The 971,967-nt window shown below is 38.3% G+C and overlaps 4 protein-coding genes across 14 annotated transcripts in view; 3 read left to right on the top strand and 1 right to left on the bottom strand.

Annotated features, from left to right (window-relative positions):
• Positions 1–47,414: 47,414 nt before the first annotated feature.
• On the top strand, positions 47,415–543,621 carry LOC150080888 (casein kinase II subunit alpha-like). 7 transcript variants are annotated; one of them, XR_016547403.1, is made up of 15 exons: positions 47,415–47,498; positions 68,857–68,950; positions 83,370–83,553; positions 133,269–133,380; positions 186,451–186,552; positions 222,877–222,927; positions 223,011–223,070; positions 239,182–239,265; positions 276,925–277,035; positions 383,814–383,915; positions 417,285–417,385; positions 468,055–468,203; positions 479,441–479,530; positions 517,270–517,417; positions 543,178–543,621. XR_016547403.1 is itself a non-coding variant. In XM_090381537.1 (14 exons), exons 3-14 carry the CDS (start codon positions 83,459–83,461, stop codon positions 543,279–543,281), a joined length of 1,161 nt encoding a protein of 386 aa, XP_090237663.1. In that variant the 5' UTR covers positions 47,415–47,498; positions 68,857–68,950; positions 83,370–83,458; the 3' UTR covers positions 543,282–543,611. The 7 variants fall into 7 exon arrangements, 6 of the variants coding, with proteins under 6 accessions (XP_090237663.1, XP_090237667.1, XP_090237668.1 ...); XM_090381537.1 differs by lacking the exon at positions 517,270–517,417 and having other exon boundaries at positions 543,178–543,611; XM_090381538.1 differs by lacking the exons at positions 47,415–47,498; positions 517,270–517,417 and adding an exon at positions 47,844–47,956 and having other exon boundaries at positions 543,178–543,611.
• Positions 543,622–570,460: 26,839 nt separating this feature from the next.
• Positions 570,461–572,211, top strand: LOC150080887 (uncharacterized). The gene has a single exon (XM_090382031.1). The coding sequence runs from the start codon at positions 570,658–570,660 to the stop codon at positions 572,089–572,091; it is 1,434 nt and encodes a 477-aa protein (XP_090238157.1). The 5' UTR covers positions 570,461–570,657; the 3' UTR covers positions 572,092–572,211.
• Positions 572,212–648,540: 76,329 nt separating this feature from the next.
• Coq9 (ubiquinone biosynthesis protein COQ9, mitochondrial) lies at positions 648,541–807,652 on the bottom strand. 2 transcript variants are annotated; one of them, XM_090381378.1, is made up of 8 exons: positions 807,578–807,652; positions 769,769–769,936; positions 758,119–758,263; positions 734,100–734,181; positions 707,723–707,827; positions 700,027–700,182; positions 695,700–695,753; positions 648,541–648,601 (listed from the first exon to the last, which is right to left on the bottom strand). In XM_090381378.1, the coding sequence occupies exons 1-8, from the start codon at positions 807,648–807,650 to the stop codon at positions 648,572–648,574; spliced, it is 813 nt and encodes a 270-aa protein (XP_090237504.1). In that variant the 5' UTR covers positions 807,651–807,652; the 3' UTR covers positions 648,541–648,571. The 2 variants fall into 2 exon arrangements, with proteins under 2 accessions (XP_090237504.1, XP_090237503.1); XM_090381377.1 differs by lacking the exon at positions 648,541–648,601 and adding an exon at positions 680,331–680,407.
• A 205-nt stretch (positions 807,653–807,857) lies between these two features.
• Positions 807,858–971,967, top strand: part of LRR (capping protein regulator and myosin 1 linker 1 leucine rich repeat protein) — a 1,021,987-nt gene continuing 857,877 nt past the window's right edge. For all 4 annotated transcript variants that reach the window (XM_090381859.1, XM_090381857.1, XM_090381858.1 and 1 more), the window contains exons 1-7: positions 807,858–808,074; positions 817,924–818,021; positions 830,762–830,812; positions 871,733–871,792; positions 900,780–900,907; positions 937,044–937,212; positions 965,416–965,489. In XM_090381859.1, coding sequence (XP_090237985.1) covers positions 808,038–808,074; positions 817,924–818,021; positions 830,762–830,812; positions 871,733–871,792; positions 900,780–900,907; positions 937,044–937,212; positions 965,416–965,489 — 617 coding nt within the window. In that variant the 5' untranslated portion in view covers positions 807,858–808,037. The remainder of the gene's footprint in view (positions 808,075–817,923; positions 818,022–830,761; positions 830,813–871,732; positions 871,793–900,779; positions 900,908–937,043; positions 937,213–965,415; positions 965,490–971,967) is intronic.

Genomic DNA, 971,967 nt, shown 5'->3' with positions numbered 1-971,967 from the left:
GTTTATTGCAATGGCAAAACTACCAAACTGTAGTCCACCATGTGGGCCACAATCGGGTTCCACATGTGGTCCACCACCATGTGGAAACTGATGTAGTAGTAGTAGTAGTAGTAGTAGTAGTGGCATGTGATGCAAGAAAGCAAATATGTGAGCTTATGCAGCATCAGCCAAAAAAAAAAAAAAATCACACCATTCCCTCCAAATGCCTGTCCAGTTCCTCCTTAAATTTATTCAACCTATCAACTTCCACAACGACAGATGGAAGTTTGTTCCAGCAATTAACCACCCGCTGGTTAAAGGCAAATTTCCGCACATCTATTCTACATCTGTCCTTTCGTAATTTGAATTTATGCCCCCTTAGGTTCGTAATCTAAACAAGTGGAAGGATCCCATCAGAATTCAGCGTGCTGAACCCATTCAAGGCCTTATACACCTCAATCAGATCACCACGCAGGTGCCTAGTCTCCAGCCACTGCAATTTGCAGAACTTAAGCCACTCTTGATAAGAGGATCCCTTTATTCCCCTCACCAATCTTGTTGCCCTTCTCTGTACACGCTCAAGTAAATCTACATCCTTCCTAAAATGAGGCCTCCAGACCTGTATGCAGTACTCAAGGCGTGGCCTGACCATTGTCTTATACAGAGGGATAATCACCTCCTTTTCCCTGCTAACAAAATTCCTATATATCATTGACAAAACCCCATGACCTGCACTGGCAGCCTGTCTGCATTGCTCAGAAAACTTCAATCTGACTGCACAATTACTCCCAGGTGTTTTTCATTTTCTACCACCTTAAGTGTAGTACCACACAGCTGGTACGTTTCTCTGGGGTTACTTCTACCCATATGCAGTACTTTGCATTTGTCAAGGTTAAACTTCAGTTGCCATTCTTAGCCCATCTGCCCAAATTATCTAGATCCTGTTGCAGTAGCACACTGCCATTACTGTCATTAACAACCCTGCCAACCTTTGTATCATCTGCAAACTTCGATATTAAGCCTGATATACCTTCATCAATATCATTGATAAATATACAAAACAACAGTGGACCTAACACCGAACCCTGTTGGACTCCACTAATAACATTAGTCCAAGAAGAGCAGCACCCATTGATTACCACCCTCTGTCTTCTCCCACTTAACCATCCTTTTATCCATTGTAGCAACTTACCCTTAATACCATTCTGCTCCAATTTGTACAATAGTCTTCCATGCGCAATAGTGTCAAAAGCTTTCCTGAAATCCAAATATATGGTATCAAAATTATTTTTTGATATCCTTGGACTCAGCGGAGGTTCCCACGGACTGGAGATTTGCAAATGTATCCCCAATTCACAAAGGGGGATCGAAGGGTGACATGAGTAATTACAGAAAGCTCGACGGAATGTTGGAATGGTAAGATCAAATGTTGGTATAGTAAGATCAAATGTTGGTATGGTAAGAATCTTTGTAAGATTACCCACTTCAATGACGACCACCTTATTTAAATTAAAATAAAAAACTATTACATTATTACGTTAGGGTCAACTGGAAATTTACTTTCAACTACTCAACTTTCAACACACAACTTCAACACCTTCACCATAGATCCAAATAAGTTTGGAGAAAATAGGAGATACAGAAGCCAAATTATCGATGAAATCTTGAACAAATCACCAGAATCACTATAAAATTTGAGCTTTATTTATATGAGAAATGCAAATAATTTAATGCAAAAATATAAAGCAAAGCAAATTGTAATGACAAAAAATATGTAGGACAACCTGTATTTGTAATTGCAATATTAATTTAATATCAATTTTATTTTAAAGTTACTGCTATTAAGTGAATATAATTTTCTAAACAATGTCATGATTTTAAATATCAAAAATTTGTACAAAATTATACGCTGTATTTAAAATATATATATATATATATTTGTACACCCTCCTAGCTCACTAACTGTTCAGGGGGTGAACCTAAGGTTAATAAACAGATGATCATAATAATAATAATACTCATGTGTATGGTGTCCATAATTGCGTATATTCTCTGGTTCATTTGCCGGCATTGCTAGACGAAATACTTCGTTTTTCCGGGGAGGGGGGGAGAACCTTGCTGTTCACCCCTGACACCGATTAACTCAGCCATGGAGTGAAAAAAAAAAAAAAAAAAAAAAAGCTATAAAGGGGCTCACATCTGGTGAGTATGGGCTTGGCACACCCAGGGTCCTGAGCTAGATATCATCATTCTTCTCTTTCTTGATGATTCCTTTCTACTTTTGACTCTCTCTCTCTCTCTCTCTAGGGTAACTCGGGAATTTTTTTTTTTTTTTGCTGGTGCAGCATAAGCTTCAAGCTTCCTTGCACCATATGACTAATAATAATAATAAAAAGTTTCTCGCGTCATCCACCGGATTCGAACCGGTACCTTTTCTACCCGGTGTAGCGAGAACAATAACGATACCACTGTACTACGAACACAGACAGATTATATTGCTGAGCAGGTTCGAGGGTTCCAGTAACACCAATAGGTATACTGACGGCATGATGGGACCAATCGTACAGAGCCGTAACCAGATATGTGAAAAACAAGGGGAAGAACCAGAAAAGTACATCATTGAAAAAAAAAGGGTAGAAAACCACCTTTAGATGTAAAATTACAATGCTCAAAAGAAAATAAATAAAGGATAAACCGAGAATACGGAACCTTAACTAGGCACAGATTAGAGAAAATCTACAAGAATGAAGAAATACAGTTATAATACAGAATATATTTGATAAATTAATCAGAAATAAGAAATGTAAGAAAATCGGGAAAAGGTATGAACAACAATAGAACAAGAAGAGAAAGAAAGAAAAAGACAAAATAAAGAAGAGCAATTATACAGCGGTGTGGAGAAAACTGAAACTGTACCAAAAAGGGTAGACATTTTAATGCAACAATCATTGAAAAAAACAATGAACATCACAATCTATAATCAGAGAGAATGCACAAAGTGTAAAAGAAATGAAAACATCAAAAAAAAGGCGTGTATATATATATATATATTTTTTTTTTATTTATTTTTTTTTTATTAAAACGTGAACAGTAGATACATTTTCAACAACAACTATTTACATTCTATGTACAAAGCAAAAAAGAAAGATAAAGAAAACTTTTTAGAAAGAAATACAAAGGTTTCAATATTTTAATTTCAGGAAATAAGAAAAAAAAAAAGTTTCTTGGGGTAAGTGTAAGTGTGTGTTGTTGTCATACGGCACCAGGGGTTTCCCCCATCTCCGCGTTGCTTTCATTGTGGTGAACCAGTTCACTGGGAAATGCCAGAGATTTAAAAGTGTGTGGGAATTGTTCATGTGTTGTGTTCTGTACCGTTGTTCATCTGGTCATTTAGCCGTTGGACCCCTATTGAGGCCCAACGTTGTCCCACTTACGCCCCGTGGTGGCAGACCAGGAACCCAGTAGCTGTAGATTCACTCTGGCAGGTCCTGCCGCTTAATTTCCTGGGATTTCGGCGGCTAGGACATTAAAAAAAAAAATTAATAAAAAAAAAAAATAATAATAATAATAATAAAAAACAAATAAAAAAAATAAATAAAGGATAAACCGAGAATACGGAACCTTAACTAGGCACAGATTAGAGAAAATCTACGCTTTGGTTTGCTAGGCCGAGTTTTGGGCGTAAGGTAATTTTATCATATTAAGTTTTTGACGTGTGGGGCTATCGCTATTATGAAGGTAGAGAAGGGAGGGAGACCGAAGATTGGGGGGGAAGACAGAAATATGGGGCCAATAGAGTAGATAGCCCCAGTTTTCAGTGGGGCATGCCCATGCCCCACCAGAGTAGAAGTTTGGGGGTGGAGGAGAAGGAACAAAAAATGTCCCCTCCCCCCAAGGAAGTGGGAATAATAGGTGAAGAGGGCGAGGGTGTCCTCTTCAGATCGCCATCAAGCTGTTTGCAACTGTGCTGCGTTTAGTCTGGTCTCTACTGTCTGTGCTGCATTCCTCCGTCCTTGCTTTTCTCTTCCGTGTGATCAGCACTCTTCTTGTCCAAGTACTGGTCCTCTGCAGGGTTTCAGTTTTTTTTGTCACATTTGGCGCCGATTTTTGTCAATCTCTGTGTACGTTGCTGTAGATAGCTATTAGTGTTTTTCTCCTGGTGAATACGTCTTGCGCATACTGGGAGAGTGCCCTATATTCATCCTCAGTGTCCAGGAAGTGGTGCTCCAGTCCTTTTGGGAAGTATCTTAACCTTGTTATTAGTAGCCCTCTGAGGTCTTCATAGTGTTGAAAATCATAGACTATGTGGCTCCAGCTTTCACTTTCCCCACATATGCAGTTGGGGTCCTCAACGAGTCGGAAGCCAAACAGCTTCTCCTTGTAGGGTCCGTGTCCGGTTAATAGTGTTGTCATATGGTACCCTGGGAAGTACCACGGTGGCTGCTTTGGGTATATTTTCTAGAGGTCTGGTAGAAATCTTTTTGTTACTTCGCCTTTTGTAGTCTCTGTCCATCTTCTCGGCCAAAGATCTAGGAGGTGGGTCTGTAGCCAATTTTTTTCGTGTTTTAGGTTGCCCGCCGGGTCTGTCGTGTATCCTTGGTGGGTAGCGGCCACACCCCTGGCCAGCAAAAACAGTAGCCCCGCCTGAACTGCCTCCAGGTCCAGAGGGAGCGCTCCAGCAAGTACCTGCAAAGCTGGGGTACTTACCGTGCTGCAGGCGCGCGTTGTTGATAGCAGTATGGTCCTTTGGGTCATTTCTAGTGTTCTTTTGTTGACTACCAGTGTCGTTTTTGGATACCACACACCGCTGCAGCATAGGTGATTGCAGGCAGGAAGGTTGTTTTATAGTAAAGCATCAGTCCTTTTTTCTTGAGTCCCCAATCTTTCCTTGTGATTCTGGTTACCAGTCCAGAGTATCCTCTGATTTTTCTTCTGATGTATTTCAGATGCGGCTGGAACGTCATGTTTTTATCTAGGATAACGCCCAGATACTTCAGTTGGCTCACAAATCTGATTGTTACATTGTTGATTTTAATTTGCGGGGGTCGTCGTAGTTGCAGAGTCCCCTTTAGCAGGATCGATGAGGTCTTGTCTGACGATATTTTCAGCTGGTTCTTTGATGCCCATTGCTGCAGCCGCTGCAGTGCCTGATTTGCCAGCGTCTCCAATTGGGCCCTGGAGTCCGCCTCCACCGTCAATGTCAAGTCGTCCGCGAAGGCGTGTACTGCCACAGAACCCAGGTCCGTAGTCAGGAATTCATCGAGGACCATTGTCCCCAGAAGCGGCCCAAGCACCGACCCCTGCGGACATCCTCTGTGCACCTCTCTTGTTATTTTTTGATAGTGTACATTGATTTCCACTCTTCTTTGTGTTAAATAGCTTTCGATTACTTTGTAGAGGTTAAGAGGCACCTCAGCCTCCCTCAACCTTGCCAGGATGCTTGGCCACCAAAGTGAATCAAACGCCCCAGCAAAGTCAAAAGAGATGAGCAGCAGATACTTTCGTCTACAATCCTGGAAAATCCTTAGCAAGTTTCCCAGTGCGTCCACGGTTGAGGATCCTGGTCTGAAGCCATACTGATTTCTGGCATCTAGGCCTGCCGCTTCATAGTGTTTTATAACTCTCACATGGAGTAATCTTTCAAACAATTTGCTTGCCACTGGGAGCAGTGCGATGGGTCGATATGAATCCGGAAATTCTGGATTTTTGCTAGGATTTTTCAGTATTAGTTTTAAATTTGCTGTTTTCCATGCAGTTGGGAAATGTCCTGTTTCCAAGCATCTATTGTATAGTGTTAGGAGTAGGTGCGGATTGTATTCCACGGTTTTCTTGAGTATTTCAGGCTCAATAAGATCGAGGCCCGGGCATTTTCTATTTCTGACCCTACTAGCGGCCACGCTGAGTTCATCCAGGGTGAAGGGAGGCTCAATCGCCTGGTTTCTGTAGTTATCGTTTCTGTCGCATGTCTGTTTCTGACCTGGCATAGTTAACATATTTGGTTTTTGATATATTCTGTCGAGTATGTTATTCATCGACTGCTCCCAGGTTGTGGTGAGATCTCCCTGCCGAGTCCTAGTGGTAGAAATCACCTCCGCCCTAGGCAGTCTATTGGTTGTTACTTTGTAGACAATGCCCCAGGGGTCATTGTTCCCTGCTGTGGAGACCAAGGACTCCCAAGAGCGTCTTTTACTTGTCTTTATGGCGTCAGTGTACCGGTTTCTTATTTGTCTATATATTTGCCTCAAGGATTCAACCTCATTTGCTGGCCATGTTCTTCGGGCCCTCTGGAAGTCCTTCCTACTCTTGTTCATTTGTCGCCGGAGCATGGCAATGTCCTGGGTCCACCAGGGGACTGTGCCCAGTCGGGGGTGTTTCTTCCTGATAGTTTGGTTGCTGATATCTATCATCAATTTAGTAATTGCCTTCTGAAGTTCGTTCGGATTATTCTGTGGATCTAGGGACGGAGGTTTGTTGTTAACCGCTGTAGTTAGTAGCTCTTTGTATTGGGGCCAATCTGCCTTGGCAACTGCGTATCTGTGGGGTGTTTGTATATTTGCTGTTGTTCTTGGCAGCGTTCTTGTTACTTTGCAGGTGATGACTCGATGGTCCGAGGTGGTCCAAGCGTCTTCTACCCTCCAGTCGGTCACGTGGTTCGCCAGGTTCCTAGTTGCTAGGGTGATATCGATGGTGGCCTCCCAGAGGGTGTTGCAGAATGTTGGCAGATGGTGCGGTTGGTTCAGTACAACAAATTGTGATCCTATCAGATAGTTTTCGAGTTGCTGCCCATTTGTTGTTCCTCTTCTGTCGGCAGTAACGCTGTGCCATAGTGGAGAGCGACAGTTTACATCCGCTCCTATAATTATTTTTTCATTCGGCAGAGTGTTTTGGAGACGGCGCAGGTAGTTGATTGTGGTCTCAATTTCCTGTCCTGGCCTGCTGTAAAGGGCCACTACATATAGGGAGCCTAGTGCTGTAATGAGCTGGGCACAGGCAGCCCAGGTCGTGCACAGTTGAGTTACTTTTGTTGCAGTGATTTTGGTGTTCCTGACTAGGACCGCTGCCCATGGGGTGTCCTCCTCCGTGTGGACGGCCTTATATTGCAGTGGATACCCCACCACCCGCTTTGCGTGAACGTATGGCTCCTGCAATATGATTATGTCGGTGTCTACCTCATCGGCCCTGACCCGGATTTGGTCTGCCACTGTTTTGGCTCGTTGCGCGTTAGTCTGGATTATCTTAATCATTGCTATATTATACTTTTTATTTCTTGTCCCCATAATCGATTCTATTTTGGTATATGCTTTTGGCTTTAAGGTAGACTGGGCACTTCGGGTCCTTGATTGAATGCGCGTGTTCTATTTTCATTGCCTTACAGTTTGCGCAGGTGGCTTCCTTGTCTTTGTGTGGACAGTCTTTAAAGGCGTGTCCCTTCTCTGTGCAGTGTCCACAAGTTGGAACTGTCTGGGTGCAGACATGCGTAGTGTGTCCGAACTTGCAGCATCTAAAGCATTTCGGAACCACCACTCGCTCCCGGAATCGGTAGCTGCCCCACTCAATATATACCCTTGTTCTGTCCTTTAAGACTTGCCATGCTTCCGGTATAAGCTCCACACTCCAGTTGTTGTTTATTCCTCCTCTCCCCTTTATATGAAACTTTGTGGTTATTACTTCGTGTGTTTCTTTGTCTGGTATATCCTTTTGCAGATTCCTGAGGTAGAGCTCTTCGGCCAGCTGGGCTGCTGTGACTTCTGGATTGACGTCATAGATTATTATTGACGGTCCTTTCCTTTTGGGCGGCTGGGCCGTTAATCCGAGAGCGTCTATTTTGGGGTTTTCTATGATACTTTGTATTTCTTGTCTAGTTTCGGTTTCAATTACTAGTCCTACGTCTCTCAGTTTCCGTATTCCTTTTATTCTTGTATTTTTAAGGTCCTCCCTCATATTACTAATTACTTTTGTTTTTAATTCCTCACTAGAGGGGATCTTGCCAGTCTCCTTTGGTCGGAGTATCACCAGGTTTGGTGTTGGCAACAGTGTTTTCCTCTTCTGGTGCGTCTCTGCGGTTGGTTGGGTTTCCGTTGCTATTGGGATCTCAGCGCTTCCGAGTATGTCGGGACGCGCTGTGGCGTTTGTTTTGCCCCGCATTCTTTATATGCTTGTAGCCGTGGTGTAGGAAGATTCGGTAGAGTGTCCAGCACCTTCTCAAGGATGGAGGTTCTTGTCTTAAGTTCCTCGTTAGTGGTTTTTAGTTTCTCGCTGTCGATAAGGAGGGCAGTGGTAATAGATTCAAGGGTGGCCCAGAGTTCTTGAACATAACTTGCCGCTTGTCTGTTGAATCGACTATTATCTTGATTAAGAAAGGTCACAAGATTCCTATGTAAAGCAGATATTATTTGATGGGTTGGAGAGTCTTCATCTAGAGGTTTGTGAGTTGTAGGGTATGCAGAAGGTGTAGTTACTGTGACGGTTAGTTTTCTAGATTGGGGGAGGCCTTCTGCCTCAGTCTGATCCAATGCTCTGCGTGGTCTCTCTGGTTGTTTGGCAGAGGAGGTCTTAGGGGTCCCTGATGGGGTAGGAAGATTGGTTGATAGTTTGGCTGCAGATAATGTTCCAGGACTCTCTGCTAGATTAGGGGAGGGCCCTAAAGCTTGCCTGTGAAGGTTGCAGAGTAGGAGGGACAGGGGCTAGGCGAACTACTACTGGCGTTGAAGTGTTAAATTGAAACTTAGATGAGATCACAGGGTCAGATTCATCAAGAGGCACTTTGTTGAGAAATTCTAGTATGGTTTGAGGAGACCGGGGTGTTCTGGTTTTTGCTCTCCTCTTACTTTTCTGTTTCTTTTTCTTGGACTTGTTGACTTTGGGAGACTGGAGGCCAACTTGGTCTGAATCGTCTGTTACAGCATTCTCGTCAGCCGACGATGAGGATGTTTCTCTTGAGCTCATGTCTAAGGGTTGTATGGTTTGGGTCAAAGACCAATAAAGCTATAATAAAGCAATTGTAAGGGGTTGCTCCTGAGTAATTTGATTTCTTCTGAAAGGTCTACCGGAGGTTTAACGGGTTTGAAATTTTTTACGCCTCAAGAGGACTGAAAAAGCCGCCAAACGAATGCGTCAGGCCCGTGTGATGATGTCGTTCTCATGTTAAGTGTCACACGTTGAAGGTGATGGACTGTTCAGTGATGGTGAAGAGGTGACCGCCGCTGTTCCATTCGCTGGTAAGATGATCCACAGTTTCTGGTTTTTTGCTGTGGAATTCGAGTAGACGTCTGCTCTGCAACTTCCTCCGTAGGCTCCACTTCAGATGCTGCGCCGATGTGTCGACAGGAGGCACGTCGTCACTGCTTCTTGTGTGCTTCTTGTGTGGTACCAGTAGTCCTCCTGAGTGTGGGCGTGGTTGCAGGCAAGCTTTGCTGCATCCAAAGCGTTTTTGATGAGTTCCTTGTTCACAGGGCATGCCAGGTATATGTGTTCCAGGGTACCTGGGGTGGCGCAGAACAGGCAGTAGTTTGAGGAGCGTAACCCGAAGATTTGTAACTTGACTGGGGTGGGAAGGACGTTGTGCCACAGTCTCCACTGGATGTCTGCGTCCGATTTGGAACATTTCGTCCTGTACAGAAGGTTCCACTGAAAGTTTGATGGTGGCTTGTGGTGAGTGGAGTGGGGTGCAGGGACAGCTTGGCAGTGGGATGACGGGAAAATCGTGGTTGCATGGCGAGACATGATTAGCTGATAGACTTTTTTGGAAGGTGCAGGAGACAGAGGTACCGTGTCTTCTGGTGATGTGATGACGAAGGTTGGTGTAAGCGAGGATCCAGTGACATTTCCAATCCCTTTAGTTGTAGTGATGTCTTGAAGAGCTTGTGTGATCGCTGATTTTAGATGTATGTGTTGCTGCTTTGCATTAATGGTTTTAATGGGCAAATCTTCTGATCCTTTCCATTCAAGGCTTGGTGTCAGGAGGTCGCCTATGGTTCTTATTCCTGCCCAGTTCCACGTAGGGAAGAAGAAAATATCATTTGCAGGGTCTATTATTCTTTTATTGTAGAAGAGCGGTTCTGAAAGTATTCCAGGAAGGGATGTTCTCTCAAGATTATGGTGAAGGTTTAGCTTTTTCCAGCGGTATAGTGTGTCTTTATAAAACGGCGGTAGTTTGAGTGGTACTGGTGCCATGTCCATTCTCAATATTGTTGAAAGGGATAGTCCTCTAGTAGCTGTGGCTAGTAGTTTATCTGTAGTGTTGGAATGTGCGTACTTTGTTTGCAGCGTCTTAAGAAGAAAGGTGATCCGGAATGCTGTGATTTTGTCGTCTAAAGAGACCAACCCTTGACCCCCGTGAGTAAGTGGTTGGCTAAAGCGAGGATCCAGTGACATTTCCAATCCCTTTAGTTGTAGTGATGTCTGGAAGAGCTTGTGTGATCGCTGATTTTAGATGTATGTGTTGCTGCTTTGCATTAATGGTTTTAATGGGCAAATCTTCTGAACCTTTCCATTCAAGGCTTGGTGTCAGGAGGTCGCCTATGGTGACCTCCTGACACCAAGTTCCACGTAGGGAAGAAGAGAATATCATCATTTGCAGGGTCCATTATTCTTTTATTGTAGAGAGGGGTTGTGAAAGTATTCCGGGAAGGGATGTTCTCTCAAGATTATGGTGAAGGTTTAGCTTTTTCCAGCGGTATAGTGCGTCTTTATAAAACGGCGGTAGTTTGAGTGGTACTGGTGTCATGTCCATTCTCAATATTGTTGAAAGGGATAGTCCTCTAGTGGCTATTGCTAGTAGTTTATCCGTAGTGTTGGAATGTGCGTATTTTGTTTGCAGCGTCTTAAGAAGAAAGGTGATCCGGAATGCTGTGATTTTGTCGTCAAAAGAGACCAACCCTTGACCCCCCGTGAGTAAGTGGTTGGCTAAGTTTGGAGTAGGACATCCAGTTGGTTTTGTTCCAAAGGAAGCTTCGGACAGATGCCTGGATTTGGTGGAGGAAGTCAGCAGGTGGAGTGAGAATTTTGAAGGTGTGCCAGAGAACGCTTGCCGCCATATGATTGACCACAAGCACTCTCCCTCTCAGAAGGGATGTGGCGCACACGCTTCTCCATCTCCCGAGTACTTTGTTGAAATGACTCAGCAATTCGGGCCAGTTCTCCTGGGAGAAAAGGAGGGTATTGCCGAGGTCACACCTAGGTGTTTCTGTCCCTCGCTGGACCATGTGCCTTGGATGGGGGAGTCGGTTCTAGTTTTCCAGTTGCCAGCCCACAGGCCGCTGGTCTTACAGTGGTTGAGTTTTGCGCCTGATGCTTGAGCATAAAGATCATGAGCATTTTGAATGACTTCAAATTCACTCTCGTGTCGTATTGCAATTGTGACGTCATCTGCGTATGCTGAGTAGGGTATATATTTAGGTGGGGTTCTGGTAGCAGCGTTCGTCGGGATTTTATACTGGCAAAAAAAAAAAAAAAAAAAATATATATATATATATATATATATATATATATATATATATATGGCTAAAGGTGATTGTTGTTGTTGTTGTAGTACGGTTATAGGAGCATTAGCAACCACGGCCATATTTTTCCGAGTACTGTTGGTGTGTTGTTTTCATCCGTTCAGTAACAGCCGACTTTCAGATACTTTATGGACGAGGTAGCACCATGCTGTCTGGTCCTCAACAGCTTTTTTCAAGTCCTTCATGCTCATAACAGGTTCGCGCTTGATGGTGTCGATCCACCGTGTTTCTTGCAGAACTCTTCTCCTTGGTCCACTGACCTTTTCTAGAAGTGTCGATTTTAGTAATGAAATGGATCGCATTACTAGATTGAAATACGTCATTCGGAAAATGGTGATCTTGGCTCCTAGTGATGTTTCTGTCTTGACGCGGCCCAAAACCAGTGTTCATAACTTTCGTAGTCCATGATATGCGATGCAGCTTTCTCAAGCACCAGAGTTCAAACACGTCAATTTTTCTTCTGTTTCCTTTTCTCATTGTCCATCTTTCACACCAGTAAGTTGTTATAGGAAGCACTATAGCATAAACCATCCCAATCTTCGTTGTAATCCCAAGGCCTTTGCCTTTCCTAATTTTTTCGATGCTCATCATTGCGCTGAGTCCAAGTGAAAATACTTTTTTAAATTTCGACTCCAGATTCTCCGCCACGGCCGAGCTTACATCCAAGAAAGTTAAAATCCCGAACAGATTTGACCTCTTTCTTGTTAAGTTTAACTTTTCCTATCCCAGCTGTTGTCATAATTTTTGTTTTCCTAGCGTTCAGCTGCAGTCCCGCTTTTTCGCTGCGAGTATACTGTTTGTAAATCGCATGTTTTCTCTGTGGTCTATTTCCTTTTAACTGGAAGAAAAACCCGAGTTTCAGGGAGAAAAAAAAAGGCTATCTCGCCTGAGACCGACTCAGTCACGTTGTAAAAATGGCCCATAAACACTCCACACGTCATCGACAGATCTTGAAGTCAGGTTTTCTTTGCCAGGTGTGAGGAGAATAGCGATTCTACCAAAGGTCCAGTGATATTCATCGAACAAACACGTGACTGGAGGCAAATGAAAAAGTGAAAATGACAGTAGAAAGAAACAAATACCATACGACTTTGGAGAGATATTAGCTTTGCATGAATTTTTTTGTTAATACCTCCGTGGTAGAAACCACCAGCAAAAATTCGGAATTAAATATAGCATTCTGAGTAATAAAGTTTTTTTTTTTTTTTTTTGGACTCTCTGCAGTTAAGTATTATAGATATCCTGAAGAACAAGTTTAAAACTGATGTATTGAAATGCCAAAAGTGTGAGAGGAAAATTACCCGATCATCATTGAATTTCAACTGAGGAAGTACGAAGTAGTTCAGTTTATTCATAATAATAACAATCTTCTTTTTTTTTTTTTTGGTGTTGGGGGGGGGGGGGTTAATTTTATCTTTATAATTAAATTCAGCTACCAAAGTCATTTAAGTCATATTTATTCTGAACTTCCGAAGCAAATCTGGATGAAACCCTGATGTGAAAATGGTCAAGCAATCGCTTAGGTAGTATTAGCATTAGCATTAGCATTAGTAGAGGCATATGATGCAAGAAAGCAAGCTTATTCAGCATCAGACAAAAAAAAAAAACAAAAACCACTCCCATTTCACCCCTCCGTTCGTTCGAAATACCTGTCCAGTTGAGCTTTAAATTTGTTTAGGCTATCAACTTCAACAACAAGTGATGGAAGTCGGTTCCACCAACCAACCACCCGCTGGCCAAAGGCAAATTTCCGCACATCTATCCGACATCCGTCCTTCCTCAATTTGAATTTATGCCCTCTGAGGTGATTATTCTGAGCAAGATGAAGAATCCCATTAGCATTAAGCATGCTCAAACCATTCAAAGCCTTATACACCTCTATCAGATCACCTCGCCGGTGCCTAGTCTCCAGACACTGCAATTTGCAAAACTTAAGCCTTTCTTCGTAAGAGCAACCCTTTGTTCCATTTACTAATCTTGTTGCCCTTCTCTGTACCCGTTCCAGCAGCTCTACATCCTTCTTGAAATGAGGCCTCCAGACCTGTATACAGTACTCAAGATGTGGCCTAACCATTGCCTTATACAAGGGAATAATCACCTCCTTATCCCTGCTAGAAAAATTCCTGTATATCATTGACAAGACACCATGAGCTACTCTTGCAGCTCGTCTGCACTGCTCAGAGAACTTCATATCTGCCTGCACAAATACCCCCAGGTCCTTTTCATTCTCCACCACTGTCAGTGTAGTACGATACGTTGTAGTGTGTAGTGTGATACGTTGCTCTGGGGTTACTGTTTCCCATATGTAGTACTTTACATTTGTCAATGTTAAATTTCATTTGCCACCTCTCAGCCCATCTGTTCAACCTTTCCAGATCCTGTTGCAGCAGCATAGCGTCAGTAGTGTCCTTAACGACCCTGCCAACCTTTGTATCATCTGCAAACTTGGACATTAAACTTGATATCCCATCATCAATATCATTCATAAACACCGAAAACAACAACGGACCCAACACTGAACCTTGAGGAACTCCACTAATAACATTAGTCCACGTTGAGCAGTGTCCATTGATTACCACTCTCTGTCTTCTGCCACTCAACCATCCCCTTATCCATAGCAGCAATTTGCCTCCAATGCCACACTGCTCCAATTTGTGCAGCAGTCTTCCATGTGCAACAGTATCGAAAGCCTTTCTAAGATCCAAATATATAATATCAAAGTTATTCCCTGCATCCAGTTCTTTTGTGACTACATCATAGTATCCAGTCAAATTGGTCAGGCAAGACCTGCCCTTAACAAAACCATGCTGCGTCTGAGCTATAACGGAATTCTTGTCTAGATGATCCTGCAGTGCTTCTTTAACCAGTGCCTCCATTAATTTACCTGGAACAGAAGTTAAACTAACAGGTCTATAATTACTTGTGTCAGCCTTTGATCCTCCTTTGTGAATTGGGGTTACATTTGCACATCTCCAGTCTATGGGTACCTCCCCTGAGTCCAAAGAAGCTCTCATAATTATGGCTAGGGGTCTGCATACTTCCCCTGCTGCCTCCTTTAATATAACTGGATTGATCCCATCCACCCCAGGTGCCTTTTTTATGTTTATCCTCAACAATCTCTCCACCACTTTCCTCTCAGTTATTACAAAATCATCCAGCTCATTGCCACTGTTTACTTTACCTACATCAATCTCCTTCCTGAATAACTCCTCATGCGTGAATGTAGATGCAAAATACTCGTTTAGATTGTTAGCCACCTGAGCAACTGTTGAACCATCAATATCCAGTGGACCAATCTGATTCATCCCTTTCCTTCTCAAGTTCAAGTATGTAAAGAACTCTTTTCTGTTTTTCTTTGCATCCTTTGCCAAGGATTTTTCGTAGTCTGCCTTTGCCTGCCTAATCTCCTTTGTGACTTGGTTACAGACCAACTTGTATCTATCATAGGCTTCCATGTCACCCATTAATTTGTATGTATCCCATGCATTTTTCTTCTCTGCCACATGTCTCATTAGTTCATCTGACAACCATTTAGGCCTAAACCTTGAACAATATTTCTTAGTTGGTATGTAAAGCCTGGTAGCCTCCAAGATTAGTTCCTTGAATGCTTCCCATTTTGAGTTTGCTGTTGGTAACATCATCAGTTGGTCCCACTGTACAGAATTTAAATACTGTCTCAGACCATCATAGTCTCCTTTACGAAAACAAAAACCCTTCCCTTTACCTCTGATGGTAGTTAACTCCTTGAGTAAATCCCACTTCAACACACTGTGATCACTGCCACCTAGTGGTTCATTTATCTGCAGGTTCTTAATGCATGAAGAATCACTACTGATAATCAGATCAAGAGTATTGCTCCCTCTTGTTGCCTCACGAACATGCTGATGTAGAAAACAATCATCCAATAAATCCACAAAAGCCTTGCTAGTGTGCGAGTGACCAATCCACAAATTCCAGTCAATATCTGGGAAATTAAAATCCCCCATTATAAGACTCTCTGATTTACTGGCCCACTCTATTTCCCTGTACAATATCTTATTATACTCATCAGAGTCATTAGGCCTATAGCACACTCCTACTCTCAATTTTGATTTCCCTATGCTTATGTCACACCAAACTGACTCGACACTGCCCTGTCCATCGATGTCGACTGGCTTCACTTCCTTGGACTTTATGTGTTTCTTAATTAATAGCATAACCCCTCCTCCCCTCCTGTCCTGTCTATCCTTTCTATACATATTGTATTCCCCAAATTCCAGTTCCGCATTACTTATATCTGTGTGACACCACGTCTCTGATATCCCAACAATATCTGCCTTTGATGTTTTGAGCAATACCTCAAATTCATCAAATTTATTTACCAAACTCCTAGCATTGGTGTACACGCAGGTATACATGCACCTGTTTCTATTCTTAGCTACCCTAACACAACCCATGTGTTTACTTGTACCGCAATGACTACCAGCAGTCTCTGAAATATCCTGCATCTTGTTTTTCAGACTTCTGCTCATTTCAATAGAAGCAGTGCAAGAATCACTTCCACCTCTGCCAGTGGCTACTGTTAATCTATTAGTCCTTGTATCCCCCCCAACTAGCAGTTTTCCGACCCACCTAACACTGCCTCGACAGCATCAGCAAATATTCTTGCACCCTTTCTATTTAAGTGTATCCCATCCCTGTAGAAGCAATCTCTCCTGTTAACAAGTACAGTCCAGGCTGAAAAAAATTCTACCCCTTGAGCCTTGCACAATCCCTCCAGGGCCGAATTGATCGACAAGGCTCTCATCATATACTCCCTCCTATCGTGTCTGGGCAGAATTGCAGACACTTTCAAGTTCAACCCTAATTCACGGCTTTTTTTCAACAGTGACCTGTACTTGCTAAGTAATTCCGCCGGTCTCCTACTTTTAATATCATTGGTGCCAACGTGTACAACAATATCACCTTTTGTGCCCTTAAAAGATGATATCCGTTCTACAACGTCATCAACCTTTGCCCCTGGCAGACATACCCTGGTCCTATTCCACCTATCCTTTTTACAAAGCATGTTCCCCGTTTCCCTGACAATAGAGTCACCAACAACTACTAGTTCCTGTGGGACCAGCGCATTCTGCCTAGGGGGCTGCTTCTGTGTTGCCTGATGACCAAGTGCAAGCTCTGGCGTTGATGTGGGCAGCTGAGAGCTTGATGGGCCCCTCAATTTATTTCCTTCGAGGGCATCCACCCTGTCCTTCAAGCTCTCATAAAGGCCCATAAGAACGCTGAGTTGTCGCCTGATTTCCTTGCACTCCTTACATCGTGCACACACAAAGACATCTCCCTTGGCAGTATCATGTCCCGTATCCGACTGCCCCGCAAACATCAAGCAAACAGTGCATTTTAATAGACTGTGATTCAGAGGGCAACTGCCCCCCTCAGTTCTCCCCTGAACCACAGCACTCCCATTAGCTTGAGCCTTTTGCTTTGCTGCTCTGGTCAGAGTCATGATTCCGATTTAATTCAATGAAATTCAAAACAAAAATTAAATCCTTAAGTTATATCCCAAAACAGTTATGTTATATATAAAAATTTTTTTTGGTATCTAGTGTTTTCTAAGAGTTCCCTTTATACAACTTCCGTATCACGTGTACCACTATAGTTATGTATTAATTATTTGTTACGATTAAGTCGTTATATATATTTATAGAGTTAAAAATACAATTTAATTGACAATAAAGTTTATCAAGATTAATAGATTTACTGATTAATTGACAATATTATATTATGCACTATACTACACTAAGCTTATGCTATCGTGTAAAAATGGCGGGAAATCACGAACGGTATTTCTACGGACTCGTAAGTATTGATTAGCTTCCAAATCTCGCTATCTCAATTTAAAATAAACTAAGGATCCTGATTAGGTCTATAATCTACTTATAGAAGATAATTTAATATAACAATTGGTTAATAAATCGACTAAATTTGGTTAAAAAAAAAAAGACCTCTCGTTCAATTTGTGGCACGTGGATTTGATACCGTTACCGATACTAAGTAATATCTACAAAATCTCTGTCTAAGTTAAACTTTAAACTAAGTATCGTAACTAGGAATATAAAGCTACTCTAGAAAATAAGTTAATATGACAATTTAAACTAATAAAGCAGAAAATAAATCAGGAAAAACTTCTCTGTTTGAAGAGCTTCAAGGAGCAACGCCTGCACAGGCTAACCTCGCACCCAAAGAGTAGTAGTAGAAGTGGAATGTGATGAAAGAAAGCAAGTGTATGAGTTTATGCAGCATCAGCCAAAAAAAAAAAAATCACACCATTGCCTCCAAATGCCTGTCCAGTTCATCCTTAAAATTATTCAAACTATCAACTTCCACAACGACATATGGAAGTTTGTTCAAGCAATTAACCACCCGCTGGCTAAAGGCAAATTTCCGCACATCTCTTCTACATCTGTATTTTCTTAATTTGAATTTATGCCCCCTTAGGTTCGTAATCTGAACAAGTGGAAGGATCCCATCAGAATTAAGCGTGCTGAACCCATTCAAGGCCTTATATACCTAAATCGGATCACCGCGCAGTTGCCTGGTCTCCAGCCACTGCAATTTGCAGAACTTAAGCCTCTCTTGGTAAGAGGATCCCTTCATTCCCCTCACCAATCTTGTTGCCCTTCTCTGTAAACGCTCAAGTAAATCTACATCCTTCCTAAAATGAGGCCTAGAGACCTGTACACAGAACTCAAGGCGTGGCCTGACCATTGCCTTATACAGAGGGACAATCACCTCCTTCTCCCTGCTAGCAAAATCCTATATATCATTGACAAAACTCCATGACCTGCACTGGCAGCCTGGCTGCATTACTCAGAAAACTTCATATCTGACTGCACAATTACTCCCAGGTCTTTTTCATTTTCTACCACCTTAAGTGTAGTACCACAGAGTTAGTACGTTTCTCTGCGGTTACATCCACCCATATCCAGTACTTTGCATTTGTCAAGGTTAAACTTCAGTTGCCATTTCTTAGCCCATCTGCCCAAATTATCTAGATCTTTAACCAGTGCCATTACTGTCATTAACAACCCTGCCAACTTTGTATCATCTGCAAACTTCGATATTAAGCCTGATATACCTTAATCAATATCATTGATAAATATACAAAACAACAGTGGACCTAACACCGAACCCTGTGGGACACAACTAATAACATTAGTCCACGAAGAGCAGCACCCATTCATTACCACCCTCTGTCCTCTCCCACTTAACCATCCTTTTATCCATTGTAGCAACTTACCCTTAATACCATTCTGCTCCAATTTGTACAATAGTCTTCCATGTGCAACAGTGTCAAAAGCTTTACTGAAATCCAAGTATATGATATCAAAATTATTTTTTTGCTCCAGTTACTTTGTAACCACATCATAATATCCTATCAAATTTGTCAGACAAGACTTTTCCTTAACAAAACCATGCTGTGTCTGAATTATTGCTGCAGTCTTGTCTAGATGATCCTGCAATGCATCTTTAACCAGTGCCTCCATTATTTTACCCGGAACAGAAGTTAAACTAACTGGTCTGTAATTACTCGTGTCACACTTCGATTCCCCCCCCCCCCTTTGTGAATTGGGGATACATTTGCACTTCTCCAGTCCGGGGGAACCTCCCCTGAGTCCAAGGATGCTCTCATCATTATGGCTAAGGGTTTGCTTTGTTGCTTTGCCGCCTCCTTTAATATAACTGGATAGATCGCATCCACCCCAGGTGCTTTTCTTATGTTTAACTTCAACAATTTCTTCCCCACTTTGCTTTCAGTTATTACAAAATCATTAAGTATCCTGCTACAATTTGATAACCTTTTGCCATTTTCAAACCGTAATAATTCCTCATGTGTGAATGTAGATGCACAATACTCATTCAGTTTGTTTGCTATCTGAGCAGGAACATCAACAGTCGAACCATCGATGTCAAGTGGACCAATCAGATTCATCCCCTTCCTCTTAGAGTTTATATAAGTAAAGAAATCCTTGCTGTTTTTCTTAGCATCTTTTGCCAAGGATTTCTCGTAATCTGCCTTCGCCTGCCTGACCTCCATTGTAACCTGATTACAGACTAGCTTATATCTGCCATAGGCTTCTGAGTCGCTTGATAATTTATATGCATCCCATGCATTTTTATTCTCTATTACGAGTCTCATTAGTTCATTAGATAACCATTTAGGCCTAAACCTTGAACAATATTTCTTAATAGGTATGAAACTTTTAGTAGCTTCCACGATTAATTCCTTGAACTCTTCCCACTTAGAATTTACTGTTGGTAACATCGTCAATTCATCCCACTGTACAGAATTTAAAAACTGTCGGAGAGCGCTGTACTCACCTTTACGGGAGCAAAAACCCTTTCCTTTACCCCTGATGGTAATTAAATCTTTAAGTAAATCGCACATCAGTACACTGTGATCACTGCCACCTAGTGGTTCCTTTATCTGCAAATTCTTAATACACGAATGATCACTGCTGATAACCAGATCAAGAGTATTTCTTTCTCTAGTTGCCTCTCGAACATGCTGCTGCAGAAAACAATCATCCAATAAATCCACAAAATTCTGACTAGTGTGTGAGTGACCAACCCACAATTTCCAGTCAATATCTGGGAAGTTAAAATCCCCCATTATAAGACATTCCGATTTACTAGCCCACTCTATTTCTCTGTACAATTGTTCATTGTGCTCATTCGAGTCATTAGGCCTATAACACACTCCTACTCTTATTTTTGCTTTCGCAGTGCTTATGTCACACCAAACTGACTCAACAGTGCACTGTTCATCTATATCAACTGGATGCACTTCTTTTGATTTTATGTTTTTGTTAATTAACAGCATAACACCTCCTCCATTCTATCCTGGCTATCCTTTCTGTACACATTGTACTCCCCAAATTCCAGTTCAGCATTCCTCATATCTGTGTGACACCACGTCTCTGCTATCCCGACAATATCCGCCTATGATGTCTTGACCAACACTTCAAATTCATCAAATTTATTTACTATACTTCTAGCATTGGTATACATGCATGCATACATGCTCCTACTCCTATTCCTAGTTACCCTAACACATCCCATATACCCACCTATTTCAGGATGACTGCCATCCGTCCCTGAAACACCACAACACCCCACGCTCCAGGTCACTGCTTATTCTAATAGAAATTGTGCAAGAATCACCTTCACCTCTGCCTACGGCTACTGATAAACTATTAGTTCTTGTATCCCCTCCCACGGTATCAGTTTTCCGACCCTCCTAACACTGCCTCGATAGCATCAGCAAACATTCTTGCACCCTTTCTATTTAAGTGTATCCCATCCCTTTAGAAGCAGTCTCTCCTGTTAACAAGTTTAGTCCAGGATGAAAAAAATTCTACCTACCCCTTGAACCTTGTACATTCTTTCCAGGGCCGAATTGGTCGACAAGGCTCTCATCATATACTCCCTTCTGTCGTGTTTGGGCAGAATTGCAGACACTTTCAAATTCAACCCTAATTCTCGGCTTTTGTTCAACAGTGACTTGTACTTGTTAAGTAATTCTGCCGGTCTCCTACTCCTAACATCATTAGTTCCATCGTGTACAACTATATCACCTTTTGTGTCCTTAAAAGATGATATCCGCTCTACAACGTCATCACCCTTTGCCCCTGGCAGACATACCCTGGTCCTCTTTCACCTATCCTTTTTACAAAGCGTGTTTCCCATTTCCCTGACAATAGAGTCACCAACAACTACTTGTTCCTGTGGGACCAGCGCATTCTGCCTTGGGGGTTGCCGCTGTGTTGCGTGATGACCAAGTGCAAGCTCTGGCGTTGTTGTGGGCAGCTGAGAGCCTGATGTGCCCCTCAATTTAGATCTTTCGAGGGCATCCATCCTGTCCTTCAAACTCTCATATAGGCCCATAACAACGCTGAGTTGTCGCCTATTTTCCTTACACTCGTTACATCGCGCGCACACACAAAGACATCCCCCATGGCAATGTCATTTTCCGTTCCAGGGAGTCGGCAAACATTTCACAAGTTGCACATTTTTTTAGGCTGTGATGCGTTGGGGAATCGCCCCCCTCAGTTCGCCTCCGAGTCACAGCACTCTGGCCACTTTGTGCCCGTTGCTTTGCTGCTCTTGTTTGGGGCATGATACTTTAAATTAATAAAATCAATAAATTAAATTAATTAAATGTCAATACTACGGTATCTAATAGAAACCGTGAAGCGTATTACTCTAAATTATACGTTAGAGCTACCTAACTACCTCAATTAAAAATTTGAGTACCCTACCACTATATACAAAAACAATGGCTGCAAGATTCGAACGAAATTACGGTTTTCCGTATGTATTACGTATATCTACAAAAACTGTTTATCTAAATTAAAATAAAAATAACCAGCATAACTATAACTATAAGACTACGTATTAAGTACAATATAAAATAACAACTATGTAAATAAAAAGGCAAACACTTATCGTTTTTTTCGGAGCCTGCAACTGACAGCTGTAATTTTTAAAGAGAGTCAGCGTCTTCGCGAAAGTAAGATACAGTCATTCATACAACACAAAATGTTCTAAATGAGGGATACCAAGATAGCTTTGTTGTTGTTATTGAATGTTAGGAGTATTAGCTAATAAGGCCATTTTGCTCCACGTATACGCTCTGTAAATTGCGTGTGTTCTTAGGTCGATTTTCTGTTTGTTGTACGAAAAACCCGATTCTCTAGGAGGAAAACCGTGCTATCCTCAACTAAACCGACAAATTCAACCAGGTTGTGAAAAGGCACCATAAAAATTCTTCATTTTATCGACAGGACTCGAACTCTGGTCTTTTCCACTCGGTGTTGGGAGGACAGCTTGTGTCCCCGTGGGTAGTACCAACTGTACTACCCACGGGGACACCAGGATAGAACCCTGGAGACATCCTCCACAAATATCAGGAGTAACGTACTGGAGCTTTGTTTTGACAATATATTCCTGTCGCTACCCACGAGGGCAATTTAGAAGGAAAAAACTTTTGGAAAATCACCACGTAACTTTCTTAATTATAACGTAAAAAAATTCAAAAGAAAATTTATCTTTTTGGAATAATACAATTCTAAATCATGAATGGAATACCGTTTGAAATACACGACATCCATTAAATACTAGAAGAAATGAGTATTTCTCCAAACTATCAAGCGTGTCACTGCAAACACTTTGTGGAAGTTTACTTTTTGTACGTTATCTAATCTGTATTCGGAACCAGGTCTTTTCTACACAGAGTGGGAGGATGGTTAACATCAACACTCTGCTATGGACCCAGACAGCCACATTGGATAAATAGTTTTTAGCTTCCACTAGTCTCGTAAGTTTACATATTATCCATTTAATTCTAATCCTTCAGCAATAACTATTACTTAAGATAAAACTTACCAATTTTTATGATTATTGCCCGGAGTGCTTCCCATTTAGAATTTTTAGTTGGCGAAATTATCTATTGCTCTCAGTTGTTTATAGTTGCTTTTGTAAGGGTTTTAGATGCATCAGAAACTTAGGCTGTAGTGCGTAGTATTTAATATGTTTGTAAATTTTTTGTGTTCTCTGGTTGCTGTTTTCTGGACGAAACACCCCAGTTACCCGAAGAAAAATACCATGTCTCGCATCAGAGCGACTAATTGAATCCAGTTGTGAAAAAGCCCCAAAAAAAATTCAAAGCAAAATTAAAGGGATGCGAACTGAAATATTTTTCACTGGAGTGTGGAGGCCGATTAAATACATCCATAAATACTCTGACCTTACGTCCCGTTGACAACGGGACGTAAGGTCAGAGTATTTAATAACTATAAGTGTTCCGTTGAAAATAGTTATTAAATAACTATTTTCAACGGGACAGTGCCGATTTTTGCTATGTCCCGATGTCCCGGCGTTTTAGTAAAAATATCATTTTTCTCCCTTTTTTTTATTTTTTATTAAAAAAAACGCCTAAATATTGGCGCACCATAACCCATAATCTTGCTGCGCACGGTGGTATCGTCACCGTCCTCCCCACACCGGGTGGAAAAGACCCAGGCTCGAATCCAATTGGTGAAGTGAAGAACTTTACTGGGCTTTTTTTCGCTCTGTGGCTGAATTAGTCAGTCTCAGGCGTAGATAGCAAGGTATTTACCCCAGAAACTGGGGTTTTTTTCGTCAGCAAACAGGGAAATCGACCATATAGCACATGAAATTTACAGAAAAAATAAATATATGGGTAGATGGAATCATTTACGAGCGACTCTAAAATCATAATTAATTTTTTTTTTAACCCATAACCTTGATTGTATCGTTCTCCTGACAACTAGAGGTGCGTCGATTGAATGCCAAGAGTTCCATCTGCCGGTGATTACACCACGACTTCAGAGACCGACAATTTTTGTCATAGGCCTTTAACATACATCAATTCAACAATGTGTGTTGTGTGTTAGTAGACGATCAGTAGTCTGTCGTGGCATTTGTTCTCTATGCTTGTCGCACACACACACACACTTGAAAGTTTTTATTTTATAATTTTAAAAGGTTTAAGTGTCAAAATTTAAAATGCCAAAAAGGAGAAATTTCATATTTAACTGAGACCTTAAAAAAAGAATTCAAATTTTTAAAACTGGACAATATATATATTGATAAAATAAAAGTGGTTTGTCAACATTGTAATGTTCATTTTTCTGTTGCTCATGGAGCTAGCAGTGATATAAACCAACATCTATGTAGCCAGAAACATAAGAATACCGTGAATCTATGAGTTCGGTCAAAAGCATCAGCTCGTTCATCGTAAGATGTGATGATAGAGAAAGTAATAAAATCGCAGCAGGTCCTTGAGGTTGTCACAGACATTCTCTCAGATATGACAGACAAGCTGTTCTTGCTACCTGGGAGTCTAAAACGTTGATGGAACTGATATTCGGGTGACACTGAAGCCAAGTGGACCCAATTTCGGCGAAGTCCGGACGGTCTATGACAGCCAAATCCTCTGCTTGCACCTTCACGATGGTGGGACTGCTAGTAATCCTGGGTATAACCTCCATGCACAAGTACATAGTGGGTGACCACCCAGGTGTGAACCAACGTAAGCAGGGGTCGAGGTGTGGCGCCCACACCACATGGAGGAACGCCGCCCCTCTATGTTACCAGGCAGTACTAGGTGGTAGATGACTCTCATCAACCGGTGAAATACCACCACTTTGCTTATTGGAGGCTTGAAGTGGTGGAACCCATGTTTAGTCTCTAGAGCTAAGTTCCGGCCAATCCTTCCCTATCTCTTCCATCATGCAGTATGATTGATGATTTTTGAGGTTATGATGAATGTCGTGGCGAGATCCAATATTCCTTACATTTCGAGGGTACAGCTCTAAAACGGTGTTCGCAGGCCGGCCGCTAGAGAGTACACCGGACCAAACCTATTGGTAACTCTCTAGGAGGCTTCCGGATCAGCTAGTGTATAATCTTGCTACCTCTACTCTGCCAGATAGTGACTGGAGGGAGTCCGAGTAGTGTGTATGTGGGGAGCATTGTCGAGGCCACGTTACGTCAAGGATCTGGGTATATTCTTACCACATGTACGCCATATCCAAAAATTTCATTACTTCATATAGCATGTCCCACCCACTTTTTCTTACTATTGAATACACCATGAATTGTCAAAATAATAGAGCAAGCTTATCTGCGAAAAGTTCTAAACCTCCAAAGGACTTCCTAATTCATTTCACAAATATACGTGGTCTCAATTCCAATCTCAACGATGTCCATTTCCACTTGCAGTCTTCCAAACCCCATGTACTTTTTCTGACTGAATCTCAGTTATCAGTTGATTCAACTACTGCACATCTAAGATGTCCAAATTATTTGCTGTATGATTCCTATCGCCTCAAAGGTGGTACTTGTGCATATGTCCGTTCTGATATTCCCTGTCAAAGACTTGGCAATTTGGAATCTCCTCTCTTTGATCTTCTCTGGCTTAAAATATCTCTACCTGATTGTGTCAGATTCATCTGTTGTCTCTACCGTTCTCCCAACTCCACTAATCACTTGGAGCTTTTTGACTTCCTCTCTCTGCAACTTGACTTTCTCCAGTCCAACTTTCCTAACAGTGAGGTAATTTTCCTTGGTGATTTTAACGTTCACAACTCCAGCTGGCTTCCGTTTTCTAGTTACACCGACCCAGCAGGTCGAGATGCTGAGGCTTTTGCAATTATTAATGACCTAGCACAGATTGTTCATTTACCTACAACAATACTGGACAATCCTAATCATACAGCCAATACCCTTGATCTTTTTCTCACAAACAACCCTTCTAAGTACAAGGTCGAAGTGAGAGGTCCTTTAGGCACTTCAGATCACAACTTGGTGATTGTCTCTTCTCCAATGGAACCTTTATCTCATGGCTATTCCCAACCTCGTATTGTTTGGCATTACAAGAATGCAAAATGGGATGACCTGCGAGACTTCTTTTCTTCTTTTCCTTGGTCTGATTATTGTTTCAAAACTTCTGATGTCAACGTTTGCTCAGATCGTGTCAGTGAAATTATTCTTGCAGGAATGGAATCCTTTATCCCACATTCCACTTTAAAATCTCGTCCTTTATCTAAACCTTGGTTCTCCAACAAATGTGCTAAGGCTGTCCAAGAGAAGAATGTTGCAATCGTAACTGGCTTGTTTCTAATTCTTCAGTTTCATTTTCTGCCTACACCAAAGCTCGCAGCAATTGTAAAGTAGTTATTAATCAGTCCAAACTAGAGTTTGAACAGGCTAAGAGTAGAAAACTTGCTTCTTGCCCTAATGGTAGCCGAGCATTCTGGTCTCTTGCCAAAGCTATTGGCCGTAACTTTTGCCCATCTCTGCTCCCACCTCTGTCCAAACCAGATGGTTCTGTTGTCACTTCAGCCAAGGATAAAGCTGACCTGCTAGCATCCCATTTTTCTTCCAGCTCATGTATTAATGATCTTGGTAAAATACCTCCCACCATTCCTAACACGCTCCATTCAATGCGTTCTTTGGTCTTCCGTCAAAAGGATATCAGAAGGATTTTGATGAATCTTGATGCTAAGAAAGCTCCAGGTCCTGATGGTATTTCTCCACTTGTTCTCAAAACCTCTGCACCTGAACTTACTCCTATTCTTTGCCGCCTTTTTTCACTTTCTTATTCCAAAGGTGTTTTTCCTTCTGCTTGGAAATTTGCTCATATCCAGCCAGTTCCTAAAAAGGGTGACAAATCCCTCCCATCCAATTATCGTCCCATTGCAATTACTTCTACTCTTTCTAAAGTAATGGAGAAATCAATTAACCGGCAGCTCTTAAACTACCTAGAAACCTGCCGTCTCATCAACGATCGCCAGTATGGATTCCGACAGTGTCGATCCACTGGTGATATTCTGGCTTATGTTACCCATTTATGGACTAATTCAATGGAAAGGTTCGGCGAAACACAAGTAGTTGCTCTTGACATCTCAAAGGCTTTTGATCGTGTTTGGCATAAAGGTCTTCTAAACAAGCTTCCATCTTATGGTTTGCCAACTGTTTTTAGTAATTGGTTATCCAGTTTTCTCTCTCATCGCTCACTAAGGGTGATGGTAGATGGCTCTCTGTCTTCTAATTTCTCCACTAATGCCGGTGTCCCCCAAGGTTCAGTTCTTTCCCCCACTCTTTTCCTTTTTTATATCAATGACCTTCTTCCATTGACTGGAAATCCTATCCATAGTTTTGCCGATGATAGCACATTGCATTCAATTTTCCATTTTGAGAAACCTTGTCCTGCTCAATCAGCTTCAAGTTCTCGGAAATCTGCTGCCAATTCCTTAAATGCCGATCTTGAGGTAATTCTCCAGTGGGGCAAAGACAACTTAGTTGATTTCAACCCTTCTAAAACTCAGTCTTGTCTTATATCTCGCAAAAAGGATTCTTCTGCTCCTATGCTTATCTTTAGTGACACTCCGATTTCTAGGCGAAATGATATATCTCTTTTGGGGATTACCCTGACTTCTAATCTCTCTTGGCACAAGCACATTACAAATATTGCTTCCTCTGCATCTAAAAAACTTGGTTTTCTCTTTCGCTCTCGGCGTTACTTTTCTTCCAAACAGCTGCTCACTCTGTATAAATCGCAAATCCGCCCTGCCATGGAATATTGTTCCCACATCTGGGGTGGTGCCCCCAAAACCTCTCTCTCTCTCTCTCTCTCTCTCTCTCTCTCTCTCTCTCTCTCTCTCTCTCTCTCTCTCTCTCTCTCTCTCTCTCTCAGGCTTTTTGATTCCATTCAGAAGAAGGCAGTTAGGTTAATTAATGATTCATCTCTAACAGAGTCTCTCCACTCGCTTTCTCATAGACGTACTGTTTCTGCTGCATGCCTCTTCTACAGATACTTCCATGGGCACTGTTCTTCTGAATTGGCTTCTATGATTCCCGCTCTCTCTTTCAAAACAGTCCGAACACGTGCCGCCACCAGCCAACATTCATTTACTGTCCAGCTTCAAACCCACAGAACCAACTTTTCATCTTCCTCATTTATTCATTCGACTGCTATTTTCTGGAACAACCTTCCTTCATACGTATTTCCTGAAAATTACAATCTACAGAAGTTCAAGTCCAATATCAACAAATATCTTCTTTCGTCTTTTCAACCTCCAACCCAAGCACGGTACTAAGTAGTATAGGTTCCAATACCTCTCTTGTTTGGGGTTCTCATAAAAAAAAAAAAAAGAAAAGGTGAACTCTTTTTGCCTATCATACCAATAACAATCAGAGTTTTGTTCAAATGACTACTTGTCAAAATTAATAAAAAAATATTTATCAACCAAAATTTTATTCCGCACGTACAAAATCAAAAGCAATCACTACTATCGTTTTATCATGATATATATATACTGTATGAAGTAATAATGGATTTGAATGAATCTAAAAGCATTGCAATAAGTTTAGAAGCGACAAACAAAAAAGACATGAAATGATTATTCTGGTGTACGTTTTTCCAAACTGTGGTGTTAAAGCTAAAATTATAGATTTTCCTTCTTTAGCTTGAGAAACATCCAAACTACAAATATTATGTTGAAGAAAATAATAGATAAATTCTCCATACAAAACAAAATCCTTGCTCTGTGCCTATAGTACCAATTTTGAAGGTTGTAAACGTGTTAATAAAAATAATGTATGGAGAAAAATTGAAAATGAGTTGGAGCGAGAGACTATTGGTAGTAGTTGTGGTGCATATATTATTCAAAGTTCTCTACAGCGTGCTGTCGATTTCTCCCATCGATATTGATTGTTTTGCAGTTAATATATACAAATACTTTTATCATATAAGCAGTCACAGTCGAAGAACCTAAAAATTTTATCATATGCACAGTCATACTGGAAGAATTTTTTTTTTTGAATTTGCAGAAGAAAATTATGAAAAATTATGAGAACATAGAAATACAAAATTTTTGTCCTTAGGCGCATCAACTGATAGAATTTTAAACAATTTTGACGATCTTCGTTCATATTTTCTTTCTCAAGAGAAAACGCCTGTTATGGTGAAAAAATTATTTGCAGAATCCTGTTTCAAATTATGGTTATTATTCGCAAGAGATCAAGTATAAACATTCCAAACATATATGGGTTTCTTGAAAAAGATAATATTTCAGCTACAGAAGTAACTATGATTTTGAAAATCTTACAAACATATTAAAAGCCAGAAAAAACTAACTTTTTATAAAAACAGTTTAGTTTTTATAAAAACTAAAAAGTTAATAGACGGAGGTGAAATTAGTGAGGTCAAGTTTTTTGAAGTAGTTAACACCTTCTATGAAATCAGCTTAGAATATTAGCATTAGCATTAGTCGAGGAAAATGAAACAAGAAGCAAGCTTAAAAAGCATCAGCCAAAAAAAACCCTTCGCATTTCACACATCCATTCACTACAAATATTTATCTAGTTCTGCATTGAATTTATTTAAGCTGTCAACTTCAACAACAACAGATGGCAGTTTGTTCCAGCAATCAACCACCCATTGACTTAAGGCAAACTTCCGCACATCTATTCTACAACTGGCTTTCAACAATTTGAATTTATGTCCCCTCAGGCGATTAATCTGGGCAAGACCACGAATGCCCTCAGCATTGAGATTGTTCAACCAATTCAAGGCCTGAAACACCTCAGTCAGAGACTGAAATTTCCAGAAACTAAGCCTTTCTTTTTAAGAGCAAACCTTTGTTCTAATCACCAATCTCGTCGCTCTTCTCTGTACTCGTTCCAGCAGCTCTACATTCTTCCTAAAATTAGGTCTCCAGACCTGTAAGCAGTACTCCAGATGTTGCCTGACCATTGCCTTATACAAGAGGATAACATCTCCTTATCTCTGCTAGAAAACTTCCTGTATATCATTAACAAGACACCACGAGCTACTCCTGCAGCCTGTCTGCACTTCTCAGAAAACTTCATATCTGAAAACAAATTACCCCAGGTCATTTTCATTTTCCATTACCCTGAGTTTAGTACCACACAATTGATATGTTACTTTAGGGCTACTGCTACGTCGATCTTTCAACACATATGTTCAATTTTTCTAGACCCTGGTGTAGTAGTGTACTGTCATTAGTGCCATTAACAACTCTGACAATCTACGTATCGCCTGCAACTTGAACATTAAGTCTGATCTACCTTAATTAATATCATTAATAAATAGAGAAAAACAACAATGGACCCAATATCAAACCCTTGGGGACTCCATTAATGACATCAGACCACAAAGAGCACTATCCATTGATTACCACTGTCTCTTCTCCCACTCAACCATAGCAACAATTTGCTCTTCTTCCGAAAAATATTCTTGGTATGAACTTGATGATGTGCAGTCCCCGTCACGTCGACCTGAAAACATTTTTTGAATATTTTTTTTCTGCTCTTTCCAAAGTCATTTCTTCTCCTCTTCCCAATTTCGCCTCAAGGAATTAGGGTCAGCCTATCCGTACAGGTTCTGCCACTGTGTGAATGATTAGCTCTAAAGTTTTATTCAATATCGGGATTATGAAAGCCTCCTTGATAAGAAATTCTGATTTAATGGCACAATTTGTTTGTCCTCATGTTTGTTCATTATATGTATCGCAGTCGTTTGGCCTATAACAATTTTCTACACTCATTTTTATTTTCCCAGTGCCCATATCATACCAAAGTAACTGAACAGTGCATTGGCCAGTCACTTCAACTGGGTGCGCTGCTTTACATTCTATGTGTTTCTTAACCAAGCAAAAAACTCCATCCTCCCTCTTTACTGTCAAGCATATCATCTCTGTACGTCTTCATAGTAGCCCCATGGTTATAATTGCTGTCTTACTCACTACGGCTAGAAAACGCCCGGTTTGAAATATCTTCAAAATGGATAGGAAATTTAATAACTTTTTTTTCATTTTTTTTTCCACAGTGTGATAAAATTAGTCTACTCAGAAAAGGATAACAAGGTTTTTTCTCTCGTAAACTAGGTAGTTTAATCGTGCAAAACAAGCAGGCTGACTAGAGAACACGTGCAATTTACTAACATACTGAACTTGGATAGTTCAGCTTGTTATCTTTTAACCCTAAAATAACAATATTTTTTGTTTTTTCTGTACACATTCTTTCTCTCTCTCTCTCTCTCTCTCTCTCTCTCTCTCTATGTACCGTTGGCGATCATGGTCTTCCACAGCTCTCGATCTTTTTCTGTTCTCAGCAGGTTGCGTACATTCATCCAATTGGTCAGACTTCTAATATAGTTTATTCTTTGTCTTCCTCTGCTTCGCTTTCCATTCACCTCGATTTTCATGATGATCTCATCTAAATCTTCCTTCCTCATGATGTGCTCAAAAAATTTCAGCTGCTTTTCTGTTATGTTCCTCAGTAATGATCTTTGTGTTCCTTCTCTTTGTAGTAACTCTACATTCGTGGTATGTTCAGTCCAGGATATTCTGAACATCCGTCTATAATACCACGTTTCTGTAGCCTCCAAATGCTTTGCCATTTCTCGGAAGATTGTCCAGCATTCACTACCGTACGAAAGGACAGGTATAATATAACAGTTAAAAATTCTGTTTTTCGTATTCAATGACAATTTCCTATCTTCTAGTATGTTGCCCAGTTTCTGAAGTGTTCCTTTTAGTTTGTTGCCCAGTTTCTTTTTGTGTTCCTTCTCTTTGTAGTAACTCTACATTCGTGGTATGTTCAGTCCAGTATATTCTGAGCATCCAGAATATACTGGACAGAATATAATACCACGTTTCTGTAGCCTCCAAATACTTTGCCATTTCTCGGGAGATTCTCCAGCATTCACTACCGTACGTAAGAACAGGTATAATATAACAGTTAAAAATTCTGTTTTTCGTTTTCAATGACAATTTCCTACCCTTTAGTATGTTGCCCAGTTTCTGAAACGAGGCCTTGGCCATACCAATCCGTCATTTGATTTCATTATCTGATGGACCATCTTGTGTAACATAACTCCCTAGATAATTGTATTTCTCTACTTGTCTTATGATGTTGTTCCCTATTTTCAGTATACATTTGGGCACAATTTTCTTTTTGCTGAAAACTATGCACTCTGTTTTTTAATGTTTTTATTGTTAAGCCTTTCCTTCTACCTTGTTCCACAATTTCGTTTAGAAGTTCATGTAGTTCTGCTTCTGTCTCGACAATGAGAGGGACATCGTCTGCATATATGATATTTGATGATACAGAGGTTGGCAGGGTTGTTAATGACAGTAATGGCAGTGTGCTACTGCAACAGGATCTAGATAATTTGGGCAGATGGGCTAAGAAGTGGCAACTGAAGTTTAACCTTGACCTCTGCACAGTACTGCATATGGGTAGAAGTAACCGCAGAGAAACGTACCAACTGTGTGGTACTAACCTTAAGGTGGTAGAAAAGGAAAAAGAACTGGGAGTAATTGTGCAGTCAGATATGAAGTTTTCTGAGCAATGCAGACAGGCTGCCAGGGCAGGTCATGTGGTTTTGTCAATGATATATAGGAATTTTGCTAGCAGGGAAAAGGAGGTGATTGTCACTCTGTATAAGGCAATGATCAGACCACGCCTTGAGTACTGTGTACAGGTCTGGAGGCCTCATTTTAGGAATGGTGTAGATTTACTTGAGCGTGTACAGAGAAGGGCAACAAGATTGGTGGGGGAATGAAGGGATCCTCTTACCAAGAGAGGCTTAAGTTCTGCAAATTGCAGTGGCTGGAGCCTAGGCACCTGCGCGGTGATCTGATTGAGGTGTATAAGGCCTTGAATGGATTGAGCACGCTGAATTCTTATGGGATCCTTCCACTTGTTCAAATTGCGAACCTAATGGGGCATAAATTCAAATTAAGAAAAGACAGATGTAGAATAGATGTGCGGTAATTTTCCTTTAGCCAACGGATGGTTAATTGCTGGAACAAACTTCCATCTGTCTTTGTGGGAGTTGATATGTTAAATAAATTTAAGGAGGAACTGGACAGGCTTTTGGAGGAAACGGTGTGATTTTTTTTTTTTTTTGGCTGATGCTGCATAAGCTCATACACATGCTTTCTTGCATCACATGCCACTACTACTATTACTACTACTACTACTACAAACAAGCACCTGGCAGAGTAGTTCAACCAAATGATAAGGCACTCAGAGACAATCCCGAAGTTTCTCACTCGAAGAATCACATATCTGAAGCCTAAAGACGAAGATACAAGAAACCCGGCAATATATAGGCCAATCACCTCCCAACGATGTACAAGATCTTGAGCAGCTGCATAACTAAGAAGATATCAGAGCACTTAGAGTGTCAAAACAAAATACTCCATTTCCTTACCTATGGACTGACATTGGAATTCCAAATCATACACAAGTTAGGATTCTCGGGAAAAAGAGAATAATTAGAAGTTTTCAGCAACTAGAAGAGAATCAGCTGAAGAAGAGTTTTAAGACTTATACTGGCACTGAACCGAGAAGACTACTGGGACTGACTTCTTTCATGAATGAAATCAAACTGGACAGTTCAACTTGTGACTTCATTTGAAAATAATAAAATGTACTGAGAATAATTGAACTGTGGTGAAAAAGACTAAGACTAGGAAATCATGTATATATGTTAATATAATTGTTATAATTTTTTTGCTAGAACATCCTCCTAGCCTTGGAGTGGTTGGTCTTGGTGACTGGGGACTAAAATTACATATCTCCTAAGAACAGGAGTGTTTGATCGAAATACTCAGACCATAATGCATATAACTATGAGTTTTTTTTTTTTGTTTTTTTTTTTTTTAGCTGGCTCTTTGGTAAGGGCAAACTGTGAGCGGGATTGGAAGCACTCGCCAGTATTGCACTACCTCTGGCGGGTGCGAGATATTCGGTGGTAATAACACCGGTACAGGAGGACTGTTGACCCAGGCCTGGTGCTAGATATGGGCACCAGGCAGCAGCGGCCAATACGTTGGCTGTACCCTGGAGGCATATTAGTCTGACAAAGAAAACAACACACGTTAATATTGAACACATACACTGACACTTTTCAGGCCCATTATGCAGAGTTTCCGCACCATAACAGAGTAAAAAGTTGAAGATGGGCTATGGCCAAGGAACCACCCCGGTATAAGAACACACACACACACACACACACACACACACACACACACACACACACACACACACACACACACACACACACACACACACACACACACACACACACACACACATAATGGCCGAACAGCAGAAAGAATGCAAGCGGAAGAGCAAAGGATGCAGGGAGCAATTAACCATAGATGCCGCAGTTATGGAGAAATCCTGCAAGAAGCACTGCAACCTATCGATTACCGAAAGGCCTTCCACTCCGTACCTCATAGCTGGCTAATAGACAACCTGAAGATTTACATGGTCAATCCGATAGTGACAAACTTCCTAGGAGCAGCAATGGTGAAATGGAGTTCCATCATTAAGGTCAAGAACATCACAATCAGGCCAATCTTCACAGGGAGAGGAATCTTTCAGGGAGATGCGCTGAGCCCACTGTGGTTCTGTCTAGCACTTAACCCGCTGTCCACCATGCTCAACACTAGCAAGTATGGATAGTTCCTCAAAGAAGGAAGGAAGAACCTATACACCATCACCCACCTATACACAAGGTGGTGTGGCTTGATATGTATAGGAAGAACCTATACACATCAAGCTCTACGCGAGAACCGAGAAGTACCTCCAGCAATTACTCCAGATCACCGAAGAATTCAGCAATGATATAAGGATGGAATTTGGTCTACACAACTGCAAGACCCACGGATTACACCAGGGAAATTTATTCAACCGGAACTACCAGCTGCAGAGTGGTAAAGAGATCGAAACCATGGAAGAGGGAGAGCCCTTCAAATACTTAGCCATAATGCAGGCTCAGCGGTTACAGCACAAGGAAATTAAAGCCTACCTGAACGAAAAATACCGTCAGAGGCTTAGAAGCCTGGTGAAAGTAAAGCTGAACAGAGGGAACACAGTTAAAGCCATAAACACCTATGGATTCCCAGTGCTAACCTACTCCTTCGGTCGGATAGATTGGACTAACACCGAGCTGGAGGGTATTATGAGAAAGACAAGGAGAATGAGGACCAAGAGCCGCCAACACTGGCCGGTGTTGGCGGCTCTTTGTCATCGTTGTGCTCTTGGTCACCCGAAATCTGCCGTGGAGAGGCTGACAATTGCTGGCAAAGAAGCAGAAAGGGGCCTGATAGATCTCATTGAACAACAGAAGACAGCGATAGTTAATCTGAAGGTTTACTTCCAGAAACACACAGCAGCACTCCACCAGGCCATATGGAAGATAGACAAGCAGTATACCCCACTCAACCTAAGCGAGGAGTTCTCCCCCAACCAGGAGGTACAAACGATGTGGTTAGAAAGGTACTGGATGCAAAAAATAATTTTGATATCATATATTTGGGTTTCAGAAAAGCTTCTAATACTGTTGCGCATGGAAGACTATTGTACAAATTGGAGCAGAATGGTATTGAGGGTAAGTTGTTACAGTGGATAAAAGGATGGTTAATGATATTAATCAATGATATTGATGAAGGTATATCATGCTTAGTGTCGAAGTTTCCAGATGATACAAAGGTTGGCAGGGTTGTTAATGACAGTAAGGTCATTATCTAGATACTGCAACAGGATCTAGATAATTTGGGCGGATGGGCTAAGAAGTGGCAACTGAAGTTTAACTTTGAACAATGCAAAGTACTGCATATGCGTAGAAGTAACCCAAGAGATACGTACCAACTGTGTGGTACTACACTTAAGGTGGTAGAAAAGGAAAAAGACCTGGGAGTAATTGTGCAGTTGGATATGAAGTTTTCTGAGCAATGCAGACAGGCGGCCAGGGCTGGTCATGGGGTTTTGTCAATGATAAATAGGAATTTTGCTAGCAGGGAAAAGGAGGTGATTGTCACTCTGTATAAGGCAGTGGTCAGGCCACGCCTTGAGTACGGTGTACAGGTCTGGAGGCCTCATTTTACGAAGGGTGTAGATTTACTTGAGCGTGTACAGAGAAGGGCAACAAGATTGGTGAGGGGAATGAAGGGATCTTCTTACCAAGAGAGGCTTATGTTCTGCAAATTACAGTGGCTGGAGACTAGGCACCTGTAGGGTGATCTGATTGAGGTGTATAAGGCCTTGAATGAATTGAGCACGCTGAATTCTGATGGGATCCTTCCACTTGTTCAGATTACCAACCTAAGGGGGCTAAATTCTAATTAAGAAAAGACAGATGTAGAATAGATGTGCGGTAATTTGCCTGTAGCCAGCGGGTGTTAATTGCTGGAACAAACTTCCATTTGTCGTTGTGGAAGTTGATAGGCTAAATAAATTTAAAGAGGAACTGGACAGGCATTTGGAGGGAATGGTGTAATTTTTTTTTTTTTTTTTGGGTGATGCTGCATAAGCTCATACAATTGCTTTCTTGCATCACATGCCAGTTCTACTATTACTAGGAAGCTAGAAAGATGGGCAGAATAGACACTCCATGGCAGATACTACAATGATCTTCATCAAGGTCAAATAGATAAAATTGCTTCCAGTGCATGCTCACGAGTGGGACGCTTATCCCCGAGACTGAAGGATTCATAATCGCTATTCAAGTACAGGTAATCAACACCGGAAACTATTTAAAATACATCGCCAAGGAACCCGGAATATTCGATGAAACATGTGGACGATGCCACCTGGCCTCAGAAACGAACCAACAAATCACCGCACGATGCAATGTGATCACCCAGACTGAGTCCACTTATAGACACCACCATGACGCCTGGATTGAGGGTAAGTTGTTACAGTGGATAAAAGGATGGTTAATGATATTAATCAATGATATTGATGAAGGTATATCATGCTTAGTGTCGAAGTTTCCAGATGATACAAAGGTTGGCAGGGTTGTTAATGACAGTAAGGTCATTATCTAGATACTGCAACAGGATCTAGATAATTTGGGCGGATGGGCTAAGAAGTGGCAACTGAAGTTTAACTTTGAACAATGCAAAGTACTGCATATGCGTAGAAGTAACCCAAGAGATACGTACCAACTGTGTGGTACTACACTTAAGGTGGTAGAAAAGGAAAAAGACCTGGGAGTAATTGTGCAGTTGGATATGAAGTTTTCTGAGCAATGCAGACAGGCGGCCAGGGCTGGTCATGGGGTTTTGTCAATGATAAATAGGAATTTTGCTAGCAGGGAAAAGGAGGTGATTGTCACTCTGTATAAGGCAGTGGTCAGGCCACGCCTTGAGTACGGTGTCAGAAGCTACCGAGGAAATACCAGTTTATCCAAAAATGTGTACCGTTCTACAAGTGCGAACCCTGGCAGTACTAGAGACCCCAACTTCCGAGCTGTACTGGGACCGCGCCATAATAGCAGATAGGGCAATCCTGCACAACAGACCGGACATAACCTTTGTGGTCAAGAAGGAAAAGTCTACGTATCTGATTGACATAGCCGTACCCAACACTGGCAACCTGCAGAAAACCCATTGGGAAAAAAATCAGGAAATACACGCACCTAAGACAGGAGATCAAAGAGATGTGACATATGGAACAAGTAACGACCAATCCGATCATCCTATCAACCACAGCTATGGTGCCAAAGACCCTACATAACAGCCTAGCAGCAATAGGTCTCCCCGCGAACTTCTGCAAGGAACTCCAGAAAGTCGCAATCCTCATCACCTTAGGATAGTCAGAGATTTCCTCGACCAACAGTAGCACCAGACATAACAACAACCACCCAGTGTACTTGGTAGCAATACTCCATCTACCATCACCCTCAGATGTAATTAGTAATATCCGTCACGAGGTGGAATCCCCAATCATGGAGAAATAATATAAGAGCAATAATAATAATAATAATAATAATAATAATAATAATAATAACTTATTCTTGGCCATCTAAGCTTAACTTCATGCAATCTTACAGTACAGATACATAATAATAAAAACATTATAAAATGTATTGTTTATAGGCTGCGGCCAAAGCGTCTTGTTTGCTGTATACAAAGGAAGAATTATCTACAAGTCGACTCTTGCTGTAAAAAAAAAAACAAATAAAGGAATTTGAAAACCATAAAGCGAAACTGCCAACGATTAATTTTGTGGCTGCAGTGGACTCTCCTGTCTGTCCAGACATTTATCCAATTGCTGAAAGCTGCTGGACACTTTATAATTGCAATTGCAATTATAAAGTGTCCAGAACAATTCAGACCAACCTATTCGGGGCCTCCGATCTTGTTTACGCTACGCAAACAAAGAATTAGTCGGAAGTAGACCGTTTGTGTGAAACACTATCAAGAGCCCAGTTGTGCGAAAATAAGGTGAATCTGAAAACCATAAAACGAAAATGCAGACACTTGAAATAGTGGCTTTTAGCTACAATTTGTGCAGCCAAAAATATTGCCCATTTAATTATTTTGATAATTTTGATAGTTTTGATAGTTTTAGTTATTAATTTTCGCTGTGTTCCACCTAACAATTATGAAACTTAATCGATGTGATTTTTCGTGTTGTGTTTATTTGACATAAATTCATTGAATTCGTCTTTGATAAAATAAAAATTACTAATTTTCACGGGGGGAATTTCATTCCACCGGGCGTGAATCTCACCCCTGGTCACTCCCGGGGATTAAACACTGTATACATAACTCCTGTGGTCACTCCCGTGGATTAAACACTGTATACGCTAGTGCTTTTTTCACTCCTTTAGTGTAAAAAAGAAATAATTTAGATGTCCCACAGTATCGCTAAATCTCTCTACCACTCAATAAAACTCAGAATCTCCTCCTTTTTATTTTTAGACTGCACGATGAATGTAGGAGCGAACTGTGCAAAATATATTTCCCTGAGATAACTGGGCCTTTAATTCCGTGAATCATTACTTGTTTGCTAATTTCTACGAACTGTGCTTTTAACGTACGCAGGGTTCTTAGAACTCTGCCTAAATGCACAAGTTACTCAGTTTTTCCTTCAGTTATGATGCAGTAGTAGTAGTAGTGTCACGTGATGCAAGACAGAAAGTGTATGAACTTATGCAGCATCAGCAAGGGAAAAAAAAAAAAAAAAAAAAAAACCACACCATTCTCTCCAAATGCCTGTCCAGTTCGCCCTTAAATTTATTAAACCTATCAACTTCCACAACGACAGATGGAAGTTTGTTCCAGCAATTAACCACCCACTGGCTAAAGGCAAATTTCCGCACATCTATTCTTCATCTGTCTTTTCTTAATTTGAATTTATGCCTCCTTAGTTTCGTAATCTGAACAAGTGGAAGGATCCCATCAGAATTCAGCGTGCTCAATCCATTAAAGGCCTTATACACCTCAATCAGATCACCGCGCAGGTGCCTAGTCTACAGCCACTGCAATTTGTAGAACTTAAGCCTCTCCTCGTAAGAAGATCCCTTCATTCCCCTCACCAATCTTGTTGCCCTTCTCTGTACACACTCAAGCAAATCTACATCCTTCCTAAAATGAGTCCTCCAGACCTGTACGCAGTACTGAAAGTGTGGCCTGACTATTGCCTTATACAGAGTGACAATCACCTCCTTTTCCCTGTATATCATTGACAAAACTCCATGACCTGCCCTGGCAGCCTGTCTGCATTGCTCAGAAAACTTCATATCTGACTGCACAATTACTCGCAGGTGTTTTTCATTTTCTACCACCTTAAGCGTACTACCACACAGATGGTACGTTTCTCTGCGGTTACTTCTATCCATATGCAGTACTTTACATTTGTCAAGGTTAAACTTCAGTTGCCACTTCTTAGCCCATCCGCCCAAATTATCTAGATCCTGTTGCACTAGCACACTGCAATTACTGTCATTAACCACCCTGCCAACCTTTGTATCATCTGCAAACTTCGACATTCAGCCTGATATACCTTCATCAATATCATTTATAAATATACAAAACAACAGTGGACCCGAACCCTGTGGGACTCCACTAATAACATTAGTCCACGAAGAGCAGCACCCATTGATTACCACCCTCTGTCTTCTCCCACTTAAACATCCTTTTATACATTGTAGCAACTTACCCTTAATACCATTCTGCTCCAATTTGTACAATAGTCTTTCATTCGCAACAGTGTCAAAAGCGTTCCTGAAATCCAAGTATATGATATCAAAATTATTTTTTTGCATCCAGTTCCTTTGTAACCACATCATAATATCCTATCAAATTTGTCAGACAAGACTTTTCCTTAACAAACCCATGCTGTGTCTGAATTATTGCTGCAGTCTTGTCTAGATGATCCTGCAATGCATCTTTAACCAGTGACTCCATTATTTTACCCGGAACAGAAGTTAAACTAACTGGTCTGCAATTACTCGTGTCACACTTCGATCCCCCCTTTGTTCATTGGGGATACATTTGCACATCTCCAGTCCGTGGGAACCTCCCCTGAGTACAAGGATGCTCTCATAATTATGGCTAAGGGTTTGCTTAGTTGCTTTGCCGCCTCCTTTAATATAAAGGAGGCTTTAATATAGATCCTATCCACCCCAGGTGCTTTTCTTATGTTTAACTTCAACAATTTCTTCTCCTCTTTGCTTTCAGTTATTACAAAATCATTAAGTATCCTGCTACAATTTGATAACCTTCTGCCATTTTCAAACCTTAATAATTCCTCATGTGTGAATGTAGATGCAAAATACTCATTCAGTTTGTTTGCTATCTGAGCAGGATCATCAACACTCGAACCATCGATGTGACGTGGACCAATCAGATTCATCCGCTTCCTTTTAGAGTTTAAATAAGTAAAAAATCCTTGCTGTGTTTCTTAGCATCCTTTGCCAAAGATTTCTCGTAATCTGCCTTCGCCTGCCTAAACTCCTTTGTGACCTGATTACAGACTAGGTTATATCTGTCATAGGCTTCTGAGTCGCTTGAAAATTTATATGCATCCCATGCATTTTTCTTCTCTGTTATGAGTCTCATTAGTTCATTAGATAACCATTTAGGCCTAAACCTTGAACAATATTTATTAATAGGTATGAAACTTTTAGTAGAACATAGTTGAACTACGCATTTTATTTGAGCGTGTATTGGAGGATTTTTAAGCAATGCCATTACTTTAAACTTCGGCATTGACTTAGGTGAAGGGTCGAAAAAAACCCAGCAAAATGGTTAGCATTGAAATGACACAAGCATAATTGCTTGAAAAATAATATCAGAAGTGTACATCGTTGAAACTTTTGTTTTGGAAACTTCAAGTTTAAGTTTAAATAATAATTTAATGTAAATTAAACCAGTTATTTAATACTCTGTCCTCTCTCCAACGTTTTTTGTGGAATCAAATTTATTTTTAATAATTCCAGCTTCATAGAATTCATCTTCCATCCTTCAGTGAAGAGCGATCTTTTGTGAACTTGTTAAAGAAGTGCCAATCGCAGTGTTCTATCTTTCACCTGTTACTTCTTTAATATATTTTTATTCTTTGGAGCTTGGAGTGGATCATTAGGAATCCCGAAAATTTCCCAGGGGCTTCATGCATCAAGTTCTGCTCGATATTGAATCGCATCAATTTTTACCTTAATTTTTTATTAAATTTATGGAAAGAAATTCTGTGTAAAGGTACAAATTTATTAAAGTTGTTCTTGTGTTTTGGAATTTTTCGTGCAACGAGTCTTTTGGACATCATGCATTGTTTCATGTGATTTATTATTTAATATTAAATAATAATTTAAGTGATCTTTCTATACTAATGTGTGGTCTTTGACCACTTTGCATGTTGAGGGCTGAGAAACCAGAAACAGTTGTATTATCTAATGAGAATTCCACAAAAATTAAAAAGAAAGAGAGAAAGAAAAGCAGCAATCTCAGGGTTTTTATCATTTTTTCTTATTTCCGTGTTTCTACCTCCTCAGAGTGTCGCTCTTCCACCAACAAATAGTCCCTCTCATCTCCAAGAGCGCATATGGTCTTCTTTGGATTACTATCATTAAATGCATCCATATTTTTTATGAACATAATTTACGTTACTGATTTTGACTATTTCTGTTGTTTAAAAATTGTGGTTCTTTAATTCTCTAGCCTCCTCCCCGGAAAGTAACACCTCACTGTTTTCTACTACTTTTAAGTATTCATTGATAGCGGTTTTGCTCCTAACCTATCGCGGGGTTATAGACTGGTAATCCAGTCTATAGATTAAACCGATCTATAGATTAAACGGGTAAATAAATTGGGCTATAGCGTAAACGGGTAAATAAATCGGTCTGTAGAGTAAATGGGTAAATAAATCGGTCTGTAGAGTAAATGGGTAAATAAATCGGTCTATAGAGTAAACTGGTAAATAAATCGGTCTATAGAGTAAACCGATAAATTAACCGGTCTATGGTAAGCCAGGAAAGTGAACCAATATATAATCTAGTCTACAATTCCGCGTTCCGGGAGTGGATTCCTTTTTTTTTTTTTTTTTTTTTTAATGAAAACCAGGAAGACGTGAGGTATTAGAGCCCATAGTACTTAGTAGCGTGCATGGTGTGGAGGTTGAGAAGACGAAAGAAGATATTTAAGGTGTAAGGTGTAAGGTGTAAGGTATATTGTTGTCATGCGGCCCCAGGGGTTTCCCCCATCTCCGCGTTGCTTTCTTTGTGGGTGTACCAGTTTCCTGGGAATGCCAGAGGTTTAAAAGTGTGTGGGTATTGTACCTGTGTAATGTCGTGTACCGTTGTTCATCTGGTCATTTAGCCGCTGGACCCCTGCTGGAGCCCAGCGTTGCCCCACCTTCGCCCCGTGGAGGCAGACCAGGAAACACCAGTAGACTAAGATTTACTCTGGCAGGTCCTGCCGCTTAATTTCCTGAGATTTCGGCAGCTAGGACCTAAAAAAAAAAAAAAAAAAAAACTTATGTACACATACACATATATGCACATATACACAACAGTGATACATAATATATACGCATCCATGCAATCGTAATTACTTTGGATGTTTGCATACAGCACGTGTGCATGCATTCATATGGCAGGAGTAGGGCATTGCGTAGGATAATTAGGCCGAGACTGGGCGAAGATTATTTTTTGCTAGATTAAATTTAGTGTGTAGGGCGCTCGCGTTGTGTATAGATAGAGTGGGGGAGGGGAGGAAGAAGGTTGGGGGGAAAAGGCAGAAGTATGGGGGACACAGAAGAGATTCCCCCAGGTGGTCAGTGAGGCATGCCCATGCCTCACCAGAAGGAAAGGTGGGGTAGCAGGGGGCGAGGCGACTGGTCATCTCGTCCTCCTGCCAGGAAGGGATATTAAAGGAGAGCCAGGCTAGTGCTTGGCTCAGGCCGCCAGAACAAGAAGATATTTATTGACATTAGACTTCTTTTTCGCATTCTAGGTGTTTTACACCTCTTATCTCTATCTCTTTAATGCTAACGTTTTCCTTTCGTCCGCTCTCTATCAGAAGCTCTTTCTTTCTTTTTTTTTTTTTTTTTTTTTTTTGAAGTTTAGATTTCGTTTCTTGTCCCTAAATGCCACTGTTCCTAAACCTAGATCAGGACAATGGCAAATTCTTTCAATAAAAAAGTATTATAACTGTACACTAGAACAGTGCTTTTATTTAGAGTCGTGCAATATAAAGCCAATTCTTTGCGGAGTGCCTCAATAATATGAACCTGCTGCACTAACTAGCAAACTTAGTTTGCTCAACGCTATGTGCAGATTGAGCCTCTTTCGCTGTGCCTTTTTTTTTTGTACAGTGACATTAAATCGATCTAGATCAGTGTTTCCCAACCTTTTTTTTACCATGCCCCACCTAAGTCTTTCTAAAATTCTGATGCCCCCTATGTAACGTTGGGAAACACCGATATACATATTTTTTATATTCAAAAATTGAATTATTTCCTAAATGAAGCCTAATTACAACTTGTTCAGGACACAAAACTTAGGTTTTAGGAAGAAATCATTAGGAAATTATTAAGAAAAAAACAGTAAGTAAATTTTAAAAACATATAATGGACAACTAAAATTCAAGTACAAAATAATTTATATGAAAGATTTTTTTATAATATTTTAATTTTTAGTAATTATTATTTAATTGTTTAATAATTTCAACATTCCATGTGAAGTCACTTCTAGATGAGTGCACTAAATTTAGTGAGACCCTTGTGCTTGATGCTTGCCGCAGAGAGATTTTATATTGGGCTCCAATTTAGTCAGCTTCAGTCTCAAGTCTCCCCGTTTTGTGATATCCAGTCGATTTCTTTTCTTTAGGAACAAATCATTTATGGCACTAAATCCACATTCAGCTAAATATGAAGATGGAAACGGTAACAATAGCTCTCTTGCAAAGTTGGTTGAATTTGGGTATTTAATTTCTGTTTCATCACAAAGCCATGCCATCGCTCCTTTTATATTGAATAAAGTTTTAACTGACTCATCATTTTGCATTTCTGAGAGTTCTTCTTGGTACTGCATTGATACATCAGACAAATCCACTAACATTGGTTGCATCATCCAGGTTGGAAAATCAATTTGTTTTAAATCAGAAAACCTTTCTTTTAAATCAGCGGACAGAATTTTCAGATGATCGACAATAACAAGTACAGCGGTATCAGTCACTTCACATTTTTGCAGCCGACCGGGCTAGCCAGGTGAGTAAAGTGCCTGCTTGGCAACCCAAAGGTCGCGGGTTCGATTCCCGCCTCGGGCTTGGATCAAAGTACTGCAAAAACCTTGGGAGGTGCATTATGGCCACAGAAGCCTATGCGCCAACAACTACCAAAAAAAAAAAAAAAAAAAACATTTTTGCAGCCAACGAAACTGTTCAAAATTTTTGTTACAAATATATTTTTGACATAATTCAATAAATGTAATGAAACCAAATATCTTCGCTTTTGCATCGACGAGAGTTTTATTTGTTCCTTGAAGTTGTTTATTTAATATATTTAGTTTTTCAAAGATATCGGCTAAATAACTCACAAATGCTTTACCATCGACCGTTAACAGATGCTTCATTTCAGGTTTGTCACTTAAAAAGTCACTAATAGTATCAAATAGTTCCATGAATCTTTTCAAGCAGTTCCCTTTCGAGAGCCACCTTACTTCAGTGTGAAGTAAAAGTCTCACATGGTCTCCATTTTGTTCTTCACAAAAAAGCTTGAAGAGACGCTCACATTTGGCATTAGCTTTAATAGCATTGACACATTTTATAACTGATTTTAGTACTTCATGAAGAACAGGCGAAATATTTTTAGCTACCAAGTTTTCCCTATGAATAACACAATGCACAAGAAGCATTTCTGGATTCTCATCTTTCATCAATTTTAAGCAGCCATTTTTCTTGCCCATCATATTAGGAGCACCATCTGAAGCGCAAGATGTTATATTTTTCATTGGTATATTATTGTCATCTAAGTAATTTTTTAGCTTATTATATATATCTTTGTAGGTAGTGGTGCTCTCTAATGATTTACAGAATAACATTTCTTCAGCAAAATTACCTTTATCAATATATCTCACATAAGTTATGAGTACGGCTTCACTGTCTCTCAAAGTTGATTCATCCATTTGCACTGAGAATTTTCTTGTTTTCAGCTTTCCAACAAGTTGTATTTCAATATCTTCACTCATTTCATCTATTCTTCTGCTAACAGTATTGTTATTGAGTGGCATAGCTTTCACGTCTTTGTCATCTTTTTCCAGAACTGTTTTAAGAAATGCTGATATTGATGGTTTGATTAAATTCTCTCCTATAGTATGATTTTTCCCAGATTTAGCAATGAGTAAAGAAATTTCATAACTAGCCTCAAGAGTACGATTGACAGTTGCAGTATGAGCAATAAACAGAGACTTTAATGTTGCTCTTTTTTCAAAATTCTTCTTTAAAGTTTGAAAGTAATCTAAATCTGAATTTACATGAGCATTATGTTTCGCCTTCAAATGCGCCTCAAGACGACCTCGCTTCATTGATTCGTTGGTCAAGCATTGTTGGCATAAAAGACAAAAAGGTGACCTTTGATCGTGGATAGCGGGTATGAAACCAAATTTTAAGTATTCCTCTGAATACTGACGAACTTTTTTTTTACTTGCACTACTCATTTTACTGCGCAACTGAAAGAAATAAATATAAGATAAATCAAAAACTAAAAATAAACTATGCATTAAAGTTAATTTAATTTTATTTTAATATATCAAAATTAATTATTAGTACGCTTTTTGAATGAATAAATCACACGAATTACTGAATTCGGGCTATTAAATCTGTGGTCTCTGTGAACAAGCAGATAAGTCTAATTTGTCAAAAATGAGATAAGTGCACTATAATAAAGTATTTATTATTTACTATTATGTGACACGCAGCTATCTTCGTTATTGTAGTTTTAGCGTGAGTAATAAATATTTGTATATTCGAATATATGCGTGTTTATATGAGAGTGTGAAGTTTATTTTTCCTCTCCTGCAAATTCGAGTTTTTGGACTTATTTGCTTATTTACTGAGACCACAGAAATACATATATGACAAATACATACCATTGTATATCACGGTTCTTCATTAATAATAATTCTGTGCGTGGACAAAGTAATTTTTATTTTAATCTGAGATCGTCAAACCTATCCAAATGTACAGTCACGATGCCCAAACGAGCGTTTGTATGAAAGGAATTACCTATTTCATATAACATGCTGAGTTTGCGGTAGGCTACAGTAGACAACAACCACTTTGCTTGCACATTGCATATGCCATAAGCAATCGTCCAATACAGTATGTACTATTCCTTCACTAGGCATAGTAAGCAATACTCTCCGAGCAAACTGTAGTTGATATTACTCCAAACTTTCAAGTGCAGCTCTATAGAAAGTACAACATTTAACGAATGCTTATTTAAAATTGAGATACCAACAATTCTTCTTTTGTACAAGTTAAATCATAGTAGGCGGCGGTTGTTTTAAACTCTAGACGAGCAATTTTTGAATTGCCCCCCTGAACAATCAAATTGCCCCCATGTGGGGCGTGGGACCCACGTTGGGAAACACTGATCTAGATGGTGCTGCAAAGGACTCGTGGTATCCCCGGTTAAATTTTTGAAGATTTTCTGAGCCCCCGCTTAAAAAATAAAATTAGTTTGATAAAATGTGACGGATTGTTTTAAACACGGATGTTTCTTAGATGAAATTCTTCTTGAATAAACCGCTTGTTAACAAATTGGCAGTATCCTCCCGAGCAAAAGGCTTTTTGCTACAAACCGATTTGACTTGCGAGATATTTATAATTTATTACACATGTATATTTACATGAATATGCATTGCTCACTTTCTAATAAGCATTTGTTCATCTTTTTTACTATGGTGTTCGTTGGGAGTTATATTTTCCGGTTTACTTTCAACTTGTCGAAAATCATACTTTGAGCTTGTCAAATTTTGTTCGGCAGACACGCTTTCATATTGAGGCGATGTTTACAATTTCAAAATTTCCAATACAGTACCAGTCAGCATGGAATGGCTCAGTTGCATAATGAAAGCGTCCCTTCAGCTTTAAAGTGATCTTATGTCGTCATTTGTGCCCTGTAGGTGTTTCTTTCGTGACCATTCTGTTAATTAAGGGAATACTCTATAAACTTATTGCTTTGAAGTTTACTGTGCAGTGTAAAAAAAAAATATCACAATGTAAACTTTTAAAAGAACGAGCAGAATAATTGATTTATAAAATAGACAGCGATTTTGAAGCAATACACTACGCGAAATTTGGAAGATAACTCTATAAAGAATGTGTCTACTTATGCGTTGGATATGTGATTAAGTATTAATATTCAAGGCAAAAATAGAGATCAACTTCTATGCAAGAATATATGGAAAATCTTGGAACTCTATCGCCACACTGATGTTCACAGTCGGCTTTCTCTTTGCTTATAGTAACCTGATTGGTCGATTGTAAAGTAGGGTTAGCCTCGTGTCACAGAATAGCAATTTTGTCTTTCATGCTGTCGATGTGTTATAAATCTTGGCTGTGTTGGGCTGCGTCGTTGTACGTATTTTGCTCTCCGTGTGATATTTTATGCTATAATATAAAGTTTGGTTGGAAAACTGGAAAAATCTAACACGTGGATTAGCTTTGTTCTAAAAGACATTACACTTTCCCCCCCATTTTCTAAGCAATTAAGCATTACAAATTATATTTTTTTTGAAAATATGCTCGAATAATAATAGTGTACTCGAATTTGTTAAAAGTTTCTTTTCAGATAAATATTTTAAATACATTTGCCGTGTTATTGCTAATGTAAAGATTTAATATATTTAATTAAAAAATAGTTACTAATAAAAATGCATATATATTATCTAGATCTCAGTAAAGTATGTTTTAGTGATGAAACATATATGCATTCGTGAATATATATTTGCACTGTGTGTGTAATATTGTTTGACCTCATCTTTTGATATTCTAAACGTAAAACTTCCACCTAGAATGAAACATGTACATATGGTAACCTTGTGATTACAACTGCATACTAAACCCTTGTGCATTATACATCTTTTTTTTTTTTAATCAGAAGCATGTTTAAACAGTATTGCTTTTTTTTTTTTTTTCAGTAGGCTAATATGTCATTATTAGGATAAATGTATGCCTAGATTTATGTATGCATGTGTGCTCAAAAAAAGAATGAAATAGTCTTACAAAGATGATTAAATGGACTTCAGTGTTAGTTTTATAGTAACACACACCACAGTATTTTCCAAACCGTTGTTAGTATTGTGCATTTTGTCAGAGAGAATGTTTAAATGTAAGTAGAGAGAAATCTTTCATAAAGATCAATACATAAAGACCGGGTCTTTATGTATTGAACTGCAGTTCTTATGTATTAGCTAATCTTTAGAATTTAGTGAAAGCCAAGTCATGCCAGTTATGTGTATTGAATTTAAACTACAGGTGTCAATAATTTTGTCTTTCCTATTAATTGTATTGTATTCTAAGCATGCGTCTTTATGCTTTACTGTAAGCCCCTATAGCTATTGCATCAGTTGTCCTGGGGCAAGCTCAGCATTGCCAGCATGTTTTTTGTACTGTATAGAATATAGATGGTACTTCTCTATATGGCCATGTTGGTCCGGCACTTTGTCCTGAATGCCTCTTGGACAAACCTGCAACCACTGGCTTGTCTGGAGCTGTTGTTTCTCTTCATTGTAGGAACTCGTGACCGAGGGCTAATAAACGGAATTTAGTTAATTAATCCTTTGATATCAGTAGATAAGAGTGGATAGTGTTTATAGCATATTGATACAAATGGAAGAACTTTATTATCCACTTGGTTGCTGATTGACACTGCATTTTAGAAAATAGGATAGTTGGAAGTAACTTCCTTTGTTTCTTACAAGTTCCAGATTGTAAGCTGTGAATTGTGTGACTGTAGCAACTGAAGAATTGTAAAGAATTGCCACATATATTAAGAATTTTGCTGCAATTAGTTAAATAGGAAAAAAAAGTCTCAATAACAGCTTGTTTTTGATGTTCATTTCAATGTGTTCAGAACATGGATAATACAAACAGCATTATTCACACACAAGTAAAAACTATCTCCTTGACATGTCAAAGTGTTAATGACAGCGACATAACTAGCACATGTCAAAGTTTTCTGATCCTTAAGCTCTGTTTCATCATAATTACTAACTGATTTAAAAATATAACTATAATTATCTAAGTCAGTTTTAAAAAGCCTTTAGTTTTTATATGAAAGGTAGTGGCTCTTAGATAATAGTTATTTTATAATTTAACCTTTTTATAACTTAATTCATGTTATGATTTTAATTTATTATTAAAGAATAATTTAATAAGAAATCAATGGAAACAAAGGGCACATTTTTGATATTTGCCATAGGTACCAAAAATCATAGTTATGGTGCTGGATTATGATGAAATGAAAATTTTTACTTCGTTGTTGGGAAATTCTTTCACCCTTGCTAGTTCCTGTATTTCATGAAGGTATATCCACAAAATTGTCTGAGTTGACAGGTAATCCACGAGTGGGCAGGCCAATTAATGACTGGAATCAGGGGTATGCTATTCTAATAAGACCTTGACAAGTTTGGCAGATAGGCTGGAAAGTGTCAGTTGAGGTTTAACATTGATAAACACATAAGGAACTGTGGGGGTGTACTGCACTTGGGCAGTGATAACCTCAGAATAACATATCAATTGGATGATGTCACACTCAGGGTAGTGGAGAATGAAAAATACAGTGCAGACAGATTGTTAGGACAGCTCATGGGTTCTGGCAATTATATATAGGAATTTTCTAAATCGAGGCCTACAAACCTGAATGCAGTACAAAATGCAATTTTGTACTGCATATTTGTTTGGGAGCCTCATTTTAGGAAGGATGTGAGTCCATTGGAATGGGTGAAGAGATGAGCACCAAGATTAGTCGAGCACAGAAGGGTACTCTTACTAAGGAAGTATTGAGTTCTGTAAATGGCAGCATCTGCAAATGATATAAATGAAGTGTTTAAGACTAATAAACGTTTCAGTGAACTGAATACTGATGGCATATTTACTCTGTCTCAGATGACATATACAGCGGAGATGGGAGAAATCCCAGGTGCCGTCTGACACGAACATGACATATACACACACACGCACACACACACACAAAGGGACATAAATTGGAAAGAATGGTTTCAGGATAGATGTGTAGAAAGTTGCTTTCAGGCAGGGATGGAATTATTGGAGGGATGGATAACTGAAAAATTTTTTTTTTTTTTTTTGTTGATGTATAAGCTTGATTTCTTGCACTATGTGCCACCATTAATGCTAATACTACTCCATTTGGATGGAACTGGCACTGTTTTAGAGAAACATCAAGCAAAGTGTTTTTTATATTCCACACAGAGGGAAATTCAGAAACATTTTTGACAGATGAATTCAAATTATTCACTGCACAGAACATTCATGTCTATTCTCTTCTGCAATATGATTTAGAGCATTTACTAAACAAGTTGTGAAATTCTGCAAATTGCAGCATCTTCAGGCTAGACACCTGCGAGGGATCTGATTGAGGTGTTTAAGGATATGAATGGCTTGAGCAAACTCAATGCTGATGGGGTTCTTCCTCTTGCTTATACTATGCATGAAGGAGTATAAACTCAAATTGAGGAAGGATGGTTCTAGAACAGATGTATGGAAGTTTGCCGTCAGTGAGGAGTGATTGATTGCTGGAACAAGCTTCCACCTGTTGTTGTTATGGAAGTGGATAGTTTGAATAAATTTTAGTGTTAATACTAATAGAGTAGTATTAGTGTTAATGCTAACACTAATACAAGGCCATTTGGATGGAACTGGCACTAGTTGAACAACATCAAGCAAAGAGTTTTTTATATTGTTCTACAGAGGGAAATTCAGAAACATTTTTGACAGATGAATTCAAATTTTTCACTTCACAGAACATACTTGTTTAGAGCATGTGCTAAACAAGTTATGTGAGTCAAGCTCAACAGAACACAATAGTGAAATTATAGTAACCTTATAACCAGAACACTTGCAGTAATTTTCTTACCTTTATCATGTTTCTCTGTTTATACTCCGGGACAACCAAACAGTCAGAGGAGTTCACAAGATAGACAGAATACAAGAAACAGCACCATATTTAGCAGTCATGGGCTTGAACTCCGGTGAATCAAGGCACATGTACTTAGGCGCCCGCGCCGCACCTGACCACTCGACTATGGCGGCCTCCTTTATCATGTATGGTGTGGTATCTGTTGCTCTCACAAGTACCTTTCATCCTTCTGTTTTTATGCTATAAAATTTTTAAGAGAATCTTTCAAAAATTTAGCAGTTGTAGCATGTTTTTCCAGCATTTTCACATTTCATTTAAGTGGTAAATCACTGTTGTCTACCACTGATGGACGACAGTGATTAACAGAAATATCACACAAGGTGTTTTAAAAATCATTGCTGTAGGAATGCAATTATGTGTTTTTGTTTTGAGTCATTTTGTGTGATATTTTATATTTATAATCACCAGCTGCATCAGATGTATTGTGCAGTGTGTTCCTTTCAATTTTTTGAGGATGGGAAGCTGTTCAGCATAATTAAATGTAATATTTAGTATGGTATAATTAATTAAATATACTCCATAAGATGGTTCTAAGAATAAAGAGGATACTACACACGTATGAGTCTGACTTCATTGGAGGAACCAATGAAGTTAGACGCAGAAAAATCAAAAATGCAGTGCTTTAGAATGCAGCACAGAATCATCTAGATATAAATGGCACTTTCAAGGAAATACAGCACACTTTTGTAAAGGTAGCATATTAAGAAATATCATGATAAACTATCATGATATTGTCTGATGGTTGTGATTCCTGGGTGTAGGAACACTTTTATGAAATTTCATTGGAATTTCCAATATCCGTGTGGTCAGATGCGAGGGTGCATAAGTGCACATGCCTTGAGTGACCGGGTTCAAGCCCATGGCTGCTAAATACGGTGCTGTTTTTTGTATTCTTTCTATCTTGTGAACACTTCTGACTGTGTGGTTGTCCTGGACTATAAACAGAAAATTTATTTATGTATTTTATTTTTCAGTCATTACATTTTTTTCTCACTAAGTAATATGTGAGAAACAGTATAACCTGATTAATTACGATGTAACAGTATATATATAAAAAAGGAATTCTGACATAACTGTAGTTTATTAAAATACAGTTAATGTTTCAGAAAGTAACTCTTTAAACAACATCATGCATTAATGGAGTTGGGATTTGTTTCCTTTAATGGTGCTTTCTTCTGGTAATGGAATTCAAAAATTACACGTGGCCAAAAATATGAACCTTTGTATTCATACAGTCACAGACAGAAGAAATGCAAATATATTCAAAGAAAACTGTGACTTGGGGTGATGACATGTTGCCTCGTTAAGCATAAAAGCTATTTGACTGCAATAATCTGAAGGGAAAAACGCTTGATCAATCAGACTTTGAAAAAGGTCTTATTGCAGGTGTGTATGTTCATCAGGAACCATGATCTAAGAAGTGAAAGCCATAACTGGTTTCTCGAAAGCATCTATCTCAAAAATTTTAATGAATGGAAAGGTCCATCTTCCTTGCCCCCACATTCACCTGATTTAAGTCCTATTGAGAGTGTATGGGATATGCTGTAGAGAGCTGTTTGGCAACAAAGTCCTCTTCCTTCAGCTTTGACAAGCTACATGATATTTTGCTGGAAGAATGGTTACAGTTAGACCAAAATGCACTAAAACACCTTATAGAATCCATGCCTTGCTGTATACTTGCTGTTATTTGAAACAGAGATGGTCCAATTTAGTACTGAATAAATGTTTGTATTTTGTTGGTCAGTCTGTTTAGTATTGTTAATGAAAACATGCTAACTGTCAGTCACTGTTAGTGTTATTGCATTGGACAGCAATAAGATTTTTTTTTGCAATTTTTTGTCATATATTTAGATCGTCAATGAATGTTTTATTGTAATCATTCAAAAGTTCAGAATTTTTTTTTTTTATATTTCTTTTGTGAAAAACCCAAGCACAAGAGGTATTAGAATTTATGGGACTGTGCATGGGTTGAAGGATGAGAAGATGAAAGAAGATACTTGTTGATATTAGACTTGAATTTCTCCAGATTGTAATTTTCAGGAAATGCGTATGAACGAAGGTTGTACCAGAAAATGGAAGTTGAAGGAATAAATGGGGAAGAAGAAAAATCCTGAGAGTGAAATTGGACAGTAAAGGGGTGCTGACTGGTTCTGGCATGATTTCATGTGTTTAGACTGGTTTGGAAGAGAGAGAATTATAGCAGCCAATTCAGAAGAACAGTTCCCATGGGACAACCTTCGTTCATACGCATTTCCTTAACAAAGTCTTTCCACTCTATGAGACAGAGTGGGAAGACTTTGTTAGAGATGGGCAAAGCCGGTGCTATCATTAGGCCAACTCGGCAGCTGCCTAGGGCACAGACCTTAGAGGGGCGCAGCACTAACTATGAGGGGTCAGTTTTTTAACCCATGTGAAAAATGTAACTGACAATTTATATTTTTTATTTTAAGTTAGTAATTTTTTAATTTTTTATAAGACTTTATAATTAATTATAATTCATATCACAACAGTACTATGAATTATAATTAATTATAAAGTCTTATAAAAATTTCAATACTCTAAAGGATGTTGTACATGGTGCAACATCCTTTTTGAAGTCAATGTTTCAAGCAAGCTACTACAAAATAATGAAGCTGATTTAAATTCAGCTACAAGCACATTGCAAGTGACCAAGAATTACCTTGTGGGCTGCAGGTGTGATGAGAGTTTTCAGAAAGTTTTGATAGATGCTACTGAGATTGCAAAGGAGCTAGAGATGCTACCAAACTTTGAGACAGTTAGAAAAAGGAGAAAGAAACAGTAGTTTGAATATGAGACGCAAGATTCAAAGTAGGTTTCTACTATGCTGTCTTAGACATGGCCATACAATCTGTTGAAAAGAGAGATTCCAACAGCTACAACAGTATAATTCCCTATTTGGCTTCCTGTATGATATATACTGTACCAACAAAACATCTACTGAAGATGTACTTAAGGCCTGCAAGAATTTGGAAAAATCATTGATGCACAATGGAAATAAAGATATTGATGCTGAAGATCGGTGCTGTGAACTTAGCAATAACTCGAAGACTTCCAAAGTCTATGCCACTACAAGGAGTAGTTCTCTTTTACAGCAACAAAAAAACTCCTAGATAATGTGCCTAATGTTTCTGTTGCTCCAAGGATCCTTCTCACACGTTTAGTGTCAGTGGCAACTGGTGAATGCAGTTTCTCAAAGCTCAAACTTATAACAACTTACATATGCTCAACAATGTTGTAAAAGAGACTAGTTGGCTTTGCATCTGTATTAGTTGAACATGCCCAAGCTTCAGCACTTGACCAGAAGGAATTGGTGACAAAATTTGCAAAGGAAAAGGCATACAAAGTGTGATTTTGATGTGCCTGAAATTGAAACTTTTAATAGACTTAAATTTTAACATCACAATTCATAAGATTATTCAAAATGACTTGTGTGCTAAAACATTTTATTTTGTATTTGAGAAAGATAATCAAAGATTAGTAGTTAGCCTTGCATAGGGTGCAAAATATCCAGGCACACACCGGCACTGGAGATAGGTTATTAATTAACCTAACTGCCTCTTTTAAATGGAGTCTAGAAGCCTGAGAGAGGTTTTGTGTGCACTGCCCCAGATGTGGGAACAATATTCCATGGTAGGGCAGATTTGTACAGAGTGAGCAGCTGTTTGGAAGAAAGGTAACTGAGAGTGAAAGAGAAAACCTAGTTTTTTAGAAGCAGAGGAAGCAATATTTGTGATATGCTTATGCCAAGAGAGAGAGAGAGAGAGAGATTAGAAGTCAGGGTAAACCCTAATAGAGATATGTGATCTTGTCTAGAAATCCAAGTGCCAAGGAAAAGAAAAGAAATCTCACAAATCATCCCATTTTTCATTTTTATAATACCACACAACATGAGGTTGAGAATGGCCATGAGAGAAAGGCTCCATTGGAGAGAAGAGCATCACCAAGTTGTGATCCGAGGTGCCTAGAGGACCACTCACCTTGTCCCTGAACTTGGAAGGGTTGTTTGTGAGAAAAAGATCAAGATTTTTGGCTATGTGATTAAGATTATCTGATATTCTGGTAGGTAAATGAACAATCTGTGCAAGGCCATTAGTAATTGCAAAAGCCTCAGCATCTCTACCAGCTGGAGTTGTGAACATTAAAATCACCAAGAAAGACTACCTCACTATTATGAAAGTCAGACTGAAGAAAGTCAAGTTTCAAAGAGAGGCAGTCAAAGAGTTCCAAGTGATTAGGGGAGTTGAGAGAATAATAGAGGCAGCAGATGAATTTGACAGATGGTGGGGTAGAGAGATTTTAAGACAGAGAAGATTGAAAAGACATGATTCAAGATTACTAAGTCTCTGATAGGGAATATCAGTATGTACATATGCAAAAGTACCACACTTTGAAGTGAAATCTTACGGCAAATAATTAAGACAACTGAGAAGAGCAGTGGTTGAATCTACAGATAATTGGGATTCTGTCAGAAAAAGTATGTGGGGAATGGGCAGTGGCATGCTCGTAAATATTTAACAACTGGCTCACAAAAAAAGAAAAAAAAAACCTGGATCAAGAATAATATGCATGTTTATATTTATTGTAAGTTTAACCAATATACAACAGCTTGGAATACAAAAATTTCAAACAATATTAAAATATTCTTTTTTTATTGTAATTTCCACATAGCCAATTGATTCTCACAAAATGTTTTCATTGACTTTTGCCAAGCTCTTGTATCTGTAGCCAATCTATGGTTGAATTCAACCATGATTTGACAAATGGAGTTGCATCCCAATCCACTAACTCTTTTCCCAATAAATTTATTGTCGTTAAATCTGATATTTGATCTATTGTTAAACTATTTTTCACCCTCGTACAAATTATGTTCATTTCAGAAAAAACCCTGGCTGGATTTTCTTTGTCATCATATACAAACTTATCGCCAAAATTCCACTTGTGGATTGTAGTGCATGCTGCTCTACAGTTTATAGCCATTGTCAGTTTAACAACCGGCTCGCAAAATTCTTGAAAATTTTAACAACTAGCTTGCCCGAGCCGGCTCCAGCATACTACTGGGTATGGCATACTGCAAGTGAAAATGGATATCGTTGAGATTGGAACTTAGACCACATATATTTGTGAAATGAAGGAAGATGTGTTTAGTAGGTTTCGATCTTTTTTGCAGAAGTTTGTTCTAATAGTTTCACTACTCACAATGTATTCAGTAGTGAGAAAAGGTGAGGCGGACTTGTTGTATAAAGTAATGAAATTTTCAGATATGGCATATGCAAAGCAAGAATATAGCCAGCTCCTTGAGATAACATGGCACTAAGTCGTGGCAGTAATGAGGGTACAAATCAAAAATATTGTTGATTTGTACCCCCAAAATGTAAGGAAAATTTGATGCCATGATGTCCATCATATTCTCAAAAGATATCAATCATGCTGGAAGAGATGGGGAGCTTGCCGGAGCTTTGCTCTGTAGACTAAACATGGGTTCTGCCACTTCAAGCCATCAAAAACAAAATGGTGGTATTGCACTGGTTGACGAGTCATCTCCCACCTAATATTGCTTGGTAACACAGGGGCAGCATTCCTCTGTGTGTTGTGAATATCACATCTCAACCCCTGCTTACGTATGTTTGAACCTAGGTGGTCTGCTCCAGTATAATATGTGCCATATTTCAGAACTCATGACTGTATATTCTGGGTTACTACAGTCCCACCATCATGAATATGCAAGCAGAGAATTTGGTTGTTGCAGAATGACCAGACTTTGCAAAAATTTGGTCAGCTTGACTTGAGTGTCACCTGAATATCAGTTCCATCAGCGTTTTAGACTCCCAGGTAGCAAGCCCAGCTTGTCATACCTGAGTCAATGTTTGTGACAGCCCCAAGATTTAAGCATACTGAAATTTTTGTTCCAGCTTTGTTTTTCTAATGAGAATGAATTTTTAGGATCTTGATCCTTTGATGGGGTGTTGCAAAATTTATTCTTTTTGTTTTATGATACAGGCCTTTAGTTTTGCATCAAAAAGATAAATTGCTTATAATATAAAAAGTCTCGACCAGTAATTGAGTTAATGATATTAACTAGAGTTTAATGAGTTAATTTTTAAATATGATAGTCAGTAATTAATGTGTTTGTACAGATGACTAACTGACCTTGTAAATAAGGATATAATAAACATAATGAAAACAGTTGAATCAGTAGTGGAAAAAAAAAAGAGTTTGATATGTGTTCAGGGCCCTGTTCAAGAATTACTTGCTGTGCTCTGGGGTCCTGTGCAAAAATGAATATGGGGAATTTTTGTAATAGTGATTTTTTTATTTTTTTATTATTTCAAAATTTACAGTATTCAACTTTTCAAATTTTTTAAAATTTTACAGCTCTTGGAGTGACAATAATATGGGTAACTAGATATTAAGATGGCGGTAGGCTTGTTGACAGAAATGCAGAAAATGCAGATGATATTATTATTTAGACAATTTGAGTGTGGGGCCCTATTCAACAGAACTGGTTGACATGCTTGTGGCCGGCACTGTATGTATGTGTTTTTATTACTTCTATTGTCCGTGATCATATCTAGATATAGGACTTTTTTAATATTTGTAATTTTCATATTCTACTATTCGTTGATTCCTTTGACAGAAAAGAATGAACCAAGTGATATAAATGAGAGATATAAATATATCATGGGGAAAGGAATTTACTGTTTAAATAAATTAACCACTGAATAAATACTAGAACTTTACATTCGACCTTTATTATTATTATTATTATTATTATTATTAGCCACACGGTACAAGGAAGCCCGAGGCTTATGCTGCACCAGGCAAAAAAAAAAAAAAAAAAATTCCCGAGTTACCCCCCCTGTGTGTGTGTGTGTGTGTGTGTGTGTGTGTGTGTGTGAGAGAGAGAGAGAGAGAGAGAGAGAGAGAGAGAGAGAGAGAGAGAGAGAGAGAGAGAGAGAGAGAGAGAGAGAGAGAGAGAGAGAGAGAGAAGTAGAAGGCATCACCAAGAAAGAGAAGAATGATGATATCCAGCTCAGGACCCTGGGTTTGCCAAGCCCATACTCACCAGATGTGAGCCCCCGGGGTTAATAACCAACCTCTGAAGTGTTCTGTGGTCCACTTGGTCACAAATATCACAGACAAGTTGATCGCAGGATCTAGCATATCTTTAAGTAAACTAAAATGTTTACTTTATGTATGTGTTATAGAAATATAGTAAATGTGTAATCATAGTACTGTTAAACGTTCATTCACAGATATCTTTGAATGCAGTTTATTTATCAAAAACAATTATTTCCATAATTAAATCATAAGGTAGTAATTTAAATCTTACCCAGTGATATGCTGTCTTAAATCAACTTGTTTTCATATATTTTATTTGTAATCCCTTTGCATATCATGTGATTTCATTGCAGTCTTGGTTATTTAAATATTTTATCAAATGGTACAATTTTTTTTTTAATGTCTTTTAAATTCATTGTTTAATTGAGTTAATTTTATTAAGAGTTTTAGATAAAGTGGAGGAGAAATTGTTGAAGTTAAGCGTAAGAAAGGCACCTGGGGTGGATGGGATCTATCCAGTTATATTAAAGGTGGCATGGCAAAGGAACTAAGCAAACCCTTAGCCATAATTATGAGAGCATCCTTGGACTTGGGGGAGTCCCACGGACTGGAGATGTGCAAATTTATCCCCAATTCACAAATGGCGATCTAAGGGTGATACAAGTAATTACAGACCGGTTAGTTCCGGGTAAACTTCTGTTCCGCGTAAAATAATCGAGTCGCTCGTTAAAGATGCATTGCAGGATCATCTAGACAAGACTGCAGCAATAATTCAGGCACAGCATGGGTTTGTTAAGGGAAAGTCTTGTCTGACAAATTTGATTGGATACTATGATGTAGTTACAAAGGAACTGGATGCAAAAAATAATTTTTATATCATATACTTGGATTTCAGGAAAGCTTTTGACACTTGCGTATGGAAGAGTACTGTACAAATTGGAGCAGAATGGTATTAAGGGTAAGTTGCTACAATGGATAAAAGGGTGATTGAGTGGGAGAAGACAGAGAGTGGTAATCAATGAATGCTTCTCTTTGTGCACTAATGTTATTAGTGGAGTGCCACAGGGTTTGGTGTTGGGCCCACTGTTGTTTTGCATATTTATCAATGATATTGATGAAGGTAAATCAGGCTTAATGTCAAAGTTTGCAGATGATACAAAGGTTGGCAGGGTTGTTAATGGCAGTGTGCTATTGCAGCAGGATCTAGAAAATTTGGGCAGATGGGCTGAGAAGTGGCAACTGAAGTTTAATATTGACAAATCCAAAGTACTGCATATGGGTAGAAGTAACCCCAGAGCAACATACCAACTACTTAGGGTGGTAGAAAATGAAAAAGACTTGGGAGTAATTGTGCAGTCAGATATGAAGTTTTCTTAGCAATGCAGACAGGTTGCAAGAGCAGGCATGGGGTTTTGTCAGTGATAAACAGGAATTTTGCTAACAGGAAAAAGGTGGTGATTATCCATTTGTATAAGGCAATGGGCAGGCCACGCCTTGAGTACTGCGTACAGGTCTGGAGGCCTCATTTTAGGAAGGATGTAGATTTGCTTGAGCATGTACAGAGAAGGGCAACAAAGTTGATGAGGAGAATGAAGAGATCCTCTTACCAAGAGAGGATTAAGTTCTGTAAATTGTAGTGGCTGGAGACTAGGCACCTGTGGAGTGATCTGTTTGAGGTGTATAAGGCCTTGAATGGGTTGAGCATGCTGAATTCTGATGGGATCCTTCCACTTGCTCAGATTACAAACCGAAGGGGGCATAAATTCAAATTGCGGAAAGACAATTGTGGAATAGATGTGCGGAAATTTGCCTTTAGCCAGCGGGTGTTTAATTTCTGGAAAAACTTTCATCTGTCTTTGTGGAAGTTGATAGCTTAAATAAATTGAAGGAGGAACTGGACAAACTTTTAGAGGTAATGGTTGTGTGAATTTTTTTATTTTATTTATTGTTTTTTTTAAATTTTATTTATTATTATTATTATAATTTTTTTGGCTGATGCTACATCAGCTCATATTCTTGCTTTCTTGCATCACATGTCTCTATTACTATAATAACCAAAGAGCCCCACTAATGTGCAAGTTTGAATCTATGACTATTCCTTCACTTTATTGTTGATAGGAAAATGTCACACAACTCTTTAATAATAGATACATAATTTCCATCCCAGCAATGTAAGCGATTCATAAAGTATTTTTGATCCAGTATTTTACTTTTAAAAATCTGTGTGGTATGGTTTCTTGACCATTACACCTAGTCGAGAATAAGATTAATTTCTTTTTTATTTTTTTATGTAAATTAACAGGGTTTAAAACTGATTTTTCTTTTTACTCGGTGGTGAATTTCTTAAATAACTTAATTATTTTGGATGTTGTACTCAATCCATTTTTGAAATTTGATTTCACTGTTGATGCTGGAACATTTTTAAATTTTCAATACCTTCAAAATGCAGAATATTAGACTCGTCATCAGATCCAGAGAAAACCCCATTGTCATTGGAATATTTATTGTAGCTGTTCTTTTTTTTATTATATATACCCTTTGGTTATTCCTAAATGTGTCTGGGCATCATAATGTAATTGGTGAATTGGGCCAGATAAGCTCGCAAACTTTACTATTATCAACTTCATCTGCTTACTGCCAATTTGTAATTTGTGAAATTTCTACCATATAGGGCCGGCCACAAGCATGTTCAGCCAGTTCTGTCGAAATAAATAATATCATCCACATCTTTTCTGCATTTCTATCAATGAGCCTAGTGCTGTCTTGCCCACATTATCGTCACTCCAAAGCACTTGCATGAGTTGACTTGAAAATTTCTAGAAGTAGTGTATACTTATTCTCAATGTGTATGTTTTGTTTGTTATCCAACATAGGATGTTATACGCACTTTCAATAATATCTGTACTGTTCATGTGATGTGTGTGATTATTGGTTCTTATTATTATTTATTCATGTTCTGTTTTTATGAGATGACTACAATCGTTAAACAATATTATTGATTGATTAATTACTATATAATATCAGTGTAGATACACCATAGATAACTCTTAAGAAACTATGCTGGTAGTTAGTGTGGGAGGCATTATTATCATATAAACCTTTTGGCATCTCATATTGTGTGATTATCTTCATAACTGGGTTGTCATGTCTGCAATACCAGGGTACCTGCCCACCCACCGATGACAGGCCAATAGCTTTGAAACAGTACCGTCTTGGTGGTGGTACTCACTGAGAAGAAGTAACAATAGTCGTCTCTATTAGTGAAGAGTTACTTATTTGAGGTAATGCAATGCCATGGCAACTAGTTGTGAAGGAAGAGCACAATATGAGATACAGAGCAAATAATGCTTCCCACACTAACTACCAGTGTAGTTTCTTAAGAGTTATCTATGGTGTATCTACACCGATATTATATAGATATTAAACTCTTAAAGTATTATGCCTTGTGCATTTAGTTATTTTTAAATGATTGATTACTATAAAATATCAGTGTAAATACACCATAGCGAACTCATAATGAAACACTACATAAGTACTGTAACGGCATCAATTTAATTGTAGCTTATATTGCGACTACCTTCACAATGAGTTACTATGTATTGCACTACCTTGAATAACTAATGCTTCACTAATAGAGAAGACTATTGTTACTGATTCTCAGCGGGCACCACCACCCAGACGGCACCATTTCAAAACTTATTGGTCTATCCTCAGTTTACCCTAGTGTTGCGATCATGCCAACCCTGTTGTGAAGTTATTTCCACAATATGAGTGATGGCAAATGGTGTGCAAGATAATACTTAAATAAAATATAAATGCTCAAGGCATAATATAATATGAGTTTAAAATATACTATAAAATATCAGTGAAGTTGTACAGGTGAAATGGTGGGCAGGTACTCTGGTGTTGCAATCATGCCAACACCAGGGTACCTGCCCACTCACTGAGAATAGGGCCCTGCTAACCCACGCCTTAATCTGGCACCGTTCTAAGTCCAAGTGTTTTCATAGTCTGTTATAAATTTACTTATTTAATAAATTAATAAATATATTACACATTAATTTACACTTTAGCATTAGCATTAGTAGAGGCATTTGATGCAAGAAAGCAAGCTTATGCAGCATCAGCCAAAAAAAAAAAAAAAAAAACCCACTTCCACTTCACCCCTCTGTTCGTTCAAAATACCTGTCCAGCTGAGCCTTAAACTTATTTAGGCTATCAACCTCCACCACAAGGGATGGAAGTCTGTTCCACCAACCAACCACCCGCTGGCTAAAGGCAAATTTCCGCACGTCTATCCTACATCTGTCTTTCCTCAATTTGAATTTATGCCCTCTCAGGTGATTTTTCTGAGCTAGAGGAAGAATCCCATCAGCATTGAGCATGCTTAAACCATTCAAGGCTTTATACACCTCTATCAGATCACCTCGCTGGTGCCTAGTCTCCAGACACTGTAATTTGCAAAACTTAAGCCTTTCTTCGTAAGAGCACCCCTTTGTTCCATTCACTAATCTTGTTGCCCTTCTCTGTACTCGTTCCAGCAGCTCTACATCCTTCTTGAAATGAGGTCTCCAGACCTGTCTACAGTACTCTAGGTGTGGCCTGACCATCGCCTTATACAATGGAATAATCACCTCCTTATCCCTGCTGGAAAAATTCCTGTATATCATTGACAATACTCCATGAGCTACTCTTGCAGCCCGTCTGCACTGCTCAGAGAACTTCATATCTGCCTGCACAACCACCCCCAAGTCCCTTTCATTCTCTACCACTGTCAGTGTAGTACCACAGAGTTGATACGTTGCTCTGGGGTTGCTGTTTCCCATATGTAGTACTTTACATTTTTCAATGTTAAACTTCATTTGCCACCTCTCAGCCCATCTGCTCAACCTTTCCAGATCCTGTTGCAGCAGCATAGTGTCAGTAGTGTCCTTGACAACCCTGCCAACCTTTGTATCATCTGCAAACTTGGACATAAGCTTGATATACCATCATCAATATCATTTATAAATACAGAAAACAATAATGGACCCAACACTGAGCCCTGAGGGACTCCACTAATAACATCAGTCCACGATGAGCAGTGTCCGTTGATTACCACTCTCTGTCTTCTCCCCCTCAACCACCCCTTTATCCATAGCAGCAATTTGCCTCCAATGTCACACTGCTCCAATTTGTGTAGCAGTCTTCCATGTGCAACAGTATCAAAAGCCTTTCTAAGATCCAAGTATATAATATCAAAGTTATTCCCTGCATCCAGTTCTTTTGTGACTGCATCATAGTATCCAATCAAGTTGGTCAGGCAAGACTTCCCCTTAACAAAACCATGCTGTGTCTGAGCTATAACTGAAGTCTTGTCTAAATGATCCTGCAGTGCTTCTTTAACCAGTGCCTCCATTAATTTTCCTGGAATAGAAGTTAAGCTCACAGGTCTATAATTACTTGTGTCAGCCTTTGATCCTCCTTTGGGAATTGGGGTCACATTTGCACATTTCCAGTCTATGGGTACCTCCCCTGAGTCCAAGGAAGCTCTCATAATTATGGCTAAGGGTTTGCTTACTTCCTTTGCTGCCTCCTTTAATATAACTGGATAGATCCCATCCACCCCGGGTGCCTTTCTTGTGTTTATCTTCAACAGTTTCTCCTCCACTTTACTCCCAGTTATTTCAAGATTCTGTAGCTTACTGCAGAGTTGAATACACCTCTGGCACTTGTCGTGTGTTCAGTTGTCTCTTTTAATTCATAATCATTCCTTGTGACTTAACTGTTCTCTTACTAACTTCATTAGTTCAGTGCGCATCTACTTTGGCTTAGACCTGAAGCAGTAACTCTTTAAAGGTCTAATGGGTTGTGTAGCTTAAACCTTTGAACATTTCTTGTGTAGCTCATTTATGTTCACTTAATTCACCAGCTGTCCTATTGAATAGGATTCAAACAATTCCTAAGGTCATCCTAATTTCCTTTGCAGAAATCATCTGTTTAGATATACATTAATACCATTGCCTCCTCTTGTTTCTTAATGTAATAATTCTCATTACAAGAAGAAAATGAGGCCAAGAATGTTGTTCTTCCATGTGACATTTTTAGCATGTTTTTGTAAGAGGCAGTCATCTAAATGATCCAAAAGTATACTGCTATTCTGAAAATGGCCCATCTGCAAGGCCCAGTCTATCTCTGGAAAATTGAAATCTCCACAATTATTCATTCATATCTGCTTGTCCATTCAAATTGTTTCATAATTTTTCAACATATTTATCACACACAGTTGTTCTGTAGTGCACCCTTAATCTCATTTTTGCTTTCCCATTACTTATGTTATGCCAGATCGTCTCAGTATCATCTTGCCTATTTTCATTTATCTGAAAATTATGCTCTAAAAAAAATGTGCTCTTCTTCTTGAATTGAAGTGCTGTGTAATTTAAACCATAATATCTACTTCCCTTCTCTAATCTTTGTCTTTCCTGTGCACATGTTTAATTTCCTGTCTCATACTGCTTGGGAGTTAAATGATTCCATAATAACAGAAAGTAAAGTGGAAAAGAATTTGCTGTAGCTGAAAGTGAATTCGATGTTCCCCATTGTTGATGGAATCTGGCCAGTTATATTGAAAGAAGCTGCAAAGGAGGTAGTTAAAGCTTTAACCATGGTAATGAGAGCATCCTTAGATTCAGGATCCAACCTGGATTGGAGGTGTGCAAAAGTATCTCCTTTTCACAAGGATGGTTCATAGGGTGTAGTGGGTAATTATATACCTATAGTTTTGATTTCTTTGTAGAGAAAATAATGGAGGCAATAACAAAATCATCCTGATTGGAGTAGAGCCATAAGGCAATTAGAGAATGGATTTGTCAAAGATTCAAAGGGAACTCATGTCTGACCAATCTGATTAATAAATATGAGGTTGTTACAAAGGAACTGGATGCAAAGAATAATTTTGATATTGTATACTTAGATTTCAGTAAGTCTTCATGCTGTACCACATCTACGATTCTTGTATAAATTTGAGTGATGTGTCATTAGGAGGTAGGATACAGAGTGGCTAAAATGTTTACTTCTCTTTATGTACTAATGTGATGAATAGGGTTCTACAGGGTAGGTTTTGGTCTCCTTTACAATTTTTAATATTTATTAATTGATACTGAGTAGGTTTGCGTTTACATTTGCTGATGATACAACGGTAAGTGCAGTGGTAAATGACAGTAATCAGGGTATTACTTCAAGAGGAAGTATATACAGGCAGTTCCCGCTTTAAGAGTTTTTTTTTTTTTTTTTCCAAGTATCAACAAAATCAAAAATATGAACATTAATTCCAAAAAATGAATGTTAAATATACATAAATACCGCATTTCAAACCACGCTCGTAGCTATATGATACAGTATACCCCCACTTCACGATAGTAATCCGTTCCAGAGACACCATCGTATCTTGAAAATATCGTAATTTGAACCCAATAATACATTGTTTTTTTTGGTAATTCATTCCACGACCTTGGAAGTTAATTTTTGCTATATAACTCTCTAAAAGGTTGTTTTTATAGCGTAAATTGTATATGCACTACACTTTCATCATTATCATATATTCCGTTATAAGAACCAATTTTTGAATGGCTTTGTGATATTTTTCTAAAGCACATTTCTGGAGGTCACGACCATAAAACAATAAAAACAATTTGCACTTTTCAGTTTATTGGGCTTTTCTGTTACTGCAAGCAATTATAAATGGATAGTAAACTCCGTGTTATTGCATTTGCGAAAATACCGATAGCTGGAATTGTGTGGATTTTTACGTTATGGTGAAATGTGTTTCTCCTTTACTGAAATCTTCAATCGTATAAAAAAAATAAAAAAAAATTTCGGTATCTTCTCTTCATTCCTTTTTTTTTTTTTTTTTTTAAGCTTCATAAACTTGTTACTCCACACAAATTGTGTTAGTTGCAATTTGTGCATTCCATTTAAAAAATGTTTATGCATGCTATTGAAATTTGAAAAGAAAAGAGAAGATTATTATTATTAGCTATATGGTGCAAGGAAACCTGAGGCTTATGCTGCACCAGCCAAAAAAAAAATTTCCGAGTTACTGAGAAAGAGAGAGAGAGAGAGAGAGAGAGAGAAAAGTAAAGTAAAGTAAAAGGGAATCTCCAAGAAAGAGAAGAATGATGATATCCAGCTCAGGTCCCTGGGTGTGCCAAGCCCGTACTCACCAGATGTGAGCCTCCGGGGTTCAACTTATGGGTATAAAATCTGGACAATAAAAAAAGACAGAAGAAAAAATTGACGTTTTTAAACCCTGGTGCTGGAGAAAGCTGCTTCACATCCCATGGACAGTGAAAGTTACGAAGAGAGAGGTTTTGGATCGCATCAAGCCAGAAACATCGCTGGAAGCCAAGATCACAATTATCTTGGAAATAAACGCCTCTTGAAACATTTCTGAAGAAGACGACTCCTTGTGCAACAAACCGAGTGCCAAGCCAATAATGAGTGATCAATGAGTGTGCATTTAGTCGATGATGATGAAGAATAAACATTCTGTAACATTTGTATGTCATAAATAATTTCTTTATTATTATAAATTGCTTGGTTTTACAGGCTACGTTTTCATTTTTTGGATAAATCAATTGTTTAAACATAAACTCATTAGCTAACTAATTTCATTGTTGATAATGTAACCCCTGTTTTTAACATTATGAAGTTTTCGAGCTAAAATTCCTAGTGTGCGCTAAAGCGAGTTTTCGCTTTACCTTGCACTAGCAATGAATTAACTCGTAAAGTCGGGAACTACTTTTATATGAAATAAATAAATGGCTGGAAGATATCAGTTGTGGAGAGAAGATAACATTGATAAATATAAGTACATTTCAGTAACAGTGATCCAGAATAGCATACTATTTGGGTAGCGTCAAACTCAAGTTGATTGTTAAGGAAAAATACCTAGGGGTAATTATACAATCAGACATGAAATTCTCCAAGCAGTGCAAACACGCTGCAAGAACAACTCATGGGTCTCTGCTGTTGATATATAGGGACTTTGCCAGAAGGGGGGAAAAAAAAAATGGATCAGAAGATAGTGATTAGGCCACATTTGGAATATTGTACGTAGTTTTGGAAATAACATTTAAAGGAGAATATATCTGTTGGAAATGTAGAGGATAGCAACAAGATTAGTTGAAGAACACAAAAGGATATTCTTACCAAGAAAGATGGGTTCTGTAAAGTTCATTCTCTGGAAACTAAGAGTCTGTGTGGTGATCTAATTGAAGTGACCTAATAAGGCTTTAAAAGAATTAATAAAACTAAATAAACTAAGGGGTTACGGTAGGTAAGGCAGATTATTATAATTAGCCATACAGTGCAAGGAAGCCCGAGGCTTTTGCTGCACCAGCCAAAAAAAAATTTGAGTTACCCCTAAGAGAGAGAGAGAGAGAGAGAGAGAGAGAGAGAGAGAGAGAGACACAGACAGACAGAAATAGAAGGGAATCACCAAGCAAGAGAAGAATGATTCAAACATGTAATTAAGGACGTTACAAGAACTATAAATTTTATAAAATCAAAAGTATAAAATCTTGAACTATTGCCTGTTTAAGCAATTTCTTGAAGAAATCATTATGAGAAGGCTTTGGCTAAGAATGTAAAGAGAAGTAGTAAAGAAGTCTTTGCTTTTGTTAACACTGTAAGGAAAGCCAAAGAATAATCAATTGTTTGAATAAATTTAAGGGTGTGTTAAACAAATTATTTGAAAGAATGTGTAAATTAAGAATTTTTGACTGGTTCTGTCTAACCTTTGCTTCCTTGCATCACCTTGTCAGTACTAATTCATTATACCATCTTCAGTAGAGTTGTCCATATGGCCATATTCATTAGGTTGTCCATATGGCCATATTCATTAGGTTGTCCATATGGCCATATTCATTAGGTTGTCCATATGGCCATATTCATTACAATTGTTTCATCTAGATTTAAATCCAGACCTATCCTGTTAGAGATAGAGAAATCAGTCATCACCATTATCAGGTGGGCTAAACAGATTTAGGTTGGCTGAACTGGATGTTTTTCCTCTGAATTAAGGTTAGAGTTCTTTATTACAGTTTTCGTTATTGTTGGCTGTAGTATTTTGCATTAATCATTGATTATATTTTGTTTTTGATTCAGATATTTATATTGTATTTTTGTTGAATGTATTTGATTAATAAAGTTTTCAATAATCAACTTTTATTAATTTTTATATTTTTTAATATAATAGTGATAGTTCAGGGGTCGTTCCTGCTTGTAAGATTTCCATCAGACCCAAAGTTGTAGAAAGGTTGTTCACTGTCTGTATTTAAAGGGAATAAGAGGTATGTGATTTGAGCAATGTTAGTAATATTCCAGTGTTTGCTCACAGTGCCATTGAAGTTAATGCAGTTGGCACCTTTGTGGGGCTCATTTTGACCCCCTTATTTTTGTTATAATTTTTGCATTTGTTAAACTGCTTTCTTCATTCAACTGTAACTCTAGATGGCTTTACTTGGCAGAAGTTTGTGAAGATTGGTTGCTTAATAAAGACTGTTGCTTTGTATTGTTAAGGATGCAATGATCTCTAGGAAATGTCGTTTGTGTCATTTTGTCAAAATTTATACCAGATTCTAAAGTGAGCAGAATACATCATAGTCCATTACAGAAATAGAAAACCATAAAAGTAAGAACAAAAATGAAATTAGATTCTTATGTGGGCCTAGTTTCAGCAGATTTTAAAAATCAGAATCCAAGTCATGAAGAACATTTGTTCACATTTCTTTCTTTCTTCCTTCTAAGTTAAATAAATTATTCTAACGTTACTTACTGTGATACCTACATTTGGTGGTGCCTCCATAGCCAGGTGGGCAGGAGCAGCAGTGCGTAGCACACGCTTCTTGATTAGATCGGGGTTCAAGCCTGTGACCACCAAATACGGAGGATGCAGAAAGGTCAGGGAATGACCACCACATCCCCAGAGCAATATGGCCTTGGTTGCTAATGCTCCTAAAAACCAAATAACAACAACAACCTACATTTGGTACACAAATCATCTCTACAGATTCACAATTGAAGATATCTTGTATTAGACTTTCTGAGGGAATCTAATCCTGAAATTTGTAAATTCCAGTGTGGTTAAAAAGTAGCCTGTTGCTTGAGTATGTTATCACTCTATTCAAAACCAGAAAGATAATGATTCAACGCTTGCAAAATGAAACATTTGAACTAAAAATAAAAATCATTTGAAAATGTAACTTTTTTTTGCATTCTCCACTTTGTAGAAGTGTTTCCTCTTCATCCTCCATTTGAAATGTGATGAAAAAAAAAAAGTAGTATAGTAGTGGTAATTGTTATTAGTAGTGGTAATTGATGCAAGGAAGCAAGCTGATACAGCATCAGGACAAAACAGTCAAGATAAACTTAATAATAAATAATTTTGTTATTTTAGTATGGCAATATACATTATAATAATAAATAGCATTTTTACAGTTCACATTTTCTAAATGCACTGAAGCATCAATACAAACTTTATATTTGCTTGTTCATAAATTGCTTCTTGACATCATCTTGTACTGTTTTCTTGCCTAACATAATGATATAACATAATAATAATATGTTATGTTATTATTATGTTATATCAAGAATATCACAATCAGATTAATCCAGGAGCAGAATCTTTCAGGGAGATGCTCTGAGCACACTGTGGTTCTGTTTAGCACTCAACCCACTATCCACCAGGCTCAACAATAGCAAAATGTGGATATACCCTCAAAGAAGAAATGGAGAACCTGTACACCAGATGTACATGGATGACATCAAGCTTTATGCTGGCAGCAGAGAAGCAACTCCAACAGCTACTCTGGATCACTGAAGGATTCAGCAATGATATCAGGATGGAATTTGGACTAGACAAATGCAAGACCCATGGATTGCATCAGGGAAATTAGTCAGCTGAAACTACCAGGTGAAGACTGGTAAAGAGAACAAAGCCATGACAGGGGGAGAGGCCTACAAATACCTGGGGGATGATGCAGGGTCAGAAGTTAAAGTGCAAGGAGATCAAGGCATGCCTCACCAAAAAATACCATCGCAGGCTTCTGAGTCTTTGACTCAGAAGCCTGCCCAATGTAAAGCTGAATGGAGGGAACATAGTTAATGCCATAAACACCTATGCAGTCCCATTGCTAACATACGTCTTCGCAATCAGAGTGGACTAACACCGAGTTAGAGGAGATTGTGAGAAAGACAAGGACAGTGATGACCAACAGCTGCCAGCACCATCTGAAGTTGGCTGTAGAGAGAATGACCATAGTGTGGAAAGAAGGAGGAAGGGTTTGATAGACCTCATTGAGCAATAGCAGAAAGCAGTAAAGAACCCGAAGCAGTAAAGTGCCACTCTACCAGGCCATAAGGAAGATAGATAGGTGGCATATCCCACTCATCCTAAGTGAGGAGACTCCTCCCACCCAGACTGAACAAACAAAACTAGAAAGATGGACAAAGACATTCCATGGAAGACATTACAATGACCTCATCAAGACCACATCGATAAAATTGGTTCCAGTGCATGGCATGGCTGATGAGTGGGACACTTCCTAGAGACTGAAGGATTCATGTTTGCCATCCAAGACCAGGAAATAGACACCAGAAAACTATAGAAAATACATTGCTAAGTAACCCAGAGTGACAGATGACACATGTCGACGATGCGACCTACTTCGGAAATGATCCAACATATCACCCAGATGGAGTACACTCGTAGACATGACCAGGTCATCAGGATAATACATCAGCAGCTAGCAAAGAAATACCAGTTGATCAAAGAAAGTGTACCATATTACAAGTAGTAGTCTGTTAATTACAGACTCAGACTAGTATGAACTCCAGGTAGTACTGGAGACCTCAACCCACAAGCAATACTGGGACCAAACCATAACAGCAGACAAGGCAATCCTGCACAATAGACTGGATATAACCCTCATCGACAAGAAGGAAAAGGCTACCTATCTGATCATGCTAGATGATCACATAGCAGTGCTCATCTAGCATGGACATATGTATATGTCGGAGTTGAACTGACAGCTAGACCGTCAGTTCAACTCAGACTCATATCTCTTGAAGAATAGTACAACTATAAAAGGGCCAGAAATGTGTTTGGTTTGTGTGTATTATGTGTGTGTGTATTCTGTTTCTGTTCTTACCGCTTGGCTACCCAGAAGCATGAATCACTCAGATGATTCTGGGTACTCGTCCACACTATTGGACTGTGGGCTAGTCCATTTAAGGCATGCGCTGTCTCAAAAGAGACTCTGATCCACCTGCTGTTGTCAGAAGGTGAGTCATGATCCTCTTGGGGGGGGGCCTATTCCAGAGAGAAAAAAGGAGGAAAAAAAAAAAAAAAAACTCCAGAAAACCCACAAGGAAAAGATCAGGAAGTTGCATTAGCAGTGGCAAATGATGCAAGAAAGCAAGTTTGTATAGCATCAGAAAAAAAAAAAAAAAAAACTGTCCATTTCACCTATCCATTACCTCCAATAGTTAGCATTAGCAAGGGCACATATTGCAAGAAAGCAAGCTTATATAGCATCAGCCAAAAAAAAAAAAAAAAACACACACACACCCCCTTCTCATTTCACTCATCCACTTGCTCCAAATGTTTCTCTAGTTCTGCCTTGAATCTGTTTAAGCTGTCAACTTCTACAATGACAGATGGAAGTTTGTTCCAGCAATCAGCCACCCACTGGCTAAAGGCAAACTTCTGCACATCTAACTTACAACTGTCTTTCCTCAGTTTGAATTTATGCCCTCTCAGGCGATTATTCTGAGCAAGAGGAAGAGTCCCATCAGCATTGAGCATGCTCAAATCATTCAAGGCTTTGTAAACCTCAGTCAGATCACCTCGCAGGTGCCTAGTCTCCACACACTGTAATTTGCAAAACTTAAGCCTTTCTTTGTAAGAGCAACTCTTTTTCCATTCACTAATCTTGTTCCCTTCTCTGTACTCGTTCCAACAGCTCTACATCCTTCTTAAAATGAGGCCTCCGCACCTGTATACAGTACTCAAGGTGTGACCCGACCATTACCTTTTACAAGGGGATAATCACCCTCTTAGAAAAATTCCTGTATACCATTGAAAAGACACCATGGGCTACTCTTGCAGACTGTCTGCACTGCTCAGAAAACTTCATATCTGCCTGCACAATTACCCCCAGGTTCTTTTCATTCTCTACCACTATCAGTGCGGTACTGCACAGTTGATATGTTACTCTGGGATTACTGCTTCCCATATGTAGTACTTTACATTTGTCAATGTTAAACTTCAGTTGCCACCTCTCAGTCCATCTACTCAACTTTTCTAGAACCTGTTGCAGCAGCAGCGTGTTGTCATTAACAACCCTGCTGACCTTCGTATCATCTGCAAACTTGGACATTAAGCCTGATATATACCATTATCATTAATGAATACAGAAAACAACAATGGACCCAACACACTTTACCAGGCACTTTACCCACCCAGCTAGCCCGGTCGGCCAGCATTTCTTAGTTGGAATGAAAAGCCTAGTAGCCTCCAAAATGAAGTCACCGAAGTCTTCCCATTTAGAATTCAACGTTGGTAACATCATCAGTTGATCTCACTGTACAGAATTTAAAAACTGACTGAGACCTCTGTAGTCATCTTTATGAAAGCAAAAGCCCTTCCCTTTAGCCTTGATGGTATTTACATCTTTAATTAATTCCCACATCAATACATTGTGATCTCACCCAGTTCCTTTATCTGCAAATTCTTAATTCATGAATAATCACTGCTGATAATCAGACCAAGAGTATTACTCCCTTTGGTTGCCTCTCGAACATGTTACTGTAGAAAACAGTCATCTAATAATTCCACAAAAGTATTGCTAGTGTGCAAGTGACCAACCCAAAAGTTCCAGTCGATATCTGGAAAGTTAAAATCCCCCATTATAAGACATTCTGATTTAGTGGCCCACTCTATTTCTCTTCATCAGATCTCTTCATCATTATACTCATCAGATTCATTTGGACTTCAACACACACCTACTCTAATTTTTTCTTTCCCAGTGGTTATTTCACACCAACCAGACTCAACACTGCATTGTCCACCAAAATCAGTTGGATTCACTTCCTTAGATTTTGTGTGTTTCTTAACTAACAGCATAACCCCTCCTCCCTTCCTGTCTTGTCTATCCTTCCTGTACATATTGTACTCCCCAAATTCCAATTTTGCACTGCTTATATCTGTGTGACACCATGTCTCTGATATCACAACAATATCTGCCTTTGATGTCTTGACTAGCACTTCAAGCTCATCAAATTTATTAACTATACTCTTGCATTGGTGTACATGCAAGTATAAATGCACCTGTTCCTACCCTTATTTACCCTAACACAGCCGATGTATTTACTTGTTCCACTATGACTCCCAGCAGTCCTGGAAATCTTCATTACCTTTTTTTTTTTTTTTTTTTTTTTTGTTGCTACTGATTCGAGTAGAAGCAGTGCAAGAATCACTTTTGTCTGCGGCCACTGTTAACCTTTTAGTCCGTCTATCCCCCCAAGCTGGCAGTTTTCCGACCCACCTAACACTGCTTCGATAGCATCAGCAAATATTCTTGCACCCTTTCTATTTAAGTGTACCCCATCCCTGTAGAAGCAGTCTCTCCTGTCAACAAGCACAGATCAAGCTGAAGAAAATTTTACCCTTTGAGTCTTGCACGATCTCTCCAGGGCTGAAGTGATTGACAAGGCTCTCATCATATACTCCCTCCTATTGTGTCTTTGCAGAATTGCAGACACTTTCACATTCATCCCTAACTTGCAACTTTTTTTTTTCAACATTAACCTGTACTTGTTGAGTAAATCTACAGATCTCTTACTCCTAATGTCATTATTTCCAATGTGTACAACATCACCTTTTGAGCTCTTAAAAGATGATATCTGCTCTACAACGTCATCAACTTTTGCCCTTGGCAGACATACCCTGATCCTGTTGCACCTATCCTTGCATAGTATATTCCCCGTCTCCCTGACAATAGTCACCAACAGTAACTATTTCCTTTGGGAAGAGCGTATTCTGCCTTGGAGATTGCACAGGAGTGAGCTCTGTCGTTGAGCTGGGCAGCTGATAGCTTGATGGGCCCTCATATTAATTTCTTCTAGGGCATTTACCTTACACCTCAAGCTCTCTTAGACTCCCATCAGAAAGCTGAGTTGATGCCTAATTTCTTGACATTCTAGACCTAGCACACACAAAGGCATCCTTGGCTAGATCATGTCCTGTTTTAGAAAGATCGGCAAATTTCGCACATTTTTTGAGACTGTAATGCGTTGCAGAATTGCCTCCTTCGTTTCTCCCCCGAGTCACAATACTCTCGCTAGTCTGTGATCTTTGCTTTGCAGCTCTAGTCTGGGTCACGATTTCCATTTAATTGCAATTTAATTAACAATGAATTTTAATAAGATTAATATTATTTTTGATTAATTGATAATACTATAATAAGCTAACAGATTCCTAATGCAGGGCTTCGTATTACGCTATATAGTTTTACTTTACACTTTACGCTATAAGTTCGAGATATATATATATACACGTTAAGCTATTTCTGATCGACTACAATATGGTGACTAGTTCAACAATATTGGCTTACAATGTAAGCCAATATTGTTGAAGTTACAGTAAGTTACAGTGTTGTAACTTACAAAAATCACTGGTTAAATTTAAAATAAGAAGCTAATGAACGCTACTAAACCTATTTAATATCTCTGTAAAGCACAATGTACTATGTTAATTAACATAGAATACGGTAAAAATTAAAAATACTTATCCCTTTACAGCAGCCAAAAATCCACCGACTCCTTGTAGATCTCATTGCAGGTGCCTAGTCTTCACGTTCTGCAATTTGTACACTTGGTAAGAGTAACCTTTGTTCCCTCACTAATCTTGTTACTTTTCTCTACATCCTTCCTTAAATGAGGCCTTCAGGCTTCTTTCAGTACTCAAGATGTGGCCTGACTGTTGCCTTATACAATGGGGTAATCACCTTCTTATTCTCTGCTAGCAAAATTCCTATATATCATTGACAAAACTCCATGAGCTTGGCCTAGCAGTCTATCTGCACTGCTCAGAGAACTTCATATCTGACTGCCCAATTATCTCCCAGTCATTTTCATTTTATACTACTGTGAGTGTAGTACCACATAATTGGTACATTAATATACGATTACTGCTAACCATATGCAGTACTTTCCATTTGTCAATTAATGTTGTTATTCCTCACTTGCCATTTCTCAGCCCATCTGCCGAATTTTTCAAAATCTTGTTGCAGTAGCATACCATCATTATTGTTCATTAATCACCCCGCCTTCATTAATATCATTGATAAATATAGAAAGCAATAGTGGGCCCAACAATGAGCCCTCGGGGACTCCACTAATAACATTAGTCCACAAAGAGTAACGTCCATTGATACTGCTCACACGGTGTTCTCCTACTTAACTGTTCCTTTATCCCTAGCACTGTTCCAATTTATACAGGTCTCTATTATGAAACAGCATCAAAGCCTTTCTGAAATCCAAATATATGATTTCAAAATAATTTTTTTCATCAATTCCTTTATGATATTGTAGTATCCAATGAGATAGGTCACACTAGGTATCGCATTGATAGACCCATGCTGTGTCTGAAGTATAATTGCAGCCTTCTAGATGATCCAGCTTATTTCTTTAACTAGTGACTCCATTATTTCCCTGGAACAGAAGTTATACTAACAGGTCTGTAATTACTCGTGTCACCCTTTTATTTCCCCCCTCCCATTTGTGAATAAATTTCCACATCTCCAGTCCCTGGGGGACTTCCATAAATCCAAGGATCCTCTCATTATTATGGGTAAGGGTTTGCTTACTTCCTCTGCTGCTTCCTTAATATAATTGGATAGATACCATCCACTCCAGGTGCCTTTCTTATGTTTATCTTCAACAATTTTTCTTCCACTTTCCTCTCAGTTATTACAAAATCATTTGGCTCCCTGTTAGTTTGATAAAAACTTCCAGCATTCCCTTCCCTAAAGAATTCCTGATATTTCAATGCAAATGCAAAATACTCATTTTTGTCAACAACATGAGCAGGATCATCAACAGTTGAACCATCAATATGAAGTGGACCAATTTAGTTCATCTCCTTCCTTATGTATTTACATAAGGAAAGAAGTCTTTGCATCCTTTGCCAAAGATTGCTTGTAATCTGCCTTCACTTGCTTAACCTCCTTTGTGACTTGATTGCACACTAGCCTATATCTACCGTAGGTTTCTGTGTCACCTGATAATTTATATGCATCCCAATAATTTTTCTTCTGTGCTATGCTACAAGTCTCATTAGTTAATCTGACATCCATTTAGTAGTAGTAGTGGCATGTGATGCAAGAAAGCAAGTGTATGAGCTTATGCAGCATCAGCAAAAAATAAAAATTACAAAACAATTCCCTCTACATGTTTGTCCAGTTCCACCTTAAATTTATTTAACCTGTCAACTTCCACAATGACAGATGGAAGTTTGTTCCAGCAATTAACTACCCGCTGACTAAAGGCAAATTTCCGCACATCTGTTCTACATCTGTCTTTCCTCAATTTGAATTTATGCCCCCTTAAGTTCGTAATCCGAACAAGTGGAAGAATCCCATCAGAATTCAGCATGCTCAATCCATTCAAGGCCTTATACACCTCAATCAGATCATCTCGCAGGTGCCTAGTCTCCAGGCACTGCAATTTGCAGAACTTAAGCCTCTCTTGGTAAGAGGTTCCCTTCATTCCCCTCACCTATCTTGTTGCCCTTCTCTGTACACACTCAAGCAAATCTACATCCTTCTTAAAATGAGGCCTCCAGACCTGTATGCAGTACTCAAAGCGTGGCCTGACCATTCAATGCCTTATACAGAGTGACAATCACCTCCTTTTCCCTGCTAGCAAAATTCCTGTATATCATTGACAAAACCCCATGACCTGCCCTGGCAGCCTGTCTGCATTGCTCAGAAAACGTCATATCTGACTGCACAATTATTCCCAGGTCTTTTCCATTTTCTACCACCCCTAAGTGTAGTACAACACAGTTGGTACATTTCTCTGGGGTTACTTCTACCCATATACAGTACTTTACATTTGTCAATGTTAAACTTCAGTTGTTACTTCTCAGCCCATCAGCCGAAATTTTCTATATCCTGTTGTAGTAGCACACTGCCATTACTGTCATTAACAACCCTGCCAATCTTTGTATCATCTGCAAACTTCGACACTAAGCCTGATATACCTTTATCAGTATCATTGATAAATATACAAAACAACGGTGGGCCCAACACCGAAACTTGTGGGACTCCCTAATAACATTAGTCCACGAAGAGCAGCACCCATTGATTACCACCCTCTGTCTTCTCCCACTTAACCATCCTTTTATCCATTGTAGCAACTTACACTTAATACCATTCTGCTCCAATATGTACAGTAGTCTTCCATGCACAACAGTGTCAAAAGCTTTTCTGAAATCCAAGTATATGATATGAAAATTATTTTTTGTATCCAGTTCCTTTGTAACCACATCATAATATCCAATTAATTTTGTAAAACCAGATTTTCCCTTAACAAACCCATGCTGTGTCTGAATTATTGCTGCAGTCTTGTCTAGATGATCCTGCAATGCATCTTTAACCAGTGACTCCATTATTTTACCCGGAACAGAAGTTTACCAGGAAATAACTGGTCTGTAATTACTCATGTCACCCTTTGATCCCCCTTTGTGAATTGGGGATACATTTGCACATCTCCAGTCTGTGGGGACCTCCCCAGAATCCAAGGATGCTCTCATAATTACGGCTAAGGGTTTGCTTACTTCCTTTGCGGGCGCCTCCGTAGCCAGCTGGGCAGGAGCAGCAGTGTGTAGCACATGCTTCTTGATTAGACCGGGGTTCGAGCCCGTGAGCCACCAAATACGGAGGATGCTGAAAGGTCAGGGAATGACCACCGCATATCCCCGGAGCAATATGGCCTTAGTTGCTAATGCTCCTAAAAACCAAATAACAACAACTTTCTTTGCCGCCTCTTTAATATAACTGGATAGATCCCATCCACCCCAGTTGCCTTTCTTATGTTTAACTTCAACAATTTCTTCTCCATTTTTCTCTCAGTTATTACAAAATCATTAAGCACCCTGCTACTATTTGATACCTTCTGGCATTTTCAGTCCTTAATAACTCCACATGTGTGCATGCAGATGCAAAATACTCATTCAGTTTTCAAACAGGCCTATGGAGCTGGGAAATTCCATACTGCAATAATTAAAGACAAACACCAGCCAAGGAATTAAAAATTTTTACTATAAAAATAATAAAATAATGTGATACACTATCGGAAGACTAAAATATTTCAGTAAATTACGATAAAATAAACTGCGATAAAAGGTTAAAAATATAGTTAAAAATATACAGAAGCAATAAAATTATCTAAAATAAACTGGATTAAAAGTGATAAAACCTGAAGCTTTCGGAGACTGCTGTTGCCTTCTTCAACAGTACTGTTGTTTTCTGCAAATTGGTACTAAAGCAAACTTTGGACCCATGCTCAAGTACCTGCTAGGCCTCCCATTGTAGAGATAGCTATGGGAGTGAAAAAAAGCCATTAACAAACTACCCGTGACCCAAGCTGATGAGATACGGGTTAGGATTGCGGCTATTTTGTCAGACCAGGACGGCGCATTCTAATCTTAGCCATAGACATGAAAGAGCATTAAGACAACTTAGAAAGGATGAGGATATTATAATGTTACCTGCCGATAAAGGCAGATCCATAGTTATACTGAACAAAGAAGATTATTGTGCAAAAGCTCTGGATCTTTTACAGGATACCAACATATATAAAGTTACCCATCGAAATCCGTTAGCTGGTTTGGAGAGACAAGTTAACAACATCATACAGGGCTGGCATAAGGCTGGCAAAATAACTTAAGAAGTTTATTGGACTCTTCATGCCTCAGGATGTCGATTACCCCGGTTCTATGGCCTCCCAAAGACACAAGGTGGGCATTCCATTGAGACCAATAGTATCGTTTGTGGGTAGTCCCACCTATGCCTTATCTTGATTTTTAGCTAGAGTTATTGATCCTATAGTGGGAGGCTCCAGTTTAGTAGTTAAGGATAGCAAGGAATTTGTGAACTTTATAAGAAGCCAGTCTATAGGTGAAGATGAACTTATGATCTCGTTTGACATTGTATCTTTGTTTACATGTATCCCCATTGGACATGGGGTGCATTGTGTAAGGTTGGCCTTGGTACAGGATGATAACTTAAGTGCTAGATGTTTACTAAGTATTGATGATATTTGTAAAGGCGTTGAGTTTTGCCTCGCTAGCACTACCATGATCTTTCAAAAAGTTGTGTACAAGCAGGTCCATGGGTTCCCCCATTAGTGCCATTGTGGCCAATTTGGCAGTGGAGGAACTGGAAACCAGGGTGTTTCATCAGTTGGATTTCCCCATGCACGAGTGGAGGAGATATGTGGACGATACGTTCACCATTTTAAAAAAGGGGAAGGAAGATGAGGTGCTCAATTTACTTAACAGCTTCTCCCCATTTATACAATTCACCTGGGAGGTGGAAAAAGCTGGGTCCCTCCCGTTTCTGGATGTCCTGGTTAGCAGAGATGGGTCTAGAATAAAGACAACGATTTATAGAAAGCCTATGTGCCGTGGCCAGTATGTTCATTACAGCTCGGCATAGGCTAATCATCATAAGAATAGTGTAGCCAGGGCGTTGTTGAATAGGGTGGGGACCCATTGTAGTACCCCCGAGGATAAAGAAATGGAAATTTGCAGTCACGGCAGACCTCAGGAAGTGTGGGTACCCCCAGAGGGTCTTGGACAAATATATTTATAGGGTAGAGTCCAATCGTAGGGAGTCGCCTGCCCCTGTGGCTACTGCATACATTCCTTACTATCCGGGCCTTTCAGAACGCATTGTACGGGCACTGCAGGAGTGTCAGACCCACTGTGTGCAACTTCCCGGATGGAGATTGCACACAGTGTTGTCTCAAGTTAAAGATCCCATAGCCCAGGACTATACTAGTAGTGTGGTCTATGAGATTAAGTGCCCTGAGGAGTGTTATGTGGGGGAGACGGGGCGACATTTAAAAGACCGTCTGGGGGAGCACATGACCACTATTAAGACTGCTAATTATGCGAGGTCTGCTGTGGCAGGGCATTTCTGGGAGAAGCAGCATCGGATCTCCCCTGAAGACGTGGTCATTACGGACCGTGCCCATGGATTTTGGGAACGCAAGTGACTCGAGAGCTTGCGAATCAGTTCATCCAGTCGTAATACTATTAACAGGGACAGGGGGACACGTTTACACCCCCTGTTTGAGGTGGTTGTCCTCAGACGGGATGACCAGTTCTGTTTGCCACGCTCCCGAGCCACTTCCGTTTCTGATACGCGCGTGTGGGGAATGCCAACCATGTGCATGAGTGCCATGGGCCTGCTTCTTAAGGATGTGTCATTGCAATAATAGTATACTGTTGAAGAAGGAGACAGCAGTCTCCGAAAGCTTCAGGTTTTATTGCTTTTAATCCAGTTTATTTTAGATAGTTTTATTGCTTCGGTATTTTTAACTATATTTTTAACGTTTTTATCGTAGTTTATTTTATCGTAATTTATTGTAATATTTTAGTCTTCCGATAGTGTTTTCATTATATTTTATTTCTGCATATTTTATTTTTAATTCCTTGGCTGGTGTTTGTCTTTAATTATTGCAGTATGGAATTTCCCAGCCCCATAGGCCTGTTTGAAGATATGGGGAATGTTTTGTTGGCATGGACTTGGTCTGTTAATACTGATGAAAAGTTGATTGTTGTCATCCAGAGAGTACCTGAATTTTGTATTAGATCTGCTGCACTTTGCAATGTTGCACTTTTGGATGATAGTGCATCATGTCAGAATTGTGCAAGAATGCTTTTTGGAGAATATGACATGGATTTTCACCTGACCCCACATTTGCCTGATCTGAATCTTATTGAGAATGTGTGGGATATGTGGAGAGAGCTGTTTGGCAACAAAGTCCTTTTCCTTTAATTTGTCGTAGCTACGTGATATTTTGCTGGAAGAATGATTACAATTAGACCAAAATGCGCTAAAACACTAAATGGAATCTATGCCGTGGTGCACACTTGTTGTTATTAGAAACAAAGGTGGCCTGATTAGATACTGACTAACGGTTTATTATTTCTTTTGGCTAGTTTGTGTGAAATGTATTAATAAATTGTAGAATTGGTTATTTTGATAGCTGCATGTCTTATAAAATAACACAAGAAAAGTAAATTTTTATGTCAGTGTCTTATGCAGTTTCTAAAATTTAATTTTTTATGTTGGTAGGTGAAAGAAGAATGAATATTCAGCAATCGAGCATCTTTAGTAATCAGATTTTATATCAAAGAGGGCAGAAATGCTAAAGAAATCCATGAAAGAATAGCTAGATTAGTAGCTAGCAACAGTAACATATCTGGGGAAGTATCACCCAAGCTACTGTTGGGTGATACTTCAAAAGAGGATGGGAGTCATCTAAGGATGATCCAATGTCTGGTCAGTCATTCTTAAAAAAAAAAAAAAAAAAATTTTTAGAAAACAAAAGAAATAAAATGTCTGAACTTGAAAAACTACTCAACATTTCTTATGGAGGCATTTTAATAATAATACATGAGCATTTGGGAATGTTCAAAGTTTGTGCAAGATTGGTTTTTATTTTATTTTATTTATTCAATTGATTGCTAGTTACAATCGCCCCATATACAGCGTGCAAGCTAGAGGGCTATAGGTTCCTGGAAACCTTTCCATTTTTGACATACATCAGAGGGTGGAGTTGTTGAAAGAGAATTTAAAATTCTTGTTAATTCACATAAATTTTTTTCTCCATTTGGTAACTGGTGTAGATGAAACTTGGCTACATTTGTATGATCCTGGATTCAAATTAGAAAGCATCCAATGAAAGCACAAAGAATCTCCAACCCTGTAAAAGTTTTGAAACCAGTCATCAGCTAGAAAAATGTCCTCAGTTTTCAGGGTTACAAGGAAATTGATTACCTTGCACTTAAAGCCACCATAACAGGAGAATATTATGCCAGCCTTATGCTGTAATTAAAAACTGCAATTCAGAAAAAAAAGACAAGGAAAGTTGAATCACCGGGTTTTGCTTCTCTATGACAAGGCACCTGTGCACAAAGTTCAGACTTTTGCACAGACCAAAATTTATAAATGTGGATTTGAGCAATTGAACTACTCCCATACAGTGCAGATCTAGCCTTAAGTGACTATTATAAGTTCAACTCTCACCTTATTTTTAAAGTGATGGCAAGCTAAAAGAGCTTGTTATCATCTTTAAAAGCCAGGTTTGATGTCCAGCATGAAGAATTCATTTTGAAGGATTAAACTCTTTGCAGATTAAATACAATAAGCGTATTGAACTTCAAGGGATGAATATATGGAAAAATAAAAAACAAACATAGAAATTTGTATCTCTGTTATTTATATTCTGTTCTCAGAACTTTTTACTACCCTTTGTACAATGCAAAATACCACCAAAGAAACTGATGATGTTTTGCAATGTATATGTAATTTAAAACTAGCCCTTTAACTGTGTTTTTAGCTTGCATTAATTTATTTTTCTGTTGAGCAGAAAATGTAATTAAAATATGTAATTTTTCCTTGGATCTTTTAGACATGCCGACCTAACTGGGTAAATTCAAGACAGCTGGAAATTTATTCTTAATATTTCTCTGGTTTTATTTTTTCTTTTATTGGAGTGGTATGCCAGTGTCCAGTCGAGCACGAGTATATGCAGAAGTCAATTCCCACAGACCAAGAGAATATTGGGATTATGAGTCTCACATAGTAGAGTGGATGTAAGTTGATGATATTAGAAATAAATTTATACTTTAGTATATGTTGCTTTTGTTATATGGATTTTTAATGGTATCATTGCTGCAATCATTTTCACATTTGTATCCTTTTATCAAAAATTATATCAAAAATATCAATCCTTTTATCAAAAATTATATCAAAAATATCAATCCTTTTATCAAAAATTATTCAGATCCCAGTTGTGCCAAGTGGGTCAAACTTTACCCATGCCTAGTCATTGTATGACAACAAAATGTGCAAGCAGAGGATTTTTGCTATTCAGAGACAGCAAAAATACTGTGCCTAGTATGTAGACGTGTGAACCAATGTAAGCAGGGGTTGAATGTGGCATCTACCCCACACTAAAAAATAGCTTCCAGTATGGCACAAGGTAATGCCAAGCACTAGATGATTTTCATTACCCATCAACAGCACTACATTTCTTAATAAAGGCTTGCAGTGGTGTAAACTGGTCTCAGTTGCAATTTGGCACCTCTGTAACCAATTGGGCAGGAGCAGCAATGCGTAACACATGCTTCTTGATTAGACCGGGGTTCAAGCCCGTGAGCCACCAAATACAGAAGATGCGGAAAGGTCAGGGAATGACCACCGCATATCCCCGGAGCAATATGGCCTTAGTTGCTAATGCTCCTAAATAACAACAACTCAGTTGCAAGGCTGCAGCATCTCCGATTCTCTTGTTATGCATGTTTTTTGAGGTTATGGCAAGAGTCATGTGAAATCCAATATTCCTTACCTTTCAAAAGTACACCTTTAAAGTGATTTTTGCAGTCAGGCCATCGGACCTTACCTATCAGTAATGGTTTTATAAGGTATCTGGATTAACTTGGTGTATAACCTTGCTGGTCTCAGCGCAAGAAATTGTGTAATTTCTACTCAATTGCTTGTGCCAATCTCAGTGCAAACAGTTGAGTAGCAAACAATAATGCCTTATCATATTGTTTGCCAAGTGGCTTTGTATGCCACTTTTTGTAGAGATCTGTGTTTCCATTGACTACTGGAGGAGTCAGTGGGAACAGTTTTTTATTTATAAAGTTCTCTTCAATTGAGGTAGTAGTTAGCTGACCTTAGGTGGAGGGAGTAGGGATTTTCAGGCCTTACGACCATGTGAACATGCTTTTACAGATATCAGACACATTTCTGCATTGCATTTTATTATCTTTATTTTATCTATAGACCCTTTTGTCACAATAAAAACAATGCAGTATACTGATATGTTATTATCTATAATGCAATAGATAAAGTGATATGAGAGGAGTCTAATTTTAAGTAAATCATCAATCTTAAGTTTAATTCCAAAATCTGGCAATGATCAGACTCTAAGGCTAGATTTGAGAGTACTATCACTAGTCTGCATTTTGAAAAAAATTCACTGATTCTCAGATAAGGGTGTTTCTGAATCAATTTCTAATTCTGATTTCAGAAATGATATCCATTTGTTTTTATCACATCAGGTTTCTTCAAAAATCATGAAAGTGCACAGTGCACAAATTGTACCATTGGCAGAATTTGTGCACAGTGCACAAATTGTACCATTGGCAGAATTTGTGCACTGAAATTATACCAAAATGCTTCTTTTACCAGACTTTTATATTTATATACATGTTGAAAACACTAGTGAAAAGGACAGTGTGGTAAAAAGTCCATTAAACACTCAACTCTCATTTTAAAAACTGATTTATGATGAGTCAAAAGTTTTTTTTTTTATTTTTTTTATTTTCTTGAAGATCTTTCTACTTTACAAGTCCCTCTTCAGCATCCAGCAATAGTCGGCCATCATGTAGTTTTCTGAGCAATGCAGACAGGCTGCCAGGGCAGGTCATGGGGTTTTGTCAATGATATATAGGAATTTTGCTAGCAGAGAAAAGGAGGTGATTGACCCTCTGTATAAGGTAATGGTCAGGCCACGCCTTGAGTACTGTGTACAGGTCTGGAGGCCTCATTTTAGGAAGGATGTAGATTTGCTTGAGAGTGTACAGAGAAGGGCAACATGATTGGTGAGGGGAATGAAGGGATCCTCTTACCAAGAGAGGCTTAAGTTCTGCAAATTGCAGTGGCTGGAGAGTAGGCATCTGTGAGGTGATCTGATTGAGGTGTATATGGCCTTGATTGGGTTGAGCATGCTGAATTTTGATGGGATTCTTCCACTTGTTCAGATTACGAACCTAAGGGGGCATAAATTCAAATTGAGGAAAGACAGATGTAGAATAGATGTGCGTAAATTTGCCTTTAGCCACCTGGTGGTTAATTGCTGGAACAAACTTCCATCTGTCGTTATGGAAGTTGATAGAGTAATTAAATTTAAGGAAGAACTGGACAAATTTAGAGGGATTTGTTTTGTAATTTTTTTTTTTTTTTTTTGACTGATGTTGCATAAGCTCATACACTTGCTTTCTTGCATCACATGCTACTACTACTATTTCATCTGCAGTAGCATCACAAACTGCATCAATGCCAGTGAAATCTTTCAACCCATGTCATCTCTTAGCAACATCCCCCTTAATTTTGACCACACTGTAATCATTGTGTGTGATTTCCTCAATCAAATAATTCTCATCTGAAGTCAGCATACGTGCCCCGAAACATGACCTTGAATTCTAGGCATCCGCACGTTATTTCTGATGCTTGGTCCTTTATAAAATGACCATCCACGACATAATTAAAAGTACAGACAATTAAATGTCAAATTTTTTTTCCCCAATTCTACATTTTATCATTTCCAAACTCACCTGTGTTTTATCCCCCCCCACCATTATGAAATACCAATACCTGACAGAAGTGACTCAATATAACTGCTATAAAAAAACTGTCGAAGAGCATAATTATTAATTATTTTTCATTTTTGATTTTTATAATGATTTCAGAGATGTGATGTTTCATTCCAGATCTTTTGAAAATTCTGTCAGTAATCTAGTATTTAGTATATTCATTTGGGAGTATCATTGCCTATACCAGGAATTGATTCACAGGTTCAAAGAATCTTAATTTTAGGTTAGTCTGTATAATCATTATAATTTCAATTTTATTAATATGTGTGGACAAGCGAGGGCATGTTTCACTTTATGGCAGTATGTTGATAGTTCTATCTGTAATGAGTCATTCTTTAAGCTAATTTTATGACAAATGTTATTTGTCAGAAGCTTCAGAAATAGTTAGAAGAGCATTAAGTATTTTCCTATATCCACTGCAACAATTTGATTGTGCAGCATACGTTGACCAGGTCATTTACTCCAAAATCTTGCCCAAGACAAAATTTTAGAGTAACTATTTCTTTTCTTCCTTTTTTTAAAAATAAGTTTAGCCATTAGTATTTTACCGATGGGTTGATGACAAAATAAAAAATGTAATAACTCTGCAGAAAGTTTATGTAATTAACAGCATGTGAATTACTTTCATTTTCTACCATGTTCGTTCCTAATAACTCATTGTAGATCATGAGTAGCACAAGGTACAAATCCCATTATAGGTGAAAACCTAACTTTTTAAGTTAGGTTTTCACCTGGTATGGATCATGGTTAACCACATTATAGCTCATCTGTATAAGCAAACAATTCATAGAATACAATTATGAGAACAACTTCTGTGGAACCATCACAACTGATTTGTGTTGTCTCAAACTGTTTGATGCAATTTGAAGGAAGGCACTCAGCAGAGTTGAAATTTTGTATTTTTATTTGCATTTAGTGCCCTAACAAAACTGTCCCTTATTCCAAAATGAGCAATGATGAGAGACTTTTTTTTTTTAAATTTGTGTGAAGATGAAAAAGTTCTATGGAATACCAGCTCAAGATGTATTTAAATTGGGATGCATGCCCAGAAGCTGTACAGAGAATTGCAGCAGCACATATATTGAAGTTTTTGAACCAGATCAAGTTATAATGAAACTTAAAAATTTTTAGAAGTTTATACTGCTGAGAGAAAAAAAATTGGGGGCCTTAGGATATATGAGTGGGTCAGAAGTATAGTGAACCAAGTCCAATTTTTCTTAAAGTCGCACTACAGGTGTATTAATTCCCTTCAAGCCAATAATTATTCAGTGAAAATGTGGAATAAGTCCTTAGTTCATTATCTGATCAATAGAGAGCAGTGGTTCCTTATAATGCTGAAGAACATCTGATAGTGTTCATTATTACAGTGGACCAAGTCCATCTTTCATGAGAATTCAGCAGGGAAGTGATCCAAGTCCCCCTTGTTTAGAACCATACAGTTACCTCTCCATAATGTTTGAATTGTAGCAGATCCTGGAATTAGGGCATAAATAGAAACTGAAAAACAGCTTCAGCTTGTCAGCCTCTTTCTGATTTACAGAAAGAGGCTGACAAGGTTTCTGACAATTATTACATTTGCACTTTTGATTCGCAAAAAGCTCTGTCATTTCCAAAGCTAATCACATACGTCACTTATTACAAGAGAAATTTGTACATATACCATTGTGGTGTCCACCCAATTAAATCTGGACCTTCTGTAATGTGTGTGTGGAATGAGAGAGATGGTGGAAGAGGGTCTCAAGAAATCTTGACTGTTATTACAAAGCATTTAAAAAGATAATGAGAGAGATGGTGGAAGAGGGTATCAAGAAATCTTGACTGTTATTACAAAGCATTTAAAAAGATAATGCCAGCCAATGCACCAACATTACTCTCTATCGTGGTGCTTGTGGGGGGGGGGCAAAACTGCAATATAAAGGTTTCACTTAATTTACTGAAGTTGTGCAACAACCCTTCTATGGCCGTCAGTACAATTGACATAGTATTCATGGTTTCTGGTCACTCTTACCTACCAAATGACGCCAGTTTTGGAGTTATAGAAAAGTTTAGTAAGAAACATTTATTGATATACGGCCCTGATGACTGGATTAATATAATAAAAAACTCAAAGAAAAAAGACCCACCATTTAAAGTAGTTGAACTTAAGCACAATGATTTTTTGTCATCAGAGCCCCTAGAAAAGGCCATAATCAACAGAAAAAAAAAAAATTAGCAAGGAGCCTGCCAACTGGCTTAACTTTCAATGGCTGCAGTTTAAAAGAGGGTGTCCCTTCTCTATATTTTACTAAAACTCATGAAGCGATTTAATGCCATTTGAAGAATTTGATGTACAGAAGGAGAAAATTGGTAGACCTCTGTCTTCATTGGCTCAAGTTAAACAAAATCAACTATACAAAGACCGACTGCCCATAACAAGTGCAAAGTAAGCAGACGTGATTCGTTTTTGCCTTGTATTCCTCCTTGTTTCCCTAGTTGCCACAAAGAGTTGTCGGTGAAAAGGAACACTGGATCTGCTAAAGTGCCTGAAGATGTCTCAAACTATGCATGAATATACATATTGACTAATCAATGTACCCACTTTTATCTTTTTTTTTTTTTTTTTTTTGTGTGCACAAAAAAAATTGTGATTTTAATTTCAGTAATATATTATTTGTTTAAATAAAGCAGCATTGGTGAAACAAAAAGCGATGTTGCATATTCATTCAATCCTAAATAATAAAAATAGTTAGTAATAGGACTTTGTATTCTACGGAAGTGGGAAATGTTATTCTATGGAAATGGAAAAAAAGTTAAAGTGAACCAAGTCCATTTTTTTTTTTTTTGTTTAAACCAAAATTTTAAGGATAAACACTTCAAATTCCTAGGATATTCAAAGACAGAAGATAATTATAACTATTTTCAAACAAATATTAACATAATTTATTTAAATTTATCTAACAATGAATTTTTTATTGGCTCATATGCAAAAGTCACTTTTTTTCAATACTGTTTGAAAGTGTCTTGGTTCTCTATACTTCTGACCCACTCATATGAAGTGATCAAAAAATTCTGGGACTGATTTTATAGTTGCAGTGCTATTGTGAGTTGCAACATGCTCAGTGACTCATATGGACATAGAAAGGCATGATGGTATGTTTATCTGCAGTCAATCTGATTTAGTTTTGTTGATTAGAAGTGTTTTCTATGTTATGCATTTTAAAATAGGTGATTTTACTGTGCAGCAAATTTGTATCAAATTTGATTTAAACTTTGGTAAAGCATATAGAAACCCACAAAAATTATCCCTTAGGTATTGGAAAAGTCTTGGAATGATACATAGCAGCTTTTGGAGATGATGTTATGTTCAAAGATGTTCAAAGGATTTTCAGTGGTTCATAAAGTTAAATAGGGGCTGCTTGTTTTCTTTGCACTGGTCACTCTTCAGTTTAATAAACCAGTGATTTATTTGATTTGATTGATTCTCTTGGTCTAATTAGGAATGAACATTAATCTAGCTATCAACAATGTTGTTAGCAAAATGGGTATTTCTTATGGGACACATCAGTTTTTGTAAGTGTGCTCTCTCTTGACTGCAGTACGTATATGCTTGTTGCGTTGTGTTATGGTTGGTCATTTTCATTTCACATCAATGAGCTGAAAATAAATTCAGAGACTGAAATCTACTTGTTTAGTTTTTTTTAACAGCTTGAACAAATTTTTTGCATTAGCTTACACCCAAACGCATATATTATTTATTGTCTTCATCTTTTCTTGAAATAAAACAACAAGTAACAGAAAGTCTGAAGGACAATATTCATGCAGTGAACAGTTTAATATGATTTCATATTCAACTGTGCCTGCATCCACTAATTAAGTGATATAAGTATTTGTAATATTTTCTTTTTTATCATGCATGATCTAATGTAATTGTTCAAGTGTGACCACCTTGGATTTTCCATTGGCTCCACAGGCTTGAAATGCTAAGTTTTGATATAAAATTCAAGTGATTAAACCAGAGTAAAATGGTTAGACAACAATTCATTGAGTATGAAAAACTATTCAGTTAGCTTTTTGATACATTGAAATTTCAGATGAGTAGTAAGTAACATGATGTGCATGAGTAATCCATTATTTTAAACTTAATGTTGACATGGTCACTGATTGTATTCTAATCTTATAGTTAACGTTATTTAAAAGTAACTGTAACAGAACATTCCCCCCCCCCCCTGTTTTTTTGGTGTGCTACAAAAGTTAATGAAATATGCATTGCATTTACCACTAACAAGTTCAAGTAAGTACATTGCATTACAATATAAGGAGTGCAAATAGCTTTAGTCTTTCTTTTCCTTTCTTCTATAAAATATAAGTTTTCTTTAGGCCACCAGTGATACTTTCATTAAAAATGAAAAGAATCACTGGTAGATCCCATTTCGTTAAAAATGGGATCCACAAGGCACATACCAAATGATATTTCCAGACGAAAACCTTACATCACCTTATCTTGTTCTTTTCCAATTTGGCATTTTAATTCTGCTTAAAGATATTTTATCATTTTATTTACATTTAGTCCTTTTTCAAATTGATAAGCTGTAAAGATATACTAAAGGTTTTTGTATGTCTCTCATTCCATTCTATAAGTATTGAATACTGTTTTCAGTAATGCTCTTAAATAAGGAAATATCAGTGAATTAAACATGAATTTTATTACTAGTATTAAGATTCTAAAATTGATCAATCTTTTTGATCATTACAAGACAGAAAAAAATATTTTGTGTAGAAGAAGGAAATTGTGGTTGTTTTGTGATTACAGTGAACAACATATTTTGGGTCATATCTTGTTACGGGCATAAAAGTAAATTACTTTATAGATTTTGGGTGCTAATCATGGAAATAGTGCTTAAAATGGCAGATTGGCTCTTGTTTTTGAAAAAAGTAGTTTTTTTATATTTATACAAGGTATTTCTTATTTATATGGGTAGGATGTAACTATGAATATACCTGTATCAAACACAGGACCTTTTCACCTTTCGCTTGTATTCATCTAAAGGCGCATCCCTTTTCACCACATCCAACTATAATTGGGTAACATGGTGGCACTCCATTTGTTTTTGTATCTTAATTCCATTGCTGTGATGTCTTGATGGAAGCACTTACCATGATCATCGCTGACGGCCCCAAATTCAGGTGTGAGTGCAAGAAATGCATCTTCAATGACATGGTGCATTCCAGTTTTTCGTAAGAAGTTATAAGATCTTCTACAAGCTGCCTGTAGTTGCCAGCTTTAACATTTCATAGAAAACCTGCCGAAACATTTTGAAAGGCTTCCCACATACTGATTTCTTGCTATTACTAAGGACACATTCGAATTGTTCATCTTTGTAAAGTTACATTATTTGTAGACAATGAAAAATGATGAATTTGAGGTATTACTCAAAACATCAAAGGCAGATATTGTTGGGATATCAGAGACGTAGTGTCACACAGATATAAGGAATGCAGAACTGAAATTTGGGGAGTACAATGTGTACAGGAAGGAAGGAGGGGTTATGCTATTAGTTAAGAAACACAAAATCCAAGGAAGTGAAGCCAGCCAACATCGCTGGACAGTGCAGTGTCGGGTCAGTTTGGTGTGACATAAGCATTGGGAGATCAAAATTGGGAGTAGGAGTGTGTTATAGGCCTAATGACTCGGATGAGTATAGAGTGGGCCAGTAAATCAGAGAGTCTTATAATAGGGGATTTTAATTTCCCAGATATTGACTGGAATTTGGGGGCTGGTCACTCACACGCTAGCAAGGCTTTTGTGGATTTATTGGATAATGTTTTCTACATTAGCATGTTCGGGTGGCAACTAGGGAGAGTAATACTCTTGATCTGATTATCAGTAGTGATTCTTCATGCATTAAGAATCTGCAGATAAAGGAACCACTAGGTGGCAGTGATCACAGTTTGCTGAAGTGGGATTTACTCAAAGAGGTAACTACCATCAGGGGTAAAGGGATGGGTTTTTGCTTTCGTAAAGGCGACTACAGTGGTCTGAGACTATTTAAATTCTATATGGTGGGACCAACTGATGATGTTACCAACAGCAAATTCAAAATGGGAAGCATTCAAAGAATTTATCTTGGAAGCTACTAGGCTTTACATACTAACTAAGAAATATTGTTCAAGGTTTAGGCCTAAATGGATACCAGATGATCTAATAAGACATATGGCTGAGAAGAAAAATGCATGGGATACATATAAATTAATGGGTGACATGGAAGCCTATGGCAGATATAAGCTATTCTGTAATCAAGTCACAAAGGAGGTTTACCAAGCGAAGGCAGATTACGAGAAATCTTTGGCAAAGGATGCTAAGAAAAACAGCAAGGATTTCTTTACTTAGATAAACTCTAAAAGGAAGGAAATGAATCTGATTGGTCCACTTGATATTGATGATTCGACTGTTGATGATCCTGCTCAGATAGCAAACAAACTGAATGAGTATTTTGCATCTACATTCACACAGGAAGAGTTAAGGATTGAATATGCCAAAAGGTTATCAAATTGTAGCAGGGTGCTTAATGATTTTGTAATAACTGAGAGCAAAGTGGAGGAGAAATTGTTGAAGTTAAACATAAAATGGCACCTGGGGTGGATGGGATCTGTCCAGTTATATTAAAGGAGGCGGCAAAGGAAGTAAGCAAACCCTTAGCCATAATTATGAGAGCATCCTTGGACTCGGGAGGTACCCATGGACTGGAGATGTGCAAATGTGACCCCAATTCACAAAGGAGGATCGAAGGGCGACACAAGTAATTATAGACCTGTTAGTTTTTCTGTTCCAGGAAAATTAATGGAGGCACTGGTTAAAGAAGCACTGCAGGATCATCTAGACAAGACTTCAGTTATAGCTCGGACACATCATGGTTTTGTTAAGGGAAAGTCTTGCCTGACCAATTTTATTGGATACTATGATGTTTCAGGGAATAACTTTGATATCATATATTTGAATCTTAGAAAGGCTTTTGATACTGTTGCACATGGAAGACTGCTGAACAAATTGGAGCAGTTTGGCATTGGAGGCAAATTGCTGCTATGGATAAAGGGATGGTTGAGTGGAAGAAGACAGAGAGTGGTAATCAATGGACACTGCTCATCGTGGACTAATGTTATTAATGGAGTCCCTCGGGGTTCAATGCTGGGTCCATTGTTGTTGTTTTCTGTATTTATAAATGATATTGATGATGGTATTTCAAGCTTAATGTCCAAGTTTGCAAACGATATGAAGGTTGGCAGGATTGTTAAGGACTAATGACAGTATGCTGCTGCAACAGGATCTAGAAAAGTTGAGCAGATGGGCTGAGAGGTGGCAAATGAAGTTTAATATTGACAAATGTAAAGTACTACATATGGGAAGCTGTAACCCCAGAGTGATGTATTAACTCTGTGGTACTACCTGACAGTGGTAGAGAACGAAAAGGACCTGTGGGTAATTGTGCAGGCAGATATGAAGTTTTCTGAGCAGTGCAGACAGTCTTCAAGAGTAGCTCATAGTGTCTTGTCAATGATATACAGGAATTTTTCTAGCAGGGATAAGGAGGTGATTATCCCCTTGTATAAGGCAATGGTCAGGCCACACCTTGAGTACTGTATACAGGTCTGGAGACCTCATTTTAAGAAGGATGTAGAGCTGTTGGAACAAGTACAGAGAAGGTCAACAAGATTAGTGAATGGAACAAAGGGTTGCTCTTACGAAGAAAGGCTTAAATTTTGCAAATTACAATGTCTGGAGACTAAGCACCTGCGAGGTGATCTGATTGAGGTGGATAAAGCCTTGAATGGTTTGAATATGCTCAGTGCTGATGTGATTCTTCCTCCTGCTCAGAATAATTACCTGAGAGGGTATAAATTCAAATTGAGGAAAGACAGATGTAGGATAGAAGTGCGGAAGAATGCCTTTAGACAGTGGGTAGTTGATCGGTGGAACAGACTTCCAACCTTTGTTGTGGAAGTTGATAGCCTAAATAAATTTAAGGCTGAGGTGGACAGTATTAGCATTAGTAGAGGCATATGATGCAAGAAAGCAAGCTTATTCAGCATCAGCCAAAAAAAAAAAAAAAAAAACACCATTCCCATTTCACCCCTCCATTCGTTCGAAATACCTGTCCAGCTGAGCCTTAAATTTGTTTAGGCTATCAACTTCAACAACAAGTGATGAAAGTCTGTTCCACCAACCAACTACCCGCTGGCTAAAGGCAAATTTCTGCACATCTATCCTACACCTGTCTTTCCTCAATTGGAATTTATGCCCTCTCAGGTGTTTATTCTGAGCAAGAGGAAAAATTATTCTGAGCAAGAGGAAAAATCTCATCGGCATTGAGCATGCTCAAACCATTCAAGGCCTTATACACCTCCATCAGAAAGGTATTTGGAACAAACGGAGGGGTGAAATGGGAGCCTTTTTTTTTTTTTTTTTTTTTTGGGCTGATGCTGCGTATGCTTGCTTTCTTGCATCATATGCCTCTGCTAATGCTAAAAACTCCTGCCTTAATCTTCTCTGTATAAGCCTTGGGAATTTGTCTTGCAAGTGTGTGAATGCAGGACCATTCACTTCCAAAGCCTTCACAAAATTTTTCATGAACCTCAGTTTGATGTGGAGTGGTGGAAGCAAGCAAAACGTTATTTGGCTCTACCTGAGGTTCAAATGCTTCATTCTTCATTCCAGGTGTTAATGATTTTCGTTGAGGCCAACTCTTCTTCTCGTAGTGCGTATTCTTGGCACAGCTATCACATTTTCAGAGAAAGCAACAATACTTAGTGTAACCCTTTTGTAGTCCTAGTAAAATGCGATTACCTTTAAACCACTATATATATCTGCCACTCATACTTCTGATAGTGTACATCTAAGAGGATATTTTCCAAGTTTGCATATGTTTCTTTCTTGTGGACAACATATGCAAGACGTGTTGAAGGCAGCATATTTCTATTGTGTAATAACACAGCCATAAGGCTAACCTTAGAATCATCTATAAATAGTCTGCGCATTCTTCGGAAATGAGCCTAATGTTGATTGCTGCCATTAGACCATCGATATCCTTACAAACAGTGAGTTCACCTTCTGTTTGATAGAATTTATCATAGTCTTTATTTCGAGTACAAAATGTTGTCACTTGCACAGAATGATCTAGAAGATTCCATTGTTGTAACCTCTAGGCCAAAAGTTCTACCTCATTCTTCGGCAGTTCAAGATCCCTGATTAAGCTCACTTTCTGTGATCTTATGTGGTTCAGAAGGGTTGGACAAACTGGATCCCTAATGGATCCCTTGACGTAGATGGCTGCTGTACTTCTTCGTGTACACCGATGAGCCAAAACATTATGACCAGCAAGTCGTTATGCAAATTGAAGCAACTGCAGGTGAAGTACGGCGTGTGTGTGAGTCAGGACACATTATAAAAAATACCTGATACCGAGCTCCATTAATCAGTGTTACTCTTGTCCTTCAGATGGGAAAGGCAGTGGACTTAAACGAGTTTGACAAAGGCCAAACTGTAATGGCCAGACAACTGGGTCAGAGCATATCCGAAATGGCATGGCAGGTGGGATGCTCACAATCAGCTGTGAGGTGAGTGAAGCTCGAGGTGAGCGAAGGCTCTCCCGGATGGTACGTGGCAACAGAAGGGCAACTGTGGTGCAAATAGCGGGTAATTGGAATGTTGGTGATGGGAGTAATGTGTCACAACACACAATACATTGAACCCTCTGAAAATGGAGCTGCATAGCCGTAGGCTACTCCGAGTGCTCACACTAACTACGGTTCACCGGTGACAGCACCTACAATGGGTATGAGGTATGTTCGTGTCAGACTGCACCTGGGATTTCTTCCATCTGTGCGTGTGTTCGCTGTATCGAGGACAGTACACTGTCAAACCAGAGACTTGAAAGTGTGTGGGCTATATCTGTGCAGTGTGATGTGTTGTGCCCATTGTTTGTCCAGCTTATTGGCCGCCAGGTCCCTAGTGGTGCCTGATGTTGCCCATACCTCACCACGTGGAGACTAGCCCGATGTGTCCATTATCACAACAAGTTGCCCTGGCAGGTCCTGCCACTTAGTTTCCTGGGATTTCAGTGTCTAGGACCTTAAAAAAAAAAAAAAAAAATACGCATTTGACATGGATGCCTAATGGGACTGCTGTTAGGAAATCGCTGAGTGGGGTTGAACGCTAGAGAGATGTGTTAAAAGGCACCTACAATGGGCATGCGAGCATCGAAACTGGACCTTGAGTAATTAGAAGAAGGTCGTCTGGTCCAAAGAATCATGTTGCCTGTTGCATCATGTGGATGGTCAGGTACACGTGCATTGTTTACCTGGGGAAGTGATTGCATCTGGATGCACCATGGGACGAAAACAAGTCAGTGGTGGCGGTGTCATGCTTTGGGTGATGTTTGCTGGGATACCTTGGGTCCAGTCATCCATGTGCCGGGCACTCTGACGTCTACCACCTACCTAAACATCATTGCTGACCAGGTACACCCTTCCATGGCAACAGTCTTCCCCTCTGGTGGTGCCGTCATTAGGCAGGATAATGTGCCCTGCCACATTGCCCGGATTGTTCGAGACAGGTTCGCGGAGCACGAGGAAGACTTCCAGGTATTTCCCTGGCCTCCAAATTCCCTAGACATCACTCCCATTGAGCATCTGTTGTATGTGTTGGAATAGCAACTCCGATCTGTGGCATCTCAACCACAGACCTTACAGGAGTTAAAGGATCTGCTGCTTATGTGCTGGTACCAGATACCACAACACACATTTAGAAATCTTGTAGCGTCCATGCCTCGCTGGGTACGAACTGTTTTGGCTGCACGTGGAGCACCAACATCATATTAGGTAGGTGGTCATAATGTTTTGGCTCATCAGTGTGTATCAAGTTGATGTTCATCAGTGTCTTCAGCCTCATCAGAGTGTACAGAAAAACTGTCGGGGAGTTCAGGTCAGGAATAAGTAGTACTTCACCGTGAGGCACAGAATGAATTGCAGTGGTATATTTGGGTATGTCATTGTCCACTTTTTCTTCATTGTCATTCCTTTTCTAATAGGAGGCACCATACAGAAGTAACAGTCTGTAATGTGATTTGTTGGCTCCCTCCATGTCATGGGCACTGTGAAAGGCATAAAATGTCCCTTTCGATTCATTCTCATGTTGAGTTTTGATGAACAGGTAGTGCAGCATATGTATGAAGCCCAGTTCTTGTTCTGGTTGCCTACTTTATACCCAAAGTACAAAATGTAGGCCTTTTTTATGGCTCTAGTTAAGGGACGCTTTCTTGACGCTAATGTGACTTCTCAACATATGCAGCAGAAGTCATCTAGACTATTCACATAATTACGGGGCATATTAATCTTACATGACACACATACTGCATGAAATGTAGGAATCTCACAGAGAACAACCATTAACTGAGAATCACCCAGCACCTAGCCACATTTGAGGATTACTGCAAAAGAGTTGAAGATGTATTTGAGGCAAAAACTTATCACGTGATGCAGAGCGAGGCGGCAGTTGGCAATCATGTGATAAGGCATTGTGGTACTGAAACTGCGGTGTTGTCATGTGTTTTCCCAAGAGCCGTAGTTGATAACGTAGGATAACTCACTAATATGAGACCCCCAACTGCAACACGAAAACAAGAGCCAATCGACAAATTTTAATGTGATTCATGTTCAGCAGCATAAAATTAGTCAAGATTCGGTATTTTTATTTTCGTAACATTTTGTGTTGAACAGTGTTATCAAAATGTTTTAATGTTTTGTTCATCTCTCTTCTTTTTTTATAGTTTCTGTTATAATATTGCAGGCAATTTATGTACTTAGTAGTAGTGTTGACACCCAGTCAGTGATAAAAAAGAGAAACTACTCTCCAAAGTAATGGTTGATGTATCATTCATTATCAAGAATGTGAAGGAGCACATGCATTAATAACTGCCTTATGTATAAAACAAATATTGCAAATCTGAATAAGTTATTGCTTAAAACTAACGAACTTTTAAATTTGTAATGATTTAAATGTTCAATTACGTATAATGCTATTTTTTTTTTTTTTTATTTACAGCATTACTTGAAAAGTGAAATTTAGTACAAGGAAAAAGATGTGATAACTCAGTTCTGGATATAATTACTGGCAGATAAAATAATTATTAAAAAAATGAGAGTGCTCTTCTTTTGTGTTAGTCTTTTACTCATAAAGATGAGTAAAAGACTCATCCGGATAAGGACAGTCACACGGTGAGGCATTGGGTCCACTAGTTCACGAAAGTGTTACACAGGTATTTCCATCCATGCTTGCTCACCACTGTCCATAATTCCGTTGCATTCCTGGGTGGAGGATCCAAAACTTGAATGGACCTTTCTACAGCATCCTAACGATGCCTCACAGAGTTAATGTCCAGTGAATGGGGAAGCCATTCCATGGTGATAAAATCTGCAAAATGCTTTTCGAACCATGTTCTAGTCACCACGACTCTGTGGGGAGGGGCATTGTCCTGTTGGAAGAGTCCATTGCCACATGGGTGCATGATGGCCACGAAGGGATGCAGATGGTCTGCAATGACGGACACTTAACCTGGACTGTTCAGAGATGGACACGTAACCTGGACTGTTCAGAGACATACCAGGGGTCCCAATGTATGCCAGTTGAACATTCCCCAGACCATTACTGACTGTCCACCTGCTTGAACAGTTCCTTGTTGACGTGATGGGTGCATAGCTTCATACTGTTTCTGTCAGATGTGCACCCTCCCAAATACTTGAAATAACTGTAAATGGGATTCATCGGACCAGGAGACCCATCTCCAGTCATCCAAGGTCCAGTGCTGGTATTCTTTCACCCATTTGAGGCATATAGTCTTGTGCCATGGTGTTAGCAGTGGGACTCTGGTAGGTCAGTGACTCCCATAACCTATTGTGCCTGATGGTCTTGGTGGAGATGTTTATGGCTCCTCCCTCGTTGAAGCCGTTGGTGATTTGTACCACTGTTGCACTCAGGTTGGCTGAAACAGTGCGAGACAGATGTCAGTGGCCAACTTCATCTACCACTTTTTTCTTCCCACAGTGTTGTCCCCGATGAGATGTTATTCTGGAAATGGCATATTTCCGATACGTTTGATATTGTTGAACGGGGTTAGTGCAATTTCTGTGCCACACCTCCACGATAGAGTGACCCATGCATCAGGCACCCACTATCATCCCTCTTTCAAAGTAGTTTAACTCATGATGTTTATCCATACTGACATCAAATTGCCTTCTATGTGAATGCAGTAATGCACTGTACCTATATACCTTCCAAGTGGTGGGTTCATCCACTGGCGAGAGGGGTGACAGCGTCGCGTTGCCCAGGTTTGTTTCTTCCATCATTATTGGTGATAAATCATGATGTATGGTAATATCCATAAGCAAAGACCAGTCTTCCCAAAGGAAGACTCTTCTCTAAAGTCTAATAGAGCAAGACAATCTCAATCAACTGTCAAATTACCATATTTTGCATGGAAACACTGAACCAGAAATACTACTAAACACTTCTATGATGATTGCATGATGTTGTTGAGAGAAAGCTGCAGAAAAGTATGCATCATGGAAGTGGTGATTACATAGTGCTGTTCATAGAAAACTAGAAAAGTTTGCTTCATGGAAATGGTGATTACATCTTGACAGAGCCCTTGCACACTCAGCTGCTTCCATTCAAGAATTTCTGGCAAAGAACTCTAATGCTATGGTTCTCACATTCATTAGATTTACTTCCAATGAAAAGCCAAAGATGTGCATCGGTTGAAGAAATTATTCAGAAGGTGACACAGGAACTGTTAGCAATTTGAAAATAAGATTATCTGGAATGCTACTAAAAGTTTGTAGAAGCATTAGAATTGGTGTATGCGTTGTTAAAGAGACTACTTCAAAGGAAATCCATTCAAATAGCAGCAGTTTTTGTTATTCGATCACTATATTTGATCGCTTCATATACGTAGCACATTCCTTCAGGCTTGTCACAGACATTGTTCCAGTTATGACAGCTTGGACTCTACATAGGAGTCACAAACAGTGATGGAACTAGGCAAAATTTCAGTGAAATTCAAAATTTGGTGGGACTGTAGTAACCCTAGGTATACCTCCTCCCCACACACACACACCCACACACCCACCCACCCACCCACCCTGAAACACTGCACCCAGTATACTGGAGATTACCACCTGGGTGTGAATCAATGTAAGCAAGGGTAAAAGTGTATCTATCACTTTTGTGTTACTAGGCAATACTAGGTGGTAGATGATTCTTGTAATCAAGTGTGATACCACCACTTTGCTTATTGTGTGGAGGTTGAAGTTTCAAAATCCATGTTTAGTCTCCAGAGAAAATCTGTGGCAACCTCTTCTATGCAGTACAACTGTATCTTTTGAGGTTATGATGGGCAAGGCCCAATATTCCTTACATTTTGAGGATATGCCTCTAAACGTGTTTTACAGGCCAACTGGTTCAAACCTGTTGCTAACTCTCTGGGAAGCATCTGGAACAACTAGGATATAATGTTGCTGCTTTTACTCTGCCAGCTAGATACTGGAGAAAGCCTTAATGTGTATGAGAGAGGCCATTCTTGAGACCACATTATGTCAAGAGCTGGTTATATTCTTGCTGTGTATATGCCATATCCAAAAATTTCACTAATTTATAACCCTCCCTCCCCACTTCTATTTTATCTACCCTTTGACTGTTCATAATAAGAGCATAGAAAAACTTATATGCAAAAAAAAAAAAAAAAAAAAAGATCTAAACCTCCCAGAAAGTTCTTTATTCATTTCAGAAATAAATGTAGTCTCAGTTCCAATGATGATTTTCATTTACACCTACAGTCTGCCCAGCCCCACTTACTTTTTGCCAGAACCAATTGCCCGAACCTCAGTTACCCTAATTGTTCACTCCATGGTTATTTCACTTCAAAGGTGATATTTGGGTGGTGATATCTGATATTGCTTTCCTTGCAACAGGCTTCATAATTTGAAATCTCCTCTGGCTTAAAGTCTATCTATCCCCATTTTGTCAAATTCATATGTTGCTTCTATTATCCTCCCAACACTACTAAACATGTGCAACTTTGACTTCCTTCCTTTGAAGCTATCCTAACTATACTTTGAACTTTCCTAACAGTATAGTAATTTTCCTTATTATCCTGGCTATTTTAATGTTAACAACTTCAGCTTTTCAATTTTTAGATTTAAACTTCCAGCTGGCTTCATTTTTCTAGTTATGTAGACTCAGCTGCTCAAGATGTTGAGACTTTTGCAATTACTCATGACTTTATACAGCTTTTCATTTACCTGCGAGGATACCAGACCACCCTAACTGGACACCCTAGCACTCTTGATATTTTCCTTGTCAATAACCCTTCAAAGTACACAGTGTTAGTAGGTTCTGTAAGTGTCTCAGATCATAACTTGATGGTCTTTTCTCCAGTAGAGTCTCTCTCTTTCAAGGCCAATCATTGCCTTAAGTCATTTAGCATTAGAGTGTGAAGTGACTGTCATTTGACATTACAAGAATGTGAAGTGACTGTGTAAATTCTTCTTCATTGGTTGAATAATCCAGTCAAAAATAATTCATTGAAGAGGCCTCTGGAGTCAGGAACTCTATAATTTATCTGTAATGTTATTAAAAAAAAAAACTTTTCTTTTTAATAGCAAAAAAAATACTATGACACGAACTATGGCATCCGCTGCTACTGTGTCGAAAGCTACACTGTTAATTGTTTTTAGTGATTTTTAGCGCTTTTAACTTTATATTTTATTATATTTTATTCTCGTTATACACTGTTTATTTTTTTTATTTTATTTTAATATACCATCAGTACGCATATATTTTATTTTATTATAATAAAGGCATTTCATAAATACGAATCAGTGTTTTTTAATAGCATTACAGATGAAGAATAATCCAGTCCCAATGTTGGCTCAGTTGTGTCAGTTAAATTTTTTCCATAGGAATAAAATCCTTTATTTCACATTCCTCCCTAAAACATTGTTCTTTATCTAAATGTGCTTAGGCTATTTAAGATAAAATAACATATTTTAACTGGCTTGCATAAATTAAATTTAGACTAAAATCACGCCTCAGACTAGAACTGCAAAACAAAGAGCTCAAAGCAGTGGAAATGCTTTGGTTTGGTTTGGGGAAGAACTTCTGAAAGCAGTGCTCCTACCTATCAAGATTATGTCATATGTTACTTGTGCTCTTTTTGCAAAGCTACTTCTAGCAGGACATGATACAGCAATAGGGGATGCCTTTGTGAGTGTTTGTTGCAAAGAGCACGAAAAAGGTTAAGTGCGAACTTGGCTCGGAATTCTGATGGGATTATTTGAAGATCCAATAGAAGAATAGGGTTGACGTCCCCAAAGGATAAAAAGAGAGGACCCATCAAGCACTCAACTGCCCAGCCAATGCTTGAGCCCACATTCTAGCATCAGACAAAATAAAGACATTCTCCACAGCGGCAGCAGAGATCCCACAGGAAGTAGCTGTAGTTGGTGATGCAATTGTCAGGGAAGCAGTAAAAATATATTGTGGAGAGAGGAGAGGTGGAATACGACCAGGTTATATCTGCCAGGGCTTCAAGTAGTAAACGATGTTCTAGAGCAGCTATTATCATTTTTTAAGGACACAAAAGGTGATAGTGTACACATTGATATTAAGAGTAGGAGATATGAGGATTTAATTAACAAGTACAGAGCAATGTTGAGAAAAAGTTGAGCTAGCATTGAAATTGAAAGTATCTGCAATTTTGCCCAGACAACATGACAGAAGAGAGTACATGATAAGAGCATTGCCAATCAATTTGACCCTGGACAGACTGTGCAAGGCTCGTGGGGTAGAATTTTTCTTAGCATGGTCTGTGCTTGTTAGTAGTAGAGACTGTTTTTATATAGCATCTTTCTTAATCAGTCAGTTTGTTAATCGGATCAACTTGCAGGTGCCTAGTCTCCAGTCACTGCAATTTGAAAGAATTGAGAAACCTTACATGGTAAGACCTCTCTAACATTCCCTTCACCAATCTCATTACCCTTCTCTGCATCATTCGTAATATGAGGCCTCCAGACCTATGCAGTACTGCACCCGTTCCGGCAGATCTGCATCATTGCTAAAATGATTCCTCCAGACCCATTTGCAGTACCCAATGCCTTATATAAAGCTCCTGGTAGCCTGTCTGCATTTCTCAGAGAACTTCACATCTGACTGCACAATCACCCCCCCAAGTCTTTTTCATTTTCCACTACCCTGAGTGTATACCTCATATTTGTATGTTAATGTGGGATCACTTTTATCCATATGCAGTTCCTACCTAGTATTTGTCAAGTGTTAAACTTTAACTGCCATTTCTCAGCCCATCTCCCTAATTTTTTTTTTAAGATCTTGTTGCAGTAGCTTTCCCTGATTACTGTCATTAATCACATTTAGTGGTGTATATAAAGTGCTTAGCATCATAATACACAGCCATTTCTGAATAAACAGAAAATTTTTAAGGTGGCATCGTTTTAGGTTATATCTCATATTGTGAATGCCTTCACAACGAGTTGCCATGATATTGCACTACTTCGAATAAGTAACGCTTCACCTAAGGAGAAGACTAGTGTTACTTATTCTCAGATAGGTACCACCACCCAGACAGCACTGTTTCAGGGCTATTTGGCCCTTCGTCAGTGAGTGGGTAGGTACCCAAGTGATGCAATGATGGCAAAACAGTTATGAAGTATAACTCCACAATATGAGAGATGCCTGATGGTGTATGATGTATTTAGACTAAGGCGCATTTAGGGCTAGAGCCTCAAGCTGCGAACAAATTTAGACTATGTATATAAAGTGCTTAGCATCATAATACACAGCCATTTCTGAATAAACAGAAAATTTTTAAGGTGGCATCGTTTTAGGTTATATCTCATATTGTGAATGCCTTCACAACGAGTTGCCATGATATTGCACTACTTCGAATAAGTAACGCTTCACCTAAGGAGAAGACTAGTGTTACTTATTCTCAGATAGGTACCGATAGTAGTGCAATATCATGGCAACTCGTTGTGAAGGCATTCACAATATGAGATATAACCTAAAACGATGCCACCTTAAAAATTTTCTGTTTATTCAGAAATGGCTGTGTATTATGATGCTAAGCACTTTATATACATAGTCTAAATTTGTTCGCAGCTTGAGGCTCTAGCCCTAAATGCGCCTTAGTCTAAATACATCATACACCATCAGGCATCTCTCATATTGTGGAGTTATACTTCATAACTGTTTTGCCATCGTTGCATCACTTGGGTACCTACCCACTCACTGACGAAGGGCCAAATAGCCCTGAAACAGTGCTGTCTGGGTGGTGGTACCTATCTGAGAATAAGTAACACTAGTCTTCTCCTTAGGTGAAGCGTTACTTATTCGAAGTAGTGCAATATCATGGCAACTCGTTGTGAAGGCATTCACAATATGAGATATAACCTAAAACGATGCCACCTTAAAAATTTTCTGTTTATTCAGAAATGGCTGTGTATTATGATGCTAAGCACTTTATATACATAGTCTAAATTTGTTCGCAGCTTGAGGCTCTAGCCCTAAATGCGCCTTAGTCTAAATACATCATACACCATCAGGCATCTCTCATATTGTGGAGTTATACTTCATAACTGTTTTGCCATCATTGCATCACTTGGGTACCTACCCACTCACTGACGAAGGGCCAAATAGCCCTGAAACAGTGCTGTCTGGGTGGTGGTACCTATCTGAGAATAAGTAACACTAGTCTTCTCCTTAGGTGAAGCGTTACTTATTCGAAGTAGTGCAATATCATGGCAACTCGTTGTGAAGGCATTCACAATATGAGATATAACCTAAAACGATGCCACCTTAAAAATTTTCTGTTTATTCAGAAATGGCTGTGTATTATGATGCTAAGCACTTTATATACATAGTCTAAATTTGTTCGCAGCTTGAGGCTCTAGCCCTAAATGCGCCTTAGTCTAAATCACATTTAGTGGGTAATGATAGTAATTAGGATTAATAAAAGAAATAAGGTTAATGACAGTAATTGGGGTGAGCTACTCACAACAATTTCTAATGGTTAATGTCAGTAATGTCATCCTTTGCTTTCTCTGCATACTTAGACATGAAGGCTGATGTACTTTCATCAGTATCATTAATAAATATATAAAACAACAATGTGCCCAGCACTGAACCCTAGGGGGATTCCACTAATAACATTAGGCCATGAAGAGCAGTGTCCATTAATAACCTCTCTCTCTCTTTATCCAAAGCAGTAACTTGCCTTAATGCCACACTGTTCCAATTTGTATGTTAGTCTTTGTTTTTTTTTTTTTTTTTTGATTTGGTAGTTGTTGGCGCATCGGCTTCTGTGGCCATATTGCACCTCCGAACGTTTTTGCAGTACTTTGATCCAAGCCCGAGGCGGGAATCGAACCCGCGACCTTTGGGTTGCCGGACAGGTACTTTACCCACTCGGCTAGCCCGGTCGGCTCAGTCTTTATGTGTAACAGTATCAAAAGCTTTCCTGAAATCCAAGTATATAATATCAGAGTTATTTTTTGAATCCAGTTCCTTTGTAACTGCATCATAGTATCCAATGTATGGGTCAAATAACAATGTCCCTTAACAAATCCATGTTGTGAATAGATTATAATTTCAATCCTGTCTATGTGGTTTTGCATTACTTCTTTAACCAGACATTTGATTGTTTTCCCTGGAACAGATGTTAAGCTAACAGGTCTGTAATTACTTGTCACCTTTTGATCCTCATTTGTGAATTGTGGATAAATTTGCACATCTTCTGCCCATAGAGATGGGCAGAAGATGTGCCTGAATCCAAAGATGCTCTCATAATTATAACTAAGGGTTTGTGTACCTTCTTTGCTGCCTCCCTTAATATAATTTGTTTGATCCTATGCACCCCAGGTGCTTTTTTTATGTTAAGCTTCAAAATTTCTCTTCCTCTTTCCTCTCAGTTATCACAAAATCATATAGCTCCCTATTAGATTTTGATGAACTTCTTGGACTTCTGCAATTCCCCTTCCTAAAGAACTCCTCAGGCATGAATGTAGATTCAAATACCTATTCACGTTGTCAGCAACCTGAGCAGGTCATCAACAGTTGAATTATTGACATCAAGTAGACCAATGCAGTTCAGCCCCTTCCTTCTACTGTTAATAATAAGTAAAGAAGTCTCTACTGATTTTCTTGGTATTCTTTCCCAGAGATATATTGTAATATGCTTTAGTTTTCCTAACCTTGTTTGTGACTTGATTACAGGTAACCCTTGTATAACACAGTGATTAGGTTCCTATAAAATCTTGTGTAGTGCAAAACCATGTTATACGGGACTAAGAACCAGTAAAAAAAAGGGGGTTACATTCCAAAAGCTAACAAAAAATATACCATCTTTCTGTGTCATCGGCATTGAAAACTTGTGGTGTGTATCCATGCTCTTCAATAATTTTTTGAAATTTCTCAGCGTACTTGGCAGCTTCATTATCATTCGATGCAGTTTCACCTTGAATCCTTATGTTATATAATGAGAAGTTGTTTTTAAATCGTTCAAACCAACCCTTTACTGGCAACAAACTCCAGGTTAACAGAAGATTCTCCATTCAAATTTTAATGGTTATAAATTTTTAGTGTCTTTTGTTTAATTACATTGCTGTCTAATGGGATGCGTTTTTTACTGCTATTGTCAATCCAAATACTGAGTGCTTTTTCCATTTTTTCAAATGTTGGCACTTGGGAACGAGGTATATTTGGGGAAATTAGAGATCCTTCATCGACCGCAGTTCTAATTTTCTGTTCATTTTTTTATGGTCTGGATTGTTGCTTCATTTTTTTATGGTCTGGATTGTTGCTTCATTTAAATTTAAACTTTTTGCAACGCATTATACCTTTTCCCCGTTTTTTAAGATGATCCAAAATTTGTATCTTTGATTCTAGAGAAATAAAGTTTCTTTTGAGCAGTATTTTTTTACTTTCCTTAGGCATAATTTAGGGCTGGAATTTAATTCACAACAAAGAAATTATTCCAATACGGTTCTTAAGAACAAAGTTTAGTAATACATACCTGAAAAAATTTATAAACGATCAAATAAAAACCACAATAATCACGAGCTGCATGCTTCGAAGTCACAATTTTTTATGATCTCAAACAAGCAGAAGTTCAATAGCACAGAACTTAACACGTGGGTTTCCTAACAAAATAAAATAATTTTTTATTTTATTCCCAATTTCCCAATAATTTTTTTTGCATAATGACTAGTGAGTCCCACAGCTGGGATTCACAAAAAAGAATGGAAATGAAAAATTACATCCAACATAATAGTAGCGTTTTTCCCTGCACAAAAGCTGAAAAATACCCTGTTATGCAAGATTTGTGCAATTCTCTAACCGTGTTAGAGTGAAACCGAATACCCTGTTGTGCGAGGATTGCCACAATTTATCAACCATGTTAGAGTGAAACCATGTTGTAGAAGTACCATGTTATATGTGAAATGCCTGTATAGGCTAGCTTATATCTGCCTTAGGCTTCTGTATCACATGGTAATTTATATGCGCATCCCATGCAATTTTTCTTCTCTGTTTCATCAGTTCATCTGACATCCATTTTGGTCTAAGCCTGCAGCTGTGTTTCTTAGTTGGTATGAAAAGCCTAGTAGCTTCTATGATTACTTCCCCGAATGCTTCCCATTTAGATGGGGAGCATCTGATAACATCATCAGATGGTCCCACTATATATAATTTAAAAACTCTAAGACCACTGTAGCCATCTTTATGAAAGCAAAAGCCCTTCCCTAAAGCTCTGACAGTTCTCTCTTAAGTAAATCCCACATCAGCACACTGTGGTCACAGCTACCCAGAGGGTCTTTAATCTGAAGTTCTTTATGCATCAAGAATAAAGTTACCATTTTTGGGGATGGGGATGTCATTTTTAAATGATGCACTTTTTTTAAAAACATTTTATTTGTACGTATCTAATTTATAAAAGATGAATTTTTACGTCACTCAACTAGGTGCATTAATTAACAGGTAGTGGATTATTTTTCCAAAAAAACGTATCTTAAAAAACGTAAAAAAAAAAAGTGCATCCTTTAAAAATGCCATCCCCATCCCTGACTACCTTTGTATCATGAGACATTAGAAGCTATTATAGTTAAAACAAATATCTGCTTATCATGTGAGTTATTCAGTTTCTCACTGAATGCCTCACACGATAAGTAGATATTTGTTTTAACTATAATAGCCTCTAATGTCTCCACCTTTAGTTGAGATTTTTCTTCGGTTCAGATATAATTCATACAAGAAAATATTCTTTCAATAAATGCATTTCTGCCAGGTAAGCACATTGCAAGACCAACCTTCTTCATATTAGCATGTGGTGCATTATTTTCTTTCAAATGAAGGAACACTTTGCACAAACCACTTTGAGTCTGTAGAATTAAACTATTCACTTTCTCTTTATGTATATAGGCTCATAAATAAGTAAATTCATCAAAATGCTTGTCGTGTCCGATGTTTGGAACTTAACATTGATAATAGATCAATTGCTTTATCAAAATTTTCTCTTAAAGGAACCCAATTCAGAAGGAAGTAGCTCAGATCTGATAAATTCTCTTTGTTTTTATTCCAAGCCTTCAAATAGGATGGAGCTGTATCATAAAATTCTCTTGATGTTTATAATAAGATTCCATCATTTTACCATCATTCACTAATTCTGTTAATAGCCTTTTCACCACATATGGGATAAAATTGTCATCGTGTTTTTTTTCCATTTTTGACAAGAGTGTTTACAATTAATGCCAATTTCATTGTACACTTATCATTGCCTTCAACCATTTTAATGGTTTTGTTAAAAAGCGAATCTTGTGAATGAGCAAAGCTAATCCATAACCCTGTCTCACTATTTTCAAAAAATTGTTTCAGTACTTTTGGACATTGGTTTTCTGATATAAAAAAGGGTTTTAGTGAAGGATAAAATTTAACTTAGTCTGGAAGATAACAACCTTTCTAAGGCTGGAAGTTAACAACCACTTCACATTAGCATAACCTAATATTTGTTTATATTCTTGTCTGCTTAAATCATTAAAATCTTTTAAGCATTCAATATGAACCATATATATATAGAAATGCTTAAATATTTTTGTAACAAGTATTTTGGTATCTATATGGCATGGAATCAAAAGCTGCCTTAGCACAGTTATGAACAATGTGTGCACTGCAATCAAAACAAGTTATATTTCTGTTTAGTTCAGACTTAATTTTGGTAATCACATTTTCTTTACACCTTCATTGCAAACCTTTGAAGTTTCAGTTTGTGTTATCTTGCTGATTGTCTGACTACCTTTGTATCTAACTCATAACTGGCAATTGCTTTCATGATTTGTGCTGATATGTTAGCAGGCTCTCCTGAGAGTTCAACAAAAGCAAGGGTCTTGTTATTTATTGTAGTTTCCAAGTACAGCTTGGAAACCCTGATAAATAACAAGAAAATAACAACAGTAGATGGTAGCTTCATGTGTTTATGAAAATGTACAACATTTTCCAGTTCTTCAAGGGACCAAGGATGAAAAACATTTGTAACGATTGATTTGCACTTTGTTCTTGCACATGAAAATTTTTTGTTTGCAAAAATATTTTGCAAACATGTGCAATCCATACTGCTAAAACTGTGGTTGTGTTGAATGGTATGGTAGTTGTAAATACCTTAATGAAATACTTTCATGGCCAAATCATATTCGGCTTTTGATGGCTGAAGTTTACGATAATGGTTTGTGATGCATCCCAACTGAGATTTAGCAGCCAGTGCATTCTTATGGTTCTGTGCTCGAAAGTGATCTGTTATGGAAGTTCTTTCACCATTGGCTATTGAAATTTTGAATTACATATAGTACGTTATACTACAGTCTTGTTATTATTAACTGAATGTATGAATGGAAATTCCAGTTGCAGTGATTCACTGAAGGGACACTTGTGCTTTCTTGAATACATTGTTCTCGTGTAATAAGTCCTAAAATTATAAGTTCCTTTTTAAATTTAAAAAAATATAAAATGTGCCTTGAAGCAACTTACAATCTAACACTTACATTATATGATCCACTTACTTTAATAAAACATAATGAACAAAATAAAATAAAAAATTGGGGACAAAAGTAGGCCGGAGCATGAGTCATGTTTGGAGACTGTCCCCGATTTTTGGGGAGATATAATATTAATGAAGAATCACTGCTAATCAGATAAAAATAATTGTTATCTCTTTAATATGCTTCTGCAAAAAACAGTCATCCAATAAATCTGCAAAAAAATCATGCTAATTGTGTGAGTGAGCAATCCACAAGTTCCAGTTATTAACTGAAAAGTTAAAATCCCCATTATAAGATATTTGGATTTACTGGCACATTCTGTTTCTCTGTATAGTTTGTTTTACTCATCAGAGTCATTAGGCCTATAACATACTCCTACTCTCATTTTTTTTCTTCCCCCCATTGTTTTGTGTCACACTAACTTGATCAACATTGCACTGGCCAACCCATGTTGACTGGATGCACTTCATTAGATTCAGCATGCTTCTTAATTAGGAGCATAACTCTACCCCGTGATAAATAAATAGAAATTTATTATTATTATTTTTTTATCATTGAAATGTGTTATTTCAAAGTGTTTTTCATAAATAGTTCCTTAATTTGCTGTGTTGGAGTAATGTTGTAGTTTATGCAATTATTGTTTCCGCGAGCTAAAATTTTGCAGAGATAAATTGTTTCATGTTTCTCTTTTGTATTACCAATATTTTTCTGAAAAATTTAATTACAGTAAACTTTTTTTTTATCAAAACTAAAAGTTAGTTGGTGCGATGTTATTTAGTATCTGTTAGTTAGCGTTGGGTATTTTTAGTTGCCAAAACACACACAAGCAATATTTTCAGTTATTAAAAAAATTGAAGAAATAAAATTAATAAGCATTATAATCTACTTGTTATAAATAAATATTGGAGTATAAATATTGGAGGGTAAAAACATTCCTCCAATATTTATATTCATGATCACACTGGGCTAAAAAAGTGCTCTGTGTGGTTAGGGGGACTACTTGATGACATAAGCTTTGAAAATCAGCAGTGTGTGTGTGTGTGTGTGTGTGTGTGTGTGTGTGTGTGTGTGTGTGTGTGTGTGGCGCCTTCGTAGCCAGGTGGGCAGGAGCAGCAGTCACACGCTTCTTGATTAGACCGGGGTTCGAGCCTGTGCCCACCAAATACGGAGGATGAGGAACGGTCAGGGAATGACCACCGCATATCCCCGGAGCAATATGGCCTTAGTTGCTAATGCTCCTAAAAACCAATAAAAAAAAAAAAAAAAACAAGCAGAGGATGTGCTTTATGCAGTACATTGCACCATCCTAATTTTTTCTGACCAATGAATTTTGAATGGTCCATAAAATGGCTACCATGATCATCTGACTTCACATCCTTTATTTAGGAGGCACATGAAATCTATGGTTTATTCTATGCATATTGCTATGCAAGAGAAGAAAAATAACATTTTGGAAGTGACTGAAATATTAAGAATAGCCCTGAAATGATGACATGCTGGGGAATCATGAATTTGCCACACAGAATGCTGTATTGTAGAAAATGTAGGTCACTTTGAATGGCTGCATTACATGTTTTCCTTTGAAAAGTTTATTTTAGTTTCTCCTAATGTTTTGCAATTTATGATTAATATTTCAGAAATAATGACTTTTGATAAAACGAAAGTCATTTGTTTAAATAGACTGTTGAGACATGGTTATATCTCGGTTCCGCCCAAAATCCCAATGGCCAAAAATCCCGACATACTGATTGTATTTAAAAAAAAACAAAGTTAGTCTATCTCTCAGAAACTGTATTTGCAAAAAAAAATGTTTTTCATGTAATGAAAATGGCAACTAAAAACATTAAAATTTTATTTGAACACAGGGAACATGTACATTGCAGTTATGCAAACAGTATATGATAATGCTAATGTTTTATGTCATATTAATGAATAAACAACACACACTGCACGAGGTTCAATATATATATATATATTGAACCTCGGTCCACTCAAATAGCACGTCCTGCTGCACTAACGCACCTGACCACTCGGTTGTGTCAGGCCTCAGGATTGTTTATTAACAGTATACAATCCTGAGGCCTGACGTAGCCGAGTGGTTGGGCTCAAACCCGTGACTGCTAAATACGATTAAAGTTTGTATTCATTTAAACAACATTGACCTGGTGGTCGTGCTGGAGTATAAACAAGAACATTTTTCTCTGCGCATGTAGCACAGTGGTATTGTCACCATCCTCCCCATGCTGGGTAGAAAAGGCCTTGGTTCGAATCCCGTCGATGATGCGAGGAACTTTTATCAGCTTTTACCAACCTGAGACTGCTTCCAAAACCATCATCAACAGCCTAAAATCTCTTGTTACATACTTAGCACAGTTCTCTCTTAAGATAAATCCAAATAAATCTGCACAAATGGTGTTCTCACTCAAATCACACCCAACTCAACTAACCTGAAAATTCAAGGACCTCCATCCCTCCAGTAGCCAAGCACAGAGATCTCTGGGTCATCTTCGACCATAAACTCAGCTTTAAACACCATGTCGCAGATATTCACAACTTCAACCCTCACATACTTCAGAAATGACCAAACTTCTAAAATAGAAGAGTCTCAGAGCAGATCTTCATCCTCTGCTTACTTGCTACCATTAAAATGATAGCTGGTAAAATCAATATGCAAAGTTTTTGGCAAATGTGTAATTGGAGAATCCCCCCGAAACCCTTTAGGGCCCCTCCTTTCTTTACAGTCCGTGGCGTGGAGGCTCAGGAAGGGCGACAGATTCCTGCCAGTGGAGACGCTCCAAAACGTCCAAGAGATGGATGCTGATTACAAGAAATTCAATGAGTGAAAAGCCTACAGAAGATGCATCATCATCAGGGAGCAGCTCTTGTTTTCAACTGAGTGATTGTCATTGTTTTTCTTTGATCGGTTTGTTGCTATTGTGAAAAAAAAAAACAAAAAAAAACTGCTTTCATGTGTTTACAACTTGTTCTTCCCTGTTTTAGTTCCTTTTTATGTTAAACCCCTAGCATTTTTGCTGTTATGAGCATTGCATCAGGCATGCATGTAAAATTTACTTATTTTCATTGATTGCAATAAAGATATTATAATCAGTTCACATAAACCACATTAAATAATCACAGTTTAATGATATCAAAATCGGAGATTCAAATTTGCAAAAAAATCATACAAATTGTAATTGAACATAGAAGTATTATAATAATCTTAATATACTTCAATAATCTTAATAATAATATTTAATTAATCTTAAGTATTATAATAATAATATGGGATATTTTTTCGGGGGGTATTAATTGGGGAAATAATCTTATGTATTATAATAATAAGAAAATGGGATATTTTTTCCTGTTACCCCTTTCAAAATAACCTGCCAGTGCCCATGGTCATGCTTAATGTACTTGTCAAAGAAATTTGTGAAAGTACAGCTAATAACAAATACCTGTATAATTACAGTTTTAGTTATGCTAATGATATTATGATGCATCTGCCAAAATACGTTACTCTAAATTTTCATATTTTGAAAATATTCTTATTTCAAGTTTTTTATCTTTAGCATTTCAATGCTGTACCTATAATTATTGCTCAAATGCCCAATACAGAAACCAAAATTCAACTTGAAAATTACCACTTTAATGCAATATAATAAAGTAAAATTAATAAGTTTTTATTTGCTGATCGTATTTTAAAACTGTGTTTCTGTAACAGAAAACATCTTCAAATTGAGAGAGGTATTTGTCGTTAAAATTTTTATTTTTTCTATTCTTTCTACAAACTTAATCTAATAAGGTAAATTTTTATTTACTAAAAGACTAATAAATATATATTACCCCGGGGGCTCACATCTGGTGAGTATGGGCTTGGCAAACCCAGGGTCCTGAGCTGGATATCATCATTCTTCTCTCTTTCTTGGTGATGCCTTCTACTTCTCTCTCTCTCTCTCTCTCTCTCTCTCTCTCTCTCTCTCTCTCACACACACACACACACACACACACACACACACACACGGGGTAACTCGGGAATTTTTTTTTTTTTTTTTTGGCTGGTGCAGCATAAGCCTCGGGCTTCCTTGTACCATATGGCTAATAATAATAATATAGAATTTTTACAGTATAGTATACAGGATTTTTGGCTGTCGGGATTTTGGGCCAGACCTGTTATCTGTTTATTTTAATAATTTGTCTTTGTTTTATTAAAATAATTACTAAAATTGCTTATTGAACTGTAGTACTAATTCTTAAAATTTAGCAACACATTCTAAAGATATCAATACAGTAGACTTCAGATATATAAGATTTCTAAATTAGAGATATGTATAATTATTATTTCTCAGTAAAAGGAAATGAACAGATAAAATAACAACTTTTTTTTTATTTATTCAACTTGAAATCATAATTTAATGAATTTAACTGATTTTCACAAATTACAGACTTTGAAATAACATGCGCTGTAATGGAATGGGGAATGGTAGTGAAGTATGTCTGTTACTTTGTGCAATTTGATACATCTCATGGCATTTGCATTAGTAGAGGCATACGATGCAAGAAAGCAAACTTATACAGTATTAGCCAAAAAAAAAAAAAAAAAACACTTTCCATTTCACCTATCCATTGATTTCAAAAGTTTGTCCAGTTCTTCCTTGAAAATAGGGCGCCTCTGTAACCAGGTGGGAAGGAGCAGCAGTGCGTAGCAGACGCTTCTTGATTGGACCGGGGTTTGAGCCCGTCACCACCAAATACGGAGGATGCAGAAAGGTCAGGGAATGACCACCACATATCCCGGAGCAATATGGCCTTAGTTGCTAATGCTCCTAAAACCAAACAACAAAAACAGCAAACTTGAAAATATTCCTTGAAAAACTTCCTTGAAAATAGAAAATGACAGCTCTGTGTACTTTGTCAGAACATGATAGTTCCCAGTTTATACCGTGTTTCTCAAATTAACAAATGGTATTCATCTGGAATATATGATATAGACTCCTTCCTGCACGTCTCTTTTGGTGTGTGAATGCGTGATGTTATAGCTGTGTGCTGAATTAATTCTTGATGTAGTTTTTTCCAAAGCTAATATACAGTAAGTGCCAGTTATAGTGATCACGTTTGCAAACTGAATTTTGATTCTAATAAACAGCGATTCTAATAAGCAAAAACCTACAAATATTATCCAGAGGCTATAAAAATAAAGATATAAAGCACAAATTTACACTTTATTACCAAAGGCTTATTACCATGGGATTTAATTGGTATAAATTACACATCTGGTGTAATTTATGGTATAAATTGCACATCCGGTGTAATTTACACTTATATACATAGCTTAATTAATATACATATCAATTAAACACAATACTTTGTAATAGGATTATAATTTAAAATAGTCACTTATTTTAGATTGCTTTAAATTATCACTACAAATCTATTTATAGATTTTTCAATATTGTATAACAGTCTATATTCACAATCACTCACACCATTTCCTCCAGTGCTTTCCTCAGGATGGCTGTAGCTTCACGAGTTTGCCGTTTTATAACTGGAATTCATTCAGGATCATCTTCATTTTCCTTCTCCTTGGCAAAATTAGCAATAACAAATTGGTCAATTTCTTCATCTGTTAAAGATGTAATTTGTAGATCATCATCTATGTCCACCCAGTCATTAAACTCCTGTTTACCCATGTTTTCAGGCTAAGTTATGCTACTGATCACTGTTTACCCGTGATCAGTAGCATAACTTAGTTGACCATCATGAATAATTAATCCACATTTTTTGAAACAGTTGCTAATGCAGTTTTGGAAACGTATTCCAGACACTCATTGCCATATGAAGTGCATCTAAAACAGTTATCTGCTTTGCGATATTGGATGATGTTCCCAAACCTTCATCTATAAGATGGATGATTCTTTGCCTCATATGCGATCTGTAAAAGATTTTAAAGGTTTTTATTATACCCTGGTCAAGAGGTTGAATCAGTGATGTGATATTTGAAGGGCAGAAAAACTAATTCAATGTTTTTGAAAGTCAACTTTTTATGAGCTGGGCAGTTGTCCAAAACCAATGCAATTTTTTCATTTTTCTTATCCAATTTCAAATTCCATTTACGAAGATAATCTTAAAATAAAGAAGCTCTCGTCCAAGAGTTGGTATTATTGGCATATTCAACAGGCAGCTGGTTTTACTCCTTTAAAACATCTAGGTGATTTACTATTTGCATATAACTAACGGCTTCATCTTGATTGTTCCCGTCATATTGCATGTTAAATAAAAGAACTGTAATCCTGTTCTTGATCTTCTTTCCTGTAAATGCAGAGGAATTTTTAAAAATTATGCAGTGGTCTGGGGTAGCTCTGTAGTACAACCCTATTTCATTTGTATTAAAAATGTCTTCAGGATTATAAGTGCTTAATACTGTTTGCCAAGGGGATTTTCAACCAGGTGTCAGCTGCAGAACCATCAGAATCCTGTTTTTCTCCTTGGAGTTTTTTGTACACAATATCATGCCTCTCCTTCCATCTTGTAAGCCCTATGTCCATCGCCTTAAACTCTTCGTATTGTTTTTTGAAGAAGAATGCTACGATTGATTGGTGCATTAAATGAACTGGCCTGTTTGAATCAAACAAACAGAGCTTCATCTCCTGTTTGGCATTTCACTTCATGCTTCCTTTTTCTGGTTTCACTAATCACATTAGTGTTTAATGTGTGACATGAGTTTAACAATTTTGATAAAGATGACAGAGGCACCCCTAATTTTACTGCTGCTTGCCTTTGAGACATACAGTATTGCTTAAGTTTAATTTATCGTGCGTTTCTATAATTTGTAACTTATCTTTTACACTCAAATTCACTCTCTCTCTCTCCGTTCACTTACATTTTTTTTGGGTATCAAAAAAGATGTGTCAATCAATAACAAAGCACACGGCACACACACAAATTGGAACTAACACGATACTTGCAAGTGAGATGAAGTTTAGATATAGAAATGAAGTTTCAGTGAAGGGGAAACAGAATTCCAGCTATCGGTATTATCGAAAATGCAATAAGATAGTTTATTACCCGTTTATTGCACTAACAGAATTGAATTAACAGAAAAGCCCAATAAACCGCAAACTGCAAATTGTTTTTATTGTGTTATGGTTGTGACCTCCAGAAACGTGCTTTAGAAAAATATCACAGGGGTGCTCAAAATTGATTTTTATAACCAAAAATGTGATTCTAATAAATGATGAAAGTGTAGTGGATTTTATTGATTTGAATCAGTTCTTTGAAATTTGATTCTATTAAGCGGCTGATTTTAATTACCAGTGATCCTACAACTGACACTTACTGTATTTGCTTGCTTATGATTATTTTCCACAGGATAATAAGTAGCAAAACCTTTATATTTAATACTTAACTTTTTAGTTTAATTTGATAAGTGCATTGGATAGATGGTTGTATCCACTGGGTGGTGATACGACTATCCCCATTTTACTTGCAAATCCCCTGTGCCTCAGTTCATTATTAATGCCTGAAAATGTACTTGTGTCTGTGTGTGTGTGTTCTGTAGGGTTTGTTTGCCATTTTCCTTAACTAAAACCCATATTTGGAGGGGGCGAGAACCCCACGAGAACCCTAGCCTGACACTGACTAACCCAACCACAGAGTGAAAATAGCCTACAAAGGCTATTTTCATACTTAATGCCAAAAGGTTCTAATGTTATTAATATTTTTTTAAAAATTACTGTTTATTTTAGTTATATTCATAATTATTACTTGTATGTTTTTGATGATAAGATATTTTTTAAAAGTCATTGCATTAAAAGATATTTTGGAATGTGTGTTGGTAAATGGGGAGTTAATACAGTACTAATATTATAAGTGTATTTTTTAATACATATCTTTTAATACCTATGCAAGGGAGTAATTCTACTCTTCTTGGGTGACTTATCAGATTCTGTAATGAACTGTGCATGAACATACCAATGAAAGAGCACTGTGTTGCTCTTTCACTGGTATGTTCATGATTAACAAGAGATAGTACTAGGCTTAAGATTTCATGTTGTTGTCAAATTTGACAAAAAAAATTGTGCATTTTAATACTGAATCAAATTCCCTAAAAATTTATTTATTCCTGTGATCCCTCTTAACATTATCATCAACTCTGCTCAAAATCAGATCACTCTTTTTGTGGTGTTTTGGTTTCAGTTTTGGTTAGTGTATACATCTCTTCCAGTAGTATGTATTGTCTACAAATATATAGTCTGTACTTTAGTTATATAGTATAGGCCATATTATAATACTATAATTATATTGTCTACAAATTAGTTACATTAATCAGTGGAATGATCAAATCAGCAACAATTTATGAAAAAGAAAAAAAAAAAAAAATTGTAATCTTTTATATTCCTCAAGTAATACCCAATTTATGAACTTTCAGGCATGTAAACAAGAATATTTGTCACAACAGATTGGTTCCTAAAACACTTTTGCTCAGCCCAGCAAACTCTGCAAGATATTGCCTTTTGAAACATAAAATGGTTGAGAATGAAACACTTTCAACATTTATATTTTTGTATAAGTTACTCTCCATAAACCACAGCATTTGTGTCAGTTTTTTTTTTTTAAACATTAGGCTCCCTGCTACAACATTAATATATTTGCAGTTTACTTTACTGTTCAGCGCCTCCGTAGCCAGGTGGGAAGGAGCAGTAGTGCGTATCACATGCTTCTTGATTAGATCGGGGTTCGAGCCCGTCACCACCAAATACGGGTGTGGAAAGGTCAGGGAATGACCACCGCATATCCCGGAGCAATATGGCCTTAGTTGCTAAAGAGTTACCAATAGGTTTGGTCCGGTGTACTAACTAGCGGCCGGCTTGCGAACACGGTTTTAGAGGTGTAGCCTCGGAATGTAAGGAATATTGGATCTCGCCACGATGTTCAACATAACCTCAAAAGTCATCAATCATACTGCATGATGGAAGAGATAGGGAAGGGTGACCGGAATTTAGCTCTAGAGACTAAACATGGGTTCCACCACTTCAAGCCTCCAATAAGCAAAGTGATGGTATTGCACCGGTTGATGAGTCATCTACCACCTAGTACTGCCTGGTAACATAGAGGGGCGGCGTTCCTCCATGTGGTGTGTGCGGCACACCTCGACCCCTGCTTACGTTGGTTCACACCTGGGTGGTCACCCACCATGTACTTGTGCATGGAGGTTATACCCCAGGATTACTAATAGTCCCACCATCATGAATGTGCAAGCAGAGGATTTGGCTCTCACAGACCGTCTGGACTTCGCTGAAATTGGGTCCACTTGATTTGAGTGTCACCCGAATATCAGTTCCATCAGCGTTTTAGACTCCCAGGTAGCAAGTACAGCTTGTCTGGCATATCTGAGAGAATGTCTGTGACAACCTCAAGGACCAAAGCATAACATGAGGGGTACCACATACTGAATTTCATCCTTTCTGTGGGAAAAAAAAAAATATATATATATATAGTTTTTTTTTTTTTTTAAAGAAGTTTGATATTTTATTTTATAAGTTTAGTTCAAAGATGTCAAGGTATTTAATTTGTATTTTGTATGTGAATATTTTTTATATATAAAAAATGTCCCCTAGATGTCCCGCATTGGAATGATAAGGACCTGGTAACTTTACATACGGTGTCAGAAAATGATTGAATGATTCAAGGAAACAGGAAGATGATGCAATCAAGAGTGAATTGAGGATATTGGTGCAGTTATGACAGTATGGAAAGCGTCACATAAGGTTTGGCAGTTGTACCCATACAACCTCTACCAGGAGCAACCATTGCAAATGGGTGATGCCAAAACTCTGTCAGCTTCTTGGCATAAATGAAGGTAGACACCACTGAGTGGCCTTGGAACATCCTTTAGGAAGATAAGGCTCATAAACACTTAAATTGGAGTGCAAACTCTCAGAACTGCAGGATTTTGGCTGTCATGTCATGAAATACAGAAGTGAGGTTTCTTGGCTATTTTCATATCTACTTAACTTTTTTTGAAGAAACCATCCTACTTTACCTCTGATGTGCTCATTTATGACCCAGTGGTACTAAGACACAGTAGTAACTGTTGTTATTCCAAAATTGAAACAAACAGCATTTCTGGAAACAGTTTCCAGGAATCAGAGTTTTTATGCAAGACAGAGTACCTCCACATATTGGTAGATATGTACAACAACTGCTGCAACAGAATTTTGCCATTGAAAGTCTAATATGCCACTAATTTCTCAGCAGTGCAGTCACTTAATTGCCTGACTTCTCTCCTTGCAAATTTCAGCTCTACAGCTTCATAGGTGCCTCCGTAGCCAGGTGGGCAGGAGCAACAGTGCGTAGCACACGCTTCTTGATTAGATCGGGGTTCGAGCCCGTGACCACCAAATACATGTTCCTCTTGCTCCTACTACACATAATATGAGAGGCATAAATTCAAATTGAGGCTAGATGTAAGGAAGTTTGCTTTCAGCCAGCGATGTGTCGCTGGCTGAAAGCAAAATCAAACTTCCATCTGGTGTTGTTGGAGGTGGGCAGTTTTTATAAATTCAAGGAAAATATTAAGCAAGTTATTGGAGAGGTGGATGAGTGGTGGAGATTTTTATTTATTTATTTTTGGCTGATGCTTTATCAGCTTGCTTCCTTATGTCATGTGCCACTAGTAATAATAACTATGAAAAATTCAAACTACTGTATTATGTTGTGCAAATAAATCATTACTATGTAGTTGAATTTTTAGACAAACCATAGTTCTTACCTTAAGGTCATATTGTAACACCTCATATTGTGAAATCCTTCACAAGTTGCTTTTCTGTTATCCTTCAAATAAGTAACACTTTCCCATTAGCCAAGTCTGCTGTTACTTATCCTTTTTTGAGTACTTTCAACTTGAGCATCTGTCATATTGTGTATTGCCACAACTGGGTTGTGACAATACACAATATGATCTCGGATACCTGTCCACATGAATGTGAATCTTATACCTTAGATACCTGTCCACCCACTGATGAGAGGCCAAATAGCTTTAAATTGGTGCCATCTGGGTGGTGGAACTCAACTGAAAATAAGTAACAGCAAACTTCTTTATGGGAGAGTGTTTCTTATTTGAAGAATGTGCTGATGGGCTCTCCCTCCCACATCTTTATAAAATTTTAATTCTGTCCTGCTTAGGTTGCAGATTACCTATCTATGACTTCACAAGAAACAATTCCTTGTTATGTCTGAATACTATTCAACCTAGTGCCCTAATGATAGCCACAGGAACCTTCAGAACGTCTCCAGCCTACAGCCTGTATATTTAGGCAAATGAACCCCCACTGCACCTCAGATGAAAATTCTTGCTACGTACTATGCTGCAAAAAATTAAAGTATTCCATCTCATCCTAGCTGGGAATACCTGTTTGACCCTCAACATGTAATGCTATACCATAATAAACCTAATGAAGACCTTCCCATGTGGGTCTTAGATTGCTAGAGCTCATGATTAGTCGGAATATTAACTTTCAACATATCCTCGAAGACTTTGCTTCTCCTGAACATCCCTGGATTCTATACCCACCTCCCTGTGATAATTTCTTTCTGAGATGGAGAAAGAGCTCCCTGCCAAACAACAACTTTCGGCAACTACATGAAACCCACACCTTAGAAAACAGAGAAACTATACCGATGGCTCCAAAACAGATGAAGCTGTAGCAATTTTTTCTACCTTCTCAATAGCTGTCTCTCTTATTATAGAATGCAGTATCTGTGCTGCAGCATTGTATGCAATAAGATTAGCTCTAGATAATATAATCAAGCAGCAATTCAAGCAAACTCTTATATATACAGACTCCTTAAGTGCTGTCACTGCCATTCAATTTACTATTTCTTCCCACTATCCCATAGTGCCTCCGTAACCAGGTGGGAAGGAGCAGCAGTGTGTAGCACACACTTCTTGATTAGACCGGGGTTCAAGCCTGTCATCACCACCAAATGTGGACGATACGGAAAGGTCAGGGAATGACCACTGCATATCCCGGAGCAATATGGCCTTAGTTGCTAATGCTCCTAAAAACCAAATAACTAACTAACCACTATCCCATTCTGAAACAGATAGTCTCACTTATATAAATATCAAACATCCAACTAGATGGTCCCCTTCTGCTGAATCCATGGTCATGTCGGCATCCCAGTAATGAATGTGTGGATTATGCCTGCTAAACATCCTAATAATGGATCTTTCTGCTATCTAAAAGTGCCATATACTGATAATAGATCCATCGTTAAAGCATTCCCCTCCTTGAATAACTCCTCATGTGTGAATGTAGATGCAAAATACTCATTCAGTTTATTAGCTACTGGAGCAGGATCATCAATAGTCGAACCATCTTTGCATTAGCATTAGTAGAGGCATTTGATGCAAGAAAGCAAGCTTATGCAGCATCAGCCAAAAAAAAAAAAACCCACTTCAACCCTCTGTTCGTTCAAAATACCTGTCCAGCTCAGCCTTAAACTTATTTAGGATATCAACCTCCACTACAAGGGATGGAAGTCTGTTCCACCAACCAACCACCCGCTGGCTAAAGGCAAATTTCCGCACGTCTATCCTACTTCTGTCTTTCCTCAATTTGAATTTATGCCCTCTCAGGTGATTATTCTGAGCTAGAGGAAGAATCCCATCAGCATTGAGCATGCTCAAACCATTCAAGGCTTTATACACCTCTATCAGATCACCTCGCTGGTGCCTAGTCTCCAGACACTGTAATTTGCAAAACTTAAGCCTTTCTTCATAAGAGCACCCCTTTGTTCCATTCACTAATCTTGTTGCCCTTCTCTGTACTCGTTCCAGCAGCTCTACATCCTTCTTGAAATGAGGCCTCCAGACCTGTATACAGTACTCTAGGTGTGGCCCGACCATTGCCTTATACAAGGGAATAATCACCTCCTTAACCCTGCTGGAAAAATTCCTGTATATCATTGACAATACTCCATGAGCTACTCTTGCAGCCCGTCTGCACTGCTCAGAGAACTTCATATCTGCCTGCACAACCACCCCCAAGTCCCTTTCATTCTCTACCACTGTCAGTGTAGTACCACAGAGTTGATACGTTGCTCTGGGGTTGCTGTTTCCCATGTGTAGTACTTTACATTTGTCAATGTTAAACTTCATTTGCCACCTCTCAGCCCATCTGCTCAACCTTTCCAGATCCTGTTGCAGCAGCATAGTGTCAGTAGTGGCCTTGACAACCCTGCCAACCTTTGTATCGTCTGCAAACTTGGACATTAAGCTTGATATACCATCATCAATATCATTTATAAATACAGAAAACAATAATAGACCCAACACTGAGCCCTGAGGGACTCCACTAATAACATTAGTCCAAGATGAGCAGTGTCCATTGATTACCACTCTCTGTCTTCTCCCCCTCAACCACCCCTTTATCCATAGCAGCAATTTGCCTCCAATGTCACACTGCTCCAATTTGTGTAGCAGTCTTCCATGTGCAACAGTATCAAAAGCCTTTCTAAGATCCAAGTATATAATATCAAAGTTATTCCCTGCATCCAGTTCTTTTGTGACTGCATCATAGTATCCAATCAAATTGATCAGGCAAGACTTCCCCTTAACAAAGCCATGCTGTGTCCGAGCTATAACTGAAGTCTTGTCTAAATGATCCTGCAGTGCTTCTTTAACCAGTGCCTCCATTAATTTTTCTGGAGCAGAAGTTAAGCTCACAGGTCTATAATTACTTGTGTCAGCCTTTGATCCTCCTTTGTGAATTGGGGTCACATTTGCACATTTCCAGTCTATGGGTACCTCCCCTGAGTTCAAGGAAGCTCTCATAATTATGGCTAAGGGTTTGCTTACTTCCTTTGCTGCCTCCTTTAATATAACTGGATAGATCCCATCCACCCCGGGTGCCTTTCTTGTGTTTATCTTCAACAGTTTCTCCTCCACTTTATTCCCAGTTATTTCAAGATTCTGTAGCTTACTGCTAGAGTTGAATACACCTCTGGCATTCCCCTCGCTGAATAACTCCTCATGTGTGAATGTCGATGCAAAATATTCATTTAGTTTGTTAGCTACCTGAGCAGGATCATCAACAGTTGACCCATCAATATCAAGTGGACCAATCTGATTCATCCCGTTCCTTCTAGGGTTTACATAAGTAAAGAACTCTTTGCTGTTTTTCTTTGCATCCCTTGCCAAGGATTTCTCGTAATCTGCCTTCGCCTGCCTAACCTCTTTTGTAACTTGGTTGCATATCAACTTGTATCTATCATAGGCTTCTGTGTCATGTGTTAATTTGTAAGTATCCCATGCATTTTTCTTCTCTGCCATATGCCTCATTAGTTCATCTGACATCCATTTTGTCATAAACCTTGAACAATATTTCTTAGTTGGTATGTAAAGCCTAGTAGCTTCCAAGATAAGTTCTTTGAATACTTCCCATTTTGAATTTGCTATTGGTAACATCATCAGTTGGTCCCACTGTATAGAATTTAAATACTGTCTCAGTCCATCGTAGTCGCCTTTACGGAAGCAATACCCCTTCCCTTTACCCCTAATGGTAGTTACCTCTTTGAGTAAATCCCACTTCAGCACACACATGCCGACCGGGCTAGCCAGGTGGGTAAAGTGCCTGCCTGGCAACCTAAAGGTCGCGGGTTCGAATCCCGCCTCGGGCTTGGATCAAAGTACTGAAAAAACCTTGCGAGGTGCATTATGGCCACAGAAGCCGATGCGCCAACAACTACCTAAAAAAAAAAAAAAAAAACTTCAGCACACTGTGATCACTGCCACCTAGTGGTTCATTTATCTACAGATTCTTAATGCATGAAGAATCACTGCTGATAATCAAATCAAGAGTATTACTCCCTCTAGTTGCCTCCCGAACATGCTGATGTAGAAAACAATCATCCAATAAATCCACAAAAGCCCTGCTTGTGTGTGAATGACCAGCCCCCAAATTCCAGTCAATATCTGGGAAATTAAAATCTCCCATTATAAGACTCTCTGATTTACTGGCCCACTCTATTTCCCTGTACAGTTTCTTATTATACTCATCAGAGTCATTAGGCCTATAGCACACTCCTACTCTCAATTTTGATCTCCCAATGCTTATGTCACACCAAACTGACTCAACACTGCACTGTCCAGCGATGTCAACTGGCTTCACTTCCTTGGTTTTTATGTGTTTCTTAACTAATAGCATAACCCCTCCCCCCTTCCTATCCTGTCTATCCTTTCTGCCGACCGGGCTAGCCGAGTGGGTAAACTACCTGCCCGGCAACCCAAAGGTCGCGGGTTCGATTCCCGCCTCGGGCTTGGATCAAAGTACTGCAAAAAAAACCTTGGGAGGTGCAATATGGAACAGAAGCCGATGCGCCAACAACTACCAAATCAAAAAAAAAAAAAAAAAAATCTATCCTTTCTGTAGACGTAGTACTCCCCAAATTCCAGTTCTGCATCCCTTATATCTGTGTGACACCACATCTCTGATATCCCAACAATATCTGCCTTTGATATTTTGAGCAATACCTCAAATTCATCAAATTTATTTACTCAACTCCTAGCATTGGTGTACATGCAAGTATACCTGCACCTGTTTCTATTCTTAGCTACCCTAACACAACCCATGTGTTTACTTGTACCGTAATGGCTCCAAGCAGTCTCTGAAATATCATGCATCTTGTTTTTCAGGCTTCTGCTCATTCTAATAGAAGCAGTGCAAGAATCTCTTTCACCTCTGCCAGTGGCTACTGTCAATCTATTGGTCTTTGTCCCCCCCCCCAAGCTAGCAGTTTTCCGACCCACCTAACACTGCCTCGATAGCATCAGCAAATATTCTTGCACCCTTTCTATTTAAGTGTATCCCATCCCTGTAGAAGCAATCTCTCCTGTTAACAAGTACAGTCCAGGCTGAAAAAAATTCTGCCCCTTGAGCCTTGCACAATCTTTCCAGGCCCGAATTGATCGACAAGGCTCTCATCATATACTCCCTCCTATCGTGTCTGGGCAGAATTGCAGACACTTTCAAATTCAACCCTAATTCTCGGCTTTTGTTCAACAGTGACGTGTACTTGTTAAGTAATTCTGCTAGTCTCCTACTCTTAATATCATTTGTGCCAACGTGTACAACTATATCACCTTTTGTGCCCTTAAAAGATGATATTTGCTCTACAACGTCATCAACCTTTGCCCCTGGCAGACATACCCTGGTCCTGTTCCACCTATCCTTTTTACAAAGCATGTTCCCCGTTTCCCTGACAATAGAGTCACCAACAACTACTAGTTCCTTCTGGACCAGCGCATTCTGCCTTGGGGGTTGCCTCTGTGTCACGTGATGCCCAAGTGCAAGCTCTGGCGTTGATGTGGGCAGCTGAGAGCTTGATGGGCCCCTCAATTTAGTTTCTTCGAGGGCATCCACACTGTCTTTCAAGCTCTCATATAGGCCCACAAGAACGCTGAGTTGTTGCCTGATATCGATACACTCCTTGCATCGCGCACACACAAAGACATCCCCCATGGCAGTATCATGTCCCGTACCCGATTGCTCTGCAAACATCAAGCAAACAGTGCATTTTATAAGGCTGTGAGTCAGAGGACAACTGCCCCCCCTTCAGTTCTTCTCTGAGCCACAGCACTTCCATTTGCTTGAGCCTTTTGCTTTGCTGCTCTGGTCTGAGTCATGATTCTATTAATTTATTAATTAATTATATTACGTTTGTAATCTAAGTCGTTATATGTATTTATTTAAAAGTACAATTTAACTGCTAACGAAGTTCAACTAACGCTATCTAGTACGGTATATAACTATCGTATCACAAAGGTGGGAAAGTTACGAATGGTAAATTTACAGACACTTAAGTATTAATTAACTTTCAAATCTCGCTGTCTCAATTCAGAATAAACTAATGATCCTAACTAGGTCTATAAGCTACTTACAGAAATAATTCGATGTAAAAAATATTCAATCAAGCGGCTAAATATGGCTAAAGAACTTCTCGTTCAGCGGAGTTGCAAACACGTGGATACTCTTACCGATACTTTTATGCAATTACAAGGCCAGTTTGTTAAGTGGACCAATCTGATTCATATCCCCATCCTTCTAGAGTTTACATAAGTAAAAAATTCTTTGCTGTTTTTCTTTGCCAAAGATTTCTTGCAATCTGCCTTCGCCTGCCTAACCATATTTTTGACTTGATTACAGACCAGCTTATATGTGGCATAAGCTTCTGTGTCGCCTGATAATTTATGTGCATCCATGCATTTTTCTTCTCTACCACGAGCCTCATTAATTCAGCTGACATCCATTTAGGCTTGAAACTTGAACAGTATTTCTTATTTGGAATGAAAAGCCTAGTAGCCTCCAAGATTAAGTCCCTGAAGGCGTCATTTAGAATTCAACGATGGTAACATCATCAGTTGATCCCACTAAATAGAATTTAAAAACTGTCTGGGACCACTGTAGTCACCTTTACAAAAACCCTTCCCTTTACCCTTGATGGTAATTACATCTTTAAGTAAATCCCACATCAGTGCACTGTGATCACTGTCTCCTAGTGGTTCCTTCATTTGCAAATTCTTAATGCATGAATAATTACTACTTATAATCAGATTAAGAGTATTACTCCCTCTGGTTGCCCCTCAAACATGTTGCTGTAGAAAAGTCTTCCAATAAATCCACAAATGTCTTGCTAGCGTGCGAGTGACCAAGCCACAAGTTCCAGTCAATATCTGGAAAGTTAAAATTCTCCATTACAAGACGTTCTGATTTACTGGCTCACTCTATTTCTCTGCACAACTGTTTGTTGTACTCATCAGAATCATTAGGCCTATAAAACACTCCTACTCTCATTTTCCCTTTCCCAGTGTTTCTGCCACACCAAACAGGCTCAACACTGCACTGTCCACTCATGTCAACTGGAGCACTTCTTTATATTTTAAGTTTTTCTTAATTCCTATCCTTTCTGTACACAATGTACTTCCCGAATTCAAATTCTGCACTGCTTATATCTGTGTGACACCATGTCTCTGATATCCCAACAGTATCTGCCTTTGATGTCTTTATGAGCACTTCAAATGCATCAAATTTATTTACTATACTTCTAGCATTGGTGTACATGCAAGTATACATGCAGCTGTTCTTACTCTTAGTTACCCAAACACAGCCCATGTATTTACTTATTCCGTGATGACTCCCAGCAGCTCTTGAACTCATCCCCAGCAACTTGCTCTCTAGGCTGCTGCTCATTACAATAGAAGCAGTGCAAGAATCACTTTTGCCTCTGCCTGCAGCTACTGTTAATCTTTTAGTCTGTGAATCCCCCCAAGCTAGCAGTTTTCCGACCCACCTAACACTGCCTCGATAGCGTCAACAAATATTCTTGTACCCTTTCTATTTAAGTGGGTCCCATCCCTGTAGAAGCAGTATCTCCTGTTAGCAAGCATAGACCATGTTGAAAAAAATTCTACCCCATGAGCCTCGCACAATCTCTCCAGGGCTGTATTGATTGACAAGGCTCTCATCATATACTCCCTCCTATTGTGTCTGGGCAGAATTGCAGACACTTTCAAATTTAATCCTAACTCGCAACTTTTATTCGTCATTGACTTTTACTTGTTAAGTAAATCTACAGATAAGCATAAATATATATAATCGCCTCTGATAATATTAAAGACTCAGTCATAAGTTAATAATGAACAGGCAGAATATGGCACGGGAGGCCCTTGTGCCAAAAACCTTACTTACTTATTCCATGACAGCATTTGAAGTATAAGAGGAAAGCAACTTGTTTTGAAGGATTTCACAATATGGTAAGTTACAATAATAATGCTTTAGCAATCTATGGTTTTTAGCACTTTTCGATGTTTACATCATCACAATAAGATATAATAATGATACCTAAATGTACAAACTTTCATTTGTCTTAAAATTCAGCTGTGTAATAATGATGCATTCGCACTAAACAGTGTCATAGTTTTAAATTTTTTATAGTTTGAAGCTTTCTGTCCTAAAATTTTATTAGTCTATGAATAAATATCCATTTATTTGTTGTGTCAGAGAATTAAATAACCTTTGGTGACAACATACCCTTTACAGCCAAGGGTAGAAGGATTTTCAGCTTACAAAAGTCCGTACATGACAATAAAATGAGTTATTTACTTCGAGTCAAATTTGAACAAAAATAGAAGCAGAGGGGACACACACAATGGTTGCACACTATAGGTTAGAAGATAGAATGACATCAACAGTTTGCTTGTGATATTGGTCTTTGGAGAATAGGAATATATCTACATTGAGTTGCTAAATCAATTGGAGAGAGAGATAAGGGAAGAACCTTTTGAAAGAAAATTCAATTAAGGGAGGAATTAATGAAGGCTTCTGCCTAGTATTCCTGTTGTGGGGAGAATGTGCCAGCCAACTTTATCCCAAACAGAAGGGTCTTGCCAAGCATTTGAAAATTAATCAGGTCAAATTTTGCTAGAGGTGATTAAATATATTCTGCAACATAAAAAAAAAAAAAACTTGAGTAAATTACAATTTACCCATTTCTGAAATTGAACCAAAGGTGAACTTCATGAGATTTAATCTTTTATTTCCTCCCAAAATTTAATATCTGCATCCTTTTTCTTGTTTCACCTGCTAACGTGAAAATGTTTCCCTCATTCATTTACTGCTTAGGCTTGAAACTTGAACATTTCTCTCAGGTCTTCCCTCAGATGTCTAGCCTTCAGGTTCTGCAGTCCACATCTTCCAAAACATTTGTCATAGGGCAATTCCTATTGCTCCTAACCAGTTAAGTTGCTCTTCTTTGGATATTTTCTAGAAGTTCTTTTACTTAATAGTTTGATCAGATATCTCTCGCCCTATTTCTTAGTTTGAACTCGAAGTTTGCAATGATGTCAATAAAATTTTTGTGATATCAAGAAAGCTTATACAGCAATCACTTAGCACTGCTTCAAACAGCATGGGTTTCACTATAACACAGTTTTTAATTAAATTTAAGTTGAAAATTTACTGTACCTATTAAAACTCATTCAGTAGCCTAGACACATACTCTACATATATGCTGCATTGTCGTAGCCTAGGTACAGGTACATATATGCTGTGGTGACAACTCTAGTGTCTCATATATGCTGCACATATGTCAGTAGTCCCCTCAGGCAGTCAGTGGCAACAGTGTTCGGTATTCTTAATTTCATCCTGACGAGATGATGTGGTAGCTTTTCAAGCCTTTTCATTTCACAATTTAATTTTTACCCCTTTAAATACAATCTAAAATATATCTGCATCTTGGTTAGAAATCATGCCCAACAGCACAGTAGCATAGCTACCATGTAGGCAGGCAAGGAAATTACCTGCGGGCCCAGGCCTTTTAGGGGCTCGGGATCTTTCGATGTCTCCTCTTTTTACAATTTTCATTAATTAAGTAGGGGCCCAAACATGTTCTTTGCCTCTGGGCCCGAAACAGGGTAGCTACGCTACTGCAACAACATGCTTTATGTTTGGCAGCATGTTTTGCCCTATTTGGCAAATGATTTCATTGGTTTTGAATTGCAAGTTCAGACAACTGCCGAAGACATTGTGAAGATCAGAAAAGACTTGTGATTCGAACCTTTGGACACTGCCAATGTACATGACAGCCTTGACTCACATGCAAATAACTTAGATGATGCAACTCTCCTTGAAATTGATGAGAAAATTGCATATGAAGAAGAGAAAAACAATTCTGAAGTGGCACGAAAAGATTTTTCAACAAAAGAATTGAAGAAAGTTTTTCAGGGCTTGACATGGCCTGCAAGGCAATTATGAATGGAGATCCAAATGTTGGATGTAGCATCGAGATATGGCAAATTTTATAAGATGGGATTCAATGCTACAAAGACTTGTATGCCGAGAAAAAGAAGAGATGACTTCGCTAAACTTCATTTTTGAAATACCCAAATAAACAATAAAGCTTTTTTCTCATCTCCCATAATGTTACCTTTTCATTAATAAAATTTTTGCAAAATTTTTTATTTCAAATCCTTTTAATTGGCTATCAAGTGCAAATTGTTTATAGATTTATTATAATTTGTTTATAATGAATGCATACTGTTTCTCTAGTATGCATTCATTTAAAACCCATTATAATTATAGCTCAATCAGCACGGTTTCACATAACACAGAACAGTTTCAGTACCAATTATCAGTGCTATGTGGGGTATTGCTGTATACTGTCCATACGAGTTTTTAATAAGATTGCTCAAAATTTTGAAAAAAAAAAAGTGTGCGCAAGGTTTGACTAAATACAAAATTTAAGAACAAAAGTGGGGTGTTTCTTTGAATATGCTATTTATTTATTAAAATTCTTGTAGAATTTTTATCTGGTAGATTGTTACTGTATTGCTAATATCACTATCACTATTATTAGCTGTATGGTGCAAGGAAGCCTCAGGTTTAAAAAAAAAAAAAAATTCCCAAGTTACCCTGAGCGAGAGAGAGAGTCAGAAGTAGAAGGGAATCACCAAGAAAGAGAACAATGATGATGTGAGCCTGTTAACTTATTTGTATACAGGGTGTTTCAATTAAAATGTATATTTCTTATTTTTAGGTTTAGGCTATTTGATGTCTGTACCTTTTGTTTTTGGCTGAAATTTTTGTATTTGATGCTAAAACTGAACTATTCTTTGCTGTTTAGATTAATTTCTAAATTTAATTTTGCCTAATCCACTGCTTTTTTTCCACAGTGGAAAGTTGTTCCCCACACAAATGTCATTAATGTACTTCTGAAATGAACATAACTGAAGAAATACAACATGATATAACTGAAGAATAATAAGTTGCACCACATGGAGACTACACACTGTCCTTGTCTAGCCAACTGTTCACAGCTAAACACTGTCCTCTCCATACTGGGTGGAAAAGACCTGAGTTCGAGTCCTGTTGATGATGTTAGGAATTGTTATGGGCCTTTTTCACAATATGGCTGAGTCAGTCAGTCACAGAGGAGGATATCCTGATTTTTTCTCCTGGAAACTCGGGTTTTTCGTCTAGCAAACAGAAAAATTTACCACAGAACGTATGCAATTTACAGACAGCATATACGGAGCAATATGGTCTTAGTTGCTGATGCCCCTAAAACTTGACTACTGCTACATCTACTACAGCTAAACACACACACAGACAATGAAGATTACACACAACCATTGTCTGCTTTTTTTTTTTTTTTTTTTTTTTATTCAAACACCATATTTATTACATTAACTGTGTATTTATTCATACACCTGACATATTTAAGCCAAATTGAAGGTAGGAAACAACCTTCCTATTGAGAAAAAAAAATCAGAGGATTAGACAAATTTTAAATTTAGAAATAACAAAATAGAAATGATAATACTTAGTCCAATTTTTAAAATCCAATTCAAAAATTTCAGTCCAAATGTAACAGAAAGGGTTCAGATGTCAAAGTGGCTAAACCTAAAATTAAGCGAGATAGAACCACTGCTTTTTAATTTAAGCACCTCGAATATAAATATTTATTGTTAATGAATATTACCTGTCAAGTGTTAAGTTGGATTAATTTGAAAATGATATTATTATATGAATATGACTTGAGTAAACATGAGTTTAAGCTCTTGTGTATTTAATTTTGCATAAGAAAAGGAAAATAGTAACAAAAATAACTCGGTAACAACTTGAAAAGTCAAAAATTTGGCTAAGATTTGTAGCTCTTTTATTTCCTCATTTAAAACTTTTATTTCTAAGTTAAGAATATATAATATAAAATCATATATTTATATATTTTTATTTTATTTTTCATAGTAATCAGGATGATTACCAGCTAGTAAGAAAACTAGGACGTGGAAAATATAGTGAAGTTTTTGAATCAATGAATATTAACACCAATGAAAAATGTGTGGTGAAAATATTAAAGGTGAGCTTTGTTAAAAAATATAAATTTAACCACCAATTAGGCCTATTTTGGTTCAGTAAAATTAGTATTAGTAGTGGCAAATGAGCAAGAAAGCAAGCTTATACAGCATAAGCAAAAAAAAAAAAAAAAAAGTACTTCCCAACATCTATTTATCTTTTCTATAAAAATTTGTCTACTTCTTCCTTAAATTTATTGAAATCAAATCTGTTATTGTGATGGAGCTTAGATGTTTCAGTCTATGCCTGTTTGTTATTTGCTTGTTTCTATGCTGAGAATTTATGTATTTTCTGTATTCGGAAAGAATTGAAGATTTATTTTTAGGCTTTTAATGTTTGAATTTCTAATTTATTATGATTATTATTAGTAGTAGTAGTGTCAAATGATGTAAGAAAGCAGGCTTATACAGCATCAAAAAAAAAAAAAAGAAAGAAAAACAACACACTTCTCATTTCACTTGTCCACCACCTCTACCAGTTTATCTAGTTCTTGCTTGAATTTATCCAAACTATCCACCTGTACAACATCTGATGGAAGTTTGTTCCAACAATCAACCATCCTCTGACTGAAGGCAAACTTCTGCACATCTGTCTTGCAACCATCCTTCCCCAACTTGAATTTATGCCCCCTTATGTGTGTAGTCTCAGCAAGTGGAAGAATGCCATTAACATTCAGCTTACTCAATTCATTCAATTATTTAAACACCTCGATCAGATCTCCTTGGAGGTGTATAGTCTCCAGCTGCTGAAGTTTGCAAAACTGAAGCCTTTCCTGGTAAAAGCACCCTTTTCTCCCCTTGCCAATCTTAATGCCCTTCCATGAACCCATTCCAACAGATCCACACCCTTTCTAAAATGAGGCTTCCAGATCTGCATGCAGTACTCGAGATGTGGTGTAACCATTGCCTTGTACATTGCGATAATCATTTCCTTATCCCTGCTACCAAAGTTCCTGTATATCATTGGCAAAACCCCATGTGCTGTCCTCCCAGTTTATTTGCACTGCTCAAATAACTTTTATCTGACTGCACAGTTACTCCCAGGTCTCAGCTATACAGGGTGTCTCAAAAATATTGGTACAAACGTTTAGGGGAGGTAGGTACATCTAAAGGAATGTGAATCGCATAGGAATCCATAACCAGAAACATCACCGTAAGTCGGTACACGACGCTGTTCATCAGTTCGCGAGAGGGAAAATTTCTAGTTTACTCATTCAAGCAGTAGTCGCTGCACGAAGAGCATGCATCGATATATGAACTGTGAGCTGGCAGACATGCACTTAGTGTAGGGATTAGCAGAGGGCAATGGACGAGCCGCTCAACGAATTTATGGAGAATGCTTCCCAGACAGACAGACATGTACCGGACCACCGTTTGTTTGCACGTGTGCATCAAAATTTGTGCAATTATGGGTCATTTAGAGGTAACAGGAGTAGTGTGTGCAGACCACGTTCGACGCGAACTCCCATCATGGAAGAAAGTGTGTTGAATGCCGTCCAGAATAATCATACTACCAGCACACGTGCCGTTGCCTCTGCCTTAGGAGTGTCTCGTTGCAGTGTACAGCGTGTCTGGTATGACGATTCCTTACACCCCTTTCATCTCCAAAGGGTTCAGTTACTGCTCCCCCAAGATCATCCTGGCATGTGTGGCTTTTGCGCAGTGGTTTCTCCAAGAAAGTGTTCAAGACTTGAATTTTCCAGCCTATGTTTTGTTCACGGATGAGGCTTATTTCACTTGGGAAGGCTTATTCAATCAGCACAATGCTCATGTGTGGGCTCACGACAACCCACACAGTGTGCACCCCCATGTGGCACAACATCGCTTCCTAGTAAATGTGTGGGCAGGTATGGTTGGTGACTGCTTAGTCGGCCCATACCTGTTACCATCCTGCATGAACTCCGCTAAATATCGGATCTTTCTTGAACAAGTTCTACCAGGGTTACTTGACAATGTTCCAGCAAATGTGAGACGCAACATTTGGTTTCAACATGATGGGGTGCCTGCCCATTATGTAAGGTGTGTTCGTGACCATTTGAACAGACGTTTTGGGTGTCGATGGATTGGCCGTGGTGGACCCGTTGCCTGGCCCCCATGCTCACCTGATTTATCGAGCCTTGATTTCTTTCTGTGGGGAACCCTCAAATCTATCGTGTATGAATCGCCTGTGGAGATGGAAATGGATCTCGGGGCGAGACTTGTCTGTGCTGCTTTACTGTCAAAAAAACTCCAGGTGTGTTCGACCATGTCCGCCAATCCATGCTGCGTCGGTGTCACGCATGTATCGCGTCTCATGGTGGAACCTTCGAGCACGTGTTGTAACATCATGAAATGCATCCATCTCGTACTCCATTGTTAATATTATGTCAAATAAATGTTTCCCACTAATTACTGTCTTGTGTCATTTTTGCTTCTTGTGCCTCTGCTACTACTTTCCCATGACGTTTCCGGTTATGGGTATGCCTATGCGATTCACATTCCTTTAGATGTTACCTACCTCCCCTAAACGTTTGTACCAATATTTTTGAGACATCCTGTATAATCACACTATAAACAATTAATGGAGATGAAAGACTTACCTTTTAATACTAAGGTTTTCTGCAGGAAAAGAAATTATATTCAGGATGAACTGCACTAAAAGCGCTCAATTGTTTTCTCAGCTTCTTTGCTTATCCATATATTGTCAACATTCTGCATATGAACAATAAATGAGGGTGATGAAGGTCAGCAAAGTGGGTTCAGTGATTGACTATGGAATGCATATAAATTCCATTTGCAATTGAGAATATTTGTGTATGTAGCCCATTCATCTGAAATTGTATGTATTCTGGGAAGAATATGGTCTTGATTTTTCACTTCCAATAGTTCAGCTGTACTATCCGTGACTTCGACAAGAATGCACCACCCAGAATCTTTTTAAGTTCTGCTAAAAACCCAGTGACTCCGTGCTGTTGACCTTTGTGTACTTGTGGAAGTATTTGGATTTGTCTCTTTCCACAATTAATGGCTTCCTATTATCATCAAATTCCCCAATTTTCCAAGAGTACCAGTCTATCCACTTTTCATATTCTTCAGCAATTTATCTATACCAGCTTCACATGTTATTACATTCTGTAGCTCATCAGCTATCTAAAAATAAATAAATAATTATAATTTGCTGTAATGAATCATGGTCTAACAAAATGTGCAACATGTGTAATGTTTATGTACTTTCTAGAACAGGAGACACGATACAGCCAGGGGGGGGGGTGTGAAGAAATTAGACACCAACTCTGTGGCCTGATGGACATTTATGAGAGTTTAAAGAGTAGGGTGGTTACTCTTGAAGCAATTGCACTGGTCCCACAGGAGGTAGTTATTGTTGGTGACTCTATTGTCAAGGAAACAGGAAATATGTTGTGCAAGAAGGATATAGGTGGTATAGGACCAGGGCATGACTGGCAGGAGCAAAATTAGATGATGTAGAGCAGTTATATTTTAAGGGCACAAAAGGTGATATTGTTGTACATGTTGGGAAAAAGTCAAGATTTATGATTTAATTTGAAAGAGCCTTATCAATTAATACAGTCCTAGAGAGAATGTTCAAGACTCATGGGGTAGAATTTTTCTTAGGATGGTCTGTGTTTGTTAACAGGACAGACTGTTTTTACAAGGATGGGATAAATGTAAATAGAAGGGGTGCAAGAATATTTGCTAATGCTATCAAGGCGGTGATGGGTGGGTCGGAAGTTTCTAGTGGGGTGGGCAGAGGTAAAAGTGATTCTTGTACTGCTTCTATTGGAAGGTGCAGCAGCCTGGAAAGCAAGGTGTTGGGGTTTTCAGACCCTGCTGTGAATAATCGTGGAAAAGTAAAAAATGGGCTTTGTTAGGGTAACAAAGAGTAGGGACATGTGCATTTATACTAATGCTAGGAGCATTGTAAATAAATTTGATGAATTTGAAGTACTGATTTCAAATGCAGATAGCTAGGATAGTATGGTGTCACTCAGAAATAAGTGATGTTGAATTTGAATATGGGAGTTACAACATATACAGGAAAAACAGACACGACATGACAGGAGAGGGAAAGGGAGATGCTGTTAGTTAAGAAGAATATTAAATCTAAGGCAGTGTACCCAGTCAACATGAGTGACCAGTGTCAGTTTGGTATTGATATAAGTACTAGGAACATAAAATTGAGAAGAGTGTGTTAGCATCAGCATTAGTAGAGGCATATGATGCCAGAAAGCAATCTTATACAGCATCAGCAAAAAAAAAAAAAAAAAACCCTTCCTATTTCACCCATACTTTTACTCCAAAAGCTTGTCCAGTTCTGCCTTGAATTTATTTAACCTAATAACCTCCACAACAAACAGATGGAAGTTTGTTCCATCAATTGACCACCCATTGGTTAAAGGCAAATTTCCATACATCTATTCTGCAACTGTCCTTCCTCAAATTGAATTTATGCTCCTCAGATGTGTAATCTGAGCAAGAGGAAGAATACCATCAGCATTGAACTTTCTCAATCCATTCAAGGCCTGATATACCTCAATCAGATCACCCAAAATTACCTTAGTCTTCAGAGGCTGCAATTTGTGACGGGAACAAAGGGTTGCTCTTGAATCTTTCTTGGCAAGAGCAATCCTCTGTTCCCCTCACCAATCTCAATCTCGTAGCCCTTCTCTACACTCATTCCAGCAACCCTCCATCCTTCATAAAATTTGGCCTCCACACCATTATGCAGTACTCAAGATGTGGCCCAACCATCACCTTATACAAAGGGATAATCACCTCCCTATCCCTGCTAACAAAATTCCTGTATATCATTGACAAGACATGGGGAGATTTTAACTTCCCAGATATTGACTGGAACTTCTGATTTCATCACTCACACACTAGCATGGCTTTTGTGGATTTATTGAATGATTGTTTTCTACAGAAACATGTTCAGGAGACAACTAGAGACAGTAATACTCTTGATCTGATTATCAGCAGTGATTCTTCATGCACCAAGAATCTGCAGATAAAGGAACCACTTGGTGGCAGTGATCACAGTGTGCTGATGTGGGATTTACTTAAAAATGTAACTACCATCAGAGGTAAAGGGAAGGATTTTTGCTTTCAGTTTGGGATTCAGTTTGCTGACAAACTGAATGAGTATTTTGCATCTACATTCCCACATGAGGAAGTCAGTAGGGAAGTGGAGGCCAGAAACTTATCAAACTCTAGCAGGGAGTTAAATGATTTTGTAATAACTGAGAGAAAAGTGGAGGAGAAATTGTTGATGTTGAACATAAGAAAGCCACCTGGGGCAGATGGGATCTATCCAGTTACATTAAAGGAGGCAGCAAAGGACGTAAGCAAACCCTTAGCCATAATTAAGAAAGCTTCCTTGAACTGAGAAAAGGTTCCCCTTGACTGGAGATGTGCAAATGTGTCCCCAGCTCACAAAAAGGCATCAAAGGGTGACATGAGTCACCCTTTGATGATTTTCTTTTCCCTGGAACAGACAGGTCTGTTCCAGGGAAAATAATGGAGTCACTGGTTCAAGAAGCACTGCTGGATCATCTATACAAATATTATAGTTAAGACACCGCATGGGTCTTGTCTGAACTAAGGGCAAGCCTTGTCTGACAAATTTGATTGGATATTATGATGTGGTCACAAAGAAATGAATGCAAAAAATAATTCTGATATCATAAACTTTGATTTTAGGAAAGCTTTTGATACTGTTGCAAATGCAACAGGGATAAGGAGGTTATTGGTCCCCCCCCCACACGTATAAAGCACTGGTCACGCCACATCTTCAGTATTGCATACAGTTGTGGAGGCCTCATTTTAGGAATTAAGTAAAGCTGCTGGAATGAGTATAGAGAAGGGCAAAGAGATTGGTGTGTAAAACAAAGTGTTGCTGTTACAAAAAAAGGCCAAAGTTCTGCAAATTGCAGCATCTGGAGACTAGGCACCTGCAAGGTGATCTAATTGAGGTGTATAATATCTTGAATGGTTTGAGCAAACTAAGTGCTGATGGGATTCTGCTCTCTTGCTCAGATTACTCACCTGAGAGGAAATAAATTCAAATTGTAGAAAGAAATGTAGAATAGATGTGTGGAAGTTTGCCCTTAGCCAACGACTAGTTGTTAGTTGGAATAAACACTCATTTGTCGTAGTGGAGGTCGACAAGTTAAGTAAGTTCAAGGCAGAACTAGACAAGCATTTCAAGTGAATTGATGGGCAAAATGAGAAGGTTTTTTATTTTATTTTATTTATTTATTATTTAAAAAAAAATTGTCTTGCTGGTGCTATATAAGCTTGTTTTCTTGCATCATATACCTCTGTTTATGTTAATGCTAAAACCCCATGAGCTGCTCTGGCAGCCTATCTGCACTGCTCAGAAAACTTCTATCTGACTGCACAATTACCTCCAGGTTTTTTCATTCTCCACTACCCTGAGTGCAGTTCTGCACATTTGGATGTTACTCTGGGTTACACATGCAGTACTTGCAATGTTAAAAACTTCAGTTGCCGCCTCTCAGCTTATCTGCCCACTTTTCTAGATCCTGTCGGAGTAGCGACTGTTAACAATTCCTGCCAACCTTCGGATCGTCTGCAAACTTGAACATTAACCCTGATATACCAATCAATATCATTGATAAATACAGAAAACAACGATGGGCCAAACACTGAACACTTTTGGACTCCACTAATAACCTTATTCCATGAAGAGCAGTGTTCATTGATTACCAGTCTCTGTCTTCTCCCACTCAACTATCTGTTTATCCATAGCAGCAACTTGCCCTTAATGCCATACTGCTCCAATTTGTAAAGCAGTTTTTTAAAGTTTTTTTCCATCTTCTTCCTCTGTGACCACAATGTAGTATACATAAAATCGGTCATATAAGACCTCCCCTTAACAAACCCATGCTGTGTCTGAAGTATAACTGTAGTTGTGTTTAGATGATCCTGCAATGCTTCTTTAATCAGTGATTATATTATTTTCCCTGGAACACCTGGATGATGTTACCAAAAGCAAATTTTAAATGAGAAACTATAAGGAATAGATCATAAACACTACTTGGCTTTTCATACCATTGAAGACATACTCTTCATGGCAGAACTAGAGAAGACTAGAGAACCTAAATGGATGTCAGATGAACTATTGAGACACGTGGCAGCGAAGAAAAGTGCATTTGATGTATATAAATTATCAGGTGCTACAGAATCATACGGTAGATAAAAAATAGTTTATAATCAAGTCACAAAGGAGTTTAGGCAAGCTAACGCAGATTATGAACAGTCTCTGCCAAAGAATTCAAAGAAAAACAGCAAAGACTTCTATGCTTATATTAACAGTAGAAGGAAGGGGTTGAATCACATTGGGCTACTTCACGTCTGTGGGTTAACTGTTGATGACCTTGCTCTGGTCATAAACAAATTAGCATTAGCATTAGTAGAGGCATATGATGCAAGAAAGCAAGCTTATGCAGCATCTGCCAAAAAAAACACTGCTCCCATTTCACCCCTCCGTTCGTTCCAAATACCTATCCAGCTCAGCCTTAAATTTATTTAGACTAACTTCCACAACAAAGGATGGAAGTCTGTTCCACCAACCAACTACCCGCTGGCTCAAGGCAAACTTCCACACATCTGTCTTTCCTCAATTTGAATTTATGCCCTCTCAAGTGATTCTTCTGAGCAAGGGGAAGAATCCCATCAGCATTGAGCATGCTCAAACCATTCAAGGCTTTATACACCTCAATCAGATCACCTCGCAGGTGATGCTAGTCTCCAGACACTGTAATTTGCAAAATTTAAGCCTTTCTTCATAATAGCAACCCTTTGTTTCATTCACTAATCTTGTTGCCCTTCTCTTTACTTGTTCCAACAGCTCTACATCCTTCTTAAAATGAGGCCTCCAGACCTGTATACAGTACTCAAGGTGTGGCCTGACCATTGCCTTATACAAGGGGATAATCACCTTATCCCTGCTAGAAAAATTCCTGTATATCACAAGACACTATGAGCTACTCTTGCAGACCGTCTGCACTACTCAGAAAACTTATCTTGTTGCACAATTACCCCCAGGTCCTTTTCGTTCTCTGCCACTGTCAGTGTAGTACCATAGAGTTGATACATCACTCTGGGATTACTGCTTCCCATATGTAGTACTTTACATTTGTCAATGTTAAACTTCATTTGCTACCTCTCAGCCCATCTGCTCAACTTTTCTAGATCCTGTTGCAGAAGCATACTATCATTAGTGTCCTTAACAACCCTGCCAACCTTCGTATCGTTTACAAACTTGGACATTAAGCTTGATATATCATCATCAATATCATTTGTAAATACAGAAAACAACAATGGACCCAACAGTGAACCCTGAGGGACTCCACCAATAACATTAGTCCACGATGAGCAGTGTCCATTGATTACCACACTCTGTCTTCTCTCACTTAACCATCACATTATAAATAGCAGCAATTTGCCTCCAATGCCACACTGCTCCAATTTGTTCAGCAGTCTTCCATGTGCAACAGTATCAAAACCCTTTCTAAGATCCAAATATATGATATTAAAGTTATTTCCTGCATCCAGTTCGTTTGTGACCATATCATAGTATCCAATCAAATTGGTCAGGCAACACTTTCCCTTAACAAAACCATGCTGTGTCTGAGCTGTAACTGAAGTCTTGTTTAGATGATCCTGCAGTGCTTCTTTAACAAGAGCCTCCATTAATTTTCCTGGAACAGAAGTTAAACTAACAGGTCTATAATTACTTGTGTCGCCCTTTGATCCTCCGTTATGAATTGGGGTCTCATTTGCACATCTCCAGTCCATTGGTACCTCCCTTGAGTCCAAAGAAGGTCTCATAATTATGGCTAAGGGTTTGCTTACTTCCTTTGCTGCCTCCTTTAATATAACTGGATAGATCCCATCCACTCCGGGTGCCTTTTTTATGTTTATCTTCAACAATTTCTCCTCCACTTTCCGCTCAATTATTACAAAATCATCTAGCTCACTGCCAGAGTTTAACTCACCTCTGGCATTCCCCTCTCTGAATAACTCCTCATGGGTGAATGTAGATGCAAAATACTCATTTAGTTTGTTAGCCACTTGAGCAGGATCATCAACAGTTGAACCATCAATATCCAGTGGACCAATCTGATTCATCCCTTTTCTTCTAGAGTTTACGTAGGTAAAGAATTGCTGTTGGTAAAAAACTTTGTTGTTCTCTGCATCCTTTGCCAAGGATTTCTCATAATGTGCCTTTGTCTACCTAATCTCCTTTGTGACTTGGTTACAGACCAGCTTATATCCATCATAGGCTTCCATGTCGCCCATTAATTTATATGTATCCCATGCCGATTTCTTGTCTGCCCTATGTCTCATTAGTTCATCTGACATCCATTTAGGCCTAAACCTTGAACAATATTTCTTAGTTGGCATGTAAAGCCTTGTAGCTTCCAAGATTAACTCTTTGAATGCCTCTCATTTTGAATTTGCTGTTGGTAACATTATCAGTTAGTCCCACTGTATATAGATTTTAAATACTGTCTCAGACCCCTGTAGTTCCCTTTACGAAAGCAAAAACCCTTCACTTTACTCCTGATGGTAGTTACCTCTTCCCTTTACCCCCCGATGGTAGTTACCCACTTCAGCACACTGTGATCACTGCCACCTAGTGGTTCCTTTATTTGCAAATTCTTAACGTAGGAAGAATCACTACTGATATTCAGATCAAGAGTATTACTCCCTCTATTTGCCTCCCGAACATGCTGATGTAGAAAACAATCATCCAATAAATCCACAAAAGCCTTGCTAGTGTGTGTGTGACCAACCCACAAATTCCAGTCAATATCTGGGAAATTAAAATCCCCCATTATAAGACTCTGATTTACTGGCCCACTCTATTTCCCTGTACAGTTTCTTATTATACTCATCAGAGTCATTAGGCCTATAACACACTCCTGCTCTCAATTTTGATCTCCCAATGCTTATGTCACACCAAACTGACTCGACACTGCACTGTCCAGCGGTGTCGACTGGCTTCACTTCCTTGGATTTTATGTGTTTCTTAACTAATAGCATAACCCCTCCTCCCTTCCAATCCTGTCTATCCTTTTTGTACACATTGTAATCCCCAAATTCCGTTCTGCATTATCAGAGATGTGACACCACATCTCTGATAAATTGAATAGGTATTTTTACATTTACATTCACATGTGAGCAGATGGGATTCCAGAAGTTTATCAAACTTTAACAGGGTTGAAATGACTTTGTAATCATTGAAAGAAAATGCAAGAGAAATTGTTGAAGCGCAACGTAAAAAAGGGGCACTTTCAGTTGATGGATCTATCCAATTATATTAACGGTGGCATCAAAGGAGATAAGCAACCTCTTAGTCATAATTATAAGAGCATCCTTGGATTCAGGGGTTGGTCCCTATGGACTGGAGATGTGCAAATGTATTCCCAATTCATAATGGGAGATCAGAAGTTTACATGAGTAATTACAGACTGGTTAGCTGAAAGTCTGTTCCAGAGAAAATAATGAAGTCACCAGGTTAAAGAAGTAATATAGGATCATCTGGACAGGAATGCAATAATTCTGCAGTCACAGCTTGGATTTGTTAAGTGGTCTTGTCTAACCAATCTGATAGGTTTTACAGTGACTAAGGAACTGGATGCAAAAAATAATTTTGATATCATATGCTTGGATTTCAAGAAGGCTTTTGATTCTGTTGCACATAAAAGACTGCTGTACAAACTGGAGCAATGTGACATTAAGGGCAAGTTACTGTTATGGACAAAGGCAGTGGTGGGATTCAAATAATTTAACAACTGGTTCGCTGCCCTAATGACCGTCCTAAGTATAAAAAAACTATATACCAAAAGGTAGTTTATTATTTTATGCAGTTAATACTTAAATAAGAATAATAAAAGAGGTCCACAAAACTAGATTGTCATAAGAAAGAGTTTTAAAATATTAATGAAAAAATATTAAATAATACCTGACAAAAAACAATAAAACTATTATTTAAGATATTTCCATATTGCTTCTTGATTGGCGTCCTCACTTGCAATTTTCTTCGCTTTTATCCGAGCATCATCAGCTGAGTGATTTATCCTTAACCATCTTTTCACTGTAGAAGTAGGATCCCATTCCTTTAGCGGTAGACCAATTAGACAAATAGTCATTGTGTTTGATCTGTTAGAAACAGTTAGGCGACTTCTCTTCTCTGAACATATTATGTTATTTGTTATTTTTAGGAGCATTAGCAACTAAGGCCATATTGCTCCGGGATATGCGGTGGTCATTCCCTGACCTTTCCGCATCCTCCGTATTTGGTGGTGACAGGCTCGAACCCTGGTTTAATCAAGAAGCACGTTCTACGCACTGCTGCTCTTTCCCACCTGGCTATGGAGGCGCCCACATATTATGTTCATCTTTGAAAAACCCCTTTCCGCTTCTGCTGAACTTACAGCAATTGTTCTGACAATATTTTTAGCTCTTTGAACACTTTCAGGAATTGCATAATTCTGGGAATTTTTTAAAACAATTTCCACGAAATCTTGATAATCATTAATATCAATTTGGTGATTAAAAATGTCATTAAATACGAGCAATTGTTCTGCAGCTGCTTTCCATCGAACTAGTACTTCTTCAGTATTCCAGTAATCTGGCTCCAAAAAATCGAGAAATTGTAATTTATTCCTATCTTGAAATTGGCTACAACTTGCTTTTGAATGTTCACAATCCATTAGTCTTTTTTTCAAATTCGTTACGATGTTTTCTAAAAGTCTTTCCCGAGGAAGCCCAACAAATCGATGTACTTCTTCAGTATGGACCCTTTTCCTTTCCAAGCATTTGAAATGCTTTAATAGATCTTATCATGACTTTTTCAGCCTTTATTATGTCTATATTTCTTGCTTGCAGTTCATTTGAAAGACGAGAAATTTCGTTTAAAATATCAATCATCAATGCCAAATCAGTTATAAAATATATATTTTCAAGACTGGCAGCCATACCTAAGTACTTTTTATTTGAATAAAAATAGTGATGTAGTACTGGATAAGCGTGCCACACAGCTACAGGCAGCCCATCTTGGTCCCAAAACTCTACCAATCTTTATAATTTCAATTCCAAGTTGTACGGATATTTTGGAAAGTTCAATTTGGTTCTTATTAGATTGATGAAAAATAGTATATATCTTATCAATAAATATTTTAAAATGATTTGCTTGCTTTATTTCCTTTATCGAATCATCTAAAACAAGATGGAGGCAATGATTTAAACAGTGCCGTATTATTATGTTTGGAAACTCTTTTGCAATCCTAGTGCTCACTCCAGATTTTCTCCCAAGCATAATGCTGGCACCATCGGAGCAAAATCCTATTAAATTTTTTTCTATGTAGTTCTTAGTAAGCCCAACATTATTTAAACTTTCCATAACTGAAGAACATATTGTCTCTGCATCTTGTTTTTCCAATTCAACTAGTTCAACGAAAATTGTTGGTGATGTAACTGAATCCTCAACTTTTAAGAAAAGTATAATAACTGGTTTGCAGGATATCGTTGAAGCTTCGTCAATAATCAAACATATTTTCAGATTATTTTCAATAATTTTATTAAATATTTCTTTTTTAATTTCCTTTGCAATGAAATCAACTACTTTCACAGCAGTTTTACGAGAATGTAATCCTATTCCCATATCTAATCCATTTTTAATTTGCATTTCTATCTCATCTTCTATGTCTGAAAACGGTTTACATCTTTTTGCTGGGCTATAAACTGTATTAAATACTCTACAAGTAGCACTTAAATATTTTTCATTCATCATATCTATTACTTTTATTATCGAATCCTGCTCACATTGTTTTAAGTTCTCTTTACAAATGTTATGAGCTTTTGATGTAAAATGTTCTTTCATTTTTTTCCTTAGAGAAGCTTGTTGTACCTCTTTATTTTTCCCTGATGCCTCAATCTAAAAACATTTCCATTCTTTTGACACAGGAACACTTTTCTCTTTTATAAAGTCATATTTTGCACAATACTCGCAACCTAACTTTTTGTTAAAAATTACCAGTCCGTCATATTTTTCTTTAAAATTGTTATATTGTTGCACTGTCCAGCATTCAGGAAGATTATTTTCAGTTTTGGAGTTATTTTTTTTTATTTCAATAATTGACGTGCTGCTTTCTTCAAGTTGGAGTGGTTGTGCTTGTGACTGTTTTGTACTATCCAAAGCCAATTCTGATACAACAAATTCTGATTTTGGTTTCTTATTGAAAAAATCCGTCAAACTCTGTTGCCTTTTTATCCTTTTAAGGGCTTCTGCAAAAAATTTGAAAAATGTTTTATTTTAATATATTATAGAGCAGGAGCAGATATGTGCCTATATATTTGAATATTTTTATGGTTCTGTCCACGTTGGTCGGCCCTGGGTGCCAGGCGTTCCGTGGCCAAGCGATTTCAGTGCATTTGTTAAAGCGATCCTTCTAAAGAGCTTTTGCCAGATATAGATTCTTTTTCATTCTAAATACTGTTTTCCTCATTTTCTGTTAGAGTAGCTCTTTTGCACTACAGGCAGTAGGCAAAGGCCCAGAAAGGAAAGTCACCCTTCTGTTTCTTTTTCTTCTCTCACTAACACAACTAACAGCCGCTTGGTCACCTCGTGGCACTGCTCCTGCCTCCCTGTGGCGGGGCCAGAAACCTGGAAGGAAAAGTTATCCTTCCGGGACCAAAAGGAGCAATTATGGAAACCAAAAATTTTCCACCTCTCAAGACTGTAAATCCTGCTTCTTTGAATTTGCAACAAACTGACTCTGACTATCAAACACGGAAGAGGATGAAAACAGATGTACCTCAAATGGAATATCCATCTTTCCTCATACTGCATTCCCTAACGAATCAGTCTTTGGGTACTTTGTCTCCTTTTTATGTACAGAAATGTCTAGAAAGTGTAGCCGGATCACCAAAAATGGTAAGAAGACTGAAATCTGGCAACCTATTAGTCGAAACCACCAATCGTAAATATTCTGAGTCCCTTCTGCAACTTACATCCTTTGGTGGATTTCCTGCTAAAGTATCTCCTCATGCTACCCTGAATAGCTCCAAAGGAGTAATTTCCGAATCGGATCTGTTTGAATGTCAAAGAGGAGGAGATTATTCAAGAACTCCAAGACCAGAAAGTTACTGAAGCAAGATGAATAATGCTGAAGAAAGATGGAGAATTTGTTCCTACTCGTAGCATCATTCTCACTTTTTCTACCCCGAACATTCCTTCATCAGTAAAAGCAGGATACCTAAACTGTCGCATCCTTCCTTATATCCCCAATCCTATTCGATGCTACAAGTGTTAGAAGTTTGGGCATTACCAAACTGTCTGCCGAGGAGATTCAGTTTGCTGATTGTGATGCTGAATCATCATGGTGTCCAAACTGCAAAGGCAACCATTCAGCTTTTTCTAGATCCTGTGAGCAATGGAAGCTGGAGAAAAAAAATACAAAGTGGAGAACAAGGTCACATACCCTGAAGCCAGAAAGAACCTACTACAAAACATGCCTAAACGTACATATGCTGAAGCATCCAAAAGACAACAAACAGTTTCAATGCAAACAGATATATCAGTCCCACCAAAAGTGTCAATTTCTGAATGTAGTAGTAAGCTTATGCAGCATCAGCCAAAAAAAAAAAAAAAAATCACACCATTGCCTCCAAATGCCTGTCCAGTTCCTCCTTAAATTTATTCAACCTATCAACTTCCACAACGACAGATGGAAGTTTGTTCCGGCAATTAACCACCCGCTGGCTAAAGGCAAATTTCCGCACATCTATTCTACATCTGTCTTTTCTTAATTTGAATTTATGCTCCCTTAGGTTCGTAATCTGGGCTCGATCATTGCTATCACCTGCATCACAGTCAACAAAACACCAAACAGTAGATAGGACAAACAATGCCCCGATCTCGATACCAGCTACTGCTAAATTAGATACAGTTACTGCAGATCAGAAGGAAAATTCAGTTTGTGTTAGAAAGAAATTATCTGATAACACAGCTATGGATATTGCAGAAAACAATACTTGTAATGAACCCATTCTAGATCTTCATGCAGAAGACGACATGGACACACGTCCACTCTTTTCAAAAAAGGACAAAATAAAAATTGACCATCACAAGCAGAGCAACATTAAAAAACAGACAGATTCGACTTCTAATTCAAAACCTACACAATGAACAACAACATAGTTCAATGGAATTGCAGAGGCTTTCGCAGCAACATAGATGACATATATGAACTAATTGATTGTTATCATACTGTGAGCATATGCCTACAAGAAACAAATGTAACACCACAAGTGTCCGTGTCAGTTAAATATTACACTCTTTTTCGACAAGACAGGACAAACAGTGCTCATGGTAGAGTGGCCATACTCATAGACTCAAGGTTTCCTTGTAAACAAATTTCTCTTCAAATTGCCTTAGAAGCTGTTGCATCTCGTGTAATGATTGGCATTGCTTTAACAATTGTTTCATTATATCTCCCTCCCAATCAACAATGTACGATTCATGAACTAGAAAACCTCGTGTTGCAATTACCGTCACCAGTCTGCCTATTAGGAGACTTTAATGGACACCATCCATTATGGGGATCCCCCGTCTCAGACAGACACAGAGAACTCATTGAAACACTACTAGACAGACAGAATTTAACATTACTGAACACAGGTTTACCCACTTACATTCATTTTCCTACTGGAGCATCATCTGCAATAGCCCTCTCAATCTGCTCGCTGATCCTCTTCCCAAGTGTCGAATGGACAACACTTGACAATCCTCTCAACAGTGATCACTATCCAGTAATATTCAGAATTCAAACCACGAATTCCAAAACAACTGACCCACAAATGAAATGGAAATTTTCTAAAGCAGACTGGACAAAATATAAAAGTCATGTCTCTTTTGATGATCACATCATTGAGTCTTCCTCTATCAATACTGTCACCAAACATATCACAATGCAGATACTATCAGCTTCAAAGGTTGCTATACCACAGTCTCAATTAAGAAATCGTAGACATACCAATCACTGGTGGAATGATGATTGTAATAAGGTGAAAAGAGAAAAGAATGCAGCATGGAACTTATTCCGAAAATGCCCTACCACTGCCAACCTTATTAATTATAAGAAACTTAAAGCCAAAGCACGGTACATCAGGCGAAAGGCTAAAAAGGACTCTTGGATAAAATTTGCTTCATCAATCAATAAAGACACTGAAGCCAGAATAATATGGAAAAAAATAAGGCAGCTAAATGGTAAATACCCTACATTACCTGCACCTATTTTTAATTGGAATGGGAAGGAGATCTCTAATCCCGAAGATATTGCAAATGCCTTAGGAACTGTGTTCTCTGAATTGTCCGCCTCCATTGCGTATCATCCATCATTCCAAAAAATTAAAGCCGATGCTGAGAAATTCAAAATTTCAAAACTACCCGCCGCTTACCCTATAATTAACTGCTCACACTATCAGAATTGAAAGAATCTATAAATAGTTCCCACAACAGTGCCCCTGGCCCTGATGGAATTTACTATGTAATGCTTAAACCTCTAAATCAGCAATCGTTATCCTCTCTGCTAAAATTTTACAATCGGATATTTTATGAACACACATTTCCGAGCTCCTGGCAACATTCACATGTAATTGCTATCCCTAAACCAGGAAAAGATCATTCGATTCCTAACAACTACAGACTGATCTCTCTAACCAGCTGCTTAAGTAAAACTTTAGAAAAAATGGTGCACCGTCGATTAACGTGGTACCTTGAGTCTAGAAACATAATCAGCAACAATCAGTTCGGCTTTCGGAAGAATAGATCATCCTTAGATCTCATGATAAAGGCTGAATCAAACATAAGAAATGCTTTTATCAGGAATCAACATCTCGTCATGGTGTCTCTCGATATAGAAAACGCTTTCCATACCACATGGCATTATGGAATCCTAAAGGATCTCCATTCTATAGATATGAAAGGGCATTTACCATATTTTATTCAAAACTTCCTTTGCCACAGGACATTCCAAGTTTGATACCAGCAGGCTCTGTCTCACACATACAGACAAGAAGAAGGAGTCCCTCAAGGCTCTGTCCTCAGTGCCACTCTATTTGCTATACGAATTAACAATATCACAAACAGCATTCCAAACACTGTTGACTCATATATTTATGCTGATGATCTTATCTTCTCCTGTCATTCTCAGACTATAAATTATATTGAGAGGCAATTACAAATATCAATAAATAATATTGAATTATGACACAAAATGGATATAGACTATCAAACCACAAATCTATGGCCATGCATTTCTGCAACAAGCGCAAAATGCATCCGGAACCCGAGTTACACTTGGCCAATCGTCCTCTTCCAATCGTTAACAGTATTCGTCTCTTAGGGCTAATTTTTGATAAGAATCTAAATTTTCAGGAGCATGTTAAACATGTAATAGAATGCTGGAATATTTACTTTCACAATATTGTCAGAGATTTAAAAGATCCAGATACCCCATGGATTACCTTAATTCCTTCATATGATGATTACTTTGAAAAATGGGGAAAAGGTGCTGTAGCAGATATTAACCTCAGACAATTGCATCTTGTCCATGAAGAAAATTATTCCCAATTTTCTAAGATTTACACTGATGGTTCAAAGTCAGGCAATAAAGTGGGTGCAGCTGCTGTCTTTCCTAATACAACTGTTTCTATTCCACTTCCAGCTGAATGCAGCAGCTGTCTTCCCTAATACAACTGTTTCTATTCCACTTCCAGCTGAATGCAGCAGCTGTCTTCCCTAATACAACTGTTTCTATTCCACTTCCAGCTGAATGCAGCAGCTATACTGCTGAGCTCTATGCAATTAAACTTGCCCTGGAAAATATTTCACTCCTGTCAATCAATAAAAGTATAGCATACACAGATTCCAAGAGTGCTCTCTTAGCTCTCACAAACACCTCACCTTGCAATCCTTTGGTAAAGCTAATAAGACGTGAGCTGATACATCTCCATGAGCAACATTGCACTGTTGTCTTCTCCTGGATTCCAGGTCACAGTGGTATTCCTGGAAATGAGCGTGCTGATGATGCTGCAAAGCATCTCCCCCCCCAACGTAGCCTTAACAAATGATCTTGTCCCCTATTCTGATTATAAACATAAAATACAGGAAATATGTATGGAACAATGGACACTTCTGGGGAAAAAGCAAACACATAATAAACTGTTTCAATTGAAACCTGAACCACAATTATGGATGTCTAGCCTCCGTAACATTAGAAAGGAAGAAGTACTTCTAGCCAGAACCCGAATTGGCCATACTCACCTTACTCATCAGTTTCTGCTCACAGGAAATGATCCTCCTCAGTGCACGCACTGTTTGCAGCTAGTATCAGTGAAGCACATTCTGATTGAATGTAGCTTGTTCAACGTTGATGAGGTTGTAGAGCAGATATCATCTTTTAAGGGCACAAAAGGTGATATAGTTGTACATGTTGGCACTAATGATATTAAGAGTGGGAGACCGGCAGAATTACTTAACAAGTACAGGTCACTGTTGAAAAAAAGCCGTGAATTAGGGTTAAATTTGAAAGTGTCTGCAATTCTGCCCAGACACGATAGGAGGGAGTATATGATGAGAGCCTTGTCGATCAATTCGGCCCGGGAAAGATTGTGCAAGGCTCAAGGGGTAGAATTTTTTTCAGCCTGGTCTATACTTGTTAACAGGAGAGACTGCTTCTACAGGGATGGGATACACTTAAATAGAAAGGGTGCAAGAATATTTTCTGATGCTATCGAGGCAGTGTTAGGTGGGTCGGAAAACTGGGGGGATACAAGGACTAATAGATTAACAGTAGCCACTGGCAGAGGTGAAAGTGATTCTTGCACTGCTTCTATTGGAATGAGCCGCAGCCTGGAAAATAAGATGCAGGATATTTCAGAGACTGCTGGGAATCATTGGGGTACAAGTAAACACATGGTTTGTGTTAGGGTAGCTAAGAAAAAGAACAGGTGCGAGTATACTTGCGTGTACACCACTGCTAGGAGTTTAGTAAATAAATTTGATGAATTTGAGTTATTGCTCAAAACATCAAAGGCAGATATTGTGGGGATTTCAGAGACGTGGTGTCACACAGATATAAGGAAGGCAGAACTGGAATTTGGGGAGTACAATGTTTACAGAAGGGATAGACAGGAGAGGAAGGGAGGACGGGTTATGCTATTAGTTAAGAAATACATATAATCCAAGGAAGTGAAGCCAGTCGACATTGCTGGACAGTGCAGTGTCGAGTCAGTTTGGTGTGACATAAGCATTGGGAGATCAAAATTGAGAGTAGGAGGGTGTTATAGGCCTAATGACTCTGATGAGTATAATAAGAAAGTGTACAGGGAAATAGAGTGAGCCAGTAAATCAGAGAGTCTTATAATGGGGGATTTTAATTTCCCAGATATTGACTGGAATTTGGGGGCTGGTCACTCACACACTAGCAAGGCTTTTGTGGATTTATTGGATGATTGTTTTCTACATCAGCATGTTCGGGAGGCAACTAGAGGGAGTAATACTCTTGATTTGATTATCAGTAGTGATTCTTCATGCATTAAGAATCTGCAGGTAAATGAACCACTAGGTGGCAGTGATCACAGTGTGCTGAAGTGGGATTTACTCAAAGAGGTAACTACCATTAGTGGTAAAGGGAAGGGTTATTGCTTTTGTAAAGACGACTACGATGGACTGAGACAGTATTTAAATTCAATACAGTGGGACCAACTGATGATGTTATCAACAGCAAATTCAAAATGGGAAGCATTCAAAGAACTTATCTTGGAAGCTACTAGGCTTTACATACCAACTAAGAAATATTGTTCAAGGTTTAGGCCTAAGTGGATGTCAGATGAACTAATGAGATATATGGCAGAGAAGAAAAATGCATGGGATACATACAAATTAACACGTGACACAGAAGCCTACGATAGATACAAGTTGGTCTGTAACCAAGTTACAAAGGAGGTTAGGCAGGCGAAGGCAGATTACGAGAAATCTTTGGCAAGGGATGCAAAGAAAAACAGCAAAGAGTTCTTTACTTATGTAAATTCTAGAAGGAAGGGGATGAATGAGATTGGTCCACTTGATATCGATGGGTGAACTGTTGATGATCCTGCTCAGGTAGCTAACAAACTAAATGAATATTTTGCATCGACATTCACACATGAGAAGTTATTTAGCGAGGGGAATGCCAGAGGTGTATTCAACTCTGGCAGTAAGCTAGAGAATCTTGTAATAGGTAGCTAACAAACTAAATGAATATTTTGAATCGACATTCACACATGAGGAGTTATTCAGCGAGGGGAATGCCAGAGGTGTATTCAACTCTGGCAGTAAGCTAGAGAATCTTGTAATAACTGAGAGTAAAGTGGAGGAGAAATTGTTGAAGATAAATACAAGAAAGGCACCTGGGGTGGATGGGATCTATCCAGTTATATTAAAGGAGGCAGCAAAGGAAGTAAGCAAACCCTTATCCATAATTATGAGAGCTTCCTTGGGCTCAGGGGAAGTACCCGTGGACTGGAGATGTGCAAATGTGACCCCAATTTATAAAAGAGGATCAAAGGGCGACACAAGTAATTATAGATAGACCTGTTAGTTTAACTTCTGTTCCCGAAAAATTAATGGAGGCACTGGTTAAAGAAGCACTGCAGGATCTTCTAGACAAGACTTCAGTTATAGCTCAGACACAGCATGGTTTTGTTAAGGGGAAGTCTTGCCTGACCAATTTGATTGGATACTATGATGCAGTCACAAAAGAACTGGATGCAGGGAATAACTTTGATATTATACTTGGATCTTAGAAAGGCTTTTGATACTGTTGCACATGGAAGACTGCTGCACAAATTGGAACAGTGTGGCATTGGAGGCAAATTGCTGCTATGGATAAAGGGGTGGTTGAATAGGAGAAGACAGAGAGTGGTAATCAATGGACACTGCTCATCGTGGACTAATATTATTAGTGGAGTCCCTCAGGGTTCAGTATTGGGTCCATTATTGTTTTCTGTATTTATAAATGATATTGATGATGGTATATCAAGCTTAATGTCCAAGTTTGCAGACGATACAAAGGTTGGCAGGGTTGTCAAGGACACTACTGACACTATGCTACTGCAACAGGATCTGGAAAGGTTGAGGAGATGGGCTGAGAGGTGGCAAATGAAGTTTAACATTGACAAATGTAAAGTACTACATATGGGAAACAGCAACCCCAGAGCAATGTAACAACTCTGTGGTACTACACTGACAGTGGTAGAGAATGAAAGGGACCTGGGGGTGGGTGTGCATGCAGATATGAAGTTTTCTGAGCAGTGCAGACGGGCTGCAAGAGTAGCTCATGGTGTATTGTCGATGATATATAGGACTTTTTCTAGCAGGGATAAGGAGGTTATTATTCCCTTGTATAAGGCAATGGTCAGGCCACACCTAGAGTACTGTATACAGGTCTGAAGGCCTCATTTCAAGAAGGATGTAAAGATGCCGGAACGAGTACAGAGACGGGCAACAAGATTAGTGAATGGAACAAAGGGGGTGCTCTTACGAAGAAAGGCTTAAGTTTTGCAAATTACAGTGTCTGGAGACTAGGCAGCAGCGAGGTGATCTGATAGAGGTGTATAAAGCCTTGAATGGTTTGAGCATGCTCAAAGCCGATGGGATTCTTCCTCTTGCTCAGAATAATCACCTGAGAGGGTATAAATTCAAATTGAGGAAAGACAAATGTAGGATAGACGTGAGGAAATTTGCCTTTAGCCAGCGGGTGGTTGGTTGGTGGAACAGACTTCCATCCCTTGTTGTGGAAGTTGATAGCCTAAATAAGATTAAATCTCGGCTGGACAGGTATTTCGAACGAACAGAGGGGTGAAATGGAAGTGGTTATTTTTTATTTATTTATTTATTTTTTTGCCTGATGCTGCATAAGCTTGCTTTCTTCCATCAAATGCCTCTACTAATGCTAACACTGCCACACAGTCTACTTCAGCTCCTCAAACCCCTTATCACTCAACAGCATCATAGGTAATGACGCAAAACTCTCCGAATTTTTCACCTACTTGAAAAAAATTAAAATGTATGACAAACTCTAATTGCTCCCAGAGCAGTTATCACATGTTTACTTACTTAAGTTGATAGGCACAATATGGCCTATGTAGCCCTTGCGCCAGAAATCCCATAACAACAGCTACCATGTTGGTCATATCGTAAACTTTTATGAACAAAGCACTGTGTTTATACCATTGATAAACATCAGTCAGAACATACATTTTCTTCATTTTATCGATACTAAACAAAAATTTCTTGCTGAATTAATAAATGGCATAGGCTATGCAGATTAAATACAATAGAATAATGTGTATGACAAACCTGTTTGTTATGGGAAAGTTGTGATAAAAACGTCTTAATTACCACGTGCACACTGGCATAAGGATTCCAACTTGGAAGAACATTCTTCCATGGCTTCCGAAATGGGTGATAAGATAACCCTTGAAATTTATATTTCTCTTGGTTCATTGTGTCCTAGCTTCCTATTGTTTTTATTGATCAGGGAACACCAACGCACTCATATCTCGTGTGAATTTAGGGCGTAACACAAAGCTGATCCAAATGACAGTGTGTCACCCCCTGGTTGTTTGCCACTTTTTCTCTTTACGTTATATGTTTGTTTACTTAGTAACAAACATGAGGGAATAAAAATGTAGTATTTCATCAAAGGTATAATGAATTTTATGAAATGAATAAATAAATATTACAAGCATAGTTCTGTCTAATTTTTTTCACCTATGGACGGAATGAACATTACTATTTGCACTTGGAAAACACTGTTACGTAGATGAACGTTAAAAAAGAGTAAGGAATGTAAATTTCCACAATGGGTGGCTGCCCAGGCACACCTTAGAGAGAACCCTGATCACAAGTGTCATTTTAACAACCGGTTCGCCGAACTCAACAAAAAATTAGGTATCGGTTTTGCCGAACCAGTGCGAACCGGCTGAATCCTACCACTGGATAAAGGGATGGTTAAGTGGAAGAACACAGAGTGGTTATCAATGAGCACTGCTCTTCATGGACTAATGTAATTAATGGTGTCCTGCAAGATTCAGTACTGGGTCCTTTGTTATCTTCAATATTTATTAATAATATTGATGAAGGTATATTAGGCTTAATGCGTAAGTTTGCAGATGATACACAGGTTAGTAGGATGGTGAATGAAAGTAATCAGGGTGAGTAAGTGCAACAAGACCTAGGACAATTAGGCTGATGGGCAGATAAATTGTAGTTGAAGTATAACATTGACAAATGCATGGTACTGCATATTTGTAGCAGAGTAACTTATCAGCTATGTGGTACTACACTCAGATTAGTGGAAAATGAATAAGACTTGGTGGTAATTGTGCAGTAAGATATGAAATTCTCTGAGCAGTGGAGACATGCTGTCAAGATAGCTCATGGGGTTTAGTCAATGATATTTAGGAATTTTGCTACCAGGGATGAGGAGGTGATTATCCCTTTGTACAAGGCCATGGTTAGGCCTCATTTGAGTACTGTATAGAGGGCTGGAGACTTCACTTTAGGAAGGATGTAGATCTGGTGGGATGGGTGCTGAAAAGGTCCTCCTATCTATAAGTTCTGCAAATTGTAGCATCTGGAGACTAGGCATGTGTTTGGAGATTTGATTGAATTGTTTAAAGCCTTTAATGGATTGAATGAACTAAATGTTAATGCCATTTTTCCTCTTGCTGAGACTGCACATGAGGAGGCAAAAATTCATATTGAGGAAGAATGGCTGCGGGATAGATGTGTGGAAGTTTGCCTTCATCCAGCTGGTGGTTGATTGTTGGAACAGGCCTCTATCTGTCATTGTGGAAGTGGGATGGTTTGAATAAATTTTAGGAAGAACTAGACACTTCTTGGAGGGTATGAATGGTTGAAGTGTGTAATTTTTTTTTTTTTTTTTTTTTTTTGGGCCTATATTATAGGAACTTGCTTTTTTTCATAATTTGCCACTATTACTACTACTACTACTACTACCTTTTCTAAAATTGCATACTTTGCATGGCCATGTTTGGCCATCGATCCTTTGTATGCATTGAAAAATGCTCACTGGTTACAATTTGTATATATAGTGTGCATAGTGTTAGGAGAAAGGTGCCTTCAGTGGTTTCGTACATCAGTGACATATGTTGTATATGAAGTATTGTATTGGATTCTGTTGTGTGTTCTGTCTTAGGATCCAGGGGCATAATCAGCGGTGGGCAGAGGGAGCATATGCTCACCCTTAACCAAAAATTTGAAATTAAAGAAAAAGAATGTGGGAGGCGTTCCAGAAAATAAACTCAAAAGCCTGGTTTCCATGCCCCCTTATGATGATACCTGGATATGCCATGGGTAGGGCCCCCTGATGAGAACCCACTTTGTTTGTACACATTGCTAGGAGGTAGCCTTGCTGCTCATATTTCACTGGCTTGTCTCCGCTAGGGTCTCCTGAGTAAAAAAAAAAAAAAAATTAAGTTCAAGTGTGAGGAAATAGAAGTCGTGGGGAGGGTAAAGTTGGAAGTACAGTCAGTCCTCGTATAGCACGATAGTTGTGTTCCTAGAAACCCGCGTGCAATATAAACAACAGACCCTGTGGGAAAAATAGGGTTAGGTGCCGACCACCCAAGATTGAACACACATTGGTAACCAAAACATTACCAAACACAATAAATAATCGTAATAAAATACTTACGTATTTTATAACGATTAAAATACGTAATAAAAAATAACATTATAATTTTTTATAATATTTATTATTATTAGGATCCAGGGGCATATTTTATTATAATATAATAAATAATACGTATATTTTTTACGAATAAAATACTTACATATTTTATTACGACTATTACGTAATAAAATGTTGCTAATGCTTTTGCTTCTATCATAAGAAAACTTGTTTTTTGTTTGATTTTGTATCAAAACAGATGACAGCCATTCCATCTCTTCCAATTCTTTGTGTCTTAATTTAATGGATTTTAATTACACTTTGAGTTGTTCCTGCTATGAAAGTTGTTTTTATTTTCTCTGCATTCTTTGTAATTCTCGGGGTTGCCTCATTTAGGTCTGTAGCACATGCAATATAACATGGTCTTTCATTTCGTTCAAAGCATTTCACAATTTCATATTTTTTCTCTATCGACAGAAGCGGACTGGCCATAAGCCTTACCGGGGAAACCCCAGCGGGCCATAGGCCGGTGTGATTTTGGCCATAAACGATAGTATGAGGCTACTATAATTTCCCGGGTAAGAATTTTTATCGATATTGCTTTTCTTTTTCTCTCTGAATCTGCAATGTTTTCACCAGGATGCTTCGTTTTCACGCCTTTTAAGTATTTTACTCATTTTTAGGGAATAAAGCACAATTACAAGATGAGGAGGCACACTTGATACACATAAACAAAGTTGCGCGCATGTAGCAACTGAATAAACAACACTGTAAAGACAGAGCTACACTATTAACACCTCACATTTTACTAAAGCACATTTCTAGGGGTTACTACCATAAAACAATAAAAGCAATTTCCAGTTGCGTTTCTGCTAGTGGAATCTGTTATAAACTGGTAGTAAACTCGATCTAATTGCATTTGCCATTATACTGATAGCTGGAATTGTGTTGGTTTTACGTTATTATGGTGAAATGTGTTTCCCCTTCACTGATTAAAACACATAAATACATTTTCAGAATCTTTTCTTCATTCCTATCGTGTTGCGTTTGGTTGGGGTAATTCTGTGTTTGACTGCCATTTCTTGTAAAGACAAAGGCGAATCGTGCATAAGCGAATTCGGTTCGTGTTATATAAGATGTCGTTCCCCTATTTATAAATCGTGTATGATCGAATTCGTGTAGTGTAAACACGTGTTATGGGAGGACTGACTGTATTGGTGATGTAGAAGGAAGTCATCCCAAAGGGAGGATGGAGTTGACTCCATTAGGCAAGTGGGGTATGGGGTTAGGAATCTATATATATATATATATATATAAAATGCTTAGGTATTCTGCTCAAAATGTTTTTTTTTTTTATTTGAAGATAATGGTGATGACGGTGACAATTTTTTTTTTTAATTCGGTGTACAAACTTAATGCTCCATCATACACATGAATTCACCAAAAAAATATCATTACAAAAAATTTTAAAAAATAGATATTGTAAAAAAGTAGGTTTATCAAAAAAAAAAAAATCAAAACAAAATATAATTTTTAAAAAATTTTAAAAAAAGAAAGACGAGAAAACAAAAAATTTAAGATTTAAGAAGTGTAAAAATGGCTGAACAGTGTGTAAGAACTTTGAGAAAATGTAGAAGAAATGCTAATGAAACAACAGAGGAGAGATCTAATAGACTAAGACTCCACTACTACAAAGACAGACAGAAAACATTGAAGAAAGAGAAACAAGATTGGAAATGAGAAGACAGGCAAAATACCGTAGGACTAATCTAATAGAAGCACTGGTTGCGAATAATCAACAAGCTGTAATTAATGTTGAAGAGCATGACATAGGAAATATGTGTTACAACTGTGAGTAAATACACTAAATGCAATGCAAGATATTGGGGACATGAGTTAAACACATTATATAAATTCACTAAATGCTGTCATGATGGAATTGTTTCACCTGACCCACTGTCCAAGACACCTACTCTATTATGAGAGCTGGTTACAGGGGATATGAAGAAAATAACTGCAGAGAACATATACGAGAGTACAACTCAGCAATGGTGTTTGCATCAATGGGTGCAGAGATTAAATCACTGCCTGGAAATGGTCCATACTGTTTTAGAATACAGGAACTCGCCGACTTATGTAAGGGTTGCATTCTGTGGATCGCTACATAAGTCAGATTTTACGTAAGTTGGATTTCCCCCATGCTTGTGCAGCACTCACAACTGTGCTCGCTGAATTGATTGAATCAAAAAAGAAATGTTCGACAAATGTAAATAGAATTATTTATTGTATTTATTCAATTTTTTATCTTGTGCACAGTAAAAATTACAAAAGCGTGCAATTTAAAAAAATTTCAAAATTATAAAATTACAAAAAAGAGAGGAGACAGGCATAAAGTCAGTATGTTTTACCTCTTGAGCATTGTTGCCAGAATCAAAGTCTTCAGCTGATAAGTACTCCGCTGCAGAGGTTCAGGGCTGTGGAGATTTAGATGGGGTCGGCTGCCCAACCTTATGAAAGAACATATTAATGATGACTGGATGATGGCTTTTTCTTTTCATCATAGATTTCTTTGTAGCAAGCAAGTATATATCATTCACCCTTCTGTTAATTTTTAAGAATCATTTGCTGTCAATATCCATTTTCTCAACCATCTTTTCCCTTTTTTCAATGCCATTGCTGATGCAATTTCACAAAATGCCATTGCCATCTCTCTGGTGATGAAGCGTCTAGGCTCCTCATTTGGTTCATCTTGAGCTTTGTCAACATTTTCTTCTTTCACTATCGTTGCCTGCAAGTCAATAAGTTCTTCGTTAGATAATTCCTTCTCTTCTTCCTCTGTTAACTCCTCAACATCTTTGGCATCAATCTCCAATTGAAGTAGCTCTGCAACCTTTACAATTTTACCTGTAACCTCTTCATATGATTCGTCTTTTTCAAATCCTTCGAAGCCTTTTACATGCCGTGGGCATATTTTCTTCCATGCGCCATTTAACCAACTTTTAGTAATTTCCGTCCAGACCTTATTAATGTTTAAGATGATATGGTAAATAATTGCAAGATTTCTAAAAGTCTCTGAACATAAAATTTTTCTCACCATCTACTGCAGACAATGCCTGAGCAAATGTTGTGCATTAATAGTATGCTTTTAAATTCTAAATAACACCCTGATCCATAGGTTGGATGAGTGAAGTCACGTTTGGCGGTAGAAGTATGACTGTCACGTTTGAATTGAAATCATCTAGATGCGTAGGATGTCCAGGAGCATTATCTAATAGAAGCAAAATCTTGAAAGGAACATCGTTGTCTTTACAATATTTTTTAACCTTGGGAATGAAGCAGCATTTAAACCAATCGTCAAAGAGAGATATTGTTATCCATGCTCTCTAGTTCGATCAGAAATATACAGGTAGGGTGGCTTAATTGATGCCCTTGAATGCACAAGGATTTCCAGAATGGTACACAAGCACTGGTTTTAATCTGAAATCTCCTGTTGCATTAGCCCCAAGCAAGAGCATGGCTCTATCTTTTGAAGCCTTGAAACCTGACATTGTATTTTCCTCTTTGGCAATGTATGTTTGACCCGGCATTTTTTTCCAATACAGAGCAGTCTCACCAACATTAAAAATATGCTGCGTTAAATAGCTGCCTCCGTGTTGAATAGAATATTATTATTATTAGCCGTATGGTGCAAGAAAGCCTGAGGCCTATGCTGTGTCAGCCAAAAAAATTCCCGAGTTACTCTGAGAGAGAGAGAGAGAGAGAGAGAGAGAGAGAGAGAGAGAGAGAGAGAAAATCAGAAGTAGAAAGGAATTACCAAGAAAGAGTTTTTTCCAAAACATCACAAAATTTCTCTGCTGCAGAATCGGCACTGGAGACTTCATCCCACACTTTAACATTGTGGAAACCAGTGCGATGCTTGAATGTATTACACCACCCGTTGCTTGCCACGAACTTGGGTTGGAGTTCGCTGTACTTATCCTTAATATTTTTATAAACACTTCTTGTGTTTGCTTGAATGGTCATTAGACTCGGGGGCATCATCATCAGCCATTTTCAATCCACTGCAGGATGAAGGCCTCTCCACCAACATTCCAGTTCCTTCTGTTTTGTGCGATGGCCATCCATTTACTGTGGTCATAGTTCTCAATTAAGAGAAGTAAAGTTAGTTAATTATAATCCTTCTAAAATCCAGGCTTGTAATACACTGGTGTGCAACATTTTAGAACCACTCAGGTTTTCATGACAATGGAAACTTCTCATAGGAGTGGCCTGGATATGGGAAAAGCATACCAAAGGAATCTCGTGAGGTACAGAAATGATGAAGGAAACAACACTGACACAACAACGGAAATAAAACAGTACAGAGGAACTTTATTCAAAAATGGCAACATAGCACTGGCTGCCATGATACAGATGCATCATTGCCAAAGATAGAAAAAAGGGAAGGAGTGGTCCTCAGTAGAAGATATGGCCACCCCTAATGTCAGTGATGGCTTTGCACTGCCTGTCCATACTTAGAACAATGTTGTTGATAAGTTCTTACGGTAACATCATCCATTCCTCTGTCAGTGGCATCTTCAGCTGGTGAACATTTTCTGGTGGGTGTGGATGTGACGCTAGGCATCTCCCCACAGCGTTCCATATGTGTTTGATGGGATTTAGATCGACGGGAACGGGCAGGCCAATCCATACAAACAATGTCCTCACTTTCCAAAAGCATATCAGCAGCTGCAGTATGATGGGGTGTGGTGTTATCATCTATAAACACTTGGGGCCAGTGGCACTTTGGAACAGATGCACATGGGGAAGGATTACCTCAGTACTGTAACCGGTGCACCGGTTACAGTACTGCCTTCTAGTATCTGGAGTTGTGTACGTCCATCCAAGATAAAGCCTCCCCAGGCGAGAACACCTCGACCGCCATATTGATCCCTTTCAGTGATGTTTGCGGGGTGATACTGTGTGCCAACCTCTTGCCAGATTAGCCGATTTCCAGAATCATTGCTGAGACTGAATCTACTCTCGTCAGTAAAGAGTACCTTAAGTAAAGATTTTGTGATTGTAACCTTTAGAAATAGTGTTAGTCCTTAAGTTTTGCACACCAGTGTATTTCTTGCAAAAAAAAATCTTTCACTCCCATCTCTCCTTCAATAATTCTCTAGATTTCTAGACTGTAACTTCTAACCTTTGTTGTAGTAGGCATATCACAAATATTGATTTCTCTACCCAAAAAAAAAAAAATAAATAATAAAATAAATTGAGCTTTCTGTTTAGCTCTCAACATCATTATTATAATTTTTTTTTAAACAGATCCAGACACTATGCAAATCACAAATTGCTGTACCATGGAATATTGTTCTCACATCTGGAGTGTCAGTCAGACTAAATAATGATCTTAATGATCCTTCCCTTACTAAGTCCGCTATTCCCTATCACATAGATATTGATTATTTTAATTCAGAAAAAGAGGTCACATTTATCTGCTACATGCGCAAATTGTGTCGGGGGGGGGGGGGACGAAGTCATCTTTCATAATCAAAAGAACATAAATATTGGAAAAGGGAGAAAAAAATTTCAACATTATAAAGTAACATCTCATAATGTTAAGAAACAGACACCTCCATCTACCATTGTCTAAACCTATGCATCAGCAGTCAAAAGACACTGTATAATAAAATACACTGATCCAGACAGAGGTTTCTGTTTCCTCAGTAAAATCAGGCCAGGGCTTTCCTCTCATTCTTACAAATGTGGATTTATCACTAAAAATTGAAAGTTGAAAAAGTTTGTTTTCAACTAAAAGTTGAAAAAGCACTTAATTTCTGAAAAAAAAAAAAAAAACTTCCTAACACATGAAGATTACTTCATACTAGAAATACATGCAGATGACAGACTTAGATAGATTAATATTTCCCAAAAAAAGGACAAACCAAAAATGGAGAGGTCATAAATCAGCTGCATCTTGGAAACGGTAAAACTTCTACCAAATCTAAACAATGTTTAGATTTGGTAGAAGTTTTCCCCGTAATAATTCATTAGAATTTCCAATGCCTGCACGTAATCCTGATGATATCACTTACCTTCTTGAGTATTACAGCACTGTATTCATTTATCTACAGGAAACAAATCTCTCTTCCCAAATTCCATTATCTATAAAACATCATACCATGTATAGAAAAAGACAGAGTAACCAGTGTAGCACATGTTGGAGTGGCAATTTGAAATGGAACATAATTCCCACCAAATCTGTTCTGCTTCAGATTTCATTAAAAGCTGGTCCAACTTATGCAATGTTTGCCATCATATGCTAATGATTATATCACACCCCCTTCCACCAAATCGTACTTAAGCTTGCTCTGAACTCAATGAGAATTCACTCAATGACCCTCTTCAGCAACTCTCTCCACCTTTCAGTATCCTAGGAGGCCTTAATGGGCACAATCTTTGTTATCGTTATCGATATTTTGGCGGGAATTTCGTCATTTTCGTTCGGTAGCTTAACTTTAACTTCTTTAGTGAATTAAGTTTTGCCAAGAGTTTAATTTCTGCAATATTTTGTCAACATAAATTCTGTAATATATTGTAAATTTAAATTTTGTAATTGTAATGTTCAAATTTTACTGAAATTATGATTGCTATAAGATCCACTTACAATACAAAGTCCGGGGACATCAAGACTTAAACAGAAATGCCTGATGGTATTTCTGGTGTGAGTTGCTACTTAGTTTTTTGTATAACCTTCATGTATTCTAAGGCTGGTCTGTTAGAAAAACCTAGCTCATCTGGTGATTCTTTTCTTTGCGACCAATGTAAGGAGTATACTGATCTCAAATGACAACTTGGTGTGTTACTAGAAGAATTTGAGTCACTGAAGAAACAAGTGCCTGCTCTAGAAACAAATGTAACTGGGAGCTTGTCAGGGACTCAAGTATCTCCTGACCTGCCAAGTGATGCACTCCCAATTCAGTCCCAGAAAAGGATAGTAAAGTGCAGACTTCCCCGGTCAAAGGTGATCTAGTTTTATTGAGAGACTTCTCAGGGAACTGGTAACATTTTCATAATAAAGATAAGTTGTGTAGAACTAGTGCCGGGAGCAACAGTTGATGATGTTACCAACAGATTGTCGGAATTAAGGGAGGTAAAGAGAGAATTATTATTCATGTGGGGACTGATGATATTAGACGTACATGACCTGATCATTTGTTGAATAAATATAGGACTGTGCTGAAAAAATGCCGTGAGTCAGAATGTGTGTCTCTGCACTTCTGCCCAGACATGATAGGAGGGATTATATACTGAAAGTCTTGCGGATTAACTTGAGATTTTAGATATCTGCAAGGCTCTAGGGAGTAAACTTTTATCAGCATGGCCTGTGCATGTAGGTAGAAGGAATCTATTTTGTAGAGGTGGTATTCATTTGATGAAAGGTAGTGCAAGGATTTTTGCTATTATCATTGAGGATACCCTAAGGGTTCAGGGAAACTGCTAGTTGGGGGGGGGAGAAGGGTAATTTAACTCCACCTTTATCTGATGATATGGGTCAGAGTAATGCTTGCACTCACTTCATGAATTCTTGTTTATTGCCACAACAGCCGATGTTGATAACATGTTCTGAGGGTAGCAATGTTGCAAATGAGGGGGAAGATAAAGCTTGGGATACAAACTTAAATAACTTCAAGGAGTATGTCAGAGTAGTAAACTATAGAAGATTACTTCATCTGAACTGTGTCTACAGTAATTTCAGGAGTGTTGTCAATAAAATGCTGAATTTGAACTCCTGGTTAGGACAACTAATGCTGATTTCATAGAAATTGATGATGACAAGTTCCACTATGGTATGTACAGGGGTGTGCTGGTAAATTTTTAACAACCAGCTCACTAAAAGAAACAGGACCAAGATTATATGTGTGTATATATTAATTTTAAGCTTTACTGATTTATAATTTCCATATAGCCAATTGATTCTCACAAAATGTTTTCATCAACTTTTGCCAAGCTCTTGAATCTGTAGCCAATCAGAAAGAGTTAGCATATTGCATCCCAATATGCTAACTCTTTTCCCAATAAATTTATCGTTATTAAGTCCAATATGTGATCTATTGTTAAACTATTTCTCACCCTTGTTCAAATTATGTTCATTAAACTGAAACCTCTTTCGGCTTCAGCACTACTGATTGCAACAATGCTAACTTTCTTTTTAGCTTTTTTGAATACTTGCATGGATTGAAACATTTTTGATTCTACATTATTATCTACAAAATCTTGAAAATCATTCAAATCAATTTCATATTATAAAATTTCACTTAAATGGTACAGTATTTTTCATCAGCTGTCCATGGTGATGTTAGTCTTCATAAGGCAAGTAGAAGGTTCTACTAAATCGAAATAATATAAAATGTTTTCATCATTATTTCTGTCTGATAAAAGGCATAAATTCATGTATTGAATTATATTTTCTAGTAACATATTCCTAGGAAGAGCATTGAATTTATTATTTTTATTAAATGGAATATCTTTAAACTTATCTGATTCATGTTTTCCCTTACCAACCTTTAAATTTTCCAAAGCTGTTATTGTGCATTTGATTAATTTTTGCTCTTTCTAAATGTTAGTTGATCTTGACTGAAGTGCAGTTTGAAAGTAATAAATTTTTCAAGAATGTATATCATTAAAGCAAGGTCTTGCAAAAAATTAATGTTAGCTAATCTCTTTGTCAGACCAGAACAAGAACTTGAAAAATGCATTTATAATGCAGGATATGCAAGCCTATGGCAATAGCAGCTTGTAAACTACATGCAATCCATGGTCCCAGTACTTGACCAATTTTAATAATTTCAATTTCAAGTTCTTTAGCAACAGTTTCTAAGCTCAGTTTGATTTTTATTAGATTGGTGATAAATTTTATCTAAAAATATTTTAAAATGGTTAACTTATTTTAATTCATATATTGCATTATTTGGTGATAATTGCAATTGATGATTTAAACAGTGCCAAATGACAATTTTAGGAAAATATTCTAACAACTTAGTAGCTACTGGATTTTCCATATCACCATATACAAGCTTATCACCCAAATGCCACTAGCCATTGTAGATTGAAGTGCATGCCGCTCTACAGTTTATATCCATTGTCGGTTTAACAACTGGCTTGCAAAATTCTTGAAAATTTAACAGTCAGCTCGTGTGAGCTGACTATTAAAGATAGGGAAGATGCGAAGGGGTGGAGAGGTCATGCTTCTTATTAAAAGAGCTTTTGCTGAGTCTGAAGTTATGTCTGCCAGCATAGAATCTGTGTGGTGTGAGTTAGTTGGAAACAAAGGAACAATGAGAGTAGGAGTAATCTACAGACTAGAAAATTGTGAAGAAAATGATGAGAGTCTTTACATGCAGATTGAATGAGCAAGGAAGCACGAATGTCTTGTTATGGGTGACTTTAATCTGCCCCAGATTGGAATAAGTGGGAGGGAAACTCACCATGGGGAAAAACTTTTTTAAATAAATTTTGCGTACCAGCATGTTAAAGAAAGTACTAGGGACAAGTATATTCTTGACCTCATCATTACCAATGAAAAAGATGACATCAAAGAGCATAAAGTAATTCTGCTGGCGAGGCTAAGAAAACTGTGTTTTTTCGGGAGCTGCTAAGTGGAACTTTATTTATTGATTTGAAATTATCGTTTTTCTTTAACTTTTGATTTAAATTTAGTAGTGTAGTTTTTGTTTGTGATTTTCTGATTAATTTGATATATTTGTTCTTTACTTGGTCCATGTAATTGCTTAAAAAACCACAGTCAACTTCTGTCAGCATTGTGTTGTCAGCACTACACTGATCAGGACATTTGAATTTTGCTGCCATCGTTTTAGTATTGATATAGAAGATACTGGAAGTTTCTATGCAGCTTTATTGAAGTGTAATCATATCAGAAGAGGCTTATAAACTATATTTTATAGCACTATATACGTGTTTTAATAACTTAACTTTATCACATACAACGTTAATATTCTTTACACATACAACGGTAATATTCTTTACACATACTTTACTTTACACAACTTTAACACATACAACATTAATATTCATTGAGCTTTTAGTATCGGTGATTTGGCATAAATATAGTATCGCATATTGGTCGCCCGAGAGTTCAAATCATGTAGGTTGGAAATAGATAGTTAATTTATTATCTGTTATAACTACTTAGAATTTACAAACGTAATGTTATAGAGTAATACATATAACTTAAACTTGATAGGAGATATGAAATACATATGCTGTAAGCTCATTATTGAAATATATATATTCAATAACGTAAACTCCATAGCATAACCTTCATAGATGCTATGAAGGTTATGCATAAACTTCATAGCATAACCTTCATTAGGATATAAGTTTAGTGTAGTATTTTTAATTGTATTGAATTTGAACCGAAATCATGCCTAAGAGCAGCAAAGCAAAAGGCTTGAGGTAGTGGGAGTGCTGTGGCTTGGGGGAGATCCGAGACGGTGGTTGTCCTCTGAATGCTTGTCCTCTCTACCTTATGAAATGTACTGCTTGTGTGATGTTTGTGGAGTCTATCCGGAACAGGACAGAATATTGGCAAAGGGGATGTCTTTGTGTGTGTGTGTGTGTGTGTGCGCGTGCGCTGTAGAGAGTTGAGTATGTTATGCACCAACCCAGCATTGTCATGGGCCTTTATGAGAGATTGAAGAACAGTGTGGATGCCCTCGAAGGATTTAAATTGTGGGCCATTAAGCTCTCAGCTGCCCACATCCATGCCAGTGCTTGCACTTGATCATCAGGCAACACAGTGGCAATGTGCTGGTCTCACAGGAGCTAGTTGTCAGTGACTTTATTGTCAGGGAAACGGCAAATATATTGTGTAAAAAGGATAGATGGAATAAGACCAGGATATGTCTGCCAGGGGCCAAAGTTGATGATGTTGTACAGTACATATCTTTTTAAGGGCACATAAGGTGATATTGTTGTGCACATTGGCACTAATGACATTAGGAGTAGATTTGCAGACTTACTTAACAAGTACAGGGCAATATTGAAAAAAAATTCGTAAGTTAGGATTAAATTTTAGTGTCTGCAATTCTGCTCAGACATGATAGGAGGCAGTACGTGATTGAAGGCCTTGTCATTTAATTTGGCCCTGAATATGCAAGGCTCATGGGTTAGAATTTTTCTCAGTGCAGTCTGTGCTTGTTAACAGGAAAGACTGCATCTACAGGGATGGTTTATACTTAAATAGAAAGGAAGCAAGAATATTTGCTGATGCTATCGAGGCATTGTTGGGTGGATTGGAAAACTGCTAGCTTGTGGGGGGGGGATACACAGACCAATAGATTAACAATAGCTACAGGCAGAGGTGAAAGTGATTCTTGCACTGCTTCTATTGGAATGAGCAGCAGCAGCAGCCTGGAAAGAAAGGTGCTGGTGATTTCAAGAACTGCTGGTAGTCTCCATGGAAAGTAAATACAGGCTGTGTTTGGATAACTAAGAGTAAGAACAGGTTCATGTATGCTGACATGTACACCAATGCTGGGAGTATAGTAAATAAATTTTATGAATTTGAAGTGCTCTTCAAGACATCAAAGTCAAAGATATTGTTGAGATATCTCTGTGTAACACCAGGTCTCACACAGAGATATCTGATGTCACACAGGTATAAGGAATACAGAATTTGAATTTTGGGAGTACGATGTGTACAAAAGAAAGGACATGATATATAGTGTAATTTGACTAGCAGCACCAGGGATTTCCTCTAACTTTGCAATTGGTACTTTGTGAAGTGTCAGAACTCTGTAGAGACCAGGTGGTGATTTTAGACTCAATAACTCACACCAGATGGTGTGAGTTAGTGAGTCTTTGTGAGGTGTTAGTGTAGGGTTGTGTTGTTATGTTGTTTATCCGGCCACTTAGCCTAGGGATTTGTGGAGGCCACAAACTCCTAGTTACTGTCCACCACAGGGAGGTGGGCTGGGTCAGTAGGAAGAAATAGACCCTGGCAGGGCAAATCTTGGGGTTGCTTGAGTTTCCCAGCGATGGCCTAGAAAAAAAAAAGGGGGGGGGATAAAAATGGAAGTGGAAGAGGGATGACTGTTGGGAGAGGAGGGGAAGAAAATTTATAGGGAATGGGATCCATAGAGTAGTGAAGGGGGGGCAGAAGGAGGGAATAATAGGAGGTGGAAATGTCCACCCATTGAGAAATGGGGGTAGAGTGGTGGTGTACTGGGAGAGTAAAAGCCATGGGTTGCAACATGGATACCGAGATCCCACGTCAAGATGCATATCATCTTGTTGTGGGATCTTGGCATGGTCAACAGAAGAGTGAAACTCTGGCCACGGGTTGCAGAATATACTTGTGGACCTCTGTCATCATATATACAGGAGAATGGGGGCATGCCAGCATAGCCCTGTTGGCTACTATAAGATTCACTTCTAGGTGATCTCTGCTCTGCGTCCTCCCCCAGATATTCGGCGGCACTTGCTATATGCACGTCAGGTGGGGGTGCACAGTGACCTGAAATAGATGCCTTTTATACAGGATTCCTCTAGATCAGCCTTGGGAGTATAGTAATCAGCAGTCAGTTTCGTGCCTGCAAGTCCAGGCAGTGACAGCATCAGTAACCCACACATAATGGTGTCCATAGCCTTAGATGCTTTTGTGCCAATAAAATCGAAAAAGCATCTAAGGCTATGGACACCATTATGCGTGGGATACTGATGCTGTCACTGCATGGGATAACTGCCTGGATTCGCAGGCACGAAACTGACTACTATCACCTCAGCAGTGTGGAACGAGGAATGAATTCAGGGCAACCCAGTCTAGCAGCTGGGTTGCTCTGAATTCATCCAACACCACGCTGGGTGTCAGCATTGTTGGTGCACTGAGACACCATCCAGAAGATCTACTCCAGGATCATCCAACACTGTAGCAGCATCAGCATCCTTCACCATTAGATGTTTGCAGTCAGGTGGTATCAGATCTGGTAGTCAAATTTGTATTTTTAGATAGGGTGTAGAAAGGACATTGTGTATTGTGTATATTTTCAAGTGACACCAGGGGTTTCCCCTATAAACTCTCTAAATACCGGAGTTAGTGTAAGTTTTAGTGTTAGTTTGCATTGCGTAGTGTAGATGCCTTTTATACAGGATTCCTCTAGATCAGCCTTGGGAGTATAGTAATCAGCAGTCAGTTTCGTGCCTGCAAGTCCAGGCAGTGACAACATAGGTAGAAAGTTCTCTGGCAGGGGCAAGCTCTGAACTGCACCTGAGCTTGCCAGGGAGTGCCCTAGAAAAAAAAAAACTCCTAGAAGAGGAAAGTGTGAAAGGGAGTGACAGTGAGGAGGGAGAGAACAGATAAAGATTTAGGTGGACAATAGGCAGGCTGTCTATCTGAAAATAGGAAGTTAAAGAGATAGAGGGGCACACCAGTGGGAGGAGCCCACTGGTGTGCCTCCTTACATGAAGAGGGCTGTAAAGGTTTGTGGTAGTAGGATCCACCGGGCAAAAAGTTGGAATTGGGAGTGTGGAGGAAGAAAGTCATAGAGTTGGAGTGCTCTATATGGGGGTTGAGTCTGCGCTTTGGATACACAGTGCAACTCTGTATGAAATCTCACACTGGCCAGACTAGCTGTAGCCAGTGTCAGCATTTCCCACACCATGTCTCAGAAGAGAGGATGCATGATGTCAGCAAGGCAGGGGTGGTTCCCTGTGGGTACCCCCACTGTAGTCTAAGTGGGGGGGTGCCAGAACAACACACACACACACTTCATATGTTCAAACCTTATGCATACCTTTCCCTTACACAGATGACTTTACTTGCACTCACATTAGTACATCTTAACCTGGAAAGAAACTTTTTTTTTTTTTTTTTTACACACATATTCAGGGTATGACAATTAATATCTATTAGACATTCTCGTTCACACACAGTGATCCATTGGATAATGTGCCAGGCCATTCAAAATGTTGAAGTAATGTTATTACCACCTAATACAACTTCTTTAATTCAGCCATTAGGTCAAGGCATTATATCTACCTTTAAAATTCATTACATCAGAAAATTGTTACAATGGATTTTGGAAAAAAATTGATTCCGAATCTATTGGAGTGATGGAGGCATGGAACCATTTTTCAATTGTGGACTGTATCGGAATCATAGCTTTATTGCTCAAAGAAGTAAAACCGTCAACAAGTGTGTATCGGAAAAATGTATGGCCAGAGTCAGTTCATTCATGAAATATGGTGCAACTGGCAGAAAACAGAATCGGTGTGAAGTAGAAATTGCTAAGTCAGTAGGACGGGAAGATTTTGATGATATGACTGCTGAAGACTTCACGAATTACTGGTAGAAAAGAGGCTGGCAAAGCTGATTTGGTGGAAATGGCATTGGAGGTAAACCAAATCAATTCAGAGGATAATAGCACAGATGAAAATTCTGAAGTTCCAAATTTTACACTAAAAGGTATAAGGGAAAGCATAAATTTAGCCGAGCAATTAGAATCTTATTTTTTTTTTAATGCAGATTCTTCGACTGGAAGGAACACCAAGTTCAAAAGGGAGCTTCAAAAATGCTTAGCTCCATACCATGCAACTTACAAAGATCTATCGAGCAAAAATAAATAATACCAGAATACTGATATTTTAAAGAGAGCAGAAGATACACGAAATCTAGATGCTACAGAAGAAAGTTCAGAAAGTGAAGATATTCTGCAACTAAGAAAACGTTCTTGTTTGATTGTGCTTAGCAGCAATGAAGAGAAAGAAAATTAAATGAACGTACATTAACTGACATATTATGCATCACAGTTTGTAAGACGTTTGTTCAGTTATTATTACTTTTAATAAAATTTTTCTGATAGTTATAAAATTTTAAATATTTTTAATTAAAACTTTATTTTACTAATTTAATTTGAATTTTATTTTAAAAATTTTAATAAAAAGTTTCCGATAGTTTCCGATAAATAACAAAAAATATGTATTTTTGTTAGCTTTTGGAACATAACCCCCCCTTTTTGTATTGGTCCTTTGTCCCATATAACACAGTTTTCCACTACATGAGATTTTATAGGAACCTAACTACCATGTTATATGAGGCTTACCTGTACATATTCTTGACTTTATTTTGTAAACTTTTTCTGTGGCCAGGCTTCAAAAGAAAAATCTAAAATTATCAAATCAGCTTTTCTAACCAGTCATCTGATCCATCTTTGCCAGTCCATTGCCTCTGCATTATGCTTTTCATATAATGTGCAGTCAATTGGAGCAACCGAAAAAAGTTAGTGGCCCAGCTCTAAAGGATTTTTACAGGATGGAGGAGGAGTGCTTAAATATGTTGGTTGCATTTAACAGGATTGGAGATTATCAGACAGAAGTCAGTCGGTCATCAACAATTTTGAAGGATCTAAAGAGAACTGCGGAGGCAGTGTGACTTTGAAATAGAAGAGGCTGATGCCAGTGAGTTAGTTGCATCTCAGGCAGAGAAGTTGGCCAGTAAAAACTTCACTGAACTGCAACAAGATATTATAATTTCTCAAATCAACCTGAGGACTTGCTTTTAAAAGACCTTTGAGATCTTAGATAAATTCAGAAATTTGATTGAAGAAAGAATTCTGATGCCAAGGGGGTCGGTGGTGAAAAGAACTCGTAGTATGGTTGAGAATATTTAGCACCGTGGTCTCTTCTTTCCTCTTTATATTTACTTTATATGATGCAACTTGAATTAACTCTCTTTCTATCTCTCCCTTTCCTCTTTTGCAATTTTTATTGCAAAACTTCATCTAGTTTAGTCATATGACACGAGTGTGAGTTGCCCATATTGTTTGTTGGCACCCTATAGTCAGTTTTCAGTACAAGTAGGCTCTGTGGAATGAGTTTCTTCATGAATTTTGTTTTTAATTAATTTGATTTTTAAATATTACAGTCAGTTATTACATGTAATACAGTCAGTATTACATGGAACTGATATTCGGGTGACACTCAAGTCAAGTGGATGCAATTTCGGTAAAGTACGGACGGTCTGTGACAGCCAAATCCTCTGCTTGCACCTTCACGATGGTGGGACTGTTAGTAATTCTGGGTATAACCTCCATGCACAAGTACATGGTGGGTGACCACCCAGGTGTGAACCAACGTAAGCAGGGGTCGAGGTGTGGCGCCCACACCACATGGAGGAACACGGCCCCTCTATGTTACCAGGCAGTACTAGGTGGTAGATGACTCTCATCAACCGGTGAAATACCACCACTTTGCTTATTGGAGGCTTGAAGTGGTAGAACCCATGTTTAGTCTCTAGAGCTAAGTTCCGGCCAACCCTTCCCTATCTCTTCCATCATGCAATATGATTGATGATTTTTGAGGTTATGATGAATGTCGTGGCGAGATCCAATATTCTTTACATTTCGAGGGTACAGCTCTAAAACGGTGTTCGCGGGCCGGCTGCTAGTTAGTACACTGGACCGAACCTATTGGTAACTCTCTAGGCCTCCGGATCAGCTAGTGTATAATCTTGCTAGTACTACTCTGCCAGATAGTGACTGGAGGGAGTCCGAGTAGTGTGTATGCGGGGAGAATTGTCGAGGCCATGTTATGTCAAGGATCTGGGTATATTCTTACAATGAGTACACCAATTCCAAAAATTTCATTACTTCATACATCATGTCCCACCCAATTTTTCTTACTATTGAATACACCATGAATTGTCAAAATAATAGAGCAAGCTTATCTGCGAAAAGATCTAAACCTCCCAAGCACTTCCTAATTCATTTCACAAATATACGTGGTCTCAATTCTAATCTGAACGATGTCCATTTCCACTTGCAGTCTGCCAAACCCCATGTACGTTTTCTGACAGAATCTCAGTCAACTACTGCTCATCTCAGATGCCCAAATTATTCGCTGTATGATTCCTTTCGCCTCAAAGGTGGAACTTGTGCATGTGTCCGTTCTGATATTCCCTGTCAGAGACTTGGCAATTTGGAATCTCCTCTCTTTGATCTTCTCTGGCTTAAAATCTCTCTACCTCACTGTGTCAAACCGGCCGAGATGCTGAGGCTTTTGCAATTACTAATGACCTAGCACAGATTCTTCATTTACCTACAAGAATACCGGACAATCCTAATCATACAGCCAATACGCTTGATCTTTTTCTCACAAACAACCCTTCTAAGTGCAGGGTTGAAGTGAGAGGTCCTTTAGGCACTTCAGATCACAACTTGGTGATTGTCTCTTCTCCAGTGGAACCTTTATCTCACGGCTATTCCCAACCTCGTGTTGTTTGGCATTACAAGAATGCAAAATGGGATGACCTGCGAGACTTCTTTTCTTCTTTTCCGTGGTCGGATTACTGTTTCAAAACTTCTGATGTCAACGTTTGTTCAGATCGTGTCAGTGAAATTATTCTTGCAGGAATGGAATCCTTTATCCCACACTCCACTTTAAAATCTCGTCCTTTATCTAAACCTTGGTTTTCCAATAAATGTGCTAAGGCTGTTCAAGAGAAGAATGTTGCATATTGTAATTGGCTTGTTTCTAATTCTTCAGTTTCATTTTCTGCTTACACCAAAGATCACAACAATTGTAAAGCAGTTATTAATCAGTCCAAACTAGAGTTTGAACAGACTGAGTAGAAAACTTGCTTCTTGCCCTAATGGTAGCCGAGCATTCTGGTCTCTTGCCAAAGCTATTCGCCGCAACTTTTGCCCATCTCTGCTCCCACCTCTGTCCAAACCAAATGGTTCTGTTGTCACTTCAGCCAAGGATAAAGCTGACCTGCTAGCATCCCATTTTTCTTCCAGCTCATGTATTAATGATATTTGTAAAACACCTCCCACCATTCCCAACACACTCCATTCAATGCTTCCTGTGGTCTTCCATCAAAAGGATATCAGAAGGATTTTAATGAATCTTGATGCTAAGAAAGCTCCAGGTCCTGATGGTATTTTTCCACTTGTTCTCAAAACCTGTGCTCCTAAATTTACTCCTATTCTTTGCCGCCTTTTTTTCACTTTCTTATTCCAAAGGTGTTTTTCCTTCTGCTTGAAAATTTGCTCATATCCAGCCAGTTCCTAAAAAGGGTGACAAATCCCTCCCATCCAATTATCGTCCCATTGCAATTACTTCTACTCTTTCTAAAGTAATGGAGAAATCAATTAATCGCCAACTCTTAAACTACCTAGAAACCTTCCGTCTGATCAACGATCGCCAGTATGGATTCCGTCAGTGTCGATCCACTGGTCATATTCTGGCTTATGTTACCCATTTATGGACTAATTCAATGGAAAGGTTCGATGAAACACAAGTAGTTGCTCTTGACATCTGAAAGGCTTTTGATTGTGTTTGGCATAAAGGTCTTCTAAACAAGCTTCCATCTTATGGTTTGCCAACTGTTTTTAGTAATTGGTTATCCAGTTTTCTCTCTGATCGCTCACTGAGGGTGATCATAGATGGCTCTCTGTCTTTTAACTTCTCCACTAATGCCGGTGTCCCCCAAGATTCAGTTCTTTCCCCCATTCTTTTTCTCTTGTATATTAATGATCTTCCATTGACAAAAAATCCTATCCATAGTTTTGCCGATGATAGCACATTGCATTCCACTTTCCATTTTGAGAAACCTTGTCCTGCTCAATCAGCTTCAACTTCACGAAAATCTGCTACCAATTCCTTAAATGCCGATCTTCAAGTAATTCTCCAGTGGGGCAAAGACAACTTAGTTGATTTCAACCCTTCTATAACTCAGTCTTGTTTTATATCTTACAAAAAGGATTCTTCTGCTCCTATGCTTATCTTTAGTGACACTCCGATTTCTAGGCACAATGATATATCTTTTTTGGGGATTACCCTGACTTCTAATCTCTCTCTTGGCACAAGCACATTACAAATATTGCTTCCTCTGCATCTAAAAAACTTGGTTTTCTCTTTCGCTCTCGGCTTTACTTTTCTTCCAAACAGTTGCTCACTCTGTATAAATCGCAAATCCGCCCTGCCATGAAATATTGTTCCCACATCTGGGTTGGTGCCCCCAAAACCTCTCTCAGGCTTCTTGATTCCATTCAGAAGAGGGCAGTTAGGTTAATTAATGATTCATCTCTAACAGAGTCTCTCCACTCGCTTTCTCATAGACGTATACTGTTTCTGCTGCATGCCTCTTCTACAAATACTTCCATGGGCACTGTTCTTCTGAATTGGCTTCTATATTTCCCGCTCTCTCTTTCAAAATAGTCTGAACATGTGCCGCCAGCAGCCAACATCCATTTATTGTCCAGCTTCAAACCCATAGAACCAACCTTTCATCTTCCTCATTTATTCATTCAACTGCCGTTTTCTGGAACAACTTTCCTTAATACATATTTCCTGAAAACTACAATCTACAGAAGTTCAAGTCCAATGTCAACAAATATCTTCTTTCGTCTTCTGAACCTCCAACCCAAGCACGGTACTAAGTACTATAGGTTCTAATACCTCTCGTGTTTGGGGTTCACATAAAAAAAAAAGTTATGCTTTAATTGCGGTACATGTGTTTCTAAAAATCTCCGCATTATGATATTTTGTGCATTAAAAACAACAGAGCTTATGGGAAAAATAGGGATGGGGCAGAGCACTCAAAAAATATGTTCAGTTTGGTGAGTAAAAAACAGTTTTGTTTGTTTGTTTGTTATTTGGTTTTTAGGAGCATTAGCAACTAAGGCCATATTGCTCTGGGATATGTGGTGGTCATTCCCTTACCTTTCCGCATCCTCTGTATTTGGTTGTGACGGGCTCGAACCCTGGTCTAATCAAGAAGCATGTGCTACGCACTACTGCTCCTTTCCACCTGGCTACGGAGGCACCGAGGAAAACAGTAAAAAAAAAAAGTTATAAATTATAAAATTGCTAACACAAGTTTAAATATCTTAAATTTATAATTAATAAATAAATATTACCGTACATATAGCACTTTATCTTGACAAGGTACCTTGTATTGGTCATAGACTATGTACACTTATGTACAAAGCTTAATTAATACTGTAATATATGCATAATAATTGCTATTTCTATTTACTGAAATTTTTTTTTTTTTTTTTTTGGAATGTAAAATTTAAAACAGTAAAAAAGATAAGCAATCAATAACAACAAATACAGCATGCACATGTGAGTTACAGAGTAACAAGTTTACGAAGCTTTAAAAATAGGAACAAAGGGAAGATTCTGAAAATTTATTTATGTTTTTTATATGATTGGAGATTTCATGGAAGGGGAAACACATTTAGCCATAATAACGTAAAAACCCACAGAATTCCAGCTATTGGTATTATTGCAAACACAGTAAGATTGAGTTTATAATTAGACTGCACTAACAGAAAATTTTATTATTATTATATTAGGGTTACCCATAATTGATTACATAAACTCATATTTGTGTCTTTGAATTGCGTGTGTTCCCTGGTCAATTTGCCTGTTTTGCTGGACAAAAAAATCCCAGTTTCTTGGGAGAAAAAAACCTTGCTATCTGCACCTGAAACTGACTAACTCAGTCCATTGAAGTTCCATGTCATCGATGGGATTCGAAAACCCGGGCCTTTTCCACCCAATGTGGGAAGGATGGTGACGATACCACTGTTGCTACCTGCACAGACTGCACTAACAGAAAAGCCCAATGAACCGGGAACTGCAAATTGTTATTACTGTTTTATGGTAGTGACCTCCAGAAATGTGCTCCTCTGCTCACACTGTCCCACCTCACAAAATTTCTGTTTGAACAGAAAAATGTGAGCTGTTGAGAATGTGAGTCAGCCTTACAATATCACCTGTTATTTTGTGAAGACAGCGAATGACAACAGCGTGTCTCCGACCAATACAACTACACAAGTAGGACATATAGCTGTCACACATTTGACGTTTGACATTTTTTAAGCTTCACAACTTTGCATGTATTGCTGCTCAGGTCACCACGTTCAGCTTGGTGCTGGGTTTTGCGTTCACCTGGTGTGTCTTGCAGATGCAGATGAAATCACACATGACCCAACCAATGCGAAAATCGTATTATACTACTTGCATTGGAGCAAATTCGAGTGGTTAAAATACACGGTATAGCAAAACTGACTGTAATTTCTTTTTAATTCAAAATGATTTTTTTTTGATAACAATGATTTTCAAACATTGTTATCAAAAATCAAATTAGAATAAAAAAAATGAAATCTTAAAATATGGTTAAAAAATAAACTCGCTGCTTTATTTTTTGTTGAAATAATAATGTTCTCTGCATCTGTTTATGCATTATTTAATTTGGTTTCAGCAACTCAGGAATCCTCTAGAATTTAGATACAGAAGTTGTCCAACAGAATTTCTCTGTCAGACAACAATGGCCAATAGGTGAATGTTCACTTCCTTCAATTTTCAGGGTTATTTTCATGCTGCTGTCTATTAGACAATATGTTGGCTGCTATCATACTGGACAAATTTCAAGACAGTTTATACATAAGCATACATATTTGAAATGACCTTTAAAAATAAACATCTATATAGCTATTCATAGGAGCCCACATATATAAAATTGATAACCAGCCTCAGAGCTTGGCTCTGTTTTAATATGGTTTTGGATATAGTGCAGTTTTCTTCCTGATGTTTTAGTGGATTAGTTGATAATAATGATTCGAGCATGATTATGCCATGGAGCTTAGTCATTTCATTGCTTAGAATTAAGTTTACTATATGCTGTTTTATGATAATTTGGATTTGTTCAGATTTATCTACCTGTGTGGTAGATTGATGAAGTTTAATTTAAACTTGAGATCTTGTAATTTCAGATAAAGCCTTCTTTTCTTTAATATTTATATGATACTGCTGGGAAATTAATATTTTAGAATGATCTTTCATTGGGCATCATCCTGGTTGGATTCTAAATTAATGAGGGTAAGATAACACTATGTTTTTTATCACTGGGTGTGTGTGACAACTCTTTTGGTGCTGCTAGCTTTGGGGGCTGTTTACCCCACTAGGAAACTGTTGGATTATATTGATTGTGTCTCAAGCTGTTTAACACCATTGATTCTTGTGTCACTGCTGGTTAGGCAGTCTAACACATTGTTATATAGTTTATTAAAATTGTTATTTCTTGTTGGATTGTATTTATTGGACGATTGTTTTCTGCAACAGCATGTTCGGGAAGCAACTAGAGGGAGTAGCAATCTTGATCTGATTATCAGTAGTGATTCTTCATGCATTAAGAATCTGCAGATAAAGGAACCACTAGGTGGCAGTGATCACAGTATGCTGATGTGAAATTTACTCAAAGAGGTAACTACCATCAAGGGTAAAGGGAAGGGTTTTTGCTTTTGTAAAGGTGATTACGGTGGTCTGAGACAGTTTTTAAATTTTATACAGTGGGACCAACTGATGATGTTACCAACAGCAAATATAAATGGGAAGCATTCAAAGAATTAATCTTGGAAGCTACTAAGCTTTTCATACCAACTAAGAAATATTGATAATTCATTTTTAATGTCACTAACCACTGACTCAAAACTGCATATATAACTTTATTTGCAATAAAACATACTTTAAAATAAAATCTTCAAAACTGCATTATACTATAATTAAAACAAAATGAAATAAAGTAAAATAAAATAAAAGTGTATATTACGATAATATCACTGATTTTAAATTTAAAGGTTAAAATCACTTAAAACCTACAGAGGGGGAAATGCAAAGGTGTATTAAACTCTGGCAGTGAGCTAAATGATTTGGTAATACCTCAGAGCAAAGTGGAAGAGAAATTGTTGAAGATAAACATAAGAAAGGCACCTGGGATGGATGGGATCTATCCAGTTGTATGAAAGGAGGCATCAAAGGAAGTAAGCAAACCCTTAGCCATAATGACTAGAGCTTCCTTGGACTTGGGGGAAGTACCCATGTTCTGGAGATTTGCTAATGTGACTCCAATTCATAAAGGAGGATCAAAAGGTGACACAAGTTATTAGAGATGCGTTAGTTTGATTTCTGTTCTGGGGAAATTAATGGAGGCACTGTTTAAAGAAGAACTGTTGGATCTTCTTTAACTAGACATCTAACATCTAGACAAGACTTCAGTTATAGTTCAGACATAGTGGGTTTGTTAAGGGGAAGCTTGTCTGACCAATTTGACTGGATACTATGATGTGGTCACAAAGAATAATACTGATATCATATATTTGGGTCTTAGGAAGGCTTTTGATTCTATTGCACATGGAAGACTGCTGCACAAATTGGAGCAGTGTGGTGTTGGAGGCAAAGTGCTGCTATGGATAAAGGATGGTTGAGTGGGAGAAGACAGAGTGGCAATCAATGGTCACCGCTTTTCATGGACTAATGTTATTAGTGAAGTCCCCCAGGGGTCAGTGTTGGACCATTGTTGTTTTCTGTATTTATTAATGATATTGATGATGGATATCAGGCTTAATGTCTAAGTTTGCAGACGACATGAAGGTTGGCAGGGTTGTTGTTGACACTAATGACAGTATGATACTGCAGCAGGATCTATAAAAGTTGAGCAGATGGGCTGAGAGGTGGCAACTGAAGTTTAACGTTGACAAATACAAAGTAACGCACATGTGTAGCAGTAACCCCAGAGTAATGTATCAACTGTGTGGTACTACACTGGTGGGGTAGAAAATGAAAAAGGTCTGGGAGTAATTTTGCAGTCAGATATGATGTTTTCTGAACAGTGCTGCCAGAGCTGGTCATGGGTTATTGTCAATGATATACGGGAATGTTTCTAGCAGGGAAAAGGATGTGCTTATCCCCTCGTAGAAGTCAATGGTCAGACCACACCTTGAGTACTGTATACAGGTCTGGAGGCCACATTTTAGGAAGGATGTAGAGTTGCTGGAATGAGTACCGAGAAGGGCAACAGGATTAGTGAATGGAACAAAGAGTTGCTCTTACGAAGAAAGGCTTAAGTTTTGCAAATTACAGTGTCTGGTGACAAGGCATCTGCAAAGTGATCTGATTGAAGTGTATAAGGCCTTGAATGGTTTGAGCATGCTCAGTGATGATGGGATTCTTCCTCTTGCCAGATTAATCATCCGATGGGACATAAATTCAAATTGAGGAAAGATAGCATTAGCATTAGTAGAGGCATTTGATGCAAGAAAGCAAGCTTATGCAGCATCAGCCAAAAAAAAAAAATAATAAAGTAAAATAAATAAATAAAAAATAATCACTTCCACTTCACCCCTCTGTTCGTTCGAAATACCTGTCCAGCTGAGCCTTAAACTTATTTAATCTATCAACTTCCACGACAAGGGGTGGAAGTCTGTTCCACCTACCAACCACCCACTGGCTAAAGGCAAATTTCCGCACATCTATCCTACATCTGTCTTTCCTCAATTTGAATTTATGCCCTCTCAGGTGATTATTCTGAGCAAGAGGAAGAATCCCATCAGCATTGAGCATGCTCAAACCATTCAAGGCTTTGTACAACTCTATCAGATCACCTCGCTGGTGCCTAGTCTCCAGACACTGTAATTCGCAAAACTTAAGCCTTTCTTCGTAAGAGCACCCCTTTGTTCCATTCACTAATCTTGTTGCCCTTCTCTTTACTCGTTCCAGCAGCTCTACATCCTTCTTGAAATGAAGCATCCAGACCTGTATACAGTACTCTAGGTGTGGCCTGACCATTGCCTTATACAAGGGAATAATCACCTCCTTATCCCTGCTAGAAAAATTCCTATAAATCATTGACAATACACCATGAGCTACTCTTGCAGCCCGTCTGCACTGCTCAGAGAACTTCATATCTGCCTGCACAACCACCCCCAAGTCCCTTTCATTCTCTACCACTGTCAGTGTAGTACCACAGAGTTGATACATTGGTCTGGGGTTGCTGTTTCCCATATGTAGTACTTAACATTTGTCAATGTTAAACTTCATTTGCCACCTCTCAGCCCATCTGCTCAACCTTTGCAGATCCTGTTGCAGCAGCATAGTGTCAGTAGTGTCCTTGACAACCCTGCCTACCTTTGTATCGTCTGCAAACTTGGACATTAAGCTTGATATACCATCATCAATATCATTTATAAATACAGAAAACAATAAAGGACCCAATACTGAACCCTGAGGGACTCCACTAATAACATTAGTCCATTAACTCTCTGTCTTCTCCCCATCAACCACCCCCTTTATCCATAGCAGCAATTTGCCTCCAATGCCACACTGCTCCAATTTGTGCAGCAGTGTTCCATGTACAACAGTATCAAAAGCCTTTCTAAGATCCAAGTATATAATATCAAAGTTATTCCCTGCATCCAGTTCTTTTGTAACTGCATCATAGTATCCAATCAAATTGGTCAGGCAAGACTTCCGCTTAATAAAACCATGCTGTGTCCGAGCTATAACTGAAGTCTTGTCTAGGTGATCCTGCAGTGCTTCTTTAACCAGTGCCTCCATTAATTTTCCAGGAACAGAAGTTAAACTCACAGGTCTATAATTACTTGTGTCAGCCTTTGATCCTCCCTTGTGAATTGGGGTCACATTTGCACATCTCCAATCCATGGGTACCTCCCCTGAGTCCAAGGAAGCTCTCATAATTATGGCTAAGGGTTTGCTTACTTCCTTTGCTGCCTCCTTTAATATAACTGGATAGATCCCCATCCACCCCAGGTGCCTTTCTTGTATTTATCAATTTCTCCTCCACTTTACTCTCAGTTATTACAAGATTCTTTAGCTTACTGCTGGAGTTGAGTACACCTCTGGCATTCCCCTCGCTGAATAACTCCTCATGTGTGAATGTCGATGCAAAATATTCATTTAATTTGTTAGCTACCTGAGCAGGGTCATCAACAGTTGACCCATCGATATCAAGTGGACCAATCTGATTCATCCTCTTCCTTCTAGAGTTTACATAAGTAAAGAACTCTTTGCTGTTTTTCTTCGCATCCCTTGCCAAGGATCTCTCGTAATCTGCCTTCGCCTGCCTAACCTCCTTTGTAACTTGGTTACAGATCAACTTGTATCTATCATAGGCTTCTGTGTCACGTGTTAATTTGTATGTATCCCATGCATTTTTCTTCTCTGCCATATGCCTCATTAGTTCATCTGACATCCATTTAGGCCTAAACCTTGAACAATATTTCTTAGTTGGTATGTAAAGCCTAGTAGCTTCCAAGATAAGTTCCTTGAATGTTTCCCATTTTGAATTTTCTGTTGGTAACATCATCAGTTGATCCCACTGTATAGAATTTAAATACTGTCTCAGTCCATCGTAGTCGCCTTTACGAAAGCAATACCCCTTCCCTTTACCCCTAATGGTAGTTACCTCTTTGAGTAACTCCCACTTCAGAACACTGTGATCACTGCCACCTAGTGGTTCATTTACCTGCAGATTCTTAATGCATGAAGAATCACTACTGATAATCAAATCAAGAGTATTACTCCCTCTAGTTGCCTCCCGAACATGCTGATGTAGAAAACAATCATCCAATAAATCCACAAAAGCCTTGCTAGTGTGTGAGTGACCAGCCCCTAAATTCCAGTCAATATCTGGGAAATTAAAATCCCCCATTATAAGACTCTCTGATTTATTGGCCCACTCTATTTCTCTGTACAGTTTCTTATTATACTCATCAGAGTCATTAGGCCTATAACACACTCCTACTCTCAATTTTGATCTCCCAATGCTTATTTCAGACCAAACTGACTCGACACTGTACTGTCCAGCAGTGTCGACTGGCTTCACTTCCTTGGATTTTATGTGTTTCTTAACTAATAGCATAACCCCTCCTCCCTTCCTATCCAGTCTATCCTTTCTGTAGACATTGTACTCCCCAAATTCCAGTTCTGTATTCCTTATATCTGTGTGACACCACATCTCTGAAATCCCAACAATATGTGCCTTTGATGTTTTGAGCAATACCTCAAATTCATCAAATTTATTTACTAAACTACAAGCATTGGTGTACATGCAAGTATACACGCACCTGCTCTTCCTCTTAGCCACCCTAACACAACCCATGTGTTCACTTGTTACCCCCATGATTCCCAGCAGTCTCTGAAATATCCTGCATCTTATTTTCCAGGCCGCTGCTCATTCCAATAGAAGTTGTAGAATAGATGTATGGAAATTTGTCTTTAACCAGCGTGTGGTTGATTGCTGGAAAAATTCCCATCTATTGTTGTGAAGTTGACAGCTTAAATTAATTTAAGGCAAAACTAGACAAACATTTGGAGCAAATGGATGGGTGAAATAGGAAGGATTTTTTGGCTGATGCTGTATAAGCGTGCTTTCTTGCATCATATTCCTCTGTTAATGCTAAATGTAGATGTGTGCATATTGTACTTGTCGAAAATGTCAAACATTATATGGATGTAAACATTACAATAGTGTTTGAAAGTAAACTCATACTTTTCATTGCAACTCTGCATATCTTCCTCAATGATTAACAGCTGGAATATTTTACCTAACTATGTTATCTACATTTATGCTCGAGTTCTATCCATGCTTGGCAAAAGAATGCAATATAAACTGGAAAGATTTTATTTTAATCTATTCTGATGGTTGGAAACATAAAAAAAAAAATAAAATAATAATAATGATAAAAGGAACAAGTTTAATTAACATAGAAAAGTGTCCATTTCACCAGTAATTACTTCACTTTAAACAAATTTGTTTATAAATATTTAAAATCATTTATTACCACCTTAATCAAGTTGTATGGTTAGTAGTGTTATACTCAATTTTTTTTCCCTTTTTTAATTAATAAAAATGTATTACTCAGGCTGAAATTTATTTTTATTTTATCCTCGCCTTTTTCCATTTTTATATACGAGGTCAGTGTTTTGGCATGCAATTTTTTTACGGCCGGATGCTCTTCCTGACACCAACCCTCACCCTTTTCCTGGGCTGAGGATATGCGGTGGTCATTCCCTGACCTTCCACATCCTCCATATTTAGTGGTCATGGGCTTGAACCCCAGTCTAATCAAGAAGTGCGTACTACGCACTGCTGCTGCTGTCCACCTGGCTATGGAGGCACCCATTACTCTGCTGAAATGATGGAAGTATATAACTTAAACATTATATACTTCCAAAACTGTATTGATGAAACTATAAGTAATATCTAGGATTATCCTCCCTCTCATGTGATTTGATATTAGAATGACAAACTATTGGAGGAGATGAACAGGTGATGTGTGAAGTTGTTTTTTTTTATTTTTTTTTTTTGTTGGTGCTATATAAGCTTGCTTGCTTGCATAATTTACAACTATTAATACTATTTGATTTACTTCTTCCTGAAAAAAACATAATAATTAGCATTACAGAAAATTTCTTCTCTTTTTATCACAGCCTGTAAAAAAGAAGAAAATTAAACGAGAAATTAAAATTTTAGAAAACTTAAGAAGTGGACCTAATATTATCACTCTAGAAGCAGTAGTAAAAGATCCTGTGGTAAGCTGATTTTTTTTTTTTTTTTGTTTACCTGAGTGTACAAGATGTTGCTATTAAATGACAAGACTCTTGCAATAAAATAAATATAATGAAATACGGATACTCCCCAACTTACAACGAGTTCCATTCTGTTACTTCTGTCATAAGTTTAAATGATCGTAAGTAAAATATAAATAACAATGGTAATATAGGGGTATGGTTCCCAAGGTTAATAAGAGAATAATAGTAATAATAATAAATTTCATAAAAAAGGGAAATAAAAATTTCACAATTAAAGACATTAAAATTATTCACTGAGTGAGTGAGAGAGAGAGAGAGAGAGAGAGAGGTGCTAGACTTTTCAGCAGATGATGCCGAAGGAACAGTGGAAGTCTTGAAAAATTTGTGTAATGTTGACTGTGCACTTTGCTTTTTCTTTTCATTGTAGATCTCCCTGTAGCAAGCAAAGGCATCTTGAATATCTGTCAACATTCAGATCCATTTCTTCCAACATCTGCATTCCATTATTAATTATGGCAAATGATTCTGCCATCTTTTTTGCTGAAAACTTTCTTGCGGGCTCTGGTGTTTCTTCTACATTTTCTCTTACTTCTTCTCTGACGTCTTGTAGTTCCAGCTGAATCAGCTTATCATTAGTTAGTTCTTCTGTGCTTTTGACAAACTGCTCCACGCCGTTTGCATAACCCCAGGGGGCTCACATCTGGTGAGTACGGGATTGGCAAACCCAGGGTCCTGAGCTGGATATCATCATTCTTCTCTTCTTGGTGATGCCTTTCTACTTCTCTCTCTCACTCTCACACACACACACACACACACAGGGGGGTAACTTGGGAATTTTTTTTTTTTTTTTTTGGCTGGTGCAGCATAAGCCTCAGGCTTCCTTGTACCATATGGCTAATAATAATAATAATAATAATAACATCCAATTCCAGCTATCTCCAAGTTCTACATAATCTTTGCTAATCTCGGTAATAGCGTTATCCTTATCAAACCCAGGGAGACATGAATTTCCATGAGATTCTTCCATATGCGACTCATGCATTTATTAGTAACCTCATTCCATGCTGCAGCTGTGTTCATTTTGCAATGCAAAATGTTATAAGCCTTCCAAAATTCTGTCAGAGTTTTCCCATTTTGAGTAGCAGTAATAGCCTGAGAAAAAGTCTTTCAAAGGTAATAAGCTTTAAATGTAGCAATAATTCCTTGATGTAGTGTTTGGTGGAAGGTACACTTCTTTAACATCAGGATGAATGTCATCCAAGTGTGCAGGATGTCCTGGTGCATTATCCAACATTAACAAAATTTTAAATGGGATGTCTTTTTCATGACAATAATTCTTGACTTCTCTGATGAAACAATTTACATACCAATTTTCAAACAACGGTATGGTCATCCATGCCTTTTTGTTATGCTGAGAAAACACTGGCAGGGTGTGTTTATTGATGTTTTTAAAGCCCTTGGATTTTCAGAATGATAAATCATCAATGGTTTTAGCTTATATCCTACATTTCTTCCAAAAAGCAGGGGTCACTATCTTGAATGCCTTAAATCCTGGCATCGTTTTAGCTTCTTTGTGGATGTTCAGGCATTTTTTTCCAAAATAAGCTTGTTTCATCCACATTGAATATTTGCTCGGGCAAATATTCTCCCTTCCCTCTTCTATGATCAATTAAACTCTCCCTTAAAAACTTCGGCAGCTTCTGTATCCACACTAGCTGCTTCCCCACTTACTTTCACATTATGCAAATTGTGCTGACCGGGCTAGCCGAGTGGGTAAAGTACCTGCCCGGCAACCCAAAGGTCGCGGGTTCGATTCCCGCCTCGGGCTTGGATCAAAGTACTGCAAAAACCTTGGGAGGTGCAATATGGCCACAGAAGCCGATGCGCCAACAACTACCAAATCAAAAAAAAAAAAAAAAAAAACTTTCACATTATGCAAATTGTAACATTTTCTAAACCTATTGAACCATCCATGACTCGCGACAAATGTCTCTTTGTAGTCATCTCCTGCATGTAACTTTAAAGTTGCAAAAAGGCTTCTTGCTTTAGCCTGAATAGCTAATAAGCTCAGGGGTACACATTTCTGAGTGTGATCCTCTATCCATTCAACTAATAACTTTTCCATATCATGTTCTGTTTTTTTTTTCGTTGTTATTGTTGAGTTGATAGGCGCTGACGCTTTTACTGCTTCACGAATTCTGTCTTTGTTCTTCATTATAGTGAATAAAGTCGAGTGAGATTAGGTGAAATCATGAGCCAGTTCTGTTACGAATTTACCTTTTCGTGTCGTGTTATTATATTCAGCTTTGTCTCTAAGCTTATTGTTTTTCTCTTCTTCACAGGAGATGAATCAATTTTACGTTTACTAGCCTTATTATTTTGGGGTAGTTTGGTTCCCGAGATAACAAAAATATTGGGAATCACACAGCAATTATATTACATTCACTAGCTTTGAAGAACAGAGTGAGACTGAATCATGACCCCAGGGAGTCACATCTGGTGAGTATAGGCATGGCACACCCAGGGTCCTGAGCTGGATATCATCATTCTTATATTTCTTGGTGATTCCCTTCTACTTTTGACTCTTGTTTTCTCTCTCTCTCTCTCTCTCTCTCTCTCTCTCTCTCTCTCTCTCTCTCTCTCTCTCTCTCTCTCTCTCTCTCTCTCTCTCTCTCTCTCTCTCTCTCTCTCTCTCTCTCTCTCTCTCTCTCTCTCTCTCTCTCTCGGGGTAATTGAGAAATTTTTTTTTGGCTGGTGCAGCATAAGCCTCAGGCTTCCTTGCACCATATAGCTAATAATAAATAATACTGAGAGTATCTAGGCTTAATGATGCTGTACTAAGCACAAGATGCTGTAATTGTCATCAGCAAGTGCGATTTATTGTTAGGACTCGTTCTATTTTTTTTTTTTTTTTTTTTTTTTGTAATTTTTAAAATGTTTTTGTAAATTTAATATATGCAACTGTTGTAACTATGAATGGTAATAATTCGGAAGGTTGTAAGTTGGGGAATATCTGTATTTCATACCACACAAGTTATCCCTTTCAAAATAATTGCCTTGTTCTTGCACACACTATACCATATGTTTTTTCTAAGCACAGAAACATTTCTGCAATCCCTTTTAACACTTTAGTCATTTCTTTCTGATTGTCTTCAGAAAATGGATTCCTTTAAATACTTTTCAGCTTTAGGAAGAGATAAAAAGTCACAAAGGATTAGGTCTGGTAAGTAGAGTATATGTTTACACAGAGAGAGAGAGATTTGTGTTTGGCCAGAAACTGGTGAATACAGAACGTGTATTCACCAGTTTTGCTAGAGTATTATCTTGATGGAGCCTCCAACTATCCTTCCACAATTCAGGTCTTTTCCTTCAAACTTTTTTTTTTTTTTTTTTCCATAGCCCCATAAAAACTTCAATATAGTTAGCTTAACTTCTGTTCCAGGAGAAATAATGGAGTCATTGGTTAAAGAAGTAGTGGGACCATCTAGACAGTAGTGCAGCAGTTATACTTCAGTTATAGTATGGGTTTGTCTGACCAATTTGGTTGGATACTATGAGTCACAAAGGAACTGGATGCAAAAATAATTTTGATATCATATACTTGGATTTCAGGGAAACTTTTGATACTGTTCTGCATAATAGACTGCTGTACAAATTGGAATAGTGTGGCAAGGGAAAGTTGCTGTTAAGGATAAAGGGATGGTTGAATGGGAGAAGGCAGAGAGTTGTTATCAATGGACACTGCTCTTTGTGGACTGATGTTATTAGTGCAATCCCACAGGGTTTGGTGCTGGGCCCATTATTGTTTTCTGTAATGATTTTGATAAGGTATATCAGGCTTAATGTCTAAGTTTGCAGATGAGACAAAGGTTGGCAGGGTTGTTAATGACAGTAATGATGGTATGCTACTGCAGCTAGATCTAAAATAATTAGGCAGTTGGGCTTAAAAATGGCAATTGAAGTTTAACATTAACAAATGCAAAGTACTGCATATGGGTAGCAGTAATCCCAGATTAATGTACCAACTCTGTGGTACTACACTCAGGGTAGAGGAAAATGAAAAAGACCTTGGTGTAATTGTACAGTCAGATATGAAGTTCTTTGAGCAGTGCAGATAGTCTGCCAAAACCGCACATGAGATTTTGTCAATGATATACAGGAATTTTGCTAGTGGGGATAAGGAGATGATTATACCATTTTATACGGTAATGGTTAGACCACATCTTGAGTACTGCATACAGTTCTGGAGGCCTCAATTTAGGAAGGGTGTAGAACTGCTGGAATGAGTACAGTGAAGGGCAAAGAAATTGGTGAGGGGAAACAAAGAGATGCACTTACCAAGAAAGGCTTCAATTCTTCAAATTTGAAAGTCTGGAGACTAGGCATCTGTGTAGTGAACTGATTGAGGTGTTTAAGGTGATTGAGGTGCTTTGAATGTTTTAAGCAAGCTCAGTGCTAGTGGGATTCCTCCTCTTGCTCAGACTGCTCACATGAGGGGGTCATAAACTCAAATTGAAGAAGGATGCTTGCAGAACGGTTGTGTAGAAGGTTACCTTTAGCCAGCAGGTGGTTGATTGCTGGAACAAACCTCCATCTGATGTGGAATTAGATAGCTTGAATAAATTCAAGGAAGATCTAGACAACCTGTTGGCAAGGGTGGATAGGAATGGGGAAGGTGTTTTTTTTTTTTTTGCATCATTTGCCATTACTAATACTAATTTTTTTTTCAAAACATCTTCACTACCTTGAGTCTTATAATTTTTTGATCTTCATTCAAAATTTTTGGTACAGTCTTGACACGGTGCCTCCGTAGCCAGGTGGGTAGGAGCAGCAGTGCGTAGCACACGCTTCTTGATTAGACCGGGGTTCGAGCCCGTCACCACCAAATACGGAAGATGCGGAAAGGTCAGGGAACCGCATATCCCGGAGCAATGTGGCCTTAGTTGCTAATGCTCCTAAAAACCAAATAACAAACAACAACAATCTTGACACACTTTTCTCATGCCTAAATTTTCAGTGCAATGTTTAATTATTTCTTTGTCCATATTTACTTCTGATGCAACTATTCTAATACTTAAACGACAGTCACTTCTGTTTAGCATCCTTATCCGGTCCACATTTTCATCAGCTTTCATGGATATCAGACAGCCTGGTCATTTGTCTTCCATATTCTCTCTTCCTTTAAAAATCTTTTATGCCATTTGAACATGTGAGATTTTGACCTAATATCTTCCCTATAAACTTGATGTAACAATGCTGTTTCAGTTGGTGTTTTCTTTAGTTTTCTTAAAACATGAGATTGGTTCATTTTCGGTTATTTTGTGTGTCATTTTTCCGGTAAACTGAAAAAACACAAGGTAATGAAAACCTGCAAAATGAACGAGTCTGTTGGAATGTGGCTTGTCTGACAATTAGAGAAAGGTCAACTGCTGTGCCTTTGTTTCCCAATTGGTGTGTAGTGGCTGCACATGCAATCTTGTTATTTAATAGTTACACCTATTTCTCTTCTTTGAAAGGATAGTCATAATTTCACAAATTTCAAAGAAATTAAAAATAATTACTTTAATTTGTTGTCACTGGCTCAACTTCTCTATATATAATAAATGCAAAATATTAAATACAATGCAACCTTGATATACTATGAGTGTCTGGGGACAACTTTAACACTCATTATAAGCTTGGCTCATTATTAGCTGAATGTAAATTTACCTTTTTTTTTTTAATAAATACACAATGCCTAAAATATATTGCACATACTTAAAAAATAAAATTTCAAATTGTCAATTTCTTGTAGACATTCCATACTTACAAAAGAGCAGGAAAACTAATTTATAGTACACCATTGCAAACAGGCAATAAGGAAGAGTTCAGCTAATTAATGAGTCTTTCCTATGTGGAAAATGTTAATAAGAATGATGTTAAGAATCAAGTCCCATGATTTCATGAGCTTTTTCAAAGATTGCATATCACATTTATTTATTTTTTTATAGTTTATTTTCTTACAGTTAAAGAAGATTAAGAATTTAAAAATACAGTAAACTGTGTTGTAATGTATATTGTCATTTGTTTGTATTTAACCTAACTGAACATAAAGCTTATCACCCTTCTAACTCTCCTTCCAATGCTGCAAACTAACAATGCTTAACCCTTTCAGGAGTTAGTATGCCAAACATGTGCAGTGCCTTTTTGGAGTGATTTTTTTTCATGGAATTTTAAAACATTGTAAAAATGAAAACTTTGTGCATAAATGCTTTTAAATTTAATGTGTTCTATTTTTAACCTGATTGCTGACATAGCACTGAAATTATTGCCAGAAATCAAATCATAATTTTTAAAAAATTGTAAAAAAAAATGTTAAAAAAATTGTAAAAAGAACTTGCTGTTATTATTATCATTTTTTGTAGTAATGTCATCCATTTATTTTGATAAATAAAAGTCAAATTCATCCTCTTCTGGATCTCAATTATCGAGAATTACATTTGGTCTTTTTAAACCGGAATTTGGCCATTCTGTCTGGCCAAACCAGACAGAATGGCCAAGATGTTGATAGCCTCCTTTGATTTTCTAAGCTATTTTCTTATCTTCATGCTGCCATCTATTGAAATTGTTTCTTTTTTTTTGTTTTTGACTGTTAGTTAGAAACACAAATATGACATGTCCAATATGTGTTCTTTGTCAGGATGGTACGTAAAGATTCCCTCAAACCTGCCATGGTATGCCTGTGTTGTAGCCTATCTGAAAAGACATGTGTATATTGTGTAAGGTTGGATATTTGTAGTGCTGTGTTGTATATCTGGCCTTTTTGTGACCAGAAGCTGCAATTGCTTGGAAGGCAGCCTGGCTCTTGTCCATGGCACAAAAAGCCAGGTCGTATACTTTAACACTCAATGGTATTAAGGGTAAGTTGCTACAATGGATAAAAGGATGGTTAAGTGGGAGAAGACAGAGGGTGGTAATCAATGGGTGCTGTTCTTCTTGGACTAATGTTATTAGTGGAGTCCCACAGGGTTCGGTGTTAGGTCCACTGTTGTTTTGTATATTTATCAATGATATTGATGAAGGTATATCAGGCTTAATATCGAAGTTTGCAGATGATACAAAGGTTGGCAGGGTTGTTAATGACAGTAATGGCAGTGTGCTACTGCAACAGGATCTAGATAATTTGGGCAGATGGGCTATGAAGTGGCAACTGAAGTTTAACCTTGACAAAAGCGAAGTACTGCATATGGGTAGAAGTAACCCCAGAGAAACGTACCAACGGTGTGGTACTACACTTAAGGTAGTAGAAAATGAAAAAGACCTGGGAGTAATTGTGCAGTCAGATATGAAGTTTTCTGAGCAATGCAGATAGGCGGCCAGGGCAGGTCATGGGGTTTTGTCAATGATATATAGGAATTTTGCTAGCAGGGAAAAGGAGGTGATTATCCCTCTGTATAAGGCAATGGTCAGGCCACGCCTTGAGTACTGCGTACAGGTCTGGAGGCCTCATTTTAGGAAGGATGTAGATTTACTTGAGCGTGTAAGGGCAACAAGATTGGTGAGGGGAATGAAGGGATCCTCTTACCAAGAGAGGCTTAAGTTCTGCAAATTGCGGTGGCTGGAGACTAGGCACCTGCGCGGTGATCTGATTGAGGTATATAAGGCCTTGAATGGGTTGAGCACACTGAATTCTGATGGGATCCTTCCACTTGTTCAGATTACGAACCTAAGGGGGCATAAATTCAAATTAAGAAAAGACAGATATAGAATAGATGTGCGGAAATTTGCCTTTAGCCAGCGGGTGGTTGATTGCTGGAACAAACTTCCATCTGTCATTGTGGAAGTTGACAGGTTGAATAAATTTAAGGAGGAACTGGACAGGCATTTTTGGAGAGAATGGTGTGTTGTTTTTTTGTTTTTGTTTTTTTTTTTTTTGTTGGCTGATGCTGCATAAGCTCATACATTTGCTTTCTTGCATCACATGCCACTACTACTACTACTATTCATAATATTGTGGTTGGATGAACAGATTCGTAGGCTCTCGAGCCATTTACAGTTCCAGAACCCATGCGCTCGATTCATGATAACCGCATCCTCTGGGGAGATTTGATGCTGCTTCTCCCAAAAATGTTCGGCCACAGCAGACTTATTGTAATCAGCGGTTTTTATAGCATTTGCATGCTCCCCCAGACGATCCTTGAGCCGTCGTTTTGTCTCGCCCACATAACATTCCCCACAATCCGGGCATTTTATCCTGTATACTACTCCACTACTCAGGTCCTTTGCTAGTGGGTCTTTTACCTGAGACAACACTGTGTGCAACCTCGCCCGGGAAGCTGCACACAGCATGTTTTATAACCCCGCAAAACTCTAGCGAGATGCTCAGTAACGCCCGGATAGTAAGGAATGTATGCGGTAGCCACAGGAACAAACGGTTCCCGACGGTTAGACTCTATTCCTCTACTAAACCTGTCTATGATCCTCTGGGGGTATCCGCATTTTCTAAGGTCTGCTGTGACTCGTCTAATTTCACATTCTTTGTCCTCAGAGGTGGTGCAGTGTGACCCTGCTCTATCTAGTAGAGCTTTCATTACACTATTCTTATGCTGCCCAGCTTGTGCTGAACTATAATGGGTGTACTGGCCTCTGCACATAGGTTTTTTAAACACAGACGTTTTGAGCCTAGGGCCTATCCTAGAGACCAGTACATCCAAGAAAGGAAGGGTACCTCCTGTCTCCACCTCTGAGGTAAATTGTATAAATTGGGAGAAGCTATTAAGCCAATGGAGTGCATCATCCTCTCTCCCCTTCTGGACCACGGTGAAGGTATCATCAACATACCTTTTCCATTTCTTTATGGGAAACTGACATCCACTAAAAACCCTGTCCTCTAACTCCTCCATGGCCAGATTGGCCATGATGGCGCTAATAAGAGATCCCATGGCTGTACTGTGAACCTGTTTGTACATAACACCTTGGTACACCATAGTGGTGCTGGCCAGACAAAGTTCCACACCAGAACAAATATCCTCTACATTTAAAAGCGATCTATTACCCAAAGAGACATCATTACTCAAAGATTTTCTAACACAATATATTCCATGTTTAATTGGAATGCATGTGAATAGTGACAACACATCAAAAGAAAAAGAAATCATGCTCTCGTTTTCATTTACAATCAAATCTTTCACAAAATTCACAAATTCTTTACTGTCTTTTATGACATAGTTGGACTGGCCCCCTATAGGCGAAATCAATTTAGCCAAATACCCTGACAACGCATATGTGGGGCTTCCTATAAATGATACAATAGGTCTGAGTGGGACTTCTGTCTTATGAGTTTTTGGAAGTCCATAAAACCTAGGGAGTTGACATCCAGTAGCATGTAAGAACCAAAAGGTCTCCCTGGAAATCTTCTCTGCCTTTAACCAATCCTGTACCAGTTTATTAACGTGCCGCTCTAGGCCAACAGGTTTCTCTGAGTAACTTTATACGTATTATTGTTCTGTAAAAGGGCCATTGCTTTTTTGTGATAGTCTTCTTTGTTTAGAACAACCGTCGATTTCCCTTGTCCGCAGAGGATGCGGTTATCATGAATCGAGTGCATGGGTTCTGGAACCGTAAATGGCTTGAGAGCCTACGAATCTGTTCATCCGACCACAATATTATGAATAGGGACAGAGGTATGCATATGCATCCTCTGTTTGAAACTATCATCCTAAGTACGGATGAATGGTTTTGCTTAACACGTTTCCCGAGCTATTTCCGCTTCCTGTTCAGACCATGCGCCGACTGCACCACGTGTATAAGTACCATGAGCCTGTTATATATGGACGTGCTGCAGGAAGTTTTGTTACTGCTGAGGAAGGAAGCCGATGCTTCCGAAAGCTCCAGAGATTTTTATCGTTTTTATTGCTTTTAATCCGGTTTATTTTAGTGTATTTTATCTCAAGGATTTTATCACAGTTTTAATTTTTTTTTTTTTTTTTTTTTTAGATGTATATAATTTAATTTAATATAATAGCAGTTTTTGTAAATATTTATTTTATTTTAATATGTAAATATTTTAGTTACAGTAAATACTTATTCTTATGTTGGTGTGTGAGTTGATTTAATGCTAAAATATGAATTTGCCCAACCTCAGAGGCCTTTTTCAGGATTAATTCTTCCGATTATCACATATATTCTTCCGAATTTCATGTATCATTTAATTTTTTAATTAGTAAGGTAATAAAGGGTAAATTTGTATTTAATATATCTTTACTTTTATAGCCTATGGATAATATTCCTCCTATTTTCGCTAATTAGAATTGCTGTTTAATTGAATTAAAATTCAATTTACAAACGTGATCACAATGACCGGTGCTTATTACACATCATATAGCGAACGGTACTTTATAATAGTGACTCCATCGTAACGTGATTTCATTGTACAGTGAACCAATTGTAAAAAAAGGGAGGTGGAAGTACATTGTATTTTTAACTATTTTACGTGAAACTTTGGATAATTGGGGCAGCTGCTTAATTGGGCCAAAATGAACTAGTCCCGATGTGTCCCAAATAACCGGAATCAACTGTATTTGATTTTTTTTTTTCACAATTGTAGTACCCCCCCCCCTTTCAAAATTGCTGCCATTGATGGCAGCAATTTTGAAAGGGAGGAGATTTAAGGTATGTTTATATTAATTTCTGTTTAAAAATATTTCAAATAATGCATCCATTAATGTACAGATTTTGCCTCTACTTTCTCCTCCCCCCCAGCCATTTAGCCATTTTCATCAACTATCACCACACTTCTCACTATCACTCAATTTTTCATAATCACAAATTAGGGAAAGCTTTCTATTCCCTTCCCCGAAGGGATTTTCTTCTCTCTCTCTCTCTCTCTCTCTCTCTCTCTCTCTCTCACCTTTTCACTACTTATTCTCAGTTCAGCCTCCATATTCTCACTCTTACTCCTCCCCCAACTCTCTTTCTCTGTGTGTAACCCCACCTCAATTTATTCATCTGGATGGCTGGGTTTGCATTTTCACATAGAGAATGCCTTTCACTTCTCCTACTCTTTGCCCTCTGTGCTCCTCAACTTCCTCTTTTCCTTTCAATTATTACTAGAGATGCCTAACACTTTCATTCCCTAACTCACTTTTATCTATCTCTTACTATCACTTAATTTATTCCATTTCAAGGAATGAACTGAACATGGACCACATTAGTAGTAGTAGTAGCAGTGGCATTTGATGCAAGAAAGCAAGTGTATGAGCTTATGCAGCATCAGCCAAAAAAAAAAAAAAAAATCACACCATTCCCTCCAAATGCCAGTCCAGTTACTCCTTAAATTTATTCAACCTATCAACTTCCACAATGACAGATGGAAGTTTCTTCCAGCAATTAACCACCCGCTGGCTAAAGGCAAATTTCCGCACATCTAATCTACATCTGTCTTTTCTTAATTTGAATTTATGCCCCCTTAGGTTCATAATCTGAACAAGTGGAAGGATCCCATCAGAATTCAGCGCTCTCAACCCATTCAAGGCCTTATAGCATTAGCATTAGTAGAGGCATATGATGCAAGAAAGCAAGCTTATTCAGTATCAGCCAAAAAAAAAAAAAACAACCACTACTCCCATTTCACCCCTTCATTCGTTCGAAATACCTGTCCAGCTGAGCCTTAAATTTGTCTAGGCTATCAACTTCAACAACAAGCGATGGAAGTCTATTCCACAAACCAACTGCCCGCTGGCTAAAGGCAAATTTCTGCACATCTATCCGACATCCGTCCTTCCTCAATTTGAATTTATGCCGTCTCAGGTGATTATTCTGAGCAAGAGGAAGAATCCCATCAGCATTGAGCATGCTCAAGCCATTCAAAGCCTTATACCCCTCTATCAGATCACCTCGCCGATGCCTAGTCTCCAGGCTCTGTAATTTTCAAAACTTAAGCTCTTTCTTCGTAAGAGCAACCCTTTGTTCCATTCACTAATCTTGTTGCCCTTCTCTGTACTCGTTCCAGCAGCTCTACATCCTTCTTGAAATGAGGCCTCCAGACCTGTATACAGTACTCAAGGTGTGGCCTGACCAATGTCTTATACAAGGGAATAATCACATCCCTGTCCCTGCTAGAAAAATTCCTGTATATCATTGACAAGACACCATGAGCTACTCTTGCAGCTCGTCTGCACTGCTCAGAGAACTTCATATCTGCCTGCACAATTACCCCCAGGTCCTTTTCATTCTCTACCACTGTCAGCATAGTACCACAGAGTTGATACGTTGATCTGGGGTTACTGTTTCCCATATGTAGTACTTTACATTTGTCAATGTTAAACTTCATTTGCCACCTCTCAGCCCATCTGCTCAACCTTTCCAGATCCTGTTGCAGCAGCATAGCGTCAGTAGTGTCCTTAACAACCCTGCCAACCTTTGTATCATCTGCAAACTTGAACATTAAACTTGATATCCCATCATCAATATCATTCATAAACACCGAAAACAACAATGGACCCAACACTGAACCCTGAGGAACTCCACTAATAACATTAGTCCACGTTAAGCAGTGTCCATTGATTACCACTCTCTGTCTTCTGTCACTCAACCATCCCTTTATCCATAGCAGCAATTTGCCTCCAATGCCACACTTCTCCAATTTGTGCAGCAGTCTTCCATGCGCAACAGTATCAAAAGCCTTTCTAAGATCCAAATATATAATATCAAAGTTATTCCCTGCATCCAGTTCTTTTGTGACTACATCATAGTATCCAATCAAATTGGTCAGACAAGACCTGCCCTTAACAAAACCATGCTGTGTCTGAGCTATAACTGAATTCTTGTCCAGATGATCCTGCAGTGCTTCTTTAACCAGTGCCTCCATTAATTTTCCTGGAACCGAAGTTAAACTAACAGGTCTATAATTACTTGTGTCAGCCTTTGATCCTCCTTTGTGAATTGGGGTTACATTTGCACATCTCCAGTCCATGGGTACCTCCCCTGAGTCCAAAGAAGCTCTCATAATTATGGCTAGGGGTTTGCTTACTTCCTTTGCTGCCTCCTTTAATATAACTGGATATATCCCATCCACCCCGGGTGCCTTTTTTATGTTTATCCTCAGCAATTTCTCCTCCACTTTCCTCTCAGTTATTAGAAAATCATCTAGCTCACTGCCAATGTTTACTTCACCTACGACACCCCTCCCTGAATAACTCCTCATGTGTGAATGTAGATGCAAAATACTCGTTTAGATTGTTAGCCACCTGAGCTGGATCCTCAACTGTTGAACCATCAACATCCAGTGGACCAATCTGATTCATCCCTTTCCTTCTTGAGTTTAAATAGGTAAAGAACTCTTTTCTGTTTTTCTTTGCATCCTTTGCCAAGGATTTCTCATAATCTGCCTTTGCCTGCCTAATCTCCTTTGTGACTTGGTTACAGACCAACTTATATCTATCATAGGCTTCCATGTCACCCATTAATTTGTATGTGTCCCATGCATTTTTCTTCTCTGCCATATGTCTCATTAGTTCATCTGACAACCATTTAGGCCTGAACCTTGAACAATATTTCTTGGTTGGTATGTAAAGCCTGGTAGCTTCCAAGATTAGTTTCTTGAATGCTTCCAATTTTGAATTTGCTGTTGGTAACATCATCAGTTGGTCCCACTTTATAGAATTTAAATACTGTCTCAGACCATCATAGTCGCCTTTATGAAAGCAAAAACCCTTCCCTTTACCTCTGATGGTAGTTACCTCCTTGAGTAAATCCCACTTCAGCACACTGTGATCACTGCCACCCAGTGGTTCCTTTATCTGCAGATTCCTAATGCATGAAGAATCACTAGTGATAATCAGATCAAGAGTATTACTCCCTCTAGTTGCCTCCCGAACATGCTGGTGTAGAAAACAATCATCCAATAAATCCACAAAAGCCTTGCTAGTGTGTGAGTGACCAACCCACAAATTCCAGTCAATATCTGGGAAATTAAAATCCCCCATTATAAGATTCTCTGATTTACTGGCCCATTCTATTTCCCAGTACAGTATCTTATTATACTCATCAGAGTCATTAGGCCTATAGCACACTCCTACTCAAAAAGATTTACCTATGCTTATGTCACACCAAACTGACTCGACACTGCCCTGTCCATCGATATCGACTGGCTTCACTTCCTTGGATTTTATGTGTTTTTTAACTAATAGCATAACCCCTCCTCCCTTCCTATCCTGTCTATCTGTTTTGTAGACGTTGTACTCCCCAAATTCCAGTTCTGCATTCCTTATATCTGTGTGACACCACGTCTCTGATATCCCAACAATATCTGCCTTTGATGTTTTGAGTAATACCTCAAATTCATCAAATTTATTTACTAAACTCCTAGCATTGGTGTACACGCAAGTATACATGCACCTGTTTCTATTCTTAGCTACCCTAACACAACCCATGTGTTTACTTGTACCGCAATGACTTCCAGCAGTCTCTGAAATATCCTGCATCTTGGTTTTCAGGCTTCTGCTCATTCCAATAGAAGCAGTGCAAGAATCACTTTCACCTCTGCCAGTGGCTACTGTTAATCTATTAGTCCTTGTATCCCCCCAAGCTAGCAGTTTTCCAACCCACCTAACACTGACTCGATAGCATCAGCAAATATTCTTGCACCCTTTCTATTTAAGTGTATTCCATCCCTGTAGAAGCAATCTCTCCTGTTAACAAGTACATTCCAGGCTGAAAAAAATTCTACCCCTTGAGCCTTGCACAATCTTTCCAGGGCCGAATTGATCGACAAAGCTCTCATCATATACTCCCTCCTGTCGTGTCTGGGCAGAATTGCAGACACTTTCAAATTCAACCCTACTTCACGGCTTTTTTTCAAGAGTGACCTGTACTTGTTAAGTAATTCCGCTGGTCTCCTACTCTTAATATCATTAGTGCCAATGTGTACAACTATATCACCTTTTGTGCCCTTAAAAGATGATATCTGCTCTACAACGTCATCAACCTTTGCCCCTGGCAGACATACCCTAGTCCTGTTCCACCTATCCTTTTTTACAAAGCATGTTAGCATTAGCATTAGTAGAGGCATATGATGCAAGAAAGCAAGCTTATTCAGCATCAGCCAAAAAAAAAAAAAAAAACCACTCCCATTTCACCCCTCCGTTCGTTCGAAATACCTGTCCAGTTCAGCTTTAAATTTGTTTAGGCTATCAACTTCAACAACAAGTGATGGAAGTCGGTTCCACCAACCAACCACCTGCTGGCCAAAGGCAAATTTCTGCACATCTATCCGACATCTGTCCTTCCTCAATTTGAATTTATGCCCCCTGAGGTGATTATTCTGAGCAAAATGAAGAATCCCATTGGCATTGAGCATGCTCAAACCATTCAAAGCCTTATACACCTCGCCGGTGCCTAGTCTCCAGACTCTGTAATTTGCAAAACTTAAGCCTTTCTTCATAAGAGCAACCCTTTGTTCCATTCACTAATCTTGTTGCCCTTCTCTGTACCCGTTCCAGCAGCTCTACATCCTTCTTGAAATGAGGCCTCCAGACCTGTATACAGTACTCAAGATGTGGCCTAACCATTGCCTTGTACAAGGGAATAATCACCTCCTTATCCTTGCTAGAAAAATTCCTGTATATCATTGACAAGACACCATGAGCTACTCTTGCAGCTCGTCTGCACTGCTCAGAGAACTTCATATCTGCCTGCACAATTACCCCCAGGTCCTTTTCATTCTCCACCACTGTCAGTGTATTACCGCAGAGTTGATACGTTGCTCTGGGGTTACTGTTTCCCATATGTAGTACTTTACATTTGTCAATGTTAAACTTCATTTGCCACCTCTCAGCCCATCTGCTCAACCTTTCCAGATCCTGTTGCAGCAGCATAGCGTCAGTAGTGTCCTTAACAACCCTGCCAACCTTTGTATCATCTGCAAACTTGAACATTAAACTTGATATCCCATCATCAATATCATTCATAAACACCGAAAACAACAACGGACCCAACACTGAACCCTGAGGAACTCCACTAATAACATTATTCCACGTTGAGCAGTGTCCATTGATTACCACTCTCTGTCTTCTGCCACTCAACCATTCCCTTATCCATAGCAGCAATTTGCCTCCAATGCCACACTGTTCCAATTTGTGCAGCAGTCTTCCATGTGCAACAGTATCAAAAGCCTTTCTAAGATCCAAATATAACAAGTACTTGTTCCCCGTTTCCCTGACAATTGAGTCACCAACAACTACTAGTTCCTGTGGGACCAGCGCATTCTGCCTAGGGGGCTGCCTCTGTGTTGCCTGATGACCAAGTGCAAGCTCTGGCGTTGATGTGGGCAGCTGAGAGCTTGATGGGCCCCTCATTTTATTTCCTTCGAAGGCATCCACCCTGTCCTTCAAGGTCTCATATAGGCCCATGACAACGCCAAGTTGTCGCCTAATTTCCTTGCACTCCTTGCATCGTGCACACACAAAGACATACCCCCCTGGCAGTATCATGTCCCTTACCCGATTGCTCCGCAAACATCAAGCAAACAGTGCATCTTAAAAGGCTGTGATTCAGAGGGCAACCGCCCCACTCAGTTCTCCCCTGAGTCACAGCACTCCCATTAGCTTGAGCCTTTTGCTTTGCTGCTCTGGTCAGAGTCATGATGTCAATTTAAATGTCAATAAAATTACAATTTCAGAACAAAATTAAAACCTTAAACTTGTATCTTAACACAGTTATAACGCTATATTTATTTTTCAGTAACGAGTGTTATCTATGAGTTCCCTTTATATAACTTCCGTATCAAGTATGTATTAATTATTTGTTACGTTTGTACTCTAAGTCGTTATATATATATAGTTAAAAGTACAGTTTAATTGACAATGAAGTTTAACAAGATTAATAGATGTACTGATTAATTGACAATATTATATTATGCACTATACTATACAAAGCTAAATATACACCTCAATCAGATCACCGCGCAGGTGCCTAGTCTCCAGCCACTGCAATTTGCAGAACTTAAGCCTCTCTTGGTAAGAGGATCCCTTCATTCCCCTCACCAATCTTGTTGCCCTTCTCTGTACACGCTCAAGTAAATCTACATCCTTCCTAAAACGAGGTCTCCAGACCTGTACGCAGTACTCAAGGCGGCCTGACCATTGCCTTATACAGAGGGATAATCACCTCCTTTTCCCTGCTAGCAAAATTCCTATATATCATTGACAAAACCCCATGACCTGCCCTGGCAGCATGTCTGCATTGCTCAGAAAACTTCATATCTGACTGCGCAATTACTCCCAGGTCTTTTTCATTTTCTACCACCTTAAGTGTAGTACCACACCGTTGGTACGTTTCTCTGGGGTTACTTCTACCCATATGCAGTACTTCGCTTTTGTCAAGGTTAAACTTCAGTTGCCACTTCTTAGCCTATCCGCCCAAATTAATTATGCAGTCCGTGTTCTCACCCTACCCAGAGCACTTTTGGGTAGGGTGAGAACACATTGCAGTACCCCTGAGGAGGGGGAGAAGGAAATTAGGGAAATCACGACGGATTTTATGAGGTGCGGTTACCCCCAGAGGGTCATTGATGAATACAACAGAGAGGAAGAGCCCAATTGGCTAGTTCCGCCTGTACTGCTTACCACAGTGTATGTTCCCTACTATCCGGGCCTGTCAGATCGCATTGCGAGGATGCTTCGCGACTTTCAGACACGCTGTGTGCAGCTTCCGGGCCGGAGGTTGCACACAGTAGTGTCACAGGTCAAAGACCCCATTACTAGGGATTCTAGTAGTGGGGGTCGTATATGAGAGATCACATGCCTGGATTGTGGGAAATGTTACGTGGGGGAGACAGGACGGCGTCTCAAGAACCGTCTGGGGGAACCTTCACGAGCGATACGGACCACAGAGCTCAATAAATCCGCCATTGCCGAGCACTATTGGGAAAAACAACACCAGATCTCCCCCGACAACGCTATCATCCTTGACCGGGCGCATAGATTCTGGGACCACAAGTGGCTGGAAAGTCTGTGGATTGGATCCTCTAATAACAATAGCATGAAAAGAGACAGGGGAGTTAGGCTTCACTCCCTTTTTGAGGCGGTGGTTTTGGCCAGAGATAAACATTTTAATTTTCCACGTCTCCAGACCACTTCCGGTTCTGGTACAAGTGAAAGGAATGCTGAGTATGCGCCTGGTCATCCACGTATGCCGTGAACCTGGTATTTAAGGATGTGTCGCTTAAGTCTCACTATTACTGAGGAAGGAGGCAGACACCTCCGAAAGCTCTAGTGTTTTTTATCGTCTTTTTTATAGCTTTTATATTTATATTTTAATGCATTTTAACTTATTTATTTATTTTATTTATTTTATTTTTGTTATAGTTTAGTTTTTTGTAAATAATTAAAAGTTTTTTGTAAATATTATTTTACAGGCTTTTCTATCATTTTATTGTATTTTATTATTCAATCAGTCATAAATGGTTGGTGTGTGTGTTTAAAATTGGTGGTATGAATAATCCCAACCTCAGAGGCCTTATTGCAGATATCTTTCCACAATGATGTGGGGAGTTGATCGGTTTACACTACTTTGCTTATACCCTGCTTTAATCAGATCAAGACTAGACTTTGGAGCCCCTAGACTGTGTATAGCTTCTGTAGACCAAGTGTCATCAAATGGCTTGATTCTATACATCACAGTGCCTTATGAATTTCCTTAGGGGCATACAGAATGCCTGTACAAAGCTCATATGCGGAGGCCTATGAGCCTTCACTGTATCTCCGTAGGCAAATGCTGCTATTAAACCATGCCATTAAAATCCCAAATCTTCCTCATCATCCTATTTGGTAGTATCTATTCAATTCACAGTGGGAGAACCTCTACAGCAATAAACCCACAGCAAATAAACCAGCTGGAATACAACTAAAACAATTAGTTTCAAAATGGGGGCCTAACCTTTGACAACATATATGAGGATAATAGCATAACTATGCCACCATGACACACTTCCACGCCTAACTTTGAATTTTATTTTCTTATTTTCAAATAGTGGGGAAAAAGTGCTCTGGCAGATGTCAACATAAAACAGATGCATGCAAGCCCACTCACAGTTCTCTGAATATATTCAAATATATACTGACAGTTCTAAAACAGATAGCCAGTTGGGTGCTGCAGTGGTCTTCCACACACTCTCATCTCACTGTACTCTCAAATGAATGCAGTAGCTATTCTGCTGAGCTATTCGCCAAGCTAATAGCCTTAAAATACATTGAATCTTCTCTTCTGAAACGTCTCATATAAACAGAATTCATTAAGTGTAATCCAACGAAAACAGACACTATCTCATCCCATTCTTCACTAGATGCAGCTAATCTTGTGAAGCTCAAAAGCAAAAGAAGGCAAGTAAATTTCTGTTGTATTCTATGACATGCAGGCATAATGTGAAAGTGCTGATTGAGCAGCAAAGAATCCTACAAATACAAACCTAAGGCTTTAAAAAGTTCCACATTCCGATTACAGACATATCATCAAACAGATTCTCAACACTCAGTGGTCACAAAGTGGTCACAAATCTGACAAAATCTTCAAATAAAACATGAACTTCTGCTGTGGAATTTGAGTCTCCTTAAGAATCGGCACAAAGAAGTCATTCTAACAAGATTGCGCATTGGATATACACATCTCACACACTTGTACTTACTCACTAAAGAAAATCCTCCAGAATGTCTCCACTGTTCTTGTCAATTCACCGTGAAACATTTCCTTATAGAATGTCCACAATACCACATGGCACAATACCACATAGCACGAATATTCAGAATTTCCTGACTTTATCACAAATCATAGGTGGCAACTCCAACATTGACAATATATATATACTTAATAGGAAAATTCAGCCAGATATAAATTATAATTAAGAATTGTAAACTTTATTGTCACCTAATACTAATAGATAGGCACAATATGGCCAAAGTTGCTTTCTACACCAAAAAATTCCAACAACCAACCAACCAAATTCAAAAGCGGGTGACTTCCTTTGCTAAATAGATTAAATTTTTGAAAGTAGTGTAATAAAAATAAATAAATTTAATTAATATTTAGAAAGTGATGCAATAAAATAGGGTACTCGATATAAAGACAGTTTTCTCTGCTATGTGTGATAACACCATTGCATTAACTAGGTAGCTTAAATGCTGCTGTCGCAAAAAAATCACATGAAAGGACAAGCCAGTCTTTCGAGCTTCGTATACAGTAAACAGATGAACGTTCCTACATTAATGTATAAAAATATGGCAATGTACAATGAAATTTGTAAAAGTTTTTGGTTCTGAGGAACTTATGCCAGCCTAATGCTAAGAATTGCGAGGGGCAGGTTAACCAGGAAACTCTTTTGATATCTTCACTTCCAGTTATCAATGAATCACTAATCAGTCATCTCAAATCAGATATCAAGAGAATATCATAACCTTCTAATAAACAAACTTCCACCATGACATAAATTTAATTACACACTATCTCCTCAACATTGTTGGTTACTGTGTGTGCGCCCGCGTGTGCACGTGCGTGCGTGTGTGCGTGCACATGCGCGCGTGTGTAAATTTTATAGTGGCTGAAGTATTGTAAGGCTCTGAGTAAATCCCCCACCTTGCCAGAAGCATTCAAGAAAAAAAAAGAAAAAAAAGAACCCTTAGATAATTGTAAAAATCAGAAACTGGATTGTCTTACACCGAATGTTTTTAGAAAAAAGAATGTTAAAATTTTGTAAGAAGCATAAAATTAAATTTATTTAAAAATTTTTTTTTTTCTAAAAAAAAAAGCATTCATTTTATATGGGCCAGTGAGGTGGTCCTGTAAAGTGCATTAAAGTAAAGATTTCATAATTGGAGAGAGGTTTTGTGTTGCTGGCAATGCTCTGCTGTTGCACAGGTGGTTTAAACATCCATTTCTAACATTTACCATTTGTCCAAGCTAGTTGCCAGGTTACCTCTGTAGGAATAACTGGGCAGATATGTTTCATTTATGTGCAACTTCAAGTTTTGGCATGTTATTTTTATTGTTATTCCTGTATTGATATATATCTCTTTTACTTTTTATGCCTATGTTGTTATATATCGACATTTTTTTTTTATTTATTAATTAAGCTTTCGGTGACCTAATTTATTGGATCACCGAAAGCTTAAATTTTTATATATGACATGGTTTTGGCACATTATAGCCTTAGTTGCTAATTTGCCAATAAAATCTAAGCCATTCAACCAACCAATCAAGTTTTGCATGTTTGCATCAGTTAAGTGTATGAAGGTTTTTAAATAATTTTAATTGTTTAAAATAAACTCTTTTGTTAGATTAATTTTGGTAGATGGCTACGTTAAAATGATGCTTTTGCACTAACGTACATGTTAGTCATTCTACCTTGTAGCATGAGGCCTTTGCCCTTAAATATTTTATAATAAACTCTTTTTCAACTAATGATTATATTTTAAAGTTTTATGTTATTGTAAGTTGCCTAAAACATGTATAAACCTGTCATTAACAAGATTAAAAATGTTTAAAAGAACACACTATATCAGCGGTTCCCAAACTGCTATACCCTGGTGCTGTGGTGCACCAGGGTATAGCAGTGAACTCAGAGGGATGTGGCCTGGATAGTTTAAATTTTCGAGGGATACACAGCGATACTTGACATCTGTCGGACACTGCACAAACTACTAGGTCAAGGTAGTTCACAGTTTCAACATTACTTATTAAGTTGTTTGGGCCTGACTACTTAATAAACGGAACTGTTAGGTATTTCTTTTGGCCTAGGGGCACTGTGAAAACATTACTCAGACACTAATGGTGCCATGTACCGAGAAAGTTTGGGAACCTCTGCACTATACAAATAAGTTATTATAATTTGAGTGGAAAATTCTACAGTAAACTTTGAATATTTCTCGTACTCACACTGAATAGATGATTCTTCATTTGTTCACTCCTAATGTCATCTTAAGTTTTTTTTTTTAATGTCATCTTAAGTTTTTTTTTGTTTTTTTTTTGTTTTAATTTTTGTTTTTAAAGAGATTGTAAAGTGGAACTCAATCAATGTTGGAGGAATTCTTTTGTTATTGAATAGTTAATTATTAATCACATTATTTAGATAGCATTAATATTAGTAGTGGCAAATGAGGCAAGAAAGCAAGCTTATAAAGCATCAGCAAAATTAAAGATATTTTTATGAATAAGCAGAAAAAAATACAGGATAAACTCCAAGTAGATTATGCACTTTTGGAGAAAAAGAAAAGTGTTTGTTCAAGAACAAATTTTTATCAAATTAATTTTTGCATGTAGAGGTTTTATTTAAAAAATAATAACATATTCATTTTCAACAAAATTAAATATGAAAATAAATGCTTAATAAAGTCCCTCTAGTAGTTTATGTAATATAATCTATTACATGTGGTTATATATTTGTATTCATAATTATTTTTTTACACTTCTACCATAGTAGAGGTGGGCCTAAATCAGTTTCTCAAGATGAAATGCAATTCGCTAAGCAGTTTGAATGACATTAAAATAATTCATTTAAATGTCATTAATAACATAATGTAAATACACTGTGCGGCCACTTTATTAGGTACACCCCTGCTGTGCACACAAATGGTTTGTCCCACAGCGTTGCAAATCACATGACCACAGTTACGGATATAAATGCAGCAGAAACAACCCTTCTAGTATCAGTTAAGCTTACAAACCATATCAAGAATGGGGAAAAGGAGCGATCTAACGGAATATGAACGTGGCATGGTAGTAGGTGCAAAACATGCTGGACAAAGCATCTCTGAAACGGCTGTTCTCCTGAATTTTTCACGCACCACAGTTTCAAGGGTATATCGAAAATGGTGCAACGAACAGAAAACATCCTCTTAACGGCACTCCTGTGGAAGAAATTCGCTTGTTGATGACAGAGGACAGAGGAGGATGGCTAGAATTGTTCAAGCAGACAGACAGGCCACAATGTCACACATCACTTCAGAATACAAAATATCGCAACGGACCACTAGTCACACTTTGTCACGAATGGGCTGCAACATCTGACGGCCACATCACGTACCTTTGTTATCAATGAAGAACAAGAGAGCACGCCTCCTGTGATCACAGCAACACCAGCACTAGATTATCGAGGATTGGAAAACAGTTGCTTGATCTGACGAGTCGAAGTTCCTAGTGCATCATTTTGATGGAAAGCTGAGAATTTGGTGAAAACAACTTGAATCCACGGACCCGTCATGTTTGATGACTACTGTGCAACGTGGTGGGCTAGTGTTATGGTGTGGGGAATGTTTTCCTGACACGCGTTGGATCCATTGATACTCATAGATTTACGTCTGAGTGCCACATTGTACCTAAACATCATTACTGAACAAGTGCATCCTTTCATGTTGACAGTTTATCCCCAATCAGATGTTACTTCCAGCAGGATAATGCACCGGTGCACAAAGCCCGAATCACTATGGAATGGTTCGAGGAACAGGATAATGACTTTTCTTTGTTGCAGTGGCCTGCTCAGTCTGCGGATCTCAATCCTATTGAACATCTTTGGGATGAGCTGGAAAGGACTGTTTGCTGGAGGCCTACACCTCCGTTGAATATCAAGGAACTGCATGACACACTCATGTCTGCATGGTACTCCATTCATGCACAATGTTTTCAGCATCTTGTTTAATCCATACCTAGACAAATTCAGGCTGTTTTGAAGGCTGAAGGAGGCTTAACATGCTACAAGATAGGCGTACCTAATAAAGTGGCAGCATAGTGTATCTTTCTATATATTAAAATAATTTTCTCCTAGTGATATTCATTCAGCCAATGGGAGAAGAGGGATGCAGGTTATGTGGTAACCCGCATCCCTCTATGCAACAAATACTAAAATACATAACAGAAGCTTGTTGTACTGTGGTAAAACAAATTTCTATTTAAGCATGATCATGCTAAATAAACCTCGTGCACACACTTTGTTTATTAGCATTAGCATTAGTAGAGGCATATGATGCAAGAAAGCAAGCTTATGCAGCAACAGCCAAAAAAAAAAACCACTAACATTTCACCCCTCCGTTCGTTCGAAATACCTGTCCAGCTGAGCCTTAAATTTATTTAGGCTATTAACTTCCACATCAAGGGATGGAAGTCTGTTCCACCAACCAACTACCTGCGGGCTAAAGGCAAATTTCCTCACATCTATCCTACATCTGTCTTTCCTCAATTTGAATTTATGCTCTCTCAGGTGATTATTCTGAGCAAGAGGAAGAATCCCATCAGCATTGAGCATGCTCAAACCATTCAAGGCTTTATACACCTCTATCAGATCACCTCGCCAGTGCCTAGTCTCCAGACACGGTAATTTGCAGAACGTAAGACTTTCTTCTTAAGAGCAACCCTTTGTTCCATTCACTAATCTTGTTGCCCTTCTCCGTACTCGTACCAGCAGCTCTACATCCTTCTTGAAATGAGGTCTGTAGACCTGTATACAGTATTCAAGGTGTGGCCTGACCATTGCCTTATACAAGGGAATAATCACCTCCTTATCCCTGCTAGAAAAATTCCTGTATATCATTGACAAGACACCATGAGCTTCCCTTGCAGACAGTCTGCTCTGCTTAGAACACTTCATATCTGCCTGCACAATTACCCCCAGGTCCTTTTCATTCTCTACCACTGTCAGTGTAGTACCACAGAGTTGATACGTTACTCTGAGGTTACTGTTTCATATATGTAGTACTTTACATTTGTCAATGTTAAACTTCATTTGCCACCTCTCAGCCCATCTGCTCAACTTTTCTAGATCCTGTTGCAGCAGCTTACTGTCATTAGTGTCCTTAACAACCCTGCCAACCTTTGTATCGTCTGCAAACTTGGACATTAAGCTTGATATACCATCATCAATATCATTTATAAATACAGAAAACAACAATTGACCCAACACTGAACCCTGAGGGACTCCACTAATAACATTAGTCCATGATGAGCAGTGTCCATTGATTACTACTCTGTCTTCTCCCACTCAACCATCCCTTTATCCATAGCAGCAATTTTCCTCCAATGCCACACTGCTCCAATCTGTTCAGCAGTCTTCCATGTGCAACAGTATCAAAAGCCTTTCTATGATCCAAATATATGATATCAGAGTTATTCCCTGCATCCAGTTGCTTTGTGACCACATCATAGTATCCAATTAAATTGGTCAGGCAAGACTTTCCCTTAACAAAACCATGCTGTGTCCGAGCTGTAACTGAAGTCTTGTCTAGATGATCCTGCAGTGCTTCTTTAACCAGTGCCTCCATTAATTTTCCAGGAACAGAAGTTAAACTCACAGGTCTATAATTACTTGTGTCAGCCTTTGATCCTCCCTTGTGAATTGGGGTCACATTTGCACATCTCCAGTCCATGGGTACCTCCCCTGAGTCCAAGGAAGCTCTCCCTAAGTAAGCAAACCCTTAGCCATAATTATGGCTAAGGGTTTGCTTACTTCCTTTGCTGCCTCCTTTAATATAACTGGATAGATCCCATCCACCCCAGGTGCCTTTCTTGTGTTTATCTTCAACAATTTCTCCTCCACTTTACTCTCAGTTATTACAAGATTCTTTAGCTTACTGCTAGAGTTGAGTACACCTCTGGCATTCCCCTCGCTGAATAACTCCTCATGTGTGAATGTCGATGCAAAATATTCATTTAGTTTGTTAGTTACCTGAGCAGGGTCATCAACAGTTGACCCATCGATATCAAGTGGACCAATCTGATTCATCCTCTTCCTTCTAGAGTTTACATAAGTAAAGAACTCTTTGCTGTTTTTCTTCGCATCCCTTGCCAAGGATCTCTCGTAATCTGCCTTCACCTGCCTAACCTCCTTTGTAACTTGGTTACAGATCAACTTGTATCTATCATAGGTTTCTGTGTCACGTGTTAATTTGTATGTATCCCATGCATTTTTCTTCTCTGCCATATGCCTCATTAGTTCATCTGAAATCCATTTAGGCCTAAACCTTGAACAATATTTCTTTGTTGGTATGAAAAGCCTAGTAGCTTCCAAGATTAATTCTTTGAATGCTTCCCATTTTGAATTTGCTCTTGGTAACATCATCAATTGGTCCCATGCAGAACTGGAATTTTGGGTCCACTCCCAAAATTCCAGTTCTGCATTCCTTATATCTGTGTGATACCAGGTCTCTGATATGCAGCCCCCTAGTATAATATTATTAAAGTAATGTGGACATGAAAGTGACTAAGAAATAAATTTACAAATTGTTTCCTAGAATTATACATCTTCCTCTAGTGTTTCCGTCTGGCTGCAGGTATGAGAGAGAGCTCCAACATGATGGATGCCTGAGTTTTTGGTGAGTCCCTTGATTTACTTTCTCCTAGGACTTTAACCATTATTGTAAGCTTTTTCACAGCAGTGGTATCACATTGAAAGGGATGCTTCATTTGAATTCCATTAAAATTAATGTTTACTTTCTGAAAAGGACTCAGGTTGTTTAGATGGAAACTAAGGTGGGAAAATTTTATTTCCTAAATGAATACAATTGTGTGTTCTTAGATAACGGGGAATGTATTGTGCAAAAAGGATAGATGGAACAGGACCAGGGATGTCTGCCAGGGGCAAAGGTTGATGATATTGTAGAGCAGATATCATCTTTTAAGGGCACATATGGTGATATTGTTGTACACGTTGGCACTAATCATATTAAGAGTAGGAGACCGGCGGAATTACTTAACAAGTACAAGTGAATGCTGAAAAAACGCTGTGAGTTAGGTTGAATTTGAAAGTGTCTGCAATTCTGCCCAGACACAATAGAAGGGAGCATATCATGAGAGCCTTGTTGATCAAATTGGCCGTAGAAAGATTGTGCAAGGCTGAAGGGGTACAATTTTTCTCAGCCTGGTCTGTGCTTGTTATCAGGAGAGACTGCTTCTACAGGGATCGGATACACTTAAACGTGCCAGAGGGAAGCTGCACCCTCAGGCACATTTGTTTGCTGTTTTGTAGCTGTTAATAATAATAATAATAATAAATAGAAAGGGTGCAAGAATATTTGCTGATGCTATCGAGGCAGAGTTAGATGGGTCAGAAAACTGCTAGCTTGGGGGGGGGGAGGATACATAGACTAATGGAATAACAGTAGACCCTGGCAGAGGTAAAAGTGATTCTAGCACTACTTCTATTGAAATGCAATTGAGCAGCAGCCTGGAAAACAAGGCAATGGGGATTTCCAGGACGGCTTGGAGTCATAGTGGAACAAGTAAATACATGGGCTGTGTTAGGGTAACTAAGAGTAGAAACAGGTGCATGTATACTTGCATGTACACTAATGCTAGGAGTATAGTTAATAAATTTGATAAGCTTGAAGTGCTAGTCAAGACATCAAAGGCAGATATTGTTGGGATATCAGATACATGGTTTCACACAGACATAAGCAGTGCAGAACTGGAATTTGGGGAGAACAATGTGTACAGAAAGGATAGACAGGATAGAAAGGGAGGAGGGGTTATGCTGTAGTTAAGAAACATAAAATCTAAGGAAGTGCATGCAATTGATGTTAGTGGACAACGCAATGTTGAGTCTGTTTGGTGTGACATAAGCACTGGGAAAGGAAAAATGAGAGTAGGTGTGTGTTATAAGCCAAGTGAATCTGATGAGTATAATGAGCAATTGTGCAGAGAAATAGAGTGGGCCAGTAAATCAGAGTGTCTTATAATGGGGGATTTTAATTTCCTGGAGATTGACTGGAATTTGTGTGTTGGTCACTCACACACTAGCAAGGCTTTTGTGAATTTATTGGATGATTGTTTTATACAACAGCATGTTCGGGAGGCAACGAGAGGGAGTAATACTCTTTATCTGATTATCAGTAGTGATTCTTCATGCATCAAGAATCTGCAGATAAAGGAACCACTAGGTGGCAGTGATCACAGTGTGCTGAAGTGGGATTTACTCAAAGAGGTAACTACCATCAAGGGTACAGGGAAGGGTTTTTGCTTTCGTAAAGGTGACTATGGTGGTGTGAGACAGTATTTAAATTCTGTACGGTGGGATGACGATGATGTTACCAACAGCAAATTCAAAATGGAAAGCATTAAAAGAATTAATCTTGGAAGCTACTAGGCTTTTCATACCAACAAATAAATATTTTTCAAGATTTAGGTCTAAATGAATGTTTGATGAACTAATTAGACATGAGACAGAGAAGAAAAATGCATGGGATACATATAAATTAACATGTGACACAGAAGCCTATGACAGTTATAAGCTAGTCTGTAACCAAGTTACAAAGGAGGTTAGGCAGACGAAGGCAGAATAGGAGAAATCTTTGGCAAAGGATGCAAAGAAAAACTGCAAAGAGTTCTTTAGCTATGTAAACTCTAGAAGGAAAGGGATGAATCAGATTGGTCCACTTGATATCGATGCTACAACTGTTGATGATCCTGCTCAGGTAACTAATAAACTAAAATGAATATTTTGCATCTACATTCACACATAAGGAGTTATTCAGGGAGGGGAATGCCAGAGGTGTATTCAACTCTGGCAGTAAGCTAGATAATCTTGTAATAACTGAGAGTAAAGTGGAGGAGAAATTGTTGAAGATAAACATAAGAAAGGCATCTGGGTTGGATGGAATTTATCCAGTTATATTAATGGACTGGAGATGTGCAAATGTGACCCCAATTCACAAAGGAGGATAAAAGAGAGACAGGTAATTACAGACCTGTTTGTTTAACTTCTGTTCCAGGGAAATTAATGGAGGTATTGGTTAAAGAAGCATTGCAGGATCATCTAGACAAGACTTGTTATAGCTCGGACACTGCATGGGTTTGTTAAGGGGAAGTCTTGTCTGACTAATTTGATTGGATACTATGATGTAGTCACAAAGGAACTGGATGCAAAGAATAACTTTGATATCATATATTTGGATCTTAGAAAGGCCTTTAATACTGTTGCACATGGAAGACTGCTGCACAAATTGGATGTGGCATTGGAGGCAAATTGCTACTATGAATAAAGGGATGGTTGAGTGGGTGAAGACAGAGTGGTAATCAATGGACACTGCTCTTCGTGGACTAATGTTATTAGTGGAGTCCCTCAGGGTTCAATGTTGGGTCCATTGTTGTTTTCTGTATTTATAAATGATATTGATGATGGTATATCAGGCTTAATGTCCAAGTTTGCAGATGATACGAAGGTTGGCAGTTTTGTTAATGACAGTACACTTCTGCACAAAGGTTGGCAGGTTTGTTAATGACAGTACACTGCTGTAATAGAATCTAGAATAGTTGAGCAGATGGGCTGAAAGGTGGCAAATGAAGTTTAACCTTGACAAATGTAAAGTACTACATATGGGAAGCAGTAATCCCAGAGTAAAGTATCAACTCTGTGGTACCATACTGAAAGCGGTAGAGAATAAAAAGGACTTGGGAGTAATGGTGCAGGCAGATAGGAAGTTTTCTGAGCAGTGCAGACAGTCTGCAAGAGTAGCTCATGGTTTCTTGTCAATGATAAACAGGAATTTTTCCTAGCAGTGATAAGGAAGTGATTATCCCCATGTATAAGGCAAAGGTCAGGCCACACCTTGAGTACTGTATACAGGTCAGGAGGCCTCATTTTAAGAAAGATGTTGAGCTGTTGGAATGAGTACAGTGAAGGGCAAGAAGATCAGTATCAGTGAACAGAACAAAGGGTTGCTCTTATGAAGAAAGGCTTAAGTTTTGCAAATTACAGTGTGTGGAGACTGGGGACCAGCGAGGTGATCTGATAGAGGTGTATAAAACCTTGAATGGTTTGAGCATGCTCAATTGATGGGATTCTTCCTCTTGCTCAGAATAATCACCTGAGAGGGCAGAAATTCAAATTGAGGAAAGCCAGCGGGTGGTTGATTGCTGGAACAAACTTCCATCTGTCGTAGAAGTTGATAGCTTAAATAGATTCAAGGCAGAACTTGACAAACATTTGGAGCGAGGGGGATGTGTGAAATAAGGGGCTTTTTTTTTGGCTGATGCTATATAAGCTTGTTTTCTTGCATTATGTGCACTTCTAATGCTAATAAGAATAAATTTTTGTGATGCTAGCAAAAACTGGAAAAAAAAAAAAAAACACAAAAAAACACTTCAATATTCAAAATGTATAAATTATTTCCCAGAATTAAACTTATCGTGAAACTAGGGAATAACCCCAGGGGCTCAAATTTGGTGACAATGGGCTTGTCACACCCAGGCTTCTGAGCTGGACATCTCTTTCTCGGGGATTCCTTTCTACTTCTGACTTGCGCACTCTCTCTCTCTCTCTCTCTCTCTCTCTCTCTCTCTCTCTCTCTCTCTCTCTCTCTCTCTCTCTCTCTCTCAGGGTAACTCGGAAATTTTTTTTTGTCTGGTGTAGCATACATAAGCCTCAGGCTTCCTTGCAGCATATGGGTAATAATAATATAAAATTCGCTGGTCTCACATTTATATTGGGTGGCCAATTTTACTTAAATTAAAACCCTTAATCGTATGTTGTTCTTTATGAATAATAATAACTTAATTTTTTTATTTTATTTTTATATTTTTGGACAATTTGCATTGAAATCAGTCATTATTCATTAATAATGTATTTCAGAAATAGAATATAAGGCACAAGTTAGTAATGTGGAAATATAAACACACATGGTATTTCTCTAGAGGAATGGTTCCGAAACTTTGAAAGCTTGAGGACCCCTTCTATAAAGGAAATATTTTGGCAGACCTCCTATTTTTAGCTGTTGGTTTTTTTGTAGTCAGTAATTAATAAACTACAATAATAATAAGCCAGTTTTTTTCTTTAGAAATAATTTTATTATAAAACAATTACATTTATTTCTAATCTTAATAGATTGTATGGGTGTGTATACAATAATTATGTATTTCGGTAGCTGTGTGATGTCTGATGTTGTTTCTTTGCCATAAGATTCACAATGTTAAGTTCACTGTTTGACATGTTGATTCTCAAGTCACGTTCCACATTCAGTCGGTTTCGTTGTTTATTTTTTATGTACAGCAACATGGAGAAAGCCCACTCATAAAGGTAATTGTACAAAAGGGAAGTAATTTCTGAAGGGCTTTATCTGATAATTCTGGATAAATATTTTTCACTGATAACCAAAAATTAGGGAGACTCTTTTGTTTGAAAATAATTCTTAAGGAACCATCACACGATAACTCTCTAAGTTTATCCTTTTCAGAAATTGTCAAATTGTTGGTTTCGTGAATATTTTTGCAACTAAATGGGTCCCTGATCCAGCTTTTATTAATTCTGGTTGAGGAAAGTAATGTCTGAAAGTTTCTTTTAAATTTTTCAAGTGTACAGTAAAAATTTCAATTATATTTTCATGCACTTTTTCTCCAGAGTTTTGTACAAAATCAAATATGGTTGGAAAGGAATCAAAAACATTCTTTTTAAGTCGATTCTCCCACGATTCTATTTTTGTTTTGAGATTATGGCTTCTATTTTATCTTCAACTTTAAAAATGTCTGCAGTCGTTCCTTGCAAACCTAACTTTAGTTCATTTAAGTAACAAAAAATATCAGCTAAATATGCAACCTTCACTAGCCAAGAGAAGTCATTACAATGCTCTTTCAAAGGGTAATTTTTTTGATTAATTTAAAATACTCTTATTTCATTATGAAGTTCAAAAATGCAATTCAAAACCTTCCCACGAGACAACCAACAAACTTCAGTATGTAGTAGTTGTTTATGATGGCTTCCCATTTCATTACATAAAACTTGAAAAATGATGTTATTTAGTGGGCGAGCTTTAATAAAATTTACTACAGATATAGCTTCATCCAATGTTGTTTTTAAATCGGGCTGTATTTTTCTGACAGCAAATGATGCAAAAGTGTGTCCAGATTGTATTTGATGCTTCATTTTGAATTAAACTAAACATCCTGCTTACTAAACATCCCTAGGACTGGAAAAGTCATAGCTCGAGTGCCAGGTGTACTAATGCCAATATGTTTTGACCAATTTAGTTTATTAATTTTTATGAACTCATTTAAACAAGTGAAAAGTGCTTGCCCCATAGTGTGAGTTTAAGAGCTTTACAAAATAAGAAATCTTCTGGAAATTTACCATCATATTCGTATCAAATAAAGGCAAGTAAATTAGCATTGTTGGAAATATCAGTACTCTCATCAAGTTGCAGTGAAAAATACTGACTCTTTTGAATGTGTTCATTCGATTGATTTACAATATTGTTAGACATTTCTGTGATTCGATCACTAATTGTGTCTGATAACGAAATTAAATTTAAATATTTTGTGGCTCTGTCTCCCACCATTTGTGTAACCATTAACTTCTCGGCAGTTGTGTGAGGTTTTCCTGATTTTGCTATTGAGAGAGAGACCTCATATGATGCAGTAATGGCCTGTTGATTGTTGCTACTAGTTGTGGTTTTTCCTATGAGTTTCTGAGTTGCTTGTAATTCTTTTAATTCCATTTGGAAAAAATCAATCGATTTATCGGCATATTGTTTGTTTTGTGTCCAGGTGGTGCCTAAGCTTTGTTGGTTTCATGGCTTCATTTGATAATATGTCAAAACATATGACGCATAAAGAATTATCAACATTGTCAACATAAGTACTTGTAAATCCAAATGTTAAATATTCTGCAGAGTACTTGCGTGTCTTGTGCGTTAGTATCTTCTTTAAAGTTTCTAAGTTGAACAAGGCGTGCTGCTGTCATCAAATGACTCTGAATTATTTCTGCTTTTACATTTTAGTGATGTACTACTCTTTAACCAACGATCGATTTCCTGGAATAATAAATATAATTTAAATACTAATAAAATATCAATAAAAATCGCATATAAGCATCAAACAACACTGTTCAACTTACCTCAATTTTTCAACAGAACTTTCGCGATGTAAGGATCAGACTAAAACTGTATTTGTAGCCATAAAATCAGGCAACTGAAAATGAGTGCTGTCACCACAGATGGGCATGCGGAACTGGTGAAGGGTGAGAATCACTTGTGCATGCAGCATGGCAAGTGGTAAAATGCGAGTTTCCCAGAACAACTCTTATTGTCGAGATCAGTTCGTGATTATCTTAATCTGATGGCAGAACTGCCTCGAACTGCTGCAATGCCGATATGAACAACTGCTAGAAAGAAAGAATCACAATTAAGAGCACAAGACGGCTAACGAATTCAGGGAAGTAGTTTTGAAACTGTGGTCCGCGGACCCCCCAGGGGTCTGCGGACCACAGTTTCAAAACTACTCCTCTAGAGAGAATTAATGTGGAGATGCAGTTCACTTATGTTCTTTTTATGTTTTTGCACCACAGCTTTTCATAACATCATCAATTCAAGCTACATCAGTTCTACATTCTGATGTAGAACTTGAAGAAAAAATAAGTGTGAATGAACCAGACCAGCCAAGAAAATGATATAGGATGGCAGGGGATACTTTAAATCAGAAAGCAATATCTGACGTCTGAAATCCAACAGATTTTAGGCTCATTACTGTGTTATGTACTCAATCACAGGGGAACTTTCTCTCCTTCAAAATATCGATGCCAAGAACTCAGCATGAAAGTTTAGTCTTATTAAAGATAAATATCATTATCCATGGTTCTGCTAAATTGTTAATATCCATTTAAATTGTGAAAATGAACCTGAATGAGCAAATCTGCTATACATTTAAAAATCTGAAATATCATAAGTATGGCTGTTTCAAAGCTTACTGGCTTCGCAATCAGCTGGTGGATGACTATGTTAGTTAACATATACTGAACTAAGTTAATGTATTTTGTCTAAATGTACAGCCAAGTAATGTTTGGAAGAAAACTTCAATTTAAACATATAACAACCATTGCTTGTGCATTTCCTTAGAAATGAGCTGTAGTAACTTTATTCAATATAATGAAATAGGATGTCAAGGGATATTTTAATGCAGAAACAAAATTTATACTTAACACACTATTGCACCTTAAATCTGTATGACAGATCTTAAATCTGACAGACTTAAATTTGAAAGATTTGAGGTGCATTACTATGGTAGGTATATGATCATAGAGGATGGTCGCCTACTCGATAATGACAAATCAATAGGCTTTAAAATAGCTGTTCTTGCAGTATCTCAGATTTTTAAATGTATAGCAGATTCACCTGTTTAAGTGATGCTATACAATTTAAAAATATATTAATAACTTAGATTGAATAATGGTATTTAAGTTGGACATAAGACTAATCTTTGGTCTGAGTTCTTGACATTGATCTTTCGAGAAAGTTCTCTGTGATTGAGTACCTATTGCATTAATGCACCGTATATCTGTTAGAGAGTAACATTGATAGGAATAGATGCAGGATTCTTATTTCGCCTTCATGCTGAGAATGTTACCCAGATTACCCAGATCTCTTCCCCTGAAAACTGGAAAATCACAATCCCCTGATGCAGAGATCGGCACAGGCATCACAACACAATTTAACTAATGTAGTACATCATCCCAAAACAATAAGATAAGCAAAAGATTAGTGAGCATGGTTGCAGAAAGAGAGGTTAACAACCAAAAGTCATCATTTTTCATCCTCCTACACACACAGCTAATAAGCTGTACCCTATTATCCACTGAACCAGGATGTAGGATCAGCCAGTACCATTGAAGTCCTTTTCTGACAGTATAATGGTTTTGCCACTTATTTGGAGAGATCTGGGTTTGAATCCCCTTAATGACTAAAGGAATTTCTAAAGGTCTCTTCAATTGGAGCTATAGTTTGCAAAACTGAGCCGGATGGAGCAGGTCCCTCTCCCTTCCCCCCCATGAGTTATTCTGGATTTCTCAGCCAGCACGGCATAAAATTGGCGCATGAACGCACATTTCTGCATACATAAAACCCATATGATCTGAGTAGCTGATGTTCCGTAAAATCAATAACAAGTATCAATGAAAAACAGTTGCAGCCAGAGAAAAGGTTTTCCCATACCTCTTACTTTTGCCAGAAACTCAGACAGAAGTAACATTGTAGGGTGTTTTAGACTATAAAACACTCGGCAATGTAAATATTTTATAAAACCAGCGATGAAGAAACCAAAGTACACTTTTAACATATGGTCAAACCTGTAAATCTTGGCTACAAGTATGTTCAACCGGTTCTCTCAAACAGGGGCCCCCTGCACTCAAATGGTCTAAATAATAATATCATCTTTCCCACCTTCTATCAATGAGCCTATTGCCTTCTTAATGTCTAGTTACCCACATTATCGTCACTCCGGGAGCGCTTGCATGAGTTGACTTGAAAATTGCTACAAGTAGAGCATATACTTCATTCTCAATGTGTATGTTTCATTTGATATCGAACGCAGGACATTGTTTAAAAATGTAATTTTTAAACAATGTCCTGCAAATTTTTAAAAATGTAATTTTTAATGTAATGCGTTCCGACAATTTGATTATATGGGTTGAGTTACAAAAATATATAGATGTTTGTTTACTATAAATTGATGCACATGAAGTTCTTGCACAAAAAAGAAACTAAAATGATAAAAATGAAAAATACTAGTAAGTTCAGTAGAAATGATTTTTATTGCAGTATGTACATACCAAAAGAATATAAGTGAAGTATGTACTGTAGTTTTATTTTGAAAAATAACTGATCAGCTTAGTTTGCACAGTTTTTTTCTTCTTTTTATCTGCACACATCTCTTTATTACATCAAATGTCATTTTGCAACGCCTGCCTTACTTTCATACTTCAATGTTTGGATCTAGAAGAACACTCAGCGCCATTACATTTCTTCTTTCCACTCATATTTGCATATAAAGGTGTAACGTTTTTAAAAAATAATCTTTAATAAAAATACATAGCGAAAAATATTTGTACAGTTTGCTCGGAATCTAGAGTGTTTACTAATGAATGAATGCTAGCAGAGTCCGTATATAATGGGAGTTTTGACAACAGTCAGAATGGCCTTGAATCCATAATGCATTGGCCTACGTGCTGGCATTATAATACATACATATATACCTTATCAAATGTATTGGTGCGTAATGCAATTAATTTGTAAACCACGCTACAGGGAAACCCGCGCTGTTCGAAACCGCGCTATGCGAGGTATTCCTGTACTGTCAGCCATCTGTCAAGTAAACAGTTATGTTGCTTATCACATCATCCCTTGAAAATATACTGCTTTACTCTTTTTTACTTAACTTTTTTGTGTCATGTAAAGATAAATAAACAAAAATACTGTATATCCACAAAAAAATTCTTGAAGATAGTTGGTTATTTGCTAAATTTTTCTGTATGTTGTTTACATAATAGATATAGCTTATATGAAAATTTTGAAATTTGATAAATGAAAGATTTTTTTTTTTGTTTTGTTTTAGTCTCGAACACCAGCATTAATATTTGAGCATGTTAACAATACAGATTTTAAGGTGAGTAATATATCATAAACATTTATACTGGCATCTACTATTTTTTCATAACATTTTTACTGATATTTTGTTTTTGTTTTCAGCAACTGTATCAAACATTGACAGACCTGGATATTAGGTTTTATTTGTATGAACTTTTAAAGGTAAGCTGATTTAATGATTAAGGTTCGTGTTTTAATGATTATTGTATGCACTTTTTTTTATATTCAAACTCTGGGTGTAATAAATAAATAATGCATAAACTGAGCAGCAATTTTATGGGTGACACCTACTCAATAGCAAGTAGAATCCCACTTAGTAACTCTCAGAAATTCCTACATTTATTGTGACATGTCACAACCTTTATTTCTCATTATACACTCCACTGGAAAGCAGACAATTGGAAGAATGTCTCTTCTTCTTCTTGCAGAAAACACTGTAAGAACTGGCAGGAACTCCAAAGGCAGTGAGATGCCTATATTCTAGAGATATCCTAGTGGAGACAAGGAGTTACAAAAAGTTAAGAGAAATTGTTGAAAGTGATGAACTTTGGAGGAATACTGGTAACCATCACCTTCTTCCCGAGGGTTCATCTCGGAATGAGATTTACTCCACTTTGCATTAGATGAAATCTGCAACAAATTAAAAGAACAAGGAGTAACAAATGTCAGAAGAATAATTATCTGAAGAGATGAAATGTCATTCCCACCAGAAATCTGATTCGAACTTTTGACAAGCATTGACTTCCAAATCATAAAAGCAGGATGCCTGACCTGTTCAGGGAGGTCATGCATTCGAAAAAAAAAAAAAAAAAAAACCGTGCAGTGTTTCAATTGAAAAGGGATGATCCTGCCTATTCTAGAATGTGTGACTACTTGAAACAAGAGAAGGCCATTCCAAAGTAAAAAAAACTGAATATAGGTTACATATCAGGAAGCAAGAAAAAAATGATTTAATCAAGCATTAGAAATAAACCTTCTTATGCATAAATAGTAACAAAAAACTGTTCAGTCAGAACGCAAACCAAATTTCTCCTCCCCCACAAGTATTTCCCCTGTAGCCTAGACCTTCTGAGCTCCTGTTTTAATGGTCACAATTACTCTTTCACCATTAAAACAGGCAACAACAACAATAAATGCCTCCATCACAATGTCCACTGGATATCACAGCCTTGCATAACAAAAATCTAGAAGAGAAACTTGAGTCTCTGCCTCAAGAGGAAATGAATATATAAAAGAAAGGAGACAACCCTGTTTTAGAAATCTTTGTTGCAGAAGAAATATATACAGGGTGCTCTTGTTTTCTGAAGAGAGAAAAGCAAAAAAACAGAGAAACATAAGTCCAACACCCTTCAGAAACAACCAAAACTGAACAAAGAACTGTTTTATACAGTAGGAATGTTGAGATTTCTATAAAAATATCAAAGATATCCAGCTTCTTTTAGACCATTATGCACCAATCTATCTCTTCCTCCAAGAGGACAAGATATACCTCTGGGTATAAGACAATCCAAACAAAAATTTATATAATACACTGCAAAGATAGAATAAGTGAAGAGTCATGGTGGCATATACATCCTAGTAAATACCCTTTTTCCAGTGCAGCATACCTCTGACCAACCATCTTAAAGCCATAGCATTCCTCCTTTTGGCATTTGTGATGTGAAAACATCTTTGGTGGTAACTGTAAATTTTTCTCACTGAAGTGAAACCGATTGATGACGGAAATGACACAAATGATGTCACTACTTATATGAGACTAATGACGCTAACTCAGTCACTATCGTTGATTCGGTAGACTAAGTAGCGGGTGTGAGCATAAAAAGTTACATCATTCATACTACATACAGTCAGTCCTCGTATAACACGTGTTTACACTACACGAATTCGATCATACATGATTTATAAATAGGGGAACGATATCTTATATAACACCAACCGAATTCGCTTATGTACGATTCGCCTTTGTGTTTACAAGAAATGGCAGTCGAATGCAGAATCACCCCAACCGAACGCAACATGATAGGAATGAAGAGAAGATTCTGAAAATTTATTTGTTTTTTTATATTAGTGAAGGGGAAAAACATTTCACCATAATAACGTAAAAACCAACACAATTTCAGCTATCGGTATAATTTCAAATGCAATTAGATCGAGTTTACTACCAGTTTATAACAGATTCCACTAGCAGAAACGCAACTGGAAATTGTTTTTATTGTTTTATGGTAGTAACCCCTAGAAATGTGCTTTAGTAAAATGTGAGGTGTTAATAGTGTATCTCTGCCTTAACAGTGTTGTTTATTCAGTTGCTACACTCATGCAGCTTTGTTTATGTGTATCAAACGTGCCTCCTCATTTTGTAATTGTGCTTTATTCCCTAAAAATGAGTAAAATACTTAAAAGGTGTGAAAAGGAAGCGTTCTGGTGAAGACACTGCAGATTCAGAGAGAAAAAGGAAAGCAATGTCGATAAACAGAGGCAGACTGGATCAAAAATTCTTACCCGGGAAAATTTGTAGTGGCCTCATACTAGGGTTTATGGCCAAAATCACACCGGCCTCCGGCCCACCAGGGTTTCCCCAGTAAGGCTTATGGCCGGTCTGCTTCTGTCGATAGAGAAAAAATATGAAATTGTGAAACGCTTTGAGCGAAATGAAAGACCATGTGATATTGCATGTGCTACAGACCTAAATGAGACAACACCGAGAATCACAAAGAATGCAGAGAAAATAAAAACAACTTTCATAGCAGGAACAACTCAAAGTGTAATTAAAATCCATTAGATTAAGACACAAAGAATTGGAAGAGATGGAACGGCTGTCATCTGCTTGGATAGAAAATCAAACAAAAAACAAGTTTGCTTACGATAGAAGCAAAAGCATTAGCAATATTTTATTATGTAATAATCATAATAAAATACGTAAGTATTTTATTACGATTATTTATTGTGTTTGGTAATGTTTTGGTTGCAAATGTGTGTTCCATCTTAGGTGGTTGGCACATAACCCTATTTTTCTCATAGGGCCTGTTGTTTATATTGCACGATTTTGCATTGCACAAGGGTTTCTAGGAACACAACTATCGTGCTATACGAGGACTGACTGTATTTTGGATTGAAGTAAAACTGATTGGTAACTAATATTGATTTGGTAGAGTAAGTAGCAGGCACGAGAATATAATGTTACCTCATTTGTAACTTCTAGCTGTTTGATTTTAAAAATTTAAATGGTTTTCAGTTTCTTTTGTCGTCTACTATCAAATTGTGAAAAGTATTGAAAATACAATCTCAAGTGTATGTTTCCTAGGGATGTTTTCACATAAAATAAAACATCTTTCATGCATACAGGGTACGCTCGCTGATTTTTTTTTTTTTTTTCATTATTGTATTTATTCTCATTATATCTACCACGTGGAGCTGTTATCAATTATGATGAATTGGAAAGCTTCATTCTACAGCTGTCCACTCTTTGCTGCATACTAGGTGATTTGAATGGCCACAGCCTTTATGGGGAAACAGACATCAGTAGTCGAGGGCAGATTGCAGAACAAATCCTTAATCAACACCTCTCCCTCCCGAGTGACAGAACTGATACCTTTTTCATTTTCCCACTCACACCTCCTCCATCACTGCTCCCCATTCCTCTTCCCTGTTTTCAGTTGGGAGGTCAATCAAAATTGTTTAAGCAATGGCCACTACCTCTGTGTTCATCAGCAGTACATTTTGTCATTCCAGCCCCCCATCTTTCCATTGGAAACTTTGAAAAACCAAATGGGAGTCTTACTGAAAACTAGTCTCCTTTGATACAGAAATAGTCTGTCAAGAAATGATGCTCTAACACACATCATAGAATACATAATGCAAGCTGCCACGCATTCCATCCCTAAAACCTTTGCACACTCCACCCAAAGATATGGTAGATTGTGGAATACACTTGGCAAGAAAAGCACAAAATAAGGTGTGGGTAGATTTCATCGATATTCCACCATTGAGAACCTAATACTCTTTTAGCAAGCTCATGCAAAAGTAAGATGTACAAGACGTAAAAGTTGAAAATACTCCTGGTCCGAATCTTGCATCATCCACATGCCAATCAATTTGTATGAAAGCTGTCTGAAACAAAATCTGTAAAATGTAAGGTAAATACAGAAATTCTCTCTCCAATATTGCAGTGTAATGGTGGTAATGTTGCTCAGCCTACTGCAATAGCAAATGCATTAAGTGATGAAACATTTGCTCAAGTGTCAGTAAGAACATTTTACTCCCAGAAATTTTTAATAAACAAAGAACAAATAGAAAAAATTAAACTTAATGTCTGCTCGGTGGTGTCCTTTACATTGAATAAACTTACGTTCCATAGCCCTAACATTGTGTATATAAAATCTTGGAAAAACTGGCGAATAAATGATACCAGACATTCCATCCCAAACACCTCTGCACATTTCCTGCTTCACCAAAAGACATGCACAGGTTAGTGTGATTCCTAGAGGAGAATTTTAATCAATACTCAATGTGGCTTTAGACCCAATAGATATACATTAGATCACTTAATAAGATTGGAAACCAGCATAAGAGATGCCTTTCTAAATCAGAAAATCTGGTATTTGTGTTCTTTGATATTGAAAAAGCATACAACACTTCCTGGCAGCATGGAATCCTGCAATATCTTTATAATGTGGGACTCAGAGACATTTCCCACTTTTAATTAAAAACTCCCTCTCAAGGTGAAATTTTTAGGTCAGAATACAATCTTCTCTCTCTCTCACAAATTTTCTGTCAGGAGGAAGCTGTTCCACAAGGATCAGTCTTGAGCACCATGTTATTTGCAATCAGAATGCTCTTTATGTAGATTACTTCAGTATCTATTGCCATTCACAGAATATGAGAACAACTGAAAGACAACTGCAAATTGCTATCATCAGTGTCAGTGCATTGGCTTTAAATAATGGATTCCAACTTTCAACATCAAAAACTGTTGAATCACAATCATTAGGCCTATAACACTCTCCTATTCTCAGTTTTGTTTTTCCAGTTTATCACATCAAACTGACTCAACATTGCACTTATTACCCAAGTTTTGTTTTGTTTCAGACAACTTGATGCACCACCTTAGATTTCTTCTAATTAATTAATTTAATTAGAAGGGTAATTAATTTAATATTCTTCTTAACTAAGGACATAACTTCTCCATGTCTCCTGTCCCGTCTATCCTTCCTGTATACATTGATCATTCGTGTATTAAGAATTTGCAGATAAAGGAACCACTAGGTGGCAGTGATCACAGTGTACAGATGTGGGATTTACTTAAAGATTTAATTACCATCAGGGGTAGTAATAGTAATGGTAGTAATAGTAATGGAGGCATGTGATGCAAGAAAGCAAGCACATCAGCTTATGTAGCATCAGCAAAAAAAAAAAATATATATATATATATATATATATATATATATATATATATATATATATACCAATTTCATACATCCATTCCCACTAAAAGTTGGTCCAGTTCTTCCTTGAATTTATTTAAGCTATCAACTTCCACAACGACGGATGAAAGTTTGTTCCAGCAGTTAACCACCCGCTGGCTAAAGGCAAATTACCGCACATCTATTCACCAGCTATCTTACCTCAATTTGAATTTATGCCCCCTCAGCTTAAGCAAGCAGACAAATCCCCCAGGGTATTACATCTGCTGAGTATGCGTTCGGCACACCCGGGGTCTAGAGCTGGATATCATCATTCTTCTCTTTCTCATTGATTCCCTTCTACTTTTGTCTCTTGTTCTCTGTCTCTCAGTGTAATTCAGAATTTTTTTTTTTTTTTTTTTTTCCCCTTCCGTAAAGGTGAGTACAGTGGTCTCCGACAGTTTTTAAATTCTGTACAGTGGGATCAACTGATGATGTTACCAACAGTAAATTCTAAGTGGGAAGCATTCAAGGAATTAATCGTGGATGCTACTAAAAGTTTCATACCTATTAAGAAATATTGTTCAAGGTTTAGACCTAAATGGTTATCAAATGAACTAATGAGACTCGTAACAGAGAAGAAAAAATGCATGGGATGCATATAAATTATCAAGCGACTCAGAAGCCCATGGGAGATATAAGCTAGTCTGTAATCAGGTCACAAAGGAGGTTAGGCAGGCGGAGGCAGATTACGAGAAATCCTTGGCAAAAGACGCTAAGAAAAACAGCAAGGATTTCTTTACTTATATAAACTCTAAAAGGAAGGGGATGAATCTGATTGGTCCACTTGACATCGATGGTTCGAGTGTTGATGATCCTGCTCAGATAGCAAACAAACTGAATGAGTATTTTGCATCTACATTCACACATGAGGAATTATTAAGGTTTGAAAATACCAGAAGGTTATCAAATTGTAGCAGGATACTTAATGATTTTGTAATAACTGAAATCAAAGTGCAGGAGAAATTGTTGAAGTTAAACATAAGAAAAGCACCTGGGGTGGATGGGATCTATCCAGTTATATTAAAGGAGGCGGCAAAGCAACTAAGCAAACCCTTAGCCATAATTATGAGAGCATCCTTGGACTCAGGGGAGGTTCCCACGGCCTGGAGATTTGCAAATGTATCCCTCAATTCACAAAGGGGGAACGGGATTGAAGGGTTACACAAGTAATTACAGACCAGTTAGTTTAACTTCTGTTCCGGGTAAAATAATGGAGTCACTGGTTAAAGATGCATTGCAGGATGATCTAGACAAGACTGCAGCAATAATTCAGACACAGCATGGGTTTGTTAAGGAAAAGTCTTGTCTGACAAATTTGATAGGATATTATGATGTGGTTAAAAAGGAACTGGATGCAAAAAATAATTTTGATATCATATATTTGGATTTCAGGAAAGCTTTTGACACTGTTGCGCATGGAAGACTACTGTACATATTGGAGCAGAATGGTATTAAGGGTAAGTTGCTACAATGGATAAAAGGATGGTTAAATGGGAGAAGACAGAGGGTGGTAATCAATGGTTGCTGCTCTTCGTGGACTAATGTTATTAGTGGAGTCCCACAGGGTTCGGTGTTAGGTCCACTGTTGTTTTGTATATTTATCAATGATATTGATGAAGGTATATCATGCTTAATGTCGAAGTTTGCAGATGATACAAAGATTGGCAGGGTTGTTAATGACAGTAATGGCAGTGTGCTACTGCCACAGGATCTAGATAATTTGGGCAGATGGGCTAAGAAGTGGCAACTGAAGTTTAACCTTGACAAATGCAAAGTACTGCATATGGGTAGAAGTAACCCCAGAGAAACGTACCAACTGTGTGGTACTACGCTTAAGGTGGTAGAAAATGAAAAAGACCTGGGAGTAATTGTGCAGTCAGATATGAAGTTTTCTGAGCAATGCAGACAGGCTGCCAGGGCAGGTCATGGGGTTTTGTCAATGATATATAGGAATTTTGCTAGCAGGGAGAAGGAGGTGATTGTCTCTCTCTGTATAAGGCAATGGTCGGGCCACGCCTTGAGTACTGCGTACAGGTCTATAGGCCTCATTTTAGAAAGGATGTAGATTTACTTGAACATGTACAGAGAAGGGCAACAAGATTGGTGAGGGGAATGAAGGGATCCTCTTACCAAGAGAGGCTTAAGTTCTGCAAATTGTAGTGGCTGGAGACTAGGCACCTGCGCCGTGATCTGATTGAGGTGTATAAGGCCTTGAATGGGTTGAGCATGCTGAATTCTGATGGGATCCTTCCACTTGTTCAGATTACGAACCTAAGGGGCCATAAATTCAAATTAAAAATGACAGATGTGGAATAGATGTGCGGAAATTTGCCTTTAGCCAGCGGGTGGTTAATTGCTGGAACAAACTTCCACCTGTTGTTGTGGAAATTAATAGGTTGAATAAATTTAAGGAGGAACTGGACAGGCATTTGGAGAGAATGGTGTGATTTTTTTTTGGCTGATGCTGCATAAGCTCATACACTTGCTTTCTTGCATCACTTGCCACCACTACTACTACTACTACATTGTACTCCCCATATTCAAATTCAGCATCACTTATATCTGAGTGACACCATGTTTCTACTATTCCTACAGTGTCTGAATTTGATGACTTAATCAGTATTTCAAATTCATCAAATTTATTTACAGTGCTTCTAACATAGTATACATGCAAGTATACATGCACGTGTTCTTACTCATAATTACCCTAATACAGCCTATGTATTAACTTGTTTCATGATCACTCACAGCAGTCCTTGAAATCTCTAGCAACTTGCTTTCAAGGCTGCTGCATGTACCAATAGTAGTATTGTAAGAATTACTTTCACCTCTGCCTGCGTCTCTAGTTAAGCTATTAGTCTATGTATCCCCACCAATCTAGTAGTTTTCTAACCCACCTATTACTTCCTCAATAGCATCAGCAAATATTCTTGCACCCCCCTTCTATTCAAGTGTATCCCATCCCTGTAAAAACAGTCTCTCCTGTTAACAAGCACAGACCACACCGAGAAAAATTGTACCCCACAAGCCTTGTACAATCTCTTCAGGGCCGAATTGATTAACAGGGCCCTCAATATATACCTCCTTCTTTTGAGCCTGGGCAGAATTGCAGTCACTTTCAAATTTAATCTTAACTCTCAACGTTTTTGCCAACATTGGCCTGTACTCCTTAAGTAAGTCATCAGATATCATTAGTGCCAATGCATACAACAGTTTCACCTTTTGTGCCCTTAAAAGATATCTGCTCTACAATGTCATCTACTTTTGTCCCTGGAAGACATACCCTCTTCATATTCTATCTATCCTTCTTGCAGAACATATTTCCTGTTTCTCTGACCATGGAGTAATCAACAACAACTAGTTCCTGTGGGACCAGCACATTCTGCCTTGAAGATTGCCACTGTGTTGTCTGATGCACAAGAGTTGGGTAGCTGAGAGCCTGATGGTCCCCCATTTTAATTCCTTCGAGGGCACCTGTCCTACTCTTCAAACTCTCATAAATGCTCATCAAAATGCTGAGTTGGTGCCTAATATTTTCTCACTCTCTGCACCTAGCACACACACACACACACACACACACACACAAAGACGTCCTCCTTGGTTAGATCATGTCTTGTTTCAAAAAGGTCTGCAAACATTTCACAAGTTGCACATTGTTTTAGGCTGTGATGTATTCCTGCACTCCTGCTACTTTATGCCTGTTGCTTTGATGCTCTAGTCTGGAGCATTATTTCCATTTAAATACAATTTAATTGATTAACAATGAAAATTAATAAGATTTATAAATTTAAATGATTAATTGACAGTACTACACTAAACTAATAGATTCCTAAATGCAGTGATATATATTACCTTGTCTAGTTTTTACCTTATACCTTATGCTATACCATAACGATTGCAATGTTAAATTAGTTATATCCTTGCCAAAAAGTAAAATTCCTTAGCTAAACATAAAAAAGATATATGCCCAACAAGTGATTAGAACCTTCGAGCTACTTATTTATCACAATTAAAACCTTCCTATTTCTCTGCAATACTCATTATGTGCTACAATATTCGCACCAAAAATGGTTACCCTATTCCAGGGTAACATATATTGACATGTCCACGTCTATATATGTTACCCTGGAATAGGATGACTAGATATCGATGGCCACAATTGGGACAAAAATAAGTTTTAACCCTTAAAATCTGGGACAATTTAAAGTTATCCAAGATTAGAGCCCATATTATCTAAGCATGGTGAAGTTCTTGTTTTCTGTGACAGTGGCAACTTCACTCTGTTTTGGTAATATGTGCTCTAAAAATGAAAAAGAAATGTTTATGAAATTGAAAATATGGTTAGTGTGAACATGAAGTATTGGCTGACTGAGTGGTTGCCCAGTATGCCATAATCCAATGGTGGGTCTCAAGTGCTTGAAGAAACAAAACAATCAGTAATAACATGGGTCCCTAAAAGTAGACTTTGCCTTGGGTTTGGTATCATCAAGCTGGTGCTGAGTATAGGCTTATATATTATAAATATAATTTCTGTAATATATTCGAAAAATAATTAATCAGTGTTGCAATAAAATACATTGGAAACCAAATATTTTTGGTCAGTAATATTTTATTGAACTTCTTTCTCCACATTTGGATTATCTTATAAAAATCACTACACATTTAATCTGACCACTGAATATTTATTTCTGAAAATATTGTTTCAAAATTTGCATTATATATGGAATATCGGGCAAAAAAGCCACATAATTTCACAAAATTACAAAAAGTGTATGGATATGAGCAAAAATTCCAATACTGTTGAAATAATAATTTGAATTTTTTTTTTTTTTTTTTGTCATTTTCCAAAGTTTTCACCTTTAAAAATTGAAGTGGAATAAGGATTTTTCAAGAGGATTACATACTTCATGGTATGTAATTCCATTGAAAAATTTCAGCAGTTAGGTTATCAAACAATGAAGAGTATTAAGAAAAATGATTATTCTGTAATAGAGATTATTGAAATTTCATAAAAATTATAATTACATATTCCTTTAGGAGGGCTACTTCAAAGTAAATTTGGTGTTATCAACAGAAAAATTGAAAAACAAAAATTTGTTCTTTATAAGTCTTGTCCTAAATTGAGGTAGATAACTTTTCATTGGTCCCATGCCAAGCTTGTCTATGGGTTGCTTTGTTTGGTTTTTTTTTTTAAGGAGCATTAGCAACTAAGGCCATATTGCTCCGGGTCATGCGGTGGTCATTCCCTGACCTTTCCGCATCCTCCGTATTTGGTGGTGACGGGCTCGAACCCCGGTTTAATCAAGAAGCATGTGCTACGCACTGCTGCTCCTTCCCACCTGGCTACGGAGGCGCCTCTATGGGTTGCGGATAGTGAAACGACCCTCAATGAAGATTTGCTGTGAATAAATGCAAGTGGATAAACAGTCTCGGACAATGAGACAACATTCATCACCAGTAAGTGGTGGTGGTGGTGGAGTAGACTGTGTCAGGTCTACCACTATAAAAAACTACATAATTCCTATTATGATTGATGTGATATGGTGAGGGTTGGCCGCCATCAAATAAACCAACAACCAGCTCGATGTTGAGGCAGCAACCACATTCTTCCTGACCAGCAGAAGATCACAGAAATGACAACGGTGGAAGGGAAAAGCGGCAGGCAGAAGATCAGAAGTCTGAGAAATGGCTGGTGCACCCAACCCCATAGAGGGCCATTGCTGGCGAGGAAGGCAATTGGAAACCACCTTGTACATCTATCCCTATTAGCTCCATGACATCAGAATCAAATATTAGTAGAAACAGGACTCAGCAGGCAGAAGCTGTGTGTGTTGTTATCAGCAGGAGAAGTAACAAGGCTTCTCAGGTCATAAACCAGCAAAATGTTTGTAATAATTATCCATTTATGAAGATTGGCACATGGAATGTAAGAAAAATAGAAAAATGTTAAGGAAAGGGAAACTCAAAAATGTGAAGAGAAAGAAATTATGAAAAACAGACTGAATTTATTAGGCATGGCGGAGACTAGATTGAAAGATGAGGGAGACTTTATAAGTGAAAATATAGTGATAGTAATGGAGGCATGTGATGCAAGTAAGCAAGCACATCAGTTTATGTAGCATCAGCCAAAAAAAAAAAAAAAAAAAACCCCCCAATTTCATACATCCATTCCCTCTAAAAGTTTGTCCAGTTCCTCCTTGAATTTATTTAAGCTATCAACTTCCACAACGACAGAGGGAAGTTTATTCCAGCAATTAACCACCCGCTAGCTAAAGGCAAATTTCCGCCTATCTATTCTACAACTTTCTTTCCTCAATTTGAATTTATGGTTCATAATCAAAGCAAGTGGTAGATTTCCATCAGAATTCAGTGGGCTCAGTTCTTATGGTATAAGGTTCAAGGGTGCCTTATACACCTCAATCGGATCACTTTGCAGATACCTAGCCTCGAGCCATTGCAATTTGCAGAACTTAACCCTTGCTTGGTCAGACTTGAGTACTGGGTACAGGTCCAGACCTGTACCCAGTACTCAAGACGTGGCCTGACCATTGCCTTATAAAAAGGGATAATCATCTCCTTTTCCCTATTAGCAAAATTCCTGTATACCATTGACAGTACCCCATGAACTACTCTGGCAAATTGTCTGCATTGCTAAGAAAACTCCATAGCTGACTGCACAATTACTCCCAGACCTTGTTCATTTTCTACCACCCTAAGTGTAGTACCACATAGTTGGTACATATCTCTGGGGTTACTTCTACTCATATGCAGTACTTTGCATTTGTCAATGTTAAACTTCAATTGCCACTTCTCAGCCCATCTGCCTAAATTTTCTAGATCCTGTTGCAGTATCACACTGCCCATTACTCATTAACAACCCTGCCAACCTTTGTATCATCTGCAAACTTTGACATTAAGCCTGATATATACCTTCATCAATATCATTGATAAATATACAAAACAAAAGTGGGCCAAACACCAAACCATGAGAGATTCCACTAGTAGCATTAGTCCACGAAGAGTGGCATTCATTGATTACCACTCTGTTTTCTTCCACTCAACTGCCCTTTTATCCATTGTAGCAACGTACCCTTAATACCACACTGCTCCAATTTGTGCAGTAGTCTTCCATGCAAAACAGTGTCAAAAGCTTTCCTGAAATCCAAGTTTATGATATCAAAATTATTTTTTGCATCCAGTTCCTCTGTAACCACATCATAGTATCCAATCATATTTGTCAGATAAGACTTTCCCCTAACAAACCCATGCTGTGGATGAATTATTACTATAGTCTTGTCTATGCATCCTGCAATGCATCTTTAACTAGTGACTCCATTATTTTACCCAGAACAGAAGTTAAACTAACTGATCTGTAATTACTCGTGTCACCCTATAACCCCATTTTTGAATTGGGCCTACATTTGCACATCTCCAGTCTGTGGGGACTTCCCCCGAGTCCAAGGATGCTCTCATAATTATGGCTAAGGGTTTGCTTACTCCCTTGCCCCTGCCTTTAATATAACTGGATAGATCCCATTCACCCCAGGTGCCTTTCTTATGTTTAACTTCAACAATTTCTCCTCCACTTTGCTCTCACTTAATACCAAATCTTTAAGCACCTTGTTACAGTTTGATAAACTTCTGGTATTTCCCCCCCTTAATAACTCATGTGGTAATGTAGATGTAAAATATGCATTCAGATTATCAGCTGTCTGAGCAGGATCATCAACAGTTGAACCATTGATATCAAGTGGACCAATCTGATTCACCCCCTTCCTTCTAGAGTTTATATAATATAGAAAGGAGAGAATGACAGCCAGCGAGGAGTAGCTATACTTCTAGATAAAAATAATGCACAGAAAAGCCTCAAGAAAGTGATGGAAGTCAATGACAGTATTATAGCTGTAATGTTCAAGGCAGAGCCAATAGACTTATTGATTATGCAAGTCTGTCTACCAATAAGCATACTGATAATGAAGTAAGTGAGGTATGTGAACAGATAGAGGAAATAATGGAAGAAGAACTGGGGAGTGACAGATGCATGATCATTGTGAGATTGGAAAGCTGTCCTTCATGAAGGAAGAGAAGGTGACGATAGATTAGGGACTATAGACTTGGGACAAGGAATGAGAGGGGCAAGAAAACATTAGAATTTTGCCAAAGAAGAGAGATGTTTGCCTCAAACACATGGTTTAGGCATGAGAAAAGCAGGATTTATACCTGGAGAAGACCAGGGGATATTGACAGGTACGAAATAGACTATATTTTAGTCAACAAAAGGTACAGGAATGCTGTGAAGAACTCGCAATGCTATCTGGGTGCAGTTGTGGATTCTGACCACAGTTTCATAGCAATGAAAATGAAAATTACACTCAAGAGAATAAGCGATTCAAGAAATAGAAGGAAATGGAATTTAAATGTACTGAAGACTATACTGGCTGGAGATTTCAGAGAGGCAATTGACAGGGAGATAGTGGAGGGGGGAAATAGATAGCAGAAAGAAAATTAAGTTAGATCATAAAAGGATAAGGAAACCATGGGTAACAAAAGAAATGATAGATAAAATGAAGAAGAGAAGAAAATGGAAGCACCATTTTCTGTACAATGTTCAGAAGAGGCAAGAATTAAATATAGAAGTTTAAATAATGAACTTAGAAGGGTAACAGATGAAGCAGGAGAAAAATGGTGGAAAGAACAGTGCAGAGAACTAGAGGAAATGGCAAGAAGATGAAGAAGTGATCAATGTATGAAAAAGTCTCGAGCTTAACAAACAAGAAGAATAAGACTTGTGGAAGATAAAAGACAAGAATGGAAAAATTCTTTATGACAAAGAACACATAAAGAGGAGATGGATGGAATATATAGAAGAGCTATATGATACAACAAATAAACCGAAAGTCTGGCCCATGACAGCAAGACCGAAATTAATAGAAGAATTTGAAAAGGCAGTGGCCTCATTAAAAAGGAGGAAGGCAGCTGGCTGGATGACATACCAGCAGAAATTATAAAAGGAGTTGGAGAGGAGGCTGGCCCAAAGACTTTCTGAAATTCATAATTATCCCATTAGAAAAGAAAAAAGAATGCAACAAATTGTACTGACTATAGGACAATCAGTTTAATTTTCCACTCCTGAAAAATATTACTTAAAATTCTCTCAGAATGAATTAAAGGCAAAGGTGAAGGATTGTGAATTCATAGAAGATCAGTTCGGGTTCAGAGAAGGTTGTGGGACCAGAGAGGCAATAGGAATATTAAGAACACTAGTAGAAAGAAGCATGGAAATAGGAAAAGATCTAGCAATCTGTTTTGTGGATCTCGAAAAGGCTTTTGACAGAGTGAATTGGGTTAAGCTAATGGAAGTCTTAGGAAAAATTGGCCTAGATAAAAGAGATTTTAAACTAATTTGGGACAGACAGCTGTGATTCAGATTAACGGAGAGGAGTCAGAAGAAGTAGACAGTGGTAGGGGTGTAAGACAAGGATGATCCGTGTCCCCTTTACTATTTAATATGTATGCAGAAACATTGATGAAAGAGTACAAAGAAGAGCAGAAAGGAGGTGTAAAAGTAGGAGGGGGAGAAGATAAAGACAGTAAGATTGCAGACAACCAGGTATTGATCTTGATAATAATGAGGAGGAATTACAGAGATCCTTGGAGATCTTGAATAGCAAAGTTTTTTTTTTGTTTTTTTTAGGAGCATTAGCAACTAAGGCCATATTGCTCCGGGATATGCGGTGGTCATTCCCTGACCTTTCCGCATCCTCCGTATTTGGTGGTGACAGGGTCGACCCTCGGTCTAATCAAGAAGTGTGTGCTACGCACTGCTGCTCCTTCCCACATGGCTACGGAGGCGCCTTGAATAGCAAAGTAAAGGAGTACAATATGAAGATATTGTATAACAGAAATAAAACCAAGATAATGTTAATTTCAAAGTGGCCAGGAAGAAGAAACAATGTAACATTAGGTGGAATAAGATTGGAACAGGTGAGCAGATACAAATACTTGGGAAGCATAATGGGCAAAGAGGCAATTAGTAATAGAAAAGAACTATTGAGAAGAAATTTAAAGATGGAATTAAGAAAGCAAATGGGTGAAAACTGTAATATGGACTGTTATACTATATGGCCATGGACACATGGACACTGGGAAGAGAGAGATCAGACGGTTAGAAGCTTTCGAGATGTGGCGTGGAGGAGAATGAAATGGGGTGGATAGAGTGAGTAACGAGGAAGTATTGAGGAAAGGAGAAGAGAGTACCAAGAAGAAGACAAGAACTTTATAGCACATGTTTTGAGAAGAGGAAGCATGCTGATTGAGGGGAAGATGTGTGGGAAGAGAAGAGAAGATTCTCCTCCTCTTTGTTGGGAGAAGGAGAATCAGAATAATGGATTGGATGAGAAGAGGAAATTATGCAAGAATTAAAAGGAAACACAACATAGAGATGACGTTAATGGAGCCCTGAACCTGCCTTCGGGCAGAGAACTCAAAGAAGAAATTTTATAAAAGTTTATTGTACTGACCTTTCAGTACAGTATTAGAAGTAAACAATACCTGCATTTAAGCTAGTTGAATATTTTAGTCCCTGATGCCTCATTAACTTAGTAATTTTATGGGAAATTAATGTAAATGTGAAAATCAGTTTTTATTTGAAATTATGCCGCTTGGAATTTTTTATCCATAAATTATGAATTTTTAAATTGAATAAAAAAAAAAAAAAACTGAAAACAATCATTTCCTCATTCCCCTATGTGGTCGGTATAAATTTATTATTATTATTTTTTTAGCGACGCCTGTAAATTTCTTTGTTTCAGGCCTTGGATTTTAGCCATAGTATGGGAATCATGCATAGAGATGTCAAGCCACACAATGTTATGATTGATCATGAAAATCGAAAAGTAAGTTGTTTGAATATTACTAAGTCTTAATTACTGTTTGCAGAATATCACCAATAAACTTAATTGAGTCTAATATGTGAACGAACTTTATGTAATGAACATTAACGTAGAATAAAATTAAAACTTAATATATTACAGTTGAAGCTCTTTATAGCAACTCTCTTTTTAACATCCCAACACTTTATTACATCCTATGTGGGTGGTCCTGGCTTATATTGGAGAGGGCGCTCTGGTTGCGGAAGAGAACAGTCAGTGGATTTTTGGCTGCTGTACCTTTATAAACGCTTAACCCTTTATAAGGGATAAGCGTTTTTAATTTTTACCGTATTCTTTGTTAATTAACATAGTACATTGTGTTTTACAGAAGTATTAAATAGGTTTAGTAGCATTCGTTAGCTCCCTATTTTGAATTTAACCAACAATTTTTGGAAGTTACGACTCCAGTGTTGGCGCCAATATTGTTGAACTAGCCGCCATATTGTAGTCGATAAGAAATAGTGTAATGTATATATATCTCGAACTGATAGCGTAAGGTATAAAGTAAAACTAGATGGTGTTAATACAAAGCACTGTATTAGGAATCTGTTAGCTTATTATAGTATTATCAGTTAATCAAAAATATTATTAATATTATTAAATTTCATTGTAAATTATATTGTATTTCGACGGAAATGATGACCCAAACTAGAGCTGTGAAGCAAAGATCACAGACTAGCGAGAGTGCTGACTTGGGGTAGAAACAAAGAGAGCAATTCTCCAATGCATCAGTCTCAAAAAATGTGCGAAATGTGAAATGTTTGCCGACCTTTCTAAAACAGGACATGATCTATCCAGGGAGGATGTCTTTGTGTGTGCTAGGTGTCTAGAGTGTCAAGAAATTAGGCGCCAACTCAGAGTTCTGATGTGCAGTAATTTGCCTTTAGTCAGCAGATAGTTGATTGGTGGAAAAGACTACTATCTTTTGCTGTGGAAGCCGCTAGCCTAAATAAATTTAAGGCTGAGCTGGACAGGCATTTGGAACGAATGGAGGGGTGAAATGGGAGGTTTTTTTTTTTTTTGGCTAATGCTGCATAATCTTGCTTTCTTGCATCGTATGCCTCTCAAGTGCAGCCTACTGTGAAAGTGAAATAACTGCTATTGCGCACCTTTGTAATTCGCTTTTAAAAGATGCCATTGAAACAGCGCATTGTGACAGATTATTTTAAAGTACGAAAAATTCTCTTGTTAGGTCTTGCTAGGTATGTAACCTATGTAGTGAAATTTACAATTTAATTGTAACCTTATTGTTCTCTATAATAAATGCAAAATTTAAAATTTACAATTATAATCTTCTTGTTTTGTTGCTGGTTTTTTGAACAATCAATGTCCTTTCGATATGACTGCCGTTTCTCTCATTCCCCTACAGTCTGTATTAGCTTAAAATACTTGAGTATATTAAAATACATTAGTTGCCATTCATTGATATGATATATTTGGTACCATGGGCACAAAAAAAAACATAAAACAAAAAAAAAAATATATATATATATACACAGGGTTATTCAAAATGAAGTCTGGGGGGGTCAAACAATTCCTGTACTGAAACCCCGGACTTAATTGGACTTAATTTTGAATAACCTTGTATATATATATATATATGTATATATATGTATATATATATATATATATATGTATATATATATATATATATATGTATATATATGTATATATATATGTATATATATGTATATATATATGTATATATATGTATATATATATATATATATATGTATATATATATATATATATGTATATATATATATGTATATATATATATATATATGTATATATATGTATATATATATGTATATATATATATAAAGAAAGAAAATGTTAAAAATGAATGCTCAGTCGAAATAATTAGTTCATTGATTGACCTATACAGTTGGTCGTCGACTTACGACCGACTTCTGTTCTGACTGACAGGTCGTAAGTCGATCTGTTCTATGTCGGCCATATATTTATTAACAGTATTTTTTAACCTTTCTAATCCTTTTATCATCTTTATAATTTATTTTTATAATCTTTTAAATTTTTATCATCTTTTATTTTTCATTTTAAATACAGTAATGTTTTCATCTTTTATTTAGCGATACTGTACATACCTTCGTTTCTACGCCTAGTTGCGGCCGGTCGTAAGTCGCATAGGTCATAAGTCGACGACCAAGTGTAATTAGCATTGTGAATACATCAGTTCTATCAAGTATAATCAGCTGTGGTTAATTTCAGCAACAAAAGACTGGCTAACTCTGAATATGATGTTCCAAAAGGGGGACCAAACTGCAAACCAACTCTAAAGCAAATGTTGCTTCTTAGCTTTTAGCTCATCTCCACAATTTACCCAGGATTCAAGATCACCAAACAAGAGAAAACATAAACACAGAATAATGCATATTCTAAAAAACCCCAGCTGTGAGAGAATTTGGGCCAAAACAACCTTTTGAGAAAAGAACTGGCCATCCAGGACCTTAATGTTTCAGTAATTGCACTATAGAATTTCATGCTCCATTTTAAAAAAAAAAAAAAAAAAAAAAAACACAAAGCAAAAGAAACCTCTCTCTTCTTATCAATATCATGGTTCAAAAGCTGTAACATAACTCTGTATTATCCATGAAAGGTTTTTCCTTTGATTTCTCTAATAAAAATTCTGCAAGTTATCTGATAATTTATTATAAAACTGAATTGTAGGCCAGAGTATGAATACAACCAGGTCTAACTCTTTGGAAACAGTAGTTTTAGTTTAGCTTATGGCATGCGGAAACTATTTGAATGTTGCCATGTATAGTTCTTGAAGAAATCATTTTGCATCTCAAAAGCATAATTTACCCATACAATTATGCACTATAGAATTTAATGCTCGATTTAAAAAAAAAATAAAATAAAGCAAAAAAAACCTCTTGCTTCTTATCAATATCATTAAATTTATCTACAGCTGTATTGAGTGTAGACACTCTCAACATTTTTGATGGACCATCATTTATACCTCATCATCATCATCATCAGCAGCCATTTTCAATCCACTGCCAGATGAAGGCCGCTCCAGCAACTTTCCAGTTCCTTCTGTTTTGTGCAATGAGCATCCATTTACTACCCACAAACTCATGAATTTCATCTGTCCATCTCTGCCGTTGTCTTCCAGGTTTTCATCTAGCTCCTCTTGGGTCCCATTCTGTTATTTTCTTAGTCCATCTGTCATCATGTCTTTGAGCTATGTGTCCTGCCCAAGACCATTTTAGTTCTTTAGTTTTGATAAGAATGTCCTTTACTTGATTTTATTGCCTAATCCATTTGTTTCTCTTCTTATCTAACAGTCTGATTCCCAATATAATTCGTTCCATTCTTCGCTGTGTCTTTCAGCTTCTCTTTCATTCTTTTGGTGAGTGCCCAAGTTTCACTTCCATAAGTCATGGTGGGTAGTATACATTGGTTCATTATTTTACGTTTCAGACAAACTGGGATATTGCTCTAAAGTATGTGACTGCATTTCCTGAATGCTATCCATCCAAAATTTATTCTTCTCTTGAATTTCAGCCATTTATTGTTATTATGCTAATAACCTGTTCCAGATAAGTATATGACTCCACCTTTTCAATGACTGCTCCTTCAATCATTATTTTTCTTTCTGTGGCATACTTGTTCATCATTACTTTTGTTTTAGCCATATTCATCATTAGTCCAAAATCCTTACTAACTGTGCATAACTGATTGAGATTTTCCTCTAATTCTTTGGGATCGTGGCTTATGACCTGTCATCTGCAAATCATAAATGGTTTAGGTATTCTCCATTCACATTGACTCCTTTCTGCGACCAGTCTAATCTTCTGAAAGCTTCCTCAAGGGCAGCAGTAAACAACTTCGGAGATATTGTGTCTCCTTGTCGAACTCCTTTCTCAATTCTAAATTTTCTACTGTCTTTGTTTAGTCTAATAAAGGAGATAGCATTCTCATATATTTTCTTCAAAATCATAATATATTGGGTATCTATGCCTTGTCTTTCCAATGCACGAAACATTGCCTTATGCTGTATGGAGTCAAATGCCTTTTCATAATCCACAAATGCCAGGCATAATGGTGTTTTATCTTCATTTGCTTTCTCCATTAGCTGTGATATTACGTGAAGGTGATTCATAGTTGAGAATTTTTCTGATCTTTCCAGTTTTTGTGTCATGTCTCTTCCTCCCCAGGGGCTTTCTGATTCTTCATTTTCTTCAACTCATGTTCTACCTCATCAGGAAGAATATCGGGTATGTCATACGCGTTACTAATTTGCGATCCATCTTCCCCACTACTGGCATCATTCCCTCGCTCCTTGTATAATTCTCTATAGTAGTCTTCTTCTATTTAAATTATTCCTTCTCTGCTATTTATAAGTACACCATCACTGTTCTTCTGTTTCAGTATCATTTGTCTTTCTGTATTACTGTTTGTGGCTGCTGATTTAAGTCCTTTGTTTTCCCTTAATGCTTATTCTACTTCTTATTGTGTTAAATCTTCTTATGTCCTCTCTGACTCTCTTTCTAATTGCTTTGCATAACTCAGTATACTCAATTTTCTCCTTGTCAGTGTTTATCTTGCTCTTCATTTGTCGTCTTCGGTTCATCATGAGAAGTGTTTCTTGACTAATTTTCTCTTTCTCTGGATTTCTTTTTACCTATAGGTTTCTTGGGCTTTATCACTTTCAGATAGTCCTGAGCGGTCTGCAGAAGCTCAAACTTCTTCTTAAATTCCAGTAAATACTGCTTTTTCTCCTCATATGTTATCTCAAAAGACCTTTGTATTATTTATTCGAGTCAGTTTTTTCCTTTCTTTTCTTACATCTATATGAAGTGTGCATCTTACCATTCTGTGATCACTTCCAACATTTACCTTGTTCAGGACTGTAACGTCATTCACGATATGTCTTCTGTTAGTGAGAATGAAGTCGATTTCATTAGTTGTTAATCCATTTGGACTTTTCCTTGGCCACTTCTTGTTCACCCTTTCCTTGAAACAAGTGTTCATTACTGACAATCCTCGAGATTCTGCGAATTCCACAAGTCTTTCACTTCTTTCATTCCTTTCACCAATTCCAAAATTTCCTATAGGTCCCCTTTCTGTGCTGTTTTGTTTCTTTCCAACCTTAGCATTGAAGTCTCCCATAGTGATAGTGTAGTTGGTTTTCTGCTCATCTAGAAGACTCAATTTCATTGTACATTTCTTCTACCTCTTCATCATCATGGCTCGATGTTGGTTCATAAATCATTATAACCTTTAGCTTGTACCTCTTAGAAATCCTGAGTATTAGTCTTGACACCCTTGGTGATGTACTTTTGAATTCCAAAATGTTGTTTTTTATATCTTTATGGACCAGAAAGCCAACTCCACCTTCACTCCTTTCACTGTTTCCATTGGTGTACAGCAGATTTCCACTTGATAAACTTATAAGTGATTCGTTATACCTAGTGGTTACTATATCTCAAATTACTTATAGCTCTGGGTCCACAGGCATAAAATGGCCATTGCTATAGGTTTAAAGTGCTAGAGCCTAACATGCTACATTTCATTGCCTTTATTTTTATCTAAAGTTTGTTTAGGAAAAATAATTTTTATCATATACAGCAATACCCCGCAAAACACTGAAAATTGGTACCAAACTGTTCCGTGCTATGTGAGACTGTGCTGACTGAGGTATAATTATAATGGGTTTTAATTGAATTATACTAGAGAAACAGTCTATAAATTATAATAAATCTATAAACAATTTGCAGTTGATAGTCAATTAAAAGGATTTGAAATTAAAAATATTGCAAAAATTTTATTAATGAAAGGTATCATCTCTAATGATGTTACCTTTATTGATAGTACCAATAAAAAGCTTTATTGTATATTTAGGTACGTGTATTTCAATAATAAAGTCTGGTGAAGTCGTCTCTTCTTTTTCTCAGTGTACAAGGCTTTGTAGCATCAAAACCCATCTTGTGAAATTTGCCGTATCTTGATTCTACGTTCAACATCTGGATCTTCATTCATAATCACCATGAAGGCCATGTCAAACCCCCCATCCCCTGAAAAATTTTTTCCAATTCTTCTGTTGAAAATTCTTTTGGTGCCACTTCAGTGTTATCCCCTTCAGAATTGTTTTCCTCTTCTTCATATGCAGTTTGCTCATCAGTTTCAAGGAGAGTTGCATCATCTGTCATTTGCATGTGAGTCAGTGCAGTCATGTATATTGGCAGTGTCAAAATGTTTCAAATCCCAAGTCTTTTCTGACCTTCACAATGTGTTTGGCAATTGTCTGAATTTGTGATTCCAAACCAGTGAAATAATTTGGCAAAACATGCTCCTAAACAGAACGAACATTGTTGGCAGTGATTTCTAGCCAAGATGCAAATATATTTTTGATTGTATTTAAAGGGGTAAAAAATAAATTGTGAAATGAAAAGTTTGAAAACTATCATGTCATCTTCTCAGAATGGAATTAAGAATATTGAACACTGTTGCACGTTGCCGGTGACTACCTGAGGGGAGCTATTGGCACATTAGCATTAGCATTAGTAGAGGCATATGATGCAAGAAAGCAAGCTTATTCAGCATCAGCCAAAAAAAAAAAAAAAAAAAAACACACCACTCCCATTTCACCCCTCCGCTCGTTCGAAATACCTGTCCAGTTGAGCTTTAAATTTGTTTAGGCTATCAACTTCAACAACAAGTGATGGAAGTTGGTTCCACCAACCAACCACCCGCTGGCCAAAGGCAAATTTCCGCACATCTATCCGACATCCGTCCTTCCTCAATTTGAATTTATGCCCTCTGAGGTGATTATTCTGAGCAAGATGAAAAATCCCATTGGCATTGAGCATGCTCAAACCATTCAAAGCCTTATACACCTCTATCAGATCACCTCGCCGGTGCCTAGTCTCCAGACTCTGTAATTTGCAAAACTTAAGCCTTTCTTCGTAAGAGCAACCCTTTGTTCCATTCACTAATCTTGTTGCCCTTCTCTGTACCCGTTCCAGCAGCTCTACATCCTTCTTGAAATGAGGCCTCCAGACCTGTATACAGTACTCAAGATGTGGCCTAACCATTGCCTTATACAAGGGAATAATCACCTCCTTATCCCTGCTAAAAAAATTCCTGTATATCATTGACAAGACACCATGAGCTACTCTTGCAGCTCGTCTGCACTGCTCAGAGAACTTCATATCTGCCTGCACAATTACCCCCAGGTCCTTTTCATTCTCAACCACTGTCAGTGTAGTACCGCAGAGTTGCTCTGGGGTTACTGTTTCCCATATGTAGTACTTTACATTTGTCAATGTTAAACTTCATTTGCCACCTCTCAGCCCATCTGTTCAACCTTTCCAGATCCTGTTGCAGCAGCATAGCGTCAGTAGTGTCCTTAACAACCCTGCCAACCTTTGTATCATCTGCAAACTTGGACATTAAACTTGATATCCCATCATCAATATCATTCATAAACACCGAAAACAACAACGGACCCAACACTGAACCCTGAGGAACTCCACTAATAACATTAGTCCACGTTGAGCAGTGTCCATTGATTACCACTCTCTGTCTTCTGCCACTCAACCATTCCCTTATCCATAGCAGCAATTTGCCTCCAATGCCACACTGCTCCAATTTGTGCAGTCTTCCATGTGCAACGGTATCAAAAGCCTTTCTAAGATCCAAATATATAATATCAAAGTTATTCCCTGCATCCAATTCTTTTGTGACTACATCATAGTATCCAATCAAATTGGTCAGGCAAGACCTGCCCTTAACAAAACCATGCTACGTCTGAGCTATAACTGAATTCTTGTCTAGATGATCCTGCAGTGCTTCTTTAACCAGTGCCTCTATTAATTTTCCGGGAACAGAAGTTAAACTAACAGCTCTATAATTACTTGTGTCAGCCTTTGATCCTCCTTTGTGAATTGGGGTTACATTTGCACATCTCCAGTCTATGGGTACCTCCCGAGTCCAAAGAAGCTCTCGTAATTATGGCTAGGGGTTTGCTTACTTCCTTTGCTGCCTCCTTTAATATGACTGGATAGATCCCATCCACCCCAGGTGCCTTTTTTATGTTTATCCTCGACAATCTCTCCTCCAGTTTCCTCTCAGTTATTACAAAATCATCCAGCTCACTGCCAATGTTTACTTTACCTACATCATTCTCCTTCCTGAATAATTCCTCATGCGTGAATGTAGATGCAAAATACTCGTTTAGATTGTTAGCCACCTGAGCAGGATCCTCAACTGTTGAACCATCAATATCCAGTGGACCAATCTGATTCATCCCTTTCCTTCTTGAGTTTAAATATATAAAGAACTCTTTTCTGTTTTTCTTTGCATCCTTTGCCAAGGATATTTCGTAGTCTGCCTAATCTCCTTTGTGACTTGGTTACAGACCAACTTATATCTATCATAGGCTTCCATGTCACCCATTAATTTGTATGTATCCCATGCATTTTTCTTCTCTACCACATGTCTCATTAGTTCATCTGACAACAATTTAGGCCTAAACCTTGAACAATATTTCTTAGTTGGTATGTAAAGCCTGGTAGCCTCCAAGATTAGTTCCTTGAATGCTTCCCATTTTTAGTTTGCTGTTGGTAACATCATCAGTTGGTCCCACTGTAGAATTTAAATACTGTCTCAGACCATCATAGTCGCCTTTACGAAAACAAAAACCCTTCCCTTTACCTCTGATGGTAGTTACCTCCTTGAGTAAATCCCACTTCAACACACTGTGATCACTGCCACCTAGTCGTTCATTTATCTGCAGATTCTTAATGCATGAAGAATCACTACTGATAATCAGATCAAGAGTATTGCTCCCTCTTGTTGCCTCACGAACATGCTGATGTTGAAAACAATCATCCAATAAATCCACAAAAGCCTTACTAGTGTGCGAGTGACCAACCCACAAATTCCAGTCAATATCTGGGAAATTAAAATCCCCCATTATAAGACTCTCTGATTTACTGGCCCACTCTATTTCCCTGTACAATATCTTATTATACTCATCAGAGTCATTAGGCCTATAGCACACTCCTACTCTCAATTTTGATTTCCCTATGCTTATGTCACAACAAACTGACTCGACACTGCCCTGTCCATCGATGTCGACTGGCTTCACTTCCTTGGACTTTGTGTTTCTTAATTAATAGCATAACCCCTCCTCCCCTCGTGTCCTGTCTATCCTTTCTATACACATTGTATTCCCCAAATTCCAGTTCTGCATTACTTATATCTGTGTGACACCACGTCTCTGATATCCCAACAATATCTGCCTTTGATGTTTTGAGCAATACCTCAAATTCATCAAATTTATTTACCAAACTCCTAGCATTGGTGTACACGCAGGTATACATGCACCTGTTTCTATTCTTAGCTACCCTAACACAACCCATGTGTTTACTTGTACCGCAATGACTCCCAGCAGTCTCTGAAATATCCTGCATCTTGTTTTTCGGGCTTCTGCCCATTTCAATAGAAGCAATGCAAGAATCACTTCCACCTCTGCCAGTGGCTACTGTTAATCTATTAGTCCTTGTATCCCCCCCAACTAGCAGTTTTCCAACCCACCTAACACTGCCTCGACAGCATCAGCAAAAATTCTTGCACCCTTTCTATTTAAGTGTATCCCATCCCTGTAGAAGCAATCTCTCCTGTTAACAAGTACAGTCCAGGCTGAAAAAAATTCTACCCCTTGAGCCTTGCACAATCCGTCCAGGGCCAAATTGATCGACAAGGCTCTCATCATATACTCCCTCCTATCGTGTCTGGGCAGAATTGCAGACACTTTCAAATTCAACCCTAATTCACAGCTTTTTTTCAACAGTGACCTGTACTTGCTAAGTAATTCCGCCGGTCTCCTACTCTTAATATCATTAGTGCCAACGTGTACAACTATATCACCTTTTGTGCCCTTAAAAGATATAACCCCGGGGGCTCACATCTGGTAACCCCGGGGGCTCACATCTGGTGAGTATGGGCTTGGCAAACCTAGGGTCCTGAGCTGGATATCATCATTCTCCTCTTTGTTGGTGATTCCTTTCTACTTCTCTCTCTCAGGGGGTTACTTGGGAATTTTCTTTTTTTTCGCTGGTGCAGCATAAGCCTCAGGCTTCCTTGTACCATATGGCTAATAATAATAATAATAATAATAATAATATCCGCTCTACAACGTCATCAACCTTTGCCCCTGGCAGTCATACCCTGGTCGTATTCCACCTATCCTTTTTACAAAGCATGTTCCCCGTTTCCCTGACAATAGAGTCACCAACAACTACTAGTTCCTGTGGGACCAGCGCATTCTGCCTAGGGGGCTGCCTCTGTGTTGCCTGATGACCAAGTGCAACCTCTGGCGTTGATGTGGGCAGCTGAGAGCTTGATGGGCCCCTCAATTTATTTCCTTCGAGGGCATCCACCCTGTCCTTCAAGCTCTCATAAAGGCCCATAACAATGCTGAGTTGTCGCCTGATTTCCTTGCACTCCTTACATCGTGCACACACAAAGACATCCCGCTTGGCAGTATCATGTCCCGTACCTGACTGTTCCGCAAACATCAAGCAAACAGTGCATTTTAAAAGACTGTGATTCAGAGGGCAACTGCCCCCCCCCCTCAGTTCTCCCCTGACCAGAGCAGCAAAGCAAAAGGCTCAAGCTAATGGGAGTGCTGTGGTTCAGGGGAGAACTGAGGGGGGGGGGGGCAGTTTTAATTCAATAAAATTTCAAAACAAAAATTAAATCCTTAAGTTATATCCCAAAACAGTTATATATATTTTTTTTCGGTATCTAGTGTTTTCTACAAGTTCCCTTTATACAACTTCCGTATCACGTGTACCACTATAGTTATGTATTAATTATTTGTTACGATTAAGTCGTTATATATATATAGAGTTAAAAATACAATTTAATTGACAATAAAGTTTATCAAGATTAATAGATTTACTGATTAATCAGCAATATTATATTATGCACTATACTACACTAAGCTTATGCTATCATGTAAAAATGGCGGGAATTCTCGAACGGTACTTCTACGGACTCGTAAGTATTGATTAGCTTCCAAATCTCGCTATCTCAATTTAGAATGAACTAAGGATCCTGACTAGGTCTATAATCTACTTATAGAAGATAATTTGATATAACAATTGGTTAATAAATCGACTAAATTTGGTTAAAAAAAAAGACCTCTCGTTCAATTTGTAACACGTGGATTTGATACCGTTACAGATACTAAGTAATACCTAAAAAATCTCTGTCTAAGTTAAACTTTAAACTAAGTATCGTAACTAGGAATATAAAGCTACTCTAGAAAATAAGTTAATATGACAAATTAAGCTAATAAATCAGAAAATAAATCAGGAAAAACTTCTCTGTTCCAAGAGCTTCAAGGAGCTACGGCCGCACAGGCTAACCTCGCACCCAGACAGCATGTGAGACGATAGAGTTGGCACTGCAGCATATATGTACACATTCCTAGGCTACAACAATGCAGCATATATGTAGAGTACGTGTCTAGGATATTGAATTAGTTTTAATATGTACAATAAATTTTTGACTTAACTTAATTGAAAACCGTGTTATAGTGAAACCTGTGCTGTTTGAAGCCATGTTAAGTGAGTTATTGCTGTATATATTATATACTGAGTGATCACTGAATTATGACCACCACTATGAAAACTGATTGCGACCCATTGACCATGTGAGGTACAAGAGTGCACAGTTAGTCGACCTATGTAGCATAGATAAGGTGTCAGTGGTTCAGTAGGTAGTAAAATTCCGAGTAAAAGGAAGGATTTATTGAACTTTGATGAAGGACAGATTGTGGGAGCTCGACGAGCTGGTGCCTTGATTTCCCAAATGGCTGAATTGGTGGGGTATTCAAATGCCACTGTTGTTAAAGTGTACCAGGACTGGTGTCGAAATGGTCAAACAATGACCCGACGGCAAAAGGTTGATGTTAGAGGTAACAACTCATACAGATGAACAGATATTGAAGAGTTGACTACCCGATACAACATGGGCCAACCCGGAATAATATATGGCATGACCATGCATTGCACATATGGGCTACACCAGCAGATGACCTCTACAGCATCCTCTCCTAACCAAGATTCATCGGGGTAAAAGGCTTGCCTGGTGCAAAGAGCATGCAAGTTGGATGTTAGAAGAACTTGGACCCCTGGTGCATGTGGAACAATGTATCCCTAGTCTCTGCTATTGTCAGCTGCTTGCTGTCTGTGTACACCCCGCTATGTTACACTTTTTCCCGAATGGCGATGGTGTCTTCCAAGATGACAATGCGCCAAGCCATCCGGCACTTGATGTGGAGGAATGGTTTGAGGAACACAGTTCTGACTTCCAGCGTATTGATTGGCCTCTGAACTCTCCTGATATCAATTCCATAGAGCAATTGTGGAACACTATGGGAAGTCATATCAGGTATCTGGATACACCAATCACCTCCATATCTGCATTGCTAGCCGCATTACACACAGCTTGGTTGGCCTTACCTCCCGAAAGCTTCTTCCAACATCTTGTTGAATCAATGCCACGTCAGATAGCTGCTGTATGAGGGCAAAAGGAGGACCTACAAAGTATTAGGTAGGTGGTCATAATTCAGTGATCCCTCAGTGTATGTAAATAATGTTGTTATGGGATCTCATTCCAGTGTTTATATTGACCATTTAAAAATTTCAAATAAACATTTCTATTGACAGCTACCCTGTAAACTCCTCATTTGCCAGTGCTGTTACATGTTTAGTAATTTTGTTCTTGATTGATTGATCGATCTAGTGATTGATTTTCTTTTGTGCCAACAGTCTCATTCAGGCCTATTTTAAAAATGTGGCCTTGGTGCCATCTGTCAGTGCTACAGATTCTAACTGTGAATAAAGAGACTAGTTCACACTCTGATTATCCTTCAGCAGAGAACATTCTCAAGAAACCAAGTCATCAAAATGAAACAGTGCTATGGAGAATTCCACTTTACCTTGTGATTATGTTTGGGGTAGCAATAATTCAAAGTTACAAGCCATTGCTGAGTATATTCAGAAGTACTGAATGATGATGATATAGAGTTACAGATTACCGTTCATAAACTTCCATCATGATTTTCCATCTTGTACTTTGTTTCTGGTTTTCAGTAGCATCCAGGAACAGATTTTTGTTTTGAACACTACTGTTTGGCCAGAATGCTCATCAAGCCCTAAGGTTACTCTGCTGTTTTGTCTTGAAAAAGAGAATCCTGTTAATGCAACCTGCAACCCAAAGGTTTCTAGTTATTTGTGTTCCTAAATTAACTTTATTTACTATGCTAATTGTAGAAGTTTAGTTAAGGATATTAGTTCTTTTTATACTCATTTTTGGAATGTCACTCTTTTGCTATTACCTTGAACACAAAACCTTGGCTATGCTCTGCTAATTTTGATTGTCTCCATCCTCTTATGTAGTCTATATTAATTATAATTCTAGCGCAGAAGGAATTGCAGTGTTTCTTCATAAAAAGTCAACGTTCTTTCTTTAAAGTACTTCTTAATCCTTGGAAGTTTTATTCCCTTGTTAGTACGTTTTGCCAGATATCAATTGTTCATAATGTTATTATAGCTGCCTCCTCCAGTTGGCTTGGGCATGATGTCAGTTTTGGATGATGTTGTTGATCAAACTATGTTGACCATTGCCAAACAAGGCTGTCCCCATTATTATTGGTGACTTTAATTTTTTCAGTGCTTTTAATCCTATATGCCAACCTACATTAATTGCTATTCAATTTTGCAATATTTGGCTCATCAGTAACTTAACTTGGATTTGTCCATTCTCCATCAGGAATTGCTCTCACCTTGATTTAGTTTTTACACAGGTTCCATTGTTCTTAATGCATCCCAGGGAGATGTGGTAAACCCATGTGACCATATTCTAGTTGTACTGCATTTAGTTTTTGATGATGCTACCGACTGGCAGAATAGACATCTTTTAAAAGATTTTTCTCAGATTCTGATTGGCAGAATATATATGATTTTAATTCACTTGATGGTTACATTGAATATATTATGACAAGTTATAGTGAGATTCAAGGAAAACTATTGGACATCCAGTGGAGCAATGTTGGATGTGCAGTAGGCTTATAGCTATAATTCACTCCAAGAATCCCTGACATAAGCATTTTATGAAAAATCATACCCAATCATTGTATACAGCTTTCTCAGATATCAGAAAAGAAGTTAAAAAAATTAACCACTTCTCTCAGTACCATCATTCTTATTATGTATACCTACTCTCTTAAACAACTTTTCCTCGCCTACTGAAAAGGCAAATCTTTTTTGGCACATAGCACAAGTTTTCTCAGCTTCTTCCCTGACCACTGCTTTCAGTTGATAGTTGACATTCAGGATTGTTTAAGTTCACCAGAACTTCAGTTTGACAATATTTTAACTGTTATTTCTAAAATCAAAGACCATATTGCTGCAGGACATGATGGGCTACCAGTCACATTGTTTAACTCCATAGTAGTGGCATGTTACCTGACAGGCAAACCTCGAAAATATATAACAAATAACAATGTAGCCAAATGTTTACTGAAATAGATTCTAAAGTGATTTTTTATTTAGCATTAGCATTAGTAGAGGCATATGATGCAAGAAAGCAAGCTTATTCAGCATCAGCCAAAAAAAAAAAAAGCACAACCACTACTCCCATTTCACCCCTCTGTTCGTTCGAAATACCTGTCCAGCTGAGCCTTAAATTTGTTTAGGCTATCAACTTCAATGACAAGTGATGGAAGTGTATTCCACAAACCAACTACCCGCGGGCTAAAGGCAAATTTCCGCACATCTATCCGACATCCGTCCTTCCTCAATTTGAATTTATGCCCTCTCAGGTGATTATTCTGAGCAAGAGGAAGAATCCCATCGGCATTGAGCATGCTCAAGCCATTCAAAGCCTTATACACCTCTATCAGATCACCTTTCCGATGCCTAGTCTCCAGACTCTGTAATTTGCAAAACTTAAGCCTTTCTTCGTGAAAGCAACCCTTTGTTCCATTCACTAATCTTGTTGCCCTTCTCTGTACTCGTTCCAGCAGCTCTACATCCTTCTTGAAATGAGGTCTCCAGACCTGTATACAGTACTCAAGGTGTGGCATGACCAATGCCTTATACAAGGGAATAATCAAATCCCTATCCCTGCTAGAAAAATTCCTGTATATCATTGACAAGACACCATGAGCTACTCTTGCAGCTCGTCTGCACTGCTCAGAGAACTTCATATCTGCCTGCACCACCACCCCCAGGTCATTTTTTTCTTTCCAATGTCAGTGTAGTACCACAGAGTTGATACGTTGCTCTGGGGTTGCTGTTTCCCATATGTAGTACTTTACATTTGTCAATGTTAAACTTCATTTGCCACCTCTCAGCCCATCTGCTCAACCTTTCCAGATCCTGTTGCAGCAGCATAGCATCAATAGTGTCCTTAACAACCCTGCCAACCTTTGTATCGTCTGCAAACTTGGACATTAAGCTTGATATACCATCGTCTATATCATTTATAAATACAGAAAACAACAATGGACCCAACACTGAACCCTGAGGAACTCCACTAATAACATTAGTCCACGTTGAGCAGTGTCCATTGATGACCACTCTCTGTCTTCTGCCACTCAACCATCCCTTTATCCATAGCAGCAATTTGCCTCCTATGTCACACTGCTCCAATTTGTGCAGCAGTCTTCCATGCGCAACAGTACCAAAAGCCTTTCTAAGATCCAAATATATAATATCAAAGTTATTCCCTGCATCCAGTTCTTTTGTGACTACATCACAGTATCCAATCAAATTGGTCAGACAAGACCTGCCCTTAACAAAACAATGCTGTGTCTGAGCTATAACTGAATTCTTGTCAGATGATCCTGCAGTGCTTCTTTAACCAGTGCCTCCATTAATTTTCCTGGAACCGAAGTTAAACTAACAGGTCTTTAATTACTTGTGTCAGCCTTTGATCCTCCTTTGTGAATTGGGGTTACATTTGCACATCTCCAGTCTATGGGTACCTCCCTGAGTCCAAAGAAGCTCTCATAATTATGGCTAGGGGTTTTGCTTACTTCCTTTGCTGCCTCCTTTAATATAACTGGATAGATCCCATCCACCCCGGGTGCTTTTTTATTTTATCCTCAACAATTTCTCCTCCACTTTCCTCTCAGTTATTAGAAAATCATCTAGCTCACTGCCAATGTTTACTTCACATACGACATTCCCCTTCCTGAATAACTCCTCATGTGTGAATGTAGATGCAAAATGCTTGTTTAGATTGTTAGCCACCTGAGCAGGATCGTCAACCGTTGAACCATCAATATCCAGTGGACCAATCTGATTCATCCCTTTCCTTCTTGAGTTTAAATATGTAAAGAACTCTTTTCTGTTTTTCTTTGCATCCTTTGCCAAGGATTTTTCATAATCTGCCTTTGCCCGCCTAATCTCCTTTGTGACTTGGTTACAGACCAACTTATATCTATCATAGGCTTCCATGTCATCCATTAATTTGTATGTATCCCATGCATTTTTCTTCTCTGCCATATGTCTCATTAGTTCATCTGACAACCATTTAGGCCTGAACCTTGAATAAAATTTCTTGGTTGGTATGTAAAGCCTGGTTGCTTCCAAGATTAGTTCCTTGAATGCTTCCCATTTTGAATTTGCTGTTGGTAACATCATCAGTTGGTCCCACTGTATAGAATTTAAATACTGTCTCAGCCCATCATAAACACCTTTGCGAAAGCAAAAACCCTTCCTTTTACCTCTGATGGTAGTTACCTCCTTGAGTAAATCCCACTTCAGCACATTGTGATCACTGCCACCTAGTGGTTCCTTTATCTGCAGATTCTTAATGCATGAAGAATCACTACTGATAATCAGATCAAGAGTATTACTCCCTCTAGTTGCCTCCCGAACCTGCTGGTGTAGAAAACAATCATCCAATAAATCCACAAAAGCCTTGCTAGTGTGTGAGTGACCAACCCAGAAATTCCAGTCAATATCTGGGAAATTAAAATCCCCCATTATAAGACTCTCTGATTTACTGGCCCATTCTATTTCCCTGTACAGTATCTTATTATACTTATCAGAGTCATTAGGCCTATAGCACACTCCTACTCTCAATTTTGATTTACCCATGCTTATGTCACAACAAACTGACTCGACACTGCCCTGTCCATCGATGTCGACTGGCTTCACTGCCTTCGATTTTATGTGTTTTTTAACTAATAGCATAACCCCTCCTCCCTTCCTATCCTGTCTATCCTTTCTGTAGACGTTGTACTCCCCAAATTCCAGTTCTGCATTCCTTATATCTGTGTGACACCATGTCTCTAATATCCAAACAATATCTGCCTTTGATGTTTTGAGCAAAACCTCAAATTCATCAAATTTATTTACTAAACTCCTAGCATTGGTGTACATGCAAGTATACATACACCTGTTTCTATTCTTAGCTACCCTAACACAACCCATGTGTTTACTTGTACCGCAATGACTTCCAGCAGTCTCTGAAATATCCTGCATATTGTTTTTCAGGCTTCTGCTCATTCCAATAGAAGCAGAGCAAGAATCTCTTTCTCCTCTGCCAGTGGCTACTGTTAATCTATTTGTCTTTAACTCCCCCCAAGCTAGCAGTTTTCCGACCCACCTAACACTGCCTTGATAGCATCAGCAAATATTCTTGCACCCTTTCTATTTAAGTGTATCCCATCCCTGTAGAAGCAATCTCTCCTGTTAACAAGTACAGTCCAGGCTGAAAAAAATTCTACCCCTTGAGCCTTGCACAATCTTTCCAAGGCCGAATTGATCGACAAGGCTCTCATCATATACTCCCTCCTATCGTGTCTGGGCAGAATTGCAGACACTTTCAAATTCAACCCTACTTCACGGCTTTTTTTCAACAGTGACCTGTACTTGTTAAGTAATTCCGCTGGTCTCCTACTCTTAATATCATCTCACACAATTTCTGTAACATTTAAGTTTATGTTACAGAAATTGTGTGAGAGACCTGCCGCCATCTTTTGAACTATTTGGCTTTTTGCTTGAATAGTGTGATACTGAACAAGTGCCAACAGTGTGTTTGTTTAAAGTTTCAGTTTATTTGTTTTTCTTCTCCCACTAGTTCAGTAAACATCTGCAGTCTTACCCTAGTTTTTAACTATTTATCATTGTTTACACTGAGTAAAGACAGGAAAATGAAACCTGATATTCTCATTCTCTCAAAACAACTGCTACGCTGCAGAAGCAATATGGCCTCCGTAGCCAGGTGGGAAGGAGCAGCAGTGCATAACACACGCTTCTTGATTACACCGGGGTTCGAGCCCATCACTACCAAATACGGAGAATGCGGAAAGATCAGGGAATGACCACCGCATATTCCCGGAGCAATATGGCCTTAGTTGCTAATGCTCCTAAAAAAAAAAGAAGCAAATAACCATATAAATAGCAGAAGCAATATACATAGTTTCACATGCAGTGAACCATGCAAAATTTGAAATAAAGTTTGAAATTAACCTAAAAGTGGAAATGACTAATAGTATTGAATATATATATATATATATATATATATATATATGGTTTTTTTTTTTTTTTTTAATTTTTTTATATTTATATACATAATAAGCAGAAAAATATATGCACATCTGCATGTTTGATATTTCACTGATTTAAGAGTCTTTTAAACTGGAAAATTGAAAGGAAATATGCGATTGAGGTTTCAATGTTACTAGCTTTACCTGTTGCAAAAATTTTGCGATTCCTAGCACTGTTTTTATTGCCTGATATTTTGCCTAAAATTTTTGGACAATTCATTGTCATCTCTATAAAATACTGCTGAAAAGGGCAGAGTATTAGAAAGCACACTAAAAACTCACCTTTCACTATAAAAACATGGTAAAACTTTCATTATTATTGTTTCGTTTCTTTTGATTTCTTGCAGATGCTTCTATTGTACAGTACCTCTTCAGTATCCAGCAAATATGGGATACATACAAATTAATGGGTGACGTGGAAGCCTATGATAGATATAAGTTGGTCTGTAACCAAGTCACAAAGGAGATTAGGCAGGCAAAGGCAGATTATGAGAAATCCTTGGCAAAGGATGCAAAGAAAAACAGAAAAGAGTTCTTTACCTATTTAAACTCAAGAAGGAAAGGGATGAATCAGATTGGTCCACTGGATGTTGATGGTTCAACAGTTGAGGATCCAGCTCAGGTGGCTAACAATCTAAACGAGTATTTTGCATCTACATTCACACATGAGGAGTTATTCAGGAAGGGGAATGTCGTAGGTGAAGTAAACATTGGCAGTGAGCTAGATGATTTTCTAATAACTGAGAGGAAAGTGGAGGAGAAATTGTTGAGGATAAACATAAAAAAAGGCACCCGGGGTGGATGGGATCTATCCAGTTATATTAAAGGAGGCAGCATAGGAAGTAAGCAAACCCCTAGCCATAATTATGAGAGCTTCTTTGGACTCAGGGGAGGTACCCATGGACTGGAGATGTGCAAATGTAACCCCAATTCACAAAGGAGGATCAAAGGCTGACACAAGTAATTATAGACCTGTTAGTTTAACTTCGGTTCCAGGAAAATTAATGGAGGCACTGGTTAAAGAAGCACTGCAGGATCATCTGGACAAGAATTCAATTATAGCTCAGACACAGCATGGGTTTGTTAAGGGCAGGTCTTGTCTGACCAATTTGATTGGATACTATGATGTAGTCACAAAAGAACTGGATGCAGGGAATAACTTTGATATTATATATTTGGATCTTAGAAAGGCTTTTGATACTGTTGCACATGGAAGACTGCTGCACAAATTGGAGAAGTGTGGCATTCGAGGCAAATTGCTGCTATGGATAAAGGGATGGTTGAGTGGCAGAAGACAGAGAGTGGTAATCAATGGACACTGCTCAACGTGGACTAATGTTATTAGTGGAGTTCCTCAGGGTTCAGTGTTGGGTCCATTGTTGTTTTCTGTATTTATAAATGATATTGATGATGGTGTATCAGGCTTAATGTCCAAGTTTGCAGACGATACAAAGGTTGGCAGGGTTGTTAAGGACACTACTGATACTATGCTGCTGCAACAGGATCTGGAAAGGTTGAGCAGATGGGCTGAGAGGTGGCAAATGAAGTTTAACATTGACAAATGTAAAGTACTACATATGGGAAACAGTAACCCCAGATCAACGTATCAACTCTGTGGTACTACGCTGACAGTGGTAGAGAATGAAAAGGACCTGGGGGTAATTGTGCAGGCAGATATGAAGTTCTCTGAGCAGTGCAGACGAGCTGCAAGAGTAGCTCATGGTGTCTTGTCAATGATATACAGGAATTTTTCTAGCAGGGACAGGGATGTGATTATTCCCTTGTATAAGGCATTGGTCAGGCCACACCTTGAGTACTGTATACAGGTCTGGAGGCCTCATTTCAAGAAGGATGTAGAGCTGCTGGAACGAGTACAGAGAAGGGCAACAAGATTAGTGAATGGAACAAAGGGTTGCTCTTACGAAGAAAGGCTTAAGTTTTGCAAATTACAGAGCCTGGAGACTAGGCATCGCCGAGGTGATCTGATAGAGGTCTACAAGGCTTTGAATGGCTTGAGCATGCTCAATGCCGATGGAATTCTTCCTCTTGCTCAGAATAATCACCTGAGAGGGCATAAATTCAAATTGAGGAAGGACGGATGTCGGATAGATATGCGGAAATTCGCCTTTAGCCAGCGGGCAGTTGGTTTGTGGAATAGACTTCCATCGCTTGTTGTTGAAGTTGATAGCCTAAACAAATTTAAGGCTCAGCTGGACAGGTATTTCGAACGAATTGAGGGGTGAAATGGGAGTAGTGGTTGTTTTTTTTTTCTTTTATTTTGGCTGATGCTGAATAAGCTTGCTTTCTTGCATCATATGCCTCTACTAATGCTAATGCTGATGCTAAATATCAGCCCTGACATTGACATTTTAACTCCCCTGGTACCTCATCTCAATGTGTTTAAACCTCTCACCCTGTTTTTCACTTACACTTTCAAATGTGGAAGTGTGGAAATGTACCATGACAATCATGTTGCAGCCCAACTTCTTGAAGCTCGCCAACATATTTTCAACTGTAGTCTAGTAGTCCGGATCTTTATTGTTCTCTAGAAAAATCTCATCTACAGACCTGAAACTAATGGATACCTGAATTTCTCTTTTAAATTTCGTTTCCTCATTAGTATATGGATTTAAAGTTTTCTCTAGCTGTTCTAAAAAAATGTTGTGCATGTATTGCTGTAAGCAGGTAAGCTAGTACATGTTGAATCCTTTGTCATTTCTTGTATCTGAGGAAACAAATTTTCTTTGATTTCACTATTTCAGACCGATTCCTGAATACATTTGCAGAAACACAAAAAACGGGTATCTTCTTTTCTGCAAGGTACGTTCACCATGACCATTCAGAGTAGCATGGTGGCAGACATGTCTTCCTGACTCTGACATAATTCTAAATCCTTAAATTATTATGCACCTTAAAAAACAAACTTGAAGTTGATAACAGTAAAATGATGACTTCTGAATGTTTTAATGCATTAAATGTAACGAATGGCAATGAGTGTATGAACTCACATGCACAACATAATGACATATAATGAGTGAGCAGTGCAATGGAATCCTAATGATTAGTTCTTTCTTTTTAGGTAGGCAGTGCTAGTAGAGAATTATTATCATTATTAATTTTTTTTTTTTGGAACAAAAGACACGTTCACGATGTGTGAATGTGCAAATTGTTAATCAGAAAAAAATGCCATATCAACTTAGATGACTATTTGTTTAACAGTTAACATATTCCTGTGGCTCCACTTATGAAGTGAATGTTGAACTATTCTCGTTTGTAGTACAAAACTGGTCAGTTCCATTAAAATAAAACTATTCAGAATTTTTAAATTTTAATAACTTTGTGCATTCCTTTGAAGAAATAGCTTCAATTTGAGACCATTTCCAGTCTGATCGGTTAAGCTTATCGTTCACACTGACTGACGAAAGAAAACGGCTTCCGTATTAAATATATAGATGGCTAAAATGTTTTTGGAATTTTATTTTCAGTAGAATTAATATCTTTTTATTTTTTTTGAAAAAGTGTAAAACAATTAGATGTTTTAAAAATTTAAAATTTTTTTATTAAAAGTTGAAGAAGGTATGAGGAGTGTTTGAAAAGTTCATGACCTGAGTATGAAGAGTTTATTTGAGGAGTCTGGTAAAATGTTACTTTTGAACAGCTATCTTTGGTGTCAATATACTTTTGTCACTGACATTGCAATATGTTGATTCCAGCTGTGAACAAATTTTCTTGAACCTCCAGGAATGCATCCATTGCAGCAATGATCTCATTGTCAGTGGGAAAATGGATGCCAGCCAAGTATATTTTCAAATTAGAAAAATAGGTGAAAGTCTGATGGTGCTAAATCTGTAAAATATGGGGGACATCCAAGGTTTCAAAGCCGCACTCATGTAGTGTGGCCATGGCAATGAGCAGGCAAATGCTCCTGGTGAAACAGACTCCTTTGCTGAGTTTTCCTCAGTGTTTGTCTTTGAGGTTTTCAAACAAATTGCTCACAAGGTCTGTGTACCTGTGACTGTCTAGCTTTTCTGAAAGTAATCTCTTAGCAACATTCTGTCAGCATCCCAAAAAAAAACCAATGCCATCACTTGGCCAGCAGAAGGAATTGATTTGGCTTTCTTTGGAAGGGGATAAGAGCTGTGTTTCCGATGTTTGGACTGCTCCTTTGTTTCTGGCTGCAAGTTATGAACCCACATCTCTTCCATGGTCACCAACCTTTCAAGGAAATTTGCTGGATCTGCTTGAAAATGATGTAAATGTTTTCTTGACATGACAACTCTTGTGTGTTTTTGATCTGCTTTCAATAACTTTGGGACCCATCATGTTGACACCTTTTTAGTGAGAATCTTTGTTATTATGTGGTACACGTACTGTATTCTCACGAGATGCCCAAGACACTGGCAGTATACCAAACTGTCATTAGTCCATCACTTATCACTAGGTCATGTACATTGTCAACAACTTCTAGAGTTGCTGGCAGAGCTGTGCCGAGCCATTTTAGTACCCGAGACAAGAATGAAAAATTGCACCTTACTGTTAATCATGGCAATGTTGGCAATTATTTAATCTTTCTTTTGGCACCTCTTTCAGCTTTTAATCTGAGGCAAGAGCCTCGTTCGCCTCACCCTCGGCACAGCTCTGATTGCAGGTCTTTCACAGCGTGGGTCATCTTTCAGGCTCTTACTCCCTTGTTTAAATTCTACTGCCTACTTCTTAACCATAGAATAGGAAGAGACACCATGCCCCCCCCAGTGTTGTAACCCATATCCTCATGAATTGCCTTTGGCATTAGGCCTTTCTTTCCTCAAATATTGGATGACTGCACTGTGACTGATTTTTTTCTCCATCTCTACTTGTTCACACAACTTTCTTGACTTCAGTTCATTTAATTAAAAAATGTTTTATTGAAACTGCATGAAATTTTGTGGATTACTGTTTGAAGTGTTATACAATAAGTACAGAAATTTTTAACACTGTACCACTACCCTTTCATACTCAGGCCACGAACTTAATGTCCCTTGTCAACTTGAAATGATTAAATATTGGTTCTGTTTAATTCAAAAAACCCAAAACATTTCCAAAAAATTAAAAAGGAAGGTGGGTGCCTTTCAGGTGACTTACCATTTTTGTTTCATTTTGGACATCACCACCACCCCTGGGTTAGAAAAAATACTTGAATGCAGTAGTGCTTATTCTTATATTTGTTCAATTTCTATATTTCCTCTGGTGCTTATCTTAAGGCTTTCAGAAATTCACACTTCATTCCTATTTCCACAATCATGGAAATAAATCTGATCCTTAATTACTGATTCATCTCAATTATTATTGTTTTAACCAGGATCTTTGAAACTGCGATCTTCAAAAAATGGAGTGCATACATCCATCCTTTTATCTATGAATTTCAATTTGGCATTATTTTCACAATTCACACATGTTAATCTTAATAATAGTAATCGATTACTTGTCTGTTCTCAGACATTGCCCTTTTTTTCTCCTTAAAGTGCTCGGTTTTAAGTTACTGTATTATAGTGTGTTACAACCATAACTTGACTGTGTAATTCAGTTATTAAGTAACAGGTCAGCAAATGTTATTCATGAAGGGGGCTCAATCCGTCACTATTTTTTTCCCTTTTATGGATTGCCACAGAGCTCTTCTCTGGGTCCTCTACTATTCATTCTATGTTTCATGATAACATAACATCGCACCAAACTTTTGACGTTGAATGGCAAATGTTTGCTGGTGACTTTAAAGTATACTAGGTTATCAATTCAATCTCTGATGCTCATATTTCAGTATTGTCTCATATTCTTTTCTAATTGTGGGAAGTGAGGAATTCTAATGACCACACAGGGCCATTCTAACCAGTACACTGGTTATTGTGCTCCATATTTAAAAAGTCAGAAACATATTTCAAGAAAATCATCTACATCATCCATTGCTGAAAGCCTTGCTGTTCAAAAATAGGATCAATAAGATTGTCCCTAAAATCATTACACCAAACATTAAAGAAAAGGTATTTGATAATGAGTATTGACAATAATATATGAGTTTTCTTGGCCAGGTATGACCATATCAAGAGTTAAGAAGTCTAGTTTTTTTACAACATGATTTATCTGTAACTAGAACATGGCTGAGAAATTCAGGATCATCTGGGCATTACAAAATAAGCCACTGACAAACGTTTGTTTGTGATTATAGAAGGATTGTGGCAGCAATTCCTTCTACAAGCGTAATGTAAAATAGATGTAATTGCTGTTGATATAATGTTCTCCATATTCTTGTATTCTTGCAGAAGAAACATTTACATGATCTGACAACCTAATGAGACTTGTGGTTTTAACAGATTTACAAAATCTGTTAAAACATGTGGTTTTAAAATTTACAGCATAAATTTGAATATATGTCAATTATTCATATTCATATTTGAATATGAATAATTGACATGTGGTTTTCATATTTACAGCATAATGATTTGCCATTTTACATTACTTTGTTATTCATGATTAATATCTCAAAAGCAAAGACATTTAAGTAATATGTTCCTACATTTGTTCCACACAATTTTGAAACACCTTGTGTATCTGTGTATTTAATTCTATTATCCTTTGGAAAATGGCCCCTGTATATTGAGATCTGTTTCATCTGTACTTTCTGCCATTCCATACTTGATATTTTCTATTACCTTCTTTACAGAATAATAAATATTACAGAGAACGACTGTTATCCAAAAGTCAGTTATCCGGAACGTCAGCCTTCTGGAATAATTTGAAAGGTTGATTTTTCTCTTCTGTTTTTTTTTAATTAATGGTAGTATTTGAGACAAATGTTTATTCTGCTACAAGAGTATTTCTGTCCGGTTTTTTTTTTTTTTTTTTTACATCGTATATCTGGTGAAATGTTGGGTTAGGACTAAGGGATTTCTTCGAAATCACGAGTGATAGAGTTTAGTTATTCACTTCCGTGGACCCAATTTTCCACGATATATTTCATCTCTTCATTTCTTATTACGCTTAATTTACTCCATATTTGGTAAGAATACAGTAACATTGGCCCAAAACTGTGCGATTTATTATTGTTCTCAGTTTTTTATGGTAAAATGTAAATGAAAGGAAAGAGTGCTGAAATGGGCAGAAAATCAGGAAGAATGCCATATAATCAAATTGATATTATTGGAACTTGAGAAGTTTAGCAACAAAAAAAAAAAAAAGCAGGGTCACAACAAATGAAACAAAATTAACGATTGAATGTTATTTTAAAAAAGTACTTTAAATTATTTTCCACATAATTTGCAGTAAAATATCTATTCAAATATTTCAATAGAATTCAAGTATGTATATACGTACTTGAATTTTTATCTATAAGTAATTATTTTTTTAATTAAATAAATTCGTTTTTTTTTTCCTGCTATTTAAAGTCTTTTTCTTTTACCTTAATGCATTATAACCGAATTTATTTAATTTTATCTTACGTCGATTATCCAGAAATTTTTGCTATTCGGAAGAGGTCTGACATTAATTATTCCGGATAACTGACGCTCTACTGTACACTGATGTTCAAAGAAAGTGCATCACCCCTTAAAATTGTTATTGTCGTCCAAATAACGTAAGTATATGGAAATATTTCTTACAGAGTGCATCAGATAAGATTGATACACGTAGATGATGACATAATAATGCATCAGATAAGATTGACGTGGGTAGGTGTTGACGTAATATTGCATCAGCTGTTACTTTCAACTATATAAGCACGCTCTGCAAGAGTTGCAGTCATTCCTTACTTGTGTCAGGATGACGAGTTACATGCAGTTGACGCCGCAAAGAAAGAGTGCTCTTGTTGCTTTACGGGAGAAAGGATGTTCTTCCCGTCATATTGTTTATAGAGTGTCTTGTAATCAATCAACGGTAAGTAGATTTCTTTCCAAACTCAAGAATACTGGTTCTGCTGATAAGAAAAAAGAAACCGGACACAAATGAGTCTCTACTCCAAAACAGGACCGCATTTTTAAGCACTTATGCCTTAAAAACCGTAAATCTTCTTCATCTGAGCTGAAAAGAGAACGTGAAGAAGTAGGTAGCAAGTGCAGTAACAGTCAGAAGAAGCCTTTTCAAAAATGGACATGTAGCCCATTGTTCTAAGAAGACTCCCCTCCTTGCACAAAAAATGAAAAAGGCCTGATTAATTTGGTGTAAGAAGCATGTCAAATGGACTCCCGAGCAGTGGAAGTCAATTATTTTCTCGGATGAGAAGAAATTCAACCTGAATGGCTCTAATGGGAGAAAAATGATTCGCCATAGACAGGGTGAAGAATATCACCTAGACTGTATGGTGTCTACAGTGAAATTCCCTACCAGCCAAATGATATGGGGGGTGCATTTCGTATTGCGGAGTAGGTCACCTGCAGTTTATAAAAGGGTCCGTAAATGCCAATTGATACATGGCTATATTGGAAGGCAAATTGCTGCATCCATTAGAGACCATTTCAACCTGCCAAGTAACTACATCTTTCAGGACAACTCTGCTCCTTGTCATCGGGTGAAAAGTGTAAGTAGGCACTTCTGTAGTTACTTTAGCTTCTTTCTGCATTAGAGTTTCGACCATGATCGGATTTACATATAAGATAAACAAGCTGCAGCTTAGGGCTTTGAATTACAAAGGGCCTCGCTCCATCTTAAAAAAATCCTTTTTTAATATTGTTACAGGTGAATTGTAATGGAGAAGGGCCACAACAAGTTTAAATCCGGTCCTGGGTTCAACAGTAATTTGTTTACATTCGTTACAGGTGAAAAAGTGGAAACAGCCTGGACCTGAATACTATAGAGAACCGTTGGCATTGTATGGAATCTGCAATTGCCAGAAAGAAACCAAAGACCCTTTGTGAACTTCATGAAGCCATAATTCATGTTTGGAACCATGAACTATCAGTTGATTATCTTCAGAAATTAATCTTGTCAATGCCTCGATGGTGTGCTGCTGTTATCAGGGCCAGAGGTGATTTGACTAAATATTAGTTTGCACCTGTTGAGCTTTTCATTTTGTTTTCCATTTAAAATAATAAACTGAAGCAAAATGAGGGCTTCTGATAACATTTCAGCCATAATTGTCGTGTTTACCAAAACTGTTGTATAAAGATTGCAGATGCTCATTTTGGAATATTTTGAGAGCACCTGTCAAATATAACTTAGCTTTGCTTTAACTATTAATCTTTTGTTTATATTTCTATTTGGGATGATAGTCATTAATGTAACATACCATCCCGAAAAAGGGTTAGAAATGTGAAATTCCTAGGTGATGCACTTTCTTTGAACACCAGTGTATATCCAAAATTTCTCACCTTGTGCACAGAGTGTCAAGAAATTAGGCGCCAACTCAGCATTCTGATTGGCTTCTATGAGAGTATAAAGACAAGGGTAGATGTCCTCAACGGAATTGAAATGGGGGGGGCCAATCAAACTCTCACTGCCAACCTCAATGGCAGATCTCTCTTTTACGCATCAGGCAACACAGTGGCAACCTTCAGGGCAAAATGCGTTGGTCCCACAGGAGCTATTGTCAGGGAAATGGGAAATATATTATGCAAAAAGAATAGGTGGAATAGGAGCAGGTTATGTCTGCCAGGGGCAAAAGTTGATGACATTGTAGAGCAGATATCATCTTTTAAGGGGACAAAGGGTGATATTGTTGTACACATTGGCACTAATGACATTAAGAGTAGGAGATCTGCAGACTTATTAACAAGTATAAGTCAATGTTGAAAAAAATAAGTCACGAGTTAGGTTTAAATTTTAAAGTGTGAAATTCTGCCCAGACACAATAGGAGGGAGTATATGATGAGGGCCTTGTCAATTAATTCAGCCCTGGAGTTACTGTGCAAGGCTCGTGGGGTAGAATTTTTTTTCAGCATTGTCTGTGCTTGCTAACAGGAGAGACTGCTTCTACAGGGATGGGATAAGCTTAAATAGAAAGTGTACAAGAATATTTGCTGATGCTATCGAGGCAGTGTTAGGTGGATCGGAAAACTGCTAGCTTGAGGGGGGGGGGGATTCACAGACTAATAGATTAACAGTAGCTACAGGTAGAGGTGAAAGTGATTCCTGAACTGCTTCTATTGGAATGAGCAGCAGCCTGGAAAGCGAGTTACTCGGGGGTTTCATGAACTGCTGTGGGTCATCATGGAACAAGTAAATACATGTGTTGTGTTAGGGTAACTAAGAGTAAGAACAGGTGCATGTATACTTGCATGGACACCGATGCTAGAAGTATAGTAAATAAATTTGAAGGATTTAAGGTGCTGGTGAAGGCATCAAAGGCTGATGTTGTTGGGATATCAGAGACATGGTGGGGAATGCAGAACAGAGATAGGGAAAGGAAAATTGGAATTTAGGGAGTACAATGTGTATAGAAAGGATAGAATATGTATAGATAGAAAGACACATAAATTCAGGAAATACAGCCAGTCGACATGGCTGGACAGTGCAGTGTCAAGTCAGTTTGGTGTGACATAAGCACTAGGAAATCAAAATTGAGAGTAGGAGTGTGTTATAGGCCTAATGACTCTGATGACTACTACAAACAACTGTACAGAGAAATAGAGTGGGCTAGTAAATCAGATTGTCTTAAGTTTCAATAGCAAAAGCTTAATTTACGGTACTCACCTTTTGAGTACCGTAAAGGTGAGTACCGTAAATTAAGCTTTTGCTATTGAAACTTAGTTGAATCACAGGGTACTTTAAGACATTCTATAATTATCTAATATCAGGTTGTCTTTTAATGGGGAATTTTAACTTTGCAGATATAGACTGGAACTTGTGGGTTGGTCACTCATGCACTAGCAAGACTTTTCTGCATTTATTAGTTGATTGTTTTCTACAACAGCATGTTCAAGAGGCAACCAGCAGGAATAATACTTTTGATCTGATTATCAATGGTGATTATTCATGCATTAAGAATCTGCAGATAAAGGAACCAGTTGGTGGCAATGATCAATGTGCTGATGTGAAATTTACTTAAAGATATAACTACCATCAGAGGATAAAGGAAAGAATTTTTGCTTTTGTTTTGGTGACTACAGTGGTTTCAGACAGTTTTTAATTATGTACAGTGGGACTAACTGATAATGTTACAAAGGCAAATTCTAAATGAGAAGCATTCAAGAAATTAATCTTGGAAGCTACTAGGCTTTTCATACCAACTAAGAAATACTATTCAAAGTTTAGGCCTAAATGGATGTCAGATGAACTAATGAGACTCGTGGCAGAGAAGAAAAATGCATGGATGCATATAAATTATCAGGCGACACAGAAACCTATGGTAGATATAAGATAATCTGTAATCAAGTCACAAAAGATGTTAAGCAAGCAAAGGCAGATTACGAGAAATCTTTGGCAAGGGATGCAAAGAAAAACTGCAAAGTCTTCTTTGCTTATGTAAGCTCTAGACAAGTGGTAAATCATATTGTCCACTTGATATCAGTGGCTCGATTTTTTAGGATTGTGCTCAGGTAGCTGAAAAACTTAATGAGTATTTTGCATCTATGTTCACACATGTGGAAATCTGTAGGGAAGTGGAGGCCAAAAGCTCATCAAACTCTAACAGGGAGTTTAATGATTTTGTAATAACTAAGAGCAAACTGTAGGAGAAATTGCTGAAGTTAAACAAAAGAAAGGCACCTGGGGTGGATAGAATCTATCCAGTTATATAAAGGAGGCAACAAAGGAAGTAAGTAGACTCTTAGCTATGATTACGAGGGCATTCTTGGACTCAGGGGTGGTCCCCATGGACTGGAGATGTGCAAATGTATTACCAATTCATGAAGGGGGGGGATCGAAAGGTGACACGAGTAATTACAGACCTGTTGGTTTATCTTCTGTTCCATGGAAAATAATGGAGTCACTGGTTAAAGAGGCATTGCAGGATCATCTAGAGAAGACTACAGTTATAGTTCACACACAGCATGGGTTTGTTAAGGGGAAGTTTTGTCTGACTAATTTGGTTGGATACAATAATGTGGTTACAAAGGAATTGGATGCAAAAAATAATTTGATATCTTATACTTGGATATTAGGTAAGCTTTTGATACTGTTGCACATTGAAGACTAGTGTACAAGTTGGAGCAGTATGGCATTAAAGGCGTAAATTGCTGCAATGGATAAAAGGATGGTTGAGTGGAAGAAAACAGGTTGGTATCAATGGACACTGCTCCTCATGGACTAATTTGATTGTTTGTTTGTTTTCTACAGCAATATGTTTGAGGGGCAATCAGAAGGAGTAATACTCTTGATCTGATTATCAGCAGTGATTATTCATGCATTATTAATTTGCAGATAAAGGAACGCGTAGATGACAGTGATCAAAATGTACTGATGTGGAATTAACTTAAAGATGTAATTACCATCAAGGGTTCAGACAGTTTTTAAATTCTATACAGTGGGATCAACTGATGATATTACCAATGGTGAATTTTAAATGGGAAGCATTCGGAGACTTGGTCTTGGAGGTTACTAGGCTTCTCATACCAACTTAGAAATGCTGTTCAAGATTCAGGCCTAAATAGATGTCAGATGAATTAATGAGGCTCGTGGTAGATCAGAAAAATGCATGGGATGCATATAAATTATCAGGCGACACAGAAGCCTATGGCAGGTATAAGCTAGTCTGTAATCAAGTCACAAAGGAGGTTAGGCAGGCAATAGCACATTACAAGAAATCTTTGGCAAAGGATGCAAAGAAAAACAACAAAGAGTTCTTTACTTATGTAAACTCTAGAAGGAAGGGGATAAATCAGATTGTCCACTTAACATAGATAGTTCGACTATTGATGATCCTGCTCAAGCAGCTGATAAACCTAATGAGTATTTTGTATGTGCATTCACACAGAAAGATTTATTCAGTGAGGTGAGTGTCAGAAGTTTATCAAACTCTAACAGGGAGCTAAGTGATTTTGTAATAACTGAAAGCAAAGTGGAGGAGAAATTGTTGAAGTTAAACATAAAAAAGGCATGTGGGGTGGACGGGATCTATCCAGTTATATTAAAAGAGGCAACAAAGGAAGTAAGCAAACCCGTGGCCATAATTATGAGAGCTTCCTTGGACTCAGGGGAGGTCCCAATGGACTGGAGGTGTGCAAATGTATCACCAATTCACAAAGGGGGTTCAAAAGGTGACACAAGTAACTATAGACCTGTTACCTTAACTTTTGTTCTGGGGAAAATAATGGAGTCTCTGGTTAAAGAGGTGAAACTGGATCACCTAGACAAGACTGCAGTAATAGTTCAGACACAGCATAGGTTTGTTAAGGAGAAGTCTTGTCTGACCAATTTGATTGGATACTACTATGTGGTCACAAAGGAACTGAATGCCAAAAATAATTTTGATATCATATACTTGGATTCAAGAAACCTTTTAATACTGTTGCACATGGAAAACTGCTATACAAATTGGAGCGGTGTGGTATTAAGGGCAAGTTGCTGCAACGGATAAAGGGATGTTTGAGCGGGAGACGGCAGAGAGTGGTAATAAATGGACACTGCTCTATGTGGGCTAATGTTATTAGTGGAGTTCCCCAGTGTTCAGTGCTGGGCCCATTTTGTTTTGTGTATTTATCAATGAAGGTATATATCAGGCTTAATGTCCAAGTTTGCAGATGGTACAAAGGTTCACGGCGCCTCCGTAGCCAGGTGGGCAGGAGCAGCAGTGCGTAGCACATGCTTCTTGATTAGACCGGGGTTCGAGCCCGTGAGCCACCAAATACGGAGGATGCGGAAAGGTCAGGGAATGACCACCGCATATCCCCGGAGCAATATGGCCTTAGTTGCTAATGCTCCTAAAAACCAAACAACAACAACAACAACAACAAAGGTTCACAGGGTTGTTAATGACAGTAAGGACAGTATGCTGCAACAGGATCTAGAAAAGTTAGGCAGATGGACTGAGTAGTGGCAACTGATGTTTAAAATTGACAAATGTGAAATACTACATATAGGTAGCAGTAACTCCAGAGTAACATACCAAGTGTGCGGTACTACACTGGGGGTAATTGTGTAATCAGATATGAAGATTTCTGAGCAGTGACAAGACAATGTCACTGCTCTTGTCAATGATATATAGGAATTTTTCTAGCAGTGATAAGGAGGTGATTATCCCCTTGTATAAGGCAGTGGCAGGCCACACCTTGAATACTGCATACAGGTCTGGAGGCATCATTTTAAGAAAGACGTTGAGCTACTAGAACGAGTACAAAAATGTGCAACAAGATTGATGAGAGGAACGAAGGGGTGCACTTACGAAGAAAGTCGTCTTAAGTTCTGCATGTTGCAGCATCTGGAGATCAGGCACCTGTGAGGTAATATGATTGAGGTGTATAAGGCCTTGAATGGTTTGAGCAGGCTCAGTGCTGACAGGATACTTCCACTTGCTTAGACTAAGAACCTTCCTGGGGCATAGATTCAAATTGAGGAAAGACAGTTGTAGAATAGATGTGCACAAGTTTGCTTTTAGCCAACGGGTAGTTGATTGCTGGAACAGACTTCCATCTGTTTTTGTGGAAGTTGATAGCTTAAATAAATTTAAGGCTGAACCAGACAACTAGATAAGGCGCCTCGTAGCCAGGTGGGAAGGAGCAGCAGCAGCAGCAATGCGTAGCACATGCTTCTTGATTAGACCGGGGTTCGAGCCCGTCACCACCAAATACGGAGGATGCAGAAAGGTCAGGGAATGGCCACCGCATATTCCCGGAGCAATATGGCCTTAGTTGCTAATGCTCCTAAAAAAAAAAAAAACAACTAGATAAATATTTGGAGTGACTGGATGGGTGAAATGGGATGGTTTGGTTGTTGTTGATCCCCCCCGGCTGATGCTGCATAAGCTTGCTTTCTTGAATCATATGCCTCATATTTTGCTAATGCTAATGTTTTTAGTGGAGTTCCCCAGGGGTCAGGTTTTGGCCCATTGTTGTTTTCTGTATTTATCAATGCTATATCAGGCTTAATATCCAAGTTTGCAGACAATACGAAGATTAGTAGGGATGTTAATCATAGTAATGACTGTATCTTTTTTTCTGCTGCAACAGGATCTGGAAAAGGTGAGCAGATGGGCTGAGAGGTGGCAACTGAAATTCAACACTGACAAATGGATAGTGCTTCATATGGGTAGTAGTAACTCCAGAGTAACATGCCAAGTTTGCGGTACTACACTAGGGGTAATTGTGCAGTCAGATATGAAGATTTCTGAGCAGTGCAGACAAGCTGCAAGAATAGCTCATGGGGTCTTGTCAATGATATATAGGAATTTTGCTAGTAGTGATAAGGAAGTGATTATCCCATTGTATAAGGCAGTGGCAGGCCACACCTTGAATAGTGCATATAGGTCTGGAGGCCTCATTTTAAGAAAGATATTGAGCTACTAGAACGAGTACAGAAAAGTGCAGTGAGGTTAGCGAGTGGAACAAAGGGTTGCTGTTACCAAGATAGCCTTAAGTTTTGCAAATTTCAGTGTCTGGAAAAAAGGCACCTGCGAGGTGATCTGATTGAGGTGTATAAGGTTTTGAATGGTTTGAGCAAGCTCAATGCTGATGGGATTGTTCCTCTTGCTCTGATTCCACACCTGAGGAGGGCATAAATTCAAATTGAGGAAAGACAGTTTTGCAATAGATATGTGGAAATTTGCCTTTAGCCAGCAGTTGGTCGATTGCTGAAACAAACTTCCATTTATCAGTGTTGAAATTGACAGCTTAAATAAATTCAAGGGTGAACTAGACATTTTTGGAATGAATGGATGGTGAAATGGGAAGGGTTTTTTTTTTTTTTTTGGCTGATGCTATATAAGCTTGCTTTCTTGCATCATATACATCTACTAATGCTAATGTTTTCCTCTTCTTAAGTGAAAATATCTTCTGCTCCTTTGTTCAGCAGATTAAATTTATGCAGTCCATGTGTTTGAAACAGTGGTTCCCAAACTTTTTTGTTAGTGTGCCAAAATTGATGAAAATATGACAATAGAAATTGTGGATGGCCCATATATCAGGTTAATCCTGTGATACCACTACCATCCTCAACTGAAAGAATGGCTGGAAAGAGAAGAGTTTGTAGGTGCATCTTGCTATCACAACTGTGATAGTTGGGATTTTTTCAATACCTGCAGATCAATTAATTATTTTCTGCAAACCAATCCACCACCTATATGCCCAGTTCCCTTTGTTTTTCTCCATACTTACAATCAATCTTAAAAAAAATTTATCACGAAATTCAGTTAACAGGAAATATTTTTGTAAAAGTCCTGTGCATTTCATATTAAGTGCTGTCTACTGTAGTTAGTACACAAGTCTTATGATTCTATAAAATTTGAAAAAAAAATATTTCCTTCACATTTATACATAACATCATAAAAACTGCCATGGGCCATACTTTGTCTAAAATTGCCATTATTGTTTTTAACTACCTTTGTTCTCCCCCTCCCCCCACACATGTCTGACATATTTAACTGAACACCAAAATATTTTCCCTGATACTTGCTTTCCATGTCATTTCCAAAAATTTTCTTTAATCACTTTCTCATATATCTTAGTTCACTTACAATATTTGTTATTTTCTCTAATTGCCTCTTTAATATTTTGGATCTACTGTGGCATTCTGAATTTCTTGTCTTTACAGACATTCTTCCCACATGCTAGCTATGCCATTCTTTTATTACAGGCTTAGCCTTTCTTTTTTTTTTTTTTTTTTCTCTCTCTCTCTCTCTCTCTCTCTCTCTCTCTCTCTCTCTCTCTCTGTCAAGGGTATTCATCGGTATTCTTCCAAGGCTTTCTCTCTTTGGTTCTTCAGTATCAATTGATTAAATGCATATGATTATGGTATGCAACATAGTGCCACAATCTTCAACTCCATGGTAGGTTTGGAGGTTATTGACATTTGTATTAGAAAATAATGCAAGCAAGCTTATATAATATTAACAAAACAAATAAAAAACACTAATAATTTGTCTAATTCTTCCTTAATTCCATAGCCGTCTACCCACTGGCTGAAAGCAAATTTCCATGCATCTATCATGCAACCATCTTTCCTTTGTGTGTGTGTGTGTAAGGAAGGATTCCATCGGGATACTACAATTTGCAGAATTGATGCATTTCTTGATTAGAATATCCTTTTGTTCCCCTCAGTAATCGTGTCGGCCCTTCTCGTCATCCATTCCAACAGATTCATATCCTTCCTAAAATGAGTTTTTTGACATCCTGTATGCAGTACTTAAGTTGCCTAGCTACTTCTTTATGCAACAGGATAATTATTTCTTTTTTCCTGGTGGCAAAGTTCCAGTATATCATTGATAAAACCCAATGAGCTATCCTAGTAGGCTATCTGCACTGTTCAGAGAATTTCATATGTGACTGCACAATTACCCTCAGGTCTTTTTCATTCTCCTCTGAGTAATACCACTCAGGGGAGAAATAAAAAGTCCTGAGGTTCTCCTAAGCGGTACCACACAGCTGATTAATTGAGGATTACTGCTCACCATATGAAGTACCTTGCATTTGTCAGTATTAAACTTCAACTGCTCTTCTCAGCCCATCTGCTTAATTTGTCTAGATTTTGTTGTACAAGTCGACCGTCACTAATCCGGCAGTGTTGGGACCTGTGGGGTGCCGGATCACCTGTGGTTATTTTAGCACACACAGTTTACCCAACACCTAACCACCTCCTCCTACCTTTAACATGTTGACTGCTAAGCCAGTTTAAGAAAAAATTCCCCAGGGGCCAAAAAATATTTAGCAAATAATTTGATTAGTAATTCTAAAATAAATATTGTAAAGTCAGTGTTGTTGTTTTTTTGCTTAAAATATATATAAAAAAAAAGACTTTATGTCGTATATATGTGGCCGATGTGGCCTAGTAGGTTACTTTATTTCTTGAGAAGCCATGTCGGCCACATACTTGTGATGCTATTACAGCATACATATGAAGGTTGTTTGTGATTAATTTATTGCATGCTCGGTGAGCTGCAATAAAACTAATTGCTATAAAATAAACTCTCAAATGTCGCAATAAGTTTGTCAGTATTATTAGAGATTTTGCGAAAACAAGTTTGTTAGCATGCTGTATTTTGTTTTTTCTGTGTTACCAGATTTTTGAAACTTCTTAGAACTGATTCCAAACAACTCTGCAAGTCTAAAAGTACCCTAGGGTGTCCCATTATCCTTCAGAAACGAAAATATTTTGACCAAATGGTGAAATACAACCTGCTTGCTTGCTCCGATGCCAGTGAGGGAGGGCTCACTTCCACATATAGGATGTAGGGTGATTTTTCAAGGCACTTTTTCAGAAAAAAAGTGCGTCTTTATATGCCATCAAATATGGTAATTTAATATTGTAAGAATAAAAGCAGAATAACTTATTACTGCTATAATGATAAATGAAGGAACAAAGTGCAATGGTTGCTTTTGTGAATGGTCCTCGACAGCAGCAGCAGCAGCTGCTGTCAAGTCCATTCCTGGAACTTTAGCCACATTTTCTTGATCGTTGATAAATGATCTCACTCTCTTATTCCTAAATGTTTGCAGTTTCAGATAAAACTCTTTTATATACCTCCTTCCCATCCTCACATTTAAAAAAAAAAAAAAATTAAAAATCCAAAAATTGCACTATAATTATATAATAGAGAAAGTTTATATGTATAAAAGGCACATGTTTATTCAGTAAAAATGTTAGATTTAAATTTAAAATGGATTTTATATCCATTTATTTTGCATTTAATTTTTTAAATCACAAAAAGAAATAAAATAGTTAGAAACAAAGTATTAGAAATAAAAGGATAAAGCAATAAATTACTTATATAATGAAAATATTTATGTAGTGATATATTTTGTTTATTATTTTTAATTTTATTAAAGAAAAATTAATTAGTAAAAGTAATAGAAAGTAATGACAAATACATTTTTTTGTGTTTTAAATAAATTATAAAATTTTCATCTTTGTTAGTAGGATGGTACAACTGTTCTACTGTTTTTGTCTATTTTCTGTTTTAGTTACGACTTATTGATTGGGGATTAGCAGAATTTTACCACCCTGCACAGGAATATAATGTGCGTGTTGCTTCACGATATTTTAAAGGACCAGAGCTTCTTGCTGACTACCAGGTATTTTTTTCCCTTTATTCTATTTTTTATTTAATAAAATACAGACTCATATGATAAAATACAGACTAGGCATTTTGCTGTTTTAATAGAAGGAGTGTTTTAAAAAGTTATGTTTTTGCTCACTTTATTTCAATTTATTCAGCATTCCCAAGCTTGGGAATGGTTTCCTTTTCAAAGTAACATATTCATATGATTTACATTGTTTTATTTTCCGCCCACTTTTTAAACTTGGGCAATAGGCCATTTTCAGACATCTTTCAACAAATTTATACCCTTGTAGTTTATATTTAACCCTTTACTGCCCATGTGGGATCTGAGAAAGACCACAGTTTAAATTTTACAATTTTTTTAAAATTTAGAAGTAAAAAAATTTCCTTGAAGTCTCTTACCTCATCAATATTCTCTAAATGTTTGTGCGGTTTTTGTTTTGATTTAGATTTATATATAAATATGATAAAATATTTAAATAAGATCAGATAAAGTGTAACGTAATTGAATATAATTTCAGTAGCTAGGAAAAGTTAGTCTTTCTGACCCATAATAACTGCAGTGCATCACACCATCCATCTATAACTGCAACTTTATTAAAATAATAATATAAGACTGGATCAAATTTTGTAAAAATAAAATACACTGATTGTGCAATTAAAAGCGATAAGATGATACATAAAAATTAAGTATGAAATTAGGCTATATGGAATTAAAAGCAATAAAAACAACAATAGCTTTTAGATGTCACTGCCTTCTTTATCAACAGTAAGACAACTGCCACGACACCTTAAATCCTTAAATAACTGCAGGATCATGGCTCGCAGCCCATGTTATCATAGAAGTATGGTCATTATCCTCCACATGTGCATAGAAACCAGAACTGGCTCGGGAGCATGCCAGGCGGAACCATTCATCCTGTCCAAGAATTACTGTTTCAAAGAGGGGGATGAATATGGACTCCCTTGTCTCTATTGATGGTATTATTTTCTGAAGAACAAATCCACAAGCTCTCGAGCCATTTGCTGTTCCAATATCTGTGCAAACGATTAACTATGATAGCATCACCTGAATATTTCTCCTTCCAGAAATATTCAGCCACAACAGATTTCCCATAATCTGCGGTCTTTATTGCTTTAATATGCTCTCATATGATCTTTGAACCTGCCTTTTGTCTCAGCAGCATAGCACTCCCCACAGTCCGGGCATTTGATCTTATATGCGACCCCACTTACCTTTGACATGACTGTGTGCAATACAGTCACCCTGGCAGCTGCACACAGCATGTCTGACAGGTACGTAATATTCGGGAGATTTACCCTGTTAAGCCCGGAGAGTAGGGAATGTATGTAGAGGGAATGTATGGTAGGGAGGATAAACTGAATAAAAGGGGAGAAGCTATTAAGAAAGCTGCAAACCTCACCCTCTCTTCCTCCTGTACAATGTTTAATACATCATCATCATGTTGCTTCCATGCACGAGTGGGGGAACACAAGGCAGACCCATCAAAAACTTTGACTCCAGCTCCTCCATGGCTAAGTTTTCCACAACCGTACTAATTGGGGAGCCCATAGCTGTGCTGTGAACCTGCTTATATAGATAGTGTTTTGAAATAACATAGTGGTATTGGAGAGACATAGTTCTACACCGCTACAAATATCTTCTATGCTCAAGGAAGCCCTATCCCCGAAGGTATCATCCCTGTCCAATGCCATTCATACACATTTCACACTGTGCTCAATGGGGATGCATATAAATAAAGACATCATGGCATCACCATCTTCAATTACCTGAGCACGTATAAATTGCACAAAGTTTCTACTGTCTTCAATGATAAAGTTTGAACATCCTACAATAGGAGCTATCAGTTTAGCTAAAAGTCTGGATAGTGCATATGTAGAACTGCCCACAAATGATACAGTTGGGTTAAGTGATGTTCAAACTTTGTACAGAGGAGAAGAGAGGGTGAGGTTTTCAGCTTTCTTAATGGCTTCTCCCCTTTTTATTCAATTTACCTTGGAGGTGGAAATAGATAGTACCCTCCTTTTCCTTGATATGTTGGTTTATAGAGATGGCCCCAGAGTAAAAACAAGAGTATATAGAAAACCTATGTGCCAGGGACAATATATGTCTTATAACACAGCACAAGCCAACAATCATAAGAACAGTGTTATTGGGGCTTTGTTGGATAGGGCAAAGCAAATCTCCGAAAATGCGGGTTCCCCCAAAAGATCTTGGATAAATATATTCGGAAAGCAGAACACAGACAAAGCAAGGCATTTTCAGCCATTGCCACCTCATACATTCCCTAATATCTGGACTTAACAGAGTGGATCTCCGGAATATTATGTACCTGTCAGACACACTGTGTGCAGCTGCCAGGGCAAAGATTACACACAGTTGTGTCAAAGATAAAATATCCCATGAGGGTACAAGTGGGGTCATATATGAGATCAAATGCCCAGACCGTGAAGAGTGCTATGTTGTGTAACATTTCCAGAAAATCAGAAATGGCTCCTGAGCCATTTCCGGTTTCCATGTACACGTTGAGGATAATGCCCATGCTTCTACAATAACGTTACAAGCCACAATCCTGTGGATATTTAAGGATGTACTGTGACAGTTAAGTTTTACTGTTGATAAAAAAGGCGATAGCCTCAGAAAGCTATGGTTGTTTTTATCGCTTTTAATTCCTTATAGTATAATTTCATATTTTATTTTTATTTATTGTTTTATCACTTTTAATTGTACAATCATGTATTTTTTTTTTTTTATATTTTTATCTTTTATTTTTACAAAATTTGATCCAGTCTTATATTATGTCTTATATTATTATTTTAATAAAGTTTCAGTTATAGACAGTTGGTGTTGTTGCATTGCAGTTATTATGAGTCAGAACTTTCCCAACCCCAGAGGCCTATTTGAAGAATCAGTCAGTCTGAGCCAGGCATCTCTCCATACTACACTTGTTGTTTTTGGCTGAGCAAAAATGTAAAATTTAGCACACTACAAAAGTGTGTAAATAGTGCAGATAATTTTTGTTATCTTTGTGATGAAGTGACATTTGCATCACAGAAGCATGTCAGTACTCCAATAATAAAAAAAGCGTACAACTGTTCGGCTGCAAGTTTGGGGACAAAACAAAAGCTTGGTGCTTCATATTTGCTGCAATTCTTATGCTTTTAATCTCTGCTGCTGTTTAAATCATAGAGGCCCTTGAATGCCTTTTGCTGTGCCTATCATTTAGTCTTCAGATCATAAGGGACTGTTATTTTTTTAAGGTACTACCTCTTCATCAGGGGGATTTCCAAGAAGAAAAAGTGGACCTTAAGCTACTCAAATATATCATCTTCTATTTGACCAGTACCCATGCAGAAGGATTTCCCATTTGTGCACCACTAGGTGAATATGTTTTAGAATCAGAGGATGGTGAAGATAAATCATCTGAACCCTTTTCATCAACAGATCCTGATTTTATTCCAGTTCCCCTCTGCAGAGCTACAAAAAATTACACAAAATGAATAAAATTATCATATCAGACGTCTTAATTTATCAAAAAATAAGGCAGAACTTTTAGGCCCATGACTGCAACAGCAAATTCTCTTTCAAGATAATGTTAAAGTGTCTGTATACCAGTACTGCCAAAAGGATTTAGCCCAGTTTTAATGAAAAATAACCTTATCTGCACTGACATCATTGGTTTAATGGACTCGTTTAATATTGACCACAACCCTCAAAACTGGAGACTCTTCATAGAATCTTTTAAAACTGAGTTTAAAAGTAGTGCTATTACATAATGGCAGCGTACCACCATCAATTCCAGTTGGCCTCATATGAAAGAATCATATAATACGAAGCTTCTTATTGAATCCATCAGCTAGAAGGACTACCAGTGGCAGATTTGCAGTGACTTAAAAGTTATTGCCGTCTTATTAAGAATGCAGTAAGGAAACAAAATTTTGCTGTTTTCTTTTTGAATGGGATAGTAGAGCACGGTCTTCCAATTACACAAGAAAAGACTGGCCTTCAAGGCATTCGCTTGATCCGGGGATAAAAAATGTCCATTACAGTCCACTAGTTGAGCCAAGCAAAATCCTGTTACCTCCCCTACACATAAAATTGTGACTTAGGAAACATTTTTTTAAGGCTATGGATCAAGACAGATCAGCTTCCAAATACCTCAAGGAAAAATTTCTAAGACTTAGGGAGCACAAGATAAAGAAAGGCATGCTCATTTGCCCACAGATATGGGACTTGCTCAAAGATGAACACGTTGACCAGATCCACCACAATGATGAGAAGGTGGCCTGGGATGCTTTGTCTTGTAGCAACAAGCTTTCTGGGAAACAACAAAGCAGATAACTATAAACAGCTTGTGAGAAACCTTTGTCATCATACCATAAATTAGGCTGCAACATGTCATAAAAAAATACATTCCACTCCCATTTGGATTTTTTTCCAGACAATTGTGGCAGATTAAGTGATGAGCATGGCAAGAGATTCCATCAGGACATCCTGGCAATGGAGAAGCGATACCAAGAAAAATGGAACTCTACAATGCTAGCTGACTATTGCTGGACTGTGACAAGAGATGCCACAGATGTGGGGTACAAAGCACAGGCAAAGAAGAAGCATAAAATTTGAATCAAGTGATTTTATTTATTTTGCTGATCAATGGGATTTAATGTTTTTTTAATAACTAAAAATGCATCAGTTCTTATTATTTTAAACTTTTTTTGTAAAGTTTAAATAATCTTTTTTTATATAATCTGTTTTCCATTATAAGATATTAAAATGTATGGTGGATGTTCTTTATTTATCCATTTTTAGGCCTACATAGCATATTTCATAGAATATAAGATATAGCGGTTATTTTCAAAACTTGAACAAAATTTTTTTTCAGTTCTGATTTCTCAACTCTGCACATGCAAAACAATATAGAAAAAATACTTTCATCAAAGAAACAAAAAAAATATTGAACATTTGTTAACCATGTTATCGCCATCTTGGTAAGATTCAAATTACCCAGTTTCCCAAACACCAGATGGAACAAACCTCCATATGGTGTTTGTGAAACTGGGTAATTTGAATAGATTTAAGGAAGAATTAGACAAAATTATTAGAGGGGATAGACAGATCAAGTCCTTGGTCCTTGAGGTTGTCACAGATTTTCTCCCAGATATGACAGACAAGCTGTGCTTGCTACCTGGGAGTCTAAAACACTGATAGAACTGATATTCAGGCGACACTCAAATCAAGTGGACTCCATTTTGTCGAAATCTGGATGGTCTATGACAGCCAAATCCTCTGCTTGCACCTTCACAATGATGGGACTGTTAGTAATCCTGGGTGTAACCCCAATGTGCAAGCACACTGTGGATGACCACCCTGTTGTGAACCAATGTAATCAGGGGTTGAGGTGTGGTGCCCACACCACATATAGGAATGCTACCCTCTGTGTTACCAGGCAATACTAGGTGGTAGATGACTCTCCCCAACCAATGCAATACCACCACTTTGCTTATTGGAGGCTTAAAGTGATGGACCCATGTTTAGTCTCCAAGGCTAGATTCCAGTCAACCCTTCCCCCATCTCTTCCATCATGCATAATATTAGCCAGAATATGAGTATATAAGCCAGAATATCACCAGTGGATCGACACTGATAAAATCCATATTGGCAGTCATTGATCAGACGGAATGTTTCTAAGTAGTTTAAGAGTTGGCAGTTAATTGATTTCCCCATTACTTTAGAAAGAGCAGAAGAAATTGCAATAGAATGATAATTGGATGGGAGGGATTTATCACTCTTTTTTAGGAACTGGCTGGATATGAGCAAATTTTGACAGACGACCACAGGAGGAATTGAATAGAGCATGTTGGGAATGGTGGGAGTTGTTTTACCAAGATTATTAATACATGAGTTGGAAGAAAAATGGGATCCAAGCAGGTCAGCCTTATCGTTGGCTGAAATGACAACAGAACCATCTGGTTTTGACAGAAGTGGGAGCAGAGATGGGCAAAAGTTGCGGCCAATAGCTTTGACATGAGACGAGAATGCTCGGCTACCATTAGGGCAAGAAGCAAGTTTTCTACTGCTCAAAATCTAGTTTGGACTGATTAATAACTGCATTACCATTGTTGCGAGCTTTGGTGTAGGCAGAAAATGAAACTGAAGAATTAGAAACAAGCCAATTACGATATGCAACATTCTTCTCTTGAACAGCCTTAGCACATTTATTGGAAAACCAAGGTTTAGATAAAGGACGAGATTTTAAAGTGGAGTGTGGAATAAAGGATTCCATTCCTACAAGAATAATTTCACTGACATAATCTGAGCAAATGTTGACATCAGAAGTTTTGAAACAGTAATCCAACCAAGGAAAAGAAGAAAATAAATCTCACAGGTCATACCATTTTGCATTCTTGTAATGCCAAACAATACAAGGTTGGGAATAGCCATGAGATAAAGGCTCCATTGGAGAAGAAACAATCACCAAGTTGGGATCTGAGGTGAATAAAGGACCACTCACTTTCACCGTGTACTTAGAAGGGTTGTTTGTGAGAAAAAGATCAAGCGTGTTGGCTGTATGGTTAGGATTGTCTGGTATCCTTGTAGGTAAATGAACAATCTGTGCAAGGTCATTAGTAATTGCAAAAGCCTCAGCATCTCGACCAGCTGGGCCGGTATGACTAGAAAACGGAAGCCAGCTGGAGTGGTGAACATTAAAATAACCAAGGAAAATTACCTCACTGTTAGGAAAGTTGGACTGGAGAAAGTCAAGTTGCAAAGAGAGGAAGTCAAAGAGCTCCAAGTGATTAGTGGAGTTGGGTAGAGACAACAGATGAATTGGACACAATGACATAGAGTGATTTTAAGCCAGAGAAGATCAAAAAGAAGGGATTCCAAATTACCAAGTCTCTGACAGGGAATATCAGAACGGACATATGCACAAGTACCACGTTTGAGGCAAAAAGAATCATGCAGCGAATAATTTGGGCAACCGAGATGAGCAGTAGTTTCTTTTCTTTCTTTATTATTTTTTTTTTTTTATGTACACCCCAAACACGAGAGGTATTAGAACCTATAGTACTTAGTACCGTGCTTGGGTTGCAGGTTGAGAAGACGAAAGAAGATATTTGTTGACATTGGACTTGAACTTCTGTAGACTGTAATTTTCAGGAAATACGTATGACGGAAGGTTGTTCCAGAAAACGGCAGTTGAATGAATAAACGAGGAAGATGAAAAGTTGGTTCTGTGAGTTTGAAGTTGGCCAGTAAATGGATGTTGGCTGGTGGAGGCATGTGTTCGGACTGTTTTGAAAGAGAGAGAGAGGGAATTATAGAAGCCAATTCAGAAGAACAGTGCCCATGGAAATATCTGTAGAAGAGGCATGCAGCAGAAAGAGTACATCTATGAGAGTGCAAGTGGAGAAACTCTGTTAGAGATGATTCACTAATTAACCTAACTGCCCTCTTCTGAATGGAATCAAGAAGCCTGAGAGAGGATGTGGGAACAATATTCCATGGCAGGGCGGATTTGCGATTTATACAGAGTGAACAGCTGTTTGGAAGAAAAGTAACACCGAGAGCGAAAGAGAAAACCAAGTTTTTTTAGATGCAGAGGAAGCAATATTTGTAATGTGCTTGTGCCAAGAGAGATTAGAAGTCAGGGTAATCCCCAAAAGAGATATATCATTTTGCCTAGAAATCGGAGTGTCACTAAAGGTAAGCATAGGAGCTGAAGAATCCTTTTTGCGAGATATAAGACCAGACTGAGTTTTAGAAGGGTTGAAATCAACTAAGTTGTCTTTGCCCCACTGGAGAATTACCTGAAGATTGGCATTTAAGGAATTGGTAGAAGATTTTCGAGAAATTGAAGCTGAATGAGCAGGACAAGGTTTCTCAAAATAGAAAGTGGAATGCAATGTGCTATCATCAGCAAAACTATGGATAGGATTTTTTTGTCAATGGAAGAAGATCATTAATATACAAGAGGAAAAGAATGGGGGAAAGAACTGAACCCTGGGGGACACCAGCATTAGTGGAGAAGTTAGGAGACAGAGAGCCATCTACCATCACCCTCAGTGAGCGATCAGAGAGAAAACTGGATAACCAATTACTAAAAATAGTTGGCAAACCATAAGACGGAAGCTTGTTTAGAAGACATTTATGCCAAACACGATCGAAAGCCTTTGAGATGTCAAGAGCAACTACTTGTGTTTCACCGAACCTTTCCATTGAATTAGTCCTAAATGGGTAACATAAGTCAGAATATCACCAGTGTATCGACACTGACAGAATCCATACTGGCGATCGTTGATCAGACAGAAGGTTTCTAGGAAGTTTAAGAGATGGCGGTTAATTGATTTCTCCATTACTTTAGAAAGAATAGAAGTAATTGCAATGGGACGATAATTGGATGGGAGGGATTTGTCACCCTTTTTAGGAACTGGCTGGATATATGCAAATTTCCAAGTAGAAGGAAAAACACCTTTGAAATAAGAAAGTGAAAAAAGGCGGCAAAGAATAGGAGTAAGTTCAGGAGAACAGGTTTTGAGAACAAGTGGAGAAATACCATCAGGACCTGGAGCTTTCTTAGCATCAAGATTCATCAAAATCCTTCTGATATCCTTTTGATGGAAGACCACAGGAAGCATGAATGGAGCGTGTTGGGAATGGTGGGAGGTGTTTTACCAAGATCATTAATACATCAGCTGGAAGAAAAATGGGATGCTAGCAAGTCAGCTTTATCCTTGGCTGAAGTGACAACAGAACCATCTAGTTTGGACAGAGGTGGGAGCAGAGATGGGCAAAAGTTGTGGCCAATAGCTTTGGCAAGAGACCAGAATGCTCGGCTACCATTAGGGCAAGAAGCTAGTTTTCTACTCTTAGCCTGTTCAAACTCTAGTTTGGACTCATTAATAACTGCTTTACAATTGTTGCGAGCTTTGCTGTAGGCAGAAAATGAAACTGAAGAATTAGAAACAAGCCAATTACGATATGCAAGATTCTTCTCTTGAACAGCCTTAGCACATTTATTGGAAAACCAAGGTTTAGATCAAGGACAAGATTTTAAAGTGGAGTGTGGGATAAAGGATTCCATTCCTGCAAGAATAATTTCACTGACACGTCGCAATTTCACTAATCCCACCAAGGAAAAGAAGAAAAGAAGTCTCGCAGGTCATCCCATTTTGCATTCTTGTAATGCCAAACAACACGAGGTTGGGAATAGCCATGAGATAAAGGTTCCATTGAGAAGAGACAATCACCAAGTTGTTGTCTGAAGTGTCTAAAGGACCTCTCACTTCGATCGTGTACTTAGAAGGGTTGTTTGTGAGAGAAAGATCAAGTGTATTGGCTGTATGATTAGGGTTGTTCGGTATTCTTGTAGGTAAATGAACAATCTGTGAAGGTCATTAGTAATTGCAAAAGCCTCAGCATCTCGACCAGCTGGGTCGGTGTGACTAGAAAACGGAAGCCAGCTGGAGTTGTGAACATTAAAATCACCAAGGAAAATTACCTCACTGTTAGGAAAGTTGGACTGGAGGCAGTCAAAGAGCTCCAAGTGATTAGTGGAATTGGGAGAACGGTAGAAACAACAGATGATTTTGACACGATGAGGTAGAGAGATTTTAAGCCAGAGAAGATCAAAGAGAGGAGATTCTAAATTGCCACGTCTCTGACAGGGAATATCAGAACGGACATATGCACACGTACCACGTTTGAGGCGAAAGGAATCATACAGCGAATAATTTGGGCATCTGAGATGAGCAGTAATTAAATCAACCGATAACTGAGATTCTGTCAGAAAAAGTACATGGGGTTTGGCAGACTATAAGTGGAAATGGACATCGTTGAGATTAGAATTGAGACCACGTATATTTGTGAAATGAATTAGGAAGTGCTTGGGAGGTTTAGATCTTTTCGCAGATAAGCTTGCTCTATTAGTTTGACAATTCATGGTGTATTCAATAGTAAGAAAAAGTGGGTGTGGCATGCTGTATGAAGTAATGAAATTTTTGGATATGGCATACGCACGGTAAGAATATACCCAGATCCTTGACATAACATGGCCTCGACAATGCTCCCCGCATACACACTACTCGGACTTCCTCCAGTCACTATCTGGCAGAATAGAGGTAGCAAGATTATACACTAGCTGATCCGGAAGCCTCCTAGAGAGTTACCAATAGGTTCGGTCCGGTGTACTAACTTGTGGCTGGCCTGCGAAGACCATTTTAGAGCTGTACCCTTGAAATGTAAGGAATATTGGATCTCACCACGATGTTCATCATAACCTCAAAAGTCATCAATCATACTGCATGATGGAAGAGGTGGGTAAGGGTTGACCAGAACTTAGCTCTAGAGACTAAACATGGGTTCTACCACTTCAAGCCTCCAATAAGCAAAGTGGTGGTATTGCACTGGTTGATGAGAGTCATCTAGTACTGCCTACTAACATAGAGGGGCGACGTTCCTCCATGTGGTGTGGGCGGCATTCCTCCATGTGGTGTGGGCGCCACACTTCGACCTCTGCTTACGTTGATTCACACCTGGGTGGTCACCCACCATGTACTTGTGCATGGAGGTTATATCCAGGATTACTAACAGTCCCACCATCGTGAAGGTGTAAGCAGAGGATATGGCTGTCCCAGACCGTCCAGACTTCGCCGAAATTGGGTCCACTTGACTTGAGTGTCACCCGAATATCAGTTCCATCAGCGTTTTATACTCCCAAGTTGAATCAACCGATAACTGAGATTCTGTCAGAAAACTTACATGGGGTTTGGCAGACTGCAAGTGGAAATGGACGTCGTTGAGATTAGAATTGAAACCATGTATACTTGTGAAATGAAATAGGAAGTGTTTGGGAGGTTTAGATCTTTTCGCAGATAAGCTTACTCTATTAGCTTGACAATTCATGGTGTGTTCAATAGTAAGAAAAAGGTGGGGGGGGCATGCTATACGAAGTAATGAAATTTTTGGATACGACGTGCACATGGTAAGAATACCCAGATCCTTGACATAACTTGGCCTTGACAATGCCCCCCGTATACCCACTACTCAGACTCCCTCCAGTCACTATCTGGCGGAGTAGAGGTAGTAAGATTATACACTAGCTGATCCCGAAGTCTCCTAAAGAGTTACCAATAGGTTCTGTCTGGTGTACTAACTAACTAGCGGCCGGCCTGTGAACACCGTTTTAGAGCTGTACCCTCGAAATGTAAGGAAGATTGGATCTCGCCATGATGTTCATCATAAACTCAAAAGTCATCAGTCATACTGCATGATGGAAGAGATGGGTAAGGGTTGGCCGGAACTTAGCCCTAGAGACTAAACATGGGTTCCACAACTTCAAGCCTCCAATAAGCAAAGTGGTGGTATTGCACTGGTTGATGAGAGTCATCTACCACCTAACATGAGAAATCTGATTATTCTATATTATACAGAATAAACAGTTTTCTCCTGTTAAGACTCCAGTCTCATTTGGAAACTCCAAATTAGCATGCCCAAGAACATTTTTATTTTGTTGGCTATGGTTTTAATGTGTCATAGGAATGATAACTTTTTATCTATTATCAGTCCTAGCTGTTTTGCTTCTGTCACCATAGAGATGGATTTTCCATTGATCTTTATTGTTGACAGTCTCAGTTTGCTGTTTAAAATCGTTTTTGTTTTTGCTGTTGAGATTTTTAGCATGTTACAAGTTGATCAACTCAAAAAGTCATGTAATATTTTGTTGGTCATATTTTCAATTCAACCATGGAGTAGAAAGCAAGTTTATAAGCTTGGTGCATATTGTCATATTGTTTTTGAAGCCAGCTGTCCATAATCAGGTTCCAAAAGAACAGGCCTAAAATGGATTCTTGTAGGCACTCTTGAGAGGACATTCCTAATACATTGATTTTTAGCCTTATCATAAAATTATTAGCTTTATCCTTATCAAAATTATTAGCCTTTTTTCAGAAAGCAAACAAATACGAGGTACTACCCAAAACTTCCCGAAATGTATTTATAAAATAAATTAGACTCACCCTGGGTCTTATTTTCCACCATCACCTTTGAAGTAGTCTCCTTGAGAGTGTAAACATTGATCCTAGCACTTCTCCCATGATTTGAATGTGTCCTGAAAGTACTTCTTTGTCATAGTGTTCAGCATTGCTTGCAATTCGGCTTGGATATCCTCTATGCTGTCAAATCTTCAACCCTTCAGCTTGGTTTTCATTCTTGGGAAAGGAAGAAGTCGCAAGGGACTAAGTCTGGGGCACATCTGTTGCCAAGTGGGCAGGAACAGCAGTGCTTAGCATACGCTTCTTGATTAAACCAGGGTTGAAGCCCGTGACCACCAAATACAGAGGATGCGGAAAGGTCAGAGAATGACCACCGCATATCCCCAGAGCAATATGGCCTTAGTTGCTAATGCTCCTAAAAAACCAAATAACAACAACAACTAAGTCTGGTGAATAAGTGGGGGATAGGGGACAGTTGTCATGTTGGATGCCAAAAACAGCACCACAGTGAGAGATGCGTGGGCTGGTGCGTTGTCATGATGAATGGCCCAGTTCTTTGTGCTCCTCTTCTCTGGACATTTCTTCTGATGGCTTCCCTTAACCACCTGGACTTCACATTGCTTCTCACTTGATGGGTTTTCTTCGGTTGGGGAAAAGATGGGCTCTTCCACTGGGATGATTGTTGCTTGGTTTCTGCGTAATACCCATATACTCCACTCTTTTCACCAGTGACGACCGTAGAAAGGAGGTTTTGTTCCCTCCTGGTCCGTTCTTGAAGATCTCTGCTAACTTCCATGCAATGCTGCTTTTGGCCTTTACTCAGTAACCGTGGCACGAAATTGGCCACAATCCTTCTCATATTCAACTTGCTTGACAAAATCTGCTGAAACATGCAGTACTATAGTCCTACAGTACCACAAATGTCATGGATGGTCTGCCTGTATTCTTCGCCACTGCCAGAACCTTTGCGACATTTTCCTGGGTGGTGCTCAATGATGGAGGCCCAGAGTGTTCATCGGCATCATCAACCGACATTGGACCATTTTTAAAATGGTTAAACCAGTAGTAGGTCTGCATCTGGCCTAAAGCATTGTCACCAAAAGCTTGTTCCAACTTCTTATGGGTTTCTGCGTTAAGAAGGAAACAAAACTTGATGCAAGCACGTTGCTCTGTCACATTAGCCATTACAAACTACGCAAAAAACACACTGTCAAAGAACTGTGCATAAATATTCAGTGATTCTATCCAGCCTGATTCCACGTGGCACACTGATTCACAACAGATGCTTGTAGTGTTACCTAGCACCATAAGTCCATACTAGACATAGTTCCTGAGCAACCTTCAAATTTCAGGAAGCAACCTTCAAATTTGGGTAGCACTTCATAAATCCTGACCATTCTGACTGACTTCAAGGGTGCTTTCCCAACACTCTCTGTGGTGGGGAAGTGCCCTTGAAGCATCCTTGATGCTCTTTGCACAGATGGCTGCTCCTCCCAATCATTCCATATTGCCAAAAGCTACTTTATTGAATCATCTGGATGTAAAGGTAAAATGAGAGCATAGTAATTGGATTCAGAGGAAATATTTGAGTGGGGTTATGCTCATGCTTCTGGCAAAGATTGTGAAGAGTATGATGCGAGCCTCTATATGTGATTGAAATGAGCGAGCATGTGTAAATATTAGCAAAAAAACCCTTGTGCTTCAGGAATATACATGCCGAAGTAAATCTCCTTGTGCTTCAGGAATAAACATGCTGAAGTGAATCTCGAAATTGCTGATGTAACATTAAGATATTAAACTTTCTTTAAATATAGTGAAAAAAATAAAGTACAGTATAACAGAAAATATATAAACAATAGAAGCTAAAATATAGATAGACATAAAATATACAGATAAACACTAAAAGCAATAAAAGAATTAAAAGCATAAAAAACAAAATATGTACCAAAAAGCTTTTCTAGAAGCTCCTCTAGCAACTTTGAAAACAAGTAGTATGACATATCATCATTATATTGCAGACCAGAGAAAATATCACACACTACAAAGACCAATACAGATTGTGAATGAATGATAATTTCATTCACAATACAGACTGTGAATGAAAAATAAGAGAGAGAGAAAAGGGGAAGGGTCAAAACATCAGACTCTAAGAAAATAGGATGAAGTACATATGCCGTATTGTAAGTTTGCCACCCATCATGCTGCAAAATAACTCCTTTCCATGTTCTCTAAGAGTTATTTCCCTTGAAGTAATTCATAATAAGACATTCACAAGTGTGAATGGGTTATTATGGATTATTTCAATTTGTCCCTTATTGACTGGAATATGTAGGAGAGGAACTCCTCATAGGAGACAAAATTTTTAAATAATGCAAATAATAATCATGACGATATTACATAGTGATATTTATTAATATTAAAATGTTATGAAAACAAAAATACCAATCTTGACCAATTTTATGCTGCTGAACACATTAGATAGTATGAATCAGAGCTGTAATAACTCAATATGTTCTACGTTGATAATAATATTAGTAAATAAATAAGAGGAGTTAACCTCAATATAGTACGTGGAACACTTCCGTATGGTACCCTCCAGAAATTAAAACGGAAAAAACGAAAAAATCGACAACTTACCGGAACATTAAAGTAAAATATAAATAATTAAATAATCAATTTAACACAATTCAAAATCAATTTAAAACAATTAAAATTCAAATTAACGCAATTAAAAGAATCTAACGAAAATATTCAAAACGATTTTCCTTCCTGAATCTGACAATGCTTTTCGACCGACTGTCGTGATCACAGGAACGAAAATTACCGAATCAGGCTAAACCTGCAACTAAATAGTGATTATATGTCTTCGCGCATGCGCGTAAAGGTCCACGCATCGGAGATCAAATATGGCCGCCGAACATTAACAGAATTCTCATGTAATTTAATTTCAACGGTTTCTGCAATTAATAGTCGCGTATAATTACGTTGAACATTAAGTATTTTGGCCTCGTTAAATAAAAAAGTATGTTTTTCGTTAATGGCATGAAAGGCTAATTCTCTAAAAAGGCAAATGGAGTACTGCCATGTTAGCTGATTATTGTTGATCAGTGAAAAAGGGATGCTCCCAAAGTGAATAAAAGCAAAAGGCAAAAAGGTCCTGTGTTTGATTCAGTTATGTTCATAGCTACATCTTACTGCCATATAAATAAAATATACCATGTTTAAATATAAAAATTATTTTTTTCAAATCAGAACACAAAAATCACGTTAAAATTTGTCGATTGATTCTTGTTTTCAAATTACAGTTGGGGTCTCACATTAGTGAGTTACTGTACCTTATCAACTACTGCTCTTGGTAAAATTCATGGAACACCACATTTTCAGTACCACCATGCCTTATCACGTGATCGGCAACTGTCACCTCGCTCTGTATCACGTGATAAGTTGCTGTCTCCTCAACTGCATCTTCAACTCTGTTGTAGTAATATTCAAATATGGCTAGGTGCTGGGTGATTTTTTTTTCTCAGTTCATGGTTGTTCTCCCAAAGATGTCATTACTTTTTATGAAAAACTGGGATGTAATGTGTCATTTAAGATGCATTTCTTGCACTCCCACCTGGATTTGGTGCTGTCAGCGCTCAACATGGTGAATGCCTCCATCAAGACATCACAGCGAGGAACAACAATACAAAAGCAAATGGAGTACTGCCATGTTAGCTGATTATTGTTGATCAATGAAAAAGGGATGCTCCCAAAGTGAATAAAAGCAAAAGGCAAAAAGGTCCTGTGTTTGATTCAGTTATGTTCGTAGCTACATCTTACTGCCATATAAATAAAATATACCATGTTTAAATATAAAAATTATTTTTTTCAAAAACAAGAGCCAATCTGACATTTTAGGCATTATTTCCATGTTTAGCATCCCAAAATCTATAAAGTAAACTTACTTTCATGCCCCTAACAAGGTATGACCCAAAATTCTTTGCATCAGCATGTTAGACAAAATACTAGGGCTGAGAATATCCTATACCTGATCATTTCCCACAAATCAGATGACATCATAGGGCTCACAGTACAGGAACCATTAGCAGGAAGTTATCGTGCAGTTCTTAGTTGGAAGATGAAGGATGTGTTGCATTTGATGAAGGTAAAGGCACGGAGTTTAATTTCTGCAAAGGGGGACTATGTCAGTTTAAGATACTACGCTATCAACTGGGCAAATAGCATAGGAAGGATTAATATATTGGAATTATGAAATATCTTAAAAGCAGTAATCACAAAAGCCAGGAATGCACATATGCCATTAAAAAATATTCTGCTCTTTATGCTATACAGGCAGTTCCCACTTTGAGTTCCCAGGTTTACGAGTTTTTTTTTTTTTTTTTGTTCCTTCTCAAGTATCAAGTATTAACAAAATCGAAAATATGAACATTAATTGCAAAAAAAATGAATGTTAAACATTCATACATATAAACCACATTCGTAGCTATACAATATTAATCTGTTCCAGAGGCACCATTGTATCCTGAAAATATCGTAATGTGAATCCATTACACATGGTTTTTTTGGTTTTTTTTGTTCCAAGGCCTCATAAGTTGAAATTTTCACTATATATAAGCTATTTATTTCTCTAAAATGTCATTTTTGTAATGAAAATTATATTAGCTATCAATTCAAATCATTAAAATGCACTACACTTTCACCGTTATCATATGTTTGGTTATTAGAATCAATTTTGAACGCCTTTGTGATACCATAAAACAATAAAAATAATTTGCACTTTATTGTGCTTTTCTGTTAGTGCAATCTATTATAAATGGATAGTAAACTCGATGTTATTGCATTTGCTAAAATACCGATAGGTGGAATTGTGTGGGTTTTTACGTTAATATGGTGAAATGTGTTTCCCCTTCTCTGAAATCTTCAATCATATAAAAAACATAAATAAATTTTCATAATTTTCTCTTCATTCCTTTATTCCAAGATTGGTTTTCACATCACTTTGTTCCTGAAGTAAAACAATATTGTGAAGATAAAAATATTCCTTTTCGGGTGATTCTGATTTTAGATAATGCACCTGGCCACCCACCATTTCTGCAACATCACCACCCTAGTTTTAAAATAAATTTTTTGCCACAAAATGTGACACTACCTTTGCAGCCAATGGACCAGAGCGTTAAAACGTTTAAAGTGCATTATCTTCGGGCGAAATTTGACATGCTAATTAATGCAACAGATAAGGAGGGAAGTCAAACTGTTAAAGAATTCCATATTTTAGATGCATTTAAAATTATACGATGAACCTGGAACAAAATTGCAGAGAACTTGAAGGGTGTTTGGAATAAATGGTGTCCTCAGTTTATTGATAATTTTGAAAGAGTTCAAGAACCAGAGATCATACAAAATGAAACAGAAGCAGATTGCTAACCAATTGCAGCTTGATGTTTCTTCAACTGATGTCACCGATCTGTTTCAAATGCACAATGGAGAGCTCACAAATGACCTCTTTGAAGTAATGGAAAAACACGTTTGATAAGAAAGTGAAAAAAGGCAGCAAAGAAGAGGAGTAAGTTCAGGAGCACAGGTTTTGAGAACAAGTGGAGAAATACCATCAGGAACTGGAGCTTTCTTAGCATCAAGATTTGTCAAAATCCTTCTGACATCCTTTTGGCGGAAGACCACAGGAGGCATTGAATGGAGCGTGTTGGGAATGGTGGGAGGTGTTTTACCAAGATCATTAATACATGAGTTGGAAGAAAAATGGGATGCTGGCAGGTCAACTTTATCTTTGGCCAAAGTGACAACAGAATCATCTGGTTTTGACAGAAGTGGGAGAAGAGATGGGCAAAAGTTGCCGTCAATAGCTTTGACAAGAGACCAGAAGGCTCGGCTACCATTATGGCAAGAAGCAAGTTTTCTACTGTTCAAAATCTAGTTTGGACTGATTAATAACTGCTTTACAATTGTTGCACACTTTGGTGTAGGCAGAAAATGAAACTGAAGGATCGGAAACAAGCCAATTACGATATGCAACATTCTTCTGTTGAACAGCCATTTATTGGAAAATCAAGGTTTGGATAAAGGAAGAGATTTTAAAGTGGAGTGTGGGATAAAGGATTCCATTCCTACAAGAATAAATTCACTGACACGATCTGAGCAAACGTTGACATCAAAAGTTTTGAAACTGTAGTCCAACCAAGGAAAAGAAGAAAAAAAATCTCGCAGGTCATCCCATTTTGCATTCTTGTAATGCCAAACAACATGAGATTGGGAATAGCCATGAGATAAAGGCTCCATTGGAGAAGAGACAGTCACCAAGTTGTGATCTGAGGTGCCTAAAGGACCACTCATTTTGACCGTGTGCTTAGCATTAGCATTAGTAGAGGCATTTGATGCAAGAAAGCAAGCTTATGCAGCATCAGCCAAAAAAAAAAAAAAAAAAAAAAAAAACCCACTTCACTCCTCTGTTCGTTCAAAATACCTGTCCAGCTGAGCCTTAAACTTATTTAGGCTATCAACCTCCACCACAAGGGATGGAAGTCTGTTCCACCAACCAACCACCCGCTGGCTAAAGGCAAATTTCCGCACGTCTATCCTACATCTGTCTTTCCTCAATTTGAATTTATGCCCTCTCAGGTGATTTTTCTGAGCTAGAGGAAGAATCCCATCAGCATTGAGCATGCTTAAACCATTCAAGGCTTTATACACCTCTATCAGATCACCTCGCTGGTGCCTAGTCTCCAGACACTGTAATTTGCAAAACTTAAGCCTTTCTTCGTAAGAGCACCCCTTTGTTCCATTCACTAATCTTGTTGCCCTTCTCTGTACTCGTTCCAGCAGCTCTACATCCTTCTTGAAATGAGGCCTCCAGACCTGTATACAGTACTCTAGGTGTGGCCTGACCATCGCCTTATACAATGGAATAATCACCTCCTTATCCCTGCTGGAAAAATTCCTGTATATCATTGACAATACTCCATGAGCTACTCTTGCAGCCCGTCTGCACTGCTCAGAGAACTTCATATCTGCCTGCACAACCACCCCCAAGTCCCTTTCATTCTCTACCACTGTCAGTGTAGTACCACAGAGTTGATACGTTGCTCTGGGGTTGCTGTTTCCCATGTGTAGTACTTTACATTTGTCAATGTTAAACTTCATTTGCCACCTCTCAGCCCATCTGCTCAACCTTTCCAGATCCTGTTGCAGCAGCATAGTGTCAGTAGTGTCCTTGACAACCCTGCCAACCTTTGTATCGTCTGCAAACTTGGACATTAAGCCCGATATACCATCATCAATATCATTTATAAATACAGAAAACAATAATGGACCCAACACTGAGCCCTGAGGGACTCCACTAATAACATCACTCCACGATGAGCAGTGTCCATTGATTACCACTCTCTGTCTTCTCCCCCTCAACCACCCCTTTATCCATAGCAGCAATTTGCCTCCAATGTCACACTGCTCCAATTTGTGTAGCAGTCTTCCATGTGCAACAGTATCAAAAGCCTTTCTAAGATCCAAGTATATAATATCAAAGTTATTCCCTGCATCCAGTTCTTTTGTGACTGCATCATAGTATCCAATCAAGTTGGTCAGGCAAGACTTCCCCTTAACAAAACCATGCTGTGTCTGAGCTATAACTGAAGTCTTGTCTAAATGATCCTGCAGCGCTTCTTTAATCAGTGCCTCCATTAATTTTCCTGGAACAGAAGTTAAGCTCACAGGTCTATAATTACTTGTGTAATTACAGCCTTTGATCCTCCTTTGTGAATTGGGGTCACATTTGCACATTTCTAGTCTATGGGTACCTCCCCTGAGTCCAAGGAAGCTCTCATAATTATGGCTAAGGGTTTGCTTACTTCCTTTGCTGCCTCCTTTAATATAACTGGATAGATCCCATCCACCCCGGGTGCCTTTCTTGTGTTTATCTTCAACAGTTTCTCCTCCACTTTACTCCCAGTTATTTCAAGATTCTGTAGCTTACTGCTAGAGTTGAATACACCTCTGGCATTCCCCTTGCTGAATAACTCCTCATGTGTGAATGTCGATGCAAAATATTCATTTAGTTTGTTAGCTACCTGAGCAGGATCATCAACAGTTGACCCATCAATATCAAGTGGACCAATCTGATTCATCCCCTTCCTTCTAGAGTTTACATAAGTAAAGAACTCTTTGCTGTTTTTCTTTGCATCCCTTGCCAAGGATTTCTCGTAATCTGCCTTCGCCTGCCTAACCTCCTTTGTAACTTGGTTGCATATCAACTTGTATTTATCATAGGCTTCTGTGTCATGTGTTAATTTGTATGTATCCCATGCATTTTTCTTCTCTGCCATATGCCTCATTAGTTCATCTGACATCCATTTTGGCCTAAACCTTGAACAATATTTCTTAGTTGGTATGTAAAGCCTAGTAGCTTCCAAGATAAGTTCTTTGAATGCTTCCCATTTTGAATTTGCTGTTGGTAACATCATCAGTTGGTCCCACTGTATAGAATTTAAATACTGTCTCAGTCCATCGTAGTCGCCTTTACGGAAGCAATAACCCTTCCCTTTACCCCTAATGGTAGTTACCTCTTTGAGTAAATCCCACTTCAGCACACTGTGATCACTGCCACCTAGTGGTTCATTTATCTGCAGATTCTTAATGCATGAAGAATCACTGCTGATAATCAAATCAAGAGTATTACTCCCTCTAGTTGCCTCCCGAACATGCTGTTGTAGAAAACAGGCATCCAATAAATCCACAAAAGCCCTGCTAGTGTGTGAGTAACCAGCCCCCAAATTCCAGTCAATATCTGGGAAATTAAAATCTCCCATTATAAGACACTCTGATTTACTGGCCCACTCTATTTCCCTGTACAGTTCCTTATTATACTCATCAGAGTCATTAGGCCTATAGCACAGTCCTACTCTCAATTTTGATCTCCCAATGTTTATGTCACACCAAACTGACTCCACACTGCACTGTCCAGCAATGTCGATTGGCTTCACTTCCTTGGTTTTTATGTGTTTCTTAACTAATAGCATAACCCCTCCCCCCTTCCTATCCTGTCTATCCTTTCTGTAGACGTTGTACTCCCCAAATTGCAGTTCTGCATCCCTTATATCTGTGTGACACCACGTCTCTGATATCCCAACAATATCTGCCTTTGATGTTTTGAGCAATACCTCAAATTCATCAAATTTATTTACTAAACTCCTAGCATTGGTGTACACGCAAGTATACCTGCACCTGTTTCTATTCTTAGCTACCCTAACACAACCCATGTGTTTACTTGTACCGCAATGGCTCCCAGCAGTCTTTGAAATACCATGCATCTTGTTTTTCAGGCTTCTGCTCATTCTAATAGAAGCAGTGCAAGAATCTCTTTCACCTCTGCCAGTGGCTACTGTCAATCTATTGGTCTTTTTCTCCCCCCAAGCTAGCAGTTTTCCGACCCACCTAACACTGCCTCGATAGCATCAGCAAATATTCTTGCACCCTTTCTATTTAAGTGTATCCCATCTCTGTAGAAGCAATCTCTCCTGTTAACAAGTACAGTCCAGGCTGAAAAAAATTCTGCCCCTTGAGCCTTGCACAATCTTTCCAGGCCCGAATTGATCGACAAGGCTCTCATCATATACTCCCTCCTATCGTGTCTGGGCAGAATTGCAGACACTTTCAAATTCAACCCTAATTCTCGGCTTTTGTTCAACAGTGACCTGTACTTGTTAAGTAATTCTGCCCTTCTCCTACTCTTAATATTATTAGTGCCAACGTGTACAACTATATCACCTTTTGTGCCCTTAAAAGATGATATTCGCTCTACAACGTCATCAACCTTTGCCCCTGGCAGACATACCCTGGTCCTGTTCCACCTATCTTTTTTACAAAGCATGTTCCCCGTTTCCCTGACAATAGAGTCACCAACAACTACTAGTTCCTGTGGGACCAGCGCATTCTGCCTTAGGGGTTGTCTCTGTGTCACGCGATGCCCAAGTGCAAGCTCTGGCGTTGATGTGGGCAGCTGAGAGCTTGATGGGCCCCTCAATTTAGTTTCTTCGAGGGCATCCATCCTGTCCTTCAAGCTCTCATATAGGCCCACAAGAACGCCGAGTTGTTGCCTGATATCGATACACTCCTTGCATCGCGCACACACAAAGACATCCCCCATGGCAGTATCATGGGTTGTTTGAAGATATCTCTGAAGAAAGAGATCAAGCGTGTTGGCTGTATGGTTAGGATTGTCCGGTATTCTTGTATGTAAATGAACAGTCTATGCAAGGTCATTAGTAATTGCAAAAGTCTCAGCATCTCGGCTAGCTGGGTCGGTGTGATTAGAAAACGGAAGCCAGCTGGAGTTGTGAACATGAAAATCATCAAGGAAAATTACCTCACTGCTAGGAAAGTTGGACTGGAGAAAGTCAAGTTGCAAAGAGAGGAAGTCGAAGAGCTCCAAGTGATTAGTGGAGTTGGTTGAATGGTAGAGACAACAGATTGATTTGGCAGAATGAGGTAGAGAGATTTTAAGCCAGAGAAGATTGGAAAGAGGAGATTCCAAATTACCAAGTCTCTGACAGGGAATAATGGAACGGATATATGCAAAAGTACCACCTTTGAGGCGAAAGAAATCATACAGCGGATAATTTGGTCAACTGAGATGAGAATTAGTTGAATCAACCGATAACTGAGATTCTGTCAGAAAACATGGGGTTCGGAAGACTGCAAGTGAAAATGGACATCGTTCAAATTAGAATTGAGACCACGTATATTTGTGAAATGAACTAGGAAGTTTTTGGGAGGTTTAGATATTTTTGCAGATAGGCTTACTCTATTAGTTTGACAGTTCATGGTGTTATTCAATAGTAAGAAAAATTGGGGGGAAATGCTGTATGAAGTAATGAAATTTTTGGATATGGCATACACATGGTAAGAATATACCTAGATCCCTAACATGACGTGGCCTCGATAATGCCCACCGCATACACACTACTCAGACTCCCTCCAGTCCCTCTTTGGCAGAATGTACAACAATATCACCTTTTGTGCCCTATACTTAAACATTTAAATATGTTGCCTTATACTTAAACTTTTGTTATTATAATCTTACTTGTAGGTAATTGGCTGATATGTGAAATAGTATCTCTTCAGAATGCCATACCATTTCACTGTTTCAGCTGAAATAGTCCATATATTCAGCCTATAACGTTTCAGTAGTTTTCTGTACATATGTACCCTTGTATTGTAGCCAATAAATTTAATTTTAAACTAAATTTTTATTGGTTTTTTTATATGTACAGTAACTGTAGAATTTACATTATGTTAGCTTTAATTTTATCTTAGTAAAATCTATTATTCATTTATTTGAAAAAAAATAAATAAATAAATAAGTTTTTACTGAAAATGTTCTACTGTTGGGTAACAATTTAGCTATTGTTAATTAACAGTTAATTAATAGTTATTGCTAAAAACAAATTTAATTAATAAAAAAAAAAAAAGAGTATGCTGTAGCAACTACTTATCATGCTGCACGTTGCCGGTTGAACTGAAAAATTATTTGAGTCACTTTTCACAGCTGTTTGAGATTGCCGTACTCTGTTGTGGGCTTAAGGGGTGACCTCTTATGGGCGAGGATTAACATGATATAATTTGGGGAAATTTGCTGTAATGCAAACTCAAAAAAAAAAAAAAAAATTAAGTAACACATACAAAAAAAAATGCAGAAGGTGCACATAAAAATTGCATGTGTACCCAGTATGCACGAAAGATGGTTTATTTGTAAACATCTTTATGCTCATGCCCACTGCTTACTCTACTGAATCAACATTTGGAAGAGGCTAGGCTAATAGCCTAATTGCCCAATTGATTATAGCCATTTGGTGAATAGTATGTTTGCAACAATACAAGAATTTGTATTGTTATTGTCATGTTACTCTGTCATGCTTTGTCACAAATTAAACATGCAGCGCTATGAGATGCAAGAAATGGGATCCATGCATAATCACTATAGAAACTATGACTTGGCTCAGGATGTCATCTAGGACGAGCGCGAGATGGTAACACTGCCAGGGGCAAAGGTTGATGACGTTGTAGAGCGAATATCATCTTTTAAGGGCACAAAAGGTGATATAGTTGTACACGTTGGCACTAATAATATTAAGAGTAGGAGACCGGCAGAATTACTTAACAAGTACAGGTCACTGTTGAACAAAAGCCGAGAATTAGGGTTGAATTTGAAAGTGTCTGCAATTCTGCCCAGACACGATAGGAGGGAGTATATGATGAGAGCCTTGTCGATCAATTCGGGCCTGGAAAGATTGTGCAAGGCTCAAGGGGTAGAATTTTTTTCAGCCTGGACTGTACTTTTTAACAGGAGAGATTGCTTCTACAGGGATGGGATACACTTAAATAGAAAGGGTGCAAGAATATTTGCCGATGCTATCGAGGCAGTGTTAGGTGGGTCGGAAAACTGCTAGCTTGGGGGGAGACAAAGACCAATAGATTGACAGTAGCCACTGGCAGAGGTGAAAGAGATTCTTGCACTGCTTCTATTAGAATGAGCAGAAGCCTGAAAAACAAGATGCATGGTATTTCAGAGACTGCTGGGAGCCATTGCGGTACAAATAAACACATGGGTTGTGTTAGGGTAGCTAAGAATAGAAACAGGTGCAGGTATACTTGCGTGTACACCAATGCTAGGAGTTTAGTAAATAAATTTGATGAATTTGAGGTATTGCTCAAAACATCAAAGGCAGATATTGTTGGGATATCAGAGACGTGGTGTCACACAGATATAAGGGATGCAGAACTGCAATTTGGGGAGTTCAACGTCTACAGAAAGGATAGACAGGATAGGAAGGGGGGAGGGGTTATGCTATTAGTTAAGAAACACATAAAAACCAAGGAAGTGAAGCCAGTCGACATCGCTGGACAGTGCAGTGTTGAGTCAGTTTGGTGTGACATAAGCATTGGTAGATCAAAATTGAGAGTAGGAGTGTGCTATAGGCCTAATGACTCTGATGAGTATAATAAGGAACTGTACAGGGAAATAGAGTGGGCCAGTAAATCAGAGAGTCTTATAATGGGAGATTTTAATTTCCCAGATATTGACTGGAATTTGGGGGCTGGTTACTCACACACTAGCAGGGCTTTTGTGGATTTATTGGATGATTGTTTTCTACATCAGCATGTTCGGGAGGCAACTAGAGGGAGTAATACTCTTGATTTGATTATCAGCAGTGATTCTTCATGCATTAAGAATCTGCAGATAAATGAACCACTAGGTGGCAATGATCACAGTGTGCTGAAGTGGGATTTACTGAAAGAGGTAACTACCATTAGGGGTAAAGGGAAGGGTTATTGCTTCCGTAAAGGCGACTACGATGGACTGAGACAGTATTTAAATTCTATACAGTGGGACCAACTGATGATGTTACCAACAGCAAATTCAAAATGGGAAGCATTCAAAGAACATATCTTGGAAGCTACTAGGCTTTACATACCAACTAAGAAATATTGTTCAAGGTTTAGGCCAAAATGGATGTCAGATGAACTAATGAGGCATATGGCAGAGAAGAAAAATGCATGGGATACTTACAAATTAACACATGACACAGAAGCCTATGATAGATACAAGTTGATATGCAACCAAGTTACAAAGGAGGTTAGGCAGGCGAAGGCAGATTACGAGAAATCCTTGGCAAGGGATGCAAAGAAATACAGCAAAGAGTTCTTTACTTATGTAAACTCTAGAAGGAAGGGGATGAATCAGATTGGTCCACTTGATATTGATGGGTCAACTGTTGATGATCCTGCTCAGGTAGCTAACAAACTAAATGAATATTTTGCATCGACATTCACACATGAGGAGTTATTCAGCAAGGGGAATGCCAGAGGTGTATTCAACTCTAGCAGTAAGCTACAGAATCTTGAAATAACTGGGAGTAAAGTGGAGGAGAAACTGTTGAAGATAAACACAAGAAAGGCACCCGGGGTGGATGGGATCTATCCAGTTATATTAAAGGAGGCAGCAAAGGAAGTAAGCAAACCCTTAGCCATAATTATGAGAGCTTCCTTGGACTCAGGGGAGGTACCCATAGACTGGAAATGTGCAAATGTGACCCCAATTCACAAAGGAGGATCAAAGGCTGACACAAGTAACTATAGACCTGTGAGCTTAACTTCTGTTCCAGGAAAATTAATGGAGGCACTGGTTAAAGAAGCACTGCAGGATCATTTAGACAAGACTTCAGTTATAGCTCAGACACAGCATGGTTTTGTTAAGGGGAAGTCTTGCCTGACCAACTTGATTGGATACTATGATGCAGTCACAAAAGAACTGGATGCAGGGAATAACTTTTATATTATATACTTGGATCTTAGAAAGGCTTTTGATACTGTTGCACATGGAAGACTGCTACACAAATTGGAGCAGTGTGACATTGGAGGCAAATTGCTGCTATGGATAAAGGGGTGGTTGAGTGGGAGAAGACAGAGAGTGGTAATCAATGGACACTGCTCATCGTGGACTAATGTTATTAGTGGAGTCCCTCAGGGCTCAGTGTTGGGTCCATTATTGTTTTCTGTATTTATAAATGATATTGATGATGGTATATCAAGCTTAATGTCCAAGTTTGCAGATGATACAAAGGTTGGCAGGGTTGTCAAGGACACTACTGACACTACACTGCTGCGACAGGATCTGGAAAGGTTGAGCAGATGGGCTGAGAGGTGGCAAATGAAGTTTAACATTGACAAATGTAAAGTACTACACATGGGAAACAGCAACCCCAGGGCAACATATCAACTCTGTGGTACTACACTGACAGTGGTAGAGAATGAAAGGGACTTGGGGGTGATTGTGCAGGCAGATATGAAGTTCTCTGAGCAGTGCAGACGGGCTGCAAGAGTAGCTCATGGAGTATTGTCAATGATATACAGGAATTTTTCCAGCAGGGATAAGGAGGTGATTATTCCATTGTATAAGGCAATGGTCAGGCCACACCTAGAGTACTGTATACAGATCTGGAGGCCTCATTTCAAGAAGGATGTAGAGCTGCTGGAACGAGTGCAGAGAAGGGCAACAAGATTGGTGAATGGAACAAAGGGGTGCTCTTACGAGGAAAGGCTTAAGTTTTGCAAATTGCAGTGTCTGGAGACTAGGCACCAGCGAGGTGATCTGATAGAGGTGTATAAAGCCTTGAATGGTTTAAGCATGCTCAATGCTGATGGGATTCTTCCTCTAGCTCAGAAAAATCACCTGAGAGGGCATAAATTCAAATTGAGGAAGGACAGATGTAGGATGGACGTGCGGAAATTTGCCTTTAGCCAGCGGGTGGTTGGTTGGTGGAACAGACTGCCATCCCTTGTGGTGGAGGTTGATAGCCTGAATAAGTTTAAGGCTCAGCTGGACAGGTATTTTGAACGAACAGAGGGGTGAAGTGGAAGTGGGTTTTTTTTTTTTTTTTTGGCTGATGCTGCATAAGCTTGCTTTCTTGCATCAAATGCCTCTACTAATGCTAATGCTACTGCACATTCCATTTAGCAATGAGGAAACAGATACTGTCAGAGATTAAATATGTCAAGATCTATGATAACAATGAAGAGCTCATACTAGATCGTAAATTGTATGAATCAGACTTCGACATTCGCCAAGCGATTGAAATATGTAAGACGACGTGTCAAGATAACAACGACATTGACCCTGACGAAGCATGCATAATGATCTTCATAGTCTTGTCACGTGACTGTGAGACGAAGACCACTTTTGAAACTTTTACAATAATCTAAACAGTGAGATGAATTAGGATCTAAAGCTCACCACACTCAACCAACTCGGCACAATTGCAAAGAAGCACGAAAACTTCGTGACCAAAGACTTCTGCAACTTAATGAGAATGATCTATGACAAGCAAAAGATTCTACTTGTGCATGTAATTTGGAGTCTGTTATCTCCCAGTCATGAACTGATTCAGATATTTTTGACCAGCCCAGCTGGTTGCAGAAAAACATATATGATTCACCACTTGATGGAAATATACAGCTGCTTCAGTAATATAGACAGTACTGTAATGCCTACAGTACAAGCAGTCTATCCAGCAAGTCCTGCCTGGTTCTCCCCGGGCCTATATGCTACCTGTTTATTGACAGGGCATGGCTCCATCCAAGTGAAACTAACCTACTTCAACATCACTGATAATCTGCTCTGTCACTGTGGGTCCCAGGAATCCTGGGACCATGTAAGATATTACTCTGCCCACTTTATGAAGATCTTCATCGGATTCTCATAACGAAAATTCACTACTTTCCCAAGAATCAGGTATTCCACATCCTGGAAAAATGAACATCACTACAATTCCTTCTCAGAATATGCATGAGAACTCTTCCTCAACCGCAGGTACAGACTGGATAGTTCCATCCTCTGGACTCTCAGTGACTCTCCTTCGGATGGTTAAACCCTACTTCCCTCAAAGCAGGGATCTCAGTTGTGGCACAGTGACTCTGCGCCTATTCAGACCGGAATTTGATATCTACAAACTCCTCCCACAGCTAGATACCACCAAACCTGTGTGACAGATCATCATGGTTGGGACCCTGACCCAGGAATGAAAAGACAGCGCATGATTTAGCAAACTAGACTACTCACCATGGGCTGGACCATGTCCCATGAATATCCCACCCAAACTTGATTCTTCGAACTGGACTCTCTGCTCGTGTCAGTGTTCCATCATTATCTGTCACTAATTGGGCCACCTCTCACCCAGTTCTCTTTACATCCCCTTCCCTGGGTGTGGTCCTCACTTTGGTTTTAACATAATTTGGTTTTATTGTAATCTTCTAGCACCAACTCATTTTTTTTTTTTTTTTTTATAGGCCCTACCTAGCCACCAAAACCTTTGGACACTAGATGGCAGGGCTTGCCAGAGATCTAATAATATAAACTTCTACTGGGTACCTGACCTGCCTCTTCATGGCAAAGTATGGGCAATGGGGGTTCCCAACAGGAGCCCAATGTCTAAAAGGTCAGAGGAATAACATACCACGACATTCCACAGCAGAACAATATCCCTGTACTTTTTGAAAAATCTCTGGCCTTAACAGAGTTCTGTGACACAAACCAAAAATGGTATGCCCTGAATCATAAACGTTTTTCCTTAACTAGCTGGTTTATGCCAGCTCTAAGCACATCCAAGATCGCCTCCCAGTCCTTTGCACGATCTCCTCTCCCAACTCTGTTCATTTTGCCTTCCCATATTGTTTCTGCAAACAGCTGATTCATGCCAGCTCTGAGCACATCCAAGATCACCTCCCATGATCCTTTGCTTTAAATGCTCTACTTTACTTTAAATGTTGCAAGATATCCATTACTCTGTTTACCCCAAGGTTTCTGCCATGGGTGGCAATGGTTAGCCCAAAGCCACCTAAGTGGTATGCACCAAATCATAAATGTTTTTCGGCAACCAGCTGGTTCGTGCCAGCTCTGAGCACCACTGAGATCGCCTCCCATGATCCTTTGCACGATCTCCTCTCCCGACACCGTTTTTCTTTGTTATGAGACGGAAGTGACGTCATTTCCGCGTCACGGAATCGTGACAAATTTATTTTACTACTATCTGAAATTTTGTAGGTGCCGCCAAAGATGTTTACACATCAAAAAAGTTGTATTTCTAAAATAAAAGATTGTGTGTGTAGCTAAGTGTATGAGTAGGTGTGCTGACCTGTCAGGTGTTTGTTTGTTGTTATTTGGTTTTTAGGAGCATTAGCAACTAAGGCCATATTGCTCCGGGAATATGCGGTGGTCATTCCCTGACCTTTCCGCATCCTCCGTATTTGCTGGTGACGGGCTCAAACCCTGGTCTAATCAAGAAGTGTGTGCTATGCACTGCTGCTTCTTCCCACCTGGCTATGGAGGCACGCCTCCCTGTCAGCTGTAGTCAGCATGGAACAAATTAAAAAAGTGCCCAAAAATTCAAAGCAGATTACATTAAATTAAATAAAATAAAAATGGTACTTAATTCTATAGATCATAATATTTTAACTACATAATCCTGTGCCAGCAACCAGAACCAAAGGGTATATAGTAAGAAGTAAGGCCTCTATTTTATTATTATTATTATTAAATCCATTTATTATTATAGCAAGTGATTGCTTTCACTCCTTATACACAGCCAACTGGCTAGAAGGGTGTACAAAAATGCAAGAATGGCAATTTTTACAATGCAATGTGTACAAATCATGTTTACAATATTTACAGAAGTGCGAATCATTTACAGTATTATTTACAGAATGTAATTATCGACAACTTTAGAAGAGGAAATTATTCACAGTACCATTTAAAAGTAGATGTCCAACAGTTATTTTATATTTTGGTCATTCCTTCCTATTTATAAAGTTCAAATTCCTAGCTTTTTTCTAGTTCAAGCTTCTTCTTCATACTTCTATAGTTCATGCAAGCTGTAAGCTTCAGAGAGGCTCTTCACTCTGTACTGCTTGCCTTCACAGTATTTTACAGGATCTATTGCCAATGTATTGAAAAGGGGGACTGTGTTGTTCGGAAAGAAGTTCTTCAGACAGCACAGGTTAGATAGTGTATAGCATGTGGTCCAGCACGTGGAGTAGCGATAACTCTGTGAAGACTGGTGTGATTAACTCCATCAATCACACCAGTTAGCATCTGAGACAGAAGAAGAATATTCCTGGATGAATATAAACTCTCCAGGGAGTGATATTTAAGTTGACCTATAAAACAGCCCTGGAGATGGTGAATGTACTGCCTGTAACCGCTCATCCATCAAATTACCCAGTACTCGACTGCCGGGAATCTGTTTATGTATGAGGTCAGTGCAGAAGACCAGATTGGTGATGCATATAGTGCGATTGGTTGTAGGCACCACTGGACGTATCCTCCGACTACATTAATGTGGAGTAACCCTGTCAGCTCTTGTCGAATTGCCTACATCGCGAAAAAGTCTTAGTTTTCATGGTCGAAAAAGTGAGTCCCTCATCCCAAGTCCAGCCAAGGTCGGTGTGAGACTTCACTTTCCTTATATGCACTCCGTTGTGATGTCAGTTTTGATTCTCTTTTTTGTAAATGTGATTTCAGCTGATTTAGATATGTTTAGCTCCAGCCCTATCTGCAGTAGATAGGTTACAAGGCTGTTGATCAGGATGGCAGCTCGCTGATTTATCAGGTGGGTTTGTTCAGGGTCATTTGATTTTATATATAATTTGAGGTCATCTGCATATGATGAGAAATCAGTGTACCTTGCGAGGAAAGGTTCAAGGGCCGCGGCGAACCATAAACCGGACAGGACACCTCCCTGCGGTACTCCCCGCATTATAACGCACCCCTGTTTGAAGGATTTATGGCTGATGATGAGTTGTCTTGGCGTAAGGATGAGGTTGATGGCTTTTAACAGGCTTCCTGTAATGCCAAAGTATTTTTCCAGCATGTAGATGAGAGCAGGAATTGAGAGCTTATCATAAGCAGATGAAATATCAAGGAAGATGACGTCCAGCTGAGATTTACTGTTGAGAGCAGTTTGAATTTTAAACCGGGTGTCTAGTAAGTTTGTATATGTAGATCTTTTGGGGATCACAGTATGCAGATGTTTGGGTCTATGAGAGAAGCATTGTTTGATCAGTGCTGATAAGATAGTTTTCTCAAACACTTTTAATAGAGTGCAGCCCACCGAGATCGGTCTGAAGTCCTTAGGCTCCTTAGGGTTTTTTCTTTTGGGTATGGGTTGTACCCTATAGTGATTCCATATTGTCGGGATTGATCCGGAATTTAATATCTGATTAAAGATTGACAGAAGGGGCTCCACAATGAAGGCACTGCACACTTTAACCGTGAATAGAGGAAAACCATCAAGACCAATTGTAGTTTTATTGGGAAGTCTTATATTATTTATAAGGTGTTGCTTTGTTAGAGATATAGTTGAAACGGGCTGTCTGGACTGTATGAGGAAATCGCCCAGTTTTGGGGTTTTTGGGTCTGATGGCACCTCGTTGAAAGTCAAAGATACCCATTCCTGAAATACCTTCTCTTCCATATGGAAAACTTTGTTGCATTTTGATGCAATACATTTGGAGTGATTTATTCTGTTGAGTACTAGCTGCCAGATTGCTTTTCTTTTGTATTTAAGGAAGGTTGCCTGCTCTTTCTTGTACATCTGGTAGTCAGCTGAGTATTGAAAGTTTTCTGTTTCCTCTTGAATGCTTCTCTGACTTCAGCATTGAACCATGCATTGGATCTGTCAGATAATTTTATTTGCTTGGATGCTCCTTGGGTGGCAATTTCAACTAGCTGGTTAGCAAGGCTAGATTATTATTATTATTTTATTATTGTTGGCCACATAGTGCAAGGAAGCCTGAGGCTTATGCTGCACCAGGCAAAAAAAAAAAAAGTCTGAATTACCCAGAGAGAGAGAGAGAAGTAGAAGGGAATCGCCAAAAAAGAGAAGAATGATGATATCCAGCTCAGGATCCTGGGTGTGCCAAGCCCATACTCAACAGATGTGAGCCCCTGGTAAGGAAAGTTGTAATGCAGAAAGTCAAGTTTCAAAGAAAGGAGGTTAGAGTTTAAGCGATTAGTGGAATTGGAAGAATGATAAAAGCAGCAGAGGAATTTGACATAATGAGATTAGCATTAGCACAAAAAAAAACAAAAAAAAAAAACATTAATTTCACCTATTCATTCCGTGCAATAGTTTGTATAGTCCTTCCTTCAATTTATTTAAACTATCAACTTCCACAACAACAGATGGACATTTGTTCCAACAATCAACCACCTGTTGCTAAGGGCAAACTTCCGCACATCTATATTGCGATGTCCATTGGTTCTTGCTGTAGATCCTTCCAGTTTATTTCTGTGAGACGTGCCAAGATGATCTCTGGGTTTAAGTATTTGATGGAGTATACTGTTTTGGTCAACACTTCATTCCCGAATGCTTCGCCAGCGTTTGAGTCATTAGTAACGTTGAACTCAAACGTGATGGGAGAGTGATCAGAAGGGAAGCTGTAATGTTCAGTGGTCAGATTAAGGCGTGGGATTTTGTGGAGTAACTGATCCAGTGTCTGGTTTCCTCTAGTACGAGGTGTGGTTTGATGAACTAAGCCAAATGTACCAACAACTATTCTGAGATCTTCAGTGGCTTCATCATGTCTAGGCGTAGACATGTTAAAATCGCCTATAATGAATGTTTGGGTATTGGGGGCTAGGTTGGCTGCTATCCATGCTTGTAGTTCACTCCGGGAATCTTCTGTATGATCGGGGGATAGGTACACCAGACAAATTTGTAGTAGTATGGCATCCTTTCTAAATGTGGCACGTAGGGCTTCGAAATTATCTGATTTGGTCACCTGAAATCTCAATTGTTTAAAACTAGATGAATACAACAATGCAACACATCCGCCGCATCTGTTATCCCTGGAGTTATGGAGGCTGAGATAATCGAGAGGCTGGCCCATTATATCCAGTTGCCTACCGTGAGATAACCAGGTTTCGGTCAAGCAGATGAACTGATATTCAGATAGTAACCTGATTGTGTGTAGAGGGTGTAGTTTGTTGCTGATACTGCGTACGTTTTGGTGAAAGCATTTAAGGGGAAGTATTCGGACATGTTGGCATGGGGTTGACGTTGGTTGCTATCCCTCTGTTGTATTTGATCTCATGCGGTAGGGTGAGGAAGAGGTCTGTTCTTTGTACATTTTTATTAGAGTTCCCGGTGGCCAGGTGCTAGTATCCAGTATTTCTGTTATGACATACATGTAGCAGACAAAAAAAGTGAGCAGACGTATATGTCATAGCCTACCAGACAGAGACCAAAAAGAAAAGGAATAAAAAATCAAATATAATTCAAAAATAAATAAAAGTAAAATGCAAAATTAAAATAAAATTAATACCAACTAATTCCAATTGAATGAATGGCAAGCAGCCCGACATGAATTTTAACAAAGAAAATATAATATGAACACAAAAGGATATAGTCAGAATATGACAACATACTGTTGAGCTTGGCAGTAGTCAGTGAAATGGGCTGAGGGAAGCGAACATATCAAGGCTGTATCAAAGACCAAAGAAATTAGTCGAAAGTTCCCAGCAATTTATAATCATTAAAGCAACCCGGGGAAGGGGAAAGGAGTAAATAGGTTAATGTAAACCTTGCTCGTGTGTCGGGGAAGTAGGCAGTTAAACAAATGGGGCAAATAGACCAGCAAAGGGAAGAAATCAATAACTTACAAAGTAGCGTTAAAAAGACTAAACTTTGTTGAAGGGGAAAAAAAGTGAGCGATAGCAGAAAAATAGTATCTCAGATATTGCTTTCGGTTAACCTAATTGCACACGAGATATAAAATGTAGTGTCTAAGAATAGTAAAAAGTAATTAGAAGAAGGGAAATATAGTACTCGGGCAGTCCGGGGTTGCGTAACCCGTACCAATAATAGGTCCCTGGACATATTCTTTGTGTGTTTAAGTCAGTAATGGTATTGTTTTAACATACATGAGACTAAACAATGTCATAAATGAAAATAATGATGAAAAAACAACTAATGATATAACTAACAAAATAATACCCCCGTCGTTAGCCGTTCAGTGGGCACAAGCTTTCTACACTGTGAGACACCAAAGAGGCTAGGGGATATTTGACTATACATTATGTACAAGCCTGAATGTAAAAAGATATCAGTTGGCAATTATGTTGTTAATATGGTTGTCAATATGATTTTTATATTTCATGATATTCAGTGCTTTCCTAAAACGATGGTAAAGGAAGGTTGAAGGAAAACTATTACCAAATAGTTTATTATTGAGTAATTTGATTTTATCTAAAAAGAGATTGTTGTTATTACATATGGTGGCAATTCTGATGCATCGAGAGATTATTATATTTTAATGCACTTTTTTTGAGATATGGGAGTGCCAATGGGTGAATATGACTACATTAAAGTTAGAAGCATCTCGTTTATTATATATGTTAATGTAAACCTTGCTCGTGTGTCGGGGAAGTAGGCAATTAAACAAATGGGGCAAATAGACCAGCAAAGGGTCTGCGGTATGTGGGCTGTTGATATTAATGTCCAAGTCTAAGTAATTAGCTGAATAGTCGTTATTTGTTCTCTCTAGAGTAAGTTCTGGAGGATAAATTTTGGCCTGCAGAAATGTAGGGTAGTTGAGTACTAACAAGTCACATATGTATCTGTAAATATTTATGTCTGATGGGACTGAGGTCTCAGACCAGTATAAATTAGCTATGACACAGCTAGCAGGGCTACCCATAGGGGTACCTTTGGTTTGCGAGTATATAGTTTTACCATCAAATATGTAATTTTTGGAAATGCAGAGATTTCTTAGATTGTTCTAATACACAGAATTACAATTTGTAATGTGTTTATAGTTATTGTAAAATTCATTCAAGACTGATTTTAAGTTGGTTAGGACTGTGCTAGTAAATAGACTATTAAAATCATGTGTTTGAACATGAGTGATATTGCCATTATTTAGAGCATTTATAATGGGTACGTTATTATTAATTATTCTGCTGTCTGGTAGGACAGCAGAATAATTAATAATAATTATTCTGCTGCCCATAATAAGTTTAAGTAACAGTTCTAAAGTTTTGCCAGACTTATGAGCATAACTGTACTTTCAAGAAGTGATTAATCTGAAACCTGTGAGGTTTCTGTGGAACTTTGGAATGAAGTAAATACAGGAACTCCCTGACTTACGTAAGCGTTGCGTTCAACGGAATGCTACATAAGTCGGGGAATTTCCCCCATGCTCGTGCAGCATTCGCAAATGTGCTCGCTGAATCGATTGAATCAAAAAAGAAATGTTCGATGAACATGTAAATAGAATTATTTATTGTACTTATTCAATTTTTTATCTCATATACAGGAAAAATTACAAAATCATGCAATTTAAAAAAATTTCAGAATTATAAAATTACAAAAAAAGAGAGGAAACATGCATAACGTCAGTAAGTTTTACCTCTCGAGCATCATTGCCAGAATCGACATCTTCAGCTGATAAGTTGGGGGCTATGGAGATTTAAAAGGGGTCGGCCGCTCAACCTTCTGAAAGAACATACTAATATTAGGATGACTGGACAGTGGCCTTTTTCTTTTCATCATAGATTTCTTTGTAGCAAGCAAGCATATCATTCACCCCTCTGTTATCTTTTAAGAATCGTTCACTCTCAGAATCCATCTTCTCAAACCCTGCCATTGCCATCTCTCTGGCAATGAAGCATTTCAGCTGCTCATTTCGTTCATCTTGAGCTTGGTCAGGATTTTCTTCTTTCACTATCGCCGCCTTCAAGTCAATAAGTTCTTCGTTAGATAATTCCTTTTCCTCTATTCACTCCTCGACATCTTTGGCATCAACCTCCAACTGAAGTAGCTCTGAAACCTTTACAATCTTATCCGTAAATATGATTCATCCTTTTCAAATCCTCCGTAGCCTGTTACGTGCCATGGGCATATTTTCTTCCATTCGCCATTTAAACAACTTTTAGTAATTTCCGCCCAAGCCTTATTAATGTTTAAGATGGCGTGGTAAATATTGTAAGATTTCCAAAAGTCTCTCAACGTAAAATTTTTCTCATCGACTACTGCAGACAATGCCTAAGCAAACAATGTGCGTAAATAGTATGCTTTTAAATTCGAAATAACACCCTGATCCATAGGTTGGTTGAGTTAAGTCATGCAGCTGCGGAATCGGCACTGTCGACTGTACCACATACTTTAATGTGGAAACCAGTGCGATGCTTGAACGTATTAAACCACTCATTGCTTGCCACGAACTTGGGTTGGTGTTCCTCATACTTATCTTTAATATTGTTATAAATACTTGTTGCTTTTGCCTGAATGGTCATTAGATTCAGGGGCACTTGCTTCTGAATCTGATTTTCCATCCATATTATTAACAGCTGTTCCATCTTCAATATAGCACCTGAATGCTGTTTTGTGATTACTGTTGATCTTAAGTTCATTGATCCTTTGACATGTTCTTTTATACGCACACAAATAGTATTCACTGTTGAAGCAGCAAGACCTAATTCCATGCAATAGATGGATTACTGACAAACTTTGTCCTGTTTCGTACTTCTTAATCATTTTCATATTCATTTGTAAATGAATTTTGTTTCGTTTCCTGGCACTACCACCACTTGCAGTTTTTGTTGGTCACTTTCCCTTCATCATTGTAATACGTAAATAGGAATAAAGAGAAATTGCTGAAAATTTGTTTTTTTTATGATTAAAGATTTCAGTGAAGGGGAACACATTTCACCATAATAGCATAAAAACCCACACAATTCCAGTTATGGGTATTATCGCAAATGCAATAAGATCGAGTTTACTACCCATTTATAATTAGGTGCACTAACAGAAAAGCTCAATAAATCGGAAAGTGCAAATTGGTTTTATTGTTTTTTTTGTCGTGACCTCTAGAAACATGCTTTAGAAAAATATCATAAAGGTGTACAAAATTGATTCTTATAACGGGTTTTGCGCCAATAAACCCAAAATCAAACTCAAATCAAACTTATAACGGGAACATATGATAACAATGAAAGGATAGTGCAATTTCCATTATAAATATGACCTTTTAGAGAGATAAATAGCTTAGTAATATAGCGAAATTTTTAACTTCCAAGGACTTGGAACGAAAAAAAAAAAAAAAAACAAATTGGGTTCACTTCACGATATTTTCACGATACCTCCATTTATTCCTATGGGATGCAGAATACGTTTCCACGAATTTTTTAAGTTTGCGCCGGCCGGCAAAAACTCATGTAAAGTTTCATTTCCATAAGTCGGGAGTTCCTGTATAAGGAAATTTGTAGTTATTAATGCTAAGTTTTAATTTCTTACCGAATGCAATTAATTTCTTAGTGATTATACTGCTGAATTGGTAACAGACTTGTAGGTGTCACTGGAATTTAGTTCTGCATTTATTGTTTGAAAATAAAAAGCTTTACAGATAATGGCAAAATGTTTGTGTATATCTCCCAATTGTTGTTTTATTTTGGAAAAACGGAATTTTACTCTAGCAGATGGTTGCACGTGTGGCGTTGATGATTTATAGTTATGTCGTATCTTAGCTAGCACTGAATTTATCCCTAATTGGAAGGCTTCAATGGGGATGATATGAAGTTAAGAAAGCTTAAAACAGAAGTTGAGCAAATATTGATATCTGTTTTTTGAAAAGTGTAAAGCTGATTTTAGAGTATAACCTGTATTTGAATGGCCTTGCGTGCCAAGCAATAGTTCCCAAGTTATCTTTCTATTGTGATTTTCTAGCATTTTTCCTAGGGTGAGTACTAGTGCTTTAATAAACCCTCCACCACTCGTAAAGTTACTGCTGGCTGCTCGCATCATTACTGCTTCCCTTTCTGAGCAGCTTCACTGCTAATCCCCACTTGCAGCATTACTGCTATTGCCAGCAACATGTTGCTACCCTAATTTTGTCACTGGTCAAACTCCATATACTGATTAGAAACATTATCTGTAAAGCATGTTACAATAGCTAGTCACTAGTTTAGAGAGGTTATCCAGGAAACAAATTATACCAAATAAAACCAGAACCAAGTGGCTCTCCAGCTTCTGGAAAAGCAGACGAGAAGAAACAATTCTAGGAAGGCTAAGGATTGGGCATAATCTCCTCACTCACCTGTTATTTTTCTATTAACTAATAACAGCGCGCCCCACTGTATATAATGTCAAGTACAACTGACCATTTGCCATTTGTTAGTGGACTGTCTCCACTTTCAAAATATCCACTTAAACACCTTTAAATCAACTGCTAATACACAGTCATCAATAAATTTATTGCAGATACTGTGAGATGCTCCTAATAACAAAGAACCTACAGTAAGTGTCATTATAGTGATCACTGGTTTGTTAGAATCAGTCACTCAATAGAATCAAAATTTGAAGAACCAATCCAAATCAATAAAATGCATTACACTTTCATTGTTTACTAGAATCACATTTTTGGTTATAAGAATCGATTTTGAATGCCTCTGTGATATTTTTCTAAAGGACATTTCTGGAAGTCACATTTATAGAGGTCACAACCATAAAGCAATAAAAACAATTTGCAGTTTCCAGTTTATTGAGCTTTTCTGTTAGTACAATAAATGGATAGTAAAATTGATCTTATTCATTTGCAATAATACCAATAGCTGGAATTCTGTGTTTTTCACATTATGGTGAAATGTGTTTCTCCTTCGCTGAAATCTGCTCTTAATTTCTAAATCTAAACTTTGTCTCACTTGCATGTGTCGTGTTAGTTCCAATTTGTGTGTGCCGTGTGCTTTATTATTGATTGACGCTTATCTTTTTTATTGTGTTTTAAATTTTACTACCAAAAAAAAAATGTCAGTAAACAGAAAGAGAGTGAATTTGAGTGTAAAAGATAAGTTACGAATTATAGAAACATACGATAAATTAAAGTTAGACAATATGTCTCAAAGGGAAGTGGCAGTAAAATTAGGAGTGCCTCTGTCATCTTTATCAAAATTGTTAAAATCACGTAGAGGGAGCAATATTTAACACTAATGCGATTAGTGAAACCAGAAAAAGGAAGCGTGAAGTGAAATTCCAAACAGTAGATTCATTCATTTGTTCATTTGGTTCAAACAGGCCAGCTCATTTAATGTGCCAATCAATCGTAGCATTCTTCTTCAAAAAGCTAATGATTTTTTTGAAAAACTACACGAAGAGTTTAAGGCAATGGACGGATGGCTGACAAGATGGAAGGAGAGGCATGATATTGTTTACAAAAAACTTCACAGAGGAAAAACAGGATTCTGATGGTTCTGCAGCTAACACCTGGTTGAAAACCTCTTGACAAACTGTGTTAAGTACTTATAATCCTGAAGACATTTTTAATACAGATGAAACAGGGTTATACTACAGGGCTACCCGAGACCACTGCATGATTTTTAAAAATTCCTCTGCGCCTGCAGGAAAGAGGAACAAGGACAGGATTACAGTTCTTTTAACATGCAACATGATGGGAACAATCAAGATGAAGCCGTTAGGTATCGGCAAGACTAAATCGCCTAGATGTTTTAAAGGAGTAGAACAGCTGCTTGTTGAATATGCCAATAATACCAATGCTTGGATGACAGCTTCTTTATTTGAAGATTATCTTTATAAATGGAATTTGAAATTGGATAAGAAAAACAAAAAAATTGCATTGTTTTTTGGACAACTGCCTAGCTCATCCAAAGTTGACTTTCAAAAACATTGAATTAGTTTTTTTACCTTCAAATTCCACATCACTGATTCAACCACTCGACCAGGAATAATGAAAACCTTTAAGACCTTTTATAGATCGGATATGAGACGAAGAATCATCCAGTCTATAGATGCAGGTTTGGAAACATCATCCAATATCGCAAAGCAGATAACTGTTGTAGATGCACTTCATATGACAATGAGTGCCTGGAATGAAGTTTCCAAAACCTGCATTAGCAACTGTTTCAAAAAATGTGGATTAATTATTCATGATGGATAACTAAGTCACGATACTGATCACGTTGAAAAGCCCGAAGACATGGGTGAACAGGAGTTTAATGATTGGGTGGACATTGATGGTGATCTACAAGTTACTACAGCTTTAACAGATGAAGAAATTGTTACTGATAATTTCACCGAGGAGGCAAATAAATATGAACCTGAACGAATTCCAGTTACAAAACGGCAAACTCTTGAAACTATAGTCATCCTGAGGAGAACGTTGGAAGAAACTGGTGCAAGTGATCGTGAATATATACTGAATATAGACACTAATACAATATTGAAAAATCTATAAATCACTATGTAGTTATTATTTAAAGCAATCTAAAATAAGTGACTATTTTAAATTATAATCATATTACAAATCATTATGTTTAATTAATATGTATATTAATTAAGCTATGTACGTAAGTATAAATTTATTTTTATTTTGTTCGGAACGTAAAAATCTAAATATTCTTCCAATTTTTACGTATCATTTAATTGGTAATAAAGTGTAAATTTGTGCTTTATATCTTTATTTTTATAGCCTCTGGATAATATTTGTAGATTTTTGCTTATTAGAATCGCTGTTTATTAGAATCAAAATTCAGTTTGCAAACGTGATCACTATAACTGGCACTTACTGTATTTACTTTCCTAAATCATATAGGGATATACCATAAAATATAACAGGTATTACAATGAAGTTAATATTTCATATTTACTATTAGAAAGACACAATATGGCCCTAGCAGCCTATGTGTGATTAAACTTAACAACAACAACCTGTATTTGAAGCCATAAGACATGATGCTTCTTAGTTCCTGGTTGGGAATAATATTTAAATTTCCAGTTATGATATGACCAAAGTGTGTACAACAAAACGTTGGAAGTTAGCCTGATGGCAAATACATCCATGGGCAACAGCCTCAAGATCAAATTTATCCATGTTAGTGGCTAGAGGTTTATAATTACAGGCTATGAGTCAAAATGGTTTATCATATCTGAATCTGGATATAATGTTCAAATTTTGGCAGCCAGAAGGAAGTAGGTGGATAAACATGGATAAATAAATTGGCTGACCTACTTCCTGCTGGCTGCCAGAATTTGAACATTATATACAGATTCAGATATGCTAAACCATCTGGACTCATAGCCTATAATTATAAACCTCTAGCCACTAATGTGGATAAATTTGATCTGGAGCCTGTTGCCCATGGATATATTTACCATAATTTTAGGAAAACACTGAATATCATATTATATAAAAAGCTTATTGACAATCATATTGATATTAACAACATAATTGCTGGTTGATGTCGTTTTACATTCAGGCTTGTACATAATGTATAGTCAAATATCCCCTAGCCTCTTTGCTGTCTCATGATGTAGAAAGCTTGTGCCCACCGAATGGCTAACAACGGGGGTATTATTTTGTCAGTTATATCTTTAGTTGTTTTTTCATCTTTATTTTCATTTGTGACATTTAGTCTCATTTTTGTTAAAACAATATCTTTACTCACTTAAGCACACAAGGCATACATGCTGGCCAGGCTAGCCGGGTGGATAAAGTGCCTGCCTGGCAAAACAAAGGTCGCGGGTTCGAATCCTGCCTCAGGCTTGGATCAGAGTAGAAAATGAAAAATTTTGGGAGATGCATTATGGCCACAAAAGCCGATGGCCCATCGGCTTTTGTGGCCATAATTACCTTACCATTATTACCTTACCAATTAAAAAATTAAATGATACGTGAAATTCGGAAGAAAATACATGATAATCGGAAGAATTAATACGTACTGTAATAATGTGTACATACTAACTAAACTAGTTGACATTTCTGTTCACTGTCATTTGTGGGCGGGGGTTAAAATTTAAAGCAGTAAAAAGATAAGCAATCAGTAACAAAGAACATGGCACACACAAATTGCTAGTAACATGATATGCACAAGTGAGAACGGAGTAACAAATTATGAAGAAAAGATTCTGAAAATTCTTTTTTTTATATGATTGAAGATTCCATAGAAGTGCAAACACATTTCACCATAATCACCAACAGAATTCCAGCTGTCGCTATTATCGCAAATTCAATAAGATCGAGTTTACTATCAGTTTATGATAGATTTCACTAACACAAAAGCCCAATAAACAGGTGACTGCTAATTGTTTTTATTGTTTTATGGTTGTGACCTACAGAAATCCGACTGAACTACGTGGTACAGTCGGAGACAATAATAGGATAATCTTCAGTGCTGCTGTCTCTTGCCCTGATTAAACAGCATTTTGTCCCACAGAATTAAGCGAAGTAAACCCTGGCTATTTTCTCGATTGGGTTCTGTTTTTTAAGATTTGCCCCAAATAAACGGCTGCCCCGATTAACCGGTGGCCCAAATAACCGGAATCCACTGTACTATTTTTCTGCTATTGCTCACTAATTTCTTCTCCAACAAAGTTTAGAGATCTTTTTAACACTACTTTGTAAGTTATTGATTTCGTCCCTTTTCTGGTCTATTTGTGTCATTTGTTTAAATGCCAACGTCTCCGTCACAAAGGCAAGGTTTACATTAACCTATATACTATTTACACCTTCTTTCCCCCACCCCCATCATTCTCTAGGTTGCTTTAACGGTTTATGAATTTCTGGGAACTTTCAGCTAATTTGTTTGGTCTCCGATGCAGCCTTGATATGTTTGCTTCCCTTAGCCCATTTCACTAACTACTGCCAGGCTCGAAGTAAGTTGTCATATTCTGACTATATCCTTTGAACTTCATGTTATATTTTCTTTGTTAAAATTCACGTAGGGCTGCTTGTCATTCATTCAGTTGGAATTAATTGGTGTTAATTTTATCTTAATTTTGCATTTTACTTTTATTTTTATTTATTTTTGAATTTCGTTCTATTTTTTATTCTTTTTCATTTTGGTCTCGGTCTGGTAGGCCATGACATATACGTCTGCTCACTTTTTCTGTCTGCTACATATGTCATAACAGAAATAAAGGCATTACTTCTTGCTATATATCCTTTGGTTTTGGTTGCTGGCACATGATTACATAGTTAAAATCTTATGATCTATAGCATTAAGTACCATTTTTATTTAATTTAATTTAATTTAATGTAATCTGCTTTTATTTTTCAGGCACTTTTTTAATTTTTTCCATGGTAACTACCTGGCAGGTCAGCCACCTACTAATACACCTATCTAATCTATTTATCTATATTTCATTATGGTTGCTGGGTATTTCTGCTATTACTTGTAGTGTTCCTGATCCATAAACCCAGCACAATATATTTTTTTAGTTCTTCTTTTTTAGCCATTGTGATTTTTCACTACAACTTATTATTATTATCGATTATAATATTATATATATGTATATATATTAACTAATTCATGTGCCTATATTAACCTACATCTTATGTCTATATTCCTAACTACATTAAATTTAATTTAACTCTAACTAACCTAATTCTATGACAAAGCTGCCTTCCCCCCGGAGGGTGTTCTTTTTACACACTACAGAGTTGAGACTAGCCCATGAAGGCTGAATTAATGTATTTACAATAATTCACTCTTCATGGGCTAGTTGAAACCCTGTAGTGTGTAAAGAAATACACTCCAGGGGAAAGCAGCTTTGTAGCGGCAATAGGTCAGTTTAGTATAGTTTAATTCAATTTAATGTAGTTAGGTATATAGACATAAAATGTATATAGAATTAGTTAATATAGGTACATGTATAGAAGTGTATGTGTGTGTGTTCAATTCATATATTGTATTAGGCTTTTTATCTGTATTTTAGGAATGCAACCTTTTTTTTTTTTGTTTACATACATTACAGCATTCTTTTTTGTGAGTGCATTACTGCCTATTTTCCCAAATTATATTATTTTAATCCTGGCCCTTAAGAGGTCGCCCCTTAAGTCCATGACAGAGGGTGGCAATCTCGAAATTTATCTCTGAAAAGTAACTCAATAATTTTTTTGGTTCAACCGGCAATGTATGACATGCTAAGTCCTTACTGTGGCTTACTCTGAGAATTTTTTTTTGGTTCTTTTTTTATTAATAATAACTATTAATTAACTTTTTTTATTAATAACTATTAATTAATTTTTTATTAATAACTATTAATGAACTGTTAAAAATTGCTAAATCCTTGCCGAACAGTATAACATTTTCAGTAAAAAAAAAAGTCAAACTTTTTATTAGAATGGGCAACAGACTGGAAAGCAAGATAATGGAGATTTCCAGGACTGCTGGGAGTCATAATGGAACAAGTAAATACATGGGCTGTGTTAGTGTGGCTAGGAGCAGGAATAGGTGCATGTATACTTGCATGTACACCAATGCTAGGAGTATAGTTAAAAATTTTGATGAGCTTGAAGTGCTAGTCAAGACATCAAAGGCAGATATTGTTGGGATATCAGAGATGTGGTGTCACCCCGATATAGCATTTCAGAGTTGGAATTTGGGGAGTACAATGTGTATAGGAAGGATAGACAGGATAGGAAGGGAAGAGGGGGTTATGCTTGTTAGTTAAGAAACACATAAAATCTAAGGAAGTGCATCCAATTGATGCTGGTGGACAGTGCAGTGTTGAGTCTGTTTGGTGTGAAATCAGCATTGTGAAAGGAAAAATGAGAGTAGGTGTGTGTGTTATAAGGAAAGGGATGAATCAGATTGGACCACTTAACATAGATGGATTGACTATTGATGATCATGCTCAGGTAACTGATAAACTGAATGAGTATTTTACATCTACATTCACACATGAGGAGTTATTCAATGAGGGGAGTGCCAGAAGTTTATCAAATGCTAACGGGGAGCTAAGTGATTTTGTAATAACTGAGAGCAAAGTGGAGGAGAAATTGTTGAAGATAAACACAAGAAAGGCACCTGGTGTGGACAGGATCTATCCAATTATATTAAAGAGGGCAGCAAAGGAAGTAAGCAGGCCCTTCGTCATAATTATGTGAGCTTCCTTGGACTCAGGGGGGAGTTCACCATGGACTGGAGGTGTGCAAATGTTTCACCAATTCACAAAGGAGGTTCAAAAGGTGACACAAGTAACTACAGACCTTTTAGTTTAACTTGTATTCTGGGGAAAATAATGGAATCACTGGTTAAAGAAGCATTGCAGGATCATCTAGACAAGACCGCAGTAATAGTTAAGACACAGCATGGGTTTGTCAAAGGGAGGTCTTGTCTGATCAATTTGATTGGTTACTATGATGTGGTCACAAAGGAACTGAATGCCAAAAATAATTTTGATATCATTTACTTGGATTTCAGGAAAGCTTTTAATACTGTTGCACATGGAAGACTGATGTACAAATTGAAGAGGTATGGTCTCGAGGGTAAGCTGCTACAATATACAGGGTGTCTCAAAAATATTGGTACAAACGTTTAGGAGAGGTAGGTAACATCTCAAGGAATGTGAATCGCATAGGAACCCATAACCAGAAACATCACGGGAAAGTAGTAACAGAGGCACAAGAAGCAGAAATGACACAAGACAGTAATTAATGGCAAACATTTATTTGACATAATATTAACAATGGAGTACGAGAAGGATGCATTTCATGATGTTACAACAGATGCTCCAAGGTTCCACCATGAGACGCCGTGCATGCGTAACACCGACGCAGCATGGATTGGCAGACATGGTTGAACACACCTGGAGTTTCTTTGACAGTAGCAGTAGCGCAGATGAGTCTCACCACGAGATCCATTTCCGTCTCCACAGGCGATTCATACACAATAGATTTGAGAACCCCACACAGAAAGAAATCAAGGCTCGATAAATCAGGTGAGCGTAGGGGACAGGCAACGTGTCCACCACGGCCAATCCATTGACGCCCAATACGCCTGTTCAAATGGTCACAAACACACCTTCCATAATGGGCAGGCGCCCTGTCATGTTAAAACCAAATGTTGCGTCTCACATTTGCTGGAACATCGTCAAGTAACTCTGGTAGAACTTGTTCAAGAAAAATCTGATATTTAGTGGAGTTTATGCGGGATGGTAACAGGTATGGGCCAACTAAGCAGTCACCGTCCATATCTGACCACATATTTAGATGTTGCACGGTGTGCACCCCCATGCAGCATGCATCTGCATGGGGGGTGTATGGTGGACCCCCCATGTGGACCATCTGCTAATCCATACACTAGGTGCATGTCTGCCAGTTCACAGTTCGTATATCAATGCATGCTCTTCATGCGGCGACTACTGGTTGAATGAGTAAACCAGAAATTTTCCATCTCGTGAACTGATGAACAGCGCCCTGTACCGACTTATGGTGACGTTTCCAGTTATGGATTCCTATGCAATTCACATTCCTTTAGATGTTACCTGCCTCCCCTAAACGTTTGAACCAATATTTTTGAGACACCTTGTATAAGGGATGGTTGAGTGGGAGACAACAGAGAGTGGTAATCAATGGACACTGCTCCTCTTGGACAAATGTTATTAGTGGAGTTCTCCAAGGTTCGGTGTTGGGCCCATTGTTGTTTTGCATATTTATCAATGATATTAATGAAAGTATATCAGATTTAATGTCCAAGTTTGCAGATGATACAAAGGTTGGCAGGGTTGTTAATGACAGCATGCTACTCCAACTGGATCTAGATAAGTTGGGAAGATGGGCTGAGAAGTGGCAACTGGAGTTTAAGATTGACAAATGCAAAGTATCTGCATATGGGTAGCAATAATCGAAGAGAAACTTACCAACTGGGTGGTATTACACTCAGGGAAGTGCAAAGTGAAAAAGATCTGTGGATAATTGTTTAGCCAAATATGAAGTTCACTGAACAGTGCAGACTGGCTGCCAGGGTAGGTCATGGAGTCTTGTTAATGATATTTGGAATTTTGCTAGCAGGGACAGGGAGGTGATAATCCCGTTATACAAGGCATCAGGCCACATCTAGAGTACTGTGTACAGGTCTGGAGGCATCATTTTAGGAAGGATGTAGAGTTGCTAGAACGAGTACAAAGAAGGGCAACAAGATTGGTGTGGGGAACAAAGGGGTGCTCTTTCCAAGAAAGGCTTAAGTTCTGCAAATTGCAGTGCCTGGAGAGTAAGCACCTGCGAGGTGATCTGATTGAGGTGTATAAGGCCTTGAATGGGTTGAGCAAGCTGAATGCTGATGGGATTCTGTGTCTTGCTCAGACTAAGAACCTGAGGGAGCACAGTTTCAAATTGAGGAAAGATAGTTACAGAATAGAGGTGTGGAAATTTGCCTTTAGCCAGTGGGTAGTTGATTAGTGGAACAGGCGTCCATCTTTTGTTGTGGAAGCTAATAGCCTAGATAAATTTAAGCCTGAGCTGGACAGGATTTTGGAATGAATGGATGGGTGAAATGGAATGGGTCCTTTTTTTTTGGCTGATGCTGCGTAAGCTTGCTTTCTTGCATCGTATGCCTCTACTAATGCTAATGGTTTTTTTTTTTTTTTTTCGGTTAAATGAATAATTGATTTTACTTATAGAAAAGTAAAGCTAACATAACGTAGATTCCACAGTTAGTAGTACATATAAAAAACCATAAAAATTAATTTTGTTTAAAATTAAACTAAAATTTATTGGCTACAATAAATTTTAAAAGGATATGTGGACTATTTCAGCTTATTTTTCTGAAATAGAGAAATGATGTGGCATCCTAAAAAAATAGTTTCACATATATCAGCCAGTTACCTACAAGTTTAAGATTGTTATAGCAAAATTTTAAGTATATGGCAGTATTGTCAAGTGCAAAATTAATTATAAGATTATTGTATATTCGTATACGTACAATTACTTACGGATACACATATCTGCCATGTCCAGGGCCGCTAGTAGCATTGAGGGGAAATCGCCCTCCCAGATAATTCGAGCACCAACTTCGTATTCTTCAGTCGTATGCTGTTTTCACTTTCCCACAACTAAAATTTTCCGCACTCTGGGCTATTAGTGTAATACGAGTGCAGGAATGTCTGTTTCTATCCTAACTACTTCCCAATTTTTGCCTCCTGTTAGCTGAACCACTGTACAATTTCCTCTAAAAACAAAACACAGTGTATACACAAAAATATAAATATATATACATATGTGTGTGAACACACAAATGGTAGGAGACAGGGATTTGTACATTATGATGCAGTCAGATATAAAATTCTCCAAGCAATGTAGGCAGGTGACAAGAATGCCTATATTGTCCTATCAGTGATTTTTTTGAACATTTGTTGGTAGGGACAGTGAAGTCATAATTCCACTGTTAAAGGAAAATGTAAGATTATGCTCTACTGTGTCCGAGTATGGACACCACACCTAAAACGACATTGCGCTCCTTGAAAAGAAAATCTCCATAAGAGCATGCATATCAGGAATGAATGAAAGTGCTACAGCCCACATAATCAGGATTGATTATGTGGGCTGTAGTACTTGGCAACCAGGCACCTTAGAAAGCACCTAATCAAGGCATATAAGCCTCTGAGAAGGGATAGTGTTATTTGTAATGCAACACTCATTCCCCCAACTCTGCATCAGGCAATGTGATGAATACAAAACTCTGTAAAGCCAGAGTTATGTAGGTTAATGAGTGTTTGTGTAGTATTAGTGTAGATTGTGTTGTTTTTCCAGCCTCTTAGCCTAGTGGGCCTGTGTTTTCACATAAAAATCTCTAGTTTACTGTCCAGTGCTACAAGGAAGTGGGCCAGGCAGTAGGGAGTAAGTACGAAGCACTGGCAGGGTGAATCCTGTGGTAGCCAAGGCTACAGACATGAAGAGCCCAGTAAAAAAAAAAAAAAAGAGAAAGAGAATAGTGTCGGGATAGGAAGTGGGAGGGGAGAAAGTGCTAAAAGGATAGGGGGTAGTAGTGAAGACACCTGCCTGATTGAAGGAGGGACGGAAGAAAACCATCTTCGGGATAGGAAGTGGGACGGGAGAAAGTGCTAAAAGGATAGGGGGTAGTAGTGAAGACACCTGCCTGATTGAAGGAGGGACAGAAGAAGACCACTTCCAGGTCAGGATACCCATCTTGCTGTGCAAGTGGGATGTGATAGTTGGCAGCGGATTGACCCACCAGGCAAAGAGGGAGGGATGACAACTAGGTGGGGGGGACAAAAGATCCACCTAGGTGGTATGGCTGAAAGATTATATGGATGTTGGAGCACCTGTTTGCTGCTCAATCCCACATTGATCAGGGATTTAGTCCTACTGACCGGTGTCTGTGTCCCACACCATGCCGGCTGAGTAGCTATGGCATTGGTACCTGCTTGGATAGGCACAGGGGGCCATACTGGTCCACATGTCCACCAGTCAGCCTGGGGAGGGGGTTACTGGCAATTTTTTTTCCCACTCATCTCATGCTCCTCATTCACTCTATTCTTATTCTGGTTTTATAGTTTTTCTTCTTACATTTTATATGTGTGTGTGTGTGTGTGTGTGTGTGTGTGTGTGTGTGTGTGTGTGTGTGTGTGTGTGTGTGTGTGTGTGTGTGTGTGTGTTTTCACACCTTTATCACATTGAGGAGGGGCCAGTACAATGGTAGTGTGACTTAATATGCTGAATACCTTGTAACTAAAATCAAGTAACCATATAAGAAGTAAAGAATAAGACGGGATTAGTAAATACTTAAGTTGGGCGCCTCTGTAGCCAGGTGGGCAGGAGCAGTAGTGCATAGCACATGCTTCTTGATTAGACCGGGGTTCGAGCCCATACCCACCAAATACGGAGGACGCGGTAGGTCAGGCAATGACCACCGCATATTCCCAGCCTGGATAAAGGGTGAGGGTTGGCGTCAGGAAGGGCATCTGGCCGTAAAAATTGCATACCAAAACAATAAAAAAAAAAAAAAAAAAAAAAAAAACGCTGACCCCATATAATAATGGGAAAAGGAGAGGACAAAAAAAAAAAAAAAAAAAAAAAGTAAATACTTAAGTTAATCAATAAATATGTTTTGGTAGTAATATTTTTCTGTTTAATTGCAGCCCTGGCTGCATATCTCACAGCCAGGGGAGAGTGCGGTGTATGTATTGATGTTGTTAGTATTACGATCAGTATTTGTTAGTTTATATAAACTAAGATAGATTATTATTATTATTTACTTTGTATTCATCCAGCCAGTTACATTCATCCTTTCACTCACTCACTCCCTTATGCTCCCTTACTGGGTCACTCTCTTTCACCAAAACTAGCATTCATTCCCTTTTACCACAATCCCTGTTTCACCCTATCACTTTCATTCAGTGCCCAGCACATACATATATTTTCACTCTCATGCATTCATTCATTTCATTCACCCCTCATTCATTCTGCCTTGCATCCCCTTGCAATCAGCGTACTAATATTATTCAGCCAAGTTGCATCCCTGGCTGCCTGTGCATCTCCCTCCCCTTCATAATTACTTAGGTGTGGGGGGCTCTAGTTCACTACTAAGGGTAGAATAATTCTGGGGGACCCCCAAACCAGTCCAGTATGTCAAATTCAGTTTTTTTATTTTTCAGGGTACTGGATACAGCTATCCTGGTAGAATTATGCCATCATCAGGGTGTGGTGGGAGACATAAGCATTTTTAGTTACTGGTTATCGTTTGACTGTGAGGGAGGCTAAGTGCCTGTCTTTGGATATTTCTTCTTATTTAAAATACCTTTTGGGTAAAATTAGTAAAGGCTTTGTCTGTATTTTCTTCCATTATGAAAAGGTTTTCTTGTCTCCTGGGGAGTAGGCCAGCCTCTGCATTCTCATAAATTATGCATTCATAGAGAATGTGTGCCTGGTTTTCACTCTCGCCACAGGTACAGTTTGGGTCATCGGTCATCCCTAAGGAAGTTAATTTTGCTTTTAGGGAGTCATGACCTGTCAATATAACGGTTGTGAAGAGTCCAGAGGTGTACCACTTTGGTGGCTTTGGACTAACCATTGCCACCTGTGGCAGAAACCCTTTGGTACCAAGACCTTTGGTTGCCTGCTCCCAATTTGTTTGCCATTGCTCGTATTGACTATTCTCTTTCTTTCAGCCTTGATGTTATTGGTTGTGTCAAGGGCTATCCCCAGAAATTCTGTGGGTATGCCTTTTTTGTGAAAAAAGAGCTTACGTGCAATGTGTAATGAGTCTGAAATAGAAGCCTCTTTTGGCTACTCCCAAATACAATGGAAGAGCTTCAGGCAGCACTTGCAGTGCCGGTGTGCTCACAGTGCAACATGCTCTGGGTGATATTGAGAAGTATTGTCCTCTGTATTGAATCTAATTTATTGCTGTTACTGACTATGGCTGTACGGGTGAAACGTGCACTCGCTCCATAGATTATTACAGGTTGGAACACTACCTAACAAGGCGCCTCCGTAGACAGGTGGGAAGGAGCACCGGTGCGTAGCACACGCTTCTTGATTATACCGGGGTTCAAGCCCGTCACCACCAAATACAGAGGATGAGGAAAGGTCCGGGAATGACCACCGCATATCCCGGAGCAATATGGCCTTAGCCGTTAATGCTCCTAAAAACCAAATAACAAACAAACTACCTAACAATCATATACCGCATGGTATATTTCTAGCGTTCTTCTTTTGAGTCCCCGGTGTACTCTACTGATCCTGGCGATCATGCCTTCATAATTTTTACCCCTATTTGCCAAGTATGCTAAATGGGGATGAAAGTTCTTGAGTCAAAGACAACTTCTAGGTTTTAATTCTGTTACCATTTTAACTGTGGTTATGTTAATTTTGATTTGTGGAAGTCGTCTTATGCCCAAATTTCCTTTTAGTAGTATGATTAAGTTTTATCAGGCAATATTCTGAGCATGTGCATTTGTATTCACTTCTGCAGCTGCAAGAGGGCACCATTTTATTTTTGCTTTACATTCACTCTTTCATTACCTTTTACAAGGAGGATCAAATTGTCCGCAAAGGCTAGGCTCTCCACTGGGCCCAGATCCATAGCCAGAAATTCATTCAGAACAATAGTCCAGAAGAAGGCTGCCAAGGATTGAACCCTGTAGGCAACCTTTCTTCACAAGTCTTGTCGATTCCTAGAACCTTCTGCAAATGAGAGACTTCAGTCTTTAAGGTAGTTGTTTGTTATCTTATAAAGGTTTTGTACTGGCAGAGTCTCCTAAAGAAACTATGCTACCAGAGGAATCTAATGCCCCAGCAAAGTCTTGAAATTGCCAACATATATTTTTCCTCTATTTTTAACTGCTATCAGTAGGTGGTGCATGGCATTTTCCATAGACTTGCTTTGCTTAATACAATATTGATTATTTGAATGGTAGCCTGCTCCTTTGTAAATTACAGATATTCTGTAAATCAGTAATGATTCATTTCATATATTTTCCTTAGTACAGGGGAAGAGAGCTGTTGGTCTGTGACTATGGATCTGTAGGGACTTTCTCTGGGTTCTTAAGAATCAATCTAAGTACTACTTTTTTTTTCCATATTTCTGGGAATATTCCCTCTGTCATGCAAGGATTGTACAAAGTTATTAATTTGACTGGTACAATCTCAGCCAGTTTTTTGATGCTTTCAACGTTCTAAGAGGTCAAAACCAGGGCATTTATTGTTATTGGTTTTATTTAATGTAATTTACAATTCTCTGGTAGTAAATAGAGGTTCTATGTTGGCATTTTCATATACTGTTTTCTTTTATAATGTCAGTCTGAGTAGGGGAATAATCCCCAGCCTTAGTCTGAATAATAGTATCTAAAATGGTATTCACAGACTGCCCAAAAGAGGGTTGGGGCTCTGTCTGGTCTAAATGTCTCCTCTTTAGAAGCTTGTTGGTGACAATTCTGTACACAACCCTTGGGAAGTTGTTACCACCAAGTGCTGCCAAGGTTATTTTTTATTTTCTCTAATGAGGGAAGTATATTTATTTCTGCGAATTCTGTAAGAATCTCTCAGTGCATCAACCTCACTTTGTAGTGGTAGTAGTGGCATGTGATGCAAGAAAGCAAGTGTATGAGCTAATGCAGCATCAGCCAAAAAAAAAAAAAATTTCACACAACCATTCCCTATAAATGTTTGTCCAGTTCCTCCTTAAATTTATTTAACCTATCAACTTCCACAACGACAGATGGAAGTTTGTTTCAGCAATTAACGACCCGCTGGCTAAAGGCAAATTTCCGCACATCTATTCTACATCTGTCTTTCCTCAATTTGAATTTATGCCCCCTTAGGTTCGTAATCTGAAGTGGAAGAATCCCATCAGAATTCAGCGTGCTAACCCATTCAAAGCCTTATACACCTCAATCAGATCACTGCACAGGTGTCTAGTCTCCAGCCACTGAAATGTGCAGAACTTAAGCCTCTCTTGATAACAGGATCCCTTCATTCCCCTCACCAATCTTGTTGCCCTTCTCTGAACATGCTCAAGGAAATCTACATCCTTCCTAAAATGAAACCTTCAGACCTGTATGCAGTACTCAAGGTGTGGCCTGACCATTGCCTTATGCAGAGGGTCAATCACCTCCTTTTCCCTGCTAGCAAAATTCCTATATATCATTGACAAAACCACATGACCTGCTCTGGCACCTTGTCTGCATTGCTCAGAAAACTTCATATCTAACTGCACAATTACTCCCAGGTCTTTTTTATTTTCTACCACCTTAAGTGTAGTATCACACAGTTGGTACGTTTCTCTGGGGTTACTTCTACTCATATGCAGTACTTTGCATTTGTCAAGGTTAAACTTCTCGGTTGCCACTTCTCAGCGCATCTGCCCAAATTTTCTAGATCCTCTTGCAGTACCACACTGCCATTATTGTCATTAACAACCCTGCCAACTTTTGTACCATCTGCAAACTTAGACACTAAGCCTGATATACCTTCATCAATATCATTGATAAATATACAAAACAACAGTGGACCCACACTGAACCCTGTGGGATTCCACTTATAACATTAGTCCGCGAAGAGCAGCACCCATTGATTACCACCCTCTGTCTTCTCCCACTTAATCCTTTTATTCATTGTAGCAACTTACCCTTAATACCATTCTGCTCCATGTACAGTAGTCTTCCATGCACAACAGTGTCAAAAGCCTTCCTGAAATCCAAGTAAATTATATCAAAATTATTTTTTGCTTCCAGTTCCTTTGTCACCACATCATAATAACCAATCAAATTTGTCAGACAAGACTTTCCTTTAACAAACCCATGCTGTGTCTGAATTATTGTTGCAGGCTTGTCTAGATGATCCTGCAATGCATCTTTAACCAGTGACTCCGTTATTTTAATCGGGAACGGTAGTTAAACTCACTGGTCTGTAATTATTCGTGTTACCCTTCGATCCCCTGAGTCCAAGGATGCTCTCATAATTATGGCTAAGGGTTTGCTTACTTCCTTTGCCACCTCCTTTAATATAACTGGATAGATCCCATCCAACCAGGTGCCTTTCTTAGGTTTAACTTCAACAATTTCTCTTCACTTTGTTCTCAGTTATTACAAAATCATTAAGCACCCTGCTACAATTTGATAACCTTCTAGCATTTTCAAAATGCTAGAAGGTCGATATGAAGTGGACCAATCAAATTCATCCCCTTCCTTTTAGAATTTATATAAGTAAAGAAATCCTTGCTGTTTTTCTTAGCATCCTTTGCCAAAGATTTCTCGTAATCTCCCTTCGTCTGCCTAACCTCCTTTGTGACTTGATTATAGACTAACTTATATCTGCCATAGACTCCTGTGTCGCCTGATAATTTATATTCATCCCATGTATTTTTCTTCTCTTCCACAAGTCTCATTACTTCATTTGACAACCATTTAGGCCTAGACCTTGAACAATATTTCTTAATAGGTATAAAACTTTTAGTAGCTTCCACAATTAATTCTTTGAATGCTTCCACTTAGAATTTGCTGTTGGTAACATCATCAGTTGCTCGTACAGTACAGAATTTAAAAACTGTCTGAGACCACTGTAGTCACCTTTATGGAAGCAAAAACCCTTTCCTTTACCCCTGATGGTAATTATATCTTTAAGTAGATCCCTCATCAGTACACTGTGATCACTGCCACCTAGTCCTTCCTTTATCTGCAAATTCTTAATACACGAAGGATCACTGCTGATAACCAGATCAACAGTTTTACCCTCTCGAACATGCTGCTGCAGAAAAACATCATCCAGTAAATCCACAAAAGTCTTACTTGTGTGCGAGTGATCAATCCACAAGTTCCAGTCAATATCTGGGAAGTTAAAATTCCCCATTATAAGACACTCTGATTTACTGGCCTACTCTATTTCTCTGCACAATTGCTCATTATACTCATTAGATTCTTTTGGCCTATAACGCACGCCTACTCTCATTTTTGCTTTCATAGTGCTTATGTCACACCAAACAAACTCAACATTGCATTGTCCACCAACATCAATTGGATGCACTTCCTTAGATTTTGTGTTTCTTAACTAACAGCATAATTCCTCCTCACTTTCTGCCCTGTCTATCCTTTCTATACACATTGTACTCCCCAAATTCCAGTTCTGCACTGCTTATGTCTGTGTGACTGCACGTCTCTGATATCCCAACAATATCTGCCTTTGATGTCTTGTCTAACACTTCAAATTCATGAAATTTATTTACCATACTTCTAGCATTGGTATACATGCACCTATTCTTATTCTTATTTACCTAACACATCCCATATACCCAGCTGTTTCACGATGACTGCCATCAGTCCCTGAAACCCCCAGCACCCCTCGCTCCAAACTACTGCTTATTTTAATAGTAGTGCAAGAATCGACTTCACCTCTGCCTGCAGCTAATTTTAACCTTTTAGTCTGTGAATCCCCCCAAGTTTTCTGACCCACCTAACATTGCCTCAATAGCATCAACAAATATTCTTGCACCCTTTCTATTTAAGTGTATCCCATCCCTGTAGAAGCAGTCTCTCCTGTTAACAAGCACAGACCATGCTGAAAAAAATTCTGCCCCTTGACTCTTGCACATTGACTCCAGGGCCAAATTGATTGACAAGGCTCTCATCATGTACTCTCTGCTATCATGTCTGGGTCAATGTTTTTCCAACATTGACCTGTACTTGTTAAGTAAATCTGCAGATCTCCTACTCTTAATGCCATTGGTGCCAACGTGTACAACAGTATCACCCTTTGTGCCCTTAAAAGATGATATATGCTTTACAATGTCATCAACTTTTTCCCCTGGCAGACATGCCCTGGTCCTATTCCATCTAACCTTTTTACACAATATATTCCTCGTCTCCCTAACAATAGAGTCACCAACAATAAGTCTGCTGACGAGGCTAGTTCGAGCCAGACGTGTTCAAAGCCGCTAAGTGGATATTCTTATTTATTGATTTGAAACTTTTGATTTAAATTTAGTAGTATAGCATTATGTTGTGATTTTCTGATTAATCTGGTGTATTTATTCTTTACTCTGCCTTGTAATTGCATAAAAGTATCGGTAAGGGTATCAAATCCACGTGTTACGAGTTGCAGCTCCGCTGAACGAGAAGTTTTTTAGCCATATTTAGCCGCTTTATTGACCAATTGATACATCAAATTATTTTCTTTAAGTAGCTTATAGATCTAGTCAAGATTGTTAGTTTATTCTGAATTGAGACAGCGAGATTTGGAAGTTAATTAATACTTAAGTGTCCGTAGATTTACCGTTCGTAACTTGCGCCATTGTTATACGATACAACGCTATATCCCGAACTAGATAGTGTTAGTATAATATATATAGTATAGTATATAATATAATATTTTCAATTAATCAGCGAAATCTATTAATTTTTTTAAACTTCGTTGTCAATTAAATTGTACTTTTAACTAAATATATATAACGACTTAGATTACAAACGTAACATAATTGATTAATACATAATTTGATACGGAAATTATATGAGCGGAACTCGTAGATAATATTTGATACTGAAAAATATATATAGCGTTATAAGTGTGTTGGGATACAAGTTTAGGGTTATAATTTTGTACTAAAATTGAAATTTTATTCAAATGAAATCGAAATCGTGACTTAGACCAGAGCAGCAAAGCAAAAGGCTCAAGCTAATAGGAGTGCTGTGGCTCGGAGGAGAAATGGGGGGGGAGTTGCGCTCTGAATCACAGCCTTTTAAAGTGCACTGCTTGCATGATTTTTGTGCAGTCGGGTATGGGACATGATATTGCCATGGGGGATGTCTTTGTGTGTGTGCGCGCGATGCAAACAGTGGAATGAAATCAGGCGACAACTCAGCGTTGTTATGGGCCTATACTTATGTTATGGGGCGGTTGCGCTCTGAATCACAGCCTTTTAAAGTGCATTGCTTGCATGATGTTTGTGCAGTCGGGTATGGGACATGATATTGCCATGGGGGGTGTCTTTGTGTGTGTGTGTGTGTGTGTGTGCGCGCGCGTGTGTGTGTGTGTGCGTGCGTGCGTGTGTGTGTGTGCGCGTGCGCGATGCAAACAGTGTAACGAAATCAGGCGACAACTCAGCGTTGTTATGGGCCTATACGAGAGCTTGAAGGACAGGGTGAATGCCCTCGAGGGATCTAAAGTGAGAGCCCCATCAAGCTCTCAGCTGCCCACATCAATGCCACAGCTTGCACTTGGTCATCACACAACACAGCGTCAACCATCAAGGCAGAATGCGCTGGTCCCACAGGAACTAGTAGTTGTTGGTGACTCGTAGTAGATGTTATCAACAGCAAATTCAAAATGGGAAGCATTCAAAGAACTTATCTTGGAAGCTACTAGGCTTTACATACCAACTAAGAAATATTGTTCAAGATTTAGGCCTAAATGGATGTTAGATGAACTAATGAGACGTATGGCAGAGAAGAAAAATGCATGGGATACATATAAATTAACACGTGACACAGAAGCCTATGATAGATATGTTGATCTGTAACCAAGTTACAAAGGAGGTGCCGACCGGGCTAGCCGGGTGGGTAAAGTGCCTACCTAGCAACTCAAAGGTCGCGGGTTCGATTCCCGCCTCGGGCTTGGATCAAAGTACTGCAAAAACCTTCGGAGGTGCATTATGGCCACAGAAGCCTATGCGCCAACAACTACCAAAAAAAAAAAAAAAAACAAAGGAGGTTAGGCAGACGAAGCCAGATTATGAGAAATCTTTGGCAAGGGATGCAAAGAAAAACAGCAAAGAGTTCTTTACTTATGTAAGATGATCCTGCTCAGGTAGCTTTCAAACTAAATGAATATTTTGCATCAACATTCACACATGAGGAGTTATTCAGGGAGGGGAATGCCAGAGGTGTATTCAACTCTGGCAGTAAGCTAGATAATATTGTATTAACTGAGACTGAAGTGGAGGAGAAATTGTTGAAAATAAACACAAGAAAGGCACCTGGGGTAGATGGGATCTATCCAGTTATATTAAAGGAGGTAGCAAAGGAAGTAAGCAAACCCTTAGCCATAATTGTGAGAGCTTCCTTGGACTCAGGGGAGGTACCCATAGACTGGAGATGTGCAAATGTGACCCCAATTCACAAAGGAGGATCAAAGGCTGACACAAGTAATTATAGACCTGTGAGTTTAACTTCGGTTCCAGGAAAATTAATGGAGGCACTGGTTAAAGAAGCATTGCAGGATCATCTAGACAAGACTTCAGTTATAGCTCGGACACAGCATGGTTTTGTTAAGGGGAAGTCTTGCCTGACCAATTTGATTGGATACTATGATGCAGTCACAAAAGAACTGGATGCAGGGAATAACTTTGATATTATATACTTGGATCTTAGAAAGGCTTTTGATACTGTTGCACATGGAAGACTGCTACACAAATTGGAGCAGTGTGACATTGGAGGCAAATTGCTGCTATGAATAAAGGGGTGTTTGAGAAGACAGAGAGAGAAGACAGAGAGTGGTAATCAATGGACACTGCTCATCGTGGACTAATGTTATTAGTGGAGTCCCTCAGGGCTCAGTGTTGGATCGATCCATTATTGTTTTCTGTATTTATAAATGATATTGATGATGGTATATCAAGCTTAATGTCTAAGTTTGCAGACGATACAAAGGTTGGCAGGGTTGTCAAGGACACTACTGACACTATGCTGCTGCAACAGGATCTGGAAAGGTTGAGCAGATGGGCTGAGAGGTTGCAAATGAAGTTTAACATTGACAAATGTAAAGTACTACATATGGGAAACAGCAACCCCAGAGTAACGTATCAACTTTGAGGGGAAAGCCAGAGGTGTATTCAACTCTAGCAGTAAGCTAGAGAATCTTGTAATAACTGAGAGCAAAGTGGAGGAGAAATTGTTGAAGATAAACACAAGAAAGGCACCTGGGGTGGATGGGATCTATCCAGTTATATTAAAGGAGGCAGCAAAGGAGGTAAGCAAACCCTTAGCCATAATTATGAGAGCTTCCTTGGACTCAGGGGAGGTACCCATTGACTGGAGATGTGCAAATGTGACCCCAATTCACAAAGGGGGATCAAAGGCTGACACAAGTAATTATAGACCTGTGAGTTTAACTTCTGTTCCCGGAAAATTAATGGAGGCACTGGTGAAAGAAGCACTGCAGGATCATCTAGACAAGACTTCAGTTATAGCTAGGACACAGCATGGTTTTGTTAAGGGGAAGTCTTGCCTGACCAATTTGATTGGATACTATGATGCAGTCACAAAAGAACTGGATGCAGGGAATAACTTTGATATTATATACTTGGATCTTAGAAAGGCTTTTGATACTGTTGCACATGGAAGACTGCTGCACAAATTGGAGCAGTGTGGCATTGGAGGCAAGTTGCTGCTATGGATAAAGGGGTGGTTGAGGGGGAGAAGACAGAGAGTGGTAATCAATGGACACTGCTCATCGTGGACTAATGTTATTAGTGGAGTCCCTCAGGGTTCAGTATTGGGGCCTTTATTGTTTTCTGTATTTATAAATGATATTGATGATGGTATATCAGGCTTAATGTCCAAGTTTGCAGACGATACGAAGGTTGGCAGGGTTGTCAAGGACACTACTGACACTATGCTGCTGCAACAGGATTTGGAAAGGTTGAGCAGATGGGCTGAGAGGTGGCAAATGAAGTTTAACATTGACAAATGTAAAGTACTACATATGGGAAACAGCAACCCCAGAGCAACGTATCAACTCTGTGGTACTACACTGACATTGGAAAGAAAAAAATGACCTGGGGGTGGTGCAGGCAGATATGAAGTTCTCTGAGCAGTGCAGACGAGCTGCAAGAGTAGCTCATGGTGTATTGTCAACGATATATAGGAATTTTTCTAGCAGGGATAAGGAGGTGATTATTCCCTTGTATAAGGCAATGGTCAGGCCACACCTAGAGTACTGTATACAGGCCTGGAGGCCTCATTTCAGGAAGGATGTAGAGCTGCTGCTGGAACGAGTACAGAGAAGGGCAACTAGATTGGTGAATGGGACAAAGGGGTTCTCTTACGAAGAAAGGCTTAAGTTTTGCAAATTACAGTGTCTGGAAACTAGGCACCAGCGGGGTGATCTGATAGAGGTGTACAAAGCCTTGAATGGTTTGAGCATGCTCAATGCTGATGGGATTCTTCCTCTAGCTCAGAAAAATCACCTGAGAGGGCATAAATTCAAATTGAGGAAAGACAGATGTAGGATAGATGTGCGGAAATTTGCCTTTAGCCAGCGGGTGGTTGGTGGGTGGAACAGACTTCCATCCCTTGTCGTGGAAGTTGATAGCCTAAATAAGTTTAAGGCTCAGCTGGACAGGTATTTCGAACGAACAGAGGGGTGAAGTGGAAGTGGTTATTTTTATTTATTTATGTTACTTTTTTTTTTTTTTTTTTTGGCTGATGCTGCATAAGCTTGCTTTCTTGCATCAAATGCCTCTACTAATGCTAATGCTAATGCTAACTCTGTGTGACTACACCGACAGGCATGCTTGATACACATAAACAAAGCTGCGCACCTGTAGCAACTGAAGAAACAACACCGTAAAGGCAGAGATACACTATTAACATCTCACATTAGGAATTGACAGTGGTTTAGAATGAAAAGGACTTGGGGGTAATTGTGCAGGCAGATATGAAGTTCTCTGAACAGTGCAGATGGGCTGCAAGAGTAGCTGATGGTGTCTTATCAGTGATATACAGAAATTTTTCTAGCAGGGATAAGGAAGTGATTATTATAGCCTAAATAAATTTAAGGCTCTGCTGGACAGGTATTTCAAATGAACGGATGAGTAAAGTGGATTTTTTTTTTTTTTTTTTTTTCTATCTGATGCTGCATAAGCTTGCTTTCTTGCATCATATGCTTCTACTAATGCTAATGCCTAATTCCTGTGGGACCAGAGCATTCTGTCTTGTAGGTTGCTGCTGTGTTGCCTGATGCCCAGGAGTGAGCTCTGGCGTTGTGTTAAGCAGCTGAGAACTTGATGTGCCCCCTCATATTAATTTCTTCGAGGGCATCTACCCTACAACTCAAGCTCTCGTAAACGCCCATTAGAACACTGAGTTGACACCTAATTTCTAAACAATCTCTGCACCTGGCACACACAAAGACATCCTCCTTTGCTAGATCATGTTCTGTTCCAGAGTGTTTGGCAAATATTTCACAAGTTGCACATTTTTTTAGGCTGTGATGCATTGGAGAATTGCCCCCTCAGTTCTCCCCCGAGTCACAGCACTCCTGCCACTTTGTGCCCATTGCTTTGCTGCACTAGTCTAGGGCATGATATTTTAAATTAATAAAATCAATAAATTTAATTTATTAATTGTCAATACTACACTATCTAATAGAATCCTAAATGCAGTGATGTGAATTACGCTATATAATTTTACGTTAGAGCTACCTAGTTGCCACATTTAAAAATTTGAATTCCCTACCACTCTATACAAAAACAATGGCTGCATGATTCAAACAAAACAACAGTTTTGTTTGAATAGTAATCCACAAAAGAACTTATCTGAATTAAAAATAGAAATAACCAGCATAACTAGAACTATAAGACTACGTATAAAGTACAATATAAAATAGCAATTAGGTAAATAAAATAGCAAACATTTATCGTTTTTTCAGAACCTGTAATTCACAGCTGTAATTTTTAAAGAGAATCATTGCCCTTGTGGCCATGATGTTCTGCCTCTCTGAAAGTGTCTTCTCATCTGGTGCACCCTTCTCCTGAATACAGGCAGTTCAGGACATTACCACCAGGGGACTACCTGCTTTTTTCCCTCTGGGTGGACAGATTTGATGTTTTTATTACAATAATGGTCATAATCAGTGTATGGTTGGCCAGTCTATAATTGTTGTTTGATTTGGACCACTCATTTCCTGTCTCTGCAGCTCAGCTGTTGTTTGTTCTGTGAAGATGTTCCAATTAACTTTCTTAATATTGTATCTTTTGATATCCAACAAAGACTGTTAAGCTGTTTGTAACTGTCTGTTTAGTTTAAAAGTAATTGCTGTATCATCTGATGTGGTCCAGGCTGGCTGGACACACCAGTCTCTAATTTTAGAGCCTATTGAATTTGTGGCTGGAGTGACATGTGGAAGAGTGATATTGATGTCACTCCAGCCTATTGAATTTGTGGCTGGAGTGACATCAATATCACTCTCCCACATGGTACTGCTAAAAGTTGGCAGATTATTAGGCTGGTTTAGAACCTGAAATGTAGACAGCTCACGCAATAATGTTTGCATTAGGTAGCAAGTCTGTAACTGTCCGTAAGTATTCAATACTATGATTTATATCTGCTGTACTGGTCTATTGTACGTTGAAATAATATGAAACTGTCCTACAGCCTGGTGATATGAATGCATACTGTCACTGGGGAATAGAAGTGACCCACCTTTGTGACTTTAAGGTTTACAAAGGTGGGTCACAGCTACTCCCAGTGACAGTATTCACCCATATCACCAGTGCTGTAGGACAGTTTTATATTATTTTAAAGTATAATAGACCAGTTCAGATATAAATCCTAGTAATTGAATACAGTCAGTCCTCGTATAGCACGATAGTTGTGTTCCTAGAATCCCTCATGCAATATAAACAACAGGCCCTGCCTGTTGTCGTAATAAAATACGTATTTTATTACGATTATTACATAATTAAATATTGCTAATGCTTTTGCTTCTATCGTAAGCAAACTTGTTTTTTGTTTGATTTTCTGGCCAAACAGATGACAGCCGTTCCATCTCTTCCAATTCTTTGTGTCTTAATCTAATGGATTTTAATTACACTTTGAGTTGTTCCTGCTATGAAAGTTGTTTTTATTTTCTCTGCATTCTTTGTGATTCTTGGCGTTGCCTCATTTAGGTCTGTAGCACTTGCAATATCACATGGTCTTTCATTTCGCTCAAAGCGTTTCATAATTTCATATTTTTTCTCTATCGGCAGAGGTGGACTGGCCATAAGCCTTACCGGGGAAACCCCGGTCGGCCAGAGGCCGGTGTGATTTTGGCCATAAACCATAGTATGAGGCCACTATAAATTTTCCCGGGTAAGAATTTTTGATCCAGTCCGCCTCTGTTTATCGATATTGCTTTTCTTTTTCTCTCTGAATCTGTATTGTCTTCACCAGGACACAGAGGTGCCTCCATAGCCAGGTGGGAAGGAGCAGCAGTGCGTAGCACACACTTCCTGATTAGGCTGGAGTTCGAGCCTGTCACCACCAAATACGGAGCATGCGGAAAGGTCAGGGAATGACCACCGCACCGGAGCAATATGGCCTTAGTTGCTCATGCTCCTAAAATCCAAATAACAACAATCACCAGGACGCTTCCTTTTCACCTTTTAAGTATTTTACTCATTTTTAGGGAATAAAGCACAATTACAAAACGAGGAGGCATGCTTGATACACATAAACAAAGCTGCGCACCTGTAGCAACTGAAGAAACAACACCGTAAAGGCAGAGATACACTATTAACATCTCACATTTTACTAAAGCACATTTCTAGGGGTTACTACCATAAAACAATTTCCAGTTGCATTTCTGCTAGTGGAATCTGTTATAAATTGGTAGTAAACTCGATCCAATTGCATTTGCAATTATACCGATAGCTGGAATTGTGTTGGTTTTTACGTTATTATGGCGAAATGTGTTTCCCCTTCACTGATATAAAAAAACATAAATACATTTTCAGAATCTTCTCTTCATTCCTATCGTGTTGCGTTCGGTTGGGGTGATTCTGCGTTTGACTGCCATTTCTTGTAAACACAAAGGCGAATCATGCATAAGCGAATTCGGTTCGTGTTATATAAGATATCGTTCCCCTATTTATAAATCGTGTATGATCGAATGTAGAAAGGACACCTTTCCACAGCAGTAGTAGTTAGATCTGAGATGTATTCTATGATTTTATAGCATCTTGGGTATCCTTGAACTTTACTCATATATGTGTGTGTGTGTGTGTGTGTAGGGTTCTTGAAGTACCAAGGTACATATATAATTTTCTTCTAATTTGAGTGTGATCTGATCTACAACAGTTCTTGCTCTTTGAGCATTTAATTGTCCGAAGTTTAGAGCCCCAGTCAGATTTATATTTTCAGTTGGTCCTATATTGTATCAATTTTTGATAGTATTAGGGACATGAAATGTCCCTAATACTATGCATATGGTCAGTCTGCTGTGCCCCATTACAGGTAGCACACGTTGGGTGCTGATTTCTATTTTTGCATTTTTTGTAGTCATGGCCAGGGACTGCACAATGGTCGCAGACAGGGGTTTTCTGACTCAGTCTCATTATTGACTACAGTGTTATTATACAATTTTTAAATTCTTTTCATTTGGACCAACTGATGATGTTATGAACTACAAATTCCCACTAGATAAGTATGGCATAATTATTGATGATCCTGTTCAGGTTTGCTGACAAACTGAGTAAATATTTTGCATCTACGTTCATATGTGAAAATTTTTTTGGGATGGGAACACTAGAAGTATAACTTGTTATAACCAGTTATAGTTCTGGTGTTCACAGATCATTTAGTCTCACATTTATACAACAAGCTATAACTGGAGGCTAAATGATTTGTGATAAATGAAAAAACAGTGGAAGAGAAATTGTTGAACCTAAAAGTAAATAAGGTACCTGGGTCTGATGGAATCTACCCAGTTACATTAAAAGCAGTAGCAAACTAAGTAAGCAAACCTTTGCCATAATTATGAAAGTATCCTTGGATTCAGTGGAGCTTCCTGTAGATTTGCAAATGTGTCTCCTATTCACAAAGGGGGATCGAAGGGTGATGAGCAATTTTAGACCTGTAAGCTTGACTTCTGTTCCAGGAAAAATAAAGACTAATTAAAGAAGTAAGATAGGATTGTCTTGACAGGAATGCAGTTATTCCTGTCAGAGGGTACTTTTACTATAAAAGATTTCAGTTCTGCAAGTTGCAGCACTTGGATGCTAGATACCTTGCAAAATTCCATCAGCTCCAGGTACCTTTTTTTGTTCCTTGAGGTTGTTGCAGACATTCTCTCAGATAGGCCAGACAAGCTGTGCTTCCTACCTGCGAGTCTAAACCGCTGATGCAACTGATATTCGGGTGACGACCAAGTCAAGTGTACCCAATTTCGGCAAAGTCTGGACAGTCTGTGACAGCCAAATCCTCTGCTTGCACCTTCCCGATGGTGGGACTTTAGTAATCCTGGTTATAACCCCCATGCGCAAGCACACTATGGGTGACCACACAAAGGAATGCCACCCTTCTGTGTTACCAAGCAATACTGGTAGATGACTCTCATCAACCAGTGCAAGACCACCACCACTTTGCTTATTGGAGGCTTGAAGTGGTGGAACACATGTTCCACCACTGTTTAGTCTTCAGAGCTAAGTTCTGGTCAACCCTTCCCCATCTCTTCACAGGTAATACTATCATGGGTGGTAATCAGTGGAGGCTGCTCTTCATGGACTAATGTTATTAGTGGAGTCCCACAGGTTCGGTGTTGGGCCCACTGTTGTTTTGTTTATTTATCAATGATATTCACGAAGGTATATCAGACTTGGTGTCGTAGTTTGCAGATGATACAAAGGTTGGCAGGTTTGTTAATGACAGTAATGGCAATGTGCTACTGCAACAGGACCTAGAAAATTTGGCCAGATGGGCTGAGAAGTGGCAACTGAAGTTTAACACTGACAAATGCAAAGTACTGCATATGGATAGAAGTAACCCAGAGGAACGTACCAACTGTGCGTTACTACACTTAGGGTGGTAGAAAATAAAAAAGACCTGGGAGTAATAATGCAGTCAGATATGAAGTTTTCTGAGCAATGCAGACAGGCTGCAACAGCATGTCATTGGAATTTTGTCAATGATGTACAGGAATTTAGCTAACAGGGAAAAGAAGGTGATTATCGCTTTGTATAAGGCAATAGTCAAGCCATGCCTTGAGTACTGCATACAGGTCTGGAGGCTGCATTTTAGGAAGGATGTAGATTTTCTTGACCTTGTACAGAGAAGAGCAACATTATTGGTGAAGGGAACGAAGGGATACTCTTAACAAGAGCTTAGTTCTGCAAATTAAAGCGGCTGGAGACCAGACAACTGTGAGGTGATCTGATTAAGGTGTATAAGGCCTTGAATGGGTTGAGCATGCTGAATTCTGATGGGATTCTTCAACTTTCTCAGATTACAAACATAAGAAGGCATAAATTCAAATCAAGGAAAGACATTTGTAGAATAAATTTGTAGAAAAGTAGAATTTCCTACAAATGTAGAATACATTTGTAGGAAAGACATTTGTAGGGGTAAAGGGAAGGGTTATTGTTTCCGTAAAGGTGACTACGATGGACTGAGATAGTATTTAAATTCTATACAGTGGGACCAACTGATGATGTTACCAACAGCAAATTCAAAATGGGAAGCATTCAAAGAACTTATCTTGGAAGCTACTAGGCTCCAACTAAGAAATATTGTTCAAGGTTTAGGCCAAAATGGAAGCCAGGTGAACTAATGAGGCATATGGCAGAGAAGAAAAATGCATGGGATACTTACAAATTAACACATGACACAGAAGCCTATGATAGATACAAGTTGATATTCAACCAAGTTACAAAGGAGGTTAGGCAGGGGAAGGCAGATTACGAGAAATCCTTGGCAAGGGATGCAAAGAAAAACAGCAAAGAGTTCTTTACTTATGTAAACTCTAGAAGGAAGGGGATGAATCAGATTGGTCCACTTGATATTGATGGGTCAACTGTTGATGATCCTGCTCAGGTAGCTAACAAACTAAATGAATATTTTGCATCAACATTCACACATGAGGAGTTATTCAGCGAGGGGAATGCCAGAGGTGTATTCAACTCTAGCAGTAAGATACAGAATCTTGAAATAACTGGGAGTAAAGTGGAGGAAAAACTGTTGAAGATAAACACAAGAAAGGCACCCGGGGTGGATGGGATCTATCCAGTTATATTAAAGGAGGCAGCAAAGGAAGTAAGCAAACCCTTAGCCATAATTATGAGAGCTTCCTTGGACTCAGGGGAGGTACCCATAGACTGGAAATGTGCAAATGTGACCCCAATTCACGAAGGAGGATCAAAGGCTGACACAAGTAATTATAGACCTGTGAGCTTAACTTCTGTTCCAGGAAAATTAATGGAGGCACTGGTTAAAGAAGCACTGCAGGATCATTTAGACAAGACTTCAGTTATAGCTCGGACACAGCATGGTTTTGTTAAGGGGAAGTCTTGCCTGACCAACTCGATTGGATACTATGATGCAGTCACAAAAGAACTGGATGCAGGGAATAGCTTTGATATTATATACTTGGATCTTAGAAAGGCTTTTGATACTGTTGCACATGGAAAACTACTACACAAATTGGAGCAGTGTGACATTGGAGGCAAATTGCTGCTATGGATAAAGGGGTGGTTGAGGGGGAGAAGACAGAGAGTAGTGATCAATGGACACTGCTCATCGTGGACTAATGTTATTAGTGGAGTCCCTCAGGGCTCAGTGTTGGGTCCATTATTGTTTTCTGTATTTATAAATGATATTGATGATGGTATATCAAGCTTAATGTCCAAGTTTGCAGACGATACAAAGGTTGGCAGGGTTGTCAAGGACACTACTGATACTATGCTGCTGCAACAGGATCTGGAAAGGTTGAGCAGATGGGCTGAGAGGTGGCAAATGAAGTTTAACATTGACAAATGTAAAGTACTACACATGGGAAACAGCAACCCCAGAGCAACGTATCAACTCTGTGGTACTACACTGACAGTGGTAGAGAATGAAAGGGACTTGGGGGTGGTTGTGCAGGCAGATATGAATTTCTCTGAGAGTGCAGACGGGCTGCAAGAGTAGCTCATGGAGTATTGTCAATGATATACAGGAATTTTTCCAGCAGGGATAAGGAGGTGATTATTCCCTTGTATAAGGCAATGGTCAGGCCACACCTAGAGTACTGTATACAGGTCTGGAGGCCTCATTTCAAGAAGGATGTAGAGCTGCTGAAACGAGTACAGAGAAGGGCAACAAGATTAGTGAATTGAACAAAGGGGTGCTCTTACGAAGAAAGGCTTAAGTTTTGCAAATTACAGTGTTTGGAGACTAGGCACCAGCGACGTGATCTGATAGAGGTGTATAAAGCCTGGAATGGTTTGAGCATGTTCAATGCTGATGGGATTCTTCCTCTAGCTCAGAATAATCACCTGAGAGGGCATAAATTCAAATTGAGGAAAGACAGATGTAGGATAGACGTGCGGAAATTTGCCTTTAGCCAGCGGGTAGTTGGTTGGTGGAACAGACTTCCATCCCTTGTAGTGGAGGTTGATAGCCTAAATAAGTTTAAGGCTCAGCTGGACAGGTAGTTTGAACGAACAGAGGGGTGAAGTGGAAGTGGGGTTTTTTTTTTTTTTTTGGCTGATGCTGCATAAGCTTGCTTTCTTGCATCAAATGCCTCTACTAATGCTAATGCTAATAGATGTGCAGAAATTTGCCCTTAGCCGGCGGGTGGTTAATTGCTGAAACAAACTCCCGTCTGTTGTGGAAATTAAAAGCTTAAATAAATTCAAAGGGGCACTGGACAAACTTTTAGAGGGAATTGTGTGAATTTTTTTTTTTTTTTGGCTGATGCTGCATAAGCTCATGCACTTGGTTTCTTGCATCACATGCCTCTGTTAATATTACTATTACTTCCCCATCATGTAGTATTATTGATGTCTTTTGAGGTTATGATCACCATGGCGAGATCCAAACTTCCTTACATTTCAAGGGTACCACTCTAAAATGTTGTTCGCAGGCTGTTAACTATTTAATACACTGGACTGAACCTATTGGTAACTCTCTAGGAGGCTTCCGGATCAGCTAGTGTATAACCTTGCTTCCTCTCCTCTGCCAGATAGTGACTGGAGGGAGTTTGAGTAGTGGTGTGCCGGAGGCATTGTCGAGGCCACATTATGTCAAGGATCTGGGTATATTCTTACCACATGTATGCCATATCCAAAAATTCATCATGCATTAAGAATCAGCAGATAAATGAACCACTAGGTGGCAGTGATCACAGTGTGCTGAAGTGGGATTTACTCAAAGAGGTAACTACCATTAGGGGTAAAGGGAAGGGTTATTGCTTCCGTAAAGGCGACTACGATGGACTGAGACAGTATTTAAATTCTATACAGTGGGACCAACTGATGATGTTACCAACAGCAAATTCAAAATGGGAAGCATTCGAAGAACTTATCTTGGAAGCTACTAGGCTTTACATACCAACTAAGAAATATTGTTCAAGGTTTAGGCCAAAATGGATGTCAGATGAACTAATGAGGCATATGGCAGAGAAGAAAAATGCATGGGATACTTACAAATTAATACATGACACAGAAGCCTATGATAGATACAAGTTGATATGCAACCAAGTTACAAAGGAGGTTAGGCAGGCGAAGGCAGATTACGAGAAATCCTTGGCAAGGGATGCAAAGAAAAACAGCAAAGAGTTCTTTACTTATGTAAACTCTAGAAGGAAGGGGATGAATCAGATTGGTCCACTTGATATTGATGGGTCAACTGTTGATGATCCTGCTCAGGTAGCTAACAAACTAAATGAATATTTTGCATCGACATTCACACATGAGGAGTTATTCAGCAAGGGGAATGCCAGAGGTGTATTCAACTCTAGCAGTAAGCTACAGAATCTTGAAATAACTGGGAATAAAGTGGAGGAGAAACTGTTGAAGATAAACACAAGAAAGGCACCCGGGGTGGATGGGATCTATCCAGTTATATTAAAGGAGGCAGCAAAGGAAGTCAGCAAACCCTTAGCCATAGTTATGAGAGCTTCCTTGGACTCAGGGGAGGTACCCATGGACTGGAAATGTGCAAATGTGACCCCAATTCACAAAGGAGGATCAAAGGCTGAAACAAGTAATTATAGACCTGTGAGCTTAACTTCTGTACCAGGAAAATTAATGGAGGCACTGGTTAAAGAAGCACTGCAGGATCATTTAGACAAGACTTCAGTTATAGCTCAGACACAGCATGGTTTTGTTAAGGGGAAGTCTTGCCTGATCAACTTGATTGGATACTATGATGCAGTCACAAAAGAGCTGGATGCAGGGAATAACTTTGATATTATATACTTGGATCTTAGAAAGGCTTTTGATACTGTTGCACATGGAAGACTGCTACACAAATTGGAGCAGTGTGACATTGGAGGCAAATTGCTGCTATGGATAAAGGGGTGGTTGAGGGGGAGAAGACAGAGAGTGGTAATCAATGGACACTGCTCATCGTGGACTGATGTTATTAGTGGAGTCCCTCAGGGCTCAGTGTTGGGTCCATTGTTGTTTTCTGTATTTATAAATGATATTGATGATGGTATATCAAGCTTAATGTCCAAGTTTGCAGACGATACAAAGGTTGGCAGGGTTGTCAAGGACACTACTGACACTATGCTGCTGCAACAGGATCTGGAAAGGTTGAGCAGATGGGCTGAGAGGTGGCAAATGAAGTTTAACATTGACAAATGTAAAGTACTACACATGGGAAACAGCAACCCCAGAGCAACGTATCAACTCTGTGGTACTACACTGACAGTGGTAGAGAATGAAAGGGACTTGGGGGTGGTTGTGCAGGCAGATATGAATTTCTCTGAGCAGTGCAGACGGGCTGAAAGAGTAGCTCATGGAGTATTGTCAATGATATACAGGAATTTTTCCAGCAGGGATAAGGAGGTGATTATTCCCTTGTATAAGGCAATGGTCAGGCCACACCTAGAGTACTGTATACAGGTCTGGAGGCCTCATTTCAAGAAGGAAGGATGTAGAGCTGCTGGAACGAGTACAGAGAAGGGCAACAAGATTAGTGAATTGAACAAAGGGGTGCTCTTACGAAGAAAGGCTTAAGTTTTGCAAATTACAGTGTTTGGTTACTAGGCACCAGCGAGGTGATCTGATAGAGGTGTATAAAGCCTTGAATGGTTTAAGCATGCTCAATGCTGATGGGATTCTTCCTCTAGCTCAGAAAAATCACCTGAGAGGGCATAAATTCAAATTGAGGAAAGACAGATGTAGGATAGACGTGCGGAAATTTGCCTTTAGCCAGCGGGTGGTTGGTTGGTGGAACAGACTGCCATCCCTTGTGGTGGAGGTTGATAGCCTAAATAAGTTTAAGGCTCAGCTGGACAGGTATTTTGAATGAACAGAGGGGTGAAGTGGAAGTGGGGTTTTTTTTTTTTTTTTTTTTTGGCTGATGCTGCATAAGCTTGCTTTCTTGCATCAAATGCCTCTACTAATGCTAATGCTAATTTCCTTACTTCATACAGCATGTCCCCCCCCCCACTTTTTCTTACTATTGAATACACCATAAATTGTCAAACTAAGAAAACAAACTTCTGCAAAAAAGAGCCAAACCTCCCAAACACTTTCTAGTTCATTTCACAAAAAAAATGGTCTCAGTTCTAATCACGATGCCCATTTCCACTTACAGTCTGCCAAACCCCATGCACTTTTTCTGACAGAATCTCAGTTATCGTTTGATTCAACTACTGCTCATCTCAGTTGCCCAAATTATTTGCGGTATGATTCCTTTTGCCTCAAAGGTGGTACTTGTGCATATGTCCATTCCTATATTCCATGCCAGAGACTTGGTAACTTGGAATCTCCTCTTTTCGATCTTCTCAGGCTTAAAATCTCTCTACCTCATTCTGTCAAATTCATCTGTTGTCTCTTCCGTTCTCCCAACTCCATTAATCACTTTGAACTCTTTGACTTCCTCTCTTTGCAACTTGACTTTCTCCAGTCCAACTTTCCTAACAGTGAGGTAAAATCCCTTGGTAATTTTAATGTTCATAAGGCCAGCTGGCTTCCATTTTCCAGTCACACAGATCCAGCTGGTCAAGATGCTGTGGCTTTTGCAATTACTTTTTTTTTTTTATTTATGAAAATCTCAAACACGAGAGGAATTAGAACCTATAGTAGTTAGTACCATGCAGGGGTTGGAGGTTGAGAAGACAAAAGAAGATATTCGTTGACATTAGACTTGAACTTCTGTAGTCTGTAATTTTCAGGAAATACATGTGAAGGAAGGTTTCTCCAGAAAATGGCAACTGAATGAATAAATGAGGAAGATGAAAAGTTGGTTATGTGAGTTTGAAGTCAGACAGTAAATGGATGTTGGCTGGTGGCAGCACGTGTTCAGATTTTTTTTTTAGTAAAGAGAGCTGGAATTATAGAAGCCAATTCAGAACAACAGTGCCCAAGGAAGTATCTGTAGAAAAGGCATGCAGCAGAAACAGTATGTCTATGAGACAGAGAGTGGAGAGGCTCTGTTAGAGATGAGTTATCAATTAACTTAACTGCTCTCTTCTGAATGGAATCTAGAAGCCTGAGAGAGGTGTTGGGGGGGCACCGTTCCAGATGTGGGAACAAGATTCCATGATAGGGCGGATTTGCAATTTGTACAGAGCTAACAGCTGTTTGGAAGAAAAGTAGCTCCGTGAGCAAAAGAGAAAACAAAGTTATTAGATGCAGAAGAAGCAATATTTGTAATGTGCTTGTGCCAAGAGAGATTAAAAGTCAGGGTAATTCCCAAAAGAGATGTATCATCTTGCCTAGAAATCGGAGTATCATCAAAGATAAGCATAGGAGCAGAAGAATTATTTTTGCGAGATATAAAACAAGACTGAGTTTTGAAGGGTTGAAATCAACTAAGTTGTCTTTGCCCCACTGGAGAATTACCTGGAGATCGGCATTTAAGGAAATGGTAGTGGATATTCGAGAAGTTGAAGCTGATTGAGCAGGGCAGCGTTTTTCTCAAAATGGAAAGTGGAATGCAATGTGCTATCATCGACAAAACTATGGATAGGATTTCTGGCCAATAGAAGAAGGTCATTAATATACAAGAGGAAAAGAATGGAAGGAAAGAACTGTACCTTGGGGGGACACGAGCATTAGTGGTGAAGTTAGAAGACAGAGAGCCAACTACCATCACCCTCAGTGAGTGGACAGAAAGAAAACTGGATAACCAATTACAAAAAACAGTTGGCAGACCATAAAATGGAAGCTTGTTTAGAAGATCATTATGCCAAACACGATCGAAAGCCTTAGAGATGTCTAGAGCAACTGCTTGAGTTTCAACAAACTTTCCCATTGATTTTGTTCATAAATGGGAAACATAACCCAGAATATCATCAGTGGATCGACACTGGTGGAATCCATACTGGTAATGGGTGATCAGACGAAGGTTTCTGTGTAGTTTAAGACTTGGCGGTTAATTGATTTCGCCATTACTTTAGAAAGAGTAGAAGTAATTGCAATGGGACGATAATTGAATGGGAATGATTTGTCACCCGTTTTAGGAACTGGCTGGATATGAGCAAATTTACAAGCAGAAGGAAAAACATCTTTGGAATAAGAAATTGAAAAATGGGGGTAAAGAACAGGAGTAAGTTCAGGAGCACTGGTTTTGAGAACAAGTTGGAGAAATACCATATTGACATGGAGTTTTCTTAGTGTCAAGATATGTCAAAATCCTTCTGGAATCCTTTTGATGGAAGACCATGAGACGCATTAAATGGAGTGTGCTGTGGGAATGGTGGGAAGTGTCTTACGAAGATCATTAATACATAAGTTGGAAGAAAAATAGGATACTAGCAGGTCCATTTTATCCTTGGCTGAAGTGATAATAGAACCATCGGATTTTGATAGAGGTGTAAGCAGCGATGGGCAAAAGTTGCAGCTAATAGCTTTGGCAAGAGACCAGAATGCTCGGTTACCATTAGGGCAAGAAGCAAGTTTTCCACTCTTAGCCTGTTTATAATCTAGTATGGACTGATTAATAACTGTTTTACAATTGTTGCAACCTTTGGTATAGGCGGAAAATGAATCTGAAGATTTGGAAACAACCCAATTACAATATGTAACATTCTTTTCTTGAACAAGGTTTTCAAAGGTCAAGATTTTAAAGTGGAGTGTGGGATAAAGGATTCCATTCCTACAAGAATAATTTTGCTGACACGATCTCAGCAAATGTTTACATCAGAAGTTTTAAAACAGCAATCCGATCAAGGAAAAGAATAATAGAAATTTCGCAGGTCAACCCTTTTTGCATTCTTGTAATGCAAAACAACACGAGGTTGGTTATAGCCATGAGACAAAGGCTCCATAGGAAAAGAGACAATCACCAAGTTGTGATCTGAGATTCCTAAAGGACCACTCACTTCTACTGTGTACTTAGAAGGGTTGTTTGTGAGCAAAAGGATAAGCATATTGACTGTATAGTTAGGACTTTCCTGTATTCTGGTAGGCAAATGAACAATTTGTGTGATTGCAAAGAGAAATTATCAAAGGTCATTGGTAATTGCAAAAGCCTCAGCATCTCGACCAGCTGGGTCTGTGTGTGTGTGTAGAAAACAGAAGCCAGCTGGAGTTGTGAACATTGTGAGAAAGTTGAGAAAGTTGAAGAGTTCCAAGTAATTAGTGGAATTGGGAGAATGGTAGAGACAACAGATGAATTTGACAGAATGAGGTAGAGAGAATTTAAGCCAGAAAAGGTCGAAAAGAGGAGATTCCAAATTACCAAATCTCTGACAGGGAATATCAGAACGGACATAAGCGCAAGTACCAATTTTCAGGTAAATGGAATCATACAGTGAATAATTAGAGCAACTGAGATGAGCAGTCGTTGAATTAACCAATAACTGAGATTCTGTCAGAAAAAGTACATGGGGTTTGGCAGACTGTAAGTGGAAATGAACATCATTGAGTTAGAACAGAGACTATGTATATTTGAGAAATGAACTAGGATGTGTTTAGAAGGTTTAGATATTTTTGGTGGTAAGTTTGCTCTATTAGTTTGACAATTCATGGTGTATTCAATAGTAAGAAAAGGTAGAGTGAGACATGCTGTATGAAGTATAGTGTGTTTAAGGTCTAACAGCACCAGGGGGTTCCCCCATCTCCGCGTAGTTTCCATTGTCGTGAGATACAGTACAATGTAAAGGCCACAGATTTAAAAGTGTATGGATATTGTGGTGTGTAGTGTCGTGTACAATTGTTCTTCTGGCCATTTAGCTGCTGGGATCCTGGTGGATTCCTATGTTGCCCACACTAAGCCCCGTGGAGGCAGACCAGGTACACCAGTAATTTGTTTTACTCTGGCAGGCCCTGCCACCTAATTTCCTGAGATTTGAGTGGCTAGGGCCTTAAAAAAAAAAAAAAAAAAAAAATTGGAGGAGTACGCTAGAATTGGAAAAGCCTGGTGAATGCGGTTTAATTTTGTCAAATTTAAATTTGGACGTGTGGGACGTGCGCTAGTGTACAGACAGAGTAGGGGAGAGAGACTTAAGGCTGAGGGGAAAAGTCAGAAGTATGGAGATGAAAGAGAAGATGACTCTAATGATATCCATTGGGGCATGCCTATGCCCCACCAGGGGAAAGTGGGTGGGATGGCAAGGAAGGAAGGAGACAACAGATCGTCCCCTCCCCTCCTCCCACCAGGATACGGAAAGAAAGTGGGTGAGGGTAGGTGCCCTACCCAGATCACCAACTGGCGAGGTGGCAGTTTAGCTGCATTCAAAGTCTTGGTTTTCACAATGTGTCCAGCCAGGGCTGCTCAGGGAGTTTCAGTGCAGGGTTTGTAGTGATGAGGTTGTTCTGGTCATGCTAAGTGGTTGCCAAGTTTCTTGGTTGCAGTAGGGTTCTGCATCTTGTGAACAAGTCTTGGGCAAACTTTGTGAATGGTTTGTAGTTCTGTTCGTCATCAAGTAGGCAGTGTTCCTGGTTCCTGGGATTGTACTAGAGCTGAGTGATAAGAAGGGCTTGGAGATCCTCGTTCAGATGGCAGTCAAACATCAAGTGGTCCCAGGTTTCTTGGGAGCCACATGCACATAGGAGGTTGTTTTTGATGCCTAGCATGGGAATTTGCTGCGGATGGTGCCATGTCCAGTTAGAAGATAAGTAGTTTGCAGTCCTGGTGAAACACTCTGTTGATGGCCGGTGTAAACTTTCGAGTTATTTCTCCTTTGGTGGAGGTTATCCACCTTTCCTGCCAAATTTATTGTAGGTCAGAAGTCTTCTTTTCTCGCTGGGTCTGTTGCTTAGTGGATCTGTTGTATGGTCAATATAGATAGCGGGTTTGTCCCTACTGAGTTGATAGAGCATTCCAACACGTGTGACCTCCAGGTCAAGGGGTAGCACCCTTGCCAGTACCTGCAGTGCGTACACGTTAACCATGTTACATGCCCTGGTCGTGTTAAGAAGAATTGGCCTGTGAATGGACTCTAATTTTCTCTTATTGACTTCAGTGGGGGCCTTGTGAAACCACGCCCCAGAGGCGTAAGTGATTTCGGGAATGAATACGGCTTTATAAAAGAGAGCCAGAATACGTTTTTTCAACCCCCAGTCTCAGCAGGTCACCCTGGCCACCATTGCCGTGTAGGTCCTGATCTTTCTTTGTATATATAGTTCAGGTGTGGGAGGAAGAATAGGTTCTTATCTATTACTATTCCTAGGTGCTTTAGTTCAGTGACAAGTTTGACTGTAATTCCATGGATCTTGATCTGTGATGATCTTGTTGGCACCAGGGAGCCTTTTAGCAAAAGATGGACTGAGATTTTGTGGGTGATATTGTGAGGTCGTGGAGTCATAACCCAGCCCATAAGGGTGTTGAGGTTGCTATTTGCATAGGTTTCAAGTTGAGCCCTTGAGTCAGTGGCCAATATTAGTGACAGATCATCTGCATAGGCCTGAGCATGGACCTCCCCAAGGTCCATACCAAAGAACTCATCCATGACATAGATCCAGAGCAACGGACCAAGAACTGAGCCCTGGGGACAGCCTCGGTAGATTGTCAATAAGGTGCCTGGACTACTACACTTCTGTTTGTTAGGTAGTTTTTTGTGCAGTTATAGAGGTTGTTAGGGAGTTGCGCTTGTCGCAGTCGGCTGAGGACGCTCGGCCACCAAAGGGTGCCGAATGCACCAGCGAAGTCGACTGAGATAACTAGGAGATATTTCTTGTTACAGTTGTTGGCTGCGTTGATGAGATTTTCCAATGCATCGACAGTTGACCTTCCTGGCTTGAAGCCATATTGATTTGGAGCAGGCATCTGTGCAGCACTGTAGTGGTTGTCTATTTTTTGACGGAGTAAATGTTCAAACACCTTACTCAGCATATAGTGTGCATAGTGTTAGGGTCGGGCGCCACCTGTGGTTTCCCACATCTGCGCCATATGTACACTGTGAAGAAATACAGAACACTGTAAATGCCAGAAAAAGTGTAGTGTGTTGAATGTGTAGTTTTGTGTTGGGTTCTGTTGTGTGTCCTGGCATTTGGCCGCAGGGCCCCTGGTGGAACCCCACGTTGCCCGCACACACCACTAGGAGGTAGCCAGGCTGCCCATTATTCTCTGGCAGGTCTCCGTCAGGGTCACCTGAGCTTTTGAACGCAGACCAATTAAAAAATAATAATAATAAAAAAATAATAAAATTTTAAAAAATTAAATTAAATAAAAAAAAATAAATAAAATAAAAAAAATAATAAATAAAAATAATAATAAAATAAAATTAAATTAAAAAAAAAAAATAATAATAATAATAATAATAAAAAAAAACAAAAAACCGATGATAATAATAATATTAAAAAATAATAATAAAAAAAAAATAATAATAAAAAAAAATAATAAATAATAAATAAATAAATAAATAAAATAATAATAATAATAAATAAAATAAAATAAAATAAGAAATAAAAAAATAAATAAAAAATAAAATAAAATTAAAATAAAATAAAAATAAATAAATAAAATAAAAAAAATAAAATAAAAAATAAATAAATAAAAAAAATAAATAAATAAAATAAATAAAAAAAAGTAAATAAATAATAAAAATAAATAAAAAATAAGGTAGAGTGCGGCAATACAGAGTGTATGGAAGAAGATGGGGGATGAAAGCAAGAGTAAGGGGATGTAGGTAAGGGCATCCCGTAAATTGACGGTGGAGCATATGCCCCACCAGGAGAAAAGGGGGAGGGGATAACTCCAGAAGGGTAGAAAAACCACTCAGCGAGAGTGCTGAGTGTGGCTTATATTTTGTGGTGGAGTGGTCAAGACCACTGGAGCCTACCAAACCATATGGAAAGTTAGCAGGTAATCCTACTTTGGATGTTCCAGGGTTAGCAAGTCGATGCTGGTAAAACAGTCAAGTACAGATTTTTTATTTCAAGTTTGAGTAAGTCCTTTACAGGTTTCTATCCCTGGCTTGAGTTGGTTGTAGAGTCCTGCACCTAGAAAAGAGGTTCTGTGCGTACTCAGTTAATGATTTATAATATTGTTCTTCAGAAATTAGCAGGTACTCCTGTCCTTGAGGTATGTGTTGTAGCCTGGTGTACAGTGTTCCTCGAAGATCGTTATAAATTGGGCAGTTATAAAGAAGATGGTCCCAATCTTCAATTTCTCCACATGTACAGTAGGGGTTATTGATGATTCCCAAGGTAGTTAACTTATGATTTATAGAACCGTGTCCAGTTATAATATATGTACAGTAGAGTCCAGGAGAGAACCAAGGCGGCGACTTTGGATAAACTAGTTTGACATCCGGGATGAATTTCTTAGTTATCAGGCCCTTGTCTGTCTCCTCCCATCTTGTCTGCCAGATTTGTAGTAGCATGGTAGCTAGTTTTTTCTTTTCTTGCTTGCAGTCAGTGCGGGTGTCAATGGTATGTCCAAAGATGGTAGCTGGGATTCCCCGCGACAGGCAGTAGTGCAATCCTCGACGGATAACCTCCAAGTCAAGTGGGAGGACACCTGCAAGAACCTGTAGAGCCGGAGTACTTACTGTGCAACAGGCCCTGGTAATGGCAAGCAGTATACTTCGCTGAATTGTGTCCAGTTTGCATTTATTGCGAACAATTATTGCTCTGTGGTACCAAATCCCGGATCCGTATGTAATAACAGGGAGGAATATAGCGTTATACAGGAGTTTGAGTGTTCTCCGGTTCAGACCCCAGTCACACCTGCTTATTCGGACGATTAAGGCTGCATAATTTCTGATTTTTACTTGAAGGTATGAGAGGTGCGGGAAGAAGGAGAGCTTTGAATCCAGGATGATACCCAGGTGTTTTAGGGAAGTTACCAGCTTGATGGTTTTTCCTTGTACCTTGATCTGAGGTGGCCTTGATGTTTGTAGGGTGCCTTTGAGAAGTATGGATTGTGTCTTCTGTGGAGAAATCCGGAGCTTGTGTAGAGTTGCCCAGTCCTGTAAGATCTGTAGTGCCTGATTTCCAGCGGCCTCGAGAGCTGCTCTGGTGTCCGCTGCGATGGAGATGGTAATATCATCGGCGAATGCTTGGATAGTAACAGGGCCCAGATCCAGTCCAAGTAACTCATCAAGGACGATGTTCCAGAGGAACGGGCCGAGGACCGAACCCTGTGGGCAGCCTCTGTAGATAGATTTGGTGAGCTTCTGGTATGGCGAGGAGATGGTGATCTTCCTGTTGTTAAGGTAACTTTCTATACACCTGTATAAGTTGGCTGGTATGTGCGCCAATCTTAGCCTGCGAAGAATGCTTGGCCACCAGAGCATGTCAAAGGCCCCGGCAAAGTCAATGGTTATGAGGAGAAAGTACTTGTAATTAGTGTTGGCTGCAGCTTGGGTTATTTGGTAGAGAGCATCCTCTGTGCAGCGCCCTGGGCGAAATCCATACTGTGAATTGGACTGTAGGCCAGCTTCTGTGTAGTGTGTTAGGAGTCTGGTATGGAGAAGGCGTTCAAGTAGTTTGCTCAATGTGGACAAGAGGGCAATGGGTCGGTATGAGTTAGGCTGTTCTGGAGGCTTCGATGGATATTAGAGTATTAACTTTAATTCAGCTATTTTCCAGCTTTCTGGGAAGGATCCCTGCGTCAGGCATTTATTGAACAGGTCAAGCAGAAATTGGGGATTTACCTGGGCGACCTTTTTTAGTATTTCTGGTTCAATGCGATCTAGTCCTGGGGATTTTTTATCCTTCATTTTGCCAAGGGCTTGCTGCAGTTCTTCAGTGTTAAATTCTTCCTCCACAGAGTCAATGTGGTAATTGCCATTATCTAGACAAATTTGCTGCTGTTGTGTTGTGAGATGATCGGCGTCGCTGATAAAGAGAGTATCCAAGATATTCATCATGGATTGCTCCCATGATGAATATCTGATTCCTTGTCATGATTCCTTGTGGTGTTATTGTGGAATGGACCTTCTCCTCTTGGCAGTTTGTTGGTAGTAACTCGGTACACCACTCCCCAAGGGTCCGAGTTACCAGTGGTGGTAACCAGGCGCTCCCATGTAGTTCTTTTTCGCTGCCTGATCATGGAAGTGTATTGGTTCCTGGTCCTCTTGTAGTCTTCACGAAGGGCTTCCACATCAGTAGCTGGCCAAGAAGTGCGAGCTCTCTGAAAAGCTTTCCTCTTGTTATGAACAGTCCAGCGTAGATGTTCGAGTTCCTGAGACCACCATACTCAGCACCGAGAGTAAGGCGATGGGCCTATACGAGTCAGGAAGTTCTTGAGGTTTAGGATTCTTCCGAATTAGGCGAATACCTGCCGTCCGCCAGTCTGATGGGAACTGCCTCCGTTGTAGGCAGCGGTTATACAGGTTTAGAAGGAGGTGTGGAGTGTATTCTGCTACTTTTTTCACAATTTCCGGTTCTATCAGGTCAAGTCCAGGAGTTTTTCGGTTTCTTATCTTGTTGACTGCAAGATGGAGGTCAGTTATAGTGAGAGGGTCCTCTGTCCGGGTAGAGTGGTAGTTTTCATTGTCCAGGCAAATCTGCTGTTGGTCAGGAGAAATTTGTTCATCTAGTTGTTTGAATAAGGTTGAGGATTTTACTAACTGAATCACTCCAAGTGGTGGTCATTAGCCCTTGTGGGGTTTCTCGTTGACTGTGTTACCTCACCTCTGGGGAGCTTGTTTGTGAACACTTTATAAACCACTCCCCAGGGGTCAGTGTTTCCTATTGTTGAGACCAGGTGCTCCCAGGACTGCTTTTTGCGTTGCCTGATCATTGCTGTGTAATCATTCCTGGTCTCACGGTATTGTTGCCGCAGGTATTCAACTTCTGCAGGTGGCCAGGTCCTCCTTGCCCTCTGGAAGGCACGTTGTTTCCGATTTACCTCTTGCCTCAGTGCCCGAAGTTCTCTGGACCACCAGGGGACAGTTCCTGGAAGGGAATTTCTTTTTTGGGCACCAATGGGCAGTAACGGATGCACTCACGATTGCATCCGTTACTGCCCATTGGTGCCAGTCAGGGTCTTGGTCTTGTGGGTTCTTAGCGAGTAATTGTTGCTCTTTTTCAGTTAGCATCTCCTTAAATAGGTTCCAATTTGCCTTGTCCATAGCGTAGCGTTGGAGTCTCTGTCCTGTGACTGGGATACGGGTTATTAGCATTAGCATTTTAGCATTAACATTAGTAGAGGCATTTGATGCAAGAAAGCAAGCTTATGCGGCATCAGCCAAAAAAAAAAACCCACTTCCACTTCACCCCTCTGTTCGTTCGAAATACCTGTCCAGCTGAGCCTTAAACTTATTTAGGCTATCAACCTCCACCACAAGGGATGGAAGTCTGTTCCACCAACCAACCACCCGCTGGCTAAAGGCAAATTTCCGCATGTCTATCCTACATCTGTCTTTCCTCAATTTGAATTTATGCCCTCTCAGGTGATTTTTCTGAGCTAGAGGAAGAATCCCATCAGCATGGAGCATGCTTAAACCATTCAAGGCTTTATACACCTCTGTCAGATCACCTCGCTGGTGCCTACTCTCCAGACACTGTAATTTGCAAAACTTAAGCCTTTCTTCGTAAGAGCACCCCTTTGTTCCATTCACTAATCTTGTTGCCCTTCTCTGTACTCGTTCCAGCAGCTCTACATCCTTCTTGAAATGAGGCCTCCAGACCTGTATACAGTACTCTAGGAGTGGCCCGACCATTGCCTTATACAATGGAATAATCACCTCCTTATCCCTGCTGGAAAAATTCCTGTATATCATTGACAATACTCCATGAGCTACTCTTGCAGCCCGTCTGCAGTGCTCAGAGAACTTCATATCTGCCTGCACAACCACCCCCAAGTCCCTTTCATTCTCTACCACTGTCAGTGTAGTACCACAGAGTTGATACGTTGCTCTGGGGTTGCTGTTTCCCATATGTAGTACTTTACATTTGTCAATGTTAAACTTCATTTGCCACCTCTCAGCCCATCTGCTCAACCTTTCCAGATCCTGTTGCAGCAGCATAGTGTCAGTAGTGTCCTTGACAACCCTGCCAACCTTTGTATCGTCTGCAAACTTGAACATTAAGCTTGATATACCATCATCAATATCATTTATAAATACAGAAAACAATAATGGACCCAACACTGAGCCCTGAGGGACTCCACTAATAACATTAGTCCACGATGAGCAGTGTCCATTGATTACCACTCTCTGTCTTCTCCCCCTCAACCACCCCTTTATCCATAGCAGCAATTTGCCTCCAATGTCACACTGCTCCAATTTGTGTAGCAGTCTTCCATGTGCAACAGTATCAAAAGCCTTTCTAAGATCCAAGTATATAATATCAAAGTTATTCTCTGCATCCAGTTCTTTTGTGACTGCATCATAGTATCCAATCAAGTTGGTCAGGCAAGACTTCCCCTTAACAAAACCATGCTGTGTCTGAGCTATAACTGAAGTCTTGTCTAAATGATCCTGTAGTGCTTCTTTAACCAGTGCCTCCATTAATTTTCCTGGAACAGAAGTTAAGCTCACAGGTCTATAATTACTTGTGTAATTACAGCCTTTGATCCTCCTTTGTGAATTGGGGTCACATTTGCACATTTCCAGTCTATGGGTACCTCCCCTGAGTCCAAGGAAGCTCTCATAATTATGGCTAAGGGTTTGCTTACCTTCTTTCCTGCCTCCTTTAATATAACTGGATAGATCCCATCCACCCCGGGTGCCTTTCTTGTGTTTATCTTCAACAGTTTCTCCTCCACTTTACTCTCAGTTATTTCAAGATTCTGTAGCTTACTGCTAGAGTTGAATACACCTCTGGCATTCCCCTCGCTGAATAACTCCTCATGTGTCAATGTTGATGCAAAATATTCATTTAGTTTGTTAGCTACCTGAGCAGGATCATCAACAGTTGACCCATTAATATCAAGTGGACCAATCTGATTCATCCCCTTCCTTCTAGAGTTTACATAAGTAAAGAACTCTTTGCTGTTTTTCTTTGCATCCCTTGCCAAGGATTTCTCGTAATCTGCCTTCGCCTGCCTAACCTCCTTTGTAACTTGGTTGCATATCAACTTGTATCTGTCATAGGCTTCTGTGTCATGTGTTAATTTGTAAGTATCCCATGCATTTTTCTTCTCTGCCATATACCTCATTAGTTCATCTGACATCCATTTTGGCCTAAACCTTGAACAATATTTCTTAGTTGGTATGTAAAGCCTAGTAGCTTCCAAGATAAGTTCTTTGAATGCTTCCCATTTTGAATTTGCTGTTGGTAACATCATCAGTTGGTCCCACTGTATAGAATTTAAATACTGTCTCAGTCCATCGTAGTCGCCTTTACGGAAGCAATAACCCTTCCCTTTACCCCTAATGGTAGTTACCTCTTTGAGTAAATCCCACTTCAGCACTCTGTGATCACTGCCACCTAGCGGTTCATTTATCTGCAGATTCTTAATGCATGAAGAATCACTGCTGATAATCAAATCAAGAGTATTACTCCCTCTAGTTGCCTCCCGAACATGCTGATGTACAAAACAATCATCCAATAAATCCACAAAAGCCCTGCTAGTGTGTGAGTGACCAGCCCCAAAATTCCAGTCAATATCTGGGAAATTAAAATCTCCCATTATAAGACTCTCTGATTTACTGGCCCACTCTATTTCCCTGTACAGTTTCTTATTATACTCATCAGAGTCATTAGGCCTATAGCACACTCCTACTCTCAATTTTGATCTCCCAATGCTTATGTCACACCAAACTGACTCAACACTGCACTGTCCAGCGATGTCGACTGGCTTCACTTCCTTGGTTTTTATGTGTTTCTTAACTAATAGCATAACCCCTCCCCCCTTCTTATCCTGTCTATCCTTTCTGTAGACGTTGTACTCCCCAAATTGCAGTTCTGCATCCCTTATATCTGTGTGACACCACGTCTCTGATATCCCAACAATATCTGCCTTTGATGTTTTGAGCAATACCTCAAATTCATCAAATTTATTTACTAAACTCCTAGCTTTGGTGTACACGCAAGTATACCTGCACCTGTTTCTATTCTTAGCTACCCTAACACAACCCATGTGTTTACTTGTACCGCAATGGGTCCCAGCAGTCTCTGAAATACCATGCATCTTGTTTTTCAGGCTTCTGCTCATTCTAATAGAAGCAGTGCAAGAATCTCTTTCACCTCTGCCAGTGGCTACTGTCAATCTATTGGTCTTTGTCTCCCCCCAAGCTAGCAGTTTTCCGACCCACCTAACACTGCCTGGATAGCATCAGCAAATATTCTTGCACCCTTTCTATTTAAGTGTATCCCATCCCTGTAGAAGCAATCTCTCCTGTTAACAAGTACAGTCCAGGCTGAAAAAAATTCTACCCCTTGAGCCTTGCACAATCTTTCCAGGGCCGAATTGATCGACAAGGCTCTCATCATATACTCCCTCCTATCGTGTCTGGGCAGAATTGCAGACACTTTCAAATTCAACCCTAATTCTCGGCTTTTATTCAACAGTGACCTGTACTTGTTAAGTAATTCTGCCGGTCTCCTACTCTTAATATTATTAGTGCCAAATTATTATTCTGTTCATGTTGAAACTAATGACACAATGGTCGAAGTGGTCCAATCCTCCTGCACATTCAATCAGTGATGTAGCCTGAAAAGGGTCTGGTTGATATAGTTACATCTATGGTGGCTTCCCAGAGGGTGCTGAAAATGGTTGGCAGATTGTTAGGACGATTATGGACGACTACGTTTCTGTTTATTATGAAGTCTTCTAGACACTGGCCGTTTCTTGCCGCCCCCCCACCGCATTCCGAGGTTTTGCTGTGCCAGAGGGGAGGGCGGTGATTTACGTCCGCACAGATTAGGAGTTTTGCTTCTTCTAGCTCAGTGAGAAGGTGTTGAAGGTACTGTAAAGCTGGCAGGATATCCTCTCCTGGCCGACAGTATAGGGAAACTGCGTCGAAATCCCCTAGCATTGTAACTGTGTGTGTGTGTGTGTGTGTGTGTGTGTGTGTGTGTGTGTGTGTGTGTGTGTGTGTGTGTGTGTGTGTGTGTGTGTGTGTGTGCGCGCGCGCGCGCACACCGCCCAGGTTCGGGTTTCGCCCAACTATGGCTGTCCATGGAATCTCTCCTTCCACCTGGACCACCTTGTAGGATAGAGGATAGTCTTTTATTCCTTTGGCAATGGCATAGGGCTCCTGGATCAGGAGAATATCTATATTTTCTTCTTCGATCTTCTGTCTGATTTGGCCAGCTACTGCCTTAGATCTCTGTGCGGTAATTTGGAAAAATTTAAGCCTGGTATTATTATTTTTATAGTGTCTAGGCATAGTCCCCATATTCAGTTCTTTGTTACTATGTGCTCTTTGCCTTAACATATACAGGGCATTTGTTGTCACGGATTGAGTGGGCGTGTGGTAATTTTAGGCTTCGGCAGTTTGCACAGATTGGGTCATTGGTTTTATTAGGACATGTATCAGACCCTTTGTTCCACAGTGGCCAGAGTGGCAGCACTTGAAACACTTGGTGATAGCCATGTGTTTCCTAAAATGGTGTGAGCCCTAATTTATATAAATTCTTGTATGATGGGTGAGTGCCTGCCAGGCTTGTGGTGCAAGCTCCACAACCTACTTTGCGGCATTCCCAGTCCTGGATTTAGTCTGGTATTTTGGTGTTATGAGGTCCTCCGGCTTTCCATCCGGGAAGTACTACTGCTGCAGGTTTCGGTGGTAGATTTCTTCTCAAAGGGTGGTGTGATTGATGTCGTTTTCAATGTTTTTGTGTGGTGGTTCAGCAAGGAGACCCGTGGCTGGGATCTTGGTGTTGGTTAGGATCTTGTGAGCATCTTCCTTTGACTCAGTCTCAATTATGACTCCAGTATTGCGGGTCTTACAGATTGATTTTATCCTCGTATTTCTGAGGTCTTCTGAGAGGGTTGCTATAACCGCTTTCTTTATTTCTTCACTTGTGTTGAAGAAACCTGGTGCTTCAGGCCCAGCCGGCTTGAGCAACACTAGGTGTTGTTTTGGTAGGAGTGTTTCCTCTTTTCGGGTTGTACCATATTTGGTGGTTTTGGGTTAGTTTTCCTCAGCACACTTCAGAGTATATTGGGATGTGCTGTTGCATTTGAGTGTCCCTGCTCTCTAGGTATGCCTCCAGTTTGGCTGCATTCCTTTTTGACTCGACATGGATATTGTGAAGGACCATCTCCAGTTTGGTCCAGATGCCAACCATTTCTGCTCGTAGGACAGCAGTAATTCTGCTTCTGGGTTCTTTTAGTTTGTTTTCTAATTCAACCCAGAGAGCCAGGACTTGGTCCAGGAATGTGCCTTCAGGGAGGGTGGGGTCTATGTTTGGTGATTCTGGTTGTTTGGTAGCATCTTTGATATTCTCTGGGATGCCCGCTTTTCCCTGGGCTTTCACTCTGTGATTTCGTCTTCCACTCAGACTTCAGGACAGCGCAACTCCTAATCTTCTTTTTGGGTGTTGGTGTGACCATCTCACCATCTCCATTTTGTTCTATAGTTTGTGGGAAATCATTGTGGTTTTGGTTGGTCTGTTGCCCATTATTTAATGGTCTTTCTTTTGAATTTGAAGTGGGGTCAGCTGAGTTTTCACATAAGTTGTCCATTGTTCTTATTAGTTTGGTGCGATGTCAGATAATCAAGAAAGTTCATATTACAGAGATTTAAATTGCACAGTCTGAATGTGACTATTTTTTTTTTTTTTTTTTGCTTGCATTAGAAATCAACCACAAGGCTGCGGCACAATTTGCCACTTGGCAGTGCTTCAGCAAAGGTTTGGGCTTCTTCCCCTAGTCACGTGGGGGGGGGAGACAGCCAAGTTCTAAAATGACTTCTAAGGGACTGGGCTAATTTATTTTTAAGTTTTACTTTCAAGCCACCAATAAGCAAAGTACTGGTATTGAGGCACCTCCATAACCAGGTGGGAAGGAGCAGCAGTGCGTAACACACGCTTCTTGATTAAACTGGGGTTCGAGCCCGTCACCACCAAATATGGAGGATGCGGAAAGGTCAGGGAATGACCACCGCATATCTAGGAGCAATATGGCCTTAGCTGCTAATGCTCCAAATAACAAACAAACAAGCAATGTGCTTAGGTAAAAATATGGATAATTAAGTACAGTAAACCCCCGCTATTCGCGGGGGTTATGTTCCTGAGAAATGTCGCGAATACCGAAAATGTGAATACTGAGTTATGGCTCCCATAGTAATAAAGGGGTTCCGTTCCAAAGTATGAAATATATAAGAAAAACTAGTCTAGAATTTTGTCTATGTATGTATTATATGTACCTTCATAATATGACTATGTACATAGACAGTACATAGTGAAATGAAAGCATATGGCATCGAAATGAAAATAAGAAACAATTTAATATTAAATGTAATATTTATTAGAAATTTCAAACAAATCTTTCAAACCAGCGCCTTTGCTTGCTAGCAAAAAAAAACATCCCGCCACTGCTATCACCAGTTTCGCTCAAGTGTTGATAAAGGAGTTTTGCCTTTTCGCGAATGATGAGTGAACTTAACGGAATTTTATTTTGAGTTCGGTCTTCTATCCACAGATTTAAAGCGTTTTCCATTTTTTCTAATTTAACATCACGAGTTACAGGGCAAATTTTTGAAACAATTGATGCGTTTTCACGGACACTACAGCGGATTTTTACTTCCGATTTTTTGATTGATCGTACCGTTGACTCATTGATTTTATAATGTTTTGCCACTGAGGAGACACTTTCACCATTAGAAATTTTGTCTAATAACTCGATTTTATTCGCTAACGTCATCACCTTCTTTGATATTTTCACATTTCTCTTTTTATTCGTAGCCATATTTTTGTCGGGTTAGAAAGAACTTGTCCACAATAAAGTCACTTTCTTCCGTTAACACACTCGAAAAATTCTGTTTTACACTGCAAAACGGTAGATTTATCATTTTTGTAAGCATATAAATTTATAAATTGATAAATTTATTCAATTTATAAACATAAATTAAAAGCAAACGATGAAACCTTCCATGACAAACGCATAACATAACATACTGAACAAGGATTAGCGAGAAACATCCACACGATTTTGTCACCCCTCTCCCCCCACCCACTGAGTGCTTTTGACCTGTTTTGACCGGAAAAGATCATTTTAACCACGCCCATGTTTTTTCTGGCGGAAAATATTCACGGTGCTTTAAAATTCACATTTTTTTAGGTTTCATTTTATGGTAAATCGGCGATCGCGAAACTGCGAATATAGATACCGCAAATAGTGGGGATTTACTGTATATATATATTGGGCAAAGTAACATTAACTATCAAGTAGCTATTATTATTTCTCATATTGGTATACTGTAATAGAGCATTAGTAATGGATTAGTGCCCTTTGAACGAGGAGAAGTTGCTCGGGACACTAATGTCCAAGATTGTATGCTGTGGGCACCCTACATACATGCACGCACTATCATATGTAAGAATAAAAAAAATCCTCATAATTTCAATAATTCTACACAATATTTCACACAAAGTCACCTGGTGATCCAGTATCACTTGTTCTTCAGTTCCATATCGGTGGCGAACGGTAAAACCGCGATAAACACACACTAATAGTACTATTTAACAGAGCACTGCAAAAACGTTTCCTCACACTCAAAATCCCACTCGCTTCTTCCCTGTATGAAGTAGTTGGTAGGGTGGTTAATGACAGTCACTCTGCAGATTCTGCTTGTGTCTTCATAGATCCTGGAATAAAATGAGATGAATAAAAAAAAATGTGATTGCAGCTGATAGTGCAGTTGTGACAACACAAGGAAATGGTGGAAACTTCATACTTCTCTCCTCATTTATTTATTTGTTCTTCACTTTTTCCCACACCTTTTCCATATTGCCTCTATATTACTTATCATATTTTATATTATGCAAAGTGTTCTTGGATGGCAGATGCAACCACTTACATTCACAGGCATCTCTTTATTTTACTCTTCTTCATTTTTACAGTTTATATATATATATATATATATATATATAAATTTATATTTAATCATTTATGAAATAAATAATAATGAAAAGTAAGATGTGTGAATGGAAAGGAAATAAGTGCCCAAGATCAGACTAATACCATCAAATTATTGATATCCAGCCCGTTCCTAAAAAGGGTGACAAATCCCTCCGATCCAATTATTGTCCCTTTAGAAAGAGTAGAATTACTTCTACTTTTTCTAAAGTAATGGAGAAATCAATTAACCGCCAACTCTTAAACTACCTAGCATTAGCATTAGTAGAGGCATTTGATGCAAGAAAGCAAGCTTATGCAGCATCAGCCAAAAAAAAAAAAAAAAAAACCCACTCTCACTTCACCCCTCTATTCGTTCAAAATACCTGTCCAGCTGAGCTTTAACTTATTTAGGCTATCAACTTCCACGACAAGGGATGGAAGGCTGTTCCACCAACCAACCACCCGCTGGCTAAAGGCAAATTTCCACACGTCTATCCTACATCTGTCTTTCCTCAATTTGAATTTATGCCCTCTCAGGTGATTATTCTGAGCGAGAGGAAGAATCCCATCAGCATCGAGCATGCTCAAACCATTCAATGCTTTATACACCTCTATCAGATCACCTCGCTGGTGCCTAGTCTCCAGACACTGTAATTAGCAAATCTTAAGCCTTTCTTCGTAAGAGCACCCCTTTGTTCCATTCACTAATCTTGTTGCCCTTCACTGTACTCGTTCCAGCAGCTCTACATCCTTCTTGAAATGAGGCCTCCAGGCCTGTATACAGTACTCTAGGTGTGGCCTGACCATTGCCTTATACAAGGGAATAATCACCTCCTTATCCCTGCTAGAAAAATTCCTATATATCATTGACAATACACCATGAGCTACTCTTGCAGCCCGTCTGCACTGCTCAGAGAACTTCATATCTGCCTGCACAACCACCCCCAGGTCCCTTTCATTCTCTACCACTGTCAGTGTAATACCACAGAGTTGATACGTTGCTCTGGGGTTGCTGTTTCCCATGTGTAGTACTTTACATTTGTCAATGTTAAACTTCATTTGCCACCTCTCAGCCCATCTGCTCAACCTTTCCAGATCCTGTTGCAGCAGCATAGTGTGTTAGTAGTGTCCTTGACAACCCTGCCTACCTTTGTATCGTCTGCAAACTTCGACAATAAGCTTGATATACCATCATCAATATCATTTATGAATACAGAAAACAATAATGGACCCAACACTGAGCCCTGAGGGACTCCACTAATAACATTAGTCCACGACGAGCAGTGTCCATTGATTACCACTCTGTCTTCTCCCCCTCAGCCACTCCTTTACCCACAGCAGCAATTTGCCTCCAATGTTACACTGCTCCAATTTGTGCAGCAGTCTTCCATGTGCAACAGTATCAAAAGCCTTTCTAAGATCCAAGTATATAATATCAAAGTTATTCCCTGCATCCAGTTCTTTTGTGACTGCATCATAGTATCCAATCAAATTGGTCAGGCAAGACTTCCCCTTAACAAAACCATGCTGTGTCCGAGCTACAACTGAAGTCTTGTCTAAATGATCCTGCAGTGCTTCTTTAACTAGTGCCTCCATTAATTTTCCTGGAACAGAAGTTAAACTCACAGGTCTATAATTGCTTGTGTCAGCTTTTGATCCTCCTTTGTGAATTGGGGTCACATTTGCACATCTCCAGTCTATGGGTACCTCCCCTGAGTCCAAGGAAACTCTCATAATTATGGCTAAGGGTTTGCTTACTTCCTTTGCTGCCTCCTTTAATATAACTGGATAGATCCCATCCACCCCAGGTGCCTTTCTTGTGTTTATCTTCAACAATTTCTCCTCCACTTTACTCTCAGTTATTACAAGATTCTCTAGCTTACTGCTAGAGTTGAATACACCTCTGGCTTTCCCCTCGCTAAATAACTCTTCATGTGTGAATGTCGATGCAAAATATTCATTTAGTTTGTTAGCTACCTGAGCAGGATCATCAACAGTTGACCCATCAATATCAAGTGGACCAATCTGATTCATCCCCTTCCTTCTAGAGTTTACATAAGTAAAGAACTCTTTGCTGTTTTTCTTTGCATCCCTTGCCAAAGATTTCTCGTAATCTGCCTTTGCCTGCCTAACCTCCTTTGTAACTTGGTTACAGATCAACTTGTATCTATCATAGGCTTCTGTGTCATGTGTTAATTTGTATGTATCCAATGCATGTTTCTTCTCTGCCATATGCCTCATCAGTTCATCTGACATCCATTTAGGCCTAAACCTTGAACAATATTTCTTAGTTGGTATGTAAAGTCTAGTAGCTTCCAAGATAAGTTCTTTGAATGCTTCCCATTTTGCATTTACTGTTGGTAACATCATCAGTTGGTCCCACTGTATAGAATTTAAATACTGTCTCAGTCCATCGTAGTCGCCTTTACGAAAGCAATAACCCTTTCCTTTACCCCTAATGGTAGTTACCTCTTTGAGTAAATCCCACTTCAGCACACTGTGATCACTGCCACCTAGTGGTTCATTTATCTGCAGATTCTTAATGCATGAAGAATCACTGCTGATAATCAAATCAAGAGTATTTCTCCCTCTAGTTGCCTCCCGAACATGCTGATGTAGAAAACAGTCATCCAATAAATCCACAAAAGCCTTGCTAGTGTGTGAGTGACCAGCCCACAAATTCCAGCCAATATCTGGGAAATTAAAATCTACCATTATAAGACTCTCTGATATACTGGCCCACTCTATTTCCCTGTACAGTTTCTTATTATACTCATCTGAGTCATTAGGCCTATAGCACACTCCTACTCTCAATTTTGATCTCCCAATGCTTATGTCACACCAAACTGACTCGACACTGTCCAGCGATGTCCACTGGCTTCACTTCCTTGGATTTTATGTATTTCTTAACTAATAGCATAACCCCTCCTCCCTTCCTATCCAGTCTATCTTTTCTGTAGACGTTGTACTCCCCAAATTGCAGTTCTGCATTCCTTATATCTGTGTGACACCAAGTCTCTGATATCCCAACAGTATCTGCCTTTGATGTTTTGAGCAATACCTCAAATTCATCAAATTTATTTACTAAACTCCTAGCATTGGTGTACACGCAAGTATACATGCACCTATTTCTATTCTTAGCTACCCTAACACAACCCATGTGTTTACTTGTACCGCAATGACTCCCAGCAGTCTCTGAAATATCCTGAATCTTGTTTTTCAGGTTTCTGCTCATTCCAATAGAAGCAGTGCAAGAATCTCTTTCAACTCTGGCAGTGGCTACTGTTAATCTATTTGTCTTTGTATCCCCCCAAGCTAGCAGTTTTCCGACCCACCTAACACTGCCTCGATAGCATCAGCAAATATTCTTGCACCCTTTCTATTTAAGTGTATCCCATCCCTGTAGAAGCAATCCCTCCTGTTAACAAGTACAGTCCAGGCTGAAAAAAATTCTGCCCCTTGAGCCTTGCACAATCTTTCCAGGGCCGAATTGATTGACAAGGCTCTCATCATATACTCCCTCCTATCGTGTCTGGGCAGAATTGCAGACACTTTCAAAATCAACCGTATTTCACGGCTTTTTTTCAACAGTGACCTGTACTTGTTAAGCAATTCTGCCGGTCTCCTACTCTTGATATCGTTAGTGCCCACGTGTACAACTATATCAACTTTTGTGCCCTTAAAAGATGATATCTGGAATATCATGTTTCCAGATATGATATCTGGAATATCATATCTGGAAAAGATGATACCTAGAAACCTTCTGTCTGATCAACGATCACCAGTACGGATTCTGTCAGTGTTAATCCACTGGTGATATTCTGGCTTATGTTACCCACTTATGGACACATTCAATGGAAAACTTCAGTGAAACACAAGCAGTTGCTCTTGACATCTCAAAGGCTTATGTTTTTAAGTTCTAATGGCACTGGGGGTTTCCCCCCATCTCCGCTTGGTATGAAGTAAAGTGTAAAGTGTGTTTAGGGTCAAGCGGCACCAGGGGTTTCCCCCATCTCCGCGTAGTTTACATTGTGGGTGAACCAGTTGACTGGAAAAGCCAGAGATTTAAAAGTGCATGGACTTTGTATATGTGTGATGCCTTGTACCATTGTTTATCTGGTCATTTAGCCACCAGACCCCTACTGAGGCCCGAGGTTGTCCCACTTTCGTCCCGTGGAGGCAGACCAGATACTCACTGGTATATAGTTCACTCTGGCAGGTCCTGCCACCTAATTTCCTGAGATTTCAGTGGCTAGGATCTTAAAAAAAAAAAAAAAAAAAAATCACATATGCATCGCAGGAAGCGCTAGGAGAAGTCCAAAATGTTGGGCAAAATTAATTTTGATCGGTGATTTTAGATTGTGTGGGACGTGTTCACTTTGCTATCAGATAGAGTGGGATGAAGGCTGAAGACTGGGGGAGATAGACAGAAATATGGAGCCGAAAGGGAAGCCCCCTCCCCACCCTGCCACCCTTTTTCTTCCCCTGGTGGGGCAAACCCATGCCCCACCAGCGGGAAGAAATAGGGTGGCAGGGTGGGGAGGGGGCAGCAAACTGTCCCCTACCCTGCCAGGAAGAGGTGAGATAGTGAGCCAGACAAGGGAGCTGGCTCAGATTGCCAATGTGGCCTGTGTGCATGGGTGGAAGCAAACCAGACTGCAGGGTCAAGTCTGCACCATCCAGAAAACTTGAGGCCCAGCAGAGGCGATCCAGTGTTGGTTTAGCTGAATAGGTTGTGCAAAATGTCCTAGTTGGAAGTCATTCATGGGACTGTTGTCCTGTCCGGTAGTCAGTGTTCTGGGAAGTGGAGTTTTGTTACTTCTCAGAAGAGTTACAGTTTTGTCCTGCATGAAGGATCAAGCAGTCAAACCTGACGTCTGGTTGGGGGTCTCTGAGAAGCTTTGTTTGACATGTCTATTCGAAGTTTGCAGGCAGAGAAATGGTCAATCGTCTGGCATACAGGTTCTGGGCAAACTTGGTGAATGCTATATTTGAGGCTTCATCTTCAAGTAAGTAGTGTTCCCGGTTTTTGGGATTAAGGCACTCTTGGATGATTAATTCAACACGAAGATCTTCATAAAGTTCGCAGTCATACATCTGGTGTCCCCAGGTCTCCACAGAGCCACATGCACACATTGGGTTGTTTTCAAGTCTGAAAAGGTGTAATTTGTGGCGGATCGCTCCATGTCCTGTTAGGAGATATGTGCTGTACAATCCAGGGCAAAGCCATGCCGGATACTGTGGGTATATTTGTTGTAAATCGGGGAGGAACCTCCGCGTGACTTCCCCTTTTGTGGAGGTCGTCCAGCGCTGCTGCCATATTGATCGCAAATAGATCTGGATTATTTTCTTCTCCACTGTCCGATTTGCAGTTTGGTCTGTGGTGTGATCCTGGAAGGTAGTTGGATTTCCTCATCTAAGCTGCTGTAACATGCCTAGGCGAATCACTTCAAGATCAAGGGGGAGGGTCCCAGTGAGTACTTGCAGTGCATGAGTAGATACGGTGCGGCACACTCTGGTGAGGGTTAATAAAATTGATCGGCGAATGATGTTGAGTAGCCGAAGATTTACCTCCGTAGAAGCCTTATGGTGCCAGACACCAGAAGCATATGCAATCGCAGGGATGATGGCTGCTTTGTAAAGTATTGCTAAGGTTCTTCTTCTCGCAGCGGGTAATCCTGGCAAGCATGGCAGCGTAGTTTTTCATTTTATTCTGGATGTATTTTAAGTGGGATTTAAATGATAAATTTCGGTCCAGGATCACTCCTAGTTACTTGAGTTCTGTGGCCACCTTGATCGTTCTGTTGTAGATTTTTATCTGCGGTGGTCTGGTAGGAGTTAGATATCCCTTTAGTAGGATAGATTGGGTTTTGGTGGCAGAGATATTAAGATGATGAGTTTCGGTCCACTCTCTTAGTGTAGAAAGTGCTGAGTTGGCAAGCGTTTCCAGTTGTTTGTTTGTGTGTTTGTTTGGTTTTTAGGAGTATTAGCAACTAAGGCCATATTGCTCCGGGGATATGCGGTGGACATTCCCTGACCTTTCCGCATCCTCCGTATTTGGTGGTGACGAGCTCGAACCCCGGTCTAATCAAGAAGCGTGTGCTACGCACTGCTGCTTCCCACCTGCTTACGGAGGTGCCTCGTTTCCAGTTGTGCTCTTGAATCAGCAGAGAGGATTAGGTTAACTGCATATGCGAGCGCTTGCACGCCCCCCAGTTCCAGGGAGAGGAACTCATCCAGCACATAGTTCCATAGGAGGGGATCCAGTACAGAGCCTTGAGGGTAGCCCCTGTGTACCTGGCGTTCAACTTTGCAGTAGGGAGCCTGCACTAAGACCCTCCTATTGTTCAGGTAGCTTTGAATGCATCCATATAGGTTTGTTGGCAGGTTGGCAGCTCTTAGTCTTACGAGGATGCTCTGCCACCAGAGGGTGTCGAACGCCCTTGGTATGAAGTAATGAAATTTGTGAATATCGCATACACATTACATTGCACAGATTGTTCATTTACCTACCAGAATACCAGACAGTCCTAACCATACAGCCAACACAATTGATCTTTATCTCAAAAACAACCCATCGAAGTATACCGTTGAAGTGAGTGGTCCCTTTAGGCACCTCAGATCACAACTTGGTGATTGTCTCTTCTCCAGTGGAGCCTTTATCTCATGGCTATTCCCAACCTTGTGTTGTTTGGCATTACAAAAACACAAAATGGGATTACCTGGGAGATTTCTTTACGTTGGTCGGATTACTGTTTCAAAACTTCTGATGTAAACATTTGCTGAGATCGTGTCAGTGAAATTATTCTTGTAGGAATGGAATCCTTTATTCCACACTTCATGATGAGTCTTTTCAAGAGAATAATGTTGCATATCGTAATTGGCTTGTTTCCAGTTCTTCAGTTTCAATTTCTACTTTCACCAAAGTGCTCAACAATTTTAAAGCAGTTATTAATCAGTCCAAACTAGATTTTGAACAGGCTAACAGTAGAAAACTTGCTTCTTGCCCTAATGGTAATTGAGCATTCTGGTCTCTTGCCAAAGCTATTAGCCTCAACCTTTGCCCATCTCTGCTCTCACCTCTGTCAAAACCCAATGGTTCTATTGTCACTTCAGCCAAGGATAAAACGGACCTGCAAGTATCCCATTTTTCTTCCAACTCATGTATTAATGATCTTGGTAAACCACCCCACTATTCCCAGCATGCTCCATTCAGTGTCTCCTGCGATCTTCCATTAAAAGAATGTCAGATGGATTTTGTCGAACCTTGATGCTAAGAAAGCTCCAGATCCTGATGGTATTTCTCCATTTGTTCTCAATACCTGTGCTCCTGAACTTACTCCTGTTCTTTGCCGCCGTTTAGGTGTTTTTACTTCTGCTTGGAAATTTACTCATATCCAGCCAGTTTCTGAAAAGGGTGACAAATCCCTCCCACCCAATTATTCCTTTGAAATTACTTCTACTCTTTCTAGAGTATTCTAGAAATAACTTAACCGCCAACACTGAAACTACCTATAAACCTTCCAACTGATCAACGATCACCAGTATAGATTCTCTCAGTGTCCAGTATGGATTCTGGCCTGTGATTATCCATTAAAAGGATGTCAAAGGTTTTTATGAAACTTGATGCTCAGAAAGCCCAAGGTGTATGCCCAGATGTTTTTCCATCTGTTTGGAAATTTGCTCATATCCAGCCAGTTCCTAAAAAGGGTGACAAATCCCTCCTTTCTTGGTAAGAGGTACCTTTCTTGGTAAGAGCAACCCTTTGTTCCCCTCGCCAATCTTGTTGCTCTTCTTTGTACTCATTCCAGCAACTCTATATCCTTCCTAAAATGAGCCCTCCAGACCTTCACACAATACTCGCACACAAGTGTGGCCTGAACATTGCCTTGTACAACGCAATAATCAACTCCCTGTCTCTGCTAGCAAAATTCCTATATATTATTGACCAGACTCCATGACCTGCCCTAGCAGCCCCTCTGCACTTCTCAGCAAACTTCATATTTCACTGCACAATTACCCCCAGGTCTTTTTCACTTTCCACTTCCCTGAGTGTAGTACCACACAGTTGGTACGTTTCTCTTGGGTTATTGCTACTCATGGATCATTGAAACATTGACAAATGCAGTACTTTGCATTTGTCAATGTTAAACTTCAGTTGCCACTTTTCATATTTGACTGCACAATTAACACCACGTCTTTTCCACTTCCCTGCGTGTAGTACCACAAACTTGAATCGTTTCTCTTTGTTTACTGCTACTCATATGCAGTACTTATCAGCCTGCCGCCTCCATAGCCAGGTGGGCAGGAACAGCAGTGTGTAGCACACGCTTCTTGATTATACTGGGGTTCGAGCCCATGACCACCAAATATGGAGGACGCGGAAAGGTCAGGGAATGACCACCGCATATCCCCGGAGCAATATCCTTCCTAAAATCCCATTTTAGTAAGGATTTTGGCCCATTTGCCCAACTTATCTAGATCTAGTTTGAGTAGCATTCTGTCTTTACTGTCGTTAACAACCCTGCCAACCTTTTATCAACTGCAAACTTGGACAAACAAAATCTTGATATACCTTCATCGATATTATTGATGAATACACAAAATAATGATGGGTCCAGCTCCGAATCCTGGGGAACTTCACTAATAACATTTGTCCACGAACAGCAGTGTCCATTGATATACCACTCTCTGTTATCTCCCACTCAACCATTCCTCTCCTATTTGTACAGCGGTCTTCCATGTGCAACAGTATCAAAAGCTTTCCTGAAATACAAATATATGATATCAAAATTATTTTTGACTTTCAGTTTCTTTGTGACCACATCATAGTATCAGACAAGACCTTCTTTTAACAAACCTGTGCTGTGTCTTAACTATTGCTGCAGTCCTGTCTAGATGATCCTGCAATTCTTCTTTAACCAGTGACTTCATTATTTTCCCCTGAACACAAGTTAAATTAACAGGACTATAGTTACCTGCGTCACCTTTTGAACTTCCTTTTGAATTGGTGAAACATTTGCAAACCTCCAGTCCATGGGGACCTCTCCCAGAGGCCAACGAAACTCGCATCATTATAACTAAGGGTTTGCTTACTTCCCTTGCTGCCTCCTTTAATATAACTGTATAGATCCCATCACTCCCCAGGTGCCTTCTTTATGGTTAACTTCAACAATTTCTCCTCCACTTTGCTCTCAGTTATTACAAGATTATCTAGCTTACTGCCAGAGTTTAATACACCTCTGGCATTCCCCCTCATTGAATAACTCCTCATGTGTGAATGTAGATGCAAAATACTCATTCAGTTTATCAGCTGCCTGAGCATAATCATCAATAGTCAACCCATCTATGTTAAGCCGTCCAATCTGATTCATCCCTTTCATTCTAGAATTTACATAAGTAAAGAACTCTTTGCTGTTTTGATTTGCATTCTTTGCCAAAGAATTCTCCGTAATCTACCTTCGCAGATATAAGCTTGTCTGTAATCGTCACAAAGGAGGCTAGGTGACGATTACAGACAAGCTTATATCTGTCCTAGGCTTCGGCTTCTGTGTCACCTGATAATTTATATGCATAACATACATTTTTCTTCTCTGCCATGAGCCTCATTAATTCCTCTGACATCCATTTAGGCCTGAACCTTGAACAGTATTTCTTAGTTGATATGAAAAGCCAAGTAGCTTCCAAGATTTAAGTCCCTGAAGAATTCACATTTAGAATTCAACGTTGGTAACATCATCAGTTGATCTCACTGTACGGAATTTAAACAATGTCTTAGACCCCTGTAGTCACCATTACGAAAGCCCTTCCCTTTAGCCTTGATGGTAGTTAAATGTTTAAGTAAATCCCATATCAGTACATTGTGATCACTGTCACCCAGTGTTACCTTTATCTGCAAATTCTTAATGGCATGAATAATCACTGCTGATAATCTGATCAAGAGTATTACTGCTTCTGCTTGTCTCTCGAACATGATGGTGTAGAAAACAGTCATTCAATAAATCCAAAAAATTTTTTGCTAATGTGCGAGTGACCAACCCACAAGTTCCAGTCAATATCTGGAAAGTTAAAATCTCCCATTATAAGACATTTTGATTTACTGGCCCACTCTATTTCTCTACACAATTGCTTATTATACTCATAAGATTTACTAGGCCTATAACACATATCTACTCTCATTTTTCCTTTCCCACTGCTTATGTCACACCAAACAGACTCAACATTGCATTGTCCACCAACATCAATTGGATTCACTTCCTTCGACTTTTTGTGTTTCTTAACTAACAGCATAATCCCTCCTCCCTTCCTGTCCTTTATGTACACATTGTACTCCCCAAATTCCAATGCAGCACTGTTTATATCTGTGTGACACCATGTCTCTGATATCCAAACAGTATCTGTCTTTGATGTCTTGACTAGCACTTCAAGCTCATCAAATTTATTAACTATACTCCTAGCATTGGTGTACTTGCAAGTATACATGCACCTGTTTCTACTCTTAGTTGCCGTAACACTACCGATGTATTTATTTGTTGCCAGTTTTGTTGCGAAATTTGTTTTCCACTATGACTCCCAACAGTCCTGGAAATCTCCATTGCCTTGCTTTCCATGCTGATGCTCATTCATATAGAAGCAGTGCAAGAATCACTTTTGCCTCTGCCTGCAGCCACTGTTAACCTTTTAGTCTGTGTATCTTCCCAAGCTAGCAGTTTTCTGACCCAACTAACACTGCCTCAATAGCATCAGCAAATATTCTTGCACCCTTTGTATTTAAGTGTACTCCATACCTCTAGAAGCAGTCTCTCCTGTCAACAAGCACAGACAGGATGAAAAAAATTCTACCCATTGAGCCTTGCACAATCTCATCAGTCACGAATTGATCGACAATGCTGTCATTATATACTCCCTCCTATTGTGTCTCTGTAGAATTTCATGAACTTGTTGAGTAAATCTGCCCATCTCTTACTCTTAATGTCATTATTCCCAACGTGTACAACAATATCACCTTTTGTGTCCCTAAAATATGATATCTACTCTACAATGTCATCATATTTTGCACCTGGCAGACATACCCTGGTTCTGTTCCACCTTTCCTTCTTGCATAGTATATTCCCCATCTTCCTTGCAGTAGATTCACTAACAATAATTTGTTCCTGTGGGACCAATGCATTCTGATCGAGATCGCCTCTGTATTGCGTGATGCACAGGAGTGTGCTCTGCCATTGAGCTGGGCAGCCGAGAGCATGATGGGCCCCTGATATTAATTTCTTCGAGGGCATTTATCCTACACCTCAAGCTCTCATAGACGCCCATCAGAATGCTGAGTTGATGCCTAATTTCTTGACACTCTAGGCATCTAGCACACATAAAGACATCCTCCTTGTCTAGATCATGTCTTGTTTTAGAAAGTTCAATACACATTTCACAATTGGCACATTTTTTGTGACTGATGCGTTGGAGAATCGCCGCCTTCATTTCTCCCCTGAGTCACAGCATTCTCGATAGTCTGTAATCTTTGCTTTTCAGCTCTAGCCTTGGTCATGATTTCTGTTTAAATACAGTTTAATTGACAATGAAATATAATAAGATTGATAAATATTTTTGATTCATTGATAATACTACACTAAGCTAACAGATTCTTAATGCAGTGCTTCTTATTACGTTATCTAGTTTTACATTATACCTTATGCTATCAGTTTGAGATATATACATTATGTTATTTTTTATCAATTACAATATGGCAGCTAGTTCAACAATATTAGTGCCAACACTGGGAGTCGTAACTTCCCAAAATCACTAGTTAAATTCAAAATAAGAAGCTAACAAATGCTACTAAACCTATTTAATATCTTTGTAAAACAAATTTAGTAATTTAGGTAGTATATTAATTAATGAAGAATACGGTAAAACTATGAAAAATACTTATCTCTTTATAGCAGCCAAAAATCCACTGGCTGTTCTTTACTGCGACCAGAGTGCCCTCTCTTCTCACTGTTCACTTTGAATCGCAAATCTGCCCTACCATGGAATATTGTTCCCACATCTGGGGTGGTGCCCTCAAAACCTCCCTCAGACTTCTACATTCCATTCAGAAGGGTGCAGTTACATTAATTGATGACTCATCTCTAACAGAGACTCTCCACTCTCTGTCTCATAGATGTACTATTTCTGCTGCATGCCTTTTCTACAGATTCTTTCGTGGGCACTGTTCTTCTGAATTGGCTTCTATAATTCCCTCTCTCTCTTTCAACACAGTCCGAACACATGCCACCCCGAGCCAACGTCCTCTTACCGTCCAACTTTTTCATCATTCAACTGCCTTTTTCTTGAGCAACCTTCCTTCATACCTATTTCCTTAAATAGTATGAATCAGAGCTGTAATACTCAATATGTTCTACATTGATAATAATATTAGTAAATTAATAAGAGGAGTTTACCTCAATATAGTACGTAGAACACTTCCGTATGATACCCTCCAGAAATTAAAACGGAAACAACGAAACATTATTTAATAATCTTAAAGACTGTAGACTCGGCGACAATGACAATTTATTCTCACTAGATGTTACCTCATTATATACGAATGTAAACGTTGAATACACATTAGATATTATTTGGGATATGTTAAATAAAAACTCGACTCCGATTAATTATACGAAGCTGCCTATTAAGGAAATTTTTCACTTAATTAAACTGTTAGTTGAGGCTAACTACATCACCTTTCGAGACAAGGTGTACAAACAAATTTTTGGATTACCAATGGGTTTGAGCCTGAGTGGCTTAATGTCAGAGATCTATCTCTCAACGATTGAGCAGATACATTTGACACCCTTTCATCCCCGTATCACATACTATGGGAGGTATTTAGACGATGTTCTAGTTATTACCGATAGTAGTACTATCCAAGACATTTTACATTCGTTTAATAATATTCATTCTAGACTCAAATTTACATTGGAAAGGGAAGATACGGATACAAAGTCATTAAACTTTCTAAATTTCACGCTTACCCGGGACTCGAACAAAATACAATTTAGCATCTATCGAAAACCCACAAACACCGGTATGCTTCTACATTATAATAGCTATCACCTGTTCACCTACAAAAGATCGATTATCTTTAATCAATTTCTAAATGCCTATAAATATTCAACGACGGATTCTGCTTTGGACTCAGAAATACAAATATTAACTATCAGATTCTTAAACAGGGGTTATCCCATTAACACAATAAATCAAATTAGGGTACAAGCTAAGGATAGGATACAAAATACTACACCAATCAACAATAGTAATATCAAAAAATACTTTATTTCTGTCCCATATGTTGAACAGTGGCACAAACAGCTTAACAGATTCTTTAAAGATACCGAATTTAAAATTATAGCTAGGCCTATACGGAAGTTACACACTATACTGAACAATCGCTCGGTTCTTTCCACGTTCGCAACTCAAATTAATGATCTGGTATACAACATTTCTTGCAGTGATTGCGACTCGTCTTACCAAGGTTCGACGCGGTTTTCTCTTAATATTCGTGTAAATCAACACGAAGCCTCAGTTCGTGCTTCTCGTTCAGCAGCGTCAGAATTAGCCTTTCATGCCATTAACGAAAAACATACTTTTTTATTTAACGAGGCCAAAATACTTAACGTTCAACGTAATCATACGCAACTATTAATTGCAGAAACCTTTGAAATTAAATTGCACGAGAATTCTGTTAATGTTCGGCGGCCATATTTGATCTCCGATGCGTGGACCTTTACGCGCATGCGCGAAGACATATAATCACTATTTAAGTTGCAGGTTTAGCCTGATTCGGTAATTTTCATTCCTGTGATCATGACAGTCGGTCGAAAAGCATTGTCAGCTTCAGGAAGGAAAATCGTTTTGAATATTTTCGTTTGATTCTTTTAAATTGCGTTAATTTGAATTTTAATTGTTTTAAATTGATTTTGAATTGTGTTAAATTGATTATTTAATTATTTATATTTTACTTTAATGTACCGGTAAGTTGTCGTTTTTTCAGTTTTAATTTCTGGAGGGTATCATACGGAAATGTTCTACGTACTATATTGAGGTAAACTCCTCTTATTAATTTACTAATACATATTTCCTGAAAATTACAGTCTACAGAAGTTCAAGTCTACTGTCAACAAATATCTTTGTTTGTCTTCTCACCCTCCAACCCATGCACGGTACTAAGTGTTTTAGATTCTAATACCTCTTGTGTTTGGGGTTTTCATAAAAAAAAATTAAAAATTAAAAAATCTCAATAAAGTATTTAAAGTTTTAAAGACTTCCAAATGCTAATGCCATCCTTATTCTTTCTTGAACAAATGACATAAAGCAACATAAACTTAAATTGTAAAAATATAGCTGCATGATAGATGTGGTAAAATTTGCTTTCTGTCAGAGTGTGACTATGTTGTGTATGTCAATAGTTCAACTAATAAATAAGCAGTTCTGTTAAATTAATCACTCTTGCATCATGTGAAATTAATAATGCTAAACTAAAGCACATTACATATTTAGGCAACTACTGCTACATCACATATTTAGTTAAAAACCTTATCAAAATAAATTATTCTGCAATCAAGTCAAAACAGAAGTTAGGCAAGCCAAGTCAGATTACAAGGAATCTCTGGAAAAGAAAGCCAAGAAAAGCAGCAAAGATGTCTTTATTTATATTAACAGTAGAAGTAAGGGGTTAAAACACATTGATCAACTTGATGTCAATGGTTTAACTGTTGATGAACCTGCTCAGGTTGCTGACAGGCTGAATAGGTATTTTACATCTATATTCACATGAGGAATTGTTTTGGGATGGGGATGCCAGAAATGTATCAAACTCTAATAAGGAATAAATGATTTTTTAATAACTTAAAGAAAAGTGGAAGAGAAATTGTTGAAGTTAGTTAGACCTAAGAAAGGCACAGAGGATGGATGGGATCTATACAGTCATATTGAGGGAAGCAGCACCCTTAGGGAACCCTTAGCCATAATTATGAGAGCATATTTGGATTCAGGTGAGGTGCGCACAGACTGGAGATGTATGAATGTATCCCCAATTTTCAAAGGGGAGTTAAAGGGTGGCACAAGTAATTACAAGTATTCTTAACTTCTGTTCCAGTGAAAATAATGGAGTCATTGTAAAAGAAGTAAAGCAGGATCATCTAGTACAAGGCCATGATTATACTTCAAACAGAGCATTGGTTTGTTAAGGGGAAATCTTGTTTGACCAATTTGATCCATTTTTACAATGTGTTCACAAAGAAACTGGATGCAAAAAATAATTCTGATATCATATACTTGGATTTCAGGAAAGCTGTTGATACTGTTGCACATAAAAGACTGCTGTCCACATTCAAATAATGTGGAATTAAGGACAAGTTTGTGGATAAAGGAAAGGTTAAGTGGGAGAAAATAGAGTGGTAATCAGTGGTGAGACAGAGATTGGTAACACCTGTTCCTCATGGACTGCTGTTATTAGTGTAGTCCCCCAAGGTTCAGTTTTTGGCCCATTGTTATTTTTTATATTTATCAATGATATTGATGAAGGCATATCAGGCTCAATGTCAAGTTTGCAGATGATACAAAGGTTGGCACGGTGGTTAATGACAGTATGCTACTGCAATAGGATCTAGAAAAATTAGGCAGATGGGCTGGGAAATGGCAATAGAAGTTTAACATTGATAAATGCAAAGTACTGCATATGTGTAGCAGTAATCCCAGAGTAACATACCAAATGTGTGGTACTACACTCAGAGTAGCAGAAAATGACAAAGACCTTGGGGCAATTGTGCAGCCAGATAAGAAGTTCTCTGAGCACTGCAGACAGGCTGCCAGCATGGCTCATTGAGTTTTGTCAATGATATACAGAATTTTGCTAGCAGGGATAAAGTGGTGATTATCTCATTGTATAAGGCAATGAGCAGGCCACATCTTGAGTACTGCATACAGGTCTCAATGCCTCATTTTAGGAAGAATGTGGAGCTGCTGGAATGAGTACAAAGAAGGGCAGTGAGATTGGTGAGCAGAACAAAGGATGGCTCTTACCAAGAAAGGCTTCAGTTCTGCGAATTGCAGTGTCTATAGACTATGCACCTGAAAGGTGATCAGATTGAGGTATTTAAGGATTGAACAGATTGAGCAAGCTCAATGCCAATGGGATTCTTCCTCTTGCTTAGACCATGAGCAGGCACAGATTCAGTTTGAGGAATGATAGTTGTAGAATGGATGTGCAGAAGTTTGGCTTTATCCAACGGGTGGTTGATTGTTGGAACAAATTTCCATCCGTTTTGGAAGTTGATAGTTTAAATAAATTCAGGGAAGACCTAGACAAACTATTGGAAGGAATAAATAGGTGAAATGGGAGGTATCATGCTTTTTTGTGATAAGAAGAAAGCAAGCCGTATAAGCTTGCTTTCTTGCATCATTTGCTACTTGCTAATGCTAACGTTATACATTAAATTTCCCGAGTAGTAGCTAAATTTTACTATGGGAGTGTGCCATGCCTGCTGACATAATGGGACTGATACATCTGTTTTCTGTGTGCTCACTTTTAACCAGATACCTCTCCAAACTGTTTTATTCCAAAGTCTGTTTTATTTGAACAAACCTGTATTTTACAAATATTTCACAAATTGATTTTGTTATCAATTCTTATAATCCCTAACAGATTTTCAGACTATCCCTTTTACATTTTTAGATGTATGACTATTCCTTAGATATGTGGAGCCTGGGTTGTATGTTGGCTAGCATGATCTTCAGGAAGGAACCATTTTTTCACGGCCATGATAACTATGATCAGGTTGGATTTGTTTTTGTCATTTACTTTTCTTGAGAATTAATTTGAGATGGAGATATTTGTATGAAATTTGTCTGACAATATGATCATAAGCAACGAGCATTTAGTAATCTGAATAAAATAGCCTTAAATATTTTGGAAATAGTGAAAAATAATATAACATTAAACAAAGGCAGATTGTACAGAGAATAATTATCAAATACTAAAAGTACAGTGAAAGTTAATCAGAGATGAATTTGCAACTTGTACGTTCATTTAGAAGATTACTAAATGGGCCCCTACACTTTAACCACAAGGCTGTGCTGATTCTGTAGATTTTTATAATTACTGTAAAATGCAATCAATTTTTGAATTTAAATCTAATGTTTTTTGGTATTTGTTTAACTAGTGCTGAAACAGTTAAATGCACCATGAGATATGGGTAGAAGCATTTTGTAAAAATATATTTAGTATATGTTTTTGGATGTCTTGCATTCCTAATGCCAAATCAGAACTGCAAATTTTAACCAACAAATGCACCAGTAGCATGTCGTCGACTCAGTATCATTGCTTAAGTTATACAGGAATTCCCGTAAAATGCAAATGACCTAAAAAAAGTCTGAACCAACATAATATAAGCACTAACTATATATACAGTGTTCTTCCCAGGACCTATCGAATGGGTGCACAACCCGGTGAATTTAACTGACCGCCCAACTAAAATTTAAGTGATTTTCATGGTACTGTATGGTACTGCTCAGTTGTCTCATTCTATATTAATTTGAACATACAATGTGATTGAGATCAATACAACAGGAGTATATAATGTTAAATTATACAATTAATTTTTGCTCTGGATCACTTAAGTCACATTTATAAATAACAGAAAATTTTATAATACTGACTGCAAAGTATTACACTTCCCATCTGCATGCCACCCGGGTGACAAAATTTTCTGAGGAGAACACTGATATATATATATATATATGTGTGTCACCAATGAAAATAAAATAAAATAAAAATAAAAATAAATATAGATGGAGAAGTTATTAAACACAAAATGCCGAGCCTAGTTGAATAAAAAAGAGAAAAAGAATGTTAAGAACCTATATAAAAAAAAAAATAATAAGTAGAATTAAATCTGAATTGATGCCGAATGAATTAACAGGCCAATCATATGTACAAAAGCTGAAAGAAAAAGAGGGGAGGATAATAGAGATAAAAATTATAAAATAAAAATTAAAGAATCAAAAATTAAAAATTAAAATGGTACATAGATCAGGTATTTCATCAGTGGGCTACACCTGATCATGTACCAAACACTGTGTTTCTATGCAAACTCATGCTGATGGAGAAGCTATAGAAATGAAATGGATATAAAAATTATTTAAAAAAATTTTTTTTTTAAATTTTTTAAATCTCCAGAAACATGAGTGAGGTAGCCCCAACGCAGTGTATTTAGATTAATAAATTAAGTAACGTAGTGTATTTGGAAATAAATTGAGTCGATAGTATGTAAGAATGCAAGTTTAAATCGAAAGTATGTAAGTTAAATAATAATAAATAACAAGGTAGCGGTATAGAAAAAGGAAGCAATGCAAGGTAGGGGAGGGAAAAGAAGTTAAAAATACAGAGGCAAAGATAGTGAGAATAAGGAAAGTGAGAATGTCCGAATCACCCTCGTATTACACTAATAGTTCAACGGACGGAAAAACGAAGAGTAGAAAGATGTAAAGAGAAGGAAAAGAGTTTAATGGATACTAGGCAAGCCGGGTGTGTAAGTACCCAACCTCATAGAGAGGGCCTTGGCTGTGAGAGTGTTAGTGGAAATTAATACCGCTAGCTTGTAGTGTATATTTTGAGTGATAGATACATGAAATATAATAAAAAATATATGAAAAGGAGGAAAATTAAATACCTATGATATTTGGCAGAAACAAGTTGAGTGAAATTAATTATATTTCATTAATTAATTATATTTCTTAATTATATTTCACTCAACTTGTTTCTGCCAAATATCATAGGTATTTAATTTTCCTCCTTTTCATATTTTTTTATTATATTTCATGTATCTATCACTCAAAATATACACTACAAGCTAGCGGTATTAATTTCCACTTCCACTAACACTCTCACAGCCAAGGCCCTCTCTATGAGGTTGGGTACTTACACACCCGGCTTGCCTAGTATCCATTAAACTCTTTTCCTTCTCTTTACATCTTTCTACTTTCTACTCTTCGTTTTTCCGTCCGTTGAACTATTAGTGTAATACGAGGGTGATTCGGACATTCTCACTTTCCTTATTCTCACTATCTTTGCCTCTGTATTTTTAACTTCTTTTCCCTCCCCTACCTTGCATTGCTTCCTTTTTCTATACCGCTACCTTGTTATTTATTATTATTTAACTTACATACTTTCGATTTAAACTTGCATTCTTACATACTATCGACTCAATTTATTTCCAAATACACTACGTTACTTAATTTATTAATCTAAATACACTGCGTTGGGGCTACCTCACTCATATTTCTGGAGATTTAAAAAAAAAATTTTTTTTAAATAATTTTTATATCCATTTCATTTTTTTATATCCATTTCATTTCTATAGCTTCTCCATCAGCATGAGTTTGCATAGAAACACAGTGTTTGGTACATGATCAGGTGTAGCCCCCTGATGAAATACCTGATCTGTGTACCATTTTAATTTTTAATCCTTTAATTTTTATTTTATAATTTTTATCTCTATTACCCTCCCCTCTTTTTCTTTCAGCTTTTGTACATATAATTGGCCTGTTAATTCGGCATTAATTCTGATTTAATTCTACTTAATTTTTTTTTTTTTTTTTTTTTTTATATAGGTTCTTAACATTCTTTTTCTCTTTTTTCTTCAACTAGGCTCGGCATTTTGTGTTTAATAACTTCTCCATCTATATTTATTTTTATTTTTAATTTATTTTATTTTACTTTCATTGGTGACACTTATTTATATAGATGTATCCTGTTTTGCTGCTTTGCGCATTCAGGTACACGTACTTTTTTTCCTTGTTTTTTTTTTTTTTTTTTTTTTTTTCCTTCCACTTCTTTGTTTTCATATTTCATATATATATATATATATATATATATAAAAACCTACTCCAAGAGAAATCTTACAGAGTTAATTCAAGATAATGGCTATTCCAGGATATTTCATCTCTGGGAAGAATGAGGTGGTGGTGGACTGTCTGGAAACAAGGCTGTTCTGGGGCAGACATGGAAGGGAATTTATAATGAGAAACTTTGTCAATCATTTTGGTCCTGTAGATATTGTGCAAGGCTTATGAGATCGAACTCAGCATGGCCAGCTTTTGTTGACTATTTTTTAAAGGAGTGAAAGAAGTGAAAGGATAATTGCTGATGCTATTGAGGCAGTGGTAAATGGTTAGAAAACTGCTAATTTGTGGAGGAAGGGAGATACGTGGACTAGTAATTTCACTACAGCTGCAAGCAGAGGTGATATTGATTCTTAAATTTCTTCTGTTTAACATGCAGTGGCCTGAAAAAGAGAAGGGAGAGCATTACATGGCCTACTGGGTTCCACGTGAGAATAGCAATTACATGGTCTGTGTAAGAGTTACTACTAAAAACACAAAAAAGACAAGTTTATTTGCTTGTACACTAGGAATAAAGTAAATAAATTTGATGAGATTGAAGTTTTGGTTAAGTCATCAAATGCTGACGTTACTTATAAGTATAACAGAAGCATGGTTTCACTCTCTAATATTGGGGATGAGGTTTGAATATGTGTTGATTATAATGTGCCTAGAGAGGACAGACATGACAGGAGTGATGCTTTTACTTTAGAAGCAGATAAATTTAAAACAGTGGAACCAATAGACACTGGTTGCTAGTGTAATATGTAGTTAATTTAGAGTGACATAAACATCCAGAAAACAAAAGTGAGAGTTGGAGTCTCTTATAGGCCAAATGACTGTGATAAGTATAATGAACAACTATACAAAGACAGAGACAGAGTAAGAAAACAAACCAGAATGTCTTATAATGGGGATTTTCATTTTTCCATATCATTTATAACTTATGTGTTGGCAGCTCGTTGAATAGCAAAACATTTCTAAGAGTGTTGGATGACTGCTTTCTACATCAACACATTCGAGAGGCGGTAACAAGAGAATTTAATATTCTTGTTCTAGTTAGCAGTATTAAGAATCTTTCAGCAATGGAATCTTTAGGTGGCAGTGATCACAGCATATTGGTGTGGGTTTTGCTGAAATAAAGAAATGCTCTCACGGGTAAAAAGAAGGGTTTTCATTTTAGCATAGGTGTTCATAATGGGTTTAGATTTTTTTTAAAGTCTTTTCAGTGAGACCAACTAATGTTATTGAAAAATGTAAATGTGTAAATTCCAGATGAGAAGTGTTCAGAAAAGTAGTCATAGAGGCTATTAAGCATTTTGTACCAACTAAGAGATATTATTCAAGATTTAGAACCAAAATAAATAAATAAATAAATAGTCTATTTATACTCTGGATTGCCAAGGCAAGAAGTGTTTAAGATTTCATTGTAACGGCTTTATTGCTGTTGGCATAACAGCACAGCAGCTAACGTATGTATATATGTATACCTGTCTCACAGTGGCACCAGGACTATTCGTCCATCTTCACCAGTTATCACGTAGAGAGAAAAAATCACATCGGCCTGAAGTGTAAATGTGTATTTACCAGGCCTGTCTGCCATCAGGTGGCAGCCACCAATTGGCAAATGCCACTCGATGCTCACCCTAGTAGCACAAGGAGCTAACCTCAGTCTACTCCTATGTCAGTGCTAACATAGCACCAGAAAATCCCGCACCCACCCTGCAAAACTGGCAGGTGCCCGCAAAATCCCGCTCCCAGGTCACCCACACCCGAGAGCCAGCAAAAAAAAAAATTCCTGCATGGGGAGGGGGGGGGGAAATCAGATGCCAGCAATCCTGTTCATCAATTGCAATGTGCACATATTAGCCAGCATGCAGATTGCAATTCAGAATCAGCAAAAGAAAAAACAAATAAATAAAATATATAATAAATAAATAAAAATAAAAATAAAATAACAAAGTCACACCCCTGGAATATAAATCCAAACTGGAGATACATAATATCCCACAAAAAAAATTAATAAATAAAAATGTTTTTTTTTTTCTTTTTTTAACTGCTCAGCAAGACCAGAAGTTGACATTACAAGGAAAGACATCTGTCTCTCCTTATTAAAGACCAATCTTGCAAAATCTTGCAAGGCATTAAAATACCTACTATTTTGTGAGGTATAATTTTTCATTTCCTGACCTAACTCGGCAATCATATTTCTTAAATTTTATCTGTACTGCTTATAAATAATGCAATCATACAGTACATGATCCCAGGTTTTAACCCAATGCAGCTTATAATTAAAAGATCCATGTCCTGTCATAAAATACGAGGTTTCCATTTCTGGAAACAACCAGCTGTTTTTTTTTTTTCTTATCACAGACAAAGTTAACATCTGGAAGAAACAAACAGGTAACCTGACCAGTCACTACTGCACCATCTGGCCTGCCACTGATCCATCAAAGCAGTCATTATCAATTTCTTACCCTTAGACTTAGTTATATCTAAATTATTAGTAATACCCATAAAAGTAAATTCAACCCCTTTCTCAAAAATGTAACAAAAAAGTCTGTTAGCAGCATAGAGATCTAGTTGCATACAACCAGATATAACCTGAGCAGCATTAGTGGAAACAGTTCTACACATTTTAAACAAAGATAGTATCATTTTCCTTTGTATAGACAATAATTTCTGTCTGAATTTCACAGTGAGTAATCTTGAATACCAAACATTAGCTCCATACACAATGATAGGCAGAAATACTACCTTATAATACTATAAGGTAGTATAGTATTATAAGTATTATAGTGTAAGAACCCAGTTCTTACACTCATCCTAGGGAAAATAAAATTTATAACATAACAATATATATATATTAAATAATACTATTTACATATGACGATTTTCAGCTTAGGTTGCGATCGCTCTGTACCATACAGTTAAGTAGGGGAGGATTAACGTAACAATGGGGCGTAGCTGGACAGGACACAAAAGTACAATGGGAGCACTGTAAAGGGCAGTTCAAGTCGCTATAAACAGAAAGTGGGCAGCTCTTTGGAAGAAAAGAACAAGAGAACTGACTCCCCCTTGTGGAGAGGAAGAATTTTAAAGACTAAGAGGGTGGAGGGGACCCTGGATGCGGCATACACCATGTGGAAATGGCTAGCCGCTGGATAAAACAAACCGACTCCATGAGCACTTACTAATTTCAAGAAGCAGTAGAGAAAAAACAGAGTGGACTAATAGGGGTAAGTGCATCGGAATGATCACAAGGAAATATCTAGAAATTTCTAGGTGTCCGGAAGTTCATCGAAGCTTCTAGACATTTCGAGAAGCCGGATGTTTCCCCAGGAAAGGGAAGGGCCAAGAAAACGGAAGAAGTGGGAGAGAGCGAATGAGAATAAAGAGATGATGAAGAACGAACTACGATTGGATCAGAATAGAAGGGGTAGCTGAAACAAAAGGAGATGCAACAGGAGGAAAAGATGAGTTACAGAATTTTTTGACAGTTTGGGAGTTTTTGGAAGTTTTTGAGAGTTCCTGTGGGTGTGCCTGAGTGATGTGCAGCTGGAAAGAAATCCCGAGAAGTGCCGGGAGAATCACTGGAGAGTAGCTGACAGTTTGGGGAGTTTTTGGCAGTTAGAGAGTTTTAGAGTTTTCTGGAGTTGTAGGAAGTTTTGAAGAAGGTGGGAGTTCTTGTGAATCGCTGGAATGTGGTAGTGGGAATTGAAGCTGTTTCTCGCAAAGACAATTCGTTAGGCAAGTCCTGGGAGAGGTCAGCCGCAACGTGGAAATAGGAAGGAGATACCCAATGAAAGATGGAAACACATATGCTGGAGCTGAGTGATAAGGATTGAAAAGTCCCATTATAGAAAGATAAGGAAGAGTTATACAGTCTGGCTTCTCGATAAAGCAGTAAGGAGAGGCTTGATAATTCTATTATGCACCCCAGTATCGTCGAGCTGATCAGATGCCCAAAGCAGGCCACTCATTTATGGAGAGAAGAGTGAGTTCCTGAACGAAGGAGAATTCCTGTAGATGAGCAGCAGTTCCCTAGCCGATGATTAATTCCAGTAGGAGCCTGACGATGCCCTATGATGATGGCCGCCCCTGAGCTGAGCAAAAGGTTGTGTAAAGAGTGATCCCCTAAGCTGTTATGTATGTACTAAATAATAGTTTTAAGCTTCATTTGAAGGAAAGGACTCTAGGGAATGTTTTAAATTAGTTGATAGTTGATTTGATATTGTTTAGCATAAAGGGAAGGAGAAAGTTCATAAGATAGATATATGTACTTCATCACAAAGATAAGTTTATTGAACAAGGAAGATTTAGATATATATACTCGAGACTGGTATGTTTTAAATTGAGACTAAAGAGTGTTCTATGCACATGTAATTTTTTTGGAAGGGATAATTATTGTTTTTCTAAAACTTTTGATTTAAATTTAGTAGTATAACATTATTTTGTGATTTTTTTGATTAATTTGGTTTATTTATTCTTTACTCGGCCTTGTAAAAGTATCGGTAAGGGTTTCCACGTGTTCGTAACTACCGCTACCGTTAGTAACTTTCCCGCCATTGTGATACCGTACTAGATATACCGTAGGTTATATACCGTACTAGATAGCGTTAGTTGAACTTCGTTAGCAGTTAAATTGTACGTTTAAATAAATACATATAACGACTTAGATTACAAACGTAATATAATTAATAACATAACATAATTAATTAATAAATTAATATAATCATGACTCAGACCAGAGCAGCAAAGCAAAAGGCTCAAGCTAATAGAAGTGCTGTGGCTCAGAGCAGAACTGAGGGGGGCAGTTGTCCTCTGACTCACAGCCTTATAAAATGCACTGTTTGCTTGATGTTGGCAGAGCAATCGGGTACGGGACATGATACTGCCATGGGGGATGTCTTTGTGTGTGCGCGATGCAAGGAGTGTATCGATATCAGGCAACAACTCGGCGTTCTTGTGGGCCTATATGAGAGCTTGAAGGACAGGGTGGATGCCCTCGAAGAAACTAAATTGAGGGGCCCATCAAGCTCTCAGCTGCCCACATCAACGCCAGAGCTTGCACTTGGGCATCGCGTGACACAGAGACAACCCCTAAGGCAGAATGCGCTGGTCCCGAAGGAACTAGTAGTTGTTGGTGACTCTATTGTCAGGGAAACGGGGAACATGCTTTGTAAAAAAGATAGGTGGAACAGGACCAGGGTATGTCTGCCAGGGGCAAAGGTTGATCACGTTGTAGAGCGAATATCATCTTTTAAGGGCACAAAAGGTGATATGGTTGTACACTTTGGCACTAATAATATTAAGAGTAGGAGACCGGCAGAATTACTTAACAAGTACAGGTCACTGTTGAACAAAAGCCGAGAATTAGGGTTGAATTTGAAAGTGTCTGCAATTCTGCCCAGACACGATAGGAGGGAGTATATGATGAGAGCCTTGTCGATCAATTCGGGCCTGGAAAGATTGTGCAAGGCTCAAGGGGTAGAATTTTTTTCAGCCTGGACTGTACTTGTTAACAGGAGAGATTGCTTCTACAGGGATGGGATACACTTAAATAGAAAGGGTGCAAGAATATTTGCTGATGCTATCGAGGCAGTGTTAGGTGGGTCTGAAAACTGCTAGCTTGGGGGGAGACAAAGACAAATAGATTAACAGTAGCCACTGGCAGAGGTGAAAGAGATTCTTGCACTGCTTCTATTAGAATGAGCAGAAGCCTGAAAAACAAGATGCATGGTATTTCAAAGACTGCTGGGAGCCATTGCGGTACAAGTAAACACATGGGTTGTGTTAGGGTAGCTAAGAATAGAAACAGGTGCAGGTATACTTGCGTGTACACCAATGCTAGGAGTTTAGTAAATAAATTTGATGAATTTGAGGTATTGCTCAAAACATCAAAGGCAGATATTGTTGGGATATCAGAGACGTGGTGTCACACAGATATAAGGGATGCAGAACTGCAATTTGGGGAGTACAACGTCTACAGAAAGGATAGACAGGATAGGAAGGGGGGAGGGGTTATGCTATTAGTTAAGAAACACATAAAAACCAAGGAAGTGAAGCCAGTCGACATTGCTGGACAGTGCAGTGTGCAGTCAGTTTGGTGTGACATAAACATTGGGAGATAAAAATTGAGAGTAGGAGTGTGCTATAGGCCTAATGACTCTGATGAGTATAATAAGGAACTGTACAGGGAAATAGAGTGGGCCAGTAAATCAGAGTGTCTTATAATGGGAGATTTTAATTTCCCAGATATTGACTGGAATTTGGGGGATGGTTACTCACACACTAGTAGGGCTTTTGTGGATTTATTGGATGATTGTTTTGTACATCAGCATGTTCGGGAGGCAACTAGAGGGAGTAATACTCTTGATTTGATTATCAGCAGTGATTCTTCATGCATTAAGAATCTGCAGATAAATGAACCACTAGGTGGCAGTGATCACAGTGTGCTGAAGTGGGATTTACTCAAAGAGGTAACTACCATTAGGGGTAAAGGGAAGGGTTATTGCTTCCGTAAAGTCGACTACGATGGACTGAGACAGTATTTAAATTCTATACAGTGGGACCAACTGATGATGTTACCAACAGCAAATTCAAAATGGGAAGCATTCAAAGAACTTATCTTGGAAGCTACTAGGCTTTACATACCAACTAAGAAATATTGTTCAAGGTTTAGGCCAAAATGGAAGCCAGGTGAACTAATGAGGCATATGGCAGAGAAGAAAAATGCATGGGATACTTACAAATTAACACATGACACAGAAGCCTACGATAGATACAAGTTGATATTCAACCAAGTTACAAAGGAGGTTAGGCAGGGGAAGGCAGATTACGAGAAATCCTTGGCAAGGGATGCAAAGAAAAACAGCAAAGAGTTCTTTACTTATGTAAACTCTAGAAGGAAGGGGATGAATCAGATTGGTCCACTTGATATTGATGGGTCAAGTGTTGATGATCCTGCTCAGGTAGCTAACAAACTAAATGAATATTTTGCATCGACATTCACACATGAGGAGTTATTCAGCGAGGGGAATGCCAGAGGTGTATTCAACTCTAGCAGTAAGCTACAGAATCTTGAAATAACTGGGAGTAAAGTGGAGGAGAAACTGTTGAAGATAAACACAAGAAAGGCACCCAGGGTGGATGGGATCTATCCAGTTATATTAAAGGAGGCAGCAAAGGAAGTAAGCAAACCCTTAGCCATAATTATGAGAGCTTCCTTGGACTCAGGGGAGGTACCCATAGACTGGAAATGTGCAAATGTGACCCCAATTCACAAAGGAGGATCAAAGGCTGACACAAGTAATTATAGACCTGTGAGCTTAACCTTTCCAGGAAAAGTAATGGAGGCACTGGTTAAAGAAGCACTGCAGGATCATTTAGACAAGACCTCGGACACAGCATGGTTTTGTTAAGGGGAAGTCTTGCCTGACCAACTTGATTGGATACTATGATGCAGTCACAAAAGTACTGGATGCAGGGAATAACTTTGATATTATATATTTGGATCTTAGAAAGGCTTTTGATACTGTTGCACATGGAAGACTGCTACACAAATTGGAGCAGTGTGACATTGGAGGCAAATTGCTGCTATGGATAAAGGAGTGGTTGAGGGGGAGAAGACAGAGTGGTAATCAATGGACACTGCTCATCGTGGACTGATGTTATTAGTGTAGTCCCTCAGGGCTCAGTGTTGAGTCCATTATTGTTTTCTGTATTTATAAATGATATTGATGATGGTATATCGGGCTTAATGTCCAAGTTTGCAGATGATACAAAGGTTGGCAGGGTTGTCAAGGACACTACTGACACTATGCTGCTGCAACAGGATCTGGAAAGGTTGAGCAGATGGGCTGAGAGGTGGCAAATGAAGTTTAACATTGACAAATGTAAAGTACTACACATGGGAAACAGCAACCCCAGAGCATCGTATCAACTCTGTGGTACTACACTGACAGTGGTAGAGAATGAAAGGGACTTGGGGGTAGTTGTGCAGGCAGATATGAAGTTCTCTGAGCAGTGCAGACGGGCTGCAAGAGTAGCTCATGGAGTATTGTCAATGATATACAGGAATTTTTCCAGCAGGGATAAGGAGGTGATTATTCCATTGTATAAGGCGATGGTCAGGCCACACCTAGAGTACTGTATACAGGTCTGGAGGCCTCATTTCAAGAAGGATGTAGAGCTGCTGGAACGAGTACAGAGAAGGGCAACAAGATTAGTGAATGGAACAAAGGGGTGCTCTTACGAAGAAAGGCTTAAGTTTTGCAAATTACAGTGTCTGGAGACTAGGCACCAGCGAGGTGATCTGATAGAGGTGTATAAAGCCTTGAATGGTTTAAGCATGCTCAATGCTGATGGGATTCTTCCTCTAGCTCAGAAAAATCACCTGAGAGGGCATAAATTCAAATTGAGGAAAGACAGATGTAGGATAGACGTGCGGAAATTTGCCTTTAGCCAGCGGGTGGTTGGTTGGTGGAACAGACTTCCATCCCTTGTGGTGGAGGTTGATAGCCTAAATAAGTTTAAGGCTCAGCTGGACAGGTATTTTGAACGAACAGAGGGGTGAAGTGGAAGTGGGTTTTTTTTTTTTTTTTTTTGGCTGATGCTGCATAAGCTTGCTTTCTTGCATCAAATGCCTCTACTAATGCTAATGCAAATTAAAGAAAGATTATAGCGGAGATTTATAAATCTTGGAAATACACATATAGGTGTTATGCTCGCTGCTGTAATCCCAGTTGGGAAGTTTAATTGTTAGAAGGCAAGAGAATGTTATGAGATGTAACCTAAACCAGAAGGAGAAAAGGTAGAAAGACATGAAGAGACATGATATGAGTTGTGATTATCTTTATATCTTAGCACACATATAATGCTAGTAATTAACATTATACCCAATTGATGATGTATGATATATTCTTTTAATGTATATGCTGTAAATAAACAATATTGTATATGTTTATCAAGTGTAGTATGAGTCATTCTGAATACTCAGCCAGACCAGAGGAGACATACACGAACTACTATTCCCCCAGAATCTGTGATCTTCTGTGCAGTATACAAGTCAGGTGTTAATGTGGAAGGGGGTAAATTAGGGAGAAAATAAACTGGGAAATACCAAGTTAAGAGAGGTGGGTCTGAAAGTTTAAAGAGATTTATTAATTGATACATCACAAAAAAAAAATATATATAAGATAAAGATAAAAGAGAATATTAATTTAATAACTCCCACCAAGAATAAAACATTCTCCACCCCCCACAATATTATAGTATAGTAATACAAGAGTCTTCTTACTCAGGCCCCATTCCTTTCTACTAATTGTAATAATAGACGAGGAATGGTTTTTAATTTTTTCACAGCAGCTAACAGTAGGCCGTACACTTTTTGCGGCAGCATATGGGCTCAATCTCAGAAGGTATGAATTGGCATCTACTCATATTGCCACTACTAATATTAATATCTTTAATAAACACTGTAAACAGTAAGAGCCCCAGCACTAAACCCCTGAGGGACTACACTAATAACATTTGTCTAAGTAGAGCAGTATCCATTTATAACAACACCTTGTCTTTTGATACTCAGTCATCCCTTTATCCATAGCAGTAACTTGCCCCTTAGGCCATACTGATCCAGTTCATATAGTAGTCTTTCATGTGGAACAGTGAATGAATGATGTCAAAATTATTGTTTGTATCCAGTTGCTTTGTTACTGCTTCATAGTAACTAATAAGATTGGTCAGCAAGACCACCCACTCCCCCAACCTTAACAAACCCATGTTGTGATTTCTGTATAATTCCATTCCTATTAAGATGATCTTGCAATACTTCTTTAACCACTAACTCCATTCTTTTCTCTGGAACAGAGGTCTAGCTTACAGTTCTACAAGTATTACTGCCTATATCACCCTTTGATTCTCCTTTGTAAATAGGATGCATTTACCCACCTTCAATCTGTAGGAATCTCCCTGAATCCAAGGATGCTCTTGTACTTATGGCCAAGGGTTTACTTACCTCTTTGGCTGCTGCTTTTCATATAACTGGATAGATCTTATTAGCCTCTAGTGCTTTATTTACAAGAGGAGTTTAAAAAGTTTGTGGCCTGAGTATGAAAGGTTAATAGTTCAGTGTTAAAAATTTCTATACTAAATGTATAATACTTAATAGTAACCCACTAAGTTTCATGCAGTTTCAATAACATCTGTTTTTTTTTTAATTACTGGTCCTGAAGTCAACAAAGTTGTGTGAATGAGGAAGATGAACAAAATCAGTCACCATGCAGTCATCTAATATTTGAGAAAAAAAGGAACCAATGCCAAAGGCAGTTCATGAGGATATGGGTACAATGTTAGGGGGAGGATGCCCCCTTCCTTTTCCATAGTTAAGAAGTGGGCAGCAGAATTAAAACAGGGGATGGAGAACTTGGAAGGTGATTTTCATGAATGATTGACAAGTGATAGTTCAGTACATTGCCTTCATCTTGGGCATTTCATCTGAATGTGTGTGTGTGTGTGCCACATAATAACAAAGTTTCTTGTTATGAAAAAGGTGTCAGCAAGATGGATCCTAAAGTTGTTGACTGCAGGTCAAAAATGCACAAGAGTTGTCAAGTTGAGTGAACACTTGCATCAGTTTCAAGTAGATCCAGCAAATTTACTTGTAATGTTTGTGACATGGATGAGATGCAGGTCCATCACTTTCAGCCAGATTCAAAGGAGTAGTACTTATAGCAAAAACACAGTTCTCCCTCTCCAAAGAAAGCAAATTCGATTTCTTCTGCAGACAAGGTGATGGCATCAGTTTTTTGTGATACTGTTGGAGTATTGCTGGACTACCTTCAGAAAGGCCAGACAGTCATGGGGGGCATGTTATGCAGACCTTGTGAGATACTTGCATGAAAATATCAAAGACAAATGCTGAGTAAAATTCAGCAAAGGAGTCTTATTCCACCAGAACAACATGCTTGCTCAGAAGTCTATCATTGTCATGGCTGCTTGCATGAGTTCAACTTTGAAATCTTGGACTATTCCCCATATTCACCAGATATAACAATATTGGACTTTCACCTGTTTTGTAATTTGAAAAACATACCTAGCTGACAGGGACATCATTGTTGCAGTGAAGAAAGAAAACTTTCTTCATAGCTGGAATCAATGCACTGCAGGATCGATGGAAAAGTGTATTGACTCCAAAAGGGACTATGTTGAAAAATAGCATGTTGCCATACTCCTCAAATAAAGCCTTTGTACTCAGGCCACAGACTTTTCAAATGTCCCTTGTATTAGCTTCAAAAATTTCTCTTTAACTTTTTTCCGAGATATAGAAAAATCATTTAGCTCCCATTTATTACTCCCATCCCTAAAATGTTCTTCACATGTGAATGTAAATGCAAAACATTTATTTTGTTTGTCAGCAACATAAACATAATCAACAACAGTTATGCCACTCCTGTCTGATATACCAATGTTGTTTATCCCTTTACTTCTAGTGTTAGCATAAGCAAATAAGTCTTGGCTACTTTTCTTTGTATTCTTATCCAAGTTCCCTGAGAGATTCCAAGAATTCCATGTTCCGTGCTAATTTTTAATCACCCCATGCATTTTTCTTCTCTGCCACTAGTCTCATCAGTTCATCTAACATCTATTTAGGTCTAAGCCTTTGACTATATTTTGTAGTTGGTATAAAAAGCTTAGTAGCTTCTATGATTACTTCCCTGAATGCTCCCATTTAGAATTTACAGTTGACAACAGCATCAGTTGGTCCCGCTGAAAGGAATTTAAAAACTAAGACTAATGTAGTCACCATTATGAATGCAGAATCCTTTCCCTTTACTGTGAATGGACAGTAGTTATATCTTTAAGCATATCCCAAACAATATATTATGATCACTGGCACTAGTAGTGATATTTGTGACATGGATGAGATGCAGGTCCATCACTTTCAGCCAGACTCAAAGGAGTAGTGCTTATAGCAAAAACACAGTTCTCCCTCTCCAAAGAAAGCAAATTCGATTTCTTTGAATGTCTAGATAAAGGAATCTAGACCAGTTCTAGATTCCTTTATCTAGACATTCATGATGTTTGATGAGTCACTAATGATGATAATCAAATCAAGGGTATTGATTTATCTTGTTGCCTCTCTGACATGCTGCTGTAGAAAACAGTCATCCAGTAAATCCAGAAAATTTTTGCTTCTATGTGAGTGACCAACCCACAAGTTCTAGTCAATATCTAGAAAGTCCCCCTTCATAAGATATTTTGATCTACTTGCCCACTCTACCTCCCTGTAAAGATGATCATTATACTCATCTCAGTTATTTGGCTTATAGCATAATACTCCTATTCTCATTTTACTCTTCCCAGGGGTGCCTCCATAGCCAGGTGGGAAGGAGCAGCAGTGCATAGCACACGCTTCTTGATTAGACCGGGGTTCGAGCCCGTCACCACCAAATATGGAGGATGCGGAAAGGTCAGGGAACGACCAACGCATATCCCGGAGCAATATGGCCTTAGTTGCTAATGCTCCTAAAAACCAAACAACAAACAAACAAACTCTTCCCAGTCCTTTTTCACACCAAATGGACTCAACGTTGAATTGGCCACACCCATAATCTGGGTTCACTGCCTTGGATCTTTGGAATTTTATGTGCTTTTTATAGGTGGTAGATGGCTTTCATCAACCGGTGAAATACCACCACTTTGCTTATTGGAGGCTTGAAGTGGTGAAACCCATGTTTAGTCTCTAGAGCAAAGTTTCTGGCATCCCCCTCCTCCCATACTTCTCCTTCAACCGTAACCCAAGCACGGTACTAAGTACTATAGGTTCTAATACCTCTCGTGTTTGGGGTTCACATAAAAAAAAAAAAAAAAAAAAAAATCAAGAGTACTAATCCTCTTCCCCACCTCCTATTCTTCCTGTCCTTCCTGTACACATCATACTCACCCTATTCAATTTGTATCGGTCATGTCTAAGTAGTTCCGGTATCCCTACAACTCTAAATTTGTTGACTTAACCAGTACTTTAAATTCATCACTTTTTTTTTTTTTTAAACTATTTTCCCAGGATTAGTGAACGGGCAAAGTATACATGCACTTGTTTTTGCTCTTAGTAACCCTAACATAACCCATTTATTTTCTAGTTGCTTTCATCTCATCTTGCTGCTGCTTCTGTTAATCTACTATTCTGTGTATTCTCCCCCCCCCCCAGACTGTCAGTTTTCCAACCCACCTAACAGTGCCTCAATAGTCTCAGCAAATATTCCTGCACTCATTCTGTTTAAGTGTATCATGTAAAAATAGTCTCCTTTTAACAAATACTGATCACACTGAGAAAAATTCTACCCTATGAGCATTGCACAATAGTTCCAGAGCTGAGCTGACTGGCAAGGCTCTCATCATGTATACTAGTGCTTTTCAAACTATCTGTGACAAAGGACCAGTTCCTTTTATTTCCAATCTATCACGGACTGATACTTTTGTAAAATACAATACAAAATAGGTAAATTGTAAAATACAATATAAAATACAAAATACGCGGACCGGTAACAAAGAATCATTATGGACTAGTAACAATCCATGATGAATTTTCAGTTCGTCGTGAACCTGTAACAAACAGTTTACGAACCACACTTTGAGTAGCACTGATGTATACCTTCCTGTGATGTCTCTGCAGAACTGTAGACACTTTCAAATTTATTCTTAATGTGCAGCTTTTTCTTAGCATTGCTCTTTGTTGTTAAGTAAGTCCTCATATCATCCATTCTTAAAGTCGTAATGTGTACAACAATATTACCTTTTGTGTCCTTAAAATGTGATGGCCGCTGTACAATGTCACCATCTTCAGCCCCCCCAACCTATCCTTTTTTCCACCTATTCTTTTCACACACATATTTCCCCATATCCCCAACAGTAGGGTCGCCAATAACTGCTGCTACTTCTAGTGGGAACCCAATACTTTTGCCCTTCAGCATGTTAGTATGTTGTCTGTTGCTTGAGTATGCACAGACTCTAGTGTTGGATTGGGCAGCTGAGTGTTTGATGGGTCCCCTCTCTTTTATTTGCTTTGAAGGTATCAAGCCTGTGCTTCAAGCCCTCATATAAGCCTATCAGAATGCTGAATTCACATTTAACCTCCTCATGCTCTTTTACAACAAACATGTATAAAGGCATCCCTTTTGGCTGTGATCATTCGTGTATTAAGAATTTGCAGATAAAGGAACCACTAGGTGGCAGTGATCACAGTGTACTGATGTGGGATTTACTTAAAGATTTAATTACCATCAGGGGTAAAGGAAAGGGTTTTTGCTTCCGTTAAATTCTGTACAGTGGGATCAACTGATGATGTTACCAACAGTAAATTCTAAGTGGGAAGCATTCAAGGAATTAATCGTGGATGCTACTAAAAGTTTTATACCTATTAAGAAATATTGTTCAAGGTTTAGACCTAAATGGTTATCAAATGAACTAATGAGACTCGTAACAGAGAAGAAAAAATGCATGGGATGCATATAAATTATCAAGCGACTCAGAAGCCTGTAGCAGATATAAGCTAGTCTGTAATCAGGTCACAAAGGATGTTAAGCAGGCGAAGGCAGATTACGAGAAATCCTTGGCAAAAGATGCTAAGAAAAACAGCAAGGATTTCTTTACTTATATAAACTCTAAAAGGAAGGGGATAAATCTGATTGGTCCACTTGACATCCATCGTTTGACTGTTGATGATCCTGCTCAGATAGCAAACAAACTGAATGAGTATTTTGCATCTACATTCACACATGAGGAATTATTAAGGTTTGAAAATGCCAGAAAGTTAACAAATTGTAGCAGGATACTTAATGATTTTGTAATAACTGAAAGCAAAGTGGAGGAGAAATTGTTGAAGTTAAACATAAGAAAAGCACCTGGGGTGGATGGGATCTATCCAGTTATATTAAAGGAGGTGGCAAAGCAACTAAGCAAACCCTTAGCCATAATTATGAGAGCATCCTTGGACTCAGGGGAGGTTCCCACGGACTGAAGATGTGCAAATGTATCCCCAATTCAAAAAGGGGGACGGGATTGAAGGGTGACACGAGAAATTACAGACCAGTTAGTTTAACTTCTGTTCCGGGTAAAATAATGGAGTCACTGGTTAAAGATGCATTTCAGGATCATCTAGACAAGACTGCAGCAATAATTCAGACACAGCATGGAATTGTTAAGGGAATGTCTTGTCTGACAAATTTGATAGGATATTATGATGTGGTAACAAAGGAACTGGATGCAAAAAATAATTTTGATATCATATATTTGGATTTCAGGAAAGCTTTTGACACTGTTGTGCATGGAAGACTATTGTACAAATTGGAGCAGAATGGTATTAAGGGTAAGTTGCTACAATGGATAAAAGGATGGTTAAGTGGGAGAAGACAGAGGGTGGTAATCAGTGGGTGCTGCTCTTCGTGGACTAATGTTATTAGTGGAGTCCCACAGGGTTCGGTGTTAAGTTCACCGTTGTTTTGTATATTTATCAATGATATTGATGAAGGTATATCAGGCTTAATGTCGAAGTTCGCAGATGATACAAAGGTTGGCAGGGTTGTTAATGACAGTAATGGCAGTGTACTACTGCAACAGGATCTAGATAATTTGGGCAGATGGGCTAAGAAGTGGCAACTGAAGTTTAACCTTGACAAATGCAAAGTACTGCATATGGGTAGAAGTAACCCCAGAGAAACGTACCAACTGTGTGATACTACACTTAAGATGGTAGAAAATGAAAAAGACCTGGTAATAATTGTGCAGTCAGATATGAAGCTTTCTGAGCAATGCAGACAGGCTGCCAGGGCGGGTCATGGGGTTTTGTCAATGATATATAGGAATTTTGCTAGCAGGGAGAAGGTGATTGTCCCTCCATATAAGGCAATGGTCAGGCCACGCTTTGAGCACTGCGTTCAGGTCTGGAGGCCTCATTTTAGGAAGGATGTAGATTTACTTGAGCGTGTATAGAGAATGGCAACAAGATTGGTGAGGGGAATGAAGGGATCCTTTTACCAAGAGAGGCTTAAGTTCTGCAAATTGCAGTGGCTGGAGACCAGGCACCTGTGCGGCTATCTGATTGAGGTATATAAGGCCTTAAATGGGTTGAGCACGCTGAATTCTGATGGGATACTTCCACTTGTTCAGATTAGCATTAGTAGAGGCATTTGATGCAAGAAAGCAAGCTTATGCAGCATCAGCCAAAAAAATTAAAGTAAAATAAATAAATAAAAAATAACCACTTCCACTTCACCCCTCTGTTCGTTCGAAATACCTGTCCAGCCGAGCCTTAAACTTATTTAGGCTATCAACTTCCACGACAAGGGATGGAAGTCTGTTCCACCTACCAACCACCCGCTGGCTAAAGGCAAATTGCCGCACATCTATCCTACATCTGTCTTTCCTCAATTTGAATTTATGCCCTCTCAGGTGATTATTCTGAGCAAGAGGAAGAATCCCATCAGCATTGAGCATGCTCAAACCATTCAAGGCTTTGTACAACTCTATCAGATCACCTCGCTGGTGCCTAGTCTCCAGACACTGTAATTCGCAAAACTTAAGCCTTTCTTCGTAAGAGCACCCCTTTGTTCCATTCACTAATCTTGTTGCCCTTCTCTTTACTCGTTCCAGCAGCTCTACATCCTTCTTGAAATGAGGCATCCAGACCTGTATATAGTACTCTAGGTGTGGCCTGACCATTGCCTTATACAAGGGAATAATCACCTCCTTATCCCTGCTAGAAAAATTCCTATATATCATTGACAATACACCATGAGCTACTCTTGCAGCCCGTCTGCACTGCTCAGAGAACTTCATATCTGCCTGCACAACCACCCCCAGGTCCCTTTCATTCTCTACCACTGTCAGTGTAGTACCACAGAGTTGATACGTTGCTCTGGGGTTGCTGTTTCCCATATGTAGTACTTTACATTTGCCAATGTTAAACTTCATTTGATTATGAACCTAAGGGGGCATAAATTCAAATTAAGAAAAGACAGATGTAGAATAGATGTGCGGAAATTTGCCTTTAGCCAGCAGGTGGTTAATTGCTGGAACAAACTTACATCTGTCGTTGTGGAAGTTGATAGGTTGAATAAATTTAAGGAGGAACTGGACAGGCATTTGGAGGGAATGGTGTGATTTTTTTTTTTTTTTTTTGGCTGATGCTGCATAAGCTCATACCCTTGCTTTCTTGCATCACATGCCACTACTACTACTACTATTCCTGCTGCTTCAAACTTTTCTGCTTTAGTCTGATGCATTAATCTAGTCTAAATTTTAAAATATTGCATGAAACTAAGAGATATGAGTATTATTTAATACAGTATAACATAGTTTATCAAATATAAAATAAACTGAATTTGGAATTTCAAAATTGAAGTGCACATCAAATTAACCAACTTAATCTCAAATTAACAAATACACGTCAAATTAACCAACTTAATCATCAGATTAATCTCAAAAAGTGATCTGTTCACTATAATCTTGATGGTAATTCAGTCACTCTCAACTCAAATTGAAGAAGTTTATAAGTATTAACAATCAGAATAAGTGTTTGGCAACAAAAGAAGATTAATATTTTTAAGATTTTGGAAATTTTTTTTGGGAGGTCTAACAACTGGAATGTTTTGCTAAATTTTGAAAAAGTAAACTTGTCAACCCACATGTTTGCACTTTGTTTTTAAACAGTTTTATTAAATGCCATAAGAAAGAGTAAAATTACAACTTCATTAATTAAGTGCCTACTGCATACCATATAGAGACATTTAAAAAGGTGAATTTTCATATAATGGAAAATTCTATTATCAGAATTTTCCATTATATGAAACAGTCTCATACCCATTGATCTCAAATCAAAGTTCTACTATAATCTAATAGATCTATTAGTAAATTGTCTATTTTTACTTGTTTTCATCGAGTCCTGGCCATTTCAGGAAAGTACCACCAAAGAAATGGATTTGGCGTTTATTCAAAATACCAAGTAATTCTTTAGAAATTACACATTTTAGAGATTACATGCAGAGGCAAGGCTATCTGCAAGCACAGCTTTTTTTTTTTTTTTTTTTTTTTTTGGAGCTACTAACTTTATTTAATGCTTAAAAATTATCTTTCTATACGTTAAAATAATTTTCCTCCTAGTGATATTTATTCAGCCAATGAGAGAAAAGAGATGTGGGCTATGTGGTCACGCCTATGTTTATCTAATGTGACTACGTAGTACCATGCTTGATTTCCATATGTAACGTATTTATGTATTCATAACAGAGGAAGAGACACACACACACACAGTGTCAAAAGCTTCTGTAAGTATTTTATTTTACTTTATCAAAAGAAGCGAGCACAGCGAGCAGTGGGGTGAGTCCCCTAGTTATTATTATTATTATAATTTTTTGTAACTTTTGATTTAAAATTAGTAGTGTAATTATTATCTGTGCTTCTCTAATTTGTGAATTTGTTGTACTTAACCTTTGTAATTGCTTAAGAAACCTCAATTGACTTCTGCTGGCATTCATTGACATTTGAATTTTGCTTCCACTCTGTTATTATATTGATAAGAATGTTCAAATTCTGCCACCGTTGTTATAATGTTGATATATGTGTTATCAACAGTATCATTAGTTGGCATTAATGATATTAAAAATAGGAGGTCTGTGGATTTAATTAATTTGGACGTTTTCTATGCAGTCTTGTAGCAGTATTATCAGGTATCAGAAGAGGTCTATAAACTATAATTTATATTAATACAAACATGTTTTAATAATGTGACTTTATCATGTAGCTGCGCTGTTTTAGCTTAACAAACTAGACTCTTTTAGCTTATGTTATGTAAGCTAAAAGAGCCTAGTTTGTCTTTCCATTAAATAAGAATAATGTTATTCTTATTTAATGGAAAGTAATGTTATTCTTATTTAATGGAAAGTAATGTTATTCTTATTTAATATTAAATTTAATTTCAAATTTAAAATTTTTTTAAATTTCAAATTTTTTGAATATTAATTAGAATATTCAAAAACAACAACAACCGGGAAAAATACAAAGAAATACAACAAAAGATCAAACAGGAAATCCGGAAGGCGAAGGAAAAATGGATGGAAGATCAGTGTGCAGAAATCGAAGACCTAATCAAGAAAAATGACAACTATAACCTGCACAAGAAGCTTAAAGAAGCTGGAAACATCTACAAACCGGCTCCTATCCCAAGTTTATATACGGACAACAATCAACCTATACTAAGCAAACAAGCCAAACTCGACACCTGGAAGAGCTATATATACAATCTGTTCGGCACCAACAGAAAACCGGCAGAAACGCAACAACAAACACAGGAAGACAATCTCCACATATTAACATCTGAAGTGGAACATGCCATCCGAATAACAAAGCCAGGCAAGGCCTGTGGACCTGATCAGATTCATGTGGAACTGCTGAAACAACTAGACTACAGCAACATCCAACAACTAACGAAATGGTTCAATCAAATCTACAACAACAACGACATTCCATCCGAATGGCTCCAATCCATCTTTGTGGCCCTACCAAAAAAGGCTACCAGCCGGAAATGTGAAGACTTCAGGCTGATCAGTCTAATGAGCCAGGTGCTAAAAGTCTTCCTCAAGGTGATTCAGCAAAGGATAAGATGTAAGTGCGAAAGTGCACTAGGAAACACACAGTTCGGATTCTGCAGGGGACTAGGCACCAGAGAAGCAATTTTCTGTTTACAAATATTGCTACAAAGGTGCTATGAACATCAAAAAGACGTGTATATATGTTTTATTGACTACGAGAAAGCCTTCGATTCAGTAGACCACGACCGCCTAATTGACCGATTGAGAAAACTTGGGCTTGAAAACAATGATATCAACTTTATTACAACTCTCTACTGGAATCAAACAGCCCGGCTTCGCTATGACAACGATCTGACAGACCCAATTCCAATAAAAAAAGGCGTCCGGCAAGGCTGTCCATTATCTCCCATTCTTTTTAACATCTATTCGGAAATGATCTTCGACCAAACACTGGCTGACAAGAACATCGGCATAAAAGTTAACGGACACTACATCAATAACTTAAGATATGCCGATGACACAGCACTAATAGCGGATTCAGAACAAGATTTACAGACCATCTTGAACGAAGTGGACATAGAAAGCCAAGCATGGGGGCTACGAATCAACAAAAAGAAAACAAAGGTGATGAAGGTCAGCAGGACTGCAAGCAAAATCACGATCAAACTAAACAACGAAAAATTAGAGCAAATACACCGCTTCAAGTATCTCGGAGTGCTCATTGATGACCAGCTGAACCATGAGGCCGAAATCAAAACCAGAATTGAACAAGCCAGGCAGGCATTCACCAAATGGAGAACCCTCCTCACCGACAGAAGCTTGAACATCGTGCTCAAATTACGCACATTGAAATGCTACATCTGGCCAATACTGCTCTACGGTGTAGAAACCTGGACTCTAACATCAGCCACTACAAAAAAGCTCCAGGCCTTCGAAATGTGGCTCTACCGAAGAATGCTGAAAATTCCGTGGACAGCCAAGATAACCAACGCACAGGTCCTGCAGGACATGCACACGGAACGGGACCTGCTCAAAACCATCATCAGCAGGAAATGCAAATACCTAGGTCACATCGCTAGGAACCAACAAAAATATCACCTACTACCACTCATCCTGGAGGGAAAGATCGAAGGCAAGAAACGCCCAGGCAGACCGAAAATGGCATGGCTAGATAACATCAACACCTGGTTTCACATGACAACAGCACAAATTCTACACGCAGCGCTAGACAGAGAACAATATCAAAACGAAGTCGCAAACGCCATTCGGCAGCATTAAAGAAGAAGAAGAAGAATATTAAATTTAAATAATGTTATTCTTATTTAATGTTATTGAAAAGAATAATGTTATTCTTTTCAATCTCTTAGTTTTGTGTGTTACTTTTAAATTAAATTTTGATTAACATTATTCTCTTGCCTCAGACACGGCAACAAAAAAAGGGCTCAAAGTAGTGGGAACATTTTTGTATGGAGGAAACTTCCTCTATACCAAAATTTGGAAACTGCCTTTAAAAGTTTCCAAATCCTACAAATCAGGATTGTTATATGTATTACTTGTGCTCTTTTTGCAAAGCTATCTCTAATACAGGAATCCCCCTACGGATGCGGACATGGTACATCCATAGGGGGATGCTTTTATGTGGGTTCATTGTAAAGAGAATGAGACGATTTAGAGAAGTTTGGCATTCTCATGGGATTGTATAAGGACTTGAAGAATAAGATTCATGTCCTCAAAGGATTAAAAGAGCAATAGCCATCGAGCAAACAGACACCAAGCCCAACGTTTGAGAGCCCGTGCTCCAACATCAGACTACACAAACATCTGCTGTAGCAGAGATCCTTGGTTCCAAAGGAAGTAGCTATAGTTGGTGACTTGATTGCCAGGGAATCAGGAAATATATTGTGCATAAAGGACAGGTGGAATAGGACCAGAGTTATGTCGGCCAGGAGCTAAAGAAGATGGCATTGAAGAGCAGCTATCAACTTTCAAGGGCACAAAACATGATACTGTTGTACCCTTTATCACCTCAGATCTCCTATTCTATATTAAGAATAGGAGATCTGAGGATTTAATTAACAAGTACAGTGCAACATTGAGAAAAAGTCAAATCCAAGTCCATTCCAAATCCATTAATACTCCTAATACTGGCTTACTGGATTAGGAGGGAGTACCTGATGAGGGCCTTGTCGATCAATTTGGCCCTTGAGGGGCTGTGCAAGGCTTGCGGGATATGTTATTTCTCAGCATAATCTGTGCGTGTTAATAGAGGAGACTGTTTCTACAGTGATGGGATACACTTAAATAGAAGGGGTGCAAAGATACTGACACAGTGTTCAGTGGGTTGGAAAACTGCTAGTGGGGGGGGGACATAGAATAATAGATTAACGATTGCTGCAGGCAGAAGTGAAAATGATTCTTGCACTGCTTCTAGTAGAACATGCAGTGGCCTATAAAGCAAAGTGTCGAAGATTCTCGGAGAACAAGCAAATACATAATTTATATTATGGTTATTACTATGAGTAAAAACAGATGCAGGTATACTTGTAAGTACACTCATGCTACAAGCATAATAAATAGTTTAATGAATTTGAATTACTGATAAAATCATCAAATGCAGACATTGTTGGGGATAACAGACATGGTGTCAAATATAAGCAATTCAGGATTTGAATGTGGGGAGTAAAATAAGTACATAAAGGATAGATAGAACAGGGGAAATTATACTCTCAGTTAAGAAGCACATAAAATCTGAGATAGTGCATCCAGTTGTTATGGGTGGTCAGTGCAATGTTGAATCAGTTTGGTGTTACATAAACACTGGGAAAACAAAAATGAGGTTACAGGTGTGTTATAGGCCTAGTAATTGTGATGATTATATTGAACTATAGAAATATAGAAGTGGATCAGTAAATCAGAATGTCTTATAATGGCGCTTGAAATTTTGTTCAACCTACAATAGCCAGATGGGCGGCAGCAGCAGCAGTGCATAGCACACGCTTCTTGATTAGACTGGGGTTCGAGCCCATGACCACCAAATATGGAGGATGCGGAAAGGTCAGGGAATGACCATCGCATATCCCCGGAGCAATATGACCTTAGTTGCTAATGCTCCTAAAAATCAAACAACAGCAATCTACAAGGTCCGTATTGACTGGACGTTGTGGGTTGGACACTCACACAGTGGCAAGTATTTTGTAGGTTTATTGAATGATTGATTCCTATAACAGTATGTTAGAGATGTAATAAGAGAAAGCAATACTCTTCATCTTAAGAATCTGCAGATATGAGACCCACTAGGTGGCAGTGATCACAATATATTGATGCAGAATTTACTTAAAGATGTAATGTCTATGGGTAATTGAAATTGAAAGGGCTTTTGATTTCATAATGGTGATTACAGCAGTCTCAGATAGGATTTAAATTCTATGCACTTGGACCAACTAATGAACTTACCAACTGAAATTCTAAATGAGAATGAATTAGGGATGTTTTCATAACACGCTACTAGGCTTTTTATACTAACTAAGAGATAAAGTTCAGGGCATGGACCTAAATGGATGTATCATATGAACTGAGGAGACTCATGGCAGCAAAGAAACATGCATGGGATGAATATAAACTGTGAGGTGGCACAGATGCCTATAGTAGATATAAAGTAGTCTGCTCAGTTCTGGAAAAATCAAGAAGCAAATAGAGGATAAAATGAAAAATATGGAATTTTTCATAAAAATTTTATTCTCCCTGTGGCTCCAGGATCTAGTTTGACTCCCACGCAGCACTTTATTTTTGAAATCTGATTTTACTTTTATAAAACTTTGATTAATAATATTGATGAAAGTTTATTAAACTTAATGTCTGTTTGCAGTGATATAAGGGTTAGCAGGGTGGTTAATGGGAGAAATCAAGGTATACTACTGGAAAAGGCTTAGAAAAATTACGCAGATGGACAGAGTCAATTGAGATTTAACTTAGGTTAAATGAAATTAATAAATGCAAGGTATTGATTATGGGAAATCCAGGAATAACATTGAGTGGTACCACACTCAAGGTTTGTTTGTTGTTTGGTTTTTAGGAGCATTAGCAACTAAGGCCATATTGCTCCTGGGATATGCGGTGGTCATTCCCTGACCTTTCCGCATCCTCCGTATTTGGTGGTCACAGGCTCGAACCCCGGTCTAATCAAGAAGCGTGTGCTATGCACTGTTGCTCCTGCCCACCTGGCTATGGAGGCACCCCACACTCAAGGTGGTGAAGAATGAAAAACACCTAGAGGTAATTGTACAGCCCGACATGAAGTTCTCTGAACAGTGCAAATAGGCTGCTAGGACAACTCATGGGGATATGTCTCTGATATACGTGAATTTTGCCAGCAGGGACAAGGAAGTGGTTAACCTTTCTCTTCTCTGTAAGTGATTACAGAGAAGAGAAATATTATTTGGGAGCAAAACTCATAGAGAGAGATAATAAAGTTCTGCAAATTGCAGCACTTGGAAACTAGGCACTTGTGTGGAAACCTGATTGAAGTGATTAAAACTTAACTGGATAGATATCATCAGTATTTAGTTTACTAAATACTGATGACAGATATCTTGAATAACATGCAAAAAGGGAAGACATATTTAAATTGAAAAGAGGATGGTTGCAATATACATGTGCAAAAATTTGCTTTCAGGAAGGGAGAGTATTGTTATTAGTGGCAAACAAGGCTGGGAAGCAAGCTTATGTGGCATCCACAAAAAAAAAAATCTCATCTGTCAATCCCTTATAATAATGTCTAATCCTCCCTAATATTCATTCAAACTACCCACTTCAGCAACACCAGCTGGAAGTTTGTTACATCATTCAGTTACTCTTTTCTTAAAATTATTCAATTTAAATTTATGTCACTTTGTGTGTTGTGTGAGAAAGATTAAGATGCTATCTCCATTGAATTTATTTAATCCATTTAAAACCTTAAACACTTGAGTCAAATCTCCTCTCGGTGCCTAATTTCCAGAGAATGCTGCTATTTATAAAACTGAAGTCTTTCTTGGTAAAAGAACCCTTTTGATTAATCTTGTTGCCCTTCTCTTATCTGTTCCAAGTGATCTGCATCCTTCCCAAAAATGAGACTTCCAGACCCTGTATGCCATAGTTAATTGTTGGCACAAACTTCCATCTGCCATTATGGAAATGGATAATTTGTATAAATTTAAGGGAGGATTAGATGAATTGTTGGAAGCGATATACAGAAAAAGTGAGTAGTTTTTTCATCATTATTATTTTTTTTTATTTGGCTGTTTTTGTATAAGCTGACATGCATAATTTCCCTCTACCATGCTAACTTAAAGAAGCATTGCAGGATCATCTAGACAAGACTGCAGTAATAGTTCAGACACAGCATGGGCTTGGTAAGGGGAGGTCTTGTCTGACCAATTTGATTGGATACTACAATGTGGTCACAAAGGAACTGGATGCAAAAAATAATTTTCATGGAGACGATAGATTTCATAGAGAAATAATTTTCAGTGAGACACGTGACCGGCGTGGAACAAGCAATGGCCAACGCTTAGAGGAATTCCATTGTAATTTACACCTCACCATACTCAACCAACCCAACCACCCAGCAACTTTGTCGAGCATCCTCTGGGAATCCTGGATCGACGTGACCCTGGCCACAAGACCACTCGCTGGTTACATTGTAGACTGGAACGTGCATGAAGACTGGACAACATCCAACCATAGAGCAATAACCTGTAGGATAACAGCATCCCTTGCACAGCAACCTATGGTGTGACTAATGACCCAAAGATATGCCATAGCCAAAGCAAATTGGGAGCTGCTCAGAGAAACTCTGGTGACCCTCTTTCAGGGCCCTCAAGAAGATATTACAAATCCACACAACCTAGACTACCACTAAAGGAAAATTACAAATGCCATAACAACTGCCAGCAACATAGCCATCAGGCTATGTTGCTGGCAGTTGTTATGGAATTTGTAACTCCTGGTAGCAGATTGTAGCAGATTTTGGTTCACATCCTGTAGCACATTGCGTAACTCCTGGTGGAACCAGGAGTTACGCAATCCGCTACAGGATGTGAACCAAAAACAGAGGAGATTTCTAGGCACGCGTTGGACGTGGCCGGAGAGGGAGGTAGCTGTTCTATGGCAACAACACTGGGAAGCTTGTAATCAATATATTGCACTTATAAGAAAAAGAAAACAAGTCCTGGGAGGAGCTCATCTCCATGGTTGGAAATACTGATCCATGGGGGATAGTATATAGAATTACAACAAATAAACTTCCAAGAGGAGAGATAGTGTCATCAACCAAAATTCCCAAGGAAATATTACCACCACCTGGCACAGCTCAGTCAATAACATCCTGGACGCCATCTTCAAAATCCAGGTAATACCAAGTACCCAAAGACAGATGCAACTACAAACAGAAAATGAGACATATAACAACCAACAACTGGAACTACCCTTCACTTTGTAGGAGCTCAACACTGCTGCCTCTAAAATCAGAAGAAGGAAATCCCCAAGCCTAGACCTTCTTGAATCTGAAATCATCAAGAAGACAATAGAATACAGTGAAACTTCCCTTAACGGACAGCCATGGGGAACAAAAATGTGTCTGTTAGAGAGAAGAGTTCGCTAACAAGAAGTCTGAGGGAGAAAAAAAAAAAAAGGAAGAGCTTTAAAAAACAACTCTGTTTCGTCACAGTTGTAAATATCCTTAGCTTCAAAATCACGACATAAATCTTCCAATTTGCCCGTCCACTCTGTTACAACCCCAGTATCAACAGATCCACCTTCACCACTTACTGTTTTCCAAGAAATTTTATGCCGAGTTTTGAACTTGTCTAGCCATCCCACAGAAGCTTTGAACTCATTTACTCCCATAGATTTCGCAACCTCCAAAGCCTTTTCCCTAATAATAGGCCCATTAATGGGAATTTTTTTAGCACATTCGCGACAAAACCACTCATACGTAACATTGTCAATTTGAAGTCCAACAGTTTTCGGGAATGATTTTTGAACCTGATCATTTCCGTGTTGCCAAAATTGTTTGAGCAGTTCATTTTTTTTCTTTAGGATGTCGCTTACCTGCATCTTCCCGATTTTGAATTTTGCAGCGAGATTGCAAACACTATTTTTTTGCCGATCATACGCATTAATGAGTTCGACTTTATCTTTTAAAGTTAAATGTTTACGAGAAGACATTGTGCACTTCACACGACACTGAACAAAACTGAAAACTGAAACTGAAAAGACGAAAGGCCAACCATATTTCCCCCCCCCCCCTGCACACACCGAATTCATCAGAAGTTTTACACGTGCCTTAAAATTCTTGAAAAAGGGTTTAGAACCGCAACGTAAACCTTGATAAAATTCAGAGAATCGGAAATAGAAAATAAACACACGATTGAGGCAATACGTGGAAGAAAAGTTCATAGAAAAAGGGCCGTAAGCTCGCCCGCTGTCCGTTATGGGGAGATCATATTAAGTGCTAATCTAAACGAAACAGTGCAGATTGCCTGTTCGCGTCCGTTACAGAGAATGTCCGCTAGACAGAAGCTGCAAACATGTTAAAACCAATAGAGGTGAGTTGGGGAATTTGAAAATATCTGTTGTAGAGAGATGTCCGTTAACGAGAGGTGTCCGTTAGGAGAAGTTTCACTGTATACCCCACAACCTGTCCTGTACCTCTTTAATCACTGTCTACAAACAGGCCAATTCCCGATGGACTGGAAAACAGCAAACATCAGACTGATCCTCAAAAATCCAACCAACCACAAGACCAGCCAAACTCCTACAAGCCTATTGCCCTCCTTACTGTGCTTAGCAAGCTATTGGAACACCTCTTCCATCAATATATTGAAAACCATTATAACTCAGCCGAACTTCAATCTCCAAATCAATATGGATTCTGTAAAGGCTTGTCCACAGTGAATGCTCTGCAAGCGATCATCACAACCGCACAAAACACAGATAAAATATACTTTTTAGTCATCTCCATTGACTCTGCCGGGGCATTTGACTCACTTTGGTGGTCAAGCGTCCTCGGCAGACTCCGCACTGCCAACCTTCCAAAGAACCTTTATGACTGCATTCAAAGCTACATTTCTCAGAGGAAAATCATAGTAAGAACAACCTACAGCCAGGTCTTATGACTGGTCCACAGAGGTTGTCCGCAGGGCTCTGTCCTGGGTCCTCTTCTGTGGAATATTGTTCTAGTTGAATTCCTAAACTACGATCTTCAAAACGTACATTCACAGGCATATGCAGATAATTTGGTACTCGCCCTTGCAGCGGACTCTCGACGACAACTAGAAGCTATGGCCAACAGAGCCCTCACTACCCTGCAGGAATGGGCAAACCATAACTTCCTTCACATCTCATCAACAAAAACTAGCTCCTTACTGCCCAATTACTTCTAAATATTAGAAGGCTCCCACAAATAAAAAGACAAGGAACAACAATCCACCTAACCGAGCAAATGTAGTATCTGGGGATTGTCCTGGACAGGAACCTGACATTCACTCCCCACTTAAAATACATCCAAACGAAGATCCAAAATTACATGGCCATGGTCAATAGAATCGCCTGAAGAGACTGGGGCCTTAAACACCACACACTCTCCTCGCTCTGTAAGGCTGCCTTTATGCCAATCATCAGCCTCCAGCATGTGGTATCACAAAGCAATAATGGCGACGAATAGAAAGAAACTTGACATGATACAGCGCTCCATACTGCTGACTATATCTAAGGAGTACTGCACGGTCAACACCCACACCCTACAAGAGCTGGCCGATTCCCCCCCCCGACCTGGAGATTGTCCGGACTTGCCTAATGTATAACCTCACAAAACGCAGAACAGTAACCAGCCTTGCCTATACCATGGACCCAACAAACACCCTCACGACTTGATACTCACAATGCGGATATGGCAGGACTGCTGAACCAATTCCACCAAGGGAAACATCACCTGGAAATTCATACCCAAAGTCGCCACATTGGTTTTTCCCAGGTCTACATGCTGCCTTCCTACTAACAGGACACAGACCCATTAGGGAGAAACTCTCCATCCTAGGTATCACTAACAATCCACTATGTCACTGTGTCCTCCCTGAAAGTTGGGAGCACCTAATGTACAGATGTGATCTATATGAAGATCTCAGATGCCAACTAATAACAAAAATATATTAACTGTTGCTTGACCAGGAACATCTCATCCTGAGTGATGAAAGGCACTACAATGCCTTCACGATCTCTTTGCCCACGATCTCTTCAAGAGACGAAAAACCTTCCCGCTCAACTAAGACATAATTCTGACCTCGAATGTCCCTCCAATAGCAACTGAGGTATACATCCACACATGACCAAACCAAGCCTGGCAACAAAACTGATAGCAGAACCTGGACACGGCCTGTATGCCAGGAATGATGCCTTCACCGGATACAACACTTACATGATCTGGACTCTGCACCGACCTTGAGAACCTGCAGCTCAGCTGCCAGTGCCATCTGGTGATTTGTATCACGCTCCCTTGCGTGGTACCTGTAAGCACTCACCCCTGGCAGGGGAGGAGAGGAGTTCTGTCCCCCCCCCCCCCCGCACTGCTTCTTCTGGTGAGGCATGGGCCTCCCTCACTGACTGATTGGCGTCGCCTTCCCTAACATCCCCATACTTCTGTCTTTTCCCCCTTGTCTTCAGTCTACCTCCCCACTCTATCTATATGCAAGCGAATGCCCCACACATCTAAATTTAAACATGTTAAATTAACTGCAATCTCCAGTTTTTGGGGTTTTCCAACTTCAGCATTCCCTTATGGTTTTTGATTTTTTTTTTAGGTCCTTGCCACTGAAATCTCAGGAAATTAGGTGGCAGGACCTGCCAGAGTAAATAATTATAATAATATAATATATATTAATGTATATATTATAATGCTTTACCCTGGGTCCAGTCATCCATGTGCTGGGCACTCGGACGTCTACCACCCACCTAAACATCATTGCTGACCAGGTACACCCTTTCATGGCAACAATCTTCCCCTCTGGCAGTGTCGTCTTTCAGCAGGATAATGTGCCATGCCACACCATCCGGATTGTTCGAGACTGGTTCACGGAACATGAGGAAGACTTCCAGGTATTGTCCTGGCCTTCAAATTAGCCAGACATCAATCCCATCGAGCATCTGTGGTTTGTGTTGTAACAGCAACTCCGATCTGCGGCGTCTTAACCACGGACCTTACAGGAGTTAAAGCATCTGCTGGTTATGTGTTGGTACCAGATACCACAAGACACAATTAGAAACCTTGTTGCATCCATGCCTCACCGGGTACGAGCTGTTTTGGCTACCCGTGGAGGACCAACATCATATTAGGTAGGTGGTCGTGATGTTTTGGCTCATTGGTGTATATCACTTAAGGCAGATATTCCCAGTCAATGTGCCATGGCACACTGGCATTCCTCAAACTTCTTCAGATGTGCCTGCAAGATTAGGAAAACTCCATTGAGTTCAATGACAATCACTCTGCTGTGAACTAACATCTTTTAACTTCAGGTGTGACTTAAGTGACAAAAGGTTGGGTACTACTGACTTTAGTAATGGGCAATTAATTTTGTTTATAGTAATTTATATTATCAGTGTTAAAAGACTGATGAATAACTAAAAAGTTGTTACTTCTTTTTCAGTTAGTACGAATTGCTAAAGTTCTGGGAACAGAAGAGCTGTTTGAATATCTCGAAAAATATCAGTTAATTCTAGATCCAAGATTTAATGATATACTTGGGAGGTAAGTCATAATAGTAAAAGAAAATGAGTGGGGAGAGAGATGTAAATATTTTAAACATATATTACCTGCATTTTATTATTTGAAATATAATATTCCTACATTTGAAATATAGTATTCTTTACACAGAATTGAATTCAGCTGTTCTTGCCATCAGACCTTGATTTTTCCATTAAAATAGGCATATTTTGGTTCAGAAACTCTTATATTCTTTACATATAACTTTCTGAGCCCATGTTACATCCCCTCCCCATCCATCACAGTACTGCCATCAGTAACATCATGGAATTTCATTTAAGTTACCCCAAATTATATTTGTTTTTATGATTAAATGTACAATGACAAATTCCTTTTGGGTATTTGTTTTTGTTACATAAGAAACATGATGGAAGACAGCAGAAAGCATTTCTGGTCCATCAAAAAATAAACATTCCAATCACTTGTACTTTCTTCATTGCCAAAAATGATTATCCATTTCCACTTTGAGCAACTTATTCCATTAATCTACAGTGCCCTCTTCAAAGGTGAACAGTGAGATCCTAGGCACCTCCGTAGCCAGGTGGGCAGGAGCAGCAGTGCGTAGCACACGCTTCTTGATTAGACCGGGGTTCGAGCCCGTGACCACCAAATACGGAGGATGCGGAAAGGTCAGGGAATGACCACCACATATTCCCCGAGCAATATGGCCTTAGTTGCTAATGCTCCTAAAAACCAAAACAACAGTGAGATCCAGCGTTCTATTACTTCCTAAGATTTTATGTTTGCACCTTGGTTCTCATCTCTCCTATCAATGAAAAATGTATCTTCTTTATTCATTTTAAATAAATAATAAATTTTCTGTTTATACTCTGGCATGACAACCAAGTCAGTAGAGTTTACAATAAATCATCAATACAAATATTTATCGTATTTAGTAGTCACGGGCTTGAACCCTGGTCCACTCAAGGAATGCGTGCTATGCACTCTCGCTCCTAACCACTGGGCTACATCAGGCCTTACTGATCCCTTTGGGACAGTTTATATCTCAATTAAATTCTCCCCTTCCCCAAGGTGTCTAGTTGCCAAGGTTTGCAATATGTATCTTCTAAGACATTCTTTATATGAACATTGATTAGTGCTGTTCACCAATCTAGTTGCCCCTTTTCAAACCCTCTCTAGAAGCTTTGTCTTTTTAAGTGCAGCTTTCAGACCTAAATACAATATTCCAAATATAGTCTCACCTTTGTTTTTTAAGGACATTAACACCCCCTCCCCACGAGCTTATAAGTAATGTCTGGATTTCTCTTCCTCAGGTGCAGCACCTTTGATTTAGAAGTGTGAAACTCAAGTTACCATTTTTAGACTATCTCCATCTGATTCAAGCAGCACAGCCTGGTTCTGTTCTTTAATTACCATCATTTCCATCTTTAAATCATCAGTGACTTTGGCAGTTTCCCCTGCATGCGCGCGCACACACACTCTCTCTCTCTCTCTCTCAAATGCCATTAAAGAAGATAGAAAGAGGAGCCCAAAAAAAAAAAAAAAAAAAAAGTCTTTACTGAAGTTAAGATATAAATATCAAGGTGGTTTTTTGCATCCAATTTTTTATGACTTCATTATGATAATTAACCAGATTAGTCAAGCAAGACTTATCCCTCAGAAAACCATGCTGTGATTCATTTAGAATTCTCTATTCCTACTCAGATGGTCTTGTATCACATCTTTAACTCCTTCTGTGCAGATTAAGAAGACATCAGTATTTTTCCAGTCCAAGATGGAATCATTCCGTAGTCTAATGATGACCTTATTAGAATTCCCAATAGCTGCTGATGCACTGACATTCGGCCTTTTTTTTAGTATGGCAGGATGTATACTGTCTATCCTAGGACCATTCCCTCAGCATCAATAGCTTTTCAGTAGACTTCTTCAGAATCACTTATGTTACTGCAATCTGATTCCTTGTTTGCTGTTTTCTTGTGGTTCGAATGGGCTTTCAGCTGTAAATACAACAAGCAAAGTAGCCATTAGTTTTGTTTGCCACTTTTGCTGAGCCTTTTATGATTCTTCCATTTTGATTGAGTAAGGGGCCTGTTTGACACTCTCTCTCTCTCTCTCTCTCTCTCTCGTTTTTGTTTTCGTGTATGGAAAGGGGAGCAATTCTTTTCTCCATTCTTAAATCTTTTTGATAGTGATTTCTCATACTCAGCTTTCAGTTTACCCCATTAGTGGTTTTGTTACATATACATTTATAATACCAATATAAATTGGTATCTCATAATAGCGTGTAACTGTTCTGTGCTTTTTTCTTTTGCTCAATCCAGTGGAGAATTTGTCAAAGTGGATGCCAAAGAGAGCTTAAGGGTTTAAATGAGCAAAAGAAAAAATTATGGAAGAGTTACACATTATCATGAGACACCAATTTATATGGGTATTATAAATGTATAAGTAACAAACCACTTATGGGATAAAGTGAAAGCCGAGTACAAGCAATCACCATCAAAAAGAGTTAAGAATGGATAAAAGAATTGCTACCCATACATGAAAAAGTAGAGAGTGAGTCAAATAGGCCCCTTACTTGATAAAAATGTAAGAATGAATCCATATCCAAAAGCATATAGTTGCCTCTCAAGTTTTAGAGCCCGAGAAATACCTTGATCCACTGCTAGTCATATCTCTTGAAATTGAAGGCTGCACCTTTTTCTCTTGTCACAGAAATTTCTTTGGACACAACCCATTTTTAGGTGCACACACACCCACACAAGTGCCTGTTGTTTTTATCATGAGCATTCATCTATCTACATTCAATGACTTGACCCCCATGGACAGGGTGCCTCCGTAGCCAGGTGGGCAGGAGCAGCAGTGCATAGCACATTCTTCTTGATTAGACCAGGATTCGAGCCCGTGACCACCAAATACGGAGGATGCGGAAAGGTCAGGGAATGACCACCACATATCCCCGGAGCAATATGGCCTTAGTTGCTAATACTCCTAAAAACCAAATAACAAACAACAACAGATTTTCATGAAATTTTATATTAAGTTTCATGTGGACCCTGGACTATAGTACCCCATGTCCATACTACCCCAAAAAGGATAAATCCAAGACTGAGAAAGCAAAGCCTTCAGCCCCTCAGAAGCCTACAGACTGACCCAGCAAATCTTAAATAATGATCCCATTCAAATTTCTGCAGTGGAACTGTTGTGGTTTCCGATGAAATAGTGAAGACATCAAGATCCTCCTTTATAAATTCGAGCCAACGTGCTTCTGCTAACAGGAGACACATTTAAAGGCAAATGATGAGGATCCTTACATGTGTAGCTGTACTATCATTCAGGACAGCTGTGGGTGGATCTATCCATAGAGGAGTCGCCATCCTTGTGGGTAACCATAATCCCTTTTGACATGAATAACGTCTATGCTGGGGGTACCCTGCGGCGCTCAGGCTGTCATGAAAAGTGAAACGTCTAACCACTGTTATATCTTCGAAACTAATAGACGATACTATAAACAATTTATACTTATTTTATCAGGTATATAATGCCATTGACGAATATACAAGAAAAAATTAGAAATTTTGATGATATTTATATTAATATCACTTTTTTCAAAAAAACTAAAAAGTTCACATTTTGGTCATTTGCCGTTGTGCCTTGGTTTCTTTCACTCTCAATAACTTCTAAACTATGATAGATAGACATAAACAGTAACATAACAGCAAAATTATTCAATAGGAAACTTAGTTTTTACATCTATAAATAGTTTTTGATGTAGCTCTTATGGTTCCCAAGTAATAGCAGATGATACGAAGGTTGGCAGGGTTGTTAATGACAGTACACTGCTGCAACGGGATTTAGAAAAGTTGAGCAGATGGGCTGAGTGGTGTCAAATGAAGTTTAACATTGACAAATGTAAAGTACTACATATGGGAAGCAGTAATCCCAGAGTAACGTATCAACTCTGAGGTACCACACTGACAGTGGTAGAGAAAGAAAAGGACCTGGGGGGTAATTGTGCAGGCAGATATGAAGTTTTCTGAGCAGTGCAGACGGTCTGCAAGAGTAGCTCATGGTGTTGTGTCAGTGATATACAGGAAGTTTTCTAGCAGGGATAAGGAGGTGATTATCCCCTTGTATGAGACAATGGTCAGACCACACCTTGGGTACTGTATACAGGTGTGGAGGCCTCATTTTAAGAAGGATGTAGAGCTGTTGGAACGAGTACAGAGAAGGGCAACAAGATTAGTGAATGGAACAAAGGGTTGCTGTTAAGAAGAAAGCCTTAAGTTTTGCAAATTACAGTGTCTGTAGACTAGGCACCTGTGAGGTGATCTGATTGAGGTGTATAAAACCTTGAATGGTTTGAGCATGCTCAATGCTGATGTGATTCTTCCTCTTGCTCAGAATAATCGCTTGAGGACATAAATTCAAATTGAGGAAAGATGGTTGTAGGATAGATGTGCGGAAGTTTGCCTTGAGCCAGCGGGTGGTTGATTGCTGAAACAAACTTCCATCTGTCGTTGTAGAAGTAGATAGCTTAAATAGATTCAAGGCAGAACTTGACAAACATTTGGAGCGAGCGGATGGGTGAAATAAGGGTTTTTTTTTTTTTTTTTTTTTTTTTTCGTCGATGCTATATAAGCTTGCTTTCTTGTATCATGTGCCTTTGCTAATGCTAATAGCGATGCAAAGTTGAGATCATTGAAAAATTCTAGCATTTTAAAGTTTGTTTTTGCAATATTTTGAAAACTATAAACGTTACACAAAAACAGTAAGCAACAAAATTGTTGTCCATAGAGAGCTCTACAAGTATATATAACGTAAATTTCAAATCAGGATTTTAGTTTTCAAGAGGTGAACAACTCGTTAATTTTCAAGAGGTGAACAACTCGTTAAAGTAACTACTTTCTTCAGTTACTTTGCATTTGTCGAACAGTGCAGTTGTGTTTCATTTAGTTAAGTTGTGGTGATACCAAAAGTTACATCAACTAAACATGTTCCAAGATTTTGACAAAATCACAAATCTAACGTTGAAAAGCAAGCACTAAAGTCGGTGGCGGAACGCGAGAGAGAGAGAGAGAGTCGTAAGTGTAAACGCGAGCAAGATCAATTAGAGGCAGATGTCTGGCCATCACCATCGAAAAGAACAGTGCAATCAGTGAGTGAAGATTGTCAAAAGTGTTATACATTAGCTTCAAAAGAATTTGATAGAACGTTTTTGAACAACTTGTTTGGATTGTCTGCAGTTTTTGCGACAGACTGTGGTTTCAGAATGATTTGAGATTACCAAAGCCAAACCACATACAAATTCTTGAAGATGAATTTCCACAAGCAGCAAATGTGGCACTGTTTATGCTTTGCAATACATTCTTCACAAGCTTAGACTCAGGAAATGTACCATCGTTATTATTATTATTATTATTATTAGCTATATGGTGCAAGGAAGTCTGAGGCTTATGCTGCACCAGCCAAAAAAAAATACCCGAGTTACCCTGAGAAAGACAAAAGTAGAAGGAAATCACCAAAAAAGAGAAGAATGATGATATCCAGCTCAGGACCCTGGGTGTGTCAAGCCCATACTCACCAGATGTGAGCCCCTGGGGATTCCAAGTCCAGCGGCTTCATAGATCATCCATTTCCATTGAATTTATCAACATTCAATTGTATAAGCCAGTGCTTCTCAAACTTTTTTGGATCAATGCCCCCCCCTCCCCCGGTTGGATCACCCCCCTAAAAAAAAGCCCTGGCGAGGGCTTTTTTTTTAGCCCACCAATATAAAGTGAACCTAAATAACTGAAATGAATATTTGTCTGTTTGCCTCCAAAAATGTAAATGCAGCCCTGCATGTATGTGTGTGAATTATAAAGAAAACTATTTACTGCAATTTATTCCTTCTTCGTAAAAAATTACAACTACATAAATAAAGTCAGTTATAGTCACTTAAATTAAGTTGTAAAAATTAAAGTTAATTGCATAAATAAGTCATGATATTAATGGAAATAGTTAATTATATTTTAATATTTAATGCGATGGATGAGCTTGGTGGAGATTTATTAGCTTATTAATATTAGGTTTAATTTCTGTAAGTAGAAGTCATTAATCGCCACGTTTAACAACATCCAGACAATTTCTTTGTTTTGTCAGCAGTTGAGAAACAGCACTGAAACCGGTTTCGACTAGATATGTTGGAAAAGAAATAAGTAATTTTTTTACAATTCCCCACAATGCAGGATAATGGTCAGGGATTTTCTTTTATAACCAAAATTCCTGGTATGAATTTTGAAATTTTGGCTTCAGTTCAACTTCATTTTGTAATTCAGTCAATTCTTCTTCTACAAAACGTTCACCATCGTCATTATTTAAAAAAGGATTTATAACCCAATCTGGAATTTTAAAATTAAGGTGAGCTTCGAACCTTTCCTAGATATCTCTGTGCAACATTTCTAGTTGATTACAAAAAGTTAGTAGAGTTTCATCAGCTATTTTTTCTTTTTTCTCTATTTCCAACAGATTTGGAAATTGATACAATTCATGTCGTCCTACGTTGCATGTAAAAAGCTTTAATTTTGAAATAAATGCTGAAATATGAGTTTTCGCCTTGAATAAGAGTTACATCTTGTCCTTGTAAATGTAAGTTCATTGAGTTGAATCTAGTAAATAAATCTGCAAGATAAGCAATATCAGTTTTCATTTTCTTGAGGTCATTACTAAGGTCATTGTTCCTATCTTCAAAAAACTTGACAACAGTATCAAAGAGTTCATAAAATCTGTTGAGACAGTTGCCTTTTGACAGCCACCGAACCTCGGAGTGAAGTAGCAATCGTTCAAAATCTTCACTGTTTTGATCACAAAGCGTTCGAAATATATGATCATTCAAAGAATGTGCTTTAATTTTGTTTATAGCAGTACTAACAGTTTGTAGAGAATTGTGCAGTTGATCACCAAGTTTTTTCGCAACTAAATGCTGACGGTGAATGACACAATGAACTAATAATATTTGGCACAGCATTTTTTAAATAAGCCATAAAACCCTTGTAACGGCCAATCATTTATGGTGCTCCATCCACCCCCTGTCGCCCCCTTTCATGCCTAATGCCCCCATGGATAATTCAAATGCCCCCCTGGGGGGGCCGATATCGTACACTTTGAGAAGCACTGGTATAAGCGACAGTTGATTTCAGCTAGATTGCCATTCATGCAGAGTTGACATTTGCGATATGAAACTGGCAGTTATGGTATCATCAGACAAGTCATAAATATTCCAGCCGATGTGAATAATATGGTTAGCATTGTCTCGTGCTTTAGACAACAATTATGCATTCAACGTTCACATCAAGAAGCATTTGATTCATAAATCGGCTTACTTGCAAGGATATGTGAGAAAAGAAACGGTCAAATCGTGGCTAAGGTATTTAATCAATACTCCTCTGTACAAACATTATAACATCAGTCAATCGCCAGTTTCTTGCTACAGTTTCATCGAGAGTTACCAATAGCGAGTAAGTAGACAATGTAGAGAAGATCTTGTCATCTGAAAGTGACATCGAATTACTTATGGCACAGCAACATGCTTTACTTTGGAATGAAGACAAATATCTTACAATCGCCCCTGGACAACACAATCAACAGATGTCTATAGTTTACGACGAACATGCTGAGGAACTGCCTTTTGCAGCGATATGCTTAGGCCATCCATATGAATTTAAAGATGGATTACGTCTTACTCCCTTTATGATGGCAACTAGTGAAATAAGACGAAAAGATCGCCGAGGAGTAATGCCACGTCATATTCTATACATGGCGATGAAAATTTTACACTTGAGAATAACCATAGTTTTATATTCCACTTTCAAATGCGTCGGATAAACTTCCAACATAACAAAACGTATGATAAGACCAAAAATTTGTTGAAGAATGCATCAAATGTAACTTGTCGTTTCTCAAATCGATTCCAAATTCTGTACACTACTGGTCTCAACGCAAGAAAAATGTCTTTGCTATGATCAGACAACTTGGTAAACCAACCATGTTTCTGACATTGAGTGCGACAGAGGTTTGCGGGCCACATCTCTTGAAAACACTTCACAGACTAAACAGTAGTGAAGATACAGAAGTTTGTGATCCAGTGAAAGAATTGACAGCATTGCAGCATAAGAAGCTAGCCAATGAGGATCCAGTCACATGTGTAATATACTTCAATAAGCTAGTTGATGTTATAATGCATATACTGCAATCAAAAAGGTACAATCCTTTTGGAAAATTCAAAGTAATCGATTTCTTCAAGCATATAGAGTTCCAGCATTGTGGCAGTCTGCATTCTCACAATTTTCTGTGAGCATGCAGACTGCCACAAAACGATATTAAAGATCTACAAAACGATCCTAAATAATTGGTTTCGGAAGATATGCCAAAGACTGTAGAAATAATAAATGAATTGTGCAGTGTTGGTGCTTCGGATCTTCTAGCATCTTACTCAAATCAAGTGCACAAGCATACATTTACTTGTTTCAAGAAGAATGTTGATCGATGCAGATTCAATATTCCATGTTGGCCTATGGATCAAACTCGAGTTTTAATACTGAAGAACACACAACACTCTATGTTCAGGTTTAAAACGGCATTTTCAACAATATATTAGAAAGATCTTGAAGAGAAACATTGCGGTACACTCGAGCAGTTTCTAGAAGAGCACAAGTTGGATATGAAAACTTACTTGGATGTTATTTGATCAGGATTGATGAGATCTACCATTCTAATGAAAAGAAATATGATACAACTTTGGACAAATACCTTCAATCCTTGGATAGCTGGTATATTAAATTCGAACCTGGATTTACAGTTCATACTCGAGGAACATTCATGCGCATCATATGTTGTAAAATAGGTTAACAAAACCAACAGAGGCATAAGCCATTTGCATCAAGAGTTGATCAAATTGCAAGAAGAGTATCCAGATCAAGACTACACCGACTTGTTAAAACTTGTTGGCCTTAAAAAGTTGAACAGCATTGAAATGTGCTCGCAAGAGGCAGCTTGATATTTGCTTTGCCAGCCAGTGTCTGAGGCTAGTAGAGAAGTTGTGTACATTCCATCTACATCCCAACTACATTCTAACCTCATGAGCATCTGAAAAGTAAGAAGAGCAAAAAACGAATGGCTGAATAAAATCTCGATGATCATTCTACCGACATATGGAATGAAAATATTATACAGAAATATGAGAAAAGACCAAAAGATGGAGAGTTCGGTCAGCTTTGCTTGGCTGATTTTGCAGAAAAATACAGATGCGAGTCATAAGATATCGCCAGTATGAAATGTCTGAATTGGCAGAGAATAAACGCGAGATGGTTTTTCTTTACTGGCCTTTCAAAAATGAAATGGTTGATATCTTAGATTCCAACAAGTTTCTTCAGATATACGATGAAAACAAAGAGTACTTTATGAATTTCGGCAAAAGGTACGAGTTATTTTGTCAATACATTGATATTTGTCAATACATTGTCAATACAATACATTTGTCAATACATTGATATTGACAAAACATTAGAGTATTGTAGAAAACTTTCATTGAAATGGACGATAAGAGGATGCTCAAGTGAAATGTGAGGAATATCTTCAAAGTCGAATTACACTGGATGCTTGTACATCTGCTGTGGTACATCGGCAAGATAATATCATGACCAGCATCGATTACTACAGGTTGGTTCGAATGATGAATAGAGAACAAGACAAGTTGATTCTTGAAGTTATACATCGAATAACAGATTGCGCTAACAGAACACCGCTTCAAATATTCTTTACTGGTCCAGCAGGCTGTGGCAAGACGTTTACCTTGAAAATTATGATGGAAACTTACAATTGTTTAAGTCAGGCACACAACTCGCTTAACAACACATTCGTCACCTGCACCTTGGCTTGGAAGGCAACTGCAGCGATCAATGGTACTACAGTTCATTCGGCATTCAAAGTTGGTATGAAGCAAATACATGGTGCTTCATACTGCATTTCAAAACGTTCGAGCAGTATTCATCAATGAAGTTAGCATGATCAGAGCTGACATTTTGCATATGATCAATGCCAGACTGCAGATCACTGGAGAATTCAATTGAGAGTTTGGTGGTTTAGATATCATATTTTGCAGAGATTTGCATCAGTTGCTGCCAGTGAATGCAAGGCAAATATTCAAGCCTCATAAGAATTCCGTCAATGATGCAATTTTGTGGCAGTCTCTCAGTTTCTTTCCACTGGTTCAAGTTATGAGACAGAGTGTTGTATTCTGCGGCATATTAACTAAAATTGGAAACATTAGACGTTGAAGAAAAGAAGTTAATCAAAAGTCGATTTAGAACACAAGACTTTGTTATGAAACAAGAACCAAATGCTGTTCGTTTCTTTCATCGTAACAATGATGTCGTTCGATATAACGCTCAAGCATTGGAAGGAAACACCACCATCAATTGTACAGCCGACCATCACTTCACCGGTTACAAAAGTCATGAACAGTTGACTAGTATGCGAGCAAAACTCCATCAAATTGGCTTCTTGTAATTTTATTACAAGAATCTGATTTGAATCATCAAAAAATAATGAATCATCTTCTCAGTAGGCGGTGGTCCGAAATTTCGTTCTGCTGCTCTGTTCCCATGTTCATATTGTATTACTCGTATTGTCATATTGTTTGTATTTTTCATATTGCATATTGTACTACTTTTAGCTTAGATCCTCTAGTATAATTTTGCCTTCTTGATGTGCCTGCAATTGATTAGGACTTAAATGTATAACTGGAATTCACTTGTTACTCCAACAACAGCCTAGTAATTAAAAAGTATACTAATGTATAGTAGTTAACCATCTGTTAACTACTATACGTTAACTCTCAGTCTTGCACACATACTGTATTGCCACTTTCGGCTTTTAAGATGCAGGGCGATTTTTTAAGATATTTATAAGGTAAAAAAATTGCGTCTTATAAGCCGACAAATACAATAAATTTTACTGTAAAGAGCACAATTATTCAAAGAAAAACACACCAATGTTACTAAACAACTTTATAGCAATGTGTACTGCGAGCGAAGTTGCTCAGCCACACAACAGGTGCCTGACGAAAGTAATTAATTTTTCATATGTGTATACTCTGCTTTATGTCTGGCCCATACGTAAGGTGGGGTATACATGTATGAAAATGAATTACTTTTGATATTTCAAGGGATGTGTAAAAACTGGCTTTGAAATAATTAGCCCTAGATAATGGCCAAAATTTCCACACCTTTATAAATTATACAGACTGTTTTTCACATGTTATGAACTGAAAAAAAAAAAAAATAATAATAATAATAATAAAAAATAAAAACACTATTTTTCTCTGCATCCTTTGTACTCATTGATTGCTAATATTTTCTAAACATATTTAAAAAAAGTCATTTTTTTCAGGTTTCACAGGAGCCCCATGCAATTTAAATTAATTTTTAAAATCAATTCTTTAACCAAACTTATTAAAAAAAAAAAACTTTTTCCTTCTGCTTTTTCTCTTCATTTATCTCTTTTTTTTTTTTTTTTTTTTTTTTTCATCTATACTTTTTTCCATTTTTCATTCAGATTTAATTTTTGTTCTGCGCATGGGTCACAAAAGTGTCGGGCCCAATTGGGTACAAACGACCTGAGGCCAAGCCAAGTACTCTAACTTCTTGTCTGTGTCTGTCTTTGCTGATAGCTTGAGATCAGAGTCGTGTTGGGTTGTCTGCCATCTTCCCCGATAATAGTATATGTGAGAAGATCCCTGACAAATGCATCATATATTCAGCAGAGTTGTGTGCTATAGAATTGGCCTTGGACCCATTAAAACCCATAATTACCAAAGGTGTATTGCATATACCAACTCTTTAAGTATACTACAGGATTTATCGAGGATCAGATATAATTCTTTTCTCTTCCTGACCCAGATCCAGCAAATGTTAAATTCTCTTAACATTCATTCATCGTCTGTTTCTACTGGATTCCAAGCCATATTACCATCTGGCTGATGCTGCAACCAGGTCACCACCACCACCACAACCCCCTTGTAACCTGTTAGTTCCCTATGCAGACTATAGGCAAGTGATATTCAACAGATTACTCTCCCAGTGGCAACTCTCTTTGGCATAGATACAATACAAGCTGTATTAGATAAAACCTATAATTGAACACTGGCAGGCTAGTCTGTGCAGGAACTGCAATGAAGAGGTCAATGAGGAGACAGTCATTAAGCACTCATTCCTGCTGAGGGCAGATAACTTCCTTGTGTGAGCACTGTGATGACACCTTTTTAACCATACAACATATTTTATCCAAATATCTACATTATAGACACCATGTTTTATGTTTTACTGCTTTTTAGTCGTCTGACAGCCTTATACACTTAATCAAATTTTATCTGACATTGGCTATGTGTTAGTTTAATGATTTTAAATAGTTATTTAAAATTATTAAACTAACAAACTAAATAACTATTTAAAATTAATAATTTTAAATAGTTATTTAAAATTATCCTAACTCTTTTCTTTTATATGAACTGGTTTTGGTGCATTATAGCCTTAGTTGCCGATGCACCACAAACCCTGAACAACCAGCCAACCTTTGAACTATTTATTTACTGTAATTTAAATCACTGCAGTTGCTACTATGATGTACTGCCTTAGAAGTTACTGGTTACGAGATGTAGTTATGTTCAGAGAGAATCACTGATAGCAAAGGTTCTGTGAATCGTTGTAACTTATTAAATTCTTAGCTAAATTAAAAAAATAAGCTAATGTATGTGATTAGGACAGTTAAAAGCATTCCTTTTTAGAGGAACCCTGCCGCTCTGTGTTATCTCTCAGTGAATTGCCAAATGCTTCAAGGTATTTCTCTTTCTCTCTCTCTCTCTCTCTCTCTCCCCACTCAATTAAAGAACAATAGGTTATCTTGTTACACTTTCCCAACTTTCAAAAAAATTAGTAACAGTAATGCCCTTTGCACTTCTCATTGAACCCCATATTGTGCCCTAGATTAGCGGTTCACGAACCTCTGGGGATTCACGAAAGTGCTCCAGGGGGTTCGTACTAAAAATTCTATAATAGCGTCTGCTTAGATTTACATAGGTATATTATTGTAAACTACAAAATATAACTAATAATAAACAATACAATTAAATTAAAAGTAAAGAATTGCCAAAGAAAGAAACCACATCTCCCACAATTCCTTATAATTAGTTTACTATCTTGCAGCATATCATGTTAAATAAATAAATATTTTCCATACTAAATTTTTTTTTTGATTCTCAAGGACCATTGTTATGAACAGGTACTTTTTTTTAGAACCTATAATACTTAGTATCATGCATGGGTTGAAGGTTGAAAAGTTGAAAGAAGATACTTGTTGACATTAGACTTGAACTTCTGTTGATTGTAATTTTCAGGAAATACATAAGAAGTGGGGGGGTTGTTCCAGAAAACGTTAATTGAATGAATAAATGAGGAAGAAGAAAAGTTGGTTCTGTGAGTTTGAACTTGGAGTTTCAATCAGTCAACATCCTTTTACTCTGTGAGTAAAAGGATGTTGACTGGTTGTGGCACGTGTTCGGATTGCTTTGAAAGAGAGAGAGAGAGAGAGAGAGAGAGAGAGAGAGAGAGAGGGAGGGCAGGAATTATAGAAGCCAATTCAGAAGAACAGTGCCCGTGGAAGTATCTATAGAAAGGTCTATGATTTATTTATTATTTGGTTTTTAGGAGCATTAGCAACTAAGGCCATGTTGCTCCGATGATATGCAGTGGTCATTTCCTGACCTTTCCGCATCCTCCATATTTGGTAATCACGGGCTCGAACCCCGGTCTAATCAAGAAGCGTGTGCTACGCACTGCTGCTCCTGCCCACCTGGCTACGGAGGTGCCCGAAAGGTCTATGAGACAGAGAGTGGGAAGACTCTGTTAGAGATGAGACTGTTGCGTGGGTAGCACAGTGATATCGTCACCATCCTCCCCACACCGGGTGGAAAAGGCCCAGGTTGGTTCGAATCCCGTCAATGAAGTGAAGAATTTTAATGGGCTCTTTTTCACTCCATGGCTGAGTTAGTCAGTCTCAGACACAATAAATATATGGGTAGATGTAATCATTTACAGGTGACCCTAATATCATAATTTGTTTGTTTTTTTTTTTTTTTGTTAGAGATGAGACATTAATTAACCTAACTATCCTCTTTCAAACGGAATCTAGAAGCCTGAGAGAGGTTTTGGGGGTCACCACCCCAGATGTGGGAACAATATTCCATGGTAGGCCAAATTTACGATTTCTACTGAGTCAACAACAGTTTGGAAGAAAAGTAATGCCAAGAGAAAAAGAGGAAACCAAGTTTTTTAGATGCAGCGGAAGCAATATTTGTAATGTGCTTTATTCCAAGAGAGATTAGAATTCAGGGTAATCCCCAAGATCTTGCCTAGAACTCAGAGCATCATTGAAGATAAACATAGGAGCAGAAGAATTCTTTTTGCAAGATATAAGACTGGACTGAGTTTTAGAAGGATTAAAATTAAGTTATCTTTGCCCCACTGGAGAATTACCTGGAGATCAGCATTTAAGGAAATGGTAGTAGTGGACATTCGAGAAGTTGAAGCTGTTTGAGCAGGGAAGGGTTTCCCAAACTGGAAGGTGGAATGTAATGTGCTATTGTGAGAAAAATGATGGATAGGATTTCCAGTCAAAGGAAGAAGGTCATTAATATACAAGAGGAAAAGAGTAGGGAAAAGAACTGAATCTTGGGGAGCACCAGCATTAGTGGAGAAGTTAGAAAACAGAGAGCCGTCTACCATTAACCAGCAAGCAGTCAGAGATAAAACTGGATACCCAATCACAAAAAAGAGCTGGCAAAGCATAGAGTGTAAACTTATTTAGAAGACCTTTATGCCAAACACGAACAAAAGCTTTTGAGATGTCAAGAGCAACTGCTTGTGTTTCACCCAACTTTTCCATTGAATTTGTCCCTAGACGGGTAACATAAGCCAGAATATCACCAGTGTATCGACTGACGGAATTCATACTGCCGATCATTGATCAGATGGAATGTTTCTAGATAGTTTAATAGTTGGTGGTTAATTGATTTCTCCATTACTTTAGAAAAAGTAGAAGTAATTGCAATGGGACAATAATTGAATGGGAGGGATTTGTCCCATTTTAGAAACTGTCTGTATATGAGCAAATCTCCAAGCAAGCGGAACCTTTGGAATAAGGAAGTGAAAAAAGTGGCAAAGAACAGAAATAAGTTCAGGAGCTCAGGTTTTGAGAACAAGGGGAGAAATACCATCAGGACCTGGAGCTTTCTTAGCATCAGATTCAGCAAAATCCTTCTGACATTCTTTTGATGGAATGGTTTGAGGTGATTTACCAAGATCATCAATACACATGAGTTGGAACAAAAATAGATTGCTGGCAGGTCAGCTTTATTTTTGGCTGATGTGCCAACAGAACCATCTGGTTTTGACAGAAGTGGGAACAGAGATGGGCAAAAATTGCAGCCGGTAGTTTTGGCAAGAGACCATTTTGGTCTCTTGCCAAAACCATTGGACAAGAAACAAGTTTTCTTCTCTTAGCCTGTTCAAAATCTAGTTTGGACTGGTTAATAACTGCTTTACAAAGTATAAATGATGCTTAATAATAATTTTTATTATTACACTATATCGCTTATAAAAATGTACAGTAGTACTGGTAATATTTTATAATAAAAATTCAGAAATATTATACAATTTTACAGAAGATAGGCTTAGTGGTTCACTTTAAAAATATTGTGTTAAAAGGGGTTCGCTAAAAAAAAAATTTACATTGAAAGGGGTTTGATATAAAAAATATTATGTTGAAAGGGGTTAGTGAGTCAAAAAAGGTTTGGAACCGCTGCTGTAGATGAACTAGGCTTTCCAGATCACGGATGTGGGAGATTTCTCCTGTTTTTGAAAGTGTGGAGTTAAATTGATTGTGCTTATGCTGTCTGAACAAAGGGAATATAAGAGGAACTAGTGGATCATGGGAAGGTTTGACCAAAATTATCAACTAATTACTGCAGTAGTTTGAAATTCTGACTAATTTTATGGGTTCTTCAGTAATTTTTGTATGCCGAGTTCAAAAATGACATGTATGAGATGCGTTAAGAAAAATCAGTGACTGACTTTTTATCTTGAAACCATAGTAAGTTGAGATTTGCTGTAACATGTTTGTTTCTGATTCATTTGGACATAGTAATGAAGAATTGCCTGTAACTGTGAATTAGCACATTGAATAAAATGCGTTTTATGTGTTTTGTTGCTTTTTAAAATGAGTCATTTTACTGAACTTTGAATTTGGAGAAAATTTTGTTTCAAATTAAGGAAAAATGTAACCGAAACCCACAAATTTTGTGTTTCACAAAGTTTAAAAAGGGCTGCCTATCCTTCAGAGATGATCCTCACTCTGGCTACCCTTCAACTTCAACTGCCAATCATTGTCGCTCATGTCCTTGGTGTGATCAGAAGTGACTGATGTGTAACAATTTGTAAAGTATCTAGTGAAATTGATATTTCTTGTGGAACATGTCAGTAAATTTTAACACAAGATTTGAGAATGCAGTTTCAGCCAAGTTCATTCCTTGCCTCCCCATTGATTATAAAAGAGCAGCAGGTTTTCATGTGTCAGGATCTTTATCAATGCTGCTGATGACTGATTATGGGTCTACGGCTGTGAACTAAAAACAAAGAATCTGTCCTCTCAATGGAAGCCATCTTCTCCAAGACCCAGACAAGCAAGGTCATGTTTATAATTTTGTTGACTCACAAGGCATCATTCATTATGAATTGGTCCCACCTGGTCAAACAGTGAACCAGGAATACTGAAAAACAATTCTACAGAGATTGCTCTATGCTATTTAGAAAAAATGGTAAAAAAAAGTGGGCCTCAGGAAATTGGCACATGCATAATGACAGTGCTCTTTCACACATAGCACTTTCCATTCAAGAATTGTAGTACTCTCTGCCATCTCCACTAGATTTAGCTCCTTGTTTTTTTTTTGTTTTTTTTTGCCCCTCTAGATTAGTCCCACTTTAAAATCCATAGATTTGCATTGACTGAATATAATTCAGAATGTGACACAAGAACTATTAGTAATTCTGAAAGAAGCCTAGCAGGGAACACTTCCAAAAGTTGGAGAAGGGTTGGAATTTGTGTATACAATGTCAAGGAGACTACTTTAAAGAAGATCCATCTGAACAGCCAATATGCTTCATCATTTTCCAAATATTCAGATGTTTGGTAAAATGTCATACCCTTTTTTTTGAAATATACAATAATAATAATGTTGAATTTTTTAGTATTATAAGGTTGTGACCACTGGATACAGTTTTTCTAGTTGTAATCACCAACAGAAATCTTCCAGAAGTTGAGTTTAGAGTGCGTTTGCACAGCATGAGATGGCATTATTATATACATGGACAGCAGACCATTAGGAAACTTCATTATCTGCACCATTTTAGTTCCATATATCAATCCAAGTAAAACTGTTTATTTTGATGTTTGTAAGTTTAGTAGTGCATCATGACAACAGTGACTGTTCCCAGCTGCATAAACCTGACACATTTTGCTGAATTGGTGGTAGGTTTATTGTAAAAAAAAAAAAAAAAAAAAAAAAAGCAGTGACAGACATTAAAGAATTAAAAAGTCATATTGTTTGTATTTCAGGATGAAACTTGCTGGCCAAGATAAACCATGGGCTGTGCACGCACAGTTTGCCAGTGATGTTGAAAACAGTTGAGGAATTTGAGTCAAGGTAAGAAAAAGTCTCTACTTTATGCTATTCCCATGGTTTGGAGTGAATCAGGAAGCCACAGAGATGGTTGTTATTTTTGCATATCTAAAGTCCAAGGCTATAAAACTAAAAATAAAAAGGACAATATGTAAGCAAATCTACTATTTGCCACAAGACCCATCATACATGGATCTGGTCTACTTGTACCTTCTTCACCAGAAACTCTCATTAAAATTTACTGAACAGAATCCAAATGTAATATATATGGCAACAGTGATTTTTCCCGGCATGAACATGTATGTGACCCACAACAGTTAATGATGAGAGATATGGGTCTTCCAAAATCCTCTGCAGAAATCCTGAGATTCAATCTACAAACTAAAGACCTAATCTTAATAGAAACATCAGTTTCTTGTTACAAATATTGTAAGGAAATCATTCCTTATTTTGCTAAAGGATTCAGTTGTCTTATTACAGCAATATGTCTGGACTAATCTGGCAGTGATGGCACAGGATTCTAACAAGCCTACTGTAAAACTTCTGTTATAATTATATGCTAGTTCAAGATTAATGACTCTTCCTCTGTCTATCTTCAAAAATATGCTCAAAGATTTACTTGAGTAGTTTTGGGAGTGATATGTATTGTTTACTTGGGGTTATTTAGTGTAACATCGTAGTAGATGAGGCATTACCATTAATGTTACTATTTTTGCCTTCTGCTTTGTTCTGCTATTTTCAGTTTCAGTATAGTGTAGAAAAAAATATTTCTTGCCGGATGGTTTCTACAACTGTTAAAGATGGTGGCAACCAGCATTTAAAATGATTGGTTGATAATCTACATATTTATTTGACAATATATATGCACATGTGTTAATTTTAAATATCACATGCTTGATTTATAAAGCTGAAAGTGACTAATAGTTTCTTGCTTATATTTTGTGTTTATAATGTCCCTCCCCCAAACAACAAATTAATAAAAGTTTTTTATTTTGCAAATAACAAGAAAAAACATTAATTTGAAATAACAATAATATTAATTTTTAAAAAAAACATTTTTAACTTTTAGAATATTTAATTAACTTTTGACAAGTGAACTGCTGGATATATGCAAACTTGTGCAATGAGTCCTTGGAATTGGCATGGGCCGTTGTGAATTTTCAAAATGCAGGTAGTGAATTTCTATGGTGGGTGCTCTGTGGAGAGAGTTTATTTGTAGCATTTAAGTTTTGTAAAAATGAATGCTGTTCATAAAACATTTTAAATATTAATTTGTTCCTATTATGACTTGATTGTCCAGCATTAGAGCGAAATTATCAAAAATCAAATTAGAATTTAAAAAACAATTCATGAATAAAAAAAATATGAAAAAATCATGAAAAAATAGCTCATTTTTTTGATGCAATAATATGATCTATGTCTATTTATGTATAGAGAGAGAGTGAGAGAGATTCAGTTTTTTCAATTTACAGATTAGAATTCTAAAAATTTATTCAATATTGCGTGTGCATGTGTGTGTGTGTGTGTGTGTGTGCACACACCCAAATGAGACAAGTGACACTAACATGTATGAGTTTTTATTCTAAATTTTCAGCGGTGTTTTCTTACCATCTTCTATTATAAATGGCACAGATGAGATATGGCAACAGCTGTCTGAAGATTTCTAGACAATTTGCATAAATGCACATATTATCTTAAATGAAATGTGTTACACACACATTTCCATATATTATATTGTATGCAGGATGTTTCAATTAAAATGGGAGAGTGGGTGCGAGAGTACACGTGAACAGGCGAAGTTTTTACGGGCTCCAGCAAATAGAGAAATTTTACTTTTTTGTTGACTTAAATTGGCATATTAATTTATTTTTTAGAGTTGCTTTATATTCCTAGTAACAATACTTTAGTTTAATTTGAATTTAGATAGAGATTTTGTAGGTTATTACTTAGTATCGGTAAGGGTATCAAATCCACGTGTCGAACAGGTTTTGCAGCTCTCACAAATGTGGGAGCTGCAAAACCTGTTATGGGCTTATAAAAGTTTTTTATTTTGCAAATAACATGAGAGCTTGAAGGACAGGGTGGATGCCCTCGAAGGATTTAAATTGAGGGGCCCATCAAGCTCTCAGCTGCCCACATCAATGCCAGAACTTGTACTTGAACATCAAACAGCGGCAAACCCCAAGGCAGAATGCACCGATCCCAAAGGAACTAGTTGTTGTAGGTGACTCTGTTGTCAGGGGAAACGGGTAACATATTGTGCAAAAAGGATAGATGGAACAGGACCAGGGTATATCTACCATGGGCAAACGTTGATGACGTTATAGAGCAGATATCATCTTTTAAGGGCACAAAAGGTGATATTGTTGTACACGTTGGCACAAATGATATTAAGAGTAGGAGACTGGCAAAGTTACTTAAGAAGTACAAGTCACATGCTGAAAAAAACACCTTGAGTTAGGGTTGAATTTGAAAGTGTCTGCAATTCTGCCCAGACACGATAGGAGGGAGTATATGATGAGAGCCTTGCTTCTACAGGGATGGGATACACTTAAAAAGAAAGGATGCAAGAATATTTGCTGATGCTATCGAGGCAAAGTTAGGTGGGTCGGAAAACTGCTAGCTTGGGGGGGATACATGGGCTAATAGATTAACAGTAGCCATTGGCAAAAGTAAAAGTGATTCTTGCTACTATTGAGATGTAATTGAGCAGCAGCCCGGAAAGCAAGGCAATGGGGATTTCCAGGACTGCTGGGAGTCATAGTGGAACAAGTAAATACATAGGCTGTGTTCGGGTAACTAAGAATAGAAATAGGTGCATGTACACCAGTGCTAGGAGTATAGTTAATAAATTCAATAAGCTTGAAGTGCTATCAAGACATCAAAGGTAGATATTGTTGGGATATCGAGACATGGTGTCACACAGATATAAGCAGTACAGAACTGGAATTTGGGGAGTACAATGTGTACAGAAAGAATACACAGGACAGAAAGAGAGGAGGGGTTATGCTGGTAGTTAAGAAACACATAAAACCTAAGGAAGTGCATTCAATTGATGTTGGTGGACAATACAATTTTAAGTCTGTTTGGTTTGACATAAGCACTGGGAAAGGAAAAAAGAGAGTAGGTGTGTGTTATAGGCCAAATGAATCTGTGAGTATAATGAGCAATTGTGCAGAGAAATAGAGTGGGTCAGTAAATCAGTGTCTTATAATGGGGGATTTTAATTTCCTGGAGATTGACTGGAATTTGTGTGTTGGTCACTCACACACAAGTAAGGCTTTTGTGGATTTATTGGATGATTGTTTTCTACAGCAGCATGTTCGGGAGGCAACTAGAGGGAGTAATACTCTTGATATGATTATCAGTAGTGATTCTTCATGCATCAGGAATCTGCAGATAAAGGAACCACTAGGTGGCAGTGATCAAGTGTGCTGAAGTGGGATTTACTCAAAGAGGTAACTGCCATCAAGGGTAAAGGGAAGGGTTTTTGTTTTCGTAAAGATGACTACGGTGGACTGAGACAATATTTAAATTCTATAAGGTGGACTAACTGATGATGTTACCAACAGCAAATTCAGAATGGGAAATATTCAAAGAATTAATCTTGGATGCTACCAGGCTTTTCATACCAACAAAGAAATATTGGTTAAGATTTAGGCCTAAATTAATGTCAGATGAACTAATTAGACATGTGACAGAGAAGAAAAATGCATGGAATACATATAAATTAACATGTAACACAGAAGCCTATGATAGATATAAGCTGGTCTGTAACCAAGTTACAAAGAAGGTTAGGCAGGCGAAGGCAGATTACGAGAAATCTTTGGCAAAGGATGCAAAGAAAAAAGCAGAGTTCTTTACTTATGTAAACTCTAGAAGGAAGGGCTTGAATCAGATTGGTCCACTTGATATCGATGATTCAGCTGTTGATGATCCTGCTCATGTAGCTAACAAACTAAATGAATATTTTGCATCGACATTCACACATGAGGAGTTATTCAGGGAGGGGAATGCCAGAGGTGGATTCAACTCTGTCAGTAAGCTAGATAATCTTGTAATAACTGAAAGTAAACTGGAGGAGAAATTGTTGAAGATAAACATAAGAAAGGCACCTGGGTTGGATGGAATCTATCCAGTTATATTAAAGGAGGTGGCAAAGCAACTAAGCAAACCCTTAGCCATAATTATGAGAGCTTCCCTGGATTCAGGGGAGGTACCCATGGACTGGAGATGTGCAAATGTGACCCCAATCCACAAAGGGGGATCAAAGGGAGGCACAGGTAATTACAGACCTGTAAGTTTAACTTCTGTTCCAGGGAAATTAATTAATGGAGGCACTGGTTAAAGAAGCATTGCAGGATCATCTAGACAGACTTCAGTTATAGCTTGGACACAGCATGGGTTTTTAAGGGGAAGTCTTGTCTGACAAATTTGATTGGATACTATGATGTAATCACAAAGGAACTGGATGCAAAGAATAACTTTGATATCATATATTTGGATCTTAGAAAGGCCTTTGATGCTGTTGCGCATGGAAGACTGCTACACAAATTGGAGCAGTGTGGCATTGGAGCCAAATTGCTGCTATGGATAAAGGGATGGTTGAGTGGGAGAAGACAGAGTGGTAATCAATGGACACTGCTCTTCGTGGCTAATGATATTGATGATGATGGGGTATCAGGCTTAATGTCCAAGTTTGCAGACAATACGAAGATTGGTAGGGTTGTTATGGACACTAATGACAGTACACTGCTGCAACAGGATCTAGAAAAGTTGAGCAGATGGCTGAGAGGTGGCAAATGAAGTTTAACATTGACAAATGTAAAGTACTCCATATGGGAAGCAGTAATCCCAGAGTAACGTATCAACTCTGTGGTACCACACTGATAGTGGTAGAGAATGAAAAGGACCTGGGGGTAATTGTGCAGGCAGATATGAAGTTTTCTGGCAAATGCAGACGGTCTTCAAGAGTAGCGCATGATGTCTTGTCAATGATATACTGGAATTTTACTAGCAGGGATAAGGAAGTGATTATTTTAAGAAGAAAGTAGAGCTGTTGGAACAAGTACAGAGAAGGTCAACAAGATTAGTGAACAGAACAAAGGGTTGCTCTTACGAAGAAAGGCTTAAGTTGTGCAAATTACGATGTCTGGAGACTAGGCACCTGCAAGGTGATCTGATTGAGGTGTATAAAGCCTTGATTGGTGTGAGCATGCTCAATGCTGATGGGATTCTTCCTCTTGCTCAGAATAATTACCTGAGATGGCATAAATTCAAATGAGGAAAGACGGTTGTAGGATAGATGTGGAGAAGTTTGCGTTTAGCCAGCGGGTGGGTGGTTGATTGCTGGAATAAACTTCCATCTGTCGTTGTAGAAGTTGGTAGCTTAAATAGATTCAAGGCAGAACTTGACAAACATTTGGAGCGAGGGGATGTGTGAAATAAGGTTTTTTTTTTTTTTTTTATATATAAGCTTACTTTCTTGCATCACATGCCCTTGCTTATGCTAAAATGCATTTATTTTTAGATTTAGGCTATTTGTCATCTGGACCTTTTTTTTTTCTTTTCTTTTTGTCATATTTGGGCTGAAATTTTTGAATCTTATGTTTATATTGGACTAAGTATTACCGTTGAGATTTGACAATTTCTAAATTAAATTTTCCGTAATCTCCTGCTTTTTTCTCAATGAGAAAGTTATTCTCTCTCTCTCCTCAGTTTAGTCAAAAAAACATCATTGGTGTACTTCTATTTTTATTTGAAGGTAAAAAGCAGCAATTAAAAAATAATAATAAAAAATAAATAAAATGGGAATGGATATCTTGGCTTAACTTTTCAGCTTTAACTGTTTGTTATCAAAGATCAGTTATCAGTAATGGTCAACCAAAATAATAATTTGTAGCATTCTACGTTGTCTGTAAGAAAGATTGGCATGTCAAGCAATAATTTAGCAGATAAGGGCAGTATAGTTTCAGAAGCAAGTACAAACCACAGTATAAAATGAATAGCCAACATCTGATTTAAACATGAGGCTGTTGATTGCAATTTTCCAAATTGCAACTTTCTTGCTGGTCCACTTGAAATGACAAATACATTGACATACAGAATTTTATACATATGAACATGAACTGACCCTTCAATCGGCACAGCAAAATCCAGAATACACAGCACGGCTGAAACATGAAATTTACATATCTCAGTGTTGACCAAGCGACAAACTGCATGAAGAATGCACCAAAATTCATTAGAAATACAACTTTCTGGTATTTGCATGCATATTCTTGAAATTGTGTGAAAGCATGTTTTCCAAAAAACAATTTATGTGAAATGGTATTATATTACTGTATAGAGAGTGCTGCCAAATGCTAGAGAATCAGCTAGATTAGTTTCTGAGAGACATCCCCAGAGGTTTCTCATATCACATACCACAATCGTGTGTGTTGTGAACCACTTTGTGCTGACTGGAAGCATGATGCATAAAAAAGGATACAAATGTGTACAGAATTTGGAACATGTTCACAAAGAAGACATTGTGGCCTTCTTCCTGTCACATCCAACTAGTAGTATCTGGGAAGTTTCTTACACATGTGGGATCAAAAGCACATGGCTGTCTTCCCTCAGTGAAACGGTGGGAAGAAAGCTGATAAACAGAAGGCCAATGACACAAGGAGGAGTGACTCAGAAGATAATGTTGATGGCTCATATAAGGAAAAGCACCAGAAATTAACAAAGTGCATGAAAACATTAGAAGTGATGGCTTGGTTAGAACATCAGAATGATAGTGAACATCTTTATTGTATTTGACAACTCTTAAGAATTATTTATTGAAAAAACAGTCATCATCCCGGCAAACTAAATGGATGCACAAAATGTAAGTCCATAACAGTATTGTGTATTAATAGAATTTGAAGGGAATAATATAAGCTTTCTTTATGTATTTTAGTTTGTTTACTCATAAAACATTAGTAAATAAAGTATTTATTTACTAAGTAAAATGTATTTATGTTAAAAAAAAACTGGGAAAAAATGGCAAAATTTTTTTCACTTTGCTTATAATGCAGGTATTAAAGTTAAGTTGCTGTTTAGATTTGACACCTGCATTATATCAATATTGCACTGTATTTGATACTAATACCACAATATATTAATTGAACATTGCATGACATTCCAAGCAGACTACCGCTGTTATGATAGGCTACAAGAACAGTATTGTTGCATCAATATTAAATGAAAAGCAAATGGGCTTATTGTTACAGGTTGCACCTATCGTATAATTCATTTAGCTACAGAAAAGGCCATAACCATTTGAACTGAATAGAATCATTAAGAACATCTTGGAGAGAAATGGAAAAAAGATAAGAAAACTGCCTTGCAACAAAGAGGCCAAGGAAATACTGAAAAATATATGTAGATGATGATATATGTATTGCTTGGCAGAAATATTTTTTTAAGGTTTGGTGGCTGAAGTGTGTTAGCTGCTGGTAGGGGGATTATTAAAATGAATGAATGGGGGAATGTTCACTAAATTTATGCCAAATGCCAAAGTGCAAACAAAATGCATCAGAGTCAAACTCATGAAAAGGAAGTGAAAATGAAAAGAAGTGAAAATTAGATTATGCCATTGGATCTAGCAATAAAAAATAATTGCTGTTTGTTTCTACCTTCTTAACCAGAGTAAAGCATTTTGTATACAGTGAAACTTCCCTTTAACGGACAGCCATGGGGAACGAAAATGTGTCCGTTAGAGAGAAGTGTCCGCTAACAAGAAGTCTGAGGGAGAAAAAAAAAAGAAGAAAGAAAAATCGTTAAACGTTTAATGTAAAATGAAATTAAAATATATACAGATTTTGAACAATATTTTTGTAAATAATATACAATTACATACACAAGAGATAAAGAAAAATCGTTAAATGTTTAATATTAAATTAAATTATATACAGATTTTGCACAATATTTTTGTAAATAATATACATACAATTGTGCTATGCATATTATGACTTTATCTTAAGAAAAATACATACAGTAATCACTTATTTTCTTCTGCACCTTCTTCTGGCTGATAATTTTGTTTTCAACATTTGTTTGGAGTGAATAAACCATCGAAAATCCTTCAGTAAGATACTTCAGCGGCGAAAAACATTTTAAACGATTGATCTGTATGAGCGCTTCTTCCATTTTCATCGGTGGTTCGTCGTTAATATGTTCTTCAACATAATGACCTCCTTCCATTTCTTCATCCTCATGAGGAACTTCTTGAAAAATATCGATGATAATGTCGTTGATATCTATAGCACCATCTTCTGTAGTGAGGTTCGAGTCTATATCTTTGTAGCCAGGGTCACTTGTAGCTGAAGTATCGTACATTATCAATAGATGTTGAAGTTCTTGTTCTTCTTGGTGCTCCACATTGCTGTTCACAACTTCAATATTTGCGTTTGAGAAGCCAGACTTTACAAAACAGTTCACGACAGTTTGTTTTCTAATTGCGTTTACTGAAGAGGAAATCCATTGAATCGCAACTAGGATGCTGATTTTCTTTGCAAGGTCACTCGCACATGTTACATCGTTCATGTTTGCAATGAGATGTCTTAAAACACATTTTCTGTAGTGAAGTTTAAAATTTTTTATTATCCCTTGATCCAAGAGCTGACACTCTGCAGATGTGTTTGGTGGCAGAAAAACGATTTGAATGTTGGACAATTCAATGTGCTGGTGAGATGCAGCATTATCCATGAAAATAATAATTTTTCTGTTTTGACAAATCATGTTTTCGTTAAATTCACTTTATCCATTCGCTCATGATATCTCGTGTCATCCACGCTTTTTTATTAGACTTCCAATCAACATTCAAGATTCAACTTTATGCCCTTGAAACAACGAGGATTTTGTGGTTTTCCTATAACAAGAGGTTGTTCAAAGTCTCCCAGCATATTTGTACACAATAGTACAGTCAAGCGTTCCTTAGAAATTTTTCCACCCTGGCACTTTTCGTTTTTTAGACTCATTGTTTTTTCAGGAAGAGCTTTAAAAAACAACCCTGTTTCATCACAGTTGTAAATACCCTTAGCTTCAAAATCATGACATAAATCTTCCAATTTGACGGTACAACCCCAGTATCAACAGATCCACCTTCACCACTTACAGTTTTCCAAGAAATTTTATGCCGAGTTTTGAACTTGTCTAGCCATCCCACAGAAGCTTTGAACTCATTTACTCCCATAGATTTCACAACCTCCAAAGCCTTTTCCCTAATAATAGGCCCATTAATGGGAATTTTTTTAGCACGTTCGCGACAAAACCACTCATACGTAACATTGTCAATTTGAAGTCCAACAGTTTTCTGGAATGATTTTTGAACCAGATCATTTCCATGTTTCCAAAATTGTTTGAGCAGTTCATTTTTTTTTTCTTTAGGATGTCACTTACCTGCGTCTTCCTGATTTTGAATTTTGCAGCGAGAGTGCGAACACTATTTTTTTGCGGATCATACGCATTAATGAGTTTGACTTTATCTTTTAAAGTTAAATGTTTACGAGAAGACATTGTGCACTTCACACGACACTGAACAAAACTGAAAACTGAAACTGAAAAGACGAAAGGCCGACCATATTCCCCCCCCTCCCGCACACACCGAATTCATCAGAAGTTTTACACGTACCTTAAAATTCTTGAAAAAGGGTTTAGAACCGCAACGTAAACCTTGATAAAATTCGGAGAATCGGAAATAGAAAATAAACACACGATTGAGGCAATACGTGGAAGAAACGTTCCTAGAAAAAGGGCCGTGAGCTCGCCCGCTGTCCGTTATGGGGAGATCAAATTAAGTGCTAATCTAAACGAAACAGTGCAGATTGCCTGTCCGCGTTCGTTACAGAGAATGTCCGCTAGACAGAAGCTGCAAACACATTAAAACCAATAGAGGTGAGTTGGGGAATTTGAAAATGTCCGTTGTAGAGAGATGTCCGTTAACAAGAGGTGTCCGTTAGGAGAAGTTTGACTGTATATATATTTACTTTATTGTCATTACCATGTTTGAAATTATGAACATAAACAATGTCTTTACTATTTAATGCATCTCTTAACTTGACTGAAGTAGGCACCCTTGATTGTAACAAATATAACACATGAAAACTGACAGGCCCACAATTTTTTTTTTTTTATTTGCTTTTTTTTTTTTTTTTTTTTTAACTTCTGCTTGTAATATACCGGTGCTTGATCTTTTCCTAGTGAACTTCAGTACTTATTAAATGGTTTTTTTTTTTTTTTTGTTTAATTAAAATTTTGAACATTTTTTTTAACAGTTGTTATTTTCAGCATAACAAAACATTTTTAATTCTTTTGGAGGGACATTATAAACTTAAGATATAAACATCAAACTATTAGTCCTTTCCATTTTCAAATTTATATAGATGAAAGTGTGAAAATTCAAACTAACACATGCACACACTTTAACATGTCATTGATTACTACTATTTAATTTTTCATTTTTCAGTTAAATAGTAATAATCAAGACATAAACAATAATTAAATATAAAACAAATACTACCTAACTTCTGTAGCAGTGGTCCAGCAAGAAATGTATTGATTTACATTATGCTGAAAATAGCAACACAAAGTGGAAGGCAAAAATAGTAACAAAAAGGTAATACCTCATCTGTTATCATTTTATTTAATAACTGCATAAACAAAAATATCACTTTCATAACTTTCGGAACAAAAAGCAAAGGCTGCTCATAATATATTTGGCTTAAGTAAAATTTTGTATAGTTTAGGGAAGTAGACAGAGGGAGAGCTACTAATCTTGAACTGACAATTAATGCACATTACATTCATAGGTGTACCTATTTGGCTCCATGCTGCCACCATCAGCTTAATGGAATTACTAAGAATATTATTCTCAAAATTTGTAAAGCACTGTGCTCTTAACCTGGTGTTGGCATGCAGTACCTGATAGGTGCCACACAGAAAGAATCTTTGTGCAAAAATTATTGGTTCAGAGTTAATGACTGAAAATTTCTGTACCTTCCTAAATATAGACACTATTTTTCTGAAATAGTTTTTGAAGTGAAATTTTATGCCTTTCACAGAGGAATTGTACAACAGCACTTGTCAGATATAGCACAATCATTCTTGAAACAATTTTTGCTTAGTGGTCACATGCTGCACTTCACAGGTGCTGCTCTGGGGGGAGGGGAAATATATAAGGATTATCCCAAAAATAATGCACAAAAGTAGTTAATTTAAAATGAATTTATTTTATGACATAATTTACATTAAAAACCTTCAGTGTAATCTCCTTCATGCCTTATGACAGCTTCCCAACGTTTGGGTAATTTTTGAATGTTGTTTAACTGTCTGCTAAAGTTAAACTGCCTGATGCATTTGCTTATGTCTGCACTTAGTGCTTCTAAAGGCAAAAATCTTTATCCATGAAATGGTCCCTTGAGCTTGGGAATAGATGACAATCATCACAAGGACTCATATCTGGGACTATAAGTGAGGTAGTGGTTCCCGCTTGTAATTGGTGAAAACAAGGTGTACAGACTGACATGAGGCCCTGCATTGTTTTAGAGTACATGCACACCAACTTCTGACATCTGTAGCTTCTTTTGATGAATTTCAGGCAAAGAAATGATTTTTATGAAGAAATATTGCATAGTGATCTCCATTTATTAATCTTCCAAGTGGTACATGAACAGTGGAAACAATGTTATCATAATCATAGGCCATGATGACCATTTGTTTCATGTTGATTATATCCAGTGAAATTTCGAGGGGCATGGCAAAGGAGGATTTTTTTTTTTTTTTTTATGTAAACACCAAACACGAGAGGTGTTAGAACCTTTAGTACAGTCAGTCCTCATATAACACGTGTTTACATTACACGAATTCGATCATACACGATTTATAAATAGGGGAACGATATCTTAAATAACATGAACCGAATTCGCTTATGCACGATTCGCCTTTGTGTTTACAAGAAATGGCAGTCGAACACGGAATCACCCCAACGGAACGCAACACGATAGGAATGAAGAGAAGATTCTGAAAATGTATTTATGTGTTTTATATCAGTGAAGGGGAAACACATTTCACCATAATAACGTAAAAACCAACAGAATTCCAGTTATCGGTATAATCGCAAATGCAATTAGATCGAGTTTACTACCAGTTTATAACAGATTCCACTGGCAGAAATTGTTTTTATTGTTTTATGGTAGTAACCCCCAGAAATGTGCTTTAGTAAAATGTGAGGTGTTAATAGTGTATCTCTGCCTTTACGGTGTTGGTTATTCAGTTGCTACACGCACGCAGCTTTGTTTATGTGTATCAAGCGTGCCTCCTCATTTTGTAATTGTTCTTTATTCCCTAAAAATGAGTAAAATTCTTAAAAAGTGTGAAAAGAAAGCGTCCTGGTGAAGACACTACAGATTCAGAGAGAAAAAAAAAAAAAAGCAATATCGATAAACAGAGGCGGACTGGGTCAAAAATTCTTACCCGGGAAAATTTATAGTGGCCTCATACTACGGTTTATGGCCAAAACCACACCGGCCTCTGGCCCACCGGGGTTTCCCCCGGTAAGGCTTATGGCCAGTCCGCCACTGTCGATAGCGAAAAAATATGAAACTGAAACGTTTTGAGCGAAATGAAAGACCATGTGATATTGCACATGCTACAGACCTAAATGAGGCAACGCCGAGAATTACAAAGAATGCAGAGAAAATAAAAACAACTTTGATAGCAGGAACAACTCAAAGTGTAATTAAAATCCATTAGATTAAGACAAAGAATTGGAAGAGATGCAATGGCTGTCAACTGTTTGGATAGAAAATCAAACAAAAAACAAGTTTGCTTACGATAGAAGCAAAAGCATTAGCAATATTTTATTACGTAATAGTCGTAATAAAATACGTAAGTATTTTACTACGATTATTTATTGTGTTTGGTAACAAATGTGTGTTCAATCTTGGGTGATCGGCACCTAACCCTATTTTTCCCATAGGGCCTGTTGTTTATATTGCACGATTTTGCATTGCACGATGGTTTCTAGGAACACAACTATCGTGCTATACAAGGACTGACTGTACTTAGTACCGTGCTTGGGTTGGATGTTGAGAAGACGAAAGAAGATATTTGTTAACATTGGACTTGAATTTCTGTAGACTGTAATTTTCAGGAAATACGTATGAAGGAAGGTTGTTCCAGAAAACGGCAGTTGAATGAATAAACGAGGAAGATGAAAAGTTGGACAGTAAATGGATGTTGGCTGGTGGCAGCACATGTTTGGACTGTTTTGAAAGACAGAGCAGGAATTATAGAAGCTAATTCAGAAGAACAGTGCCCATGGAAGTATCTGTAGAAGAGGCATGCAGCAGAAATAATACGTCTGTGAGTCAGCGTGTGCAGAGACTCTGTTAGAGATGAGTCATTAATTACCCTAACTGCCCTCTTCTGAATAAAATCAAGAATCCTGAGAGAGGTTTTGGGGGTACCACAACAGATGTGGGAACAATATTCCATGGCAGGGCGGATTTGTGATTTATACAGAGTGAGCAGCTGTTTGGAAGAAAAGTAATGCCGAGAGCGAAAGAGAAAACCAAGTTTTTTAGATGCAGAAGAAGCAATATTTGTAATGTGCTTGTGCCAAGAGAGATTAGAAGTCAGGGTAATCCCCAAAAGAGATATATCATTTTGCCTAGAAATCGGAGTGTCACTAAAGATAAGCATACGAGCAGAAGAATCCTTTTTGCAAGATATAAGACAAGACTGAGTTTTAGAAGGGTTGAAATCAACTAAGTTGTCTTTGCCCCACTGGAGAATTACCTGAAGATCGGCATTTAAGGAATTAGTAGCAGATTTTCGAGAAGTTGAAGCTGATTGAGCAGGACAAGGTTTCTCAAAATGGAAAGTGGAATGCAATGTGCTATTATCGGCAAAACTATGGATAGGATTTCCATTCAATGGAAGAAGATCATTAATATACAAGAGGAATTAGTAGCAGATTAGTAGAAAGTGGGGGAAAGAACTGAACCTTGGGGGACACCGGCATTAGTGGAGAAGTTAGAAGACAGAGAGCCATCTACCATCACTCTCAGTGAGGGTGATGGTAGATGGCTCAGTGAAGGTTCCATTGGAGAAGAGACAATCACCAAGTTGTGATCTGAAGTGCCTAAAGGACCTCTCACTTCGACCGTGTACTTAGAAGGGTTGTTTGTGAGAAAAAGATCAAGCGTATTGGCTGTATGATTAGGATATTCTTGTAGGTAAATGAACAATCTGTGCAAGATCAATAGTAATTGCAAAAGCCTCAGCATCTCGACCAGCTAGGTCGGTGTGACTAGAAAATGGAAGCCTGCTGGAGTTGTGAACATTAAAATCACCAAGGAAAATTACCTCACTGTTAGGAAAGTTGGACTGGAGAAAGTCGAGTTGCAAAGAGAGGAAGTCAAAGAGCTCCAAGTGATTAGTGGAGTTGGGAGAACGGTAGAGACAACAGATGAATTTGACACAATGAGGTAGAGAGATTTTAAGACAGAGAAGATCAAAGAGAGGAGATTCCAAATTGCCAAGTCTCTGGCAGGGAATATCAGAACGGACATATGCACAAGTACCACCTTTGAGGCGAAAAGAATCATACAGCGAATAATTTGGGCATCTGAGATGAGCAGTAGTTGAATCAACCGATAACTGAGATTCTGTCAAAAAAAGTACGTGGGGTTTGGCAGACTGCAAGTGGAAATGGACATCATTGAGATTAGAATTGAGACCACGTATATTTGTGAAATGAATTAGGAAGTGCGTGGGAGGTTTAGATCTTTTCGCAGATAAGTTTGCTCTATTAGTTTGACAATTCATGGTGTTATTCAATAGTAAGAAAAAGTGGGTGGGACATTCTGTATGAAGTAATGAAATTTTTGGATATGGCATACTCATGGTAAGAATATACCCAGATCCTTGACATAACGTGGCCTCGACAATGCTCCCCGCATACACACTACTCGGACTCCCTCCAGTCACTTTCTGGCAGAGGTAGCAAGATTATACACTAGCTGATCCAGAAGCCTCCTAGAGAGTTACCAATAGGTTTGGTCCGGTGTACTAACTAGTGGCCGCCCTGCGAACATCTTTTTAGAGCTGTACCCTCGAAATGTAAGGAATATTGGATCTCACCACGATGTTCATTATAACCTCAAAAGTCATCAATCATACTGCATGATGGAGGAGATGGGAAAGGGTTGACCGGAACTTAGCTGTAGAGACTAAACATGGGGATGCTTTCACTGAGCTAAACATGAGGATGCTTTCACTGAGCTAAACATGAGGATGCTTTCACTGAGCTAATTGTGACTTCAATTCAGATTTTAAGTCACATGTCCAGTCTCATCACTGACAAAGATGCATTTTAAAAATTCATCTCTTTTTTCAGTAACAAGCTGATCTTTGCAATTTCTTTATACTTTTCTCAAGTTTTCATCTGACAGAAAATGGGAGATCCATCAGGCAGCAGCAGCCTTTCATTTTTGTAACACCTTAGTTAAAATTTGCTGAATAGATAATTTCAGCATTACATATTTATTGGCTATATCTTCAAGTTTTATATCTATCTTCCTCCAGTATGGTGGTAATAATGACTGCTGATGATGTCCATAGCTGTTCTTTGTCTATCTGAGTAATGCTTGTCTGCAACCCTAGTCTGCCTTGACAAATTTGAGACCAATATGAAATTGTGCTATGCTCTGCTATTGACTCACCACACACTGCAACAATTCATAAATTTGTATCAGTGTTCAGCCACATAAAGTTTCAATTTTGATAAAAGATCTTTCATCTGAAACTGTAATCTGATCTGAAGCAATATCAGAATCCATTTTTAAAATCCTCTACACAAACATTCATTGCAAGAACTCTCTTTTGTGCACACTAATGCTAAGTTTAAACTTCAAATTATTATCCCAATAAATGTCAGTCACACGGGTGTATAGAGGAGCACACATGGCAGTGTACATTATTTTGGATAACCCTCATATATTTATATATTTCTCCCCCTTTTTTAATATTTGTATATATAATATATATGCAGAAATATGTTTGAATGGATAATTTTGAAATTTATTGTGCTTAACAATAAATTCCAAACAGTTTACACTTTTACAAACTGTTAAATGTGTGAAATTTGAAAATGGAAGTGACTAATGGCATCTAATACATTTTTTACCACTTTTTTTCCTTAATACTTATATGTATTAAGAAACCCAGGTGTAGTTTATAGATTAGGGAGAGAGAAGAATTTAAGAATATTCAAAATGAGAAAGACTTGGCATGATACAGAAAGACACGAAGTTCAATATGCAATGTAAGTAGGCAGCAAGAAGGATACATAAGATAAACCTTGTGTGCCTTTCTTTGCCTGCATTAGGAGGTCACTACTATTCTGTATAAGACGATGATGCCACCACACTTGGAATATTTTATCCAGGTCTGGAGACCATATATAAAGAAAGAAAAGAAAGATAGAACTTCTAAGGACTGTGCAGAGATTAGTGATTATATTGAGGAAGAGCCTATTCTTCATTGTCCCTATGAAGAACCTGTTTTGGTTCCTCTCAGCAATGGGCATTATCTCTGTGAAGAATGGCTTAGAAGATATGGGGCTTCTAGACACCTCGTAGGGGGAGGGATTTGACTGAACTGTATTAGCTTCTGGTAGGGAGATTATTAAAATGAATGAAGGAGAAATATTCTCCCCATAGAGTGAGACAAGAAATAGTAGGCACAAATACAAAATATTAGGATGGATGGAACAGTAGTAGGTAAACCTTATAAAGTGCAGGCAGCTTGTTGTGGAATATTGGAATAAGTTATGTGCAAGGATAGCTGAGGATGCCTTCCTTGAATTTTGCCAAAAATTCAAGGAAGAATTGGATAGCCACATTTTCAATAATGGTAATAATATCAGAGGGTTAGTTTTTTTTTTGTTTTTTTTTTGACATGAAAATTACGAGTTTGCTTTCTTACATAATTTTGCCATTTTAATACTAATACTTATAAGAAGAAATATGTATATGTGTAAATTTGAAATTTTGCATGAAACATTTGAAATAATCTTGAGAATGGAAGTCACTAATAGTATCTAATGTGTACTTATTATTATTGAACAGGTCAATGCCTTTGCATCATGTTTTGTTTGTAGTGAACTGTCCAAGACAATAATTGGCATCGTTTTAATTGTATCTCATATTGCGATCACCTTCACGAGTAGCTGTGGTAATGCACTGCTTTGAATACGTAACACTTCACCAGTGGAGAAGACTAATGTTACTTATTCTCGGCGGATACCACCCAAAAGACACCGTTTCAAAGCTGATTGGCTTCTCATCATTGGGTGATCACAATATGAGATACAATTAAAATGATGCCAATTATCTTGGACAAAATATGGTGCAGAGGCACTGACCCATTCAATAGTGAATCTTAATTGTAGTCCCATGTTTCATGCAAAATAATCACCTTAGTTTATACTGTTACACACCATCAGGCATCTTTGAAACGGTGCATTCTGGGTGGTGGTATTTTTGTTGGCAGCCAAGAGTAAGTAACATTAGTCTTCTCCACTGGTGAAGTGTTACTTATTCAAAGCAGTGCAATACTTTGGCCACTTGTTGTGAAGGTGATCACAATATGAGATATAACTAAAACTATGCCAATTATCATCTTGGACAGTTCAGTACAAACAACATGGTGCAAAGCCACTAACCCCTTCAATAGTGAATGTTAAGTGTAGTCCCATGCTTCATGAAAATAATTGCCTTAGTTTATAATGTGTGCTTATATAGGTGTATATTTTTTATGTGTATGTATAAAATATAGTGTGTTTATATTATATACTATATTTTAATTAAAAATTTTAATCAATTTTTAAAATTAATTAAAATGTGGTATATAATACACACACACACACATACATAGTATATTAGCAGAAATATGTTTTCATGCTCAATTTTGAAATTTCTACTTATGTGTAGAAAGAATTATTTTCTTTGAATGAATAAAAGAATTATTTTATTAATTCTGCTCATAAAATATTTTTATGAACAGAATTAATAAAAGTTTTGCTTCATGAAAATTTACAAAAAAAAGCACATTTTTAATTAAAAATTAATGAATATTTAATAAAAATGAAATAATAATAATGAAAAGGTCAAATATTGGTATACTCCAAGAATTTAAAAAAACTTTTTCCAGAAATAAAAAAAAGAAAGTTGGGTTCCTATCAGGTATCGTGCAACTATTTTTATTTGTGTAACCATATTTATTTTGTTGTGGGTGCTACCGAGTTAAAAGCCCTTTGCTTAAAATACATTATTTGAAATAAGAAGGAGATCGGTGATTTAATCATTGGTGATAAAACAGTGAATTCAGTAACCACACTTCAAGAAAAAGGAAAAATTATTTTCTTTTCCTCATTTAAAGACACTGTTTGTTTTTTGTTATATATTGTGAATATTTGTTAAGTTTTCATTGAAAAGTGAGATTCTGAAAAATGTACAACTTGCCACTTTTCAAGTTTTTCTGTCATTCACTACTTGGTGGAATGTCCCACTTCTTTGTGCTTGTTGAAGGATGATAATTCTGAAGTAAATTCAGAGATATTTAATACAGGTAAAATATCTCCTGTAATATACCTGTTCTATTTCACCTTATTGTGGGACTCTTAGATCTGTATTAATACTAAGGAATATTAAAAATCTGAGGAAATTTCTCCATCTGACCTTTAAACCTATGCTCCAAACATAGGTCCTGCCTTGTGTTACCATTTTACACTCTTTTATTCAACTGGAAACCTGCAGATATCCAGTCACTTCCTAAATGGTAAAAAAAATGCCCATCTCTCCAGTCATTCTTTCAACTTTTCAAAAGTAATGGAGAAATCAATCAATTACCAACTCTTACACTACCTTGAAACCAAAAATAAAAATAAAGTGGGTTGCCATGACAAGTGTGTGACTAGTTGGAGCATATGTTTTGTCCCTTGTGCCTGTCAGGCATAAGGGATAACACATGCTTCAGCTAATCACACACACTCCCAACTTGACTGTGGTGAGGCAACCCACCTGAGAATACCCTGCTGATGCCATACTGTTTCCTTTTCAGGCATCATCATATGGAATGCTCCCACTGGCTTCAGCTGGTCTGCTCAGTATGGGACATCAGAGTTCTGATAAAAAAAAATGCCTAGACTGGTAACCAGAAACCCACTTAGGGCCCCCTCTGTCAAACTCCTTTTGTCTAGTGGGCCCTATGTGGATGCTAAATGCCGTTACTACTCTAAACGTCCCCCCCCTGTAGAGGGTGGGTTGCCTCTGTAGGGGGGGGTGTCCCTCCATCCTCTATTTTTCTGTTTCCTGGTGGATGCCTTCCTGTCATCCACCTCTTTACCTCATCCCCCTTTCTCCAAGACTCAAACTGTCACCCCTGCAGTCATTTCCAATAAAAATTTATTTCTCTTTTTTCTTTTTTTGTGGGCCCTCCCCTAGTTGTTGTTGTTATTTGGTTTTTAGAAGCATTAGCAACTAAAACCATATTGCTCCGACCTCCCGTGGCAAGGCCAGGCTTGCTGGAGTTCTCTCTGCCAGAGACTTACACACCCTACTGCCTGGCAAACTCCTCATAGTAAAAGATGGGCAACAAGACCTGTAACACTATACAACCTTGGAACCTTCCATTTGATTAATGATCATCAATACAAATTCTCTCTGTTGATTCATAACATCGTGGCTTATGTTATTTATCCATGAACAGATTTAATGGAAATATTTTGGTGAGACAATTTGCTTCTAACTTTTCAACAAACACTGGAGTTTCCTAAGGTTCTGTTATTTCACCCAGTCTTTTTCTCTCCTGTACGTTAATGACCTTCCACTGACTGGAAATCTTGTCCATAGTTTTGCTGAAGGTAATAAGCTGCATTCTACATCGCAGTTTCATAAACTCTGCTCTGCACAGATATTTCATGAATATCCATCATATCCACCACTAGTTCCTTAAATTCTGATCTTCAGTAATTCTCTACTGGGGAAAAGTGAAATTAGTTGACTTGCATCCTCTGTCATATTATTTCTTGAAAAAAAAGGGGGGGGGGGGGAAGCTGTCACTGCCATGATCATTTTCAACAATGTTCAGATTTTTAAACAAAATCACGTATTTTTACTAGAGATAACTCTGACTTCTGACCTTTCTTGGTATAAATATGTCACAAATAGTTCCCACATCCACATCTGGGGTGGTGTCTCCTAAAGCCTCGGTCCCGAGTGCCAAGCGAATTCGAGGTCAAGCGTTCAAAGTGTGAATATATAACGATCTTTCCCAGCGATAAAAGTTCATTTTAAGTTATATTGTTTTCTACTAGCAGTTCATTTATAATCCAGTTCTATACTTGGAAAATCACAAGTAAGAACAAGAAAGGAAATTCACCTTTCTTTTTCATTACATATATTACTTTATTTTACTAACCAACTAACTTATCTAACCGCTTGGCCTCCTTGCGGCACTGCTTCTGCCTCCATGTGGTGGGGCCAGAAACTTGGGAGGGAAAGTCAAACCCCCCCCCCCCCAGGGCAAAAAGGGACCTACCATGGACTATGACAATTACCCAGAGCTTGAGCAGCCTAGGCGCTCATCCAATACTGTCAGCAATGCTGACCATGAAATTTCCCACGATGTAACAAAGTCTAAACGACTGCGTACAGACACAGACCAACAGGAATGCCCATCATTCCTTATCTTACAAAGTCTGTCGGACAAATCTATGCGCACTTTCTCACCATTTCTTATACAGAAATGTTTGGAAAATGTGGCGGGCTCTCCCAAAATGGTGAGAAGACAGATCTGGAGACGTCTTGGTAGAAACTGAGTTGTGCACATTCTGAGAGACTGTTGAAACTAACAGAATTTGGCGGACTACCCATTCAAGTCACCCCTCATGCAACATTAAATACTTCCAAGGGAGTAACTGTAGAGTGAGATCTGATAAATGTAACAGAAGATGAACTGGCCCAAGAACCAAACATCAGAAAGTGGTACAAGTGAAACGCATCATGATCAGGAAAGATGGGGATCTTGTTCCCACCTGCAACATCATCCTAACATTCGGAACACCTATCTTACCATCCAGTGTCAAAGCCGGCTATCTCAACTGCCGAGTATGACCCTTTATCCCTAATCCTATAAGATGCTACAAGTGCCAAAAATTTGGTCAAGCGCAAATGGCTTGTCGAGGAGATCCAGTCTGTCCAAACTGTGGGTCAAAAGAACATCCGCAAACAGACTGTGACGCCAAAACACCACTCTGTCCGAATTGCAAAGGCGCACATCCAGCCTACTCCAAATCATGCGACCTCTGGAAAACTGGAAAAAAAATCCAGAAGTACAGGGTAGAACGAAAAGTCACATACCAAGAGGCAAGAAAGTAAATTATGCTCAACGCACCCAAGAACACATATGCAGCAGCAATGCAAAAATATCAAACAACAGCAACACAAACTGAAGTATCAGTTCCCCCATCCATATCGATTGCAGATTGGGCCCGATCTATACTGTCACCATCGATGAAACAGACTCCAAAAGAGCAAAATGTAGTAGATAGAGCCAACAATATCCCAGTCACAGTCCCACCAGCTACCCCATAAACCATCAGATATTTCAAAATCAAAAACCGACTCAGTTCCAAATAGGAAGACAAACAATATCACTTCAGTAAATATGGACACTGATAACAATACTTACCCAAATGAACCTATCCTAGACCTTCACACAGAAGATGACATGGATACTGGATGCCCAACCTTTCCAAGAAGAGAGAAAATGAAACTCAATCACCACAAACAGCCTGGGAATAAAAAATACTCAGAATCTTCCTCAAGTAACAAAACCAAATAATGCACCAAATCATACAGTGGAACTGTAGAGGAATTCGCAGTAACATTGATGATATCCATGAGTTAATTGATCGTTACCATCCCGTAGGCATCTGCCTACAAGAGACAAATTTAACACAGCATGTATCACTCTCAGTTAAGAATTATGCACTCTTTAGGAAAGACAACTGCTACAAATAGTGCTCACGGAGGGGTAGCTATACTCATAGACTCACGAGTACCTTGCAGATTAATTCCTTTACAAACCTCCATCGAAGCTATTGCAACACATATAGTGATTGGTATTACTTTGACAATTGTCTCTATCTACCTATCGCCCAATCACTCCTATACCATCCATGAACTGGAAGATCTTATTCAGCAGTTGCCAACCCCTATCTGTTTATTGGGCGACTTCAATGGACACCATCCATTGTGGGGTTCTCCCAATGCAGATGGACGAGGACAACTTATCGAACAGCTTGCTGACAGACAAAATCTGACTATACTAAATACTGGCTTGCCAACTTACATTCATCTCTCTACGGGTAGAACTTCTGCAATAGATCTTTCCATATGCTCTCTCCGATCCTCTTCCCTAGTATTGAGTGGACGGTCCTCGACAGCCCACTAAATAGTGATCACGTTCCACTAATATGTAAGATTCAAACAGGACATTCCATAATTTCTCAAAACTACGTAAAATGGAAATTTCCCAGAGCCGATTGGCAAAATTCACTTCCCGAGTGTCCTTTGATGAACAGATCATCAAAACCTGTCTTATTGACACAGCTACGATCACATCATGAGACAAATATTGGCTGCTGCATGCACTGCGATTCCACAATCACAGTCAACAACCCATAGAACCATAAACTATTGGTGGAATGAAGAGTGCAGAGGTGCAAAAAAAAAAAAAAAAAAAAAAAAACCGAGCATGGAATCTGTTTCGAAAACATCCCACCACCGCCAATCTTATAAACTACAAGAGACTCAGAGCCAAGGCCCATCACATTAGGAAGAAAGCTAAAAGAGAATCTTGGATTTGATTTGCGAGCTCGATTAATAAAAATACTGATTCAAGAATAATATGGCGGAAAATAAAACAACTAAATGACAAAGTTCCCCCATTATCCTCTTCACTTCTCAACTGGAATGGGCATGATCTTTCTTCTCCTACATATATAGCAAATGCCCTAGGGACTGTTTTTTCACAGTTATCTGCCTCAACAGCATATGATCCATCATTCCAGAAGATTAAAGTATTAGCTGAAAAGTCCAAACTGAACTTCAGACCTACGAGTAAACGTTCTTTACCCTATAATCAGCCGCTTACAATGCTTGAACTTCAAGAAGCCATATCTACCTCAAAAAACAGTGCTTCAGGCCCCGACGGAATATACTACATAATGCTCCAACACTTAGATAAAGAATCGGTCTCTTCACTGCTCACATTTTTCAATCGCATCTTTCTTGAACATTGTTTCCCCAGTTCCTGGCATCACTCCTGTATAATAGCATTTCCCAAACTAGGAGAAGATCATTCCATTCCTGAAAACTATAGACCTATTTCTCTCACCAGCTGCTTAAGTAAAACCCTGGAAAAAATAATTCACCATCGACTTACTTTGTTTCTTGACTCTAAAAATATAATTTCTGACAATCAATTTGGTTTCAGGAAAAATTGATCAGCCTTGGATCTCATGGTCAATGCAGAAACAAACATCAGGAATGCATTCATTCAAAATGAGCATCTCGTCATGGTATGCCTTGATGTAGAAAAAGCCTTCGACACCACATGATGTTTTGGTATCCTGAGAAATCTGCATTCCCTTGACCTGAGAGGCCACTTACCATATTTCATATTGAATTTCCTTCAGCACAGATCCTTTCAAATCCGATACCGACAAGTTCTCTCTCAAACATATATACAAGAAGAAGGGGTCCCACAAGGCTCTGTGCTCAGTGCCACCTTATTCGCAATAAGAATAAATCACACGACTAAAAATATTCTCAGCACTGTGAATTCGTACCTCTATGCCGATGATCTCACTGTTTCTTGCAGTTCGCAAAATATGACCTTCATTGAGTGGCAGCTCCACATTTCAATTAATAATATTCAGTTATGGGTGGCACAGAATGGGTATCGACTCTCTTGTTCAAAATCTAAAGTAGTTTACTTTTGTAACAAACGGAAGATGCATCCAGATCCAGAGGTACACTTAACAAACCAGCCTATCTCAGTTGTGAACAGCATTTGTCTGCTTGGTCTGACTTTCGATAGTAAGTTGAACTTCATAGAGCACGTTAAACATCTAAAGATGTCTTGCCAGAAAAAAATGAACATACTCAGAGTCATTTCTTCTTCATCATGGGGTGAAGATTGGTACACGTTACTTCATTTGTATAGAGCCCTAATCAGATCTCGCCTTGACTACGGTGCCCCAGTGTATGATTCTGCTAGGGAGAGTGTGCTAGCACGACTTGCACCAATTCAACACTCTGCCCTGAGGATTTCTATAGGCGCTTATAGAACTTTTCAAACAGTTCAAAGTCTTTATATTGATGCTCATGAACTTCCTCTAAGCCTCAGGAGAAAGATGTTACTTCTTAACTATACAACTAAAATCCAAAGTCTACCTACCCATCCCATTAGGCCAATACTTAATGACCATCAGTTCACAACATTCTATAGAAATAAACCTAGGGCAGTTCGGCCTTTTGCTCTCAGAGCTCAAGCATTATCGCAAACTTGGAATATACATCCTGATAAAGTTCTTCAAGATTTAAATAGTACGGATCCCCCATGGACGTCTATTAAACCACTTTGTGACAGTTATTTTCTAAACTGGGGAAAGCACTCTCTTGCAAATGTCAATACACAACAACACCATATTGCCCACACAAAATTATCTGCATTTTTCAAAAATATATACACTGACGGATCAAAATCTGAGAGTGGAGTGGGTGCATCAGCCGTTTTTCCCTCATAAAACCTTCTCCGTATCACTTCCCAATGAATGCAGCAGCTATACAGCTGAATTATACGCCATCAAACTTGCAGTAGAAAATATCCTCCATCTGTCCATCCATAAAAGCATGATATATACGGACTCCCAGAGTGCGATTATAGCTTTACAGAACAATTCTTCTCAAACACATCCTTTAATAAAGCTCATAAAATCCAAACTGATGCATCTTCAAGAACTCCAACGAGTGGCCATTTTCTGCTGGATTCCCAGGCCATGCTGGGATACCAGGAAACGAATGTGCGGACTATGCCGCTAAACATCCATCCAACAGAGAATTATCACAGTATTAAGTTCCATATCTTGAGTACAAAAAATAACATTCGAAGAATGTGTAAAGAACAATGGAGAATTCAGTGGCAAGCCCAAACGCATAATAAACTCCGCCAAATAAAACCTGAACCGCAACTGTGGACCTCCAGTTTCCATATAAACAGGAGGGAGGAAGTAATCTTAACCAGAGCACGAATTGGCCACAGTCATCTTACCCACCTTTATCTCCTCACAGGTAATGATCTTCCACAATGCACACAGTGCAACTGTCCACTTACAATGAAGCATATTCTTGTTGAGTGTACTTTATACACCACTGCCCACCAAGTCTCTTTTAGAACCCTTGACACTCTGCCACATCATAGGTAACGAGGCTAATCTGCTGGAGTTCTTTCACTTTACGAAAAAGATAGAATTATATGATCGTTTTTGAGTAATGCCATTACAGTCACCATGCATATGTAACATTCACAACGGTGATAGGTGCAATATGGCCTAAGTAGCCCTTGCACCAAAAAACAACAACAACAACCTAAAGTCTCTCTTAAACTGCTAGACTATCAAAAAGAATGTAGGCAGACAGTAGATAAATTAATTATCTCGCCCTCTCTTTCTCTCATGTATGAACTTACTTTACTGTTTCCTACACATGTTTATTTCTACTCTGTGCCTTTCTGCAGAGATTTAATTGGGTGCTGGTCTTCTGAATTAACATTATCACTAATTCCACCATTTTCTTCCAAACCTATCAATTGTATCAGCTAGTCAGCATCCCTTGCTGTTCAACTCCAGAAAAGACTTAAATTTCTGTAGATTATAATTTCTAAAAAAAAAAAAATTCTTTAACCTACAGAAATTTAAGTCTAACATTGGCAAACATTTTTGTTTTCTCAACTCATTCTTAATAAGTGACTACTGCCTCTAATACCTTTTGTGCTTGGGGCTCACCATAAAAAAATACTTTTAAAAAAATTTAAAAGTATTTAGTTGTTTCTATTGTTTCAATTTGTGCATGAGAGGTGCATATATTTTTTTGTTTAAATTGATAAAATTTTTCCATGTTTTTTTATGATTACTAGAATTGAAAGCTAAATTGTTTTTTTGCTTCTCTGCGTGTATCTCTCAATATTAATATTCACTCAGCATTTTGTATAATGTACTTTAGTTATTTCTTCTTGGATTTAAATAAAAATTAAAAATTACATCTTTGTCTTCATATGGCTCTTTCCTGATTAATAAAATAAACAAATAGTAATAATTCATTGTTTATATTTAATGAGCTAATTTTAAAAAATAAAGTTAAACTCTTCAAAGAGTAACCACTGCTTTTTTGAAGAGTACATAGTGCTTAAACTGAGAATTTTTCTTTCTGCACATTTACCATATTGCTCCTTTATTTCTTCCATCATTGCACTGCTAGAACAATTCCACTTCAGCTAATTAATTGCATATGTACTAGCAGAACTACCAACCACTCACAGAAAATGTTACATTGTATTGACTTCCCATTATCTGAATCTGTACAGGTTGTACAGTGCTGTGATAGTACAAGTTGATTCTTCTAGTTTCTTAGTATTCCTTTCACTGTTTTACCCTGTCATACCATATTTTCTGTTATATTTTTAGCCATAGACAGAGTAAGTCCTCCTTCTGATGCTTGTTGGACACTATCAATCCATCTTCCTGAAGTGAAAAATACAGTAATTTATGACTCAGTATCAGGGATCTGTCTTAACAAAAACATGATGTATAAACTTTTATGTTGAAAGTACCTTATCAGATGGTTTTTGCACATGGAAATATCCTCTGCTTTGCTCTCTTAATTGGGGATGTGAAAACAGAGCATCAAGTGAATCCATGTTATGCAGGGAAGATTTATCAATCGGAAGTAATGTTAATTTTAAATGATTGCCATAACCAGTGTTTCTGGCTGATTTTAAGGTACCACTTCTGTACATAACAATATAGCAGAAATATTTATATCTTTAAATGTGAACTTTGAATGCATAAATTATGAAGAAAACACTTTAAATTACAGAACCTTTTATGTATACTGTATATACATTATTTATAGTAACAGCTTGAGGTACTGTTAATTTTTATATCACTCAAAACCACTAAATATAGTGTAAATCTATTGCTTACCTGAATCGAATCCAGTGTTTTTAGAATGCCCAATTTATTTTCTTTCCAAGACATTTTTTTTTTTTTTTTTTTTGAATAGCTTTTCACCTTCTTCGCCTTATTAGCACTAGCTGACTCACTTAATTTCTTTTAGGCCATTTAAAAAAAAAAAGTTTTAACATGCCTGCATGGTAAACTAAAATCATTCACATGGACACAGAATGCATATAAACAATATATAAACTAGAAAACTGAACAGAAACAATATTGCGGAGCAGCGCTAAATCTGCTACTGTGCAGTGGACAACTAAAAGCAACTTCTGGTTAGGAAACAGGAAACAACAGTTACTAAAGAGAAGTTTTATAAACAATACTTCAATTAATTAGAACTACCAAATAGGTGCTGCCTTTCCTATAACAATGTGTAAATTGTACATTTTTGTAGACCTTTATTAAGTCCTCATCAGTGAAGATACAGGTGAAACAGAAAAAAAACGAATGAAAAGACATTCTTGCGCATCTTGATAAGATGTGTAAGAATATCTGGGCACAACCATTTCAACTCCAGGAAAACTAAATTACTTACTGGAATAAGTGCAGAGGGGAGAAAGAATAAATCAAATACAAAAAACTAAAGAAACCAAGGTAATTTGCACATCAAACAAGACAAACCAAACAGTACATTTTATTACATAAAAAAAGAAAAGCATAAATAATAAACCAACCATTTTGTAAATTAGATCTCAAATCAATGAAATTCAAATGAACATTTGTACTGCGATTACATTAGAAGTGATACTATGTTAGCAATAAACAGATTCTCTCCAAGAAATTGAATTCTTTAGAAGACATGAATAAAAGAATGCATGTATCCAGTTAGGTATATTTGGACAAAGCCTAGAGATTGTGACCTGCTGAATAAGGAATATTAAAAAAAAAAAAAAAAAAAGAGTATTTAAGGGAAATGGTGATGGTAGATATTTGAGAAGTTGTAGCTGTTTGTGGAGAGCTGAACTTGATGAACTGAAATGTGGAATGCAGTGTGTCATCATCATCAGAAAAATATATAAATAGGATTTTCAATTAGTGTTAGAAATTCAGTAATATACTGGAGAAAAAGGGTAGATGAAAGAGTAGAACCATCTATCATAACATGAAATAAGTTGTTATTGAGGAAACTGGCTCTCAGTTTTCAAAAGCTGAAAGGCAGGTGAATGCTTGATTAGAAGGGCTCTATTTCAAACCATTTGAAAACCTTTCAATTGTTGAGAGTAGTTGCCTGAACTTTTAGCCTTTTTGTGGAATTTGTCAACAGAGGAGTAACAAAAACCAAAATATCACACTGGATTGACACTGACAGATTTTACCATCTAGTCCATTCATTGAATTAGGTAGAAAGTTTCAAGATAATGTAATAGTTGTCACTTGATGGATTTATCCATTACTTTGGAAAGGTTGAGATAAATACAGATCTGGAGGCCTCATTTTAGGAAGGATGTAGGTCTGCTGCAATGGATGCAGATAAGAGCAATGAGATTGGTGAGGGGAACAGAAGGCCTCAGTTTTGCAATATGCAGTGTCTGAAGAAATAGGTATCTGCAAAGTAATCTGATTGAAGTGTTTAAGGCTCTGAATGGATTGAATAAGCTCAATGCTGAATGCATTCTTTCTCCATCTGTTGTGGTAAACATTGGTAATTTGATACTAGATGCTGTTGGAGGGGATGGACAGATGATGTAGGAAGTTGTTTTTTTTTTTTTTTTTTTTTTCTTCTGATTCTGTAATAGCTTACTTTCCTCCATTATTTGCCACTACTGATACAAAATATTGAATGCAATTTAATGAGAAATGGAAGGCAAGAAGTTGTCATCCTTATTAAATTGCTGGATATGAATAAATTTCCCTGCAGAAGTTAACTCTAAATTCAGATTCAGCAAGCAGAGAAATGCCATGGTATACATAGCATTTCTCTGCTTGGTGGAACGATGAGGAGTTCACTCAAGAATGATTTTAGTGATAAAATCTGAGCAAATATTAGAATTAGAAGATTTAATGCAGTTAATCAAATACGGGAAAACACTAATTTGGCAGTAGACACTGGTAGGCATAAATAGCTATGCATCCCAGAGGGGAACCAGCTACTACAGTGGTTTCTAAAGTGTAGAGGTATGCCCCCAAGGGAGTGGGGTTGCAAAGAGATGTTTCTGTTAAAAAATTCTGTTATTCAAAGTGAAGACAAATTGTGCGGTGAAAATATTGCTAAACTAAGGAAGATGCCATTATATAAAAGTTTGGAAACTACTGATATGCTATGTTCAGTTAGAGAGTTTTAACTTATCCAAGAGTAATTATTGTCAATGTGCAGTTTTTTTCCTATCTTTCCTCAATTTGAGATCTAATAAAAAATGAGTCATCAAAAAACTAATTACACATGGAACCTAAGAAAATAAACATTTTCCTCTGAGAAGGGGAGACTAGCAGAGCGTCTTCCCCCCCCCCCCCCAAATCAGTATTATACAACCAAATCTACAATGCGATTAAATACAATCATTCACAGGAAGATTTGAGTACAGAACTACTATATACCTAACAAAAACCTTTATAGCTAGAAAATACCCCAAACAGTTAATTCAAGAAACCATATTAGCTGAAAAAGGAAAAATTAATAATTCTCGCATTGATAACATTAGTACTGATCATACACAAAATACAATAGTCACATTTCCGTATCATAGCCAACTTGCACCTCAGCTCTGGCATATTTTTAGAGGGAAAAACATTACACTGATTTTTTCATCATATAATAAACTAAGTACTTTTTTCAGCAAATACAGAGAAACATATAAATACAATATTCAAGACATGAACAATATAATATACCTTATAAAATGCCAATCTGGATGTAGCGCATGCTACATAGGTAGCACCACCACAAAATATGGAACTTCCAGAACAGCCAACACAAGAGCATACTATCATTATAATAGTTTCAAATCAGACCAACCACGAACTGAACTCAGTCAGCACATACACTCTTTTAATTATGATCCATTAATAGATAACGTAATTACACTAATTAAACTTAAATTGAATTGTAAGATATTCCAATACGAAGCCCTGGCTATAGAATGGTTCCACCAAAATAGATTGTACGAAATATTAAATACTAAATTACCCACAAATCTGTCACCAATATGGCAGCTCACACGAATCAAATTTCTACATGTTTAATGAGGCGTCTCCGTAGCCAGGTGGGAAGGAGCAGCAGTGTGTAGCACACGCTTCTTGATTAGACCGGGGTTCGAGCCCGTCACCACCAAATACGGAGGATGCGGAAAGGTCAAGGGAATGACCACCGCATATTCCCGGAGCAATATGGCCTCAGTTGCTAATGCTCCTAAATAACAAACAACAAACATGTTTAACGTAATGCATCCTGGGTACCACGATACTATAAATCAACACTTACAACTCATGTCATTCACCAACTGATGACAACAACATCGAAAGCTTCTCATCCAGCTTTTGGTTTTTCAACACTCGAATCTTCTTCATATGATTTTATAAATGACAACCAGAAAAAAGGTAGTGCACTCCCTCTTTCTAGAGATATATTTTTAAATTAATTAATCTATTAATATAATTGAAAACTTTTACTTTCATTTATGTAAAAATAACCCTAACCAAAACTGGTCTAGAGGTGAGTACTAAGATAATAAGCTTTGCTAAGAATCTTAATACAGTTTACTGTACATGCAATTCTGCTGGTGTCAAAATAATAAAACTTAAATATTAAGAAATGCATGGAAATAAATTTGCTTAATTTATAAAATGCTTGTTTCGTGGATTCATATAAAAATATTAAGTAATTTTTGTAATTGAAGTCACTCCTAAGACTTGCGTTATATCAAGGTTTTGTTATAATGGTACTGTATTTGGCAAGCAGATACAAGAAAAAGGTATCGAGAGAATTCACATTGAAGTTCAGGCCAAATTTCAGAGTACCATTATAATGTGATATATTGTATACCTGACTGTGTAAAGGTACAAGCACTTTTTTTTTTTTTTTTTGGCAAAGGTTCATAGTTTGTGAAAACTCTTATGGCAAGCATCTGCTTTCCCACTATGCATTTGTTAGTCTAAATCATCATATTATCAGTGCTGTTAATATGTAATCTTTCTTGTAATCTGTTACACTCATATGTCAATCAGTTCTTCTGTCATTCATTCAATTATTAGGTTGCATAATGTTATATGCTGTTATAGTGTATGATTCAAATTTTACTCTGCAGACCTCTGTTTAATATTGTTTACTCTGTTTAATATTGAACAAAGAACTGTTAATGAATGTGTAAATTACCAAAATGAACTAAATTTCATTTTCAACTGAAACTTTTTTTTTATTTGCATAAATCTTTAGATCAGTCATATGATGAACATTCTAGCTGAACAGCTTAGTCATATTGGCCATTAGCAGCTGCTTCCCAGCATAAAATTCAAATGTGTATTTCTGCTTTCTGCCAGAGCTTATTCTCCTGTTTAATGCTTCGTCAATTTCCATGATCTAACTGCATACATGAGCTTCATCATGTGTTAGGTTAGGAAAATTTGTGAAATGCATTCACTTTATGAATGAGCAGACTTATTACAAATGTTCTTTTAACTTGAAAGAATGCATGCCAATTTGTGATCAGCAATGCTTGATTTATCTGATATTTATGGAATATTATATTGAATGAGCACAGAATTCTCATCTGATATTTTAATTTCCCTAATTTAGTTGTATACAACAGTTTCATTACATTATTTTATATTAGGTTAAATTTGTAAAAGCAGAAGTTAGTAAAATGCATTCAGATTTCTTATAAATGATCAGTTTCACCATAAAAATTGTGGCAAGCTTAATACTTTTAGGTCATATTTTGAAGGCATCAAATATTTTACACTTTCATTGAGCTCACCAGGACAAACTGAGAAATAACAGCTGCATAGAATATGTTGGGGTTAGAACATATCATAATTTTGTTATTCTTTAACAGTGTATATGAGCTTATTTGCATTCATTTTTACTTGGGTTCAATTTGTTTTCTTATTAGTTTTGTTCTGTTGTAAATTGGAAATTATAAATCACACGTGTATATTTATATGCTTAAAGACTGTTTATTTTGTTATTCATTTTTGTGAAAAATATTGGATATTTCTTAATTTAGTACCATTATACACCAAAATTTTAAAATTTCCTAATGCTGCTCTTAGATCTCTTAATTATTTTATTAGAACTGTCAGTGTTTATGAAAAGGCTTTCTCATCCTCTCTTTGTTTGTTTTTTTTATTTATTTATTATTGTTTTTTTATTGCCTCTCACAATTTAAAATGCTTAGTAAATTTTTTTTAAATTTATTTATTATATCTTAGTGCTCACAACAGAAAAGTCTGAATGGCATTAACTATTTTCTAATTTCAAAGTAATGCTTGAGACACTGCACAAACGGATCATGTTTATTTCATTTAATAAGCCTACATATTTTTTAAAACTTACATATTCTATTTGAAAACTAAATTATTAATAACATTTCACTGTATTAGGCATTCTAGAAAACGTTGGGAAAGATTTGTCCACAGTGAGAATCAGCATCTAGTTACTGCAGAAGCTCTCGATTTTTTAGACAAATTATTGAGGTATGATCATCAAGAAAGGCTGACAGCTCATGAGGCAATGGAGCATCCATACTTCAGTGAGTTGATTGTTTGTTTATTTTTGTTTAAAAACCTTCTAGATTGTTATTTTTTTCACATTCACGTTAACCAATAATCTAAGATGAATATCCCGTGAATTTGATCCCATATTTGCTTTGATGTCTTGAAGCCCACACACAGTCAAATCTCATGAAATTGGAAGTTTCAGTCTATTCCAACTACATTACACTTTTGAAATTTCTCAGAAAAGTATTATTTTATAAATTAACTTTATTGTGTTAATTTTACTTACTTCATCTCTGTTCAAATACTGAACTTTACTATATGCACTAGTATTCTCATTGCTATTTTTCAGATTAGAGCCTTCATTTTCATCGACTTATTATTATCTTTCTATACATTAAAATAATTTTCCTTCTAATGATTTATTTAGCCAATGGGAGTAGAGGGATGCAGATTACATGGTAATACATAACAAATACTAAAATACGTAACAGAAGCTTGTTTTACTGTGGTAAAACAAGCTTCTGTGTTAGTGTGGTCATGCTAGATAAATCTTGCATGCACTTTGGTTATCTAACATGACCACATGGTACCATTCTTGATTTTCATATGTAATTTATTTAATTATAACATATGTAATATATTCATAGCTGAGGAAGAGACACACACAGTATCGAAAGCTTTTGTAAGAATTTCTTTTATCAAAAGAAGCATTAGTAGAGGTATATGATGCAAAAAAGCAAGCTTATGTAGCATCAGCCAAAAAAAAAAAAAAAAACCCTCCCATTTCACCCCTCCATTCGTTCCAAATACCTGTCCAGCTTAGCCTTAAATTTATTTAGGCTATCAACTTAGTCTGTTCCACCAATCAACTACCCGCTGACTAAAGGCAAATTTCCGCACATTTATTCTACAACTGTCTTTCCTCAATTTGAAACTGTGTCCCCCCTCAGGTTCTTAATCTGAGGAAGAATCCCATCACCATTCAGCATGCTCAACCCATTCAAGGCCTTATACACCTCAATCAGATCACCTCGCAGGTGACTACAATCCAAGCGCTGCGATTTGCAGAACTTTCTTGGTAAGAGCACCCCTTTCTTCTCCTCACCAATCTTGTTCCCTTCTTTGTACTCGTTCTAGCAACTCTACATCCTTCCTAAAACGAGGCCTCCAGACCTGTACACAGTACTCTAGGTGTAACCTGACCATTACCTTGTATAATGGGATAATCACCTCGCTGTCCCTGCTAGCAAAATTCCTATATATCATTGACAAGACTCCATGACCTGCTCTGGCAGCCCATCTACACTGCTCAGCGAACTTCATATTTGACTGCACAATTACCCCCAGGTAATTCTCCTTTCCACTTCCCTGAGTGTAGTACCACACAGTTGATATGTTTCTCTTTGATTATTGCTAACCATATGCAGTACTTTGCATTTGTCAATATTAAACTTCAGTTGCAACTTTTCAGCCCATTTTCCCAACATATCTAGATCCAGTTAGAGTAGCATACTGTCTTTACTGTTGTTAGCAACCCTGCCAACCTTTGTATCATCTGCAAACTTGGACATTAAATCTCATATATACCTTCATCAATATCATTGATAAATATACAAAACAACAATGGGCCCAACACCGAACCCTGGGGAACTCCGCTAATAACATTTATCCACGAGGAGCAGTGTCCATTGATTACCACTCTCTGTCATCTCCCACACAACCATTCCTTTATCCAATTTAGCAACTTACCCTTAATTCCATACCTCTTCAATTTGTACAGCAGTCTTCCATGTGCAACACTATCAAAAGCTTTCCTGAAATCCAAGTATATGATATCAAAATTATTTTTGGCATTCAGTTCCTTTGTGACCACATCATAGTATCCAATTAAATTGGTCAAACAAGACCTCCCTTTAACAAACCCATGCTGTGTCTTAACTATTACTACAGTCTTGTCTAGGTGATCCTGCAATGTTTCTTTAACCAGTGATTCCATTATTTTCCCCAGAACACAAGTTAAACTAACAGGTCTATAGTTACCTGCGTCACCTTTTGAACCCCCTTTGTGAATTGGTGATACATTTGCACACCTTCAGTCCATGGGGACCTCCCCCAGAGTCCAAGGCAGCTCTCATAATTATGGCTAAGTGTTTGCTTACTTCCTTTGCTGCCTCCTTTAATATAACTGGATAAATCCCATCCACCCCAGTGCCTCTTTTATGTTTAACTTCAACAATTTCTCCTCCACTTTACTCTCAGTTATTACAAGATTATCTAGCTTACTGCCAGAGTTTAATACACCTCTGGCATTCCCCTCCTTGAATAACTCGTCTTTTGTGACTTGATTACAGACTAGCTTATGTCTGCCATAGGCTTCTGTGTTACATGATAATTTATATGCATCCCATGCATTTTTCTTATTTGCCATGAGTCTCATGAGTTCATCTGCCATTAATTTAGGCCCAAACCTTGATTAGGCAAGCAATAGCAGATTATGAGAAATCTTTGGCAAACAATGCAAAGAAAAACAGTAAATACTTCTTTACTTATGTAAACTTTAGAAAGAAAGGGATGAATCAGATTGGTCCGATTGACATCAATGGTTTGATTTTTGATGAACCTATTCAGGTAGCTGACAAACTGAATGAGTATTTTATATCTACATTCACACATGAAGAGGTCTGTAGGGAAGTGGAGGCCAGAAGCTGATTAAATTCTGGGTGGGAGCTAAATGATTTTGTAATAACAGAGTGCAAAGTGGAGGAAAAATTGTTGAAATTGATCATAAGAAAGGCACCTGGTGTCGATGGGATCTATCCAGTTATATTAAAGGAAGTAAAGCAATTATGGAAGCGTCCTTGGACTCAGGGCAGGTCCCCATGGATGGAGATGTGCAAATATGTCCCTAATTCACAAAGGGGATCAAAGGGTGACACAGGTAATTACAGACCTGCTAGTCTAACTTCTGTTCCAGGGAAAATAATAGTCACTCGTTAAATAAGTAATGCAGGATCACCTAAACAAGACTGCAGTTATAGTTCAAACACAGGCATGGGTTTGTGAATGGGAAGTCTTGTCTGACAAATTTGATTGAATACTATTATGTGGTCACAAAGGAATTGTATGCAAATAAAAATTTTCATATCATATACTTGGATTTTAGGTACGCTTTTTTGATACTGCTGCACATAGAAGACTGCTGTACAAATTGAAGCAGTATGACATTAAGAGCAAGTTGCTACAATGGATAAAAGGATGGTTGAGTAGGAGAAGACAGAGAGTTGTTATCATTCGACACTGCTCTTCATGGACTAATGTTTTTAGTGGAGTCCCCCAGGGTTCAGTGTTAAGCCCCTTGTTGTTTTTGGTATTTATCAGTGATCTTGATGAAGGTATATCAGGGTTAATGTCTAAGTTTGCAGACGATACGAAGATTGGCATGGTTGTTAATGAATAGTAATGATAGTACACTACTGCAACAGGATCTGGAAATGTTGATCAGATGGGCTGAGAGGTTGCAAATGAGGTTTGATATTGGCAAATGTAAAGTACTGCACGTGTGTAGCAGTAACCCCAGAGTAACATATCAACTGGGACGACACTCAGAGTAGTGGAGAATGAAAAGGACCTGAGGGTAATTGTGCAGTCAGATATAAAGTTTTCTGAGCATTTCAGACAGGCTGCAGAAGTAGCTCATGGTGTCTTGTCAACGATATACAGGAATTTTGCTGGCAGCGATTAGGGAGGAGTGTCCCTTTGTATAAGGCAATGGTCAGGCCTCACCTTGAGTACTGTGTACAGGTCAGGAGGCCTCATTTTATGAAGAATGTAGAGCTGCTGGAACAAGTACAGAGAAGGGCAACGAGATTGGTGTGTGAAACAAAATGTTGGTGTTACCCAGAAAGATTTAAGTTCTGCAAATTGCAGCTTCTGGAGACTAGGCATCTGCAAGGTGATCTTATTGAGGTGTATAAGGCCTTGAATGGATTGAGCAAGCTCAATTCTAATGGGATTCTTCCTCTTTCTCTGATTGCTCACCTGAGAGGACATTGAACCAAATTGAGGAAAGACAATTGTCGAATAGATATGCAGAAATTCGCCTTTAGCCAGTGGGTGGTTGATAGTTGGAACAAACTTCCATCTGCTGTAGTGGAAGTCAGGAACTTAAATCAGTTCAAGGCAGAACTAGACAAACATTTGGAGTTAATGGATGGGTGAAATGGGAAGGTTTTTTTTTTTTTTTTTTTGCTGATGCTATATAAGCTTGCTTTCTTGCATCATATACCTCTATTAATGCTAATTCTAATTGCTATGAAAAGCATAGTAGCTTCCACGATTAATTCCTTGAATGCTTCCCACTTCCCACTGTACAGAATTTAAAAATTGTCTGAGACCATTGTAGTCACCTTTACAGAAGCAAAAACCTGTCCCCTTAACACCTGATGGTAATTATATCTTTAAGTAAATCCCACATCAGTATGTTATGCCTGCTGCCACCTAGTGGTTCCTTTATCTGCAAATTCTTTATACACGAATAATCACTGCTGATAACCAGATCAAGAGTATTACCCTCTCTGATTGCTTCTCGAACATGCTGCTGCTGCAGAAAATAATCATCCAATCCAATAAATCCACAAACGTCTTGCTAGTGTGCTTATCACAAGTTCCAGGCCATATCTGGGCAGTTAAAATCCCCCATTATAAGACAATCTGATTTACTGGCCCATTCTATTTCTCTGTACGATTGTACAATTGTTCATTAGAGACATTAGGCCTATAACACGCTCCTACTCTCATTTTTTCTTTCACAGTGCTTAGGTCACACCAAACTGACTCAACATTGCACTGTCCATATCTCTCAACTGGATGCACTTCCTTAGATTTTGTGTTTTTCTTAATTAACAACATAACCCCTCTTCCCTTCCTGTCCTTTCTGTACACATTGTACTCCACAAATATCAGTTCTACACTGCTTATATCTGTGTGACACCAAGTCTCTGATATCCCAACAGTGTCTGCCTTTGATGTCTTGACTAGCATTTGAAATTCATCAAATTTATTTACTATACTTTTAGCATTGGTGTACATGCAAGTATACATGCATCTATTCTTATTCTTAGTTACCCTAACACAGCCCATGTATTTATTTGTTTCATGATGACTCCCACCAGTCCCTGAAACCTCTAGCACCCACTCTCCAGGCCACTGCTCATTCTAATAGAAGCAATGTGAGAATCACGTTCTCCTCTGCCCATGGCTACTATTAATCTTTTAGTCTGTGAATCTCCCCAAGCTAGCAGTTTTCCAAATCACCTAACGCTGTGTCGATGGCATCAGCAAACACCCTTACACTCCTATTTAAGTGTATCCCAATCAGGGATACACTTAAATTTGTTGACAGGAGAGACTGCTTCTACAGCAGTCTCTCCTGTTAACAAGCATAGACCACACTGAGAAAAATTCTGCCCCGTGATCCTTGCACAATCCCTTCACGGCAGAATTGATTCACTAGGCTGAATTGCAGACACTTTCAAATTTAACCCTAACTCACGTCTTTTTTTTTTTTTTTTTTTTTTTTTCAGCATTGGCCTGTACTTAAGTAAATCTGCAGATCTCCTGTTCTTAATGTCATTAGTACCAAAGTGTACAGCAATATCACCCTTGGTGCCCCTAAAAGATGATATCTGCTCTACAACATCATTAACTTTTGTCCCTTTCAGCCTTTTGCTTTGCTGCTCTTGTCTGAGTCATGATTTCGATTCAATTTCAATACAAAATTATAACCCTAAACTTGTATTCCGTTATATAACTTCCGTATCAAGTTATGTATTAATTAATTATGTTACGTTTGTAAAATCTAAGTCGTTATATGTATTTAGTTAAAAAGTACAATTTAATTGACAATGAAGTTTAACAAGATTAATAAATTTTACTAATTAATTGATAATATTATATACTATACTAAGCTAACGGGATATAATGTTGTATTGGCGGCAAGTTACAAACGGTAAATTTACGGACACTTTTTAAGTATTAATTAACTTCTAAAATCTCGCTGTCTCAATTCAGAATAAACCAAGGATCTTGACTAGGCCTATAAGCTACTTATAGAAAATAATTTAATATAACAATTAGTCAATAAAGCGCCTAAATATAGCTAAAAAACTTTCCTTTTCTCCGGAGCTGCAAAACTTGTAAAACACATGGATTGGATACCCTTACCGATACTAAGTAATAACCTACAAAATCTCTAAGTTAAAATTTAAACTAAGTATCATAACTAGGAATATAAAGCTACTCTAGAAAATAAGTTAATATGCCAATTTAAGTTAATAAAACAGAAAAAACTTCTCTATTTTCCGGAGCCGTAAAAACTTCGCCTGCACAAGGCTATTCTCGTTCCCAGTTTTGGATTCAATCCCTTCATTCTAGTGTTTTGCATAAGTAAAGAAGTCTTTGCTGGTTTTCTTTACATTCTTTGCCAAAAATTTCTCATAATCTGCTTTAGCTTGCCTAATCTTCTTTGTAACTTAATCACAAAGTTGTGTTGGTACATTGAACAAATCATATACTTCCTCCTATCGTGTGGTGGGCACAATTGCAGACTGAAATTTTACCGTAACTTGTAACTTCTCAACATTGCTCTGTAGTTAGATCTCCTACTTTTAACATCATTAGTGCCAACATGCACAACAATTAAACAAGCTAGTTTATCTCTGCCATATGTGCTCTGTATCACCTGATGATTTATATGGATTGCATGTATTTTTCTTCTCTGCCACGAGTCTCATTAGTTCATATGATGTCGATTTAGGTCTAAGCCTTGAACAGTATTTCTTGGTTTTTTTAGAATTTGTTGATAATAACATTGTTAGTTGGTCCCACTGTATAGAGTTTAAACTCCCACTATAATCACCTTTATGAAAGCAAAACCCTTCCCTTTATCCATGATGGTAATTACATCTTTAAGTAAATTCTAGATTAATACACTGTGAACACTGCCACCTAGTGGTTCTTTTATCTGCAGATTCTTAATGCATGGATAATCACTGCTGATAATCTGATCAAGAGTATCATATTACTCTCTCTCTCTCTCTCTCTCTCTCTCTCTCTCTCTCTCTCTCTCCCTCTCTCTCTCTCTCTCTCTCTCTCTCTCTCTCTAACTTGCTGCTGTAGGAAACAGTCGTTCAGTAAATCAAGAAAATCTTGCTAGTGTCTGATTGACCAATCCACAAGTTCTAGTCTGTATCTTGAAAGTTAAAATCTCCCATTATTAGACTTTCTAATTTACTGGCTTGCCCTGTATACAGGTGTTCATTGTACTTGTTAGTGTCATGAGGCCTACAGCTCACTCTTACTCTCATTTTTGTTTTTCCAGTGCTTATGTCACACCAAACTGACTCAATTGCTCCACCACCTATATCTACTAGATGCACTGCCTTAGATTTTATCTGCTTCTTAACTAAGAGCATAATCCCCCCCACCTCCTATCTTGTCTGTCCTTTCTATACACACTGTACTCCCCATATTAAAATTCTGCACTTCTTGATTTGATTCTGCACTCTTGATTTGATTATCAGTAGTGATTCGTCATGTATTAAGAATCTGCAGATAAAGGAACCACTAGGTGGCAGTGATCACAGCGTGCTGAAGTGGGATTTACTCAAAGAGGTAACTACCATCAGGGGTAAAGAGAAGGGTTATTGCTTTCGTAAAGGCGACTACGATGGTCTTAGACAGTATTTAAATTCTATACAGTGCAACCAACTGAAGATGTTACCAACAGCAAATTCAATATGGGAAGCATTCAAAGAATTAATCTTGGAAGCTACTAGGCTTTTCATACCAACAAAGAAATATTGTTCAAAATTCAGGCCTAAATAGATGTCAGATGAACTAATTAGACACGTGGCAGAGAAGAAAAATGCATGGGATACATATAAATTAACATGTGACACAGAAGCCTATGATAGATATAAGCTGGTCTGTAACCAAGTTACAAAGGAGGTTACGCAGGCAAAGGCAGATTACGAGAAATCTTTGGCAAAGAATGCAAAGAAAAACAGCACAGAGTTCTTTACTTATGTAAACTCTAGAAGGAAGGGGATGAATCAGATTGGTCCACTTGATATCGATGGCTCAGCTGTTGATGATCCTGCTCATGTAGCTAACAAACTAAATGAATATTTTGCATCGACATTCACACATGAGGAGTTATTCGTGGAGGGGAATGCCAGAGGTGTATTCAACTCTGGCAGTAAGCCAGATAATCTTGTAATAACTGAGACTAAAGTGGAGGAGAAATTGTTGAAGATAAACACAAGAAAGGCAACTGGGGTGGATGGAATCTATCCAGTTATATTAAAGGAGGTGGCAAAGGAAGTAAGCAAACCCTTAGCCATAATTATGAGAGCTTCCCTGGAAGGAGAGGTACCCATGGACTGGAGATGTGAAAATGAGTATAAAGTTACTGATACCCCAATACACAAAGGATGATCAAAGGGAGACACAGGTAATTACAGACGTGTTAGTTTAACTTCTGTTCCAGGGAAATTAATGGAGGCACTGGTTAAAGAAGCACTGCAGGATCATTCAGACAAGACTTCAGTTACAGCTCAGACACAGCATGGGCTTGTCAAGGGGAAGTCTAATCTGACCAATTTGATTGGATACTATGATGTAGTCAAAAAGGAACTGGATGCAAAGAATAATTTTGATATCATATATTTGGATTGTAGAAAGGCTTTTGATACTCTTGCATATGGATGACTGCTGCACAAATTGGAGAAGTATGGCATTGGAGGCAAATTGCTATGATGGATAAAGGGATGGTTGAGTGGAAGAAGACAGAGAGTGGTAATCAATGGACACTGCTCTTTGTGGACTAATGTTATTAGTGGGTCACTCGGGGTTCAGCGTTGGGTCCATTGTTGTTTTCTGTATTTATAAATGATACTGATGATGGTATATCAGGCTTAATGTCCAAGTTTGCAGACGATAGGAAGGTTGGCACAGTTGTTAATGACTCCACTGACACTGCTGCAACAGGATCTAGAAAAGTTGACCAGATGGACTGAGAGGTGGCAAATGAAGTTTAACATTGACAAATATAAAGTACTACACATGGGAAGCAGTAATCCCAGAGTAATGTATCAACTCTGTGGTACCACCCTGACAGTGGTAGAAAACGGAAAGGACCTGGGGGTAATTGTGCAGGCAGATATGAAGTTTTCTGAGCAGTGCAGACAGTCTGCAAGAGTAGCTCATGGTGTCTTGTCAACAATATACAGGAATTTTTCTAGCAGGGATAAGGAGGTGATTATCCCCTTGTATAAGGCAATGGTCAGACCACACCTTTAGTACTGTATACAGGTCTGGAGACCTCATTTTAAGAAGGATATAGAGCTGTTGGAATGAGTACAGAGAAGGGCAACAAGATTATTGAATGGAACAAAGGGTTGCGCTTATGAAAAAAGGCTTAAGTTTTGCAAATTACAGTGTCTAGAGACTAGGCACTTGCGAGGTGATCTGATTGAGGTGTATAAAGCCTTGAATGATTTGAGCATGCTCAATGCTGATGGGATTCTTCCTCTTGCTCAGAATAATTGCCTCAGAGGGCATAAATTCAAATTGAGGAAAGACGGTTGTAGGATAGATGTGCGGAAGTTTGCCTTTAGCCAGCAGGTGGTTGATTGATGGAACAAATTTCCATCTGTAGTTGTAGAAGTTGATAGCTTAAATAGATTCAAGGCAGAACTTGACAAACATTTGGAGTGAGTGGGTGGGTGAAATAAGGAGTTTTTTTTTTTTTTTTTCTCTCGGCTGATGCTGTATAAACTTGCTGCTTTCTTGCATTGTGTGCCTTTTCTAATGCTAATGATGCCGGTGACATCAAATTGAAACCCATTCTAGTTTACCATCCTCAAATACCCAGAATGCGCTAGGAAATTTCAAGGAGTGCCCTTTCAGTGATATTGTAGGCACAATGCTTGAGGGATGATTCCATAATGAGTTTGTTCCTAGTGTGGAAGAATATGATTTGAGGAAAAATCTAGCATTTAAGATACTGTTTCTGGATGTGCTCCAAATGCAGTCCATAATTTCTGAATAATTTTAATCACAGTGTTAAGGTGGCATTTCTTCCCCTCAAATATCACTTCTGCAGCGCTTCAGCCAGTGTACCATGAAATAATTGCATAATTTAAATCACATTACCTTTTATCCAAGCCATCAGAGAAATTGAGCATGATTATTTGAAAGAATTTTGAATAGGCCTCAGTATTTTTCATGCAATCAAGAACATTGGGACATAGAATGAAGTAGAGAAATTGAACCACAGTGGTTCATGGCATTACTTATGTCCTGAATTTGTGTTTAATTCCCAAGGCTGTCAAGAAATGCTTCAGTTGTTGAATAAGAATCTAAACTTGGAAGTACCAGCAATGATGTCAGTGAAATGCTAGCATCTCATCCAGGAGAACTTAACAATGAAGACAAAAAGAAGAAAGTTACTGATGAAGATTTCCAAACTTTTGAAGTATTCTTTCAAAGTGTTGAGTGGAGTTTACATTCAGAAGCTGCCATGGGCTCTTTTGTAGAAGCATGATTCTGACCTTTGCCATTGCTGAACAGCCATTCAAGGCATATCCAACTTTACCGCTATATAAAAATCTACTGGCAGAGGAGCTCAGCTGTCCAAGCCTCTTTCTACAGTTTTTTTCAAGCTGTCTTCTAAATTGCCAACATACCCAGAATCTGCAGGTGGCTATATGCCTTACCTCAATAATTTTAGGCCTATCAAATACATGAAGAAAGAAGACAAAGTGCCGAAAAATTAATGACCATTTTTGATTTTTATTTGTGGCATTTTTGTATGTCAGTTTTTTACTGTGATTATTTAATTTGTTATGATTTCAGTATACTATACTGATTCTTTTTCCTTTTCAATGTTTATTATTGGTAAACCATAACTAACCTTAAATACATGTATTGCATAAACACCTTAAATACCTTATGTATTTAAGGTATTTATGCTTTAGATTGATAAATACAGTACTATGCTATATTATACTTAAGATGCAAAAAGTTTGCAATTTTCTTACTTATTTTGGTGAAAATAGTCCATATAATTGTTGTATAGGCTGTCTTATTGTTCAGCAGGAATTGTTTACTATCTTTATTATTTATATAATAACCTAGTTTGCATCATCTGCGATCATTTGTTAATGGATTGGTTACCTTTTGTTTTTTTTTATATATATCATGTCAGCCCCAGTTGTTAAAGAGCAACAAACAAGATTTGCAGAAATACAAAGAATGTCAGGACATAGCAATTCTTCACCACCACCAGTGACATCAGGTAAGCTTTACTATTAAGAAGCAGAAATTTGTTTACCTATAACTACAGAATAAGAAGCTTGATCCCAACTAAATTTGGGTACATGGTTTGCATTTATAGGTTTTATTAGCATTATCTATCAAACTTATTAATCAATTATATTCAAGCAAAAATCGTGCCCCAGACTAGAGCAGTTAAGCAAAGGGAAAAGAGTAGCAGGAGTACGGTGGCTTGGAGGAGAACCAAAGGTCACAATTCTCCAGTGCATCACAGCCTAAATAAATGCGCAACTTGCGAAATGTTTGCAGACTTTCTGGAACAGCATACAATCTAGCCAAGGAGGATGTCTTTATGTGTGCTAACTGTAGAAAGTGTCAAGAAATTAGATGCCAACTCAGCATTCTGATGGGCGTCTATGAGAGTTTGTAGAATCACATAGATGCCCTAGAAGGTATTAGAGTGAGGACCATTAAGCTCAGTTGCCCACATCAATGCCAGAGCAGCTCTTGTGCATCAAGCAACACAGTGGCAATCTTCAAGGCAGAATGCGCTAGTCCCACAGGACCTAGTTATTGTCGGTGACTCTATTATCAGGGAGATGGGTAACATATTATGCAAAAAGAATAGGTGGAATAGGACCAGGATATGTCTGCCCTACGAAGTCATCGTCTTTAGCCCTTGGGTAAACATGTTGACTTTGTAGAGCAGATATCTTTTAAGGGCATATTGTTGTACACATTTTGACATTAAGAGTAGGAGATCTGCAGATTTACTTAAAAAAAATACAGGTCAGTATTGTCCTGTATGTCAGTGTTAAATTTGAAAGTGTCTGCAGTTCTACCCAGACACGATAGGAGGGAGTATATGATGAAAGCCTTGTCAATCAATTTGACCCTGGAGCCATTGCATAAGGCTCAAGGGCCGACCTGGCTAGCCGGGTGGGTAAAGTGCCTTCCTGGCAACCCAAAGGTCGCGGGTTCGAATCCCGCCTCGGGCTTGGATCAAAAGTACTGCAAAAACCTTGGGAGGTGCATTATGGCCACAGAAGCCGAAGCGCCAACAACTACCAAAAAAAAAATAAGGTTCAAGGAGCAGAATTTTTATCAGCATGGTCTGTGCTTGTTAACAGGAGAGATTTCTTCTACAGGGATGGGATACACTTAAATAGAAAGGGTACAAGAATATTTTCTGGTGCCATTGAGGCAGTGTTCGGTGGGTTTGATAAATGCTAGCTTTGGGGAGGATTCACAGACTAAAAGATTAACAGTAGCCACAGGCAGAGGTGAAAGTGATTCTTGCACTTCTTCTAGTAGAATGAGCAGAGCCTAGAAAGCAAGATGCTTGGGATTGATAGGAGTCATCGTGGAACAAGTAAATACATGGGCTGCATTTGAGTAAATAAGATATCAGCAGTGCAGAATTGGAATATGGGGAGTACAATGTGTACAGAAAAGATAGGAAGGGAGGAGGAATTATGCTGTTAGTTAAGAAACACGTAAAGTGTAAGGCAGTGCATCCTGTTGATGTTGGTGGACAGTGCAATGTTAAGTCAGTTTGGTGTGACATAAGCACTGAGAAAACAAAAATTAGAGTAGGAGTGTTATAGGCCTAGTGACTGAATACAATGAACAATTGTGCAGAGAAAGAGTTGGCCAGTATATTAGACTATTTTATAATGGAGGATTTTAACTTTACAGATGTTGAATGGAACTTGTAGGTTGGTCATTCGCACACCAGCAAAACTTTTGTGGATTTATTGGATAATTGTTTTCTACAGCAGCATGCTCGAGAGGCAACCAGAGGGAGTAATACTCTTGATCTGATTATCAGCGGTGATTATTCATGCATTAAGAATTTGCAGATAAAGGAACCACTAGGTGGCAGTGATCACAGTGTCCTGATGTGGGATTTACTTAGAGATGTAACTACCATCAGGGGTAAAGGTAAGGGACATGGTTTTCGTAAAGGTAACTACAATGGTCTCAGACAGTTTTTCATTTCTGTATAGTGAAACCAACTGATGATGATGTTACCAACAGCAAATTCTAAATAGGAAGCATTCAAGGAATTAATCTCGAAAGCTACTAGGATTTTCATACCAACTAAGAAATACTGTTCAAGGTTCAGGCTCAAATGGATGTCAACGAACTAATGAGACTCGTGGCAGAGAAGAAAAATTCATGGGAATGCATATAAATTATAAGGAGACACAGAAGTCTATGGTGGATATGAGCTAGTCTGTAATCAAGGCACAAAGGAGGTTAGACAAGCGAAGGCAGATTACAAGAAATCTTTGGCAAAGGATGCAAAGAAAAACAGAATTTATAAGCAAAGTCTTCTTTACTTATATAAATTCTAGAGGGAAGGGGATGAATCAGATTGGTCCATTTGATATTGATGGGGCGACTGTTGATGATCCTGCTCAGATAGCTGACAAACTGAAGGGTATTTTGCATCTACATTCACACATGAGGAATTCGAAAACAGAAGTTTATTAAACTCTAACATTGAGCTTAATGATTTTGTAATAACTGAGAACAAGTTGGAGGAGAAATTTTTGAATTAAAACATAAGAAAGGCACCTGGAGTGGATGGGATCTATCCAGTTATATTAAATGAGGCAGCAAAGGAAGTAAGCAAACCCTTAGCCATAATTGTGAGAGCTTCCTTGGACTCAGGGGAGGTACCCATAGACTGGAGATGTGCAAATGTGACCCCAATTCACAAAGGAGGATCAAAGGCTGGCACAAGTAATTATAGACCTGTGAGTTTAACTTTCAGTTCCAGGAAAATTAATGGAGGCACTGGTTAAAGAAGCACTGCAGGATCATCTAGACAGTAAGTAAGTAAGAGTTTAAGGTAAGTAAGAATCCTTAGCCATAATTATGAGAACATCCTTGGACTCAAGGGAGATTTCCACAGACTGGAGATGTGCAAATGTATCCTCAATTCACAAAGGGCAACCAAAGTGTGACACGAGTATTTACAGGTCTGCTTGCTTAACTTCTGTTCAGGGAAAATAAATGGAATCACTGTAAAAAAATAATGCAGGCTCACCCAGAACAAGGCTGCAATTATACTTCAAACACAGTATAGTTTAATGAAATTGGTCAAATCTTGTTTGTCCAATTTGATTGGTTTCTTCTATGTTTACACAAAGAAACTGTATGCAAAAAATAATTTTGATATCATATACTTGGATTTCAGGAAAGCTTTTGATACTGTTGCACATGGAAAACTGCTGTACAATTTGCAGTAGTATGGCATTAATGGCAAGTTGCTACAATGGATGGAAGGATGGTTGAGTGGGATGCGGCAGAGTGGTAATCCATGGACACTGCTTATCGTGCATTAATGTTATTTGTGGAGGCCCCCCCCCAGCGTTCTGTGTGGGGCCCATTGTGGTTGTTTATATTTATCAATGATATTGATGAAGGTAAAACAGGATTTTAATGTCCAAGTTTGCAGATGATCCAAAGTTGGCAGTGTTGTTAATGACAGTATGTTAATACAAAGGGTCTAGAAAAGCTGGGCAGGTGGGCTGAGATGTGGCAACTGAAGATTAACATTGACAATTGCAAAATACTGCATATGGTTAGAAGTAACTCCACAGAAACGTGCCAACACTGTGGTATTACACTCAGGGTGGTAGAGAATGAAAAAGACCTGGGTGTAATTGTGTAGTCAGATATGACATTTTTTATCAGTGCAGACAGGCTACCAGAGCATGTCGTGGTGGTCTTGTCAATATTATACAGCAGTTTTGCTAGTAGTGATAAGCAGGTGTTTATCCCTTTGTATAATGGTCAGGCCACACTTTTGTCAATGGTCAGGCCACACTTTGAATACTGTGTACAGGTCTGGACGTCTCATTTTAGGAAGGATGTAGAGTTGCTAGAACAAGTACAGAAAAGGACAACAAAATTGGTGAGGGGATCAAAGGGGTCCTCTTTCCAAGAAAGGCTTAAGTTCTGCAAATTGCAGCAGCTGGAGACTAAGCACCTGTGAGGTGATCTGATTGAGGTGTATAAGGCCTTGAATGGTTTGGGCAGGGCAGGCTCAAAGCTGATGGGATTCTTCCTCTTGCTCAGATTACTAGCTTGAAGAGGCATAAATTCAAATTGAGGAAAGAAGTTGAAGAACAGATGCGCTGAAATTTGCCTTTAGCCAGCAGGTAGTTGATAGCTGGAACAAATTTCCATCGTCTATAATATGAGTGAATTCAAACTGCTGGTTATGACAAGTAACGCTGACATAATACGGCTTATGGAAACATGGTGCCACCTGGACATAGGGGATGATGAGTTTCAATACGGTATGCGTAATGTATTTAGGAAGGATAGGGAAGATAGAAGGGGTGGTGGGGTCATGCTTCTTATCAAAAGCAGTCTGAGCACAACAAAGGTTTTTCCAGATTCAGACGTTTCACATGCTAGTATAGAATCTGTATGATGTGTGATAGTTGGAAGCAAAGGTATAAGGAGAATGGGAGTAATCTACAGGCCAGGTGATTGTGCAGATTATGTTGAGAGCCTCTACATGCAATTGGAATGGGTAAGTAACCATCAATGTCTTAATATGAGCGATTTTAATTTGCTTCTAATTGATGGAAACAAATAGGAAGGAAACTCTACACGGGGGACAAAATTTTTAAATCAACTGTACTGTTAGCCCTATTGTAAGATTGTATCTTATAATAGGGCTAACAGTACAGGAAGCAGTAGCAGGAAGTGATCACGTAGTTTTACGGTGAACGATGAAAAGAGAGAGAGAGAGAGAGAGAGGGGGATAGCAGTATTTAAAGGCAAAGGAATGGGTTATAATGTCAGGAAAGGAAATCAACAGTTTAAGATGCTACATGGCCTCTATGAACTGGGTAGATATCTCACAGAGAGTGAATGCAATTGAATTATGGTATACCTTTAAAACATTAATCACAGAAGCATTGAATGCTTATATACCATTAAAAAAATATTCCACGAGAAAGAATCCAAGTTGGATGAATAATGAAGTTGCCAGATTACTTGAGCAGAAAAAGATTGCATGGAAAAGTTACAGAGCAATAAAAAGTACTGAAGCCTATAACAGCTACAAGTTGATCTGTAATAGTGCCACAGAAAAGGTTAGGCTGGCAATGGCAAATTAGCTGGCTGGCAAAGAGTAGGGATAAGGAATTCTTCACATATATAAATGCAAAGAAGAGAAGGACAAACCAGATTGGACCCTTATGTAATGGACGTGGGATAGTATTAGATACCCCAGCTGATGTTGCAGATGAACTCAATAATTACTTTGCATTGATATTTACAGAAGAAAAACCCTTGGTCAATGAGAAATTATGGGAGTGAAGTTGAAAAAAATGTAATTAATAATGTAAATTTCACATGTTTATTTAATGAAAAAGCTTTTCAAGCCAGGAAGGCTCCTGGGGGTTGATGGCACATACCCTCTAATCTTAAGGGAAGCAGCAAGTGAGTGCATTGAACCATTGAGGCTAATTATGAGAGCATCACTGGATTCCAGAGTGATTCCGTTGTATTGGAAAAGTGCTGATGTATTTCCAATACATAAGGGCAGTTCTAAGAATGAAGTGGGAAATTACCTGCCAGTCAGTCTAACTGCAGTAGTAGGGAAAATCATGGAGTCAATGATCAAGGACAGAATTCAGGATCATTTAGATAGAAATGGAATTCTGAAGAATACTCAGTATGGTTTTCTAAAGGGAAAATCATGTTTCACCAATTTGATTAGCTATTTTTACAGGGTCTCTCAAGAGCTGGACTTGGGGAATAATTTCGAAATTGTTTATTTGGACTTCAGCAAAGCATTTGACCCAGTCCCACACGATGAGGTTACTTTATAAGTTGGAAAAGGTTGAAATCACAGAGAAAATCCTCAGATGGATAGCTAGATGGTTTCAGGGCAGGAGGCAGAGGGTTGTAATAAATGGTTATTCCTCAAATTGGGTTGATGTAAGAAGTGGGGTTCCCCCAAGGATCAGTATAGGTTTTTTTTTTTTTTTTTTTTATTTTCATAAATGACTTCGATGAAGGGATAGAGGGCGTGATGTCTAAATTTGCAGATGATGTAAAGATTGGTAGAGGAGTTAATGATCATTGCCAAGCAGAGCTTCTTCAGGGATGATCAGAAAAATGGCAGCTGTACTTTAATCCAGCAAAGCATAAGGTATTACACCTGGGGAACAGTAACCCCAAAATAATTATACAGTTGGTGGAGTTTAACTACAGTCTGTACTGGATGAAAGGGACTTGGGTGTTACTATACGGTCAGACATAAAGATCTTCGAGCATTGTTGACAGGTTGCAAGAAAGGCCCATGGTATCCTATCGATTATTTATCGAGCAATTGCTAGGAGAGATAAGGACGTCGTAATCTCATTATATAAAGGTATTGTTACACCACACTTGGAATACTGTGTTCAAGCATGTAGACTGCACTATAGAAAGACATTGTGCTTGTTGAAAGGGTCCAAAGATGGGTAACTCACCTGGCGAGATCAGCAAAAAGGGTGCTCATATGAGGAAAGATTTTAAATATGTGGTTTGCAGAGCTTGGAAACCTTAGAGGAGACTTAATTTAGGTGATTAAGGCTCTGAGAGGCATAAGAAAATGAATGAGGACGAAATTTTCATGGTTATTATTATCATTATCAGCCATATGGTGCCAAATAAGCCTAAGGCTTTGCTGCACCAGCAAAAAAAAAAAAAAAAAAAATTCTGAGTTGCCCTGAGAGAGAGAGAGAGAGAGAGAGAGAGAGAGAGAGAGAGAGAGAGAAGAGAAGGAAATCACCAAGAAAAAGAAGAATGATGATATCCAGCTGAGCTGGATATCATCATTCTTCTTTTTTCCTTAGATAAATTTTTTATCTAAGTTTTTTTCCCTTAGATATAAATGATTCTAGAACCATAATTTCAGTTTACTGGGGGAAATGTTTAAACTGGATTGTTCAATTTACTGGGGGAAATGTTCAATTTACTGGGGGAAATGTTCAATTTACTGGGGGAAATGTTTAAACTGGATTGCAGAAAGTTTTATTTTAGCCAGCAAGTTATAAATTACTGGAATAATTAACCTATGCTGATTTGGTAGAGGCTGACAGTTAGGGGAAATTCAAAGGTCAGCTGGATAATTACCTACGAGGAGTGAAACTCGTCTGTTTCCTTTTCTTGTATTAATTATTTATTTTTATAAAATTTTCATCTTATTATTGTTATTATTTTATTTTTATTATTTAATTAATTATTATTTTTTATTTTTTTATTATTTTTTTATTTTTTTTGGCTGATGCAGCATAAGCCATAGGCTTTCTTGCACCATGTGGCCATTGTTAATACTAATACTAAACTGTTGTGAAAGTTGATAGCCAAACTAAATTCAAGGAAGAACTGGAAAAACGTTAAGAGAAAAATGGATGTGTGGAATGGGTGTTTTTTTGTCTAATGCTTGCTTTCTTGCATCATATGCTTCTGCTGATGCTAACTTAGTAAATAAATTTGAAATGGAAGTGCTGGTCAAGACATGGTAAGCCCAACAAAGCCCACAAATGTGGGCTTTGTTGGGATATCAGACAAGTGGTTTCACACAGATAAAGGATGCACAATTTAGATATGAGAAGTACAATGTATACGGAGAGAATTGGAGGGATGGGGAGTATGCTCTTAGTTAAAAAACACATAAAGTCAAAGGCAGTGCATCTAATTGACATGAGTGGCCAGTGCAATGTTGAGTCACTTTAGTGTGACATGAGCACCAAGAGAGCAGAAATTACAATAGGAGTGTGTGTTATAGGCTTAGTGACTGCGATGAGTGTACCAAACAGTTATACCGGGAAATAGTTATGCTGGCAAATCAGAATGTTTCATAACGGGGATTTTAACTTTCCAGATGTTCACTGGAATTTGTGAGTTGGTCACACACAAAGTGGGATCAAAGGGTGACACAAGTAATTACAGACCAGTTAGTTTAACTTCTGTTCTGGGTAAAATAATGGAGTCACTAGTTAAAGATGCATTGCAGGATCATCTAGACAAGACTGCAGCAATAATTCAGACACAGCATGGGTTTGTTAAGGGAAAGTCTTGTCTGACAAATTTGATAGGATATTATGATGTGGTTACAAAGGAACTGGATGCAAAAAATAATTTTGATATCATATATTTGGATTTCAGGAAAGCTTTTGACACTGTTGCGCATGGAAGACTATTGTACAAATTGGAGCAGAATGGTATTAAGGGTAAGTTGCTACAATGGATAAAAGGATGGTTGAGTGGGAGAAGACAGAGGGTGGTAATTAATGGGTGCTGCTCTTCGTGGACTAATGTTATTAGTGGAGTCCCACAGCGTTCAGTGTTGGGTCCTCTGTTGTTTTGTATATTTATCAATGATATTGATGAAGGTATATCAGGCTTAGTGTTGAAGTTGCAGATGATACAAAGGTTGGCAGGGTTGTTAATGACAGTAATGGCAGTGTGCTACTGCAACAGGATCTAGATAATTTGGGCAGATGGGCAAAGAAGTGGCAACTGAAGTTTAACCTTGACAAATGCAAAGTACTGCATATGGGTAGAAGTAACCGCAGAGAAACTTACCAACTGTGTGGTACTACACTTAAGATGGTAGAAAATGAAAAAGACCTGGGAGTAATTGTGCAGTCCGATATGAAGTTTTCTGAGCAATGCAGGCAGGCTACCAGGGCAGGTCATGGGGTTTTGTCAATGATATATAGGAATTTTGCTAGCAGGGAAAAGGAGATGATTGTCCCTCTGTATAAGGCAATGGTCAGGCCACGCCTTGAGTACTGCGTACAGGTCTGGAGGCCTCATTTTAGGAAGGATGTAGATTTGCTTGAGTGTGTACAGAGAAGGGCAACAAGATTGGTGAGGGGAATGAAGGGATCCTCTTACCAAGAGAGGCATTAAGTTCTGCAAAATGCAGAGACTAGGCACCTGCACGGTGATCTGATTGAGGTGTATAAGGCCTTGAATGGATTGAGCACGCTGAATTCTGATGGGATCCTTCCACTTGTTCAGATTACGACCCAAGAGGGCATAAATTTAAATTAAGAAAAGACAGATGTAGAATAGATGTGCGAAAATTTGCCTTTAGCCAGTGGGCAGTTAATTGCTGGAACAAACTTCCAAGCTCATACACTTGCTTTCTTTCATCACATGCCACTACTACTGCTATTACACACACCCCCACACACACACACACACCCCTGTAGGTGGTAGATGACTTTCATCAACCGCTGAAATACCACCACTTTGCTTATTGGAGGCTTGAAGTGATGAAACCCATGTTTAGTCTCTAGAGCAAAGTTTCTGGCATCCCCCTTCCCCCATACTTCTCCTTTAACCCATGCGTGGTATGGTACTAAGTACTATAGGTTTTGATACCTTTCGTGTTTGGGGTTTTCCATAAAAAAAAAAAAAAAAAAAAAAAAACACACACTAGCAAGACTCTTTGGATTTATTGGTTCACTGTTTTCTACAGCAGCATGTTGGAGAGGCAACCAGAGGGATTAATACTCTTGATCTGATTTTTTTTTTTATATATTCAATGACTCCCACCTCACATTTGCATCTATCCAGCTGACATTTTGAATTTCTCCAAGCTGTCAGCATCAGTCAACTAGGGCCATTATTTGAATTTATGGCCCTAGTTCTGAATTAAAATATAACAATGAAGATATCACCCTCATTCATTTTACTTTCACTTCTCGGGGCCATATACACCTTCATCAAAACTCCACTAAGGTGACTCGTTTCCAAATATTGTAGCCTACACATTCAAAGTCTTTCCTAACATGAACACCCTTCTGCAGATATCACCACATGCATTGCTCATCTTTGAAGCTGTTGAAGAAGCTCAATGTATGTTTTTTTTAGGTGTGGCCTCCGTACTTGAACACTATTCCAAGTTGTCTTGCAGTTGCCTTATAACGGGATTATGACCTCCCTATCTCTACATGCAAATGTTCGATAAATCATTGATAAAACACCATAGGCCTTCCCTGCCACCTGCTACACTGCTTGGTAAACTTCATGTCTGCCCATGTTATATTTCCCAAATCCCTTTCCTTTGCCTACAGTTCTTAATTCAACGCCATCAAATCTATAAGTTATTTTGGAATTTCTGTTCCCAAATTTTATGAATTTTGATGCATAAAAACAAAGTTGCCACTTTTCTAACCATCCTTGAAGTTTATTCATGTCATCCAAAGAGGCGTGGGCGCCTCCGTAGCCAGGTGGGAAGGAGTAGCAGTGCGTAGCACACGCTTCTTGATTAGACCGGAGTTCGAGCCCGTCACCACCAAATACGGAGGATACGGAAAGGTCAGGGAATGACCACCGCATATCCCGGAGCAATATGGCTTTAGTGGCTAATGCTCCTAAAAACCAAATAACAAACAAACAACAACCAAAGGGGCATTTGTGGCACTGTTCCCAGTAAAGACTGGAATCAGTGACATGTTTGTGAATTTTGACATCATGCCCTCTATCCCTTCATTTATGCCATTTCATAAAATCAGAAGCAACAGTAGTCTCGCTACTGATCCCTGGAGAAATACACTTCATATATTAGCCCAATCAGAAGGAAACCATTATCATAACCCTCTACCTCCTTCCCTGCATTCTGTCTTAGAATTGTTCCCATGATTCCAGCATGTTCCGGTTTGTAAAGTAACTTCTCACGAGGGCTTCCGTCAAATGCTTTGCTTAAACCCAAATTAACCATGCCAAGATTATTTCCTGCATCCAGCTCATCAGTAACTGTGTGAAACTAACTAACTAGGTTAGTTAAACATGATTTTATGCTTACAAAATGATATTGATAAAGATATATCAGTCTTAATGTCCGAGTTTTCAGATGATGCAGAAGTTGGCAGAGTGATTAATGGCAATAATGAAGTTAAGCTACTGCAACAAGATCTAAAAAAATTATGCAGACTAGCTGAGAAATGGTAGTTTAAGTTTAACATTAACAAACACAAGTAACTACATGTATTAATGTACCAGCTGTGTGGTGCTACACTCAGGGTAGTGGAAATTGAAAACGACATAGGGATAATTGTGCAGTCAGATATGAAGTACTCTGAGCAGTACAGACAGGTTGCCAGAACAGCTCATGGCGTTTTGTCAGTGACCTATAGAAATAAGGAGGTGATTATTCCATTGTACAAGGCATTGGTTTGGCCACATTCGATTAAAACAAACAAACAAACAAACAGGGGAATGAGTGTAGCCTTGGACAGGCGAAGTTTGGCATATTAACTTATTTTCTAGAGTAGCTTTATATTCCTAGTTACGATATTTGTTTAAATTTTAACTTAGATAGAGATTTTGGAAGTTATTATTTAGTATTGGTAAGCCAATCCACATGTTTTACAAGTTTTGCAGCTCCGGCAAACGAAAGGTTTTTTAGATATATTTAGCCGCTTTATTGACTAATTGTTATATTAAATCATTTTCTATAAGTAGCTTATAGACCTAGTCAAGATCCTTGGTTTATTCTGAATTGAGACAGCAAGATTTTGGAAGTTAATTAATACTTAAGTGTCCATAGATTTATCGTTCGTAACTTGCTACTATTGTTATATGACACAACGTTATATCCCGAACTAGATAGCATTAGCTTAGTATAGAATATAATATTATCAATTAATCAGTAAAATTTATTAATCTTGTTAAACTTCATTGTCAATTAAATTGTACTTTTTAACTAAATACATATAACGACTTAGATTTTAGAAACGTAACATAATTAATTAATACATAACTTGATACGGAAGATATATAATGGAACTCAGAGATAATACTCGATACTGAAAAAATATATACAGATAAATAGTGGTGACTCTATTATCAGGGAAACGGGGAACATCGTATGTAAAAAGGATAGGTGGAACAGAACCAGGGTATGTCTGCCAGGGGTAAAGGTTGATGACGTTGTAGAGCAGATATCATCTTTTAAGGGCACAATAGGTGATATTGTTGCGCACATTGGCACTAATGATATTAAGAGTAGGAGACCGGTGGAATTACTTAACAAGTACAGGTCAGTGTTGAAAAAAAAAGCTGTGAATTAGGGTTGAATTTGAAAGTATCTGCAATTCTGCCCAGACACGATACGAGGGAGTATATGATGAGAGCCTTGTCGATCAAATTGGCCCTGGAAATATTGTGCAAGGCTCAAGGGGTAGGTAGAATTTTTTTCAGCTTGGTCTGTACTTGTTAACAGGAGAGACTGCTTCTATAGGGATGAGATACACTTAAATAGAAAGGGAGCAAGAATATTTGCTGATGCTATCGAGGCAGCATTAGTTGGAAAACTGCTAGCTAATAGATTAACAGTAGCCACTGGCAGAGGTGAAAGTGATTGTTGCACTGCTCCTATTGGAATGAGCAGCAGCCTGGAAAACAGGCGCCTCCGTAGCCAGGTGGGAAGGAGCAGCAGTACGTAGCACACGCTTCTTGATTAGACCGGGGTTCGAGCCCGTCACCACCAAATACAGAGGATGCGGAAAGGTCAAGGAATGACCACCGTATATCCTGGAGCAATATGGCCTTAGTTGCTAATGCTCCTAAAAACCAAACAACAACAACAACCTGGAAAACAAGATGTTAGGGTATTTCAGAGACTGCTGGGAGTCATTTCAGTACAAGGAAACACATGGGTTGTGTTAGGGTATGAACAGATGCATGTATACTTGCATATACACCAATGCTAGGAGTTTGGTAAATAAATTTGATGAATTTGAGGTATTGCTCAAAACATCAAAGGCAGATATTGTGGGGATTTCAGAGACGTGGTGTCACACAGATATAAGGAATGCAGAACTGGAATTTGGGGAGTACAATGTGTAAAGGAAGGATAGACAAGATAGGAAGGGGGGGGAGGGGTTATGCTATTAGTTAAGAAACACATAAAATAAAATCCAGTCAGGTGAAGCCAGTTGACATCACTGGACAGTGCAATGTCGAGTCAGTTTGGTGTGACATAAGCATTGGAAGATAAAAATTTGAGAGTAGGAGTGTGTTATAGGCCTAATGACTCTGATGAGTATAATAAGAAACTGTACAGGTAAATTGAGTGATCCAGTAAATCAGAGTCTTATAATGGGGGATTTTAACTTCCCAGATATTGACTGGAATTTGTGGGTTGGTCACCCAAACACTAGCAAGGCTTTTGTGGATTTATTGGATGATTGTTTTCTACATCAGCATGTTCAGAAGGCAACTGGAGGAAGTAATACTCTTTATCTGATTATCAGTAGTGATTCTTCATGCATTAAGTATCTGCAGATAAAGGAACCACTAGGTGGCAGTGATCACAATGTTCTGAAGTGGGATTTACTCAAAGAGGTAACTACCATCAGTTAAAGGGAAGGGTTTTGCTTTTGTAAAGGTGGCGCCTTTGTAGCCAGGTGGGCAGGAGCAGCAGTGCATAGCATACACTTCTTGATTAGACCGGGGTTCGAGTCCGTGACCACCAAATACGGAGGGTGCGGAAAGGTTAGGGAATGACCACCACATATCCCCAGAGCAATATGGCCTTAGTTACTAATGCTCCTAAAAACCAAATAACAAACAGCTTTTGTAAAGGTGACTACAGTGGTCTGAGACAGTATTTAAATTCTATAAGGTGGGACCAACTGATGATGTTACCAACAGCAAATTCAAAATGGAAAGCATTCAAAGAATTTATCTTGGGAGCTACTAGGCTTTACATACCAACTAAGAAATATTGTTCAAGGTTTAGGCCAAAATGGATATCAGATGAACTAATGAGACATATGGCAGAGAAGAAAAATGCATGGGATACATTAATGGGGACATGGAAGTCTATGATAGATGTTAGCTGGTCTGTAACCAAGTCACAAAAGAGATTAGGCAGGCAAAGGCAGATTATGAGAAACCTTTGGCAAAGGATGCAAAGAAAAACAGCTAAGAGTTCTTTACCTATGTAAACTCTAGAAGGAAAGGGATGAATCAGATTGGTCCACTGGATATTGATGGTTCAACTGTTGACGATCCTGCTCAGGTGGATTACAAACTAAATGAGTATTTTGCATCTACATTTACACATGAGGGAGGTGAATGCCAGAGGTGAATTAAACTCTGGTAGTGAGCTAGATGATTTTGTAATAACTCAGAGGAAAGTGGAGGAGAAATTGTTGAAGATAAACATAAAAAAGGCACCCGGGGGTGGATGGGATCTGTCCAGTTATATTAAAGGAGGCAGCAAAGGAAGTGAGCAAACCCTTAGCCAAAATTATGAGAGCTTCTTTGGACTCAAGGGAGGTACCCATGGACTGGAAATGTGCAAATGTGACCCCAATTCACAAAGGAGGTTCAAAGGTGACACAAGTAATTATAGATCTGTTAGCTTATCTTCTGTTCCAGGAAAATTAATGGAGGCACTGGTTAAAGAAGTACTGCAGGATCATCTAGACAAGACTTCAGTTATAGCTCGGACACAGCATGGTTTTGTTAAGGGACAGTCTTGCCCGACCAATTGGATTAGATACTATAATGTGGTCACAAAGGAACTGGATGCAGGGAATAACTTTGATATCATATATTTAGATGTTAGAAAGGCTTTTGATACTGTTGCATGTGGAAGACTGCCCAAGAAATTGGAACAGTGTGGCATTGGAGGCAAATTGCTGCTATGGATAAAGGGATGGTTGAGTGGGAGAAGACAGAGAGTGGTAATCAATGGACACTGCTCATCGTGGACTAATGTTATTAGTGGAGTTCCTCAGGGTTCAGTGTTGGGTCCATTGTTGTTTTCTGTATTTATAAATGATATTGATGTTGGTATATCAAGCTTAATGTCCAAGTTTGCAGACGATACAAATTTTGCCTGAGTTGTTAAGGCACTAATGACAGTATGCTGCTGCTGCTGCTGCTAGAAAAGTTGAGCTGATGGGCTGAGAGGTGGCAAATGAAGTTTAACATTGACAAATGTAAAGTTCTACATATGGGAAGCAGTAACCCCAGAGTAATGTATCAACTGTGTGGTATTACACTGACAATAGTAGAGAATGAAAAGGACCTGGGGATAATTGTGCAGGTACTACATATGGGAAGCAGTAACCCCAGAGTAACGTATCAACTGTGTAGTACTACACTGACAGTGGTAGAGAATGAAAAGGACCTGGGGGTAATTGTGCTGGCAGATATAAAGTTTTCTGAGGAGTGCAGACGGTCTGCAAGAGTAGCTCATGGTGTCTTGTCAATGATATAGAGGAATTTTTCTAGCAGGGATAAGGTGGTGATTATCCCCTTGTATAAGGCAATGGTCAGACCACACCTTGAGTACTGTATACAGGTCTGGAGACCTCATTTTAAGAAGGATGTAGAGTTGTTGGAACGAGTACAGAGAAGGGCAACAAGATTAGTGAATGGAACAAAGGGTTGCTCTTACGAAAAAAGGCTTAAGTTTTGCAAATTACAGTGTCTTGAGACTAGGCACCTGCGAAGTGATCTGAGTGAGGTGTATAAAGCCTTGAATGTCTTGAGCATGCTCAGTGCTGATGGGAATCTTTTTCTTGATCAGAATAATCACCTGAAAGGTCATAAATTCAAATTGAGGAAAGACAGTTGCAGAATACAGGTGTTGAAATTTGCCTTTAGCTAGCGAGTGGTTGATTGCTGGAACAAACTTCCATCTGTCATTGTGGAAGTTGATAGCCATGTCCTTCCTTATTTTAGGAAGAACATGGATCTGTTGGAACATGTAGAAAAGAGTAATCAGATTGGTGATAGGAATAAAAGGGTGCTCTTACCAAGCTATGCTTTAATTCTACAAATGCAGTGTCTGGAGGCTAGGCGGCAGCGTGTTTACCTGATTGAGGTGTTTAAGGCTTTGAATGGATTGAGCAAGCTTAATGCTGATGCCATTCTTCCTCTTCCTCACACTACACATGTGAAGAGGATAAATTGAAATTGCAGAAGGATGGTTGCTGAATAAATGTGCAGAGGTTTACCTTCAGCCAGTTTGGATGATTAATTGTTGGAACAAACTTCAACCTGTTATTGTGAAAGTGGATAGTTTGGATAAATTCAAGGAAGAACTAGACAGACTATTGGAAGGGAGGGAAGGGTGGTGTTGGATTTTTTTTTTTTTTTGCTAATGCTTTATAAGCTTGCTTTTTTGCATCATTTACCACTATTAATACCAATCCTAAAAACATGTTGCTCAGCCTTCAAAATTCCCTTTTGTTTTCTAAATGTTCTTGTAATGCACTCTTTATCATGCCTTAGAATTCCACCCTTAGAACCATATATTGGTGATACGTTGCCATTTCTCCAGTCCTAAGGAATGTCACCTGAGTCCAGTGATGTCCCCATAATTAACCTTAATTGTTCAATGCATGCTCTTGCTTTCTCCTTCAAAATTACTGGGTATATTCCATCAACTCTAGATGCTTTAATTTCCTTTAGGCTTGAAAGTTTTTCTAATAATGCAGTCTCCTGTAATTTCTGTGTCACTCATTTCATACTACTCATCTTCACTTGCATAGCCTCTTCTAACTATAAGGGATCTTTCATCTGTAAAGATCAATGCACGGTACCTGTTCAATTCATCAGCTGAATTATCTAAGACTTTTCCATACCCAGTATGCAAGGGTCTGATCTGATTCAGTTTCTTCTTTGTATTCAAAGAAAAAGATAATGAATCTGATTGGATCTTTACACAGTGAGTGTGGATTAAGTTTTTCTCTATATGGAAAAAGTAACCTCTTAATCATACTCAGCCATTGCCAGCCTGACCTTTGCCATTACACATCAACTTATAGTTTTTATAGTCTTCACTACGAGTAGAAAGCAATTTGACATGTGAAGCCTGTTCAAATTAATGTGAAGTGCTGTAGTGGTTATCAGGGATAGTATTGGAATTCATTACACACACACACACACACACACACACACACACACACACACACACACACACACACACACACACACACACACACACACACGTGCGTTTGGATAAGAAACAACCATAATTTCTAGAAATGATTACTATATTGTAGGTGGCTTCCTGGTCCCTACAGACCTAGCCAGGATAGTTATGCATTTCATTGGGGGAGCCAGCATTTTGTGAGAACTAAGGAAAAAGCCATAATTCAGTAACAAACAGGATTTTAATAGTAGGTGCCGGGGTATATTATTATCTTCACATTTCTGACATACAGTAAATGTTGCATAGCTTGCCAGCAGAATGGGGAAACTTTTTAAAGAGTTCATCGAGGAAATGATTGAACAGCAGCCCACTGTAATCATGCACAGTCTGATGTGCATGATTACAGTGGGCTGCATTTTAAGGAAAATCCTCTGATGTTTTACTGCTAGTAAGAAATCTAAACTACATTTTTAATGAAAATTTTGAAAATTACTTTAAATTTGCTCTATCATATCAGAATTTTTTATAAAAAAAAAAAAATTGGTGGAGGTGCTACTGGTTTATTTTGTATATTTACATATTTTACATATAGGTTATTTTTATATAAAAATATGTAAAAATTTTTTTCCTGCAAACATAGACAGCTGTAAACTGGATTTAAAAAATACAGTTTACAGCTGTATTTTTAAGGTATCTATTTTTAAGTGACTGTTCCTCTTTTTAGCATCCAGCAATAGTTGGCCATCATATTGACATTCCATCCACTTTGTTACCTATTTCCATTTCTTTTATATCCTGATGAAAGTTTCTACTGCTCTTCACTTTATCTACCAAAATTACAAGGGTGGTTCAAAAGAGAATTGCCCTCTCCTACTTCCACATATCGCAGAGGCATGATATTTTGTGTGTAGCATCAGGCATATCTCTGTAATAAAGGTGTAAAATTTCAGCCCTGTGTCTTAATTTGTTTTTCTCTTACAGAGCTGAGCTGAGTGTGTAATGAAGTAGCATCGTGGTCAAAGTTGAAGCCAGAGCTGTAATCCGGTATCTGTTCTTGAAGGGGAACAGATACCGGATTACAGCTCTGGTATCTGTTCTTGAAGGGGAAATCTCCTAAAGAAATCCATGAGGAGATAACTGCTGTATATGAGTATTAAGTCCCATCCTATGGCATTGTGAAGCACTGGCATAGACAGTTTAGGTCGGACATTGGTAGAATCTGAGCCCATTCCGGATTGTCCCCCATCCAACCATTGATGACAGCATGATCAGAAAAGTGGAGTCTTTAATCTTGGAAGATCACTGGATATCTGTGCACGAATTGTCCCAGGAGGTGAATATTAGTGTGCGCTCTGTTAAAACAGTCCTTCACGACCAACTCCATTTACAGAAATTAAGTGCAAGATGGATTCCCTGATTATTGACTGGTTTCCAGAAGGCTGATCAACAATAGAAATCGCAAGAGTTGTTAGCCCTATGCCAAAAAAATGAGGAAAATTTTTTCTTTCATCTAATTACTCAGGATGAAAATTGAATACACCATTTCGACTGTGAAAGTAAAAACCAGTCCATGGAATGGCAACATCATGGCTCCCCCCCCCCCCCCAAGAAGGCAAGGGTCCAAGCGTCAGCAGGAAAGGTCTTGCTGACAGTGTTTTGGGATGAGAAAGGCGTAATAATGACTAATTACCTGCCGAAAGGTAGGGCAATTACAGGTGCTTATTATGCCAACTTACAAAATTACATGAGAAAATCAAACATGTAGGCTTGGCATGCTGTCCAAAGGTGTGAGACTGCTTCAAGACAATGCCTCAGTTCACACTTCTAAAATTGCAACAACACAGGTGGCCACTTGTGGATATGAAATACTGCCCATCCAGCCTACTCACCCGTTCTTGCACCATCGGACTTCTTCTTGTTTCCTTCCCTCAAGTCATTTCTTCGGAGGACCCACTTCCCCGATGACAAGACACTCATTTCTGCTACAGAGTCATTGTTCAAAGACCAACCTCACCACTTCTACAAAAACAGTATCTGTAGCCTCATCCATCAATGGGGAAAATGTGTAAATCGGCACGGTGGCTATGTAGAGAAGGACTAAAACCTGTGCCAAGAATCAACAGGCTAGCACCTCTGCAGCTAGGTTACCGATTCTTTATTGAACCACCCTCGTATATGAGAAATATAATTTCCCATATCTCTGCATTATGTTAAGATATACTCCCTGCATCTCATCTCAACTATTTATAGTTGAGATGAGATGCAGAGTATATCTTAACACACATATTGCAGCCTAGTTTATTTTTCTAAAATTCTCCTGCATATCACTTACCATCATCTCATAACCTGGGTGTTTATTATTTCCTACAAAATTGTGCACTACATGTTAAAGCTTTCCAAGCATCTTTCAGTGATGCTTGGATAGCCAGAGGTATTTTGATTTATGGATTCTTCAAATACAGTCTAGAAACAGCTTGAGGATTTGAGGTCCAACAAAAATTCCTGCTTTGAATTTTTCATACATAAATAATGGGAAGGAATTTAGTGCAAACAGACATGAAACAATTTCCTTCTTTATTCAGGGCTTGGATGAGCTTGTTTTTTTTAAACCTATCTTTATATGCAGCAGGAGTAACAATACTTTGTTTCAGTCTAATATTGGTTCATCTTTAATGTTCTCTGAACCTGGCATCAAAGACTGGCTTGGTGGCCACACTTTCGCTTCCTAGTGTTCACTTCTTGTTTGACTATCCCACTTGCTTAGAAAGCAAGGAATTTTTTTGAAACCAAGTTGTTGACTGAGCAGCAGCTTTTTAAGCATCCACACTAGTCAACCATGATCCTTGTACTGATTTTTTTCCAAAAGAAGCTTAACATCTTCATGGTTTTATTTTAAGTGTGCTGAATGGGCTACAGGAATGGAATGCATAATTGTTTCCATTATGAAGAACTTTGCTTCTGTGAATTAATAAATAGCCTCCATTCAGTTGGTTAGAATTCCAAAAAAAGTTCATACTTGCGGGAATGTTGTTGGAATATATCATTAGCCTTTCTTCAACAAAATGGGGAAACCAGTTCTTTTTCACAATGTCTATACCACAAAAAGACTGTTCCTGTGGCCAGCATATTCTTGGATTTTAGTGTTGACCCTAAAAGTTGTGCTGGCCTTTTTGTCGAGCTTTCATGGGATGGTCAAGTTCACTTTGTATAAAAAGCTATGGTCCAGAGTTGTGAATTTCTTTATCACAATAGTTTATATCATCCTCTGGATCACAAATGTCACAGGATCTGATGGCATATTTTCATGAACAATTGCTGGAGGTGGTACTGGTAGTTCAGGTCCATGGGATACATATGCTATGCTTATCCTTTGCATTATAACCTGCCATATTTATAGAAAAGAAGTAGCAGTCATTAATATGATCCTGAGTTTCCCTCCACACCAGGGGAATGGAAAACATCATGGCTTTTCCCATAAAGTTGGTCCGCCCTCATAAAGACACACTTTATGGGGGACCAACTTAGTGACTTAATATAATCACCTAATACCAATTGCACCAGAAAACAGCTGAAAGTGGAAGAAACACTTCACAGGTTTAACTACCTGACTTGCAGGTCTCAGCATGTCTAAACCCATCTGGGTATGTCTATACTTGTCAGAGGAATTAGTATGCATATTGCATAATGGAATGTATATCTAAGAAAACATTTCTTACTGTCTGTACAAACAGCTTTATGTGATAGGTAGAAACAGTTTCAATTTGTAGTATTGGCACTAAAAGCACATACCCAGAAACACCATGAATTTTGGAAACATCAAAATCTCTGCAGACCAGTGTTATCTGCATTTCTTGTGAATCACCTTTCCAGGGATACATCCTAAAAATCAAGGACATTCCATGGGCAGATAGTCAATTCCAGGAACTGTTCCCAGAAATCAGGTATATCTCGTAACCATAGTTAAAGTGTCAGTCATTCATATCATCTGGAAGCAATCTTTGCATAGGCATAGTCTATCATTAGCAAGTTTGAATTGTCACCATAATATGAAGGTAGTTTAAAAAATATGTGATAAAAACAACAACAAATAAACTGCTGTTTATCACTATAAGAATACAATTGACATTGATTATACCCCATGACTTCTAGTTATCATGTCTTATTAATATAATATTAAAAATAGCGAGAGCTTCTTTTTAAGTAATTCACCACACTATCTGTTTGGTTAAATGATCACAAAAAGTATAGATGAAAGAATTTTTACTTAGTTTAAAAAAACCCTACATTTTTAACTATGAAATGCATTCTGATTTGAGAATCATCTGATTTGAAGTGGAGGAGAAATTGTTGAAGATTAACATAAAAAAGGCACCAGGGGTGGATGGGATCTATCCAGTTATATTAAAGGAGGCAGCAAAGTAAGCAAGCAAACCCTTAGCCATAATTGTGAGAGGTTCCTTGGACTCAGGGGGGGGGAGTACCCATGGACTGGAGATGTGCAAATGTGACCCCAATTCACAAAGGAAGATCAAAGGGCGGCACAAGTAATTATAAACCTGTTAGTTTAACTTCTGTTCCAGGAAAATTAATGGAGGCACTGGTTAAAGAAGCACTGCAGGATCAGCTAGACAAGACTTCAGTTATAGCTCGGACAAAGCATGGTTTTGTTAAGGGAAAGTCTTGCCTGACCAGTTTGATTGGATACTATGATGTGGTCACAAAGGAACTGTATGCAGGAAATAACTTTGATATCATATATTTGGATCTTAGAAAGGCTTTTGATACTGCTGCACGTGGAAGACTGCTGCACAAATTGGAGCAGTGTGGCATTGGAGGCAAATTGCTGCTGTGGATAAAGGGATGGTTGAGTGGAAGAAGAAAGAAAGTTGTAATCAATGGACACTGCTCATCGGTGGACTAATGTTATTAGTGGAGTCACTCAGGATTGAGTGTTGGGTCCATTGTTGTTTTCTGTATTTATAAATGATTGATGATGGTATATCAAGCTTAATGTCCAAGTTTGCAGATGATACAAAGGTTGGCAGTGTTGTTAAGGACACTAATGACAGTACGCTGCTGCAACAGGATCTAGAAAAGTTGAGCAGATGGGCTGAGAGGTGGCAAGTGAAGTTTAATTTTGACAAATGTAAAGTACTACATATGGGAAGCAGGAACCCCAGAGTAATGTATCAACTCTGTGGTACTACACTGACAGCAGTAGAGAATGAAAAGGACCTGTGGGTAATTGTGCAGCCAGATATGAAGTTTTCTGAGCATTGCAGACGGTCTGCAAGATTAGTTCATGGTGTCCTGTCAATGATATACAGGAATTTTTCTAACAGGGTTAAGAAGGTGATTATCCCCTTATATAAGGCAATGGTCAGGCCACACCTTGAGTACTGTATACAGGTCTGGAGGCCTCACTTTAAGAAGGCTGTAGAGCTGTTGGAACGAGTACAGAGAAGAGCATCAAGATTAGTGAATGGAACAAAGGGTTGCTGTTACGAAGAAAGGCTTAAGTTTTGCAAATTACACTGTATGGAGACTAGGCACTTGCGAGGTGATCTGATTGAGGTATATAGTCTTGAATAGTTTGAACATGCTCAATGCTAATGGGATTCTTCCTCTTGCTTAGAATAATCACCTGAGAGGGCATAAATTCAAATTGAGGAAAGACAGTTGTAGGATAGATGTGAGAAAGTTTGCCTTTAGCCAGCGGGTAGTTGGTTGGTGGAACAGACTTCCATCTTTTGTTGTGGAAGTTGATAGCCTAAATAAATTTAAGGCTGAGTTGGATAGGTATTTGGAATGAACAGAGGAGTGAAATGGGAGCGTGTTTTTTTTTTTTGACTGATGCTGCATAAGCTCTTGCTGCATATGTTCTTGCATCATATGCCTCTACTAATGCTAATTATGTGGTACTGCTTCTGCCTCCATGTGTGGCAGGCTAGAAACCTGGGAGGAAAATCACTCATTCCCAGGGCAAAAAAAGGAAACAGTGACTGATACTAACATAGCAACTAGTAGACCCAGAAAAATGAGTTTGTAGCCCAAGCTTGTCATAAAAGTGAAGAAATAGACAGTTTCTAAAGAGACAGAGAGCAGAACATTTTTGATCATTCACTCAGCTACTGAGCAGCCAGTAGGAAAATGAACATTTTCTCATTCAAAAAATGTCTTGAGAGATTTGTTATAAAAATTTAATTGGCTGCCAGTTTTTGCATGGTGAAAACTTCGATTTCTGTAGCTGCTGCAAACAGATAAGTTTTCCTTGAAATTTTATTGATATATAATTTTTTGATTAGTTAACATATTAATTTGTGTTTTACAAATAGATTAAATAGGCTTAGGAGCGTTTTCAACAAAATCACTAGCTAAATTTTTTAAATTTAGCTAGTGATTTTGTAAGTTACAACTCGCTAATCATACCGCTATCATAGCTAAACCAGTAGCGCAGATGAATAGTAGGGTTTTAATCACTTTTTGGGCATATATCTTTTGTATTTAGATAAGGATAAAACTAATTTAATATTGTGATTGTTACGGTATATCTCGAACGCATATCTCAAACTTGATAGCTAGGGTATACAAAAAACTATATAGCAGAATACGTATTGCTGCATTAGCTTAGTATAGTATTGTATAGTCAAGTATAATAAATTAATCAATTAAATTTATTAACTTTATTAATTTTCATTGTTAATTAATTAAATCGTATAAAAACAGAAATCATACTCTAGACTAGAGCAGCAAAGCAACGTGCACAAAACGTGCATATATATATATTTCACAAGTTGCAAAATGTGAACTTGTGAAATATATATATATATTTTTTTATTAAAGTGTAAAGTGTTTTAGGGTCAAATGACATCGGGGGTTCTTCCATCTCCACGTGGTATACATTGTGTGTGTGATACAGTCCACTGTAAAGGCCAAAGATTTAAAAGTGAATGGATATTGTGAAGAAATTCTGGGCCTTTATGTGAGCTTGAAGGACAGGATAGATGCCTTTAAAGGACTTAAATTGGGAGACCCATCAAGCTTGCAGCTGCCAACCTCAATGCCAGAGCTTGCACTTGATCATCAGGCAACCTTCAGGGCAGAATGCGCTGGTCCCACATAAGCTAGTTATTGTCAGTGACTGTTGTCAGGGTGACGGGAAATATATTCTGCAAAAAAGGATAGATGGAATAGGACTGTGGTATGTCTGCCGGGGGCAAAAGTTGATGACGTTGTAGAGCAGATATCTTTTAAGGACACAAAGGGTGATACTGTTCTACATATTGGCACTGATGACATTAAGAATAGGAGATCTGTAAGTTTACTTAACATGTATATGTCAATGTTGAAAAAAAGATGTGAGTTAGGGTTAAAGTTGAAAGTGTCTGCAATTCTGCACAGACATGATGGGGGGGGGAGTATGTGATGAGAGCCTTGTCAATCAATTCGGTCCTGAAAAGATTGTGCAAGGCACATGGGGGCTAGATTTTTTCTCAGCATTGTCTGTGCTTGTTAACAGAAGAGATTGTTTCTACAGGGATGGGATACACTTAAATAGAAAGGGTGCAAGAATATTTGCTGATGCTATCGAGGCAATAATAGGTAGGTCGGAAAACTGCTAGATTGCGGAGATTCACAGACTGATAGATGGATGGTAGCCACAGCCAGAGGTGAAAGTGATTCTTGCACTGCTTCTACTGGAATGAGCAGCAGCCTGGAATGCAAGGTGCTGGGAATTTCAAGGGCTACTGAGAGTCATCCTGGAACAAGTAAATACATGGGTTGTGTTAGAGTAACTAAGAGTAAGAATAGGTGCATTTATACTTGCATTTACACCAATGCTAGGAGTGTAGTAAATGGTTTTGATTAATTAGAGGTGCTGGTGAAGATATCAAAGGCTGGTGTTGTTGGGATATCAGAGACATGGTGTTACACATATATAAGCAGTGCACAATCGGAATTTGGGGAGTACAATGTGTACAGAAAGGACAGACAGGATAGAAAGGGGGGAGTGGGTTATGCTATTAGTTAAGAAACACATAAAATCTAAGAAAGTGCATCCAGTTGACATGGGTGGACAGTGCAGTGATGAGTCAGTTTGCTGTGACATAAGCACTGGGAAAATCAAGTTGAGAGTAGGAGTGTGTTATAGGCCTAATGACTCTGATGAGTACATTGAACAACTGTACAGAGAAATAGAATGGGCCAGTGAATCAGATTGTCTTTATAATGGGGGATTTTAACTTACCAGATGTAGACTGAACTTGTGAGTTGGTTACTCACACATGAGCAAGACTTGTGGATTTACTGAGTGATTGTTTTCTACAGCAGTATGTTCGAGAGGCAACCAGAGGGAGTAATACTCTTGATCTGATTATTAGCAGTGATTCTTCATGCATTAAGATTCTGCAGATAAAGGAACCACTAGGTGGCAGTGATCATAGTGTACTGATGTGGGATTTACTTAAAGATGTAACTACCATCAGTGGTAAAGGGAACGGTTTTTGCTTTCATAACAATGACTACAATGGTCTCAGAGATTTTTTAAATTCTATACAATCGGATCAACTGATGATGTTACCAACAGCAAATTCAAAATGGGAAGCATTCAAAGAACTAATCTTGGAAGCTACTAGACTTTCATACCAACTAAGAAATATTGTTCAAAATTCAGGCCTAAATGGATGTCAGATGGACTAATGAGAGACATGGAGCAGAGAAGAAAAATGCATGGGATACATATAAATTTCCAGGTGACACAGAAGCCTATGGTAGATATAAGCTGCTCTGTAATCAAGTCACAAAGGAGGTTAGTTAAGCAAAGGAAGATTACAAGAAATCTTTTGTAAAAAAATGCAAATAAAACAGTAAAGGTTTCTTTACTTATGTAAACTCTAAAAGGAAAGGGGATAACTCTGGTTGGTCCACTTGACATTGATGGTATGAGCGGTGATGAACCTACTAAGGTAGCTGACAAACCGAATGAGTATTTTGCATCTACATTCACACAAGAGGAGGTCTGTAGGGAAGGGGAGGCCAGAAGTTTATCAAACTCTGTCAAGGAGCTAAATGATTTTGTAATAAATGAGAGCAAAGTATAGGAAAAATTGTTGAAATTGAACATAAGAAAGACACCTGGAGTGGTTCTGAGCTATCCAGTTATTATTATTATTATTATTAGCTGTATGGTGCAAGGAAACCTGATGCTTATGTTGCACCAGCCAAAAAAAAAATTCCCGAGTTACCCTAAGAGAGAGAGACAGAGAGAGAGAGAGAGAGAGAGAGTGTCAGAAGTAGCAGGGGAATCGCTAAGAAAGAGAAGAATGATGATATCCAGCTCAGGACCCTGGATGTGCCAAGCCCATACTCACCACATGTGAGCCCCTAAAGGAAGTAAACATACCCTTTGCCACAATTATGAAAGCTTCCTTGGTCTCAGGGGAGATCCCCATGGACTGGAGATGTGCAAATGTGTCCAAAATTCACAAAGTGGGATTAAAGGGCGACACGAGTAATTACAGACCTGTTAGTCTAACTTATGTTCCAGGGAAAATAATCGAGTCACAAGTTAAGAAAGCGATGGAAGATCATCTAGACAAGGCTGCAGTTATAGTTTAGACACAGCATGGGTTTGTTAAGGGGAAGTCTTGTCTGCCAAATTTGATTGGATACTATGATGTGGTCAGAAAGGAACTGGATGCAAAAAATAATTTTGATATCATATACTTGTATTTTAGGAAAGCTGTAGAGCCTTTAGGCCTCATTTTAGGAAAGATGTAAAGCTGCTGGAACTAATGCAGAGACTCGCAGTGAGATGTGAGAGGAACGAAAAAATGGTTCCAAGAAATTCTTAAGTTCTGCAAATTGCAGCTCCTCGAGACTAGGCAACTGCGAGGTGATCTAATTGAGGTGTATAAGGCCTTGAATGATTTAAGCAAGCTCAATGCTATAGACTTTAAAATATTTAAGGGCCATGCTATAAGGTAGAATGACTAACCATTTAGCCATTCTACCTCGTAGCATGAGGCCTTTGCCCTTAAATATTTTATAGTCTATGTCACTGCACACCATCAGGCATCCCTCATATTGTGAAGTTATACTTCATAACTGGGTTATCACTATTGGAACACCAGTGTACCTGCCCACCCTCTGAGGAGAAGCCAACAAGCTTTGAAACTGTGCCATCTGAGTGGTGATATCTGCTGAGAAGAAGTAACTGTAGTCTTCTCCATTAGTGAAGTGTTACTTATTCGAGGTAGTCCAATACCATGGTGGCCCCGAGTGCCAAGCGATATTTTGTGCGATACATAGCGTTCTTTCTCAGCGGATTAGTTATATTTATTTTCCAGTGTCACTATTCTTCTTGTTTTTCTTAAGTGATTCTTTACTTAAAAGCTTTGAAGTAGAATCCCGAAAGGAAATACACCTTTCTTTCCTTGTGTATATATATACAGTCGATTCCGGTTATTTGGGACACATCGGGACTAGTGCATTTTGGCCCGATTAAGCGGCTGCCCCAATTATCCGAAGTTTCACGTAAATAGTTAAAAATACAATTTACCCTCCCTTTACAATTAGTTCACTGTACAATCAAATCACGTTACGACGAACTCAAAATAGTAAAGTACGGTTCACTATACGATGTGCAGTAAGCGCTGGTCATCATGATCACGTTTGTGAATTGAATTTTAATTCCATTAAACAGCGATTCTAATTAGCGAAAACAGGAGGAATATTATCCACAGGCTATAAAAGTAAAGATATATTAAGCACAAATTTACCTTTATTACCTTACCAATTAAAAAATTAAATTATACGTGAAAATCGGAAGAATTACGTGATAATCGGAATAATTAATACGTACTGTAATATGTACATACTAACTAAACTAGCTGACATTTCTGTTCACTGACATTTGTTGGTGAGGGCTGAAATTTAAAACAGTAAAAAGATAAGCAATCAATAACAAAGAAGAGGGCACACATAAATTGCAAGTAACACAACACGCGCAAGTGAGAACGGAGTAACAAATTAGGAAGCTTTAAAAATAGGAATGAAGAGAAGATTCTAAAAATTATTTTTTTTATATGATTGAAGATTCCATGGAAGTGTAAACACATTTTACCATAATAACCCACAGAATTCCAGCTGCCGGTATTATCGCAAATTCAATAAGATCGAGTTTACTGTCTGTTTATGATAGATTGCACTTAACAGAAAAGCCCAATAAACAGGTGACTGCTAATTGTTTTTATTGTTTTATGGTTGTGACCTCCAAAAATCCGACCGAACTACGTGGTACGGTCGGAGACAATCGTAGAGTAATCTCCAGTGCTGAGGTCTCCTGCCCCGATTAAACAGCATTTTGTCCCAATTAAGCGAAGTCAACCCTGGCTATTTTCTCGATTGGTTTTTGTTTTTTAAGATTTGCCCCAAATAAACGGCTGCCCCGATTAACCGGTGGCCCAAATAACCGGAATCCACTGTATATATAATCCATACTAACCTAACTAAACCTCTAAACCGCTTGGTCACTGGTGGCACCGCTCCTGCCTCCACGTGGCGGGGCTGGAAACCTGTGAGGAGAAAAACACTCTCCCGGGGCAAAAAGGAGCAAAGATGGACATAAATAGACATGCCATTTATGGATCTCATGGTCCAGATCTCTCAAACAGAGAAGACTTAAATGCAGGAAATGCAAAACGGCAGAAAAAAGAAGGAACAGAAACCCCTGCTCCTCTTTTTTTGATACTGCATTCTTTGACTGACAATCCTTTGAGTAAGCTCTCCCCATTCTTAATACAGAAATGTCTTGAGAATGTGGCGGGCCCACCAAAAATGGTTAGAAGATTAAAATCCGGAGACCTTCTAGTGGAGATGAACGAGAATAAACACTCGGAAAAACTATTAAAAATATCGACTTTTGGTGGAATTCCCACAAAGGTTACCCCGCATGCCACCTTAAACTCCTCTAAAGGGGTAATAGCTGAGTGGGATCTCCTTAACGTATCTGAGGAGGAAATCGTTCAGGAATTAGGTGATCAAAATGTAATAAATGTCAAAAGGATAGTCATTAAGAAAGATGGGGTTCTTACTCCTACCCGAACGGTAATTCTTACATTTAAAACACCAATTTTACCAACAACTGTTAAAGCTGGATATTTAAGGTGCAAAATTCGACCTTATATTCCAAACCCAGTCCGGTGTTTTAAATGCCAAAAATTTGGACACTCACAAGCAGTCTGCAGGGGTGTAACCACCTGTGCCTCCTGTGGTTCAAAAGAGCATGTTCACACAGACTGCCCCACTGAAATACAAAGCTGCCCAAACTGTAAGGGGAATCATTCAGCATTTTCAAAGGAGTGCATCCAGTGGCAGACTGAAAAGAATATACAAAAGTACAAAGTGGAACACAAGGTGCCATACCAAGAAGCAAAAAAACATTGTTTAATTTCAAATAAATTGCCATCTTATTCTTCAGTTGTAAAAAAGCAACGATCCATAACAGTACAAACAGATTGTTCAGTTCCGCCAAGCATCTCAATTTCTGATTGGGCCAGGTCAGTCCTCTCTACACTAAAAGAACATCCTACCCAACAGCAATCAACTCATTCGGTAAACACACCATTGACAATACCGCCAGATAAAAATCCTGTACAACAGCCAGTTAATCAAACAAGCTTTGAAAGAAATAATCAAAAAACCAATACTGATACCATGGACATAGATAGAAATTCACACCGAGATGAACCACTTCTTGAACTTCATGCGGAAGAGGAGGACATGGACGTCACTAGACCAAATTTCCCAAAAAGGGAAAAAAAGACTAGACAGGCGCAAACAGACCACATCCCGTAAGCAAGCAGACACACCCAATAATCCTCAATAATGCATAGAATCATGACTATGTATATAAAGTGCTTAGCATCATAATACACAGCCATTTCTGAATAAACAGAAAATTTTTAAGGTGGCATCGTTTTAGGTTATATCTCATATTGTGAATGCCTTCACAACGAGTTGCCATGATATTGCACTACTTCGAATAAGTAACGCTTCACCTAAGGAGAAGACTAGTGTTACTTATTCTCAGATAGGTACCACCACCCAGACAGCACTGTTTCAGGGCTATTTGGCCCTTCGTCAGTGAGTGGGTAGGTACCCAAGTGATGCAATGATGGCAAAAACAGTTATGAAGTATAACTCCACAATATGAGAGATGCCTGATGGTGTATGATGTATTTAGACTAAGGCGCATTTAGGGCCTTGACTCACTGACGAAGGGCCAAATAGCCCTGAAACAGTGCTGTCTGGGTGGTGGTACCTATCTGAGAATAAGTAACACTAGTCTTCTCCTTAGGTGAAGCGTTACTTATTCGAAGTAGTGCAATATCATGGCAACTCGTTGTGAAGGCATTCACAATATGAGATATAACCTAAAACGATGCCACCTTAAAAATTTTCTGTTTATTCAGAAATGGCTGTGTATTATGATGCTAAGCACTTTATATACATAGTCTAAATTTGTTCGCAGCTTGAGGCTCTAGCCCTAAATGCGCCTTAGTCTAAATACATCATACACCATCAGGCATCTCTCATATTGTGGAGTTATACTTCATAACTGTTTTTGCCATCATTGCATCACTTGGCTACCTACCCACTCACTGACGAAGGGCCAAATAGCCCTGAAACAGTGCTGCTAGGGGGAGCTTGATGATGTCCGGAGTTTCCAAGAATTGGTAACAACAGCCTTCTCCACTGGGGAAGCGTTGCCTATTCGAGGAGTTTATGAGTTTTTGAGTGGTGTGAGTTGAAGGAGTTACTGTCCCTTTCATTCTTCTACACTGTTTCTTTTCCTCTTCCACTCCTACTATAACTTTCCCTCTACCTTTTTTGCTTTTCTACGTCTAATAGGGACAAGTGGATATTCGAGTAGATATTCACATTACATACACAAATAGCCCTGAAACAGTGCTGTCTGGGTGGTGGTACCTATCTGAGAATAAGTAACACTAGTCTTCTCCTTAGGTGAAGCGTTACTTATTCGAAGTAGTGCAATATCATGGCAACTCGTTGTGAAGGCATTCACAATATGAGATATAACCTAAAACGATGCCACCTTAAAAATTTTCTGTTTATTCAGAAATGGCTGTGTATTATGATGCTAAGCACTTTATATACATAGTGTAAATTTGTTCGCAGCTTGAGGCTCTAGCCCTAAATGCGCCTTAGTCTAAATGCATAGAATCATTCAATGGAATTGTCCCGGACTCAGAGCTAACTTAGACGATGTTTATGACTTAATTACCAAATATAAGCCTGCTGTTCTTTGTCTACAGGAAACAAACCTGACCCCTAAAATAACTATGAGCAATAAAACACCATATAATGCTTAGAAAGGATAGGAACGACTCTAATACAGCACATGGAGGTGTAGCATTGCTAGTAAACTCCAGAACTCCTTTCAGACCAGTCCCACTGCAAACAACTTTAGAAGCAATTGCTGCTAGAGTTATGGTTAAGATAGCGGTTACAGTTGTTTCCATATACCTTTCGCCAAACTAGTCATACTCTCTAGCAGATTTGAATGATTTAGTTACTCAGCTGCCACCACCTTTCTGTATCTTAGGTGACTGGAATGGGCATCACCCCCTATGGGGTTCCTCGCACCTTGATAAGAGAGGTCAGTTAATTGAAAAATTTCTTGACAGGCACAACTTAACATTATTAAACAATGGGACTCACACGTACGTGCATCTTTCCTCAAGGTCAACTTCTGCAATTGATCTTTCAATATGCTCGCCAAAACTCCTTCCTCTTATTGATTGGACGGTCACTGATAACCTGCGAAATAGTGACCACTTTCCAGTAATATGCACACTATCGGCTAACTCTCCTCCTCAAACTGAGATAAAAACTGTTTGGAAATTCGACAAAGCTAACTGGAAGAAATATCAAGAGCTGGCACATCTAGATATTCAGACTATCGAGACCCTCACCATTGACTCTGCCGTAACTTACATAACTCAGCAAATGATAGCAGCTGCAGAAACCAGTATACCCAGATCATCCATGAAAACTCGCTCCCACCCAAAAATATGGTGGAATGAAGCCTGTAGCAATGCGAAAAAAGAGAAGAATAGATACTGGAACTTATTTCGTAAATACCCAACCACAGCAAATCTCATACAGTTCAAGAAAGCTAGAGCTAAATCTCGTCACATACAACGAATAAGCAAAAAAGAGACATGGTCTGAATATGCCTCCTCTATAAACAGGACCACAGATATCAGAACTGTTTGGACTAAAGTTCGAAGAATTAATGGAAAATATCCACCTATAACCACTCCGATAATATATCTAAAAGGCAGAGAAATCTGCAATCCTCTCGATATTTCTAATACATTAGGTGAAACCTTTGAAAAAATCTCCACTGTAACCGCATTTGAGCCAAGTTTCCAGGCACATAAAATACAAGCAGAAAAATATAATCTCAATTTCAGTACTACTTCACGACAGCATCCATATAATGTACCTTTTACCATGGCAGAGTTACGTAGCGCACTTGCAAGATCCAAAAATAGTGCTGCGGGCCCTGATGGAGTGTACTATGCCATGATATATCACTTGAGTGAAGAATCCCTTTCTGCTCTGCTAAAACTGTATAATAGAATCTTTGACGAAGAATACTACCCTACCAGTTGGCGTCATTCTATTGTATTAGCTTTCCCAAAACCAGGAAAGGACCATTCAGATCCAGCAAATTACCGACCGATTGCGTTAACTAGTTGTATAGGAAAAGCATTAGAAAAAATATTTAATGCCAGATTGACATGGTTCCTAGAGACTGAATGCATTCTAAGTCAAAATCAATATGGATTTCGAAGAACTAGATCAACACTTGATGGTCAAAGCTGAAGGAAATATCCGAAATGCATTTCTCAGGAACGAACACCTAGTGATGATATGTCTTGACATCGAAAAAGCTTTTGATACAACCTGGCGGTATGGAATTCTTCACGACCTCTATGAATCCGGTATTCGTGGTCATCTTCCAAAATTTATCCAGAACTTTTTGAGCAATAGGACCTTTCAGGTACGATTTCACTCTGCTCTCTCACAAACTTTTGTGCAAGAAGAGGGGGTCCCTCAGAGTTCTGTGCTTAGTGCCACACTCTTCTCTCTCAGGATTAATTCCATTACAAAATGTATTCCCGACACAGTTGAAACTTATCTGTATGCCGACGATCTGGCAATCTCAAGCCACTCACAAAACATGCGTTGCATTGAAAGGCAGCTTCAAGGTACAATTAACAAGCTTATTCAGTGGGCCAAAAATAATGGATACAGACTTTCAAAACAAAAAACAACAGCAATTCATTTTTGCCGTAAACGGAATTTACATCCAGATCCCGATTTACATCTTGATTCTCATCCAATTTCTTTTCAACAGAGTATTAGCTTTCTTGGACTAATTCTGGATAGAAAACTTAGTTTCTTAGAGCATATTAAACATATTCGTACAACCTGTCTAAAGAAGCTGAATCTCCTCAGGGCAATTTCCGCTATGTCATGGGGTGCAGATCGGTACATGCTGCTGCACTTATACCGGTCGCTCATAAGAACCAAACTAGACTACGGGTCACCTGCATATGCCTCAGCTAGAGAAAGTGTATTAAAATGGCTCGACCCAGTACATCACAATGCCCTCCGAATTGCACTGGGAGCTTTTCGTACATCGCCAGTTCAGAGTCTCTATACGGAAGCACATGAACCACCCCTATTTCTTCGTCGGCAAGCTCTGTTATTAAGTTATGCAGCAAAAATCAGAAGTTTCCCACATCATCCTATAAAGCAGTATTTATTCACCCCAAAATGGCATAATTTGTACCAAAATAAACCTTTGCAGAATAAACCATGTGGCATTAGATTACAAAGCATAACTACGTGCAGGGAACTAAATATGAATGACATAATTCTAGATATTAGCACGGCTATGCCACCATGGCAAATACCCTTGGCCAATGTTGACCAACATTTCCAACAATGGGGAAAGAATGCACTTCCAAATTTCAGTATTCACCAGATCCATGCAACTCACTCTTTTCAGTTCTCTAGTTTTACCCAAATTTACACCGATGGTTCCAAGACAGATAGTAAAGTTGGAGCAGCTGCAGTTCTACCAAACAATACAATATCCCAGCAGCTCCCTTTGGAGTACAGTATTTACACCGCAGAACTGTATGCTATCCTGATGGCTCTAGACAATGTAAAACAGTCATTATATCCTCAAACTATTATCTACACCGATTCATTAAGTGCTGTATCTGCTCTTCAGTGTAAATTTCCTTCCAGTCATCCGTTTCTACAACAAATTCAAACCAAGTTAGTGCAGCTTCTTGCAAACAGGCAAAAATTAATTTTCTGTTGGATACCTGGACACTCTGGAATCAGAGGAAACGAACAAGCGGATCTTGCAGCCAAGAACGCCAGTCACATAAAATCAGACATGCAGATACCTTACACAGATTTAAAACGCATCATACATAATGGCATCATTCATACCAATGTTAGAAAAAAATGGCTATCCATAATCTGAAAAAAGCAATAAGCTTTTTCAGATTAAAAACGATCACAAGAAGTGGCTATCAAGCCTAAGAGGCAACAGAAAGGAAGTAGTAGTACTTGCTAGAATTAGCGGATCTTGCTAGAACAAGTGGATCTTGCAGCCAAGAACGCCAGTCACATAAAATCAGACATGCAGATACCTTACACAGATTTAAAACGCATCATACATAATGGTATCATTCATACCAATGTTAGAAAAAAATGGCTATCCATAATCTGAAAAAAGCAATAAGCTTTTTCAGATTAAAAACGATCACAAGAAGTGGCTATCAAGCCTAAGAGGCAACAGAAAGGAAGTAGTAGTACTTGCTAGAATTCGAATAGGACATACTCACCTAACTCATAGTTTTTTACTCACTCAGGATGACCCTCCACTATGCAGCAACTGTCAAACTCAACTCACAGTAAACCACTTGATCATTGAATGCCCATTATATCTGAGAGAACGAAAAACAGCTTTCTCTTCACATCTGTATTCTTCTAATAAACTTACCTTACAACAGATTCTCGGAGACCGACAAGATATTAATGATGTTTTTACCTTCCTCAAATTGATAAACAGATATCACCTGATCTGAATCCTTCACCTGATCTGAATCCTTTTATTTAACATAACAATCATGTATCAAATAAGATTGAAATAGGTGCATTATGGCCTTAGTATCCCGTCACCAATAAATCCAACAAACAACAACAATACCATGGCATCTCGTTGTGAAGGTATTCACAATATGAAATATAACCAAAATGATGCCAATTTAATTAATTAATTTAACTACGTTGGTAGATGGCTACGTTAAAATGATGCTTTTACACTAATCTATATAGTTAGGCAAGCTCAATGCTAATAGGATTCTTCCTCTTGCTCAGATTACTCACCTGAAGAGACATAAATTCAGATTGAGGAAAGACAGTTGTAAAATAGATGTGCAGAAATTCACCTTTAGCCAATGGGTGGTTGATAGTTGGAACAAACTTCCATCTGTTGCAGTGGAGGTCAACAACTTAAATAAGTTCAAGGCAGAACTTAAACGTTTGGAGTGAATGAATCGGTGAAATGGGTTTTTTTTTTTTTTTTTTTTTTTTTCTGACTGGTGCTATATAAGCTTGCTTTCTTGCATCATATTCTTCTACTAATGCTAATGTCAAACACTTATAGTCAGTGACTCCTAATAGAAGCTGCAAGAGCACAACACTCTGAACAGCTCATGGTGTCCCAACACCGTGAGCGGCTCAGTAAAGTTTGCCTCTTGAAATTTTGCTTGAGACATTTTGATGTGCGGACTGAGTCCCTATTTGACTCGATGCTTAGATCTCACAAAAGAAAAAGAGAAAAAAAATAGTGCAGAACTATATAAGCTTGCTTTCTTGCATCATATTCTTCTACTAATGCTAATGTTAAACACTTATAGTCAGTGACTCCTAATAGAAGCTGCAAGAGCACAACACTCTGAACAGCTCATGGTGTCCCAACACCGTGAGCTGTTCAGTAAAGTTTGCCTCTTGAAATTTTGCTTGAGACATTTTGATGTGCGGACTGAGTCCCTATTTGACTCGATGCTTAGATCTCACAAAAGAAAAAGAGAAAAAAAATAGTGCAGAACTATATAAGCTTGCTTTCTTGCATCATATTCTTCTACTAATGCTAATGTCAAACACTTATAGTCAGTGACTCCTAATAGAAGCTGCAAGAGCACAACACTCTGAACAGCTCATGGTGTCCCAACACCGTGAGCTGTTCAGTAAAGTTTGCCTCTTGAAATTTTGCTTGAGACATTTTGATGTGCGGACTGAGTCCCTATTTGACTCGATGCTTAGATCTCACAAAAGAAAAAGAGAAAAAAAATAGTGCAGAACAAAACAGGATAGAAAAAAACCAAACCAAATGGAAATAGAAAACAAAAACCCAACTAAATGAACATGTACCAAGCCACCATTTGCTGAAGAATAGGTGGATACAGGCAAGCCACATTATCCAAAGAAGGAACAACCTAAATCAGAAAGATCAAAGGCATCAACATGACAGAAGGACATCAAAAAAGTTCCATTCCAATAGAAAAAATGTTAAAGACTTCATTATCCACACTACTCCATTTTATTTATATCTTTGCAAGCAACTTATCTAAAACCCTCAGTCACTCCTTTAGTAAAGAATACCTTATATCAGAAAAACAGATTAGCAAACAACATGATCCAAGCTGGAATTGCAATTATAGACAGGAAACTAACCTTTCTCAATTACATTAAGCAACTCTGCATTACATACCTAAAGAAATTAAACATTCTCGAAGTCCTACAGGCAGTGAAATGGGAAAGAGATAGATGAATGCTACTCTGGTTGTACTGCTTACTACTAAGATTGCAACTTGATTATGGTGTGCTAGTTTATGATTTAACAAAGTCAAGTACTTTAAAATGGCTAAACCCCATCAACTTCAATGCACTCTGCCTAACTTTAGGAGCAATCCACTTGTCTCCTGTAGGTCTTTACATTGAAGTAAATGACCACCACTGCAACTTCGGAGGAAAAAACTTTGAATATACTATGCTACCAAGGCCATTTGGGACCATTTAGCAACGTTTTCTCCGAATTACGAAAACATTTATTGATAACATCCAATGGTCAGTTGGCCTCGGGAGCATGTTTGAAAAAACTTTTTTAAACAGTGACCTCAGTCTAAACAATATTGCAAGCACGAGCATACAGCTGGCTCCACCATGAGAAATGGTTATGTGATTATTACTTTGAACACAGAGAAAATCATATTTATCCAAAGTAAACATGTAGTAGTTGCATTCAGCATACAAAGTCCAGTACCCTCTGTATACTCAAATTTATGCTGATGGCTCAAAAACTAAGACCAAAGTTGGGATAGCAGTGCAGTTCTCAAATACAAGCTTGAACCAACAGATTCCAAATGAGTGCAGTATCTACACAGCTGAACTGCAAGCCATTCTACTAGTTTTAAGACAAATCTGGGTAAAATTGATTTCAAACAGTATAATTTTCAGATGAACTCAGCATTCTTAAAACCATGAGAAATACAAATATCACTGTAAACTTAGTTCTACAGAAGATTCTACGCTAGTTAGCTAACATAACAAAATTTTGATAGATTTTGTTATAAAATAATTTTTAAATTATAAATTTGTTATAAAATTAATAAATTTTGATATTATATTTTGTTGAATCCCAGGACAGAAATAACTGGAAATGAGCAAGCAGATAAAACAGCAAGAGAAGTAACTGCAACTATCCACACATCCAAGAAACTTATCTAAAACTGACTATAATCCAATCGCACATTCCAGCAGGTGGCAAGAACAGGTCAACAATAAACTATGGTAATTGAAAAACATTTCAACAATGAACTTCTAGGTTAAGGCCAAGCAGACAAGAAGAGATCATTTTTGCTAGCTTACAGTGGTGGGCATTTCTTTGTTACACACTTGTACTTGCTTAGAGCTGAAGCCTCTCCTAAACACTACATCTGTCATACCACACAAACAGTCCAGCATTTTACTGTCATCTGTCACTAGTTTGAAAATGAATACCACTTTCAGAATGCTCTTGAATAGCCATGAAAATTTATCATGCAAAAATATCTTTAATGATCAAAAGATGTCATAGTTGTCTGTTATTACCTGTAAATGATTAACTATTACCACCAAATATAATAATTCAGGATAAAAATTACAAAAGTGCAAATTGCAGCATCTCAAGACTAGGCACCTGCAGGGAGATCTGATTGAGGGGTTTAAAGCCTTGAATGGATTGAGTAATGTTAATGGTATTCTTCCGCTTGCTGAGACTTCATACATCAGGGGCCATAAATTCAAGTTGAGGAAGGATGGTTGCAGGATAGATGTGCAGAAGTTTTCCTTCAGCTGGTGGGTGGTTGATTGTTTGAAGGCTTCCATCTGTTGTGGAAATGGATGGGTTGAATAAATTCAAGGGAAAACTAGACAAATTCTTGGAGGATATGGATGGGTGCACTGTTTAAGATACTAAGTGTTATTGAAGGCATTGATCTCCCATATTCTTAAGACTTGGCATCTTGTTTCTTACCTGTGATATAAAATATGGATGTAAGCCCTATATAGCTGTATTATTGCATACAGATATGTGCAGAGCATTATTAGCTCAGTTTTTAAAAAGAAGAAAGATGCTAATTGTTATGAAAGGCATTGATCTCCCATATTCTTAAGACTTTTCATCTTGTTTCTTACGTGTGATATAAAATATGGATGTAAGCCCTATATAGCTGTATTATTGCATACAGATAGGTGCAGAGCATTATTAGCTCTGCACCTATCTGTATATGTGCAGAGCATTATTAGCTCAGTTTTTAAAAATTACTATTTAATCTTTTGCCATATCTTATCTTGTGAGTTAAACCATCATTGGTGTCGAATGCTATACTGATCTGAATGGGGAGGGGGGGCATAAACCAGATTATAAATATCTTATGCAGTAAAACCTTGTAAATCTAGCATGCTTGAGACCTACTGCATGCTGGATTTATGAAAGTTCCTGTCTTTTGAAGGTATGCACAGTCTAAACCAGCGTTCCCCAAACTGTGTTCCGTGAGATGTGAACAAGCGTTTCATGAAAAATCGTAATTAATAATTTTAAAAAAATAAATAAATTTTGCATATTTGTAGTGAACACCACTTTTGTATCACTATAATTTTTAATATAATTTTTTTTTGGTTATTAATACACTGGCATATTCATATAGACTGCGGAACACTTTATTTTGGTGGACTTTTGCATAGAGAAGTATGCGTAAAGGTAATGACATCTATGAAAAAGTAGCAATGTAGTGATCTAATATGCCATTCGTAAGTGATTTAGCCTGGAGTACACACGTTGAAGGAGAGCAGGAAGCGAACCAATATCATAACTAAATTCACTTCCTTGTATAAATTTTTTTTGATAATTATCAGTATTTCGAAATATTATCATTAAAATAAATGACTATGGATTGGTGGTTGAGAAAAAGGAACTTTAAAACAAGAAGCAAGTACTTCTAGTATTGCAACTGTGGTCGGTGAAAACGAACACAATACTGTCACACTTGAAAGTGAGGATGAACAATTGCAGCCCTTTTGTTCCCAAAACGGAAGTGAAAAAACAGGGACCAACTAATAAAAGACCAAAACGAAAGTATGACAGTTATCTGAATTTCAGCTTTACATGTGTTGGAAATAAAGATGCTCCTGATGCACAGTGAGTGGTATGTAATAAAATATTAGCAAACAGTTCTTTGGCTCCTGCGAAACTTCTGTTTTGTAAGTGTTCCATAAATATATTGTGAGATGAAAGGTGTTCCATGACTAAAAAAGTTTGGGAAATGCTGGTCTAAGGGGTAATTCATTATTTTTAATAGCTCTGATCCCTCTTTCCACAGAACGAGAGTCACCAGCATTAAACCAAAATGCTAACTTGTACTGCCAGATTGGTTCAGTGGATAATGTACTTGCCTAATAAACAATGGTTGTGGCTTCGAATGCCATCTGTTGTATGATTGTCTTGATTGTCCAATATTTTTTAATATGAGGTATAGATAGTATGATTTCAGCATTCACAATTGCCTTAAAAAAAAAAATACATCATCAGCCATTTTCAATCCACTGCAGGATGAAGGCCTCTCCAGCAGCTTTCCAGTTCCTTCTGTTTTGAGCACTGGCCATCCATTTACTACCCACATGGGATATTGCTCTTCAGTATGCGAATTTCATCTATCCATCTCTGCCTTTGTCTTCCAGGTTTTCTTCTAGCTCCTCTTGGGTACCATTCTGTTATTTTCTTAGTCCATCTGTCATCATATCTCCGAGCTATGTATCCTGCCCAAGACCATTTTAGTTCTTTAGTTTTGATAAGAATGTCCTTTACTTGAGTTTGCTGCCTAATCCATGTGTTTCTCTTCTTATCTAACAGTCTGATTCCCAATATAATTCGTTCCATTCTTCGCTGTGTAGTTCTCAGCTTCTCTTCCATTCTTTTGGTGAGTGCCCAAGTTTCACTTCCATAAGTCATGGTGGGAAGTATACATTGGTTCATTATTTTACATTTCAGACAAACTGGGATATTGCTCTTCAGTACGAGACTATATTTCCTGAATGCTATCCATCCAAAATTTATTCTTCTCTTGACTTCCAGCCATTTATCATTATTACAGCTAATAACTTGTTCCAGTTAAGTATATGACTCCACCTTTTCAATTACTGCTCCTTCAATCATTATTTCCCTTTCTGTGGCATACTTGTTCATCATTACTTTTGTTTTAGCCATATTCATCTTTAGTCCAAAATCCTTACTAACTGTGCATAACTGATTAAGATTTTCCTCTAATTCTTTGGGATCGTGGCTTATGACCACAATGTCATCTGCAAATCATAAATGGTTTAAGTACTCTCCGTTCAGTACAGTAAGTACTGTGCTGTAAACTAGTTTTGAATATCTTTCAAAACAAATGATTTAAACATTGCAAATAATATTTTAACCATGATAGTCTAGGAAATATGTAAAACAGAAAGAAATTGGCATTTGAGAAATTATTATTGAAACATTACCCCAGGGTCCTGAGCTGGATATCATTATCCTTCTCTTTCTTGGTGATCTCTCTCTCTCTCTCAGGGTAACTTGGGAAATTCTTTTGGCTGGTGCAGCATAAGCCTCAGGCTTCCTTGCATCATTTGGCTAATAATAATAATAATGCCAAATGTAGTGGGTTTTTTTTTTGGTCCAACTAGTCTTCCCTCTGTCCTTCCTTGTATGGTTGATTACCCTCTGAGAAATATTCAAAAACTGCCAGAAATTTTTGAAGTTCTACTGTATACAACAAAGAATTCTTCTACTGTACATCTCTTTTTAAAATTTGTAAAAACACAGAGCTGCAAGGCTCAATAACCTCTACATTATTACAATATATTTAAAAGAGTAAGAGATTTGTAAGCATTAAAGAACCAATTCTTTAACACTTACAAATATTCTACTTGTGAACCCGCCTTACACTCAGAAATTGATACACTAACCAACAGGTTTTTAAATAGAGGCTATCCACTCTCCATTATAAATCAAATCAAATCAGATTACAAGCTAAAAATAAGACAAAAATGTGTTACCTATTAATAAAACCAATAAAAAACACTATTTCTATACCATTCGTTGAAAAATGGTACAAGCAACTCAGTAAACTCTATAAAAATACAGAATTCAAAATTATAGTCAGGCCTATGCAGCAGCTCCATAATATATTTTAAAAAGTACACGGTTCTTCCTTCTTGCTCTGTACAGGTAAATAATCTTGTATACAAATTTTCTTGTAATCGGTGCAATTCATCGTATGAAGGGTCGACTCCGTGTACTCTAGATTTACACATCAAGGAACACGCCGCTTTGGTCTGCACATCACCCGCAACCGCTTCGGAATTGGCCTTTCATGCCATCAATGAAGATCACATATTCCTATTCAATGAAGTGAAAATTTTAAGCATACAACATAATTACATAAAATTACTGATTGCTGAAACTCTTGAAATGAAACTACACAAAAATTCTATCAGTGTGCAATGTCCTTACCTAATTTTAGATTTCTGTTTTTTTTTATGCATGCATCAATACAAATAATCTCTCCATTTAAGAGCCTAACACACACACACACACTTTGCGATATTTCCATCCTGATCACCGTGTGAACACAGTGATCAGTCGAAAAGCATTGTCTGCTTAAGGAAGGGAAAAGCTATGAATTTCATTTAATTTGTATGGTCATCCAAATTTTTTAATCGTGATTTTAATTATTTATTCTCATGATGAACGGTTTTCCGATTTTAATTATTTATTCTGACACAATGTCTTCTCACACTCGTGATCTTTCTGAGTTGGTTTGATGTGTTTCGGAGTCAGATAGGGGCTTTCGATTCCATTGCGCGTCGAATCTGTCATATCTCTACGAGTGAAAGAATTCATTAAATTATTTTATTTGTTACATTTGGAGAGCATTGACTGGAAGCATTCTATGTAAAAGATTGAGGGAATCTCTTACTCTTTTAAATAAATCTCTTTTTAAAGAACTTATTGGTAGTGCAGTGTAGGGCATAGTAATGTTTAGAGAGAGAGAGAGAGAGACTGTTCCCCCCCCCCCCAACCTGTGCTTTAAAACATGGATGTAAGTCCTACCGTGAATATAAAGGAGTGATATAAAGAAGTGAATGAAATAATTATCAATCACAATTTCTTTATTTATTAGTGCTTGGGCTAAATGGCCCCAGGTGCCAGGCGATAGTGACCTAGCAATTTTTTGTGTCATATATAGTGTCTTTGTTCCTGTTTTACTCTAGTGATTCGTTACTTAAAGGCTTTCAAGTAAAAATCCAGAAAAGAAATTCACCTTTCTTTCCTTATATATATATTTATATAATCCGTACTAACCCAACTAACTTCCTCAACTGCTTGATCACTGATGGCACAGCTCCTGCCTCCATGTGGCAGGGTCCTAACCTCCCTAGCTTTCTGGTGATACACTATTGTGATAAGGCACATTATAGCCTTAGCAGCTGATGTGCCATTAAACCTCCAGAGCAACAACAACTATTGTGATACAATATTGGAATCTATTGTGGGATCACCAAAAATGAAGAGACTGCAATCAGGAGACCTCCTGGTTGAGACAGCCACCACCAAACATTCTGAGTGGCTATTAAAGACAAATGCATTTGGTGAGTTGCCAGTATCTGTTACTCCCCACAATACTTGAAATTCATCAAAAGGTGTCATCACAGAGTGGGACTTACTTTCAGTGTCTGAGGAAGAATTAGTCCAAGAACTTAGTTATCAGAAGGTAATCAGTGTGAAGCGCATAATGATTAAAAAAAAGGTGGAAATCTCGTACCAACTCGATCCATCATTTTAACCTTCAGCACTCCTGATTTGACATCCACTTTAAAAGCTGGCTATTTAAACTTCCAGATTTGGCCATACATCACGAATCCTCATCGCTGTTTTAAATTCCAGAAATATGACCATTCTCAGCAGGCATGCAGAGGTGATGCCATTTGTCTTATATGTGGCTCTAAGGGCCATACACAAGCAGATTGCTCAGCCTCAACCCCTGTGTGTCCTAACTACAAAGGAAGTCATCCTGCATTTTCTAAATCATTTGATATGTGGAAAACTGGAAAGAAAATTCAAAGATACAAAAGAGAACATAAAGTAACAACCTGAAGCATGCAGACAAATTGTTGACCATGCCCAGTCTATCTTATGCATCTCGCACCTGAAGCTATCTTTCAACTGCAGCTCAAACAGATGTGTCAATACCACCGAACACCTCTTTGGCAAATTGGGTTAAAGAAACCTTATCAGCCTCCAGAAAAGATTCTCCTAAAACTAAAACCAGTGAAGCCACAAACACTCCATTAGTATCCCAACAATACTCCAACAGTCTTGCAGGACACTGAAAGAATGAAAACTACTAAAGATTGTAAGAAAGCCAAACCACAAACCAACAGTATGGAAGTGGATATATATACACCCAGATTGAGGAACCCCCTCCTAGAATTGCATGCCAATAACACTACGGATACTGGTCACCCCAACATTCCCAAAAAAAGACCAGAAAAAATGCCTTGCATCCAAAAACAGTCAGATGAATCATCCTCAAGTAAACCTAAATAATGCATAACATCATACAATGGAATTTCAGAGAACTAAATAGTCATTCTGATGACTTAAGAGATTTAAAAGCTCAATTCAACCCCATAGCTGTATGCCTTCAGGAAACATTCTTGTCACCTCACGTTTTGCCAAAATTCTCCAATTATTTGATGTAAAGACGAGATAGAAACTGCACGTGGAGGAGTAGCCATTCTGGTTAATTCTAACGTGCCATCTAAGCCAATCCAGTTAAGAACAAATCTGGAAGCTTTGGCTACTCGTATTGTCAGTTACCCTTGTTACCGTTTGTATTCCACCATCTCTTCCCCATTCAGAACTTGACAGGCTTATTACACAACTCCCAACTCCAATTTGTCTTTTTGGTGACTTTAATGGACACCATCCATTGTAGGGGTCTGCTACAATGGACAGAAGGGGGAAATTACTTGAAGAATTTAGGAATAATAGTGATCTTAATTTACTAAACACTGGATCTCCTACTTACATCCATCTACCTACAGGATCTGCTTCTGCAGTTGACATCAATTTGCTCTCCATCCATCTTTCCAATCCTGACATGATCAGTATAATTGGATCCCTTTAATAGTGATCACTTTCCAATTATTTGCTCAATACAAACAGCGGTAACTCAAAATCCTAACCAACGATCCAGTTGGAAGTTTAGTAAGGCAAACTGGTATGGCTATTCTGCCCTTATGCTCTTAGACAGAAACATACTGATGATGTAACTACTTACATCACCAATCAGATTCTGACTGCGGCAAATGCTTTCATTCCAAAATCCAAGATGTTTCGTGCTCACCGAAATCACTGGTGGAATGCAGAGTATTCTATTGCCAAGCAAGATAAAAACTGTGCATGGAATAATTTTCGGAAGTGTCCTACTACCACTAACTTAATTGCTCATAAAAGGCTTAAAGCAAAAACAAGGCAAATTAGAAGGAAAGCAAAATGCGATTCGTGGATTGCTTTTGCATCAACCATCACAAAAGACAGATCATCTGGAGAAGGATACAGGTGCTAAATGGCAAATTTGTTTTTTTTTTTTTTTTTTTTTATTAAAACGTGAACAATAGATACATTTTCAACAACAACTACTGTATTTACATTCTATGTACAAAGCAAAAAGGAAAAAAAAAGAAAAACTTTTTAGAAAGAAATACAAAGGTTTCAATATTTTAATTTCAGGAAATAAGAAAAAAAAACAGTTTCTTGGGGTTGGGTCATTCTCCTGTTAAGTGTCACACGTTGAAGGTGATGGACTGTTCAGTGATGGTGAAGAGGTGACCGCCACTGTTCCATTCGCTGGTAAGATGATCCACAGTTTCTGGTCTTTTGCAGTGGAATTCGAGTAGAAGTCTGCTCTGCAACTTCCTCCGTAGGCTCCACTTCAGATGTTGCGCCGATGTGTCGACAGGTGGCACGTCGTCACTGCTTCTTGTGTGCTTCAAGTAGAAGCTGTAAATGACGGCCTTGGCCGCAATGAATAGGAAGTTGCAGGTGGTGTGTGCTGTCTGCTCAGAGTGAAGTAGGTACCAGTAGTCCTCCGGAGTGTGGGCGTGGTTGCAGGCAAGCTTTGCTGCATCCAAAGCGTATTTGACGAGTTCCTTGTTCACAGGGCATGCCAGGTATATGTGTTCCAGGGTACCTGGGGTGGCGCAGAAGAGGCAGTAGTTTGAGGAGCGTAACCCGAAGATTTGTAGCTTGACTGGGGTGGGAAGGATGTTGTACCACAGTCTCCACTGGACATCTGCGTCCGATTTGGAACATTTCGTCCTGTACGGAAGGTTCCACTGAAAGTTTGATGGTGGCTTGTGGTGAGTGGAGAGGGGTGCAGGGACAGCTTGGCAGGTGGATGACTGGAAAATCGTGGTTGCATGGCGAGACATGATTAGCTGATAGACTTTTTTGGAGGGTGCAGGAGACAGAGGTACCGTGTCTTCTGGTGATGTGATGACGAAGGTTGGTGTAAGCGAGGATCCAGTGACATTTCCAATCCCTTTAGTTGTAGTGATGTCTTGAAGAGCTTGTGTGATCGCTGATTTTAGATGTATGTGTTGCTGCTTTGCATTAATGGTTTTAATGGGCAAATCTTCTGATCCTTTCCATTCAAGGCTTGGTGTCAGGAGGTCGCCTATGGTTCTTATTCCTGCCCAGTTCCACGTAGGGAAGAAGAAAATATCATTTGCAGGGTCTATTATTCTTTTATTGTAGAAGAGCGGTTCTGAAAGTATTCCAGGAAGGGATGTTCTCTCAAGATTATGGTGAAGGTTTAGCTTTTTCCAGCGGTATAGTGCGTCTTTATAAAACGGCGGTAGTTTGAGTGGTACTGGTGCCATGTCCATTCTCAATATTGTTGAAAGGGATAGTCCTCTAGTAGCTGTGGCTAGTAGTTTATCTGTAGTGTTGGAATGTGCGTACTTTGTTTGCAGCGTCTTAAGAAGAAAGGTGATCCGGAATGCTGTGATTTTGTCGTCTAAAGAGACCAACCCTTGACCCCCGTGAGTAAGTGGTTGGCTAAGTTTGGAGCAGGACATCCAGTTGGTTTTGTTCCAAAGGAAGCTTCGGATAGATGCCTGGATTTGGTGGAGGAAGTCAGCAGGTGGAGTGAGAATTTTGAAGGTGTGCCAGAGAACGCTTGCCGCCATATGATTGACCACAAGCACTCTCCTCTCAGCGAAGATGTGGCGCACACGCTTCTCCATCTTCCGAGTACTTTGTTGAAACGACTCAGCAATTCGGGCCAGTTCTTCTGGGAGAAAAGGAGGGTATTGCCGAGGTACACACCTAGGTATTTCTGTCCCTCGCTGGACCATGTGCCTTGGATGGGGGAGTCGGTTCTAGTTTTCCAGTTGCCAGCCCACAGGCCGCTGGTCTTACAGTGGTTGAGTTTTGCGCCTGATGCTTGAGCATAAAGATCATGAGCCTTTTGAATGACTTCAAATTCACTCTCGTGTCGTATTGCAATTGTGACGTCATCTGCGTATGCTGAGTAGGCTATATTTAGGTGGGGTTCTGGTAGCAGCGTTCGTCGGGATTGTATACTGGTGGCAATTTTATTAAGGAATGGTTCTATGGCAATTGCATAGAGTTGTCCAGAGAGTGGGCAGGTGAGCTGGTTGTTGAGTTTTAGGCAGAATTTGGCTTCCTTATATAGCAGATGGATTGTTCCGATGATGTAAGGTCCATATCCAAAGGCTTTCAAGGTTTGAAATAGGTAGCTGTGTTCAACGCTGTCGAATGCCTTTTCCTGGTCAAGGCTAATTAGTGCTAGGAATTCTCTTTGGCTGTTTGCAGTGGAGAGGAGGTCTCGGATCAGATGTAGATTGTCGTGAATCGATCTTCCAGGTACTGAATATGTTTGTTGGTGATCGATGATATCAGGGAGAGTGGCTTTTAATCTATTGGCGATGGCTTTGGAAATGATTTTACAGTCCGTGTTCATTAAGGAAATCGGGCGCCAGTTTTGTAAATTGGCGCGATTTCCTTTCTTGGGAATCAGTCGAGCGACAGAGGTGGTGACCGAAGCTGGTAGTCCATGGAACTGAGCTTCTTCAAGCATTTCAAAGAGTAGCATTCCGAGTTGATCCCAAAACGTTTGGAAGAAGTCAGTCCGTCCAGACCTGGTGATTTATTTTTGGAAAGGGCTTTGCATGCTGCTGTTAGTTCTTGTAGGGTGATTTGTTTCTCCATGCTGCAATGGGCCGTATGGGAGATTTTTTTAAGTCCTGAAAGGATTTCCTCCGTTGCCTTTGTAGAGGTTTCTTGAGAACTGTAAATTTCTCTATAAAATCTTGTTACTTCAGAGAAGATTTCCTCTGGGTCTTCAGTGATGTTTCCGTTTTGCAGCTGAATGGCAGTGATGGTGGTTGATTTCTGATGTCTGCTTTCTAATGAGAAAAAGTATTTGGTCGGGGCATCAGATAGATTTATGTGGGTGTATCTTGATCGGAGCAGGGCGCCTTTTGCAGAGTGTTCTAAGTGGGTTTGTATGGCTTGTAGTGTTGACTGGTAGGTCTGACTTTCAGATGGGAGATTTTTCAGCCTTTGCTCAAGTTGATAGAGGTTATTACGCTTTTGTTGACTTTTCTGATGGCTGTAGGTTTGCAAGAATGATTTCAGTTTACTTTTAAATCTAGGCCACCACGTGTTCATGGGCTCCAATCTGTCTTTGGATTGGGCAAGGTTGGATATCAGGTCTTGCAGCTTAGAGATGTATTCCTTGTCTTGAAGAAGGCTATTGTTGAACATCCAATAAGCACCTCCACTTTTGTAGTGATTGGGTGAGAAAGAGAGCTGTAATTTGATAAAGGAGTGATCTGAGATATAAGATGGCAAATGTGTGATGCTTCTGACCAGGGGGATGGTGTGTTTTGGGATGTAGTATCTGTCCAGTCGGGCTTGGTAAGGTAGTCTTTCTGATGCTGTATTTGCTGATCTCCAGGTGTAGGACTTTTCTTCTGGGTGCTGGTGTCTAAATACGTCGACCAATTCATTGTTGTTTATCAAGGCCTGCAGGTTATTGATTAATGTTGTGCGGTGCTCAGTGCATCGTGCTCTGTCCATTTTTGGGTCAAGAGTGCAGTTGAAGTCGCCAGCAAGAATGATATGTTCTTGATCTATGGTAGAGAGGTGGCTTTGTATGAAGTTGGTTATTTGGATAGCGAGTCTGTCCTGCTGTGGCATGTAGATGTTAAAAAGGTGCAGGGTTTCCTTCTGGGGTGTATCCAGGAGGGCGTAAATTGCGTAGCCAGCGATCTCTCCTATCACATTGAGCTTGCAGGCTGACCTTTGATGAAGGCCGACACTCACTCCTGCCCCATGATGTTGTTGTGTTGGAGAATGATGAAATACATATGGCCAATCTGCCCATTTCAAGGATGGCCTTGTGTCTGTTTTAATATTTGTTTCTTGTAGGAAGAGTAGGTCGGCATGATGTCGTTGGACCTGGTGAAGGATCAGCTTATTTCGCGATGCAGAGGAGCATCCTCTTGCATTAAGTGATAGCATGCTAAGAGTCAGCATTATCTGCAGGGATAAAGATAAGGGTTTTGCAAGTTTTGGGGCGGTTAACATCCTGATTGATGATATTGCTGTTCAAGCCCGTTAATCAAGTAGTATAGGCGTTTGGATCTATTCACATCTGCTCTGTCTTTCTTTCCTTTTAGTTTGGAACGCAGACCCGTAAGTTGTGAGATCAGCTCAGGTATGTTAGAGGTGAACTTCAGAGCTGTCACCAGCTTCTGTGGAGAGCCGCGTACTTCCCGTAGAAAGGATCGTAGTTTCTCCACAGTTAAAGGACCTTTAGTGTAGGGAAAATCGGTTTCCTCGTCCTCTGAAGCACTTGAATCGTGAGAATCACAGTTGGTCCCTTCTTCAGTGCCCAGAAATTCGGGTTCTTCTTCATTTGGATCGTCAGTGGTTTGTAGCTGTTTATTTATTTCCATACTCGGTGGTATGATGGACTTATTTGAGATCTGGCCGTTTATCTTCTGTGGTGTTCTGTATTTATTTTCGTCGCCCCTGTTGTTTTTGTTTGCGGTTTTCTCTTTTCCTGCCACCGTGTGCGTTGTCTTCTTCTGTTTTGTGGCTTTGGACGTGGTCTGCCTTGGGGGTTGCTTTTGAGATAAAACTCTTCGGTCTCCTGAAGAGATTGCGTCCTGGTCTTCTGTGGTTTGAATTTTCTTTTTCTAAAGAGTTTATTGTGGGGAGCATCTTAGACTGTTTGACAGTTTCTTCAGCATCCCCATTTTCTCCAACAGTCAGCTCGCTTTGTGCATCTGGCCTGACCCAGGTTGGTGCCGCCTGAATTTCGGTATTACTTTCAGAAGAGTTAGAGATATGCGGGCAGTTTTTCCTGATGTGACCCTCTTCGTGGCAGAAGAAACATTGTGAGGAAATGGAGGTATAGAAGGTGTAAGTTATTCCGTTTAGATCGGTGTTGATGAGTTTTGGGATGTTTGCTGCGTCATTGTTGGCGAAGTGCATAAGTGCTTCCCTGCGGAAGCTTTTTATATGCGAAAATTCCGGTTTCGTGGTTGCTGCAGAGAGTGTGCGTATTTTCCCGGTAACTGATCCGTATTTGGATAAAATCCCTCTCAGAAATTGATGAGGGATTTCAGGTGGGACGTTTGAAATTTTGACTTTTGTTGGTGCTAAGGCAATTGGCGCCGCTTCTAAGTGATGAAGACCGATGTCTATTCCATTTTGCAGGATAGTTTGCGCCCATGAGGGGTGGCTGAAATACACCTGCACAGTTCCCGCCACACGGGATGCGTGGGTAGTATTTTTCGGTGGTACTTTCTCCGCGATCACTGTAAGGTACTGTTCTAAGGGAGTGTTTTCCTTGGTAGCGAAAATTACTATTCCATTTTCCCGGGAAGTAATAGCGGTTGCTTCATTTATAAGAGCGTTGTTCGACCGCGTATGTACTATTGTTGGTCGCGAGAGAGAGGTTTTTGCTGGCGTCAAGCATAATCCATTAGATACGGTATTAGCATAAGTATTAACAGTTACTGACCTTTTGGACCTTGAAGTATTCACCTGTTGTCGCAGGGTGTGGTTTCCAGTGTCTTGGTCACTGCTGGCAGTAGCTGTAGGTTCCGTTGCTGTGGTTGTTTGACCTTCGCTGGCCATAGCTGGAGGCAATAGATGGGGTGGATGGGGAGTGGAATAAGCCGCTATTGGAATGTCCAGCTTTCCATGGCTGAAGTTAATAAATTATATTCTAACCTAACTGAAACTCCGCTAAATCTACACACACAAAATTATTATTACTCGAAAGCTCTTCCGAAGAGGAATCGAAATATATAAGTCTTGACTGAGGGTTCTCGCAGACAAACGTTGAAAGGGGCAAAAGGGCGGGAGCTCAAAAGCATGTGTCCGATCGGCGTGGACTGTATATTTGTTTGGCTCCCCTCTCGGATATCTCATTGGAAAGGAAAAGACATATCTACTCCTGCAGAAGTTGCCAGTGCGTTAGCAGAATCTTTTGTCACCATCTCTGCTTCTGCTTCCTATGCATCCAGCCCCAGGTGCCAAGCGTTCCATGACCAAGTGATTTCTGTGCGTTCCAAAAAGCGTTATATCCAAAGAGCCTTTGAACAAATTATATTTCGTTCCAACTACCGTTTTCTTTATTTATAAATTACTGCAGCACTTTCGCACTACAAGAAGTAGGCAAAGGCCCAGAAAGGAAAGCTACCTTTCTGTTTCTATTTTTAGCAATACTAACCAAATAACTCAGCCACTTGGTCACCTAGTGGCACTGCTCCTGCCTCCCCGTGACGGGGCCGGAAACCTGGGCAGCAAAGCAAACCCCCAGGGCCAAAAGGAGCAAAACATGGAATATGACAACTTCCCCCCGATTAAGACTGCAAATCCGAATAATACGGATTTGCATCAACCTGATATTGACTCTACCAATCCAAAGAGACTGAAGACAGATACTCCTCGAATTGAATACCCAAGTTTTCTGATTCTTCGTTCACTGACAAACCATCCCTTAGGCAATCTAGCACCCTTTCTCATTCAAAAATGTCTTGAGAACATAGCTGGTTCCCCGAAAATGGTGAGACGACTAAAATCTGGCAACCTGTTTGTAGAGACCACAAGCTCTAAACACTCTGAGTATCTACTTAGACTCAACTTATTTGGTGGAATTCTAGTCAAGGTGTCCCCCACATTCCACACTAAACACATCCAAAGGTGTAATTTCAGAATGGGACCTAATGAATGTCTCAGAGGAAGAAATTGTTCAGGAACTGCAGGATCAGAAAGTCACACAGGCCAAAAGAATGATGAAAAAAGATGGCGAGCTAATTCCAACTCAGAGCATCATACTAACATTCAGTTCACCAAACCTACCTTCGTCAGTGAAAGCAGGGTATTTCACTGCTTTCACTGATGAAGGTAGTGAAAGCAGGGTATTTGCATTGTCGCATTTGTCCATATATTCCAAACCCAATAAGATGTTATTAGTGTCAGAAATTTAGACACAGTCTGTCGAGGTAACCCAGTATGTCCAAACTGTGGATCGAAAGAGCATACCCAAGCTGACTGTAATGCCCGGTCTTCTCTTTGTCCCAATTGTAAAGGCAACCATCCAGCCTTCTCCAAAAATTGTGAACAGTGGAAATACCAGAAAAAAATCCAGAAATACAAAATAGAAAAGAAAATCTCGTTCCCAGAAGCATGAAAGCAATTGCAACTACAGATGCCTAGACGTACATATGCCGAAGCCTCTAAAAAATTTAATTCAGTATCCATTCAAACTGACACATCAATTCCACTGAACATCTCCATTTCTGAAGGGGCTCGATCCTTGCTCTCTTCTGTACCACAATCATCAAAGCAACATATTTCAAGCAGGGCTAACATCACGCTCACCAATACCGCCTGCTGTCCATGCAGCCCCTATAAGACCTGTTCAAACAGAGAAACCAGATCCTGTTAGCAAACAGGCAGTTGACTCCGTCCTTATGGGTACCAATGAAATCCCCAATCAGGAAGAAACAGAAACCATTCTGGAGATCCATCCAGAAGATGAAATAGACACGAGATCAATTTTCTCAAAAAGAGATAAAATTAAAATTGACCGCGTCAAACAGACTTTTAAAAAACAGACAGACTCAGCTCCTTCATCTAAATCTAAACAATGAACAACGTGGTCCAGTGGAATTGCAGAGGCTTGCGTAGCAATATTGATGACATCCAGGAAATAATTAAACGTCATAATCCAGTTGGCATTTGTTTACAGGAGACATATTTAACTCCTAAGGTATCTCTCTCTCTCTCTCTCTCTCTCTCTCGATCAAAAATTATTCTCTTTTCAGAGAAGATAGACTGGTTACAAATAAAGCTCACGGTGGGGTTGCTATTCTCATAGATTCACGAGTCCCTTGCAGATGTATTCCTTTGCAAACCTCTATTGAAGCAGTTGCTACACGAATAGCAATTGGAGTCACTATAACACTTGTTTCTATCTATCTACCGCCCACTCAGCCTTGCACTATTCATAAACTTGAAGATCTAATTCTGCAGTTGCCAACCCCTTTCTGTTTATTGGGCGACTTCAATGGACACCAATTGTGGGGCTCTCCCACAATGGATGGTGAGCTGTCCCCGTCCAATGCAGATGGACGGGGACAGCTTATTGAAATGCTCATTGACAGGCAGAATTTAACCATCCTAAATACTGGTTCACCAACTTACATCCATCTCCACACAGGAACTGTGTCCTCAATAGATCTCTCTGTCTGCTCTCCGATCCTTTTTCCTTGTATTGAGTGGACAGCTCTGGATGATCCACTGAACAGTGACCACTATCCACTAATCTGTAAAATTCAAACTTCACACTCTGTGACTTCAGAAAACTGCATGAAATGGAAATTTTCCAAGGCTGATTGGGCAAAATATACTTATCATGTATCCTTTGATAATCAGATCATTGAATCTTGTCCAATTGACATAGTCACCAGCCATATCACTAAACAAATCCTACCAGCTGTGTCTATTGCCATCCCACAGTCACAGTCAAGCTCCCGTAGATCCATAAATTATTGGTGGAATGAGGACTGTAAGAGTGCCAAAAAAAAAAAAAAAACAAAAAAAAACCAAGCCTGGAATATATTCCGCAAACGTCCTACTACCAATAATCATAAATTATAAAAAAAACTCAGAGCCAAGGCTCGCCATATCAGGAAGAAAGCAAAAAGAGACTCCTGGGTCCGATCTGCAAATTCAGTTAATAAAAATACAGATTCTAGAATAATATGGAGAAGAATAAAAACTAAATGGCAAATTTCCTCCTTTATCCTCTCAATTTTCAACTGGAATGGACAGGAGCTGTGTACTCCTGCAGAAATTGCAAATGCTTTAGGCTCTGTATTCTCACAGCTCTCTGCATCGACTGCATATGACCAGTCATTTCAGAAGATTAAAGCTTTAGCTGAAAAATCTCGATTGAACTTCAAAACCAAATCGTGTCTATCATATAATCGGCCTCTTACTATGATTGAACTTCAAGAAGCTATATATACCTCAAAGAACAGTGCTGCTGGTCCAGACAGAGTGTATTATAAAGCATCCTTGCTGCTGACTTTCTACAATCGTATTTTCACAGAACATTCATTCCCCACATGCTGGCATCACTCCTATGTACTGGCAATTCCCAAACCAGGGAAAGATCACTCTATCCCTCACCACTATAGACCTATTTCTCTTACCAGCTGCTTGAGTAAAACCCTGTAAAAAATGATACACCGCTGACTGACCTGGTATCTTGATTCCAAATATCTAATATCTGATAGTCAATTTGGCTTCAGGAAAAATCGATCATCCCTGGATCTCATGGTCAAAGCTGAAACGAACATCAGGAATGTGTTTATCCGAAACAATCATCTCTCTATGGTATGCCTTGACATAGAGAAGGCCTTTGACACCACTTGGCGTTTTGGCATCTTGAAAGATCTGCATTAGGAAGTCCTCCGAAGGACTTTCTAATTCATTTCACAAATATACATGGTCTCAATTCTAATCTCAACGATGTCCATTTCCACTTGCAGTCTTCCAAACCCCATGTACTTTTCTGACTGAATCTCAGTTATCAGTTGATTCAACTACTGCTCATCTCAGATGTCCAAATTATTTGCTGTATGATTCCTTTCGCCTCAAAGGTGGTACTTGTGCATATGTCCGTTCTGATATTCCCTGTCAGAGACTTGGCAATTTGGAATCTCCTCTCTTTGATCTTCTCTGGCTTAAAATCTCTCTACCTCATTGTGTAAAATTCATCTGTTGTCTCTACCGTTCTCCCAACTCCACTAATCACTTGGAGCTCTTTGACTTCCTCTCTTTGCAACTTGACTTTCTCCAGTCCAACTTTTCTAACAGTGAGGTAATTTTCCTTGGTGATTTTAACGTTCACAACTCCAGCTGGCTTCCGTTTTCTAGTCACACCGACCCAGCAGGTCGAGATGCTGAGGCTTTTGCAATTACTAATGACCTAGCACAGATTGTTCATTTACCTACAAGAATACCGGACAATCCTAATCATACAGCCAATATGCTTGATCTTTTTCTCACAAACATCCTTTAGGCACTTCAGATCACAACTTGGTGATTGTCTCTTCTCCAATGGAACCTTTATCTCATGGCTATTCCCACCTCGTATTGTTTGGCATTACAAGAATTCAAAATGGGATGACCTGCGAGACTTCTTTTCCTTGGTCTGATTACTGTTTCAAAACTTCTGATGTCAACGTTTGCTCAGATCATGTCAGTGAAATTATTCTTGCAGGAATGGAATCCTTTATCCCACACTCCACTTTAAAATCTCGTCCTTTATCTAAACCTTGGTTTTCCAATAAATGTGCTAAGGCTGTCCAAGAGAAGAACGTTGCATATCGTAATTGGCTTGTTTCTAATTCTTCAGTTTCATTTTCTGCCTACACCAAAGCTCGCAACAATTGTAAAGCAGTTATTAATCAGTCCAAACTAGAGTTTGAACAGGCTAAGAGTAGAAAACTTGCTTCTTGCCCTAATGGTAGCCGAGCATTCTGGTCTCTTGCCAAAGCTATTGGCCGCAACTTTTGCCCATCTCTGCTCCCACCTCTGTCCAAACCAGATGGTTCTGTTGTCACTTCAGCCAAGGATAAAGCTGACCTGCTAGCATCCCATTTTTCTTTGAGCTCATGTATTAATGATCTCGGTAAAACACCTCCCACCATTCCTAACACGCTCCATTCAATGCCTCCTGTGGTCTTCCATCAAAAGGATATCAGAAGGATTTTGATGAATCTTGATGCTAAAAAAGCTCCAGGTCCTGATGGTATTTCTCCACTTGTTCTCAAAACCTGTGCTCCTGAACTTACTCCTATTCTTTGCCGCCTTTTTTCACTTTCTTATTCCAAAGATGTTTTTCCTTCTGCTTGGAAATTTGCTCATATCCAGCCAGTTCCTAAAAAGGGTGACAAATCCCTCCCATCCAATTATCGTCCCATTGCAATTACTTCTACTCTTTCTAAAGTAATGGAGAAATCAATTAACCGCCAACTCTTAAACTACCTAGAAGTATGGATTCCATCAGTAAACTACGCCAGTATGGATTCCGTCAGTGTCGATCCACTGGTGATATTCTGGCTTATGTTACCCATTTATGGACTAATTCAATGGAAAGGTTCGGTGAAACACAAGTAGTTGCTCTTGACATCTCAAAGGCTTTTGATCGTGTTTGGCATAAAGGTCTTCTAAACAAGCTTCCATCTTATGGTTTGCCAACTGTTTTTAGTAATTGGTTATCCAGTTTTCTCTCTGATCGCTCACTGAGGGTGATGGTAGATGGCTCTCTGTCTTCTAACTTCTCCACTAATGCCGGTGTCCCCCAAGGTTCAGTTCTTTCCCCCACTCTTTTCCTCTTGTATATCAATGACCTTCTTCCATTGACTGGAAATCCTATCCATAGTTTTGCCGATGATAGCACATTGCATTCAACTTTCCATTTTGAGAAACCTTGTCCAGCTCAATCAGCTTCAAGTTCTCGAATATCTGCTGCCAATTCCTTAAATGCCGATCTTCAGGTAATTCTCCAGTGGGGCAAAGACAACTTAGTTGATTTCAACCCTTCTAAAACTCAATCTTGTCTTATATCTCGCAAAAAGGATTCTTCTGCTCCTATGCTTATCTTTAGTGACACTCCGATTACTAGGCAAAATGATATATCTCTTTTGGGGATTACCCTGACTTCTAATCTCTCTTGGCACAAGCACATTACAAATATTGCTTCCTCTGCATCTAAAAAACTTGGTTTTCTCTTTCGCTCTCGGCTTTACTTTTCTCCCAAACAGCTGCTAACTCTGTATAAATCGCAAATCTGCCCTGCCATGGAATATTGTTCCCACATCTGGGGTGGTGCCCCCAAAACCTCTCTCAGGCTTCTTGATTCCATTCAGAAGAGGGCAGTTAGGTTAATTAATGATTCATCTCTAACAGAGTCTCTCCACTCGCTTTCTCATAGACGCACTGTTTCTGCTGCATGCCTCTTCTACAGATACTTCCATGGGCACTGTTCTTCTGAATTGGCTTCTATAATTCCCGCTCTCTCTTTCAAAACAGTCCGAACATGTGCCGCCACCAGCCAACATCCATTTACTGTCCATCTTCAAACCCACAGAACCAACTTTTCATCTTCCTCATTTATTCATTCAACTGCCGTTTTCTGGAACAACCTTCCTTCATACGTATTTCCTGAAAATTACAATCTACAGAAGTTCAAGTCCAATATCAACAAATATCTTCTTTCGTCTTCTCAACCTCCAACCCAAGCACGGTACTAAGTACTATAGGTTATAATACATCTCGTGTTTGGGGTTCTCATAAAAAAAAAAAAAAAAAAAAATTCCCTTGACCTCAGAGGCCACTTGCCATATTTCATACAAAACTTCCTTCAGCATAGAACTTTTCAAGTCCTCTCGCAAATCTATATACAAGAGGAAGGAGTCCCACAAGGCTCAGTTCTGAGTTCTACCTTATTTGCAATAAGGTAGAACTCAGAACCTTATTTGCAATAAGAATAAATAACAACCAAATGCATACCCTACCCTGTAAGCACATATCTCTATGCCGATTTTTCCTGACTGTTTCCTGCAGTTCACAGAATATGAACTTCATCGAAAGGCAACTACAAATCTTTCTTAACAATATTGAACTATGGATGACACAGATTTCTGATGTGATAGTCGGATACCGACTATCACATCAGAAATCTAGTGTCATTCATTTTTGTAACAAACGAAAGATTCATCCTGAACCAGAGCTTCACGTAACAAATCATCCTATATTTGTCATGAAAAGTATTTGCCTCCTGGGTCTGATTTTTGATAGTAAGCTTAATTTTTTAGAACATATCAAATATCTGCAGACTACTTTCCAGAAAAAAATTAATATACTCGGAGTTCTTTCTTCGACTACATGGGGTGCAGATCGCTATACCCTGCTTCAATTGTATAGAACTGTAGTTAGGTCTCGTCTTGATTATGGTGCCCCAGTCTATGGCTCTGCCAGGGAAAGCGTGCTTACATGCCTTGCACCTGTTCAACATTCTGCCCTCAGGATTGCTACAGGAGCATATAGGACATCGCCAGTACAAAGCCTTTATATTGAAGCCCATGAAGTTCCACTCTGTCTCAGAAGAAAGGTGTTACTTCTGAATTATGCAGCTAAAATTCGAAGCATGCCTACCCATCCAATTTGGCCTATACTTAGTGATCCACAGTTTAAAAGTTTCTATAGAAATAAACCCAGTGCAGTTCAGCCTACTGGTATCAGATTACAAGCACTATCAGAAACTTGGAATGTATATCTCAAAAAAGTCCTCCAAGGTTCAACCTGCTCAGTCGCCCCATGGGCCTATATTAAACCATCCTGCGACAATTACTTCCTAAACTGGGGAAGCATTCCCTGGCAAATATCAATATACAACAACTCCATACTGCTTACACACAGAGAATTATCCTCTTTTTACAAAAATATATATACCGATGGATCAAAGTCTGATCGTGGAGTAAGTGCCGCAGCAGTTTGCCCTTTTAACACCATCTCTGTATCACTTCCCATCGAATGCAGCAGTTATACAGCTGGATTATTCGCCATCAAGCTTGCCCTACAAAATATTCTCCATCTGTCCATCAAAAAGAGTATAATATATACGGACTCATAGAGTGCACTTATAGCCCTACAAAACACCTTCTCACCAAAGAATAATTGAATAAAAACTATAAGATGTATGTTGATACATACTCAGGAACGCCAGCTAGTAGTTATCTTTTGCTGGATCCCAGGCACACTGGGATATCTGGAAATGAATGTGCTGACTATGCCGCCAAACATCCTTCTAATTCAGATTCATCATGTGCTCTCATTCCATATGCTGACTACAAATCTAATATACAAAGAATATGTAAGTAACAATGGACACTTATATGGCAAAATAAAACAGATAATAAGCTCTTTCAAATAAAACCAGATCCCCAGTTATGGGCCTCTAGCTTCCAGGAAAACAGAAAGGAAGAAGTAATCCTAGCCAGAGCAAGAATTGGTCACAGTCACATTATCCACCTATTTCTCCTCACAGGCAATGATCCTCCTCAATGTACACACTGCAATTCTCAACTCACAATGAAGCACATTCTTGTTGAATGCACCTTATACTCGCATGCCCGGCAATTCTCATTCAGTTTTCTTCCTAATCTTAAAGAATCTTTGAAGCTCTGTCATATCATAGGTAACGATGCCAATCCCACAGAATTTTTCTCATTTATCAAAAGGATAAACTTATATGATCATTTCTGAAATGTTTGCAAAACAGTCATCATGAGGATCGTCCACATCACCGATAGGCGCAATATGGCCTGAGCAGCCCTTGCGTCAAAAATAACAACAACAACCTATGCATCCTCCTTCCAGAGCATTAAAGATGGTGCAGAATGGTATAAAATTAGCTTCTCAACACATCACTCTTTTCCTTACAATCAAACCTTTACATTAATAGAACTGAAAGAATCATTAAATAGATCTCCTAACAGTGCTTCAGGGCCAGATAGTGTTCATTAGATTATGCTAAAGCAGGGGTGGGCAACAGCCGGCCCGCGGGCCACATCCGTCTCGCGACGATGTTGAATCCGGCCCCCTCGGTAAATGCATAAATATAGAAAATCCATACCTGACTACACTCGCCGTAAACATTCGGCTTAATTCGGTTCAATTGGGAATCGCGGCCAGTACAACAGTAACCAAGTGATTCTACGCAGCGTCAAAGAGTTATTTCCTAATTATTATTGTAGCATCGATCGAACGAAGTTCCTTTGGGTTTGACTTCTTATTGAAAAAAATAATATTGGTGCGAGATATTTTATGTTTTATGCCTTTTCTAATTATTATAATTTTTAATTTAATATAATTTATAGCCCATAAAATGAGCCAATTAAAAAAAAAAGAAAAATTTATGCCGAATGCCACATTTTCAATGATAATTGGACATTCAGATATTTTTTTAAAAAATACATTAATAATTTGGTAATTCAAGTAATATAACATTTTTTAGGTTCTAATTTTTTTTTTTATTAAATCGTTCAATCTATTCCGGCCCGCATCATGATACGAAAATTTCATTCGGCCCGCTGACGAAAAAAGTTGCCCACCCCTGTGCTAAAGCATTGACATAAAGAGAACTTGTGTACCCTGTTGATTTTCTACAATTGGATCTTCTCTGAAAATGCCTATCCTTCTTCCTGGTCCCATTTGTTCATTATCACCATATCAAAACCAGGCAAAGATCCTACCCTGGTTCATACAAGACTCACTCACATCCCGGAGTCACAAAATCTCTCCTTCCAGACTATCAGTATTGGATCTTCTCTGAAAATGCCTATCCTTCTTCCTGGTCCCATTTGTTCATTATCACCATATCAAAACCAGGCAAAGATCCTACCCTGGTTCATACAAGACTCACTCACATCCCGGAGTCACAAAATCTCTCCTTCCAGACCATCAGTATGCTAGACATGCTTATCAAAGCTGAATCTCATATTCGCAATGCCTTCGCCATGAGACAACATCCAGTCATGGTCAACTTAAATCTTGAAAAGGCATTTGACACTACTTGGCGTCATGGTATTATAATGGATCTTTACCATCTAGGTCTAAGGGGACAGTTGCCTGAAATAATTCAGAATCTCTTGCAACTTCGGTATTTTCATGTCCAATATAAAAACATACTCTCTACACCTCACATTCGAGAGGAAGGCATGCCACAGGGTTCGATACTTAGCCCAACACTATTCGCAATTCGAGTTAGCAATGTGACACAGAGCATCCCAAAAACCATTAAAACACATATATGCAGCTGATCTTACCATTTCCTGTCAATCTAAAAGTATGTACACCATCGAATGGCAGCTCCAACTAGCCGTAACCAAATTAGAATCCTGTACTTCACAGAATGGTTATCAACTGTCAGAAAATAAATGCACCGCCACTCACTTCTGCAAACTACGAGCTTTCTATCCTGATCCTGATCCTGAACTAGAAACAAACAAAACTCCATTCCCACTTGTTGATACCATTAGATTTCTTGGACTGATATTGGACAGCAGGCTAAACTTCCACGCTCACATCACTTATTTAAGAACTACTTGTCTAAAGCATATGAATATACTTCGATCAGTCTCATCCATGTTGTGGTGAGCTGATCGGTATACCTTACTACACCTGTACAAGTCCCTAATTCGTTCACGCTTGGATTACATTTCTTCAGTATATGACTCTGCTAACGTAAGCACATTAGAATGGCTGAACATCATACAGCATGGTGCTCTGAGGACAGCCCTAGGAGCTTTCAGGAGTGTTCCAGTCCAAAGCCAAGCCTTTACATTGAGGCACATGATCCTCCATTACATTTTCCCAGAAATATACTGGTCTCAATATGCTCCTAAGATCTGAAGTCTCCCTTCCCATCCTTGTTGGGAGTACCTATATAATACCCGGTGGAATTCCTTTTATGAGAGTAAGCCATATGAAAACCGACCTGCGTCGCTCAGACTTAAAGAACTTCTTCATACTTGGAATGTTGATCTAAGTGACATTTCAGAGGACACCGCTCTTCCTGTACCACCTTGGTTACATTTTCATGCCTCTCATAATGACTACTTTTTTTTTAGCTTCTGCCAATATCAGACAGTTGCATACAGCTCATGGCAACCTCAGCTGCGATTCCTGTGCAATATACACTGATGGATCGAAAACTGAAAATGCTGTAGGTGCTGCAGCAGTTTTCTGTCATTTACCATTACCGCCTCATTACCAGCCACATGCAGTATCTTCACTGAGCTGTATGCCATAAAGCTTGCACTTGAACAGATTGTTGAATGCTCCATTTCACTAGCCCTAATCTATACAGTGCATTCTTTGTTGCTGTAAGGGAGAATTTCTCTGCCAAACAAAAACCAGAGTTGTGGCTGTCTGGATTCAGACAAAACAGACGAGAATAAGTGGTTTTGGCAGGACTCAGAATTGGGCATACTCATATTACACACCTGTTTTTATTATTGGGATAAGATTCACCCCAATGCACATCCTGTCAGACACAACTTGCAGTTCATTACTTTCTTATAGACTGTCCTCTACTTATCAATCCTTTCTAGCACCTTTCGGTCATTCAGCAAATTAAACGAATCCCAGATTTTATCTAATTTTCTTGGAAACCATGCAAACATAGAATAATTGTTAACTTGATAGTATGAACCAGAGCTATAATGCTCAGTATGTTCTACGTTGATATCAATATATGTAAAGGAATAAGAGAAGTTTACCTCAATATGATACGTAGAACACTCACATATGATACTCTCCAGAAATTAAAACGAAAACAATTAAAAAATCGAAAATCTTACATTACAGTAAGAAATAATTAAAAATCAAATGAACGCAATTAAAAATTAAGTAAAAAATTAATTTAATGAAAAATAAAAAAAATTGCAAAATGAAAATTGGAAATCATTTTGCAATTTTTTTCTTTAAATTAATTTTTTACCTAATTTTTAATTGCATTAAATTGATTTTTAATTGTGGTCATATGATTTTTAATTATTGTTAATCATTCCTTACTGTAATGTAAGATTTTTGATTTTTTTAATTGTTTTCGTTTTAATTTCTGGAAAGTATCATGCGGAAGTGTTCTACATATCATATTGAGGTAAACTTTTCTTATTCTTTTACAAGAATTGTTAACATACTTAAATCGTACTGGCCTATACGCAAGTATATACTGTAATTAAATTGTTAAATGGTATATGGATTATAAGAAATAAACTATGAACTGACACAATTTAGCCTTAGTAGCCCTTGTGTCATTAAACTTAACAACAACATCAGGCTACATAAGTGTTCTCTCTCTCTGCGTTATTTTACCAATATAAATTATTGAATTTATAAATAATAGTATATATAGACAGTAAAATAGCTTTTAATAAATGTTACTTATTTATGCATCCCCCCATTTTTAGAAAAGTGTTACTTGTTGATAGTGTAATGTAGGTCAACGTGTGGCAGTAGCCCTACAATTTAAGAGATCTAGTGCTTTTCATAAGACCATCTTTTTTTTCTACTTATGCTATAAAACATGATTACAAGTCCCACCATAGCTGTATAAAAATGAATGAAATATGATCCAATTACAATTAGTCTTTTTATTTATTTATCAACACTGAGGCTATATAAATGTTATTTCTTTGCATTATTTTACTAATAAAAATTACTAAATGAATATACATAGACAGCAAAATAACTTTGTAGAATTCCTTTATATGAGTCATATTGATATTATTAGATCACGAGAAATTTTGTTTTTTGGTTCTTTTGTTTACAGCTGCTCCTGTTCTAAATTCTACCACAGTCACAGGGATTCCAGCATCTCCCATATCATCTCCTAGTGTAACCTCCCTTCCAAACACTACTTCAGCTCAATCCTAGAAAGAAGGAAGGGTCACAACTGTCATCAATGCCACTCCTAATAAGCCAGTAAACCAAAATTATCTTGAATACAGCTATAAATTACCCAACAATGAAGAGTTGTAGAACAAATTTTATCAGTGGTAGTTAAATTTTAGTGTAAACATCATGTTTTTTGAGTGTTCAGTCTTAGATCTCTGTGACCATCTGTCTTCTCAGGAAATTTTTTTACTAAAAATAAAACTTAAATAATTTCATACAAAATATATGAACAGGAAGAAACAATAAAAAGGAACACATTTGATTTCAAAAAGATCCCATCAAGCTTATTTTGCTGAGAAGTACTAATCTTATTCCTTCCTTTGTGTGTCCCACTTTTAGAATTGATTAAGTTATTTCAAAAGACATTAACTTTACATGTCAGATTCTTAAATTTGCCGCTTCTTTTTTTTTTTTTTTTTTTATATATATTTAAAATAACCTTTAATTGAAAATGAAACTGCCTTATTGCTGTTATTCTGAAGGATATATAATAATCATGAAATACTACTATCTTTATCAAATGACATGGTTCTGAGGAAGATTGTAAAGGCCTGAAATTTGAAAATCCTAAGCAACTAAGGATCAAATATAGTGTTGTATGCCTTTGATTGGTATTATATATGTGCATATGACAATTATCATTACTTTCCTTTGGCAATAAACCTGAATCATATTCAGAACCATTTAGTTTAAACTCAATCCCCCCCCCCCTAATATTACAAGTTTGTCCTTAATAAAGAACTGGAATCAGTATTATGTTAGACATATTTCTTAAAGAAATTCCTGATATTCAGAGTTCCCACTCCCCACCACTCTTTGTTCTCCTTTTGAAGTTATGCCAGTATTTCTGTTAAATTCTTAGTTTAAATTGATTGTCAAAAAATGTCCTAGATGAGTTTTATTTTTATATGAAATTGGCCAAGTTTCAGTTATTCTTTGTTATGCCTTAAACTGCTATTTATGATATTTTAATATGGTTTAATATAATAAGATTTAAAAATAATATTTTATTATTTTTAAATCTGTGTTTTAAATAGTTTATTTTATTCATAATTTCAGTCATTACTGATTTCAGTTCAGCTTAGTAAGACTTGCCTAATAAAAGTATTTATCAAATATAATTTATGGCTTGTTGGTTGTGATTTTGACAAAAAATTTTAACTCTTATCATGATATTTAAATTTAAAAATAGGCCTATTTTATTTATATGAGCATAAAAAAAAGTACAGGGTATTTTTAGTTGTAAAATCATACAGTTGTATTTATCTCTAGTTACACTTGTAACAAGAAAGAGATATGCAATTGTATTTTATTATAAGATCTTATAATGCATTGCATATGGCCACAATGCATTATAAGGGAGATTACCCACCATTCTGTGCTAAAAAAGTTCAAACCTGAAAAGTATGTTTCATTGATGCATCTGTCAGTGAAGCTGGAGAATATCACTCACAGATGTGCATGCAGTTTCCTGTATTTTTATGAACACCCTTTCAACATTCAACATTATCCAGTAAGTGTATGAACCTCTCAAAAATTTCAAGGTATTGCTGAGTGTTAACTGTTTTTGTAAAGAAACGAGGGCCTATGTGAATAATATTGCCTGCACCACCTTTCATAGACTGCAATGACACCTTCTGAATGTTATGTGGGTTTTTCTGTTGCCCAAATTCTTGTGTTCTTATTATAAACATAGCTATTTTTGTGGAACCGCAGTTGATGTGAAGAACACATGATTGAAAGATTTACATTTAGCTACCATGAGCTTTTGACACCATATAAAGTACAGAGTATGCATTTGTCTGGTTCTTTCATTGCATGAACAACACAAACCCTGTATGAATTGAAACCTCATCTCCTTATCAGTGTTTTGGCAGGAACTGTAGGAAGTGCCTATTTATCTAATACTCCTTTCAGTGATTTGTTCAGACTCTGCTGTAGTCATTCTTGGACATCTGCATCATGACATCCATCAGTATGCTGATATGCAGTTTGTCAGATATGCAGCTGGTCTCTTGAAAATTTTTAATCAACTCCCATGTTGTGGACTTCAGTAACTTGTATGTTTTGAAATATTGTCTGTATTTCTGTTTCTAGGAAGGAATTGAGTTTGAAATGTGACTTGCAATAAAAGCACCTCAGTTGCAGGATTAATGGTATGGCTTACTCAGAAAGTGAATGGTATCAATGTCGAGTGACTGCATGTACATGACGTGTGCTGCCATCTCTCGTTAAGCCCCAAATTATATGTTGTTCCTGAAAGTAAAACCAGAGATAATGCAACTGTATAGTTCCAGCAACTTTAGAAACACCCTGTAAACCCATTTTAACTTCTATAAAATTCATATGTACTAAAATAAAAATTATTTTTGTAGTTCCTTGTAATAGTAAGGTCTTAGTTTATCATTTAATCTCAAATAAATATTTTAGTGTGGACATGTGTGTGTGAGGTAGAGATACCTCACACACACGCACACACACACACACGTGTATAAAAATATTTACTAATCCTGTAATTTGCATAAGGATTCACTGTGCAGGTGTCTGACATTCATTGTCATGATGATGATCATAGTTTTATACAAAAATAAAACAGTAATTAACTTAGACTGCTTCCCTTTGTTCATATACAGATGTGGTTATATGCAAAAAATAAATATATCTTCTAAAAGTAAGGTTTTAGATTGCAAGTACTGTATATATTATGTGCATAGAAATGTGCATGATATATGTTAACTGGAAATGTAACACTTTATGTATAGGTATAGAGGGAATTTAGGGCATTGTCATCTTAATAGAGTATTGAAATTATAAAGAAATTCTTTTTTATATACTATAATCCAAAATAATGGTAAATTTACAAAAAATATTCCTTTTTGGCAACATTGTTTTAAATTAAAACTAGCATTGATTCACATGTTAAATAGCAAAAGCTTTTTTATCTCATAAGCATCCTGAATCTTTCAGCAGACAGCCAACTGTAATTTCAAAGCAAAATGGTAAATGAATAATAAATAAGTTTCAGATAAAAGTATATATCTTAAAAATGTTTGTATTAAATTAATGATTCTAAAAAAAAAAGTATTATTTTTGAGTTTCTTATGGTTTTTTGATTTAGTATCATGGTTAAAAATTTCTATCCCACATTCTTTGAAAAAGTAAATGCATCAGCAGTTAAAATATTTATTAACCTGTTAAGTGACATTATCTTGTGGTATTTTTCTTATTTTAATTTTTTCCCTTTAAATGTGATCTGAAATGCTTAAAAGCAGATATATGAATTTAAAAAAAATCATTATTGTTAAAAGATTACATGCTGTCCCGTATATAGGACAATGGTGCATTTCTCGTATTTACAACAGTTCTATTTAAATGTATAGATTTTATTTTTTAAACAAAATACAAAGAATGTATATTTACTTCAGTATGATAAAAAATCAGTTTCATCACACTTAATACAAAAACTTGCAGGTTTTCTAGGATGATTATTCTGTTGGTACCATCTTTGTTTTTTGCCAATTTCTGTCATTTTTATATCTGATATGTTTTATGTGTGGGATTTTCACTTTTTAGCAGTACCTTTGAAATATACAGTGGTGGCCACATAAATTAAATCACTGTTATTTTCTCCCAAAACAAGCATTACAATTGAAATAATTGCTTCAAATTTGTTATTCACTGATGTAAAATGATTATGGATTTTATTGATAAGAAAATAAATTAAAGAAAAACTATTTAGACCTATTTACTTACAAATCACAGAAATATTTTGTTGTGACCAAGATGTTTGAAATTAACATTATGTAATAAGACTGAAAAAATATTTATATAAATTAGCAGCAAACAAATACAGTTGTTGATACCATTAGGTCTTCTAAAACAGATAGTAGTATTTTGTTACCCCACCAGCTTTAATTACCACCTTGCATTTGTTTGGAATGGAGTATATCAGGTTCTTGATATAATTGCTACTTAGTTCATGGTACTAGACATGAATAATGGTTTCTTATAATGTCATCTTGATTGATGGCTTTTTAGCAGAAATTTTCTGTTTCATAACCTCCAGCAGTTTTCAATCAATTTCAAATGGGACTATTTCCTGGCCTACAAAAAGGATTGGATATTTCAGTCTTTCATGAACTTCTTCACATAAAGATAAAAAAATAAAACTGTCAAAGTTAGCATACTAAAAATTGAATTAAATAACGTTGTTCTAACCTTATGCTGTGTGACAATGCACAAAGTTGTGTTGGAAAACACAATTTTCTGTTCCTTGAAAGAGGTATCTGATGATGGGCAAAACAGCCTCCTTTAAAATTTTAGTGTATTAGTCACACCATTAACAGCACATTACAAATCACAGAAATATTTTGTTGTGACCAAGATGTTTGAAATTAACATTATGTAATAAGACTGAAAAAATATTTATATAAATTAGCAGCAAACAAATACAGCTGTTGATACCATTAGGTCTTCTAAAACAGATAGTAGTATTTTGTTACCCCACCATTTACAAATGTATTCTGCCCGCTCCTTTGCTCATTATGCATCTCAAACCAACTTTACTATTGACTGAATACAGTCAGCATGATAAGCTTTGTTAGATCTATGCTGAATGTAGCATTTAACCAGATATCTGATCTGTGGAGATTAAATTTAAATTCAGAGAATATATTACAGATTCCCATTGCTCATGTTCTTAGCCCAGGTTAGTTGTTTCACCCCCCCCCCCCATGAATTTTGTCAGTAAGGGCTTCTTATGTGGTTGACATGCTTTCAGACCACTCATCGCAAAGCTTAATTGGATAGTTTTATTGCTTACATTTATCCCAATATGTTCTTTCTACATGGATTTTAGGTCTGTGGAACTTGCACAATGATCACAGAGGTACAGAAACTACAAACTCTGTCCTGTGCTGCAGTACTTTTCTGTTTCAGTCTGGTTCCACATTTTCTTTGATATCTCCAGTTTCACATTTCTTTTTAAGTAAATTGGTTTACAGCCACCTTTTGCATTATATGTTGACTGGAAAAGCCCTCCCTGTCAAGGGTAATAATTAAACATTTCTTCCTTAGAGTTAATTGAATGTATATTATACTGCTTCTGAATAGGAAGTGAAGATGATAACAGCAGATGGATTCTTTTATAAACAAGATAATACAGTAGCATTCTAATATTACAGAATGGTGATGTGACATCACATTGGTTTTACAGGGTAATGTAATTTTACCTGTAGAGAAAGTTATTAAAGAAATGTTAAACTTTAAGAGGGTGATACAATTTATGTTGCTGACGCTGTAGTTTCAAATATGGTACTGCTTCTCTTCACTGAAATTATAAAAAAAAAACATTGAGTACTTTCACAGTGAATGGTTCTGTACAGTACATAGGCATTTTTAGTGCCTTTCTACAGGTAACCCTCGTATAACACGGTAGTTAGTTCCTATAAAATCTCATTTAGCGCAAAACCGGGTGTTACGGGATTAAGAACCAGTACAAAAGGGGGGGGGGGGGGTTACATTCAAAAAGCTAACATAAATACACCATTTTTTAAAAACTAACTATCAGAAACAATTTTTATTTAAAATAGTAATAACTGAATAAACTTACAAACATCTTACAAACTGTGATACATATACTGTATGTCAGATAATGTACGTTCATTTAATTTTCTTCCTCTTCATTGCTGCTAAGCACGATCAAACTAGAATGTTTTTTTTTTTTTCCATTTCAAAATATCTTCACCTGAACTTTCTTCTGCAGCATCTAGATTTCTTATGCCTTCTGCTTCCTTTAAAAATTCAGTAATCTGGATTTGTTTGCTTTTGCTTTGTAAATTTCATGGTATAGAGCCAAGCATTTTTGAAACTCCTTTTAAAATTTGTGCTCCTTTCAGTCAAAGGATCTGCATTCAGAAAATAAGATTCTAATTGCTCCGCTAAGTTTATACTTTCCTGTATACCTTTTAGTGTAAAGTTTGGAACTTCAGAATTTTCATCTGCACTATCATCCTCTGAATTGATGTGGTTTACCTCCAATGCCATTTCCACCAAATCTGCTTCCCCTTTTTCTACCAGTAATTCTTCAACTTCTTCAGTAATCATATCATCAAAACCTTCCCCTCCTACCGACTTAGAGCTGGAATTTAATTCACAACAAAGAAATTATTCCAATGTGGTCCTTAAGAACAAAGTTTAGTAATACATACCCGGAAAAATTTATAACCGATAAAATAAAAACCAAAATAACCTTACAAAAATCTTAAAAGTCACAAACTGCACACTTTGAAGTCAGTTTTTTATGGTTCCAAACAAGTACAAGTTCAATAGCACACAAGGATTTCCAAACAATTTTTTTTTTTTTTTTGCGTAAAGACTAGCATGTCAACAGCAAGGATTGACAAAAACGAACGTAAATGTTGAAAAATTACATCCAACATAATAGCAGGATTTTCCCGCACAAAATCTCAAAAATACTGTGTTATGCAAGGTTTGCCGCAATTCTCTAACCGTGTTAGAGCGAAACCGCTTTGTAGAAGTACCGTGTTATATGGGGGTTGCCTGTACTGTACAGAGCGTAATACTAGCACTGTTTACAAGAACATGAGCATTCTTGTAAACAGTGCTAGCAGCACTTTTCCAATTGAAAATATACTGACACATTACTATACAGTCCAGTTATTTTTATCAATGTCACTTTTAATTTTCTATAACATTTGACTGTAGGATGAAAATCCCTCCCTTTTTTGTGGTTTTTTTTTTTTTTTTTACTCAGTAGTAAGGAAAATCAGGTTGGCAGTGGTAAATAGTGCAATACAGGGATACTTAAATAGAAATTGAATTCAGAAGGATACACAAGAGTGTTGTTAAGAGGAAAATCATGTTTAACTTAATCTAAACTCAAAGAATTAACTGTTCCTCATTTATCCCTTCTACTCTCTGAAAAAAACCTTCATTTCATGAAGGTTTCATGTCATCCCTGAAAATTACAATCTAGAGAAATGATAAGATAAAAAAAAAACTTTACACAAATAACTTGCCTCTTAGTTCTCTCGCTTAAACATGTTAAATTTCATGTAGAAAGCTGGAAAAGAAAGAAAAAGTGAGAGGTAGGAAAGCATCAGTTTTTCTTTCTTTTCATTTTCAGTAAGTAAAATTAATAGATGAGTAATCTTTGTAAAGAAGTTTTTGTCTTATTTGCGATTTTTATTTGGATAACTAGAAACCTTACAGGCTATAATTCTGTGTTACTCTACAGAAATTCAAGTCTAATATCAAAGTATCTTTTGTCTTCTCAGCATTCAACCCACGCACAGTACAAATTATAGTAAGTTCTAATACCTTTTGTATTTGGGAGTTTTCAAAAAAAGAAAATTAAAAATTAGAAATCATTGAAATATGTATTCGTTAATAATCATTCTTAAGTTCATTCAACATTCAAATTATAGAAAATTTCAGCTGTTTTAATATAGCTAAAAAGAAAAAAAAATTGTTGCAAAGAGTTATATAAGTTGTTGTAAGTGAACACAATTGGAAGCATATAAAACACAGTTTTTACTGTACAAAGAAGTTTTTACAGTTTCTAGAAATATCAGTTCCTTCCAAACAAGTTTCTGCTAAATCTGAGAAAATCATAATCAAAGTAAGAAATCTATGTTACAAACATTTACATAATATTCTTTTCTTTTTTTTTTTTTTCCCCTTCTGATGAGTAATATTGAATTTTTAATTCTGTATTTTTACCAGAAACAAAGCTAGAAATTCCAGAAACATTGGGTCCTGAAAAGTTTTCCCCCTATATTTAAAATCGGCACAAAATAAACATGTTGCTTCACATTTCAGGTGTGTTTGATTATCAAATACCAGCAGTTAAAAACTATTTACCAAAAGTATTTATAGTAATAGTAATAGAGGCATATGAGCTTATCAGCCCAAAAAAAAAATAATAATAATAATCCAATTTCACACATCCATTCCCTCTAAATGTTTGTCCAGTTCCTCATTGAATTTATTTAAGCTATCAACTTCCACAATGACAGATGGAAGTTTGTTTCAGCAATTAACCACCTGCTGGCTAAAGGAAAATTTTCATACATCTATTCTACAACTGTCTTTCCTAAAAATTCAATTTATGCCCCTCAGGTTCATAATCTGAGCAACAAGAAGACTCCCATCAGAATTGAGGAACACCTCAATCAGATCACCTCGCAGGTGCCTAGTTTCCAGCGGCTGCAGTTTGCAGAACTTAAGCCTCTCTAGGTAAGAGGATCCCTTCGCCAATCTTGTTGCTCTTCTCAGTACACTCCAAAGCAACTCTACACCATTCCTAAAATGAGGCCTCCACACCTGTATGCAGTACTCAAGGCTTAGCCTAACCATTGCCTTATACAAAGGGATAATCACCTCCTTTTCCCTACTAGCAAAATTCCTGTATATCATTGACAATACCCAATAACCTGCTTCGCAGCCTGTCTGCATAGCATTTTCTACCACTCTTAATGTAGTACCACACACTTGCTACATTTCTCTGGAGTTAATGCTACCCATATGCAGTACTTCGCATTTGTCAATATTAAACTACAGTTGCCACTTCTCAGGCCATCTTCCCAAATTTTTTAGATACTGTTGCAGTAGCACACTACCATTACTGTCATTAACAACCCTGCCAACCTTTGTATCATCTGCAAAATTTGACATTACGGCTCACATGCCTTCAGCAATATCATTGATAAATATATATACAAAACAAAAGTCTGGCCCACACCCAACCCCAGGAGACTCGACTAATAAAATTAGGCCACAAAGAGCAGCGCCCATTGATTACCATTCTCGGTCTTCTCTCGTTCAACCACCCATTAATCAGTTGTAGCAGCTTACACTTAATACATACTGCTCCAATTTGTACAGTAGTCTTCCATGCCCGACAGGGTCAAAAGCTTTCTTGAAATCCAAGTATATCATATAAAAATTATTTATTGCATCCAGTTCAGTTCCTTTGGAACCACATCATAATATCCAATCAAATTTGTCAGACAAGACTTCCCCTTAACAAACCCATGCTGTGTCTGAATTATTACTGCAGTCTTGTGTAGATGATCTTGCAATGCATCTTTAACCAGTGACTCCATTATTTTCCCCAGAACAGAAGTTAAGCGAACTGGTCTGTAATTACTCGTGTCACCCTTAGATTTCCCCTTTGTGAATTTGAGATACATTTGCACATTTCCAGTCCCTGGGGACATCCCCTGAGTCCATGGATGCTCTCATAATTGTGGTTAAGGGTTTGCTTATTTCCTTTGCCACCTTCTTTAATATAACTGGATAGATCCCATCCACCCTGGGTGCCTTTCTTACATTTAACTTCAACAATTTCTCTTCCTCTTTCCTCTCTTTTATTACAAAATCATTAAGCACCCTGTTACAGTTTGATAAACTTTTTATTCCCTTAATTCCTCATGTGTGAATGTAGATGCAAAATAAAAGAAGTCTTTACTGTTTTTCTTTGCCAATGATTTCTTGTAATCTACCTTCCCTTGCCTATATTTTTATGTTTAACTTCAATTTCTCCTCCACATTGCTCTCCGTTATTACAAAATCATGTGTGAATGTAGATGCAAATTACTCATTCAGTTTGTCAGCTATCTGAGCAGGATCATCAACAGTCAAACCACCAGCATCAAATGGACGAATCTCAATTCATCCTCTTCCTTCTGGAGTTTACTTAAGTAAAGAAGACTTTGTTGTTTTTCTTTGCATCCTTTGCTAAGGATTTCTCTTCGCTTGCCTAATCTCCTTTGTGACTTGATTACAGACTAGCTTATAACTGCCATAGGCTTCCTTGTCACCTGATAATTTATATGCATCACACACATTTTTCTTCTTTGCTGCAAGCCACATTAGTTCATCCGACATCCATTTAGGTCTAAATCTTGAACAGTATTTCTTAGTTGGTATGAAAAGCCTAGTATCTTCCAAAAGATTAATTCCTTGAAGGCTTCCCATTTAGAATTCACTGTTTTTAACATCATCAGTTGATCCCACTGTATAGAATTTAAAAACTGTCTGAGACCATTGTAGTCACCTTTACAAAAACAAAAACCCTTCCCTTGATGGTAGTTACATCTTTAAGTAAGTACCACATGAGTACGCTGTAATCACTGCCACCTAGTGGTTTATAAAATTCTTAATGCATGAATAATCACTGCTGATAATCAGATCAAGGGTATTACTCCCTCTGGTTGCCCCTTAAACATGTTGCTGTGAAAACAATCCTCCAATAAATCCACAAAAGTCTTGCTAGCATGTGAGTAACCAACTCACAAGTTCCAGTCAATATCTGGAAAGTTAGAACCCCAATTACAAGACATTCTGATTTACTGGCCCACTCTATTTCTCTCCACAATTGTTCATTGTACTCATCAGAGTCATTAGGCCAATAACACTCCTACTCTCATTTCCATTTCCCAGTGTTTATGTCACACCAAACTGACTCAATGTTGCACTGTCTCCCCCCCCACGTAAACTGGATGCACTTCCTTAGATTTTGTGTTTCTTAACTAACCATAACGACTCCTCCCTTCGTACTCTGTCTATTACTTTCTGTACACATTGTACTATCCAAATACTGATTCTGCACTGCTTATATCTGTGTGACACCAATATGTCTCTAATATCTGTCTTTGATGCATTGATCAGCACTTCAAATTCATCAAATTTATTTACTATACTCCTAGCACTGGTGTACATGCAAGTATACATGCACATGTTCTAATTCTTAGTTACCCTAATACCATCCAGGTATTTACTTATTCCAGGATGACTCCCAGCAGCCCTTGAAATAACCAGTAATTTGCATTCCAGGCTCATTCCAATAGAAGCAGTGCAAGAATCACTTTCACCTCTGCCCATAGCTACTGTCCATCTATTAGTTTGTATATCCCCTCCAAGCTAGCAGTTTTCAGACTCAACTAACACCGCCTCGGTAGCATCGGCAAATATTCTTGCACCCTTTCTATTTAAGTGTATCCCATCCCTGTAGAATCAGTGTCTCCTGTTAGCAAGCAGAGACTACCCCATGAGCCTTGCACAACCTTTCCAGGGCTGAATTGATTGAGAAGGCTTATCATATACTCCCTCATGTCTCGGCATATTTGCATACACTTTCAAATTCAAACCTAGCTCACGACATTTTTCAACATTGACCTCTACTTGTCGATTAAATCTATAGATCTCTTACTCTTAAGGTCATTAGTGCCAACTTGTACAATATCACCTTTTGCGCCCTTAAAAGATGAGTATTGATATGGGTTTATTTCAACATGATATTAGGTACAAAGGTCTAGAAAAATATTCTAAATAGATCCTGAAATCTTCAAAATAATCAGCACAGCTGGTCAAATTCAGAAAACATTAGCATTAGTAGAGGCATTTGATGCAAGAAAGCAAGCTTATGCAGCATCAGTCAAAAAAAAAAAAAAAAACCACTTCCACTTCACCCTTCTGTTCGTTCGAAATACCTGTCCAGCTGAGCCTTAAACTTATTTAGGCTATCAACTTCCACGACAAGGGATGGAAGTCTGTTCCACCACCCACTGGCTAAAGGCAAATTTCCGCACGTCTATCCTACATCTGTCTTTCCTCAATTTGAATTTATGCCCTCTCAGGTGATTATTCTGAGCAAGAGGAAGAATCCCATCAGCATTGAGCATGCTCAAACCATTCAAAGCTTTATACACCTCTATCAGATCACCTCACTGGTGCCTAGTCTCCAGACACTGTAATTTGCAAAACTTTAGCCTTCCTTCGTAACAGCACCCTTTTGTTCCATTCACTAATCTTGTTGCCCTTCTCTGTACTCGTTCCAGCAGCTCTACATCCTTCTTGAAATAGGCGTCCAGACCTGTATACAGTACTCTAGGTGTGGCCTGACCATTGCCTTATACAAGGGAATAATCACCTCCTTATCCCTGCTAGAAAAATTCCTATATATCATTGACAATACACCATGAGCTATTGCAGCCCGTCTGCACTGCTCAGAGAACTTCATATCTGCCTGTACAACCACCCCCAGGTCCCTTTCATTCTCTACCACTGTCAGTGTAGTACCACAGAGTTGATACGTTGCTCTGGGGTTGCTGTTTCCCATATGTGGCACTTTACATTTGTCAATGTTAAACTTCATTTGCCACTTCTCTTTTGTATAAGGCAACATTTCCAGCAGCATAGTGTCAGTAGTGTCCTTGACAACCCTGCCAACCTTCATATCGTCTGCAAACTTGGACATTAAGCTTGATATTCCATCATCAATATCATTTATAAATACAGAAAACAATAATGGACCCAACACTGAATCCTGACGGACTCCACTAATAACATTAGTCGACATGGGCAGTGTCCATTGCTTACCACTCTGTCTTATCCCCCTCAACCACCTTTATCCATAGTAGCAATTTGCCTCCAATGCCACACTGCTCCAATTTGTACAGCAGTCTTCCATGTGCAACAGTATCAAAAGCCATTCTAAGATCCAAGTATATAATATTAAAGTTATTCCCTGCATCCAGTTCTTTTGTTACTGCATCATAGTATCCAATCAAATTGGTCAGGCAAGACTTCCCCTTAATAAAACCATGCTGTGTCTGAGCTATAACTAAAGTCTTGTCTAGATGATCCTGCAGTTCTTCTTTAACCAGTGACTCCATTAATTTTCCTGGAACAGAAGTTAAACTCACAGGTCTATAATTACTTGTGTCAGCCTTTGATCCTCCTTTGTGAATTAGGGTCACATTTTCACATCTCCAGTCTGTGGGTACCTCCCCTGAGTCCAAGGAAGCTCTGATAACTATGGCTAAGGGTTTGCTTACTTCCTTTTCTGCCTCCTTTAATATAACTGGATAGATCCCATCCACCCTAGCTTACTGCCAGAGTTGAATACACTTCTGGAATTCCCCTCACTGAATAACTCCTCGTGTGAATGTCGATGTAAAATATTCATTTAGTTTGTTAGCTACCTGAGCAGGATCATCAACAGTTGACCCATCGATATCAAGTGGACCAATCTGATTCATCCCCTTCCTTCTAGAGTTTACATAAGTAAAGAACTCTTTGCTGTTTTTCTTTGCATCTCTTGCCAAAGATTTCTCGTAATCTGCCTTCGCCTGCCTAACATCCTTTATAACTTGGTTACAGATCAACTTGTATCTATCATAGGCTTCTGTGTCACGTGTTAATTTGTATGTATCCCATGCATTTTTCTTCTCTGCCATATGCCTCATTAGTTCATCTGACATCCATTTAGGCCTAAACCTTGAACAATATTTCTTAGTTGGTATGTAAAGCCAAGTAGCTTCCAAGATAAGTTCTTTGAATCCTTCCCATTTTGAATTTCAGTACAGGTGAGAGTTTGAATCGATACCAAAACCTTCCGAAGTAAAGAGTTTACTCTGCAAACTCAGTGTAGTGACTATATATTGTTTAGGAGTATATAACAGAGCTATGATGCTCAATACGTTCTCAGCTGATTTCAATATTTGGAGAATAAGAGAAATTTGCCTCAATATGATTCGTAGAATACTTCCGTATGATACTCTACAGAAATCAAAACGAATAAAAGATTAACACAAAATGGTTACAGTAGAAAATCAATTGAAAATAAGTTTTAAAATTTTGGAAAACGATTTTCATTCCTGAAGCAGACTGCTTTTCGACAGTATGTCGTATTCACAGGAATGGAAATTAGGGAGTAAGTGAGCTTGAACCTTAACTAGATTATTTGCGCATATGTGTAAAAGGCCATGATTATTTGTCTTCATGCATGTGGAGATTAAATATGAACAGCAATCGTTAATAGAATTCCCATGTAATTTAATTTCAATGGATTATGCAATTAATAGACTTGTATAATTACATTGGACACTAAGTGTTTTGGCCTCAAAAATGTATGGTTTTTGTTAATGGCATGAAAGGCAAATTGTGATGCTGCTGAATGAGAAGCACGAACTGCTGAGGACGCGTGCTGTTTTACATGAATAATCAGCGGAAATTGTGTCGATCGTAAAACAAGTCGCAATCGCTGCAAGAAATGTATACTGTCATTTATTTGTGTCGCGAAGGAGGAAAGGACTGAGCAATTGTTCAATGCAGTGTGCAATTTCTGTATTGGTCTGGCCACAGTTAAATTCGGTATCATTAAAAAAATAAGCTTCTTGTGCCACTGTTCAACGTATGGGGCAGAAATAAAGTATTTTTTGATTTACTATTGTTGGTGTAGTTTTTTGTATCCTTACCTTAGCTTGTACTCTAATTCCGTTTATTGTAGCAATGGGTAACCCCATTTTAAGAATCTGCTGGTTAATATCTATTTCTGAGTCTAAAGCAGATTCGGTCATTGAATATTTATAGGCATTGAGAAACTGATTAAAGATAAAAGACCTTTTTGTAGGTGAACGGGTGATAGCTGTTATAATGCAGAAGCATACCGGTGTTTGTTGGTTTATGATAGATGGCAAATTGGATTTCATTCCAGTCCCGAGTAAGCGTGAAATTTAGAAAATATAATGACATAGCATCCGTATTTTCCCTTTCCAATATAAAATTGAGTTCAAGATGAATATTATTAAACAAATCTAAAATGTCTTGAATAGTTCTACTATCACTAATCAGAAGATCGTCTAAATACATGGCATAGTATGTGACTCAATCCCATTGGCAAACCAAAAATTTATATACTTTGTCTTGAAAGGTGATGTAGTAGTAGTAGTGGCATGTGATGCAAGAAAGCAAGTGTATGAGCTTATGCAGCATCAGCCAAAAAAAAATCCCACCCTTCCCTCCAAATACCTGTCCAGTTCCTCCTTAAATTTATTCAACTTATCAACTTCCACAACGACAGATGGAAGTTTGTTCCAGCAATTAACCGCCTGCTGGCCAAAGGCAAACTTCCGCGCATATGTCCTTTCTTAATTTGAATTTATGCCCCCTTAGGTTCGTAATCTGAACAAGTGGAAGGATCCCATCAGAATTCCGCGTGTTAAACAAATTCAAGGCCTGAATGGGTTGAGTTCGAGTCCACTCGACGAGGGGAGCAATTTTTATGGACATTTTTTTCACAATGTACCTGAGTTAGCATTAGCAGAGGCATATGACGCAAGAAAGGAAGCTTATACATCATCAGCAAAAAAAAAAAAAAAAATGTAATTGGATTAACTAAAAGTTTAAGTGAAAATTTTCTTTAACAGGAAGCTTCGTATAATTAATCGGAATAGCGTTATTATTTAACATATCTCAAAGAACATCTAATGTATAATCAACGTTTACATTCGTATATAAGAAATTAACATCCAGGGAGAATAAATTGTCATTATCGCCGAGGCTGCAGTCCTTGAAGGTTATTAAATAATGAATGGTAGTTTTTTATCCCAAATTGTATCGGCTGTCTAAAGGTTTTTATAGTACTATAAATGTGGCTAAGGATGAAAATGCTGAGTTTCTGTAAGAAACAATGGGTCGAATCGGAAATCCGGTCTTATGCAGTTTACCTGACCGAAAATTGAAGGAACGTTGTATGTTGTAATAGTGGTGGCATGTGATGCAAGAAAACGTGTATGAGCTTATGCAGCATCAGCCAAAAAAAATCACACCATTCCCTCCAGTTCCTCCTTAAATTTATTCAATCTATCAACTTGCACAACGACAGATGGAAGTTTGTTCCAGCAATTAACCACACGCTGGAAAAAGGCAAATTTCCGCACATCTGTTCTACATCTGCCTTTTCTTAATTTGAATTTATGCCCCCTTAGGTTCGTAATCTGAACAAGTGGAAGGATCCCATCAGAATTCAGCGTGCTCAACCCATTCAAGGCCTTATATACCTCAATCAGATCACCGCGCAGGTTCCTAGTCTCCGGCCACTGCAATTTGCAGAACTTAAGCCTCTCTTGGTAAAAGGATCCCTTCATTCCCCTCACCAATCTTGTTGCCCTTCTCTGTACAAGCTCAAGTAAATCTACATCCTTCCTAAAATGAGGCCTCCAGCCTGTATGCTCTGTACTCAAGGTGTGGCCTGACCATTGCCTTATACAGAGGGACAAACACCTCCTTTTCCCTGCTAGCAAAATTCCTATATATCATTTACAAAACCCCATGACCTGCCCTGGCAGCCTGTCTGCATTGCTCAGAAACCTTCATATATGCCTGCACAATTACTCCCAGGGCTTTCATTTTCTACCACCTTAAGTGTACTACCACACAGTTGGTACGTTTCTCTGGAGTTACTTCTATCTATAGGCAGTACTTTGCATTTGTCAAGGTTAAACTTCAGTTGTCACTTCTTAGCCCATCTGCCCAAATTATCTAGATCCTGTCGCAGTAGCACACTGCCATTACTGTCATTAACAACCCTGCCAACCTTTGTATCATCTGCAAACTTCGACACTAAGCCTGATATACCTTCATCAATATCATTGATAAATATACAAAACAACAGAGTACCCAACACTGAACACTGTGGGACTCCACTAATAACATTAGTCCACGAAGAGCAGCACCCATTAATTACCACCCTCTGTCTTCTCCCACTCAACCATCCTTTTACCCTTAATACCATTCTGCTCCAATTTGTACAATAGTCTTCCATGCGCAACAATGTCAAAAGCTTTCCTGAAATCCAAATATATGATATCAAAATTGCATCATATGCAAACTTCAACATTAAGCCTGATATACCTTCATCAATATCATTGATAAATAAACAACAGTGGACCCAACACGAACCCTGTGGACTCCACTAGTAACATTAGTCCACGAAGAGCAGCACCCATTGATTGTGGTGGGAAACTTAGGTTTCTGTCTAAATAGTAATTTAGAAGACGAGAAACAATTAATTTTTCCAAGACTTTGCCAAGGATGGGTAGCAGTGCAATGGGCCTGTAAGAGGAGAGGCCGGATCATTGGACGGTTTGTCAAAGGACTTAAGCAGAAGTTTAAGTCTAGCCTGTTTCAAAGCCAGTGGGAATAATCCTGAAGACAGACAAGCATTCAAAAGATTAAATATAATTAATGGGCAATTTTTCCAAAATCTTTTAAGTACAAAAACCTCAAGGAGATCTTTTCCAGGACATTTACCATCCTTTAAAGTTGAGATAGCAGATTCCACCTCAGCATCCGTAAAAGGAGCTTCGGTTCGGGGCCCTTGGTAAGATAAATGATCTAATCTCATTGTAGTTTGGATGGTGTTTTCACAGGAGGCAGTGTCCTCATGGAGCAAGCCGTCCAAGATAGCATTTATGGACAAACTCCAGTCGAGGGTTTCATTACCATTTACAATAATAGAAAAACCCTTCTATTATTGTAATTTAACCCCTGGCATTGCTGCTATGAAGGGTCTATTGTATATACCATGTTTGTATACAATAAAGATTAAAGATTAAAGAAAGAACATCGCCGGGATGAACCTTGTTTGTAACAAGTTTGTAGGGTAATCCCCACGGATCTTCATTTATGTTATGCTGAACAAAACTTGACATGGCAAGTTTCTTCTCTTGGAAAATGGTATTGAAATAACTAAAATTGGATTTATACAATTCACCAAGTCTGTCAATCTCATCTCTGGTCCTGTTAGCTCTCTTTGCCCTCTGAAAATTACGACGAGCATTTTGTAAGTTTCTTCTGAGAATTGTGAGATTTGGGGTCCACCATGAAACACTATTCATTTTTCGTTTTTTTCTTTTTTAGAGTGGACTCACAGACAGTGATTAGAATCTCTTGAACCCTAGAAACCTGCATATCAGCAGGAAGCGAGCCAAGTTGGACGATTATTTCTTCTGAAGTAAGCTCATGTACTTTTACATCAAAGATATTCCAATCAAAGTGTTTTGTCTTAAACCGCGGGAAGTCAAAACAGCACCTAATAACCCTAGGATTGTTGATTAAACTTATCATAAAAGTGATGACATTGTGGTCGCTCAAGCACCACGAATTATGGCTAAGCCAGTTGGAAATGCCATAACCAAGAGTAGAGTTTGAAAGGGTAATGTCAATATAAGATTGACCCAGGGAAGGAACAAAAGTAGGCGGATGACCTGGGGTATTCCACAGAGAGGTTATTGGACTGAATAAGCTCCTCCAAAAGCTCACCTTTAGAGTCTGTAGTGGGGCTATTCCAAAGCTGGGAGGGAGCATTAGCATCCATCATAAAAATGACGGGAAAACCAGATAAACGGATCAAAACGTCTTCCATGTAATTTAGAAATGGCTCTATGGCCTGCCCAGCCTGACTACATTGAGCGTACAGAGAAACCACATAATTTTTTCCAAAACAGCCTTCCAAGCATGCACATGCGGCATGTGTGGTGCAAAGACTAGAAATTTTTGTTACAGTAATGAGGGGGTCAGCAACCACCAGGGTGGCCCAAACTCTGGTGGCGTTACCACGGTCACCGACCGTAACAAGGTTTGAAGAAATAATGCGACAGCTGAGAGGGAGGCCCTTGACCACACCCTTATAAGAATACAGTTCTTGTAACCCTAAAAGTTGAGATTTGTATTGGACCATTAACTTAGAAAGATCACTTAGAACAGATAAAGACCGTTGACAATTTAACTGCAAAGTATACACAAAGACTTTCCAGAGTTAAGTAAAGTAGGTCCGAATTTTTGTTACCTCTTGGGCTTTCACAAATTCAGGGCATTTAACGTCCTTAAAGGAATGGTCCGCATTCCTCTTCTTAAGCCGACAATTTTGGCAAACAACAGGTTCCTCCATTTTAGGACAGTCTTGAATTTGATGACCCAGGTCACCGCAATGTCCGCAGGTAAACTCGGAATGGCGGCAGTTTTTAGCCGAGTGTCCGTAGCCAAGACATTTAAAACAGCGTGATGGTGTGAAAAAATCCTTCATACCATGGACGGACCAACAGACAAAAACCTTGAAATTTGAAGCCAAAAACGCTTTCCTAATTTTATTTGGGACCCCAAGAACCCAATGTTGATTGCTTTTGTTCCGAGACCTGATTTTAAAACGAACCTTAAAAGACTCGAAATCTTCCTGGGAAATCCCATGATCCACAAGGTTTTTTTGAATAAGTCCTCCAGAAAATCAGAATCATTGACATCTTTAGGTATGTCATATATTATGACAGTGGGATTTAATTTTTTAGGGGAATCCACAGAGAATTTTAACTCCTTGAACTTAGGACAGGATTTAAGTTTATTTAGATCCTTGCTGTTGTCAGTTTCGATTAGAACTCCCTTTTCTCTTATTTTTCTTAATGATTTAATCTTTAATTTTTTAAATTCAGGTTTAAGACTTTTAGAAATTTCAGCTTTAACTTCCTCACTGGTTTTACAATTACTATCTGCATTTGCTTTAACTATGACTACGTGCTTTGTTTGAACATCCGGTAAGTTAACAGTACTCTGAAATTGTTTGCCAGCGCCTAAGGCAACCACACCCGCATAGGTGGGAGCCGGAACGGTTGGCAAGACATTTTCTTGTTTCCTCTGAATTTTGAGATCATTTAATTTTGTTCTCAACCTTTTATTCTCTATAGTTAGATCTATCACTAACCTTTCCATATTGTTCCAATTTTTGGACATCTCAACAAACATAAGAGGTGTCACAGTAGAGCCCTCTGAAAAAAACATAAAGCATATTTGCTTTTAATCCAAAGAGATAGTCAAGAATAGCTGCACTACCAGTTTATTCACAATCTTGAGAGTCATTAAACGTATGAGTAGTATTTAAAGGTTCTTTTATAGGGGGAAATTTGTCTTCCAGTGTTTTTTCCATCATAGCTAGAGGTCCCTTGAAACTGGTGTCTGGAACTTCAGAGAAAGTCAATTCACAAGACAACTCGGCTATTGAAGCACTATAATCCGACATTTTGGACGACAGAAATTTGTATGGGGGAGGAGCGTCAAAGCTTTCCAGGATCACGAAGCCGCCTTTTCCATTAGGCACTCTGCAAGGGCTTTGTGACTGACGCTCTATGTCGCTTCGCTCTACGGCGAGACGTCACTTTAAGAGACTTCACCTGAGAGGGGGGGGGGGGGTTATCACTCCTCTCTGACCTTGACTGGAGCTGTAATCCAGTAGGCAGAAATCCGAACTGCTGAAAAACGACGATCATCCACTGCAGAACGTGCCTGGTTCGATTAAACTTACACACAATTTGAAAGCGTTATAATAAACGGATCCGGGAGGTACTCACCTTGGGAGAGGTAGAACAATTTGGCTGTTGCACTGTAACATGTGAGAACCTTTTACCATTCACTCTTACTATAAAAATCGAGTGACAATCAGGAGCACTTAACACAACCGCTTCACAGTGTCCGCGCGCCACCTCGATAGATGCTTTACTGAGGGCAAAAGAAGGACCTACCACATATTCTGTAAGTGGTCATAATTCAGTGTATATAGACAAGATCGAAAAACTACAACAACCGCTCCTAGAGGGATCGACACTAATGTTCCATCCAGGCATAGTCACCTGCAAACACATCTTGAAGCAGTCGCGGTACGCATCGTGACTAGATTTACCCTTACCAGGGTTTCACTATATCTTCCACCTAACCATACTTATACCCTGCAAAACTTCGAGGACTTAATTGACCAATTACCATGACTATTCTGTATGATGGGAGACTTTAATTGGCATCATATCATTTGGGGATTCATTTCATACAGACAAAAGACGACAGTTGATCACAAAAATTCTAGATTGCCGAACTTAACACTTTTAAACACATGTACTCATACCCATGTTTACTAATACTTATGCAGCAACAGCAAAAAAAAAAAAAAAAAAAACCACTCCCATTGCACCCCTCCTTTCGTTCGCAATACCTGTCCAGCTGAGCCTTACATTTATTTAGGCTATCAACTTCCACAACAAAGGATAGAAGTCTGTTACACCAACCATTCACCCTCTGGCTAAAAGCAAACTTCCGCACATCTACCCTACATCTGTCTTTTCTCAATTTGAATTTATGTCTCTCAAACTATTATTCTGAGCAAGAGTAAGAATTCCATCGCATTGAGCACGCTCAAACCTTAATCAGATCACCTCGCAGGAGCTTAGTCTCCAGACACTGTAATTTGCAAAATGTAAGCCTTTCTTCGTAAGAGCAACCCTTTGTTCCATTCACTAATCTTGTTGCCCTTTTCTGTACTCGTTCCAACAGCTCTACATCCTTCTTAAAATGAGGCCTACAGACCTGTATACAGTATCTTGTGGCCTGACTATTCACACTATGAGCTACCTTGCAGACCGACTGCACTGCTCTGAAACCTTCATATCTGCCTGAACGATTATCCCCAGGTTCTTTTCGTTCTCTACCAGTGTCAGTCTAGTACCAGAGAGTTGATACGTCAATCTAAGGTTGCTGCTTCCCATATGTAGTACTTTACATGTTATCAATATTAAACTTCATTTACCACCTTTCGGCCCATCTGCTCAACTTTTCTAGATCCTGTTGCAGCAGCGGACTGTCATTAGTGTCCTTAAAAACCCTGACAACCTTCGTATCGACTTCAAACTTGGATGTTAACCTTGATATACCATCATCAATATCATTTATCAATACAGAAAACAATGAACCCAATACTGAACCCTGAGGAACATCCCCTAATAACATTAGTCCACAATGAGCAGTGTCCATTGATTACCACTCTGTCTTCTCCCACTTAACCATCCCTTTGCCCATAGCAGCAATTTTCCCCCAATGCCACGCTGCTCCAATTTGTGCAGCAGTCTTTCATTTGCAACAGTATCAAAAGCCTTTCTAAGATCCAAATATATATGATATCAAAGTTATTCCCTGCATCCAGTTCTTTTGTGATCACATCATAGTATCCAATCAAATTGGTCAGGCAAGACTTTCCCTTAACAAAACCATGCTTTTTTTGAGCTATAAGTGAAGTCTTGTCTAGGTGATCCTGCAGTGCTTTCTTAACCAGTTCCTCCATTAATTTTCTTGGAACAGAAGTTAAACTAACAGGTCTATAATTACTTGTGTCGCCCTTGGATCCTCCTTTGTGAATTGGAGTCACATTTGCAATCTCCAGTCCATGGGTTCCTTCCCTGAGTCCAAAGAAGCTCTCATAATTATGGCTAAGGGTGTGCTTACTTCCTTTGCTGCCTCCTATAATTTAACTGGATAAATCCCGTCCACCCCGGGTGCTTATTTTATGTTCATCATCAACAATTTCTCCTCCACATTCCTCTCAGTTATTACAAAATCATCCAGCTTACTGCCAGAGTTTAACTCACCTCTGGCATTCCCTTCCCTGAATAACTCCTCATGGGTGAATTAGATGCAAAATACTCATTTAGTTTGTTAGCCACCTGAGTAGGATCATCAACAGTTGAACCATGAATATCCATAGGACCAATCTGATGCATCCCTTTCCTACTGGAGTTTACATAAGTAAAGAACTCTTTGTTGTTTTTCTTTGAATCCTTTGCCAAGGATTTCTCATAATCTGCCTTTACCTGCCTAATCTCCTTTGTTTGTTTGTTTGTTTGTTATTTGGTTTTTAGGAGCATTAGCAACTAAGGCCATATTGCTCCGGGATATGCGGTGGTCATTCCCTGACCTTTCCGCATCCTCCGTATTTGGTGGTGACGGGCTCGAACCCCGGTCTAATCAAGAAGCGTGTTCTACGCACTGCCGCTCCTTCCCACCTGGCTACGGAGGCGCCATCTCCTTTGTGACTTGGTTGCAGACCAGCTTATATCTATCACAGGCTTCCATGTCACCCATTAATTTATATGCATCCCGTGCATTTTTCTTCTCTGCCACATGTCTTATTAGTTCATCTGATCCATTTAGGCCTAAACCTTGTACACTATTTCTTAGTTGGTATGTAAATCCTAGTAGCTTCCAAGGTAAATTCTTTGAATGCTTCCCATTTTGAATTTGCTGTTAGTAACATCATCAGTTGGTCCCACCGTATAGAATTTAAATATTGTTTCAGACCACCGTTGTCATGTGGACATGTGTTTTTGTAAAGGGCGGCTCCTAGAACGTGAGTTCAACTCCGCCTCGTATCTCTGTGAAGAACAGTATCACTACAAATGGGCCAGATGTGTGTGACGTCGGTTTGTGTGTATTATGTGTGTGTTCTGTTGTTATGTTCTGACCGCTTGGCTACCCAGAAGCTTCAGTCACCTGGACAGATCATTCTGGGTACTGGTCCACATGACCGTAAGGATGACCGTTGTCATCCTTACGAAAGCAAAAACTCTTCCCTTTACCCCTGATGGTAGTTACCTCTTTGAGTAAATCCCGCTTCAGCACACTGTGATCACCGCCATCTAGTGGTTCCTTTATCTGCCGATTCTTAATGCATGAAGAATCACTACTGATAATCAGATCAAGAGTATAGCTCCTTCCAATTGCCTCCCAAACTTGCTGATGTAGAAAACAATCATCCAATAAATCCATAAATGCCTTGTTAGTGTGTGAATGACCAACCCACAAATTCCAGTCAATATCTGGGGAATTAAAATTCCCCCCCCCCCCTTATAAGACTCTTTGATTTACTGGCCCACTATTTTTCCCTGTACAGTTCCTTATTATACTCATCAGAGTCGTTAGGTCTATAACATACTCCTTCTCTCAATTTTGATCTCCCAATGCTTAGGTCACACCAAACTGACTTGACACGGGACTGTCCAGGGATATCGAGTGGCTTCACTTTCTTGGATTTTATTGTATGTGTTTCTTGACTAATAGTGTAACCCCTTCTTCCTTCCTATCTTGTCTATCCTTCCTGTACACACCCAAATTGTACTTCCCAAACCCCTGTTCTGCATTCTTTATATCTGTGTGACACGACGTCTCTGATATCCCAACATTATCTGCCTTTGATGTTCTGAGCAATACCTCAAATTCATCAAATTTATTTATCAAACACCTAGCATCAGTGTACATGCAATATACGTGCACGTGTTCCTATTCTTAGCTACCCTACCACAACCCATATGTTTACTTGTACTGCAATGACTCCGCTCAGGCTCTGAAATACCCTGCATCTTGTTTTCCAGGCTGCTGCTCATTCCAATAGAAGCAGTGCAAGAATTACTTTCGCCTCTGCCAATGGCTTCTGATAATCTATCAGTTCTTCTGTCACCCCCCCCCCCAATCTAGCAGTTTTCCGATCCATCTAACACTGCCTCGATTGCATCAGCAATCCATTGAGCCTTGCACAATCTTTCCAGGGCCAAGTAGGGACAGTATAAATTATCGACACTTTCCAGGTTCATGAATGGACCTTTCCAGGTCCATTGATGAACTAATCTTTGGGCCTCAGACCCCCCTACCCCCACTGGCTGCGGATGTGACAGAACCACAGTGATTTGAATACCACACAAGGTAATCAGCGCCACAGCAAGTAGATAGGCTAGGTAAGCGTTGCTTACGGGCTGGAGTTCAGGAGAGCAAAAAAATATTTTTGACATTCACAAGTCGGACCTCTGTTTAACGAACTTCTTTATAGAGTAATTTTCTATTTAGCGATTGTTTAAAATTCCCCTGGGTAATTACATTTATAATAGTTTCAGTATAAACTTTGGTGCAGATGGAGAGGCAAATGGTAAATGGGTTTCCCTTTTTTTTTGCTGATACTTTAGCATTAGCAGAGGTATACGATGCAAGAAAGCAAGCTTATGCAGCATCAGCCAAAAAAAAAAAAAAAAAAAAAAAAAAAATTCGCCTATTTAACCCCTCCGTTCGCTACAAATAGCTGTTCAGCTCAGCCTTAAATTTATTTAGGCTATCAACTTCCACAACAAACGATGGAAGTTTGTTTCACCAATCAACTACCCGCAGGCTAAAGGCAAACTCCCGCACATCTATCCTGCAACTGTCTTCCTTCAATTTAAATTTATGCCATTTCAGGTGATTATTCTGAGCAATCAGCATTGACCATGCTCAAACCATTCAAGGCTTTATACACCTCAATCAGATTACCTCGCAGGTGCTTAGTCTCCAGGCACTGTATACTGCAAAATCTAAGCTTTTCTTCATAAGAGCAACCCTTTGTTCCATTCACTAATCTTGTTGCCCTTCTCTGTACTCGTTCCAAGCGCTACATCCTTCTTAAAATGAGGCCTCCAGACTTTTATACAGTACTCAGTATAAGCTTACTTTCTTGCATGATATCCCACTACTAATGCTAATTCTAATTTTTCTGACTTGACCAGTTTCAGTTGACTCAGGTGAACGGTGTTTTTTCAAAATTAAAATTAGTGAAATATTATTTACGATCGACAATGTCTCAATAACGACTCTCTAATTTGGCAATAATTTCAATATAAAATGATCATTTGGAATCAATAAACACAAATGAAATAATTGATAAATTCTTATTCTTAAAGCAAGGAAACATAAATTTGTGTAATTTGTTTAATATTATAAATAAAGTTTTATTTTATTATTGTGATAGAATATGATTACTGTGATTTAGAATTTTAAGTTTATTTTCAGAATTTCAGAATGATTTTGTTATTTTTGTTTATTGTTTCATTATATTATATGTGAAATATGTTGTAATTCTTTTTTTTTTTCAATAAATTAATAATAATTATTTACGCCTTTTCATATTTTTTATTTAATATTTTCGGGCGTCAAATTTGATTTCGCTTATTGGTTGCACATAAAGTCGCAGTGGCCCTGAAGGTAACAACAGAGGTGACAGTGTATGAGTTTTGGCAGTGGCTGTACTGAACTTTTCCCATTGCAGCCCTTATAAATGTACAGTGGTTCTTTTCATAGTTTGTGATTGCGAAATAATATATGATAAGGGTTTTGTAACTTCCTTTCTAACGTACTGAAGTGTTAACAATTTTCACATTAAATGTAATAGCAGTAGTAGAGGCATATGATCCAAGAAAGGAAGCTTATGTATCACCAGCGGGAAAAAAAACTATTTCACACAGTATTCCCTCTAAAACTTTTGTCCAGTTTCTCCTTGAATTTATTTAAGCTATCAACTTCCACAACAACAGATGGAAGTTTGTTCCAGCAATCAACTACTTGCTGGCTAAAGGCAAATTTCCGTGCATCTGTTCTACAACACTCCTTCCTCAATTTTAATTTATGCCCCTCAATTTGTAATCTGAACAAGCAGAAGAATCCCATTAGAATTGAGCCTGTAGCCCATTCAAGACATTATACATCTCAATCAGATCATCTTGCAAGTGCCTAGTCTCCAGATGCCACAATTTACAGAACTTAATCCTTTCTTGATAAGAGAACCCTTTCGTCCTCCTCACCAATCTTGTTGCTCTTCTCTGTACTCGCTCAAGCAACTCAACATCCTTCCTAAAATGAGGCCCCCAGACCTATTACTATTACTATTATTATACCTTGCACCATATTACCATATGGTGCAAGGAAGCCTGAGGTTTATGCTGCACCAGTCAAAAAAAAAAAAAAAAAAATTCCGTTACCCAGAGAGAGAAAGAGAGAAGTAAAATCACTAAGAAAGAGAAGAATGACGATGATATCCAGCTCTGGTCCCTGGGTGTGCCAAGCCCATACTCACCAGATGTGAGCTTGACTATTACCTTATACAAGGGGACAGTCACACCCATATTCTTGCTAGCAAAGTTCCTGTATATCATTGACCAGACACTATGAGCTACTCTTGCAGCCTGTCTTAGCACTACTCAGAAAACTTCCTATCTGACTGCATAATTATTCCCAGGTATTTTCATTCTCTACCACCCTAAGTATAGTACCACACAATTGGTATGTTTCTCTGTGGTTAGTTACTTCTACCTATATGTTTCGAGTATTACCGAAATAAAACTTTTCTTGTGCATTTTTCAATTAAAAGGAACATTTTCTTGTATATTTTTCAATTAAAATAAAATTTTTCTTGTGTATTTTTTAATTAAAATAAAACTTTTCTTGTGTGTTTCTCTATTCTAGACTTTGTCCATTCTTGATAGGGTCTAGGATTGTAAGGACTGTTTACTTTCTAAAAAGGAAATTGTTAATCATTTTGAAGCAACTATGACAGAAATTTGTTTTATTTGTTATCACGAGGAATTTATTTACTCGATTATTTTTTGGATTAAAATTGTAGTTTTAAGAGCACTCTACCCCATGTGGTCTTACTACGCATGCTCTTTTCTCTCGAGCGTGTGAAAGGTAGATATAGAATCTCCTGTTATCTACCTTGACGTCTGTAGATATATGCGCATATTTGTTTACAAGAGTGCGATTTAAAAGTGGTTTAATAGTCCAGGTATGTGTATATAAAAATAACGAACTGTCGTATCTGTAGCTTAATCAGGTCGTATGTATTTAATGTAAGGTGTATTCGAAATGAAATGGCTGTTTGAAAATGATGAAAAGAGTAAATCTTTATCGAATCAAGAGTTCTGTTGGGGAAAGGAGACGTCATGGTTCAAGACGTGGTGAACGTTCAAATGCAAATGGCGACGTCCGTGTGAATGTTGATGATCAGTATGAACTGGAGCATAAACAGAGCAATTCTAGCATTAGTTGCCTTAGTGATAAATCAAAAAGTAAAATAAGCATTTTAGCTACAATAAAACTGAAATGGCGAAAGAAAAGACGAGGGAAACCGGAATCTCGGAGCAGAAGCAATTCTTTTACAAATCATGGTCAAGTATCTCAAACGGAGGTCTGTGATCAGAGGTTGAACAAACAGTCGCGTTGTAGATCATCCAAAACCGGTTCTAAAAGTTCAGTTTGTCCAATACCGTCACCAGTTCAGTGTGTCCGTAAAGGGCCAACTAGAGTTCATGAACAAGAAGGTAGTTGTGATAATATGTGTAACAAAGTACTTTTTTCTTCCGATGTCAAAAATTCGAAAGTTGTGACCTCCGAACCCGGCAGAAATTGTCTGTGTTTTGACTGTAACAAAGTGCTCTTTAATACGGAAAATCGTAATCCGAAAATTTGTTCACCTGAGCCTGGCAGGGCTTGTGCGTGTTTAGACACTTACAATAAAAAGTCCAGCAATGAAGATGAGATTGTAAAACTACATTTATGCAATTCACAAGGAAACAGGGAAACTGTACCGCTCCCAACTCCAAATGAATCTGAAGGAAATGCCACTGAATTGACAATTATTTGCCCCCTTAGTCTAGAACAAGAAAAGCATGTTGAAAGTGAAGTGTTACACCTTCATGAAGGAAATCTAGATAATTTTGTAGAGGACAGGTGCTCGGAGGCAGAATCCTTTTCAACCCTATTGCCTTGCAAATCAGTTGGAGCAGTTTCCTCGTTACTGCAGGACATACCTAGAATGGGTGGGTTAACTCATGAACTTTACAAGTTGTCAAAGTGTGGTTGGTACTGGGGGCCAATAGCACGGAGCGAAGCAGAAGAGAAACTTATTGATCAGCCAGATGGTGCATTTTTAGTACGTGATAGTTCTGATGACCGATACATCCTAAGTTTGAGTTTTCGATCATATGGAAAGACATTACACACAAGAATTGAGTATTCAAATGGCCTTTTCAGTTTTTATACACATCGTGAACCTGAAGGTCATACCTCAATAGTCGATTTAATTGAACAATCAATGAACTACTCCCAATCTGGAGTATTTTGCTATTCTCGTAGCCGTTCACCTGGTTCTCCTTCCTTCCCAGTACGGTTAACCAAACCTGTTTCAAGGTTTACTCATGTCCGGTCATTACAGTACTTATGTCGCTTTGTTATTCGGCAGTATACTCGATTTGATCACATTCAAAAGTTACCCTTACCAGCTAGAATAAAAGGTTACCTAGAAGAAGGTTATTACTGAAATTTTAGTACAGTGTACTATAATATTGTGCCAGATGTTTTGCTCAAATGTAATGAAGTAAGGTATAATTCTTTTTTTATGCAGTTATATTTTTTGGTATTTGCATGTGAATATATTTTTTTTCCCCCTGCTAAAATTATTGTCCTGAAATATAATTTTATTTGAACCTTTAATCAAATGCCTTTCAGACATGGTTAAAACTGTAGAAATAAGCAAAATAAATCATGACATTTCCTGATTATTAAAATGCTTTCAATCCTTGCACTGAAATAGATAACCCAAATGCAGTGTGTAGTTACACGAGTCAAAGTAAAGAAGCAGACTATTAAAAACACCATCTGCAGATGTTAATGTGGGCGAGAATAAGATAGGCTTTATACTTGTGCTTCCTGTGAGTGTAACTTAGTTAACGTTGATTTTTAATGCCATCCTCCCTGGGCATTCAAAATGCTTAGGAAGGTTTATAGGCATAATATATATATAGTGTGTTATTTGAAATAATAAAGTACTCAAACCTTGAATTATGTTACAAGTCCTTGCAACCTAGGTGACTTCTTGTGATGGTGATATTGAAAAGACAGCTGTCACTGAAGTGGTGTTAAGAAAATACTATGAAACAGTTGACTCCATTTTATATATATATATATTTCCAATTTAGAAATAAGCATAATTAAACCAACCATGGTTTCATTGCTTTATTACCTTCAAATAACAGTTTACCTATGCCACCATGCCACTCAAGGAATGTCTGATCAGTAGCATGGTCAGTGAACTGCATGAATAAAAAAGTATATTTCATACAATCTGTAAAAAAAACCCTCAAAAACCTGTATTATAACTTAGTATGTAATTACAGCAGATGAATTGTAAAAAAGTCTGCTAAATGTAGTGTTTTGTCCATTGAAGTTTCTTGGAATAATCAAACTAGTTTAATAAATATGACTGTGCAGTTTAATAAGAAACAAGGCAATTAAAAGCTTTGCCTTACAATTAATATAACATAAGGATACACAAATTGAGTAGCCCTGCCACACCCTGGATTTGGAATCATCTAAATACTGCTGAAATGAAAGAAAAATAAGGACGGCCCGAAGAACAGTTTCCCATTTTCAGATAAGTATTACATAATGATAAAAAATAGCAAGTTTTAGAAGTTGGTTACCTTGATTATACTGTTATTTTCACATATTCACAAATTCTGTTGTAGATATGCACTCCAAAGAAGTACTTAGTTGAACACTTAATTTAGAAATTGCAAAATATAAATGGTAATATTAGTCCAATTTTAACACCAAATTAGTATTATCAATGGCCACATGGTGCAAGGAAGCCCATGGCTTATTCTGTACCATCCAAATAAATAATAATAACAGAAAAGGAAATAGACAACTTATGCATTTCCCTCCTCCCATAGGTAATTATCCAGCTGACCCTTGAATTTCTTCAAACTGTCAGCTTCTACCACCCATGTAGGTAACTTATCCAGTAATTTATGACTCACTGGCTAAAATAAAACTTCCAGCAATCCAGTCTAAACATCTCCCCCTGTTACTTGAAATTATATCCCCTTGTCCTAGAATCATTTATAACCATAAAAATTTTGTCCTAATTCATTTTGCTTATGCCTTTCAGAGCCTTAAACACCTCAGTCAAGTCTCCTCTAAGGTGCCTAGTTTCCAAGCTGTGCAACCCACATATTCAGTCTTTCTTCATATGGATGCCCTTTTGCCGATCTCACCAGGCGAGTTGCCCATCTTTGGACCCTTTCAAGAAGCACAGTGTCTTTCTTTAGGTGCGGTCTCCATACTTGAACACAGTATTCCATGTGGTCTAACAATAGCCTTATATAATGAGATTATAACGTCCTTATTCTACTCACAGTTGTTCGATAAATCATAAATAAAATAATAAATAAAATAAAATAAATAATTACTACAAGAAAAGGAAATGGATGCGTTTCACTCCTCCCGTAGGTAATTATCCAGCTGACCTTTGAATTTCCCCTAACTGTCAGCCCTACAATCCACATGCTAAAGTATTCCAGTAATTTATATCTTGCTGGCTAAAATAAAACTTACTGCAATCCAGTCTAAACATCTTCCCCAGTAAATTGAAATTATGGTTCTAGAATCATTTATAACCGTGAAAATTTCATCCTCATTCATTTTATTTATGCCTCTCAGAGCCTTAAACACCTCAATCAATTCTAAGTATTAAGGTGCCTAGTTTCCAAGCTCTGCAAACCACATATTCAGTCTTTCCTCCTATGGATGCCCTTTTTGCCGATCTCACCAGGCGAGTTACCTGTCTTTGGACCCTTTCCACAAGCACAATGTCTTTCTTTAGGTGCAGTCTCCATACTTGAACACAGTATTCCAAGTGTGGTCTAACAATACCTTTATATAATGGGATTATGATGTCCTTATCTCTACTAGCAATTGCTTGATAAATCATCGATAGGACACCATGGGCCTTTCTTGCGACTAGTCTACAGTGCTCAGAGAGCTTCATGTCTGACCGTATCGTAATACCCAAGTTCCTTTCCTCCACTACCAGCTTTAGTTCAACTCCGCCAAGTGTATAAGTTATTTTGGAGTTACTGTTCCCCAGGTGTAATACCTTACACTTTGCTGGATTAAAGTATAGCTGCCATTTTTCTGACCATCCTTGGTCTATCTAGGTCACTCTGAAGAGAGCTTCTTCTGCTTGGCAGTGATCATTAACTCTACCAATCTTTACATCATCTGCAAATTTAGACATTACGCTCTCTATCCCTTCATCAATATCATTTATGTTGTCTGAACCATTTTTTCAGAATCAAAACATTGTTTTTCAAAATGAAAATCAAAAACAACAGTGGTCCTAATACTGATCCTTGGGGAACCCCACTTCTTACGGCAGCCCAATCTAGGAATAACCATTTATCACAACCCTCTGCCTCCTGCTCTGAAGCTCTCCATCTAAGGATTTTTCCCTGTGATTCCAACCTGTTTCAGCTTATAAAATAACTACGGGACTGAGTCAAATTCTTTGCTGAAATCTAAATAAACAATGCCGAAATTATTCCCTAAGTCCAGCTCTTTAGATCCCATCAAAATAGCTAACCAGATTAGTTAAACATGATTTTCCCATTACAAAACCATGGTGAGTAGCCTTCAGAATTCCATTTCTATCTAAATGATCCTGAATTCCATCTTTGATCATTGTCTCCATGATTTTCCCTATTACTGAAGTTAGACTAACTGGCTGGTAATTTTCTAATTCACTCTAAGAACTGCCCTTATGTATTGGAGATACATTGGCACCTTTCGAGTACAACGGAATCTCTCCCGAATCCAGTGATGCTCTCATAATTAGCCTCAGTGGTTCAGTTCACTCACTTGTTGTCTTCCTTAAGATTATAGGGTATATGCCATCACCCCAGGAGCCTTACTGGCCTGTAGGCTTGAAAGTTTTTTTTTTCATTAAATAAACGTGAAATTTCAACATCATTAATTGGATTTTTTTCAACTTTATTCCCATAATTTCTCATTGACGTAAAGGGTTTTTCTTTTGTAAATATTGATGCAAAGTAACTGTTGAGTTCATCTGCAACTTCAGTTGGGGATATCTAATACTATCCTATGTCCATTACATAAGGGTCTGATCTGGTTTGCCCTTCTCCTCTTTGCATTTATATATGTGAAGAATTCCTTATCACCCCCTTTGCTCTCTTTGTCAGCGGTGTCTCATAATCTGCCATTCGCAGCCTAACCTTTTCTGTGGCACTATTACAGATCAATTTGTAGCCGTTATAGGCTTCAGTACCTTTTTTTATTGCTCTAACTTTTCCATGCTATCTTTTTCTGCTCAAGTAATCTTGCAATTTCATTATTCATCCAATTGGAATCCTCCTCGTATAGCAATTTTTTAACGGTATATAGGCTTTAAAGGTATGCCATAATTCAATTGTATTCACTCTCTGTGAGATGTCTACCCAATTAATAGAGGCCATGTAGCATCTTAAGCTGTTATAATTTCCTTTCGTGAAATTATAACCCATTTCTTTGCCTTTAACTACTGCTACCTCTCTCTCTTCATTGTACACCGTAGATCTCAGGGGTCACTTCCTGCTACTCATTCCTGTACTGTCAACCCTATTTGCTATCTATTTTATGGGTGATGATGATGTCTAGAGTATTCTTTTCCCTAGTACTTTCCCTGTCATGTTGATACAAATAGCAATCATCTAGTTGGTTTAAAAAATTTTGTTCCCCATGTGGAGTTTGCTTCCCATTTGCTCCAATCAATTGGAGGCAAATTAAAATCACCAATAATAAGACATTCACACTTACTTGCCCATTCCATTTGCATGTAGAGGCTCTCATAATCTTCACAATCACCTGGCCTGTAGATTACTCCCACTCTCGTTAAAACTTTATTTCAAACAATCTCACACCATACAGATTCTATAGTAGCATGCGGAATGTCTGAATTGGGGAAAGTTTTGTTGTGCTCAGGCTGCTTTTGATAAGGAGCTTCGCCCCACCACCCCTTCTATCTTCCCTATCCTTCCTAAATACATTATACATATCATATTGAAACTCATCATCCCCTATCTCTGGGTGGCACCAAGTTTCTTTAAGCCCTATTATGTCAGCGTTACTTGTTCTAACGAGCAGTTCAAATTCACTCATTTTATTGATGACACTTCTGACATTACTGTATAAACAATTAAGACTTAGTGTTCTTGTATAGTTAACTACCCTGACATACCCCTTAAAGTTATTTAAGCTCACTCACCCTGGCATTAGCTGCTTGCTCATTTGAAACATTTCTGCCCTGAGAACATCTTGCTACTATGTTCTGCTTTCCTACTGTTTTTCTTGCCGCCATGTTGGAGGGTGTACACCATTCTGGAGTTTTACTGTGATGTTTATTCAACCTCGAAAATGCCATGCAATACAAATTCACAGGTAAATAATTTTACTTTGAAAAGATTTGACTTACTCCGTATACCTCTACATTTTACGTAGAAAAGCATGCGTGGGGTGGGCGAGCAAAGTGAGGAGGCGGCGGCAAGGCCCTCTAGTATATATTAATATTAAATTTAAATATGCGGATGTATATAACATCAAAGCTTAAATGATAAGCCAATAACTACAAGGAAAATATAATTTGCACTGATATATTTATGCTCTAGTAGTCTCTGCCTCTCTGTGCGAGTACTGATTCTGTCATATTCACTTTTTACTATTTAATTAGTTTGAGTGATTTCTGTTCCAGGGAAAATAAATAATGGAGTCAGTGATCAAAGAAGTAATGCTGGGTCACCTCGACAGGAATGCTGTTATACAGCAAACTCAGCACTGATTTATTAAGGGCCGATCTTGTCTGATCAAACCAATTGGCTACTATAATATATAATAAATGAACTGAAATCAAAAAAAATTTTTAAATTGTATATTTAGATTTTAGCCAAGTTCTGATTCTGTTCTATGTGAAAGAATACTATACAAATTGCAGCAGTGTGGTATTAGGTATAAGTTAATGCTATTGATGAAGGGATGGTTGAATGGAAGCAGGCAGAGATTGGTTATAATGGACATTGCTTTTCTTGGACTAATGTTATTATGGAGTCCAAGGTTTGTTGCTGGGCCCTTTTGCTTTCACTATTTATTAATGATATTGATGAAGGCATATATCAAGTTTAATGTCAAAGTTTGCAGATGATATGAAGGCTGGCATGGTGGTAATCAAGGTGAGCTACTGTAACAAGATCTAGGAAAATTAGGCAGATGGATTGAGCAGTAGCATTTGAGGTTTAACATTGAGAAATGCAAGATACTATGTATGGGAATCAGCAATCCCAGAATAATATACCAATTGCTTGATACTGCACTCAAGGTAGTGGGGAATGAAATTGATCTAGTGGTAAGTGTACAGTCTGACATCAAGTTCTCTGAGCAGCATAGACAGGCTTACAGGAATCTTGCCAGCAGGGACAAGAGTTGATTGCTCCATTATATAAAGCAGTGGTTAGGCTGCTTCTTGAGTACTGCATAATGGTTTGGGAGGCATCATTTTAGCATTAGCAAGGGCACATGATGCAAGAAAGCAAGCTTATATAGCATCAGCCAAAAAAAAAAAAAAAAAAAAAAACCCCTTATTTCACCCATCCCCTGGCTCCAAATATTTGTCAAGTTCTGCCTTGAATCTGTTTAAGCTATCAACTTCTACGACAGATGGAAGTTTGTTCCAGCAATCAACCACCCGCTGGCTAAAGGCAAACTTCTGCACATCTATCCTACAACCGTCTTTCCTCAATTTGAATTTATACCCTCTCAGGCGATTATTCTGAGCAAGAGAAAGAATCCCATCAGCATTGAGCATGCTCAAACCATTCAAGGCTTTATACACCTCAATCAGATCATCTCGCAGGTGCCTAGTCTCCAGACACTGTAATTTGCAAAACTTAAACCTTTCTTCGTAAGAGCAACCCTTTGTTCTGTTCACTAATCTTGTTGCCTTTCTCTGTACTCGTTCCAACAGCTCTACATCCTTCTTAAAATGTGGCCTCCAGACCTGTATACAGTACTCAAGGTGTGGCCTGACCATTGTCTTATACAAAGGGATAATCTCCTTATCCTTACTAGAAAAATTCCTGTATATCATTGACAAGACACCATGAGCTACTCTTGCAGACTGTCTGCACTGCTCAGAAAACTTCATATCTGCCTGCACAATTACCTCCAGGTCCTTTTCATTCTCTACCACTGTCAGTGTGGTACTGCTTCCCATATGTAGTACTTTACATTTGTCAATGTTAAAACGTCAGTTGCCACCTCTCAGCCCATCTGCTCAATTTTTCTAGATCCTGTTGCAGCAGTGTACTGTTATTAGTGTCATTAACAATTGTGCCAACCTTCGTTTTTTTTTTTTTTTTTTTTTGTTAGTTATTGGCGCATCAGCTTCTATGGCCATATTGCACCTCCCAAAGTTTTTGCATTTTACTGTGATCCAAGCCCGAGACGGGAATTGAACCCGCAACCTTTTGGTTGCCAGGCAGGCACTTGAATTTATATACCTACCTGGCTAGCCCGGTCAGCGCCAGCCTTCATATCGTCTGCAAACTTGGACATTAAGCCTGACATACCATCATCAGTATCATTTATAAATACAGAAAACATTGGATCCAACACTGAACCTCGAGGGACTCCACTAATAAAATTAGTCCACGAAGAGCAGTGTCCATTGATTACCATTCTCTGTCTTCTCCCACTCAACCATCCCTTTATCCATAGCAGCAATTTGCCTCCAATGCCACACTGCTCCAATTTGTGCAGCAGTCTTCCATGTGCAACGGTATCAAAGGCCTTTCTAAGATCCAAATATATGATATCAAAGTTATTATTTGCATCCAGTTCCTTTGTGACTACATCATAGTATCCAATCAAATTAGTTAGACAAGACTTCCCCTTAACAAACCCATGCTGTGTCCGAGCTATAACTGAAGTCTTCTCTAGATGATCCTGCACCTGCAATGCTTCTTTAACCAGTGCCTCCATTAATTTTCCTGGAACAGAAGTTTAACTAACAGGTCTGTAATTACCTGTCTCCCCCTTTGATCCTCCTTTGTGGATTGGGGTCACATTTGCACATCTTCCATCCATGGGTACCTCCCCTGAGTCCAGGGAAGCTCTCATAATTTTAGGAACGATGTGGATCTGTTCCAAAAGGTGCAGAGAAGAGCAACAAGATCAGTCATGCACACAGAAGTACCCTTATTAAGAAAGACTTCAATTCTGCAAATTGTACACCCGAGGAAATCTGATTGAAGTCTTTAAGACATTAAATGGATTGAGTGAATTAAATGAGGATGGCATTCTAACTTCTAATGAGATGTTACACTTAAGGTGATGTAAATTTAAACTGAAAGAAGAATGGCTGTAGGTTAGGTGTGCAAAAATTTACCTTCAACTGGAGAGTGAATGATCATTAGAACAAATTACCAACTAGTGTTGTGGGGATGAGTAGTTTTGAATAAATTTAAAGAAGAATTAAACATTGGATGGGATGGACAGATGAAGTTAGTAGTCTCTCTCTCTCTCGCTCTCGGCTGATGTAAGTACAGCACCCAGTACAGTAAACCCCTGCTATACGCGCTATCTGTATTCGCTGTTTTGCGATCGCCGATTTAATATAAAATGAAACCTAAAAAATGTGAATTTTAAAGCGCCGTGAATATTTTCCGCCATAAAAAAACATGGGCGTGGCTAAAATTATCTTTCCAGGTCTAAACAGCGCTCAGTGGGTGGGGGAGAGGGGTGACAAAATCGCGAGCGTTGATGTTTCTCGCTAATCCTTGTTCAGTATGTGCTATGCACTTGTCATGGAAGGTTTCGCCGTTTGCTTTTAATTTATATGCTTATAATAAATTTATAAATTGATATGCTTACAAAAATGATAAATCTACCGTTTTTCAGTGTAAAACAGACTTTTTCGAGTGTGTTAACGAAGAAAGTGCCTTTATTGTGGACAAGTTCTTTCTAACCCCCTACAAAAATATGGCTACGAATAACAAGAGAAATGTGAAAATATCAAACAAGGTGATAACATTAGCGAATAAAATTGAGTTATTAGACAAAATTTCTAATGGTGAAAGTGTCTCCTCAGTGGGAAAACATTTATAAAATCAATGAGTCGACGGTACGATCAATGAAAAAATCAGAAGAAAAAATCCGCCGTAGCGTCCGTGAAAACGTGCTAATTGCTTCAAAAATTTGCTCTGTAACTCGTGATGTTAAATTAGAAAAAATGGAAAAGCTTTAAATCTGTGGATAGAAGACCGAACTCAAAATAAAATTCCGTTAAGTTCACTCATCATTCGTGAAAAGGCAAAACTCCTTTATCAACACTTTAGCAAAACTGGTGATAGCACTAGCAGGATAAGTTTTTTTGCTAGCAAAGGCGCTGGTTTGAAAGATTTGTTTGAAATTTCTAATAAATATTACATTTAATATTAAATTGTTTCTTATTTTCATTTCGATGCCATATGCTTGCATTTCATTATGTACTGTCTGTATACATAGTCATATTATGAAGGTACATATAATACATACATATACGTAGACAAAATTTTAGACTAGTTTTTCTTATATATTTCATACTTTGGAACGGAACCCCTTTATTACTATGGGAGCCATAACTCAGTATTCGCATTTTCGGTATTCGCGACATTTCTCAGTAACGTAACCCCCGCTATTCGCGGGGGTTTACTGAATATTGGAGGTTACCACCCAGGTACGAACCAAGATAAATGAACAAATGTCAGCAAGGCTTAAGGAATGCCATCTGCACCACACTGGAATGCTGCCCCTCTGTTGTGTTATCAGGCTATACTAGGTGGTAGAATTACCAGTTTGTTTATTGGAGTCTTTACTTTTTTATTCGAGGGGTATATTGGAGTAAAGTGGTGAAACCCACATTTAGTCTCCAGAGTAAAGCCTTGGCAACCCTGCATCTCTTTCATCATGCAGTGTGATCACTGTCTCTTGGGGTTATGATGAGGATCATGGCAAGATCCACTCTTCCTTACATTTTGAGGTTACAGCTCCAAAATAGTGTTCCCAGGCCAGCTGCTAGATTTTCCACTGGACCGAACCTATTAGGAGGCATCTGAATCAGCTAGTATATAATCTCACTGCCTCTACTGTGCGAGATAGTGACTAGTGGGTGTCCGAGTAGTGTGTATGGTAGGGGGGGGCAATTGTTGAGGCCATAATATGTGAAGGAGCTGGGTATATTCATGCCATGCATACATGAAATCAAAAATTTCATTACTTCATATAACATAAATTCAAGGAGGAACTGGACAAACTTTTAGAGGGAGTGGATGTGTGATATTGTTTTTTTTTTTTTTGGCTGATGCTACATAAGCTTTCTTTCTTGCATCACATGCCTCTTCTACTACTGCTACATGTTTTACCCACCTTTTCTTACTACTGAATATATCATGAATAGTTAAACTAGAAGAACAAAGTTAGCTGAGAAAAGATGTAGACTTCTCAGATGCTTCCTTGTTTACTTCACAAATATACATGGTCATAGTTCCAATCTCAATGTCCATTGAGATTGAAACTGACCAACACTTTCTGACAATCCTAATTATCAGTTGATTCAGCCAATGCTCATATCAGTTGTCCTAATTATTTGCTGTATGATTCCTTTTGCTTCAAAAGTGGTACTTGTGCATATATCTGCTCTGATATTCCCTGTCAGAGATTTAGTAATTTGGAGTCTCTTCTTTTCGACCATCTCTAGCTTAAAATCTCTCTAATAATATACAAGAATTTTGCTATCACAGATGAGGTGATTATCCTATTGTATAATGCAATAGTCAGGCCACATCTTGAGTACTGCATACAGGTCTGGATGCCTCATTTTAAGAAGGATGTGGTGCTGCTGGAACAATACAGAGAAGGGCAATAAGATTGGTGAGGGGAACAAAGGATACTCTTACCAAGAAAGGCTGCAGTTTTGCAATTTGCAGTTTCTGGAGACTAGAAACTTGCAAGGTGCTCTGTTTGAGGGCTTTGAATGGATTGAGCAGGCTCAATGCTGATGGGATTGTTTCTCTTGCTCAGACCACCCACATGTGGGGCACAAATTCAAATTGAGGAAGGATGCTTGCAGAATAGATGTGCGGAAGTTTGCCCTTAGCAACAGGTGGTTGATTGTTGGAACAAATGTCCATCTGTTGTTGTGGAAGTTGATAGTTTAAATAAATTGAAGGAAGAACTATACAAACTATTGCAGGGAATGAATAGGTGAAATTAATGTTTTTTTTTTTTTTTTTTTGTTTTTTTTTTTGTGCTAATGCTAATCTCATTATGTCAAATTCCTCTGCTGCTTTTATCATTCTTCCAATTCCACTAATCGCTTAAACTCTAACCTCCTTTCTTTGAAACTTGACTTTCTGCATTACAACTTTCCTTACCAGGGGCTCACATCTGTTGAGTATGGGCTTGGCACACCCAGGATCCTGAGCTGGATATCATCATTCTTCTCTTTTTTGGTGATTCCCTTCTACTTCTCTCTCTCTCTCTCTCTCTCTCTCTCTCTCTCTCTCTCTCTCTCTCTCTCTCTCTCTCTCTCTCAGGGTAATTCAGACTTTTTTTTTTTTGCCTGGTGCAGCCTCAGGCTTCCTTGCACTATGTGGCCAACAATAATAATAACAGTGTGATAATTTTCCATGGTGATTTTATTTTAATGTTCATAACTCCATCTGGCTTCTGTTTTCTAGTTGCATGGACCAAGCTGGTCAAGTTGCTCTAACACGGACCAAGGAGTCTAACATGTGCGCGAGTCATTGGGTCTTGAATAAGCCCAAAGGCTCAATGAAAGTGAAGGCTGACGTTCGCATCGGTTGCATTGGGATCTCGTGCCGCGAGATCGGCACTCGAGCACCAACGGCCCGTCCCACCTGCATTGTCGGTTAGGCGGAGTGAGAGCGTACACGTTGGGACCCAAAAGATGGTGAACTATGCCTGGGCAGGATGAAGCCAGAGGAAACTCTGGTGGATGTCCGCAGCGGTTCTGACGTGCAAATCGATTGTTACACCCGGGTATAGGGGCAAAAGACTAATCGAACCATCTAGTAGCTGGTTCCCTCCGAAGTTTCCCTCAGGATAGCTGGCGCTCGAGGGAATCAGTCTCATCCATTAAAGCGAATGATTAGAGGTCTTGGGGCTGAAACGACCTCAACCTATTCTCAAACTTTAAATGGGTGAGAAGTCCGGCTTGCTTGACTCGAAGCCCGGACGAAAGGATGCGAGTGCCCAGTGGGCCACTTTTGGTAAGCAGAACTGGTGCTGTGGGATGAACCAAAAGTCAGGTTACAGCGCCCGATGCGAGACGCTCATGCATTTCCAAGTACACTGTTGAGGTGGTGATGCTCTCAGCATCTCATATTTTATCTTTTTAGTGATGGTTTCTTCTCCAATGGAGCCTTGCCTTTATGGCCATTCTCATTGTGTTGTTTGGCATTATAAGAATGCAACTTGGATGACTTGCAGCATTTCTATCCTTGTTTTCCTTGATTGGATTACTGTTAAATCTTCTGATGTCAGTGAAATTATTCTTGTAGCGATGAAATCCTTTACAGCAGGCCCTCATTGTAATGCGGTTCGCTCTACGCTGATTCGCTATAATGCTGTTCTTATATTATAACCTATATCTCATCCTAATGCTGTCACAACTCACTGTAGCACTCATTTACCAGCATACAGATTAAACTTTTGACATGTTTAACAAAACGTTTCATCTGATGCAGTTGATAGCTTGAAAATGAATAGCAAAACAGCATTCAAAATTTTCCCATGCTCAGAGAAATTTTCTACGCTAATTTAATTGCAGTACGGTGGCTTGTTACATAGTTCCGAGATCATTTTAAAAAATGATCAAGTATATTGCTTGTAATAATTGCGTTATATGCATTTATCTGAAGTCTAGTCACTCAGTACAGTGTTAGGTAACGGACAGTTTACTCGAACATTGTATAATAATTAATACAATGCAGTTACATTTTCGAAGATGAATAATGGCGGATAAGAATTAAGAAGCAACAACATGTGGTTCAAAGCCTAATAAGTAAGAAAAATATTGAATTTGAAAATTAAATTATACGTTTTGAAGCGAATCGTTCAATTCCATTCAACAACAAGTGGATTGTCTATAGATTTAAAATTCAGGGAGAAGCAGTAAGTGCAGATCAAGGAGCCAAAACTTTCAAAAAATAACTTCTTAAAATTATTATTATCATTATTAGTCATATGGTACAAGAAAGCTTGAGGCTTTATGCTGTACCAGCCAAAAAAAAATTTCCCGAGTTACCCTGAGAGAGAGAGAGAGAGAGAGAGAGAGAGAGAGAGAGAGAGAGGAAATCACCAAGAAAGAGAATGATGATATCCAGCTCAGGACCCTGGGTGGGCCAAGCCCATACTCACCAGATGTGAGCTCCTGTGAAGACAGGTGTTATACTTCTCAACAAGTTTTTAACATAGATGAAACAGGATTTATTGTTGAGTGATAACGCTGTGGGGGATTTTAAAGTAAAACCCCTTTTGGTTTACTAGGAAAAGGGCCAAAGTACAACCCAAAATTGACTAAAGATACGAAAACTCAACAGCCCAGAGCCATTGGATTATTCATGGTTTTAATTGGCATTTTTCAAGTTTAATTTTGATACGTAATGTAATTACTTACCACATAATTATATACATATGTAGCGAAGAATATTTTATATGTACAGATTTTTAATATTAAATAGTTTGACCGAAATTTGGCATCTTTTCACTACTATTTATTATTTGTGAGTCATCATGGTATAGACTCACAAATAATAACTCACAAATACATATGTTACATTATAGGGAATACGGCACTCACTTAGTGCTCTGCTTTTCCGGAACAAATTATCAGCGTTAAGCGGGGGTCACCTGTATTCCACACTCCATCTTAAAATCTTGTCCTTTATCTAAATCTTGACTTTGCAATAAATGTGTTAATGCTGTTCAGGTTAAGATGTTGTGTATTGGAAATGGCTTTCATCCAGATCTCCAGGTCCATTTTCTGCCTACACCAAAGCTCACAACAATTGTAAAGCAGTTATTAATCAGTCCAAACTAGAATCTGAACAGGCTCAGAGTAAAAAACTTGCTTCTTGTCTAGTTGGTAGTTGAGCATTCTTATCTCTTGCCAAAGCTACTAGCTAGAACTTTTGTCCATCTGTACTCACACTTTTGTTAAAACATGATGCCACCTCAGCTAAAGATAAAACTGTGATCTGTTTGAATCCTACTTTTCATCTAAATGTTGTATGGGATGGGGGGGGGTGCCCAGTATCTGAGTCCCTGTAGTTACAAGGTATGAAGAATGCAATGAAAATCGACCAAAGTGGAGGATTCTTGGAAAAGTTTTAATATTCTGCACAGGATAAAAATGATTAGAGCAGTGTGGATAGGAATTCCATGTAGATTAATGAATAGCTCATGGCAAAAGTTATATCCTGATGCTGTTCTTGAATATGAAGAATGCAGTGGTTTACAAATTGAAATTGTAAGTCTTGCAAAAGAAGCGAGATTTTACGAAGTTGATAATGGGGATATTGCAAAATTGCTTGAATCAAGTGCAAAATCACTTACAAATGAGGAGTAATCAGAATTAGACCAACTACCCACGAAAGAGGAAGGAAAATGATGACAAGATGGAATCACCAAAGGATAAAGATTTGAAAATTAAAGAATTAAAGGAAGCTATTGAGAAAATTGATCAAGCACTTGAATATTTTTGTGAGAACGACCCTCTTCATGATCGTGCAGCAAAAGTTGAGCATGAAATTAAAGACATAACTAAATGCTATGACACAATTTTATCTGAATAAATATGGCCAAAAAAAAAAAAAAAAAAAAAACAACTATGTACAAGTACATAATACACATTATGAAAATTTGGTCCACATTTTAAGTGGAATTTCGTGGAATCAATTATCCTTGGATAACCGAGGACCCCCCACTGTATTGACATTTTGATAAACCACCTACTATTCATTCCCAGTATACTCCACTCGGTGCCTCTGTAGTTTTCCTTCAAAAGGATGTCAGAAGAATTTTGAACGCACTTTAGGCAAGAAAGTTCTAGTTCCTGATGTTATTTCTCCCCACTTGTTCTCCTGAGCCTATTCCCATTATTTTTACAATTTCTTATGCCACTGATCTTTTCCTTCTGCATGGAAATTTGCTCGTATCCAGCCAATTCCTAAAAAGGGTGACAAATCCCTCCCATCCAGTTATCATCACATTGTGCTTTCCTACTCTTTCTGAAGTGGTGGAGTAATCCATTAGCTACAAACTCCTGAACTATCTAGACACCTTCCATCTGATCAATGATCACCGATATGGGTTCTGTCTGTGTCGATCCACTGATGGTATACTGGCTTATGTTACCCATCTGTAGAGAAATTGAATCAAAAGTTTTGTGAAACTTGAGCAGTTGCTTGTGATATTTTAAAGGCTTTTGATCATGTTTGGCATAAGTCTTTAAGTTTCCATCATAAGTATTGCTGACTGTTTAGTGTATTTGGACATCCAGTTTTCTCTCTGACTCTCCTGTCAATATCTAGAAAGTTTTCTGTCTTCTAACTTCTCCAATAATGCCGATGTTCCCCAAAGTTCAGTTCTTTCCCCCACTCTTTTCCTCTTGTATATTAGTGACTTCCTTCCATTGACTGGAAATACTATCCATAGTTTTGCTGATAATAGCACACTGCATTCCACCTTCCAGTTTGAGAAACATTGCCTTCACAAACACCTTCAGATTCTCAAATATCCACTGAGCTGCAAGTAAATTGCTAGTGAAGCAAAGGTAACTTAGTTAATTTCAATCCTCTTTCATATCAAAAGGATTCTACTGCTCCCATTCCTATCCACGATGACACCCAGATTTCCAGACAAGATCACACATCTCTATTAGGGATTACCCTCTTTCAGTTATTTTACAAATCAAAAGGATTCTACTGTTCCCATTCCTATCTATGATGACACTTAGATTTCCAGACAAGATCACACATATTAGGGATTACCCTCATTTATAATACCTCTCTCTTGGCATAAGCATATCACAAATATTGCTTCCTCTGTATCTAAATTACTGGGTTTTCTCTTTCACTCATGGCATTACTTTTCTTCCAAACAACCGCTTACTCTGTACAAATTTTTGTACAGAGTAAGTATGTAAAAATGTACGTATTTTCTTTATGCCGCACCTGAGATGTATAGCACAAGCATTGTTAAAAGATATGCAGGAAGCATCTTATAAAATAAACATCACAAATAACTATTGATACGATGATCAGATCATATTAAAATTGTTCAACAATTATTGAGAATATTATTGCTTGTGTAATATTAAATAATTATTATATAAAAAGAATATAATTTAAAATGTTAACCTGGTAACCTTCTCTTTTGTCAGTAATTTAAGTAAATGAATTGCAAAGAGAAGGTTAACATTTTAAATTTGGATTTCACTGTTCACTCCTTTATTACCAATATTGGCAATGAATGGAAGAAATGAAACCTCATACAGCACAAAAAAAAAAAAAAAATGAACTTTACACATTTGTCCTTTCCTTTGTAATTCATCCAAACCTTTAAATTTATTCAGACTATCCATTTCCACACTGGGTAGGTAGAATTTTATTTTAGTAATCAGTTATCTGGCTGAATGCAAATCTTCACACATCTGTTCTGCAACCATCCTTTTTTAACTTAAATTTATGCCACCTTATTTATCACATCTGTTAAAGAATAAAGATGACAATAGTATTTAATTTACTTAACCCCTTTAAAGTGTTATATACTTCAATTAGGTCACCATGAAGATGGCTAGTTTCTAGAGACCAATTTACAGAACTCCAGCCTTTCTTGATAAGAGTACCTTTTGTAACTTATATGACTGACCTGGTTTCTCTTTTCTGCATGATTTATAATGAATCCCTCGCCTTACTTTTCAAACTTGTGTGCAGCGTTTCATATGTTGCCAGACAATTGCCTCGATAAAAGGATCCTGCCTTTGTCCCTGCTGGCGAAGTTCTTGCATATCATTGACACAACATGTAGCAGCTTATATGCATTCCTCAGAGAACTTTATGTAGGCGTTTACAATTAACCCTATATCTTTTCCCTTAACAACTAATTTGAGTTTGCTACCCAAATTATACGTTTTCCAGGATTACTACTGCCCCAAAGAAGTAGCATTAGCAGTGGCAAATGATGCAAGAAAGCAGGCTTATACAGCATCAGCTAAAAAAAAAAAAAAAACACTTCCCATTTCACCTATTCATTCCCTGCAATAGTTTGTATAGTTCTTTCTTTAATTTATTTAAACAATCAACTTCCACAACAACAGAAGGAAGTTTGTTTCAGCAGTCAACCACCCTCTGGCCAAAGGAAAACTTCTTCACATTTATTCTGCAACTGTTCTTCAGTTTGAATTTGTCCCCGCTTACGTGTGTGATCTGAACAAGAGGAAAAATTCCACCAGTGATGAGCTTACTCAATTCTTTCAAAGCCTTAAACAACTCAATCAGATCACTTCGCAGGTGCCTAGTCCCTAGACGCTTAAATTTTCAGAACTGAAGCCTTTCGTGGGGGAGCCCCTTTGTTCCATTCACCAATCTCATTGCCCTTTCCTGTACTTGTTCTAGCAGCTCCTCATCCATCCTAAAATGAGGCTTCCAGACCTTATGCAGTACTCAAGATGTGGCCTAACCTTATACAATGGGATAATCACCTGCTTAAGCCTGTCAGCAAAATTCCTGTATATCATTGACAAAAGCCAATGAGCTGGCCTGGCAGCTCATTGGCTTTTGTCTGAATTGCTCAGAGAACTTCATATCTGACTGTACAGTTACCCCTAGGTTGTTTTCATTTTTCACTATGGGTATAGTACCAGACGGCCTCCGTAGCCGAGTGGGCAGGAGCGGGAGTGCAGTAGCACACGCTCTTTGAGTAGACCGGGGTTCAAGCCCCTGACTGCTGAATACGGTCGATCTGCCAACCCGCACTGGACCAGCGTGGCAGATTATGGTCCATTTCCCTCAGCATGAATTGTTGAGGAGGCTTCCATCCTGCAGTGGGTTGATAATGGCTGCACTTTACTTTTACTTTTTACCAAACAGTTGATATTACTCTGGGGTTACTGCTAGGGTTAATAAATGCAAAGTATTGGGGTTACACAGTACTTTGCATTTATTAATGTTAAATTTCATTTGCCATTTCTCAGCCCCTGCCTAACTTTTCTAGATCCTGTTTCAGTAGCCTGTTGTCATTAACCACACTGCCAATCTTTGTATAATCTGCAAACTTGAACATTTAATCCTGATATACATTCATCAATATCATTTAAAAATATAGAAAACAATGTGCCCAATACGAACCCTGGGGGGGGATACCACTAAAAACATTAGTCCACAAAGAAATGTTCATTGATTCAATGCTGATTGAGTGGGAGATGACCCTCTGTCATCTCCTACTCAACCTTCCTTTGCTTGCCTGACTTTCTTTGTGGCTTGATTACAGACTAGTTTACCTCTCCCATAGGCTTCTGTCTCTCCCGATTATTTATATGCATCCCATGCATTTTTCTTCCTGCACACAATTTTCGTCAGATCTTCCGACATTCATTTAAGCCTATACGTAGTGGTGTAACTAGGGTGAGACAGGTGGGGCATGTGTAAAAACGCATCCCCCAATGAGGGATGCCTTTTTATGGTCAAAAATTCCAAATGAACAGTTTTTGAGGAGTGCCGTTTTTTTATTTGCTCTGAGTGCCACAACCCTAGTTACGCCACTACCTATACCTTAAAGACTGTTTTTTAGTTGTTATGAAAAGCTTGCATCTAGTCTATAATCAAGGTACCAGAAGGAGTAATACTATTTATCTGATTTTCAGCAGTGATTATTCATGCATTGTGCCGCCTCCGTAGCCAGGTGGGAAGGAGCAGCAGTGCGTAGCACACTCTTCTTGATTAGACCGGGGTTCGAGCCCGTCACCACCAAATACGGAGGATGCGGAAAGGTCAGGGTATGACCACCGCATATTCCCGGAGCAATATGGCCTTAGTTGCTAATGCTCCTAAAAACCAAATAACAAACAAACATATTCATGCATTAAAAATTTTCAGATAAAGGAAGCACCGGGTGACAGTGATCACAGTGGGATTTACTTAAAGATATAACTACCATCAAAGGAAGGGTTTTTGCTTTTGTAAAGGTGACTACACTGGTCTCTGACAGTTTTTTTTAAATTCTATACTGTGTGATCAACTGATGATGTTACTAACGGTGAATTCTAAATGGAAAGCCTTCAAGGACTTAATCTTGGAGGCTACTAGGATTTTCATACCAACTGAGAAATTCTGTTCAAGGTTTAGTCCTAAATGGATGTCAGATAAATTATGGAGGCTCGTGGCAGAGAAGAAAAATGCATCAGGTGCATATAACTTATGAGGCGACACACAAGCCTATGGCAGATATAAGCTAGTCTGTAATCAAGTCACAAAGGAGGTTAGGCAGGTGAAGGCAGATTACGAGAAATCTTTGGCAAAGAACACAAAGAAAAACAGCAGAGAGTTCTTTACTTATGTAAACTCTAGAAGGAAAGGGGTGAATCAGATTGGACCACTTAACATAGATGGGTTGACTATTGATGATCCAGGTAGCTGATAAACTGAATGAGTATTTTGCATCTACATTCACACATGAGGAGTTATTCAAGAAGGGGAATGCCAGATGTTTATCAGACTCTAACAGAGAACTAAGTGATTTTGTAATAACGGAGAGCAAAGTGGAGGAGAAATTGTTGAAGATAAGGAAGGCATTTGGGTTGGATGGGAGCTATCCAGTTATATTAAAAGAGGCAGCAATGGAAGTAAGCAAACCCTTATCCATAATTATGAGAGCTTTATTGGGCTCAGGGGAGATTCTCATGGACTGGAGGTGTGCAAATGTATTCCCAATTCACAAAGGGGATTCAAATGTGGCACAAGTAACTATAGACCAGTTGGTTTAATTTGTGTTTCGTGGAAAATAATGGAGTCACTGGTTAAAGAAGCATTGCAGGATCATCTAGACAAGGCTGCAAGAACCCCAGGGGCTCACACCTGGTGAGTATGGGCTTAGCACACCCAGGGTCCTGGGCTGGATATCATAATTCTTATCTTTCTTGGTCTCTCTCTCTCTCTCTCTCTCTCTCTCTCTCAAGGTAACTCAATTTTTTTTTTTTTGCCTGGTCCAGCAAAAGCCCCAGGCTTCCTTGCACCATATGGCTAATAATGATGATAATGATAATAGTTAAGACACAGCATTGGTTTGTTAAAGGGAGGGCTTGTCTGACCGATTTGATTAGATACTATGATGTGGTCACAAAGGAACTGTATGCAGAAAATTATTTTGATAGCAAATAACTGGATTTCAGGAAAGCTTTTGATGCTGTTGCACATGGAAGACTACTATACAAATTGTAGAGGTATGCTACAATGGATAAAGGAATGGTTCAGTTGGAGACAACAGAGAGTCAATGGACATTGCTCTTTGCGGACTAATGTCATTAATGGAGTTCCCCAGGGCTCTCGGTGCTGGGCTCATTGTTGTTTTGTGCATTCCTCAATGATATTGATGAAGGTATATCAGGCTTAATGTTCAAGTTTGCAGATGATAGAAAGGTTGGCAGTGTTGTTAACGACAGCAAAGTATGCTACTGCAACAGGATCTAGATAAGTTGGGCAAGTGGGCTGAGAAGTGGCAACTGAAGTTTAACATTGGCAAATGTAAAATACTGCATATGGGTAGAAGTAACCCAAGACAAACGTATAAACTGTGTGGTACTACACTCAGGAAAGTAGAGAATGAAAATGACTTGGGGGTAATTGTACAGTCAGATATGAAGTTTGCTGAGCAGTGTAGATGGGCTGCCAGAGCAGGTCATGGAGTCCTGTCAATGATGTATAGGAATTTTGCTAGCAGGGACAAGGAGGTGATTATCCTATTGTACAAGGCAGTGGTCAGGCCACACCTTGAGTACTGTGTACAGGTCTGGAGGCTTCATTTTAGGAAGGATGTAGAGTTGCTATAATGAGTACAAAGAAGGGCAAGGTTGGTGAGGGGACAAAGCTGTGCTCTTACCAAGAAAGGCTTAAGCTCTGCCTGGAAACTAGGTACCTGCAAGGTGATCTGATTGAGGTGTATAAGGTTTTGAATGGGTTGAGCAAGCTCAGTGCTGATGGGATTCTTCCTCTTGCTCAGATTACCAACCTAAGGGGGCATAGATTGAAATTGAGGAAAGACAGTTGTAGAATAGATAAGCTTAGACAGACATTTGGAGTAAATGGATGGGTGAAATGAGATTTTTTTTTTTTTTTTTTGTTGATGCTGCATAAGCTTGCTTTCTTGCATTGTATGCCTGAACTAATGCAAATGCTAATGATTAATTCCTTTAATGCTTCAGAATTTGCTGATGGTTAAACCATCGGTTGGTCCTGCTGTCCTACTGTATAGAATTTAACCATCTGAGACCATTGTATTACCTTTACAAAAGCAACCCCCCCCCCTTGACCCTTGCTGGTAGTTACATCTTTAAGTAAATCCCACATCACTACACTGATCATTGCCACCTAGTGGTTCGTTTATTTGCATATTCTTGATGAATGAATAATCACTGCCGATAATCAGATCAAGAGTATTGCTCCCTCTGGTTGCCTCTCTAATGTGCTGCTGTAAAAAATAGTCATCCAATAAATCTACAAAAGGCTTTGTTTGTTTGTGTGTTTGTGTGTGTGCAACCTACAAGTTCCTTTCAATATCTGGAAAGTTAAATTCCCATTATAAGACATCCTGATTTACTGGCTCACTGAACAGTCATCAAAAAAAGTATCCATGATTTCCCTTTTAATTATCTTCGGAAATATCTGATCAATTGCTGTGATCGTAGCAGCAAACAGTGTTGTAACTGACCAAGTTTTATTTGACACCTCAACAATGACCTTGACTGTGCCATAAGTGTGCGCAGAATGACTCCTATGCACAGTCAGTGTCAGTAAGATGGCCACCAAGAAGTCCTGGTCTGACACCATTAGACTCTTTCTTACACCCCATATTCAAATTCCAAATCCCTTATATCTCAGTGACACCATGTCTCTGAAATGCCAACAATGTCTGCATTTGATGTCTTTACCAGCACTTCAAATTCATCAAACTTATTTACTATACTCCTTGCATAGGGTGTACATGCAAGTATACATGTACCTGTTCTTACTCTTAGTTATCCTAACACAGCCATATATTGTTTCATGATGATTCCTCAGTACCTTTGAAATCCTCAGTACCTTTCTTTCAAGGCTCATTCCAATTCCAATAGAAGCAGTGCAAGAATCACTTTCTTCTCTGCCTGCAGCTATTTTATAAATGTTGAACCTCACTAGCCTATTTCTGACCCTTTTTATAGTTTATTTAGGTATTCTTGAAGTAGCAAACTCTGATTACTGACATTAACCTCCTAGCCTACCTTTATGTGTAAACCCCATAATATAATTATAAAGTAATTCAATTAAAACATAACCTGGGCACTATGGCTATTTTACTGTGTATAATCCAGCCTTGCGGTTTGGTTTAGTGATATATGCCTACTTACCCTGTTTTGTTAGGGAAAACATATAGTGTTTATCCTAGCAAAACCTATGAAATATAGCAATTCTAAATGGCTGCAGTGTTGGATAACTTGTGTTGCTAATAATTAAAATATAACTTATTTTGCACCAGTGACTGGTGCAGTTAGAGAAAACATACTAATTTCAGTATGTTTTCTTTAACTGCTTAATTGTAATTTTGTACAGGTGCTAGAGGTCTGCACGGGCTCGGCCCTGGCCCGTGGGCCAGGTAACACGGATGCTCGAGTCAGGTACAAATAATCATAATGAATTGTTATTTCAAACATTTTGGACTTTTTTGGGCTATTTCTTACATACATTTTTTTATGTATTTAAATTCTTAAAGGTTTTTTTAAAAATAAATGCATGTTAATTGTCCGTTGACATGTTTAATTGACCAATAAGGTGCACTTTGCCGTCTCCTAAATTCACAGAAATTTGTACTCTTTTGTGGAAATGATCCGGTCTGTATTTTTGCTCAGTAAAGTAGCTTTAACCTTTTAAGCTGGTATTAAGTTGCAATTTATGTTACATCAAGAGTATGATATGAGTTGTATCCCTTTTTAGTTGTATGTGTACAGTATACAATACAGTATTTCTTTAAAGTGTGATACCGTTAGTCCCTAGTTCCGAGATTTTGGGTTGACCTGATTTCAATTCCAAAAACATTCACTTGTAACACTTTCTAACTGCTTCTTTGCTTTATCCAATACTGATTAATAATTCAGAAATACAGGTAAGATTAATGCTTAAACATCATTCATACAGTGAAAATTTCCAGTCACAGAAGTGATAATCAGTTCTAATTTTTTAATTTAAGTAGAGGTGGATAGCGATATTCTTTGTTATGGAAATATATTAAATATGGTAAATTTAAAATTTATTACATTTTCTTTTTAATATAATTAATATTGATAATTATTTTGGATAATTATTGTTATATCTTTCTATACATTAAAATAATTTTCCTCCTAATGATATTTATTCAGCCAATGGGAGAAGAGAGATGCGGGTTCATCTAATGCGTAACAAATACTAAAATACGTAACAGAAGCTTGTTTTACTGTGGTAAAACAAGCTTCTGTTTAAGCGTGGTTAAGTGCCCTGTTTATCTAACTTGACCACACGGTACCATTCTTGATTTCCATATGTAACGTATTTATTTAAATAATCTAAATGCAACAAGACATAATAATTTAAGAGTTTAAGATTCTATATCTATATAATTTCAGTGTAGATACACCGTAGACAACTCTTAAAGTAGTATGAAAGACACCTACCAATGAAAAGCCAAATAGCTTTGAAACAGTGCCGTCTAGATGGTGGTGTCTATCAAGAATAAGTGACAATGTCTTCTCTATTAGTGAAGCGTTACTTATTCGATTTGAAATACTTGGTAACTCGTTGTGAAGGATGAGCACAATATGAGATACAGATGAAATGATGCCTTTCGCACTACAATTGTAGTTTTTCTTTAAGAGTTGTCTATGGTGTATCTACACTGATATTATATAGATATAGTAATGTATTTATGTATTCATAGCTTAGGAAGAGACACACACAGAGTTGAAAGCTTTTGTTAACTATTTTATTTTATCAAAAGAAGTAAGTGCAGTGAGCAGGGGGCAAAGCCCCTAGTAATTATTAATATTGAATTTTGAATCTGAAAATTTATTTTTTTGTTATTATTATTAATATGAAACTTCAAAGTAATACTAGTGATTTTATTTATGTAAAAAGTTTCAATTGGGGTGGGATAAAAATTGGTTCAGGGTGGGGAGATATGAATTTGAAAAACAAATTCGGGCTTGGGCTGTCTAGACTTCGGGCCAGGCCGGGTAAAAATAAAAAATGTAGGCCCGTGCAGACCTCTAACAGGTGTCCAAAAAGTAACTATGCGGTGAATTTCTGTGATGTTACTTACTGTCCACTTGATAGAGTGACTATTTTTTATTTGAACCTTTGTAGAAATGCTATTTGGAAATTAATAAGTAAGTTGCAATAAATGATTATTTTTAAACTGATTTTTAAATTCACTCTGTAGTTACTTTTGGGACACCCATTTTGTTTTGGGAATACTTTTGGATCAGTCAGAATATGTGGCAGAAGCTATTTTTGCCAAACAGTTACAATTGGAGATATTACCCTTGTAGTAGTAGTGTAGAGCTTAAAGCAAAATATAAAAGTGCGAAAAGGGGTCTTCATTTTTATAAGTGCCACCTATAGGACAAATATTGTTTATCTAAACTATAAGGCAGTATGTAGTGCAAAGTTTGTTCAAAAATAAACATTTATTGCACAGCATATTAGTTACTGGATGTATTGGGTGATGGCAGCTGAGTACATTGGATACTGAATAAGACATTTTTAGACAGATCAGTTTTTGTTGTGACAGTACTGGTACCTTTCCCAAAAATGCATGTAGTATTGGCATTTTGGGAAAAAGTACAAAATATATGAAAAAAATTTTTTTTGTTTTTTAAATTAAAATTAAAAAAAAAAAAAAGTTAGTATTTTTTTATGTTAGTATAGGCAACATGATTTTTGCCAGTAGTAATACGTCTACGGGAGTACACGACAGCCCGAGGCTTAACCGACCAAAGACACTTTGAACTGCATTTTATGGCAGGAAAAAAATCCTACCAAAAATAACTTGTAGGCCGAGGAAACCCATTGTAAATGGAGATACTCCTCTTGAAGAAGACTAATACTAAACTGATAAAAAAAATTCCCTGTTTCCCTGATAATAGTCTCCAAAAATAACTACCTGCTACCACAGGAAACATCACCAACTCATGATACTGGTGTGCAGCCAGGAACATGAGGGTAGGCTTTGACTTTTGGATGGGCAGTTGAGCACTTGACTAGTCTCAGATTTAATTACTTTGAGAGGAATGACCCTTTCCTGCAAGCTGAAATTTGTCCAACAAAATTTATTCTAAATTGAATAAAGCTTCCAAATCTCGCTATCTCAATTTATTCTAAATTGAGATAGCGAGATTTGGAAGCTAATCAATACTTATGAGTCCGTAGAAGTACCGTTCGTGAATTCCCGCCATTTTTACACAATAGCATAAGCTTAGTGTAGTATAGTGCATAATATAATATTGTCAATTAATCAGTATTAATCTTGATAAACTTTATTGTCAATTAAATTGTACTTTTAACTCTATATATATAACGACTTAATCGTAACAAATAATTAATACATAACTATAGTGGTACACGTGATACGGAAGTTATATAAAGGGAACACGTAGAAAACACTCGATACCGAAAAAATAAATATAGCATTATAACTGTTTTGGGATATAAATTAAGGATTTAATTTTGTTTTGAAATTTTATTGAATTAAATCGGAATCATGACTCAGACCAGAGCAGCAAAGCAAAAGGCTCAAGCTAATGGGAGTGCTGTGGTTCAGGGGAGAACTGAGAGGGGCAGTTGCCCTCTGAATCACAGTCTTTTAAAATGCACTGTTTGCTTGATGTTTGCGGAGCAGTCGGGTACGGGACATGATACTGCCAAGGGGGATGTCTTTGTGTGTGCACGATGTAAGGAGTGCAAGGAAATCAGGCGACAACTCAGTGTTGTTATGGGCCTTTATGAGAGCTTGAAGGACAGGGTGGATGCCCTCAAAGGAAATAAATTGAGGGGCCCATCAAGCTCTCAGCCGCCCACATCAACGCCAGAGCTTGCACTTGGTCATCAGGCAACACAGAGGCAGCCCCCTAGGCAGAATGCGCTGGTCCCACAGGAACTAGTAGTTGTTGGTGACTCTATTGTCAGGGAAGCGGGGAACGTGCTTTGTAAAAAGGATAGGTGGAATAGGACCAGGGTATGTCTGCCAGAGGCAAAGATTGATGACGTTGTAGAGCGGATATCATCTTTTAAGGGCACAAAAGGTGATATAGTTGTACACGTTGGCACTAATGATATTAAGAGTAGGAGAGCGGCGGAATTACTTAACAAGTACAGGTCACTGTTGAAAAAAAGCCGTGAATTAGGGTTGAATTTGAAAGTGTCTGCAATTCTTCCCAGACACGATAGGAGGGAATATATGATGAGAGCCTTGTCGATCAATTCGGCCCTGGAGGGATTGTGCAAGGCTCAAGGGGTAGAATTTTTTTCAGCCTGGACTGTACTTGTTAACAGGAGAGATTGCTTCTACAGGGATGGGATACACTTAAATAGAAAGTGTGCAAGAATTTTTGCTGATGCTGTCGAGGCAGAGTTAGGTGGGTCGGAAAACTGCTAGTTGGGGGGGATACAAGGACTAATAGATTAACAGTAGCCACTGGCATAGGTGGAAGTGATTCTTGCACTGCTTCTATTGAAATGAGCAGAAGCCTGAAAAACAAGATGCAGGATATTTCAGAGACTGCTGGGAGTCATTGCGGTACAAGTAAACACATGGGTTGTGTTAGGGTAGCCAAGAATAGAAACAGGTGCATGTATACCTGCGTGTACACCAATGCTAGGAGTTTGATAAATAAATTTGATGAATTTGAGGTATTGCTCAAAACATCAAAGGCAGATATTGTTGGGATATCAGAGACATGGTGTCACACAGATATAAGGAATGCGGAACTGGAATTTGGGGAATGCAATGTGTATAGAAAGGATAGACAGGACAGGAGGGGAGGAGGGGTTATGCTATTAGTTAAGAAACACATAAAGTCCAAGGAAGTGAAGCCAGTCGACATCGATGGACAGGGCAGTGTCGAGTCAGTTTGGTGTGACATAAGCACAGGGAAATCAAAATTGAGAGTAGGAGTGTGCTATAGGCCTAATGACTCTGATGAGTATAATAAGATATTGTACAGGGAAATAGAGTGGGCCAGTAAATCAGAGAGTCTTATAATGGGGGATTTTAATTTCCCAGATATTGACTGGAATTTGTGGGTTGGTCACTCGCACACTAGCAAGGCTTTTGTGGATTTATTGGATGATTGTTTTCTACATCAGCATGTTCGTGAGGCAACAAGAGGGAGCAATACTCTTGATCTGATTATCACTAGTGATTCTTCATGCATTAAGAATCTGCAGATAAATGAACCACTAGGTGGCAGTGATCACAGTGTGTTGAAGTGGGATTTACTCAAGGAGGTAACTACCATCAGAGGTAAAGGGAAGGGTTTTTGTTTTCGTAAAGGCGACTATGATGGTCTGAGACAGTATTTAAATTCTATACAGTGGGACCAGCTTATGATGTTACCAACAGCAAACTCAAAATGGGAAGCATTCAAAGAACTAATCTTGGAGGCTACCAGGCTTTACATAACAACTAAGAAATATTGTTCAAGGTTTAGGCCTAAATGGTTGTCAGATGAACTAATGAGACATGTGGCAGAGAAGAAAAATGCATGGGATACATACAAATTAATGGGTGACATGGAAGCCTATGATAGATATAAGTTGGTCTGTAACCAAGTCACAAAGGAGATTAGGCAGGCAAAGGCAGACTACGAAAAATCCTTGGCAAAGGATGCAAAGAAAAACAGAAAAGAGTTCTTTACCTATTTAAACTCAAGAAGGAAAGGGATGAATGAGATTGGTCCACTGGATATTGATGGTTCAACAGTTGAGGATCCTGCTCAGGTGGCTAACAATCTAAACGAGTATTTTGCATCTACATTCGCGCATGAGGAGTTATTCAGGAAGGAGAATGATGTAGGTAAAGTAAACATTGGCAGTGAGCTGGATGATTTTGTAATAACTGAGAGGAAAGTGGAGGAGAGATTGTTGAGGATCAACATAAAAAAGGCACCTGGGGTGCATGGGATCTATCCAGTTATATTAAAGGAGGCAGCAAAGGAAGTAAGCAAACCCCTAGCCATAATTATGAGAGCTTCTTTGGACTCAGAGAGGTACCCATAGACTGGAGATGTGCAAATGTAACCCCAATTCACAAAGGAGGATCAAAGGCTGACACAAGTAATTATAGACCTGTTAGTTTAACTTCTGTTCCAGGTAAATTAATGGAGCACTGGTTAAAGAAGCATTGCAGGATCATCTAGACAAGAATTCAGTTATACCTCAGACGCAGCATGGTTTTGTTGAGGGCAGGTCTTGCCTAACCAATTTGATTGGATACTATGATGTAGTCACAAAAGAACTGGATGCAGGGAATAACTTTGATATTATATATTTGGATCTTAGAAAGGTTTTTGATACTGTTGCACATGGAAGACTGCTGCACAAATTGGAGCAGTGTGGCATTGGAGGCAAATTGCTGCTATGGATAAGGGGATGGTTGAGTGGCAGAAGACAGAGTGGTAATCAATGGACACTGCTCAACGTGGACTAATGTTATTAGTGGAGTTCCTCAGGGTTCAGTGTTGGGTCTGTTGTTGTTTTCGGTGTTTATGAATGATATTGATGATGGGATATCAAGTTTAATGTCCAAGTTTGCAGATGAAACAAAGGTTGGCAGGGTTGTTAAGGACACCACTGACGCTATGCTGCTGCAACAGGATCTGGAAAGGTTGAACAGATGGGCTGAGAGGTGGCAAATGAAGTTTAACATTGACAAATGTAAAGTACTACATATGGGAAACAGTAACCCTAGAGCAACGTATCAACTCTGCGGTACTACACTGACAGTGGTGGAGAATGAAAAGGACCTGGGGGTAATTGTGCAGGCAGATATGAAGTTCTCTGAGCAGTGCAGACGAACTGCAAGAGTAACTCATGGTGTCTTGTCAATGATATACAGGAATTTTTCTAGCAGGGATAAGGAGGTGATTATTCCCTTGTATAAGGCAATGGTTAGGCCACATCTTGAGTACTGTATACAGGTCTGGAGGCCTCATTTCAAGAAGGATGTAGAGCTGCTGGAACTGGTACAGAGAAGGGCAACAAGATTAGTGAATGGAACAAAGGGTTGCTCTTACGAAGAAAGGCTTAAGTGTTGCAAATTACAGAGTCTGGAGACTAGGCACCGGCGAGGTGATCTGATAGAGGTGTATAAGGCTTTGAATGGTTTGAGCATACTCAATGCCAATGGGATTCTTCATCTTGCTCAGAATAATCAGCTCAGAGGGCATAAATTCAAATTGAGGAAAGATGGATGTCGGATAGATGTGCGGAAATTTGCCTTTGGCCAGCAGGTGGTTGGTTGGTGGAACCGACTTCCATCACTTGTTGTTGAAGTTGATAGCCTAAACAGATTTAAGGCTCAACTGGACAGGTATTTCGAGCGAACGGAGGGTTGAAATGGGAGTGGTGTGTTTTTTTTTTTTTTTTGGCTGATGCTGAATAAGCTTGCTTTCTTGCATCATATGCCTCTACTAATGCTAATGCTAAAATGCTAAATTTTCATTTAAGTTCCATGCTTTGTGCACCTAGCACACAAACCTATGCAGACCTGAGTGTAGGTCCAACTACACTCAGGTCTGCATAGATTCATTTATTAGTTATGTTATTTGAAATTGCATATGAGAAATTTTTTTTTTCATATATTTTGTACTTTTTCTCAAATTGGGTGCATTTTTTAAAATCCATTGCATAAATTTGAATTTATTGACACTTTGAGCCCATTCACAAGTCATTTAATATTTAATTTACTTTTACTTTAATAAGTATAAATATTAAATTAGCATTATTTTTTTATTATTATAATTAGCTTTATGTTGCAAGGAAACCTGAGGCTTATGCTGCACCAGCCAAAAAAAAAAAAAAAAATTCTGACTTGCTGAGAGAGAGAGAGAGAGAGAGAGAGAGAGCACGAGAGAGAGCTAGCTTATATAGCATCAGCCAAAAAAAAAAAACCCCTTTCCCATTTTGCCCATCCATTCACTCCAAAAATTTGTCTATTCCACCTTGAATTAATTAAAGCTGTCAACTTCCACAATGACAGATGGAAGTTTGTTCCAGCAATTAACTACCTGCTGGCTAAAGGCGAATTTCTGCACATCTATTCTACAATTGTCTTCCTCAATTTGAATGTAAGCCTAATCAGGTGTGGAATCTGAGCAAGAGGAAGAATCCTATTAGCATTGAACTTGCTCAAACCATCCAAGCCCTTATACACCTCAATCAGATCACCTCACAGGTGCCTCATCTTTAGACTCAGCAATTTGCAGAACTTAAGTTTTCTTGGTAACAGCAACCCTTTGTTCCACTCACTAATCTCGTTCCCCTTTTCTGTACTTGTTCCAGCAGCTCTACATCATTTCCTAAAATGAGGCCTCCTGATCTGTATGAAGTACTCAAGGTGTGGCCTGACCGTTGCCTTATACAAGGGAATAATCACTTCTACTCAAATTTTCCAGATTCAGTTGCAGTAGCTTACTGTCATTAACAACCCTAACAACTTTTATATCATCTGCAAACTTGGACATTAAGCCTGATATACCTTTATCAATATCATTGATATATACAGAAAGTAGCAGTGGGCCCGACACGGACCCCTGGTGACACCACTAATAACATTAGTCCACGAAGAGTAACCCATTGATTACCACTCTGTCTTCTCTCACTCAACCATCCCTTTATCCATAGCAGCAACTTGCCCTCAATGCCACACTGCGCCAACTTGTACAGTAGTCTTCCATGTGCAACAGTATCAAAAGCTTTCCAAAAATCCAACTATATGGATTTTTGGAAATCAAAATTATGGATATCAAAATTATTTTTTGCATCTTGTTCCTTTGTGAGCACATCAGTGTCCAATCAAATTGGCCAGACAAGACCTCCCTTTAACAAACCCATTGCTGTATCTGAACTATAACTGCAGTCTTGTATAGATGATCCTACAGTGCTTCTTTAACCAGTGACTCCATTATTTTCTGCAGAACAAAGGCTAAACTAACAGGTTTATAGTTACTTGTGTCACCTTTTGAACCCCCTTTGTGAGGAGATACCTTTGCACACCTCCAGTCCTTGGGGATTTTCCCTGAGTCCTAAAATGAGGATTATGAGGATGCCTTCATAATCATGGCTAAGGGCCTGCTTACTTCCTTTGCTGCCTCCTTTAATATAACTGGATAGATCCCATCCACCCCAGATGCCTTCCTTATGTTTAACTTCAACAATTTCTCCTCCACTTGCTCTCAGTTATTACAAAGTCCTTTAGCTCCCTGTTACAGTTTGATAAACTTCTGGCATTCTTCTTCCTTAATAACTCCTCGTGTGAATGTTGATGCAAAATACTCATTCAGTTTGTTAGCTGCCTCAGCAGGATCATCAACAAGCGAACCATCAATATCAAGTGGACCGATCTGATTGATCCCCTTCCTTTTAGAGTTTACATAAGTAAAGAACTCTCTACTGTTTTTCTTTGTATCCTTTCCCAAATCTGTGTTACCTCATAATTTATATGCATCCCATTCATTTTTCTTCTCTACCAAGAGCTTCGTTAATACATCTGACATGCATTTAGCCCTAAACCTTGAACAGTATTTCTTGGTTGATATGAAAAGCCTAGTAGCTTCCAATATCAATTCCTTGAATGCATCTCATTGAGAATTTGCCTTTAACAACATCATCAGTTGGTTCCACTGTATAGAATTTAAAAATTGCCTGAGACCACTGTAATCACCTTTAAGAAAGCAAAAGTCTTTCCCCTTACCCCTGATGGTAGTTACATCTTTGAGTAAATCCAATATCAGTACACTGTGATCACTGCCACCTACTGGTTCCTTTATCTGTAGATTCTTAATGCATGAATAATCAGTGCTTATAATCAGATCAAGAATATTACTCTCTCTGATTGCGTCTTGAACATGCTGCTGCTGCAGAAAACAATCATTCAATAAATCCACAAAAGCCTTGCTAGTGTGTGTGTGTGTGTGTGTGTGTGTGTGTGTGTGTGTGTGTGTGTGTGTGTGTGTGTGAATGACCAACCCAAAAGTTCTAGTCTATATCTGGGAAGTTAAAATCCCTCTTTATAAGACAGTCTGATTTACTGGCCCTCTCTATTTCTCTGCACAGTTGTTCATTGTACTCATCAGTCATTAGGCATATAAGACACTCCTACTTTCAATTTTGCTTTCAATTTGTGCCCCCCCCCCGCGCACAAAAACTGCCCTACACTTAGAGCTCATGGTTACACAAATTATTATTAATGAGACATAACACTGTGTAGCCCGTTAACAATTGATGGAAAATTCACAATGAAACGGACACGGCACACTGAATGTAAACAAAGAACCCTGGGGCTCACATCTGGTGAGTATGTGCTTGGCACATCCAGGGTCCTGAGCTGGATATCATCATTCTTCTCTTTCTTGGTGATTCCGTTCTACTTTTGACTCTCTCTCTCAGGGTAACTTGGGATTTTTTTTTTTTTTTTCCCTGGTGCAGCCTAAGCCTCAATCTTCCTTGCACCATATGGCTATTAATAATAATAATAACTCTTGGCGTAGCTATCATTCCACCCACAATGCACCACGAAAAACAAAAACGCCTAGTGCGTGTTTGGACTTGCAGGTGTTGCTGCAATGTGTTACTGAGTTGTGATTTTCAATTTATTCAGGTAATATTTTGAAACAGTCATTAATGTGAAAAGTCGTAAAACGGGACCTACCTGTATTTGCTTATTCAACATGCAAGCACGCTATACATAAAATTTAATGGTGATTCAAAAGTTATACAATGAATTTCTGCTTGATTTATTCTGCAAGAAAAAATGCCTTCGTTACTTTGAAAAATTCTAATACTCCATCAGTCGCTTAGTAGTAAATCTACTAGATCTACTAAGATCAAAGCAGTTGATCAATCCACTAAGATCAACAAAGCAGTTGATCAATCCACTAAGATCAACAAAGCAGTTGATCTTAGTGGATCTAGTTTGAGATTGAAAATTTGTGAAAATGGAGACGACAAAAACTGTTGACTAAACTGACCTTTAAAATTACAGAAAACTGGAACATTTATGTGTCCTGAAAGAAAAGAAAAAGAACACTGGGAGAAAAATATCAAAAACTGGGGTCTGGTCATGATAGTCTCTGTTCAATTTCTTTTTCTTTTTCTTTTTTTTATTATGTCACTGTAGTGGGTAATTTCACACCCAGAATTTCAGTGTTTTTCTGATTGAAATTTGGTGTTCTGGTCAATAATATTGCACACTGTAAAAATAAAAAAATAGGATATTACTGAAAAATTACATAGTAATTTTCATATGGTAAATTTATTTTTGCTAATTATGTTCAGGTAAATTCGTCAGTCGACATCAGTATTATAAACAGGTTTACCTGAAATGTATTTAGGGTAAATATATTTTATAGAGAGAAATATATAATAGAGGGATTTGATTGAAATTTAATATTCTGATCAATAATTCTGTGTAGAATGGTAAAAGAAAAAATATTTATGACCAACAGCATTCTTCAAAAAAAAAAAAAAAGATGAATATTACTGGCTTATGGCATTAACTGTATGGATATTGTACATTTTTGTTTTTATGGTTGATCAAAATATAAAATACCTGTTCATGATTGTAGTAATTATGTTTTATTTATTTATTTGTTTTGCAAGCAATGAAACAAATATTTGTTCAAAACATAATTTCAGGATTTTGATAATCTGATGTTTCTTATTTATTTGTTGAATGCATGGGCTTATTTTTCGTTACTGATTTTAGGTAGTTATTCTGTAGCTTGAAATAGAGGTTTCTGATTAAAATGTGATATTCTGGTCAGTAATTCTGCAGTCTTACTGACTGTAAAAGTGAAATATCATACTTATAAACAGCACTAATTTTTGAATTTAAACTACTTTCATGACATATTTACAGATATTGACTGTGGAACTTGTGGGTTAGTCACTCATGCACTAGCAAGAAATTTTTGGATTTATTGGATGACTGTTTTGTACAGCAGCATGTTAGAGAGGCAAGCAAGAGGATGCAGTACCCTTGATCTGATTACTAGCAGCAATTCTAAATACATTAAGAATCTTAAGGTTAAAGATTGACTGGTGGCAGTGATCACAGTGTAGTGATGTTGGATTTACTTAAAGATATAACTACTGTCATGGGTAAAGGGAAGGGCTTTTGCTTTCATAAGGATGACTATTGTGGTTTCAGCCAGATTTTATATTCACTGGGACCAACTGATAAAGTTACCAACAGCAAATTCTAAATGGGAAGCATTCATGGAAGTAATTGTAGAAGCTACTAGCCTTTTCATACTAAGAAATACCATTCTAGGCTTAGACCTAAATGGATGTCAGATGAACTAATTAAGAGTTGTGGCAGAGAGGAAAAATACATGGGATGCATATAAATTATCTGGTGATACAGAAGCCTATGGTAGATATAAACTAGTCTATAAAGTCACAAATTAAGCAAATTAAGATGGATTATGAGAAGTCTTTGGTAAAGAATGTGAAGGAAAGCAACAGACTTCTTTACTACATAGTACATTCAAAAAGTTCCCAGAATCGTGTGCCAGTATTTAAATGGTTTGTGCTATGGTCATAAGGTTTCGTGGGATGTTGACCTTGGTGCATACGCTTGCCAAGTGGTTACTAGCTTGACACACACTTGTGTGTCTCATCTAACTGATTGCGGAAAGTCGCAGTTTGAACAGCATGCTAACATCAAGTTCTTTAAACTTGGAAAGGGTGTGACACCAACGCTGTGAGCATTACAGGAAGTTTATGGAGATGATGCTTTGAAGAAAACAGCAGTTTGAGTTGTCTAATCCTTTTAAAAACAGACTGGAAATACTGGAAGATGAATACCCTTTCACAAAAATATCAAAAAATTGAAGGAACTCATGTGAAATGATAGGCAAATGACTGTTGTGGAGATTGCTTATGAAGTTGGACTCTGACTATGCTGGATATACAGAATCCTGAAGCAAGATTTAGGAATGTGTCGTGTGTGTGGAAAGTTTGCTCCACACTTGCTGTTGGACAATCAAATGGACTGCAGGAAAGCTATGGCAGGTGATTAGTTTGAAAAATCTATGCAGGATCTGAGCTACCTAAGAAAAGTGGTCATTGGGGAATGAAAATTGGACCTATGACCTCTAGACCAAGGTGGAATCATGAGAATGGTACACAAATATGTTCCCAGGACCAAGAATTCTCATGCAACAAAATCCAACGTCAAAGCCATGCTGATTTTTTTTTTTCCAAAGATGAGAGCATAGTTCAACATGAATTTGTGACTAGGGGGAGTATTACTGGTGCTTACTACATTGAGGTTTTAACACTTTTGCATGAAAATGGGAGGCAAAGAAGACGACCTCAAAAATGGAAGGTTGGCTGGATCCTGCATCATGACAGTGTGCCCAGTCGCAAGGCAATGGCAGTTCAGTAGTTCTTTGCTGCAATAAAGCAGAGTCATGCAGCAGCCTCCATACTCTCCCAAAATTTGTCATTTGACTTCTGGCTGTTCTATAAGGTTAAAATAGGGCTTTGTGTGGGGCTTTGTGGTCTCCGTTTCATTACAGTGGGTGACGTTAAACAAAAAGACCGAAATGGCTTGTCATGCCCTAAATAAACAATTTTAACATAACTTTGATGGCAATTAGTTCACTAAGCCCAACAGTCCATTCAAACGTTTATAGAAAAATTCTGAAACTGTTTGAATGTACCTCATATGTTAACAGTAGAAGGAATCACATTGGTCCATTTGATATCTTTGGTTTAACTATTAATGATTCTACTCAGGTTGATGACAAAATGAATAGGTATTTTGCCTCTACCTTCACACGAGGCATTCTTTAAGGATGGAAATTTATCATACTAAAAGGGAGCTGTTCCGCATTCCTTTCACTACAAATGATTCTGTGGTGGGAGGAATGTGGAACAGATATTGTTGAAGCTAAACAAAAAAAAAAAAAAGCCTCTTAAGGAAGGCAGTAAAGGAGCAAACCCTTAACTATAATTATGAGAGCATATTTGGATTCAGGGGAGGTCAATAAGGACTGGAGATGTGCAGATGTATCCCCTGATCACAGTGGGAGATCAAAAGGTGACATGAGTAATTGAAGACAGCTTGAACAGCGGTTAGCTTAACCACTGTTTAAGGGAAAATAATGGAGGCACTGTTTAAAGAAGTCATGTAGGCCCACCTAGACAGGAATGCAGTTATACTGCAATCACAGCATGAATTTGTTAAGAGGCTTGCTTGTCTGACCAATCTGATTGGATACTTCGTTGTGGTCAAAGGAACTGGATGCAACAAATAATTTTGATATCATATACTTGGATTACAGAAAAGCTTTTGATACTGTTGCACATAAAATACTCTACAAAGTGGAGCAGTATGGCATTAAGAGCAAGTTTCGGCTGTGGATAAAGGGATGGTCAAGTGGGAGAAGACAGAGGGTGGTAATCAATGGGTGCTGCTCTTTGTGGACTAATGTTATTAGTGGAGTCTCACAGGGGTTCGGTGTTGGGCCCATTGCTGTTTTCTATATTTATCAACAATATTGATGAAGGCATATCAGGCTTAATGTCCAAGTTTGAAGATGATATGAAGGTTGGCAGGGTGGTTAATGACAGTCAATAACCATATCTTTTTTTTTTTCTAGATCCTGCAACAGGATCTAGAAAAGTTAGGCAGATGGGCTGAGAAATACTTGAAGTTTAACATTGATAAATGCAAAGTACAGCATATGGGTAGCAGTAACCCCAGAGCATTAGTAGAGACTTAATGTACAAACTGTCATACTACACTCAGTATAGTGGAAAATGAAAAATACCTGGGGGTAATTGGGCAGTCAGATATGAAGTTCCCTGAGCAATGTAGACAGGCTGCCAGGAATTTTTTCCTGGCAGCCTGTATTCATCTTTAGTCTGATATCCTTACTAACTCTGAATAACTGATTAAGATTTTTCTCTAATTTTTTGGGATTATAGCTTATGATCACAATGTCATCTACAAATCGTAAATGGTTTAGGTACTCTCCATTCACATTGACTCCTTTTGGCGACCAGTCTAACCTTCTGAAAGCTTCAAGGGTAGCAGTAAACAACTTCGGAGATAGTGTCTCCTTGTAAAGCATTTTTCGCAATTTTAAATTTGCTACTATCTTTGTCTAGTCTAATAAAGGAGGTAGCATTCTCATATATTTTCTTCTAAATCATAATATATGGGGTATCTATGCCTTGTCTTTCCAGTACCCGAAACACTGCCTTATTCTGTATGGAGTCAAATGCCTTTTCATAATCCAGAAATGCAAGGCTTAATGGTATTTTTTATTCATTTGCTTTCAACATTAGCTGTGATATTACGTGAAGGTGAGCCCCAGTTAATAATCCTGTCCTAAAGCCAGCTTGCTCTTTCGGTTGATTCTCATCAAGTGTTCTTTCTAATCTGTTAGTAATGACCCTTGTGAACAACTTGTAGATATGGGATAGCAAGCTAATTGGTCTATAATTTCCAATTTCTGATTTATCTCCTTTCTTATGCAGCTATTTATCCCATTTTTTATGCAAAACTATGATTGCATTATTTCACACCTTTTGTAGTGCATTTTGTGAAGAGTCTTGCCAGTTTTTGTGTCATCTCTTCCTCCTAATTTTAACAACTCTAAAGTAACTTCATCTTGCCCCGGGACTTTCTAATTCTTCATTTTCTTCAACCTTCAACATTGGTCCTTGAGGGTGCCACAGACATTCTCTCAGATATGCGAGACTGTACTTGCTACCTGGGAGTCTAAAACGCTGATGGAACTGATATTTGGGTGACACTCAAGTCAAGTGGACCCAATTTCGGCAAAGTCCGGACGGTCTGTGACAGCCAATTCCTCTGCTTACACCTTCACGATGGTGGGACTGTTAGTAATCCTGGGTATAACCTCCATGCACAAGTACATGGTGGGTGACCACACAAGTGTGAACCAATGTAAGCAGGGGTCGAGGTGTGCCGCCCACAATACATGGAGGAATGCCGCCCCTCTATGTTATCAGGCAGTATTAGGTGGTAGATGACTCTCGTCAACCGGTGCAATATCACCACTTTGCTTATTGGAGGCTTGAAGTGGTGGAACCCATGTTTAGTCTCTAGAGTTAAGTTCCGGTCAACCCTTTCCCATCTCTTCCATCATGCAGTATGATTGATGACTTTTGAGGTTATGATGAACATCGTGGCGAGATCCATTATTTCTTACATTTCGAGGGTACAGCTCTAAAACAGTGTTCACAGGCCGGCCGCTAGTTAGTACACCAGACCGAACTTATTGGTAACTCTGTAGGAGGCTTCTTGATCAGCTAGTGTATAATCTTGCTACCTCTACTCTGCCAGATAGTGACTGGAGGGAGTCCGAGTAGTGTGTGTGTGTGTGCGTGCGGGGGGCATTGTCGAGGCCACGTTATGTCAAGGATCTGGGTATATTCTTATCATTGGTACGTCATATCCAAAAATTTCATTACTTCATACAGCATGTCCCACCCACTTTTTCTTACTATTGAATACACCATGAATTGTCAAACTAATAGAGCAAGCTTATCTGCGAAAAGATCTAAACCTCCCAAGCACCTCCTAATTCATTTCACAAATATATGTGGTCTCAATTCTAATCTTAACGATGTCCATTTCCACTTGCAGTCTGCCAAACCCCATGTACTTTTTCTGACAAAATCTCGGTTATTGGTTGATTCAACTACTGCTCATCTCAGATGCCCACATTATTCGCTGTATGATTCCTTTCGCCTCAAAGGTGGTACTTTTGCATATGTCTGTTCTGATATTCCCTGTCAGAGACTTGGTAATTTGGAATCTCCTCTCTTTGATCTTCTCTGGCTTTTCATCTCTCTACCATTGTGTGAAATTCATCTGTTCACATTCACAATGTTGAAATTCATCTGTTGTCTTTACTGTTCTCCCAACTCCACTAATCACTTGGAGCTCTTTGACTTCCTCTCTTTGCAACTTGACTTTCTCCAGTCCAACTTTCCTAACAGTGAGGTAATTTTCCTTGGTGATTTTAATGCTCACAACTCCAGCTGGCTTCCGTTTTCTAGTCACACCGACCCAGCTGGTTGAGATGCTGAGGCTTTTGCAATTACTAATGACCTTGCACAGATTGTTCATTTACCTACAAGAATACTGGACAATCCTAATCATACAGCCAACATGCTTGATCTTTTTCTCACAAACAACCATTCTAAGTACACGGTCGAAGTGAGAGGTCCTTTAGGCACTTCAGATCACAACTTGGTGATTGTCTCTTCTCCAATGGAGCCTTTATGTCATGGCTATTCCCAACTGCGTGTTGTTTGGCATTACAAGAATGCAAAATGGGATGATCTGCGAGATTTCTTTTCTTCTTTTCCCTAGTCGTATTACTGTTTCAAAACTTTTGATGTCAACGTTTGCTCAGATCATGTGAGTGAAATTATTCTTGCAGGAATGGAATCCTTTATCCCACACTCCACTTTAAAATCTCGCCCTTTATCTAAACCTTGGTTTTCCAATAAATGTGCTAAGGCTGTTCAAGAGAAGAATGTTGCATATTGTAATTGGCTTGTTTCTAATTCTCCAGTTTCATTTTCTGCCTACACCAAAGCTTGTAACAATTGTAAAGCAGTTATTAATCAGTCCAAACTAGAGTTTGAACAGGCTAAGAGTAGAAAACTTTCTTCTTGCCCTAATGGTAGCAGAGCATTCTGGTCTCTTGCCAAAGCTACAGGCTGCAACTTTTGCCCATCTCTGCTCCCAACTCTGTCCAAACTAGATGGTTCTGTTGTCACTTCAGCCAAGGATAAAGCTGACCTGCTAGCATCCCATTTTTCTTCGAGCTCATGTATTAATGATCTTGGTAAAACACCCTCCATTCCCAACACGCTCTATTCAATGCCTCCTGTGGTCTTCCATCGAAAGGATGTCAGAAGGATTTTGATGAATCTTGATGCTACGAAAGCTGCAGGTCCCGATGGTATTTCTCCACTTGTTCTCAAAACCTGTGCCCCTGAACTTACTCCTGTTCTTTGCCGCTTTTTTCACTTTCTTATTCCAAAGGTGTTTTTCCCTTCTGTGTGGAAAATTGCTCATATCCAGCCAGTTCCTAAAAAGGGTGACAAATCCCTCCCATCCAATTATCGTCCCATTGCAATTACTTCTACTCTTTTTAAAGTAATAGAGAAATCCATTAACCGCCAACTCTTAAACTACCTAGAAACCTTCCATCTGATCAACGATCGCCAGTATTGATTCCGTCAGTGTCGATCCACTGGTGATATTCTGGCTTATGTTACCCATTTATGGACTAACTAATGCCGGTGTCCCCCAAGGTTCAGTTCTTTCCCCCCACTCTTTTCCTGTTGTATATTAATGACCTTCTTCCATTGACTGGAAATCCTATCCATAGTTTTGCCGATGATAGCGCATTGCATTCCACTTTCCATTTTGAGAAACCTTGCCCTGCTCAATCAGCTTCAACTTCTCAAAAATCTGCTACTAATTCCTTAAATGCATATCTTCAGGTAATTCTTCAGTGGGGCAAAGACAACTTAGTTGATTTCAATCCTTCTAAAACTCAGTCTTGTCTTATATCTCGCAAAAAGCATTCTTCTGCTCCTATGCTTATCTTTGGTGACACTTCGATTTCTAGGCAAAATGATATATCTCTTTTGGGGATTACCCTGATTTCTAATCTCTCTTGGCACAAGCACATTACAAATATTGCTTCCTCTGCATCTAAAAAACTTGGTTTTCTCTTTCGTTCTTGGCGTTACTTTTCTTCCAAACAGCTGTTCACTCTGTACAAATCGCAAATCTGTCCTACCATGGAATATTGTTCTCACATCTGGGGTGGTGCCCCCAAAACCTCTCTCAGGCTTCTTGATTCCATTCAGAAGAGTGCAGTTAGGTTAATTAATGATTCATCTCTAACAGAGTTTCTCCACTCACTATCTCATAGACGTATTGTTTCTGCTGCATGCCTCTTCTACAGATATTTCCATGGTTACTGTTCTTCTGAATTGGCTTTTATAATTCCTGCTCTCTCTTTCAAAACAGTCCGAACACGTGCAGCCACCAGCCAACATCCATTTACTGTCCAACTTCAAACTCACAGAACCTACTTTTCATCTTCCTCGTTTATTCATTCAACTGCTGTTTTCTGGAACAACCTTCCTTCGTGCATATTTTCAGAAAATTACAGTCTACAGAAGTTCAAGTCAAATATCAACAAATATCTTCTTTCACCTTCTCAACCGCCAACCCAAGCACAGTACTAAGTACTATAGGTTCTAACCTCTCGTGTTTGGGGTTTACATAAAAAAAAAAAAAAAAAAAAAAAACCAAAAAAAAAAACATGTTCTACCTCATCAGGAAGGATATTGAGTATGTTGTATGTGTTACTAATTTGCAGTTGAAACTTCCTCACTCCTTGTCTTCTTGTATTACTGCTCATGGCTGCTGATTTAAGTCCTTTATTTTCCCTTAATGCTTGTTCTACTTTTCTTGTGTTAAATCTTCTTATGTCCTCACTGAGTCTCTTTCCAATGGCTTTGCATAACTCGGTATACTCAAATTTCTCCTTTTCAGTGTTTATCTTGCCCTTCATTTGTCATCTTTGGTTCATCATGACAAGTGTTTCTTGACTAATTTTTTCTTCTTTGGATTTCTTTTTACTTATAGGTTTCTTAGGCTTTATCACTTTCAAAAAGTTGTCATGTTCCTTGTCGATATCTTGGTCCTGAACAATCTGCAGAAGCTCAAACTTGTTCTCAAGTTCCAGTAGATACTGCTTTTTCTCTTATATCAAAGACTATATTATTTACTCAAGTCCGTTTTTTCCTTTCTTTTCTTACATATCAAGTTTGCATCTTACCATTCTGTGATCACTTCAAACGTTTACCTTGTTCAGGATGGTAACATCATTCACGATATATCTTCTGTTAGTGAGGATGAAGTCGATTTCATTAGTTGTTAATCCATTTGGGCTCTTCCATGTTCACTTTCTGTTCACCCTTTTCTTGAAAAAAGTGTTCATTACTGACATTCCTGGAGATTCTGCAAATTCCACAAGTCTTTCATTTCTTTCACCAATTCCAAACTTTCTCCTATAAGTTCCCCTTTCTGCACTCTTTTGTCTCTTTCTAACCTATTATTGAAGTCCCCCATAATGATAGTGTAGTGGGTTTTCTGCTCATCTAGAAGACTTTCAATTTCGGTGTAGATTTCTTCAACCTCTTCATCATCATCATGGCTCAATGTTGGTGCATAAATCATTAAGCTTGTACTTTATGATTTATGCACCATAAATCATTAAGTACGTTGGTGCATAAATCATTAAGCTTGTACCTCTTAGAAATCCTGAGTAGTAGTCTTGACACCCTTGGTGATGCACTTTTGAATTCCAAAATGTTTTTTACATCTTTATGGACCTGAAAGCCAACTCCACCTTCTCTCCTTTCACTGTTTCCATTGATGTACAGTAGTTGATACCTTAAATAAATTCAAGGAAGAATTAGACAAACTATTGGAGTGGATGGACATGTGTTGTTGTTTGTTTATTTATTTATTTATTTTTTGGCTGATTCTTTATAAGCTTGCTTTCTTGCATCATTTGCAACTGCCTAATAGTAGTGCTTGCAAATTTTCATTTTGATGGGTTGAATTAATTTATTATAAATCATGAATTATTTACTACTTGGTAAGTTGCCTGAAATGTAATGCACTGCATACATTTACTTCTTTTATGTTTTTCTTAAACAAAAAAAAAGGTGCCATATTGATCCTTTTTCCAAAGTAGAGGCCTTCTATACCTGTTCCTGGAAAATGACTTCATTTGGGTGGTAACTAGTCATAGAGACGTTGATGTGATTTTTTACATGAGACTTAGTTTCAGTTGTCATATGATCTTTATTGTAAGGTTCGCCGTTACCATGACTTTACAATACCCTTCACGGCACCATGTTAATATATTTTCAGGGGTTATATATCATATTGAAATGCTTCTCAGAAGTATCTATGAGAAGGCTTAACATTAACTCCTGTACATGAATAAGTTATCAAAAACTTTGAATATCTTCAAATAGCTGTGTACCCATCAATCCTAAGTGCAGCTATGGTATGGAGATTGGTGTCATCTAAAACTCCACACTACTCTTGTAGATCATGAAACCAAAACCTATAGGCATAGGTGATGACCATACATCACTCTTATTGACGAAGCATGTGTACCTGGGATACTTTATGTAACGAAGCCATTCCTTGTTTACTGTTTAGTACTGTACTGTACTGAAAATTGGTTTCTCTGTAAACACTTTCTCTATATGAAAGTGTGTTTGCTATAAGGGATTGACAATCTGGAAAGTTACTGTTCTACAACTCGTGAAGCAAATACGAAATATAAGACATGAGTTGGAGCATTTTTTGCAACAAAAATAGGTACTGGTACTCATTCTTTGCCATCAGGAAAAATTTTAAATTAAAAGGACATGAAAAGTAAACTAAAAAATTGTTTCCTGATATTGTTACTTCAGTAGTAATATTTTTGGAATAAGAACAATTGAAGTATATTAACACACTTTATTTACCATAAGTTTGGTATATATTATTTATTATAAAATATGCATAGTTTCATAATAAAATTTTTATAGAAAATTCCTTCTCATCCGACACAATATGCCGGCTTCTTTTCTTACTGTTTGTGTCCGTTGATGAATGATGCTTCCGAAGCAGCCGAGAATCTAGATATTTTGCTGGATCAAAGCGTCAGTGGTGGGCCTACAATTTTAAGAAGTAGTAGTGAAGAACTTGTTTTTGTCATCAATGAAGCTCTAGTTGGGCTGACGATCAGATTCATTTGTGAAAATCCTCGTTCACATTCACTTGATGAAATTGGTATCATACTCGGAACATTCATCAAATGCTTCAATTCTTCTGAAATCATCTTTCAATTAGGTATTCCCAAAATCCTCGAATTGCATCTCTTTCATTTAACTGAAGCCGAATTGACAATTTTCTCACTTCATTCTCTCCCAGAGTCCCAAAATTTTGTGGGGCCCCTGCTCAAGAATTACTTGCAAGGCCCTAGGGTCCTCTGCAACACTTATGCAGGGTGTTTTTGTAATGGTGAATTTTTTAAATTTTTCAGTAACTAAGACATAATTAAATAATTTTATATTGTAAAATAATAAGAGAAGTATGATACTCTCCTGCAATAATACGGAAGTGTTGTACATATTATATTGAGGTAAACTTATTATTTTACAAATATTGATATCAAAGTAGAATGTATTGAGCATTACAGCTCTATTTCATACTGTCAAAATAATTTTATGTTACCCTGAACAAAAATTTTAAATACAAAATAATATTTAATATATTAATCAACAATATTGTTTTGACCGTTGAACATGCTTGTGGTCGGCACTGTTCTCACCAAATGTCACTTGAGGATTAATATTTTCAAGTCAATGTATCCTATCAAGTACGAAAAAGAAAATCACCCTCTCCTAATTCTCGAACAGGATGCTTACAGTAGATGGTTGACCAGAACGCATTGTCCGCATCGGGTATACCCCTTGATCTGCTCACTGCTGACTAGCGCAACTTTCAAATTTTTCGTATGTGGGGCACGTGGTCGGATAGGTCTTACGAGTACCACTAACTTGTAGAATGGTAGAAATCCCTTTTAGCTCTCTTAACTCATGCTTAGAAGCATCATTAATTGCCCGAAGGCCAGAAGTAAGAACAGTGCATACCCCATTAAATCTCTCCCAATCCGTTTGTTATATTAAATTTTTTCTCTCAACATCAAATGTAATTACCAAGTGGAATTCAAAAAAATTCGCTATAAAGGAGGAATTCGTTCTTTAAATAACTGAGTTATTTATAGTTCTAAAAATGGTTATAAAGTTTTATACAGCAAATATCTTAACACTAGACAGTGCAAAATGTAAATTTAATTAAATAATTTTAACTTCATTTAAATTGTAGGTAAGCAGGTGAAAAAAATTTACTGTATATTACAAATTTCGAAATATACTGCATCCAAATGTCGCACATCACTTAATAAAGGTGTTGGTACTGTCCCAAAAAAAACACTGTGTGTATATATACATACACTGGTGTTCAAAAAAAGTGCATCACCTAGGAATTTCACATTTCTAACCCTTTTCTGCAATGGTATGTTATATTAATGACTAGCATCACAAATAGAAATATATAAACAAAAGATATTTATTAGTTAACGCAAACCTAAGTAACATTTGACAGGTGCTCTCAAGATATTCCAAAATGAGCATTTGCAACCTTTATACAACAATTTCAGCCATAATTGTAGTGTTTGGTAAACACTACAATTATGGCTGAAATGTTATCAGAAGCCCTCAATTTGCTTCAGTTTATCATTTTAAATGGAAAACAAAATGGAAAGTTCACCAGGTGCAAACTAATATTTAGTTGAACCGCCTCTGGTCCTGATGACAGCAGCACACCATTCAGAAATTGACAAGATCAATTTCTGAAGATAATCAACTGATAGTTCATGGTTCCAAACACAAATTATGGTATTCCTGAAGGGGTCTTTGGTTTCATTTTGACAACTGCAGATTCCACATGATGCCAACAGTTCTCTATAGGATTCACGTCCAGCCTGTTTCCTGGCCAGCTAAGAGTTGTATTAGACCATTCTTCCAACCATTTTTCACCTGTAACAAATGTAAACACATTACTGTCGAACCTCTAATGCAGAAATGAAGCTAAAGTAACTACAGAAGTGCCTACTTACATTTTTTGCCCAATGACAAGAAACAGAGTTGTCCTTATAGATGCAGTTACTTGGCAAGTTGAAATGGTTTCTAATGGTTCGCAGCAATTTATGGCATTTATGGAAAATTTTATAAACTGCAGGTGACTTACTCCGTGATACGAAATGCACCCTCATATCATTTGGCTGGTAGGAAATTTCACTGTAGACACCATACAGTCTGGATGGTATTCTTCACCACATCTACAGTGAATCGTTCGTCTCCCATCAGAGCCATGCAGGTTGAATTTCTTCTCACTTGAGAAAATAACTGACTTCCGCTGCTTGGGGTCCATTTGACATGCTCCTTACACCAAATTAATCGGGCCTCTTTCATTTTTTGTGTAAGGAGGGACTTCTTTTTAGAATGGGTTACAAGTCCATTTTTGAAGAGGCGTCTTCTGACTGTTACTCCACTTGCTACCACACCTGTATGTTCTTCCCATTCTCTTTTCAGCTCAGATGAAGAAGCTTTACAGTTTTTAAGGCATAAGCACTTCAAAACGCAGTCCTGTTTTGACGTAGAGACTCATTTGGGTCCGGTTCTTTTTTTCCTATCAGCAGAACCAGTATTCTTGTGTTTGGAAAGAAATCTACTCACTGTCGAATGATTACAAGACACCCTGTAAGCAGTATGATGGGAAGAACATCCTTCCTCATGTAAAGCAACAATAGCATTCTTTCTTCATGGCATCAACTGCATGTAACTCACCACCCTGACACAAGCAAGGAATGACTGCAACTCTTGCAGAGCGTGCTTATGTAGCTGAAAGTAACAGCTGGTGCAATATTACATAATTATCACCGCTGCATGTCAATCTTATCTGATGCAATCTGTAAGAAATATTGCCATATACTTACGTTATTCGGATGAGAATTACAATTTTAAGGAGTGATGCTTTCTTTGAACACCAGTGTATATGTATATGCAATAAATTGTAATTGTATTAGTATTAATTCATGTCTTTTTAACTCTAATCATGCCTATAATTCAAGCTTAGGGTTTTGTTCTAGTCATGTAAGTTGGCCCTAAATTTTCAGACATTTTTTTAGTGCTTCAAACATTGACTTTTTTGGCAGAACAGAAGTAGGGCTTTGACTCACCAGTGAAGCACAGAGGCATGGTATCAGTGACTGTGTATACTATGTAGTGTACAGCAGACTCTTGACTTACCGGGATCGGATTAACCGGAACACTTCAAGACTCCAAATTTAAAAAAAAAAGAAAAAAAAAAAAAAAAAACCACCAGAAATCATAAAATTCAAGTAATAACTAGAATAGGTATAAAGAGATGTTTTGCAAGTCCCAGGGGCTCACTCTGATGAGTATGGGCTTGGCACACCCAGGGTCCTCAGCTGGATATCATCATTCTTCTCTTTCCTTGGTGATTCCCTTTTATTTCTCTCTCTCTCTTGGGGTAGTTGAGAAATTTTTTTTGGCTGTTGCGGCATAAGCCTGAGGCTTATGCTGCACCATATGACTAATAATAACGTCGCAAATAAGCAACAAGAAGTGCCGTTATAAGTCGTCATTGAGAGATTAGTGTACCGATTATCTTTAGTTTAGTTTGTTTTAGTGTGTTGTGTCGATTGTTGTGTTTCAATGCACCACAAAAGGACAAATTTTGTTTCGTTATTTATGTCAGGGATGTTAGTTTTTTTTTTTTTTTTTGGAAATTGCGAAAATCAGTGGCAAAAGCAAGAGTTTTGCTTTCAATAAAACAAAAACTTGAAATTAAAAGTTTGGAAACAGTGTAATTGTTAAATCTCTAATGAACCATTATAATGTTGGTGGGGCAAAACCATACATAACATTGTAAAAAATGAAGGGAAGCATCGCATTGGACACGCGAGCAGTGCGGAGTAAGTTTTTTCATTTTTTATCTGTTGCCATACTTTTTATGTAGGTAAGTCCAAGACTTGCGTAGCTTAGGACTTACATTATGTTAATCAGAATACAAGAAGCGGTGAAGGGATCGGCACCAATGAAGTCAACTATAATAACCAAGGCTACGAAACACAGTTTTTACAATACAATCTCTTAAAATCTCTAATCTTTTTTCTTCCTTTTATGCTTTCTTTTCTTATGTGCCACCAGCTACTTCACTGCTGTCCCCAGATAATTTAATTGAACTAATTTAAAATATATAACTATTTTTCTTCATTCTTCTGAGAGTATTATGTGGTTTTTGTAATTTTGGCATATCAGGGATATAGCAGCAATATTATATTAGTCATTCCTGGATTCGTAAAATTCGACTTACATAAGAAGTCCTGTAACGTACTCTTACATATGTTGGGGACTTAGTGTATTTTTGGATTATCTGGGAATTTTTTTTTTTACCATCTATCCCGGAAAATCGAGAGCCTACTGTATATGCTATGAAAATAGTATACAATATTTTATATTATTTTTAAAATACTAGAAAAACATGAATAAAATGGCAAGGGTGGCTCTTGACAATAGAATCCATATTTTTCAACTTTTGTGTACTGTTTGCATCCACTGCTATTGAAAGACCCTGGATGACATAATGGAGAAATGTTCATGTAGAATGAATAACATGTAAATTTTGGTTTCCCCCCCCCCTTTTTTTTTCTTTTCCCCTCTCATCTTTGTAGGTTTAGTAAAGACATCTTACCAATTGAAGTATTCAATTAGTTTATTGGAACGAGAGGACAGCTATTGTAATAGATCTCAAAGTCCCAATTCAATTCAACTAAATGAATTGACTACATTTTGCATTTCTCTGTTGAAATGTTCTGCGTTGTTCACGTCTTTACTAAACCTGCTTAGTAGTAATTCCTCAAAGTCCTCGAGTTCAATTTCTCAACTTTGCCAATAATTTTGCTTTTTGAAAATTCATTTGTATGTTCATAGGCAACACAAAGCTGGCCATTTATCATTATTGTCCATGGTTGCATCAATTTTACTATAGTAGCACTCTGATCTGTTTATTATTAAGATATGTTAAAAACCATCAACTCATTCAAAAAATGCTGATTAAATTTATATCAAGCGGTCAAGTATTAAAAAAAATATATTTTTAAAGGTATTGATGTCTTGTTTTTTTTCAAAAGAAAAGCTACCCAAATTCAATTTAAAAATTTTTAAATCTCCAAAGAAAGGTTAAATGAAGTGTACTTCCTTGTTATTACTGTGCTTGGCATGTTCAATAGGTAAATAGTAAAAATATAACTGAAAATAACAGTTGCATAAGAGAGGTCATGTGCATGAGATTATAAAACGTCGAAATTGGGTGTTGAATAATTTTCTTGCAATATTTTATCTGATCACAATATTCAGGGTGAAGAAATGAAGTCATTTAATCTCTCAGTAGGTGCCTGGAAATTTTAAATTGGTGCCAATAAACAGTAATTGCACTTGTAACTCTCAGTACCTTCCTGTCTTAAGTTAATTTAATGTTTGTGTGAATGAAGGTGCATTTGCGGTTAGTTTTTTAAGTTATTTGAACACAAATTGGTCTGGTCAATTTGTGCGCAATAGTCATCCACTTGACTAGTTGGGTTACAATTCTGCTCTCCATTTCACATTGCTGCATTCTGGTTCGCTGTTGATTTCCCACAATTATTTTATTCTGATCTTGTTGCAATTTCAATTTTCACTTAGATTTTAGAGTGCAGTGTCCTCGTTTGCTCATATTTTTTTTGTGTAAGTAGATTTTGTCATGCAATTCTAAAAGAATTGGAGTAGGTGATTTTTCTGAGTGAAGCACAATTGTTACAGTCAATAAATAAGTAGACACACACACACACGTGCACGCACATATTTATTTCTTCAAATTATATAGCACATTTGGAAACCAATGTCTTGCTATGTGTTTAACACATGAAATATTAATAAATATTCTATTAGTATTAAACATCAGATTATGCCATCTACTGATTGGTAGAATAATCATAATCAGTACAAATATTCTGTCAATGTTGAACATTAGATGGTAATTTATGGCTGTCCTTTTCTTCCAGAAACTTAAAAGCAGTGTATAATGTCTGAATAAATCAATAAGAACATATTATGAAATTACAAAAAAGGACAAAAAAAAAAAAAAAAAAATCCATAAACTTAAAATCGAATTTTAAACAAGAGGACATGTATCATCCATGTGACTACAAAAGGGTTAAAAGTGAATTATTTTATATGTATAAAATGACTTGTGAATACCAGAGTTTTCGCTTCTGGAATTTCCAGCAAATTTTTCCTGAGGAAAAGAGAATTTGAGACATTAACTTTAAGCTTAAATTACACGTTTTAATATTATTATTTATCAGTTTTTTTACTATATAAAATGAAGGGTTAAAATGCAGTATCGGTTCCGCTGTCATAATAGTCAGTGGACAAATTACTATTGTGCGTTTTCATTGGCCCTTTGAGTTGCAAAACGAACAGCAGACAGACTTGATTACTTGACCGGCAAATGAAAACAAAATGGTAATATGCCGGTTGACAGTTTCAGCAGCATACTGCATGTTTACCATAAAATAAATAGTAATAAAACCTAACATTCAAAGCTTAAAGCACCACCTAGTCTATTTGACAAACATTCAGATGAATCTGCTCCTTTGTTACTAGGCAATGCTAGTTGTATGATATCTCTTCAGTATATGGGCAAAGTCGCAAGATCCAATATTACATTTCAAGGGTACAGCTAAAATGATTTTCACATTCTGGCTACTAGACAGTCCAATAACTATTGGTAACTTGAAGAGGGAGGCATCCAGGTTAGCTATTGTATAATGTTCCTGACTACTCTGCTAGTTAATGACTGGAGGAAGTCCAATTAGTGTGTAAGTGGAAGGCATGGGCGAGGCCATGTTATACCATGGAGCTGACTATATTTTTGTTGTGTGTAGGCCATATACAAAAATTTCATTAATTGTTTCCCTCCTAACTTTTACATCTGAATGCATAAATAGTAAAACTAGAAGGTATCGCCCTGCGAAAATATATAAATCTGAAAAACAACTTCATTCATTTCACAAATATATGGTCTCAGGCATGAGCCCATTTTTCACCTATAATCAGTCTAGCCCAAATTACCCTTTTTCTAACAGAATCCTGTTATAGGTTGCCTCAACACGACTCACCCTAGTTGCCCTAATTATTTGTATGTGATTCCTTTCACTTCTGCAGGTGTACTCTGATATCCTTTGACTGAGACTGCTCAGTTTCTCTTAAAATCTCTAATCCGTGTGTCGAATTCATGCTGCCTGCTCTGCTTCCAGCTCCACTAATCACTCGGAACCCTAACATCCTTTCATTGAAACTAAACTTTCTCCAGTCAAATTTTTCTAACAGTGAGGTAATTTTCCTTGATTTTAATGTTCACAATTCCAGCTGATTTCAGTTTCCTAGTTACATGAACTCAGCTGGTCGAGGTCCTGAGGCTTTTGCAACTGCTAATGGCCTCATACCTCAGACAATTATAACTACACGAGAAGTTAATGTATGCAGAGTGTTACATTTCAGGTGCATTAAAAAAGCCCCACTAATAACAACTTGCATTGTCTTACTGTCGTTAAAATGTGTATTAGGATTATGTTCCAATTCACTCCAGTTTATGATTTGTTAAAATTGTCAATGGTTTTCATAAAGTAAATTTTAATAAAAAAAATTTAATCTAATAGTTAGTTATCTGTTATTAACTTGTGTTTCCCAATTCAAGTGTAAAACAATGTAATTAAATTTTGAATAGCAACCAGTTGTGCAATAGCGTAAAGTAAGTACACTCATTCTGCACACTAAAGTAGAAAAAATAAAATTGTGCGAACTATGCCTACAAACTACACTGCAATGATAGCAAGGATCAGTAGGAGTGATGGGCTTAAATCGCTGTTCCTGTCACTGCTTTACAAAGCCACCTTCTGCTCGACAAAACAACACGTAGAAAACATGGTAATTTGTGCAGATTGTGCTTAAGCGAGACAAAATTTGGTATGGTTACACCATACAATGATGAAATGAGAAGACTGAGAAACTACATGAAGTATAAAAATTACCAAAAAAGTCACATTACAGAAGTCGATACAAGGTGCTTGAAAATATAGTCACATGACATCAGTACAGCATGTGATCCCCTCCAATGTCTAAACAGACCTGACAGCGGTGCACCACGGTTGATATAAGGGTGTCTGTGGCAAGAAATCACAATCTTGCACCAGTGCAGACCTTAGCTCACAAAGTGACCGAGGAGTTGGCTGTCTGCATGCAGTGTGATGTCTAAGGTCATCCCACATTTTTGATTGGATTTAAGTCTTGTGATCGTGCTGGCCATGGCAGACGGATATTTTCAGTTTCAAGATATTCCTGCACTTGAGCTCTATATACAGTGGCATCATGTATCAGGCTGCCACCTCTCTAACCTTAAAAATGAGGACATTTGGGCAGATAAACTTGGACTTTTGAGGATGCCTTTCCCTATTTTACCAAAACACAGCTTACATACTTTTCAAAAATGCCTAAACCTTTAATAACAGTTTCTTATGATGATAGGGTAATAACACAGTCACTGACAAAGTAATAACATGTTAAATATTTTAATTGAATAGCTCAAATCCCTTAAATTAACAGAATCCACACTTATTATTCTTATGCGGATTGCTTAATTTGTAAAAAAAATGATACATAAAAAATTTAATTATGGTATGAATGAAAAAATTTTTTCTTTTTTCTCAGTGTAATTTATTTGCTATTAGCATTAGTAGATGCATATGATGCAAGAAAGCAAGCATATGCAGCATGAGCCAAAAAAAAAAAAAAATCCTTCCATTTCACCCCTCCATTCGTTCCAAATGTCTAGCTCAGACTTAAATTAATTTAGGCTATCAACTTCCATAGCAAAAGATACAAGTCTGTTCCACAAATCAACTACCCGCTGGATTAAGGCAAATTTCCGTACATCTATTCTACAACTGTCTTTCCTCCATTTGAATCTGTGCCCCCCTCAGGTTCTTAATCTGAGCAAGAGGAAGAATCCCATTAGCATTCACAGTGCTCAACCCATTCAATGCCTTATACACCTCAATCACATCACCTTGCAGGTGCCTACTCTCAGGCTCTGCAATTTGCAGAACTTAACCCTTTCTTGGTAAGAGTACCCCTTTGTTCCCTTCACCAATCTTAGCCCTTCTTTGTACTCGTTCTAGCAACTTGTCATCCTTCCTAAAATGGGGCCTCCAGACCTGTACACAGTACTCTAGGTGTGGCCTGACCATTGCCTTGTATAACGGGATAAACACCTCCCTGTCCCTGCTAGCAAAATTCCTATACAGGGTGATTCACTACCAGTGTGACGAACTTGCAGGAGGTGTAGGGGGCACAAAGACAAATCGGAATCACATAGCATAGCAGGGTCCGAAATGCCTTCGTCATGCGGTAGAGGACGTTGAATGGGAGGTCGCGTGAACAGCAATCCCGCTGGAAGTCAGCATTCGCGAACCGTTTCTGTTGAAGAAACCAAGTAGCAAAAGTCATCCGGAGTGGATAATCTGCAGGCTCCAATGATTGGACACGTTGCAGATGGTATGAACTCATTTGGTTTGTTGACAGTATCCTCCATACAGTGGATTGGGGAAATACCCAATTGTTGGCCTATCGCTCGAGTACTTGTACTCGTACTCGGACTGCCTTCTGCAAGACGTAGGGCATTCTCCTCATTGTCTGGCGTCCTCGTCGTTCGCTCTCGATTCATGGTACCTCTCGTGAAACAACCAGTCTCACATAACCTTCTGTGCACATGTGCGAAAATTGTATGATGAGGAGCACGCCTGTGCATGAAATGTTCCTGGTACAAGCGCAGAGCGGCACGCCCGTTACAGTCCACAGCTCTATACGCGAGGTGCATGTCGGCCAATTCAACGTTTGAATACTCATCCATCCTACTGTCTCTGGAACCGGTTCGCAAATGCTGACTTCCAGCGGGATTGCTGTTCACGCGACCTCCCGTTCAACGTCCTCTACCGCATGACGAAGGCATTTCGGACACTGCAATGCTATTTGATTCCGAGACCATACTGTCTTTATTGTCGTTAATAACCCTTCCAACCTTTGTATCATCTGCAAACTTGGACATTAAACCTGATATACCTTCGTCAATATCGTACAAAACAATAATGTTTTGTAAACTAACAGGTCTATAGTTATCTTTGTCACCTTTTGAATCCGTTTTGTGAATTGGTGATACATTTGCATACATCCAGTCCATGGGTACCTCCCCTGAGTCCAAGAAAGCTCTCATAATTATGTCTAAGGATTTGCTTACTTCTTTTGGTGCCTCCTTTAATATAATTGGATAGATCCTGTCCACCCCGGGTGCCTTTTTTAGGTTTAACTTCAACAATTTCTCTTCCACTTTGCTCTCAGTTATTACAAAATCACTTAGCCCCCTGTTAGAGTTTAATAAGCTTCTGGCACTCCCCTCATTCAATAACTCCTCATGTGTGAATGTAGAGGTAAAATACTCATTCAGTTTATCAGCTACTTGAGCATGATCATCAATAGTCAACCCATCTATGTTAAGTGGTCCAATCTGATTCATCCCTTTCCTTCTAGAGTTTACATAAGTAATGAACTCTTTGCTGTTTTTCTTTGCATCCTTTGCCAAGGATTTCTTGTAATCTCCCTTCGCCTGCCTAACCTCGTTTGTGACTTAATTAGAGACAAGTTTATATCTGCCATAGGCGTCTGTGTCACCTAATACTTTGCATGCATCCCATACATTTTTCTTCTCTGCCACGTCTCATTAGTTCATCTGAGATCCATTAGGCCTTAACCTTGAACAGTATTTTTTAATTGGAATGAAAAGCCTATTAACCTCAAATTAAGTCCCTGAAGACTTCCCATTTAGAATTCAACGTTGGGAACATCATGAGTTGATCCCACTGTACAGAATTTAAAAACTGTCTGAGACCCTCTGTAGTCACCTTTACGAAATTAAAAGCCCTTTTACTGTCACCCAGTGGTTTCTTTATCTGCAAATTCTTAATGCATGAATAATCACTGACTCACATGAATAATGACTCGAATGAGTAAAATGAACAGTTGTACAGAGAAATAGAGTGGGCTAGTAAATTGGAATGTCTTACAATGGGGGATTTTAACTTCCCAGATATTGACTGGAACTTGTGGGTTGGTCACTCACACACTAGTCAGAATTTTGTGGATTTATTGGATGATTGTTTTCTGCAGAAGCATGTTCGAGAGGCAACCAGAGAAAGTGATACTCTTGATCTGGTTTTTTTTTTTTTTTTATGAGAACCCCAAACACGAGAGGTGTTATAACCTATAGTACTTAGTACCGTGCTTGGGTTGGAGGTTGAGAAGACGAAAGAAGATATTTGTTGACATTGGACTTGAACTTCTGTAGATTGTAATTTTCAGGAAATACTTATGAAGGAAGGTTGTTCCAGAAAACGGCAGTTGAATGAATAAATGAGGAAGATGAAAAGTTGTTTCTGTGGGTTTGAAGTTGGACAGTAAATGGATGTTGGCTAGTGGCGGCACGTGTTCGGACTGTTTTGAAAGAGAGAGCGGGTATTATAGAAGCCAATTCAGAAGAACAGTGCCCATGGAAGTATCTGTAGAAGAGGCATGCAGCAGAAACAGTGTGTCTATGAGAAAGCGAGTGGAGAGACTGTTAGAGATTAATCATTAATTAACCTAACTGCCCTCTTCTGAATGGAATCAAGAAGCCTGAGAGAGGTTTTGGGGGCACCACCCCAGATGTGAAAGCAATATTCCATGGCAGGGCGGATTTGCGATTTATACAGAGTGAGCAGCTGTTTGGAAGAAAAGTAACGCCGAGAACGAAAGAGAAAACCAAGTTTTTTAGATGCAGAGGAAGCAATATTTGTAATGTGCTTGTGCCAAGAGAGATTAGAAGTCAGGGTAATCCCCAAAAGAGTTATATCATTTTGCCTAGAAATCGGAGTGTCACTAAAGATAAGCATAGGAGCAGAAGAATCCTTTTTGCAAGATATAAGACAAGATTGAGTTTTAGAAGGGTTGAAATCAACTAAGTTTTCTTTGCCCCACTGGAGAATTACCTGCAGATCGGCATTTAAGGAATTGGCAGCAGATTTTCGAGAACTTGAAGCTGATTGAGCTGGACAAGGTTTCTCAAAATGGAAAGTTGAATGCAATGTGCTATCATCGGCAAAACTATGGATAGGATTTCCAGTCAACGGAAGAAGGTCATTGATATTCAAGAGGGAAAGAGTGGGGGAAAGAATTGAACCTGGGGGACACCGGCATTAGTGGAGAAGTTAGAAGACAGGGAGCCATCTACCATCACCCTCAGTGAGCGATCAGAGAGAAAACTGGATAACCAATTACTAAAAACAGATGGCAAACCATAAGATGGAAGCTTGTTTAGAAGACCTTTATGCCAAACACGATCAAAAGCCTTTGAGATGTCAAGAGCAACTACTTGTGTTTCACCGAACCTTTCCATTAAATTATTCCATAAATGGGTAACATAAGCCAGAATATCACCAGTGGATCGACACTGACGGAATCCATACTGGCGATCGTTGATCAGACGGAAGGTTTCTAGGTAGTTTAAGAGTTGGCGGTTAATTGATTTCTCCATTACTTTAGAAAGAGTAGAAGTAATTGCAATGGGACGATAATTGGATGGGAGGGATTTGTCACCCTTTTTAGGAACCGGCTGGATATGAGCAAATTTCCAAGCAGAAGGAAAAACACATTTGGAATAAGAAAGTGAAAAAAAGGCAGCAAAGAATAGGAGTTTAGATAAAGGACGAGATTTTAAAGTGGAGTGTGGGATAAAGGATTCCATTCCTGCAAGAATAATTTCACTGACACGATCTGAGCAAACGTTGACATCAAAAGTTTTGAAACAGTAATCAGACCAAGGAAAAGAAATCTCGCAGATCATCCCATTTTGCATTCTTGTAATGCCAAACAACACGCGGTTGGGAATAGCCATGAGATAAAGGCTCCATTGGAGAAGAGACAATCACCAAGTTGTGATCTGAAGTGCCTAAAGGACCTCTCACTTCAACCTTGTACTTAGAAGGGTTTGTGAGAAAAAGATTAAGCGTATTGGCTGTATGATTAGGATTGTCTGGTATTCTTGTAGGTAAATGAACAATCTGTGCTAGGTCATTAGTAATTGCGAAAGCCTCAGCATCTCGACCTGCTGAGTCGGTGTGACTAGAAAACGGAAGCCAGCTGGAGTTGCGAATGTTAAAATCACCAAGGAAAATTACCTCACTGTTAGGAAAGTTGGACTGGAGAAAGTCAAGTTGCAAAGAGAGGAAGTCAAAGAGCTCCAAGTGATTAGTGGAGTTGGGAGAACGGTAGAGACAACAGATGAATTTTACACAATGAGGTAGAGAGATTTTAAGCCAGAGAAGATCAAAGAGAGGAGATTCCAAATTGCCAAGTCTTTGACAGGAAATATTAGAACGGACATATGCACAAGTACCACCTTTGAGGCGAAAGGAATCATAGAGCAAATAATTTGGACATCTGAGATGAGCAGTAGTTGAATCAACTGATAACTGAGATTCAGTCAGAAAAAGTACATCGGGTTTGGAAGACTGCAAGTGGAAATGGACATCGTTGAGATTGTAATTGAGACCACGTATTATTTGTGAAATGAATTAGGAAGTCCTTGGGAGGTTTAGATCTTTTCACAGATAACTTGCTCTATTATTTTCACAATTCATGGTGTATTCAATAGTAAGAAAAAGTGGGTGGGACATGCTGTATGAAGTAATGAAATTTTTGGATATGGCATACATGTGGTAAGAATATACCCAGATCCTTGACATAACGTGGCCTCGACAATGCTCCCCGCATACACACTACTTGGACTCCCTCCAGTCACTATCTGGCAGAGTAGAGGTAGCAAGATTATACACTAGCTGATGCGGAAGCCTCCTAGAGAGTTACCAATAGGTTTGGTCCGGTGCACTATCTAGCGGCCGGCCTGCGAACACCATTTTAGAGCTGTACCCTCGAAATGTAAGGAATATTGGATCTCGCCACGAGATTCATCATAACCTCAAAAATCATCAATCATAATGCATGATGGAAGAGATAGGGAAGGGTTGGCTGGAACTTAGCTCTAGAGTGTAAACATGGGTTCCACCACTTCAAGCCTCCAATAAGCAAAGTGGTGGTATTTCACCGGTTGATGAGAGTCATCTACCACCTAGTACTGCCTGGTAACATAGAGGGACGGCGTTCCTCCATGTGGTGTGGACGGCACACCTCGACCCCTGCTTACATTGGTTCACACCTGGGTGGTCACCCACCATGTACTTGTGCATGAAGGTTATACCCAGGATTACTAACAGTCCCACCATCGTGAAGGTGCAAGCAGAGGAATTGGCTGTCATAGACCTTCCGGACTTCGCTGAAATTGGGTCCACTTGACTTGAGTATCACCCGAATATCAGTTCCATCAGCGTTTTAGACTCCCAGGTAGCAAGAACAGCTTGTCTGGCATATCTGAGAGAATGTCTGTGACAACCTCAAGGACCAATCAGCAGTGATCATTCGTGTATTAAGAATTTGCAGATAAAGGAACCACTAGGTGGAAGTCATCACAATGTACTGATGTGGGATTTACTTAAAGATTTAATTACCATCAGGGATAAAGGAAAGGGTTTTTGCTTCCGTAAAGGTGAGTACAGTGGTCTCCGACAGTTTTTAAATTCTGTACAGTGGGATAAACTGACGATGTTACCAACAGTAAATTGTAAGTGGGAAGCATTCAAGCAATTAATCGTGGAAGCTACTAAAAGTTTCATACCTATTAAGAAATATTGTTCAAGTTTTAGGCCTAAATGGTTATCTAATGAGACTCGTAATAGAGAAGAAAATGCATGGGATGCATATAAATTATCAAGCGACTCAGAAGCCTATGGCAGATATAAGCTAGTCTGTAATCAGGTGACAAAGGAGGTTAGGCAGGCAAAGGCAGATTACGAGAAATCCCTGTGAAAAGATGCTAAGAAAAACAACAAGGATTTCTTTACTTATATAAACTCTAAAAGGAAGGGGATGAATCTGATTGGTCCACTTGACATCGACGGTTCGACTGTTGATGATCCTGCTCAGATAGCAAACAAACTGAATGAGAATTTTGCATCTACATTCACACATGAGGAATTATTAAGGTTTGAAAATGGCAGAAGGTTATCAAATTGTAGCAGGATACTTAATGATTTTGTAATAACTGAAAGTAAAGTGGAGGAGAAATTGTTGAAGTTAAACATAAGAAAAGCACCTGGGGTGGATGGGATCTATCCAGTTATATTAAAGGAGGCGCAAAGCAACTAAGCAAACCCTTAGCCATAATTATGAGAGCGTCCTTGGACTCAGGGAAGGTTCCCACGGACTGGAGATGTGCAAATGTATCACCAATTCACAAAGGGGGATCGAAGGGTGACACGAGTAATTACAGACCAGTTAGTTTAACTTCTGTTCCGGGTAAAATAATGGAGTCACTGGTTAAAGATGAATTGCAGGATCATCTAGACAAGACTGCAGCAATAATTCAGACACAGCATGGGTTTGTTAAGGGAAAGTCTTGTCTGACAAATTTGATAGGATATTATAATGTGGTTACAAAGGAACTGGATGCAAAAAATAATTTTGATATCATATATTTGGATTTCAGGAAAGCTTTTGACACTGTTGCGCATGGAAGACTATTGTACAAATTGGAGCAGAATGGTATTAAGGGTAAGTTGCTACAATGGATAAAAGGATGGTTAAGTGGGAGAAGACAGAGGGTAGTAATCAATGGGAGCTGCTCTTCTTGGACTAATGTTATTATTGGAGTCCCACAGGGTTCGGTGTTAGGTCCACTGTTGTTTTGTATATTTATCAATGATATTAATGAAGGTATATCAGGCTTAATGTCGAAGTTTGCAGATGATACAAAGGTTGGCTTTTTTTTTTTTTTTTTTTTTTGATTTGGTAGTTGTTGGCGCATCGGCTTCTGTGGCCATATTGCACCTCCCAAGGTTTTTGCAGTACTTTGATCCAAGCCCGAGGCGGGAATCGAACCCGTGACCTTTGGGTTGCCGGGCAGGTACTTTACCCACTCGGCTAGCCCGGTCGGCACAAAGGTTGGCAGGGTTGTTAATGACAGTAATGGCAGTGTGCTACTGCAACAGGATCTAGATAATTTGGGCAGATGGGCTAAGAAGTGGCAACTGAAGTTTAACCTTGACAAATGCAAAGTACTGCATATGGGTAGAAGTAACCCCAGAGAAACGTACCAACTGTGTGGTACTACACTTAAGATGGTAGAAAATGAAAAAGACCTGGGAGTAATTGTGCAGTCAGATATGAAGTTTTCTGAGCAATGCAGACAGGGTGCCAGGGCAGGTCATGGGGTTTTGTCAATGATATATAGGAATTTTGCTAGCAGGGAAAGGAGGTGATTATACCTCTGTATAAAGCAATGGTCAGGCCACGCCTTGAGTACTGCATACAGGTCTGGAGGCCTCATTTTAGGAAGGATGTAGATTTACTTGAGCGTGTACAGAGAACGGCAACAAGATTGGTGAGCGGAATGAAGGGATCCTCTTACCAAGAGAGGCTTAAGTTCTGCAAATTGCAGTGGCTGGAGACTAGGCACCTGCGCGGTGATCTGATTGAGGTGTATAAGGCCTTGAATGGGTTGAGCACCATGAATTCTGATGGGATCCTTCCACTTGTTCAGGTTACGAACCTAAGGGGGCATAAATTCAAATTAAGAAAAGACAGATGTAGATTAGATGTGCGGAAATTTGCCTTTAGCCAGCGGGTGGTTAATTGCTGGAACAAACTTCCATCTGTCGTTGTGGAAGTTGATAGGTTGAATAAATTTAAGGAGGAACTGGACAGGCATTTGGAGGGAATGGTGTGATTTTTTTTTTTTTTTTTTTTTTTGGCTGATGCTGCATAAGCTCATACACTTGCTTTCTTGCATCAAATGCTACTACTGCTGCTGCTGCTGCTGCTGATAATCAGATCAAGAGTCTGAGATCACTGTAAGTCACCTTTATGAAAGAAAAAGCCCTTCCTTTACCCTTGATGGTAGTTACATCTTTTAGTAAATACCTCATCAGTACACTGTGATCACTGTCACCCAGTGATTCCTTTATCTGAAAATTCTTCAAGCAAGAATAATCACTGCTGATAATCAGATCAAGAGTATTACTCCCTCCTGTTGCCTCTCAAACATGTTGCTGTAGAAAACAGTCATCCAATAAATTCATAAAAGTCTTTCTAATGTGCGAGTGACCAACCCATAAGTTCCATTCAATATCTGTAAAGTTAAAATCCCCCATTATAAGACATTCTGATTTACCGGTCCACTCCATTTCTCTGCACAATTGCTCATTATACTCTTAAGATTCATTAGGCCTATAACACACACCTACTCTCATTTTTCCTTTCCCAGTGTTTGTCACACCAAACAGACTCAACATTGCATTGCCCACCAACATCAGTCGGATGCACTTCCTTAGAGTCTTAACTAACAGCATAACTCCTCCTCCCTTTCTATCCTTTCTGTACACATTGTTCTCCCCAAATTCCAATTCTGCACTGCTTATGTCTGTGTGATACCATGTCTGATATCCCAACAATATCTACCTTTGATGGCTTGACTAGCACTTCGAGCTCATCACATTTATTAACTGTACTCCTAGCATACATAGCATAGATAAATAGCATACATGCAATTATACATGCACCTGTTTCTACTCTTAGTTACCCTAACACAGCCCATGTATTTATTTGTTCCACTATGACTTCCAGCAGTCCTGGAAATCCCCATTGCCTTGCTTTCCAGGCTGCTGCTCAATTGCATTTCATTAGAAGCTAGAATCACTTTTACTTCTGCCAGTGGCTACTGTTAATCTATTAGTCTGTGTATCCCCCAAACTAGCAGGTTTCCGACCCACTTAACTCTGCCTCGATATCATCAGCAAATATTCTTGCACCCTTTCTATTTAAGTGTACTCCATCCCTGTAGAAGCAGTCTCTCCTGTCAACAAGCACAGACCAGGCTGAAAAAAATTCTATCCCTTGAGCCTTGCACAATCTCTCTTGGGCAGAATTGTAGACACTTTTACATTCAAATTTAACTCGCAACTTTTTTCAACATTGACCTGTACTTGTTGAGTAAATCTGCAGTTCTCTTACTCTTAATGTAATTAGTTCCAACGTGTACAACAATATCACCTTTTGTGCCCTTAAAAGATATCTGCTCTACGGCATCAACTTTGGCCCCTGGCAGACATACCCTGGTCCTGTTCCACCTGTCCTTCTTGCATAGTATATTTTATTTCTCATCTCCCTGACAATAGAGTCACCAACAATAACTTTGCGACCAACGTATTCTGCCTTGCAGATTGGCTCTGTGTTGCCTGATGCACAAGAGTGAGCTCTGCCATTGAGGTGGGCAGCTGAGAGCTTGATGGGCCCCTCGTATTAATTTCTTCAAGGGCATTTACCCTACACCTCAAGCTCTTATAGACCCCCATCAGAACTGAGTTGGTGCCTAATTTCTTGACACTCTAGGCATCTAGTACCCATACAAAGACATCCTCCTTGGCTAGATCATGTCCCGTTTTAGAAAGTTCAGCAAACATTTTCACATTTCACACATTTTTTGAGACTGATGCATTGGAGAATCGCCCCCTTCATTTCTCCCCTGAATCGCAGCACTTGCGCTAGTCTGATATTTGCTTCGCAGCTCTAGTCTAGGTCATGATTTCCGTTTAAATACAATTTAATTAACAACGAAATTTAATAAGATTAATAATATTTTTGATTAATTGATAATACTATAAGCTATGAGATTCCGAAACGAGTGCTTTGTATTATGCTACTTTATAGTTTTACTTTATACTTCACACTATCAGTTTAATATATACGTTACACTATTTCTTTTTTTTTTTTTTTTTTTTTATGAAAACCCCAAACACGAAAGGTATCAAAACCTATAGTACTTAGTACCGTGCATGGGTTGAAGGAGAAGTATGGGGGGAGGGGGGTGCCGGAAACTTTGCTCTAGAGACTAAACACGGGTTTCACCACTTCAAGCCTCCAATTTCTTATTGACTACAATATGGTGGCTAGTTCAACAATATTGGTGCCAACCCTGCAAGTTGTAACTTCCAAAAAATCACTAGTTAAATTTGAAATAAGAAGCTAATGAACATTCTAAACCTATTTAATATCTCTGTAAAACACAATGTTGTATATTAACGAAGAATGCGGTAAAAATTAAAAATACTTATCCCTTTACAGCAACCAAAACTCAGACTGTTCTCTTCTGCGACTAGAGCCAGACAACACACAAAATTTGTAAATAAAATGCACTTGGGTGTATCAGCTACCACTCAGATCACCTATAATTTTTCTCTGTTCTTTACTCTCTCTCTCTCTCTCGCTCTCTCTCTCTCTCTCTCCTCTACATTTTTTTTTTTTTTTTTTATATATATTTTTCCACTAATGCAATTTTTGTCTGTAAATCTTTTTGGATAAATATGAATGGAAATCTTTAGACAGCATGTCATTGAAATTTAATTTTGTAAGCATTAGTCCCTTAATTGAATCCACAATAAACGAATTTTTCTCTGTTCTTTACTCTCTCTCTCTCTCTCTCTCTCTCTCTCTCTCTCTCTCTCTCTCTCTCTCTCTCTGTTCTCTACATTTTTTTTTTTTTTTGATATATATATTTTTCTACTTATGCAATTTTTGCCTGTAAATCTTTTTGGATAAATATGAATGGAAATCTTTAGACAGCATGTCATTGAAATTTAATTTTGTAAGCATTAGTCCCTTAATTGAATCCACAATAAACGAATTTTTCTCTGTTCTTTACTCTCTCTCTCTCTCTCTCTCTCTCTCTCTCTCTCTCTCTCTCTCTCTCTCCCCCCCCTCTCTCTCTCTCTCTGTTCTCTACATTTTTTTTTTTTTTTTTGATATATATATTTTTCTACTAATGCAATTTTTGCCTGTAAATCTTTTTGGATAAATATGAATGGAAATCTTTACACAGCATGTCATTGAAATTTAATTTTGTAAGCATTAGTCCCTTAATTGAATCCACAGTAAACGAATTTCTATCCTTAGACCACTGCATCTCCATCATTGAAAACAGTCTTTCAATAAATGCATTATTTATGAATTTATTGAAAGACTGTTGGTATGGAAAAGAAAAATTGAGCAATTATTAACAGCTCTGAAAAACTCTTCATTCTTACAGTGGCTAAAATAATTAGCCCATCTTACATTACAAGAACAGAAACATCAGTGTCCTTAATTTCCGCTACAATTTTTTTTTTAAATTACAAAACTGATCAAAGTACTTCACATCATCCACACCCACTCCTTTTGTATGATGGTACCTAATTGTTGAAACCACACTATCCCATTCAAGTGGCTCTCTTAAAGACATCCACCTGAATGAAGAAATGTCTTCCAGTGGTTTCAACCACATGTCCAAGTATTCAGTGAATGATGAATATAAGTTCTGGATATTTTTTCTAAAAACTCCACATTCCTGTGTATATCCTTGCCTCTTCTCCAACATTTCCTTCACTTTAAAGGAAATTAACTGACATTCACTTCTTTCGGATAGAATATCGCTTACAGAAGCAAGAGCTTCAATAACTTCTATCAAAGAATTGTTATTCCTTTCAATGCTCATTATATGTGAATTGAAGACTGACATTACAGTTCAGCAAATAACAAGATAAGTTTCACTAAACTCATCTTCAAAGAAAAGTTTTAAAATCTTGGGGGGATTTCTTGAGACAAAAAGAAAGACCTTAGGGCTGGAGAAATACTTATAATCCTTTCAATTGCAGGTAATAGAGAAAGCCAGCGTGTTCTGCTATAATACAGAAGTTTTTTTATAGGTAACCTGTAAATTCGCATAATTTTTTTAGGTTTTCAGCACGTACAATGTAGACACTGAAATAATTAAAAATCTTAAGAACAATGGAGTCAATATCTACATCAATTGCATCTGCTCCATACTGGATACAGTTAGGCAGAATGTGGGTAGGCAGCCCACTCCTTTTAGTGATCGACCAAATAATCTTTGTAAATTTGAAAATACATTATTCCCATTGTATCTAGGCCACTTTTACACAAGGTCTCATAAACATAGCCAGAAATAGTTCCTGCGGTCTCATCTGCTTTGCTATTTAATTCTATTAGCTTAACCTTTGTGCCACCATTTTTCCAGTAAAAATAATGCACAAGAATACGGAAAATTTTCAGAAATTCATGATTAGTGGCATCAGTGGAAACTCCAAAAAACTGTATGTTCTGCAGGGACTTAACTTCTTCAACTGAATCGGCTGCTAAGACAATTAATTATGGCTTCAGTCTTTGCTTTTGCACAAGATAACCTCCTAGCAATATCTGAATCAGTAGTATATTGAGTAATAATTCTGCTGTACAAGACATCAATTTATAGCTGTGGTGATGCGCCAATGTATGAAAGGCAAGGGTTCCTTCAGCAACCAGAAACTGTTGCATCAAGCCTTTTAGGGGCACTTACTAAAAAGTCCATTACCCTGCTGCAAAATTTTTCGAATCTAACGTTATGTTTCTCTGAATTCATGTGGATGTTCGGCGCCTCCGTGGCAAGGTGGGCAGGAGCAGCAGTGCTTAGCACACGCTTCTTGATTAGACCGAGGTTCGAGCCACGTGACCACCAAATACGGAGGATGCGAAAGGTCAGCGAATGACCACCACACATTCCCAGAGTAATATGGCCTTAGTTGCTAATGCTCCTAAAAACCAAATAAGAAATAACGATGTGGATGTTCAAATCACCTGAACCCTTGTTAGCAACCGAGATTAGCTTTCCGGGTAATGCAAATGATACATTCTGCCTTCTCATCTACACTTCCCTTTCAAAAATCTGGATATTTCATCCTCAAGTTGTCCGCAAACTTGCAAGGAATTATTTTAATTTAAATGGTTGAAATAAAAAATTATTTGAAGTGACTTATTACTTCAACTGATAAGAAATATCGCATACAAAAACTATGCTTACTCGTAAATAAATAAGATTTGAAGCTGGACAAATCAAAATATTGTTTATACGAACTGCTGAAAGAATAGAAAATATGAGATCTCTTAATTAAAAAAACGTGGAATTGTAATTTTAATTTAGAATAAATTTGCTTAATTAGAATGAATTTCAGGTAAAATAAATAACGAGAGAAAATTTATTTTGAATTGTCTACTCACCAAGAATGGAAAAGAGAATAAAAAAAATGGAGTGAAAAGGTCAAACTGCACGAACAAAATGTCATTAACTCCAAATGCATGATAACTCCTGTCTGCATTGTTTACAGTCAGGAGTGGAGTTCTTGGGATTACTTCTGCAAAGCTGATTGGTGTACACCTTACAAATTTTACCAATGATAAGGATCAGGAGATTTTCAAATTTTAAGAGCCAAAATTATGGATATTTTCAAAATTTTAGAAATTCCTCCTGACTCCATGATACATAAAAGATGAGGACGGATGGCAGCACTAATCATGTCCGAAAAGAAAATCTGGGCCAACTGCTCAGCAAAAATGTTGCACATAGGGTTTGAGGATCTGTTCTTGATACCTGTGCAGGTATGGAACCCCTATCAAAAACATGGAAGGGTGTGGCCATTGTTGATCATTATGCCTCCACTGTAAGTGTCCATTTCTTTGATGTTGGAGGGATGATACTGCATTCCTCGTTTTGTACTCCAGATGAAATAATGGCTAGAATCTTGTAGGCTAAAATGATTCTTATCAAAGAACAGAACTGTCCTATTTGTCAGGGGTCCAAGTTGCATGATCAGGGCACCATTTTTGACAAGCTCTGAGGTGGTTTAGGGTTAATGGGATACAAACCATTAGCTTCCTTGCATAGAGCACTTGAATTGGGCCTTCTTTATAGTCCAGATGGAAATATTTTCAGCTGTGGGCCCAGTCAAGAGTCAGTTGATGACAGGACATAGGGTTCCATCTTGCTGTTAGAGCCAGATATCAGTCCGTTCTGGTTGACGTGCGTCTCTGGTGACCTTGGCCAGGGCGCCTTCGTAGCCAGGTGGGCAGGAGCAGCAGTGCGTAGCACACGCTTCTTGATTAGACCAGGGTTCGAGCCCGTGACCACCAAATACGGAGGATGCGAAAAGGACAGGGAATGACCACCGCATACCCCCGGAGCAATATGGCCTTAGTTGCTAATGCTCCTAAAAACCAAATAACAAACAACAACCTTGGCCAGCTCTTGTAATGGCTCCTGCCTGCTGAAACTACTTCCATAGTGCCGAGGTGACTGCATGCTAGCAAGCCAACATGCTACTGCCACCTCAAAGAATTATCTAATGATTCTAAGCAAGAAAAAAACAGTAGTTATGTTGCAATCCATGTTTTTTTAGGCATGAGTAATGCGTGGCTATGTAAGTTGGTAGATCAATTTCTATTGCATACTCAGAATCTGCATGACTATGCCTATATTATATCAAATATTCTCCAGAACAGTGTTCTGGAGAATATTTGATATAATACTGTTCACAATAAAGTTGTCTGCTCACTGGTGGCTAAGAGGCCTGACACACACAACACACAAAAACAATCCTTGAAATACTGACTTATTTACTGTCCTGTTCTAAATCAACTAAATTATTAAATTAAATTTAATTTAACTATATTAAATACATATACAGTATGTATATATATATATATATATATATTTTTTTTTTTTTTTTTTTTTCTTGGTTTCAAATTTTATTCACCTCTTTCACATCATGCCCATTTAGCAGTATTGATGTTTAAAAACAGTTCTAGGTGGAGATGGGCATATGGCTAGGGGCCACCTCGACACAGTACACACACACATAAACAAGTTCACAATAAAAAGACTTCAAGAAGGATCCCTAGTATCAGTTGACGAGCATTGTTCCTTAACGCTGACATCAACATATGTTCCTCATCATATTTCTCAGAGATAGTATCTCCGATCAGATAATCCAAAACCGCAGACATACTTTCTTTCCAACTCGTATTTTCCTAGTCAACACCTTCAATAGAGTATGCCATATCTCCATTACATACAAAGTCTTGCCAGTACATAGCTTATATATAATTCCCCATGGGTTCTCATTGCCCACATTCAGTTAATTTTGATTAGATATCACATGCATGTATGCACTCCGTATCCTCTGATACTGTACTTTAAGTACATTAACTTCCTCCTCTCCACATTGTTAGTCTTCAATAGCTGCTTGCGTGCCTTTCAATCACCAGAAAGGATGCATTATTAAAGCTGATACTGAAGGGGCCATTTAGGCCAAAGAAAGATCCCTGATGTTATCGACCTATTGTCCTCTTCCCTGGATTAGGAAAGGTGTTTGAAAGAATGCTGGTGAGACAGATTACTGATTATACTGAAAAAAAAAAAAAAAAAACTTACACTGGTCTGGCACACAATATGGGTTTTCTCCATTTCGTGGAATAGAAGATGCACTTTGTGCATTACAGAACTATATATTAGGCTTGAACAGTATGTTCTTTGAATCTTTATTGATTTTGAGGGAGCTTTCGACACCATTCAATGGAGCAGTGCTCTTATGATGTTACGACTTGCATGCTTTAGGGTAGTAAAGCATGCAAGTCGTAACATCAAATAAAGCATGCAAGCATGAAATCTTTAGGGTAGTAAAGGACTACTTCACGCACTGTACAGTGATTGGTTGGTTGGTTCCATTTTACAAGAGGTGACCAGGGGATGCCCAAAAGGATCAATTTTTGGACCACTAATGTCGAACCTGGTTGTGTAGGGACTTCGAGCATACAGAGATGGTGGCATATGCTGATGATCTTGTGCTGCTTAATGGAGGATTTTCACAGATGCAACTAGAAACCAGGTCACAGCAGGCTTTGCTTGAACTTAATAACTGATGTAGGGTACATCAACTGACCATTAGGAACCAAAACAAAGACAATGGCCTTTAAGGGTAATTTTTCAGGTAGAAGACCCAGTTGTGAGAATGAATGGGTTGAGCCTAAAATCGGAAGGGCAATTAAAATATCTAGGGATTATGCTTTACAGTTCTTTGACTTGCATGTCTCACACATTGCATGTCTATCAGAAAAGGTGAGAAAATTTATTGGGATGATTACTTAAATCACTAGAGTTAGCTGGGGAATAAAAGGTAAGGTGCTGGACTTGCTGTATGAATGTGTATTTAATAAAGCTGGGACTGATTTATTAAATAAATAAAAAAAAATGTTCCCGATAAAATATTTATTTTTTATGTAATTTGATTATTTGATCATTTTTGTTCATGGCAGTTTTCTCCTCCCTGTATTGGTGCACCATACACAATTTGGTTTGAGCATGTAAGTGGAAAAGTATTTGCTAGAAAGTTCAGTTCCATTCAGAGTGATGCTCCTTAGTATGTGAATGACATGCAGAATTGTGTTGAACCCAGCTTTGTAGGTAGTGACTGGAACATTGCCTATTGATCTGCATTTGGTGTATTGTGCATTGGCTTACTTCGTCTGCTGTGGCATTCCCTGTTCTTTTCTGAATATAGAGGTGGACATCTTGGCAGATCCCAGAAAGGAAAAGGCAAGAATCTGGGATACTCTGGTAAAAGTCTGGCAGGAGTGTTTGTGATAAAGGGTGGATTATACAAAAATTTTTCCTAGATATACGAAATGCAGCCTCAATAAAGTTCAAATGGTTTTCCCCAAACTTAAAAACTGTTCTTATTGACTTGTCATAGTTCCATTAATGCAAACTTGCATGATTTAGGAGTCACTAAAAGGTCTAGTTGTCGTAGTGAAAGAGAATCATGGGAACATATGTACAACTGAGGAGTACAGCAGTCTATGAATTGAATTGGTATCTCAGATGAGTAATCTTGATCTTATGCCAGAAGGTTATGAGAAGAGTCTAGTTGATAAACAGGAGAACTTGTCTTTCCAAGCCTTTGCAATTGCTGTACACTGATGAGCCAAAACTTGACCAGTGAGTCGTTATACAAATCAAAGCAACTATAGGTGAACTACTGTGAGTTGGGACATGGTATAAAAAGCACCTGATAATGAGCTCCGTTAATCAGTGTTATTCTTGTCGTTCAGATGGGAAAGGCAGCGGACTTAAGCGACTTTGACAAAGGCCAAATTGTAATGGCCAGATGACTGGGTCTGAGCATATATGAAATGGCACGGCTGGTGGGATGCTTACGGTCAGAGGGGAAACCCAACCGCCGGTGTGGTGTTGGACGACCACGGCTCATCGATGCTCGAGGGGTGCGAAGTCTCCCGGATGGTACATGGCAACATAAGGGGGACTGTGATGCAACCCGCCAGTAATTTGAATGCTGGTGACTGGAATGTGTCACAACACAGTACATCGAACCTTGCTGAAAATGGAGTTGTGTAGCTGTTCTGAGTGCCCATGCTAATATGGTTCACTGGCGAGAGCACCTACAATTGGCATGCAAGTGTGAAACTGGACCTTTAGTGATTGGAAGAAGGTTGCTTGGTCTGATGAATCCCATTTTCCTGTTGCATAATGTGGATGGCTAGGTACACGTGCATTGTTTACCCGGTGAAGTGAAAGCACCTGGATGCACCGTGGGGCAAAAACAAGCCGGGTGGCGACAGTATCATGCTTTGGGCGATGTTCTGCTAGGATACCCTGGGTCCAGTCATCCATGTGCTGGGCACTCCGACACCTACCTAAACATTGCTGACCAGGTACACCCTTTCGTGGCAACGGTCTTCGGCTCTGGTGGTGCCACCTTTCAGCAGGAAAATGTGCCTTGCCACACCACCCAGATTGTTCAAGACTGGTTCGCGGAACATGAGGAAGACTGCCCTGGCCTCCAAATTCCATAGACATCAAGCATCTATGGTTTGTGTTGGAATAGCAACTCTGCGGTGTCTCAACCACAGACCTTACAGGAATTAAAGGATCTGCTGGTTACGTGTTGGTACCAGATACCACAAGACATTTAGAAATCTTGTATCGTCCATGCCTCACTGGATACAAGCTGTTTTGGCTGCATGTGGAGGACCAACATCATATTAGGTACGTGGTCATAATGTTTCGGCTCATTGGTGTATTTCTTAGGCAGAAGACTTCTGCATCTGGAAGCCTTGGATTGGTAATGTGGTATGGTGTAGTGCCGAATTACCTAAAGTTCTGTGGAATCATACCAAAAGGCTTTGCTTTGGTGGAGGCATATATGAGTGCTATATCCACAGTAACTCCAGCTCCTTATGCTAGCATTTCTGTTCTCAGCAGCTCCTTGTGCTGCTGGCTTTCCAACAGACTGAAAGATGTAGCTCTTTGCGATGAAGTTTTTACTTTGGCTGAAATTCTATTATATGTATATTTATTTTTTATGTAATTTGATTCTCAGTTTTTTCATATCTATCTTTTTTGGTGATGGCAGCTTTCCCCTCCCTATACTTGGGCAAACAGGAGAGGAAGTATATTAGAGTACTACTAAATTATGTGTAACTGACAGTGGGGTTGGCTGGGACTGCTTTATTTATTTAATAAAATATAAAAACTCAGGATATCAGTATTCTGTGCCCTGACATGACAAAACCAGATTGACCTGAGTACTCCCCAGGACTACCCTTCCATGTGCAGGAACCTGGGGGACACCAAATAAGTAGGGCAGGGAGATGTACAGGGAAGCAGATTAGGCGAAAAATATCAGTAAGCCAGTAGCAAGGGGATGCAATGTAGAATGAATGAGAATGAAAGACAATGAATAGGCCTTACACTGAGTGAATTAGGAATTATGGTAAGAAGGGAAAAAGGTCAGTTTTGGTGAAAGAGTGACTCACCATGAGTGAATGAGTGTTATATGGTGAATGGGAATGAGTGGAAATGTAATTGGCCTAAAGAACAGTTAACTTACATTACTTTATATATGCAAACAAACATTTGGTACAAACACTATCACTAGGTTCTCCCCTGGCCTGCGAAAAACTTGGGCTAGGCCCGCACTTCAACTGAAGAATAAGAGTAAGTTGAGGTGCCCAGAGAGTGCAATGCAGAAAGCAAGAGTTGAACAAATGAAATGAAAGCCAGAAGAATGAATGAGTGCAAGTGCATGAGAAAAAGAACACAAGCTATAAATGTTGGTTAATCTTTTATATTCTTGCTTATTTAGCTTAACTGTTATGCATTTTTTCTCACACCATTGCACCCCCTGGTGTGAGAAAAAGATGAATGAGTGAGTGAAAAAAATATATACAGTATACAAGTAGGCCCCAATTTACACTGGGGTTACGTTCCACCTCCTTAGGGTCGTTAGCTGAAGCGGCATAAATTGAGGAAGAATTATAATGTATTTAAATGAGATAGGTTCCTTCACTACGAAAATTTAACCCTAAGAGAATGTGTTTTTATATTTTAAAATTATGAGATATAATATTTATAGATAAAATATAAGTAATAAAATAAAAATTTAACGTAGTACTTCGTTCCCATAGAGCCCTCTTTGGAGTATGTAGTAATGCCACTGTTAGCCCCCCCTCCAACTGTATTGTTGTTAACAGTGGGGTGGCATTAATGGGATGGGTGGGCTTGATGGAGGGTCGACCGGTGCTGCAGGTTTAGAGAACTGAAGCAATGCTTCTGTTGAGTCTGTCTTCTAATATATTGTAGTAGGGCTTCAATATGTTATTAACCGCTCTTTGGACGGAAGAGCTGTGTTCCCAGTTTGCGTCATTGTCACAGTTTCACAGCCTGTTTGTATTTGTGCTAAAGCTGATTGAAGTGTCTTTGTGGTGAGGGTCCTAATTGGCATAATCTAATCTGCTCTTACTCAGAATCCTGTTTGGAAGGCTCACCATGGCTTTGCAGCAACTCACTGACATCAGTGTCAACCTTGTCAAGGCCAATATCCCCAGCCATCTGAGTGACATCTCAAGCAACTGCTGAAACTGGCTCAAACTCAAAAAAGTAAGACACTGCCACAATTTCTTTCAAATGCCATTCATGCATGATTGCGACACTTCTTTCCATGCTGTAGCAATGTTACCTATGGCCTTAAGGATGCTGTAAGACCTCCAGTAGTCCCTCATAGTCACTGAATTAGATGCCTGCACTGCCTCGACAATCCTTTTGAAGGTTGTACGCAAATAGTATGCCTTGATGATCACAATAACACCCTGATCCATTGGCTGCAACGGTGAGGTGGTGTTGGGTGGCAAGTAAATGACCCTAACATTCAGAACATTGCCAGGGATATCTTCAAGGTTGGCTAGATGTCCTGGAGCATTGTTGAGGACTAAAACGGTTTTGGGCAAGTTGTTTGCTGCACAAAATTGAGCCAACTCTGGACAAAAGTATGAAGAGTACCATTCACTAAAAGGGTCTGGGTCACGCATGCCTTATTAGAGTGCCAGAAAACAGGAAGGCGAGTCACAATGACCATAACATTTCAATTCTCTGAATGGTACACCAACATTGGTGTACCATTTAGCCTATAAAGTATTTAAGGGCAAAGGCCTCATGCTACGAGGTAGAATGACTAATATGTAGGTTAGTGCAAAAGCATCATTTTAACATAGCTATCTACCAAAGTAGTTAAAAACCAAAACGATGCCAATTTAATTAATTAAACTACTTTGGTAGATAGCTATGTTAATGTAAGCTGATCTTTTCCAGCCTTATAACCAGAAGCAAACCTCTCTTCACAGGCTACGTATGGTCTACTAGGCTTCTTCCAGTACAGCCCTGTTCCATCAACCTTAAAGACCAAGTCTGGGGTTTAGCAGCTTCATCCATTATCTTTTGGAATATGAGAGAATATTCCTTAGCACCTGCAGTGTTTGCACTAGTTGCCTCACCAGTAATTTTTACATTGTGAATTCTGGTTCAGTTTTTGAACCGGGAAAAGCAGCCCCTGCTAGCCGAAAATGATTCAGTCCCTCAAAATTCCTCTTTGATTTCATTGACCAAGCACCTAGTGTTGTCCATAACTGTCTGTGTTACAAGTATGTTATTTTGATTCATTTTGTCTATTCACAGCACTGATAACTTCTCCATTATCACACGCCTTGAATCAATTCTTGAAATGCTTACATTAACGATTCCTGTATGTGATTGCTTGATCTCAGCATTATTCATATTGGTCATAACAATAGAAGGTGCTAAATTTAAGGTCTTGCATACCCCCAAACGCTGCTCACCAGATCCCATTTGATGAATAATGTCCTTTTACTTCAATCATTAGAGATCTGCGGCTTTTTTTTTTTTAATGCGTGCAGGCATAGATTCATCACTACATTTAGAAGACATGGTTGTACAATTTATTTAAAATAATAAGGCACTAATAAACACAAATTATTAAAATTTCAGGCACAGCTCGCAACACGTCAACACAAGCACCGTCTAGTTACCCACTTCCCATGCTGCGTTTACTCTTGCGCTTTCAAATTTTCTTATATATATATATATATAATGTGATGTAAAACTTAGGCAAAAGTAATAAAAATAAATAATTATGAATATGAAGCTATCATTAGAGGCAGCAAATGAACATCCTCCACATGAAGCCTAATTATATCTGATAATTAAAATAAATATGATATTTAAAATAAAAAACATCAGCCAGTAGTACGGCAAAAATGCAGAGCGAAACGAAACGCAAAATAATATAAAATAAAGAAACAGGGAAGGGAAAGTAGAGATAATAAGACAAAAAGGTAGTCGATAATCCCCTGTATAATTTAGTCATTAAACCCAATTAATAAAAACGTAAATTTAAAATAATGCCAATTATATATAATTTAGCGGTACCCCCCTCGAAGGTACCAGTTCCAAAAGACGTGAAATATCACCAAAAAGGGGTTAAAGAAACTACAAAAACTAAAATATCAAAATAATAGACTGACCATTATGCCCCATATCGACAGAGGACCACGAGGCCAATAATGGTCATGGAATCGCTGCATTTCAATCGTCATACAAATCATCGCAAAGGCGGAAATATCGAAGAACCAAACCACCCTTCCATTCTCCGATAGATCAACCAATGCAGAGGATTTGCATGGCGGTGGTCCTTATGCAGCGAGAAATAATCTATAGAACAGACAGCACTCTTGATCAGAGCACACCACTAACAATGCAAGCTTAACCAGCTTATATAATAGAAAGGAAAAGAATAGAGGGCGGCACATCTGTTCTTTGGATGGTTGATGGATGGATGACAGAATGGATGGATGACAGAATACAGGGGATTATCGACTACCTTTTTGTCTTATTATCTCTACTTTCCCTTCCCTGTTTGTTTATTTTATATTATTTTGCGTTTCGTTTCGCTCTGCATTTTTGCCGTACTACTGGCTGATGTTTTTTATTTTAAATATCATATTTATTTTAATTATCAGATATAATTAGGCTTCATGTGGAGGATGTGCATTTGCTGCCTCTAATGATAGCTTCATATTCATATTTATTTATTTTTATTACTTTTGCCTAACTTTTACCTCACATAATATAAATTAATGGTAGTAGTGGGTTGATATGCTAAATAAGCAGCGCCTGTGCCGCCATCTATTATTTCCTTTCTATTATATAAGCTGGTTAAGCTTGCATTATGTCAGTGGTGTGGCTCTGATTAAGAGTGCTGTTTGTTCTATAGATTATTTCTCGCTGCATAAGGACCACCGCCATGCAAATCCTCTGCATTGGTTGATCTATCAGAGAATGGAAGGGTGGTTTGGTTCTTCGATATTTCCGCCTTTGCGATGATTTGTATGACGATTGAAATGCAGCGATTCCATGACCATTATTGGCCTCGTGGTCCTCTGTCGATATGGGGCATAATGGTCAGTCTATTATTTTGATATTTTAGTTTTTGTAGTTTCTTTAACCCCTTTTTGGTGATATTTCACGTCTTTTGGAACTGGTACCTTCGAGGGGGGTACCGCTAAATTATATATAATTGGCATTATTTTAAATTTACAACGTTTTTATTAATTGGGTTTAATGACTAAATTATACAGGGGATTATCGACTACCTTTTTGTCTTATTATCTCTACTTTCCCTTCCCTGTTTGTTTATTTTATATTATTTTGCGTTTCGTTTCGCTCTGCATTTTTGCCGTACTACTGGCTGATGTTTTTTATTTTAAATATCATGTTTATTTTAATTATCAGATATATATATATTTTTTTTTTTTTTTTTTCATTATTATTTTAAAAGGCCGTTAGTGTTAAACTAAATGGAAGTATCGTAAAGCGGAGCCTACCTGAGTTTGGCGGTTCGATCTGGGGGATCGGATGGTGGACTGATCTTTTGATCGACTCGCCTTTGCGGCGATTTGTCTAGCGATCGAAATGCAGCGATTCCTTGACCATTATTGGCCTTGTGGTCCTCTGTTGAGATAGGGCATAATGGTCAGTCTATTTTTTGGTTTATTTTTGTTTTATTTTATTGTGGTTGGTTTACTTTGCTGCTGGTGATATTTCACATAAAGTTGAACTTGGTGCCCGTCAGAGGGATGCCATTAAATTTCTATTTAATTGGCTTTCAAGGGATGCTCTATAACCTGTAAGAAAAGAAAATAAAAAAGATCAAAAATTAAAAAGTTATGACTTTTTCAAACCCTTGTCTTTCAGTGGCCACCCTATATTTGGAATTTCTAAATTATCTTGGAGAGTTTCTGCTGCAATATTTTTACTTTTGTTAGCCTTCTCTTCCCTCCCTGTTGGTTTGATCGTTATGTTTAATTTTGACTATTTTCGCTCTTCTGCCTTGCCATTATTTTTATTTTTTAATTATCATTCTAATTTACTTTACTTTTATATATATATTTAAACTAACAGGGAAAAAAACATAATATACAGGGTGTTTCAGTTAAACGTTTCAGAACTTCTAAGATTGGTAGGGTACATCCTGACAACTCGAAATCATATAGCAATGTGGGGTCGGAAATGCTTTCCTGAAGCGGTGTTGTGCACAGAAGCACCATAAAGAAAAGAGACCGTTAGTGAGAAATCGTTTTAATAATACATGAAAAGAAGCAAAAGGTACATGGATTAATGTAAGTGTTCGAAGTTTCTCCCACGGGCTACAATGCACGCCTCACATCTCCGACGCATGGACATCCGAACATTCTGGAATACTCCAGGCGAATTTCGAATTTCTTCGGCAGCTACTGCGATTCTTGCAACCAGCTCCTCAGCATTGTCAACAGGGGTGTCATAAACTAGCGATTTCATATGACCCCAGAAATAAAAATCAAGACATGATAGGTCGGGTGACCGAGCAGGCCAACGCACGGGACCACCACGTCCGATCCACTGTTGACCAAATGTGACATCCAGGTAGTTACGAACATCTCCGCTATAATGGGCAGGGGGCTCCATCGTGTTGGAACCACATTGTCTGTTGCGTCGATGCAGAAATCTGTTCATCTCTCAAAAGTTGTGGCAATACTTGCTGCAGAAAGATCAAGTAGATAGGTCCGGTTAGACGACACGGTGACAGGTAAGGTCCGATGAGGTGATCTCCCATAATACCGGCCCATACATTGACCGAAAATCGAATCTGTGCTGCACGACATCGTATTGCATGCGGGTTCTCGACCGCCCAGATATGGTCGTTATGCGTGTTGAAAATTCCTTCCCTCGTGAAGGATGCCTCATCGGAAAACAACACTTCAGCAATCAACACTTCAAAAAGGGGATTTGTAGCACATTTTCCAAGGTACCACTGTGCGAAAGCAATACGAGGTGCATAATCCTCCGGTTGCTGTGTCTGGACACGCTGCACGTGAAACGGATGCATGTCTTGTTCTCGGAGACTCCTCCAGACGCTGCAATGGGAAACCCCGACTGCGTTTGCTAGACTTCGTGTACTCGTTCTTGGATTCCCCTGTACATGCTGCAGCACATTCTGTTCGACGGCTGGAGTCCGTGCTGTTCTTACCCTGTCAGCTCTTTCAAATGAACCTCTCTCAGCTAACCTCTGGTGCAGTCTTGCAAAGAAATTATGACTGGGAATACGCCTCGTCGGATATCGTTCCGCGTACAAACGCTGTGCGGCTGGCCCACTACAATTTGCAGCCCCGTACGCCAAATGCATATCGGCTAACTCTGCGTTCGTGTAATCATCCATCCTACTAACTTGGCGTTCTTGTGCGAAATTAAGATTCCCTGCACTAAAGCTCGGAATTTTCGATTCTGCCCATTGGTATATGATCTCGAGTTGTCAGGATGTACCCTACCCCTCTTAGAAGTTCTGAAACGTTTAACTGAAACACCCTGTATAAGAAAAAAGTATAAAAATAGAATGCAAATAGAGTAAGAATGCAGATTGTTAAGGAAGTAAATGTCTCCCCCCCCCACTGCCAGCTAACAAATTCTACCCCTGTAGAAGGATGGGCAGTTTGACCATCCTACCGGATTTGGCACTTACATCGACCTGACAGCGATCACTGATGGAGATATACTGCAGCTGTGCTGCCAACACTCCATTTGGCGATCTGAACTGGGTACTCAAACCCGGTTCTCTTTAACACCCCATCCCCAGGCAGGGGAGACAAGACTCGTATCTGTCTCCTCCCCCATACTTCGCCTGGTGGGGCTTGTACCCAATGACCTCTTTGGGGATGCCTGTTGTTTCGTCCCCATCCTTCTGTTTCCCCCAGTCTTGAATCTCCACCACCCATTCTAACTAAACTAAGTTGAGTATGCCCCTAACAATGCTGCCAAATTCTAATCACGTCAAAATTCTACTGCTTTCTCATAAATCTCTTTTGGCCTTTCCAAATTCTACTGTTCCTCCCTTTTTTATATATACGTATATGTGTATATAGGCCTTGCCGCTGAAATCCTCGGAAATTGGGTGGTGGGGGCCTGCCAAAGTACTCAATCTACTGGCTGCCTGACCTTCAGACCACATTGCACGAGTAATTCGGGGGTGCCAGATACGCTGTGTGCAACTCCCTGGACGGAGGTTGTACACAGTGATATCTTGTGTCAAAGACCACATAACGAAAGAAGCCAACAGTGGGGTGGTATACGAGATTAAATGCCCGGATTATGGGGTGTGTTATGTAGGTGAGAGGTGTTAGTTCTGTAGATTAAAGTGTTTTAGTTGCAGGATTGGAATTTGTTTATTTGAATACCGGCTGGTGTAAAGTCTAATTGTTTAATATGAATTGTCCCAGCCTTGTAGGCCTATTTAGAGATATGCCTGACCTGTCTCCTCGTGGAAAAGTGCGGGCAATAGGGGCCTAATGTTCTGTTGTTTCTCTGTGGGGCCTAATAGAGAAACAACAGAACATAACATTACACAACAGACCACTCCTAACACTTAAATCTCTGGCCTCCACACAGTTCTGTGTGTTAGTTGCCTGATGGAAACTAACATACTTTACACTTTATTCACAGTGAAATGCCTCCTTGTGGCAGAGTGGGCAATGGCTGGTCCCAACAGGGCCTAAAAGGTCAGAGAAACAACAAACCACATTCCAAAACAGAACAATACCCATTGTGGTTTGAAAAATTTCTACATTTTGAAAAATTTGTGACCTAAACAGAGTTCTGTGACAGAAAAACAGTACACAATGTGGAGATGGGGGAAACCCCTGGTGTCATTAGAACATAACCATTTTACTTTATTCACAATAAAATAAGAGACGTTTTCTGTTAATTTTGTTGAGCAGTGTATTACCTACTGTGCTGGAGTCTGGTATACCTGAGCAATAATAACCCAGGCTTGCTGCTTGGTAAGCAACTCGGCACTTCAGGTCCTGGCTGGTGTCCTCCCAGCCAGGACTTGGAGCTGATTCATAAGGGTATCTACTACCGCCTCTCCAAGGGATTACAAATTTTCTCTAGTGGCCCACCTTTACATCTGGCAAAGTAGATTGAATGCCTCACCTAATGGCTAATTTACCAAAAAATTCATTCCTAGTATAGCATAAATATTCCCTAAAGTTCCAGCTTGGTTTTGCACGAGATTGTATGCCACATTTTGATACTGGGCAATGGTTCCATAAATGATAAATTAGCCTCTGGGAATAGTGAGTGACCAAAGCCTTTGCAAAAACTGGGACCACCTGTTGTTATATTTTCCCGTTTTTATGAAAATACACATGTTGATAAATAAGATTCATGCCCCACCACGTGGATGTGAACATCTCAATGAGGAAGAACAATACCATGTTTTCTCAAAGTTTTGCCCAGGAACTGTTTACCAGCAGATTGCCCTGGAAACAATGATGCAATCTTAGGTAAATCCCAAATGTCAAGAGAGGGGAAACTCAACAGATGACACTGAATGGGCACATTACATGGAACTACCTCTTGGATATGACCACTCTCACCTGATATTTCTGACTGACTGTTTTCATCTGGACTGGACGTTCAGTCAGCCAACATGGAATTGACATGTGGACCTGATATCTCCACTGCTTGACCACGCTAATTTGATCCTGGGTTGGCCTGCTAACTCAGCCCTGGCATAGTTGGATCTGCTCAAGTTAGAGCAGCCCCTAACCTGATCTTTATTGGAGTAGGATTTCCTCAACCTGTCTTTGACCACTACCATGTGTCTGGCCACCATTTGGCTCTTATGGCTCTTTCAGTGTGACTTGCTTACTTTTCCTGGGGACTTATTCCCCTCTCTTTTGCCTGGTGGAGCAGCTTTTCTGCATCGAACTTGAGTAGCTGCCTTCTCTAAAACCACTCTTCTGTCTCCCAACTTTATTCCATTCTTACACTATACCCTTGAGCTCGATTATATTTTTTTTCTTGAGCCCAACATAAAAATTTCAGGCGATTTCCTGTTGGGTACAGCCAGTACTTTGCCGTCTCTACTCCCTAGCCTACCTCCACCTGGTAGTGACAGGCAACGTATCCCCCTCCCCCCAAAGGAACCTTTGTGGGTAGCAAGGTAGAATTACCGGCCTCTCTGAACCTGGTTGGAAAGACCAGAGTTCGAGTCCCATTGGCGTGAGGAATTTGTATGGGCCTTTTTCACAACGCGGTTGAGTTAGTCAGCCAGTTTCAGGGTAGCATGGTTTTTTCTTTTGGAAACTCGATTTTTCGTTCAGCAAACAAAATCGATCACGTAACGCAATTTTCAGACAGTATATGCAGAGTAATATGGCCGTTGCTGATGCTCCTAAAACCCTACTAATACCCCTGGGGGCCCTGCAGCTATATGGCCAGAGGAACTGTACAATGCTACACATACATATTCTGGCCTTTACAGTGAACAATATACTTCATAGAGTTAGTACGTGGAGTTGGGGAAGAACCTTGGTACTGACTGCCAGAAAACAGCCGCTATATAGCTACAAACTATACATTCAATGTCAGGTCCAAATTGGTGGTGATCGTTATCATCCTTCTCCACTAGTCTCTCACTCAGCTTTCTGTTGCCTGGCATTACAGGAATGTGAAATGGGATGATGTAGGAGATTCTGGATCATTCTACTTTTCCCTTTGCTGGAATACTGTTTTAATATTCTGATTCCAACGTTTGCTCATATCGGGCAAGCGAAATCGTTTTGGGAATGAAATCGTTTATTCTACATCCATCCTAAAATATCGAACATCCTTAGCAAATTCATTGGAAAACCTTGGTTTTCCAATATCTTGAACTATCACATTTATTGGAAAACCTTGGTTTTCCAATAAATGTGATAGTTCAAGATAAGATTCAAGGTAAGAATGTACAAGGAACATTCTTATCTTGAACAGGCCATTAGAAGAAAACTTACCAAAACTAATGACTGCAACTTGTCCATTTATGCTCCTACTTCTGTTGCAGGCTGACTGTTCTTTTGCATTCTCAGTTGAATTAAAGTTAAATTAACTGCATTCCACTTTTCTTCCAAGGCTTGTTACAGCCATCTACCATATCAAAAACACTCCAGTCAGTGTTTTTTATATGTTTTTATATCCAACTGAAAGATATAAAGGCTCTAAGTCCTGTTGTATTTCTGCACTTCGTTTTGAAATCTGTGCTTTTCTTCTGTCGCGTTAGCGCACTAGTATTTTTCCTTCTGTTTGAAAATTTTTCATATCCAGCCAGTTCCAAAAAGAGAGTAAAAATCTCTTTTCTACGATTCCAACCCCATTGCAATTCTTTACAGAGTAATGGAAAAGTCCATAAACTGGCTAAATCTGAAACTATCTAGAAACCTTCCATGTGATCAATGATTGTTAATATGGATTTAATCAATGTGAATCCGCCGGTAATATGTTGGCTTACATTACTCATCTCAATTAATAACATAAGTTACAAATTCGATGAAATTGAAGAAGTTGCTCTTGCCATTACTAAGATTGAGTTTAGCATAAGTTAAATAAATAAATAAATTCTTTATTGCTAATAAGTACAGGACATGTACTAGAGACAATAATACTCAACACGGCGACATGGCCAGGAGTTTTACAGTATAAATGAAATTATAAATGAAATTAATTGGCAAAAAGGAAAAAAATTACCGTTACATGGAAATTAAGAGTTACAAACATGTAAATTATGAGTTACAAACATGTAAATTGTAATAATGAAAAATGAGGACTAAACGTCATATGGAGGAAATTATCCCAGTTCCACAGATGGAATCCACTCGAGGAGCATGTGACGGTATTTGTAGTCGGTAGCTAATTTCTGAAGGTCGACTCCAAGACGGAGTAGTGCCTGAATTTTGGGGAGTGCCTGGGCAGGTAGGAACCGACTACACAGTTTCAACCGGTTGTATTTGAGGATTAGTGTGGGCTCTGACCTCAAGGATGGCGTAGGATTGTGCCACTGACAGAAATTCCAGATGTTTGGGGCGTTTATTACTCCTGTGTACATTTTTACTGCAGTCATTAAACGCCTGCTGTCAATTAACCTCGGGATCCTGGGTACATTTAGCTGCTCAGCCATGTCAGTTGTTCTCAATTGAGGGGGTCGGCGATGCTTATTTGTGGCCCATTTCAGGGTCCAGTATTCACACGAGAACACCGGTTTTTGAAGTGAAGGCGACGCAGATGCCCAAATTTCAGCAGCATATAAAATAGCCGGATAAACAGTGGCTTGAAGATATCTGGTAGTGGTTGCGGCATCGTTGGAATGAAGTAAGTGTTGTTTCGCGCTCCAGCGTAGGGTGTTAAAACGCTTCCGGAGGTATTCTGTGTGATCATTAAATTTCAGCTTCGGATCAAAATATACCCCGAGATCTTCATGGCAGGTAACCACTGGAATTAGAGTACCTAAAACTGAAGGTTGAATTATTGTTGGTTGCTGTTTCAATGAGTAAGTCATTATTGCAGATTTTGACGGGTTAAGGTTTAATCCAAACATCTTCAAGTAAGTTGAAAGAGTGGTCAAGTTCTCTGTGATGGAAGACGTAATTTCCATTGGGTTTGCAGACGGTGGGATTAGGGTAAGAAACTTTATATCGTCGGCATATATTAGAGCATCATCACGATGACTCATGAAAGGAATCAGAATCGCTGAGAAGAGAAGGCCAGACAGGACACCTTGAGGGACTCCTTTTTTTTTTTTTTTTTTTTTTTTGATTTGGTAGTTGTTGGCGCATCGGCTTCTGTGGCCATATTGCACCTCCCAAGGTTTTTGCAGTACTTTGATCCAAGCCCGAGGCGGGAATCGAACCCGCGACCTTTGGGTTGCCGGGCAGGTACTTTAGAGGGACTCCTCCATTACTTTTTCTTGTAAAGTGGGTTTTCTTCAAAGTGAGGTGGACACTTCTATTTTTCAATAAGGCGGTGAGGAAAGCTAGTAGGTCTCCATTAATCCTGAAGAAGAATTGCAGGAGTCTGAGAAGGGCTGTGACCTCTAGGCTGTCAAAAGCAGCTTCAATGTCAGCGTACACTATAGCTAATTCAGATTTAGTTTCGAAGGCTTGAAGAATTGATGTCTGTGCGGCCATGAGGTTTGTTATGGTGGATCTATTTTCAACTGCGAAATGGAACTGTTTCGGCTTCTGTGGCATCAACTGTTTGTTTAATGCCGGAAGGAGTACCTTTTCTAGAAGTTTGAGGAGGGTGGAAGAAGTTGAGATTGGTCTGAAATCTTTTAGGCTTGTTGGTGCTTTAACCTTAGGCAGTGGCCTCACAGAGTATTCATTCCACTGAGCAGGGAAAACTCGTGTGGAAAGAATAGAGTTCTAAAGATGGGCAGTTCTAAAGAAATGCCCATCTTACGGACTGGGAAGTGCATTTTCCATTTCAGTCTGTTTTCAATCAATGACCCATCTCTTACAATGTCTGTAGTCAGTGTCATAGATGTTCAATTTCTGCTGAATGACATCTGTATTTCCCCAGTGGTACCAAACATGTTTATATATGAGCCACAACTAGTCGGCATCCATTCACTCTCCAACTCAAAATCCACAACACCAACTTCTCTTTATCATGTAGCCCATCTACTCCCTGGAACATCCTTCCTTGACGTGCATTTCCTGAAAATTACAATTACAGAAATTCAAGTCTAATGTGAAGGCTGAGAACACAATATAGTTGTGTTCTCACAATCCTTAAGCACTTAAGGCTCTCACAACTATAGCTTTAAGTGCTTAATACCTATATGGCGTCTCCGTAGCCAGGTGGGAAGGAGCAGCAGTACGTAGCACACGCTTATTGATTAGATCGGGTTCGAGCCTGTCACCACCAAATACGGAGGATGCAGAAAGGTCAGGGAATGACTGTCGCATAACCACGGAGCAATATGGCCTTAGTTGCTAATGCTCCTAAAAAAAAAAAAAAAAAAAACTTAATACCTATAGACGATATTGAATACTTTTTTTTTTATTGTTTATTGTATCAGGCAGTACCTGACAGAAATCAGCAACCTCACCGCATAATTACTTTATCCTACATAGAATATAAAGGCCTCCGTAGCCGAGTGGTCAAGAGCGCGAGTGCAGTAGCACGCGCTCTTTGAGTAGACCGGGGTTCAAGCCCCTGACTGCTGAATACGGTCGATCTGCCAACCCGCACTGGACCAGCGTGGCAGATTATGGTCTATTTTCCTTCAGCATGAATTGTTGAGGAGGCTTCCATCCTGCAGTGGGTTGATAATGGCAGCACTTTACTTTTTTTTTTACTTTACATAGAATATCACAAAAAAACTATACAATTTACTCTATTACAGAGAACAGGCAAAAAGTTCATCTGCACATGTCAAAATATTTTGATGAATCATTTGAGATTATTAGTTGGTGTCACACACACACAAGAAGGAACAATCCAGCTTGAACCACCGCAACACGATTAGTTCCTGTAGATCAGTTGTAGTTCGAAGAACAGATATTTCAATCATTCCTCTTGCACACTGAAGAATTTGAACGAGTTCCTCAGAGTGGCCGCTATATCACATCGAGCTGCAACAAGACAGAAAAGCTGTTTTCGTCACGTCATTGTATTTTTTCGCATGAGAACGACGGAAAAATGAAATATACGTTTGTCATTAGCTGCCATTTTTGACCCACACAGCTGCACCGCAAGAAAATATAAGGTATAAACATAATCAAACTTTCAGGTGGACGATTACAGAATAAAGTTTCCCCGCAAGTGCATCGACCTGAAATGCATAATATACTGAAAGCTATAGGTATATTCATTAGCACCAAGATAAGCTGATTGGTGCAAAGGCAAGGTCCACCAATAATCTGAACGGCACTGCACATCCTACACTTACTCTGTTAATTCAAATTGAAATACCGTTCTGAGGAGCAATCTGAAGATACAGACTGCACAGTTTATTTGCCAGAATATTGCTTCATCTGCAGTACGCTACTGAATAAATTCTTTTCAGAGACTTGAAACACCCCAAAATTTTACCTAGTCCCAACCAATGTCTCTTCACAGCCTGGAGTCAAAGAACGCATATCCTGCAATCCTTCCACCAGTCTTTATCTGAGATCATCGAAGCCTTACAGTTACCCAAAATATGTTGCATTCCTCTGACATTCCACACGTGCATTGTGTCCGTTGCCAGAACCCTAACTCGTTCAATTTATCGAATATGGAAAGGTGACCTGTTAATCAAAATTTGACTGCACAGTTGGAGCAAACTATGTCGACATACCTCTACCCTGAGCGTTAACTTCTGGGAAGGACTTAGTAATCAGTCCTTAACTTGAATTAATCCAACTCTCCTGGTAAAGGGCGACTAACAGAGGCCTGTTACAGGTTGCCACATTTACAAGTTGTTTACAAGGGTCATTACTAACAGATTAGAAAGAATATTGTTGTTGTTTATTTTTGGGGTTTAATGGCGCAAGAGCAACTTCGGCTATATTGGCCCATTAGAAAGAATACTTGATGAGAATCAACCGAAAGAGCAAGTTGGCTTTAGGACAGGATTCTCACTTATGGATCACCGTCAGGTAATATCACAGTTAATGGAGGAAGCAAATGAATATAAAATGCCATTATGCCTGGCATTTGTAGATTATGAAAAGGCATTTGACTCCATACAGCATAAGGCCATGATTCGGGCACTGGAAAGACAAGGCATAGATACCCCACGTATTATGATTTTGAAGATAATATATGTGAGTGCTACCTCCTTCATTAGACTAGACAAAGACAGTAGGAAATTTAAAATTGAGAAAGGAGTTCGACAAGGAGACACAAGATCTCCGAAGCTGTTTACTGCTGCCCTTGAGGAAGCTTTCAGAAGATTAGACTAGTCGCAGAAAGGAGGCAATGTGAACGGAGAGTACCTAAACCATTTACGATTTGCAGATGACATTGTGGTCATCTGACGGAAGCTTGCTTTCTTGCATCATATGGCTCTACTAATGCTAAGTAGAGACCGTCAAGTTTATGAAATCTGCCCATCTTCAAAATGTTTATGGGAAATCTTGTATATCGCCACGATCCCAAAGAATTAGAACAATATCTTAATCAGTTATGCACAGTTAGTAAGGATTTTGGACTAAAGATGAATATGGCTAAAACAAAAGTAATGATGAACAAGTATGCCACAGAAAGGGAAATAATGATTGAAGGAGCAGTAATTGAAAAGGTGGAGTCATATACTTAACTGGGACAAGTTATTAGCTGTAATAATGATAAATGGCTGGAAGTCAAGAGAAGAATAAATTTTGGATGGATAGCATTCAGGAAATATAGTCGCATACTGAAGAGCAATATCCCAGTTTGTCGAAACGTAAAATAATGAACCAATGTATACTCCCCACCATGACTTATGGAAGTGAAACTTGGGCACTCACCAAAAGAATGGAAGAGAAGCTGAGAACTACACAGCGAAGAATGGAACGAATTATATTGGGAATCAGACTGTTAGATAAGAAGAGAAACACATGGATTAGGCAGCAAACTTAAGTAAAGGACATTCTTATCAAAACTAAAGAACTAAAATGGTCTTGGGCAGGACACATAGCTTGAAGACAGATGGACTAAGAAAATAACAGAATGGTACCCAAGAGGAGCTAGAAGAAAACCTGGAAGACAAAGGCGAAGATGGATAGATGAAATACATGAGTTTGTGGGTAGTAAATGGATGGCCAGTGCTCAAAACAGAAGGAACTGGAAAGTTGCTGGAGAGGCCTTCATCCGGCAGTGGATTGAAAATGGCTAATGAACTTTTATGGGATGAACTGATTTATTGGATGACTGTTTTCTACATCAGCATGTTCGGGAAGCAACTAGAAGGAGAAATACTCTTGATCTGATTATCAGTAGTGATTCTTCATGCATTAAGAATCTGCAGATAAAGGAACTACTAGGGGGCAGTGATCACAGTGTGCTGAAGTGGGATTTATTCAAAGAGCTAATTGGGAAGGGTTTTTGCTTTCGTAAAGGAGACTACGGCGGTCTGAGACAGTATTTAAATTCTATAGGGTGGGACCAACTGATAATGTAACCAACAGCAAATTCAAAATGGGAAGAATTCAAAGAATTTATGTTGGAAGCTACTAGGCTTTACATACCAAATAAGAAATATTGTTCAAAGTTTAGGCCTAATGGATGTCAGATGAACTAATGAGACATATGGCAAAGATGAAAAATGCATGGGATACATATAAATTAATGGGTGACATGGAAGCCTGTGATAGATATAAGATGGTCTGTAACCAAGTTACAAAGGAGATTAAGCAGGCAAAGGCAGTTTATGAGAAATCTTTGGCAAAGGATGCAAAGAAAAACAGCAAAGTGGTCTTTACCTATGTAAACTCTAGAAGGAAAGGGATGAATCAGATTTGTGCACTTGATATCGATGGTTCAATTGTTGATGATCCTACTCAGGTGGCTAAAAAACTAAATGACTATTTTGCATCTAGATTGTTAAGGGCACTAATGACAGTACGCTGCTGTAACAGGATCTAGAAAAGTTGAGCAGATGGGCTGAGAGGTGGCAAATGAAGTTTAACATTGACAAATGTAAAGTACTACATATGGGAAGCAGTAACCCCAGAGTAACGTATCAACTCTGTGGTTCTACACTGACAGCGGTAGAGAATGAAAAGGACCTGGAGGTAATTGTGCAGGCAGATATGAAGGTTTCTGAGCAGTGCAGACGGTCTGCAAGTGTAGCTCATGGTTTCTTGTCAATGATATACAAGAATTTTTCTAGAAGGGTCAGGCCACACCTTGAGTACTGTATACAGGTCTGGCTGCCTCATTTTAAGAAGGATGTAGGGCTGTTCGAACGAGTACAGAGAAGGGCAACAAGATTAGTGAACGGAACAAAGGGTTGCTCTTACCAAGAAAGGCTTAAGTTTTGCAAATTACAGTGTCTGGAGACTAGGCACCTGCGAGGTGATCTGATTGAGGTGTATAAAGCCTTGAATGGTTTGAGCATGCTCAATGCTGATGGGATTTTTCCTCTTGCTCGGAATAATCACCTGAGAGGGCATAAATTTAAATTGAGGAAATGGAGAGGTTGGATAGATGTGTGGAATTTGATAGCTTAAATAAATTTAAGGCTGAGCTGGACAGGTATTTGGAACGAACGGAGGGCTGAAATGGAGCGTTTTTATTGGGCTGATGCTGCGTAAGCTTGCTTTCTTGCATCATATGGCTCTACTAATGCTAAGTAGAGACCGTCAAGTTTATGAAATCTGCCTATCTTCAAAATGTTTATGGGAAATCTTGTATATCGCTTGAAGTAATGTTAATCAAGACATTATTATAATATTAATCACCAGAATGTGAAAGGCAGTGATAAAATATCACAGAGGGGAAAATCAGTATACTTTTTAATATTAATCATTTCAATATACTGATTGGTTAAAAAATAAGTTTCTCTATTCAGAGGCCCTAGTTTCAAAACAGAGTTAGCGTTGTGAAAATTGATGGGTCATTTCGGGTATGTGGAAGCGATTTGTAGAAGAAAAGAAATTAGTTCAAATTTCCTCCACTAGGGGAAAACGGCGTTGCACATATGTCAAAGTTGTCATTTGTTTCAAGACACGCTGCTTACGCAAATGACATCTTGTTACATAAAAGCAGAAAGGCCAACGGCACTGTAAATAACCATTATGGTTCTTACAAAAAGGGAACGTGCTCTTTTAGTAAAACTATTCTACCAAAATAATAGTAACGCTAATGCAGCACTAAGTGAATTTCGGAAACTTAAACGTTTGCGTGAAGGACCTTTGACATCAGTGGGGCTTCGAAAGAAATTTGAAGCGATCAGGGAGTTAGGTGTAATTCTGGGTAGGGGACGACTAAGTATCAGAAAGAAGGTTGTGGATGAAGAGGGGTAGCAATGGTCACAATTCAAAACACTACCAGTCAGTAGCACCAGAGGCGTGTCAAGAAACTCAAATCTACCTTGTTCTACTGTATGTACAGTGCTTCGAATAATTTTACGCTGGTTCCTATACAAGATACATGTAGTCAGAGGCGTAGCTAGATTTTCGGCGCCCTTGACAAATTCGTGGCTACGCAACTTTTTTCGATAATTGGTAACCTCATAATAAATCATAAGTACAGTCGGACCTCTGTTTAACAAACTTCTTTATAGCGAATTTTTCGATTTAAAGATAAATGTTTTCTTTTTACCGAATTTTTTTAGAATTCGCTAAATAGAATTTAATCTTTACCGAATTTTTTTATTTCTCCGTTTTATGGAAACGAAAATTTTCTTCCTTCTGTAGAAAGAAGAAAATTTCCATATAACGACTGCATTACGAGACTTAACTGGCTACACATCGTTCGCACCGATGGCCTTCAACCAAGCAATAGTATTGTTGTTACGCCTGTTAAAGAGATTACCATCTGCAACTCAGTGGGTCCCGTAAAATCTTTCCGACTACCTGTCCCATATATCAAGAAGTCGAGCTGGTCAACTACTTTCTGTGTATCCATAGCCCGTGGGTAGACCAAGGCTCTGGTCAACCTTCAATTGTAAGCACCCTGTTAGAATAGTGGTTTTCTTTTATCCTGACAAGTGGTCATCTGCTGTTTTGTGGAAGTGAAGCGGCACCGTTTCAAAGCTATTGGCCTATCATCGAACACAATATGAGATATAGAGGAAATGATGCCTCTCACACTATTAACCTAGTTTTTTCTTAAGTTATCTATGGTGTATCCACACCGATATTATACAGATATAAAACTCTTACTCTTAACATATTATGCCTTGTTGCATTTAGCTATTTTAAATTATTTCACTTCGTACTTTTGTTGCTAACAAATTAATAAATTCATTCTGAATTTCTGGAGAAAAATAATTAGTGTTGTGTTTAATATGCGATTGCAGAGCATTTTTCATACCAACGTCAAATTGGCCGACAAATTTTATGAAGTTTAAAAATACGCCACAATTTTTTTCTTTGGTAAAGTGTATTTAGGGTCAGACGGCACCAGGGGTTCCCCCCATTTCTACGTAGTTTACATTGTGGTGTGATACAGTTTGCTGTAAAGGCCAGAGATTTAAAAGTGTGTGGATCTTGGAATGTGTGGTGTCATGTACCGCTGTTCTGGCCATTTAGCCACCAGACCTCTACTGATGCCCGACATTGCCCGCACTTCGCCCCGTGGAAGCAGACGAGGTACCTAATAGTTTGTATTTACTCTGGCAGGTCCTGCCACCTAATTTCCAGAGATTTCAGTGGCTAGGACTTCAAAAAAAAATAAATAAATAAAAATAAATAAATCTATATATAGTGATTATTTAATAATCGATTGCGTGGGGAGAGTGCTTGAACGCTGAGAGGCCAAAATGTGAGCGAAAAGTAATTTGGACAAAGATTTTGACGTGTGGAGTGTATGCTATTCAAGCTATTTAAAGGGGAGGGAGGGAGACTGAAGGCTGGGGGGGAGAAAGGCAGAAAGATGGGGTCAATAGTGAAGACGACCCCAATCAGATGTCAGTGGGGCATGCCCATGTCCCACCAGAGGGAAAAAGGAGGATGGTGAAGATGGGACAGGAGGCCTGTCAACCTCCCCATCACCACCAGGGAGGCTAAAGTGGGCCTGATAACGGAACTGGCACAGATCGCCAACAAGGCTGGTGACAATATACTTGTTATTTGGTCAATTCTTTGGGTCGAGTCCAAAGTTTGATGGTGCTGTGACCAGTAAGCAGGTACGTAACCAGCAGTCCTGGGGAGAACCAGTTTGTCTAGTGCGAAATCTTGACAGGTAGCAGGTTTGCCTTTGGACAGGTTGTAGAGGAGGCCACAGCGAACTATCTTGAGGTCCAGGGGAAGGGCGCCCATAAGAATCAGGAGTGCATGAGTGCTGACCGTGTTGCAGGCTCGGGAGATCATTTGCAGGATGTGTCTCTGTAGTTTCAAACTTCCTTCTGTTTGTTGCGTTTGTCTCTTTGTTATACCAGATTCCTGATGCATACAGGATGACTGGCATAAAGTTTTGTGGGAGAGGGCGAGGGTCTTTTTCCTCAGACCCCAGTCCTTACTGGTGATTCTTGCAAAGAGAGAGGAGAAATTTCTAATTTTGTTCCAGGTGGTAGTTTATATGGGGGTGAAGGATAAATTTCTGTCTAGAATGACACCGAGGTGCTTCATTTCTGTTGTGAGCTTGATAGTGGTCCCACTTACTTTGATTTGTGGAGGTCTCCTGACGTCCAGGGTTCCCCGGAGTAGGATCGAGCTTGTTTTTGCTGAACATATTACTAGGTTGTTTCTATCGGCACATTCTTGTAGTGTGGCAAGCGCCCGGTATGCTGTATTTTCCAATTTTGCTCTGTTGTCCTCGGCCAGCATCAGAATGAGGTCGTCTGCATAGACTTGGGATGGGACATTTCTGAGATTGAGATTTAGAAATCCATCCAGGACCACGTTCGAAAGAAGTGTGCCCAGAATGGAGCCTTGTGGGCATCCTCTGTAAATTTATCTTGTTACTGAGCAGTGATTTTGACAGATGTTAGATAGATATGTACTTATGCACTTAAATAGGTTAATTGGAAGGTTGGCCTCCCAGAGTCTGCCAAGGATGCTTGGCCACCAGAGGGTGTCAAACAGCCCAGGGAAGTCGATTGCAATGACGAGGAAGTTGTTGTGGCAGCATTGACAATGTTTTGCAGGGCATCAGTGGTGGAGTGTCCTGTCCGGAGGGTCTGCGTGGGTAGCACAGTGGTATCGTCACCGTCCTCCCCACACCGGGTGGAAAAGGCCCGGGTTCGAATCCCGTCGATGACGTGAGGAAGTTTAGTGGGCTTTTTTCACTCCGTGGCTGAGTTAGTCGGTCTCAGGCGTAGATAGCAAAGTTTTTCCCCTCAGAAACTGAGGTTTTTTTCGTCCAGCAAAACAGGCAAATCGACCAGAGAACACATGCAATTTACAGACACGAATACGGGTTAATATAGTAATTTGATATAGTAATTTTTTTTCCCCTTTCCGGAAGCCAAACTGATTCGAGGACTCTAGACCTGTATTTGAATAGTGGTTTTCTGTCCTATTTCTCAGCAGATGTTCCAGCAGTTTGCTGAGTATTGTCAGGAGTGTTATGGGTCGGTAGAACCCAGGGAGGTCCTGCCGCTTTGATGGAATTTTTAGGATTAGTCGGAGTGTTGCCACCCTCCAAGTACGGGGAAGTATCCTTCTTTTAGGCATGTTGTAATTTTAATATTTCCTCTGGAATGGTCTCGACTGTCTTCTTAATAATCTCTGGTTCTAAGAGATCTTCCCCTGGGGACTTCTTATTCTTCAGCTTGGCAGCTGCAATCTCCAGCTCAATCCTGGTGAAGGGTTCCTCTTCCTGTGTAGTTGTGTAGGAGATATTTTGTTGGCAAAGCTGTGTTTGCTCCAGGGTGGATGGATCCAGATGTTCTGGAAACATGGCATCTAGAATATTGTAAATTGATTCCTGCCATGTCTTTGTATATTCTCCTTGAGGTTTCCTGGTTGTGGGGATGATTTCTCCTCTTGGGAGTTTGTTAGTGGTCATCCGATAGATCACTCCCCAGGGGTCTTCATTTCCTGCCATGGAGACTAGATGCCCCCACATGCGGTTTTTTCTTTCTCGAATTTTGGCTGTGTATCGATTCCTTGCTGTAGAATATTGCTCTCACATAGCGCTTCGACTTCTGCAGCTCGCCAGCTAAGTCTGGCATGTTGGAAATTTTTCCGGCATGCATTTGCTGTCTGTCTTAGTAGTTGCAGCTCGGGACTCCACCAGGGGGCTGCTCCTGGAGACAGTTTCTTCCTTTTTATGGATTTGTCTGCAGCCTCTGTTATGAGCTTCACCAGTTCAGCTTGGTGTTGGTCTGGGCTTGATTCTTCCATTTTGAGTGTATATGCAGTCATCCATAAGGTTTCCTGGAACAGGGGCCAATCTTCCTTTTCAATAGCATACCTGTGCTCCATTTGTTTAGGTATTGTGTTTCTGACTATTGATCGATTCAGCTGGAAAGTATTGTTCTGGGGTCTGATGTAGTCCAGTTTTCAGTGACAGTCCAAGGGATCATGTGGTCCACGATAAATCTGGTGGCCAGAGTAATGTCTATTGTGGTCTCCCCCATAATACTAGAGAATGTCGGGAGATTGTGTGCTGCATTAGTATTGGGTAGGAGCTATTTGCAAGATACTCCTCAAGGCGCTGTCTGTTCCCCGCACCGCGTCGTTCCGGGGTTCCACTATACCATGCCGGTGAGCGGCAGTCAATATAAGTGCCTATGATGATTCTTGCATTTGAAAATTCTGTATGGATGGTCTGCAGGTAGGTTATGGCTAGGAGGATGTCAGCTCCAGGCCGACTGTAGAGTGAGCATAAAATTCTCCTAACGCCGTAACTATGTGGGCACATGCAGCCCAAGGGAGACAGTAGTTTGGAAGCTTAGTTGCTGTGTAATCAGGGTTTCTTATCAGGATGCCTGCCCATGGGATTTCGCCTGAACTATCTTGTACTTCAGGGGGGGGTATCCCCTGACCATCTTGCTGTGAGTACATGGCTCCTGTATAAGCATGGTATCAATGTTTCCCTCTTTGGCTTTCTTCTTTAGTTGTGCAGCAACTGCCTTAGACCCTTGTGCATTTAGATGGGCAAATTTTACTTTACTTTTGCTAAACTGTTTAGGGTGTACTTCCATAATCAAGCCGTAGTTGGTATGCTCCCTTTGCTTTGATGTATGCCCGGCACTTGTCCCTATTTGTGATCAGCTTGCATTTTTTGCGCACGTTGGTGGATCTTCTTCCTTGGGGCATGCCTTGAATTCATAGCCTATCTCAGCACAGTGCCCGCATGTTGGCTGAGTTTGGGGACACTGGTGAGTAGTGTGTCCAAAACGGCCACACCGGAAACACTTGGGGACAGTCACATGCTCGTTGTAGTGATGGCTGCCGCAATTTATAAAAACCCTGTTGTGTTGACTGATGGTCCTTCAGGCAGCTGGCGACAGCTCTACAACCCAGTTGGTGGTACTGCCTGTTCGGGATTTGGTTTGCAGATGCAGACCCAACAACAGTAATAATCTTGCGATTATTAGTGTTGTTGGGTCTGCATCCGGGTGTTCCTGCGGGAGGTTTCTTGCATATAACTCATTTCGTAGCGTGGTTGGTGTCAGATCATTTTCAGTGTTATATATAATTATATAATTATATAATTATAATTATTGCGTGTTTTCTGGACAGATTTAAGTTTGATCGTTTTGAAGTCCTCTGCTAGTTTCGTTATGACTGTTTTTTACCGCTCCACTGGTGGTGTGTCCTTCTGTGGAGGTTGGTTGGAGGATGACTGAGCACGGAGTTGGCAGTAGTGTCTTTCGTTTGGGTACAGTTTGCATTTTCATCGTTGGAGGTCCCTGTGTTTTGGTCCTCAGCGGTTGGGCATATGTGGCATTTGGTTTGCCCCACATTCTATGCTTGGAGCTGTGTAGTGGCTCTTTCACTCTCTAAATAGGCATCCACGAGAATGGTCTCCATTTTGTTAAATATAGTTACTATCTGGGCTCTGAGTCCAGTGGAAATTCTGTTCGGGTGTTCTTTGAAAATATTTTCCAGGGCTGTTTTGAGGAAGAGATACTTCTCATATACAGTGCCCTGTGGTAGTTTAGGATCCAGGGGCGGGTCCTGCTGTTCCTTTTGTGTTGTGTTTACTCTTGTGGCTCCCTCTCCTTAGTCTGAGAACGGGTTTCCCGTTCCAACATGACAATCGGCGGCTTCCAGTTCTTTCGTTTGGTCAAGAGGGCCGTGGACCGGGTGTCTTCCAGGTCATTCAGTTGGTTCATTAAGATATGAATGTCTTCAGTTTGTTTTGATTGCAGGGAACCCTTGATTTTTTCCATTTTCCCCTCCATTCCGTTACAGATCAGATTAACGAGACTGTTCGAATGAGCCAGAAACTATTGATAGGGTTGGCTGGGGTTTGTAAAATACTGTCAAATAATACTATCAGTGGTATGCGTTTGAAGATATGGGATGTCCCCCTCTATCACTTTAGGGGAGGGGAACAGCCGGGTACTGAAATGCCCTTAGAGTGGTAGAGTTAGTTCCCTATGGGCTTTCTTGGGGATGCAGAGATGATGATGACATTAAAATTATTGTAAAATGCACCAGAAAGAAGTTTGGATGACAATATGGAAAGATTATGGAGGGAGGAATCACTAAGTTCATATTTCACAGCATTAGAATCGCAATTTTATCACATGCACACTTTGTTTGCGAGACTGCATGGTCACCATGCAGTCTCGCAAACAAAGGAGAACAGAAAATAACGCTAGTATCTGGTGTAAATCCCAATGATTAACTAAAAGTTACTCACCACTAGACTCTTCAGGTTGATATATTCTTATATACTTGTTGAAACAGACCATAATCTAAACACAGCTTATTAGGCAATATTTACGGAGCGATGTTTCACGTGTCTGACTATAACGGCGGACATATTGCGATCTTCACGTCAAGTACTGAGACATTATCATTGGTGTTGATAATTCTTTTATTTAATGCAGATGTATAGGTGTGCATTTAATGTAAATAAATGACTTGTAATATGGAAAATTTGTAGTAGTAGTAGTAGTGGCATGTGATGCAAGAAAGCAAGTGTATGAGCTTATGCAGCATCAGCCAAAAAAAAAAAAAAAATCACACCATTCCCTCCAAATGCCTGTCCAGTTCCTCCTTAAATTTATTTAACCTGTCAACTTCCACAAGGACAGATCGAAGTTTGTTCCAGTAATTAACCACCCGCTGGCTAAAGGCAAATTTCCGCACATCTATTCTACATCTGTCCTTTCTTAATTTGAATTTATGCCCCCTTAGGTTCGTAATCTGAACAAGTGGAAGGATCCCATCAGAATTCAGCGCACTCAACCCATACAAGGCCTTATACACCTCAATCAAATCACCGCGCAGGTGCCTAGTCTCCAGCCACTGCAATTTGCAGAACTTAAGCCTCTCTTGGTAAGAGGATCCCTTCATTCCCCTCACCAATCTTGTTGCCCTTCTCTGTACACGCTCAAGTAAATCTATATCCTTCCTAAAATAAGGCCTCCAGACCTGTACGCAGTACTCAAGGCGTGGCCTGACCCTTATACAGAGGGATAATCACCTCCTTTTTCCTGCTAGTAAAATTCCTATATATCACTGACAAAACCCCATGACATGCCCTGGCAGCCTGTCTGCATTGCTCAGAAAACTTCATATCTGACTGCACAATTACTCCCAGGTCTTTTTCATTTTCTACCACCTTAAGTGTAGTACCACACACTTGGCACGTTTCTATGGGGTTACTTCTACCCATAAGCAGTACTTTGCATTTGTCAAACTTAAACTTCAGTTGCCACTTCTTAGCCCATCTGCCCAAATTATCTAGATCCTGTTGCAGTAGCACACTGCCATTACCTGTCATTAACAACCCTGCCAACCAACCTTTGTATCATCTGCAAACTTCGACATTAAGTCTGATATACCTTCATCAATATCATTGATAAATATACAAAACAACAGTGGACCTAACACCGAACCCTGTGGGACTCCACTAATAACATTAGTCCAAGAAGAGCAGCACCCATTGATTACCACCCTCTGTCTTCTCCCACTTAACCATCCTTTTATCCATTGTAGCAACTTACCCTTAATACCATTCTGCTCCAATTTGTACAATAGTCTTCCATGCACAACAGTGTCAAAAGCTTTCCTGAAATCCAAATATATGATATCAAAATTATTTTTTGCATTCAGTTCCTTTGTAACCACATCATAATATCCTATCAAATTTGTCAGACAAGACTTTCCCTTAACAAACCCATGCTGTGTCTGAATTATTGCTGCAGTCTTGTCTAGATGATCCTGCAATGCATCTTTAACCAGTGACTCCATTATTTTACCCGGAACAGAAGTTAAACTAACTGGTCTGTAATTACTCGTGTCACCCTTCGATCCCCCTTTGTGAATTGGGGATACATTTGCACATCTCCAATCCGTGGGAACCTCTCCTGAGTCCAAGGATGCTCTCATAATTATGGCTAAGGGTTTGCTTAGTTGCTTTTCCGCCTCCTTTAATATAACTGGACAGATCCCATCCACCCCAGGTGCTTTTCTTATGTTTAACTTCAACAATTTCTCCTCCACTTTGCTTTCAGTTATTACAAAATCATTAAGTATCCTGCTACAATTTGATAACCTTCTGCCATTTTCAAACCTTAATAATTCCTCATGTGTGAATGTAGATGCAAAATACTCATTCAGTTTGTTTGCTATCTGAGTAGGATCATCAACAGTCGAACCATCGATGTCAAGTGGACCAATCAGATTCATCCCCTTCCTTTTAGAGTTTATATAAGTAAAGAAATCCTTGCTGTTTTTCTTAGCATCTTTTGCCAAGGATTTCTCGTAATCTGCCTTCGCCTGCCTAACCTCCTTTGTCACCTGATTACAGACTAGCTTATATCTGCCATAGGCTTCTGAGTCGCTTGATAATTTATATGCATCCCATGCATTTTTCTTCTCTATTACGAGTCTCATTAGTTCATTAGATAACCATTTAAGCCTAAACCTTGAACAATATTTCTTAATAGGTATGAAACGTTTAGTAGCATCCACGATTAATTACTTGAATGCTTCCCACTTAGAATTTACTGTTGGTAACATCGTCAGTTTATCCCACTGTACAGAATTTAAAAACTGTTGGAGACCACTGTACTCACCTTTACGGAAGCAAAAACCCTTTTCTTTACCCCTGATGGTAATTAATTCTTTAAGTAAATCCCACATCAGTACACTGTGATCACTGCCACCTAGTGGTTCCTTTATCTGCAAATTCTTAATACACGAATGATCACTGTTGATAACCAGATCAAGAGTATTACTTTCTCTGGTTGCCTCTCAAACATGCTGCTGCAGAAAACAATCATCCAATAAATCCACAAACTATTTTAGCCAAATAGTTATGACTGACTGCTGAGAACACACTGCCTTTTTGAGATAAGGTAAATTGACAGATCGGGGAGCAATTGCAGCATCATTTTCCTTACCTGGAGAATGATTTCCATATTTTTCTGCAGTCAATTGCATAAGTTGGAACCTTGTAGAGGTTGAGGATTCTTCGTGTGAAACTGCTAGCTGATTTAGGTAATATTCATTGTATATACAGTGAAAATGGAAAATACTACAGGGTGATATGATTTAAAGGTCAGTGAGGAATCGGTGAGGTTTATAATATACAATTGTATAAAATATTAGGGAGTATAAATAAGTGTATAATTTCACAAGAGGTTGTTGTGAATGCAGTACTACACACAGAAAGTCCCAACGTGGTGGTCGGCCAGCCAGGGACAGTTTCAACAAAATGATCTCAGCAATGATGTAATGTATGTAAATATATTGCATCATTGCTGTGATCTTCTAAACATCTATATTTACCTAAGTAAATAGGCTGCTATAGGAGATGTTCTGGCTAAGTACTGTAGCCACCGCAGTGTGCAACAGACATTGCCACAGCATGATAACAGACATGGTTGCAGTGGCTGCTACACAGTGAATGCATCAGAAATGAGCTACAAGTATTTAGCTCTTTTCAGTTTATTTTCATTTCATATTTTAGCCAAATTTCGTAACCTAACTGTACAAGTGTTTTATATTATGGTTAGGTTACTGAAATTTGCATAAGGAGAAGCCTGCAATTCCACAGCTTACAATGTACCCACTGCAGCATGCTAGACAATGCCGCATAGTCTGCAGTGGCTACACATAGAATGCACTGAGCTATCGAATGCTGCAGCACTGTTTGTTTTTACTCTTCTTGTACTTTGCCAATGTTTCCCTCTCACATCAATTGGCCAGCTGTTCCAGAAATATCACTCCATTCTTTTGAAAATACTAATTAATGTAATTTATTCATATTTGCAAAATATATGACCATTCTTTAAGTATACACGAAAGAAATGAGCATTTTGTCAAGTTGTTAAGTGGGGAATTGCACACTTTGTGGAAGCTGGCCATCTATACTTATTAATCTGTGACTCTACATGGCTATTACAGAAGTGTGCAGGCAGAGTATCACATTTTCTTTACCAAGATTCAGTGGATGGATGAAGGCTGCTTTATGAGAAATGCATTCCAAACACCAACATACAAGAACCTAGGTACAACCTGCATACTATCCATATTAGATACTATCAACAGCATTTCTTTGTCAATTATGGTTGGAACAGTGGAGGACATGATTTTTGGTCCACACGTTTACCAGATCATCTTTGTGGCAATGAGTATTTGCACTTTCTTACATGTTTTTGAAATAAATTATCTTAGATACATGCCGATGCATGCGGTTCATGCGTGATGGTACACACTTTAGCTCAGTTATATGATCTTCAGCCTTCACATTTCCTAAACAACTGTTACAAAGAACATTGGATGGGTCATAGTAAATATGCTGCAATGATATGACCCATCTGTTCATCAAATCTGAATCCTGCTGATTTTTTATTGTGGAAGCCCATATCAAAGTCATGAAGTATGCCAGTGACGTAAACACTCATCAGGAAGCATATTAAGGATACCATTGATGCTGTTGGGAAATAAGACTATGTTGATTCTGGAATGTGTACAAGCCTTGATTGTAGAAGAATAAAATTTTAAAACACTTGAAAATAAATTTTAAAAGTTTAATGTAAATAGCCATTCCTGGCTATTTACATTAAATGACATACGGTTGAAAAGCACTGTCAGCTTCAGGAAGGAAAAAGAATGTGCGAAATGTTTGCAGACCTGTATAGAACAGGACATGATCTAGCCAAGGAGGTCTAGTTCCTAGGTCCAGAGACTGTGAAGAAATTAGGTGCCAACTCAGCATTCATGGCACTCAGGGTATATGCCCTCAAAGAAATTAATATGAAGGGCCCATCACTCCTGTGCATCAGGCAACACAATGGCAATCTCCAAGGCAGAATGCACTGGTCCAACAGGAAGTAGTTATTGTTGGTGACTCTATTGCCAGGGAGATGGGGAATATATTACGCAAAAAGGATAGGTGGAACAGGATCAGGGTGTCTGTCAGGGGCAAAAGTTGATGTTGTTGTAGGGCAGATATCATCTTTTAAGGGCACAAAAGGACATGTTGGCACTAATGACCTTAAGAGTAAGAGATCTGCAGATTTACTTAACAAGTACAGGTCAATGCTGAAAAAAAGTCGTGAGCTAGGGTTAAATTTGAAAGTGTCTGCAATTCTGCCCAGACATGATAGGAGGGAGTATATGATGAGAGCCTTGTCAATCAATTCAGCCTTGGAGAGATTGTGCAAGATTCACGGGGTAGAATTTTTTTCAGTGTGGTCTCTGTTTGCTCACAGGATAGACTTCTTCTATAGGGATGGGATACACTTAAATAGAAAGGGTGCAAAACATTTGCTGATACTATCAAGGCAGTATTAGGTGGGTCGGAAAACTACTAGCTTGGGAGGATTCACAGACTAAAAGATTAACAGTAGCCTCAGGCAGAGGTGAAAGTGATTCTTTCCCTGCTTCTAATAGCATGAGCAGCAGAGTAGAGAGCAAGTTGCTGTGGATTTCAAGACTTGCTGGGAGTCATCATGGAACAAGTAAATACATGGGCTGTGTTAGGGTAACTAACAGTAAGTACAGATGCATGTATACCAATGCTAGAAGTATAGTAAATACATTTGATGAATTTGAAGTGCTGATCAACACATCACAGACACAGTGTTACACACAGATATAAGCAGTGCAGAATTGGAATTTGGGGAGTACAATGTGTACAGAAAGGATAGATAGGGTATGAAGGGAGGAGAGGCTATGTTGTTAATTAAGAAACACATGAAATCTAAAGAAGTGCATCCAGTTGACATGTGTGGACAGTGCAATTTTGAGTCTGTTTGGTGTGACATAATCACTGGGAATAGGAAAATGAGAGTAGGAGTGTGTTATAGGCCTAATGACTCTGATGAGTACAGTGAAGAGCTGTGCAGAGAAATACAGTGGGCCAGTAAATCAGAATGTCTTGTAATGGGGAATTTTAACTTTCCAGATAGCAACTGGAACTTGTGGGCTGGTCACTCGCACGCTAGCAAGACTTTTGTGGATTTATTGGAGGATTGTTTTCTACAGCAACATGGTCGAGGGGCAACCAGAAGGAGTAATACTCCTGATCTGATTATCAACAGTGATTAATCATGCATTAAGAATTTGCAGATAAAGGAACCACTAGGTGACAGTGATCTGCCATCAAGGGTAAAGGGAAAGGTTAGGTTAGGTTAGGTAAATGGGAAGCCTTCAGGGATTTAATCTTGGAGGCTACTAGGCTTTTCATACGAACTAAGAAATACTGTTCAAAGTTCAGGCCTAAATGGATGTCAGATGAATTAATGAGGCTCATGGTAGAGAAGAAAAATGCATGGCATGCATATAAATGACACAGAGGTCTACGGCAGATATAAGCTATTCTCTAATCAAGTTATAAAGGAGGTTAGGTAGGCAAAGGCAGATTACGAGAAATCTTTGAAAAAGGATGCAAAGAAAAACAGCAAAGAATTCTTTACTTATGTAAACTCTAGAAGGAAGGGGATGAATCAGATTGGTCCACTTAACAAAGATGGTTTGACTATTGATGATCCTGCTGAAGTGGCTGATAAACTAAATGAGTATTTTGCATCTACATTTACACATGAGGAATTATTCAAGGAGGGGAATGCCACAAGTTTATCAAACTCTAACATGGAGATAAGTGATTTTGTAATAACTGAGAGCAAAGCAGAGGAGAAATTGTTGAAGATAAATATAAAAGAAGCACCTGGGGGATGGAATCTATCCAGTTATATTAAAGGAGGCAGTGAGAGAAGTTAGCAAACCCTTATGAGAGCATCCTTAAATTCATTTGAGGTCCCCATGGTGTGGAGATGTGCAAATGTATCCTCAATTCACAAAGGGGTTCATCAAAGGGTGACAAAAATAATTATAGACCTGTTAGTTTAACTATTTTTCTGGGAAAAATTATGAAGTCACTGGTTAAAGAGGTGATACAGGATCACCTCTTTAACCCCGATTGCAATAATAGTACAGACATAGCATGGGTTTGGTATGGGGAAGTCTAGTCTGACCAATTTGATTGGATACTATGGAGTGGTCACAAAGGAACTGGATGCAAAAAATAATTTTGATATCATATACTTGGAATTCAGGAAAGCTTTTGATACTGTTGCACATGGAAGACTGCTGTACAAATTGGAGAGTTATGGCATTGAGTAAGTTGCTGCAAAGCGATGGTTGAGTGGGAGATAGCAGAGAGTGGTAATAAATGGACACTGCTCTACATGGATTAATATTATTAGTGGAGTCCCCCAAGGTTTGGTGCTGGGCCCATTATTGTTTTGTGTATTTGTCAATGAGGGTAAATCAGGCTTAATGTCCAATTTTGCTGATACAAAATTTGGCAGGGTTATTAATGAAACTAAAGACAGTAATGCTACTGCAAATGTGTGGTACTACACTCAGGTACTACCTGGGGGTAATTGTGCAGTCAGATATGAAGTTCTCTGAGCAGTGCAGACGGGCTGCCAGAGCAGGACATAAAATTTTGTAAATGATATATACGAATTTTGCTAGCAGAAACAAACGGTGATTATCCCTTTGTATAAGGCAATGGTCAGACCACACCTTGAGTACTGCATACAGATCTGGAGGCCTTATTTTAGGAAGGATGTAAAGTGGTTAGAACAAGCACACAGAAGGGCAACAAGATTGGTGAGAGGAACAAAGGGGTGTGCTTACAAAGAAAGGCTTAAGTTCTGCAAGCTGCAACATCTGGAGACTGGGGACCTTGGTGTTGATCTGATTGAGGTGTATAAGGCCTTGACTGGTTTAAGCAGGCTGAATGCTGATGGGATACTTCAGCTTGCTCAGACTAAGAACCTGAAGGGATATAGATTGAAATTGAGGAAAAACAGTTGTAGAATAGATGTGTGGAAGTTTGCCTTTAGCCAGTGATTAGTTCATTGGTGGAACATACTTCCATTTTTTGTTGTGGAAGTTGATAGCTTAAATAAATTTAAGGCTGAACAAGACAAATATATGGAGTGACCGAATGGGAAGATTTTTTTTTTTTTGGCTGATGCTGTATAAGCTTGCTTTCTTGCATCATATGCGTCAACTAATGCTAACGAATACAAGAAAAGATTGAGAGGAACAGACTGAGATGGTTTGAACATATAAAGAGAATAGATGATAATAGACTGCTAAAGAGGATTTAAGAAATGAAAATGGAGGATAAAAGACAAAGGGGAATGCCAGAAAAAGATGATAAGAAGTGGTGAAGAGCAATGTGAGGGGAGAGAGAGAGGAATGGTGGGGAAGACTAGCTAAATGGAGAAGATTGGTTTCCTTACTGACCAAGCAAGAAGAGGAGCTGGAATGAAAAGAGATAAGTAAGTCGGTCTAATTCATCAATGATTAAAAACTATTTCAAAAATGTACACTTCAATGGCTTGGCATTACTGTGCTGCAGTATTTATAATTTTCTTTCAACAAGTCTATATTTTAAGAAAAATACTTATATGAATTATAAGAAACCAAATAACTCTCTGAACAGTCAAAGAAAACAACTAATCATATACTTAGATTTCAGAAAAACTTTTAGCATTAGCAAAGGTACACGATGCAAAAAAACAAGCTTATATAACATCAGCCAAAAAAAAAAAAACACACATCCTTCTCATTTCACCCATCCACTCACTCCATATGTTTGTCTAGTTTGACCTTGAATCTATTTAAGCTATCAACTTCTACAACAGATGGAAATTTGTTCCAGCAATCAACCACCCACTGGCCAAAGCAAACTTCCGCATATCTATTCTACAATTGTCTTTCCTCAATTTGAATTTATACTTTCTCAAGCAATTATTCTGAGCAAGAGGAAGAATCACATCAGCATTGGGCATGCTCAAACCATTCAAAGCTTTTACACCTCAGTCAGATCACCTTGTAGGTGCCTAGTCTCCAGACACTGCAATTTGCAAAACTGAAGCCTTTCTTCATAACAGCAACCCTTTGTTCCATTCAGTAATCTTGTTTCCCTCCACACCTGTATAAAGAAGGTGTGGCCTGATCATTGCTTCATACAAGGGGATAATCATTTCCTTATCCCTGCTAGAAAAATTCCTGTATATCATTGACAAGACACCATGAGTTACTCTTGCAGACTGTCTGCACTGCTCAGAAAACTTCATATCTGCCTGCTCGATAACCCCCAGGTCCTTTTCACTCTCTACCACTTTCAGTGTAGTACCAAACAGTTGATATGTTACTCTGGGGTTACTGCTTCCCATATGCAGTATTTTACATTTGTCAATGTATCAAAAGCCTTTCTAAGATCCAAATATATGCTATCAAAATTATTCTTTGCATCCAGTTCCTTTGTGACCACATCACAGTATCCAATCAAATTGGTCAAACAAGACTTCCCAATAACAAATCAATGCTTTGTCCGAGTTATAACCCAGTGCCTCCATTAATTTCGCTGGAATAGAAGTTAAACTAACAGGTCTGTAATTACTTGTCCCCCTTTTCCTCCTTTGTGGATTGGGATCACATTTGCATATCCCCAGTCCATGGGTACCTTCCCTGAGTCCAAGGAAGCTCTCATAATTATGGCTAAGGGTTTTCTTACTTCCTTTGCTGCCTCCTTGAATATAACTGGATAGATTCCATCCACCCTAGGTGCCTTTCTTATATTTATCTTCAACAATTTCTCTTCCACGTTACTCTTAATTATTACAAGATTATCTAGCTTACTGCCAGTTCAATACACCTCTGGCATTCCATTCTTGAATAACTCCTCATGCGTGAATGTAGATGCAAAATATTCATTTAGTTTGTTAGCTACTGAGCAGTATTATCAACAGTTTAACCATCGATATCAAGTGGACCAATCTGATTCATCCCCTTCTTTCTAGAGTTTACATAAAAGTAAAGAACTCTTTGCTGTTTTTCTTTGCATCCTTTGCAAAAGATTTCTTGTAATATGCCTTTGCCTGCCTAACCTTTGTGACTTGGTTACAGACCAGCTTATATCTATCATAGGCTTCCATGTCACCTGTTAATTTATATGTATCCCATGTACTTTTATTCTCTGTTACATGTCTGATTAGTTTATCTGACATCCATTTAGGCCAAAATCTTGAACAATATTTCTTAGTTGGTATGAAAAGCCTAGTAGCTTCTGAGATTAATTTTTTGAATGCTTCCCATTTTGAATTAATCTCAGAAGCTACTTCTGAAGATACTAATATTTAAATTCTATATGGTCCCACCATATAGAATTTAAATACTGTCCCAGACCACTGTAGTTACCATTACGAAAGCAAAAACCTTTCCCTTTACCCCTGACGATAGTGGCCTCTTTGAGTAAATCCCACTTCAGCTTCTGTGATCACTTTCACCTAGTGGTTTCTTTATCTGCAGATTCTTAATGCAGGAAGAATTACTACTGATAATCAGATCAAGAGTATTACTTCTTCTAGTTGCCTCCCGAACATTCTGCTGTAGAAATCATCGAATAAATCCACAAAAGCCTTGCTAGTGTGCGAGTGACCAACCCACAAATTCCAGTCAATATCTGGGAAATTAAAATCTCCCATTATATGACACTGATTTACTGGCCCACTCTATTTCTCTGTACAGTTGTTTATTATACTCATTAGAGTCATTAGGCCTATAACACACTCCTACTCTCAATTTTGCTTTTCCAGTGCTTATGTCACACCAAACTGATACGACACTGCACTGTCCAGCCATGTCGACTAGCTGTACTTCCTTGGATTTTATATGTTTCTTTACCAATATCATAATCCCTCCTCTCTTCCTATCCTGGCTATCCTTCCTGTACACATTGTGTGCCCCAAATTCCAGTCTTGCATTCCTTATATCTCTGTGACACCATGTCTCTGTTATCCCAACAATATCTGCCTTTGAAGTTTTGACGAACATCTCAAATTCATCAAATTTATTTACTAAACTCCTAGCATTGGTGTACACACAAGTATACATGCATCTGTTTCTATTCTTAGCTATCCTAACACAGCCCATGTATTTACTTGTTCTGCAATGACTTCCAGCAATCTCTGGAATCCCCTGCACCTTGTTTTCCAGGCTGCTGCTCATTTCAATAGAAGCAGTGCAAAAATCGCTTTCACCTCTGCCAGTAGCTACTGTTAATCTATTAGTCCGTGTATCCCGCGAAGTTAGCAGTTTTCTGACCCACCTAACTCTTTCTCGATAGCATCAGCAAATATTCTTGCACCCTTTCTATTTAAGTGTATCCCATCCTTTTGATATTGTTCAACACACACACAAAATAAAAATAAATAAATAAAATAAAAAAAAGACTTCTGTACAAAGTAGAGCAGTGGTGCATTAAGGGCAAGTCACTTCTATGGATTAAAGGATGGATGAATGGTAGAAGAAAGAGTGTTGTTATAAATGGGCATAAGCTTTTGATATTGCTGTTTCATATAAAAGCCTGTTTTACAGTTACTGTACAGTAACTCCTAATGGCACATTACCATACAGTAGAGCAATGTGGTTAGGAGCAAGCTACAGAGAGTTGTTACAAAGGGGCAATGCTCTTCTTGGTGTCTATCAGGGTTCAATACTATGCTGCTCTCAATATTTAGTAACATTGATGATGGCATATCACTGCCTAAGTTTGCAGATGATACAGAGGTTGGCAGAGTGGTTAGTGAGAAGAATCAAGGTGTAATGTTGCAACATGCCTGAGAATGAATTGGTGGCAATTCAGCTGTAACAATGATATTTACAAGGTACTGCATAGAGGTAGTGGTAATCCCAGAATAACATACCAACTGGGTGGGACCACAGTCGAGGTGGTGGAGATTGAAAGATATCTAGGGGTAATTTTACAGTCTGACAAAGTTTTCTGACAGTGCAGACAGGCTACTAAGATATCTCATGGGGTTTTGTCAATAACATAGAGGAATTTTGCCAGCAGAGACAAGGTGGTGATTATCCCATTGTATAAAGCAATGGTTAAGCTTATATATTGAGCTACATATTGAGGCTTGCAGACTTGTATACAGGTCTTGGAGCCTCACTTTAAACTATATTTTTTTTGTACAGAACAATTGCTGACAGAGTATATAAAATGTTTTTTTATCTTGTTTTATGAATGTATGTTATTATTTTTACTTTTTATTTTACTTGGAAGGGATGATGCCTGTGATGACTACAAATTCTTGTTTTGTATATTTTTTTATTTTATTGAAACATCCAGTGACTTTAGTAATAAAATATTTTTTAAATAATTTTCTTTAAAATCATCACTTCCTATTCAAACAATGAAAACTATTACTTTTTTTTAAAAAAAATATTTAATAACAATATAGTACAAATTTTTTTCATGTAACCACACTGCAGAATGCAAAATAAGACATTCCAGTATATGAACTACCTGCTTAGTTTCAGGAGATTGCACACCTTCAAAAAAAAGAAAATAAAAAGGATAATTTTATAGGAAAGAGCATATCAGCTGAGATATATAATGTATGACTATTTATGAAACCCAATTATTGTTCATAAATCATATATACTGAGTGGTTATAAAATAAGTTTCCCTATTCAGCAGATCCTAGTGTCAAAATGGTTAGAGTTCTGTGAAAATTGGTGGGTATGTCATTTAGGATATGGGGAAGCGATTTGTAGAAGGTAAAAAAAAAAAAAAAAAAAAAAAAAAGTTCAAATTTCCGCCACCAGGGGAAAATGGTGATGCACATATGTAAAAGTTGTCATTTACTTCAAAACATGCTGCTTATGCAAATGACATCCTGTAAGATAAAAGCAGAAAGGCCAATGCCAGTAACCATTATGGCTCTTACAAAAAAGGAATGTGCTCTTTTAGTAAAACTGTTCTACCAGAATAACAGTAACTCTAATGCAGCACTACGTGAATGTCAGAAACTTAAAGGTTTGCATAAAGGACCTTTGACATCAGAGGGGCTTCGAAAACTAATAAAGAAATTTGAAGTAACTGGGGAGTTAGGTGTAATTCCAGGCAGGAGATGACCACGTATTTGAATGGGGGTAGTGGATGAAGTGGCAATGGTCAGAATGCAAAATACTACCAGTCAGTAGCGCCAGAGGTGTGTCAAGAGATTTGAACCTTCCTTGGTCTACTGTACGTGAAGTGCTTCAAATAATTTTATGCTGGTTCCTGTGCAAGAACTAGTCTTGTGATCAGCAACAATGAATAGACTTTGCTCTATGATTTCTAGCTCAAATGGAACTTGACAATACATGGGCTCGAATGATCTTGTTGTCTGATGAGGCACATTTCACTCTTCATGGACAAAACTGCCAAATATGGGGAGCATTTCAAAGCTTCTCTTCCATCTGCTGTGCATGAAAGACCCCTACAAAGTCCATATGTTACAGTATGGTGTGGATTTACAGCAGAGTTTATAATCGTACCATTTTTCTTTGAAGTGTCTACACCTTGTGGCCCCGTAAGGTGTACTAGAGCACAGTACTGTGCTCTTCTAAGAGACCACATTATTCCCTCTCTGCAAGAAAGACAATGCTTGGACACTGTAGTGTTCATGCAAGATGGTGCTCTTCCCCACCTTAGTCGACAAGTGAAGGAACTGCTCCGTTCAACATTCGGAAATGATTGCATCTAGAACATATCTAGAGACTTTCTGCAGTTCTGGCCAGCCTGATCAGCAGATCTCAATCCCTGATTTCTGGCTATGGGGATACTTGAAAGTCAGAGTTTACCATGGCGGCATACAGATGCTTGTCGATTATAAAGCAAGCATTAAACAGTATGTAGCCAACATCCCTAATGAGATGCTATGCAAAACTGTCTCACACGCGGTCCTCCGTTTTCAGAATGTCATCTCAAGGAAAGCACATAGAACAATATCTGTAGATTTCTAAGTTCTGACATTAAAATCTAATCCTAAGTTAAGTATTCCATCTCATGTTTACAGTGCCAATTTCTCTCCTAATGGCAGAAATTTGAACTAATTTTTTTTCTTATACAAATCGCTTCCCCATACCCTTTATGACATACCCACCGATTTTCACAGCGCTATCTCTAACCGTTTTGACACTAGAGTCTCCTGAATAGGGAAACTTATTTTATAACCACATTTACACTTATGCACCATACTTCTACTTGTCACTTGGACAACTATCATACCTGTAATTAACTTAATTAACTTTCCATATATTCACATGATGACTTCTCCAAAAGTTATCAATAAAAACAGTTGGAAAACAGCCAAACATTTCTCATAAAAAAATATTTGCTGCACAGCACTATTTATTCTGAAATAAGATACTATTGAAGTATAGGTTAGTGCAAATGCATCATTTTAATATGCAGCAACTACTAAACTAGCTAAGAATTATCATCATTTAAGTATATCTCATACTGTGAATACCTTCACAACGGGCTGCCATGATATTGCACTACCTCGAATAAGTAATACTTCACCAATGGAAGTATTAACGGTGGATACCACAGATAATAAGATGGCACTGTTTCGAAGCTTGTTGGCTTTTCATCGGTGGGTGGGCAGGTACCCTGGTGTTGCAATGATGACAATCCAGTTATGAAGTATAACTTTACAATATGAGAGATGTCAGACAGTGCGAAAGTAGATTAAACTTATAAACATTTTAGGATTACAGCCTCAGGTTGCACAGAAGTTAACTGACATGCAGGTTAGTGCAAATGCAATTTTAGTGGGAAGAGAAGATTATTGTTACTTATTCTCAGCGGATACCACCACTCAGATGGCACTGTTTCGAAGCTTATTGGCTTCTCAGTGGTGGGTAGGCAGGCAGATACCCTGCTGAGGATAAGTAATAACAGCCTTCTCTGTTGGTGAAGTGTTACTTATTCGAGGTAGTGCAATATCGTGGCAACTCGTGAACGTATTCAAATATGAGATATACTTAAATGATCCCAATTCTTAGCTATTTTGTAGTTGCTGTGTATTAAAATGATGCAGTTGCATTAACCTGTACATCAGTTAACTTCTACACAAGCTGAGGCATCAGCCCTAAAATGCTTTTAAGTTTGATACTATCAACGATAATAAAGTGCTCTCACAAGATTCAGGGCTGAAATTTCAACAGAAAATTTAATAATTTCTATTAAAGTAAATAAACAAAAAAAATATAATGTCTTTCTATCTCAAAGAAAAACAAACAATTACTGTTAGATGTGGCCTGTTGGAATAATAATGTAGACGAGTCATAGCTATGGTCCCAGTAATTTACTACTTCTTGTAATAATTTTGTTAAAAGCATGAAGTGGATATAGCAGTTTTATAGATGGTACAAAGTTAGGAAAAACTATTTGGGCTCAATTACCAAGTATTGAATGTTGAAACTGATCCATTCACACAAATATCTTAATGATATTATTCCACACATCTATCCTAAAACCATCCATCACTTTGAAATTATGCCTCCCTCATCTGTGTAGTGTGAGCAAAGAGAAAGGATTGCATCATTCTATTGAGCTTACTTAATCCATTCAAAGCCCTAAACACATCAATTATATCTCCTCACAGGTGCCTAGTCTCCAGATGCTGAAATTTGCAAAACTGAAACTCTTTCTAATAAGGGCAACTTTTGTTCCTCTCACTACTGCCTTATACAACAAGATAATCACCTCCTTATCCCTGCTGGAAAAACTCCTATATACCTTTGACAAAAAATCCCATTAGTTGTCCTGGCACTCTTCCCCCCTGCAACTGCTCAGACAACTTCCATCTGACTGTACAATTACCTAATAAGTCTTTTTTCATTCACCACTATCCTGACCGTACCGCACAGTTGGTATGTTAATCCGGGATTACTGCAGTACACCTCTCATTGTTGCATCTGTCAATATCATTAATAAATATAGGAAACAACAACAGACCTAGCACTGTATGTCAGTGCTGGGTCTGTTGAACTGGGGAACTCCCTAAATAGCATTTGTTCAAGAAGAGCAGTGTCCACTGATAACAACATCTTCTCCCACTTAACCATTCCTTTATTCATACCAGTAACTTGCTCTTAATGCCACTCATGTTCCAATTTGGAAGCTGCCTTTTATCCGCAATAGTATCAAAAGCTTTTTTGAAATCTAAGTACAGTCGGACCTCTCTTTAACTAACTTCCATATACTGAAGTTTTCTATTTAGCATATATTTTTTTTTGATTTCCCCCTGGTCGTTACACTGAAAATAGTTTCCGTATAATGAAGAAAATTTCCAATGAATGAACTGATTTCAAGAGAAATCAGTTCACAATGGGTATGCATTTTTTGCACCTCTGGCCTTTAGACAATAGGGCTGATGCTGCAGAAAGCATGAATTAAGAGCTAAAACACAATTTAGTTTTCCACAATTCAGTAGTGCCTGTAAAACCTTACAACCGTCTCTACTGTACCGAGAATTAGCGCTGGTCAACTGCCATCTATGTGTCCACAGCCATTGGCAAAGATTAAGGCATATTCAGGAGACATTGGCTCCGGTCAACCTGTTATAAGCACCCAATTAGAGAATTAGGAGAGAGTGATTTTCCTTTATCCAGGAAATTTATCTGTTGTTTCACAGAAATGAGTCATTCACACTTTCACTAAATTTCATCTGTCTTTGTTTACACGGTAGAAGTGTTTCCTAAATCAGGTTTATTTAGCTGCTGTGCAAGTAACCTTACGAATGTCTAAGAGGAAATCCTTGAATGTAGTGGAAAAAGTGGAAGTGCTTAATAGTGATCGGGGCATTAAAAAAAAAAAATTGCTTTTAACTGGTATCCCTGTCAGTAGTGTGTCAACCATTCTGAAAAACCATGTTTTGATTCTCAAACTGATTGAAGAAACCAGATTCAGTCGGAAGTGGTAAATGTTTAGGTGGTAAAAATAGTAAGGAGAGAATTGCAGTCTTTGTTAGTGCAAATATAGCTAGTAATGAAAAACTGAAGTATTTGGTAATAGTTAAAAGTAAACAACCCAGATGTTTCAAAAGAATAGTCGTTAGAGTTGGACTACAACAAAAAATCTTGGATGATAAGTGAAATTTTTGAACAGCAGATTTTAAATTTCGATAGAAAGGTGATGAAAGAAAATATAAAGATTGCATCAATTGTCGACAACTTCCCTGCCAGCCTTTACTCGGTAATTTCAAAACTTATAAGTGTGAATAAGTGGGGCTACCATCAGCAAATTCTAAATGGGAAGCATGCAAGAGAATAATCATAGAAATTACTAGGCTTTTCATATCAACTAGGAAATACCATTCAAGGCTTAGACCTAAATGAATGTCAGGTGATGTAAAGAGACATGTGAAAGAGAAGAAAGAGGCATGGGATGCATATCAGTTGATACATAAGCCTATGGTAGATATAAACTAGTCTGTAATCAAGTCACATAGGAGGTTAGGCAAGTTAAGGAAGATTATGAGAAATTTCTGGTAAAGAATATAAAGAAAAGCAGCAAAGACTTCATTATTTATGTTAACTGTAGAGGGGAGGGATGGAATAAGATTGGTCCACTCGATATCAATGGTGTAACTGTTGATAATCCTATTCAGGTTGCTGACAAACTGAATAGGTATTGTGCATACAGGGTGTCTCAAAAATATTGGTACAAACATTTAGGGGAGGTAGGTAACATCTAAAGGAATGTGAATTGCATAGGAACCCATAACTGGAAATGTCACCGTAAGTCGGTAGACGGCGCGGTAGTTGCTGCACGAAGAGCATGCATCGATATACGAACTGTGAGCTGGCAGACATGCACCTAGTATATGGATTAGCAGAGGGCAATGGACGAGCCGGTCAAAGAATTTATGGAGAATGCTTCCCAGACAGACATGTACCGGACCACCGTTTTTTTGCGCGTGTGCATCAAAATTTGTGCGATTATGGGTTATTTAGAGGTCATTATGGGAGTAGTGCGGGGCAGACCACGTTCGACGCGAACTCCCGCCATGCAAGAAAGTGTGTTGAATGCCGTCCAGAATAATCCTACTACCAGCACACGTGCTGTTGCCTCTGCCTTACAAGTGTCTCGTTGCAGTGTACAGCATGTCTGGCACGACAATTCCTTACACCCCCTTTCATCTCCAAAGGGTTCAGTTACTGCTCCCCAAGATCACCCTGCACGTGTGGCTTTTGCGCAGTGGTTTCTCCAAGAGTGTTCAAGATTTGAATTTTCCAGCCTATGTTTTGTTCACGGATGAGGCTTATTTCACTCGGGAAGGCTTATTCAATCAGCATGATGCTCATGTGTGCGCTTACGACAACCCACACGGTGTGTGGCCCCATGCGGCACAGCATCGCTTTGCAATAAATGTGTGGGCAGGTATGGTCGGTGACTGCTTAGTCGGCCCATACCTGTTACCATCCTGCATGAACTCCGCTAAATATCGGATCTTTCTTGAACAAGTTCTACCAGGGTTACTTGACGATGTTCCAGCAAATGTGAGACGCAACATTTGGTTTCAACATGATGGGACGTCTGCCCATTATGGAAGGTGTGTTCGTGACCATTTGAACAGGTGTTTTGAGCGTCGATGGATTGGTCGTGGTGGACCTGTTGCCTGGCCCCCATGCTCACCTGATTTATCGAGCCTTGATTTCTTTCTGTTGGGGGCCATCAAATCTATCGTGTATGAATCGCCTGTGGAGACGGAAATGGATCTTGTGGCGAGACTCGTCTGCGCTGCTGCTACTGTCAGAGAAATTCCAGGTGTGTTCGACTGTATCTGCTAATTCATGCTCCGTCGGTGTCACGCATGCATCGCGTCTCATGGTGGAACCTTTGAGCATCTGTTGTAACATCATGAAATGCATCCATCTTGTACTCCATTGTTAATATTATGTCAAATAACTGTTTGCCACTAATTACTGTCTTGTGTCATTTCTGCTTCTTGTGCCTCTCCCGTGACGTGTCCGGTTATGGGTTCCTATGCGATTCACATTCCTTTAGATGTTACCCCCCCCAAACGTTTGCACCAATATTTTTGAGACAACCTGTATATGTTCACACATGAGGAATGCTTCAGGGAAAGGAATGCCAGAAGTTTATCAAACTGACATGAAGCTAAATGATTGTGAGGTAAGTGAGACTAATGTGGAACAGAAATTGTTGAAGCTAAACATAAAGGCACCTGGTGTAGATGGTATCTATCCAATTATATTAAGAGAGGTAGCAAACCCTTAGCCATAATGAGAGAGCATTTTGGATTCAGGGGAGGTCACTGTGGACTGGAGATGTGCGAATGTATCCCCAATTCACAAAGAGGGATCAAAGAGTGACATAAGTAATTATAGACCCGATAGCTTCACTTCTGTTCCAAGAAAAAATAACGGGAAATTTTAGGAAAGAAGTAACATAGGACCATCCAGACAGGAGTGCAGTTTTACTGCAGCCACATCATTGATTTATTAAGGGGCGATTTTACCTGAATAATCTGATTGGATACTACGATGCAGTAACAAAGGAACTTAATGCAAAAAATAAAATAAAATAATAATTTTGATACTTTGATCACAAAAGATCAACAGTATCATTATGGCGAAATACGACTATGGATTGAGTGGAAGAAGAAGTTATTGCTAATGGGCACTGCTCTTTGTGGACTAATGTTATTAGGAGATCCCCAAGGGTTCAGTGCTGGGCCCATTGTTGTTTTCTATATTTATTAATAATACTGAAGAAGATATATCAAGCTTAATTTACCAAGATTGTAGATTATATAAAAGTTGGCAGGGTGGTCAATAACAGTAATCAGAGTATGCTACTGCAAACAAGATGTAGAAAATTTTGGCAGATGAGCTGAGAGACAATTGAAGTTTAACATTGATAAATGCAAAGTACTGCATATGGGTAGCAGTAATCCCAGATTAAAGTATCAACTGTGTTACTACTCTGTGAAAAATTAAAATGATCTGGGGGTAATTGTGCAGTCAGATATGAAGTTTTTGGAGCAGACAAGCTGCCAGGCCAGCTCATGGGATTTTGTCAATTACATACAAGAATTTTGCCAGTAGGGATAAGGGGGTGATTATCCCATTGTATAAGAAAATGGTTACAATGCATGTTGAGCATCGCACACAAGTCTGGAGACCCTTATTTCTGGAAGTATGTTGATCTGCTGGAATAGGTGCAGAAAAGGGCAATGACATTGGTGAGTGGAAAAAAGGGCGCTCTTATCAAGGAAGACTTTTGTTCTGTAAATTGAAGTATCTAGAGATCAGGCACCTGTGAGATGATCTAATTAGCATTAGCAGAGACATATGATGCAAGAAAGCAAGCTTATACAGCATCAGCTAAAAAAAAAAAAAAAAAAAATCCACTTCTCATTTCACCAATCCATTGACTCCAAAGGTTTTTCCACTTCTTCCTTGAATTTATTTAAGCTATCAACTTCCACAATGACAGATGGAAGTTTGTTCCAGCAATCAACTACCCGCTGGCCAAAGACAAATTTCTTCACATCTATTCTACAACTGTCTTTTCTCAATTTGAGTTTATGCTCCTTCAGGATTGTAAACTGAGGAAGAGGGAGAATCCCATCAGAATTGAGCCTGCTCAAACCATTCAAGGCCATATACACCTCAATCAGATCACCTCGCAGGGGCCTACTCTCTAGACCCTGAAATTTGCAGAACTTAAGCTTTTCTTCGTAAGAGCACCCCTTTGTTCCCCTCCAGACCTAAAATGAGGCCTCGAGACCTGTATGCAGTATTCAATGGCCTGACCATTGCTTTATACAAGGGGGTAATCATCTTCTTATCCCTGCTAGTAAAATTCCTATAAATACTCCATGAGCTACTCTTGCAGCCTGTCTGCACTACTCAGAAAATTTCATATCTGACTGCACAATTACTCTCAGCTCTTTTTCATTCTCCACTATCCTGAATGCAGTACCACACAGTTGGTACATTTCTCTGTTGTTACTGCTACCCATATGCAGTATTTTGCATTTGTCAATGTTAAACATCAGTTGCCACTTCTCAGCCCATCTGCCCAACTTTTCTAGATCCTGGTGCAGTAGCATACTGTCATTAATAATCATGCCAATGTTTGTATCATCTGCATACTTTGACATTAAGCCTGAGATACTTTCATCAATATCACTGATAAATATACAAAACAAGATGGGGCCCAACACTGAAACTTGGGGGACTTCACTAATAACATTAGTCCACAAAGAGCAGTGTCCACTGGTTACCACTATCTGTCTTCTCTCACTCAACCATCCTTTTATCCATTGTAGCAACTTGTCCTTAATGACATACTGCCCCAATTTGTACACTAGTCTTCCACGTGCAACAGTATCAAAAGCTTTCCTAAAATCCAAGTATATAATATCAAAATTATTTTTTGCATCCAGTTCCATTGTGACCACATCATAGTGTCCAATCAAATTGGTCAGACAAGAATTATCCTTAAGAAACCCATGCTGTGTCTGAATTATTACTGCAGTCTTGTCTAGATGATCCTGCAATGCTTCTTTAACCAGTGACTCCATTATTTTCCCTGGAACAGAAGTTAAACTAACAGGTTTGTAATTACTCGTGTCACCTTTTGATCCCCCTTTTGTTAATTGGAGATACATTTGCACATCTCCAGTCCATGAGGACTTCTCCTGAGTCCAAAGATGCTCTCATAATTATGGCTATGGGTTTGCTTACTTCCTTTGCCACTTTCTTTAATATAACTGGATAGATCCCATCCACCCAAGGTACCTTTCTTATGTTTATCTTCAACAATTTCTCCTCCACTTTACTCTCAGTTATTACAAAATCATTTAGCTCCCTGGAGAGTTTAATAAGCTCCTGTTCTCTGTTTCCCTACAGAATTCCTCATGTGTGAATGTAGATGCAGAATACTCATTCAGTTTGTCAGCTATTTAATCAGGATCGTCAACAGTCAAACCATCGATATCAAGTGGACCAATCTGATCCATCCCCTTCCTTCTAGAGTTTATATAAGTAAAAAAGTCTTTGCTGTTTTTCTTTGCATCCTTTGGCAAAGATTTTTTGTAATCTTGCTTTGCTTGCTCAATCTCTTTTTTTTTTTTTCTCTGCCACGAGTCTCATTAGTTCATCTGACCTCCATTTGAGCCTAAACTTGAACTGTATTTCTTAGTTGGTATGAAAAGCCTAGTAGCTACCGAGATTGATTCCTTGAATGCTTCCCATTTAGAATTTGCTGTTGGTAGCATCATCGGTCCCACTCTACTGTGTAGAATTTAAAAAATCTCTGAGACCATTGTTGTGATTGAGAAGTTTAAGGCTTTGTATGGATTGAGCAAGCTCAATGCTGATGGCATTCTTACCCTTGTTCTGACTACACAATGAGAGGGCATAAATTCAAGTCAAAATAGGATGGTTGCAGAGTAGTTGTATGGAAGTTTGCCTTCAGTGAGAAGGTGGTTGGTCGTTGGAACAAACTTCCATATGTTTTTGTGGAAGGGAATAGCTTGAATCAATTCAAGATAGAAATAGAGAAACTATACTATTAGAGGGGGAATGAACCGGTAGGTGATGTTAGTTTTTTTTTTTTTGGCTGATGCTCATACAAGTAGTGGCAAATGATACTTTGTTGCATCATTTGCCACTACTAATACTAAGTCCATCTGTTATCAATAAAAAAAAAAAAAAATTGAAAGTAAATTTTCTGCAGTTACTTAAAAAAAAATCAAGCTGTGAAATTGGACATCGGTTTAATATTCAGACTATGTCTATCCACACTTAGTCCCAAAACAGGTGAACTGTGTTCGAGCATGCAGTCTCAAATATCTCATTAAGTAGGGTATGTTATTAATGGATGCATTATATAAATATTTAACAAAAATCAAATATTATTATTTTTATACTGAATATTAATGCTATTAATTATTTAAAATTATTCTTTATTGCTATTTATTCTACTATTATTTTATTCATGTTTGTGTTTTTGATAAAGTTACCTAACTTTTTTTGATATTTAATCTATTTTTATTACTTTTCATGATAATATTTTGCTTATACATCTAGTTTTATGAATAATTACTATTTTAGATTTTCCTTTTGTTACTTCTATTTGATAGACTATCCTTACATTAGTAGATCAAATAGAAATCTAATCTGATTCCATGTTTATAGTATTTTCTGTTCTTATACTTATAGGCTTTATTGTTTGTTTTATGTAATAATTTAATTATGGCACTAGTTAACCCCAGGGGCTCACATCTGGTAAGTATGGGAATGGGCTTTATTGTTTGTTTTATGTAATAAATTTAATCATGGTACTAGTTAACCCCATGGGCTCACAACTGGTGAGTATGGGCATGGCACACCCAGTGTCCTGAGCTGGAAATCATCATTCTTCTCTTTCTTGGTGATTCCCTTCCACTTCTCTCTCTCTCTCTCTCTCTCAGGTTAACTCAGAATTTTTTTTTTTTTTTTTTTGGTTGGTGCAGCAAAAGTCTCAGGCTTCCTGGCACCATATGGCTAATTATAATAATAAAAATTCTTTATATGAACATATAAGGATTAATACATATAAAACTTATATAAATAAAGAGCAATACAAAAAGTATATTTCTTTCTAAATATTACATAACTTTTTTTTACAAAAAGTTCTCACTTCGGATCACAAGCTGAGGAATAAATTTTTTTATTTACCAATTTTTCTGGGTAAATATGAGTGAGATCTTATTTAGTTGATTTTCTGGATTGTTTTCACGCTAATGTAGTGCTTATAAACAGTAAAATATAATATATATTTAAACATACACACACCTTTGTTCTGGTTCTCCTCCTGTATTATGGAATACTTTGTGGTGCTCCATGGTCTATTAAATGTTGAGAAACACTGCTGTAGGTGACTCAAATAAGTATGTTCCTTTTGTATTGTAGATATAACTTTTCTTTTTGTACATTTATTTGTATAAAAGGAAAAGGTCAATGCCATTTGCCATATCCATGACCGCAATGAAATCAATCCCTCACAATGACAGCATGCCAATTCTGGTATCACTACAGCATGGACTAGATGCTTTAGAAGATTAAATGGAATGTGATGAAGTTGGGCAGATGGGCTGCCCAACTGTGGGATCACATTCATTGCAAACGGCTATGACTGCAGGCAGGTAGGTGGATGCTGCATCATAAAAATGTGAGACCTCACATTACTCACACTGTCAAGTACTTTGGCAACATTATGTCAAATGTGTTCCTCATCTTCTCTACAGCCCTGACCGGCACTCTGCAAGATTTTTTTTTTTATTTTTTTTATTTCCAAAGTTTAAGAAGGAGCTGTAAGGAAAATATTTCCAGTTCTTATAAGAAGTTGTAAAGACATTGGAGGTGACTCTCAAACGCATGTCAAAAAATGGCTTCCACTATATTTTTGAAGAATGGCAGAAATATTGGAGTAAGTGCATTTCATCAAATGGGGACTACTTTGAAAAGGACCATCAAAATATGGATGATAAATAAAATTATGTTGTGAAAAAAAAAAAATATGATCATTCTTGATTGAACAATCCTCATAAAAGCATGGCAGGCTTTCAAAAGGCTTTGTTGAAACTTTTTGAGTAACTAAAAGTTTTCCACACACATATATATATATTTTTTGGTAGTTGTTGGCGCATCGGCTTCTGTGGCCATAATGCACTTCCCAAGGGTTTTGCAGTACTTTGATCCAAGCCCAAGGCGGGATTCGAACCCGCGACCTTTGGGTTGCCAGGCAGGCACTTTACCCCACCCAGCTAGCCCGGTTGGCTTTTCCACATATAAAGATGGAGTCCAGAAACTGCTTGGTACATACAAAGTAATGGAATATATGTTGCTGAAACTTCATTTCTTGTATTCACGTTTAGATTTCTTTTCCAAAAATCTTGGTACATTGAGTGACAAGCAGAGGGAAACAATTCCACCAAGACATTAAGTCAATTAAGTCATTAAGACTACCAAGGTTTCATGAGTGAATGTGGCAGACTAGTAGTAGTAATGGCAAATGATGCAAGAAAGCAAGCTTATATAGCATCAGCCAAAAAAAAAAAAGTCCACCCATCCATACCCTCCAAGAATTTGTCTAGTTCTCCCTTGAATTTATTCAACCCATCCACTTCCACAGCAACAGATGGAAGCCCATTCCAACAATCAACCACCCACTGGCTGAAGGCAAAACTTTGCACATCTATCCTGCAGACACCTTTCCTCAACTTGAATTAATGCCACCTCATGTGTGTAGTCTCAGCAAGTGGAAGAATACCATTAATATCTAGCTTACTCAATCCAGTCAAGGCTTTAAACACCTCAATCAGATCTCCCCGCAGGTTCCTGGTCTTGAGACGCTGCAATTTTTTAAGATGAGTCAAAATTAGTATAAAGTTTATAAGTGTAATTTCAAGATTTCTAACTTTAAAATTTACCTAATCAACTGCTTTTTTGTCAATAAACATAAAATAATTTATTTTGAAATCCTTTCTGAACCATTATGATTTATACATTGATGCATAGGGTGCTAGCTGATGGGCACAAAAGAAAGAGGGCATAAAGAACTAGTGCTATAACTTGTCAGTGATATAAAGTTACCTCAGAACTCTATAACTAGTGTGTGGAGAGGGCCTGGTGGTACAGAATCTTCCTACCCCAAAATTCAACTTTTCTATATTACTACATTACAAGCCCAATATTCATTCCCACGAAATATCATCTGTGAATGCATTTCCTGATAAAAATTGGGGGTTTATAGAGGTAAATTTCAATTTAAAGTGCATCAATTATGTGCATACATAAAAATGTAGAGAGCAGAGCCTCATACAATGGTTGATTGGTACTATTAATTTAATTTCTAGGCTTCTTTCATGGTATGTGAATTTAAGACAACCATCTAATTTTTTTTAGCTATGACATTATTATACAGGGTGTCCAGCAGAATTACTACCTATAAAACGTATATATTTCATAAATTAATAATGATAAAATGACAGCCCCCCCCACAGGTGCAGAAACCTACTCTATTTGTGTAGCCAGAAGAGTAACTGATCACATATACTATGTTATGTGTGTGCAACACTTAGTATCAAAATGCTGCTGTTCACCATGCAATAGAAAGTTGTGTTGCTTTTGGCTTGCTAAATTAAAGTTTCCTGTTACCATCCAAAGGAAATTCAGGAAGGGATACAAACAGAATCCACTTGAGTGTCATAGCATAGTGAAATGGCATAAACAATTGTTGAAAATAGATTCTGTGTTGAGCAAGAAAGGAAGTGGCACCCAGGCAGTGGATGTGGATTGAGTTGAAGTGGTCTTGGAAGCTTTTCAATGTAGTCCCCACAAATCCATTTGATTGACCAATTGCAAACTGTGTATCCCAAGATATACTCTACACGATAATAACACTGTGTACAGAAGACTGCAGCTTAGAGCTTACAAGATTCAGTTGGCATAGAAAATACAAGCAAGTGACAAACCTGAATGGAGTATATTTGCTCAGGAAATATTATCATGGATATACATAATAATGCATTTCTCCATTGTATTGCCTTCTCTGAGGAAACCATTTTTCACATTTCTGGTCCATTGAACCAACACAATCGTTGAATCTGCAGAAGTGAAAACCCACATGTGGTAATGGAACGTGAGGACGACAGCCCAAAAGTGGAATGTGTGGTGTGCTATGACTTTAGATTCCGTGATTGGGACATTCTTCTTTGCAGAAGCCACAGCAACAAAGGCAACATACCATAACATGTTGTGAAATTATTCAATCCCTTGGATTCTATAAGAATACCTTTTAAAGCAAGATGGAGCCCACTAAATTATGCCAATCTAGTGAAAGCCTACCTGAATGTACAGTTTCCAGGGTTGGCTGGATTGGAAGAGCAGGTCCCACTGCTTGGTCGCCAGATTTGACTAATTTAGATTTCTGTTTATGGGGGTACATGAAAGACCATGTGTACCAAACACCGGTGCAGGATGTGGCCGATTTAATTGCTGCTTGTGAATTTAATTGCTGCTTTTGCAACATCATGCTGCAGACGTTGCAAAACATCTAGCAAGAGATAACATACCATTTTGATATTTGTTGGACACCAAAGGCACACAAGTGGAGATTTAGTGACATTTTGGAAGTTTGTGCATCTGTGAGTAAAAAATAAAAAAATCATGATTGTATCACAATTAATTTACAGAATATATACATTTTTTATTGGCAGTAATTCTGATAGACACAGCAGAACCCACTGTGCATGTGTTTCCTTCATGTTACAATATCCCTTTTTTTCTCAAACGTACTTCAGTACAGCAACTAATGATGAAGTAGAAACTTTGAAATGTGTGGTTCACTTATTGCCTTTTGAGTTTTAATTGTGGGTCTGAGCTCCCTATTTTAATTTTTTTAATTTACATTTTATATGTTTTTAGGTGATGATCCTATTAGAAATGCATTTCCAAATGGGTGATGACTTCTTAGTAAATTATCACATTCTACCCCTTTTTGTTTTGTTTCTCATATGCAAACATAAAGGCATAAAGTACACAGATACAGAGGGTGAACTTTTATCACAGAAATTTTGTTAGTGAATAAAAAAACCTAAATCATACATTATTCATTTTTAAACTTCCTATTAAAAATTGACATCTACTGGGAATAATTTGAATTAGAAAAACTTTTTTTATAAACAAAAATTTATAAAATTGTCATATGAAGTCTTAAGTGCTAGCAAAAATAACTATAAATGAAACCAATGAAAAGAACACTCACTGTAACTGCACTTCCACTTAAAATTTGCCCAGTAATTTCTGCCACTTCATCTGTCTAGAAAGTAGATTTAAAATAATATAAAAGTCAAAAAACCACCTGCATATCTTTTTCAAAGCCAAAAATCATCTGAATATATTTGAAATTAGATATAAATTTATAGTAATATCAGTAAGGGTGTTTTTAAAGTCATATAGTTGCATGTATTCCCAGTTATATGTGTGGAAACAATACATAATTTGTTGGCATGTCAACCACTGTAATGTTATATCTGTTGTATAATGTCACAAGTGCCTGCTATTTTTATGCTAAACATGCTTGAACTCAATATGTTTTTGGCAGTGGGATGAAAAATATGCTGGGGAATGTCAACGATTAACTCAGTGATAGCATCCTCTAATTCTTTAACTGAGAGTAGATTGTTCACAAATGCTCACTCTAAGAAAAAATTAGAAGAGGTAAGAACTTGATGGCCAGAGACTTTGAAAATTCAACTCCTTAGAAAGGAACACTGGAAAGTGTTCATTCAGTCTGATAATTTCTGGCTGATTTGTTTGGGCTCAGCTGCAGTCATCAGACACAAAAACAGCATCCGATATTTTCGGTTTGCCACTATGCAGTTTGTCTTAAAGACTGGTTGTGTAATGCAGTTATCTCACAAATTTATTAATCTACTCCAATGGACTTAACTTGGTAACTTGTGTATCTTAAAATACTGTCTATATACCTAACTTCTGAAGAAGAAATGAGTTTGAAACATCACTTCATATAAAGCATCTCTGCTGTTGGGCCATGTTATACTCAGTGAGTGATTTTTCTGGGTAACTTCATGCACATGCAAGTGACAATGCATGTGCACTGCCAAATCCCATGTATTTTTTCTGACAGAATCTCAGTTATCGGTTGATTCAACTATTGCTCATCTCAGTTGCCCAAATTATTCGCTATACGACTCCTTTTGCCTCAAAGGTAGTACACTTGTGCATATGTCCGTTCCGATATTCCCTGTCAGAGACTTGGTAATTTGGAATCTCCTCTTTCCAATCTTCTCTGGCTTAAAATCTCTCTCTCTCTACCTCAGTGTCAAATTCATCAGTTGTAGCTACCGTTCTCCCAACTCCATTAATCACTTGGAGCTCTTTGACTTCCTCTCTTTGCAACTTGACTTTCTCCAGTCCAACTTTCCTAACAGTGAGGCAATTTTCCTCGGTGATTTTAATGTTCGCACTCCAGCTGGCTTCCATTTTCTAGTCACACTGACCCAGCTGCGAGATGCTGAGGCTTTTGCAATTACTAATGACCTTGCACAGATTGCTCATTTACCTACAAGAATTTTGGACAATCCGAACCATACAGCCAACACGATTGATCTTTTTCTCACAACCAACCCTTCTAAGTACACGGTCAAAGTGAGTGATCCTTTAGGCACCTCAGATCACAACTTGGTGATTGTCTCTTCTCATAGCTATTCCCGACCTCGTGTTGTTTGGCATTACAAGAATGCAAAATGGGATGATCTGCGAGACTTCTTTTCTTCTTTTCCTCGGTCGGATTACTGTTTCAAAACTTCTGATGTCAACGTTTGCTCAGATCGTGTCAGTGAAATTATTCTTGTAGGAATGGAATCCTTTATTCCACACTCCACTTTAAAATCTCGTCCTTTATCTAAACCTTGGTTTTCCAATAAATGTGCTAGGGCTGTTCAAGAGAAGAACGTTGCATATCGTAAATGGCTTTTTTACAATTCTTCAGTTTCATTTTCTGCCTACACCAAAGCTCGCAACGATTGTAAAGCAGTTATTAATCAGTCCAAACTAGATTTTGAACAGGCTAAGAGTAAAAAACTTGCTTCTTGCCCTAATGGTAGCTGAGCATTCTGGTCTCTTGCCCAAGCTATTGGCCGTAACTTTTGCCCATCTCTGCTCCCACCTATTCAAAACCAGATGGTTCTGTTGTCACTTCAGCCAAGGATAAAGCTCTGACCTGCTAGCATCCCATTTTTCTTCCAACTTGTGTATTAATGATCTTGGTAAACACTTCCCACCATTCCCAACACGCTCCATTCAATGCTTCCTGTGGTCTTCCATCAAAAGGATGTCAGAAGGATTTTGACGAATCTTGATGCTAAGAAAGCTCCAGATCCTGATAGTATTTCTCCATTTATTCTCAAAACCTGTGCTCCTGAACTTACTCTTGTTCTTTGCCATCTTTTTTCACTTTCTTATTCTAAAGGTGTTTTTCCTTCTGCTTGGAAATTTGCTCATATCCAGCCAGTTCCTAAAAGGGCTGACAAATCCCTCCCATCCAATTATCATCCCATTACAATTACTTCTACTCTTTCTAAAGTAATGGAGAAATTGATTACTGCCAACTCTTAAACTACCTAGAAACCTTCCACCTGATCAACAATCGCCAGTATGGATTCCGTCAATGTCAACCCACTGGTGATATTCTGGCTTTTGTTATTCATTTATGAAATTCAATGGAAACGTTCGGTGAAACACAAGCAGTTTCTCTCAATATCTCAAAGGCTTTCAATCGTGTTTGGCATAAAGCTCTTATAAACAAGCTTCCATCTTATGGTTTGCCAACTGTTTTTTGTAATTGGTTATCCAGTTTTCTCTCTGATTGCTCACTGAGGGTGATGGTAGATGGCTCTCTGTCTTCTAACTTCTCCACTAATGCCAGTGTTCCCCAAGCTTCAGTTCTTTCCCCCCACTGTTTTCTTCTTGTATATTAATGACCTTCTTCCATTGACTGGAAATCCTATCCATAGTTTTGCCTATGATAGCACATTGCATTCCACTTTCCATTTTGAGAAAAGTTGCCCTGCTCAATCAGCTTCATCTCGAATATCCGCTACCAATTCCTTAAATGCTGATCTCCAGGTAATTCTCCAGTGGGGCAAAGACAACTTAGTTGATTTCAACCCTTCTAAAACTCAGTCTTGTCTTATATCTCACAAAAATGATTCTTCTGCTCCTATGCTTATCTTTGGTGACACACCGATTTCTAGGCAAAATGATATATCTCTTTTGGGGATTACCCTGACTTCTAATTTCTCTCTCTCTCTCTTGGCACAAACACATTACAAATATTGCTTCCTCTGCATCTAAAAAACTTGGTTTTCTCTTTCGCTCTCAGCGTTACTTTTCTTCCAAACAGCTGTATAAATCACTCTGTATAAATCGCAAATCCACCATACCATGGAATATTGTTCCCACATCTGGGGCGGTGCACCCAAAATGTCTCTCAGGCTTTTAGATTCCATTCAGAAGAGGGCAGTTGGGTTAATTAATGACTCCTCTCTAACAGAGTCACTCCACTCGCTGTCTCATAGACGTATTGTTTCTGCTGCATGCCTTTTCTACAGATACTTCCATGGGCACTATTCTTCTGAATTGACTTCTATAATTCCCGCTCTCTCTTTCAAAACAGTTCAAATACGTGCCGCCACCAGCCAATAACCATTTAGTGTCCAACTTCAAACTCACAGAACCACAGAATAAATTTAAAAAATGAATTAAATAAATTATTAGATGTGATGGACATATGAGGTGGGTAGTTTTTTTTTTTTTTCTGGCTGTTGCTCTGTTTTAACACTGCAAAACGGTAGATTTATCATTTTTGTATGCATATCAATTTATAAATTGATAAATTTATAAGCATAGAAATTAAAAGCAAATGACGAAACGTTCCATGACAAGCGCATAACACATACTGAACAAGGATTAGCGAGAAACATCCACGCTCGTGATTTTGTCACCCGTCTTCCCCCACCCACTGAGCGCTGTTTTAACCGGGAAAGATAATTTTAGTCAAGCTCATGTTTTTTTATGGCGGAAAATATTCACGGCGCTTTAAAATTCACATTTTTTATAGATTTCATTTTATATTAAATCGGCGATCGCGAATACGCAATACTGCAAATAGCGGGGGTTTACTGTACTTTGATCCAAGCCCGAGGCGGGAATCGAACCCGTGACCTTTGGGTTGCCAGGCAGGCACTTTACCTACCCGGCTATCCCGGTCGGCTTTAGAGCTGATATTTAAGCAAATCAAAGTGGATATTACTATATAATAGATATTAGATCTTTTGAAATAATATTCAGTGATATTTATTAGAATGAAATTTCAATACAATGAAGGGAAATTTCACTGCAACATTTGCTGTAATGGTATTTTACTATAATTAACAAACAACTAGAAGATCAATTTGTCTAACTCAAAAAAAAAAAAAAAAAGCTGTAAAGTTAAATACAATTTATAAGGAGGTTTATATTAAAATGAAACCATTTCTATACATTTAAAATGAGACATTAACTTTTACCTGTTGGCAGTACTCAAATATTGTAGATAATTCACTTAAACGCCTGTCTAAAAATTCCCAGGTATCCTTGTGACTGACAGTTGTATCCTGCAACATGCTCATTTCTGTTGATTTGTATGCAGCTGCCAATAAAATTCTTTTTGTGTACCAATTCAGCTGAAAATAAAGGAAGTTTTTTATATATAAGAATATTTATAAAAACTAATAATTGTAAAATAATAAGAGGAGTTTACCTCAATATAGTACGTAGAACACTTCCGTATGATACTCTCCAGTATTGATAGGTTACCTGGAGAGACAGGAAGTGAATAAAAGAGAACGGAAGTGTTCTACGTACTATATTGACTGGAAATTATCATACAAAAGTGTTCTACATACTATATTCACTGGAGAGTATCATATGGAAGTGTTCTATGTGCTATATTGAGGTAAACTCCTTGTATTATTTTACAAATATTAATATCAACATAGAACGTATTGAGCATTACTGCTCTGATTCATACTATCTAAAAACTAATAATATACATTCTTCAGAGAAAGACCTTCAAGTTTTTTTATTTATTATTCTATAATCATTTATTAAAGAAAAACATTGAATTAATTATGGAGAAACAAATTCGTTTTCAAATTAATTCATATTCTTTCTAAATTTCTACGTAAAATGATGTTCTGTAATTGACCAGGATAAGGGAAGGGCAGAAACTATTCTCTGTGAAATTTATATTTTATTTTTAAAATGCATATAGTTCACATGCACGCACACTTCAATTAAAAGGCACAGGAATCTACAACACTTATTTTTGGATTTAGGCTATTTGTATTATATTTGTATTTTAGATTCAGGAGTAAAGGGCAGGGTTTTTGCTTTCATACAGGTGACTACAGTGGGACCAACTAATGATGTTACCAACAGCAATTCTAAATGGGAAGCATTCAAGGAAGTAATTGCTATTAGTAGCTATTCCACAACTAGGACGTAATTCCTAGCAGCTTCCACAATTGCTAATTGTGGAAGCTACTAGGCTTTTCATACTGATTAAGAAATACTATTCAAGGTTTAGGCCTAAATAGATGTCAGATGAACTAATGAGACCCTTGGCAGAGAATAAAAATCCATAATAATATCTTTATTTTCCCGAAGATCGCGTACAGCTGAACTTTCATTATTATTCAACTTAGGAAGTCGCGTTTCTTTTGTGTTATAGTAGTAGTAGTGGCATGTGATGCAAGAAAGCAAGTGTATGCGCTTATGCAGCATCAGCCAAAAAAAAAAAAAAAACACACCATTCCCTCCAAATGCCTGTCAATCAGATCACCACGCAGGCGCCTAGTCTCTAGCCACTGCAATTTGCAGAACTTAAGCCTCTCTTGGTAAGAGGATCCCTTCATTCCCCTCACCAATCTTGTTGCCTTTCTCTGTACATGCGCAAGCAAATCGACATTCTTTACTCACTCGGCTAGCCGAGTGAGTAAAGTACCTACCCGGCAACCCAAAGGTCGCGGGTTCGATTCCCACCTCGGGCTTGGATCAAAGTACTGCAAAAACCTTGGGAGGTGCAATATGGCCACAGATGCCGATGCATCAACAACTACCAAATCAAAAAAAAAAAAAAAAAAAAAAAGTACTCAAGACGTGGCCTGACCATTGCCTTATACAGAGGGACAATCACCTCCTTTCCCCTGCTAGCAAAATTCCTATATATCATTGATAAAACCCCATGACCTGCACTGGCAGCCTGTCTGCACTGCTCAGAAAACTTCATATCTGACTGCAAAATTACTCCCAGGTCTTTTTCATTTTCTACCACCTTAAGTGTAGTACCACACAGTTGGTACGTTTCTCTGGGGTTGCTTCTACCCATATGCAGTACTTTGCATTTGTCAAACTTAAACTTCAGTTGCCACTTCTTAGCCCATCTGCCCAAATTATCTAGATCCTGTTGTAGTAGCACACTGTCATTGCTGTCATTAACAACCCTGCCAACCTTTGTATCATCTGCAAACTTCGACATTAAGTCTGATATACCTTTCTCAATATCATTGATCAATAAACAAAACAACAGTGGACCCAACACAGAACCCTGTGGGTCTCCACTAATAACATTAGTCCACGAAGAGCAGCACCCATTGATTACCACCCTCTGTCTTCTCCCACTTAACCATCCTTTTATCCATTGTAGCAACTTACCCTTAATACCATTCTGCTCCAATTTGTACAATAGTCTTCCATGTGCAACAGTGTCAAAAGCTTTCCTGAAATCCAAATAATATATCAAAATTATTTTTTGCATCCAGTTCCTTTGTAACCACATCATAATATCCTATCAATTTGTCAGACAAGTCTTTCCCTTAACAAACCCATGCTGTGTCTGAATTATTGCTGCAGTCTTGTCTAGATGATCCTGCAATGCATCTTTAACCAGTGACTCCATTATTTTACCTGGAACAGAAGTTAAACTAACTGGTCTGTAATTACTCGTGTCACCTTTTGATCCCCTTTGTGAATTGGGGATACATTTGCACATCCCCAGTCCGTGGGAACCTCCCATGAGTCCAAGGATGCTCTCATAATTATGGCTAAGGGTTTGCTCAGTTGCTTTGCTGCCTCCTTTAATATAACTGGATAGATCCCATCCACCCCAGGTGCTTTTCTTATATTTAACTTCAACAATTTCTCCTCCACTTTGCTCTCAGTTATTACAAAATCATTAAGTACCTTGCTACAATTTGATAACCTTCTGCCATTTTCAAACCTTAATAATTCCTCATGTGTGAATGTAGATGCAAAATACTCATTCAGTTTGTTTGCTATCTGAGCAGGATCATCAATAGTCGAACCATTGATTTCAAGTGGACCAATCAGATTCATCCCCTTCCTTTTAGAGTTTATGTAAGTAAAGAAATCCTTGCTGTTTTTCTTAGCATCTTTTGCCAAGGATTTCTTGTAATCTGCCTTTGCCTGCCTAACCTCCTTTGTGACTTGATTACAGACTAGCTTATATCTGCCATAGGCTTCTGAGTCGCTTGATAATTTATATACATCCCATGCATTTTTCTTCTCTGTTACGAGTCTCATTAGTTCATTTGATAACCATTTACTCCTAAACCTTGAACAATATTTCTTAATAGGTATGAAACTTTTAGTAGCATCCATGATTAATTCCTTGAATGCTTCCCACTTAGAATTTACTGTTGGTAACATCGTCAGTTGATCCCACTGTACAGAATTTAAAAACTTTCTGAGCAAAAACCCTTTCCTTTACCCCTGATGGTAATTAAATCTTTAAGTAAATCCCACATCAGTACACTGTGGTACAGTATTCACCACTTGGTTAACTTGTTGACTAAATAAATCTTTTTGTGGGACATTTCGAATTCCAAATTCAATATCTATTACGACCTGTTTTTTTAGGTAGTTTGCAAGGAGGTAAATTATAATTTAATTTACCTCCTTGGATAAAAGTGAAATCTGGTCCTGTGATAGCATATATGAGGAAAGATTTGTAACCTGGTGATTTGTAGTAATGTTGCATGTTGGGCGAGGCAATGTTCGAGAACTCGCAGCAGCATTCTAATTGTGCATTAGCATTTTATACGCATGGGGGGGCATCAATGAACTTGTCGTGATACTGCAAATAATGTATTCAATTTGTTAATAAGTCTATTTTTTATTTCTGTGGCCTGTGCTTCCCATCAACAAATCAATGGAGGTCTTCAATACAGACCAATCGTTTAGGTGTAGATAATTTTTTAATTTGTCATGAAGTTTTCTAACCTGAGAAAGGTTAGAAAGGTTTCTTCTTTATTTGTACGCTCTGTGTATAACTGTAATAAATTCTTAATGAATCCAGAGCGCGTAGGCCTGTTTCGTTCTGAGAAAGGTATTTTTGTTTATTAGAATACCAAGATTTTAAGGCAAGTTTAACTATATTGCATGATGTGGCAAGTGCCAGTTGTTTTATGTGTGAAATTTTATGATTTAAATTTACCCTGGCAAACTCCAGAACAATGTTCTTTTTAAGGCAATATTTTAGAATAGAAATATGGTAACTTGGTTTGTTATTTGGTTTTTAGGAACATTAGCAACTAAGGCCATATTGCTCGGGGATATGCGGTGGTCATTCCCTGACCTTTCCGCATCCTCCGTATTTGGTGGTGACGGGCTCGAACCCCGGTCTAATCAAGAAGCGTGTGCTACGCACTGCTGCTCCTTCCCACCTGGCTACGGAGGCGCCATGGTAACTTGGATCTTAGTGTTAATCTAGTGTAATTTTGCACATAACTCTTCAACAAATTCCCCATAATTGTGTCCCCCCCATATCGATAGGTTATGCCTGGAGAGAAAGGAAGTGACTGAAATAGTCAACAAGAGTTTAAAATATGAATTTAGCATTAGTAGAGGCATATGATGCAAGAAAGCAAGCTTATGCAGCATCAGCCAAAAAAAAAAAAAAAACCCACTTTCATTTCACCCCTCTGTTCATTTGAAATACCTGTCCGCTGAGCCTTAAATTTATTTAGGCTATCAACTTCCACAAGGGATGGAGGTTTGTTCCGCCAACCAACTACCCGCTGGCTAAAGGAAAATTTCTGCACATCTATCCTACATCTGTCTCTCCTCAATCTGAATTTTTGCCCTACCAGGTGATTATTCTAAGCAAGAGGAAGAATCCCATCGGCATTGAGCATGCTCAAACCATTCAAGGTTTTATACACCTCTATCAGATCACCTCGCCGGTGCCTAGTCTCCAGACACTGTAATTTGCAAAACTTAAGCCTTTCTTCGTAAGAGCAACCCTTTGTTCCATTCACACTAATCTTGTTGCCCTTCTCTGTACTCGTTCCAGCAGCTCTACATCCTTCTTGAAATGAGGCCTCCAGACCTGTATACAGTACTCAAGGTGTGGCTGATCATTGCATTATACAAGGGAATAATCACCTCCTTATCCCTGCTAGAAAAATTCCTGTATATCATTGACAAGACACCATGAGCTACTCTTGCAGCCCATCTGCACTGCTCAGAGAACTTCATATCTGCCTGCAATATTACCCCCAGGTCCTTTTCATTCTCTACCACTGTCAGTGTAGTACCACAGAGTTGATACGTTGCTCTGGGGTTGCTGTTTCCCATAAGTAGTACTTTACATTTGTCAATGCTAAACTTCATTTGCCACATCTCAGCACATCTGCGCAACTTTTCTAGATCCTGTTGCAGCAGCATACTGTCATTAGTGCCCTTAACAACCCTGCCAACCTTCGTATCATCTGCAAACTTGGACATTAAGCTTGACATATCATCATCAATATCATTTATAAATACAGAAAACAACAATGGACCCAAAACTGAACCCTGAGGGACTTCGCTAATAACATTAGTCCACGATGAGCAGTGTCCATTAATTACCACTCTGTTTTTTCCCACTCAACCATCCCTTTATTGATAGCAGCAATTTGCCTCCAATGTCACACAGCTCCAATTTGTTCAGCAGTCTTCCATGTGCAACAGTATAAAAACCCTTTCTAAGATCCAAATATATGATATCAAACTTATTCCCTGCATTCAGTTCCTTTGTGACCACATCATAGTATCCAATCAAACTGGTCAGGCAAGCCTTTCCCTTCACAAAACCATGCTGCGTCCGGGCTATAACTGAAGTCTTGTCTAGATGATCCTGCAGTGCTTATTTAACCAGCGCCTCCATTAATTTTCCTGGGACAGAAGCTAAACTAACAGGTCTATAATTACTTGTGTTGCTCTTTGATCCTCCTTTGTGAATTGGGATCACATTTGCACAACTCCAGTCTATGGGTACCTCCCTTGAGTCCAAAGAAGCTCTCATAATTATGGCTAAGGTTTTGCTTACTTCCTTTGCTGCCTCCTTTAATATAACTGGATAGATCTCATCCACCCTAGGTGCCTTTCTTATGTTTAACTTCAACAATTTCTCTTCCAATTTCCTCCCAGTTATTACAAAATCATCTAGCTCAATGCCAGAGTTTAATTCACCTCTGGCATTCCCCTCTCTGAATAACTCCTCATATGTGAATGTAGATGCAAAACACTCATTTAGTTTGTTAGCCACCTGAGCAGGATCATCAACAGTTGAACCATCAATAGCCAGTGGACCAATCTGATTCATCCCTTTCCTTCTAGAGTTTACATAGGTAAAGAATTCTTTATTTTTCTTTGCATCCTTTGCCCAAGATTTCTCATAATCTGCCTTCGCCTGCCTAACCTCCTTTGTAACTTGGTTACAGATCAACTTGTATCTATCATAGGCTTCTGTGTCACGTGTTAATTTGTATGTATCCCATGCATTTTTCTTTTCTGCCATATGTCTCATTAGTTCATCTGATATCCATTTAGGCGTAAACCTTGAACAATATTTCTTAGTTGGTATGTAAATCCTAGTAGCTTCCAAGATAAATACTTTGAATGCTTCCAATTTTGAATTTGCTGTTGGTAACATCATCAGTTGGTCCCACTGTATAGAATTTAAATACTGTCCCAGACCACCGTAGTCGCCTTTACGAAAGCAAAACCCTTCCCTTTACCTCTGATGGTAGTTTCCTCTTTGAGTAAATCCCACTTCAGCACACTGTGATCACTGCCACCTAGTGGTTCCTTTATCTGCAGATTCTTTATGCATGAAGAATCACTACTGATAATCAAATCAAGAGTATTACTCCATGTGGTCGCCTCCTGAACATGCTGATGTAGAAAACAATCATCCAATAAATCCACAAAAGGCTTGCTAGTGTGTGGGTGACCGGCCCCCAAATTTCAGTCAATATCTGGGAAATTAAAATCCCCAATTATAAGACTCTCTGATTTACTGGTCCACTCTATTTCCCTGTACAGTTCCTTATTATACTCATCAGAGTCATTAGGCCTGTAATATACTCCTACTCTCAATTTTGATATCCCAATGCTTATGTCACACCAAACTGACTTGACACTGCACTGTCCAGGGATATCGACTGGCTTCACTTACTTGGATTTTATGTGTTTCGTAACTAATACTATAATCCCCTCCTCCATAGTACTCCTCAAATTCCAGTTCTGCATTCCTTATATCTGTGTGACACCACGTCTCTGATATCCCAACAATATCTGCCTTTGATGTTTTGAGCAATACCTCAAATTCGTCAAATTTATTTACCAAACTCCTAGCATTGGTGTATATGCAAGTATACATGCACCTGTTCCTATTCTTTGCTACCCTAACATAACCCATGTGTTTACTTGCTTAATTAGTAAGATATACTGAAATATAAATTTATTGGGATCAAGGATTCATCTCAAGGTTTTTACAGTGAGAGTTAATAATTATTAACTGAAATTTGTTAAATAATTTATGATGATCATTGCTCCTCATGCTGCTGTTTTTGCACATGAAACTGTGTTTGTTATCAGTTATGTTAGTGCCTACAATCCCATACTTCATCAGTCAACATGTAGTAAAACTGAAATTTTATCACAAGATTACAGTTGTATGCCCGATCTCCACTGCTGAACTTTTGCTGACCAAACATGTAATTAAAATTTGATATCAAACAGATTCTGTCTAACTGTGCTTTGAGGTTTGTCATAACATACACACAACATGCATTTAAAATTTAGAAAACATTACACAGACTACGATTAATATTTATTATTTATTTATTTCTGTAAAAGTATTTGTTTATAACTTACACTGATAGACTTGTCTCCTGCATGATACCAAACAATATTCATCAGATCCATGAGATTAGTTAAACTTTGGGGAATATTTTGTGGCAGTGCCATAATACTTAGTGCCTTTTAAACATAAAAATAAATAAGATCATACAATGAATTTTAGTAAATATTACATTACATGTAACAGACATTAAAATACATTAAAAGGATTCTGGAATAATGTCATAATTAGCCACATTAAAAAAAAGTTTGTTATCATATAATTATTAATACTGAAATTAGTTTATTATTATATAGGGAACCCATAATGGCATTATAAGCCTTAATAAATCGTTATTTTAGGAGCTATCTTAAAATGATTTTAGGCAATTAATAGCACAACTGAAGAAATTTTTGTTTTAATTAAGTAGACTATCACACAGTTTGGTCAATACTTCAGTAAACCAGAATTTAATAACCTTCCATGTGAGCCCCATTAGTAGCATGCAGAACATCAAGGAATAGATGATTTCATTCCAAACATTAAGAAGCATGTCTTTACTGTCATGATGGAAGCTGTCTCTTCAATCTAGTGTTTCAATTCTGTGACGTTATTAACCTTCTTTGCATACACTCTATCCTTTATGTAACCCCCATAAAAGGAAATCCAGGGCATGATATCAGGGAGCAAGGAGGCCATGGAATATGGTCATCTCTCTCAATCCAACGAGAAGGGAACTCTTCATTGTGGAACCTTCGCACTTCTAATCCCCAACTGTGATTCTTAATGATCTCCATATATGGCAATAATGTTTCTTAATGTTTGGAATAAAATCATCCATCACCTTGATGTTCTGCATGCCACTAATGGGACTCGCATGGAAGGTTACTGAATTCTAGTTTACTGAAATATTGACTGAACTGTGGTAGTCTAGTAAATTAAAACAAATATTTGAGTTGTATTATTAATTGCCAAAAACTAGTTTAAGATAGCTCCTAAAATAAATTAATTAAGGCTTATAATGGGGTGAATAATTTATGGACACCCTGTATGATAATAAACCTTGAACTGGAACAAAAGATATCATGTTCAAGCTTACATGGAAACTGCAGCTGATGTTTACTTGTGAAAGGCAAATGGGTTACACTTTAGTTTCCATGTTTAAAGCTAAAATGTCAGTACTGTGTACTATAATGGCATTAAATTTTATGTGCTATTATAAAGTCACTCTGATATGCTTAAATTGTTACATGAAGAACATGGTTAGGATTTGATGAGACACAGTGAAGTGTACTACTGAGATAATCACAATTTTTAGCAATGAAAGCACTAAATATGATTGCACTTACACGCACTGGTGCACTGCTGCTGAAGGACACTGGTTTGAAAAAATCTGGAATAACTGTATACACTTTCATTTATTTCTGAATAAAAAAAAAAAAATTCAAGAAAATTTTGAATATTCTTTGTGTCATTCAGACAAAGGATGCAGAACTTTTATAACAGGGAATACAATTTTTACAGAAAGGGGGGGGGGTATGCTATTAGTTAAGAATCATATTAAATCTAAGGCAATGCATCCATTTTACATGGGTGGCAGTGCAATGTTGAGTCAGTTTGATGTGACTTAAGCAGTGGGAAAACAAAAAAGAGAGTTCGAGAGTTTTATAAGCCTAATGACTGCAATGAGTTTAACAAACAACTGTACAGGGAAATAGAACTGGCCAGTAAATTAGAATTTTTTATAATGGTAGTTTTTAACTTTCCACAGATTGACTCACTCCACTCCACTTGTACGATGGTTACTCGCACAACAGCATGAGGTATTCAATGACTGTGTCCTATAGCAACATGTCAGAGAAGCAACAAGGGACAGCAACACTCTGATGTGGTTATCAGCAGTGATTCTTCATGCATTAAGAATATGCATATAAAAAAAACTACTAGGTGGCTGTGATCACAGTGCATTGATGTGGGATTCATTTAAAGAGGCAACTACCATCAAGGGTAAAAAAAAAAAAAAAAAAACTTCCCATTTCGCCCAACCATTCACTCTAAAAGTTTGCCCACTTCTTCGGCTATCAACTTCCACAATAACAGATAGAAGTTTGTTCCAGCAATCAACCACCCGCTGGCTAAACGAAAATTTCCACACATCTATTATTATTATTAGCTATATGGTGCAAGGAAGCCTGAGGCTTATGCCGCACCAGTCAAAAAAAAAAAAAAAAAAAATCTTAATTACCCTAACAGAGAGAGAGAGAGAGAGACGGGGGGGAAATCACCAAGAATTCAACAATTGTCCTTCCTCAATTTGAATTTATACCCCCTTAGGTTCATAATCTGAGAATCTAAGAGGGAGAATCCCATTAGAATTGAACCTGCTCAACCCATTCAAGGCCTTATACACCTCAATCAGATTACCCCTCGGGTACCTGGTTTCCAGGTGCTGCAATTTGCAAAATTTAAACCTTTGTTGATAAGAGCATCCCCTTCATTCTCCTCACTAATCTTGTTGCCCTTCTCTGTACTCGTTCTAGCAACTCTACATCCTTACTAAAATGAGGCCTCCAGACCTATATGCATAACTCAAGGCTGGCCTAACCATTGCCTTATACAAAGGAATAATCACCTCTTTCTCCCTACCAGCAAAATTCCTGTATATCATTGACAAGACCCCATTACCTGCTCTGCTCAGAAAACTTCATATCTGAGTGCACAATTACACCCAGGTCTTTTTCGTTCTCTATAACCCTGAATGCAGTACTACACAGTTGCTACGTTTCTCTGGAGTTACTTCTACACATATGCAGTACTTTGCATTTGTGAGTTAAACTTCAGCCCATCTGTCCACCTTTTCTAGATCCTGTTGCAGTGGCATACTGTCATTACTCATTAACAACCCTGCCAACCTGCTAATGTTTGTATCATCTGCAATATTAAGCCAATGTTTGTATCATCTAGGAAATTAAGCCTGATATACTTTGTCAATCTTTGATAAATATACAAAACAACAATATTTGTAAAATAATAAGAAAGGTTTACCTCAATATAGTACATAGAACACTTCCGTATGATATACAGAAGTGTTCTATGTACTATATTGAGGTAAACTTATCTTATTATTTAACAAATATTGATATCAACGTAGAATTGTTGATATCAATATTTGTTATACCAGAGCTGTATTGAGCATTACAGCTCTGGTTCATACTATACAAATCAACAATGGATGCAATGCCAAACTCTGGGGAACTCCACTAATTACATTATTCCATGAAGAGCAGCGTCCATTACCACTCTCCGTTTTCTCCCACTCAACTATCATTTTATCCATTGTAGCAACTTTCCCTTAATGCCATACTGCTCCAATTTGTACTGTTCGTTCTGTGCAACAGTATCAAAAGCTTTCCTCAAATCCAAGCATATGATATCAAAATTATTTTTTTGCATCCAGTTCCTTTGTTACCATATGATAGTAGCCAATCAAATTTGTCAGACAAGACTTTTCCTTAACAAACCCAAGCTGTGTCTGATTTATTACTGCAGTCTTCTCTAGATGATCCTGCAATGCTTCTTTAACCAGTGACTCTATTTTCCCCAGAACAGAAGTTAAAACAACCGGTCTGTTATTGCTCGTGTCATTCTTTGTGAATTGTGGATATATTTGCACATCTCGAATCCGTGGGGACCTCCCCTGAGTCCAAGGACACCCTCATAATAATGGCTAAGGATCTGCTTACTTCCTTTGCCGCCTCCTTTAATATAACAGGATAGATCCCATCCACATCAGGTGTCTTTCTTATATTCTTTATCTTCTTCAACAATATCTCCTCCACTTTGCTCTCAGTTACAAAATCATTAAGCTCCCTATTAGAGTTTAACACATTTATGTTCCCCATTTCCCTGCAGAATTCATCATGTGTGAATATAGACACAAAATACTTGTTCAGTTTGTCAGCTATCTGAGCAGGATCATCAAGAGTCAAATGACTGATATCAAGTGGACCAACTTGATTCATGTCCTTTCTTCTAGAGTTTATATAAGTAAAGAAGTCTTTGCTGTTTTTCTTTGCATCCTTTGTGAAAGATTTCTCTTAATCTGCCTTTGCTTTCTTAACCTCTTTTGTGACTTTATTATAGACTAGCCAATATCCACCAGAAGCTTCTGTGTCACTTGATAATTTATATGCATCCTATATATTTTTCTCTGCCACGAGTCTCAGCTCATCTGACATCCATTTAGGCCTAAACTTTAGAGTATTTCTTAGTTGATATGAAAAGCTAAGTAGTTTCCAAGATTAAATCCTTGAATGCTTCCCATTTAGAATTTGCTGTTGGTAGTATCATCATTTGTTCCCACTGCATGGAATTTTAAAAACTCTCTGAGACCACTATAGTCACCAGTATAAAAGCAAAATCCCTTCCGTTTACCACTGATGGTAGTTATGTCTTTAAGCAAATACCACATCAGTATACTGTGATCACTGCCCCCTAGTGGTTCCTTTACTGCAAATTCTTAATACATGAATAATCATGCCTGATAATCAGATCAAGAGTATTAGCATAAGCAGGGCATATGATGCAAAAAAGCAAGCTTATACAGTATCAGCCAATAATAAAAAAAAAAAAAAATTCCCATTCCACCCATCCATTCACTCCATATGTTTGTCTACTTCTGCCTTGAATCTATTTAAGCTATGAACTTCTACGACAGATGGAAGTTTGTTCCAGCAATTAACCACACACTGGCTAAAGGCAAATTTCCACACATTTATTCTACAACTGTCTTTCCTCAATTTGAATTTATATCTCCTCAGGCAATTAATCTGGGCAAGAGGTAAAATTCCATCAGCAGTGAGCTTGCTCAAACCATTAAAGGCCTTATACACATCAAATAGATCACCTTATAGGTGCCTAGTAACCAGACTTAGGTGCAAGGTATCAATCGCGGCATTATCCGAATTAAGGCTCACCGGGTCTGGAACGATGATCATCCAACCACCAGCACCTAACGAAGCGGTTATGCTATTCTACTCTGGTGGTGAGAAACAAGAAGCAGGAGTGGGCTTTATGGTCGATGTTCAGGCCACCAGTAGTGTGATCACTTTCCAACCAATATCGGACCGCCTGGCGGTCCTTACTGTCAAGGGCACCATCAAGACCCATATTATCTCCGCCTATGCACCAACTGAGACTAGCCTGGACCCGACCAAGAATGACTTCTACAACCAGCTCCAACATACGCTGGATTCAATTCCACAGACAGAAGTGATCATCCTCGCAGGGGACTTTAATGCCCACACTGGCGTGGACAGATCTGGTTGGGAAACAACAATGGGCAAGTTTGGCCATGGGAAGATCAATGACAACGGACTACGTTTTTTGTTGTCCTTTGCCGCATCTAACAACCTGATCATCAGAAACAGCCATTTCCAGCACCCTCAAAAACATCAACTTACATGGCAAAATCCATCTGGCAAGGACTCAGCAATCTTGGACTACATTCTGATCAACGCCCGATTTCGCTCATCACTCATGGACGTTCGTGCCATGAGGGGACCTGATTGCGGATCTGATCACTACCTCATCCGGGCTAAGGTGCAGCTCAAATTACGGCATGCAAAAAGGTCATCTCGCTCAGCCAAGCTGGACTGGAGGCAGCTAATGAATGCTGCCAACAAAGGGGCATATCAGATCGCCCTATCCAACCGCTAGCCATGCCCGAGGATATAAATGAAGAAGAAAAGCAGATCTCTGATGCCATCCTGGAATGTGCCAAGCCCCTATGTCCACCTGCCCGACGTCGAATGCAACCATGGATATCAGACGAGTGCCTCGACCTCGTGGACAAACGGAAACAGGCAAAGTTGGTCGACTTTGAACGGTACCGGCAGCTAAACCGAGAAGTCCGACAGAGGATGACAGCGGAAAGAGAAGCATACTGGAACCAAGTGGCAGACGATCTTGAAGTGGCGGCATCCAAGAACGAGTACCGCACTCTCTACCGCACCCTCAGATGTCTGAGTGGAAAGACCAAATTGACTAGTGACAACATCAAGAATGCTGATGAGACCTTTGTGCGATCACCATCCGAACACCTGCAACGGTGGAGTGAATTCTTCAAAGCATTGTATAATCACTACCCACCTCAGGGACCGCCAGAAGCCGCACTATCGATCGATCCCCCTGAAGTCTCCATGGTTGATGTTGAGCCTACAGTAGAAGAAGTGAAAGCAGCCATACAATCCCTAAAGAATGGCAGGGCACCAGGAGTGGACCAAGTCACCACAGAAGCGATCAAACCTGGGGGAGATGTACTGCTTCGCCGACTACACTCACTCCTCAAAACCATCTGGTGCACTGAACAAATTCCGCTAACATGGAGGAAAGCCATTATCGTACTGATCCACAAGAAAGGTGATAACCGGGATTGCAAGAACTACCGTGGCATCAGCCTCCTTTCCATCATCGGAAAGGTCTTTATGAAGATCATCCAGTCAAGGCTGCAAAAATATCGCGAGCAAACCAGTCGAGAAGAACAGGCGGGATTTAGACCCGGGCGAGGATGCTGTGATCAAATCTTTGCCACCTGTCAGCTGATCCGGTGTGGACAGCGAACCGTCATTGTTTTCATTGACTTTAAGTCTGCTTTCGACTGTGTCCATCGGCCTGCCTTATGGAAACTACTAGATGTCGAACATGTACCTCGAAAAGTCATCACACTCCTCCAAACTGCATACAACAGTTTAACCAGCCAGGTACGCATCCAGAACGATTTATCTGAGGAATTAACCATCCAAACTGGAGTCTGCCAAGGGGATGTAGCCTCCCCGTTGCTTTTCAAAATCGTGGTCGACGCCATTATGAGGCAAGCATTCAGAAACAGACGGGGCATACAATATGACAAGGATCACTATGTGACTGACCTGATGTTTGCCGATGATAGTGCTATCTTTGCTGGTAATGACTCTGAAGCCACGGATATCCTCTACGACATTGCCCGCATTGCCCGGCCATACGGTTTGAAGATCAATGCTGATAAGACAAAGGCCCTGACAACAGATGGGTCGCAAGCCACCATCTATCTCGAAGGCGTCCAGATCGAGCAAGTGCAGGACTTTAAATACCTTGGGTCGCTGGTCCAGGAGAAGAAAGTTGCATCCACCATGGAAATCCACAGCAGAATTGGACAGGCGGCCAGTGCGTTCGCCTCGCTCAAATGGTGTCTGTGGAAGAGGACTAACATTTCCTCAAAGACTAAAATCCGACTCTTCCGGACTTTGATCCTGCCCATTCTCCTTTACGGATCAGAAACATGGATTTGTCTCAAGCTAGATTTAAACAAACTTGAGGTATTCCAAATGCGATGCCTGCGGCAGATTTTGGGCATCTCACTTTGTGACCGCATCACTAATGATGCCATCCGCACCAGATGCCAACAGCAACCAACCATTGCCGACCAAATCCAGAAGCGAAGGCTTAGATGGTTTGGCCACGTATGTAGAATGGGCACGAACAGAATACCATCCACAATCCTTTGGAGACAATGACCCACCCAATGGAGCATCCAACGGACCGCGCCTAGGAAAACATGGGCCAAGCAAGTGGAAAATGACTTAAAGAGCCGACGTCTCGACCTTAACCAGGCCAGGACTGATGCCATGGATCGTAAAGTATGGAAGAACATCACAGAGCAAGTCCGAAACCCTGCGGCACCTACAGCAGCATACTGGTTGCGTGGCCAACCGCCTCCCCCAGCTGCCAGCTAAGGACCAAGAAGAAGAAGAAGTAACCAGACACACTATAATTTGCAAATCTTAAGCCTTTCTTCGTAAGAGCAACCATTCTTTCCATTCACTAATCTTGTTTCCCTTCTCTGTACTCGTTTCAGCAGCTCTACATTCTTCCTAAAATGAGGCCTCCAGACCTGTATACAGTACTCTAGGTGTGGCCTGACCATTGCTTTATATAGGGGGAAATTCACCTCCTTATCCCTGCTAGAAAAATTCCTGTATATCGTTGACAAGACACCATGAGCTACCCTTGCAGACTGTCTGCACTGCTCAGAAAACTTCATATCTGACTGCACAATTAGCGACAGGTGCTTTTCATTCTCTACCACCTTGAGTGTAGTACCACACAGTTATTATATTACTCTGGGGTTACTGCTATCCGTATGCAGTACGTTACATTTCTGAATGTTAAAGTCCAGATGCCACCTCTCAGCACATCTGCTCAACTTTTCTAGATCCTGTTGCAGCAGCATACTGTCATTAGTGTCCTTAACAACCCTGCCAACCTTTGTATCATCAGCAAACTTAGACATTAACAGCTGCTGCATGTTGCCTTTCGAACATGCAGCAGCATGTTCAAGAGGCAACCAGAGAGAGTGATACTCTTGATCTGGTTATCAGCAGTGATCATTCGTGTATTAAGAATTTGCAGATAAAGGAACCACTAGGTGGCAGTGATCAGTGTACTGATGTGGGATTTACTTAAAGATTTAATTACCATCAGGGGTAAAGGAAAGGGTTTTTGCTTCCGTAAAGGTGAGTACAGTGGTCGCAACTGACGATGTTACCAACAGTAATTTCTAAGTGGGAAGCATTCAAGGAATTAATCGTGAATTCTACTAAAAGTTTCATACCTATTAAGAAATATTGTTCAAGGTTTAGCCCTAAATGGTTATCAAACGAACTAATGAGACTTGTGCCAGAGAAGAAAAATGCATGGGATGCACATAAATTATCAAGCGACTCAGAAGCCTATGGCAGATATAAGCTAGTCTGTAATCAGGTCACAAAGGAGGTTAGACAGGGAAAGGCAGATTACGAGAAATCCTTGGCAAAAGATGCAAAGAAAAACAGCAAGGATTCCTTTACTTATATAAACTCTAAAAGGAAGGGAATGAATCTGATTCGTCCACTTGAAATCGATAGTTCGACTGTTGATGATCCTGCTCAGATAGCAAACAAACTGAATGAGTATTTTGCATCTACATTCACACATGAGGAGTTAGTAAGGTTTGAAAATGGCAGAAGGTTATCAAATTGTAGCAGGGTACTTAATGATTTTGTAATAACTGAGAGCAAAGTGGAGGAGAAATTGTTGAAGTTAAGCATAAGAAAAGCACCTGGGTGGATGGGATCTATCCAGTTATAGTAAAGGAGGAGGCAAAGGAACTAAGCAAACCCTTAGCCATAATTATGAGAGCATCCTTGGACTCAGTGGAGGTCCCCTGAGTCCAGGAATGGAGCCCACGGTCTGGAGATGTGCAAATGTATCCCCAATTCACAAAGGGGGATCGAATGGTGACAAGAGTAATTACAGACCAGTTAGTTTAACTTCTGTTCGGGATAAAATAAAGAGTCACTGGTTAAAGATGCATTGCAGGATCATCTAGACTATTGCAGCAATAATTCAGACACAGCATGGGTTTGTTAAGGGAAAATCTTGTCAGACAAATTTGATAGGATATTATGATGTGGTTACAAAGGAACTGGATGCAAAAAATAATTTTGATATCATATATTTGGATTTCAGGAAAGCTTTTGAGACTGTTGTGCATGGAAGATTATTGTACAAATTGGAGCAGAATGGTATTAAGGGTAAGTTGCTACAATGGATAAAAGGATGGTTAAGTGGGAGAAGACAGAGGGTGGTAAGCAATGGGTGCTGCTCTTTGTGGACTAATGTTATTAGTAGAGTCCCACAGGGTTCGGTGTTGGGTCCACTGCTGTTTTGTATATTTATCAATGATATTGATGAAGGTATATCAGGCTTTGTGTCGAAGTTTGCAGATGATGCAAAAGTTGGCAGGGTTGTTAATGACAGTAATGGCAGTGTGCTACTTCAACCGGATCTAGATAATTTGGGCAGATGGGCTGAGAAGTGGCAACTGAAGTTTAACCTTGACAAAAGCGAAGTACTGCATATGGGTAGAAGTAAACCCAGAGAAAAGTACCAACTGTGTGGTACTAACTTAATGTGGTAGAAAATGAAAAAGACCTGGGAGTAATTGTGCAGTCAGATATGTAGTTTTCTGAGCAATGCAGACAGGCTGCCAGGGCAGGTCATGGGGTTTTGTCAATGATATATAGGAATTTTGCTAGCAGGGAAAAGTAGGTGATTGTTTCTCTGTATAAGGCAATGGTCAGGCCACGCCTTGAGTACTGCGTACAGGTCTGTAGGCCTCATTTTAGCAAGGATGTAGATTTGCTTGAACATGTACAGATAAGGGCAACAAGATTGGTGAAGGGAATGAAGGGATCCTCTTACCAAGAGAGGCTTAAGTTCTGCAAATTGCAGTGGCTGGAGACTAGGCACCTGTGCGGTGATCTGAGTGAAGTGTATAAGGCCTTGAATGGGTTGAGCATGCTGAATTCTGATGGGATCCTTCCACTTGTTCAGATTATGAACCTAAGGGGGCATAAATTCAAATTAAGAAAAGGCAGATGTAGAATAGATGTGTGGAAATTTGCCTTTAGCCTGCTGGTGGTTAATTTCTGGAACAAACTTCCATCTGGCGTTGTGGAAGTTGATAGGTTAAATAAATTCAAGGAGGAACTGGACAGGCATTTGGAGGGAATGGTGTGATTTTTTTTTTTTTTTTTTTGGCTGATGCTGCATAAGCTCATACACTTGCTTTCTTGCATCACATGCCACTACTACTACATTTGTGAATATTAAAGAACAAATGCCACCTCTCAGACCATCCGCTCAACATTTCTAGATCCTGTTGCAGCAGCATACTGTCATTAGTGTCCTTAACAACCCTGCCAACCTTTGAATCATCAGCAAACTTAGACATTAAGCCTGATATTCCTTGATCAATATCATTAATAAATACAGAAAAAGACAATGCACCCAACACCGAACCCTTGGGGACTCCACTAATAACATTAGTCCAAGAAGAGCAGTGTCCATTGATTACCACTCTGTCTTCTTCCACTCAACCATCCCTTTATCCCTAGCAGCATTTTTCCCTTAATGCCATACTGCTCAAATTTGCAATGGTGTACATGCTCAGAAAACTTCATATCTGACTGCACAATTAGTGCCAGGCTTATGTCACACTAAACTGAATCAACACTGCACTGTTCAGCCATGTCAACTGGATGCACTTCCTTAGATTTTATGTGTTTCATAACCCTTGCTACCTTCCTATCCTTTCTGTACCCATTGTACTCCTCATATTCCAATTCTGCACTGATTATATCTGTGTGACAGCATGTCTCTTATATCCCAAGAACACTGGCCTTTGATGTTCTGACCAGTGCTTTAAATTAATCAAATTTATTTACTATACTCCTAGAATGGTGTACAGGCAAGGATACATGCACCTGTTCTTACTCTTAGTTACTCTAACACATCCCATATATATATACTTGCTCCACGTAGACTCCCACCAGTGAACTCCTCAGCACCTTGCTTTCGAGGCTGCTGCTCAATCTAATAGAAGCAGTGCAAGAATCACTTTCACCTCTGCCTGCGGCTACTGTTAATCTTTTAGTGTGTGAATCCCCACAAGCTAGCAGTTTTCTGAATCATCTAATCCTGCCTCGATAGCATCAGCAAACATTCTAGAACCCTTTCCCTTAAGTGTATCCCATCCCTGTAGAAGTGTCTCTCCTGTTATCAAGAACAGACCACACTGAAAAAAATTCTACCCTACGAGCCTTGCACAATCTCTCCAGGGCTGAATTGATTGACACGCCTCTCATCATATACTCCCTCCTATCGCAATTCTCAACTGAATGCAATTCAGCTGAGAATTGTGATATTTGAAAGTGTTTGCAATTCTCAGCTGAACTGCACACACTTTCAAATTTAACCCTAAATTGCAACTTTTAACAACATTGGCCCATACTTGTTTACTAAATCTGCAGATCTCCTACTCTTAATGTTATTAATGAACAATATCACCCTTTGTGCCCTTAAAAGATGATATCTGCTCTACAACATCATCATCAACTTTAGCCCCTGGCAGATGTACCCTTAAGTCTATCCTTTTTGTACAATATATTACCCATCTTCCTGACAATAACTAGCTCCTTTGGGACCAGTGCTTTCTGCTTGAAGATTGCCACTGTGTTGCCTGATGCACAAGAGTGAGCTCTGGCATTGAATTGGGAAGTTGAGAGATTGATGGGTTTTCCACTTTAATACCTTCAAGGGCATCTACCAGACTCTTCAAACTCTCAAGAAATCAGTTGAAACCTGATTTCTTGACACTCTCTGCAACTAGCACACACAAAGACATTCTCCTTGGCTATATCAAGTTCTGTTCCAAAAAGGTCTGCAAACATTTCACAACTGCAGATTTTTTTAGGCTGTGATGCATTGGAGAATCATCCCCTTTGGTTCTCCTCCATGCCACAGCACTCCTGCTCCTTTGTGCCAGCTGCTTTGCTGCTCTAGTCTGGGGCCTGATTTCCATTTTAATACAATTGATTAATAATGAAAATTAATAAGATTAAATTTTAATTAACTGCCAATACTACACTTATCTAATAGATTCCTAAATGTAGTGATATGTATTATGGTATCTAGTTTTAATTTAAACCTTGCGCTAATGAGTTCCAAATATACATTACGCTATACTTTAACGACCATGATGTTAAATTAGTTTTATCCTTAGTTAAACATAAGTGATCTGAACTTTAGAGCTACCAATTTACCACAATTAAAAATTTGAATTCCCCTACCCCTCAATCTATACAATAACAATGGTGGCAAGATTCGAAAAAACAATGGCTATACGTATATTAAATAGTAACCTACAAAATAGATAGCTATCTTAAAAATATAAAATAACGAGCGTGACTAGGACTATAAAGCTACTTATATGTATGATATAATATGACAGTTAATTCAATAAAATGGCAAAAGTCTTCAAAAACTTATGATTTCTTGGAGCTGGAAATTCACTGCTTGCACTTGTAAATTGTAAATTTACAAATTGCTTGCATTTTTAAATTCTGTACAGTGGGACCATCTGATGAAGGTACCAAAATCAAATTCTAATCGGGAAGAATTCAGGTTTGTTGTTTTTTTGTTATTTGGTTTTTAGGAGCATTAGCAACTAAGGTCATATTGCTCCTGGGATATGCGGTGGTCATTCCCTGACCTCCGTATTTGGTGGTGATGGGCTCGAACCCCGGTCTAATCAAGAAGCGTGTGCTATGCACTGTTGCTCCTGCCCACCTGGCTACAGAGGCGCCAGAAGTATTCAGTAATTGTAGAAGCTACTAGGCTTTTCATACCAACAAAGAAATACTGTTCGAGGCTTAGACCTAAATGGATGTCAGATAAACTAATGAGGCTCGTGGCAGGGAAGAAAAATGCATTGAATGCATATAAATTATCAGATGATACAGAAAGCTATTGTAAATACTAGTAGTCAGTCAGGTCACAAAGGAGGGTAGGTAAGCTACAGCAGGTTATGAGACGTCTTTAGCAAAGGCTGCAAAGAAAAACAGCAAAGACTTCTTTACGTATGTAAAAACTAGATGAAATAGGGTGAATCACATAGGTACACTTTACAATGATAGTTTAACTGTAGATAATCCTTCTCAGGAAGCTAACAAAAAGTTATTTACATTCACAAATGAGAAATTCTTTAAGGATAGAGAAGTTTATCAAACTCTAACCGAGAGCTAAATGATTTTGTGATAAATGAGAGGAAAGTGGAAGAGAAATTGTTGAAACTAAACTTAAAAAAGGTGCCTGGAGCGGGAGGGGATCTATCCAATTCTATTATAAGAGGTAGCGTAGGAGGTAAGCAAACACTCAGCCATAATTATGAGGGCATCTTTGAATTTAGGGGAGATCCCTGTGGACTGGAGATTTGTGAATATATCCCCAATTCACAAAGTGGGTTCAAAAGGTAACATGAGTAATACAAGCCTGTTAGCTTAACTCCTGTTCAAGTGAAAATAATGGAGTCACTGGTTAAAGTAATGCAGGACCATCTAGACAGTTCACCTAGGAGTTCAGTTATACAGCAATCATAGCATAAATTTATTAAAGGACAATCTTGTCAGACAACTCTGAGTGGATACTATGACGTAGTAATAAAGGAACTGAGAGCAAAAAATAATTTTGACATCATATACTTATATTTCTGTACTTAGACTTCTCTATAATTACACTTCATTACTTATAACAACCGGCGCCTCCGTAGCCAGGTAGGCAGGAGCAGCAGTGCATAGCATATGCTTCTTGATTAGACCGGGGTTCGAGCCTGTGACCACCAAATATGGAGGATGTGGAAAGGTCAGGGAATGACCACCGCATATCCCCGGAGCAATATGGCCTTAGTTGCTAATGCTCCTAAAAACCAAATAACAACAACAACTTATAACAACTCTAGAAGGAAGAAGATGAATCAAATTGGCCTGCTCAATGGTTCGACTGTTGATGATCCTGCTCAGAGAGCTGACAAACTGAATGAGTATGACAAACTGAATAAGAATGAGTATTTTGCATCTACATTCACAAATGAGGAATTCTGTAGGGAAGAGGTGGACAGAAGCTTATTAAACTCTAACAGGTAATTACATGATTTTGTAATAACTGACAGCAAAGTGAAGGAGAAATTGTTGAAGATAAACATAAGAAAGGCACCTGGGGTGGTATCTATCAGTTATATTAAAGGAGGCAGCAAAGGAAGTAAGCAAACCCTTATCCATAATTATGAGAGCTTCCTTGGACTCAAGGGAGGTACCCATGGACTGGAGTTGTGCAAATGCGACCTCAATTCACCAAGGAGGATCAAAGGGTGACACAAGTAATTACAGACCTGTTAGTTTAACTTCAGTTCCAGGGAAATTAATGTTTTTTTTTTTTTTTTTTTGGTAGTTGTTGGCGCATAGGCTTCTGTGGCCATAATGCACCTCCCAAGGTTTTTTGCAGTACTTTGATCCAAGCCCAAGGCGGGAATTGAACACATGACCTTTGACCTTTGGGTTGCCAGGCAGGCACTTTACCCACCCGGCTAGCCTGCAGGATCATCTATACAAGACTTCAGTTATAGCTCGGACAAAGCATGGGTTTGTTACAGGGAAGTTTTGTCTGACCAATTTAATTGGATATTATGATGTGGTCACAAAGGAACTGGATGCAAAGAATAATTTTGATATCATATATTTGGATCTTAAAAAGGCTTTTGATACTGTTGCTCATGGAAGACTGCTGCACAAATTGGAGCAGTGTGGCACTGGAGACAAATTGCTGCAATGGATAAAGGGATGGTTGAGGGGGAGAAGACAGAGAGTGGTAATCAATGGACACTGCTCATCGTGGACTAATGTTATTAGTGGAGTCCCTCAGGGTTCACAGCATTGGGTCCATTGTTGTTTTCTGTATTTATTAATGATATTGATGAAGGTATATCAGGGTTAATGTCCAAGTGCAGATGATACGAAGGTCGGCAGGGTTGTTAATCACAGTACGCTGCTGCAACAGGATCTAGAAAAGTTGAGCAGGAGGGCTGAGAGGTGGCACCTGGACTTTAACATTCACAAATGTAAAGTACTGAATATGGATAGCAGTAAGCCCAGAGTAACATAATAACTGTGTGGTACTACTCAATGTGGTAGAGAATGAAAAGGAACTGGCACTAATTGTGCAGTCAGATATGTTGTTGTTGTTGTTGTTGTATTTGGGTTTTCTGGCACAAGGGCCTCTTGGGCGATATTGTACCTGTTCGATATTTGCTTATCACAAATTTCTCATGTTATTGTGATCATAGGCTATTATAGAGATTTATCTGTTTCAAATAAGTAAACAGTTCCTCCAAATTTACGTCATTGCCAAGAATCTGCAATAAGGTTATTGGTTCTTTCAAATGGGATAGGGAGGTAAATCTAGATTTTCTGGTAGTTGAAAGTTGGGGACCTTCAATGAGAATATGATTTATTGTCAACTGCAACTGGCACAACAAACACTGAGGAGGGTTCTCTCCCATAAGCAAATACAGATGAGTTGGATGTGAATGTCCGATGCAGAGCCTTGCTAGAATTACTTCTTGTCGCCTGCTTTTCCTGACACTAGATGTCCACAGTTTTGGCTCTTTTTTTTTTATCTGCAGCAGTTTATTATTTATTTGTTCTTTCCAGAGGTCAGACCATTGCTTTCTACATGATGTTTCAATGATGGATTTGTAGTCGGCGTAGGGTACTGTTTGTTGCCTGGAAGTGCTTGAGTCAGGGTGTTTAGCGGTGGCGTCCGCTTGTTCATTACCTGGAATGCCTACATGACCAGGTATCCAGCAGAAGGTAACCTTCTGGTTGGCTTTTTGACAGTAAAATAACTTGGACCGTATCTCTTAAGAATCGGATGAGAGGGTGACATGGTAGTTTGAATGGCAGTGATTGCTCTTAAGGAGTCTATGTATATCAGAGATTGCTTTATACAGCTGTTATGTATTCTATCTAGAGCTAGTTTAATTGCAAATAATTCTGCAGTACTGATAGTGCATTCCATAGGAAGAGACGCAGCAACTGAGAAAGCGGAAGAAACTGCTGCAGCACCAACGGCTGCATCTGTTTTGGAGCCATCAGTATAGATAGGTACTTTATCTGAGTTTTCCAATGAATGAGTTTTATGGGGCTGTTGATAGTTTATATTTGCCAGAGAGGATTTTCCCCATCTTAAAAAGAAATTGTCGCAGAGAGGTGAGAATTCAGTCCAGGGAGCTTCAGGAGTAGCAAGGTATTGGAATATGTTGTGAAATTTAATATCCCAACTGATCATGAGTTCCTGCAGTCGAATCCCTGCGGGGCGGTTTTCATTAGGCTTATTGTGATATAATTCAGCATATTGGGGATCAAACAGGTACTTCCAGCTGGGGTGGGATGGAATGCTTTTAATTTTTGCTGCATAATTACACAATAAAGATTTTCTCCTGAGATGCAAAGGGGGTTCATTTGCCTCAATATACAGGCTGTGGACCGGAGATGTTCTGAAGGCTCCCACAGCTATCCTAAGAGCACTATGGTGTATGGTGTTCAGACGTAATAATGAACTTTTCCTAGCAGAGTCATAGACAGGTGATCCATAATCTAAGCGTGATCTTATTAAAGCTCTATACAGATGAAGGAGAGAGCTTCTGTCAGCACCCCAGGACTTAGCAGAGACTGCAGTCAGATATGAAGTTTTCTGACAGTGGAGACAGTCTGCAAGAGTAGCTCATGGTGTCTTGTCAGTGACATACAGGAATTTTTCTAGCAGGGATAAGGAGGTGATTATCCCCTTGTATAAGGCAATGGTCAGGCCACACCTTGAGTACTGTATACAGGTCTGGAGGCCTCATTTTAAGAAGGATGTAGAGCTGCTGGAACGAGTACAGAGAAGGGCAACAAGATTAGTGAATGGAACAAAGGGTTTCTCTTACAAAGAAAGGCTTAAGTTTTGGAAATTACAGTGTGTCTGGAGACTAGGCACCTGCAAAGTGATCTGATTGAGGTGTATAAAGCTTTGAATGGTTTGATCATGATCAATGCTGATGGGATTCTTCCTACTGCTCAGAATAATTGCCTGAGAGGGCATAAATTCAAATTGAGGAAAGACGGTTGTAAGATAGATGTGCGGAAATTTGCCTTTAGCCAGTGGATGGTTGATTGCTGGAACAAACTCCATCTGTCTTTGCAGAAGTTCATAGCTTAAATAGATTCAAGGCAGAAACTAGACAAACATTTGGAGCGAGTGGATGGGTGAAATGAGAAGGGTTTTATAATATAAAACTGATGGGATATATGCTGATGGGATTCTTCCTATTGCTCAGAATAATCGCCTGAGAGGGCATAAATTCAAATTGAGGAAAGACGGTTGTAAGATAGATGTGCGGAAATTTGCCTTTAGCCAGTGGATGGTTGATTGCTGGAACAAACTCCATCTGTCTTTGTAGAAGTTCATAGCTTAAATAGATTCAAGGCAGAAACTAGACAAACATTTGGAGCGAGTGGATGGGTGAAATGAGAAGGGTTTTATAATATAAAACTGATGGGATATATGCTGATGGGATTCATCCTATTGCTCAGAATAATCACCTGAGAGGGCATAAATTCAAATTGAGGAAAGACGGTTGTAAGATAGATGTGCGGAAATTTGCTTTTAGCCAGTGGATGGTTGATTGCTGGAACAAACTCCATCTGTCTTTGTAGAAGTTCATAGCTTAATTAGATTCAAGGCAGAAACTAGACAAACATTTGGAGCGAGTGGATGGGTGAAATGAGAAGGGTTTTATAATATAATTTTAAGTATTTTTCACCAACTGTATGTTGAAATGACAAAATAAAACGAAAGCCAAAATTTTGATAACTTTATAATTAAGCTTACAATAAATTACTATTTACAGTATAAAACAATTAAAATACCAGATTAAAAGCGATAAAATATCTGTAAAACAAATAAAATATCATAAAATACAATAAAACATACCAGTTTAAAAGCGATAAAATATCTGAAGCTTTCGAAGGCTCCGCCTTCTTTCTCAACAGTACGCTTTTTACTTTACAGTGCAACTTTAAATATCCGCAGGTTCATGGCACATGAACCTGCGGATATTTAAAGTTGCGTGTCAGAACCGGAAGTGGCTCGGGAGAGCATCAGGTCGAATCGTTCATCCCCTCTAAGGATCACTGCCTCAAAGAGGTGATGAATACGCACATCCCTGTCTCTATTAATATTGTTCTCAATAGAACTAATCCGCAAGCTCCCAAGCCACTTGCGGTCCCAAAACCTATGTCAATGATAACTGCTTTGTCCGGGGAGATATGGTGCTGAGAAAGAAGGCAGAGCCTTTGAAAGCTTCAGATATTTTATCCTTTTAACCTGGTATATTTTATTGTATTTTATGATATTTTATTTGTTTTACAGATATTTTATCACTTTTAATCTGGTATTTTAATTGTTTTATACTGTAAATAGTAATTTATTGTAAGCTTAATTATAAAGTTATCAACATTTTGGCTTTCATTTTATTTTGTCATTTCAACATACGGTTGGTGAAAAATACTTAAAATTATATTATGAATTTACCCAACCCCAGAGGCCTATTTGGAGAGAAGGGTTTTATTTATTTATTTATTTTTGGCTGATGCTATATAAGCTTGCTTTCTTGCATCATGTACCTTTACTAATGCTAGATATAAGCTAGTCTGCAATCAAGTTGTAAATGAGGTTAGGCAAGCTAAGGCAGAGTATGAGAAGTCGCGAGCAAAGAATGCAAAGAAAGCAGCAAAGGCCATATTAACAGTAGAAGGAAGGGGTTGCATCACATTGGTCCACTTGATGTGGATGGTTTACCTGTTGATTACTGTGTTCAAGTTGACGACAAACTGAACAGGTATTTTGCATCTACTTCACATATGAGGAATTCTTCAGGGCAGGGAATAAATACAAGAAGTTTATCAAACTCTACTGAGGAGCTAAATTACTTTGTGTTCACTGGAAGGAAAGTGGAAGAGAAATTATTGAAGCTGGACATAAAAAGATACCTGTGGTGGATGAGATCTATTCCAATTATAGTAAGGGATGCAACAAAGGAGGCTAAGGTAAGCACTACCTGAGCCATAATTTGTGGAGTGAAAGTCTGTATAGATGCAGATTTGTGAAACTATCCCCAATTTAAAAGGGGGGGGGGGATGACATGAGTAATTACAGCAGACCTGTTAGTTTAACTCCTGGAGTTAAACTAACATTAATCTCTATTGCTACTTTAACTAGTAATGCCATCATTTTCTAGGAAAATAATAGAGTTACTAGTTAAAGTAGTAATAGAGGACCATCAAGACAAGAATACTGCAGTCACAGCATGGATCTATTAAGACAGTGGTCTCCAAACTTTTTTGGTTGCATACCCTTATTTTACTTAAAAGGACTAGCGTGCACCCCGGAATAAAAAATTAAATATATAAGTTTAATATTTTTTAAATTTATAAATCATTTACATGGAAGGCATTATATCTAAAATCACAATTATAAAATCACATATAATTTTAAAAGATCACAAATAAAAAAATATAAAACAAAATTAAATTGAAGTTCAAGTACCAAATGCATGTACTTTTGTGCACGATTGATGGCATGATCAAATAAAGCCAGGCAATCAAAGAAAGCTGCATATTGAAGCATTATTAAAAATTATTTATTTATAATTTTTATTTTCAATTACGTTTTGAAAAACTAATATTTTCATAATTAATAAATATTGATTTATTGCAGTTCATCTCGTGCACCCCTAGAGGTGCATATACCCAACTTTGGAGACCACTGTATTAAGGGGCAACCTTGTTTGAACAATCTGCTTGGATAGTATGATGCAGTAACAAGGAAATGTAGCCAAAAAAAGTTATATCGATAATATATATTTGGATTTCAGGAAATCCTTTGGTACCATTTCACATAACAGACTGCTGTACAAATTGGAGCAGTGTGGCTTTTATGAGAAAGTTATTGCTATGGATAACGGGGATGGTCAAGTAGGAAAAGACAGGTGGTATGGACACTGCTCTCCATAGATATTAGGCTTAATATCTAAGTTTGCAGATGATACAAAGGTTAGCAGGGTGGTTAACGAATGGTAATAAAGGTCAGCTACTGCAACAAGATCTAGGAAAATTAAGCAGATGGTTTGAGAAGTGAAAGTTCAAGTTTAACGCTGACAAATGCAAGGTTCTGCATATGGGTAGCGGTAATCCCAGATTAACATACCAGCTCTGTAGTACTATAATCAGGTAATGGAAAGTGAGAAAGGCCTGGAGGTAATTGTGCAGTCAGATACAAGGTTCTCTGAGCAGTGCAGCCAGGCTACCAGGACAGCTCATGGGGTTTTGTCAAAGATATACAGGAACTTTGCTAGCAGGGATAAGGACATGACTATCCCATTGTACAAGGCAATGATTAGGCTGTATCTTGCAAACAGGTCTGGAGGCTTTATTTTAGGAAATGATGTTTATCTGCTGGTATAGTAAATTGTGGAGAGGAACAAATGGATAGTCTTACCACGAAGGGATTCAGTTTTGCAAACTAGTGTCTGGAGACTAGGTATGTGCAAGGTGATCTGAATTGAGGTGCTTAAGGTTTTGAATGGATTGAGCAAGCTGAATACTAATGACATTCTTCTTCTTGCTCAGACTACACACATATGAGGGGTCAAAAATTAAAAATTAGGAAGGAAGGTTACCTTCAGGAAATGTGGATGTTTTCCTTCAGCCAGCAGGTGGTTGATTGTTGGAATAAACTTCTGCCCATAGTTATGGAAGTGGATAGTTTGAATAAATTCAAGGAAGACTACACAAACTATTGGAGGTGATGCGGGAATTTTTTTTTTGGCTGATTCTTTATAAGCTTTCTTTCTTGCATCATTTCCATTACTAATACTAATATGCATAATTGTCTATTGTTCAAGAAATCTTCACCATGTGTGTGTTCAACTGCATATTATAACTCAGCTCTTGATGGATGAATTTTCATGAAATTTTATATTTGGGACTTTTAAAAACATTTTTTGTGTCAACCTAAATTTCATTAAAATCAGACCAATGGAAATCTGGCAATTATCATTTCTTTTTCCATTTGCATGTAATAACTTGACTTCCAGTGGATGGATTTTTATGGAATTTTATATTTTGCTCTTTTAGAAGGATTTGTTGAGCATTCCAAAATTTCATAAAAATCAGACCAATAGAAATCTGTCAATTATTATTATTTTTTTGTCTTTCTGCATGTAATAACTTGACTCCTAGTGGATGGAGTTTTTCATAAAATTTATATTTGGCTCTTTTAAAACAATTTATTGAAACTGATTTACAGAAATCTGGCAATCATTATTATCACTATTTTTTTCATACATATCTCAACTATGCATATACAGTGTGCCAATTAAATAACAAGACTGATGCTACTACAAAAAAAAAAGAATAAAACTAATGGCAAAGTAAGGTTATATATCTTCGAAGTAATTACCTCCGATGTGTACACACTGTTTACATCTTTTATACAAGTTCTGAAAATACTTCTGGAACTCCTCTTCTGGTACTGCTTTCAGTTTGTTGGTCACTGCAGCCTGGATGTCCTCTATCGTACCGTATCGCGTTCCTTTCATGGCTGTTTTCATTTTGGGGAACAAAATGAAAAACTAAACTCTCATCACCAGTAACAATTCTACTCAAAAATGTTGGGTTGTTGTCAACACACGCCATCAAATCGATGCAACACTCTATTCTCTTTTCTTGTTGCTCGAAACCAACGAATGTGGTACAAAATGGGAACAAATTTTTCTCTTACCCAGACATTCTTTTAGAATTTCTCGTACAGATTCCTTATTGCTACCGATCATCACAGCAAGCAACCTAGTTGAAATTGTGACTGATGTCTTCAGTCACAATTTTTCTAACTTTTGTGACAATCTCTGGTGTTCAAACAGAAATCGGTCGGCCAGGTTGGGGATCATCCTATAACGACTCACATCCTTTACGAAAACGAGAAAACCAGTCAAACACTCATGATTGAGACAAACATTCATCAGCATAAACTTTTTTTAAATCGTCAAAAGTTTCTGTAGCACTTTTTCCCAATTAACAAGACTGCGTGTGCAGAGCACACGCAGTCATGTTATTTAACTGGCACACTGTTTATACTGTATATTATAGCTGAAGCACTAGATATTATGTTTATTGTTATGTACTGACTGGAAGATTGAAGGGACACTTTGGCAGGTGTTACCTTTGATTTTTTTATGTTAGCTCTGTACACCACACAATCCATATTACAATCAATGGATCAAACTATAATATGCTCATTTATAATTTATATTCCTCATCAGGACCTTCAATCAGGTACTGAATACCTACTGAAGAAGACTGCCCTAAAACTCTGAAGAAATCCTGGAAGGATTTTAACATTTATGGTCAAGGCCAAATTTATCAGGTTACAATGAACAATTTCTAAAGGGATTGGGACCAATAATATTACTATTGGTCCAGGGCCCACACAACCTAAATCTGGCATTGTTTATGGCAGTAGTAGTAGTAGAAATGGAGGCATGTGATGCAAGAAAGCAAGTGTATGTAGCATCAGCCCAAAAAAAAAAAACAATTTCACACATCCATTCCCTCTAAAAGTTTGTCCAATTCCTTCTTGAATTTATTTAAGCTATCAACTTCCACAACGACAGATGGAAGTTTGTTCCAGCAATTAACCACCCGCTGGCTAAAGGCAAATTTCTGCACATCTATTCTACAACTATCTTTCCTCAATTTGAATTTATGCCCCCTTAGGTTCGTAATCTGAGAAAACGGAATATGTATGTATAGTATCGTATCTTATGTAAGGTGGCTCCCAAATGCTTACTCTGCCGTGGTACACTGTGATGTTACAGAAACTCTGCAGAAAGGCCAGAGATGTGTGTAATGCTATATTTGTTATGTTGTTTAGTTGTTTCTGGCCACTTTGCTATTAGGAAGCAACAAGCACCAGGGAGGTGTGTCCTGATACCCATCTACACCACGAGGAGGCGGGCCACAACTGAGCGCAAACCACAGCAAATCTTGAGTATCACATACTGAATGTCCAAATTATTCACAATATGAGCAAATTAAATAAAATAAAACATTAGAGTAATAGAAATTATAAAAATAAAAGGAATTAAAAGTTAAAGAAATTAAAAATTTAAAGTAAAAATAAATTTTTGAAAGAAAAAAAAATAATAATAAAAATAAATAAATAATAATCAGAAAAATTAAAGATAAAAATAAGTTAATAAAATGCTGTGGTACACTGTGATGTTACAGAAATGCTGCAGAAAGGCCAGAAATGTGTGTAATGCTATATTCATTATGTTGTTTAGTTGTTTTTGGCCGCTTTGCTATTAGGAAGCAACAAGCACCAGGGAGGTGCATCCTGATACCCATCTATGACGCGAGGAGGCAGGCCACAACTGAGCACGAACGCAGCAAACCTCAAGTGTCATGTACTGAATGTCCAAATCATTCACAATACGAGCAAATTAAATAAAAAACATTAAATAGAAATTATAAAAATAAAAGGAATTAAAAGTTAAGGAAATTAAAAATTTAAAGTAAAAATAAATTTTTAAAATAAAAAAAAATAAGTAAATAAAATAAAATAAAATAAAAATAAAAATGCAGATAAAAATAAGTTAATAAAATAAATTAAAAGTCTGCACCAGTGCAAGGTGGTGCCAGAAGATGATCCCACCTCAGGACCAGCCTGAGGTCAGCAGAAGATAGAAGTTAGGAAGACACAGTGATATCGTTTGGTGTCATACAAGTATGATTACCAACTGTCCAAGTCGAAAGTGGTGGTGAAGATGGTACTTGAGCTAAAAATGGTGGTATCACGAGATGGCGATGATGGTTCTGGTCTGTACTGGAAGTAGAACTGGAATAGGAGTAGTTCCTGAAATTAGCATTAGCATTAGTAGAGGCATTTGATGCAAGAAAGCAAGCTTATGCAGCATCAGCCAAAAAAAAAAAAAAGAAAGTAACATAAATAAAAATAACCACTTCCACTTCAACCCTCTGTTCGTTCGAAATACCTGTCCAGCTGAGCCTTAAACTTATTTAGGCTATCAACTTCCACGACAAGGGATGGAAGTCTGTTCCACCTACCAACCACCCGCTGGCTAAAGGCAAATTTCCGCACATCTATCCTACATCTGTCTTTCCTCAATTTGAATTTATGCCCTCTCAGGTGATTATTCTGAGCAAGAGGAAGAATCCCATCAGCATTGAGCATGCTCAAACCATTCAAGGCTTTGTACACCTCTATCAGATCACCTCGCTGGTGCCTAGTTTCCAGACACTGTAATTCGCAAAACTTAAGCTTTTCTTCGTAAGAGCACCCCTTTGTCCCATTCACCAATCTAGTTGCCCTTCTCTGTACTCGTTCCAGCAGCTCTACATCCTTCTTGAAATGAGGCCTCCAGGCCTGTATACAGTACTCTAGGTGTGGCCTGACCATTGCTTTATACAAGGGAATAATCACCTCCTTATCCCTGCTAGAAAAATTCCTATATATCATTGACAATACACCATGAGCTACTCTTGCAGCCCATCTGCACTGCTCAGAGAACTTCATATCTACCTGCACAACCACCCCCAGGTCCCTTTCATTCTCTACCACTGTCAGTGTAGTACCACAGAGTTGATACGTTGCTCTGGGGTTGCTGTTTCCCATATGTAGTATTTTAAATTTGTCAATGTTAAACTTCATTTGCCACCTCGAAGCCCATCTGCTCAACCTTTCCAAATCCTGTTGCAGTAGCATAGTGTCAGTAGTGTCCTTGACAACCCTGCCAACCTTCGTATCGTCTGCAAACTTGGACATTAAGCCTGATATACCATCATCAATATCATTTATAAATACAGAAAACAATAAAGGACCCAATACTGAACCCTGAGGGACTCTAATAATAACATTAGTCCACGATGAGCAGTGTCCATTGATTACCACTCTCTGTCTTCTCCCCCTCAACCACCCCTTTATCCATAGCAGCAATTTGCCTCCAATGCCACACTGCTCCAATTTGTGCAGCAGTCTTCCATGTGCAACAGTATCAAAAGCCTTTCTAAGATCCAAGTATATAATATCAAAGTTATTCCCTGCATCCAGTTCTTTTGTGACTGCATCATAGTATCCAATCAAATTGGTCAGGCAAGACTTACCCTTAACAAAACCATGCTGTGTCCTAGCTATAACTGAAGTCTTGTCTAGATGATCCTGCAGTGCTTCTTTAACCAGTGGGACACTATCAATGAGTTGTCCACATCTCGCAAAGGCTTTATTTGCAAAATCTTGCAGAGGATGAAATTTTTCATTGGAGTCCAAGAGAGACAACTCAGTGCCCGGAGAAAATGGTTGACCCACAGCAGACAGAGGCTGACGAAGATCCAAGTAACATGGACAGGTGAAAAGAACATGCTGGCCAGTCTTCTTGGCTGCTACAGTTACAGAGAGGAGAATCAGACAGGTTAAACATAGCAAGTTTAGCATGAAGGGACCATGGTCTGTTAGAAGGAGAGTGCGGAGACTCGGACTGAAAACATTCACAGAATTTTTTAAAAATTCAGATTTTAATGCAGTTGTATTATTTTTTGCAAAAAGAAAAAGCTGGAAAACAATTTTGCAAAAAAGAGGGAGGAAGGGTCAAATCAAGTCGAAATGATGGATTCTCTGTTGCAAATCTGGAGAGTTAGCAGCTAAGATAAGGAAAAAACTTCATAATTATGGTTCAACATCATTCTCCTCAAAGCTGACAAAACAGCTGGAAGATTTTTCCTTCATGGCAGAAGAACAAAATAAAGCACGGGATTCTCCATTGTTAGTAGATGAGTATGTGTTATATTAGAACTGGTAATGAATCATTATTTGAATCCTTACCTCAGGCCATTTATCCTTGAATGGTAAAATCATCTGTAACCGCACTTGTAAAGAATCTTTCAAAAATGGCAGCAACGAATCCCTAATATACAATGCATCAAGATATATTTACTTTCATCCAAGAAACATGAATATACTAACCTCCAAAAAGTATATATGCACTTCTGTTTTAATAGTCAAATGGCTCTCCCAGATATGAATCAGACTGGAAGATATAAAGAAGATATATGAGCCACACAAATTACTTGTTTTTGTGTGATTTTGAGAGAGGATGTTATTGCCAGATATCACTCTGATGGCATGTCAAATTGTGTAATTGCTGACACCATCCAAAACCGATTGTGGTGTATTGTGAAATGGCTGTATGGTTGTACCACATTAACACTACTATATGGCAATACACAAGAAGACCATGGATACTCACTCCACATGATCAGAGGGTATTTGGAAGGGCAGCATGACTATCTGATCAGATATCTCTTCAAACATGAACTAGGAATTCAAAATGTCAAAAGCAGTTTATGTCTGAATGAATATAATAAATACAGTGCTCCAGAACCTTGGAAGAGCAACAGCATATAAGCATCACCAACCACAATCAGTGGTCTTGCTTTGTATGGTGCAATGAATGCTGTAACTGGCCACAGAGCAGTGGAAATTATTTCTGTTGAGTGATTAATCTTGTTACACTCTATTCTGATCAGGCGAACAGGTATGAAATATGCTGCCAGAGTGCACTGCGCCAACAGTGAAGTTCAGAGGAGGTGGAGTTATAGTGTGGCACTATTCCGTAGCCAAGTGGTCAGGAGTGAGAGTGCAGTAGCACATGCTCTTTGAGTATACCGGGGTTCAAGCCCCTGACTGCTAAATACGGTCGATCTGCCAACCTGCACTGGACCAGTGGGGCAGATTATCAGCAGTGGGGCAGTCCATTTCCCTCAGCATGAATTGTTGAGAAGGCTTCCATCCTGCAGTGGGTTGATAATGGCTGCAGTTTACCTTTACCTTTTTTTACTGTTTTTTATGGTATGGTCTAGGTTCTTTGGTGATTTGTGGAACCGAAAATGCCACTGCCTATCTTAACATTTTGGACAATCCCATTCTCCCTACAATGTGGTAATTCTTTATGTTTTAAAAATCTATTTAAAAATTGGTACAGACCATGTTTGAAACAAACACGAGGTCTGTACCAACTTTTGAGTGCATGGGGCATTACAGGATAATACCCCATGTACTGGTGGTGCTGCCCAAGAACAGTTAATGATATGCTATTGAAGTGAATGGCAGTATCAATGTGAGACCAACATGAATCCAGATACTTTTTGGAGGGTAGTGTATATACACATACTAACAACTTTTCAAATACACAGGCATATAAAATTTGTGTTTTAATTCTAAATAACTTTTATTATAGAACTCAAAATTATAAGTGAACATTTGTTGAACTTGTATGTATTGTAATTTTTCAGGAAATATATATAAAGGAAGGTTCCTTTCTACTTTTGTTCAAAGAACAAAAGTAGAATGGATAACTAAGATGATGAAAAATTAGTTTGGTTAGTTGAGTTGAACTGTTAATGAAATTGAGATATATGTTTGCACTGTGTACTTGAGATATGTGTTTGGACTGGTTTAGAAGAAAGAGATGGAATTACAGATGCTGATTCAGAAGAGCAGTAGTGGAAATATCTACAGAAAAGGCCTTCAGCACAAACTGAAGGTCTTTTCTACAGATATTTAAACTTAAATTTATCTATAAACATGAACATCTATGTGACAGGGAGTTCAATGAGTTTGCGGGGAATCATTAATTAAATAAACTTCCCTCCTTTGGACAGAGTCTAGGAGTTTAAGAATTTGTATTTTAATGACTTTCTCCCACCGACTAGGAATAACATTCACTGTTTTGCTGATGATGGTACATTACATTCCACCTCCTAGTTTGGGAAACCCTTCATTGTACAAATAGTTTAAACTTTTTGAATATCCACCTTGAATTCCTTAAATACTGATCTCCAGTTAATTCCCCAATGGATTAAAGAAAACAGTTAATTTTAGTCTTTCTAAAATTAGATCTTGTCTTATTTCTCACATCTACTGCTTTCTAATGCACATCTCTAATCACCATGCTTTCTATTCTCTCTCTCTCTCTCTCTCTCTCTCTCTCTCTCTCTCTCTATGTATAAGAACATCAAAAATACTGCTTCTTCCACATAAAAAAAAAAAAAAACTAGGGTTTTCTTTTTTGCTCTTGGTGTTGCCTTTCTTCTAAACAGCTACTGACTCTGTACATATCCAAAATTGTCCTTATCATGGAACAATGTTTTTACATCTGAGGTGGTATTTCACCAAACCTCTCATGCTCCTTGATTCTATTACAAAAAGAGGGCAGCAGGTTAATATATAATCTGTTTTCTACGAAGTCTCTCCATTCCTTGTTTCACCAACCTTCAGTTTCTGCTGAATGCTTTTTTTTTTTTTTTTTTTTTATAGATTTTTCCATGGGCACTGCTATTTTAAATTGGCATCATTAATTCTACCATTCTCTTCCAAACTAGTTTGAACATGTGCCTCAACCAGTCAACATCTATTCACTGTCCAACTCCAAACTCACAGAAATAACTTTTTCCTCTTCCTCATTTATCTCTTCTACTTCTGTTCTCTAGAACTACTTTCTTTCATATGCATTTCCCAAAAATTACGATGTACAAAAATTCAAGATAAATGTCGATCTTACGTGATTTTTGGAAGGCATTAAGTAGCAAAATAAAATGAAGGATGAGAAAAGGCATTTCACACTACATGTTGATTTAATGCAAGTTTATTAATTGCAAGTTATACGGAATTTAAACATGTCCAATGGAGATTATGCAGAAACACAGAAAACATCAATTTAATTAAAAACATAACTACTGTCAAGGGTAAAGAAAAAGGCTTTTTCTTTCGTCAGAGTGACTACAGTGGTCTCAGACAGTATTTAAATTCCATACAGTGGGACCAACTGATGATGTTACCATCAGCCAATTCTGAATGGCTGTCGACAGGCTAAACAGATATTTTGCATCTATATTCAGACATGAGGAATTCTTTAGGGAGTGGGATACCAGAAGTTTATCAAACTCTACGAGAGAGCTAAATGATTTTGTGCTAACTAATAGGAAAGTGAAAGAGAAATTAGCATTAGCAGTGGCAAATGAGGGAAGAAAGCAAGCATATACAAACCATCAGCCAAAAATAAAAAATTCTGAATGGTTGCTGAAAGGCTGGAGCGTGAAACCAGAAATTTATCAAACTCTACCAGGGAGCTAAAAGATTTTGTAATAACTAATAGGAAAGTGGAAGAGAAATTAGCATTAGCAGTGGCAAATGATGCAAGAAAGCAAGCATATACAAACCATCAGCCAAAAAAAAAAAAAAAAAAAAAAACCCCATTTCACTAATTCATTCTCTCCAGTAGTTTGATTAGTTCTTCCTTGAATTCATTTAAGCTATCAACTTTCTCAACAACTAATAGACGGTTGTTCCAGCAATCAACCACCCGCTAGTTAATTCCCCCAATTCACAAAGGGGGTTGAAAGGGTGACACAAATATTATAGACCTGTTAGTTTAACTTCTGTTCCAGGGAAAATAATGGAGTCACTGGTTAAAGAGGTGATGCAGGCTCACCCAGACAAGACAGCAGCAATAGTTCAGAACACAGCATGGGTTTGTTAAGGGGAAGCCTTGTCTGAAAAATTTGATTGGATACTACGATGTGGTCACAAAGGAACTGGATGCAAAAAATAATTTTGATATCATATACTTGGATTTCAGGAAAGCTTTTGATACTGTTGCACAGGGAAGACTGCTGTACAAATTTGAGCGGTATGGCATTAAGGGCAAGTTACTGCAATGGATAAAGGGATGGTTGAGCAGGAGAAGACAGAGGGTGGTAATCAATGGGTGCTGGTCTTCGTGGACTAATGTTATTAGTGGAGTCCCCCAAGTTTCAGTGTTGGGTCCACTGTTGTTTTGTATATTTATCAATGATATTGATGAAGGTATATCAGGCTTGGTGTCAAATTTTTTGCAGATAATACAAAGGTTGGAAGGGTTGTTAATGACACTAAAGACACTATGCTACTGCAATAGGATCTAGAAAAGTTAGGCAGATGGGCTGAGAAGTGGCAACTGAAGTTTAACGTTGACAAATGCAAAGTACTGCATATGGGTAGAAGTAACCTCAGAGAAACGTACCAACAGTGTGGTACTACATTTAAGGTGGTAGAAAATGAAAAAGATCTGGGAGTAATTGTGCAGTCAGATACGAAGTTTTCTGAGCAATGCACACAGGCTGCCAGGGCAGGTCATGGGGTTTTGTCAATGATATATAGGAATTTTGCTAGCACGGAAAAGGAGGTGATTGTCCCTCTTTATAAGGCAATGGTCAGGCCACGCCTTGAGTATTGCATACAGGTCTGGAAACCTCGTTTTAGGAAGGATGTAAATTTGCTTGAGCGTGTACCGAGAAAGGCAACAAGATTAGTGAAGGGATTGAAGGGATCCTCTTACCAAGAGAGGCTTAAGTTCTGCAAACTGCAATGGCTGGAGACTAGGCACCTGTGCGGTGATCTGATTGAGGTGTATAAGGCCTTGAATGGGTTGAGCACACTGAATTCTGATGGGATTCTTCAGATTACGAACCTAAGGGGGTATAAATTGAAATTAAGGAAAGACAGATGTAGAATAGATGTGCAGAAATTTGCCTTTAGCCAGCGGGTGGTTAATTGCTGGAACAAACTTCCATCTGTCGTTGTGGAAGTTGATAGGCTAAATAAATTTAAGGAGGAACTGTACAAACATTTAGTGGGAATGGTTGTGTAAGTTTTTTTTTTTTGGCTGATGCTGCATAAGCTCATACACTGCTTTCTTGCATCACATGCCACTACTACTACTACTACATGGGGTCCAAATCAATCACTCAGAATATTATCAGGTAATATGGGCATTTCCTACAGTTCCTGCTGAAAAGCCACTATGAACATAAAGTGTCATCTATATGGAGTGTGTTATTCACTATCTAAAAAGAAGAAAATTCTCACTTCAAACAATCTGACAGTTTCACGAAAAAAAAAAAAAAAAACTGGCTGAAAGAAAAAGGAGAACAATATAACTTGTGACACATTTCCAGAATAGTGTTAACCTTTTATGTTCAAATTAAGTTAAAGGCAAAACATATCATGGTTCCTAAAAAGATAAATTAAAAAAAAAAAAAAAAAAAATCCTACTGGATCATTTCATTTTTATTAAACCTTTGTTTCCGAGTTAACCTTGGGTTCCCCTTTACCATCATAATTAGTTCTAGCTTTCTCAATTGCCATCCAATATGTCACACTCACTGGAAAGACAAGGCATAGACACCCAAAACATTATGGTTTTGAAGATAAGATATGAGATGCTACCTTCTTTATTAGATTAGACAAAGACAGTAGAAAATTTAAAATTGAGAAAGGAGTTCAACAAGGAGACAATATCTCCAAAGTTGTTCACTGCTACCCTTGAAGAAGCTTTCAGAAGATTGGACTCGTTGCAGAAAGGAGTCAAAGTGAATGGACAGTACTTAAACCATTTATGATTCACAGATGAAATTGTGATCATAAGCCACAATCCCAAAGAATCAGAGTAAAATCTTAATCAGTTATGCACAGTTAGTAAGGATTTTGAACAAAAGATGAACACGGCTGAAACAAAAGTAATGATGAACAAGTATGCCACAGAAAGGGATATAATCATTGAAGGAGCAGTAATTAAAAAGGTAGATTTATATACTTATCTGGGACAAGTCATTAGCTGTAATAATGATAAATAGCTGGAAGTCAAAAGAAGAATAAATTTTGGATGGATAGCATTCAAGAAATATAGTCACATACTGAGGAGCAATATCCCAATTTGTCTGAAATGTAAAATAATGAACCAATGTATATTCCCAACCATGCCTTAGGGAAGTGAAACTTGGGCACTCACTAAAAGAATAGAAGAGAAGCTGAAAACACAGCGAAGAATGGAACAAATAATATTATGAATCAGACTGTTAGATAAGAAGAGAAACACAAGGATTAATCAGCAAACACAAATAAAGGACATTCTTATCAAAACTAAAGAACTGAAATGGTCTTGGGCAGGACATATAGTTCGAAGACATGATGGCAGATGAACTAAGAAAATAGCAGAATGGTACCCAAGAGGAGCTAAAAGAACCTGGAAGACAAAAACGGAGATGTACAGATGAAATTCACGAGTTCTTGGGTAGTAAATGGATGGCCATTGCACAAAACAGAAGGAAATGGAAAGTTGCCGAAGATGTCTTTATCCTGCAGTGGATTGAAAATGGCTGATGATGACACACTTTTAAGCTTTCAAATGCACGGGTATTCCAAAACTGGTATCGAATGAAACACAACTCTTTTTTTTCATATAAATCATATACATATTTTCCTGTAAGTATACTTTCTTTGACAATCAGTACATAACAATTTACTTGGACTCCTGCACTAACATGCAATCCTCAAATTAAATTAAATGCCTGCTTCATCTAACAGGTTCCACCTTAAATAAACAGTTTCTTTGTTAGAAAACTGTTTGTTTAAAAAGAAAGGAAAGAGAGTAACATATTTTGAATGAATCAAACTTTGTAAATTCATTTGTTTGTAGTAAAATACATTTAACAAATGAGTTTAGGCCAGTTAAAATCTGCTATTGGTTATAGTTTCTATCTGCAGGAAATTATGGTTCCTAAATTGTTAAATTGCCCATAACATTGTTTTATTGTCGGTTCAAATCAATAGAGAGCATTTCAAAGTGGGCAAATTATAACTTATCTTTGATCCTTTTGATATCTTTGATCCTTAGCACTGTTACATGAAACTACTTCTCTCCAATTCTTTTTAATTTTTCCCTTTTTTTGACTGTTGTACCATGCAAGAGGCAGTGTCATAGTACACATTCTCTACTGTTAGGCTTGCATGAGTGCAATTGTGTAACAATGTATTTTTCAACAGTGGTCAGTGGAATGCTTGATGAAATCAGATAGACAACATATTTATAATTAATAATATACCAATATAGTAGGTATTATTACAATATATCTCTGTCCAGATGTCAAAGTCATCAGTTTTCATATGCTCTAACATCAATTTATGTTATCTTGACAGTAAGAATCAAGGTATGTAATATATAAAAATGTTAAATCACTTAACTAATAATAAAATCCTAAGGGATTAAGCCTTACTACATAAACGTCTCCCCCATCCCCAAAGATAAAAATTTTTTCTGGTAACTAAATATAAAAACCATCATTCCAGGTAAAAAATACAATTTTTATTTATTTATTTTTATATATAATACAACTAATATTATTAGAATTACATAAAAATTTTCCACATTCACAGAGTTTAACAAATCTCCTGTCTTCTTTGTGTGCAATCACATAAGGCACATGAAGATGGACAAATTCCTTGGACGAGAAGATTCTCTTAAGGACAAACCAATAGGAGCAACATGAACAGGACTATTTTCTTCACTACTGTTCTGGGATGAATCCTTCTAGAAACATGAGACAAATGAATTTCTTCACTCCGAAATTTCCCTGATGGTGCTAAAATTTCCATTGTGTAATCTCTAAATAAGACAACTAGATTGATTTGAATCCACTAGCTATTTTTAAGAATTAGTTCCTGAATCACTTGGATTACAAAACCCTGATAAGTGGCCTGCAACTTGATTTCCTTTACCTGGAATGTAAGTTACTTCAATGGAGAATTGTTGTATTTCCAGAAATCATTTCAGTATCCTAAGATTTTTATCCTTCATATTCATCAGAAAACTAGTGGCCTGTGATCACACTGTTTGTCCCAGAAGCAAGTGTCAGAGACATCAGAGTGGATACAATATGGCCAAAGCTTCTTGTTCTGTGGTAGAATAAGATCTTTCAGATGAACTTAATCTTCTATTAAGAGAGGCTACAGGACGTAACTGACTTTCATACTCTTGGCCAACTACTGCTCCAATGGCTTTTTCAGAAACATCACAAGACATGTGAAACTTCTTTCTTAGTTCAGGGTGAGTCAGAATAAATGAAGATGTCAACAACATTTTCAAGGATTCATGTTGTGCTAGTCCCTATACAAATTTTCTTCCTTTACAAGTGAGGCCAGATATAGGTTACATCCTTTCTGCAAATCAGGAATGAATTTTCGGTAATAATTCAGCATTCCTAAGAATGCTCCTCATGCCCTTAATATTATGAGGTTTAGCCTTAAAAATTGAGTCCACATTTTATTGCATTGGGTGAATTCATTCCTTGTCAATTATGTGTTCAAATATATAAATATTTTGATAAAAAACAGATATTTTGAAAATTTTAAGTGCAAGTTTGCATGTCAAAAATCTAGTGATAACCTGATGCAACAATTCTTTATGGTTTTCGTATGTATCAGAATAAACTAAAACACATCATCTTGATAGGCAATCACCCCTTTACCTAGTATTCCATCTATTATGCTGTTCATTAGCATTAGTTGAGGCATATGACGTAAGAAAGCAAGCTTATACAGCATCAACTAAAAAAAAAAAAAAAAAACTCCTTCCCATTTGACCCATCCAATCAGCCCAAATGTTTGTCTAGTTCAGCCTAAAATTTATTTAAACTATCAACTTCCACAACAACAGATGGAAGTCTGTTCCAGCAATCTACCAGCTGGCTAAAGGCACACTTCCGCACATCTATTTTACAACTGTCTCCTCAATTTGAATCTATGCCCCCTCAGGTTCTTAATCTGAGCAACCAGAAGTATCCCATCAGCATTGAGCCTGCTCAAACCATTCAAGCCTTTATACACCTTGATCAGATCACCTCACAGGTCGGCGTCTCCGTAGCCAGGCGGGAAGGAGCAGCAGTGCGTAGTACACGCTTCTTGATTAGACCGGGGTTCGAGCCCGTCACCACCAAATACGGAGGATGCGGAAAGGTCAGGGAATGACCACCGCATATCCCGGAGCAATATGGCCTTAGTTGCTAATGCTCCTAAAAACCAAATAACAACAACAACAACAACCTCACAGGTGCCTAGTCTCCAGATGCTGCAACTTGCAGAACTTAAGCCTTTCTTCGTAAGCGCATCCCTTTGTTCCTCTCACCAATCTTGTTGCCCTTCTCTGTACTCATTCTAGCAACTCTACATCCTTCCTAAAATGAGGCCACCAGACCTGTATACAGTACTCAAGGTGTGGCCTGACAATTGCCTTATACAAAGGAATAATCACCTTGTCTCTGCTAGCAAAATTCCTATACAACATTGACAAAACTCCATGGTTTTTTTTTTTAGGAGCATTAGCAACTAAGGCCATATTGCTCCAGGGATATGCAGTGGGCACAGGCTTGAACCCCAGTCTAAACAAGAAGCATGTGCTATGCACTGCTGCAAAACTCCATGACCTGCTTTGGAAGCCGGTCTGCAATGCTCAGAGAACTTTATATCTGACTGCACAATTACCCCAGGTCTTTTTCATTCTCCGCCTCCCTGAGTGTAGTACATGCAGTTGGTACGTTTCGCTTGGGTTACTGCTACCCATATGGAGTACCATGGGGGCGCCAACATCCAACAGTTTCTTGGCAAAGAAACTGTCCAAAGTCAAGCAAAGTGGTGTTGGGTGGCAAAAATTTGAATTGAACAAAATCAAATTGTGACTCAAGAGATTAAACAAGTATGGGATCATGGCCCCTCGCATTATTCAGCAGGAGCAGTTCCTACATAGGAAGCTTATTTTTCTCTTCACTGAAGGACAGAAAACTCCAAGCTCCCATTCACTGAGGACATACAGTATTCTGCAACCCAGACCTTTTGTTACTGTGCCAAAACACTCCCAGCATGCCTTTGTCGACCTTTTGTTGTTTAAATACTCTGTCACACACAAGCAAAGGCTTTAGCTTAAAATCTCAAGAGGCATTGGCACTCAACAGGAGAGTGAGCCTATGTTTCATAGGCTTATGTCCAGGTAAACTAGCCTCATCCTTAGTGATGTATGTTCTGGGCATTTGCTTCCAGAAGAGGCCAGTTTCGCCAGTGTAAAAACCTGCTGGGGAAGATAACACTCCTGATCAACAAACTCTTGGAATTCAATTTCAGCTGCTTTTTTATCAGCACTGGATGCCTCCCCATGCCTTTCAACACTTTTGATATTCGCCCTTTTATTGAAGTGCTTGAACCAGCCTCTGCTGGATTTAGTCTTGAAAGTGCACAGCACTGCCACTGGTTGATGGAGCCTTAAGTTTCAGATCATCATAGATCTGAAGAAATCGTATGAGTGATGTTCTGCACACCACGTGTTGAACAATAACGTTGATAACAAAGACGCTAATTTGTTGAGAACAATTGTACGAGTGATGAAAGATAAAAATTTCCATCAATGTATCGTTCCAGAGAATATCGGATGCCGATGTCATCGTAAGTCGAAGCCTCACTGTACTTTCATTTGTCAATGTTAAACTTCAGTTGCCACTTCTCAGTCCATCTGCCTAACTTTTCTAGATCCTGTTGCAGTAGCATACTGTCTTTACTGTCATTAACAACCCTGCCAATTTTGTATCATCTGCAAACTTGGACATTAAGCCTGATATACCTTCATCGATATCATTGATAAATACACAAAACGACAATGGACGAAGCACCGAACTCTGGGGGACTCCGCTAATAACATTAGTCCATGTAGAGCAGTGTCCATTTATTAACACTCTCTGCTGTCTCCCCTCTCACTAAAAGAGGGGAGCGGTATGGTTGTCTTGTACGACAACCATACCGCTCCAATTTATACAGCAGTCTTCCATGTGCAACAGTATTAAAAGCTTTCCTGAAATCCAAGTATATGATATCAAAATTATTTTTTGCATCCAGTTTTTTGTGACCAAATCATAATATCCAATCAAATTGGTCAGACAAGTCTTCCCTTAACAAACCCATTCTGTGTCTGAGCTATTACTGCTGTCTTGTCTAGGTGATCCTGTATCACCTCTTTAGCCAGTGACTGCATTAGTTTCCCCGAACAGAAGTCAAACTAAGAGGTCTATAATTATTTGTGTCACCCTTTGAACGCCCTTTGTGAATTGGGGATACATTTGGGGATACCTACCCTGACTCTAAGGATGCTCTACAATTATGGCTAAGGGTTTGCTTACTTCCCTTGCCGCCTCCATTATAACTGGATAGATTCCATCTGTCCCAGGTGCCTTTTTTATGTTTAACTTTAGAGGCGCTGACTCTCTTTAAAAATTACAGCTGTGAGTTGCAGGCTCCGAAAAAACGATAAGTGTTTGCCTTTTTATTTACATAATTGTTATTTTATATTGTACTTAATAAGTAGTCTTATAGTTATAGTTACGCTGGTTATTTTTATTTTAATTTAGATAAAGAGTTTTTGCAGATATACGTAATACTTAATATACGTAAAACTGTTATTTCGTTCGAATCTTGCTGCCATTGTTTTTGTATATAGTGGTAGGGAATTCAAATTTTTAATTGAGGTAGTTAGGTAGCTCTAACGTATAATTTATAGAGTAATACACTTCATTGTTTCTATTAGATAGTGTAGTATTGACATTTAATTAATTTAATTTATTGATTTTATTAATTTAAAGTATCATACCCCAAACTAGAGCAGCAAAGCAATGGGCACAAAGTGGCAGGAGTGCTGTGACTCAGGGGAGAACTGAGGGGGATGGGGCGTTTCTCCAAAGCATCAGAGCCTAAAAAAATGTGCGACTTGGGAAATGTTTGCTGAACTCTCTGGAATGGAACATGATATTGCCATGGGGGATGTCTTTGTGTGCGTGCGATGTAAGGGAAGTAAGGAAATCAGGCGACAACTCAGCGTTGTTATGGGCCTATATGAGAGTTTGAAGGACAGGGTGGATGCCCTCGATAGATCTAAATTGAGGGGCCCATCAAGCTCTCAGCAGCCCACATCAACGCCAGAGCTTGCACTTGGTCATCACGCAACACAGCGGCAACCCCCAAAGCAGAATGCGCTGTTCCCACAGGAACTAGTAGTTGTTGGTGACTCTATTGTCAGGGAAATGGGAAAAACATGCTTTGTAAAAAGGATAGGTGGAACAGGACCAGGGTATGTCTGCCAGGCAAAGGTTGATGACGTTGTAGAGCGGATATCATCTTTTAAGGGCACAAAAGGTGATATAGTTGTACACGTTGGCACTAATGATATTAGGAGTAGGAGACTGGAAGAATTACTGAACAAAAGCCGAGAATTAGGTTTGAATTTGAAAGTGTCTGCAATTCTGCCCAGACACGATAGAAGGCAGTATATGATGAGAGCCTTGTCGATCAATTCGGCCCTGGAAAGAATGTGCAAGGCTCAAGGGGTAGAATTTTTTTCAGCCTGGACTGTACTTGTTAACAGGAGAGACTGCTTCTATAGGGATGGGATACACTTAAATAGAACGGGTGCAAGAATATTTGCTGATGCTATCGAGGCAGTGTTAGGTGGATCGGAAAAGTGCTAGCTTGGGGGGATACAAGGACTAATAGTTTAACAGTAGCCATAGGCAGAGGTGAAGGTGATTCTTGCACAACTTCTATTAGAATAAGTAGCGACCGGGAGCGTGGGGTGTTGGGGGTTTCAGGGATGGATGGCAGTCATCCTGAAATAGGTGGGTATATGGAATGTGTTAGGGTAACTAGGAATAGGAGTAGGAGCATGTACGCTTGCATGTATACCAATGCTAGAAGTATAGTAAATAAATTTGATGAATTTGAAGTGTTGGTCAAGACGTCAAAGGCGGACATTGTTGGGATAGCAGAGACGTGGTGTCACACAGATATAAGGAATGCTGAACTGAAATTTGGGGAGTACAATGTGTACAGAAAGGATAGACAGGATAGAAAGGGAGGAGGTGTTATGCTGTTAATTAAGAAAAACAAAATCAAAAGAAGTGCATCCAGTTGATATAGATGAACAGTGCACTGTAGAGTCAGTTTCGTGTGACATAAGCACTGTGAAAACAAAAAGAAGAGTAGGAGTGTGTTATAGGTTTAATGACTCAAATGAGTACAATGAACAATTGTACAGAGAAATAGAGTGGGCTAGTAAATCGGAATGTCTTATAATGGGGGATTTTAACTTCCCAGATATTGACTGGAACTTGTGGATTGGTCACTCACACACTAGTCAGACTTTTGTGGATTTATTGGATGATTGTTATCTGCAGCAGCATGTTCGAGAGGCAACCAGAGAAAGTAATACTCTTGATCTGGTTATCACCAGTGATCATTCGTGTATTAAGAATTTGCAGATAAAGTAACCACTAGGTGGCAGTGATCACAGTGTACTGATGTGGGATTTACTTACCATTAGGGGTAAAGAAAAGGGTTTTTGTTTCCGTAAAGGTGAGTACAGTAGTCTCCGACAGTTTTTAATTTCTGTACAGTGGGATCAACTGACGATGTTACCAACAGTAAATTCTAAGTGGGAAGCATTCAAGGAATTAATCGTGGATGCTACTAAAAGTTTCATATCTATTAAGAAATATTGTTCAAGGTTTAGGCCTAAATGGTTATCTAATGAACTAATGAGACTCGTAACAGAGAAGAAAAATGCATGGAATGCATATAAATTATCAAACGACTCAGAAACCTATGGCAGATATAAGCAAGTCTATAATCAGGTCACAAAGGAGGTTATGCAGGCGAAGGCAGATTACGAGAAATCCTTACAAAAGATGCTAAGAAAAACAGCAAGGATTTCTTTACTTATATAAACTCTGAAAGGAAGGGGATGAATATGATTGGTCCACTTGACATCGATGGTTCGACTGTTGATGATCCTGCTCAGATAGCAAACAAACTGAATGAGTATTTTGCATCTACATTCACACATGAGGAACTATTAAGGTTTGAAAATGGCAGAAGGTTATCAAATTATAGCAGGATACTTAATGATTTTGTAATAACTGAAAGCAAAGTGGAGGAGAAATTGTTTTGTAGTTAAACATAAGAAAAGCACCTGCGGTGGATGGGATCTATCCAGTTATATTAAAGGAGGCGGCAAAGCAACTAAGCAATTCCATAGCCATAATTATGAGAGCATCCTTGGACTCAGGGGAGTTTCCCACGGACTGGAGATGTGCAAATGTATCCCCAATTCACAAAGGGGGAACAAAGGGTGACACGAGTAATTACAGACCAGTTAGTTTAACTTCTGTTCCAGGTAAAATAATGGAGTCACTGGTTAAAGATGCATTGCAGGATCATCTAGACAAGACTGCAGCAATAATTCAGACACAGCATGGGTTTGTTAAGGGAAAGTCTTGTCTGACAAATTTGATAGGATATTATGATGTGGTTACAAAGGAACTGGATGCAAAAAATAATTTTGATATCATATATTTGGATTTCAGGAAAGCTTTTAACACTGTTGCGCATGGAAGACTATTGTACAAATTAGAGCAGAATGATATTAAGGGTAAGTTGCTACAATGGATAAAAGGATGGTTAAGTGGGAGAAGACAGAGGGTTTTAGTCAATGGGTGCTGCTCTTCGTGGACTAATGTTATTAGTGGAGTCCCACAGGGTTCGGTGTTGGGTCCACTGTTGTTTTGTATATTTATGAATGATATTGATGAAGGTATATCAGGCTTAGTGTCAAAGTTTGCAGATGATACAAAAGTTGGCAGGGTTGTTAATGACGGTAATGGCAGTGTGCTACTTCAACAGGGGGCATAAATTCAACAGGATCTAGATAATTTGGGCAGATGGGCTGAGAAGTGGCAACTGAAGTTTAACCTTGACAAAAGCGAAGTACTGAATATGGGTAGAAGTAACCCCAGAGAAACGTACCAACTGTGTGGTACTACACTTAAGGTGGTAGAAAATGAAAAAGACCTGGGAGTAATCGTGCAGTCAGATATGAAGTTTTCTGAGCAATGCAGACAGGCTGCCAGGGCAGGTCATGGGGTTTAGTCAATGATATATAGCAATTTTGCTAGCAGGGAGAAGGAGGTGTTTGTCTCTCTGTAGGAGGCAATGGTCAGGCCACGCCTTGAGTACTGCGTACAGGTCTGGAGGCCTCATTTTAGGAAGGATGAAGATTTACTTGAGTGTGTACAGAGAAGGGCAACAAGATTGGTGAGGGGAATGAAGGGATCCTCTTACCAAGAGAGGCTTAAGTTCTGCAAATTGCAGTGGCTGGAGACTAGGCACCTGCACGATTGAGGTGTATAAGGCATTGAATGGGTTGAGCACGCTGAATTCTGATGGGATTCTTCCACTTGTTCAGATTACGAACCTAAGGGGGCATAAATTCAAATTAAGAAAAGACAGATGTAGAATAGATGTGCGGAAATTTGCCTTTAGCCTGCGGGTGGTTAATTGCTGGAACAAACTTCCATCTGTCGTTGTGGAAGTTTACAGGTTAAATAAATTCAAGGAGGAACTGGACAGGCATTTGGAGGGAATGGTGTAATTTTTTTTTTTTTGGCTGATGCTGCATAAGCTCATACACTTGCTTTCTTGCATCACATGCCACTACTACTACTACTTCAACAATTTCTCCTCCACTTTGAGTCAGTTATTACAAAATCACTTAACGCTCTGTTACAGTTTGATACACTTCTGACATTTCCCTCCTTGAATAACTCTTCATGTGTGAATGCAGATGCAAAATATTCATTCAGTTTATCAGCTACTTGAGCAGAATCATCAATAGGGGAAAAATCTTTGTTAAGTGGAACAATCTGATTCTTCCACTTCCTTCTAGAGTTTACATTAGTAAAGAACTCTGCTGTTTTCCTTTGTGTCCTTTGCCAAAGATTTCTCCTAATCTCCTTTGTGACTTGATCCCAGACTGGTTTACGTCTGCCATAGGCTTCTGTGATGCCTGATAATTTATATGCATCCCATGCATTTTTCTTCTCTGCCACGAGCCTCATTAATTCATCCGACATCCATTTAGGCCTGAACCTTGAACAGTATTTCTTAGTTGGTATTAAAAGCCAAGAAGCCTCCAATATTAAGTCCTTGAAGGCTTCCCATTTAGAATTCACTGTTGGTAACATCATCAGTTGATCCCACTGTATAGAATTCAAAAACTGTTTGAGACCAATGTAGTCACCTTTACAAAAACCTTTCCTTTTCTCTTGATGGTAGTTACATCTTTAAGTAAATCCCACATCAGTACACTGTGATCACTGCACCTAGTGGTTCCTTTATCTGAAAATTCTTAATGCATGAATAATCACTGCTGATAATCAGATCAAGGGTATTACTCTCTCTGGTTGCCCCATGAACATGTTGCTGTAGAAAACAATCCCAATAAATCCACAAAATCTTTTTAGTTTGTGTGAGTGACCAACCACAGGTTCCAGTTGATAACTGGAAAGTTAAAATCCCCCATTAAAAGATATTCTGATTTACTGGCCCATTCTACTTCTCTCTACAACTGTTCATTGTACTCATCAGAGTCATTAGGCCTATAACATCCCCGTAGAAGCAGTCTCTCCTGTTAGCAAGAACAGACTACGCTGAAAAAAATTCCACCGCGTGAGCCTTGCACAATCTTTCCAGGGCTGAATTGATCGACAAGGCTCTCATCATCATATACATCATATGCAATGCAGACAGGCTGCCAGGGCAGGTCATGGGGTTTTGTCAATGATATACAGTCAGTCCTCGTATAACACGTGTTTACATTACACGAATTCGATCATACACGATCCATAAATAGGGGAACGATATCTTATATAACATAAACCGAATTCGCTTATGCACGATTCGCCTTTGAGTTTACAAGAAATGGCAGTCGAATGCGGAATCACCCCAACTGAAAGCAACATGATAGGAATGAAGAGAAGATTCTGAAAATGTATTTATGTGTTTTAGATCAGTGAAGGAGAAACACATTTCCCCATAATAATGTAAAAACCAACACAATTCCAGCTATCGGTAAAATCACAAATGCAATTAGATCGAGTTTACTACCAGTTTATAACAGATTCCACTAGCAGAAACGCAACTGGAAATTGTTTTTGTTTTATAGTAGTAACCCCCAGAAATGTGCTTTAGTAAAATGTGAGGTGTTAATAGTGTATCTCTGCCTTTATGGTGTTGTTTATTCATTTGCTACACGCGCGCAGCTTTGTTTATGTGTATCAAGCATGCCTCCTCATTTTGTAATTGTGCTTTATTCCCTAAAAATGAGTAAAATACTTAAAGGTGTGAAAAGGAAGCATCCTGGTGAAGACACTGCAGATTCAGAGAGAAAAAGAAAAGCGATATCAATAAACAAAGGCGGACTGGATCAAAAATTCTTACCCGTGAAAATTTTTAGTGGCCTCATACTATGGTTTATGGCCAAAATTACACCGGGCTTCAGCCCACCGGGGTTTTCCCGGTAAGGCTAATGGCCAGTCCACCTCTGTCGATAGAGAAAAAATATGAAATTGTGAAACGCTTTGAGCGAAATGAAAGACCATGCGATATTGTTTGTGCTACAGACCTAAATGAGGCAACGCCGAGAATTACAAAGAATGCAGAGAAAATAAAAACAACTTTCATAGCAGAACAACTCAAAGTGTAATTAAAATCCATTAGATTAAGACACAAAGAATTGGAAGAGATGGAACGGCTGTCATCTGTTTGGATAGAAAATCAAACAAAAAACAAGTTTGCTTACGATAGAAGCAAAAGCAGTAGCAATATTTTATTACGTAATAGTCGTAATAAAACACGTAAGTATTTTATTACGATTATTTATTGTATTTGGTAATGTTTTGGTTACAAATGTGTGTTCAATCTTGGGTGGTCGGCACTTAACCCTATTTTTCCCATAGGGCCTGTTGTTTATATTGCACGAGGGTTTCTAGGAACACAACTATCGTGCTATACGAGGACTGACTGTATTGGAATTTTGCTAGCAGGGAGGAGGAGGTGATTGTCCCTCTGTATAAGGCAATGGGTCAGGCCACGCCTTGAGTACTGCGTACAGGTCTGGAGGGCTCATTTTAGGAAAGATGTAGATTTACTTGAGCGTGTACAGAGAAGGGCAACAAGATTGGTGAGGGGAATGAAGGGATCCTCTTACCAAGAGAGGCTTAAGTTCTGCAAATTGCAGTGGCTGGAGACTAGGCACCTGCACAGTGATCTGATTGAGGTGTATAAGGCCTTGAATGGGTTGAGCACGCTGAATTCTGATGGGATCCTTCCATTTGTTGAGATTACGAACCTAAGGGGGCATAAATTCAAATTAAGAAAGGATGTAGAATAGATGTGCGGAAATTTGCCTTTAGCCAGCGGGTGGTTAATTGCTGGAACAAACTTCCATCTGTCGTTGTGGAAGTTGATAGGTTGAATAAATTTAAGGAGGAACTGGACAGGCATTTGGAGGGAATGGTGCGATTTTTTTTTTTTTTTGGCTGATGCTACATAAGCTCATACACTTGCTTTCTTGCATCACATGCCACTACTACTACTACTTCCTCCAATTGTGTCTGGGCAGAATTGCAGACACTTTCAAATTTAACCCTAACTCCCGACTTTTTTCTAGCATTGACCTGTACTTGTTAAGTAAATGTGCAGATCTCTTACTCTTAAGGTCATTAGTGCCAACGTGCACAACAATATCACCTTTTGTACCCTTAAAAGATGATATCTGCCCTACAACGTCATCAACTTTTGCCCCTGGCAGACATACCCTGGTTCTGTTACATCAGGATCACAGTATGTCTTATTAGTGCCTGAAAACTGCAGAATTGCATGCTCCTCCCATTGGGACATCTTACAAAGTTTGTAATGTTGCCACATCATGGAGAAATAAAAATATTTTCTGTACTCTAGTTTAAAAGGTATCTGGTAATAACCACAAATGAAGTCTAATTTCAAAATTACATTAGCTCCTTGTACTAAATTCAACAATTCTTCAGTACTATTCAATGGGAAATTAATAGTAATCACAACCTTGTTTACTGCACTAAGATCTAACATGATCTCAATTTGCCATTAAGTTTCTCTACCACGATGAAAAGACTGTTCAATTTAGAAGAGTGGAGGGATCAATAATTCCAGCCTTTTGGTATTCATCTAACTGTTGCAATCTTTCCTTGAAAATCATAGGAGTCATAAAAAGGTAAAGTGAAGCCATTATCAACCCACTGCAGGATGGAAGCCTCCTCAACAATTCATGATGAGGGAAAAGGACCATAATCTGCCACACTGGTCTGGTGCGGGTTGGCAGATCGACCGTTTTCAGCAATCAGGGGCTTGAACCCCAGTCTACTCAAAGAGCATGTGCCACTGCACTCCAGCTCCTGACCACTCAGCTATGGAGGCCCACATATTGTTTAATAAATAGTGGTTTTTCAGAGGTAACAGTTACTTTGTGTACTGCATTAACAGCTTCTTTCAACCTGAAATACCCTCAGAGAACACCTTAGAAAACTCCTATACATATCAAATATAAATTACTTCAGATCATCATTATCATCTGAATGGCATTCTGAAATATGCTTTCAACTAAAAACAAATTGTGGGCTGTCTATGTGGGAAGGGGTTGAATCAGATTGGTCCACTTGATATCGATGGTTCGACTGCTGATGATCATGCTCAGATAGCTGATAATCTGAATGAGCATTTTGCATCTACATTCACACATGAGGAGTAATTAAGGGAGGAAAATGCCAGAAGTTTATCTCACTCTAACAGGGCACTTAATGATTTTGTAATAACTGAGAGCAAAGTGGAGGAGAAATTGTTGAAGTTACACATAAGAAAGGCACCTGGGGTGGATGGGATCTATTCAGTTGTATTAAAGGAGGCAGCAATGGAAGTAAGCAAACTCATAGCCATAATTATGAGAGCATCCTTGGACTCAGGGGAAGTCCCCACCATGGACTGCAGATGTGCAAATGTATCCCCAATTCACTAAGGGTGACACGAGTAATTACAAACCAGTCAGTTTAACTTCTGTTGCGGGAGAAATAATGGAGTCACTGGTTAAAGATGCATTGCAGGATCATCTAGACAAAACTGCAGTAATAATTCAGACATAATGCAGTAATAATTCAGAATGGGTTTGTTAAGGGAAAGTCTTGTCCGACAAATTTAGTTTGATACTATGATGTGGTTACAAAAGAACTGGATGAAAAAAACAATTTTGATAACATATACTTGGATTTCAGGAAGGCTTTTGACACTGTTGTGCAATAACCGAAGAGAAAGGTACCAACTCTATGGTACTACACTTAGAGTGGTAGAAAATGAAAAATATTTGGGAGTAATTGTGCAAAAAAGCCAGAGCTGGTCATGATATACAGGAATTTTGCTAGTAGGGAAAAGGAGGTGATTATCCCTTTGTATAAGGCAATGGTCAGGCCATGCCTTGAGTACTGCTTACAGGTCTGGAGGCTTCATTTTAGGAAGGATGTTGAGTTGCTTGAGTGTGTACAGAGAATGGAAACAAGGTTGGTGAGGGGAACGGAGGGGTCCTCTTACTAAGAATCGCTTAAGTTCTGCAAATAGCAGTGGCTGGAGACTAGGCACCTGCAAGGTGATCTGATTGAGGTGTATAAAGCCTTGAATGGGTTGAGCAAGCTGAATCTGATGGGATTCTTCTGCTGCTCAGATTACGAACCTGAGAGGGCATAAATTCAAACCGAGGAAAGACAGTTGAAGAACAGATGTGTGGAAATTTGCCTTTAGCCAGCAGATGGTTAATTGCTGGAACAAACTTCCATCTGTCGTTGTGGAAGTTGATAGTTTAAATAAATTCAAGGAGGAACTGGACAAACTTTTAGAGGGAATGGATGTGTGAAATTATTTATTTTTTTTTTTTGGCCGATGCTACATAAGCTCATACACTTGCTTTCTTGCATCACATGCCTCCAATTCTACTACTATTATACGCATGTCCCAATACTGTCTGTGATCGATTAATATGTTAGCAACAGGCATTTGCAACAATATATCATCATTTTCTATTCAACAGGATTCATATTCAAGGTGATGATCCTATTCCCAAAATTCAAATCATAATCATTCTATAACAAAAAGCTCTGTCCCAAAATCATGTTGGCCATTTCCTCTATTTCATAATCCAAAATATGACAGTAATCTGAAATAACACACAGGAATTAGGAAGATTAAAGGAGAACTCTGCCACATTCTTTATCTTGACTTTCTATTTCATCATTTCAGATAGATTCATACTAGAAGGAAGGCATTTTATCACACACACACCCAATGTGTTTTTATACAACTCACAAACAAGTTGCTAATTAGAGATATTTGAATGCACAAGTCCTTCAAGTATTACTAGCAGCGATCAAGTCAATCTCATAAAAATCTGTCTCTCCTTGCTTGTTTAACCATTGACTCATATTCACAATGAAGATGTCAGTTACATATGGTAAAATCACGGAAGAAGCTAAATCCAGGAGGAAGTTCTTCAAAATTTCTCAAAAGAGCAGTCCCTTAGTTGGAATTTTAATAGACGAAATAGAATTTATTTTGGTACTGTTCTCACTTTGCTCTGGTTGCAGAGAAGGCAGTACTAGCTGCATAGTATTACCAGGTAAGCTAATTTGAGGAACTCAGGTAATCCACACTGTCTGCATATTTATATTGGGGCAATAGATTGTTATATGTACAGGTAAATTACATTTGAAACAAACAAGTGGCTTTCCCTTCTGCCTTCCTCTTGTTTTTTCTAAAAGCAGATCGTTTGCCATTACAGCTCTAACTGGGATTGACTGCTGCACTTGTCATATGATATGCAACAAATGAATTCTTGCTGGTATCACTGCTGGAAATTAATGTGTTTCCAAATGCAAGGGAGCCTGAGTTGCTGCTACATTTTGCAAATGGGTCATCATGTTCTTGTTCCATAATGTTTGTGCCTTCTGTTTTTCAGTAACCATCCTTATCTGATCTTCAGTAAGGATGGTTACTGAATCTGCTAATTACTTAGTGATGGCACTATCAATGTTGGCAACTCCACAATCATGTTTACATCATTCACGAAGATGCGACCCTTCAAGTTTGATCTGCTCGACCTCCCTGGCCTTCTTAAAGCTTCATTAACATTTCTTATGTTGGTAGACTGCTCAATGGGTAGTAGTGGATACTTACTTCTGCCAGTTTAACATGCAATTAAGTTATTATTTATTAACTGCATTATTTTATTCCCATTTACTCTTTTATCTGATTTGACTGTTTATTGAAATTTAGAAATGAGAAGTATGCAGTCAAGGGACAGGTGTACAACAAAACCGTTGTGCAATTACTAAAATAAAAATCACTATAATGATGTTATATATAAAAAAAAAAAAAAAATCAAGTGCTGCTGATTATAAATTGGTAACTGTGGCTTACTTCTTACTATTGATTCAATGTATGAATGAGCACATTTTATATTTGATGGCCAGCAAACCTTCTATCTATCAATTCTAACATCACAGATTTACTTGAAGCAGTCAAAAATCCACCAGTTACCATAAAATAGAATGCTCATTTGTACATGGTAGTGACAAGCAAGCTGCTAAATGAATTTAAAGCATTTAGTCAATATTATTTAAATTTAGCTAAATATAGCGGACACCCATTTTATGATAGTAATCTGTTCCAGAGACATTATTGTATTGTGAAAATATCGTAATGTGAACCCAATAACACATTGTTTTTTGGTAATTCATTCCAAACCTCGGAAGTTGAAATTTTCACTATATAACCGAGCTATTTATCTCTCTAAAAGGTGATTTTTATAATGGAAATTGTACATATTGATTAAAACTAATATATTGATTAAAGCACCACACACATTAAAAAATCACTTAAACTAAAGGATGCAAAAGCAAAACATGCAGAAAACATGTTTACAAACACTGTTATTGGCTGAGGAGGGACCACATGGTCCAGTTGGAGACAATCATAAGCCCATCCCAAAGTAAAGTTAAATAAGTAGGCACCAGTTAACATGATCATTGTTTAGTGGAATCAGCCACTTTAATTTCAAAAACCAATTCAAATAATTAAAATGCACTACAGTTTCATTGTTATCGTATGTTCAGTTATAAGAATGAATTTTGAAAGCCTTTGTGATATTTTCTAAAGCACATTTCTGGAGGTCACACCCATAAAACAATAAAACAATTTGCAGTTTCAGGTTTATTGGACTTTTCTGTTAGTGCAAACTAAATTATAAACAGGTAGTAAACTCGATCTTATTGCATTTGCAAAATATATTGCAAAAATATAAATAAATTTTCAGAATCATCTCTTCATTTCTACTTTTTAAGCTTCGTAAACTTGTTACTCTGTATCTCACTTGCACATATAGTGTTAGTTGCAATTTGTGCACGCCGTGTTCTTTGTTATTGATTGCTTATCTTTTTTACCGTTTTAAATTTTACAACCCCCCCCAAAATGCCAGTGAACAGAAATATCAATTAGTACATACTTATTACAGTATTAATTAAGCTATGTATGTAAGCGTAAATTTATTTTTATTTTGCTAACTTATGGAAAATATTCTGATTTTCACATATCATTTAAATTTGTTAATTGTTAATGTAATAAAGTGTAAATTTGTGATCTTTACTTTTATAGAATTAAAATTCAAATTGCAAACTTGATCACAATGACTGGCACTTTCCACAATCGTACAGTGAAGTATTTTATTATGGAGATTCCATAGTAAAGTGATTTGATTATACAGTGAACCAATCGTAAAGTGGGGGTTCACTGAAGAATCATATTAAAAGAACTAGTTCAGCATCCAATGTGACTTCTCCAAAACAAGTTTCAAGCTACCTGAGAAAGGGAGAGGAAGGTGGGATGACAATTTGGATCTTAAAAATGTCCAGTTTTTGGATACTGGATTTCATACATTCTTCCCACATATGTAGAAAAAATTAATGTAAATAAAACATGGAATTCTCAATTTTAGTAAAGGATTTAACTTTTTATCATACAATCACGAACTTACTCTGAGTTTCTGGTATCCATATATTTTGAGTTAAGATGCATTTCCAACTGTGTATTACATAAGAAGTAGAAATGATAGACTAGGTGAACACCTCCATTTGGAAACATGCCATGTGCAATTCCTGAATATCCAAGGGACTTTGCACCTAAACACAGCAAATGAAATTCATGTTTAGCATTAGTAGAGGCATATGATTCAAGAAAGCAAGCTTATGCAGCATCAGCCAAAAAAAAAACTTAATATCAATTTAGTAGGAGATACAAAACTATCATTAACACTCAGTGCCATACATATGATTTTAATACTACTAGCAGGCATATGAAAAATATTACAATGAAGCATACTGTTACCTGTATGCAACACAATATTTTTGGAAAAAAAATTCACGAAAGAGTTTAAAATGTACTTTATAATTCTATTCTTTATTCTGTATTGCATAATAAAACAAATGTTAACCAAAATTGATTAAAATTATTATTAGTAGTAGTGGCATATGATGCAGGAAAGCAAACTTATAAAGTTAATCAGTCAAAAAAAAAAAAAAAAAAAAATCTCCCACATCACCTGTCCATTCCCTCCAATATCCTACAACCATCTTTCCTCAATTTGAATTTATGCCTCCTCATGTGTGTATTTATAGTCTGAGCAAGAGAAATGATGCCATTAGCAGTGAGCTTGCTTAATCCGTTCAATGCCTTAACCACTCAGTTAGACCACCTCGCAGGTGCCTACCTCCAGATGCCGCAATTTGCAGAACTGAAACTTTCTTGGTATGACCACCCTTTCATTCCCTTCACTAATCTCATTGCCCTTCTCTGCACCCAATTTGGTGAATACTATTACTAGTAATAGTATTCACCATATAGTGCAAGAAAGCCACAGACTTTTTCAGCACTGGCAAAAAAAAAAAAAAAAACCTACCCAAGTAGATGAGAAAACACAAATTATATGCTTCCCTCCTCACACAGGTAACTATCCAGTTGACTTCTGAATTTATTCAAATTGTCAGCCTCAACTACCTGTGCGGGCAACTTGTTCTAGCAATCAATGGCTTGCTGGCTAAAAGAAAACTTCCTACAATCTAATCTAAACCTCAGTGCCTGTAATTTGAATTTATGACCCTAGTTCTGGAATTCCACCTTCATTCATTCATTTTATTAATCCCTCTCAGAGCCTCGTAAACCTAAAATCAGGTCACCTCTGAGGTGCTGGTTGCCAAGCTCTGTAGCTCATATAATCGGAATATTTCCTCATATGGTCATCCTTTTCCTGATCCAAAAATTTGGGTTGACCGTCTTTGGACCCTTTCAAGAAGCTCAATGTTTTTTTTCAGATGAGGTCACCATACTTGAAGAGAGTATTCCAAATGTGGTCTTACAACTGCCTTATACAATGAGATTATGACTTCCCTGTCTCTACAGGATAATGTTCGATAAATCATCGATAGGACACCATGGGCTTTCCTAGCTGACTTCAGAAAACTTCATATCTGCCCGTTTTGTAACTCCCAGATCCCTTGCCTCCTTCACTGTTTTTAAGTCAACCACACCAAGTATATAATTTATTTGTGCTTTGCTATTTTCCAAGTGTAAGACCTTGCATTTAGCAGCATTAAAACATAGTCTCTGATAGTCTCTGAGGTCTGTTCAAGTCATCCTGAAGGAGCACTACTTGGCACTAATCATTAACGACTCTGCCACTCTTTACGTCATCTGCAAATTTTAATATCACAAAGTCTATATCTATCCCTTCCTCGATGTCATTCATCAAAATAAGAAACAACAGTGGTCCAAGAACCAATCCTTGAGGGACTCCACTCCTGACATTACATCAATATGAAGAATATTTATTAATCCCAAACCTCTGCCTTTTGCCCTGCAGTCACCCAACAATCCATCTCAGAATTTTACTAGTAATCAAAACCTGTTCAAGCTTATACAGTAACCTCTCATGAAAAACCGAATAAAATGCTTTGCTAAAATCCAAATCCAAATTATTCCCTAAATCCAGCTCATGAGTAACTTTGTCAAAATAGCCCATGAAGTTAGTTAAGCATGATTTACCCTTAAAGCCATGTTGCATGTCGTTCAGAATGCTATATCTATCTAAATGTCACTGTCTCTAAGATTTTTCCTCCCACCGAAGTCAGACTAACCGGTCTATAATTACAAAGGGTACTAGGAAAGTTTTGCAATATGACGCAACAATGAATCACAGGAAGCTGCTTGTTGCTGCATGTTGAGACATGTTCATACGTGCATAGTAGCCGCCGCGCCAAGTCGATGGGCTCAGTTATTCATTAGTAGTGAGAGTGTAAAGTGCTTGCGATGGCATCATGGTCACGAAATGATATAAGGACAGTTTTGCGGTATAATTTTGTGCGTGGTTTAACCATAGACCAGTGCTTAGAAGAAATGACTCTTGCACTAGATGATGATTGTCCACATCGTACAACGATATTCAGGTGGTATAGAGAATTCCAAAGGGGAAATTTCACTCTGGAGGATTCTGAGAGGCCGGGAAGGCCACGAACATCAGTTACGGAGGAAAACGTTACTGCTGTGAGGAAAATGCTTGACGAAAACAGGCGAGTGACCTACCAACAGATAGAGGATACTTTGGGCCTAAATGCACCAGCAATTCGTTCGATTCTGAAAGATCATTTGCACGTGAAGAAACTTTGTTCTCTCTGGGTGCCGCATCAACTGACTGAAGAGCAGATGACACGACGTGTGACTTGGTGCCGGGAGATGTTAAAAAGGTTTGATAAGGGACAATCTCGGTATGTGAACAACATCGTGACAGGTGACGAGACTTGGCTGTACTATTACGATCTGCCGACCAAGGCTCAAAACAAAGTTTGGGTCTTTGATGATGACGACATACCCGTAATTGTCAGAAAATCCCGATCTGTAAAGAAGAAAATGATAGCTGTATTTTTCAAATCGAGTGGAATTGTGGAACGTGTCGTTTTGGACACGCAGAAGACAGTCACAGCTAAGTGGTATACTGAACAATGCCTGCCTAAAGTCACTGGATCTATGAAGAACCTCCGGCCAAAGTCAAGAATGGACACCTGGTACCTCCATCACGATAATGCTGCAGCTCACCGCGCCAAAGCCTGCACCGAATATTTGACCACGACAGGACTGAAACTTCTCGAGCACCCTCCCTACAGTCCAGACCTTGCTCCCTGCAACTTTGCACTGTTCCCGCATGTGAAAATGAAGCTAAAAGGGAGGCGGTTTTCCAGTGATGAGGACCTTCTACGGGCTTGGGACAACAAGTGTGCTTTACTCCCTAGTGAAACTTGGCAGAACTGGTTTAAAGATTGGTTTCGGAGGATGGAGAGGTGTATTGAATGTAGAGGAAATTACTTTGAAAAAATTAAATAAACAAAGCTGTATTGCAAAACATTCCTAGTACCCTTTGTATCAACTTCATTCTTAGAACCGCTTTTATATACTGGCGATACACTGGCGCTTCTTCAAGTCAAAAGAAACTCCCCTGAGTCCAAAGATGCCTTCACAATTAAACTCATTATGGTTCAATACACTCCCTTGTGATCTCCCTCAAAACTACAGGGTATGTGCCATCAACTCCGGGACTATTACGTGCCTTTATGCACAAAAGTTTTTCTTATAAACAATCATCTCTAATTATGACATCTCTAATTTCAGAAGTCTCAGCCTCACTCTGATAGACTCTTATCAGTATGGGTCTTTCATCAGTAAAGATAGATGCAATGTACCTGTTCAATTCATCCGCAACATCAGCTGGGTTGTCTAAGATCTTCCCACACCCAGTGCACAATGGTCCAAACTGATCCACTTTTTTTTTCACTGTATTCACATACATGAAAAATTCCTTGTCCCCATTCATTGCTCTCTTAGCAAGTGCTTTCTCATATGCAGCTTTGGCATCTCTGACCTTATTTGTATTACTATTATAGATCAACCTGTACCTGTTGTAGGCTTCAGTACTTTTCATCGATTTGTAACTGTCCTATGCCATCTTTTTCTGCTCTATCTGACTAGACAGCTCGGCAGTCATCCATTTCAGCATCCTTCCTTTGCAATATTTTCTTAAAGGTATGTATATGTTCATGGCTTCTGTGATTTTTGTTGTAAAGCTATTCTATAATTCAAATGTATTCACTATCTCTCAGCAATCCACCCAGTTCAGAGATGCCACATAGTGCCTTAAACTGTAAAGTTCCCTCTTCTGAAGATAAAACCCGTGCCTTTAACTACTGCAACATCTTTCTTCATCTTCCAGCTGACAATTACATGTTCACATCCTGACAATGGTTCCTGTAATTTAAGCCCTGTGATGTCATATGATTCATTACTAATGATGAGGTAAAGAATATTCTCACTCCTAGTACTTTCTCTAACATGCTGGCACAAATAATAATCATCTAGTTTATTTGAAAAAGTTTTTTGCCATCATGAGTTTCTCTCATTTATTCCAATCAATCTGGGGCAGATTAAAGTCACCCATAATAAGGCATTCATGCTTGCTTGCGATTCCATTATTTTCCCCGGAACACAAGTTAAATTAACTGGTCTGTTATTACTTGTGCCACCCTTTGATACCCCTTTGCGAATTGGGGATACATTTGCACATCTCCAGTCAGTGGGGATATCCTACTGAGTCCAAGGATACTCTCATAATTATGGCTAAGGATTTGCTTAGTTCCTTTGCCACCTCCTTTAATATAATTGGATAGATCACATCCACCCCCAGGTGCTTTTCTTATGTTTAACTTCAACAATTTCTCCACCACTTTGCTCTCAGTTATTACAAAATCATTAAGCACCCTGTTACAATTTTATAAACTTCTGGCATTTTCCTTCCTTAATAACTCCTCACGTGCGAATGTAGATGCAAAATACTCATTCAGTTTGTTTGCTATCTGAGCAGGATCATCGATATCAAGTGGACCAATCTGATTCATCCCTTCCTTCCTTTTAAAGTTTATATAAGTAAAGAAATCCTTGCTGTTTTTCTTAGCATCCTTTGCCAAAGATTTCTCGTAATCTGCCTTCGCTTGCCTAATCTAATTTGTTTTGTGTAAACTAAATATAATGTGAGCATTTATCTGAGTGAGCGATTTTCCGTGTGGGTATTTTTCATGTGAGCATTTATGACAGTGGAGTTTTTTTCTGTGCGGAATTTTCATGTGCGCATTTATCTGGTCACTGTTTTTGGCACCCTTGGCAAATTCCTGGCTATGGGCCTTTTTTTCAATAATTGGTAAATCATAATAAATAATAAAGTACAGGAACTCCCCAACTTACGTAAGGGTTGCGTTCCGAAGAATGCTACGTAAGTCGGAATTTCTCCCCTGCTTGTGCAGCACTCGCAAATGTGCTCGCTGAATTGATTGAATCAAGAAAGAAATGTTTGACTAACATGTAAATAGAATTATTTATTGTATTTATTCAATTTTTCATCTCATGCACAGGAAAAATTACAAAAGCGTGCAATTTAAAAAATTTCAAAATGATAAAATTACAAAAAAAGAGGAGACAGGCATAACGTCAGTAAATTTTACCTCTTGAACATCGTTGCCAGAATTGACATCTTCAGCTGATAAGTATGCTGCTGTGGAGGTTGAGGACTGTGGAGAGTTAGAAGGGCGGCCGCTCAACCTTATGAAAGAACATATTAATGGATGACTGGATGGTGGCTTTTTCTTTTCATCGTAGATTTCTTTGTAGCAAGCAAGCATATCATTCACTCCTCTTAACTTTTAAGAATCGTTTGCTGTCATGATCCATCTTGTCAAATCTCACCATTGCCGATGCAATTTCATGAAATGCCATTGTCATCTCTCTGGTGATTAAGCATCTCGGCACCTCATTTGGTTCATCTTGAGCTTCGTCAGCATTTTCTTCTTTCACTATCGCTGCCTGCAAGTCAATAAGTTCTTCATAAGATAATTCCTTCTCTTCTTCCTCTATTAACTCCTCCATGTCTTTGGCATCAACCTCCAACTGAAGTAGCCCTGCAACCTTTTTACAATCTTATCTGTAACCTCTTCATATGATTTGTTTTTTTCAAATCCTTCTTTTATGTGCTGCGGGCACATTTTCTTTCATGCGGCATTTAAACAACTTTTAGTAATTTCCGCCCAGGCCTTATTAATGGTAAATATAGAAAGATTTCCAAAAGTCTCCTAACATAAAATTTTTCTCATAGTCTACTGCAGACAATGCCTGAACAAATGTTGTGCATAAATAATATGCTTTTAAATTCAAAATAACACCCTGATCCATAGGTTGAATGATTGAAGACGTGTTTGGCGATAGAAATATGACTCTCATGTTTGAATTGAAATCATCTAGATGCATAGGATGTCCAGGAGGATTATCTAATAGAAGCAAAATCTTGAAAGAAACGTTGTTGTCTTTACAATATTTTTCAATGAAAAATATTGTTAAGAAATACTGGAATGAAGTATTTCTTACTGGAAATACTGGAATTTAAACCAATCCTCAAAGAGAGATATTGCTATCCATGCTCTCTGGTTCGATCGGGAATGCACGGGTAGGATGACTTTATTAATGCCCTTAAATGCAGGAGGATTTCCAGAATGGTACAAGCAGTGGTTTCAATCTGTAATCTCCTGCTGCATTAGCCCCAAGCAAGAGCAGGGCCCTATCTTTTGATGCCTTGAAACCTGGTATTGTATTTTCCTCTTTGGCAATGTATGTTCGATCCGGCATTATTTTCCAATACAGAGCAGTCTCATCAATATTAAAAATTTGCTGCATTGAATAGTCACCTTCATCAATAATTTTTTCAAACACATCACAAAATTTCTCTGCAGCTGCAGAATCGGCATTGGAGACTTCACTGCATACTTTAACATTGTAGAAACTAGCACGATGCTTGAACCTATTAAACCACCCATTGCTTGCCACAAATGTGGGTTGGGGTTCGCCGTACTTATCTTTAATATCTTTATAAATACTTGCTGCTTTTGCTTGAATGTTCATTAGACTCAGGGGCACTTGCTTCTGAATCTGATTTTCCATCCATCTTTCCATCTTCGATATAGCTTTCCAGCTTTTCCATCTTCGATATGGCACCTAAACGCTGTTTTGTGATCACTGTTGATCTTAAATGCGTTATTTGTTTTTTTTTTAGGAGCATTAGCAACTAAGGCCATATTGCTCCGGGATATACGGTGGTCATTCTTGGACCTTTCCGCATCCTCCGTGTTTGGTGGTGACAGGCTCGAATCCCGGTCTAATCAAGAAGCGTGTGCTACGCACTGCTGCTCCTTCCCACCTGGCTACGGAGGTGCCTCTTAAATGCGTTGATCCTTTAACACGTTATTTTATACGTGCACTGTCCCTTAAAATAGTATTCACTGTTGACGCAGCGAGACTCAATTCCGTGCAATAGATGACAAACTTTGTCCTGCTTCGTACTTCTTAATTAATCATCTTCATTTCTAAATCAATTTTGTTTCGTTTCTTGGCACTACCACCACTTGCACTTTTCGTTGGTTGCTTTCCCTTCATGATTGTAATATCTAAATAGGAATGAAGAGAAGTTTCTGAAAATTTGTTTTTTATATAATTGAAGATTTCGGTGAAAGGGAACACATTTCACCATAATAGTGTAATAACACACACAATTGCAGTTATCAGTATTATTGCAAATGCAATAAGATCAAGTTTACTACCCGTTTATAATTAAATGCACTAACAGAAAAGCCCATTAAACTGGAAAGTGCAAATTGTTTTTGTTTTTTTGGCATGACCTCCAGAAACGTGCTTTAGAAAAATATCATAAAGGCGTTCAAAATTGATTCACATAACGGGAGATATGATAACGATAAAAGGGTAGTGCAATTTCCATTATAAATATGGCCTTTTAGAGAGATAAATATCTTAGTTATATAGCGAAATTTTCAACTTTCAAGGATTGGAACGAATTACAAAAAAAAAATAAATAAATAAAAAATAAAAACCAATGTGTTATTGGGTTCACATTATGATATTTTCACGATACTTCCATTTATTTCTACGGGATGCAAAATACGTTTCCACGTTTTTTTTAAAGTTTGCACCGGCCGGCAAAAACTTATGTAAAGTTGAACCTCTGTTTATTGAACTTCTCAGAGAATTTTTTTGAATTCCCCCTGGTAATTACATTTTAAATAGTTTCCGTAGAACGAAGAAAAATTTTCATATAACGTATGGATTATGAGGGACTGGGTACGCACTGTTCGCACCTCTGGCCTTCAAGCAATTTAAGCAATAGAGCTGTTGCTAAGCATGAATTAAGAGCTAAAGAGATTGCCACTGCAATTTAGTGGTACCTATAAAACCTATCCAACTACCTGTCCCACACACCGAGAACTCGAGCTGGGCAACTACATTCTATGTATCCATAGCCAGTGGGCAAATCAAGGTGTATGCAGACAATAGGCTCAAATATAAATTAGAGGCATTGAAAGCAATAATTATATTGCATCTCTTTGTTTTTGCAATAAAATAACCACTTCTCTTTTTTTTCAATACCTTCATTTTTGTATTTCCATGAATTATTGAAACACTGGCCATTAGTGACAGGATACGTACTCAATATGTTCAGGACTGTGTTGCACTACAAGAGATCCGTTTTGTGGATATTAAAATTCCATGTTGTTGGATCATTAAAATTCCATGTTGTTGGATCATTAAAATTCAGAATTACATATCCCATATTAATATTATTGCTGCCATCATTTTCTTCTACCAACTATTGCTTGTTATTCTCTATCCTTTGTAATTCTTTTAAAATAACTTCAACTGTTTGGGCTTTTTCTTGGACTTCCATTTCAGTAGCATCATCATTTGTTTCATCCTCGTTTGAATTATGTTCGTTTTCGTTGTCACTTTCAGGTACGGAGTGGCTTATAGTAAACCAGTTTTGTAAACTAGCAGAATGTTTTGCTCCCTTCTTTATGCAGTCTTTCTACTCGGCACTGATGTCTGTTTTTTTCTCTGGTGGTATGTCTAAAATTAATTAGGCTTTTTTTGTTTTATTTAAAGTATAAAAATGACAATATTTATGATTACCTGTTTATATAGCAAGAACAAAAACACTATGCACACATTATTTTTAACTTCGAACTTATTCAGTATCATAGAATGTATACAATTTTTGAATTGCGAACTGCTATGCATTCAAGCATGCACTGATGAAGGGGTTGTCGATTGGTCACTTAAAAGTTACGTTCTGGATGGCAAATAGATGTATGCTGTTATGCAGTATGTACTCAGATTTAAGGATGCATGCAGGCTTGAATCACCCTCTGAAAACACACCATTTGATGAAAATTAATTTTCACCCCACTCTCTGCTCTCATCCTGATGCAATATCATCCAGAGGTGCCATTTCTTCAGCTAGCCGCGGGTCAAAATAGTTCGGCACGGAACTGATGTGGCCTGTCAGTGGCACCCTTGGCACCTGACCCAATGACAAGGCATTCTTACACTACTGAATGTAAGGATGAGGTTTATAGTGGGAACAAGATTCCCATCCCTATGGATGAATATTCTTTTCTTTTTGCAGATGTCACTCCTTCAGCTCTTAGTTCAGAACAGATTCCTTCTACAGACACTTCAAGGTGATCCCATCCTGAAATGGCATCTCGGAATGAATTCAGTGTCTTGTGGGGCTAACGATGATCAACTTTTCAAAATAGATGTGGCTCAGAGGAGTTGATACGAACATTTGTCACTTCTGATCTCTATGAGGATGTCAGCTGAGTGAAGCAATCTGATTGATTAGGAGTGACTGCCAACCCTTCCAAGTCCTTCTGAATAAAGAAGGGTATATTTTCTGTAAGGGCTTCTCACTAGTAGAGTGAATTATCAGGTATTGAGGTGTTGGTCCTAATATTTCTTCAGTTTGTTGTTTCTATGGCAAAGTGATGTTATCTGAGTCATTTACTGAGTTTTCTGGTAGGGACAGTGTTGTGGTACCAAAGAATTTTGATTATCTGGAGTCATAGTTATTTTATATCAGTGTCTGGGCCACCCATCCACTAATATAAAATAACTATGACTCCTTGCTAAGCATAAAAGAACAATAAATGAGCTTGGGAGGGGGATGCCAGGGCTCCCCAGACATCATACTGAACTGCCACCAGCCTGAATCCTGTCCCTCAGACCATAAGGATAGGGGCACAGCATTGACCCTTATAAGCAAATCTGCTAGCCAAATGATCCTGGTTGAGCTATCCCAGGACCACTTGTCTTGTCAAAGCAGAGGCCAAAGTGGTGTGTTTAAGCTATGCTCTTTAACCATCAGGATCCCCCCCCCTGAGTTCCCAAAGGTTGTAGCACATGGCAAACATCCTAAAATGGTAGTGTGGAACCTAGGCTGCATGTGTCAGATACCAGGGATGCTAAGCTGCAGAAACAGTAGAATCACTGGGAGGTGATTCTACTGTTTCTGCAGTTCTACTGGTGATTCTACTGTTTCTGATTCTACTCTCACCACATAGTGCTGCCCATGTTGAGGGACAAAGTTGTTCATGCAATGCTTATACTCAACTGGAAAGAATAACTGTAGAACCACAAATATTCCTTTTTGTCAATGAGCTTATAATTTATATAGTAGTTGTGCAGCAATTCTAGTAGCATTACAACCTTGGCAAGTTGTCATTTTTTTTACAGAGCCTATAGTGGGGAGGTGTAGTTTGATGAAGGATAAAGTGAAGCATAGACCTTTCCGCATCCTCCGTATTTGGTGGCTCACGGGCTCGAACCCCGGTCTAATCAAGAAGCATGTGCTACGCATTGCTGCTCCTACCCACCTGGCTACGGAGGTGCCGAGCTGAGTGCAGTACATGGGAAGATTGCCCATATTATATTGTGCAGCAATTCTAGTAGCATTACAACCTTGGCAAGTTGTCATTTTTTTTACAGAGCCTATAGTGGGGAGGTGTAGTTTGACGAAGGATAAAGTGAAGCATAGACCTTTCCGCATCCTCCGTGTTTGGTGGCTCACGGGCTCGAACCCCGGTCTAATCAAGAAGCATGTGCTACGGATTGCTGCTCCTGCCCACCTGGCTACGGAGGTGCTGAGCTGAGTGCAGTACATGGGAAGATTGCCCACATTATATTTACCACAAAGTAATGTAGAAAATTGAAATGGGGAAAGAAAGCAAGGTTACCAACGTATCAATTCATAAACTGGTTAATGAGGTATGCCTGAATATTTGAATGAGTAAAAATGGTGCAAAACCACTTTTTTAAATTTTTCCATTATTTAAGAATGCCTTCAAATAAAATATATTAAGGAATATTTAAGAAAGCTTTCAAATAAGGTAGACATACACAGGCATACATATTTTTATATTCTCCCTTCCTAACTAGACAAGACTTCGTAATATCCTTTCATAAAACGTAATACTCTTACATAAAATATAATAAATTAAAAAAAAAATTATATATATATATATATGTCTTATGAACATATTACACACTTGAAGAGAATGCGTTTTGTTCAGCCATGTATGGCAATGAAGTCCAGATGTGCATTCAGGATGCTTAATAAAATTAAGTATCCTGAATGCACATCATAAAAAAATAATACACTTTAAAAAATATAATGTCATATAAAACATGTTACACACCTGAGGAGAGTGCATGTTTTGTCCAGCCATGTGTTGAAACAAAGTCTAGAGATGCATTCAGGATGTTTAATTTTATTTCTTTATCATTTTCCACTTTAATTGAATTATCACCACTTGCATTAGTCTGATTATGATTTCTTCTGCTAATCAATAATATTGACTTTGGATCTAAGGGCAAGAAAAAATGTTAAGAATTGTTTAAGCAAAATTTCTCCCTAAAAATCCCAAACATTTTCAATAAATAACTATATTTTGAAGTGCTGTGATATTACATTAATATAATATTCTTATTTTCAATTCAAGGTTATGTTTTAGAGAGAGAGAGACTAAAAAACAGGATTTAACTTTTTGCTGAACATGATGCTCAATAAGTGAGATTTTTTCATTTATTAAGCATTATTAATAGGATGTTTTAAAATTGCACACACACACACACAACACATATGGGCACATACTCTTAAGTATTTCAAAAATGTTGTCGAAGACTACATTTTTGAAATACTTGAGTCAAACCTCAATATACTGCTACCTTTTGTTCACTAGTGACATTGCCAGTAGGGGTGGTGGCACTAAATCGAGAAGGCACCTCCGTAGACAGGTGGGAAGGAACAACAGTGCGTAGAACACGCTTCTTGATTACACCGGGGTTCGAGCCCGTCACCACCAAATACGGAGGATGTGGAAAGGTCAGGGAGTTACCACCGCATATTCCCGGAGCAATATGGCCTTAGTTGCTAATGCTCCTAAAAACCAAATAACAAACAACTAAATCGAGATACTTCAAACAGTAAGAACTACATATAGTAATTGTTTTGGCATTAAGAAACTGAAGAATTATGACATTATTTTCTCTAGAGGAAAAAGGAATATCAGAATATATGTGTGCATATGAATGGTATATAAGAAATATATATAATTTGATCATTTACAATAATTGTGTAGTATATTGAAAAAAAACGTGAGTTATGCATTAAAAGATTTTACAATGTATATAAAAATATATTAAAATAAATTTTTTTCAAAGTACTTATCCAGTTTTGTCTGTATTTTCTTTTTGTCACCAAGTTTACTTATAGAAATGTCCAGAGCTACATGTCTCACAAATGGTGAGTATGGGCTTGGCACACCCAGGGTAGAGCTGGATATCATCATTGTTCACCTTCTTGGTGTTCCCTTCTATTTCTCTCTCTCTCCCAGAATAACTCAGAAATTTTTTTTTTTTTTTTTTGGCTGGTGCAGCAAAAGCCTTAGGCTTCCTTGCCTAAGGCTAATAATAATAATGTTTCATTAAGTCTTTGTCGTCTCAGTTCTTTTCAAGGAATCGATGAATTTTTTGAAGACATACTTTAGCCTCCTTAGCTGGCACTCTTTCACAAATTTCCATCTCATCTTCTTCACTATCACTGTCAAATGAAAGCTTGTTTCTTTGTATTAATTCCACAATTTCCTAAGTTGTCATTTCTCCAAAAGCAGGTTCTTTTTGGTCGACTGCAAGAAATTTTTCAGGAGACATAGATGCACTCACAAGTGGAAGACCATCCATGGCTATTCATAACTCTTCTATTTCATCTAAATGAACATTTTCGATAAGCCCGGTGTGAGCCGAACAGTTACTTATTGTTTGTTGTGAAACTTCATCCCACGAAACTTTGATCATATACAATGCATCTTTCAAGGTCAATTCAGGCAAACAATTATTGTTGATGCTCTCTACTATCTTCTTCACCTGATGTCATCTATAATGTGCCTTCAAACCCTTAATAATTCCAGCATCAAGAGGCTGTAGGGAACCTGTGCAATTAGGAGATAGGAACTCGATTGCCACATTACTGAGATCCACTGCTTTGAGGCAAGGAGCGTTATCTAAAATGCAAAAGCACGTTGTGGTTTTTAATTCTCATTTCCTTGTTGAAATTTTGCAGCCAATAACAAAATTCTACTGCAGTCATTCATGCTTTACTATTATATCTATAATTCATGTAGAGTGATGGGTTGAAGTCTTAAACGCACCGAGGTTTTGCTGCTCCTCCAATTACAGTAACAGTCCCCTTGTCACTCCCATTTGCATTTGTCCAGAACACAAGGGTGACCCTTGCTTTTATTTTTTTACACCTGTTCACAGTACTACTCGATATTGTTTTGTCTGGTTGCATTCTATAAAAGAGAATTGTTTCATACACATGGATGAAAATGTCTACAAATGATGAAAACTGCTATAAGTGTCTTGTTCATTGTATTTTTTAAAAATATTGAAAATTCCTTGACAATATCATTCTACTAATTCCTTGTCAACTCCACCTGTTTCTCCATATCTGTTTCATTGAATCAACTGATGGCTTAAAACAATGCAATCAACTATTGCTTTACACAAAATCTGTGATTCCCATCTGTTTTTCCATTTTGCCTGCTCCTTAATCACATCATCAATTTCTGTTCCATTTCTTGAATTAACCTGTCCAATACAAATAACTAATGCATCCTTCAGCTTTTCATATTTTGGTCCCTTAAGCAGTTTTACTGATTCACTTTTTTTGATTCAGCCATTTATTTTGTTCACTTAGAATGTCTCCAACACAGCGCCGACTTACTGGTTTAACCCATACAGCAGAAAAATGGTCTACAATCATCTGCTGGCTGTTACCAGGGTATTTTTCTTTGTAACTGCATACCTCTTTCTTTTCAGTTACATTCAATGCTATCCTCTTACTTATTTTGAGGTCAGTACTCTTGAATTAACTTTAATGAAAATAAAGAAGAAAGTTACTCTCTAAACTTGATATTTAATAGTAATAACACCAAAATACATTCAATAACAATGTTAAAAAAAACAAAAAAAAAACACCTATTTAAAAGTGTAACAAATGCACACTTGAAGCATGAAAGTAAAAAAGTTCTTCCTTTTGTATTAGAAACCCCGTTCTCACAGTGTGATAACTGTGAGGAATGCTTAAAAATGTGAAACTAGTGGAAAACTGAGTGGTAGGGAATTCTCTGAACCCACTTTTTTATTTACTTGGCCAAAAATGATTTTCATGATGGTTTTTGAAAAATATCAGTTGCTGACTATAGTAGTAGTAGTAGTGGCATGTGATGCAAGAAAGCAAGTGTATAAGCTTATGCAGCATCAGCCAAAAAAAAAAAAAAAAAAAAAGAAAACAAATCACACCATTCCCTCCAAATGCCTGTCCAGTTCCTTCTTAAATTTATTCAACCTATCAACTTCCACAACGACAGATAGAAGTTTGTTCCAGCAATTAACCACCCGCTGGCTAAAGGCAATTTCCGCACATCTATTCTACATCTGTCCTTTCTTAATTTGAATTTATACCCCTTAGGTTGATAATCTGAACAAGTGGAAGGATCCCATCAGAATTCAGTGTACTCAACCTTTATACACCTCAATCAGATCTCCACGCAGGTGCCTAGTCTCCAGCCACTGCAATTTGCAGCACTTAAGCCTCTCATGGTGAGAGGATCCCTTCATTCCCCTCACTAATCTTGTTGCCCTTCACTGTACACGCTCAAGTAAATCTACATCCTTCCTAAAACAAGGCCTCCAGACCTGTACACAGTACTCAAGGTGTGGCCTGACCATTGCCTTATACAGAGGGATAATCACCTCCTTTTTCCTGCTAGCAAAATTCGTATATATCATTGACAAAACCCCATGACCTGCCCTGGGAGCCTGTCTGCATTGCTCAGAAAACTTCATATCTGCCTGCACAATTACTCCCAGGTCTTTTTCATTTTCTACCACCTTAAGTGTAGTAATACACAGTTGTTACGTTTCTTTGGGATTACTTCTACCAATATGCAGTACTTTGCATTTGTCAAAGTTAAAGTTCAGTTGCCACTTCTTAGCCCATCTGCCCAAATTATCTAGATCCTGTTGCAGTAGCACACTGCCATTACTGTCATTAACAACCCTGCCAACCTTTGCCTGATATACCTTCATCAATATCATTGATAAATATACAAAACAACAGTGGACCCAACACCGAACCCTGTGGGACTCCACTAATAACATTAGTCCACGAAGAGCAGCACCCATTGATTACCACCCTCTGTCTTCTCCCACTTAACCATCCTTTTATCCATCGTAGCAATTTACCCTTAATACCATTCTGCTCCAATTTGTACAATAGTCTTTCATGTGCAACAGTGTGAAAAGCTTTCCTGAAATCCAAATATATGATATCAAAATTATTTTTTGCATCCAGTTCCTTTGTAACCACATCATAATATCCTATCAAATTTGTCAGACAAGACTTTCCCTTAACAAACCCATGCTGTGTCTGAATTATTGCTGCAGTCTTGTCTAGATGATCCTGCAATGCATCTTTAACCAGTGATTCCATTATTTTACCCGGAACAGAAGTTAAACTAACTGGTCTGTAATTACTGGTGTCACCCTTCGATCCCCTTTGTGAATTGGGGATATATTTGCACATCTCCAGTCCGTGGGAACCTCCCCTGAGTCCAAGGATGCTCTCATAATTATGGCTAAGGGTTTGCTTAGTTGTTTTGCCGCCTCCTTTAATATAACTAGATAGATCCAATCCATCCCAGGTGCTTTTCTTATGTTTAACTTCAACAATTTCTCCTCCACTTTGCTCTCAGTTATTACAAAATCATTAAGCATCCTGCTACAATTTGATAACCTTCTGCCATTATCAAACCTTAATAATTCCTCATGTCTGAATGTAGATGCAAAATACTCATTCAGTTTGTTTGCTATCTGAGCAGGATCATCAACAGTCGAACCATCGATGTCAAGTGGACCAATCAGATTCATCCCCTTCCTTTTAGAGTTTATATAAGTAAAGAAATCCTTGCTGTTTTTCTTAGCATCTTTTGCCAAGGATTTCTCGTAATCTGCCTTCGCCTGCCTAACCTCCTTTGTGACCTGATTACAGACTAGACTAGCTTATATCTGCCATAGGCTTCTGAGTCGCTTGATAATTTATATGCATCCCATGAATTTTTCTTCCCTGTTACGAGTCTCATTAGTTCATTAGATAACCATTTAGGCCTAAACCTTGAACAATATTTCTTAATAGGTATGAAACTTTTAGTAGCATCCACGATTAATTCCTTGAATGCTTCCCACTTAGAATTTACTGTTGGTAACATCGTCAGTTGATCCCACTGTACAGAATTTAAAAACTTTCTGAGACCACTGTACTCACCTTTATGGATGCAAAAACCCTTTCCTTTACTCCTGATGGTAATTAAATCTTTAAGTAAATCCCACATCAGTACACTGTGATCACGGCCACCTAGTGGTTCCTTTATCTGCAAATTCTTAATACACGAATGATCTCTGCTGATAACCAGATCAAGAGTATTACTCTCTCTGGTTGCTTCTCGAACATGCTGTTGCAGAAAACAATTATCCAATAAATCCACAGTCATTTGCCCCGCATTGCACACTGTCACGGATTGGACTTTTAGCCTCCATACCTAATGGCAAACATAATGCAAATGATTTGTCAGGAACCAGTGGTATGGAAAGTTTTGTTGGTAGTTAATAAGCTGTGGACGTCAACAAAAACACAAATGACTGCAGAAATGCTGAAAGCAATAATACAAGTCAAGTGGAATCTTGTTAATCCTTGTGAAGAATTTTACGAAGAAATAGCAATTACGAAGAAATAGCAAATAGCTATATCCCATAAATATAAAGACAAGGCGGACTGGTATGCAGGTTTGGTGTTAAATCGGGTTCATTTGCAATGAAAAATCATACATTTAGTAATTCACAGATATGGCATATGGCAGCTTGTGGGAGATGCCACTTTACTAAGGGATTCTCCTATTAATATTAATGGAAAAGATCAGTTCACAAGTATTCACTGGTGCTTTCCGTGGGGGGGGGGATATATAGGGGTTCGCTATATTGAGGTTTGACTGTATTTGCATTGCTTCCCACATTGTTTATAGGGTATTATCTTATTACATAAGGAGACAATCACCTCCAACAATTGTGAACATCACAATCAATCCAAGTAACAATATAAACCAAGAAACGAAGTAAGTGCTTCAAAACCGATACCAGGTGTGGCAAAGCAGGTGGGATACCACTACACTGGCTAGGGCAACTATTACATTTATCTCCAATATCGAGTCAAGACAGGAGGAAAAGTCCCTGGTTTGCTCCAGGATTGAATCTCATATACTTGATTACAAGCCATGGACCCTTTAACCAAAAATTATGGAAAAAAAATTATGTGGGCTGTCTGCCAGTCCATTATCCCTTGGATTGGCAGACAGCCCACAGTGTACTTGTGGAGATGAGACATGGGAGCATGCCTTACACTCCTGTCCCAATTATGATCTGCAGAATAGGACCACTATATAGAGATGAACATTACCTGCTCATAAAAAGGACAAATACAACACCTATCTGCTTACATTCAAGAAGTACTCACTATAAGAAACAACAGACTAAGACAAAATGTGCAAATACAGCCACTTCCAGCTACCCAGCAATCAGCAAGACTACAAACTGATGAATACCCAGTCCTTACCTGAAGGATGGCAATTTCCAGCAGAGGGGGAACTTATAATAGCCAGGAACCCCTGCACTAGCCAATGTTTTGTTTTATTTTTATTATTTTATTAATTTCCATTTATTTTTATTTTCCACTTTTCTTTTATTTATTTATTTTTATTTTTTGTGGCCCTCCCCGAGAAGCTTGGGCGACCCCAGGGATGGCCTAGTGAGAGTAGTGATTCCAGACTCCCTGGCCAGGCTCCCCATGCCATGGACAGTAACTAGGGGTCTGTGGTGCTCCAAAAGCCTCTAAGGCTAACAGGCCAGAAGAACAACAGAACCCAAGATTACACGACATTAAAACATATAACTCACATTTTCACGCATTAACAGGGAACTGTATCTCAACACAAGGGAACTAATAATGGAGTTGTGAGCAACTAGTAGTGCTGCTTGACCATCAACACTTTGTCCATTATTCCTGCCCATTCTCTATAGTTCTTCATTCAATTTATTAAGACTATCCATTTCCACAACAACAGATGGAAGCCTTTTCCGACAATTAACTACTCGCTGGCTGAAGGCAAACTTCCACATATCTAATATGCAACTGTCATCCCTCAAGTATGTAGTCTGAGCAAGAGGAATGATGCAGTCAGAATTGAGCTTACTTAATTCATTCAAAGCTTAAACACCTCAATCAGAATTCCTTGCAAGTGCCTAGTCTCCAGATTGCAATTTGGAGAACTGAAGTATTTTTTTTTTTTTTTTGATAGTTGTTGGCGCATCGGCTTCTGTGGCCATATTGCACCTCCCAAGGTTTTTGCAGTACTTTGATCCAAGCCCGAGGCGGGAATCGAACCCGCGACCTTTGGGTTGCCGGGCAGGTACTTTGCCCACTCGGCTAGCCCGGTCGGCCTGAAGTATTTCTTAGTAAGACCATTCTGTTGTTCTTCTCACTAATCTTGATGCTGTTCTCTGCACTCATTCCAACAGATCCATATCTTTACTAAAATCCAGACCTATAAGCAGTATTCAAAATGTCGCCTAACCATTGCCTTGAACAATGGGATAATTACTTCCTTATCCTTACTGGCAAAATTCTTGTATATAATTGACAAACCCCATGAGCTGTCTTAGCAGCTTATCTGCACTGCTCAGAGAATTTCATGTCTGCCTACTGAGGGTTAAAGCATAAATCAGACAAATGCATAAATCAGACAAATGAGAGTCAAATGCATAAATCAGACAATGGTCATTTTGGTTGAAAAGCAGAGAAGTTGGTAGAAAACCAAACGGCTATAGATTCTTCTTGCTTTAAATTTACCACAATGTAGTGGAAATAGACATCATTGAGACTGGAACTGAGAACACATATATTTGTGAAATGAATGAGGAAGTTTTTTGGGAAAGATATTTTAGATTTTTCAGAAGATAAGATTTTTTTTTTTTTTTTTAATGAAAACCCAAAGCACAAAAGTTATTAGAACCTATAGTACTTAGTAATGTGCATGGGTTTAAAGTTCAGAAGATGAAAGAAGAGTTGTCATAAGACTTCCATTTCTGTAGATTGTATTTTTCAGGAATACATGTGAAGGGAAGTTGTTCCAGAAAATGGGAGTTGAAAGAATAAATGAGGAAGAAGAATAGTTGGTTCTGTGAGTTTGAATTTGGCCAGTAAAAGGATGCTGACTGGTTGTGGTATGTGTTCAGACTGGTTTGGAAGGGAGAGGTGGAATTATATAAGCCAATTCATAAAAACAGTGCCCATGGAAGTAGCTATAGAAAAGGCATACAGTAGAAACAGAATGTGTATGAGACAGAGAGTGGTGAGACTGTTAGACATGGGTCATTAATCAACCTAAATGTTCTCTTTTGAATGGAGTCTAGAAGTGCCTGAGAGAGGTTTTGGGGGGGACTGCCCCAGATGCAGGGACAATATTCCATTGTAAGGTGTATTTGGGATTTCAATAGAGTGAGTAGCTGTTTGAAAGAAAAGTAACACCTACAGCGAAAGAGAAAACCCTGAGTTTTTTAGATGTAGAGGAAGCAATAGTTGTGATGCGCTTAGGCCAAGAGAGATTAGAAGTCAGGGTAATCGCTAATAGAGATATGCGATCCTGTCCAGAAATCTGAGTGTCATTGAAGAAAAGCATAGGGGTAGAAGAACCCTTTGTGCGAGATATAAGACAGGACTGAGTTTTATAAAAATTGAAATCAACTAAGTTAGCTTTTCCCCATTAGAGTAATACCTGGAGATCAGCATTTGAGAAGTTCAAGCTGTTTGTGCAATTCAAGGTTTCTCAAACTATAAGGAGGAAATACAATGTGCTATCATCAGCAAAACTATCGTTAGGATTCTGGTCAATGGAAGAGAGTTATTAATATACACCTCAATCAGATCACCTCGCAGGTGCCTAGTCTCCAGACACTGTAATTTGTGCAGCAGTCTTCCATTTTGCACATGGAAGACTGCTGCACAAATTTGAGGCAAATTGCTGCTATGGATAAAGGGGTGGTTCAGGGGGAGAAGACAGAGAGTGGTAATCAATGGACACTGCGCTTCGTGAACTAATGTTATTAGTGGAGTCTCTCAGGGTTCAGTGTTGGGTCCATTGTTGTTTTCTGTATTTATAAATGATATTGATGATGGTATAATCAGGCTTAATGTCCAAGTTTGCAGACGATACGAAAGTTGGCAGGGTTGTTAATGACACTAATGACAGTTCACTGCTGCAACAGGATCTAGAAAAGTTGAGCAGATAGGCTGAGAAGTGGCAAATCAAGTTTAACATTGAGAAATGTAAAGTACTACATATGGGAAGCAGTAATCCCAGAGTAATGTATCAACTCTGTGGTACCACACTGACAGTGGTAGAGAATAAAAAGGACCCGGGGGTAATTGTGCAGGCAGATATGAAGTTTTCTGAGCAGTGCAGACGGTCTGCAAAAGTAGCTCATGGTGTCTTGTCAATGATATACAGGAATTTTTCTAGCAGGGATAAGGATGTGATTATCCCCTTGTATAAAGCAATGATCAGGCCACACCTTGAGTACTGTATACAGGTCTGGAGGCCTCATTTTAAGAAGGATGTAGAGCTGTTGGAATGAGTACAGAGAAGGGCAACAAGATTAGTGAATGAAATAAAGGGTTGCTCTTACAAAGAAAGGCTTAAGATTTGTAAATTACAGTGTCTGGAGACCAGGCACCTGCAAGGTGATCTGATCGAGGTGTATAAAGCCTTGAATGGTTTGAGCATGCTCAATGCAGATGGGATTCTTCCTCTTGCTCAGAATAATCGCCTGAGAAAGCATAAATTCAAATTGAGGAAAGAAGGTTGTAGGATAGATGTGCGGAAGTTTGCCTTTATGCAGCGGGTGGTTGATTGGTGGAACAAACTTCCATCTGTCGTAGAAGTTGATAGCTTAAATAGATTCAAGGCAAAACTTGACAAACATTTGGAGCGAGTGGATAGGTGAAATAAGGGTTTTTTTTTTTTTTTTTGGCTGATGCTATATAAGCTTGCTTTCTTGCATCATGTGCCTTTGCTAATGCTAAGAGGAAAAGAGTGGGAGAAAGAACTGAACCTTGGAGAACACCAGCATTAGTTGCAGTGAACTCAGAGAGAAATCAGATACTCGATTACAAAAAACAGTTGGCAAACCATAAAGTTGAAGATTATTTAGAATGCCGTTATGCCAAACAAAATCAAAAGCCTTTGAAATGACGAGCAACTATTTGAGTTTCGCTAAATGTTTCCACTGAATTTATCCACAGATGGGTAATATAAGCTAGTACGATCAACACTGATGGAATCCATACTGGTGATCATTGATTGTTGGCAGTTAATGGATTTTGTCATTACTTTAAAAAGAGTAAAAGTAATTGCAAAGGGATGACAATTGCATGGGAAGGATTTGTCACCCTTTTTAGGAACTGGCTGGATATGAGCAAATCTCCAAGCAGAAGGGAAACCACCAGTGATATAAGAAAGTATTAAAAAAAAAAAAAAAAAAAAGGTGACCTAGAACAGGAGTAAGCTCAGAAACACAGGTTTTGAGAACAAAAAATTAACTTCCATCAGGACCTGGCACATTCTTGGTATTAAGACTGTTCAAAATTCTTCTGATATCCTTTTTGAGGTGAAAACCACAAGATGCACTGAATACAGTTTACTGTGAATAGTAGGAAGTGGTTTACAAAGCCCTTTCAATACACAAGTCAGAAGAAAAGTAAAATACTGGTAGGTCAGCTTTACCTTTTGAGGTGCCAATAGAATCATCCGGTTTTGAAAGAGGTGAGAACAGAGATGGGCAAAAGTTGCAGCCAAAGTCAATCTGTTCAATAGCTTTGGCAAGAGACCAGAATGTTCGACTACCATTTGGACAAAAAGCAAGTTTTCTACTCTTAGTCTGTTCAAAATCTAGTTTGGGCCAATTAATAACAGCTTTACAATTGTTGCAAGCATCGATGGAAGCAGAAAATGAACCTGGTGATCTGGATACAAGCCAATTGAGATATGCAACGTTGTCTTGAATAGCCTTATTACATTAATCGGAAAAACCCTGGTTTATATAAAGGATGAGATTTTAAGGTGGAGTGTGGAATAAAGGATTTCATTCCCATAAGAATTATTTCACTGACATGATCTGAGCAAACACTGACATCAGATGATTTCAAACACTAATCCGACCAAGGAAAAGAATTCTTGCAGATCATCCCACTTTGCATTCTTGTAATGCCAAACAACAAAAGGTTGAGAATGACTATGAGAAAGGCTCTACTGGAAAAGACATTATCACCAAGTTGTGATCTGAGATGCCTAGAGGACCACTACCTTTGGCTGTGTACTTAGAAGGGTTGTTTGCGAGAAAAAGGTAAGCTTATTGGCTGTGTGGTTAGGTTTGTCTGGTATTTTGGTAGGTAAATGACCAATCTGTTCAAAGTCATTAGTCACTGCAAAAGCCTCAGTATCTTTGACCAGCTGGTGTTGTGAACATTAAAATCAAGGAAAATACCTCATTGGTAAAGAAAGTTGGGCAGTCCAAGTTTAAAAGGGGGAAGTCAAAGAGTTCCACATGGTGAGTGGAGTTGGGAGAAAAATAGAGGCAACAGATGAATTTGGCAGAATGGGGCAGAGAGATTTTAAGCTAGAGAAGACTGAAAAGAGGAGATTTGACATTACTAAGTCTCTGACAGGGAACACAGAACAAGAGAGTGGACATATGCAAATGTACCATTTTTGAAGCAAAAGGAATCTTACAGCGAATAATTAGGACAACTGAGATGTAAACAGGCTGAATCAACTGATAACTGGGATTCTGTCTGAAGTATGTGGTGCTTGGCAGATTGTAAGGGGAAATGGACATCGAAGCTCAGACCACGTATATTTGTGAAATGAACAAGAAAGGATTTTGGGAGGTTTACATCTTTTCGCAAATAAGTATTACCTTGGCTATTCATAATGTACATAGTAGTAAGAACAGATAGGGAGGACATTATTATTATTAGCCATATGGTGCAAGGAAGCCTGAGGCTTATACTCCATCGGCCAAAAAAAAAAAAAAAAAAATTCCGAGTTACCCTCATAGAGTGAGAGAAGTAGAAAGGAATCATCAAGAAAGAGAAGAATGATGACTCTCTCAGGATGTGCCAAGCCCATACTCATCAGATGTGAGCCCCTGGGGTTATGTATGAAATAATGATATTTTTTGGATATGGCATACACATGGTAAGATTATTCCCAGCTCCTTGACATAACATGGCCTCAACAACGGTCCCTGTATATTCAGTAATCAGACTCCCCCAATCACTATCTTACAGAGTAGAGGCGAGATTATACAATAGCTGATCCAGAAGCCTCCTAGAGAGTTATCGATAAGTTATATTATATCTACTGTACTATCTAGAAGCAGCAGTCCTGCGAACAGTTTTAGAGCTGAACCCTCGAAATGGAAGGAAGATTGGATCTTGCCATGATGCTCATAACTTCAAAGGCAACAATCATATTGCTTGATGGAAAAGACAGGGATTAAAGTGTAACGTGTTTATTGTCTAATGGCCCCAGGGGTTCCTCCCATCTCCATGTTGTGTACTCTGTTTGTGAAACACAGAACACTGTGAAGGCCAGAGATTTTAAAAAGTGTAAGGTACATGTTTATGTTGTGTAGTGTCATGTTGTGTTGTTCCTCTGACCTTTTAGCCGTTGGGCCCCCTAGTGGGAACCCCTGTTGCCCACACTTAGCCCCAAGGAGGCAGGTCAGGCATAGAGGGATTGCATTAGAAGTAAGTACTCTGGCAGGCCCTGCCACCTAATTTCCTTAGATTTCAGTGGCAACGGCCTTAAAAAAAAAAAAAATAATAAATAAATAAATAAATAAAAAAAAAAAAAAAGAAATAATAATAATAATAAAAAAATAATAAATAAAATGCATATTCAGTTAAAGAAGGAGGTGAAGACTGAAGAAGGGGGGGACAGATAGAAATATGGGGATGATAGGGAAGGCAACCCCAGAAAGGTCAGTGGGGACTGGCCCCATCAGGAGAAAAAGAAGATGGCAGGGAGGGGGAGGAGACAGAAACCTGTCCCCTCCCCCTCCCTACCAGGAGAGGGGGGGTTAAAGTGAACCATGTTAGGGTACCCGGTTCAGAATGCTAGTTGGCCAAGAAAAGCAGTTGACATCTAATGGCAGGTAATCTCTTTTTGAAGAAGGTTTGGATTTTGAGTTTCTGCTGCTGTTGTCCAACCATTTCCAGCAGGGCACCGCTGAACGTGTCCCAGTTTGTTTTTTCTATTGCATATCTATGTTGCATTACTCTGGAAATGGGTTGTCTGTTGTAGTTTTTTGTGATCCTGAATGTAATGGCTCGGTGGTTCGAGTTCATCCAATCATCTTGGACCTTCCGGTCGGAGATATAGCTGGCTGTGTTTCTTGTAGAAAGAGAAATGTCAATGGCGGCTTCCCAAAGGGTGCTGCTAAAAGTGGGGAGGTTGTTTGGCTGATTGAGGATTCCGAAAGGGGAGTTACCCAGGTAGTCGTCCAGTCTTTGGCCATTTGTTGCTCCTCGATGGTCTGGTGTTGTGCTGTACCACGTGGGAGACCTGCAGTTTACATCTGCCCCGACAATAATTCTCCCTCCTGGGAGAGTGTTTAGTACACTTTGAAGGTATCTTATAGCCCTCATAATATCTTCGCCTGGACGGCAATATAGGGCGACGACGTAAAAGTTTCCAAGCGCTGTAATAATGTGGGCACATACGGCCTAGGCTGTGCAAAGTTGGGTTATCTTTGTGGCTGCGATATCAGGGTTTCTTACAGCTATTGTTGGCCAGGGGGTTTCCCCTTCCACCTGGATGACTTTGTAGGTCAAGGGATAGCCTCTGACCTGGTTCTTATGGGCATACGGCTCTTGCAGGATAATTACATCCGTGTTGTCCTGGTCTGCCCGAATCCTTATTTGGCCGACCACAGACTGGGCCCGTTAATTTGCATTATTTTTACCTCTTCGAAGTTAAATTTTTTAAGGTGTCTCCCCATAATCGATCTGTTGTTGGTGCTGACCCTTGGCTTTTATATATGTTGGACATTTTCTGTCTCTGATGGAATGTGCTGAGTCCATTTTGAAACTTTTACAGTTCACACAAATAGGATCTTTGGTTTTATTAGGACAGCTGTTAAATTCGTGGCCTTTTTCAGCACAATGGCCGCACGTTGGCACTGTCTGGATGCAAGTGTGTGAGGTGTGGCCGAACCTGCAACTGAAGAATTTGAAGCATTTAGGCACAGCCACGTGTTCGCAAAAGCAGTGGCTGCCCCAGTTTATGTATACCCTTGCTTGATAGTTTAGAACCTTCCAGGCAATTGGGTTGAGTTGAACAATCCACTTTTTGCCTCCTCCTCCTCCTCTGACTTTTTTTGAGTATTTAGGTGTGATTAAGGTCTGGGAAGTATTCCTGCGAGTTCCTAAAGTGTAGTTCCTCAGTGAGTTGCTGTGGGGTCAGGTTGTCGCTGAGGTCAAAAATGATGATAGAGGGCTACAACTTTTTTGGCGCCTCTGCCTTTAAACCCATTGTCATTATTTTTGGATTGGTCATAATTTTGTTAGCTTCTTTTTTAGTTTCCATTTCGATCACTATGCCTGTATTTCTAGTTTTTCTTATTGCTTTTATTTTTGTACTTTTGAGATCATCTTTTAACTCTGTCATTATTTTGGTCTTGATTTGTTCACTTGTATGTGATTCTTTGGAGTTAATGGGTCTGATAACTACCAGATTCTGCTGTTTTATCAGGGTTCTCTTTCTTATATGCTGGGGGTTCTGTCAACTGGTCTGTGGTGGATGCCCTTGGATGGAGGCACTCAGTTTAGAGGTTGGAAGGTTCTTAAGTACAGCGCCGGTATAAGAGGGCACTCTAGGTGATTCAGGTTCTGTGGTTAGGCCCAGTTCCCGCTTAGGTGAAAACTGGGGAAGCTTAGTGCAGACGTCTAAGGGCCTTTTCCAGTACTGTAGATCTTGTCTTGATTTCTTCGTTGACAGCTTTTAGCTTCTCATTCTCGATTAGAAGAGCTGTTGTGATTGTTTCTAGGCTTGTCCAAAGTTCCTGGACATAGTTTTCAGTGGCTTTGGTGAATCTTTTGGAGTCTTGGTTGAGAAGTGCCACCAAGTTCCTGTGCAAGACTGAGATGGTCTGATGGAGGGAGGTGGTGTCTCCCTCATTAAAGGGGCAGCCAGAACAGGTGGTGCAGGAATGGCAAGCATACTTTTTTTTTTTTTTTTTGGTAGTTGTTGGCGCATAGGCTTCTGTGGCCATAATGCACCACCCAAGTTTTTTTTTTTTTTTCGCAGTACTTTGATCCAAGCCCGAGGCGGGAATCGAACCCGTGACCTTTGGGGTGCCAGGCAGGCACTTTACCCACCCGGCTAGCTGGCAAGCATACTGGATGGTGGGATCCCAGATGAGACCACTTGGTCCAGAGCAGACGGTAGTTGTGTAGCCAAGAAGTCTGCTGGGGCAGGTTGAAGTGGCAGAGCTGATGGAGTTTGGTGAGTACCTGAGGAGACTCGCATCTCAGGAGCAGCAGCCACAGGAGTGTTTGGAGCTACAGGTAAGGCTGCAGTTGAGATGGAGTTTGCCATCGATTCAAGGATGGAGGCAGCTATTGGTGTAGAGATTCTTTGGTCCAAGGTGGAAGCTGAGTAATTATGGTCTATGGAAGGTGATAATACAATTATTATTCATCTGTGCAGGAAGAGGAGAGCAAGAGGAGCACACAGGACGAACTCTGGATCTCCTCTTGGACTTCTTTTTCTTTAAGGAGGATTTGCCAGGTACTCTAAGAAGCAGAGAATTAGAAGTCTCCGATTCGTCTCACTCAGCCTTACCTGTAGGGATAAAATTTTTAAGTTCAGGGTGTGAATGGTTCTACTGAATTTTAGTCAAATCTCCAGAAATGGCTAGTGAAGAATTTAAATAATTAACAGAAAAGAAGAGTTTTCAACTGTTGTCAGTAGAGGCGCTGAAAGAGATGGAAAGAAATTCGCATATTGTATTCTTGGGCGACAGAGGACTGCTGAAGTCACCCGAAGGTCAGGGCGCCTCTGTAGCCAGGTGGGAAGGAGCAGCAGTGTGTAGCACACGCTTCTTGATTAGACCGGGGTTCGAGCCCATCACCACCAAATACGGAGGATGCAGAAAGGTCAGGGAATGACCACCAGATATCCTGAAGCAATATGGCCTTAATGGCTTAATTAAATCAGCCCATCTGCTCCTAAAAAAAAAAAAAAAAACCAAAAACCGAGGGTCAGTAGTCAGATGTATCAATGCACAATAAAGAAAGTCCCTTTCAAAAGCTGCTATGCAAATAGTATATTCCAAAATTAATAACCACATTAATTAACTGAACAGACAATCAGTATTAATTACTACTGACATAATTAATAAATAAATGTTCCTAATTAAAAGTTCTAACTTAAGTTCCTGGCTTCAGGAGAACCAATGGCCGATCACCCTGGAGGTCACATGACTTGTTATTTAAAACAAAATGGCCGAAGAAGAAAAGACGAATTATTCGCGTAAAAACAATATGCCCCTCAAAATCACAATAATCAATACAATTTCACTATAAAATCAGTATCAACTGATATAAAATTAATTAAGGTATCCATAACTCTCTAAAAGATAGAGAAATCTAAAGATAAGTAGTCTAAGGCTACGGCAAAGGATGATAGTTAAAAACGATGGCCGGACCTATAGGGCGTAGCCATTATGAACGATAAGGGTGAAAATTTAAAATCGTTCATATCTGGAGAAAGCCTTAGAAGTTAGGCATAAAATAAACATCAGTCAACTCACTGAACCAAATAGATCCACTTCGACTTGAATTTAATCCAAAATGATAAATTGGCACCACTTTAAAAAACACACTATGAAGAGCACTAATTAACACAACCCAGTTCGAACTGTAGTCATACACACTCCCCAAAGACAGGGATTGTTGAAGCTTCGTTCTTGAGACTCAATGTGTGTGTGTGTGTGTGTGTGTGTGTGTGTTATGGGGGTTTAACGGCGCATAAGCTGCTGTGGCTACAATGCACCTATTCACATGAAAATGCTAAAAACCAAATTTAAGCATAACTAAAAACAAAATATTAGCCATAACTTGGTTGTGTTTACAGAGATACTTTAGAATTTATCATATAGTCCGATTATTTTCAGATAAGAGAAAAACTCGTTGATGTTTGCATCATCTCCAATAATATGTTATAATGTTATTGGTTCTCGTTGATTTCTCAAGGAATACAGGACTTTCCACTGTGTGAAACATGCTGTTTGTATGATGTGACTGTAGTCAGAGGATGTTCTGTCCCGTTGATAGTGAGGGCAGTCAATCAGAATATGTTTGACTGCTAAATTTTCAGAACAATATGGACACTGAGGAGGATCTTTGCCTCGGAGCAGATGGAGGTGGGTTGAATATGTGTGTCCGATACGTGCCTGTGCAAGAACCACTTCTCCTCGCACTGTTTTGGTGCTAGAGTGCCAACGCTTTGGATCGTGTTTCAACTCATAGAGTTTATTATTGGTTTGGGTGTGCCATAGCTCTTTCCACTACCCAAAACATGCTGTTTGTATGATGTGACTATAGTCAGAGGCTGGAACCGGAACGGAGGTTAAATGAAAAGTTGATGGATTTTTAGCAGTTTGATCAACAAGTTCATTCTCCTTTATTCCCGAATGAGCTGGGATCCATCAAAACGTCTCTTCAATTTGTAATAGGAGTCTATCGATTTGATTTAACACAGGGTGAACCTTGTAGGAGGAGATTTGCATTGCTGTAATTGAGCTGAGAGAGAGTTCTGCAGAGAAGCTGCTATACTCAGGTGGAAGGGCAGCCAAAATGATAGTAGAGGGAAATACTGCTGCTGCTCCAACAGCTGAATGTGATTTGGAGCCATCAGTATATATCGGCAAAAAATCAGCGTACTTCTGAATATGGCTTGCATGGAGTTGTTTCATATTGAGTGTCGGTAGATGATTCTTTCCCCAGTTGTGAAGATAATTATCGAAAGATAACTGAGGAGGGGGAATCCATGGCGGTTGGGAGTAATTCATTAATTGTTGCCTGTTGAAAATTGGAACATTTCAACTCTGCATTAGTTCAATAGGGTGTAAGCCGCCGGTCTTATTTTACTGGGTTTATTTCTATAGAGGTTTTGTAGTGGTGGATTAAAGAGGTATGGTTCAATAGGATGCTAATAACAGATTTGTATTCAGGCTGCATACTTAAGAAGTAGTGTATTTCTGTGGAGGCAAAGAGGGGGCTCATGAGCTTCCACATATAAACTATGGGTAGGAGATGTCCTGAAAGCACCAAGGGAAATCCTCAATGCACTATGCTGTATAGGTTCCAGCCCGCGGAGTGTATTCTTTCGGGCAGAATCATAGATTGGAGCACCATAATCGAAATGGGATCTGATCAATGCTCTATATAGGAGCAGCAAAGATGAAAGGTGTGCTCCCCAGGACAGGGCAGATAAAGCTTTTAGTATATTCAGCTTTCTGAGGCAGATAGTATGCACAAATTTAATGTGTTCAAAGAAATTTAACTTCCTATCAAGGATTAGTCCCAAGAATCTAACCTTGTCAGTCATGGAATGGTAGAGTTTGACATCTGAATTTCAGGATCTGTATGCAATTTACGTTGATTGCAAAAGTGAATTGCAACGGTTTTCTGCTGTGACAGACGATAGCCATTGCACACTGCCCACCTCTGGACTTTATTCAGGGATATCTGTAATTGCCGTTCATTGAATCGCAATTCTGAGAATGGCAAGAAATTAGCATTAGCATTAGTAGAGGCATATGATGCAAGAAAGCAAGCTTATTCAGCATCAGCCAAAAAAAAAAAATCTCCCACTTCACCCCTCCGTTCATTCGAAATACCTGTCCAGCTGAGCCTTAAATTTATTTAGGCTATCAACTTCCACAACAAGAAATGGAAGTCTGTTCCACCAACCAACTACCCACTGGCTAAATGCAAATTTTCGCACATCTATCCTACATCTGTCTTTTCTCAATATGAATTTATGCCCTCTCAGGTGATTATTCTGAGCAAGAGGCAGTATCCCATCAGCACTGAGCATGCTCAAGCCATTCAAGGCTTTGCACACCTCTATCAGATCACTTCACCGGTGCCTAGTCCCAAGACACTGTAATTTGCAAAACTTAAGCCTTTCTTCGTAAGAGCAACCCTTCGTTCCGTTCACTAACCTTGTTACCCTTCTCTGTACTTGTTCCAGCAGCTCTACTTGAAATGAGGCCTCCAGACCTGTATACAGTACTCAAGGTGCGGCCTGACCATTGCCTTATACAAGGGAATAATCACCTCCTTATCCCTGCTAGAAACATTCCTGTATATCATTGACAAGACACCATGAGCTACTCTTGCAGACCGTCTGCACTGCTCAGAGAAGTTTATATCCGCCTGCACAATTACCCCCAGGTCCTTTTCATTCTCTACCACTGTCAGTGTAGTACCACAGAGTTGATACGTTGCTCTGGGGTTGCTGTTTTCTATATGTAGTACTTTACATTTGTCAATGTTAAACTTCATTTGCCACCTCTCAGCCCATCTGCTCAACCTTTCCAGATCCTGTTGCAGCAGCATAGCGTCAGTAGTGTTCCTTAACAACCCTGCCAACCTTTGTATGGTCTGCAAACTTGGACATTAAGCTTGATATACCATCATCAATATTATTTATAAATAAAGAAAACAACAATGGACCCAACACTGAACCCTGAGGGACTCCACAAAAACATTAGTCCATGATGAGCAGTGTCCATTGATTACCACTCTGTGTCTTCTGCCACTCAACCATCCCTTTATCCATAACAACAATTTGCCACCAATGCGACACTGCTCCAATTTGTGCAGCAGTCTTCCATGTGCAACAGTATCAAAAGCCTTTCTAAGATCCAAAAATATAATATCAAAGTTATTCCCTGCATCCAATTCTTTTGTGACTACATCATAGTATCCAATCAAATTGGTTAGGCAAGACTTTCCCTTAACAAAACCATGCTGTGTCCAAGCTATAACTGAATTCTTGTCAAGATGATCCTGCAGTGCTTCTTTAACCAGTGTCTCCATTAATTTTCCTGGAACAGAAGTTAAACTCACAGGTCTATAATTACTTGTGTCAGACTTTGATCCTTCTTTGTGAATTGGGGTTACATTTGCACATCTCCAGTCTGTGGGTACCTCCCCTGAGTCCAAGGAAGCTCTCATAATTATGGCTAACGGATTGCTTACTTCCTTTGCTGCCTCCTTTAATACAACTGGATAGATCCCATCCACCTCAGGTGCCTTTCTTGTATTTATCTTCAACAATTTCTCCTCCACTTTACTCTCAATTATTACAAGATCATCTAGCTCACTGCCAGTGTTTACTTCATCTATGGCATTCCCCTTCCTGAATAACTCCTCATGTGTGAATGTAGATGCAAAAAATTGATTTAGTTTGTTAGCTACCTGAGCAGGATCATGAACAGTTGAACCATCGATATCAAGTGGACCAATCTGATTCATCCCCTTCCTTCCAGAGTTTACATAAGTAAAGAACTCCTTGCTGTTTTTCTTTGCATCCCTTGCCAAGGATTTCTCGTAATCTGCCTTCGCCTGCCTAACCTGTTTTGTAACTTGGTTACAGATCAACTTATATCTATCATAGACTTCTGTGTCACGTGTTAATTTATATGTATCCCATGCATTTTTCTTCTCTGCCATATGTCTCATTAGTTCATCTGACATCCATTTAGGCCTGAACCTTGAACAATATTTCTTAGTTGGTATGTAAATCCTAGTAGCTTCCAAGATAAGTTCTTTGAATGCTTCCCATTTTGAGTTTGCTGTTGGTAACATCATCAGTTGGTCCCACTGTAGAGAATTTAAATACAGTCTCAGACCATCGTAGTCGCCTTTACGAAAGCAATAACTCTTCCCTTTACCCCTGATGGTAGTTACCTCCTTGAGTAAATCCCACTTCAGCACACTGTGATCACTGCCACCTAATGGTTCCTGTATCTTCAGATTCTTAATGCATGAAGAATCACTAGTGATAATCAGATCAAGAGTATTGCTCCCTCTTGTTGCCTCACGAACATGCTGATTTAGAAAACAATCATCCAATAAATCCACAAAAGCCTTGCTAGTGTGTGAGTGACCAACCCACAAAATTCCAGTCAATATCTGGGAAATTAAAATCCCCCATTATAAGACTCTCTGATTTACTGGCCCACTCTATTTCCCTGTACAGTTTCTTATTATACTCATCAGAGTCATTAGGCCTATAGCACACTCCTACTCTCAATTTTGATCTCCCATTGCTTATGTCACACCAAACTGACTCGACACTGCACTGTCCAGCGATGTCGACTGGCTTCACTTCCTTGGATTTATGTGTTTCTTAACTAATAGCATAACCCCTCCTCCCTTCCTATCCTGTCTATCCTTTCTGTAGACGTTGTACTCCCCAAATTCCAGTTCTGCATTACTTATATCTGTGTGACACCACGTCTCTGATATCCCAACAATATTCGCCTTTGATGCTTTGAGCAATACCTCAAATTGATCAAATTTATTTACCAAACTCCTAGCATTGGTGTACACGCAAGTATACATGCACCTGTTATTTTTCTTAGCTACCCTAACACAACCCATGTGTTTACTTGTACCTCAATGATTCCCAGCAGTCTCTGAAATATACTGCATCTTATTTTCCAGGCTGCTGCTCATTCCAATAGAAGCAGTGCAAGAATCACTTTCACCTCTGCCAGTGGCTACTGTTAATCTATTAGTCCTTGTATCCTCCCAATCTAGCAGTTTTCCGACCCACCTATCACTGCCTCGATAGCATCAGCAAACATCCTTGCACCCTTTCTATTTAAGTGTATCCCATCCCTGTAGAAGCAGTCTCTCCTGTTAACAAGTACAGACCAGGTTGAAAAAAATTCTACCCCTTGAGCCTTGCACAATCTTTCCAGGGCCGAATTGATCGACAGGACTCTCATCATATACTCACTCCTATCGTGTCTGGGCAGAATTGCAGACACTTTCAAATTCAACCCTAATTCACAGCTTTTTTCAACTGTGACCTGTACTTGTTAAGTAATTCCCCCGGTCTCCTACTCTTAATATCATTAGTGCCAACATGTAAAACTATATCACCTTTTGTGCCCTTAAAAGATGATATCCGTTCTACAACGTCATCGACCTTTGCCCCCGGCAGACATACCCTGGTCCTGTTCCACCTATCCCTTTAAAAAAGCATGTTTCCCTAATTGAGTCACCAACAACTACTAGTTCTTTTGGGACCAGCGCATTCTGCCTTGGGGGTTGCCGCTGTGTTGCATGATGACCAAGTGCAAGCTCTGGTGTTGGTGTGAGCAGCTGAGAGCTTGATGGGCCCTCACTTTTAATTCTTCGAGGGCATCCACCCTGTCCTTCAAGCTCTAAGATCCATCAACTTTCGAACCTCTGTACTCCTTCCATATAATCAGCCACTTCAATATTCTGAACTACTTCAAGCCATCAAAACTACATGCAATAGTGCCTCTGTGCCAGACAGAATATATTATACCATGTTACAACATCTTGAAGAAAAAAATTTAAAAATACTGCTGGTCTTCTATAACCGAATCTTTCTTGAAAACCTTTACCCCACCTCTTGGCACCATGCCACAGTTCTGGCCTTCTTGAAACCTGGAAAAGATCCTACCAATCCATACAGTTACAGACCAATTTCTCTCTCCAGTTGCCTCGGCAAGTTACTTAGCATTAGTAGAGGCATTTGATGCAAGAAAGCAAGCTTATGCAGCATCAGCCAAAAAAAAAAAAGAAAGTAACATAAATAAAAATAACCACTTCCACTTCACCCCTCTGTTCGTTCGAAATACCTGTCCAGCTGAGCCTTAAACTTATTTAGGCTATCAACTTCCACGACAAGGGATGGAAGTCTGTTCCACCTACCAACCACCAGCTGGCTAAAGGCAAATTTCCGCACATCTATCCTACATCTGTCTTTCCTCAATTTGAATTTATGCCCTCTCAGGTGATTATTCTGAGCAAGAGGAAGAATCCCATCAGCATTGAGCATGCTCAAACCATTCAAGGCTTTGTACACCTCTATCAGATCACCTGGCTGGTGTCTAGTTTCCAGACACTGTAATTTGTACTTGAAAAAAATAATCCATGATTGACTTGTTTGTATCATAGAAACGCAACAACTTCTGAGTAATAATCAGCATGGATTTCAACAGAACAGGTCCTCCTTAGATCTCATGATCAAAGCTGAGTGTGCAATTCGTAATGCCTTTGTAAAAAATGAAAACCTTGTTATGGTTTCCATAGACATAGAGAAGGCATCTGACACTACCTGGCCCACTCTGACACTACCTGGACACGTAATGGCATTCTCAGTGACTTCCATGCTCTTGGTCTAGGAGGCAACCTGCCTATATTCATCAGGAACTTCCTCCAGAACCGTTCTTTCCAATTTCGATACAACTCACTTTCTATGACATTTTTACAGGAAGAAGGAGTACCACAGGGGTCTGCACTGAGTGCAACCCTTTTTGCCCTTAGAATCGATTCCATCACAAAAGAACTTCCAAATACTGTTCAGACCTACCTTTATGCTGATGATCTCTCTAGATCATGGATTATTGTCCATTCCACGAAAGAATTGGGGATGGGGTGGTTAGAAATTTGCCGGAAATCTGCCTAATTTTCTTCTATATTAACTTGGAATTAGTGTTTTTGTTTATGGTAGAGGCAAACCGAATCCAGGAATTCTTTTTGGCTTGTCTTTGTGTGAGATGTGCTTTAGCCCTTAGCTTCTTATAGTAAATAAGATTAACAGTGGTTGAAGATCTACGAAAAGAATTCCACGCTTTATTTTTTAACTTCTTTGTTTTGGTGCTTTCTTCCTTCCACCAATAATTATGGTGCCATCGGGAAGGAGGATTTGACAATGGAATTGAGTATTTAGATGCAGATAATAGGTGTAATGTGATATAATCTGTGACTTCATCTATCGGCTGTGTTTGTATAAATTTCTCATCCAGACTGATAACTGATTGAAATTTGAACCAGTTGGTTTGAGAGAATTTCCATTTCCTAGAGGGTTGTGATAATGGTAGTTCGGTAGTGAGCAGCTCGCAAATGACTGGAAAATGGTCACTTCCCATGGGATCATCCAGAGCAGACCATTCCATGATTTGAAACAGAATCGGGAAGCATATTGATAGATCGATTGCAGAAGTTTGTCCAGTTGGTAATTGTATGTGAGTGGGTGTTTTTTTTTGGTAGTTGTTGCCGCATAGGCTTCTGTGGCCATAATGCACCTCCCAAGGTTTCTGCAGTATTTTAATCCAAGCCCGAGGCGGGAATCGAACCCGCAACCTTTGGGTTGCCAGGCAGGCACTTTACCCACCCGGCTAGCCCGGTTGGCCATGTGAGTGGGTGCACCAGTATTAAGAACAGAGGTTTTGCTTCTCCAGAAAGGTTTCAATTAGTCGGCCATGTCTATCTAATTTAGTCTATTCCCATAAGGGGTGGTGGCCATTGAAATCCCCCAAGAGACAGACAGGGGAAGGTAACTGCATTAGAAGATTTTCAAGATCTTGCTAAGAGAAGGTATGGCTTGGTGGGAGATAGACTGATACTAGTGTCAACGCAATCTGGGCTATCAAATGTACGGCAACAACTTCAATATCAGTTTGCAAAACAATTTGTTTGGTCAGGATCTTTGTACTGACCAAAATGGCCACGCCCCACGGGCCGCATTAGAATTATTATGATCTTGTTGGTAGATAGAATAGTTCTTTATGTTGGTAGAAATTTGAGACATTAGGTAGGTTTCTTGTAGACAGAAACCAACTGGAGAGTAGCGGCTAATTAAGACTTGAATATCATTAAGGTTGCTATGATATCCACTACAATTCCATTATAGAATGTAAGGCATTACTGGTGTTTAGTAAAAGAAGCTGACTGTTTCTTTAATGTGGCTGGCTTATGGCATTCAGGCTTTGGCTTGTCTTTTTTTGAGAAGAATGGGTGAGTAGTGCCCATATCTTCTTCAAGATATAATTCTAGGATTGGGTCTCCTTGTCTGGGTGAGTCAAATGTATCCATAGACGTTTCTTGGATATTCTTTTTTAAATTTGAGCTTATATTATTCGATGTAAAAGCAATCTCTAAGGGAGGAGAAGGAGATGTAGCTGGTACTGTAAGGGCAGTATTACTTGCCTAGTTCAACTGTTTCGGGACATTAGACTGTTGTTGAGAGAGAACAGTCCGAGCCCAGTCAGAGATTGTGTTTGAAGGGACTGTAACATCAGTTTGGGAGGCCACTGATTGACATTTTTGCGCAATATTGGCGTATGTATGTTTATTCATACTGGGAGCAATTAATTTCTGTACTTCTTGAAAGCTTACTTTATTTTCAATCTTATATTTAACGATTTGCTTTTCAGTTTTCCATCTGTCATATGTCCTTGAGTAAGCAAGATGGTTTCCTTTACAGTTGGGGCAAGTCATTTCTTTTGCCAAGAAGTCACTTTGGGTGTGGTCAGAGGACCCACAATTAGGACAAACTTGGTTTTCTCTGCACGCCGTTTGAGAGTGGCCATACTTCTGACACTTAAAACATCTCAATGGGTTAGGAATGTATGGTCTAATGCGGCAAAGTAGGTAGCCTGCTTTTATCAATGGTGGTAGATTTCGTGTGTTAAAGGTTAGGATAATATTCCTTGTAGGTGTGAGTGTATTTTCTCTTTTAACCATAATTCTTTTCACAGCAATGACACTTTGATCTTAAAGCTCTTGTGTTATCTCTTCCTCCGTGACATTCAATAGATCCCAGCTGGATATAACACCCTTAGATGTATTTAGGGTAGCATGGGGAGAAACGTTTACTGGAATTCCAGCAAAGCTTGTAAGTTTTAGCAGTTTCTCTGAATGTTTACGATTCATTGTGTCCACTAGAAGGTCGCCTGATTGCAGTCTCTTGACTGTCTTAGGAGATCCTGCTAGACTTTCCAGGTGTTTCTGGATAAGGAACGGAGAGAGCTTACTGAGAGGCTGATCTGTAAGAGAGTGCATTATAAGAAATGCAGGACAATTTGTTGCTGAGGAAGTGGTTTTCAACCTCTTGGGTTGCGACGTGTTATGCTCAATGTCTAACTCTGGCCGAGAGCTTGTTGGCTCGAGAGGCAGAAACGCATGTTGATCCATGTTTGCTCCTTTTGGCCCTTGGCAGATTAGCTTTTCTGCCAAGATTTCTGGCTCCGCCATGGGGAGGCAGGAGCAGTGCCCGGTGTGACCAAGCACAAAGTAGTAAGTGTTAGTAAAAGAAATATGAAAAATAAAGAAAGGTAGCTTTTCTTTCTTGCTCTGTACAAGTACTTTTTGTAACAGTAGCTGATATTAAAAGATAAATTTCTTAAGGACAGGAACTTAAAAGAACTATAAATCACTTTTAGATAATCACTCTTTAAGCACAGAGAAAATGCTCGATCACAATTGCTTGGCATCCAGGGTCAAGAGACTCAATGTGGGTTTTACCAGTTCATGTCTTTTGGAGTTGATGGCATTTACCCTAATTGCCAGAGAGGGTACTGGACCATTGGGGTTAATTATAATGGCAGAATTTCCCTCATAATTAAGAGTAAAAAAATGAGTGTATTCAGTAACTACTGATTAATCCATCAGCGGTAGGAGAAAATCTTGGAGGCAATGATTAAGAGTGCAATCCAGGAACACTGAAGGGCACACAATGTGTTTTTGTCAAGGGAAAATCATGTTTAAACCCAGTAACTTTACGGGAGACTGCCAGAAAGGGGTACCGAACCAGCAATGGTTTGGTACCCTCTTGTTAATTATGATGGTATAATAGGACTTGGGAGAGATTCCTCTGGATTGAAGTGGCAACATATCCCAATACATAAAGGCGGTTATGTGTATTCAGCAAATACTGGTTAATCAGACTTCAGTGGTAAGGAAAATCTTAGAGGAAATGATTAAGAGTGCAATCCAGAAATGATTAAGAGTGCAATCCAGAAATGATTAAGAGTGCAATCCGGAAACATTTAGATAGAAATTACATTCTGAAGAACACACAATGGAAAATATTGTTTAATTAACCTAGTAAGCTATTTTGGCTCAGTTACTCATGAGTTGGTATAGGGAACTGCACTTAACTCAGTCCCTCATGAGAGGTTACTGTATAAGCTGGAACATGTTGGGATCATTGGAAGGAGCCTAAGATGGACTGCAGAATTGTGGAATTAATGGATATTCTTCAGATTGGTGTAACAACAAATGTAGGCTCTCCCCAAGGATCAATGTCGTTTCTGATTTTCATCAACAAAGGGATAAAGGGCATGATGTCAAAATGTGCAGACAATGTAAAGACTGGGAGTCGTTAGTGATTAGTACCAGGCAGCCGACCAGGCTAGCCGGGTGGGTAAAGTGCCTGCCTGGCAACCCAAAGGTCACAGGTTCGAATTCCGCCTGGGGCTTGGATATCACGATGATGCCGCACTATCTGGTTTGATTTGATTTGATTTGATTTGGTTTTTTATGACCCATTGGGCGCACTATCTGGTTGGATCTCGTGGCCACGATACATGAAGGAAGCAGGAAAAAACTGGTTCCTTCATGTATTGCTCACAACATACAATAATAAAAAAAAAAAAAAAAAAAAAGAGCCAAGCAGTATTCCTTCAAGATGATTTGAACAGGTTTCAAGAATGGTCAGAAGAGCGACATGTATGTTTAATACAGCAAAATTCAAGATCTTACACTTGGGAAATAGCAATCCCATAATAACTTATACTCTTGTTGAATTAAAAACAGTAGTGGAAGAAAGGGATCTGGGAGTTATGATACAGGCGGATATGAAGTTCTCTGAGCAGTGTAAATAGGCAGCCAGGAAAGTCCATGGTGTCCTATTAATGATTTATTGAATAGCATCCTGTAGAGATAGGGAAGTCATAATCCCACTGTATACGGAAATTCTAAGACTGCATTTAGAATGCTGTGATCAAGTATGACACCTCATCTGAAAAAATTACACTGGGTATCTTGAAAGAGTCCAAAGTCAGCCATCTGACTTTCAAACAGCAAAGGCAGATATTGTTGGGATATCAAAGATATCACACAGATATAAGGAATGCAGAACTGGAATTTGGGGAGTACAATGGGTACAGAAAGGATACAAAGGGAGGAGGGGTTATGCTATTAGTTAAGAAACACATAAAATCCAAGGAAGTGAAGCCAGTCGACATTACTGGACAGTGCAGTGTTGAGTCAGTTTGGTGTGATATAAGCACTGGGAAAGCAAAATTGAGAGTGGGAGTGTGCTATAGGCCTAATGACTCTGATGAGTATAATGAACAGCTCTACAGAGAAATAGAGTGAGCCAGTAACCCAGACTGTCTTATGATAAGGGATTTTAATTTCCCAGATATTGAGTGGAACTTGTGGGTTGGTCATTTGCACATGAGCAAGACTTTTGTGGATTAATTGGATGATTGTTTTCTACAGCAGCATGTTCGATAGGCAACAAGAGGGAGTAATACTCTTGATTTGATTATCAGTAATGATTCTTCATGCATTAAGACTCTACAGATAAAGGAATCACTAGGTGGCAGTGATCACAGTGTGCTGATGTGGGATTTACTCAAAGAGGTAAATACCGTCAGGGGTAAAGGGAAGGGTTTTTGCTTTCGTAAAGGTGACTACGGAGGTCTGAGACAGTTTTTAAAGTCTATACAGTGCGACCAACAGCATATTCTAAATGGGAAGCATTTAAAGAATTAATCTTGGAAGCTATTGGGTTTTTCATACCAACTAAGAAAAATTGTTCAAGGTTTAGGCCTAAACGGATGTTAGATGAACTAATGAGACAGTTGGACTGACAACTTCAGTAGTCGAGACCTGCTAATTTTCGTAAAGTGAACTGATGAGACATGTGGTACAGAAGAAAAATGCATAGGATACATATAAATTAACAGGTGACACAGAAGCCTAGGGAAAATATAATAAGCTGGTCTGCAATCAAGTCACAAAGGAGGTAAAACAAATTACAAGAAATCTTTGGCAAAGGATGCAAAGAAAAACAGCAGGAAGGGGATGAATTAGGTTAGTCCACTTGATATTGATGGTTCAACTGTTTGTTTGTTTTTTGGTTTTTAGGAGCATTAGCAACTAAGGCCATATTGCTCCGGGATATCCGGTGGTCATTCCTTGATCTTTCCGCCTCCGTATTTGGTGGTGATGGGCTCGTACCCCGGTCTAATCAAGAAGCGTGTACTACACACTGCTGCTTCCTCCCACCTGGCTACGGAGGCACACAATGGTTAAACTGTTGATGATCCTGCTCATTTAGCTTACAAACTGAATCAGTATTTTCCATTTACATTTACACATGAGGAGTTATTCAGGGAGGGGAATACCAGAAGTGTATTAAACAATGGTAGCAAGTTAAATGATTTTTTAAAGCAGAGACCAAAGTGGAGGAGAAATTGTTGAAGATAAAAAAGGCACATGGGGTGGATGTGATCTATCAAGTTATATTAAAGAAGGCAGCAAAGGAAATAAGCACACCCCTAGCCATAATTATGAGAGCTTCTTTGGACTCAGGGGAGGTACCCATGGACTGGAGATGTGCAAATGTGATCCTAATTCACAAAGGGGGATCAAAGGGCGACACAAGAAACTACTGGTTAAAGCAGGTCTGCAGGATCATCTAGACAACACTTCGGTTATAATTCAGACACAGCATGGGTTTGTTAAGGGTTAGTCTAGTCTGACCAATCTGATTGAATACAATGATTTTTTCACAAAGAAACTAGAAGCAAAAAATAATTTTGATTTCATATACTTGGATCGTAGGAAAGCTTTTGATACTGTTCCACATGGAAGACTACTGTACAAATTGGAGCAGTATGGCATGAAGGGAAAAATTCTGTGATGGATAAAGGGATGGTTGAGTGGAAGAATACAGAGAGTGGTAATCAATGGACTCTGCTCTTCATGGACTAATGTTATTAGTAGAGTACCCCGGGGTTCATTGTTGTTTTCTGTATTTATTTATGATATCGATGAAGGTATATTAGACTTAATGTCTAAGTGTTTGCAGATGATACGAAGGTTGGCAAGGTTGTTAATGATACTAGTGATTGGTTGGTTGTTTATTGGCACATTGACAACGGAGATCATAGTGCACCTGACACTAATGACAGAACGCTACTGCAAGAGGATCTAGAAACGTTGTGCAGATGGACCGACAGGTGGCAACCTCTCAGTCCATCTGCACAATGTTTTAACATTTATAAATGTAAAGTACTGCATATGGGTAGCAGTAACCTTAGAGTAACATATTAACTGTGCAGTACTACACTCAGGGTGGTAGAGAATGAAAAGGACCTGGGGTTAATGTGCTGTCAGACTTGAAGTTTTCTGAGGTCTGCAAGAGTAGCTCATGGTGACTTGTCAATAATATACAGGAATGTTTCTAGCAGGGACAAGCAGGTGATTATCCCCTTGTATAAGGCAATGGTCAGGCCAACCCTTAAGTACTGTATACAGGTCTGGAGGCCTCATATTAAGAAGGATGTAGAGCTGCTGGAATGAGTAGAGAGAAAGGCAACAAGATTAGTGAATGGAACAAAGGGTTGCTATTACAAAGAAAGGCTTAAGATTGCAAATTACAGTGTGTCTTGGTGACTAGGCACCTGCGAGGTGATCTGATTGAGGTGTATAAGGCCTTGAATGGTTTAAGCGAGCTTATTGCTGATGGGATTCTTCCACTTCCTCAGATTAATCGCCTGAGGGGACAAATTCTGAAGAAAGAGCTGTACAGGGTGAGTCACTAAAAAGGAGCCCCGTCACTGAAACTACAATACGATGCATGGACAAGTGGGTAAATGTATAGTACAATGTATAGTTTTTTTTTTTTTTTTTTATGTAAACCCCAAACTCGAGAGGTATTAGAACCTATAGTACATAGTACCGTGCTTGGGTTGGAGGTTGAGTAGAGGAAAGAAGATATTTGTTGACATTGGACCTGAACTTCTGTGACTGTAATTTTCAGGAAATACGTATGAAGAAAGGTTGTTCCAGAAAATGGCAGTTGAATGAATAAACAAGGAAGATGAAAAGTTGGTTCTGTGAGTTTGAAGTTGGACAGTAAACGGATGTTGGCTGGTGGCTGCATGTGTTCGGACTGTTCTGAAAGACAGAGCGGCAATTATAGAAGCCAGTTCGAAAGAAAGTGCCCATGCAAATATCTGTAGAAGAGGCATGTAGCAGAAACAGTACGTCTATGAGACAGCGTGTGGAGAGACTCTGTTAGTGATGAATCATTAATTAACCTAACTGCCCTCTTCTGAATGGAACCAGGAAGCCTGAGAGAGGTTTTGGGGGCACCACCCCAGATGTGGGAATAATATTCCATGGCAGAGTGGATTTGCGATTCGTACAGAGTGAACAGCTGTTTGGAAGAAAAGTAACGCTGAGAGCGAAACAGAAAAATAAGTTTTTTAGATGCAGAGGAAGCAATATTTGTAATATGCTTGTGCCAAGAGAGATTAGAAGTCAGGGTAATCCCCAAAAGGGATATATCATTTTGCCTAGAAATCGGAGTGTCACCAAATATAAGCATAGGAGCAGAAGAATCCTCTTTGCGAGATATAATACAAGACTGAGTTTTAGAAGGGTTAAAATCAACTAAATTGTCTTTGCACCACTGGAGAATTACCTGAAGATCAACATTTAAGGAATTGGTAGCAGATTTTCGAGAAGTTGAAGCTGATTGACCAGGGCAAGGTTTCTCAAAATGGAAAGTAGAATGCAATGTGCTATCATCAGCAAAACTATGGATAGAATTTCCAGTCAATGGAAGAAGGTCATTAATATAAAAGAGGAAAACAGTGGGAGAAAGAACTGAACCTTGGGAGACACCGGCATTAGTGGAGAAGTTAGAAGACAGAGAGCCATGTACCATCACCCCTAGTGAGCGATCAGAGACAAAACTGGATAACCAGTTACAAAAATCAGTTGGCAAACCATAAGATGGAAGCTTGTTTAGAAGACCTTTATGCCAAACATGATCGAAAGCCTTTGAGATGTCAAGAGCAACTACTTGTGTTTCACCGAACCTTTCCATTGAATTAGTCCATAAATGGCTAACATAAGCCAGAATATCACCAATGGATCGACACTGACGGAATCCACATCTGGCGATCGTTGATCAGATGGAAGTTAAGCAGTTTAAGAGTTGGCGGTTAATTGATTTCTCCATTAATTTAGAAAGAGTAGAAGTAATTGCAATGGGATGATAATTGGATGGGAGGGATTTGTCATCTTTTTTAGGAACTGGCTGGATATGAGCAAATTTCCAAGCAGAAGGAAAAAACACCTTTGGATTAAGAAAGTGAAAAAAAGTGGCAATGAATAGGAGTAAGTTCAGGAGCACAGGTTTTGAGAACAAGTGGAGAAATATCATCGGGACCTGGAGCTTTTTTAGCATCAAGATTCGTCAAAATCCTTCTGACCTCCTTTTGATGGAAGACCACAGGAGGCATTGAATGGAGTGTGTTGGAAATGGTGGGAGGTGTTTCACCAAGATCATTAATACAAGAGTTGGAAGAAAAATGGGATGCTAGCAGGTCAGCTTTATCCTTTGCTGAAGTGAAAACAGAACCATCTGGTTTGGACAGAGGTGGGAGCAGAGATGGGCAAAAGTTGCGGCTAATAGCTTTGGCAAGAGACCAGAATGCTCGGATACCATTAGGGCAAAAAGCAAGTTTCCTACTCTTAGCCTGTTCAAAATCTAGTTTGGACTGATTAATAACAGCTTTACAATTGTTGCAAGCTTTGGTGTAGGCAGAAAATGAAACTGAAGAATTAGAAACAAGCCAATTATGATATTCAACATTCTTCTCTTGAACAGCCTTAGCACATTTATTGGAAAACCAAGGTTCAGATAAAGGATGAGATTTTAAAGTGGAGTGTGGGATAAAGGATTCCATTCCTGTAAGAATAATTTCACTGACATGATCTGAGCAAATGTTGACATCAGAAGTTTGGAAACAGTAGTCCGTCCAAGGAAAAGAAATCTCGCAGGTCATCCTATTTTGCATTCTTGTAATGCCAAACAACACGAGGTAAGGAATAGCCATGAGATAAAGGCTCCATTGGAGAAGAGACAATCACCAAGTTGTGATCTGAAGTGCCTGAAGGACCTTTCACTTCGACTGTGTACTTAGTAGGGTTGTTTGTGAGAAAGAGATCCAGCGTGTTGGCTGTATGATTAAGATTGTCCGGTATCCTTTTAGGTAAATGAACAATCTGTGCAAGGTCATTAGTACTTGCAAAAACCTCAGCATCTCGACCAGCTGGGTCGGTGTGACTAGAAAACGGAAGCCAGCTGGAGTTGAACATTAAAATCACCAAGGAAAATTACCTCACTGTTAGTAAAGTTGGACTGGAGAAAGTTAAGTTGCAAAGAGAGGAAGTCAAAGAGCTCCAAGTGATTAGTGGAGTTGGGAGAACGGTAGAGACAACAGATGAATTTGACACAATGAGGTAGAGAGATTTTAAGCCAGAGAAGATCAAAGAGAGGAGATTCCAAATTGCCACATCTCTGACAGAGGGAATATCAGAATGGACATATGCACACGTACCACCTTTGAAGCGAAAGGAATCATACACCGAATAATTTTGCCATCTGAGATGAGTAGTAGTTGAATCAACTGATTCAACTACTTCTCATTCGATACAACTGAGATTCTGTCAGAAAAAGTACATGGGGTTTGGCAGACTGCAAGTGGAAATAGACATCGTTGAGATTAGAATTGAGACCACGTATATTTGTGAAATGAATTAGGAAGTCCTTGGGCGGTTTAGATCTTTTTGCAGATAAGCTTGCTCTATTATTTTGACAATTCATGGTGTATTCAATAGTAAGAAAAAGTGGGTGGGACATGCTGTATGAAGTAATGAAATTTTTGGATATGGCGTACACATGGTAAGAATATACCCAGATCCTTGACATAACGTGGCCTCGACAATGCTCCCCGCATACACACTACTCGGACTCCCTCCAGTCACTATCTGGCAGAGTAGAGGTAACAAGATTATACACTAGCTGATTGAGAAGCCTCCTAAAGCGTTACGAACAGGTTCGGTCTGGGTGTACTAACTAGTGGCCGGCCTGCGAACACTGTTTTAGAGCTGTACCCTCGAAATGTAAGGAATATTGGATCTCACCACGATGTTCATCATAACCTCAAAAGTCATCAATCATACTCTATGATAGAAGAGATGGGAAGGGTTGACCGGAACTTAGCTCTAGAGGCTAAACATGGGTTCCACCACTTAAAGCCTCCAATAAGCAAAGTGGTGGTATTGCTTCTACCACCTAGTACTGCCTGGTAACATAGAGGGGTGGCACTCCTCCATGTGGTGTGGGCGCCACACCTCGAGGTCATACACAGGATTACTAAGCAGAGGATTTGGCTATCACAGACCATCCGGACTTCTCCGAAATTGGGTACACTTGACTTGAGTGTCACCCGAATATTAGTTCCATCAGTGTTTTAGACTCCCAGGGCAAGTACAGTTTGTCTGGCATATCTGAGAGAATGTCTGAGATAACCTCAAGGACCAAATAGTACATTACATTGGAAATGACCTCCTTGGGCCGCAAGATAGTGCTGAGCCCGTGCCAGCATGTTTTGACAAACTCTCTGCAACACTGTACCATCGATGCCTGCGATAGCAATATGAATGTTTTCCTGTAATTCCTGAAGCATGTGCGGGTTCATCTCATAAACATTCGTTTATGAGACGAAGCATGTGCATGTGCATGTTTATGAGACGAAGCATGTTCCTGAAGCATGTGCGGGTTCGTCTCATTCTCCCCTTAAGGTAGCCCTAAAGATAAATATCACATATGGACAGGTCTGGGGAATGTGGGGAGCATAAATCTTTCCTGACAGTTCTTCCATTTGAAAAGGCTTCATGAATTCAGGCCAGCACTCTGTGGGAAGTATGGCAAGTGGCCCCATCTTGTTGAAATGTGTACCACACCCACTCTTCAGGGGTTAATTGTACATACAAGCTTTCAAATATTGCAAGGTACACGTCTGTGTTAATAGTTATCTCAAAGAAGATGGGCCGTACGATTCGCTGTGCTGATATGGCACACCATACTCAGATTTTTTCATCATGAAGAGGTTGTTTATGGAGTTGGTGTAGATTTTCGGTTGCCCAGTACCTTGTGTTTTGAGGATTGATGTGTCCGGATAAATGAAACCAGGCTTCATCTGACATAAAATATTGAGTTGGATCGAGCATCCCTAAGTTGCTGTATACAGCATTTTTCTGGCATCCTGGCAGTGGGGAACTGTTCCGCAAACATTCTTCTTGTTTCCTTAAATGAACCAGTACGCACATATGCCTCAACAATTGCAACCTTTTCTGGAATTGAATAAGGCACGAAGCAGAAAATCCTTACAAACACATACACAATCGTACACAAGACACAAACTGGATTACGTCTAACAAAACAGTCTTCCAACGAGATTGACCTTGAGGTGTGATGCATGCTACTAATCTATGAGGGGAAGATTGTTTGTGCAGGTGGCTGGTCGTGTGTTGATTGGCTGCTGGGTCTTCCAAGAATGGAGTGATGGGCTACTTTTTCGTGACTCACTCTGTAGAACAGATGTGTGGAAATTTGCCTTTAGTCAGTGTGTGATTGATTGCTCAAACTTCCATCTCACATTGTAGAAGTTGACAGCTTAAATAAATTCAAGGCAGAACTATACAAACATTTGGAGAGAATGGATGGGTGAAATGGGAACATTTTTTTTTTTTTTTGGCTGATGCTGTATAAGCTTGCTTTCTTGCATCATATGCCTCCACTAATGCTAATGCTAATCTCGCATGGTGAGTTTGGCAAAAGGGCGACCATATGAGACTTCGATTATGTGGTTTACAGAGCTTGGCAGTCTTGCACTTGAGATGGGACCTGATTGAAGTTTATAAGTTACAGGGTAAGAGGTTTACACTATATGGTAGGAAGTTTCCTTTTAGCCAGCAAGTCATTAAGATTACTGGAAACAAGTTGTCTCTGTAGGTAGATGAGGCTGACAGTTTTAAGAAACTCAAAGGTCAACTGCATAGTTACCTATGTAAGGAGGGAAGCACGGCGCCTCCGTAGCCAGGTGGGCAGGAGCGGCAGTGCGTAAGCACACACTTCTTGATTAGACCGGGGTTTGAGCCCGTGACCACCAAATACGGAGGATGCGGAAAGGTCAAGGAATGACCACCGCATATCCCCGGAGCAATATGGCATTAGTTGCCAGTGCTTCTAAAAACCAAACAACAACAACAGAGGGAAGCACATAGTTTGCATTTTCTTATCTACATTTTCTCGTTTTTTGTTTTGGTCAGTGCAGCAAAAGCCTGTGGCAGCCTTGAGCTAATATTAATAAGCAAAGTTGTGGTACGATACTGGTACCAGTTGACGATATTCATCTGCTACCTAGTATTGCCAGGTGACACAGAGGGAGCCCCATTTTGAGATCTTTATGCAAAAATGGGAATAGACAACCATGCATACATCACTCAAGTATGTACCTATCACATGTCTTATTAAGGCCTGTTTTCATGGATTATCCAAGTACCATTTTTGTCCATGCTGACCACTACAGACATTTGCACATACTAATATGCACACATAAATTTGCTCATTTATGTACTTAGCATAAATAAACAAATTATTTCTTGCTGTATGGAAATTATCATTTTGTGTTCTACTACTAATGCCCCAGAAAATATGTACATTTACTTATTCAAGTTGAAAAAAAATTAGAAAAATTCCAATATGGCTAAGAAAAAAGAATAATAAACAAACGAATACCTTTTTCGTTTGTAGTAAAGTAAAAGTGAGTACAGGGAAGTTATAGTGGAGAGAAAACACTGATGCAAGTGTTGAGTTATATTCAGAGAGAGATTTGAGATATGAGTGTAAACATAGCCATACACAACATTACTGCGATGCTCTTGACAGTGTAGTCTTGCCAGTAGCAAGCCCAATTCCAGGAATCTCACTGTTTGCACTAAATGTTATGCAAGAATAGGGTTAGACAACTCTAGCAATCGTATACACTACTCAGGTGTATATCCATGACAGCTTATTTGGGTTCGTTTCACGGATTATCAAAGTACCATATTTGTCGATTTATCACTTGCATAATTCTGAAAATTCAGATCAAAACTTGTAGTCTTTGTGCATTATTATACAACATTAAAATTAATGTATCAATAACATTTTGCCACAATAAAAAATGATTTTAAAAATTTACGTTTCTGTGTTTTTTCCTTAGCTTTCGAGTACCACTGGCTTTCTTCAACTTACAAATGAAAATATGGTATTACCGGGATGGATATTAATACATTACTTTCCAAAATGTTAATGTTGTTAAAAACTTACAGGCTATGTTTAAAAATAATTATAATGAAATAAATAAAAATGCATTTTAAGAAAAATACTTCCTTTCAGTAGTTGTACCGTTTACAGTACTAACATTAAGGCAATATTATGATATATTTTGTGCTATATAACTGAAAATTCCTACAGGTGTAAATCTTGAAAATACATACAGGTGTAAATCTTGGGCAGCTTAATTTTTTTTCCTTTAGGAAAATAGTTCCTAAAATTATTTAGTATACGTACTTTTATTATGCAGAAAAGCAAACATTCGAAATTTCTTTCCGAAAACAAACATCTGATACACTTTGAACGCCATCGCTATCCCGGGTAAACGGAAAATAAACTAAAAATGAATAACCTTTCTTTAACTGGATATATTTCAGTAAAATATTTAATTACACTAAATTAAGTGATTATATATTTTATCACTTGCTCTATTGGGTCATCCTACATGTGTACATTTTACAGAATACACTGTTAATACATAGCGCAAGAATCCTCGGAATCATGGGGGAAAGTTCAGTGTGACAGGCTCGACAGGTGTAGCGCTGGAAAAACGGTGCGATTTGATTTACTGTTGGTCAAGATGGATTATTTAAGTAGTGAAATTACATGATCGTATGAAGGGCTGGGAAATTGTTGTAGAAGTTTGTGTATGATCAAGATGATTTTGGCTCAGTTTTGATTCATTAGTTCGGCTATAATGTCTTCAAAAGGTACCATTTCCAAAGAGCTCAATGGTAGGTGTGTTTATTTATCTTATATATTCTAAAGAAACCAGATTGTGACAGAATATTTGTAAAAATTACAATTTACAAACAAATGAGTTAAAAAAGACAATTTTCTCTCTCTCAAACACATACCTTCATATACATACATATATATATATTTTTTTTTTTTCTTTCCCGCAGTGTATGAAAGGAAATGGAATCAGCCTTACATAATAATATGCAATTCAATAGCAATACGATATAGATTTACAAAAAAATGTTAACTACTTTACTGCACGTGATATACATTACGCAGTTATTCATATAAGCGACTCACACCCTATATTTTTTATGAAATCACGATACCACCAGGTGGTTTATGTAAGGTTGCAATTTATGCATATTGACATTATATATATTTTTAATGCGTTTTACATTCATTTTTTTCTCTCTCTTATATATATGTGTGCGTATATATGTATGTATATATATTTATGTATATATATATATATATATATATATATATATATATATTACAGAGTAGTAAGATCTTGCTATCCTGTAATATATATTATAGGCGAACTGGCTACTGCTAGCACACCAAATTTGCTATTCAGCACCTTTGCCTGACATGTCTTCCATCCAAGTTATCAATGCACCAGCAAAACGGATCAAAAAGAAATAGGATCATTGCCTAAGTAAAACAATGTACACAATTTTAATTGATAACTGTTACAATAGCATTAATGCCACATATATAAACTTCTCGGGGAAATTCAGAAAATTTTTTTTTTCGGTGGTGCAGCATAAGCTTCAGGCTTCCTTGCATCATATGGCTAATAATAATAATATCTACAGCACCAATCTGACAATTAAAAGCACCAGTTTAAAAATTAATAGTTTATTCCTTTATAGCATATGAAACAAAATAAGTATATATATATATAATATACATACATAGAGAGAGAGATTGGGAAATATGCTTGTAACAAATCATGCTGTGTGGAATGTGAAATAGGATTAAATTTGTAAACATTTTAATAGTAATATTAAAATTATATAAATATAAGCTTCTGCAGAGCATATGTTATCAAGAAGAAGCGTCTTTCAAAATAGGTTGTGCAGTGGTTTATGTTTATATTAACTTTAATATTATTATTAAAATGTTTAAAAATTTATTCCATGATTTACTTAACCTCTGTTACATCATGATTTGTTACAGGTATATAACCCCCCCCCCCCCTCCATCTTTGGCTGAGCTGGATATCATCCTAATTCTGCAAATTACTGCTACAATCAGCAGACTATGGTTAAAGTTTCAAATACATAAATTATTTAGCTTGAAGTAGTATCAGTGTGATAGTCACTATAGTTTTAAGTTAACAAAAAAAAAGAAATGCAGAAATAATGCATAGTAACAAAATATAAAATCCGTGTGCAAAATATTTGCAAAAATATATCTTTAGTATTATTATTAAGTGGCAAATGATGCAAGAAAGCAAGCTTATAAAGCATCAGCCAAAAAAAAAAAAAAAAAAAAAAAAAACTACACACTTTACTCATCCATACCCTCCAAGAATTTGTTTAGTTCTTTCTTGATATATTTGAACCTACCCACTTCCACAACAACAGATGAAAGTTTGTACTAATAATCAACCACCCTCTGGCTGAAGGCAAATTTCTGTACATCTATCCCGCAACCTTCCTTCCTCAACTTAAATTTATGCCCCTTATGTGTATAGTCTCAGCAAGAGGAAGAATGCTATCAACGTTTTTCTGTAGTGTCATATCATATCTAGTGTCAAAAATGAATAAAATTAAAATATTTTTTTAAAATTTATTAACTGAAACGGTTAGAATTAGTATTAGCAAAATATAGCAAGGAAACAAGCTTATACAACATTGGCCAAGAGAAAAAAAAAAATATCCTCTTTATTTACAATTTCTCCAGTCTTTCTATAAATTTCTACGAACATCCCACTTTCACAACACAAAGTGGAAATTTATTCCAACAATCAGTTTCTTGATTTTGCAAACAAATTTCTACATATCATTTCTGCAACCATTTTCAATTTAAATTTAGTATTATTGGTATTAATAGTGAAAAATGATGCAAGAAAGTAAATTTATATAGCCTCAGCCAAAAAAAAAAAAAAAAAATTCATATATCACCTGTCATTCTTCTCCAATAGTTTGTTCTTCCCTGAAATTATTCAAACTATCTACTTCCACAAAGCTGATGGAAGTTTGTTCCACCCTTTTAACCTTTGTTAGCAGGGTGAAACAAACCAGGTATGGCAGGTTTGTATCATCTGCAAACTTAGATATTAAGCTTGTTACACACCTTCATCAATATCATTAATAAATACAGAAAATTATAACATTTGGGCCCAGCACCAAACCATGGGGGACTCCACTAATAACATAAGTCTACAAAGAGCAGTGTCCATTGATAATTACCCTCTGCCTTCTACCGAACCAAACCTTTATCCACAGCAGTACTTGCTCTTAATGCCACACTCTGTTCCAATTTGTACAGCAATCTTTTTTTGCTGTACAAATTGATTCAGGAAAACTTTTGATTGCTGTACAGCAATTAAGTTTTCCTGAAATCCAAGTATATGACATTAAAATAATTATTTGCATCTAGTTGCTTTGTTACTACATCGTAGTATCCAATAAAATTGGTGATATAAGATTATACCCTTTAACAAATTTATGCTGTGATGGAAATATAACTGCATTTCTGTGTAGATGGCAATGCATGACCTCTAACCAATGACTGCATTATTTTTCCTGGAACAGAACTTAACAGGTCTGTAATTACTTATATCAACCCTTTGATCCTCCATTGTGAGTTGGGAATACATTTGCACATCTCCAATCCACAAGGGCCTTCCCTGAAAACATGCACACTTATAATTATGGCTAAGGATTTGCTTACCTCCTTTGCTGCCTACTTTAACATAATGAATATAATGGGATAGATAAAAGTGACCAGACGTCCCAGATGTATCCAGTTCCTTTGTGGATGCAAAAATAATTTTGATATCATATACTTGGATTTCAGGAAAGCTTTTGATATTGTTGCACATGGAAGACCGCTTTGCGAATTGGAGCAGTATGGCATTAAGAGCAAGTTGCTGCAATGGATAAAGGGATGGTTGAGTGGTATTGAAGTAGGTGAAAAAACATTGGTCCGTGAACATGCCCATAAGCTTTATTCTCCTAAAACACCAAGTGATCTTTCTAAATTTGACTGTAGATCTACATAATTCTCACAACTAAGCATTATGTATATAGATGACTTTCATCAACCGGTGAAATACCACCACTTTGCTTATTGGAGGCTTGAAGTGGTGAAACCTATGTTTAGTCTCTAGAGCAAAGTTTCCGGTATCCCCATACTTCTCCTTCAACCCATGCACGGTACTAAGTACTATAGGTTTTGATACCTTTCGTGTTGGGGTTTTCATAAAAAAAAAAAAAAAAAAAAAAAATGTGCAAAGCTTATATTCACTAAGTCTAATTTGGAATAACCTAAGATTCAGCCCATGACCGGTCAATAAAAATGGCATCCTTAGACCAAATTGCAGCCAAGGTTTTTTTTTTTTTTGAAATCTATGATGGGAATTACTTATTACTTAAATTACCCTGAGCAAAAATACGAATGTTTGTTTGCCCTTATGTCATCTCTTCCACCTTGACTGCCAAACATCTGTCAATTCTTCTATCAGTCTCTTCTTTTCTCTTTTTATACCTAGAGTATTGTCTTTCATTGTCTGTGCATGAAGATATACTATCAGTAGTAACTCTGATGTTATTTCTGGTAAAATACAACATACCATGCAAAATTATTAGTAAATCTGTAGGAAGTCTCCCTGCAAAGCTTCTGTGGAGACTATATGATAGGCCTGAGTTGAATGAATTACTGAGCTTGAAGCAAATACTTTATGACAGAATTAGAGATTTTGTGTATTCAAGCAGCAGTAGTATAGTTGACTATGGGGACAAATTCACATTCATATAACATGTTAAGTGCATTTCTGATGTTGAAAAGTATCCCTCAAGCATAGCCTCAACAAATGATCCAGTCCCATATTCTGATTATAGACACAGTGTTGTAGTAGTAGTAATCGTGGCATGTGATGCAAGAAAGCAAGTTTATGAGCTTATGTAGCATCAGCCAAAAAAAAAAAAAAATCACACAACCATTCCCTCTAAATGTTTGTCTGATTTTTTTTTTATTTAAATTTATTTAACCCATCAACTTCCACAATGACAGATGGAAGTTTGTTCCAGCAATTAGCCACTGCTGGCTAAAGGCAAATTTCTGCACATCTATTCTACAGCTATCTTTCCTCAATGTGAATTTATGCCCCCTTAGGTTCGTAATCTGAAAAAGTGGAAGAATCCCATTAGAATTCAGTGTGCTCAACCCATTCAAGGCCTTATACATCTCAATCAGATCACCTGACAGGTGCCTAATCTCCAGCTGTTGCAATTTGCAGAACTTAAGCCTCTCTAGGTAAGAGGATCCCTTCATTCCCCTCACCAATCTTGTTGCCCTTCTCTGTACATGCTCAAGCAAATCTACATCCTTCCTAAAATGAGGCCTCAAGACCTGTACGCAGTACTCAAGGCATGGCCTGACCATTGCCTTATACAGAGGGACAATCACCTCCTTTTCCCTGCTACAAAATTCCTGTATATCATTGACCAAACCTGCCCTGGCAGCCTGTCTGCATTGCTCAGAAAACTTCATATCTGACTGCACAATTACTCCCAAGTCTTTTTCATTTTCTACCACCTTAAGTGTAGCACCACACAATTGGTACATTCTTCTGGGGTTACTTCTACCCATATGCAGTACTTTGCATTTGTCAATGTTAAACTTCAGTTGCCACTTCTCAGCCCATCTTCCCAAATTTTCTAGATCCTGTTGCAGTAGCTTACTGTCATTAACAACCCTGCCAACCTTTATATCATCTGCAAACTTTGACACCAAGCCTGGTATGCCTTCATCAATATCATTGATAAATATACAAAACAACAGTGGACCCAACATTAAACCTTGTGTTGGAATCCACTAATAACATTAGTCCACAGAGAGCAGCGCCCATTGATTACCACCCTCTGTCTTCTCCCATTCAACCATCTTTTTATCCATTGTAGCAACTTACCCTTAATACCTTTCTGCTCCAAATTGTACAGTAGTTTTCCATGCGCAACAGTGTCAAAAGCTTTCCTGAAATCCAAGTATATGATATCAAAATTATTTTTTGAATCCAGTTCCTTGGTAACCACATCATAATATCCAATCAAATTTGTCAGACAAGACTTTCCCTTAACAAACCCATGCTGTGTCTGAATTATTGCTGCAGCCTTGTCTAGATGATCCTGCAATGCATCTTTAACTTTGACTCCATTATTTTACCCAGAACAGAAGTTAAACTAACTGGTCTGTAATTACTCGTGTCACCCTTCGATCCCCTTTGTGAATTGGGGATACATTTGCACATCTGCAGTCTGTGGGGATATCCTACTGAGTCCAAGGATGCTCTCATAATCATGACTAAGGGTTTGCTTAGTTCCTTTGCCTCCTCCTTTAACATAACTGGATAGATCCCATCCACCCCAGGTGCCTTTCTTATGTTTAATTTCAACAATTTCTCCTCCACTTTGCTCTCAGTTATTACAAAATCATTAAGCACTCTGCTACAATTTGATTTCCTTCTGGCATTTTCAATCCTTAATAACTCCTCATGTGTGAGTGTAGATGCAAAATACTCATTCAATTTGTTTGCTATCTGAGCAGGATCATCAACAGTCGAACCATCGATATCAAGTGGACTAATGTGATTCCTCCCCTTCCTTGTATCGAGAAAATGCATGGAACAATGGACACTTCTGTGGAAAATGCAAACAAATAAGTTATTTGAACTGAAACCTGAACCTCAATTATGGACATCTAGCCTCCGTAAAAATAGAAAAGAAGTAATCTTAGCCAGAACCCAAATAGGTCATACTCGCTACACACATCTCTACCTGCTTACAGGAAATGATCCTCCGCAATATGCGCACTGCTCACAACCACTTACAATAAAACATATACTTCTTGAATGTAGCTTGTTCAGCAAAGCCCGACGAACGTCTTTCAGTATCATTTCAGATCTACAACAACCTCTGTCTCTCAATAGTGTCATTGATAAAGAAGCAAATCTCTCTCTCAATTCTTTCTCTATTTAAAACAAATTCAAATGTATGGCTGTTTTTAACTGCTCCCTGTGTTATCATAAGTGATTGAAATAATTTGGGAGGTGCAATATGGCCTAAGTAGCCTTTGCGCCAGAAAATATCACAACAACAAGTGCATGTCTTTTGATATTCCTGTCAGCTCTACGTTCCTGATCTTCAAGTGCAATGGCCTAATCTTATTTTTCAAAAATTTAACATGCTCAGTGAAAAACATTCGCTCTCCTATTCAGAACCCCAAATACCTAGTGGTCTTCACATACCTCAGGGAGACTCCATTAGCTCTAAATAGGAGTACTCTATTAATATTCATACTTAATTGCCTTTCAAGCATTTGCACAGTTTTGGTTGGAGATATTTGCAATTTATTCTTCTTACTCCAGCTAAGTAATATCTCAAGAACAATTTTAGCTCATGATTCAGTGATGGATCTGGAATTTTCATATAACAAAATGGCTAGGTCATCAGCATACGCTATGAAATCTGAATCTTCAAAGTTCATATTCAAAAATTCAACAAGAACCAAATTCCAGGCAAAGGGATCACCACCAAGCCTTGAGAACATCTCTGAGTCACTTCATAGCTAATCTCAGTAAAACTTGTCTTTACGTTTATTTTGTTATTACAAAAATAATTTCTAAATACAAAAAAAAAGATTGTCAGTACATTCAGCTTGTTTTATTCTTGCCAAGATGCCCCTCCCCCACCAAAGTGTGTCAAAGGCACTTTTAAAATCAGCAAATGAAGCAAGAATGTCCATCATACTCTTGCACATGTTGCACAAGCCTGTACATGGCACCCTCTGAACCTTTCTTAAAACCAAATTGGTTTTCAGAGGCCATATTCTTTACGTCACACATAATCATCAGTTGACTGGTAGTCTTTCATAAATCTTTGCCAATACAGGCAAAAAAGTGACACAAACCTGGTTCATTTGGAAGACGATCAGGGCTTTTTATAATCAAGTGTAATCTAGCTGTTCTCCACATGTGGGGAGAAGCATCCTCTGCAAGGCATACATTGGACATATAAGAAATTAGGTCTTAACAACTTTAACTTCTATCAAGTCTAAGCCCCGTGTTTTGCCATCCCTTGTCCAGAACAGAACACAGCATCTTTGTGGAATAGTATTAGATACCCCAGCTGATGTTGCAGATGAACTCAACAGTTATTTTGCATTAATATTTACAGAAGAAAAACTCTTTACGTCAATGAGAAATTGAAGTAAAGGAGCTGACAGAATATATCCACTTACATTAAAGGAAGCAGGAAAATGGACAAACAGACTTAGCTATAATTATGAGAGCATTACTTTACTCAGGTAAGAGGGGTTAGTTTGCCTAACTGCTCTATAGATTGTAGATGTGAAAATGTCTCCTATTCACAGAGGCATCGAAAGCAAAGTGAATAACTATAGACTTGTAAGCTTGTCTTAGGGAAAATAATGAAGTTAGTGGTTAAGGAATTAATGCAGAACCGTCCTAATAGGAATGCAGTTATACATCAATCACAGTGCAGGTTTTTTAAGAAGTTATGGAGATCTTGTTTGATCATTTTGAACAAAAAGATGCAAAAAGTAATTTTGATATCACACACTTAGATTTTGTTAATGCTTTTGACACTGTTCCACATGAAAGACTTCTATACAAAGCGGTGTAATGTTGCATTAGAGGCAAATTACTGGTATGGATAAAGGAATGTTTAAATGGTAGGAGGCAGAGCGGTTATAAGTGGACACCGCTCACTGTGGACCAGTATTATTGGTACAGTCTCTCAGGATTCAGTATTAGGCCCATTACTGTTTTCAGTATTTATTATTGATATTGATGAAGGCATGTCAAATTTAATGTTGAAGTTTGCTTATGATACAAAGGTTAGCAGAGTAGTTAATGCCAGGAATAATCAATGTATGCTACTGCAACATCCTAGAGAAACTAGGCAGATGGGAAAAATGTAAGATACTGAATTTGTGTTGCAGTATTCTCAGAATAACATATAAATCCGGTACTACCATACTCAAGGCAGCAAAGAATGAAAAAAGACAGGATAAGTTTTGAAGCCAATGTAAAGGTTAGCAGGGTAGTTAATGACAGGAATCAAGGCATAGTACTGCCAGCAAGACCTAGAAAAATAAGGCTGATGAGTTGAGCTTTGACATCAATAAATGCAAGGTAATGCTTATTGGGCATTAGTAAACCCAGAATACTATACCAATTAAGATGGTACCATTCTCAAGACGTTGGAGAGAGAGAGAGAGAGAAAGAGACCAGGCGTAATTGTACATGAAGTTGTCTGAATAGTGTGTACAAGCTGCCAGAACAGCTAATGGGGGGGGTTATGGCATTGTTGTACAGGGACAATGAAGTGATTTTTGCCAGCAGGGACAATGAAATGATTATCCCATTGTATAAGGCAATAGTTATTAGGCTACTTTTTGAATACTGTATACAGGTCTGCAAGCCTGATTTTAAGAAAGATGATTTCTTAGAATGGGTGTAGAGAAACAGCCAGAGTAGTCAAGAACACAAAGGAGTACTCTCACCGCAAAAGACTTTTGGTTCTGAAAATTGCAGTACTTGGAAACTAGAATTTGAGATGACTTGATTGAAGTCTTTATGACTTAAAATGGATTGAATAAACTTAATGATGGTGGTATTTTTAACTTTCTTGTACAACACACACGGGAACATAAATTGATAAACGATGGTTGCAGGATAGGTTTGTGAAAATATGCTCTCAGTCAGAGAGTTATAGCTTGTTGGAACAAACTTCCATCGAGTGTTATGGAAATGATAGTTTGAGTAAATTAATTTTTTTTATCACAGATTATAAAATAATTGTTTTTGTTACTTAGTAACAAAAAAAAATTGTAATGTGATCAGCACACAAGAATTCAACTAATGTAAGGAATTCAAACTGGATAAATTGCCTAAGGTTTAGAAAAGGCACAGGAAGTAATCATAAACATCTCATACATTAAGTCAGTGGTTTTCACCCGGGGTGCCGCGGCACCTTAGGGCACCACAACAACATTCCAGGGGTGCCACATAATTTGGGTTTAAGTTACTTAAACTTATTATTTTTTAATTTATATGTTTATTTCATTATAAAAAGGTGTACAGTATCTTTTTAATTTTGTGGTGATCTATAATTGATGTTTACTTAGTACCTCTATACAAAGAATAAAATTATATACTGTATATATATATATAATTTATATTATGAAATGTAATTTTTATAATTATATTATTGTAATAAATAACATATATATATTTTTAATATTATATATATTGCAAAAATTGTGTAGGGGTGCCGCAAAATAAAATAAATTACTTAGGGGTGCCGTTATTAAAAAAAGGTTGAAAACCACTGCATTAAGTCCTCCTCACATAACATGTTACTATGGAGAAATGAAAGACACTAAAGAGGGTGAGAGACTTTAATGATGAATATATGATTAAACTTGAATTTTAAAGCCGGAAAAGTAGACGTCTACTTATACACAGTGATATATGGTAATTATTATTGTACATTTTTACTTTATGTAGTAAATGATTTTTAAGTGGTTTATATACTTTATTTTGATTAATTGAGGAGATAATTGTTAGATTGATATAATTTTAGAGAGCATTCGCAATGTACTTGGACGGAATATTAAGATTTCCCTGAAGTGTATGGTTCGAATGGAGACCAAACCAGAGAAATTGGAAATACGTGTGCTTGTAAGTAGTAAATTAAATAATTAGTATAAAATAACGTTTTATGACCTTAGTTATGTATTTCTACATATGTTTATTGCTTCTATATTAGAAGTGAATTTCATTATTCTCTCCTCAGAAAAATATGAAATTTCAGATTATATAATTGAAATCTATGTATATAAGAATTCACTAGGATTTTTATTTCTAGATTTTTAATGTTAAAACAACAAACATATCAGAATGAATTTAGCAAATTCACTCTGATTCTCTGTCTTTCTGTCTCAGGAAATTCTGTTTATCTTGCAAATAACTGAATTGTTCTTAAATACCAACTTTTACATAATGCTTGCCTAACTGATGGACTCATTCACACTGGCCCTGAACTTAAAGAAGAAAAAAAAATTCCTTGCAAGATGCACACTTCTTTATCTATAAACAAGTGTGCACCTTGCAAGTTGTATATCCTGATTCACAATCAGATTTGTGAATATTCTTGCTTATGAATAAGAATTTAATGCCTCACATTCAGTTTATGAATTGAAAAAATTGATCTTATTAACTTTTTCTTAACTTCTGCAAATGCACAGTACATTACCTTTTGAAATAAAAATGAATGAGAATGAAATACATTCAACATTTATGTATTTTACTTGTGTGTTTTATAGTCATATATAATACAGTACAGTAGAGCTTTGTTTTTGCTACTGTTATATATTTTATTCATTTTCTTGGTGATTAGTTTAAGGGCTCATATGAACGTTTTTAGTATTAGTAATATCAAATGATGCAACAAAGCAAGATTATACAGCATCAGCAAAAAAAAAAAAAAACCTATTCCTACATCATCTGCCCAATAGCTTATTTAGTTTTTCCTTAAATTTATTCATACTACCCACTTCCACAACAACAGATGTAACTTTGTTCCAACAATCAACCACCTGAAGGCAAACTTCTACAAATGTATAATTTGTGAGATAAGGGCATGAAAAATTGGGAGGTCACAAATAGAGTGGAACATCATAAATGCATCATTCAAAAATCCGACGCATCCTACAGTTCAGAAAATGTCACTGGCATTTTCTAAACTTCAGAGTTCTAATTTGATAAGTTATTAGCTGAGTTTTCCAACCTTTGTTCGAGCCTGGCTCATTTCCCAACATTCATGTCCTATATGAGTGGGAGGTTGATAAGATGTAGCTGAACAAGAGGAAGAGAACATTGTGAAGCATTAAAGCATAGTCCTACTAGTATGCGTTGGATATTTGTGTATCTCGGTATTTCCCAATCAAGAGTATGGAGAATATTGCATAAATAAGGCACGTATCCATATCACTTTCAACAGTTCAGTGCCTTGAACTTGGGGATCCTGCCATTCAGCTGGAATTTTGTAATTGGCTGAATGAGCATCACCGTTTGCATTGCATCACTACATCCAATTCAGTGACGATGCTCAATTCCTCCAAGATGGCGTCAACAACACACAATTCCCATGTTGTTAAAAATGAATCCTAATGCCATTGTGGAGACTAATTTTCAATACCAGTTAGTTTTAATGCTTAATTTAAAATTTTTTGGAGGGTCATCTAACTGGGTAGGTCTATCTACAGTTTCTGCAAAATGAATTAACTGTTGGAAGATGGCTAAATTATATCGAATGTATTTACAACATGATGGAACCCCTCCTCATTGTTCCCATGCAGTGGTTATCCCAGTCAATGACTGGTTCCTTGGGTAATGGAGCTGTCAGAGGGATTCACAAGGTTGTTTGCCTAGGCCACAGGGCCTAAACCCTTTAGATTTTTGTTTGTGGGCTGTATGAAAGACCTTGTATACCACACAAAAAATGCAAACATGAGATGCATTACTTGATTGCATATTGAATGCTGTGGCTTAATAAAAGCCAGCCATGATGAGCGTAGGTGAGCAAAGTGTGCAATCTGCACACAATTGGCAAAATGCACTGAAGTTGAAAGTAGTGTTCTTGAGAATCTACTCCAACCTTACACACATATGTACGAGGAGTTCTGAAAAGTAAGGTAACACATTTTTTTTCTTAATAAAGGTTAAAAGGAATGAGATGCAATGGTGGACAGATAGACCTGTTAATAACGTTCAAAAAGACCTCTAGTGCAGTGTTGCGGTACTGTCGCCTCACAGCAGATTCCAGTTGCAAAATGGTGGCTACCATGCGAATGTGGTCCAAAACAGGTGTTCGTGAAGTTATTCGCTTTTTGAAAGAAAAAGGGCACAACCCGTTCACGGTGAATGTCACCAAGTGACATTCACCGTAAAGGGGTTGCTGTATGGCGAAAAGGTGATGACAAAGAAAGAGTTGTGATTTTGGTGCAATGAATTTAAAGCGGGCTGTGTTGACATTGAAGATCGACATCATGGCCACAGTGTTCTGGGATCGCCAAAGCATTCTGTTAGTGGATTTCTTGCCAAAGGGAGCAACAGTCAATGCACAGCTTTACTGTGCACTGTTGGAAAAACTGAAAGCCAACATTCAATGCAAATGACCAGGACTGGACTCCTGACAAGCAGCGTGATTTTGTTGCACGACAACACAACTCTACACACTGCCTGCATCACTCACGAATGGTTGTGCCGTAATCATTGGGAAACTCTGTCACATTCCCCCTACAGCCCAGACTTAGTGCCTTCAGACTTATATTTGTTTGGCCCTCTGAAAAAACACCTTTCAGGAAAGCATTTCACCATGGATGAGGAAGTTCATCAGGCGGTGCGATGTTGGTTACTGCTTGTGGGCATGGACTTCTTTAGTACTGGTATTGATAAACTGATCCATTGTTGGAACAAATGCATCAATAAAATTGGAGACTTTGTGGAGAAGTAGCGCATGTTCACTTATTTCTTGGTGAGTAATTACAACTTCGTATTATTAAACATCATAGAGAGAAAAAATGTGTTACCTTACTTTTCGGAAACCCCTCGTATCTGTAAACACAGATAAAAATAAATAAATCAACACTCTATCAGTTATGCTTATGTGTTTGCCGTTATTTTTATTTTATGTCACTCATAATTACTTTGTTTTTTCCATAACTTTCAAACAACTGCAGTTTGGTAATTAATCGCAATTGGACTGTGTTTATATGCACTTTTTAACTTATAATTGTCTCAGAAATCAGCTCCTGAGGTTACCATGCATTAGTAGAGGCATGCGATGCAAGAAAGCAAGCTTATGCAGCATCAACAACAAAAAAAAAAAAAACTTCCATTTCACCCCTCCATTCGTTCCAAATGCTTATCTAGCTCAGCCTTAAATTATTTAGTCTATCAACTTCCACAACAAAAGATGGAAGTCTGTTCCACCACTCAACCACACACTGGCTAAAGGCAAATTTCCGCACATCTATTCTACAACTGCCTTTCTTCAATTTGAATCTGTGCCCCCTCAGGTTCTTAATCTGAGCAAGAGAAAGAATCCCATCAGCATTCAGCTTGCTCAATCCAATCAAGGCCGTACACACCTCAATCAGATCTCCTCGCAGGTGCCTACTCTCAAGGCGTTGCAATTTGCAGAACTTAAGCCTTTCTTGGTAAGAGCACCCCTTTTGTTCCCCTCACCAATCTTGTTGCCCTTCTTTGTACTTGTTCTAGCAACACTATATCCTTACTAAAATGAGGCCTCCAGACTTGTGCACAGTACTCTAGGTGTAGCCTGACTATTGCCTTGTGCAATGGGATAATCACCTCCATGTCTGTGTTAGCAAAATTCCTATACAGGAAGTTCTTGACTTTACGAGTTAATTCATTCTTAGCGCGCGCTTGTAAAGTGAAAATTCGTAAAGCAGGAATTTATTTCCCATAGACATAATATTAAAAATAGTGGTTAATTATCAATAATGAAATTAGTTAGCTAATTAGTTTGTTAAAACAATGATTGATTTATCCTAAGAAATGAAAACGTAGCTGTAAAATCAAGCATATAATAATAGAGAAATTATTTATGACTTAGAAATGTTAAAGAATGTTTATTCTTCATCATCGACTGAATGAACACTTGTTTATCACTCATTATTGGCTCAGCACTGGTTAGTTTGTTGCACAAGGAATCATCTTCTTTAGAAATGCTTCAAGAGGCATTTATTTCCAAGGTAATCTTCTCTTTTCTTTATAAATTTCAATAGCATGCATAAGCATTTTTTAATGGGACGCACAAACTGCAACTAACACAATTTGTGCAGAGTAACAAGTTTACGAAGCTTAAAAAAAAAGAATGAAGAGAAGATTCTGAAAATTTGTTTTTTATACGATTGAAGATTTCAGTAAAGGGGAAACCCATTTCACCAAGATAACATAAAAACCCACACAATTCCAGCTATCGGTATTTTCACAAATGCAATAATATCCAGTTTACTACCCGTTTATAATTGCTTGTAGTAACAGAAAAGCCCAATAAACTGGAAAGTGCAAATTATTTTTATTGTTTTATGGTTGTGACTTTGAGAAATGTGCTTTAGAAAAATATCACAAAGACGTTCAAAATTGGTTCTTATAACATATGATAACAATGCGTTTAATGTTTTGAATTGGTAATTAATACAATTTACACTCTAAAAATGACCTTTTAGCGAGTTATATAGCGAAAATTTGAACTTCCGAGATAGTGGAATGACTTAACAAAAAAACAATGGGTTGTAGGGTTGATTTTACGATATTTTCATGATACAATGATAATGCATTAATATCGTAAAGCAGGGTACACTGTATTGTATAGCTACGTGCGTGGTTTGAAATACAGTATTTATGTATGTTTAACATTCATTTTTTGCAATTAATGTTCATATTTTCAATTTTGTTGATACTTGAAAAAAAAAAAACGCATAGACCCCGGGAACTCGTAAAGCGAGAACTGCCTGTGTATCATTGACAAGACTCCATAACCTGTCCTGTCAGCCCGTCCGTACTGCTCAGCAAACTTCATATTTGACTCCACAATAACCCCCATGTTTTTTTCACTTTTCACTTCCTTGGGTGTAGTACCACACATTGGAATGTTTATCTTTGGTTATTGCTACCCATATGCAGTACTTTGCATTTGTCAATGTTAAACTTCAGTTGCCACTTCTCAGCCCATTTGCTCAACTTATCTAGATCCAGTTAGAGTAGCATACTGTCTTTACTGTCATTAACAACCCTGCCAAACTTTGTACCATCTGCAAACTTGGACATTAATCCTGATATACCTTCATCAATATCTTTGAAGAATATACAAAACAAAAATGGGCGCAGTATACTTTGTTCTCAGTTATTACAAAATCACTAATAACATTTTTCCACGAAGAGCAGTGTCCATTGATTACCACTCTGTCTTCTCCCACTCAACCATCCCTTTATCCATTGTAGCAACTTATCTTTAATTAATTCCATACTTCTCCAATTTGTACAGCAGTCTTCCATGTGCAACAGGATTAGCATTAGCAAAGGCACATAATGCAAGAAAGCAAGCTTATATAGCATCAGCCAAAAAAAAAAAAAAAAAAAGCCCTTATTTCACCCATCCACTCGTTCCAGATGTTTGTCAAGTTCTGCCTTGAATCTATTTAAGCTATCAACTTCTACAACGACAGATGGAAGTTTGTAACACCAACGAACCACCCGCTGGCTAAAGGCAAATATCTGCACATCTATCCTACAGCCGTCTTTCCTGAATTTGAATTTATGCCCTCTCAGGCGATTATTGTGAGCAAGAGGAAGAATCCCATCCACATTGAGCATGCTCAAACCATTCAAGGCTTTATACACCTCATTCAGATCACCTCGCAGGTGCCTAGTCTCCAGACACTGTAATTTGCAAAACTTAAGCCTTTCTTCATAAGAGCAACCCTTTGTTCCATTCACTACTCTTGTTGCCCTTCTCTGCACTCGTTCCAACAGCTCTACATCCTTCTTAAAATGAGGCCTCCAGACCTGTATACAGTACTCAAGGTGTGGCCTGATCATTGCCTTATACAAGGGGATAATCACCTCCTTATCCCTGCTAGAAAAATTCCTGTATATCACTGACAAGACACCATGAGCTACTCTTGCAGACCGTCTGCACTGCTCATAGAAGTTTATATCCACCTGCACAATTACCCCCAGGTCCTTTTCATTCTCTACCACTGTCAGTTTGGTACCACAGAGTTGATACGTTACTCTGGGATTACTGCTTCCCATATGTAGTACTCTACATTTGTCAATGTTAAACTCCATTTGCTACCTCTCAGCCCATCTGCTCAACTTTTCTAGATCCTGTTGGAGCAGTGTATTAGTAGTAGCAGTAGTAGTAGCAGTGGCATTTGATGCAAGAAAGCAAGTGTATGAGCTTATGCAGCATCAGCCAAAAAAAAAAAAAATCACACCATTCCCTCCAAATGCCTGTCCAGTTCCTCCTTAAATTTATTCAACCTATCAACTTCCACAACGACAGATGGAAGTTTGTTCCAGCAATTAACCACCCGCTGGCTAAAGGCAAATTTCAGCGCATCTAATCTACATCTGTCTTTTCTTAATTTGAATTTATGCCCCCTTAGGTTCTTAATCTGAACAAGTGGAAGGATCCCATCAGAATTCAGCGTGCTTAACCCATTCAAGGCCTTATATACCTCAATCAGATCACCGTGCAGGTGCCTAGTCTCCAGCCACTGCAATTTGCAGAACTTAAGCCTCTCTTGGTAAGAGAATCGCTTCATTCCCCTCACCAATCTTGTTCCCCTTCTCTGTACACGCTCAAGTAAATCTACATCCTTCCTAAAATAAGGCTTCCAGACCTGTATGCAGTACTCAAGGCGTGGCCTGACCATTGCCTTATACAGAGGGATAATCACCTCCTTTTCCCTGCTAGCAAAATTCCTATATCTCATTGACAAAACCCTATGACCTGCCCTGCAGCCTGTCTGCATTGCTCAGAAAACTTCATATCTGACTGCACAATTACTCCCAGGTCATTTTCATTTTCTACCACCTTAAGTGTAGTACCACACAGTTGGTACATTTCTCTGGGGTTACTTCTACCCATATGCAGTACTTTGCATTTGTCAAGGTTAAAATTCAGTTGCCACTTCTTAGCCCATCTGCCCAAATTATCTAGATCCTGTTGCAGTAGCACATTGCCATTACTGTCATTAACAACCCTGCCAACGTTTGTATCATCTGCAAACTTCGACATTAAGCCTGATATACCTTCTTCCATATCATTGATAAATATACAAATCAACAGTGGACCTAACACCGAACCCTGTGGGACTCCACTAATAACATTAGTCCAAGAAGAGTAGCACCCATTGATTACCACACTCTGTCTTCTCCCACTTAACCATCCTTTTATCCATTGTAGCAACTTACCCTTAATACCATTCTGCTCCAATTTGTACAATAGTCTTTCATGCGCAACAGTGTCAAAAGCTTTCCTGAAATCGAAATATATGATATCAAAATTAATTTTTGCATCCAGTTCCTTTGTAACCACATCATAATATCCTATCAAATTTGTCAGACAAGACTTTCCCTTAACAAACTCATGCTGTGTCTGAATTATTGCTGCAGTCATAATATCATAATTATTGCTGCAGCCATATTATTATGATAATATCCACATCATAATATCCTACAAATTTGATAGGATATTATGATGTGGTTACAAAGGAACTGGATGCAAAAAATAATTTTGATATCATATATTTGGATTTCAGGAAAGTTTTTGACATCCTGCAATGCATCTTTAACCAGTGACTCCATTATTTTACCCGGAACAGAAGTTAAACTAACTGGTGTGTAATTACTCGTGTCACCCTTCAATCCCCCTTTGTGAATTGGGGATACATTTGCAAATCTCCAGTCCTTGGGAACCTCCCCTGAGTCCAAGGACGCTCTCATAATTATAGCTAAGGGTTTGCTTAGTTGCTTTGCTGCCTCCTTTAATATAACTGGATAGATCCCATCCACCCCAGGTGCTTTTCTTATGTTTAACTTCAACAATTTCTCCTCCACTTTGCTTTCAGTTATTACAAAATCATTAAGTATCCTGCTACAATTTGATAACCTTCTGCCATTTTCAAACCTTAATAATTCCTCATGTGTGAATGTAGATGCAAAATACTCATTCAGTTTGTTTGCTATCTGAGCAGGATCATCAACAGTCGAACCATCGATGTCAATTGGACCAATCAGATTCATCCCCTTCCTTTTAGAGTTTATATAAGTAAAGAAATCCTTGCTGTTTTTCTTAGCATCCTTTGCCAAAGATTTCTCGTAATCTGCCTTCGCCCGCCTAACCTCCTTTGTGACCTGATTATAAACTAGCTTATATCGGCCATAGGCTTCTGAGTCCCTTCATAATTTATATGCATCGCATGCATTTTTCTTCTCTATTACGACTCTCATTAGTTCATTAGATAACCATTTAGGCCTAAACCTTGAACAATATTCTTAATAGGTATGAAACTTTTAGTAGCTTCCACGATTAATTCCTTGAATGCTTCCCACTTAGAATATACTGTTGGTAACATCGTCAGTTTATCCCACTGTACAGAATTTAAAAACTGTCGGAGACTACTGTACTCACCTTTACGGAAGCAAAAACCCTTTCCTTTACCCCTGATGGTAATTAAATCTTTAATTAAATCCCACATCAGTACACTGTGTTCACTGCCACCTAGTGTACTGTCATTAGTGTCAATAACAACCCTGTCAACGTTTGTATCGTCTGCAAACTTGGATATTAAGCCCGATATACCATCATCAATATCATTTATAAATACAGAAAACAACAATGGACCCAACACTGAACCCTGAGGGACTCCACTAATAACATTAGTCCACGAAGCATAGTGTCCACTGATTACCACTCTGTCTTGTCCTCAACCATCCCTTCATGCATAGCAGCAATTTGCCTCCAATGCCACCCTGCTCCAATTTGTGCAGCAGTCTTCCATGTGCATCAGTATCAAAGGCTTTTCTAAGATCCAAATATGTGATATGAAAGTTATTCTTTGCATCCAGTTCCTTTGTGACTACATCGTAGTATCCAATCAAATTAATCAGGCAAGACTTCTCCTTAACAAACCCATGCTTTGTCCAAGCTATAACTTGGATGATCCTGCAATGCTTCTTTCACCAGTGCCTCCATTAATTTCCCTGGAACAGCAGTTAAACTAACAGGTCACATTTACACATCTCCAGTCCATGGGTACCTCCCCAGAGTCCAGGGAAGTTTTCATAATTGTGGCTAAGGGTTTGCTTACTTCCTTTGCCGCCTCCTTTAATATAACTGGATAGATTCCATCCACACCAGGTGCCTTTCTTATGTTTATCTTCAACAATTTCTCCTCCACTTTACTTCCAGCTATTACGAGATTATCTAGCTTACTGCCAGAGTTGAATACATCTCTGGCATTCCCCTCGCTGAATAACTCTTCACGTGTGAATGTTGATGATAAATATTCATTTAGTTTGTTAGCTACCCGAGCAGGGTCATCAATAGTTGAACCATCGATATCAAGTGGACCAATCTATATTATCCCCTTCCTTCTAGAGTTTACATAAGGAAGGAACTCTTTGCTGTTTTTCTTTGAATCCTTTGCCAAAGATTCCTTGTAATCTGCCTTTAACCAGTGCCTCCATTAATTTTCCTGGAACAGAAGTTAAACTCACAGGTCTATAATTACTTGCATTGGCCTTTGATCCTCCTTTGTGAATTTGGGTCACATTTGCACATCTCCAGTCTGTGGGTATCTACCCTGAGTCCAAGGAAGCTTTCATAATTATGGCTAAGGGTTTGCTTACTTCCTTTGCTGCCTCCTTTAATATAACTGGATAGATCCCATCCACCCCAGGTGCCTTTCTTGTGTTTAACTTCAACAATTTCTCCTCCACTTTGCTCTCAGTTATTACAAAATCACTTAGCTCCCTGTTAGAATTTGATAAACTTCTGACATTCCCCTCATTGAATAACTCCTCATGTGTGAATGTAGATGCAAAATACTCATTCAGTTTATCAGCCACCTGAGCATGATCATCAATAGTCAACACATCTATGTTATGTGGTCCAATCTGATTCATCCCTTTCCTACTAGAGTTTACATAAGTAAAGAACTCTTTGCTGTTTTTCTTTGCATCCTTTGCCAAAGATTTCTGGTAATCTGCCTTTGCCTGCCTAACCTCCTTTATGACTTGATAACAGACAAGCTTATATCTGTCGTAGGCTTCTGTGTTACCTGATAATTTATATGCACCCCTTCCTTTTTTTCTTCTCTGTGACTAGCCTCATTAATTCATCTGCCATTTAGGCCTGAACCTTGAACAGTAGTTCTAAGTTGGAATGAAAATCATAGTAGCCTCCAAGATTATGTCCCTGAAGGCTTCCCATTTAGAATTCAATGTTGGTAATATCATCAGTTGATCCCCTTGTACAGAATTTAAATCTATCTGAGACCCGTTATCACCTTTCGAAGTAGTCACCTTTACGAAAGCAAAAACGCTTCCCTTTTAGCCTTGATGGTAGTTACATTACTAAGTAATTCCCATATCAATACATTGTGATTACTGTCACCCATTGGTTCCTTCATCTGCAAATTTTTAATGTATGAATAATCACTGCTGATAATCAGATCAGGAGTATTACTCCCTCTGGTTGCCTCTCGAACATGCTGCTGTTGAAAACAGTCCAATAAATCCAAAAAGTCTTGCTAGTGTGTGAGTGATCAATCCACAAGTTCTAGTCAATATCTGGAAAGTTAAAATTCCCCATTATAATATAATCTGATTGACTGGCGTAATCTATTTCTCTGCACAATTGCTCTTTATAGTCATCAGATTCAATTGGTCTATAACACACACCTACTCTAATTTTTCCTTTCCCAGTGCTTTTGTCACACCAAACAGAATTGATCTACTCAACATTGCATTGTCCACCAACATCAATTCGATGCACTTCCTTAGATTTTGTGTTTCTTAATTAACAGCATAACCCCTCCACCCTTCCTCTCTGTCCTTTCTGTACACATTGTATTCCTCAAATTCGAATTCTGCACTGCTTATATCTGTGTGACACCATGTGTGGTCTCCCAACAATATCTGCCTTTGTCTTGACTAGCACTTCAAGCTTATCAAATTTATTAACTGTATTCCTAGCATTGGTATACATGCACCTGTTTCTACTCTTAGTTAACCTAACACAGCCGATGTATTTAATTGTTCCACTATGATTCCCAACAGTCCTGGAAATCTCCATTGCCTTGCTTTCCATGCTGCTGTTCATTCTAATAGAAGTAGTGCCAGAATCACTTTTCCCTCTGCCTGCGGCCACTGTTAGTCTGTGTATCCCCCCCAAGCTAGCAGTTTTCTGACCCACCTAACACTGCCTTGATAGGATCAGCAACTATTCTTGCACCCCATCCCCATAGAAGCAATCCCTCCTGTCAACAAGCACAGACCAAGCTGAAAAAAAATCTGTCCTTTCAGTCTTACACAGTCTCTCCCAGGCCGAATTGATCTACAAGGTTCTCATCGTATACCCCCTCCTATTGTGTCTGGGCAGAATTGTAGACACTTTCACATTCAACCCTAACTCGTGACTTTTTTTCAACATTGACCTATGCTTGTTGAGTAAATCTGCAGATCTCTTACTCTTAATATCATCAGTTCTAACATGTACAACCATATCACTTTTTGTGTCTTTAATTGATAATATCTGCTCTACAACGTCATTAAATTTTGCCCCTGGCAGTCATAGCCTGGTCCTGTTCCACCTATCCTTCTTGCATAGTATATTCCCCGTCTCCCTGACAATACAGTTACCAACAATAACTAGTTCCTGTGGGACCAACGCATTCTGCCTTGGAAATTGCCTCTGTGTTGCCTGATGCACAGGAGTGAGCTCTGCCATTGAGCTGGGCATCTGTGAGCTTGATGGGTCCCTCATATTAATTTCTTCGAGGGTATTTACCCTGCACCTCAAGCTCTTATAGACTCCCATCCCAACTTTGAGTTGGCGCCTAATTTTTTGATACTCTAGGCATCTAGCTCACACAAAGACATCCTCCTTGGCTAGATCATGTCCTGTTTTAGAAAGTTCACATTTCGCACATTTTTTGAGACTGAGTGATCAGCCGAGTGGTCAGGAGCAGGAGTGCAGAAGCACACGCTCTTTGAGTAGACCGGGGTTCAAGCCCCTGACTGCTAAATACGGTTGATCTGCCAACCCGCACTGGACCAGCGTGGTAGATTATGGTCCATGTCCCTCAGCATGAATTGTTGAGGAAGCTTCCATCCTGCAGTGGGTTGATAATGGCTGCAGTTTACCTTTTTTTTATGATATTTATAAAACTAAGACACATTCAATTTGATTTTTTTCTTTTTTTTTTTTGTTCGGTTCTTGAATGTGTTAGTATTGCAATTTGTTATTCTGTCATAGAGTTAGTGCTTCATTTTGATGAAGTTGTTGCTACTGGTAATTGGGGAACATGTGAATGTTTTACTGTGAGTATTGATCTTATTTTTGTAGTTTTCATTTATTTTTAAGAAGGATGTTTATTTTTATTGGTTGCTGAAGTACAGCAGGATCTCTGAAATTGGTTTCATCTTTATCCTCCCATACTCTTTGGAATTACTTCTCATACTTATTATGCAAATATTTTATTTTATTTTTTTATTCCAATAAAGCTAAGATCAATATAGATTTGATTATGTTCTTTATTTTAAAATCAGTTACTTTTTCTTAGTGAAAATTTTAATATTAACTCCTTTATTTTTAGGCATTTTCTGCATGCAGGCTTTTTATTCTCACTGCCAAAGTTCCCACAAAGGTAATTATATCAATCTTTACATGTTTAATTTTCTTATCATTAAACATAGGACTACTGATGTTTCAATGTACCTTGATTTTTATGTACTTCAAGAAATATTTTAGAAATCTTACCTTTTTCTTTAATTTTTCAAACAAATTAATTATGAACTAATTAAGAATCAGTGAATTTGGAACTATAACAAAAAAGAAAACAAAAATGCATGGGGGAAATAATACATGATGGTACTCATTTTCAAGCACCCCTTCTGAAAAGCAGTAATTATACTAGATCTGTACATTCCAAAACTTTAAAGACAATGCATGAAATCTTATATCCTTTGTTATCTTAAACTTCAAGGGACAAGTCAATGTTAAAAATGTATCTTGGCCAAGCATGAAGTAAGAAGGTTGTTCAGAATTGTTATTATCAGGACTGGCAACATACATACAAGATGCAATGCTGTTTAAGGCACCCAGAAGTTCTTGTTGTAATAGGTAGGAAGGACTTTTCAAATGTATGCATACTTTTTTGTATAGTCGTCCGAGAGAGTCAGGATTGGCACGTCACACACTTACATTATGCCACAAATTTCAGTTTTGAAATGCCTGTGTAATGGATGTTGAACATAATTTTATAAAATTATTAATAGCAGATACTTTACAAATTTATTTACTCAGAGATTTGGTGGAAGTTGGATATCCATATTTGATTTCAGATTATTAGTGTTTCGAGTTCATGCATGAGAAGCCGTCCTACTTGGTATACAACATGTAATAAATAAATGTTCTGTTAATACTACTATGGCCACTAGGTTAGAGGAGTTTATCATTTTGACAATGAATACAATCATTAACCATTTCTTTAAGTGGCATTGCATCTGGCATATATGTTGCACATTTTCTATATGTTTCTCATCCTTAATAATGGTTCTGAAAAGTTTTTTCATCTGACTTTGGGCTAAGAGCCTCAGATCAGATGGGACGACCTGCTGAATTTAAGCATATAAGCCGAGGAAAAGAAACCAACAGGGATTCCCTTAGTAACGGTGAGTGAACGGGGATGAGCCCAGTGCCGAATTCAGTGTCCTCTGTGGGCACCTGGAAAATGTGCATTTAGGAGAGAGCATTCCGTTGGTTGACAGAATCACAAGTCCCCCTGAATGGGGCTGTGGCCCAGAGCAGGAGTGAGGCTGATAGCTGATGCCAACTCCATCGGTTGCGATCTCCTTGCGGGTTGCTTGGGAATTCAGCCCTAAGTAGATGGTAAACTCCACCTAAGGCTAAATATGGCCATGAGACCAATAGCAAACAATTACCATGAGGGAAAGTTGCAAAGAACTTTGAAGAGAGAGTTCAAAAGTATGTGAAACTGCTAAGAGGCAAACAGGTGGGCCCTCAAAAGCTGAAAGTGGGAGTAGGTTCAGTCTTTTGTCTTTTGAAGCTTGAGGTAACATAAGGTCTATAATTTTGCACATTGTATTGTGAAAGTTTTGAAATGCATGGGTTCTCAGTTGTTTTGGTTTCTCAGTTTGTTCTGAGATTTCAAGCATCTCTCTGAGATGGTTGAAAATCAGTCTGTTGCATGTCTTATTTTCTCATGCATATTTGCTTTTATTTAAGTGCTCCCAGGTACATGGCTTCTTAATTAGTTTTTAATTAATGTTTTGATAAAGTGGCATTTTGATTAATCAAACGAAAGGTAAGCTTTCTAAAATATTTCTTAAGATAGTTAATTTTCATATGAAATACACTTGCAGACAATATATATTTAATACCACATTTCTCCACACATAATAACAGGTAACTATTTTGATCTTGTAGTGATATAAAATTTAACGTTTATTTGTAGGTGGAACTATATCCATAGATAGCTTGACAGTTTTTACAACTTGTTTTATCCCTTTACTCCCCCCCCCCAAACTTTGTATGTATACTTCTATAAATAAAATAGCTATTATTCTATAATATATTTGAGGTATATAATTTTGAATGAATATGAATGAACTTATTTGATGTTGGAATTTTGTTCATTATACCTTCAATAATAAAATGTTATTATTGAAGGTATAAGTTAAATTATTATTGAAGTTAAATATGAGATTTAAATCATACAGTATTTAATTTTAATAGAAATAAAATCATTGTCTACTATGATTACAGTAGACTTTCAAAATAATGGCACCATCGGGGATTCAAGGTGCCATTATTTCAATATTTTCATTGTCTAGAAAGTTTTATTTTTAATATATTTAATGCAGAAATAATAAGACTAAATAAGAAATAGAGAGATTAAGAATGCAATTTTATTAACTGCACATAAAAAACATAAACATGTTGATGATTCAGTGTTATTTTCTTCCCTTAATACACTCCTGCTTATGCCCCATTCTATTTTCTTTATTATATCAATTTTAGTCTGCGCAGGTAGCACAGTGGTATTGTCACTCTCCTCCCCACGCCAGGTGGAAAAGGCCCGGGTTCGAATCCTGTTGATGATGCGAGGAACTTTTATGGGCTTTTTTCACTCCATGGCTGAGTTAGTCTCAGGCATAGATAGCAAGGTTTCCCCCCCCCCAGAAACTGGGGGTTATCGTCCAGCAAAATAGACAAATTGACCAGAGAACACATGCAATTTACAGACATAATACACATAGGTATATAAATTGACTTTCAGGGGTGAGTCTAATATAATAGTTTGGATTATATCAAGTTTTTCACTAAGCTTTAATGTTGTTTTTATTTTCTTCTCTGTATGAGGTTTATTAAATTTAGGGGTTTTTAATTAAAATAAATGTAAAACAGCCATATAATCCGTGATATCAGTACAGAATTCACTTTCAAAATGGCGAACGTAAACAAATATAGTAATCACATGACTTTCCGTTTCTTTTTTCGGCACTGCAAGACATCTGCGCTGTGCGTAAACATCCAACCTCAATGTGCCATTAGCTCGAATGTTCTATTATTTGGAGGGCTGTTATTTCAAAAGTCTAATGTATTTTAAAAAATAATCAAATTAATTTTATGTAGTAGTATTGTAATGGAGGATGTGATGTAAGAAAGCAAAGATTCCATGGAAGTGTAAACGCATTTCACCATAATAACCCACAGAATTCCAGCTGTCGGTATTATCGCAAATTCAATAAGATCGAGTTTACTACCCGTTTATGATAGATTGCACTAACAGAAAAGCCCGATAAACAGCTGACTGCTAATTGTTTTATGGTTGTGACCTCCAGAATTTTGACCGAACTACATGGTACGGTCACAGACAATCGTAGGGTAATCTCCAGTGCTGTGGCCCCGATTAAGCAGCATGTTCTCCCAATTAAGCGAAGTAAAACCTGGCTTTTTCTCGATTGGGTTCTGTTTTTTAAGGTTTGCCACAAATAAACGGCTGCCCCAATTAATTGGTGGCCCAAATAACCGTAATCCACTGTATCTGTCTAATCCTCTGACTTGCCAACATGGGGATGATTTTCTTCCTCTAGCTCTCTATAAATAGTTCACTAAAAATAATTAAATCAACTTTAATGCCAAGTAGTTTTGAAAACATGCTGAGGGATATGCCAGTAGCACCAAAATGTATTTAAAAATAGATACTTAAAAAAAATGAGAAAAAAAATCAATTTCCAAGGTTATTGATAAATTAGTAAAACAGTTTCTGTGCCTCCTTCACTAGTGAATGCTATCAGTTTGACAGGTGTCTTATAAATTTCTTTCATAGTTTAGGTTATAGTTCAAAGAAATTATAAAATATCTCTGTATATATTAGGTTTTAAATTAGAGTGATCATTTTAAAAGGAGTATTGTGATGAGCTGAAGTGACCACCTAGGAAAATAAGTAAATAAATAAATATTTGTTTTATGATTAAGGTACTTAATGTTTACAGTATATAGATGTATTTACATGTTAAAATTTTGAATAAATTGTCTCTATAGGGGGTTTCATTATAATTTCCTAATACTAGTTTGCTGATAAACAAACAAAGTAGCTACTTAGATTATAATTATTTTATTAATTTTTTATGGTTATTTTTGCAGTGTATATAGTTTTAATAACTATAGGAAAAAAAAGATTAAAAAAAATCTGTTCATGACTGTGTTTTATAATTTTCTAAAAATGGAGTTTTATGTGATAGTATTAAAGAGGGAAATAAAATTATTAAGAAATTTTGTTGACATCCTGTTGTAAGCTACTGATTAGAACATATATACCATAATAAATTTATAGTATAAAGCTTGTATAATACACTAAGACCCTGTAGATTCGAAGGCCTACCGTGGATGGCTGAAACTGTGGATATAAGCGAACACCTGCTGACCCTATATATAACGTGATTTTCTTGTACATACATATGTATAATAAAATTTAATTGATAAATTGAACAGACAGTAAGACATTAAATACGGTAATAATAAAGTACAGCAGACTCTTGATTTACCGAGATTGAATTAACCGGGACACTTCAAATTTAAAAAAAAAATCAGCTAGAAATCATAAAATTGAAGTAATAACTAGAATAGGTATAAACAGATAATTTGCAAGTCGTAAATAAGTGACAAGAACCGGCGTTATAAGTCGTCATTGGGAGATTAGTGTACCTATTATCTTGCAACCCCTGGTGTCTTCACACCTACTGTTCAAAACAAAAGCAAAAAGACAAACTTTGTTTCGTTATGCATATCAGGGATGTCAAAATTTTTTTTTTTTTATAGTAACTATTTTTTTTTTTTTTTTTTAGAAATCGCGAAAGTAATGGGCAAACACAAGAGTTGCTTTCAAATTAAACAAAAACTTGAAATTATTCAAAAGTTTGAAAACGGTGCATCCGTTAAATCTCTAAAGAACCATTATAATGTTGGTGACCAAACCATATGCAACACTGTAAAAAATAAAGGGAAGCTATTAGATTTAAAATTGACATCGTAAAAAATAAAGGGAAGAATCGTATTGGACACGCAAGTAGTACGTGTTAAGTTTTTTTAACGTGGTTAACTGCGGGTAACTGAATCAGCGGATACGGGGGCACAACTGTATTTGTATGTCTACATAAATATTAACAACTGTCTTACAACATTTATACAGTTACATACATTTTGTATGTAGCTGAAGGATGTAGAGTTGCTGGAGCTGGTACTGAGAAGGACAACGAGATTGGTGAGTGGGAACAAAGGAGTGCTCTTACCAAGAAAGGCTTTGGTTCTGCAGATTGTAGCAGCTGGAGACTAGGCACTTGCAAGGTGATCTGATTGAGGTGTTTAAGGCTTTGAATAGATTGAGCAAACTCAATGCATGCTGATGAGATTTTTCATCTCACTCAGATTACACACGAGGAGGCATAAATTCAAATTGAGGAATGATGGTTGCAGAATAGATGTGCAGAAGTTTGCCTTTAGCCAGCTGGTGGTTTGTTGCCGAACAAACTTCCGTATGATGTTGTGGAAGTGGATAGCTTGAATAAATTAAAGTAAGAACTAGACAGACTGTTGGAGAGAATGGACAGGTAAAATGGGAAGATTTTCTTTTTTTTTTTTTTTTGCTGATGCTTTATAAACTTGCTTTCTTGCATCATTTGCCACTACTAATACTAAAGCATTTGCATAAACAGGTTATTATAAAACATCCCGTGTTGTGAATCCTTCACAACAAATTTCTGTACATTGGCATCTTGAATAGTGGTTCTCCAGAATGTTCAAGCACAATTTCATATATTTTGTTTCATCAGTGGGCAAGGTATTATATATGCCACAAATTTAGTATCTTTTGTTTGCTGGGGATGTTGATGACAGCTGATGCTATATTCACTTGCTTTCTTGCATTATTTGCCATGGCTACTAAAAATTTATATATTTTTGATAATAGTTTAAAGTATGGATTTTATTTATCTTTCCAGTTTTATTCATTCCTTCGAAGAGGCCATTTCGTGTTTATTATTATTCTACTATCAATTTAAGGTATCTTTCAACTTTAACCCTTTACAATTATGTATGCAGATCTCTTGAGGGTATTAGTAGTGGCAAATGATGCATGAAAGCAGTCTTATAAAGTACCAGCCACAAAAAATTTCTCACATAAATCCATGCCTGCCTTCCAACAGTTTGTCCAGTTCTTTCTTGAATTTATTCCAACTACCCACTTCCACAACAACAGATGGAAGTTTGTTCCAATAATCAACCACCTGTTGGCTGAAGGCCAACTTCTGTCCATCTGTCCTGCAATGGTGGCTAGTATTTCAATGCAATCTGTTAGTGTACAGATTGGCTTGAAAAATTTTTCAGTGCATGCTGCCATCTCTTATCTGTGTTTGAAACTAAAAATGAACACAATTTTAATAGATGTGCAAATATTTGACTTTAGCCAGCGGGTGGTTTGTTGCTGAACAAACTTCCATCTGATGTTGGCAGCATGAGAACAACCTTGAAAATTAGAGGATGAGATGGTCCATGTTAGGTCTTAGTTGTATGATTTGGGCTAACAAAAACTGAAATTGAAGAAATTGTCTGGAATTCAAATAAAGTTTATGAAATTAAATCAGGTGATACATATATAGATGTAGAGAATTTTATTGTACCAAAAAGAGAGCTTTTTTAATAAATAAAAATATGAAATACAGGTAGTTCCTGACTTTACGAGTTAATTCGTTCCTAGCACGTGCTTGTAAAGTTTACTCATAAAGCGGGAATTTATTTCCCATAGACATAATGTTAAAAATAGGGCTTACATTATGAACAATGAAATTAGTTAGCTAATTAGTTTATATTTAAACAATGATTGATTTATTCAAAGAAATGAAAATGTAACTTGTAAAATTAAGCAAATTATAATAATAGAGAAATTATTTATGGCTTACAAATGTTAAAGAATGTTTATTCTTCATCATCATCGACTAAATGCACACTCGTTGACCACTCATTATTGGCTCGGCGTTTGTTGGTTTGTTGTACAAGGAGTTGTCTTCTTCAGAAATTCTTCAAGATACATTTATTTCCAAGATAATCTTCTCTTTTCTTTTTAAATTTCAATAGCATGCCTAAGCATTTTTTAAACGGAACACACAAATTGCAACTAACACGATTTGCACAGAGTAACAAGTTTACGAAGCTTAAAAAAAAAAAGAATGAAGAAAAGATTCTGAAATTTTATCTATGTTTTTTATACGATTGAAAATTTCAGTAAAGGGGAAACACATTTCACTATAATACTGTAAAAAACCACACAGTTCCAGCTATCAGTATTTTCCCAAATGCAATATTATCCAGTTTACTACCCGTTTATAATTGCTTGTAGTAACAGAAAAGCTCAATAAACCGGAAAGTGCAAATTGTTTTTATTGTTTAATGGTAGTGACCTCTAGAAATGTGCTTTAGAAAAATATCACAAAGGCGTTAAAAATTGGTTCTTATAATGGAACATATGATAACGATGAAAGTGTAGTGCATTTTAATGATTTCAATTGGTAACTAATGCAATTTGCACTATAAAAATGACCTTTTAAAGTTATATAGCGAAAATTTCAACAGATATCATCTTTTAAGAGCACAAAGGGTGATATTGTTGTACACATTGGCACTAATGACATTAACCCGATTCCTGTCCTCTTGGGTAGGAGAGGAGATCTGCAGACTTACTTAACAAGTATAGGTCAATGTTGAAAAAAAAAAAAAGTCGTGAGTTAGGATTAAATTTGAAAGTGTCTGAAATTCTGCCCAGACACAATAGGAGGGAGTATATGATGAGAACGTTGTCAATCAGTTTGGCCCTGGAGAGATTGTACAAGGCTTATGGGGTAGAATTTTTCTGTGTGGTCTGTGCATGTTAACTGGAGAGACTGCTTCTACAGGGATGGGATACACTTAAATAGAAGGGGTGCAAGAATATTTGCTAATGGTATCGAGGCACTGTTAGGTGGATCAGAAAACTGCTAGCTTGGGGGGATTCACAGACTGAAAGATTAATAGTAGTCGCAGGCAGAGGTGCAAGCGATTCTTGCACTGCTTCTATTAGATTGGAGGGCAGGGTGATGGGGTTTTCACCACTTCATTGAACAAATATATACATTGGCTGTGTTAGGGTAACTAAGAATAGGTGCATGTATACTTGTATGTACACCAATGCTAGGAGTATAATAAATAAATAAGATGATTGTGAAGTGCTGGTCAAGACAATAAAGGTGGATGTTGGTGGGATATCAGAGACGTGGTGTCACACAGATATAAGCAGTGGAGAATTGGAATTTGGGGAGTACAATGTGTACAGAAAGGATAGGAAGAGAAGAGGGGGTTATGCTGCTAGATAAGAAACACATAAAATCTAAGGACATACATCCAGTTTCCATAGATGGTCAGTGTAATGTTGAGTCAGTTTGGTGTGATGTAAGCATTGAGAAAGCAAAAATGAGAGTAGGAGTGTGTTACAGCCTTGATGACTCTGATGAGTACAACAAACAACTGTACCGGTATTTCCCGACTTTACAAATTAATTCGTTCCTAGCGCGCACTCGTAAATCCGGAATTTATTTCCCATAAACATAATGTTAAAAAGTGTTAATGTTAAAAACAGAGGTTACGTTCTCAACGATGAAATTAATTAGCTAATTAGTTTGTTTAAACAGTGATTGATTTATCCAAAGAAATAAAAACTTTGTACAGGTAGTGCTAAGTGGGCACTACCTGTATAGAGAAATAGAGTGAGCCAGTAAATCAGATTGTCTAATAATGGGGGATTTTAACTTCCCAGATATTGCCTGGAACTTGTGGGTTGATCATTTGCACACTAGCAAGACTTTTGTGGATTTATTGGATGATTGTTTTCTACAGCAACATGGTAGAGAGGCAATCAGAGAGAGAGAGAGTAATACTTTTGATCTGATTATTAGCAGTGATTATTTGTGTATTAGGACTTTGCAGATAAAGGAACCACTGGATGGCAGTGATCACAGTGTACTGATATGATGAACTGCTCTTCTTAAACATAAAATTTAGACTAAATGACCTATGAGATATAGATAGTAAAGAAATCAGTACCGATTTTCTAAAGCATTCTAAAATTAATTAGTTATGTTATCAATTAACATATTGATTTTTATTTACTTACCTTTAGGAATCTTATTTAATTGAAATTTCCAATTGACTTAGCAATATGACTAATTTACATAAAGGCAGATATCTTCTATTATCCACTAATACGTTTTCCATAGTACTTATAAAAAATGTTATACCAATGACAGGTTTATTTTTAGAAACAGTAGAAGCATTGCCTGTAGCCAACAGATGTCAGTACATTTAGTAGTAATTCTACCATTGGTTATTTCATTATAGAACTCAGGAAAATTATCATGCAGTTATAACATTTACTTATTTGATGATGAAGATTATGCACTGATGGCTTGAAGGCACTTATTTGTATCAAAATTAGCAAAAAATGGCTTCATGCATTCAAGAAGTGGTACAAGAACTATTTCAAAATGTGTATCAGTTTATACAGTAATTGAGGGGATGATTTGGAAATTGTAATTGGGGAGATTGTTCCCCCCCCTTTTTTTTTGCAGTTAATGTTTTAAACATTAACTGCAAAAAACATTAACTGTTAACACTGTCGATGTTGAAGTACGTTGTAAATCAGTTTGGTCAAAGATCTGTCTCTTGCTCAGAATAATCACCTGAGAGGGCATAAATTCAAATTGAGGAAAGACAGATGTAGGATAGATGTCCGGAAATTTGCCTTTAGCCAGCAGGTAGTTGGTTGGTGGAACAGACTTCCATCCCTTGTTGTGGAAATTGATAGCCTAAATTAATTTAAGGCTCAGCTGGACAGGTATTTCGAACGAACGGAGGGGTGAAGTGGAATTTTTTTTTTGGCTGATGCTGCATAAGCTTGCTTTCTTGCATCATATGCCTCTGCTAATGCTAATCTCCAATTAAATCCATGCTATAATTTCTATATAACTGCATTCTTGTCGAGATGATCCTGCAATTCTTCTTTAACCGCTGATTATATTATTTTTTTCTGGAATAAAAGTCAAGCTTGCAGGTCTGTAATTACTCACTTTGTCCTTTGATCCCCTTTGTGTATAGCAAAGACATTTGCACACATCCAGTCTATAGGTAATTCCCTCTGAGTCCAAGGATGCTCTCATAATTGTGATCAAAGATTTGCTTACCTCTTTTGCTGCTGCTTTTATATAATTGATAGATTACATTTGCTCCATGTATCTTATTTCTTTTAGCTTCAATTTCTCTTCCACATTCTTCTTAGTTATTATAAAATTATTTAGCTTCCAGTTTTAACTTGGTATACTTCTGGTATTCCCATCTTTAAAACTTCTTCATACATGACTGTAAATGCAAAATATTTATTCAGTTTAATAATTAGCTGAACTTTCAGAAAGGCTTTGCTATTTTGTGTGTCATTTGTTATAGTCAGTGTTTGCAAAGTAAAAATCCCCCATTATAAGACTATAATTTACTGACCCATTCTGTTTGTCTGTATAGTTGTTCATGGTAGTAATCACAGTTATTCGGCCTATAATGTACTCCTACTCTCATTTTAATTTTCCTGGTGCTTATGTCATACTAAACTGACACTGGTGCACCTATTTCAGTTGGATGTACTGACTTAGATGTACTTTTTAACCAAGAGCATTACTCCTCCTTCCCTTCCTCTTGCCCTTTCTGTACATATCGAACTCACCATATTCAAATTTCAGTGAATCTATTTATATTGTAGGAATATCAGGAAACATGGTGTCCAAGTGGCACTATTTGCTTCTTATCAAAAGCAACCTGATTGCAATAAAAGCTTCCTGGATTCAGAAATCACACATGTTAGTACAGAATTTGTGTGGCAAGTTAGCTGGAAGCAAATGTATAATGAGAGTAGGAGTAATCTCCAGATCAGAAGATTGTAAAAGATTATGATTTGAGCCTCTACATGCAAATTGAATGGATGAGTAAGTGTGAATGTCATATTATAAGTGATATCAATTTCTCCCTAATTTATTGGTGCAGTTGGATTGGAGCTTACAATGGTGAATAAAATTTTTAAATTAACTAGATTGTTATTTTTATTGGCATGCCAGGGAAAGTACTGGGGGAGGGAATATTCTAGACCTGATGATCTCCTCTGAATGGATTTAAATTTAAGGAAAGCAGGTTATGAAACTTTAAGGTGCTACATGGCCTCTCTCAACTGGAGAGATTGCTCAGAGTGCAAATAAATTAGAATTATGGTATAATTCAAAGCTGTAGTTTACATAAGCCTTGAAAGTGCTTATGCTATAAAGAAAATATAACACAAAGAGGATCCATATTCCTGTATGAGAAAAAGATAGAATTCTTAGGACAGTTCTGTGTATTCAAACTCATTTGAAAGCCTGTAATACTCAGAAATGAAGAATTATTTTATTTTTTATTTTTTTTTATTTTTTTAGGAGCATTAGCAATTAAGGCCATATTGCTCCGGGATATGCGGTGGTCATTCCCTGACCATTCCGCATCCTCCGTATTTGGTGGTGATGGGCTCGAACCCTGGTCTAATCAAGAAGCGTGTGCTACGCATTGCTGCTCCTTCCCACCTGGCTACGGAGGAGCCTGAATTATTTGTAGTAGCTATCAAAATATCAGTGGTTAAAGAAATGTTGATGGCTTAATCAGGGGATGTTTAGAGTTTTTTTTTTTTTTTTTTTTTTTTTTTGCCTTCTGAAATATATCTGGAATGATTTTATCAGTGAAATATTTTCTACTTGGAATATTGTAATTTGGGTAATTTTTTTTTAATAGCCTTTGGAATCCAATGTCATGTGTTACAGAATATGATTGAAGGTCAACAGCTATCATTTCTCCAATTAAATAATGGATCTCTTTGGCCTTGTGGTCATTAATATCCCAAAGCTTCTTTGTTAATGCTGTTTCTATATAGTTGTTAGCACTTTAGCATGAGGTTCAATGGTGCTGCTACTTCCTGAACATTCAGCATATGTCCTTTTCAACTTATCTGATGCTTCTGTTTCTTTTGACTTCTTATGGATGGAACTTTTCGAGATGAATCATCATATATGTGATTGTAAACTTTTTGGCTGTTTTACCACCCCTTGATATGGTGGTATCACATAAATTACATATGCAAACAGTTTTGTCCTTCGGAATTATTGTAAAATACTTCCATGCAATACTTGGTGCCATAATGGTCACCTTGACAATTACTTAAATTCAGGGCTGTAGTGGAGGGTATATGCCGTATACCCTCTGAATTTTTTTAGGTGAATAGCGTATACCTTCTGGTTTTTGAAAGGCTTATAAAAACAAATATTAAAATATTTACTGAAAATTAAATTTATTAGAATTTGATTCTTAGGAATACTTATAGATTTATGTGACCGAAGTGAATTCGATTAATAAGCCTGATATGCACTGCTTTTTGTAACGTTCATAGAGTATACCTTCTGCTAATTTCACGACTACAATACTGCTTAAAATCTTAATAAAATTTAATCTGAAAAAATAATAAAAGGATTAAAACACATTATGGATTAATAAGGTGTATAAACAAACTGAATACAACATGGAGCAAAGGTAAAGAAAGCCGACACAAGAACCACAGATAATTAACTGATAACATGCATTGTCTGTTTACCGAGAATGCAGCAAGAAACTGCGGTAGTGGCAAAGCAGTTTGTCAGGTAAGTTTTCCGTGGTTCTCATGTTGGCTTTCTTTTCAAATTTCCAGCATCCTCCTCATAAATGACTTTTTCAAGTCCCAAGTTTGACAAAAATAACCATCAGTATGTATTCTTACACCATTATTAATACTGCAAAAAACAAAATATCACTTCAGTTTACTTATAAAACTATTAAAAGTTATTAAACTCATTGGTGTTGAGTAGATTTGTCGAAGCTCCTAGCACTACCAAAAGTCCAGAATAGTAGCAACGTAGAAAGATTTAAGTGGAAAAGAAAAATTTTTTATCCGTGAGTTGCAATTCTTCTTAACGGGTTCAAATGAGATGGGCAGGCTATCGAAGTAGGAGCCATGTGACTGGTGTTTAACTATTGTGTGTATCAGGGAAGTGCTTCTGAGATGCAAATAATATATCAGTGTTGCCAGGATGCAAAAAAATGCCCCTGCTGGAAAGTGGTCTAAAAGAACTAGTTACAGATACTTATACTAGTTACAGATATGTAACTAATTCTGTAATTGAACACTCTTAGACTTGAATCATTGTAACATTCCCTATATTAGTGTTTTTTAGTTGATATTTGACTGTATGTACTGTGCCTCCGTAGCTGAGTGGTCAGGGTGTGAGCACAGTATCACATGCTCTTTGAGTAGACTGGGGTTCTGACGGTCACTCTGCCAACACGCATTGGACCACTGTGGCAGATTATGGTCTGTTTCCCTCAACATGAATCGTTGAGGAGGCTTCCTTCCTGCAGTGGATTGATAATGGCTGCAGTTTACCTTTTCTTTTTTTTTAAATTACTGCAATTAAGCAGTAGGTGACTTTTTCAGAGGGCTGCTGACTATTAAGGTGGTAAAGCATTGTAATGACTAATCAGCCAATTAACCGATAATTGGGTGATGATCAGACTCCAATTAATCGGTAATTGGTCAATTTTCTTATCAGTGCAACTCTACTTCAAACACAGCATGGGTATGTTAAGGGGAAATCTTGTTTGACCAATTTGATTGGTTCTACAGTGTGGTCACAAAGGAACTGGATGCAAAAAATAATTTTGATATCATATAATTGGATTTCAGGAAAGCTTTTGATATTGTTGCGCATAAAAGACTGCTGTACAAACTGGAGTAGTGGCATTAAGTTGCTGCTATGAATAAAGGCGGTGCCGCCCAAAATCCTGACAGCCGAAAATCCCGTCAGATTAAATCGTTACAATGAAAATCCTGACATACCAATTGTATTTAAAAAAACAAAGTTAGAATATAAATCTCAGAAACTGTTTGCAATAAAAAAATGTTTTTCATGTAATCAAAATGGCTGCTAAAAACATTAAAATTTTACTTGACACATGGAACATGTACATTGCAGTTATGCAAACAGTATATGCTAATGTTAATATTTTATGTCATATTAATGAATAAACAACACACACACACACACACACACATTGTTTTTTTTTTTTTTTTCATAAAATAAAATAATATTTATAAAGATACATTGTGTGCAATACTGCAAAGGTAATGTTATTACAGATCTATTTTCATGATTGTTCACAACCATCGTTTCTCTCTCTCTCTCTCTCTCTCTCTCTCTCTCTCTCTCTCGACTGTCACTATCTTGCTTTTTGGACAGGATTCACCACAAAGTGTGCATTCAGTCTAGTTATTGACTTGTTGCTGTTCTTTCTGAAATTCCTTGATAATCCTATATATGCCAATATGTGCTTGTCCAACTATATACTCCCATCTTCTATGCCAAGCTCTCTCTCTCTCTCTTAGGGTAACTCTGGAATTTTTTTTTGACTGGTGCAGTATAAGCCTCAGGCTTCCTTGCACCATATAGCTAATTATACTACTACTAATAATAATAATAAAGCCTCAACCCTGTTTAGGATGCATGGAATTCCCAGTTGAATGGAATCATATATGGACCATAATGTTGATGGAAATAATGGTGGAGCACAAATTACCATACCATTACGCATATACTGTCTAATTCTTACATATGTATATAACTGTCTTCAAACCGCTCTATCACTAGCCTTTCCTCGGTAAATGCGAATTCAGAACATTAAATGCTTGTGGTATCTTACCAGAAGGAATAAATTTCAAGGCACACAAATGTCAAAGCAGCAAACTAAATTCTTCATCGGTGCCTTACTGAGATGCCAGTCCACTTGCTTGAATTTTTTGTCCCAGTTGATAAAAAACCAGATTTTATTAGACACATTAGGGAACTCGCCTTTGGAGGCATTTATTGCAGCTAATTCCAGGTCAGTTTATATGGCCTGTGGTCTCAATTCAATTTCATTTTCTTGGGCAAAGTCAATCATATCTCGAAACAAATGTTTATAATTTTCTTCACTCTTATTCGTCATCAACACATAAACTAAGAGAAGAATTTAGTTTTCATTATTGATGGGTGCATGTATTGTATATAATTGATAAAAATTGTGGGCACGGTTTTAAATGTACCATCCATAATCTAATTTCGAGCACACGATAGGCATTGAATATTTACACTGGTGTTCAAAGAAAGTGCTTCACCCCATAAAATTGTAATTCTCCTCTGAATAATGTAAGTATATGGCAATATTTCTTACAGATTGCATCAGATAAGATTGACACGTGCAGGTAATGACATAATATTGCATCAGCTATATAAGCATGCTCTGCAAGAGTTGCAGTCATTCTTTGCTTGTGTCAGGATGGCGAGTTATGTGCAGTTAATGCCACGTAGAAAGAGTGCTATTGTTACTTTATGTGAGGAAGGATGTTCTTCTTGTCATATTGCTTATAGAGTGGCCTATAATCAGTCGACAAAGAGTAGATTTCTTCCCAAACTCAAGAATACTGGTTCTGCTGATAGGAAAAAAGGAACCGGATGCAAACGAGTCTCTACACCAAAACAGGACTGCATTTTGAAGCGTTTATGCCTTAAAAACTGTAAAGCTTCTTCGTCTGCTGAAAAGAAATGAGAAGAACATAAATGAGTGGTAGCAAGTGCAGTAACAGTCAGAAGATGCCTCTTCAAAAATAGACTTGTAGCCCATCATCCTAAGAAGAAGCCCCTCCTCACACAAAAAATTAAGAAGGCCCAATTAATTGGTGTAAGGAGCATGTCAAATGAACCCCCGAGCAGTGGAAGTCAGTTATTTTCTCGGATGAGAAGAAATTCAACCTGCATGGCTCTGATGGGTGACAAACGATTCACTGTAGACATGGTGAAGAATACCATCCTGACTGTATGGTATCTACAGTGAAATTCCCTGTATGGTATGGTATGGTATGGTATCTACAGTGAAATTCCCAGGCAAATGATATAGGGGTGCATTTCATATCGCAGAGTAGGTCACCTGCAGTTTATAAGAGGTTTTGTAAATACCAATGGATACCTGGCTATATTGGAAGGCAAATTGCTGCTAACCATTGGAGACCATTTCAACCTGCCAAGTAACTGCATCTTTCAGGACAACTCTGCTCCTTATCATTGGGCAAAAAGTGTAAGTAGGCACTTCTGTAGTTACTTTAGCTTCATTTCTGCATCAGAGGTTCAACAGTAATGTGTTTACATTTGTTACAGGTGAAAAAAATGGTTGGAAGAACGTCCATTACAACTCTTAGCTGGCCAGGAAACAGCCCGGACCTGTATCCTATAGAGAGCTGTTGGCATCGTGTGGAATCTGCAGTTGCCAGAAAGAAACCAAAGACCCTTTGTGAACTTCAGGAAGCCATAATTTGTGTTTGGAGCCACAAACTATCAGTTGATTATCTTCAGAAATTGATCTTGTTAATGCCTCGATAGTGTGATGCTGCTGCTGTCCTTAGGGCCCAGAGGTGGTTCAACCAAATATTAGTTTGCACCTGGTGAACTTTCCTTTTTGTTTTCCATTTAAAATGATAAACTGAAGCAAATTCAGGGTTTCTGATAACATTTCAGCCATAAATGTCTCATTTACCAAAACTGTTGTATAAAGATTGCAAATGCTAATTTTGGAATACAGCAGGCCCCTGTTATAAAGTGGTTCGCTTTACGCTGATTCGCTATAACGCTGTTCTTATAGTATAACCCTTATCTGACTATAACGCTGTCACAGATCACTATAATACTCTTTTACAGATTACATTTTTGGCATATTTAACGAAATCTTTTCAATTGGTGGAGTCCGATAGCTTGAAAATGAATAGCAAAACAGCATTAAAACGTTTCCCACGCCGACTTGAAAAATTTTCCCACACAGTGAAATTTTCTCGCACGCTAATTTAATTGCGGTACAATGACTTGTTATTGTACCGCAATTAAATAGCATAGTTCCGAGATCAACGTTTTAAAAAATGATCAAGTATATTGCTTGTAATATTTGCATTATATGCATTTATCCGAAGTCTAGTCATCACTCAGTACAGTATTAGACATCGTGCGTAACAGACAGTTTACTTGAACATTGTATCGTAATTAATGCAACCAACGCAGTTACATTTTCGAAGAGTTAATAATGGCTGATAGGAATGAAAAAGCAACAACGTCTGGGTGCAGTACGAAGACTATAAATGTAAGAAAAAGACTGAATTTGAAAATTAAATTAGACGTTTTGAAGCGAATTGATTCTGGTCAACGACAAGCGGTTGTATGCTATAATTTAGGACTTGCAAGTTTAACTGTAAGAACAATTATAAAAAAATAAAGAATTAATTTTAGCAGCGGGAAAGATAGCTTTTCCACTGCAAGCAACTAGGGCTAGGCCGGCTATTAGGATTGAAATGGAAAGACTTTAACTAATTTTATTGAAGATAATATCCAATGCAGAATTCAGTTAAGGTAAATACAGTCCACTCCGGTTATTTGGGACACATCGGGACTAGTGCATTTTGGCCCGATTAAGTGGCTGCCCCAATTATCCGAAGTTTCATGTAAATAGTTAAAAATACAATGTACCCCCCCCCCCCCTTTACAATTGGTTCACTGTACAATCAAATCACGTTACGACGAACTCAACATAGTAAAGTACAGTTCACTACGATGTGCAGTAAGCGCCGATCATTGTGATCACGTTTGTGAATTGAATTTTAATTCTATTAAACAGCGATTCTAATTATCGAAAATAGGAGGAATATTATCCACAGGCTATAAAAGCAAAGATATATTAAGCACAAATTTACCCTTTATTACCTTGCCAATTAAAAAATTAAATGATACATGAAAATCGGAATAATTAATACATACTGTAATATGTACATAAGAACTAATTGTGTTTTCTGTGCACTGACATTTGTAGGCGGGGGGGGGGGTTAAAATTTAAGACAGTAAAAAGATAAGCAATCAGTAACAAAGAACACAGCACACGCAAATTGCAAGTAACACAACACAACACGCGCAAGTGAGAACCGAGTAACGAGTTACAAAGCTTTAAAAATAGGAATGAAGAGAAGATCTGAAAATTAATTTTTTTATATGATTGAAGATTGCATGGAAGTGTAAACACATTTCACCATAATAACCCACAGAATTCCAGCTGTCAGTATTATCGCAAATTCAGTAAGATCGAGTTTACCGTACGTTTATGATAGATTTAACTAACAGAAAAGCCCAATAAACAGGTGACTGCTAATTGTTTTTATTGTTTTATGGTTGTGACCTCCAGAATTTCGACCGAACCACGTGGAACCGTCGGAGACAATCGTAGGGTAATCTCCAGTGCTGCTGTCTCCTGCCCCGATTAAACGTCATGCTGTCCCAGTTAAGCGAAGTAAACCCTGGCTATTTTCTTGATTGGTTTCTGTTTTTTAAGATTTGCCCCGAATAAACGGCTGCCCCGATTAACCGGTGGCCCAAATAACCGGAATCCACTGTATTATAAAAAAAAAAAAAAAAAAAAAAAAGAGAGAGAGAAAGAGATTAATCAATATGATTATCTGAAGAAAACTCGCCTAAAAAAAAAAAAAAAAATGCGAAACCATTTAAAACTGGTAAGGGCTGGTTGAATAGATTTAAAATCCAGGGAGAAGCCGCAAGTGCAGATCAAGGAGCCGAAACTTTCAAAAAAGAACTTGTTAAAATTATTGAAGAAGGGTATTATGTGTTATACTTCCCCACAAGTTTTTAACATAGATGAAGCAGGACTTTTGTGGAAACGAATGCCTAAAAGAAGTTTCATATTGAAAGAAGAAAAAAATATGCCAGGTTTCAAATCGGCGAAGGATCGGTTGACTTTATTGTTGGGTGGTAACACTGCCAGGATTTAAAATTAATACCCCTTTTAGTTTATTTGGAAGAGGGCCAAAGTTCAATCAAAAATCAACACATTTTTCATGATTAAATTCATCAATTAAATTAAATCAATTAAAATCAATTTAGATCAATTAAATTCATGATTTTAATTGGAATTTTAAGTTTAATTTTGATACGTAAACAGTTACCACATAAATTATATATGTATGTAATGCAGAATATTTTATATGTACAAATATTTTAATATTAAATATTTTGACTAACGTTTGTGCATCTTTTTACTACTGTTTATTATTGATTAGGAAATATCCTATGGCACCGACCACAACTCACAAATACATATGTTACCTTATGGAATGCGGCGCACGCTTAGCGTGGATTCACTTAGCGCTGGCGCCTCCGTAGCCTGGTGGGAAGGAGCAGCAGTGCGTAGCATAGCACATGCGTTATTGAGAACCAGGTTCGAGCCCATCACCACCAAATACGGAGGATGCGGAAAGGTCAGGGAATGACCACCGCATAGCCCCGCAGCAATATGGCCTTAGTTGCTAATGCTCCTAAAAACCAAAATAACAAACAATAACACTTAGCGCTCTGTTTTTCCGGAACGAATTATCAGCGTTAACCGGGGGTCACCTGTATTTTGAGAGCACCTGTCAAATATTACTTAGCTTTGCCTTAACTATTAATAAATACCTTTTGTTTATATTTTTATTTGTGTTGCTAGTCATTAATGTAATATACCATCGCGAAAAAGGGTTAGAAATGTGAAATTCCTAGGTGATGCACTTTCTTTGAATACCAGTATACTTTTTTTGGAAATAGAAGAATTATTTCCTCTCCCACTGAAGAATCTTTAACAAGAAATCCCATTTTTTTATTTTCCATTTTCTTCTTCTTATTATAATTTTAAGAAGAAATTGGGATATTTTTTTCACGTTACCCCTTTTAAAATATCCTGCTGGGCCCATGGTCATGCATAATGTACTTGTCAAAGAAATTTGTGAAAGTACAGCTAATAACAAATATCTGTATAATTGCAGTTTTAGTTATGCTAATGATATTTATGACAAATGGTATGCAGTTGCCAAAATACATTAGCCTAAATTTTCATATTCTGAAAGTATTCTTATTTCAAGTTTTTTATCTCTGACATTTCAATGCTATACCTATAATTATTGCTCAAACGTCCTATACAAATACTAAAATTCGACTTGAAAAATTACCAATTAAATGCAATATAATAAAGTAAAATTAAGTAGTTTTTATTTGCTGATCGTATTTCAAAATTGTTTCTGTAACAGAAAACATGACCTTCAAATTGAGAAAGCTATTTATCGTTAAAATTTTTTTTATATTCTTTCTACAAAACTGATCTAATAAGGTAAATTTTTACTTACAAAAAAACTAATAAATATATAGAATTATATTCATATATTTTTACAATATACTAGATACTGTTGGGATTCTGGCTGTCGGGATTTTGGGCCAGACCTGGATAAAGGCATGGTTGAGTGGGAGAAGACAGAGACTTGGTAATCTATGGATATTGCTCTTCGTGGACAAATGTTTAGCATTAGCATTAGTAGAGGCACATGATGAAAGAAAGCAAGCTTATACATCATCAGCCAAAAGAAAAAAAAAGCCCTTCCCATTTCACTGATCCATTCATTCCAAATGTTTGTCTAGTTCCGCCTTGAATTTATTTAAGCTATCAACTTCCACAACAACAGATGGAAGTTTGGTCCAGCAATCAACTACCCCGCTGGCTAAAGGCAACAGTGCCTCCGTAGCCAGGTGGGCAGGAGCAGCAGTGCGTAACACATGCTTCTTGATTAGACCGGGGTTTGAGGCCGTGACCACCAAATACGGAGGATGCGGAAAGGTCAGGAAATGACCACCACATATCCCCGGTGCAATATGGCCTTAGTTGCTAATGCTCCTTAAAAAAAAAAAAAAAAAAAACCGAACAACAAACTGGTTAAAGGCAAATTTCTGCACATCTATTCTACAACTGTCTTTCCTCAGTTTGAATCTGTGCTCCCTCAGGATTGTAATCTGAGCAAGAGGAAGAATCCCATCAGCATTGAACCTGCTCAATCCATTCAAGACCTTATACACCTCAAACAGATTGCCTTGCAGGTGCCCAGTCTCCAGAAGCTGCAATTTGCAGAACTTAAGCCTTTCTTCATAAGAACACCCCTTTGTTCCCTTCATGAGTGTTGCCTTTCTCTGTTCTCGTTCTAGAAACTATACATCCTTCCTAAAATGAGTCTTCCAGACTCAAGATGTGGCCTGATCATTACCTTAAAGAAGGAGATAATCACCTCCTAATCTCTGCTCGTAAAATTCCTGTATATCATTGACAAGACCCCATAACCTACTCTGACAGCCTGTCGGCACTGTTCAGAAAACTTCATATCTGACTGCACAATTAACCCAGGTCTCTTTCATTCTCCACAACCCTGAGTGTAACACCACCCAAGTTTGTACATTTCCATGGGGTTACAGCTACCCATATATGGTACTTTGCATTTGTCAATGTTAAACTCCAGTTGCCACTTCTCAGCCTATCTACCCAACTTTTCCAGATTCTGTTGCAGCCGGATACTGTTATTAACAACTCTGCCAACCTTTGTATCATCTGCAAACTTTGACATTAAACTTGATATACCTTCATCAATATCATTGATAAATATACAGAACAACAAGGGGCCCAACACTGAACCCTGAGGGACACGCTAATAACATTAGTTCACATAGAGCAGTATCCATTGATTACCACTCTGTCTTCTCCCACTCAACCATCATTTTATTCATTGTAGTAACTTTCCCTTAATTGCATACTGCTCCAGGTTGTACAATAGTCTTCCATGTGCAATAGTATCAAAAGCTGTCCTGAAATCCAAGTATATGATATCAAAATTATTTTTTGCATCCAGTTCCTTTGTGACCACATCATATTATCCAGTCAAATTGGTCAGGCAAGTCTTCCCATTAACAAATCCATGCTGTGTCTGAATTATTACTGCAGTCTTGTACGATCCTGCAATGCTTTTTTAACCAGTGACTCCATTATTTTCTCTGGAACAGAAGACATAGGTCCGTAATTACTTGATCTGAATAGGTCTGTAATTACTCGATCTGTCACCCTTTGATCCCCCTTTGTGAATTGGAGATATATTTGCACTTCTTCATTTCCGTGGGGACTTCCCCTGAGCCCAAGGATGTTCTCGTAATTATGGCTAAGAGTTTGCTTACTTCCTTTGCTGCCTCCTTTAATATAACTGGATAGATCCCATCTGTCCCAAGTGCCTTTCTTATGTTTAACTTTAACAGGAAATTTAATAATTTTGTAATAAATGAGAGCAAAGTGGAGGAGAAATTGTTTGAGTTTGATAAACATCTGGCCATCTCCTCCTTGAATAACTCCTCATGTGTGAAATTAGATGCAAAATACTCATTTTGTTCAGCAGCTATATAAGAATGATCATCTACAGTCAAACCTTTGATATCAAGTGAACCAATCTGATTCATCCCATTCTTTTTAGAGTTTATATAAGTAAAGCAGTCTTTGGTGTTTTTTCTTTGTGTCCTTTGCCAAAGATTTTACATAATCTGCCTTCTCTTACCTAACCTCCTTTGTGACTTGATTACAGACTAGCTTGTATTTACTATTGGCTTCTGTGTCGCCTGACAATTTATGTGCATCCCATGCATTTTTTGTCTCTGCCACGAATCTCATTAGTTCATCTGACATCCACTTGGGCCTAAACCTAGAGCAGTATTTCTAAATTGGAACAAAAAGCCTAGTAGCTTCCAAAATTACTTCCTTGAATGCTTCCCATTTCGAATTTGCTGTTGATAACATCATTAGTTGGTCCCACTGTAAAGAACCTAAAAAATCTCTGAGACCACTGTACTCGCCTTTACAAAAGCAAAAACCCTTCCCTTTACTCCTGATTGTAGTTACATCTTTAAGTAAATCCGACATCAGTAGACTGTGATCACTGCCGCCTAGTGGTTCCTTTATCTGTAAATTCTTAATGCATGAATAATCACTGCTGATAATCAGATCAAGAGTGTTACTCCCTCTTGTTGCCTCTCTATCATGCTACTGTAGAAATAAATCCACAATAAATCCACAAAAGCCTTGCTAGTGTGTGAATGACCAACTCACAAGTTCCAGTCTATATCTGGGAAGTTTAAATCCATTATAAGAAACTCTAATTTATTGGCACACTCTATTTCTCTGTAAGGTTGTTCATTGTACTCCTCAGAGTCATTAGGCCTATAACAAACTCCTACCCTTATTTTTGCTTTTCCAGGGCTGATGTCACACCAAGCTGACTCAACATTGCACTGTCCATCTATGTCAACTGGATGCACTTTCTTAGATTTTATGTGTTTCTTAACTAACAGCATAACCCCTCCTCCTTTCCTTACCTCTCTATCCTTTCTGTACAATGTGTACTCCCCAAATTCCAATTCTGCATCCCTTATATCTGAGTGGCACCACGTCTCTGATATCCGAATGATATTCACCTTGGATGTCTTCACCAGCACTTCAAATTCATCAAATTTATTTACTATACTCCTGGCATTGGTGTACATGCAAGTATATATGCACCTATTCTTACTCTTAGTTACTCTAACACAGCCCATGTATTTACTTGTTATATGACTCCCAGCAGTTCCTGAAATCCCCAGCAACTGGCTTTCCGGGCTGCTGCTCATTCTAATGGAAGCAGTGCAAGAATCATTTCCGCCCTCTGCCTGCAGCACTGTTAATCTATTAGTCTGTGAATCACCCCGCCAAGCAGTTTTCTAGCTAGCAGTTTTCTGACCCTCTTAACATTACCTCGATAGCAACAGGAAATATTCTTTCACCCCCTTCTATTTAAGTGTATCCCATTCCTGTACGAGCAATCTCTCCTGTTAACAAGCACAGACCACGCTGAGAAAAATTCTACCCCACGAACCCTGCACAATCTCTCCACGGCTGAATTGATTGACAGTGCTCTCATCATATATTCCCTCCTATCGTGTCTGGGCAGGATTGCAGACACGTTCAAATTTAACCCTATTATTAGTAGAGTCCCCCATGTTTCAGTGTTGGGCCCATTGTTGCTATATTTATCAATGATATTGAAGACATATGAGACTTAACAAGTTTGCAGATCATACAAAAGTTGGCAAGGTGTTTAATGAGCATAATGACAGTATATTACTGCAACAGGATCTAGAAAATTTAGGCAAATGGCTGAGAAATGGCATTTGAAGTATAACATTGACAAATGCAAAATACTGCCTATAGGTAGCAGTAACCCCAGAGTAACATACCAGCTGTATGGTGCTACACTCTGAGGAGGAAAATAAAAAAAAGACTTGGGGGGGGGGAGGTAATTGTGCAGGTCAGATATGAAGTTCTCCGAGAAGTGGAGACAGGCTGCCTGGACAATTCCTGGTGTTTTGTCAGTGATATACAGGAATTTTGCTAGCAGCAGTAAGGATGTGATATCCCATTGTACATTGTATAAGGCTATGGTCAGGTCACATATCGAGTACTGCATACAGGTCTGGAGACCTAATTTTAGGAAGGATATGGAGCTGCTGGAACATTTATAGAGAAGGGGAGATTGGTGAGCAGAAAAAGGGGTTCACTTACCAAGAAAGGCTTTAGGTCTGCAAATTGTGGTGTGTGGACACTAGGCACCTGCAAGATGATCTGATTGTGGTGTTTAAGGCTTTGAGTGGATTGAGCAAGCTCGATGTTGATGGGGTTCCTTCTCTTGCTCAGACTATACACAAAGAGAGATGAATTCAAGTAAATGGTTGTAGAATAGATGTACGGGTGTTTGCCTTAGCCAGAGGGTGATTGATTAATGGACCAAACTTCCATTAGTTGTTGTGGAAATTAATAGCTTAAATAATTCAAGGAAGAACTAGACAAATTGTTGGAGGGAATGGGTTGGTCAGATTGGAAGTTTTTTTTTTTTATGATGATGTATAAGCTTTCTTTCTTACATCATTTGCCACTGCTAATGCTAATTTGCTTGTGGAGATGGAAAAGTCATCGTACCACTGCATAAGGAAATTGTGAGACTGCATTTGGAATATTCATTCTAATCTCAGTGTATGAAAACTGCATTTAAAAAAGACATTTGAGCTTCTTAAAATGAAGCAAAGATGGTGAGATCAGCAAATGTTTTTCCAGACATGGAAAAAACTCTTGCTGTGTATGGAAAAACCGAATATTTTGCCTCAGAGCTTGAAAATTAGACATCTTATGATTGAGGTTTATAATGTTCTGAGAGGTGAAAGTAAAATAAATGAGGGTGAAATTTTCACTGTTATTTTGAGAACTTGGGGCCATAAATTCAAATTACAGTGCGAGAGGCATAGATTGGATTCTTATTATCCAGTGACTTGTTATTTTTGAAATAGGTTGTTTCCCCAGGTGGTTGAGGTTTGTGGAAATTCTAATCTCAGATGGATAAATTGCTATGTGAGGAGGGAGTCAAATGGGGGGGATATTATTGTTATTTTTTTTTGGTTGGTGCAGCAAAAGTTCAAGGTTTCGTTGAACCATACTGCTAATACCAATACAGGCAACCCCCTGTACTTCTACAACATGGTTTCGCTCTAACATGGTTTTAGATTTGCTGGAAATCTCGCATAACATGGTATTTTTGAGCTTTTGTGCTGGGGGGGAAACTCTACTATTATATTAGATGTAATTTTCAGCATTTCCATTCATATTTGTGCTATTTTTCTAAAGAACATTTTTGGAGGTCACTACCATAAAACAATAAAAACAATTTGCACTTTCCGCTTTATTGATCTTTTCTGTTAATGCAGCCAATTATAAACTCGATCTTCTTGGATTTGCTATAGTACCAATAGCTGGAATTCTGTGGGTTTTCACATTATTATGGTGAAATGTGTTTCCCCATCCATGAAATATTCAATCATATAAAACACATAAATGTTCAGAAACTCATTACTTCGTATCTCACTTGTTCATATCGTGTTTGTTACAACTTGTGCGTGCCGTGTTGCTTATCATTTTTATTGTTTTAAATTTTACAACCAAAAAAAAGTCAGTGAACAGAAATATCAATTAGTATGTACAAGTTTTTTAAAATTAAAGTATCCGTATGTAGAGGGTTCTGGAGCAAGTTCTAAGGCTCGTACTGAAGAAAATTTGGAAAACAGGTACAATAAAGAATGCACTCGTCGTTTATTGGAAAAAAAAATTAGTTACAAAATTTGTCACTGTATGGCGCGTAACTATCTTAGTTATGATTATGCAAATAACTTATGTTATTTGTATAATCTTAAGTTATTGCCACAGCACCACTACTCAGCTCTACTGTACTATATAAAAGCAAAGCAGTCTCTTCAAAATCATACAGTAGATATTTGCCTTCACTACAGCAGCAACGTTGCAGAAAAAGGCGCTATTAGTGAAGCTATACTATCAGAACAGCAACAATGCAGCTACGGCTATCAGAGAATTCCGGCATCAGAAGTAAGGACCATGTGGACCTATGACTGTTTGTGCTGTCCGCAAAATGATTGCGAAATTTGAAGTGACAGGACATCTTGGTGTTCAACCAGGTAAAGGTCGAAAACAAGTGGACTTCTCTCGTGTTGAAGATGTGGCTATGGCTGTCGTGGATTTATCAAGTCAATCTCCATATGGTAGTGCAAGTGTGCCAGATGTTTCTAGTGAAGTGGCCATGCTGTATTCCACTCTAAGGCTAGTAAGGTGTTGCAGTACTATCCTTACAAGATGCACATGCTACAGCAGCTAAAGCATGGTGATGCAGATATTCGTTTCACATACGCACTTCAGTTTCTGGTGTGAATGACTGGATATCACTTGGTCATGGAACATCCTTTGGAGTGATGAAGCCTACTTCTGCTTAAATGGACAAGTGAATATGCACAACTGTCGCATTCGATCAACAGAAAACCGTCGAGTTATCCAAGAGGTCCCTTTGCATTCTCCAAAAGTGACTGGACCCCACACCGGCTGGACCCCGTATCTGTTCTGTCGCTGGACAGCGATATTATGAAATGTTGGTAAATTTCACAATACCAGAGCTGCAAAAATGTGGGTGCCTTCAGGATACCACATTCATGCAGCGGTGGATGTGCACCACCCCACATCCACCGTTGCATTCAAAGATTGCTATGGCTACACTTTACAGATGAACGGATCATCAGCCGTTGTTTCCAGACATCTTGGCCACTCCGATCACAGGGGTTTGAGCCTGTCACCACCAAATACAGAGGATGTAGAAAGGTCAGGGAATGACCACCGCATATCCAGGAGCAATATGGCTTTAGTTACTAATGCTCCCAAAAAAAAAAAATAAATAACAACTCCGATCACCGGACCTCACCCCATGTAACTTCTGGTTGTAGGGTTTTTTGAAGAACCAGGTGTATCGGGAAGGATGTCAAACTCTGGCAGATCTGAAGGACAGCATTAGACGTCATGTGCTGGCTATTCCAGTTGACATGCTACGTTCTACTGTAGAAAATGCTGTTATTCGAATGGAAACTGTTGTTGACCAAAATAGAGGATACATTGAACAATTGTAGCGCTGTTCAAGTGATTTCTATTGCCACAGCACCATATAGTGACAAATTTTGTAACTAATTTTTTTTCCCCAATAAATGGTGAGTGCATTCTTTATTGTTCCTTTTGTCTCCAAATTTCTCTTCTGTAAGAGCATTAGAACTCACTCCAGAGCCCTCTACATAGGGATACTTTAATTTTAACAACCCTGTACATATCATAGTACATAAGCGTAAATTTATTTTGCTAACTGGAAAATATTCTTCCTATTTTCACGTATCATTTAAAGCGGGGTCCACTGTATTTTGTTGGGAGATCCCTGGGTTCTGTTCTGTGCTATTGAATTTGTGCTTGTTTGAGACCATAAAAAATTGTGACTTTGAGGCGTGCAGTTCATGACTTTTAAAGAGAGCAGAGGGTGCATGAAATCTAGATGCTGCAGAAGAGATTGCGCTTAGCAACAATGATGAAAAAGAAAATTAAATGAACGTACATAATCTGACATTTAAGTGTCACGGTTTGTAAGGTAAGATGTTTAAGTTATTACTATTTAAGTTACTACTATTATAAAAATAAATTTAAAATATTAAGTTATTACTACTATAAAAATTAAGTTTCCAATAGTTATAAAAAAAAATGGTGTATTTTTGTTAGCTTTGGAATGTAACCCCCCTTTTTGTACTGGTTCTTAGTCCCGTATAACCCATTTTGCATTACACGAGATTTTGTAGGTACCAAACTACTGTGTTATACGAGGGTTACCTGTACTAATTTTTTTTGATATTCCTAATGTCCATCTTTGATAACTTAACCAATATTTAAAATTTATGAATTTTATTTACTCTGCTTCTGAAATTAGTGTACATTCATATATACTTTTGCTTGTTTTTTTCTCTTAGTGACCCTACTGCTTTTCCCATGAGGAAACACCTTGCAGGCCCTCTAATCCTCAACTTGTTTTCTAGCTGCTGCAAGGTCTAGTAGAACAGCATAACTTCTCTTGATTCAGTGCAAGAATCAGTTTTACCTCTGCTTGTGGTAAAATGTCTACAATTTTAAATTATCAGTCTATATCCCTCTTACCACTACCACCAACTAAGTAGTTTTATGACTTACTTGACACTGCTTTGATAATATCAGCAATATCCTTGCACCCCTTCTATTTAAGTGTATCCCATTGCTGTAAAAACAATCTCATCTGTTTACAAGTACAGATCATTTTGAGAAATATTCTGCCCCATGAACCTTAGTGTCTCCACAGTTGAATTGATTGACAGGGCTCTCATCGTGCACTGCTTCCTATTTGTAAATGGTCAGAATTGTAGAAATTTTCAAGTTTAATCCTAGCTTATAACTTTTTTGAATGTTTCCCTATACTTATTAATGTAATGCTCATATTGCCTATACTTAAGATCATTAGTACTGATTTGTATAATAATATCATCTTTTGTGCCCTTAAAAGATAACTGTTCTACAACATCAGTAACTTTTTCTCCGGCAGACATCCTGGTCCTGTTCCATCTGTCATTTTTTGTACAGAACATTTCCCATTACCTACCTCCTGTAGGACCAACCCTTTCTGCCCTGTGGGATACAACTGTATTGTCTGATGCACAACAGTTGTGCATCAGACAATACAGTTGTATCAGTACAGTTGTACTGAAGCATTTAACTAGGCAGCTGATTGCTTGATGGGTGCATCATTTCATTTCTTCAAGGCATCAACTGTGTTCTTCTAGCTCTCATATGCCTATTAGAATACTGAATTTGCACTTAATCTTCTCACATTCTTTGCAACAAAAACACACAATGACATCCCCTCTGACTGTATCATGTCCCACTACAGATAACAGGGAACATGCAATCATATGTGAGAAATGAGTAGTGCACTGTATAAAGTGATGATTCTTATGAGAACTGCCTTTTTCAGTTGCCCCAAACCAAAGCAGTTGCTCTGCTTTGAGTTGTTTTATTGCTGTCCTGGTCCGAGGCATGATCTTAGTTGAAATTTAATTTCAAAATACCACACTAAACAAAAATACGTAAGTACGATTATAATGATATACTGTTGCAAAGTTATATGACAGTAGCATTTATGTTATTAAATTTAAATTAGTATAAAAAAGTAGTAAATTTATGGTTTGCAAGCTTAATAAAAACACTTAACAATAACTGTACTCTTACAGATTAAAGAATATTAAATAGCATTTGGGTCAGTTTTATATTAACACAGAACAGTACTAGCAGAAATTCTTTCCTGCTTTGACTGTTCTTTTGATGTATTTGTTATGCTCCTGTCTTATTGTCTTTTTCATGCTTTGAAGGACCCCTACCCAGTATGTTTTATAATCCTTGACACCTTGCTTTCCAAGCTTTATGTAGGAATCACTTACACTCTGCCTGCAGTTACTATTAATCTATTAGTTTTTGCCCCCCCCCCACAAGTTTGCAGTTTTCCGACCCTCATAATACTGCTCAGTGGCATTAACAGATATGTACCAGTTTTAGAAATGCATGTTTTACTACTTTTAATCATCTGACTGAGCCATATACACTGTCAGATTTTATCTAACACATATTAACAATTTTTAATTTTTTTATAAATTATTAATCTGTATATGCATATATAAAATAGACAATTTATTTTTAGTCCTATATTTATTTCTATACATATAACTTTTTTACAAAGTAACCTATTTAAAAGGTTACCAAAAAATCCTATTCTTTTTTGAAATTAAAACTTTAAGGTGCATTATAGCCGAACTCCGTCCATCCGTCCACGTCTTCATTTGATGACTTAAGCCTAATCAAGTGTGTAATATGAGCAAGAGGAAGAATCTTGCCAGCATTGAGCTTGCTCAAACCATTCAAAGCCTGATACATCTAAATCAGATCACGTTGCAGTTGCCTAGTCTCCAGATGTTGCAATTTGAAGAATTTAAGCCTTTCTTCATAAGAGCATCCCCATTCTTTTTCTCACCAATCTAGTTTCCCCTTCACTGTACTCGTTCCAGCAGTTCTACCCCCTTCCTAAAATGAGGCTTCAAGACCTATATACATTAGTCAAGGTGGGGGGGGCCTGACCATTGCATTATACAAGGGGATAATCACCTCCTTATCCCTGCTAGCAAAGTTCCTGTATATCATTGACAAGGCCCCATGAACTGCTCTGGCTGCCTGTCTCTACAGCTCTGAAAACTTCGTATCTGACTGCACAATTACTCCCAGGTCTTTTTTATTCTCAACTAACCTAAGTGTTGTACTGCACTGTTGGTACGTTACTCTGGGGTTACTGCAGTCCATATGCAGTACTTTGCTTTTGTCAATTTTAAACTTCAGTTGCCACTTCTCAGCCCATCTGCCCAACTTTTCTAGATGCTGTTGCAGCAGCATATGATCAATACTGTCATTAACAACCATGCCAGCCTTTGGATCACCTGCAGACTTGGACATTAAACCTGGTATGCCTTCATCAATATCATTGATAAATATAGAAAACAATGGGCCCAACACCGAACCCTGAGGGACTCCACTAATAACAATAGTCCACGAAGAGCATTGTCCATTGATTGCCACTCTTTGTTTTCTCCCACTCAGCCAGCCTTTTATCCATAGCAGCAACTTGCCCTTAATGCAGTACTGCTCCAATTCTATACCAGTCTTTTATGTGCAACTGTATCAAAAGTTTAGTTCTACATCCTTCTCATTCTCAACTAACCTAAGTGTAGTACTGCACAGTTGGTACTTTAATCTGGGGTTACTGCAATCCATATGCAGTACTTTGCTTTTGGCAATGTTAATTTCAGTTGCCACTTCTCAGCCCATCTGCCCAAATTTTCTAGATCCTGTTGCAGTAGCACACTGCCATTACTGTCATTAACAACCCGTGAAACTTTGTATCATCTGCAAACTTCTATTTTATTCTAAATTTTATATATCTAAATTCTAAATTATATCTAATTCTTTCTGAATATCTAAATTTTATTATTAAATTTTTACTAATTTCATTTTAACTCAATTTCCAACTGCAGTTATGATATCAGAAATATTATATTCCCTTTCAATGATGCTATAACTTAGTTTGACTGTAAACCCTACCCTCTGTATTCACAAGGGACTTGATTCTTGGATGATTGTGAATAAGGTCATGGAGACTTAAAAATATCCTTTTAATGAATTACATACATATCATGCGAGGTGACCACCACAGCATGCACATGACATTCTGCACTTTTGCAATAACAGTCACAACTGAAGAAGGATGACCCCCTTCTTCAGTTGAAGAAGGGGGTCATCCTTCAGTTGAATCACCTGAAGTTGAATCACCTGAAAGCTATTGTGTGTGTTACTTTTATTTTGTTCCTATTTTAACTTGTTTCAGTTTATTAAACAGAGTTTTAACTTCAACCTGTTTTATTTAATCCATTTCTTCCCAGTGACACTGCATTGTTTTCATTTGCTGATAGAAAAATAGAAAAAAAAAGAATAGCCAGTACCCCCTGCTGATATTTGTCTTCTTGACAATCCTTCATTAAGTACACAACTTGAAGCTTAGTGTCAGTTGTTTTTTATTGTTGTAATTGTTGCATTTTGTTATTTGTGAGCAGGATTAATGACTTATTGATAATGAGGAATTGAGAACCAAAAAGTTTTTCTTGGTCCTGCTTTGGTCTACTGGTTCTTAGCATTAGGCCGACATAATGCATTTCTTGGACACCAAACAACTTTGACAGCTTTTTCTGTAGATTGCCATTTACAGTAGACTGTCGAAATAACGGCACCCCAATAATGGAACATTCGAGCTAACGGCACATTGAGATTGAATGTTTACATATGGCGCAGATGTCTTGCAGTGCCAAATAAAGAAAACGGCATCACGTGTTTACTGTAGTTGTTCACATTCACCACTTTGAAAGTGAATTCTCTACTGAATATACTGCTGTTTTATATTTATTTTAAATTAAAAATCCCTCACTGTGGCTCCTAAAGTTAATAAACCTCATACAGAGAAGAAAAGAAGAACAATATTAAAGCTCAGTGACAAACTTGATATAGTCCAAATGTTGTGTCTATATCCAGATATTGTGTATGTAAATTGCGTGTGTCTATATGCCTTTTTTGCTGGATGAAAACCCTCAGTTTCTGGGGGGGAACCTTACTACCAGTGCCTGAGACTGACTAACTCAGCCACAGAGTGAAAAAAAAGCCCATAAAAGTTCCTCACGTCATTGATGGGATTCAAACCCGGGCTTTTTCCCCCCAGTGTGGGGAGGACAGTCATGATACCACTGTCATTTAGCTTCATTATTTCTACATAAAATGTATGAAAAATAAAATTTTCTAGATGATGGAAAATTTGAAATAATGGCACTTTGAAACCCCAACGGTAGTATCACATTGGCTGACAGGGCCAACTAGAAAATATTTAATCCTGGTAATTCACTGGGCTTAAATATTTTCCAGGTGATTATTAGCAGCTGTTACTTTTTATTTTTTTATGAAATCACCAAACACGAAAGGTATCAAAATCTATAGTACTTAGCACCGTGCATGAGTTGAAGGAGACGTATGGGGGGGAGGGAGGGAGGGAGGGGGATGCCGGAAACTTTGCTCTAGAGACTAAACATGTGTTTCACCATTTCAAGCCTCCAATAAGCAAAGTGGTGGTATTGCACCGGTTGATGAGAGTCATCTATCACCCTATGGTAGATGGCTGTCTTCTTAATAGTGTGTCTAGTCTTGTATATTCTGCTGTTTTCTTTTTTTGTTTATATCATTGCTCACTTTTTGTAAGCTGAGAGTGGACCTGTGAGGCAACACGATATTGTTTACATCCCTCCATCTTGTCTGGCCAAGTAAATTTCGTAATATATTAATGAAACATTACTTTTATCACAGTGGTATGTTTTCCATTGTCTAAAAGCTTTTCAAAGTTAAAAAATTGCCTGTGTGGGTATTCTCAAGGAAACAAAGAGAAATTTCAGTTGAGTTTGTGGCCAAGAATTACTAAGCATTACAATCAGCTAACTCCGGGGAATTTTCGTGTAGTGAAAAAGAACCTTGGGGGGGGGGGATTGATAAAAAGGTTACAAATGGTTTAATATTTATAATATTTGCTACATAAACAGTTAGTATTAAAAAAATTATTTATTTTTTCATTGAAATATGTTAATTTCAAAGTTTTTTTGTTGTTTTTGTTGTAAATATTGGCTTAATTGGTTGTAGTAGTGGCATGTGATGCAAGAAAGCAAGTGTAAGAAAGCATCAGCCAAAAAAAAAAAAAAGAAAAAAAAACACACCATTCCCTCCAAATGCCTGTCCAGTTCCACCTTAAATTTATTTAACCTATCAACTTCCACGACAGATGGAAGTTTGTTCCAGCAACTAACCACCCGCTGGCTAAAGGCAAATTTCCGCACATCTATTCTACATCTGTCTTTTCTTAATTTGAATTTATTCCCCCTTAGGTTCGTAATCTGAACAAGTGGAAGGATCCCATCAGAATTCAGCGTACTCAATCCATTCAAGGCCTCATATACCTCAATCAGATCACCACGCAGGTGCCTAGTCTCCAGCTGCTGCAATTTGCAGAACTTAAGCCTCTCTTGGTAAGAGGATACCTTAATTCCCCTCACCAATCTTGTTGCCCTTTTCTGTACACGCTCAAGTAAATCTACATCCTTCCTAAAATGAGGCCTCCAGACCTGTACGCAGTACTCAAGGCATGGCCTGACCATTGCCTTATACAGATGGACAATCACCTCCTTTTTCCTGCTAGCAAAATTCCTATATATCATTGACAAAACCCATGACATGCCCTGGCAGCCTGTCTGCATTGCTCAGAAAACTTCATATCTTACTGCCCAGGTCTTTTTAATTTTCTATCATCTTAAGTGTAGTACAACACAGTTCGTACGTTTCTCTGGGCTTGCTTCTACCCATATGCAGTACTTTGCATTTGTCAAGGTTAAACTTCAGTTGCCACTTCTTAGCCCATCTGCCCAAATTATCTAGATTCGACACTAAGGCTAAATATACCTTCATCAATATCATTGATAAATATACAAAACAGCAGAGGACCCAACACCTGAACCCTGTGGGACTCAACTAATAACATTAGTCCACGAAGAGCAGAACCCATTAATTACCACCCTCTGTCTTCTTCCACTCAACCATCCTTTTATCCATTGTAGCAACTTACCCTTAATACCATTCTGCTCCAATTTGTACAATAGTCTTCCATGCGCAACAGTGTCAAAAGCTTTCCTGAAATCCAAATATATATCAAAATTATTTTTTGCATCCAGTTCCTTTGTAACCACATCATAATATCCTATCATATTTGTCAGAAGACTTTCCCTTAACAAACCCATGCTGTGTCTGAATTATTGCTGCAGTGTTGTCTAGATGATCCTGCAATACATCTTTAACCAGTGACTCCATTATTTTACCCGGAACAGAAGTTAAACTAACTGGTCTGTAATTACTCGTGTCACCCTTCGATCTCCCTTTGTGAATTGGGGGATACATTTGCACATCTCCAGTCTGTGGAGACCTCCCCTGAGTCTAAGGATACTCTCATAATTATGGCTAAGGATTTGCTTAATTGCTTTGCCGCCTCCTTTAATATAACTGGATAGATCCCATCCACCCCAGGTGCCTTTCTTATGTTTAACTTCAACAATTTCTCCTCCACTTTGCTCTCAGTTATTACAAAATCATTAAGTACCCTGTTACAATTTGATAACCTTCTGCCATTTTCAAACCTTAATAGTTCCTCATGTGTGAATGTAGATACAAAATACTCATTCAGTTTGTTTGCTATCTGAGTGGGATCATCAACAGTCGAACCATTGATATCAAGTTGACCAATCAGATTCAGCCCCTTCCTTTTAGAGTTTATATAAGTAAAGAAATCCTTGCTGTTTTTCTTAGCATCTTTTGCCAGAGATTTCTTGTAATCTGCCTTCACCTGCCTAACCTTCTTTGTGACCTGATTACAGACTAGCTTATATCTGCCATAGGCTTCTGAGTCGCTTGATAATTTATATGCATCCCTTGCATTTTTCTTCTCTGTCATGAGTCTCAGTAGTTAACCTCATCAAATCTCATTTGATAACCATTTAGGCCTAAACCTTGAACAATATTTCTTAATAGGTGTGAAACTTTTAGTAGCATCCACGATTAATTCCTTGAATGCTTCCCACTTAGAATTTACTGTTCGTAACATCGTCAGTTGATCCCACTGTACAGCCGCCTCCGTAGCCAGGTGGGAAGGAGCAGCAGTGCGTAGCACACGCTTCTTGATTAGACCGGGGTTCGAGCCCGTCACCACCAAATACGGAGGATGCGGAAAGGTCAGCGAATGACCACCGCATATTCCCGGAGCAATATGGCCTTAGTTGCTAATGCTCATAAAAACCAAATAATAACAAATAATCCCACTGTACAGAATTTAAAAACTGTCTGAGACCACTGTACTGACCTTTACGGAAGCAAAAACCCTTTCCTTTACTCCTGATGGTAATTATATCTTTAAGTAAATCCCACATTAGTACACTATGATCACTGCCACCTAGTGGTTCATTTATCTGCAAATTCTTAATACATGAATGATCACTGCTGATAACCAGATCAAGAGTATTACCCTCTCTCTCTGGTTGCCTTTCGAACATGCTGCTGCAGAAAACAATCATCCAATAAATCCACAAAAGTCTTACTTTTTGTGTTGAGTAATGTCAAGTTTTGTAGAATTTGTGTCTTCGGGAACTTAAATTTGGCAGAAATGAATTATTTCATGTTTTTTGATAGAAAATTTTTCTGTAATTTAACTATAATTAAACTATTTTTTCCCTAAAACTAATGTATAATTTTAGTGGCCAAAAACACAATATTTGGAAAATGTATTATTATTATTATTAGAAAATATGAGGAAATAAAATTATTCAGCATTACAATCTACTGTTAAAAGTTAGAACACAATTTAAAAAAACTCTATACTTTTTCAAATATTAAATTACAATCTTGTGACTGTCAGGCTACACAATATTACTGAATGCTATGAAAGGGGGAGCATTACTATTACTGGTTTAATGCAGGGACTTTCATTCATCCACTTTATGGAGTTGAGAGTATTGTTTTGCCTTTTCATGTGATTTTTCTGGCCTGCAGGATTTAAACTGACTGGTTAATGCAATTATCTTATTGCAAACATTAGAAAAAACTTTGCATTCACAATGAGTTTCCTGGGTATTGTTACTTTTAACTTTCAAACAAATGGCATCACCAAAAGGTTAACTCCCATTTATTTAAAATACACCATTTAATGAGGACACAATTCTCAAACAGTGGGCCATATCAGTGTCTCTCATATTTTAAATAAATGGCAGAATAAGCTTTTGGTGATGCCATTCATTTGAAAGAAATGCAACATCGGTGCAATTTGTTTTGAAGGCCACAGCTGTACTGCTATTTATGCAATAGCCTAGTTATGCAATAATACCATTGCATAACATTAGCATTAGCATTAGTAGAGGCATTTGATGCAAGAAAGCAAGCTTATGCAGCATCAGCCAAAAAAAAAAAAAAAAAAAACCCACTTCCACTTCACCCCTCTGTTTGTTCAAAATACCTGTCCAGCTGAGCCTTAAACTTATTTAGGCTATCAACCTCCACCACAAGGGATGGGAGTCTGTTCCACCAACCAACCACCCGCTGGCTAAAGGCAAATTTCCGCACGTCTATCCTACATCTGTCTTTCCTCAATTTGAATTTATGCCCTCTCAGGTGATTTTTCTGAGCTAGAGGAAGAATCCCATCAGCATTGAGCATGCTTAAACCATTCAAGGCTTTATACACCTCTATCAGATCACCTCGCTGGTGCCTAGTCTCCAGACACTGTAATTTGCAAAACTTAAGCCTTTCTTCGTAAGAGCACCCCTTTGTTCCATTCACTAATCTTGTTGCCCTTCTCTGTACTCGTTCCAGCAGCTCTACATCCTTCTTGAAATGAGGTCTCCAGACCTGTATACAGTACTCTAGGTGTGGCCTGACCATTGCCTTATACAATGGAATAATCACCTCCTTATCCCTGCTGGAAAAATTCCTGTATATCATTGACAATACTCCATGAGCTACTCTTGCAGCCCGTCTGCACTGCTCAGAGAACTTCATATCTGCCTGCACGACCACCCCCAAGTCCCTTTCATTCTCTACCACTGTCAGTGTAGTACCACAGAGTTGATACGTTGCTCTGGGGTTGCTGTTTCCCATGTGTAGTACTTTACATTTGTCAATGTTAAACTTCATTTGCCACCTCTCAGCCCATCTGCTCAACCTTTCCAGATCCTGTTGCAGCAGCATAGTGTCAGTAGTGTCCTTGACAACCCTGCCAACCTTTGTATCATCTGCAAACTTGGACATTAAGCTTGATATACCATCATCAATATCATTTATAAATACAGAAAACAATAATGGACCCAACACTGAGCCCTGAGGGACTCCACTAATAACATTAGTCCACGATGAGCAGTGTCCATTAATTAACACTCTCTGTCTTCTCCCCCTCAACCACCCCTTTATCCATAGCAGCAACTTGCCTCCAATGCCACACTGCTCCAATTTGTGTAGCAGTCTTCCATGTGCAACAGTATCAAAAGCCTTTCTAAGATCCAAGTATATAATATCAAAGTTATTCCCTGCATCCAGTTCTTTTGTGACTGCATCATAGTATCCAATCAAGTTGGCCAGGCAGACTTCCCCTTAACAAAACCATGCTGTGTCTGAGCTATAACTGAAGTCTTGTCTAAATGATCCTGCAGTGCTTCTTTAACCAGTGCCTCCATTAATTTTCCTGGAACAGAAGTTAAGCTCACAGGTCTATAGTTACTTGTGTCAGCCTTTGATCCTCCTTTGTGAATTGGGGTCACATTTGCACATTTCCAGTCTATGGGTACCTCCCCTGAGTCCAAGGAAGCTCTCATAATTATGGCTAAGGGTTTGCTTACTTCCTTTGCTGCCTCCTTTAATATAACTGGATAGATCCCATCCACCCCGGGTGCCTTTCTTGTGTTTATCTTCAACAGTTTCTCCTCCACTTTACTCCCAGTTATTTCAAGATTCTGTAGCTTACTGCTAGAGTTGAATATACCTCTGGCATTCCCCTTGCTGAATAACTCCTCATGTGTGAATGTCGATGCAAAATATTCATTTAGTTTGTTAGCTACCTGAGCAGGATCATCAACATAACTAGGCAAATTAAATCCTGCTAGCCATAAAAACATACAAGAGGACAAACCAGTCCTCCTAACTTATAATTTGAATACATATTAGCTGTTCTCTAGTTTTGAAATTAATTTTCATTCATATAACATTATCTAAAAATAAAATTTATACTTTATGAGATTTTGCAATTTGAGCAGTGAGTAATGTGATGCAGTACAAGATAATTATGGCTCAAATGAAGTTCATGATGCTTAAACAGAAGATGAACAATTTCAGTATTCAAAGAGTCCATTTCCAAAAACCATTCAAAGAAAATTTGATATTTGGAAATAATGACTTCATGAATATGGAAAGTAGGGTGTATATTGAGTCAACGGTTTGGATTGATTGTGTGCAAAATTAATGTTGAAATCTCAACTAAGTATCACTGGTATTTGGTCGTGTTTCTTAAGAGAATATTGTTGTTTGCCATGCAGCTCCTTCAACCGTGTAAGGAAGTAAAATGAAATGGATGAATTCAACGTGTTCGATCTCTTGGTTAGGTGAAGTGTAAATGACTACCGACAATATCGTTTGACCCTCAGAAAGAAGGCATTCAATTGCACAAATGTCTCCAACAGGTTAGACAGTTTGTCGATAAATCACTTCTATATGAGAAGTAACAACGTGAGTACAATTTTCTCCCTTATAATGAACTACTACACCACCACCACCACCACCACCACCAGCTTGTTGATCTTCTCATTTGAATTGAACTACACAATCGAAGTTAGGTATCTTTACTTCTTCTTTGTTATTTAGTCACCTTTCAGAAAGTAGAAGTAAATTAAATTGTTGGACTGTGAAAACGTAAACTTTGACAATTTAACGTTAGAATAGAAAGATCTTGCTGTCTACTGATGAACTCGTAAAAAGTATCGTGCATGGTAAATAGAGGATTACTCGACACCCTGGTCATTTCAGCTTGAAGTGCAAGTTTGGATGTAGCGTTTCTCAGTCCATGATAAAAGTTCCTTTCTCCATTTGCAGCAATAATGTAAAGATCATTGATATCGGTAACTCAAGATAAGGCAACATAAACTAGTTGGACTTGAGATCACTTGTATTTATAAATTACGGAATTGAAAGTAACTCACTGAGATTTATGGATGGTACTAGCACAAGCCGGTATTAGTGGAAAATGATTTTGTTTAGTCGAGATCATTTTGTTGTTATTCAGCGAAACACTCTTACTTTTTCTTGTGATTTATGTTGCAGTATACTCTGTCTAGCCGGTTTAGGAATCATTTGATTATCCTCAGGTAATTTATTTGAACTCAAATCTACGGGATCGAAATCTTCAGAAAGTTCTTCAATATAATTTCAAAATGCCAAGGGTTAGTCCTTCTTGATGAGAAGGTTAATGTTGATTAAAATCTTGAGAAGCAGATTTTATTAAACTCTGCATTTTTTTCGTTCTCTGTTTTTTCTCTAAGTTTTATTTAGTTTTTTTGTCAACATGGAAAGCTTCTTCTGTGGCTTTGAAGCTTTTATTCTTGCTTTCTTCTCTCGATTTCCCTCAGCTGGAGTTTTATCTATCTTCGAAATACTTTTATAGTTATTTTTACAATCCAATAGTTAGCAAAATCCATTTGTAGACTAGTATGACATCATTTTTTGTGTACGAGGTTATCACCACGTTGACCAATATTTTTGTAGCTCTGGCAGATACAGTGACAACTGGCAGATAGAGTCAGTGTCACGCATGCTTAGCAAGTTGGAACTGCCCATCAGAATACGATTTACGACAGGTTGGAACTGGCGGTGACTTGTGGTCTGACCGTGACTCACGACACTAAAGTGCAGAATTACCTAAAGTGTTTTTGATTTTATATTTTCATTCTGTCCACTTCCACCATTTTATGTTCACACATTCCACTCCTTACCAGTAAACAAGACTGTAATAGCTGCACTTTTGGGTTAGTCTTTACGATCTGATACTCCTTTTGCGAGTAAAAAAAAAATATTCTTGTTTATACTCCGGCATGATCATCAGGTCAGTGGAGTTTACAATAGATCATCGATACAAATGTTAATCTCTCTCTCAGGTTAATGCGGGAATTTTTTTTGGCTGGTGCAGCATAAACTTCAGGCTTCCTTGCACCGTATGGCTAATAATAATAATAATATAAATGTGTGTTCCAGATTTAGTCATTTCAGTTGTTATAATTTTCAGATAGAAAATACATTCCATTATTTGGATATTCAGGCTATTGACAGCAAGAAACCAAATCAGGTAAGCAAGTATTTTTTTATTCATTCATAATTTTTTACAATTAAGGTACAGTTTCATTTTTCAGATGTTAACAGCTGGATGTTGTCCTCCTTTATATATATACATGTATATATATAAAATCTTTCATAATAAAAACTAAAGCAAACATCAGAGGCAGCAAAAAGCATATTCCTCTACATGATGCTTGAAATATAAAAATTAGAGTGATAATTAAATAAAAATAATGCCAGCAGCATGGAAAGACAGAAGAGCAAAAATAGTCAAAATTATACATAACGATTAAACCAACAGGGAGGGGAAAGAAGGGTAACAAGAGTAATAATATTGTAGCAGAAACTTTCCAAGATAATTTAGAAAATCTAAATGCAATGATAATAAATCAATTAAATTTTGAATGCCAATTAAATAGAATTCCCCCCCCCCCCCAACGGGCACCATGTCCAAATTTATGTAAAATATCACCAACAGAGATATAAAATAAAACAAAAATAAACCAAAAATAGACTGACCATTATGCCCCATCTCAACAGAGAACCACAAGGCCAATAATAATCAGGGAATCACTGCATTTTGATCACTAGACAAATCGCCGCAAAGGTGAGTCGACCGAAAGATCAGTCCACCATCTGATCCCCAGATCGAACTGCCAACACAGAGGACTTGAATAGCGGTGGTCCTGATGCAGCGAAAATTAAAAATAGGACAGATACAAGGACTCCAATGCAAAGCCACACCACTGACAAAAAATAATCTTAATCAGATTATATAGCCGAATAATAAACTATAGATGGCAGAACGGATGCAGCATTAGCAAATCAGCCCAGTACTGTCATGTGATATACATATACAGGGTTGTTAAAATTAAAGTATCCTTATGTAGAAGGCTCTGGAGTGAGTTCTAAGGCTCATACTGAAGATAAATTTGGACAACAGGTACAATAAGCTCGTCATTTATTGGAAAAAAAAAAAAATTAGTTACAAAATTTGTCACTACATGGCATTGTGGCAATACAAATCACTTGAACAGCGCTACCATTGTTCAATGTGTCTTCCATTTTGATTGAAAACAGTTTCCATTCGAAGAACAGCATTTTCTACAGCAGAACGTAACATGTCAACTGGAATAGCCAGTACATGACATCTAATGCTGTCCTTCAGATCTGCCAGAGTTTGACATCCTTTCCGATACACCTGGTTCTTCAGAAAATCCCACAACTAGAAGTCGCATGGGGTGAGGTCCGGTGATAGGGGTGGCCAAGATCTCTGGAAACAACGGCTGATGACCCATTTGTCTGGGGGGCGCCTCCGTAGCGAGGTAGGCAGGAGCAGTAGTGCGTAGCACACGCTTCTTGATTAGACCGGGGTTCGAGCCCGTGCCCACCAAATACGGAGGATTCGGAAAGGTCAGGGAATGACCACTGCGTATCCCCGGAGCAATATGGCCTTAGTTGCTAATGCTCCTAAAAACCAAAAAAACAACAACAACCCATTCGTCTGTAAAGTGTTGCCTTAGCAATCTTTGGACACAACGGTGGATGTGGGGTTGCACACATCCACTGTTGCATGAATATGGTATCCTGAAGGCACCCACTTTGTTGAAGCTTTGGTATTGTGAAATTTTCCAACATTTCATGATATCACTGTCCAGTGATGGAACTGGTGTGGGGTCCAGTCGGTTTTACCTGTTCAAAAAAATATGGCCCAATCATGAATGTGGTCATAAATCCACACCACACTGTCACTTTTGGAGAATGCAACAGGACCTCATGGATAACTTAGGGTTTTCTGTTGCCGAAATGCGACAGTTGTGCGTATTTACTTGTCCATTTAAGCAGAAGTGGGCTTCATCACTCCAAAGGATGTTCTATGGCCAAGTGATATCCACTGTCATTCGCACCAGAAACTGAAGTGTGTATGTGAAATGAATATCTGCATTACCATGCTTTAGCTGCTGTAGCTTCTATGGCCAAGTGATATCCACTGTCATTCGCACCAGAAACTGAAGTGCGTATGTGAAACAAATATCTGCATCACCATGCTTTAGCTGCTGTAGCATGTGCACTTGTAAGGATAGTACCGCAACACCTGACACATTACTAGTCTTACAGTGGAATACGGCATGTCCACTTCACGAGAAATAGCTGGCACACTTGCGCTACCACATGGAGATTGACTTGATAAATCCACGACAGCCATAGCCACACCTTCAACATGAGAGGAGTTCACTCTTTTTTGACCTCTGCCTGGTTGAACACCAAGGTGTCCTGTCACTTCAAATTACTCAATCATTTTGCGGACAGCACAAACAGTCATAATTCCACCTGTGCCTTGTTCGCTTCTGATGCCAGAATTCTCTGATAGCCGCAGCTGCATTGTTGCTGTTTTGATAGTACAGCTTCACTAATAGTTTTCCTGCAACGTTGTTGGCATTGCTGCTGTAGTGCAGGCAAACATCTACTGTATGATATTTGAAGACTGCTTTGCTTTTATACAGTACAGTAGAGTTGAGTAGTGGCGCTGTGGCAATAACTTACGATTATGCAAATAACGGAAGTTTTTGTATTTTGTAACTAAGATAGTTACACGTCATACAGTGGTAAATTTTGTAATAAATTTTTTTTCCAATAAATGGTGAGCGCATTCTTTATTGTACCTGTTGTCCAAATTTCTCTTCAGTACGAGCCTTAGAACTTGCTCCAGAGCCTTCTACAAAGGGATACTTTAATTTTAACCACCCTGTATTTGAATAATGTTTAAAATAGTTGAAACTGAATCTTTCATAATAAAAAATAAAAACTAAAGCAAACATTAGAGGCAGCAAAAAGCATATTCCTCTACATGATGCTTGAAATATAAAAATTTGAATGATAATTAAATTAAAATAAAAATAATGCCAGCAGCATGGCAAGATAGAAGAGCAAAAATAGTCAGAATTGAACATAACAATCAAACAAATCGTTATGTTTAATTTTGACTGTTTTCACTCTTCTGTCTTGCCATGCTGCTGGCATTAATTTTATTTAATTATCATTCTAATTTATATATATATATATATATATATATATATATGTAGACAGTGGAACTTCTCTATTAAGAACTTCTATTTAATGAATTTCTCTATGTTACGAATTTTTTCGCAAACGTTGCACCATGAAACTAAATTACATGTAAAATTAACTCCATATAGTGAAGTGTTTGTCTCTCTATAACGAAATTTTAAAAAAAATTAGTAAAACATTTTTGAAGATTTTCAAGCATTTACTGCTAAACAGCCGCTCAAATATACTGCCTTCTTCCCTCCGAAATTGCGCATTAGCATCTGGAATTAAATAATCATTCTTTTAGTGATCACTTGTAGCCATTGACTCCTGTAGGAGGGTCTTTGTTTCATTTTTGTTACAGTTATAAAACCAAATGGATTTTCTTAAAAGTGGTCATAAACTTTACAATAAATAAGGTAGATTTGTAAATTGATGTTGGCTAAGGGGAAAACGAAATTTTCGTCGGCAATATGTAGAATGCTACCATAGTCAGTTTTTAGTAACGCCTACTGAGTGACAATCGCTTCTCACCTCAACTGTACCATGTGACCTTCCTGTCAATCATTATATGATATGTCCATTCTCATCTAACTGGACTCCCAGCCAGTAGATGGTTTTCATTAATTTTTTTTTTTTTTTTTTAATTTCGTTCTTTTAGAATAATTTGTCATCAATCACATAGGCTATATGCTCTTGTATGTTTTTTTTTCCTGAAAAGTAACATACAGCATACATTAATCATAAATTTTCTTTCATGTATATATGAATGAAAGCTGAATAAAAGAAATTCACAAAGTCGTATATTTCTTCAAAGTGACTGATAGGAAAGGTTCTGTGATACTGTTGAATTGGCAAGCGAACGCCATTGAGTAGGCGATACTAACAATTCACTATATGGCCAGTGCAGTGAAGTTTGCGGTGTATGTATTGGCAAGAGCTGCAGTCGAGTAATTTTTACAATTGCGGAAGCAACGTCGAAGAGAAAGTGTTTAAAGTATTAATGATAAACCAAAGATTGTTATGATATTGACCAGGGTTTTAAGAAAAAAGATGTTGCGGAGAAATATGGCAAACCTGCAAGCAGTTTATCTACGACTTTAAAAAATCGAGAATCAATTTTAAATGCAATTGAAGGAGGAGCAGACAAGAAGCGAATTAAGTTGTGTATATATGAAGATGCTGATAAAGCTGTTCTAAAATGGGTGCAAATGATACATGAAAAGAATCTACCAATATTGGGCCCAATAATTAAGTAACAAGCTCTGAAATTTGCACAGTCCCTTGGACATACAGAATTTAATGCAAGCACTGGGTGACTAGATAAATTTAAGAAGTGCCACAGAATTGTGGAAAAGATTATTTGTGGAGAAAGTGTTAATGTAAGCGAAGAAGATTAAACAGTTGGAGGAACAATACCTTAAAGAAGATTTTGGAAAAATATGAACCTAAGGATGTTTTTAATGCTGACGAAATGGGTTTATTCTTTAAATGTTTACCGAATAGAACACTTGCTTTTAAGGATGATAAATGTTTTGGCGGAAAACAAAGCAAAGAAAGAATCACTGTGCTAGTCAGAGCAAATATGACAGGAAGTGAAAAATTAAGACTTTTAGTCATCGGAAAATAAAAAACCCAACATGTTTTAGAGGTTCAAAATCTTTGGAAGTTGACTACACCTTTAATAAAAAAGCATGGATGACAAGTGATATTTTTGAAGAATGGATATTAAAACTAGACAAGCATATAACAAAAAAAAAAAAAGAAGGAAAATCGTGTTGGTAACTGACAACTGTCAGGCACATCCTGCCAGTATTTCTGCCAAACTTGAAAGTGTAAAGTTGTTTTTACCACCAAACGTAACGTCAAAACTCCAGCGAATGGACCAAGGCATTATTAAAAATTTTAAATTTCATTATTGAAAGAGAATAATAATGAAGATTGTCAATGCGTTATCAGAAAATAGAAACTTGCAGGTTACAATTAACCTTAGAGATTGCATCTCTGAACTGGCAAAAGTTTGGACAAACGATGTCACTGAATACACTATTCAAAATTGTTTTTCGAAAGCGGGATTTGCATTGAATGCAGAAGTCGAACAACAACTGGACGAACAAGATGAACTGCCTCTTTCAGAACTGAAAAACTTTTGGACATTATTAGAATCGTCCGGAAACATCGAAAATGAAATAACGCTGGATAGTTATGTTTATGTAGATCAAGATCTGACTACAACAGAACGTCCAAATGAAGATGAAATACTGCTGAACAGTGTTAGACGCGACCATGATCACGAAGAAATTAATGATGATGCCGAAGACACATCAGAACAATCCATAGAAAAGCCAACTCGCTAAGAAATGATTCACGCTTTTAAAACGGTTCATATGGGTCTACAGTTTTGTGAAAATGTTTCTGATAAAGTTTTTAATGCTCTGAACAAATGTGAGGTTTTCTTTGAGAATCAGACAATTTTTTAATTGTACTGTGCAAACGAAAATTACAGATTTTTTTTTTAATTTGTGCTACTTACCGGAGAAAATTGTGTAAACGTAATTTAAATAAGTGTTTTTGAAATAAAATACATTAAAAATAAATGTAGATTCATTTTCCTTTTCTAATTAGATAACAATTTCTAATAAAAAAGATATTCTCTGTATAACAAAATTTATAACGAATTTTTTTGTTTAATTTATCGAATTCGTTATAGGGATGTTTGACTGTATATATAGAATTGTTAGTTGTGTTTTTTTTTTTTTTTTTTTTATGAGCATTAGCAACTAATGCCATATTGCTCCGGGAATAGGCGGTTGGTCATTCCCTGACCTTTCCGCATCCTCCGTGTTTAGTCGTCACAGGCTCGAACCCCGGTCTAATCAAGAAGCATGTGCTACGCACTGCTGCTCCAGCCCACCGATGCATAGCACACGCTGCTTGATTAGACCGGGGTTCGAGCCTGTGACCACTGAATAGAAGTAATAGGTACAGGAGTTGTAATAAGAGGAATATATGAAGAAATATAGACCTGGGTACTATTATGTAGAGTAGAAGGCACCCAACGAATATAATTAAATAAAAGGTAGGAGGTTATGCTTTTAGTATGGAGAGAGAACAGCAGGTAGTGTAATCAACCAATGGGTTAGCTATAATGGATAGGCAGTCATAAAATAACACAATTCGAACTTGCAACAAAGAAAGTCAAAAGTATTATATTATAAGTACTTAGTGCTGTACTCAGATGATTTCACCGTCGTTAACGAGGGCCAGCCGTCAAAATGCATCAAAAAGTAAGGCCTCTGTTTCTAATATGAAATATCTGTAGCACGTGGTAAAAAGATACCAGGTTTTTAGTTTATTGTTAATGTTCTGAAGCCAGGTTAATTGTAATGCTAACATATATATATATCATGGCTGACCCGACAGAGGCGGAGAAATGATAGATAATAAACAATATATAGGTAGTAAAAAATTACTAAAGATCATTGAAAGTTGAAATCGCGAAATGGAGCAGACGGGCACGAATCGTACTTACTGATTTCTCAAGCCGGAGAAGTGGGGACGGTTGTACGGTATACTGTGGGGAGAGAAAGAATGCTACATGCTTGTTTCAATGACTATATGGTATGTAGAAGCGACCTCAGGCGTTGGAATGCAGTAAGACATACAGGGTTGACGGTCCGGATTAAACACAAGGCCACGAGTCTCAGGATAGGGGAGAAGGCATACCATACAAAATAATGTGAAAAAGATGCTGAATTTTGTATGAGGCGAAGTCAGTAAAATAGCATCTTGATATTGCTTTCGAAACCTAATCGCACACAAGAAATAAAAGATAGGGATTTAGAACAGTAAAAAGGAGAGTGAGGATGAGAAGAATTAGTAGTGGTCGGGTAGTCCTGGGTCGCTAGCCCGTTCCTGTAGTAGGACCCTGAACGTAATTTCTGGGACTGTATCTCCTGTGCTTAAGTCAATGTTAATAATGGTGGAGGTAGACCGTTATATTATCATTTAGGTTTTATTACCATTCATGATGAAAATATAATTACATATAATGCCAATAAAAATAGTGAAAATCGTAAGAAATAGTGAAAAAATACTCCTATGATAACCAATCGGTGGGCACAAGTTTTTAAGACCATGTGACATCAAAAAGGTTGAGTATTGCCTATACATTATTTACAAAGCCTGGAAGTAGAGGATGTCATTATTGTAATATATATGTCATATCTAGATTTTTCACTATTTTTATTGGCATTACATGTAATTATATTTTCATCATGGAGGGTAATAAAATCTAAATGGTAATATAATGGTCTACCTCCACCATTATTAACATTATTGACTTAAACACACGAGACACAGTCCCAGAAATTATGTTCAGGGTCCTACTACAGGAATAGGCTAGTGACCCGGACTACCCGAGCAATACTAATTCCTCTCATCCTCACTCTCCTTTTTACTGTTCTGAATCCCTATCTTTTATTTCTTGTGTGCGACTAGGTTTCGAAAGCAATATATAAAAATGCTATTTTACTGCTATACATACTGACTTTGCCTCATACAAAATTCAGCATCTTTTTCATGCTCTTTGGCATGTTATGCCTTCTCCCCTATCATGGGACTCGTGGCCTCATTGTGTTTAATCCTCCCATCAATCCCATATGTCTTACTGCATTCCAACACCAGAGGTCACTTCTACATACCATATAGTCATCGAAAACAAGCACGTATCATTCTTTCTCTCCCCTCAGTATACCGGACAACCGTCCCCACTTCTCCAGCTTGGGAAATCAGTAAGTACAATTCATGACAGTCTGCTCCATCTTGCGATTTCAACTTTCAGTGATCATTAGTAATTTTTTACTACCTATATATTGCTTATTATCTATCATTTCTCCACCTCTGTTGGGTTAGCCATGATATGTATGTTAGCATTACGATTAACCTGGCTTCCGAACATTAACAATAAACTAATAACTTGGTATCTTTTTACCGCATTCTACGTATATTTCATGTTAGAAACAGAGGCTGAATTTTGACTGATTTTGACAGCTGGCCCTCGTTAATGACATTGAAATCATCTGAAGTACAGCACTAAGTACTTATAATATTTTTGACTTTCTGTGTTGCAGGTTCAAATTGTGTTATTTTATGACTGCCTTTCCATTTTAGCTAACCCATTGGTTGATTACACTAACTGCTGTCCTCTCTAGGCACCATACTAAAAGAATAATCTCCTATCCTTTATATATATAGATCTTTTAACTAATGTATTTGTATTTAGTGTTAGCTTTAGCCCTTTAGTGCAAGGAAGCCACAAGCTTTTGCTATACTAATTGGCCAAATTAAAAAAAAAATAATAATAAAATAAAAACAAATAAGTAAATAAAATAAAAATAAAACAGAATAATCATAATATAATAACAAAAAATAAAATAATAAATAAAGCAAAAAATGAAAATATAAAGGAAGATATAAAAAAAAGAAAAGAATATAAAAAGTAGATAATAAATTAGAATGTTTTCTCTCACAGGTAATCATCCAGTTGACCCTTGAATTTTTTTGACCTTTCAGCCATAACTATGTGTGCAGAAGCAACTTGTTTCAGTAATCGATAATTGCTATAGGCCTAATGTCTCTGATGAGTATAATAAGAAACTGTACAGGGAAATAGAGTGGGCCAGTACATCAGACAGTCTTATAATGGGGGATTTTAATTTCCCAGATATTGATTGAAATTTGTGGGTTGGTCACTCACACACTAGCAAGGCTTTTCTGGATTTATTGGACGATTGTTTTCTACATCAGTATGTTCAGGAGGCAACTAGAGGGAGTAATACTCTTGATTTGATTATCAGTAGTGATTCTTCATGCATCAATAATCTGCAGATAAAGGAACCACTAGGTGGCAGTGGGATTTACTCAAAGAGGTAACTACCATCAGGGGTAAAGGGAAGGGTTATTGCTTTCATAAGGCGACTACGATGGTCTCAGACAGTATTTAAATTCTATACAGTGGGACCAACCGAAGATGGTCAGTTGGTCCCACAGCAAATTCAAAATGGGAAGCATTCAAAGAACTTATCTTGGAAGCTACTAGGCTTTACATACCAACTGGGAAATATTGTTAAAGGTTTAGGCCTAAATGGATGTCAGATGAACTAATGAGACATATGGCAGAGAAGAAAAATGGATGGGATACATATAAATTAACACATGACACAGAAGCCTATGATAGATACAAGTTGATCTGTAATCAAGTTACAAAGGAGGTTAGGCAGGCAAAGGCAGATTACGAGAAATCTTTGGCAAGGGATACAAAGAAAAACAGCAAAGAGTTCTTTACTTATGTAAACTCTAGAAGGAAGGGGATGAACCAGATTGGTCCACTTGATATCGATGGGTCAACTGTTGATTATCCTGCTCAGGTAGCTAACAAACTAAATGATTATTTTGCATCGACATTCACACAAGAGGAGTTATTCAGTGAGAGGTATGCCAGAGGTGTATTCAACTCTGGCAGTAAGCTACAGAATCTTGTAATAACTGAGAGTAAAGTGGAGGAGAAACTGTTGAAGATAAACACAAGAAAGGCACCTAGGGTGGATTGGATCTATCCAGTTATATTAAAGGAGGCAGCAAAGGAAGTAAGCAAACCCTTAGCCATAATTAGGGAGCTTCCTTGGACTCAGGGGAGGTACCCATAGACTGGAGATGTGCAAATGTGACTGCAATTCACAAAGGAGAATCAAAGGTCGACACAAGTAATTAAGCCGACCGGGCTAGCAGGTAAAGCGCCTGCCTGGCAACCCAAAGGGTCGCGGGTTCGAATCCCGCCTCGGGCTTGGATCAAAGTACTGCAAAAAACCTTGGGAGGTGCACTATGGCCACAGAAGCCTATGTGCCAATAACTACCAAAAAAAAAAAACAAGTAATTATAGACTTGTGAGTTTAACTTCTGTTCCAGGAAAATTAATGGAGGCACTGGTTAAAGAAGCACTGCAGGATCATCTCGACAAGACTTCAGTTATAGCTCGGACACAGCATGGTTTTGTTAAGGGGAAGTCTTGCCTGACCAGTTTGATTGGATACTATGATGTAGTCACAAAACAACTGGATGCAGGGAATAACTTTGATATTATATACTTGGACCTTAGAAAGGCTTTTGATACTGTTGTAAATGGAAGACTGCTGCACAAATTGGAGCAGTGTGGCATTGGAGGCAAATTGCTGCTATGGATAAAGGGGTGGTTGAGGGGGAGAAGACAGAGTTGTAATCAATGGACACTGCTCATCGTGGACTAATGTTATTTAGGGTTCAGTGTTGGGTCCATTATTGTTTTCTGTATTTATAAATGATATTGATGATGGTATATCAAGCTTAATGTCCAAGTTTGCAGACGATACAAAAGTTGGCAGGGTTGTCAAGAACACTACTGACACTATGCTGCCACAACAGGATCTGGAAAGGTTGAGCAGATGGGCTGAGAGGTGGCAAATGAAGTTTAACATTGACAAATGTAAAGTACTACTACATATGGGAAACAGCAACCCCAGAGCAATATATCAACTCTGTGGTACTACACTGACAGTGGTAGAGAATGAAAACGATCTGGGGGTAATTGTGCAGACAGATATGAAGTTCTCTGAGCAGTGCAGACGGGCTGCAAGAATAGCTCATGGTGTCTTGTCAATGATATACAGGAATTTTTCTAGCAGGGATAAGGAGGTGATTATTCCCTTGTATAAGGCAATGATCAGACCACACCTTGAGTACTGTATGCACGTCTGGAGGCCTTATTTCAAGAAGGATGTAGAGCTGCTGGAACGAGTACAGAGAAGGGCAACAAGATTAGTGAATGGAACAAAGGGTTGCTCTTGTGAAGAAAGGCTTAAGTTTTGCAAATTACAGTGTCGGGAGACTAGGCACCAGCGAGGTGATCTGATAGAGATGTATAAAGCCTTGAATGGTGTGAGCATGCTCAATGCTAATGGGATTCTTCATCTTGCTCAGAGTAATCACCTGAGAGGGCACAAATTCAAATTGAGGAAAAACAGATGTAGGATAGATGTGTGGAAATTTGCCTTTAGCCAGCGGGTAGTTGGTCGGTGGAACAGACTTCCATCCCTTGTCGTGGAAGTTGATAGCCTAAATAAATTTAAGGCTGAGTTGGATAGGTTTTCGAACGAACGGAGAGGTGAAGTGGAAGTGGTTTTTTTTTGGCTGATGCTGCATAAGCTTGTTTTCTTGCATCATATGCCTCTACTAATGCTAATGCTAACTATTTAGCTTAATAACACAGCAAGCATTTCTTTTGGTAATACTTTCTACTTTCATGGTTGAATCTCTTAGTCTTTTTGTTTGATCAGGAACCCACTGTCAATTATTTGTTCCTTTGTAGTAGTAGTAGTGGCATGTGATGCAAGAAAGCAAATGTATGAGCTTATGCAGCATCAGCCAAAAAAAAAAAAAAAATCAGACCATTCCCTCCAAATGCCTGTCCAGTTCCTCCTTAAATTTATTCAACCTATCAACTTCCACAAAGACAGATGGAAGTTTGTTCCATCAATTAACCACCCGCTGACTAAAGGAAAATTTCCGCACATCTATTCTACATCTGTCTTTTCTTAATTTGAATTTATGCCCCCTTAGATTCGTAATCTGAACAAGTGGAAGGATCCCATCAGAATTCAGCGTGCTCAACCCATTCAAGGCCTTATATACCTCAATCAGATCACCGCACAGGTGCCTATTCTCCAGCCACTGCAATTTGCAGAACTTAAGCCTCTCTTGGTAAGAGGATCCCTTCATTCCCCTCACCAATCTTGTTGCCCTTCTCTGTACACGCTCAAGTAAATCTACATCCTTCCTAAAATGAGGCCTCCAGACTTGTACACAGTACACAAGCTGTGGCCTGACCATTGCCTTATACAGAGGGATAATCACCTCCTTTTCCCTGCTAGCAAAATTCCTATATATCATTGACAAAACCCCATGACCTGCCCTGGCAGCCTGTCTGCATTGCTCAGAAAACTTCATATCTGCCTGCACAATTACTCCCAGGTCTTTTTCATTTTCTACCACCTTAAGTGTAGTACCACACAGTTGGTACGTTTCTCTGGGGTTACTTCTACCCATATGTAGTACTTTGCATTTGTCAAGGTTAAACTTCAGTTGCCACTTCTTAGCCCATCTGCCCAAATTATCTAGATGTTGTTGCAGTAGCACACTGCCATTACTGTCATTAACAAACCTGCCAACCTTTGTATCATCTGCAAACTTCGACATTAAGCCTGATATACCTTCATCAATATCATTCATAAATATACAAAACAACAGTGGACCTAACACCGAACCCTGTGCGACTCCACTAATAACACTTGTCCAAGAAGAGCAGCACCCATTGATTACCACCCTCTGTCTTCTAGCACTTAACCATCCTTTTATCCATTGTAGCAACTTACCCTTAATACCATTCTGCTCCAATTTGTACAATAGTCTTCCATGCGCAACAGTGTCAAAAGCTTTCCTGAAATCCAAATATATGATATCAAAATTATTTTTTGCATCCAGTTCCTTTGTAACCACATCATAATATCCTATCAAATTTGTCAGAAAAGGCTTTCATTTAACAAACCCATGCTGTGTCTGAATTATTGCTGCAGTCTTGTCTAGATGATCCTGCAATGTATCTTTAACCAGCGACTCCATTATTTTACCCGGAACAGAAGTTAAACTAACTGGTCTGTAATTACTCGTGTCACCCTTCGATCCCCCTTTGTGAATTGGGGATACATTTGCACATCTCCTGTCCGTGGGAACCTCCCCTGAGTCCAAGGATGCTCTCATAATTATGGCTAAGGGTTAGCTTAGTTGCTTTGCCGTCTCCTTTAATATAACTGGATAGATCCCATCCACCCCAGGTGCTTTTCTTACGTTTCACTTCAACAATTTCTCTTCCACTTTGCTCTCAGTTTTTACAAAATCATTAAGTATCTTGCTACAATTTGATAACCTTCTGGCATTTTCAAACCTTAATAATTCCTCACGTGTGAATGTAGATGCAAAATACCCATTCAGTTTGTTTGCTATCTGAGCAGGATCATCAACAGTCGAACCATCGATGTTAAGTGGACCGATCAGATTCATCCCCTTCCTTCTAGAGTTTACATAAGTAAAGAACTCTATGCTGTTTTTCTTCGCATCCCTTGCCAAGGATCTCTCGTAATCTGCCTTCGCCTGCCTAACCTCCTTTGTAACTTGGTTACCGATCAACTTGTATCTATCATAGACTTCTGTGTCACGTGTTAATTTGTATGTATCCCATGCATTTTTCTTCTCTGCCATATGCCTCATTAGTTCATCTGACATCCATTTAGGCCTAAACCTTTAACAATATTTCCCAGTTGGTATGTAAAGCCTAGTAGCTTCCAAGATAAGTTCTTTGAATGCTTCCCATTTTGAATTTTCTGTTGGTAACATCATCAGTTGATCCCACTGTATAGAATTTAAATACTGTCTCAGTCCATCGTAGTCGCCTTTACGAAAGCAATACCCCTTCCCTTTACCCCTAATGGTAGTTAACTCTTTGAGTAACTCCCACTTCAGAACACTGTGATCACTGCAGATAAATGAACCACCAAGTGGTTCATTTATCTGCAGATTCGTAATGCATGAAGAATCACTACTGATAATCAAATCAAGAGTATTACTACCTCTAGTTGCCTCCCGAACATGCTGATGTAGAAAACAATCATCCAATAAATCCACAAAAGCCTTGCTAGTGTGTGAGTGACCAGCCCCCAAATTCCAGTCAATATCTGGGAAATTAAAATCCCCCATTATAAGACTTTCTGATTTATGGCCCACTCTATTTCTCTGTACAGTTTCTTATTATACTCATCAGAGTCATTAGGCCTATAGCACACTCCTACTCTCAATTTTGATCTCCCAATGCTTATGTCACACCAAACTGACTCGACACTGCACTGTCCAGCGATGTCGACTGGCTTCAATTCCTTGGATTTTATGTGTTTCTCAACTGATAGCATAACCCCTCCTCCCTTCCTATCCTGTCTATCCTTTCTGTAGACATTGTACTCCCCAAATTTCAGTTCTGCATTCCTTATATCTGTGTGACACCACGTCTCTGAAATCCCAACAATAACTGCCTTTGATGTTTTGAGCAATACCTCAAATTCATCAAATTTATTTACTAAACTCCTAGCATTGGTGTACATGCAAGTATACATGCACCTGCTCTTCCTCTTAGCCACCCTAACACAACCCATGTGTTCACTTGTACCCCCACGATTCCCAGCAGTCTCTGAAATATCCTGCATCTTATTTTCCAGGCTGCTGCTCATTCCAATAGAAGGAGTGCAAGAATCACTTCCACCTCTGCCAGTGGCTACTGTTAATCTATTAGTCCTTGAATCCCTCCAATCTAGCAGTTTTCCGACCCACCTAACACTGCCTCGATAGCATCAGCAAACATTCTTGCACCCTTTCTATTTAAGTGTATCCCATCCCTGTAGAAGCAGTCTCTCCTGTTAACAAGTACAGACCAGGCTGAAAAAAATTCTACCCCTTTGAGCCCTGCACAATCTTTCCAGGGCCGAATTGATCGACAGGGCTCTCATCATATACTCCCTCCTATCGTGTCTGGGCAGATAGGAGGGAGTATATGGAATTGTTGGACTAATTTTTAAGAGGGACAGTTATTGGTGATATGTATTTTTTCATGATTAATGTATCCATTGTGCCCACCACTTATGAGCTGTATGTGGATGGTAGCTTGCTACCGATGCAAAGAAAAACAGCAGAGAGTTCTTTTCTTATGTAAACTCTAGAAGGAAGTGAATGAATCAGATTGCTGCACTTGATATCGGTGGTTCAACTGTTGATCCTGCTCAGTTAGTTAACAAACTGAATTTCACACATGAGCAGTTATTCAGGGAGGGGAATGCCAGAGGTGTATTCAACTCTGGTAGTAAGCTAGATAATCTTGTAATAACTGAGAGTAAAGAGGAGGAGAAATTGTTGAAGATAAACACAAGAAAGGCACCTGGGGTGGATGGAATCTATCCAGTTATATTAAAGGAGGTGGCAAAGGAAGTAAGCAAACCCTTAGCCATAATTATGAGAGCTTTCCTGGACTCAGGGAAGATACCCACGGACTAGAGATGTGCAAATGTGACCCCAATCCACAAAGGGACACTGGTAATTATAGACCTGTTACTTTAACTTCTGTTCCAGGGAAATTAATGGAGGCACTGGTTAAAAGAGCATTGCAGGATCATCTAGACAAGACTTCAGTTATAGCTTGGACACAGCATGGTTTTGTTAAAGGGAAGTCTTGTCTGATTAATTTGATTGGATACTATGATGTAGTCACAAAGGAACTGGATGCAAAGAATAACTTTGATATCATATATTTGGATCTTAGAAAAGCTTTCGATACTGTTGCACATGGAAGACTGCTACACAAATTGGAGCAGTGTGGCATTGGAGGCAAATTGCTGCTATGGATAAAGGGATGGTTGAGTGGGAGAAGACAGAGAGTGGTAATTAATGGACACTGCTCTTCATGGACTAATGTTATTAGTGGAGTCCCTCAGGGTTCAGTGTTGGGTTTATTGTTGTTTTCTGTATTTATAAATGATATTGATGATGGTATATCAGGCTTAATGTCCAAGTTTGCAGATGATACGAAGGTTGGCAGGATTGTTAGTGACACTAATGACAGTACACTGCTGCAACAGGATCTAGAAAAGTTGAGCAGATGGGCTGAGAGGTGGCAAATGAAATTTAACATTGACAAATGTAAAGTACTACATATGGGAAGCAGTAATCCCAGAGTAATGTATCAACTCTGTGGTACACTGACAGTGATAGAGAATGAAAAGGACCTGGGGGTAATTGTGCAGGCAGATATGAAGTTTTCTGAGCAGTGCAGACGGTCTGCAAGAGTAGCTCATGGTGTCTTGTCAATGAGATACAGGAATTTTTCTAGCAGGGATAAGGAAGTGATCATCCCCGTGTATAAGGCAATGGTCAGGCCACACCTTGAGTACTGAATAGAGGTCTGGAGGCCTCATTTTAAGAAGGATGTAGAGCTGTTGGAACGATTACAGAGAAGGGCAACAGATTAGTGAATGGAACAAAGGGTTTCTCTTACAAAGAAAGGCTTAAGTTTTGCAAATTACATTGTCTGGAGACTAGGCACCTGTGAGGTGATCTGATTGAGGTGGATAAAGCCTTGAATGGTTTGATCATGCTCAGTGCTGATGGGTTTCTTCCTCTTGCTCAGATTAATCACCTGAGAGGGCATAAATTCATATTGAGATAAGATGGTTGTAGGATAGATGTGCCTTTAGCCAGTGGGTGGTTGATTGCTAGAACAAACTTCCATCTGTCATTGTAGAAGTTGATAGCTTAAATAGATTTAAGGCAGAACTTGGCAAACATTTGGAGCGAGTCGATGTGTGACATAAGGGTGTTTTTTTTTTTTTTTGGCTGATGCTATATAAGCTTGCCTTCTTGCATCATGTGCCTATTCTAATACCACAGGGCATTCTTCCCTCCCTCATATTATCATTGTGATGTTAGAGCCTACGGTGATAAAATTACACCCCCCCACCAAAAGATGGGCAAAAGTTGCGGCCAATAGCATTGGTAAGAGACCAGAATCCTCGGCTACCATTAGGCTAAGAAGCAAGTTTTCTACTCTTAGCCTGTTCAATATCTAGTTTGGACTGATTAATAACTGCTTTACAATTGTTGCAAGCTTTGGTGTAGGCAGAAAATGAAACTGAAGAATTGGAAACAAGCCAATTACGATATACAACGTTCTTCTCTTGAACATCTTTAGTACATTTATTGGAAAACCAAGGTTTAGATAAAGGACGAGATTTTAAAGTGGAGTGTGGAATAAAGGATTCCATTCCTACAAGAATAATTTCACTGACACGATTTGAGCAAATGTTGACATCAGAAGTTTTGAAACAGTAGTCCGACCAAGGAAAAGAAATCTTGCAGGTGATCCCATTTTGCATTCTTGTAATGCTAAACAATACGAGGTTGGAAATAGCCATGAGATAAAGGCTCCATTGGAGAAGAGACAATCACCAAGTTGTGATCTGAGGTACCTAAAGGACTTTGACTTTGGACTTAGAAGGGTTGTTTGTGAGAAAAAGATCAAGTGTGTTGGCTGTATGGTTAGGAGTGTCCGGTATCCTTGTAGGTAAATGAATGATCTGTGCAAGGTCATTAGAAATTGCAAAAGCCTCAGCATCTCGACCAGCTGGGTCGGCGTGACTAGAAAACGGAAGCCAGCTGGAGTTGTGAACATTAAAATCACCAAGGAAAATTACCTCACTGTTAGGAAAGTTGGACTGCAGAAAATCAAGTTGCAAAAAGAGGAAGTCAAAGAGCTCCAAGTGATTAGTGGAGTTGGGAGAACAGTAAAGACAACAGATGAATTTGACACAGTGAGGTAGAGAGATTTTAAGCCAGAGAAGATCGAAGAGAGTAGATTCCAAATTACCAAGTCTCTAACAAGGAATATCGAAACAGACATATGCACAAATACCGCCTTTGAGGCGGAAGGAATCATACACCGAATAATTTGGGTAACTGAGATGAGCAGTAGTTGAATCAACTGATAACCGAGATTCTGTCAGAAAAGTACATAGGATTTGGCATACTGTAAGTGGAAATGGACATCATTGAGATTAGAATTGGGACCATGGATATTTGTGAAATGAACTAGGAAGTGTTTTTGAGGTTTAGATCTTTTCGCAGATAAGCTTACTCTATTAGTTTGACAATTCATTGTGTATTCAATAGTAAGAAAAGGTGGGGGGGGACATGCTGTATGAAGTAATGAAATTTTTGGATATGGTGTACAGATGGTAAGAATATACCCAGATCCTTGACATACTATGGCCTCGACAATGTCCCACCCCCGCATACCCACTACTCGGACTCCCTCCAGTCACTATCTGGCAGAGTAGAGGTAGCAAGATTATACACTAGCTGATTCAGAAACCTCCTAAAAAGTTACCAATAGGTTCGGTTCGGTGTACTAACTAGCGGCCGGTCTGCAAACACCGTTTAAGAGCTGTACCCTCGAAATGTAACGAAGATTGGATCTCGCCATGCTGTTCATCATAACCTCAAAAGTAATCAGTCATACTGCATTATGGAAGAGATGGGGAAGGGTTAACCGGAACTTAGCTCTGGAGACTAAACATGGGTTCTACCACTTCAAGCCTCCAATAAGCAAAGTGGTGGTATTGCACCAGTTGATGAGAGTCATCTACCACCTAGTATTTCCTGGTAACACAGAGGGGCCGCATGCGTCCATGTGGAGTGGGCACCACACCTCGATCCCTGCTTATGTTGGTTCATACCTGGATGGTCACCCACAGTGTGCTTGACCATAAAGATTATACCCAGGATTACTAACAGTCCCACCCTCGTAAAGGTGCAAGCAGAGGATTTGGCTGTCACAGACCATCTACTTGACTTGAATTGGGTCTACTTGACTTGAATGTCACCCGAATGTTAGTTCCGTCAGTGTTTTAGACTCCTAGGTATCCAGTATAGCTTGTCTGACATGTTTGAGAGAATGTCTGTGACATCCTCAAGGAAAGTTAAATGACTGGTTCCTTAATTAAATGACTGTTTTGTTGACACTCAGTAGGAAGGCTTGTTAGTATTAGTAATGGCATATGGTTAAGGAAGCCTAAGGCTTATGCTGCACCAGCCAAAAAAAAATAAGAGAGTAAAATAGTAATAAAATTAAATGAAATAAATAATTTATAAATAATAGAAGAAAAGGAAATGCACAACCTGTGCATTTCCCACCTCCCATAGGAAACTATCCAGCTGCCCTTTGTATTTCCCTAAATTGTCAGCCTCAATCGCCTACGTAGGTAACTTATTCCAGTAATTTATAACTCGCTGGCTAAAATAAAACTTCCTGCTGTCCAGTCTAAACATCTCCCACTGTAACTTGAATTTATGGCCCCTAGTTCTAAAATCCATTTACAACCGTGAAAATTTCTTCCTTATTCATTTTACTTTTGCCTCTCAGAGCCTTAAACATCTCAATCAAGTCTCCTCTAAAGTGCCTAGTTTCCAAGCCATGCAACCCACATATTTGAAGTCTGTCTTCATATTGACTCTCTTTTTCCGATCTCACCAGGCAAGTTACCCATCTCTGGATCCTTTCAAGAAGCTCATTGTCTTTTCTTTTGGTGCAGTCTACATACTTGAACACAATATTACAAGTGTGGTCTTACAATAGCCTTATATAATGGGATTATGATGTCCTTATTTTTCTAGAAAAGTTCATATCTGACCATTTCATTACTCCCAAGCACCTTTCTTCCACTGCTGACTTCAGTTCAACTCCATCAAGTGTATAAGTTATTTTGGGGTTACTGTTCCCCAGTGGCATAGCTGCTACTTTTCTGATCAACCCTGAAGTCTATCTGGGACACTCTAAAGAAGCTCTGCTTGGCGGTGATCATTAACTACTCTACCAATCCCTACATCATCTGCAAATTTAGACATCACACCCTCTATCCCTTCATCAATGTCATTTAAGAAAATCAAAAACAACAGTGGTCCCAATACTGATCCTTGGAGAACCCCACTTCTTATATTAACCCGATCTGAGGAGTAACCATTTATCACAATACTCTGCCTCCTGACCTGAAGCCATCCTGCTGTTCATCTAAGGATTTTCCCTGATTCCAACCTGTTCCAGCTTATAAAGTGACTACTCATGTGGGACTGAGTCAGATGATTTGCTGAAATCTTAATAAAGAATGTCAAAATTATTCCCTAAATCTAGCTGATGAGTGACCCTGTCAAAATAGCTAACCAGATTTGTTAAACATGATTTTCCCTTTACAAAACCATGCTATGTTCTGAATTCCATTTCTGTCTAAATGATCCTGAATTCCACCCTTGATCATTGCCTTCACAATTTTCCCTACTACTGAAGTTAGACTGACCAGTTGGTAATTTCCTACTACACTCCTAGAACCACCTTTATGTATTGACACTTTTCCAATCCATCGGAATCTCTCCTGAGTCCAGTGATTCTCCCATAATTAGCCTTAATGGTTTTATGCACTCACTTGCTGCTTCCCTTAAAATTATAGGATATATGCAATCAACCCCGGGAGCCTTATTTGCTTGTAGGCCAAAAAGTTTTTTCATTAAATAATCATGTGAAATTTCAGTATCATTAATTACATTTTTTTCAACTTCACTCCCATAATTTCTAATTGACGTGAAGGGTTTTTCTTCTGTAAATATCGATGCAAATTAATTGTTTAGTTCATTTGCAACATCAGCTGGGTATCTAATACTATCCATTACATAAGGGTCCTATCTGATATGTCCTTCTCTTCTTTGCATTTATATATGTGAAGAATTCCTTATCCCCACTCTTTGCCAGCAATTTCTTATAATCTGCCTTTGCCAACCTGACCTTTTCTGTGGCACTATTCCAGATCAGTTTGTAGCTGTCATAGGCTTCAATACTTTTTATTACTCTAACTTTACCATGCTGTCTCTTTCTGCTCAAGTAATCTGACAACTTCATTATTCATCCAACTTAGAATCCTCCTCTCGGAGTATTTTTTTTAATTGTGTATATGTATTCATGGCTTCTGTGATTAGTGTTTTAAAGGTATACTATAATTCAATTGTATTTGCTCTCCGTGAGATATCTTCCCAGTTAATAGAAGCCAGAAGCCATTTTTAAACCTTAAGTCATCGTAGTTTCCTTTCCGGAAATTATAACCCATTCCTTTGCCTTTATCTACTGTTACCCCCCCCCCCTTCCTCTCCTTTCATTGTCCACCATAGACCTGCATGATCACTTCCTGCTACTGGTTCCTGTACTGTTGGCCCTATTATGTCATCTAGTTCACGTGTGAAGATCAGGTCTAGAATATTCTTTTTCCCTAGTACTATGTTAATACAAATAATAATCATCTAGTTGATTTAAAAATTTTGTCCACCTTGTTGAGTTTCCTTCCCATTTGCTCCAATCAATTAGAGGCAAATTAAAATCACCCATAATAAGGCATTCATGCTTACTTGCCCATTCTGTTTGCATGTAGAGGCTGTTATTATAATCTTAACAGTTATCTGGCCTGTAGATTACTCCCACTCTCATTATACATTTGCTTCAAACTATCTCACACCCAGTGCTGTAGTTGTAAAATTAGCATTCGTAGTATACTCTATAAATGTTATGAAAAACAGAGTATACCATGCATATCAGGCTTATTAATCGAATTCCAGAGGTAATACAGCGTATACCCTACACTACAGCCCTGTTCACACCATACAGATTCTATAATAGTATGCAAAAAGTCTGAATCCTGGAAAGCTTTCCGGCATAAGAAGTTCTAAACCTCCAGTCCCTTGGAAAACCTCTTATCCGGGTTCTACTGTGTGTGTGTGTGTGTGTGTGTGTGTGTGTGTGTGTGTGTGTGTGTGTGTGTGTGTGTGTGTGTGTGTGTGTGTGTGTGTGTGTGTGTGTGTGTGTGTGTGTGAACAAAATAACAAGAAGGAACAAAAATGGAAAAAGAGAGGAAGTAGTGTAATGCAGTCAAAGGCAGCAAATGCTAAACCTATTCAGAGCATGCACAGTAAAGTTAAAAAAAAAAAAAGGAAATAGAGAGTGATAGACAGTAACAAAAAATGTATAATAAGAGATAAATCATTACAAAAGTGACAAAATAAGACTGCTGCCACACACCAACCCCAGGGGCTCACACCTGTGAGTATGGGCTTGGCACACCCAGGGTACTGAGCTGGTTATCATCATTCTTCTCTTTCTTAGTGATTTCCTTCTATCTCTGACTCTTGTTTTCTCTCTCTCTCTCTCTCTCTCTCAAGGTAACTTTAGAAATTTTTTTTGCCTGGTTCAGCATAAACCTCAGGCTTCCTTGCACCATATGGCTAATAATAACTTACAAAGCCAGCCTTTTGTCATGTGTCAATGGCCAAGATTGTAATCAAAATAGCAAGATGTTGCATCAGAACATCATGTCTTAAATTCTGATAATTTTTTTTGCCTATTACTTCATTTCTGAAGTAATCAGAAATGAAGTAATAGAAAAAATACCTCTTGGTAGTACCTAGGTTTATGATTTACAGAAGGTGCTGTTTCGCCATCCAGTGATTTTGTTTTTCCATCCGGCTCATTTTAAACTTGACATTATTTCTTCTTCTTCCAGTCACATAGTTCCGTGAGGAGCTATTGTGGCCAACAAATTCCTCCAACTGCATTGATCATATGCTATATGAGTGGCATTGCAAAATGTCACGCCCAAAAGTTCATTGATCCCATCCTTCCATCTAGTTGCGAGTCTTCCTTTAACAGCAGTTTTTGGAGTTGGTTTCGTTACAACCTGATATACTTTCATCAATATTATTAATAAATATAGAAAACAGTAATGGGCCCAGCACCGAACCATGGAAGGCTCCACCAATAACACTCGTCCGTGAAGGGCAGTGTCTCCATTAATAACCATTCTCTGTGTTCTCCCACTCATCTGTCCCTTTATCCTATTCAGTTACTTGCCCATAATGCTACACTTCTCCAAATTGTACAGCAGTCTTTTATGTGCAATATTATATACTTGAATTATGAAATTCAAGTACAGGAAATTCCTCTTTATTAGTTTTCGCTTTAAGAGGTTTTTTTTTTTTTTTTTTTTAAGTATCAACAAAATCGAAAATATGAACATTAATTGCAAAAAATTAATGTTAAACATTCATAAATACTGCATTTCAAACCAAGCTCGTAGCTATACGATACAGTTCATCCCCGCTTTACGATAGTAATCCGTTCCAGAGACACCATCGTATCGTGAAAATATCGTAATGTGAACCCAATAACAGATTGTTTTTTGGTAATTCGGTCTACGACCTCGGAAGTTGAAATTTTTCCTATATAACTCTCCGAAAGGTTGTTTTTATAGTGTGAATTATATTAAGTAGTTACCAATTCAAATCATTAAAACGCACTACACTTTCATCGTTATCATATGTTCCCGTTATAAGAATCAATTTTGAACGCCCTTGTGATATTTTTCTAAAACACATCCTGGAGGTTACTACCATAAAACAATAAAAACAATTTGCACTTTCCTGTTTATTGGGCTTTTTTGTTAGTGCAAGCAATCATAAATGGGTAGTAAACTCCATGTTATTGCATTTGCAAAAATACTGATAGCTGGAATTGTGTGGTTTTTTTATGTTATTATGGTGAAATGTGTTTCCCCTTCACAGAAATCTTCAATCGTATAAAAAACATACTGTATTTCCCCATGTATAAGACGCACCTTTTTTCGAAAAATTTGGGGTCTAAAAACTGGGTGCGTCTTATACAATGGTTGTAGATTTGTTTTACTTGCATTTCGCGCTTGTTGTCTTTGCGCTCATTGTTTCACACTTGTTATATTTCACACTTGTTACACCGGTATATTAGGTTATGTTTTGCCACGTTCTGCCCAGAAATGGCTCAGAAAAGATTTCTGTACAGTGCTGAATTCAAGTTAAAAGTGATCCAGTTTGCAAAAGTGAATGGAAATCGTGCTGCTGAACGTAAGTTTGGTCCTCCTCCAACTGAGAAAACAATCCAAGACTGGCTACGGGAAGAAGAAACCCTATGAAAACGCCACTGCAGAAGAAGGCCATTAGAGGCAAGTCAGCAAAATGGCCTAATTTAGAGAGGGAATTTAAGATATAGATTGAGGAGCAAAGGGCAATTGGAATTCCTGTGTCCACAAAGATGGTTCAGCATGAGGCAAGAAGAATTGCTGATGAAAAAGAAATTACTGATTTCAAAGGAGGACACAATTGGTGCTTCAGGTTCATGAAACAGAATGGACTAAGTATGTGTACACGCACCAGACTTGCCCAAAAGATGCCTGAAAGCTATGAGCAGAAGGTCCTTGAATTTCATCATTTTGTCATTCAATGTCGGAAGACACATCAGTTTGAGTTAGGACAGATTGCAAATATGGACAAAGTCCCCCTTCAATTTGATGTCCCAAGTAACAGAACTGTTGATAAGAAGGGGGTGAAAACTGTAACTGTGAAGACAAGTGGACATGAAAAGAGCCATTATACAGTGTTGTGCCAACGGAACTAAGCTGGCTCCTATGCTGATTTTCAAACGCAAAACAATGCCAAAAGAAGACATTCCTCGAGGAGTGATTGTCCATGTTCATGACAAGGGTTGGATGGATCAGAATGGGATGAAGAACTGGTTTGAGAAAGTTTGGAGCAGGAGACCAGGTGGGCTCTAACGCAAACCTGCCCTATTGGTGCTTGATCAGTTCAGGGCACACATAACAAAAAATACTAAGAAGATTGCTGCAGAGCAAAAAAAAAAAACAAAACTTGCCGTCAAACATTGACATCCCAGCTCCAACCACTTGATGTCAGCATTAACAAACTCTTCAAAGCTGACATGAGAGACGAATGGAACCAATGGATGAAGTCTTCTGGGGACAATTTGACACCAGCACGAAGAGTGAAGAAACCAACTATAGGAGAAGTTTGTACCCGGGTGAACAGATCCTGGGATAATATCAAGTTTGAGATCGTTGTCAAGTCATTTAAGAAGTGTGGCATTTCAAATGCCATAGATGGAACTGAGGACGAGGCAATATATGAAGACAGTGATTCGTCATCAGACATATATGAGGACAAGCTAATGGATGGGAGTTTTGACAGTGATGAGGAGTTGTATGAATTTTATGATGAATAAAACTTGAGTTCAATAACTTTATGTAATACATTTTTTTTCAAATTTCGGGCCCCAAAATTAAGGTGCGTCTTATACATGGGAGCTTATACATGTCTTTTCTGGCTGCCCTTTGTAATTCTGCCTTAAGCCTTCTTTTCCCCTATCTCCAGCAGCTTTAGCTTACCTTCTTTTTTTAACAATTTTGATGGTTACTTCTGACATCCACTTACTCGATTTTGCACGTTTTTTGTATGGGATGTATTGCAGTGTTGTTTCAGTGACAGTGTTTCTTATTTCCTCCCAAAGTACACCTGGTTGCCTTTCCATGTAGTTAAATGAGTCGAATCTGTTTTTTATCTCGACTACATAAAATGTGAAATTTTATATATGTCATATTTCCGTGGTGCAGCATTCATTTTGATGTTACAGAATTGAGCATAACTTTGGCTGCTTGCAGTTAATGGTCTGAGCCACAGTCTGCACCAGGTAATGTTTTTGCTGCAAAGAAGGAGCTTTTCCATCTTTGACTGCACATTACACATAATTTCACTGAAGAAGTGAAGTACTGTTTCACCCTGTTAATAGGTTAATAAGGCCACTCTGCATTATATTTTCTATATTTATTTTCTGTGGACCATTAGCATTAATAGTTGCAAATGATGTACCAAAGCAAGCTTATACACCATCAGCTAGATGCAGTATATCTGCATTGATCAGAGAACTTCATATCTGACTGCACAATTACCCCCCAGCCCTTTTTCATTTTCCATTACCCTGAGTAATTGGTATGTTATTCTTAGGTTACTTCTACCTATATGCAGTTCTTTTCATTCATCTATGTTAAATTTCAATTGGCATTTCTCAACCCATCTGCCTAACTTTTCTAGATCCTGTTGCAGTAGCATATCATCATTAACCACCCTGTCAACATTTGTATCATCTGCAAACTTAGATATTAAGCCTGATATGCCTCCATCAATATCATTGATAAATATAGAAAACAGCAATGGGCCAAACACTGAACCCCTGGGGAACTACACTAATAATATTAGTCCATGAAGAGTAACATTAGCATTAGTAGAGGGATATGATGCAAGAAAGCAAGCTTTCAACCATCCCTTTATCCATAGCAACAACTTGCCCTTAATGCCACATTGCTCCAATTTGTACAGTAGGCTTATAAAAAAAAAAAAAAAAAAAAGTATCAAAACCTCTCCTGAAATCCAAGTATATGATATCAAAATAATTTTTTGCATCCAGTTCCTTTCTGACCACATCGTAGTATCCAGTCAAATTAGTTAGATAAGATTTCCCATTAACAGACTCATGCTGAGTCTGAAGTATAATTGTAGTCTTTGATCCTGAATTTCTTCTTTTACTAGTTACTCAATTATTTCCCCTGGAGCAGAAGTTAAACTAATAGGTGTAATTACTCATGCCACCCTTTGATCCCTCTTTGTGAATTGAGGATACATTCGCACATCTGTAGAGACCTCCTCTGAATCCAAAGATACTTTCATAATTATAGCTAAGGGTTTGCTTACTTCCTTTGCTGCCTCACTTAACATAATTGGTTAGATCCCATCCACCCAGGTGCCTTTCATACGTTTAACTTCAACAATTTCTCTTCCACTTTCCTCTCAGTTATTACAAAATCATTTAGCTTCCTGTTAGAGTTTGATAAATGTCTGGCATCCCCTTCCCTAAAGAATTACTCACGTGTAAATTTAAATGTGAAATTCTCATTAAGTTTGTCAGCAACCTGAGCAGGATCATCAACAGTTGAACCATTGATATCAAGTGCACGGATCTGATGCATCCCTTCTTTCTAGTGTTTACATAATGAGGATTTAGTGGCAAACGTTAACTACAAAATTGTATTTTTCTTTTGAGACAACTTTAGTTTTTCTTTATACAAATAACAATGCATATCATGTCATGGAATTGTATCACTCTAGTACTTTGCAAGTTAGCTTAGGCTGTAAGTACATTTCCGGTAAACCAAAAAAATGTCAAATGACGTTTTTTGGTTAATTACAAAAACATCAACTACTACAAAATGATTTTGTAGTTAATGTTGTTTGACACTAAACCATCGATAAGTAAAGAAGTCATTGCTGTTTTTCTTTGCATCCTTTGCTAAAGATTTCTCCTAATCTGCCTTCTCTTTCCTAACCTGCCTTATGATTTGATTACAGACTAGTTTATATCTACCATAAGTTTCTGTGTCGCCTGATAATTTATATGTATCCCATTCATTTTTCTTGTATGCCACTAGTGTCATTAGTTCATCTGACATGAAATTTAAATAAATCTTCCCCTATTATAAGATATTCTGATTTACTGGCCTGCTGTGTTTCTCTGTACAGTTGTTCATTGTACTCATCAGAGTCAAGACATGCTCCTACTCAACATTTCTTTCTCAACATATATGTCATACTAAACTAACTTAATATTGCACTGTCCTCCCATGTGAACTGGATGCACTGCCTTAGATTTTTTGCTTTTTAACTAAGAGCACAATTCACCCTCCCATTTTATCCCATCTTTTCTTTCTCTGTACATTGTTCTCCCCCATATTCAAATTCTGCATCCTTTATATCTGAGTGACACAGCGCCTCTGATATTCCAACAATGTCTGCATTTGATGTCTTGACCAGTTCTTCAAATTCATCAAATTTATTTACTATGCTCCTAGTAGTGGCCTAGATGCACGTATACATGTACCTGTTCTTACTGTTAGTTACGCTAATGCAGCCCATGCATTTACTTATTTCATGATGACTCCCAGCTGTCCCTGAAATCCTCAGCACCTTGCTTTCATGGCTGCTGCTCGGCCAATTGAAGCATTGCAAGAATCACTTTCACTGCTGCTTGTGGGTATTGAAAACTTCTGGTTGAAAATGTAACACAAATTAAATTTTCAGTGCCCATTATTTATTGCTTGATTTCTGTTTATATAGGCTATATTATTTACATAGCTTGTTTTCTGATCCAATTAACACTGCCTCAGTAGCATCAGAAAATATTTTTGCACCCTTTCTATTTAAGTGTATCCCTTCCTTGTAGAAGCATTCTGTCCTATTAACATGCACAGACCATACTGAGAAAAATTCTATTTCATGAACTTTGCACAGTCTGTCCATGGCCAAATTAATTGACAAGGTGTTCTCATCATATTCTCTCTCCTATCATGTCTTGGTAGAACTGCAGACACTTTCGAATTAACCCTAATTCATGACTTTTTTCTAATACTCTATCTGTACTTGTTAAGTAAGTCAGCATATATTCTACTCTTAATCTCTTTAATGCCAACGTGTACAACAGTATCACTTTTTATACCCTTAAAAGATGTCTGCTCTACAACGTCATCAACTTTTGCCCCTTGAGTGCCCTCAAGGTTTATGCTGGTTCTATTCCAGCAGATGATCAAGTGCAGGCTCTGGAAATGATGTGGGTGGCTGAGAGCTTGATCGGGCACCCCAGTTTAAATCCTTTATTCCTTCTGTCATGGTGACATAGTTGGACTTTGACTCTAGAAATGTTTATGCATAAGTTGATTTAAATGTATGAAGTCTAAATGAGCATCCCGGCTTTGGTCAAAAAAGTAACACAAATAAAATTTTCAGTGCCTATTATTTATTGCTTTAATAGGGATTAATTGCTATTATTCACCACTAAAAATAAAGTTGCAAATTGAGGTTGCTTGTTGTCTGATGATTGAATCAAATTGTCCTGAAACCAGGACAATTTAATAGTGCTGGGGAATTTTTAATGAATAGTGGATTTGCTTTATTATTTGCTTTGTTATTCACTTAAAAAGTGATATTAGTTACTTTAGGTTTACTCAGGGATGAACCTATTCATTTCTAAAAAAAAAATTTGAGCCCAATCTCTGTCATTGTTACAGAAGGTTCAGTATGGTCCATAGGCTGTAAAGACAAAAAACATGATGCAGAGCAGCACTGCTTCTTCAAAATAATTTGTGTAATAAATATATACATAAATATGTTAAATAGTGCCTGTTGCACAGTTAAAAAGTGTATTAGGTATTCAATGTTAATTTTGGATGTCAAAATTAAATACATGATTGTCAAGTGTTTAAGTTTTGTGTGTGTACATTTGTCTTAATGTTTATGATATATTTTTAAGATGTGCCTGACAATAGAAAATAAAGTGTACAACTTCTTCTCTGTGGATCCGGAATCTGAGGATGTTGATTACATGATCATTCAGTTAGGAACAGCAGTGAAAAGTATTTTTCCACAAGTGCCTCTGGAGTGAGTAACATTTATGCTGTTTTATATTGTGTTTGTGAGAAAGAAATTTTATCTGAGTGGCCATAACATATGGCAACTATGCCAAAAGTGGCATGTAAGATTATTTCATTTAATTTTTCTAATAAGATGCTGTTTTTGAGAATCATAAACAACTATTTTTTTTAACCCAGACACAAAATAAGGGAGGCCACAAGTATAAAACCTTATGAGTAACAAAATGCCAATCTCATGAAGTTTATCCTTAAGTTGCTGATAATTGGAACCTTATGTATCCTTAAGTTGCTGATAATTGGAACCTTATGTTTATCCTTATATTTCAGATAATTCGAACAATTTACCTGCAAAGGTATGGAGACTAGTGAAGTTTTAAGCAGGATAGCCATATTTTGGTGATAGAGGAAAGTATATATACTCACACAGTATTATTATGGTAAATATATGTATTAGTTTATGGGGAAGAGTATCGTGAAAGACATACTTAGATAAATCTGTAGAAATCCATAAATATATAGAGATTGCCATAGATTTAACCGGGTATTTTTTACAATACTCTTCTTAATAAAACCAATACATACATTTAAAAAAATAATACTGTATAAAAATTACATTATAAATGTAGTGTGTATATTGCCATTGCAATGGCACTAGCCCATAAATTCTGTGTGTATACCAAAATAATTATATATATATATAATTATATATGTTTTAAAGGAAGCAACAGTTTAAGATATTATTATTAATAATAATAGTTTATGGACCTGGGACACTGCTATATGCAGAAAGTACCCAACAACCATAATTGCTACATAAGTTAGTAGTTGTAAAAGGCAACATGCCAACATTACAGTACTCATAACACTAATTATGGAGAACAAAGGGCGAACGGAACAGAAATCGCTATCACGGTGAACAAAGAAGGGAGCCAAGATAAAGGAGAAGTAATAAGAATAACTTAGTGCTGTTCATCCTGTGACCTCAGCGCCTTTATTGAGAGCCAGTTGCCAAAATCAAAAGAGGAAACGGCAAAGGAGGCCGTCGAATATTGCCGTTTCCTCCTTTGATTTCGCTGGCTGGCCCTCGATAAAGGTGCTGAGGTCACAGGATGAACAGCACTAAGTTATTCTTATTACTTCTCCTTTATCTTAGCTTCCTTCTTTGTTCACCGTGATAGCGATTTCTGTTCCGTTTGCCCTTTGTTCTCCATAATTAGCTTTACGAATACTGTAACGTTAGCATGTTGCCTTTCACGACTACTAACTTAAATAGTTACATATAAAAATTATATATATATATATATATATATATATATATAGTCCATTCCGGTTATTTGGGACACATCGGGACTAGTGCATTTTGGCCTGATTAAGCGGCTGCCCCAATTATCCGAAGTTTTACGTAAATAGTTAAAAATACAATGTACTCCCCCCTTACAGTTGATTCACTGTACAATCAAATCACGTTACGACGAACTCACCATAGTAAAGTACCACTCACTATACCATGTGTAGTAAGCGCCGGTCATTGTGATCACGTTTGTGAAGTGAATTTTAATTCTATTAAACAGCGATTCTAATTAGCGAAATAGCAGGAATATTATCCACAGGCTATAAAAGTAAAGATATATTAAGCACAAATTTACCCTTTATTACCTTACCAATTAAAAAATTAAATGATACATGAAAATCGGAAGAATATACATGATAATCGGAATAATTAATATGTACTGTAATATATATATACTAACTAGTTGACATTTCTGTTCACTGACATTTGGGGTAGGGGTTAAAATTTAAAACAGTAAAAAGATAAGCAATCAATAACAAAGAACACGGCACACACAAATTGCAAGTAACACAATACGTGCAAGTGAGAACGGAGTAACGAGTTACAAAGCTTTAAAAATAGGAATGAAGAGAAGATCTGAAAATTAATTTTTTTATATGATTGAAGATTTCATGGATGTGTAAACACATTCACCATAATAACCCACAGAATTCCAGCTGTCGGCATTATCGCAAATTCAGTAAGATCGAGTTTACTGTCTATGATAGCTTTCACTAACAGAAAAGCTCAATAAACAGGTGACTGCTAATTTTTTTTATTGTTTTATGGTTGTGACCTCCAGATTTTCGACCTAACCATGTGGTACTGTCGCAGACAATTGTAGGGTAATCTCCAGTGCTACAGTCTCCTGTCCCAATTAAGCGAAGTAAACCCTGGCTATTTTCTCCATTGGTTTCTGTTTTTTAAGATTTGCCCCAAATAAAAGGCTGCCCCGATTAACCGGTGACCCGATTAACCGGACTCCATTTTTTATATATATATATATATATATATTTTTTTTTTTTTTTTTTTTTTGTCGTATTCCATTGCATCACATGGCCATTTCAGTAGTTGCATATGCTCTGCAACTGGAGTACCAAAGAATAGGATCACTTTTTTTGGTGATTTGACATTTTTTTCACTTTCTCTCTCTTTTTTATTTTTTTTTTCAGTTGGAGCAATAGTCCACTTTGTTGTGTTACTTGGCCATTTTAATATTTACATATGACAAGCCATACGAACTGGAGTATATGTATACGTTGAGCAAAAAATTTTTAAGAATAAGAACTTTGCAATGCCTTTTTTTTGGATGGTATTTTTATTACAGTGGATAAACAGGCTGACACAAAACTGTCATATGCCTTCCTAATGTTAATGTTTTTGTATGGGTTAATTTAATATATAAACACTTTCTTACTTTGTAGATTTGGTCCTTGCTTGATATTAGTTTGCACTTTACTGATTTGACTGTTATTAGAAAATGTTTCGAATCCGTATTCTCACACATTGGTGGGTAGTAACTCTGAATGATATGCTTGTGTCCAGAAGATTGGTAGCTGAATAATTTTTTTGCAACAAAATTATCAGCTGTTTCATTGAGTAAATTTAGCTAGATAGATCGAACACTGAAAAAGCCAGTTATTTAAGAAAATAATTAAGGAATAATATATTATTATATTTTTCACCATAATTCTATAATGTTAATTTATTTTTTATTACAAACCACACGTCTTAGAAGGAATTTCCCTTTCTATTGCTAACTGGGTGTGCACGCTAAATAATAAATAAATTTAAATTAGTACTTACCAGAAATTTTATGATAATTAAAAGCTTAAAGAACAATAGAAAACAGTAAAATATAGTTGCATAGGTAATAATCTGTAATATGAAGCAAAAAAAAACATGCAAATCCAATAAATTAATGGCAAGTGTGCCATTTGAATCTTTTCTTTTCTTTTTTTTTTCTTTTTTTGTTTAAAAAATAAGTTAATTATTATTATTATTATTTTTTTTTATGAATAAAAAGTTAAAATAAATATGAAATTCATATTCTTAGGTTGATATTGGCTGAAGAAAATACTGATTTTGGCAAAACATAAAAAATAACATATTAGAATTAGTAGTAATAAATTAATTTCTATTTATTTATATTAATGATTTCTTTAGCTAATGAATTGCCCATCAGAAAAATAAAGAAAATATGTGTTTTATGCAACACAAATTGGTTTGCCAATTTGTGTTGCATAAATGTTGCATAAAATATGTGGAATGAGTGTTTATTGTAATCTTGTATCATAGAACTTAATCTTCCTCCAAGCTGCACTAATCATACAGACATATTTTTCAGACATGATTCATGAGAGTGAAATAGCAAGATAAATATGGCTGTGGGAGAATAAAAACAGCAGGCAAGAGAATGTAGAGGTAACGACGACTGGAAAATGTGGCATTCGATTGCTATAGATTGCAGTAACACTAGGCAACATGATTTTAGCTTTCACTAATATATCATCTGTTTGCAATCAATTTGTATGTTTAGATTTCAAAAATAATTCCTAAAATTTCACATATCATCACACTGCTAAATACAGTGCTGTTTGGGCATCTCTGTAGCCAGGTGGGCAGGAGCAGCAGTGTGTAGCACATGCTTCTTGATTAGACCGGGGTTTGAGCCCGTGAGCCACCAAATACGGAGGATGCGGAAAGGTCAGGGAATGACCACCGCATATCCCCGGAGCAATATGGCCTTAGTTGCTAATGCTCCTAAAAACCAAATAACAACAACAGTGCTGTTTCTTGTATTCTCTCTATCTTGTGAACACCTGTGACTGTGTGGTTGTCCCGGAGTATAAACAGAAAACTTATTATTATTATTATTATTCAGGTTGTTGTATTTACCCACTATATGTATATCTTACTACAATTTAGAGAAGTAGATATGAAATTGAACTGATTGAAATAGAAATTGAAATAGAAGTATATCTTACTACAATTTAGAGAAGTAGATATGAAATTGAACTGAACTGAACAAATAATAATGTTTGCATGTGCTAATAGATGGTAGTAATCATCTGGAATGTTGGAAGGTTAACATGTTTAATCTCATCTATCCACTTCCCATCTGTCTGTCTCTCTCTCTCTCTCTCTCTCTCTCTCTTTCGGTAACAGAATGTCAGTTATATGGCGAGTACATGTGTAGATTATAGTTGTGTTTCCATTGCATATTGTTTGCTTCCTCTGTTTTGCATAGCACTGTATCGTTAAAATGGTAAAAAAGAAGCAAAGGAAGTGTCTTAATCACTCTGAGAAATGCTATGTGTGTGTGTTTGTACAGCTTACAACCAAAATTCAGAGGAAGAAAATATTGAGTATTATTAAATATGCATATTCTTTATAGTTTAGTGTAACGTTGGTAACCAGGACAAAACTTGGGCTCCACATAATGTGCTATATTATCTGCACCACAAATCTGTGGATGTGACTGAATGGGAAATGTAAAATTATGCCTTTTGCTGTTCCTATAGTGTTGTTGCCACACAGCCATGTTGACGATTGCTATTTCTACATGACAAAAATATTAGGTATGACCAGAAAAAGCAAGAACAGCATCAAAAGGCCTGTTCCACCCAATGAAGATCTGCCAATACCAGAACCTTTAAATATATGGAATAAAGGAAAAGGAAGCAGAGATGAATATAGCAAGGATACTTGTGTTTCGAAATTTCTGGAGCGTCTACGTCAACAGATTTTGACTATCAATCAGAAAAGTATAATGTGCCATACTTAATTAAGCAAGAAGAGTTGAATGAGTTACATTGTGATTTAAACTTATCTAAAGAGCATGCAGAATTTCTTAGTTCTATATTACAATAGTAGAAGTTACTTCAAGCAGGGACTAAAATTAGAGTACGTCAAAAATGTCACAGTGTTTTCAAAATATTTCTTCATAGTGAACAGTATATGTTTCTGTAAAGATATTAGTAGTGTTCTAAACGAACTGGGCATTGAATGCAGCCCTAATGAATGGCATATATATATTGATGCCACCTCAAAATTAAGCAGTTCTACTGCATGGTGGAAATGCATTTCCATCAGTTCCTAGTCCACGTTCGCTTGAAAGAAACATATAAAACTGTATGTCCAAGATCCTGAGTGTGATAAAAGTATCATGTCTTTGCTTGGAATGGCTGTGATGATCTTAAGGTAATTGTATTACTCTCTACAGGGAGTTTCATAAAATGCTTTTGCTTTCTATGTTTGTGTTCAGTCTTGCAACAGAAGAACATGTTGTGCAGCACTGGGAAAAGATGGAGGAAGGTTTACCAGGGAGAAATAAGAGAAAATGGGTTCCACTTGTTGAATCAAAAAAGGTTCTTCCACCATTACATATAAAGTTTGGATTAATGAAGAATTTTCTTAAGGCTCTGGATAAAGAAGGAAATGGATTCTGCTAAGAGAAGTGTTTCAAATTTAACAGATGCAAAACTGAAAGAAGGAATTTTGATCGATCCTCATATAATGAAAACAGAAAATAAAGATGATGTAACAAACTACAGGATGTTGAACTAACATCTTGGCAATCATTTAAAACAGGCTGACCGGGCTAGCCGGGTGGGTAAAGTGCCTGCCTGGCAACCCAAAGGTCGCGGGTTCGATTCCCACCTCAGGCTTGGATCAAAGTACTGCAAAAACCTTGGGAGGTGCATTATGGCCGCAGAAGCCTATGCGCCAACAACTACCAAAAAAAAAAAAAAAAATTTAAAACAGTTGTGTGGATTTTGTGCAAGGAGTAAAGAAGATAATTATGAATCTCTGGTGTCAGTTTTATTGCAGTGTTATAAAGATATGGTATGTCAAATGCTTTCAAAATTCATTTTTTTAATTCCCATCTCAGTTTTTTCTCCTAAAAATTTAGATGCAGTTTAGATGAACTTTAACAAGTACAGATCAATGTTGAAAAAAAAAAGTCCCAAATTAGGGTTAAATTCGAAAGTGTCTGCAATTCTGCCCAGATACGAAAGGAGTGAGAATATGATGAGAGCCTTGTCAGTCAATTCAGCCCTGGAGAGATTATGTAAGGCCCATGGGTAGAATTTTTCTCAGGGTGATTGGTGCTTGTTAACAGGAGAGATTGTCTCTACAGGGATTTGATACACTTAAATAGAAAGGGTATTTGCTGTGCTATCGAGGTAATGTTAGGTGGGTCGGTTAAACTGTTAGCTTGGTGGATTCACAGACTAATGGGTTAACAGTAGCCACAGGCAGAGATGAAATTGAGTCTTGCAGTTTTTCTTTTGGATTGAGCAGCAGCCTGGAAAGCAAGGTGCTGGAGATTTCAAGGGCTGCTGGGAGTCATTATGGAACAAGTAAATACATGGATTGTGTTAGGGTAACTAAGAGTAAGAGTAGGTGCACATGTATACTTCCAATGCTAGAAGCATAGTAAATAAATTTGATGAATTTCAGGTGCTGATGAAGACATCAAAGGCAGATATTGTTGGGACATCAGAGACATGGTGTCAGACAGAAATAAGAAATGCAGAATTGAAATTTAGGGAGTACATAGTGTACAGAAAGGATAGACAGGATAGAAAGGAAGGTGGGGTCATGCTGTTAGTTGAGAAACACAAAATCTAAGGAAGTGTACATAGGTGGATAGTGCAGTGTTGAGTCAGTTTGGTGTGACGTAAGCACTGGGAGCAAAGTTGAGAGTAGGAGTGTGTTATAGGCCTAATGACTGTGATGCGTACAACGAACAACTTTACACAGTTATAGTGGGCCGATAAATCAGATTGCATAATAATAAGGGATTTTAACTTCCTAGATATAGACTGTAACTTTTGGGTTGGTCATTCACGCACTAGCAAGACTTTTGTGGATTTATTGGATGATTTATTGGTGGTTGCCTCTTGAACCAGCATGTTCGAGAGGCAACCACAGGGAGTAATACTCTTGATCTGATTAACAGCAGTGATTATTCATGCATTAAGAATCTGCAGATGAAGGAACCACTAGATGGCAGTGAGCATAGTATACTTATGTGGGATTTACTTAAAGTTGTAACTAACATCAGAGGCAAAGGGAAGGGTTTTTGTTTTGTAAATGTGACTACAGTATTCTCAGTTTTTAAATTCTGTACAGTGGGACCAACTGATGTTGTTACGAATGTCAAATTCTAAATGGGAAGCATTCAAGGAATTAATCTTGGAAGCTACTAGGCTTTTCATACCAAATAAGTACTATTCAAGGTTTAGGCCTAAATGGATGTCAGATGAACTAATGAGACATGTGGCAGAGAAGAAAAATGCATGGGATACATATAAATTATCAGGAGACAAAGATACCTATGGTAGATATAAGATAGTCTGTAATCAAGTGACAAAGGAAGTTAGGCAAGAAAATGCAGATTATGAGAAATCTGTGGCAAAGAAAAAGAAAAACAGGAAAGACTACTTTACTTATGTGAACTCTAGAATGAAGGGGATGAATCAGATTGGTCCACTTGATATCAAAGGTTGACTGTAGATGATTCTGCTCAGGTAGCTGATAAACTGTATGAATTTTGTATCTACATTCACAAATGAGGAGTTATTTAGAGAGGGGAATGCCAGAAGTGTATCAAACTCTGGCAGAGAGCTAAATGGTTTTGTAATAACCGAGTGCAAAATGGAGGAGAAATTGTGGAAGTTAAACATAAGGAAGGCACCTGGGGTGGATGGGATCTATCCAGATATATTAAAGGAGGTAGCAAAGGAAGTAAGCAGATCATTAGCCATGATTATGAAGGAATCCTTGGACTCAGGAAAGTTCCCCACGGACCCGGAGATGTGTAAATGTTTCTCCAATTCAGAAGAAGATCGAAAGGTGACATGAGTAATTACAGACCTGTTAGTCTAACTTCTATTGTGTTAAAAATAATGGATTCACTGGTTAAAGAAGCACTGCAGGATCATTTACAAAAGACTGCAGTTATAGTTCAGACGCAGCATGGGTTAAGGGGATGTCTTGTCTGACTGATTTGATTCAATGCTACGATGTAGTCACAGAAGAACTGGATGCAAAAAATAATTTTGATATCATATTCTTAGATTTTTGGAAAGTTTCTGACTCAGTTTCACATGGAATACTACTGTATAATTTGGAGTTGTAGGGCATAAAGGACAAATTGCTACAAAGCATAAAGGGCTGGTTAAGTGAGAGAAGACAGAGAGTGGTAATCAATGGACGCTGCTCTTCATGTACTAATGTTAGTGGAATTCCATAGGGGTTCTTGTTCATCCCATTTTGTTTTCTGTATTTATTTTGATATTGATGAAGGTATATCAGGCTTAATGTCCAAGTTTGGAGATGATACAAAGGTTGGTAGAGTTGTTAAAGACAGTAAGGATGGTACTCACTGCCACAGGATCTAGAAAAGTTGAGCAGATGGGCTGAGAGGTGGCAACTGAAGTTTATCCTTGACAAATGCAAATACTGCATATTAGTAGCAGTGACACGATAGGAGGTAGTATATGATGAGAGCCTTGTCGATTAATTCGGGTCCGGAGAGATTGTGCAAGGCTCAAGGGGTAGAATTTTTTTCAGCCTGGTCTGTGCTTGTTAACAGAGGAAACTGCTTCTACAGGGATGGAATATATACTTAAATAGAAAGGGTGCAAGAATATTTGCTGGTGCTATCGAGGCAGAGTTAAGTCGGTCGGAAAACTGTTAGCTTGGGGGATATACGGACTAATAGTTTAACAGTAGCTGCTTGCAGAGGTGAAAGTGATTCTTGAACTGCTCCTATTGAAATGAGCAGCAGCCTGGAAAACAAGGTGCTAGGGATTCCAGAGACTGCTGAGAGTCATTGCGGAACAAGTAAATACTAGGGGTGTGTTAGGGTAGCTGAGAATTGAAACAGGTACATGTATACTTGTGTGTACACTAATGCTAGGATTTTGGTAAATAAATTTGATGAATTTTGAGGTATTAGTCAAAACTTCAAAGGCAGATATTGTTGGGATATCAGAGACATGATGTCACACAGATATAAGGAAGGCAGAACTGGAATTCGGGGAGTACAATGTGTACAGGAAGGATAGACAGGATAAGAAGGGAAGAGAGGTTATGCTATTGGTTAAGAAACACAAAATCCAAGGAAGTACAGACAGTCGACATGGCTGGACAGTGCACTGTTGAGTCAGTTTGGTGTGACATAAGCACTGGGAATGCAAAATAGAGAATAGGAGTTGTTATAGGTCTAATGAATCTGATGAGTATAAAAAACAACTGTACAGAGAAATAGAGTGGGCCAGTAAATCAGAGTGTCTTATAATGGGGGATTTTGATTTCCCAAATTGTCTGGAATTTTTGGGTTGGTCACTCACTTGCGTGGATTTATTGGATGATTGTTTTCTACAGCAGCATGTTCGGGAGGGAGGCAACTAGAGGGAGTAATACTCTTGATCTGATTATCATTAGTGATTCTTCATGCATTAAAAATCTTCAGATAAAGGAACCACGAGGTGGCAGTGATCACATTGTGCTGAAGTGGGATTTACTCAGAGGTAACTACCATCAGGGGTAAAGGGAAGAGTTTTTGCTTTTGTAAAGGTGACTGCGATGGTCTGAGACAGTATTTAAATTCTATACAGTGGGACCAACTGATGATGTTACCAACAGCAAAATCAAAATGGGAAGCATTGCAAGAATTAATCTTGGAAGCTACTAGGCTTTTTGTTCCATCTAAGAAATGCTGCTCTACGTTTAGGCCCAAATGGATGTCAGATCTACTAATGAGACATGTGGCAGAGAAGAAAAATGTATGGGATACATATAAATTAACAGGTGACATGGAAGCCTATGATAGATATAAGTTGATCTGTAACCAAGTTACAAAGGAGGTTACGCAGGCAAAGGCAGATTACGAGAAATCTTTGGCAATGGATGCAAAGAAAAACAGCAGAGTTCTTTACTTATGTAAACTCTAGAAGGAAGGGGATGAATCAGATTGATCCACTTGATATCGATGGTTCTACTCTTGATGATCCTGCTCAGTTAACTGACAAACTAAATGAATATTTTGCATCTACATTCACACATGAGGAGTTTTTCAGGGAGAGGAATGCCAGACGTTTATTAAACTTTGGCAGTAAGCTAGATAATCTTCTAATAACTGAGAGTAAAATGGAGGAGAAATTGTTGAAGATAAATATAAGAAAGGCACCTGGGATTAATATTAGTAATGGCTGCATGGTGCAAGAAAGCCTATGGCTTATGTTGCACCAGCCAAAAAGGAAAAAAAAAAAAAAAAAAACCCCGAATAAAACAGTGATATAAATTAATAAAAGAAAAGGAAATTAAACCTATCATCCTATGCGCTTCCCTGCCACGAAGGTACTATCGAGATGACCTTTGAATTTCCCCAAACTGTCAGCCTCTACCACCCATGTAGGCAACTTATTCCAGTAATTTATAACTCGCTGGCTAAAATAAAACTTCCTGCAGTCCAATCTAAACATTTCCGCCCGTAACTTGAATTTATGTCCCCCTAGAATCATTTATAATCTTGAAAATTTCATTCTCATTCATTTTACTGATGCCTCTCAGAGCCTTAAACAAATCTCCTCTAAGGTGTCTAGTTTCCAAACTCTGAAACCCACATATTCAAGTCTTTCTTTTATAAGGACACCCTTTTACCAATCTCACCAGGCGAGTTACCCGTCTTTGCACCCTTTCAAGAAGCTCGAGGTCTTTCTTTAGGTGCAGTCTCCATACTTGAACACAGTATTCCAAGTGTGGTCAAACAAAAGCCTTATATAATGGGATTATCACGTCCCTATCTCTACTTGCAAAAAGTTCGATAGATCATCGATAGGACACCATGGGCCTTCCTTGCAACCTGTTTACAATGCTCAGAGAATTTCATGTCTGACCGTATCATAACACCCAAGTCCCTTTCCTCTAGTACTGGGTTTAGTTGAACTACACTTTGTTGGATTAAAGCATAGCTGCCATTTTTCTGACCATTCCTGAAGTCTGTCTAGGTCTCTCTGAAGAAGCTCAACTTGACAGTGATCATCAACTACTCTACCAATTTTAACATCATCTACAAATTTAGACATCATGCCCTCTATCCTTCATCCATGTCTTTTATGAAAATTAAAAACAACAGTGGTCCTAATACTGATCCTTGGGGAACCCTACTTCTTACATCAACCCAATCTGAGGAATAGCCATTTATCACAACCCTCTGCCTCCTGCCCTGAAGCTATCTATCCTACTATCTATCTAAAGATTTTCCCAGTGATTCCAACCTGTTCCAGCTTATAAAGCAACTGCTTATGTGGGACTGAGTCAAAAGCTTTGCTGAAATCTAAATAAACAATGTCAAAATTTTTCCCTAAATCCAGCTCGTGAGTGATCCTTTCAAAATAGCGAACCAAATTTGTTAAACATGATTTTCTCTTTACAAAACCATGCTGAGTATCCTTGAGAATTTCAATTCGATCCAAATGATCCTGAAATCCACCCTTGATCATTGCCTCCATGATTTTCCCTACCACTGAAGCCAGACTGACAGGTCGATAATTCCCCACTTCACTCTTAGAGCCACCCTTATGTATGGGAGATACATTCGCAATGTATGGAATCTATCTAGTTATATTAAAGTTATCTAGTTATACATCCATTTATAACTAGATAGATAGTTATATCTATCTAGTTATAAATGGATGGAACCTATCTAGTTATTTTAAAGGAAGCAGCAAAGGAATTAAGCAAACCCTTAGCCATAATTATGAGAGCTTCCTTGGATTCAGTGGAGGTACCCATGGACTGGGGATGTACAAATGTGACCCCAATCCACAAATAGGGATCAAAGGGGAAGACAGATAATTACAGACCTGTTAGTTTAACTTCTTTTCCAGGAAAATTAATGGAAGCATTGGTTAAAGAAAGTTGCAGGATCATCTAAACAAAACTTCAGTTATAGCTCGGACACAGCATGGTTTTGTTTAGGGGAAGTCTTGTCTGATTAATTTGATTGTATACTGTGATGTGGTGACAAAAGAAACTGGATGCAAAGAATAATTTTGATATCATATATTTGGATTTTAGAAAGGCTTTTGGTACTTTTGCATATAGAAGACTGCTGTGCAAATTGGAGCAGTATGGCATAAATTGCTGCTGTGGATAAAGGGATGGTTGAGTGGGAGAAGACAAGTGAATGGTAATCAATGGACACTGCTCTTTGTGGACTAATGTTATTAGTGGAGTTTCCCAGGGTTCAGTGTTGGGTCCATTGTCGTTTTCTGTATTTATTAATGATATTGATGATGGTATTTCAGGCTTAATGTCCAAGTTTGTAGATGATACGAAGGTCAATAGGGTTGTTAATGACACTAATGACAGTACACTGCTGCAAAAGGGTCTATAAAAGTTGAGCAGGTGGACTGAGAGGTGGAAACTGAAGTTTAACATTGACTAATGTACAATACTGCATATGGGAAGCAGTAACCCCAGAGTAACTTACCAACTGTGTTGTACTACACTGACAGTGGAGAGAATGAAAAGGACCCGAGGTAATTATGCAGGCAGATATGAAGTTTCTGAGCAGTGCTGACAGTCTGCAAGAGTAGCTCATGGTGTCTTTTCAATGATATACAGGAATTTTCTAGAAGGATAAGGATGTGATTATCCCCCTGTATAAGACAATGGTCAGGCCACACCTTGAATACTGTATACAGGTCTGGAGGCCTCATTTTAAGATGGATGTAGAGCTGTTGGAATGAGTACAGAGAAGGACAACAAGATTAGTGAATGGAACAAAAGGTTGCTCTTATGAAGAAAGCCTTAAGTTTTGCAAATTACAGTGTCTGGAGACTAGGCACCTTGCAAGGTGATCTGGTTGAGGTGTATAAATCCTTGAATGGTTTGAGCAAGCTCAATGCTGATGCTCAGAATAATTGCCTGAGAGGACATAAATTGAAATTGAGGAAAAATAGTTGTAGGATAGATGTGCAGAAGTTTGCTGTTAGCCAGCGGGTGGTTGATTGCTGGAACAATTTCCATCTGTCGTAGAAGTTGATAGCTTAAATAGATTCAAGGCAGAACTAGACAAACATTTGGAGCGAATGAATGGGTGGAATGAGAAGGGTGTGTTTTTTTTTTTTTTTTTTTTTTGGCTGATGCTATATAAGCTTGCTTTCTTGAATCATGTGCCTTCATTAATGCTAATGTAGGAATTTAAGCAACAGACTAACACAAGGACGTATTAATAAAGTTAAAAGGAACAATTGAAATCCAAAGTAAACACCCCTGAAACACGTCACACCATATGAACTGGTGCATTATGACCCACATAGTCCATGTGCCATTAAATCTCAATACAAACAAACAAACAAAGCTAATGTAGTCACAAAACAACTGGATGCAAAATATGATTTTGATATCATATACAGTCAATTCCGGTTATTTGGGACACATCGGGACTAGTGCATTTTGGCCCGATTAAGTGGCTGCCCCAATTATCCAAAGTTTCACATAAATAGTTAAAAATACAATGTACTCTGCCCTCCCCCTTTACAATTGGTTCACTGTTCAATCAAATCACGTTACGATGGAGTCTCCATTGTAAAGTACCGTTCATTATGCGATGTGTAATAAGTGTCGGTCATTCTGATCACGTTTGTGAATTGAATTTTAATTCTATTAAACAGCGATTTTAATTAGCGAAAATAGGAGGTATATTATCCATAGGCTATAAAAGTAAAGATATATTAAGTACAAATTTACCCTTTATTACCTTACTAATTAAAAAATTAAATGATTTGTGAAATTCGGAAGAATATACGTGATAATCGGAATAATTAATACGTACTGTTAATATGTACATACTAACTAAACTAGTTGACATTTCTGTTCAATGTCATTTGTGGGTGGGGGTTAATATTTAAAACAGTAAAAAGATAAGCAATCAATAACAAAGAACACCGCGCGCACACACACACAAATTGCAAATAACACGATATGCGCAAGTGAGAACGGAGTAACAAATTACGAAGCTTTAAAAATAGGAATGAAGAGAAGAGCCTGAAATTTTTTTTTTTATATGATTGAAGATTCCATAGAAGTGCAAACATATTTCACCATAATAACCCACAGAATTCCAGTTGTCGGTATTATCGCAAATTCAATAAGATCAAGTTTACTATCAGTTTATGCTAGATTTCGCTAATACAAAAGAGCAATAAACAGGTGACTGCTAATTGTTTTTGTTGTTTTATGGTTGTGACCTCCAGAAATTTGACCGAACTACGTGGTATGGTTGGGGACAATCGTAGGGTAATCTTCAGTGTTGCGGTCTTCTGCCCCGATTAAACGGCATTTTGTCCCAATTAAGCGAAGTAAATCCTGGCTATTTTCTCGATTGGGTTCTGTTTTTTAAGATTTGCCCCAAATAAACGGCTGCCCCGATTAACCGGTGGCCCAAATAACTGGAATCCACTGTAATTGGATTTTAGGAAAGCTTTTGACAATGTTTCACATGGAATACTAATGTACAATTTGCGACAGTAGGGCATTAAGGATAAGCTCTACAATGGATAAAGGATGGTTGAATGGGAGAAGACAGTGTGTTAATCAATTGACACTCCAAGAGCTTGCACTTCGTCATCACGCAACACAGCGGCAACCCCCCAAGGCAGAATGCGCTGGTCCCACAGGAACTAGTAGTTGTTGGTGACTCTATTGTCAGGGAAATGGGAAACATGCTTTGTAAAAAGGATAGGTGGAGCAGGACTAGGGTATGTCTGCCAGGGGCAAAGGTTGATAACGTTGTAGAGCAGATATCATCTTTTAAGGGCACAAAAGGTGATATAGTTGTACACGTTGGCACTAATGATATTAAGAGTAGGAGCCTGGCAGAATTTCTTAACAAGTACAGGTCACTGTTGAACAAAAGCCGAGAATTAGTGTTGAATTTGAAAGTGTCTGCAATTCTGCCCAGACACATAGGAGGAGTATATGATGAGAGCCTTGTCGATCAATTCGGCCCTGGAAAGATTGTGCAAGGCTCAAGGGGTAGAATTTTTCCTCAAATAGGCCTCTGAGGTTGGGTATATTCATATTACGTTCTTAGCGTTTTTTTTTTTTCTTTTTTTTCACCAACCTTTCATGGAGTAAAATAAAATTAAAATAAAATAAAACAAAACAAATCTTGATAACTATATTTACAATAACCTGTATTTACAAAATTAATATACGTATTACAATATTAAAAGTATTAAAACACAAGATTAAAATGCATTAAAATATACTAAGTTAAAAGCGATAAAATCCCGTAGCTTTCAAAGGCTCCAGCCTTCTTCTTCAGCAGTACTCTCTATTATTCAGTACACCTTTAAATATCAGCAGGGTAATGGTAGGCATCACATGTTTCCATTCTCACGTGTTCCGCTCTCTTGCATTGTGGAACCGGAAGTGGCTCGAACGGAAGTCGTACGGAACCGTTCATCCTTTTTTAGGATAATAGTCTCTAAAGGGGGGGGGTGAATCTGTACACCCCTATCCCTATTAATGTTGGTTGTAGAGCTGATCCGCAAACTCTAGAGCCACTTACGGTCCCAGAACCGGGACACTTACGGTCCCAAAGCTACGGGATTTTATTGCTTTTAACTTAGTATATTTTAATGCATTTTAATCTTGTGTTTTAATACTTTTAATATTGTAATACGTATATTAATTTTGTAAATACAGGTTATTGTAAATATAGTTATCAAGATTTGTTTTGTTTTATTTTATTTTAATTTTATTTTACTCCATGAAAGATTGGTGAAAAAACGCTAAGAACGTAATAGGGTAGAATTTTTTTCAGCCTGGACTGTTCTTGTTAACAGAAGGGACTGCTTCTTCAGGGATGGGATACACTTAAATAGAAAGGGTGCAAGAATATTTGCTGATGCTATTGAGGCAGTGTTAGGTGGGTTGGAAAACTGCTAGCTTGGGGGGGATACAAGGACTAATAGATTAACAGTAGCCGTAGGCAGAGGTGAAGGTGATTCTTGCACAACTTCTATTAGAATAAGTAGCGACCTGGAGCGAGGGGTGTTGGGGGTTTCAGAGACAAATGGCAGTCATCCTGAAATAGGTGGGTATATGGTATGTGTTAGGGTAACTAGGAATAGGAGCATGTATGCTTGCATGTATACCAATAGTAGGAGTTTGGTAAATAAATTTGATGAATTTGAAGTGTTGGTCAAGACATCAAAGGCGGATATTGTTGGGATAGCAGAGACGTGGTGTCACACAGATATAAGGAATGCTGAACTGGAATTTGGGGAGTATGATGTGTACAGAAAGGATAGACAGGATAGAAAGGGAGGAGGTGTTATGCTGTTAATTAAGAAAAACATAAAATCAAAAGAAGTGCATCCAGTTGATATAGATGAACAGTGCACTGTTGAGTCAGTTTGGTGAGACATAAGCATTGGGAGATCAAAATTGAGAGTAGGAGTATGCTATAGGCCTAATGACTCGAATCAGTACAATTAACATTTGTACAGAGAAATAGAGTGGGCTAGTAAATCGGAATGTCTTATAATGGCAGAATTGCTTAACAAGTACAGGTCACTGCTGAAAAAAAGCCGTGAAATAATGTTGAATTTGAAAGTGTCTGCAATTCTGCCCAGACACGATAGGAGGGAGTATATGATGAGAGCCTTGTCGATCAATTCGGCCCTGGAAAGATTGTGCAAGGCTCAAGGGGTAGAATTTTTTTTAGCCTGGACTGTACTTGTTAACAGGAGAGATTGCTTCTACAGGGATGGGATACACTTAAATAGAAAGGGTGCAAGAATATTTGCTGATGCTATCGAGGCAGTGTTAGGTGGGTCGGAAAACTGCTAGCTTGGGGGGAGACAAAAACGAATAGATTAACAGTAGCCACTGGCAGAGGTGAAAGAGATTCTTGCACTGCTTCTATTGGAATGAGCAGAAGCCTGAAAAACAAGATGCAGGATATTTCAGAAACTGCTGGGAGTCATTGCGGTACAAGTAAACAGATGGGTTGTGTTAGGGTAGCTAAGAAAAAGAACAGGTGCATGTATACTTGCGTGTACACCAATTCTAGGAGTTTGGTAAATAAATTTGATGAATTTGAGGTATTGCTCAAAACATCAAAGGCAGATATTGTTGGGATATCAGAGATGTGGTGTCACACAGATATAAGGAATGCAGAACTGGAATTTGGGGAGTACAATGTCTACAGAAAGGATAGACTGGATGGGAAGGGAGGAGGGGTTATGCTATTAGTTAAGAAATACATAAAATCCAAGGAAGTGAAGCCAGTGGACATCGCTGAACAGTGCAGTGTCGAGTCAGTTTGGTGTGACATAAGCATTGGGAGATCAAAATTGAGAGTAGGAGTGTGCTATAGGCCTAATGACTCTGATGAGTATAATAAGAAACTGTACAGGGAAATAAAGTGAGCCAGTAAATCAGAGAGTCTTATAATGGGAGATTTTAATTTCCCAGATATTGACTGGAATTTGGGGGCTAGTCACTCACACACTAGCAAGGCTTTTGTGGATTTATTGGATGATTGTTTTCTACATCAGCATGTTCGGGAGGAATACTCTTGATTTGATTATCAGCAGTGATTCTTCATGCATTAAGAATCTGCAGATAAATGAACCACTAGGTGGCAGTGATCACAGTGTGCTGAAGTGGGATTTACTCAAAGAGGTAACTACCATTAGGGGTAAAGGGAAGGGTTATTGCTTTCGTAAAGGCGACTACGATTGACTGAGACAGTATTTAAATTCTATACAGTGGGACCAACTGATGATGTTACCAACAGCAAATGCAAAATGGGAAGCATTCAAAGAACTTATCTTGGAAGCTACTAGGCTTTACATACTAACTAAGAAATATTGTTCAAGGTTTAAGCCTAAATGGATGTCAGATGAACTGATGAGGCATATGGCAGAAAAGAAACATGCATGGGATACATACAAATTAACACAAGACACAGAAGCCTGTGATAGATACAAGTTGATCTGTAACCAAGTTACAAAAGAGGTTAGGCATGCGAAGGCAGATTATGAGAAATCTTTGGCAAGGGATGCAAAGAAAAACAGCAAAGAGTTCTTTACTTATGTAAACTCTAGAAGGAAGGGGATGAATCAGATTGGTCCAATTGATATCAATGAGTCAACTGTTGATGATCCTGCTCAGGTAGCTAACAAACTAAATGAATATTTTGCATCGACATTCACACATGAGGAGTTATTTAGCGAAGGGAAAGCCAGAGGTGTATTGAACTCTAGCAGTAAGCTAGAGAATCTTGTAATAACTGAGAGTAAAGTGGAGGAGAAATTGTTGAAGATAAACACAAGAAAGGCACCCGGGGTGGATGGGATCTATCCATTTATATTAAAGGAGGCAGCAGAGGAAGTAAGCAAACCCTTAGCCATAATCATGAGAGCTTCCTTGGACTCAGGGGAAGTACCCACAGATTGGAGATGTGCAAATGTGACCCCAATTCACAAAGGAGGATCAAAGGCTGACACAAGTAATTATAGACCTGTGAGTTTAACTTCTATTCCAGGAAAATTAATGGAGGCACTAGTTAAAGAAGCACTGCAGAATCATTTAGACAAGACTTCAGTTATAGCTCGGGCACAGCATGGTTTTGTTAGCATTAGCATTAGTAGAGGCATATGATGCAAGAAAGCAAGCTTATTCAGCATCAGCCAAAAAAAAAAAAACAAAAAAAAATACCACTCCCATTTCACCCCTCCGTTCGCTCGAAATACCTGTCCAGTTGAGCCTTAAATTTGTTTAGGCTATCAACTTCAACAACAAGTGATGGAAGTCAGTTCCACCAACCAACCAACCACCCGCTGGCCAAAGGCAAATTTTCACCCATCTATCCGACATCCATCCTTCCTCAATTTGAATTTATGCCCTCTGAGCTGATTATTCTGAGCAAGATGAAGAATCCCATTGGCATTGAGCATGCTCAAACCATTCAAAGCCTTATACACCTCTATCAGATCACCTCGCCGGTGCCTAGTCTCCAGACTCTGTAATTTGCAAAACTTAAGCCTTTCTTCGTAATAGCAATCCTTTGTTCCATTCACTAATCTTGTTGCCCTTCTCTGTACCCGTTCCAGCAGCTCTACATCCTTCTTGAAATGAGGCCTCCAGACCTGTATACAGTACTCAAGATGTTGCCTGACCATTGCCTTATACAAGGGAATAATCACCTCCTTATCCCTGCTAGAAAAATTCCTGTATATCATTGACAAGACACCATGAGCTACTCTTGCAGCTCGTCTGCACTGCTCAGAGAACTTCATATCTGCCTGCACAATTACCCACAGGTCCTTTTCATTCTCCACCACTGTCAGTGTAGTACCGCAGAGTTGATACGTTGCTCTGGGGTTACTGTTTCCCATATGTAGTACTTTACATTTGTCAATGTTAAACTTCATTTGCCACCTCTCAGCCCATCTGTTCAACCTTTCCAGATCCTGTTGCAGCAGCATAGCGTCAGTAGTGTCGTTAACAACCCTGCCAACCTTTGTATCATCTGCAAACTTGGACATTAAACTTGATATCCCATCATCAATATCATTCATAAACACCGAAAACAACAACGGACCCAACACTGAACCCTGAGGAACTCCACTAATAACATTAGTCCACGTTGAGCAGTGTCCATTGATTACCACTCTCTGTCTTCTGCCACTCAACCATCCCCTTATCGATAGCAGCAATTTGCCTCCAATGCCACAGTGCTCCAATTTGTGCAGCAGTCTTCCATGTGCAACAGTATCAAAAGCCTTTCTAAGATCCAAATATATAATATCAAAGTTATTCCCTGCATCCAGTTCTTTTGTGACTACATCATAGTATCCAATCAAATTGGTCAGGCAAGACCTGCCCTTAACAAAACCATGCTGCGTCTGAGCTATAACTGAATTCTTGTCTAGATGATCCTGCAGTGCTTCTTTAACAAGTGCCTCCATTAATTTACCTGGAACAGAAGTTAAACTAACAGGTCTATAATTACTTGTGTCAGCCTTTGATCCTCCTTTGTGAATTGGGGTTACATTTGCACATCTCCAGTCTATGGGTACCTCCTCTGTGTCCAAAGAAGCTCTCATAATTATGGCTGGGGGTTTGCTTACCTCCTTTGCTGCTTCCTTTAATATAACTGGATAGATCCCATCCACCCCAGGTGCCTTTTTTATGTTTTTCCTCAACACTCTCTCCTCCACTTTCCTCTCAGTTATTACAAAATCATCCAGCTCACTGCCAATGTTTACTTTATCTACATCATTCTCCTTCCTGAATAACGCCTCATGCGTGAATGTAGATGCAAAATACTCGTTTAGATTGTTAGCCACCTGAGCAGGATCCTTAACTGTTGAACCATCGATATTCAGTGGACCAATCTGATTCATCCCTTTCCTTCTTGAGTTTAAATAGGTAAAGAACTCTTTTCTGTTTTCCTTTGCATCCTTTGCCAAGGATTTTTCGTAGTCTGCCTTTGCCTGCCTAATCTCCTTTGTGACTTGGTTACAGACCAACTTATATCTATCATAGGCTTCCATGTCACCCATTAATTTGTATGTATCCCATGCATTTTTCTTCTCTGCCACATGTCTCATTAGTTCATCTGACAACCATTTAGACCTAAACCTTGAACAATATTTCTTAGTTGGTATGTAAAGCCTGGTAGCCGCCAAGATTAGTTCCTTGAATGCTTCCCATTTTGAGTTTGCTGTTGGTAACATCATCAGTTGGTCCCACTGTATAGAATTTAAATACTGTCTCAGACCATCATAGTCGCCTTTACGAAAGCAAAAACCCTTCCCTTTACCCCTGATGGTAGTTACCTCCTTGAGTAAATACCACTTCAACACACTGTGATCACTGCCACCTAGTGGTTCATTTATCTGCAGTTTCTTAATGCATGAAGAATCACTACTGATAATCAGATTAAGAGTATTTCTCCCTCTTGTCGCCTCACGAACATGCTGATGTAGAAAACAATCATCCAATAAATCCACAAAAGCCTTGCTAGTGTGCGAGTGACCAACCCACAAATTCCAGTCAATATCTGGGAAATTAAAATCTCCCATTATAAGACTGTCTGATTTACTGGCCCACTCTATTTCCCTGTACAATATCTTATTATACTCATCAGAGTCATTAGGCCTATAGCACACTCCTACTCTCAATTTTGATTTCCCTATGCTTATGTCACACCAAACTGACTCGACACTGCCCTGTCCATCGATGACGACTGGCTTCACTTCCTTGGACTTTATGTGTTTCTTAACTAATAGCATAACCCTCCTCCACTCCTGTCCTGTCCTGTCTATTCTTTCTATACACATTGTATTCGCCAAATTCCAGTTCCGCATTCCTTATATCTGTGTGACACCCCACGTCTCTGATATCCCAACAATATCTGCCTTTGATGTTTTGAGCAATACCTCAAATTCATCAAATTTATTTACCAAACTCCTAGCATTGGTGTACACGCAGGTATACATGCACCTGTTTCTATTCTTGGCTACCCTAACACAACCCATGTGTTTACTTGTACCGCAATGACTCCCAGCAGTCTCTGAAATACCCTGCATCTTGTTTTTCAGGCTTCTGCTCATTTCAATAGAAGCAGTGCAAGAATCACTTCCACCTCTGCCAGTGGCTACTGTTAATCTATTAGTCCTTGTATCCCCCCCAACTAGCAGTTTTCCGACCCACCTAACTCTGCCTCAACAGCATCAGTAAAAATTCTTGCACCCTTTCTATTTAAGTGTATCCCATCCCTGTAGAAGCAATCTCTGCTGTTAACAAGTACATTCCAGGCTGAAAAAAATTTTACCCCTTGAGCCTTTCACAATCCCTCCAGGGCCGAATTGATCGACAAGGCTCTCATCATATACTTCCTCCTATCGTGTCTGGGCAGAATTGCAGACACTTTCAAATTCAACCCTAATTCACGGCTTTTTTTCAACAGTGACCTGTACTTGCTAAGTAATTCCGCCGGTCTCCTACTCTTAATATCATTAGTGCCAACGTGTACAACTATATCACCTTTTGTGCCCTTAGAAGATGATATCCGCTCTACAACGTCATCAACCTTTGCCCCTGGCAGACATAACCTGGTCCTATTCCACCTATCCTTTTTGCAAAGCATGTTCCCCTCTTCCCTGACAATAGAGTCACCAACAACTACTAGTTCCTGTGGGACCAGCGCATTCTGCCTAGGGGGCTGCCTCTGTGTTGCCTGATGACCAAGTGCAAGCTCTGGCATTGATGTGGGCGGCTGAGAGCTTGATGGGCCCCTCAATTTATTTCCTTCAAGGGCATCCACCCTGTCCTTCAAGGTCTCATAAAGGCCCATAACAACACTGAGTTGTCGCCTGATTTCCTTGCACTCCTTACATCGTGCACACACAAAGACATCCCCCTTGGCAGTATCATGTTCCGTACCCGATTACTCTGCAAACATCAAGCAAACAGTGCATTTTATAAGGCTGTGAGTCAGAGGACAACTGCCCCCCTCAGTTCTGCTCTGAGCCACAGCACTTCCATTAGCATCAGCCTTTTGCTTTGCTGCTCTGGTCTGAGTCATGATTCTATTAATTAATTAATTAATTAATTATATTTAATTATGTTAAATATAATTAATTATATTACGTTTGTAATCTAAGTCGTTATATATATTTATTTAAAAATACAATTTAACTGCTAACGAAGTTCAACTAACGCTATCTAGTACGGTATATAACTATCGTATCACAAAGGCGGTTACACTATGTAAACTATCGTATTACATAGCCTGAAAAGCAATACAGGAAATTACAAGGCCTGCTAGAGGTCTACATGGGAAAAACATTATGTGGTTTGTGTGAAGGTTACTAAGAGCACAAACAGGTAACTTGAACTTGCTTATACACTAATTATGATTAGAATAAACAAATTTGAAGAGTTTGAAGTATTGGTTAAAGTCATGAAATTCAAACATTTATGGCCCTAGGTGCCAAGCGGTTTTGTAATCAAACATATTTGCACTCTCTAGAAGAAATAAAATCTACTTGACCCTAGACCAATTCTGTCTCTGTGCATGTGCTATATTAAAAAAAAATATGTTATATGATAGTTATTATAATAATATGCATGGTTTTGTTAAGGGGAAGTCTTGTCTGACCAATTTGATTGGATACTATGATGCAGTGACAAAAGAACTGGATGCAGGGAATAACTTTGATATTATATACTTGGATCTTAGAAAGGCTTTTCATACTGTTGCACATGGAAGACTGCTGCACAAATTGGAGCAGTGTGGCCTTTGAGGCAAATTGCTGCTATGGATAAAAGGGTGGTTGAGGGGGAGAAGACAGAGAGTGGTAATCAATGGACACTGCTCATCGTCGACTAATGTTATTAGTGGAGTCCCTCAGGGTTCAGTGTTGGGTCCATTATTGTTTTCTGTATTTATGAATGATATTGATGATGGTATATCAAGCTTAATGTCGAAGTTTGCAGACGATACAAAGGTAGGCAGGGTTGTCAAAGACACTACTGACACTATGCTGCTGCTGCAACAAGATCTGGAAAGGTTGAGCAGATGGGCTGAGAGGTGGCAGATGAAATTTAACATTGAGAAATGTAAAGTACTACATATGGGAAACAGCAGCCGCAGAGCAACGTATCAACTCTGTGGTACTACAGTGGTAGAGAATGAAAGGGACCTGGGGGTGGTTGTGCAGGAAGATATGAAGTTCTCTGAGCAGTGCAGCCGGGCTGCAAGAGTAGCCCATGGTGTATTGTCAATGATATATAGGAATTTTTCTAGCATGGATAAGGAGGTGATTATTCCCTTGTATAAGGCAGTGGTCAGGCCACACCGAGTACTGTATACTGATCTGGAGGCCTCATTTCAAGAAGGATGTAGAGCTGCTGGAATGGGTACAGAGAAGGGCAACAAGATTAGTGAATGGAACAAAGGGGTGCTCTTACGAAGAAAGGCTTAAGTTTTGCAAATTACAGTGTCTGGAAACTAGGCACCAGCGAGGTGATCTGATAGAGGTGTATAAAGTCTTGAATGGTTTGAGTATGCTCAATGCTGATGGGATTCTTCCTCTTGCTCAAAATAATCACCTGAGAGGGCATAAATTCAAATTGAGGAAAGACAGATGTAGGATAGACGTGTGGAAATTTGCCTTTAGCCAGCGGGTGGTTGGTTGGTGGAACAGACTTCCATTCCTTGTCGTGGAAGTTGATAGCCTAAATAAGTTTAAGGCTCAGCTGGACAGGTATTTCGAACGAACAGAGGGGTGAAGTGGAAGTGGTTTTTTTTTTTTTTTTTTTTTGGCTGATGCTGCATAAGCTTGCTTTCTTGCTTCAAATGTCTCTACTAATGCTAATGGGGGATTTTAACTTTCCAGATATTGACTGGAACTTGTGGGTTGGTCACTCACATGGATTTATTGGATTTATTGGATGATTGTTTTCTGCAGCAGCATGTTCAAGAGGCAACCAGAGAAAGTAATACTCTTGATCTGGTTATCAGCAGTGATCATTTGTGTATTAAGAATTTGCAGATAAAGGAACCACTAGGTGGCAGTGATCACAGTGTACTGATGTGGGATTTACTTAAATATTTAATTACCATCAGGGGTAAAGGAAAGTGTTTTTGCTTCCGTAAGGGTGAGTACAGTGGTCTCCGACAGTTTTTAAATTCTGTACAGTGGGATCAACTGACGATGTTACCAACAGTAAATTCTAAGTGGGAAGCATTCAAGGAATTAATCGTGGAAGCTACTAAAAGTTTCATACCTATTAAGAAACATTGTTCAAGCTTTAGGCCAAAATCGTTATCTAATGAACTAATGAGACTCGTAACAGAGAAGAAAAATGCATGGGATGCATATAAATTATCAAGTGACTCAGAAGCCTGTGGCAGATATAAGCTAGTCTGTAATCAGGTCACAAAAGAGTTAGGCAGGCGAAGGCAGATTACGAGAAATCCTTGGCAAAAGATGGTAAGAAAGACAGCAAGGATTTCTTTACTTATATAAACTCCAAAAGGAAAGGGATAAATCTGATTGGTCCACTTGACATCGATGCTTCGACTGTTGATGATCCTGCCAGATAGCAAACAAAACTGAATGAGTATTTTGCATCTACATTCACGCATGAGGAATTATTAAGGTTTGAAAATGGCAGAAGGTTATCAAATTGTAGCAGGATACTTAATGATTTTGTAATAACTGAGAGCAAAGTGGAGGAGAAATTGTTGAAGTTAAACATAAGAAAAGCACCTGGGGTGGATGGGATCTATCGAGTTATATTAAAGGAGGCGGCAAAGCAACTAAGGAAACCCTTAGCCATCATTATAAGAGCATCATTGGACTCAGGGGAGGTCCCGACGGACTGGAGATGTACAAACGTATCCCAATTCACAAAAGGGGATCGAAGGGTGACACGAGTAATTACAGCCCAATTAGTTTAACTTCTGTTCCGGGTAAAATAATGGAATCACTGGTTAAAAATGCATTGCAGGATCATCTAGACAAGACTGCAGCAATAATTCAGACAGCATGGGTTTGTTAAGGGAAAGTCTTGTCTGACAAATTTGATTGGTTATTATGATGTGGTTACAAAGGAAGTGGATGCGAAAAATAATTTTGATATCATATAGTTGGATTTCAGGAATGCTTTTGACACTGTTGCGCATGGAAGACTATTGTACAAATTGGAGCAGAATGTATTAAGGGTAAGTTGCTACAATGAATAAAAGGATGGTTAAGTGGGAGAAGACAGAGGGTAGTAATCAATGGGTGCTACTCTTCGTGGACTAACGTTATTAGTAGAGTCCCACAGGGTTCGGTGTTGGGTCCACTGTTGTTTTGTATATTTATCAGTGATATTGATGAAGGTATATCAGGCTTAGTGTCGAAGTTTGCAGATGATACAAAAGTTGGCAGGGTTGTTAATGACAGTAATGGCAGTGTGCTACTTCAACAGGATCTAGATAATTTGGGCAGATGGTCTGAGAAGTGGCAACTGAAGTTTAACCTTGACAAAAGCGAAGTACTGCATATGGGTAGAAGTAACCCCAGAGAAACGTACCAACTGTGTGGTACTACCCTTAAGGTGGTAGAAAATGAAAAAGACCTGGGAGTAATTGTGCAGTCAGATATGAAGTTTGCTGAGCAATGCAGACAGGCGGCTAGGGCAGGTCATGGGGTTTTGTCAATGATATATAAGAATTTTGCTAGCAGGGAAAAGGAGGTGTTTGTCCCTCTGTATGGTTTTGTTTAGTGGAAGTCTTGCCTGACCAATTTGATTGGATACTATGATGCAGTCACAAAAGAACTGGATGCAGGGAATAACTTTGATATTATATACTTGGATCTTAGAAAGGCTTTTCATACTGTTGCACATGGAAGACTGCTGCACAAATTGGTGCAGTGTGGCCTTGGAGGCAAATTGCTGCTATGGATAAAAGGGTGGTTGAGGGGGAGAGACAGAGAGTGGTAATCGATGGACACTGCTCATCGTCGACTAATGTTATTAGTGGAGTCCCTCAGGGTTCAGTGTTGGGTCCATTGTTGTGTTCTGTATTTATAAATAATATTGATGATGATATATCAAGCTTAATGTCCAAGTTTGCAGATAATACAAAGGTTGGCAGGGTTCTTAAGGACACTACTGACACTATGCTGCTGCAACAGGATCTGGAAAGGTTGAGCAGATCGGCTGAGAGGTGGCAACTGAAGTTTAACCTTAACAAGTTCAAAGTACTGCATATGGGTAGAAGTAACCCCAGAGAAACGTACCAACTGTGTGGTACTACACTTAAGGTGGTAGAAAATGAAAACCTGGGAGTAATTGTGCAGTCAGATATGAAATTATCTAAACAATGCAGACAAGCTGCCAGGGCAGGTCATGGGGTTTTGTCAATGATATATAAGAATTTTGCTAGCAGGGAAAAGGAGGTGTTTGTCCCTCTGTATAAGGCAATGGTCAGGCCACGCCTTGAGTACTGCGTACAGGTCTGGAGGACTCATTTTAGGAAGGATGTAGATTTACTTGAGCATGTACAGAGAAGGACAACAAGGTTGGTGAGGGAATGAAGGATCCTCTTACAAAGAGAGGCTTAAGTTCTGCAAATTGCAGTGGCTGGAGAATAGGCACCTGTGCAGTGATCTTATTGAGGTGTATAAGGCCTTGAATGGGTTGAGGATGCTGAATTCTGATGGGATCCTTCCACTTGTTTAGATTACGAACCTAAGGGGGAATAAATTCAAATTAAGAAAAGACAGATGTAGAACAGATGTGCAGAAATTTTCCTTTAGCCAGCGGGTGGTTAATTGCTGGAACAAACTTCCATCTGTCGTTGTGGAAGTCGATATGTTGAATAAATTTAAGGAGGAACTGGACAGGCATTTGGAGGGAATGATGTGATTTTTTTTTTTTTTTTTTTTTTTGGCTGATGCTGCATAAGCTCATACACTTGCTTTCTTGCATCACATGCCACTACTACTACTACTACTGGTCTTCATGAACTAATGTTGTTAGTTGAATTCCACAGGGGTTCTTGTTTGTCCCATTCTTGTTTTTTGTATTTATTTTGATATTGATGAAGGTATAACAAGCTTCATGTCCAAGTTTGTAGATGATACGAAGGTTGTAGGGTTGTTAACAACAGTCAGGATGGTTCCTACTGCCACAGGATCTAGAAAAGTTGAGCAGTTAGGCTGAGAGGTGGCAACTTTATCGAAGTTTATCCTTGACAAATGTAATGTAATGCATATTAGTAGCAGTAACTGCAGAGTAATGTATCAACTGTGCAGTGCTACATTCAAGGCAGTTGAGAACAAAAAAAACATGGCGGTCATTGTGCAGTCAGATATGAAGTTTTCTGAGTAGTGCAGACAGGCTTCAAGAGTAGCTCGTGGCGTCTTGTCAATGATATATAGAATTTTGTTAGCATGGATAAGGAGGTGATTATTCCCTTGTATAAGGCAATGGTAAGGCCTCACCTTGAGTACTGCCTACAGGTCTGGAGGCCTCATTTTAGGAAAAATGTTGAGCTACTACAACGAGTACAGAGAGGGGCAACGAGTTTAGTGAGTGGAACGAAGAGTTGCTGTTATGAAGTTAGTCTTAAATTCTGCAAATTTCAGCAGCAGGAGACTAGGCACCTGCGAGGTGATTTGATTGAAGTGTATAAGGCCGTGAATGGATTGAACAAGCTCAGTGCTGATGGGATTCTTTCTCTTACTCAGATTCTGCACCTGAGGGGGCATAAATTCAAATTGCGATAAGGCTGTTCTAGGGTAGTAGTAGTAGTGGCATGCGATGCAAGAAAGCAAGTGTATGAGCTTATGCAGCATCAGCGAAAAAAAAAAAAAAAAAATCATCACACCATTCCTTCCAAATGCCTGTCCAGTTCCTCCTTATATTTATTTAAGGAGATACTGGACAGGCATTTGGACCCCGCTGGCTAAAGGCAAATTTCCGCACATCTATTCTACATCTGTCTTTTCTTAATTTGAAATTGTGCTCCTTTAGGTTCGTAATCTGAGCAAGTGGAAGATTCCCATCAGAATTTAGCATGCTCAATCTATTGAAGCCTTTTACACCTCAATCAGATCACCGCACAGGTGCATAGTCTCCAGCTACTGAAATATGCAGAACTTAAGCCTCTCTTGGTAAGAGAATCCCTTCATTCCCCTCATCAATCATGTTGCCCTTCTCTGTACACACTTCAGCAAATATAAATCCTTCCTAAAATGAGGCCTCCTGACCTGTGTGCAGTACTCAAGGCGTGGCCTGATCATTGCCTTATACAGAGGGATAATCACCTTCACCTCTGTTTCCCTGCTAGCAAAATTCCTATATATCATTGACAAAACCCCATGACTTGCCCTGGCAACCTGTCTGCATTGCTCAGAAAACTTCATATCTGACTGCACAATTACTCCCAAGTCTTTTTCATTTTCTACCACCTTAAGTGTAGTACCACACAGTTGGTACAGGCACCTCCGTAGCCAGGTGGAAAGGAGCAGCAGTGTGAAGCACACGCTTCTTGATTAGACCGGTGTTCGAACCCGTCACCACCAAATATGGAGGATGCAGAAAGGTCAGGGAATGACCACCGCATATCCCGGAGCAATATGGCCTTAGTTGCTAATGCTCCTAAAAACCAAATAACAAACAGTTGGTACATTTCTCTGTGGTTATTTCTACCTATATGCAGTACTTTGCATTTGTCAAGGTTAAACTTCAGTTGCCACTTCTTAGCCCATCTGCCCAAATTATCTAGATCCTGTTGCAGTAGCACTGCCACTGTCATTAACAACCCTGCCAACCTTTGTATCATCTGCAAACTCTGACACTAAACCTGATATACCTTCATCAATATCATTGATAAATATGCAAAACAACAGAGGACCCAACACCGAACCCTGTGGGACTCCACTAATAACATTAGTCCACGAAGAGCAGCACCCATTGATTACAACCATCTGTCTACTCCCACTCAACCATCCTTTTATCCATTGTAGCAACTGACCCTTAATACCATTCTGCTCCAATTTGTACAATAGTCTTCCATGCGCGACAGTCTCAAAAGCTTTCCTGAAATCCAAATATATGATATCAAAATTATTTTTTGCATCCAGGTCCTTTGTCAAACAAGTTGTCAAACAAGACTTTCCCTTAACAAACCCATGCTGTGCCTCAATTATTGCTGAAGTCTTGTCTAGATGATCCTGAATGCATCTGTAACCAGTGACTCCATTATTTTACCCGGAACAGAAGTTAAACTAACTGGTCTGTAATTACTCGTGTCACCCTTTGATCCCCCTTTGTGAATTGGGGATACATTTGCACATCTCCAATCCGGCTGGACCTCCCCTGAGTCCAACGATGCTCTCATAATTATGGCTAAGGGTTTGCTTAGTCGCTTTGCCACCTCCTTTAATATAACTGAATAGATCTCATCCACCCCAGGTACCTTTCTTGTGTTTAACTTCAACAATTTCTCCTCCACTTTGCTCTCAGTTATTACAAAATCATTAAGCACCCTGCTACAATTTGATAACCTTCTGCCATTTTCAAACCTTAATAACCCCTCATGTGTGAATGCAGATGCAAAATACTCATTCAGTTTGTTTGATATCTGAGCAAGATCATCAACAGTCGAACCATTGATATCAAGTGGACCAATCAGATTCATCCCCTTGCTTTTAGAGTTTATATAAGTAAAGAAATCCTTGCTGTTTTTCTTAGCATCTTTTGCCAAAGATTTCTCGTAATCTGCCTTCACCTGCCTAACCTCCTTTGTGACCTGATTACAGACTAGCTTATATCTGCCCTAGGCTTCTGAGTCGATTGATAATTTATATGCATCCCATGCATTTTTCTTCTCTGTCACGAGTTTCATTAGTTCATTTGATAACCATTTAGGCCTAAACCTTGAACAGTGTTTCTTATTAGGTGTGAAAATTTTAGTAGCATCCACGATTAATTCCTTGAATGCTTCCCGCTTAGAATTTACTGTTGGTAACAGCGACAGTTGATCCCACTGTACAGAATTTAAAAACTGTCTGAGACCACTGTACTGACCTTTACGGAAGCGAAAAGCCTCTCCTTTACCCCTGATGGTAATTAAATATTTAAGTAAATCCCACATCAGTACATTGTGATCACTGCCACCTAGTGGTTCCTTTATGTGCAAATTCTAAATACACGAATGATCACTGCTGATAACCACATCAAGAGTATTACCCTCTCTGGTTGCCTCTTGAACATGCTACTGCAGAAAACAATCATCCAATAAATTCACAAGTCTTACTAGTGTGTGAGTGACCAACCCACAAGTTCCAGCAATATCTGGGAAGTTAAAATCCTCCAATATAAGACTTTCTGATTTTCTAGCCCACTCTATTTCTTTTTACAATTGTTCATTGTACTTATTCGAGTCATTAGGCCTATAACACACTCCTACTCTTATTTTTGCTTTTTGACTGCTTATGTCACACCAAACTGACCCAACAGTGCACTGTTCATCTATATCAACTGGATGCACTTCTTTTGATTTTATATTTTCTTAATTAACAGCATAACACCTCCTCCCTTCCTATCCTGTCTATCCTTTCTGTACATATTGTACTCCACAAATTCCAGTTCTGCATTCCTTATATCTGTGTGACACTACGTCTCTGCTATCCCAACAATATCCACCTTTGATGTCTTGACCAATACTTCAAATTCATCAAATTTATTTACTATACTTGTAGCATTGGTATACATGCAAGTATACATGTACCTATCCTTATTATTAGTTACCTTAACACATCCCATATACCCACCTGTTTCACGATGACTGCCATCCGTCCCTGAAACTCCCAGCACCTCTCGCACCAGGTCACTACTTATTCTAATGTAAGTTGTGCAAGAATCACCTTCACGTCTGCCTGCGGCTACTTTTAAAGTTTTAGTCTGTGAATCCCTGTAAGCTAGCAGTTTTCCGACCCACCTAACACTGCCTCGATAGCATCAGCAAATATTCTTGCACCCTTTCTATTTCAGTGTATCTCATTACTGTAGAAGCAGTCTCTCCTGTTAACAACCACAGACCACGCTGATAAAATTCTACTCCTTGAGCCTTGCCCATTCACTCCACGGCTGAATTGATTGACAAGGCTCTCATCATGTATTTCCTCCTGTCTTGTGTGGGCAGAATTGCAGAGACTTTCAAATTTATCCCTTGGGTAGATGTGCGGAAGTTTACATGTAGCCAGCGGATTGATGGAAGAAACCTCCATCTGTTGTTGTGGAAGTAGACAGCTTAAATAAATTCAAGTCTGAACTAAACAAACTTTTGGAATGAATGAATGGGTGAAACAGGTAGGTTTTTTTTTGTTTGTTTGATGCTAAATAAGTTCACTTTGTTGCATTGCCTCTAGTAATATTAATGCTGACCTTGATAGAAAAGGGATACCATGGTTGCTGGAATGATGGGATTACTGGTCTTTTTAGAGGAAAAAGGAAATAGTCTTAAGGAAATACAATATATGTAGTACATCATGTTTGTTTAAAATTTTTTGATCTTAATAAAACTAATGTTAAGACAGCATATACACTGTTCAGAGAAAGTGCATCACCCCTTAAAATTGTAATTGTTGTCCTACTAACAAGTATATGGAAATATTTCTTACATCTTGCATCAGATAAGATTGTCACGCTTGGGTGCTGATGTAGTATTGCATCAGCTGTTACTTTCAGCTATATTAGCTCGCTCTGCAAGAGTTGCAGTCATTCCTTGCTTGTGTCGGGCTGGCGAGCTATGTGCAGTTGACGCCACGAAGGAAGAGTGCTATTGTTGCTTTTCATGAGGAAGGATGTTCTTCCTGTCATATTGCTTATAGAGTGTCTTGTAATCAGTCGACAGTGAGTAGATTTTTTTCCAAACTCAAGAATACTAGTTCTGCTGATAGGAAAAAAAGGAACCAGATGCAAGCAAGCTCTATGCCAAAACAGGACTGCGTTTTAAAGGGCTTAAAATGCTATAAAAACTGTAAAGGTTCTTCGTCTAAGCTAAAAAGAGAATGGGAAGAACATACATGAGTGGTAGCAAGTGCAGTAACAGTCAGAAGATGCGTCTTCAAAAATGGACTTGTAACCCATCGTTCTAAGAAGAAGCCCCTCCTCGCACAAAAAATGAAAAAAGCCCAATTAATTTGGTGTAAGGTTCGTGTTAAATAAACCACCAAGCACTGGAAGTCAGTTATTTTCTCGGATGTGAAGAAATTCAACCTGCATGGCTCTGATGGGAGACAAACGATTTGCTGTAGACGTGGTGAAGAATACCATCCAGAATGTATGGTGTCTACATTGAAATTCTCTACCAACCAAATGATATGGGGAGTGCATTTCATGTCGCGTAGTAGGTCTTCTGCAGTTTATAAAAGGTTCCATAAATGCCAATGGATACCTGGCTGTATTGGAAGGCAAATTGCTGCCAATCATTAGAGACAATTTCAACCCATCCCATGTATTCAAAAATGCATAGGACACATATAAATTAACACGTGACACAGAAGCCTATGATAGATACAAGTTGATCTGTAACCAGGTTACAAAGGAGGTTAGGCAGGCAAAGGCAGATTACGAGAAATCTTTGGCAAGGGATGCAAAGAAAAACAGCAAAGAGTTCTTTACTTATGTAAACTCTAGAAGGAAGGGGATGAATCAGATTGGTCCATTTGATATCGATGGTTCAACTGTTGATGATCCTGCTCAGGTAGCTATCAAACTAAATGAATATTTTGCATCGACATTCACACATGAGGAGTTACTCAGCGAGGGGAATACCAGAGGTGTATTCAACTGTAGCAGTAAGCTAGATAATCTAGTAATAACTGAGAGTAAAGTGGTGGAGAAATTGTTAAAGATAAACTCAAGAAAGGCACCTGGGGTGGATGGGATCTAACCAGTTATATTAAAGGAGGCAGCAAAGGAAGTAAGCAAACCCTTAGCCATAATTATGAGAGGTTCCTTGGACTCAGGGGAGATACCCATAGACTGGAGATGTGCAAATGTGACCCCAATTCACAAAGGCTGACACAAGTAATTATAGACCTGTGAGTTTAACTTCTGTTCCAGAAAAATTAATGGAGGCACTGGTTAAAGAAGCACTGCAGGATCATCTAGACAAGACTTCAGTTATAGCTCGGACACAGCATGGTTTTGTTAAGGGGAAGTCTTGCCTGACCAATTTGATTGGATACTATGATGCAGTCACAAAAGAACTGGATGCAGGGAATAACTTTGATATTATATACTTGGATCTTAGAAAGGCTTTTGATACTGTTGCACATGGAAGACTGCTGCACAAATTGGAGCAGTGTGGCATTGGAGGCAAATTGCTGCTATGGATAAAAGGGTGGTTGAGGGGGAGAAGACAGAGAGTGGTAATCAATGGACACTGCTCATCGTGGACTAATGTTATTAGTGGAGTCCCTCAGGGTTCAGTGTTGGGTCCATTGTTGTGTTCTGTATTTATAAATAATATTGATGATGGTATATCAATCTTAATGTCCAAGTTTGCAGATGATACAAAGGTAGGCAGGGTTGTTAAGGACACTACTGACACTATGCTGCTGCAACAGGATCTGGAAAGATTGAGCAGATGGGCTGAGAGGTGGCAAATGAAGTTTAACATTGACAAATGTAAAGTACTACATATGGGAATCAGCAACCCCAGAGCAACTCTGTGGTACTACACTGACAGTGGTAGAGAATGAAAAGGATGTGGGGGTAATTGTGCAGGCAGATATGAAGTTCTCTGAGCAGTGCAGATGGGCTGCAAGAGTAGCTCATAGTGTCTTATCAATGATATACAGGAATTTTTCTAGCAAGGATAAGGAGGTGATTATTCCCTTGTATAATGGAATGGTCAGGCCACACCTTGAGTACCGTATACAGGTCTGGAGCCCTCATTTCAAGAAGGATGTAGAGCTGCTGGAACGAGTACACAGAAGGGCTACAAGATTAGTGAATGGAACAAAGGGTTTCTGTTATGAAGAAAGGCTTAAGTTTTGCAAATTACAGTGTCTGGAGACTAGGCACTGGCGAGGTGATCTGATAGGTGTATAAAGCCTTGAATGGTTTGAGCATGCTCAATGCTGATGAGATTCTTCCTCTTGCTCAGAATAATCACCTGAGAGGGCATAAATTCAAATTGAGGAAAGACAGATGTAGGATAGATGTGCAAAAATTTGCCTTTAGCCAGCGGGTAGTTGGTTGGTCGAACAGTCTTCCATGCCTTGTTATGGAAGTTGATAGCAAATTTTTGAGGAAATTTGCCTTTAGCCAGCGGGTGGTTGGTTGGTGGAACAGAATTCCATCCCTTGTCGTGGAAGTTGATAGCCTAAATAAGTTTAAGGCTCAGCTGGACAGTTATTTCGAACGAACAGAGGGGTGAAGTGGAAGTGGTTATTTTTTATTTATTTATTTATTTATTTATTTTTTTTTTTTTGGCTGATGCTGCATAAGCTTGCTTTCTTGCATCAAATGCCTCTACTAATGCTAATGGTATTTCTTATAACTTTATTGCTCTTATGACATATACAGACATTTATTATTATATGAAAGTTTTATTTTATTATTATTATTTTTTAACTGATTGACGTCTTTAACAGCTGCTTTATCCTTGTGGGATACATTCTGACGTTATGATATAAAGATACTGTATTATTATTATTAGCCATAGGTGCAAGGAAGACTGAGGCTTATACTGTACCAGCTGAAAAAAAAAAAAAAAAAAAAACAGAATTACCCTAGAGAGAGAAGTAGAAGGGAATTACCAAAAGGAGAAGAATGATGATATCTGGCTTAGTTCTTTAGTAACTTTTTACAGAAGAAGCAACAGCATTATATTTCAGGGTTTATACCAATTTCTTGATCGTATTGTAACTAACAAGAATAAAATGTCGGTATATTTGATATGACCTACTTACCTTGCACCATGTTTTCATTTCCTGGGGAAGATTGATCTGTATTAGTTGTATGTGCTCAAGGATTGACATAGTCCCAGAAGGTTATGCTTTCTTCTATAAAAAAAATTCTATAATTTTTTTTATAAAATTTTGTATTGCTTTTATCACCAAATCCAAATTTGTTCTGTTAGTATCTTATTTAGAAGCATAATGAAGGGGGTGATAAGTCCATTCAGATGTGCATTATTTTCAGAGGATATATTGTTTTTCATTATTTTCTTCATTTTCAGCCATATCATCCGTAAATTGGAAGTAATTCCATTTTCACGACTTCAGTCGATGATTGAATACAATCAAGGGCTAGAAGCCAAAGACTATGGACCTTGCGGAGGATTTTCTACTCAATATGCTTGCATGTGTAATTATCATGGGCTACCATATAGAGAAGAAGTAGCATGGGTAAATAGTTTTTGATAGCATTATAATATATAGTTACATATATTAAAATATTTTGAAAATTTTGTTTTAGTAGCCATGGTTTCATCTGTGCTATTATTCATTTGAATCTCACGCTAATTTGTTTCTTATGTTGAATGTTTAAATTTTAGTGGCTGTTTTTAGACAAAGTAGTAAATAACCATCTCCAGACATCAAGTAATTCTTAACTTAGTGAACGATGCCATATCATGTTACTTGCTACCCGAACTTATTAGAGAACACTTCTTATGAAGGAATATTTTCATTCATAAAAGGGATATTGTGCTGCATCTGTAGTAAGAGATAAAGTTTACAAGTAAATGTTGATTATGGTATAAATGATGGTGATTTGTTAAGTTTTCTGCTGAGGTGACTACAGAATATATACCCAGGGTCTCTGTAGATTAGTGAGTTTGCTGGATCATCGGTGGTTATTTTAGCGCACACAGTTTACCCAACAGTTAACCACCTCCTCCTACCTTTAACACGTTGACTGCCAAGCCAGTTTAAGAAAAAAATTCCCCAGGTGCCAAAAAATATTTAGCAAATAATTTGATTAGTAATTCTAAAATAAATATTGTAATGTCAGTGTTGTCGTTTTTTCGCGATATTTTTTGCAAATATATATATAAAAAAAGAGAATTTTTTTAATGTCGCATATATATGGCCAACGTGGCCCAGTAGGTTACTTTATTTCTTGGGAAGCCGTATTAGCCACGTACGTGTGACCCTATTGCGGCATACATATGAAGGTCGTTTGTGATTAGTTTATTGTACGCGCGGTGAGCGCTGCAATAAAACTCATTGCGATAAAATAAACTCTCAAACATTGCAATAAGTTTGTCAGTATTGTTAAAGATTTTGTGAAAACAAGTTCATCAGCGTGCTGTATTATCCATCATACTGTGTTGTGTTTTTCTGCAAGTTTGTACAAGTGTGTTGTAAAAAAAAATCTAAAAAGGAATGACTAAAAGAAAATTAGTAAAATAAGAGGAACTGAGAGAAATTGCTGGAATTTACAATAAAGCAGAGTTGAACTTCTCACAGGACACACTGCTGTCGAGTTTTTTCAGAAGTTCAACTTTATCTGTTATGGACAATGTACGGTGTTTGTGCTTTACACCACGAGAGGCACTTCCTTTATTATTATAATTAGCTACATGGTACAAGGAAGCCCGAGGCTTATGCTGCACCAGCCAAAAAAAAATCCCCGAGTTACCCTGAGAGAGAGAGAGAAGTAGAAGGGAATCACCAAGAAAGAGAAGAATGATGATATCCAGCTCAGGACCCTGGCACACTCAGGGTCCTGAGCTGGATATCATCGTTCTTCTCTTATGCATTGGAACCACGACTGGGGCTAAATGTGAGCAGGTTATAATAATAATAAATGCAGAAAAACAAGTGGGAATGGCTTGCCAGTGTTTACGAGTTTGCACCAACAGCTGATGATGTAACCAAAACTGTAGCTGTAGGTCGGTGCGCCGACCCGGGGAAATTTGAAATTACGTTCGTGGAAATTATGTCCGAATTAGCGGTGGAACCAGATTACCGATGGCTGGATTAGTGATGACCGACCTGTAACAAATTCCAGGTTACCAACGACAAATATTTTCCTGTTCTGGTTGAGAGAGAGAGAGAGAGAGAGAGATGATAAAATTAGGAGGTTAATGGCTGCTGCATCCTTTTTTGATATTTATTTCATTAAAAATCTTAAAGGTTGGATCTCTCTTGTCTCAAAAGTAATTGTGGTAGTATTGGTCAAACAATACAATGCCAGAAACTTTTACTCTACTGGGGCTGGAGTGCCATCTTGCAATTCAGTGTATAATTCTTTCCCTTTAGTTTGGATACTCTGGTGCTGACATCATTTAATACCATAAAAATTTCCCCTTCATTCATTATATCCACTGTCATCTTATATAGTATGAATCAGAGCTGTAATACTCAATATGTTCTACGTTGATAATAATATTAGTAAATTAATAAGAGGAGTTTACCTCAATATAGTACATGGAACACTTCCGTATGATACCCTCCAGAAATTAAAACGGAAAAAACGAAAAAATCGACAACTTACCGGTACATTAAAGTAAAATATAAATAATTAAAGTAAAATATAAATAATTAAATAATCAATTTAACACAATTCAAAATCAATTCAAAACAATTAAAATTCAAATTAACGCAATTAAAAGAATCTAACGAAAATATTCAAAACGATTTTCCTTCCTGAAGCTGACAATGCTTTTCGACCGACTGTCGTGATCACAGGAATGAAAATTACCGAATCAGGCTAAACCTGCAACTTAAATAGTGATTATATGTCTTCGCGCATGCGCGTAAAGGTCCACGCATCGGAGATCAAATATGGCCGCCGAACATTAACAGAATTCTCGTGTAATTTAATTTCAACGGTTTCTGCAATTAATAGTCGCGTATAATCACGCTGAACGTTAAGTATTTTGGCCTCGTTAAATAAAAAGGTATGTTTTTCGTTAATGGCATGAAAGGCTAATTCTGACGCTGCTGAACGAGAAGCACGAACTGAGGCTTCGTGTTGATTTACACGAATATTAAGAGAAAACCGCGTCGAACCCTGGTAAGACGAGTCGCAATCACCGCAAGAAATGTTGTATACTAGATCATTAATTTGTGTTGCGAACGCGGAAAGAACCGAGCGATTGTTCAGTATAGTGTGTAACTTCCGTATAGGCCTAGCTATAATTTTAAATTCGGTATCTTTAAAGAATCTGTTAAGCTGTTTGTGCCACTGTTCAACGTATGGGACAGAAATAAAGTATTTTTTGATATTACTATTGTTGATTGGTGTAGTATTTTTTATCCTATCCTTAGCTTGTACCCTAATTCGATTTATTGTGTTAATGGGATAACCCCTGTTCAAGAATCTGCTAGTTAATATTTGTATTTCTGAGTCCAAAGCAGAATCCGTCGTTGAATATTTATAGGCATTTAGAAATTGATTAAAGATAATCGATCTTTTGTAGGTGAACGGGTGGTAGCTATTATAATGTAGAAGCATACCGGTGTTTGTGGGTTTTCGATAGATGCTAAATTGTATTTTGTTCGAGTCCCGGGTAAGCGTGAAATTTAGAAAGTTTAATGACTTAGTATCCGTATCTTCCCTTTCCAATGTAAATTTGAGTCTAGAATGAATATTATTAAACGAATGTAAAATGTCTTGGATAGTACTACTATCGGTAATAACTAGAACATCGTCTAAATACCTCCCATAGTATGTGATACGGGGACGAAAAGGTGTCAAATGTATCTGCTCAATCGTTGAGAGATAGATCTCTGACATTAAGCCACTCAGGCTCAAACCCATTGGTAATCCAAAAATTTGTTTGTACACCTTGTCTCGAAAGGTGATGTAGTTAGCCTCAACTAATAGTTTAATTAAGTGAAAAATTTCCTTAATAGGCAGCTTCGTATAATTAATCGGTGTCGAGTTTTTATTTAACATATCCCAAATAATATCTAATGTGTATTCAACGTTTACATTCGTATATAATGAGGTAACATCTAATGAGAATAAATTGTCATTGTCGCCGAGTCTACAGTCTTTAAGATTATTAAATAATGTATCGTAATTCTTAATCCCAAATTGTATAACCTGTCTAAAAGGTTTTATAATATTATATACATGTGTGGCTAAGGCTGAAAATGCCGAGTTCCTGTAGGAAACAATAGGTCGAATCGGAAATCCAGGCTTGTGTAATTTTACCTGACCAAAAAGTGCAGGAATATTGTATGTTCTGGACTTCAATTCCTTCAACTGAATCATAGTAATGTAGTCGTTTTTACAATATGTGGTTAACGTTTTATTGTATTGATTTACCAAATTGGTAAACAGTGTCGGGTCCACTTCACGATAAGTGGAGGTATCAGACACAACTGAATCTAACGTATTAATATAATCATGTTTATCTAGTATTACCACTGTATCTCCTTTATCTGCCCTCTGTATAATAATGTCCATATTTTCTCGAAGTTCTCGTAAAGCTGAACTGTCATGTGTATTCAATTTAGGAAGTCGCGTTTCTTTTATGTTATTCACTACTTGGTTAACTTGTTGAATAAATACATCTTTTTGTGGAACACTACGAAGTCCAAATTCAATATCAATTACGCATTGTTTTTTTGGCAGCTTTCGAGGTGGTAAATTATAATTTAATCCTTTGGATAAAAGTGAAATCTGGTCCTGCGATAGTGTACACGAGGAAAGATTTGTAACCTGTTGATATGTCGGCTCGTTGGATACTGGGTGAGGGGGTGTTCGTGAACTAGCCGACATATTCTGTGGTAGTGCGTTATGTGTCTGTGGGGGGGGGATGTCACCCAACTCGTGTGAACTTGGTTGCAAGCTCGCGACAATGTGTTAGAATTCGCATGAACGTTCATGAACGTTCATGCGAACGTTCATGAATCGAAAGCTGCCAAAAAAACAATGCGTAATTGATATTGAATTTGGACTTCGTAGTGTTCCACAAAAAGATGTATTTATTCAACAAGTTAACCAAGTAGTGAATAACATAAAAGAAACGCGACTTCCTAAATTGAATACACATGACAGTTCAGCTTTACGAGAACTTCGAGAAAATATGGACATTATTATACAGAGGGCAGATAAAGGAGATACAGTGGTAATACTAGATAAACATGATTATATTAATACGTTAGATTCAGTTGTGTCTGATACCTCCACTTATCGTGAAGTGGACCCGACACTGTTTACCAATTTGGTAAATCAATACAATAAAACGTTAACCACATATTGTAAAAACGACTACATTACTATGATTCAGTTGAAGGAATTGAAGTCCAGAACATACAATATTCCTGCACTTTTTGGTCAGGTAAAATTACACAAGCCCGGATTTCCGATTCGACCTATTGTTTCCTACAGGAACTCGGCATTTTCAGCCTTAGCCACACATGTATATAATATTATAAAACCTTTTAGACAGGTTATACAATTTGGGATTAAGAATTACGATACATTATTTAATAATCTTAAAGACTGTAGACTCGGCGACAATGACAATTTATTCTCATTAGATGTTACCTCATTATATACGAATGTAAACGTTGAATACACATTAGATATTATTTGGGATATGTTAAATAAAAACTCGACACCGATTAATTATACGAAGCTGCCTATTAAGGAAATTTTTCACTTAATTAAACTATTAGTTGAGGCTAACTACATCACCTTTCGAGACAAGGTGTACAAACAAATTTTTGGATTACCAATGGGTTTGAGCCTGAGTGGCTTAATGTCAGAGATCTATCTCTCAACGATTGAGCAGATACATTTGACACCTTTTCGTCCCCGTATCACATACTATGGGAGGTATTTAGACGATGTTCTAGTTATTACCGATAGTAGTACTATCCAAGACATTTTACATTCGTTTAATAATATTCATTCTAGACTCAAATTTACATTGGAAAGGGAAGATACGGATACTAAGTCATTAAACTTTCTAAATTTCACGCTTACCCGGGACTCGAACAAAATACAATTTAGCATCTATCGAAAACCCACAAACACCGGTATGCTTCTACATTATAATAGCTACCACCCGTTCACCTACAAAAGATCGATTATCTTTAATCAATTTCTAAATGCCTATAAATATTCAACGACGGATTCTGCTTTGGACTCAGAAATACAAATATTAACTAGCAGATTCTTGAACAGGGGTTATCCCATTAACACAATAAATCAAATTAGGGTACAAGCTAAGGATAGGATAAAAAATACTACACCAATCAACAATAGTAATATCAAAAAATACTTTATTTCTGTCCCATACGTTGAACAGTGGCACAAACAGCTTAACAGATTCTTTAAAGATACCGAATTTAAAATTATAGCTAGGCCTATACGGAAGTTACACACTATACTGAACAATCGCTCGGTTCTTTCCGCGTTCGCAACACAAATTAATGATCTAGTATACAACATTTCTTGCGGTGATTGCGACTCGTCTTACCAGGGTTCGACGCGGTTTTCTCTTAATATTCGTGTAAATCAACACGAAGCCTCAGTTCGTGCTTCTCGTTCAGCAGCGTCAGAATTAGCCTTTCATGCCATTAACGAAAAACATTTGATTTTGAATCTGATTGAGGTATATAAGGCCTTGAATGGATTGAGCACGCTGAATTCTGATGGGATCCTTCCACTTGTTCAGATTACGAACCTAAGGGGACATAAATTCAAATTAAGAAAAGACAGATGTAGAATAGATGTGCGGAAATTTGCCTTTAGCCAGTGGGTGGTTAATTAGCATTAGCATTAGCAGAGGCATATGATGCAAGAAAGCAAGCTTATTCAGCATCAGCCAAAAAAAACAAAAAAAAAAAAAAAAAAAAAACCCACTCCCATTTCACCCCTCCGTTCGTTCGAAATACCTGTCCAGTTGAGCTTTAAATTTGTTTAGGCTATCAACTTCAACAACCAGTGATGGAAGTCGGTTCCACCAACCAACCACCCGCTGGCCAAAGGCAAATTTCCGCACATCTATCCGACATCCGTCCTTCCTCAATTTGAATTTATGCCCTCTGAGGTGATTATTCTGAGAAAGATGAAGAATCCCATTGGCATTGAGCATGCTCAAACCATTCAAAGCCTTATACACCTCTATCAGATCACCTCGCCGGTGCCTAGTCTCCAGACTCTGTAATTTGCAAAACTTAAGCCTTTCTTCGTAAGAGCAACCCTTTGTTCCATTTACTAATCTTGTTGCCTTTCTCTGTACCCGTTCCAGCAGCTCTACATCCTTCTTGAAATGAGGCCTCCAGACCTGTATACAGTACTCAAGATGTGGCCTTACCATTGCCTTATACAAGGGAATAATCACCTCCTTATCCCTGCTAGAAAAATTCCTGTATATCATTGACAAGACACCATGAGCTACTCTTGCAGCTCGTCTGCACTGCTCAGAAAACTTCATATCTGCCTGCACAATTACCCCCAGGTCCTTTTCATTCTCCACCACTGTCAGTGTAGTACCGCAGAGTTGATACGTTGCTCTGGGGTTACTGTTTCCCATATGCAGCACTTTACATTTGTCGATGTTAAACCTCATTTGCCACCTCTCAGCCCATCTGTTCAACCTGTCCAGATCCTGTTGCAGCAGCATAGTGTCAGTATTGTCCTTAACGACCCTGCCAACCTTTGTATCATCTGCAAACTTGGACATTAAACTTGATATCCCATCATCAATATCATTCATAAACACCGAAAACAACAACGGACCCAACACTGAACCTTGAGGAACTCCACTAATAACAATAGTCCACGTTGAGCAGTGTCCATTGATTACCACTCTCTGTCTTCTGCCACTCAACCATCCCCTTATCCATAGCAGCAATTTGCCTCCAATGCCACACTGCTCCAATTTGTGCAGCAGTCTTCCATGTGCAACAGTATCAAAAGCCTTTCTAAGATCCAAATATATAATATCAAAGTTATTCCCTGCATCCAGTTCTTTTGTGACTACATCATAGTATCCAATCAAATTGGTCAGGCAAGACCTGCCCTTAACAAAACCATGCTGCGTCTGAGCTATAACTGAATTCTTGTCTAGATGATCCTGCAGTGCTTCTTTAACCAGTGCCTCCATTAATTTACCTGGAACAGAAGTTAAACTAACAGGTCTATAATTACTTGTGTCAGCCTTTGAACCTCCTTTGTGAATTGGGGTCACATTTGCACATCTCCAGTCCATAGGTACCTCCCCTGAGTCCAAGGAAGCTCTCATAATTATGGCTAAGGGTTTGCTTACTTCCTTTGCTGCCTCCTTTAATATAACTGGATAGATCCCATCCACCCCAGGTGCCTTTTTTATGTTTATCCCCAACAATCTCTCCTCCACTTTCCTCTCAGTTATTACAAAATCATCCAGCTCACTGCCAATGTTTACTTTACCTACATCATTCTCCTTCCTGAATAACTCCTCATGCGTGAATGTAGATGCAAAATACTCGTTTAGATTGCTAGCCACCTGAGCAGGATCCTCAACTGTTGAACCATCAATATCCAGTGGACCAATCTGATTCATCCCTTTCCTTTTCGAGTTCAAGTATGTAAAGAACTCTTTTCTGTTTTTCTTTGCATCCTTTGCCAAGGATTTTTCATAGTCTGCCTTTGCCTGCCTAATCTCCTTTGTGACTTGGTTACAGACCAACTTATATCTATCATAGGCTTCCATGTCACCCATTAATTTGTATGTATCCCATGCATTTTTCTTCTCTGCCACATGTCTCATTAGTTCATCTGACAACCATTTAGGCCTAAACCTTGAACAATATTTCTTAGTTGGTATGTAAAGCCTGGTAGCCTCCAAGATTAGTTCCTTGAATGCTTCCCATTTTGAGTTTGCTGTTGGTAACATCATCAGTTGGTCCCACTGTATAGAATTTAAATACTGTCTCAGACCATCATAGTCGCCTTTACGAAAACAAAAACCCTTCCCTTTACCTCTGATGGTAGTTACCTCCTTGAGTAAATCCCACTTCAACACACTGTGATCACTGCCACCTAGTGGTTCATTTATCTGCAGGTTCTTAATGCATGAGGAATCACTACTGATAATCAGATCAAGAGTATTGCTCCCTCTCGTTGCCTCACGAACATGCTGATGTAGAAAACAATCATCCAATAAATCCACAAAAGCCTTGCTAGTGTGCGAGTGACCAACCCACAAATTCCAGTCAATATCTGGGAAATTAAAGTCCCCCATTATAAGACTCTCTGATTTACTGGCCCACTCTATTTCCCTGTACAATATCTTATTATACTCATCAGAGTCATTAGGCCTATAGCACACTCCTACTCTCAATTTTGATTTCCCTATGCTTATGTCACACCAAACTGACTCGACGCTGCCCTGTCCATCGATGTCGACTGGCTTCACTTCCAAGTGCGCCTCCGTAGCCAGGTGGGAAGGAGCAGTAGTGCGTAGCACATCATGCTTCTTGATTAGACCGGGGTTCGAGCCCGTCACCACCAAATACAGAGGATGCGGAAAGGTCAGGGAATGACCACCGCATATTCCCAGGGCAATATGGCCTTTGTTGCTAATGCTCCTGAAAACCAAATAACATAACAAACAGGCTTCACTTCCTTGGACTTTGTGTTTCTTAATTAATAGCATAACCCCTCCTCCCCTCCTGTCGTGTCTATCCTTTCTATACACATTGTATTCCCCAAATTCCAGTTCCGCATTACTTATATCTGTGTGACACCACGTCTCTGATATCCCAACAATATCTGCCTTTGATGTTTTGAGCAATACCTCAAATTCATCAAATTTATTTACCAAACTCCTAGCATTGGTGTACACGCAGGTATACATGCACCTGTTTCTATTCTTAGCTACCCTAACACAACCCATGTGTTTACTTGTACCGCAATGACTACCAGCAGTCTCTGAAATATCCTGCATCCTGTTTTTCAGACTTCTGCTCATTTCAATAGAAGCAGTGCAAGAATCACTTCCACCTCTGCCACTGGCTACTGTTAATCTATTAGTCCTTGTATCCCCCCCAACTAGCAGTTTTCCGACCCACCTAACACTGCCTCGACAGCATCAGCAAAAATTCTTGCACCCTTTCTATTTAAGTGTATCCCATCCCTGTAGAAGCAATCTCTCCTGTTAACAAGTACAGTCCAGGCTGAAAAAAATTCTACCCCTTGAGCCTTGCACAATCCCTCCAGGGCCGAATTGATCGACAAGGCTCTCATCATATACTCCCTCCTATCGTGTCTGGGCAGAATTGCAGACACTTTTAAGTTCAACCCTAATTCACGGCTTTTTTTCAACAGTGACCTGTACTTGCTAAGTAATTCCGCCGGTCTCCTACTCTTAATATCATTAGTGCCAACGTGTACAACTATATCACCTTTTGTGCCCTTAAAAGATGATATCCGTTCTACAACGTCATCAACCTTTGCCCCTGGCAGACATACCCTGGTCCTATTCCACCTATCCTTTTTACAAAGGATGTTCCCCTGGAACAAACTTCCATCTGTCGTTGTGGAAGTTGATAGCTTGAATAAATTTAAGGAGGAACTGGACAAGCATTTGGAGGGAATGGTGTGTTTTTTTTTTTTTTTTTTTTTGGCTGATGCTGCCTAAGTTCATACATTTGCTTTCTTGCATCACATGCCACTACTACTACTACTACTTCCTGTGCTATCAGCATGTTGTGCATGCTGAATTGATTGTATCTTGCTGGTTGGTCCACAGGAGATGCTTTTATGTATTTAATGTAGACAGAGAGAGCAAGCAAGCAGGAAAGGAAGTAGAAATGCAGATTTTGATGTATAAATTTGAATTATTGTAGAAATTGGTTATTGCTCACAAAAGAATTATTTGTTGAAACATTTGTTGCTCACCAAAGAATTAAATCAAGGATATGTTAAGTTTTCAGCTCGTCGGTGTTCTTCATGTAGCAGAATCATCAAGAGTTTGCTGATTCTGCTTCGACATGGGGGGGGGGGGTTACACATAGCAAAATTATCTTAAAATCATTTGAAAAAAACTATTATTTGTTCAGATAAATTCTGTTGCACTTTTCAAACATAATATCATCTGGCCTCTATCTGTCCAGAAAGTTTGTACAACTGGTACATTTTAAAAATTATATACATTAAAACCTCATTTTAACAAACTGTATGCCACTAAATTTGATTGTCTGTTAAACTCAGAAGAAAAATATAACCACCCATGTTGTTGACATGTTTCAAAAAATTGCTGTGCTCCGAAATAAAAAAAAATTAATTGTATAGTATTGCATATTATTGGAGATCTGTGTGCACCAAAAGAGCTCGAAGTTCTGATGTCATATATTTGTAGTGCAAACTCTGACTAAAGCTTATTCAGATTCTGAAGAACTTTTGAGTACAGTTACTGAAGGTTCAAATGACTTTCTGCTGATGCTTGACACACTTGGTAGGCTGATGGAAGGTGGTGGTAGGAAAAATACTGGCACTTTGTTTTATTTTAAAAATATGTTTAACAAAAAGACAAAAGAAGCCAGTGTCAAGGGTCAGGTGCCACTACACAATACCAAATTGAGCATAATCGTTTAAAAATGTGGAAACTTAATGGAGGGTGGGAAACTGAATTATTTTTCCCACATCTTTTAAGGCTTGACCCTTTTTTCAGTCAAATCCTGTCTTAACCATATTTATGATATTGAGACGTTCATAATTTTCACATACATAAACCAGAACCTTTTATGCATAGGTCTTTGAGGTTGTCACAGACATTCTCTCAGATATGTCACACAAGCTGTACTTGCTACCTGCAAGTCTAAAACGCTGATGGAACTGATATTCGGGTGACATTCAAGTCAAGTGGACCCAATTTCAGCAAAGTCCGGACAGTGACAGCCAAATCCTCTACTTGCACTTCACGAATGGTGGGACTGTTAGTAATCCTGGGTATAACGTCCATGCACAAGCACTGCGGGTGACCACCCAGGTGTGAACCAACGTAAGCAGGGGCCGAGGTGTGGCACCCACACCACATGGAGGAATGCCACCCTTCTGTGTTACCAGGAAATACTAGGTGGTAGATGACTCTCATCAATCGGTGCAATACCATCACTTTGCTTATTGGAGGCTTGAATTGGTGGAACCCATGTTTAGTCTCCAGAGCTAAGTTCCGGTCAACCCTTTCCCACCTCTTCCATCATGCAGTATGACTGATGACTTTCGAGATTATGATGAACATCATGGCGAGATCCAATCTTCCTTACATTTTGAGGGTACAACTCTAAAACGGTGTTTGCAGGCCGGCCGCTAGTTCGTACACCGAACCTATTGGTAACTCTTTAGGAGGCTTCCTAATCAGCTAGTGTATAATCTTGCTACTTCTACCCTACCAGATAGCAACTGGAGGGAGTCCGAGTAGTGTATGTGGGGGGCATTGTCGAGGCCACGTTATGTCAAGGATCTGGGTATATTCTTACCATGTGTATGCCATATCCAAAAATTTCATTACTTCATACAGCATGTCCACCCACTTTTTCTTACTATTGAATACACCATGAATTGTCAAACTAATAGAGATAAGCTTATCTGTGAAAAGATCTGAGCCTCCAAAACACTTCCTAGTTCATTTCTCAAATATACGTGGTCTCAATTCTAATCTCAACGATGTCCATTTCCACTTGCACTATTCCAAATCCCATGTACTTTTTCTGACAGAATCTCAGTTATCGGTTGATTCAACTACTGCTCATCTCAGATGCCCAAATTATTCGCTGTATGATTCCTTTCGCCTCAAAGGTGGTACTTGTGGATATGTCCATTCTGATATTCCCTGTCAGAGACTTGACAATTTGGAATCTCCTCTCTTTGATCTTCTCTGGCTTAAAATCTCTCTCTACCTCATTGTGTAAAATTCATCTGTTGTCTCTACCCTTCTCCCAGGCGCCTCCATAGCCAGGTGGGAAGGAGCAGCAGTGCGTAGCACACGCTCCTTGATTAAACCGGGGTTCGAGCCCGTCACCACCAAATACGGAGGATGCGGAAAGGTCAGGGAATGACCACCGCATGACCCGGAGCAATATGGTCTTAGTTGCTAATGCTCCTTAAAAAACCAAACAAACCAAACCCTTCTCCCAACTCCACTAATCACTTGGAGCTCTTTGACTTCCTCTCTTTGCAACTTGACCTTGTCCAGTCCAACTTTCCTAACAGTGAGGTAATTTTCCTTGGTGATTTTAATGTCTACAACTCCAACTGGCTTCCATTTTCTAGTCACACCGACTCAGCTGGACTAGATGCTGCGGCTTTTGCAATTACTAATGACCTTACATAGATTGTTCATTTACCTACAAGAATACCGGACAATCCTAACCATACAGACAACACACTTTATCTTTTTCTCAAAAATGACCCTTCTGAGTACACGGTTGAAGTGAGTGGTCCTTTAGGCACCTCAGATCACAACTTGGTGATTGTCTCTTCTCCAATGGAGCTTTTATTTCATGGCTATTCCCAACCTCATGTCGTTTGGCATTACATGAATGCAAAATGGGATAACCTGCGAGATTTCTTTTCTTCTTTTCCTTGGTTGGATTACTGTTTCAAAACTTCTGATGTTAACATTGGCTTAGATCGTGTCAGTGAAATTATTCTTGTAGGAATGGAATCCTTTATTCCACATTCCACTCTAAAATTTCGACCTTTATCTAAACCTTGGTTTTCCAATAAACATGCTAAGGCTGTTCAAGAGGAGAACGTTGCATATCATAATTGGCTTGTTTACAATTATTCTGTTTCATTTTCTGCCTACACCAAAGCTCACTAAAATTGTAAAGCAGTTATTAATCAGTCCAAACCAGATTTTGAACAGGCTAACAGTAGAAAACTTGCTTCTTGCCCTAATGGCAGCTGAGCATTCTGGTTTCTTGCCAAAGCTATTGGCCGCAACTTTTGTCCATCTCTGCTCCCACCTCTATCAAAACCAGATGGTTTTGTTGTCACTTCGGCCTAGGATAAAGCTGACCTGCTGGCATCCCATTTTTCTTCCACCTCACGTATTAATGATCTTGGTAAAACACTTCCCACCATTCCTAGCACACTCCATTTAATGCCTCCTGTGGTCCTCCGTCAAAAGGATGTCAGAAGGATCTTGACGAATCTTGATACTAAGAAAGCTCCAGGTTCTGATGGTATTTCTCAACTTGTTCTCAAAACCTGTGCTCCTGAACTTACTCCTGTTCTTTGCCACCTTTTTTCACTTCTTATTCCAAAGGTGTTTTTCCTTCTGCTTGGATATTTGCTCATATCCAGCCAGTTCCTAAAAAGGACGACAAGTCCCTCCTATCCAATTATCATCCCATTGCAATTACTTCTACTCTTTCTAAAGTAATGGAGAAATCAATTAACCGCCAACTCTTAACCTACCTAGAAACCTTCCGTCTGATCAACGTTCGCCAGTATGGATTCCGTCAGTGTCGACCACTGGTGATATTCTTGCTTATGTTACCCATTTATGGACAAATTCAATGGAAAAGTTCGGAGAAACACAAGCAGTTGCTCTTGACATCTCAAAGGCTTTTGATCGTGTTTGGCATAAAGGTCTTCTTAACAGTCTTCCATCTTATGGTTTGCCAACTGTGTTTTGTAATTGGTTATCCAGTTTTCTCTCTGGTCGCTCACTGAGAGTGATGGTAGATGGTTCTCTGTCTTCTAACTTCTCCACTAATGCTGGTGTCCCTCAAGGTTCAGTTCCTTCCCCCCACTCTTTTCCTCTTGTATATTAATGACCTTCTGCCATTGACTAGAAATCCTATCCATAGTTTTCCTGATGATAGCACATTGTATTCCACTTTACATTTTGAGAAACCTTGCCCTGCTCAATCAGCTTCAATCTCTCGAATATCTGCTACCAAATCCTTAAATGCTGATCTCCAGGTAAATCTCTAGTGGGGCAAAGAAAACTTAGTTGATTTCAATCCTTCTAAAACTCAGTCTTGTCCGATTTCTAGGCAAGTTGATATATCTCTTTTGGGGATTACCCCGACTTCTAATCTCTCTTGACACAAGTGCATTACAATTGCTTCCTCTGCATCTAAAAAACTTGGTTTTCTCTTTTGCTCTCAGCGTTACTTTTCTTCCAAACAGCTGTTCACTCTGTACAAATCACAAATCCACCCTGCCATGGAATATTTTTCCCACATCTGGGGCAGTGTTCCCAAAACCTCTCTCTCAGGCTTCTAGATTCCATACAGAAAACGGGCAGTTAGGTTAATTAATGACTCATCTCTAACAGAGTCTCTCCACTTGCTGTCTCATAGACGTACTGTTTCTGCTGCCTGCATTTTCTACATGTACTTCCATGAGCACTGTTCATCTGAATTGGCTTCTATAATTCTCGCTCTCTCTTTCAAAACAGTCTGCCAACATCCATTTACCGTCCAACTTTAAACTCACAGAACCAAATTTTCATCTTCCTCGTTTATTCATTCAACTGCCTTTTTCTGGAACAACCTTCCTTTATAAGTATTTTCTGAAAATTACAGTCTACAGAAGTTCAAGTCTAATGGCAACAAATATCTTCTCTTTCATCTTCTCAACCTCCAACCGAAGCACGGTACCAAGTACTATAGGTTCTAATACCTCTCGTGTATGGTGTTGTTTTCATAAAAAAAAAAGGTGGACTTTGAATAATTTGTTTAGTTGCAATTTTCATAAAATCTGTGATATTTATTGTAACTGGATTTTACTCTAATAAACTTGGGCTGTACATGATGGTTGCAAGTTTATTAAATTGGTAATTGAGAAATGTTTCAATTCAAAACATTTTCTTTGTGATAATTTTCAGATTTTCTTTGCTTACCTAATACAATTTGTTGTAACAGAACAGTTTTCAGAGCCTTAATTACATAATTTCCTTATTGTATTTATATAGATTTTTCGAAAGTTATACTTTTTAATAGTTTCGTCCTTTCTGCATCTAATATCGCGGAATGTTTATAATTGTAACTGTTTCAGATTTTCAGTTGTACAAGTGAAAAGGTTTGTAAATAGGACCAGATAAGAGTGATTTTGAATTTAAATTTGAATATTTTCTGTTGTTTGGTTCTGACTGTACAATTAATGTTGAAGTGCTTTATAAACTTTATATAATACATAATCCAGTGGATTCCGGTTATTTGGGCCACTGCTTAATCGGGGCTGCCATTTATTTGGGGCAAATCTTAAAAAAACAGAAACCAATGAAGAAAATAGCCAGGGTTTACTTTGCTTAATTGGGACAGCATACCATTTAATCGGGGCAGACCGCAGCACTGCAGATTACCCTACGATTGTCTCCGACGGTACCACGTAGTTTGGTTGAAATTCTCGAGGTCACAACCATAAAACAATAAAAACAATTAGCAGTCACCTGTTTATTTGGCTTTTCTGTTAGTGAAATCTATCATAAACGGACAGTAAACTCGATCTTACTGAATTTGCGATAATACCGACAGCTGGAACTTTGTGGGTTATTATGGTGAAATGTGTTTACATTTCCATGAAATCTTCAATAATATAAAAAAATTAATTTTCAGATCTTCTCTTCATTCCTATTTTTAAAGCTTTGTAACTCGTTACTCCGTTCTCACTTGCACGTATTGTGTTACTTGCAATTTGTGTGTGCCGTGTTCTTTGTTATTGATTGCTTACCTTTTTACTGTTTTAAATTTTAACCCCCACCCACAAATGTCAGTGAACAGAAATGTCAACTAGTTAGTATGTACATATTACAGTACGTATTAATTATTCCGATTATCACGTATATTCTTCCGATTTTCACCTATCATTTATTTTTTTTATTGGTAAGGTAATAAAGGGTAAAATTGTGTTTAATATATCTTTGCTTTTATAGCCTGTAGATAATATTCCTCCTATTTTTGCTAATTAGAATCACTCTTTAATAGAATTAAAATTCAATTCACAAATGTGATCACAATGACCGGTGCTTACTGCACATCGTATAGTGAACGGTACTTTACTATGGAGAGTTTGTCGTAACGTGATTTGATTGTACAGTGAGCCAGTTGTAAAAAAGGGGGGGGTACATTGTATTTTTAACTATTTACGTGAAACTTCGGATAATTGGGACAGCTGCTTAATCGGGCCAAAATGCACTAGTCCTGATGTATCCCAAATAACCGGAATGGACTGTTTATTGCTATAGGATTAGTAGGGAATAGCGTAATATTATTAGTATGGTGTTACAGTGGTAGTAGTGTAAAGCGAAGGCATGCTGTTTTAGTTTAATTTTAAGTATGTGTGCATATATGCTAAGCACCTATTGTCTTCACCATATCTGTCTGTCCAATGTAACAGAGAGACTCCCATTGGATGGATTTTCATGAAATTTGGTATTTGGGCTTGCTAAAAATATTTATTGAGCCAACAAAATTTCATTGAAATCAGATAAATTCAAATCTGGCAATTATTATATCTATTTTCCATACAATTTGTATGGAAAAAAGAAATTCATATATTAAATATAGTTTAATCTGTGTATTGTTAGTATCTTTTTTATTAGTATTGTTAGCTTAGACAGCCAATGTCTGTGTCTGCTTTGCATGTATTGTTATGCAAAAGTCATAAACATGATATCGCTAAGGGTTTCATTTATACAGGGAGAAAAGAGACTTAAAAAAAAAGAGTAATATGGGTGGAGAGTAATAAATATTATACACTTTATAAGTGTTCTATAAAGTTATAACCTTAGTAATTAATCAATAAAGAGATAACTGTATTTACTTTTCATTTCTGTTAATCCCTGAAAAAAAAAAAAAAAAAAAAAAAGAATAAAAATTATTTAATTTATTAATAAAAATTGAACATGCCTGAAATATTACACTGCATAAATTAACTGACTTGTTTTACTGAAATTGTGCCTGTGACCAACAGAGCATATAGCCAACAGCAATGGGGATGCTGTAAGTGTGGGGGTGCCTCCGTAGCCAGGTGGGAAGGAGCAGCAGTGCATAGCACACGCTTCTTGATTAGACCGGGGTTCAAGCCCATCTCCACCAAATACGGAGGATGCGGAAAGGTCAAGGAATGACCACCACATATTCCCGGAGCAATATGGCCTTAGTTGCTAATGCTCCTAAAAACCAAATAACAACAACAGCTGTAAGTGTGGGGGGGATTAATGACGGCTGATCTTCACTCCCATTATAATGAGGGTGGCATATATATAGAACTGCTTGTAGTTGAATACCTTTACAGGACACACCTTTGCATGTGCTAAACGCAGAGAGAGTGAGGAAATTGTACTTTCACGAATGAATTAATTCCATCGGTGGTAGTGGCACTTTAATTCAGTACTTGAATTGTTGTTGCCCCTGAAGGAATTAAATCAGGAGATTATTATTATTATCTTTTTCTCTTTAATGGGATTTTTTCTGCCAAGTAATGTGTACTGGTACCAAGTGCATGGGGTAGTTTCTTTTGTCCAGTTACTATTATTCTTGTTATTATTACTGTTGGTCGAGGGACTCTCTTACTATCCTACAGGTGTTCAGGATCACAGCTTTCTGGAGTTCCATATAAGTGTTCTCTGGAAGGCCTGTTGCTGCTAGATTCTTATGAAGGCTCTTTGGAACCATGCTGGTGGTTGACATGGTGATTGGGATGGTCGTTACTTGTTCCATATGGCACATATCTTTGACTTCCTATTTTAGGTCTGCGTACTTCCTGATCTTTTCCTTGTATATTTTCTAGAGGTTTCTGGTGTTGGGCACCACTATGTCGATCAGGTAGGTAACCATTTCCTTCTTGTCGATGTGGGTTGTGTGAGATCGTCTTGTCTGTTATTATGGTACAGCCCTAGTATAGTATCTAGTATGGCCTGAGGCTCGTACTTGTAATTTGATAAATTTCCTCTGATCAGCTGTTATTTTTGCCCTAGCTTTGGATTCATTATCCTGGTCATCCAGTCGTCTGTGTATGTATTCTGTCTGGGAGATCACCCTCCATCCTGCGGTGATGTGCTGGAGTGTTTCTGAAGGCAATCGGCATCAATGACATACGTCATTTTCCAAAGTCCCTTGAAATATTTCCTGTAGTTCCTGGCGTTGATTGTCTGATCATGGATGGAGAGTGTGAATCCTTCAGTCTTGGGGAAGAGCTTTCCTTTCATGAGGAAAGCAATGAAAGCCATCATTGCAATCATGTAATCTTGATGGAGGTCATTGTAGTGTCTTTTTTTTTTTTTTTTTTTTTATGAGAACCCCAAACACGAGAGGTATTATAACCTATAGTACTTAGTACCGTGCTTGGGTTGGAGGTTGAGAAGACGAAAGAAGATATTTGTTGATATTGGACTTGAACTTCTGTAGATTGTAATTTTCAGGAAATACGTATGAAGGAAGGTTGTTCCAGAAAACGGCAGTTGAATGAATAAATGAGGAAGATGAAAAGTTGGTTCTGTGGGTTTGAAGTTGGACAGTAAATGGATGTTGGCTGGTGGCGGCACGTGTTCGGACTGTTTTGAAAGAGAGAGCGGGAATTATAGAAGCCAATTCAGAAGAACAGTGCCCATGGAAGTATCTGTAGAAGAGGCATGCAGCAGAAACAGTGCGTCTATGAGAAAGCGAGTGGAGAGACTCTGTTAGAGATGAATCATTAATTAACCTAACTGCCCTCTTCTGAATGGAATCAAGAAGCCTGAGAGAGGTTTTGGGGGCACCACCCCAGATGTGGGAACAATATTCCATGGCAGGGCGGATTTGCGATTTATACAAAGTGAGCAGCTGTTTGGGAGAAAAGTAACGCCGAGAGCGAAAGAGAAAACCAAGTTTTTTAGATGCAGAGGAAGCAATATTTGTAATGTGCTTGTGCCAAGAGAGATTAGAAGTCAGGGTAATCCCCAAAAGAGATATATCATTTTGCCTAGAAATCGGAGTGTCACTAAAGATAAGTATAGGAGCAGAAGAATCCTTTTTGCGAGATATAAGACAAGATTGAGTTTTAGAAGGGTTGAAATCAACTAAGTTGTCTTTGCCCCACTGGAGAATTACCTGAAGATCGGCATTTAAGGAATTGGCAGCAGATTTTCGAAAACTTGAAGCTGATTGAGCTGGACAAGGTTTCTCAAAATGGAAAGTTGAATGCAATGTGCTATCATCGGCAAAACTATGGATAGCATTTCCAGTCAATGGAAGAAGGTCATTGATATACAAGAGGAAAAGAGTGGGGGAAAGAACTGAACCTTGGAGGACACCGGCATTAGTGGAGAAGTTAGAAGACAGAGAGCCATCTACCATCACCCTCAGTGAGTGATCAGAGAGAAAACTGGATAACCGATTACTAAAAACAGTTGGCAAACCATAAGATGGAAGCTTGTTTAGAAGACCTTTATGCCAAACACGATCAAAAGCCTTTGAGATGTCAAGAGCAACTACTTGTGTTTCACCAAACCTTTCCATTGAATTAGTCCATAAATGGGTAACATAAGCCAGAATATCACCAGTGGATCGACACTGACGGAATCCATATTGGCGATCGTTGATAAGACGGAAGGTTTCTAGGTAGTTTAAGAGTTGGCGGTTAATTGATTTCTCCATTACTTTAGAAAGAGTAGAAGTAATTGCAATGGGACGATAATTGGATGGGAGGGATTTGTCACCCTTTTTAGGAACTGGCTGGATATGAGCAAATTTCCAAGCAGAAGGAAAAACACCTTTGGAATAAGAAAGTGAAAAAAGGCGGCAAAGAATAGGAGTAAGTTCAGGAGCACAGGTTTTGAGAACAAGTGGAGAAATACCATCAGGACCTGGAGCTTTCTTAGCATCAAGATTCATCAAAATCCTTCTGATATCCTTTTGACGGAAGACCACAGGAGGCATTGAATGGAGCGTGTTAGGAATGGTGGGAGGTGTTTTACCAAGATCATTAATACATGAGCTCGAAGAAAAATGGGATGCTAGCAGGTCAGCTTTATCCTTGGCTGAAGTGACAACAGAACCATCTGGTTTGGACAGAGGTGGGAGCAGAGATGGGCAAAAGTTGCGGCCAATAGTTTTGGCAAGAGACCAGAATGCTCGGCTACCATTAGGGTAAGAAGCAAGTTTTCTACTCTTAGCCTGTTCAAACTCTAGTTTGAACTGATTAATAACTGCTTTACAATTGTTGCGAGCTTTGGTGTAGGTAGAAAATGAAACTGAAGAATTAGAAACAAGCCAATTACGATATGCAACGTTCTTCTCTTGGACAGCCTTAGCACATTTATTGGAAAACCAAGGTTTAGATAAAGGACGAGATTTTAAAGTGGAGTGTGGGATAAAGGATTCCATTCCTGCAAGAATAATTTCACTGAGACGATCTGAGCAAACGTTGACATCAAAAGTTTTGATACAGTAATCAGACCAAGGAAAAGAAGAAAAGAAATCTCGCAGATCATCCCATTTTGCATTCTTGTAATACCAAGCAATACGAGGTTGGGAATAGCCAAGAGATAAAGGTTCCATTGGAGAAGAGGCAATCACCAAGTTGTGATCTGAAGTGCCTAAAGGACCTCTCACTTCAAACTTGTACTTAGAAGGGTTGTTTGTGAGAAAAAGATCAAGCATATTGGCTGTATGATTAGGATTGTCCGGTATTCTTGTAGGTAAATGAACAATCTGTGCTAGGTCATTAGTAATTACAAAAGCCTCAGCATCTCGACCTGCTGGGTCGGTGTGACTAGAAAACGGAAGCCAGCTGGAGTAGTGAACATTAAAATCACCAAGGAAAATTACCTCACTGTTAGGAAAGTTGGACTGGAGAAAGTCAAGTTGCAAAGAGAGGAAGTCAAAGAGTTCCAAGTGATTAGTGGAGTTGGGAGAATGGTAGAGACAACAGATGAATTTTACACAATGAGGTAGAGAGATTTTAAGCCAGAGAAGATCAAAGAGAGGAGATTCCAAATTGCCAAGTCTCTGACAGGGAATATCAGAACGGACATATGCACAAGTACCACCTTTGAGGCGAAAGGAATCATACAGCAAATAATTTGGACATCTGAGATGAGCAGTAGTTGAATCAACTGATAACTGAGATTTAGTCAGAAAAAGTACATGGGGTTTGGAAGACTGCAAGTGGAAATGGACATCGTTGAGATTAGAATTGAGACCACGTATATTTGTGAAATAAATTAGGAAGTCCTTGTGCGGTTTAGATCTTTTCGCAGATAAGCTTGCTGTATTATTTTGACAATTCATGGTGTATTCAATAGTAAGAAAAAGTGGGTGGGACATGCTGTATGAAGTAATGAAATTTTTGGATATGGCGTACATGTGGTAAGAATATACCCAAATCCTTGACATAACGTGGCGTCGACAATGCTCTCCGCATATACACTACTCGGACTCCCTCCAGTCACTATCTGGCAGAGTAGAGGTAGCAAGATTATACACTAGCTGATCCGGAAGCTTCCTAGAGAGTTACCAATAGGTTCAGTCCGGTGTACTAACTAGCGGCCGGCCTGCGAACACCGTTTTAGAGCTGTACCCTTGAAATGTAAGGAATATTGGATCTCGCCATGACATTCATCATAACCTCAAAAATCATCAATCATACTGCATGATGTAAGAGATAGGGAAGGGTTGGCCGGAACTTAGCTCTAGAGACTAAACATGGGTTCCACCACTTCAAGCCTCCAAAAAGCAAAGTGGTGGTATTTCACCGGTTGATGAGAGTCATCTACCACCTAGTACTGCCTGGTAACATAGAGGGGCGGCGTTCCTCCATGTGGTGTGGGCGCCACACCTCGACCCCTGCTTACGTTGATTCACACCTGGGTGGTCACCCACCATGTACTTGTGCATGAAGGTTATACCCAGGATTACTAACAGTCCCACCATCGTGAAGGTGCAAGCAGAGGATTTGGCTGTCATAGACCGTCCGGACTTCGCCGAAATTGGGTCCGCTTTGACTTGAGTGTCACTCGAATATCAGTTCCATCAGCGTTTTAGACTCCCAGTTAGCAAGAACAGCTTGTCTGGCATATCTGAGAGAACGTCTGTGACAACCTCAAGGACCAAATGCTGCCATGGAGTCTTCTTCACCCATCTTTTTGTCTTTGTGAGTGTGGTTTCCTCATTGAGGTTGAGTGTTGTGTGCTGTTTGTCTATCTCTCTTATGGTGTAGATTGGTGCTGCGTTTTCCTGGAAGTAATCCCACAGGTTTTTAATTGCCTTCTCTTGTTCAGTGAGGTCAGTTAATCCCCCCCCCCTTATGGGATGTGGTCAGTCTTTCAATGGCCGACTTTAGGTGGTGTTGGTTTCTCTTGGTCATCACTTACCCTGGTCAATCTCATAATCTCCTCCAGCTCGGTGTTGGTCCAATCTACGATCCGGAATGAGAATGTTAGTACTGGGACTGTGTAAGTGTTTATGGCTGTGATCATGTTCTTACCATTCAGCTCCGATTTAGCAGGGCCTCTCAGTCTCTGATGGTATTTCTCAATCAGGTAGGCCTTGATCTCCTTCTGTTTTAACTGTGAGCTTGCATCATCCCAGATATTTATATGTCTCTCCCTCTATCATGGCTTCAATCTCTTCACCAGTTTTCAGCTGGTAGTTTTGTCCACCTAGATTTACTTGATATAATCCATGAGTCTTGCATTTGTCTAGACCAAATTGCACCTGATAGTGCTGAACTCTTTGGTAATCCAGAGTAGCTGTTAGAGTTGATTCTCAGTTGCAGCATAGAGTTTGATGTCATCCATATACATCAGTTGAGAGAGGGTATACAGGTTTTCCTCCCTTCTTTTATGGTATATCTATACTTGCTGTATATACCCTAAATATTACCCCATGCTGAATGGATATACCTTTCAGGTATATCCATTCAGGTTTCATGCTCTCATGCAAGTTTCACGTGCTTTCAGGGTATAACCATTCAGCATGTTGGACAGTGGATTGAGTGCTAGACAGAACCATAGTGGGCTCATGGCATCTTCCTGGAAGATTCCTCTTCAGATCGATTTCGGTCTGGTCATGATGTTCTCAACCTTGATGCTGGACCTCCGTTTTGCCTTGGTTGCTTCTAGGAAGTGTGTCAGTGTCGGGTTGACTTTGTAGTGCCTACATCAGTGAGCAATGGGGCACCAAGTCGAACGTTTTGCGGTAGTCAATGTAGTTTGTGTACAGGTTGTAGTGTTTATCGTAAGCTTACTTTCTAACTGCAGCATCAGTAGTCCTTTGCACATCTGGTTACATCTCTTTTGCTGTTTAGCCATGATAGTCTGTCTCTCCAAGTGTTCTGATATCTTTTTAGTTATGCAGCTGGTAAGGACTTGCACATTGTTGGGAGATAGGTGATTGGTCTGTGCTTTACCAGGTTTGTGGTATCTTTATCTTAGGCTTCAGGTAGGTGAGAACTTTAGTCAGGGATTGTGTTAGGGGTCTGTCTGATTATTTGGGTGATCTGCTCCGCTATGTGCCTGTGTGTGTGCAGCTGAATTTATACCGGTAGTTGTGGGCATTCTCTATTCACTATTTGGACTTCCTGATTGACTGTTGTACTTCTTCCTCCCGAATCTCCCAATCTGTCATCTCTTGTATGTTCTTGATTTTCTTCCTTTATAGATATACCTAGGGGGGGATGACGTTATGTCTAGCTTTGCTGCTTCACAGTATCCTAGAACTTCTCAATTGCCTTCTGGTTTGGAGGGGGGGGTATGTTGCCTTTCTTCTCTTCTTGTACAATTTTCCTGTAGAAGTCTCTCTGGTTTTCATCAAATATCCTGTTGTCTGTTTTCCTCTGGGCATTTCCTCTATAATGGTGAAGTCTCTTGCCGAGTGTCAGGAGTTTCTGCTTGAGGGTGTCAAGGTATTCTTCGATCCTCTGATCATAGGTCTTGTGGATGTTGTCTTCCTTGAGGATGGCTTTCACTTTTTTAATTGGATTCTTACTTCTGTTACCATTAATACTGGGTCAGCTGGCTTATCTTCACTCTTATCTCTTCTATCTTCTGCTGTAGCCTTCTTTCCCAGGCTGGTGGTTCCTTGTCTGTGTGTTTTGTGTTATGTTGTTCCCTTACAATCATCCTGATGGCTGCTACAGCAGCAGCAGCATAGTATAAATGGCTGTGCAGATGGTATATAGTGTTATTTAGCTGTTGTTAAGATAAAAGTAAAAGTAAAAGTAAAGTGCAGCCATTATCAACCCACTGCAGGATGGAAGCCTCCTCAACAATTCATGATGAGGGAAATGGACCATAACCTGCCATGCTGGTCCAGTGCGGGTTGGTAGATTGACCGTATTCAGCAGTCAGGGGCTTGAACCCCGGTCTACTCAAAGAGCGTGTGTTACTGCACTCCCGCTCCTGCCCGCTTGGCTACGGAGGCCAGTCTTGTTAAGATAATCTGGTATTATTTGCCTATTGAAGTGGTCTGTGACTTACCATAGGATTCTGTTGGGTCTCTGCTTCAGTATGGCGTGGGTCTTTGTTGGGTGCATTCTGTCGAATTCTGTTAGGGCATTCTTCCGCTCTTCTATTCTGGATATCGTGATCTTGTCTGTTTCCACATCAGCTGCTCTGGGTTGTAGTTCTAGTTCTTGTACTTGCTGTTCCTCTTCCAGTTCTAGTTTAATTGTGCTCATATGCATTGTTGTTTGTAGTTGGTCACACACATCCTGCTTGGTTTTTTCCAAGATTGCAGGAGTTATGAGGTTCTTTTTGATGGTCTGTTTCTGATCCATTCTGATTCGTTGTTCAGTGACGTGATCTGTTGGAAACCATTTCAACCACATGGTGTGTAGTTTCATCTTGTACATTGTCATGCCTATCTGTAGATTCATTACTTCCTAGTATGATTGCATGATGAATGTATTCATTTTGATGCACCACTTCATGCCTCGACTTCTTTTTCCTTCCTGGGTTGTCACTAGCACATTTGCACAGGAAGCACTTCCAGATGGTTTGGCTGGGTGGTCATGTTTTGTTAGCCATATGGGAGACAGCTCCACTGTTGCTGACTTTTCAAGCTGACCCCTCTGCCTGATGCCTGAATGCGCGTGACCTTATCCTATGCCACACTCGGTGTAGTATGGTCAATATTTATAATTCTCATCTGCATCCAGCTGTGAAGATGGACCTGTTTTAGCTTTGGCTTTTGCATTCAGTGGTGGGTGGTAGTTATGGGAGCGCCATCAGATGGCGTTACTCTGTCCCAACTGTCACTTCGACCTTGGGCAGGAAAGTCTGATGAAGCAACTTTTGTGATTTTTCTTTCCCCTCCCCTCCTTTTTTGCCCACGATTTTTATTCCTCCCTGTGGTGGGATTCAAACCAAGGTCCATGATATTGGTGGTCCAGTGTTGTAACCACTGGGCTAATTGTTTCTTTTATTAATATTATTATTTATTTATTTTTACTTCTTTCTAAGATTTTTCTGCCCCTTGACAGGTACCGGTATCAAGTGCTTGCGGTGGTTGGTCGTGTCCAGTTACTATTATTCTTGTTATTATTACTATTGTGGTCGAGGAACTCTCTTACTACCATACAGGGGTTCAGGATTGTGGCTTTATGGAGTTCCATGTAAGTGTTCTCTTGGAGGCCTATTGCTGCTAGGTTCTTATGAAGGCACTTTGGCACCATGCTGCCAAAGTATGGTGCCAAAATTGTCACCATGTCTTCTCAACTTGTCTAATTCTTCCTTAAATTTGTTCAAACTATCACTTACGCAACACCAAATGTAGTTTAAAAGAGATACCATTATTATCAATAAACTTACTTAATCCATTCAAAACCTTAAACACTTCAATCAGGGCTCCTCATAAGTTTTAATTTCCAAGCAGTGCAATTTACAGAACCAGTCTTTTGTGGTAAGAGTACCCCTTATGTTCTTGACTAATCTGGCTGCAATTCTCTGTGCCCTTTCCAAGACAGCCACATCTTTCTTAAAATGAGGCCTCCACAGCTGTGCATTACTCAAGATGTGGCTTAACCTTTGCCTTATACAATTTGATAATCACTTCCCTGCTGGAAAAGTTCCTGTATATCACTGTTAACCCTAAGAACTGTTTTATCAGCCTGCCAACACCACTCAGAGGCCTTCATGTGGCAGTTACCTCTAGGTCTCTTTCATTCTCCACCACCTGAGTGTGATACCACCTAATTGGTATGTTATTCTGGGATTACTGCTGTCCACATGCAGTACCTTGTATTTGCCAATGTTAAATCTCAATTGCCCATCTGCCTAATATTTCTAGGCCTTGATTAGGCCTTAACCACCCTGCCGACCTTTATATCATCTGCAAACTTAGATAATAAGTTTGATGTGCTCTCACCAATGTCATTAATAAATATTGTAAACTGTAAGGAGGTTCAGCACTGAACACTGAGAGACTCCACTGCTCCCTCAGAGTTCACTCCAAGAAGTCCTAATGTTAGTCCAAGAAGAGCAGCACACATTTATAGCAGTTCTCTTTTTTTCTGCCACTGAACCTTTCATGTGGAACAGTGTCAAATGCTTTTTAAAAATTTAAATATATAATGTCAAAATTATTTCCATCCATTTTCTTTGTTACACTGTTATAGTAGCTAATACGATTGGTGAATATAGTTCACCAATGACTTAGAACTATGTCATTGGTGAACTTATTATCTATGAACTTAGCTGTTTGCCACAGTGCTAGAATCAGGTCTCATTCACCTGGTTACATGCAGGTTTCAACTGCTGTCATGCACCCGGTTACATGGAGGATGTGCTAATCCTACAGCAGGCAGTTATTCTTGGTGACCCTGTTGTCGGGAAAACTGGGAATATTTTATGAAATGAGGATTGACAGAATAAGAACAATGAATATCTTCCAGGGTAAAAAGATGGTGATATTGCATAACAGCTATCATCTTTAAGGACACTAAAGGTGATATTTTACATGTAGGTACTAATGATGTTAAACATAGGCATTCTGAGGCTTTACTTATCAAGTATGACATGACATTGGGAAAAACTACAATGGTAGAATTTGAGAGTGCCTGGAATTTTGCCAAGGCACGATAGGAGGAAGTATATGATGAGTGCCTTGTCAGTCAAATTAGCCCTGGAGTGATTGTGCAAGACTTTTTTAGGGTAAATTTTTTTTTCTCAGCATTCCTTCAACAGGATGCTACAACACATGATAATAGCAGATTATAGAGTCATCCTAGGAAATTGCCTAGACAGAAACATGTACACATGTGTGTTGTTGTTATTTGGTTTTTAGGAGCATTAGCAACTAAGGCCATATTGCTCCGGGATATGCGGTGGTAATTCCCTGACCTTTCTGCATCCTCCGTATTTGGTGGAAACGGGCTCGAACCCCGGTCTAATCAAGAAGTGTATGCTACGCACTGCTGCTCCTTCCCACCTGGCTACGAAGGCGCCCCACACATGTGTGTAGGGCCTCACTATGTGCCAAATGAAATATCTAGTTATTGAGAGAAATTAGATATGCATTTCAAAACACGGTCATGTAACAATGAAATATCTATGAGCTTTGAAGTTCTAATCTGTCTAACAACAAGTTAATAATGCTGGGAACAAGATGCTTAACAAGTATCATAAAATAATTTTTAATCTCATCAACAATTTAAAAAAGAAATAAAAAAGTAGCAACAAATTTTTATTGCTTTCTTTTTTTTTTTTATTTTAGGATGTGGACACTATTTATCTTTCACATGACAGTAAAGAGTTGTCGTTGCTAGATTTTGATCATCTTGAAGGACGGTAGGTTAATTTTATTATTTGCATTTTGAACACTAAAGAAGAAAAGAATCTTTCATTTGGTTTGTTATACTCTCATGTAGAAACAATGGATAAGAACTTTGTGATTATGTACACAGATATAACTTGCATAATAACTGCAGCACCTGGGAGTTGTGTAGCACTTGGGAGGTGCTCAACTTGATTCCTGGAAAACTGTTCCCCCCCATCTCTTTCCTTCCCTTCTTTTAATCCATCAGTAAAATGTTACTGATGGATTGCAATACAGTAATACCCCAACTTACGCGAACTCGGAGTTACGCGGTTCTTGATTTTTTCATTTGGCAATACTGCCACCCCCCCACTATCTTCAAGGTCGTTTTTCATATGCTATCGATATACGGTGCGACAGCGGAGAGTGAGAGCGAAAGAAGAACAAAATTCAACTTTGCTGCCGCATGAGCTGCACACATATACAAGAATTTGCATTCCAACTGTCATATTTATATGTGTATGTTCGAATTCTTGCTCAACTTTTGTCGGAAATAACATCGTTTTCACGAAGAAAAAAACTTTCCAGGCTTTAAGGTTTCCAAAGACTGATTGACAGTGATGGTTGGCGGGAATGCAGCTGGTGACTGCAAGTTAAAACCTCTCTTAATCTATCGCTCTGAAAACCCAAGAGTTTTAAAAAATATATCTAAAATTAGCTTACCAGTGATTTGGAAGTCAAATCATAAAGCTTGGTTGACAGCTTCCGTTTTTGAGGACTGGTTTGGTCACCACTTCATACCCGAAGTCGAATGTTATTGCAAGTCTAAACAGATTCCATTTAAAGTGATGCTTCTTATTGACAATGCACCTGGTCACCCTCCTGCCACCATAATTAATTTCGACCCACGTGTGAAAGTTGTGTTTTTGCCTCCAAACACAACCAGCTTGCTTCAACCGATGGACCAGGGAGTCATCAAAACATTCAAGGCCTACTAGAGGAGGCGTTTGTTTGCACGTCTGAATGAAGCTATGAGACAAAATAGTGAGATATCTGTTAAAGACTTTTGGAAACAATTCAATGTTTTAGATGCCGTAAGAATCATTGAAGAATCTTGGGATGAAATTCACAAAAAAACATTGAATAGTGTCTGGAAGAAACTTGGTCCATTTTTTTTCAAAAACGAGACGAAAACAACGCCAGAAACTGATCATGTCGCTCATATGATAGAAGAAGTTGTTAATCTTGCCAGGCAATTAGATTTGGAAGTCAATGGTGATGATGTCAACGATCTGTTGGATTCACATAGTGAGGAGCTGACAATGAATGAGCTCATAGAGATGCGTGAGCAAAACGTCACTGAATTATCCGACATTTCAGACCCAGTTCCACCAGAAAAGCACATGACAATTGCAATCTTGACAGAAGGTCTCACAACTCAATTGAAAAGGGCTTAAAAATTTTAGAAAACACAACCCAACGAAGAACACGTTATAGCTACAAAGCAAGGAATAAAAAATGATTAGCTTTCTACGAAGAAATTCTGCGTGAAAAAAAGGCACTGTGTCGTCAGACGAATTTGTTAGATTTTATGAAGCCATCGACAACGAAATAACTTTTTTATGTAACTCATTTATTTTTAATACATAATTTGTATTAATATGTATAAATAACTGCAATTTTATTAAATATTTTTCTTTTAAACTAGTGTTTTTGTTAGTCCATTATCCCAATTAAACAAAATTTATATGTATTTATATGCAAAGTTGTACCCCTACTTACGCGAATTCGACTTAAGCGTTTTTCGTCGGACCCACCTATCGCATAACTTCGGGGTATTACTGTACTTATTGAATGTAATTTTTTTATTTTTCTTAACATGTTTGCTGCTGGAATGCAGCCATGCATCAAAACGAAATGCAATTCTTGTGCCTTTGATGCCACTGTACATTCATTCAGTTTTGGTCAATAAATGAGTGCTGTAAAAAGAGAAAGGGGCATGAAATGAACAACTGTTTGGTAGCAGCACACTGATTGAACTATGGGCTATTTGCATTACAGATGGGTGCCGTAATGCAAATAGCCCATAGCTATGTTTAGCGTCAATTGCACTGTCTAGGGAGCATATAAAAGCTATATTCTTGGTTCTCAATTTCATTTGTTCTTTGCTTATGTTTTAAGTTATTTTATCTAGTTTAATATTTTCCACAAGAAGAAAAGGCAATTTTTTTTTAAAGATTATGTGTGCTGAATTTTAATTCTTTAGTTTGTGAAAAATAAAATATCATCCGTAGTGTGGATCTACTGATAAAATTTTGTTTAAAAAGTGTTTTCCTATGAAATTTATGTTAAAGGGTTATTGTAATGGATGAGTTATCGGCACTGAAAAGAAACAGGCATGGACAGTATGTTGAAGCTGATGACATGGAATCAGCTCTTTACAATATGTCATCTTATACTAAAATAGGATTCTATTCAAGTGATGCTGATTCTGAATCTCGTTCAGATGCATCTGAACAAGATGTTTGTCATTTGGAGTGATGATTCTTCACAGAAGAAATCCCTTCCATTTACTAAAAAGCAGTGCCTACTTGTTCCAGCACCCCAAGGCACATAGAAAGGACCCTTGCAAATATTAGTGGCAGCATATATGTTAAAGAAAATTTAAAGATGTTGTGTTTTTTAAAATATTATTTTTAACAAAATAAAACTTTAATAATGCTGCTGAAAATAAAGAAATAAAACATTATAAACTTAAAATATGATCAGGAAACTATTAGTTCCTTCCATTTTTCCAGTTTATAAAACTGCTAATGCATGAAAATTCAAAGTTATGCCTGCATAAGTTATAGTATTTTAACCATGTCCATGTTCTATTAGACCGGGGTTCAAGCCCATCACCACCAAATACGGAGGACGCGGAAAGGTCAGGGAATGACCACCGCATATTCCCGCAGCAATATGGCCTTAGTTGCTAATGCTCCTAAAAACCAAATAACAAACAAACAAACAACCATGTTCTATTATAGTAATAAGACATGGACATGGTTATTAAAATACTATTTTATTAAAATACTATAACTTATGCATGCATAAGTTATAGTATTTTAATATATTATAATAGGACATGGACCAAGCATTGATTACCTCCAGACTGCACTAGATACCTGGTCTCACCAGATGCCAACTGTAGATCCAGACTCTGGTGCATCTGCATAGATGGCTATGTTGGTACACACACATAGTTGCTGTGCATTGGAAGATTAACTTACCACAACTAGTTTTGTGGTTCTCAACTGCCTGCATAACTTGTCAACCTTCAGCAGCACTCTGTGGGAGAGCAACATAGATGTCAACATAGCCACTAGGGCAATGGCATTAAAATTTTCTAGCTGACATGTCCAAGAAATTTGTAATATGTTAGATCATCAGCTTGGCCATGCATTAAATTATCATGATATTGACAGATTTAATATCAAAAGAGCAAATTGGGATCATTTTACAGAGAAACTCAGAAATTCCCATTTGGGGTTGGGGGGGGACCACCTGAGCCCCCGAACAACCTGCCTCTGACTGAGCATACTGAGAAGATAACCCAGATGCCAACTTTAGATCCAGACTCTGGTGCATCTGTACAGATGACTATGCTGGCACACACATAGGTGGTGCTCTGAGATTGAGGTCCTCAGGCAAAGCCTTCTGGCACAAGAGCGAGATCACTGTATGAGAGAAGCTTATAAGAATCTCTGAAATAGCTATACCTATACCCTCATTAGAAATAAGAAAAGCGATAGTTGGCAGGCCCTCTTGCTTTTCTGTAGTAGCAAAAGTGGTTTCTTCAACAGAAACGGTTCGCAAATGCTGACTTCCAGCGGGATCGCTGTTCATGCGACCTCCCGTTCAGCGTCCTCCGCATGACGAAAGCATTTCGGACCCTGCAATGCTATGTGATTCTGATTCGTCTTTGTGCCCCCTACACCTCCTGCAAGTTTGTTGCACTGGTAGTGAATCACCCTGTATATATATATATATACACTGTGCTGCCACTTTATTAGGTACACTTACCTAGTAGTGTGTTGAGCCTCCTTTAGTCTTCAAAACAGCCTGAATTCTTTTAGGCATGGATTGAACAAGATGCTGAAAATGTGCAGGAATGGAATATTATGCAGAATGAGTGTCACGCAGTTCCTTGAGATTCTATGGAGGTGTAGGCCTTCAATGAACAGCCCTTTCCAGCTCATCCCAAAGAGGTTTAATTGGATTGAGATCCGAGAACTGAGCAGGCCACTGCAGCAAAGAAAAGTCAATGTCATGGTTCCTGGAACCATTCCATAGTGATTCGGGCTTGTGCACGGGGGAATTTTCCTTCGAAGTAACCATCTGACTGAAGATAAACTGTCAACATGAACAGATGCACTTGGTCAGCAACAATGTTTAGGTACAATGTTGCATTCAGACGTGAATCTATGAGTATCAATGGACCCTACGTGTGCCAAGAAAACATTCCTGACACCTTAACACTGCCCCCACCACCTTGCACAGTAGTCGTCAGACACGACGGGGTCCATGGATTCATGTTGTTTTCGCCAAATTCTGAGCCTTCCTTACGTAACATGATGCACCAGGAACTTCGACTCGTCAGACCAAGCAACTGTTTTCCCATCCTCGGTAGTCCAGTGCTAGTGTTGCCGTGCCCACAGGAGGTATGCTCTCTTTTTCTTCATTGATAACAAAGGTACGCAATGTGGCTGTCAGCTGTTGTAGCCCATTCGTGACAAAGTGCGACTAGTGGCCCGTTGTGATATTTCTGCGCACCAAGGTTGTATTCTGATGTGATGTGTAACATTGTGGCCCATCTGTTTGCTTGCACAAATTTGACCTTGCTCATCAACAAGCGATATTCTTCCACAGGAGTGCTGTTGAGAGGAAGTTTTCTGTTCATTGCACCATTCTCAATACACCCTTGAAACTGGGGTGCTTGAAAAGTTCAGGAGAACTGCCATTTCAGAGATGCTTTGTTGTTGTTGCTCTGGAGGTTTAATAGTACATCAGCTGTTAAGGCTATAATGTGCCTATTCACTTATTATATAAGACATGGGATGCTTTGTCCAGCACCTACTTCCATGCCACGTTCGAAGTTCGATAGATCACTCCTTTTCCCATTCTTGCTACGGTTTGTACTCTTAATTGTTCTAGAAAGGTTGTTCTGCTGCATTTATATTCACAACTGTGGTCAAGTGACTTGTAACGTTGTGGGACAAACCATTTGTGTGCACAGCAGAGGTGTACCTAATAAAGTGGCAGCACAGTGTGTGTGTGTGTGTTATAAACAGGAACTCCCCGACTTACGTAAGGTTAGCGTTCTGCGGAATGCTGCGTGTCGGAATTTCCCCAAGCTTGTGCAGCACTCGCAACTGTGCTCTCTGAATTGATTAAATCAAAAAAAGAAATGTTCGACGAACATGTGAATAGAATTAATTATTGTATATATTCAATTTTTTATCTCATGTGCTGGAAAAATTACAAAAGCTTGCAATTTAAAAAAAAAAATTCAAAATTATAAACTTACAAAAACAGAGAGGAGGCAGGCATAATGTCCATCAGTAAGTTTTACTTCTTGAGCATCGTTGCTAGAATCGACGTGTCCAGCTGATAAGTACGCCACTGCGGAGGTTGAGAGCTGTGGAGATTTAGAAGGGGTCGGCCGCTCAACCTTACGAAAGAACATACTAATGAATGACCGGACAGTGGCTTTTTTCGTTTCATCGTAGATTTCTTTGTAGCAAGCAAGCATATCATTCACCGCTCTTAACTTTTAAGAATCATTCGCTGTCAGGATCCATCTTCTCAAACCTCGTCATTACCGATGCAATTTCACGAAATGCCGTTGCCTGGTGGTAAAGCGTCTAGGCTCCTCAATTGGTTCAATTTGAGCTTCATCAGCAATAGTGAAAGAAGAAAATGCTCTTCTTATTCTATTAAGCCCTCTACATCTTTGGCATCAACCTCCAACTGCAACCTTTACAATCTTATCTGTAACCTCTTCATATGATTCGTCTTTTTCAAACCCTTTGAAGCCTTTTACGTGCCCACGGCACGTAAAAGGCTTCAAAACCATTAAAACAACTTTTAGTAATTTCCATTTAGGCTTTATTAATGTTTAAGGTGGTGTGGTAAATACTGTAAGATTTCCAAAAGTCTCCTAACATAAAATTTTTCTCATTGTCTACCGCAGACAATGCACAAGCAAATGTGCGTAAATAGTCTGCTCCTAAATTCGAAATAATACCCTGATCCATAGGTTGGATGAGTGAAGTTGTGTTTGGCGGTAGAAATATTACTCTCACGTTTGAATTGAAATCATCTAGATGCGTAGGATGTCCAGGAGCATTATCTAATAGAAGCAAAATCTTGAAAGGAACGTCGTTGTCTTTACAATATTTTTCAACGTCGGGAATGAAGCAGTATTTAAACCAATCCTCAAAGAGGTTGGATTTCTGATTGAAGCAG

This window comes from Mastigoproctus giganteus, chromosome 9 (genome assembly GCF_048544385.1).
Source record: "Mastigoproctus giganteus isolate SK-2022 chromosome 9, ASM4854438v1, whole genome shotgun sequence".
NCBI classification, from domain to species: Eukaryota; Metazoa; Arthropoda; class Arachnida; order Uropygi; family Thelyphonidae; genus Mastigoproctus; species Mastigoproctus giganteus.
Note: the sequence above shows the minus strand (reverse complement) of the source record. Positions and strands in the feature narration are given on the sequence as shown.

Excerpts from the sequence above, each read along its gene's own strand:
- LOC150080888 (XM_090381537.1), top strand. The coding sequence starts at position 83,459 with ATGCCAGTGTCCAGTCGAGCACGAGTATATGCAGAAGTCAATTCCCAC. Across the intron at positions 222,928-223,010 it reads TTAACAATACAGATTTTAAG|CAACTGTATCAAACATTGAC; the intron begins GTGAGTAATATA and ends TTTTGTTTTCAG. Across the intron at positions 468,204-479,440 it reads AATGGAGCATCCATACTTCA|CCCCAGTTGTTAAAGAGCAA; the intron begins GTGAGTTGATTG and ends ATATCATGTCAG.
- LOC150080887 (XM_090382031.1), top strand. The coding sequence starts at position 570,658 with ATGATGAAAAGAGTAAATCTTTATCGAATCAAGAGTTCTGTTGGGGAA.
- Coq9 (XM_090381378.1), bottom strand. The coding sequence starts at position 807,650 with ATGGCGTTCAAAGTGTATCAGATGTTTGTTTTCGGAAAGAAATTTCGA. Across the intron at positions 769,937-807,577 it reads TGCTTTTCTGCATAATAAAA|ATCCAAAGTCAATATTATTG; the intron begins GTACGTATACTA and ends TCTTGCCCTTAG. Across the intron at positions 734,182-758,118 it reads ATGGATACCAGAAACTCAGA|GGATTCGTTGCTGCCATTTT; the intron begins GTAAGTTCGTGA and ends ATTGTATATTAG.